The sequence below is a fragment of the Dendrobates tinctorius genome, unplaced genomic scaffold (assembly GCF_039654945.1).
Source record: "Dendrobates tinctorius isolate UK_male_01 unplaced genomic scaffold, ASM3965494v1 ptg000084l, whole genome shotgun sequence".
In the NCBI taxonomy this organism is placed as follows: domain Eukaryota; kingdom Metazoa; phylum Chordata; class Amphibia; order Anura; family Dendrobatidae; genus Dendrobates; species Dendrobates tinctorius.
Window position 1 is genome coordinate 440,352 of NW_027361752.1, and position 1,153,433 is coordinate 1,593,784.

The 1,153,433-nt window shown below is 44.2% G+C and overlaps 11 protein-coding genes and 38 pseudogenes across 28 annotated transcripts; 48 read left to right on the forward strand and 1 right to left on the reverse strand.

The window, feature by feature from the left end:
- The first annotated feature begins 2,289 nt into the window (after positions 1–2,289).
- On the forward strand, positions 2,290–168,957 carry LOC141097306 (cell cycle control protein 50C-like). The gene is made up of 7 exons (XM_073584369.1): positions 2,290–2,686; positions 6,986–7,102; positions 11,513–11,623; positions 145,121–145,217; positions 157,926–158,069; positions 163,751–163,957; positions 168,109–168,957. The coding sequence occupies exons 1-7, from the start codon at positions 2,480–2,482 to the stop codon at positions 168,300–168,302; spliced, it is 1,077 nt and encodes a 358-aa protein (XP_073440470.1). The 5' UTR covers positions 2,290–2,479; the 3' UTR covers positions 168,303–168,957.
- On the forward strand, positions 37,185–39,078 carry LOC141097252 (microtubule-associated serine/threonine-protein kinase 3 pseudogene; annotated as a pseudogene).
- Positions 48,971–50,866, forward strand: LOC141097253 (microtubule-associated serine/threonine-protein kinase 3 pseudogene; annotated as a pseudogene).
- LOC141097254 (microtubule-associated serine/threonine-protein kinase 3 pseudogene) lies at positions 81,357–83,790 on the forward strand (annotated as a pseudogene).
- On the forward strand, positions 108,256–109,612 carry LOC141097255 (microtubule-associated serine/threonine-protein kinase 3 pseudogene; annotated as a pseudogene).
- On the forward strand, positions 123,775–125,231 carry LOC141097257 (microtubule-associated serine/threonine-protein kinase 3 pseudogene; annotated as a pseudogene).
- On the forward strand, positions 135,695–137,592 carry LOC141097258 (microtubule-associated serine/threonine-protein kinase 3 pseudogene; annotated as a pseudogene).
- Positions 168,958–170,843: 1,886 nt separating the features above from the next.
- On the forward strand, positions 170,844–303,338 carry LOC141097307 (cell cycle control protein 50C-like). 4 transcript variants are annotated; one of them, XM_073584371.1, is made up of 5 exons: positions 170,844–170,942; positions 278,802–278,898; positions 291,767–291,910; positions 297,556–297,762; positions 302,490–303,338. In XM_073584371.1, the coding sequence occupies exons 1-5, from the start codon at positions 170,859–170,861 to the stop codon at positions 302,681–302,683; spliced, it is 726 nt and encodes a 241-aa protein (XP_073440472.1). In that variant the 5' UTR covers positions 170,844–170,858; the 3' UTR covers positions 302,684–303,338. The 4 variants fall into 4 exon arrangements, with proteins under 4 accessions (XP_073440472.1, XP_073440473.1, XP_073440474.1 ...); XM_073584372.1 differs by lacking the exon at positions 170,844–170,942 and adding an exon at positions 277,758–277,826; XM_073584373.1 differs by lacking the exon at positions 170,844–170,942 and adding an exon at positions 277,782–277,844.
- LOC141097259 (microtubule-associated serine/threonine-protein kinase 3 pseudogene) lies at positions 189,180–191,077 on the forward strand (annotated as a pseudogene).
- Positions 200,974–202,868, forward strand: LOC141097261 (microtubule-associated serine/threonine-protein kinase 3 pseudogene; annotated as a pseudogene).
- On the forward strand, positions 216,249–217,605 carry LOC141097262 (microtubule-associated serine/threonine-protein kinase 3 pseudogene; annotated as a pseudogene).
- LOC141097263 (microtubule-associated serine/threonine-protein kinase 3 pseudogene) lies at positions 228,978–230,876 on the forward strand (annotated as a pseudogene).
- Positions 241,796–243,152, forward strand: LOC141097264 (microtubule-associated serine/threonine-protein kinase 3 pseudogene; annotated as a pseudogene).
- Positions 258,225–260,126, forward strand: LOC141097265 (microtubule-associated serine/threonine-protein kinase 3 pseudogene; annotated as a pseudogene).
- Positions 270,527–272,931, forward strand: LOC141097266 (microtubule-associated serine/threonine-protein kinase 3 pseudogene; annotated as a pseudogene).
- A 1,862-nt stretch (positions 303,339–305,200) lies between the features above and the next one.
- LOC141097308 (cell cycle control protein 50C-like) lies at positions 305,201–381,436 on the forward strand. Of its 2 annotated transcripts, none has more exons than XM_073584375.1 (5): positions 305,201–305,299; positions 356,873–356,969; positions 369,836–369,979; positions 375,645–375,851; positions 380,588–381,436. In XM_073584375.1, the coding sequence occupies exons 1-5, from the start codon at positions 305,216–305,218 to the stop codon at positions 380,779–380,781; spliced, it is 726 nt and encodes a 241-aa protein (XP_073440476.1). In that variant the 5' UTR covers positions 305,201–305,215; the 3' UTR covers positions 380,782–381,436. The 2 variants fall into 2 exon arrangements, with proteins under 2 accessions (XP_073440476.1, XP_073440477.1); XM_073584376.1 differs by lacking the exon at positions 305,201–305,299 and adding an exon at positions 355,821–355,898.
- LOC141097267 (microtubule-associated serine/threonine-protein kinase 3 pseudogene) lies at positions 311,972–313,866 on the forward strand (annotated as a pseudogene).
- Positions 328,373–329,719, forward strand: LOC141097268 (microtubule-associated serine/threonine-protein kinase 3 pseudogene; annotated as a pseudogene).
- LOC141097269 (microtubule-associated serine/threonine-protein kinase 3 pseudogene) lies at positions 346,221–348,158 on the forward strand (annotated as a pseudogene).
- Positions 381,437–383,303: 1,867 nt separating the features above from the next.
- LOC141097309 (cell cycle control protein 50C-like) lies at positions 383,304–476,221 on the forward strand. Of its 3 annotated transcripts, none has more exons than XM_073584377.1 (5): positions 383,304–383,402; positions 451,709–451,805; positions 464,656–464,799; positions 470,445–470,651; positions 475,373–476,221. In XM_073584377.1, the coding sequence occupies exons 1-5, from the start codon at positions 383,319–383,321 to the stop codon at positions 475,564–475,566; spliced, it is 726 nt and encodes a 241-aa protein (XP_073440478.1). In that variant the 5' UTR covers positions 383,304–383,318; the 3' UTR covers positions 475,567–476,221. The 3 variants fall into 3 exon arrangements, with proteins under 3 accessions (XP_073440478.1, XP_073440479.1, XP_073440480.1); XM_073584378.1 differs by lacking the exon at positions 383,304–383,402 and adding an exon at positions 450,375–450,443; XM_073584379.1 differs by lacking the exon at positions 383,304–383,402 and adding an exon at positions 450,397–450,461.
- On the forward strand, positions 400,966–402,864 carry LOC141097270 (microtubule-associated serine/threonine-protein kinase 3 pseudogene; annotated as a pseudogene).
- LOC141097271 (microtubule-associated serine/threonine-protein kinase 3 pseudogene) lies at positions 413,824–417,333 on the forward strand (annotated as a pseudogene).
- Positions 430,245–431,591, forward strand: LOC141097272 (microtubule-associated serine/threonine-protein kinase 3 pseudogene; annotated as a pseudogene).
- On the forward strand, positions 442,546–444,387 carry LOC141097273 (microtubule-associated serine/threonine-protein kinase 3 pseudogene; annotated as a pseudogene).
- Positions 476,222–478,083: 1,862 nt separating the features above from the next.
- LOC141097310 (cell cycle control protein 50C-like) lies at positions 478,084–566,921 on the forward strand. 2 transcript variants are annotated; one of them, XM_073584380.1, is made up of 5 exons: positions 478,084–478,182; positions 542,345–542,441; positions 555,310–555,453; positions 561,136–561,342; positions 566,073–566,921. In XM_073584380.1, the coding sequence occupies exons 1-5, from the start codon at positions 478,099–478,101 to the stop codon at positions 566,264–566,266; spliced, it is 726 nt and encodes a 241-aa protein (XP_073440481.1). In that variant the 5' UTR covers positions 478,084–478,098; the 3' UTR covers positions 566,267–566,921. The 2 variants fall into 2 exon arrangements, with proteins under 2 accessions (XP_073440481.1, XP_073440482.1); XM_073584381.1 differs by lacking the exon at positions 478,084–478,182 and adding an exon at positions 541,293–541,370.
- LOC141097274 (microtubule-associated serine/threonine-protein kinase 3 pseudogene) lies at positions 485,279–487,176 on the forward strand (annotated as a pseudogene).
- Positions 497,038–498,932, forward strand: LOC141097275 (microtubule-associated serine/threonine-protein kinase 3 pseudogene; annotated as a pseudogene).
- Positions 512,987–514,333, forward strand: LOC141097276 (microtubule-associated serine/threonine-protein kinase 3 pseudogene; annotated as a pseudogene).
- On the forward strand, positions 530,835–533,447 carry LOC141097277 (microtubule-associated serine/threonine-protein kinase 3 pseudogene; annotated as a pseudogene).
- Positions 566,922–568,788: 1,867 nt separating the features above from the next.
- Positions 568,789–660,908, forward strand: LOC141097311 (cell cycle control protein 50C-like). Of its 3 annotated transcripts, none has more exons than XM_073584382.1 (5): positions 568,789–568,887; positions 636,968–637,064; positions 649,914–650,057; positions 655,703–655,909; positions 660,060–660,908. In XM_073584382.1, the coding sequence occupies exons 1-5, from the start codon at positions 568,804–568,806 to the stop codon at positions 660,251–660,253; spliced, it is 726 nt and encodes a 241-aa protein (XP_073440483.1). In that variant the 5' UTR covers positions 568,789–568,803; the 3' UTR covers positions 660,254–660,908. The 3 variants fall into 3 exon arrangements, with proteins under 3 accessions (XP_073440483.1, XP_073440484.1, XP_073440485.1); XM_073584383.1 differs by lacking the exon at positions 568,789–568,887 and adding an exon at positions 635,923–635,991; XM_073584384.1 differs by lacking the exon at positions 568,789–568,887 and adding an exon at positions 635,936–636,009.
- Positions 586,451–588,349, forward strand: LOC141097279 (microtubule-associated serine/threonine-protein kinase 3 pseudogene; annotated as a pseudogene).
- Positions 599,315–602,824, forward strand: LOC141097280 (microtubule-associated serine/threonine-protein kinase 3 pseudogene; annotated as a pseudogene).
- LOC141097281 (microtubule-associated serine/threonine-protein kinase 3 pseudogene) lies at positions 615,763–617,109 on the forward strand (annotated as a pseudogene).
- LOC141097282 (microtubule-associated serine/threonine-protein kinase 3 pseudogene) lies at positions 628,065–629,906 on the forward strand (annotated as a pseudogene).
- A 1,867-nt stretch (positions 660,909–662,775) lies between the features above and the next one.
- Positions 662,776–795,389, forward strand: LOC141097313 (cell cycle control protein 50C-like). Of its 3 annotated transcripts, none has more exons than XM_073584385.1 (5): positions 662,776–662,874; positions 770,851–770,947; positions 783,816–783,959; positions 789,615–789,821; positions 794,541–795,389. In XM_073584385.1, exons 1-5 carry the CDS (start codon positions 662,791–662,793, stop codon positions 794,732–794,734), a joined length of 726 nt encoding a protein of 241 aa, XP_073440486.1. In that variant the 5' UTR covers positions 662,776–662,790; the 3' UTR covers positions 794,735–795,389. The 3 variants fall into 3 exon arrangements, with proteins under 3 accessions (XP_073440486.1, XP_073440487.1, XP_073440488.1); XM_073584386.1 differs by lacking the exon at positions 662,776–662,874 and adding an exon at positions 769,807–769,875; XM_073584387.1 differs by lacking the exon at positions 662,776–662,874 and adding an exon at positions 769,820–769,893.
- On the forward strand, positions 681,090–682,987 carry LOC141097283 (microtubule-associated serine/threonine-protein kinase 3 pseudogene; annotated as a pseudogene).
- On the forward strand, positions 692,881–694,775 carry LOC141097284 (microtubule-associated serine/threonine-protein kinase 3 pseudogene; annotated as a pseudogene).
- LOC141097285 (microtubule-associated serine/threonine-protein kinase 3 pseudogene) lies at positions 708,165–709,518 on the forward strand (annotated as a pseudogene).
- Positions 720,914–722,812, forward strand: LOC141097286 (microtubule-associated serine/threonine-protein kinase 3 pseudogene; annotated as a pseudogene).
- On the forward strand, positions 733,763–735,119 carry LOC141097287 (microtubule-associated serine/threonine-protein kinase 3 pseudogene; annotated as a pseudogene).
- LOC141097288 (microtubule-associated serine/threonine-protein kinase 3 pseudogene) lies at positions 750,183–752,084 on the forward strand (annotated as a pseudogene).
- LOC141097290 (microtubule-associated serine/threonine-protein kinase 3 pseudogene) lies at positions 762,488–770,794 on the forward strand (annotated as a pseudogene).
- A 1,862-nt stretch (positions 795,390–797,251) lies between the features above and the next one.
- LOC141097314 (cell cycle control protein 50C-like) lies at positions 797,252–873,499 on the forward strand. Of its 2 annotated transcripts, none has more exons than XM_073584389.1 (5): positions 797,252–797,350; positions 848,948–849,044; positions 861,911–862,054; positions 867,720–867,926; positions 872,651–873,499. In XM_073584389.1, the coding sequence occupies exons 1-5, from the start codon at positions 797,267–797,269 to the stop codon at positions 872,842–872,844; spliced, it is 726 nt and encodes a 241-aa protein (XP_073440490.1). In that variant the 5' UTR covers positions 797,252–797,266; the 3' UTR covers positions 872,845–873,499. The 2 variants fall into 2 exon arrangements, with proteins under 2 accessions (XP_073440490.1, XP_073440491.1); XM_073584390.1 differs by lacking the exon at positions 797,252–797,350 and adding an exon at positions 847,896–847,973.
- LOC141097291 (microtubule-associated serine/threonine-protein kinase 3 pseudogene) lies at positions 804,026–805,920 on the forward strand (annotated as a pseudogene).
- LOC141097292 (microtubule-associated serine/threonine-protein kinase 3 pseudogene) lies at positions 820,370–821,716 on the forward strand (annotated as a pseudogene).
- On the forward strand, positions 838,217–840,154 carry LOC141097293 (microtubule-associated serine/threonine-protein kinase 3 pseudogene; annotated as a pseudogene).
- A 29,583-nt stretch (positions 873,500–903,082) lies between the features above and the next one.
- LOC141097315 (zona pellucida sperm-binding protein 4-like) lies at positions 903,083–914,647 on the forward strand. 2 transcript variants are annotated; one of them, XM_073584391.1, is made up of 12 exons: positions 903,083–903,271; positions 904,626–904,747; positions 905,523–905,634; positions 905,970–906,125; positions 906,234–906,421; positions 906,612–906,709; positions 907,013–907,140; positions 907,228–907,417; positions 909,609–909,750; positions 909,822–909,897; positions 909,984–910,094; positions 914,348–914,647. In XM_073584391.1, exons 1-12 carry the CDS (start codon positions 903,100–903,102, stop codon positions 914,479–914,481), a joined length of 1,629 nt encoding a protein of 542 aa, XP_073440492.1. In that variant the 5' UTR covers positions 903,083–903,099; the 3' UTR covers positions 914,482–914,647. The 2 variants fall into 2 exon arrangements, with proteins under 2 accessions (XP_073440492.1, XP_073440493.1); XM_073584392.1 differs by having other exon boundaries at positions 905,973–906,125.
- Positions 914,648–985,194: 70,547 nt separating this feature from the next.
- Positions 985,195–1,004,531, forward strand: LOC141097316 (uncharacterized). 4 transcript variants are annotated; one of them, XM_073584396.1, is made up of 9 exons: positions 985,195–985,313; positions 986,372–986,959; positions 991,101–991,182; positions 994,245–994,363; positions 995,678–995,779; positions 995,894–996,126; positions 1,001,779–1,001,851; positions 1,003,776–1,003,838; positions 1,004,126–1,004,531. In XM_073584396.1, the coding sequence occupies exons 2-9, from the start codon at positions 986,372–986,374 to the stop codon at positions 1,004,303–1,004,305; spliced, it is 1,440 nt and encodes a 479-aa protein (XP_073440497.1). In that variant the 5' UTR covers positions 985,195–985,313; the 3' UTR covers positions 1,004,306–1,004,531. The 4 variants fall into 4 exon arrangements, with proteins under 4 accessions (XP_073440497.1, XP_073440496.1, XP_073440495.1 ...); XM_073584395.1 differs by lacking the exon at positions 985,195–985,313 and adding an exon at positions 985,315–985,388; XM_073584394.1 differs by lacking the exon at positions 985,195–985,313 and adding an exon at positions 985,392–985,424.
- A 25,454-nt stretch (positions 1,004,532–1,029,985) lies between these two features.
- DCBLD2 (discoidin, CUB and LCCL domain containing 2) lies at positions 1,029,986–1,133,904 on the reverse strand. Of its 2 annotated transcripts, none has more exons than XM_073584398.1 (15): positions 1,133,591–1,133,904; positions 1,099,107–1,099,334; positions 1,083,796–1,083,936; positions 1,081,514–1,081,565; positions 1,073,006–1,073,078; positions 1,067,776–1,067,909; positions 1,064,057–1,064,097; positions 1,063,749–1,063,964; positions 1,062,890–1,062,993; positions 1,059,705–1,059,852; positions 1,059,229–1,059,354; positions 1,057,215–1,057,308; positions 1,051,843–1,051,892; positions 1,038,047–1,038,172; positions 1,029,986–1,036,950 (listed from the first exon to the last, which is right to left on the reverse strand). In XM_073584398.1, the coding sequence occupies exons 1-15, from the start codon at positions 1,133,706–1,133,708 to the stop codon at positions 1,036,514–1,036,516; spliced, it is 2,088 nt and encodes a 695-aa protein (XP_073440499.1). In that variant the 5' UTR covers positions 1,133,709–1,133,904; the 3' UTR covers positions 1,029,986–1,036,513. The 2 variants fall into 2 exon arrangements, with proteins under 2 accessions (XP_073440499.1, XP_073440498.1); XM_073584397.1 differs by having other exon boundaries at positions 1,062,869–1,062,993.
- Positions 1,133,905–1,153,433: the final 19,529 nt, after the last annotated feature.

Below are 1,153,433 nucleotides of genomic sequence, written 5' to 3' on the forward strand. Positions count from 1 at the left end.
AAGAGTCTCCTCTTTCCTCCACTCATTACCTGTAGTAATGGCACCTGTTTAAACTTGATATCAGTATAAAAAGACACCTGTGCACACCCTCAAACAGTCTGACTCCAAACTCCACCATGGCGAAGACCAAAGAGCTGTCAAAGGACACCAGAAACAAAATTGTAGCCCTGCACCAGGCTGGGAAGACTGAATCTACAATAGCCAACCAGCTTGGAGTGAAGAAATCAACTGTGGGAGCAATAATTAGAAAATGGAAGACATACAAGACCACTGATAATCTCCCTCGATCTGGTGCTCCACGCAAAATCCCACCCCGTGGGGTCAGAATGATCACAAGAACGGTGAGCAAAAATCCCAGAACCACGCGGGGGGACCTAGTGAATGAACTGCAGAGAGCTGGGACCAAGGTAACAAGGCCTACCATAAGTAACACACTACGCCACCATGGACTCAGATCCTGCAGTGCCAGACGTGTCCCACTGCTTAAGCCTGTACATGTCCGGGCCCGTCTGAAGTTTGCTAGAGAGCATTTGGATGATCCAGAGGAGTTTTGGGAGAATGTCCTATGGTCTGATGATACCAAACTGGAACTGTTTGGTAGAAACACAACTTGTCGTGTTTGGAGGAAAAAGAATACTGAGTTGCATCCATCAAACACCATACCTACTGTAAAGCATGGTGGTGGAAACATCATGCTTTGGGGCTGTTTCTCTGCAAAGGGGCCAGGACGACTGATCCGGGTACATGAAAGAATGAATGGGGCCATGTATCGTGAGATTTTGAGTGCAAACCTTCCATCAGCAAGGGCATTGAAGATGAAACGTGGCTGGGTCTTTCAACATGACAATGATCCAAAGCACACCGCCAGGGCAACGAAGGAGTGGCTTCGTAAGAAGCATTTCAAGGTCCTGGAGTGGCCTAGCCAGTCTCCAGATCTCAACCCTATAGAAAACCTTTGGAGGGAGTTGAAAGTCCGTGTTGCCAAGCGAAAAGCCAAAAACATCACTGCTCTAGAGGAGATCTGCATGGAGGAATGGGCCAACATACCAACAACAGTGTGTGGCAACCTTGTGAAGACTTACAGAAAACGTTTGACCTCTGTCATTGCCAACAAAGGATATATCACAAAGTATTGAGATGAAATTTTGTTTCTGACCAAATACTTATTTTCCACCATAATATGCAAATAAAATGAAAAAAAAACACACAATGTGATTTTCTGGATTTTTTTTTCTCAGTTTGTCTCCCATAGTTGAGGTCAACCTATGATGTAAATTACAGACGCCTCTCATCTTTTTAAGTGGTGGAACTTGCACTATTGCTGACTGACTAAATACTTTTTTTCCCCACTGTATATGTACAAATTTACACTGTGCCCCCTAAATTTAAAGAAAAAAAGTATCATACATCTATCTGAATATATGAATAAATTAACACCGTGCCCTCTGGAAGAAAACAAGGATCCCACGTGACTCACATTGGATCTATCCAGCCAGCTGCTCTGCCCACTCTCCTACTGAATGACACTAGTGGGGCTGTGACATCATTATTCAAGTGTATCTGCACGCGGGTAATTGAGTAAATCAGTGGCACCATAAACGGCTCCTGTCTAGTGTGAGGCACTCCCGCTGCCATTTGTGACCAGAGTGCCATGGCACAACTGTGGGGGTTCAATGGCATCCCGGTTGGGAAATACTGGTCTAATTTCATGTTTAAATATCATTATTGGTTTTTAGAATAATTACTATGTTGGCGTAAGGGAGGCGTAAGGAAAGAATGGGGAAACGGGAAAGAATAGGAATAGGGAACGGGATAAAGGAAGCAGTTATACATAAAATGGATCAAGTTTAGTTATAATACACATATCAAAATGACGATACAGTATCTGAATATACAAAAAAAGAAAAATATTAATACAGAAATTATTAATTCATAATATTATACAGTATATACAGTAATATATATTATATCCACAATTATATTATGATACATTAATCCAAGGATTCTCCATTTTAAGGAATATTTTTAAGCTGTTTCTCTCTCAAGGCAAAGTTATAGTCAAAGGTGTCGTGTAATGATATTCTTTCTGATAATGTCGAAAGTAAAGGTTCACACTACATCTGCTCTAGAGATGTTACACTCATCGTCCAGTTTAGAGTAAGTGCGTTTTTCTTTAAAAGCAGCGTCGTTTTAAGGCGTGGAAGGTATGGATCATAAATAGCTTTATAAAACAAACATGCTCTGTTATACTGAGCTCATTGACTGCGTTATGCATGAGCAAAGTACACTGAGCAAGACTGACACCGGCTGACAGAAGGCAGGGGTGACCAGAGCGCACCGAAACTGGAGTTAATCAGTAATTTCAGGAAGTTCACTAGAAGATAAGTTCCACCACCTTGCAATGGACAATGACAATTAGACACTACCTGGAAGGTTCCATTAAGTAGGACACAATCCCGAGACCTGACACAGGAGTAACATGGGAAAAAAGAAAAAGGAAGAAAATGAGAATATTCCAACTTCAAAATGTCCTGATAACACCGCATTCAAGCAGCAGAGAATCCCAGCATGGAAGCCCACCTTAACCCCCGAATCCGTGCTCAGCTCATTCTTCATCATCGGCCTTTTTTGCCTCGCTGTAGGAATCAGTTGGATCGTAGCAACAATAAATGTGAAAGAAATATGGGTAAGTGCGGAAGTTCTAGAACTTTTTCTTTATGCTTCATTTTTCTCATTTTGTAGGAAACGTGCTAGTTGAAAGATTATTTCCAATAGAAGACAAAACAGGACGCCTCAAAAATCAGTATTTAGTGGTCCTTAAACTATTCCATGGGATAGCCTTCTCCTATAGCATTTACCGCTTCACATCCAAAAATATAAAAATCTTTTCAAAAGTTCAAAAATTTATTTGGACTTAAATTTGGATCGTCTCCCCGTTATCTGTAGCTATTAACTGGTCCGATGATTATTCTGAACCTTTGACCCAAGAACTTTTTAGTCATCAGACTACTACTACGAGTATACAGCAAAATAAATTATGTGAAGGACATTTTGTATGCGATAAATTTTGCCCAGTTAAATAATTAGCTTCTTTGTGAAATACAGGATGGAAGAGATGAGCAGAAATACAAATGTAGAATGTGTATGTTTCCTGTAGTAATAACTAATAAAGAGGGGAATGATGCCTAATGATAAGGCCATATGTACATATGAAGAACATACAGAGGCATGTAAATGTTTGGGCACCTCTTGTGAACAGTTGAGCAAGTTGAAGATGAAATTGATCTCTAAAAGGCCTCAAGTTACAGATCACACATTTCCTTTGAATTTTAGGCAAAAAAAATATAATTTTTTTTACATTTTAAAAATTACAAAAAGGAAAATGGACAAAAGTTTGGGCACCCTTGGAGATTTGTGTGCTCAGACAACTTTGACTAAGGTTTCATACATTAATTAGCCTGTTAGGGTTATGGCTTGTTCACTATTATCGTTAGGAAAGGCCAGATGATGCAAATTTCCCAGCTTTATAAAAACCCAGCCTTCTCTAACCTTGTGCCAAAAAAGAGCAGCCATGGGTTCTTCTAAGCAGCTGCCTAGCACTCTGAAAATAAAAATGGTGAAGGCCAACAAAGCAGGAGAAGGCTATAAGAAGATGGCAAAGCGTTTTCAAATTGCCCTTTCCTCAGTTCAAAATATATTAAAGAAATGGCAGTTAACAGGACCAGTGGAGGTCAAGATAAGGACCAGTAGAAGCGCAAACTAGCGTGAAACGTTCGTTGTCCTTCATGTCTCTTCTTATGAAATTTCTGCACCTGCCGCCATGCTGCTAGCACTTTTGCACTATTTTGCTAGATGTCCAATAATGAAAATTAAAAAGGACTGAAGTCTCTTGTGAAAGAAGCATGAGTGCTGACTTTCTTTTCATATACATTAGAGATCAAGATAAGGTCTGGAAGACAACAAAAAATTTCATCAAGAGATACTCATAGGACTGCTTACAAGGCTTGACTGCATAAGACCTTCAGAAAGATTTAGCAGACTCTGGAATTGTGGTACATTGTACTAATGCTGAGATACACCTGCACAAATATGGCCTTCTTGGAAAAGTCATCAGAAGAAAACCTCTACTGCATCCTGACCATAAAATTCAGTGTCAGTAGTATGCAAAAGATCATCTAAACAAGCTTGATGCATTTTGCGTTAAATAGAACTCTTTTTCCAATGATCAAAGGTATGTGTGGAGAAAACATTTCAGGAAAAGAACATTTCGACAACCATTAATGCATGGGGGGTGGATCAATCATGCTTTGGAGTTGTGTTGTAGCCAGTGGCATGGGGAACATTTCATGGGTAGAGGGAGGAATGGATTTAATGAACTTTGAACAAATTTTTCATGCAAACATAACATCATCTATAAAAAAGCTGAAGTTGTTAAGAGGATGACTTCTACAAATAAATAATGATCCTAAACACATGTCAAAATCCACAATAGACGACCTCAAAAGGCGCAAGCTGAAGAATTTACAATGGGCCTCACAGTCCCCTGATCTGAACAACATTGAAAATCTGTGGCTAGACCTCAAAATAGCAGTGCATGCAAGAGGACCCAGGAATCTCACAGAACTGGAAGAATTTTCAAAGGAAGAATGGATGGAAATCCCTCAAACAAGAATTGAAAGTCTCTTGGCTGGATGCAAAAATTGTTTGCAAGCTGTGATGCTTTCAAAAAAAGAGTGCAACTAGGTACTTACCATGCAGGGTGCCCAACATTTTGCATATGCTCATTTTCCTTTTTGCAGTTTTAAAAATGTAAAAAATTACAATATATATAATTTTTTTTTCCATAAAATACTAATGAAATGTGTCATCTTTAACTTTAGGCCTTTTAGAGATCATTTCATCTTCAACTTGCTTAACTGTTTACAATAACAGTCCAGGGACTCCGTGTTCCGCTTTATGCACCAATGATCAAGAAAAAAATCTTCGGCACTCTAGAGAAAATTGCTAAACGTGGATTTTTATTTCTCCATTGCAGAAATTATTTAATGTTTCGGCCTATTTAGGGCCTTTATCAAGTATTATCTGCAGTGTGGCTGTCTGGAGGAGTAGTGGCATTGCAGAACTCGCCATGCTAATTGGGACCTTTTTCTTGATCATTGGATGCTTTCTTTTTTTCCCTGCACCCCTTCTTTTCATAACACTGAGCGAGCATATCCATATAATCTGCTTTATTACTAGCTGTTTGTATTGAGCCATTTTTTAGAACAGTGGTCCACAGTCTCTTACCTTGAGAGCCTCATTCAACTCACAAAGGTCACCATCTGGAGACCTTCTCTTAAGGACTGTTTGGTGGACCTATTGCTAAGGCACCAAGCTGGCAGAAGCCATGAGCTACACATCATGGGCTCGCGAGCCACATTTGGCTCCCAAAGAACAGATTATGGACCCTTGCTCTAGAGTCTGATGGGCCCCAATGCAGAATTTGGACTTGTGCCCCCAACTAGGTCAGATGTAGAGGTCCTTGTAGCATTCTAGATCCTATAAACTCATACAAGTTCACCCCACATGTGACAATATCCCAATTCTGGGAGTTCCTATAATTTCCCCTATACTGGACCCTTTATTTAATAATGTCTTCTTCTTACCTTCCTCCACCCCCACGACACGTGGCGGTCTCTTCTATAGCTGGTGCAAAAGCCGTCAGCTGACTCCGGTGTGTCCGCCACAGGCAACTCATGATGTCACTGCCATGAGCCGCCGTGATGGGTACCCCAACATCAGCTGCCGATCTATGATTGAGCCGGGAATACATTTCAGCTGAATATGGGTCTGAGATGCACATCCAGCAGAAATAAACACTGGAGTCAGCAGGCTCCCTTCCCGGCCGGGCCTGGTCGCTCTCTCTGCAACCGCGATTGCTATGCCCCGGTGTGATATAACTTTTTAATGAAAATCTCTGTGATAATCTGAGTCAGGTGCAGGTACAGTAAGACCTTTAAGGATGATATGCAGACATGGGGCCTAATAAGATTGTTGGTCATCATTACATCAAGTATTTCGCTGTGTTCCGGGACATAGTTCACCGGCGCTTGTACACTAATGCTTTTCGGCTTTGCCCGCAGTTGGGCAAAGCATACTGCATGTGCGCGTCTCCAGATTGCATTGCGCACACGCGGAATATGGAGGACAAGTACGGAAATTCCCAGAAATATTGCGGACAGCGGCCAAGGAGGGATGGAAAAAAAGGAGCCCAAAGACCGCCCATCGGACCGGACACAAGTCATTTACATAGCCCGCCAAAATGAGGTGACATTTGCTATCCCAACTGAGTGCAGTATACTGCAGGAGCAGAGACACTGATTCCAGTTATGTGTCACTTAATGGGCTGCTTGCCTTCATGTTGATAAAATCACTCTTTTATCAGCAGCAGTTATGAATGCTGAGCTCTGTATAATATAACCCTGCCCACATCACTGATTGGCAGCTTTCTGCCCATGTACAGTCTACACAAAAGCTGCCAATCAGTGATGGGGGCAAGGTTATACAGAGCTCAAGAATCTGGAGGACTACAGTACATGGCAGCAAGTTTACTAGTGATATCTAGTGATAATCTTCTGCTAATAAAACAGTGATGTTATCAAAACTACAACAAGAAGCCCAGTAAGTGACACATCGCTGGAATCAGGATCTCTGCCTCTACATTATGTTGCTCTCAGATTCTGTTGCAAAAACCTGGTGACAGATTCCCTTTAAAGTGCCTACATTCACTACCTGCAGTTTGAATCGTAAGATGTAATTCACAGGCGTAAAACAGCGTTTGCAGATATGACATAAACTGTTCGGTCCAGTAGGTACAAATCTTTCTGTAATTTTATAATAAGACTACAAATATTATAGTTCCGTGGAAAGACGGGAAATCTTCAGGAGCTGTACATTTTTCTACGTCTTGCTGGTTGTGATGCAGTATATTGTGTGTTGTTAACAGATCACCTATTCTGACTATTCTGATTGTTCGCGATGTACGAAAGAACGAGAAAATTCTTCAAATTCGGAAACGCCGTGCAGCTGCTTTGTCAACTTCTCTGTGAAAGAGAATATTCAGGCAAGTATAATGATCAGATAAAATATTAACATTAATATTAATAGTTTTACAGAAGTCCTTCGTTTAGTAGAAGCTCTTGCTTCATATAATGGCCGGTATGAGAGCAGTCAGACACACCTTGTAAACATCACTTTATCTGAGGAAAATAATAACTTTTCTATGACGGGAACATTAAAGGGGTTATCTGAAACTAAGTGAAGGTCATGGTATGTGTCTATGTGTTTAATGTAATAATCTAATGACTTCTCTGATACACTTCAGTTCAAAATTTCCCACTCTTCCCTTTCTAACGTTCTGTCTAACCATGAGACACGCAGCCGCGGGGACTCGGACATATTTTTCGAGCATGCCGAAGACACTTGGTTAGTACCAGAGCATGCTCAGATAACACCTTATCCCAGCAGGTTCGCTCATCACTAGTAGGGAATTTTGAATTGAAGTATATTATTAAAGTGTTTAGGTTATTAAACTAAATAGATTTATAACTCACTTAGTTTTGTACAATTCCTTTAACGTGAGCTTGATTTAAGATAGAAGAGTATATGTGGCGGGGTTTGGAGGATAGATTGAAGCAAACGAAACAAGAATAAAGCGGAGAAGGATAGAAAGAGGAAAGTCAGTGGGAGAGAGTTGGGAAATTGACCATTGCCTATGAGTGAAAATTCCATGAGCAGGGTTATCTTGATGGGTATACTCAAAGCACGGGCTTGTAAAATTTTAAATTTTCAAAGTATGGTTGAAATTGCAAAACGAGGTCCATCCACTAAAGTAATGTGAGAGGTTATTCCAGAATTGATTGGGCAATCCAAGAGAGCAAGAAGTATCCTGAATAGATTGTCATTCTGGGATTTCAGGGCCGTTTTAGTTCTCCAATTTGAGTCAGGAAAAATTCTCAGAGTAAGCTTGAATATATATGGAAAATTGGAATTGGGGTAATTTCTTGAACCTTTCCTGAATGTCATCTGACACCTTTTCATGACTTTTTTTTATAAGTTACATTTGGCATCAAAGGGTATGTGAACTGGCTTCTTTGTATATGTATACAGAGGGTACGGAAAGTATTCAGACCCCTTTAAACTTTTCACTTTGTTTCATTGCAGCCATTTGGTAAATTCAAAAAAGTTCTTTTTTTTTCTAATTAATGTGCACTCTGCACCCAATGTTGACTGAAAAAAAAAATAGAAATGTAGAAATTTTTGCGAATTTATTAAAAAAGAAAACTGAAATATCACATGGTCATAAGTATTCAGACCCTTTGCTCAGACACTCATATTTAAGTCACATGCTGTCCATTTCCTTGCGATCCTCCTTGAGATGGTTCTACTCCTTCATTGGAGTCCAGCTGTGATTAATTAAACTGATAGGACTTGATTTGTAAAAGCACACACCTGTCTATACAAGACCTCACAGCTCACAGTGCATGTCAGAGCAAATGAGAATCATGAGGTCAAAGGAACTGGCCAAGGAGCTCAGAGACAGAATTGTGTAAGGCACAGACCTGGCCAAGGTTACAAAAGAATTTCTGCAGTACTCAAGGTTCCTAAGAGCACAGTGGCCTCCATAATCCTTAAATGGAAGAAGTTTGGGACCACCAGAAGTCTTCCTAGACCTGGCCGTCCAGCCAAACTGAGCAATCGTGGGAGAAGAGCCTTGGTGAGAGTTAAAGAAGAATCCCAAAATCACTGTGGCTGAGCTCCACAGATGCAGTAGATACAGTCATATGTAAAAGTTTGGGCACCCCTATTAATGTTAACCTTTTTTCTTTATAACAATTTTGGTTTTTGCAACAGGTATTTCAGTTTCATATATCTAATAACTGATGGACTCTATTATATTTCTGGATTCAAATGAGGTTTATTGTACTAACAGAAAATGTGCAATCTGCATTTAAACAAAATTTGACCGGTGCAAAAGTATGGGCACCCTTATCATTTTCTTGATTTGAACACTCCTAACTACTTTTTACTGACTTCCTGAAGCACTAAATTGGTTTTGTAACCTCATTGAGCTTTGAACTTCATAGCCAGGTGTATCAAATCATGAGAAAAGGTATTTAAAGTGGCCACTTGCAAGTAGTTCTCCTATTTGATTCTCCTATGAAGAGTGGCATCATGGGCTCCTCAAAACAACTCTCAAATGATCTGAAAACAAAGATTATTTAACATAGCTTTTCAGGGAAAGGATACAAAAAGTTGTCTCAGAGATTTAACCAGTCAGTTTCCACTGTGAGGAACATAGTAAGGAAATGGAAGAACACAGGTACAGTTCTTGTTAAGCCCAGAAGTGGCAGGCCAAGAAAAATATCAGAAAGGCAGAGAAGAAGAATGGTGAGAACAGTCAAGGACAATCCACAGACCACCTCCAAAGACCTGCAGCATCATCTTGCTGCAGATGGTGTCACTGTGCATCGGTCAACAATACAGCGCACTTTGCACAAGGAGAAGCTGTATGGGAGAGTGATGCGAAAGAAGCCGTTTCTGCAAGCACGCCACAAACAGAGTCGCCTGAGGTCTGCAAAAGCACATTTGGACAAGCCAGTTACATTTTGGAAGAAGGTCCTGTGAACTGATGAAACAAAGATTGAGTTGTTTGGTCATTCAAAAAGGCGTTATGCATGCGCTGTACTGTTGACCGATGCACAGTGACACCATCTGCAGCAAGATGATGCTGCAGGTCTTTGGAGGTGGTCTGTGGATTGTCCTTGACTGTTCTCACCATTCTTCTTCTCTGCCTTTCTGATATTTTTCTTGGCCTGCCACTTCTGGGCTTAACAAGAACTGTACCTGTGTTCTTCCATTTCCTTACTATGTTCCTCACAGTGGAAACTGACTGGTTAAATCTCTGAGACAACTTTTTGTATCCTTCCCCTGAAAAGCTATGTTGAATAATCTTTGTTTTCAGATCATTTGAGAGTTGTTTTGAGGAGCCCATGATGCCACTCTTCATAGGAGAACTACTTGCAAGTGGCCACCTTAAATACCTTTTCTCATGATTTGATACACCTGGCTATGAAGTTCAAAGCTCAATGAGGTTACAAAACCAATTTAGTGCTTCAGGAAGTCAGTAAAAAGTAGTTAGGAGTGTTCAAATCAAGAAAATGATAAGGGTGCCCATACTTTTGCACCGGTCAAATTTTGTTTAAATGCAGATTGCACATTTTCTGTTAGTACAATAAACCTCATTTGAATCCAGAAATATAACTGAGTCCATCAGTTATTAGATATATGAAACTGAAATACCTGTTGCAAAAACCAAAATTGTTATAAAGAAAAAAGGTTAACATTAATAGGGGTGCCCAATCTTTTACATATGACTGTAGATGGGGGAAAGTTCCACAAAGTCAACTATTACTGCAGCCCTCCACCAGTCGGGCCTTTATGGCAGAGTGGCCGGACAGAAGCCTCTTCCCAGTGCCAGATATATGAAAGCCTGCATAGAGTTTGCTAAAAAAAAACACATGAAGGACTCCCAGACTATGAAACATAAGATTCTTTGGTCTGATGAGATGAAGATAGAACTTTTTGGTGATAATTCTAAGCGGTATGAGTGGAGAAAACCAGGCACTGCTCATCACCTGCCCAATACAATCCCAACAGTGAAACATGGTGGTGGCAGCATCATGCTATGGGGGTGTTTTTCAGTTGCAGGGACAGGACAACTGGTTGCAATTGAAGAAAACATGAAAGCGGACAAGTACAGAGATATCCTGGATGAAAACCTCTTCCAGAGTGCTCCGGACCTCAGACTTGGCTGAAGGTTCACCTTCCAACAAGACAATGACCCTAAACACACAGCTAAAATAACAAAGGAGTGGCTTCAGAACAACTCTTTGACCATTCTTGACTGGCCCAGCCAGAGCCCTGACCTAAACCCAATTGAGCATCTCTGGAGAGACCTGAAAATGGCTGTCCACCAACATTCACCATCCCACCTGACGGAACTGGAGAGGATCTGCAAGGAAGAATGGCAGAGGATCCCCAAATCCAGGTGTGAAAAACTTCTTGCATCATTCCCAAGAAGACTCATGGCTGTACTAGCTCAAAAGGTGCTTCTACTCAATACTGAGCAAAGGGTCTGAATACTTATGACCGTGTGATATTTCTGTTTTTCATTGTTAATAAGTTTGCAAAAATTTCTACATTTCTGTTTTTTTTTTTAGTCAAGATGGGGTGCAGAGTGCACATTAATGAGAAAAAAATGAACTTTTTTGAATTTACCAAATGGCTGCAAAAAAAACAAAGAGTGAAAAATTTAAAGGGGTCTGAATACTTTCCGTACCTACTGTACATGAGAAAATAAAGTAGACGACCCAATGACCACATCCATGCACAACAGATAGAAAAACAAAAGTTGGAAGCAATATATCGGAATACTTATTGCTTTATTGTCATGTAACGTTCCATACTACAGGGGGACGTCTTCATGTATTATGGACTCAGCAACTTTTTTCAGAACCATCGGAGATATGTGATATCCAGGTTTGATACCCAGTTGCTTGGAAGAAATGTAACAACTAAAGAGGTTGGTATTACTTTACCCATCATGTAAAAATGTTTTTCCTATAATGTTGTTTTAGTTTTTATCCATTTAATTTTTTCATATAGCGTAGATATGTTTGCTTTATACACATTTGTAGACATCTTACCCGTTTTCCTGTTTGGACTCTTTGTGGCATGTTGGGATACTGCTACTTCCTTCATCATTGCAGTAGATTGTAGAGCAGTTCCTTCAGGTAGACAGATTGGTCATGGGGCAGACTTTAAACAGCAGGTCCATGTGTAGATGCCATTTATATGCAGAGTTTTCACCACTGATTAGTTAATGCCTATAAAAATCAGAAAAACAAGTACTAATAGCCAATAAATTAATAAAATGTTCAATTTTTATTAAAGAACTTACAGAAAATTACAATTACTTGATTATTTAAAAAAGTGCGTAAAGGAGGATATTGTCAAACTAACCTGTACAGTACTGCTTGGTTCTCCTAGTGCAGGCCTTTTTACAAAAATTTCTAGATCTACAACATGTTGGCTGGGGTACACTGGGAATTACTGGTATAGTTTAGGCATGAGCCACAAAGTATCTCAACAGATCTTCATATGGGTTAATATACTCTGTCGTGGCACTAGACACATATATCATAAAAGCTATGTGTTTAACCCACAAATTGAGCATTTCATTATAAAGACGAAATCACTAATATTGAAAATTTCTTATATTTGCTAAAGTCAGCTGTGAGTACTACTGGCGACCTTGTACCCAAGAGAAGTCCAGGGTGTGGAGGTTTCTGTTGTGTATTACAGCTCACGAGTCACGACCAATCTAAGTTGCTACCCTAAAAAGGCACAAAATTCTGACAAATGGTGCCAGAGAGGAGTTTGGATGAAACAAGGCTCTGTTCTGAAGCAAGTTCAGAGAAGAGATGAAATCTATGTTAATGGGTCGCCCTCCCAGGGCTGTGGGGTACTCGGTACCGGGCCAGTGTCAGTGGGATGTGTCACAGCGGCGGTGACCCGGACCGTGGCCCTGGGTGCCCAAGTAATAGAAAGAAGTGAGTTAAATGAATAGTTCGTGACGCCACCTGTGGTGTTCGGCAAGGGAGGTGTTAAGCCGACGCTGCAGACAGATCCTCCGGGACAGATGGTGTGGTGAAGCAATGATGTTATAGCCCTCCACAGGCAGGGCTGTTGTCCCAGGCCAGTGTAGATGTGGAGACACCTAGGTGATGTAGTGTCTGGCGCAGGGGATGTAGCAGTGTCAGGTGGACGGACGCAGGAAGGAATGGAGGACACCAGGGCATGTAGTTCCAAAGCTTTACTCACAGTCTGTAGTGCCCGCTTCTGTGCCGTGTCCTCCGGGTCAGGGACTCAGTCAACCTCCAGGCAAGATGGAAAGCTCCCTTCCACACTCCGCCAACTTATGTGCCTTTCTTGAATGTCTCCTCTATAGCGCCTTTAAGTGTGAAGATCTCCAGTACGTTGTTACACTGGAGTTCCTCCTGACAGATATTCCCAAGAACTCTACTTGCACGGCAGACAGCTGTAGCCTGCTTCGGGGACTCCTTACTCCTAAGTCCCGGCTCTCTATCCGTTTTGCTGTTGTGCCCTCAAGTCTTAGATGGGAGTAGTGCATTTACAGCCAACTACTCCACCGGTGTCTGCTGCAGAACCATTAGTGTTCATACAACCTCGGGGACTAGGCCCCGGCCTTGCACTTAGAACTTCTAGGCAGGGTTCTTCCTCTAACCCACGTCCTCTGTGTTCCCTTTTACTCCTACATTCCATACTTGTCCTTTCCCTTCTATGGAAGCTCAGGCTTCAGGTCGTCCTTCTCCTTCTTTCCTTTCCTTTCCCGTGCCAGCTGGCTCAGGTCACTGAGGCAGCTGCAGCACTCCTTCCTCCATCCCTTCTTCCAGGGATTCCCACTCCTCCCGAGTGGCTTCCTTCCTCACTGACCTCCTGTCAGACTGATCTGTCATCCTAAACCATCCCGCTCATATATATATTCTGAACTCCACCCACCTCCCAGCACGTCTAGTGTTCCAAGCAGGGAACCACCAAAGGTGCTCTGCTTCTCTCTAAGCAAGGAGCTGCAATGTGGTTATGCTGAACTACCGTATTGTGTGGGGTGCGAGTGATGGAGTGTGGGCAGGAGCCCCCAACTTACCTGGATGGTGGGGCACCACACCTTAGGAGAAGGTGCAGTACCTCTGTGGCGACTGAGCCTCAGGGGCGCCACATTAACGTTAGTAGAATTCCATCCAGGTGACCAATGATATCAGTAATAAAAAGTGAAAATTACTAATCTCACCAATCCAATCTTTACAAATAGGATAAAATGAAGAAAAAGTGTCTCATCCCTCTAAAGAGAATTGATCAGCTTGGGAGATCTTTGCAGTCTTTGAGTTGCCTGTTATCGAGCTGGAGAAGATGAACAGATTGATATAAAGACTGGTGGGAAAAGATTCAGTATAACTTGTGTTTTCTGCATTGAAATCTGGGCACAGAGGTCCAGTGGGAGGTCCTAGTCAGTGATTGACAGCTATCTCTCTATGCACAGTTATATAAGGAAGGCTGTCAGTCACTAAGTGGGACCACCTAATGGACTTCTGTGCCCACAATGAACACTGATTTCAATGCATAAAATACAAGTTATACTGAATCTTTTCCCACAGACCTATATATTAATGTGTCCGGCTCCTCCTGCTTTATGGCTTGGTGCGTAATAATGACACCGTTTCCAATCCAATCTAAGCTGATAGGTTCCATTTAAAGTTATAAAAATAACAAACTTTTTTTTTTTTTAGAAAATCTGTGCCAAAGTTAATAATTACTATCTAATATCACCTGATGCCAATCAATAGTGTTTGTGTGTGTCTGTTCTAGAATTGCTAAAGTAAAATGCTATATGAAGAAAAAAAAACATTTAAGAAACTGATCAGGGACTGAAAACTAAATGACTGGTCACCACAATGTAACAGCCTCAAACCCACTTCTTCTAATTCTCCACTACTAGGTGATTCTTTGTCTAGTTTGCCTCTCAGGATAATCCAGCATTTCTTTAGGTGGATTTCTCTAAAAATCCAAAATCCCAATAAGATATGTTTAATTCCGGTGAACTCTGAAGGAGCATGTTATCCATTCATATTGCTGTATTTTAGCTTTTGTATAATATTATATATATATTGAGTAATTTTACCCTAAAAAGTATAACATATATATCTGTACACAGTAATCTTCATGCACTTGTAATGCCCAGTATTTCTTTCTAGGCAGTCTATATGGCTAGATTATTACTTTTGCACAACTGCATCACTAGTACTTTTCCCAGTATCAGCAGGGGGCGCTCCGCTAAGCCACAGACACTTGGTTTCATACATATGCTTTACATCTGCTCCATCCAGAAGAACATTAAAGGGGAGGGGTTGTTCAGGCCCGGATTGGCAATATAACCAACCGGGCATTTTCCCGCTGGGCCGCTGTCACGTGGGCCGCGGGCGGCAGCGCCCGAACATCTGGCCGCTTGCCAGCTGCTGCGGCCACTGTGGCTCCTGCCGCCGGCCCTCTGCGGGCACGGCGGTGATAGATTCAAGTTCCTCCCGCACTGCAGGGAGATAAGCCGCCACGCCCCCCCACGCACCCCATCCTCGCCGTAGCATGAGACCCCCTCCCCCCCGCAGCCACTCACAGCGTCGCACTCGCTTGCCTGCTCGCTCTGTTCGCAGGACCTGTGATGAGATCACAGGAGGGGAGGAGTCAGGGGGTCACATGATCAGGAGCCTTTGTCCAGACCCCCGATCATATCACCCCTGACTCTGCCCCTCCTGTGACCTCATCACAGGTCCTGTGCGCTCAGCCTTGCCTCTACCGTCTGCAAGACTCTGCTTTGCTGTTGTCATGGTGCTGGTTGAGGTAAGTATGTGTGGGGTCAGGATTTACAGTGTGGATGTAGCAGAGCTGTGTGTGTACGAGGTGTACGGAGCGGAGCTGTGTGTACGAGGTGTACGGAGAGGAGCCGTGTGTATGAGGTGTACGGAGAGGAGCCGTGTGTGTACGAGGTGTACAGAGAGGAGCCGTGTGTGTACGAGGTGTACGGAGAGGAGCCGCGTGTGTACGAGGTGTACGGAGAGGAGCCGCGCGTGTACGAGGTGTACGGAGAGGAGCCGTGTGTACGAGGTGTACGGAGAGGAGCCGTGTGTGTACGAGGTGTACGGAGCGGAGCTGTGTGTACGAGGTGTACGGAGCGGAGCCGTGTGTGTACGAGGTGTACGGAGCGGAGCCGTGTGTGTACGAGGTGTACGGAGCGGAGCCGTGTGTGTACGAGGTGTACGGAGCGGAGCCGCGCGTGTACGAGGTGTACGGAGCGGAGCCGCGCGTGTACGAGGTGTACGGAGAGGAGCCGCGCGTGTACGAGGTGTACGGAGAGGAGCCGCGCGTGTACGAGGTGTACGGAGAGGAGCCGCGCGTGTACGAGGTGTACGGAGAGGAGCCGCGCGTGTACGAGGTGTACGGAGAGGAGCCGCGCGTGTACGAGGTGTACGGAGAGGAGCCGCGCGTGCACGAGGTGTACGGAGAGGAGCCGTGTGTATGAGGTATACGGACCGGAGCCGTGTGTGTACGAGGTGGAGCCGTGTGTGTATGAGGTGTACGGAGAGAAGCCGTGTGTGTATGAGGTGTACGGAGAGGAGCCGTGTGTGTACGAGGTGGAGCCGCGCGTGTATGAGGTGTACGGAGAGGAGCCGCGCGTGTATGAGGTGTACGGAGAGGAGCCGCGCGTGTATGAGGTGTACGGAGAGGAGCCGTGTGTGTATGAGGTGTACGGAGAGGAGCCGTGTGTGTATGAGGTGTACGGAGAGGAGCCGTGTGTGTACGAGGTGGAGCCGCGCATGTATGAGGTGTACGGAGAGGAGCCGCGCGTGTATGAGGTGTACGGAGAGGAGCCGCGCGTGTATGAGGTGTACGGAGAGGAGCCGCGCGTGTACGAGGTGTACGGAAAGGAGCCGCGCGTGTATGAGGTGTACGGAGAGGAGCCGCGCGTGTACGAGGTGTACGGAGAGGAGCCGCGCGTGTACGAGGTGTACGGAGAGGAGCCACGCGTGTACAAGGTGGACGGAGTGGAACCGTGTATGTATGGAGTGGAGCCATATGTGTACGGGATGTACGGAGCGGAGCCAAGTGTGTACAAAGCATACAAAGCAGGCTTTTCCCACGGACACAGGAGTACACGGCGGAGCCCCGAGGAGCATTTTAAAACACACACATGACGTTCCACCTGAAGTGATGTGCTGGAAGCTGACCGGAAATGAGATAATTTCTTGAGGAGATTGTGACGGAACCAGGAATGCTTCAGATCCATCACCGTGTCCTCCTCCGACAGCGCAGACAGCAGGATCGCCTTGGAATCGGGGATGTCGGCCATGTGAGCGGATCATGATAGGTCCTGCATCGGGAGGCTCAGGTGGGCACTACAATGGGAGCCGGGCTGCTATAGTATCTTTGTAGAATCTGTCTTTATTTCTTTCTCTCTTTTTCTTTCTTTCTCTGTTCTTTCTTTCTCTCTCTGTTCTTTCTTTATCTCTCTAATCTTTCTTTTTTCTCTCTCTGTTCTTTCTTCCCCTCTTTCTTTCTTTTTCTTTCCTCTCTTTCTCTCTGTTCTTTCTTTCTTTTCTTTACTTCTTTCTTTCTCTCTCTGTTCTTTCTCTGTCTCTCTCTGTTCTTTCTTTCTTTCCCCTCTTTCTTTCTCTCTCTGTTCTTTCTCTGTCTCTCACTGTTCTTTCTTTGTCTCTCACTGTTCTTTCTTTCTTTCCCCTTTCTTTCTCGCTTTCTGTTTTCTCTCTCTCTCTGTTTTCTCTCTTCCTTAGTGCCAGTCAGTGTGCCCATAATGCCAGCCACTGTGCCCTCAGTACCAGTCAGTGTGATCAGCAGTGCTAAATGGGTGCGATTAGGTGTGGACATGGGTGTGACTAGTTGTGAAATGGGTGTGGTTGGGCGTGGCAAAAATGTACGCGCGCCGCAGTCTTTGTCCGTCTTTCCCTTCTTCAAAAGTTGGGAGGTATGATAGGGGCGGCTATGACCAGGGGGTCTGGTTGCCCAATAGAGAGCAGTTCTGCCAGGAATTCTGTAATCATGCATACAAAAGGGGACAGCGCTTTGGGAGGAGTACTGTACCTAAAAGCAATAAATAGGACTGAGCTGAAATACTGGGCACAGCTGTGACTACATGTTATATAGTCGTGTTAATCTCCTCTCACTTCTTGTAAACTACAACTGTACAAAGATATTATATAGTCACCATGTGACTAGTGGGCCTGTGTAACTTCAAATGCCAGGGCTGAATTTTAGTCCCAGTCCGGCCCTGGGGTTATTGCTATAGACGGCATGTTTTTAGTAGAGTAGGAGGAAATGACCAGTTCTCATTTTAATGCCATAACACCCCGCCCCCTTGGTCGTTCTGTTCAGAATATCTAGAAAAACGTGCAAACTGGTGACATAAAGTAAATTACTTATTGTCATAATTCTGCAGTCCAGATATGTACTGAGAATATGTGAAAAGCCCGGACAACCCCTTTAATGACAAAAAAAAAAAAAGTTTTTCTTCCAGTATGTATATCAAATAATTTACTCATCAATTAGAAACTGCAGGTTTTATTGTTTTTTTCCTATGGTAGCTACATAATAAAGTCAAGCAAAAGAAACATAGGGGCAGCCATTGTGATCTATTTTTTTCCTCTCAAATAAAATAATAGTAAGTGCCCCATAAAATGGTGCATAGGAGAAGCTCAGTTGATTGCTCCATTTCTGTTAAGTTGGCTACAAATATAAACAGCTTTTGAGTAAAATCACAAATCTTAAGTCACAAAGATGTTTTTTTTTAATCTGTTTGTACATCCTGAGCCTACTGGTTCATGTACACAACGTCAGACATAAAATAGACTAAGGCTAGTTTCACACTTGCTTTTTTTTGCAGCGCGTTTTTCCCGCAAAAAAACGCATTGAAAAAACGCATACATAAGCATACAACTGCTGCGTTTTTTTCAAGCATTTTTATGAGCATGCATGAAAAAAACGCAGCGTTTTTATGCGTTTGTATGCGTTTTTAGCGCGTTTTTACCGCGTTTGCGTTTTTTTCCAACATTTTTAGGTGGCCCCTCACACTACCCAAACCATGACTTTACTAACCCTAACCCTGACCCTAACCCTGACCCTAACCCTAACCCTGACCCTAACCCTTAACCAAATCATACTTAACCCTAACCCAAACCCTAAACCCTAACTAACCCTAACCCTAACCCTGACCCTAACCCTAACCCTGACCCTAACCCTAACCCTGACCCTAACCCTAACCCTGACCCTAACCCTTAACAAAACCATACTTAACCCTAACCCTGACCCTAACCCTAACCCTAACCCTAATCCTGACCCTAACCCTGACCCTAACCCTAACCCTGACCCTAACCCTTAACAAAACCATACTTAACCCTAATCCTGACCCTAACCCTGACCCTAATCCTTAACAAAACCATACTTAACCCTAATCCTGACCCTAACCCTGACCCTAACCCTGACCCTAACCCTAACCCTGACCCTAACCCTTAACAAAACCATACTTAACCCTAATCCTGACCCTAACCCTGACCCTAATCCTTAACAAAACCATACTTAACCCTAATCCTGACCCTAACCCTGACCCTAACCCTAACCCTGACCCTAACCCTAACCCTGACCCTAACCCTTAACAAAACCATACTTAACCCTAATCCTGACCCTAACCATGACCCTAATCCTTAACAAAACCATACTTAACCCTAACCCTGACCCTAACCCTAACCCTGACCCTGACCATAACCCTAACCCTAAACCCCTTAACTAACCCTAACTCTAACCCAAATTCCATGGTTTAAAAAAAAAAACGCATATGCAAAAAAACGCATACATGAGCATGCCAGTGCGCACATATGCGCATCCATAGGCTATAATGGCCATTTTTAGCGCAAAACGTGCGCATATGTGCGCATGCGCTTTTTTGCAGGGCCAAAAAATGCAACATGCTACGTCTGGAAAATCCAATCGCACACCCCAAAAAAAACGCAGCGCATGAAAATCGCATACATGCGCTGACCAGTGCGCAGGTATGCGCACCCATGTTAAATATAGGGGAAAAAACGCATGCGCAGGTGTGCGTTTTTTTCCAGTGCTAAAAAACGCAAATGTGAAACCAGCCTAACACACATGTATTGCAATGGATCAGGGTAAATTTATATTCCACTCATGGGTAAAATTATGAATTTCATTGTGTAGTGTATTATCAGATTTATTTATCCTGAGCTTAAAGAATTGAGCTTTTACCTCTGGACCAGAAGTGAGGGGTCAGCCGAGCAGAGCTGACCGTGGTACAAGAGGAGGAAAGCAGATAGAAGGGTTTGCAATATGACACAGCTACACATCGACCTTATCCGAAAGATGTGTCTTCTGTGAGCTATACCCAGCACTGTCTAATCATGCAGGAAGTTAGACCAGGAGATCAGCCCTGTATCCTTACATCTCACACACTAAGAAACCTAGGCTATGGTGAGGCGCAGTCTTTTTCTGCTGTGCTGCTCCCTGGTAATGATTGGGCAACTCATACAGGAAGAAGTACACGCCCCCAGTGAAAAGTAATTGATAACACCCACTTGGACTTACCGTTTTCTTTTTTACTTCATATGTGCCAATACTTTGCTAATATCGCCGAAACTGAGAGGCAAAATTGTATAATGTGTCCAGTTAAATAAGTTGTCTTCTACTTGGGCAACTTCTCCTCATACCCCATGCTTGGCCCCGATAAAATAAAAAAGCTTATACTCACCTCCCATGCCGGCACCGTTCTCTAGGGTTCCTGTGCTCTTTTGACACATGACTCCAGTGCCCAATCAGCGCTGACGTCACTGTCTCTGCCTCCTGTTGAATTGAACATGAAGAGCAAGTGATAAAGCAGCTAGAGCCCCAACTTCCTCTTCATGTTTGATTTGTCCTAAGGCGGGCACAGCGATGCCGGATCAGATTGGGTGCTGGAGGCACGTGTCACAACAACCACAGAAGAACTCCAGGACCGCAAGTTCTGACACCACGGGAACAGCGCCACCGAGGGAGGCGAGAAAAGTTTTTTTTATTGAATCGGGGCCAAACATCAAGAAGGGGTGGCCCAAGTAGTGGACAGCCCTCTAACCATGACAAATTTTGGGTGCTGGAGGCACGTGTCACAACAACCGCAGAAGAACTCCAGGACCGTGAGTGCTGACACAGTGGGAACGGCGCCACTGAGGAAGGCGAGTAAAGTTTTTTTTATTGAATCGCGGCAAACATCAAGAAGGGGTTGTCCACGCAGTGGACAGCCTTCTAACCATGATAAATTTGGTTAAAAGGTCCACTTTAATCCAATAAAAATGTTTGAAAGTATCCAGTCAACCCATTTTTCCATCTTCAGGGGGACGAGGCAGGGCTGTCCTCTGTCACCTTTTCTTGTTTAATATTGCCCTTGATCCCTTACTAAGATATCTGGAGATGATCCCTTCCTTTGGGGGCATAGGGGTCGGTCACCATACACTTAAAACGTTGGCATTTGCTGATGATCTCTTACTCATGATATCCAATCCTAAGGAATCCATTTCCTCTATAATGGACGCCTTTAATGAATTTGGAGCAGTTTCGGGATTTTGTATAAACTTTAATAAATCTCATGCTTTAGCTATTGCTAAAATTGCTCAGAAACGGTGGCCGTTCCCTTTTCCCTTTCAGTGGAGGAGAAAATCTTTACCTTATCTTGGCGTTGACCTACCATCAAATCCTCATGATATCTATAAATTAAATGTTCAGCCTCTTATTTCTGTAGTTATACAAGAAATTCAATCCTGGAAATCCCTTAAATTATCCTTTGCAGGTAAAGCCCATCTAATTAAAATGATCTCTTTCCCTAAAATACTCTTTCATTTACAGACGCTCCCAGTTCTACTTTTTAAGCTGATGATAGGCTACTGACACGAGCCTTCTGCCAATTTATTTGGGGCTCAGAAGGGGGCTCTACAATTAGTGTTTTTAAGCTACAGCAAACCAAATCTTTGGGTGGACTTAATCTCCCAAATTTACGCCTCTACAGTATAGAGGCTGCTTTTCGCCATTCCATAGATTGGATATTCGCCTTTAATTGCTTCTCTAATACCCCAATAGATGAGGCCATGTGTAGACCCTTCAGCCTCCCAGCATTGCTTCACCTACGAAATGCTGAAATTCCAGTGGAGGTTAGAGATAATCCTCTATTATGGTCGGTAATCTTGTGATGGCGTCAAGCTAGACGGGTTAGCGGTGTTGACCAGCACATCTCGATGTTTCTTCCCTTTCAAGGTAACCCCTCTTTTCTACAAGGCAAGTCACCTCCCATTTACAAGGTGCTTGGAAACATTGGGTGTAGACTGGTCCGAGATACGTTAACAAATAATCAATGCCTTCTTACCTTAGAGGACATGGCTTTCAAATACCAAATCCTTACAGAACACAATTTTACTGTCTCTCAAATTAGACATTATGTAAGCTCAATATTGCGAGACATACCGGATGATGCTAGAACACACCCTCTAAATTTAATATCCATTAAAGCCCAAATGGGAACTTATTCTATGAGTCTTATATATAAATCATTAAAGCATTCTATACATTGGTCAGACTCTTCACCAGGCCCTGGAAAATGGGTTGCTCAATTAACGAACTGTCGGGTAAATGAACTTTTGAAATCCACTCTGCGTATGAACTCTATATTACCATATGACAGTTACATAACCATGTCTCTTATGATATTTCATAGAGCATACATCTCCCCGGAGGTCAAGTCTAAAATGTCCCCCTCAGGGGACTATCCCTTCCCTAAATGCTTACACTCTCCAGCTGATATTTTCCATTGCCTTTGGGACTGCCCAAAAATAAGGGAGGTGTGGGATACACTTCTGCAACATCTCATCAACACTTTTGACATATCTATCTCTCTCTCCCCGGAGTGGGCCATATTTAATATTCTCGCACAGGACCAGTTGGCGAGGCTTTCTGTCCAGCAGCGCAGCATCTTGTTCATATGGGCGGCAGCCACACGTAAAAGCATTCTCCATTTGTGAGCACAGGATGTAACACCTTATTTAAGCTCAATTACTACAAAAGTAACATATCTCTTCAAAATGGATTGGATAGAGGCCTTACTTAATAAAGAAAAAGACACTGACCGCTTTTTTTTCACATGGTCCTCTTTTATCAATACTCAGACATCTTCCACAAGCCAGGCGATACATAGTTGTTTCCAGCTCACCAACTGGTATATGAGAGAGCAGCTTGCCGGTAATATCCCTATTAGACTGGATTGAAATTGTGTTACGAAATTATGGAGTTTGCCCGGGGGAGTGGAAGGGGAGGGGTGGGGGGGTTATAGTTGAAAAAATGCATTGAAATTGTGTTACGAAATTATGGAGTTTGCCCGGGGGAGTGGAAGGGGAGGGGTGGGGGGGTTATAGTTGAAAAAATGCCGTCTAATGTTAATAATATTGCATAAATGTTCTTCTGTTATGCTATTGGACATTATATGTATACTTTGTATTACACTCAATAAAGACGGTTTAAAAAAAAAATGTTTGAAAACAGATGGTCGGCCATTATGACATCACTGATGGTCGGCCATTATGACATCACTGATGGTCGGCCATTATGACATCACCGCTCGCAGTTACTTATGCTGTGTACACAGCGTTCCGGCTGCCATTTTGGCTCCCTAGTGACTGAGTGCATTTGCAATTTTTCGCTATGGCTGAATTTCTTCTAGACAAGCTTCAGGTAGAAGGATTATTGGAGATTATTTACACCCATTGCTCTGACATTAAGCTTCTACCACCCGATGGCATCCTCGGCTTCACTCACCGGCTGGTGGTGGAGCTAGTGCAGGACTGCCTGACCAAATACCACCAAGACCGTCTTACCTCAGAGTATCTGACGGATTTAACCCGCAACATTAGGACATTACTACAGCAGGCTGAAGAAAGATCTCAAGATGGAGATTTGGCTTTTGTTAAAGAACTGGCCGAAAAAGTCCTCTATGTGCTGGAAGGTCCGGCCCTCTCCCCGGAACGCCTGGAGACACCACAAGGCGAGTACAAACATGGGGAAAATGTCCCACCGGAATCTCCGGACCCTAACACGAGTCAGGCGGGGCCGAGCAGCGATCTGACCACAGAAACCCCTGAGCTGCCGGATCCTGAGAGTGTGATCTGTGAGATCCCGGAGATCCACGAGCCTGCCACTGAGACACCAGAAGGCGATGACAAAGACGGGGAAAATGTTCCCCCGGAATCCCCGGACCCTAATACGAGTCATCCGGGGCCAAGCAGCGATCTGACAACAGAAACCCCTGAGCTGCCAGATCCTGAGAGTGTGATCTGTGAGATGCCAGAGATCCACGAGCCTGCCACTAACTTGATGGAATCATTGATCCCGGCGAGAAAGCCGCATATGAGCGACTTCGAGACATCCAAACTGATCAGCGGCGGATGTTTTGGGGCTGTCTACTTAGTGCAGCACAAATACTCACAGCAGATCTTCGCTATGAAGAAAATGGCGAAGAAGAACCTGGAAACTGAAAAACACGTGGAAGCGGCCTTTCTGGAGAGGGACATCATGACCTTCGCTGATTGTCCCTTTGTGGTCTCCATGCTCTGCTCCTTCCCTACTAGATCTCACCTGTGTATGGTCATGGAGTATGTTGGAGGTGGAGACTGTGGGTCCCTTCTAAGCACCAGGGGCCGTTTATCTATCCCCTTGGCACGTCTGTACTTTGCAGAAACAGTTCTTGCTGTGGAATACCTGCACAGCTATGGTGTGGTGCACCGAGACCTAAAACCGTACAACCTACTGATTACAACTGCTGGGCACATTAAAGTCGCCGATTTTGGGCTTTCAAAAATTGGTGTCATGATACCAAAAACCAACAACTATAAGCAATCAGTGAAGGACATCTCCAGAGAGTTCAAGGACCTTGAGAATTGTGGTACCCTGAATTACATGGCCCCAGAGGTCATCCTAATGAAAGACTACGGAAGACCTGTTGACTGGTGGTCAATGGGGATCATCCTCCATGAATTTCTGGTGGGATCTTTACCATTTGATACGGATTTCATACCTGAGCTTAAAAGAATGATTGTCATGGGAAAAATACCTTGGAATTACAAACGCTGTCCACCCCGTGAGGCTAAGAACCTCATCACTGACCTGCTCAAAAAAAATCCTGAGCAAAGACTTGGGACAGGTGGAGCATTTGAGATTAAGGATCATCCATTCATGAAAAAAATAGATTTTGACAATCTTCTAAATCAGAAGCCGATGTATATTCCTCATCTTGTGTCAGATGTGGACACCAGCCTCTTTATCAATCACGCTCATAGAGACATGCTTATGGTCTCAGAGAATGAAGAGGACACAAGTGAGGACAAGGACCTTGACTTCCAAAATTTTACGTCATCCTCTGAAAGGCTTTCTAAACTCTGCACCATCGCTACCATCACGATGAACAATGAGAATTCAAAGTCCCATCCAGAGTGTACCCAAGCATCAAACATCGAGAAAAGAAAATCTGCAATAAATCCAAATGCAGAGCAAGAAAACCCAGAAAATGTAAAAAAGGAGAAAAAGAGAAGAGGTTCCACCTTCCGCCGGATCTTATCATCCTGCCGGCGTGGATTATCCAGGGCTGCCCGCGTGTTTACATGTTGTTGCCACTCCCCTACGACATCTAAAAGACGGTAAACCTCCACATCCAGCGCCCTGAGGTCCAGCAGATCCACCATCACTGCTGGAGAAGTATAGAAGTGCAATTCCACAACAGTTTTTTTTATTTTTTTTACCGTGTTCACCAAATGCTAAATCTGACCTGCCATTATGAGTCACCAGGTCATTATCAGATGACAGATACCAAACATGTATGGATTGTTTTTTATTTACGTGGTGAAAAAAAATCCAAAGTTTAATAAAAAAAAAAAAATTGCACCATTTTCTGAGATCCGTATCGTCTCCATTTTTTGGGATCTGGGGCTGGGTCAGGGCTTATATTTTGCACGCCGAGCTGACGCTTTTAGTCATAGCATTTTAGGGTAGATACGATTTTTTGATCACCCGTTGCTATGAACAAAAAAACGTAATTTTGCGGTTTGGATTTTTTTCTCGTTACGTAGTTTACCAATCAGATTGCCTTTGTATTTGGATAAATTGGGAGTTTCTTAATGCAGCAATATGAAATATATGATCGCTTTTTTGTATTGTTTTATTTTGACTAGGGAAATATGAACTTTAAACTTTTTTTTATATTTTTTAAAACATTTTTTTTCCACTTTTGACTTGCTTCAATACAGTAGTCTCCATAGAAGACTTGAAGCTGCAATCATCTGATCGCTTGTGCTATGTATAGCCCTGCTATGTGTAGCAGAAATCATCATCTCCAGGGGCGTCCGTGGGTGTGGTTTGTGACACGCTTCCGGCACGCATGTGTTAAATGCCACTGTCAGAGATTGACAGTGGCATTTAACATGTTAGCAGCCGCAGGTGGATCGCAATTTCAGCTGTTAGGGGCACATGACAGTTGATCAAACCAGCTATCATGTGTCAGAAAAGATGCGGGCTCAGCGTCGGACTTGGAGCCCGTATCAAAGGGAGGGAGGCGACCGAAGATGTACTTATACGTGATAGGTCGTGAAGGGATAAGGAGAACAATATTTTATTTTTCAAAACTTATGTCTAAGTTCAGAAAAAAAAAATGAATATAGGAGGTTAAAATGCAAAATATAAGGACAACAGAGCCCAACAGATTGGTGGAAGGGAGTGCTAAAAATTATTGGGTAAAGAGGTGCAAAATACTTGCCCCTGGAAATTGCAGCCCACAAACACCAGTAATTCTTGGCAGGTTCATTACAGAAAAATTAGTAATTAAAAAGTGCCACTAAAATCACTGGGCTGTGTAATACATGAAGGTGCTGAGCCCTCCAGAATGAAAGGTTTTTTTCTTAATTTTCTCTCTGCCATTATATTTCAATGTCCCGTCAAGACAGACTCAATTATTCCAATTTATACAGTAAAGCCGAAAGCCGACACGTGAGCTACAGAAAATAGAAAGTCTCATCCTGTTACATCTGCTTTAACCCCTTTCTGACATCCGACGTACTATCCCGTCCATGGGACCTGGGCCCCTATGCCCATGGACGGGATAGTACGTCTACGTGGTGAGCGCCGCTGATCGCGGCCGGGTGTCAGCTGATTATCACAGCTGACATCCGGCACAATGTGTCAGGGGCGGTCACGGACCGCCCCCGACACGTTAACCCCTTGCACACCGCGATCAAACACGATCGCGGTGTACCGGGGGTTAAAGGGAAGCATCGGCAGGGAGGGGGCTCCCTCCGTGCTTCCCTGAGCCCCCCACGGCAGCGCAATGTGCAGCACTGCTGCGGGGGGCTCCTTTCCTGCAGGCCCCCGAATCCAAGATGGCGACGGGGGCCTTCGGGGGCCTGCAGGAAGCTGGCTTCCTCAGTGCCTGCAAAGCGCAGGCATGAGGAAGTCTGCTTCAATGCTTGTGACAGATCGCTGATCTGTCACAGTGATCAGTGATCTGTGATGTGACAGATCGGCGATCTGTCACAGGACAGTGATCTGTGATGTGACAGATCAGCGATCTGTCACAGGACAGTGATGTCCCACCTGGGACTATTTAATAAAGTTTAAAAAAATAAAAAAAGTGTTAATATAAATTAAAAAAAAAATCGCCAAATAAATTAGAAAAAAAAAATATATATTCCCCAAATAAATCCTTTTATTGGAAATAAAAAAAAACAAAACAATAAAAGTACACATATTAGGTATCGCCACGTCCGTAACGACCTGCACTATAAAACTATCCCATTAGTTAACCCCTTTAGCGAACCCCTTAAAAAATAAAAATTAAAAACTAAGCAAAAAATAATGATTTATTATCATACCGCCAAACAAAAAGTGTAATAACGCGCGATCAAAAAGACGCATATAAATATCCATGGTACTGCTGAAAACGTCATCTTGTCCCGGAAAAAACGAGCTGCCACACAGCATCATCAGCGAAAAAATAAAAAAGTTATAGCTCGCAGAATAAAGCGATGCAAAAATAATTATTTTTTATATAAAACAGTTTTCATTGCATAAAACCGACAAAACATAAAAAAACGACCTAAATGAGGTATCACTGTAACCGTACTGACCCAAAGAATAAAGGTGCTTTATCAATTTTACCGCACGCGGAACGGTGTAAACGCACCCCCCCTAAAGAAATTCATGAAACGCTGGCTTTTGTTCATTCTGCGTCCCAAAAATCGGAATAAAAAGCGATCAAAAAATGTCACGTGCCCGAAAATGGTACCAATAAAAACGTCAACTCGTCCCGCAAAAAATAAGACCTCACATGACTCGGTGGGTCAAAATACGAAAAAATATTTTTACAAAAAAAAGCGTCTTTTAGCGTGCGACAGCTGCCAAACATAAAAACCGCCATAAATAGTAAATCAAACCCCCCGTTATCACCCCCTTAGGGAAAAATAATAAAATAAAAAAAATGTATTAATTTCCATTTTTCCATTAGGGTTAGGGTTAGGGCTAGGGTAGGGTTAGGGCTAGGGTTAGGGCTGAGATTAGGGTTAGGGGTGTGTTGGGGTTAGGGTTGGAGTTAGAATTGGGGGTTTCCACTGTTTGGGCACATCAGGGGCTCTCCAAATGCAACATGGCATCTGATCTCAATTACAGCCAATTCTGAGTTGAAAAAGTCAAATGGTGCTCCTTCCCTTCCAAGCTCTGCCATGCGCCCAAACAGTGTTTTACCCCCCCCCACATGTAGGGTATCAGCCTACTCAGGTCATACTGAAAAACAATTTTTGGGGTCCAATTTCTCCTGTTACCCTTAGGAAAATAAAAAATTTGGGGCAAAAATATCATTTTTGTGGAAAAAAATGATTTTTTTATTTTCACGTCCGAGCGTTATAAACTTCTGTGAAGCATTTGGGGGTTCAAAGTGCTCACCACACATCTAGATAAGTTCCGTGGGGGGTCTAGTGTCCAAAATGGGTCACTTGTGGGGAGTTTCAATAGTTTAGGTACATCAGGGGCTCTCCAAACGCACATGACACCCGCAGACCATTCCATCAAAGTCTGCATTCCAAAACGTCACTGCTTCCCTTCCAAGCCCCGACGTGTGTCCACACAGTAGTTTTCTCCCACATATGGGGTGTCAGCGTACTCATGACAAATTGGACAACAACTTTTGGGGTCCAATTTCTCCTGTTACCCTTGGGAAAATGAAAAAATTGGGGACTAATTGATCATGTTTGTGGAAAAAATTCAATTTTTTTATTTTCATGCCCTGGCATTATAAACTTCTGTGAAGCCTTTGGGGGTTCAAAGTGCTCACCGCACATCTAGATAAGTTCCTTAGGGGGTCTAGTGTCCAAAATGGGGTCATTTGTGGGGGGTTTCCACTGTTTAGGTACATTAGGGGCTCTCCAAAGGCAACATGACACCCGCAGACCATTCCATCAAAGTCTGCATTCCAAAACGTCACTACTTCCCTTCCGAGCCCCGACGTGTGCCCATACAGTAGTTTTCTCCCACATATGGGGTGTCAGCGTACTCAGGACAAATTGGACAACAACTTTTGGGGTCCAATTTCTCCTGGTACCCTTGGGAAAATAAAAAAATGGTGACTAAAAGATCATGTTTGTGGAAAAAATACGAATTTTTTATTTTCACGCCCGGACGTTATAAACTTCTGTGAAACACTGGGGGGTTCAAACTGCTCACCACACATCTAGATAAGTTCCTTAGGGGGTCTAGTTTCCAAAATGGTGTCATTTGTGGGGGGTTTCCACTGTTTTGGTACATCAGGGGTTTTCCAATCGCGACATGGTGTCCGATCTCAATTCCAGCCAAAAACGTCAAATGGCGCTGCTTCCCTTCCGAGCTCTGCCATGCGCCCAAATAGTGGTTTACCCCCACATGTGGGGTATCAGCGTACTCAGGACAAATTGCACAATAACTTTTAGGGTCCTGTTACCCTTGGAAAAATAAGAATTGAGGGTGAAAAGATCATTTTTGTGGAAAAAATATGATTTTTTAATTGTACCGCTGTACGTTATAAACTTCTGTAAAGCCCTTGTGGGTTCAAAGTTCTCACCACATATCTAGATAAGTTCCTTGTGGGGTCTAGTTTCCAAAATGGGGTCACTTGTAGGGGGTTTCCACTGTTTAGGTAAATCAGGGACTCTCCAAACGTGACATGGTGTCCGATCTGAATTCCAGCCAATTTTGCATTGAAAAAGTCAAACGGCGCTCCTTCCATTCTGAGCTCTGCCATGCGCCGAAACAGTTGTTCCCCCCCACATATCAGGTATCAGCGTACTCAGGACAAATTGCACAATAACTTTTGCAGTCCAATTTCTCCTGTTACCCTTGGTAAAATAAAAAAAATTGAACCTGAAGTATTTTTTTTGTGAAAAAAAGTTAGATGTTCATTTTTTTTTTAAATATTCAAAAAAATTCCTGTGACGCACCTAAAGGGTTAATAAACTTCTTGAATGTGGTTTTGAACACCTTAAAGGGTGCAGTTTTTAGAATGGTGTCACTTTAGGGTATTTTATATCATATAGACCCCTCAAAGTGGCTTCAAATGTGATGTGGTCCTAAAAATAAAATGGTGTTGTAAAAATGAGAAATCGCTGGTCAAATTTTAACCCTTATAACTTCCTAACAAAAAAAAATTTTGGTTCCAAAATTGTGCTGATGTAAAGTAAACATGTGGGAAATGTTAGTTATCAAGTTTTTTGTGTGCCGTATCTCTGTGATTTAAGGGCATAAAAATTCAAAGTTGGAGATACCTGTGGAGATATCTAAAAATGGCAGTTTGGAGAAGGCACCCTTCAAATATCAGGGACCTGGAGCAGTTTGCCAAGGAAGAATGGTCTAAAATTCCAGCAGAGCATTGTAATAAACTCATTGATGGTTACTGGAAGCGGTTGGTCGCAGTTATTTTGGCTAAAGGTTGTGCAACCAAGTATTAGGCTGAGGGTGCCAATACTTTTGTCTGGCCCTTTTTTGGAGTTTTGTGTGAAATGATCAATGTTTTGCTTTTTGCTTCATTCTCTTTTGTGTTTTTTTTTATTTAAGACAAATTAAATGAAGATAATAATACCAAAGAATTTGTGTTTGCAATCATTTTCAGGAAGAAACTGAGTATTATCTGACAGAATTGCAGGGGTGTCAATACTTTTGGCCACAACTGTATATGCAAAAGCTTAATAATAATAGGTATTTTTTTCAGCTACCTATGACCTACATGTCCATACAGATGGCTTATAAGAGGTTATCCTACTGACAGATTCCCTTTAAAAACAATACATTTGTGTCATCATTTAAAAACAAAACAAAACACTGATTTAGAGAAAATATTTTCTAATAATTACTTAAGAGAAAAGAATTCTCAACATAAACTTTGCCAACTTAAAATCCTTTTTCTATATGTTAAGCTCTGTGTCCCAAGGCTGAATATTTCAGCTGAGTAAAGGAAAAAGACTGGGCCTTCATTGTAGCTCAATATGTCTGGAAGGGGGAACTATGTGGTCAGCTTCTACAGTAATACCAAAATATTTAAAAAATGCTACAAATATTATAATTTGCTTCCTTCATGGAGAAATTACATTAGCGAGTTGAAACGCTTCACATAATGAAATAGAAGAGATGAGAATTGCCGTGGATGGAACACAGGGAATGGAACAAGTGGACGGAACACAGAGAATGGAACACGTGGACAGAACACAGAGAATGGAACACGTGGCTGGAACAGAGAGAATGAAACGCGTGGACGAAACAAAAACAATGGAACATGTGGATGGAACACAGAGAATGGAACACGTGGACGGAACACAGAGAATGGAACACGTGGACATAACACCGAGAATGGACCACGTGGATGGAACAAAGAGAACGGAAAACGTAGACGGAGTACCAGAGAATGGAACACGTGGACGGAACACAGAGAATGGAACACGTGGACGGAACAAAGAGAATGGAACATGTGGACGGAAAACAGAGAATGGAACATGTGGACGGAACAAAAATAATGGAACACGTGAACGGAACAAAGAAAATGGAACACGTGGACGGAACAAAGAGAATGGAACATGTGGACGGAACACAGAGAATGGAACATGTGGACAGAACATAGAGAATGGAACACGTGGACGGAACAAAAAGAATGGAACACGTGGACGGAACAAAGAGAATGGAACACGTGGACGGAACAAAGAGAATGGAACACGTGGACGGAACACAGAATGGAACACGTGGACGGAACAAAGAGAATGGAACACGTGGACGGAACAAAGAGAATGGGACACGTGGACGGAACAAAGAGATTGGAACACGTGGACGGAACAAAGAGAATGGAACACGTGGACGGAACACAGAGAATGGAACACGTGGACGGAACAAAGAGAATGGAACACGTAGACGGAACACCAGAGAATGGAACACATGGACGGAACACCAGAGAATGGAACACGTGGACGGAACAAAAAGAATGGAACACGTGGACGAACACAGAGAATGGAACACGTGGACGGAACACAGAAAATGGAACACGTGGACGGAACACAGAGAATGGAACACGTGGACGGAACACAGAGAATGGAACACGTGGACGGAACACAGAGAATGGCACACGTGGACAGGACACAGAGAATGGAACATGTGGATGGAACACAGAGAATGGAACACGTGGATGGAACACAGAGAACCGCCTGGAAGTTTTACTGATTTTCTGGTTTACTCTTGAGAATCAATGGGAGATATTCATTGAAAGTAAATTCACCATATTTACAAGCAGAGTTTATTATCCCCTAATTGGGTAGTAAAATGCATGGGAAATTCATTGTGCATGATGACGGACACTTCTCTGAAGTTGTGCATTAATCCTCCGCTTTAATGACAACAACAAAAAAAGCTTTTCTTCCAGTATGTACCGTATATCAAATAATTTACTCATCAATTAGAAACTGCAGGTTTTATTGTTTTTTTTCCTATGGTAGCTACATAATAAAGTCAAGCAAAAGAAACATAGGGGCAGCCATTGTGATCTATTTTTTTCCCCTCAAATAAAATAATAGTAAGTGCCCCATAAAATGGTGCATAGGAGAAGCTCAGTTGATTGCTCCATTTCTGTTAAGTTGGCTACAAATATAAACAGCCTTTGAGTAAAATCACAAATCTTAAGTCACAAAGATGGTTTTTTTTAATCTGTTTGTACATCCTGAGCCTACTGGTTCATGCACACAATGTCAGACATAAAATAGACTAACACACATGTATTGCAATGGATCAGGGTAAATTTATATTCCACTCATGGGTAAAATTATGAATTTCATTGTGCAGTGTATTATCAGATTTATTTATCCTGAGCTTAAAGAATTGAGCTTTTACCTCTGGACAAGAAGTGAGGGGTCAGCCGAGCAGAGCTGACCGTGCTAAAAGAGGAGGAAAGCTGATAGAAGGGTTTGCAATATGACACAGCTACACATTGATCTTATCCGAAAGGTGTGTCTTCTGTGAGCTATACCCAGCACTGTCTAATCATGCAGGAGGTTAGACCAGGAGATCAGCTCTGTATCCTTACATCTCACACACTGAGAAACCTAGGCTTTGGTGAGGCGCAGTCTTTTTCTGCTGTGCTGCTCCCTGGTAATGATTGGGCAACTCATACAGGAAGAAGAAGTACACGCCCCCAGTGAAAAGTAATTGATAACACCCACTTGGACTTACCGTTTTCTTTTTGATTTAATATGTGCCAATACTTTGCTAATATCGCCGTAACTGAGAGGCAAAATTGCATAATGTGTCTAGTTAAAGAAGTTGTCTTCTACATGGGCAACTTCTCCTCATACCCCATGCTTGGCCCCGAAAAAATACAAAAGCTTATACTCACCTCCCATGCCAACACCGTTCTCTAGGGTTCCTGTGCTGTTTTGACATGTGACTCCAGTGCCCAATCAGCGCTGACGTCACTGTCTCTGCCTCCTGTTGAATTGAACATGAAGAGCAAGTGATAAAGTAGCTAGAGCCCCAACTTCCTCTTCATGTTTGATTTGTCCTAAGGCGGGCACAGCGATGCCGGATCAGATTGGGTGCTGGAGGCACGTGTCACAACAACCACAGAAGAACTCCAGGACCGCAAGTGCTGACACCACGGGAACAGCGCCACCGAGGGAGGCGAGTAAAGTTTTTTTTATTTACTCGGGGCCAAACATCAAGAAGGGGTTGTCCAAGCAGTGGACAACCCTCTAACCATGACAAATTTTGGGTGCTGGAGGCACGTGTCACAACAACCGCAGAAGAACTCCAGGACCGTGAGTGCTGACACAGTGGGAACGGCGCCACTGAGGAAGGCGAGTAAAGTTTTTTTATTGAATCGGGGGCAAGCATCAAGAAGGGGTTGTCCAAGTAGTGGACAGCCCTCTAACCATGATAAATTTGGTTAAAAGGTCCACTTTAATCCAATAAAAATGTTTGAAAGTATCCAGTCAACCCCTTTTTCCATCTTCAGGGGGACGAGGCAGGGCTGTCCTCTGTCACGTTTGTTGTTTAATATTGCCCTTGATCCTTTACTAAGATATCTGGAGATGATCCCTTCCTTTGGGGGCATAGGGGTCGGTCACCATACACTTAAAACGTTGGCATTTGCTGATGATATCTTACTCATGACATCCAATCCTATGGAATCCATTTCCTCTATAATGGACGCCTTTAATGAATTTGGAGCAGTTTCGGGATTTCGTATAAACTTTAATAAATCTCATGATTTAGCTATTTTTAAAATTGCTCAGAAACGGTGGCCATTCCCTTTTCCTTTTCAGTGGAGGAGAAATTCTTTACCTTATCTTGGCGTTGATCTACCATCAAATCCTCATGATATCTATAAATTAAATGTTCAGCCTCTTATTTCTGTAGTTATACAATAAATTCAATCCTGGAAATCCCTTAAATTTTCCTTTGCAGGTAAAGCCCATCTAATTAAAATGATCTCTTTCCCTAAAATACTCTTTCCTTTACAGACGCTCCCGGTTCTACTTTCTAAAGCTGATGATAGGCTACTGACACGAGCCTTCTGCCAATTTATTTGGGGCTCAGAAGGGGACTCTAGAATTAGTGTTTTTAAGCTACAGCAAACCAAATCTTTGGGTGGACTTAATCTCCCAAATTTACGCCTCTACAGTATAGCGGCTGCTTTTCGCCATTCCCTTGATTGGATATACGCCTTTAATCGCTTCACTAATACCCCAATAGATGAGGCCATGTGTAGACCCTTCAGCCTCCCAGCATTGCTTCACCTACGAAATGCTGAAATTCCAGTGGAGGTTAGAGATAATCCTCTATTATGGTCGGTAATCTTGGGATGGCGTCAAGCTAGACGAGTTAGCGGTCTTGACCCCCACATCTCGATGTTTCTTCCCTTTCAAGGTAACCCCTCTTTTCTACAAGGCAAGTCAGCTCTCATTTACAAGGTGCTTGGAAACAATGGGTGTAGACTGGTCCGAGATACGTTAACAAATAATCAATGCCTTCTTACCTTAGAGGACATGGTTTTCAAATACCCAATCCTTACAGTAGACAATTTTACTATCTCTCAAATTAGACATTACGTAAGCTCAATATTGCGAGACATACCGGATGATGCTAGAACACACCCTCTAAATTTAATATCCATTAAAGCCCAAATGGGAACTTATTCTATGAGTCTTATATATAAATCATTAAGCCTTCTATACATTGGTCAGACTCTTCACCAGGCCCTGGAAAATGGGTTGCTCAATTAACGAACTGTCGGGTAAATGACCTTTTGAAAGCCACTATGCGTATTAACTCTAAATTACCATATGACAGTTACATAACCATGTCTCTTATGATATTTCATAGAGCATACTTCTCCCCGGAGGTCAAGTCTAAAATGTCCCCCTCAGGGGACTATCCCTGCCCTAAATGCTTACACTCTCCAGCTGATATTTTCCATTGCCTTTGGGACTGCCCAAAAATAAGGGAGGTGTGGGATACACTTCTGCAACATCTAATCAACACTTTTGACATATCTATCTCTCTCTCCCCGGAGTGGGCCATATTTAATATTCTCGCACAGGACCAAGTGGTGAGGCTTTCTGTCCAGCAGCGCAGCATCTTGTTCATATGGGCTGCAGCCACACGTAAAAGCATTCTCCATTTGTGAGCACAGGATGTAACACCTTCTTTAAGCTTAATTGCTACAAAAGTAACATATCTCTTCAAAATGGATTGGATAGAGGCCTTACTTAATAAAGAGGGACGCTTTTTTTTTCACATGGTCCTCTTTTATCAATACTCAGACATCTTCCACAAGCCAGGCGAAACATAGTTGTTTCCAGCTCACCAACTGGTATATGAGAGAGCAGCTTGCCGGTAATATCCCTGTTAGACTGGATTGAAATTGTGTTACGAAGTTATGGAGTTTGCCCGGGGGAGGGGAGGGGAGGGGCGGGGGTTTTTATAGTTGAAAAAATGCCGTCTAATGTTAATAATATTGCATAAATGTTCTTCTGTTATGTTATTGGACATTATATGTATATTTTGTATTACACTCAATAAAGACGGTTTAAAAAAAAAAAATGTTTGAAAACATATGGTCGGCCATTATGACATCACTGATGGTCGGCCATTATGACATCACAGACGGTCAGCCATTATGATATCACAGATGGTTGACCATTATGACATCACCGCTCGCAGTTACTTATGCTGTGTACACAGGGTTCCGGCTGCCATTTTGGCTCCCTAGTGACTGAGTGCATTTGCAATTTTTCGCTATGGCTGAATTTCTTCTAGACAAGCTTCAGGTAGAAGGATTATTGGAGATTATTTACACCCATTGCTCTGACATTACGCTTCTACCACCCGATGGCGTCCTCGGCTTCACTCACCGGCTGGTGGTGGAGCTAGTGCAGGACTGCCTGACCAAATACCACCAAGACCGTCTTACCTCAGAGTATCTGACAGATTTAACCCGGAACATCAGGACATTACTACAGCAGGCTGAAGAAAAATCTCAAGATGGAGATTTGGCTTTTGTTAAAGAACTGGCCGAAAAAGTCCTGTATGTGCTGGAAGGTCCGGCCCGCTCCCCGGAACGCCTGGAGACGCCACAAGGCGAGTACAAAGATGGGGAAAATGTCCCCCTGGAATCCCCGGACCCTAACACGAGTCAGGCGGGGCTGAGCAGCGATCTGACCACAGAAACCCCTGAGCTGCAGGATCCTGAGAGTGTGATCTGTGAGATCCCGGAGATCCACGAGCCTGCCACTGAGACACCAGAAGGCGACGACAAAGACGGGGAAAATGTTCCCCCGGAATCCCCGGACCCTAATACGAGTCATCCGGGGCCAAGCAGCGATCTGACAACAGAAACCCCTGAGCTGCCGGATCCTGAGAGTGTGATCTGTGAGATGCCAGAGATCCACGAGCCTGCCACTAACTTGATGGAATCATTGATCCCGGCGAGAAAGCCGCATATGAGCGACTTCGAGACATCCAAACTGATCAGCGGCGGATGTTTTGGGGCTGTCTACTTAGTGCAGCACAAATACTCACAGCAGATCTTCGCTATGAAGAAAATGGCGAAGAAGAACCTGGAAACTGAAAAACACGTGGAAGCAGCCTTTCTGGAGAGGGACATCATGACCTTTGCTGATTGTCCCTTTGTGGTCTCCATGCTCTGCTCCTTCCCTACTAGATCTCACCTGTGTATGGTCATGGAGTATGTTGGAGGTGGAGACTGTGGGTCCCTTCTAAGCACCAAGGGCCGTTTATCTATCCCCTTGGCCCGTCTGTACTTTGCAGAAACAGTTCTTGCTGTGGAATACTTGCACAGCTATGGTGTGGTGCACCGAGACCTGAAACCGTACAACCTACTGATTACAACTGCTGGGCACGTTAAAGTCGCCGATTTTGGACTTTCAAAAATTGGTGTCATGATACCAAAAACCAACAACTATAAGCAATCAGTGAAGGACATCTCCAGAGAGTTCAAGGACCTTGAGAATTGTGGTACCCTGAATTACATGGCCCCAGAGGTCATCCTAATGAAAGACTACGGAAGACCTGTTGACTGGTGGTCAATGGGGATCATCCTCCATGAATTTCTGGTTGGATCTTTACCATTTGATACGGATTTCATACCTGAGCTTAAAAGAATGATTGTCATGGGAAAAATACCTTGGAATTACAAACGCTGTCCACCCCATGAGGCTAAGAACCTCATCACTGACCTGCTCAAAAAAAATCCTGAGCAAAGACTTGGGACAGGTGGAGCATTTGAGATTAAGGATCATCCATTCATGAAAAAAATAGATTTTGACAATCTTCTAAATCAGAAGCCGATGTATATTCCTCATCTTGTATCAAATGTGGACACCAGCCTCTTTATCAATCACGCTCATAGAGACATGCTTATGGTCTCAGAGAAAGAAGAGGACACAAGTGAGGACAAGGACCTTGACTTCCAAAATTTTACGTCATCCTCTGAAAGGCTTTCTAAACTCTGCACCATCACTACCATCACGATGAACAATGAGAATTCAAAGTCCCATCCAGAGTGTACCCAAGCATCAGACATCGAGAAAAGAAAATCTGCAATAAATCCAAATGCAGAGCAAGAAAGCCCAGAAAATGTAAAAAAGGAGAAAAAGAGAAGAGGTTCCACCTTCCGCCGGATCTTATCATCATGCTGGCGTGGATTATCTAGGGCTGCCCGCGTGTTTACATGTTGTTGCCGCTCCCCTACGACATCTAAAAGACGGTAAACCTCCACATCCAGCGCCCTGAGGTCCAGCAGATCCACCATCACTGCTGGAGAAGTATAGAAGTGCAATTCCACAACAGTTTTTTTTATTTTTTTACCATGTTCACCAAATGCTAAATCTGACCTGCCATTATGATTCGCCAGGTCATTATGAGATGACAGATACCAAACATGTATAGATTGTTTTTTATTTACGTGGTGAAAAAAAATCCAAAGTTTAATAAAAAAAAAAATTGCACCATTTTCTGAGATCCGTATCGTCTCCATTTTTTGGGATCTGGGGCTGGGTCAGGGCTTATATTTTGCGCGCCGAGCTGACGTTTTTAGTGATAGCATTTTACGGTAGATATGATTTTATCACTCGTTGCTATGAACAAAAAAACGTAATTTTGCGGTTTGGATTTTTTACTCGTTACGTAGTTTACCAATCAGATTGCCTTTGTATTTGGATAAATTGGGAGTTTCTTAATGCAGCAATATGAAATATATGATCGCTTTTTTGTATTGTTTTATTTTGACTAGGGAAATATGAACTTTAAACTTTTTTTTATATTTTTTAAAACATTTTTTTTCCACTTTTGACTTGCTTCAATACAGTAGTCTCCATAGAAGACTTGAAGCTGCAATCATCTGATCGCTTGTGCTACGTATAGCCTTGCTATGTGTAGCAGAAATCATCATCTCCAGGGGCGACCGTGGGTGTGGTTTGTGACACGCTTCCGGCACGCATGTGTTAAATGCCGCTGTCAGAGATTGACAGTGGCATTTAACATGTTAGCTGCCGCAGGTGGATCGCAATTTCAGCTGTTAGGGGCACATGACAGTTGATCAAACCAGCTATCATGTGTCAGAAAAGATGTGGGCTCAGCGTCGGACTCGGAGCCCGTATCAAAGGAAGGGAGGCGACCTAAGATGTACTTATACGTGATAGGTCGTGAAGGGATAAGTAGAACAATATTTTATTTTTCAAAACTTATGTCTAAGTTCAGAAAAAAATGAATATAGGAGGTCAAAATGCAAAATATAAGGACAACAGAGCCCAATAGATTGGTGGAAGGGAGTGCTAAAAATTATTGGGAAAAGAGGTGCAAAATACTTGCCCCTGGAAATTGCAGCCCACAATACACCAGTAATTCTTGGCAGGTTCATTACAGAAAAATTAGTAATTAAAAAGTGCCACTAAAATCACTGGGCTGTGTAATACATGAAGGTGCTGAGCCCTCCAGAATGAAAGGTTTTTTCTTAATTTTCTCTCTGCCATTATATTTCAATGTCCCGGTCAAGACAGACTCAATAATTCCAGTTTATACAGTAAAGCCGAAAGCCGACACGTGAGCTACAGAAAATAGAAAGTCTAATCCTGTTACATTTGCTTTAATGACCAAAGTGAAATCTGCAATAGTTAAAGGGAATCTGTCAGTAGGATCAACCATCCTAAGCCGTCTATATAGGCTATAGGAAGCTGAGTAAAATGATATGTTTTTCTTAATATGTAAATGAGTTGTTAAGATCTATGGGGCGGATATAGATCTCCCTGAGAATCTGCCTGTAAATAAAAGGGGGCATTTCCAGTGGAGACATGTAATGACTGACAGTCTGCTCTCCTGATCTACATGTCTCAGAGTTGGAACACCCTCTTTCATTTAAATAAGTTCTGGAAGAGGATTTTCAGGGAGGTCTGTATGGGGCCCATAGAAATTAACAGCTAATTTACATATTTAAAAACATTGTGGATTTCTCTAGAATAAGACATTGGAACACAGATATCCAAAGACATACCAAAAGGGAATTTAGATTGTGAGCCCCATCGGGGACAGTGATGATAATGTATGTAAAGCGCTGTGGAATATGGCTATACAGTTGTGGCCAAAAGTATTGACACCCCTGCAATTCTGTCAGATAATATTCAGTTTCTTCCTGAAAATGATTGCAAACACATTCTTTGGTATTATTATCTTCATTTAATTTGTCTTAAATGAAAAAACACAAAAGAGAATGAAGCAAAAAGCAAAATATTGATCATTTCACACAAAACTCCAAAAAAGGGCCAGACAAAAGTATTGGCACCCTCAGCCTAAAACTTGGTTGCACAACCTTTAGCCAAAATAACTGCGACCAACCGCTTCCGGTAACCATCAATGAGTTTATTACAATGCTCTGCTGGAATTTTAGACCATTCTTCCTTGGCAAACTGCTCCAGGACCCTGATATTAGAAGGGTGCCTTCTCCAAACTGCCATTTTTAGATCTCTCCACAGGTGTTCTATGGGATTCAAGTCTGGACTCATTGCTGGTCACCTTTAGAAGTCTCCAGTGCTTTCTCAAACCATTTTCTATTGCTTTTGGAAGTGTGTTTTGGGTCATTGTCCTGCTGGAAGACCCATGACCTCTGAGGGAGACCCAGCTTTCTCACACTGTGCCCTACATTATGCTGCAAAATTTGTTGGTAGTCTTCTGACTTCATAATGCCATGCACACGATCAAGCAGTCCAGTGCCAGAGGCAGCAAAGCAACCCCAAAGCATCAGGGAACCTCCGCCATGTTTGACTGTAGGGACCGTGTTCTTTTCTTTGAATGCCTCTTTTTTCTCCTGTAAACTCTATGTTGATGCCTTTGCCCAAAAAGCTCTACTTTTGTCTCTTCTGACTAGAGAACATTCTTCCAAAACGCTTTAGGCTTTTTCAGTTAAGTTTTGGCAAACTCCAGCCTGGCTTTTTTATGTCTCGGGGTAAGAAGTGGGGTCTTCCTGGGTCTCCTACCATACAGTCCCTTTTCATTCACATGCCGACAGATAGTATGGGTTGACACTGTTGTACCCTCGGACTGCAGGACAGCTTGAACTTGTTTGGATGTTAGTTGAGGTTCTTTATCCAACATCTGCACAATCTTGCGTTGAAATCTCTTGTCAATTTTTCTTTTCCGTCCACATCTAGGGAGGTTAGCCACAGTGCCATGGGCTTTAAACTTCTTGATGACACTGCACGCGGTAGACACAGGAACATTCAGGGATTTGGAGATGGACTTGTAGCCTTGAGATTGCTCATGCTTCCTCTCAATTTGGTTTCTCAAGTCCTCAGACAGTTCTTTGGTCTTCTTTCTTTTCTGCATGCTCAATGTGGTACACACAAGGACACAGGACAGAGGTTGAGTCACCTTTAATCCATTTCAACTGGCTGCAAGTGTGATTTAGTTATTGTGGCGGCCGTCTGCGAATCTGGGCTGTAGTAGGAACAGCACCCCGCGTAACCCTGAGACCCTTAACCCCTATACAGGGATCTGGAATTGTAGCAAGGCCCAGGGGGTAGCTGTCTAGAGGAGCAGTGGACCAGAGCAGGACGGCCGCCAAGGGGTCAAAACTAAAACCCGTAATCAAGGTCAGGAGGCAGGAGTCGGAGGCCGGAGGGCAGCAGAGGCACGAAATCAGCAGACAGAAGGAGAGTCAAAAGTCCAGGCCAAGGTCAGTAAAAAAACAGGAGGGCAGCAAAGGTACAAAATCAGCAGGCAGAAGGAGAGTCAGGAATCCAAGCGAAGGTCAGCGTCAAAAAATCAGAAGAGAGGCGGAGGTACAAAAATGTCAGGCAATAGAATGGTCAGAAATCCAGGCTGAGGTCAGAGTTTTCACTATAGCAAATTACAAAGTAGCACGCAGGGGAACCAAGAATATATCCGGCGGCTTGCAAGACCAGTCCCAAGGTATTTGAGGGATCAGGTTATCCCTCACAGGCTCCTGGACTGATGATGTAATTAGGGCCGCCCCCAGGACCAGGCCAGATGGAGATGCAGTAAGCCCTACATGACTGACAGAGGGGCAGAGCCTGCGCCCACCAGATGCCTGCGCAGGAGCCTCTTCTCTGTCACCACCCTCACCCTGGAGTGAACCACGGCGCCTCCCAGTGGCTGAGGCAGGAACAGCCGTCCCTGAGTCCGACGGCGACGTGACGGTCCGGCGCCTCCTAGTGGCCGAGACCGGAACCGCAGGCCCTGAGTCTGGCGGTGACGTGTCAGTCCGGCGCCTCCTAGTGGCCAAAGCCGGAACAGCAGGCCCTGAGTCTGGCGACGAGGTATCAGTCCAGCGCCTCCTAGTGGCCGAAGCCGGAACAGCAGGCCCTGAGTCTGGCGGCGACGTAACAGTTATTGTCAACACCTGTTAGGTGGCACAGGTAAGTTACAGGTGCTGTTAATTACACAAATTAGAGAAGCATCACATGATTTTTCGAACAGTGCCAATACTTTTGTCCACCCTCTTTTTTATGTTTGTAGTGGAATTATATCCAATTTGGCTTTAGGACAATTCTTTTTGTGTTTTTTTATTTAAGACAAATTAAATGAAGATAATAATACCAAAGAATTTGTGTTTGCAATCATTTTCAGGAAGAAACTGAGTATTATCTGACAGAATTACAGGGGTGTCAATACTTTTGGCCATAACTGTATAGGCAAAAGCATAATAATAGGTATTTTTTTCAGCTACCTATGACCTACATGTCCATACAGATGGCTTAAAAGAGGTTATCCTACTGACAGATTCCCTTTAAAAACAATACATTTGTGTCATCATTTAAAAAAAAACACTGATTTAGAGAAAATATTTTCTAATAATTACTTAAGAGAAAAGAATTCTCAACATAATCTTTGCCAACTTAAAATCCTTTTTCTGTATGTTAAGCTCTGTGTCCCAAGGCTGAATATTTCAGCTGAGTAAAGGAAAAAGACTTGGCCTTCATTGTAGCTCAATATGTCTGGAAGGGGGAACTATGCGGTCAGTTTCTACAGTAATACCAAAATATTTAAAAAATGCTACAAATATTATAATTTGCTTCCTTCATGGAGAAATTACATTAGCGAGTTGAAATGCTTCACATAATGAAATAGAAGAGATGAGAATTGCCGTGGATGGAACACAGGGAATGGTACAAGTGGACGGAACACAGAGAATGGAACACGTGGACAGAACACAGAGAATGGAACACGTGGCTGGAACAGAGAGAATGGAACATGTGGACGGAACACAGAGAATGGAACATGTGGATAGAACATAGAGAAAGGAACACGTGGACGAAACAAAAAGAATGGAACACGTGGATGGAACACCGAGAATGGAACACGTGGACAAAACACAGAGAATGGTCCACATGGATGGAACACAGAGAATGGACCACATGGACGGAACACAGAGAATGGAAAACGTAGATGGAACACCAGAGAATGGAACACGTGGACGGAACACAGAGAATGGAACACGTGGACAGAACACAGAGAATGGAACACGTGGACGGAACAAAGAGAATGGAACATGTGGCTGGAACACAGAGAATGGACCACGTGGACAGAACATAGAGAATGGAACACGTGGACGAAACAAAAAGAATGGAACACGTGGACAGAACACAGAGAATGGAACATGTGGACTGAACACAGAGAATGGACCACGTGGACAGAACACAGAGAATGGACCATGTGGAAGGAACAAAGAGAATGGAAACGTAGACGGAACACCAGAGAATGGAACACGTGGACGGAACACAGAGAATGGAACACGTGGACAGAACACAGAGAATGGAACACGTGGACGGAACAAAGTGAATGGAACGTGTGGATGGAACACAGATGATGGAACATGTGGACAGAACATAGAGAATGGAACACGTGGACGGAACAAAAAGAATGGAACACATGGACGAACACAAAGAATGGAACACGTGGATGGAACTAAGAGAATGAAACACATGGACAAAACACAGAGATTGGATCACGTGGACGGAACACAGAAAATGGAACACGTGGACGGAACACAGAGAATGGAACACGTGGATGGAACACAGAGAATGGAACACGTGGATGGAACACAGAGAACCGCCTGGAAGTTTTACTGATTTTCTGGTTTACTCTTGAGACTCAATGGGGGATATTCATTAAAAGTAAATTCACCATATTTACAAGCAGAGTTTATTATCCCCTAATTGGGTAGTAAAATGCATGGGAAATTCATTGTGCATGATGAAGGAGACTTCTCTGAAGCTGTGCATTAATCCTCCGCTTTAATGACAACAACAAAAAAAGCTTTTCTTCCAGTATGTATATCAAATAATTTACTCATCAATTAGAAACTGCAGGTTTTAGGCCGGGGTCACACTGGCGAGGAATACGGACGAGTGAGAGGCGCTAAAAGCACGCATTAGACACGGACCAATGATTCTCTATGGGGTCCCTCGCACCAGCCGTATATTTCTCATCCGTATTCTACGCTCCGTGCCAATCGCAGCATGCTGCGATTGTCAGCGTACTACGGCCGTAGTACGCCAATGCAAGTCTATGGGTGCGCAAAAAATACGAATTACACACGGACCACACATGTGACCTGCGAGAAATACGCACCAGGTGTCTTTTAGCAAAGCCGGCAATTCAGTGCGCTATACAGTAAACTCACCCTGACAGGTTTAATAAAGAAACGAAAGAATAGATATACACACATAGAATGCATGTATATATATATATATATATATATATATATACATGCATTCTATGTGTCTATATCTATTCTTTCATTTCTTTATTAAAACTGTCATAGGGCTCCATTATATGTCCATTTTGCAAGCCTGCAAGAAAATCTCTCCATACGGATGCTTACATGCGCAAAATACGCGACCACACCTTGATTACGGATGACATACGGAGCACTATTTAGGGGTCTGTCATCCGTATTACGCATGTAAAATACTGACCGTATTTTGCGTCGGTTAGTGTGACCCCGGCCTTATTGTTTTTTTTCCTATGGAAGCTACATAATAAAGTCAAGCAAAAGAAAAAAAGGGCCAGCCATTGTGATCTATTTTTTTCCCCTCAAATAAAATAACAGTAAGTGCCCCATAAAATGGTGCATAGGAGAAGCTCAGTTGATTGCTCCATTTCTGTTAAATTGGCTACAAATATAAACAGCCTTTGAGTAAAATCACAAATCTTAAGTCTGCTCTGTATCCTTACATCTCACACACTGAGAAACCTAGGCTATGGTGAGGCGCAGTCCTTTTCTGCTGTGCTGCTCCCTGGTAATGATTGAGCAACTCATACAGGAAGAAGAAGTACACGCCCCCAGTGAAAAGTAATTGATAACACCCACTTGGACTTACCATTTTCTTTTTGATTTAATATGTGCCAATACTTTGCTAATATCGCCGTAACTGAGAGGCAAAATTGCATAATGTGTCCAGTTAAAGAAGTTGTCTTCTACTTGGGCAACTTCTCCTCATACCCCATGCTTAGCCCCGATAAAATAAAAAAGCTTATACTCACCTCCCATGCCAGCACCGTTCTCTAGGGTTCCTGTGCTGTTTTGACACGTGACTCCAGCGCCCAATCAGTGCTGACATCACTGTCTCTGCCTCCTGTTGAATTGAACATGAAGAGCAAGTGATAAAGCAGCTAGAGTCCCAACTTCCTCTTCATGTTTGATTTGTCCTAAGGCGGGCACAGCGATGCCAGATCAGATTGGGTGCTGGTGGCACGTGTCACAACAACCACAGAAGAACTCCAGGACCGCAAGTGCTGACACCACGGGAACAGCGCCACCGAGGGAGGTGAGTAAAGTTTTTTTTATTTAATCGGGGCCAAACATCAAGAAGGGGTTGCCCAAGTAGTGGACAGCCCTCTAACCATGACAAATTTTGAGTGCTGGAGGCACGTGTCACAACAACCGCAGAAGAACTCCAGGACCGCGAGTGCTGACACAGTGGGAACGGCGCCACTGAGGAAGGCGAGTAAAGTTTTTTTTAATGAATCGGGGGCAAACATCAAGAAAGGGGTTGTCCAAGTAGTGGACAGCCTCCTAACCATGATAAATTTGGTTAAAAGGTCCACTTTAATCCAATAAAAATGTTTTGAAAATATCCAGTCAACCCCTTTTTCCATCTTCAGGGGGACGAGGCGGGGCTGTCCTCTGTCACCTTTGTTGTTCAATATTGCCCTTGATCCCTTACTAAGATATCTGGAGATGATCCCTTCCTTTGGGGGCATAGGGGTCGGTCACAATACACTTAAAACGTTGGCATTTGCTGATGATATCTTACTCATGATATCCAATCCTAAGGAATCCATTTCCTCTATAATGGACGCCTTTAATGAATTTGGAGCAGTTTCGGGATTTCGTATAAACTTTAATAAATCTCATGCTTTAGCTATTTTTAAAATTGCTCAGAAACGGTGGCCGTTCCCTTTTTCTTTTCAGTGGAGGAGAAATTCTTTACCTTATCTTGGCGTTGACCTACCATCAAATCCTCATGATATCTATAAATTAAATGTTCAGCCTCTTATTTCTGTAGTTATACAAGAAATTCAATCCTGGAAATCCCTTAAATTATCCTTTGCAGGTAAAGCCCATCTAATTTATATGATCTCTTTCCCTAAAATACTCTTTCCTTTACAGACGCTCCTGGTTCTACTTTCTAAAGCTGATGATAGGCTACTGACACGAGCCTTCTGCCTATTTATTTGGGGCTCGGAAGGGGGCTCTAGAATTAGTGTTTTTAAGCTACAGCAAACCAAATCTTTGGGTGGACTTAATCTCCCAAATTTACACCTCTACAGTATAGAGGCTGCTTTTCGCCATTCCCTTGATTGGATATACGCCTTTAATCGCTTCACTAATACCCCAATAGATGAGGCCATGTGTAGACCCTTCAGCCTCCCAGCATTAAAGCCTTCTATACATTGGTCAAACTCTTCACCAGGCCCTGGAAAATGGGTTGCTCAATTAACGAACTGTTGGGTAAATGACCTTTTGAAAGCCACTCTGCGTATTAACTCTAAATTACCATATGACAGTTACATAACCATGTCTCTTATGATATTTCATAGAGCATACATCTCCCCGGAGGTCCAGTCTAAAATGTCCCCCTCAGGGGACTATCCCTGCCCTAAATGCTTACACTCTCCAGCTGATATTTTCCATTGCCTTTGGGACTGCCCAAAAATAAGGGAGGTGTGGGATACACTTCTGCAACATCTCATCTACAACTTTTGACATATCTATCTCTCTCTCCCCGGAGTGGGCCATATTTAATATTCTCGCACAGGACCAGTTGGTGAGGCTTTCTGTCCAGCAGCGCCCCATCTTGTTCATATGGGCGGCAGCCACACGTAAAAGCATTCTCCTTTTGTGAGCACAGGATGCAACACCTTCTTTAAGCTTAATTGCTACAAAAGTAACATATCTCTTCAAAATGGATTGGATAGAGGCCTTACTTAATAAAGAGGGACGCTTTTTTTTTCACATGGTCCTCTTTTATCAATACTCAGACATCTTCCACAAGCCAGGCGATACATAGTTGTTTCCAGCTCACCAACTGGTATATGAGAGAGCAGCTTACCAGTAATATCCCTGTTAGACTGGATTGAAATTGTGTTACGAAGTTATGGAGTTTGCCTGGGGGAGGGGTGGGGGTTTTTATAGTTGAAAAAATGCCGTCTAATGTTAATAATATTGCATAAATGTTCTTCTGTTATGTTATTGGACATTATATGTATATTTTGCATTACACTCAATAAAGACGGTTTAAAAAAAAATGTTTGCAAACAGATGGTCGGCCATTATGACATCACTGATGGTCGGCCATTATGATATCACAGATGGTCGACCATTATGACATCACTGATGGTCATCCATTATGACATCACAGATGGTCGGCCATTATGATATCACAGATGGTCGACCATTATGACATCACCGCTCGCAGTTACTTATGCTGTGTACACAGGATTCCTGCTGCCATTTTGGCTCCCTAGTGAATGAGTGCATTTGCAATTTTTCGCTATGGCTGAATTTCTTCTAGACAAGCTTCAGGTAGAAGGATTATTGGAGATTATTTACACCCATTGCTCTGACATTAAGCTTCTACCACCCGATGGCGTCCTCGGCTTCACTCACCGGCTGGTGGTGGAGCTAGTGCAGGACTGCCTGACCAAATACCACCAAGAACGTATTACCTCAGAGTATCTGACGGATTTAACCCGGAACATCAGGACATTACTACAGCAGGCTGAAGAAAAATCTCAAGATGGAGATTTGGCTTTTGTTAAAGAACTGGCCGAAAAAGTTCTGTATGTGCTGGAAGGTCCGGCCCGCTCCCCGGAATGCCTGGAGACACCACAAGGCGAGTACAAAGACAGGGAAAATGTCCCCCCGGACCCTAACACGAGTCAGGCGGGGCTGAGCAGCGATCTGACCACAGAAACCCCTGAGCTGCCGTATCCTGAGAGTGTGATCTGTGAGATCCTGGAGATCCACAAGCCTGCCACTGAGACACCAGAAGGCGACGACAAAGACGGGGAAAATGTTCCCCCGGAATCCCCGGACCCTAATACGAGTCATCCGGGGCCAAGCAGCGATCTGACAACAGAAACCCCTGAGCTGCCAGATCCTGAGAGTGTTATCTGTGAGATGCCAGAGATCCACGAGCCTGCCACTAACTTGATGGAATCATTGATCCCGGCGAGAAAGCCGCATATGAGCGACTTCGAGACATCCAAACTGATCAGCGGCGGATGTTTTGGGGCTGTCTACTTAGTGCAGCACAAATACTCACAGCAGATCTTCGCTATGAAGAAAATGGCGAAGAAGAACCTGGAAACTGAAAAACACGTGGAAGCGGCCTTTCTGGAGAGGGACATCATGACCTTCGCTGATTGTCCCTTTGTGGTCTCCATGCTCTGCTCCTTCCCTACTAGATCTCACCTGTGTATGGTCATGGAGTATTTTGGAGGTGGAGACTGTGGGTCCCTTCTAAGCACCAGGGGCCGTTTATCTATCCCCTTGGCCCGTCTGTACTTTGCAGAAACAGTTCTTGCTGTGGAATACCTGCACAGCTATGGTGTGGTGCACCGAGACCTAAAACCGTACAACCTACTGATTACAACTGCTGGGCACATTAAAGTCGCCGATTTTGGGCTTTCAAAAATTGGTGTCATGATACCAAAAACCAACAACTATAAGCAATCAGTGAAGGACATCTCCAGAGAGTTCAAGGACCTTGAGAATTGTGGTACCCTGAATTACATGGCCCCAGAGGTCATCCTAATGAAAGACTACGGAAGACCTGTTGACTGGTGGTCAATGGGGATCATCCTCTATGAATTTCTGGTGGGATCTTTACCATTTGATACGGATTTCATACCTGAGCTTAAAAGAATGATTGTCATGGGAAAAATACCTTGGAATTACAAACGCTGTCCACCCCATGAGGCTAAGAACCTCATCACTGACCTGCTCAAAAAAAATCCTGAGCAAAGACTTGGGACAGGTGGAGCATTTGAGATTAAGGATCATCCGTTCATGAAAAAAATAGATTTTGACAATCTTCTAAATCAGAAGCCGATGTATATTCCTCATCTTGTGTCAGATGTGGACACCAGCCTCTTTATCAATCACGCTCATAGAGACATGCTTATGGTCTCAGAGAATGAAGAGGACACAAGTGAGGACAAGGACCTTGACTTCCAAAATTTTACGTCATCCTCTGAAAGGCTTTCTAAACTCTGCACCATCGCTACCATCACGATGAACAATGAGAATTCGAAGTCCCATCCAGAGTGTACCCAAGCATCAGACATCGAGAAAAGAAAATCTGCAATAAATCCAAATGCAGAGCAAGAAAGCCCAGAGAATGTAAAAAAGGAGAAAAAGAGAAGAGGTTCCACCTTCCGCCGGATCTTATCATCCTGCCAGCGTGGATTATCCAGGGCTGCCCGCGTGTTTACATGCTGTTGCCGCTCCCCTACAGACATCTAAAAAACGGTAAACCTCCACATCCAGCGCCCTGAGGTCCAGCAGATCCACCATCACTGCTGGAGAAGTATAGAAGTGCCATTCCACAACAGTTTTTTTAATTTTTTTACCATGTTCACCAAATGCTAAATCTGACCTGCCATTATGATTCGCCAGGTCATTATCAGATGACAGATACCAAACTTGTATAGATTGTTTTTTATTTACGTGGTGAAAAAAAATCCAAAGTTTAATAAAAAAAAAAATTGCACCATTTTCTGAGATCCGTATCGTCTTTATTTTTTGGGATCTGGGGCTGGGTCAGGGCTTATATTTTGCGCGCCAAGCTGACGTTTTTAGTGATAGCATTTTAGGGTAGATACGATTTTATCACCCGTTGCTATGAACAAAAAAAAGTAATTTTGCGGTTAGGATATTTTACTCATTATGTAGTTTAACAATCAGATTGCCTTTGTATTTGGATAAATTGGGAGTTTCTTAATGCAGCAATATGAAATATATGATCGCTTTTTTTGTATTGTTTTATTTTGACTAGGGAAATATGAACTTTAAACTTTTTTTTATATTTTTTAAAACATTTTTTTTCCACTTTTGACTTGCTTCAATACAGTAGTCTCCATAGAAGACTTGAAGCTGCAATCATCTGATCACTTGTGCTACGTATAGCCTTGCTATGTGTAGCAGAAATCATCATCTCCAGGGGCGTCCGTGGGTGTGGTTTGTGACACGCTTCCGGCACGCATGTATTAAATGCCGCTGTCAGAGATTGACAGCGGCATTTAACATGTTAGCAGCCGCAGGTGGATCGCAATTTCAGCTGTTAGGGGCACATGACAGTTGATCAAACCAGCTATCATGTGTCAGAAAAGATGCGGGCTCAGCGTCGGACTCGGAGCCCGTATCAAAGGGAGGGAGGAGACTTATACGTGATAGGTTGTGAAGGAATAAGTAGAACAATATTTTATTTTTCAAAACTTATGTCTAAGTTCAGAAAAAAAAAGAATATAGGAGGTCAAAATGCAAAATATAAGGACAACAGAGCCCAACAGATTGGTGGATGGGAGTGCTAAAAATTATTGGGTAAGGAGGTGCAAAATACTTGCCCCTGGAAATTGCAGCCCACAATACACCAGTAATTCTTGGCAGGTTCATTACAGAAAAATTATTAATTAAAAAGTGCCACTAAAATCACTGGGCTGTGTAATACATGAAGGTGCCGAGCCCTCCAGAATGAAAGGTTTTTTCTTAATTTTCTCTCTGCCATTATATTTCAATGTCCCAGTCAAGACAGACTCAATTATTCCAATTTATACCGTAAAGCCGAAAGCCGACACGTGAGCTACAGAAAATAGAAAGTCTCATCCTGTTACATCTGCTTTAATGACCAAAGTGAAAACTGCAATAGTTAAAGGGAATTTGTCAGTAGGATCAACCATCCTAAGCCGTCTATATAGGTTATAGGAAGCGGAGTAAAATGATATGTTTTTCTTAATATGTAAATGAGCTGTTAAGATCTATGGGCCGGATATAGATCTCCCTGAGCATCTGCATCCAAGGCTTACTGTAAATAAAAGGGGGCGTTTCCAGTGGAGACATGTAATGACAGACAGTCTGCTCTCCTGATCTACATGTCTCAGAGTGGCAACACCCTCTTTCATTTAAATAAGCTCTGGAAGAGGATTTTCAGGGAGGTCTGTATGGGGTCCATAGAAATTAACAGCTAATTTACATATTGAAAAAAATTGTGGATTTCTCTAGAATATGACATCGGAACACAGATATCCAAAGACATACCAAAAGGCAATTTAGATTGTGGGCCCCATCGGGGGCAGTGATGATAATGTATGTAAAGCGCTGTGGAATATGGCTATATAGGTAAAAGCATAATAATAATAATAATAATAGGTATTTTTTTCTGCTACCTATGACCAACATGTCCATACAGATGGCTTAAAAGAGGTTATCCTACTGACAGATTCCCTTTAAAAACAATACATTTGTGTCATCATATTTTTAAAAAACACTGATTTAGAGAAAATATTTTCTACTAATTACTTAAGAGAAAAGAATTCTCAACATAATCTTTGCCAACTTAAAATCCTTTTTCTGTATGTTAAGCTCTGTGTCCCAAGGCTGAATATTTCAGCTGAGTAAAGGAAAAAGACTTGGCCTTCATTGTAGCTCAATATGTCTGGAAGGGGGAACTATGCGGTCGGCTTCTACAGTAATACCAAAATATTTAAAAAATGCCACAAATATTATCATTTGCTTCCTTCATGGAGAAATTACATTAGCGAGTTGAAACGATTCACATAATGAAATATAAGATATGAGAATTGCCGTGGATGGAACACAGAGCATGGAACATGTGGACAGAACATAGAGAATGGAACATGTGGACGGAACAAAAAGAATGGAACACGTGGACAGAACGCAGAGAATGGAACACGTGGACGGAACACAGAGAATGGAACACGTGGACGGAACACAGAGAATGGAACACGTGGACGGAACAAAAAGAATGGACCACCTGGATGGAATAAAGAGAATGGAACACGTGGACGGAACAAAAAGAATGGAACACGTGGACGGAACACAGAGAATGGATCACGTGGACGGAACAAAGAGAATGGAACACGTGGACGGAACAAAAAGAATGGAACACGTAGACGGAACACCAGATAATGGAACACGTGAACGGAACAAAAAGAATGGAACACATGGACGAACACAAAGAATGGAACACGTGGATGGAACTAAGAGAATTAAACACGTGGACAAAACACAGAGATTGGAACACGTGGACGGAACACAGAGAATGGAACACGTGGACAGAACACAGAGAATGGAACACGTGGACGGAACACAGAGAATGGAACACGTGGATGGAACACAGAGAACCGCCTGGAAGTTTTACTGATTTTCTGGTTTACTCTTGAGACTCAATGGGGGATATTCATTAAAAGTAAATTCACCATATTTACAAGCAGAGTTTATTATCCCCTAATTGGGTAGTAAAATGCATGGGAAATTCATTGTGCATGATGAAGGAGACTTCTCTGAAGCTGTGCATTAATCCTCCGCTTTAAAGAGGTTGTCCGGGCTTTTCACATATTCTCAGTGCATATCTGGGCTGCAGAATTGTGACAATAAGTAATTTACTTTCTGTCACCAGTTTGCACGGTTTTCTAGATATTCTGAAGAGAACGTCCAAGGGGGGGGGTGTTATGGCATTGAAATGAGAACTAGTCATTTCCTCCTACTCTACTAAAAACATGCCGTCTATAGCAACAACCCCACACTCCATAGCAACAGGCTCTCCCAGTCCACATAAAGAAGCCTAGCCCTCCTCACACAGTAACAAACCCTCCCCCCAACTCCATTCCCCCCCTCCGTGCCGCTCCATTCCCCCCCCACCTCTCCATCCCCCCTCCTCCACGCCGCTCCGGCCTCACCCGGTCTTCACATTGCCGGTGAAAACTGCAGCCGGGAATGAGAGGGTCATGTGACAGGCGGGCTGAAGTGACGTGCGCAGAGCCTGTCACATGACCCGCTCCTTCCCTGCTGCAGGTTTCATCTGCAATGTGAAGACCGGGTGAGACGGACCAGCGTGGTGGGGGGGAATGGAGTGGCAGGGAGGGGGGGGATGGCGCTGGGGGGAAGGGGGGGAATGGAGCGGCAGCGAGGGGGGGTATGGCACCGGGGGGGAAGGGGGGGAATGAAGCGGCGGGGAGGATTTGTTACTGTGTGATGAGGGCTTCTTTATGTGGACGGGGAGGGCCTGTTGCTATGGAGGGTGGGGTTGTTGCTATAGACGGCATGTTTTTAGTAGAGTAGGAGGAAATGACCAGTTCTCATTTTAATGCCATAACACCCCGCCCCCTTGGACGTTCTGTTCAGAATATCTAGAAAACCGTGTAAACTAGTGACAGAAAGTAAATTACTTATTGTCATAATTCTGCAGCCCAGATATGTACTGAGATTATGTGAAAAGCCCGGACAACCCCTTTAACAAAGCCACAGAGTATCACACATTTCAAGGAGAGTGGGACAACTTATTTTTCACCTCTCTCTTGTAGTGATGAGCGAGTATACTCGTTGATCGGGTGATTGAGTATTTTGCAGTGCTCGGAGATTTGGTTTTCGTCGTCTCAGCTGCATGATTTGCGACTTGTAGACAGGCTGAATACATTTGGGAATTCCCTAACAAACAGGCATTCCACACATGTATTCAGGCTGTCTAGCATTCGCAAATCATGCAGCTGAGACGACGAAAATCAAATCTACGAGCACGCCAAAATACTCGGAGGACACCCGAGCATGCTGGGGAAAACCCGAGCAACGAGTATACTCGCTCATCACTCATTTGTCATCCGTATTAAATTTGTTTTTTTTACTCAGCAGCTATTAATCATTTACAGGATCATTTACAATTGGCTCTCTTACAGAATGGCAATGTATCCTTAAAAATCGGATGCTATCCTGTGGCTCTGTATGAAATCAGATTTTTGTTCTCGCGCTCGCCCGATTTTGGAGTCAAGTTGCAGCATGCTGCAAATGTTATCCTCACTCTGAATACTGCAGAGAAAAAAAACGTAGATCAGCATTGCCTTATTGAATAACATTGGTCAAAGTGCAATACTATTTTTTTTTTCTGAGTGCACTTGTCTGATTTATATGCTCGTGTCAGCGAGACTTTATTCTGTATATTTACATACAACATTGTAGTAACATTTAGGCTATGTGCCCACGTAGCATTTATCAAGCGTTTTTTTCCTGAGCAGAAATGTATGCCGTTGCCAGGGAAACCGCATGCGCTTTTTGACATGCATTTTTGACGCGATTGTCAAGCGTTTTGACATGCGTTTTCCTATGCGTTTCTGCAATTACAGTGTATGTATGTGGAATCGCACGCGATTCCACACAATTAATGAACATGCTGCTTTTTTTTCCGCTAAATGTTTCCGCAGCGGAAAAAACGCACCATTAGCACAACATGTGCGTTTTCCATTCTATCTATTACATTAGATGCTTTTCTTAAGCGTTTCCGCAGAAGAAATGCTTGTCTAAAAGCGGTGTGGAAACGCTTAAAAAACGCAACGTGGGCACACAGCCTAAATCAGAGCAATAAAGTGATCTTCCTACACATCACTCCCCTCTTCTGGGTCTATCTTGAAATGTTGCTCACTTTTTACTGCACATAAAGGATATGTGAAATCAATGAATATCATAGCAATCCCCCGACACCATGAAGTGGGAATGTGATAGAAATGTTCAACTGAAATACAGGATATTAATAAGATTTTGTTGTAATTTTACATGCAAAAAATTCTGTATTCCATAAACTGTGTTCAGATTCAGAAGAGGTTACAAAATAATAAAGCACCTTTCTGAGGCCTACCCCTCATCGGTCTTACCGCCGCAGCTCCGCACCCTGTCTACCAGTCTTCAATTCTTTTGGCCTCTATATCTTCATCCAGCCTCCGTTTTTCCGGTCTTCCTGCTCTGACTGAGCCTCACCCATTCATATGGGGTCTGACACACAAGTGACCACATGAGGCCTATACAGCACAGGAAGACTCAAGGAGAAGGCTGGAGACTAGAAGAATATCCACATCAAAAATGAGAGAAGATGGTGGGGAGCTGCGAAGGCAGGACAGGTGAGGAGTAGACCTAGGACAATTCAGTATATTATCTCAGTGTAGGAGGAGGAGTCCCCTCTGTATACCCAGGCCGGAACCAAGGGGGCCATCACCAAGGTTCCTAGGGAGACTGTTTCTGGGGGACACAATTGGGGGATGGACCGCAGAGACTTCTAGAAAGGTTGGGGGAGGAGCTACTATAAAAGGGGCTGAGGACGGCAGTAGGGGTCAGTCGATGTAGCAGGAGAGAAGAGAGGAAGCTAGAGGGCGCCAGAGAGCCAGAGCGAGAGCCAGAACCAGAGCAAGGAGAGCAGAGCAGTGACAGAAGAGACTGAAGGGAGACTCACCGCTAGCAGAAGAGAGATGGCACCGAGCCGTCCAACGGAGAGACACCGTCCGGCTCTGCCCCCTGGGTGTGGCCTGTCATCTGCCACCCGCGGCTGCCTCCGCCCGACTCCACCCCACGGGTGCGGCCCGACCGCTCCCGCTCGCGACAGCCGACGCCCGACTCTACCCAGTGGGTGAGGCCCGACTGCTCCCGCCCGCGGCAGCCGACGCCCAACTCCACCCCGCGGGTGCAACCCGACCGCTTCCGCCCGTGCCAGCCGATGCCCGTCTCCACCCCATGGATGCGACCCATCCTCTCCCGCCCGTGGCAGCCACCGCTCGACTCCAGCCCGCGGGTGCGGCCCGACCGCTTCCGCCCTCGGCAGCCGACGCCTGACTCCACCCCGTGGATGCAGCCCATCTGCTGCCGCCCGTGGTTGCCACCGATCCACTCCAGTCCACAGTTGCGGCCTGTCTGCTGCCGCCTGCGGCCCCCGCAGCTGTGGCCTACGCTGTCTGGACCCTGGGCAGAGGAACTCTTCAGGGGCCTGCTGTGCCCCCACTTCTCCGGGGCGTAGGAACGCCCGAAGTCTCCACCAAATCCTCATCGGCTGGGCCCAGCGGCTGATATGCCGAAGCATCATCGACCATCGCTCTGCCGGACATCAGAGAGGATAAGTGACACGTTGTAGTTAACATTTTTTGCCGGGTTAGTCGTGTTTGTGTTACCAGTGTATTCTTGTGTTGATCCCTGCAAGGATAACTGCTGTTAACTTGTTTGGTTGCTCGAGATAGCCCCTATAGGCATATATATATATATATATATATATATGTTACATCTTAAAGTTCCTCCCGTTTCTCGCCTCGTCACTGCATCCCGTGTACCTGCGATTACTACATCTATATATAAAAATCAGTGTGTGTGTGTGTGTGTGTGTGTATCACCAACCAATCACGATGCATCTTTCATTTCACCAGAGCTGTTCAAAAGAAGCTCAGCTGTGATTGGTTGCTATGACCAACAGTTTTAATTGCAACCAATCACTAAGCATCTCTCATTTCACCAGAGCTGGTTAAAAGTAGCTGAGCTGTGATTGGTTGCTATGCGCAAGTTTTCCCACTTGACAACACCTCAGCAGACACTGACATGGTGGGAGAAATCTAGCATCCCCAGGAACATAAGCTCCAGCCATCGTCTGTCCCCCAGAAAGGAGCAGTGAGTACATGACAGAAATGAATCCCCCCTCCTGTGTGGTATCATTAAGTGACATACATGAATGTAGGAAAGTCCACATATTAAATGTCATGTGGATTTAATATTTTCTCACAGACACTTTTATGCATTATTGATGTGTTACTGTGCTCTGATGCTGTGAGTTTTTTTAAAATGCTTCTTTCCCCATAGTTCACCTGAATATACCCATATAACACGTAATGCTTTTCCCATAACAACCCATTAAATATGATACTATACTGCATTCAGATGCTGTACACCCATGAGCAACTCAGCCGGACAAATTACAAGTTGACGGTGCATGAAAATGTGTGTGAAGGTTTCTCAGCTGTACTAATGTATAAGTTTGTGCCTGTTCATTGGTGAAAAGCATGACTGTGATATTTATGGTGGCAGAAAAGTGAGAATATCAGCCTGATCAGTAGAAAACCTGGGATCTTAGTGAACCATGTTTCTGTGCAATTTCACTATTCTATTTTTACTGGCTCTGATGGGATGATGTGAGATATTAGGGGTAGTAGTCCGATGGCTCTGGCTGACGGGATGATGTGGGATATTAGGGGTAGTAGTCCGGTAGCTCTGGCTGACGAGATGATGTGGGATATTATAGTGAATGTGGCTATGCGAAGTGGGCGGAGCTCTACACTCAGCTTCATATATATATATATATATATATATATATATATATATATATATATATATATAATCATTATAATTTGTTATTACTAACCGTAGTTACGGTAGTTACTATGCCCGGGCAGCGCCGGGCTCTTCAGCTAGTTTTATATAAATGTCTCTTCAGGACACTTTCGATTCAGGATGAATCAATTTGGTCAGAATTTAATTTTCCAGCCAAACTGAATGAATAAACCAAATCAAATTTTCAAAAATGTCTTCATCTCTATTTCTAACACATGTAATTCAGTTAGGTGCAGAAATATTTGTACAGGGACTTAATCTCCATGATTTGGCCTCTAAATGCTGCAATTTTGTAATTGAAAGGAAACAACTGAGATTCAATTGAAATGTAGACTTGCAGGTTTAATTAAAGGGTTAAACAAAAATATGCTGTGAAATATTTAGGAATTGCAACCATTTATTACAAAGCCGCCTCATTTCAGGGATTCAAAAGTAATTAAAGTAAAAGTAAAAATAGATCTTTGAACAAATTATTAAATAGAATGTATGTAAGTACTTGGATAAGAATATAGTAATTAACCAAAGCCAGCATGGGTTTGTAGCAAACAAGTCATGTCAGACAAATCTTATTTCCTTCTATGATGGAATCACTGACTGTGTGGATCAGGGAAATGCGGTATACTATATATTGACTTTAACAAAGCACTTTATAAAGTTTCTCATACTATTCTTTTTGCAAAAATTACCAATAATAGGATTGACAAGATTAGTTGGATTCATAACTGGCTCAGTGATTGCACTCAAAGAGTGGTAATAAATGGTTGCATGTCCAATTAGAAGAGTGTTTCAACTGGAGTACCACAAGGCTCTGTCTTGGCACCAATGTTGTTCAACATTTTTATAAATGATCTAGATAAAGGAACTGAAAGTAAACTAATCAAAGTTGCAGACGATGCAAAGCTAGGAGGGATAGCTATTACTAGAGAAGAAAAGCAGTCTAGATCATGTGAAATAATTATCCCCCTCTACTCATCCTTGGTCAGACCTCATCTGGAATACTGTGTCCAGTTCTGGGCACTACATTTTAAAAAAGACAAAAAAATGAAGCAAGTGCAGAGAAGAGCTACCAGTATAGTGAGCGGACTGCAAAGTATGTCCTATGAGGAACAACTACAGAATCTGGGAATGCTAAGCCTGCAAAAAAGATAATAGAAGACGTAATAGCTGTCTACAAATATCAGAAGGGATGTCACAGTGTAGCAGGATCATCCTTATTCTCATTTGCACATGGGAAGCAATAGAATTAAACTGAAAGGGATAAGATACAGATCAGATATTATAAAAAAAACTTTGACAGTGAGGGTGATTAATTAGTGGAACAGGCTACCATGAGAGATGGTGAGTTCTCCATCAATGGAAGTCTTCAAACAAAGGCTGGACAGACATCTGCTTGAGATAGTTTAGTGAATCCTGCATTGAGCAGGGGTTTGGACATGATGACCCTGGAGGTCCCTTCCAACTCTAGCATTCCATGATTCTATGATAATTAGATAAATTAACTTTACCATAAATAAAATGTTATTTTTATCTCTGTGTAGAGAATCCTTTGCAGGCAATGACTGCTTGAAGTCTGGAAGCCATGGATGTTAACAAACGCCGGGTTTCCTCCTTTTTGACTTAAGTTATGTCTTAAGCATGTGAAATTCTGATCAATGGGGTTGAGATCTGGTGATTGACTCAGCCATTGCAGAACATTCCACTTCTTTGCCTTAAAAACCTCTTGTGCTGCTTTCAAAGTATGTTTTGAGTCATTGTCCATCTGTACTGTGAAGTGCCATCCAATTAACCTTGCTGCATTTGGTTTAATCTGAGCAGAGTATAGCCCTGTACACTTCAGAATTCATACAGCTGCTTCTGTCTTCAGTCAAATCATCAATAAACACTAGTGACCCAGTGCCATCGGAAGCCATTCATGCCCAAGCTATCACACTGCCTCCACCATGTTTTACAGAGGATGTGTTGTGCTTTTGGTCATGAGCTATTATCTAGCTTTCTCCATACTTTCTTCTGCCCATCATTCTGGTACAGGTTGATTTTAGTTTCATCTGTCCTGTGAATGCTTTTCAAGAACTGGGCTGACTTCTTTAGATTTTTTGGGGCAAAGTTTAATCTGGCCTTTCTATTTTTAAGGCTGATTAACTTCACAACATGCGCCATTCTAGTACTGCGTATGTTGTATCCCTCCCTTTAGTATGGGCTCCAGCACTGAGTCCACATCTTTCCTGGCACATGTCAGCTGTTTTGAACAGCTGACATGTGCCCCTAACAACCGCGGGTGGCATCACGATCCACCTGCAGCTGTTAACTTGTTAAATGCTGCTGTCAATCTCTGACAGCAGCATTTAATGTGATCGCGCCGGAAGCGCGTCACAAATCCCGCCCATCAATGGGCTGGCATGACAACCCGGGGTCTGCAGGAGACACCTCTGGTTGTAATTGCTGGATTGCTATGAGCGCCCCCCCAGTGATCGGCGCTCATAGCAAGTGAGCATTTCTGCTACACACAGGCGATCTGATCATCGCCTGTATGTAGCAGAGGCGATCAGACAACTGCAGCTTCTGGTCTCCCATGAAAACTATTGAAGCAGGCAGAAAGTAAAAAAAAAAGAAAAGTTTTTAGAAATATAAAAAAAAAATAAAACTATGAAAGTTCAAATCACCCCCATTCGCCCCATTCAAAATAAAACAATTAAAAAAAATTAAAAATACACATATTTGGTACCGCTGCGTTCAGAATCGCCCCATCTATGAAGCTATAAAAAAATTAATCTGATTGGTAAACGCTTGGTGGAGAAAAAAAGTCAAAACGCCAGAATTATGTTTTTTGGGTTGCCACAACATTGTATTAAAATGCAATAACGGGTGAAAAAAAGATCGTATCCACACCAAAATGGTACCATTAAAAACGTTAGCTCGGCATGCAAAAAATATGCCACCATCCAGTCACAGATCACGAAAAATGGTGACACGACGGGTCTCGGAAAATGACACAATTTTTTTTTAACAAACTTTTTTCACAATTCAAGTAAAAAACAACCTAGACATGTTTGGTGTCTACGAACTCATAATGACCTGGAGAATCATAATGGCAGGTCAATTTTAGCATTTGGTGAACATGGTTAAAAAAAATCCAAAAAAGTTGTGGAATTGCACTTATTTTGCAATTTCACCGCACTTGGAATTTTTTTCCCTTTTTCAAGTACACGACATGGTAAAACCAATGGTGTCGTTCAAAAGTACAACTCGTCCCCCCAAAAAACAAGCCATCACATGGCCATATTGATGGAAAAATTAAAAAATAATGGCTTTTGGAAGAATGGGGAGCGAAAAATGAAAATGCAAAACGAAAAACCAGGGGAAGAGTCTTGAGGAGATCATTTGCATATTCCCAGTGCCTTCTGGGATAAGTGAAGAGTCTCCGCGAGCTCTACGATCACTGGGTTTTGGCCGTTGCAGCTGAAAAGAGGAAATCGGAAAACCAGGGGAAGAGTCTTGAGGAGATCATTTGCATATTCCCAGTGCCTTCTGGGATAAGTGAAGAGTCTCCGCGAGCTCTACGATCACTGGGTTTTGGCCGTTGCAGCTGAAAAGAGGAAATCGGAAAAAATTTTGGCTCATCTTTCATCGTTTTTAAGAAATCTCAAGATGGAAGAGGCCAGGAGCCATTTGGTGAGCTGCATTTCTTGCTACATGTTCACAGACTTACCAGTGGAAAAGCCAAATTTCACATGCCACAAATGCAAGCTTGTGTCCCTGTTGGAGGAAAAGTTGCAAAATCTCGAAGAGAGGTTGGCTACGTTGAAGATCATTAAGGAAGGTGAAGAGTTCTTGGACAGAGCAGAATTATCTCTTCATGTTACAGAAAGAGAAGAAATTCGAAGTGCACCTGAAGAAACAGAGGAATGGAGACATGTGACCCAGAGAAGCAGGAGGATCAGGAGGCAGTCAGCACCCATACTGCTCAGAAACCAGTACCAGGCTCTCACGCAGGAAAACGATGAAGAAATACATCAGGATAAGACTTTGCCAACAAACAGCAACCTTGTACGCCTTCAGAGTCCTCCTGGATGGAGAAAGAAAAATGTTGTGAAGAAGAAACGGAGAGTGGTGGTCATGGGGGATTCCCTGTTGAGAGGAACAGAGGCCGCTATCTGCAGACCGGATATAACTTCAAGAGAAATGTGCTGTCTTCCAGGTGCAAAAATTAAAGATGTGTCTGACAGGATATCAGGACTCTTCAGACCTACAGATGACTACCCATTCCTGCTACTACATGTGGGGACAAATGACACCGCAAGAAACGACCTGGAAACCATCTGCAGAGACTTTGAAGACTTAGGCAAGAAAGTGAAAGAACTGGGAGCGCAGGTGGTCTTCTCTTCCATCCTCCCAGTGGATGGCCATGGAACAAGGAGGTGGAATAAGATTCTGCAGGTGAACAACTGGCTACGTCGATGGTGCCGTCAGCAACAATTTGGATTTCTGGATCACGGAGTGAACTACTTATACGATGGACTACTTGCTAGAGATGGGGTGCACCTTACGAAGACTGGAAAGCATGTATTTGGAAGTCGCCTTGCTACACTTGTAAGGAGAGCTTTAAACTAGAACAACATGGGAAGGGAAGCAAAAGACCAGAAAAAGCCATACACCTGACAAATGCTATTGAGAACTCTGCTAATAGAAGTGGAAAGGAAGAACAAAGACGAAAGAATCTAATTAATAAAAATATTGGAGAAAGAGAAACCAATCACAAACTAAAATGTTTCTATACTAATGCACAAAGCATGGGCAACAAACAAGGAGAATTGGAACTACTAACACAGGAAAAGAAATATGATGTCATTGGAATCACTGAAACTTGGTGGGACGATACACATGATTGGAATACAAGACTAGAAGGATACAACTTATTTGCAAGAAACAGACTTGATAAACGAGGAGGAGGTGTTGCATTGTATGTTAGAAACGCGTATATCTGCACAGAGATTGAAGCTTCAGAGACTGGGAGTTCTGTGGAAACTGTTTGGGTAAGAATACAAGGACAGAACAATGGAAAGGACACCATTGTAGGCATTTACTACAGGCCGCCTGTGCAAGCTGAAGATATGGATGAACTCTTTATGCATCAAATGGCCAAGTTCTCCAAAAAATATGACATAGTTGTCATGGGAGATTTCAACTATCCAGACATTTGTTGGGAATCTCTCTCAGGCAAAACTAACAGGTCAAGGAAATTCTTATCCTCTCTTGCTGACAACTTTATCTTCCAAAAGGTAGGGGAGAAAACAAGGGGAACTGCTACCTTGGATCTAATCCTTATAAACAGGGAGGAAATGGTTGAGGAGGTAAAAGTGGCTGGAACCCTAGGAGGTAGCGACCATGCTATTTTAGAATTTTGGATAACTAGAGGCGGAAGACCTGTGAAGACTCAGACGTCAAGGTTAGATTTCAGAAAGGCAGATTTTAAGGGATTCAGAAAGATAATTGGAGGGATCCAATGGCTGGATATCCTTAAAGACAAAAATGTCCAGGAAGGATGGGAAATCTTGAAAAATGAAATTCTCAAAGCACAGTTGTTAACAATTCCGAAAAGAGGGAAGAATAGGAAGCATTTAAGGAAACCAGGATGGGTGAACACAGAACTTAAGCACATGCTAAAAAGGAAGAAAAAAATGTTTATAAAATGGAAAGAGGGAGGCATATCTAAAGAAGAATATAATGCTGTCTGCAGAATCTGCAGGGCACAAATCAGATTATCTAAAGCTGAAAATGAATTGAGGCTTGCAAGAGATGTCAAAAGCAATAATAAAGGATTTTGGGGATATGTCAAAAGTAAAAGAAAAGTCAAAGATGCTATAGGATTTTTACAGGATGAAAATGATGAAATGGTAAGACAGGATGTTGAGAAGGCTGAACTTTTAAATTCCTATTTTGCATCTGTTTTCTCTCAGAAAGGAAATGTAACACCAACTGTTATTCACTGTCCTATTAAGGGAATAGAAGAATCCAGGATATCTATAAACAGAAAGATAGTGAGGAAACACTTAGCTAACCTAAATGAATTCAAGTCTCCAGGTCCAGATGAATTACACCCCAGAGTACTGAAGGAGATAGCAGAAGAAATTTCTGAACCACTCTCCATAATCTTTGAAAATTCTTGGAGAACAGGAGAAGTGCCAGAAGACTGGAGAAGAGCAAATGTTGTTCCTATCTTCAAAAAGGGGAAGAAGGTGGACCCAGGCAACTATAGGCCGGTGAGTCTGACTTCTATACCAGGAAAGATCTTTGAACAAATTATTAAACAACATGTAAGTCAATACCTGGATAAGAATGAAGTGATCAAACAGAGTCAGCATGGGTTTGTAACTAATAAGTCATGTCAGACTAACTTAATTTCCTTCTATGACGGTATCACTGATTGGGTGGATCAAGGAAATGCTGTAGATATAGTATATCTTGACTTCAGCAAAGCATTTGACAAAGTCTCTCATACAATCCTTATTGAAAAAATGACTAAGTATGGAATGGACAAGGCAACTGTTAGGTGGATTCATAGCTGGCTTAGTGATCGGACCCAAAGAGTGGTCGTAAATGGCTGCACATCCAGTTGGAAGAATGTCTCAAGTGGGGTACCACAGGGCTCTGTCCTGGGCCCTGTATTGTTCAACATCTTTATCAACGATTTAGATGAAGGAATTGAGGGTAAACTGATTAAATTTGCTGATGACACAAAGCTAGGAGGGATAGCTAATACTAGAGAAGAGAGAGAGAGGATTCAAAAAGATTTAAATAAACTGGAGAAGTGGGCAGTAACTAACAGAATGGTTTTTAACAGGGAGAAATGCAAAGTACTACATCTGGGCAATAAAAATGAAAAAAGCATATATAGAATGGGAGGAATAGGGCTAAGTGACAGCACATGTGAAAAAGACTTGGGTATACTAATAGATCACAGACTGAATATGAGTCAACAGTGTGATGCAGCAGCAAAAAAGGCAAATGCAGTTCTAGGATGTATTAACAGAAGCATACAGTCTAGATCACGTGAAGTCATTATTTCCCTCTACTCCTCTTTGGTCAGACCTCATCTGGAATATTGTGTCCAGTTTTGGGCACCACATTTTAAAAAAGACATCAACAAACTGGAGCAAGTTCAGAAAAGAGCGACCAGAATGGTGACCGGTCTGCAAACCCTGTCTTATGAGGAAAGGTTGCAGGATTTGGGAATGTTTAGTTTGCAAAAGAGAAGACTGAGAGGAGACTTAATTGCTGTCTACAAATATCTAAAGGGCTGTCACATTGTAGAAGGATCAACTTTATTCTCATTTGCACAAGGAAAGACTAGAAGCAATGGGATGAAACTGAATGGGAGGAGACACAGATTAGATATTAGAAAAAACTTTTTGACAGTTAGAGTGATCAATGAGTGGAACAGGCTGCCACGAGAAGTGGTGAGTTCTCCTTCAATGGAAGTCTTCAAACAGAGGCTGGACAGACATCTGACTGGGATGATTTAGCGAATCCTGCTTTGAGCAGGGGGTTGGACCAGATGGCCCAGGAGGTCCCTTCCAACTCTACGATTCTATGATTCTATGAAAAAGAGCTGCGGCGTGAAGGGGTTAATGGTTTGCACCTTGTGGTCAACCCTCTATATTTGTTTTCATTAAGTGCTCTCTTTGTGGTAGACTGAAACACCTACTTACTAGAAAAGTGATCTTCACTTAGGTGGATGTTGTGAAGAGGTTTTTCTTCACCATGGAAAAGATTCTGTGATCATCCACCACTATTGTCTTTGATGAACGTCCAGGCCTTTTTGAATTCCCAAGCTTTTTTTTTTACATAATGTGCCAAACTGTTGATTTGGTCACTCCTAACATTTCTGCTATAACTCTGATGGATTTCTTTTTTTTTCAGCTCAATTGTGGTCTGTTTCTCTTCCGTTGAGAGCCCATCTAATTTATATGATCTCTTTCCCTAAAATACTCTTTCCTTTACAGACGCTCCCGGTTCTACTTTCTAAAGCTGATGATAGGCTACTGACACGAGCCTTCTGCCAATTTATTTGGGGCTCAGAAGGGGGCTCTAGAATCAGTGTTTTTAAGCTACAGCAAATCAAATCTTTGGGTGGACTTAATCTCCCAAATTTACGCCTCTACAGTATAGAGGCTGCTTTTCGCCATTCCCTTGATTGGATATACGCCTTTAATCGCTTCACTAATACCCCAATAGATGAGGCCATGTGTAGACCCTTCAGCTTCCCAGCATTGCTTCACCTACGAAATGCTGAAATTCCAGTGGAGGTTAGAGATAATCCTCTATTATGGTCGGTAATCTTGGGATGGCGTCAAGCTAGACGAGTTAGCGGTCTTGACCCCCACATCTCGATGTTTCTTCCCATTCAAGGTAACCCCTCTTTTCTACAAGGCAAGTCACCTCCCATTTACAAGGTGCTTGGAAACAATGGGTGTAGACTGGTCCGAGATACGTTAACAAATAATCAATGCCTTCTTACCTTAGAGGACATGGCTTTCAAATACCCAATCCTTACAGAAGACAATTTTACTATCTCTCAAATTAGACATTACGTAAGCTCAATATTGCGAGACATAACGGATGATGCTAGAACACACCCTCTAAATTTAATATCCAGTAAAGCCCAAATGGGAACTTATTCTATGAGTCTTTTATATAAATCATTAAAGCCTTCTATACATTGGTCAGACTCTTCACCAGGCCCTGGAAAATGGGTTGCTCAATTAACGAACTGTCGGGTAAATGACCTTTTGAAAGCCACTCTGCGTATGAACTCTATATTACCATATGATAGTTACATAACCATGTCTCTTATGATATTTCATAGAGCATACATCTCCCCGGAGGTCAAGTCTAAAATGTCCCCCTCAGGGGACTATCCCTGCCCTAAATGCTTACACTCTCCAGCTGATATTTTCCATTGCCTTTGGGACTGCCCAATAATAAGCGAGGTGTGGGATTCTGGCATATCTATCTCTCTCTCCCCAGAGTGGGCCATATTTAATATTCTCGCACAGGAACAGTTGGCGAGGCTTTCTGTCCAGCAGCGCCGCATCTTGTTCATATGGGCGGCAGCCACACGTAAAAGCATTCTCCATTTGTTGGCACAGGATGCAACACCTTCTTTAAGCTTAATTACTACAAAAGTAACATATCTCTTCAAAATGGATTGGATAGAGGCCTTACTTAATAAAGAAAAAGACACTGACCGCTTTTTTTTCACATGGTCCTCTTTTATCAATACTCAGACATCTTCCACAAGCCAGGCGATACATAGTTGTTTCCAGCTCACCAACTGGTATATGAGAGAGCAGCTTGCTGGTAATATCCCTGTTAGACTGGAATGAAATTGTGTTACGAAGTTATGGAGTTTGCCCGGGGGAGTGGAGGGGGAGGGGCGGGGGGGTTATAGTTGAAAAAATGCCGTCTAATGTTAATAATATTGCATAAATGTTCTTCTGTTATGTTATTGGACATTATATGTATATTTTGTAATACACTCAATAAAGACGGTTTAAAAAAAAAAAATGTTTGAAAACAGATGGTCGGTCATTATGACATCACTGATGGTCGGCCATTATGACATCACAGATGGTCGGCCATTATGATATCACAGATGGTCGACCATTATGACATCACCGCTCGCAGTTACTTATACTGTGTACACAGGGTTCCGACTGCCATTTTGGCTCCCTAGTGACTGAGTGCATTTGCAATTTTTCGCTATGGCTGAATTTCTTCTAGACAAGCTTCAGGTAGAAGGATTATTGGAGATTATTTACACCCATTGCTCTGACATTAAGCTTCTACCACCCGATGGCGTCCTCGGCTTCACTCACCGGCTGGTGGTGGAGCTAGTGCAGGACTGCCTGACCAAATACCACCAAGACCGTCTTACCTCAGAGTATCTGACGGATTTAACCCGGAACATCAGGACATTACTACAGCAGGCTGAAGAAAAATCTCAAGATGGAGATTTGGCTTTTGTTAAAGAACTGGCCGAAAAAGTCCTGTATGTGCTAGGAGGTCCGGCCCGCTCCCCGAAATGCCTGGAGACACCACAAGGCGAGTACAAAGATGGGGAAAATGTCCCCCTGGAATCCCCGGACCCTAACCCGAGTCAGGCGGGGCCGAGCAGCGATCTGACCACAGAAACCCCTGAGCTGCCGGATCCTGAGAGTGTGATCTGTGAGATCACGGAGATCCACGAGCCTGCCACTGAGACACCAGAAGGCGACGACAAAGACGGGGAAAATGTTCCCCCGGAATCCCCGAACCCTAATACGAGTCATCTGGGGCCAAGCAGCGATCTGACAACAGAAACCCCTGAGCTGCCGGATCCTGGGAGTGTGATCTGTGAGATGCCAGAGATCCACGAGCCTGCCACTAACTTGATGGAATCATTGATCCCGGCGAAAAAGCCGCATATGAGCGACTTCGAGACATCCAAACTGATCAGCGGCGGATGTTTTGGGGCTGTCTACTTAGTGCAGCACAAATACTCACAGCAGATCTTCGCTATGAAGAAAATGGCGAAGAAGAACCTGGAAACTGAAAAACACGTGGAAGCGGCCTTTCTGGAGAGGGACATCATGACCTTCGCTGATTGTCCCTTTGTGGTCTCCATGCTCTGCTCCTTCCCTACTAGATCTCACCTGTGTATGGTCATGGAGTATGTTGGAGGTGGAGACTGTGGGTCCCTTTTAAGCACCAAGGGCCGTTTATCTATCCCCTTGGCCCGTCTGTACTTTGCAGAAACAGTTCTTGCTGTGGAATACCTGCACAGCTATGGTGTGGTGCACCGAGACCTGAAACTGTACAACCTACTGATTACAACTGCTGGGCACATTAAAGTCGCCGATTTTGGACTTTCAAAAATTGGTGTCATGATACCAAAAACCAACAACTATAAGCAATCAGTGAAGGACATCTCCAGAGAGTTCAAGGACCTTGAGAATTGTGGTACCCTGAATTACATGGCCCCAGAGGTCATCCTAATGAAAGACTACGGAAGACCTGTTGACTGGTGGTCAATGGGGATCATCCTCCATGAATTTCTGGTTGGATCTTTACCATTTGATACGGATTTCATACCTGAGCTTAAAAGAATGATTGTCATGGGAAAAATACCTTGGAATTACAAACGCTGTCCACCCCATGAGGCTAAGAACCTCATCACTGACCTGCTCAAAAAAAATCCTGAGCACAGACTTGGGACAGGTGGAGCATTTGAGATTAAGGATCATCCATTCATGAAAAAAATAGATTTTGACAATCTTCTAAATCAGGAGCCGATGTATATTCCTCATCTTGTGTCAGATGTGGACACCAGCCTCTTTATCAATCACGCTCATAGAGACATGCTTATGGTCTCAGAGAAAGAAGAGGACACAAGTGAGGACAAGGACCTTGACTTCCAAAATTTTACGTCATCCTCTGAAAGGCTTTCTAAACTCTGCACCATCGCTACCATCACGATGAACAATGAGAATTCAAAGTCCCATCCAGAGTGTACCCAAGCATCAGACATCGAGAAAAGAAAATCTGCAATAAATCCAAATGCAGAGCAAGAAAGGCCAGAAAATGTAAAAAAGGAGAAAAAGAGAAGAGGTTCCACCTTCCGCCGGATCTTATCATCATGCCGGCGTGGATTATCTAGGGCTGCCCGCGTGTTTACATGTTGTTGCCGCTCCCCTACGACATCTAAAAGACGGTAAACCTCCACATCAAGCGCCCTGAGGTCCAGCAGATCCACCATCACTGCTGGAGAAGTATAGAAGTGCAATTCCACAACAGTTTTTTTTATTTTTTTACCATGTTCACCAAATGCTAAATCTGACCTGCCATTATGACTCGCCAGGTCATTATGAGATGACAGATACCAAACATGTATAGATTGTTTTTTATTTACGTGGTGAAAAAAAATCCAAAGTTTAATAAAAAAAAAAAATTGCACCATTTTCTGAGATCCGTATCGTCTCCATTTTTTGGGATCTGGGGCTGGGTCAGGGCTTATATTTTGCGCGCCGAGCTGACGTTTTTAGTGATAGCATTGTAGGGTAGATACGATTTTCTAATCACCCGTTGCTATGAACCAAAAAAACGTAATTTTGCGGTTTGGATTTTTTTCTCGTTACGTAGTTTACCAATCAGATTGCCTTTGTATTTGGATAAATTGGGAGTTTCTTAATGCAGCAATATGAAATATATGATCGCTTTTTTTGTATTGTTTTATTTTGACTAGGGAAATATGAACTTTAAACTTTTTTTTATATTTTTTAAAACATTTTTTTTCCACTTTTGACTTGCTTCAATACAGTAGTCTCCATAGAAGACTTGAAGCTGCAATCATCAGACCGCTTGTGCTACGTATAGCCTTGCTATGTGTAGCAGAAATCATCATCTCCAGGGGCGTCCGTGGGTGTGGTTTGTGACACGCTTCCGGCACGCATGTGTTAAATGCCGCTGTCAGAGATTGACAGTGGCATTTAACATGTTAGCTGCCGCAGGTGGATCGCAATTTCAGCTGTTAGAGGCACATGACAGTTGATCAAACCAGCTATCATGTGTCAGAAAAGATGTGGGCTCAGCGTCGGACTCGGAGCCCGTATCAAAGGAAGGGAGGCGACCTAAGATGTACTTATACGTGATAGGTCGTGAAGGGAAAAGTAGAACAATATTTTATTTTTCAAAACTTATGTCTAAGTTCAGAAAAAAATGAATATAGGAGGTCAAAATGCAAAATATAAGGACAACAGAGGCCAATAGATTGGTGGAAGGGAGTGCTAAAAATTATTGGGAAAAGAGGTGCAAAATACTTGCCCCTGGAAATTGCAGCCCACAAACACCAGTAATTCTTGGCAGGTTCATTACAGAAAAATTAGTAATTAAAAAGTGCCACTAAAATCACTGGGCTGTGTAATACATGAAGGTGCTGAGCCCTCCAGAATGAAAGGTTTTTTCTTAATTTTCTCTCTGCCATTATATTTCAATGTCCCGGTCAAGACAGACTCAATAATTCCAGTTTATACAGTAAAGCCGAAAGCCGACACGTGAGCTACAGAAAATAGAAAGTCTAATCCTGTTACATTTGCTTTAATGACCAAAGTGAAATCTGCAATAGTTAAAGGGAATCTGTCAGTAGGATCAACCATCCTAAGCCGTCTATATAGGCTATAGGAAGCTGAGTAAAATGATATGTTTTTCTTAATATGTAAATGAGCTGTTAAGATCTATGGGGCGGATATAGATCTCCCTGAGAATCTGCCTGTAAATAAAAGGGGGCATTTCCAGTGGAGACATGTAATGACTGACAGTCTGCTCTCCTGATCTACATGTCTCAGAGTTGGAATACCCTCTTTCATTTAAATAAGTTCTGGAAGAGGATTTTCAGGGAGGTCTGTATGGGGCCCATAGAAATTAACAGCTAATTTACATATTTAAAAACATTGTGGATTTCTCTAGAATAAGACATTGGAACACAGATATCCAAAGACATACCAAAAGGGAATTTAGATTGTGAGCCCCATCGGGGACAGTGATGATAATGTATGTAAAGCGCTGTGGAATATGGCTATACAGTTGTGGCCAAAAGTATTGACACCCCTGCAATTCTGTCAGATAATACTCAGTTTCTTCCTGAAAATGATTGCAAACACATTCTTTGGTATTATTATCTTCATTTAATTTGTCTTAAATGAAAAAACACAAAAGAGAATGAAGCAAAAAGCAAAACATTGATCATTTCACACAAAACTCCAAAAAAGGGCCAGACAAAAGTATTGGCACCCTCAGCCTAAAACTTGGTTGCACAACCTTTAGCCAAAATAACTGCGACCAACCGCTTCCGGTAACCATCAATGAGTTTATTACAATGCTCTGCTGGAATTTTAGACCATTCTTCCTTGGCAAACTGCTCCAGGACAATGATATTAGAAGGGTGCCTTCTCCAAACTGCCATTTTTAGATCTCTCCACAGGTGTTCTATGGGATTCAAGTCTGGACTCATTGCTGGTCACCTTTAGAAGTCTCCAGTGCTTTCTCAAACCATTTTCTAGTGCTTTTGGAAGTGTGTTTTGGGTCATTGTCCTGCTGGAAGACCCATGACCTCTGAGGGAGACCCAGCTTTCTCACACTGTGCCCTACATTATGCTGCAAAATTTGTTGGTAGTCTTCTGACTTCATAATGCCATGCACACGATCAAGCAGTCCAGTGCCAGAGGCAGCAAAGCAACCCCAAAACATCAGGGAACCTCCGCCATGTTTGACTGTAGGGACCGTGTTCTTTTCTTTGAATGCCTCTTTTTTCTCCTGTAAACTCTATGTTGATGCCTTTGCCCAAAAAGCTCTACTTTTGTCTCTTCTGACCAGAGAACATTCTTCCAAAACGCTTTAGGCTTTTTCAGTTAAGTTTTGGCAAACTCCAGCCTGGCTTTTTTATGTCTCGGGGTAAGAAGTGGGGTCTTCCTGGGTCTCCTACCATACAGTCCCTTTTCATTCACATGCCGACGGATAGTACGGGTTGACACTGTTGTACCCTCGGACTGCAGGACAGCTTGAACTTGTTTGGATGTTAATTGAGGTTCTTTATCCAACATCTGCACAATCTTGCGTTGAAATCTCTTGTCAATTTTTCTTTTCCGTCCACATCTAGGGAGGTTAGCCACAGTGCCATGGGCTTTAAACTTCTTGATGACACTGCACGCGGTAGACACAGGAACATTCAGGGATTTGGAGATGGACTTGTAGCCTTGAGATTGCTCATGCTTCCTCTCAATTTGGTTTCTCAAGTCCTCAGACAGTTCTTTGGTCTTCTTTCTTTTCTCCATGCTCAATGTGGTACACACAAGGACACAGGACAGAGGTTGAGTCACCTTTAATCCATTTCAACTGGCTGCAAGTGTGATTTAGTTATTGTGGCGGCCGTCTGCGAATCTGGGCTGTAGTAGGAACAGCACCCCGCGTAACCCTGAGACCCTTAACCCCTATACAGGGATCTGGAATTGTAGCAAGGCCCAGGGAGTAGCTGTCTAGAGGAGCAGTGGACCAGAGCAGGACGGCCGCCAAGGGGTCAAAACTAAAACCCGTAATCAAGGTCAGGAGGCAGGAGTCGGAGGCCGGAGGGCAGCAGAGGCACGAAATCAGCAGACAGAAGGAGAGTCAAAAGTCCAGGCCAAGGTCAGTAAAAAAACAGGAGGGCAGCAAAGGTACAAAATCAGCAGGCAGAAGGAGAGTCAGGAATCCAAGCGAAGGTCAGCGTCAAAAAATCAGAAGAGAGGCGGAGGTACAAAAATGTCAGGCAATAGAATGGTCAGAAATCCAGGCTGAGGTCAGAGTTTTCACTATAGCAAATTACAAAGTAGCACGCAGGGGAACCAAGAATATATCCGGCGGCTTGCAAGACCAGTCCCAAGGTATTTGAGGGATCAGGTCATCCCTCACAGGCTCCTGGACTGATGATGTAATTAGGGCCGCCCCCAGGACCAGGCCAGATGGAGATGCAGTAAGCCCTACATGACTGACAGAGGGGCAGAGCCTGCGCCCACCAGATGCCTGCGCAGGAGCCTCTTCTCTGTCACCACCCTCACCCTGGAGTGAACCACGGCGCCTCCCAGTGGCTGAGGCAGGAACAGCCGTCCCTGAGTCCGACGGCGACGTGACGGTCCGGCGCCTCCTAGTGGCCGAGACCGGAACCGCAGGCCCTGAGTCTGGCGGTGACGTGTCAGTCCGGCGCCTCCTAGTGGCCAAAGCCGGAACAACAGGCCCTGAGTCTGGCGACGAGGTATCAGTCCAGCGCCTCCTAGTGGCCGAAGTCGGAACAGCAGGCCCTGAGTCTGGCGGCGACGTGAGTTATTGTCAACACCTGTTAGGTGGCACAGGTAAGTTACAGGTGCTGTTAATTACACAAATTAGAGAAGCATCACATGATTTTTCGAACAGTGCCAATACTTTTGTCCACCTTCTTTTTTATGTTTGGTGTGGAATTATATCCAATTTGGCTTTAGGACAATTCTTTTTGTGTTTTTTTTATTTAAGACAAATTAAATGAAGATAATAATACCAAAGAATTTGTGTTTGCAATCACTTTCAGGAAGAAACTGAGTATTATCTGACAGAATTGCAGGGGTGTCAATACTTTTGGCCATAACTGTATAGGCAAAAGCATAATAATAGTAATAATAGGTATTTTTTTCAGCTACCCATGACCTACATGTCCATACAGATGGCTTAAAAGAGGTTATCCTACTGACAGATTCCCTTTAAAAACAATACATTTGTGTCATCATTTAAAAAAAAACAATGATTTAGAGAAAATATTTTCTAATAATTACTTAAGAGAAAAGAATTCTCAACATAATCTTTGCCAACTTAAAATCCTTTTTCTGTATGTTAAGCTCTGTGTCCCAAGGCTGAATATTTCAGCTGAGTAAAGGAAAAAGACTGGGCCTTCATTGTAGCTCAATATGTCTGGAAGGGGGAACTATGCGGTCAGTTTCTACAGTAATACCAAAATATTTAAAAAATGCTACAAATATTATAATAGACTTCCTTCATGGAGAAATTACATTACCGAGTTGAAATGCTTCACATAATGAAATAGAAGAGATAAGAATTGCCGTGGATGGAACACAGGGAATGGTACAAGTGGACGGAACACAGAGAATGGAACACGTGGACAGAACACAGAGAATGGAACACGTGGCTGGAACAGAGAGAATGGAACATGTGGACGGAACACAGAGAATGGAACATGTGGATAGAACATAGAGAAAGGAACACGTGGACGAAACAAAAAGAATGGAACACGTGGATGGAACACCGAGAATGGAACACGTGGACAAAACACAGAGAATGGTCCACATGGACGGAACACAGAGAATGGACCACGTGGACGGAACAAAGAGAATGGAAAACGTAGATGGAACACCAGAGAATGGAACACGTGGACGGAACACAGAGAATGGAACACATGGACGGAACAAAGAGAATGGAACATGTGGACGGAACACAGAGAATGGAACACGTGGACAGAACATAGAGAATGGAACACGTGGACGGAACTAAGAGAATGGAACACGTGGACGGAACACAGAGAATGGAACAAGTGGACAGAACAAAGAGAATAGAACACGTAGATGGAACACCAGAGAATGGAACACGTGGACGGAACAAAAAGAATGGAACACGTGGACAGAACACAGAGAATGGAACACGTGGACGGAACAAAGAGAAAGGACCACGTGGACAGAACATAGAGAATGGACCACGTGGACAGAACATAGAGAATGGAACACATGGACGGAACAAAAAGAATGCAACACGTGGACTGAACACAGAGAATGGAACACGTGGACGGAACACAGAGAATGGACCATGTGGACGGAACAAAGAGAATGGAACATGTGGATGGAACACAGAGAATGGACCACATGGACAGAACATAGAGAATGGAACACGTGGACGAAACAAAAAGAATGGAACATGTGGATGGAACACAGAGAATGGAACACGTGTACAGAACACAGAGAATGGACCACGTAGACGGAACACAGAGAATGGACCACGTGGACGGAACATAGAGAATAGAAAACGTAGACGGAACACCTGAGAATGGAACACGTGGATGGAACACAGAGAATGGAACATGTGGACGAAACAAAGAGAATGGAACATATGGACAGAACATAGAGAATGGAATACGTGGACGGAACAAAAAGAATGGAACACGTGGATGGAACAAAGAGAATGGAGCACGTGGACGGAACAAAGAGAATGGAACACGTGGACATAACAAAGAGAATGGAACACGTGGATGGAACACAGAATGGAACACGTGGACGGAACAAAAAGAATGGAACACACAGACGGAACACCAGAGAATGGAACACGTAGACGAACACAGAGAATGGAACACGTGGATGGAACTAAGAGAATGAAACACGTGGACAAAACACAGAGATTGGATCACGTGGATGGAACACATAGAATGAAACACGTAGACGTAAGACAGAGAATGGAACACGTGGACGGAACACAGAGAATGGAACACGTGGACAGAACACAGAGAATGGAACACGTGGATGGAACAAAGAGAATGGAACATGTGGCTGGAACACAGAGAATGGACCACGTGGACAGAACATAGAGAATGGAACACGTGGACGAAACAAAAAGAATGGAACACGTGGACAGAACACAGAGAATGGAACATGTGGACGGAACACAGAGAATGGACCACGTGGACAGAACACAGAGAATGGACCATGTGGACGGAACAAAGAGAATGGAAACGTAGACGGAACACCAGAGAATGGAACACGTGGACGGAACACAGAGAATGGAACACGTGGACAGAACACAGAGAATGGAACACGTGGACGGAACAAAGTGAATGGAACGTGTGGATGGAACACAGATGATGGAACATGTGGACAGACATAGAGAATGGAACACGTGGACGGAACAAAAAGAATGGAACACATGGACGAACACAAAGAATGGAACACGTGGATGGAACTAAGAGAATGAAACACATGGACAAAACACAGAGATTGGATCACGTGGACGGAACACAGAAAATGGAACACGTGGACGGAACACAGAGAATGGAACACGTGGATGGAACACAGAGAATGGAACACGTGGATGGAACACAGAGAACCGCCTGGAAGTTTTACTGATTTTCTGGTTTACTCTTGAGACTCAATGGGGGATATTCATTAAAAGTAAATTCACCATATTTACAAGCAGAGTTTATTATCCCCTAATTGGGTAGTAAAATGCATGGGAAATTCATTGTGCATGATGAAGGAGACTTCTCTGAAGCTGTGCATTAATCCTCCGCTTTAATGACAACAACAAAAAAAGCTTTTCTTCCAGTATGTATATCAAATAATTTACTCATCAATTAGAAACTGCAGGTTTTAGGCCGGGGTCACACTGGCGAGGAATACGGACGAGTGAGAGGCGCTAAAAGCACGCATTAGACACGGACCAATGATTCTCTATGGGGTCCCTCGCACCAGCCGTATATTTCTCATCCGTATTCTACGCTCCGTGCCAATCGCAGCATGCTGCGATTGTCAGCGTACTACGGCCGTAGTACGCCAATGCAAGTCTATGGGTGCGCAAAAAATACGAATTACACACGGACCACACATGTGACCTGCGAGAAATACGCACCAGGTGTCTTTTAGCAAATCCGGCAATTCAGTGCGCTATACAGTAAACTCACCCTGACAGGTTTAATAAAGAAACGAAAGAATAGATATACACACATAGAATACATAGAATAGATATAGACACATAGAATGCATGTATATATATATATACATGCATTCTATGTGTCTATATCTATTCTTTCATTTCTTTATTAAAACTGTCATAGGGCTCCATTATATGTCCATTTTGCAAGCCTGCAAGAAAATCTCTCCATACGGATGCCATACGGATGCTTACAAACGCAAAATACGCGACCACACCTTGATTACGGATGACATACGGAGCACTATTTAGGGGTCTGTCATCCGTATTACGCATGTAAAATACTGACCGTATTTTGCGTCGGTTAGTGTGACCCCGGCCTTATTGTTTTTTTTCCTATGGAAGCTACATAATAAAGTCAAGCAAAAGAAAAAAAGGGCCAGCCATTGTGATCTATTTTTTTCCCCTCAAATAAAATAACAGTAAGTGCCCCATAAAATGGTGCATAGGAGAAGCTCAGTTGATTGCTCCATTTCTGTTAAATTGGCTACAAATATAAACAGCCTTTGAGTAAAATCACAAATCTTAAGTCTGCTCTGTATCCTTACATCTCACACACTGAGAAACCTAGGCTATGGTGAGGCGAAGTCCTTTTCTGCTGTGCTGCTCCCTGGTAATGATTGAGCAACTCATACAGGAAGAAGAAGTACACGCCCCCAGTGAAAAGTAATTGATAACACCCACTTGGACTTACCATTTTCTTTTTGATTTAATAGGTGCCAATACTTTGCTAATATCGCCGTAACTGAGAGGCAAAATTGCATAATGTGTCCAGTTAAAGAAGTTGTCTTCTACTTGGGCAACTTCTCCTCATACCCCATGCTTAGCCCCGATAAAATAAAAAAGCTTATACTCACCTCCCATGCCAGCACCGTTCTCTAGGGTTCCTGTGCTGTTTTGACACGTGACTCCAGCGCCCAATCAGTGCTGACATCACTGTCTCTGCCTCCTGTTGAATTGAACATGAAGAGCAAGTGAGAAAGCAGCTGGAGTCCCAACTTCCTCTTCATGTTTGATTTGTCCTAAGGCGGGCACAGCGATGCCGGATCAGATTGGGTGCTGGAGGCACGTGTCACAACAACCACAGAAGAACTCCAGGACTGCAAGTGCTGACACCACGGGAACAGCGCCACCGAGGGAGGTGAGTAAAGTTTTTTTTATTTAATCGGGGCCAAACATCAAGAAGGGGTTGCCCAAGTAGTGGACAGCCCTCTAACCATGACAAATTTTGGGTGCTGGAGGCACGTGTCACAACAACTGCAGAAGAACTCCAGGACCGCGAGTGCTGACACAGTGGGAACGGCGCCACTGAGGAAGGCGAGTAAAGTTTTTTTTAATGAATCGGGGGCAAACATCAAGAAAGGGGTTGTCCAAGTAGTGGACAGCCTCCTAACCATGATAAATTTGGTTAAAAGGTCCACTTTAATCCAATAAAAATGTTTTGAAAATATCCAGTCAACCCCTTTTTCCATCTTCAGGGGGACGAGGCAGGGCTGTCCTCTGTCACCTTTGTTGTTCAATATTGCCCTTGATCCCTTACTAAGATATCTGGAGATGATCCCTTCCTTTGGGGGCATAGGGGTCGGTCACAATACACTTAAAACGTTGGCATTTGCTGATGATATCTTACTCATGATATCCAATCCTGAGGAATCCATTTCCTCTATAATGGACGCCTTTAATGAATTTGGAGCAGTTTCGGGATTTCGTATAAACTTTAATAAATCTCATGCTTTAGCTATTTTTAAAATTGCTCAGAAACGGTGGCCGTTCCCTTTTTCTTTTCAGTGGAGGAGAAATTCTTTACCTTATCTTGGCGTTGACCTACCATCAAATCCTCATGATATCTATAAATTAAATGTTCAGCCTCTTATTTCTGTAGTTATACAAGAAATTCAATCCTGGAAATCCCTTAAATTATCCTTTGCAGGTAAAGCCCATCTAATTTATATGATCTCTTTCCCTAAAATACTCTTTCCTTTACAGACGCTCCCGGTTCTACTTTCTAAAGCTGATGATAGGCTACTGACACGAGCCTTCTGCCTATTTATTTGGGGCTCGGAAGGGGGCTCTAGAATTAGTGTTTTTAAGCTACAGCAAACCAAATCTTTGGGTGGACTTAATCTCCCAAATTTACACCTCTACAGTATAGAGGCTGCTTTTCGCCATTCCCTTGATTGGATATACGCCTTTAATCGCTTCACTAATACCCCAATAGATGAGGCCATGTGTAGACCCTTCAGCCTCCCAGCATTAAAGCCTTCTATACATTGGTCAGACTCTTCACCAGGCCCTGGAAAATGGGTTGCTCAATTAACGAACTGTTGGGTAAATGACCTTTTGAAAGCCACTCTGCGTATTAACTCTAAATTACCATATGACAGTTACATAACCATGTCTCTTATGATATTTCATAGAGCATACATCTCCCCGGAGGTCCAGTCTAAAATGTCCCCCTCAGGGGACTATCCCTGCCCTAAATGCTTACACTCTCCAGCTGATATTTTCCATTGCCTTTGGGACTGCCCAAAAATAAGGGAGGTGTGGGATACACTTCTGCAACATCTCATCTACACTTTTGACATATCTATCTCTCTCTCCCCGGAGTGGGCCATATTTAATATTCTCGCACAGGACCAGTTGGTGAGGCTTTCTGTCCAGCAGCGCCCCATCTTGTTCATATGGGCGGCAGCCACACGTAAAAGCATTCTCCTTTTGTGAGCACAGGATGTAACACCTTCTTTAAGCTTAATTGCTACAAAAGTAACATATCTCTTCAAAATGGATTGGATAGAGGCCTTACTTAATAAAGAGGGACGCTTTTTTTTTCACATGGTCCTCTTTTATCAATACTCAGACATCTTCCACAAGCCAGGCGATACATAGTTGTTTCCAGCTCACCAACTGGTATATGAGAGAGCAGCTTGCCGGTAATATCCCTGTTAGACTGGATTGAAATTGTGTTACGAAGTTATGGAGTTTGCCTGGGGGAGGGGTGGGGGTTTTTATAGTTTTATAGTTGAAAAAATGCCGTCTAATGTTAATAATATTGCATAAATGTTCTTCTGTTATGTTATTGGACATTATATGTATATTTTGCATTACACTCAATAAAGACGGTTTAAAAAAAAAAAATGTTTGCAAACAGATGGTCGGCCATTATGACATCACTGATGGTCGGCCATTATGATATCACAGATGGTCGACCATTATGACATCACTGATGGTCGTCCATTATGACATCACAGATGGTCGGCCATTATGATATCACAGATGGTCGACCATTATGACATCACCGCTCGCAGTTACTTATGCTGTGTACACAGGATTCCTGCTGCCATTTTGGCTCCCTAGTGACTGAGTGCATTTGCAATTTTTCGCTATGGCTGAATTTCTTCTAGACAAGCTTCAGGTAGAAGGATTATTGGAGATTATTTACACCCATTGCTCTGACATTAAGCTTCTACCACCCGATGGCGTCCTCGGCTTCACTCACCGGCTGGTGGTGGAGCTAGTGCAGGACTGCCTGACCAAATACCACCAAGACCGTCTTACCTCAGAGTATCTGACGGATTTAACCCGGAACATCAGGACATTACTACAGCAGGCTGAAGAAAGATCTCAAGATGGAGATTTGGCTTTTGTTAAAGAACTGGCCGAAAAAGTCCTGTATGTGCTGGAAGGTCCGGCCTGCTCCCCGGAATGCCTGGAGACACCACAAGGCGAGTACAAAGACAGGGAAAATGTCCCCCCGGACCCTAACACGAGTCAGGCGGGGCTTAGCAGCGATCTGACCACAGAAACCCCTGAGCTGCCGTATCCTGAGAGTGTGATCTGTGAGATGCCAGAGATCCACGAGCCTGCCACTAACTTGATGGAATCATTGATTCCGGCGAGAAAGCCGCATATGAGCGACTTCGAGACATCCAAACTGATCAGCGGCGGATGTTTTGGGGCTGTCTACTTAGTGCAGCACAAATACTCACAGCAGATCTTCGCTATGAAGAAAATGGCGAAGAAGAACCTGGAAACTGAAAAACACGTGGAAGCGGCCTTTCTGGAGAGGGACATCATGACCTTCGCTGATTGTCCCTTTGTGGTCTCCATGCTCTGCTCCTTCCCTACTAGATCTCACCTGTGTATGGTCATGGAGTATGTTGGAGGTGGAGACTGTGGGTCCCTTCTAAGCACCAGGGGCCGTTTATCTATCCCCTTGGCCCGTCTGTACTTTGCAGAAACAGTTCTTGCTGTGGAATACCTGCACAGCTATGGTGTGGTGCACCGAGACCTAAAACCGTACAACCTACTGATTACAACTGCTGGGCACATTAAAGTCGCCGATTTTGGGCTTTCAAAAATTGGTGTCATGATACCAAAAACCAACAACTATAAGCAATCAGTGAAGGACATCTCCAGAGAGTTCAAGGACCTTGAGAATTGTGGTACCCTGAATTACATGGCCCCAGAGGTCATCCTAATGAAAGACTACGGAAGACCTGTTGACTGGTGGTCAATGGGGATCATCCTCTATGAATTTCTGGTGGGATCTTTACCATTTGATACGGATTTCATACCTGAGCTTAAAAGAATGATTGTCATGGGAAAAATACCTTGGAATTACAAACGCTGTCCACCCCGTGAGGCTAAGAACCTCATCACTGACCTGCTCAAAAAAAATCCTGAGCAAAGACTTGGGACAGGTGGAGCATTTGAGATTAAGGATCATCCGTTCATGAAAAAAATAGATTTTGACAATCTTCTAAATCAGAAGCCGATGTATATTCCTCATCTTGTGTCAGATGTGGACACCAGCCTCTTTATCAATCACGCTCATAGAGACATGCTTATGGTCTCAGAGAATGAAGAGGACACAAGTGAGGACAAGGACCCTGACTTCCAAAATTTTACGTCATCCTCTGAAAGGCTTTCTAAACTCTGCACCATCGCTACCATCACGATGAACAATGAGAATTCAAAGTCCCATCCAGAGTGTACCCAAGCATCAGACATCGAGAAAAGAAAATCTGCAATAAATCCAAATGCAGAGCAAGAAAGCCCTGAGAATGTAAAAAAGGAGAAAAAGAGAAGAGGTTCCACCTTCCGCCGGATCTTATCATCCTGCCGGCGTGGATTATCCAGGGCTGCCCGCGTGTTTACATGTTGTTGCCGCTCCCCTACAGACATCTAAAAGACGGTAAACCTCCACATCCAGCGCCCTGAGGTCCAGCAGATCCACCATCACTGCTGGAGAAGTATAGAAGTGCAATTCCACAACAGTTTTTTTTATTTTTTTACCATGTTCACCAAATGCTAAATCTGACCTGCCATTATGATTCGCCAGGTCATTATCAGATGACAGATACCAAACTTGTATAGATTGTTTTTTATTTACGTGGTGAAAAAAAATCCAAAGTTTAATAAAAAAAAAAATTGCACCATTTTCTGAGATCCGTATCGTCTCCATTTTTTGGGATCTGGGGCTGGGTCAGGGCTTATATTTTGCGCGCCGAGCTGACGTTTTTCAAAAGCAATTTAAGCGGGCACCATCAATAAATAGTACAAAAATATAACCTACTGGGATCGCCAAATTTACATAGAAATGTATAGCTATACTTTAATCAGGGCTAGTGCATCTCTTAGTACTTCACCTTTGATCTGCTAGAGCCACTGACTATTAGGATTAAACATATTCTTTGTGTGGTCATTTATTCAGGTATTATGCTTGATATGATATTACACTCTACCTGAGCATACTATAACCACTGTGTATCAGGTTTTGTTTTACATAACCTATGGTCTTACCTAAATGGAACAACCAGCAGCATACTACTACTAAATAGTAATTTATATGTTATTTGTATATTGTACATATTGTGGACTATGGGACCTCTTGTCTGCTATAGTCCCTTGCTTTGTTTTTAAATGTTTTTACTGTGTGTAGTGTTTCATGACCTGATGTACAATAAAATTTATGATTTTTTCACAATTACTAGTTATTAGTGTGGTGATCCTAAATTATTTTTTTGCATAGTCTTTCATCTATTTAGGAGCTGACGTTTTTAGTGATAGCATTTTAGGGTAGATACGATTTTATCACCCGTTGCTATGAACAAAAAAACGTAATTTTGCGGTTTGGATTTTTTACTCGTTATGTAGTTTACCAATCAGATTGCCTTTGTATTTGGATAAATTGGGAGTTTCTTAATGCAGCAATATGAAATATATGATCGTTTTTTTGTATTGTTTTATTTTGACTAGGGAAATATGAACTTTAAACTTTTTTTATATTTTTTAAAACATTTTTTTTCCACTTTTGACTTGCTTCAATACAGTAGTCTCCTTAGAAGACTTGAAGCTGCAATCATCTGATCGCTTGTGCTACGTATAGCCTTGCTATGTGTAGCAGAAATCATCATCTCCAGGGGCGTCCGTGGGTGTGGTTTGTGACACGCTTCCGGCACGCATGTGTTAAATGCCGCTGTCAGAGATTGACAGTGGCATTTAACATGTTAGCTGCCGCAGGTGGATCGCAATTTCAGCTGTTAGGGGCACATGACAGTTGATCAAACCAGCTATCAAGTTCAGAAAAAAAAAGGAATATAGGAGGTCAAAATGCAAAATATAAGGACAACAGAGGCCAACAGATTGGTGGAAGGGAGTGCTAAAAATTATTGGGTAAAGAGGTGCAAAATACTTGCCCCTGGAAATTGCAGCCCACAATTCACCAGTAATTCTTGGCAGGTTCATTACAGAAAAATTAGTAATTAAAAAGTGCCACTAAAATCACTGGGCTGTGTAATACATGAAGGTGCTGAGCCCTCCAGAATGAAAGGTTTTTTTCTTAATTTTCTCTCTGCCATTATATTTCAATGTCCCGGTCAAGACAGACTCAATTATTCCAATTTATACAGTAAAGCCGAAAGCCGACACGTGAGCTACAGAAAATAGAAAGTCTCATCCTGTTACATCAGCTTTAACCCCTTTCTGACATCCGACGTACTATCCCGTCCATGGGACCTGGGCCCCTATGCCCATGGACGGGATAGTACGTCTACGTGGTGAGCGCCGCTGATCGCGGCCGGGTGTCAGCTGATTATCACAGCTGACATCCGGCACAATGTGTCAGGGGCGGTCACGGACCGCCCCCGACACGTTAACCCCTTGCACACCGTGATCAAACATGATCGCGGTGTACCGGGGGTTAAAGGGAAGCATCGGCAGGGAGGGGGCTCCCTCCGTGCTTCCCTGAGCCCCCCACGGCAGCGCAATGTGCAGCAAGCTGCGGGGGGCTCCTTTCCTGCAGGCCCCCGAATCCAAGATGGCGACGGGGGCCTTCGGGGGCCTGCAGGAAGCTGGCTTCCTCAGTGCCTGCAAAGCGCAGGCATGAGGAAGTCTGCTTCAATGCCTGTGACAGATCGCTAATCTGTCACAGTGATCTGTGATGTGACAGATCAGCGATCTGTCACAGGACAGTGATGTCCCACCTGGGACTATTTAATAAAGTTTAAAAAAAATAAAAAAGTGTTAATATAAATTTAAAAAAAATCGCCAAATAAATTAGAAAAAAAAAAAAAAAATTCCCCAAATAAATCCTTTTATTGGAAATAAAAAAAAACAAAACAATAAAAGTACACATATTAGGTATCGCCGCGTCCGTAACGACCTGCACTATAAAACTATCCCATTAGTTAACCCCTTTAGCGAACCCCTTAAAAAATAAAAATTAAAAACTAAGCAAAAAATAATGATTTATTATCATACCGCCAAACAAAAAGTGTAATAACGCGCGATCAAGAAGACGCATATAAATATCCATGGTACTGCTGAAAACGTCATCTTGTCCCGGAAAAAACGAGCTGCCACACAGCATCATCAGCGAAAAAATAAAAAAGTTATAGCTCGCAGAATAAAGCGATGCAAAAATAATTATTTTTTATATAAAATAGTTTTCATTGCATAAAACCGACAAAACATAAAAAAACGACCTAAATGAGGTATCACTGTAACCGTACTGACCCGAAGAATAAAGGTGCTTTATCAATTTTACCGCACGCGGAACGGTGTAAACGCACCCCCCCTAAAGAAATTCATGAAACGCTGGCTTTTGTTCATTCTGCGTTCCAAAAATCGGAATAAAAAGCGATCAAAAAATGTCACGTGCCCGAAAATGGTACCAATAAAAACGTCAACTCGTCCCGCAAAAAATAAGACCTCACATGACTCGGTGGGTCAAAATACGGAAAAATTATAGCTCTCAATATGTGGTGATGCAAAAAATATTTTTACAAAAAAAAGCGTCTTTTAGCGTGCGACAGCTGCCAAATATAAAAACCGCCATAAATAGTAAATCAAACCCCCCGTTATCACCCCCTTAGGGAAAAATAATAAAATAAAAAAAATGTATTAATTTCCATTTTTCCATTAGGGTTAGGGCTAGGGTAGGGTTAGGGCTAGGGTTAGGGCTAGGGTTAGGGCTGAGATTAGGGTTAGGGGTGTGTTGGGGTTAGGGTTGGAGTTAGAATTGGGGGTTTCCACTGTTTGGGCACATCAGGGGCTCTCCAAATGCAACATGGCATCTGATCTCAATTCCAGCCAATTCTGAGTTGAAAAAGTCAAATGGTGCTCCTTCCCTTCCAAGCTCTGCCATGCGCCCAAACAGTGTTTTACCCCCCACATGTAGGGTATCAGCCTACTCAGGTCATACTGAAAAACAATTTTTGGGGTCCAATTTCTCCTGTTAGCCTTAGGAAAATAAAAAATTTGGGGCAAAAATATCATTTTTGTGGAAAAAAATGATTTTTTTATTTTCACGTCCGAGCGTTATAAACTTCTGTGAAGCATTTGGGGGTTCAAAGTGCTCACCACACATCTAGATAAGTTCCGTGGGGGGTCTAGTGTCCAAAATGGGTGACTTGTGGGGAGTTTCAATAGTTTAGGTACATCAGGGGCTCTCCAAACGCACATGACACCCGCAGACCATTCCATCAAAGTCTGCATTCCAAAACGTCCTGCTTCCCTTCCAAGCCCCGACGTGTGTCCACACAGTAGTTTTCTCCCACATATGGGGTGTCAGCGTACTCATGACAAATTGGACAACAACTTTTGGGGTCCAATTTCTCCTGTTACCCTTGGGAAAATGAAAAAATTGGGGACTAATTGATCATGTTTGTGGAAAAAATACGATTTTTTTATTTTCATGCCCGGGCATTATAAACTTCTGCGAAGCCCTTGGGGGTTCAAAGTGCTCACCACACATCTAGATAAGTTCCTTAGGGGGTCTCGTTTCCAAAATGGGGTCATTTGTGGGGGGTTTCCACTGTTTAGGTACATTAGGGGCTCTCCAAAGGCAACATGACACCCGCAGACCATTGCATCAAAGTCTGCATTCCAAAACGTCACTACTTCCCTTCCGAGCCCTGACGTGTGTCCATACAGTAGTTTTCTCCCACATATGGGGTGTCAGCGTATTCAGGACAAATTGGACAACAACTTTTGGGGTTCAATTTCTCCTGTTACCCTTGGGAAAATAAAAAAATTGGGGACTAATTGATCATGTTTGTGGAAAAAATACGAATTTTTTATTTTCACGCCCGGACGTTATAAACTTCTGTGAAGCACTGGGGGGTTCAAACTGCTCACCACACATCTAGATAAGTTCCTTAGGGGGTCTAGTTTCCAAAATGGTGTCATTTATGGGGGGTTTCCACTGTTTTGGTACATCAGGGGTTTTCCAATCGCCACATGGTGTCCGATCTCAATTCCAGCCAAAAACGTCAAATGGCGCTGCTTCCCTTCCGAGCTCTGCCATGCGCCCAAATAGTGGTTTACCCCCACATGTGGGGTATCAGCATACTCAGGACAAATTGCACAATAAATTTTAGGGTCCTGTTACCCTTGGAAAAATAAGAATTGAGGGTGAAAAGATCATTTTTGTGGAAAAAATATGATTTTTTAATTGTACCGCTGTACGTTATAAACTTCTGTAAAGCCCTTGTGGGTTCAACGTTCTCACCACATATCTAGATAAGTTCCTTGGGGGGTCTAGTTTCCAAAATGGGGTCACTTGTAGGGGGTTTCCACTGTTTAGGTAAATCAGGGACTCTCCAAACGTGACATGGTGTCCGATCTGAATTCCAGCCAATTTTGCATTGAAAAAGTCAAACGGCGCTCCTACCATTCTGAGCTCTGCCATGCGCCGAAACAGTCGTTCCCCCCCACATATCAGGTATCAGCGTACTCAGGACAAATTGCACAATAACTTTTGCAGTCCAATTTCTCCTGTTACCCTAGGTAAAATAAAAAAAATTGAACCTGAAGTATTTTTTTTGTGAAAAAAAGTTAGATGTTCATTTTTTTTTTAAATATTCAAAAAAATTCCTGTGACGCACCTAAAGGGTTAATAAATTTCTTGAATGTGGTTTTGAACACCTTAAGGGGTGCAGTTTTTAGAATGGTGTCACTTTTGGGTATTTTCTATCATATAGACCCCTCAAAGTGGCTTCAAATGTGATGTGGTCCTAAAAATAAAATGGTGTTGTAAAAATGAGAAATCGCTGGTCAAATTTTAACCCTTATAACTTCCTAACAAAAAAAAATTTTGGTTCCAAAATTGTGCTGATGTAAAGTAAACATGTGGAAAATGTTAGTTATCAAGTTTTTTGTGTGCCGTATCTCTGTGATTTAAGGGCATAAAAATTCAAAGTTAGAGATACCTGTGGAGATATCTAAAAATGGCAGTTTGGAGAAGGCACCCTTCAAATATCAGGGACCTGGAGCAGTTTGCCAAGGAAGAATGGTCTAAAATTCCAGCAGAGCATTGTAATAAACTCATTGATGGTTACTGGAAGCGGTTGGTCGCAGTTATTTTGGCTAAAGGTTGTGCAACCAAGTATTAGGCTGAGGGTGCCAATACTTTTGTCTGGCCCTTTTTTGGAGTTTTGTGTGAAATGATCAATGTTTTGCTTTTTGCTTCATTCTCTTTTGTGTTTTTTTAATTTAAGACAAATTAAATGAAGATAATAATACCAAAGAATTTGTGTTTGCAATCATTTTCAGGAAGAAACTGAGTATTATCTGACAGAATTGCAGGGGTGTCAATACTTTTGGCCACAACTGTATATGCAAAAGCTTAATAATAATAGGTATTTTTTTCAGCTACCTATGACCTACATGTCCATACAGATGGCTTATAAGAGGTTATCCTACTGACAGATTCCCTTTAAAAACAATACATTTGTGTCATCATTTAAAAAAAAAAAACAAAACACTGATTTAGAGAAAATAATTTCTAATAATTACTTAAGAGAAAAGAATTCTCAACATAAACTTTGCCAACTTAAAATCCTTTTTCTATATGTTAAGCTCTGTGTCCCAAGGCTGAATATTTCAGCTGAGTAAAGGAAAAAGACTGGGCCTTCATTGTAGCTCAATATGTCTGGAAGGGGGAACTATGTGGTCAGCTTCTACAGTAATACCAAAATATTTAAAAAATGCTACAAATATTATAATTTGCTTCCTTCATGGAGAAATTACATTAGCGAGTTGAAAAGCTTCACATAATGAAATAGAAGAGATGAGAATTGCCGTGGATGGAACACAGGGAATGGAACAAGTGGACGGAACACAGAGAATGGAACACGTGGACAGAACACAGAGAATGGAACACGTGGCTGGAACAGAGAGAATGAAACGCGTGGACGAAACAAAAAGAATGGAACATGTGGATGGAACACAGAGAATGGAACACGTGGACGGAACACAGAGAATGGAACACGTGGACATAACACCGAGAATGGACCACGTGGACGGAACAAAGAGAATGGAAAACGTAGACGGAGTACCAGAGAATGGAACACGTGGATGGAACACAGAGAATGGAACACGTGGACGGAACAAAGAGAATGGAACATGTGGACGGAAAAAAGAGAATAGAACATGTGGACGGAACAAAAATAATGGAACACGTGAACGGAACAAAGAAAATGGAACACGTGGACGGAACAAAGAGAATGGAACATGTGGACGGAACACAGAGAATGGAAAATGTGGACAGAACATAGAGAATGGAACACGTGGACGGAACAAAAAGAATGGAACACGTGGACGGAACAAAGAGAATGGAACACGTGGACGGAACAAAGAGAATGGAACACGTGGACGGAACACAGAGAATGGAACAAGTGGAAGGAACAAAGAGAATGGAACACATGGACGGAACAAAGAGAATGGAACACGTGGACGGAACAAAGAGATTGGAACACGTGGACGGAACAAAGAGAATGGAACACGTGGACGGAACACAGAAAATGGAACACGTGGACGGAACACAGAGAATGGAACACGTGGACGGAACACAGAGAATGGAACACGTGGACAGGACACAGAGAATGGAACATGTGGATGGAACACAGAGAACCGCCTGGAAGTTTTACTGATTTTCTGGTTTACTCTTGAGAATCAATGGGAGATATTCATTAAAAGTAAATTCACCATATTTACAAGCAGAGTTTATTATCCCCTAATTGGGTAGTAAAATGCATGGGAAATTCATTGTGCATGATGACGGAGACTTCTCTGAAGTTGTGCATTAATCCTCCGCTTTAATGACAACAAAAAAAGCTTTTCTTCCAGTATGTACCGTATATCAAATAATTTACTCATCAATTAGAAACTGCAGGTTTTATTGTTTTTTTTCCTATGGTAGCTACATAATAAAGTCAAGCAAAAGAAACATAGGGGCAGCCATTGTGATCTATTTTTTTCCCCTCAAATAAAATAATAGTAAGTGCCCCATCAAATGGTGCATAGGAGAAGCTCAGTTGATTGCTCCATTTCTGTTAAGTTGGCTACAAATATAAACAGCCTTTGAGTAAAATCACAAATCTTAAGTCACAAAGATGTTTTTTTTTAATCTGTTTGTACATCCTGAGCCTACTGGTTCATGCACACAACGTCAGACATAAAATAGACTAACACACATGTATTGCAATGGATCAGGGTAAATTTATATTCCACTCATGGGTAAAATTATGAATTTCATTGTGCAGTGTATTATCAGATTTATTTATCCTGAGCTTAAAGAATTGAGCTTTTACCTCTGGACAAGAAGTGAGGGGTCAGCCGAGCAGAGCTGACCGTGCTAAAAGAGGAGGAAAGCTAATAGAAGGGTTTGCAATATGACACAGCTACACATTGATCTTATCCGAAAGGTGTGTCTTCTGTGAGCTATACCCAGCACTGTCTAATCATGCAGGAGGTTAGACCAGGAGATCAGCTCTGTATCCTTACATCTCACACACTGAGAAACCTAGGCTATGGTGAGGAGCAGTCTTTTTCTGCTGTGCTGCTCCCTGGTAATGATTGGGCAACTCATACAGGAAGAAGAAGTACACGCCCCCAGTGAAAAGTAATTGATAACACCCACTTGGACTTACCGTTTTCTTTTTGATTTAATATGTGCCAATACTTTGCTAATATCACCGTAACTGAGAGGCAAAATTGCATAATGTGTCTAGTTAAAGAAGTTGTCTTCTACATGGGCAACTTCTCCTCATACCCCATGCTTGGCCCCGAAAAAATACAAAAGCTTATACTCACCTCCCATGCCAACACCGTTCTCTAGGGTTCCTGTGCTGTTTTGACACGTGACTCCAGTGCCCAATCAGCGCTGACGTCACTGTCTCTGCCTCCTGTTGAATTGAACATGAAGAGCAAGTGATAAAGTAGCTAGAGCCCCAACTTCCTCTTCATGTTTGATTTGTCCTAAGGTGGGCACAGCGATGCCGGATCAGATTGGGTGCTGGAGGCACGTGTCACAACAACCACAGAAGAACTCCAGGACCGCAAGTGCTGACACCACGGGAACAGCGCCACCGAGGGAGGCGAGTAAAGTTTTTTTTATTTACTCGGGGCCAAACATCAAGAAGGGGTTGTCCAAGCAGTGGACAACCCTCTAACCATGACAAATTTTGGGTGCTGGAGGCACGTGTCACAACAACCGCAGAAGAACTCCAGGACCGTGAGTGCTGACACAGTGGGAACGGCGCCACTGAGGAAGGCGAGTAAAGTTTTTTTATTGAATCGGGGGCAAGCATCAAGAAGGGGTTGTCCAAGTAGTGGACAGCCCTCTAACCATGATAAATTTGGTTAAAAGGTCCACTTTAATCCAATAAAAATGTTTGAAAGTATCCAGTCAACCCCTTTTTCCATCTTCAGGGGGACGAGGCAGGGCTGTCCTCTGTCACGTTTGTTGTTTAATATTGCCCTTGATCCTTTACTAAGATATCTGGAGATGATCCCTTCCTTTGGGGGCATAGGGGTCGGTCACCATACACTTAAAACGTTGGCATTTGCTGATGATATCTTACTCATGATATCCAATCCTAAGGAATCCATTTCCTCTATAATGGACGCCTTTAATGAATTTGGAGCAGTTTCGGGATTTCGTATAAACTTTAATAAATCTCATGCTTTAGCTATTTTTAAAATTGCTCAGAAACGGTGGCCATTCCCTTTTCCTTTTCAGTGGAGGAGAAATTCTTTACCTTATCTTGGCGTTGACCTACCATCAAATCCTCATGATATCTATAAATTAAATGTTCAGCCTCTTATTTCTGTAGTTATACAATAAATTCAATCCTGGAAATCTCTTAAATTATCCTTTGCAGGTAAAGCCCATCTAATTAAAATGATCTCTTTCCCTAAAATACTCTTTCCTTTACAGACGCTCCCGGTTCTACTTTCTAAAGCTGATGATAGGCTACTGACACGAGCCTTCTGCCAATTTATTTGGGGCTCAGAAGGGGGCTCTAGAATTAGTGTTTTTAAGCTACAGCAAACCAAATCTTTGGGTGGACTTAATCTCCCAAATTTACGCCTCTACAGTATAGCGGCTGCTTTTCGCCATTCCCTTGATTGGATATACGCCTTTAATCGCTTCACTAATACCCCAATAGATGAGGCCATGTGTAGACCCTTCAGCCTCCCAGCATTGCTTCACCTACGAAATGCTGAAATTCCAGTGGAGGTTAGAGATAATCCTCTATTATGGTCGGTAATCTTGGGATGGCGTCAAGCTAGACGAGTTAGCGGTCTTGACCCCCACATCTCGATGTTTCTTCCCTTTCAAGGTAACCCCTCTTTTCTACAAGGCAAGTCAGCTCTCATTTACAAGGTGCTTGGAAACAATGGGTGTAGACTGGTCCGAGATACGTTAACAAATAATCAATGCCTTCTTACCTTAGAGGACATGGTTTTCAAATACCCAATCCTTACAGTAGACAATTTTACTATCTCTCAAATTAGACATTACGTAAGCTCAATATTGCGAGACATACCGGATGATGCTAGAACACACCCTCTATATTTAATATCCATTAAAGCCCAAATGGGAACTTATTCTATGAGTCTTATATATAAATCATTAAGCCTTCTATACATTGGTCAGACTCTTCACCAGGCCCTGGAAAATGGGTTGCTCAATTAACGAACTGTCGGGTAAATGACCTTTTGAAAGCCACTATGCGTATTAACTCTAAATTACCATATGACAGTTACATAACCATGTCTCTTATGATATTTCATAGAGCATACTTCTCCCCGGAGGTCAAGTCTAAAATGTCCCCCTCAGGGGACTATCCCTGCCCTAAATGCTTACACTCTCCAGCTGATATTTTCCATTGCCTTTGGGACTGCCCAAAAATAAGGGAGGTGTGGGATACACTTCTGCAACATCTCATCAACACTTTTGACATATCTATCTCTCTCTCCCCGGAGTGGGCCATATTTAATATTCTCGCACAGGACCAAGTGGTGAGGCTTTCTGTCCAGCAGCGCCCCATCTTGTTCATATGGGCTGCAGCCACACGTAAAAGCATTCTCCATTTGTGAGCACAGGATGTAACACCTTCTTTAAGCTTAATTGCTACAAAAGTAACATATCTCTTCAAAATGGATTGGATAGAGGCCTTACTTAATAAAGAGGGACGCTTTTTTTTCACATGGTCCTCTTTTATCAATACTCAGACATCTTCCACAAGCCAGGCGATACATAGTTGTTTCCAGCTCACCAACTGGTATATGAGAGAGCAGCTTGCCGGTAATATCCCTGTTAGACTGGATTGAAATTGTGTTACGAAGTTATGGAGTTTGCCCGGGGGAGGGGAGGGGCGGGGGTTTTTATAGTTGAAAAAATGCCGTCTAATGTTAATAATATTGCATAAATGTTCTTCTGTTATGTTATTGGACATTATATGTATATTTTGTATTACACTCAATAAAGACGGTTTAAAAAAAAAAAATGTTTGAAAACATATGGTCGGCCATTATGACATCACTGATGGTCGGCCATTATGACATCACAGATGGTCAGCCATTATGATATCACAGATGGTCGACCATTATGACATCACCGCTCGCAGTTACTTATGCTGTGTACACAGGGTTCCGGCTGCCATTTTGGCTCCCTAGTGACTGAGTGCATTTGCAATTTTTCGCTATGGCTGAATTTCTTCTAGACAAGCTTCAGGTAGAAGGATTATTGGAGATTATTTACACCCATTGCTCTGACATTACGCTTCTACCACCCGATGGCGTCCTCGGCTTCACTCACCGGCTGGTGGTGGAGCTAGTGCAGGACTGCCTGACCAAATACCACCAAGACCGTCTTACCTCAGAGTATCTGACAGATTTAACCCGGAACATCAGGACATTACTACAGCAGGCTGAAGAAAAATCTCAAGATGGAGATTTGGCTTTTGTTAAAGAACTGGCCGAAAAAGTCCTGTATGTGCTGGAAGGTCCGGCCCGCTCCCCGGAACGCCTGGAGACACCACAAGGCGAGTACAAAGATGGGGAAAATGTCCCCCTGGAATCCCCGGACCCTAACACGAGTCAGGCGGGGCTGAGCAGCGATCTGACCACAGAAACCCCTGAGCTGCCGGATCCTGAGAGTGTGATCTGTGAGATCCCGGAGATCCACGAGCCTGCCACTGAGACACCAGAAGGCGACGACAAAGACGGGGAAAATGTTCCCCCGGAATCCCTGGACCCTAATACGAGTCATCCGGGGCCAAGCAGTGATCTGACAACAGAAACACCTGAGCTGCCGGATCCTGAGAGTGTGATCTGTGAGATGCCAGAGATCCACGAGCCTGCCACTAACTTCATGGAATCATTGATCCCGGCGAGAAAGCCGCATATGAGCGACTTCGAGACATCCAAACTGATCAGCGGCGGATGTTTTGGGGCTGTCTACTTAGTGCAGCACAAATACTCACAGCAGATCTTCGCTATGAAGAAAATGGCGAAGAAGAACCTGGAAACTGAAAAACACGTGGAAGCAGCCTTTCTGGAGAGGGACATCATGACCTTCGCTGATTGTCCCTTTGTCGTCTCCATGCTCTGCTCCTTCCCTACTAGATCTCACCTGTGTATGGTCATGGAGTATGTTGGAGGTGGAGACTGTGGGTCCCTTCTAAGCACCAAGGGCCGTTTATCTATCCCCTTGGCCCGTCTGTACTTTGCAGAAACAGTTCTTGCTGTGGAATACCTGCACAGCTATGGTGTGGTGCACCGAGACCTGAAACCGTACAACCTACTGATTACAACTGCTGGGCACGTTAAAGTCGCCGATTTTGGACTTTCAAAAATTGGTGTCATGATACCAAAAACCAACAACTATAAGCAATCAGTGAAGGACATCTCCAGAGAGTTCAAGGACCTTGAGAATTGTGGTACCCTGAATTACATGGCCCCAGAGGTCATCCTAATGAAAGACTACGGAAGACCTGTTGACTGGTGGTCAATGGGGATCATCCTCCATGAATTTCTGGTTGGATATTTACCATTTGATACGGATTTCATACCTGAGCTTAAAAGAATGATTGTCATGGGAAAAATACCTTGGAATTACAAACGCTGTCCACCCCGTGAGGCTAAGAACCTCATCACTGACCTGCTCAAAAAAAATCCTGAGCAAAGACTTGGGACAGGTGGAGCATTTGAGATTAAGGATCATCCATTCATGAAAAAAATAGATTTTGACAATCTTCTAAATCAGAAGCCGATGTATATTCCTCATCTTGTATCAAATGTGGACACCAGCCTCTTTATCAATCACGCTCATAGAGACATGCTTATGGTCTCAGAGAAAGAAGAGGACACAAGTGAGGACAAGGACTTTGACTTCCAAAATTTTACGTCATCCTCTGAAAGGCTTTCTAAACTCTGCACCATCGCTACCATCACGATGAACAATGAGAATTCAAAGTCCCATCCAGAGTGTACCCAAGCATCAGACATCGAGAAAAGAAAATCTGCAATAAATCCAAATGCAGAGCAAGAAAGCCCAGAAAATGTAAAAAAGGAGAAAAGGAGAAGAGGTTCCACCTTCCGCCGGATCTTATCATCCTGCCGGCGTGGATTATCTAGGGCTGCCCGCGTGTTTACATGTTGTTGCCGCTCGCCTACGACATCTAAAAGACGGTAAACCTCCACATCCAGCGCCCTGAGGTCCAGCAGATCCACCATCACTGCTGGAGAAGTATAGAAGTGCAATTCCACAACAGTTTTTTTAATTTTTTTACCATGTTCACCAAATGCTAAATCTGACCTGCCATTATGATTCGCCAGGTCATTATGAGATGACAGATACCAAACATGTATGGATTGTTTTTTATTTATGTGGTGAAAAAAAATCCAAAGTTTAATAAAAAAAAAAAATTGCACCATTTTCTGAGATCCGTATCGTCTCCATTTTTTGGGATCTGGGGCTGGGTCAGGGCTTATATTTTGCGCGCCGAGCTGACGTTTTTAGTGATAGCATTTTAGAGTAGATACGATTTTATCACCCATTGCTATGAACCAAAAAAACGTAATTTTGCGGTTTGGATTTTTTTCTCGTTACGTAGTTTACCAATCAGATTGCCTTTGTATTTGGATAAATTGGGAGTTTCTTAATGCAGCAATATGAAATATATGATCGCTTTTTTGTATTGTTTTATTTTGACTAGGGAAATATGAACTTTAAACTTTTTTTTATATTTTTTAAAACATTTTTTTTCCACTTTTGACTTGCTTCAATACAGTAGTCTCCATAGAAGACTTGAAGCTGCAATCATCTGATCGCTTGTGCTACGTATAGCCTTGCTATGTGTAGCAGAAATCATCATCTCCAGGGGCGTCCATGGGTGTGGTTTGTGACACGCTTCCGGCACGCATGTGTTAAATGCCGCTGTCAGAGATTGACAGTGGCATTTAACATGTTAGCTGCCGCAGGTGGATCGCAATTTCAGCTGTTAGGGGCACATGACAGTTGATCAAACCAGCTATCATGTGTCAGAAAAGATGTGGGCTCAGCGTCGGACTCGGAGCCCGTATCAAAGGAAGGGAGGCGACCTAAGATGTACTTATACATGATAGGTCGTGAAGGGATAAGTAGAACAATATTTTATTTTTCAAAACTTATGTCTAAGTTCAGAAAAAAATGAATATAGGAGGTCAAAATGCAAAATATAAGGACAACAGAGCCCAATAGATTGGTGGAAGGGAGTGCTAAAAATTATTGGGAAAAGAGGTGCAAAATACTTGCCCCTGGAAATTGCAGCCCACAAACACCAGTAATTCTTGGCAGGTTCATTACAGAAAAATTAGTAATTAAAAAGTGCCACTAAAATCACTGGGCTGTGTAATACATGAAGGTGCTGAGCCCTCCAGAATGAAAGGTTTTTTCTTAATTTTCTCTCTGCCATTATATTTCAATGTCCCGGTCAAGACAGACTCAATAATTCCAGTTTATACAGTAAAGCCGAAAGCCGACACGTGAGCTGCAGAAAATAGAAAGTCTAATCCTGTTACATTTGCTTTAATGACCAAAGTGAAATCTGCAATAGTTAAAGGGAATCTGTCAGTAGGATCAACCATCCTAAGCCGTCTATATAGGCTATAGGAAGCTGAGTAAAATGATATGTTTTTCTTAATATGTAAATGAGCTGTTAAGATCTATGGGGCGGATATAGATCTCCCTGAGAATCTGCCTGTAAATAAAAGGGGGCATTTCCAGTGGAGACATGTAATGACTGACAGTCTGCTCTCCTGATCTACATGTCTCAGAGTTGGAACACCCTCTTTCATTTAAATAAGTTCTGGAAGAGGATTTTCAGGGAGGTCTGTATGGGGCCCATAGAAATTAACAGCTAATTTACATATTTAAAAACATTGTGGATTTCTCTAGAATAAGACATTGGAACACAGATATCCAAAGACATACCAAAAGGGAATTTAGATTGTGAGCCCCATCGGGGACAGTGATGATAATGTATGTAAAGCGCTGTGGAATATGGCTATACAGTTGTGGCCAAAAGTATTGACACCCCTGCAATTCTGTCAGATAATACTCAGTTTCTTCCTGAAAATGATTGCAAACACATTCTTTGGTATTATTATCTTCATTTAATTTGTCTTAAATGAAAAAAACACAAAAGAGAATGAAGCAAAAAGCAAAACATTGATCATTTCACACAAAACTCCAAAAAAGGGCCAGACAAAAGTATTGGCACCCTCAGCCTAAAACTTGGTTGCACAACCTTTAGCCAAAATAACTGCGACCAACCGCTTCCGGTAACCATCAATGAGTTTATTACAATGCTCTGCTGGAATTTTAGACCATTCTTCCTTGGCAAACTGCTCCAGGACCCTGATATTAGAAGGGTGCCTTCTCCAAACTGCCATTTTTAGATCTCTCCACAAGTGTTCTATGGGATTCAAGTCTGGACTCATTGCTGGTCACCTTTAGAAGTCTCCAGTGCTTTCTCAAACCATTTTCTAGTGCTTTTGGAAGTGTGTTTTGGGTCATTGTCCTGCTGGAAGACCCATGACCTCTGAGGGAGACCCAGCTTTCTCACACTGTGCCCTACATTATGCTGCAAAATTTGTTGGTAGTCTTCTGACTTCATAATGCCATGCACACGATCAAGCAGTCCAGTGCCAGAGGCAGCAAAGCAACCCCAAAACATCAGGGAACCTCCGCCATGTTTGACTGTAGGGACCGTGTTCTTTTCTTTGAATGCCTCTTTTTTCTCCTGTAAACTCTATGTTGATGCCTTTGCCCAAAAAGCTCTACTTTTGTCTCTTCTGACCAGAGAACATTCTTCCAAAATGCTTTAGGCTTTTTCAGTTAAGTTTTGGCAAACTCCAGCCTGGCTTTTTTATGTCTCGGGGTAAGAAGTGGGGTCTTCCTGGGTCTCCTACCATACAGTCCCTTTTCATTCACATGCAGACGGATAGTACGGGTTGACACTGTTGTACCCTCGGACGGCAGGACAGCTTGAACTTGTTTGGATGTTAGTTGAGGTTCTTTATCCAACATCTGCACAATCTTGCGTTGAAATCTCTTGTCAATTTTTCTTTTCCGTCCACATCTAGGGAGGTTAGCCACAGTGACATGGGCTTTAAACTTCTTGATGACACTGCACGCGGTAGACACAGGAACATTCAGGGATTTGGAGATGGACTTGTAGCCTTGAGATTGCTCATGCTTCCTCTCAATTTGGTTTCTCAAGTCCTCAGACAGTTCTTTGGTCTTCTTTCTTTTCTCCATGCTCAATGTGGTACACACAAGGACACAGGACAGAGGTTGAGTCACCTTTAATCCATTTCAACTGGCTGCAAGTGTGATTTAGTTATTGTGGCGGCCGTCTGCGAATCTGGGCTGTAGTAGGAACAGAACCCCGAGTAACCTTGAGACCCTTAACCCCTATACAGGGATCTGGAATTGTAGCAAGGCCCAGGGGGTAGCTGTCTAGAGGAGCAGTGGACCAGAGCAGGACGGCTGCCAAGGGGTCAAAACTAAAACCCGTAATCAAGGTCAGGAGGCAGGAGTCGGAGGCCGGAGGGCAGCAGAGGCACGAAATCAGCAGACAGAAGGAGAGTCAAAAGTCCAGGCCAAGGTCAGTAAAAAAACAGGAGGGCAGCAAAGGTACAAATTCAGCAGGCAGAAGGAGAGTCAGGAATCCAAGCGAATGTCAGCGTCAAAAAATCAGAAGAGAGGCGGAGGTACAAAAATGTCAGGCAATAGAATGGTCAGAAATATAGGCTGAGGTCAGAGTTTTCACTATAGCAAATTACAAAGTAGCACGCAGGGGAACCAAGAATATATCCGGCGGCTTGCAAGACCAGTCCCAAGGTATTTGAGGGATCAGGTCATCCCTCACAGGCTCCTGGACTGATGATGTAATTAGGGCCGCCCCCAGGACCAGGCCAGATGGAGATGCAGTAAGCCCTACATGACAGAGGGGCAGAGCCTGCGCCCACCAGATGCCTGTGCAGGAGCCTCTTCTCTGTCACCACCCTCACCCTGGAGTGAACCACGGCGCCTCCCAGTGGCTGAGGCAGGAACAGCCGTCCCTGAGTCTGACGGCGACGTGACGGTCCGGCGCCTCCTAGTGGCCGAGACCGGAACCGCAGGCCCTGAGTCTGGCGGTGACGTGTCAGTCCGGCGCCTCCTAGTGGCCAAAGCCGGAACAGCAGGCCCTGAGTCTGGCGACGAGGTATCAGTCCAGCGCCTCCTAGTGGCCGAAGCCGGAACAGCAGGCCCTGAGTCTGGCGGCGACGTGACAGTTATTGTCAACACCTGTTAGGTGGCACAGGTAAGTTACAGGTGCTGTTAATTACACAAATTAGAGAAGCATCACATGATTTTTCGAACAGTGCCAATACTTTTGTCCACCCTCTTTTTTATGTTTGGTGTGGAATTATATCCAATTTGGCTTTAGGACAATTCTTTTTGTGTTTTTTTTATTTAAGACAAATTAAATGAAGATAATAATACCAAAGAATTTGTGTTTGCAATCATTTTCAGGAAGAAACTGAGTATTATCTGACAGAATTGCAGGGGTGTCAATACTTTTGGCCATAACTGTATAGGCAAAAGCATAATAATAGTAATAATAGGTATTTTTTTCAGCTACCTATGACCTACATGTCCATACAGATGGCTTAAAAGAGGTTATCCTACTGACAGATTCCCTTTAAAAACAATACATTTGTGTCATCATTTAAAAAAAAACACTGATTTAGAGAAAATATTTTCTACTAATTACTTAAGAGAAAAGAATTCTCAACATAATCTTTGCCAACTTAAAATCCTTTTTCTGTATGTTAAGCTCTGTGTCCCAAGGCTGAATATTTCAGCTGAGTAAAGGAAAAAGACTGGGCCTTCATTGTAGCTCAATATGTCTGGAAGGGAGAACTATGCGGTTAGTTTCTACAGTAATACCAAAATATTTAAAAAATGCTACAAATATTATAATAGACTTCCTTCATGGAGAAATTACATTACCGAGTTGAAATGCTTCACATAATGAAATAGAAGAGATGAGAATTGCCGTGGATGGAACACAGGGAATGGTACAAGTGGACGGAACACAGAGAATGGAACACGTGGACAGAACACAGAGAATGGAACACGTGGCTGGAACAGAGAGAATGGAACATGTGGACGGAACACAGAGAATGGAACATGTGGATAGAACATAGAGAAAGGAACACGTGGACGAAACAAAAAGAATGGAACACGTGGATGGAACACCGAGAATGGAACACGTGGACAAAACACAGAGAATGGTCCACATGGACGGAACACAGAGAATGGACCACGTGGACGGAACAAAGAGAATGGAAAACGTAGATGGAACACCAGAGAATGGAACACGTGGACTGAACACAGAGAATGGAACACATGGACGGAACAAAGAGAATGGAACATGTGGACGGAACACAGAGAATGGAACACGTGGACAGAACATAGAGAATGGAACACATGGACGGAACTAAGAGAATGGAACACGTGGACGGAACACAGAGAATGGAACAAGTGGACGGAACAAAGAGAATGGAACACCAGAGAATGGAACACGTGGACGGAACAAAAAGAATGGAACACGTGGACAGAATACAGAGAATGGAACACGTGGACGGAACAAAGAGAATGGACCACGTGGACAGAACATAGAGAATGGACCACGTGGACAGAACATAGAGAATGGAACACATGGACGGAACAAAAAGAATGGAACACGTGGACTGAACACAGAGAATGGAACACGTGGACGGAACACAGAGAATGGACCATGTGGACGGAACAAAGAGAATGGAACATGTGGATGGAACACAGAGAATGGACCACATGGACAGAACATAGAGAATGGAACACGTGGACGAAACAAAAAGAATGGAACATGTGGATGGAACACAGAGAATGGAACACATGGACAGAACACAGAGAATGGACCACGTAGACGGAACACAGAGAATGGACCACGTGGACGGAACATAGAGAATAGAAAACGTAGACGGAACACCAGAGAATGGAACACGTGGATGGAACACAGAGAATGGAACATGTGGACGAAACAAAGAGAATGGAACATGTGGACAGAACACAGAGAATGGAACATATGGACAGAACATAGAGAATGGAATACGTGGACGGAACAAAAAGAATGAAACACGTGGATGGAACAAAGAGAATGGAGCACGTGGACGGAACAAAGAGAATGGAACACGTGGACATAACAAAGAGAATGGAACACGTGGATGGAACACAGAATGGAACACGTGGATGGAACAAAAAGAATGGAACACACAGACGGAACACCAGAGAATGGAACACGTGGACGAACACAGAGAATGGAACACGTGGATGGAACTAAGAGAATGAAACACGTGGACAAAACACAGAGATTGGATCACGTGGATGGAACACATAGAATGAAACACGTGGACGTAAGACAGAGAATGGAACACGTGGACGGAACAAAGAGAATGGACCACGTGGACAGAACATAGAGAATGGACCACGTGGACAGAACATAGAGAATGGAACACATGGACGGAACAAAAAGAATGCAACACGTGGACTGAACACAGAGAATGGAACACGTGGACGGAACACAGAGAATGGACCATGTGGACGGAACAAAGAGAATGGAACATGTGGATGGAACACAGAGAATGGACCACATGGACAGAACATAGAGAATGGAACACGTGGACGAAACAAAAAGAATGGAACATGTGGATGGAACACAGAGAATGGAACACGTGGACAGAACACAGAGAATGGACCACGTAGACGGAACACAGAGAATCGACCACGTGGACGGAACATAGAGAATAGAAAACGTAGACGGAACACCAGAGAATGGAACACGTGGATGGAACACAGAGAATGGAACATGTGGACGAAACAAAGAGAATGGAACATGTGGACAGAACACAGAGAATGGAACATATGGACAGAACATAGAGAATGGAATACGTGGACGGAACAAAAAGAATGGAACACGTGGATGGAACAAAGAGAATGGAGCACGTGGACGGAACAAAGAGAATGGAACACGTGGACATAACAAAGAGAATGGAACACGTGGATGGAACACAGAATGGAACACGTGGATGGAACAAAAAGAATGGAACACACAGACGGAACACCAGAGAATGGAACACGTGGACGAACACAGAGAATGGAACACGTGGATGGAACTAAGAGAATGAAACACGTGGACAAAACACAGAGATTGGATCACGTGGATGCAACACATAGAATGAAACACGTGGACGTAAGACAGAGAATGGAACACGTGGACGGAACACAGAGAATGGAACACGTGGACAGAACACAGAGAATGGAACACGTGGACGGAAAAAAGAGAATGGAACATGTGGCTGGAACACAGAGAATGGACCACGTGGACAGAACATAGAGAATGGAACACGTGGACGAAACAAAAAGAATGGAACACGTGGACAGAACACAGAGAATGGAACATGTGGACGGAACACAGAGAATGGACCACGTGGACAGAACACAGAGAATGGACCATGTGGACGGAACAAAGAGAATGGAAACGTAGACGGAACACCAGAGAATGGAACACGTGGACGGAACACAGAGAATGGAACACGTGGACAGAACACAGAGAATGGAACACGTGGACGGAACAAAGTGAATGGAACGTGTGGATGGAACACAGATGATGGAACATGTGGACAGAACATAGAGAATGGAACACGTGGACGGAACAAAAAGAATGGAACACATGGACGAACACAAAGAATGGAACACGTGGATGGAACTAAGAGAATGAAACACATGGACAAAACACAGAGATTGGATCACGTGGACGGAACACAGAAAATGGAACACGTGGACGGAACACAGAGAATGGAACACGTGGATGGAACACAAAGAATGGAACACGTGGATGGAACACAGAGAACCGCCTGGAAGTTTTACTGATTTTCTGGTTTACTCTTGAGACTCAATGGGGGATATTCATTAAAAGTAAATTCACCATATTTACAAACAGAGTTTATTATCCCCTAATTGGGTAGTAAAATGCATGGGAAATTCATTGTGCATGATGAAGGAGACTTCTCTGAAGCTGTGCATTAATCCTCCGCTTTAATGACAACAACAAAAAAAGCTTTTCTTCCAGTATGTATATCAAATAATTTACTTATCAATTAGAAACTGCAGGTTTTAGGCCGGGGTCACACTGGCGAGGAATACGGACGAGTGAGAGGCGCTAAAAGCACGCATTAGACACGGACCAATGATTCTCTATGGGGTCCCTCGCACCAGCCGTATATTTCTCATCCGTATTCTACGCTCCGTGCCAATCGCAGCATGCTGCGATTGTCAGCGTACTACGGCCGTAGTACGCCAATGCAAGTCTATGGGTGCGCAAAAAATACGAATTACACACGGACCACACATGTGACCTGCGAGAAATATGCACCAGGTGTCTTTTAGCAAAGCCGGCAATTCAGTGCGCTATACAGTAAACTCACCCTGACAGGTTTAATAAAGAAACTAAAGAATAGATATAGACACATAGAATACATAGAATAGATATAGACACATAGAATGCATGTATATATATATATATATACATGCATTCTATGTGTCTATATCTATTCTTTCATTTCTTTATTAAAACTGTCATAGGGCTCCATTATATGTCCATTTTGCAAGCCTGCAAGAAAATCTCTCCATACGGATGCCATACGGATGCTTACATGCGCAAAATACGCGACCACACCTTGATTACGGATGACATACGGAGCACTATTTAGGGGTCTGTCATCCGTATTACGCATGTAAAATACTGACCGTATTTTGCGTCGGTTAGTGTGACCCCGGCCTTATTGTTTTTTTTCCTATGGAAGCTACATAATAAAGTCAAGCAAAAGAAAAAAAGGGCCAGCCATTGTGATCTATTTTTTTCCCCTCAAATAAAATAACAGTAAGTGCCCCATAAAATGGTGCATAGGAGAAGCTCAGTTGATTGCTCCATTTCTGTTAAATTGGCTACAAATATAAACAGCCTTTGAGTAAAATCACAAATCTTAAGTCTGCTCTGTATCCTTACATCTCACACACTGAGAAACCTAGGCTATGGTGAGGCGCAGTCCTTTTCTGCTGTGCTGCTCCCTGGTAATGATTGGGCAACTCATACAGGAAGAAGAAGTACACGCCCCCAGTGAAAAGTAATTGATAACACCCACTTGGACTTACCATTTTCTTTTTGATTTAATATGTGCCAATACTTTGCTAATATCGCCGTAACTGAGAGGCAAAATTGCATAATGTGTCCAGTTAAAGAAGTTGTCTTCTACCTGGGCAACTTCTCCTCATACCCCATGCTTAGCCCCGATAAAATAAAAAAGCTTATACTCACCTCCCATGCCAGCACCGTTCTCTAGGGTTCCTGTGCTGTTTTGACACGTGACTCCAGCGCCCAATCAGTGCTGACATCACTGTCTCTGCCTCCTGTTGAATTGAACATGAAGAGCAAGTGAGAAAGCAGCTGGAGTCCCAACTTCCTCTTCATGTTTGATTTGTCCTAAGGCGGGCACAGCGATGCCGGATCAGATTGGATGCTGGAGGCACGTGTCACAACAACCACAGAAGAACTCCAGGACCGCAAGTGCTGACACCACGGGAAGAGCGCCACCGAGGGAGGTGAGTAAAGTTTTTTTTATTTAATCGGGGCCAAACATCAAGAAGGGGTTGCCCAAGTAGTGGACAGCCCTCTAACCATGACAAATTTTGGGTGCTGGAGGCACGTGTCACAACAACTGCAGAAGAACTCCAGGACCGCGAGTGCTGACACAGTGGGAACGGCGCCACTGAGGAAGGCGAGTAAAGTTTTTTTTAATGAATCGGGGGCAAACATCAAGAAAGGGGTTGTCCAAGTAGTGGACAGCCTCCTAACCATGATAAATTTGGTTAAAAGGTCCACTTTAATCCAATAAAAATGTTTTGAAAATATCCAGTCAACCCCTTTTTCCATCTTCAGGGGGACGAGGCAGGGCTGTCCTCTGTCACCTTTGTTGTTCAATATTGCCCTTGATCCCTTACTAAGATATCTGGAGATGATCCCTTCCTTTGGGGTCATAGGGGTCGGTCACAATACACTTAAAACGTTGGCATTTGCTGATGATATCTTACTCATGATATCCAATCCTAAGGAATCCATTTCCTCTATAATGGACGCCTTTAATGAATTTGGAGCAGTTTCGGGATTTCGTATAAACTTTAATAAATCTCATGCTTTAGCTATTTTTAAAATTGCTCAGAAACGGTGGCCGTTCCCTTTTTCTTTTCAGTGGAGGAGAAATTCTTTACCTTATCTTGGCGTTGACCTACCATCAAATCCTCATGATGTCTATAAATTAAATGTTCAGCCTCTTATTTCTGTAGTTATACAAGAAATTCAATCCTGGAAATCCCTTAAATTATCCTTTGCAGGTAAAGCCCATCTAATTTATATGATCTCTTTCCCTAAAATACTCTTTCCTTTACAGACGCTCCCGGTTCTACTTTCTAAAGCTGATGATAGGCTACTGACACGAGCCTTCTGCCTATTTATTTGGGGCTCGGAAGGGGGCTCTAGAATTAGTGTTTTTAAGCTACAGCAAACCAAATCTTTGGGTGGACTTAATCTCCCAAATTTACACCTCTACAGTATAGAGGCTGCTTTTCGCCATTCCCTTGATTGGATATACGCCTTTAATCGCTTCACTAATACCCCAATAGATGAGGCCATGTGTAGACCCTTCAGCCTCCCAGCATTAAAGCCTTCTATACATTGGTCAGACTCTTCACCAGGCCCTGGAAAATGGGTTGCTCAATTAACGAACTGTTGGGTAAATGACCTTTTGAAAGCCACTCTGCGTATTAACTCTAAATTACCATATGACAGTTACATAACCATGTCTCTTATGATATTTCATAGAGCATACATCTCCCCGGAGGTCCAGTCTAAAATGTCCCCCTCAGGGGACTATCCCTGCCCTAAATGCTTACACTCTCCAGCTGATATTTTCCATTGCCTTTGGGACTGCCCAAAAATAAGGGAGGTGTGGGATACACTTCTGCAACATCTCATCTACACTTTTGACATATCTATCTCTCTCTCCCCGGAGTGGGCCATATTTAATATTCTCGCACAGGACCAGTTGGTGAGGCTTTCTGTCCAGCAGCGCCCCATCTTGTTCATATGGGCGGCAGCCACACGTAAAAGCATTCTCCTTTTGTGAGCACAGGATGCAACACCTTCTTTAAGCTTAATTGCTACAAAAGTAACATATCTCTTCAAAATGGATTGGATAGAGGCCTTACTTAATAAAGAGGGACGCTTTTTTTTTCACATGGTCCTCTTTTATCAATACTCAGACATCTTCCACAAGCCAGGCGATACATAGTTGTTTTCAGCTCACCAACTGGTATATGAGAGAGCAGCTTACCAGTAATATCCCTGTTAGACTGGATTGAAATTGTGTTACGAAGTTATGGAGTTTGCCTGGGGGAGGGGTGGGGGTTTTTATAGTTGAAAAAATGCCGTCTAATGTTAATAATATTGCATAAATGTTCTTCTGTTATGTTATTGGACATTATATGTATATTTTGCATTACACTCAATAAAGACGGTTTAAAAAAAAAAATGTTTGCAAACAGATGGTCGGCCATTATGACATCACTGATGGTCGGCCATTATGACATCACTGATGGTCGGCCATTATGATATCACAGATGGTCGACCATTATGACATCACTGATGGTCGTCCATTATGACATCACAGATGGTCGGCCATTATGATATCACAGATGGTCGACCATTATGACATCACCGCTCGCAGTTACTTATGCTGTGTACACAGGATTCCTGCTGCCATTTTGGCTCCCTAGTGACTGAGTGCATTTGCAATTTTTCGCTATGGCTGAATTTCTTCTAGACAAGCTTCAGGTAGAAGGATTATTGGAGATTATTTACACCCATTGCTCTGACATTAAGCTTCTACCACCCGATGGCGTCCTCGGCTTCACTCACCGGCTGGTGGTGGAGCTAGTGCAGGACTGCCTGACCAAATACCACCAAGACCGTCTTACCTCAGAGTATCTGACGGATTTAACCCGGAACATCAGGACATTACTACAGCAGGCTGAAGAAAGATCTCAAGATGGAGATTTGGCTTTTGTTAAAGAACTGGCCGAAAAAGTCCTGTATGTGCTGGAAGGTCCGGCCCGCTCCCCGGAATGCCTGGAGACACCACAAGGCGAGTACAAAGACAGGGAAAATGTCCCCCCGGACCCTAACACGAGTCAGGCGGGGCTGAGCAGCGATCTGACCACAGAAACCCCTGAGCTGCCGTATCCTGAGAGTGTGATCTGTGAGATGCCAGAGATCCACGAGCCTGCCACTAACTTGATGGAATCATTGATCCTGGCGAGAAAGCCGCATATGAGCGACTTCGAGACATCCAAACTGATCAGCGGCGGATGTTTTGGGGCTGTCTACTTAGTGCAGCACAAATACTCACAGCAGATCTTCGCTATGAAGAAAATGGCGAAGAAGAACCTGGAAACTGAAAAACACGTGGAAGCGGCCTTTCTGGAGAGGGACATCATGACCTTCGCTGATTGTCCCTTTGTGGTCTCCATGCTCTGCTCCTTCCCTACTAGATCTCACCTGTGTATGGTCATGGAGTATGTTGGAGGTGGAGACTGTGGGTCCCTTCTAAGCACCAAGGGCCGTTTATCTATCCCCTTGGCCCGTCTGTACTTTGCAGAAACAGTTCTTGCTGTGGAATACCTGCACAGCTATGGTGTGGTGCACCGAGACCTAAAACCGTACAACCTACTGATTACAACTGCTGGGCACATTAAAGTCGCCGATTTTGGGCTTTCAAAAATTGGTGTCATGATACCAAAAACCAACAACTATAAGCAATCAGTGAAGGACATCTCCAGAGAGTTCAAGGACCTTGAGAATTGTGGTACCCTGAATTACATGGCCCCAGAGGTCATCCTAATGAAAGACTACGGAAGACCTGTTGACTGGTGGTCAATGGGGATCATCCTCTATGAATTTCTGGTGGGATCTTTACCATTTGATACGGATTTCATACCTGAGCTTAAAAGAATGATTGTCATGGGAAAAATACCTTGGAATTACAAACGCTGTCCACCCCGTGAGGCTAAGAACCTCATCACTGACCTGCTCAAAAAAATTCCTGAGCAAAGACTTGGGACAGGTGGAGCATTTGAGATTAAGGATCATCCGTTCATGAAAAAAATAGATTTTGACAATCTTCTAAATCAGAAGCCGATGTATATTCCTCATCTTGTGTCAGATGTGGACACCAGCCTCTTTATCAATCACGCTCATAGAGACATGCTTATGGTCTCAGAGAATGAAGAGGACACAAGTGAGGACAAGGACCTTGACTTCCAAAATTTTACGTCATCCTCTGAAAGGCTTTCTAAACTCTGCACCATCGCTACCATCACGATGAACAATGAGAATTCAAAGTCCCATCCAGAGTGTACCCAAGCATCAGACATCGAGAAAAGAAAATCTGCAATAAATCCAAATGCAGAGCAAGAAAGCCCTGAGAATGTAAAAAAGGAGAAAAAGAGAAGAGGTTCCACCTTCCGCCGGATCTTATCATCCTGCCGGCGTGGATTATCCAGGGCTGCCCGCGTGTTTACATGTTGTTGCCGCTCCCCTACAGACATCTAAAAGACGGTAAACCTCCACATCCAGCGCCCTGAGGTCCAGCAGATCCACCATCACTGCTGGAGAAGTATAGAAGTGCAATTCCACAACAGTTTTTTTTTATTTTTTTACCTTGTTCACCAAATGCTAAATCTGACCTGCCATTATGATTCGCCAGGTCATTATCAGATGACAGATACCAAACTTGTATAGATTGTTTTTTATTTACGTGGTGAATAAAAATCCAAAGTTTAATAAAAAAAAAAATTGCACCATTTTCTGAGATCCGTATCGTCTCCATTTTTTGGGATCTGGGGCTGGGTCAGGGCTTATATTTTGCTCGCCGAGCTGACGTTTTTAGTGATAGCATTTTAGGGTAGATACGATTTTATCACCCGTTGCTATGAACAAAAAAACGTAATTTTGCGGTTTGGATTTTTTACTCGTTATGTAGTTTACCAATCAGATTGCCTTTGTATTTGGATAAATTGGGAGTTTCTTAATGCAGCAATATGAAATATATGATCGTTTTTTTGTATTGTTTTATTTTGACTAGGGAAATATGAACTTTAAACTTTTTTTTATATTTTTTAAAACATTTTTTTTCCACTTTTGACTTGCTTCAATACAGTAGTCTCCATAGAAGACTTGAAGCTGCAATCATCTGATCACTTGTGCTACGTATAGCCTTGCTATGTGTAGCAGAAATCATCATCTCCAGGGGCGTCCGTGGGTGTGGTTTGTGACACGCTTCCGGCACGCATGTATTAAATGCCGCTGTCAGAGATTGACAGTGGCATTTAACATGTTAGCAGCCGCAGGTGGATCGCAATTTCAGCTGTCAGGGGCACATGACAGTTGATCAAACCAGCTATCATGTGTCAGAAAAGATGCGGGCTCAGCGTCGGACTCGGAGCCCGTATCAAAGGGAGGGAGGCGACTTATACGTGATAGGTTGTGAAGGAATAAGTAGAACAATATTTTATTTTTCAAAACTTATGTCTAAGTTCAGAAAAAAAAAGAATATAGGAAGTCAAAATGCAAAATATAAGGACAACAGAGCCCAACAGATTGGTGGATGGGAGTGCTAAAAATTATTGGGTAAGGAGGTGCAAAATACTTGCCCCTGGAAATTGCAGCCCACAATACACCAGTAATTCTTGGCAGGTTCATTACAGAAAAATTATTAATTAAAAAGTGCCACTAAAATCACTGGGCTGTGTAATACATGAAGGTGCCGAGCCCTCCAGAATGAAAGGTTTTTTCTTAATTTTCTCTCTGCCATTATATTTCAATGTCCCAGTCAAGACAGACTCAATTATTCCAATTTATACCGTAAAGCCGAAAGCCGACACGTGAGCTACAGAAAATAGAAAGTCTCATCCTGTTACATCTGCTTTAATGACCAAAGTGAAAACTGCAATAGTTAAAGGGAATTTGTCAGTAGGATCAACCATCCTAAGCCGTCTATATAGGTTATAGGAAGCGGAGTAAAATGATATGTTTTTCATAATATGTAAATGAGCTGTTAAGATCTATGGGCCGGATATAGATCTCCCTGAGCATCTGCATCCAAGGCTTACTGTAAATAAAAGGGGGCGTTTCCAGTGGAGACATGTAATGACAGACAGTCTGCTCTCCTGATCTACATGTCTCAGAGTGGCAACACCCTCTTTCATTTAAATAAGCTCTGGAAGAGGATTTTCAGGGAGGTCTGTATGGGGTCCATAGAAATTAACAGCTAATTTACATATTGAAAAAAATTGTGGATTTCTCTAGAATATGACATCGGAACACAGATATCCAAAGACATACCAAAAGGCAATTTAGATTGTGGGCCCCATCGGGGACAGTGATGATAATGTATGTAAAGCGCTGTGGAATATGGCTATATAGGTAAAAGCATAATAATAATAATAATAGTAATAGGTATTTTTTTCTGCTACCTATGACCTACATGTCATTACAGATGGCTTAAAAGAGGTTATCCTACTGACAGATTCCCTTTAAAAACAATACATTTGTGTAATCATATTTTTAAAAAACACTGATTTAGAGAAAATATTTTCTACTAATTACTTAAGAGAAAAGAATTCTCAACATAATCTTTGCCAACTTAAAATCCTTTTTCTGTATGTTAAGCTCTGTGTCCCAAGGCTGAATATTTCAGCTGAGTAAAGGAAAAAGACTTGGCCTTCATTGTAGCTCAATATGTCTGGAAGGGGGAACTATGCGGTCGGCTTCTACAGTAATACCAAAATATTTAAAAAATGCCACAAATATTATCATTTGCTTCCTTCATGGAGAAATTACATTAGCGAGTTGAAACGATTCACATAATGAAATATAAGATATGAGAATTGCCGTGGATGGAACACAGAGCATGGAACATGTGGACAGAACATAGAGAATGGAACATGTGGACGGAACAAAAAGAATGGAACACGTGGACGGAACACAGAGAATGGAACACGTGGACGGAACACAGAGAATGGAACACGTGGACGGAACACAGAGAATGGAACACGTGGACGGAACACAGAGAATGGAACACGTGGACGGAACAAAAAGAATGGACCACCTGGACGGAATAAAGAGAATGGAACACGTGGACGGAACAAAAAGAATGGAACACGTGGACGGAACACAGAGAATGGATCACGTGGACGGAGCAAAGAGAATGGAACACGTGGACGGAACAAAAAGAATGGAACACGTGGCGGAACAAAGAGAATGGAACACGTGGACGGAACACAGAGAATGGAACACGTGGACGGAACAAAGAGAATGGAACACGTAGACGGAACACCAGATAATGGAACACGTGAACGGAACAAAAAGAATGGAACACATGGACGAACACAAAGAATGGAACACGTGGATGGAACTAAGAGAATTAAACACGTGGACAAAACACAGAGATTGGAACACGTGGACGGAACACAGAGAATGGAACACGTGGACAGAACACAGAGAATGGAACACGTGGACGGAACACAGAGAATGGAACACGTGGATGGAACACAGAGAACCGCCTGGAAGTTTTACTGATTTTCTGGTTTACTCTTGAGACTCAATGGGGGATATTCATTAAAAGTAAATTCACCATATTTACAAGCAGAGTTTATTATCCCCTAATTGGGTAGTAAAATGCATGGGAAATTCATTGTGCATGATGAAGGAGACTTCTCTGAAGCTGTGCATTAATCCTCCGCTTTAAAGGGGTTGTCCGGGCTTTTCACATAATCTCAGTACATATCTGGGCTGCAGAATTGTGACAATAAGTAATTTACTTTCTGTCACCAGTTTGCACGGTTTTCTAGATATTCTGAAGAGAACGTCCAAGGGGGGGGTGTTATGGCATTGAAATGAGAACTAGTCATTTCCTCCTACTCTACTAAAAACATGCCGTCTATAGCAACAACCCCACCCTACATAGCAACAGGCTCTCCCAGTCCACATAAAGAAGCCTAGCCCTCCTCACACAGTAACAAACCCTCCCCCCAACTCCATTCCCCCCCTCCGTGCCGCTGCATTCCCCCCCTCCCTGCCGCTCCATTCCCCCCCCCGCCTCTCCATCCCCCCTCCTCCACGCCGCTCCGGCCTCACCCGGTCTTCACATTGCCGGTGAAAACTGCAGCCGGGAATGAGAGGGTCAAGTGACAGGCGGGCTGAAGTGACGTGCGCAGAGCCTGTCACATGACCCGCTCCTTCCCTGCTGCAGGTTTCATCTGCAATGTGAAGACCGGGTGAGACGGACCAGCGTGGTGGGGGGGAATGGAGTGGCAGGGAGGGGGGGGATGGCGCTGGGGGGAAGGGGGGGAATGGAGCGGCAGCGAGGGGGGGTATGGCACCGGGGGGGAAGAGGGGGAATGAAGCGGCGGGGAGGATTTGTTACTGTGTGATGAGGGCTTCTTTATGTGGACGGGGAGGGCCTGTTGCTATGGAGGGTGGGGTTGTTGCTATAGACGGCATGTTTTTAGTAGAGTAGGAGGAAATGACCAGTTCTCATTTTAATGCCATAACACCCCGCCCCCTTGGACGTTCTGTTCAGAATATCTAGAAAACCGTGTAAACTAGTGACAGAAAGTAAATTACTTATTGTCATAATTCTGCAGCCCAGATATGTACTGAGATTATGTGAAAAGTCCGGACAACCCCTTTAACAAAGCCACAGAGTATCACACATTTCAAGGAGAGTGGGACAACTTATTTTTCACCTCTCTCTTGTAGTGATGAGCGAGTATACTCGTTGATCGGGTGATTGAGTATTTTGGCGTGCTCGGAGATTTGGTTTTCGTCGTCTCAGCTGCATGATTTGCGACTTGTAGACAGGCTGAATACATTTGGGAATTCCCTAACAAACAGGCATTCCACACATGTATTCAGGCTGTCTAGCATTCGCAAATCATGCAGCTGAGACGACGAAAATCAAATCTACGAGCACGCCAAAATACTCGGAGGACACCCGAGCATGCTGGGGAAAACCGGAGCAACGAGTATACTCGCTCATCACTCATTTGTCATCCGTATTAAATTTGTTTTTTTTACTCAGCAGCTATTAATCATTTACAGGATCATTTACAATTGGCTCTCTTACAGAATGGCAATGTATCCTTAAAAATCGGATGCTATCCTGTGGCTCTGTATGAAATCAGATTTTTGTCCTCGCGCTCGCCCGATTTTGGAGTCAAGTTGCAGCATGCTGCAAATGTTATCCTCACTCTGAATACTGCAGAGAAAAAAAACGTAGATCAGCATTGCCTTATTGAATAACATTGGTCAAAGTGCAATACTATTTTTTTTTTCTGAGTGCACTTGTCTGATTTATATGCTCGTGTCAGCGAGACTTTATTCTGTATATTTACATACAACATTGTAGTAACATTTAGGCTATGTGCCCACGTAGCGTTTTTCAAGCGTTTTTTTCCTGAGCAGAAATGCATGCCGTTGCCAGGGAAACCGCATGCGCTTTTTGACATGCATTTTTGATGCGATTGTCAAGCGTTTTGACATGCGTTTTCCTATGCGTTTCTGCAATTACAGTGTATGTATGTGGAATCGCACGCGATTCCACACAATTAATGAACATGCTGCGTTTTTTTCCGCTAAGCGTTTCCGCAGCGGAAAAAAACGCACCATTAGCACAACATGTGCGTTTTCCATTCTATCTATTACATTAGATGCTTTTCTTAAGCGTTTCCGCAGAAGAAATGCTTGTCTAAAAGCGCTGTGGAAATGCTTAAAAAACGCAACGTGGGCACACAGCCTAAATCAGAGCAATAAAGTGATCTTCCTACACATCACTCCCCTCTTCTGGGTCTATCTTGAAATGTTGCTCACTTTTTACTGCACATAAAGGATATGTGAAATCAATGAATATCATAGCAATCCCCCGACACCATGAAATGGGAATGTGATAGAAATGTTCAACTGAAATACAGGATATTAATAAGATTTTGTTGTAATTTTACATGCAAAAAATTCTGTATTCCATAAACTGTGTTCAGATTCAGAAGAGGTTACAAAATAATAAAGCACCTTTCTGAGGCCTACCCCTCATCGGTCTTACCGCCGCAGCTCCGCACCCTGTCTACCAGTCTTCAATTCTTTTGGCCTCTATATCTTCATCCAGCCTCCGTTTTTCCGGTCTTCCTGCTCTGACTGAGCCTCACCCATTCATATGGGGTCTGACACACAAGTGACCACATGAGGCCTATACAGCACAGGAAGACTCAAGGAGAAGGCTGGAGACTAGAAGAATATCCACATCAAAAATGAGAGAAGATGGTGGGGAGCTGCGATGGCAGGACAGGTGAGGAGTAGACCTAGGACAATTCAGTATATTATCTCAGTGTAGGAGGAGGAGTCCCCTTTGTATACCCAGGCCGGAACCAAGGGGGCCATCACCAAGGTTCCTAGGGAGACTGTTTCTGGGGGACACAATTGGGGGATGGACCGCAGAGACTTCTAGAAAGGTTGGGGGAGGAGCTACTATAAAAGGGGCTGAGGACGCCAGTAGGGGTCAGTCGATGTAGCAGGAGAGAAGAGAGGAAGCTAGAGGGCGCCAGAGAGCCAGAGCGAGAGCCAGAACCAGAGTAAGGAGAGCAGAGCAGTGACAGAAGAGACTGAAGGGAGACTCACCGCTAGCAGAAGAGAGACGGCACCGAGCCGTCCAACGGAGAGACACCGTCCGGCTCTGCCACCTGGGTGTGGCCTGTCATCTGCCACCCGCAGCTGCCTCCGCCCGACTCCACCCCACGGGTGCGGCCCGACCGCTCCCGCTCACGACAGCCGACGCCCGACTCCACCCAGTGGGTGCGGCCCGACTGCTCCCGCCCGCGGCAGCCGACGCCCAACTCCACCCCGCGGGTGCAACCCGACCGCTTCCGCCCGTGCCAGCCGATGCCCGTCTCCACCCCATGGATGCGACCCATCCTCTCCCGCCCGTGGCAGCCACCGCTCGACTCCAGCCCGCGGGTGCGGCCCGACCGCTTCCGCCCTCGGCAGCCGACGCCTGACTCCACCCCGTGGATGCAGCCCATCTGCTGCCGCCCGTGGTCGCCACCGATCCACTCCAGTCCACAGTTGCGGCCTGTCTGCTGCCGCCTGCGGCCCCCGCAGCTGTGGCCTACGCTGTCTGGACCCTGGGCAGAGGAACTCTTCAGGGGCCTGCTGTGCCCCCACTTCTCCGGGGTGTAGGAACGCCCGAAGTCTCCACCAAATCCTCATCGGCTGGGCCCAACGGCTGATACGCCGAAGCATCATCGACCATCGCTCTGCCGGACGTCAGAGAGGATAAGTGACACGTTGTAGTTAACATTTTTTGCCGGGTTAGTCGTGTTTGTGTTACCAGTGTATTCTTGTGTTGATCCCTGCAAGGATAACTGCTGTTAACTTGTTTGGTTGCTCGAGATAGCCCCTATAGGTATATATATATATATATAAAAGTTACATCTTAAAGTTCCTCCCGTCTCTCGCCTCGTCACTGCATCCCGTGTACCTGCGATTACTACATCTATATATAAAAATCAGTGTGTGTGTGTGTGTGTGTGTGTGTATCACCAACCAATCACGATGCATCTTTCATTTCACCAGAGCTGTTCAAAAGAAGCTCAGCTGTGATTGGTTGCTATGACCAACAGTTTTAATTGCAACCAATCACTAAGCATCTCTCATTTCACCAGAGCTGGTTAAAAGTAGCTGAGCTGTGATTGGTTGCTATGCGCAAGTTTTCCCACTTGACAACACCTCAGCAGACACTGACATGATGGGAGAAATCTAGCATCCCCAGGAACATAAGCTCCAGCCATCGTCTGTCCCCCAGAAAGGAGCAGTGAGTACATGACAGAAATGAATCCCCCCTCCTGTGTGGTATCATTAAGTGACACACATGAATGTAGGAAAGTGCACATATTAAATGTCATGTGGATTTAATATTTTCTCACAGACACTTTTATGCATTATTGATGTGTTACTGTGCTCTGATGCTGTGAGTTTTTTTTAAAATGCTTCTTTCCCCATAGTTCACCTGAATATACCCATATAACACGTAATGCTTTTCCCATAACAACCCATTAAATATGATACTATACTGCATACAGATGCTGTACACCCATGAGCAACTCAGCCGGACAAATTACAAGTTGACGGTGCATGAAAATGTGTGTGAAGGTTTCTCAGCTGTACTAATGTATAAGTTTGTGCCTGTTCATTGGTGAAAAGCATGACTGTGATATTTATGGTGGCAGAAAAGTGAGAATATCAGCCTGATCAGTAGAAAACCTGGGATCTTAGTGAACCATGTTTCTGTGCAATTTCACTATTCTATTTTTACTGGCTCTGATGGGATGATGTGAGATATTAGGGGTAGTAGTCCGGTGGCTCTGGCTGACGGGATGATGTGGGATATTAGGGGTAGTAGTCCGGTAGCTCTGGCTGACGAGATGATGTGGGATATTATAGTGAATGTGGCTATGCGAAGTGGGCGGGGCTCTACACTCAGCATATATATACACACTATATATATATATATATATATATATATATATATATAATCATTATAATTTGTTATTACTAACCGTAGTTATGGTAGTTACTAGGCCCGGGCAGCGCCGGGCTCTTCAGCTAGTTTTATATAAATGTCTCTTCAGGACACTTTCGATTCAGGATGAATCAATTTGGTCAGAATTTAATTTTCCAGCCAAACTGAATGAATAAACCAAATCAAATTTTCAAAAATGTCTTCATCTCTATTTCTAACACATGTAATTCAGTTAGGTGCAGAAATATTTGTACAGGGACTTAATCTCCATGATTTGGCCTCTAAATGCTGCAATTTTGTAATTGAAAGGAAACAACTGAGATTCAATTGAAATGTAGACTTGCAGGTTTAATTAAAGGGTTAAACAAAAATATGCTGTGAAATATTTAGGAATTGCAACCATTTATTACAAAGCCGCCTCATTTCAGGGATTCAAAAGTAATTAAAGTAAAAGTAAAAATAGATCTTTGAACAAATTATTAAATAGAATGTATGTAAGTACTTGGATAAGAATATAGTAATTAACCAAAGCCAGCATGGGTTTGTAGCAAACAAGTCATGTCAGACAAATCTTATTTCCTTCTATGATGGAATCACTGACTGTGTGGATCAGGGAAATGCGGTAGATATACTATATATTGACTTTAACAAAGCACTTTATAAAGTTTCTCATACTATTCTTTTTGCAAAAATTACCAATAATAGGATTGACAAGATTAGTTGGATTCATAACTGGCTCAGTGATTGCACTCAAAGAGTGGTAATAAATGGTTGCATGTCCAATTAGAAGAGTGTTTCAACTGGAGTACCACAAGGCTCTGTCTTGACACCAATGTTGTTCAACATTTTTATAAATGATCTAGATAAAGGAACTGAAAGTAAACTAATCAAAGTTGCAGACGATGCAAAGCTAGGAAGGATAGCTATTACTAGAGAAGAAAAGCAGTCTAGATCATGTGAAATAATTATCCCCCTCTACTCATCCTTGGTCAGACCTCATCTGGAATACTGTGTCCAGTTCTGGGCACTACATTTTAAAAAAGACAAAAAAATGAAGCAAGTGCAGAGAAGAGCTACCAGTATAGTGAGCGGACTGCAAAGTATGTCCTATGAGGAACAACTACAGAATCTGGGAATGCTTAGCCTGCAAAAAAGATAATAGAAGACGTAATAGCTGTCTACAAATATCAGAAGGGATGTCACAGTGTAGCAGGATCATCCTTATTCTCATTTGCACATGGGAAGCAATAGAATTAAACTGAAAGGGATAAGATACAGATCAGATATTATAAAAAAAAACTTTGACAGTGAGGGTGATTAATTAGTGGAACAGGCTACCATGAGAGATGGTGAGTTCTCCATCAATGGAAGTCTTCAAACAAAGGCTGGACAGACATCTGCTTGAGATAGTTTAGTGAATCCTGCATTGAGCAGGGGTTTGGACATGATGACCCTGGAGGTCCCTTCCAACTCTAGCATTCCATGATTCTATGATAATTAGATAAATTAACTTTACCATAAATAAAATGTTATTTTTATCTCTGTGTAGAGAATCCTTTGCAGGCAATGACTGCTTGAAGTCTGGAAGCCATGGATGTTAACAAACGCCGGGTTTCCTCCTTTTTGACTTAAGTTATGTCTTAAGCATGTGAAATTCTGATCAATGGGGTTGAGATCTGGTGATTGACTCAGCCATTGCAGAACATTCCACTTCTTTGCCTTAAAAACCTCTTGTGCTGCTTTCAAAGTATGTTTTGAGTCATTGTCCATCTGTACTGTGAAGTGCCATCCAATCAACCTTGCTGCATTTGGTTTAATCTGAGCAGAGTATAGCCCTGCACACTTCAGAATTCATACAGCTGCTTCTGTCTTCAGTCAAATCATCAATAAACACTAGTGACCCAGTGCCATCGGAAGCCATTCATGCGCACGCCATCACACTGCCTCCACCATGTTTTACAGAGGATGTGTTGTGCTTTTGGTCATGAGCTATTATCAAGCTTTCTCCATACTTTCTTCTGCCCATCATTCTGGTACAGGTTGATTTTAGTTTCCTCTGTCCTGTGAATGCTTTTCAAGAACTGGGCTGACTTCTTTAGATTTTTTTGGGCAAAGTTTAATCTGGCCTTTCTATTTTTAAGGCTGATTAACTTCACGACATGCGCCATTCTAGTACTGCGTATGTTGTATCCCTCCCTTTAGTATGGGCTCCAGCACTGAGTCCACATCTTTCCTGGCACATGTCAGCTGTTTTGAACAGCTGACATGTGCCCCTAACAACCGCGGGTGGCATCACGATCCACCTGCAGCTGTTAACTTGTTAAATGCTGCTGTCAATCTCTGACAGCAGCATTTAATGTGATCGCGCCGGAAGCGCGTCACAAATCCCGCCCATCAATGGGCTGGCATGACAACCCGGGGTCTGCAGGAGACACCTCTGGTTGTAATTGCTGGATTGCTATGAGCGCCCCCCCAGTGATCGGCGCTCATAGCAAGTGAGCATTTCTGCTACACACAGGCGATCTGATCATCGCCTGTATGTAGCAGAGGCGATCAGACAACTGCAGCTTCTGGTCTCCCATGAAAACTATTGAAGCAGGCAGAAAGTAAAAAAAAAAAAGTTTTTAGAAATATAAAAAAAAAATAAAAATATGAAAGTTCAAATCACCCCCATTCGCCCCATTCAAAATAAAACAATTAAAAAAAATTAAAAATACACATATTTGGTACCGCTGCGTTCAGAATCGCCCCATCTATGAAGCTATAAAAAAATTAATCTGATTGGTAAACGCTTGGTGGAGAAAAAAAGTCAAAACGCCAGAATTATGTTTTTTGGGTTGCCACAACATTGCAATAAAATGCAATAACGGGTGAAAAAAAGATCGTATCCACACCAAAATGGTACCATTAAAAACGCTAGCTCGGCATGCAAAAAATATGCCACCATCCAGTCACAGATCACGAAAAATGGTGACACGACGGGTCTCGGAAAATGACACAATTATTTTTTAACAAACTTTTTTCACAATTCAAGTAAAAAACAACCTAGACATGTTTGGTGTCTACGAACTCATAATGACCTGGAGAATCATAATGGCAGGTCAATTTTAGAATTTGGTGAACATGGTTAAAAAAAATCCAAAAAAGTTGTGGAATTGCACTTATTTTGCAATTTCACCGCACTTGGAATTTTTTCCCTTTTTCAAGTACACGACATGGTAAAACCAATTGTGTCGTTCAAAAGTACAACTCGTCCCCCCAAAAAACAAGCCATCACATGGCCATATTGATGGAAAAATAAAAAAATTATGGCTTTTGGAAGAATGGGGAGCGAAAAATAAAAATGCAAAACGAAAAAGAGCTGCGGCGTGAAGGGGTTAATGGTTTGCACCTTGTGGTCAACCCTCTATATTTGTTTTCATTAAGTGCTCTCTTTGTGGTAGACTGAAACACCTACTTACTAGAAAAGTGATCTTCACTTAGGTGGATGTTGTGAAGAGGTTTTTCTTCACCATGGAAAAGATTCTGTGATCATCCACCACTATTGTCTTTGATGAACGTCCAGGCCTTTTTGAATTCCCAAGCTTTTTTTTTTACATAATGTGCCAAACTGTTGATTTGGTCACTCCTAACATTTCTGCTATAACTCTGATGGATTTCTTTTTTTTTCAGCTCAATTGTGGTCTGTTTCTCTTCCGTTGAGAGCCCATCTAATTTATATGATCTCTTTCCCTAAAATACTCTTTCCTTTACAGACGCTCCCGGTTCTACTTTCTAAAGCTGATGATAGGCTACTGACACGAGCCTTCTGCCAATTTATTTGGGGCTCAGAAGGGGGCTCTAGAATTAGTGTTTTTAAGCTACAGCAAATCAAATCTTTGGGTGGATTTAATCTCCCAAATTTACGCCTCTACAGTATAGAGGCTGCTTTTCACCATTCCCTTGATTGGATATACGCCTTTAATCGCTTCACTAATACCCCAATAGATGAGGCCATGTGTAGACCCTTCAGCTTCCCAGCATTGCTTCACCTACGAAATGCTGAAATTCCAGTGGAGGTTAGAGATAATCCTCTATTATGGTCGGTAATCTTGGGATGGCGTCAAGCTAGACGAGTTAGCGGTCTTGACCCCCACATCTCGATGTTTCTTCCCATTCAAGGTAACCCCTCTTTTCTACAAGGCAAGTCACCTCCCATTTACAAGGTGCTTGGAAACAATGGGTGTAGACTGGTCCGAGATATGTTAACAAATAATCAATGCCTTCTTACCTTAGAGGACATGGCTTTCAAATACCCAATCCTTACAGAAGACAATTTTACTATCTCTCAAATTAGACATTACGTAAGCTCAATATTGCGAGACATAACGGATGATGCTAGAACACACCCTCTAAATTTAATATCCATTAAAGTCCAAATGGGAACTTATTCTATGAGTCTTTTATATAAATCATTAAAGCCTTCTATACATTGGTCAGACTCTTCACCAGGCCCTGGAAAATGGGTTGCTCAATTAACGAACTGTTGGGTAAATGACCTTTTGAAAGCCACTCTGCGTATGAACTCTATATTACCATATGATAGTTACATAACCATGTCTCTTATGATATTTCATAGAGCATACATCTCCCCGGAGGTCAAGTCTAAAATGTCCCCCTCAGGGGACTATCCCTGCCCTAAATGCTTACACTCTCCAGCTGATATTTTCCATTGCCTTTGGGACTGCCCAATAAAAAGCGAGGTGTGGGATACTGGCATATCTATCTCTCTCTCCCCAGAGTGGGCCATATTTAATATTCTCGCACAGGACCAGTTGGTGGGGCTTTCTGTCCAGCAGCGCCGCATCTTGTTCATATGGGCGGCAGCCACACGTAAAAGCATTCTCCGTTTGTTGGCACAGGATGCAACACCTTCTTTAAGCTTAATTACTACAAAAGTAACATATCTCTTCAAAATGGATTGGATAGAGACCTTACTTAATAAAGAAAAAGACACTGACCGCTTTTTTTTCACATGGTCCTCTTTTATCAATACTCAGACATCTTCCATAAGCCAGGCGATACATAGTTGTTTCCAGCTCACCAACTGGTATATGAGAGAGCAGCTTGCCGGTAATATCCCTGTTAGACAGGATTGAAATTGTGTTACGAAGTTATGGAGTTTGCCCGGGGGAGTGGAGGGGGAGGGGCGGGGGGATTATAGTTGAAAAAATGCCGTCTAATGTTAATAATATTGCATAAATGTTCTTCTGTTATGTTATTGGACATTATATGTATATTTTGTAATACACTCAATAAAGACGGTTCAAAAAAAAAAAATGTTTGAAAACATATGGTCGGCCATTATGACATCACTGATGGTCGGCCATTATGACATCACAGATGGTCAGCCATTATGATATCACAGATGGTCGACCATTATGACATCACCGCTCGCAGTTACTTATGCTGTGTACACAGGGTTCCGGCTGCCATTTTGGCTCCCTAGTGACTGAGTGCATTTGCAATTTTTCGCTATGGCTGAATTTCTTCTAGACAAGCTTCAGGTAGAAGGATTATTGGAGATTATTTACACCCATTGCTCTGACATTAAGCTTCTACCACCCGATGGCGTCCTCGGCTTCACTCACCGGCTGGTGGTGGAGCTAGTGCAGGACTGCCTGACCAAATACCACCAAGACCATCTTACCTCAGAGTATCTGACAGATTTAACCCGGAACATCAGGACATTACTACAGCAGGCTGAAGAAAAATCTCAAGATGGAGATTTGGCTTTTGTTAAAGAACTGGCCGAAAAAGTCCTGTATGTGCTAGGAGGTCCGGCCCGCTCCCCGAAATGCCTGGAGACACCACAAGGCGAGTACAAAGATGGGGAAAATGTCCCCCTGGAATCCCCGGACCCTAACCCGAGTCAGGCGGGGCCGAGCAGCGATCTGACCACAGAAACCCCTGAGCTGCCGGATCCTGAGAGTGTGATCTGTGAGATCACGGAGATCCACGAGCCCGCCACTGAGACACCAGAAGGCGACGACAAAGACGGGGAAAATGTTCCCCCGGAATCCCCAAACCCTAATACGAGTCATCTGGGGCCAAGCAGCGATCTGACAACAGAAACCCCTGAGCTGCCGGATCCTGAGAGTGTGATCTGTGAGATGCCAGAGATCCACGAGCCTGCCACTAACTTGATGGAATCATTGATCCCGGCGAAAAAGCCGCATATGAGCGACTTCGAGACATCCAAACTGATCAGCGGCGGATGTTTTGGGGCTGTCTACTTAGTGCAGCACAAATACTCCCAGCAGATCTTCGCTATGAAGAAAATGGCGAAGAAGAACCTGGAAACTGAAAAACACGTGGAAGCGGCCTTTCTGGAGAGGGACATCATGACCTTCGCTGATTGTCCCTTTGTGGTCTCCATGCTCTGCTCCTTCCCTACTAGATCTCACCTGTGTATGGTCATGGAGTATGTTGGAGGTGGAGACTGTGGGTCCCTTCTAAGCACCAAGGGCCGTTTATCTATCCCCTTGGCCCGTCTGTACTTTGCAGAAACAGTTCTTGCTGTGGAATACCTGCACAGCTATGGTGTGGTGCACCGAGACCTGAAACCGTACAACCTACTGATTACAACTGCTGGGCACATTAAAGTCGCCGATTTTGGACTTTCAAAAATTGGTGTCATGATACCAAAAACCAACAACTATAAGCAATCAGTGAAGGACATCTCCAGAGAGTTCAAGGACCTTGAGAATTGTGGTACCCTGAATTACATGGCCCCAGAGGTCATCCTAATGAAAGACTACGGAAGACCTGTTGACTGGTGGTCAATGGGGATCATCCTCCATGAATTTCTGGTTGGATCTTTACCATTTGATACGGATTTCATACCTGAGCTTAAAAGAATGATTGTCATGGGAAAAATACCTTGGAATTACAAACGCTGTCCACCCCGTGAGGCTAAGAATCTCATCACTGACCTGCTCAAAAAAAATCCTGAGCACAGACTTGGGACAGGTGGAGCATTTGAGATTAAGGATCATCCATTCATGAAAAAAATAGATTTTGACAATCTTCTAAATCAGAAGCCGATGTATATTCCTCATCTTATGTCAGATGTGGACACCAGCCTCTTTATCAATCACGCTCATACAGACATGCTTATGGTCTCAGAGAATGAAGAGGACACAAGTGAGGACAAGGACCTTGACTTCCAAAATTTTACGTCATCCTCTGAAAGGCTTTCTAAACTCTGCACCATCGCTACCATCACGATGAACAATGAGAATTCAAAGTCCCATCCAGAGTGTACCCAAGCATCATACATCGAGAAAAGAAAATCTGCAATAAATCCAAATGCAGAGCAAGAAAACCCAGAAAATGTAAAAAAGGAGAAAAAGAGAAGAGGTTTCACCTTCCGCCGGATCTTATCATCATGCCGGCGTGGATTATCTAGGGCTGCCCGTGTGTTTATATGTTGTTGCCGCTCCCCTACAGACATCTAAAAGATGGTAAACCTCCACATCCGGCGCCCTGAGGTCCAGCAGATCCACCATCACTGCTGGAGAAGTATAGAAGTGCAATTCCACAACAGTTTTTTTTATTTTTTTTACCATGTTCACCAAATGCTAAATCTGACCTGCCATTATGATTCGCCAGGTCATTATGAGATGACAGATACCAAACATGTATAGATTGTTTTTTATTTAAGTGGTGAAAAAAATCCAAAGTTTAATAAAAAAAAAAAAAATTGCACCATTTTCTGAGATCCGTATCGTCTCCATTTTTTGGGATCTGGGGCTGGGTCAGGGCTTATATTTTGCGCGCCGAGCTGACGTTTTTAGTGATAGCATTTTAGGGTAGATACGATTTTTTAATCACCCGTTGCTATGAACAAGAAAACGTAATTTTGCGGTTTGGATTTTTTTCTCGTTACGTAGTTTACCAATCAGATTGCCTTTGTATTTGGATAAATTGGGAGTTTCTTAATGCAGCAATATGAAATATATGATCGCTTTTTTGTATTGTTTTATTTTGACTAGGGAAATATAAACTTTAAACTTTTTTTATATTTTTTAAAACATTTTTTTTCCACTTTTGACTTGCTTCAATACAGTAGTCTCCATAGAAGACTTGAAGCTGCAATCATCTGATCGCTTGTGCTACGTATAGCCTTGCTATGTGTAGCAGAAATCATCATCTCCAGGGGGGTCCGTGGGTGTGGTTTGTGACACGCTTCCGGCACGCATGTGTTAAATGCCGCTGTCAGAGATTGACAGTGGCATTTAACATGTTAGCAGCCGCAGGTGGATCGCAATTTCAGCTGTTAGGGGCACATGACAGTTGATCAAACCAGCTATCAAGTTCAGAAAAAAAAAGGAATATAGGAGGTCAAAATGCAAAATATAAGGACAACAGAGCCCAACAGATTGGTGGAAGGGAGTGCTAAAAATTATTGGGTAAAGAGGTGCAAAATACTTGCCCCTGGAAATTGCAGCCCACAATTCACCAGTAATTCTTGGCAGGTTCATTACAGAAAAATTAGTAATTAAAAAGTGCCACTAAAATCACTGGGCTGTGTAATACATGAAGGTGCTGAGCCCTCCAGAATGAAAGGTTTTTTTCTTAATTTTCTCTCTGCCATTATATTTCAATGTCCCGGTCAAGACAGACTCAATTATTCCAATTTATACAGTAAAGCCGAAAGCCGACACGTGAGCTACAGAAAATAGAAAGTCTCATCCTGTTACATCTGCTTTAACCCCTTTCTGACATCCGACGTACTATCCCGTCCATGGGACCTGGGCCCCTATGCCCATGGACGGGATAGTACGTCTACGTGGTGAGCGCCGCTGATCGCGGCCGGGTGTCAGCTGATTATCACAGCTGACATCCGACACAATGTGTCAGGGGCGGTCACGGACCGCCCCCGACACGTTAACCCCTTGCACACCGCGATCAAACACGATCGCGGTGTACCGGGGGTTAAAGGGAAGCATCGGCAGGGAGGGGGCTCCCTCCGTGCTTCCCTGAGCCCCCCACGGCAGCGCAATGTGCAGCACTGCTGCGGGGGGCTCCTTTCCTGCAGGCCCCTGAATCCAAGATGGCGACGGGGGCCTTCGGGGGCCTGCAGGAAGCTGGCTTCCTCAGTGCCTGCAAAGCGCAGGCATGAGGAAGTCTGCTTCAATGCCTGTGACAGATCGCTAATCTGGCACAGTGATCTGTGATGTGACAGATCAGCGATCTGTCACAGGACAGTGATGTCCCACCTGGGACTATTTAATAAAGTTTAAAAAAAATAAAAAAGTGTTAATATAAATTTAAAAAAAATCGCCAAATAAATTAGAAAAAAAAAAAAAAATTCCCCAAATAAATCCTTTTATTGGAAATAAAAAAAAACAAAACAATAAAAGTACACATATTAGGTATCGCCGCGTCCGTAACGACCTGCACTATAAAACTATCCCATTAGTTAACCCCTTTAGCGAACCCCTTAAAAAATAAAAATTAAAAACTAAGCAAAAAATAATGATTTATTATCATACCGCCAAACAAAAAGTGTAATAACGCGCGATCAAAAAGACGCATATAAATATCCATGGTACTGCTGAAAACGTCATCTTGTCCCGGAAAAAACGAGCTGCCACACAGCATCATCAGCGAAAAAATAAAAAAGTTATAGCTCGCAGAATAAAGCGATGCAAAAATAATTATTTTTTATATAAAATAGTTTTCATTGCATAAAACCGACAAAACATAAAAAAACGACCTAAATGAGGTATCACTGTAACCGTACTGACCCGAAGAATAAAACCGCTTTATCAATTTTACCGCACGCGGAACGGTGTAAACGCACCCCCCCTAAAGAAATTCATGAAACGCTGGCTTTTGTTCATTCTGCGTTCCAAAAATCGGAATAAAAAGCGATCAAAAAATGTCACGTGCCCGAAAATGGTACCAATAAAAACGTTAACTCGTCCCGCAAAAAATAAGACCTCACATGACTCGGTGGGTCAAAATACGGAAAAATTATAGCTCTCAATATGTGGTGATGCAAAAAATATTTTTACAAAAAAAAGCGTCTTTTAGTGTGCGACAGCTGCCAAATATAAAAACCGCCATAAATAGTAAATCAAACCCCCCGTTATCACCCCCTTAGGGAAAAATAATAAAATATAAAAAATGTATTAATTTCCATTTTTCCATTAGGGTTAGGGCTAGGGTAGGGTTAGGGCTAGGGTTAGGGCTAGGGTTAGGGCTGAGATTAGGGTTAGGGGTGTGTTGGGGTTAGGGTTGAAGTTAGAATTGGGGGTTTCCACTGTTTGGGCACATCAGGGGCTCTCCAAATGCAACATGGCATCTGATCTCAATTCTGAGTTGAAAAAGTCAAATGGTGCTCCTTCCCTTACAAGCTCTGCCATGCGCCCAAACAGTGTTTTACCCCCCACATGTAGGGTATCAGCCTACTCAGGTCATACTGAAAAACAATTTTTGGGGTCCAATTTCTCCTGTTACCCTTAGGAAAATAAAAAATTGGGGGCAAAAATATCATTTTTGTGGAAAAAAATGATTTTTTTATTTTCACGTCCGAGCGTTATAAACTTCTGTGAAGCATTTGGGGGTTCAAAGTGCTCACCACACATCTAGATAAGTTCCGTGGGGGGTCTAGTGTCCAAAATGGGTCACTTGTGGGGAGTTTCAATAGTTTAGGTACATCAGGGGCTCTCCAAACGCACATGACACCCGCAGACCATTCCATCAAAGTCTGCATTCCAAAACGTCACTGCTTCCCTTCCAAGCCCCGACGTGTGTCCACACAGTAGTTTTCTCCCACATATGGGGTGTCAGCGTACTCATGACAAATTGGACAACAACTTTTGGGGTCCAATTTCTCCTGTTACCCTTGGGAAAATGAAAAAATTGGGGACTAATTGATCATGTTTGTGGAAAAAATACGATTTTTTTATTTTCATGCCCGGGCATTATAAACTTCTGTGAAGCCCTTGGGGGTTCAAAGTGCTCACCACACATCTAGATAAGTTCCTTAGGGGGTCTCGTTTCCAAAATGGGGTCATTTGTGGGGGGTTTCCACTGTTTAGGTACATTAGGGGCTCTCCAAAGGCAACATGACACCCGCAGACCATTGCATCAAAGTCTGCATTCCAAAACGTCACTACTTCCCTTCCGAGCCCTGACGTGTGTCCATACAGTAGTTTTCTCCCACATATGGGGTGTCAGCGTATTCAGGACAAATTGGACAACAACTTTTGGGGTTCAATTTCTCCTGTTACCCTTGGGAAAATAAAAAAATTGGGGACTAATTGATCATGTTTGTGGAAAAAATACGAATTTTTTATTTTCACGCCCGGACGTTATAAACTTCTGTGAAGTACTGGGGGGTTCAAACTGCTCACCACACATCTAGATAAGTTCCTTAGGGGTCTAGTTTCCAAAATGGTGTCATTTGTGGGGGGTTTCCACTGTTTTGGTACATCAGGGGTTTTCCAATCGCGACATGGTGTCCGAACTCAATTCCAGCCAAAAACGTCAAATGGCGCTGCTTCCCTTCCGAGCTCTGCCATGCGCCCAAATAGTGGTTTACCCCCACATGTGGGGTATCAGCATACTCAGGACAAATTGCACAATAACTTTTAGGGTCCTGTTACCCTTGGAAAAATAAGAATTGAGGGTGAAAAGATCATTTTTGTGGAAAAAATATGATTTTTTAATTGTACCGCTGTACGTTATAAACTTCTGTAAAGCCCTTGTGGGTTCAAAGTTCTCACCACATATCTAGATAAGTTCCTTGGGGGGTCTAGTTTCCAAAATGGGGTCACTTGTAGGGGGTTTCCACTGTTTAGGTAAATCAGGGACTCTCCAAACGTGACATGGTGTCCGATCTGAATTCCAGCCAATTTTGCATTGAAAAAGTCAAACGGCGCTCCTTCCATTCTGAGCTCTGCCATGCGCCGAAACAGTCGTTCCCCCCCACATATCAGGTATCAGCGTACTCAGGACAAATTGCACAATAACTTTTGCAGTCCAATTTCTCCTGTTACCCTTGGTAAAATAAAAAAAATTGAACCTGAAGTATTTTTTTTGTGAAAAAAAGTTAGATGTTCATTTTTTTTTTAAATATTCAAAAAAATTCCTGTGACGCACCTAAAGGGTTAATAAATTTCTTGAATGTGTTTTTGAACACCTTAAGGGGTGCAGTTTTTAGAATGGTGTCACTTTTGGGTATTTTCTATCATATAGACCCCTCAAAGTGGCTTCAAATGTGATGTGGTCCTAAAAATAAAATGGTGTTGTAAAAATGAGAAATCGCTGGTCAAATTTTAAGCCTTATAACTTCCTAACAAAAAAAAATTTTGGTTCCAAAATTGTGCTGATGTAAAGTAAACATGTGGGAAATGTTAGTTATCAAGTTTTTTGTGTGCCGTTTCTCTGTGATTTAAGGGCATAAAAATTCAAAGTTGGAGATACCTGTGGAGATATCTAAAAATGGCAGTTTGGAGAAGGCACCCTTCAAATATCAGGGACCTGGAGCAGTTTGCCAAGGAAGAATGGTCTAAAATTCCAGCAGAGCATTGTAATAAACTCATTGATGGTTACTGGAAGCGGTTGGTCGCAGTTATTTTGGCTAAAGGTTGTGCAACCAAGTATTAGGCTGAGGGTGCCAATACTTTTGTCTGGCCCTTTTTTGGAGTTTTGTGTGAAATGATCAATGTTTTGCTTTTTGCTTCATTCTCTTTTGTTTGGAAAACGTAGACGGAGTACCAGAGAATGGAACACGTGGATGGAACACAGAGAATGGAACACGTGGACGGAACAAAGAGAATGGAACATGTGGACGGAAAACAGAGAATGGAACATGTGGACGGAACAAAAATAATGGAACACGTGAACGGAACAAAGAAAATGGAACACGTGGACGGAACAAAGAGAATGGAACATGTGGACGGAACACAGAGAATGGAACATGTGGACAGAACATAGAGAATGGAACACGTGGACGGAACAAAAAGAATGGAACACGTGGACGGAACAAAGAGAATGGAACACGTGGACGGAACAAAGAGAATGGAACACGTGGACGGAACACAGAGAATGGAACACGTGGACGGAACAAAGAGAATGGAACACGTGGACGGAACAAAGAGAATGGAACACGTGGACGGAACAAAGAGATTGGAACACGTGGACGGAACAAAGAGAATGGAACACGTGGACAGAACACAGAAAATGGAACACGTGGACGGAACACAGAGAATGGAACACGTGGACGGAACACAGAGAATGGAACACGTGGACAGGACACAGAGAATGGAACATGTGGATGGAACACAGAGAACCGCCTGGAAGTTTTACTGATTTTCTGGTTTACTCTTGAGAATCAATGGGAGATATTCATTAAAAGTAAATTCACCATATTTACAAGCAGAGTTTATTATCCCCTAATTGGGTAGTAAAATGCATGGGAAATTCATTGTGCATGATGACGGAGACTTCTCTGAAGTTGTGCATTAATCCTCCGCTTTAATGACAACAACAAAAAAAGCTTTTCTTCCAGTATGTACCGTATATCAAATAATTTACTCATCAATTAGAAACTGCAGGTTTTATTGTTTTTTTTCCTATGGTAGCTACATAATAAAGTCAAGCAAAAGAAACATAGGGGCAGCCATTGTGATCTATTTTTTTCCCCTCAAATAAAATAATAGTAAGTGCCCCATAAAATGGTGCATAGGAGAAGCTCAGTTGATTGCTCCATTTCTGTTAAGTTGGCTACAAATATAAACAGCCTTTGAGTAAAATCACAAATCTTAAGTCACAAAGATGTTTTTTTTTAATCTGTTTGTACATCCTGAGCCTACTGGTTCATGCACACAACGTCAGACATAAAATAGACTAACACACATGTATTGCAATGGATCAGGGTAAATTTATATTCCACTCATGGGTAAAATTATGAATTTCATTGTGCAGTGTATTATCAGATTTATTTATCCTGAGCTTAAAGAATTGAGCTTTTACCTCTGGACAAGAAGTGAGGGGTCAGCCGAGCAGAGCTGACCGTGCTAAAAGAGGAGGAAAGCTGATAGAAGGGTTTGCAATATGACACAGCTACACATTGATCTTATCCGAAAGGTGTGTCTTCTGTGAGCTATACCCAGCACTGTCTAATCATGCAGGAGGTTAGACCAGGAGATCAGCTCTGTATCCTTACATCTCACACACTGAGAAACCTAGGCTATGGTGAGGAGCAGTCTTTTTCTGCTGTGCTGCTCCCTGGTAATGATTGGGCAACTCATACAGGAAGAAGAAGTACACGCCCCCAGTGAAAAGTAATTGATAACACCCACTTGGACTTACCGTTTTCTTTTTGATTTAATATGTGCCAATACTTTGCTAATATCGCCGTAACTGAGAGGCAAAATTGCATAATGTGTCTAGTTAAAGAAGTTGTCTTCTACATGGGCAACTTCTCCTCATACCCCATGCTTGGCCCCGAAAAAATACAAAAGCTTATACTCACCTCCCATGCCAACACCGTTCTCTAGGGTTCCAGTGCTGTTTTGACACGTGACTCCAGTGCCCAATCAGCGCTGATGTCACTGTCTCTGCCTCCTGTTGAATTGAACATGAAGAGCAAGTGATAAAGTAGCTAGAGCCCCAACTTCCTCTTCATGTTTGATTTGTCCTAAGGCGGGCACAGCGATGCCGGATCAGATTGGGTGCTGGAGGCACGTGTCACAACAACCACAGAAGAACTCCAGGACCGCAAGTGCTGACACCACGGGAACAGCGCCACCGAGGGAGGCGAGTAAAGTTTTTTTATTTACTCGGGGCCAAACATCAAGAAGGGGTTGTCCAAGCAGTGGACAACCCTCTAACCATGACAAATTTTGGGTGCTGGAGGCACGTGTCACAACAACCGCAGAAGAACTCCAGGACCGTGAGTGCTGACACAGTGGGAACGGCGCCACTGAGGAAGGCGAGTAAAGTTTTTTTATTGAATCGGGGGCAAGCATCAAGAAGGGGTTGTCCAAGTAGTGGACAGCCCTCTAACCATGATAAATTTGGTTAAAAGGTCCACTTTAATCCAATAAAATTGTTTGAAAGTATCCAGTCAACCCCTTTTTCCATCTTCAGGGGGACGAGGCAGGGCTGTCCTCTGTCACGTTTGTTGTTTAATATTGCCCTTGATCCTTTACTAAGATATCTGGAGATGATCCCTTCCTTTGGGGGCATAGGGGTCGGTCACCATACACTTAAAACGTTGGCATTTGCTGATGATATCTTACTCATGATATCCAATCCTAAGGAATCCATTTCCTCTATAATGGACGCCTTTAATGAATTTGGAGCAGTTTCGGGATTTCGTATAAACTTTAATAAATCTCATGCTTTAGCTATTTTTAAAATTGCTCAGAAACGGTGGCCATTCCCTTTTCCTTTTCAGTGGAGGAGAAATTCTTTACCTTATCTTGGCGTTGACCTACCATCAAATCCTCATGATATCTATAAATTAAATATTCAGCCTCTTATTTCTGTAGTTATACAAGAAATTCAATCCTGGAAATCCCTTAAATTATCCTTTGCAGGTAAAGCCCATCTAATTAAAATGATCTCTTTCCCTAAAATACTCTTTCCTTTACAGACGCTCCCGGTTCTACTTTCTAAAGCTGATGATAGGCTACTGACACGAGCCTTCTGCCAATTTATTTGGGGCTCAGAAGGGGGCTGTAGAATTAGTGTTTTTAAGCTACAGCAAACCAAATCTTTGGGTGGACTTAATCTCCCAAATTTACGCCTCTACAGTATAGCGGCTGCTTTTCGCCATTCCCTTGATTGGATATACGCCTTTAATCGCTTCACTAATACCCCAATAGATGAGGCCATGTGTAGACCCTTCAGCCTCCCAGCATTGCTTCACCTACGAAATGCTGAAATTCCAGTGGAGGTTAGAGATAATCCTCTATTATGGTCGGTAATCTTGGGATGGCGTCAAGCTAGACGAGTTAGCGGTCTTGACCCCCACATCTCGATGTTTCTTCCCTTTCAAGGTAACCCCTCTTTTCTACAAGGCAAGTCAGCTCTCATTTACAAGGTGCTTGGAAACAATGGGTGTAGACTGGTCCGAGATACGTTAACAAATAATCAATGCCTTCTTACCTTAGAGGACATGGTTTTCAAATACCCAATCCTTACAGTAGACAATTTTACTATCTCTCAAATTAGACATTACGTAAGCTCAATATTGCGAGACATACCGGATTATGCTAGAACACACCCTCTATATTTAATATCCATTAAAGCCCAAATGGGAACTTATTCTATGAGTCTTATATATAAATCATTAAGCCTTCTATACATTGGTCAGACTCTTCACCAGGCCCTGGAAAATGGGTTGCTCAATTAACGAACTGTCGGGTAAATGACCTTTTGAAAGCCACTATGCGTATTAACTCTAAATTACCATATGACAGTTACATAACCATGTCTCTTATGATATTTCATAGAGCATACTTCTCCTCGGAGGTCAAGTCTAAAATGTCCCCCTCAGGGGACTATCCCTGCCCTAAATGCTTACACTCTCCAGCTGATATTTTCCATTGCCTTTGGGACTGCCCAAAAATAAGGGAGGTGTGGGATACACTTCTGCAACATCTCATCAACACTTTTGACATATCTATCTCTCTCTCCCCGGAGTGGGCCATATTTAATATTCTCGCACAGGACCAAGTGGTGAGGCTTTCTGTCCAGCAGCGCCCCATCTTGTTCATATGGGCTGCAGCCACACGTAAAAGCATTCTCCATTTGTGAGCACAGGATGTAACACCTTCTTTAAGCTTAATTGCTACAAAAGTAACATATCTCTTCAAAATGGATTGGATAGAGGCCTTACTTAATAAAGAGGGACGCTTTTTTTTCACATGGTCCTCTTTTATCAATACTCAGACATCTTCCACAAGCCAGGCGATACATAGTTGTTTCCAGCTCACCAACTGGTATATGAGAGAGCAGCTTGCCGGTAATATCCCTGTTAGACTGGATTGAAATTGTGTTACGAAGTTATGGAGTTTGCCCGGGGGAGGGGAGGGGAGGGGCGGGGGTTTTTATAGTTGAAAAAATGCCGTCTAATGTTAATAATATTGCATAAATGTTCTTCTGTTATGTTATTGGACATTATATGTATATTTTGTATTACACTCAATAAAGACGGTTTAAAAAAAAAAAATGTTTGAAAACATATGGTCGGCCATTATGACATCACTGATGGTCGGCCATTATGACATCACAGATGGTCAGCCATTATGACATCACAGATGGTCGACCATTATGACATCACCGCTCGCAGTTACTTATGCTGTGTACACAGGGTTCCGGCTGCCATTTTGGCTCCCTAGTGACTGAGTGCATTTGCAATTTTTCGCTATGGCTGAATTTCTTCTAGACAAGCTTCAGGTAGAAGGATTATTGGAGATTATTTACACCCATTGCTCTGACATTACGCTTCTACCACCCGATGGCGTCCTCGGCTTCACTCACCGGCTGGTGGTGGAGCTAGTGCAGGACTGCCTGACCAAATACCACCAAGACCGTCTTACCTCAGAGTATCTGACAGATTTAACCCGGAACATCAGGACATTACTACAGCAGGCTGAAGAAAAATCTCAAGATGGAGATTTGGCTTTTGTTAAAGAACTGGCCGAAAAAGTCCTGTATGTGCTGGAAGGTCCGGCCCGCTCCCCAGAACGCCTGGAGACACCACAAGGCGAGGACAAAGATGGGGAAAATGTCCCCCTGGAATCCCCGGACCCTAACACGAGTCAGGCGGGGCTGAGCAGCGATCTGACCACAGAAACCCCTGAGCTGCCGGATCCTGAGAGTGTGATCTGTGAGATCCCGGAGATCCACGAGCCTGCCACTGAGACACCAGAAGGCGACGACAAAGACGGGGAAAATGTTCCCCCGGAATCCCCAAACCCTAATACGAGTCATCCGGGGCCAAGCAGCGATCTGACAACAGAAACACCTGAGCTGCCGGATCCTGAGAGTGTGATCTGTGAGATGCCAGAGATCCACGAGCCTGCCACTAACTTCATGGAATCATTGATCCCGGCGAGAAAGCCGCATATGAGCGACTTCGAGACATCCAAACTGATCAGCGGCGGATGTTTTGGGGCTGTCTACTTAGTGCAGCACAAATACTCACAGCAGATCTTCGCTATGAAGAAAATGGCGAAGAAGAACCTGGAAACTGAAAAACACGTGGAAGCGGCCTTTCTGGAGAGGGACATCATGACCTTCGCTGATTTCCCTTTGTGGTCTCCATGCTCTGCTCCTTCCCTACTAGATCTCACCTGTGTATGGTCATGGAGTATGTTGGAGGTGGAGACTGTGGGTCCCTTCTAAGCACCAAGGGCCGTTTATCTATCCCCTTGGCCCGTCTGTACTTTGCAGAAACAGTTCTTGCTGTGGAATACCTGCACAGCTATGGTGTGGTGCACCGAGACCTGAAACCGTACAACCTACTGATTACAACTGCTGGGCACGTTAAAGTCGCCGATTTTGGACTTTCAAAAATTGGTGTCATGATACCAAAAACCAACAACTATAAGCAATCAGTGAAGGACATCTCCAGAGAGTTCAAGGACCTTGAGAATTGTGGTACCCTGAATTACATGGCCCCAGAGGTCATCCTAATGAAAGACTACGGAAGACCTGTTGACTGGTGGTCAATGGGGATCATCCTCCATGAATTTCTGGTGGGATCTTTACCATTTGATACGGATTTCATACCTGAGCTTAAAAGAATGATTGTCATGGGAAAAATACCTTGGAATTACAAACGCTGTCCACCCCGTGAGGCTAAGAACCTCATCACTGACCTGCTCAAAAAAAATCCTGAGCAAAGACTTGGGACAGGTGGAGCATTTGAGATTAAGGATCATCCATTCATGAAAAAAATAGATTTTGACAATCTTCTAAATCAGAAGCCGATGTATATTCCTCATCTTGTATCAAATGTGGACACCAGCCTCTTTATCAATCACGCTCATAGAGACATGCTTATGGTCTCAGAGAAAGAAGAGGACACAAGTGAGGACAAGGACTTTGACTTCCAAAATTTTACGTCATCCTCTGAAAGGCTTTCTAAACTCTGCACCATCGCTACCATCACGATGAACAATGAGAATTCAAAGTCCCATCCAGAGTGTACCCAAGCATCAGACATCGAGAAAAGAAAATCTGCAATAAATCCAAATGCAGAGCAAGAAAGCCCAGAAAATGTAAAAAAGGAGAAAAAGAGAAGAGGTTCCACCTTCCGCCGGATCTTATCATCATGCCGGCGTGGATTATCTAGGGCTGCCCGCGTGTTTACATGTTGTTGCCGCTCCCCTACGACATCTAAAAGACGGTAAACCTCCACATCCAGCGCCCTGAGGTCCAGCAGATCCACCATCACTGCTGGAGAAGTATAGAAGTGCAATTTCACAACAGTTTTTTTTATTCTTTTACCATGTTCACCAAATGCTAAATCTGACCTGCCATTATGATTCGCCAGGTCATTATGAGATGACAGATACCAAACATGTATAGATTGTTTTTTATTTATGTGGTGAAAAAAAATCCAAAGTTTAATAAAAAAAAAAAATTGCACCATTTTCTGAGATCCGTATCGTCTCCATTTTTTGGGATCTGGGGCTGGGTCAGGGCTTATATTTTGCACGCCGAGCTGACGTTTTTAGTGATAGCATTTTAGGGTAGATACAATTTTTTAATCACCCGTTGCTATGAACCAAAAAAACGTAATTTTGCGGTTTGGATTTTTTTCTCGTTACGTAGTTTACCAATCAGATTGCCTTTGTATTTGGATAAATTGGGAGTTTCTTAATGCAGCAATATGAAATATATGATCGCTTTTTTGTATTGTTTTATTTTGACTAGGGAAATATGAACTTTAAACTTTTTTTTATATTTTTTAAAACATTTTTTTTCCACTTTTGACTTGCTTCAATACAGTAGTCTCCATAGAAGACTTGAAGCTGCAATCATCTGATCGCTTGTGCTACGTATAGCCTTGCTATGTGTAGCAGAAATCATCATCTCCAGGGGCGTCCGTGGGTGTGGTTTGTGACACGCTTCCGGCACGCATGTGTTAAATGCCGCTGTCAGAGATTGACAGTGGCATTTAACATGTTAGCTGCCGCAGGTGGATCGCAATTTCAGCTGTCAGGGGCACATGACAGTTGATCAAACCAGCTATCATGTGTCAGAAAAGATGTGGGCTCAGCGTTGGACTCGGAGCCCGTATCAAAGGAAGGGAGGCGACCTAAGATGTACTTATACGTGATAGGTCGTGAATGGATAAGTAGAACAATATTTTATTTTTCAAAACTTATGTCTAAGTTCAGAAAAAAATGAATATAGGAGGTCAAAATGCAAAATATAAGGACAACAGAGCCCAATAGATTGGTGGAAGGGAGTGCTAAAAATTATTGGGAAAAGAGGTGCAAAATACTTGCCCCTGGAAATTGCAGCCCACAATACACCAGTAATTCTTGGCAGGTTCATTACAGAAAAATTAGTAATTAAAAAGTGCCACTAAAATCACTGGGCTGTGTAATACATGAAGGTGCTGAGCCCTCCAGAATGAAAGGTTTTTTCTTAATTTTCTCTCTGCCATTATATTTCAATGTCCCGGTCAAGACAGACTCAATAATTCCAGTTTATACAGTAAAGCCGAAAGCCGACACGTGAGCTACAGAAAATAGAAAGTCTAATCCTGTTACATTTGCTTTAATGACCAAAGTGAAATCTGCAATAGTTAAAGGGAATCTGTCAGTAGGATCAACCATCCTAAGCCGTCTATATAGGCTATAGGAAGCTGAGTAAAATGATATGTTTTTCTTAATATGTAAATGAGCTGTTAAGATCTATGGGGCGGATATAGATCTCCCTGAGAATCTGCCTGTAAATAAAAGGGGGCATTTCCAGTGGAGACATGTAATGACTGACAGTCTGCTCTCCTGATCTACATGTCTCAGAGTTGGAACACCCTCTTTCATTTAAATAAGTTCTGGAAGAGGATTTTCAGGGAGGTCTGTATGGGGCCCATAGAAATTAACAGCTAATTTACATATTTAAAAACATTGTGGATTTCTCTAGAATAAGACATTGGAACACAGATATCCAAAGACATACCAAAAGGGAATTTAGATTGTGAGCCCCATCGGGGACAGTGATGATAATGTATGTAAAGCGCTGTGGAATATGGCTATACAGTTGTGGCCAAAAGTATTGACACCCCTGCAATTCTGTCAGATAATACTCAGTTTCTTCCTGAAAATGATTGCAAACACATTCTTTGGTATTATTATCTTCATTTAATTTGTCTTAAATGAAAAAACACAAAAGAGAATGAAGCAAAAAGCAAAACATTGATCATTTCACACAAAACTCCAAAAAAGGGCCAGACAAAAGTATTGGCACCCTCAGCCTAAAACTTGGTTGCACAACCTTTAGCCAAAATAACTGCGACCAACCGCTTCCGGTAACCATCAATGAGTTTATTACAATGCTCTGCTGGAATTTTAGACCATTCTTCCTTGGCAAACTGCTCCAGGACCCTGATATTAGAAGGGTGCCTTCTCCAAACTGCCATTTTTAGATCTCTCCACAGGTGTTCTATGGGATTCAAGTCCGGACTCATTGCTGGTCACCTTTAGAAGTCTCCAGTGCTTTCTCAAACCATTTTCTAGTGCTTTTGGAAGTGTGTTTTGGGTCATTGTCCTGCTGGAAGACCCATGACCTCTGAGGGAGACCCAGCTTTCTCACACTGTGCCCTACATTATGCTGCAAAATTTGTTGGTAGTCTTCTGACTTCATAATGCCATGCACACGATCAAGCAGTCCAGTGCCAGAGGCAGCAAAGCAACCCCAAAACATCAGGGAACCTCCGCCATGTTTGACTGTAGGGACCGTGTTCTTTTCTTTGAATGCCTCTTTTTTCTCCTGTAAACTCTATGTTGATGCCTTTGCCCAAAAAGCTCTACTTTTGTCTCTTCTGACCAGAGAACATTCTTCCAAAACGCTTTAGGCTTTTTCAGTTAAGTTTTGGCAAACTCCAGCCTGGCTTTTTTATGTCTCGGGGTAAGAAGTGGGGTCTTCCTGGGTCTCCTACCATACAGTCCCTTTTCATTCACATGCCGACGGATAGTACGGGTTGACACTGTTGTACCCTCGGACGGCAGGACAGCTTGAACTTGTTTGGATGTTAGTTGAGGTTCTTTATCCAACATCTGCACAATCTTGCGTTGAAATCTCTTGTCAATTTTTCTTTTCCGTCCACATCTAGGGAGGTTAGCCACAGTGCCATGGGCTTTAAACTTCTTGATGACACTGCACGCGGTAGACACAGGAACATTCAGGGATTTGGAGATGGACTTGTAGCCTTGAGATTGCTCATGCTTCCTCTCAATTTGGTTTCTCAAGTCCTCAGACAGTTCTTTGGTCTTCTTTCTTTTCTCCATGCTCAATGTGGTACACACAAGGACACAGGACAGAGGTTGAGCCAACTTTAATCCATGTCAACTGGCTGCAAGTGTGATTGAGTTATTGTGACGGCCGTCTGCGAATCTGGGCTGTAGTAGGGACAGCACCCCGAGTAACCCTGTGACCCTTAACCCCTATACAGGGATCTGGAATTGTAGCAAGGCCCAGGGGGTAGCTGTCTAGAGGAGCAGTGGACCAGAGCAGGGCGGCCGCCAAGGGGTCAAAACTAAAACCCGTAATCAAGGTCAGGAGGCAGGAGTCGGAGGCCGGAGGGCAGCAGAGGCACGAAATCAGCAGACAGAAGGAGAGTCAAAAGTCCAGGCCAAGGTCAGTAAAAAAACAGGAGGGCATCAAAGGTACAAAATCAGCAGGCAGAAGGAGAGTCAGGAATCCAAGCGAAGGTCAGCGTCAAAAAATCAGAAGAGAGGCGGAGGTACAAAAATGTCAGGCAATAGAATGGTCAGAAATCCAAGCTGAGGTCAGAGTTTTCACTATAGCAAATTACAAAGTAGCACGCAGGGGAACCAAGAATATATCCGGCGGCTTGCAAGACCAGTCCCAAGGTATTTGAGGGATCAGGTCCTCCCTCACAGGTTCCTGGACTGATGATGTAATTAGGGCCGCCCCCAGGACCAGGCCAGATGGAGATGCAGTAAGCCCTACATGACTGACAGAGGGGCGGAGCCTGCGCCCACCAGATGCCTGCGCAGGAGCCTCTTCTCTGTCACCACCAGGGCCGGACTGGGACTAAAATTCAGCCCTGGCATTTGAAGTTACACAGGCCCACTAGTCACATGGTGACTATATAATATCTTTGTACAGTGGTAGTTTACAAGAAGTGAGAGGAGATTAACACGACTATATAACATGTAGTCACAGCTGTGCCCAGTATTTCAGCTCAGTCCTATTTATTGCTTTTAGGTACAGTACTCCTCCCAAAGCGCTGTCCCCTTTTGTATGCATGATTACAGAATTCCTGGCAGAACTGCTCTCTATTGGGCAACCAGACCCCCTGGTCATAGCCGCCCCTATCATACCTCCCAACTTTTGAAGAAGGGAAAGACGGACAAAGACTGCGGCCACGCCCAACCACACCCATTTCACAACTAGTCACACCCATGTCCACACCTAATCGCACCCATTTAGCACTGCTGATCACACTGACTGGTACTGAGGGCACAGTGGCTGGCATTATGGGCACACTGACTGGCACTAAGGAAGAGAGAAAACAGAGAGAGAGAGAAAAAAGAAAACAGAGAGAGCGAGAAAGAAAGGGGAAAGAAAGAAAGAACAGTGAGAGACAAAGAAAGAACAGTGAGAGACAGAGAAAGAACAGAGAGAGAAAGAAAGAGGGGAAAGAAAGAAAGAACAGAGAGAGACAGAGAAAGAACAGAGAGAGAAAGAAAGAAGTAAAGAAAAGAAAGAAAGAACAGAGAGAAAGAGAGGAAAGAAAAAGAAAGAAAGAGGGGAAGAAAGAACAGAGAGAGAAAAAAGAAAGATCAGAGAGAGAATGAAAGAACAGAGAAAGAAAGAAAAAGAGAGAAAGAAATAAAGAAAGATTCTACAAAGATACTATAGCAGCCCGGCTCCCATTGTAGTGCCCACCTGAGCCTCCCGATGCAGGACCTATCATGATCCGCTCACATGGCCGACATCCCCGATTCCAAGGCGATCCTGCTGTCTGCGCTGTCGGAGGAGGACACGGTGATGGATCTGAAGCATTCCTGGTTCCGTCACAATCTCCTCAAGAAATTATCTCATTTCCGGTCAGCTTCCAGCACATCACTTCAGGTGGAACGTCATGTGTGTGTTTTAAAATGTTCCTCGGGGCTCCGCCGTGTACTCCTGTGTCAGTGGGAAAAGCCCGCTTTGTATGCTTTGTACACACTTGGCTCCGCTCCGTACATCCCGTACACATATGACTCCACTCCATACATACACGGTTCCACTCCGTCCACCTTGTACACGCGTGGCTCCTCTCAGTACACCTCGTACACGCGCGGCTCCTCTCCGTACACCTCGTACACGCGCGGCTCCTCTCCGTACACCTAGTACACGCGCGGCTCCTCTCCGTACACCTCGTACACGCGCGGCTCCTCTCCGTACACCTCGTACACGCGCGGCTCCTCTCCGTACACCTCGTACACGCGCGGCTCCTCTCCGTACACCTCGTACACACGGCTCCGCTCCGTACACCTCGTACACACACGGCTCCGCTCCGTACACCTCGTACACACACGGCTCCGCTCCGTACACCTCGTACACACACGGCTCCGCTCCGTACACCTCGTACACACACGGCTCCGCTACGTACACCTCGTATACACACGGCTCCGCTCCGTACACCTCGTACACACACGGCTCCTCTCCGTACACCTCGTACACACAGCTCCGCTCCGTACACATCGTACACGCGCGGCTCCTCTCCGTACACCTCGTACACGCGCGGCTCCGCTCCGTACACCTCGTACACACAGCTCCGCTCCGTACACCTCGTACACACACGGCTCCGCTCCGTACACCTCGTACACACACGGCTCCTCTCCGTACACCTCGTACACACAGCTCCGCTCCGTACACATCGTACACGCGCGGCTCCGCTCCGTACACCTCGTACACACAGCTCCGCTCCGTACACCTCGTACACACACGGCTCCGCTCCGTACACCTCGTACACACACGGCTCCTCTCCGTACACCTCGTACACACAGCTCCGCTCCGTACACATCGTACACGCGCGGCTCCTCTCCGTACACCTCGTACACGCGCGGCTCCTCTCCGTACACCTCGTACACGCGCGGCTCCTCTCCGTACACCTCGTACACGCGCGGCTCCTCTCCGTACACCTCGTACACGCGCGGCTCCGCTCCGTACACCTCGTACACACAGCTCCGCTCCGTACACCTCGTACACGCGCGGCTCCTCTCCGTACACCTCGTACACGCGCGGCTCCTCTCCGTACACCTCGTACACGCGCGGCTCCTCTCCGTACACCTCGTACACGCGCGGCTCCTCTCCGTACACCTCGTACACGCGCGGCTCCTCTCCGTACACCTCGTACACGCGCGGCTCCTCTCCGTACACCTCGTACACACGGCTCCGCTCCGTACACCTCGTACACACGGCTCCGCTCCGTACACCTCGTACACACGGCTCCGCTCCGTACACCTCGTACACGCGCGGCTCCTCTCCATACACCTCGTACACGCGCGGCTCCTCTCCGTACACCTCGTACACGCGCGGCTCCTCTCCGTACACCTCGTACACGCGCGGCTCCGCTCCGTACACCTCGTACACACGGCTCCGCTCCGTACACCTCGTACACACACGGCTCCGCTCCGTACACCTCGTACACACACGGCTCCGCTCCGTACACCTCGTACACACACGGCTCCGCTCCGTACACCTCGTACACACAGCTCCGCTCTGTACACCTCGTACACACACGGCTCCTCTCCGTACACCTCGTACATGCGGCTCCTCTCCGTACACCTCGTACACGCGCGGCTCCTCTCCGTACACCTCGTACACACGCGGCTCCTCTCCGTACACCTCGTACACACGCGGCTCCTCTCCGTACACCTCGTACACACACGGCTCCTCTCCGTACACCTCGTACACACACGGCTCCTCTCCGTACACCTCATACACACGGCTCCTCTCCGTACACCTCGTACACACAGCTCCGCTCCGTACACCTCGTACACACACAGCTCTGCTACATCCACACTGTAAATCCTGACCCCACACATACTTACCTCAACCAGCACCATGACAACAGCAAAGCAGAGTCTTGCAGACGGTAGAGGCAAGGCTGTGCGCACAGGACCTGTGATGAGGTCACAGGAGGGGCGGAGTCAGGGGTGATATGATCGGGGGTCTGGACAAAGGCTCCTGATCATGTGACCCCCTGACTCCTCCCCTCCTGTGATCTCATCACAGGTCCTGCGAACAGAGCGAGCAGGCAAGCGAGTGCGACGCTGAGTGGCTGCGGGGGGGAGGGGGTCTCATGCTACGGCGAGGATGGGGTGCGTGGGGGGCGTGGCGGCTTATCTCCCTGCAGTGCGGGTGGAACTTGAATCTGTGCCCGCAGAGGGCCGGCGGCAGGAGCCACAGTGGCCGCAGCTGCTGGCAAGCGGCCGGATGTTCGGGCGCTGCCGCCCGCGGCCCACGTGACAGCGGCCCAGCGGGAAAATGCCCGGTTGGTTATATTGCCAATCCGGGCTTGGACATCACTGTCCTGTGACAGATCGCTGATCTGTCACATCACAGATCACTGTGACAGATCAGCGATCTGTCACAGGCACTGCTGCAGACTTCCTCATGCCTGCGCTTTGCAGGCAGTGAGGAAGTCAGCTCCCTGCAGGCCCCCCCGTCGCCATCTTGGATCCGGGGTCCTGTAGGGAAAGAGCCCTCTGCAGCAGCGCTGCACATTGCGCTGCCGTGGGGGGCTCAGGGAAGCACGGAGGGAGCCCCCTCCCTGCCGATGCTTCCCTTTAACCCCCGGTACACAGCGATCGCGTTTGATCGCGGTGTGCAAGGGGTTAACGTGTCGGGGGCGGTCCGTGACCGCCCCTGACACATTGTGCCGGGTGTCAGCTATGATAATTAGCTGACTCCCGGCCGCGATCAGCGGCGCTCACCACGTGGGCGCCGCTGATCGCTGGGACGTAATATTCCGTCCATGGTAGTTAGGTCCAGGGTCACATGGACGGAATATTACGTCCTTTGTAGGTAAGGGGTTAAGCCCATATAGATTATATAACTGTATCTTGAATATGTTTTGGTAAACAGCTAAAATGACAAAACTTTTGTCACTGTTCAAATATTTCTGGACCTAACTGTAATTAACATCGTTTTTGTCCTAGTGAAGAAATATTAGAATTGCATCAATTAAAATAATATGATTTAATGCATTTAATTATTATCTGTCTGCAGAATATACAGGGCGGTGGCTACTGTGCTCCATTTTCTGTATATAACAATGGCACCCCGATGGCGCCCTGTGGTGCAATTGCCAACAGCATGTTTAATGGTAAGTAACAGAATACACAGGACAACAAAGAAGGGGGTGATCTGTACAAAATACTCCAATATACTAAAAAATTGAATAGACTTAACAGTGTGGGCATATATTCTACATTTGGACCATTTACTAAGATGTTTGTACCATATTACTGCCCCATAATGCTGCCGTTAAGTACACAAACTGAATAATAATTCAGTGGATATGTATGCTGCCTCCGTAGAGTATCCAAATAAGGCTGGTTTCACATTAGCGCTTTTCAAGCGCACGCACGGCCGGGGGTAGCTCCGCCCCCGAGCCGGCTCTCTGCCCGGCGTGCCCGCCCCTTGCTTGTAGCGCCGCCTCCTAGCGCACAGCGGCGCCTGCGATCGGCGCACCCTATCTTTAGCATAGGGTGCGCAGATCGTGCGCAGGCCGTGCGCTAGTTGCGCTTTGACCTGCGCTGCGCACTTTTGACGGTGCGCCGAGCATGACGAAATCCGAAAAGTTTGATTTTGGCGCGCACGGCGCACCGTCAAAAGTGCGCAGCGCAGGTCAAAGCGCAACTAGCGCACGGCCTGCGCACGATCTGCGCACCCTATGCTAAAGATAGGGTGCGCCGATCGCAGGCGCCGCTGTGCGCTAGGAGGCGGCGCTACAAGCAAGGGGCGGGCACGCCGGGCAGAGAGCCGGCTCGGGGGCGGAGCTACCCCCGGCCGTGCGTGCGCTTAAAAAGCGCTAATGTGAAACCAGCCTAATACTGCGATATAGTGCCCACTAGAGATGAGCGACTTTAAGTCGAGTCGAACGAAATCGGCCGACTATAGGAAAAAGTCGGGGGTCCGACTGAAACACGAAACCCAATACAAGTCAATAGGTAAGCAAAGTCGGCAGATAGTGGAGGACAGTAAACACACCTACAGTGCCAATTTCAATGCCAAAAACATCAATTCTTATTACTTAAGCTTGCCAACCTTAATTTACTTTATAATAATAGTTACGCATTGAAAACTGGGGGATATTTGGCTAAAGTTGTGGGGGGGGGGTAGGGCTGGCTCCAGGTTTTCGTGTGCCCCGGGCCAAAGAGTGTCAGTGCGCCCCTTTAACACATACCACAATTCATGATGCTCCGATATGGCACAGAAATATAGGTATAGCACAATGAAAAATACTTCACTTCTTACATGACATGACTGATATATCTATTTTAAATTCTACAATAGCTCAAAAAATGGACAGTATATTACTCCATACAGTATTATGGCCACCACATGGTGCGCCATACAGAATAAAGAGCCCCATATATTTCTCCATACAGAATAATTGGTCCCATATAATGTTCCATACAGTATATGATGAGCTCCACATAATGCTATAGTATATGATGGTCTCCATGGATGATGCTCCAGTGTGTTATGGGCCCAAATAATGCTCCATATATAATGGGTCCCATCTCTACTGCTCCAGTGTATAATGGGCCCAGTAAATGCTGCTCCAGTGTCTGATGTCCCCCATTTGGAATGCTCCAGTATATGATGGTCTCCATCGATGATGCTCCAGTGTGTTATGCGCCCAAATAATGCTCCATATATAATGAGCCCCATTTCTAATGCTCCAGTGTGTAATGGGCCGCGTAAATGCTGCTCCAGTGTCTGATGTTCCCCATTTGGAATGCTCCAGTATATGATGGGCCTCATCGATGAATGCTCCAGTGTATGATGGACCCAAACAATGCTCCATATATAATCTGCCCCATTTAGAATGAACCCAGGCATGGTATGTGAAAAGAGCTCCATGGAGTAATCTGAAGTGTGGGCTGCCGCATCCTTCACTTTTGGTGTGGGTGAAGGACCCAAGGAAAGAGGTTGCTCCTGACCAGAAGCCTGCACTGACGACTCAGTGCTTGCATTTTTTTAAACTTCAGAAGAGGAGGTGATAGAGCTGGAGGCTGTTTCAGCAATGTAAGGCAAAACCAGTTCCTGATGCTCCGGCTTTAAAAGCAGTTTACCTACTCCCAGAAAAGAGAGCCATACAGGCCTTTCGGAGCCAGACCATGACGCAGGCTCAACACCTCCTGCCTTAGCTGCTATTGTGCTTTTGGCACTACCAGCAAATGCACCATCAGTACCAGCTGGCCCCCCTCGCCCACGGCCTCTTCCACCATACTTACTAATTTTTTTGAAAATGTACCCGAAATACCAGCAGATATATGGTACTGTATCAGAAGCGTACAGCTCTATACAGTCTAGGGATAATTGTAAATCTCCATATATATTTCATGAGTCATACACAGACGCTCACAGGATCAGTATGGATTACACAATAATATAAAAAGTTGAAAAAGGGTGCAGTATCACCAGATATAAGATAAGATAATCCTTTAATCGTCCCACCATGGGGAAATTCAGAGCATTACAGCAGCAAGGCAGGAACAAGTACAGATACAGATGCATAAAGGCATTACATTGACAGTAGGTAGGTACATATACAGGGAAAAATAAATAAAAAATAAAATAAAATGTAACCGGACTGTCACAACTTTGAATCTATCAGTTCACTGTTTGGGTCGTTCTCCGTTTTGGACAGTGCTGGTTATACAGCCTAACTGCAGCAGGAAGGAAGGACTTTCGATAGCGCTCCCTCTCACATTTAGGATGAAGTAGCCGGTCACTGACAGTACTGCACATCTTTGTCACGGTCTTATGCATGGGATGGGAATCATTCTGCACCATGTAGCTCACCTTGGCCAGTATCCTCCTGTCGCCTACTTCTTGAACTGGGTCAAGGGGGCATCCCAGGACAGAGCTGGCCCTTCTAATCAGTTTGTCCAGCCTATTCCTATCCCTGGTTGATATGCCACTACCCCAGCACGCCACACCAAAGAAGATGACTGATGCCACAACAGAGTTGAAGAAGGATGCAAGGAGTGCCCCTCTAACTCCGAAGGCTCTCAGCCTTCTGAGCAGATAAAGCCTGCTTTGGCTCTTCCTGTACACTGCATCCAAGTGATGGGCCCAGTCAAGCTTATTATTGAGGATCACACCAAGGTACTTATAGGTGTCGACTATCTCAATGTCATTTCCCTGAATGTTCACCACTACTGGTGGATTTTTGCCTTTGCGAAAGTCCACCACCAATTCCTTGGTCTTCCCGGAATTAATCCTAAGGTGGTTCCTCTGACACCATTGCACAAAAGCTTGGTTAGTGTCTCTGTACTCTCTTTCATCACCTCCTGTGATGAGACCTACTATTGCAGAGTCATCAGAATACTTCTGCAAGTAGCAGCTAGATGAGTTGCACCTAAAATCCGCAGTGTACAGTGTGAAGAGAAAAGGGGCAAGAACTGTACCTTGAGGTGCCCCTGTATTGCAGATCACCGTGTGACACACTGTCCCGAACCTTTACAAACTGAGGTCGGTTCGTGAGGTAGTTAAGGATCCAGGTGGAGAGTTGGAGGTCCACACCAACAAGGCCCAGCTTGTCTCTCAGTAGACCTGGCTGTATGGTGTTAAAAGCACTAGAGAAATCGAAGAACATTATTCTCACAGTGTTCCCAGGTTTCTCCAGGTGAGAGAGAGTCCTATCTAGAAGGTGGATAATGGCATCATCCACACCAATGCCCGGCCTGTAGGCAAACTGGAGAGGGTCCATATCCGAGCTCACTAGAGGACGGAGACGTGTGAGAACCAATCTCTCTAATACCTTCATCAGGTGTGATGTCAATGCTACAGGTCTATAGTCATTAAGGTCTTTCGGATAAGGTTTCTTCGGAACCGGTACCACACACGATAATTTCCACAGTTGTGGTACTATACCCATTCTCAGGCTCATATTGAACAGATATGTAATGATCTCACTCAGCTGGTGCCCGCAGGTTTTGATTAGTCTTGCACTGATGCCGTCAGGACCTGCAGCCTTCAAAACTTTGATCTTATTCAGTTCTTTTGCAACCTGGGTACTTGTGAAGAACAGACCCTGGCTCAGTTGACAAGTTGCAGCAGGGGGTGAGGTTATTGTAGCAGAGAGGTGTGAATGGTATGCAGGGGCAGGAGCAGCCAGTGTGTGATTAAATCTGTTAAAGAATAGATTAAGTTCATTAAGCCCCTCTTTATCTACAACCATCCTGGAGACAGTCCGTCTATGCCCAGATATAGACTTTAGACCCTCCCAGACTTCATGGATCCTTTTCTGTGACAGTTTCAGTTCAATTTTTCTCTTATAATTAGCCTTTCCCTGCCTGATTAGATTCTTCAGATCTTTCTGCACCTCTCGCAGCCTGCCCTTGTCACCTGATCTGAAGGCCAACTTCTTCTCTTTGAGGAGAGCCTTTATTCCGGGGCTGATCCATGGTTTGTTGTTAGAGAAGCACCTCATTACTTTTGTGGGTACTGTGTTGTCTACACAGAAATTAATGTAGTCCGTTATACAGTGTGTGAGACCATCCATGTCATCACCATAGGAATCTTGCAGCACTTCCCAAGTGGTTGTTTCAAAGCAGTCTCTCAGAGCATCATCACTCTCCTCAGTCCATATCCTCACTGTGCGAGTGACAGCAGGTTCTCTCTGTACAAGTGGCTTGTACACGGGTTGGAGGTGCACTAGGTTGTGATCCGATCTTCCAAGGGGCGGTAGGGCTGACGAGGCATATGCCCCTCTCACATTGGCAAAGAACAAGTCCAATGTTTTGTTATCTCTAGTGAGGCAGGTAACATACTGTGTGCAACTGGGTAGTATGGATGTTGGAGACACATGATTGAAGTCTCCCGAAACCAGAAGGAGTGCTTGGGGGTGAAGGGACTGCATCATGCTCACTGTGGATTGTAGGACCTCAGTGGCGGCATCAGCTTTCGCAGAAGGGGGGACATATGCAGCTATCATGATTACATGCGATAGTTCCCTCGGTAAATAAAAAGGTCTCATGCCCACAGCTAATAGCTCAATGTCCTTACAGCATGTTTGCTCTTTGACCACGATGTGCCTAGAGTCACACCCTCTATCATTCACAAATATCGCCAGCCCTCCGCCTTTCCTCTTACCGCTCTCCCTTGTCCTGTCCGCGCGAATGAGTTTAAAGCCGTCCAACGAGACAACAGTGTCCGGAGTACCTTCGGTGAGCCAGGTCTCTGTAAACAGCAACATGCTGCACTCCCTTAATTTCCGATGATGTCTGGTCAGCGCCGACAGTTCGTCCATCTCATTCCCGAGTGATCTCACATTGCCCATAATGACGGAGGGAAGAGCAGGTCTATAGCGCCTTCTTCTAGCTTTCCTGAGGGCTCCAGCTCTGCAACCTCTTCTCTTAGTCTTCCTTATTTCTGGTGGAATGTCCTCTGGTCTATTAGCAGCATGCTGCCTTGCTGTGTCCCTAAGCAGCAGTATAGCTTCTCTGGAGTAGACAATAGGGTCTTGTTCAGTTCCTGGATTTCCCAACACAATAGATCCAAGTAAAAACAAGGTAAAAAGTCCATCAAAGGTCCAGGTCCTCTTATGGTTTTCCATAGTGCAATGTCCCTTTGGAGTAACAATAAAAAAAAAAAGAGAAAGGAAAAATAGAAAATAGAAAAAAAGGAGATCAAAGAAGGAGCTACTGTAACAGGCTGCCACTCCAGCGGCGCCAGGAAGTAATATAGGAAGGTATATATAGTATGGTTTAAACATTCTGAATCTCCGAATATATTTCAGGAGGCAGACACAAACGCTCTCAGGCCCAATAGGGATTAGACAAGAATATAAAAAGCAGTAAATGGGTAATGTATCACAAACGTACAACTGTATACAGTGTGGGTGTAATCTTAAACTATATTTCTGGAGTAACAGACAGACGTTAACAGGCTCATTATGGATTACACCAGATTCAAAATAGCAAAAAAAGGGTACTGTGTCAGCGCTGTATACAGTGTTGGGCAAATTTGAAATCTCCGTATATATTTCCGGAGTCACCCTCAGACGCTCACTCAGTCTGGATTTGACCATAACACAAAATGTTGAAAAAAAGGTACTGAATAGCAAGAAAGCAAGTATATTATAGGGTACAATTTAAATCTCCGTATAGATATTCCCGTAGTCACCCTCAGACGCTCACCCAGTATGTATTTGACTGTAATACTAAATGTCGAACAAAGGTACTGTATAATAAGATAGAAGCTGTATATAGTATAGGGTAAAATTTTTATCTCTGTATATATAGACGGAGGAAACCACACACACTCACTCAGTATGGATTATACCGTAATAAAAAATTTAGAACAAAGGTACTGTATTAGCAGATACCTGGTGTATCCAGTCTAGGGGTAATTGTAAATTTCCATCTATATTTCCGGAGTCAGACACAGACACTCACAGGCTCAGTATGGATTACACCAGAATATAAAAAGTAGAAAAAGGGAAATGTATTCGAAGCGCACACCAGTATACATTGTTGGGGTACTTTTAAATCTTCGTATTTATTTAAGTCTCAGTAAGCCAGTCCAGACTCTCCACTACTGGAAACTAGATGGATACAAGTACAGACGGAAAGTCGAGTGTTTGCAGAAATTTGGGAATTACTGATCACGGGAAAACCTCCCGGTAGATTTCGCAGAGGCGATGCTGACCCTCAATTACTTTGTCTGTGGAGACAGCGAAAACGGTTATTTGTGAAAAAAGGATTGCTGTATCGCAATAGCTTGGATCCCATCACCGTTACTCGTCTCCATCAAATTGTGATCACAGGGAGAGATGTAGACATGGTCCTCACTGCCTATCATGATGTGTCTGGTCACTTTGGAGTGCAAAAGACAGAAGCCACAGGCCGTAGGCGATTCTATTGGATTGGCATGAGAGGAGACATTGAAAAATGGTGGCAGGAATGTCACACGTCTGTGACTGGAAAAACTGTGAAAGCTGATCATAAAGCACCACTGCATCTGATTGTGAGTTGACGTCCATTACAAATGGTAGCCATTGATCATCTGAAGGTAGAGGCCAGCAGGACAGGCCATAGCTACATCTTAACCATCATCGATCAGTTCACCAAATTTGTAGTGGCCGTCCCTGTGAAGGATTTAACTGCCCAGACTACACAGCGGTGGAGCAGGGAGAGGTAAGTATTGCAACTTGCAAGTGCTGTGGCCATGAGCAAGCAGGGGCGGCCCACTCGTGGGCAATGGTACTGGCACAGGGCCCCTCATAGTACGCTGGGGTGTCTGACAGCGAGTGGGACCCCTCACTGTCAGAGACACTGAATTGTACTATGATTGGCCCTGTGCCAGTGCCGTCGGCCAAGAGTGGGCCCACCCACCTGTACAGAGCAACGGCACTTGCGCAAGGTGGTGACCCCAGCCCTTGGGGGGGGCAGCCCAGTTTGGGAGGTTTAAAAAATGGCATATGTTGATGTGTAGGATGTACATTCAGCAGCTGCAAATGGAGGAATTTGACAAGTCCGAGGAAGAGGAGGACAAAAGCGAGCCAAATTTCTTGCAACCTATGTGTCATCAGGGGAAGGTGGGACAAAATCCTTTGAAACCCATGCATGGTTCATTTTAATGAAGGTTAGATTATCAACATTTTGGGTCGACAGACGGTCCTTTTTTCTGTCAGGATTGATCCAGCAGCACTGAAGACTCTTTCAGATAGCACACTAGCAGCAGGGCAAGCGAGCTCCTGTAAGGCATATTGTGCCAATTCAGGCCAGGTGTCCAGTTTACAGGCCCAATAGTCAAAGGGGAATGACCTGTGAGGGAGAACATCGATATGGGAGGAGAAGTAGTTTGTAACCATAGTTGACAACTGCTGTCTCCTGTCACTTGCAATCTATGCAGTATTACCAGTCGTGTGAGCGGTACTTGAGAAATCAGTCCACAACATGGTCATGAAACCCCTGTCTCCAACGCCACTTCGGCTGTGTGTACCACGAACACCTCTTCCATTTTGCCCACTTCGGCTCGTTGGAGAACCAGCACCGCTGCTGTGTGTTGGGAATGCCTCAAACAAATGGTTCATCAGAGTTGCTTGTTTGTTAGCCAATATTATCGCTAGGTTCTCCTGTGGCATGATGTTGTGTAATTTGCCTTTATAGCGTGGATCGAGGATGCTGGCAAACCAGTAGTCGTCATCCTTCATCATTTTGGCAATGCGGGGGTCCCTTTTTAGGATCCGCAAAGCATAATCACACATGTGGGCCAATGTTCCAGGTGTCAATGACGCACTGGCAGTGGTGGGTGGAGGAGCACTTTCTGGCAAATCCACATCCCTCCTGTCACGCACAAACCCTGTACCTGACCTTGCCATGCCAACATTTTCTCTTGCCCCCAGAGAAGCATCCTCCTCCCCAAAATAATCATCCCCCTCCTCCTACTCCTCTTCTTCCTCCACCTCGTCCAGGACAGTTCCTGACCAGACAATGGCTGACTGTCATCAAGGCTTCCCTCCTCCTTCTCCTGTTCCTCCTCCGCTGCAGATGTCTGATCCTTAATGTGCATCAAAATTTGCATGAGCAGATGCATAAGTGGGATGCTCATGCTTATGATGGCGTCGTCTGCGCTTACCAGCCATGTGCATTCCTCAAAACACTGAAGGACTTTACAGAGGTCTTTCAGCTTTGACCACTGCACACCCGACAACTCCATGTCTGCCCTCAAACTGCCTGCCCGTGCATCCTCCCACAAATGCATTACAGCCTGCCTCTGTTCGCAGAGCCTCTCAACCATGTGCAGGGTGGAGTTCCACCTTGTTGCAACATCTATGATTAGGCGGTGCTTGTTGGGGTGGAGCAATTGCTGCAGCTTCTGCATACGACTGGAGTGTACGGGCGAGCGACGGATGTGCGAGCACAGTCTTCGCACCTTTTGGAGCAGGGCTGTTAACTCTGGATAATTATTTAGGAAGCACTGCACCACCAGGTTCAAAGTGTGAGCCAGGCAAGGTATGTGTGTGAGTTTTGCATGGCTGCCATAAAATTCCGGCCGTTATCACTGACTACCTTGCCTGGCTCAAGATGTAGACTGCCCAGCCATGACTCAGTTTGTTGGCCAGTACCTCCGCGGTGTCTGTTGTCGCCCAAAGACATCATCTTTAAAACAGCCTGCTGCCGCTTACCACTAGCTGTTCGATAATGGGACACCTCGTGTGCAACACTGGCAGCTGCGGATGGAGTGCTCGTGCGACTGCGCTCTGTCGACGAGCTTTTGCTTCTTGAGGAGGAGGAGGAGGGTCGAACGCCTAGAGCCAACTGTTTCCTATACCGTGGGCTAGGCAGCACTGTTCCACCGCTGCTGTCCCCTGTGGTGCCTGCATCCTCAACATTAACCCAGTGCGCAGTGATGGACACGTAACGGCCCTGGCCATGCCTACTGGACCATGCATCTGTTGTGAGGTGCACCTTTCCACTCACTGATTGTTTGAGTGCATGGACAATGCGGTCTCTCACATGCAGGTGGAGGGCAGGGATGGCTTTTCGAGAAAAGAAGTGCCGACTGGGTAGGTCATAGCATGAGACAGCGTAGGCCATGAGCTCTCGGAAAGCTTTGCTTTCAATCAAACGGAAGGGCATCGTGTCTAACGAGATCAGTTTGGCAATATAGGCGTTCAAAGCCAGTGTACGCGGATGAGAGGATGAGTACTTTCTTGTCCTACTCAGAGTGTCTGCTAGGGTGAGCTGGACTTGAGAGCTGCATATGGGGGAACTAGCAGTGGACCGGACGGACTGAGAGGGGGTTAGTGATGATGATGGTGTTGGCTGTGATGGCATAGATTTATTGTTTCGTTGCAAAATCATTGTGATTCCCTGACTGCTTTTGCCTTGCGACGACACCTCAACATTTATTGCTGGTGGTGTGCTTACCGGTTGCAGTGGTCTTACAGTGGGGGAAGCGATGGAGCGTTGCTAGCTACCTTCAGTCGGAGCAGGTGCACATGTGGTACCTGAGGATTTGTAGTCCGTCCACGCTTGCAAGTGCATGGTGGTTAAATGTCTAAGCATGCAACTGGTATTCAAATTTCTGAGATTTTTCCCTTGGCTAAAGGTCCTTCCGCACTTCTTACAGATAACCTTTGCCTCATCAGTAGGATTTTTGACAAAGAAGTGCCAAACTGCACTCTTCCTACTATGGTATAAATTTTCAGGGCTTGCACGCTGTGGCCAAGCTGTCCTGCACCTCTTTTGGTTTTTGTTCCACGTTTTTGGACAGCTACGGGCTGCCAGATAACCGCTGCTGAGATGTCGATGCCTGCCGCGGATCCTTCTTATCTGAGCTATTGCCAGCGGCACCCTCTTCCCCCAATGGATGCCAATCCGGGTCAACAACTGGGTCATCCATCACCTCCTCTTCAATTTCATCTGCACCTTCCTCTTTGTCGCCGTGTAAGGTGGTATAGTATGCGGGAAGGGGCACCTGAGTTTCATCAGGGTCAGATTCTGTCTCAGTAGACTGCGAGGGCAATGTAGTGCTGTGGGTCAATGTACCAGCAGAAACATCTAGCAGTGGCTGTGCATCAGTGCACTCCATGTCAGATTCATCTTGGACTGGGAAATTCAGGATTTAACTGGATAACCCAGGCATGGTATGTGAAAAGAGCTCCATGGAGTAATCTGAAGTGTGGGCTGCCGCATCCTTCACTTTTGGTGGGGTTGAAAGACACAAGGGAAGGTGTTGTTCTTGACCAGGAGCCTGCACTGCCGACTCAGTGCTTGCAGGTTTTGAAAGTTCAGAAGAGGAGACAATAGAGCTGGTGGCTGTTTCGGCAATGTAAGCCAAAATCTGTTCCTGATGCTCTGGCTTTAAAAGCTGTTTTCCTACTCCCAGAAAAGGGAACCTTACAGGCCTTCTTGTGCCAGGCGATGACGCAGGCTCAACACCTCCTGCCTTAGCTGCTATTGTGCTTTTGGCATAACCAGCAGATGCACCACCACCAGCATCAGTACCAGCTGCTCCCCCGCCCACGTTCGTGGCCTCTTCCACCATACTTCCTCATGTTTGTGAAAATGTAACAAAAATACCAGCAGTACTGTATGAGGAGCGTACAGCTGTATAAGGTGTAGGTAAAAATTTAAATCTCCGTATATATTTCCTTAGTCACAGACGCTCTCCCAGTATGTATTTGACTGTAATCCAACCAGCAGATATACGGTACTGTATCAGAAGCTGACAGCTCTATACGGTGTATGTATGGAAAAATGAAAATCTCCGTCTATTTTTTAACGGAGTCACACTCAGATAGCATGTATTTGTCCGTGATACCAGCCAGTACACGGTAGTGTGTGAGGAGCGTACAGCTCTATACGGTGTATGTATGGACATTTTTAAATATCCGTCTATTTTTTTACGGCGTCAACAGCAGATATACGATTCTGTTAGAGAAGCGGACAGCCCTATACGGTGTATGGAAAAATGGAAATGTCCGTCTATGTATTTACGCACTCACACACACACACGCGCTGTCTCTGTATAGATTGGACCATAATCCAAACAGCAGATATACGATACTGTTTGACAAGCGGAAAGATTTATACGGTGTATGTATGGAAAATTTTAAATCTCCATCTATTTTTTTACGGAGTCACACACAGATAGCATGTATATGTCCGTGATACCAGCCGGTACACGGTAGTTTGTGAGGAGCGTACACCTCTATATGGTGTGTGAAAAAATGAACCCTCTGTAACTGTGCAGAAAATCAGAATAAAAGTTTTTTTGATATTAAAAAAGCAGTCTGCACAGCAGTGTGCACATAGCAATGCAGCTATGAGGTAGCCTTATAAGGCAGCCTAATAACTACCAGTGCTGCTGCACACACAAAAATCCTCCCCTGTCACTGCACACTAACTCTACAGTTGAAATCGCTATCAGAAGAAGCACAGTTTTTTTCTTTGTTGCCTAACGCTCTCCCTATTGAGAATCAGCAGCAGCAACCTCTCCCTATGCTAAGATCGGCAGAAGTAAAATGGCGGTCGGCGGTCAGGGCTTTTATAGTCACTGTGATGCCACACAAAGCCAGCCAATCACAGGAATGCCCTTCTCTAAGATGATGGTGGCCGCTGCCGATGTCATCGCGTTGCCCACAGTGTGCGTCCTTGATGATTGGATGAGAAAAGGCGCTGGAAGCATCATGGGAAACGTGACTTTGGCGCGCGGGTCGGCGACCTCATGGCCGACCTCACGCTATGGTCGGGTTTCGATTAGCGAAACCCGACTTTAGCAAAAGTCGGCGACTTATCAATTTGACCGACCCCGTTTCGCTCAACCCTAGTGCCCACATAACATCAACTTATATTTCCCACATAATACTCTCAGTTCAGCGTTTTATTTAAGTTCAGTGTTGACATGAAACTATCATATATAGTCTAAATATTAGCAATAAACAATTCCTAAACAGCAGAGTGGTTGGTAGTAAAGCTCTTGGTGTTTAGGACAATTTACTAATTTATTATGTGTATTTGGTACTTGAGCTGGAGCTTAGGCTAAGGCTGCAAAATGGCTTTGGCCCCATCTGGTCCTACTGGTTCCAATTTTTCGAGACTTACTTGTCGTGCACCTTGCAAGTCACAATGTGACCCCATTCGCTAGCATTATGCTGTGATGTACCACCATACAAAGATCTCTGGCCGCCTGACCTGGTGTCATGGTGTTGTTTAAACCTTAATGTTACTGAATTAGAACCTTTCTTTTTTACTTTTCAGAAAAATGTCTGCAAAGATATGAAATGCGCACTCAGATGTAGAGGAAACCTTTAACCTAAATAATATCATTTTTTTTGCCTTAGATACAATAGCATTAATTTATCATAAGGACTTGACTAACATAAAACCTGTTCCAATGTTGAAAACTGGAAACACCTGGTGGTCAGATAAGAATGTGAAGTTCAGTAACCCCAAACCTAAGGACGATCTCGTACAGGCCTTTGCAGGTAAAGTATGTTCCCCATGTTCTAGTTATCTTGGCTAAAGTGCAATATGACTTTTTACTGTTTTTACTGACCTGAGACTTAAGAAGATAGCATCCCTCGAAAATGCAGCAGCTGTCATCTGTACACTATGCTGACACCTTGCTGCATCAGCCATGATCGGTGTTGGGCCCAACCATGGCCATTTCACCTCCTAGATGCTTCTGTCAATAATAACAGCAGCATCTACATGGTTAATAGAGTGTTGTGACTCCCTCTTTAACCTCATCGGCACCATGAGATCATGATTGTGAGGTCCTGATGCTTGCCATTCCAATTAATGGCCTTCGAGTCTGCAGGATACAATTACCTGTTCAAATGTTAAAATCCCAAAAGAAGACTAAATAAACAATGTCTCAGCCATAATATTACAACAGAAACCCGAAAGAAATAGGACCAAGGAGCAATATAAAAAAATGTAAATTTTATTATTTTTTCAAATGAGGAGTAAAATTAGTATGTAGTCCAACAGTTAAAAAAAAGGGAATCAGTGACACCTGAATGCCACACTGAAACCGGGTCGGTATAAATTAGTTAGTTAGTGAAATCCATATACAGTATATCATATATGCCAATGACAATAATGCAAATATTAGTAAACCATACATGAAACACCAATATAAGAGTAAAAATACCAGCCAGATATAAGGTGTAATACAGAGTATATATATATATATATATATATATATATATATATATATATATATATATATATACATATACACATATCCATATATTTAAATATATGTATATGAATAGTGAAAGTGGTCAAAAAGGACCTACATAAAGTATATACATATGTATGTATATATATATATATACACACACACACGTAAGTAGGCAAATATCTCTCAAAAAAGAATAGATGACGAATATAAAGTGCAATAGTGCAATAAAGGAGGACCAAAAAACCGGACCTGCCGAAAAATATATAGAGATATATACAAACTGGCAGCAAAGTTTACAGATGAAATACAGTGACTCAGCAGCTCAAAACAACATATATACTGGCAATAATAGTAATTATGTCAAACAGTGCATATATATATTGGAAACCAACTTGGCTAAAGTGTGGGCAGAGAGACCCCAACGCGCGTTTCGCTTTGTTGCATCTTCGGGGGGCGAAGGTAAATGCTATTTATGAAACATTTTGTGTGGAGTGACTACCTGTAATAACGGAATCAACATTCAAAGTTTAAAAATTAAAAAAGGAGATTGTCAGCACGGCATGACTGATTATACCAAGTACAGGCGCTTGGGGCACCCTTGGCGTGGCTAAACAGTTCAGTGCCCCTTCTCACCTACTGGATTTGCATTTATCTCTGCCCTTCTCTTCTTTGATTGACAGCTCTGGAGCCAGCCCTCCTCTAGGGACTGCTGTTAAAGGCTTCTCCTTGTGTTTCTCCAGACATAGGCAGTACTAGCTACACTGCTCCATGTTTTATTGAAGTGTTCTACACTTTGTAACATAGATGGCTAAATAATTTCTCAGCTTTTCCCGGTCTATGACCATCTATCTAGTTTTGTAGAGCTAGGTTTTCAATTTATCGGTGACATCAAGATCAATTCTCTTGTGCCTCAACTGATCACAGCCTATGTCAAAAAAGCACAAGTTCACTTTTGGCTATTTTGCACGTTTGTACTGCAAAACTGGTGAGCTGGCTATCAAAAATGCAATGTGTAGCATATGTAACATGAGTTTTTGAAAGGTCTGGCACAACAGATGTGCTGGATGAATTGGAAATAAGAGATCAGTTCCCACATCGCTTTCTCACATTTTTCTACTTTATTTGAAAAATATTAAATCATTTAGAAAGTGATTACAGCAACACATTTCAAAAATGTTGGGACAGGGCTGGACTGAGTCACAGGACTGTGTATAATAAAGAGGCAGAATCTCCCAGATGCCAAGATGGTCAAAGGTTCACAATTTCAGAGAAATATTACCCAACATAAAATTTCAAAGACTTTGAATATCTCATCATCTACAGTACATAACAGCAAAAGATTTTTGGAGAAACCCATTTGCAATAGGGACAATGCCGATGGATACCTGGGCCTTCAGGTAGCAATAAATTAAAAACAAACTGCATGCTTAGGAATACTTACAGACATCATTTTCTGTGAACACAGTTGACCATGCAATCCACAAATTCAAGTGAAAGATCTGTCATACAAACAAGAAACCATATATCAATTCAATGCCAAAACACTGCCATCTTCTCTCTGCCAAAGTTCATTTGACTGAGTAAAATGGAAACTGTTCTGTGCACAGATAGACCAAAATTTGAAATTTACAGAAATCACGATTTCCGTGTCCTGTGGACTCAAGAGCATTAGATCCTATGGCAAGGACAGCTTACACATTTTGAAAGGCCCTATCAATGCTGAGCATTATACAGCAGTTTTATAATTGGGATACACAAATGTTTTGGTCCAAGGGCCACATTTTCATACTGAACTAATCCCAAGGGCTGTAAAAAAAAATTCTACATGCATGAATACCTTACCAGAAACATCGTCAGTACATTTATAAATCACTAAAACCAAGTTTTGAGCATTTGAGGAGGATCTGGAGAGTTTTTGCTAAGTTTCTGCTTCAAAAACTTAGTAAACACACCCTAATTTACACTGAGTTTGTGAAGCAGAAATTGAGCAGAAACTCACTAACTCCTCCTCATAATCTAAAAACTATAAGTTTTGAGAGTGTTCCAGTTTTAACGTAGACATAAAGCACATTATGGATTGCTACATGTGTACAATGACAGAATAACTGGCTGCACATGAATGAAGTGTAAGAACCACCTTCAGTACATGAATACACAGCCAGAATCACCACTAATACATGAATGCAGTTCCAGAACCACTGTTAGAACATGAATGCAGTTCCAGAACCACTGTTACATGAATGCAGAACCACAGACCACCCTCGGTAAATGACTGCAGCGCTAGAACCACAGTCGGTACATGAATGCAGTGCCAGGACCACAGCCGGAAAATGAAATCAGCACCAGGACCACTGTCAGTACAGAAAAGCAAAACCAGGACCACTGTCAGTATATGAATGCAGCGCCAGAATCGCCATCAGTACATGAATGTAGTGCCAGGACCACCATCAATACACAAAGGCAGCGCTAGAACCACCATCAATACATGAATACAGCACCAAGCTTAGTACAGTGTTCAAAGGGTCAGCCCCATATACACTTGTATCATGTGAATCTGCAACTCCCAGTATGTCTTTAACAATGGTTTGGAGATGCTGGGAGTTGTTGTTTCCAGACATTATCAGAGTGCAGATCATACAAAAACAATAGCACTGATGAGATGCAGGCATTACCACAAATAAACATTTACATCCAGGAACCTTATAGTTGACTTCTCTAATTGAAGACATTCCCGTCCCTTTTGTCTTCATGTAGTACAGACCACCATGATGAGATTTCAAGCCTAGAGGTCATCTCTCTAGACTTCCCTCTTCTCTGGGATTCTGCAGCAGTTTCCGACAAGGTGCCCTTAAAAATTAAAGTATCATTTATGCCCAATGAATGAAAATATCTCCTATGCTGTACCCCTGAATAAATAATTGCCTCTCACTGTGCTACCTACAGAAAATAACCTCCATACTGCCTTTCTCCATGACATTCCCGTACACGGCCGCTATACATAATATCACCAACAATGCCCCTCTCCATAATATCTATCCACACTTTTCCTCTCTATAATATCCTTCCACACTTCTCCTCTCCATAATATCCCCCCACACACTACCCCTCTCCATAATTTCATCACACATACACTCGCTATCCTGTGCTCCCTTTCTCAATTTTCCCTCAATTGCCCTTGTAGTAACATTTTGCCCCAAAACCTCTCCCCCCCCCCTTCCATCTACAGTACATGTCAGGACATATAAATCTTCGGCTCTACATTGAGCGCTTATCATTCCCCACCACGTCCTGCCCCTTGTGTCCTGCATTACGTTGACAGCATCAAGCTGCTCTACGTCAGAGAAGGAGCTGACAAGGGTTCCTCTCCCACAGCCCTGGTGCATATTTTTTCAAATATGTTTGCATCTCAAAGATGGAAATAAATTTTAATATAGGAAGATGAGAACCGGAGTCTCACAGTTCTTTCTGAGCTGCCAGGAAACCTGTTGCATCATGAGCTGTATGTTGTACAAACCACCAGGAAACTGAGGCTAGCCACCACCACTCTCGGACAAGCCGTGAGGCTTGGAAAGTCAATAGGTATTGGGTCAGGTACTAAGATGGCTTGAGATATACCAAGGGGTAAGTCAAAAGGAGTAGTCAGGTAACAGTCCAGAATCAGAATTCCAGTCAGATGCCAGACCTAAATTCAATTGAAGAGCCGTACCCAGAAGATGCCCTCGTAATCTGACAGATTTGAAGAACCACTGCAAGCAAGGGTGGTCAAAGATTTCTAGTTCTTAATATGTCATTTTGAGTCCTTCCCATAGAGATTAACTGCTGTAAAAATTCAAAGGCTTCTTTAACAAAGAATTAGTTTAAGGGTGTTCATATTTAAGGAAATACATTTCCTTTAGAAAAAGAAGTAAATCCAACTTTCAACTTCTGATCTGTGTTCTAGGTGCTGTTGTGAATAAAATATGACTATAAGAGATTTTCAAATCATGGCATTCTTGTTTTCTTTCAATTTTACACAGAACCCAACTTTTTAGGAATTAGGGTTAATGAAATGAGGGCTAAGACAAACTTTACTAATAAGTGTTCTAAGATTTAGAAGTTTTTTCTTGTTGATGGTATCATAGTCTTCTGTACGGGATACAAGTTAGAAACTTGGCTGTACGGAAAAGACAGGAAAAGAGAAAAGGACTTAGTGCCATGTAAACGAGAAAGGGGACACACATTTTTTATCTTGCTTTGAGGAAACTTAACATCCTTATGAACAATATACATGGAGATGATCACATAACATTAAAATCACTGACAAGTGAATAAAATGATTCTATTTGTAACATCATCTTATCACAATGGCACTCGTCAAAGGGTGGGAAGTGAACAGTCAGGTCTGAAAGTTCATGTATTGATGTGTAGGTAACAGGAAAAATGAGCAAGCGCAAGGATCTGAGCCACTCTGACAAGTGTCATGTTCGGATAGCTAGAAAACTACCTCAGAACATCTTCAAAACATATGTTTTTTGTCGGGAGTTACTGTTATGCCCAAATATGCCTACAAATATGATGCTGGCTATAATAAAAAGGTATTGGGACACAAAATGCATCACAGACTGCTGCGTGTGGGGCAGCCTAGCTGGTGAGTCCTCGGATTGCCCATGCTGACCTCTGTCTATCAGTGAATAGGCGCGTGAGAATCAGAACTAGGCCATCGAGCAAAGAAGGTTTCTTAGTCTGATAATTCATTTTTTCATGTGGGGAGCTGGGTTTGTGTGCACCAATAACCCAGAAAAGACTTGGCACCAGAAAGGGCTATAGGTAAAGCTGACAGAGGTAGTGTGATTCTGTGCACAATGTTCTGTCCAGAAACCTTGGTTCCTGGCATTTGGAAGTAATGTAGAATGATATCATTTAACTGAATATTTTTGCAGCCCTTCTGTCAGTGGGATTCCCTAATGGCAAGAAACCATTTCATTTTTAATTTTGCAGGAAGTGCCAGGCCGCCATATTGGCAGAAACCGGCTTATGCTCTTGACCCGGACCCTAATAACAACGGTTACAAAAATGATGACTTTATCAATTGGATGAGGGTGGCAGCATTCCCATTCTTCAGGAAGCTTTATAGACGTCTCTCAAGAATAGATGAGTTCACTGATGGGCTTCCGGCTGGAAATTACAGCTTCGTCATTGATTACAGTATCCTTAAAGCTGATTCATTTATTTTGTTAGATAACTTAATACCGTAAAGTAGCAGCAGTAAAGCAGAGATCCATAACCAGGGCAGAAAAAAGAAAAAAAAATTCAAGAAGGCAGAATTTTGGTCACGCACATTTCCCTTAACAAATGCAATCAAAATGTCAAATATATTGTAGGGATATGTGGTAACTTAAAACTTAACTTTCAATTAATGTTAAGATAAAACCTAGAAAACCAATACCTAAAATTAGTCCAGCTGGTCAAAAAGTGCAAAGCCATTGTAACTCTCACATCACCTACAAATAAAAATACGTAAATGACCCGACCCAAAATGAAGCTTAGGAGTCAGATAGCTGGGTCTGACATGGCCCTTCAAGAAGTTCAGTTGCCATCATGCCCTGCTGAGGATATAGTCAGGTGTGAAGTGTGCTTCTCCCAGTGCGTTTCCTCTGGAAAAAGATTCTTCAGGAGAGAGTCTTAGGCCGGGGTCACCCTAGAGAGGAATACGGACGAGTGAGAGGCGTTAAAAGCACGCATTACACACGGACCAATGATTCTCTATGGGGCAGCTCCCATCAGCCATATATTTCTCATCTGTATTCTACGGTCCGTGCCAATCGCAGCATGCTGCGATTGTCAGCGTACTATGCCCGTAGTACGCCAATGCAAGTCTATGGCTGCGCTAAAAATACGCATTACACACGGACCACACAGGTGACTTGCGAGAAATACGCACCAGGTGTCTTTTAGAAAAGCCGGCAATTCAGTGCGCTATACAGTAAACTCACCCTGACAGGTTTTATAACACAAACGAAAGAATAGATATAGACACATAGAATACATATATATATATATATGTGTCTATATCTATTCTTTGGTTTGTGTTATAAAACCTGTCATAAGGCTCCATTATATGTCCATTTTGCAAGCCGGCGAGAAAATCTCAGCATCCGGATTACATACGGATGCTTACATGCGCAAAATACGTGACCACACCTTGCTTACAGATGACATACGGATCAATATTTAGGGGTCAATCATCCGTATTACGCCTGTAAACTACGGACCGCATTTTGCGTCGGTTAGTGTGACCCCGGCCTTATTCAGTCAGTGGGAAGCTGTCTTACCATCCAAGCACCTTACCACTGCTGGTTGTTCCCTCAAGACCAATATGCGGCGGGTGTCACGCATCGCACTGCCTTACATCAAAATCAACGCACTTTATGTTTGCGGTGAAGTCACTTCTTGGAACACAGACGACATTTTCAGTAGGTGAAACGTATCGCCTGGCGGTGACACGCAATGGTCACATCCGGGCGGCATGTCCATACTCACAGCAATCCGTGAGTTAAACATAGGAGGTGCAGCTATCTCCATGCAATACCACCATTTAACACCCGCTCCTACGTCGCAACACTGAGAAGAGTGTGCTTATTCTCTGCTAGCCCCTTACTCCAGGCATCCCCATGCCATAGGACCATAAGGGCCAGCAAAAATATCGCGACGGGCATCCTCCTCACATATACAGTGGGTACGGAAAGTATTCATACCCCTTTAAATTTTTCACTCTTTGTTTCATTGCAGCCATTTGGTAAATTCAAAAAAGTTCATTTTTTTCATTAATGTACACTCTGCACCCCATGTTGACTGTAAAATGTAGAAATTTTTGCAAATTTATTAAAAAATAAAAACTGAAATATCACATGGTCGTAAGTATTCAGACCCTTTGCTCAGTATTCAGTAGAAGCACCCTTTTGAGCTAGTACAGCCATGAGTCTTGCAACAAGTTTTCCACACCTGGATTTGGGGATCCTCTGCCATTCTCCCTTGCAGATTCTCTCCAGTTCCGTCAGGTTGAATGGTGAGCGTTCGTGGACAGCCATTTTCAGGTCTCTCCAGAGATGCCCAATTGGGTTTAGGTCAGGGCTCTGACTGGGTCAGTCAAGAATGATCACAGAGTTGTTCAGAAGCCACTCCTTTGTTATATTAGCTGTGTGCTTAGGGTCAGTGTCTTGTTGGAAGGTGAACCTTCAGCCAAGTCTGAGGTCCAGGACACTCTGGAAGAAGTTTTCATCTCGGATATCTCTGTACTTGGCCGCATTCATGTTTCCTTCAAGGGCAAACAGTCGTGCTGTCCCTGCAGCTGAAAAACACACCCATAGCATGATGCTGCCACCACCATGTTTCACTGTTGGGATTGTATTGGGCAGGTGATGAGCAGTGCCTGGTTTTCTCCACACATGCCGCTTAGAATTATCACCAAAAGTTCTATCTTCATCTCATCAGACCAGAGAATCTTATTTCTCATAGTCTGGGAGTCCTTCATGTATTTTTCAGCAAACTCTGTGCGGGCTTTCATATGTCTGGCACTGAAGAGAGGCTTCAGTCCGGCCACTCTGCCATAAAGGCCCGACTGGTGGAGGGCTGCAGTAATAGTTGACTTTGTGGAACTTTCTCCCATCTCCCTACTGCATCTGTGGAGCTCAGCCACAGTGATCTTGGGGTTCTTCTTTACCTCTCTCACCAAGGCTCTTCTCCCGCGATTGCTCAGTTTGGTTGGACGGCCAGAACTAGGAAGACTTATGTGGTCCTAAACTTCTTCCATTTAAGGATTATGGAGGCCACTGTGCTCTTAGTAACCTCGAGTACTGCAAAAATTCTTTTGTAACCTTGGCCAGATCTGTGCCTTGCCACAATTCTGTCTCTGAGCTCCTTGGCCAGTTCCTTTGTCCTCATGATTCTCATTTGCTCTGACATGCACTGTGAGCTGTGAGGTCTTATATAGACAGGTGTGTGCTTTTACAAATCAAGTCCTATCAGTTCAATTAAACACAGCTGGACTTATGACAATGTGATATTTTTTTTTCTTTTTTAATAAATTTTCAAAAATGTCAACATTTATGTTTTTTTTCAGTCAATATGGGGTGCAGAGTGTACATTAATGAGAAAAAAAAGAACTTTTTTGAATTTACCAAATGGCTGCAATGAAACAAAGAGTGAAAAATTTAAAGGGGTCTGAATACTTTCTGTACCCACAGTAAACAAATGGATGCGATATTTGAATTCAGCACACCAAATTTACAAAGATCAGGTGTGATTCTGTTGTCATCAAATTTGATGTAGACCCATCCTATAATAATGTTTCACATCCTGACCCTGTCTCCGTCCTGGCATTCTTCTGCATCAAATTTACAGAAGCCCTCCCATGAATATTTTTTCCATTAAATATATGTATATGGCGTGTAGTATGAGTACATTAATGTACTCCCCTCCCAAAGTGGCTTTTACAATGAGAGTCTATAATGGCTTTGGACAAGACTTTCACTGTATTTGCTCGCTCACACTGGCGTATATTACCTTTTGTGAGAATATCGGGGCGATTATGCTAACTTTGTCAGAGTTTGATCCGTGTTATCTGATTGTGATTGGATTCTCTTGTATGAGATAATCACAACACAGGTGCAGAGAAGACGGAGAACTTAATTTCTCCACCTGTCTCTTCTCCATTCTTTCTGTGAGAGTAGATTGGACTGCACTTGGATGACATCCGAGTGCAGTCCGATATTTCACTTGCATCCATAGACTTGTATGGGTGCGTGTGATCCAAATCAGAATCACTCATAGCATGCTGTGACTGTTTTCTCATGCCGAATCAGCATAAAAAAATAATCGCAGATCAGCACTGCCCCGTAGTATAACATTGGGCTGAGCTCTTTCTGATGAGACGTTGCATAGCACTCGGCCGTGTTACACAGCAGTGTGAGCAAACCTTTAAAGAGACTTTCGGCTCACACATAGAGCACAGAGTGAGTCGGCTAGTCTGCTGTGACGTCACTGAGAAGAGGAACAGCATGACACTGGATACACACCATATACAGGTACACACAAAAAAATGTGAGTCACGTGAACCTTTGTTGACATGGAGGAACTACTTATTTCTCTGTTATGTCCAATCTGGGCCAGAGGATTCGGATGGAATGAGCGGAGATTGTCCCTCTGCTCCTGGACAAGGCAGAGCTGCCTTGAAAAGACTGACCGCGTGCCTAAGCGTACAATGCTAAACACAGAGCAAAGCTTATGTTATGAATGGACAATCTTTTCTTGTTCCATCTACAAACTCAGTTCATTATAATCTTAACTTAAACACTCAGATTTTCCTGTATCCAGGTTTGGGGGGAAAAAGCATGTGATCCTATCAACTCTGTCATGGTGCGGAGGAAAAAACATGTTTCTAGGAATTGCATATACTGTGACTGGGGCAGCCATTGTACTGACAGCATTTGTCATGCTTGGTGTGCACCTGAAGAAACGGAAGAAGCCTAAAAAGCCATTCGCTGTCAGATAAAACCTGTGTTTTGTAATAAGTTCATTTAGAAATGCTCTTCTGGTATCACGTTTAATATGGTTTTTTTCTCTGCATCAAAGTGTTATCAGCATTGCTCGAAATGCAAAATCTGGTGAAGAACTCAGTAAAAATCTCTGCAAAGGTTTAAAAAATGGCGTAATATGGAGTCCATAATGTTCACCGTATGGAAGTAATATATGAAGATACCTGGAATGGGTAAGATAATTAATCATGGCACATTTTTGACAAGTATTGCCCACTAGAAGCTTTGCTTGTTGGAGAGAATACAGTGCCATATGAAGATACCTCACCAAATATCTAAGGCTCTCATCCAATCTAACTGCCCAATTCTTCCTTACTTTATGCTGCCAACCAGGGGTGTAACTATAGTGAGTGCCAAAGTTCCAGTTGCACCGAGGCCTTGGAGCCTAAGAGGGCCCAAAAGGTCACTTTGGTCCATATGAGAAGACCAATGCCATTAAAGATGAGAGTTGGAGGCCCTGTTGGAGATTTTGCACAGCAGCGCTCCATCTTTGCAGTGACGTTAGGTTCTCTACTGACCACACCAGTTTAATCACATCGAGCTCTTTGTTCTATGAGAGGAAAACCCTCAAATAAAACCATTTATTGGTGCAGACCTTGATACTAAATTAAATTCATGTGTCCTTTGTGTATGACTGTGATTCCTATTCTGCCTCTTCCTGATGGCTGCAAATCCCAAGTGTTTTAATTATCAGCTTCTTAGATAATTGTATAACTTGTACTCACACCAGCAGGCGTCCGCAGATAGTTTTAACTCGACCGCCACTGCAACTGTAAATAGACCAGGACAAACGATGCCGTTTTCTTCCAAAATCCTGTATTAGTTTACAATGAACAGTAGGTAAAAAGGAGTAATCTGTACAGGGGAGTACACATGCGTCTTCAGTAATGCCTGCTGTAGCCTAAACTGAAGAAGAAGGTAGGAGCAACCTAATACAGAGCTCAACTGCGGGAGGGACATAGGGACAATCTTCACACAGTCTAATTCTACCTAGCAACAACAGGGAATTTGCTGATTGGAGGAAAAACTCAACATAGAGAATATATATATTACAGGTTGTTCCCATTTGTGGGACACAACAATTCCATTTTCCTTCAAAATCTTCCTTACCTGATGGAGTTGCTGCTGAGGATAATGTGATGAAGAAGAATTTTTATTTATTGCTTTGGCCCAAACACCATTTTAATGTCATTGATGAAAAAGGGTGTGCGATGTAGGAGAAATATATAAAGAATAAGGCGCATCAAATTTTTAGCTCTTTACCCCATCAAATAAATATCTGTGCTCAGTCAATTCTGAAAGCATAGGACCCCATAAAATCAGATGACCCCTACCACCTTTTGACAGGAAACGGAAACAACAATATAATTAAATATAATTAAAGGGTTAATCCACCCCCCCAAAAAAAAAAAAAAAAAAAACAACAACAATTTATCCCCTAGGATACCTTGCTGATAACTGGGTGACAGATCACTGGGATCCCAGAGGATCCAGAGATTGGGGATTTGTTTTCCAGAGTTTTTCAGAGATTGGGGATTTGGAACCCTGCGATTGGGGCTCTGTGGTTCTGTCTTGAGCAGAGATGCGCTGGGTATGCTCGGCCACCCCTCCATTCATTGTCCGCGGGCCTACCAGAAATAACCGAGTACAGCACTCCGCTTTCTCCAACAGTCCTATAGTCAAACAAATGGAGCCGAGGTCGAGAAAGCGGACTTCTGCTCCATTCAGGACAGACATAAAATGATCTATTGTTTCAGTGAAGTTTTTGTGTTACATGTAGACAGGTTTGCGTTACCTTGGAAGAAAAAAAAACATTTAACCCTTAGATTACCCAGGTATTTAACACTTTCATAGAAGATCATAAGTCAATAATTTGGCATATTGACTTAACAAAAAACAGAGAGAAAAAAAAACAAAAAACAAAGAAACTAAAAAAAAAAAAAAAAAAAAACAACACCCCCCACTGTTTTCATGTTTCTTTTGTCTCCCTCCCCCTCCCTTTCCCTTACTTTCTTTCTTCTCTCTTTTTTCTATTAAACTTCTCTACACGTTCTCCACTGTATCATTGAGGCCGTCGGGATATAAGGTTTTCAACAGGAAAATCCAGTACGACTCTTTTCTATTTAATTTCTGTTTGTGTCATTCTGTGATATTTGTTCCACAGGGGTTACCTTTATATCAAATTTTTTTTCATTGACCAAGAGGTGTCTGGACAGACTATGTTTTAAAAAAACTTTATTGGTGTTTTGCCTGTGGCCATTCATACGCGACCGCAATGTCTGTGTGGTGCGGCCCACGTACTGAAGACCACAGGCACAGGTGATCACATAGATAACGTGGTCACTCTCACAAGTCAGGTGTTGATTTATATTTAGCCAGCACCACAAATATAAATCAACACCTGACTTGTGAGAGTGATCACGTTATCTATGTGATCACCTGTGCCGGTGGTCTTCAGTTGGGGGAATGTATGAGAAGGCAGTGTGGGGATGTGTTTCACAAACCCAGAGAAGATGGAAGTCTGCAGAGGTGAGTTGGGCTGTGAAAAGTGTCTGGACAAGAGAACGACTCCAATCAGAGACAAAGTCATTCATCAGGTACCTGGATGCAAATACTTTTTTGTAATACTGACTAAGGCTGCTTTCACACATCTGGCTTTGTGTCTCCGGCGCTGTGCGGCGAAAAGCCGTAGGGGCGGATCCGGGATGTGCCGGAGACCGGATGCCTGTGTGGCCGGATACGGTGGAGCCCACATTTAAAAGAGCAGCGCGAGACTCAGAGTCTCCGCGCATGCACTCTGAGAAAAACCGGTCCGGCACTGTCAAAAAACGTTGCGGCACGGTGCGGCGACAATACAACTCTATGGGACAAAACTGGATCCAGTACCGGATCCGGTTGTTCCAAATTTCGCAGCATCGTGCCGGATTAAAAAAGCCGGATGTGTGAAAGCAGCCTAATTCTCATGTTTTTATTTACATTAGGAGCATTAAAGGGGTTGTCCAGGTTTGTGATGAGTCTGCAGTCATTCTATGTGACTGCAGACTTCTGAACACTCGCAGTGCGCACTACATGCTGTCAAGATTCTGTTGACGGCGATTTGCATACATGCGGTCATGTGACATTCATGGCCTCATTCAATAAAAATGAATTGAGCGAGGCCGGACATGTCGAGTCAGAAGTCTACAAATAGCTCACATGACCGCCTACTCTTGCCACTGGTAAGGGAGAATCCTAAGTGTACAGTGCATGCGCTGTGGAAATCCGGATACACATCATATAGAGTGATTGCAGACTTTCATCACAAACCTGGATGAGCCCTTTAATTATAAAATGAAGCCCTGTAGCCAATCCTAACAGCGTGTAATATACTCACTATCAGGATTCAGCTCTGCTTGCTGGTTCCATCAGTTATCACATGGCCACTTCACTCATACGCGATTTTCATACTTACTGTCACATGACAGCGAGCTTCTCTTCCTGCGTCTCTCAGTTTATCACTGAACATTTAGAGAATTAGGGAGAGCAGCTCTTCAACACGTGACTAAGGGCTCATACTCACTCGGACCGGAGTGTGCGGCTGCATAGAAATGCATGTAGCAGCACGATCCGGTCCGAGCGCCAGTGGCAGTGCCAGGTTTTCATGCGAGCGACTCGCACAAGAATCGTGCGAGTCTCGTGCAAGTGAGTATGAGCCCTAAATGTGCAAATCACATATGTGCTTTTGATGGGAGGGGGGCACCAAAATGAATTCCTGCCCTGTGTTCTGGAAGCTGAATTGTCCAAGCGAAGGAGATGTGATTTCATGAAAACTTTTGAATTCTGCAGAATTTGTATTTTTTTGCTTCTATGAGAAGCCTGAAACAGCTGCATGTAAAAATTGCAGTCGCTTTTACGCTGCTTCAAATCGGTACCAAAAACGCATTAAATAAGGACACGGTGCATGGAAAAATGTAACAAAAATGCTATAATCAGAGATTTTTAGTGTGTAGTTTGGTGCTGACACCTATAGAAAACAAGCAGAAACTCCCCCCACAGTATTTACAGTACGTGTGGACACAGCCTTAAGGCCCCGTCACACACAGCAATCTCGCTAGCGTGATCGCTGCTGAGTCACAAGTTTTGTGACACAACAGTGATCTCACCAGTGAGATCGCTGTGTGTGACAGCGATCAGCGAGCGGCCCCCCTGCCGGTATCGCTGATCGCTGCAAGAAACCTCTGGACATTTTTTTCGTCGCTGATCTCCCGCTGGCCAGCACGCATCGCTGCTTGTGACGGGCGGGAGACCAGCGATCAGCTGTAAAATAATAAAAAAAAATTAAAAATATTGTAATTCTCACCTTCCGGCGTCCCGCGCAGCATTCCCGCCTCTCTCCACGCTCCCGGTCCCAGTAATCCTTTGCAAGAATGACCGCGAGACTTTGCGATCCCACAAGAACGGACGTCATCGCGGTAATTCTCGCGAAGGATTACTGGGACTGGAGCGTGGAGAGAGGCGGGAATGCTGCGCGGGACGCCGGAAGGTGAGAATAACAATATTTTTTATTTTAATTCTATTTTTGACATGAATATGGCATCAGCGCTAACGAACACAGCGATGCGCGCGCCGCAGTCTTTGTCCGTCTTTCCCTTCTTCAACAGTTGGGAGGTATGATAGGGGCGGCTATGACCAGGGGGTCTGGTTGCCCAATAGAGAGCAGTTCTGCCAGGAATTCTGTAATCATGCATACAAAAGGGGACAACGCTTTGGGAGGAGTACTGTACCTAAAAGCAATAAATAGGACTGAGCTGAAATACTGGGCACAGCTGTGACTACATGTTATATAGTCGTGTTAATCTCCTCTCACTTCTTGTAAACTACAACTGTACAAAGATATTATATAGTCACCATGTGACTAGTGGGCCTGTGTAACTTCAAATGCCAGGGCTGAATTTTAGTCCCAGTCCGGCCCTGGGGTTGTTGCTATAGACGGCATGTTTTTAGTAGAGTAGGAGGAAATGACTAGTTCTCATTTCAATGCCATAACACCCCCCTTGGTCGTTCTGTTCAGAATATCTAGAAAAACGTGCAAACTGGTGACATAAAGTAAATTACTTAATGTCATAATTCTGCAGTCCAGATATGTACTGAGAATATGTGAAAAGCCCGGACAACCCCTTTAATGACAAAAAAAAAAAAAGTTTTTCTTCCACTATGTATATCAAATAATTTACTCATCAATTAGAAACTGCAGGTTTTATTGTTTTTTTCCTATGGTAGCTACATAATAAAGTCAAGCAAAAGAAACATAGGGGCAGCCATTGTGATCTATTTTTTTCCTCTCAAATAAAATAATAGTAAGTGCCCCATAAAATGGTGCATAGGAGAAGCTCAGTTGATTGCTCCATTTCTGTTAAGTTGGCTACAAATATAAACAGCCTTTGAGTAAAATCACAAATCTTAAGTCACAAAGATGTTTTTTTTTAATCTGTTTGTACATCCTGAGCCTACTGGTTCATGTACACAACGTCAGACATAAAATAGACTAACACACATGTATTGCAATGGATCAGGGTAAATTTATATTCCACTCATGGGTAAAATTATGAATTTCATTGTGTAGTGTATTATCAGATTTATTTATCCTGAGCTTAAAGAATTGAGCTTTTACCTCTGGACCAGAAGTGAGGGGTCAGCCGAGCAGAGCTGACCGTGGTACAAGAGGAGGAAAGCAGATAGAAGGGTTTGCAATATGACACAGCTACACATCGACCTTATCCGAAAGGTGTGTCTTCTGTGAGCTATACCCAGCACTGTCTAATCATGCAGGAAGTTAGACCAGGAGATCAGCTCTGTATCCTTACATCTCACACACTAAGAAACCTAGGCTATGGTGAGGCGCAGTCTTTTTCTGCTGTGCTGCTCCCTGGTAATGATTGGGCAACTCATACAGGAAGAAGAAGTACACGCCCCCAGTGAAAAGTAATTGATAACACCCACTTGGACTTACCGTTTTCTTTTTTACTTCATATGTGCCAATACTTTGCTAATATCGCCGAAACTGAGAGGCAAAATTGTATAATGTGTCCAGTTAAATAAGTTGTCTTCTACTTGGGCAACTTCTCCTCATACCCCATGCTTGGCCCCGATAAAATAAAAAAGCTTATACTCACCTCCCATGCCGTCACCGTTCTCTAGGGTTCCTGTGCTCTTTTGACACATGACTCCAGTGCCCAATCAGCACTGACGTCACTGTCTATGCCTCCTGTTGAATTGAACATGAAGAGCAAGTGATAAAGCAGCTAGAGCCCCAACTTCCTCATCATGTTTGATTTGTCCTAAGGCGGGCACAGCGATGCCGGATCAGATTGGGTGCTGGAGGCACGTGTCACAACAACCACAGAAGAACTCCAGGACCGCAAGTGCTGACACCACGGGAACAGCGCCACCGAGGGAGGCGAGAAAAGTTTTTTTTATTGAATCGGGGCCAAACATCAAGAAGGGGTGGCCCAAGTAGTGGACAGCCCTCTAACCATGACAAATTTTGGGTGCTGGAGGCACGTGTCACAACAACCGCAGAAGAACTCCAGGACTGCGAGTGCTGACACAGTGGGAAGGGCGCCACTGAGGAAGGCGAGAAAAGTTTTTTTTATTGAATCGCGGCAAACATCAAGAAGGGGTTGTCCACATAGTGGACAGCCTTCTAACCATGATAAATTTGGTTAAAAGGTCCACTTTAATCCAATAAAAATGTTTGAAAATATCCAGTCAACCCATTTTTCCATCGTCAGGGGGACGAGGCAGGGCTGTCCTCTGTCACCTTTTCTTGTTTAATATTGCCCTTGATCCCTTACTAAGATATCTGGAGATGATCCCTTCCTTTGGGGGCATAGGGGTCGGTCACCATACACTTAAAACGTTGGCATTTGCTGATGATCTCTTACTCATGATATCCAATCCTAAGGAATCCATTTCCTCTATAATGGACGCCTTTAATGAATTTGGAGCAGTTTCGGGATTTTGTATAAACTTTAATAAATCTCATGCTTTAGCTATTGTTAAAATTGCTCAGAAACGGTGGCCGTTCCCTTTTCCCTTTCAGTGGAGGAGAAATTCTTTACCTTATCTTGGCGTTGACCTACCATCAAATCCTCATGATATCTATAAATTAAATGTTCAGCCTCTTATTTCTGTAGTTATACAAGAAATTCAATCCTGGAAATCCCTTAAATTATCCTTTGCAGGTAAAGCCCATCTAATTAAAATGATCTCTTTCCCTAAAATACTCTTTCCTTTACAGACGCTCCCGGTTCTACTTTCTAAAGCTGATGATAGGCTACTGACACGAGCCTTCTGCCTATTTATTTGGGGCTCAGAAGGGGGCTCTACAATTAGTGTTTTTAAGCTACAGCAAACCAAATCTTTGGGTGGACTTAATCTCCCAAATTTACGCCTCTACAGTATAGAGGCTGCTTTTCGCCATTCCATAGATTGGATATTCGCCTTTAATTGCTTCTCTAATACCCCAATAGATGAGGCCATGTGTAGACCCTTCAGCTTCCCAGCATTGCTTCACCTACGAAATGCTGAAATTCCAGTGGAGGTTAGAGATAATCCTCTATTATGGTCGGTAATCTTGGGATGGCGTCAAGCTAGACGAGTTAGCGGTCTTGACCCCCACATCTCGATGTTTCTTCCCATTCAAGGTAACCCCTCTTTTTTACAAGGCAAGTCACCTCCCATTTACAAGGTGCTTGGAAACAATGGGTGTAGACTGGTCCGAGATACGTTAACAAATAATCAATGCCTTCTTACCTTAGAGGACATGGTTTTCAAATATGACAAGCCTACAACCTGCAGTAACCACCGATCGACCAAACCGCTGCACGACCAGCTCTACCCTCGCCTACTGTATTATCACCCATCCCTTGTAGATTGTGAGCCCTCGCGGGCAGGGTCCTCTCTCCTCCTGTACCAGTTATGATTTGTATTGTTTAAGATTATTGTACTTGTTTTTATGTATACCCCTCCTTACTTGTAAAGCGCCATGGAATAAATGTCGCTATAACAATAAATAATAATAATAATAAATACCCAATCCTTACAGAACACAATTTTACTATCTCTCAAATTAGACATTACGTAAGCTCAATATTGCGAGACATAACGGATGATGCTAGAACACACTCTCTAAATTTAATATCCATTAAAGCCCAAATGGGAACTTATTCTATGAGTCTTTTATATAAATCATTAAAGCCTTCTATACATTGGTCAGACTCTTCACCAGGCCCTGGAAAATGGGTTGCTCAATTAACGAACTGTCGGGTAAATGACCTTTTGAAAGCCACTCTGCGTATTAACTCTAAATTTCCATATGACAGTTACATAACCATGTCTCTTATGATATTTCATAGAGCATTCATCTCCCCGGAGGTAAAGTCTAAAATGTCCCCCTCAGGGGACTATCCCTGCCCTAAATGCTTACACTCTCCAGCTGATATTTTCCATTGCCTTTGGGACTGCCCAATAATAAGCGAGGTGTGGGATACACTTCTGCAACATCTCATCAACACTTTTGGCATATCTATCTCTCTCTCCCCAGAGTGGGCCATATTTAATATTCTCGCACAGGACCAGTTGGTGGGGCTTTCTGTCCAGCAGCGCCGCATCTTGTTCATATGGGCGGCAGCCACACGTAAAAGCATTCTCCGTTTGTGGGAACAGGATGAAACACCTTCTTTAAGCTTAATTACTACAAAAGTAACATATCTCTTCAAAATGGATTGGATAGAGGCCTTACTTAATAAAGAAAAAGACACTGACCGCTTTTATTTCACATGGTCCTCTTTTATCAATACTCAGACATCTTCCACAAGCCAGGCGATACATAGTTGTTTCCAGCTCACCAACTGGTATATGAGAGAGCAGCTTGCCGGTAATATCCCTGTTAGACTGGATTGAAATTGTGTTACGAAGTTATGGAGTTTGCCCGGGGGAGTGGAGGGGAGGGGCGGGGGGTTATAGTTGAAAAAATGCCGTCTAATGTTAATAATATTGCATAAATGTTCTTCTGTTATGTTATTGGACATTATATGTATATTTTGTAATACACTCAATAAAGACGGTTTAAAAAAAAAATGTTTGAAAACAGATGGTCGGCCATTATGACATCACTGATGGTCGGCCATTATGACATCACAGATGGTCGACCATTATGACATCACCGCTCGCAGTTACTTATGCTGTGTACACAGGGTTCCGGCTGCCATTTTGCTTTTTTGTATTGTTTTATTTTGACTAGGGAAATATGAACTTTAAACTTTTTTTTATATTTTTTAAAACATTTTTTTTCCACTTTTGACTTGCTTCAATACAGTAGTCTCCATAGAAGACTTGAAGCTGCAATCATCTGATCGCTTGTGCTACGTATAGCCTTGCTATGTGTAGCAGAAATCATCATCTCCAGGGGCGTCCGTGGGTGTGGTTTGTGACACGCTTCCGGCACGCATGTGTTAAATGCCGCTGTCAGAGATTGACAGTGGCATTTAACATGTTAGCTGCCGCAGGTGGCTCGCAATTTCAGCTGTTAGGGGCACATGACAGTTGATCAAACCAGCTATCATGTGTCAGAAAAGATGTGGGCTCAGTGTCGGACTCGGAGCCCGTATCAAAGGAAGGGAGGCGACCTAAGATGTACTTATACGTGATAGGTCGTGAAGGGATAAGTAGAACAATATTTTATTTTTCAAAACTGATGTCTAAGTTCAGAAAAAAATGAATATAGGAGGTCAAAATGCAAAATATAAGGACAACAGAGCCCAATAGATTGGTGGAAGGGAGTGCTAAAAATTATTGGGAAGAGGTGCAAAATACTTGCCCCTGGAAATTGCAGCCCACAATACACCAGTAATTTTTGGCAGGTTCATTACAGAAAAATTAGTAATTAAAAAGTGCCACTAAAATCACTGGGCTGTGTAATACATGAAGGTGCTGAGCCCTCCAGAATGAAAGGTTTTCTCTTAATTTTCTCTCTGCCATTATATTTCAATGTCCCGATCAAGACAGACTCAATAATTCCAGTTTATACAGTAAAGCCGAAAGCCGACACGTGAGCTACAGAAAATAGAAAGTCTCATCCTGTTACATTTGCTTTAATGACCAAAGTGAAATCTGCAATAGTTAAAGGGAATCTGTCAGTAGGATCAACCATCCTAAGCCGTCTATATAGGCTATAGGAAGCTGAGTAAAATGATATGCTTTTCTTAATATTTAAATGAGCTGTTAAGATCTATGAGGCGGATATAGATCTCCCTGAGAATCTGCCTGTAAATAAAAGGGGGCATTTCCAGTGGAGACATGTAATGACTGACAGTCTGCTCTCCTGATCTACATGTCTCAGAGTTGGAACACCCTCTTTCATTTAAATAAGTTCTGGAAGAGGATTTTCAGGGAGGTCTGTATGGGGCCCATAGAAATTAACAGCTAATTTACATATTTAAAAACATTGTGGATTTCTCTAGAATAAGACATTGGAACACAGATATCCAAAGACATACCAAAAGGGAATTTAGATTGTGAGCCCCATCGGGGACAGTGATGATAATGTATGTAAAGCGCTGTGGAATATGGCTATACAGTTGTGGCCAAAAGTATTGACACCCCTGCAATTTTGTCAGATAATACTCAGTTTCTTCCTGAAAATGATTGCAAACACATTCTTTGGTATTATTATCTTCATTTAATTTGTCTTAAATAAAAAAACACAAAAGAGAATGAAGCAAAAAGCAAAACATTGATCATTTCACACAAAACTCCAAAAAAGGGCCAGACAAAAGTATTGGCACCCTCAGCCTAATACTTGGTTGCACAACCTTTAGCCAAAATAACTGCGACCAACCGCTTCCGGTAACCATCAATGAGTTTATTACAATGCTCTGCTGGAATTTTAGACCATTCTTCCTTGGCAAACTGCTCCAGGACCCTGATATTAGAAGGGTGCCTTCTCCAAACTGCCATTTTTAGATCTCTCCACAGGTGTTCTATGGGATTCAGGTCTGGACTCATTGCTGGTCACCTTTAGAAGTCTCCAGTGCTTTCTCAAACCATTTTCTAGTGCTTTTGGAAGTGTGTTTTGGGTCATTGTCCTGCTGGAAGACCCATGACCTCTGAGGGAGACCCAGCTTTCTCACACTGTGCCCTACATTATGCTGCAAAATTTGTTGGTAGTCTTCTGACTTCATAATGCCATGCACACGATCAAGCAGTCCAGTGCCAGAGGCAGCAAAGCAACCCCAAAACATCAGGGAACCTCCGCCATGTTTGACTGTAGGGACCGTGTTCTTTTCTTTGAATGCCTCTTTTTTCTCCTGTAAACTCTATGTTGATGCCTTTGCCCAAAAAGCTCTACTTTTGTCTCTTCTGACCAGAGAACATTCTTCCAAAATGCTTTAGGCTTTTTCAGTTAAGTTTTGGCAAACTCCAGCCTGGCTTTTTTATGTCTCGGGGTAAGAAGTGGGGTCTTCCTGGGTCTCCTACCATACAGTCCCTTTTCATTCAGATGCCGACGGATAGTACGGGTTGACACTGTTGTACCCTCGGACTGCAGGACAGCTTGAACTTGTTTGGATGTTAGTTGAGGTTCTTTATCCAACATCCGCACAATCTTGCGTTTAAATCTCTTGTCAATTTTTCTTTTCCGTCCACATCTAGGGAGGTTAGCCACAGTGCCATGGGCTTTAAACTTCTTGATGACACTGCACGCGGTAGACACAGGAACATTCAGGGATATGGAGATGGACTTGTAGCCTTGAGATTGCTCATGCTTCCTCTCAATTTGGTTTCTCAAGTCCTCAGACAGTTCTTTGGTCTTCTTTCTTTTCTCCATGCTCAATGTGGTACACACAAGGACACAGGACAGAGGTTGAGTCACCTTTAATCCATTGCAACTGGCTGCAAGTGTGATTTAGTTATTGTGACGGCCGTCTGCGAATCTGGGCTGTAGTAGGAACAGCACCCCGAGTAACCCTGAGACCTTAACCCCTATACAGGGATCTGGAATTGTAGCAAGGCCCAGGGGGTAGCTGTCTAGAGGAGCAGTGGACCAGAGCAGGACGGCCGCCAAGGGGTCAAAACTAAAACCCGTAATCAAGGTCAGGAGGCAGGAGTCGGAGGCCAGAGGGCAGCAGAGGCACGAAATCAGCAGACAGAAGGAGAGTCAAAAGTCCAGGCCAAGGTCAGTAAAAAAACAGGAGGGCAGCAAAGGTACAAAATCAGCAGGCAGAAGGAGAGTCAGGAATCCAAGCGAAGGTCAGCGTCAAAAAATCAGAAGAGAGGCGGAGGTACAAAAATGTCAGGCAATAGAATGGTCAGAAATCCAGGCTGAGGTCAGAGTTTTCACTATAGCAAATTACAAAGTAGCACGCAGGGGAACCAAGAATATATCCGGCGGCTTGCAAGACCAGTCCCAAGGTATTTGAGGGATCAGGTCATCCCTCACAGGTTCCTGGACTGATGATGTAATTAGGGCCACCCCCAGGACCAGGCCAGATGGAGATGCAGTAAGCCCTACATGACTGACAGAGGGGCGGAGCCTGCGCCCACCAGATGCCTGCTCAGGAGCCTCTTCTCTCTCACCACCCTCACCCTGGAGTGAACCACGGCGCCTCCCAGTGGCTGAGGCAGGAACAGCCGTCCCTGAGTCTGACGGCGACGTGACGTTCCGGCGCCTCCTAGTGGCTGAGACCGGAACCTCAGGCCCTGAGTCTGGTGGTGATGTGTCAGTCCGGTACCTCCTAGTGGACAAAGCCGGAACAGCAGGCCCTGAGTCTGGCGACGAGGTATCAGTCCAGCGCCTCCTAGTGGCCGAAGCCTGAACAGCAGGCCCTGAGTCTGGCGGCGACGTGACAGTTATTGTCAACACCTGTTAGGTGGCACAGGTAAGTTACAGGTGCTGTTAATTACACAAATTAGAGAAGCATCACATGATTTTTCGAACAGTGCCAATACTTTTGTCCACCCTCTTTTTTATGTTTGGTGTGGAATTATATCCAATTTGGCTTTAGGACAATTCTTTTTGTGTTTTTTTTATTTAAGACAAATTAAATGAAGATAATAATGCCAAAGAATTTGTGTTTGCAATCATTTTCAGGAAGAAACTGAGTATTATATGACAGAATTGTAGGGGTGTCAATACTTTTGGCCATAACTGTATAGGCAAAAGCATAATAATAGCAATAATAGGTATTTTTTTCAGCTACCTATGACCTACATGTCCATACAGATGGCTTAAAAGAGGTTATCCTACTGACAGATTCCCTTTAAAAACAATACATTTGTGTAATCATTTAAAAAAAAACACTGATTTAGAGAAAATATTTTCTAATAATTACTTAAGAGAAAAGAATTCTCAACATAATCTTTGCCAACTTAAAATCATTTTTCTGTATATTAAGCTCTGTGTCCCCAGGCTGAATATTTCAGCTGAGTAAAGGAAAAAGACTGGGCCTTCATTGTAGCTCAATATGTCTGGAAGGGGGAACTATGCGGACAGTTTCTACAGTAATACCAAAATATTTAAAAAATGCTACAAATATTATAATTTACTTCCTTCATGGAGAAATTACATTACCGAGTTGAAATGCTTCACATAATGAAATAGAAGAGATGAGAATTGCCGTGGATGGAACACAGGGAATGGTACAAGTGGACGGAACACAGACAATGGAACACGTGGACAGAACACAGAGAATGGAACACGTGGCTGGAACAGAGAGAATGGAACATGTGGACGGAACACAGAGAATGGAACATGTGGATAGAACATAGAGAAAGGAACACGTGGACGAAACAAAAAGAATGGAACACGTGGATGGAACACCGAGAATGGAACACATGGACAAAACACAGAGAATGGTCCACGTGGACGGAACACAGAGAATGGACTACGTGGACGGAACAAAGAGAATGGAAAACGTAGATGGAACACCAGAGAATGGAACACGTGGACGGAACACAGAGAATGGAACACATGGACGGCACAAAGAGAATGGAACATGTGGACGGAACACAGAGAATGGAACACGTGGACAGAACATAGAGAATGGAACACGTGGACGGAACTAAGAGAATGGAACACGTGGATGGAACAAAGAGATTGGAACACGTGGATGGAACAAAGAGAAAGGAACACGTGGACGGAACACAGAGAATGGAAAAAGTGGACGGAACAAAGAGAATGGAACACGTAGATGGAACACCAGAGAATGGAACACGTGGACGGAACAAAAAGAATGGAACACGTGGACAGAACACAGAGAATGGAACACATGGACGGAACAAAGAGAATGGAACATGTGAAAGGAACACAGAGAATGGACCACGTGGACAGAACATAGAGAATGGAACACGTGTACGAAACAAAAAGAATGGAACATGTGGATGGAACACAGAGAATGGAACACGTGGATGGAACAAAAAGAATGGAACAGGTGGACTGAACACAGAGAATGGAACACGTGGATGGAACACAGAGAATGGACCACGTGGACAGAACACAGAGAATGGACCATGTGGACGGAACAAAGAGAAAGGAACATGTGGATGAAACACAGAGAATGGACCACGTGGACAGAACATAGAGAATGGAACACGTGGACGAAACAAAAAGAATGGAACATGTGGATGGAACACAGAGAATGGAACACGTGGACAGAACACAGAGAATGGACCACGTGGACGGAACATAGAGAGTGGAAAACGTAGACGGAACACCAGAGAATGGAACATGTGGATGGAACACAGAGAATGGAACATGTGGACGAAACAAAGAGAATGGAACATGTGGACGGAACACAGAGAATGGAACATATGGACAGAACATAGAGAATGGAATACGTGGACGGAACAAAAAGAATGGAACACGTGGATGGAACAAAGAGAATGGAACACGTGGATGGAACAAAGAGAATGGAACACGTGGACGGAACAAAGAGAATGGAACACGTGGACATAACAAAGAGAATGGAACACGTGGACGGAACACAGAATGGAACACGTGGATGGAACAAAAAGAATGGAACACGTAGACGGAACACCAGAGAATGGAACACATGGACGGACACAGAGAATGGAACACGTGGATGGAACTAAGAGAATGAAACACGTGGACAAAACACAGAGATTGGATCACGTGGATGGAACACAGAGAATGAAACACGTGGACGTAAGACAGAGAATGGAACACGTGGACGGAACACAGAGAATGGAACACGTGGACAGAACACAGAGAATGGAACACGTGGATGGAACAAAGAGAATGGAACATGTGGCTGGAACACAGAGAATGGACCACGTGGACAGAACATAGAAAATGGAACACGTGGACGAAACAAAAAGAATGGAACACGTGGACAGAACACAGAGAATGGAACACGTGGACGGAACACAGAGAATGGACCACGTGGACAGAACACAGAGATTGGACCATGTGGACGGAACAAAGAGAATGGAAATGTAGACGGAACACCAGAGAATGGAACACGTGGACGGAACACAGAGAATGGAACACGTGGACAGAACCCAGAGAATGGAACACGTGGAAGGAACAAAGTGAATGGAACGTGTGGATGGAACACAGATGATGGAACATGTGGACAGAACATAGAGAATGGAACACGTGGATGGAACAAAAAGAATGGAACACGTGGACGGAACACAGAGAATGGAACACGTGGACGGAACAAAGAGAATGGAACACGTGGGCGGAACACAGAGAATGGAACACATGGACGGAACAAAAAGAATGGAACACATGGACGAACACAAAGAATGGAACACGTGGATGGAACTAAGAGAATGAAACACGTGGACAAAACACAGAGATTGGATCACGTGGACGGAACACAGAAAATGGAACACGTGGATGGAACACAGAGAATGGAACACGTGGTCGGAACACAGAGAATGGAACACGTGGTCGGAACACAGAGAATGCAACACGTGGATGGAACACAGAGAACCGCCTGGAAGTTTTACTGATTTTCTGGTTTACTCTTGAGATTCAATGGGGGATATTCATTAAAAGTAAATTCACCATATTTACAAGCAGAGTTTATTATCTCCTAATTGGGTAGTAAAATGCATGGGAAATTCATTGTGCATGATGAAGGAGACTTCTCTGAAGCTGTGCATTAATCCTCCGCTTTAATGACAACAACAAAAAAAGCTTTTCTTCCAGTATGTATATCAAATAATTTGCTCATCAATTAGAAACTGCAGGTTTTAGGCCGGGGTCACAGTGGCGAGGATTCTATTCACATTCTATGTGTCTATATCTATTCTTTCATTTCTTTACTAAAACTGTCATAGGGCTCCATTATATGTCCATTTTGCAAGCCTGCAAGAAAATCTCGCCATACGGATGCCATACGGATTACATACGGATGCTGACATGCGCAAAATACGCGACCACACCTTGATTAAGGATGACGTACGGAGCACTATTTAGGGGTCTGTCATCCGTATTACGCATGTAAAATACTGACCGTATTTTGCGTCGGTTAGTGTGACCCCGGCCTTATTGTTTTTTTTTCCTATGGAAGCTACATAATAAAGTCAAGCAAAAGAAAAAAAGGGCCAGCCATTGTGATCTATTTTTTTCCCCTCAAATAAAATAACAGTAAGTGCCCCATAAAATGGTGCATAGAAGCTCAGTTGATTGCTCCATTTCTGTTAAATTGGCTACAAATATAAACAGCCTTTGAGTAAAATCACAAATCTTAAGTCACAAAGATGTTTTTTTTTAATCTGTTTGTACATCCTGAGCCTACTGGTTCATGTACACAACGTCAGACATAAAATAGACTAACACACATGTATTGCAATGGATCAGGGTAAATTTATATTCCACTCATGGGTAAAATTATGAATTTCATTGTGTAGTGTATTATCAGATTTATTTATCCTGAGCTTAAAGAATTGAGCTTTTACCTCTGGACAAGAAGTGAGGGGTCAGCCGAGCAGAGCTGACTGTGGTACAAGAGGAGGAAAGCAGATAGAAGGGTTTGCAATATGACACAGCTACACATCGATCTTATCCGAAAGGTGTCTCTTCTGTGAGCTATACCCAGCACTGTCTAATCATGCAGGAGGTTAGACCAGGAGATCAGCTCTGTATCCTTACATCTCACACACTGAGAAACCTAGGCTATGGTGAGGCGCAGTCTTTTTCTGCTGTGCTGCTCCCTGGTAATGATTGGGCAACTCATACAGGAAGAAGAAGTACACGCCCCCAGTGAAAAGTAATTGATAACACCCACTTGGACTTACCGTTTTCTTTTTTATTTAATATGTGCCAATACTTTGCTAATATCGCCGTAACTGAGAGGCAAAATTGCATAATGTGTCCAGTTAAACAAGTTGTCTTCTACTTGGGCAACTTCTCCTCATACCCCATGCTTAGCCCCGATAAAATAAAAAAGCTTATACTCACCTCCCGTGCCGACACCGTTCTCTAGGGTTCCTGTGCTGTTTTGACACGTGACTCCAGTGCCCAATCAGCGCTGACGTCACTGTCTCTGCCTCCTGTTGAATTGAACATGAAGAGCAAGTGATAAAGTAGCTAGAGCCCCAACTTCCTCTTCATGTTTGATTTGTCCTAAGGCGGGCACAGCGATGTCGGATCAGATTGGGTGCTGGAGGCACGTATCACAACAACCGCAGAAGAACTCCAGGACCGTGAGTGCTGACACAGTGGGAACGGCGCCACTGAGGAAGGCGAGTAAAGTTTTTTTATTGAATCGGGGGCAAGAATCAAGAAGGGGTTGTCCAAGTAGTGGACAGCCCTCTAACCATGATAAATTTGGTTAAAAGGTCCACTTTAATCCAATAAAAATGTTTGAAAGTATCCAGTCAACCCCTTTTTCCATCTTCAGGGGGACGAGGCAGGGCTGTCCTCTGTCACGTTTGTTGTTTAATATTGCCCTTGATCCTTTACTAAGATATCTGGAGATGATCCCTTCCTTTGGGGGCATAGGGGTCGGTCACCATACACTTAAAACGTTGGCATTTGCTGATGATATCTTACTCATGATATCCAATCCTAAGGAATCCATTTCCTCTATAATGGACGCCTTTAATGAATTTGGAGCAGTTTCGGGATTTCGTATAAACTTTAATAAATCTCATGCTTTAGCTATTTTTAAAATTGCTCAGAAACGGTGGCCATTCCCTTTTCCTTTTCAGTGGAGGAGAAATTCTTTACCTTATCTTGGCGTTGACCTACCATCAAATCCTCATGATATCTATAAATTAAATGTTCAGCCTCTTATTTCTGTAGTTATACAATAAATTCAATCCTGGAAATCCCTTAAATTATCCTTTGCAGGTAAAGCCCATCTAATTAAAATGATCTCTTTCCCTAAAATACTCTTTCCTTTACAGACGCTCCCGGTTCTACTTTCTAAAGCTGATGATAGGCTACTGACACGAGCCTTCTGCCAATTTATTTGGGGCTCAGAAGGGGGCTCTAGAATTAGTGTTTTTAAGCTACAGCAAACCAAATCTTTGGGTGGACTTAATCTCCCAAATTTACGCCTCTACAGTATAGCGGCTGCTTTTCGCCATTCCCTTGATTGGATATACGCCTTTAATCGCTTCACTAATACCCCAATAGATGAGGCCATGTGTAGACCCTTCAGCCTCCCAGCATTGCTTCACCTACGAAATGCTGAAATTCCAGTGGAGGTTAGAGATAATCCTCTATTATGGTCGGTAATCTTGGGATGGCGTCAAGCTAGACGAGTTAGCGGTCTTGACCCCCACATCTCGATGTTTCTTCCCTTTCAAGGTAACCCCTCTTTTCTACAAGGCAAGTCAGCTCTCATTTACAAGGTGCTTGGAAACAATGGGTGTAGACTGGTCCGAGATACGTTAACAAATAATCAATGCCTTCTTACCTTAGAGGACATGGTTTTCAAATACCCAATCCTTACAGTAGACAATTTTACTATCTCTCAAATTAGACATTACGTAAGCTCAATATTGCGAGACATACCGGATGATGCTAGAACACACCCTCTAAATTTAATATCCATTAAAGCCCAAATGGGAACTTATTCTATGAGTCTTATATATAAATCATTAAGCCTTCTATACATTGGTCAGACTCTTCACCAGGCCCTGGAAAATGGGTTGCTCAATTAACGAACTGTCGGGTAAATGACCTTTTGAAAGCCACTATGCGTATTAACTCTAAATTACCATATGACAGTTACCTAACCATGTCTCTTATGATATTTCATAGAGCATACATCTCCCCGGAGGTCAAGTCTAAAATGTCCCCCTCAGGGGACTATCCCTGCCCTAAATGCTTACACTCTCCAGCTGATATTTTCCATTGCCTTTGGGACTGCCCAAAAATAAGGGAGGTGTGGGATACACTTCTGCAACATCTCATCAACACTTTTGACATATCTATCTCTCTCTCCCAGGAGTGGGCCATATTTAATATTCTCGCACAGGACCAAGTGGTGAGGCTTTCTGTCCAGCAGCGCCCCATCTTGTTCATATGGGCTGCAGCCACACGTAAAAGCATTCTCCATTTGTGAGCACAGGATGTAACACCTTCTTTAAGCTTAATTGCTACAAAAGTAACATATCTCTTCAAAATGGATTGGATAGAGGCCTTACTTAATAAAGAGGGACGCTTTTTTTTTCACATGATCCTCTTTTATCAATACTCAGACATCTTCCACAAGCCAGGCGATACATAGTTGTTTCCAGCTCACCAACTGGTATATGAGAGAGCAGCTTGCCGGTAATATCCCTGTTAGACTGGATTGAAATTGTGTTACGAAGTTATGGAGTTTGCCCGGGGGAGGGGAGGGGAGGGGCGGGGGTTTTTATAGTTGAAAAAATGCCGTCTAATGTTAATAATATGGCATAAATGTTCTTCTGTTATGTTATTGGACATTATATGTATATTTTGTAATACACTCAATAAAGACGGTTTAAAAAAAAAAATGTTTGAAAACATATGGTCGGCCATTATGACATCACTGATGGTCGGCCATTATGACATAACAGATGGTCAGCCATTATGATATCACAGATGGTCGACCATTATGACATCACCGCTCGCATTTACTTATGCTGTGTACACAGGGTTCCGGCTGCCATTTTGGCTCCCTAGTGACTGAGTGCATTTGCAATTTTTCGCTATGGCTGAATTTCTTCTAGACAAGCTTCAGGTAGAAGGATTATTGGAGATTATTTACACCCATTGCTCTGACATTACGCTTCTACCACCCGATGGCGTCCTCGGCTTCACTCACCGGCTGGTGGTGGAGCTAGTGCAGGACTGCCTGACCAAATACCACCAAGACCGTCTTACCTCAGAGTATCTGACAGATTTAACCCGGAACATCAGGACATTACTACAGCAGGCTGAAGAAAAATCTCAAGATGGAGATTTGGCTTTTGTTAAAGAACTGGCCGAAAAAGTCCTGTATGTGCTGGAAGGTCCGGCCCGCTCCCCGGAACGCCTGGAGACACCACAAGGCAAGTACAAAGATGTGGAAAATGTCCCCCTGGAATCCCCGGACCCTAACACGAGTCAGGCGGGGCTGAGCAGCGATCTGACCACAGAAACCCCTGAGCTGCCGGATCCTGAGAGTGTGATCTGTGAGATCCCGGAGATCCACGAGCCTGCCACTGAGACACCAGAAGGCGACGACAAAGACGGGGAAAATGTTCCCCTGGAATCCCCGGACCCTAATACGAGTCATCCGGGGCCAAGCAGCAATCTGATAACAGAAACCCCTGAGCTGCCGGATCCTGAGAGTGTGATCTGTGAGATGCCAGAGATCCACGAGTCTGCCACTAACTTCATGGAATCATTGATCCCGGCGAGAAAGCCGCATATGAGCGACTTCGAGACATCCAAACTGATCAGCGGCGGATGTTTTGGGGCTGTCTACTTAGTGCAGCACAAATACTCACAGCAGATCTTCGCTATGAAGAAAATGGCGAAGAAGAACCTGGAAACTGAAAAACACGTGGAAGCGGCCTTTCTGGAGAGGGACATCATGACCTTCGCTGATTGTCCCTTTGTGGTCTCCATGCTCTGCTCCTTCCCTACTAGATCTCACCTGTGTATGGTCATGGAGTATGTTGGAGGTGGAGACTGTGGGTCCCTTCTAAGCACCAAGGGCCGTTTATCTATCCCCTTGGCCCGTCTGTACTTTGCAGAAACAGTTCTTGCTGTGGAATACCTGCACAGCTATGGTGTGGTGCACCGAGACCTGAAACCGTACAACCTACTGATTACAACTGCTGGGCACGTTAAAGTCGCCGATTTTGGACTTTCAAAAATTGGTGTCATGATACCAAAAACCAACAACTATAAGCAATCAGTGAAGGACATCTCCAGAGAGTTCAAGGACCTTGAGAATTGTGGTACCCTGAATTACATGGCCCCAGAGGTCATCCTAATGAAAGACTACGGAAGACCTGTTGACTGGTGGTCAATGGGGATCATCCTCCATGAATTTCTGGTGGGATCTTTACCATTTGATACGGATTTCATACCTGAGCTTAAAAGAATGATTGTCATGGGAAAAATACCTTGGAATTACAAACGCTGTCCACCCCGTGAGGCTAAGAACCTCATCACTGACCTGCTCAAAAAAAATCCTGAGCAAAGACTTGGGAAAGGTGGAGCATTTGAGATTAAGGATCATCCACTCATGAAAAAAATAGATTTTGACAATCTTCTAAATCAGAAGCCGATGTATATTCCTCATCTTGTATCAAATGTGGACACCAGCCTCTTTATCAATCACGCTCATAGAGACATGCTTATGGTCTCAGAGAAAGAAGAGGACACAAGTGAGGACAAGGACTTTGACTTCCAAAATTTTACGTCATCCTCTGAAAGGCTTTCTAAACTCTGCACCATCGCTACCATCACGATGAACAATGAGAATTCAAAGTCCCATCCAGAGTGTACCCAAGCATCAGACATCGAGAAAAGAAAATCTGCAATAAATCCAAATGCAGAGCAAGTAAGTCCAGAAAATGTAAAAAAGGAGAAAAAGAGACGAGGTTCCACCTTCCGCCGGATCTTATCATCATGCCGGCGTGGATTATCTAGGGCTGCCCGCGTGTTTACATGTTGTTGCCGCTCCCCTACGACATCTAAAAGACGGTAAACCTCCACATCCAGCGCCCTGAGGTCCAGCAGATCCACCATCACTGCTGGAGAAGTATAGAAGTGCAATTCCACAACAGTTTTTTTTATTTTTTTACCATGTTCACCAAATGCTAAATCTGACCTGCCATTATGATTCGCCAGGTCATTATGAGATGACAGATACCAAACATGTATAGATTGTTTTTTATTTACGTGGTGAAAAAAAATCCAAAGTTTAATAAAAAAAAAAATTGCACCATTTTCTGAGATCCGTATCGTCTCCATTTTTTGGGATCTGGGGCTGGGTCAGGGCTTATATTTTGCGCGCCGAGCAGACGTTTTTAGTGATAGCATTTTAGGGTAGATACGATTTTTTAATCACCCGTTGCTATGAACCAAAAAAACGTAATTTTGCGGTTTGGATTTTTTTCTCGTTACGTAGTTTACCAATCAGATTGCCTTTGTATTTGGATAAATTGGGAGTTTCTTAATGCAGCAATATGAAATATATGATCGCTTTTTTGTATTGTTTTATTTTGACTAGGGAAATATGAACTTTAAACTTTTTTTTATATTTTTTAAAACATTTTTTTTCCACTTTTGACTTGCTTCAATACAGTAGTCTCCATAGAAGACTTGAAGCTGCAATCATCTGATCGCTTGTACTACGTATAGCCTTGCTATGTGTAGCAGAAATCATCATCTCCAGGGGCGTCCGTGGGTGTGGTTTGTGACACGCTTCCGGCACGCATGTGTTAAATGCCGCTGTCAGAGATTGACAGTGGCATTTAACATGTTAGCTGCCGCAGGTGGATCGCAATTTCAGCTGTTAGGGGCACATGACAGTTGATCAAACCAGCTATCATGTGTCAGAAAAGATGTGGGCTCAGCGTCGGACTCGGAGCCCGTATCAAAGGAAGGGAGGCGACCTAAGATGTACTTATACGTGATAGGTCGTGAAGGGATAAGTAGAACAATATTTTATTTTTCAAAACTTATGTCTAAGTTCAGAAAAAAATGAATATAGGAGGTCAAAATGCAAAATATAAGGACAACAGAGCCCAATAGATTGGTGGAAGGGAGTGCTAAAAATTATTGGGAAAAGAGGTGCAAAATACTTGCCCCTGGAAATTGCAGCCCACAATACACCAGTAATTCTTGGCAGGTTCATTACAGAAAAATTAGTAATTAAAAAGTGCCACTAAAATCACTGGGCTGTGTAATACATGAAGGTGCTGAGCCCTCCAGAATGAAAGGTTTTTTCTTAATTTTCTCTCTGCCATTATATTTCAATGTCTCGGTCAAGACAGACTCAATAATTCCAGTTTATACAGTAAAGCCGAAAGCCGACACGTGAGCTACAGAAAATAGAAAGTCTAATCCTGTTACATTTGCTTTAATGACCAAAGTGAAATCTGCAATAGTTAAAGGGAATCTGTCAGTAGGATCAACCATCCTAAGCCGTCTATATAGGCTATAGGAAGCTGAGTAAAATGATATGTTTTTCTTAATATGTAAATGAGCTGTTAAGATCTATGGGGCGGATATAGATCTCCCTGAGAATCTGCCTGTAAATAAAAGGGGGCATTTCCAGTGGAGACATGTAATGATTGACAGTCTGCTCTCCTGATCTACATGTCTCAGAGTTGGAACACCCTCTTTCATTTAAATAAGTTCTGGAAGAGGATTTTCAGGGAGGTCTGTATGGGGCTCATAGAAATTAACAGCTAATTTACATATTTAAAAACATTGTGGATTTCTCTAGAATAAGACATTGGAACACAGATATCCAAAGACATACCAAAAGGGAATTTAGATTGTGAGCCCCATCGGGGACAGTGATGATAATGTATGTAAAGCGCTGTGGAATATGGCTATACAGTTGTGGCCAAAAGTATTGACACCCCTGCAATTTTGTCAGATAATACTCAGTTTCTTCCTGAAAATGATTGCAAACACATTCTTTGGTATTATTATCTTCATTTAATTTGTCTTAAATAAAAAAACACAAAAGAGAATGAAGCAAAAAGCAAAACATTGATCATTTCACACAAAACTCCAAAAAAGGGCCAGACAAAAGTATTGGCACCCTCAGCCTAAAACTTGGTTGCACAACCTTTAGCCAAAATAACTGCGACCAACTGCTTCCGGTAACCATCAATGAGTTTATTACAATGCTCTGCTGGAATTTTAGACCATTCTTCCTTGGCAAACTGCTCCAGGACCCTGATATTAGAAGGGTGCCTTCTCCAAACTGCCATTTTTAGATCTCTCCACAGGTGTTCTATGGGATTCAAGTCTGGACTCATTGCTGGTCACCTTTAGAAGTCTCCAGTGCTTTCTCAAACCATTTTCTAGTGCTTTTGGAAGTGTGTTTTGGGTCATTGTCCTGCTGGAAGACCCATGACCTCTGAGGGAGACCCAGCTTTCTCACACTGTGCCCTACATTATGCTGCAAAATTTGTTGGTAGTCTTCTGACTTCATAATGCCATGCACACGATCAAGCAGTCCAGTGCCAGAGGCAGCAAAGCAACCCCAAAACATCAGGGAACCTCCGCCATGTTTGACTGTAGGGACCGTGTTCTTTTCTTTGAATGCCTCTTTTTTCTCCTGTAAACTCTATGTTGATGCCTTTGCCCAAAAAGCTCTACTTTTGTCTCTTCTGACCAGAGAACATTCTTCCAAAATGCTTTAGGCTTTTTCAGTTAAGTTTTGGCAAACTCCAGCCTGGCTTTTTTATGTCTCGGGGTAAGAAGTGGGGTCTTCCTGGGTCTCCTACCATACAGTCCCTTTTTATTCACATGCCGACGGATAGTATGGGTTGACACTGTTGTACCCTCGGACTGCAGGACAGCTTGAACTTGTTTGGATGTTAGTTGAGGTTCTTTATCCAACATCTGCACAATCTTGCGTTGAAATCTCTTGTCAATTTTTCTTTTCCGTCCACATCTAGGGAGGTTAGCCACAGTGCCATGGGCTTTAAACTTCTTGATGACACTGCACGCGATAGACACAGGAACATTCAGGGATTTGGAGATGGACTTGTAGCCTTGAGATTGCTCATGCTTCCTCTCAATTTGGTTTCTCAAGTCCTCAGACAGTTCTTTGGTCTTCTTTCTTTTCTCCATGCTCAATGTGGTACACACAAGGACACAGGACAGAGGTTGAGTCACCTTTAATCCATTTCAACTGGCTGCAAGTGTGATTTAGTTATTGTGGCGGCCGTCTGCGAATCTGGGCTGTAGTAGGAACAGCACCCCGAGTAACCCTGAGACCCTTAACCCCTATACAGGGATCTGGAATTGTAGCAAGGCCCAGGGGGTAGCTGTCTAGAGGAGCAGTAGACCAGAGCAGGACGGCCGCCAAGGGGTCAAAACTAAAACCCGTAATCAAGGTCAGGAGGCAGGAGTCGGAGGCCGGAGGGCAGCAGAGGCACGAAATCAGCAGACAGAAGGAGAGTCAAAAGTCCAGGCCAAGGTCAGTAAAAAAACAGGAGGGCAGCAAAGGTACAAAATCAGCAGGCAGAAGGAGAGTCAGGAATCCAAGCGAAGGTCAGCGTCAAAAAATCAGAAAAGAGGCGGAGGTACAAAAATGTCAGGCAATAGAATGGTCAGAAATCCAGGCTGAGGTCAGAGTTTTCACTATAGCAAATTACAAAGTAGCACGCAGGGGAACCAAGAATATATCCGGCGGCTTGCAAGACCAGTCCCAAGGTATTTGAGGGATCAGGTCATCCCTCACAGGCTCCTGGACTGATGATGTAATTAGGGCCGCCCCCAGGACCAGGCCAGATGGAGATGCAGTAAGCCCTATATGACTGACAGAGGGGCAGAGCCTGCGCCCACCAGATGCCTGCGCAGGAGCCTCTTCTCTGTCACCACCCTCACCCTGGAGTGAACCACGGCGCCTCCCAGTGGCTGAGGCAGGAACAGCCGTCCCTGAGTCCGACGGCGACGTGACGGTCCGGCGCCTCCTAGTGGCCGAGACCGGAACCGCAGGCCCTGAGTCTGGCGGTGACGTGTCAGTCCGGCGCCTCCTAGTGGCCAAAGCCGGAACAGCAGGCCCTGAGTCTGGCGACGAGGTATCAGTCCAGCGCCTCCTAGTGGCCGAAGCCGGAACAGCAGGCCCTGAGTCTGGCGGCGACGTGACAGTTATTGTCAACACCTGTTAGGTGGCACAGGTAAGTTACAGGTGCTGTTAATTACACAAATTAGAGAAGCATAACATGATTTTTCGAACAGTGCCAATACTTTTGTCCACCCTCTTTTTTATGTTTGGTGTGGAATTATATCCAATTTGGCTTTAGGACAATTCTTTTTGTGTTTTTTTTATTTAAGACAAATTAAATGAAGATAATAATACCAAAGAATTTGTGTTTGCAATCATTTTCAGGAAGAAACTGAGTATTATCTGACAGAATTGCAGGGGTGTCAATACTTTTGGCCATAACTGTATAGGCAAAAGCATAATAATAGTAATAATAGGTATTTTTTTCAGCTACCTATGACCTACATGTCCATACAGATGGCTTAAAAGAGGTTATCCTACTGACAGATTCCCTTTAAAAACAATACATTTGTGTCATCATTTAAAAAAAAACACTGATTTAGAGAAAATATTTTCTAATAATTACTTAATAGAAAAGAATTCTCAACATAATCTTTGCCAACTTAAAATCCTTTTTCTGTATGTTAAGCTCTGTGTCCCAAGGCTGAATATTTCAGCTGAGTAAAGGAAAAAGACTGGGCCTTCATTGTAGCTCAATATGTCTGGAAGGGGGAACTATGCGGTCAGTTTCTACAGTAATACCAAAATATTTAAAAAATGTTACAAATATTATAATAGACTTCCTTCATGGAGAAATTACATTACCGAGTTGAAATGCTTCACATAATGAAATAGAAGAGATGAGAATTGCCGTGGATGGAACACAGGGAATGGTACAAGTGGACGGAACACAGAGAATGGAACACGTGGACAGAACACAGAGAATGGAACACGTGGCTGGAACAGAGAGAATGGAATATGTGGACGGAACACAGAGAATGGAACATGTGGATAGAACATAGAGAAAGGAACACGTGGACGAAACAAAAAGAATGGAACACGTGGATGGAACACCGAGAATGGAACACGTGGACAAAACACAGAGAATGGTCCACATGGACGGAACACAGAGAATGGACCACGTGGACGGAACACAGAGAATGGAAAACGTAGATGGAACACCAGAGAATGGAACACGTGGACGGAACACAGAGAATGGAACACGTGGACAGAACACAGAGAATGGAACAAGTGGACGGAACAAAGAGAATGGAACATGTGGCTGGAACACAGAGAATGGACCACGTGGACAGAACATAGAGAATGGAACACGTGGACGAAACAAAAAGAATGGAACACGTGGACAGAACACAGAGAATGGAACATGTGGACGGAACACAGAGAATGGACCACGTGGACAGAACACAGAGAATGGACCATGTGGACGGAACAAAGAGAATGGAAACGTAGACGGAACACCAGAGAATGGAACACGTGGACGGAACACAGAGAATGGAACACGTGGACAGAACACAGAGAATGGAACACGTGGACGGAACAAAGTGAATGGAACGTGTGGATGGAACACAGATGATGGAACATGTGGACAGAACATAGAGAATGGAACACGTGGACGGAACAAAAAGAATGGAACACATGGACGAACACAAAGAATGGAACACGTGGATGGAACTAAGAGAATGAAACACATGGACAAAACACAGAGATTGGATCACGTGGACGGAACACAGAAAATGGAACACGTGGACGGAACACAGAGAATGGAACACGTGGATGGAAGACAGAGAATGGAACACGTGGATGGAACACAGAGAACCGCCTGGAAGTTTTACTGATTTTCTGGTTTACTCTTGAGACTCAATGGGGGATATTCATTAAAAGTAAATTCACCATATTTACAAGCAGAGTTTATTTTCCCCTAATTGGGTAGTAAAATGCATGGGAAATTCATTGTGCATGATGAAGGAGACTTCTCTGAAGCTGTGCATTAATCCTCCGCTTTAATGACAACAACAAAAAAAGCTTTTCTTCCAGTATGTATATCAAATAATTTACTCATCAATTAGAAACTGCAGGTTTTAGGCCGGGGTCACACTGGCGAGGAATACGGACGAGTGAGAGGCGCTAAAAGCACGCATTAGACACGAACCAATGATTCTCTATGGGGTCCCTCGCACCAGCCGTATATTTCTCATCCGTATTCTACGCTACGCTCCGTGCCAATCGCAGCATGCTGCGATTGTCAGCGTACTACGGCCGTAGTACGCCAATGCAAGTCTATGGGTGCGCAAAAAATACGAATTACACACGGACCACACATGTGACCTGCGAGAAATACGCACCAGGTGTCTTTTAGCAAAGCCGGCAATTCAGTGCGCTATACAGTAAACTCACCCTGACAGGTTTAATAAAGAAACGAAAGAATAGATATAGACACATAGAATGCATGTATATATATATATATATATATATATATATATACATGCATTCTATGTGTCTATATCTATTCTTTCATTTCTTTATGAAAACTGTCATAGGGCTCCATTATATGTCCATTTTGCAAGCCTGCAAGAAAATCTCTCCATACGGATGCCATACGGATGCTTACATGCGCAAAATACGCGACCACACCTTGATTACGGATGACATACGGAGCACTATTTAGGGGTCTGTCATCCGTATTACGCATGTAAAATACTGACCGTATTTTGCGTCGGTTAGTGTGACCCCGGCCTTATTGTTTTTTTTCCTATGGAAGCTACATAATAAAGTCAAGCAAAAGAAAAAAAGGGCCAGCCATTGTGATCTATTTTTTTCCCCTCAAATAAAATAACAGTAAGTGCCCCATATGATGGTGCATAGGAGAAGCTCAGTTGATTGCTCCATTTCTGTTAAATTGGCTACAAATATAAACAGCCTTTGAGTAAAATCACAAATCTTAAGTCTGCTCTGTATCCTTACATCTCACACACTGAGAAACCTAGGCTATGGTGAGGCGCAGTCCTTTTCTGCTGTGCTGCTCCCTGGTAATGATTGAGCAACTCATGCAGGAAGAAGAAGTACACGCCCCCAGTGAAAAGTAATTGATAACACCCACTTGGACTTACCATTTTCTTTTTGATTTAATATGTGCCAATACTTTGCTAATATCGCCGTAACTGAGAGGCAAAATTGCATAATGTGTCCTGTTAAAGAAGTTGTCTTCTACTTGGGCAACTTCTCCTCATACCCCATGCTTAGCCCCGATAAAATAAAAAAGCTTATACTCACCTCCCATGCCAGCACCGTTCTCTAGGGTTCCTGTGCTGTTTTGACACGTGACTCCAACGCCCAATCAGTGCTGACATCACTGTCTCTGCCTCCTGTTGAATTGAACATGAAGAGCAAGTGAGAAAGCAGCTGGAGTCCCAACTTCCTCTTCATGTTTGATTTGTCCTAAGGCGGGCACAGCGATGCCGGATCAGATTGGGTGCTGGAGGCACGTGTCACAACAACCACAGAAGAACTCCAGGACCGCAAGTGCTGACACCACGGGAACAGCGCCACCGAGGGAGGTGAGTAAAGTTTTTTTTATTTAATCGGGGCCAAACATCAAGAAGGGGTTGCCCAAGTAGTGGACAGCCCTCTAACCATGACAAATTTTGGGTGCTGGAGGCGCGTGTCACAACAACCGCAGAAGAACTCCAGGACCGCGAGTGCTGACACAGTGGGAACGGCGCCACTGAGGAAGGCGAGTAAAGTTTTTTTTAATGAATCGGGGGCAAACATCAAGAAAGGGGTTGTCGAAGTAGTGGACAGCCTCCTAACCATGATAAATTTGGTTAAAAGGTCCACTTTAATCCAATAAAAATGTTTTGAAAATATCCAGTCAACCCCTTTTTCCATCTTCAGGGGAACGAGGCAGGGCTGTCCTCTGTCACCTTTGTTGTTCAATATTGCCCTTGATCCCTTACTAAGATATCTGGAGATGATCCCTTCCTTTGGGGGCATAGGGGTCGGTCACAATACACTTAAAACGTTGGCATTTGCTGATGATATCTTACTCATGATATCCAATCCTAAGGAATCCATTTCCTCTATAATGGACGCCTTTAATGAATTTGGAGCAGTTTCGGGATTTCGTATAAACTTTAATAAATCTCATGCTTTAGCTATTTTTAAAATTGCTCAGAAACGGTGGCCGTTCCCTTTTTCTTTTCAGTGGAGGAGAAATTCTTTACCTTATCTTGGCGTTGACCTACCATCAAATCCTCATGATATCTATAAATTAAATGTTCAGCCTCTTATTTCTGTAGTTATACAAGAAATTCAATCCTGGAAATCCCTTAAATTATCCTTTGCAGGTAAAGCCCATCTAATTTATATGATCTCTTTCCCTAAAATACTCTTTCCTTTACAGACGCTCCCGGTTCTACTTTCTAAAGCTGATGATAGGCTACTGACACGAGCCTTCTGCCTATTTATTTGGGGCTCGGAAGGGGGCTCTAGAATTAGTGTTTTTAAGCTACAGCAAACCAAATCTTTCGGTGGACTTAATCTCCCAAATTTACACCTCTACAGTATAGAGGCTGCTTTTCGCCATTCCCTTGATTGGATATACGCCTTTAATCGCTTCACTAATACCCCAATAGATGAGGCCATGTGTAGACCCTTCAGCCTCCCAGCATTAAAGCCTTCTATACATTGGTCAGACTCTTCACCAGGCCCTGGAAAATGGGTTGCTCAATTAACGAACTGTTGGGTAAATGACCTTTTGAAAGCCACTCTGCGTATTAACTCTAAATTACCATATGACAGTTACATAACCATGTCTCTTATGATATTTCATAGAGCATACATCTCCCCAGAGGTCCAGTCTAAAATGTCCCCCTCAGGGGACTATCCCTGCCCTAAATGCTTACACTCTCCAGCTGATATTTTCCATTGCCTTTGGGACTGCCCAAAAATAAGGGAGGTGTGGGATACACTTCTGCAACATCTCATCTACACTTTTGACATATCTATCTCTCTCTCCCCGGAGTGGGCCATATTTAATATTCTCGCACAGGACCAGTTGGTGAGGCTTTCTGTCCAGCAGCGCCCCATCTTGTTCATATGGGCGGCAGCCACACGTAAAAGCATTCTCCTTTTGTGAGCACAGGATGCAACACCTTCTTTAAGCTTAATTGCTACAAAAGTAACATATCTCTTCAAAATGGATTGGATAGAGGCCTTACTTAATAAAGAGGGACGCTTTTTTTTTCACATGGTCCTCTTTTATCAATACTCAGACATCTTCCACAAGCCAGGCGATACATAGTTGTTTCCAGCTCACCAACTGGTATATGAGAGAGCAGCTTGCCAGTAATATCCCTGTTAGACTGGATTGAAATTGTGTTACGAAGTTATGGAGTTTGCCTGGGGGAGGGGTGGGGGTTTTTATAGTTGAAAAAATGCCGTCTAATGTTAATAATATTGCATAAATGTTCTTCTGTTATGTTATTGGACATTATATGTATATTTTGCATTACACTCAATAAAGACGGTTTAAAAAAAAAAATGTTTGCAAACAGATGGTCGGCCATTATGACATCACTGATGGTCGGCCATTATGATATCACAGATGGTCGACCATTATGACATCACTGATGGTCGTCCATTATGACATCACAGATGGTCGACCATTATGACATCACCGCTCGCAGTTACTTATGCAGTGTACACAGGATTCCTGCTGCCATTTTGGCTCCCTAGTGACTGAGTGCATTTGCAATTTTTCGCTATGGCTGAATTTCTTCTAGACAAGCTTCAGGTAGAAGGATTATTGGAGATTATTTACACCCATTGCTCTGATATTAAGCTTCTACCACCCGATGGCGTCCTCGGCTTCACTCACCGGCTGGTGGTGGAGCTAGTGCAGGACTGCCTGACCAAATACCACCAAGACCGTCTTACCTCAGAGTATCTGACGGATTTAACCCGGAACATCAGGACATTACTACAGCAGGTTGAAGAAAGATCTCAAGATGGAGATTTGGCTTTTGTTAAAGAACTGGCCGAAAAAGTCCTGTATGTGCTGGAAGGTCCGGCCCGCTGCCCGGAATGCCTGGAGACACCACAAGGCGAGTACAAAGACAGGGAAAATGTCCCCCCGGACCCTAACACGAGTCAGGCGGGGCTGAGCAGCGATCTGACCACAGAAACCCCTGAGCTGCCGTATCCTGAGAGTGTGATCTGTGAGATCCTGGAGATCCACGAGCCTGCCACTGAGACACCAGAAGGCGACGACAAAGACGGGGAAAATGTTCCCCCGGAATCCCCGGACCCTAATACGAGTCATCCGGGGCCAAGCAGCGATCTGACAACAGAAACCCCTGAGCTGCCAGATCCTGAGAGTGTGATCTGTGAGATGCCAGAGATCCACGAGCCTGCCACTAACTTGATGGAATCATTGATCCCGGCGAGAAAGCCGCATATGAGCGACTTCGAGACATCCAAACTGATCAGCGGCGGATGTTTTGGGGCTGTCTACTTAGTGCAGCACAAATACTCACAGCAGATCTTCGCTATGAAGAAAATGGCGAAGAAGAACCTGGAAACTGAAAAACACGTGGAAGCGGCCTTTCTGGAGAGGGACATCATGACCTTCGCTGATTGTCCCTTTGTGGTCTCCATGCTCTGCTCCTTCCCTACTAGATCTCACCTGTGCATGGTCATGGAGTATGTTGGAGGTGGAGACTGTGGGTCCCTTCTAAGCACCAGGGGCCGTTTATCTATCCCCTTGGCCCGTCTGTACTTTGCAGAAACAGTTCTTGCTGTGGAATACCTGCACAGCTATGGTGTGGTGCACCGAGACCTAAAACCGTACAACCTACTGATTACAACTGCTGGGCACATTAAAGTCGCCGATTTTGGGCTTTCAAAAATTGGTGTCATGATACCAAAAACCAACAACTATAAGCAATCAGTGAAGGACATCTCCAGAGAGTTCAAGGACCTTGAGAATTGTGGTACCCTGAATTACATGGCCCCAGAGGTCATCCTAATGAAAGACTACGGAAGACCTGTTGACTGGTGGTCAATGAGGATCATCCTCTATGAATTTCTGGTGGGATCTTTACCATTTGATACGGATTTCATACCTGAGCTTAAAAGAATGATTGTCATGGGAAAAATACCTTGGAATTACAAACGCTGTCCACCCCGTGAGGCTAAGAACCTCATCACTGACCTGCTCAAAAAAAATCCTGAGCAAAGACTTGGGACAGGTGGAGCATTTGAGATTAAGGATCATCCATTCATGAAAAAAATAGATTTTGACAATCTTCTAAATCAGAAGCCGATGTATATTCCTCATCTTGTGTCAGATGTGGACACCAGCCTCTTTATCAATCACGCTCATAGAGACATGCTTATGGTCTCAGAGAAAGAAGAGGACACAAGTGAGGACAAGGACCTTGACTTCCAAAATTTTACGTCATCCTCTGAAAGGCTTTCTAAACTCTGCACCATCGCTACCATCACGATGAACAATGAGAATTCAAAGTCCCATCCAGAGTGTACCCAAGCATCAGACATCGAGAAAAGAAAATCTGCAATAAATCCAAATGCAGAGCAAGAAAGCCCAGAGAATGTAAAAAAGGAGAAAAAGAGAAGAGGTTCCACCTTCCGCCGGATCTTATCATCCTGCCGGCGTGGATTATCCAGGGCTGCCCGCGTGTTTACATGTTGTTGCCGCTCCCCTACAGACATCTAAAAGACGGTAAACCTCCACATCCAGCGCCCTGAGGTCCAGCAGATCCACCATCACTGCTGGAGAAGTATAGAAGTGCAATTCCACAACAGTTTTTTTTATTTTTTTACCATGTTCACCAAATGCTAAATCTGACCTGCCATTATGATTCGCCAGGTCATTATCAGATGACAGATACCAAACTTGTATAGATTGTTTTTTATTTACGTGGTGAAAAAAAATCCAAAGTTTAATAAAAAAAAAAATTGCACCATTTTCTGAGATCCGTATCGTCTCCATTTTTTGGGATCTGGGGCTGGGTCAGGGCTTATATTTTGCGCGCCGAGCTGACGTTTTTAGTGATAGCATTTTAGGGTAGATACGATTTTATCACCCGTTGCTATGAACAAAAAAACGTAATTTTGCGGTTTGGATTTTTTACTCGTTATGTAGTTTACCAATCAGATTGCCTTTGTATTTGGATAAATTGGGAGTTTCTTAATGCAGCAATATGAAATATATGATCGTTTTTTTGTATTGTTTTATTTTGACTAGGGAAATATGAACTTTAAACTTTTTTTTATATTTTTTAAAACTTTTTTTTCCACTTTTGACTTGCTTCAATACAGTAGTCTCCATAGAAGACTTGAAGCTGCAATCATCTGATCACTTGTGCTACGTATAGCCTTGCTATGTGTAGCAGAAATCATCATCTCCAGGGGCGTCCGTGGGTGTGGTTTGTGACACGCTTCCGGCACGCATGTATTAAATGCCGCTGTCAGAGATTGACAGTGGCATTTAACATGTTAGCAGCCGCAGGTGGATCGCAATTTCAGCTGTTAGGGGCACATGACAGTTGATCAAACCAGCTATCATGTGTCAGAAAAGATGCGGGCTCAGCGTCGGACTCGGAGCCCGTATCAAAGGAAGGGAGGCGACTTATACGTGATAGGTTGTGAAGGAATAAGTAGAACAATATTTTATTTTTCAAAACTTATGTCTAAGTTCAGAAAAATAAAGAATATAGGAGGTCAAAATGCAAAATATAAGGACAACAGAGCCCAACAGATTGGTGGATGGGAGTGCTAAAAATTATTGGGTAAGGAGGTGCAAAATATTTGCCCCTGGAAATTGCAGCCCACAATACACCAGTAATTCTTGGCAGGTTCATTACAGAAAAATTATTATTTAAAAAGTGCCACTAAAATCACTGGGCTGTGTAATACATGAAGGTGCCGAGCCCTCCAGAATGAAAGGTTTTTTCTTAATTTTCTCTCTGCCATTATACCATTATATTTGAATGTCCCAGTCAAGACAGACTCAATTATTCCAATTTATACCGTAAAGCCGAAAGCCGACACGTGAGCTACAGAAAATAGAAAGTCTCATCCTGTTACATCTGCTTTAATGACCAAAGTGAAAACTGCAATAGTTAAAGGGAATTTGTCAGTAGGATCAACCATCCTAAGCCGTCTATATAGGTTATAGGAAGCGGAGTAAAATGATATGTTTTTCTTAATATGTAAATGAGCTGTTAAGATCTATGGGCCGGATATAGATCTCCCTGAGCATCTGCATCCAAGGCTTACTGTAAATAAAAGGGGGCGTTTCCAGTGGAGACATGTAATGACAGACAGTCTGCTCTCCTGATCTACATGTCTCAGAGTGGCAACACCCTCTTTCATTTAAATAATCTCTGGAAGAGGATTTTCAGGGAGGTCTGTATGGGGTCCATAGAAATTAACAGCTAATTTACATATTGAAAAAAATTGTGGATTTCTCTAGAATATGACATCGGAACACAGATATCCAAAGACATACCAAAAGGCAATTTAGATTGTGGGTCCCATCGGGGGCAGTGAAGATAATGTATGTAAAGCGCTGTGGAATATGGCTATATAGGTAAAAGCATAATAATAATAATAATAGGTATTTTTTTCTGCTACCTATGACCTACATGTCCATACAGATGGCTTAAAAGAGGTTATCCTACTGACAGATTCCCTTTAAAAACAATACATTTGTGTCATCATATTTTTAAAAAACACTGATTTAGAGAAAATATTTTCTACTAATTACTTAAGAGAAAAGAATTCTCAACATAATCTTTGCCAACTTAAAATCCTTTTTCTGTATGTTAAGCTCTGTGTCCCAAGGCTGAATATTTCAGCTGAGTAAAGGAAAAAGACTTGGCCTTCATTGTAGCTCAATATGTCTGGAAGGGGGAACTATGCGGTCGGCTTCTACAGTAATACCAAAATATTTAAAAAATGCCACAAATATTATCATTTGCTTCCTTCATGGAGAAATTACATTAGCGAGTTGAAACGATTCACATAATGAAATATAAGATATGAGAATTGCCGTGGATGGAACACAGAGCATGGAACATGTGGACAGAACATAGAGAATGGAACATGTGGACGGAACAAAAAGAATGGAACACGTGGACGGAACACAGAGAATGGAACACGTGGACGGAACACAGAGAATGGAACACGTGGACGGAACACAGAGAATGGAACACGTGGACGGAACAAAAATAATGGACCACCTGGACGGAATAAAGAGAATGGAACACGTGGACGGAACAAAAAGAATGGAACACATGGACGGAACACAGAGAATGGATCACGTGGACGGAACAAAGAGAATGGAACACGTGGACGGAACAAAAAGAATGGAACACGTGGCGGAACAAAGAGAATGGAACACGTGGACGGAACACAGAGAATGGAACACGTGGACGGAACAAAGAGAATGGAACACGTAGACGGAACACCAGATAATGGAACACGTGAACGGAACAAAAAGAATGGAACACATGGACGAACACAAAGAATGGAACACGTGGATGGAACTAAGAGAATTAAACACGTGGACAAAACACAGAGATTGGAACACGTGGACGGAACACAGAGAATGGAACACGTGGACAGAACACAGAGAATGGAACACGTGGACGGAACACAGAGAATGGAACACGTGGATGGAACACAGAGAACCGCCTGGAAGTTTTACTGATTTTCTGGTTTACTCTTGAGACTCAATGGGGGATATTCATTAAAAGTAAATTCACCATATTTACAAGCAGAGTTTATTATCCCCTAATTGGGTAGTAAAATGCATGGGAAATTCATTGTGCATGATGAAGGAGACTTCTCTGAAGCTGTGCATTAATCCTCTGCTTTAAAGGGGTTGTCCGGGCTTTTCACATATTCTCAGTGCATATCTGGGCTGCAGAATTGTGACAATAAGTAATTTACTTTCTGTCACCAGTTTGCACGGTTTTCTAGATATTCTGAAGAGAACGTCCAAGGGGGGGGTGTTATGGCATTGAAATGAGAACTAGTCATTTCCTCCTACTCTACTAAAAACATGCCGTCTATAGCAACAACCCCACCCTCCATAGCAACAGGCTCTCCCAGTCCACATAAAGAAGCCCTCATCACACAGTAACAAATCCTCCCCGCCGCTTCATTCCCCCCCTCCGTGCCGCTCCATTCCCCCCCTCCCTGCCGCTCCATTCCCCCCCCCGTCTCTCCATCCCCCCTCCTCCACGCCGCTCTGACCTCACCCGGTCTTCACATTGCCGGTGAAAACTGCAGCCGGGAATGAGAGGGTCATGTGACAGGCGGGCTGAAGTGACGTGCGCAGAGCCTGTCACATGACCCGCTCCTTCCCTGCTGCAGGTTTCATCTGCAATGTGAAGACCGGGTGAGACGGACCAGCGTGGTGGGGGGGAATGGAGTGGCAGGGAGGGGGGGATGGCGCTGGGGGGAAGGGGGGGAATGGAGCGGCAGCGAGGGGGGGTATGGCGCCGGGGGGAAGGGGGGGAATGAAGCGGCGGGGAGGATTTGTTACTGTGTGATGAGGGCTTCTTTATGTGGACGGGGAGGGCCTGTTGCTATGGAGGGTGGGGTTGTTGCTATAGACGGCATGTTTTTAGTAGAGTAGGAGGAAATGACCAGTTCTCATTTTAATGCCATAACACCCCGCCCCCTTGGACGTTCTGTTCAGAATATCTAGAAAACCGTGTAAACTAGTGACAGAAAGTAAATTACTTATTGTCATAATTCTGCAGCCCAGATATGTACTGAGATTATGTGAAAAGCCCGGACAACCCCTTTAACAAAGCCACAGAGTATCACACATTTCAAGGAGAGTGGGACAACTTATTTTTCACCTCTCTCTTGTAGTGATGAGCGAGTATACTCGTTGCTCGGGTGATTGAGTATTTTGCAGTGCTCGGAGATTTGGTTTTCGTCGTCTCAGCTGCATGATTTGCGACTTGTAGACAGGCTGAATACATTTGGGAATTCCCTAACAAACAGGCATTCCACACATGTATTCAGGCTGTCTAGCATTCGCAAATCATGCAGCTGAGACGACGAAAATCAAATCTACGAGCACGCCAAAATACTCGGAGGACACCCGAGCATGCTGGGGAAAACCCGAGCAACGAGTATACTCGCTCATCACTCATTTGTCATCCGTATTAAATTTGTTTTTTTTACTCAGCAGCTATTAATCATTTACAGGATCATTTACAATTGGCTCTCTTACAGAATGGCAATGTATCCTTAAAAATCGGATGCTATCCTGTGGCTCTGTATGAAATCAGATTTTTGTCCTCGCGCTCGCCCAATTTTGGAGTCAAGTTGCAGCATGCTGCAAATGTTATCCTCACTCTGAATACTGCAGAGAAAAAAAACGTAGATCAGCATTGCCTTATTGAATAACATTGGTCAAAGTGCAATACTATTTTTTTTTTCTGAGTGCACTTGTCTGATTTATATGCTCGTGTCAGCGAGACTTTATTCTGTATATTTACATACAACATTGTAGTAACATTTAGGCTATGTGCCCACGTAGCGTTTTTCAAGCGTTTTTTTCCTGAGCAGAAATGCATGCCGTTGCCAGGGAAACCGCATGCGCTTTTTGACATGCATTTTTGACGCGATTGTCAAGCGTTTTGACATGCGTTTTCCTATGCGTTTTTGCAATTACAGTGTATGTATGTGGAATCGCACGCGATTCCACACAATTAATGAACATGCTGCGTTTTTTTCCGCTAAGCGTTTCCGCAGCGGAAAAAAACGCACCATTAGCACAACATGTGCGTTTTCCATTCTATCTATTACATTAGATGCTTTTCTTAAGCGTTTCCGCAGAAGAAATGCTTGTCTAAAAGCGCTGTGGAAACGCTTAAAAAACGCAACGTGGGCACACAGCCTAAATCAGAGCAATAAAGTGATCTTCCTACACATCACTCCCCTCTTCTGGGTCTATCTTGAAATGTTGCTCACTTTTTACTGCACATAAAGGATATGTGAAATCAATGAATATCATAGCAATCCCCCGACACCATGAAATGGGAATGTGATAGAAATGTTCAACTGAAATACAGGATATTAATAAGATTTTGTTGTAATTTTACATGCAAAAAATTCTGTATTCCATAAACTGTGTTCAGATTCAGAAGAGGTTACAAAATAATAAAGCACCTTTCTGAGGCCTACCCCTCATCGGTCTTACCGCCGCAGCTCCGCACCCTGTCTACCAGTCTTCAATTCTTTTGGCCTCTATATCTTCATCCAGCCTCCGTTTTTCCGGTCTTCCTGCTCTGACTGAGCCTCACCCATTCATATGGGGTCTGACACACAAGTGACCACATGAGGCCTATACAGCACAGGAAGACTCAAGGAGAAGGCTGGAGACTAGAAGAATATCCACATCAAAAATGAGAGAAGATGGTGGGGAGCTGCGATGGCAGGACAGGTGAGGAGTAGACCTAGGACAATTCAGTATATTATCTCAGTGTAGGAGGAGGAGTCCCCTCTGTATACCCAGGCCGGAACCAAGGGGGCCATCACCAAGGTTCCTAGGGAGACTGTTTCTGGGGGACACAATTGGGGGATGGACCGCAGAGACTTCTAGAAAGGTTGGGGGAGGAGCTACTATAAAAGGGGCTGAGGACGGCAGTAGGGGTCAGTCGATGTAGCAGGAGAGAAGAGAGGAAGCTAGAGGGCGCCAGAGAGCCAGAGCGAGAGCCAGAACCAGAGCAAGGAGAGCAGAGCAGTGACAGAAGAGACTGAAGGGAGACTCACCGCTAGCAGAAGAGAGATGGCACCGAGCCGTCCAACGGAGAGACACCGTCCGGCTCTGCCCCCTGGGTGTGGCCTGTCATCTGCCACCCGCTGCTGCCTCCGCCCGACTCCACCCCACGGGTGCGGCCCGACCGCTCCCGCTCGTGACAGCCGACGCCCGACTCCACCCAGTGGGTGCGGCCCGACTGCTCCCGCCCGCGGCAGCCGACGCCCAACTCCACCCCGCGGGTGCAACCCGACCGCTTCCGCCCGTGCCAGCCGATGCCCGTCTCCACCCCATGGATGCGACCCATCCTCTCCCGCCCGTGGCAGCCACCGCTCGACTCCAGCCCGCGGGTGCGGCCCGACCGCTTCCGCCCTCGGCAGCCGACGCCTGACTCCACCCCGTGGATGCAGCCCATCTGCTGCCGCCCGTGGTCGCCACCGATCCACTCCAGTCCACAGTTGCGGCCTGTCTGCTGCCGCCTGCGGCCCCCGCAGCTGTGGCCTACGCTGTCTGGACCCTGGGCAGAGGAACTCTTCAGGGGCCTGCTGTGCCCCCACTTCTCCGGGGCGTAGGAACGCCCGAAGTCTCCACCAAATCCTCATCGGCTGGGCCCAGCAGCTGATATGCCGAAGCATCATCGACCATCGCTCTGCCGGACATCAGAGAGGATAAGTGACACGTTGTAGTTAACATTTTTTGCAGGGTTAGTCGTGTTTGTGTTACCATTGTATTCTTGTGTTGATCCCTGCAAGGATAACTGCTGTTAACTTGTTTGGTTGCTCGAGATAGCCCCTATAGGCATATATATATATATATATATATATATATATATAAAAGTTACATCTTAAAGTTCCTCCCGTCTCTCGCCTCGTCACTGCATCCCGTGTACCTGCGATTACTACATCTATATATAAAAATCAGTGTGTGTGTGTGTGTGTGTATCACCAACCAATCACGATGCATCTTTCATTTCACCAGAGCTGTTCAAAAGAAGCTCAGCTGTGATTGGTTGCTATGACCAACAGTTTTAATTGCAACCAATCACTAAGCATCTCTCATTTCACCAGAGCTGGTTAAAAGTAGCTGAGCTGTGATTGGTTGCTATGCGCAAGTTTTCCCACTTGACAACACCTCAGCAGACACTGACATGGTGGGAGAAATCTAGCATCCCCAGGAACATAAGCTCCAGCCATCGTCTGTCCCCCAGAAAGGAGCAGTGAGTACATGACAGAAATGAATCCCCCCTCCTGTGTGGTATCATTAAGTGATACACATGAATGTAGGAAAGTGCACATATTAAATATTTTCTCACAGACACTTTTATGCATTATTGATGTGTTACTGTGCTCTGATGCTGTGAGTTTTTTTAAAATGCTTCTTTCCCCATAGTTCACCTGAATATACCCATATAACACGTAATGCTTTTCCCATAACAACCCATTAAATATGATACTATACTGCATACAGATGCTGTACACCCATGAGCAACTCAGACGGACAAATTACAAGTTGACGGTGCATGAAAATGTGTGTGAAGGTTTCTCAGCTGTACTAATGTATAAGTTTGTGCCTGTTCATTGGTGAAAAGAATGACTGTGATATTTATGGTGGCAGAAAAGTGAGAATATCAGCCTGATCAGTAGAAAACCTGGGATCTTAGTGAACCATGTTTCTGTGCAATTTCACTATTCTATTTTTACTGGCTCTGATGGGATGATGTGAGATATTAGGGGTAGTAGTCCGGTGGCTCTGGCTGACGGGATGATGTGGGATATTAGGGGTAGTAGTCCGGTAGCTCTGGCTGACGAGATGATGTGGGATATTATAGTGAATGTGGCTATGCGAAGTGGGCGGGGCTCTACACTCAGCTTTATATATATATATATATATATAATCATTATAATTTGTTATTACTAACCGTAGTTACGGTAGTTACTATGCCCGGGCAGCGCCGGGCTCTTCAGCTAGTTTTATATAAATGTCTCTTCAGGACACTTTCGATTCAGGATGAATCAATTTGGTCAGAATTTAATTTTCCAGCCAAACTGAATGAATAAACCAAATCAAATTTTCAAAAATGTCTTCATCTCTATTTCTAACACATGTAATTCAGTTAGGTGCAGAAATATTTGTACAGGGACTTAATCTCCATGATTTGGCCTCTAAATGCTGCAATTTTGTAATTGAAAGGAAACAACTGAGATTCAATTGAAATGTAGACTTGCAGGTTTAATTAAAGGGTTAAACAAAAATATGCTGTGAAATATTTAGGAATTGCAACCATTTATTACAAAGCCGCCTCATTTCAGGGATACAAAAGTAATTAAAGTAAAAGTAAAAATAGATCTTTGAACAAATTATTAAATAGAATGTATGTAAGTACTTGGATAAGAATATAGTAATTAACCAAAGCCAGCATGGGTTTGTAGCAAACAAGTCATGTCAGACAAATCTTATTTCCTTCTATGATGGAATCACTGACTGTGTGGATCAGGGAAATGCGGTAGATATACTATATATTGACTTTAACAAAGCACTTTATAAAGTTTCTCATACTATTCTTTTTGCAAAAATTACCAATAATAGGATTGACAAGATTAGTTGGATTCATAACTGGCTCAGTGATTGCACTCAAAGAGTGGTAATAAATGGTTGCATGTCCAATTAGAAGAGTGTTTCAACTGGAGTACCACAAGGCTCTGTCTTGGCACCAATGTTGTTCAACATTTTTATAAATGATCTACATAAAGGAACTGAAAGTAAACTAATCAAAGTTGCAGACGATGCAAAGCTAGGAGGGATAGCTATTACTAGAGAAGAAAAGCAGTCTAGATCATGTGAAATAATTATCCCCCTCTACTCATCCTTGGTCAGACCTCATCTGGAATACTGTGTCCAGTTCTGGGCACTACATTTTAAAAAAGACAAAAAAATGAATCAAGTGCAGAGAAGAGCTACCAGTATAGTGAGCGGACTGCAAAGTATGTCCTATGAGGAACAACTACAGAATCTGGGAATGCTTAGCCTGCAAAAAAGATAAGAGAAGACGTAATAGCTGTCTACAAATATCAGAAGGGAAGTCACAGTGTAGCAGGATCATCCTTATTCTCATTTGCACATGGGAAGCAATAGAATTAAACTGAAAGGGATAAGATACAGATCATATATTATAAAAAAAACTTTGACAGTGAGGGCGATTAATTAGTGGAACAGGCTACCATGAGAGATGGTGAGTTCTCCATCAATGGAAGTCTTCAAACAAAGGCTGGACAGACATCTGCTTGAGATAGTTTAGTGAATCCTGCATTGAGCAGGGGTTTGGACATGATGACCCTGGAGGTCCCTTCCAACTCTAGCATTCCATGATTCTATGATAATTAGATAAATTAACTTTACCATAAATAAAATGTTATTTTTATCTCTGTGTAGAGAATCCTTTGCAGGCAATGACTGCTTGAAGTCTGGAAGCCATGGATGTTAACAAACGCCGGGTTTCCTCCTTTTTGACTTAAGTTATGTCTTAAGCATGTGAAATTCTGATCAATGGGGTTGAGATCTGGTGATTGACTCAGCCATTGCAGAACATTCCACTTCTTTGCCTTAAAAACCTCTTGTGCTGCTTTCAAAGTATGTTTTGAGTCATTGTCCATCTGTACTGTGAAGTGCCATCCAATCAACCTTGCTGCATTTGGTTTAATCTGAGCAGAGTATAGCCCTGTACACTTCAGAATTCATACAGCTGCTTCTGTCTTCAGTCAAATCATCAATAAACACTAGTGACCCAGTGCCATCGGAAGCCATTCATGCCCACGCCATCACACTGCCTCCACCATGTTTTACAGAGGATGTGTTGTGCTTTTGGTCATGAGCTATTATCAAGCTTTCTCCATACTTTCTTCTGCCCATCATTCTGGTACAGGTTGATTTTAGTTTCATCTGTCCTGTGAATGCTTTTCAAGAACTGGGCTGACTTCTTTAGATTTTTTTGGGCAAAGTTTAATCTGGCCTTTCTATTTTTAAGGCTGATTAACTTCACGACATGCGCCATTCTAGTACTGCGTATGTTGTATCCCTCCCTTTAGTATGGGCTCCAGCACTGAGTCCACATCTTTCCTGGCACATGTCAGCTGTTTTGAACAGCTGACATGTGCCCCTAACAACCGCGGGTGGCATCACGATCCACCTGCAGCTGTTAACTTGTTAAATGCTGCTGTCAATCTCTGACAGCAGTATTTAATGTGATCGCGCCGGAAGCGCGTCACAAATCCCGCCCATCAATGGGCTGGCATGACAACCCGGGGTCTGCAGGAGACACCTCTGGTTGTAATTGCTGGATTGCTATAAGCGCCCCCCCAGTGATCGGCGCTCATAGCAAGTGAGCATTTCTGCTACACACAGGCGATCTGATCATCGCCTGTATGTAGCAGAGGCGATCAGACAACTGCAGCTTCTGGTCTCCCATGAAAACTATTGAAGCAGGCAGAAAGTAAAAAAAAAAAAGTTTTTAGAAATATAAAAAAAAAATAAAAATATGAAAGTTCAAATCACCCCCATTCGCCCCATTCAAAATAAAACAATTAAAAAAAATTAAAAATACACATATTTGGTACCGCTGCGTTCAGAATCGCCCCATCTATGAAGCTATAAAAAAATTAATCTGATTGGTAAACGCTTGGTGGAGAAAAAAAGTCAAAACGCCAGAATTATGCTTTTTGGGTTGCCACAACATTGCATTAAAATGCAATAACGGGTGAAAAAAAGATCGTATCCACACCAAAATGGTACCATTAAAAACGTTAGCTCGGCATGCAAAAAATATGCCACCATCCAGTCACAGATCACGAAAAATGGTGACACGACGGGTCTCGGAAAATGACACAATTTTTTTTTAACAAATTTTTTTCACAATTCAAGTAAAAAACAACCTAGACATGTTTGGTGTCTACGAACTCATAATGACCTGGAGAATCATAATGGCAGGTCAATTTTAGCATTTGGTGAACATGGTTAAAAAAAATCCAAAAAAGTTGTGGAATTGCACTTATTTTGCAATTTCACCGCACTTGGAATTTTTTTCTCTTTTTCAAGTACACGACATGGTAAAACCAATGGTGTCGTTCAAAAGTACAACTCGTCCCCCCAAAAAACAAGCCATCACATGGCCATATTGATGGAAAAATAAAAAAATTATGGTTTTTGGAAGAATGGGGAGCGAAAAATGAAAATGCAAAACGAAAAAGAGCTGCGGCGTGAAGGGGTTAATGGTTTGCACCTTGTGGTCAACCCTCTATATTTGTTTTCATTAAGTGCTCTCTTTGTGGTAGACTGAAACACCTACTTACTAGAAAAGTGATCTTCACTTAGGTGGATGTTGTGAAGAGGTTTTTCTTCACCATGGAAAAGATTCTGTGATCATCCACCACTATTGTCTTTGATGAACGTCCAGGCCTTTTTGAATTCCCAAGCTTTTTTTTTTACATAATGTGCCAAACTGTTGATTTGGTCACTCCTAACATTTCTGCTATAACTCTGATGGATTTCTTTTTTTTTCAGCTCAATTGTGGTCTGTTTCTCTTCCATTGAGAGCCCATCTAATTTATATGATCTCTTTCCCTAAAATACTCTTTCCTTTACAGACGCTCCCGGTTCTACTTTCTAAAGCTGATGATAGGCTACTGACACGAGCCTTCTGCCAATTTATTTGGGGCTCAGAAGGGGGCTCTAGAATTAGTGTTTTTAAGCTACAGCAAATCAAATCTTTGGGTGGACTTAATCTCCCAAATTTACGCCTCTACAGTATAGAGGCTGCTTTTCGCCATTCCCTTGATTGGATATACGCCTTTAATCACTTCACTAATACCCCAATAGATGAGGCCATGTGTAGACCCTTCAGCTTCCCAGCATTGCTTCACCTACGAAATGCTGAAATTCCAGTGGAGGTTAGAGATAATCCTCTATTATGGTCGGTAATCTTGGGATGGCGTCAAGCTAGACGAGTTAGCGGTCTTGACCCCCACATCTCGATGTTTCTTCCCATTCAAGGTAACCCCTCTTTTCTATAAGGCAAGTCACCTCCCATTTACAAGGTGCTTGGAAACAATGGGTGTAGACTGGTCCGAGATACGTTAACAAATAATCAATGCCTTCTTACCTTAGAGGACATGGCTTTCAAATACCCAATCCTTACAGAAGACAATTTTACTATCTCTCAAATTAGACATTACGTAAGCTCAATATTGCGAGACATAACGGATGATGCTAGAACACACCCTCTAAATTTAATATCCATTAAAGCCCAAATGGGAACTTATTCTATGAGTCTTTTATATAAATCATTAGAGCATTGGTCAGACTCTTCACCAGGCCCTGGAAAATGGGTTGCTCAATTAACGAACTGTCGGGTAAATGACCTTTTGAAAGCCACTCTGCGTATGAACTCTAGATTACCATATGATAGTTACATAACCATGTCTCTTATGATATTTCATAGAGCATACATCTCCCCGGAGGTCAAGTCTAAAATGTCCCCCTCAGGGGACTATCCCTGCCCTAAATGCTTACACTCTCCAGCTGATATTCTCCATTGCCTTTGGGACTGCCCAATAATAAGAGAGGTGTGGGATACTGGCATATCTATCTCTCACTCCCCAGAGTGGGCCATATTTAATATTCTCGCACAGGACCAGTTGGTGGGGCTTTCTGTCCAGCAGCGCCGCATCTTGTTCATATGGGCGGCAGCCACACGTAAAAGCATTCTCCGTTTGTTGGCACAGGATGCAACACCTTCTTTAAGCTTAATTACTACAAAAGTAACATATCTCTTCAAAATGGATTGGATAGAGACCTTACTTAATAAAGAAAAAGACACTGACCGCTTTTTTTTCACATGGTCCTCTTTTATCAATACTCAGACATCTTCCACAAGCCAGGCGATACATAGTTGTTTCCAGCTCACCAACTGGTATATGAGAGAGCAGCTTGCCGGTAATATCCCTGTTAGACTGGAATGAAATTGTGTTACGAAGTTATGGAGTTTGCCCGGGGGAGTGGAGGGGGAGGGGCGGGGGGGTTATAGTTGAAAAAATGCCGTCTAATGTTAATAATATTGCATAAATGTTCTTCTGTTATGTTATTGGACATTATATGTATATTTTGTAATACACTCAATAAAGACGGTTTAAAAAAAAAAAATGTTTGAAAACAGATGGTCGGTCATTATGACATCACTGATGGTCGGCCATTATGACATCACAGATGGTCGGCCATTATGATATCACAGATGGTCGACCATTATGACATCACCGCTCGCAGTTACTTATACTGTGTACACAGGGTTCCGACTGCCATTTTGGCTCCCTAGTGACTGAGTGCATTTGCAATTTTTCGCTATGGCTGAATTTCTTCTAGACAAGCTTCAGGTAGAAGGATTATTGGAGATTATTTACACCCATTGCTCTGACATTAAGCTTCTACCACCCGATGGCGTCCTCGGCTTCACTCACCGGCTGGTGGTGGAGCTAGTGCAGGACTGCCTGACCAAATACCACCAAGACCGTCTTACCTCAGAGTATCTGACGGATTTAACCCGGAACATCAGGACATTACTACAGCAGGCTGAAGAAAAATCTCAAGATGGAGATTTGGCTTTTGTTAAAGAACTGGCCGAAAAAGTCCTGTATGTGCTAGGAGGTCCGGCCCGTTCCCCGAAATGCCTGGAGACACCACAAGGCGAGTACAAAGATGGGGAAAATGTCCCCCTGGAATCCCCAGACCCTAACCCGAGTCAGGCGGGGCCGAGCAGCGATCTGACCACAGAAACCCCTGAGCTGCCGGATACTGAGAGTGTGATCTGTGAGATGCCAGAGATCCACGAGCCTGCCACTAACTTGATGGAATCATTAATCCCGGCGAGAAAGCCGCATATGAGCGACTTCGAGACATCCAAACTGATCAGCGGCGGATGTTTTGGGGCTGTCTACTTAGTGCAGCACAAATACTCACAGCAGATCTTCGCTATGAAGAAAATGGCGAAGAAGAACCTGGAAACTGAAAAACACGTGGAAGCGGCCTTTCTGGAGAGGGACATCATGACCTTCGCTGATTGTCCCTTTGTGGTCTCCATGCTCTGCTCCTTCCCTACTAGATCTCACCTGTGTATGGTCATGGAGTATGTTGGAGGTGGAGACTGTGGGTCCCTTCTAAGCACCAGGGGCCGTTTATCTATCCCCTTGGCCCGTCTGTACTTTGCAGAAACAGTTCTTGCTGTGGAATACCTGCACAGCTATGGTGTGGTGCATCGAGATCTAAAACCGTACAACCTACTGATTACAACTGCTGGGCACATTAAAGTCGCCGATTTTGGGCTTTCAAAAATTGGTGTCATGATACCAAAAACCAACAACTACAAGCAATCAGTGAAGGACATCTCCAGAGAGTTCAAGGACCTTGAGAATTGTGGTACCCTGAATTACATGGCCCCAGAGGTCATCCTAATGAAAGACTACGGAAGACCTGTTGACTGGTGGTCAATGGGGATCATCCTCTATGAATTTCTGGTGGGATCTTTACCATTTGATACGGATTTCATACCTGAGCTTAAAAGAATGATTGTCATGGGAAAAATACCTTGGAATTACAAACGCTGTCCACCCCGTGAGGCTAAGAACCTCATCACTGACCTGCTCAAAAAAAATCCTGAGCAAAGACTTGGGACAGGTGGAGCATTTGAGATTAAGGATCATCCGTTCATGAAAAAAATAGATTTTGACAATCTTCTAAATCAGAAGCCGATGTATATTCCTCATCTTGTGTCAGATGTGGACACCAGCCTCTTTATCAATCACGCTCATAGAGACATGCTTATGGTCTCAGAGAATGAAGAGGACACAAGTGAGGACAAGGACCTTGACTTCCAAAATTTTACGTCATCCTCTGAAAGGCTTTCTAAACTATGCACCATTGCTACCATCACGATGAACAATGAGAATTCAAAGTCCCATCCAGAGTGTACCCAAGCATCAGACATCGAGAAAAGAAAATCTGCAATAAATCCAAATGCAGAGCAAGAAAGCCCAGAGAATGTAAAAAAGGAGAAAAAGAGAAGAGGTTCCACCTTCCGCCGGATCTTATCATCCTGCCGGCGTGGATTATCCAGGGCTGCCCGCGTGTTTACATGTTGTTGCCGCTCCCCTACAGACATCTAAAAGACGGTAAACCTCCACATCCAGCGCCCTGAGGTCCAGCAGATCCACCATCACTGCTGGAGAAGTATAGAAGTGCAATTCCACAACAGTTTTTTTTATTTTTTTACCATGTTCACCAAATGCTAAATCTGACCTGCCATTATGATTCGCCAGGTCATTATGAGATGACAGATACCAAACTTGTATAGATTGTTTTTTATTTACGTGGTGAAAAAAAATCCAAAGTTTAATAAAAAAAAAAATTGCACCATTTTCTGAGATCCGTATCGTCTCCATTTTTTGGGATCTGGGGCTGGGTCAGGGCTTATATTTTGCGCGCCGAGCTGACGTTTTTAGTGATAGCATTTTAGGGTAGATACGATTTTTTAATCACCCGTTGCTAAGAACAAAAAAACGTAATTTTGCGGTTTGGATTTTTTACTCGTTATGTAGTTTACCAATCAGGTTGCCTTTGTATTTGGATAAATTGGGAGTTTCTTAATGCAGCAATATGAAATATATGATCGTTTTTTTGTATTGTTTTATTTTGACTAGGGAAATATAAACTTTAAACTTTTTTTATATTTTTTAAAACATTTTTTTTCCACTTTTGACTTGCTTCAATACAGTAGTCTCCATAGAAGACTTGAAGCTGCAATCATCTGATCGCTTGTGCTACGTATAGCCTTGCTATGTGTAGCAGAAATCATCATCTCCAGGGGCGTCCGTGGGTGTGGTTTGTGACACGCTTCCGGCACGCATGTGTTAAATGCCGCTGTCAGAGATTGACAGTGGCATTTAACATGTTAGCAGCCGCAGGTGGATCGCAATTTCAGCTGTTAGGGGCACATGACAGTTGATCAAACCAGCTATCAAGTTCAGAAAAAAAAAGGAATATAGGAGGTCAAAATGCAAAACATAAGGACAACAGAGCCCAACAGATTGGTGGAAGGGAGTGCTAAAAATTATTGGGTAAAGAGGTGCAAAATACTTGCCCCTGGAAATTGCAGCCCACAATTCACCAGTAATTCTTGGCATGTTCATTACAGAAAAATTAGTAATTAAAAAGTGCCACTAAAATCACTGGGCTGTGTAATACATGAAGGTGCTGAGCCCTCCAGAATGAAAGGTTTTTTTCTTAATTTTCTCTCTGCCATTATATTTCAATGTCCCGGTCAAGACAGACTCAATTATTCCAATTTATACAGTAAAGCCGAAAGCCGACACGTGAGCTACAGAAAATAGAAAGTCTCATCCTGTTACATCTGCTTTAACCCCTTTCTGACATCCGACGTACTATCCCGTCCATGGGACCTGGGCCCCTATGCCCATGGACGGGATAGTACGTCTACGTGGTGAGCGCCGCTGATCGCGGCCGGGTGTCTGCTGATTATCACAGCTGACATCCGGCACAATGTGTCAGGGGCGGTCACGGACCGCCCCCGACACGTTAACCCCTTGCACACCGCGATCAAACACGATCGCGGTGTACCGGGGGTTAAAGGGAAGCATCGGCAGGGAGGGGGCTCCCTCCGTGCTTCCCTGAGCCCCCCACGGCAGCGCAATGTGCAGCACTGCTGCGGGGGGCTCCTTTCCTGCAGGCCCCCGAATCCAAGATGGCGACGGGGGCCTTCGGGGGCCTGCAGGAAGCTGGCTTCCTCAGTGCCTGCAAAGCGCAGGCATGAGGAAGTCTGCTTCAATGCCTGTGACAGATCGCTGATCTGTCACAGTGATCTGTGATGTGACAGATCTGCGATCTGTCACAGGACAGTGATGTCCCACCTGGGACTATTTAATAAAGTTTAAAAAAAATAAAAAAGTGTTAATATAAATTAAAAAAAAATCGCCAAATAAATTAGAAAAAAAAAAAAAATATTCCCCAAATAAATCCTTTTATTGGAAATAAAAAAAACCAAAACAATAAAAGTACACATATTAGGTATCGCCGCGTCCGTAACGACCTGCACTATAAAACTATCCCATTAGTTAACCCCTTTAGCGAACCCCTTAAAAAATAAAAATTAAAAACTAAGCAAAAAATAATGATTTATTATCATACCGCCAAACAAAAAGTGTAATAACGCGCGATCAAAAAGACGCATATAAATATCCATGGTACTGCTGAAAACGTCATCTTGTCCCGGAAAAAACGAGCTGCCACACAGCATCATCAGCGAAAAAATAAAAAAGTTATAGCTCGCAGAATAAAGCAATGCAAAAATAAATATTTTTTATATAAAATAGTTTTCATTGCATAAAACCGACAAAACATAAAAAAACGACCTAAATGAGGTATCACTGTAACCGTACTGACCCGAAGAATAAAGGTGCTTTATCAATTTTACCGCACGCGGAACGGTGTAAACGCACCCCCCCTAAAGAAATTCATGAAACGCTGGCTTTTGTTCATTCTGCGTCCCAAAAATCGGAATAAAAAGCGATCAAAAAATGTCACGTGCCCGAAAATGGTACCAATAAAAACGTCAACTCGTCCCGCAAAAAATAAGACCTCACATGACTCGGTGGGTCAAAATACGGAAAAATTATAGCTCTCAATATGTGGTGATGCAAAAAATATTTTTACAAAAAAAAGCGTCTTTTAGCGTGCGACAGCTGCCAAATATAAAAACCGCCATAAATAGTAAATCAAACCCCCCGTTATCACCCCCTTAGGGAAAAATAATAAAATAAAAAAAATGTATTAATTTCCATTTTTCCATTAGGGTTAGGGCTAGGGTAGGGTTAGGGCTAGGGTTAGGGCTGAGATTAGGGTTAGGGGTGTGTTGGGGTTAGGGTTGGAGTTAGAATTGGGGGTTTCCACTGTTTGGGCACATCAGGGGCTCTCCAAATGCAACATGGCATCTGATCTCAATTCCAGCCAATTCTGAGTTGAAAAAGTCAAATGGTGCTCCTTCCCTTCCAAGCTCTGCCATGCGCCCAAACAGTGTTTTACCCCCCACATGTAGGGTATCAGCCTACTCAGGTCATACTGAAAAACAATTTTTGGGGTCCAATTTCTCCTGTTACCCTTAGGAAAATAAAAAAATTGGGGGCAAAAATATCATTTTTGTGGAAAAAAATGATTTTTTTATTTTCACGTCCGAGCGTTATAAACTTCTGTGAAGCATTTGGGGGTTCAAAGTGCTCACCACACATCTAGATAAGTTCCGTGGGGGGTCTAGTGTCCAAAATGGGTCACTTGTGGGGAGTTTCAATAGTTTAGGTACATCAGGGGCTCTCCAAACGCACATGACACCCGCAGACCATTCCATCAAAGTCTGCATTCCAAAACGTCACTGCTTCCCTTCCAAGCCCCGACGTGTGTCCACACAGTAGTTTTCTCCCACATATGGGGTGTCAGCGTACTCATGACAAATTGGACAACAACTTTTGGGGTCCAATTTCTCCTGTTACCCTTGGGAAAATGAAAAAATTGGGGACTAATTGATCATGTTTGTGGAAAAAATACGATTTTTTTATTTTCATGCCCGGGCATTATAAACTTCTGTGAAGCCCTTGGGGGTTCAAAGTGCTCACCACACATCTAAATAAGTTCCTTAGGGGGTCTCGTTTCCAAAATGGGGTCATTTGTGGGGGGTTTCCACTGTTTAGGTACATTAGGGGCTCTCCAAAGGCAACATGACACCCGCAGACCATTGCATCAAAGTCTGCATTCCAAAACGTCACTACTTCCCTTACGAGCCCTGACGTGTGTCCATACAGTAGTTTTCTCCCACATATGGGGTGTCAGCGTATTCAGGACAAATTGGACAACAACTTTTGGGGTTCAATTTCTCCTGTTACCCTTGGGAAAATAAAAAAATTGGGGACTAATTGATCATGTTTGTGGAAAAAATACGAATTTTTTATTTTCACGCCCGGACGTTATAAACTTCTGTGAAGCACTGGGGGGTTCAAACTGCTCACCACACATCTAGATAAGTTCCTTAGGGGGTCTAGTTTCCAAAATGGTGTCATTTGTGGGGGGTTTCCACTGTTTTGGTACATCAGGGGTTTTCCAATCGCGACATGGTGTCCGATCTCAATTCCAGCCAAAAACGTCAAATGGCGCTGCTTCCCTTCCGAGCTCTGCCATGCGCCCAAATAGTGGTTTACCCCCACATGTGGGGTATCAGCATACTCAGGACAAATTGCACAATAACTTTTAGGGTCCTGTTACCCTTGGAAAAATAAGAATTGAGGGTGAAAAGATCATTTTTGTGGAAAAAATATGATTTTGTAATTGTACCGCTGTACGTTATAAACTTCTGTAAAGCCCTTGTGGGTTCAAAGTTCTCACCACATATCTAGATAAGTTCCTTGGGGGGTCTAGTTTCCAAAATGGGGTCACTTGTAGGGGGTTTCCACTGTTTAGGTAAATCAGGGACTCTCCAAACGTGACATGGTGTCCGATCTGAATTCCAGCCAATTTTGCATTGAAAAAGTCAAACGGCGCTCCTTCCATTCTGAGCTCTGCCATGCGCCGAAACAGTCGTTCCCCCCCACATATCAGGTATCAGCGTACTCAGGACAAATTGCACAATAACTTTTGCAGTCCAATTTCTCCTGTTACCCTTGGTAAAATAAAAAAAATTGAACCTGAAGTATTTTTTTTGTGAAAAAAAGTTAGATGTTCATTTTTTTTTTAAATATTCAAAAAAATTCCTGTGACGCACCTAAAGGGTTAATAAATTTCTTGAATGTGGTTTTGAACACCTTAAGGGGTGCAGTTTTTAGAATGGTGTCACTTTTGGGTATTTTCTATCATATCGACCCCTCAAAGTGGCTTCAAATGTGATGTGGTCCTAAAAATAAAATGATGTTGTAAAAATGAGAAATTGCTGGTCAAATTTTAACCCTTATAACTTCCTAACAAAAAAAAATTTTGGTTCCAAAATTGTGCTGATGTAAAGTAAACATGTGGGAAATGTTAGTTATCAAGTTTTTTGTGTGCCGTATCTCTGTGATTTAAGGGCATAAAAATTCAAAGTTGGAGACACCTGTGGAGATATCTAAAAATGGCAGTTTGGAGAAGGCACCCTTCAAATATCAGGGACCTGGAGCAGTTTGCCAAGGAAGAATGGTCTAAAATTCCAGCAGAGCATTGTAATAAACTCATTGATGGTTACTGGAAGCGGTTGGTCGCAGTTATCTTGGCTAAAGGTTGTGCAACCAAGTATTAGGCTGAGGGTGCCAATACTTTTGTCTGGCCCTTTTTTGGAGTTTTGTGTGAAATGATCAATGTTTTGCTTTTTGCTTCATTCTCTTTTGTGTTTTTTTAATTTAAGACAAATTAAATGAAGATAATAATACCAAAGAATTTGTGTTTGCAATCATTTTCAGGAAGAAACTGAGTATTATCTGACAGAATTGCAGGGGTGTCAATACTTTTGGCCACAACTGTATATGCAAAAGCTTAATAATAATAGGTATTTTTTTCAGCTACCTATGACCTACATGTCCATACAGATGGCTTATAAGAGGTTATCCTACTGACAGATTCCCTTTAAAAACAATACATTTGTGTCATCATTTAAAAAAAAAAACAAAACACTGATTTAGAGAAAATATTTTCTAATAATTACTTAAGAGAAAAGAATTCTCAACATAAACTTTGCCAACTTAAAATCCTTTTTCTATATGTTAAGCTCTGTGTCCCAAGGCTGAATATTTCAGCTGAGTAAAGGAAAAAGACTGGGCCTTCATTGTAGCTCAATATGTCTGGAAGGGGGAACTATGTGGTCAGCTTCTACAGTAATACCAAAATATTTAAAAAATGCTACAAATATTATAATTTGCTTCCTTCATGGAGAAATTACATTAGCGAGTTGAAACGCTTCACATAATGAAATAGAAGAGATGAGAATTGCCGTGGATGGAACACAGGGAATGGAACAAGTGGACGGAACACAGAGAATGGAACACGTGGACAGAACACAGAGAATGGAACACGTGGCTAGAACAGAGAGAATGAAACGAGTGGATGAAACAAAAAGAATGGAACATGTGGATGGAACACAGAGAATGGAACACGTGGACGGAACACAGAGAATGGAACACGTGGACATAACACCGAGAATGGACCACGTGGACGGAACAAAGAGAATGGAAAACGTAGACGGAGTACCAGAGAATGGAACACGTGGATGGAACACAGAGAATGGAACACGTGGACGGAACAAAGAGAATGGAACATGTGGACGGAAAACAGAGAATGGAACATGTGGACGGAACAAAAATAATGGAACACGTGAACGGAACAAAGAAAATGGAACACGTGGACGGAACAAAGAGAATGGAACATGTGGACGGAACACAGAGAATGGAACATGTGGACAGAACATAGAGAATGGAACACGTGGACGGAACAAAAAGAATGGAACACGTGGACGGAACAAAGAGAATGGAACACGTGGACGGAACAAAGAGAATGGAACACGTGGACGGAACACAGAGAATGGAACACGTGGACGGAACAAAGAGAATGGAACACGTGGACGGAACAAAGAGAATGGAACACGTGGACGGAACAAAGAGATTGGAACACGTGGACGGAACAAAGAGAATGGAACACGTGGACGGAACACAGAAAATGGAACACGTGGACGGAACACAGAGAATGGAACACGTGGACGGAACACAGAGAATGGAACACGTGGACAGGACACAGAGAATGGAACATGTGGATGGAACACAGAGAACCGCCTGGAAGTTTTACTGATTTTCTGGTTTACTCTTGAGAATCAATGGGAGATATTCATTAAAAGTAAATTCACCATATTTACAAGCAGAGTTTATTATCCCCTAATTGGGTAGTAAAATGCATGGGAAATTCATTGTGCATGATGACGGAGACTTCTCTGAAGTTGTGCATTAATCCTCCGCTTTAATGACAACAACAAAAAAAGCTTTTCTTCCAGTATGTACCGTATATCAAATAATTTACTCATCAATTAGAAACTGCAGGTTTTATTGTTTTTTTTCCTATGGTAGCTACATAATAAAGTCAAGCAAAAGAAACATAGGGGCAGCCATTGTGATCTATTTTTTTCCCCTCAAATAAAATAATAGTAAGTGCCCCATAAAATGGTGCATAGGAGAAGCTCAGTTGATTGCTCCATTTCTGTTAAGTTGGCTACAAATATAAACAGCCTTTGAGTAAAATCACAAATCTTAAGTCACAAAGATGTTTTTTTTTAATCTGTTTGTACATCCTGAGCCTACTGGTTCATGCACACAACGTCAGACATAAAATAGACTAACACACATGTATTGCAATGGATCAGGGTAAATTTATATTCCACTCATGGGTAAAATTATGAATTTCATTGTGCAGTGTATTATCAGATTTATTTATCCTGAGCTTAAAGAATTGAGCTTTTACCTCTGGACAAGAAGTGAGGGGTCAGCCGAGCCGAGCTGACCGTGCTAAAAGAGGAGGAAAGCTGATAGAAGGGTTTGCAATATGACACAGCTACACATTGATCTTATCCGAAAGGTGTGTCTTCTGTGAGCTATACCCAGCACTGTCTAATCATGCAGGAGGTTAGACCAGGAGATCAGCTCTGTATCCTTACATCTCACACACTGAGAAACCTAGGCTATGGTGAGGCGCAGTCTTTTTCTGCTGTGCTGCTCCCTGGTAATGATTGGGCAACTCATACAGGAAGAAGAAGTACACGCCCCCAGTGAAAAGTAATTGATAACACCCACTTGGACTTACCGTTTTCTTTTTGATTTAATATGTGCCAATACTTTGCTAATATCGCCGTAACTGAGAGGCAAAATTGCATAATGTGTCTAGTTAAAGAAGTTGTCTTCTACATGGGCAACTTCTCCTCATACCCCATGCTTGGCCCCGAAAAAATACAAAAGCTTATACTCACCTCCCATGCCAACACCGTTCTCTAGGGTTCCTGTGCTGTTTTGACACGTGACTCCAGTGCCCAATCAGCGCTGACGTCACTGTCTCTGCCTCCTGTTGAATTGAACATGAAGAGCAAGTGATAAAGTAGCTAGAGCGCCAACTTCCTCTTCATGTTTGATTTGTCCTAAGGCGGGCACAGCGATGCCGGATCAGATTGGGTGCTGGAGGCACGTGTCACAACAACCACAGAAGAACTCCAGGACCGCAAGTGCTGACACCACGGGAACAGCGCCACCGAGGGAGGCGAGTAAAGTTTTTTTTATTTACTAGGGGCCAAACATCAAGAAGGGTTTGTCCAAGCAGTGGACAACCCTCTAACCATGACAAATTTTGGGTGCTGGAGGCACGTGTCACAACAACCGCAGAAGAACTCCAGGACCGTGAGTGCTGACACAGTGGGAACGGCGCCACTGAGGAAGGCGAGTAAAGTTTTTTTATTGAATCGGGGGCAAGCATCAAGAAGGGGTTGTCCATGTTGTGGACAGCCCTCTAACCATGATAAATTTGGTTAAAAGGTCCACTTTAATCCAATAAAAATGTTTGAAAGTATCCAGTCAACCCCTTTTTCCATCTTCAGGGGGACGAGGCAGGGCTGTCCTCTGTCACGTTTGTTGTTTAATATTGCCCTTGATCCTTTACTAAGATATCTGGAGATGATCCCTTCCTTTGGGGGCATAGGGGTCGGTCACCATAAACTTAAAACGTTGGCATTTGCTGATGATATCTTACTCATGATATCCAATCCTAAGGAATCCATTTCCTCTATAATGGACGCCTTTAATGAATTTGGAGCAGTTTCGGGATTTCGTATAAACTTTAATAAATCTCATGCTTTAGCTATCTTTAAAATCGCTCAGAAACGGTGGCCATTCCCTTTTCCTTTTCAGTGGAGGAGAAATTCTTTACCTTATCTTGGCGTTGACCTACCATCAAATCCTCATGATATCTATAAATTAAATGTTCAGCCTCTTATTTCTGTAGTTATACAATAAATTCAATCCTGGAAATCCCTTAAATTATCCTTTGCAGGTAAAGCCCATTTAATTAAAATGATCTCTTTCCCTAAAATACTCTTTCCTTTACAGACGCTCCCGGTTCTACTTTCTAAAGCTGATGATAGGCTACTGACACGAGCCTTCTGCCAATTTATTTGGGGCTCAGAAGGGGGCTCTAGAATTAGTGTTTTTAAGCTACAGCAAACCAAATCTTTGGGTGGACTTAATCTCCCAAATTTACGCCTCTACAGTATAGCGGCTGCTTTTCGCCATTCCCTTGATTGGATATACGCCTTTAATCGCTTCACTAATACCCCAATAGATGAGGCCATGTGTAGACCCTTCAGCCTCCCATCACTGCTTCACCTACGAAATGCTGAAATTCCAGTGGAGGTTAGAGATAATCCTCTATTATGGTCGGTAATCTTGGGATGGCGTCAAGCTAGACGAGTTAGCGGTCTTGACCCCCACATCTCGATGTTTCTTCCCTTTCAAGGTAACCCCTCTTTTCTACAAGGCAAGTCAGCTCTCATTTACAAGGTGCTTGGAAACAATGCGTGTAGACTGGTCCGAGATACGTTAACAAATAATCAATGCCTTCTTACCTTAGAGGACATGGTTTTCAAATACCCAATCCTTACAGTAGACAATTTTACTATCTCTCAAATTAGACATTACGTAAGCTCAATATTGGGAGACATACCGGATGATGCTAGAACACACCCTCTAAATTTAATATCCATTAAAGCCCAAATGGGAACTTATTCTATGAGTCTTATATATAAATCATTAAGTCTTCTATACATTGGTCAGACTCTTCACCAGGCCCTGGAAAATGGGTTGCTCAATTAACGAACTGTCGGGTAAATGACCTTTTGAAAGCCACTATGCGTATTAACTCTAAATTACCATATGACAGTTACATAACCATGTCTCTTATGATATTTCATAGAGCATACTTCTCCCCGGAAGTCAAGTCTAAAATGTCCCCCTCAGGGGACTATCCCTGCCCTAAATGCTTACACTCTTCAGCTGATATTTTCCATTGCCTTTGGGACTGCCCAAAAATAAGGGAGGTGTGGGATACTCTTCTGCAACATCTCATCTACACTTTTGACATATCTATCTCTCTCTCCCCGGAGTGGGCCATATTTAATATTCTCGCACAGGACCAGTTGGTGAGGCTTTCTGTCCAGCAGCGCCCCATCTTGTTCATATGGGCGGCAGCCACACGTAAAAGCATTCTCCTTTTGTGAGCACAGGATGCAACACCTTCTTTAAGCTTAATTGCTACAAAAGTAACATATCTCTTCAAAATGGATTGGATAGAGGCCTTACTTAATAAAGAGGGACGCTTTTTTTTTCACATGGTCCTCTTTTATCAATACTCAGACATCTTCCACAAGCCAGGCGATACATAGTTGTTTCCAGCTCACCAACTGGTATATGAGAGAGCAGCTTGCCGGTAATATCCCTGTTAGACTGGAATGAAATTGTGTTACGAAATTATGGAGTTTGCCCGGGGGAGGGGTGGGGGAGGGGCGGGGGTTTTTATAGTTGAAAAAATGCCGTCTAATGTTAATAATATTGCATAAATGTTCTTCTGTTATGTTATTGGACATTATATGTATATTTTGTATTACACTCAATAAAGACGGTTTAAAAAAAAAAAATGTTTGAAAACATATGGTCGGCCATTATGACATCACAGATGGTCGGCCATTATGATATCACAGATGGTCGACCATTATGACATCACCGCTCGCAGTTACTTATGCTGTGTACACAGGGTTCCGGCTGCCATTTTGGCTCCCTAGTGACTGAGTGCATTTGCAATTTTTCGCTATGGCTGAATTTCTTCTAGACAAGCTTCAGGTAGAAGGATTATTGGAGATTATTTACACCCATTGCTCTGACATTACGCTTCTACCACCCGATGGCGTCCTCGGCTTCACTCACCGGCTGGTGGTGGAGCTAGTGCAGGACTGCCTGACCAAATACCACCAAGACCGTCTTACCTCAGAGTATCTGACAGATTTAACCCGGAACATAAGGACATTACTACAGCAGGCTGAAGAAAAATCTCAAGATGGAGATTTGGCTTTTGTTAAAGAACTGGCCGAAAAAGTCCTGTATGTGCTGGAAGGTCCGGCCCGCTCCCCGGAACGCCTGGAGACACCACAAGGCGAGTACAAAGATGGGGAAAATGTCCCCCTGGAATCCCCGGACCCTAACACGAGTCAGGCGGGGCTGAGCAGCGATCTGACCACAGAAACCCCTGAGCTGCCGGATCCTGAGAGTGTGATCTGTGAGATCCCGGAGATCCACGAGCCTGCCACTGAGACACCAGAAGGCGACGACAAAGACGGGGAAAATGTTCCCCCGGAATCCCCGGACCCTAATACGAGTCATCTGGGGCCAAGCAGCGATCTGACAACAGAAACCCCTGAGCTGCCGGATCCTGAGAGTGTGATATGTGAGATGCCAGAGATCCACGAGCCTGCCACTAACTTCATGGAATCATTGATCCCGGCGAGAAAGCCGCATATGAGCGACTTCGAGACATCCAAACTGATCAGCGGCGGATGTTTTGGCGCTGTCTACTTAGTGCAGCACAAATACTCACAGCAGATCTTCGCTATGAAGAAAATGGCGAAGAAGAACCTGGAAACTGAAAAACACGTGGAAGCGGCCTTTCTGGAGAGGGACATCATGACCTTCGCTGATTGTCCCTTTGTGGTCTCCATGCTCTGCTCCTTCCCTACTAGATCTCACCTGTGTATGGTCATGGAGTATGTTGGAGGTGGAGACTGTGGGTCCCTTCTAAGCACCAAGGGCCGTTTATCTATCCCCTTGGCCCGTCTGTACTTTGCAGAAACAGTTCTTGCTGTGGAATACCTGCACAGCTATGGTGTGGTGCACCGAGATCTGAAACCGTACAACCTACTGATTACAACTGCTGGGCATGTTAAAGTCGCCGATTTTGGACTTTCAAAAATTGGTGTCATGATACCAAAAACCAACAACTATAAGCAATCAGTGAAGGACATCTCCAGAGAGTTCAAGGACCTTGAGAATTGTGGTACCCTGAATTACATGGCCCCAGAGGTCATCCTAATGAAAGACTACGGAAGACCTGTTGACTGGTGGTCAATGGGGATCATCCTCCATGAATTTCTGGTTGGATCTTTACCATTTGATACGGATTTCATACCTGAGCTTAAAAGAATGATTGTCATGGGAAAAATACCTTGGAATTACAAATGCTGTCCACCCCGTGAGGCTAAGAACCTCATCACTGACCTGCTCAAAAAAAATCCTGAGCAAAGACTTGGGACAGGTGGAGCATTTGAGATTAAGGATCATCCATTCATGAAAAAAATAGATTTTGACAATCTTCTAAATCAGAAGCCGATGTATATTCCTCATCTTGTATCAAATGTGGACACCAGCCTCTTTATCAATCACGCTCATAGAGACATGCTTATGGTCTCAGAGAAAGAAGAGGACACAAGTGAGGACAAGGACCTTGACTTCCAAAATTTTACGTCATCCTCTGAAAGGCTTTCTAAACTCTGCACCATCGCTACCATCACGATGAACAATGAGAATTCAAAGTCCCATCCAGAGTGTACCCAAGCATCAGACATCGAGAAAAGAAAATCTGCAATAAATCCAAATGCAGAGCAAGAAAGCCCAGAAAATGTAAAAAAGGAGAAAAAGAGAAGAGGTTCCACCTTCCGCCGGATCTTATCATCATGCCGGCGTGGATTATCTAGGGCTGCCCGCGTGTTTACATGTTGTTGCCGCTCCCCTACGACATCTAAAAGACGGTAAACCTCCACATCCAGCGCCCTGAGGTCCAGCAGATCCACCATCACTGCTGGAGAAGTATAGAAGTGCAATTCCACAACAGTTTTTTTTATTTTTTTACCATGTTCACCAAATGCTAAATCTGACCTGCCATTATGATTCGCCAGGTCATTATGAGATGACAGATACCAAACATGTATAGATTGTTTTTTATTTACGTGGTGAAAAAAAATCCAAAGTTTAATAAAAAAAAAAAATTGCACCATTTTCTGAGATCCGTATCGTCTCCATTTTTTGGGATCTGGGGCTGGGTCAGGGCTTATATTTTGCGCGCCGAGCTGACGTTTTTAGTGATAGCATTTTAGGGTAGATACGATTTTATAATCACCCGTTGCTATGAACCAAAAAAACGTAATTTTGCGGTTTGGATTTTTTTCTCGTTACGTAGTTTACCAATCAGATTGCCTTTGTATTTGGATAAATTGGGAGTTTCTTAATGCAGCAATATGAAATATATGATCGCTTTTTTGTATTGTTTTATTTTGACTAGGGAAATATGAACTTTAAACTTTTTTTTATATTTTTTAAAACATTTTTTTTCCACTTTTGACTTGCTTCAATACAGTAGTCTCCATAGAAGACTTGAAGCTGCAATCATCTGATCGCTTGTGCTACGTATAGCCTTGCTATGTGTAGCAGAAATCATCATCTCCAGGGGCGTCCGTGGGTGTGGTTTGTGACACGCTTCCGGCACGCATGTGTTAAATGCCGCTGTCAGAGATTGACAGTGGCATTTAACATGTTAGCTGCCGCAGGTGGATCGCAATTTCAGCTATTAGGGGCACATGACAGTTGATCAAACCAGCTATCATGTGTCAGAAAAGATGTGGGCTCAGCGTCGGACTCGGAGCCCGTATCAAAGGAAGGGAGGCGACCTAAGATGTACTTATACGTGATAGGTCGTGAAGGGATAAGTAGAACAATATTTTATTTTTCAAAACTTATGTCTAAGTTCAGAAAAAAATGAATATAGGAGGTCAAAATGCAAAATATAAGGACAACAGAGGCCAACAGATTGGTGGAAGGGAGTGCTAAAAATTATTGGGAAAAGAGGTGCAAAATACTTGCCCCTGGAAATTGCAGCCCACAATACACCAGTAATTCTTGGCAGGTTCATTACAGAAAAATTAGTAATTAAAAAGTGCCACTAAAATCACTGGGCTGTCTAATACATGAAGGTGCTGAGCCCTCCAGAATGAAAGGTTTTTTCTTAATTTTCTCTCTGCCATTATATTTCAATGTCCCGGTCAAGACAGACTCAATAATTCCAGTTTATACAGTAAAGCCGAAAGCCGACACGTGAGCTACAGAAAATAGAAAGTCTAATCCTGTTACATTTGCTTTAATGACCAAAGTGAAATCTGCAATAGTTAAAGGGAATCTGTCAGTAGGATCAACCATCCTAAGCCGTCTATATAGGCTATAGGAAGCTGAGTAAAATGATATGTTTTTCTTAATATGTAAATGAGCTGTAAAGATCTATGGGGCGGATATAGATCTCCCTGAGAATCTGACTGTAAATAAAAGGGGGCATTTCCAGTGGAGACATGTAATGACTGACAGTCTGCTCTCCTGATCTACATGTCTCAGAGTTGGAACACCCTCTTTCATTTAAATAAGTTCTGGAAGAGGATTTTCAGGGAGGTCTGTATGGGGCCCATAGAAATTAACAGCTAATTTACATATTTAAAAACATTGTGGATTTCTCTAGAATAAGACATTGGAACACAGATATCCAAAGACATACCAAAAGGGAATTTAGATTGTGAGCCCCATCGGGGACAGTGATGATAATGTATGTAAAGCGCTGTGGAATATGGCTATACAGTTGTGGCCAAAAGTATTGACACCCCTGCAATTCTGTCAGATAATACTCAGTTTCTTCCTGAAAATGATTGCAAACACATTCTTTGGTATTATTATCTTCATTTAATTTGTCTTAAATGAAAAAACACAAAAGAGAATGAAGCAAAAAGCAAAACATTGATCATTTCACACAAAACTCCAAAAAAGGGCCAGACAAAAGTATTGGCACCCTCAGCCTAAAACTTGGTTGCACAACCTTTAGCCAAAATAACTGCGACCAACCGCTTCCGGTAACCATCAATGAGTTTATTACAATGCTCTGCTGGAATTTTAGACCATTCTTCCTTGGCAAACTGCTCCAGGACCCTGATATTAGAAGGGTGCCTTCTCCAAACTGCCATATTTAGATCTCTCCACAGGTGTTCTATGGGATTCAAGTCTGGACTCATTGCTGGTCACCTTTAGAAGTCTCCAGTGCTTTCTCAAACCATTTTCTAGTGCTTTTGGAAGTGTGTTTTGGGTCATTGTCCTGCTGGAAGACCCATGACCTCTGAGGGAGACCCAGCTTTCTCACACTGTGCCCTACATTATGCTGCAAAATTTGTTGGTAGTCTTCTGACTTCATAATGCCATGCACACGATCAAGCAGTCCAGTGCCAGAGGCAGCAAAGCAACCCCAAAACATCAGGGAACCTCCGCCATGTTTGACTGTAGGGACCGTGTTCTTTTCTTTGAATGCCTCTTTTTTCTCCTGTAAACTCTATGTTGATGCCTTTGCCCAAAAAGCTCTACTTTTGTCTCTTCTGACCAGAGAACATTCTTCCAAAACGCTTTAGGCTTTTTCAGTTAAGTTTTGGCAAACTCCAGCCTGGCTTTTTTATGTCTCGGGGTAAGAAGTGGGGTCTTCCTGGGTCTCCTACCATACAGTCCCTTTTCATTCACATGCCGACGGATAGTACGGGTTGACACTGTTGTACCCTCGGACTGCAGGACAGCTTGAACTTGTTTGGATGTTAGTTGAGGTTCTTTATCCAACATCTGCACAATCTTGCGTTGAAATCTCTTGTCAATTTTTCTTTTCCGTCCACATCTAGGGAGGTTAGCCACAGTGCCATGGGCTTTAAACTTCTTGATGACACTGCACGCGGTAGACACAGGAACATTCAGGGATTTGGAGATGGACTTGTAGCCTTGAGATTGCTCATGCTTCCTCTCAATTTGGTTTCTCAAGTCCTCAGACAGTTCTTTGGTCTTCTTTCTTTTCTCCATGCTCAATGTGGTACACACAAGGACACAGGACAGAGGTTGAGTCACCTTTAATCCATTTCAACTGGCTGCAAGTGTGATTTAGTTATTGTGGCGGCCGTTTGCGAATCTGGGCTGTAGTAGGAACAGCACCCCGAGTAACCCTGAGACCCTTAACCCCTATACAGGGATCTGGAATTGTAGCAAGGCCCAGGGGGTAGCTGTCTAGAGGAGCAGTGGACCAGAGCAGGACGGCCGCCAAGGGGTCAAAACTAAAACCCGTAATCAAGGTCAGGAGGCAGGAGTCGGAGGCCGGAGGGCAGCAGAGGCACGAAATCAGCAGACAGAAGGAGAGTCAAAAGTCCAGGCCAAGGTCAGTAAAAAAACAGGAGGGCAGCAAAGGTACAAAATCAGCAGGCAGAAGGAGAGTCAGGAATCCAAGCGAAGGTCAGCGTCAAAAAATCAGAAGAGAGGCGGAGGTACAAAAATGTCAGGCAATAGAATGGTCAGAAATCCAGGCTGAGGTCAGAGTTTTCACTATAGCAAATTACAAAGTAGCACGCAGGGGAACCAAGAATATATCCGGCGGCTTGCAAGACCAGTCCCAAGGTATTTGAGGGATCAGGTCATCCCTCACAGGATCCTGGACTGATGATGTAATTAGGGCCGCCCCCAGGACCAGGCCAGATGGAGATGCAGTAAGCCCTACATGACTGACAGAGGGGCAGAGCCTGCGCCCACCAGATGCCTGCGCAGGAGCCTCTTCTCTGTCACCACCCTCACCCTGGAGTGAACCACGGCGCCTCCCAGTGGCTGAGGCAGGAACAGCCGTCCCTGAGTCCGACAGCGACGTGACGGTCCGGCGCCTCCTAGTGGCCGAGACCGGAACCGCAGGCCCTGAGTCTGGCGGTGACGTGTCAGTCCGGCGCCTCCTAGTGGCCAAAGCCGGAATAGCAGGCCCTGAGTCTGGCGACGAGGTATCAGTCCAGCGCCTCCTAGTGGCCGAAGCCGGAACAGCAGGCCCTGAGTCTGGCGGCGACGTGACAGTTATTGTCAACACCTGTTAGGTGGCACAGGTAAGTTACAGGTGCTGTTAATTACACAAATTAGAGAAGCATCACATGATTTTTCGAACAGTGCCAATACTTTTGTCCACCCTCTTTTTTATGTTTGGTGTGGAATTATATCCAATTTGGCTTTAGGACAATTCTTTTTGTGTTTTTTTTTATTTAAGACAAATTAAATGAAGATAATAATACCAAAGAATTTGTGTTTGCAATCATTTTCAGGAAGAAACTGAGTATTATCTGACAGAATTGCAGGGGTGTCAATACTTTTGGCCATAACTGTATAGGCAAAAGCATAATAATAGTAATAATAGGTATTTTTTTCAGCTACCTATGACCTACATGTCCATACAGATGGCTTAAAAGAGGTTATCCTACTGACAGATTCCCTTTAAAAACAATACATTTGTGTCATCATTTAAAAAAAAACACTGATTTAGAGAAAATATTTTCTAATAATTACTTAAGAGAAAAGAATTCTCAACATAATCTTTGCCAACTTAAAATCCTTTTTCTGTATGTTAAGCTCTGTGTCCCAAGGCTGAATATTTCAGCTGAGTAAAGGAAAAAGACTGGGCCTTCATTGTAGCTCAATATGTCTGGAAGGGGGAACTATGCGGTCAGTTTCTACAGTAATACCAAAATATTTAAAAATTGCTACAAATATTATAATAGACTTCCTTCATGGAGAAATAACATTACCGAGTTGAAATGCTTCACATAATGAAATAGAAGAGATGAGAATTGCCGTGGATGGAACACAGGAAATGGAACACGTGGACAGAACACAGAGAATGGAACACGTGGCTGGAACAGAGAGAATGGAACATGTGGACGGAACACAGAGAATGGAACATGTGGATAGAACATAGAGAAAGGAACACGTGGACGAAACAAAAAGAATGGAACACGTGGATGGAACACCGAGAATGGAACACGTGGACAAAACACAGAGAATGGTCCACATGGACGGAACACAGAGAATGGACCACGTGGACGGAACAAAGAGAATGGAAAACGTAGATGGAACACCAGAGAATGGAACACGTGGACGGAACACAGAGAATGGAACACATGGACGGAACAAAGAGAATGGAACATGTGGACGGAACACAGAGAATGGAACACGTGGACAGAACATAGAGAATGGAACACGTGGACGGAACTAAGAGAATGGAACACGTGGATGGAACACAGAGAATGGAACAAGTGGACGGAACAAAGAGAATGGAACACGTAGATGGAACACCAGAGAATGGAACACGTGGACGGAACAAAAAGAATGGAACACGTGGACAGAACACAGAGAATGGAACACGTGGACGGAACAAAGAGAATGGACCACGTGGACAGAACATAGAGAATGGACCACGTGGACAGAACATAGAGAATGGAACACATGGACGGAACAAAAAGAATGGAACACGTGGACTGAACACAGAGAATGGAACACGTGGACGGAACACAGAGAATGGACCATGTGGACGGAACAAAGAGAATGGAACATGTGGATGGAACACAGAGAATGGACCACGTGGACAGAACATAGAGAATGGAACACGTGGACGAAACAAAAAGAATGGAACATGTGGATGGAACACAGAATGGAACACGTGGACAGAACACAGAGAATGGACCACGTAGACGGAACACAGAGAATGGACCACGTGGACGGAACATAGAGAATAGAAAACGTAGACGGAACACCAGAGAATGGAACACGTGGATGGAACAAAGAGAATGGAACATGTGGACGAAACAAGGAGAATGGAACATGTGGACAGAACACAGAGAATGGAACATATGGACAGAACATAGAGAATGGAATACGTGGACGGAACAAAAAGAATGGAACATGTGGATGGAACAAAGAGAATGGAGCACGTGGACGGAACAAAGAGAATGGAACACGTGGACATAACAAAGAGAATGGAACACGTGGACGGAACACAGAATGGAACACGTGGATGGAACAAAAAGAATGGAACACACAGACGGAACACCAGAGAATGGAACACGTGGACGAACACAGAGAATGGAACACGTGGATGGAACACCAGAGAATGGAACACGTGGACGGAACAAAGAGAATGGAACATGTGGACAGAACACAGAGAATGGAACACGAGGACGGAACAAAGAGAATGGAACATGTGGCTGGAACACAGAGAATGGACCACGTGGACAGAACATAGAGAATGGAACACGTGGACGAAACAAAAAGAATGGAACACGTGGACAGAACACAGAGAATGGAACATGTGGACAGAACACAGAGAATGGACCATGTGGACGGAACAAAGAGAATGGAAACGTAGACGGAACACCAGAGAATGGAACACGTGGACGGAACACAGAGAATGGAACACGTGGACAGAACACAGAGAATGGAACATGTGGACGGAACAAAGTGAATGGAACGTGTGGATGGAACACAGATGATGGAACATGTGGACAGAACATAGAGAATGGAACACGTGGACGGAACAAAAAGAATGGAACACATGGACGAACACAAAGAATGGAACACGTGGATGGAACTAAGAGAATGAAACACATGGACAAAACACAGAGATTGGATCACGTGGACGGAACACAGAAAATGGAACACGTGGACGGAACACAGAGAATGGAACACGTGGATGGAAGACAGAGAATGGAACACGTGGATGGAACACAGAGAACCGCCTGGAAGTTTTACTGATTTTCTGGTTTACTCTTGAGACTCAATGGGGGATATTCATTAAAAGTAAATTCACCATATTTACAAGCAGAGTTTATTATCCCCTAATTGGGTAGTAAAATGCATGGGAAATTCATTGTGCATGATGAAGGAGACTTCTCTGAAGCTGTGCATTAATCCTCCGCTTTAATGACAACAACAAAAAAGCTTTTCTTCCAGTATGTATATCAAATAATTTACTCATCAATTAGAAACTGCAGGTTTTAGGCCGGGGTCACACTGGCGAGGAATACGGACGAGTGAGAGGCGCTAAAAGCACGCATTAGACACGGACCAATGATTCTCTATGGGGTCCCTCGCACCAGCCGTATATTTCTCATCCGTATTCTACGCTCCGTGCCAATCGCAGCATGCTGCGATTGTCAGCGTACTACGGCCGTAGTACGCCAATGCAAGTCTATGGGTGAGCAAAAAATACGAATTACACACGGACCACACATGTGACCTGCGAGAAATACGCACCAGGTGTCTTTTAGCAAAGCCGGCAATTCAGTGCGCTATACAGTAAACTCACCCTGACAGGTTTAATAAAGAAACGAAAGAATAGATATAGACACATAGAATACATAGAATAGATATAGACACATAGAATGCATGTATATATATATATATATATATACATGCATTCTATGTGTCTATATCTATTCTTTCATTTCTTTATTAAAACTGTCATAGGGCTCCATTATATGTCCATTTTGCAAGCCTGCAAGAAAATCTCGCCATACGGATGCTTACATGCGCAAAATACGCGACCACACCTTGATTACGGATGACATACGGAGCACTATTTAGGGGTCTGTCATCCGTATTACGCATGTAAAATACTGACCGTATTTTGCGTCGGTTAGTGTGACCCCGGCCTTATTGTTTTTTTTCCTATGGAAGCTACATAATAAAGTCAAGCAAAAGAAAAAAAGGGGCAGCCATTGTGATCTATTTTTTTCCCCTCAAATAAAATAACAGTAAGTGCCCCATAAAATGGTGCATAGGAGAAGCTCAGTTGATTGCTCCATTTCTGTAAAATTGGCTACAAATATAAACAGCCTTTGAGTAAAATCACAAATCTTAAGTCTGCTCTGTATCCTTACATCTCACACACTGAGAAACCTAGGCTATGGTGAGGCGCAGTCCTTTTCTGCTGTGCTGCTCCCTGGTAATGATTGAGCAACTCATACAGGAAGAAGAAGTACACGCCCCCAGTGAAAAGTAATTGATAACACCCACTTGGACTTACCATTTTCTTTTTGATTTAATATGTGCCAATACTTTGCTAATATCGCCGTAACTGAGAGGCAAAATTGCATAATGTGTCCAGTTAAAGAAGTTGTCTTCTACCTGGGCAACTTCTCCTCATACCCCATGCTTAGCCCCGATAAAATAAAAAAGCTTATACTCACCTCCCATGCCAGCACCGTTCTCTAGGGTTCCTGTGCTGTTTTGACACGTGACTCCAGTGCCCAATCAGCGCTGACATCACTGTCTCTGCCTCCTGTTGAATTGAACATGAAGAGCAAGTGAGAAAGCAGCTGGAGTCCCAACTTCCTCTTCATGTTTGATTTGTCCTAAGGCGGGCACAGCGATGCCGGATCAGATTGGGTGCTGGAGGCACGTGTCACAACAACCACAGAAGAACTCCAGGACCGCAAGTGCTGACACCACGGGAAGAGCGCCACCGAGGGAGGTGAGTAAAGTTTTTTTTATTTAATTGGGGCCAAACATCAAGAAGGGGTTGCCCAAGTAGTGGACAGCCCTCTAACCATGACAAATTTTGGGTGCTGGAGGCACGTGTCACAACAACCGCAGAAGAACTCCAGGACCGCGAGTGCTGACACAGTGGGAACGGCGCCACTGAGGAAGGCGAGTAAAGTTTTTTTTAATGAATCGGGGGCAAACATCAAGAAAGGGGTTGTCCAAGTAGTGGACAGCCTCCTAACCATGATAAATTTGGTTAAAAGGTCCACTTTAATCCAACAAAAATGTTTTGAAAATATCCAGTCAACCCCTTTTTCCATCTTCAGGGGGACGAGGCAGGGCTGTCCTCTGTCACCTTTGTTGTTCAATATTGCCCTTGATCCCTTACTAAGATATCTGGAGATGATCCCTTCCTTTGGGGGCATAGGGGTCGGTCACAATACACTTAAAACGTTGGCATTTGCTGATGATATCTTACTCATGATATCCAATCCTAAGGAATCCATTTCCTCTATAATGGACGCCTTTAATGAATTTGGAGCAGTTTCGGGATTTCGTATAAACTTTAATAAATCTCATGCTTTAGCTATTTTTAAAATTGCTCAGAAACGGTGGCCGTTCCCTTTTTCTTTTCAGTGGAGGAGAAATTCTTTACCTTATCTTGGCGTTGACCTAACATCAAATCCTCATGATATCTATAAATTAAATGTTCAGCCTCTTATTTCTGTAGTTATACAAGAAATTCAATCCTGGAAATCCCTTAAATTATCCTTTGCAGGTAAAGCCCATCTAATTTATATGATCTCTTTCCCTAAAATACTCTTTCCTTTACAGACGCTCCCGGTTCTACTTTCTAAAGCTGATGATAGGCTACTGACACGAGCCTTCTGCCTATTTATTTGGGGCTCGGAAGGGGGCTCTAGAATTAGTGTTTTTAAGCTACAGCAAACCAAATCTTTGGGTGGACTTAATCTCCCAAATTTACACCTCTACAGTATAGAGGCTGCTTTTCGCCATTCCCTTGATTGGATATACGCCTTTAATCGCTTCACTAATACCCCAATAGATGAGGCCATGTGTAGACCCTTCAGCCTCCCAGCATTAAAGCCTTCTATACATTGGTCAGACTCTTCACCAGGCCCTGGAAAATGGGTTGCTCAATTAACGAACTGTTGGGTAAATGACCTTTTGAAAGCCACTCTGCGTATTAACTCTAAATTACCATATGACAGTTACATAACCATGTCTCTTATGATATTTCATAGAGCATACATCTCCCCGGAGGTCCAGTCTAAAATGTCCCCCTCAGGGGACTATCCCTGCCCTAAATGCTTACACTCTCCAGCTGATATTTTCCATTGTCTTTGGAACTGCCCAAAAATAAGGGAGGTGTGGGATACACTTCTGCAACATCTCATCTACACTTTTGACATATCTATCTCTCTCTCCCCAGAGTGGGCCATATTTAATATTCTCGCACAGGACCAGTTGGTGAGGCTTTCTGTCCAGCAGCGCCCCATCTTGTTCATATGGGCGGCAGCCACACGTAAAAGCATTCTCCTTTTGTGAGCACAGGATGCAACACCTTCTTTAAGCTTAATTGCTACAAAAGTAACATATCTCTTCAAAATGGATTGGATAGAGGCCTTACTTAATAAAGAGGGACGCTTTTTTTTTCACATGGTCCTCTTTTATCAATACTCAGACATCTTCCACAAGCCAGGCGATACATAGTTGTTTCCAGCTCACCAACTGGTATATGAGAGAGCAGCTTGCCAGTAATATCCCTGTTAGACTGGATTGAAATTGTGTTACGAAGTTATGGAGTTTGCCTGGGGGAGGGGTGGGGGTTTTTATAGTTGAAAAAATGCCGTCTAATGTTAATAATATTGCATAAATGTTCTTCTGTTATGTTATTGGACATTATATGTATATTTTGCATTACACTCAATAAAGACGGTTTAAAAAAAAAAATGTTTGCAAACAGATGGTCGGCCATTATGACATCACTGATGGTCGGCCATTATGACATCACTGATGGTCGGCCATTATGATATCACAGATGGTCGACCATTATGACATCACTGATGGTCGTCCATTATGACATCACAGATGGTCGGCCATTATGATATCACAGATGGTCGACCATTATGACATCACCGCTCGCAGTTACTTATGCTGTGTACACAGGATTCCTGCTGCCATTTTGGCTCCCTAGTGACTGAGTGCATTTGCAATTTTTCGCTATGGCTGAATTTCTTCTAGACAAGCTTCAGGTAGAAGGATTATTGGAGATTATTTACACCCATTGCTCTGACATTAAGCTTCTACCACCCGATGGCGTCCTCGGCTTCACTCACCGGCTGGTGGTGGAGCTAGTGCAGGACTGCCTGACCAAATACCACCAAGACCGTCTTACCTCAGAGTATCTGACGGATTTAACCCGGAACATCAGGACATTACTACAGCAGGCTGAAGAAAGATCTCAAGATGGAGATTTGGCTTTTGTTAAAGAACTGGCCGAAAAAGTCCTGTATGTGCTGGAAGGTCCGGCCCGCTCCCCGGAATGCCTGGAGACACCACAAGGCGAGTACAAAGACAGGGAAAATGTCCCCCCGGACCCTAACACGAGTCAGGCGGGGCTGAGCAGCGATCTGACCACAGAAACCCCTGAGCTGCCGTATCCTGAGAGTGTGATCTGTGAGATCCTGGAGATCCACGAGCCTGCCACTGAGACACCAGAAGGCGACGACAAAGACGGGGAAAATGTTCCCCCGGAATCCCCGGACCCTAATACGAGTCATCCGGGGCCAAGCAGCGATCTGACAACAGAAACCCCTGAGCTGCCAGATCCTGAGAGTGTGATCTGTGAGATGCCAGAGATCCACGAGCCTGCCACTAACTTGATGGAATCATTGATCCCGGCGAGAAAGCCGCATATGAGCGACTTTGAGACATCCAAACTGATCAGCGGCGGATGTTTTGGGGCTGTCTACTTAGTGCAGCACAAATACTCACAGCAGATCTTCGCTATGAAGAAAATGGCGAAGAAGAACCTGGAAACTGAAAAACACGTGGAAGCGGCCTTTCTGGAGAGGGACATCATGACCTTCGCTGATTGTCCCTTTGTGGTCTCCATGCTCTGCTCCTTCCCTACTAGATCTCACCTGTGTATGGTCATGGAGTATGTTGGAGGTGGAGACTGTGGGTCCCTTCTAAGCACCAGGGGCCGTTTATCTATCCCCTTGGCCCGTCTGTACTTTGCAGAAACAGTTCTTGCTGTGGAATACCTGCACAGCTATGGTGTGGTGCACCGAGACCTAAAACCGTACAACCTACTGATTACAACTGCTGGGCACATTAAAGTCGCTGATTTTGGGCTTTCAAAAATTGGTGTCATGATACCAAAAACCAACAACTATAAGCAATCAGTGAAGGACATCTCCAGAGAGTTCAAGGACCTTGAGAATTGTGGTACCCTGAATTACATGGCCCCAGAGGTCATCCTAATGAAAGACTACGGAAGACCTGTTGACTGGTGGTCAATGGGGATCATTCTCTATGAATTTCTGGTGGGATCTTTACCATTTGATACGGATTTCATACCTGAGCTTAAAAGAATGATTGTCATGGGAAAAATACCTTGGAATTACAAACGCTGTCCACCCCGTGAGGCTAAGAACCTCATCACTGACCTGCTCAAAAAAAATCCTGAGCAAAGACTTGGGACAGGTGGAGCATTTAAGATTAAGGATCATCCGTTCATGAAAAAAATAGATTTTGACAATCTTCTAAATCAGAAGCCGATGTATATTCCTCATCTTGTGTCAGATGTGGACACCAGCCTCTTTATCAATCACGCTCATAGAGACATGCTTATGGTCTCAGAGAATGAAGAGGACACAAGTGAGGACAAGGACCTTGACTTCCAAAATTTTACGTCATCCTCTGAAAGGCTTTCTAAACTCTGCACCATCGCTACCATCACGATGAACAATGAGAATTCAAAGTCCCATCCAGAGTGTACCCAAGCATCAGACATCGAGAAAAGAAAATCTGCAATAAATCCAAATGCAGAGCAAGAAAGCCCAGAGAATGTAAAAAAGGAGAAAAAGAGAAGAGGTTCCACCTTCCGCCGGATCTTATCATCCTGCCGGCGTGGATTATCCAGGGCTGCCCACGTGTTTACATGTTGTTGCCGCTCCCCTACAGATATTTAAAAGACGGTAAACCTCCACATCCAGCGCCCTGAGGTCCAGCAGATCCACCATCACTGCTGGAGAAGTATAGAAGTGCAATTCCACAACAGTTTTTTTTATTTTTTTACCATGTTCACCAAATGCTAAATCTGACCTGCCATTATGATTCGCCAGGTCATTATCAGATGACAGATACCAAACTTGTATAGATTGTTTTTTATTTACGTGGTGAAAAAAAATCCAAAGTTTAATAAAAAAAAAAATTGCACCATTTTCTGAGATCCATATCGTCTCCATTTTTTGGGATCTGGGGCTGGGTCAGGGCTTATATTTTGCGCGCCGAGCTGACGTTTTTAGTGATAGCATTTTAGGGTAGATACGATTTTATCACCTGTTGCTATGAACAAAAAAACGTAATTTTGCGGTTTGGATTTTTTACTCGTTATGTAGTTTACCAATCAGATTGCCTTTGTATTTGGATAAATTGGGAGTTTCTTAATGCAGCAATATGAAATATATGATCGTTTTTTTGTATTGTTTTATTTTGACTAGGGAAATATGAACTTTAAACTTAATTTTATATTTTTTAAAACATTTTTTTTCCACTTTTGACTTCCTTCAATACAGTAGTCTCCATAGAAGACTTGAAGCTGCAATCATCTGATCACTTGTGCTACGTATAGCCTTGCTATGTGTAGCAGAAATCATCATCTCCAGGGGCGTCCGTGGGTGTGGTTTGTGACACGCTTCCGGCACGCATGTGTTAAATGCCGCTGTCAGAGATTGACAGTGGCATTTAACATGTTAGCAGCCGCAGGTGGATCGCAATTTCAGCTGTTAGGGGCACATGACAGTTGATCAAACCAGCTATCATGTGTCAGAAAAGATGCGGGCTCAGCGTCGGACTCGGAGCCCGTATCAAAGGGAGGGAGGCGACTTATACGTGATAGGTTGTGAAGGAATAAGTAGAACAATATTTTATTTTTCAAAGCTTATGTCTAAGTTCAGAAAAAAAAAGAATATAGGAGGTCAAAATGCAAAATATAAGGACAACAGAGCCCAACAGATTGGTGGATGGGAGTGCTAAAAATTATTGGGTAAGGAGGTGTAAAATACTTGCCCCTGGAAATTGCAGCCCACAATACACCAGTAATTCTTGGCAGGTTCATTACAGAAAAATTATTAATTAAAAAGTGCCACTAAAATCACTGGGCTGTGTAATACATGAAGGTGCCGAGCCCTCCAGAATGAAAGGTTTTTTCTTAATTTTCTCTCTGCCATTATATTTCAATGTCCCAGTCAAGACAGACTCAATTATTCCAATTTATACCGTAAAGCCGAAAGCCGACACGTGAGCTACAGAAAATAGAAAGTCTCATCCTGTTACATCTGCTTTAATGGCCAAAGTGAAAACTGCAATAGTTAAAGGGAATCTGTCAGTAGGATCAACCATCCTAAGCCGTCTATATAGGTTATAGGAAGCGGAGTAAAATGATATGTTTTTCTTAATATGTAAATGAGCTGTTAAGATCTATGGTCCGGATATAGATCTCCCTGAGCATCTGCATCCAAGGCTTACTGTAAATAAAAGGGGGCGTTTCCAGTGGAGACATGTAATGACAGACAGTCTGCTCTCCTGATCTACATGTCTCAGAGTGGCAACACCCTCTTTCATTTAAATAAGCTCTGGAAGAGGATTTTCAGGGAGGTCTGTATGGGGTCCATAGAAATTAACAGCTAATTTACATATTAAAAAAAAATTGTGGATTTCTCTAGAATATGACATCGGAACACAGATATCCAAAGACATACCAAAAGGCAATTTAGATTGTGGACCCCATCGGGGGCAGTGATGATAATGTATGTAAAGCGCTGTGGAATATGGCTATATAGGTAAAAGCATAATAATAATAATAATAATAATAATAGGTATTTTTTTCTGCTACCTATGACCTACATGTCCATACAGATGGCTTAAAAGAGGTTATCCTACTGACAGATTCCCTTTAAAAACAATACATTTGTGTCATCATATTTTTAAAAAACACTGATTTAGAGAAAATATTTTCTACTAATTACTTAAGAGAAAAGAATTCTCAACATAATCTTTGCCAACTTAAAATCCTTTTTCTGTATGTTAAGCTCTGTGTCCCAAGGCTGAATATTTCAGCTGAGTAAAGGAAAAAGACTTGGCCTTCATTGTAGCTCAATATGTCTGGAAGGGGGAACTATGCGGTCGGCTTCTACAGTAATACCAAAATATTTAAAAAATGCCACAAATATTATCATTTGCTTCCTTCATGGAGAAATTACATTAGCGAGTTGAAACGATTCACATAATGAAATATAAGATATGAGAATTGCCGTGGATGGAACACAGAGCATGGAACATGTGGACAGAACATAGAGAATGGAACATATGGACGGAACAAAAGGAATGGAACACGTGGACGGAACACAGAGAATGGAACACGTGGACGGAACACAGAGAATGGAACACGTGGACGGAACACAGAGAATGGAACACGTGGACGGAACAAAAAGAATGGACCACCTGGACGGAATAAAGAGAATGGAACACGTGGACGGAACAAATAGAATGGAACACGTGGACGGAACACAGAGAATGGATCACGTGGACGGAACAAAGAGAATGGAACACGTGGACGGAACAAAAAGAATGGAACACGTGGCGGAACAAAGAGAATGGAACACGTGGACGGAACACAGAGAATGGAACATGTGGACGGAACAAAGAGAATGGAACACGTAGACGGAACACCAGATAATGGAACACGTGAACGGAACAAAAAGAATGGAACACATGGACGAACACAAAGAATGGAACACGTGGATGGAACTAAGAGAAATAAACACGTGGACAAAACACAGAGATTGGAACACGTGGACGGAACACAGAGAATGGAACACGTGGACAGAACACAGAGAATGGAACACGTGGTCGGAACACAGAGAATGGAACACGTGGATGGAACACAGAGAACCGCCTGGAAGTTTTACTGATTTTCTGGTTTACTCTTGAGACTCAATGGGGGATATTCATTAAAAGTAAATTCACCATATTTACAAGCAGAGTTTATTATCCCCTAATTGGGTAGTAAAATGCATGGGAAATTCATTGTGCATGATGAAGGAGACTTCTCTGAAGCTGTGCATTAATCCTCCGCTTTAAAGGGGTTGTCCAGGCTTTTCACATAATCTCAGTACATATCTGGGCTGCAGAATTGTGACAATAAGTAATTTACTTTCTGTCACCAGTTTGCACGGTTTTCTAGATATTCTGAAGAGAACGTCCAAGGGGGGGGTGTTATGGCATTGAAATGAGAACTAGTCATTTCCTCCTACTCTACTAAAAACATGCCGTCTATAGCAACAACCCCACCCTCCATAGCAACAGGCTCTCCCAGTCCACATAAAGAAGCCTAGCCCTCCTCACACAGTAACAAACCCTCCCCCCAACTCCATTCCCCCCCTCCGTGCCGCTCCATTCCCCCCCCTCCCTGCCGCTCCATTCCCCCCCCCCCCGCCTCTCCATCCCCCCTCCTCCACGCCGCTCCGGCCTCACCCGGTCTTCACATTGCCGGTGAAAACTGCAGCCGGGAATGAGAGGGTCATGTGACAGGCGGGCTGAAGTGACGTGCGCAGAGCCTGTCACATGACCCACTCCTTCCCTGGTGCAGGTTTCATCTGCAATGTGAAGACCGGGTGAGACAGACCAGCGTGGTGGGGGGGAATGGAGTGGCAGGGAGGGGGGGGATGGCGCTGGGGGGAAGGGGGGGAATGGAGCGGCAGCGAGGGGGGGTATGGCGACGGGTGGAAGGGGGGGAGTGAAGCGGCGGGGAGGATTTGTTACTGTGTGATGAGGGCTTCTTTATGTGGACGGGGAGGGCCTGTTGCTATGGAGGGTGGGGTTGTTGCTATAGACGGCATGTTTTTAGTAGAGTAGGAGGAAATGACCAGTTCTCATTTTAATGCCATAACACCCCGCCCCCTTGGACGTTCTGTTCAGAATATCTAGAAAACCGTGTAAACTAGTGACAGAAAGTAAATTACTTATTGTCATAATTCTGCAGCCCAGATATGTACTGAGATTATGTGAAAAGCCCGGACAACCCCTTTAACAAAGCCACAGAGTATCACACATTTCAAGGAGAGTGGGACAACTTATTTTTCACCTCTCTCTTGTAGTGATGAGCGAGTATACTCGTTGCTCGGGTGATTGAGTATTTTGCAGTGCTCGGAGATTTGGTTTTCGTCGTCTCAGCTGCATGATTTGCGACTTGTAGACAGGCTGAATACATTTGGGAATTCCCTAACAAACAGGCATTCCACACATGTATTCAGGCTGTCTAGCATTCGCAAATCATGCAGCTGAGACGACGAAAATCAAATCTACGAGCACGCCAAAATACTCGGAGGACACCCGAGCATGCTGGGGAAAATCCGAGCAACGAGTATACTCGCTCATCACTCATTTGTCATCCGTATTAAATTTGTTTTTTTTACTCAGCAGCTATTAATCATTTACAGGATCATTTACAATTGGCTCTCTTACAGAATGGCAATGTATCCTTAAAAATCGGATGCTATCCTGTGGCTCTGTATGAAATCAGATTTTTGTTCTCGCGCTCGCCCGATTTTGGAGTCAAGTTGCAGCATGCTGCAAATGTTATCCTCACTCTGAATACTGCAGAGAAAAAAAACGTAGATCAGCATTGCCTTATTGAATAACATTGGTCAAAGTGCAATACTATTTTTTTTTTCTGAGTGCACTTGTCTGATTTATATGCTCGTGTCAGCGAGACTTTATTCTGTATATTTACATACAACATTGTAGTAACATTTAGGCTATGTGCCCACGTAGCGTTTTTCAAGCGTTTTTTTCCTGAGCAGAAATGCATGCCGTTGCCAGGGAAACCGCATGCGCTTTTTGACATGCATTTTTGACGCGATTGTCAAGCGTTTTGACATGCGTTTTCCTATGCGTTTCTGCAATTACAGTGTATGTATGTGGAATCGCACGCGATTCCACACAATTAATGAACATGCTGCGTTTTTTTCCGCTAAGCGTTTCCGCAGTGGAAAAAAACGCACCATTAGCACAACATGTGCGTTTTCCATTCTATCTATTACATTAGATGCCTTTCTTAAGCGTTTCCGCAGAAGAAATGCTTGTCTAAAAGCGCTGTGGAAATGCTTAAAAAACGCAACGTGGGCACACAGCCTAAATCAGAGCAATAAAGTGATCTTCCTACACATCACTTCCCTCTTCTGGGTCTATCTTGAAATGTTGCTCACTTTTTACTGCACATAAAGGATATGTGAAATCAATGAATATCATAGCAATCCCCCGACACCATGAAATGGGAATGTGATAGAAATGTTCAACTGAAATACAGGATATTAATAAGATTTTGTTGTAATTTTACATGCAAAAAATTCTGTATTCCATAAACTGTGTTCAGATTCAGAAGAGGTTACAAAATAATAATGCACCTTTCTGAGGCCTACCCCTCATCGGTCTTACCGCCGCAGCTCCGCACCCTGTCTACCAGTCTTCAATTCTTTTGGCCTCTATATCTTCATCCAGCCTCCGTTTTTCCGGTCTTCCTGCTCTGACTGAGCCTCACCCATTCATATATGGGGTCTGACACACAAGTGACCACATGAGGCCTATACAGCACAGGAAGACTCAAGGAGAAGGCTGGAGACTAGAAGAATATCCACATCAAAAATGAGAGAAGATGGTGGGGAGCTGCGATGGCAGGACAGGTGAGGAGTAGACCTAGGACAATTCAGTATATTATCTCAGTGTAGGAGGAGGAGTCCCCTCTGTATACCCAGGCCGGAACCAAGGGGGCCATCACCAAGGTTCCTAGGGAGACTGTTTCTGGGGGACACAATTGGGGGATGGACCGCAGAGACTTCTAGAAAGGTTGGGGGAGGAGCTACTATAAAAGGGGCTGAGGACGCCAGTAGGGGTCAGTCGATGTAGCAGGAGAGAAGAGAGGAAGCTAGAGGGCGCCAGAGAGCCAGAGCGAGAGCCAGAACCAGAGCAAGGAGAGCAGAGCAGTGACAGAAGAGACCGAAGGGAGACTCACCGCTAGCAGAAGAGAGACGGCACCGAGCCGTCCAACGGAGAGACACCGTCCGGCTCTGCCCCCTGGGTGTGGCCTGTCATCTGCCACCCGCAGCTGCCTCCGCCCGACTCCACCCCACGGGTGCGGCCCGACCGCTCCCGCTCGCGACAGCCGACGCCCGACTCCACCCAGTGGGTGCGGGCCGACTTCTCCCGCCCGCGGCAGCCGACGCCCAACTCCACCCCGCGGGTGCAACCCGACCACTTCCGCCCGTGCCAGCCGATGCCCGTCTCCACCCCATGGATGCGACCCATCCTCTCCCGCCCGTGGCAGCCACCGCTCGACTCCAGCCCGCGGGTGCAGCCCGACCACTTCCGCCCTCGGCAGCCGACGCCTGACTCCACCCCGTGGATGCAGCCCATCTGCTGCCGCCCGTGGTCGCAACTGATCCACTCCAGTCCACAGTTGCGGCCTGTCTGCTGCCGCCTGCGGCCCCCGCAGCTGTGGCCTACGCTGTCTGGACCCTGGGCAGAGGAACTCTTCAGGGGCCTGCTGTGCCCCCACTTCTCCGGGGCGTAGGAACGCCCGAAGTCTCCACCAAATCCTCATCGGCTGGGCCCAGCGGCTGATACGCCGAAGCATCATCGACCATCGCTCTGCCGGACGTCAGAGAGAATAAGTGACACATTGTAGTTAACATTTTTTGCCGGGTTAGTCGTGTTTGTGTTACCAGTGTATTCTTGTGTTGATCCCTGCAAGGATAACTGCTGTTAACTTGTTTGGTTGCTCGAGATAGCCCCTATAGGCATATATATATATATATATATATATATAAGTTACATCTTAAAGTTCCTCCCGTCTCTCGCCTCGTCACTGCATCCCGTGTACCTGCGATTACTACATCTATATATAAAAATCAGTGTGTGTGTGTGTGTGTGTGTGTGTGTGTATCACCAACCAATCACGATGCATCTTTCATTTCACCAGAGCTGTTCAAAAGAAGCTCAGCTGTGATTGGTTGCTATGACCAACAGTTTTAATTGCAACCAATCACTAAGCATCTCTCATTTCACCAGAGCTGGTTAAAAGTAGCTGAGCTGTGATTGGTTGCTATGCGCAAGTTTTCCCACTTGACAGCACCTCAGCAGACACTGACATGGTGGGAGAAATCTAGCATCCCCAGGAACATAAGCTCCAGCCATCGTTTGTCCCCCAGAAAGGAGCAGTTAGTACATGACAGAAATGAATCCCCCCTCCTGTGTGGTATCATTAAGTGACACACATGAATGTAGGAAAGTGCACATATTAAATGTCATGTGGATTTAATATTTTCTCACAGACACTTTTATGCATTATTGATGTTTTACTGTGCTCTGATGCTGTGAGTTTTTTTTTAAAATGCTTCTTTCCCCATAGTTCACCTGAATATACCCATATAACACGTAATGCTTTTCCCATAACAACCCATTAAATATGATACTATACTGCATACAGATGCTGTACACCCATGAGCAACTCAGACGGACAAATTACAAGTTGACGGTGCATGAAAATGTGTGTGAAGGTTTCTCAGCTGTACTAATGTATAAGTTTGTGCCTGTTCATTGGTGAAAAGCATTACTGTGATATTTATGGTGGCAGAAAAGTGAGAATATCAGCCTGATCAGTAGAAAACCTGGGATCTTAGTGAACCATGTTTCTGTGCAATTTCACTATTCTATTTTTACTGGCTCTGATGGGATGATGTGAGATATTAGGGGTAGTAGTCCGGTGGCTCTGGCTGACGGGATGATGTGGGATATTAGGGGTAGTAGTCCGGTAGCTCTGGCTGACGAGATGATGTGGGATATTATAGTGAATGTGGCTATGCGAAGTGGGCGGGGCTCTACACTCAGCTTTATATATATATATATATACATATATATATACACACACTATATATATATATATACACTCACTGGCCACTTTATTAGGTACACCATGCTAGTAACGGGTTGGACCCCCTTTTGCCTTCAGAACTGCCTCAATTCTTCGTGGCAGAGATTCAACAAGGTGCTGGAAGCATTCCTCAGAGATTTTGGACCATATTGACATGATGGCATCACACAGTTGGCGCAGATTTGTCGGCTGCACATCCCTGATGCGAATCTCCCGTTCCACCACATCCCAAAGATGCTCTATTGGATTGAGATCTGGTGACTGAGGAGGCCATTTGAGTACAGTGAACTCATTGTCATGTTCAAGAAACCAATCTGAGATGATTCGAGCTTTATGACATGGCGCATTATCCTGCTGAAAGTAGCCATCAGATGCCTGTTCTTAGCTGAGAGGAGTGGTACCCAGTGTGGTCTTCTGCTGCTGTAGCCCATCTGCCTCAAAGTTCGACGCACTGTGCGTTCAGAGATGCTCTTCTGCCTACCTTGGTTGTAACGGGTGGCAATTTGAGTCACTGTTGCCTTTCTATCAGCTCGAACCAGTATGCCCATTCTCCTCTGACCTCTGGCATCAACAAGGCATTTCCGGCCACAGAACTGCCGCTCACTGGATTTTTTTTCTTTTTCGGACCATTCTCTGTAAACCCTAGAGATGGTTGTGCGTGAAAATCCCAGTAGATCAGCAGTTTCTGAAATACTCAGACCAGCCCTTCTGGCACCAACAATCATGCCACGTTCAAAGGCACTCAAATCACCTTTCTTCCCCATACTGATGCTCGGTTTGAACTGCAGGAGATTGTCTTGACCATGTCTACATGCCTAAATGCACTGAGTTGCCGCCATGTGATTGGCTGATTAGAAATTAAGTCTTAACACACAGTTGGACAGGTGTACCTAATAAAGTGGCCAGTGAGTGTATATATATATATAATCATTATAATTTGTTATTACTAACCGTAGTTATGGTAGTTACTAGGCCCAGGCAGCGCCGGGCTCTTCAGCTAGTTTTATATAAATGTCTCTTCAGGACACTTTCGATTCAGGATGAATCAATTTGGTCAGAATTTAATTTTCCAGCCAAACTGAATGAATAAACCAAATCAAATGTTCAAAAATGTCTTCATCTCTATTTCTAACACATGTAATTCAGTTAGGTGCAGAAATATTTGTACAGGGACTTAATCTCCATGATTTGGCCTCTAAATGCTGCAATTTTGTAATTGAAAGGAAACAACTGAGATTCAATTGAAATGTAGACTTGCAGGTTTAATTAAAGGGTTAAACAAAAATATGCTGTGAAATATTTAGGAATTGCAACCATTTATTACAAAGCCGCCTCATTTCAGGGATTCAAAAGTAATTAAAGTAAAAGTAAAAATAGATCTTTGAACAAATTATTAAATAGAATGTATGTAAGTACTTGGATAAGAATATAGTAATTAACCAAAGCCAGCATGGGTTTGTAGCAAACAAGTCATGTCAGACAAATCTTATTTCCTTCTATGATGGAATCACTGACTGTGTGGATCAGGGAAATGCGGTAGATATACTATATATTGACTTTAACAAAGCACTTTATAAAGTTTCTCATACTATTCTTTTTGCAAAAATTACCAATAATAGGATTGACAAGATTAGTTGGATTCATAACTGGCTCAGTGATTGCACTCAAAGAGTGGTAATAAATGGTTGCATGTCCAATTAGAAGAGTGTTTCAACTGGAGTACCACAAGGCTCTGTCTTGACACCAATGTTGTTCAACATTTTTATAAATGATCTAGATAAAGGAACTGAAAGTAAACTAATCAAAGTTGCAGACGATGCAAAGCTAGGAGGGATAGCTATTACTAGAGAAGAAAAGCAGTCTAGATCATGTGAAATAATTATCCCCCTCTACTCATCCTTGGTCAGACCTCATCTGGAATACTGTGTCCAGTTCTGGGCACTACATTTTAAAAAAGACAAAAAAATGAAGCAAGTGCAGAGAAGAGCTACCAGTATAGTGAGCGGACTGCAAAGTATGTCCTATGAGGAACAACTACAGAATCTGGGAATGCTTAGCCTGCAAAAAAGATAAGAGAAGACGTAATAGCTGTCTACAAATATCAGAAGGGATGTCACAGTGTAGCAGGATCATCCTTATTCTCATTTGCACATGGGAAGCAATAGAATTAAACTGAAAGGGATAAGATACAGATCAGATATTATAAAAAAAACTTTGACAGTGAGGGTGATTAATTAGTGGAACAGGCTACCATGAGAGATGGTGAGTTCTCCATCAATGGAAGTCTTCAAACAAAGGCTGGACAGACATCTGCTTGAGATAGTTTAGTGAATCCTGCATTGAGCAGGGGTTTGGACATGATGACCCTGGAGGTCCCTTCCAACTCTAGCATTCCATGATTCTATGATAATTAGATAAATTAACTTTACCATAAATAAAATGTTATTTTTATCTCTGTGTAGAGAATCCTTTGCAGGCAATGACTGCTTGAAGTCTGGAAGCCATGGATGTTAACAAACGCCGGGTTTCCTCCTTTTTGACTTAAGTTATGTCTTAAGCATGTGAAATTCTGATCAATGGGGTTGAGATCTGGTGATTGACTCAGCCATTGCAGAACATTCCACTTCTTTGCCTTAAAAACCTCTTGTGCTGCTTTCAAAGTATGTTTTGAGTCATTGTCCATCTGTACTGTGAAGTGCCATCCAATCAACCTTGCTGCATTTGGTTTAATCTGAGCAGAGTATAGCCCAGTACACTTCAGAATTCATACAGCTGCTTCTGTCTTCAGTCAAATCATCAATAAACACTAGTGACCCAGTGCCATCGGAAGCCATTCATGCCCACGCCATCACACTGCCTCCACCATGTTTTACAGAGGATGTGTTGTGCTTTTGGTCATGAGCTATTATCAAGCTTTCTCCATACTTTCTTCTGCCCATCATTCTGGTACAGGTTGATTTTAGTTTCCTCTGTCCTGTGAATGCTTTTCAAGAACTGGGCTGACTTCTTTAGATTTTTTTGGGCAAAGTTTAATCTGGCCTTTCTATTTTTAAGGCTGATTAACTTCACGACATGCGCCATTCTAGTACTGCGTATGTTGTATCCCTCCCTTTAGTATGGGCTCCAGCACTGAGTCCACATCTTTCCTGGCACATGTCAGCTGTTTTGAACAGCTGACATGTGCCCCTAACAACAGCGGGTGGCATCACGATCCACCTGCAGCTGTTAACTTGTTAAATGCTGCTGTCAATCTCTGACAGCAGCATTTAATGTGATCGCGCCGGAAGCGCGTCACAAATCCCGCCCATCAATGGGCTGGCATGACAACCCGGGGTCTGCAGGAGACACCTCTGGTTGTAATTGCTGGATTGCTATGAGCGCCCCCCCAGTGATCGGCGCTCATAGCAAGTGAGCATTTCTGCTACACACAGGCGATCTGATCATCGCCTGTATGTAGCAGAGGCGATCAGACAACTGCAGCTTCTGGTCTCCCATGAAAACTATTGAAGCAGGCAGAAAGTAAAAAAAAAAAAGTTTTTAGAAATATGAAAAAAAAATAAAAATATGAAAGTTCAAATCACCCCCATTCGCCCCATTCAAAATAAAACAATTAAAAAAAATTAAAAATACACATATTTGGTACCGCTGCGTTCAGAATCGCCCCATCTATGAAGCTATAAAAAAATGAATCTGATTGGTAAACGCTTGGTGGAGAAAAAAAGTCAAAACGCCAGAATTATGTTTTTTGGGTTGCCACAACATTGCAATAAAATGCAATAACGGGTGAAAAAAAGATCGTATCCACACCAAAATGGTACCATTAAAAACGCTAGCTCGGCATGCAAAAAATATGCCACCATCCAGTCACAGATCACGAAAAATGGTGACACGACGGGTCTCGGAAAATGACACAATTATTTTTTAACAAACTTTTTTCACAATTCAAGTAAAAAACAACCTAGACATGTTTGGTGTCTACGAACTCATAATGACCTGGAGAATCATAATGGCAGGTCAATTTTAGCATTTGGTGAACATGGTTAAAAAAAATCCAAAAAAGTTGTGGAATTGCACTTATTTTGCAATTTCACCGCACTTGGAATTTTTTTCCCTTTTTCAAGTACACGACATGGTAAAACCAATGGTGTCGTTCAAAAGTACAACTCGTCCCCCCAAAAAACAAGCCATCACATGGCCATATTGATGGAAAAATAAAAAAATTATGGCTTTTGGAAGAATGGGGAGCGAAAAATGAAAATGCAAAACGAAAAAGAGCTGCGGCGTGAAGGGGTTAATGGTTTGCACCTTGTGGTCAACCCTCTATATTTGTTTTCATTAAGTGCTCTCTTTGTGGTAGACTGATACACCTACTTACTAGAAAATGATCTTCACTTAGGTGGATGTTGTGAAGAGGTTTTTCTTCACCATGGAAAAGATTCTGTGATCATCCACCACTATTGTCTTTGATGAACGTCCAGGCTGTTTGAATTCCCAAGCATTTTTTTTTACATAATGTGCCAAACTGTTGATTTGGTCACTCCTAACATTTCTGCTATAACTCTGATGGATTTCTTTTTTTTTCAGCTCAATTGTGGTCTGTTTCTCTTCCGTTGAGAGCCCATCTAATTTATATGATCTCTTTCCCTAAAATACTCTTTCCTTTACAGACGCTCCCGGTTCTACTTTCTAAAGCTGATGATAGGCTACTGACACAAGCCTTCTGCCAATTTATTTGGGGCTCAGAAGGGGGCTCTAGAATTAGTGTTTTTAAGCTACAGCAAATCAAATCTTTGGGTGGACTTAATCTCCCAAATTTACGCCTCTACAGTATAGAGGCTGCTTTTCGCCATTCCCTTGATTGGATATACGCCTTTAATCGCTTCACTAATACCCCAATAGATGAGGCCATGTGTAGACCCTTCAGCTTCCCAGCATTGCTTCACCTACGAAATGCTGAAATTCCAGTGGAGGTTAGAGATAATCCTCTATTATGGTCGGTAATCTTGGGATGGCGTCAAGCTAGACGAGTTAGCGGTCTTGACCCCCACATCTCGATGTTTCTTCCCATTCAAGGTAACCCCTCTTTTCTACAAGGCAAGTCACCTCCCATTTACAAGGTGCTTGGAAACAATGGGTGTAGACTGGTCCGAGATACGTTAACAAATAATCAATGCCTTCTTACCTTAGAGGACATGGCTTTCAAATACCCAATCCTTACAGAAGACAATTTTACTATCTCTCAAATTAGACATTACGTAAGCTCAATATTGCGAGACATAACGGATGATGCTAGAACACACGCTCTAAATTTAATATCCATTAAAGTCCAAATGGGAACTTATTCTATGAGTCTTTTATATAAATCATTAAAGCCTTCTATACATTGGTGAGACTCTTCACCAGGCCCTGGAAAATGGGTTGCTCAATTAACGAACTGTCGGGTAAATGACCTTTTGAAAGCCACTCTGCGTATGAACTCTATACTACCATATGATAGTTATATAACCATGTCTCTTATGATATTTCATAGAGCATACATCTCCCCGGAGGTCAAGTCTAAAATGTCCCCCTCAGGGGACTATCCCTGCCCTAAATGCTTACACTCTCCAGCTGATATTTTCCATTGCCTGTGGGACTGCCCAATAATAAGCGAGGTGTGGGATACTGGCATATCTATCTCTCTCTCCCCAGAGTGGGCCATATTTAATATTCTCGCACAGGACCAGTTGGTGGGGCTTTCTGTCCAGCAGCGCCGCATCTTGTTCATATGGGCGGCAGCCACACGTAAAAGCATTCTCCGTTTGTAGGCACAGGATGCAACACCTTCTTTAAGCTTAATTACTACAAAAGTAACATATCTCTTCAAAATGGATTGGATAGAGACCTTACTTAATAAAGAAAAAGACACTGACCGCTTTTTTTTCACATGGTCCTCTTTTATCAATACTCAGACATCTTCCACAAGCCAGGCGATACATAGTTGTTTCCAGCTCACCAACTGGTATATGAGAGAGCAGCTTGCTGGTAATATCCCTGTTAGACTGGAATGAAATTGTGTTACGAAGTTATGGAGTTTGCCCGGGGGAGTGGAGGGGGAGGGGCGGGGGGTTATAGTTGAAAAAATGCCGTCTAATGTTAATAATATTGCATAAATGTTCTTCTGTTATGTTATTGGACATTATATGTATATTTTGTAATACACTCAATAAAGACGGTTTAAAAAAAAAAAAATGTTTGAAAACATATGGTCGGCCATTATGACATCACTGATGGTCGGCCATTATGACATCACAGATGGTCAGCCATTATGATATCACAGATGGTCGACCATTATGACATCACCGCTCGCAGTTACTTATGCTATGTACACAGGGTTCCGGCTGCCATTTTGGCTCCCTAGTGACTGAGTGCATTTGCAATTTTTCGCTATGGCTGAATTTCTTCTAGACAAGCTTCAGGTAGAAGGATTATTGGAGATTATTTACACCCATTGCTCTGACATTAAGCTTCTACCACCCGATGGCATCCTCGGCTTCACTCACCGGCTGGTGGTGGAGCTAGTGCAGGACTGCCTGACCAAATACCACCAAGACCGTCTTACCTCAGAGTATCTGACAGATTTAACCCGGAACATCAGGACATTACTACAGCAGGCTGAAGAAAAATCTCAAGATGGAGATTTGGCTTTTGTTAAAGAACTGGCCGAAAAAGTCCTGTATGTGCTAGGAGGTCCGGCCCGCTCCCCGAAATGCCTGGAGACACCACAAGGCGAGTACAAAGATGGGGAAAATGTCCCCCTGGAATCCCCGGACCCTAACACGAGTCAGGCGGGGCCGAGCAGTGATCTGACCACAGAAACCCCTGAGCTGCCGGATCCTGAGAGTGTGATCTGTGAGATCACGGAGATCAACGAGCCTGCCACTGAGACACCAGAAGGCGACGACAAAGACGGGGAAAATGTTCCCCCGGAATCCCCGAACCCTAATACGAGTCATCTGGGGCCAAGCAGCGATCTGACAACAGAAACCCCTGAGCTGCCGGATCCTGAGAGTGTGATCTGTGAGATGCCAGAGATCCACGAGCCTGCCACTAACTTGATGGAATCATTGATCCCGGCGAAAAAGCCGCATATGAGCGACTTCGAGACATCCAAACTGATCAGCGGCGGATGTTTTGGGGCTGTCTACTTAGTGCAGCACAAATACTCACAGCAGATCTTCGCTATGAAGAAAATGGCGAAGAAGAACCTGGAAACTGAAAAACACGTGGAAGCGGCCTTTCTGGAGAGGGACATCATGACCTTCGCTGATTGTCCCTTTGTGGTCTCCATGCTCTGCTCCTTCCCTACTAGATCTCACCTGTGTATGGTCATGGAGTATGTTGGAGGTGGAGACTGTGGGTCCCTTCTAAGCACCAAGGGCCGTTTATCTATCCCCTTGGCCCGTCTGTACTTTGCAGAAACAGTTCTTGCTGTGGAATACCTGCACAGCTATGGTGTGGTGCACCGAGACCTGAAACCGTACAACCTACTGATTACAACTGCTGGGCACATTAAAGTCGCCGATTTTGGACTTTCAAAAATTGGTGTCATGATACCAAAAACCAACAACTATAAGCAATCAGTGAAGGACATCTCCAGAGAGTTCAAGGACCTTGAGAATTGTGGTACCCTGAATTACATGGCCCCAGAGGTCATCCTAATGAAAGACTACGGAAGACCTGTTGACTGGTGGTCAATGGGGATCATCCTCCATGAATTTCTGGTTGGATCTTTACCATTTGATACGGATTTCATACCTGAGCTTAAAAGAATGATTGTCATGGGAAAAATACCTTGGAATTACAAACGCTGTCCACCCCGTGAGGCTAAGAACCTCATCACTGACCTGCTCAAAAAAAATCCTGAGCACAGACTTGGGACAGGTGGAGCATTTGAGATTAAGGATCATCCATTCATGAAAAAAATAGATTTTGACAATCTTCTAAATCAGAAGCCGATGTATATTCCTCATCTTGTGTCAGATGTGGACACCAGCCTCTTTATCAATCACGCTCATAGAGACATGCTTATGGTCTCAGAGAAAGAAGAGGACACAAGTGAGGACAAGGACCTTGACTTCCAAAATTTTACGTCATCCTCTGAAAGGCTTTCTAAACTCTGCACCATCGCTACCATCACGATGAACAATGAGAATTCAAAGTCCCATCCAGAGTGTACCCAAGCATCATACATCGAGAAAAGAAAATCTGCAATAAATCCAAATGCAGAGCAAGAAAGCCCAGAGAATGTAAAAAAGGAGAAAAAGAGAAGAGGTTTCACCTTCCCCCGGATCTTATCATCATGCCGGCGTGGATTATCTAGGGCTGCCCGCGTGTTTACATGTTGTTGCCGCTCCCCTACAGACATTTAAAAGATGGTAAACCTCCACATCCGGCGCCCTGAGGTCCAGCAGATCCACCATCACTGCTGGAGAAGTATAGAAGTGCAATTCCACAACAGTTTTTTTTATTTTTTTTACCATGTTCACCAAATGCTAAATCTGACCTGCCATTATGATTCGCCAGGTCATTATGAGATGACAGATACCAAACATGTATAGATTGTTTTTTATTTAAGTGGTGAAAAAAATCCAAAAGTTTAATAAAAAAAAAAAAAATTGCACCATTTTCTGAGATCCGTATCGTCTCCATTTTTTGGGATCTGGGGCTGGGTCAGGGCTTATATTTTGCGCGCCAAGCTGACGTTTTTAGTGATAGCATTTTAGGGTAGATACGATTTTTTAATCACCCGTTGCTATGAACAAGAAAACGTAATTTTGCGGTTTGGATTTTTTTCTCGTTACGTAGTTTACCAATCAGATTGCCTTTGTATTTGGATAAATTGGGAGTTTCTTAATGCAGCAATATGAAATATATGATCGCTTTTTTGTATTGTTTTATTTTGACTAGGGAAATATAAACTTTAAACTTTTTTTATATTTTTTAAAACATTTCTTTTCCACTTTTGACTTGCTTCAATACAGTAGTCTCCATAGAAGACTTGAAGCTGCAATCATCTGATCGCTTGTGCTACGTATAGCCTTGCTATGTGTAGCAGAAATCATCATCTCCAGGGGCGTCCGTGGGTGTGGTTTGTGACACGCTTCCGGCACGCATGTGTTAAATGCCGCTGTCAGAGATTGACAGTGGCATTTAACATGTTAGCAGCCGCAGGTGGATCGCAATTTCAGCTGTTAGGGGCACATGACAGTTGATCAAACCAGCTATCAAGTTCAGAAAAAAAAAGGAATATAGGAGGTCAAAATGCAAAATATAAGGACAACAGAGCCCAACAGATTGGTGGAAGGGAGTGCTAAAAATTATTGGGTAAAGAGGTGCAAAATACTTGCCCCTGGAAATTGCAGCCCACAATTCACCAGTAATTCTTGGCAGGTTCATTACAGAAAAATTAGTAATTAAAAAGTGCCACTAAAATCACTGGGCTGTGTAATACATGAAGGTGCTGAGCCCTCCAGAATGAAAGGTTTTTTTCTTAATTTTCTCTCTGCCATTATATTTCAATGTCCCGGTCAAGACAGACTCAATTATTCTAATTTATACAGTAAAGCCGAAAGCCGACACGTGAGCTACAGAAAATAGAAAGTCTCATCCCGTTACATCTGCTTTAACCCCTTTCTGACATCCGATGTACTATCCCGTCCATGGGACCTGGGCCCCTATGCCCATGGACGGGATAGTACGTCTACGTGGTGAGCGCCGCTGATCGCGGCCAGGTGTCAGCTGATTATCACAGCTGACATCCGGCACAATGTGTCAGGGGCGGTCACGGACCGCCCCCGACACGTTAACCCCTTGCACACCGCGATCAAACACGATCGCGGTGTACCGGGGGTTAAAGGGAAGCATCGGCAGGGAGGGGGCTCCCTCCGTGCTTCCCTGAGCCCCCCACGGCAGCGCAATGTGCAGCACTGCTGCGGGGGGCTCCTTTCCTGCAGGCCCCCGAATCCAAGATGGCGACGGGGGCCTTCGGGGGCCTGCAGGAAGCTGGCTTCCTCAGTGCCTGCAAAGCGCAGGCATGAGGAAGTCTGCTTCAATGCCTGTGACAGATCGCTGATCTGTCACAGTGATCTGTGATGTGACAGATCAGCGATCTGTCACAGGACAGTGATGTCCCACCTGGGACTATTTAATAAAGTTTAAAAAAAATAAAAAAGTGTTAACATAAATTAAAAAAAAATCGCCAAATAAATTAGAAAAAAAAAAAAAATATTCCCCAAATAAATCCTTTTATTGGAAATAAAAAAAACCAAAACAATAAAAGTACACATATTAGGTATCGCTGCGTCCGTAACGACCTGCACTATAAAACTATCCCATTAGTTAACCCCTTTAGCGAACCCCTTAAAAAATAAAAATTAAAAACTAAGCAAAAAATAATGATTTATTATCATACCGCCAAACAAAAAGTGTAATAACGCGCGATCAAAAAGACGCATATAAATATCCATGGTACTGCTGAAAACGTCATCTTGTCCCGGAAAAAACGAGCTGCCACACAGCATCATCAGCGAAAAAATAAAAAAGTTATAGCTCGCAGAATAAAGCGATGCAAAAATAATTATTTTTTATATAAAAGTTTTCATTGCATAAAACCGACAAAACATAAAAAAACGACCTAAATGAGGTATCACTGTAACCGTACTGACCCGAAGAATAAAGGTCCTTTATCAATTTTACCGCACGCGGAACGGTGTAAACGCACCCCCCCTAAAGAAATTCATGAAACGCTGGCTTTTGTTCATTCTGCGTCCCAAAAATCGGAATAAAAAGCGATCAAAAAATGTCACGTGCCCGAAAATGGTACCAATAAAAACGTCAAGTCGTCCCGCAAAAAATAAGACCTCACATGACTCAGTGGGTCAAAATATGGAAAAATTATAGCTCTCAATATGTGGTGATGCAAAAAATATTTTTACAAAAAAAAGCGTCTTTTAGCGTGCGACAGCTGCCAAATATAAAAACCGCCATAAATCGTAAATCAAACCCCCCGTTATCACCCCCTTAGGGAAAAATAATAAAATAAAAAAAATGTATTAATTTCCATTTTTCCATTAGGGTTAGGGCTAGGGTAGGGTTAGGGCTAGGGTTAGGGTTAGGGCTGAGATTAGGGTTAGGGGTGTGTTGGGGTTAGGGTTGGAGTTAGAATTGGGGGTTTCCACTGTTTGGGCACATCAGGGGCTCTCCAAATGCAACATGGCATCTGATCTCAATTCCAGCCAATTCTGAGTTGAAAAAGTCAAATGGTGCTCCTTCCCTTCTAAGCTCTGCCATGCGCCCAAACAGTGTTTTACCCCCCACATGTAGGGTATCAGCCTACTCAGGTCATACTGAAAAACAATTTTTGGGGTCCAATTTCTCCTGTTACCCTTAGGAAAATAAAAAATTGGGGGCAAAAATATCATTTTTGTGGAAAAAAATGATTTTTTTATTTTCACGTCCGAGCGTTATAAACTTCTGTGAAGCATTTGGGGGTTCAAAGTGCTCACCACACATCTAGATAAGTTCCATGGGGGGTCTAGTGTCCAAAATGGGTCACTTGTGGGGAGTTTTAATAGTTTAGGTACATCAGGGGCTCTCCAAACGCACATGACACCCGTAGACCATTCCATCAAAGTCTGCATTCCAAAACGTCACTGCTTCCCTTCCAAGCCCCGACGTGTGTCCACACAGTAGTTTTCTCCCACATATGGGGTGTCAGCGTACTCATGACAAATTGGACAACAACTTTTGGGGTCCAATTTCTCCTGTTACCCTTGGGAAAATGAAAAAATTGGGGACTAATTGATCATGTTTGTGGAAAAAATACAAATTTTTTATTTTCACGCCCGGACGTTATAAACTTCTGTGAAGCACTGGGGGGTTCAAACTGCTCACCACACATCTAGATAAGTTCCTTAGGGGGTCTAGTTTCCAAAATGGTGTCATTTGTGGGGGGTTTCCACTGTTTTGGTACATCAGGGGTTTTCCAATCGCGACATGGTGTCCGATCTCAATTCCAGCCAAAAACGTCAAATGGCGCTGCTTCCCTTCCGAGCTCTGCCATGCGCCCAAATAGTGGTTTACCCCCACATGTGGGGTATCAGCATACTCAGGACAAATTGCACAATAACTTTTAGGGTCCTGTTACCCTTGGAAAAATAAGAATTGAGGGTGAAAAGATCATTTTTGTGGAAAAAATATGATTTTTTAATTGTACCGCTGTACGTTATAAACTTCTGTAAAGCCCTTGTGGGTTCAAAGTTCTCACCACATATCTAGATAAGTTCCTTGGGGGGTCTAGTTTCCAAAATGGGGTCACTTGTAGGGGGTTTCCACTGTTTAGGTAAATCAGGGACTCTCCAAACGTGACATGGTGTCCGATCTGAATTCCAGCCAATTTTGCATTGAAAAAGTCAAACGGCGCTCCTTCCATTCTGAGCTCTGCCATGCGCCGAAACAGTCGTTCCCCCCCACATATCAGGTATCAGCGTACTCAGGACAAATTGCACAATAACTTTTGCAGTCCAATTTCTCCTGTTACCCTTGGTAAAATAAAAAAAATTGAACCTGAAGTATTTTTTTTGTGAAAAAAAGTTAGATGTTCATTTTTTTTTTTAAATATTCAAAAAAATTCCTGTGACGCACCTAAAGGGTTAATAAATTTCTTGAATGTGGTTTTGAACACCTTAAGGGGTGCAGTTTTTAGAATGGTGTCACTTTTGGGTATTTTCTATCATATAGACCCTTCAAAGTGGCTTCAAATGTGATGTGGTCCTAAAAATAAAATGGTGTTGTAAAAATGAGAAATCGCTGGTCAAATTTTAACCCTTATAACTTCCTAACAAAAAAAAATTTTGGTTCCAAAATTGTGCTGATGTAAAGTAAACATGTGGGAAATGTTAGTTATCAAGTTTTTTGTGTGCCGTATCTCTGTGATTTAAGGGCATAAAAATTCAAAGTTGGAGATACCTGTGGAGATATCTAAAAATGGCAGTTTGGAGAAGGCACCCTTCAAATATCAGGGACCTGGAGCAGTTTGCCAAGGAAGAATGGTCTAAAATTCCAGCAGAGCATTGTAATAAACTCATTGATGGTTACTGGAAGCGGTTGGTCGCAGTTATTTTGGCTAAAGGTTGTGCAACCAAGTATTAGGCTGAGGGTGCCAATACTTTTGTCTGGCCCTTTTTTGGAGTTTTGTGTGAAATGATCAATGTTTTGCTTTTTGCTTCATTCTCTTTTGTGTTTTTTTAATTTAAGACAAATTAAATGAAGATAATAATACCAAAGAATTTGTGTTTGCAATCATTTTCAGGAAGAAACTGAGTATTATCTGACAGAATTGCAGGGGTGTCAATACTTTTGGCCACAACTGTATATGCAAAAGCTTAATAATAATAGGTATTTTTTTCAGCTACCTATGACCTACATGTCCATACAGATGGCTTATAAGAGGTTATCCTACTGACAGATTCCCTTTAAAAACAATACATTTGTGTCATCATTTAAAAAAAACAAAAAAACACTGATTTAGAGAAAATATTTTCTAATAATTACTTAAGAGAAAAGAATTCTCAACATAAACTTTGCCAACTTAAAATCCTTTTTCTATATGTTAAGCTCTGTGTCCCAAGGCTGAATATTTCAGCTGAGTAAAGGAAAAAGACTGGGCCTTCATTGTAGCTCAATATGTCTGGAAGGGGGAACTATGTGGTCAGCTTCTACAGTAATACCAAAATATTTAAAAAATGCTACAAATATTATAATTTGCTTCCTTCATGGAGAAATTACATTAGCGAGTTGAAACGCTTCACATAATGAAATAGAAGAGATGAGAATTGCCGTGGATGGAACACAGGGAATGGAACAAGTGGACGGAACACAGAGAATGGAACACGTGGACAGAACACAGAGAATGGAACACGTGGCTAGAACAGAGAGAATGAAACGAGTGGACGAAACAAAAAGAATGGAACATTTGGATGGAACACAGAGAATGGAACACGTGGACGGAACACAGAGAATGGAACACGTGGACATAACACCGAGAATGGACCACGTGAACGGAACAAAGAGAATGGAAAACGTAGACGGAGTACCAGAGAATGGAACACGTGGATGGAACACAGAGAATGGAACACGTGGACGGAACAAAGAGAATGGAACATGTGGACGGAAAACAGAGAATGGAACATGTGGACGGAACAAAAATAATGGAACACGTGAACGGGACAAAGAAAATGGAACACGTGGACGGAACAAAGAGAATGGAACATGTGGACTGAACACAGAGAATGGAACATGTGGACAGAACATAGAGAATGGAACACGTGGACGAAACAAAAAGAATGGAACACGTGGACGGAACAAAGAGAATGGAACACGTGGACGGAACAAAGAGAATGGAACACGTGGACGGAACACAGAGAATGGAACACGTGGACGGAACAAAGAGAATGGAACACGTGGACGGAACAAAGAGAATGGAACACGTGGACAGAACAAAGAGATTGGAACACGTGGACGGAACAAAGAGAATGGAACACGTGGACGGAACACAGAAAATGAAACACGTGGACGGAACACAGAGAATGGAACACGTGGACGGAACACAGAGAATGGAACACGTGGACAGGACACAGAGAATGGAACATGTGGATGGAACACAGAGAACCGCCTGGAAGTTTTACTGATTTTCTGGTTTACTCTTGAGAATCAATGGGAGATATTCATTAAAAGAAAATTCACCATATTTACAAGCAGAGTTTATTATCCCCTAATTGGGTAGTAAAATGCATGGGAAATTCATTGTGCATGATGACGGAGACTTCTCTGAAGTTGTGCATTAATCCTCCGCTTTAATGACAACAACAAAAAAAGCTTTTCTTCCAGTATGTACCGTATATCAAATAATTTACTCATCAATTAGAAACTGCAGGTTTTATTGTTTTTTTTCCTATGGTAGCTACATAATAAAGTCAAGCAAAAGAAACATAGGGGCAGCCATTGTGATCTATTTTTTTCCCCTCAAATAAAATAATAGTAAGTGCCCCATAAAATGGTGCATAGGAGAAGCTCAGTTGATTGCTCCATTTCTGTTAAGTTGGCTACAAATATAAACAGCCTTTGAGTAAAATCACAAATCTTAAGTCACAAAGATGTTTTTTTTTAATCTGTTTGTACATCCTGAGCCTACTGGTTCATGCACACAACGTCAGACATAAAATAGACTAACACACATGTATTGCAATGGATCAGGGTAAATTTATATTCCACTCATGGGTAAAATTATGAATTTCATTGTGCAGTGTATTATCAGATTTATTTATCCTGAGCTTAAAGAATTGAGCTTTTACCTCTGGACAAGAAGTGAGGGGTCAGCCGAGCAGAGCTGACCGTGCTAAAAGAGGAGGAAAGCTGATAGAAGGGTTTGCAATATGACACAGCTACACATTGATCTTATCCGAAAGGTGTGTCTTCTGTGAGCTATACCCAGCACTGTCTAATCATGCAGGAGGTTAGACCAGGAGATCAGCTCTGTATCCTTACATCTCACACACTGAGAAACCTAGGCTATGGTGAGGCGCAGTCTTTTTCTGCTGTGCTGCTCCCTGGTAATGATTGGGCAACTCATACAGGAAGAAGAAGTACACGCCCCCGGTGAAAAGTAATTGATAACACCCACTTGGACTTACCGTTTTCTTTTTGATTTAATATGTGCCAATACTTTGCTAATATCGCCGTAACTGAGAGGCAAAATTGCATAATGTGTCTAGTTAAAGAAGTTGTCTTCTACATGGGCAACTTCTCCTCATACCCCATGCTTGGCCCCGAAAAAATACAAAAGCTTATACTCACCTCCCATGCCAACACCGTTCTCTAGGGTTCCTGTGCTGTTTTGACACGTGACTCCAGTGCCCAATCAGCGCTGACGTCACTGTCTCTGCCTCCTGTTGAATTGAACATGAAGAGCAAGTGATAAAGTAGCTAGAGCCCCAACTTCCTCTTCATGTTTGATTTGTCCTAAGGCGGGCACAGCGATGCCGGATCAGATTGGGTGCTGGAGGCACGTGTCACAACAACCACAGAAGAACTCCAGGACCGCAAGTGCTGACACCACGGGAACAGCGCCACCGAGGGAGGCGAGTAAAGTTTTTTTTATTTACTCGGGGCCAAACATCAAGAAGGGGTTGTCCAAGCAGTGGACAACCCTCTAACCATGACAAATTTTGGGTGCTGGAGGCACGTGTCACAACAACCGCAGAAGAACTCCAGGACCGTGAGTGCTGACACAGTGGGAACGGCGCCACTGAGGAAGGCGAGTAAAGTTTTTTTATTGAATCGGGGGCAAGCATCAAGAAGGGGTTGTCCAAGTAGTGGACAGCCCTCTAACCATGATAAATTTGGTTAAAAGGTCCACTTTAATCCAATAAAAATGTTTGAAAGTATCCAGTCAACCCCTTTTTCCATCTTCAGGGGGACGAGGCAGGGCTGTCCTCTGTCACGTTTGTTGTTTAATATTGCCCTTGATCCTTTACTAAGATATCTGGAGATGATCCCTTCCTTTGGGGGCATAGGGGTCGGTCACCATACACTTAAAACGTTGGCATTTGCTGATGATATCTTACTCATGATATCCAATCCTAAGGAATCCATTTCCTCTATAATGGACGCCTTTAATGAATTTGGAGCAGTTTCGGGATTTCGTATAAACTTTAATAAATCTCATGCTTTAGCTATTTTTAAAATTGCTCAGAAACGGTGGCCATTCCCTTTTCCTTTTCAGTGGAGGAGAAATTCTTTACCTTATCTTGGCATTGACCTACCATCAAATCCTCATGATATCTATAAATTAAATGTTCAGCCTCTTATTTCTGTAGTTATACAAGAAATTCAATCCTGGAAATCCATTAAATTATCCTTTGCAGGTAAAGCCCATCTAATATATGATCTCTTTCCCTAAAATACTCTTTCCTTTACAGACGCTCCCGGTTCTACTTTCTAAAGCTGATGATAGGCTACTGACACGAGCCTTCTGCCAATTTATTTGGGGCTCAGAAGGGGGCTCTAGAATTAGTGTTTTTAAGCTACAGCAAACCAAATCTTTGGGTGGACTTAATCTCCCAAATTTACGCCTCTACAGTATAGCGGCTGCTTTTCGCCATTCCCTTGATTGGATATACGCCTTTAATCGCTTCACTAATACCCCAATAGATGAGGCCATGTGTAGACCCTTCAGCCTCCCAGCATTGCTTCACCTACGAAATGCTGAAATTCCAGTGGAGGTTAGAGATAATCCTCTATTATGGTCGGTAATCTTGGGATGGCGTCAAGCTAGACGAGTTAGCGGTCTTGACCCCTACATCTCGATGTTTCTTCCCTTTCAAGGTAACCCCTCTTTTCTACAAGGCAAGTCAGCTCTCATTTACAAGGTGCTTGGAAACAATGGGTGTAGACTGGTCCGAGATACGTTAACAAATAATCAATGCCTTCTTACCTTAGAGGACATGGTTTTCAAATACCCAATCCTTACAGTAGACAATTTTACCGGATGATGCTAGAACACACCCTCTAAATTTAATATCCATTAAAGCCCAAATGGGAACTTATTCTATGAGTCTTATATATAAATCATTAAGCCTTCTATACATTGGTCAGACTCTTCACCAGGCCCTGGAAAATGGGTTGCTCAATTAACGAACTGTCGGGTAAATGACCTTTTGAAAGCCACTATGCGTATTAACTCTAAATTACCATATGACAGTTACATAACCATGTCTCTTATGATATTTCATAGAGCATACTTCTCCCCGGAGGTCAAGTCTAAAATGTCCCCCTCAGGGGACTATCCCTGCCCTAAATGCTTACACTCTCCAGCTGATATTTTCCATTGCCTTTGGGACTGCCCAATAAAAAGCGAGGTGTGGGATTCTGGCATATCTATCTCTCTCTCCCCAGAGTGGGCCATATTTAATATTCTCGCACAGGACCAGTTGGTGAGGCTTTCTGTCCAGCAGTGCCGCATCTTGTTCATATGGGCGGCAGCCACACGTAAAAGCATTCTCCGTTTGTTGGCACAGGATGCAACACCTTCTTTAAGCTTAATTACTACAAAAGTAACATATCTCTTCAAAATGGATTGGATAGAGACCTTACTTAATAAAGAAAAAGACACTGACCGCTTTTTTTTCACATGGTCCTCTTTTATCAATACTCAGACATCTTCCACAAGCCAGGCGAAACATAGTTGTTTCCAGCTCACCAACTGGTATATGAGAGAGCAGCTTGCTGGTAATATCCCTGTTAGACTGGAATGAAATTGTGTTACGAAGTTATGGAGTTTGCCCGGGGGAGTGGAGGGGGAGGGGCGGGGGGGTTATAGCTGAAAAAATGCCGTCTAATGTTAATAATATTGCATAAATGTTCTTCTGTTATGTTATTGGACATTATATGTATATTTTGTAATACACTCAATAAAGACGGTTTAAAAAAAAAAATGTTTGAAAACATATGGTCGGCCATTATGACATCACTGATGGTCGGCCATTATGACATCACAGATGGTCAGCCATTATGATATCACAGATGGTCGACCATTATGACATCACCGCTCGCAGTTACTTATGCTGTGTACACAGGGTTCCGGCTGCCATTTTGGCTCCCTAGTGACTGAGTGCATTTGCAATTTTTCGCTATGGCTGAATTTCTTCTAGACAAGCTTCAGGTAGAAGGATTATTGGAGATTATTTACACCCATTGCTCTGACATTACGCTTCTACCACCCGATGGCGTCCTCGGCTTCACTCACCGGCTGGTGGTGGAGCTAGTGCAGGACTGCCTGACCAAATACCACCAAGACCGTCTTACCTCAGAGTATCTGACAGATTTAACCCGGAACATCAGGACATTACTACAGCAGGCTGAAGAAAAATCTCAAGATGGAGATTTGGCTTTTGTTAAAGAACTGGCCGAAAAAGTCCTGTATGTGCTGGAAGGTCCGGCCAGCTCCCCGGAACGCCTGGAGACACCACAAGGCGAGTACAAAGATGGGGAAAATGTCCCCCTGGAATCCCCGGACCCTAACACGAGTCAGGCGGGGCTGAGCAGCGATCTGACCACAGAAACCCCTGAGCTGCAGGATCCTGAGAGTGTGATCTGTGAGATCCCGGAGATCCACGAGCCTGCCACTGAGACACCAGAAGGCGACGACAAAGACGGGGAAAATGTTCCCCCGGAATCCCCGGACCCTAATACGAGTCATCCGGGGCCAAGCAGCGATCTGACAACAGAAACCCCTGAGCTGCCGGATCCTGAGAGTGTGATCTGTGAGATGCCAGAGATCCACGAGCCTGCCACTAACTTGATGGAATCATTGATCCCGGCGAGAAAGCCGCATATGAGCGACTTCGAGACATCCAAGCTGATCAGCGGCGGATGTTTTGGGGCTGTCTACTTAGTGCAGCACAAATACTCACAGCAGATCTTCGCTATGAAGAAAATGGCGAAGAAGAACCTGGAAACTGAAAAACACGTGGAAGCGGCCTTTCTGGAGAGGGACATCATGACCTTCGCTGATTGTCCCTTTGTGGTCTCCATGCTCTGCTCCTTCCCTACTAGATCTCACCTGTGTATGGTCATGGAGTATGTTGAAGGTGGAGACTGTGGGTCCCTTCTAAGCACCAAGGGCCGTTTATCTATCCCCTTGGCCCGTCTGTACTTTGCAGAAACAGTTCTTGCTGTGGAATACCTGCACAGCTATGGTGTGGTGCACCGAGACCTGAAACCGTACAACCTACTGATTACAACTGCTGGGCACGTTAAAGTCGCCGATTTTGGACTTTCAAAAATTGGTGTCATGATACCAAAAACCAACAACTATAAGCAATCAGTGAAGGACATCTCCAGAGAGTTCAAGGACCTTGAGAATTGTGGTACCCTGAATTACATGGCCCCAGAGGTCATCCTAATGAAAGACTACGGAAGACCTGTTGACTGGTGGTCAATGGGGATCATCCTCCATGAATTTCTGGTTGGATCTTTACCATTTGATACGGATTTCATACCTGAGCTTAAAAGAATGATTGTCATGGGAAAAATACCTTGGAATTACAAACGCTGTCCACCCCGTGAGGCTAAGAACCTCATCACTGACCTGCTCAAAAAAAATCCTGAGCAAAGACTTGGGACAGGTGGAGCATTTGAGATTAAGGATCATCCATTCATGAAAAAATTAGATTTTGACAATCTTCTAAATCAGAAGCCGATGTATATTCCTCATCTTGTGTCAGATGTGGACACCAGCCTCTTTATCAATCACGCTCATAGAGACATGCTTATGGTCTCAGAGAAAGAAGAGGACACAAGTGAGGACAAGGACCTTGACTTCCAAAATTTTACGGCATCCTCTGAAAGGCTTTCTAAACTCTGCACCATCGCTACCATTACGATGAACAATGAGAATTCAAAGTCCCATCCAGAGTGTACCCAAGCATCAGACATCGAGAAAAGAAAATCTGCAATAAATCCAAATGCAGAGCAAGAAAGCCCAGAAAATGTAAAAAAGGAGAAAAAGAGAAGAGGTTCCACCTTCCGCCGGATCTTATCATCCTGCCGGCGTGGATTATCTAGGGCTGCCCGCGTGTTTACATGTTGTTGCCGCTCCCCTACGACATCTAAAAGTTGGTAAACCTCCACATCCAGCGCCCTGAGGTCCAGCAGATCCACCATCACTGCTGGAGAAGTATAGAAGTGCAATTCCACAACAGTTTTTTTTATTTTTTTACCATGTTCACCAAATGCTAAATCTGACCTGCCATTATGATTCGCCAGGTCATTATGAGATGACAGATACCAAACATGTATAGATTGTTTTTTATTTACGTGGTGAAAAAAAATCCAAAGTTTAATAAAAAAAAAAATTGCACCATTTTCTGAGATCCGTATCGTCTCCATTTTTTGGGATCTGGGGCTGGGTCAGGGCTTATATTTTGCGCGCCGAGCTGACGTTTTTAGTGATAGCATTTTAGGGTAGATACGATTTTTTTAATCACCCGTTGCTATGAACCAAAAAAACGTAATTTTGCGGTTTGGATTTTTTTCTCGTTACGTAGTTTACCAATCAGATTGCCTTTGTATTTGGATAAATTGGGAGTTTCTTAATGCAGCAATATGAAATATATGATCGCTTTTTTGTATTGTTTTATTTTGACTATGGAAATATGAAGTTTAAACTTTTTTTATATTTTTTAAAACATTTTTTTTCCACTTTTGACTTGCTTCAATACAGTAGTCTCCATAGAAGACTTGAAGCTGCAATCATCTGATCGCTTGTACTACGTATAGCCTTGCTATGTGTAGCAGAAATCATCATCTCCAGGGGCGTCCGTGGGTGTGGTTTGTGACACGCTTCCGGCACGCATGTGTTAAATGCAGCTGTCAGAGATTGACAGTGGCATTTAACATGTTAGCTGCCGCAGGTGGATCGCAATTTCAGCTGTTAGGGGCACATGACAGTTGATCAAACCAGCTATCATGTGTCAGAAAAGATGTGGGCTCAGCGTCGGACTCGGAGCCCGTATCAAAGGAAGGGAGGCGACCTAAGATGTACTTATACGTGATAGGTCGTGAAGGGATAAGTAGAACAATATTTTATTTTTCAAAACTTATGTCTAAGTTCAGAAAAAAATGAATATAGGAGGTCAAAATGCAAAATATAAGGACAACAGAGCCCAATAGATTGGTGGAAGGGAGTGCTAAAAATTATTGGGAAAAGAGGTGCAAAATACTTGCCCCTGGAAATTGCAGCCCACAATACACCAGTAATTCTTGGCAGGTTCATTACAGAAAAATTAGTAATTAAAAAGTGCCACTAAAATCACTGGGCTGTGTAATACATGAAGGTGCTGAGCCCTCCAGAATGAAAGGTTTTTTCTTAATTTTCTCTCTGCCATTATATTTCAATGTCCCGGTCAAGACAGACTCAATAATTCCAGTTTATACAGTAAAGCCGAAAGCCGACACGTGAGCTACAGAAAATAGAAAGTCTAATCCTGTTACATTTGCTTTAATGACCAAAGTGAAATCTGCAATAGTTAAAGGGAATCTGTCAGTAGGATCAACCATCCTAAGCCGTCTATATAGGCTATAGGAAGCTGAGTAAAATGATATGTTTTTCTTAATATGGAAATGAGCTGTTAAGATCTATGGGGCGGATATAGATCTCCCTGAGAATCTGACTGTAAATAAAAGGGGGCATTTCCAGTGGAGACATGTAATGACTGACAGTCTGCTCTCCTGATCTACATGTCTCAGAGTTGGAACACCCTCTTTCATTTAAATAAGTTCTGGAAGAGGATTTTCAGGGAGGTCTGTATGGGGCCCATAGAACTTAACAGCTAATTTACATATTTAAAAACATTGTGGATTTCTCTAGAATAAGACATTGGAACACAGATATCCAAAGACATACCAAAAGGGAATTTAGATTGTGAGCCCCATCGGGGACAGTGATGATAATGTATGTAAAGCGCTGTGGAATATGGCTATACAGTTGTGGCCAAAAGTATTGACACCCCTGCAATTCTGTCAGATAATACTCAGTTTCTTCCTGAAAATGATTGCAAACACATTCTTTGGTATTATTATCTTCATTTAATTTGTCTTAAATGAAAAAACACAAAAGAGAATGAAGCAAAAAGCAAAACATTGATCATTTCACACAAAACTCCAAAAAAGGGCCAGACAAAAGTATTGGCACCCTCAGCCTAAAACTTGGTTGCACAACCTTTAGCCAAAATAACTGCGACCAACCGCTTCCGGTAACCATCAATGAGTTTATTACAATGCTCTGCTGGAATTTTAGACCATTCTTCTTTGGCAAACTGCTCCATGACCCTGATATTAGAAGGGTGCCTTCTCCAAACTGCCATTTTTAGATCTCTCCACAGGTGTTCTATGGGATTCAAGTCTGGACTCATTGCTGGTCACCTTTAGAAGTCTCCAGTGCTTTCTCAAACCATTTTCTAGTGCTTTTGGAAGTGTGTTTTGGGTCATTGTCCCGCTGGAAGACCCATGACCTCTGAGGGAGACCCAGCTTTCTCACACTGTGCCCTACATTATGCTGCAAAATTTGTTGGTAGTCTTCTGACTTCATAATGCCATGCACACGATCAAGCAGTCCAGTGCCAGAGGCAGCAAAGCAACCCCAAAACATCAGGGAACCTCCGCCATGTTTGACTGTAGGGACCGTGTTCTTTTCTTTGAATGCCTCTTTTTTCTCCTGTAAACTCTATGTTGATGCCTTTGCCCAAAAAGCTCTACTTTTGTCTCTTCTGACCAGAGAACATTCTTCCAAAACGCTTTAGGCTTTTTCAGTTAAGTTTTGGCAAACTCCAGCCTGGCTTTTTTATGTCTCGGGGTAAGAAGTGGGGTCTTCCTGGGTCTCCTACCATACAGTCCCTTTTCATTCAGATGCCGACGGATAGTACGGGTTGACACTGTTGTACCCTCGGACTGCAGGACAGCTTGAACTTGTTTGGATGTTAGTTGAGGTTCTTTATCCAACATCTGCACAATCTTGCGTTGAAATCTCTTGTCAACTTTTCTTTTCTGTCCACATCTAGGGAGGTTAGCCACAGTGCCATGGGCTTTAAACTTCTTGATGACACTGCACACGGTAGACACAGGAACATTCAGGGATTTGGAGATGGACTTGTAGCCTTGAGATTGCTCATGCTTCCTCACAATTTGGTTTCTCAAGTCCTCAGACAGTTCTATGGTCTTCTTTCTTTTCTCCATGCTCAATGTGGTACACACAAGGACACAGGACAGAGGTTGAGCCAACTTTAATCCATGTCAACTGGCTGCAAGTGTGATTGAGTTATTGTGACGGCCGTCTGCGAATCTGGGCTGTAGTAGGGACAGCACCCCGAGTAACCCTGTGACCCTTAACCCCTATACAGGGATCTGGAATTGTAGCAAGGCCCAGGGGGTAGCTGTCTAGAGGAGCAGTGGACCAGAGCAGGGCGGCCGCCAAGGGGTCAAAACTAAAACCCGTAATCAAGGTCAGGAGGCAGGAGTCGGAGGCCGGAGGGCAGCAGAGGCACGAAATCAGCAGACAGAAGGAGAGTCAAAAGTCAAGGCCAAGGTCAGTAAAAAAACAGGAGGGCAGCAAAGGTACAAAATCAGCAGGCAGAAGGAGAGTCAGGAATCCAAGCGAAGGTCAGCGTCAAAAAATCAGAAGAGAGGCGGAGGTACAAAAATGTCAGGCAATAGAATGGTCAGAAATCCAAGCTGAGGTCAGAGTTTTCACTATAGCAAATTACAAAGTAGCACGCAGGGGAACCAAGAATATATCCGGCGGCTTGCAAGACCAGTCCCAAGGTATTTGAGGGATCAGGTCCTCCCTCACAGGTTCCTGGACTGATGATGTAATTAGGGCCGCCCCCAGGACCAGGCCAGATGGAGATGCAGTAAGCCCTACATGACTGACAGAGGGGCGGAGCCTGCGCCCACCAGATGCCTGCGCAGGAGCCTCTTCTCTGTCACCACCAGGGCCGGACTGGGACTAAAATTCAGCCCTGGCATTTGAAGTTACACAGGCCCACTAGTCACATGGTGACTATATAATATCTTTGTACAGTGGTAGTTTACAAGAAGTGAGAGGAGATTAACACGACTATATAACATGTAGTCACAGCTGTGCCCAGTATTTCAGCTCAGTCCTATTTATTGCTTTTAGGTACAGTACTCCTCCCAAAGCGCTGTCCCCTTTTGTATGCATGATTACAGAATTCCTGGCAGAACTGCTCTCTATTGGGCAACCAGACCCCCTGGTCATAGCCGCCCCTATCATACCTCCCAACTTTTGAAGAAGGGAAAGACGGACAAAGACTGTGGCCACGCCCAACCACACCCATTTCACAACTAGTCACACCCATGTCCACACCTAATCGCACCCATTTAGCACTGCTGATCACACTGACTGGTACTGAGGGCACAGTGGCTGGCATTATGGGCACACTGACTGGCACTAAGGAAGAGAGAAAACAGAGAGAGAGAGAAAAAAGAAAACAGAGAGAGCGAGAAAGAAAGGGGAAAGAAAGAAAGAACAGTGAGAGACAAAGAAAGAACAGTGAGAGACAGAGAAAGAACAGAGAGAGAAAGAAAGAGGGGAAAGAAAGAAAGAACAGAGAGAGACAGAGAAAGAACAGAGAGAGAAAGAAAGAAGTAAAGAAAAGAAAGAACAGAGAGAAAGAGAGGAAAGAAAAAGAAAGAAAGAGGGGAAGAAAGAACAGAGAGAGAAAAAAGAAAGATCAGAGAGAGAATGAAAGAACAGAGAAAGAAAGAAAAAGAGAGAAAGAAATAAAGAAAGATTCTACAAAGATACTATAGCAGCCCGAATCCCATTGTAGTGCCCACCTGAGCCTCCCGATGCAGGACCTATCATGATCCGCTCACATGGCCGACATCCCCGATTCCAAGGCGATCCTGCTGTCTACGCTGTCGGAGGAGGACACGGTGATGGATCTGAAGCATTCCTGGTTCCGTCACAATCTCCTCAAGAAATTATCTCATTTCCGGTCAGCTTCCAGCACATCACTTCAGGTGGAACGTCATGTGTGTGTTTTAAAATGCTCCTCGGGGCTCCGCCGTGTACTCCTGTGTCAGTGGGAAAAGCCCGCTTTGTATGCTTTGTACACACTTGGCTCCGCTCCGTACATCCCGTACACATATGACTCCACTCCATACATACACGGTTCCACTCCGTCCACCTTGTACACGCGTGGCTCCTCTCAGTACACCTCATACACGCGCGGCTCCTCTCCGTACACCTCGTACACGCGCGGCTCCTCTCCGTACACCTAGTACACGCGCGGCTCCTCTCCGTACACCTCGTACACGCGCGGCTCCTCTCCGTACACCTCGTACACGCGCGGCTCCTCTCCGTACACCTCGTACACACACGGCTCCGCTCCGTACACCTCGTACACACACGGCTCCGCTCCGTACACCTCGTACACACAGCTCCGCTCCGTACACCTCGTACACACACGGCTCCGCTCCGTACACCTCGTACACACACAGCTCCGCTCCGTACACCTCGTACACACACGGCTCCGCTCCGTACACCTCGTACACACACGGCTCCTCTCCGTACACCTCGTACATGCGGCTCCTCTCCGTACACCTCGTACACACGCGGCTCCTCTCCGTACACCTCGTACACACGCGGCTCCTCTCCGTACACCTCGTACACACACGGCTCCTCTCCGTACACCTCGTACACACACGGCTCCTCTCCGTACACCTCATACACACGGCTCCTCTCCGTACACCTCGTACACACAGCTCCGCTCCGTACACCTCGTACACACACAGCTCTGCTACATCCACACTGTAAATCCTGACCCCACACATACTTACCTCAACCAGCACCATGACAACAGCAAAGCAGAGTCTTGCAGACGGTAGAGGCAAGGCTGTGCGCACAGGACCTGTGATGAGGTCACAGGAGGGGCGGAGTCAGGGGTGATATGATCGGGGGTCTGGACAAAGGCTCCTGATCATGTGACCCCCTGACTCCTCCCCTCCTGTGATCTCATCACAGGTCCTGCGAACAGAGCGAGCAGGCAAGCGAGTGCGACGCTGTGAGTGGCTGCGGGGGGGAGGGGGTCTCATGCTACGGCGAGGATGGGGTGCGTGGGGGGCGTGGCGGCTTATCTCCCTGCAGTGCGGGTGGAACTTGAATCTGTGCCCGCAGAGGGCCGGCGGCAGGAGCCACAGTGGCCGCAGCAGCTGGCAAGCGGCCAGATGTTCGGGCGCTGCCGCCCGCGGCCCACGTGACAGCGGCCCAGCGGGAAAATGCCCGGTTGGTTATATTGCCAATCCGGGCTTGGACATCACTGTCCTGTGACAGATCGCTGATCTGTCACATCACAGATCACTGTGACAGATCAGCTATCTGTCACAGGCACTGCTGCAGACTTCCTCATGCCTGCGCTTTGCAGGCAGTGAGGAAGTCAGCTCCCTGCAGGCCCCCCGTCGCCATCTTGGATCCCGGGTCCTGTAGGGAAAGAGCCCTCCGCAGCAGCGCTGCACATTGCGCTGCCGTGGGGGGCTCAGGGAAGCACGGAGGGAGCCCCCTCCCTGCCGATGCTTCCCTTTAACCCCCGGTACACAGCGATCGCGTTTGATCGCGGTGTGCAAGAGGTTAACGTGTCGGGGGCGGTCCGTGACCACCCCTGACACATTGTGCCGGGTGTCAGCTATGATAATTAGCTGACTCCCGGCCGCGATCAGCGGTGCTCACCACGTGGGCGCCGCTGATCGCTGGGACGTAATATTCCGTCCATGGTAGTTAGGTCCAGGGTCACATGGACGGAATATTACGTCCTTTGTAGGTAAGGGGTTAAGCCCATATAGATTATATAACTGTATCTTGAATATGTTTTGGTAAACAGCTAAAATGACAAAACTTTTGTCACTGTTCAAATATTTCTGGACCTAACTGTAATTAACATCGTTTTTGCCCTAGTGAAGAAATATTAGAATTGCATCAATTAAAATAATATGATTTAATGCATTTAATTATTATCTGTCTGCAGAATATACAGGGCGGTGGCTACTGTGCTCCATTTTCTGTATATAACAATGGCACCCCGATGGCGCCCTGTGGTGCAATTGCCAACAGCATGTTTAATGGTAAGTAACAGAATACACAGGACAACAAAGAAGGGGGTGATCTGTACAAAATACTCCAATATACTAAAAAATTGAATAGACTTAACAGTGTGGGCATATATTCTACATTTGGACCATTTACTAAGCTGTTTGTACCATATTACTGCCCCATAATGCTGCCGTTAAGTACACAAACTGAATAATAATTCAGTGGATATGTATGCTGCCTCCGTAGAGTATCCAAATAGGGCTGGTTTCACATTAGCGCTTTTCAAGCGCACGCACGGCCGGGGGTAGCTCCGCCCCCGAGCCGGCTCTCTGCCCGGCGTGCCCGCCCCTTGCTTGTAGCGCCGCCTCCTAGCGCACAGCGGCGCCTGCGATCGGCGCACCCTATCTTTAGCATAGGGTGCGCAGATCGTGCGCAGGCCGTGCGCTAGTTGCGCTTTGACCTGCGCTGCGCACTTTTGACGGTGCGCCGAGCATGACGAAATCCGAAAAGTTTGATTTTGGCGCGCACGGCGCACCGTCAAAAGTGCGCAGCGCAGGTCAAAGCGCAACTAGCGCACGGCCTGCGCACGATCTGCGCACCCTATGCTAAAGATAGGGTGCGCCGATCGCAGGCGCCGCTGTGCGCTAGGAGGCGGCGCTACAAGCAAGGGGCGGGCACGCCGGGCAGAGAGCCGGCTCGGGGGCGGAGCTACCCCCGGCCGTGCGTGCGCTTAAAAAGCGCTAATGTGAAACCAGCCTAATACTGCGATATAGTGCCCACTAGAGATGAGCGACTTTAAGTCGAGTCGAACGAAATCGGCCGACTATAGGAAAAAGTCGGGGGTCCGACTGAAACACGAAACACAATACAAGTCAATAGGTAAGCAAAGTCGGCAGATAGTGGAGGACAGTAAACACACCTACAGTGCCAATTTCAATGCCAAAAACATCAATTCTTATTACTTAAGCTTGCCAACCTTAATTTACTTTATAATAATAGTTACGCATTGAAAACTGGGGGATATTTGGCTAAAGTTGTGGGGGGGGGTAGGGCTGGCTCCAGGTTTTCGTGTGCCCCGGGCCAAAGAGTGTCAGTGCGCCCCTTTAACACATACCACAATTCATGATGCTCCGATATGGCACAGAAATATAGGTATAGCACAATGAAAAATACTTCACTTCTTACATGACATGACTGATATATCTATTTTAAATTCTACAATAGCTCAAAAAATGGACAGTATATTACTCCATACAGTATTATGGCCACCACATGGTGCGCCATACAGAATAAAGAGCCCCATATATTTCTCCATACAGAATAATTGGTCCCATATAATGTTCCATACAGTATATGATGAGCTCCACATAATGCTATAGTATATGATGGTCTCCATGGATGATGCTCCAGTGTGTTATGGGCCCAAATAATGCTCCATATATAATGGGTCCCATCTCTAATGCTCCAGTGTATAATGGGCCCCATAGATGCTGCTCCAGTGTCTGATGTCCCCTATTTGGAATGCTCCAGTATATGATGGGCCCCATGGATGATGCTCCAGTGTGTTATGGGCCCAAATAATGCTCCATATATAATGAGCCCCATTTCTAATGCTCCAGTGTATAATGGGCCCAGTAAATGCTGCTCCAGTGTCTGATGTCCCCCATTTGGAATGCTCCAGTATATGATGGTCTCCATCGATGATGCTCCAGTGTGTTATGGGCCCAAATAATGCTCCATATATAATGAGCCCCATTTCTAATGCTCCAGTGTGTAATGGGCCGCGTAAATGCTGCTCCAGTGTCTGATGTTCCCCATTTGGAATGCTCCAGTATATGATGGGCCTCATCGATGAATGCTCCAGTGTATGATGGACCCAAACAATGCTCCATATATAATCTGCCCCATTTAGAATGAACCCAGGCATGGTATGTGAAAAGAGCTCCATGGAGTAATCTGAAGTGTGGGCTGCCGCATCCTTCACTTTTGGTGTGGGTGAAGGACCCAAGGAAAGAGGTTGCTCCTGACCAGAAGCCTGCACTGACGACTCAGTGCTTGCATTTTTTGAAACTTCAGAAGAGGAGGTGATAGAGCTGGAGGCTGTTTCAGCAATGTAAGGCAAAACCAGTTCCTGATGCTCCGGCTTTAAAAGCAGTTTACCTACTCCCAGAAAAGAGAGCCATACAGGCCTTTCGGAGCCAGACCATGACGCAGGCTCAACACCTCCTGCCTTAGCTGCTATTGTGCTTTTGGCACTACCAGCAAATGCACCATCAGTACCAGCTGGCCCCCCTCGCCCACGGCCTCTTCCACCATACTTACTAATTTTTTTGAAAATGTACCCGAAATACCAGCAGATATATGGTACTGTATCAGAAGCGTACAGCTCTATACAGTCTAGGGATAATTGTAAATCTCCATATATATTTCATGAGTCATACACAGACGCTCACAGGATCAGTATGGATTACACAATAATATAAAAAGTTGAAAAAGGGTGCAGTATCACCAGATATAAGATAAGATAATCCTTTAATCGTCCCACCATGGGGAAATTCAGAGCATTACAGCAGCAAGGCAGGAACAAGTACAGATACAGATGCATAAAGGCATTACATTGACAGTAGGTAGGTACATATACAGGGAAAAATAAATAAAAAATAAAATAAAATGTAACCGGACTGTCACAACTTTGGATCTATCAGTTCACTGTTTGGGTCGTTCTCCGTTTTGGACAGTGCTGGTTATACAGCCTAACTGCAGCAGGAAGGAAGGACTTTCGATAGCGCTCCCTCTCACATTTAGGATGAAGTAGCCGGTCACTGACAGTACTGCACATCTTTGTCACGGTCTTATGCATGGGATGGGAATCATTCTGCACCATGTAGCTCACCTTGGCCAGTATCCTCCTGTCGCCTACTTCTTGAACTGGGTCAAGGGGGCATCCCAGGACAGAGCTGGCCCTTCTAATCAGTTTGTCCAGCCTATTCCTATCCCTGGTTGATATGCCACTACCCCAGCACGCCACACCAAAGAAGATGACTGATGCCACAACAGAGTTGAAGAAGGATGCAAGGAGTGCCCCTCTAACTCCGAAGGCTTTCAGCCTTCTGAGCAGATAAAGCCTGCTTTGGCTCTTCCTGTACACTGCATCCAAGTGATGGGCCCAGTCAAGCTTATTATTGAGGATCACACCAAGGTACTTATAGGTGTCGACTATCTCAATGTCATTTCCCTGAATGTTCACCACTACTGGTGGATTTTTGCCTTTGCGAAAGTCCACCACCAATTCCTTGGTCTTCCCGGAATTAATCCTAAGGTGGTTCCTCTGACACCATTGCACAAAAGCTTGGTTAGTGTCTCTGTACTCTCTTTCATCACCTCCTGTGATGAGACCTACTATTGCAGAGTCATCAGAATACTTCTGCAAGTAGCAGCTAGATGAGTTGCACCTAAAATCCGCAGTGTACAGTGTGAAGAGAAAAGGGGCAAGAACTGTACCTTGAGGTGCCCCTGTATTGCAGATCACCGTGTGACACACTGTCCCGAACCTTTACAAACTGAGGTCGGTTCGTGAGGTAGTTAAGGATCCAGGTGGAGAGTTGGAGGTCCACACCAACAAGGCCCAGCTTGTCTCTCAGTAGACCTGGCTGTATGGTGTTAAAAGCACTAGAGAAATCGAAGAACATTATTCTCACAGTGTTCCCAGGTTTCTCCAGGTGAGAGAGAGTCCTATCTAGAAGGTGGATAATGGCATCATCCACACCAATGCCCGGCCTGTAGGCAAACTGGAGAGGGTCCATATCCGAGCTCACTAGAGGACGGAGACGTGTGAGAACCAATCTCTCTAATACCTTCATCAGGTGTGATGTCAATGCTACAGGTCTATAGTCATTAAGGTCTTTCGGATAAGGTTTCTTCGGAACCGGTACCACACACGATAATTTCCACAGTTGTGGTACTATACCCATTCTCAGGCTCATATTGAACAGATATGTAATGATCTCACTCAGCTGGTGCCCGCAGGTTTTGATTAGTCTTGCACTGATGCCGTCAGGACCTGCAGCCTTCAAAACTTTGATCTTATTCAGTTCTTTTGCAACCTGGGTACTTGTGAAGAACAGACCCTGGCTCAGTTGACAAGTTGCAGCAGGGGGTGAGGTTATTGTAGCAGAGAGGTGTGAATGGTATGCAGGGGCAGGAGCAGCCAGTGTGTGATTAAATCTGTTAAAGAATAGATTAAGTTCATTAAGCCCCTCTTTATCTACAACCATCCTGGAGACAGTCCGTCTATGCCCAGATATAGACTTTAGACCCTCCCAGACTTCATGGATCCTTTTCTGTGACAGTTTCAGTTCAATTTTTCTCTTATAATTAGCCTTTCCCTGCCTGATTAGATTCTTCAGATCTTTCTGCACCTCTCGCAGCCTGCCCTTGTCACCTGATCTGAAGGCCAACTTCTTCTCTTTGAGGAGAGCCTTTATTCCGGGGCTGATCCATGGTTTGTTGTTAGAGAAGCACCTCATTACTTTTGTGGGTACTGTGTTGTCTACACAGAAATTAATGTAGTCCGTTATACAGTGTGTGAGACCATCCATGTCATCACCATAGGAATCTTGCAGCACTTCCCAAGTGGTTGTTTCAAAGCAGTCTCTCAGAGCATCATCACTCTCCTCAGTCCATATCCTCACTGTGCGAGTGACAGCAGGTTCTCTCTGTACAAGTGGCTTGTACACGGGTTGGAGGTGCACTAGGTTGTGATCCGATCTTCCAAGGGGCGGTAGGGCTGACGAGGCATATGCCCCTCTCACATTGGCAAAGAACAAGTCCAATGTTTTGTTATCTCTAGTGAGGCAGGTAACATACTGTGTGCAACTGGGTAGTATGGATGTTGGAGACACATGATTGAAGTCTCCCGAAACCAGAAGGAGTGCTTGGGGGTGAAGGGACTGCATCATGCTCACTGTGGATTGTAGGACCTCAGTGGCGGCATCAGCTTTCGCAGAAGGGGGGACATATGCAGCTATCATGATTACATGCGATAGTTCCCTCGGTAAATAAAAAGGTCTCATGCCCACAGCTAATAGCTCAATGTCCTTACAGCATGTTTGCTCTTTGACCACGATGTGCCTAGAGTCACACCCTCTATCATTCACAAATATCGCCAGCCCTCCGCCTTTCCTCTTACCGCTCTCCCTTGTCCTGTCCGCGCGAATGAGTTTAAAGCCGTCCAACGAGACAACAGTGTCCGGAGTACCTTCGGTGAGCCAGGTCTCTGTAAACAGCAACATGCTGCACTCCCTTAATTTCCGATGATGTCTGGTCAGCGCCGACAGTTCGTCCATCTCATTCCCGAGTGATCTCACATTGCCCATAATGACGGAGGGAAGAGCAGGTCTATAGCGCCTTCTTCTAGCTTTCCTGAGGGCTCCAGCTCTGCAACCTCTTCTCTTAGTCTTCCTTATTTCTGGTGGAATGTCCTCTGGTCTATTAGCAGCATGCTGCCTTGCTGTGTCCCTAAGCAGCAGTATAGCTTCTCTGGAGTAGACAATAGGGTCTTGTTCAGTTCCTGGATTTCCCAACACAATAGATCCAAGTAAAAACAAGGTAAAAAGTCCATCAAAGGTCCAGGTCCTCTTATGGTTTTTCATAGTGCAATGTCCCTTTGGAGTAACAATAAAAAAAAAAAGAGAAAGGAAAAATAGAAAATAGAAAAAAAGGAGATCAAAGAAGGAGCTACTGTAACAGGCTGCCACTCCAGCGGCGCCAGGAAGTAATATAGGAAGGTATATATAGTATGGTTTAAACATTCTGAATCTCCGTATATATTTCAGGAGGCAGACACAAACGCTCTCAGGCCCAATAGGGATTAGACAAGAATATAAAAAGCAGTAAATGGGTAATGTATCACAAACGTACAACTGTATACAGTGTGGGTGTAATCTTAAATCTTAAACTATATTTCTGGAGTAACAGACAGACGTTAACAGGCTCATTATGGATTACACCAGATTCAAAATAGCAAAAAAAGGGTACTGTGTCAGCGCTGTATACAGTGTTGGGCAAATTTGAAATCTCCGTATATATTTCCGGAGTCACCCTCAGACGCTCACTCAGTCTGCATTTGACCATAACACAAAATGTTGAAAAAAAGGTACTGAATAGCAAGAAAGCAAGTATATATATTATAGGGTACAATTTAAATCTCCGTATAGATATTCCCGTAGTCACCCTCAGACGCTCACCCAGTATGTATTTGACTGTAATACTAAATGTCGAACAAAGGTACTGTATAATAAGATAGAAGCTGTATATAGTATAGGGTAAAATTTTTATCTCTGTATATATAGACGGAGGAAACCACACACACTCACTCAGTATGGATTATACCGTAATAAAAAATTTAGAACAAAGGTACTGTATTAGCAGATACCTGGTGTATCCAGTCTAGGGGTAATTGTAAATTTCCATCTATATTTCCGGAGTCAGACACAGACACTCACAGGCTCAGTATGGATTACACCAGAATATAAAAAGTAGAAAAAGGGAAATGTATTCGAAGCGCACACCAGTATACATTGTTGGGGTACTTTTAAATCTTCATATTTATTTAAGTCTCAGTAAGCCAGTCCAGACTCTCCACTACTGGAAACTAGATGGATACAAGTACAGACGGAAAGTCGAGTGTTTGCAGAAATTTGGGAATTACTGATCACGGGAAAACCTCCCGGTAGATTTCGCAGAGGCGATGCTGACCCTCAATTACTTTGTCTGTGGAGACAGCGAAAACGGTTATTTGTGAAAAAAGGATTGCTGTATCGCAATAGCTTGGATCCCATCACCGTTACTCGTCTCCATCAAATTGTGATCACAGGGAGAGATGTAGACATGGTCCTCACTGCCTATCATGATGTGTCTGGTCACTTTGGAGTGCAAAAGACAGAAGCCACAGGCCGTAGGCGATTCTATTGGATTGGCATGAGAGGAGACATTGAAAAATGGTGGCAGGAATGTCACACGTCTGTGACTGGAAAAACTGTGAAAGCTGATCATAAAGCACCACTGCATCTGATTGTGAGTTGACGTCCATTACAAATGGTAGCCATTGATCATCTGAAGGTAGAGGCCAGCAGGACAGGCCATAGCTACATCTTAACCATCATCGATCAGTTCACCAAATTTGTAGTGGCCGTCCCTGTGAAGGATTTAACTGCCCAGACTACACAGCGGTGGAGCAGGGAGAGGTAAGTATTGCAACTTGCAAGTGCTGTGGCCATGAGCAAGCAGGGGCGGCCCACTCGTGGGCAATGGTACTGGCACAGGGCCCCTCATAGTACGCTGGGGTGTCTGACAGCGAGTGGGACCCCTCACTGTCAGAGACACTGAATTGTACTATGATTGGCCCTGTGCCAGTGCCGTCGGCCAAGAGTGGGCCCACCCACCTGTACAGAGCAACGGCACTTGCGCAAGGTGGTGACCCCAGCCCTTGGGGGGGGCAGCCCAGTTTGGGAGGTTTAAAAAATGGCATATGTTGATGTGTAGGATGTACATTCAGCAGCTGCAAATGGAGGAATTTGACAAGTCCGAGGAAGAGGAGGACAAAAGCGAGCCAAATTTCTTGCAACCTATGTGTCATCAGGGGAAGGTGGGACAAAATCCTTTGAAACCCATGCATGGTTCATTTTAATGAAGGTTAGATTATCAACATTTTGGGTCGACAGACGGTCCTTTTTTCTGTCAGGATTGATCCAGCAGCACTGAAGACTCTTTCAGATAGCACACTAGCAGCAGGGCAAGCGAGCTCCTGTAAGGCATATTGTGCCAATTCAGGCCAGGTGTCCAGTTTACAGGCCCAATAGTCAAAGGGGAATGACCTGTGAGGGAGAACATCGATATGGGAGGAGAAGTAGTTTGTAACCATAGTTGACAACTGCTGTCTCCTGTCACTTGCAATCTATGCAGTATTACCAGTCGTGTGAGCGGTACTTGAGAAATCAGTCCACAACATGGTCATGAAACCCCTGTCTCCAACGCCACTTCGGCTGTGTGTACCACGAACACCTCTTCCATTTTGCCCACTTCAGCTCGTTGGAGAACCAGCACCGCTGCTGTGTGTTGGGAATGCCTCAAACAAACGGTTCATCAGAGTTGCTTGTTTGTTAGCCAATATTATCGCTAGGTTCTCCTGTGGCATGATGTTGTGTAATTTGCCTTTATAGCGTGGATCGAGGATGCTGGCAAACCAGTAGTCGTCATCCTTCATCATTTTGGCAATGTGGGGGTCCCTTTTTAGGATCCGCAAAGCATAATCACACATGTGGGCCAATGTTCCAGGTGTCAATGACGCACTGGCAGTGGTGGGTGGAGGAGCACTTTCTGGCAAATCCACATCCCTCCTGTCACGCACAAACCCTGTACCTGACCTTGCCATGCCAACATTTTCTCTTGCCCCCAGAGAAGCATCCTCCTCCCCAAAATAATCATCCCCCTCCTCCTACTCCTCTTCTTCCTCCACCTCGTCCAGGACAGTTCCTGACCAGACAATGGCTGACTGTCATCAAGGCTTCCCTCCTCCTCCTCCTGTTCCTCCTCCGCTGCAGACGTCTGATCCTTAATGTGCATCAAAATTTGCATGAGCAGATGCATAAGTGGGATGCTCATGCTTATGATGGCGTCGTCTGCGCTTACCAGCCATGTGCATTCCTCAAAACACTGAAGGACTTTACAGAGGTCTTTCAGCTTTGACCACTGCACACCCGACAACTCCATGTCTGCCCTCAAACTGCCTGCCCGTGCATCCTCCCACAAATGCATTACAGCCTGCCTCTGTTCGCAGTGCCTCTCAACCATGTGCAGGGTGGAGTTCCACCTTGTTGCAACATCTATGATTAGGCGGTGCTTGTTGGGGTGGAGCAATTGCTGCAGCTTCTGCATACGACTGGAGTGTACGGGCGAGCGACGGATGTGCGAGCACAGTCTTCGCACCTTTTGGAGCAGGGCTGTTAACTCTGGATAATTATTTAGGAAGCACTGCACCACCAGGTTCAAAGTGTGAGCCAGGCAAGGTATGTGTGTGAGTTTTGCATGGCTGCCACAAAATTCCGGCCGTTATCACTGACTACCTTGCCTGGCTCAAGATGTAGACTGCCCAGCCATGACTCAGTTTGTTGGCCAGTACCTCCGCGATGTCTGTTGTCGCCCAAAGACATCATCTTTAAAACAGCCTGCTGCCGCTTACCACTAGCTGTTCGATAATGGGACACCTCGTGTGCAACACTGGCAGCTGCGGATGGAGTGCTCGTGCGACTGCGCTCTGTCGACGAGCTTTTGCTTCTTGAGGAGGAGGAGGAGGGTCGAACGCCTAGAGCCAACTGTTTCCTATACCGTGGGCTAGGCAGCACTGTTCCACCGCTGCTGTCCCCTGTGGTGCCTGCATCCACAACATTAACCCAGTGCGCAGTGATGGACACGTAACGGCCCTGGCCATGCCTACTGGACCATGCATCTGTTGTGAGGTGCACCTTTCCACTCACTGATTGTTTGAGTGCATGGACAATGCGGTCTCTCACATGCAGGTGGAGGGCAGGGATGGCTTTTCGAGAAAAGAAGTGCCGACTGGGTAGGTCATAGCATGAGACAGCGTAGGCCATGAGCTCTCGGAAAGCTTTGCTTTCAATCAAACGGAAGGGCATCGTGTCTAACGAGATCAGTTTGGCAATATAGGCGTTCAAAGCCAGTGTACGCGGATGAGAGGATGAGTACTTTCTTGTCCTACTCAGAGTGTCTGCTAGGGTGAGCTGGACTTGAGAGCTGCATATGGGGGAACTAGCAGTGGACCGGACGGACTGAGAGGGGGTTAGTGATGATGATGGTGTTGGCTGTGATGGCATAGATTTATTGTTTCGTTGCAAAATCATTGTGATTCCCTGACTGCTTTTGCCTTGCGACGACACCTCAACATTTATTGCTGGTGGTGTGCTTACCGGTTGCAGTGGTCTTACAGTGGGGGAAGCGATGGAGCGTTGCTAGCTACCTTCAGTTGGAGCAGGTGCACATGTGGTACCTGAGGATTTGTAGTCCGTCCACGCTTGCAAGTGCATGGTGGTTAAATGTCTAAGCATGCAACTGGTATTCAAATTTCTGAGATTTTTCCCTTGGCTAAAGGTCCTTCCGCACTTCTTACAGATAACCTTTGCCTCATCAGTAGGATTTTTGACAAAGAAGTGCCAAACTGCACTCTTCCTACTATGGTATAAATTTTCAGGGCTTGCACGCTGTGGCCAAGCTGTCCTGCACCTCTTTTGGTTTTTGTTCCACGTTTTTGGACAGCTACGGGCTGCCAGATAACCGCTGCTGAGATGTCGATGCCTGCCGCGGATCCTTCTTATCTGAGCTATTGCCAGCGGCACCCTCTTCCCCCAATGGATGCCAATCCGGGTCAACAACTGGGTCATCCATCACCTCCTCTTCAATTTCATCTGCACCTTCCTCTTTGTCGCCGTGTAAGGTGGTATAGTATGCGGGAAGGGGCACCTGAGTTTCATCAGGGTCAGATTCTGTCTCAGTAGACTGCGAGGGCAATGTAGTGCTGTGGGTCAATGTACCAGCAGAAACATCTAGCAGTGGCTGTGCATCAGTGCACTCCATGTCAGATTCATCTTGGACTGGGAAATTCAGGATTTAACTGGATAACCCAGGCATGGTATGTGAAAAGAGCTCCATGGAGTAATCTGAAGTGTGGGCTGCCGCATCCTTCACTTTTGGTGGGGTTGAAAGACACAAGGGAAGGTGTTGTTCTTGACCAGGAGCCTGCACTGCCGACTCAGTGCTTGCAGGTTTTGAAAGTTCAGAAGAGGAGACAATAGAGCTGGTGGCTGTTTCGGCAATGTAAGCCAAAATCTGTTCCTGATGCACTGGCTTTAAAAGCTGTTTTCCTACTCCCAGAAAAGGGAACCTTACAGGCCTTCTTGTGCCAGGCGATGACGCAGGCTCAACACCTCCTGCCTTAGCTGCTATTGTGCTTTTGGCATAACCAGCAGATGCACCACCACCAGCATCAGTACCAGCTGCTCCCCCGCCCACGTTCGTGGCCTCTTCCACCATACTTCCTCATGTTTGTGAAAATGTAACAAAAATACCAGCAGTACTGTATGAGGAGCGTACAGCTGTATAAGGTGTAGGTAAAAATTTAAATCTCCGTATATATTTCCTTAGTCACAGACGCTCTCCCAGTATGTATTTGACTGTAATCCAACCAGCAGATATACGGTACTGTATCAGAAGCTGACAGCTCTATACGGTGTATGTATGGAAAAATGAAAATCTCCGTCTATTTTTTAACGGAGTCACACTCAGATAGCATGTATTTGTCCGTGATACCAGCCAGTACACGGTAGTGTGTGAGGAGCGTACAGCTCTATACGGTGTATGTATGGACATTTTTAAATATCCGTCTATTTTTTTACGGCGTCAACAGCAGATATACGATTCTGTTAGAGAAGCGGACAGCCCTATACGGTGTATGGAAAAATGGAAATGTCCGTCTATGTATTTACGCACTCACACACACACGCGCTGTCTCTGTATAGATTGGACCATAATCCAAACAGCAGATATACGATACTGTTTGACAAGCGGAAAGATTTATACGGTGTATGTATGGAAAATTTTAAATCTCCATCTATTTTTTTACGGAGTCACACACAGATAGCATGTATATGTCCGTGATACCAGCCGGTACACGGTAGTTTGTGAGGAGCGTACACCTCTATATGGTGTGTGAAGAAATGAACCCTCTGTAACTGTGCAGAAAATCAGAATAAAAGTTTTTTTGATATTAAAAAAGCAGTCTGCACAGCAGTGTGCACACAGCAATGCAGCTATGAGGTAGCCTTATAAGGCAGCCTAATAACTACCAGTGCTGCTGCACACACAAAAATCCTCCCCTGTCACTGCACACTAACTCTACAGTTGAAATCGCTATCAGAAGAAGCACAGTTTTTTTTCTTTGTTGCCTAACGCTCTCCCTATTGAGAATCAGCAGCAGCAACCTCTCCCTATGCTAAGATCGGCAGAAGTAAAATGGCGGTCGGCGGTCAGGGCTTTTATAGTCACTGTGATGCCACACAAAGCCAGCCAATCACAGGAATGCCCTTCTCTAAGATGGTGGTGGCCGCTGCCGATGTCATCGCGTTGCCCACAGTGTGCGTCCTTGATGATTGGATGAGAAAAGGCGCTGGAAGCATCATGGGAAACGTGACTTTGGCGCGCGGGTCGGCGACCTCATGGCCGACCTCACGCTATGGTCGGGTTTCGATTAGCGAAACCCGACTTTAGCAAAAGTCGGCGACTTATCAATTTGACCGACCCCGTTTCGCTCAACCCTAGTGCCCACATAACATCAACTTATATTTCCCACATAATACTCTCAGTTCAGCGTTTTATTTAAGTTCAGTGTTGACATGAAACTATCATATATAGTCTAAATATTAGCAATAAACAATTCCTAAACAGCAGAGTGGTTGGTAGTAAAGCTCTTGGTGTTTAGGACAATTTACTAATTTATTATGTGTATTTGGTACTTGAGCTGGAGCTTAGGCTAAGGCTGCAAAATGGCTTTGGCCCCATCTGGTCCTACTGGTTCCAATTTTTCGAGACTTACTTGTCGTGCACCTTGCAAGTCACAATGTGACCCCATTCACTAGCATTATGCTGTGATGTACCACCATACAAAGATCTCTGGCCGCCTGACCTGGTGTCATGGTGTTGTTTAAACCTTAATGTTACTGAATTAGAACCTTTCTTTTTTACTTTTCAGAAAAATGTCTGCAAAGATATGAAATGCGCACTCAGATGTAGAGGAAACCTTTAACCTAAATAATATCATTTTTTTTGCCTTAGATACAATAGCATTAATTTATCATAAGGACTTGACTAACATAAAACCTGTTCCAATGTTGAAAACTGGAAACACCTGGTGGTCAGATAAGAATGTGAAGTTCAGTAACCCCAAACCTAAGGACGATCTCGTACAGGCCTTTGCAGGTAAAGTATGTTCCCCATGTTCTAGTTATCTTGGCTAAAGTGCAATATGACTTTTTACTGTTTTTACTGACCTGAGACTTAAGAAGATAGCATCCCTCGAAAATGCAGCAGCTGTCATCTGTACACTATGCTGACACCTTGCTGCATCAGCCATGATCGGTGTTGGGCCCAACCATGGCCATTTCACCTCCTAGATGCTTCTGTCAATAATAACAGCAGCATCTACATGGTTAATAGAGTGTTGTGACTCCCTCTTTAACCTCATCGGCACCATGAGATCATGATTGTGAGGTCCTGATGCTTGCCATTCCAATTAATGGCCTTCGAGTCTGCAGGATACAATTACCTGTTCAAATGTTAAAATCCCAAAAGAAGACTAAATAAACAATGTCTCAGCCATAATATTACAACAGAAACCCGAAAGAAATAGGACCAAGGAGCAATATAAAAAAATGTAAATTTTATTATTTTTTCAAATGAGGAGTAAAATTAGTATGTAGTCCAACAGTTAAAAAAAAGGGAATCAGTGACACCTGAATGCCACACTGAAACCGGGTCGGTATAAATTAGTTAGTTAGTGAAATCCATATACAGTATATCATATATGCCAATGACAATAATGCAAATATTAGTAAACCATACATGAAACACCAATATAAGAGTAAAAATACCAGCCAGATATAAGGTGCAATACAGAGTATATATATATATATATATATATATACACATATCCATATATTTAAATATATGTATATGAATAGTGAAAGTGGTCAAAAAGGACCTACATAAAGTATATACATATGTATGTGTATATATATATATACACACACACACGTAAGTAGGCAAATATCTCTCAAAAAAGAATAGATGACGAATATAAAGTGCAATAGTGCAATAAAGGAGGACCAAAAAACCGGAGCTGCCGAAAAATATATAGAGATATATACAAACTGGCAGCAAAGTTTACAGATGAAATACAGTGACTCAGCAGCTCAAAACAACATATATACTGGCAATAATAGTAATTATGTCAAACAGTGCATATATATATTGGAAACCAACTTGGCTAAAGTGTGGGCAGAGAGACCCCAACGCGCGTTTCGCTTTGTTGCATCTTCGGGGGGCGAAGGTAAATGCTATTTATGAAACATTTTGTGTGGAGTGACTACCTGTAATAACGGAATCAACATTCAAAGTTTAAAAATTAAAAAAGGAGATTGTCAGCACGGCATGACTGATTATACCAAGTACAGGCGCTTGGTGCACCCTTGGCGTGGCTAAACAGTTCAGTGCCCCTTCTCACCTACTGGATTTGCATTTATCTCTGCCCTTCTCTTCTTTGATTGACAGCTCTGGAGCCAGCCCTCCTCTAGGGGCTGCTATTAAAGGCTTCTCCTTGTGTTTCTCCAGACATAGGCAGTACTAGCTACACTGCTCCATGTTTTATTGAAGTGTTCTACACTTTGTAACATAGATGGCTAAATAATTTCTCAGCTTTTCCCGGTCTATGACCATCTATCTAGTTTTGTAGAGCTAGGTTTTCAATTTATCGGTGACATCAAGATCAATTCTCTTGTGCCTCAACTGATCACAGCCTATGTCAAAAAAGCACAAGTTCACTTTTGGCTATTTTGCACGTTTGTACTGCAAAACTGGTGAGCTGGCTATCAAAAATGCAATGTGTAGCATATGTAACATGAGTTTTTGAAAGGTCTGGCACAACAGATGTGCTGGATGAATTGGAAATAAGAGATCAGTTCCCACATCGCTTTCTCACATTTTTCTACTTTATTTGAAAAATATTAAATCATTTAGAAAGTGATTACAGCAACACATTTCAAAAATGTTGGGACAGGGCTGGACTGAGTCACAGGACTGTGTATAATAAAGAGGCAGAATCTCCCAGATGCCAAGATGGTCAAAGGTTCACAATTTCAGAGAAATATTACCCAACATAAAATTTCAAAGACTTTGAATATCCCATCATCTACAGTACATAACAGCAAAAGATTTTTGGAGAAACCCATTTGCAATAGGGACAATGCCGATGGATACCTGGGCCTTCAGGTGGCAATAAATTAAAAACAAACTGCATGCTTAGGAATACTTACAGACATCATTTTCTGTGAACACAGTTGACCATGCAATCCACAAATTCAAGTGAAAGATCTGTCATACAAACAAGAAACCATATATCAATTCAATGCCAAAACACTGCCATCTTCTCTCTGCCAAAGTTCATTTGACTGAGTAAAATGGAAACTGTTCTGTGCACAGATAGACCAAAATGTGAAATTTACAGAAATCACGATTTCCGTGTCCTGTGGACTCAAGAGCATTAGATCCTATGGCAAGGACAGCTTACACATTTTGAAAGGCCCTATCAATGCTGAGCATTATACAGCAGTTTTATAATTGGGATACACAAATGTTTTGGTCCAAGGGCCACATTTTCATACTGAACTAATCCCAAGGGCTGTAAAAAAAAATTCTACATGCATGAATACCTTACCAGAAACATCGTCAGTACATTTATAAATCACTAAAACCAAGTTTTGAGCATTTGAGGAGGATCTGGAGAGTTTTTGCTAAGTTTCTGCTTCAAAAACTTAGTAAACACACCCTAATTTACACTGAGTTTGTGAAGCAGAAATTGAGCAGAAACTCACCAACTCCTCCTCATAATCTAAAAACTATAAGTTTTGAGAGTGTTCCAGTTTTAACGTAGACATAAAGCACATTATGGATTGCTACATGTGTACAATGACAGAATAACTGGCTGCACATGAATGAAGTGTAAGAACCACCTTCAGTACATGAATACACAGCCAGAATCACCACTAATACATGAATGCAGTTCCAGAACCACTGTTAGTACATGAATGCAGTTCCAGAACCACTGTTACATGAATGCAGCGCCACAGACCACCCTCGGTAAATGACTGCAGCGCTAGAACCACAGTCGGTACATGAATGCAGTGCCAGGACCACAGCCGGAAAATGAAATCAGCACCAGGACCACTGTCAGTACAGAAAAGCAAAACCAGGACCACTGTCAGTATATGAATGCAGCGCCAGAATCGCCATCAGTACATGAATGTAGTGCCAGGACCACCATCAATACACAAAGGCAGCGCTAGAACCACCATCAATACATGAATACAGCACCAAGCTTAGTACAGTGTTCAAAGGGTCAGCCCCATATACACTTGTATCATGTGAATCTGCAACTCCCAGTTTGTCTTTAACAATGGTTTGGAGATGCTGGGAGTTGTTGTTTCCAGACATTATCAGAGTGCAGATCATACAAAAACAATAGCACTGATGAGATGCAGGCATTACCACAAATAAACATTTACATCCAGGAACCTTATAGTTGACTTCTCTAATTGAAGACATTCCCGTCCCTTTTGTCTTCATGTAGTACAGACCACCATGATGAGATTTCAAGCCTAGAGGTCATCTCTCTAGACTTCCCTCTTCTCTGGGATTCTGCAGCAGTTTCCGACAAGGTGCCCTTAAAAATTAAAGTATCATTTATGCCCAATGAATAAAAATATCTCCTATGCTGTACCCCTGAATAAATAATTGCCTCTCACTGTGCTACCTACAGAAAATAACCTCCATACTGCCTTTCTCCATGACATTCCCGTACACGGCCGCTATACATAATATCACCAACAATGCCCCTCTCCATAATATCTATCCACACTTCTCCTCTCTATAATATCCTTCCACACTTCTCCTCTCCATAATATCCCCCCCACACACTACCCCTCTCCATAATTTCATCACACATACACTCGCTATCCTGTGCTCCCTTTCTCAATTTTCCCTCAATTGCCCTTGTAGTAACATTTTGCCCCAAAACCTCTCCCCCCCCCTTCCATCTACAGTACATGTCAGGACATATAAATCTTCGGCTCCTACATTGAGCGCTTATCATTCCCCACCACGTCCTTCCCCTTGTGTCCTGCATTACGTTGACAGCATCAAGCTGCTCTACGTCAGAGAAGGAGCTGACAAGGGTTCCTCTCCCACAGCCCTGGTGCATATTTTTTCAAATATGTTTGCATCTCAAAGATGGAAATAAATTTTAATATAGGAAGATGAGAACCGGAGTCTCACAGTTCTTTCTGAGCTGCCAGGAAACCTTTTGCATCATGAGCTGTATGTTGTACAAACCACCAGGAAACTGAGGCTAGCCACCACCACTCTCGGACAAGCCGTGAGGCTTGGAAAGTCAATAGGTATTGGGTCAGGTACTAAGATGGCTTGAGATATACCAAGGGGTAAGTCAAAAGGAGTAGTCAGGTAACAGTCCAGAATCAGAATTCCAGTCAGATGCCAGACCTAAATTCAATTGAAGAGCCGTACCCAGAAGATGCCCTCGTAATCTGACAGATTTGAAGAACCACTGCAAGCAAGGGTGGTCAAAGATTTCTAGTTCTTAATATGCCATTTTGAGTCCTTCCCATAGAGATTAACTGCTGTAAAAATTCAAAGGCTTCTTTAACAAAGAATTAGTTTAAGGGTGTTCATATTTAAGGAAATACATTTCCTTTAGAAAAAGAAGTAAATCCAACTTTCAACTTCTGATCTGTGTTCTAGGTGCTGTTGTGAATAAAATATGACTATAAGAGATTTTCAAATCATGGCATTCTTGTTTTCTTTCAATTTTACACAGAACCCAACTTTTTAGGAATTAGGGTTAATGAAATGAGGGCTAAGACAAACTTTACTAATAAGTGTTCTAAGATTTAGAAGTTTTTTCTTGTTGATGGTATCATAGTCTTCTGTACGGGATACAAGTTAGAAACTTGGCTGTACGGAAAAGACAGGAAAAGAGAAAAGGACTTAGTGCCATGTAAACGAGAAAGGGGACACACATTTTTTATCTTGCTTTGAGGAAACTTAACATCCTTATGAACAATATACATGGAGATGATCACATAACATTAAAATCACTGACAAGTGAATAAAATGATTCTATTTGTAACATCATCTTATCACAATGGCACTCGTCAAAGGGTGGGAAGTGAACAGTCAGGTCTGAAAGTTCATGTATTGATGTGTAGGTAACAGGAAAAATGAGCAAGCGCAAGGATCTGAGCCACTCTGACAAGTGTCATGTTCGGATAGCTAGAAAACTACCTCAGAACATCTTCAAAACATATGTTTTTTGTCGGGAGTTACTGTTATGCCCAAAAGCTACAAATATGATGCTGGCTATAATAAAAAGGTATTGGGACACAAAATGCATCACAGACTGCTGCGTGTGGGGCAGCCTAGCTGGTGAGTCCTCGGATTGCCCATGCTGACCCCTGTCTATCAGTGAATAGGCGCGTGAGAATCAGAACTAGGCCATCGAGCAAAGAAGGTTTCTTAGTCTGATAATTCATTTTTTCATGTGGGGAGCTGGGTTTGTGTGCACCAATAACCCAGAAAAGACTTGGCACCAGAAAGGGCTATAGGTAAAGCTGACAGAGGTAGTGTGATTCTGTGCACAATGTTCTGTCCAGAAACCTTGGTTCCTGGCATTTGGAAGTAATGTAGAATGATATCATTTAACTGAATATTTTTGCAGCCCTTCTGTCAGTGGGATTCCCTAATGGCAAGAAACCATTTCATTTTTATTTTTGCAGGAAGTGCCAGGCCGCCATATTGGCAGAAACCGGCTTATGCTCTTGACCCGGACCCTAATAACAACGGTTACAAAAATGATGACTTTATCAATTGGATGAGGGTGGCAGCATTCCCATTCTTCAGGAAGCTTTATAGACGTCTCTCAAGAATAGATGAGTTCACTGATGGGCTTCCGGCTGGAAATTACAGCTTCGTCATTGATTACAGTATCCTTAAAGCTGATTCATTTATTTTGTTAGATAACTTAATACCGTAAAGTAGCAGCAGTAAAGCAGAGATCCATAACCAGGGCAGAAAAAAGAAAAAAAAATTCAAGAAGGCAGAATTTTGGTCACGCACGTTTCCCTTAACAAATGCAATCAAAATGTCAAATATATTGTAGGGATATGTGGTAACTTAAAACTTAACTTTCAATTAATGTTAAGATAAAACCTAGAAAACCAATACCTAAAATTAGTCCAGCTGGTCAAAAAGTGCAAAGCCATTGTAACTCTCACATCACCTACAAATAAAAATACGTAAATGACCCGACCCAAAATGAAGCTTAGGAGTCAGATAGCTGGGTCTGACATGGCCCTTCAAGAAGTTCAGTTGCCATCATGCCCTGCTGAGGATATAGTCAGGTGTGAAGTGTGCTTCTCCCAGTGCGTTTCCTCTGGAAAAAGATTCTTCAGGAGAGAGTCTTAGGCCGGGGTCACCCTAGAGAGGAATACGGACGAGTGAGAGGCGTTAAAAGCACGCATTACACACGGACCAATGATTCTCTATGGGGCAGCTCCCATCAGCCATATATTTCTCATCTGTATTCTACGGTCCGTGCCAATCGCAGCATGCTGCGATTGTCAGCGTACTATGCCCGTAGTACGCCAATGCAAGTCTATGGCTGCGCTAAAAATACGCATTACACACGGACCACACATGTGACTTGCGAGAAATACGCACCAGGTGTCTTTTAGAAAAGCCGGCAATTCAGTGCGCTATACAGTAAACTCACCCTGACAGGTTTTATAACACAAACGAAAGAATAGATATAGTCACATAGAATACATATATATATATTTATATTTCACAGAGTTCTTCATAGCAGAATAGCCGCTAATTCAATTGCCGGCTTTTGTCAAATCATTCCCCAACCCGACAGGAAATGACACATGGTTTACATACAGTAAACCATTTAATTTCATGTTTTGTTTTGTATGTCTTTCATTAGTAATTAGATGAGGATTGATGTGTAAAATTTGGGAGGTGTAGGTGTTAATTTAAGGGGTTAATTCGTTGTAAAAAAATGTGTGGGCTCCCGCATTGACAAATTACCGCGGGAGCCCACACATTTTGTTACAACGAATTAACCCCTTAAATTAACACCTACACCTCCCAAATTTTACACATCAATCCTCATCTAATTACTAATGAAAGACATACAAAACAAAACATGAAATTAAATGGTTTACTGTATGTAAACCATGTGTCATTTCCTGTCGGGTTGGGGAATGATTTGACAAAAGCCGGCAATTGAATTAGCGGCTATTCTGCTATGAAGAACTCTGTGAAATATAAATATATATATATATATATATATGTGTGTCTCAATGACATGTGTGTATATATATATATATATATATATATATATATATATATATACATTCTATGTGTCTATATCTATTCTTTGGTTTGTGTTATAAAACCTGTCATAAGGCTCCATTATATGTCCATTTTGCAAGCCGGCGAGAAAATCTCAGCATACGGATGCTTACATGCGCAAAATACGTGACCACACCTTGCTTACAGATGACATACGGATCAATATTTAGGGGTCAATCATCCGTATTACGCCTGTAAACTACGGACCGCATTTTGCGTCGGTTAGTGTGACCCCGGCCTTATTCAGTCAGTGGGAAGCTGTCTTACCATCCAAGCACCTTACCACTGCTGGTTGTTCCCTCAAGACCAATATGCGGCGGGTGTCATGCATCGCACTGCCTTACATCAAAATCAACGCACTTTATGTTTGCGGTGAAGTCACTTCTTGGAACACAGACGACTTTTTCAGTAGGTGAAACGTATCGCCTGGCGGTGACACGCAATGGTCACATCCGGGCGGCATGTCCATACTCACAGCAATCCGTGAGTTAAACATAGGAGGTGCAGCTATCTCCATGCAATACCACCATTTAACACCCGCTCCTACGTCGCAACACTGAGAAGAGTGTGCTTATTCTCTGCTAGCCCCTTACTCCAGGCATCCCCATGCCATAGGACCATAAGGGCCAGCAACAATATCGCGACGGGCATCCTCCTCACATATACAGTGGGTACGGAAAGTATTCATACCCCTTTAAATTTTTCACTCTTTGTTTCATTGCAGCCATTTGGTAAATTCAAAAAAGTTCATTTTTTTCATTAATGTACACTCTGCACCCCATGTTGACTGTAAAATGTAGAAATTTTTGCAAATTTATTAAAAAATAAAAACTGAAATATCACATGGTTGTAAGTATTCAGACCCTTTGCTCAGTATTGAGTAGAAGCACCCTTTTGAGCTAGTACAGCCATGAGTCTTGCAACAAGTTTTCCACACCTGGATTTGGGGATCCTCTGCCATTCTCCCTTGCAGATTCTCTCCAGTTCCGTCAGGTTGAATGGTGAGCGTTCGTGGACAGCCATTTTCAGGTCTCTCCAGAGATGCCCAATTGGGTTTAGGTCAGGGCTCTGACTGGGTCAGTCAAGAATGATCACAGAGTTGTTCAGAAGCCACTCCTTTGTTATATTAGCTGTGTGCTTAGGGTCAGTGTCTTGTTGGAAGGTGAACCTTCAGCCAAGTCTGAGGTCCAGGACACTCTGGAAGAAGTTTTCATCTCGGATATCTCTGTACTTGGCCGCATTCATGTTTCCTTCAAGGGCAAACAGTCGTGCTGTCCCTGCAGCTGAAAAACACACCCATAGCATGATGCTGCCACCACCATGTTTCACTGTTGGGATTGTATTGGGCAGGTGATGAGCAGTGCCTGGTTTTCTCCACACATGCCGCTTAGAATTATCACCAAAAGTTCTATCTTCATCTCATCAGACCAGAGAATCTTATTTCTCATAGTCTGGGAGTCCTTCATGTATTTTTCAGCAAACTCTGTGCGGGCTTTCATATGTCTGGCACTGAAGAGAGGCTTCAGTCCGGCCACTCTGCCATAAAGGCCCGACTGGTGGAGGGCTGCAGTAATAGTTGACTTTGTGGAACTTTCTCCCATCTCCCTACTGCATCTGTGGAGCTCAGCCACAGTGATCTTGGGGTTCTTCTTTACCTCTCTCACCAAGGCTCTTCTCCCGCGATTGCTCAGTTTGGTTGGACGGCCAGAACTAGGAAGACTTATGTGGTCCTAAACTTCTTCCATTTAAGGATTATGGAGGCCACTGTGCTCTTAGTAACCTCGAGTACTGCAAAAATTCTTTTGTAACCTTGGCCAGATCTGTGCCTTGCCACAATTCTGTCTCTGAGCTCCTTGGCCAGTTCCTTTGACCTCATGATTCTCATTTGCTCTGACATGCACTGTGAGCTGTGAGGTCTTATATAGACAGGTGTGTGCTTTTACAAATCAAGTCCTATCAGTTCAATTAAACACAGCTGGACTTATGACAATGTGATATTTTTTTTTTCTTTTTTAATAAATTTTCAAAAATGTCAACATTTATGTTTTTTTTCAGTCAATATGGGGTGCAGAGTGTACATTAATGAGAAAAAAATGAACTTTTTTGAATTTACCAAATGGCTGCAATGAAACAAAGAGTGAAAAATTTAAAGGGGTCTGAATACTTTCTGTAATCACAGTAAACAAATGGATGCGATATTTGAATTCAGCACACCAAATTTACAAAGATCAGGTGTGATTCTGTTGTCATCAAATTTGATGTAGACCCATCCTATAATAATGTTTCACATCCTGACCCTGTCTCCGTCCTGGCATTCTTCTGCATCAAATTTACAGAAGCCCTCCCATGAATATTTTTTCCATTAAATATATGTATATGGCGTGTAGTATGAGTACATTAATGTACTGCCCTCCCAAAGTGGCTTTTACAATGAGAGTCTATAATGGCTTTGGACAAGACTTTCACTGTATTTGCTCGCTCACACTGGCGTATATTACCTTTTGTGAGAATATCGGGGCGATTATGCTAACTTTGTCAGAGTTTGATCCGTGTCATCTGATTGTGATTGGATTCTCTTGTATGAGATAATCACAACACAGGTGCAGAGAAGACGGAGAACTTAATTTCTCCACCTGTCTCTTCTCCATTCTTTCTGTGAGAGTAGATTGGACTGCACTTGGATGACATCCGAGTGCAGTCCGATATTTCACTTGCATCCATAGACTTGTATGGGTGCGTGTGATCCAAATCAGAATCACTCATAGCATGCTGTGACTGTTTTCTCATGCCGAATCAGCATAAAAAAATAATCGCAGATCAGCACTGCCCCGTAGTATAACATTGGGCTGAGCTCTTTCTGATGAGACGTTGCATAGCACTCGGCCGTGTTACACAGCAGTGTGAGCAAACCTTTAAAGAGACTTTCGGCTCACACATAGAGCACAGAGTGAGTCGGCTAGTCTGCTGTGACGTCACTGAGAAGAGGAACAGCATGACACTGGATACACACCATATACAGGTACACACAAAAAAATGTGAGTCACGTGAACCTTTGTTGACATGGAGGAACTACTTATTTCTCTGTTATGTCCAATCTGGGCCAGAGGATTCGGATGGAATGAGCGGAGATTGTCCCTCTGCTCCTGGACAAGGCAGAGCTGCCTTGAAAAGACTGACCGCGTGCCTAAGCGTACAATGCTAAACACAGAGCAAAGCTTATGTTATGAATGGACAATCTTTTCTTGTTCCATCTACAAACTCAGTTCATTATAATCTTAACTTAAACACTCAGATTTTCCTGTATCCAGGTTTGGGGGGAAAAAGCATGTGATCCTATCAACTCTGTCATGGTGCGGAGGAAAAAACATGTTTCTAGGAATTGCATATACTGTGACTGGGGCAGCCATTGTACTGACAGCATTTGTCATGCTTGGTGTGCACCTGAAGAAACGGAAGAAGCCTAAAAAGCCATTCGCTGTCAGATAAAACCTGTGTTTTGTAATAAGTTCATTTAGAAATGCTCTTCTGGTATCACGTTTAATATGGTTTTTTTCTCTGCATCAAAGTGTTATCAGCATTGCTCGAAATGCAAAATCTGGTGAAGAACTCAGTAAAAATCTCTGCAAAGGTTTTTAAAATGGCGTAATATGGAGTCCATAATGTTCACCGCATGGAAGTAATATATGAAGATACCTGGAATGGGTAAGATAATTAATCATGGCACATTTTTGACAAGTATTGCCCACTAGAAGCTTTGCTTGTTGGAGAGAATACAGTGCCATATGAAGATACCTCACCAAATATCTAAGGCTCTCATCCAATCTAACTGCCCAATTCTTCCTTACTTTATGCTGCCAACCAGGGGTGTAACTATAGTGAGTGCCAAAGTTCCAGTTGCACCGAGGCCTTGGAGCCTAAGAGGGCCCAAAAGGTCACTTTGGTCCATATGAGAAGACCAATGCCATTAAAGATGAGAGTTGGAGGCCCTGTTGGAGATTTTGCACAGCAGCGCTCCATCTTTGCAGTGACGTTAGGTTCTCTACTGACCACACCAGTTTAATCACATCGAGCTCTTTGTTCTATGAGAGGAAAACCCTCAAATAAAACCATTTATTGGTGCAGACCTTGATACTAAATTAAATTCATGTGTCCTTTGTGTATGACTGTGATTCCTATTCTGCCTCTTCCTGATGGCTGCAAATCCCAAGTGTTTTAATTATCAGCTTCTTAGATAATTGTATAACTTGTACTCACACCAGCAGGCGTCCGCAGATAGTTTTAACTCGACCGCCACTGCAACTGTAAATAGACCAGGACAAACGATGCCGTTTTCTTCCAAAATCCTGTATTAGTTTACAATGAACAGTAGGTAAAAAGGAGTAATCTGTACAGGGGAGTACACATGCGTCTTCAGTAATGCCTGCTGTAGCCTAAACTGAAGAAGAAGGGAGGAGCAACCTAATACAGAGCTCAACTGCGGGAGGGACATAGGGACAATCTTCACACAGTCTAATTCTACCTAGCAACAACAGGGAATTTGCTGATTGGAGGAAAAACTCAACATAGAGAATATATATATTACAGGTTGTTCCCATTTGTGGGACACAACAATTCCATTTTCCTTCAAAATCTTCCTTACCTGATGGAGTTGCTGCTGAGGATAATGTGATGAAGAAGAATTTTTATTTATTGCTTTGGCCCAAACACCATTTTAATGTCATTGATGAAAAAGGGTGTGCGATGTAGGAGAAATATATAAAGAATAAGGCGCATCAAATTTTTAGCTCTTTACCCCATCAAATAAATATCTGTGCTCAGTCAATTCTGAAAGCATAGGACCCCATAAAATCAGATGACCCCTACCACCTTTTGACAGGAAATGGAAACAACAATATAATTAAATATAATTAAAGGGTTAATCCACCCCCCCCAAAAAAAAAAAAAAAAAACAACAACAATTTATCCCCTAGGATACCTTGCTGATAACTGGGTGACAGATCACTGGGATCCCAGAGGATCCAGAGATTGGGGATTTGTTTTCCAGAGTTTTTCAGAGATTGGGGATTTGGAACCCTGCGATTGGGGCTCTGTGGTTCTGTCTTGAGCAGAGATGCGCTGGGTATGCTCGGCCACCCCTCCATTCATTGTCCGCGGGCCTACCAGAAATAACCGAGTACAGCACTCCGCTTTCTCCAACAGTCCTATAGTCAAACAAATGGAGCCGAGGTCGAGAAAGCGGATATTCAGGACAGACATAAAATGATCTATTGTTTCAGTGAAGTTTTTGTGTTACATGTAGACAGGTTTGCGTTACCTTGGAAGAAAAAAAAACATTTAACCCTTAGATTACCCAGGTATTTAACACTTTCATAGAAGATCATAAGTCAATAATTTGGCATATTGACTTAACAAAAAACAGAGAGAAAAAAAAACAAAAAACGAAGAAACTAAAAAAAAAAAAACAACACCCCCCACTGTTTTCATGTTTCTTTTGTCTCCCTCCCCCTCCCTTACTTTCTTTCTTCTCTCTTTTTTCTATTAAACTTCTCTACACGTTCTCCACTGTATCATTGAGGCCGTCGGGATATAAGGTTTTCAACAGGAAAATCCAGTACGACTCTTTTCTATTTAATTTCTGTTTGTGTCATTCTGTGATATTTGTTCCACAGGGGTTACCTTTATATCAAATTTTTTTTCATTGACCAAGAGGTGTCTGGACAGACTATGTTTTAAAAAAACTTTATTGGTGTTTTGCCTGTGGCCATTCATACGCGACCGCAATGTCTGTGTGGTGCGGCCCACGTACTGAAGACCACAGGCACAGGTGATCACATAGATAACGTGGTCACTCTCACAAGTCAGGTGTTGATTTATATTTAGCCAGCACCACAAATATAAATCAACACCTGACTTGTGAGAGTGATCACGTTATCTATGTGATCACCTGTGCCTGTGGTCTTCAGTTGGGGGAATGTATGAGAAGGCAGTGTGGGGATGTGTTTCACAAACCCAGAGAAGATGGAAGTCTGCAGAGGTGAGTTGGGCTGTGAAAAGTGTCTGGACAAGAGAACGACTCCAATCAGAGACAAAGTCATTCATCAGGTACCTGGATGCAAATACTTTTTTGTAATACTGACTAAGGCTGCTTTCACACATCTGGCTTTGTGTCTCCGGCGCTGTGCGGCGAAAAGCCGTAGGGGCGGATCCGGGATGTGCCGGAGACCGGATGCCTGTGTGGCCGGATACGGTGGAGCCCACATTTAAAAGAGCAGCGCGAGACTCAGAGTCTCCGCGCATGCACTCTGAGAAAAACCGGTCCGGCACTGTCAAAAAACGTTGCGGCACGGTGCGGCGACAATACAACTCTATGGGACAAAACTGGATCCAGTACCGGATCCGGTTGTTCCAAATTTCGCAGCATCGTGCCGGATTAAAAAAGCCGGATGTGTGAAAGCAGCCTAATTCTCATGTTTTTATTTACTTTAGGAGCATTAAAGGGGTTGTCCAGGTTTGTGATGAGTCTGCAGTCATTCTATGTGACTGCAGACTTCTGAACACTCGCAGTGCGCACTACATGCTGTCAAGATTCTGTTGACGGCGATTTGCATACATGCGGTCATGTGACATTCATGGCCTCATTCAATAAAAATGAATTGAGCGAGGCCGGACATGTCGAGTCAGAAGTCTACAAATAGCTCACATGACCGCCTACTCTTGCCACTGGTAAGGGAGAATCCTAAGTGTACAGTGCATGCGCTGTGGAAATCCGGATACACATCATATAGAGTGATTGCAGACTTTCATCACAAACCTGGATGAGCCCTTTAATTATAAAATGAAGCCCTGTAGCCAATCCTAACAGCGTGTAATATACTCACTATCAGGATTCAGCTCTGCTTGCTGGTTCCATCAGTTATCACATGGCCACTTCACTCATACGCGATTTTCATACTTACTGTCACATGACAGCGAGCTTCTCTTCCTGCGTCTCTCAGTTTATCACTGAACATTTAGAGAATTAGGGAGAGCAGCTCTTCAACACGTGACTAAGGGCTCATACTCACTCGGACCGGAGTGTGCGGCTGCATAGAAATGCATGTAGCAGCACGATCCGGTCCGAGCGCCAGTGGCAGTGCCAGGTTTTCATGCGAGCGACTCGCACAAGAATCGTGCGAGTCTCGTGCAAGTGAGTATGAGCCCTAAATGTGCAAATCACATATGTGCTTTTGATGGGAGGGGGGCACCAAAATGAATTCCTGCCCTGTGTTCTGGAAGCTGAATTGTCCAAGCGAAGGAGATGTGATTTCATGAAAACTTTTGAATTCTGCAGAATTTGTATTTTTTTGCTTCTATGAGAAGCCTGAAACAGCTGCATGTAAAAATTGCAGTCGCTTTTACGCTGCTTCAAATCGGTACCAAAAACGCATTAAATAAGGACACGGTGCATGGAAAAATGTAACAAAAATGCTATAATCAGAGATTTTTAGTGTGTAGTTTGGTGCTGACACCTATAGAAAACAAGCAGAATCTCCCCCCACAGTATTTACAGTACGTGTGGACACAGCCTTAAGGCCCCGTCACACACAGCAATCTCGCTAGCGTGATCGCTGCTGAGTCACAAGTTTTGTGACACAACAGTGATCTCACCAGTGAGATCGCTGTGTGTGACAGCGATCAGCGAGCGGCCCCCCTGCCGGTATCGCTGATCGCTGCAAGAAACCTCTGGACATTTTTTCCGTCGCTGATCTCCCGCTGGCCAGCACGCATCGCTGCTTGTGACGGGCGGGAGACCAGCGATCAGCTGTAAAATAATAAAAAAAAATTAAAAATATTGTAATTCTCACCTTCCGGCGTCCCGCGCAGCATTCCCGCCTCTCTCCACGCTCCCGGTCCCAGTAATCCTTTGCAAGAATGACCGCGAGACTTTGCGATCCCACAAGAACGGACGTCATCGCGGTAATTCTCGCGAAGGATTACTGGGACTGGAGCGTGGAGAGAGGCGGGAATGCTGCGCGGGACGCCGGAAGGTGAGAATAACAATATTTTTTATTTTAATTCTATTTTTGACATGAATATGGCATCAGCGCTAACGAACACAGCGATGCGCGCGCCGCAGTCTTTGTCCGTCTTTCCCTTCTTCAACAGTTGGGAGGTATGATGGGGGCGGCTATGACCAGGGGGTCTGGTTGCCCAATAGAGAGCAGTTCTGCCAGGAATTCTGTAATCATGCATACAAAAGGGGACAACGCTTTGGGAGGAGTACTGTACCTAAAAGCAATAAATAGGACTGAGCTGAAATACTGGGCACAGCTGTGACTACATGTTATATAGTCGTGTTAATCTCCTCTCACTTCTTGTAAACTACAACTGTACAAAGATATTATATAGTCACCATGTGACTAGTGGGCCTGTGTAACTTCAAATGCCAGGGCTGAATTTTAGTCCCAGTCCGGCCCTGGGGTTGTTGCTATAGACGGCATGTTTTTAGTAGAGTAGGAGGAAATGACTAGTTCTCATTTCAATGCCATAACACCCCCTTTGGTCGTTCTGTTCAGAATATCTAGAAAAACGTGCAAACTGGTGACATAAAGTAAATTACTTAATGTCATAATTCTGCAGTCCAGATATGTACTGAGAATATGTGAAAAGCCCGGACAACCCCTTTAATGACAAAAAAAAAAAAAGTTTTTCTTCCACTATGTATATCAAATAATTTACTCATCAATTAGAAACTGCAGGTTTTATTGTTTTTTTCCTATGGTAGCTACATAATAAAGTCAAGCAAAAGAAACATAGGGGCAGCCATTGTGATCTATTTTTTTCCTCTCAAATAAAATAATAGTAAGTGCCCCATAAAATGGTGCATAGGAGAAGCTCAGTTGATTGCTCCATTTCTGTTAAGTTGGCTACAAATATAAACAGCCTTTGAGTAAAATCACAAATCTTAAGTCACAAAGATGTTTTTTTTTAATCTGTTTGTACATCCTGAGCCTACTGGTTCATGTACACAACGTCAGACATAAAATAGACTAACACACATGTATTGCAATGGATCAGGGTAAATTTATATTCCACTCATGGGTAAAATTATGAATTTCATTGTGTAGTGTATTATCAGATTTATTTATCCTGAGCTTAAAGAATTGAGCTTTTACCTCTGGACCAGAAGTGAGGGGTCAGCCGAGCAGAGCTGACCGTGGTACAAGAGGAGGAAAGCAGATAGAAGGGTTTGCAATATGACACAGCTACACATCGACCTTATCCGAAAGGTGTGTCTTCTGTGAGCTATACCCAGCACTGTCTAATCATGCAGGAAGTTAGACCAGGAGATCAGCTCTGTATCCTTACATCTCACACACTAAGAAACCTAGGCTATGGTGAGGCGCAGTCTTTTTCTGCTGTGCTGCTCCCTGGTAATGATTGGGCAACTCATACAGGAAGAAGAAGTACACGCCCCCAGTGAAAAGTAATTGATAACACCCACTTGGACTTACCGTTTTCTTTTTTACTTCATATGTGCCAATACTTTGCTAATATCGCCGAAACTGAGAGGCAAAATTGTATAATGTGTCCAGTTAAATAAGTTGTCTTCTACTTGGGCAACTTCTCCTCATACCCCATGCTTGGCCCCGATAAAATAAAAAAGCTTATACTCACCTCCCATGCCGTCACCGTTCTCTAGGGTTCCTGTGCTCTTTTGACACATGACTCCAGTGCCCAATCAGCACTGACGTCACTGTCTATGCCTCCTGTTGAATTGAACATGAAGAGCAAGTGATAAAGCAGCTAGAGCCCCAACTTCCTCATCATGTTTGATTTGTCCTAAGGCGGGCACAGCGATGCCGGATCAGATTGGGTGCTGGAGGCACGTGTCACAACAACCACAGAAGAACTCCAGGACCGCAAGTGCTGACACCACGGGAACAGCGCCACCGAGGGAGGCGAGAAAAGTTTTTTTTATTTAATCGGGGCCAAACATCAAGAAGGGGTTGCCCAAGTAGTGGACAGCCCTCTAACCATGACAAATTTTGGGTGCTGGAGGCGCGTGTCACAACAACCGCAGAAGAACTCCAGGACCGCGAGTGCTGACACAGTGGGAACGGCGCCACTGAGGAAGGCGAGTAAAGTTTTTTTTAATGAATCGGGGGCAAACATCAAGAAAGGGGTTGTCCAAGTAGTGGACAGCCTCCTAACCATGATAAATTTGGTTAAAAGGTCCACTTTAATCCAATAAAAATGTTTTGAAAATATCCAGTCAACCCCTTTTTCCATCTTCAGGGGGACGAGGCAGGGCTGTCCTCTGTCACCTTTGTTGTTCAATATTGCCCTTGATCCCTTACTAAGATATCTGGAGATGATCCCTTCCTTTGGGGGCATAGGGGTCGGTCACAATACACTTAAAACGTTGGCATTTGCTGATGATATCTTACTCATGATATCCAATCCTAAGGAATCCATTTCCTCTATAATGGACGCCTTTAATGAATTTGGAGCAGTTTCGGGATTTCGTATAAACTTTAATAAATCTCATGCTTTAGCTATTTTTAAAATTGCTCAGAAACGGTGGCCGTTCCCTTTTTCTTTTCAGTGGAGGAGAAATTCTTTACCTTATCTTGGCGTTGACCTACCATCAAATCCTCATGATATCTATAAATTAAATGTTCAGCCTCTTATTTCTGTAGTTATACAAGAAATTCAATCCTGGAAATCCCTTAAATTATCCTTTGCAGGTAAAGCCCATCTAATTTATATGATCTCTTTCCCTAAAATACTCTTTCCTTTACAGACGCTCCCGGTTCTACTTTCTAAAGCTGATGATAGGCTACTGACACGAGCCTTCTGCCAATTTATTTGGGGCTCGGAAGGGGGCTCTAGAATTAGTGTTTTTAAGCTACAGCAAACCAAATCTTTCGGTGGACTTAATCTCCCAAATTTACACCTCTACAGTATAGAGGCTGCTTTTCGCCATTCCCTTGATTGGATATACGCCTTTAATCGCTTCACTAATACCCCAATAGATGAGGCCATGTGTAGACCCTTCAGCCTCCCAGCATTAAAGCCTTCTATACATTGGTCAGACTCTTCACCAGGCCCTGGAAAATGGGTTGCTCAATTAACGAACTGTTGGGTAAATGACCTTTTGAAAGCCACTCTGCGTATTAACTCTAAATTACCATATGACAGTTACATAACCATGTCTCTTATGATATTTCATAGAGCATACATCTCCCCGGAGGTCCAGTCTAAAATGTCCCCCTCAGGGGACTATCCCTGCCCTAAATGCTTACACTCTCCAGCTGATATTTTCCATTGTCTTTGGAACTGCCCAAAAATAAGGGAGGTGTGGGATACACTTCTGCAACATCTCATCTACACTTTTGACATATCTATCTCTCTCTCCCCGGAGTGGGCCATATTTAATATTCTCGCACAGGACCAGTTGGTGAGGCTTTCTGTCCAGCAGCGCCCCATCTTGTTCATATGGGCGGCAGCCACACGTAAAAGCATTCTCCTTTTGTGAGCACAGGATGCAACACCTTCTTTAAGCTTAATTGCTACAAAAGTAACATATCTCTTCAAAATGGATTGGATAGAGGCCTTACTTAATAAAGAGGGACGCTTTTTTTTCCACATGGTCCTCTTTTATCAATACTCAGACATCTTCCACAAGCCAGGCGATACATAGTTGTTTCCAGCTCACCAACTGGTATATGAGAGAGCAGCTTGCCAGTAATATCCCTGTTAGACTGGATTGAAATTGTGTTACGAAGTTATGGAGTTTGCCTGGGGGAGGGGTGGGGGTTTTTATAGTTGAAAAAATGCCGTCTAATGTTAATAATATTGCATAAATGTTCTTCTGTTATGTTATTGGACATTATATGTATATTTTGCATTACACTCAATAAAGACGGTTTAAAAAAAAAATGTTTGCAAACAGATGGTCGGCCATTATGACATCACTGATGGTCGGCCATTATGATATCACAGATGGTCGACCATTATGACATCACTGATGGTCGTCCATTATGACATCACAGATGGTCGACCATTATGACATCACCGCTCGCAGTTACTTATGCAGTGTACACAGGATTCCTGCTGCCATTTTGGCTCCCTAGTGACTGAGTGCATTTGCAATTTTTCGCTATGGCTGAATTTCTTCTAGACAAGCTTCAGGTAGAAGGATTATTGGAGATTATTTACACCCATTGCTCTGATATTAAGCTTCTACCACCCGATGGCGTCCTCGGCTTCACTCACCGGCTGGTGGTGGAGCTAGTGCAGGACTGCCTGACCAAATACCACCAAGACCGTCTTACCTCAGAGTATCTGACGGATTTAACCCGGAACATCAGGACATTAGTACAGCAGGTTGAAGAAAGATCTCAAGATGGAGATTTGGCTTTTGTTAAAGAACTGGCCGAAAAAGTCCTGTATGTGCTGGAAGGTCCGGCCCGCTGCCCGGAATGCCTGGAGACACCACAAGGCGAGTACAAAGACAGGGAAAATGTCCCCCCGGACCCTAACACGAGTCAGGCGGGGCTGAGCAGCGATCTGACCACAGAAACCCCTGAGCTGCCGTATCCTGAGAGTGTGATCTGTGAGATCCTGGAGATCCACGAGCCTGCCACTGAGACACCAGAAGGCGACGACAAAGACGGGGAAAATGTTCCCCCGGAATCCCCGGACCCTAATACGAGTCATCCGGGGCCAAGCAGCGATCTGACAACAGAAACCCCTGAGCTGCCAGATCCTGAGAGTGTGATCTGTGAGATGCCAGAGATCCACGAGCCTGCCACTAACTTGATGGAATCATTGATCCCGGCGAGAAAGCCGCATATGAGCGACTTCGAGACATCCAAACTGATCAGCGGCGGATGTTTTGGGGCTGTCTACTTAGTGCAGCACAAATACTCACAGCAGATCTTCGCTATGAAGAAAATGGCGAAGAAGAACCTGGAAACTGAAAAACACGTGGAAGCGGCCTTTCTGGAGAGGGACATCATGACCTTCGCTGATTGTCCCTTTGTGGTCTCCATGCTCTGCTCCTTCCCTACTAGATCTCACCTGTGTATGGTCATGGAGTATGTTGGAGGTGGAGACTGTGGGTCCCTTCTAAGCACCAGGGGCCGTTTATCTATCCCCTTGGCCCGTCTGTACTTTGCAGAAACAGTTCTTGCTGTGGAATACCTGCACAGCTATGGTGTGGTGCACCGAGACCTAAAACCGTACAACCTACTGATTACAACTGCTGGGCACATTAAAGTCGCCGATTTTGGGCTTTCAAAAATTGGTGTCATGATACCAAAAACCAACAACTATAAGCAATCAGTGAAGGACATCTCCAGAGAGTTCAAGGACCTTGAGAATTGTGGTACCCTGAATTACATGGCCCCAGAGGTCATCCTAATGAAAGACTACGGAAGACCTGTTGACTGGTGGTCAATGGGGATCATCCTCTATGAATTTCTGGTGGGATCTTTACCATTTGATACGGATTTCATACCTGAGCTTAAAAGAATGATTGTCATGGGAAAAATACCTTGGAATTACAAACGCTGTCCACCCCGTGAGGCTAAGAACCTCATCACTGACCTGCTCAAAAAAAATCCTGAGCAAAGACTTGGGACAGGTGGAGCATTTGAGATTAAGGATCATCCATTCATGAAAAAAATAGATTTTGACAATCTTCTAAATCAGAAGCCGATGTATATTCCTCATCTTGTGTCAGATGTGGACACCAGCCTCTTTATCAATCACGCTCATAGAGACATGCTTATGGTCTCAGAGAAAGAAGAGGACACAAGTGAGGACAAGGACCTTGACTTCCAAAATTTTACGTCATCCTCTGAAAGGCTTTCTAAACTCTGCACCATCGCTACCATCACGATGAACAATGAGAATTCAAAGTCCCATCCAGAGTGTACCCAAGCATCAGACATCGAGAAAAGAAAATCTGCAATAAATCCAAATGCAGAGCAAGAAAGCCCAGAGAATGTAAAAAAGGAGAAAAAGAGAAGAGGTTCCACCTTCCGCCGGATCTTATCATCCTGCCGGCGTGGATTATCCAGGGCTGCCCGCGTGTTTACATGTTGTTGCCGCTCCCCTACAGACATCTAAAAGACGGTAAACCTCCACATCCAGCGCCCTGAGGTCCAGCAGATCCACCATCACTGCTGGAGAAGTATAGAAGTGCAATTCCACAACAGTTTTTTTTATTTTTTTACCATGTTCACCAAATGCTAAATCTGACCTGCCATTATGATTCGCCAGGTCATTATCAGATGACAGATACCAAACTTGTATAGATTGTTTTTTATTTACGTGGTGAAAAAAAATCCAAAGTTTAATAAAAAAAAAAATTGCACCATTTTCTGAGATCCGTATCGTCTCCATTTTTTGGGATCTGGGGCTGGGTCAGGGCTTATATTTTGCGCGCCGAGCTGACGTTTTTAGTGATAGCATTTTAGGGTAGATACGATTTTATCACCCGTTGCTATGAACAAAAAAACGTAATTTTGCGGTTTGGATTTTTTACTCGTTATGTAGTTTACCAATCAGATTGCCTTTGTATTTGGATAAATTGGGAGTTTCTTAATGCAGCAATATGAAATATATGATCGTTTTTTTGTATTGTTTTATTTTGACTAGGGAAATATGAACTTTAAACTTTTTTTTATATTTTTTAAAACTTTTTTTTCCACTTTTGACTTGCTTCAATACAGTAGTCTCCATAGAAGACTTGAAGCTGCAATCATCTGATCACTTGTGCTACGTATAGCCTTGCTATGTGTAGCAGAAATCATCATCTCCAGGGGCGTCCGTGGGTGTGGTTTGTGACACGCTTCCGGCACGCATGTATTAAATGCCGCTGTCAGAGATTGACAGTGGCATTTAACATGTTAGCAGCCGCAGGTGGATCGCAATTTCAGCTGTTAGGGGCACATGACAGTTGATCAAACCAGCTATCATGTGTCAGAAAAGATGCGGGCTCAGCGTCGGACTCGGAGCCCGTATCAAAGGAAGGGAGGCGACTTATACATGATAGGTTGTGAAGGAATAAGTAGAACAATATTTTATTTTTCAAAACTTATGTCTAAGTTCAGAAAAATAAAGAATATAGGAGGTCAAAATGCAAAATATAAGGACAACAGAGCCCAACAGATTGGTGGATGGGAGTGCTAAAAATTATTGGGTAAGGAGGTGCAAAATATTTGCCCCTGGAAATTGCAGCCCACAATACACCAGTAATTCTTGGCAGGTTCATTACAGAAATATTATTATTTAAAAAGTGCCACTAAAATCACTGGGCTGTGTAATACATGAAGGTGCCGAGCCCTCCAGAATGAAAGGTTTTTTCTTAATTTTCTCTCTGCCATTATATTTCAATGTCCCAGTCAAGACAGACTCAATTATTCCAATTTATACCGTAAAGCCGAAAGCCGACACGTGAGCTACAGAAAATAGAAAGTCTCATCCTGTTACATCTGCTTTAATGGCCAAAGTGAAAACTGCAATAGTTAAAGGGAATTTGTCGGTAGGATCAACCATCCTAAGCCGTCTATATAGGTTATAGGAAGCGGAGTAAAATGATATGTTTTTCTTAATATGTAAATGAGCTGTTAAGATCTATGGTCCGGATATAGATCTCCCTGAGCATCTGCATCCAAGGCTTACTGTAAATAAAAGGGGGCGTTTCCAGTGGAGACATGTAATGACAGACAGTCTGCTCTCCTGATCTACATGTCTCAGAGTGGCAACACCCTCTTTCATTTAAATAAGCTCTGGAAGAGGATTTTCAGGGAGGTCTGTATGGGGTCCATAGAAATTAACAGCTAATTTACATATTAAAAAAAAATTGTGGATTTCTCTAGAATATGACATCGGAACACAGATATCCAAAGACATACCAAAAGGCAATTTAGATTGTGGGCCCCATCGGGGGCAGTGATGATAATGTATGTAAAGCGCTGTGGAATATGGCTATATAGGTAAAAGCATAATAATAATAATAGGTATTTTTTTCTGCTACCTATGACCTACATGTCCATACAGATGGCTTAAAAGAGGTTATCCTACTGACAGATTCCCTTTAAAAACAATACATTTGTGTCATCATATTTTTAAAAAACACTGATTTAGAGAAAATATTTTCTACTAATTACTTAAGAGAAAAGAATTCTCAACATAATCTTTGCCAACTTAAAATCCTTTTTCTGTATGTTAAGCTCTGTGTCCCAAGGCTGAATATTTCAGCTGAGTAAAGGAAAAAGACTTGGCCTTCATTGTAGCTCAATATGTCTGGAAGGGGGAACTATGCGGTCGGCTTCTACAGTAATACCAAAATATTTAAAAAATGCCACAAATATTATCATTTGCTTCCTTCATGGAGAAATTACATTAGCGAGTTGAAACGATTCACATAATGAAATATAAGATATGAGAATTGCCGTGGATGGAACACAGAGCATGGAACATGTGGACAGAACATAGAGAATGGAACATGTGGACGGAACAAAAGGAATGGAACACGTGGACGGAACACAGAGAATGGAACACGTGGACGGAACACAGAGAATGGAACACGTGGACGGAACACAGAGAATGGAACACGTGGACGGAACAAAAAGAATGGACCACCTGGACGGAATAAAGAGAATGGAACACGTGGACGGAACAAATAGAATGGAACACGTGGACGGAACACAGAGAATGGATCACGTGGACGGAACAAAGAGAATGGAACACGTGGACGGAACAAAAAGAATGGAACACGTGGCGGAACAAAGAGAATGGAACACGTGGACGGAACACAGAGAATGGAACACGTGGACGGAACAAAGAGAATGGAACACGTAGACGGAACACCAGATAATGGAACACGTGAACGGAACAAAAAGAATGGAACACATGGACGAACACAAAGAATGGAACACGTGGATGGAACTAAGAGAAATAAACACGTGGACAAAACACAGAGATTGGAACACGTGGACGGAACACAGAGAATGGAACACGTGGACAGAACACAGAGAATGGAACACGTGGTCGGAACACAGAGAATGGAACACAGAGAACTGCCTGGAAGTTTTACTGATTTTCTGGTTTACTCTTGAGACTCAATGGGGGATATTCATTAAAAGTAAATTCACCATATTTACAAGCAGAGTTTATTATCCCCTAATTGGGTAGTAAAATGCATGGGAAATTCATTGTGCATGATGAAGGAGACTTCTCTGAAGCTGTGCATTAATCCTCCGCTTTAAAGGGGTTGTCCAGGCTTTTCACATAATCTCAGTACATATCTGGGCTGCAGAATTGTGACAATAAGTAATTTACTTTCTGTCACCAGTTTGCACGGTTTTCTAGATATTCTGAAGAGAACGTCCAAGGGGGGGGTGTTATGGCATTGAAATGAGAACTAGTCATTTCCTCCTACTCTACTAAAAACATGCCGTCTATAGCAACAACCCCACCCTCCATAGCAACAGGCTCTCCCAGTCCACATAAAGAAGCCTAGCCCTCCTCACACAGTAACAAACCCTCCCCCCAACTCCATTCCCCCCTCCGTGCCGCTCCATTCCCCCCCTCCCTGCCGCTCCATTCCCCCCCCCCCGCCTCTCCATCCCCCCTCCTCCACGCCGCTCCGGCCTCACCCGGTCTTCACATTGCCGGTGAAAACTGCAGCCGGGAATGAGAGGGTCATGTGACAGGCGGGCTGAAGTGACGTGCGCAGAGCCTGTCACATGACCCGCTCCTTCCCTGCTGCAGGTTTCATCTGCAATGTGAAGACCGGGTGAGACAGACCAGCGTGGTGGGGGGGAATGGAGTGGCAGGGAGGGGGGGGATGGCGCTGGGGGGAAGGGGGGGAATGGAGCGGCAGCGAGGGGGGGTATGGCGACAGGTGGAAGGGGGGGAGTGAAGCGGCGGGGAGGATTTGTTACTGTGTGATGAGGGCTTCTTTATGTGGACGGGGAGGGCCTGTTGCTATGGAGGGTGGGGTTGTTGCTATAGACGGCATGTTTTTAGTAGAGTAGGAGGAAATGACCAGTTCTCATTTTAATGCCATAACACCCCGCCCCCTTGGACGTTCTGTTCAGAATATCTAGAAAACCGTGTAAACTAGTGACAGAAAGTAAATTACTTATTGTCATAATTCTGCAGCCCAGATATGTACTGAGATTATGTGAAAAGCCCGGACAACCCCTTTAACAAAGCCACAGAGTATCACACATTTCAAGGAGAGTGGGACAACTTATTTTTCACCTCTCTCTTGTAGTGATGAGCGAGTATACTCGTTGCTCGGGTGATTGAGTATTTTGCAGTGCTCGGAGATTTGGTTTTCGTCGTCTCAGCTGCATGATTTGCGACTTGTAGACAGGCTGAATACATTTGGGAATTCCCTAACAAACAGGCATTCCACACATGTATTCAGGCTGTCTAGCATTCGCAAATCATGCAGCTGAGACGACGAAAATCAAATCTACGAGCACGCCAAAATACTCGGAGGACACCCGAGCATGCTGGGGAAAACCCGAGCAACGAGTATACTCGCTCATCACTCATTTGTCATCCGTATTAAATTTGTTTTTTTTACTCAGCAGCTATTAATCATTTACAGGATCATTTACAATTGGCTCTCTTACAGAATGGCAATGTATCCTTAAAAATCGGATGCTATCCTGTGGCTCTGTATGAAATCAGATTTTTGTTCTCGCGCTCGCCCGATTTTGGAGTCAAGTTGCAGCATGCTGCAAATGTTATCCTCACTCTGAATACTGCAGAGAAAAAAAACGTAGATCAGCATTGCCTTATTGAATAACATTGGTCAAAGTGCAATACTATTTTTTTTTTCTGAGTGCACTTGTCTGATTTATATGCTCGTGTCAGCGAGACTTTATTCTGTATATTTACATACAACATTGTAGTAACATTTAGGCTATGTGCCCACGTAGCGTTTTTCAAGCGTTTTTTTCCTGAGCAGAAATGCATGCCGTTGCCAGGGAAACCGCATGCGCTTTTTGACATGCATTTTTGACGCGATTGTCAAGCGTTTTGACATGCGTTTTCCTATGCGTTTCTGCAATTACAGTGTATGTATGTGGAATCGCACGCGATTCCACACAATTAATGAACATGCTGCGTTTTTTTCCGCTAAGCGTTTCCGCAGTGGAAAAAAACGCACCATTAGCACAACATGTGCGTTTTCCATTCTATCTATTACATTAGATGCCTTTCTTAAGCGTTTCCGCAGAAGAAATGCTTGTCTAAAAGCGCTGTGGAAATGCTTAAAAAACGCAACGTGGGCACACAGCCTAAATCAGAGCAATAAAGTGATCTTCCTACACATCACTTCCCTCTTCTGGGTCTATCTTGAAATGTTGCTCACTTTTTACTGCACATAAAGGATATGTGAAATCAATGAATATCATAGCAATCCCCCGACACCATGAAATGGGAATGTGATAGAAATGTTCAACTGAAATACAGGATATTAATAAGATTTTGTTGTAATTTTACATGCAAAAAATTCTGTATTCCATAAACTGTGTTCAGATTCAGAAGAGGTTACAAAATAATAAAGCACCTTTCTGAGGCCTACCCCTCATCGGTCTTACCGCCGCAGCTCCGCACCCTGTCTACCAGTCTTCAATTCTTTTGGCCTCTATATCTTCATCCAGCCTCCGTTTTTCTGGTCTTCCTGCTCTGACTGAGCCTCACCCATTCATATATGGGGTCTGACACACAAGTGACCACATGAGGCCTATACAGCACAGGAAGACTCAAGGAGAAGGCTGGAGACTAGAAGAATATCCACATCAAAAATGAGAGAAGATGGTGGGGAGCTGCGATGGCAGGACAGGTGAGGAGTAGACCTAGGACAATTCAGTATATTATCTCAGTGTAGGAGGAGGAGTCCCCTCTGTATACCCAGGCCGGAACCAAGGGGGCCATCACCAAGGTTCCTAGGGAGACTGTTTCTGGGGGACACAATTGGGGGATGGACCGCAGAGACTTATAGAAAGGTTGGGGGAGGAGCTACTATAAAAGGGGCTGAGGACGCAAGTAGGGGTCAGTCGATGTAGCAGGAGAGAAGAGAGGAAGCTAGAGGGCGCCAGAGAGCCAGAGCGAGAGCCAGAACCAGAGCAAGGAGAGCAGAGCAGTGACAGAAGAGACTGAAGGGAGACTCACCGCTAGCAGAAGAGAGACGGCACCGAGCCGTCCAACGGAGAGACACCGTCCGGCTCTGCCCCCTGGGTGTGGCCTGTCATCTGCCACCCGCAGCTGCCTCCGCCCGACTCCACCCCACGGGTGCGGCCCGACCACTCCCGCTCGCGACAGCCGACGCCCGACTCCACCCAGTGGGTGCGGGCCGACTTCTCCCGCCCGCGGCAGCCGACGCCCAACTCCACCCCGCGGGTGCAACCCGACCACTTCCGCCCGTGCCAGCCGATGCCCGTCTCCACCCCATGGATGCGACCCATCCTCTCCCGCCCGTGGCAGCCACCGCTCGACTCCAGCCCGCGGGTGCAGCCCGACCGCTTCCGCCCTCGGCAGCCGACGCCTGACTCCACCCCGTGGATGCAGCCCATCTGCTGCCGCCCGTGGTCACAACCGATCCACTCCAGTCCACAGTTGCGGCCTGTCTGCTGCCGCCTGCGGCCCCCGCAGCTGTGGCCTACGCTGTCTGGACCCTGGGCAGAGGAACTCTTCAGGGGCCTGCTGTGCCCCCACTTCTCCGGGGCGTAGGAACGCCCGAAGTCTCCACCAAATCCTCATCGGCTGGGCCCAGCGGCTGATACGCCGAAGCATCATCGACCATCGCTCTGCCGGACGTCAGAGAGAATAAGTGACACATTGTAGTTAACATTTTTTGCCTGGTTAGTCGTGTTTGTGTTACCAGTGTATTCTTGTGTTGATCCCTGCAAGGATAACTGCTGTTAACTTGTTTGGTTGCTCGAGATAGCCCCTATAGGCATATATATATATATATATATATATATAAGTTACATCTTAAAGTTCCTCCCGTCTCTCGCCTCGTCACTGCATCCCGTGTACCTGCGATTACTACATCTATATATAAAAATCAGTGTGTGTGTGTGTGTGTGTGTGTGTGTATCACCAACCAATCACGATGCATCTTTCATTTCACCAGAGCTGTTCAAAAGAAGCTCAGCTGTGATTGGTTGCTATGACCAACAGTTTTAATTGCAACCAATCACTAAGCATCTCTCATTTCACCAGAGCTGGTTAAAAGTAGCTGAGCTGTGATTGGTTGCTATGCGCAAGTTTTCCCACTTGACAGCACCTCAGCAGACACTGACATGGTGGGAGAAATCTAGCATCCCCAGGAACATAAGCTCCAGCCATCGTTTGTCCCCCAGAAAGGAGCAGTTAGTACATGACAGAAATGAATCCCCCCTCCTGTGTGGTATCATTAAGTGACACACATGAATGTAGGAAAGTGCACATATTAAATGTCATGTGGATTTAATATTTTCTCACAGACACTTTTATGCATTATTGATGTTTTACTGTGCTCTGATGCTGTGAGTTTTTTTTAAAATGCTTCTTTCCCCATAGTTCACCTGAATATACCCATATAACACGTAATGCTTTTCCCATAACAACCCATTAAATATGATACTATACTGCATACAGATGCTGTACACCCATGAGCAACTCAGACGGACAAATTACAAGTTGACGGTGCATGAAAATGTGTGTGAAGGTTTCTCAGCTGTACTAATGTATAAGTTTGTGCCTGTTCATTGGTGAAAAGCATTACTGTGATATTTATGGTGGCAGAAAAGTGAGAATATCAGCCTGATCAGTAGAAAACCTGGGATCTTAGTGAACCATGTTTCTGTGCAATTTCACTATTCTATTTTTACTGGCTCTGATGGGATGATGTGAGATATTAGGGGTAGTAGTCCGGTGGCTCTGGCTGACGGGATGATGTGGGATATTAGGGGTAGTAGTCCGGTAGCTCTGGCTGACGAGATGATGTGGGATATTATAGTGAATGTGGCTATGCGAAGTGGGCGGGGCTCTACACTCAGCTTTATATATATATATATATATACATATATATATACACACACTATATATATATATATATACACTCACTGGCCACTTTATTAGGTACACCATGCTAGTAACGGGTTGGACCCCCTTTTGCCTTCAGAACTGCCTCAATTCTTCGTGGCAGAGATTCAACAAGGTGCTGGAAGCATTCCTCAGAGATTTTGGACCATATTGACATGATGGCATCACACAGTTGGCGCAGATTTGTCGGCTGCACATCCCTGATGCGAATCTCCCGTTCCACCACATCCCAAAGATGCTCTATTGGATTGAGATCTGGTGACTGAGGAGGCCATTTGAGTACAGTGAACTCATTGTCATGTTCAAGAAACCATTCTGAGATGATTCGAGCTTTATGACATGGCGCATTATCCTGCTGAAAGTAGCCATCAGATGCCTGTTCTTAGCTGAGAGGAGTGGTACCCAGTGTGGTCTTCTGCTGCTGTAGCCCATCTGCCTCAAAGTTCGACGCACTGTGCGTTCAGAGATGCTCTTCTGCCTACCTTGGTTGTAACGGGTGGCAATTTGAGTCACTGTTGCCTTTCTATCAGCTCGAACCAGTATGCCCATTCTCCTCTGACCTCTGGCATCAACAAGGCATTTCCGGCCACAGAACTGCCGCTCACTGGATTTTTTTTCTTTTTCGGACCATTCTCTGTAAACCCTAGAGATGGTTGTGCGTGAAAATCCCAGTAGATCAGCAGTTTCTGAAATACTCAGACCAGCCCTTCTGGCACCAACAATCATGCCACGTTCAAAGGCACTCAAATCACCTTTCTTCCCCATACTGATGCTCGGTTTGAACTGCAGGAGATTGTCTTGACCATGTCTACATGCCTAAATGCACTGAGTTGCCGCCATGTGATTGGCTGATTAGAAATTAAGTCTTAACACACAGTTGGACAGGTGTACCTAATAAAGTGGCCAGTGAGTGTATATATATATATAATCATTATAATTTGTTATTACTAACCGTAGTTATGGTAGTTACTAGGCCCAGGCAGCGCCGGGCTCTTCAGCTAGTTTTATATAAATGTCTCTTCAGGACACTTTCGATTCAGGATGAATCAATTTGGTCAGAATTTAATTTTCCAGCCAAACTGAATGAATAAACCAAATCAAATTTTCAAAAATGTCTTCATCTCTATTTCTAACACATGTAATTCAGTTAGGTGCAGAAATATTTGTACAGGGACTTAATCTCCATGATTTGGCCTCTAAATGCTGCAATTTTGTAATTGAAAGGAAACAACTGAGATTCAATTGAAATGTAGACTTGCAGGTTTAATTAAAGGGTTAAACAAAAATATGCTGTGAAATATTTAGGAATTGCAACCATTTATTACAAAGCCGCCTCATTTCAGGGATTCAAAAGTAATTAAAGTAAAAGTAAAAATAGATCTTTGAACAAATTATTAAATAGAATGTATGTAAGTACTTGGATAAGAATATAGTAATTAACCAAAGCCAGCATGGGTTTGTAGCAAACAAGTCATGTCAGACAAATCTTATTTCCTTCTATGATGGAATCACTGACTGTGTGGATCAGGGAAATGCGGTAGATATACTATATATTGACTTTAACAAAGCACTTTATAAAGTTTCTCATACTATTCTTTTTGCAAAAATTACCAATAATAGGATTGACAAGATTAGTTGGATTCATAACTGGCTCAGTGATTGCACTCAAAGAGTGGTAATAAATGGTTGCATGTCCAATTAGAAGAGTGTTTCAACTGGAGTACCACAAGGCTCTGTCTTGACACCAATGTTGTTCAACATTTTTATAAATGATCTAGATAAAGGAACTGAAAGTAAACTAATCAAAGTTGCAGACGATGCAAAGCTAGGAGGGATAGCTATTACTAGAGAAGAAAAGCAGTCTAGATCATGTGAAATAATTATCCCCCTCTACTCATCCTTGGTCAGACCTCATCTGGAATACTGTGTCCAGTTCTGGGCACTACATTTTAAAAAAGACAAAAAAATGAAGCAAGTGCAGAGAAGAGCTACCAGTATAGTGAGCGGACTGCAAAGTATGTCCTATGAGGAACAACTACAGAATCTGGGAATGCTTAGCCTGCAAAAAAGATAAGAGAAGACGTAATAGCTGTCTACAAATATCAGAAGGGATGTCACAGTGTAGCAGGATCATCCTTATTCTCATTTGCACATGGGAAGCAATAGAATTAAACTGAAAGGGATAAGATACAGATCAGATATTATAAAAAAAACTTTGACAGTGAGGGTGATTAATTAGTGGAACAGGCTACCATGAGAGATGGTGAGTTCTCCATCAATGGAAGTCTTCAAACAAAGGCTGGACAGACATCTGCTTGAGATAGTTTAGTGAATCCTGCATTGAGCAGGGGTTTGGACATGATGACCCTGGAGGTCCCTTCCAACTCTAGCATTCCATGATTCTATGATAATTAGATAAATTAACTTTACCATAAATAAAATGTTATTTTTATCTCTGTGTAGAGAATCCTTTGCAGGCAATGACTGCTTGAAGTCTGGAAGCCATGGATGTTAACAAACGCCGGGTTTCCTCCTTTTTGACTTAAGTTATGTCTTAAGCATGTGAAATTCTGATCAATGGGGTTGAGATCTGGTGATTGACTCAGCCATTGCAGAACATTCCACTTCTTTGCCTTAAAAACCTCTTGTGCTGCTTTCAAAGTATGTTTTGAGTCATTGTCCATCTGTACTGTGAAGTGCCATCCAATCAACCTTGCTGCATTTGGTTTAATCTGAGCAGAGTATAGCCCAGTACACTTCAGAATTCATACAGCTGCTTCTGTCTTCAGTCAAATCATCAATAAACACTAGTGACCCAGTGCCATCGGAAGCCATTCATGCCCACGCCATCACACTGCCTCCACCATGTTTTACAGAGGATGTGTTGTGCTTTTGGTCATGAGCTATTATCAAGCTTTCTCCATACTTTCTTCTGCCCATCATTCTGGTACAGGTTGATTTTAGTTTCCTCTGTCCTGTGAATGCTTTTCAAGAACTGGGCTGACTTCTTTAGATTTTTTTGGGCAAAGTTTAATCTGGCCTTTCTATTTTTAAGGCTGATTAACTTCACGACATGCGCCATTCTAGTACTGCGTATGTTGTATCCCTCCCTTTAGTATGGGCTCCAGCACTGAGTCCACATCTTTCCTGGCACATGTCAGCTGTTTTGAACAGCTGACATGTGCCCCTAACAACAGCGGGTGGCATCACGATCCACCTGCAGCTGTTAACTTGTTAAATGCTGCTGTCAATCTCTGACAGCAGCATTTAATGTGATCGCGCCGGAAGCGCGTCACAAATCCCGCCCATCAATGGGCTGGCATGACAACCCGGGGTCTGCAGGAGACACCTCTGGTTGTAATTGCTGGATTGCTATGAGCGCCCCCCCAGTGATCGGCGCTCATAGCAAGTGAGCATTTCTGCTACACACAGGCGATCTGATCATCGCCTGTATGTAGCAGAGGCGATCAGACAACTGCAGCTTCTGGTCTCCCATGAAAACTATTGAAGCAGGCAGAAAGTAAAAAAAAAAAAGTTTTTAGAAATATGAAAAAAAAATAAAAATATGAAAGTTCAAATCACCCCCATTCGCCCCATTCAAAATAAAACAATTAAAAAAAATTAAAAATACACATATTTGGTACCGCTGCGTTCAGAATCGCCCCATCTATGAAGCTATAAAAAAATGAATCTGATTGGTAAACGCTTGGTGGAGAAAAAAAGTCAAAACGCCAGAATTATGTTTTTTGGGTTGCCACAACATTGCAATAAAATGCAATAACGGGTGAAAAAAAGATCGTATCCACACCAAAATGGTACCATTAAAAACGCTAGCTCGGCATGCAAAAAATATGCCACCATCCAGTCACAGATCACGAAAAATGGTGACACGACGGGTCTCGGAAAATGACACAATTATTTTTTAACAAACTTTTTTCACAATTCAAGTAAAAAACAACCTAGACATGTTTGGTGTCTACGAACTCATAATGACCTGGAGAATCATAATGGCAGGTCAATTTTAGCATTTGGTGAACATGGTTAAAAAAAATCCAAAAAAGTTGTGGAATTGCACTTATTTTGCAATTTCACCGCACTTGGAATTTTTTTCCCTTTTTCAAGTACACGACATGGTAAAACCAATGGTGTCGTTCAAAAGTACAACTCGTCCCCCCAAAAAACAAGCCATCACATGGCCATATTGATGGAAAAATAAAAAAATTATGGCTTTTGGAAGAATGGGGAGCGAAAAATGAAAATGCAAAACGAAAAAGAGCTGCGGCGTGAAGGGGTTAATGGTTTGCACCTTGTGGTCAACCCTCTATATTTGTTTTCATTAAGTGCTCTCTTTGTGGTAGACTGATACACCTACTTACTAGAAAATGATCTTCACTTAGGTGGATGTTGTGAAGAGGTTTTTCTTCACCATGGAAAAGATTCTGTGATCATCCACCACTATTGTCTTTGATGAACGTCCAGGCTGTTTGAATTCCCAAGCTTTTTTTTTTACATAATGTGCCAAACTGTTGATTTGGTCACTCCTAACATTTCTGCTATAACTCTGATGGATTTCTTTTTTTTTCAGCTCAATTGTGGTCTGTTTCTCTTCCGTTGAGAGCCCATCTAATTTATATGATCTCTTTCCCTAAAATACTCTTTCCTTTACAGACGCTCCCGGTTCTACTTTCTAAAGCTGATGATAGGCTACTGACACGAGCCTTCTGCCAATTTATTTGGGGCTCAGAAGGGGGCTCTAGAATTAGTGTTTTTAAGCTACAGCAAATCAAATCTTTGGGTGGACTTAATCTCCCAAATTTACGCCTCTACAGTATAGAGGCTGCTTTTCGCCATTCCCTTGATTGGATATACGCCTTTAATCGCTTCACTAATACCCCAATAGATGAGGCCATGTGTAGACCCTTCAGCTTCCCAGCATTGCTTCACCTACGAAATGCTGAAATTCCAGTGGAGGTTAGAGATAATCCTCTATTATGGTCGGTAATCTTGGGATGGCGTCAAGCTAGACGAGTTAGCGGTCTTGACCCCCACATCTCGATGTTTCTTCCCATTCAAGGTAACCCCTCTTTTCTACAAGGCAAGTCACCTCCCATTTACAAGGTGCTTGGAAACAATGGGTGTAGACTGGTCCGAGATACGTTAACAAATAATCAATGCCTTCTTACCTTAGAGGACATGGCTTTCAAATACCCAATCCTTACAGAAGACAATTTTACTATCTCTCAAATTAGACATTACGTAAGCTCAATATTGCGAGACATAACGGATGATGCTAGAACACACCCTCTAAATTTAATATCCATTAAAGTCCAAATGGGAACTTATTCTATGAGTCTTTTATATAAATCATTAAAGCCTTCTATACATTGGTGAGACTCTTCACCAGGCCCTGGAAAATGGGTTGCTCAATTAACGAACTGTCGGGTAAATGACCTTTTGAAAGCCACTCTGCGTATGAACTCTATATTACCATATGACAGTTACATAACCATGTCTCTTATGATATTTCATAGAGCATACATCTCCCCGGAGGTCAAGTCTAAAATGTCCCCCTCAGGGGACTATCCCTGCCCTAAATGCTTACACTCTCCAGCTGATATTTTCCATTGCCTGTGGGACTGCCCAATAATAAGCGAGGTGTGGGATACTGGCATATCTATCTCTCTCTCCCCAGAGTGGGCCATATTTAATATTCTCGCACAGGACCAGTTGGTGGGGCTTTCTGTCCAGCAGCGCCGCATCTTGTTCATATGGGCGGCAGCCACACGTAAAAGCATTCTCCGTTTGTAGGCACAGGATGCAACACCTTCTTTAAGCTTAATTACTACAAAAGTAACATATCTCTTCAAAATGGATTGGATAGAGACCTTACTTAATAAAGAAAAAGACACTGACCGCTTTTTTTTCACATGGTCCTCTTTTATCAATACTCAGACATCTTCCACAAGCCAGGCGATACATAGTTGTTTCCAGCTCACCAACTGGTATATGAGAGAGCAGCTTGCTGGTAATATCCCTGTTAGACTGGAATGAAATTGTGTTACGAAGTTATGGAGTTTGCCCGGGGGAGTGGAGGGGGAGGGGCGGGGGGTTATAGTTGAAAAAATGCCGTCTAATGTTAATAATATTGCATAAATGTTCTTCTGTTATGTTATTGGACATTATATGTATATTTTGTAATACACTCAATAAAGACGGTTTAAAAAAAAAAAAATGTTTGAAAACATATGGTCGGCCATTATGACATCACTGATGGTCGGCCATTATGACATCACAGATGGTCAGCCATTATGATATCACAGATGGTCGACCATTATGACATCACCGCTCGCAGTTACTTATGCTATGTACACAGGGTTCCGGCTGCCATTTTGGCTCCCTAGTGACTGAGTGCATTTGCAATTTTTCGCTATGGCTGAATTTCTTCTAGACAAGCTTCAGGTAGAAGGATTATTGGAGATTATTTACACCCATTGCTCTGACATTAAGCTTCTACCACCCGATGGCATCCTCGGCTTCACTCACCGGCTGGTGGTGGAGCTAGTGCAGGACTGCCTGACCAAATACCACCAAGACCGTCTTACCTCAGAGTATCTGACAGATTTAACCCGGAACATCAGGACATTACTACAGCAGGCTGAAGAAAAATCTCAAGATGGAGATTTGGCTTTTGTTAAAGAACTGGCCGAAAAAGTCCTGTATGTGCTAGGAGGTCCGGCCCGCTCCCCGAAATGCCTGGAGACACCACAAGGCGAGTACAAAGATGGGGAAAATGTCCCCCTGGAATCCCCGGACCCTAACACGAGTCAGGCGGGGCCGAGCAGCGATCTGACCACAGAAACCCCTGAGCTGCCGGATCCTGAGAGTGTGATCTGTGAGATCACGGAGATCAACGAGCCTGCCACTGAGACACCAGAAGGCGACGACAAAGACGGGGAAAATGTTCCCCCGGAATCCCCGAACCCTAATACGAGTCATCTGGGGCCAAGCAGCGATCTGACAACAGAAACCCCTGAGCTGCCGGATCCTGAGAGTGTGATCTGTGAGATGCCAGAGATCCACGAGCCTGCCACTAACTTGATGGAATCATTGATCCCGGCGAAAAAGCCGCATATGAGCGACTTCGAGACATCCAAACTGATCAGCGGCGGATGTTTTGGGGCTGTCTACTTAGTGCAGCACAAATACTCACAGCAGATCTTCGCTATGAAGAAAATGGCGAAGAAGAACCTGGAAACTGAAAAACACGTGGAAGCGGCCTTTCTGGAGAGGGACATCATGACCTTCGCTGATTGTCCCTTTGTGGTCTCCATGCTCTGCTCCTTCCCTACTAGATCTCACCTGTGTATGGTCATGGAGTATGTTGGAGGTGGAGACTGTGGGTCCCTTCTAAGCACCAAGGGCCGTTTATCTATCCCCTTGGCCCGTCTGTACTTTGCAGAAACAGTTCTTGCTGTGGAATACCTGCACAGCTATGGTGTGGTGCACCGAGACCTGAAACCGTACAACCTACTGATTACAACTGCTGGGCACATTAAAGTCGCCGATTTTGGACTTTCAAAAATTGGTGTCATGATACCAAAAACCAACAACTATAAGCAATCACTGAAGGACATCTCCAGAGAGTTCAAGGACCTTGAGAATTGTGGTACCCTGAATTACATGGCCCCAGAGGTCATCCTAATGAAAGACTACGGAAGACCTGTTGACTGGTGGTCAATGGGGATCATCCTCCATGAATTTCTGGTTGGATCTTTACCATTTGATACGGATTTCATACCTGAGCTTAAAAGAATGATTGTCATGGGAAAAATACCTTGGAATTACAAACGCTGTCCACCCCGTGAGGCTAAGAACCTCATCACTGACCTGCTCAAAAAAAATCCTGAGCACAGACTTGGGACAGGTGGAGCATTTGAGATTAAGGATCATCCATTCATGAAAAAAATAGATTTTGACAATCTTCTAAATCAGAAGCCGATGTATATTCCTCATCTTGTGTCAGATGTGGACACCAGCCTCTTTATCAATCACGCTCATAGAGACATGCTTATGGTCTCAGAGAAAGAAGAGGACACAAGTGAGGACAAGGACCTTGACTTCCAAAATTTTACGTCATCCTCTGAAAGGCTTTCTAAACTCTGCACCATCGCTACCATCACGATGAACAATGAGAATTCAAAGTCCCATCCAGAGTGTACCCAAGCATCATACATCGAGAAAAGAAAATCTGCAATAAATCCAAATGCAGAGCAAGAAAACCCAGAAAATGTAAAAAAGGAGAAAAAGAGAAGAGGTTTCACCTTCCGCCGGATCTTATCATCATGCCGGCGTGGATTATCTAGGGCTGCCCGCGTGTTTACATGTTGTTGCCGCTCCCCTACAGACATCTAAAAGATGGTAAACCTCCACATCCGGCGCCCTGAGGTCCAGCAGATCCACCATCACTGCTGGAGAAGTATAGAAGTGCAATTCCACAACAGTTTTTTTTATTTTTTTTACCATGTTCACCAAATGCTAAATCTGACCTGCCATTATGATTCGCCAGGTCATTATGAGATGACAGATACCAAACATGTATAGATTGTTTTTTATTTAAGTGGTGAAAAAAATCCAAAAGTTTAATAAAAAAAAAAAAAATTGCACCATTTTCTGAGATCCGTATCGTCTCCATTTTTTGGGATCTGGGGCTGGGTCAGGGCTTATATTTTGCGCGCCAAGCTGACGTTTTTAGTGATAGCATTTTAGGGTAGATACGATTTTTTAATCACCCGTTGCTATGAACAAGAAAACGTAATTTTGCGGTTTGGATTTTTTTCTCGTTACGTAGTTTACCAATCAGATTGCCTTTGTATTTGGATAAATTGGGAGTTTCTTAATGCAGCAATATGAAATATATGATCGCTTTTTTGTATTGTTTTATTTTGACTAGGGAAATATAAACTTTAAACTTTTTTTATATTTTTTAAAACATTTCTTTTCCACTTTTGACTTGCTTCAATACAGTAGTCTCCATAGAAGACTTGAAGCTGCAATCATCTGATCGCTTGTGCTACGTATAGCCATGCTATGTGTAGCAGAAATCATCATCTCCAGGGGCGTCCGTGGGTGTGGTTTGTGACACGCTTCCGGCACGCATGTGTTAAATGCCGCTGTCAGAGATTGACAGTGGCATTTAACATGTTAGCAGCCGCAGGTGGATCGCAATTTCAGCTGTTAGGGGCACATGACAGTTGATCAAACCAGCTATCAAGTTCAGAAAAAAAATGGAATATAGGAGGTCAAAATGCAAAATATAAGGACAACAGAGCCCAACAGATTGGTGGAAGGGAGTGCTAAAAATTATTGGGTAAAGAGGTGCAAAATACTTGCCCCTGGAAATTGCAGCCCACAATTCACCAGTAATTCTTGGCAGGTTCATTACAGAAAAATTAGTAATTAAAAAGTGCCACTAAAATCACTGGGCGGTGTAATACATGAAGGTGCTGAGCCCTCCAGAATGAAAGGTTTTTTTCTTAATTTTCTCTCTGCCATTATATTTCAATGTCCCGGTCAAGACAGACTCAATTATTCTAATTTATACAGTAAAGCCGAAAGCCGACACGTGAGCTACAGAAAATAGAAAGTCTCATCCCGTTACATCTGCTTTAACCCCTTTCTGACATCCGATGTACTATCCCGTCCATGGGACCTGGGCCCCTATGCCCATGGACGGGATAGTACGTCTACGTGGTGAGCGCCGCTGATCGCGGCCGGGTGTCAGCTGATTATCACAGCTGACATCCGGCACAATGTGTCAGGGGCGGTCACGGACCGCCCCCGACACGTTAACCCCTTGCACACCGCGATCAAACACGATCGCGGTGTACCGGGGGTTAAAGGGAAGCATCGGCAGGGAGGGGGCTCCCTCCGTGCTTCCCTGAGCCCCCCACGGCAGCGCAATGTGCAGCACTGCTGCGGGGGGCTCCTTTCCTGCAGGCCCCCGAATCCAAGATGGCGACGGGGGCCTTCGGGGGCCTGCAGGAAGCTGGCTTCCTCAGTGCCTGCAAAGCGCAGGCATGAGGAAGTCTGCTTCAATGCCTGTGACAGATCGCTGATCTGTCACAGTGATCTGTGATGTGACAGATCAGCGATCTGTCACAGGACAGTGATGTCCCACCTGGGACTATTTAATAAAGTTTAAAAAAAATAAAAAAGTGTTAACATAAATTAAAAAAAAAATCGCCAAATAAATTAGAAAAAAAAAAAAAAATATTCCCCAAATAAATCCTTTTATTGGAAATAAAAAAAAACAAAACAATAAAAGTACACATATTAGGTATCGCTGCGTCCGTAACGACCTGCACTATAAAACTATCCCATTAGTTAACCCCTTTAGCGAACCCCTTAAAAAATAAAAATTAAAAACTAAGCAAAAAATAATGATTTATTATCATACCGCCAAACAAAAAGTGTAATAACGCGCGATCAAAAAGACGCATATAAATATCCATGGTACTGCTGAAAACGTCATCTTGTCCCGGAAAAAACGAGCTGCCACACAGCATCATCAGCGAAAAAATAAAAAAGTTATAGCTCGCAGAATAAAGCGATGCAAAAATAATTATTTTTTATATAAAATAGTTTTCATTGCATAAAACCGACAAAACATAAAAAAACGACCTAAATGAGGTATCACTGTAACCGTACTGACCCGAAGAATAAAGGTGCTTTATCAATTTTACCGCACGCGGAACGGTGTAAACGCACCCCCCCTAAAGAAATTCATGAAACGCTGGCTTTTGTTCATTCTGCGTCCCAAAAATCGGAATAAAAAGCGATCAAAAAATGTCACGTGCCCGAAAATGGTACTAATAAAAACGTCAAGTCGTCCCGCAAAAAATAAGACCTCACATGACTCAGTGGGTCAAAATATGGAAAAATTATAGCTCTCAATATGTGGTGATGCAAAAAATATTTTTACAAAAAAAAGCGTCTTTTAGCGTGCGACAGCTGCCAAATATAAAAACCGCCATAAATCGTAAATCAAACCCCCCGTTATCACCCCCTTAGGGAAAAATAATAAAATAAAAAAAATGTATTAATTTCCATTTTTCCATTAGGGTTAGGGCTAGGGTAGGGTTAGGGCTAGGGTTAGGGCTGAGATTAGGGTTAGGGGTGTGTTGGGGTTAGGGTTGGAGTTAGAATTGGGGGTTTCCACTGTTTGGGCACATCAGGGGCTCTCCAAATGCAACATGGCATCTGATCTCAATTCCAGCCAATTCTGAGTTGAAAAAGTCAAATGGTGCTCCTTCCCTTCCAAGCTCTGCCATGCGCCCAAACAGTGTTTTACCCCCCACATGTAGGGTATCAGCCTACTCAGGTCATACTGAAAAACAATTTTTGGGGTCCAATTTCTCCTGTTACCCTTAGGAAAATAAAAAATTGGGGGCAAAAATATCATTTTTGTGGAAAAAAATGATTTTTTTATTTTCACGTCCGAGCGTTATAAACTTCTGTGAAGCATTTGGGGGTTCAAAGTGCTCACCACACATCTAGATAAGTTCCATGGGGGGTCTAGTGTCCAAAATGGGTCACTTGTGGGGAGTTTTAATAGTTTAGGTACATCAGGGGCTCTCCAAACGCACATGACACCCGTAGACCATTCCATCAAAGTCTGCATTCCAAAACGTCACTGCTTCCCTTCCAAGCCCCGACGTGTGTCCACACAGTAGTTTTCTCCCACATATGGGGTGTCAGCGTACTCATGACAAATTGGACAACAACTTTTGGGGTCCAATTTCTCCTGTTACCCTTGGGAAAATGAAAAAATTGGGGACTAATTGATCATGTTTGTGGAAAAAATACAAATTTTTTATTTTCACGCCCGGACGTTATAAACTTCTGTGAAGCACTGGGGGGTTCAAACTGCTCACCACACATCTAGATAAGTTCCTTAGGGGGTCTAGTTTCCAAAATGGTGTCATTTGTGGGGGGTTTCCACTGTTTTGGTACATCAGGGGTTTTCCAATCGCGACATGGTGTCCGATCTCAATTCCAGCCAAAAACGTCAAATGGCGCTGCTTCCCTTCCGAGCTCTGCCATGCGCCCAAATAGTGGTTTACCCCCACATGTGGGGTATCAGCATACTCAGGACAAATTGCACAATAACTTTTAGGGTCCTGTTACCCTTGGAAAAATAAGAATTGAGGGTGAAAAGATCATTTTTGTGGAAAAAATATGATTTTTTAATTGTACCGCTGTACGTTATAAACTTCTGTAAAGCCCTTGTGGGTTCAAAGTTCTCACCACATATCTAGATAAGTTCCTTGGGGGGTCTAGTTTCCAAAATGGGGTCACTTGTAGGGGGTTTCCACTGTTTAGGTAAATCAGGGACTCTCCAAACGTGACATGGTGTCCGATCTGAATTCCAGCCAATTTTGCATTGAAAAAGTCAAACGGCGCTCCTTCCATTCTGAGCTCTGCCATGCGCCGAAACAGTCGTTCCCCCCCACATATCAGGTATCAGCGTACTCAGGACAAATTGCACAATAACTTTTGCAGTCCAATTTCTCCTGTTACCCTTGGTAAAATAAAAAAAATTGAACCTGAAGTATTTTTTTTGTGAAAAAAAGTTAGATGTTCATTTTTTTTTTTAAATATTCAAAAAAATTCCTGTGACGCACCTAAAGGGTTAATAAATTTCTTGAATGTGGTTTTGAACACCTTAAGGGGTGCAGTTTTTAGAATGGTGTCACTTTTGGGTATTTTCTATCATATAGACCCTTCAAAGTGGCTTCAAATGTGATGTGGTCCTAAAAATAAAATGGTGTTGTAAAAATGAGAAATCGCTGGTCAAATTTTAACCCTTATAACTTCCTAACAAAAAAAAATTTTGGTTCCAAAATTGTGCTGATGTAAAGTAAACATGTGGGAAATGTTAGTTATCAAGTTTTTTGTGTGCCGTATCTCTGTGATTTAAGGGCATAAAAATTCAAAGTTGGAGATACCTGTGGAGATATCTAAAAATGGCAGTTTGGAGAAGGCACCCTTCAAATATCAGGGACCTGGAGCAGTTTGCCAAGGAAGAATGGTCTAAAATTCCAGCAGAGCATTGTAATAAACTCATTGATGGTTACTGGAAGCGGTTGGTCGCAGTTATTTTGGCTAAAGGTTGTGCAACCAAGTATTAGGCTGAGGGTGCCAATACTTTTGTCTGGCCCTTTTTTGGAGTTTTGTGTGAAATGATCAATGTTTTGCTTTTTGCTTCATTCTCTTTTGTGTTTTTTTAATTTAAGACAAATTAAATGAAGATAATAATACCAAAGAATTTGTGTTTGCAATCATTTTCAGGAAGAAACTGAGTATTATCTGACAGAATTGCAGGGGTGTCAATACTTTTGGCCACAACTGTATATGCAAAAGCTTAATAATAATAGGTATTTTTTTCAGCTACCTATGACCTACATGTCCATACAGATGGCTTATAAGAGGTTATCCTACTGACAGATTCCCTTTAAAAACAATACATTTGTGTCATCATTTAAAAAAAACAAAAAAACACTGATTTAGAGAAAATATTTTCTAATAATTACTTAAGAGAAAAGAATTCTCAACATAAACTTTGCCAACTTAAAATCCTTTTTCTATATGTTAAGCTCTGTGTCCCAAGGCTGAATATTTCAGCTGAGTAAAGGAAAAAGACTGGGCCTTCATTGTAGCTCAATATGTCTGGAAGGGGGAACTATGTGGTCAGCTTCTACAGTAATACCAAAATATTTAAAAAATGCTACAAATATTATAATTTGCTTCCTTCATGGAGAAATTACATTAGCGAGTTGAAACGCTTCACATAATGAAATAGAAGAGATGAGAATTGCCGTGGATGGAACACAGGGAATGGAACAAGTGGACGGAACACAGAGAATGGAACACGTGGACAGAACACAGAGAATGGAACACGTGGCTAGAACAGAGAGAATGAAACGAGTGGACGAAACAAAAAGAATGGAACATGTGGATGGAACACAGAGAATGGAACACGTGGACGGAACACAGAGAATGGAACACGTGGACATAACACCGAGAATGGACCACGTGAACGGAACAAAGAGAATGGAAAACGTAGACGGAGTACCAGAGAATGGAACACGTGGATGGAACACAGAGAATGGAACACGTGGACGGAACAAAGAGAATGGAACATGTGGACGGAAAACAGAGAATGGAACATGTGGACGGAACAAAAATAATGGAACACGTGAACGGGACAAAGAAAATGGAACACGTGGACGGAACAAAGAGAATGGAACATGTGGACTGAACACAGAGAATGGAACATGTGGACAGAACATAGAGAATGGAACACGTGGACGAAACAAAAAGAATGGAACACGTGGACGGAACAAAGAGAATGGAACACGTGGACGGAACAAAGAGAATGGAACACGTGGACGGAACACAGAGAATGGAACACGTGGACGGAACAAAGAGAATGGAACACGTGGACGGAACAAAGAGAATGGAACACGTGGACAGAACAAAGAGATTGGAACACGTGGACGGAACAAAGAGAATGGAACACGTGGACGGAACACAGAAAATGAAACACGTGGACGGAACACAGAGAATGGAACACGTGGACGGAACACAGAGAATGGAACACGTGGACAGGACACAAGAGAATGGAACATGTGGATGGAACACAGAGAACCGCCTGGAAGTTTTACTGATTTTCTGGTTTACTCTTGAGAATCAATGGGAGATATTCATTAAAAGAAAATTCACCATATTTACAAGCAGAGTTTATTATCCCCTAATTGGGTAGTAAAATGCATGGGAAATTCATTGTGCATGATGACGGAGACTTCTCTGAAGTTGTGCATTAATCCTCCGCTTTAATGACAACAACAAAAAAAGCTTTTCTTCCAGTATGTACCGTATATCAAATAATTTACTCATCAATTAGAAACTGCAGGTTTTATTGTTTTTTTTCCTATGGTAGCTACATAATAAAGTCAAGCAAAAGAAACATAGGGGCAGCCATTGTGATCTATTTTTTTCCCCTCAAATAAAATAATAGTAAGTGCCCCATAAAATGGTGCATAGGAGAAGCTCAGTTGATTGCTCCATTTCTGTTAAGTTGGCTACAAATATAAACAGCCTTTGAGTAAAATCACAAATCTTAAGTCACAAAGATGTTTTTTTTTTTTGAATCAGATCTTTTTTATTAAACATTCAGGAATCAATACAGAAAGAATATGACATCTTATATAGCAAGTAAAATTTACATTGAGAGCAAATATTATTTAAAGGGTAAAACTCTTCCTGTGTAAGAATAAATAAAAAGAAGAAATCTCAAAACACAGATATTTGCATAAAATTGAGCCTATAAACAACATGGCTCCACAAATAAACAAAAATCAAAATTATACATCAGTGCCTCATTTCAGCGGGAAAACCATCCCCGCCAGCCGCGCCACTCCGCATCATATTTCGCGCCCCCCCGCCCCCCACGGATATCAGGTCCAATCCACCCCAGCTCCCTCCCACCGCGCCACTCAAAATCTACTTCGCCACAAAGGGCACTAGACTTTATTTTCACCCCCCAAGCATCCCCTCATCGCAAGCACAACAGCAACTGGTCCAACATCGCATCCCGTACCAGTGCGCCCGAGGGGAGACCCGGTGACTCCATCCATGGCTGCCAAATTTTGTAAAACTTTCTTAATGCATTTCTTTTTAAATAAGCCCCCCTTTCCAATCTGATGACATTATTTAGTTTATTTTTAAGCTCTGACAATGTTGGTGGCATAGGATCCAACCAATGATATGCAAGTATCTTTCTTGCCTGATACAGGATGCGTGCTATTCCCAGGGCCACTGCAGAGTCCGGGTCAACCCCCTCCTCCCACAAATTCAACAAACATAGACGAGGTGACGGTCGTATTGTGATATGGTATACTTGGGCTATGAGTCCCAGGGTCTGCCTCCAGAAATCCCCAATGTGCCCGCACTCCCACATAACATGCATCAAGTGGGCATCATCCTGCCCACACCTAACACATTGTGTATTGGGCCTAAGTCCCATTTTAAATAATAAGCTGGGTGTTTTATATACCCTGTGAATGAGATATATTTGCGAAAGCCGCTGGCACTCAGAAACCGCCATTTTAGGGACCTGTTCTAGAATATCGGACCACTGGTCCTCCGTCAGGGGGCCAACGTCCCGTTCCCACTTATTCTTAGCAGCAGTCAGTGGATATGTCTCCAGATGGGCAGGTAATAATCTTTTATATAATTCAGAGATAAGTCCCCTAGAAGACTCAGATGTAAGTAGCATATGTAGTGTTTGATTATGTGTCACTATCACCGGATTTGTCCTTCTCTGTTTTTCCAATGCATGTCTTAGCTGTAAGTACTGATAAAAGAAGACGTGCGGGAGGTGAAATTCTGTTCTCAATTGTTCAAAACTCTTAAGAGTATTATTTTGCAAAATTTGTGACACCAGATAAATCCCTTTATCTTCCCATCTTCCGAACCCCACCAGCTTTTTGATCTCTTGCAAATCCGGATTTCGCCACAATGGCCACAATTCCGTAGGCCCATTTATCTTCAAAAGAGACTTACCCCTATCCCACACCTTGAAAATCATAGCCAACGTGGGGTATCGTGCCCCATTTATCTGCCGTCTTCCCACCTCCAACCGGCACCCTGGATATTTCCATACCGATCCTTCCCTCACAATATCACCACCATTGTCACACGCCCCGTCTCTACCCCAACCCTTAAGATGTTGCATCTGGGAGGCTATAAAGTATATGAATGGGTTTGGCACCGCCAATCCTCCCTCCTCCTTCCCTCGCTGCAGTATCTCCAAGCGAATCCTAGCCTGTTTTTTCTTCCAAATTAATTCCCGGAATAATGTATTTATTTTTGCAAAAAAGTCCCTACAGATCCACACCGGAGAATTATGTATCAAATATAATAATTGTGGCATCATTACCATTTTGATTAAGTTAGATCTACCAATATTCGACAACGGCAGGCGACACCAAGTATGTACTTTTGCTCTAAATCGCTGCAACAGGGGCTCCAGATTCAGAGCCCGAAAATCCTTCGGGGCAGGACTAACAATTATACCCAGATACTTAAACCTCCGAACTACAGGGACCGGTATCTGCAAATCTGAGAAATCCGCCGGGAGAGGGTCTATCGGCATTAAAGCTGATTTGGACCAATTAATCCGAAGACCAGACCTCAGCCCAAATTCTCGAATGACCTCCATTGCCGGCAAAATCGAGGAATGTACCTTATCTAAATATAGAAGTAAATCATCCGCGTACAATGATATCCTCAACTCCACAGTTCCACATCTGAATCCCATTATTTCTCTGGACTTCCCAATTGCAACTGCCAATGGCTCCACCGCAGTAGCAAATAGCAAGGGCGAGAGCGGGCACCCCTGTCTAGTACCTCTCCCAAGAGGAAAAGACTCAGAGACCCTGCCATTAGCCCCAACCTTCGCCACCGGCGAGCCATACAACAGCCTCACCCAATTTATAAATCTGTGTCCAAAGCCCATTTTCCGAAGTACCGCCCACAAAAAACCCCACTCCAAACTATCGAACGCCTTAGCGGCGTCTAAGGACAAAATTGCTCTTCCCCCCAACTCCCCAGAACTATGTTGAATCCCCAAGTATAGTTTCCTAAGGTTCATAGATGTGGCTCTGCCTGGGATAAATCCCGTCTGATCCTTCTGTATAACAGATGAGATAACTCGGGACATCCTATTGGCGAGTACCTTGGCCAATAATTTAACATCTGTTGATAATAGGGAAATCGGGCGATATGAATCCGGAACCTCTGGATCCTTTCCGGGCTTTAATATTAAAACTATCAAAGCTTCCCTCATAGATGGCGGGAGGACCCTCTGCCTTTCAGCCTCTTCAAATACCTTAAGTAGCTTAGGTAGCAGTAAGGGTGCATAGGTTTTGTAAAACTCGCCAGGCAGGCCATCCATTCCTGGAGCCTTTTCATTTTGCATCTGACCAAGCGCCTCCTCCAACTCCTCCAACAGGATGTCCCGATCCAATGAATCCCTATCGCTATCAGCCAATGCAGGGAGAGAGAGAGCATCCAGGTACTGCTCAATCTCAGTCTCCGTGAGACTGCAATCTGATGTGTATAGTCGCATATAATACCTCCTTATCTCACTCACTATGTCCGCACTGTCTGTCACAGGACCACCCGAGTCCGTTTTTAGCCTATTGATATATGAAGATCCGTCCTGTGCTCTAATGACCGTGGCCAATAAATGTCCTACTCCCTCCCCCTCTATAAAATATTTTTGTTTGAGGAAATAACGTTTATTTGCTGCCGCCGACATGAGGTTTTCCCTGAGCGACCCCTGTGCCTTCTCCAAAGCTTTTTTAGTTTCCTCTGTTGGGTTGAGTATCACCGCAGCCTCCGCAACAGACACCTCCTGGATCAGACTCTGGGTGTAGCGTCTATTTTGGCTTTTCCGTGTGCATATTTCTCTAATATATAAGCCCCTGACATAGGCTTTCATGGAATCCCAGACTATGTGTGATGATGCAGAGTACTCATTAAGTTGAAAATATTCTAGAATGGCATCATGCAAAGATCCCCCTATAAGCTGGATCCAGAAGGGATTAAGCTTCCAGATAGGTCTAGATAGGGTGAGGGGGTGTCCCCATGAAAGTGTGACATGTAGCGGCGAGTGATCAGATACACTTCTAGGCAGGTAGGCCACCCCTCGTACATATGGGGTCATGAGTGTATTCCCAATGGCCAGGTCTATCCGTGACATAGCGTGGTGGGAGCTAGAGTAGCAGGAAAACTGTCTGGCTGTGGGGTTTTGGACACGCCAAAGATCTACCATACCCAGCTCCACTAACGTTCTAGCAAATGAGGTTGAGGCTGCATCCTCTGATATGTTTCCCGAATGCAACTTATCCAAATAGGGATGCAAATATGTATTAAAATCTCCTATTAGAAGAGTCGGCGCAGGGGGAAAGGAACCCAAAATAGACAAGATTCTTTTTACTGGTTCGACTGAATAGGGCGGGGGGATGTATATGGCAACCAAAATAAATTGTATACTGTATAACGTGCAAAGCAAACATACAAATCTGCCCCCAGGGTCAACCACTGATTTAGTACATGAGAAGGGGATGGACCTGTGCACCAGCACACTGACACCCCGCGCATGGGTCGAGTACGTGGAATGATATTCATGTGAAACCCATCCCTTTCTTAGCCAATGAATATTATCTTTCACCATGTGGGTCTCAGACATACACAGGATAGCCGGGAGAAATTTCTGCATATTAGTAAATATAGCACATCTCTTATTTGCATCCCCGAGCCCCCTAACATTCCACGCTACAATATTAAGTGATATCGCCATAAGAGCAGACTAAAAAATGAGAAATCGGAACATACTCCACTCCCGAGGGAGAGAGGCAATCTCCACCATCCCTCAGTACAATGAATTGGGCGACACGGCTGACGCACATCACATCCCACAGAACAATTAGGGAATACAACAACAAACGAAAAAAACAAAGGAGGGAGAGGGAGCACTGCACACCAGTGCACAGCGCCCCTACCCCCAAACACAAGTGTAACTTGCACATTTCTCTCAAATAGAGAGAATCAGGGCTAGAAAACTCGCCCAGAGTCCATGCAGGGAGAAGGGTCCACAGCTTGTCACTGTAACGAGTGTCCACAGCAATCCGGTCAGCTCCCGCCCTGAATCCGAAATGGAATGAACAGTAGTAATTATACCAGCATAGCGTCCTAGACAAAAAGGAGTAACAACACCTGGTGGCGAAAAAAGGGAGAACTTCAAGTATTCTTCCTCCTCATGGACCTCTCATTAATATCCAGCCAGGACAGCGCCATTCCCGCCGTATCAAAAAAGTGCGTTTCTCCATTCACATCAATCCGCAGTCTAGCAGGGTACATCATGGAATATGTCACCTGTAAGTCACGTAGGCGTTTTTTAATCTCAATAAATTGCGCCCTTTTACGCTGCACCTCCAGGGAAAAATCAGGGAAAATGGAGACTTTCCTCCCATTAATAGCAAGTTCCTTAATGTCTCTGGATCTGCGCAGGATAGCATCTCTATCTTTAAAGTGTAGGAGCTTAAGCAAGATGGGACGCGGGGGTGCTCCCGGCGGGGGGGCACGCGTAGGGACCCTGTGTGCTCTCTCAATAGTAAAGAATGGGGACAAAACATCTTTACCAAAGGTGTCCATTAGCCATTTTTCAAAAAAGCCAAGTGAGTCAGTCCCCTCCGTCCTCTCCGGAACCCCCACCAGTCGCAGATTACTTCTACGGGAGCGGTTCTCTAAATCATCCACCTTGTTCAGCAGTATTGTAATATTTTGCGTGGCTTTTCCCAGCTCCCGTGTTATTGGTGGCAATTTATCCTCCGTCGCACCAACACGCTCCTCCAGTTCCCCCACCCTGGCAGTCACCCCTCGCAGCTCTTGTTTAATACAGGCCATGTCCTTGGTGACAATCTCCATTTGATTACTTAGAGTGGCCAGTGTGGTATTGCAGGAGTTAATTGCTGCGAGGATTTCTCCCAGTGTGGGCTCAGCAGTCACAGACTCCGGCTGCTCCCCATCCCCCACTCCTTCCTCCTCCAGCACAGGCCCCTGTGTCTGCACATGTTGGGCTGAAGGGGGGCCCAGTTTACTCACTGTTCCCTCCCTGGAGAGATGATCCTCCAGCTCCACGCTGCATCCAGCGTCTGCCTCAGTCTGTGCACTGGGCGATCGAGCAGCAGCAGGAGGCACCCTTGCATATCGTTCCAGCCTGCCAGCAGCTCCCATCGCTCCACTACCAGCCGACTTGTTGTTTGCTGGTGCCATCCTGGATGTAGCAGAGGCGCGCCCCGGCGTCTCCTTATCTTTTTTACTGCTGCGGTTCGACATGGCCCAAGGATCCTCCGCTGTCTAAACGCCCAGGGAGATATTGCAGCCCTCCAGGTCAGTGGGACTCGTCAGCAGTGCCGGTAATCAGGATTTATTGTCGGATCCGGGCAGGAGCTCTCTCACTCCACGTCCTCCCTACATGAGGTCCAGGCCACGCCCCCCAAAGATGTTTTTTTTTAATCTGTTTGTACATCCTGAGCCTACTGGTTCATGCACACAACGTCAGACATAAAATAGACTAACACACATGTATTGCAATGGATCAGGGTAAATTTATATTCCACTCATGGGTAAAATTATGAATTTCATTGTGCAGTGTATTATCAGATTTATTTATCCTGAGCTTAAAGAATTGAGCTTTTACCTCTGGACAAGAAGTGAGGGGTCAGCCGAGCAGAGCTGACCGTGCTAAAAGAGGAGGAAAGCTGATAGAAGGGTTTGCAATATGACACAGCTACACATTGATCTTATCCGAAAGGTGTGTCTTCTGTGAGCTATACCCAGCACTGTCTAATCATGCAGGAGGTTAGACCAGGAGATCAGCTCTGTATCCTTACATCTCACACACTGAGAAACCTAGGCTATGGTGAGGCGCAGTCTTTTTCTGCTGTGCTGCTCCCTGGTAATGATTGGGCAACTCATACAGGAAGAAGAAGTACACGCCCCCGGTGAAAAGTAATTGATAACACCCACTTGGACTTACCGTTTTCTTTTTGATTTAATATGTGCCAATACTTTGCTAATATCGCCGTAACTGAGAGGCAAAATTGCATAATGTGTCTAGTTAAAGAAGTTGTCTTCTACATGGGCAACTTCTCCTCATACCCCATGCTTGGCCCCGAAAAAATACAAAAGCTTATACTCACCTCCCATGCCAACACCGTTCTCTAGGGTTCCTGTGCTGTTTTGACACGTGACTCCAGTGCCCAATCAGCGCTGACGTCACTGTCTCTGCCTCCTGTTGAATTGAACATGAAGAGCAAGTGATAAAGTAGCTAGAGCCCCAACTTCCTCTTCATGTTTGATTTGTCCTAAGGCGGGCACAGCGATGCCGGATCAGATTGGGTGCTGGAGGCACGTGCCACAACAACCACAGAAGAACTCCAGGACCGCAAGTGCTGACACCACGGGAACAGCGCCACCGAGGGAGGCGAGTAAAGTTTTTTTTATTTACTCGGGGCCAAACATCAAGAAGGGGTTGTCCAAGCAGTGGACAACCCTCTAACCATGACAAATTTTGGGTGCTGGAGGCACGTGTCACAACAACCGCAGAAGAACTCCAGGACCGTGAGTGCTGACACAGTGGGAACGGCGCCACTGAGGAAGGCGAGTAAAGTTTTTTTATTGAATCGGGGGCAAGCATCAAGAAGGGGTTGTCCAAGTAGTGGACAGCCCTCTAACCATGATAAATTTGGTTAAAAGGTCCACTTTAATCCAATAAAAATGTTTGAAAGTATCCAGTCAACCCCTTTTTCCATCTTCAGGGGGACGAGGCAGGGCTGTCCTCTGTCACGTTTGTTGTTTAATATTGCCCTTGATCCTTTACTAAGATATCTGGAGATGATCCCTTCCTTTGGGGGCATAGGGGTCGGTCACCATACACTTAAAACGTTGGCATTTGCTGATGATATCTTACTCATGATATCCAATCCTAAGGAATCCATTTCCTCTATAATGGACGCCTTTAATGAATTTGGAGCAGTTTCGGGATTTCGTATAAACTTTAATAAATCTCATGCTTTAGCTATTTTTAAAATTGCTCAGAAACGGTGGCCATTCCCTTTTCCTTTTCAGTGGAGGAGAAATTCTTTACCTTATCTTGGCATTGACCTACCATCAAATCCTCATGATATCTATAAATTAAATGTTCAGCCTCTTATTTCTGTAGTTATACAAGAAATTCAATCCTGGAAATCCATTAAATTATCCTTTGCAGGTAAAGCCCATCTAATATATGATCTCTTTCCCTAAAATACTCTTTCCTTTACAGACGCTCCCGGTTCTACTTTCTAAAGCTGATGATAGGCTACTGACACGAGCCTTCTGCCAATTTATTTGGGGCTCAGAAGGGGGCTCTAGAATTAGTGTTTTTAAGCTACAGCAAACCAAATCTTTGGGTGGACTTAATCTCCCAAATTTACGCCTCTACAGTATAGCGGCTGCTTTTCGCCATTCCCTTGATTGGATATACGCCTTTAATCGCTTCACTAATACCCCAATAGATGAGGCCATGTGTAGACCCTTCAGCCTCCCAGCATTGCTTCACCTACGAAATGCTGAAATTCCAGTGGAGGTTAGAGATAATCCTCTATTATGGTCGGTAATCTTGGGATGGCGTCAAGCTAGACGAGTTAGCGGTCTTGACCCCCACATCTCGATGTTTCTTCCCTTTCAAGGTAACCCCTCTTTTCTACAAGGCAAGTCAGCTCTCATTTACAAGGTGCTTGGAAACAATGGGTGTAGACTGGTCCGAGATACGTTAACAAATAATCAATGCCTTCTTACCTTAGAGGACATGGTTTTCAAATACCCAATCCTTACAGTAGACAATTTTACCGGATGATGCTAGAACACACCCTCTAAATTTAATATCCATTAAAGCCCAAATGGGAACTTATTCTATGAGTCTTATATATAAATCATTAAGCCTTCTATACATTGGTCAGACTCTTCACCAGGCCCTGGAAAATGGGTTGCTCAATTAACGAACTGTCGGGTAAATGACCTTTTGAAAGCCACTATGCGTATTAACTCTAAATTACCATATGACAGTTACATAACCATGTCTCTTATGATATTTCATAGAGCATACTTCTCCCCGGAGGTCAAGTCTAAAATGTCCCCCTCAGGGGACTATCCCTGCCCTAAATGCCTACACTCTCCAGCTGATATTTTCCATTGCCTTTGGGACTGCCCAATAAAAAGCGAGGTGTGGGATTCTGGCATATCTATCTCTCTCTCCCCAGAGTGGGCCATATTTAATATTCTCGCACAGGACCAGTTGGTGAGGCTTTCTGTCCAGCAGTGCCGCATCTTGTTCATATGGGCGGCAGCCACACGTAAAAGCATTCTCCGTTTGTTGGCACAGGATGCAACACCTTCTTTAAGCTTAATTACTACAAAAGTAACATATCTCTTCAAAATGGATTGGATAGAGACCTTACTTAATAAAGAAAAAGACACTGACCGCTTTTTTTTCACATGGTCCTCTTTTATCAATACTCAGACATCTTCCACAAGCCAGGCGATACATAGTTGTTTCCAGCTCACCAACTGGTATATGAGAGAGCAGCTTGCTGGTAATATCCCTGTTAGACTGGAATGAAATTGTGTTACGAAGTTATGGAGTTTGCCCGGGGGAGTGGAGGGGGAGGGGCGGGGGGGTTATAGTTGAAAAAATGCCGTCTAATGTTAATAATATTGCATAAATGTTCTTCTGTTATGTTATTGGACATTATATGTATATTTTGTAATACACTCAATAAAGACGGTTTAAAAAAAAAAATGTTTGAAAACATATGGTCGGCCATTATGACATCACTGATGGTCGGCCATTATGACATCACAGATGGTCAGCCATTATGATATCACAGATGGTCGACCATTATGACATCACCGCTCGCAGTTACTTATGCTGTGTACACAGGGTTCCGGCTGCCATTTTGGCTCCCTAGTGACTGAGTGCATTTGCAATTTTTCGCTATGGCTGAATTTCTTCTAGACAAGCTTCAGGTAGAAGGATTATTGGAGATTATTTACACCCATTGCTCTGACATTACGCTTCTACCACCCGATGGCGTCCTCGGCTTCACTCACCGGCTGGTGGTGGAGCTAGTGCAGGACTGCCTGACCAAATACCACCAAGACCGTCTTACCTCAGAGTATCTGACAGATTTAACCCGGAACATCAGGACATTACTACAGCAGGCTGAAGAAAAATCTCAAGATGGAGATTTGGCTTTTGTTAAAGAACTGGCCGAAAAAGTCCTGTATGTGCTGGAAGGTCCGGCCCGCTCCCCGGAACGCCTGGAGACACCACAAGGCGAGTACAAAGATGGGGAAAATGTCCCCCTGGAATCCCCGGACCCTAACACGAGTCAGGCGGGGCTGAGCAGCGATCTGACCACAGAAACTGATCAGCGGCGGATGTTTTGGGGCTGTCTACTTAGTGCAGCACAAATACTCACAGCAGATCTTCGCTATGAAGAAAATGGCGAAGAAGAACCTGGAAACTGAAAAACACGTGGAAGCGGCCTTTCTGGAGAGGGACATCATGACCTTCGCTGATTGTCCCTTTGTGGTCTCCATGCTCTGCTCCTTCCCTACTAGATCTCACCTGTGTATGGTCATGGAGTATGTTGGAGGTGGAGACTGTGGGTCCCTTCTAAGCACCAAGGGCCGTTTATCTATCCCCTTGGCCCGTCTGTACTTTGCAGAAACAGTTCTTGCTGTGGAATACCTGCACAGCTATGGTGTGGTGCACCGAGACCTGAAACCGTACAACCTACTGATTACAACTGCTGGGCACGTTAAAGTCGCCGATTTTGGACTTTCAAAAATTGGTGTCATGATACCAAAAACCAACAACTATAAGCAATCAGTGAAGGACATCTCCAGAGAGTTCAAGGACCTTGAGAATTGTGGTACCCTGAATTACATGGCCCCAGAGGTCATCCTAATGAAAGACTACGGAAGACCTGTTGACTGGTGGTCAATGGGGATCATCCTCCATGAATTTCTGGTTGGATCTTTACCATTTGATACGGATTTCATACCTGAGCTTAAAAGAATGATTGTCATGGGAAAAATACCTTGGAATTACAAACGCTGTCCACCCCGTGAGGCTAAGAACCTCATCACTGACCTGCTCAAAAAAAATCCTGAGCAAAGACTTGGGACAGGTGGAGCATTTGAGATTAAGGATCATCCATTCATGAAAAAAATAGATTTTGACAATCTTCTAAATCAGAAGCCGATGTATATTCCTCATCTTGTGTCAGATGTGGACACCAGCCTCTTTATCAATCACGCTCATAGAGACATGCTTATGGTCTCAGAGAAAGAAGAGGACACAAGTGAGGACAAGGACCTTGACTTCCAAAATTTTACGTCATCCTCTGAAAGGCTTTCTAAACTCTGCACCATCGCTACCATCACGATGAACAATGAGAATTCAAAGTCCCATCCAGAGTGTACCCAAGCATCAGACATCGAGAAAAGAAAATCTGCAATAAATCCAAATGCAGAGCAAGAAAGCCCAGAAAATGTAAAAAAGGAGAAAAAGAGAAGAGGTTCCACCTTCCGCCGGATCTTATCATCATGCCGGCGTGTATTATCTAGGGCTGCCCGCGTGTTTACATGTTGTTGCCGCTCCCCTACGACATCTAAAAGACGGTAAACCTCCACATCCAGCGCCCTGAGGTCCAGCAGATCCACCATCACTGCTGGAGAAGTATAGAAGTGCAATTCCACAACAGTTTTTTTTATTTTTTTACCATGTTCACCAAATGCTAAATCTGACCTGCCATTATGATTCGCCAGGTCATTATGAGATGACAGATACCAAACATGTATAGATTGTTTTTTATTTACGTGGTGAAAAAAAATCCAAAGTTTAATAAAAAAAAAAATTGCACCATTTTCTGAGATCCGTATCGTCTCCATTTTTTGGGATCTGGGGCTGGGTCAGGGCTTATATTTTGCGCGCCGAGCTGATGTTTTTAGTGATAGCATTTTAGGGTAGATACGATTTTTTTAATCACCCGTTGCTATGAACCAAAAAAACGTAAATTTGCGGTTTGGATTTTTTTCTCGTTACGTAGTTTACCAATCAGATTGCCTTTGTATTTGGATAAATTGGGAGTTTCTTAATGCAGCAATATGAAATATATGATCGCTTTTTTGTATTGTTTTATTTTGACTATGGAAATATGAACTTTAAACTTTTTTTATATTTTTTAAAACATTTTTTTTCCACTTTTGACTTGCTTCAATACAGTAGTCTCCATAGAAGACTTGAAGCTGCAATCATCTGATCGCTTGTGCTACGTATAGCCTTGCTATGTGTAGCAGAAATCATCATCTCCAGGGGCGTCCGTGGGTGTGGTTTGTGACACGCTTCCGGCACGCATGTGTTAAATGCCGCTGTCAGAGATTGACAGTGGCATTTAACATGTTAGCTGCCGCAGGTGGATCGCAATTTCAGCTGTTAGGGGCACATGACAGTTGATCAAACCAGCTATCATGTGTCAGAAAAGATGTGGGCTCAGCGTCGGACTCGGAGCCCGTATCAAAGGAAGGGAGGCGACCTAAGATGTACTTATACGTGATAGGTCGTGAAGGGATAAGTAGAACAATATTTTATTTTTCAAAACTTATGACTAAGTTCAGAAAAAAATGAATATAGGAGGTCAAAATGCAAAATATAAGGACAACAGAGCCCAATAGATTGGTGGAAGGGAGTGCTAAAAATTATTGGGAAAAGAGGTGCAAAATACTTGCCCCTGGAAATTGCAGCCCACAATACACCAGTAATTCTTGGCAGGTTCATTACAGAAAAATTAGTAATTAAAAAGTGCCACTAAAATCACTGGGCTGTGTAATACATGAAGGTGCTGAGCCCTCCAGAATGAAAGGTTTTTTCTTAATTTTCTCTCTGCCATTATATTTCAATGTCCCGGTCAAGACAGACTCAATAATTCCAGTTTATACAGTAAAGCCGAAAGCCGACACGTGAGCTACAGAAAATAGAAAGTCTAATCCTGTTACATCTGCTTTAATGACCAAAGTGAAATCTGCAATAGTTAAAGGGAATCTGTCAGTAGGATCAACCATCCTAAGCCGTCTATATAGGCTATAGGAAGCTGAGTAAAATGATATGTTTTTCTTAATATGGAAATGAGCTGTTAAGATCTATGGGGCGGATATAGATCTCCCTGAGAATCTGACTGTAAATAAAAGGGGGCATTTCCAGTGGAGACATGTAATGACTGACAGTCTGCTCTCCTGATCTACATGTCTCAGAGTTGGAACACCCTCTTTCATTTAAATAAGTTCTGGAAGAGGATTTTCAGGGAGGTCTGTATGGGGCCCATAGAACTTAACAGCTAATTTACATATTTAAAAACATTGTGGATTTCTCTAGAATAAGACATTGGAACACAGATATCCAAAGACATACCAAAAGGGAATTTAGATTGTGAGCCCCATTGGGGACAGTGATGATAATGTATGTAAAGCGCTGTGGAATATGGCTATACAGTTGTGGCCAAAAGTATTGACACCCCTGCAATTCTGTCAGATAATACTCAGTTTCTTCCTGAAAATGATTGCAAACACATTCTTTGGTATTATTATCTTCATTTAATTTGTCTTAAATGAAAAAACACAAAAGAGAATGAAGCAAAAAGCAAAACATTGATCATTTCACACAAAACTCCAAAAAAGGGCCAGACAAAAGTATTGGCACCCTCAGCCTAAAACTTGGTTGCACAACCTTTAGCCAAAATAACTGCGACCAACCGCTTCCGGTAACCATCAATGAGTTTATTACAATGCTCTGCTGGAATTTTAGACCATTCTTCCTTGGCAAACTGCTCCATGACCCTGATATTAGAAGGGTGCCTTCTCCAAACTGCCATTTTTAGATCTCTCCACAGGTGTTCTATGGGATTCAAGTCTGGACTCATTGCTGGTCACCTTTAGAAGTCTCCAGTGCTTTCTCAAACCATTTTCTAGTGCTTTTGGAAGTGTGTTTTGGGTCATTGTCCCGCTGGAAGACCCATGACCTCTGAGGGAGACCCAGCTTTCTCACACTGTGCCCTACATTATGCTGCAAAATTTGTTGGTAGTCTTCTGACTTCATAATGCCATGCACACGATCAAGCAGTCCAGTGCCAGAGGCAGCAAAGCAACCCCAAAACATCAGGGAACCTCCGCCATGTTTGACTGTAGGGACCGTGTTCTTTTCTTTGAATGCCTCTTTTTTCTCCTGTAAACTCTATGTTGATGCCTTTGCCCAAAAAGCTCTACTTTTGTCTCTTCTGACCAGAGAACATTCTTCCAAAACACTTTAGGCTTTTTCAGTTAAGTTTTGGCAAACTCCAGCCTGGCTTTTTTATGTCTCGGGGTAAGAAGTGGGGTCTTCCTGGGTCTCCTACCATACAGCCCCTTTTCATTCAGATGCCGACGGATAGTACGGGTTGACACTGTTGTACCCTCGGACTGCAGGACAGCTTGAACTTGTTTGGATGTTAGTTGAGGTTCTTTATCCAACATCTGCACAATCTTGCGTTGAAATCTCTTGTCAACTTTTCTTTTCTGTCCACATCTAGGGAGGTTAGCCACAGTGCCATGGGCTTTAAACTTCTTGATGACACTGCACACGGTAGACACAGGAACATTCAGGGATTTGGAGATGGACTTGTAGCCTTGAGATTGCTCATGCTTCCTCACAATTTGGTTTCTCAAGTCCTCAGACAGTTCTATGGTCTTCTTTCTTTTCTCCATGCTCAATGTGGTACACACAAGGACACAGGACAGAGGTTGAGCCAACTTTAATCCATGTCAACTGGCTGCAAGTGTGATTGAGTTATTGTGACGGCCGTCTGCGAATCTGGGCTGTAGTAGGGACAGCACCCCGAGTAACCCTGTGACCCTTAACCCCTATACAGGGATCTGGAATTGTAGCAAGGCCCAGGGGGTAGCTGTCTAGAGGAGCAGTGGACCAGAGCAGGGCGGCCGCCAAGGGGTCAAAACTAAAACCCGTAATCAAGGTCAGGAGGCAGGAGTCGGAGGCCGGAGGGCAGCAGAGGCACGAAATCAGCAGACAGAAGGAGAGTCAAAAGTCCAGGCCAAGGTCAGTAAAAAAACAGGAGGGCAGCAAAGGTACAAAATCAGCAGGCAGAAGGAGAGTCAGGAATCCAAGCGAAGGTCAGCGTCAAAAAATCAGAAGAGAGGCGGAGGTACAAAAATGTCAGGCAATAGAATGGTCAGAAATCCAAGCTGAGGTCAGAGTTTTCACTATAGCAAATTACAAAGTAGCACGCAGGGGAACCAAGAATATATCCGGCGGCTTGCAAGACCAGTCCCAAGGTATTTGAGGGATCAGGTCCTCCCTCACAGGTTCCTGGACTGATGATGTAATTAGGGCCGCCCCCAGGACCAGGCCAGATGGAGATGCAGTAAGCCCTACATGACTGACAGAGGGGCGGAGCCTGCGCCCACCAGATGCCTGCGCAGGAGCTTCTTCTCTGTCACCACCAGGGCCGGACTGGGACTAAAATTCAGCCCTGGCATTTGAAGTTACACAGGCCCACTAGTCACATGGTGACTATATAATATCTTTGTACAGTGGTAGTTTACAAGAAGTGAGAGGAGATTAACACGACTATATAACATGTAGTCACAGCTGTGCCCAGTATTTCAGCTCAGTCCTATTTATTGCTTTTAGGTACAGTACTCCTCCCAAAGCGCTGTCCCCTTTTGTATGCATGATTACAGAATTCCTGGCAGAACTGCTCTCTATTGGGCAACCAGACCCCCTGGTCATAGCCGCCCCTATCATACCTCCCAACTTTTGAAGAAGGGAAAGACGGACAAAGACTGCGGCCACGCCCAACCACACCCATTTCACAACTAGTCACACCCATGTCCACACCTAATCGCACCCATTTAGCACTGCTGATCACACTGACTGGTACTGAGGGCACAGTGGCTGGCATTATGGGCACACTGACTGGCACTAAGGAAGAGAGAAAACAGAGAGAGAGAGAAAAAAGAAAACAGAGAGAGCGAGAAAGAAAGGGGAAAGAAAGAAAGAACAGTGAGAGACAAAGAAAGAACAGTGAGAGACAGAGAAAGAACAGAGAGAGAAAGAAAGAGGGGAAAGAAAGAACAGAGAGAGACAGAGAAAGAACAGAGAGAGAAAGAAAGAAGTAAAGAAAAGAAAGAACAGAGAGAAAGAGAGGAAAGAAAAAGAAAGAAAGAGGGGAAGAAAGAACAGAGAGAGAAAAAAGATCAGAGAGAGAATGAAAGAACAGAGAAAGAAAGAAAAAGAGAGAAAGAAATAAAGAAAGATTCTACAAAGATACTATAGCAGCCCGGCTCCCATTGTAGTGCCCACCTGAGCCTCCCGATGCAGGACCTATCATGATCCGCTCACATGGCCGACATCCCCGATTCCAAGGCGATCCTGCTGTCTGCGCTGTCGGAGGAGGACACGGTGATGGATCTGAAGCATTCCTGGTTCCGTCACAATCTCCTCAAGAAATTATCTCATTTCCGGTCAGCTTCCAGCACATCACTTCAGGTGGAACGTCATGTGTGTGTTTTAAAATGCTCCTCGGGGCTCCGCCGTGTACTCCTGTGTCAGTGGGAAAAGCCCGCTTTGTATGCTTTGTACACACTTGGCTCCGCTCCGTACATCCCGTACACATATGACTCCACTCCATACATACACGGTTCCACTCCGTCCACCTTGTACACGCGTGGCTCCTCTCCGTACACCTCGTACACGCGCGGCTCCTCTCCGTACACCTCGTACACGCGCGGCTCCTCTCCGTACACCTAGTACACGCGCGGCTCCTCTCCGTACACCTCGTACACGCGCGGCTCCTCTCCGTACACCTCGTACACGCGCGGCTCCTCTCCGTACACCTCGTACACACGGCTCCGCTCCGTACACCTCGTACACACACGGCTCCGCTCCGTACACCTCGTACACACACGGCTCCGCTCCATACACCTCGTACACACAGCTCCGCTCTGTACACCTCGTACACACACGGCTCCGCTCCGTACACCTCGTACACACACGGCTCCTCTCCGTACACCTCGTACACACAGCTCCGCTCCGTACACATCGTACACGCGCGGCTCCTCTCCGTACACCTCGTACACGCGCGGCTCCGCTCCGTACACCTCGTACACACAGCTCCGCTCCGTACACCTCGTACACACACGGCTCCTCTCCGTACACCTCGTACACACAGCTCCGCTCCGTACACCTCGTACACGCGCGGCTCCTCTCCGTACACCTCGTACACGCGCGGCTCCGCTCCGTACACCTCGTACACACAGCTCCGCTCCGTACACCTCGTACACACACGGCTCCTCTCCGTATACCTCGTACACGCGGCTCCTCTCCGTACACCTCGTACACGCGGCTCCTCTCCGTACACCTCGTACACGCGCGGCTCCTTTCCGTACACCTCGTACACGCGCGGCTCCTCTCCGTACACCTCGTACACGCGCGGCTCCTCTCCGTACACCTCGTACACGCGCGGCTCCTCTCCGTACACCTCGTACACACACGGCTCCTCTCCGTACACCTCGTACACACGGCTCCGCTCCGTACACCTCGTACACGCGCGGCTCCGCTCCGTACACCTCGTACACACACGGCTCCGCTCCGTACACCTCGTACACACACGGCTCCGCTCCGTACACCTCGTACACACACGGCTCCGCTCCGTACACCTCGTACACACAGCTCCGCTCTGTACACCTCGTACACACACGGCTCCTCTCCGTACACCTCGTACATGCGGCTCCTCTCCGTACACCTCGTACACGCTCGGCTCCTCTCCGTACACCTCGTACACACGCGGCTCCTCTCCGTACACCTCGTACACACACGGCTACGCTCCGTACACCTCGTACACACAGCTCCGCTCTGTACACCTCGTACACACACGGCTCCTCTCCGTACACCTCGTACACACACGGCTACGCTCCGTACACCTCGTACACACAGCTCCGCTCTGTACACCTCGTACACACACGGCTCCTCTCCGTACACCTCGTACATGCGGCTCCTCTCCGTACACCTCGTACACACACGGCTCCGCTCCGTACACCTCGTACACACACGGCTCCGCTCTGTACACCTCGTACACACACGGCTCCTCTCCGTACACCTCGTACATGCGGCTCCTCTCCGTACACCTCGTACACGCTCGGCTCCTCTCCGTACACCTCGTACACACGCGGCTCCTCTCCGTACACCTCGTACACACGCGGCTCCGCTCCGTACACCTCGTACACACAGCTCCGCTCTGTACACCTCGTACACACACGGCTCCTCTCCGTACACCTCGTACATGCGGCTCCTCTCCGTACACCTCGTACACGCGCGGCTCCTCTCCGTACACCTCGTACACGCGCGGCTCCTCTCCGTACACCTCGTACACGCGCGGCTCCGCTCCGTACACCTCGTACACACGGCTCCGCTCCGTACACCTCGTACACACGGCTCCGCTCCGTACACCTCGTACACGCGCGGCTCCTCTCCGTACACCTCGTACACGCGCGGCTCCTCTCCGTACACCTCGTACACGCGCGGCTCCTCTCCGTACACCTCGTACACGCGCGGCTCCGCTCCGTACACCTCGTACACACGGCTCCGCTCCGTACACCTCGTACACACGGCTCCGCTCCGTACACCTCGTACACACGGCTCCGCTCCGTACACCTCGTACACGCGCGGCTCCTCTCCGTACACCTCGTACACGCGCGGCTCCGCTCCGTACACCTCGTACACACGGCTCCGCTCCGTACACCTCGTACACACACGGCTCCGCTCCGTACACCTCGAACACACACGGCTCCTCTCCGTACACCTCGTACACACGGCTCCGCTCCGTACACCTCGTACACGCGCGGCTCCGCTCCGTACACCTCGTACACACACGGCTCCGCTCCGTACACCTCGTACACACACGGCTCCGCTCCGTACACCTCGTACACGCGCGGCTCCTCTCCGTACACCTCGTACACGCGCGGCTCCGCTCCGTACACCTCGTACACACGGCTCCGCTCCGTACACCTCGTACACACACGGCTCCGCTCCGTACACCTCGTACACACACGGCTCCGCTCCGTACACCTCGTACACACACGGCTCCTCTCCGTACACCTCGTACACACGGCTCCGCTCCGTACACCTCGTACACGCGCGGCTCCGCTCCGTACACCTCGTACACACACGGCTCCGCTCCGTACACCTCGTACACACACGGCTCCGCTCTGTACACCTCGTACACACACGGCTCCTCTCCGTACACCTCGTACATGCGGCTCCTCTCCGTACACCTCGTACACGCTCGGCTCCTCTCCGTACACCTCGTACACACGCGGCTCCTCTCCGTACACCTCGTACACACGCGGCTCCTCTCCGTACACCTCGTACACACACGGCTCCTCTCCGTACACCTCGTACACACGCGGCTCCTCTCCGTACACCTCGTACACACACGGCTCCTCTCCGTACACCTCGTACACACACGGCTCCTCTCCGTACACCTCATACACACGGCTCCTCTCCGTACACCTCGTACACACAGCTCCGCTCCGTACACCTCGTACACACACAGCTCTGCTACATCCACACTGTAAATCCTGACCCCACACATACTTACCTCAACCAGCACCATGACAACAGCAAAGCAGAGTCTTGCAGACGGTAGAGGCAAGGCTGTGCGCACAGGACCTGTGATGAGGTCACAGGAGGGGCGGAGTCAGGGGTGATATGATCGGGGGTCTGGACAAAGGCTCCTGATCATGTGACCCCCTGACTCCTCCCCTCCTGTGATCTCATCACAGGTCCTGCGAACAGAGCGAGCAGGCAAGCGAGTGCGACGCTGAGTGGCTGCGGGGGGGAGGGGGTCTCATGCTACGGCGAGGATGGGGTGCGTGGGGGGCGTGGCGGCTTATCTCCCTGCAGTGCGGGTGGAACTTGAATCTGTGCCCGCAGAGGGCCGGCGGCAGGAGCCACAGTGGCCGCAGCTGCTGGCAAGCGGCCAGATGTTCGGGCGCTGCCGCCCGCGGCCCACGTGACAGCGGCCCAGCGGGAAAATGCCCGGTTGGTTATATTGCCAATCCGGGCTTGGACATCACTGTCCTGTGACAGATCGCTGATCTGTCACATCACAGATCACTGTGACAGATCAGCGATCTGTCACAGGCACTGCTGCAGACTTCCTCATGCCTGCGCTTTGCAGGCAGTGAGGAAGTCAGCTCCCTGCAGGCCCCCCCGTCGCCATCTTGGATCCCGGGTCCTGTAGGGAAAGAGCCCTCCGCAGCAGCGCTGCACATTGCGCTGCCGTGGGGGGCTCAGGGAAGCACGGAGGGAGCCCCCTCCCTGCCGATGCTTCCCTTTAACCCCCGGTACACAGCGATCGCGTTTGATCGCGGTGTGCAAGGGGTTAACGTGTCGGGGGCGGTCCGTGACCGCCCCTGACACATTGTGCCGGGTGTCAGCTATGATAATTAGCTGACTCCCGGCCGCGATCAGCGGTGCTCACCACGTGGGCGCCGCTGATCGCTGGGACGTAATATTCCGTCCATGGTAGTTAGGTCCAGGGTCACATGGACGGAATATTACGTCCTTTGTAGGTAAGGGGTTAAGCCCATATAGATTATATAACTGTATCTTGAATATGTTTTGGTAAACAGCTAAAATGACAAAACTTTTGTCACTGTTCAAATATTTCTGGACCTACCTGTAATTAACATCGTTTTTGCCCTAGTGAAGAAATATTAGAATTGCATCAATTAAAATAATATGATTTAATGCATTTAATTATTATCTGTCTGCAGAATATACAGGGCGGTGGCTACTGTGCTCCATTTTCTGTATATAACAATGGCACCCCGATGGCGCCCTGTGGTGCAATTGCCAACAGCATGTTTAATGGTAAGTAACAGAATACACAGGACAACAAAGAAGGGGGTGATCTGTACAAAATACTCCAATATACTAAAAAATTGAATAGACTTAACAGTGTGGGCATATATTCTACATTTGGACCATTTACTAAGATGTTTGTACCATATTACTGCCCCGTAATGCTGCCGTTAAGTACACAAACTGAATAATAATTCAGTGGATATGTATGCTGCCTCCGTAGAGTATCCAAATAGGGCTGGTTTCACATTAGCGCTTTTCAAGCGCACGCACGGCCGGGGGTAGCTCCGCCCCCGAGCCGGCTCTCTGCCCGGCGTGCCCGCCCCTTGCTTGTAGCGCCGCCTCCTAGCGCACAGCGGCGCCTGCGATCGGCGCACCCTATCTTTAGCATAGGGTGCGCAGATCGTGCGCAGGCCGTGCGCTAGTTGCGCTTTGACCTGCGCTGCGCACTTTTGACGGTGCGCCGAGCATGACGAAATCCGAAAAGTTTGATTTTGGCGCGCACGGCGCACCGTCAAAAGTGCGCAGCGCAGGTCAAAGCGCAACTAGCGCACGGCCTGCGCACGATCTGCGCACCCTATGCTAAAGATAGGGTGCGCCGATCGCAGGCGCCGCTGTGCGCTAGGAGGCGGCGCTACAAGCAAGGGGCGGGCACGCCGGGCAGAGAGCCGGCTCGGGGGCGGAGCTACCCCCGGCCGTGCGTGCGCTTAAAAAGCGCTAATGTGAAACCAGCCTAATACTGCGATATAGTGCCCACTAGAGATGAGCGACTTTAAGTCGAGTCGAACGAAATCGGCCGACTATAGGAAAAAGTCGGGGGTCCGACTGAAACACGAAACACAATACAAGTCAATAGGTAAGCAAAGTCGGCAGATAGTGGAGGACAGTAAACACACCTACAGTGCCAATTTCAATGCCAAAAACATCAATTCTTATTACTTAAGCTTGCCAACCTTAATTTACTTTATAATAATAGTTACGCATTGAAAACTGGGGGATATTTGGCTAAAGTTGTGGGGGGGGGTAGGGCTGGCTCCAGGTTTTCGTGTGCCCCGGGCCAAAGAGTGTCAGTGCGCCCCTTTAACACATAACACAATTCATGATGCTCCGATATGGCACAGAAATATAGGTATAGCACAATGAAAAATACTTCACTTCTTACATGACATGACTGATATATCTATTTTAAATTCTACAATAGCTCAAAAAATGGACAGTATATTACTCCATACAGTATTATGGCCACCACATGGTGCGCCATACAGAATAAAGAGCCCCATATATTTCTCCATACAGAATAATTGGTCCCATATAATGTTCCATACAGTATATGATGAGCTCCACATAATGCTATAGTATATGATGGTCTCCATGGATGATGCTCCAGTGTGTTATGGGCCCAAATAATGCTCCATATATAATGGGTCCCATCTCTAATGCTCCAGTGTATAATGGGCCCCATAGATGCTGCTCCAGTGTCTGATGTCCCCTATTTGGAATGCTCCAGTATATGATGGGCCCCATGGATGATGCTCCAGTGTGTTATGGGCCCAAATAATGCTCCATATATAATGAGCCCCATTTCTAATGCTCCAGTGTATAATGGGCCCAGTAAATGCTGCTCCAGTGTCTGATGTCCCCCATTTGGAATGCTCCAGTATATGATGGTCTCCATCGATGATGCTCCAGTGTGTTATGGGCCCAAATAATGCTCCATATATAATGAGCCCCATTTCTAATGCTCCAGTGTGTAATGGGCCGCGTAAATGCTGCTCCAGTGTCTGATGTTCCCCATTTGGAATGCTCCAGTATATGATGGGCCTCATCGATGAATGCTCCAGTGTATGATGGACCCAAACAATGCTCCATATATAATCTGCCCCATTTAGAATGAACCCAGGCATGGTATGTGAAAAGAGCTCCATGGAGTAATCTGAAGTGTGGGCTGCCGCATCCTTCACTTTTGGTGTGGGTGAAGGACCCAAGGAAAGAGGTTGCTCCTGACCAGAAGCCTGCACTGACGACTCAGTGCTTGCATTTTTTGAAACTTCAGAAGAGGAGGTGATAGAGCTGGAGGCTGTTTCAGCAATGTAAGGCAAAACCAGTTCCTGATGCTCCGGCTTTAAAAGCAGTTTACCTACTCCCAGAAAAGAGAGCCATACAGGCCTTTCGGAGCCAGACCATGACGCAGGCTCAACACCTCCTGCCTTAGCTGCTATTGTGCTTTTGGCACTACCAGCAAATGCACCATCAGTACCAGCTGGCCCCCCTCGCCCACGGCCTCTTCCACCATACTTACTAATTTTTTTGAAAATGTACCCGAAATACCAGCAGATATATGGTACTGTATCAGAAGCGTACAGCTCTATACAGTCTAGGGATAATTGTAAATCTCCATATATATTTCATGAGTCATACACAGACGCTCACAGGATCAGTATGGATTACACAATAATATAAAAAGTTGAAAAAGGGTGCAGTATCACCAGATATAAGATAAGATAATCCTTTAATCGTCCCACCATGGGGAAATTCAGAGCATTACAGCAGCAAGGCAGGAACAAGTACAGATACAGATGCATAAAGGCATTACATTGACAGTAGGTAGGTACATATACAGGGAAAAATAAATAAAAAATAAAATAAAATGTAACCGGACTGTCACAACTTTGGATCTATCAGTTCACTGTTTGGGTCGTTCTCCGTTTTGGACAGTGCTGGTTATACAGCCTAACTGCAGCAGGAAGGAAGGACTTTCGATAGCGCTCCCTCTCACATTTAGGATGAAGTAGCCGGTCACTGACAGTACTGCACATCTTTGTCACGGTCTTATGCATGGGATGGGAATCATTCTGCACCATGTAGCTCACCTTGGCCAGTATCCTCCTGTCGCCTACTTCTTGAACTGGGTCAAGGGGGCATCCCAGGACAGAGCTGGCCCTTCTAATCAGTTTGTCCAGCCTATTCCTATCCCTGGTTGATATGCCACTACCCCAGCACGCCACACCAAAGAAGATGACTGATGCCACAACAGAGTTGAAGAAGGATGCAAGGAGTGCCCCTCTAACTCCGAAGGCTTTCAGCCTTCTGAGCAGATAAAGCCTGCTTTGGATCTTCCTGTACACTGCATCCAAGTGATGGGCCCAGTCAAGCTTATTATTGAGGATCACACCAAGGTACTTATAGGTGTCGACTATCTCAATGTCATTTCCCTGAATGTTCACCACTACTGGTGGATTTTTGCCTTTGCGAAAGTCCACCACCAATTCCTTGGTCTTCCCGGAATTAATCCTAAGGTGGTTCCTCTGACACCATTGCACAAAAGCTTGGTTAGTGTCTCTGTACTCTCTTTCATCACCTCCTGTGATGAGACCTACTATTTGCAGAGTCATCAGAATACTTCTGCAAGTAGCAGCTAGATGAGTTGCACCTAAAATCCGCAGTGTACAGTGTGAAGAGAAAAGGGGCAAGAACTGTACCTTGAGGTGCCCTTGTATTGCAGATCACCGTGTGACACACTGTCCCGAACCTTTACAAACTGAGGTCGGTTCGTGAGGTAGTTAAGGATCCAGGTGGAGAGTTGGAGGTCCACACCAACAAGGCCCAGCTTGTCTCTCAGTAGACCTGGCTGTATGGTGTTAAAAGCACTAGAGAAATCGAAGAACATTATTCTCACAGTGTTCCCAGGTTTCTCCAGGTGAGAGAGAGTCCTATCTAGAAGGTGGATAATGGCATCATCCACACCAATGCCCGGCCTGTAGGCAAACTGGAGAGGGTCCATATCCGAGCTCACTAGAGGACGGAGACGTGTGAGAACCAATCTCTCTAATACCTTCATCAGGTGTGATGTCAATGCTACAGGTCTATAGTCATTAAGGTCTTTCGGATAAGGTTTCTTCGGAACCGGTACCACACACGATAATTTCCACAGTTGTGGTACTATACCCATTCTCAGGCTCATATTGAACAGATATGTAATGATCTCACTCAGCTGGTGCCCGCAGGTTTTGATTAGTCTTGCACTGATGCCGTCAGGACCTGCAGCCTTCAAAACTTTGATCTTATTCAGTTCTTTTGCAACCTGGGTACTTGTGAAGAACAGACCCTGGCTCAGTTGACAAGTTGCAGCAGGGGGTGAGGTTATTGTAGCAGAGAGGTGTGAATGGTATGCAGGGGCAGGAGCAGCCAGTGTGTGATTAAATCTGTTAAAGAATAGATTAAGTTCATTAAGCCCCTCTTTATCTACAACCATCCTGGAGACAGTCCGTCTATGCCCAGATATAGACTTTAGACCCTCCCAGACTTCATGGATCCTTTTCTGTGACAGTTTCAGTTCAATTTTTCTCTTATAATTAGCCTTTCCCTGCCTGATTAGATTCTTCAGATCTTTCTGCACCTCTCGCAGCCTGCCCTTGTCACCTGATCTGAAGGCCAACTTCTCTTTGAGGAGAGCCTTTATTCCGGGGCTGATCCATGGTTTGTTGTTAGAGAAGCACCTCATTACTTTTGTGGGTACTGTGTTGTCTACACAGAAATTAATGTAGTCCGTTATACAGTGTGTGAGACCATCCATGTCATCACCATAGGAATCTTGCAGCACTTCCCAAGTGGTTGTTTCAAAGCAGTCTCTCAGAGCATCATCACTCTCCTCAGTCCATATCCTCACTGTGCGAGTGACAGCAGGTTCTCTCTGTACAAGTGGCTTGTACACGGGTTGGAGGTGCACTAGGTTGTGATCCGATCTTCCAAGGGGCGGTAGGGCTGACGAGGCATATGCCCCTCTCACATTGGCAAAGAACAAGTCCAATGTTTTGTTATCTCTAGTGAGGCAGGTAACATACTGTGTGCAACTGGGTAGTATGGATGTTGGAGACACATGATTGAAGTCTCCCGAAACCAGAAGGAGTGCTTGGGGGTGAAGGGACTGCATCATGCTCACTGTGGATTGTAGGACCTCAGTGGCGGCATCAGCTTTCGCAGAAGGGGGGACATATGCAGCTATCATGATTACATGCGATAGTTCCCTCGGTAAATAAAAAGGTCTCATGCCCACAGCTAATAGCTCAATGTCCTTACAGCATGTTTGCTCTTTGACCACGATGTGCCTAGAGTCACACCCTCTATCATTCACAAATATCGCCAGCCCTCCGCCTTTCCTCTTACCGCTCTCCCTTGTCCTGTCCGCGCGAATGAGTTTAAAGCCGTCCAACGAGACAACAGTGTCCGGAGTACCTTCGGTGAGCCAGGTCTCTGTAAACAGCAACATGCTGCACTCCCTTAATTTCCGATGATGTCTGGTCAGCGCCGACAGTTCGTCCATCTCATTCCCGAGTGATCTCACATTGCCCATAATGACGGAGGGAAGAGCAGGTCTATAGCGCCTTCTTCTAGCTTTCCTGAGGGCTCCAGCTCTGCAACCTCTTCTCTTAGTCTTCCTTATTTCTGGTGGAATGTCCTCTGGTCTATTAGCAGCATGCTGCCTTGCTGTGTCCCTAAGCAGCAGTATAGCTTCTCTGGAGTAGACAATAGGGTCTTGTTCAGTTCCTGGATTTCCCAACACAATAGATCCAAGTAAAAACAAGGTAAAAAGTCCATCAAAGGTCCAGGTCCTCTTATGGTTTTTCATAGTGCAATGTCCCTTTGGAGTAACAATAAAAAAAAAAGAGAAAGGAAAAATAGAAAATAGAAAAAAAGGAGATCAAAGAAGGAGCTACTGTAACAGGCTGCCACTCCAGCGGCGCCAGGAAGTAATATAGGAAGGTATATATAGTATGGTTTAAACATTCTGAATCTCCGTATATATTTCAGGAGGCAGACACAAACGCTCTCAGGCCCAATAGGGATTAGACAAGAATATAAAAAGCAGTAAATGGGTAATGTATCACAAACGTACAACTGTATACAGTGTGGGTGTAATCTTAAATCTTAAACTATATTTCTGGAGTAACAGACAGACGTTAACAGGCTCATTATGGATTACACCAGATTCAAAATAGCAAAAAAAAGGGTACTGTGTCAGCGCTGTATACAGTGTTGGGCAAATTTGAAATCTCCGTATATATTTCCGGAGTCACCCTCAGACGCTCACTCAGTCTGCATTTGACCATAACACAAAATGTTGAAAAAAAGGTACTGAATAGCAAGAAAGCAAGTATATATATTATAGGGTACAATTTAAATCTCCGTATAGATATTCCCGTAGTCACCCTCAGACGCTCACCCAGTATGTATTTGACTGTAATACTAAATGTCGAACAAAGGTACTGTATAATAAGATAGAAGCTGTATATAGTATAGGGTAAAATTTTTATCTCTGTATATATAGACGGAGGAAACCACACACACTCACTCAGTATGGATTATACCGTAATAAAAAATTTAGAACAAAGGTACTGTATTAGCAGATACCTGGTGTATCCAGTCTAGGGGTAATTGTAAATTTCCATCTATATTTCCGGAGTCAGACACAGACACTCACAGGCTCAGTATGGATTACACCAGAATATAAAAAGTAGAAAAAGGGAAATGTATTCGAAGCGCACACCAGTATACATTGTTGGGGTACTTTTAAATCTTCATATTTATTTAAGTCTCAGTAAGCCAGTCCAGACTCTCCACTACTGGAAACTAGATGGATACAAGTACAGACGGAAAGTCGAGTGTTTGCAGAAATTTGGGAATTACTGATCACGGGAAAACCTCCCGGTAGATTTCGCAGAGGCGATGCTGACCCTCAATTACTTTGTCTGTGGAGACAGCGAAAACGGTTATTTGTGAAAAAAGGATTGCTGTATCGCAATAGCTTGGATCCCATCACCGTTACTCGTCTCCATCAAATTGTGATCACAGGGAGAGATGTAGACATGGTCCTCACTGCCTATCATGATGTGTCTGGTCACTTTGGAGTGCAAAAGACAGAAGCCACAGGCCGTAGGCGATTCTATTGGATTGGCATGAGAGGAGACATTGAAAAATGGTGGCAGGAATGTCACACGTCTGTGACTGGAAAAACTGTGAAAGCTGATCATAAAGCACCACTGCATCTGATTGTGAGTTGACGTCCATTACAAATGGTAGCCATTGATCATCTGAAGGTAGAGGCCAGCAGGACAGGCCATAGCTACATCTTAACCATCATCGATCAGTTCACCAAATTTGTAGTGGCCGTCCCTGTGAAGGATTTAACTGCCCAGACTACACAGCGGTGGAGCAGGGAGAGGTAAGTATTGCAACTTGCAAGTGCTGTGGCCATGAGCAAGCAGGGGCGGCCCACTCGTGGGCAATGGTACTGGCACAGGGCCCCTCATAGTACGCTGGGGTGTCTGACAGCGAGTGGGACCCCTCACTGTCAGAGACACTGAATTGTACTATGATTGGCCCTGTGCCAGTGCCGTCGGCCAAGAGTGGGCCCACCCACCTGTACAGAGCAACGGCACTTGCGCAAGGTGGTGACCCCAGCCCTTGGGGGGGGCAGCCCAGTTTGGGAGGTTTAAAAAATGGCATATGTTGATGTGTAGGATGTACATTCAGCAGCTGCAAATGGAGGAATTTGACAAGTCCGAGGAAGAGGAGGACAAAAGCGAGCCAAATTTCTTGCAACCTATGTGTCATCAGGGGAAGGTGGGACAAAATCCTTTGAAACCCATGCATGGTTCATTTTAATGAAGGTTAGATTATCAACATTTTGGGTCGACAGACGGTCCTTTTTTCTGTCAGGATTGATCCAGCAGCACTGAAGACTCTTTCAGATAGCACACTAGCAGCAGGGCAAGCGAGCTCCTGTAAGGCATATTGTGCCAATTCAGGCCAGGTGTCCAGTTTACAGGCCCAATAGTCAAAGGGGAATGACCTGTGAGGGAGAACATCGATATGGGAGGAGAAGTAGTTTGTAACCATAGTTGACAACTGCTGTCTCCTGTCACTTGCAATCTATGCAGTATTACCAGTCGTGTGAGCGGTACTTGAGAAATCAGTCCACAACATGGTCATGAAACCCCTGTCTCCAACGCCACTTCGGCTGTGTGTACCACGAACACCTCTTCCATTTTGCCCACTTCAGCTCGTTGGAGAACCAGCACCGCTGCTGTGTGTTGGGAATGCCTCAAACAAACGGTTCATCAGAGTTGCTTGTTTGTTAGCCAATATTATCGCTAGGTTCTCCTGTGGCATGATGTTGTGTAATTTGCCTTTATAGCGTGGATCGAGGATGCTGGCAAACCAGTAGTCGTCATCCTTCATCATTTTGGCAATGTGGGGGTCCCTTTTTAGGATCCGCAAAGCATAATCACACATGTGGGCCAATGTTCCAGGTGTCAATGACGCACTGGCAGTGGTGGGTGGAGGAGCACTTTCTGGCAAATCCACATCCCTCCTGTCACGCACAAACCCTGTACCTGACCTTGCCATGCCAACATTTTCTCTTGCCCCCAGAGAAGCATCCTCCTCCCCAAAATAATCATCCCCCTCCTCCTACTCCTCTTCTTCCTCCACCTCGTCCAGGACAGTTCCTGACCAGACAATGGCTGACTGTCATCAAGGCTTCCCTCCTCCTCCTCCTGTTCCTCCTCCGCTGCAGACGTCTGATCCTTAATATGCATCAAAATTTGCATGAGCAGATGCATAAGTGGGATGCTCATGCTTATGATGGCGTCGTCTGCGCTTACCAGCCATGTGCATTCCTCAAAACACTGAAGGACTTTACAGAGGTCTTTCAGCTTTGACCACTGCACACCCGACAACTCCATGTCTGCCCTCAAACTGCCTGCCCGTGCATCCTCCCACAAATGCATTACAGCCTGCCTCTGTTCGCAGTGCCTCTCAACCATGTGCAGGGTGGAGTTCCACCTTGTTGCAACATCTATGATTAGGCGGTGCTTGTTGGGGTGGAGCAATTGCTGCAGCTTCTGCATACGACTGGAGTGTACGGGCGAGCGACGGATGTGCGAGCACAGTCTTCGCACCTTTTGGAGCAGGGCTGTTAACTCTGGATAATTATTTAGGAAGCACTGCACCACCAGGTTCAAAGTGTGAGCCAGGCAAGGTATGTGTGTGAGTTTTGCATGGCTGCCACAAAATTCCGGCCGTTATCACTGACTACCTTGCCTGGCTCAAGATGTAGACTGCCCAGCCATGACTCAGTTTGTTGGCCAGTACCTCCGCGATGTCTGTTGTCGCCCAAAGACATCATCTTTAAAACAGCCTGCTGCCGCTTACCACTAGCTGTTCGATAATGGGACACCTCGTGTGCAACACTGGCAGCTGCGGATGGAGTGCTCGTGCGACTGCGCTCTGTCGACGAGCTTTTGCTTCTTGAGGAGGAGGAGGAGGGTCGAACGCCTAGAGCCAACTGTTTCCTATACCGTGGGCTAGGCAGCACTGTTCCACCGCTGCTGTCCCCTGTGGTGCCTGCATCCACAACATTAACCCAGTGCGCAGTGATGGACACGTAACGGCCCTGGCCATGCCTACTGGACCATGCATCTGTTGTGAGGTGCACCTTTCCACTCACTGATTGTTTGAGTGCATGGACAATGCGGTCTCTCACATGCAGGTGGAGGGCAGGGATGGCTTTTCGAGAAAAGAAGTGCCGACTGGGTAGGTCATAGCATGAGACAGCGTAGGCCATGAGCTCTCGGAAAGCTTTGCTTTCAATCAAACGGAAGGGCATCGTGTCTAACGAGATCAGTTTGGCAATATAGGCGTTCAAAGCCAGTGTACGCGGATGAGAGGATGAGTACTTTCTTGTCCTACTCAGAGTGTCTGCTAGGGTGAGCTGGACTTGAGAGCTGCATATGGGGGAACTAGCAGTGGACCGGACGGACTGAGAGGGGGTTAGTGATGATGATGGTGTTGGCTGTGATGGCATAGATTTATTGTTTCGTTGCAAAATCATTGTGATTCCCTGACTGCTTTTGCCTTGCGACGACACCTCAACATTTATTGCTGGTGGTGTGCTTACCGGTTGCAGTGGTCTTACAGTGGGGGAAGCGATGGAGCGTTGCTAGCTACCTTCAGTTGGAGCAGGTGCACATGTGGTACCTGAGGATTTGTAGTCCGTCCACGCTTGCAAGTGCATGGTGGTTAAATGTCTAAGCATGCAACTGGTATTCAAATTTCTGAGATTTTTCCCTTGGCTAAAGGTCCTTCCGCACTTCTTACAGATAACCTTTGCCTCATCAGTAGGATTTTTGACAAAGAAGTGCCAAACTGCACTCTTCCTACTATGGTATAAATTTTCAGGGCTTGCACGCTGTGGCCAAGCTGTCCTGCACCTCTTTTGGTTTTTGTTCCACGTTTTTGGACAGCTACGGGCTGCCAGATAACCGCTGCTGAGATGTCGATGCCTGCCGCGGATCCTTCTTATCTGAGCTATTGCCAGCGGCACCCTCTTCCCCCAATGGATGCCAATCCGGGTCAACAACTGGGTCATCCATCACCTCCTCTTCAATTTCATCTGCACCTTCCTCTTTGTCGCCGTGTAAGGTGGTATGGTATGCGGGAAGGGGCACCTGAGTTTCATCAGGGTCAGATTCTGTCTCAGTAGACTGCGAGGGCAATGTAGTGCTGTGGGTCAATGTACCAGCAGAAACATCTAGCAGTGGCTGTGCATCAGTGCACTCCATGTCAGATTCATCTTGGACTGGGAAATTCAGGATTTAACTGGATAACCCAGGCATGGTATGTGAAAAGAGCTCCATGGAGTAATCTGAAGTGTGGGCTGCCGCATCCTTCACTTTTGGTGGGGTTGAAAGACACAAGGGAAGGTGTTGTTCTTGACCAGGAGCCTGCACTGCCGACTCAGTGCTTGCAGGTTTTGAAAGTTCAGAAGAGGAGACAATAGAGCTGGTGGCTGTTTCGGCAATGTAAGCCAAAATCTGTTCCTGATGCACTGGCTTTAAAAGCTGTTTTCCTACTCCCAGAAAAGGGAACCTTACAGGCCTTCTTGTGCCAGGCGATGACGCAGGCTCAACACCTCCTGCCTTAGCTGCTATTGTGCTTTTGGCATAACCAGCAGATGCACCACCACCAGCATCAGTACCAGCTGCTCCCCCGCCCACGTTCGTGGCCTCTTCCACCATACTTCCTCATGTTTGTGAAAATGTAACAAAAATACCAGCAGTACTGTATGAGGAGCGTACAGCTGTATAAGGTGTAGGTAAAAATTTAAATCTCCGTATATATTTCCTTAGTCACAGACGCTCTCCCAGTATGTATTTGACTGTAATCCAACCAGCAGATATACGGTACTGTATCAGAAGCTGACAGCTCTATACGGTGTATGTATGGAAAAATGAAAATCTCCGTCTATTTTTTAACGGAGTCACACTCAGATAGCATGTATTTGTCCGTGATACCAGCCAGTACACGGTAGTGTGTGAGGAGCGTACAGCTCTATACGGTGTATGTATGGACATTTTTAAATATCCGTCTATTTTTTTACGGCGTCAACAGCAGATATACGATTCTGTTAGAGAAGCGGACAGCCCTATACGGTGTATGGAAAAATGGAAATGTCCGTCTATGTATTTACGCACTCACACACACACGCGCTGTCTCTGTATAGATTGGACCATAATCCAAACAGCAGATATACGATACTGTTTGACAAGCGGAAAGATTTATACGGTGTATGTATGGAAAATTTTAAATCTCCATCTATTTTTTTACGGAGTCACACACAGATAGCATGTATATGTCCGTGATACCAGCCGGTACACGGTAGTTTGTGAGGAGCGTACACCTCTATATGGTGTGTGAAAAAATGAACCCTCTGTAACTGTGCAGAAAATCAGAATAAAAGTTTTTTTGATATTAAAAAAGCAGTCTGCACAGCAGTGTGCACATAGCAATGCAGCTATGAGGTAGCCTTATAAGGCAGCCTAATAACTACCAGTGCTGCTGCACACACAAAAATCCTCCCCTGTCACTGCACACTAACTCTACAGTTGAAATCGCTATCAGAAGAAGCACAGTTTTTTTCTTTGTTGCCTAACGCTCTCCCTATTGAGAATCAGCAGCAGCAACCTCTCCCTATGCTAAGATCGGCAGAAGTAAAATGGCGGTCGGCGGTCAGGGCTTTTATAGTCACTGTGATGCCACACAAAGCCAGCCAATCACAGGAATGCCCTTCTCTAAGATGATGGTGGCCGCTGCCGATGTCATCGCGTTGCCCACAGTGTGCGTCCTTGATGATTGGATGAGAAAAGGCGCTGGAAGCATCATGGGAAACGTGACTTTGGCGCGCGGGTCGGTGACCTCATGGCCGACCTCACGCTATGGTCGGGTTTCGCTTAGCGAAACCCGACTTTAGCAAAAGTCGGCGACTTATCAATTTGACCGACCCCCGTTTCGCTCAACCCTAGTGCCCACATAACATCAACTTATATTTCCCACATAATACTCTCAGTTCAGCGTTTTATTTAAGTTCAGTGTTGACATGAAACTATCATATATAGTCTAAATATTAGCAATAAACAATTCCTAAACAGCAGAGTGGTTGGTAGTAAAGCTCTTGGTGTTTAGGACAATTTACTAATTTATTATGTGTATTTGGTACTTGAGCTGGAGCTTAGGCTAAGGCTGCAAAATGGCTTTGGCCCCATCTGGTCCTACTGGTTCCAATTTTTCGAGACTTACTTGTCGTGCACCTTGCAAGTCACAATGTGACCCCATTCACTAGCATTATGCTGTGATGTACCACCATACAAAGATCTCTGGCCGCCTGACCTGGTGTCATGGTGTTGTTTAAACCTTAATGTTACTGAATTAGAACCTTTCTTTTTTACTTTTCAGAAAAATGTCTGCAAAGATATGAAATGCGCACTCAGATGTAGAGGAAACCTTTAACCTAAATAATATCATTTTTTTTGCCTTAGATACAATAGCATTAATTTATCATAAGGACTTGACTAACATAAAACCTGTTCCAATGTGGAAAACTGGAAACACCTGGTGGTCAGATAAGAATGTGAAGTTCAGTAACCCCAAACCTAAGGACGATCTCGTACAGGCCTTTGCAGGTAAAGTATGTTCCCCATGTTCTAGTTATCTTGGCTAAAGTGCAATATGACTTTTTACTGTTTTTACTGACCTGAGACTTAAGAAGATAGCATCCCTCGAAAATGCAGCAGCTGTCATCTGTACACTATGCTGACACCTTGCTGCATCAGCCATGATCGGTGTTAGGCCCAACCATGGCCATTTCACCTCCTAGATGCTTCTGTCAATAATAACAGCAGCATCTACATGGTTAATAGAGTGTTGTGACTCCCTCTTTAACCTCATCGGCACCATGAGATCATGATTGTGAGGTCCTGATGCTTGCCATTCCAATTAATGGCCTTCGAGTCTGCAGGATACAATTACCTGTTCAAATGTTAAAATCCCAAAAGAAGACTAAATAAACAATGTCTCAGCCATAATATTACAACAGAAACCCGAAAGAAATAGGACCAAGGAGCAATATAAAAAAATGTAAATTTTATTATTTTTTCAAATGAGGAGTAAAATTAGTATGTAGTCCAACAGTTAAAAAAAAGGGAATCAGTGACACCTGAATGCCACACTGAAACCGGGTCGGTATAAATTAGTTAGTTAGTGAAATCCATATACAGTATATCATATATGCCAATGACAATAATGCAAATATTAGTAAACCATACATGAAACACCAATATAAGAGTAAAAATACCAGCCAGATATAAGGTGCAATACAGAGTATATATATATATATATATATATATATATATATACATATACACATATCCATATATTTAAATATATGTATATGAATAGTGAAAGTGGTCAAAAAGGACCTACATAAAGTATATACATATGTATGTGTGTATATATATATATATATACACACACACACGTAAGTAGGCAAATATCTCTCAAAAAAGAATAGATGACGAATATAAAGTGCAATAGTGCAATAAAGGAGGACCAAAAAACCGGAGCTGCCGAAAAATATATAGAGATATATACAAACTGGCAGCAAAGTTTACAGATGAAATACAGTGACTCAGCAGCTCAAAACAACATATATACTGGCAATAATAGTAATTATGTCAAACAGTGCATATATATATTGGAAACCAACTTGGCTAAAGTGTGGGCAGAGAGACCCCAACGCGCGTTTCGCTTTGTTGCATCTTCGGGGGGCGAAGGTAAATGCTATTTATGAAACATTTTGTGTGGAGTGACTACCTGTAATAACGGAATCAACATTCAAAGTTTAAAAATTAAAAAAGGAGATTGTCAGCACGGCATGACTGATTATACCAAGTACAGGCGCTTGGTGCACCCTTGGCGTGGCTAAACAGTTCAGTGCCCCTTCTCACCTACTGGATTTGCATTTATCTCTGCCCTTCTCTTCTTTGATTGACAGCTCTGGAGCCAGCCCTCCTCTAGGGGCTGCTGTTAAAGGCTTCTCCTTGTGTTTCTCCAGACATAGGCAGTACTAGCTACACTGCTCCATGTTTTATTGAAGTGTTCTACACTTTGTAACATAGATGGCTAAATAATTTCTCAGCTTTTCCCGGTCTATGACCATCTATCTAGTTTTGTAGAGCTAGGTTTTCAATTTATCGGTGACATCAAGATCAATTCTCTTGTGCCTCAACTGATCACAGCCTATGTCAAAAAAGCACAAGTTCACTTTTGGCTATTTTGCACGTTTGTACTGCAAAACTGGTGAGCTGGCTATCAAAAATGCAATGTGTAGCATATGTAACATGAGTTTTTGAAAGGTCTGGCACAACAGATGTGCTGGATGAATTGGAAATAAGAGATCAGTTCCCACATCGCTTTCTCACATTTTTCTACTTTATTTGAAAAATATTAAATCATTTAGAAAGTGATTACAGCAACACATTTCAAAAATGTTGGGACAGGGCTCGACTGAGTCACAGGACTGTGTATAATAAAGAGGCAGAATCTCCCAGATGCCAAGATGGTCAAAGGTTCACAATTTCAGAGAAATATTACCCAACATAAAATTTCAAAGACTTTGAATATCCCATCATCTACAGTACATAACAGCAAAAGATTTTTGGAGAAACCCATTTGCAATAGGGACAATGCCGATGGATACCTGGGCCTTCAGGTGGCAATAAATTAAAAACAAACTGCATGCTTAGGAATACTTACAGACATCATTTTCTGTGAACACAGTTGACCATGCAATCCACAAATTCAAGTGAAAGATCTGTCATACAAACAAGAAACCATATATCAATTCAATGCCAAAACACTGCCATCTTCTCTCTGCCAAAGTTCATTTGACTGAGTAAAATGGAAACTGTTCTGTGCACAGATAGACCAAAATTTGAAATTTACAGAAATCACGATTTCCGTGTCCTGTGGACTCAAGAGCATTAGATCCTATGGCAAGGACAGCTTACACATTTTGAAAGGCCCTATCAATGCTGAGCATTATACAGCAGTTTTATAATTGGGATACACAAATGTTTTGGTCCAAGGGCCACATTTTCATACTGAACTAATCCCAAGGGCTGTAAAAAAAAATTCTACATGCATGAATACCTTACCAGAAACATCGTCAGTACATTTATAAATCACTAAAACCAAGTTTTGAGCATTTGAGGAGGATCTGGAGAGTTTTTGCTAAGTTTCTGCTTCAAAAACTTAGTAAACACACCCTAATTTACACTGAGTTTGTGAAGCAGAAATTGAGCAGAAACTCACCAACTCCTCCTCATAATCTAAAAACTATAAGTTTTGAGAGTGTTCCAGTTTTAACGTAGACATAAAGCACATTATGGATTGCTACATGTGTACAATGACAGAATAACTGGCTGCACATGAATGAAGTGTAAGAACCACCTTCAGTACATGAATACACAGCCAGAATCACCACTAATACATGAATGCAGTTCCAGAACCACTGTTAGTACATGAATGCAGTTCCAGAACCACTGTTACATGAATGCAGCACCACAGACCACCCTCGGTAAATGACTGCAGCGCTAGAACCACAGTCGGTACATGAATGCAGTGCCAGGACCACAGCCGGAAAATGAAATCAGCACCAGGACCACTGTCAGTACAGAAAAGCAAAACCAGGACCACTGTCAGTATATGAATGCAGCGCCAGAATCGCCATCAGTACATGAATGTAGTGTCAGGACCACCATCAATACAAAAAGGCAGAGCTAGAACCACCATCAATACATGAATACAGCACCAAGCTTAGTACAGTGTTCAAAGGGTCAGCCCCATATACACTTGTATCATGTGAATCTGCAACTCCCAGTATGTCTTTAACAATGGTTTGGAGATGCTGGGAGTTGTTGTTTCCAGACATTATCAGAGTGCAGATCATACAAAAACAATAGCACTGATGAGATGCAGGCATTACCACAAATAAACATTTACATCCAGGAACCTTATAGTTGACTTCTCTAATTGAAGACATTCCCGTCCCTTTTGTCTTCATGTAGTACAGACCACCATGATGAGATTTCAAGCCTAGAGGTCATCTCTCTAGACTTCCCTCTTCTCTGGGATTCTGCAGCAGTTTCCGACAAGGTGCCCTTAAAAATTAAAGTATCATTTATGCCCAATGAATAAAAATATCTCCTATGCTGTACCCCTGAATAAATAATTGCCTCTCACTGTGCTACCTACAGAAAATAACCTCCATACTGCCTTTCTCCATGACATTCCCGTACACGGCCGCTATACATAATATCACCAACAATGCCCCTCTCCATAATATCTATCCACACTTCTCCTCTCTATAATATCCTTCCACACTTCTCCTCTCCATAATATCCCCCCCACACACTACCCCTCTCCATAATTTCATCACACATACACTCGCTATCCTGTGCTCCCTTTCTCAATTTTCCCTCAATTGCCCTTGTAGTAACATTTTGCCCCAAAACCTCTCCCCCCCCCTTCCATCTACAGTACATGTCAGGACATATAAATCTTCGGCTCCTACATTGAGCGCTTATCATTCCCCACCACGTCCTGCCCCTTGTGTCCTGCATTACGTTGACAGCATCAAGCTGCTCTACGTCAGAGAAGGAGCTGACAAGGGTTCCTCTCCCACAGCCCTGGTGCATATTTTTTCAAATATGTTTGCATCTCAAAGATGGAAATAAATTTTAATATAGGAAGATGAGAACCGGAGTCTCACAGTTCTTTCTGAGCTGCCAGGAAACCTTTTGCATCATGAGCTGTATGTTGTACAAACCACCAGGAAACTGAGGCTAGCCACCACCACTCTCGGACAAGCCGTGAGGCTTGGAAAGTCAATAGGTATTGGGTCAGGTACTAAGATGGCTTGAGATATACCAAGGGGTAAGTCAAAAGGAGTAGTCAGGTAACAGTCCAGAATCAGAATTCCAGTCAGATGCCAGACCTAAATTCAATTGAAGAGCCGTACCCAGAAGATGCCCTCGTAATCTGACAGATTTGAAGAACCACTGCAAGCAAGGGTGGTCAAAGATTTCTAGTTCTTAATATGTCATTTTGAGTCCTTCCCATAGAGATTAACTGCTGTAAAAATTCAAAGGCTTCTTTAACAAAGAATTAGTTTAAGGGTGTTCATATTTAAGGAAATACATTTCCTTTAGAAAAAGAAGTAAATCCAACTTTCAACTTCTGATCTGTGTTCTAGGTGCTGTTGTGAATAAAATATGACTATAAGAGATTTTCAAATCATGGCATTCTTGTTTTCTTTCAATTTTACACAGAACCCAACTTTTTAGGAATTAGGGTTAATGAAATGAGGGCTAAGACAAACTTTACTAATAAGTGTTCTAAGATTTAGAAGTTTTTTCTTGTTGATGGTATCATAGTCTTCTGTACGGGATACAAGTTAGAAACTTGGCTGTACGGAAAAGACAGGAAAAGAGAAAAGGACTTAGTGCCATGTAAACGAGAAAGGGGACACACATTTTTTATCTTGCTTTGAGGAAACTTAACATCCTTATGAACAATATACATGGAGATGATCACATAACATTAAAATCACTGACAAGTGAATAAAATGATTCTATTTGTAACATCATCTTATCACAATGGCACTCGTCAAAGGGTGGGAAGTGAACAGTCAGGTCTGAAAGTTCATGTATTGATGTGTAGGTAACAGGAAAAATGAGCAAGCGCAAGGATCTGAGCCACTCTGACAAGTGTCATGTTCGGATAGCTAGAAAACTACCTCAGAACATCTTCAAAACATATGTTTTTTGTCGGGAGTTACTGTTATGCCCAAAAGCTACAAATATGATGCTGGCTATAATAAAAAGGTATTGGGACACAAAATGCATCACAGACTGCTGCGTGTGGGGCAGCCTAGCTGGTGAGTCCTCGGATTGCCCATGCTGACCGCTGTCTATCAGTGAATAGGCGCGTGAGAATCAGAACTAGGCCATCGAGCAAAGAAGGTTTCTTAGTCTGATAATTCATTTTTTCATGTGGGGAGCTGGGTTTGTGTGCACCAATAACCCAGAAAAGACTTGGCACCAGAAAGGGCTATAGGTAAAGCTGACAGAGGTAGTGTGATTCTGTGCACAATGTTCTGTCCAGAAACCTTGGTTCCTGGCATTTGGAAGTAATGTAGAATTATATCATTTAACTGAATATTTTTGCAGCCCTTCTGTCAGTGGGATTCCCTAATGGCAAGAAACCATTTCATTTTTATTTTTGCAGGAAGTGCCAGGCCGCCATATTGGCAGAAACCGGCTTATGCTCTTGACCCGGACCCTAATAACAACGGTTACAAAAATGATGACTTTATCAATTGGATGAGGGTGGCAGCATTCCCATTCTTCAGGAAGCTTTATAGACGTCTCTCAAGAATAGATGAGTTCACTGATGGGCTTCCGGCTGGAAATTACAGCTTCGTCATTGATTACAGTATCCTTAAAGCTGATTCATTTATTTTGTTAGATAACTTAATACCGTAAAGTAGCAGCAGTAAAGCAGAGATCCATAACCAGGGCAGAAAAAAGAAAAAAAAATTCAAGAAGGCAGAATTTTGGTCACGCACGTTTCCCTTAACAAATGCAATCAAAATGTCAAATATATTGTAGGGATATGTGGTAACTTAAAACTTAACTTTCAATTAATGTTAAGATAAAACCTAGAAAACCAATACCTAAAATTAGTCCAGCTGGTCAAAAAGTGCAAAGCCATTGTAACTCTCACATCACCTACAAATAAAAATACGTAAATGACCCGACCCAAAATGAAGCTTAGGAGTCAGATAGCTGGGTCTGACATGGCCCTTCAAGAAGTTCAGTTGCCATCATGCCCTGCTGAGGATATAGTCAGGTGTGAAGTGTGCTTCTCCCAGTGCGTTTCCTCTGGAAAAAGATTCTTCAGGAGAGAGTCTTAGGTCGGGGTCACCCTAGAGAGGAATACGGACGAGTGAGAGGCGTTAAAAGCACGCATTACACACGGACCAATGATTCTCTATGGGGCAGCTCCCATCAGCCATATATTTCTCATCTGTATTCTACGGTCCGTGCCAATCGCAGCATGCTGCGATTGTCAGCGTACTATGCCCGTAGTACGCCAATGCAAGTCTATGGCTGCGCTAAAAATACGCATTACACACGGACCACACATGTGACTTGCGAGAAATACGCACCAGGTGTCTTTTAGAAAAGCCGGCAATTCAGTGCGCTATACAGTAAACTCACCCTGACAGGTTTTATAACACAAACGAAAGAATAGATATAGACACATAGAATACATATATATATTTATATTTCACAGAGTTCTTCATAGCAGAATAGCCGCTAATTCAATTGCCGGCTTTTGTCAAATCATTCCCCAACCCGACAGGAAATGACACATGGTTTACATACAGTAAACCATTTAATTTCATGTTTTGTTTTGTATGTCTTTCATTAGTAATTAGATGAGGATTGATGTGTAAAATTTGGGAGGTGTAGGTGTTAATTTAAGGGGTTAATTCGTTGTAAAAAAATGTGTGGGCTCCCGCATTGACAAATTACCGCGGGAGCCCACACATTTTGTTACAACGAATTAACCCCTTAAATTAACACCTACACCTCCCAAATTTTACACATCAATCCTCATCTAATTACTAATGAAAGACATACAAAACAAAACATGAAATGAAATGGTTTACTGTATGTAAACCATGTGTCATTTCCTGTAGGGTTGGGGAATGATTTGACAAAAGCCGGCAATTGAATTAGCGGCTATTCTGCTATGAAGAACTCTGTGAAATATAAATATATATATATATATATATATATATATATGTGTGTCTCAATGACATGTATGTGTATATATATATATATATATATATATATATATATACATTCTATGTGTCTATATCTATTCTTTGGTTTGTGTTATAAAACCTGTCATAAGGCTCCATTATATGTCCATTTTGCAAGCCGGCGAGAAAATCTCAGCATACGGATGCTTACATGCGCAAAATACGTGACCACACCTTGCTTACAGATGACATACGGATCAATATTTAGGGGTCAATCATCCGTATTACGCCTGTAAACTACGGACCGCATTTTGCGTCGGTTAGTGTGACCCCGGCCTTATTCAGTCAGTGGGAAGCTGTCTTACCATCCAAGCACCTTACCACTGCTGGTTGTTCCCTCAAGACCAATATGCGGCGGGTGTCATGCATCGCACTGCCTTACATCAAAATCAACGCACTTTATGTTTGCGGTGAAGTCACTTCTTGGAACACAGACGACTTTTTCAGTAGGTGAAACGTATCGCCTGGCGGTGACACGCAATGGTCACATCCGGGCGGCATGTCCATACTCACAGCAATCCGTGAGTTAAACATAGGAGGTGCAGCTATCTCCATGCAATACCACCATTTAACACCCGCTCCTACGTCGCAACACTGAGAAGAGTGTGCTTATTCTCTGCTAGCCCCTTACTCCAGGCATCCCCATGCCATAGGACCATAAGGGCCAGCAACAATATCGCGACGGGCATCCTCCTCACATATACAGTGGGTACGGAAAGTATTCATACCCCTTTAAATTTTTCACTCTTTGTTTCATTGCAGCCATTTGGTAAATTCAAAAAAGTTCATTTTTTTCATTAATGTACACTCTGCACCCCATGTTGACTGTAAAATGTAGAAATTTTTGCAAACTTATTAAAAAATAAAAACTGAAATATCACATGGTCGTAAGTATTCAGACCCTTTGCTCAGTATTGAGTAGAAGCACCCTTTTGAGCTAGTACAGCCATGAGTCTTGCAACAAGTTTTCCACACCTGGATTTGGGGATCCTCTGCCATTCTCCCTTGCAGATTCTCTCCAGTTCCGTCAGGTTGAATGGTGAGCGTTCGTGGACAGCCATTTTCAGGTCTCTCCAGAGATGCCCAATTGGGTTTAGGTCAGGGCTCTGACTGGGTCAGTCAAGAATGATCACAGAGTTGTTCAGAAGCCACTCCTTTGTTATATTAGCTGTGTGCTTAGGGTCAGTGTCTTGTTGGAAGGTGAACCTTCAGCCAAGTCTGAGGTCCAGGACACTCTGGAAGAAGTTTTCATCTCGGATATCTCTGTACTTGGCCGCATTCATGTTTCCTTCAAGGGCAAACAGTCGTGCTGTCCCTGCAGCTGAAAAACACACCCATAGCATGATGCTGCCACCACCATGTTTCACTGTTGGGATTGTATTGGGCAGGTGATGAGCAGTGCCTGGTTTTCTCCACACATGCCGCTTAGAATTATCACCAAAAGTTCTATCTTCATCTCATCAGACCAGAGAATCTTATTTCTCATAGTCTGGGAGTCCTTCATGTATTTTTCAGCAAACTCTGTGCGGGCTTTCATATGTCTGGCACTGAAGAGAGGCTTCAGTCCGGCCACTCTGCCATAAAGGCCCGACTGGTGGAGGGCTGCAGTAATAGTTGACTTTGTGGAACTTTCTCCCATCTCCCTACTGCATCTGTGGAGCTCAGCCACAGTGATCTTGGGGTTCTTCTTTACCTCTCTCACCAAGGCTCTTCTCCCGCGATTGCTCAGTTTGGTTGGACGGCCAGAACTAGGAAGACTTATGTGGTCCTAAACTTCTTCCATTTAAGGATTATGGAGGCCACTGTGCTCTTAGTAACCTCGAGTACTGCAAAAATTCTTTTGTAACCTTGGCCAGATCTGTGCCTTGCCACAATTCTGTCTCTGAGCTCCTTGGCCAGTTCCTTTGACCTCATGATTCTCATTTGCTCTGACATGCACTGTGAGCTGTGAGGTCTTATATAGACAGGTGTGTGCTTTTACAAATCAAGTCCTATCAGTTCAATTAAACACAGCTGGACTTATGACAATGTGATATTTTTTTTTTCTTTTTTAATAAATTTTCAAAAATGTCAACATTTATGTTTTTTTTCAGTCAATATGGGGTGCAGAGTGTACATTAATGAGAAAAAAATGAACTTTTTTGAATTTACCAAATGGCTGCAATGAAACAAAGAGTGAAAAATTTAAAGGGGTCTGAATACTTTCTGTACCCACAGTAAACAAATGGATGCGATATTTGAATTCAGCACACCAAATTTACAAAGATCAGGTGTGATTCTGTTGTCATCAAATTTGATGTAGACCCATCCTATAATAATGTTTCACATCCTGACCCTGTCTCCGTCCTGGCATTCTTCTGCATCAAATTTACAGAAGCCCTCCCATGAATATTTTTTCCATTAAATATATGTATATGGCGTGTAGTATGAGTACATTAATGTACTGCCCTCCCAAAGTGGCTTTTACAATGAGAGTCTATAATGGCTTTGGACAAGACTTTCACTGTATTTGCTCGCTCACACTGGCGTATATTACCTTTTGTGAGAATATCGGGGCGATTATGCTAACTTTGTCAGAGTTTGATCCGTGTCATCTGATTGTGATTGGATTCTCTTGTATGAGATAATCACAACACAGGTGCAGAGAAGACGGAGAACTTAATTTCTCCACCTGTCTCTTCTCCATTCTTTCTGTGAGAGTAGATTGGACTGCACTTGGATGACATCCGAGTGCAGTCCGATATTTCACTTGCATCCATAGACTTGTATGGGTGCGTGTGATCCAAATCAGAATCACTCATAGCATGCTGTGACTGTTTTCTCATGCCGAATCAGCATAAAAAAATAATCACAGATCAGCACTGCCCCGTAGTATAACATTGGGCTGAGCTCTTTCTGATGAGACGTTGCATAGCACTCGGCCGTGTTACACAGCAGTGTGAGCAAACCGCAAACCTTTAAAGAGACTTTCGGCTCACACATAGAGCACAGAGTGAGTCGGCTAGTCTGCTGTGACGTCACTGAGAAGAGGAACAGCATGACACTGGATACACACCATATACAGGTACACACAAAAAAATGTGAGTCACGTGAACCTTTGTTGACATGGAGGAACTACTTATTTCTCTGTTATGTCCAATCTGGGCCAGAGGATTCGGATGGAATGAGCGGAGATTGTCCCTCTGCTCCTGGACAAGGCAGAGCTGCCTTGAAAAGACTGACCACGTGCCTAAGCGTACAATGCTAAACACAGAGCAAAGCTTATGTTATGAATGGACAATCTTTTCTTGTTCCATCTACAAACTCAGTTCATTATAATCTTAACTTAAACACTCAGATTTTCCTGTATCCAGGTTTGGGGGGAAAAAGCATGTGATCCTATCAACTCTGTCATGGTGCGGAGGAAAAAACATGTTTCTAGGAATTGCATATACTGTGACTGGGGCAGCCATTGTACTGACAGCATTTGTCATGCTTGGTGTGCACCTGAAGAAACGGAAGAAGCCTAAAAAGCCATTCGCTGTCAGATAAAACCTGTGTTTTGTAATAAGTTCATTTAGAAATGCTCTTCTGGTATCACGTTTAATATGGTTTTTTTCTCTGCATCAAAGTGTTATCAGCATTGCTCGAAATGCAAAATCTGGTGAAGAACTCAGTAAAAATCTCTGCAAAGGTTTTTAAAATGGCGTAATATGGAGTCCATAATGTTCACCGTATGGAAGTAATATATGAAGATACCTGGAATGGGTAAGATAATTAATCATGGCACATTTTTGACAAGTATTGCCCACTAGAAGCTTTGCTTGTTGGAGAGAATACAGTGCCATATGAAGATACCTCACCAAATATCTAAGGCTCTCATCCAATCTAACTGCCCAATTCTTCCCTACTTTATGCTGCCAACCAGGGGTGTAACTATAGTGAGTGCCAAAGTTCCAGTTGCACCGAGGCTTTGGAGCCTAAGAGGGCCCAAAAGGTCACTTTGGTCCATATGAGAAGACCAATGCCATTAAAGATGAGAGTTGGAGGCCCTGTTGGAGATTTTGCACAGCAGCGCTCCATCTTTGCAGTGACGTTAGGTTCTCTACTGACCACACCAGTTTAATCACATCGAGCTCTTTGTTCTATGAGAGGAAAACCCTCAAATAAAACCATTTATTGGTGCAGACCTTGATACTAAATTAAATTCATGTGTCCTTTGTGTATGACTGTGATTCCTATTCTGCCTCTTCCTGATGGCTGCAAATCCCAAGTGTTTTAATTATCAGCTTCTTAGATAATTGTATAACTTGTACTCACACCAGCAGGCGTCCGCAGATAGTTTTAACTCGACCGCCACTGCAACTGTAAATAGACCAGGACAAACGATGCCGTTTTCTTCCAAAATCCTGTATTAGTTTACAATGAACAGTAGGTAAAAAGGAGTAATCTGTACAGGGGAGTACACATGCGTCTTCAGTAATGCCTGCTGTAGCCTAAACTGAAGAAGAAGGGAGGAGCAACCTAATACAGAGCTCAACTGCGGGAGGGACATAGGGACAATCTTCACACAGTCTAATTCTACCTAGCAACAACAGGGAATTTGCTGATTGGAGGAAAAACTCAACATAGAGAATATATATATTACAGGTTGTTCCCATTTGTGGGACACAACAATTCCATTTTCCTTCAAAATCTTCCTTACCTGATGGAGTTGCTGCTGAGGATAATGTGATGAAGAAGAATTTTTATTTATTGCTTTGGCCCAAACACCATTTTAATGTCATTGATGAAAAAGGGTGTGCGATGTAGGAGAAATATATAAAGAATAAGGCGCATCAAATTTTTAGCTCTTTACCCCATCAAATAAATATCTGTGCTCAGTCAATTCTGAAAGCATAGGACCCCATAAAATCAGATGACCCCTACCACCTTTTGACAGGAAATGGAAACAACAATATAATTAAATATAATTAAAGGGTTAATCCACCCCCCCAAAAAAAAAAAAAAAAAACAACAACAATTTATCCCCTAGGATACCTTGCTGATAACTGGGTGACAGATCACTGGGATCCCAGAGGATCCAGAGATTGGGGATTTGTTTTCCAGAGTTTTTCAGAGATTGGGGATTTGGAACCCTGCGATTGGGGCTCTGTGGTTCTGTCTTGAGCAGAGATGCGCTGGGTATGCTCGGCCACCCCTCCATTCATTGTCCGCGGGCCTACCAGAAATAACCGAGTACAGCACTCCGCTTTCTCCAACAGTCCTATAGTCAAACAAATGGAGCCGAGGTCGAGAAAGCGGATATTCAGGACAGACATAAAATGATCTATTGTTTCAGTGAAGTTTTTGTGTTACATGTAGACAGGTTTGCGTTACCTTGGAAGAAAAAAAAACATTTAACCCTTAGATTACCCAGGTATTTAACACTTTCATAGAAGATCATAAGTCAATAATTTGGCATATTGACTTAACAAAAAACAGAGAGAAAAAAAAACAAAAAACGAAGAAACTAAAAAAAAAAAAACAACACCCCCCACTGTTTTCATGTTTCTTTTGTCTCCCTCCCCCTCCCTTTCCCTTACTTTCTTTCTTCTCTCTTTTTTCTATTAAACTTCTCTACACGTTCTCCACTGTATCATTGAGGCCGTCGGGATATAAGGTTTTCAACAGGAAAATCCAGTACGACTCTTTTCTATTTAATTTCTGTTTGTGTCATTCTGTGATATTTGTTCCACAGGGGTTACCTTTATATCAAATTTTTTTTCATTGACCAAGAGGTGTCTGGACAGACTATGTTTTAAAAAAACTTTATTGGTGTTTTGCCTGTGGCCATTCATACGCGACCGCAATGTCTGTGTGGTGCGGCCCACGTACTGAAGACCACAGGCACAGGTGATCACATAGATAACGTGGTCACTCTCACAAGTCAGGTGTTGATTTATATTTAGCCAGCACCACAAATATAAATCAACACCTGACTTGTGAGAGTGATCACGTTATCTATGTGATCACCTGTGCCTGTGGTCTTCAGTTGGGGGAATGTATGAGAAGGCAGTGTGGGGATGTGTTTCACAAACCCAGAGAAGATGGAAGTCTGCAGAGGTGAGTTGGGCTGTGAAAAGTGTCTGGACAAGAGAACGACTCCAATCAGAGACAAAGTCATTCATCAGGTACCTGGATGCAAATACTTTTTTGTAATACTGACTAAGGCTGCTTTCACACATCTGGCTTTGTGTCTCCGGCGCTGTGCGGCGAAAAGCCGTAGGGGCGGATCCGGGATGTGCCGGAGACCGGATGCCTGTGTGGCCGGATACGGTGGAGCCCACATTTAAAAGAGCAGCGCGAGACTCAGAGTCTCCGCGCATGCACTCTGAGAAAAACCGGTCCGGCACTGTCAAAAAACGTTGCGGCACGGTGCGGCGACAATACAACTCTATGGGACAAAACTGGATCCAGTACCGGATCCGGTTGTTCCAAATTTCGCAGCATCGTGCCGGATTAAAAAAGCCGGATGTGTGAAAGCAGCCTAATTCTCATGTTTTTATTTACATTAGGAGCATTAAAGGGGTTGTCCAGGTTTGTGATGAGTCTGCAGTCATTCTATGTGACTGCAGACTTCTGAACACTCGCAGTGCGCACTACATGCTGTCAAGATTCTGTTGACGGCGATTTGCACACATGCGGTCATGTGACATTCATGGCCTCATTCAATAAAAATGAATTGAGCGAGGCCGGACATGTCGAGTCAGAAGTCTACAAATAGCTCACATGACCGCCTACTCTTGCCACTGGTAAGGGAGAATCCTAAGTGTACAGTGCATGCGCTGTGGAAATCCGGATACACATCATATAGAGTGATTGCAGACTTTCATCACAAACCTGGATGAGCCCTTTAATTATAAAATGAAGCCCTGTAGCCAATCCTAACAGCGTGTAATATACTCACTATCAGGATTCAGCTCTGCTTGCTGGTTCCATCAGTTATCACATGGCCACTTCACTCATACGCGATTTTCATACTTACTGTCACATGACAGCGAGCTTCTCTTCCTGCGTCTCTCAGTTTATCACTGAACATTTAGAGAATTAGGGAGAGCAGCTCTTCAACACGTGACTAAGGGCTCATACTCACTCGGACCGGAGTGTGCGGCTGCATAGAAATGCATGTAGCAGCACGATCCGGTCCGAGCGCCAGTGGCAGTGCCAGGTTTTCATGCGAGCGACTCGCACAAGAATCGTGCGAGTCTCGTGCAAGTGAGTATGAGCCCTAAATGTGCAAATCACATATGTGCTTTTGATGGGAGGGGGGCACCAAAATGAATTCCTGCCCTGTGTTCTGGAAGCTGAATTGTCCAAGCGAAGGAGATGTGATTTCATGAAAACTTTTGAATTCTGCAGAATTTGTATTTTTTTGCTTCTATGAGAAGCCTGAAACAGCTGCATGTAAAAATTGCAGTCGCTTTTACGCTGCTTCAAATCGGTACCAAAAACGCATTAAATAAGGACACGGTGCATGGAAAAATGTAACAAAAATGCTATAATCAGAGATTTTTAGTGTGTAGTTTGGTGCTGACACCTATAGAAAACAAGCAGAAACTCCCCCCACAGTATTTACAGTACGTGTGGACACAGCCTTAAGGCCCCGTCACACACAGCAATCTCGCTAGCGTGATCGCTGCTGAGTCACAAGTTTTGTGACACAACAGTGATCTCACCAGTGAGATCGCTGTGTGTGACAGCGATCAGCGAGCGGCCCCCCTGCCGGTATCGCTGATCGCTGCAAGAAACCTCTGGACATTTTTTTCGTCGCTGATCTCCCGCTGGCCAGCACGCATCGCTGCTTGTGACGGGCGGGAGACCAGCGATCAGCTGTAAAATAATAAAAAAAAATTAAAAATATTGTAATTCTCACCTTCCGGCGTCCCGCGCAGCATTCCCGCCTCTCTCCACGCTCCCGGTCCCAGTAATCCTTTGCAAGAATGACTGCGAGACTTTGCGATCCCACAAGAACGGACGTCATCGCGGTAATTCTCGCGAAGGATTACTGGGACTGGAGCGTGCAGAGAGGCGGGAATGCTGCGCGGGACGCCGGAAGGTGAGAATAACAATATTTTTTATTTTAATTCTATTTTTGACATGAATATGGCATCAGCGCTAACGAACACAGCGATGCGCGCGCCGCAGTCTTTGTCCGTCTTTCCCTTCTTCAACAGTTGGGAGGTATGATGGGGGCGGCTATGACCAGGGGGTCTGGTTGCCCAATAGAGAGCAGTTCTGCCAGGAATTCTGTAATCATGCATACAAAAGGGGACAACGCTTTGGGAGGAGTACTGTACCTAAAAGCAATAAATAGGACTGAGCTGAAATACTGGGCACAGCTGTGACTACATGTTATATAGTCGTGTTAATCTCCTCTCACTTCTTGTAAACTACAACTGTACAAAGATATTATATAGTCACCATGTGACTAGTGGGCCTGTGTAACTTCAAATGCCAGGGCTGAATTTTAGTCCCAGTCCGGCCCTGGGGTTGTTGCTATAGACGGCATGTTTTTAGTAGAGTAGGAGGAAATGACTAGTTCTCATTTCAATGCCATAACACCCCCCTTGGTCGTTCTGTTCAGAATATCTAGAAAAACGTGCAAACTGGTGACATAAAGTAAATTACTTATTGTCATAATTCTGCAGTCCAGATATGTACTGAGAATATGTGAAAAGCCCGGACAACCCCTTTAATGACAAAAAAAAAAAAAGTTTTTCTTCCACTATGTATATCAAATAATTTACTCATCAATTAGAAACTGCAGGTTTTATTGTTTTTTTCCTATGGTAGCTACATAATAAAGTCAAGCAAAAGAAACATAGGGGCAGCCATTGTGATCTATTTTTTTCCTCTCAAATAAAATAATAGTAAGTGCCCCATAAAATGGTGCATAGGAGAAGCTCAGTTGATTGCTCCATTTCTGTTAAGTTGGCTACAAATATAAACAGCCTTTGAGTAAAATCACAAATCTTAAGTCACAAAGATGTTTTTTTTTAATCTGTTTGTACATCCTGAGCCTACTGGTTCATGTACACAACGTCAGACATAAAATAGACTAACACACATGTATTGCAATGGATCAGGGTAAATTTATATTCCACTCATGGGTAAAATTATGAATTTCATTGTGTAGTGTATTATCAGATTTATTTATCCTGAGCTTAAAGAATTGAGCTTTTACCTCTGGACCAGAAGTGAGGGGTCAGCCGAGCAGAGCTGACCGTGGTACAAGAGGAGGAAAGCAGATAGAAGGGTTTGCAATATGACACAGCTACACATCGACCTTATCCGAAAGGTGTGTCTTCTGTGAGCTATACCCAGCACTGTCTAATCATGCAGGAAGTTAGACCAGGAGATCAGCTCTGTATCCTTACATCTCACACACTAAGAAACCTAGGCTATGGTGAGGCGCAGTCTTTTTCTGCTGTGCTGCTCCCTGGTAATGATTGGGCAACTCATACAGGAAGAAGAAGTACACGCCCCCAGTGAAAAGTAATTGATAACACCCACTTGGACTTACCGTTTTCTTTTTTACTTCATATGTGCCAATACTTTGCTAATATCGCCGAAACTGAGAGGCAAAATTGTATAATGTGTCCAGTTAAATAAGTTGTCTTCTACTTGGGCAACTTCTCCTCATACCCCATGCTTGGCCCCGATAAAATAAAAAAGCTTATACTCACCTCCCATGCCGTCACCGTTCTCTAGGGTTCCTGTGCTCTTTTGACACATGACTCCAGTGCCCAATCAGCACTGACGTCACTGTCTATGCCTCCTGTTGAATTGAACATGAAGAGCAAGTGATAAAGCAGCTAGAGCCCCAACTTCCTCATCATGTTTGATTTGTCCTAAGGCGGGCACAGCGATGCCGGATCAGATTGGGTGCTGGAGGCACGTGTCACAACAACCACAGAAGAACTCCAGGACCGCAAGTGCTGACACCACGGGAACAGCGCCACCGAGGGAGGCGAGAAAAGTTTTTTTTATTGAATCGGGGCCAAACATCAAGAAGGGGTGGCCCAAGTAGTGGACAGCCCTCTAACCATGACAAATTTTGGGTGCTGGAGGCACGTGTCACAACAACCGCAGAAGAACTCCAGGACTGCGAGTGCTGACACAGTGGGAAGGGCGCCACTGAGGAAGGCGAGAAAAGTTTTTTTTATTGAATCGCGGCAAACATCAAGAAGGGGTTGTCCACGTAGTGGACAGCCTTCTAACCATGATAAATTTGGTTAAAAGGTCCACTTTAATCCAATAAAAATGTTTGAAAATATCCAGTCAACCCATTTTTCCATCGTCAGGGGGACGAGGCAGGGCTGTCCTCTGTCACCTTTTCTTGTTTAATATTGCCCTTGATCCCTTACTAAGATATCTGGAGATGATCCCTTCCTTTGGGGGCATAGGGGTCGGTCACCATACACTTAAAACGTTGGCATTTGCTGATGATCTCTTACTCATGATATCCAATCCTAAGGAATCCATTTCCTCTATAATGGACGCCTTTAATGAATTTGGAGCAGTTTCGGGATTTTGTATAAACTTTAATAAATCTCATGCTTTAGCTATTGTTAAAATTGCTCAGAAACGGTGGCCGTTCCCTTTTCCCTTTCAGTGGAGGAGAAATTCTTTACCTTATCTTGGCGTTGACCTACCATCAAATCCTCATGATATCTATAAATTAAATGTTCAGCCTCTTATTTCTGTAGTTATACAAGAAATTCAATCCTGGAAATCCCTTAAATTATCCTTTGCAGGTAAAGCCCATCTAATTAAAATGATCTCTTTCCCTAAAATACTCTTTCCTTTACAGACGCTCCCGGTTCTACTTTCTAAAGCTGATGATAGGCTACTGACACGAGCCTTCTGCCAATTTATTTGGGGCTCAGAAGGGGGCTCTACAATTAGTGTTTTTAAGCTACAGCAAACCAAATCTTTGGGTGGACTTAATCTCCCAAATTTACGCCTCTACAGTATAGAGGCTGCTTTTCGCCATTCCATAGATTGGATATTCGCCTTTAATTGCTTCTCTAATACCCCAATAGATGAGGCCATGTGTAGACCCTTCAGCTTCCCAGCATTGCTTCACCTACGAAATGCTGAAATTCCAGTGGAGGTTAGAGATAATCCTCTATTATGGTCGGTAATCTTGGGATGGCGTCAAGCTAGACGAGTTAGCGGTCTTGACCCCCACATCTCGATGTTTCTTCCCATTCAAGGTAACCCCTCTTTTTTACAAGGCAAGTCACCTCCCATTTACAAGGTGCTTGGAAACAATGGGTGTAGACTGGTCCGAGATACGTTAACAAATAATCAATGCCTTCTTACCTTAGAGGACATGGTTTTCAAATATGACAAGCCTACAACCTGCAGTAACCACCGATCGACCAAACCGCTGCACGACCAGCTCTACCCTCGCCTACTGTATTATCACCCATCCCTTGTAGATTGTGAGCCCTCGCGGGCAGGGTCCTCTCTCCTCCTGTACCAGTTATGATTTGTATTGTTTAAGATTATTGTACTTGTTTTTATGTATACCCCTCCTTACTTGTAAAGCGCCATGGAATAAATGTCGCTATAACAATAAATAATAATAATAATAAATACCCAATCCTTACAGAACACAATTTTACTATCTCTCAAATTAGACATTACGTAAGCTCAATATTGCGAGACATAACGGATGATGCTAGAACACACCCTCTAAATTTAATATCCATTAAAGCCCAAATGGGAACTTATTCTATGAGTCTTATATATAAATCATTAAGCCTTCTATACATTGGTCAGACTCTTCACCAGGCCCTGGAAAATGGGTTGCTCAATTAACGAACTGTCGGGTAAATGACCTTTTGAAAGCCACTCTGCGTATTAACTCTAAATTTCCATATGACAGTTACATAACCATGTCTCTTATGATATTTCATAGAGCATTCATCTCCCCGGAGGTAAAGTCTAAAATGTCCCCCTCAGGGGACTATCCCTGCCCTAAATGCTTACACTCTCCAGCTGATATTTTCCATTGCCTTTGGGACTGCCCAATAATAAGCGAGGTGTGGGATACACTTCTGCAACATCTCATCAACACTTTTGGCATATCTATCTCTCTCTCCCCAGAGTGGGCCATATTTAATATTCTCGCACAGGACCAGTTGGTGGGGCTTTCTGTCCAGCAGCGCCGCATCTTGTTCATATGGGCGGCAGCCACACGTAAAAGCATTCTCCGTTTGTGGGAACAGGATGAAACACCTTCTTTAAGCTTAATTACTACAAAAGTAACATATCTCTTCAAAATGGATTGGATAGAAGCCTTACTTAATAAAGAAAAAGACACTGACCGCTTTTATTTCACATGGTCCTCTTTTATCAATACTCAGACATCTTCCACAAGCCAGGCGATACATAGTTGTTTCCAGCTCACCAACTGGTATATGAGAGAGCAGCTTGCCGGTAATATCCCTGTTAGACTGGATTGAAATTGTGTTACGAAGTTATGGAGTTTGCCCGGGGGAGTGGAGGGGAGGGGCAGGGGGTTATAGTTGAAAAAATGCCGTCTAATGTTAATAATATTGCATAAATGTTCTTCTGTTATGTTATTGGACATTATATGTATATTTTGTAATACACTCAATAAAGACGGTTTAAAAAAAAAATGTTTGAAAACAGATGGTCGGCCATTATGACATCACTGATGGTCGGCCATTATGATATCACAGATGGTCGACCATTATGACATCACCGCTCGCAGTTACTTATGCTGTGTACACAGGGTTCCGGCTGCCATTTTGCTTTTTTGTATTGTTTTATTTTGACTAGGGAAATATAAACTTTAAACTTTTTTTATATTTTTTAAAACATTTTTTTTCCACTTTTGACTTGCTTCAATACAGTAGTCTCCATAGAAGACTTGAAGCTGCAATCATCTGATCGCTTGTGCTACGTATAGCCTTGCTATGTGTAGCAGAAATCATCATCTCCAGGGGCGTCCGTGGGTGTGGTTTGTGACACGCTTCCGGCACGCATGTGTTAAATGCCGCTGTCAGAGATTGACAGTGGCATTTAACATGTTAGCAGCCGCAGGTGGATCGCAATTTCAGCTGTTAGGGGCACATGACAGTTGATCAAACCAGCTATCAAGTTCAGAAAAAAAAAGGAATATAGGAGGTCAAAATGCAAAACATAAGGACAACAGAGCCCAACAGATTGGTGGAAGGGAGTGCTAAAAATTATTGGGTAAAGAGGTGCAAAATACTTGCCCCTGGAAATTGCAGCCCACAATTCACCAGTAATTCTTGGCATGTTCATTACAGAAAAATTAGTAATTAAAAAGTGCCACTAAAATCACTGGGCTGTGTAATACATGAAGGTGCTGAGCCCTCCAGAATGAAAGGTTTTTTTCTTAATTTTCTCTCTGCCATTATATTTCAATGTCCCGGTCAAGACAGACTCAATTATTCCAATTTATACAGTAAAGCCGAAAGCCGACACGTGAGCTACAGAAAATAGAAAGTCTCATCCTGTTACATCTGCTTTAACCCCTTTCTGACATCCGACGTACTATCCCGTCCATGGGACCTGGGCCCCTATGCCCATGGACGGGATAGTACGTCTACGTGGTGAGCGCCGCTGATCGCTGCCGGGTGTCAGCTGATTATCACAGCTGACATCCGGCACAATGTGTCAGGGGCGGTCACGGACCGCCCCCGACACGTTAACCCCTTGCACACCGCGATCAAACACGATCGCGGTGTACCGGGGGTTAAAGGGAAGCATCGGCAGGGAGGGGGCTCCCTCCGTGCTTCCCTGAGCCCCCCACGGCAGCGCAATGTGCAGCACTGCTGCGGGGGGCTCCTTTCCTGCAGGCCCCCGAATCCAAGATGGCGACGGGGGCCTTCGGGGGCCTGCAGGAAGCTGGCTTCCTCAGTGCCTGCAAAGCGCAGGCATGAGGAAGTCTGCTTCAATGCCTGTGACAGATCGCTGATCTGTCACAGTGATCTGTGATGTGACAGATCTGCGATCTGTCACAGGACAGTGATGTCCCACCTGGGACTATTTAATAAAGTTTAAAAAAAATAAAAAAGTGTTAATATAAATTAAAAAAAAATCGCCAAATAAATTAGAAAAAAAAAAAAATATTCCCCAAATAAATCCTTTTATTGGAAATAAAAAAAAACAAAACAATAAAAGTACACATATTAGGTATCGCCGCGTCCGTAACGACCTGCACTATAAAACTATCCCATTAGTTAACCCCTTTAGCGAACCCCTTAAAAAATAAAAATTAAAAACTAAGCAAAAAATAATGATTTATTATCATACCGCCAAACAAAAAGTGTAATAACGCGCGATCAAAAAGACGCATATAAATATCCATGGTACTGCTGAAAACGTCATCTTGTCCCGGAAAAAACGAGCTGCCACACAGCATCATCAGCGAAAAAATAAAAAAGTTATAGCTCGCAGAATAAAGCGATGCAAAAATAAATATTTTTTATATAAAATAGTTTTCATTGCATAAAACCGACAAAACATAAAAAAACGACCTAAATAAGGTATCACTGTAACCGTACTGACCCGAAGAATAAAGGTGCTTTATCAATTTTACCGCACGCGGAACGGTGTAAACGCACCCCCCCTAAAGAAATTCATGAAACGCTGGCTTTTGTTCATTCTGCGTCCCAAAAATCGGAATAAAAAGCGATCAAAAAATGTCACGTGCCCGAAAATGGTACCAATAAAAACGTCAACTCGTCCCGCAAAAAGTAAGACCTCACATGACTCGGTGGGTCAAAATACGGAAAAATTATAGCTCTCAATATGTGGTGATGCAAAAAATATTTTTACAAAAAAAAGCGTCTTTTAGCGTGCGACAGCTGCCAAATATAAAAACCGCCATAAATAGTAAATCAAACCCCCCGTTATCACCCCCTTAGGGAAAAATAATAAAATAAAAAAAATGTATTAATTTCCATTTTTCCATTAGGGTTAGGGCTAGGGTAGGGTTAGGGCTAGGGTTAGGGTTAGGGCTGAGATTAGGGTTAGGGGTGTGTTGGGGTTAGGGTTGGAGTTAGAATTGGGGGTTTCCACTGTTTGGGCACATCAGGGGCTCTCCAAATGCAACATGGCATCTGATCTCAATTCCAGCCAATTCTGAGTTGAAAAAGTCAAATGGTGCTCCTTCCCTTCCAAGCTCTGCCATGCGCCCAAACAGTGTTTTACCCCCCACATGTAGGGTATCAGCCTACTCAGGTCATACTGAAAAACAATTTTTGGGGTCCAATTTCTCCTGTTACCCTTAGGAAAATAAAAAAATTGGGGGCAAAAATATCATTTTTGTGGAAAAAAATGATTTTTTTATTTTCACGTCCGAGCGTTATAAACTTCTGTGAAGCATTTGGGGGTTCAAAGTGCTCACCACACATCTAGATAAGTTCCGTGGGGGGTCTAGTGTCCAAAATGGGTCACTTGTGGGGAGTTTCAATAGTTTAGGTACATCAGGGGCTCTCCAAACGCACATGACACCCGCAGACCATTCCATCAAAGTCTGCATTCCAAAACGTCACTGCTTCCCTTCCAAGCCCCGACGTGTGTCCACACAGTAGTTTTCTCCCACATATGGGGTGTCAGCGTACTCATGACAAATTGGACAACAACTTTTGGGGTCCAATTTCTCCTGTTACCCTTGGGAAAATGAAAAAATTGGGGACTAATTGATCATGTTTGTGGAAAAAATACGATTTTTTTATTTTCATGCCCGGGCATTATAAACTTCTGTGAAGCCCTTGGGGGTTCAAAGTGCTCACCACACATCTAAATAAGTTCCTTAGGGGGTCTCGTTTCCAAAATGGGGTCATTTGTGGGGGGTTTCCACTGTTTAGGTACATTAGGGGCTCTCCAAAGGCAACATGACACCCGCAGACCATTGCATCAAAGTCTGCATTCCAAAACGTCACTACTTCCCTTACGAGCCCTGACGTGTGTCCATACAGTAGTTTTCTCCCACATATGGGGTGTCAGCGTATTCAGGACAAATTGGACAACAACTTTTGGGGTTCAATTTCTCCTGTTACCCTTGGGAAAATAAAAAAATTGGGGACTAATTGATCATGTTTGTGGAAAAAATACGAATTTTTTATTTTCACGCCCGGACGTTATAAACTTCTGTGAAGCACTGGGGGGTTCAAACTGCTCACCACACATCTAGATAAGTTCCTTAGGGGGTCTAGTTTCCAAAATGGTGTCATTTGTGGGGGGTTTCCACTGTTTTGGTACATCAGGGGTTTTCCAATCGCGACATGGTGTCCGATCTCAATTCCAGCCAAAAACGTCAAATGGCGCTGCTTCCCTTCCGAGCTCTGCCATGCGCCCAAATAGTGGTTTACCCCCACATGTGGGGTATCAGCATACTCAGGACAAATTGCACAATAACTTTTAGGGTCCTGTTACCCTTGGAAAAATAAGAATTGAGGGTGAAAAGATCATTTTTGTGGAAAAAATATGATTTTGTAATTGTACCGCTGTACGTTATAAACTTCTGTAAAGCCCTTGTGGGTTCAAAGTTCTCACCACATATCTAGATAAGTTCCTTGGGGGGTCTAGTTTCCAAAATGGGGTCACTTGTAGGGGGTTTCCACTGTTTAGGTAAATCAGGGACTCTCCAAACGTGACATGGTGTCCGATCTGAATTCCAGCCAATTTTGCATTGAAAAAGTCAAACGGCGCTCCTTCCATTCTGAGCTCTGCCATGCGCCGAAACAGTCGTTCCCCCCCACATATCAGGTATCAGCGTACTCAGGACAAATTGCACAATAACTTTTGCAGTCCAATTTCTCCTGTTACCCTTGGTAAAATAAAAAAAATTGAACCTGAAGTATTTTTTTTGTGAAAAAAAGTTAGATGTTCATTTTTTTTTTAAATATTCAAAAAAATTCCTGTGACGCACCTAAAGGGTTAATAAATTTCTTGAATGTGGTTTTGAACACCTTAAGGGGTGCAGTTTTTAGAATGGTGTCACTTTTGGGTATTTTCTATCATATAGACCCCTCAAAGTGGCTTCAAATGTGATGTGGTCCTAAAAATAAAATGATGTTGTAAAAATGAGAAATTGCTGGTCAAATTTTAACCCTTATAACTTCCTAACAAAAAAAAATTTTGGTTCCAAAATTGTGCTGATGTAAAGTAAACATGTGGGAAATGTTAGTTATCAAGTTTTTTGTGTGCCGTATCTCTGTGATTTAAGGGCATAAAAATTCAAAGTTGGAGACACCTGTGGAGATATCTAAAAATGGCAGTTTGGAGAAGGCACCCTTCAAATATCAGGGACCTGGAGCAGTTTGCCAAGGAAGAATGGTCTAAAATTCCAGCAGAGCATTGTAATAAACTCATTGATGGTTACTGGAAGCGGTTGGTCGCAGTTATCTTGGCTAAAGGTTGTGCAACCAAGTATTAGGCTGAGGGTGCCAATACTTTTGTCTGGCCCTTTTTTGGAGTTTTGTGTGAAATGATCAATGTTTTGCTTTTTGCTTCATTCTCTTTTGTGTTTTTTTAATTTAAGACAAATTAAATGAAGATAATAATACCAAAGAATTTGTGTTTGCAATCATTTTCAGGAAGAAACTGAGTATTATCTGACAGAATTGCAGGGGTGTCAATACTTTTGGCCACAACTGTATATGCAAAAGCTTAATAATAATAGGTATTTTTTTCAGCTACCTATGACCTACATGTCCATACAGATGGCTTATAAGAGGTTATCCTACTGACAGATTCCCTTTAAAAACAATACATTTGTGTCATCATTTAAAAAAAACAAAAAAACACTGATTTAGAGAAAATATTTTCTAATAATTACTTAAGAGAAAAGAATTCTCAACATAAACTTTGCCAACTTAAAATTCTTTTTCTATATGTTAAGCTCTGTGTCCCAAAGCTGAATATTTCAGCTGAGTAAAGGAAAAAGACTGGGCCTTCATTGTAGCTCAATATGTCTGGAAGGGGGAACTATGTGGTCAGCTTCTACAGTAATACCAAAATATTTAAAAAATGCTACAAATATTATAATTTGCTTCCTTCATGGAGAAATTACATTAGCGAGTTGAAACGCTTCACATAATGAAATAGAAGAGATGAGAATTGCCGTGGATGGAACACAGGGAATGGAACAAGTGGACGGAACACAGAGAATGGAACACGTGGACAGAACACAGAGAATGGAACACGTGGCTAGAACAGAGAGAATGAAACGAGTGGATGAAACAAAAAGAATGGAACATGTGGATGGAACACAGAGAATGGAACACGTGGACGGAACACAGAGAATGGAACACGTGGACATAACACCGAGAATGGACCACGTGGACGGAACAAAGAGAATGGAAAACGTAGACGGAGTACCAGAGAATGGAACACGTGGATGGAACACAGAGAATGGAACACGTGGACGGAACAAAGAGAATGGAACATGTGGACGGAAAACAGAGAATGGAACATGTGGACGGAACAAAAATAATGGAACACGTGAACGGAACAAAGAAAATGGAACACGTGGACGGAACAAAGAGAATGGAACATGTGGACGGAACACAGAGAATGGAACATGTGGACAGAACATAGAGAATGGAACACGTGGACGGAACAAAAAGAATGGAACACGTGGACGGAACAAAGAGAATGGAACACGTGGACGGAACAAAGAGAATGGAACACGTGGACGGAACACAGAGAATGGAACACGTGGACGGAACAAAGAGAATGGAACACGTGGACGGAACAAAGAGAATGGAACACGTGGACGGAACAAAGAGATTGGAACACGTGGACGGAACAAAGAGAATGGAACACGTGGACGGAACACAGAAAATGGAACACGTGGACGGAACACAGAGAATGGAACACGTGGACGGAACACAGAGAATGGAACACGTGGACAGGACACAGAGAATGGAACATGTGGATGGAACACAGAGAACCGCCTGGAAGTTTTACTGATTTTCTGGTTTACTCTTGAGAATCAATGGGAGATATTCATTAAAAGTAAATTCACCATATTTACAAGCAGAGTTTATTATCCCCTAATTGGGTAGTAAAATGCATGGGAAATTCATTGTGCATGATGACGGAGACTTCTCTGAAGTTGTGCATTAATCCTCCGCTTTAATGACAACAACAAAAAAAGCTTTTCTTCCAGTATGTACCGTATATCAAATAATTTACTCATCAATTAGAAACTGCAGGTTTTATTGTTTTTTTTCCTATGGTAGCTACATAATAAAGTCAAGCAAAAGAAACATAGGGGCAGCCATTGTGATCTATTTTTTTCCCCTCAAATAAAATAATAGTAAGTGCCCCATAAAATGGTGCATAGGAGAAGCTCAGTTGATTGCTCCATTTCTGTTAAGTTGGCTACAAATATAAACAGCCTTTGAGTAAAATCACAAATCTTAAGTCACAAAGATGTTTTTTTTTAATCTGTTTGTACATCCTGAGCCTACTGGTTCATGCACACAACGTCAGACATAAAATAGACTAACACACATGTATTGCAATGGATCAGGGTAAATTTATATTCCACTCATGGGTAAAATTATGAATTTCATTGTGCAGTGTATTATCAGATTTATTTATCCTGAGCTTAAAGAATTGAGCTTTTACCTCTGGACAAGAAGTGAGGGGTCAGCCGAGCCGAGCTGACCGTGCTAAAAGAGGAGGAAAGCTGATAGAAGGGTTTGCAATATGACACAGCTACACATTGATCTTATCCGAAAGGTGTGTCTTCTGTGAGCTATACCCAGCACTGTCTAATCATGCAGGAGGTTAGACCAGGAGATCAGCTCTGTATCCTTACATCTCACACACTGAGAAACCTAGGCTATGGTGAGGCGCAGTCTTTTTCTGCTGTGCTGCTCCCTGGTAATGATTGGGCAACTCATACAGGAAGAAGAAGTACACGCCCCCAGTGAAAAGTAATTGATAACACCCACTTGGACTTACCGTTTTCTTTTTGATTTAATATGTGCCAATACTTTGCTAATATCGCCGTAACTGAGAGGCAAAATTGCATAATGTGTCTAGTTAAAGAAGTTGTCTTCTACATGGGCAACTTCTCCTCATACCCCATGCTTGGCCCCGAAAAAATACAAAAGATTATACTCACCTCCCATGCCAACACCGTTCTCTAGGGTTCCTGTGCTGTTTTGACACGTGACTCCAGTGCCCAATCAGCGCTGACGTCACTGTCTCTGCCTCCTGTTGAATTGAACATGAAGAGCAAGTGATAAAGTAGCTAGAGCGCCAACTTCCTCTTCATGTTTGATTTGTCCTAAGGCGGGCACAGCGATGCCGGATCAGATTGGGTGCTGGAGGCACGTGTCACAACAACCACAGAAGAACTCCAGGACCGCAAGTGCTGACACCACGGGAACAGCGCCACCGAGGGAGGCGAGTAAAGTTTTTTTTATTTACTAGGGGCCAAACATCAAGAAGGGTTTGTCCAAGCAGTGGACAACCCTCTAACCATGACAAATTTTGGGTGCTGGAGGCACGTGTCACAACAACCGCAGAAGAACTCCAGGACCGTGAGTGCTGACACAGTGGGAACGGCGCCACTGAGGAAGGCGAGTAAAGTTTTTTTATTGAATCGGGGGCAAGCATCAAGAAGGGGTTGTCCATGTTGTGGACAGCCCTCTAACCATGATAAATTTGGTTAAAAGGTCCACTTTAATCCAATAAAAATGTTTGAAAGTATCCAGTCAACCCCTTTTTCCATCTTCAGGGGGACGAGGCAGGGCTGTCCTCTGTCACGTTTGTTGTTTAATATTGCCCTTGATCCTTTACTAAGATATCTGGAGATGATCCCTTCCTTTGGGGGCATAGGGGTCGGTCACCATACACTTAAAACGTTGGCATTTGCTGATGATATCTTACTCATGATATCCAATCCTAAGGAATCCATTTCCTCTATAATGGACGCCTTTAATGAATTTGGAGCAGTTTCGGGATTTCGTATAAACTTTAATAAATCTCATGCTTTAGCTATCTTTAAAATTGCTCAGAAACGGTGGCCATTCCCTTTTCCTTTTCAGTGGAGGAGAAATTCTTTACCTTATCTTGGCGTTGACCTACCATCAAATCCTCATGATATCTATAAATTAAATGTTCAGCCTCTTATTTCTGTAGTTATACAATAAATTCAATCCTGGAAATCCCTTAAATTATCCTTTGCAGGTAAAGCCCATTTAATTAAAATGATCTCTTTCCCTAAAATACTCTTTCCTTTACAGACGCTCCCGGTTCTACTTTCTAAAGCTGATGATAGGCTACTGACACGAGCCTTCTGCCAATTTATTTGGGGCTCAGAAGGGGGCTCTAGAATTAGTGTTTTTAAGCTACAGCAAACCAAATCTTTGGGTGGACTTAATCTCCCAAATTTACGCCTCTACAGTATAGCGGCTGCTTTTCGCCATTCCCTTGATTGGATATACGCCTTTAATCGCTTCACTAATACCCCAATAGATGAGGCCATGTGTAGACCCTTCAGCCTCCCATCACTGCTTCACCTACGAAATGCTGAAATTCCAGTGGAGGTTAGAGATAATCCTCTATTATGGTCGGTAATCTTGGGATGGCGTCAAGCTAGACGAGTTAGCGGTCTTGACCCCCACATCTCGATGTTTCTTCCCTTTCAAGGTAACCCCTCTTTTCTACAAGGCAAGTCAGCTCTCATTTACAAGGTGCTTGGAAACAATGGGTGTAGACTGGTCCGAGATACGTTAACAAATAATCAATGCCTTCTTACCTTAGAGGACATGGTTTTCAAATACCCAATCCTTACAGTAGACAATTTTACTATCTCTCAAATTAGACATTACGTAAGCTCAATATTGGGAGACATACCGGATGATGCTAGAACACACCCTCTAAATTTAATATCCATTAAAGCCCAAATGGGAACTTATTCTATGAGTCTTATATATAAATCATTAAGTCTTCTATACATTGGTCAGACTCTTCACCAGGCCCTGGAAAATGGGTTGCTCAATTAACGAACTGTCGGGTAAATGACCTTTTGAAAGCCACTATGCGTATTAACTCTAAATTACCATATGACAGTTACATAACCATGTCTCTTATGATATTTCATAGAGCATACTTCTCCCCGGAAGTCAAGTCTAAAATGTCCCCCTCAGGGGACTATCCCTGCCCTAAATGCTTACACTCTCCAGCTGATATTTTCCATTGCCTTTGGGACTGCCCAAAAATAAGGGAGGTGTGGGATACTCTTCTGCAACATCTCATCTACACTTTTGACATATCTATCTCTCTCTCCCCGGAGTGGGCCATATTTAATATTCTCGCACAGGACCAGTTGGTGAGGCTTTCTGTCCAGCAGCGCCCCATCTTGTTCATATGGGCGGCAGCCACACGTAAAAGCATTCTCCTTTTGTGAGCACAGGATGCAACACCTTCTTTAAGCTTAATTGCTACAAAAGTAACATATCTCTTCAAAATGGATTGGATAGAGGCCTTACTTAATAAAGAGGGACGCTTTTTTTTTCACATGGTCCTCTTTTATCAATACTCAGACATCTTCCACAAGCCAGGCGATACATAGTTGTTTCCAGCTCACCAACTGGTATATGAGAGAGCAGCTTGCCGGTAATATCCCTGTTAGACTGGATTGAAATTGTGTTACGAAATTATGGAGTTTGCCCGGGGGAGTGGAGGGGGAGGGGCGGGGGTTTTTATAGTTGAAAAAATGCCGTCTAATGTTAATAATATTGCATAAATGTTCTTCTGTTATGTTATTGGACATTATATGTATATTTTGTATTACACTCAATAAAGACGGTTTAAAAAAAAAAAATGTTTGAAAACATATGGTCGGCCATTATGACATCACTGATGGTCGGCCATTATGACATCACAGATGGTCGGCCATTATGATATCACAGATGGTCGACCATTATGACATCACCGCTCGCAGTTACTTATGCTGTGTACACAGGGTTCCGGCTGCCATTTTGGCTCCCTAGTGACTGAGTGCATTTGCAATTTTTCGCTATGGCTGAATTTCTTCTAGACAAGCTTCAGGTAGAAGGATTATTGGAGATTATTTACACCCATTGCTCTGACATTACGCTTCTACCACCCGATGGCGTCCTCGGCTTCACTCACCGGCTGGTGGTGGAGCTAGTGCAGGACTGCCTGACCAAATACCACCAAGACCGTCTTACCTCAGAGTATCTGACAGATTTAACCCGGAACATCAGGACATTACTACAGCAGGCTGAAGAAAAATCTCAAGATGGAGATTTGGCTTTTGTTAAAGAACTGGCCGAAAAAGTCCTGTATGTGCTGGAAGGTCCGGCCCGCTCCCCGGAACGCCTGGAGACACCACAAGGCGAGTACAAAGATGGGGAAAATGTCCCCCTGGAATCCCCGGACCCTAACACGAGTCAGGCGGGGCTGAGCAGCGATCTGACCACAGAAACCCCTGAGCTGCCGGATCCTGAGAGTGTGATCTGTGAGATCCCGGAGATCCACGAGCCTGCCACTGAGACACCAGAAGGCGACGACAAAGACGGGGAAAATGTTCCCCCGGAATCCCCGGACCCTAATACGAGTCATCTGGGGCCAAGCAGCGATCTGACAACAGAAACCCCTGAGCTGCCGGATCCTGAGAGTGTGATATGTGAGATGCCAGAGATCCACGAGCCTGCCACTAACTTCATGGAATCATTGATCCCGGCGAGAAAGCCGCATATGAGCGACTTCGAGACATCCAAACTGATCAGCGGCGGATGTTTTGGCGCTGTCTACTTAGTGCAGCACAAATACTCACAGCAGATCTTCGCTATGAAGAAAATGGCGAAGAAGAACCTGGAAACTGAAAAACACGTGGAAGCGGCCTTTCTGGAGAGGGACATCATGACCTTCGCTGATTGTCCCTTTGTGGTCTCCATGCTCTGCTCCTTCCCTACTAGATCTCACCTGTGTATGGTCATGGAGTATGTTGGAGGTGGAGACTGTGGGTCCCTTCTAAGCACCAAGGGCCGTTTATCTATCCCCTTGGCCCGTCTGTACTTTGCAGAAACAGTTCTTGCTGTGGAATACCTGCACAGCTATGGTGTGGTGCACCGAGATCTGAAACCGTACAACCTACTGATTACAACTGCTGGGCATGTTAAAGTCGCCGATTTTGGACTTTCAAAAATTGGTGTCATGATACCAAAAACCAACAACTATAAGCAATCAGTGAAGGACATCTCCAGAGAGTTCAAGGACCTTGAGAATTGTGGTACCCTGAATTACATGGCCCCAGAGGTCATCCTAATGAAAGACTACGGAAGACCTGTTGACTGGTGGTCAATGGGGATCATCCTCCATGAATTTCTGGTTGGATCTTTACCATTTGATACGGATTTCATACCTTAGCTTAAAAGAATGATTGTCATGGGAAAAATACCTTGGAATTACAAATGCTGTCCACCCCGTGAGGCTAAGAACCTCATCACTGACCTGCTCAAAAAAAATCCTGAGCAAAGACTTGGGACAGGTGGAGCATTTGAGATTAAGGATCATCCATTCATGAAAAAAATAGATTTTGACAATCTTCTAAATCAGAAGCCGATGTATATTCCTCATCTTGTATCAAATGTGGACACCAGCCTCTTTATCAATCACGCTCATAGAGACATGCTTATGGTCTCAGAGAAAGAAGAGGACACAAGTGAGGACAAGGACTTTGACTTCCAAAATTTTACGTCATCCTCTGAAAGGCTTTCTAAACTCTGCACCATCGCTACCATCACGATGAACAATGAGAATTCAAAGTCCCATCCAGAGTGTACCCAAGCATCAGACATCGAGAAAAGAAAATCTGCAATAAATCCAAATGCAGAGCAAGAAAGCCCAGAAAATGTAAAAAAGGAGAAAAAGAGAAGAGGTTCCACCTTCCGCCGGATCTTATCATCATGCCGGCGTGGATTATCTAGGGCTGCCCGCGTGTTTACATGTTGTTGCCGCTCCCCTACGACATCTAAAAGACGGTAAACCTCCACATCCAGCGCCCTGAGGTCCAGCAGATCCACCATCACTGCTGGAGAAGTATAGAAGTGCAATTCCACAACAGTTTTTTTTATTTTTTTACCATGTTCACCAAATGCTAAATCTGACCTGCCATTATGATTCGCCAGGTCATTATGAGATGACAGATACCAAACATGTATAGATTGTTTTTTATTTACGTGGTGAAAAAAAATCCAAAGTTTAATAAAAAAAAAAAATTGCACCATTTTCTGAGATCCGTATCGTCTCCATTTTTTGGGATCTGGGGCTGGGTCAGGGCTTATATTTTGCGCGCCGAGCTGACGTTTTTAGTGATAGCATTTTAGGGTAGATACGATTTTATAATCACCCGTTGCTATGAACCAAAAAAACGTAATTTTGCGGTTTGGATTTTTTTCTCGTTACGTAGTTTACCAATCAGATTGCCTTTGTATTTGGATAAATTGGGAGTTTCTTAATGCAGCAATATGAAATATATGATCGCTTTTTTGTATTGTTTTATTTTGACTAGGGAAATATGAACTTTAAACTTTTTTTTATATTTTTTAAAACATTTTTTTTCCACTTTTGACTTGCTTCAATACAGTAGTCTCCATAGAAGACTTGAAGCTGCAATCATCTGATCGCTTGTGCTACGTATAGCCTTGCTATGTGTAGCAGAAATCATCATCTCCAGGGGCGTCCGTGGGTGTGGTTTGTGACACGCTTCCGGCACGCATGTGTTAAATGCCGCTGTCAGAGATTGACAGTGGCATTTAACATGTTAGCTGCCGCAGGTGGATCGCAATTTCAGCTATTAGGGGCACATGACAGTTGATCAAACCAGCTATCATGTGTCAGAAAAGATGTGGGCTCAGCGTCGGACTCGGAGCCCGTATCAAAGGAAGGGAGGCGACCTAAGATGTACTTATACGTGATAGGTCGTGAAGGGATAAGTAGAACAATATTTTATTTTTCAAAACTTATGTCTAAGTTCAGAAAAAAATGAATATAGGAGGTCAAAATGCAAAATATAAGGACAACAGAGGCCAACAGATTGGTGGAAGGGAGTGCTAAAAATTATTGGGAAAAGAGGTGCAAAATACTTGCCCCTGGAAATTGCAGCCCACAATACACCAGTAATTCTTGGCAGGTTCATTACAGAAAAATTAGTAATTAAAAAGTGCCACTAAAATCACTGGGCTGTGTAATACATGAAGGTGCTGAGCCCTCCAGAATGAAAGGTTTTTTCTTAATTTTCTCTCTGCCATTATATTTCAATGTCCCGGTCAAGACAGACTCAATAATTCCAGTTTATACAGTAAAGCCGAAAGCCGACACGTGAGCTACAGAAAATAGAAAGTCTAATCCTGTTACATTTGCTTTAATGACCAAAGTGAAATCTGCAATAGTTAAAGGGAATCTGTCAGTAGGATCAACCATCCTAAGCCGTCTATATAGGCTATAGGAAGCTGAGTAAAATGATATGTTTTTCTTAATATGTAAATGAGCTGTAAAGATCTATGGGGCGGATATAGATCTCCCTGAGAATCTGACTGTAAATAAAAGGGGGCATTTCCAGTGGAGACATGTAATGACTGACAGTCTGCTCTCCTGATCTACATGTCTCAGAGTTGGAACACCCTCTTTCATTTAAATAAGTTCTGGAAGAGGATTTTCAGGGAGGTCTGTATGGGGCCCATAGAAATTAACAGCTAATTTACATATTTAAAAACATTGTGGATTTCTCTAGAATAAGACATTGGAACACAGATATCCAAAGACATACCAAAAGGGAATTTAGATTGTGAGCCCCATCGGGGACAGTGATGATAATGTATGTAAAGCGCTGTGGAATATGGCTATACAGTTGTGGCCAAAAGTATTCACACCCCTGCAATTCTGTCAGATAATACTCAGTTTCTTCCTGAAAATGATTGCAAACACATTCTTTGGTATTATTATCTTCATTTAATTTGTCTTAAATGAAAAAACACAAAAGAGAATGAAGCAAAAAGCAAAACATTGATCATTTCACACAAAACTCCAAAAAAGGGCCAGACAAAAGTATTGGCACCCTCAGCCTAAAACTTGGTTGCACAACCTTTAGCCAAAATAACTGCGACCAACCGCTTCCGGTAACCATCAATGAGTTTATTACAATGCTCTGCTGGAATTTTAGACCATTCTTCCTTGGCAAACTGCTCCAGGACCCTGATATTAGAAGGGTGCCTTCTCCAAACTGCCATATTTAAATCTCTCCACAGGTGTTCTATGGGATTCAAGTCTGGACTCATTGCTGGTCACCTTTAGAAGTCTCCAGTGCTTTCTCAAACCATTTTCTAGTGCTTTTGGAAGTGTGTTTTGGGTCATTGTCCTGCTGGAAGACCCATGACCTCTGAGGGAGACCCAGCTTTCTCACACTGTGCCCTACATTATGCTGCAAAATTTGTTGGTAGTCTTCTGACTTCATAATGCCATGCACACGATCAAGCAGTCCAGTGCCAGAGGCAGCAAAGCAACCCCAAAACATCAGGGAACCTCCGCCATGTTTGACTGTAGGGACCGTGTTCTTTTCTTTGAATGCCTCTTTTTTCTCCTGTAAACTCTATGTTGATGCCTTTGCCCAAAAAGCTCTACTTTTGTCTCTTCTGACCAGAGAACATTCTTCCAAAACGCTTTAGGCTTTTTCAGTTAAGTTTTGGCAAACTCCAGCCTGGCTTTTTTATGTCTCGGGGTAAGAAGTGGGGTCTTCCTGGGTCTCCTACCATACAGTCCCTTTTCATTCACATGCCGACGGATAGTACGGGTTGACACTGTTGTACCCTCGGACTGCAGGACAGCTTGAACTTGTTTGGATGTTAGTTGAGGTTCTTTATCCAACATCTGCACAATCTTGCGTTGAAATCTCTTGTCAATTTTTCTTTTCCGTCCACATCTAGGGAGGTTAGCCACAGTGCCATGGGCTTTAAACTTCTTGATGACACTGCACGCGGTAGACACAGGAACATTCAGGGATTTGGAGATGGACTTGTAGCCTTGAGATTGCTCATGCTTCCTCTCAATTTGGTTTCTCAAGTCCTCAGACAGTTCTTTGGTCTTCTTTCTTTTCTCCATGCTCAATGTGGTACACACAAGGACACAGGACAGAGGTTGAGTCACCTTTAATCCATTTCAACTGGCTGCAAGTGTGATTTAGTTATTGTGGCGGCCGTTTGCGAATCTGGGCTGTAGTAGGAACAGCACCCCGAGTAACCCTGAGACCCTTAACCCCTATACAGGGATCTGGAATTGTAGCAAGGCCCAGGGGGTAGCTGTCTAGAGGAGCAGTGGACCAGAGCAGGACGGCCGCCATGGGGTCAAAACTAAAACCCGTAATCAAGGTCAGGAGGCAGGAGTCGGAGGCCGGAGGGCAGCAGAGGCACGAAATCAGCAGACAGAAGGAGAGTCAAAAGTCCAGGCCAAGGTCAGTAAAAAAACAGGAGGGCAGCAAAGGTACAAAATCAGCAGGCAGAAGGAGAGTCAGGAATCCAAGCGAAGGTCAGCGTCAAAAAATCAGAAGAGAGGCGGAGGTACAAAAATGTCAGGCAATAGAATGGTCAGAAATCCAGGCTGAGGTCAGAGTTTTCACTATAGCAAATTACAAAGTAGCACGCAGGGGAACCAAGAATATATCCGGCGGCTTGCAAGACCAGTCCCAAGGTATTTGAGGGATCAGGTCATCCCTCACAGGCTCCTGGACTGATGATGTAATTAGGGCCGCCCCCAGGACCAGGCCAGATGGAGATGCAGTAAGCCCTACATGACTGACAGAGGGGCAGAGCCTGCGCCCACCAGATGCCTGCGCAGGAGCCTCTTCTCTGTCACCACCCTCACCCTGGAGTGAACCACGGCGCCTCCCAGTGGCTGAGGCAGGAACAGCCGTCCCTGAGTCCGACAGCGACGTGACGGTCCGGCGCCTCCTAGTGGCCGAGACCGGAACCGCAGGCCCTGAGTCTGGCGGTGACGTGTCAGTCCGGCGCCTCCTAGTGGCCAAAGCCGGAATAGCAGGCCCTGAGTCTGGCGACGAGGTATCAGTCCAGCGCCTCCTAGTGGCCGAAGCCGGAACAGCAGGCCCTGAGTCTGGCGGCGACGTGACAGTTATTGTCAACACCTGTTAGGTGGCACAGGTAAGTTACAGGTGCTGTTAATTACACAAATTAGAGAAGCATCACATGATTTTTCGAACAGTGCCAATACTTTTGTCCACCCTCTTTTTTATGTTTGGTGTGGAATTATATCCAATTTGGCTTTAGGACAATTCTTTTTGTGTTTTTTTTTATTTAAGACAAATTAAATGAAGATAATAATACCAAAGAATTTGTGTTTGCAATCATTTTCAGGAAGAAACTGAGTATTATCTGACAGAATTGCAGGGGTGTCAATACTTTTGGCCATAACTGTATAGGCAAAAGCATAATAATAGTAATAATAGGTATTTTTTTCAGCTACCTATGACCTACATGTCCATACAGATGGCTTAAAAGAGGTTATCCTACTGACAGATTCCCTTTAAAAACAATACATTTGTGTCATCATTTAAAAAAAAACACTGATTTAGAGAAAATATTTTCTAATAATTACTTAAGAGAAAAGAATTCTCAACATAATCTTTGCCAACTTAAAATCCTTTTTCTGTATGTTAAGCTCTGTGTCCCAAGGCTGAATATTTCAGCTGAGTAAAGGAAAAAGACTGGGCCTTCATTGTAGCTCAATATGTCTGGAAGGGGGAACTATGCGGTCAGTTTCTACAGTAATACCAAAATATTTAAAAAATGCTACAAATATTATAATAGACTTCCTTCATGGAGAAATAACATTACCGAGTTGAAATGCTTCACATAATGAAATAGAAGAGATGAGAATTGCCGTGGATGGAACACAGGGAATGGAACACGTGGACAGAACACAGAGAATGGAACACGTGGCTGGAACAGAGAGAATGGAACATGTGGACGGAACACAGAGAATGGAACATGTGGATAGAACATAGAGAAAGGAACACGTGGACGAAACAAAAAGAATGGAACACGTGGATGGAACACCGAGAATGGAACACGTGGACAAAACACAGAGAATGGTCCACATGGACGGAACACAGAGAATGGACCACGTGGACGGAACAAAGAGAATGGAAAACGTAGATGGAACACCAGAGAATGGAACACGTGGACGGAACACAGAGAATGGAACACATGGACGGAACAAAGAGAATGGAACATGTGGACGGAACACAGAGAATGGAACACGTGGACAGAACATAGAGAATGGAACACGTGGACGGAACTAAGAGAATGGAACACGTGGATGGAACACAGAGAATGGAACAAGTGGACGGAACAAAGAGAATGGAACATGTAGATGGAACACCAGAGAATGGAACACGTGGACGGAACAAAAAGAATGGAACACGTGGACAGAACACAGAGAATGGAACACGTGGACGGAACAAAGAGAATGGACCACGTGGACAGAACATAGAGAATGGACCACGTGGACAGAACATAGAGAATGGAACACATGGACGGAACAAAAAGAATGGAACACGTGGACTGAACACAGAGAATGGAACACGTGGACGGAACACAGAGAATGGACCATGTGGACGGAACAAAGAGAATGGAACATGTGGATGGAACACAGAGAATGGACCACGTGGACAGAACATAGAGAATGGAACACGTGGACGAAACAAAAAGAATGGAACATGTGGATGGAACACAGAATGGAACACGTGGACAGAACACAGAGAATGGACCACGTAGACGGAACACAGAGAATGGACCACGTGGACGGAACATAGAGAATAGAAAACGTAGACGGAACACCAGAGAATGGAACACGTGGATGGAACAAAGAGAATGGAACATGTGGACGAAACAAGGAGAATGGAACATGTGGACAGAACACAGAGAATGGAACATATGGACAGAACATAGAGAATGGAATACGTGGACGGAACAAAAAGAATGGAACATGTGGATGGAACAAAGAGAATGGAGCACGTGGACGGAACAAAGAGAATGGAACACGTGGACATAACAAAGAGAATGGAACACGTGGACGGAACACAGAATGGAACACGTGGATGGAACAAAAAGAATGGAACACACAGACGGAACACCAGAGAATGGAACACGTGGACGAACACAGAGAATGGAACACGTGGATGGAACACCAGAGAATGGAACACGTGGACGGAACACAGAGAATGGAACATGTGGACAGAACACAGAGAATGGAACACGAGGACGGAACAAAGAGAATGGAACATGTGGCTGGAACACAGAGAATGGACCACGTGGACAGAACATAGAGAATGGAACACGTGGACGAAACAAAAAGAATGGAACACGTGGACAGAACACAGAGAATGGAACATGTGGACGGAACACAGAGAATGGACCACGTGGACAGAACACAGAGAATGGACCATGTGGACGGAACAAAGAGAATGGAAACGTAGACGGAACACCAGAGAATGGAACACGTGGACGGAACACAGAGAATGGAACACGTGGACAGAACACAGAGAATGGAACATGTGGACGGAACAAAGTGAATGGAACGTGTGGATGGAACACAGATGATGGAACATGTGGACAGAACATAGAGAATGGAACACGTGGACGGAACAAAAAGAATGGAACACATGGACGAACACAAAGAATGGAACACGTGGATGGAACTAAGAGAATGAAACACATGGACAAAACACAGAGATTGGATCACGTGGACGGAACACAGAAAATGGAACACGTGGACGGAACACAGAGAATGGAACACGTGGATGGAAGACAGAGAATGGAACACGTGGATGGAACACAGAGAACCGCCTGGAAGTTTTACTGATTTTCTGGTTTACTCTTGAGACTCAATGGGGGATATTCATTAAAAGTAAATTCACCATATTTACAAGCAGAGTTTATTATCCCCTAATTGGGTAGTAAAATGCATGGGAAATTCATTGTGCATGATGAAGGAGACTTCTCTGAAGCTGTGCATTAATCCTCCGCTTTAATGACAACAACAAAAAAAGCTTTTCTTCCAGTATGTATATCAAATAATTTACTCATCAATTAGAAACTGCAGGTTTTAGGCCGGGGTCACACTGGCGAGGAATACGGACGAGTGAGAGGCGCTAAAAGCACGCATTAGACACGGACCAATGATTCTCTATGGGGTCCCTCGCACCAGCCGTATATTTCTCATCCGTATTCTACGCTACGCTCCGTGCCAATCGCAGCATGCTGCGATTGTCAGCGTACTACGGCCGTAGTACGCCAATGCAAGTCTATGGGTGCGCAAAAAATACGAATTACACACGGACCACACATGTGACCTGCGAGAAATACGCACCAGGTGTCTTTTAGCAAAGCCGGCAATTCAGTGCGCTATACAGTAAACTCACCCTGACAGGTTTAATAAAGAAACGAAAGAATAGATATAGACACATAGAATGCATGTATATATATATATATATATATATATATATATATATATATATATATACATGCATTCTATGTGTCTATATCTATTCTTTCATTTCTTTATGAAAACTGTCATAGGGCTCCATTATATGTCCATTTTGCAAGCCTGCAAGAAAATCTCTCCATACGGATGCCATACGGATGCTTACATGCGCAAAATACGCGACCACACCTTGATTACGGATGACATACGGAGCACTATTTAGGGGTCTGTCATCCGTATTACGCATGTAAAATACTGACCGTATTTTGCGTCGGTTAGTGTGACCCCGGCCTTATTGTTTTTTTTCCTATGGAAGCTACATAATAAAGTCAAGCAAAAGAAAAAAAGGGCCAGCCATTGTGATCTATTTTTTTCCCCTCAAATAAAATAACAGTAAGTGCCCCATAAAATGGTGCATAGGAGAAGCTCAGTTGATTGCTCCATTTCTGTAAAATTGGCTACAAATATAAACAGCCTTTGAGTAAAATCACAAATCTTAAGTCTGCTCTGTATCCTTACATCTCACACACTGAGAAACCTAGGCTATGGTGAGGCGCAGTCCTTTTCTGCTGTGCTGCTCCCTGGTAATGATTGAGCAACTCATACAGGAAGAAGAAGTACACGCCCCCAGTGAAAAGTAATTGATAACACCCACTTGGACTTACCATTTTCTTTTTGATTTAATATGTGCCAATACTTTGCTAATATCGCCGTAACTGAGAGGCAAAATTGCATAATGTGTCCAGTTAAAGAAGTTGTCTTCTACTTGGGCAACTTCTCCTCATACCCCATGCTTAGCCCCGATAAAATAAAAAAGCTTATACTCACCTCCCATGCCAGCACCGTTCTCTAGGGTTCCTGTGCTGTTTTGACACGTGACTCCAGCGCCCAATCAGCGCTGACATCACTGTCTCTGCCTCCTGTTGAATTGAACATGAAGAGCAAGTGAGAAAGCAGCTGGAGTCCCAACTTCCTCTTCATGTTTGATTTGTCCTAAGGCGGGCACAGCGATGCCGGATCAGATTGGGTGCTGGAGGCACGTGTCACAACAACCACAGAAGAACTCCAGGACCGCAAGTGCTGACACCACGGGAAGAGCGCCACCGAGGGAGGTGAGTAAAGTTTTTTTTATTTAATTGGGGCCAAACATCAAGAAGGGGTTGCCCAAGTAGTGGACAGCCCTCTAACCATGACAAATTTTGGGTGCTGGAGGCACGTGTCACAACAACCGCAGAAGAACTCCAGGACCGCGAGTGCTGACACAGTGGGAACGGCGCCACTGAGGAAGGCGAGTAAAGTTTTTTTTAATGAATCGGGGGCAAACATCAAGAAAGGGGTTGTCCAAGTAGTGGACAGCCTCCTAACCATGATAAATTTGGTTAAAAGGTCCACTTTAATCCAATAAAAATGTTTTGAAAATATCCAGTCAACCCCTTTTTCCATCTTCAGGGGGACGAGGCAGGGCTGTCCTCTGTCACCTTTGTTGTTCAATATTGCCCTTGATCCCTTACTAAGATATCTGGAGATGATCCCTTCCTTTGGGGGCATAGGGGTCGGTCACAATACACTTAAAACGTTGGCATTTGCTGATGATATCTTACTCATGATATCCAATCCTAAGGAATCCATTTCCTCTATAATGGACGCCTTTAATGAATTTGGAGCAGTTTCGGGATTTCGTATAAACTTTAATAAATCTCATGCTTTAGCTATTTTTAAAATTGCTCAGAAACGGTGGCCGTTCCCTTTTTCTTTTCAGTGGAGGAGAAATTCTTTACCTTATCTTGGCGTTGACCTAACATCAAATCCTCATGATATCTATAAATTAAATGTTCAGCCTCTTATTTCTGTAGTTATACAAGAAATTCAATCCTGGAAATCCCTTAAATTATCCTTTGCAGGTAAAGCCCATCTAATTTATATGATCTCTTTCCCTAAAATACTCTTTCCTTTACAGACGCTCCCGGTTCTACTTTCTAAAGCTGATGATAGGCTACTGACACGAGCCTTCTGCCTATTTATTTGGGGCTCGGAAGGGGGCTCTAGAATTAGTGTTTTTAAGCTACAGCAAACCAAATCTTTGGGTGGACTTAATCTCCCAAATTTACACCTCTACAGTATAGAGGCTGCTTTTCGCCATTCCCTTGATTGGATATACGCCTTTAATCGCTTCACTAATACCCCAATAGATGAGGCCATGTGTAGACCCTTCAGCCTCCCAGCATTAAAGCCTTCTATACATTGGTCAGACTCTTCACCAGGCCCTGGAAAATGGGTTGCTCAATTAACGAACTGTTGGGTAAATGACCTTTTGAAAGCCACTCTGCGTATTAACTCTAAATTACCATATGACAGTTACATAACCATGTCTCTTATGATATTTCATAGAGCATACATCTCCCCGGAGGTCCAGTCTAAAATGTCCCCCTCAGGGGACTATCCCTGCCCTAAATGCTTACACTCTCCAGCTGATATTTTCCATTGTCTTTGGAACTGCCCAAAAATAAGGGAGGTGTGGGATACACTTCTGCAACATCTCATCTACACTTTTGACATATCTATCTCTCTCTCCCCGGAGTGGGCCATATTTAATATTCTCGCACAGGACCAGTTGGTGAGGCTTTCTGTCCAGCAGCGCCCCATCTTGTTCATATGGGCGGCAGCCACACGTAAAAGCATTCTCCTTTTGTGAGCACAGGATGCAACACCTTCTTTAAGCTTAATTGCTACAAAAGTAACATATCTCTTCAAAATGGATTGGATAGAGACCTTACTTAATAAAGAGGGACGCTTTTTTTTTCACATGGTCCTCTTTTATCAATACTCAGACATCTTCCACAAGCCAGGCGATACATAGTTGTTTCCAGCTCACCAACTGGTATATGAGAGAGCAGCTTGCCAGTAATATCCCTGTTAGACTGGATTGAAATTGTGTTACGAAGTTATGGAGTTTGCCTGGGGGAGGGGTGGGGGTTTTTATAGTTGAAAAAATGCCGTCTAATGTTAATAATATTGCATAAATGTTCTTCTGTTATGTTATTGGACATTATATGTATATTTTGCATTACACTCAATAAAGACGGTTTAAAAAAAAAAATGTTTGCAAACAGATGGTCGGCCATTATGACATCACTGATGGTCGGCCATTATGACATCACTGATGGTCGGCCATTATGATATCACAGATGGTCGACCATTATGACATCACTGATGGTCGTCCATTATGACATCACAGATGGTCGGCCATTATGATATCACAGATGGTCGACCATTATGACATCACCGCTCGCAGTTACTTATGCTGTGTACACAGGATTCCTGCTGCCATTTTGGCTCCCTAGTGACTGAGTGCATTTGCAATTTTTCGCTATGGCTGAATTTCTTCTAGACAAGCTTCAGGTAGAAGGATTATTGGAGATTATTTACACCCATTGCTCTGACATTAAGCTTCTACCACCCGATGGCGTCCTCGGCTTCACTCACCGGCTGGTGGTGGAGCTAGTGCAGGACTGCCTGACCAAATACCACCAAGACCGTCTTACCTCAGAGTATCTGACGGATTTAACCCGGAACATCAGGACATTACTACAGCAGGCTGAAGAAAGATCTCAAGATGGAGATTTGGCTTTTGTTAAAGAACTGGCCGAAAAAGTCCTGTATGTGCTGGAAGGTCCGGCCCGCTCCCCGGAATGCCTGGAGACACCACAAGGCGAGTACAAAGACAGGGAAAATGTCCCCCCGGACCCTAACACGAGTCAGGCGGGGCTGAGCAGCGATCTGACCACAGAAACCCCTGAGCTGCCGTATCCTGAGAGTGTGATCTGTGAGATCCTGGAGATCCACGAGCCTGCCACTGAGACACCAGAAGGCGACGACAAAGACGGGGAAAATGTTCCCCCGGAATCCCCGGACCCTAATACGAGTCATCCGGGGCCAAGCAGCGATCTGACAACAGAAACCCCTGAGCTGCCAGATCCTGAGAGTGTGATCTGTGAGATGCCAGAGATCCACGAGCCTGCCACTAACTTGATGGAATCATTGATCCCGGCGAGAAAGCCGCATATGAGCGACTTTGAGACATCCAAACTGATCAGCGGCGGATGTTTTGGGGCTGTCTACTTAGTGCAGCACAAATACTCACAGCAGATCTTCGCTATGAAGAAAATGGCGAAGAAGAACCTGGAAACTGAAAAACACGTGGAAGCGGCCTTTCTGGAGAGGGACATCATGACCTTCGCTGATTGTCCCTTTGTGGTCTCCATGCTCTGCTCCTTCCCTACTAGATCTCACCTGTGTATGGTCATGGAGTATGTTGGAGGTGGAGACTGTGGGTCCCTTCTAAGCACCAGGGGCCGTTTATCTATCCCCTTGGCCCGTCTGTACTTTGCAGAAACAGTTCTTGCTGTGGAATACCTGCACAGCTATGGTGTGGTGCACCGAGACCTAAAACCGTACAACCTACTGATTACAACTGCTGGGCACATTAAAGTCGCTGATTTTGGGCTTTCAAAAATTGGTGTCATGATACCAAAAACCAACAACTATAAGCAATCAGTGAAGGACATCTCCAGAGAGTTCAAGGACCTTGAGAATTGTGGTACCCTGAATTACATGGCCCCAGAGGTCATCCTAATGAAAGACTACGGAAGACCTGTTGACTGGTGGTCAATGGGGATCATTCTCTATGAATTTCTGGTGGGATCTTTACCATTTGATACGGATTTCATACCTGAGCTTAAAAGAATGATTGTCATGGGAAAAATACCTTGGAATTACAAACGCTGTCCACCCCGTGAGGCTAAGAACCTCATCACTGACCTGCTCAAAAAAAATCCTGAGCAAAGACTTGGGACAGGTGGAGCATTTAAGATTAAGGATCATCCGTTCATGAAAAAAATAGATTTTGACAATCTTCTAAATCAGAAGCCGATGTATATTCCTCATCTTGTGTCAGATGTGGACACCAGCCTCTTTATCAATCACGCTCATAGAGACATGCTTATGGTCTCAGAGAATGAAGAGGACACAAGTGAGGACAAGGACCTTGACTTCCAAAATTTTACGTCATCCTCTGAAAGGCTTTCTAAACTCTGCACCATCGCTACCATCACGATGAACAATGAGAATTCAAAGTCCCATCCAGAGTGTACCCAAGCATCAGACATCGAGAAAAGAAAATCTGCAATAAATCCAAATGCAGAGCAAGAAAGCCCAGAGAATGTAAAAAAGGAGAAAAAGAGAAGAGGTTCCACCTTCCGCCGGATCTTATCATCCTGCCGGCGTGGATTATCCAGGGCTGCCCACGTGTTTACATGTTGTTGCCGCTCCCCTACAGATATTTAAAAGACGGTAAACCTCCACATCCAGCGCCCTGAGGTCCAGCAGATCCACCATCACTGCTGGAGAAGTATAGAAGTGCAATTCCACAACAGTTTTTTTTATTTTTTTACCATGTTCACCAAATGCTAAATCTGACCTGCCATTATGATTCGCCAGGTCATTATCAGATGACAGATACCAAACTTGTATAGATTGTTTTTTATTTACGTGGTGAAAAAAAATCCAAAGTTTAATAAAAAAAAAAATTGCACCATTTTCTGAGATCCGTATCGTCTCCATTTTTTGGGATCTGGGGCTGGGTCAGGGCTTATATTTTGCGCGCCGAGCTGACGTTTTTAGTGATAGCATTTTAGGGTAGATACGATTTTATCACCTGTTGCTATGAACAAAAAAACGTAATTTTGCGGTTTGGATTTTTTACTCGTTATGTAGTTTACCAATCAGATTGCCTTTGTATTTGGATAAATTGGGAGTTTCTTAATGCAGCAATATGAAATATATGATCGTTTTTTTGTATTGTTTTATTTTGACTAGGGAAATATGAACTTTAAACTTAATTTTATATTTTTTAAAACATTTTTTTTCCACTTTTGACTTCCTTCAATACAGTAGTCTCCATAGAAGACTTGAAGCTGCAATCATCTGATCACTTGTGCTACGTATAGCCTTGCTATGTGTAGCAGAAATCATCATCTCCAGGGGCGTCCGTGGGTGTGGTTTGTGACACGCTTCCGGCACGCATGTGTTAAATGCCGCTGTCAGAGATTGACAGTGGCATTTAACATGTTAGCAGCCGCAGGTGGATCGCAATTTCAGCTGTTAGGGGCACATGACAGTTGATCAAACCAGCTATCATGTGTCAGAAAAGATGCGGGCTCAGCGTCGGACTCGGAGCCCGTATCAAAGGGAGGGAGGCGACTTATACGTGATAGGTTGTGAAGGAATAAGTAGAACAATATTTTATTTTTCAAAGCTTATGTCTAAGTTCAGAAAAAAAAAGAATATAGGAGGTCAAAATGCAAAATATAAGGACAACAGAGCCCAACAGATTGGTGGATGGGAGTGCTAAAAATTATTGGGTAAGGAGGTGTAAAATACTTGCCCCTGGAAATTGCAGCCCACAATACACCAGTAATTCTTGGCAGGTTCATTACAGAAAAATTATTAATTAAAAAGTGCCACTAAAATCACTGGGCTGTGTAATACATGAAGGTGCCGAGCCCTCCAGAATGAAAGGTTTTTTCTTAATTTTCTCTCTGCCATTATATTTCAATGTCCCAGTCAAGACAGACTCAATTATTCCAATTTATACCGTAAAGCCGAAAGCCGACACGTGAGCTACAGAAAATAGAAAGTCTCATCCTGTTACATCTGCTTTAATGGCCAAAGTGAAAACTGCAATAGTTAAAGGGAATTTGTCAGTAGGATCAACCATCCTAAGCCGTCTATATAGGTTATAGGAAGCGGAGTAAAATGATATGTTTTTCTTAATATGTAAATGAGCTGTTAAGATCTATGGTCCGGATATAGATCTCCCTGAGCATCTGCATCCAAGGCTTACTGTAAATAAAAGGGGGCGTTTCCAGTGGAGACATGTAATGACAGACAGTCTGCTCTCCTGATCTACATGTCTCAGAGTGGCAACACCCTCTTTCATTTAAATAAGCTCTGGAAGAGGATTTTCAGGGAGGTCTGTATGGGGTCCATAGAAATTAACAGCTAATTTACATATTAAAAAAAAATTGTGGATTTCTCTAGAATATGACATCGGAACACAGATATCCAAAGACATACCAAAAGGCAATTTAGATTGTGGGCCCCATCGGGGGCAGTGATGATAATGTATGTAAAGCGCTGTGGAATATGGCTATATAGGTAAAAGCATAATAATAATAATAATAATAATAATAATAATAGGTATTTTTTTCTGCTACCTATGACCTACATGTCCATACAGATGGCTTAAAAGAGGTTATCCTACTGACAGATTCCCTTTAAAAACAATACATTTGTGTCATCATATTTTTAAAAAACACTGATTTAGAGAAAATATTTTCTACTAATTACTTAAGAGAAAAGAATTCTCAACATAATCTTTGCCAACTTAAAATCCTTTTTCTGTATGTTAAGCTCTGTGTCCTAAGGCTGAATATTTCAGCTGAGTAAAGGAAAAAGACTTGGCCTTCATTGTAGCTCAATATGTCTGGAAGGGGGAACTATGCGGTCGGCTTCTACAGTAATACCAAAATATTTAAAAAATGCCACAAATATTATCATTTGCTTCCTTCATGGAGAAATTACATTAGCGAGTTGAAACGATTCACATAATGAAATATAAGATATGAGAATTGCCGTGGATGGAACACAGAGCATGGAACATGTGGACAGAACATAGAGAATGGAACATGTGGACGGAACAAAAGGAATGGAACACGTGGACGGAACACAGAGAATGGAACACGTGGACGGAACACAGAGAATGGAACACGTGGACGGAACAAAAAGAATGGACCACCTGGACGGAATAAAGAGAATGGAACACGTGGACGGAACAAATAGAATGGAACACGTGGACGGAACACAGAGAATGGATCACGTGGACGGAACAAAGAGAATGGAACACGTGGACGGAACAAAAAGAATGGAACACGTGGCGGAACAAAGAGAATGGAACACGTGGACGGAACACAGAGAATGGAACACGTGGACGGAACAAAGAGAATGGAACACGTAGACGGAACACCAGATAATGGAACACGTGAACGGAACAAAAAGAATGGAACACATGGACGAACACAAAGAATGGAACACGTGGATGGAACTAAGAGAAATAAACACGTGGACAAAACACAGAGATTGGAACACGTGGACGGAACACAGAGAATGGAACACGTGGACAGAACACAGAGAATGGAACACGTGGTCGGAACACAGAGAATGGAACACGTGGATGGAACACAGAGAACCGCCTGGAAGTTTTACTGATTTTCTGGTTTACTCTTGAGACTCAATGGGGGATATTCATTAAAAGTAAATTCACCATATTTACAAGCAGAGTTTATTATCCCCTAATTGGGTAGTAAAATGCATGGGAAATTCATTGTGCATGATGAAGGAGACTTCTCTGAAGCTGTGCATTAATCCTCCGCTTTAAAGGGGTTGTCCAGGCTTTTCACATAATCTCAGTACATATCTGGGCTGCAGAATTGTGACAATAAGTAATTTACTTTCTGTCACCAGTTTGCACGGTTTTCTAGATATTCTGAAGAGAACGTCCAAGGGGGGGGTGTTATGGCATTGAAATGAGAACTAGTCATTTCCTCCTACTCTACTAAAAACATGCCGTCTATAGCAACAACCCCACCCTCCATAGCAACAGGCTCTCCCAGTCCACATAAAGAAGCCTAGCCCTCCTCACACAGTAACAAACCCTCCCCCCAACTCCATTCCCCCCCTCCGTGCCGCTCCATTCCCCCCCCTCCCTGCCGCTCCATTCCCCCCCCCCCGCCTCTCCATCCCCCCTCCTCCACGCCGCTCCGGCCTCACCCGGTCTTCACATTGCCGGTGAAAACTGCAGCCGGGAATGAGAGGGTCATGTGACAGGCGGGCTGAAGTGACGTGCGCAGAGCCTGTCACATGACCCGCTCCTTCCCTGCTGCAGGTTTCATCTGCAATGTGAAGACCGGGTGAGACAGACCAGCGTGGTGGGGGGGAATGGAGTGGCAGGGAGGGGGGGGATGGCGTTGGGGGGAAGGGGGGAATGGAGCGGCAGCGAGGGGGGGTATGGCGACGGGTGGAAGGGGGGGAGTGAAGCGGCGGGGAGGATTTGTTACTGTGTGATGAGGGCTTCTTTATGTGGACGGGGAGGGCCTGTTGCTATGGAGGGTGGGGTTGTTGCTATAGACGGCATGTTTTTAGTAGAGTAGGAGGAAATGACCAGTTCTCATTTTAATGCCATAACACCCCGCCCCCTTGGACGTTCTGTTCAGAATATCTAGAAAACCGTGTAAACTAGTGACAGAAAGTAAATTACTTATTGTCATAATTCTGCAGCCCAGATATGTACTGAGATTATGTGAAAAGCCCGGACAACCCCTTTAACAAAGCCCCAGAGTATCACACATTTCAAGGAGAGTGGGACAACTTATTTTTCACCTCTCTCTTGTAGTGATGAGCGAGTATACTCGTTGCTCGGGTGATTGAGTATTTTGCAGTGCTCGGAGATTTGGTTTTCGTCGTCTCAGCTGCATGATTTGCGACTTGTAGACAGGCTGAATACATTTGGGAATTCCCTAACAAACAGGCATTCCACACATGTATTCAGGCTGTCTAGCATTCGCAAATCATGCAGCTGAGACGACGAAAATCAAATCTACGAGCACGCCAAAATACTCGGAGGACACCCGAGCATGCTGGGGAAAATCCGAGCAACGAGTATACTCGCTCATCACTCATTTGTCATCCGTATTAAATTTGTTTTTTTTACTCAGCAGCTATTAATCATTTACAGGATCATTTACAATTGGCTCTCTTACAGAATGGCAATGTATCCTTAAAAATCGGATGCTATCCTGTGGCTCTGTATGAAATCAGATTTTTGTTCTCGCGCTCGCCCGATTTTGGAGTCAAGTTGCAGCATGCTGCAAATGTTATCCTCACTCTGAATACTGCAGAGAAAAAAAACGTAGATCAGCATTGCCTTATTGAATAACATTGGTCAAAGTGCAATACTATTTTTTTTTTCTGAGTGCACTTGTCTGATTTATATGCTCGTGTCAGCGAGACTTTATTCTGTATATTTACATACAACATTGTAGTAACATTTAGGCTATGTGCCCACGTAGCGTTTTTCAAGCGTTTTTTTCCTGAGCAGAAATGCATGCCGTTGCCAGGGAAACCGCATGCGCTTTTTGACATGCATTTTTGACGCGATTGTCAAGCGTTTTGACATGCGTTTTCCTATGCGTTTCTGCAATTACAGTGTATGTATGTGGAATCGCACGCGATTCCACACAATTAATGAACATGCTGCGTTTTTTTCCGCTAAGCGTTTCCGCAGTGGAAAAAAACGCACCATTAGCACAACATGTGCGTTTTCCATTCTATCTATTACATTAGATGCCTTTCTTAAGCGTTTCCGCAGAAGAAATGCTTGTCTAAAAGCGCTGTGGAAATGCTTAAAAAACGCAACGTGGGCACACAGCCTAAATCAGAGCAATAAAGTGATCTTCCTACACATCACTTCCCTCTTCTGGGTCTATCTTGAAATGTTGCTCACTTTTTACTGCACATAAAGGATATGTGAAATCAATGAATATCATAGCAATCCCCCGACACCATGAAATGGGAATGTGATAGAAATGTTCAACTGAAATACAGGATATTAATAAGATTTTGTTGTAATTTTACATGCAAAAAATTCTGTATTCCATAAACTGTGTTCAGATTCAGAAGAGGTTACAAAATAATAAAGCACCTTTCTGAGGCCTACCCCTCATCGGTCTTACCGCCGCAGCTCCGCACCCTGTCTACCAGTCTTCAATTCTTTTGGCCTCTATATCTTCATCCAGCCTCCGTTTTTCCGGTCTTCCTGCTCTGACTGAGCCTCACCCATTCATATATGGGGTCTGACACACAAGTGACCACATGAGGCCTATACAGCACAGGAAGACTCAAGGAGAAGGCTGGAGACTAGAAGAATATCCACATCAAAAATGAGAGAAGATGGTGGGGAGCTGCGATGGCAGGACAGGTGAGGAGTAGACCTAGGACAATTCAGTATATTATCTCAGTGTAGGAGGAGGAGTCCCCTCTGTATACCCAGGCCGGAACCAAGGGGGCCATCACCAAGGTTCCTAGGGAGACTGTTTCTGGGGGACACAATTGGGGGATGGACCGCAGAGACTTCTAGAAAGGTTGGGGGAGGAGCTACTATAAAAGGGGCTGAGGACGCCAGTAGGGGTCAGTCGATGTAGCAGGAGAGAAGAGAGGAAGCTAGAGGGCGCCAGAGAGCCAGAGCGAGAGCCAGAACCAGAGCAAGGAGAGCAGAGCAGTGACAGAAGAGACTGAAGGGAGACTCACCGCTAGCAGAAGAGAGACGGCACCGAGCCGTCCAACGGAGAGACACCGTCCGGCTCTGCCCCCTGGGTGTGGCCTGTCATCTGCCACCCGCAGCTGCCTCCGCCCGACTCCACCCCACGGGTGCGGCCCGACCGCTCCCGCTCGCGACAGCCGACGCCCGACTCCACCCAGTGGGTGCGGGCCGACTTCTCCCGCCCGCGGCAGCCGACGCCCAACTCCACCCCGCGGGTGCAACCCGACCACTTCCGCCCGTGCCAGCCGATGCCCGTCTCCACCCCATGGATGCGACCCATCCTCTCCCGCCCGTGGCAGCCACCGCTCGACTCCAGCCCGCGGGTGCAGCCCGACCACTTCCGCCCTCGGCAGCCGACGCCTGACTCCACCCCGTGGATGCAGCCCATCTGCTGCCGCCCGTGGTCGCAACTGATCCACTCCAGTCCACAGTTGCGGCCTGTCTGCTGCCGCCTGCGGCCCCCGCAGCTGTGGCCTACGCTGTCTGGACCCTGGGCAGAGGAACTCTTCAGGGGCCTGCTGTGCCCCCACTTCTCCGGGGCGTAGGAACGCCCGAAGTCTCCACCAAATCCTCATCGGCTGGGCCCAGCGGCTGATACGCCGAAGCATCATCGACCATCGCTCTGCCGGACGTCAGAGAGAATAAGTGACACATTGTAGTTAACATTTTTTGCCGGGTTAGTCGTGTTTGTGTTACCAGTGTATTCTTGTGTTGATCCCTGCAAGGATAACTGCTGTTAACTTGTTTGGTTGCTCGAGATAGCCCCTATAGGCATATATATATATATATATATATATATATAAGTTACATCTTAAAGTTCCTCCCGTCTCTCGCCTCGTCACTGCATCCCGTGTACCTGCGATTACTACATCTATATATAAAAATCAGTGTGTGTGTGTGTGTGTGTGTGTGTGTGTGTGTGTATCACCAACCAATCACGATGCATCTTTCATTTCACCAGAGCTGTTCAAAAGAAGCTCAGCTGTGATTGGTTGCTATGACCAACAGTTTTAATTGCAACCAATCACTAAGCATCTCTCATTTCACCAGAGCTGGTTAAAAGTAGCTGAGCTGTGATTGGTTGCTATGCGCAAGTTTTCCCACTTGACAGCACCTCAGCAGACACTGACATGGTGGGAGAAATCTAGCATCCCCAGGAACATAAGCTCCAGCCATCGTTTGTCCCCCAGAAAGGAGCAGTTAGTACATGACAGAAATGAATCCCCCCTCCTGTGTGGTATCATTAAGTGACACACATGAATGTAGGAAAGTGCACATATTAAATGTCATGTGGATTTAATATTTTCTCACAGACACTTTTATGCATTATTGATGTTTTACTGTGCTCTGATGCTGTGAGTTTTTTTTAAAATGCTTCTTTCCCCATAGTTCACCTGAATATACCCATATAACACGTAATGCTTTTCCCATAACAACCCATTAAATATGATACTATACTGCATACAGATGCTGTACACCCATGAGCAACTCAGACGGACAAATTACAAGTTGACGGTGCATGAAAATGTGTGTGAAGGTTTCTCAGCTGTACTAATGTATAAGTTTGTGCCTGTTCATTGGTGAAAAGCATTACTGTGATATTTATGGTGGCAGAAAAGTGAGAATATCAGCCTGATCAGTAGAAAACCTGGGATCTTAGTGAACCATGTTTCTGTGCAATTTCACTATTCTGTTTTTACTGGCTCTGATGGGATGATGTGAGATATTAGGGGTAGTAGTCCGGTGGCTCTGGCTGACGGGATGATGTGGGATATTAGGGGTAGTAGTCCGGTAGCTCTGGCTGACGAGATGATGTGGGATATTATAGTGAATGTGGCTATGCGAAGTGGGCGGGGCTCTACACTCAGCTTTATATATATATATATATATATACATATATATATATACACACACTATATATATATATATACACACTCACTGGCCACTTTATTAGGTACACCATGCTAGTAACGGGTTGGACCCCCTTTTGCCTTCAGAACTGCCTCAATTCTTCGTGGCAGAGATTCAACAAGGTGCTGGAAGCATTCCTCAGAGATTTTGGACCATATTGACATGATGGCATCACACAGTTGGCGCAGATTTGTCGGCTGCACATCCCTGATGCGAATCTCCCGTTCCACCACATCCCAAAGATGCTCTATTGGATTGAGATCTGGTGACTGAGGAGGCCATTTGAGTACAGTGAACTCATTGTCATGTTCAAGAAACCAATCTGAGATGATTCGAGCTTTATGACATGGCGCATTATCCTGCTGAAAGTAGCCATCAGATGCCTGTTCTTAGCTGAGAGGAGTGGTACCCAGTGTGGTCTTCTGCTGCTGTAGCCCATCTGCCTCAAAGTTCGACGCACTGTGCATTCAGAGATGCTCTTCTGCCTACCTTGGTTGTAACGGGTGGCAATTTGAGTCACTGTTGCCTTTCTATCAGCTCGAACCAGTATGCCCATTCTCCTCTGACCTCTGGCATCAACAAGGCATTTCCGGCCACAGAACTGCCGCTCACTGGATTTTTTTTCTTTTTCGGACCATTCTCTGTAAACCCTAGAGATGGTTGTGCGTGAAAATCCCAGTAGATCAGCAGTTTCTGAAATACTCAGACCAGCCCTTCTGGCACCAACAATCATGCCACGTTCAAAGGCACTCAAATCACCTTTCTTCCCCATACTGATGCTCGGTTTGAACTGCAGGAGATTGTCTTGACCATGTCTACATGCCTAAATGCACTGAGTTGCCGCCATGTGATTGGCTGATTAGAAATTAAGTCTTAACACACAGTTGGACAGGTGTACCTAATAAAGTGGCCAGTGAGTGTATATATATATATAATCATTATAATTTGTTATTACTAACCGTAGTTATGGTAGTTACTAGGCCCAGGCAGCGCCGGGCTCTTCAGCTAGTTTTATATAAATGTCTCTTCAGGACACTTTCGATTCAGGATGAATCAATTTGGTCAGAATTTAATTTTCCAGCCAAACTGAATGAATAAACCAAATCAAATTTTCAAAAATGTCTTCATCTCTATTTCTAACACATGTAATTCAGTTAGGTGCAGAAATATTTGTACAGGGACTTAATCTCCATGATTTGGCCTCTAAATGCTGCAATTTTGTAATTGAAAGGAAACAACTGAGATTCAATTGAAATGTAGACTTGCAGGTTTAATTAAAGGGTTAAACAAAAATATGCTGTGAAATATTTAGGAATTGCAACCATTTATTACAAAGCCGCCTCATTTCAGGGATTCAAAAGTAATTAAAGTAAAAGTAAAAATAGATCTTTGAACAAATTATTAAATAGAATGTATGTAAGTACTTGGATAAGAATATAGTAATTAACCAAAGCCAGCATGGGTTTGTAGCAAACAAGTCATGTCAGACAAATCTTATTTCCTTCTATGATGGAATCACTGACTGTGTGGATCAGGGAAATGCGGTAGATATACTATATATTGACTTTAACAAAGCACTTTATAAAGTTTCTCATACTATTCTTTTTGCAAAAATTACCAATAATAGGATTGACAAGATTAGTTGGATTCATAACTGGCTCAGTGATTGCACTCAAAGAGTGGTAATAAATGGTTGCATGTCCAATTAGAAGAGTGTTTCAACTGGAGTACCACAAGGCTCTGTCTTGACACCAATGTTGTTCAACATTTTTATAAATGATCTAGATAAAGGAACTGAAAGTAAACTAATCAAAGTTGCAGACGATGCAAAGCTAGGAGGGATAGCTATTACTAGAGAAGAAAAGCAGTCTAGATCATGTGAAATAATTATCCCCCTCTACTCATCCTTGGTCAGACCTCATCTGGAATACTGTGTCCAGTTCTGGGCACTACATTTTAAAAAAGACAAAAAAATGAAGCAAGTGCAGAGAAGAGCTACCAGTATAGTGAGCGGACTGCAAAGTATGTCCTATGAGGAACAACTACAGAATCTGGGAATGCTTAGCCTGCAAAAAAGATAAGAGAAGACGTAATAGCTGTCTACAAATATCAGAAGGGATGTCACAGTGTAGCAGGATCATCCTTATTCTCATTTGCACATGGGAAGCAATAGAATTAAACTGAAAGGGATAAGATACAGATCAGATATTATAAAAAAAACTTTGACAGTGAGGGTGATTAATTAGTGGAACAGGCTACCATGAGAGATGGTGAGTTCTCCATCAATGGAAGTCTTCAAACAAAGGCTGGACAGACATCTGCTTGAGATAGTTTAGTGAATCCTGCATTGAGCAGGGGTTTGGACATGATGACCCTGGAGGTCCCTTCCAACTCTAGCATTCCATGATTCTATGATAATTAGATAAATTAACTTTACCATAAATAAAATGTTATTTTTATCTCTGTGTAGAGAATCCTTTGCAGGCAATGACTGCTTGAAGTCTGGAAGCCATGGATGTTAACAAACGCCGGGTTTCCTCCTTTTTGACTTAAGTTATGTCTTAAGCATGTGAAATTCTGATCAATGGGGTTGAGATCTGGTGATTGACTCAGCCATTGCAGAACATTCCACTTCTTTGCCTTAAAAACCTCTTGTGCTGCTTTCAAAGTATGTTTTGAGTCATTGTCCATCTGTACTGTGAAGTGCCATCCAATCAACCTTGCTGCATTTGGTTTAATCTGAGCAGAGTATAGCCCAGTACACTTCAGAATTCATACAGCTGCTTCTGTCTTCAGTCAAATCATCAATAAACACTAGTGACCCAGTGCCATCGGAAGCCATTCATGCCCACGCCATCACACTGCCTCCACCATGTTTTACAGAGGATGTGTTGTGCTTTTGGTCATGAGCTATTATCAAGCTTTCTCCATACTTTCTTCTGCCCATCATTCTGGTACAGGTTGATTTTAGTTTCCTCTGTCCTGTGAATGCTTTTCAAGAACTGGGCTGACTTCTTTAGATTTTTTTGGGCAAAGTTTAATCTGGCCTTTCTATTTTTAAGGCTGATTAACTTCACGACATGCGCCATTCTAGTACTGCGTATGTTGTATCCCTCCCTTTAGTATGGGCTCCAGCACTGAGTCCACATCTTTCCTGGCACATGTCAGCTGTTTTGAACAGCTGACATGTGCCCCTAACAACAGCGGGTGGCATCACGATCCACCTGCAGCTGTTAACTTGTTAAATGCTGCTGTCAATCTCTGACAGCAGCATTTAATGTGATCGCGCCGGAAGCGCGTCACAAATCCCGCCCATCAATGGGCTGGCATGACAACCCGGGGTCTGCAGGAGACACCTCTGGTTGTAATTGCTGGATTGCTATGAGCACCCCCCCAGTGATCGGCGCTCATAGCAAGTGAGCATTTCTGCTACACACAGGCGATCTGATCATCGCCTGTATGTAGCAGAGGCGATCAGACAACTGCAGCTTCTGGTCTCCCATGAAAACTATTGAAGCAGGCAGAAAGTAAAAAAAAAAAAGTTTTTAGAAATATGAAAAAAAAATAAAAATATGAAAGTTCAAATCACCCCCATTCGCCCCATTCAAAATAAAACAATTAAAAAAAATTAAAAATACACATATTTGGTACCGCTGCGTTCAGAATCGCCCCATCTATGAAGCTATAAAAAAATGAATCTGATTGGTAAACGCTTGGTGGAGAAAAAAAGTCAAAACGCCAGAATTATGTTTTTTGGGTTGCCACAACATTGCAATAAAATGCAATAACGGGTGAAAAAAAGATCGTATCCACACCAAAATGGTACCATTAAAAACGCTAGCTCGGCATGCAAAAAATATGCCACCATCCAGTCACAGATCACGAAAAATGGTGACACGACGGGTCTCGGAAAATGACACAATTATTTTTTAACAAACTTTTTTCACAATTTAAGTAAAAAACAACCTAGACATGTTTGGTGTCTACGAACTCATAATGACCTGGAGAATCATAATGGCAGGTCAATTTTAGCATTTGGTGAACATGGTTAAAAAAAATCCAAAAAAGTTGTGGAATTGCACTTATTTTGCAATTTCACCGCACTTGGAATTTTTTTCCCTTTTTCAAGTACACGACATGGTAAAACCAATGGTGTCGTTCAAAAGTACAACTCGTCCCCCCAAAAAACAAGCCATCACATGGCCATATTGATGGAAAAATAAAAAAATTATGGCTTTTGGAAGAATGGGGAGCGAAAAATGAAAATGCAAAACGAAAAAGAGCTGCGGCGTGAAGGGGTTAATGGTTTGCACCTTGTGGTCAACCCTCTATATTTGTTTTCATTAAGTGCTCTCTTTGTGGTAGACTGATACACCTACTTACTAGAAAATGATCTTCACTTAGGTGGATGTTGTGAAGAGGTTTTTCTTCACCATGGAAAAGATTCTGTGATCATCCACCACTATTGTCTTTGATGAACGTCCAGGCTGTTTGAATTCCCAAGCATTTTTTTTTACATAATGTGCCAAACTGTTGATTTGGTCACTCCTAACATTTCTGCTATAACTCTGATGGATTTCTTTTTTTTTCAGCTCAATTGTGGTCTGTTTCTCTTCCGTTGAGAGCCCATCTAATTTATATGATCTCTTTCCCTAAAATACTCTTTCCTTTACAGACGCTCCCGGTTCTACTTTCTAAAGCTGATGATAGGCTACTGACACGAGCCTTCTGCCAATTTATTTGGGGCTCAGAAGGGGGCTCTAGAATTAGTGTTTTTAAGCTACAGCAAATCAAATCTTTGGGTGGACTTAATCTCCCAAATTTACGCCTCTACAGTATAGAGGCTGCTTTTCGCCATTCCCTTGATTGGATATACGCCTTTAATCACTTCACTAATACCCCAATAGATGAGGCCATGTGTAGACCCTTCAGCTTCCCAGCATTGCTTCACCTACGAAATGCTGAAATTCCAGTGGAGGTTAGAGATAATCCTCTATTATGGTCGGTAATCTTGGGATGGCGTCAAGCTAGACGAGTTAGCGGTCTTGACCCCCACATCTCGATGTTTCTTCCCATTCAAGGTAACCCCTCTTTTCTACAAGGCAAGTCACCTCCCATTTACAAGGTGCTTGGAAACAATGGGTGTAGACTGGTCCGAGATACGTTAACAAATAATCAATGCCTTCTTACCTTAGAGGACATGGCTTTCAAATACCCAATCCTTACAGAAGACAATTTTACTATCTCTCAAATTAGACATTACGTAAGCTCAATATTGCGAGACATAACGGATGATGCTAGAACACACCCTCTAAATTTAATATCCATTAAAGTCCAAATGGGAACTTATTCTATGAGTCTTTTATATAAATCATTAAAGCCTTCTATACATTGGTGAGACTCTTCACCAGGCCCTGGAAAATGGGTTGCTCAATTAACGAACTGTCGGGTAAATGACCTTTTGAAAGCCACTCTGCGTATGAACTCTATACTACCATATGATAGTTATATAACCATGTCTCTTATGATATTTCATAGAGCATACATCTCCCCGGAGGTCAAGTCTAAAATGTCCCCCTCAGGGGACTATCCCTGCCCTAAATGCTTACACTCTCCAGCTGATATTTTCCATTGCCTGTGGGACTGCCCAATAATAAGCGAGGTGTGGGATACTGGCATATCTATCTCTCTCTCCCCAGAGTGGGCCATATTTAATATTCTCGCACAGAACCAGTTGGTGGGGCTTTCTGTCCAGCAGCGCCGCATCTTGTTCATATGGGCGGCAGCCACACGTAAAAGCATTCTCCGTTTGTAGGCACAGGATGCAACACCTTCTTTAAGCTTAATTACTACAAAAGTAACATATCTCTTCAAAATGGATTGGATAGAGACCTTACTTAATAAAGAAAAAGACACTGACCGCTTTTTTTTCACATGGTCCTCTTTTATCAATACTCAGACATCTTCCACAAGCCAGGCGATACATAGTTGTTTCCAGCTCACCAACTGGTATATGAGAGAGCAGCTTGCCGGTAATATCCCTGTTAGACTGGAATGAAATTGTGTTACGAAGTTATGGAGTTTGCCCGGGGGAGTGGAGGGGGAGGGGCGGGGGGTTATAGTTGAAAAAATGCCGTCTAATGTTAATAATATTGCATAAATGTTCTTCTGTTATGTTATTGGACATTATATGTATATTTTGTAATACACTCAATAAAGACGGTTTAAAAAAAAAAAAATGTTTGAAAACATATGGTCGGCCATTATGACATCACTGATGGTCGGCCATTATGACATCACAGATGGTCAGCCATTATGATATCACAGATGGTCGACCATTATGACATCACCGCTCGCAGTTACTTATGCTATGTACACAGGGTTCCGGCTGCCATTTTGGCTCCCTAGTGACTGAGTGCATTTTCAATTTTTCGCTATGGCTGAATTTCTTCTAGACAAGCTTCAGGTAGAAGGATTATTGGAGATTATTTACACCCATTGCTCTGACATTAAGCTTCTACCACCCGATGGCATCCTCGGCTTCACTCACCGGCTGGTGGTGGAGCTAGTGCAGGACTGCCTGACCAAATACCACCAAGACCGTCTTACCTCAGAGTATCTGACAGATTTAACCCGGAACATCAGGACATTACTACAGCAGGCTGAAGAAAAATCTCAAGATGGAGATTTGGCTTTTGTTAAAGAACTGGCCGAAAAAGTCCTGTATGTGCTAGGAGGTCCGGCCCGCTCCCCGAAATGCCTGGAGACACCACAAGGCGAGTACAAAGATGGGGAAAATGTCCCCCTGGAATCCCCGGACCCTAACACGAGTCAGGCGGGGCCGAGCAGCGATCTGACCACAGAAACCCCTGAGCTGCCGGATCCTGAGAGTGTGATCTGTGAGATCACGGAGATCCACGAGCCTGCCACTGAGACACCAGAAGGCGACGACAAAGACGGGGAAAATGTTCCCCCGGAATCCCCGAACCCTAATACGAGTCATCTGGGGCCAAGCAGCGATCTGACAACAGAAACCCCTGAGCTGCCGGATCCTGAGAGTGTGATCTGTGAGATGCCAGAGATCCACGAGCCTGCCACTAACTTGATGGAATCATTGATCCCGGCGAAAAAGCCGCATATGAGCGACTTCGAGACATCCAAACTGATCAGCGGCGGATGTTTTGGGGCTGTCTACTTAGTGCAGCACAAATACTCACAGCAGATCTTCGCTATGAAGAAAATGGCGAAGAAGAACCTGGAAACTGAAAAACACGTGGAAGCGGCCTTTCTGGAGAGGGACATCATGACCTTCGCTGATTGTCCCTTTGTGGTCTCCATGCTCTGCTCCTTCCCTACTAGATCTCACCTGTGTATGGTCATGGAGTATGTTGGAGGTGGAGACTGTGGGTCCCTTCTAAGCACCAAGGGCCGTTTATCTATCCCCTTGGCCCGTCTGTACTTTGCAGAAACAGTTCTTGCTGTGGAATACCTGCACAGCTATGGTGTGGTGCACCGAGACCTGAAACCGTACAACCTACTGATTACAACTGCTGGGCACATTAAAGTCGCCGATTTTGGACTTTCAAAAATTGGTGTCATGATACCAAAAACCAACAACTATAAGCAATCACTGAAGGACATCTCCAGAGAGTTCAAGGACCTTGAGAATTGTGGTACCCTGAATTACATGGCCCCAGAGGTCATCCTAATGAAAGACTACGGAAGACCTGTTGACTGGTGGTCAATGGGGATCATCCTCCATGAATTTCTGGTTGGATCTTTACCATTTGATACGGATTTCATACCTGAGCTTAAAAGAATGATTGTCATGGGAAAAATACCTTGGAATTACAAACGCTGTCCACCCCGTGAGGCTAAGAACCTCATCACTGACCTGCTCAAAAAAAATCCTGAGCACAGACTTGGGACAGGTGGAGCATTTGAGATTAAGGATCATCCATTCATGAAAAAAATAGATTTTGACAATCTTCTAAATCAGAAGCCGATGTATATTCCTCATCTTGTGTCAGATGTGGACACCAGCCTCTTTATCAATCACGCTCATAGAGACATGCTTATGGTCTCAGAGAAAGAAGAGGACACAAGTGAGGACAAGGACCTTGACTTCCAAAATTTTACGTCATCCTCTGAAAGGCTTTCTAAACTCTGCACCATCGCTACCATCACGATGAACAATGAGAATTCAAAGTCCCATCCAGAGTGTACCCAAGCATCATACATCGAGAAAAGAAAATCTGCAATAAATCCAAATGCAGAGCAAGAAAACCCAGAAAATGTAAAAAAGGAGAAAAAGAGAAGAGGTTTCACCTTCCGCCGGATCTTATCATCATGCCGGCGTGGATTATCTAGGGCTGCCCGCGTGTTTACATGTTGTTGCCGCTCCCCTACAGACATCTAAAAGATGGTAAACCTCCACATCCGGCGCCCTGAGGTCCAGCAGATCCACCATCACTGCTGGAGAAGTATAGAAGTGCAATTCCACAACAGTTTTTTTTATTTTTTTTACCATGTTCACCAAATGCTAAATCTGACCTGCCATTATGATTCGCCAGGTCATTATGAGATGACAGATACCAAACATGTATAGATTGTTTTTTATTTAAGTGGTGAAAAAAATCCAAAAGTTTAATAAAAAAAAAAAAAATTGCACCATTTTCTGAGATCCGTATCGTCTCCATTTTTTGGGATCTGGGGCTGGGTCAGGGCTTATATTTTGCGCGCCAAGCTGACGTTTTTAGTGATAGCATTTTAGGGTAGATACGATTTTTTTAATCACCCGTTGCTATGAACAAGAAAACGTAATTTTGCGGTTTGGATTTTTTTCTCGTTACGTAGTTTACCAATCAGATTGCCTTTGTATTTGGATAAATTGGGAGTTTCTTAATGCAGCAATATGAAATATATGATCGCTTTTTTGTATTGTTTTATTTTGACTAGGGAAATATAAACTTTAAACTTTTTTTATATTTTTTAAAACATTTCTTTTCCACTTTTGACTTGCTTCAATACAGTAGTCTCCATAGAAGACTTGAAGCTGCAATCATCTGATCGCTTGTGCTACGTATAGCCATGCTATGTGTAGCAGAAATCATCATCTCCAGGGGCGTCCGTGGGTGTGGTTTGTGACACGCTTCCGGCACGCATGTGTTAAATGCCGCTGTCAGAGATTGACAGTGTTATTTAACATGTTAGCAGCCGCAGGTGGATCGCAATTTCAGCTGTTAGGGGCACATGACAGTTGATCAAACCAGCTATCAAGTTCAGAAAAAAAAAGGAATATAGGAGGTCAAAATGCAAAATATAAGGACAACAGAGCCCAACAGATTGGTGGAAGGGAGTGCTAAAAATTATTGGGTAAAGAGGTGCAAAATACTTGCCCCTGGAAATTGCAGCCCACAATTCACCAGTAATTCTTGGCAGGTTCATTACAGAAAAATTAGTAATTAAAAAGTGCCACTAAAATCACTGGGCTGTGTAATACATGAAGGTGCTGAGCCCTCCAGAATGAAAGGTTTTTTTCTTAATTTTCTCTCTGCCATTATATTTCAATGTCCCGGTCAAGACAGACTCAATTATTCTAATTTATACAGTAAAGCCGAAAGCCGACACGTGAGCTACAGAAAATAGAAAGTCTCATCCCGTTACATCTGCTTTAACCCCTTTCTGACATCCGATGTACTATCCCGTCCATGGGACCTGGGCCCCTATGCCCATGGACGGGATAGTACGTCTACGTGGTGAGCGCCGCTGATCGCGGCCGGGTGTCAGCTGATTATCACAGCTGACATCCGGCACAATGTGTCAGGGGCGGTCACGGACCGCCCCCGACACGTTAACCCCTTGCACACCGCGATCAAACACGATCGCGGTGTACCGGGGGTTAAAGGGAAGCATCGGCAGGGAGGGGGCTCCCTCCGTGCTTCCCTGAGCCCCCCACGGCAGCGCAATGTGCAGCACTGCTGCGGGGGGCTCCTTTCCTGCAGGCCCCCGAATCCAAGATGGCGACGGGGGCCTTCGGGGGCCTGCAGGAAGCTGGCTTCCTCAGTGCCTGCAAAGCGCAGGCATGAGGAAGTCTGCTTCAATGCCTGTGACAGATCGCTGATCTGTCACAGTGATCTGTGATGTGACAGATCAGCGATCTGTCACAGGACAGTGATGTCCCACCTGGGACTATTTAATAAAGTTTAAAAAAAATAAAAAAGTGTTAACATAAATTAAAAAAAAATCGCCAAATAAATTAGAAAAAAAAAAAAAATATTCCCCAAATAAATCCTTTTATTGGAAATAAAAAAAAACAAAACAATAAAAGTACACATATTAGGTATCGCTGCGTCCGTAACGACCTGCACTATAAAACTATCCCATTAGTTAACCCCTTTAGCGAACCCCTTAAAAAATAAAAATTAAAAACTAAGCAAAAAATAATGATTTATTATCATACCGCCAAACAAAAAGTGTAATAACGCGCGATCAAAAAGACGCATATAAATATCCATGGTACTGCTGAAAACGTCATCTTGTCCCGGAAAAAACGAGCTGCCACACAGCATCATCAGCGAAAAAATAAAAAAGTTATAGCTCGCAGAATAAAGCGATGCAAAAATAATTATTTTTTATATAAAATAGTTTTCATTGCATAAAACCGACAAAACATAAAAAAACGACCTAAATGAGGTATCACTGTAACCGTACTGACCCGAAGAATAAAGGTGCTTTATCAATTTTACCGCACGCGGATCGGTGTAAACGCACCCCCCCTAAAGAAATTCATGAAACGCTGGCTTTTGTTCATTCTGCGTCCCAAAAATCGGAATAAAAAGCGATCAAAAAATGTCACGTGCCCGAAAATGGTACCAATAAAAACGTCAAGTCGTCCCGCAAAAAATAAGACCTCACATGACTCAGTGGGTCAAAATATGGAAAAATTATAGCTCTCAATATGTGGTGATGCAAAAAATATTTTTACAAAAAAAAGCGTCTTTTAGCGTGCGACAGCTGCCAAATATAAAAACCGCCATAAATCGTAAATCAAACCCCCCGTTATCACCCCCTTAGGGAAAAATAATAAAATAAAAAAAATGTATTAATTTCCATTTTTCCATTAGGGTTAGGGCTAGGGTAGGGTTAGGGCTAGGGTTAGGGCTGAGATTAGGGTTAGGGGTGTGTTGGGGTTAGGGTTGGAGTTAGAATTGGGGGTTTCCACTGTTTGGGCACATCAGGGGCTCTCCAAATGCAACATGGCATCTGATCTCAATTCCAGCCAATTCTGAGTTGAAAAAGTCAAATGGTGCTCCTTCCCTTCCAAGCTCTGCCATGCGCCCAAACAGTGTTTTACCCCCCACATGTAGGGTATCAGCCTACTCAGGTCATACTGAAAAACAATTTTTGGGGTCCAATTTCTCCTGTTACCCTTAGGAAAATAAAAAATTGGGGGCAAAAATATCATTTTTGTGGAAAAAAATGATTTTTTTATTTTCACGTCCGAGCGTTATAAACTTCTGTGAAGCATTTGGGGGTTCAAAGTGCTCACCACACATCTAGATAAGTTCCATGGGGGGTCTAGTGTCCAAAATGGGTCACTTGTGGGGAGTTTTAATAGTTTAGGTACATCAGGGGCTCTCCAAACGCACATGACACCCGTAGACCATTCCATCAAAGTCTGCATTCCAAAACGTCACTGCTTCCCTTCCAAGCCCCGACGTGTGTCCACACAGTAGTTTTCTCCCACATATGGGGTGTCAGCGTACTCATGACAAATTGGACAACAACTTTTGGGGTCCAATTTCTCCTGTTACCCTTGGGAAAATGAAAAAATTGGGGACTAATTGATCATGTTTGTGGAAAAAAATACAAATTTTTTATTTTCACGCCCGGACGTTATAAACTTCTGTGAAGCACTGGGGGGTTCAAACTGCTCACCACACATCTAGATAAGTTCCTTAGGGGGTCTAGTTTCCAAAATGGTGTCATTTGTGGGGGGTTTCCACTGTTTTGGTACATCAGGGGTTTTCCAATCGCGACATGGTGTCCGATCTCAATTCCAGCCAAAAACGTCAAATGGCGCTGCTTCCCTTCCGAGCTCTGCCATGCGCCCAAATAGTGGTTTACCCCCACATGTGGGGTATCAGCATACTCAGGACAAATTGCACAATAACTTTTAGGGTCCTGTTACCCTTGGAAAAATAAGAATTGAGGGTGAAAAGATCATTTTTGTGGAAAAAATATGATTTTTTAATTGTACCGCTGTACGTTATAAACTTCTGTAAAGCCCTTGTGGGTTCAAAGTTCTCACCACATATCTAGATAAGTTCCTTGGGGGGTCTAGTTTCCAAAATGGGGTCACTTGTAGGGGGTTTCCACTGTTTAGGTAAATCAGGGACTCTCCAAACGTGACATGGTGTCCGATCTGAATTCCAGCCAATTTTGCATTGAAAAAGTCAAACGGCGCTCCTTCCATTCTGAGCTCTGCCATGCGCCGAAACAGTCGTTCCCCCCCACATATCAGGTATCAGCGTACTCAGGACAAATTGCACAATAACTTTTGCAGTCCAATTTCTCCTGTTACCCTTGGTAAAATAAAAAAAATTGAACTTGAATTTTTTTTTTTGTGAAAAAAAGTTAGATGTTCATTTTTTTTTTTAAATATTCAAAAAAATTCCTGTGACGCACCTAAAGGGTTAATAAATTTCTTGAATGTGGTTTTGAACACCTTAAGGGGTGCAGTTTTTAGAATGGTGTCACTTTTGGGTATTTTCTATCATATAGACCCTTCAAAGTGGCTTCAAATGTGATGTGGTCCTAAAAATAAAATGGTGTTGTAAAAATGAGAAATCGCTGGTCAAATTTTAACCCTTATAACTTCCTAACAAAAAAAAATTTTGGTTCCAAAATTGTGCTGATGTAAAGTAAACATGTGGGAAATGTTAGTTATCAAGTTTTTTGTGTGCCGTATCTCTGTGATTTAAGGGCATAAAAATTCAAAGTTGGAGATACCTGTGGAGATATCTAAAAATGGCAGTTTGGAGAAGGCACCCTTCAAATATCAGGGACCTGGAGCAGTTTGCCAAGGAAGAATGGTCTAAAATTCCAGCAGAGCATTGTAATAAACTCATTGATGGTTACTGGAAGCGGTTGGTCGCAGTTATTTTGGCTAAAGGTTGTGCAACCAAGTATTAGGCTGAGGGTGCCAATACTTTTGTCTGGCCCTTTTTTGGAGTTTTGTGTGAAATGATCAATGTTTTGCTTTTTGCTTCATTCTCTTTTGTGTTTTTTTAATTTAAGACAAATTAAATGAAGATAATAATACCAAAGAATTTGTGTTTGCAATCATTTTCAGGAAGAAACTGAGTATTATCTGACAGAATTGCAGGGGTGTCAATACTTTTGGCCACAACTGTATATGCAAAAGCTTAATAATAATAGGTATTTTTTTCAGCTACCTATGACCTACATGTCCATACAGATGGCTTATAAGAGGTTATCCTACTGACAGATTCCCTTTAAAAACAATACATTTGTGTCATCATTTAAAAAAAACAAAAAAACACTGATTTAGAGAAAATATTTTCTAATAATTACTTAAGAGAAAAGAATTCTCAACATAAACTTTGCCAACTTAAAATCCTTTTTCTATATGTTAAGCTCGGTGTCCCAAGGCTGAATATTTCAGCTGAGTAAAGGAAAAAGACTGGGCCTTCATTGTAGCTCAATATGTCTGGAAGGGGGAACTATGTGGTCAGCTTCTACAGTAATACCAAAATATTTAAAAAATGCTACAAATATTATAATTTGCTTCCTTCATGGAGAAATTACATTAGCGAGTTGAAACGCTTCACATAATGAAATAGAAGAGATGAGAATTGCCGTGGATGGAACACAGGGAATGGAACAAGTGGACGGAACACAGAGAATGGAACACGTGGACAGAACACAGAGAATGGAACACGTGGCTAGAACAGAGAGAATGAAACGAGTGGACGAAACAAAAAGAATGGAACATGTGGATGGAACACAGAGAATGGAACACGTGGACGGAACACAGAGAATGGAACACGTGGACATAACACCGAGAATGGACCACGTGAACGGAACAAAGAGAATGGAAAACGTAGACGGAGTACCAGAGAATGGAACACGTGGATGGAACACAGAGAATGGAACACGTGGACGGAACAAAGAGAATGGAACATGTGGACGGAAAACAGAGAATGGAACATGTGGACGGAACAAAAATAATGGAACACGTGAACGGGACAAAGAAAATGGAACACGTGGACGGAACAAAGAGAATGGAACATGTGGACTGAACACAGAGAATGGAACATGTGGACAGAACATAGAGAATGGAACACGTGGACGAAACAAAAAGAATGGAACACGTGGACGGAACAAAGAGAATGGAACACGTGGACGGAACAAAGAGAATGGAACACGTGGACGGAACACAGAGAATGGAACACGTGGACGGAACAAAGAGAATGGAACACGTGGACGGAACAAAGAGAATGGAACACGTGGACAGAACAAAGAGATTGGAACACGTGGACGGAACAAAGAGAATGGAACACGTGGACGGAACACAGAAAATGAAACACGTGGACGGAACACAGAGAATGGAACACGTGGACGGAACACAGAGAATGGAACACGTGGACAGGACACAGAGAATGGAACATGTGGATGGAACACAGAGAACCGCCTGGAAGTTTTACTGATTTTCTGGTTTACTCTTGAGAATCAATGGGAGATATTCATTAAAAGAAAATTCACCATATTTACAAGCAGAGTTTATTATCCCCTAATTGGGTAGTAAAATGCATGGGAAATTCATTGTGCATGATGACGGAGACTTCTCTGAAGTTGTGCATTAATCCTCCGCTTTAATGACAACAACAAAAAAAGCTTTTCTTCCAGTATGTACCGTATATCAAATAATTTACTCATCAATTAGAAACTGCAGGTTTTATTGTTTTTTTTCCTATGGTAGCTACATAATAAAGTCAAGCAAAAGAAACATAGGGGCAGCCATTGTGATCTATTTTTTTCCCCTCAAATAAAATAATAGTAAGTGCCCCATAAAATGGTGCATAGGAGAAGCTCAGTTGATTGCTCCATTTCTGTTAAGTTGGCTACAAATATAAACAGCCTTTGAGTAAAATCACAAATCTTAAGTCACAAAGATGTTTTTTTTTAATCTGTTTGTACATCCTGAGCCTACTGGTTCATGCACACAACGTCAGACATAAAATAGACTAACACACATGTATTGCAATGGATCAGGGTAAATTTATATTCCACTCATGGGTAAAATTATGAATTTCATTGTGCAGTGTATTATCAGATTTATTTATCCTGAGCTTAAAGAATTGAGCTTTTACCTCTGGACAAGAAGTGAGGGGTCAGCCGAGCAGAGCTGACCGTGCTAAAAGAGGAGGAAAGCTGATAGAAGGGTTTGCAATATGACACAGCTACACATTGATCTTATCCGAAAGGTGTGTCTTCTGTGAGCTATACCCAGCACTGTCTAATCATGCAGGAGGTTAGACCAGGAGATCAGCTCTGTATCCTTACATCTCACACACTGAGAAACCTAGGCTATGGTGAGGCGCAGTCTTTTTCTGCTGTGCTGCTCCCTGGTAATGATTGGGCAACTCATACAGGAAGAAGAAGTACACGCCCCCGGTGAAAAGTAATTGATAACACCCACTTGGACTTACCGTTTTCTTTTTGATTTAATATGTGCCAATACTTTGCTAATATCGCCGTAACTGAGAGGCAAAATTGCATAATGTGTCTAGTTAAAGAAGTTGTCTTCTACATGGGCAACTTCTCCTCATACCCCATGCTTGGCCCCGAAAAAATACAAAAGCTTATACTCACCTCCCATGCCAACACCGTTCTCTAGGGTTCCTGTGCTGTTTTGACACGTGACTCCAGTGCCCAATCAGCGCTGACGTCACTGTCTCTGCCTCCTGTTGAATTGAACATGAAGAGCAAGTGATAAAGTAGCTAGAGCCCCAACTTCCTCTTCATGTTTGATTTGTCCTAAGGCGGGCACAGCGATGCCGGATCAGATTGGGTGCTGGAGGCACGTGTCACAACAACCACAGAAGAACTCCAGGACCGCAAGTGCTGACACCACGGGAACAGCGCCACCGAGGGAGGCGAGTAAAGTTTTTTTTATTTACTCGGGGCCAAACATCAAGAAGGGGTTGTCCAAGCAGTGGACAACCCTCTAACCATGACAAATTTTGGGTGCTGGAGGCACGTGTCACAACAACCGCAGAAGAACTCCAGGACCGTGAGTGCTGACACAGTGGGAACGGCGCCACTGAGGAAGGCGAGTAAAGTTTTTTTATTGAATCGGGGGCAAGCATCAAGAAGGGGTTGTCCAAGTAGTGGACAGCCCTCTAACCATGATAAATTTGGTTAAAAGGTCCACTTTAATCCAATAAAAATGTTTGAAAGTATCCAGTCAACCCCTTTTTCCATCTTCAGGGGGACGAGGCAGGGCTGTCCTCTGTCACGTTTGTTGTTTAATATTGCCCTTGATCCTTTACTAAGATATCTGGAGATGATCCCTTCCTTTGGGGGCATAGGGGTCGGTCACCATACACTTAAAACGTTTGCATTTGCTGATGATATCTTACTCATGATATCCAATCCTAAGGAATCCATTTCCTCTATAATGGACGCCTTTAATGAATTTGGAGCAGTTTCGGGATTTCGTATAAACTTTAATAAATCTCATGCTTTAGCTATTTTTAAAATTGCTCAGAAACGGTGGCCATTCCCTTTTCCTTTTCAGTGGAGGAGAAATTCTTTACCTTATCTTGGCATTGACCTACCATCAAATCCTCATGATATCTATAAATTAAATGTTCAGCCTCTTATTTCTGTAGTTATACAAGAAATTCAATCCTGGAAATCCATTAAATTATCCTTTGCAGGTAAAGCCCATCTAATATATGATCTCTTTCCCTAAAATACTCTTTCCTTTACAGACGCTCCCGGTTCTACTTTCTAAAGCTGATGATAGGCTACTGACACGAGCCTTCTGCCTATTTATTTGGGGCTCGGAAGGGGGCTCTAGAATTAGTGTTTTTAAGCTACAGCAAACCAAATCTTTGGGTGGACTTAATCTCCCAAATTTACGCCTCTACAGTATAGAGGCTGCTTTTCGCCATTCCCTTGATTGGATATACGCCTTTAATCGCTTCACTAATACCCAAATGGATGAGGCCATGTGTAGACCCTTCAGCCTCCCAGCATTGCTTCACCTACGAAATGCTGAAATTCCAGTGGAGGTTAGAGATAATCCTCTATTATGGTCGGTAATCTTGGGATGGCGTCAAGCTAGACGAGTTAGCGGTCTTGACCCCCACATCTCGATGTTTCTTCCCTTTCAAGGTAACCCCTCTTTTCTACAAGGCAAGTCAGCTCTCATTTACAAGGTGCTTGGAAACAATGGGTGTAGACTGGTCCGAGATACGTTAACAAGTAATCAATGCCTTCTTACCTTAGAGGACATGGTTTTCAAATACCCAATCCTTACAGTAGACAATTTTACCGGATGATGCTAGAACACACCCTCTAAATTTAATATCCATTAAAGCCCAAATGGGAACTTATTCTATGAGTCTTATATATAAATCATTAAGCCTTCTATACATTGGTCAGACTCTTCACCAGGCCCTGGAAAATGGGTTGCTCAATTAACGAACTGTCGGGTAAATGACCTTTTGAAAGCCACTATGCGTATTAACTCTAAATTACCATATGACAGTTACATAACCATGTCTCTTATGATATTTCATAGAGCATACTTCTCCCCGGAGGTCAAGTCTAAAATGTCCCCCTCAGGGGACTATCCCTGCCCTAAATGCTTACACTCTCCAGCTGATATTTTCCATTGCCTTTGGGACTGCCCAATAAAAAGCGAGGTGTGGGATTCTGGCATATCTATCTCTCTCTCCCCAGAGTGGGCCATATTTAATATTCTCGCACAGGACCAGTTGGTGAGGCTTTCTGTCCAGCAGTGCCGCATCTTGTTCATATGGGCGGCAGCCACACGTAAAAGCATTCTCCGTTTGTTGGCACAGGATGCAACACCTTCTTTAAGCTTAATTACTACAAAAGTAACATATCTCTTCAAAATGGATTGGATAGAGACCTTACTTAATAAAGAAAAAGACACTGACCGCTTTTTTTTCACATGGTCCTCTTTTATCAATACTCAGACATCTTCCACAAGCCAGGCGATACATAGTTGTTTCCAGCTCACCAACTGGTATATGAGAGAGCAGCTTGCTGGTAATATCCCTGTTAGACTGGAATGAAATTGTGTTACGAAGTTATGGAGTTTGCCCGGGGGAGTGGAGGGGGAGGGGCGGGGGGGTTATAGTTGAAAAAATGCCGTCTAATGTTAATAATATTGCATAAATGTTCTTCTGTTATGTTATTGGACATTATATGTATATTTTGTAATACACTCAATAAAGACGGTTTAAAAAAAAAAAATGTTTGAAAACATATGGTCGGCCATTATGACATCACTGATGGTCGGCCATTATGACATCACAGATGGTCAGCCATTATGATATCACAGATGGTCGACCATTATGACATCACCGCTCGCAGTTACTTATGCTGTGTACACAGGGTTCCGGCTGCCATTTTGGCTCCCTAGTGACTGAGTGCATTTGCAATTTTTCGCTATGGCTGAATTTCTTCTAGACAAGCTTCAGGTAGAAGGATTATTGGAGATTATTTACACCCATTGCTCTGACATTACGCTTCTACCACCCGATGGCGTCCTCGGCTTCACTCACCGGCTGGTGGTGGAGCTAGTGCAGGACTGCCTGACCAAATACCACCAAGACCGTCTTACCTCAGAGTATCTGACAGATTTAACCCGGAACATCAGGACATTACTACAGCAGGCTGAAGAAAAATCTCAAGATGGAGATTTGGCTTTTGTTAAAGAACTGGCCGAAAAAGTCCTGTATGTGCTGGAAGGTCCGGCCCGCTCCCCGGAACGCCTGGAGACACCACAAGGCGAGTACAAAGATGGGGAAAATGTCCCCCTGGAATCCCCGGACCCTAACACGAGTCAGGCGGGGCTGAGCAGCGATCTGACCACAGAAACCCCTGAGCTGCAGGATCCTGAGAGTGTGATCTGTGAGATCCCGGAGATCCACGAGCCTGCCACTGAGACACCAGAAGGCGACGACAAAGACGGGGAAAATGTTCCCCCGGAATCCCCGGACCCTAATACGAGTCATCCGGGGCCAAGCAGCGATCTGACAACAGAAACCCCTGAGCTGCCGGATCCTGAGAGTGTGATCTGTGAGATGCCAGAGATCCACGAGCCTGCCACTAACTTGATGGAATCATTGATCCCGGCGAGAAAGCCGCATATGAGCGACTTCGAGACATCCAAGCTGATCAGCGGCGGATGTTTTGGGGCTGTCTACTTAGTGCAGCACAAATACTCACAGCAGATCTTCGCTATGAAGAAAATGGCGAAGAAGAACCTGGAAACTGAAAAACACGTGGAAGCGGCCTTTCTGGAGAGGGACATCATGACCTTCGCTGATTGTCCCTTTGTGGTCTCCATGCTCTGCTCCTTCCCTACTAGATCTCACCTGTGTATGGTCATGGAGTATGTTGGAGGTGGAGACTGTGGGTCCCTTCTAAGCACCAAGGGCCGTTTATCTATCCCCTTGGCCCGTCTGTACTTTGCAGAAACAGTTCTTGCTGTGGAATACCTGCACAGCTATGGTGTGGTGCACCGAGACCTGAAACCGTACAACCTACTGATTACAACTGCTGGGCACGTTAAAGTCGCCGATTTTGGACTTTCAAAAATTGGTGTCATGATACCAAAAACCAACAACTATAAGCAATCAGTGAAGGACATCTCCAGAGAGTTCAAGGACCTTGAGAATTGTGGTACCCTGAATTACATGGCCCCAGAGGTCATCCTAATGAAAGACTACGGAAGACCTGTTGACTGGTGGTCAATGGGGATCATCCTCCATGAATTTCTGGTTGGATCTTTACCATTTGATACGGATTTCATACCTGAGCTTAAAAGAATGATTGTCATGGGAAAAATACCTTGGAATTACAAACGCTGTCCACCCCGTGAGGCTAAGAACCTCATCACTGACCTGCTCAAAAAAAATCCTGAGCAAAGACTTGGGACAGGTGGAGCATTTGAGATTAAGGATCATCCATTCATGAAAAAAATAGATTTTGACAATCTTCTAAATCAGAAGCCGATGTATATTCCTCATCTTGTATCAAATGTGGACACCAGCCTCTTTATCAATCACGCTCATAGAGACATGCTTATGGTCTCAGAGAAAGAAGAGGACACAAGTGAGGACAAGGACCTTGACTTCCAAAATTTTACGTCATCCTCTGAAAGGCTTTCTAAACTCTGCACCATCGCTACCATCACGATGAACAATGAGAATTCAAAGTCCCATCCAGAGTGTACCCAAGCATCAGACATCGAGAAAAGAAAATCTGCAATAAATCCAAATGCAGAGCAAGAAAGCCCAGAAAATGTAAAAAAGGAGAAAAAGAGAAGAGGTTCCACCTTCCGCCGGATCTTATCATCATGCCGGCGTGTATTATCTAGGGCTGCCCGCGTGTTTACATGTTGTTGCCGCTCCCCTACGACATCTAAAAGACGGTAAACCTCCACATCCAGCGCCCTGAGGTCCAGCAGATCCACCATCACTGCTGGAGAAGTATAGAAGTGCAATTCCACAACAGTTTTTTTTATTTTTTTACCATGTTCACCAAATGCTAAATCTGACCTGCCATTATGATTCGCCAGGTCATTATGAGATGACAGATACCAAACATGTATAGATTGTTTTTTATTTACGTGGTGAAAAAAAATCCAAAGTTTAATAAAAAAAAAAATTGCACCATTTTCTGAGATCCGTATCGTCTCCATTTTTTGGGATCTGGGGCTGGGTCAGGGCTTATATTTTGCGCGCCGAGCTGATGTTTTTAGTGATAGCATTTTAGGGTAGATACGATTTTTTTAATCACCCGTTGCTATGAACCAAAAAAACGTAATTTTGCGGTTTGGATTTTTTTCTCGTTACGTAGTTTACCAATCAGATTGCCTTTGTATTTGGATAAATTGGGACTTTCTTAATGCAGCAATATGAAATATATGATCGCTTTTTTGTATTGTTTTATTTTGACTATGGAAATATGAACTTTAAACTTTTTTTATATTTTTTAAAACATTTTTTTTCCACTTTTGACTTGCTTCAATACAGTAGTCTCCATAGAAGACTTGAAGCTGCAATCATCTGATCGCTTGTGCTACGTATAGCCCTGCTATGTGTAGCAGAAATCATCATCTCCAGGGGCGTCCGTGGGTGTGGTTTGTGACACGCTTCCGGCACGCATGTGTTAAATGCAGCTGTCAGAGATTGACAGTGGCATTTAACATGTTAGCTGCCGCAGGTGGATCGCAATTTCAGCTGTTAGGGGCACATGACAGTTGATCAAACCAGCTATCATGTGTCAGAAAAGATGTGGGCTCAGCGTCGGACTCGGAGCCCGTATCAAAGGAAGGGAGGCGACCTAAGATGTACTTATACGTGATAGGTCGTGAAGGGATAAGTAGAACAATATTTTATTTTTCAAAACTTATGTCTAAGTTCAGAAAAAAATGAATATAGGAGGTCAAAATGCAAAATATAAGGACAACAGAGCCCAATAGATTGGTGGAAGGGAGTGCTAAAAATTATTGGGAAAAGAGGTGCAAAATACTTGCCCCTGGAAATTGCAGCCCACAATACACCAGTAATTCTTGGCAGGTTCATTACAGAAAAATTAGTAATTAAAAAGTGCCACTAAAATCACTGGGCTGTGTAATACATGAAGGTGCTGAGCCCTCCAGAATGAAAGGTTTTTTCTTAATTTTCTCTCTGCCATTATATTTCAATGTCTCGGTCAAGACAGACTCAATAATTCCAGTTTATACAGTAAAGCCGAAAGCCGACACGTGAGCTACAGAAAATAGAAAGTCTAATCCTGTTACATTTGCTTTAATGACCAAAGTGAAATCTGCAATAGTTAAAGGGAATCTGTCAGTAGGATCAACCATCCTAAGCCGTCTATATAGGCTATAGGAAGCTGAGTAAAATGATATGTTTTTCTTAATATGGAAATGAGCTGTTAAGATCTATGGGGCGGATATAGATCTCCCTGAGAATCTGACTGTAAATAAAAGGGGGCATTTCCAGTGGAGACATGTAATGACTGACAGTCTGCTCTCCTGATCTACATGTCTCAGAGTTGGAACACCCTCTTTCATTTAAATAAGTTCTGGAAGAGGATTTTCAGGGAGGTCTGTATGGGGCCCATAGAGCTTAACAGCTAATTTACATATTTAAAAACATTGTGGATTTCTCTAGAATAAGACATTGGAACACAGATATCCAAAGACATACCAAAAGGGAATTTAGATTGTGAGCCCCATCGGGGACAGTGATGATAATGTATGTAAAGCGCTGTGGAATATGGCTATACAGTTGTGGCCAAAAGTATTGACACCCCTGCAATTCTGTCAGATAATACTCAGTTTCTTCCTGAAAATGATTGCAAACACATTCTTTGGTATTATTATCTTCATTTAATTTGTCTTAAATGAAAAAACACAAAAGAGAATGAAGCAAAAAGCAAAACATTGATCATTTCACACAAAACTCCAAAAAAGGGCCAGACAAAAGTATTGGCACCCTCAGCCTAAAACTTGGTTGCACAACCTTTAGCCAAAATAACTGCGACCAACCGCTTCCGGTAACCATCAATGAGTTTATTACAATGCTCTGCTGGAATTTTAGACCATTCTTCCTTGGCAAACTGCTCCATGACCCTGATATTAGAAGGGTGCCTTCTCCAAACTGCCATTTTTAGATCTCTCCACAGGTGTTCTATGGGATTCAAGTCTGGACTCATTGCTGGTCACCTTTAGAAGTCTCCAGTGCTTTCTCAAACCATTTTCTAGTGCTTTTGGAAGTGTGTTTTGGGTCATTGTCCCGCTGGAAGACCCATGACCTCTGAGGGAGACCCAGCTTTCTCACACTGTGCCCTACATTATGCTGCAAAATTTGTTGGTAGTCTTCTGACTTCATAATGCCATGCACACGATCAAGCAGTCCAGTGCCAGAGGCAGCAAAGCAACCCCAAAACATCAGGGAACCTCCGCCATGTTTGACTGTAGGGACCGTGTTCTTTTCTTTGAATGCCTCTTTTTTCTCCTGTAAACTCTATGTTGATGCCTTTGCCCAAAAAGCTCTACTTTTGTCTCTTCTGACCAGAGAACATTCTTCCAAAACGCTTTAGGCTTTTTCAGTTAAGTTTTGGCAAACTCCAGCCTGGCTTTTTTATGTCTCGGGGTAAGAAGTGGGGTCTTCCTGGGTCTCCTACCATACAGTCCCTTTTCATTCAGATGCCGACGGATAGTACGGGTTGACACTGTTGTACCCTCGGACTGCAGGACAGCTTGAACTTGTTTGGATGTTAGTTGAGGTTCTTTATCCAACATCTGCACAATCTTGCGTTGAAATCTCTTGTCAACTTTTCTTTTCTGTCCACATCTAGGGAGGTTAGCCACAGTGCCATGGGCTTTAAACTTCTTGATGACACTGCACACGGTAGACACAGGAACATTCAGGGATTTGGAGATGGACTTGTAGCCTTGAGATTGCTCATGCTTCCTCACAATTTGGTTTCTCAAGTCCTCAGACAGTTCTATGGTCTTCTTTCTTTTCTCCATGCTCAATGTGGTACACACAAGGACACAGGACAGAGGTTGAGCCAACTTTAATCCATGTCAACTGGCTGCAAGTGTGATTGAGTTATTGTGACGGCCGTCTGCGAATCTGGGCTGTAGTAGGGACAGCACCCCGAGTAACCCTGTGACCCTTAACCCCTATACAGGGATCTGGAATTGTAGCAAGGCCCAGGGGGTAGCTGTCTAGAGGAGCAGTGGACCAGAGCAGGGCGGCCGCCAAGGGGTCAAAACTAAAACCCGTAATCAAGGTCAGGAGGCAGGAGTCGGAGGCCGGAGGGCAGCAGAGGCACGAAATCAGCAGACAGAAGGAGAGTCAAAAGTCCAGGCCAAGGTCAGTAAAAAAACAGGAGGGCAGCAAAGGTACAAAATCAGCAGGCAGAAGGAGAGTCAGGAATCCAAGCGAAGGTCAGCGTCAAAAAATCAGAAGAGAGGCGGAGGTACAAAAATGTCAGGCAATAGAATGGTCAGAAATCCAAGCTGAGGTCAGAGTTTTCACTATAGCAAATTACAAAGTAGCACGCAGGGGAACCAAGAATATATCCGGTGGCTTGCAAGACCAGTCCCAAGGTATTTGAGGGATCAGGTCCTCCCTCACAGGTTCCTGGACTGATGATGTAATTAGGGCCGCCCCCAGGACCAGGCCAGATGGAGATGCAGTAAGCCCTACATGACTGACAGAGGGGCGGAGCCTGCGCCCACCAGATGCCTGCGCAGGAGCCTCTTCTCTGTCACCACCAGGGCCGGACTGGGACTAAAATTCAGCCCTGGCATTTGAAGTTACACAGGCCCACTAGTCACATGGTGACTATATAATATCTTTGTACAGTGGTAGTTTACAAGAAGTGAGAGGAGATTAACACGACTATATAACATGTAGTCACAGCTGTGCCCAGTATTTCAGCTCAGTCCTATTTATTGCTTTTAGGTACAGTACTCCTCCCAAAGCGCTGTCCCCTTTTGTATGCATGATTACAGAATTCCTGGCAGAACTGCTCTCTATTGGGCAACCAGACCCCCTGGTCATAGCCGCCCCTATCATACCTCCCAACTTTTGAAGAAGGGAAAGACGGACAAAGACTGCGGCCACGCCCAACCACACCCATTTCACAACTAGTCACACCCATGTCCACACCTAATCGCACCCATTTAGCACTGCTGATCACACTGACTGGTACTGAGGGCACAGTGGCTGGCATTATGGGCACACTGACTGGCACTAAGGAAGAGAGAAAACAGAGAGAGAGAAAAAAGAAAACAGAGAGAGCGAGAAAGAAAGGGGAAAGAAAGAAAGAACAGTGAGAGACAAAGAAAGAACAGTGAGAGACAGAGAAAGAACAGAGAGAGAAAGAAAGAGGGGAAAGAAAGAAAGAACAGAGAGAGACAGAGAAAGAACAGAGAGAGAAAGAAAGAAGTAAAGAAAAGAAAGAACAGAGAGAAAGAGAGGAAAGAAAAAGAAAGAAAGAGGGGAAGAAAGAACAGAGAGAGAAAAAAAGAAAGATCAGAGAGAGAATGAAAGAACAGAGAAAGAAAGAAAAAGAGAGAAAGAAATAAAGAAAGATTCTACAAAGATACTATAGCAGCCCGGCTCCCATTGTAGTGCCCACCTGAGCCTCCCGATGCAGGACCTATCATGATCCGCTCACATGGCCGACATCCCCGATTCCAAGGCGATCCTGCTGTCTGCGCTGTCGGAGGAGGACACGGTGATGGATCTGAAGCATTCCTGGTTCCGTCACAATCTCCTCAAGAAATTATCTCATTTCCGGTCAGCTTCCAGCACATCACTTCAGGTGGAACGTCATGTGTGTGTTTTAAAATGCTCCTCAGGGCTCCGCCGTGTACTCCTGTGTCAGTGGGAAAAGCCCGCTTTGTATGCTTTGTACACATTTGGCTCCGCTCCGTACATCCCGTACACATATGACTCCACTCCATACATACACGGTTCCACTCCGTCCACCTTGTACACGCGTGGCTCCTCTCAGTACACCTCGTACACGCGCGGCTCCTCTCCGTACACCTCGTACACGCGCGGCTCCTCTCCGTACACCTAGTACACGCGCGGCTCCTCTCCGTACACCTCGTACACACAGCTCCGCTCCGTACACCTCGTACACACACGGCTCCTCTCCGTATACCTCGTACACGCGGCTCCTCTCCGTACACCTCGTACACGCGGCTCCTCTCCGTACACCTCGTACACGCGCGGCTCCTCTCCGTACACCTCGTACACGCGCGGCTCCTCTCCGTACACCTCGTACACGCGCGGCTCCTCTCCGTACACCTCGTACACGCGCGGCTCCTCTCCGTACACCTCGTACACGCGCGGCTCCGCTCCGTACACCTCGTACACGCGCGGCTCCGCTCCGTACACCTCGTACACACGGCTCCGCTCCGTACACCTCGTACACGCGCGGCTCCTCTCCGTACACCTCGTACACGCGCGGCTCCGCTCCGTACACCTCGTACACACGGCTCCGCTCCGTACACCTCGTACACACGGCTCCGCTCCGTACACCTCGTACACGCGCGGCTCCTCTCCGTACACCTCGTACACGCGCGGCTCCTCTCCGTACACCTCGTACACGCGCGGCTCCTCTCCGTACACCTCGTACACGCGCGGCTCCGCTCCGTACACCTCGTACACACGGCTCCGCTCCGTACACCTCGTACACACGGCTCCGCTCCGTACACCTCGTACACACGGCTCCGCTCCGTACACCTCGTACACACGGCTCCGCTCCGTACACCTCGTACACGCGCGGCTCCTCTCCGTACACGCGCGGCTCCGCTCCGTACACCTCGTACACACGGCTCCGCTCCGTACACCTCGTACACACACGGCTCCGCTCCGTACACCTCGTACACACAGCTCCGCTCTGTACACCTCGTACACACACGGCTCCTCTCCGTACACCTCGTACATGCGGCTCCTCTCCGTACACCTCGTACACGCTCGGCTCCTCTCCGTACACCTCGTACACACGCGGCTCCTCTCCGTACACCTCGTACACACGCGGCTCCTCTCCGTACACCTCGTACACACACGGCTCCTCTCCGTACACCTCGTACACACACGGCTCCTCTCCGTACACCTCATACACACGGCTCCTCTCCGTACACCTCGTACACACAGCTCCGCTCCGTACACCTCGTACACACACAGCTCTGCTACATCCACACTGTAAATCCTGACCCCACACATACTTACCTCAACCAGCACCATGACAACAGCAAAGCAGAGTCTTGCAGACGGTAGAGGCAAGGCTGTGCGCACAGGACCTGTGATGAGGTCACAGGAGGGGCGGAGTCAGGGGTGATATGATCGTGGGTCTGGACAAAGGCTCCTGATCATGTGACCCCCTGACTCCTCCCCTCCTGTGATCTCATCACAGGTCCTGCGAACAGAGCGAGCAGGCAAGCGAGTGCGACGCTGTGAGTGGCTGCGGGGGGGAGGGGGTCTCATGCTACGGCGAGGATGGGGTGCGTGGGGGGCGTGGCGGCTTATCTCCCTGCAGTGCGGGTGGAACTTGAATCTGTGCCCGCAGAGGGCCGGCGGCAGGAGCCACAGTGGCCGCAGCAGCTGGCAAGCGGCCAGATGTTCGGGCGCTGCCGCCCGCGGCCCACGTGACAGCGGCCCAGCGGGAAAATGCCCGGTTGGTTATATTGCCAATCCGGGCTTGGACATCACTGTCCTGTGACAGATCGCTGATCTGTCACATCACAGATCACTGTGACAGATCAGCGATCTGTCACAGGCACTGCTGCAGACTTCCTCATGCCTGCGCTTTGCAGGCAGTGAGGAAGTCAGCTCCCTGCAGGCCCCCCCGTCGCCATCTTGGATCCCGGGTCCTGTAGGGAAAGAGCCCTCCGCAGCAGCGCTGCACATTGCGCTGCCGTGGGGGGCTCAGGGAAGCACGGAGCGGCCCAGCGGGAAAATGCCCGGTTGGTTATATTGCCAATCCGGGCTTGGACATCACTGTCCTGTGACAGATCGCTGATCTGTCACATCACAGATCACTGTGACAGATCAGCGATCTGTCACAGGCACTGCTGCAGACTTCCTCATGCCTGCGCTTTGCAGGCAGTGAGGAAGTCAGCTCCCTGCAGGCCCCCCCGTCGCCATCTTGGATCCCGGGTCCTGTAGGGAAAGAGCCCTCCGCAGCAGCGCTGCACATTGCGCTGCCGTGGGGGGCTCAGGGAAGCACGGAGGGAGCCCCCTCCCTGCCGATGCTTCCCTTTAACCCCCGGTACACAGCGATCGCGTTTGATCGCGGTGTGCAAGGGGTTAACGTGTCGGGGGCGGTCCGTGACCGCCCCTGACACATTGTGCCGGGTGTCAGCTATGATAATTAGCTGACTCCCGGCCGCGATCAGCGGCGCTCACCACGTGGGCGCCGCTGATCGCTGGGACGTAATATTCCGTCCATGGTAGTTAGGTCCAGGGTCACATGGACGGAATATTACGTCCTTTGTAGGTAAGGGGTTAAGCCTATATAGATTATATAACTGTATCTTGAATATGTTTTGGTAAACAGCTAAAATGACAAAACTTTTGTCACTGTTCAAATATTTCTGGACCTAACTGTAATTAACATCGTTTTTGCCCTAGTGAAGAAATATTAGAATTGCATCAATTAAAATAATATGATTTAATGCATTTAATTATTATCTGTCTGCAGAATATACAGGGCGGTGGCTACTGTGCTCCATTTTCTGTATATAACAATGGCACCCCGATGGCGCCCTGTGGTGCAATTGCCAACAGCATGTTTAATGGTAAGTAACAGAATACACAGGACAACAAAGAAGGGGGTGATCTGTACAAAATACTCCAATATACTAAAAAATTGAATAGACTTAACAGTGTGGGCATATATTCTACATTTGGACCATTTACTAAGATGTTTGTACCATATTACTGCCCCGTAATGCTGCCGTTAAGTACACAAACTGAATAATAATTCAGTGGATATGTATGCTGCCTCCGTAGAGTATCCAAATAGGGCTGGTTTCACATTAGCGCTTTTCAAGCGCACGCACGGCCGGGGGTAGCTCCGCCCCCGAGCCGGCTCTCTGCCCGGCGTGCCCGCCCCTTGCTTGTAGCGCCGCCTCCTAGCGCACAGCGGCGCCTGCGATCGGCGCACCCTATCTTTAGCATAGGGTGCGCAGATCTTGCGCAGGCCGTGCGCTAGTTGCGCTTTTGACGGTGCGCCGAGCATGACGAAATCCGAAAAGTTTGATTTTGGCGCGCACGGCGCACCGTCAAAAGTGCGCAGTGCAGGTCAAAGCGCAACTAGCGCACGGCCTGCGCACGATCTGCGCACCCTATGCTAAAGATAGGGTGCGCCGATCGCAGGCGCCGCTGTGCGCTAGGAGGCGGCGCTACAAGCAAGGGGCGGGCACGCCGGGCAGAGAGCCGGCTCGGGGGCGGAGCTACCCCCGGCCGTGCGTGCGCTTAAAAAGCGCTAATGTGAAACCAGCCTAATACTGCGATATAGTGCCCACTAGAGATGAGCGACTTTAAGTCGAGTCGAACGAAATCGGCCGACTATAGGAAAAAGTCGGGGGTCCGACTGAAACACGAAACACAATACAAGTCAATAGGTAAGCAAAGTCGGCAGATAGTGGAGGACAGTAAACACACCTACAGTGCCAATTTCAATGCCAAAAACATCAATTCTTATTACTTAAGCTTGCCAACCTTAATTTACTTTATAATAATAGTTACGCATTGAAAACTGGGGGATATTTGGCTAAAGTTGTGGGGGGGGGGTAGGGCTGGAACCAGGTTTTCGTGTGCCCCGGGCCAAAGAGTGTCAGTGCGCCCCTTTAACACATACCACAATTCATGATGCTCCGATATGGCACAGAAATATAGGTATAGCACAATGAAAAATACTTCACTTCTTACATGACATGACTGATATATCTATTTTAAATTCTACAATAGCTCAAAAAATGGACAGTATATTACTCCATACAGTATTATGGCCACCACATGGTGCGCCATACAGAATAAAGAGCCCCATATATTTCTCCATACAGAATAATTGGTCCCATATAATGTTCCATACAGTATATGATGAGCTCCACATAATGCTATAGTATATGATGGTCTCCATGGATGATGCTCCAGTGTGTTATGGGCCCAAATAATGCTCCATATATAATGGGTCCCATCTCTAATGCTCCAGTGTATAATGGGCCCCATAGATGCTGCTCCAGTGTCTGATGTCCCCTATTTGGAATGCTCCAGTATATGATGGGCCCCATGGATGATGCTCCAGTGTGTTATGGGCCCAAATAATGCTCCATATATAATGAGCCCCATTTCTAATGCTCCAGTGTATAATGGGCCCAGTAAATGCTGCTCCAGTGTCTGATGTCCCCCATTTGGAATGCTCCAGTATATGATGGTCTCCATCGATGATGCTCCAGTGTGTTATGGGCCCAAATAATGCTCCATATATAATGAGCCCCATTTCTAATGCTCCAGTGTGTAATGGGCCGCGTAAATGCTGCTCCAGTGTCTGATGTTCCCCATTTGGAATGCTCCAGTATATGATGGGCCTCATCGATGAATGCTCCAGTGTATGATGGACCCAAACAATGCTCCATATATAATCTGCCCCATTTAGAATGAACCCAGGCATGGTATGTGAAAAGAGCTCCATGGAGTAATCTGAAGTGTGGGCTGCCGCATCCTTCACTTTTGGTGTGGGTGAAGGACCCAAGGAAAGAGGTTGCTCCTGACCAGAAGCCTGCACTGACGACTCAGTGCTTGCATTTTTTGAAACTTCAGAAGAGGAGGTGATAGAGCTGGAGGCTGTTTCAGCAATGTAAGGCAAAACCAGTTCCTGATGCTCCGGCTTTAAAAGCAGTTTACCTACTCCCAGAAAAGAGAGCCATACAGGCCTTTCGGAGCCAGACCATGACGCAGGCTCAACACCTCCTGCCTTAGCTGCTATTGTGCTTTTGGCACTACCAGCAAATGCACCATCAGTACCAGCTGGCCCCCCTCGCCCACGGCCTCTTCCACCATACTTACTAATTTTTTTGAAAATGTACCCGAAATACCAGCAGATATATGGTACTGTATCAGAAGCGTACAGCTCTATACAGTCTAGGGATAATTGTAAATCTCCATATATATTTCATGAGTCATACACAGACGCTCACAGGATCAGTATGGATTACACAATAATATAAAAAGTTGAAAAAGGGTGCAGTATCACCAGATATAAGATAAGATAATCCTTTAATCGTCCCACCATGGGGAAATTCAGAGCATTACAGCAGCAAGGCAGGAACAAGTACAGATACAGATGCATAAAGGCATTACATTGACAGTAGGTAGGTACATATACAGGGAAAAATAAATAAAAAATAAAATAAAATGTAACCGGACTGTCACAACTTTGGATCTATCAGTTCACTGTTTGGGTCGTTCTCCGTTTTGGACAGTGCTGGTTATACAGCCTAACTGCAGCAGGAAGGAAGGACTTTCGATAGCGCTCCCTCTCACATTTAGGATGAAGTAGCCGGTCACTGACAGTACTGCACATCTTTGTCACGGTCTTATGCATGGGATGGGAATCATTCTGCACCATGTAGCTCACCTTGGCCAGTATCCTCCTGTCGCCTACTTCTTGAACTGGGTCAAGGGGGCATCCCAGGACAGAGCTGGCCCTTCTAATCAGTTTGTCCAGCCTATTCCTATCCCTGGTTGATATGCCACTACCCCAGCACGCCACACCAAAGAAGATGACTGATGCCACAACAGAGTTGAAGAAGGATGCAAGGAGTGCCCCATCTAACTCCGAAGGCTTTCAGCCTTCTGAGCAGATAAAGCCTGCTTTGGCTCTTCCTGTACACTGCATCCAAGTGATGGGCCCAGTCAAGCTTATTATTGAGGATCACACCAAGGTACTTATAGGTGTCGACTATCTCAATGTCATTTCCCTGAATGTTCACCACTACTGGTGGATTTTTGCCTTTGCGAAAGTCCACCACCAATTCCTTGGTCTTCCCGGAATTAATCCTAAGGTGGTTCCTCTGACACCATTGCACAAAAGCTTGGTTAGTGTCTCTGTACTCTCTTTCATCACCTCCTGTGATGAGACCTACTATTGCAGAGTCATCAGAATACTTCTGCAAGTAGCAGCTAGATGAGTTGCACCTAAAATCCGCAGTGTACAGTGTGAAGAGAAAAGGGGCAAGAACTGTACCTTGAGGTGCCCCTGTATTGCAGATCACCGTGTGACACACTGTCCCGAACCTTTACAAACTGAGGTCGGTTCGTGAGGTAGTTAAGGATCCAGGTGGAGAGTTGGAGGTCCACACCAACAAGGCCCAGCTTGTCTCTCAGTAGACCTGGCTGTATGGTGTTAAAAGCACTAGAGAAATCGAAGAACATTATTCTCACAGTGTTCCCAGGTTTCTCCAGGTGAGAGAGAGTCCTATCTAGAAGGTGGATAATGGCATCATCCACACCAATGCCCGGCCTGTAGGCAAACTGGAGAGGGTCCATATCCGAGCTCACTAGAGGACGGAGACGTGTGAGAACCAATCTCTCTAATACCTTCATCAGGTGTGATGTCAATGCTACAGATCTATAGTCATTAAGGTCTTTCGGATAAGGTTTCTTCGGAACCGGTACCACACACGATAATTTCCACAGTTGTGGTACTATACCCATTCTCAGGCTCATATTGAACAGATATGTAATGATCTCACTCAGCTGGTGCCCGCAGGTTTTGATTAGTCTTGCACTGATGCCGTCAGGACCTGCAGCCTTCAAAACTTTGATCTTATTCAGTTCTTTTGCAACCTGGGTACTTGTGAAGAACAGACCCTGGCTCAGTTGACAAGTTGCAGCAGGGGGTGAGGTTATTGTAGCAGAGAGGTGTGAATGGTATGCAGGGGCAGGAGCAGCCAGTGTGTGATTAAATCTGTTAAAGAATAGATTAAGTTCATTAAGCCCCTCTTTATCTACAACCATCCTGGAGACAGTCCGTCTATGCCCAGATATAGACTTTAGACCCTCCCAGACTTCATGGATCCTTTTCTGTGACAGTTTCAGTTCAATTTTTCTCTTATAATTAGCCTTTCCCTGCCTGATTAGATTCTTCAGATCTTTCTGCACCTCTCGCAGCCTGCCCTTGTCACCTGATCTGAAGGCCAACTTCTTCTCTTTGAGGAGAGCCTTTATTCCGGGGCTGATCCATGGTTTGTTGTTAGAGAAGCACCTCATTACTTTTGTGGGTACTGTGTTGTCTACACAGAAATTAATGTAGTCCGTTATACAGTGTGTGAGACCATCCATGTCATCACCATAGGAATCTTGCAGCACTTCCCAAGTGGTTGTTTCAAAGCAGTCTCTCAGAGCATCATCACTCTCCTCAGTCCATATCCTCACTGTGCGAATGACAGCAGGTTCTCTCTGTACAAGTGGCTTGTACACGGGTTGGAGGTGCACTAGGTTGTGATCCGATCTTCCAAGGGGCGGTAGGGCTGACGAGGCATATGCCCCTCTCATATTGGCAAAGAACAAGTCCAATGTTTTGTTATCTCTAGTGAGGCAGGTAACATACTGTGTGCAACTGGGTAGTATGGATGTTGGAGACACATGATTGAAGTCTCCCGAAACCAGAAGGAGTGCTTGGGGGTGAAGGGACTGCATCATGCTCACTGTGGATTGTAGGACCTCAGTGGCGGCATCAGCTTTCGCAGAAGGGGGGACATATGCAGCTATCATGATTACATGCGATAGTTCCCTCGGTAAATAAAAAGGTCTCATGCCCACAGCTAATAGCTCAATGTCCTTACAGCATGTTTGCTCTTTGACCACGATGTGCCTAGAGTCACACCCTCTATCATTCACAAATATCGCCAGCCCTCCGCCTTTCCTCTTACCGCTCTCCCTTGTCCTGTCCGCGCGAATGAGTTTAAAGCCGTCCAACGAGACAACAGTGTCCGGAGTACCTTCGGTGAGCCAGGTCTCTGTAAACAGCAACATGCTGCACTCCCTTAATTTCCGATGATGTCTGGTCAGCGCCGACAGTTCGTCCATCTCATTCCCGAGTGATCTCACATTGCCCATAATGACGGAGGGAAGAGCAGGTCTATAGCGCCTTCTAGCTTTCCTGAGGGCTCCAGCTCTGCAACCTCTTCTCTTAGTCTTCCTTATTTCTGGTGGAATGTCCTCTGGTCTATTAGCAGCATGCTGCCTTGCTGTGTCCCTAAGCAGCAGTATAGCTTCTCTGGAGTAGACAATAGGGTCTTGTTCAGTTCCTGGATTTCCCAACACAATAGATCCAAGTAAAAACAAGGTAAAAAGTCCATCAAAGGTCCAGGTCCTCTTATGGTTTTTCATAGTGCAATGTCCCTTTGGAGTAACAATAAAAAAAAAAAGAGAAAGGAAAAATAGAAAATAGAAAAAAAGGAGATCAAAGAAGGAGCTACTGTAACAGGCTGCCACTCCAGCGGCGCCAGGAAGTAATATAGGAAGGTATATATAGTATGGTTTAAACATTCTGAATCTCCGTATATATTTCAGGAGGCAGACACAAACGCTCTCAGGCCCAATAGGGATTAGACAAGAATATAAAAAGCAGTAAATGGGTAATGTATCACAAACGTACAACTGTATACAGTGTGGGTGTAATCTTAAATCTTAAACTATATTTCTGGAGTAACAGACAGACGTTAACAGGCTCATTATGGATTACACCAGATTCAAAATAGCAAAAAAAGGGTACTGTGTCAGCGCTGTATACAGTGTTGGGCAAATTTGAAATCTCCGTATATATTTCCGGAGTCACCCTCAGACGCTCACTCAGTCTGCATTTGACCATAACACAAAATGTTGAAAAAAAGGTACTGAATAGCAAGAAAGCAAGTATATATATTATAGGGTACAATTTAAATCTCCGTATAGATATTCCCGTAGTCACCCTCAGACGCTCACCCAGTATGTATTTGACTGTAATACTAAATGTCGAACAAAGGTACTGTATAATAAGATAGAAGCTGTATATAGTATAGGGTAAAATTTTTATCTCTGTATATATAGACGGAGGAAACCACACACACTCACTCAGTATGGATTATACCGTAATAAAAAATTTAGAACAAAGGTACTGTATTAGCAGATACCTGGTGTATCCAGTCTAGGGGTAATTGTAAATTTCCATCTATATTTCCGGAGTCAGACACAGACACTCACAGGCTCAGTATGGATTACACCAGAATATAAAAAGTAGAAAAAGGGAAATGTATTCGAAGCGCACACCAGTATACATTGTTGGGGTACTTTTAAATCTTCGTATTTATTTAAGTCTCAGTAAGCCAGTCCAGACTCTCCACTACTGGAAACTAGATGGATACAAGTACAGACGGAAAGTCGAGTGTTTGCAGAAATTTGGGAATTACTGATCACGGGAAAACCTCCTGGTAGATTTCGCAGAGGCGATGCTGACCCTCAATTACTTTGTCTGTGGAGACAGCGAAAACGGTTATTTGTGAAAAAAGGATTGCTGTATCGCAATAGCTTGGATCCCATCACCGTTACTCGTCTCCATCAAATTGTGATCACAGGGAGAGATGTAGACATGGTCCTCACTGCCTATCATGATGTGTCTGGTCACTTTGGAGTGCAAAAGACAGAAGCCACAGGCCGTAGGCGATTCTATTGGATTGGCATGAGAGGAGACATTGAAAAATGGTGGCAGGAATGTCACACGTCTGTGACTGGAAAAACTGTGAAAGCTGATCATAAAGCACCACTGCATCTGATTGTGAGTTGACGTCCATTACAAATGGTAGCCATTGATCATCTGAAGGTAGAGGCCAGCAGGACAGGCCATAGCTACATCTTAACCATCATCGATCAGTTCACCAAATTTGTAGTGGCCGTCCCTGTGAAGGATTTAACTGCCCAGACTACACAGCGGTGGAGCAGGGAGAGGTAAGTATTGCAACTTGCAAGTGCTGTGGCCATGAGCAAGCAGGGGCGGCCCACTCGTGGGCAATGGTACTGGCACAGGGCCCCTCATAGTACGCTGGGGTGTCTGACAGCGAGTGGGACCCCTCACTGTCAGAGACACTGAATTGTACTATGATTGGCCCTGTGCCAGTGCCGTCGGCCAAGAGTGGGCCCACCCACCTGTACAGAGCAACGGCACTTGCGCAAGGTGGTGACCCCAGCCCTTGGGGGGGGCAGCCCAGTTTGGGAGGTTTAAAAAATGGCATATGTTGATGTGTAGGATGTACATTCAGCAGCTGCAAATGGAGGAATTTGACAAGTCCGAGGAAGAGGAGGACAAAAGCGAGCCAAATTTCTTGCAACCTATGTGTCATCAGGGGAAGGTGGGACAAAATCCTTTGAAACCCATGCATGGTTCATTTTAATGAAGGTTAGATTATCAACATTTTGGGTCGACAGACGGTCCTTTTTTCTGTCAGGATTGATCCAGCAGCACTGAAGACTCTTTCAGATAGCACACTAGCAGCAGGGCAAGCGAGCTCCTGTAAGGCATATTGTGCCAATTCAGGCCAGGTGTCCAGTTTACAGGCCCAATAGTCAAAGGGGAATGACCTGTGAGGGAGAACATCGATATGGGAGGAGAAGTAGTTTGTAACCATAGTTGACAACTGCTGTCTCCTGTCACTTGCAATCTATGCAGTATTACCAGTCGTGTGAGCGGTACTTGAGAAATCAGTCCACAACATGGTCATGAAACCCCTGTCTCCAACGCCACTTCGGCTGTGTGTACCACGAACACCTCTTCCATTTTGCCCACTTCAGCTCGTTGGAGAACCAGCACCGCTGCTGTGTGTTGGGAATGCCTCAAACAAACGGTTCATCAGAGTTGCTTGTTTGTTAGCCAATATTATCGCTAGGTTCTCCTGTGGCATGATGTTGTGTAATTTGCCTTTATAGCGTGGATCGAGGATGCTGGCAAACCAGTAGTCGTCATCCTTCATCATTTTGGCAATGTGGGGGTCCCTTTTTAGGATCCGCAAAGCATAATCACACATGTGGGCCAATGTTCCAGGTGTCAATGACGCACTGGCAGTGGTGGGTGGAGGAGCACTTTCTGGCAAATCCACATCCCTCCTGTCACGCACAAACCCTGTACCTGACCTTGCCATGCCAACATTTTCTCTTGCCCCCAGAGAAGCATCCTCCTCCCCAAAATAATCATCCCCCTCCTCCTACTCCTCTTCTTCCTCCACCTCGTCCAGGACAGTTCCTGACCAGACAATGGCTGACTGTCATCAAGGCTTCCCTCCTCCTCCTCCTGTTCCTCCTCCGCTGCAGACGTCTGATCCTTAATGTGCATCAAAATTTGCATGAGCAGATGCATAAGTGGGATGCTCATGCTTATGATGGCGTCGTCTGCGCTTACCAGCCATGTGCATTCCTCAAAACACTGAAGGACTTTACAGAGGTCTTTCAGCTTTGACCACTGCACACCCGACAACTCCATGTCTGCCCTCAAACTGCCTGCCCGTGCATCCTCCCACAAATGCATTACAGCCTGCCTCTGTTCGCAGTGCCTCTCAACCATGTGCAGGGTGGAGTTCCACCTTGTTGCAACATCTATGATTAGGCGGTGCTTGTTGGGGTGGAGCAATTGCTGCAGCTTCTGCATACGACTGGAGTGTACGGGCGAGCGACGGATGTGCGAGCACAGTCTTCGCACCTTTTGGAGCAGGGCTGTTAACTCTGGATAATTATTTAGGAAGCACTGCACCACCAGGTTCAAAGTGTGAGCCAGGCAAGGTATGTGTGTGAGTTTTGCATGGCTGCCACAAAATTCCGGCCGTTATCACTGACTACCTTGCCTGGCTCAAGATGTAGACTGCCCAGCCATGACTCAGTTTGTTGGCCAGTACCTCCGCGATGTCTGTTGTCGCCCAAAGACATCATCTTTAAAACAGCCTGCTGCCGCTTACCACTAGCTGTTCGATAATGGGACACCTCGTGTGCAACACTGGCAGCTGCGGATGGAGTGCTCGTGCGACTGCGCTCTGTCAACGAGCTTTTGCTTCTTGAGGAGGAGGAGGAGGAGGGTCGAACGCCTAGAGCCAACTGTTTCCTATACCGTGGGCTAGGCAGCACTGTTCCACCGCTGCTGTCCCCTGTGGTGCCTGCATCCACAACATTAACCCAGTGCGCAGTGATGGACACGTAACGGCCCTGGCCATGCCTACTGGACCATGCATCTGTTGTGAGGTGCACCTTTCCACTCACTGATTGTTTGAGTGCATGGACAATGCGGTCTCTCACATGCAGGTGGAGGGCAGGGATGGCTTTTCGAGAAAAGAAGTGCCGACTGGGTAGGTCATAGCATGAGACAGCGTAGGCCATGAGCTCTCGGAAAGCTTTGCTTTCAATCAAACGGAAGGGCATCGTGTCTAACGAGATCAGTTTGGCAATATAGGCGTTCAAAGCCAGTGTATGCGGATGAGAGGATGAGTACTTTCTTGTCCTACTCAGAGTGTCTGCTAGGGTGAGCTGGACTTGAGAGCTGCATATGGGGGAACTAGCAGTGGACCGGACGGACTGAGAGGGGGTTAGTGATGATGATGGTGTTGGCTGTGATGGCATAGATTTATTGTTTCGTTGCAAAATCATTGTGATTCCCTGACTGCTTTTGCCTTGCGACGACACCTCAACATTTATTGCTGGTGGTGTGCTTACCGGTTGCAGTGGTCTTACAGTGGGGGAAGCGATGGAGCGTTGCTAGCTACCTTCAGTTGGAGCAGGTGCACATGTGGTACCTGAGGATTTGTAGTCCGTCCACGCTTGCAAGTGCATGGTGGTTAAATGTCTAAGCATGCAACTGGTATTCAAATTTCTGAGATTTTTCCCTTGGCTAAAGGTCCTTCCGCACTTCTTACAGATAACCTTTGCCTCATCAGTAGGATTTTTGACAAAGAAGTGCCAAACTGCACTCTTCCTACTATGGTATAAATTTTCAGGGCTTGCACGCTGTGGCCAAGCTGTCCTGCACCTCTTTTGGTTTTTGTTCCACGTTTTTGGACAGCTACGGGCTGCCAGATAACCGCTGCTGAGATGTCGATGCCTGCCGCGGATCCTTCTTATCTGAGCTATTGCCAGCGGCACCCTCTTCCCCCAATGGATGCCAATCCGGGTCAACAACTGGGTCATCCATCACCTCCTCTTCAATTTCATCTGCACCTTCCTCTTTGTCGCCGTGTAAGGTGGTATAGTATGCGGGAAGGGGCACCTGAGTTTCATCAGGGTCAGATTCTGTCTCAGTAGACTGCGAGGGCAATGTAGTGCTGTGGGTCAATGTACCAGCAGAAACATCTAGCAGTGGCTGTGCATCAGTGCACTCCATGTCAGATTCATCTTGGACTGGGAAATTCAGGATTTAACTGGATAACCCAGGCATGGTATGTGAAAAGAGCTCCATGGAGTAATCTGAAGTGTGGGCTGCCGCATCCTTCACTTTTGGTGGGGTTGAAAGACACAAGGGAAGGTGTTGTTCTTGACCAGGAGCCTGCACTGCCGACTCAGTGCTTGCAGGTTTTGAAAGTTCAGAAGAGGAGACAATAGAGCTGGTGGCTGTTTCGGCAATGTAAGCCAAAATCTGTTCCTGATGCACTGGCTTTAAAAGCTGTTTTCCTACTCCCAGAAAAGGGAACCTTACAGGCCTTCTTGTGCCAGGCGATGACGCAGGCTCAACACCTCCTGCCTTAGCTGCTATTGTGCTTTTGGCATAACCAGCAGATGCACCACCACCAGCATCAGTACCAGCTGCTCCCCCGCCCACGTTCGTGGCCTCTTCCACCATACTTCCTCATGTTTGTGAAAATGTAACAAAAATACCAGCAGTACTGTATGAGGAGCGTACAGCTGTATAAGGTGTAGGTAAAAATTTAAATCTCCGTATATATTTCCTTAGTCACAGACGCTCTCCCAGTATGTATTTGACTGTAATCCAACCAGCAGATATACGGTACTGTATCAGAAGCTGACAGCTCTATACGGTGTATGTATGGAAAAATGAAAATCTCCGTCTATTTTTTAACGGAGTCACACTCAGATAGCATGTATTTGTCCGTGATACCAGCCAGTACACGGTAGTGTGTGAGGAGCGTACAGCTCTATACGGTGTATGTATGGACATTTTTAAATATCCGTCTATTTTTTTACGGCGTCAACAGCAGATATACGATTCTGTTAGAGAAGCGGACAGCCCTATACGGTGTATGGAAAAATGGAAATGTCCGTCTATGTATTTATGCACTCACACACACACGCGCTGTCTCTGTATAGATTGGACCATAATCCAAACAGCAGATATACGATACTGTTTGACAAGCGGAAAGATTTATACGGTGTATGTATGGAAAATTTTAAATCTCCATCTATTTTTTTACGGAGTCACACACAGATAGCATGTATATGTCCGTGATACCAGCCGGTACACGGTAGTTTGTGAGGAGCGTACACCTCTATATGGTGTGTGAAAAAATGAACCCTCTGTAACTGTGCAGAAAATCAGAATAAAAGTTTTTTTGATATTAAAAAAGCAGTCTGCACAGCAGTGTGCACATAGCAATGCAGCTATGAGGTAGCCTTATAAGGCAGCCTAATAACTACCAGTGCTGCTGCACACACAAAAATCCTCCCCTGTCACTGCACACTAACTCTACAGTTGAAATCGCTATCAGAAGAAGCACAGTTTTTTTCTTTGTTGCCTAACGCTCTCCCTATTGAGAATCAGCAGCAGCAACCTCTCCCTATGCTAAGATCGGCAGAAGTAAAATGGCGGTCGGCGGTCAGGGCTTTTATAGTCACTGTGATGCCACACAAAGCCAGCCAATCACAGGAATGCCCTTCTCTAAGATGATGGTGGCCGCTGCCGATGTCATCGCGTTGCCCACAGTGTGCGTCCTTGATGATTGGATGAGAAAAGGCGCTGGAAGCATCATGGGAAACGTGACTTTGGCGCGCGGGTCGGCGACCTCATGGCCGACCTCACGCTATGGTCGGGTTTCGATTAGCGAAACCCGACTTTAGCAAAAGTCGGCGACTTATCAATTTGACCGACCCCGTTTCGCTCAACCCTAGTGCCCACATAACATCAACTTATATTTCCCACATAATACTCTCAGTTCAGCGTTTTATTTAAGTTCAGTGTTGACATGAAACTATCATATATAGTCTAAATATTAGCAATAAACAATTCCTAAACAGCAGAGTGGTTGGTAGTAAAGCTCTTGGTGTTTAGGACAATTTACTAATTTATTATGTGTATTTGGTACTTGAGCTGGAGCTTAGGCTAAGGCTGCAAAATGGCTTTGGCCCCATCTGGTCCTACTGGTTCCAATTTTTCGAGACTTACTTGTCGTGCACCTTGCAAGTCACAATGTGACCCCATTCACTAGCATTATGCTGTGATGTACCACCATACAAAGATCTCTGGCCGCCTGACCTGGTGTCATGGTGTTGTTTAAACCTTAATGTTACTGAATTAGAACCTTTCTTTTTTACTTTTCAGAAAAATGTCTGCAAAGATATGAAATGCGCACTCAGATGTAGAGGAAACCTTTAACCTAAATAATATCATTTTTTTTGCCTTAGATCCAATAGCATTAATTTATCATAAGGACTTGACTAACATAAAACCTGTTCCAATGTTGAAAACTGGAAACACCTGGTGGTCAGATAAGAATGTGAAGTTCAGTAACCCCAAACCTAAGGACGATCTCGTACAGGCCTTTGCAGGTAAAGTATGTTCCCCATGTTCTAGTTATCTTGGCTAAAGTGCAATATGACTTTTTACTGTTTTTACTGACCTGAGACTTAAGAAGATAGCATCCCTCGAAAATGCAGCAGCTGTCATCTGTACACTATGCTGACACCTTGCTGCATCAGCCATGATCGGTGTTGGGCCCAACCATGGCCATTTCACCTCCTAGATGCTTCTGTCAATAATAACAGCAGCATCTACATGGTTAATAGAGTGTTGTGACTCCCTCTTTAACCTCATCGGCACCATGAGATCATGATTGTGAGGTCCTGATGCTTGCCATTCCAATTAATGGCCTTCGAGTCTGCAGGATACAATTACCTGTTCAAATGTTAAAATCCCAAAAGAAGACTAAATAAACAATGTCTCAGACATAATATTACAACAGAAACCCGAAAGAAATAGGACCAAGGAGCAATATAAAAAAATGTAAATTTTATTATTTTTTCAAATGAGGAGTAAAATTAGTATGTAGTCCAACAGTTAAAAAAAAGGGAATCAGTGACACCTGAATGCCACACTGAAACCGGGTCGGTATAAATTAGTTAGTTAGTGAAATCCATATACAGTATATCATATATGCCAATGACAATAATGCAAATATTAGTAAACCATACATGAAACACCAATATAAGAGTAAAAATACCAGCCAGATATAAGGTGCAATACAGAGTATATATATATATATATATACATATACACATATCCATATATTTAAATATATGTATATGAATAGTGAAAGTGGTCAAAAAGGACCTACATAAAGTATATACATATGTATGTGTATATATATATATACACACACACACGTAAGTAGGCAAATATCTCTCAAAAAAGAATAGATGACGAATATAAAGTGCAATAGTGCAATAAAGGAGGACCAAAAAACCGGACCTGCCGAAAAATATATAGAGATATATACAAACTGGCAGCAAAGTTTACAGATGAAATACAGTGACTCAGCAGCTCAAAACAACATATATACTGGCAATAATAGTAATTATGTCAAACAGTGCATATATATATTGGAAACCAACTTGGCTAAAGTGTGGGCAGAGAGACCCCAACGCGCGTTTCGCTTTGTTGCATCTTCGGGGGGCGAAGGTAAATGCTATTTATGAAACATTTTGTGTGGAGTGACTACCTGTAATAACGGAATCAACATTCAAAGTTTAAAAATTAAAAAAGGAGATTGTCAGCACGGCATGACTGATTATACCAAGTACAGGCGCTTGGGGCACCCTTGGCGTGGCTAAACAGTTCAGTGCCCCTTCTCACCTACTGGATTTGCATTTATCTCTGCCCTTCTCTTCTTTGATTGACAGCTCTGGAGCCAGCCCTCCTCTAGGGGCTGCTGTTAAAGGCTTCTCCTTGTGTTTCTCCAGACATAGGCAGTACTAGCTACACTGCTCCATGTTTTATTGAAGTGTTCTACACTTTGTAACATAGATGGCTAAATAATTTCTCAGCTTTTCCCGGTCTATGACCATCTATCTAGTTTTGTAGAGCTAGGTTTTCAATTTATCGGTGACATCAAGATCAATTCTCTTGTGCCTCAACTGATCACAGCCTATGTCAAAAAAGCACAAGTTCACTTTTGGCTATTTTGCACATTTGTACTGCAAAACTGGTGAGCTGGCTATCAAAAATGCAATGTGTAGCATATGTAACATGAGTTTTTAAAAGGTCTGGCACAACAGATGTGCTGGATGAATTGGAAATAAGAGATCAGTTCCCACATCGCTTTCTCACATTTTTCTACTTTATTTGAAAAATATTAAATCATTTAGAAAGTGATTACAGCAACACATTTCAAAAATGTTGGGACAGGGCTGGACTGAGTCACAGGACTGTGTATAATAAAGAGGCAGAATCTCCCAGATGCCAAGATGGTCAAAGGTTCACAATTTCAGAGAAATATTACCCAACATAAAATTTCAAAGACTTTGAATATCCCATCATCTACAGTACATAACAGCAAAAGATTTTTGGAGAAACCCATTTGCAATAGGGACAATGCCGATGGATACCTGGGCCTTCAGGTGGCAATAAATTAAAAACAAACTGCATGCTTAGGAATACTTACAGACATCATTTTCTGTGAACACAGTTGACCATGCAATCCACAAATTCAAGTGAAAGATCTGTCATACAAACAAGAAACCATATATCAATTCAATGCCAAAACACTGCCATCTTCTCTCTGCCAAAGTTCATTTGACTGAGTAAAATGGAAACTGTTCTGTGCACAGATAGACCAAAATTTGAAATTTACAGAAATCACGATTTCCGTGTCCTGTGGACTCAAGAGCATTAGATCCTATGGCAAGGACAGCTTACACATTTTGAAAGGCCCTATCAATGCTGAGCATTATACAGCAGTTTTATAATTGGGATACACAAATGTTTTGGTCCAAGGGCCACATTTTCATACTGAACTAATCCCAAGGGCTGTAAAAAAAAATTCTACATGCATGAATACCTTACCAGAAACATCGTCAGTACATTTATAAATCACTAAAACCAAGTTTTGAGCATTTGAGGAGGATCTGGAGAGTTTTTGCTAAGTTTCTGCTTCAAAAACTTAGTAAACACACCCTAATTTACACTGAGTTTGTGAAGCAGAAATTGAGCAGAAACTCACCAACTCCTCCTCATAATCTAAAAACTATAAGTTTTGAGAGTGTTCCAGTTTTAACGTAGACATAAAGCACATTATGGATTGCTACATGTGTACAATGACAGAATAACTGGCTGCACATGAATGAAGTGTAAGAACCACCTTCAGTACATGAATACACAGCCAGAATCACCACTAATACATGAATGCAGTTCCAGAACCACTGTTAGTACATGAATGCAGTTCCAGAACCACTGTTACATGAATGCAGCGCCACAGACCACCCTCGGTAAATGACTGCAGCGCTAGAACCACAGTCGGTACATGAATGCAGTGCCAGGACCACAGCCGGAAAATGAAATCAGCACCAGGACCACTGTCAGTACAGAAAAGCAAAACCAGGACCACTGTCAGTATATGAATGCAGCGCCAGAATCGCCATCAGTACATGAATGTAGTGTCAGGACCACCATCAATACAAAAAGGCAGCGCTAGAACCACCATCAATACATGAATACAGCACCAAGCTTAGTACAGTGTTCAAAGGGTCAGCCCCATATACACTTGTATCATGTGAATCTGCAACTCCCAGTATGTCTTTAACAATGGTTTGGAGATGCTGGGAGTTGTTGTTTCCAGACATTATCAGAGTGCAGATCATACAAAAACAATAGCACTGATGAGATGCAGGCATTACCACAAATAAACATTTACATCCAGGAACCTTATAGTTGACTTCTCTAATTGAAGACATTCCCGTCCCTTTTGTCTTCATGTAGTACAGACCACCATGATGAGATTTCAAGCCTAGAGGTCATCTCTCTAGACTTCCCTCTTCTCTGGGATTCTGCAGCAGTCTCCGACAAGGTGCCCTTAAAAATTAAAGTATCATTTATGCCCAATGAATAAAAATATCTCCTATGCTGTACCCCTGAATAAATAATTGCCTCTCACTGTGCTACCTACAGAAAATAACCTCCATACTGCCTTTCTCCATGACATTCCCGAACACGGCCGCTATACATAATATCACCAACAATGCCCCTCTCCATAATATCTATCCACACTTCTCCTCTCTATAATATCCTTCCACACTTCTCCTCTCCATAATATCCCCCCCACACACTACCCCTCTCCATAATTTCATCACACATACACTCGCTATCCTGTGCTCCCTTTCTCAATTTTCCCTCAATTGCCCTTGTAGTAACATTTTGCCCCAAAACCTCTCCCCCCCCCTTCCATCTACAGTACATGTCAGGACATATAAATCTTCGGCTCCTACATTGAGCGCTAATCATTCCCCACCACGTCCTGCCCCTTGTGTCCTGCATTACGTTGACAGCATCAAGCTGCTCTACGTCAGAGAAGGAGCTGACAAGGGTTCCTCTCCCACAGCCCTGGTGCATATTTTTTCAAATATGTTTGCATCTCAAAGATGGAAATAAATTTTAATATAGGAAGATGAGAACCGGAGTCTCACAGTTCTTTCTGAGCTGCCAGGAAACCTTTTGCATCATGAGCTGTATGTTGTACAAACCACCAGGAAACTGAGGCTAGCCACCACCACTCTCGGACAAGCCGTGAGGCTTGGAAAGTCAATAGGTATTGGGTCAGGTACTAAGATGGCTTGAGATATACCAAGGGTTAAGTCAAAAGGAGTAGTCAGGTAACAGTCCAGAATCAGAATTCCAGTCAGATGCCAGACCTAAATTCAATTGAAGAGCCGTACCCAGAAGATGCCCTCGTAATCTGACAGATTTGAAGAACCACTGCAAGCAAGGGTGGTCAAAGATTTCTAGTTCTTAATATGTCATTTTGAGTCCTTCCCATAGAGATTAACTGCTGTAAAAATTCAAAGGCTTCTTTAACAAAGAATTAGTTTAAGGGTGTTCATATTTAAGGAAATACATTTCCTTTAGAAAAAGAAGTAAATCCAACTTTCAACTTCTGATCTGTGTTCTAGGTGCTGTTGTGAATAAAATATGACTATAAGAGATTTTCAAATCATGGCATTCTTGTTTTCTTTCAATTTTACACAGAACCCAACTTTTTAGGAATTAGGGTTAATGAAATGAGGGCTAAGACAAACTTTACTAATAAGTGTTCTAAGATTTAGAAGTTTTTTCTTGTTGATGGTATCATAGTCTTCTGTACGGGATACAAGTTAGAAACTTGGCTGTACGGAAAAGACAGGAAAAGAGAAAAGGACTTAGTGCCATGTAAACGAGAAAGGGGACACACATTTTTTATCTTGCTTTGAGGAAACTTAACATCCTTATGAACAATATACATGGAGATGATCACATAACATTAAAATCACTGACAAGTGAATAAAATGATTCTATTTGTAACATCATCTTATCACAATGGCACTCGTCAAAGGGTGGGAAGTGAACAGTCAGGTCTGAAAGTTCATGTATTGATGTGTAGGTAACAGGAAAAATGAGCAAGCGCAAGGATCTGAGCCACTCTGACAAGTGTCATGTTCGGATAGCTAGAAAACTACCTCAGAACATCTTCAAAACATATGTTTTTTGTCGGGAGTTACTGTTATGCCCAAAAGCTACAAATATGATGCTGGCTATAATAAAAAGGTATTGGGACACAAAATGCATCACAGACTGCTGCGTGTGGGGCAGCCTAGCTGGTGAGTCCTCGGATTGCCCATGCTGACCGCTGTCTATCAGTGAATAGGCGCGTGAGAATCAGAACTAGGCCATCGAGCAAAGAAGGTTTCTTAGTCTGATAATTCATTTTTTCATGTGGGGAGCTGGGTTTGTGTGCACCAATAACCCAGAAAAGACTTGGCACCAGAAAGGGCTATAGGTAAAGCTGACAGAGGTAGTGTGATTCTGTGCACAATGTTCTGTCCAGAAACCTTGGTTCCTGGCATTTGGAAGTAATGTAGAATTATATCATTTAACTGAATATTTTTGCAGCCCTTCTGTCAGTGGGATTCCCTAATGGCAAGAAACCATTTCATTTTTATTTTTGCAGGAAGTGCCAGGCCGCCATATTGGCAGAAACCGGCTTATGCTCTTGACCCGGACCCTAATAACAACGGTTACAAAAATGATGACTTTATCAATTGGATGAGGGTGGCAGCATTCCCATTCTTCAGGAAGCTTTATAGACGTCTCTCAAGAATAGATGAGTTCACTGATGGGCTTCCGGCTGGAAATTACAGCTTCGTCATTGATTACAGTATCCTTAAAGCTGATTCATTTATTTTGTTAGATAACTTAATACCGTAAAGTAGCAGCAGTAAAGCAGAGATCCATAACCAGGGCAGAAAAAAGAAAAAAAAATTCAAGAAGGCAGAATTTTGGTCACGCACGTTTCCCTTAACAAATGCAATCAAAATGTCAAATATATTGTAGGGATATGTGGTAACTTAAAACTTAACTTTCAATTAATGTTAAGATAAAACCTAGAAAACCAATACCTAAAATTAGTCCAGCTGGTCAAAAAGTGCAAAGCCATTGTAACTCTCACATCACCTACAAATAAAAATACGTAAATGACCCGACCCAAAATGAAGCTTAGGAGTCAGATAGCTGGGTCTGACATGGCCCTTCAAGAAGTTCAGTTGCCATCATGCCCTGCTGAGGATATAGTCAGGTGTGAAGTGTGCTTCTCCCAGTGCGTTTCCTCTGGAAAAAGATTCTTCAGGAGAGAGTCTTAGGCCGGGGTCACCCTAGAGAGGAATACGGACGAGTGAGAGGCGTTAAAAGCACGCATTACACACGGACCAATGATTCTCTATGGGGCAGCTCCCATCAGCCATATATTTCTCATCTGTATTCTACGGTCCGTGCCAATCGCAGCATGCTGCGATTGTCAGCGTACTATGCCCGTAGTACGCCAATGCAAGTCTATGGCTGCGCTAAAAATACGCATTACACACGGACCACACATGTGACTTGCGAGAAATACGCACCAGGTGTCTTTTAGAAAAGCCGGCAATTCAGTGCGCTATACAGTAAACTCACCCTGACAGGTTTTATAACACAAACGAAAGAATAGATATAGTCACATAGAATACATATATATATTTATATTTCACAGAGTTCTTCATAGCAGAATAGCCGCTAATTCAATTGCCGGCTTTTGTCAAATCATTCCCCAACCCGACAGGAAATGACACATGGTTTACATACAGTAAACCATTTAACTTCATGTTTTGTTTTGTATGTCTTTCATTAGTAATTAGATGAGGATTGATGTGTAAAATTTGGGAGGTGTAGGTGTTAATTTAAGGGGTTAATTCGTTGTAAAAAAATGTGTGGGCTCCCGCATTGACAAATTACCGCGGGAGCCCACACATTTTGTTACAACGAATTAACCCCTTAAATTAACACCTACACCTCCCAAATTTTACACATCAATCCTCATCTAATTACTAATGAAAGACATACAAAACAAAACATGAAATTAAATGGTTTACTGTATGTAAACCATGTGTCATTTCCTGTCGGGTTGGGGAATGATTTGACAAAAGCCGGCAATTGAATTAGCGGCTATTCTGCTATGAAGAACTCTGTGAAATATAAATATATATATATATATATATATGTGTGTCTCAATGACATGTGTGTATATATATATATATATATATATATATATATATATACATTCTATGTGTCTATATCTATTCTTTGGTTTGTGTTATAAAACCTGTCATAAGGCTCCATTATATGTCCATTTTGCAAGCCGGCGAGAAAATCTCAGCATACGGATGCTTACATGCGCAAAATACGTGACCACACCTTGCTTACAGATGACATACGGATCAATATTTAGGGGTCAATCATCCGTATTACGCCTGTAAACTACGGACCGCATTTTGCGTCGGTTAGTGTGACCCCGGCCTTATTCAGTCAGTGGGAAGCTGTCTTACCATCCAAGCACCTTACCACTGCTGGTTGTTCCCTCAAGACCAATATGCGGCGGGTGTCATGCATCGCACTGCCTTACATCAAAATCAACGCACTTTATGTTTGCGGTGAAGTCACTTCTTGGAACACAGACGACTTTTTCAGTAGGTGAAACGTATCGCCTGGCGGTGACACGCAATGGTCACATCCGGGCGGCATGTCCATACTCACAGCAATCCGTGAGTTAAACATAGGAGGTGCAGCTATCTCCATGCAATACCACCATTTAACACCCGCTCCTACGTCGCAACACTGAGAAGAGTGTGCTTATTCTCTGCTAGCCCCTTACTCCAGGCATCCCCATGCCATAGGACCATAAGGGCCAGCAACAATATCGCGACGGGCATCCTCCTCACATATACAGTGGGTACGGAAAGTATTCATACCCCTTTAAATTTTTCACTCTTTGTTTCATTGCAGCCATTTGGTAAATTCAAAAAAGTTCATTTTTTTCATTAATGTACACTCTGCACCCCATGTTGACTGTAAAATGTAGAAATTTTTGCAAATTTATTAAAAAATAAAAACTGAAATATCACATGGTTGTAAGTATTCAGACCCTTTGCTCAGTATTGAGTAGAAGCACCCTTTTGAGCTAGTACAGCCATGAGTCTTGCAACAAGTTTTCCACACCTGGATTTGGGGATCCTCTGCCATTCTCCCTTGCAGATTCTCTCCAGTTCCGTCAGGTTGAATGGTGAGCGTTCGTGGACAGCCATTTTCAGGTCTCTCCAGAGATGCCCAATTGGGTTTAGGTCAGGGCTCTGACTGGGTCAGTCAAGAATGATCACAGAGTTGTTCAGAAGCCACTCCTTTGTTATATTAGCTGTGTGCTTAGGGTCAGTGTCTTGTTGGAAGGTGAACCTTCAGCCAAGTCTGAGGTCCAGGACACTCTGGAAGAAGTTTTCATCTCGGATATCTCTGTACTTGGCCGCATTCATGTTTCCTTCAAGGGCAAACAGTCGTGCTGTCCCTGCAGCTGAAAAACACACCCATAGCATGATGCTGCCACCACCATGTTTCACTGTTGGGATTGTATTGGGCAGGTGATGAGCAGTGCCTGGTTTTCTCCACACATGCCGCTTAGAATTATCACCAAAAGTTCTATCTTCATCTCATCAGACCAGAGAATCTTATTTCTCATAGTCTGGGAGTCCTTCATGTATTTTTCAGCAAACTCTGTGCGGGCTTTCATATGTCTGGCACTGAAGAGAGGCTTCAGTCCGGCCACTCTGCCATAAAGGCCCGACTGGTGGAGGGCTGCAGTAATAGTTGACTTTGTGGAACTTTCTCCCATCTCCCTACTGCATCTGTGGAGCTCAGCCACAGTGATCTTGGGGTTCTTCTTTACCTCTCTCACCAAGGCTCTTCTCCCGCGATTGCTCAGTTTGGTTGGACGGCCAGAACTAGGAAGACTTATGTGGTCCTAAACTTCTTCCATTTAAGGATTATGGAGGCCACTGTGCTCTTAGTAACCTCGAGTACTGCAAAAATTCTTTTGTAACCTTGGCCAGATCTGTGCCTTGCCACAATTCTGTCTCTGAGCTCCTTGGCCAGTTCCTTTGACCTCATGATTCTCATTTGCTCTGACATGCACTGTGAGCTGTGAGGTCTTATATAGACAGGTGTGTGCTTTTACAAATCAAGTCCTATCAGTTCAATTAAACACAGCTGGACTTATGACAATGTGATATTTTTTTTTTCTTTTTTAATAAATTTTCAAAAATGTCAACATTTATGTTTTTTTTCAGTCAATATGGGGTGCAGAGTGTACATTAATGAGAAAAAAATGAACTTTTTTGAATTTACCAAATGGCTGCAATGAAACAAAGAGTGAAAAATTTAAAGGGGTCTGAATACTTTCTGTACCCACAGTAAACAAATGGATGCGATATTTGAATTCAGCACACCAAATTTACAAAGATCAGGTGTGATTCTGTTGTCATCAAATTTGATGTAGACCCATCCTATAATAATGTTTCACATCCTGACCCTGTCTCCGTCCTGGCATTCTTCTGCATCAAATTTACAGAAGCCCTCCCATGAATATTTTTTCCATTAAATATATGTATATGGCGTGTAGTATGAGTACATTAATGTACTGCCCTCCCAAAGTGGCTTTTACAATGAGAGTCTATAATGGCTTTGGACAAGACTTTCACTGTATTTGCTCGCTCACACTGGCGTATATTACCTTTTGTGAGAATATCGGGGCGATTATGCTAACTTTGTCAGAGTTTGATCCGTGTCATCTGATTGTGATTGGATTCTCTTGTATGAGATAATCACAACACAGGTGCAGAGAAGACGGAGAACTTAATTTCTCCACCTGTCTCTTCTCCATTCTTTCTGTGAGAGTAGATTGGACTGCACTTGGATGACATCCGAGTGCAGTCCGATATTTCACTTGCATCCATAGACTTGTATGGGTGCGTGTGATCCAAATCAGAATCACTCATAGCATGCTGTGACTGTTTTCTCATGCCGAATCAGCATAAAAAAATAATCGCAGATCAGCACTGCCCCGTAGTATAACATTGGGCTGAGCTCTTTCTGATGAGACGTTGCATAGCACTCGGCCGTGTTACACAGCAGTGTGAGCAAACCTTTAAAGAGACTTTCGGCTCACACATAGAGCACAGAGTGAGTCGGCTAGTCTGCTGTGACGTCACTGAGAAGAGGAACAGCATGACACTGGATACACACCATATACAGGTACACACAAAAAAATGTGAGTCACGTGAACCTTTGTTGACATGGAGGAACTACTTATTTCTCTGTTATGTCCAATCTGGGCCAGAGGATTCGGATGGAATGAGCGGAGATTGTCCCTCTGCTCCTGGACAAGGCAGAGCTGCCTTGAAAAGACTGACCGCGTGCCTAAGCGTACAATGCTAAACACAGAGCAAAGCTTATGTTATGAATGGACAATCTTTTCTTGTTCCATCTACAAACTCAGTTCATTATAATCTTAACTTAAACACTCAGATTTTCCTGTATCCAGGTTTGGGGGGAAAAAGCATGTGATCCTATCAACTCTGTCATGGTGCGGAGGAAAAAACATGTTTCTAGGAATTGCATATACTGTGACTGGGGCAGCCATTGTACTGACAGCATTTGTCATGCTTGGTGTGCACCTGAAGAAACGGAAGAAGCCTAAAAAGCCATTCGCTGTCAGATAAAACCTGTGTTTTGTAATAAGTTCATTTAGAAATGCTCTTCTGGTATCACGTTTAATATGGTTTTTTTCTCTGCATCAAAGTGTTATCAGCATTGCTCGAAATGCAAAATCTGGTGAAGAACTCAGTAAAAATCTCTGCAAAGGTTTTTAAAATGGCGTAATATGGAGTCCATAATGTTCACCGTATGGAAGTAATATATGAAGATACCTGGAATGGGTAAGATAATTAATCATGGCACATTTTTGACAAGTATTGCCCACTAGAAGCTTTGCTTGTTGGAGAGAATACAGTGCCATATGAAGATACCTCACCAAATATCTAAGGCTCTCATCCAATCTAACTGCCCAATTCTTCCTTACTTTATGCTGCCAACCAGGGGTGTAACTATAGTGAGTGCCAAAGTTCCAGTTGCACCGAGGCCTTGGAGCCTAAGAGGGCCCAAAAGGTCACTTTGGTCCATATGAGAAGACCAATGCCATTAAAGATGAGAGTTGGAGGCCCTGTTGGAGATTTTGCACAGCAGCGCTCCATCTTTGCAGTGACGTTAGGTTCTCTACTGACCACACCAGTTTAATCACATCGAGCTCTTTGTTCTATGAGAGGAAAACCCTCAAATAAAACCATTTATTGGTGCAGACCTTGATACTAAATTAAATTCATGTGTCCTTTGTGTATGACTGTGATTCCTATTCTGCCTCTTCCTGATGGCTGCAAATCCCAAGTGTTTTAATTATCAGCTTCTTAGATAATTGTATAACTTGTACTCACACCAGCAGGCGTCCGCAGATAGTTTTAACTCGACCGCCACTGCAACTGTAAATAGACCAGGACAAACGATGCCGTTTTCTTCCAAAATCCTGTATTAGTTTACAATGAACAGTAGGTAAAAAGGAGTAATCTGTACAGGGGAGTACACATGCGTCTTCAGTAATGCCTGCTGTAGCCTAAACTGAAGAAGAAGGGAGGAGCAACCTAATACAGAGCTCAACTGCGGGAGGGACATAGGGACAATCTTCACACAGTCTAATTCTACCTAGCAACAACAGGGAATTTGCTGATTGGAGGAAAAACTCAACATAGAGAATATATATATTACAGGTTGTTCCCATTTGTGGGACACAACAATTCCATTTTCCTTCAAAATCTTCCTTACCTGATGGAGTTGCTGCTGAGGATAATGTGATGAAGAAGAATTTTTATTTATTGCTTTGGCCCAAACACCATTTTAATGTCATTGATGAAAAAGGGTGTGCGATGTAGGAGAAATATATAAAGAATAAGGCGCATCAAATTTTTAGCTCTTTACCCCATCAAATAAATATCTGTGCTCAGTCAATTCTGAAAGCATAGGACCCCATAAAATCAGATGACCCCTACCACCTTTTGACAGGAAATGGAAACAACAATATAATTAAATATAATTAAAGGGTTAATCCACCCCCCCCCAAAAAAAAAAAAAAAAACAACAACAATTTATCCCCTAGGATACCTTGCTGATAACTGGGTGACAGATCACTGGGATCCCAGAGGATCCAGAGATTGGGGATTTGTTTTCCAGAGTTTTTCAGAGATTGGGGATTTGGAACCCTGCGATTGGGGCTCTGTGGTTCTGTCTTGAGCAGAGATGCGCTGGGTATGCTCGGCCACCCCTCCATTCATTGTCCGCGGGCCTACCAGAAATAACCGAGTACAGCACTCCGCTTTCTCCAACAGTCCTATAGTCAAACAAATGGAGCCGAGGTCGAGAAAGCGGATATTCAGGACAGACATAAAATGATCTATTGTTTCAGTGAAGTTTTTGTGTTACATGTAGACAGGTTTGCGTTACCTTGGAAGAAAAAAAAACATTTAACCCTTAGATTACCCAGGTATTTAACACTTTCATAGAAGATCATAAGTCAATAATTTGGCATATTGACTTAACAAAAAACAGAGAGAAAAAAAAACAAAAAACGAAGAAACTAAAAAAAAAAAAACAACACCCCCCACTGTTTTCATGTTTCTTTTGTCTCCCTCCCCCTCCCTTACTTTCTTTCTTCTCTCTTTTTTCTATTAAACTTCTCTACACGTTCTCCACTGTATCATTGAGGCCGTCGGGATATAAGGTTTTCAACAGGAAAATCCAGTACGACTCTTTTCTATTTAATTTCTGTTTGTGTCATTCTGTGATATTTGTTCCACAGGGGTTACCTTTATATCAAATTTTTTTTCATTGACCAAGAGGTGTCTGGACAGACTATGTTTTAAAAAAACTTTATTGGTGTTTTGCCTGTGGCCATTCATACGCGACCGCAATGTCTGTGTGGTGCGGCCCACGTACTGAAGACCACAGGCACAGGTGATCACATAGATAACGTGGTCACTCTCACAAGTCAGGTGTTGATTTATATTTAGCCAGCACCACAAATATAAATCAACACCTGACTTGTGAGAGTGATCACGTTATCTATGTGATCACCTGTGCCTGTGGTCTTCAGTTGGGGGAATGTATGAGAAGGCAGTGTGGGGATGTGTTTCACAAACCCAGAGAAGATGGAAGTCTGCAGAGGTGAGTTGGGCTGTGAAAAGTGTCTGGACAAGAGAACGACTCCAATCAGAGACAAAGTCATTCATCAGGTACCTGGATGCAAATACTTTTTTGTAATACTGACTAAGGCTGCTTTCACACATCTGGCTTTGTGTCTCCGGCGCTGTGCGGCGAAAAGCCGTAGGGGCGGATCCGGGATGTGCCGGAGACCGGATGCCTGTGTGGCCGGATACGGTGGAGCCCACATTTAAAAGAGCAGCGCGAGACTCAGAGTCTCCGCGCATGCACTCTGAGAAAAACCGGTCCGGCACTGTCAAAAAACGTTGCGGCACGGTGCGGCGACAATACAACTCTATGGGACAAAACTGGATCCAGTACCGGATCCGGTTGTTCCAAATTTCGCAGCATCGTGCCGGATTAAAAAAGCCGGATGTGTGAAAGCAGCCTAATTCTCATGTTTTTATTTACTTTAGGAGCATTAAAGGGGTTGTCCAGGTTTGTGATGAGTCTGCAGTCATTCTATGTGACTGCAGACTTCTGAACACTCGCAGTGCGCACTACATGCTGTCAAGATTCTGTTGACGGCGATTTGCATACATGCGGTCATGTGACATTCATGGCCTCATTCAATAAAAATGAATTGAGCGAGGCCGGACATGTCGAGTCAGAAGTCTACAAATAGCTCACATGACCGCCTACTCTTGCCACTGGTAAGGGAGAATCCTAAGTGTACAGTGCATGCGCTGTGGAAATCCGGATACACATCATATAGAGTGATTGCAGACTTTCATCACAAACCTGGATGAGCCCTTTAATTATAAAATGAAGCCCTGTAGCCAATCCTAACAGCGTGTAATATACTCACTATCAGGATTCAGCTCTGCTTGCTGGTTCCATCAGTTATCACATGGCCACTTCACTCATACGCGATTTTCATACTTACTGTCACATGACAGCGAGCTTCTCTTCCTGCGTCTCTCAGTTTATCACTGAACATTTAGAGAATTAGGGAGAGCAGCTCTTCAACACGTGACTAAGGGCTCATACTCACTCGGACCGGAGTGTGCGGCTGCATAGAAATGCATGTAGCAGCACGATCCGGTCCGAGCGCCAGTGGCAGTGCCAGGTTTTCATGCGAGCGACTCGCACAAGAATCGTGCGAGTCTCGTGCAAGTGAGTATGAGCCCTAAATGTGCAAATCACATATGTGCTTTTGATGGGAGGGGGGCACCAAAATGAATTCCTGCCCTGTGTTCTGGAAGCTGAATTGTCCAAGCGAAGGAGATGTGATTTCATGAAAACTTTTGAATTCTGCAGAATTTGTATTTTTTTGCTTCTATGAGAAGCCTGAAACAGCTGCATGTAAAAATTGCAGTCGCTTTTACGCTGCTTCAAATCGGTACCAAAAACGCATTAAATAAGGACACGGTGCATGGAAAAATGTAACAAAAATGCTATAATCAGAGATTTTTAGTGTGTAGTTTGGTGCTGACACCTATAGAAAACAAGCAGAATCTCCCCCCACAGTATTTACAGTACGTGTGGACACAGCCTTAAGGCCCCGTCACACACAGCAATCTCGCTAGCGTGATCGCTGCTGAGTCACAAGTTTTGTGACACAACAGTGATCTCACCAGTGAGATCGCTGTGTGTGACAGCGATCAGCGAGCGGCCCCCCTGCCGGTATCGCTGATCGCTGCAAGAAACCTCTGGACATTTTTTTCGTCGCTGATCTCCCGCTGGCCAGCACGCATCGCTGCTTGTGACGGGCGGGAGACCAGCGATCAGCTGTAAAATAATAAAAAAAAATTAAAAATATTGTAATTCTCACCTTCCGGCGTCCCGCGCAGCATTCCCGCCTCTCTCCACGCTCCCGGTCCCAGTAATCCTTTGCAAGAATGACCGCGAGACTTTGCGATCCCACAAGAACGGACGTCATCGCGGTAATTCTCGCGAAGGATTACTGGGACTGGAGCGTGGAGAGAGGCGGGAATGCTGCGCGGGACGCCGGAAGGTGAGAATAACAATATTTTTTATTTTAATTCTATTTTTGACATGAATATGGCATCAGCGCTAACGAACACAGCGATGCGCGCGCCGCAGTCTTTGTCCGTCTTTCCCTTCTTCAACAGTTGGGAGGTATGATAGGGGCGGCTATGACCAGGGGGTCTGGTTGCCCAATAGAGAGCAGTTCTGCCAGGAATTCTGTAATCATGCATACAAAAGGGGACAACGCTTTGGGAGGAGTACTGTACCTAAAAGCAATAAATAGGACTGAGCTGAAATACTGGGCACAGCTGTGACTACATGTTATATAGTCGTGTTAATCTCCTCTCACTTCTTGTAAACTACAACTGTACAAAGATATTATATAGTCACCATGTGACTAGTGGGCCTGTGTAACTTCAAATGCCAGGGCTGAATTTTAGTCCCAGTCCGGCCCTGGGGTTGTTGCTATAGACGGCATGTTTTTAGTAGAGTAGGAGGAAATGACTAGTTCTCATTTCAATGCCATAACACCCCCTTTGGTCGTTCTGTTCAGAATATCTAGAAAAACGTGCAAACTGGTGACATAAAGTAAATTACTTAATGTCATAATTCTGCAGTCCAGATATGTACTGAGAATATGTGAAAAGCCCGGACAACCCCTTTAATGACAAAAAAAAAAAAAGTTTTTCTTCCACTATGTATATCAAATAATTTACTCATCAATTAGAAACTGCAGGTTTTATTGTTTTTTTCCTATGGTAGCTACATAATAAAGTCAAGCAAAAGAAACATAGGGGCAGCCATTGTGATCTATTTTTTTCCTCTCAAATAAAATAATAGTAAGTGCCCCATAAAATGGTGCATAGGAGAAGCTCAGTTGATTGCTCCATTTCTGTTAAGTTGGCTACAAATATAAACAGCCTTTGAGTAAAATCACAAATCTTAAGTCACAAAGATGTTTTTTTTTAATCTGTTTGTACATCCTGAGCCTACTGGTTCATGTACACAACGTCAGACATAAAATAGACTAACACACATGTATTGCAATGGATCAGGGTAAATTTATATTCCACTCATGGGTAAAATTATGAATTTCATTGTGTAGTGTATTATCAGATTTATTTATCCTGAGCTTAAAGAATTGAGCTTTTACCTCTGGACCAGAAGTGAGGGGTCAGCCGAGCAGAGCTGACCGTGGTACAAGAGGAGGAAAGCAGATAGAAGGGTTTGCAATATGACACAGCTACACATCGACCTTATCCGAAAGGTGTGTCTTCTGTGAGCTATACCCAGCACTGTCTAATCATGCAGGAAGTTAGACCAGGAGATCAGCTCTGTATCCTTACATCTCACACACTAAGAAACCTAGGCTATGGTGAGGCGCAGTCTTTTTCTGCTGTGCTGCTCCCTGGTAATGATTGGGCAACTCATACAGGAAGAAGAAGTACACGCCCCCAGTGAAAAGTAATTGATAACACCCACTTGGACTTACCGTTTTCTTTTTTACTTCATATGTGCCAATACTTTGCTAATATCGCCGAAACTGAGAGGCAAAATTGTATAATGTGTCCAGTTAAATAAGTTGTCTTCTACTTGGGCAACTTCTCCTCATACCCCATGCTTGGCCCCGATAAAATAAAAAAGCTTATACTCACCTCCCATGCCGTCACCGTTCTCTAGGGTTCCTGTGCTCTTTTGACACATGACTCCAGTGCCCAATCAGCACTGACGTCACTGTCTATGCCTCCTGTTGAATTGAACATGAAGAGCAAGTGATAAAGCAGCTAGAGCCCCAACTTCCTCATCATGTTTGATTTGTCCTAAGGCGGGCACAGCGATGCCGGATCAGATTGGGTGCTGGAGGCACGTGTCACAACAACCACAGAAGAACTCCAGGACCGCAAGTGCTGACACCACGGGAACAGCGCCACCGAGGGAGGCGAGAAAAGTTTTTTTTATTGAATCGGGGCCAAACATCAAGAAGGGGTGGCCCAAGTAGTGGACAGCCCTCTAACCATGACAAATTTTGGGTGCTGGAGGCACGTGTCACAACAACCGCAGAAGAACTCCAGGACTGCGAGTGCTGACACAGTGGGAAGGGCGCCACTGAGGAAGGCGAGAAAAGTTTTTTTTATTGAATCGCGGCAAACATCAAGAAGGGGTTGTCCACGTAGTGGACAGCCTTCTAACCATGATAAATTTGGTTAAAAGGTCCACTTTAATCCAATAAAAATGTTTGAAAATATCCAGTCAACCCATTTTTCCATCGTCAGGGGGACGAGGCAGGGCTGTCCTCTGTCACCTTTTCTTGTTTAATATTGCCCTTGATCCCTTACTAAGATATCTGGAGATGATCCCTTCCTTTGGGGGCATAGGGGTCGGTCACCATACACTTAAAACGTTGGCATTTGCTGATGATCTCTTACTCATGATATCCAATCCTAAGGAATCCATTTCCTCTATAATGGACGCCTTTAATGAATTTGGAGCAGTTTCGGGATTTTGTATAAACTTTAATAAATCTCATGCTTTAGCTATTGTTAAAATTGCTCAGAAACGGTGGCCGTTCCCTTTTCCCTTTCAGTGGAGGAGAAATTCTTTACCTTATCTTGGCGTTGACCTACCATCAAATCCTCATGATATCTATAAATTAAATGTTCAGCCTCTTATTTCTGTAGTTATACAAGAAATTCAATCCTGGAAATCCCTTAAATTATCCTTTGCAGGTAAAGCCCATCTAATTAAAATGATCTCTTTCCCTAAAATACTCTTTCCTTTACAGACGCTCCCGGTTCTACTTTCTAAAGCTGATGATAGGCTACTGACACGAGCCTTCTGCCAATTTATTTGGGGCTCAGAAGGGGGCTCTACAATTAGTGTTTTTAAGCTACAGCAAACCAAATCTTTGGGTGGACTTAATCTCCCAAATTTACGCCTCTACAGTATAGAGGCTGCTTTTCGCCATTCCATAGATTGGATATTCGCCTTTAATCGCTTCTCTAATACCCCAATAGATGAGGCCATGTGTAGACCCTTCAGCTTCCCAGCATTGCTTCACCTACGAAATGCTGAAATTCCAGTGGAGGTTAGAGATAATCCTCTATTATGGTCGGTAATCTTGGGATGGCGTCAAGCTAGACGAGTTAGCGGTCTTGACCCCCACATCTCGATGTTTCTTCCCATTCAAGGTAACCCCTCTTTTTTACAAGGCAAGTCACCTCCCATTTACAAGGTGCTTGGAAACAATGGGTGTAGACTGGTCCGAGATACGTTAACAAATAATCAATGCCTTCTTACCTTAGAGGACATGGTTTTCAAATACCCAATCCTTACAGTAGACAATTTTACTATCTCTCAAATTAGACATTACGTAAGCTCAATATTGCGAGACATACCGGATGATGCTAGAACACACCCTCTAAATTTAATATCCATTAAAGCCCAAATGGGAACTTATTCTATGAGTCTTATATATAAATCATTAAGCCTTCTATACATTGGTCAGACTCTTCACCAGGCCCTGGAAAATGGGTTGCTCAATTAACGAACTGTCGGGTAAATGACCTTTTGAAAGCCACTATGCGTATTAACTCTAAATTACCATATGACAGTTACATAACCATGTCTCTTATGATATTTCATAGAGCATACATCTCCCCGGAGGTCAAGTCTAAAATGTCCCCCTCAGGGGACTATCCCTGCCCTAAATGCTTACACTCTCCAGCTGATATTTTCCATTGCCTTTGGGACTGCCCAAAAATAAGGGAGGTGTGGGATACACTTCTGCAACATCTCATCAACACTTTTGACATATCTATCTCTCTCTCCCCGGAGTGGGCCATATTTAATATTCTCGCACAGGACCAAGTGGTGAGGCTTTCTGTCCAGCAGCGCCCCATCTTGTTCATATGGGCGGCAGCCACACGTAAAAGCATTCTCCATTTGTGAGCACAGGATGTAACACCTTCTTTAAGCTTAATTGCTACAAAAGTAACATATCTCTTCAAAATGGATTGGATAGAGGCCTTACTTAATAAAGAGGGACGCTTTTTTTTTCACATGGTCCTCTTTTATCAATACTCAGACATCTTCCACAAGCCAGGCGATACATAGTTGTTTCCAGCTCACCAACTGGTATATGAGAGAGCAGCTTGCCGGTAATATCCCTGTTAGACTGGATTGAAATTGTGTTACGAAGTTATGGAGTTTGCCCGGGGGAGGGGAGGGGAGGGGCGGGGGTTTTTATAGTTGAAAAAATGCCGTCTAATGTTAATAATATGGCATAAATGTTCTTCTGTTATGTTATTGGACATTATATGTATATTTTGTATTACACTCAATAAAGACGGTTTAAAAAAAAAAATGTTTGAAAACATATGGTCGGCCATTATGACATCACTGATGGTCGGCCATTATGACATAACAGATGGTCAGCCATTATGATATCACAGATGGTCGACCATTATGACATCACCGCTCGCAGTTACTTATGCTGTGTACACAGGGTTCCGGCTGCCATTTTGGCTCCCTAGTGACTGAGTGCATTTGCAATTTTTCGCTATGGCTGAATTTCTTCTAGACAAGCTTCAGGTAGAAGGATTATTGGAGATTATTTACACCCATTGCTCTGACATTACGCTTCTACCACCCGATGGCGTCCTCGGCTTCACTCACCGGCTGGTGGTGGAGCTAGTGCAGGACTGCCTGACCAAATACCACCAAGACCGTCTTACCTCAGAGTATCTGACAGATTTAACCCGGAACATCAGGACATTACTACAGCAGGCTGAAGAAAAATCTCAAGATGGAGATTTGGCTTTTGTTAAAGAACTGGCCGAAAAAGTCCTGTATGTGCTGGAAGGTCCGGCCCGCTCCCCGGAACGCCTGGAGACACCACAAGGCAAGTACAAAGATGTGGAAAATGTCCCCCTGGAATCCCCGGACCCTAACACGAGTCAGGCGGGGCCGAGCAGCGATCTGACCACAGAAACCCCTGAGCTGCCGGATCCTGAGAGTGTGATCTGTGAGATCCCGGAGATCCACGAGCCTGCCACTGAGACACCAGAAGGCGACGACAAAGACGGGGAAAATGTTCCCCCGGAATCCCCGGACCCTAATGCGAGTCATCCGGGGCCAAGCAGCGATCTGACAACAGAAACCCCTGAGCTGCCGGATCCTGAGAGTGTGATCTGTGAGATGCCAGAGATCCACGAGTCTGCCACTAACTTCATGGAATCATTGATCCCGGCGAGAAAGCCGCATATGAGCGACTTCGAGACATCCAAACTGATCAGCGGCGGATGTTTTGGGGCTGTCTACTTAGTGCAGCACAAATACTCACAGCAGATCTTCGCTATGAAGAAAATGGCGAAGAAGAACCTGGAAACTGAAAAACACGTGGAAGCGGCCTTTCTGGAGAGGGACATCATGACCTTCGCTGATTGTCCCTTTGTGGTCTCCATGCTCTGCTCCTTCCCTACTAGATCTCACCTGTGTATGGTCATGGAGTATGTTGGAGGTGGAGACTGTGGGTCCCTTCTAAGCACCAAGGGCCGTTTATCTATCCCCTTGGCCCGTCTGTACTTTGCAGAAACAGTTCTTGCTGTGGAATACCTGCACAGCTATGGTGTGGTGCACCGAGACCTGAAACCGTACAACCTACTGATTACAACTGCTGGGCACGTTAAAGTCGCCGATTTTGGACTTTCAAAAATTGGTGTCATGATACCAAAAACCAACAACTATAAGCAATCAGTGAAGGACATCTCCAGAGAGTTCAAGGACCTTGAGAATTGTGGTACCCTGAATTACATGGCCCCAGAGGTCATCCTAATGAAAGACTACGGAAGACCTGTTGACTGGTGGTCAATGGGGATCATCCTCCATGAATTTCTGGTGGGATCTTTACCATTTGATACGGATTTCATACCTGAGCTTAAAAGAATGATTGTCATGGGAAAAATACCTTGGAATTACAAACGCTGTCCACCCCGTGAGGCTAAGAACCTCATCACTGACCTGCTCAAAAAAAATCCTGAGCAAAGACTTGGGAAAGGTGGAGCATTTGAGATTAAGGATCATCCACTCATGAAAAAAATAGATTTTGACAATCTTCTAAATCAGAAGCCGATGTATATTCCTCATCTTGTATCAAATGTGGACACCAGCCTCTTTATCAATCACGCTCATAGAGACATGCTTATGGTCTCAGAGAAAGAAGAGGACACAAGTGAGGACAAGGACTTTGACTTCCAAAATTTTACGTCATCCTCTGAAAGGCTTTCTAAACTCTGCACCATCGCTACCATCACGATGAACAATGAGAATTCAAAGTCCCATCCAGAGTGTACCCAAGCATCAGACATCGAGAAAAGAAAATCTGCAATAAATCCAAATGCAGAGCAAGTAAGTCCAGAAAATGTAAAAAAGGAGAAAAAGAGACGAGGTTCCACCTTCCGCCGGATCTTATCATCATGCCGGCGTGGATTATCTAGGGCTGCCCGCGTGTTTACATGTTGTTGCCGCTCCCCTACGACATCTAAAAGACGGTAAACCTCCACATCCAGCGCCCTGAGGTCCAGCAGATCCACCATCACTGCTGGAGAAGTATAGAAGTGCAATTCCACAACAGTTTTTTTTATTTTTTTACCATGTTCACCAAATGCTAAATCTGACCTGCCATTATGATTCGCCAGGTCATTATGAGATGACAGATACCAAACATGTATAGATTGTTTTTTATTTACGTGGTGAAAAAAAATCCAAAGTTTAATAAAAAAAAAAATTGCACCATTTTCTGAGATCCGTATCGTCTCCATTTTTTGGGATCTGGGGCTGGGTCAGGGCTTATATTTTGCGCGCCGAGCAGACGTTTTTAGTGATAGCATTTTAGGGTAGATACGATTTTTTAATCACCCGTTGCTATGAACCAAAAAAACGTAATTTTGCGGTTTGGATTTTTTTCTCGTTACGTAGTTTACCAATCAGATTGCCTTTGTATTTGGATAAATTGGGAGTTTCTTAATGCAGCAATATGAAATATATGATCGCTTTTTTGTATTGTTTTATTTTGACTAGGGAAATATGAACTTTAAACTTTTTTTTATATTTTTTAAAACATTTTTTTTCCACTTTTGACTTGCTTCAATACAGTAGTCTCCATAGAAGACTTGAAGCTGCAATCATCTGATCGCTTGTACTACGTATAGCCTTGCTATGTGTAGCAGAAATCATCATCTCCAGGGGCGTCCGTGGGTGTGGTTTGTGACACGCTTCCGGCACGCATGTGTTAAATGCCGCTGTCAGAGATTGACAGTGGCATTTAACATGTTAGCTGCCGCAGGTGGATCGCAATTTCAGCTGTTAGGGGCACATGACAGTTGATCAAACCAGCTATCATGTGTCAGAAAAGATGTGGGCTCAGCGTCGGACTCGGAGCCCGTATCAAAGGAAGGGAGGCGACCTAAGATGTACTTATACGTGATAGGTCGTGAAGGGATAAGTAGAACAATATTTTATTTTTCAAAACTTATGTCTAAGTTCAGAAAAAAATGAATATAGGAGGTCAAAATGCAAAATATAAGGACAACAGAGCCCAATAGATTGGTGGAAGGGAGTGCTAAAAATTATTGGGAAAAGAGGTGCAAAATACTTGCCCCTGGAAATTGCAGCCCACAATACACCAGTAATTCTTGGCAGGTTCATTACAGAAAAATTAGTAATTAAAAAGTGCCACTAAAATCACTGGGCTGTGTAATACATGAAGGTGCTGAGCCCTCCAGAATGAAAGGTTTTTTCTTAATTTTCTCTCTGCCATTATATTTCAATGTCTCGGTCAAGACAGACTCAATAATTCCAGTTTATACAGTAAAGCCGAAAGCCGACACGTGAGCTACAGAAAATAGAAAGTCTAATCCTGTTACATTTGCTTTAATGACCAAAGTGAAATCTGCAATAGTTAAAGGGAATCTGTCAGTAGGATCAACCATCCTAAGCCGTCTATATAGGCTATAGGAAGCTGAGTAAAATGATATGTTTTTCTTAATATGTAAATGAGCTGTTAAGATCTATGGGGCGGATATAGATCTCCCTGAGAATCTGCCTGTAAATAAAAGGGGGCATTTCCAGTGGAGACATGTAATGATTGACAGTCTGCTCTCCTGATCTACATGTCTCAGAGTTGGAACACCCTCTTTCATTTAAATAAGTTCTGGAAGAGGATTTTCAGGGAGGTCTGTATGGGGCTCATAGAAATTAACAGCTAATTTACATATTTAAAAACATTGTGGATTTCTCTAGAATAAGACATTGGAACACAGATATCCAAAGACATTCCAAAAGGGAATTTAGATTGTGAGCCCCATCGGGGACAGTGATGATAATGTATGTAAAGCGCTGTGGAATATGGCTATACAGTTGTGGCCAAAAGTATTGACACCCCTGCAATTTTGTCAGATAATACTCAGTTTCTTCCTGAAAATGATTGCAAACACATTCTTTGGTATTATTATCTTCATTTAATTTGTCTTAAATAAAAAAACACAAAAGAGAATGAAGCAAAAAGCAAAACATTGATCATTTCACACAAAACTCCAAAAAAGGGCCAGACAAAAGTATTGGCACCCTCAGCCTAAAACTTGGTTGCACAACCTTTAGCCAAAATAACTGCGACCAACCGCTTCCGGTAACCATCAATGAGTTTATTACAATGCTCTGCTGGAATTTTAGACCATTCTTCCTTGGCAAACTGCTCCAGGACCCTGATATTAGAAGGGTGCCTTCTCCAAACTGCCATTTTTAGATCTCTCCACAGGTGTTCTATGGGATTCAAGTCTGGACTCATTGCTGGTCACCTTTAGAAGTCTCCAGTGCTTTCTCAAACCATTTTCTAGTGCTTTTGGAAGTGTGTTTTGGGTCATTGTCCTGCTGGAAGACCCATGACCTCTGAGGGAGACCCAGCTTTCTCACACTGTGCCCTACATTATGCTGCAAAATTTGTTGGTAGTCTTCTGACTTCATAATGCCATGCACACGATCAAGCAGTCCAGTGCCAGAGGCAGCAAAGCAACCCCAAAACATCAGGGAACCTCCGCCATGTTTGACTGTAGGGACCGTGTTCTTTTCTTTGAATGCCTCTTTTTTCTCCTGTAAACTCTATGTTGATGCCTTTGCCCAAAAAGCTCTACTTTTGTCTCTTCTGACCAGAGAACATTCTTCCAAAATGCTTTAGGCTTTTTCAGTTAAGTTTTGGCAAACTCCAGCCTGGCTTTTTTATGTCTCGGGGTAAGAAGTGGGGTCTTCCTGGGTCTCCTACCATACAGTCCCTTTTTATTCACATGCCGACGGATAGTATGGGTTGACACTGTTGTACCCTCGGACTGCAGGACAGCTTGAACTTGTTTGGATGTTAGTTGAGGTTCTTTATCCAACATCTGCACAATCTTGCGTTGAAATCTCTTGTCAATTTTTCTTTTCCGTCCACATCTAGGGAGGTTAGCCACAGTGCCATGGGCTTTAAACTTCTTGATGACACTGCACGCGATAGACACAGGAACATTCAGGGATTTGGAGATGGACTTGTAGCCTTGAGATTGCTCATGCTTCCTCTCAATTTGGTTTCTCAAGTCCTCAGACAGTTCTTTGGTCTTCTTTCTTTTCTCCATGCTCAATGTGGTACACACAAGGACACAGGACAGAGGTTGAGTCACCTTTAATCCATTTCAACTGGCTGCAAGTGTGATTTAGTTATTGTGGCGGCCGTCTGCGAATCTGGGCTGTAGTAGGAACAGCACCCCGAGTAACCCTGAGACCCTTAACCCCTATACAGGGATCTGGAATTGTAGCAAGGCCCAGGGGGTAGCTGTCTAGAGGAGCAGTGGACCAGAGCAGGACGGCCGCCAAGGGGTCAAAACTAAAACCCGTAATCAAGGTCAGGAGGCAGGAGTCGGAGGCCGGAGGGCAGCAGAGGCACGAAATCAGCAGACAGAAGGAGAGTCAAAAGTCCAGGCCAAGGTCAGTAAAAAAACAGGAGGGCAGCAAAGGTACAAAATCAGCAGGCAGAAGGAGAGTCAGGAATCCAAGCGAAGGTCAGCGTCAAAAAATCAGAAGAGAGGCGGAGGTACAAAAATGTCAGGCAATAGAATGGTCAGAAATCCAGGCTGAGGTCAGAGTTTTCACTATAGCAAATTACAAAGTAGCACGCAGGGGAACCAAGAATATATCCGGCGGCTTGCAAGACCAGTCCCAAGGTATTTGAGGGATCAGGTCATCCCTCACAGGCTCCTGGACTGATGATGTAATTAGGGCCGCTCCCAGGACCAGGCCAGATGGAGATGCAGTAAGCCCTATATGACTGACAGAGGGGCAGAGCCTGCGCCCACCAGATGCCTGCGCAGGAGCCTCTTCTCTGTCACCACCCTCACCCTGGAGTGAACCACGGCGCCTCCCAGTGGCTGAGGCAGGAACAGCCGTCCCTGAGTCCGACGGCGACGTGACGGTCCGGCGCCTCCTAGTGGCCGAGACCGGAACCGCAGGCCCTGAGTCTGGCGGTGACGTGTCAGTCCGGCGCCTCCTAGTGGCCAAAGCCGGAACAGCAGGCCCTGAGTCTGGCGGCGACGTGACAGTTATTGTCAACACCTGTTAGGTGGCACAGGTAAGTTACAGGTGCTGTTAATTACACAAATTAGAGAAGCATCACATGATTTTTCGAACAGTGCCAATACTTTTGTCCACCCTCTTTTTTATGTTTGGTGTGGAATTATATCCAATTTGGCTTTAGGACAATTCTTTTTGTGTTTTTTTTATTTAAGACAAATTAAATGAAGATAATAATACCAAAGAATTTGTGTTTGCAATCATTTTCAGGAAGAAACTGAGTATTATCTGACAGAATTGCAGGGGTGTCAATACTTTTGGCCATAACTGTATAGGCAAAAGCATAATAATAGTAATAATAGGTATTTTTTTCAGCTACCTATGACCTACATGTCCATACAGATGGCTTAAAAGAGGTTATCCTACTGACAGATTCCCTTTAAAAACAATACATTTGTGTCATCATTTAAAAAAAAACACTGATTTAGAGAAAATATTTTCTAATAATTACTTAATAGAAAAGAATTCTCAACATAATCTTTGCCAACTTAAAATCCTTTTTCTGTATGTTAAGCTCTGTGTCCCAAGGCTGAATATTTCAGCTGAGTAAAGGAAAAAGACTGGGCCTTCATTGTAGCTCAATATGTCTGGAAGGGGGAACTATGCGGTCAGTTTCTACAGTAATACCAAAATATTTAAAAAATGTTACAAATATTATAATAGACTTCCTTCATGGAGAAATTACATTACCGAGTTGAAATGCTTCACATAATGAAATAGAAGAGATGAGAATTGCCGTGGATGGAACACAGGGAATGGTACAAGTGGACGGAACACAGAGAATGGAACACGTGGACAGAACACAGAGAATGGAACACGTGGCTGGAACAGAGAGAATGGAACATGTGGACGGAACACAGAGAATGGAACATGTGGATAGAACATAGAGAAAGGAACACGTGGACGAAACAAAAAGAATGGAACACGTGGATGGAACACCGAGAATGGAACACGTGGACAAAACACAGAGAATGGTCCACATGGACGGAACACAGAGAATGGACCACGTGGACGGAACACAGAGAATGGAAAACGTAGATGGAACACCAGAGAATGGAACACGTGGACGGAACACAGAGAATGGAACACGTGGACAGAACACAGAGAATGGAACAAGTGGACGGAACAAAGAGAATGGAACATGTGGCTGGAACACAGAGAATGGACCACGTGGACAGAACATAGAGAATGGAACACGTGGACGAAACAAAAAGAATGGAACACGTGGACAGAACACAGAGAATGGAACATGTGGACGGAACACAGAGAATGGACCACGTGGACAGAACACAGAGAATGGACCATGTGGACAGAACAAAGAGAATGGAAACGTAGACGGAACACCAGAGAATGGAACACGTGGACGGAACACAGAGAATGGAACACGTGGACAGAACACAGAGAATGGAACACGTGGACGGAACAAAGTGAATGGAACGTGTGGATGGAACACAGATGATGGAACATGTGGACAGAACATAGAGAATGGAACACGTGGACGGAACAAAAAGAATGGAACACATGGACGAACACAAAGAATGGAACACGTGGATGGAACTAAGAGAATGAAACACATGGACAAAACACAGAGATTGGATCACGTGGACGGAACACAGAAAATGGAACACGTGGACGGAACACAGAGAATGGAACACGTGGACGGAACACAGAGAATGGAACACGTGGATGGAACACAGAGAATGGAACACGTGGATGGAACACAGAGAACCGCCAGGAAGTTTTACTGATTTTCTGGTTTACTCTTGAGACTCAATGGGGGATATTCATTAAAAGTAAATTCACCATATTTACAAGCAGAGTTTATTATCCCCTAATTGGGTAGTAAAATGCATGGGAAATTCATTGTGCATGATGAAGGAGACTTCTCTGAAGCTGTGCATTAATCCTCCGCTTTAATGACAACAACAAAAAAAGCTTTTCTTCCAGTATGTATATCAAATAATTTACTCATCAATTAGAAACTGCAGGTTTTAGGCCGGGGTCACACTGGCGAGGAATACGGACGAGTGAGAGGCGCTAAAAGCACGCATTAGACACGGACCAATGATTCTCTATGGGGTCCCTCGCACCAGCCGTATATTTCTCATCCGTATTCTACGCTACGCTCCGTGCCAATCGCAGCATGCTGCGATTGTCAGCGTACTACGGCCGTAGTACGCCAATGCAAGTCTATGGGTGCGCAAAAAATACGAATTACACACGGACCATACATGTGACCTGCGAGAAATACGCACCAGGTGTCTTTTAGCAAAGCCGGCAATTCAGTGCGCTATACAGTAAACTCACCCTGACAGGTTTAATAAAGAAACGAAAGAATAGATATAGACACATAGAATGCATGTATATATATATATATATATATATATATATATATACATGCATTCTATGTGTCTATATCTATTCTTTCATTTCTTTATGAAAACTGTCATAGGGCTCCATTATATGTCCATTTTGCAAGCCTGCAAGAAAATCTCTCCATACGGATGCCATACGGATGCTTACATGCGCAAAATACGCGACCACACCTTGATTACGGATGACATACGGAGCACTATTTAGGGGTCTGTCATCCGTATTACGCATGTAAAATACTGACCGTATTTTGCGTCGGTTAGTGTGACCCCGGCCTTATTGTTTTTTTTCCTATGGAAGCTACATAATAAAGTCAAGCAAAAGAAAAAAAGGGCCAGCCATTGTGATCTATTTTTTTCCCCTCAAATAAAATAACAGTAAGTGCCCCATAAAATGGTGCATAGGAGAAGCTCAGTTGATTGCTCCATTTCTGTTAAATTGGCTACAAATATAAACAGCCTTTGAGTAAAATCACAAATCTTAAGTCTGCTCTGTATCCTTACATCTCACACACTGAGAAACCTAGGCTATGGTGAGGCGCAGTCCTTTTCTGCTGTGCTGCTCCCTGGTAATGATTGAGCAACTCATACAGGAAGAAGAAGTACACGCCCCCAGTGAAAAGTAATTGATAACACCCACTTGGACTTACCATTTTCTTTTTGATTTAATATGTGCCAATACTTTGCTAATATCGCCGTAACTGAGAGGCAAAATTGCATAATGTGTCCAGTTAAAGAAGTTGTCTTCTACTTGGGCAACTTCTCCTCATACCCCATGCTTAGCCCCGATAAAATAAAAAAGCTTATACTCACCTCCCATGCCAGCACCGTTCTCTAGGGTTCCTGTGCTGTTTTGACACGTGACTCCAACGCCCAATCAGTGCTGACATCACTGTCTCTGCCTCCTGTTGAATTGAACATGAAGAGCAAGTGAGAAAGCAGCTGGAGTCCCAACTTCCTCTTCATGTTTGATTTGTCCTAAGGCGGGCACAGCGATGCCGGATCAGATTGGGTGCTGGAGACACGTGTCACAACAACCACAGAAGAACTCCAGGACCACAAGTGCTGACACCACGGGAACAGCGCCACCGAGGGAGGTGAGTAAAGTTTTTTTTATTTAATCGGGGCCAAACATCAAGAAGGGGTTGCAAAAGTAGTGGACAGCCCTCTAACCATGACAAATTTTGGGTGCTGGAGGCGCGTGTCACAACAACCGCAGAAGAACTCCAGGACCGCGAGTGCTGACACAGTGGGAACGGCGCCACTGAGGAAGGCGAGTAAAGTTTTTTTTAATGAATCGGGGGCAAACATCAAGAAAGGGGTTGTCCAAGTAGTGGACAGCCTCCTAACCATGATAAATTTGGTTAAAAGGTCCACTTTAATCCAATAAAAATGTTTTGAAAATATCCAGTCAACCCCTTTTTCCATCTTCAGGGGGACGAGGCAGGGCTGTCCTCTGTCACCTTTGTTGTTCAATATTGCCCTTGATCCCTTACTAAGATATCTGGAGATGATCCCTTCCTTTGGGGGCATAGGGGTCGGTCACAATACACTTAAAACGTTGGCATTTGCTGATGATATCTTACTCATGATATCCAATCCTAAGGAATCCATTTCCTCTATAATGGACGCCTTTAATGAATTTGGAGCAGTTTCGGGATTTCGTATAAACTTTAATAAATCTCATGCTTTAGCTATTTTTAAAATTGCTCAGAAACGGTGGCCGTTCCCTTTTTCTTTTCAGTGGAGGAGAAATTCTTTACCTTATCTTGGCGTTGACCTACCATCAAATCCTCATGATATCTATAAATTAAATGTTCAGCCTCTTATTTCTGTAGTTATACAAGAAATTCAATCCTGGAAATCCCTTAAATTATCCTTTGCAGGTAAAGCCCATCTAATTTATATGATCTCTTTCCCTAAAATACTCTTTCCTTTACAGACGCTCCCGGTTCTACTTTCTAAAGCTGATGATAGGCTACTGACACGAGCCTTCTGCCTATTTATTTGGGGCTCGGAAGGGGGCTCTAGAATTAGTGTTTTTAAGCTACAGCAAACCAAATCTTTCGGTGGACTTAATCTCCCAAATTTACACCTCTACAGTATAGAGGCTGCTTTTCGCCATTCCCTTGATTGGATATACGCCTTTAATCGCTTCACTAATACCCCAATAGATGAGGCCATGTGTAGACCCTTCAGCCTCCCAGCATTAAAGCCTTCTATACATTGGTCAGACTCTTCACCAGGCCCTGGAAAATGGGTTGCTCAATTAACGAACTGTTGGGTAAATGACCTTTTGAAAGCCACTCTGCGTATTAACTCTAAATTACCATATGACAGTTACATAACCATGTCTCTTATGATATTTCATAGAGCATACATCTCCCCGGAGGTCCAGTCTAAAATGTCCCCCTCAGGGGACTATCCCTGCCCTAAATGCTTACACTCTCCAGCTGATATTTTCCATTGTCTTTGGAACTGCCCAAAAATAAGGGAGGTGTGGGATACACTTCTGCAACATCTCATCTACACTTTTGACATATCTATCTCTCTCTCCCCGGAGTGGGCCATATTTAATATTCTCGCACAGGACCAGTTGGTGAGGCTTTCTGTCCAGCAGCGCCCCATCTTGTTCATATGGGCGGCAGCCACACGTAAAAGCATTCTCCTTTTGTGAGCACAGGATGCAACACCTTCTTTAAGCTTAATTGCTACAAAAGTAACATATCTCTTCAAAATGGATTGGATAGAGGCCTTACTTAATAAAGAGGGACGCTTTTTTTTCCACATGGTCCTCTTTTATCAATACTCAGACATCTTCCACAAGCCAGGCGATACATAGTTGTTTCCAGCTCACCAACTGGTATATGAGAGAGCAGCTTGCCAGTAATATCCCTGTTAGACTGGATTGAAATTGTGTTACGAAGTTATGGAGTTTGCCTGGGGGAGGGGTGGGGGTTTTTATAGTTGAAAAAATGCCGTCTAATGTTAATAATATTGCATAAATGTTCTTCTGTTATGTTATTGGACATTATATGTATATTTTGCATTACACTCAATAAAGACGGTTTAAAAAAAAAATGTTTGCAAACAGATGGTCGGCCATTATGACATCACTGATGGTCGGCCATTATGATATCACAGATGGTCGACCATTATGACATCACTGATGGTCGTCCATTATGACATCACAGATGGTCGACCATTATGACATCACCGCTCGCAGTTACTTATGCAGTGTACACAGGATTCCTGCTGCCATTTTGGCTCCCTAGTGACTGAGTGCATTTGCAATTTTTCGCTATGGCTGAATTTCTTCTAGACAAGCTTCAGGTAGAAGGATTATTGGAGATTATTTACACCCATTGCTCTGATATTAAGCTTCTACCACCCGATGGCGTCCTCGGCTTCACTCACCGGCTGGTGGTGGAGCTAGTGCAGGACTGCCTGACCAAATACCACCAAGACCGTCTTACCTCAGAGTATCTGACGGATTTAACCCGGAACATCAGGACATTAGTACAGCAGGTTGAAGAAAGATCTCAAGATGGAGATTTGGCTTTTGTTAAAGAACTGGCCGAAAAAGTCCTGTATGTGCTGGAAGGTCCGGCCCGCTGCCCGGAATGCCTGGAGACACCACAAGGCGAGTACAAAGACAGGGAAAATGTCCCCCCGGACCCTAACACGAGTCAGGCGGGGCTGAGCAGCGATCTGACCACAGAAACCCCTGAGCTGCCGTATCCTGAGAGTGTGATCTGTGAGATCCTGGAGATCCACGAGCCTGCCACTGAGACACCAGAAGGCGACGACAAAGACGGGGAAAATGTTCCCCCGGAATCCCCGGACCCTAATACGAGTCATCCGGGGCCAAGCAGCGATCTGACAACAGAAACCCCTGAGCTGCCAGATCCTGAGAGTGTGATCTGTGAGATGCCAGAGATCCACGAGCCTGCCACTAACTTGATGGAATCATTGATCCCGGCGAGAAAGCCGCATATGAGCGACTTCGAGACATCCAAACTGATCAGCGGCGGATGTTTTGGGGCTGTCTACTTAGTGCAGCACAAATACTCACAGCAGATCTTCGCTATGAAGAAAATGGCGAAGAAGAACCTGGAAACTGAAAAACACGTGGAAGCGGCCTTTCTGGAGAGGGACATCATGACCTTCGCTGATTGTCCCTTTGTGGTCTCCATGCTCTGCTCCTTCCCTACTAGATCTCACCTGTGTATGGTCATGGAGTATGTTGGAGGTGGAGACTGTGGGTCCCTTCTAAGCACCAGGGGCCGTTTATCTATCCCCTTGGCCCGTCTGTACTTTGCAGAAACAGTTCTTGCTGTGGAATACCTGCACAGCTATGGTGTGGTGCACCGAGACCTAAAACCGTACAACCTACTGATTACAACTGCTGGGCACATTAAAGTCGCCGATTTTGGGCTTTCAAAAATTGGTGTCATGATACCAAAAACCAACAACTATAAGCAATCAGTGAAGGACATCTCCAGAGAGTTCAAGGACCTTGAGAATTGTGGTACCCTGAATTACATGGCCCCAGAGGTCATCCTAATGAAAGACTACGGAAGACCTGTTGACTGGTGGTCAATGGGGATCATCCTCTATGAATTTCTGGTGGGATCTTTACCATTTGATACGGATTTCATACCTGAGCTTAAAAGAATGATTGTCATGGGAAAAATACCTTGGAATTACAAACGCTGTCCACCCCGTGAGGCTAAGAACCTCATCACTGACCTGCTCAAAAAAAATCCTGAGCAAAGACTTGGGACAGGTGGAGCATTTGAGATTAAGGATCATCCATTCATGAAAAAAATAGATTTTGACAATCTTCTAAATCAGAAGCCGATGTATATTCCTCATCTTGTGTCAGATGTGGACACCAGCCTCTTTATCAATCACGCTCATAGAGACATGCTTATGGTCTCAGAGAAAGAAGAGGACACAAGTGAGGACAAGGACCTTGACTTCCAAAATTTTACGTCATCCTCTGAAAGGCTTTCTAAACTCTGCACCATCGCTACCATCACGATGAACAATGAGAATTCAAAGTCCCATCCAGAGTGTACCCAAGCATCAGACATCGAGAAAAGAAAATCTGCAATAAATCCAAATGCAGAGCAAGAAAGCCCAGAGAATGTAAAAAAGGAGAAAAAGAGAAGAGGTTCCACCTTCCGCCGGATCTTATCATCCTGCCGGCGTGGATTATCCAGGGCTGCCCGCGTGTTTACATGTTGTTGCCGCTCCCCTACAGACATCTAAAAGACGGTAAACCTCCACATCCAGCGCCCTGAGGTCCAGCAGATCCACCATCACTGCTGGAGAAGTATAGAAGTGCAATTCCACAACAGTTTTTTTTATTTTTTTACCATGTTCACCAAATGCTAAATCTGACCTGCCATTATGATTCGCCAGGTCATTATCAGATGACAGATACCAAACTTGTATAGATTGTTTTTTATTTACGTGGTGAAAAAAAATCCAAAGTTTAATAAAAAAAAAAATTGCACCATTTTCTGAGATCCGTATCGTCTCCATTTTTTGGGATCTGGGGCTGGGTCAGGGCTTATATTTTGCGCGCCGAGCTGACGTTTTTAGTGATAGCATTTTAGGGTAGATACGATTTTATCACCCGTTGCTATGAACAAAAAAACGTAATTTTGCGGTTTGGATTTTTTACTCGTTATGTAGTTTACCAATCAGATTGCCTTTGTATTTGGATAAATTGGGAGTTTCTTAATGCAGCAATATGAAATATATGATCGTTTTTTTGTATTGTTTTATTTTGACTAGGGAAATATGAACTTTAAACTTTTTTTTATATTTTTTAAAACTTTTTTTTCCACTTTTGACTTGCTTCAATACAGTAGTCTCCATAGAAGACTTGAAGCTGCAATCATCTGATCACTTGTGCTACGTATAGCCTTGCTATGTGTAGCAGAAATCATCATCTCCAGGGGCGTCCGTGGGTGTGGTTTGTGACACGCTTCCGGCACGCATGTATTAAATGCCGCTGTCAGAGATTGACAGTGGCATTTAACATGTTAGCAGCCGCAGGTGGATCGCAATTTCAGCTGTTAGGGGCACATGACAGTTGATCAAACCAGCTATCATGTCTCAGAAAAGATGCGGGCTCAGCGTCGGACTCGGAGCCCGTATCAAAGGAAGGGAGGCGACTTATACATGATAGGTTGTGAAGGAATAAGTAGAACAATATTTTATTTTTCAAAACTTATGTCTAAGTTCAGAAAAATAAAGAATATAGGAGGTCAAAATGCAAAATATAAGGACAACAGAGCCCAACAGATTGGTGGATGGGAGTGCTAAAAATTATTGGGTAAGGAGGTGCAAAATATTTGCCCCTGGAAATTGCAGCCCACAATACACCAGTAATTCTTGGCAGGTTCATTACAGAAAAATTATTATTTAAAAAGTGCCACTAAAATCACTGGGCTGTGTAATACATGAAGGTGCCGAGCCCTCCAGAATGAAAGGTTTTTTCTTAATTTTCTCTCTGCCATTATATTTCAATGTCCCAGTCAAGACAGACTCAATTATTCCAATTTATACCGTAAAGCCGAAAGCCGACACGTGAGCTACATAAAATAGAGAGTCTCATCCTGTTACATCTGCTTTAATGGCCAAAGTGAAAACTGCAATAGTTAAAGGGAATTTGTCGGTAGGATCAACCATCCTAAGCCGTCTATATAGGTTATAGGAAGCGGAGTAAAATGATATGTTTTTCTTAATATGTAAATGAGCTGTTAAGATCTATGGTCCGGATATAGATCTCCCTGAGCATCTGCATCCAAGGCTTACTGTAAATAAAAGGGGGCGTTTCCAGTGGAGACATGTAATGACAGACAGTCTGCTCTCCTGATCTACATGTCTCAGAGTGGCAACACCCTCTTTCATTTAAATAAGCTCTGGAAGAGGATTTTCAGGGAGGTCTGTATGGGGTCCATAGAAATTAACAGCTAATTTACATATTAAAAAAAAATTGTGGATTTCTCTAGAATATGACATCGGAACACAGATATCCAAAGACATACCAAAAGGCAATTTAGATTGTGGGCCCCATCGGGGGCAGTGATGATAATGTATGTAAAGCGCTGTGGAATATGGCTATATAGGTAAAAGCATAATAATAATAACAATAATAATAATAGGTATTTTTTTCTGCTACCTATGACCTACATGTCCATACAGATGGCTTAAAAGAGGTTATCCTACTGACAGATTCCCTTTAAAAACAATACATTTGTGTCATCATATTTTTAAAAAACACTGATTTAGAGAAAATATTTTCTACTAATTACTTAAGAGAAAAGAATTCTCAACATAATCTTTGCCAACTTAAAATCCTTTTTCTGTATGTTAAGCTCTGTGTCCCAAGGCTGAATATTTCAGCTGAGTAAAGGAAAAAGACTTGGCCTTCATTGTAGCTCAATATGTCTGGAAGGGGGAACTATGCGGTCGGCTTCTACAGTAATACCAAAATATTTAAAAAATGCCACAAATATTATCATTTGCTTCCTTCATGGAGAAATTACATTAGCGAGTTGAAACGATTCACATAATGAAATATAAGATATGAGAATTGCCGTGGATGGAACACAGAGCATGGAACATGTGGACAGAACATAGAGAATGGAACATGTGGACGGAACAAAAGGAATGGAACACGTGGACGGAACACAGAGAATGGAACACGTGGACAGAACACAGAGAATGGAACACGTGGTCGGAACACAGAGAATGGAACACAGAGAACTGCCTGGAAGTTTTACTGATTTTCTGGTTTACTCTTGAGACTCAATGGGGGATATTCATTAAAAGTAAATTCACCATATTTACAAGCAGAGTTTATTATCCCCTAATTGGGTAGTAAAATGCATGGGAAATTCATTGTGCATGATGAAGGAGACTTCTCTGAAGCTGTGCATTAATCCTCCGCTTTAAAGGGTTTGTCCAGGCTTTTCACATAATCTCAGTACATATCTGGGCTGCAGAATTGTGACAATAAGTAATTTACTTTCTGTCACCAGTTTGCACGGTTTTCTAGATATTCTGAAGAGAACGTCCAAGGGGGGGGTGTTATGGCATTGAAATGAGAACTAGTCATTTCCTCCTACTCTACTAAAAACATGCCGTCTATAGCAACAACCCCACCCTCCATAGCAACAGGCTCTCCCAGTCCACATAAAGAAGCCTAGCCCTCCTCACACAGTAACAAACCCTCCCCCCAACTCCATTCCCCCCTCCGTGCCGCTCCATTCCCCCCCTCCCTGCCGCTCCATTCCCCCCCCCCCGCCTCTCCATCCCCCCTCCTCCACGCCGCTCCGGCCTCACCCGGTCTTCACATTGCCGGTGAAAACTGCAGCCGGGAATGAGAGGGTCATGTGACAGGCGGGCTGAAGTGACGTGCGCAGAGCCTGTCACATGACCCGCTCCTTCCCTGCTGCAGGTTTCATCTGCAATGTGAAGACCGGGTGAGACAGACCAGCGTGGTGGGGGGGAATGGAGTGGCAGGGAGGGGGGGGATGGCGCTGGGGGGAAGGGGGGGAATGGAGCGGCAGCGAGGGGGGGTATGGCGACAGGTGGAAGGGGGGGAGTGAAGCGGCGGGGAGGATTTGTTACTGTGTGATGAGGGCTTCTTTATGTGGACGGGGAGGGCCTGTTGCTATGGAGGGTGGGGTTGTTGCTATAGACGGCATGTTTTTAGTAGAGTAGGAGGAAATGACCAGTTCTCATTTTAATGCCATAACACCCCGCCCCCTTGGACGTTCTGTTCAGAATATCTAGAAAACCGTGTAAACTAGTGACAGAAAGTAAATTACTTATTGTCATAATTCTGCAGCCCAGATATGTACTGAGATTATGTGAAAAGCCCGGACAACCCCTTTAACAAAGCCACAGAGTATCACACATTTCAAGGAGAGTGGGACAACTTATTTTTCACCTCTCTCTTGTAGTGATGAGCGAGTATACTCGTTGCTCGGGTGATTGAGTATTTTGCAGTGCTCGGAGATTTGGTTTTCGTCGTCTCAGCTGCATGATTTGCGACTTGTAGACAGGCTGAATACATTTGGGAATTCCCTAACAAACAGGCATTCCACACATGTATTCAGGCTGTCTAGCATTCGCAAATCATGCAGCTGAGACGACGAAAATCAAATCTACGAGCACGCCAAAATACTCGGAGGACACCCGAGCATGCTGGGGAAAACCCGAGCAACGAGTATACTCGCTCATCACTCATTTGTCATCCGTATTAAATTTGTTTTTTTTACTCAGCAGCTATTAATCATTTACAGGATCATTTACAATTGGCTCTCTTACAGAATGGCAATGTATCCTTAAAAATCGGATGCTATCCTGTGGCTCTGTATGAAATCAGATTTTTGTTCTCGCGCTCGCCCGATTTTGGAGTCAAGTTGCAGCATGCTGCAAATGTTATCCTCACTCTGAATACTGCAGAGAAAAAAAACGTAGATCAGCATTGCCTTATTGAATAACATTGGTCAAAGTGCAATACTATTTTTTTTTTCTGAGTGCACTTGTCTGATTTATATGCTCGTGTCAGCGAGACTTTATTCTGTATATTTACATACAACATTGTAGTAACATTTAGGCTATGTGCCCACGTAGCGTTTTTCAAGCGTTTTTTTCCTGAGCAAAAATGCATGCCGTTGCCAGGGAAACCGCATGCGCTTTTTGACATGCATTTTTGACGCGATTGTCAAGCGTTTTGACATGCGTTTTCCTATGCGTTTCTGCAATTACAGTGTATGTATGTGGAATCGCACGCGATTCCACACAATTAATGAACATGCTGCGTTTTTTTCCGCTAAGCGTTTCCGCAGTGGAAAAAAACGCACCATTAGCACAACATGTGCGTTTTCCATTCTATCTATTACATTAGATGCCTTTCTTAAGCGTTTCCGCAGAAGAAATGCTTGTCTAAAAGCGCTGTGGAAATGCTTAAAAAACGCAACGTGGGCACACAGCCTAAATCAGAGCAATAAAGTGATCTTCCTACACATCACTTCCCTCTTCTGGGTCTATCTTGAAATGTTGCTCACTTTTTACTGCACATAAAGGATATGTGAAATCAATGAATATCATAGCAATCCCCCGACACCATGAAATGGGAATGTGATAGAAATGTTCAACTGAAATACAGGATATTAATAAGATTTTGTTGTAATTTTACATGCAAAAAATTCTGTATTCCATAAACTGTGTTCAGATTCAGAAGAGGTTACAAAATAATAAAGCACCTTTCTGAGGCCTACCCCTCATCGGTCTTACCGCCGCAGCTCCGCACCCTGTCTACCAGTCTTCAATTCTTTTGGCCTCTATATCTTCATCCAGCCTCCGTTTTTCTGGTCTTCCTGCTCTGACTGAGCCTCACCCATTCATATATGGGGTCTGACACACAAGTGACCACATGAGGCCTATACAGCACAGGAAGACTCAAGGAGAAGGCTGGAGACTAGAAGAATATCCACATCAAAAATGAGAGAAGATGGTGGGGAGCTGCGATGGCAGGACAGGTGAGGAGTAGACCTAGGACAATTCAGTATATTATCTCAGTGTAGGAGGAGGAGTCCCCTCTGTATACCCAGGCCGGAACCAAGGGGGCCATCACCAAGGTTCCTAGGGAGACTGTTTCTGGGGGACACAATTGGGGGATGGACCGCAGAGACTTATAGAAAGGTTGGGGGAGGAGCTACTATAAAAGGGGCTGAGGACGCAAGTAGGGGTCAGTCGATGTAGCAGGAGAGAAGAGAGGAAGCTAGAGGGCGCCAGAGAGCCAGAGCGAGAGCCAGAACCAGAGCAAGGAGAGCAGAGCAGTGACAGAAGAGACTGAAGGGAGACTCACCGCTAGCAGAAGAGAGACGGCACCGAGCCGTCCAACGGAGAGACACCGTCCGGCTCTGCCCCCTGGGTGTGGCCTGTCATCTGCCACCCGCAGCTGCCTCCGCCCGACTCCACCCCACGGGTGCGGCCCGACCACTCCCGCTCGCGACAGCCGACGCCCGACTCCACCCAGTGGGTGCGGGCCGACTTCTCCCGCCCGCGGCAGCCGACGCCCAACTCCACCCCGCGGGTGCAACCCGACCACTTCCGCCCGTGCCAGCCGATGCCCGTCTCCACCCCATGGATGCGACCCATCCTCTCCCGCCCGTGGCAGCCACCGCTCGACTCCAGCCCGCGGGTGCAGCCCGACCGCTTCCGCCCTCGGCAGCCGACGCCTGACTCCACCCCGTGGATGCAGCCCATCTGCTGCCGCCCGTGGTCGCAACCGATCCACTCCAGTCCACAGTTGCGGCCTGTCTGCTGCCGCCTGCGGCCCCCGCAGCTGTGGCCTACGCTGTCTGGACCCTGGGCAGAGGAACTCTTCAGGGGCCTGCTGTGCCCCCACTTCTCCGGGGCGTAGGAACGCCCGAAGTCTCCACCAAATCCTCATCGGCTGGGCCCAGCGGCTGATACGCCGAAGCATCATCGACCATCGCTCTGCCGGACGTCAGAGAGAATAAGTGACACATTGTAGTTAACATTTTTTGCCTGGTTAGTCGTGTTTGTGTTACCAGTGTATTCTTGTGTTGATCCCTGCAAGGATAACTGCTGTTAACTTGTTTGGTTGCTCGAGATAGCCCCTATAGGCATATATATATATATATATATATATAAGTTACATCTTAAAGTTCCTCCCGTCTCTCGCCTCGTCACTGCATCCCGTGTACCTGCGATTACTACATCTATATATAAAAATCAGTGTGTGTGTGTGTGTGTGTGTGTGTGTATCACCAACCAATCACGATGCATCTTTCATTTCACCAGAGCTGTTCAAAAGAAGCTCAGCTGTGATTGGTTGCTATGACCAACAGTTTTAATTGCAACCAATCACTAAGCATCTCTCATTTCACCAGAGCTGGTTAAAAGTAGCTGAGCTGTGATTGGTTGCTATGCGCAAGTTTTCCCACTTGACAGCACCTCAGCAGACACTGACATGGTGGGAGAAATCTAGCATCCCCAGGAACATAAGCTCCAGCCATCGTTTGTCCCCCAGAAAGGAGCAGTTAGTACATGACAGAAATGAATCCCCCCTCCTGTGTGGTATCATTAAGTGACACACATGAATGTAGGAGAGTGCACATATTAAATGTCATGTGGATTTAATATTTTCTCACAGACACTTTTATGCATTATTGATGTTTTACTGTGCTCTGATGCTGTGAGTTTTTTTTAAAATGCTTCTTTCCCCATAGTTCACCTGAATATACCCATATAACACGTAATGCTTTTCCCATAACAACCCATTAAATATGATACTATACTGCATACAGATGCTGTACACCCATGAGCAACTCAGACGGACAAATTACAAGTTGACGGTGCATGAAAATGTGTGTGAAGGTTTCTCAGCTGTACTAATGTATAAGTTTGTGCCTGTTCATTGGTGAAAAGCATTACTGTGATATTTATGGTGGCAGAAAAGTGAGAATATCAGCCTGATCAGTAGAAAACCTGGGATCTTAGTGAACCATGTTTCTGTGCAATTTCACTATTCTATTTTTACTGGCTCTGATGGGATGATGTGAGATATTAGGGGTAGTAGTCCGGTGGCTCTGGCTGACGGGATGATGTGGGATATTAGGGGTAGTAGTCCGGTAGCTCTGGCTGACGAGATGATGTGGGATATTATAGTGAATGTGGCTATGCGAAGTGGGCGGGGCTCTACACTCAGCTTTATATATATATATATATACATATATATATACACACACTATATATATATATATACACTCACTGGCCACTTTATTAGGTACACCATGCTAGTAACGGGTTGGACCCCCTTTTGCCTTCAGAACTGCCTCAATTCTTCGTGGCAGAGATTCAACAAGGTGCTGGAAGCATTCCTCAGAGATTTTGGACCATATTGACATGATGGCATCACACAGTTGGCGCAGATTTGTCGGCTGCACATCCCTGATGCGAATCTCCCGTTCCACCACATCCCAAAGATGCTCTATTGGATTGAGATCTGGTGACTGAGGAGGCCATTTGAGTACAGTGAACTCATTGTCATGTTCAAGAAACCATTCTGAGATGATTCGAGCTTTATGACATGGCGCATTATCCTGCTGAAAGTAGCCATCAGATGCCTGTTCTTAGCTGAGAGGAGTGGTACCCAGTGTGGTCTTCTGCTGCTGTAGCCCATCTGCCTCAAAGTTCGACGCACTGTGCGTTCAGAGATGCTCTTCTGCCTACCTTGGTTGTAACGGGTGGCAATTTGAGTCACTGTTGCCTTTCTATCAGCTCGAACCAGTATGCCCATTCTCCTCTGACCTCTGGCATCAACAAGGCATTTCCGGCCACAGAACTGCCGCTCACTGGATTTTTTTTCTTTTTCGGACCATTCTCTGTAAACCCTAGAGATGGTTGTGCGTGAAAATCCCAGTAGATCAGCAGTTTCTGAAATACTCAGACCAGCCCTTCTGGCACCAACAATCATGCCACGTTCAAAGGCACTCAAATCACCTTTCTTCCCCATACTGATGCTCGGTTTGAACTGCAGGAGATTGTCTTGACCATGTCTACATGCCTAAATGCACTGAGTTGCCGCCATGTGATTGGCTGATTAGAAATTAAGTCTTAACACACAGTTGGACAGGTGTACCTAATAAAGTGGCCAGTGAGTGTATATATATATATAATCATTATAATTTGTTATTACTAACCGTAGTTATGGTAGTTACTAGGCCCAGGCAGCGCCGGGCTCTTCAGCTAGTTTTATATAAATGTCTCTTCAGGACACTTTCGATTCAGGATGAATCAATTTGGTCAGAATTTAATTTTCCAGCCAAACTGAATGAATAAACCAAATCAAATTTTCAAAAATGTCTTCATCTCTATTTCTAACACATGTAATTCAGTTAGGTGCAGAAATATTTGTACAGGGACTTAATCTCCATGATTTGGCCTCTAAATGCTGCAATTTTGTAATTGAAAGGAAACAACTGAGATTCAATTGAAATGTAGACTTGCAGGTTTAATTAAAGGGTTAAACAAAAATATGCTGTGAAATATTTAGGAATTGCAACCATTTATTACAAAGCCGCCTCATTTCAGGGATTCAAAAGTAATTAAAGTAAAAGTAAAAATAGATCTTTGAACAAATTATTAAATAGAATGTATGTAAGTACTTGGATAAGAATATAGTAATTAACCAAAGCCAGCATGGGTTTGTAGCAAACAAGTCATGTCAGACAAATCTTATTTCCTTCTATGATGGAATCACTGACTGTGTGGATCAGGGAAATGCGGTAGATATACTATATATTGACTTTAACAAAGCACTTTATAAAGTTTCTCATACTATTCTTTTTGCAAAAATTACCAATAATAGGATTGACAAGATTAGTTGGATTCATAACTGGCTCAGTGATTGCACTCAAAGAGTGGTAATAAATGGTTGCATGTCCAATTAGAAGAGTGTTTCAACTGGAGTACCACAAGGCTCTGTCTTGACACCAATGTTGTTCAACATTTTTATAAATGATCTAGATAAAGGAACTGAAAGTAAACTAATCAAAGTTGCAGACGATGCAAAGCTAGGAGGGATAGCTATTACTAGAGAAGAAAAGCAGTCTAGATCATGTGAAATAATTATCCCCCTCTACTCATCCTTGGTCAGACCTCATCTGGAATACTGTGTCCAGTTCTGGGCACTACATTTTAAAAAAGACAAAAAAATGAAGCAAGTGCAGAGAAGAGCTACCAGTATAGTGAGCGGACTGCAAAGTATGTCCTATGAGGAACAACTACAGAATCTGGGAATGCTTAGCCTGCAAAAAAGATAAGAGAAGACGTAATAGCTGTCTACAAATATCAGAAGGGATGTCACAGTGTAGCAGGATCATCCTTATTCTCATTTGCACATGGGAAGCAATAGAATTAAACTGAAAGGGATAAGATACAGATCAGATATTATAAAAAAAACTTTGACAGTGAGGGTGATTAATTAGTGGAACAGGCTACCATGAGAGATGGTGAGTTCTCCATCAATGGAAGTCTTCAAACAAAGGCTGGACAGACATCTGCTTGAGATAGTTTAGTGAATCCTGCATTGAGCAGGGGTTTGGACATGATGACCCTGGAGGTCCCTTCCAACTCTAGCATTCCATGATTCTATGATAATTAGATAAATTAACTTTACCATAAATAAAATGTTATTTTTATCTCTGTGTAGAGAATCCTTTGCAGGCAATGACTGCTTGAAGTCTGGAAGCCATGGATGTTAACAAACGCCGGGTTTCCTCCTTTTTGACTTAAGTTATGTCTTAAGCATGTGAAATTCTGATCAATGGGGTTGAGATCTGGTGATTGACTCAGCCATTGCAGAACATTCCACTTCTTTGCCTTAAAAACCTCTTGTGCTGCTTTCAAAGTATGTTTTGAGTCATTGTCCATCTGTACTGTGAAGTGCCATCCAATCAACCTTGCTGCATTTGGTTTAATCTAAGCAGAGTATAGCCCAGTACACTTCAGAATTCATACAGCTGCTTCTGTCTTCAGTCAAATCATCAATAAACACTAGTGACCCAGTGCCATCGGAAGCCATTCATGCCCACGCCATCACACTGCCTCCACCATGTTTTACAGAGGATGTGTTGTGCTTTTGGTCATGAGCTATTATCAAGCTTTCTCCATACTTTCTTCTGCCCATCATTCTGGTACAGGTTGATTTTAGTTTCCTCTGTCCTGTGAATGCTTTTCAAGAACTGGGCTGACTTCTTTAGATTTTTTTGGGCAAAGTTTAATCTGGCCTTTCTATTTTTAAGGCTGATTAACTTCACGACATGCGCCATTCTAGTACTGCGTATGTTGTATCCCTCCCTTTAGTATGGGCTCCAGCACTGAGTCCACATCTTTCCTGGCACATGTCAGCTGTTTTGAACAGCTGACATGTGCCCCTAACAACAGCGGGTGGCATCACGATCCACCTGCAGCTGTTAACTTGTTAAATGCTGCTGTCAATCTCTGACAGCAGCATTTAATGTGATCGCGCCGGAAGCGCGTCACAAATCCCGCCCATCAATGGGCTGGCATGACAACCCGGGGTCTGCAGGAGACACCTCTGGTTGTAATTGCTGGATTGCTATGAGCGCCCCCCCAGTGATCGGCGCTCATAGCAAGTGAGCATTTCTGCTACACACAGGCGATCTGATCATCGCCTGTATGTAGCAGAGGCGATCAGACAACTGCAGCTTCTGGTCTCCCATGAAAACTATTGAAGCAGGCAGAAAGTAAAAAAAAAAAAGTTTTTAGAAATATGAAAAAAAAATAAAAATATGAAAGTTCAAATCACCCCCATTCGCCCCATTCAAAATAAAACAATTAAAAAAAATTAAAAATACACATATTTGGTACCGCTGCGTTCAGAATCGCCCCATCTATGAAGCTATAAAAAAATGAATCTGATTGGTAAACGCTTGGTGGAGAAAAAAAGTCAAAACGCCAGAATTATGTTTTTTGGGTTGCCACAACATTGCAATAAAATGCAATAACGGGTGAAAAAAAGATCGTATCCACACCAAAATGGTACCATTAAAAACGCTAGCTCGGCATGCAAAAAATATGCCACCATCCAGTCACAGATCACGAAAAATGGTGACACGACGGGTCTCGGAAAATGACACAATTATTTTTTAACAAACTTTTTTCACAATTCAAGTAAAAAACAACCTAGACATGTTTGGTGTCTACGAACTCATAATGACCTGGAGAATCATAATGGCAGGTCAATTTTAGCATTTGGTGAACATGGTTAAAAAAAATCCAAAAAAGTTGTGGAATTGCACTTATTTTGCAATTTCACCGCACTTGGAATTTTTTTCCCTTTTTCAAGTACACGACATGGTAAAACCAATGGTGTCGTTCAAAAGTACAACTCGTCCCCCCAAAAAACAAGCCATCACATGGCCATATTGATGGAAAAATAAAAAAATTATGGCTTTTGGAAGAATGGGGAGCGAAAAATGAAAATGCAAAACGAAAAAGAGCTGCGGCGTGAAGGGGTTAATGGTTTGCACCTTGTGGTCAACCCTCTATATTTGTTTTCATTAAGTGCTCTCTTTGTGGTAGACTGATACACCTACTTACTAGAAAATGATCTTCACTTAGGTGGATGTTGTGAAGAGGTTTTTCTTCACCATGGAAAAGATTCTGTGATCATCCACCACTATTGTCTTTGATGAACGTCCAGGCTGTTTGAATTCCCAAGCTTTTTTTTTTACATAATGTGCCAAACTGTTGATTTGGTCACTCCTAACATTTCTGCTATAACTCTGATGGATTTCTTTTTTTTTCAGCTCAATTGTGGTCTGTTTCTCTTCCGTTGAGAGCCCATCTAATTTATATGATCTCTTTCCCTAAAATACTCTTTCCTTTACAGACGCTCCCGGTTCTACTTTCTAAAGCTGATGATAGGCTACTGACACGAGCCTTCTGCCAATTTATTTGGGGCTCAGAAGGGGGCTCTAGAATTAGTGTTTTTAAGCTACAGCAAATCAAATCTTTGGGTGGACTTAATCTCCCAAATTTACGCCTCTACAGTATAGAGGCTGCTTTTCGCCATTCCCTTGATTGGATATACGCCTTTAATCGCTTCACTAATACCCCAATAGATGAGGCCATGTGTAGACCCTTCAGCTTCCCAGCATTGCTTCACCTACGAAATGCTGAAATTCCAGTGGAGGTTAGAGATAATCCTCTATTATGGTCGGTAATCTTGGGATGGCGTCAAGCTAGACGAGTTAGCGGTCTTGACCCCCACATCTCGATGTTTCTTCCCATTCAAGGTAACCCCTCTTTTCTACAAGGCAAGTCACCTCCCATTTACAAGGTGCTTGGAAACAATGGGTGTAGACTGGTCCGAGATACGTTAACAAATAATCAATGCCTTCTTACCTTAGAGGACATGGCTTTCAAATACCCAATCCTTACAGAAGACAATTTTACTATCTCTCAAATTAGACATTACGTAAGCTCAATATTGCGAGACATAACGGATGATGCTAGAACACACCCTCTAAATTTAATATCCATTAAAGTCCAAATGGGAACTTATTCTATGAGTCTTTTATATAAATCATTAAAGCCTTCTATACATTGGTGAGACTCTTCACCAGGCCCTGGAAAATGGGTTGCTCAATTAACGAACTGTCGGGTAAATGACCTTTTGAAAGCCACTCTGCGTATGAACACTATATTACCATATGACAGTTACATAACCATGTCTCTTATGATATTTCATAGAGCATACATCTCCCCGGAGGTCAAGTCTAAAATGTCCCCCTCAGGGGACTATCCCTGCCCTAAATGCTTACACTCTCCAGCTGATATTTTCCATTGCCTGTGGGACTGCCCAATAATAAGCGAGGTGTGGGATACTGGCATATCTATCTCTCTCTCCCCAGAGTGGGCCATATTTAATATTCTCGCACAGGACCAGTTGGTGGGGCTTTCTGTCCAGCAGCGCCGCATCTTGTTCATATGGGCGGCAGCCACACGTAAAAGCATTCTCCGTTTGTAGGCACAGGATGCAACACCTTCTTTAAGCTTAATTACTACAAAAGTAACATATCTCTTCAAAATGGATTGGATAGAGACCTTACTTAATAAAGAAAAAGACACTGACCGCTTTTTTTTCACATGGTCCTCTTTTATCAATACTCAGACATCTTCCACAAGCCAGGCGATACATAGTTGTTTCCAGCTCACCAACTGGTATATGAGAGAGCAGCTTGCTGGTAATATCCCTGTTAGACTGGAATGAAATTGTGTTACGAAGTTATGGAGTTTGCCCGGGGGAGTGGAGGGGGAGGGGCGGGGGGTTATAGTTGAAAAAATGCCGTCTAATGTTAATAATATTGCATAAATGTTCTTCTGTTATGTTATTGGACATTATATGTATATTTTGTAATACACTCAATAAAGACGGTTTAAAAAAAAAAAAATGTTTGAAAACATATGGTCGGCCATTATGACATCACTGATGGTCGGCCATTATGACATCACAGATGGTCAGCCATTATGATATCACAGATGGTCGACCATTATGACATCACCGCTCGCAGTTACTTATGCTATGTACACAGGGTTCCGGCTGCCATTTTGGCTCCCTAGTGACTGAGTGCATTTGCAATTTTTCGCTATGGCTGAATTTCTTCTAGACAAGCTTCAGGTAGAAGGATTATTGGAGATTATTTACACCCATTGCTCTGACATTAAGCTTCTACCACCCGATGGCATCCTCGGCTTCACTCACCGGCTGGTGGTGGAGCTAGTGCAGGACTGCCTGACCAAATACCACCAAGACCGTCTTACCTCAGAGTATCTGACAGATTTAACCCGGAACATCAGGACATTACTACAGCAGGCTGAAGAAAAATCTCAAGATGGAGATTTGGCTTTTGTTAAAGAACTGGCCGAAAAAGTCCTGTATGTGCTAGGAGGTCCGGCCCGCTCCCCGAAATGCCTGGAGACACCACAAGGCGAGTACAAAGATGGGGAAAATGTCCCCCTGGAATCCCCGGACCCTAACACGAGTCAGGCGGGGCCGAGCAGCGATCTGACCACAGAAACCCCTGAGCTGCCGGATCCTGAGAGTGTGATCTGTGAGATCACGGAGATCAACGAGCCTGCCACTGAGACACCAGAAGGCGACGACAAAGACGGGGAAAATGTTCCCCCGGAATCCCCGAACCCTAATACGAGTCATCTGGGGCCAAGCAGCGATCTGACAACAGAAACCCCTGAGCTGCCGGATCCTGAGAGTGTGATCTGTGAGATGCCAGAGATCCACGAGCCTGCCACTAACTTGATGGAATCATTGATCCCGGCGAAAAAGCCGCATATGAGCGACTTCGAGACATCCAAACTGATCAGCGGCGGATGTTTTGGGGCTGTCTACTTAGTGCAGCACAAATACTCACAGCAGATCTTCGCTATGAAGAAAATGGCGAAGAAGAACCTGGAAACTGAAAAACACGTGGAAGCGGCCTTTCTGGAGAGGGACATCATGACCTTCGCTGATTGTCCCTTTGTGGTCTCCATGCTCTGCTCCTTCCCTACTAGATCTCACCTGTGTATGGTCATGGAGTATGTTGGAGGTGGAGACTGTGGGTCCCTTCTAAGCACCAAGGGCCGTTTATCTATCCCCTTGGCCCGTCTGTACTTTGCAGAAACAGTTCTTGCTGTGGAATACCTGCACAGCTATGGTGTGGTGCACCGAGACCTGAAACCGTACAACCTACTGATTACAACTGCTGGGCACATTAAAGTCGCCGATTTTGGACTTTCAAAAATTGGTGTCATGATACCAAAAACCAACAACTATAAGCAATCACTGAAGGACATCTCCAGAGAGTTCAAGGACCTTGAGAATTGTGGTACCCTGAATTACATGGCCCCAGAGGTCATCCTAATGAAAGACTACGGAAGACCTGTTGACTGGTGGTCAATGGGGATCATCCTCCATGAATTTCTGGTTGGATCTTTACCATTTGATACGGATTTCATACCTGAGCTTAAAAGAATGATTGTCATGGGAAAAATACCTTGGAATTACAAACGCTGTCCACCCCGTGAGGCTAAGAACCTCATCACTGACCTGCTCAAAAAAAATCCTGAGCACAGACTTGGGACAGGTGGAGCATTTGAGATTAAGGATCATCCATTCATGAAAAAAATAGATTTTGACAATCTTCTAAATCAGAAGCCGATGTATATTCCTCATCTTGTGTCAGATGTGGACACCAGCCTCTTTATCAATCACGCTCATAGAGACATGCTTATGGTCTCAGAGAAAGAAGAGGACACAAGTGAGGACAAGGACCTTGACTTCCAAAATTTTACGTCATCCTCTGAAAGGCTTTCTAAACTCTGCACCATCGCTACCATCACGATGAACAATGAGAATTCAAAGTCCCATCCAGAGTGTACCCAAGCATCATACATCGAGAAAAGAAAATCTGCAATAAATCCAAATGCAGAGCAAGAAAACCCAGAAAATGTAAAAAAGGAGAAAAAGAGAAGAGGTTTCACCTTCCGCCGGATCTTATCATCATGCCGGCGTGGATTATCTAGGGCTGCCCGCGTGTTTACATGTTGTTGCCGCTCCCCTACAGACATCTAAAAGATGGTAAACCTCCACATCCGGCGCCCTGAGGTCCAGCAGATCCACCATCACTGCTGGAGAAGTATAGAAGTGCAATTCCACAACAGTTTTTTTTATTTTTTTTACCATGTTCACCAAATGCTAAATCTGACCTGCCATTATGATTCGCCAGGTCATTATGAGATGACAGATACCAAACATGTATAGATTGTTTTTTATTTAAGTGGTGAAAAAAATCCAAAAGTTTAATAAAAAAAAAAAAAATTGCACCATTTTCTGAGATCCGTATCGTCTCCATTTTTTGGGATCTGGGGCTGGGTCAGGGCTTATATTTTGCGCGCCAAGCTGACGTTTTTAGTGATAGCATTTTAGGGTAGATACGATTTTTTAATCACCCGTTGCTATGAACAAGAAAACGTAATTTTGCGGTTTGGATTTTTTTCTCGTTACGTAGTTTACCAATCAGATTGCCTTTGTATTTGGATAAATTGGGAGTTTCTTAATGCAGCAATATGAAATATATGATCGCTTTTTTGTATTGTTTTATTTTGACTAGGGAAATATAAACTTTAAACTTTTTTTATATTTTTTAAAACATTTCTTTTCCACTTTTGACTTGCTTCAATACAGTAGTCTCCATAGAAGACTTGAAGCTGCAATCATCTGATCGCTTGTGCTACGTATAGCCATGCTATGTGTAGCAGAAATCATCATCTCCAGGGGCGTCCGTGGGTGTGGTTTGTGACACGCTTCCGGCACGCATGTGTTAAATGCCGCTGTCAGAGATTGACAGTGGCATTTAACATGTTAGCAGCCGCAGGTGGATCGCAATTTCAGCTGTTAGGGGCACATGACAGTTGATCAAACCAGCTATCAAGTTCAGAAAAAAAAAGGAATATAGGAGGTCAAAATGCAAAATATAAGGACAACAGAGCCCAACAGATTGGTGGAAGGGAGTGCTAAAAATTATTGGGTAAAGAGGTGCAAAATACTTGCCCCTGGAAATTGCAGCCCACAATTCACCAGTAATTCTTGGCAGGTTCATTACAGAAAAATTAGTAATTAAAAAGTGCCACTAAAATCACTGGGCGGTGTAATACATGAAGGTGCTGAGCCCTCCAGAATGAAAGTTTTTTTCTTAATTTTCTCTCTGCCATTATATTTCAATGTCCCGGTCAAGACAGACTCAATTATTCTAATTTATACAGTAAAGCCGAAAGCCGACACGTGAGCTACAGAAAATAGAAAGTCTCATCCCGTTACATCTGCTTTAACCCCTTTCTGACATCCGATGTACTATCCCGTCCATGGGACCTGGGCCCCTATGCCCATGGACGGGATAGTACGTCTACGTGGTGAGCGCCGCTGATCGCGGCCGGGTGTCAGCTGATTATCACAGCTGACATCCGGCACAATGTGTCAGGGGCGGTCACGGACCGCCCCCGACACGTTAACCCCTTGCACACCGCGATCAAACACGATCGCGGTGTACCGGGGGTTAAAGGGAAGCATCGGCAGGGAGGGGGCTCCCTCCGTGCTTCCCTGAGCCCCCCACGGCAGCGCAATGTGCAGCACTGCTGCGGGGGGCTCCTTTCCTGCAGGCCCCCGAATCCAAGATGGCGACGGGGGCCTTCGGGGGCCTGCAGGAAGCTGGCTTCCTCAGTGCCTGCAAAGCGCAGGCATGAGGAAGTCTGCTTCAATGCCTGTGACAGATCGCTGATCTGTCACAGTGATCTGTGATGTGACAGATCAGCGATCTGTCACAGGACAGTGATGTCCCACCTGGGACTATTTAATAAAGTTTAAAAAAAATAAAAAAGTGTTAACATAAATTTAAAAAAAAATCGCCAAATAAATTAGAAAAAAAAAAAAAATATTCCCCAAATAAATCCTTTTATTGGAAATAAAAAAAAACAAAACAATAAAAGTACACATATTAGGTATCGCTGCGTCCGTAACGACCTGCACTATAAAACTATCCCATTAGTTAACCCCTTTAGCGAACCCCTTAAAAAATAAAAATTAAAAACTAAGCAAAAAATAATGATTTATTATCATACCGCCAAACAAAAAGTGTAATAACGCGCGATCAAAAAGACGCATATAAATATCCATGGTACTGCTGAAAACGTCATCTTGTCCCGGAAAAAACGAGCTGCCACACAGCATCATCAGCGAAAAAATAAAAAAGTTATAGCTCGCAGAATAAAGCGATGCAAAAATAATTATTTTTTATATAAAATAGTTTTCATTGCATAAAACCGACAAAACATAAAAAAACGACCTAAATGAGGTATCACTGTAACCGTACTGACCCGAAGAATAAAGGTGCTTTATCAATTTTACCGCACGCGGAACGGTGTAAACGCACCCCCCCTAAAGAAATTCATGAAACGCTGGCTTTTGTTCATTCTGCGTCCCAAAAATCGGAATAAAAAGCGATCAAAAAATGTCACGTGCCCGAAAATGGTACTAATAAAAACGTCAAGTCGTCCCGCAAAAAATAAGACCTCACATGACTCAGTGGGTCAAAATATGGAAAAATTATAGCTCTCAATATGTGGTGATGCAAAAAATATTTTTACAAAAAAAAGCGTCTTTTAGCGTGCGACAGCTGCCAAATATAAAAACCGCCATAAATCGTAAATCAAACCCCCCGTTATCACCCCCTTAGGGAAAAATAATAAAATAAAAAAAATGTATTAATTTCCATTTTTCCATTAGGGTTAGGGCTAGGGTAGGGTTAGGGCTAGGGTTAGGGCTGAGATTAGGGTTAGGGGTGTGTTGGGGTTAGGGTTGGAGTTAGAATTGGGGGTTTCCACTGTTTGGGCACATCAGGGGCTCTCCAAATGCAACATGGCATCTGATCTCAATTCCAGCCAATTCTGAGTTGAAAAAGTCAAATGGTGCTCCTTCCCTTCCAAGCTCTGCCATGCGCCCAAACAGTGTTTTACCCCCCACATGTAGGGTATCAGCCTACTCAGGTCATACTGAAAAACAATTTTTGGGGTCCAATTTCTCCTGTTACCCTTAGGAAAATAAAAAATTGGGGGCAAAAATATCATTTTTGTGGAAAAAAATGATTTTTTTATTTTCACGTCCGAGCGTTATAAACTTCTGTGAAGCATTTGGGGGTTCAAAGTGCTCACCACACATCTAGATAAGTTCCATGGGGGGTCTAGTGTCCAAAATGGGTCACTTGTGGGGAGTTTTAATAGTTTAGGTACATCAGGGGCTCTCCAAACGCACATGACACCCGTAGACCATTCCATCAAAGTCTGCATTCCAAAACGTCACTGCTTCCCTTCCAAGCCCCGACGTGTGTCCACACAGTAGTTTTCTCCCACATATGGGGTGTCAGCGTACTCATGACAAATTGGACAACAACTTTTGGGGTCCAATTTCTCCTGTTACCCTTGGGAAAATGAAAAAATTGGGGACTAATTGATCATGTTTGTGGAAAAAATACAAATTTTTTATTTTCACGCCCGGACGTTATAAACTTCTGTGAAGCACTGGGGGGTTCAAACTGCTCACCACACATCTAGATAAGTTCCTTAGGGGGTCTAGTTTCCAAAATGGTGTCATTTGTGGGGGGTTTCCACTGTTTTGGTACATCAGGGGTTTTCCAATCGCGACATGGTGTCCGATCTCAATTCCAGCCAAAAACGTCAAATGGCGCTGCTTCCCTTCCGAGCTCTGCCATGCGCCCAAATAGTGGTTTACCCCCACATGTGGGGTATCAGCATACTCAGGACAAATTGCACAATAACTTTTAGGGTCCTGTTACCCTTGGAAAAATAAGAATTGAGGGTGAAAAGATCATTTTTGTGGAAAAAATATGATTTTTTAATTGTACCGCTGTACGTTATAAACTTCTGTAAAGCCCTTGTGGGTTCAAAGTTCTCACCACATATCTAGATAAGTTCCTTGGGGGGTCTAGTTTCCAAAATGGGGTCACTTGTAGGGGGTTTCCACTGTTTAGGTAAATCAGGGACTCTCCAAACGTGACATGGTGTCCGATCTGAATTCCAGCCAATTTTGCATTGAAAAAGTCAAACGGCGCTCCTTCCATTCTGAGCTCTGCCATGCGCCGAAACAGTCGTTCCCCCCCACATATCAGGTATCAGCGTACTCAGGACAAATTGCACAATAACTTTTGCAGTCCAATTTCTCCTGTTACCCTTGGTAAAATAAAAAAAATTGAACCTGAAGTATTTTTTTTGTGAAAAAAAGTTAGATGTTCATTTTTTTTTTTAAATATTCAAAAAAATTCCTGTGACGCACCTAAAGGGTTAATAAATTTCTTGAATGTGGTTTTGAACACCTTAAGGGGTGCAGTTTTTAGAATGGTGTCACTTTTGGGTATTTTCTATCATATAGACCCTTCAAAGTGGCTTCAAATGTGATGTGGTCCTAAAAATAAAATGGTGTTGTAAAAATGAGAAATCGCTGGTCAAATTTTAACCCTTATAACTTCCTAACAAAAAAAAATTTTGGTTCCAAAATTGTGCTGATGTAAAGTAAACATGTGGGAAATGTTAGTTATCAAGTTTTTTGTGTGCCGTATCTCTGTGATTTAAGGGCATAAAAATTCAAAGTTGGAGATACCTGTGGAGATATCTAAAAATGGCAGTTTGGAGAAGGCACCCTTCAAATATCAGGGACCTGGAGCAGTTTGCCAAGGAAGAATGGTCTAAAATTCCAGCAGAGCATTGTAATAAACTCATTGATGGTTACTGGAAGCGGTTGGTCGCAGTTATTTTGGCTAAAGGTTGTGCAACCAAGTATTAGGCTGAGGGTGCCAATACTTTTGTCTGGCCCTTTTTTGGAGTTTTGTGTGAAATGATCAATGTTTTGCTTTTTGCTTCATTCTCTTTTGTGTTTTTTTAATTTAAGACAAATTAAATGAAGATAATAATACCAAAGAATTTGTGTTTGCAATCATTTTCAGGAAGAAACTGAGTATTATCTGACAGAATTGCAGGGGTGTCAATACTTTTGGCCACAACTGTATATGCAAAAGCTTAATAATAATAGGTATTTTTTTCAGCTACCTATGACCTACATGTCCATACAGATGGCTTATAAGAGGTTATCCTACTGACAGATTCCCTTTAAAAACAATACATTTGTGTCATCATTTAAAAAAAACAAAAAAACACTGATTTAGAGAAAATATTTTCTAATAATTACTTAAGAGAAAAGAATTCTCAACATAAACTTTGCCAACTTAAAATCCTTTTTCTATATGTTAAGCTCTGTGTCCCAAGGCTGAATATTTCAGCTGAGTAAAGGAAAAAGACTGGGCCTTCATTGTAGCTCAATATGTCTGGAAGGGGGAACTATGTGGTCAGCTTCTACAGTAATACCAAAATATTTAAAAAATGCTACAAATATTATAATTTGCTTCCTTCATGGAGAAATTACATTAGCGAGTTGAAACGCTTCACATAATGAAATAGAAGAGATGAGAATTGCCGTGGATGGAACACAGGGAATGGAACAAGTGGACGGAACACAGAGAATGGAACACGTGGACAGAACACAGAGAATGGAACACGTGGCTAGAACAGAGAGAATGAAACGAGTGGACGAAACAAAAAGAATGGAACATGTGGATGGAACACAGAGAATGGAACACGTGGACGGAACACAGAGAATGGAACACGTGGACATAACACCGAGAATGGACCACGTGAACGGAACAAAGAGAATGGAAAACGTAGACGGAGTACCAGAGAATGGAACACGTGGATGGAACACAGAGAATGGAACACGTGGACGGAACAAAGAGAATGGAACATGTGGACGGAAAACAGAGAATGGAACATGTGGACGGAACAAAAATAATGGAACACGTGAACGGGACAAAGAAAATGGAACACGTGGACGGAACAAAGAGAATGGAACATGTGGACTGAACACAGAGAATGGAACATGTGGACAGAACATAGAGAATGGAACACGTGGACGAAACAAAAAGAATGGAACACGTGGACGGAACAAAGAGAATGGAACACGTGGACGGAACAAAGAGAATGGAACACGTGGACGGAACACAGAGAATGGAACACGTGGACGGAACAAAGAGAATGGAACACGTGGACGGAACAAAGAGAATGGAACACGTGGACAGAACAAAGAGATTGGAACACGTGGACGGAACAAAGAGAATGGAACACGTGGACGGAACACAGAAAATGAAACACGTGGACGGAACACAGAGAATGGAACACGTGGACGGAACACAGAGAATGGAACACGTGGACAGGACACAAGAGAATGGAACATGTGGATGGAACACAGAGAACCGCCTGGAAGTTTTACTGATTTTCTGGTTTACTCTTGAGAATCAATGGGAGATATTCATTAAAAGAAAATTCACCATATTTACAAGCAGAGTTTATTATCCCCTAATTGGGTAGTAAAATGCATGGGAAATTCATTGTGCATGATGACGGAGACTTCTCTGAAGTTGTGCATTAATCCTCCGCTTTAATGACAACAACAAAAAAAGCTTTTCTTCCAGTATGTACCGTATATCAAATAATTTACTCATCAATTAGAAACTGCAGGTTTTATTGTTTTTTTTCCTATGGTAGCTACATAATAAAGTCAAGCAAAAGAAACATAGGGGCAGCCATTGTGATCTATTTTTTTCCCCTCAAATAAAATAATAGTAAGTGCCCCATAAAATGGTGCATAGGAGAAGCTCAGTTGATTGCTCCATTTCTGTTAAGTTGGCTACAAATATAAACAGCCTTTGAGTAAAATCACAAATCTTAAGTCACAAAGATGTTTTTTTTTTTTGAATCAGATCTTTTTTATTAAACATTCAGGAATCAATACAGAAAGAATATGACATCTTATATAGCAAGTAAAATTTACATTGAGAGCAAATATTATTTAAAGGGTAAAACTCTTCCTGTGTAAGAATAAATAAAAAGAAGAAATCTCAAAACACAGATATTTGCATAAAATTGAGCCTATAAACAACATGGCTCCACAAATAAACAAAAATCAAAATTATACATCAGTGCCTCATTTCAGCGGGAAAACCATCCCCGCCAGCCGCGCCACTCCGCATCATATTTCGCGCCCCCCCGCCCCCCACGGATATCAGGTCCAATCCACCCCAGCTCCCTCCCACCGCGCCACTCAAAATCTACTTCGCCACAAAGGGCACTAGACTTTATTTTCACCCCCCAAGCATCCCCTCATCGCAAGCACAACAGCAACTGGTCCAACATCGCATCCCGTACCAGTGCGCCCGAGGGGAGACCCGGTGACTCCATCCATGGCTGCCAAATTTTGTAAAACTTTCTTAATGCATTTCTTTTTAAATAAGCCCCCCTTTCCAATCTGATGACATTATTTAGTTTATTTTTAAGCTCTGACAATGTTGGTGGCATAGGATCCAACCAATGATATGCAAGTATCTTTCTTGCCTGATACAGGATGCGTGCTATTCCCAGGGCCACTGCAGAGTCCGGGTCAACCCCCTCCTCCCACAAATTCAACAAACATAGACGAGGTGACGGTCGTATTGTGATATGGTATACTTGGGCTATGAGTCCCAGGGTCTGCCTCCAGAAATCCCCAATGTGCCCGCACTCCCACATAACATGCATCAAGTGGGCATCATCCTGCCCACACCTAACACATTGTGTATTGGGCCTAAGTCCCATTTTAAATAATAAGCTGGGTGTTTTATATACCCTGTGAATGAGATATATTTGCGAAAGCCGCTGGCACTCAGAAACCGCCATTTTAGGGACCTGTTCTAGAATATCGGACCACTGGTCCTCCGTCAGGGGGCCAACGTCCCGTTCCCACTTATTCTTAGCAGCAGTCAGTGGATATGTCTCCAGATGGGCAGGTAATAATCTTTTATATAATTCAGAGATAAGTCCCCTAGAAGACTCAGATGTAAGTAGCATATGTAGTGTTTGATTATGTGTCACTATCACCGGATTTGTCCTTCTCTGTTTTTCCAATGCATGTCTTAGCTGTAAGTACTGATAAAAGAAGACGTGCGGGAGGTGAAATTCTGTTCTCAATTGTTCAAAACTCTTAAGAGTATTATTTTGCAAAATTTGTGACACCAGATAAATCCCTTTATCTTCCCATCTTCCGAACCCCACCAGCTTTTTGATCTCTTGCAAATCCGGATTTCGCCACAATGGCCACAATTCCGTAGGCCCATTTATCTTCAAAAGAGACTTACCCCTATCCCACACCTTGAAAATCATAGCCAACGTGGGGTATCGTGCCCCATTTATCTGCCGTCTTCCCACCTCCAACCGGCACCCTGGATATTTCCATACCGATCCTTCCCTCACAATATCACCACCATTGTCACACGCCCCGTCTCTACCCCAACCCTTAAGATGTTGCATCTGGGAGGCTATAAAGTATATGAATGGGTTTGGCACCGCCAATCCTCCCTCCTCCTTCCCTCGCTGCAGTATCTCCAAGCGAATCCTAGCCTGTTTTTTCTTCCAAATTAATTCCCGGAATAATGTATTTATTTTTGCAAAAAAGTCCCTACAGATCCACACCGGAGAATTATGTATCAAATATAATAATTGTGGCATCATTACCATTTTGATTAAGTTAGATCTACCAATATTCGACAACGGCAGGCGACACCAAGTATGTACTTTTGCTCTAAATCGCTGCAACAGGGGCTCCAGATTCAGAGCCCGAAAATCCTTCGGGGCAGGACTAACAATTATACCCAGATACTTAAACCTCCGAACTACAGGGACCGGTATCTGCAAATCTGAGAAATCCGCCGGGAGAGGGTCTATCGGCATTAAAGCTGATTTGGACCAATTAATCCGAAGACCAGACCTCAGCCCAAATTCTCAAATGACCTCCATTGCCGGCAAAATCGAGGAATGTACCTTATCTAAATATAGAAGTAAATCATCCGCGTACAATGATATCCTCAACTCCACAGTTCCACATCTGAATCCCATTATTTCTCTGGACTTCCCAATTGCAACTGCCAATGGCTCCACCGCAGTAGCAAATAGCAAGGGCGAGAGCGGGCACCCCTGTCTAGTACCTCTCCCAAGAGGAAAAGACTCAGAGACCCTGCCATTAGCCCCAACCTTCGCCACCGGCGAGCCATACAACAGCCTCACCCAATTTATAAATCTGTGTCCAAAGCCCATTTTCCGAAGTACCGCCCACAAAAAACCCCACTCCAAACTATCGAACGCCTTAGCGGCGTCTAAGGACAAAATTGCTCTTCCCCCCAACTCCCCAGAACTATGTTGAATCCCCAAGTATAGTTTCCTAAGGTTCATAGATGTGGCTCTGCCTGGGATAAATCCCGTCTGATCCTTCTGTATAACAGATGAGATAACTCGGGACATCCTATTGGCGAGTACCTTGGCCAATAATTTAACATCTGTTGATAATAGGGAAATCGGGCGATATGAATCCGGAACCTCTGGATCCTTTCCGGGCTTTAATATTAAAACTATCAAAGCTTCCCTCATAGATGGCGGGAGGACCCTCTGCCTTTCAGCCTCTTCAAATACCTTAAGTAGCTTAGGTAGCAGTAAGGGTGCATAGGTTTTGTAAAACTCGCCAGGCAGGCCATCCATTCCTGGAGCCTTTTCATTTTGCATCTGACCAAGCGCCTCCTCCAACTCCTCCAACAGGATGTCCCGATCCAATGAATCCCTATCGCTATCAGCCAATGCAGGGAGAGAGAGAGCATCCAGGTACTGCTCAATCTCAGTCTCCGTGAGACTGCAATCTGATGTGTATAGTCGCATATAATACCTCCTTATCTCACTCACTATGTCCGCACTGTCTGTCACAGGACCACCCGAGTCCGTTTTTAGCCTATTGATATATGAAGATCCGTCCTGTGCTCTAATGACCGTGGCCAATAAATGTCCTACTCCCTCCCCCTCTATAAAATATTTTTGTTTGAGGAAATAACGTTTATTTGCTGCCGCCGACATGAGGTTTTCCCTGAGCGACCCCTGTGCCTTCTCCAAAGCTTTTTTAGTTTCCTCTGTCGGGTTGAGTATCACCGCAGCCTCCGCAACAGACACCTCCTGGATCAGACTCTGGGTGTAGCGTCTATTTTGGCTTTTCCGTGTGCATATTTCTCTAATATATAAGCCCCTGACATAGGCTTTCATGGAATCCCAGACTATGTGTGATGATGCAGAGTACTCATTAAGTTGAAAATATTCTAGAATGGCATCATGCAAAGATCCCCCTATAAGCTGGATCCAGAAGGGATTAAGCTTCCAGATAGGTCTAGATAGGGTGAGGGGGTGTCCCCATGAAAGTGTGACATGTAGCGGCGAGTGATCAGATACACTTCTAGGCAGGTAGGCCACCCCTCGTACATATGGGGTCATGAGTGTATTCCCAATGGCCAGGTCTATCCGTGACATAGCGTGGTGGGAGCTAGAGTAGCAGGAAAACTGTCTGGCTGTGGGGTTTTGGAAACGCCAAAGATCTACCATACCCAGCTCCACTAACGTTCTAGCAAATGAGGTTGAGGCTGCATCCTCTGATATGTTTCCCGAATGCAACTTATCCAAATAGGGATGCAAATATGTATTAAAATCTCCTATTAGAAGAGTCGGCGCAGGGGGAAAGGAACCCAAAATAGACAAGATTCTTTTTACTGGTTCGACTGAATAGGGCGGGGGGATGTATATGGCAACCAAAATAAATTGTATACTGTATAACGTGCAAAGCAAACATACAAATCTGCCCCCAGGGTCAACCACTGATTTAGTACATGAGAAGGGGATGGACCTGTGCACCAGCACACTGACACCCCGCGCATGGGTCGAGTACGTGGAATGATATTCATGTGAAACCCATCCCTTTCTTAGCCAATGAATATTATCTTTCACCATGTGGGTCTCAGACATACACAGGATAGCCGGGAGAAATTTCTGCATATTAGTAAATATAGCACATCTCTTATTTGCATCCCCGAGCCCCCTAACATTCCACGCTACAATATTAAGTGATATCGCCATAAGAGCAGACTAAAAAATGAGAAATCGGAACATACTCCACTCCCGAGGGAGAGAGGCAATCTCCACCATCCCTCAGTACAATGAATTGGGCGACACGGCTGACGCACATCACATCCCACAGAACAATTAGGGAATACAACAACAAACGAAAAAAACAAAGGAGGGAGAGGGAGCACTGCACACCAGTGCACAGCGCCCCTACCCCCAAACACAAGTGTAACTTGCACATTTCTCTCAAATAGAGAGAATCAGGGCTAGAAAACTCGCCCAGAGTCCATGCAGGGAGAAGGGTCCACAGCTTGTCACTGTAACGAGTGTCCACAGCAATCCGGTCAGCTCCCGCCCTGAATCCGAAATGGAATGAACAGTAGTAATTATACCAGCATAGCGTCCTAGACAAAAAGGAGTAACAACACCTGGTGGCGAAAAAAGGGAGAACTTCAAGTATTCTTCCTCCTCATGGACCTCTCATTAATATCCAGCCAGGACAGCGCCATTCCCGCCGTATCAAAAAAGTGCGTTTCTCCATTCACATCAATCCGCAGTCTAGCAGGGTACATCATGGAATATGTCACCTGTAAGTCACGTAGGCGTTTTTTAATCTCAATAAATTGCGCCCTTTTACGCTGCACCTCCAGGGAAAAATCAGGGAAAATGGAGACTTTCCTCCCATTAATAGCAAGTTCCTTAATGTCTCTGGATCTGCGCAGGATAGCATCTCTATCTTTAAAGTGTAGGAGCTTAAGCAAGATGGGACGCGGGGGTGCTCCCGGCGGGGGGGCACGCGTAGGGACCCTGTGTGCTCTCTCAATAGTAAAGAATGGGGACAAAACATCTTTACCAAAGGTGTCCATTAGCCATTTTTCAAAAAAGCCAAGTGAGTCAGTCCCCTCCGTCCTCTCCGGAACCCCCACCAGTCGCAGATTACTTCTACGGGAGCGGTTCTCTAAATCATCCACCTTGTTCAGCAGTATTGTAATATTTTGCGTGGCTTTTCCCAGCTCCCGTGTTATTGGTGGCAATTTATCCTCCGTCGCACCAACACGCTCCTCCAGTTCCCCCACCCTGGCAGTCACCCCTCGCAGCTCTTGTTTAATACAGGCCATGTCCTTGGTGACAATCTCCATTTGATTACTTAGAGTGGCCAGTGTGGTATTGCAGGAGTTAATTGCTGCGAGGATTTCTCCCAGTGTGGGCTCAGCAGTCACAGACTCCGGCTGCTCCCCATCCCCCACTCCTTCCTCCTCCAGCACAGGCCCCTGTGTCTGCACATGTTGGGCTGAAGGGGGGCCCAGTTTACTCACTGTTCCCTCCCTGGAGAGATGATCCTCCAGCTCCACGCTGCATCCAGCGTCTGCCTCAGTCTGTGCACTGGGCGATCGAGCAGCAGCAGGAGGCACCCTTGCATATCGTTCCAGCCTGCCAGCAGCTCCCATCGCTCCACTACCAGCCGACTTGTTGTTTGCTGGTGCCATCCTGGATGTAGCAGAGGCGCGCCCCGGCGTCTCCTTATCTTTTTTACTGCTGCGGTTCGACATGGCCCAAGGATCCTCCGCTGTCTAAACGCCCAGGGAGATATTGCAGCCCTCCAGGTCAGTGGGACTCGTCAGCAGTGCCGGTAATCAGGATTTATTGTCGGATCCGGGCAGGAGCTCTCTCACTCCACGTCCTCCCTACATGAGGTCCAGGCCACGCCCCCCAAAGATGTTTTTTTTTAATCTGTTTGTACATCCTGAGCCTACTGGTTCATGCACACAACGTCAGACATAAAATAGACTAACACACATGTATTGCAATGGATCAGGGTAAATTTATATTCCACTCATGGGTAAAATTATGAATTTCATTGTGCAGTGTATTATCAGATTTATTTATCCTGAGCTTAAAGAATTGAGCTTTTACCTCTGGACAAGAAGTGAGGGGTCAGCCGAGCAGAGCTGACCGTGCTAAAAGAGGAGGAAAGCTGATAGAAGGGTTTGCAATATGACACAGCTACACATTGATCTTATCCGAAAGGTGTGTCTTCTGTGAGCTATACCCAGCACTGTCTAATCATGCAGGAGGTTAGACCAGGAGATCAGCTCTGTATCCTTACATCTCACACACTGAGAAACCTAGGCTATGGTGAGGCGCAGTCTTTTTCTGCTGTGCTGCTCCCTGGTAATGATTGGGCAACTCATACAGGAAGAAGAAGTACACGCCCCCGGTGAAAAGTAATTGATAACACCCACTTGGACTTACCGTTTTCTTTTTGATTTAATATGTGCCAATACTTTGCTAATATCGCCGTAACTGAGAGGCAAAATTGCATAATGTGTCTAGTTAAAGAAGTTGTCTTCTACATGGGCAACTTCTCCTCATACCCCATGCTTGGCCCCGAAAAAATACAAAAGCTTATACTCACCTCCCATGCCAACACCGTTCTCTAGGGTTCCTGTGCTGTTTTGACACGTGACTCCAGTGCCCAATCAGCGCTGACGTCACTGTCTCTGCCTCCTGTTGAATTGAACATGAAGAGCAAGTGATAAAGTAGCTAGAGCCCCAACTTCCTCTTCATGTTTGATTTGTCCTAAGGCGGGCACAGCGATGCCGGATCAGATTGGGTGCTGGAGGCACGTGTCACAACAACCACAGAAGAACTCCAGGACCGCAAGTGCTGACACCACGGGAACAGCGCCACCGAGGGAGGCGAGTAAAGTTTTTTTTATTTACTCGGGGCCAAACATCAAGAAGGGGTTGTCCAAGCAGTGGACAACCCTCTAACCATGACAAATTTTGGGTGCTGGAGGCACGTGTCACAACAACCGCAGAAGAACTCCAGGACCGTGAGTGCTGACACAGTGGGAACGGCGCCACTGAGGAAGGCGAGTAAAGTTTTTTTATTGAATCGGGGGCAAGCATCAAGAAGGGGTTGTCCAAGTAGTGGACAGCCCTCTAACCATGATAAATTTGGTTAAAAGGTCCACTTTAATCCAATAAAAATGTTTGAAAGTATCCAGTCAACCCCTTTTTCCATCTTCAGGGGGACGAGGCAGGGCTGTCCTCTGTCACGTTTGTTGTTTAATATTGCCCTTGATCCTTTACTAAGATATCTGGAGATGATCCCTTCCTTTGGGGGCATAGGGGTCGGTCACCATACACTTAAAACGTTGGCATTTGCTGATGATATCTTACTCATGATATCCAATCCTAAGGAATCCATTTCCTCTATAATGGACGCCTTTAATGAATTTGGAGCAGTTTCGGGATTTCGTATAAACTTTAATAAATCTCATGCTTTAGCTATTTTTAAAATTGCTCAGAAACGGTGGCCATTCCCTTTTCCTTTTCAGTGGAGGAGAAATTCTTTACCTTATCTTGGCATTGACCTACCATCAAATCCTCATGATATCTATAAATTAAATGTTCAGCCTCTTATTTCTGTAGTTATACAAGAAATTCAATCCTGGAAATCCATTAAATTATCCTTTGCAGGTAAAGCCCATCTAATATATGATCTCTTTCCCTAAAATACTCTTTCCTTTACAGACGCTCCCGGTTCTACTTTCTAAAGCTGATGATAGGCTACTGACACGAGCCTTCTGCCAATTTATTTGGGGCTCAGAAGGGGGCTCTAGAATTAGTGTTTTTAAGCTACAGCAAACCAAATCTTTGGGTGGACTTAATCTCCCAAATTTACGCCTCTACAGTATAGCGGCTGCTTTTCGCCATTCCCTTGATTGGATATACGCCTTTAATCGCTTCACTAATACCCCAATAGATGAGGCCATGTGTAGACCCTTCAGCCTCCCAGCATTGCTTCACCTACGAAATGCTGAAATTCCAGTGGAGGTTAGAGATAATCCTCTATTATGGTCGGTAATCTTGGGATGGCGTCAAGCTAGACGAGTTAGCGGTCTTGACCCCCACATCTCGATGTTTCTTCCCTTTCAAGGTAACCCCTCTTTTCTACAAGGCAAGTCAGCTCTCATTTACAAGGTGCTTGGAAACAATGGGTGTAGACTGGTCCGAGATACGTTAACAAATAATCAATGCCTTCTTACCTTAGAGGACATGGTTTTCAAATACCCAATCCTTACAGTAGACAATTTTACCGGATGATGCTAGAACACACCCTCTAAATTTAATATCCATTAAAGCCCAAATGGGAACTTATTCTATGAGTCTTATATATAAATCATTAAGCCTTCTATACATTGGTCAGACTCTTCACCAGGCCCTGGAAAATGGGTTGCTCAATTAACGAACTGTCGGGTAAATGACCTTTTGAAAGCCACTATGCGTATTAACTCTAAATTACCATATGACAGTTACATAACCATGTCTCTTATGATATTTCATAGAGCATACTTCTCCCCGGAGGTCAAGTCTAAAATGTCCCCCTCAGGGGACTATCCCTGCCCTAAATGCCTACACTCTCCAGCTGATATTTTCCATTGCCTTTGGGACTGCCCAATAAAAAGCGAGGTGTGGGATTCTGGCATATCTATCTCTCTCTCCCCAGAGTGGGCCATATTTAATATTCTCGCACAGGACCAGTTGGTGAGGCTTTCTGTCCAGCAGTGCCGCATCTTGTTCATATGGGCGGCAGCCACACGTAAAAGCATTCTCCGTTTGTTGGCACAGGATGCAACACCTTCTTTAAGCTTAATTACTACAAAAGTAACATATCTCTTCAAAATGGATTGGATAGAGACCTTACTTAATAAAGAAAAAGACACTGACCGCTTTTTTTTCACATGGTCCTCTTTTATCAATACTCAGACATCTTCCACAAGCCAGGCGATACATAGTTGTTTCCAGCTCACCAACTGGTATATGAGAGAGCAGCTTGCTGGTAATATCCCTGTTAGACTGGAATGAAATTGTGTTACGAAGTTATGGAGTTTGCCCGGGGGAGTGGAGGGGGAGGGGCGGGGGGGTTATAGTTGAAAAAATGCCGTCTAATGTTAATAATATTGCATAAATGTTCTTCTGTTATGTTATTGGACATTATATGTATATTTTGTAATACACTCAATAAAGACGGTTTAAAAAAAAAAAAATGTTTGAAAACATATGGTCGGCCATTATGACATCACTGATGGTCGGCCATTATGACATCACAGATGGTCAGCCATTATGATATCACAGATGGTCGACCATTATGACATCACCGCTCGCAGTTACTTATGCTGTGTACACAGGGTTCCGGCTGCCATTTTGGCTCCCTAGTGACTGAGTGCATTTGCAATTTTTCGCTATGGCTGAATTTCTTCTAGACAAGCTTCAGGTAGAAGGATTATTGGAGATTATTTACACCCATTGCTCTGACATTACGCTTCTACCACCCGATGGCGTCCTCGGCTTCACTCACCAGCTGGTGGTGGAGCTAGTGCAGGACTGCCTGACCAAATACCACCAAGACCGTCTTACCTCAGAGTATCTGACAGATTTAACCCGGAACATCAGGACATTACTACAGCAGGCTGAAGAAAAATCTCAAGATGGAGATTTGGCTTTTGTTAAAGAACTGGCCGAAAAAGTCCTGTATGTGCTGGAAGGTCCGGCCCGCTCCCCGGAACGCCTGGAGACACCACAAGGCGAGTACAAAGATGGGGAAAATGTCCCCCTGGAATCCCCGGACCCTAACACGAGTCAGGCGGGGCTGAGCAGCGATCTGACCACAGAAACTGATCAGCGGCGGATGTTTTGGGGCTGTCTACTTAGTGCAGCACAAATACTCACAGCAGATCTTCGCTATGAAGAAAATGGCGAAGAAGAACCTGGAAACTGAAAAACACGTGGAAGCGGCCTTTCTGGAGAGGGACATCATGACCTTCGCTGATTGTCCCTTTGTGGTCTCCATGCTCTGCTCCTTCCCTACTAGATCTCACCTGTGTATGGTCATGGAGTATGTTGGAGGTGGAGACTGTGGGTCCCTTCTAAGCACCAAGGGCCGTTTATCTATCCCCTTGGCCCGTCTGTACTTTGCAGAAACAGTTCTTGCTGTGGAATACCTGCACAGCTATGGTGTGGTGCACCGAGACCTGAAACCGTACAACCTACTGATTACAACTGCTGGGCACGTTAAAGTCGCCGATTTTGGACTTTCAAAAATTGGTGTCATGATACCAAAAACCAACAACTATAAGCAATCAGTGAAGGACATCTCCAGAGAGTTCAAGGACCTTGAGAATTGTGGTACCCTGAATTACATGGCCCCAGAGGTCATCCTAATGAAAGACTACGGAAGACCTGTTGACTGGTGGTCAATGGGGATCATCCTCCATGAATTTCTGGTTGGATCTTTACCATTTGATACGGATTTCATACCTGAGCTTAAAAGAATGATTGTCATGGGAAAAATACCTTGGAATTACAAACGCTGTCCACCCCGTGAGGCTAAGAACCTCATCACTGACCTGCTCAAAAAAAATCCTGAGCAAAGACTTGGGACAGGTGGAGCATTTGAGATTAAGGATCATCCATTCATGAAAAAAATAGATTTTGACAATCTTCTAAATCAGAAGCCGATGTATATTCCTCATCTTGTATCAAATGTGGACACCAGCCTCTTTATCAATCACGCTCATAGAGACATGCTTATGGTCTCAGAGAAAGAAGAGGACACAAGTGAGGACAAGGACCTTGACTTCCAAAATTTTACGTCATCCTCTGAAAGGCTTTCTAAACTCTGCACCATCGCTACCATCACGATGAACAATGAGAATTCAAAGTCCCATCCAGAGTGTACCCAAGCATCAGACATCGAGAAAAGAAAATCTGCAATAAATCCAAATGCAGAGCAAGAAAGCCCAGAAAATGTAAAAAAGGAGAAAAAGAGAAGAGGTTCCACCTTCCGCCGGATCTTATCATCATGCCGGCGTGTATTATCTAGGGCTGCCCGCGTGTTTACATGTTGTTGCCGCTCCCCTACGACATCTAAAAGACGGTAAACCTCCACATCCAGCGCCCTGAGGTCCAGCAGATCCACCATCACTGCTGGAGAAGTATAGAAGTGCAATTCCACAACAGTTTTTTTTATTTTTTTACCATGTTCACCAAATGCTAAATCTGACCTGCCATTATGATTCGCCAGGTCATTATGAGATGACAGATACCAAACATGTATAGATTGTTTTTTATTTACGTGGTGAAAAAAAATCCAAAGTTTAATAAAAAAAAAAATTGCACCATTTTCTGAGATCCGTATCGTCTCCATTTTTTGGGATCTGGGGCTGGGTCAGGGCTTATATTTTGCGCGCCGAGCTGATGTTTTTAGTGATAGCATTTTAGGGTAGATACGATTTTTTTAATCACCCGTTGCTATGAACCAAAAAAACGTAAATTTGCGGTTTGGATTTTTTTCTCGTTACGTAGTTTACCAATCAGATTGCCTTTGTATTTGGATAAATTGGGAGTTTCTTAATGCAGCAATATGAAATATATGATCGCTTTTTTGTATTGTTTTATTTTGACTATGGAAATATGAACTTTAAACTTTTCTCCGTTTGTGGGAACAGGATGAAACACCTTCTTTAAGCTTAATTACTACAAAAGTAACATATCTCTTCAAAATGGATTGGATAGAAGCCTTACTTAATAAAGAAAAAGACACTGACCGCTTTTATTTCACATGGTCCTCTTTTATCAATACTCAGACATCTTCCACAAGCCAGGCGATACATAGTTGTTTCCAGCTCACCAACTGGTATATGAGAGAGCAGCTTGCCGGTAATATCCCTGTTAGACTGGATTGAAATTGTGTTACGAAGTTATGGAGGTTGCCCGGGGGAGTGGAGGGGAGGGGCGGGGGGTTATAGTTGAAAAAATGCCGTCTAATGTTAATAATATTGCATAAATGTTCTTCTGTTATGTTATTGGACATTATATGTATATTTTGTAATACACTCAATAAAGACGGTTTAAAAAAAAAATGTTTGAAAACAGATGGTCGGCCATTATGACATCACTGATGGTCGGCCATTATGATATCACAGATGGTCGACCATTATGACATCACCGCTCGCAGTTACTTATGCTGTGTACACAGGGTTCCGGCTGCCATTTTGCTTTTTTGTATTGTTTTATTTTGACTAGGGAAATATAAACTTTAAACTTTTTTTATATTTTTTAAAACATTTTTTTTCCACTTTTGACTTGCTTCAATACAGTAGTCTCCATAGAAGACTTGAAGCTGCAATCATCTGATCGCTTGTGCTACGTATAGCCTTGCTATGTGTAGCAGAAATCATCATCTCCAGGGGCGTCCGTGGGTGTGGTTTGTGACACGCTTCCGGCACGCATGTGTTAAATGCCGCTGTCAGAGATTGACAGTGGCATTTAACATGTTAGCTGCCGCAGGTGGATCGCAATTTCAGCTGTTAGGGGCACATGACAGTTGATCAAACCAGCTATCATGTGTCAGAAAAGATGTGGGCTCAGCGTCGGACTCGGAGCCCGTATCAAAGGAAGGGAGGCGACCTAAGATGTACTTATACGTGATAGGTCGTGAAGGGATAAGTAGAACAATATTTTATTTTTCAAAACTTATGACTAAGTTCAGAAAAAAATGAATATAGGAGGTCAAAATGCAAAATATAAGGACAACAGAGCCCAATAGATTGGTGGAAGGGAGTGCTAAAAATTATTGGGAAAAGAGGTGCAAAATACTTGCCCCTGGAAATTGCAGCCCACAATACACCAGTAATTCTTGGCAGGTTCATTACAGAAAAATTAGTAATTAAAAAGTGCCACTAAAATCACTGGGCTGTGTAATACATGAAGGTGCTGAGCCCTCCAGAATGAAAGGTTTTTTCTTAATTTTCTCTCTGCCATTATATTTCAATGTCCCGGTCAAGACAGACTCAATAATTCCAGTTTATACAGTAAAGCCGAAAGCCGACACGTGAGCTACAGAAAATAGAAAGTCTAATCCTGTTACATTTGCTTTAATGACCAAAGTGAAATCTGCAATAGTTAAAGGGAATCTGTCAGTAGGATCAACCATCCTAAGCCGTCTATATAGGCTATAGGAAGCTGAGTAAAATGATATGTTTTTCTTAATATGGAAATGAGCTGTTAAGATCTATGGGGCGGATATAGATCTCCCTGAGAATCTGACTGTAAATAAAAGGGGGCATTTCCAGTGGAGACATGTAATGACTGACAGTCTGCTCTCCTGATCTACATGTCTCAGAGTTGGAACACCCTCTTTCATTTAAATAAGTTCTGGAAGAGGATTTTCAGGGAGGTCTGTATGGGGCCCATAGAACTTAACAGCTAATTTACATATTTAAAAACATTGTGGATTTCTCTAGAATAAGACATTGGAACACAGATATCCAAAGACATACCAAAAGGGAATTTAGATTGTGAGCCCCATTGGGGACAGTGATGATAATGTATGTAAAGCGCTGTGGAATATGGCTATACAGTTGTGGCCAAAAGTATTGACACCCCTGCAATTCTGTCAGATAATACTCAGTTTCTTCCTGAAAATGATTGCAAACACATTCTTTGGTATTATTATCTTCATTTAATTTGTCTTAAATGAAAAAACACAAAAGAGAATGAAGCAAAAAGCAAAACATTGATCATTTCACACAAAACTCCAAAAAAGGGCCAGACAAAAGTATTGGCACCCTCAGCCTAAAACTTGGTTGCACAACCTTTAGCCAAAATAACTGCGACCAACCGCTTCCGGTAACCATCAATGAGTTTATTACAATGCTCTGCTGGAATTTTAGACCATTCTTCCTTGGCAAACTGCTCCATGACCCTGATATTAGAAGGGTGCCTTCTCCAAACTGCCATTTTTAGATCTCTCCACAGGTGTTCTATGGGATTCAAGTCTGGACTCATTGCTGGTCACCTTTAGAAGTCTCCAGTGCTTTCTCAAACCATTTTCTAGTGCTTTTGGAAGTGTGTTTTGGGTCATTGTCCCGCTGGAAGACCCATGACCTCTGAGGGAGACCCAGCTTTCTCACACTGTGCCCTACATTATGCTGCAAAATTTGTTGGTAGTCTTCTGACTTCATAATGCCATGCACACGATCAAGCAGTCCAGTGCCAGAGGCAGCAAAGCAACCCCAAAACATCAGGGAACCTCCGCCATGTTTGACTGTAGGGACCGTGTTCTTTTCTTTGAATGCCTCTTTTTTCTCCTGTAAACTCTATGTTGATGCCTTTGCCCAAAAAGCTCTACTTTTGTCTCTTCTGACCAGAGAACATTCTTCCAAAACACTTTAGGCTTTTTCAGTTAAGTTTTGGCAAACTCCAGCCTGGCTTTTTTATGTCTCGGGGTAAGAAGTGGGGTCTTCCTGGGTCTCCTACCATACAGCCCCTTTTCATTCAGATGCCGACGGATAGTACGGGTTGACACTGTTGTACCCTCGGACTGCAGGACAGCTTGAACTTGTTTGGATGTTAGTTGAGGTTCTTTATCCAACATCTGCACAATCTTGCGTTGAAATCTCTTGTCAACTTTTCTTTTCTGTCCACATCTAGGGAGGTTAGCCACAGTGCCATGGGCTTTAAACTTCTTGATGACACTGCACACGGTAGACACAGGAACATTCAGGGATTTGGAGATGGACTTGTAGCCTTGAGATTGCTCATGCTTCCTCACAATTTGGTTTCTCAAGTCCTCAGACAGTTCTATGGTCTTCTTTCTTTTCTCCATGCTCAATGTGGTACACACAAGGACACAGGACAGAGGTTGAGCCAACTTTAATCCATGTCAACTGGCTGCAAGAGTGATTGAGTTATTGTGACGGCCGTCTGCGAATCTGGGCTGTAGTAGGGACAGCACCCCGAGTAACCCTGTGACCCTTAACCCCTATACAGGGATCTGGAATTGTAGCAAGGCCCAGGGGGTAGCTGTCTAGAGGAGCAGTGGACCAGAGCAGGGCGGCCGCCAAGGGGTCAAAACTAAAACCCGTAATCAAGGTCAGGAGGCAGGAGTCGGAGGCCGGAGGGCAGCAGAGGCACGAAATCAGCAGACAGAAGGAGAGTCAAAAGTCCAGGCCAAGGTCAGTAAAAAAACAGGAGGGCAGCAAAGGTACAAAATCAGCAGGCAGAAGGAGAGTCAGGAATCCAAGCGAAGGTCAGCGTCAAAAAATCAGAAGAGAGGCGGAGGTACAAAAATGTCAGGCAATAGAATGGTCAGAAATCCAAGCTGAGGTCAGAGTTTTCACTATAGCAAATTACAAAGTAGCACGCAGGGGAACCAAGAATATATCCGGCGGCTTGCAAGACCAGTCCCAAGGTATTTGAGGGATCAGGTCCTCCCTCACAGGTTCCTGGACTGATGATGTAATTAGGGCCGCCCCCAGGACCAGGCCAGATGGAGATGCAGTAAGCCCTACATGACTGACAGAGGGGCGGAGCCTGCGCCCACCAGATGCCTGCGCAGGAGCTTCTTCTCTGTCACCACCAGGGCCGGACTGGGACTAAAATTCAGCCCTGGCATTTGAAGTTACACAGGCCCACTAGTCACATGGTGACTATATAATATCTTTGTACAGTGGTAGTTTACAAGAAGTGAGAGGAGATTAACACGACTATATAACATGTAGTCACAGCTGTGCCCAGTATTTCAGCTCAGTCCTATTTATTGCTTTTAGGTACAGTACTCCTCCCAAAGCGCTGTCCCCTTTTGTATGCATGATTACAGAATTCCTGGCAGAACTGCTCTCTATTGGGCAACCAGACCCCCTGGTCATAGCCGCCCCTATCATACCTCCCAACTTTTGAAGAAGGGAAAGACGGACAAAGACTGCGGCCACGCCCAACCACACCCATTTCACAACTAGTCACACCCATGTCCACACCTAATCGCACCCATTTAGCACTGCTGATCACACTGACTGGTACTGAGGGCACAGTGGCTGGCATTATGGGCACACTGACTGGCACTAAGGAAGAGAGAAAACAGAGAGAGAGAGAAAAAAGAAAACAGAGAGAGCGAGAAAGAAAGGGGAAAGAAAGAAAGAACAGTGAGAGACAAAGAAAGAACAGTGAGAGACAGAGAAAGAACAGAGAGAGAAAGAAAGAGGGGAAAGAAAGAACAGAGAGAGACAGAGAAAGAACAGAGAGAGAAAGAAAGAAGTAAAGAAAAGAAAGAACAGAGAGAAAGAGAGGAAAGAAAAAGAAAGAAAGAGGGGAAGAAAGAACAGAGAGAGAAAAAAGATCAGAGAGAGAATGAAAGAACAGAGAAAGAAAGAAAAAGAGAGAAAGAAATAAAGAAAGATTCTACAAAGATACTATAGCAGCCCGGCTCCCATTGTAGTGCCCACCTGAGCCTCCCGATGCAGGACCTATCATGATCCGCTCACATGGCCGACATCCCCGATTCCAAGGCGATCCTGCTGTCTGCGCTGTCGGAGGAGGACACGGTGATGGATCTGAAGCATTCCTGGTTCCGTCACAATCTCCTCAAGAAATTATCTCATTTCCGGTCAGCTTCCAGCACATCACTTCAGGTGGAACGTCATGTGTGTGTTTTAAAATGCTCCTCGGGGCTCCGCCGTGTACTCCTGTGTCAGTGGGAAAAGCCCGCTTTGTATGCTTTGTACACACTTGGCTCCGCTCCGTACATCCCGTACACATATGACTCCACTCCATACATACACGGTTCCACTCCGTCCACCTTGTACACGCGTGGCTCCTCTCCGTACACCTCGTACACGCGCGGCTCCTCTCCGTACACCTCGTACACGCGCGGCTCCTCTCCGTACACCTAGTACACGCGCGGCTCCTCTCCGTACACCTCGTACACGCGCGGCTCCTCTCCGTACACCTCGTACACACGGCTCCGCTCCGTACACCTCGTACACACACGGCTCCGCTCCGTACACCTCGTACACACACGGCTCCGCTCCATACACCTCGTACACACAGCTCCGCTCTGTACACCTCGTACACACACGGCTCCGCTCCGTACACCTCGTACACACACGGCTCCTCTCCGTACACCTCGTACACACAGCTCCGCTCCGTACACATCGTACACGCGCGGCTCCTCTCCGTACACCTCGTACACGCGCGGCTCCTCTCCGTACACCTCGTACACGCGCGGCTCCTCTCTGTACACCTCGTACACGCGCGGCTCCGCTCCGTACACCTCGTACACACACGGCTCCTCTCCGTACACCTCGTACACACAGCTCCGCTCCGTACACATCGTACACGCGCGGCTCCTCTCCGTACACCTCGTACACGCGCGGCTCCTCTCCGTACACCTCGTACATGCGCGGCTCCTCTCTGTACACCTCGTACACGCGCGGCTCCTCTCTGTACACCTCGTACACGCGCGGCTCCTCTCCGTACACCTCGTACACGCGCGGCTCCGCTCCGTACACCTCGTACACACAGCTCCGCTCCGTACACCTCGTACACACACGGCTCCGCTCCGTACACCTCGTACACACACGGCTCCTCTCCGTACACATCGTACACGCGCGGCTCCTCTCCGTACACCTCGTACACGCGCGGCTCCTTTCCGTACACCTCGTACACGCGCGGCTCCTCTCCGTACACCTCGTACACGCGCGGCTCCGCTCCGTACACCTCGTACACACAGCTCCGCTCCGTACACCTCGTACACACACGGCTCCTCTCCGTATACCTCGTACACGCGGCTCCTCTCCGTACACCTCGTACACGCGGCTCCTCTCCGTACACCTCGTACACGCGCGGCTCCTTTCCGTACACCTCGTACACGCGCGGCTCCTCTCCGTACACCTCGTACACGCGCGGCTCCTCTCCGTACACCTCGTACACGCGCGGCTCCTCTCCGTACACCTCGTACACACACGGCTCCTCTCCGTACACCTCGTACACACGGCTCCGCTCCGTACACCTCGTACACGCGCGGCTCCGCTCCGTACACCTCGTACACACACGGCTCCGCTCCGTACACCTCGTACACACACGGCTCCGCTCCGTACACCTCGTACACACACGGCTCCGCTCCGTACACCTCGTACACACAGCTCCGCTCTGTACACCTCGTACACACACGGCTCCTCTCCGTACACCTCGTACATGCGGCTCCTCTCCGTACACCTCGTACACGCTCGGCTCCTCTCCGTACACCTCGTACACACGCGGCTCCTCTCCGTACACCTCGTACACACACGGCTACGCTCCGTACACCTCGTACACACAGCTCCGCTCTGTACACCTCGTACACACACGGCTCCTCTCCGTACACCTCGTACACACACGGCTACGCTCCGTACACCTCGTACACACAGCTCCGCTCTGTACACCTCGTACACACACGGCTCCTCTCCGTACACCTCGTACATGCGGCTCCTCTCCGTACACCTCGTACACACACGGCTCCGCTCCGTACACCTCGTACACACACGGCTCCGCTCTGTACACCTCGTACACACACGGCTCCTCTCCGTACACCTCGTACATGCGGCTCCTCTCCGTACACCTCGTACACGCTCGGCTCCTCTCCGTACACCTCGTACACACGCGGCTCCTCTCCGTACACCTCGTACACACGCGGCTCCGCTCCGTACACCTCGTACACACAGCTCCGCTCTGTACACCTCGTACACACACGGCTCCTCTCCGTACACCTCGTACATGCGGCTCCTCTCCGTACACCTCGTACACGCGCGGCTCCTCTCCGTACACCTCGTACACGCGCGGCTCCTCTCCGTACACCTCGTACACGCGCGGCTCCGCTCCGTACACCTCGTACACACGGCTCCGCTCCGTACACCTCGTACACACGGCTCCGCTCCGTACACCTCGTACACGCGCGGCTCCTCTCCGTACACCTCGTACACGCGCGGCTCCTCTCCGTACACCTCGTACACGCGCGGCTCCTCTCCGTACACCTCGTACACGCGCGGCTCCGCTCCGTACACCTCGTACACACGGCTCCGCTCCGTACACCTCGTACACACGGCTCCGCTCCGTACACCTCGTACACGCGCGGCTCCTCTCCGTACACCTCGTACACGCGCGGCTCCGCTCCGTACACCTCGTACACACGGCTCCGCTCCGTACACCTCGTACACACACGGCTCCGCTCCGTACACCTCGAACACACACGGCTCCTCTCCGTACACCTCGTACACACGGCTCCGCTCCGTACACCTCGTACACGCGCGGCTCCGCTCCGTACACCTCGTACACACACGGCTCCGCTCCGTACACCTCGTACACACACGGCTCCGCTCCGTACACCTCGTACACGCGCGGCTCCTCTCCGTACACCTCGTACACGCGCGGCTCCGCTCCGTACACCTCGTACACACGGCTCCGCTCCGTACACCTCGTACACACACGGCTCCGCTCCGTACACCTCGTACACACACGGCTCCTCTCCGTACACCTCGTACACACGGCTCCGCTCCGTACACCTCGTACACGCGCGGCTCCGCTCCGTACACCTCGTACACACACGGCTCCGCTCCGTACACCTCGTACACACACGGCTCCGCTCCGTACACCTCGTACACACAGCTCCGCTCTGTACACCTCGTACACACACGGCTCCTCTCCGTACACCTCGTACATGCGGCTCCTCTCCGTACACCTCGTACACGCTCGGCTCCTCTCCGTACACCTCGTACACACGCGGCTCCTCTCCGTACACCTCGTACACACGCGGCTCCTCTCCGTACACCTCGTACACACACGGCTCCTCTCCGTACACCTCGTACACACACGGCTCCTCTCCGTACACCTCATACACACGGCTCCTCTCCGTACACCTCGTACACACAGCTCCGCTCCGTACACCTCGTACACACACAGCTCTGCTACATCCACACTGTAAATCCTGACCCCACACATACTTACCTCAACCAGCACCATGACAACAGCAAAGCAGAGTCTTGCAGACGGTAGAGGCAAGGCTGTGCGCACAGGACCTGTGATGAGGTCACAGGAGGGGCGGAGTCAGGGGTGATATGATCGGGGGTCTGGACAAAGGCTCCTGATCATGTGACCCCCTGACTCCTCCCCTCCTGTGATCTCATCACAGGTCCTGCGAACAGAGCGAGCAGGCAAGCGAGTGCGACGCTGAGTGGCTGCGGGGGGGAGGGGGTCTCATGCTACGGCGAGGATGGGGTGCGTGGGGGGCGTGGCGGCTTATCTCCCTGCAGTGCGGGTGGAACTTGAATCTGTGCCCGCAGAGGGCCGGCGGCAGGAGCCACAGTGGCCGCAGCTGCTGGCAAGCGGCCAGATGTTCGGGCGCTGCCGCCCGCGGCCCACGTGACAGCGGCCCAGCGGGAAAATGCCCGGTTGGTTATATTGCCAATCCGGGCTTGGACATCACTGTCCTGTGACAGATCGCTGATCTGTCACATCACAGATCACTGTGACAGATCAGCGATCTGTCACAGGCACTGCTGCAGACTTCCTCATGCCTGCGCTTTGCAGGCAGTGAGGAAGTCAGCTCCCTGCAGGCCCCCCCGTCGCCATCTTGGATCCCGGGTCCTGTAGGGAAAGAGCCCTCCGCAGCAGCGCTGCACATTGCGCTGCCGTGGGGGGCTCAGGGAAGCACGGAGGGAGCCCCCTCCCTGCCGATGCTTCCCTTTAACCCCCGGTACACAGCGATCGCGTTTGATCGCGGTGTGCAAGGGGTTAACGTGTCGGGGGCGGTCCGTGACCGCCCCTGACACATTGTGCCGGGTGTCAGCTATGATAATTAGCTGACTCCCGGCCGCGATCAGCGGTGCTCACCACGTGGGCGCCGCTGATCGCTGGGACGTAATATTCCGTCCATGGTAGTTAGGTCCAGGGTCACATGGACGGAATATTACGTCCTTTGTAGGTAAGGGGTTAAGCCCATATAGATTATATAACTGTATCTTGAATATGTTTTGGTAAACAGCTAAAATGACAAAACTTTTGTCACTGTTCAAATATTTCTGGACCTAACTGTAATTAACATCGTTTTTGCCCTAGTGAAGAAATATTAGAATTGCATCAATTAAAATAATATGATTTAATGCATTTAATTATTATCTGTCTGCAGAATATACAGGGCGGTGGCTACTGTGCTCCATTTTCTGTATATAACAATGGCACCCCGATGGCGCCCTGTGGTGCAATTGCCAACAGCATGTTTAATGGTAAGTAACAGAATACACAGGACAACAAAGAAGGGGGTGATCTGTACAAAATACTCCAATATACTAAAAAATTGAATAGACTTAACAGTGTGGGCATATATTCTACATTTGGACCATTTACTAAGATGTTTGTACCATATTACTGCCCCGTAATGCTGCCGTTAAGTACACAAACTGAATAATAATTCAGTGGATATGTATGCTGCCTCCGTAGAGTATCCAAATAGGGCTGGTTTCACATTAGCGCTTTTCAAGCGCACGCACGGCCGGGGGTAGCTCCGCCCCCGAGCCGGCTCTCTGCCCGGCGTGCCCGCCCCTTGCTTGTAGCGCCGCCTCCTAGCGCACAGCGGCGCCTGCGATCGGCGCACCCTATCTTTAGCATAGGGTGCGCAGATCGTGCGCAGGCCGTGCGCTAGTTGCGCTTTGACCTGCGCTGCGCACTTTTGACGGTGCGCCGAGCATGACGAAATCCGAAAAGTTTGATTTTGGCGCGCACGGCGCACCGTCAAAAGTGCGCAGCGCAGGTCAAAGCGCAACTAGCGCACGGCCTGCGCACGATCTGCGCACCCTATGCTAAAGATAGGGTGCGCCGATCGCAGGCGCCGCTGTGCGCTAGGAGGCGGCGCTACAAGCAAGGGGCGGGCACGCCGGGCAGAGAGCCGGCTCGGGGGCGGAGCTACCCCCGGCCGTGCGTGCGCTTAAAAAGCGCTAATGTGAAACCAGCCTAATACTGCGATATAGTGCCCACTAGAGATGAGCGACTTTAAGTCGAGTCGAACGAAATCGGCCGACTATAGGAAAAAGTCGGGGGTCCGACTGAAACACGAAACACAATACAAGTCAATAGGTAAGCAAAGTCGGCAGATAGTGGAGGACAGTAAACACACCTACAGTGCCAATTTCAATGCCAAAAACATCAATTCTTATTACTTAAGCTTGCCAACCTTAATTTACTTTATAATAATAGTTACGCATTGAAAACTGGGGGATATTTGGCTAAAGTTGTGGGGGGGGGTAGGGCTGGCTCCAGGTTTTCGTGTGCCCCGGGCCAAAGAGTGTCAGTGCGCCCCTTTAACACATAACACAATTCATGATGCTCCGATATGGCACAGAAATATAGGTATAGCACAATGAAAAATACTTCACTTCTTACATGACATGACTGATATATCTATTTTAAATTCTACAATAGCTCAAAAAATGGACAGTATATTACTCCATACAGTATTATGGCCACCACATGGTGCGCCATACAGAATAAAGAGCCCCATATATTTCTCCATACAGAATAATTGGTCCCATATAATGTTCCATACAGTATATGATGAGCTCCACATAATGCTATAGTATATGATGGTCTCCATGGATGATGCTCCAGTGTGTTATGGGCCCAAATAATGCTCCATATATAATGGGTCCCATCTCTAATGCTCCAGTGTATAATGGGCCCCATAGATGCTGCTCCAGTGTCTGATGTCCCCTATTTGGAATGCTCCAGTATATGATGGGCCCCATGGATGATGCTCCAGTGTGTTATGGGCCCAAATAATGCTCCATATATAATGAGCCCCATTTCTAATGCTCCAGTGTATAATGGGCCCAGTAAATGCTGCTCCAGTGTCTGATGTCCCCCATTTGGAATGCTCCAGTATATGATGGTCTCCATCGATGATGCTCCAGTGTGTTATGGGCCCAAATAATGCTCCATATATAATGAGCCCCATTTCTAATGCTCCAGTGTGTAATGGGCCGCGTAAATGCTGCTCCAGTGTCTGATGTTCCCCATTTGGAATGCTCCAGTATATGATGGGCCTCATCGATGAATGCTCCAGTGTATGATGGACCCAAACAATGCTCCATATATAATCTGCCCCATTTAGAATGAACCCAGGCATGGTATGTGAAAAGAGCTCCATGGAGTAATCTGAAGTGTGGGCTGCCGCATCCTTCACTTTTGGTGTGGGTGAAGGACCCAAGGAAAGAGGTTGCTCCTGACCAGAAGCCTGCACTGACGACTCAGTGCTTGCATTTTTTGAAACTTCAGAAGAGGAGGTGATAGAGCTGGAGGCTGTTTCAGCAATGTAAGGCAAAACCAGTTCCTGATGCTCCGGCTTTAAAAGCAGTTTACCTACTCCCAGAAAAGAGAGCCATACAGGCCTTTCGGAGCCAGACCATGACGCAGGCTCAACACCTCCTGCCTTAGCTGCTATTGTGCTTTTGGCACTACCAGCAAATGCACCATCAGTACCAGCTGGCCCCCCTCGCCCACGGCCTCTTCCACCATACTTACTAATTTTTTTGAAAATGTACCCGAAATACCAGCAGATATATGGTACTGTATCAGAGAAGCGTACAGCTCTATACAGTCTAGGGATAATTGTAAATCTCCATATATATTTCATGAGTCATACACAGACGCTCACAGGATCAGTATGGATTACACAATAATATAAAAAGTTGAAAAAGGGTGCAGTATCACCAGATATAAGATAAGATAATCCTTTAATCGTCCCACCATGGGGAAATTCAGAGCATTACAGCAGCAAGGCAGGAACAAGTACAGATACAGATGCATAAAGGCATTACATTGACAGTAGGTAGGTACATATACAGGGAAAAATAAATAAAAAATAAAATAAAATGTAACCGGACTGTCACAACTTTGGATCTATCAGTTCACTGTTTGGGTCGTTCTCCGTTTTGGACAGTGCTGGTTATACAGCCTAACTGCAGCAGGAAGGAAGGACTTTCGATAGCGCTCCCTCTCACATTTAGGATGAAGTAGCCGGTCACTGACAGTACTGCACATCTTTGTCACGGTCTTATGCATGGGATGGGAATCATTCTGCACCATGTAGCTCACCTTGGCCAGTATCCTCCTGTCGCCTACTTCTTGAACTGGGTCAAGGGGGCATCCCAGGACAGAGCTGGCCCTTCTAATCAGTTTGTCCAGCCTATTCCTATCCCTGGTTGATATGCCACTACCCCAGCACGCCACACCAAAGAAGATGACTGATGCCACAACAGAGTTGAAGAAGGATGCAAGGAGTGCCCCTCTAACTCCGAAGGCTTTCAGCCTTCTGAGCAGATAAAGCCTGCTTTGGATCTTCCTGTACACTGCATCCAAGTGATGGGCCCAGTCAAGCTTATTATTGAGGATCACACCAAGGTACTTATAGGTGTCGACTATCTCAATGTCATTTCCCTGAATGTTCACCACTACTGGTGGATTTTTGCCTTTGCGAAAGTCCACCACCAATTCCTTGGTCTTCCCGGAATTAATCCTAAGGTGGTTCCTCTGACACCATTGCACAAAAGCTTGGTTAGTGTCTCTGTACTCTCTTTCATCACCTCCTGTGATGAGACCTACTATTTGCAGAGTCATCAGAATACTTCTGCAAGTAGCAGCTAGATGAGTTGCACCTAAAATCCGCAGTGTACAGTGTGAAGAGAAAAGGGGCAAGAACTGTACCTTGAGGTGCCCTTGTATTGCAGATCACCGTGTGACACACTGTCCCGAACCTTTACAAACTGAGGTCGGTTCGTGAGGTAGTTAAGGATCCAGGTGGAGAGTTGGAGGTCCACACCAACAAGGCCCAGCTTGTCTCTCAGTAGACCTGGCTGTATGGTGTTAAAAGCACTAGAGAAATCGAAGAACATTATTCTCACAGTGTTCCCAGGTTTCTCCAGGTGAGAGAGAGTCCTATCTAGAAGGTGGATAATGGCATCATCCACACCAATGCCCGGCCTGTAGGCAAACTGGAGAGGGTCCATATCCGAGCTCACTAGAGGACGGAGACGTGTGAGAACCAATCTCTCTAATACCTTCATCAGGTGTGATGTCAATGCTACAGGTCTATAGTCATTAAGGTCTTTCGGATAAGGTTTCTTCGGAACCGGTACCACACACGATAATTTCCACAGTTGTGGTACTATACCCATTCTCAGGCTCATATTGAACAGATATGTAATGATCTCACTCAGCTGGTGCCCGCAGGTTTTGATTAGTCTTGCACTGATGCCGTCAGGACCTGCAGCCTTCAAAACTTTGATCTTATTCAGTTCTTTTGCAACCTGGGTACTTGTGAAGAACAGACCCTGGCTCAGTTGACAAGTTGCAGCAGGGGGTGAGGTTATTGTAGCAGAGAGGTGTGAATGGTATGCAGGGGCAGGAGCAGCCAGTGTGTGATTAAATCTGTTAAAGAATAGATTAAGTTCATTAAGCCCCTCTTTATCTACAACCATCCTGGAGACAGTCCGTCTATGCCCAGATATAGACTTTAGACCCTCCCAGACTTCATGGATCCTTTTCTGTGACAGTTTCAGTTCAATTTTTCTCTTATAATTAGCCTTTCCCTGCCTGATTAGATTCTTCAGATCTTTCTGCACCTCTCGCAGCCTGCCCTTGTCACCTGATCTGAAGGCCAACTTCTCTTTGAGGAGAGCCTTTATTCCGGGGCTGATCCATGGTTTGTTGTTAGAGAAGCACCTCATTACTTTTGTGGGTACTGTGTTGTCTACACAGAAATTAATGTAGTCCGTTATACAGTGTGTGAGACCATCCATGTCATCACCATAGGAATCTTGCAGCACTTCCCAAGTGGTTGTTTCAAAGCAGTCTCTCAGAGCATCATCACTCTCCTCAGTCCATATCCTCACTGTGCGAGTGACAGCAGGTTCTCTCTGTACAAGTGGCTTGTACACGGGTTGGAGGTGCACTAGGTTGTGATCCGATCTTCCAAGGGGCGGTAGGGCTGACGAGGCATATGCCCCTCTCACATTGGCAAAGAACAAGTCCAATGTTTTGTTATCTCTAGTGAGGCAGGTAACATACTGTGTGCAACTGGGTAGTATGGATGTTGGAGACACATGATTGAAGTCTCCCGAAACCAGAAGGAGTGCTTGGGGGTGAAGGGACTGCATCATGCTCACTGTGGATTGTAGGACCTCAGTGGCGGCATCAGCTTTCGCAGAAGGGGGGACATATGCAGCTATCATGATTACATGCGATAGTTCCCTCGGTAAATAAAAAGGTCTCATGCCCACAGCTAATAGCTCAATGTCCTTACAGCATGTTTGCTCTTTGACCACGATGTGCCTAGAGTCACACCCTCTATCATTCACAAATATCGCCAGCCCTCCGCCTTTCCTCTTACCGCTCTCCCTTGTCCTGTCCGCGCGAATGAGTTTAAAGCCGTCCAACGAGACAACAGTGTCCGGAGTACCTTCGGTGAGCCAGGTCTCTGTAAACAGCAACATGCTGCACTCCCTTAATTTCCGATGATGTCTGGTCAGCGCCGACAGTTCGTCCATCTCATTCCCGAGTGATCTCACATTGCCCATAATGACGGAGGGAAGAGCAGGTCTATAGCGCCTTCTTCTAGCTTTCCTGAGGGCTCCAGCTCTGCAACCTCTTCTCTTAGTCTTCCTTATTTCTGGTGGAATGTCCTCTGGTCTATTAGCAGCATGCTGCCTTGCTGTGTCCCTAAGCAGCAGTATAGCTTCTCTGGAGTAGACAATAGGGTCTTGTTCAGTTCCTGGATTTCCCAACACAATAGATCCAAGTAAAAACAAGGTAAAAAGTCCATCAAAGGTCCAGGTCCTCTTATGGTTTTTCATAGTGCAATGTCCCTTTGGAGTAACAATAAAAAAAAAAGAGAAAGGAAAAATAGAAAATAGAAAAAAAGGAGATCAAAGAAGGAGCTACTGTAACAGGCTGCCACTCCAGCGGCGCCAGGAAGTAATATAGGAAGGTATATATAGTATGGTTTAAACATTCTGAATCTCCGTATATATTTCAGGAGGCAGACACAAACGCTCTCAGGCCCAATAGGGATTAGACAAGAATATAAAAAGCAGTAAATGGGTAATGTATCACAAACGTACAACTGTATACAGTGTGGGTGTAATCTTAAATCTTAAACTATATTTCTGGAGTAACAGACAGACGTTAACAGGCTCATTATGGATTACACCAGATTCAAAATAGCAAAAAAAAGGGTACTGTGTCAGCGCTGTATACAGTGTTGGGCAAATTTGAAATCTCCGTATATATTTCCGGAGTCACCCTCAGACGCTCACTCAGTCTGCATTTGACCATAACACAAAATGTTGAAAAAAAGGTACTGAATAGCAAGAAAGCAAGTATATATATTATAGGGTACAATTTAAATCTCCGTATAGATATTCCCGTAGTCACCCTCAGACGCTCACCCAGTATGTATTTGACTGTAATACTAAATGTCGAACAAAGGTACTGTATAATAAGATAGAAGCTGTATATAGTATAGGGTAAAATTTTTATCTCTGTATATATAGACGGAGGAAACCACACACACTCACTCAGTATGGATTATACCGTAATAAAAAATTTAGAACAAAGGTACTGTATTAGCAGATACCTGGTGTATCCAGTCTAGGGGTAATTGTAAATTTCCATCTATATTTCCGGAGTCAGACACAGACACTCACAGGCTCATTATGGATTACACCAGAATATAAAAAGTAGAAAAAGGGAAATGTATTCGAAGCGCACACCAGTATACATTGTTGGGGTACTTTTAAATCTTCATATTTATTTAAGTCTCAGTAAGCCAGTCCAGACTCTCCACTACTGGAAACTAGATGGATACAAGTACAGACGGAAAGTCGAGTGTTTGCAGAAATTTGGGAATTACTGATCACGGGAAAACCTCCCGGTAGATTTCGCAGAGGCGATGCTGACCCTCAATTACTTTGTCTGTGGAGACAGCGAAAACGGTTATTTGTGAAAAAAGGATTGCTGTATCGCAATAGCTTGGATCCCATCACCGTTACTCGTCTCCATCAAATTGTGATCACAGGGAGAGATGTAGACATGGTCCTCACTGCCTATCATGATGTGTCTGGTCACTTTGGAGTGCAAAAGACAGAAGCCACAGGCCGTAGGCGATTCTATTGGATTGGCATGAGAGGAGACATTGAAAAATGGTGGCAGGAATGTCACACGTCTGTGACTGGAAAAACTGTGAAAGCTGATCATAAAGCACCACTGCATCTGATTGTGAGTTGACGTCCATTACAAATGGTAGCCATTGATCATCTGAAGGTAGAGGCCAGCAGGACAGGCCATAGCTACATCTTAACCATCATCGATCAGTTCACCAAATTTGTAGTGGCCGTCCCTGTGAAGGATTTAACTGCCCAGACTACACAGCGGTGGAGCAGGGAGAGGTAAGTATTGCAACTTGCAAGTGCTGTGGCCATGAGCAAGCAGGGGCGGCCCACTCGTGGGCAATGGTACTGGCACAGGGCCCCTCATAGTACGCTGGGGTGTCTGACAGCGAGTGGGACCCCTCACTGTCAGAGACACTGAATTGTACTATGATTGGCCCTGTGCCAGTGCCGTCGGCCAAGAGTGGGCCCACCCACCTGTACAGAGCAACGGCACTTGCGCAAGGTGGTGACCCCAGCCCTTGGGGGGGGCAGCCCAGTTTGGGAGGTTTAAAAAATGGCATATGTTGATGTGTAGGATGTACATTCAGCAGCTGCAAATGGAGGAATTTGACAAGTCCGAGGAAGAGGAGGACAAAAGCGAGCCAAATTTCTTGCAACCTATGTGTCATCAGGGGAAGGTGGGACAAAATCCTTTGAAACCCATGCATGGTTCATTTTAATGAAGGTTAGATTATCAACATTTTGGGTCGACAGACGGTCCTTTTTTCTGTCAGGATTGATCCAGCAGCACTGAAGACTCTTTCAGATAGCACACTAGCAGCAGGGCAAGCGAGCTCCTGTAAGGCATATTGTGCCAATTCAGGCCAGGTGTCCAGTTTACAGGCCCAATAGTCAAAGGGGAATGACCTGTGAGGGAGAACATCGATATGGGAGGAGAAGTAGTTTGTAACCATAGTTGACAACTGCTGTCTCCTGTCACTTGCAATCTATGCAGTATTACCAGTCGTGTGAGCGGTACTTGAGAAATCAGTCCACAACATGGTCATGAAACCCCTGTCTCCAACGCCACTTCGGCTGTGTGTACCACGAACACCTCTTCCATTTTGCCCACTTCAGCTCGTTGGAGAACCAGCACCGCTGCTGTGTGTTGGGAATGCCTCAAACAAACGGTTCATCAGAGTTGCTTGTTTGTTAGCCAATATTATCGCTAGGTTCTCCTGTGGCATGATGTTGTGTAATTTGCCTTTATAGCGTGGATCGAGGATGCTGGCAAACCAGTAGTCGTCATCCTTCATCATTTTGGCAATGTGGGGGTCCCTTTTTAGGATCCGCAAAGCATAATCACACATGTGGGCCAATGTTCCAGGTGTCAATGACGCACTGGCAGTGGTGGGTGGAGGAGCACTTTCTGGCAAATCCACATCCCTCCTGTCACGCACAAACCCTGTACCTGACCTTGCCATGCCAACATTTTCTCTTGCCCCCAGAGAAGCATCCTCCTCCCCAAAATAATCATCCCCCTCCTCCTACTCCTCTTCTTCCTCCACCTCGTCCAGGACAGTTCCTGACCAGACAATGGCTGACTGTCATCAAGGCTTCCCTCCTCCTCCTCCTGTTCCTCCTCCGCTGCAGACGTCTGATCCTTAATATGCATCAAAATTTGCATGAGCAGATGCATAAGTGGGATGCTCATGCTTATGATGGCGTCGTCTGCGCTTACCAGCCATGTGCATTCCTCAAAACACTGAAGGACTTTACAGAGGTCTTTCAGCTTTGACCACTGCACACCCGACAACTCCATGTCTGCCCTCAAACTGCCTGCCCGTGCATCCTCCCACAAATGCATTACAGCCTGCCTCTGTTCGCAGTGCCTCTCAACCATGTGCAGGGTGGAGTTCCACCTTGTTGCAACATCTATGATTAGGCGGTGCTTGTTGGGGTGGAGCAATTGCTGCAGCTTCTGCATACGACTGGAGTGTACGGGCGAGCGACGGATGTGCGAGCACAGTCTTCGCACCTTTTGGAGCAGGGCTGTTAACTCTGGATAATTATTTAGGAAGCACTGCACCACCAGGTTCAAAGTGTGAGCCAGGCAAGGTATGTGTGTGAGTTTTGCATGGCTGCCACAAAATTCCGGCCGTTATCACTGACTACCTTGCCTGGCTCAAGATGTAGACTGCCCAGCCATGACTCAGTTTGTTGGCCAGTACCTCCGCGATGTCTGTTGTCGCCCAAAGACATCATCTTTAAAACAGCCTGCTGCCGCTTACCACTAGCTGTTCGATAATGGGACACCTCGTGTGCAACACTGGCAGCTGCGGATGGAGTGCTCGTGCGACTGCGCTCTGTCGACGAGCTTTTGCTTCTTGAGGAGGAGGAGGAGGGTCGAACGCCTAGAGCCAACTGTTTCCTATACCGTGGGCTAGGCAGCACTGTTCCACCGCTGCTGTCCCCTGTGGTGCCTGCATCCACAACATTAACCCAGTGCGCAGTGATGGACACGTAACGGCCCTGGCCATGCCTACTGGACCATGCATCTGTTGTGAGGTGCACCTTTCCACTCACTGATTGTTTGAGTGCATGGACAATGCGGTCTCTCACATGCAGGTGGAGGGCAGGGATGGCTTTTCGAGAAAAGAAGTGCCGACTGGGTAGGTCATAGCATGAGACAGCGTAGGCCATGAGCTCTCGGAAAGCTTTGCTTTCAATCAAACGGAAGGGCATCGTGTCTAACGAGATCAGTTTGGCAATATAGGCGTTCAAAGCCAGTGTACGCGGATGAGAGGATGAGTACTTTCTTGTCCTACTCAGAGTGTCTGCTAGGGTGAGCTGGACTTGAGAGCTGCATATGGGGGAACTAGCAGTGGACCGGACGGACTGAGAGGGGGTTAGTGATGATGATGGTGTTGGCTGTGATGGCATAGATTTATTGTTTCGTTGCAAAATCATTGTGATTCCCTGACTGCTTTTGCCTTGCGACGACACCTCAACATTTATTGCTGGTGGTGTGCTTACCGGTTGCAGTGGTCTTACAGTGGGGGAAGCGATGGAGCGTTGCTAGCTACCTTCAGTTGGAGCAGGTGCACATGTGGTACCTGAGGATTTGTAGTCCGTCCACGCTTGCAAGTGCATGGTGGTTAAATGTCTAAGCATGCAACTGGTATTCAAATTTCTGAGATTTTTCCCTTGGCTAAAGGTCCTTCCGCACTTCTTACAGATAACCTTTGCCTCATCAGTAGGATTTTTGACAAAGAAGTGCCAAACTGCACTCTTCCTACTATGGTATAAATTTTCAGGGCTTGCACGCTGTGGCCAAGCTGTCCTGCACCTCTTTTGGTTTTTGTTCCACGTTTTTGGACAGCTACGGGCTGCCAGATAACCGCTGCTGAGATGTCGATGCCTGCCGCGGATCCTTCTTATCTGAGCTATTGCCAGCGGCACCCTCTTCCCCCAATGGATGCCAATCCGGGTCAACAACTGGGTCATCCATCACCTCCTCTTCAATTTCATCTGCACCTTCCTCTTTGTCGCCGTGTAAGGTGGTATAGTATGCGGGAAGGGGCACCTGAGTTTCATCAGGGTCAGATTCTGTCTCAGTAGACTGCGAGGGCAATGTAGTGCTGTGGGTCAATGTACCAGCAGAAACATCTAGCAGTGGCTGTGCATCAGTGCACTCCATGTCAGATTCATCTTGGACTGGGAAATTCAGGATTTAACTGGATAACCCAGGCATGGTATGTGAAAAGAGCTCCATGGAGTAATCTGAAGTGTGGGCTGCCGCATCCTTCACTTTTGGTGGGGTTGAAAGACACAAGGGAAGGTGTTGTTCTTGACCAGGAGCCTGCACTGCCGACTCAGTGCTTGCAGGTTTTGAAAGTTCAGAAGAGGAGACAATAGAGCTGGTGGCTGTTTCGGCAATGTAAGCCAAAATCTGTTCCTGATGCACTGGCTTTAAAAGCTGTTTTCCTACTCCCAGAAAAGGGAACCTTACAGGCCTTCTTGTGCCAGGCGATGACGCAGGCTCAACACCTCCTGCCTTAGCTGCTATTGTGCTTTTGGCATAACCAGCAGATGCACCACCACCAGCATCAGTACCAGCTGCTCCCCCGCCCACGTTCGTGGCCTCTTCCACCATACTTCCTCATGTTTGTGAAAATGTAACAAAAATACCAGCAGTACTGTATGAGGAGCGTACAGCTGTATAAGGTGTAGGTAAAAATTTAAATCTCCGTATATATTTCCTTAGTCACAGACGCTCTCCCAGTATGTATTTGACTGTAATCCAACCAGCAGATATACGGTACTGTATCAGAAGCTGACAGCTCTATACGGTGTATGTATGGAAAAATGAAAATCTCCGTCTATTTTTTAACGGAGTCACACTCAGATAGCATGTATTTGTCCGTGATACCAGCCAGTACACGGTAGTGTGTGAGGAGCGTACAGCTCTATACGGTGTATGTATGGACATTTTTAAATATCCGTCTATTTTTTTACGGCGTCAACAGCAGATATACGATTCTGTTAGAGAAGCGGACAGCCCTATACGGTGTATGGAAAAATGGAAATGTCCGTCTATGTATTTACGCACTCACACACACACGCGCTGTCTCTGTATAGATTGGACCATAATCCAAACAGCAGATATACGATACTGTTTGACAAGCGGAAAGATTTATACGGTGTATGTATGGAAAATTTTAAATCTCCATCTATTTTTTTACGGAGTCACACACAGATAGCATGTATATGTCCGTGATACCAGCCGGTACACGGTAGTTTGTGAGGAGCGTACACCTCTATATGGTGTGTGAAAAAATGAACCCTCTGTAACTGTGCAGAAAATCAGAATAAAAGTTTTTTTGATATTAAAAAAGCAGTCTGCACAGCAGTGTGCACATAGCAATGCAGCTATGAGGTAGCCTTATAAGGCAGCCTAATAACTACCAGTGCTGCTGCACACACAAAAATCCTCCCCTGTCACTGCACACTAACTCTACAGTTGAAATCGCTATCAGAAGAAGCACAGTTTTTTTCTTTGTTGCCTAACGCTCTCCCTATTGAGAATCAGCAGCAGCAACCTCTCCCTATGCTAAGATCGGCAGAAGTAAAATGGCGGTCGGCGGTCAGGGCTTTTATAGTCACTGTGATGCCACACAAAGCCAGCCAATCACAGGAATGCCCTTCTCTAAGATGATGGTGGCCGCTGCCGATGTCATCGCGTTGCCCACAGTGTGCGTCCTTGATGATTGGATGAGAAAAGGCGCTGGAAGCATCATGGGAAACGTGACTTTGGCGCGCGGGTCGGTGACCTCATGGCCGACCTCACGCTATGGTCGGGTTTCGCTTAGCGAAACCCGACTTTAGCAAAAGTCGGCGACTTATCAATTTGACCGACCCCCGTTTCGCTCAACCCTAGTGCCCACATAACATCAACTTATATTTCCCACATAATACTCTCAGTTCAGCGTTTTATTTAAGTTCAGTGTTGACATGAAACTATCATATATAGTCTAAATATTAGCAATAAACAATTCCTAAACAGCAGAGTGGTTGGTAGTAAAGCTCTTGGTGTTTAGGACAATTTACTAATTTATTATGTGTATTTGGTACTTGAGCTGGAGCTTAGGCTAAGGCTGCAAAATGGCTTTGGCCCCATCTGGTCCTACTGGTTCCAATTTTTCGAGACTTACTTGTCGTGCACCTTGCAAGTCACAATGTGACCCCATTCACTAGCATTATGCTGTGATGTACCACCATACAAAGATCTCTGGCCGCCTGACCTGGTGTCATGGTGTTGTTTAAACCTTAATGTTACTGAATTAGAACCTTTCTTTTTTACTTTTCAGAAAAATGTCTGCAAAGATATGAAATGCGCACTCAGATGTAGAGGAAACCTTTAACCTAAATAATATCATTTTTTTTGCCTTAGATACAATAGCATTAATTTATCATAAGGACTTGACTAACATAAAACCTGTTCCAATGTGGAAAACTGGAAACACCTGGTGGTCAGATAAGAATGTGAAGTTCAGTAACCCCAAACCTAAGGACGATCTCGTACAGGCCTTTGCAGGTAAAGTATGTTCCCCATGTTCTAGTTATCTTGGCTAAAGTGCAATATGACTTTTTACTGTTTTTACTGACCTGAGACTTAAGAAGATAGCATCCCTCGAAAATGCAGCAGCTGTCATCTGTACACTATGCTGACACCTTGCTGCATCAGCCATGATCGGTGTTAGGCCCAACCATGGCCATTTCACCTCCTAGATGCTTCTGTCAATAATAACAGCAGCATCTACATGGTTAATAGAGTGTTGTGACTCCCTCTTTAACCTCATCGGCACCATGAGATCATGATTGTGAGGTCCTGATGCTTGCCATTCCAATTAATGGCCTTCGAGTCTGCAGGATACAATTACCTGTTCAAATGTTAAAATCCCAAAAGAAGACTAAATAAACAATGTCTCAGCCATAATATTACAACAGAAACCCGAAAGAAATAGGACCAAGGAGCAATATAAAAAAATGTAAATTTTATTATTTTTTCAAATGAGGAGTAAAATTAGTATGTAGTCCAACAGTTAAAAAAAAGGGAATCAGTGACACCTGAATGCCACACTGAAACCGGGTCGGTATAAATTAGTTAGTTAGTGAAATCCATATACAGTATATCATATATGCCAATGACAATAATGCAAATATTAGTAAACCATACATGAAACACCAATATAAGAGTAAAAATACCAGCCAGATATAAGGTGCAATACAGAGTATATATATATATATATATATATATATATATATATATATATATATATATATACATATACACATATCCATATATTTAAATATATGTATATGAATAGTGAAAGTGGTCAAAAAGGACCTACATAAAGTATATACATATGTATGTGTGTATATATATATATATATACACACACACACGTAAGTAGGCAAATATCTCTCAAAAAAGAATAGATGACGAATATAAAGTGCAATAGTGCAATAAAGGAGGACCAAAAAACCGGAGCTGCCGAAAAATATATAGAGATATATACAAACTGGCAGCAAAGTTTACAGATGAAATACAGTGACTCAGCAGCTCAAAACAACATATATACTGGCAATAATAGTAATTATGTCAAACAGTGCATATATATATTGGAAACCAACTTGGCTAAAGTGTGGGCAGAGAGACCCCAACGCGCGTTTCGCTTTGTTGCATCTTCGGGGGGCGAAGGTAAATGCTATTTATGAAACATTTTGTGTGGAGTGACTACCTGTAATAACGGAATCAACATTCAAAGTTTAAAAATTAAAAAAGGAGATTGTCAGCACGGCATGACTGATTATACCAAGTACAGGCGCTTGGTGCACCCTTGGCGTGGCTAAACAGTTCAGTGCCCCTTCTCACCTACTGGATTTGCATTTATCTCTGCCCTTCTCTTCTTTGATTGACAGCTCTGGAGCCAGCCCTCCTCTAGGGGCTGCTGTTAAAGGCTTCTCCTTGTGTTTCTCCAGACATAGGCAGTACTAGCTACACTGCTCCATGTTTTATTGAAGTGTTCTACACTTTGTAACATAGATGGCTAAATAATTTCTCAGCTTTTCCCGGTCTATGACCATCTATCTAGTTTTGTAGAGCTAGGTTTTCAATTTATCGGTGACATCAAGATCAATTCTCTTGTGCCTCAACTGATCACAGCCTATGTCAAAAAAGCACAAGTTCACTTTTGGCTATTTTGCACGTTTGTACTGCAAAACTGGTGAGCTGGCTATCAAAAATGCAATGTGTAGCATATGTAACATGAGTTTTTGAAAGGTCTGGCACAACAGATGTGCTGGATGAATTGGAAATAAGAGATCAGTTCCCACATCGCTTTCTCACATTTTTCTACTTTATTTGAAAAATATTAAATCATTTAGAAAGTGATTACAGCAACACATTTCAAAAATGTTGGGACAGGGCTGGACTGAGTCACAGGACTGTGTATAATAAAGAGGCAGAATCTCCCAGATGCCAAGATGGTCAAAGGTTCACAATTTCAGAGAAATATTACCCAACATAAAATTTCAAAGACTTTGAATATCCCATCATCTACAGTACATAACAGCAAAAGATTTTTGGAGAAACCCATTTGCAATAGGGACAATGCCGATGGATACCTGGGCCTTCAGGTGGCAATAAATTAAAAACAAACTGCATGCTTAGGAATACTTACAGACATCATTTTCTGTGAACACAGTTGACCATGCAATCCACAAATTCAAGTGAAAGATCTGTCATACAAACAAGAAACCATATATCAATTCAATGCCAAAACACTGCCATCTTCTCTCTGCCAAAGTTCATTTGACTGAGTAAAATGGAAACTGTTCTGTGCACAGATAGACCAAAATTTGAAATTTACAGAAATCACGATTTCCGTGTCCTGTGGACTCAAGAGCATTAGATCCTATGGCAAGGACAGCTTACACATTTTGAAAGGCCCTATCAATGCTGAGCATTATACAGCAGTTTTATAATTGGGATACACAAATGTTTTGGTCCAAGGGCCACATTTTCATACTGAACTAATCCCAAGGGCTGTAAAAAAAAATTCTACATGCATGAATACCTTACCAGAAACATCGTCAGTACATTTATAAATCACTAAAACCAAGTTTTGAGCATTTGAGGAGGATCTGGAGAGTTTTTGCTAAGTTTCTGCTTCAAAAACTTAGTAAACACACCCTAATTTACACTGAGTTTGTGAAGCAGAAATTGAGCAGAAACTCACCAACTCCTCCTCATAATCTAAAAACTATAAGTTTTGAGAGTGTTCCAGTTTTAACGTAGACATAAAGCACATTATGGATTGCTACATGTGTACAATGACAGAATAACTGGCTGCACATGAATGAAGTGTAAGAACCACCTTCAGTACATGAATACACAGCCAGAATCACCACTAATACATGAATGCAGTTCCAGAACCACTGTTAGTACATGAATGCAGTTCCAGAACCACTGTTACATGAATGCAGCACCACAGACCACCCTCGGTAAATGACTGCAGCGCTAGAACCACAGTCGGTACATGAATGCAGTGCCAGGACCACAGCCGGAAAATGAAATCAGCACCAGGACCACTGTCAGTACAGAAAAGCAAAACCAGGACCACTGTCAGTATATGAATGCAGCGCCAGAATCGCCATCAGTACATGAATGTAGTGTCAGGACCACCATCAATACAAAAAGGCAGCGCTAGAACCACCATCAATACATGAATACAGCACCAAGCTTAGTACAGTGTTCAAAGGGTCAGCCCCATATACACTTGTATCATGTGAATCTGCAACTCCCAGTATGTCTTTAACAATGGTTTGGAGATGCTGGGAGTTGTTGTTTCCAGACATTATCAGAGTGCAGATCATACAAAAACAATAGCACTGATGAGATGCAGGCATTACCACAAATAAACATTTACATCCAGGAACCTTATAGTTGACTTCTCTAATTGAAGACATTCCCGTCCCTTTTGTCTTCATGTAGTACAGACCACCATGATGAGATTTCAAGCCTAGAGGTCATCTCTCTAGACTTCCCTCTTCTCTGGGATTCTGCAGCAGTTTCCGACAAGGTGCCCTTAAAAATTAAAGTATCATTTATGCCCAATGAATAAAAATATCTCCTATGCTGTACCCCTGAATAAATAATTGCCTCTCACTGTGCTACCTACAGAAAATAACCTCCATACTGCCTTTCTCCATGACATTCCCGTACACGGCCGCTATACATAATATCACCAACAATGCCCCTCTCCATAATATCTATCCACACTTCTCCTCTCTATAATATCCTTCCACACTTCTCCTCTCCATAATATCCCCCCCACACACTACCCCTCTCCATAATTTCATCACACATACACTCGCTATCCTGTGCTCCCTTTCTCAATTTTCCCTCAATTGCCCTTGTAGTAACATTTTGCCCCAAAACCTCTCCCCCCCCTTCCATCTACAGTACATGTCAGGACATATAAATCTTCGGCTCCTACATTGAGCGCTTATCATTCCCCACCACGTCCTGCCCCTTGTGTCCTGCATTACGTTGACAGCATCAAGCTGCTCTACGTCAGAGAAGGAGCTGACAAGGGTTCCTCTCCCACAGCCCTGGTGCATATTTTTTCAAATATGTTTGCATCTCAAAGATGGAAATAAATTTTAATATAGGAAGATGAGAACCGGAGTCTCACAGTTCTTTCTGAGCTGCCAGGAAACCTTTTGCATCATGAGCTGTATGTTGTACAAACCACCAGGAAACTGAGGCTAGCCACCACCACTCTCGGACAAGCCGTGAGGCTTGGAAAGTCAATAGGTATTGGGTCAGGTACTAAGATGGCTTGAGATATACCAAGGGGTAAGTCAAAAGGAGTAGTCAGGTAACAGTCCAGAATCAGAATTCCAGTCAGATGCCAGACCTAAATTCAATTGAAGAGCCGTACCCAGAAGATGCCCTCGTAATCTGACAGATTTGAAGAACCACTGCAAGCAAGGGTGGTCAAAGATTTCTAGTTCTTAATATGTCATTTTGAGTCCTTCCCATAGAGATTAACTGCTGTAAAAATTCAAAGGCTTCTTTAACAAAGAATTAGTTTAAGGGTGTTCATATTTAAGGAAATACATTTCCTTTAGAAAAAGAAGTAAATCCAACTTTCAACTTCTGATCTGTGTTCTAGGTGCTGTTGTGAATAAAATATGACTATAAGAGATTTTCAAATCATGGCATTCTTGTTTTCTTTCAATTTTACACAGAACCCAACTTTTTAGGAATTAGGGTTAATGAAATGAGGGCTAAGACAAACTTTACTAATAAGTGTTCTAAGATTTAGAAGTTTTTTCTTGTTGATGGTATCATAGTCTTCTGTACGGGATACAAGTTAGAAACTTGGCTGTACGGAAAAGACAGGAAAAGAGAAAAGGACTTAGTGCCATGTAAACGAGAAAGGGGACACACATTTTTTATCTTGCTTTGAGGAAACTTAACATCCTTATGAACAATATACATGGAGATGATCACATAACATTAAAATCACTGACAAGTGAATAAAATGATTCTATTTGTAACATCATCTTATCACAATGGCACTCGTCAAAGGGTGGGAAGTGAACAGTCAGGTCTGAAAGTTCATGTATTGATGTGTAGGTAACAGGAAAAATGAGCAAGCGCAAGGATCTGAGCCACTCTGACAAGTGTCATGTTCGGATAGCTAGAAAACTACCTCAGAACATCTTCAAAACATATGTTTTTTGTCGGGAGTTACTGTTATGCCCAAAAGCTACAAATATGATGCTGGCTATAATAAAAAGGTATTGGGACACAAAATGCATCACAGACTGCTGCGTGTGGGGCAGCCTAGCTGGTGAGTCCTCGGATTGCCCATGCTGACCTCTGTCTATCAGTGAATAGGCGCGTGAGAATCAGAACTAGGCCATCGAGCAAAGAAGGTTTCTTAGTCTGATAATTCATTTTTTCATGTGGGGAGCTGGGTTTGTGTGCACCAATAACCCAGAAAAGACTTGGCACCAGAAAGGGCTATAGGTAAAGCTGACAGAGGTAGTGTGATTCTGTGCACAATGTTCTGTCCAGAAACCTTGGTTCCTGGCATTTGGAAGTAATGTAGAATGATATCATTTAACTGAATATTTTTGCAGCCCTTCTGTCAGTGGGATTCCCTAATGGCAAGAAACCATTTCATTTTTATTTTTGCAGGAAGTGCCAGGCCGCCATATTGGCAGAAACCGGCTTATGCTCTTGACCCGGACCCTAATAACAACGGTTACAAAAATGATGACTTTATCAATTGGATGAGGGTGGCAGCATTCCCATTCTTCAGGAAGCTTTATAGACGTCTCTCAAGAATAGATGAGTTCACTGATGGGCTTCCGGCTGGAAATTACAGCTTCGTCATTGATTACAGTATCCTTAAAGCTGATTCATTTATTTTGTTAGATAACTTAATACCGTAAAGTAGCAGCAGTAAAGCAGAGATCCATAACCAGGGCAGAAAAAAGAAAAAAAAATTCAAGAAGGCAGAATTTTGGTCACGCACGTTTCCCTTAACAAATGCAATCAAAATGTCAAATATATTGTAGGGATATGTGGTAACTTAAAACTTAACTTTCAATTAATGTTAAGATAAAACCTAGAAAACCAATACCTAAAATTAGTCCAGCTGGTCAAAAAGTGCAAAGCCATTGTAACTCTCACATCACCTACAAATAAAAATACGTAAATGACCCGACCCAAAATGAAGCTTAGGAGTCAGATAGCTGGGTCTGACATGGCCCTTCAAGAAGTTCAGTTGCCATCATGCCCTGCTGAGGATATAGTCAGGTGTGAAGTGTGCTTCTCCCAGTGCGTTTCCTCTGGAAAAAGATTCTTCAGGAGAGAGTCTTAGGTCGGGGTCACCCTAGAGAGGAATACGGACGAGTGAGAGGCGTTAAAAGCACGCATTACACACGGACCAATGATTCTCTATGGGGCAGCTCCCATCAGCCATATATTTCTCATCTGTATTCTACGGTCCGTGCCAATCGCAGCATGCTGCGATTGTCAGCGTACTATGCCCGTAGTACGCCAATGCAAGTCTATGGCTGCGCTAAAAATACGCATTACACACGGACCACACATGTGACTTGCGAGAAATACGCACCAGGTGTCTTTTAGAAAAGCCGGCAATTCAGTGCGCTATACAGTAAACTCACCCTGACAGGTTTTATAACACAAACGAAAGAATAGATATAGACACATAGAATACATATATATATTTATATTTCACAGAGTTCTTCATAGCAGAATAGCCGCTAATTCAATTGCCGGCTTTTGTCAAATCATTCCCCAACCCGACAGGAAATGACACATGGTTTACATACAGTAAACCATTTAATTTCATGTTTTGTTTTGTATGTCTTTCATTAGTAATTAGATGAGGATTGATGTGTAAAATTTGGGAGGTGTAGGTGTTAATTTAAGGGGTTAATTCGTTGTAAAAAAATGTGTGGGCTCCCGCATTGACAAATTACCGCGGGAGCCCACACATTTTGTTACAACGAATTAACCCCTTAAATTAACACCTACACCTCCCAAATTTTACACATCAATCCTCATCTAATTACTAATGAAAGACATACAAAACAAAACATGAAATGAAATGGTTTACTGTATGTAAACCATGTGTCATTTCCTGTAGGGTTGGGGAATGATTTGACAAAAGCCGGCAATTGAATTAGCGGCTATTCTGCTATGAAGAACTCTGTGAAATATAAATATATATATATATATATATATATATGTGTGTCTCAATGACATGTATGTGTATATATATATATATATATATATATATATATACATTCTATGTGTCTATATCTATTCTTTGGTTTGTGTTATAAAACCTGTCATAAGGCTCCATTATATGTCCATTTTGCAAGCCGGCGAGAAAATCTCAGCATACGGATGCTTACATGCGCAAAATACGTGACCACACCTTGCTTACAGATGACATACGGATCAATATTTAGGGGTCAATCATCCGTATTACGCCTGTAAACTACGGACCGCATTTTGCGTCGGTTAGTGTGACCCCGGCCTTATTCAGTCAGTGGGAAGCTGTCTTACCATCCAAGCACCTTACCACTGCTGGTTGTTCCCTCAAGACCAATATGCGGCGGGTGTCATGCATCGCACTGCCTTACATCAAAATCAACGCACTTTATGTTTGCGGTGAAGTCACTTCTTGGAACACAGACGACTTTTTCAGTAGGTGAAACGTATCGCCTGGCGGTGACACGCAATGGTCACATCCGGGCGGCATGTCCATACTCACAGCAATCCGTGAGTTAAACATAGGAGGTGCAGCTATCTCCATGCAATACCACCATTTAACACCCGCTCCTACGTCGCAACACTGAGAAGAGTGTGCTTATTCTCTGCTAGCCCCTTACTCCAGGCATCCCCATGCCATAGGACCATAAGGGCCAGCAACAATATCGCGACGGGCATCCTCCTCACATATACAGTGGGTACGGAAAGTATTCATACCCCTTTAAATTTTTCACTCTTTGTTTCATTGCAGCCATTTGGTAAATTCAAAAAAGTTCATTTTTTTCATTAATGTACACTCTGCACCCCATGTTGACTGTAAAATGTAGAAATTTTTGCAAACTTATTAAAAAATAAAAACTGAAATATCACATGGTCGTAAGTATTCAGACCCTTTGCTCAGTATTGAGTAGAAGCACCCTTTTGAGCTAGTACAGCCATGAGTCTTGCAACAAGTTTTCCACACCTGGATTTGGGGATCCTCTGCCATTCTCCCTTGCAGATTCTCTCCAGTTCCGTCAGGTTGAATGGTGAGCGTTCGTGGACAGCCATTTTCAGGTCTCTCCAGAGATGCCCAATTGGGTTTAGGTCAGGGCTCTGACTGGGTCAGTCAAGAATGATCACAGAGTTGTTCAGAAGCCACTCCTTTGTTATATTAGCTGTGTGCTTAGGGTCAGTGTCTTGTTGGAAGGTGAACCTTCAGCCAAGTCTGAGGTCCAGGACACTCTGGAAGAAGTTTTCATCTCGGATATCTCTGTACTTGGCCGCATTCATGTTTCCTTCAAGGGCAAACAGTCGTGCTGTCCCTGCAGCTGAAAAACACACCCATAGCATGATGCTGCCACCACCATGTTTCACTGTTGGGATTGTATTGGGCAGGTGATGAGCAGTGCCTGGTTTTCTCCACACATGCCGCTTAGAATTATCACCAAAAGTTCTATCTTCATCTCATCAGACCAGAGAATCTTATTTCTCATAGTCTGGGAGTCCTTCATGTATTTTTCAGCAAACTCTGTGCGGGCTTTCATATGTCTGGCACTGAAGAGAGGCTTCAGTCCGGCCACTCTGCCATAAAGGCCCGACTGGTGGAGGGCTGCAGTAATAGTTGACTTTGTGGAACTTTCTCCCATCTCCCTACTGCATCTGTGGAGCTCAGCCACAGTGATCTTGGGGTTCTTCTTTACCTCTCTCACCAAGGCTCTTCTCCCGCGATTGCTCAGTTTGGTTGGACGGCCAGAACTAGGAAGACTTATGTGGTCCTAAACTTCTTCCATTTAAGGATTATGGAGGCCACTGTGCTCTTAGTAACCTCGAGTACTGCAAAAATTCTTTTGTAACCTTGGCCAGATCTGTGCCTTGCCACAATTCTGTCTCTGAGCTCCTTGGCCAGTTCCTTTGACCTCATGATTCTCATTTGCTCTGACATGCACTGTGAGCTGTGAGGTCTTATATAGACAGGTGTGTGCTTTTACAAATCAAGTCCTATCAGTTCAATTAAACACAGCTGGACTTATGACAATGTGATATTTTTTTTTTCTTTTTTAATAAATTTTCAAAAATGTCAACATTTATGTTTTTTTTCAGTCAATATGGGGTGCAGAGTGTACATTAATGAGAAAAAAATGAACTTTTTTGAATTTACCAAATGGCTGCAATGAAACAAAGAGTGAAAAATTTAAAGGGGTCTGAATACTTTCTGTACCCACAGTAAACAAATGGATGCGATATTTGAATTCAGCACACCAAATTTACAAAGATCAGGTGTGATTCTGTTGTCATCAAATTTGATGTAGACCCATCCTATAATAATGTTTCACATCCTGACCCTGTCTCCGTCCTGGCATTCTTCTGCATCAAATTTACAGAAGCCCTCCCATGAATATTTTTTCCATTAAATATATGTATATGGCGTGTAGTATGAGTACATTAATGTACTGCCCTCCCAAAGTGGCTTTTACAATGAGAGTCTATAATGGCTTTGGACAAGACTTTCACTGTATTTGCTCGCTCACACTGGCGTATATTACCTTTTGTGAGAATATCGGGGCGATTATGCTAACTTTGTCAGAGTTTGATCCGTGTCATCTGATTGTGATTGGATTCTCTTGTATGAGATAATCACAACACAGGTGCAGAGAAGACGGAGAACTTAATTTCTCCACCTGTCTCTTCTCCATTCTTTCTGTGAGAGTAGATTGGACTGCACTTGGATGACATCCGAGTGCAGTCCGATATTTCACTTGCATCCATAGACTTGTATGGGTGCGTGTGATCCAAATCAGAATCACTCATAGCATGCTGTGACTGTTTTCTCATGCCGAATCAGCATAAAAAAATAATCGCAGATCAGCACTGCCCCGTAGTATAACATTGGGCTGAGCTCTTTCTGATGAGACGTTGCATAGCACTCGGCCGTGTTACACAGCAGTGTGAGCAAACCGCAAACCTTTAAAGAGACTTTCGGCTCACACATAGAGCACAGAGTGAGTCGGCTAGTCTGCTGTGACGTCACTGAGAAGAGGAACAGCATGACACTGGATACACACCATATACAGGTACACACAAAAAAATGTGAGTCACGTGAACCTTTGTTGACATGGAGGAACTACTTATTTCTCTGTTATGTCCAATCTGGGCCAGAGGATTCGGATGGAATGAGCGGAGATTGTCCCTCTGCTCCTGGACAAGGCAGAGCTGCCTTGAAAAGACTGACCGCGTGCCTAAGCGTACAATGCTAAACACAGAGCAAAGCTTATGTTATGAATGGACAATCTTTTCTTGTTCCATCTACAAACTCAGTTCATTATAATCTTAACTTAAACACTCAGATTTTCCTGTATCCAGGTTTGGGGGGAAAAAGCATGTGATCCTATCAACTCTGTCATGGTGCGGAGGAAAAAACATGTTTCTAGGAATTGCATATACTGTGACTGGGGCAGCCATTGTACTGACAGCATTTGTCATGCTTGGTGTGCACCTGAAGAAACGGAAGAAGCCTAAAAAGCCATTCGCTGTCAGATAAAACCTGTGTTTTGTAATAAGTTCATTTAGAAATGCTCTTCTGGTATCACGTTTAATATGGTTTTTTTCTCTGCATCAAAGTGTTATCAGCATTGCTCGAAATGCAAAATCTGGTGAAGAACTCAGTAAAAATCTCTGCAAAGGTTTTTAAAATGGCGTAATATGGAGTCCATAATGTTCACCGTATGGAAGTAATATATGAAGATACCTGGAATGGGTAAGATAATTAATCATGGCACATTTTTGACAAGTATTGCCCACTAGAAGCTTTGCTTGTTGGAGAGAATACAGTGCCATATGAAGATACCTCACCAAATATCTAAGGCTCTCATCCAATCTAACTGCCCAATTCTTCCCTACTTTATGCTGCCAACCAGGGGTGTAACTATAGTGAGTGCCAAAGTTCCAGTTGCACCGAGGCTTTGGAGCCTAAGAGGGCCCAAAAGGTCACTTTGGTCCATATGAGAAGACCAATGCCATTAAAGATGAGAGTTGGAGGCCCTGTTGGAGATTTTGCACAGCAGCGCTCCATCTTTGCAGTGACGTTAGGTTCTCTACTGACCACACCAGTTTAATCACATCGAGCTCTTTGTTCTATGAGAGGAAAACCCTCAAATAAAACCATTTATTGGTGCAGACCTTGATACTAAATTAAATTCATGTGTCCTTTGTGTATGACTGTGATTCCTATTCTGCCTCTTCCTGATGGCTGCAAATCCCAAGTGTTTTAATTATCAGCTTCTTAGATAATTGTATAACTTGTACTCACACCAGCAGGCGTCCGCAGATAGTTTTAACTCGACCGCCACTGCAACTGTAAATAGACCAGGACAAACGATGCCGTTTTCTTCCAAAATCCTGTATTAGTTTACAATGAACAGTAGGTAAAAAGGAGTAATCTGTACAGGGGAGTACACATGCGTCTTCAGTAATGCCTGCTGTAGCCTAAACTGAAGAAGAAGGGAGGAGCAACCTAATACAGAGCTCAACTGCGGGAGGGACATAGGGACAATCTTCACACAGTCTAATTCTACCTAGCAACAACAGGGAATTTGCTGATTGGAGGAAAAACTCAACATAGAGAATATATATATTACAGGTTGTTCCCATTTGTGGGACACAACAATTCCATTTTCCTTCAAAATCTTCCTTACCTGATGGAGTTGCTGCTGAGGATAATGTGATGAAGAAGAATTTTTATTTATTGCTTTGGCCCAAACACCATTTTAATGTCATTGATGAAAAAGGGTGTGCGATGTAGGAGAAATATATAAAGAATAAGGCGCATCAAATTTTTAGCTCTTTACCCCATCAAATAAATATCTGTGCTCAGTCAATTCTGAAAGCATAGGACCCCATAAAATCAGATGACCCCTACCACCTTTTGACAGGAAATGGAAACAACAATATAATTAAATATAATTAAAGGGTTAATCCACCCCCCCCAAAAAAAAAAAAAAAAACAACAACAATTTATCCCCTAGGATACCTTGCTGATAACTGGGTGACAGATCACTGGGATCCCAGAGGATCCAGAGATTGGGGATTTGTTTTCCAGAGTTTTTCAGAGATTGGGGATTTGGAACCCTGCGATTGGGGCTCTGTGGTTCTGTCTTGAGCAGAGATGCGCTGGGTATGCTCGGCCACCCCTCCATTCATTGTCCGCGGGCCTACCAGAAATAACCGAGTACAGCACTCCGCTTTCTCCAACAGTCCTAGAGTCAAACAAATGGAGCCGAGGTCGAGAAAGCGGATATTCAGGACAGACATAAAATGATCTATTGTTTCAGTGAAGTTTTTGTGTTACATGTAGACAGGTTTGCGTTACCTTGGAAGAAAAAAAAACATTTAACCCTTAGATTACCCAGGTATTTAACACTTTCATAGAAGATCATAAGTCAATAATTTGGCATATTGACTTAACAAAAAACAGAGAGAAAAAAAAACAAAAAACGAAGAAACTAAAAAAAAAAAAACAACACCCCCCACTGTTTTCATGTTTCTTTTGTCTCCCTCCCCCTCCCTTTCCCTTACTTTCTTTCTTCTCTCTTTTTTCTATTAAACTTCTCTACACGTTCTCCACTGTATCATTGAGGCCGTCGGGATATAAGGTTTTCAACAGGAAAATCCAGTACGACTCTTTTCTATTTAATTTCTGTTTGTGTCATTCTGTGATATTTGTTCCACAGGGGTTACCTTTATATCAAATTTTTTTTCATTGACCAAGAGGTGTCTGGACAGACTATGTTTTAAAAAAACTTTATTGGTGTTTTGCCTGTGGCCATTCATACGCGACCGCAATGTCTGTGTGGTGCGGCCCACGTACTGAAGACCACAGGCACAGGTGATCACATAGATAACGTGGTCACTCTCACAAGTCAGGTGTTGATTTATATTTAGCCAGCACCACAAATATAAATCAACACCTGACTTGTGAGAGTGATCACGTTATCTATGTGATCACCTGTGCCTGTGGTCTTCAGTTGGGGGAATGTATGAGAAGGCAGTGTGGGGATGTGTTTCACAAACCCAGAGAAGATGGAAGTCTGCAGAGGTGAGTTGGGCTGTGAAAAGTGTCTGGACAAGAGAACGACTCCAATCAGAGACAAAGTCATTCATCAGGTACCTGGATGCAAATACTTTTTTGTAATACTGACTAAGGCTGCTTTCACACATCTGGCTTTGTGTCTCCGGCGCTGTGCGGCGAAAAGCCGTAGGGGCGGATCCGGGATGTGCCGGAGACCGGATGCCTGTGTGGCCGGATACGGTGGAGCCCACATTTAAAAGAGCAGCGCGAGACTCAGAGTCTCCGCGCATGCACTCTGAGAAAAACCGGTCCGGCACTGTCAAAAAACGTTGCGGCACGGTGCGGCGACAATACAACTCTATGGGACAAAACTGGATCCAGTACCGGATCCGGTTGTTCCAAATTTCGCAGCATCGTGCCGGATTAAAAAAGCCGGATGTGTGAAAGCAGCCTAATTCTCATGTTTTTATTTACATTAGGAGCATTAAAGGGGTTGTCCAGGTTTGTGATGAGTCTGCAGTCATTCTATGTGACTGCAGACTTCTGAACACTCGCAGTGCGCACTACATGCTGTCAAGATTCTGTTGACGGCGATTTGCACACATGCGGTCATGTGACATTCATGGCCTCATTCAATAAAAATGAATTGAGCGAGGCCGGACATGTCGAGTCAGAAGTCTACAAATAGCTCACATGACCGCCTACTCTTGCCACTGGTAAGGGAGAATCCTAAGTGTACAGTGCATGCGCTGTGGAAATCCGGATACACATCATATAGAGTGATTGCAGACTTTCATCACAAACCTGGATGAGCCCTTTAATTATAAAATGAAGCCCTGTAGCCAATCCTAACAGCGTGTAATATACTCACTATCAGGATTCAGCTCTGCTTGCTGGTTCCATCAGTTATCACATGGCCACTTCACTCATACGCGATTTTCATACTTACTGTCACATGACAGCGAGCTTCTCTTCCTGCGTCTCTCAGTTTATCACTGAACATTTAGAGAATTAGGGAGAGCAGCTCTTCAACACGTGACTAAGGGCTCATACTCACTCGGACCGGAGTGTGCGGCTGCATAGAAATGCATGTAGCAGCACGATCCGGTCCGAGCGCCAGTGGCAGTGCCAGGTTTTCATGCGAGCGACTCGCACAAGAATCGTGCGAGTCTCGTGCAAGTGAGTATGAGCCCTAAATGTGCAAATCACATATGTGCTTTTGATGGGAGGGGGGCACCAAAATGAATTCCTGCCCTGTGTTCTGGAAGCTGAATTGTCCAAGCGAAGGAGATGTGATTTCATGAAAACTTTTGAATTCTGCAGAATTTGTATTTTTTTGCTTCTATGAGAAGCCTGAAACAGCTGCATGTAAAAATTGCAGTCGCTTTTACGCTGCTTCAAATCGGTACCAAAAACGCATTAAATAAGGACACGGTGCATGGAAAAATGTAACAAAAATGCTATAATCAGAGATTTTTAGTGTGTAGTTTGGTGCTGACACCTATAGAAAACAAGCAGAAACTCCCCCCACAGTATTTACAGTACGTGTGGACACAGCCTTAAGGCCCCGTCACACACAGCAATCTCGCTAGCGTGATCGCTGCTGAGTCACAAGTTTTGTGACACAACAGTGATCTCACCAGTGAGATCGCTGTGTGTGACAGCGATCAGCGAGCGGCCCCCCTGCCGGTATCGCTGATCGCTGCAAGAAACCTCTGGACATTTTTTTCGTCGCTGATCTCCCGCTGGCCAGCACGCATCGCTGCTTGTGACGGGCGGGAGACCAGCGATCAGCTGTAAAATAATAAAAAAAAATTAAAAATATTGTAATTCTCACCTTCCGGCGTCCCGCGCAGCATTCCCGCCTCTCTCCACGCTCCCGGTCCCAGTAATCCTTTGCAAGAATGACTGCGAGACTTTGCGATCCCACAAGAACGGACGTCATCGCGGTAATTCTCGCGAAGGATTACTGGGACTGGAGCGTGCAGAGAGGCGGGAATGCTGCGCGGGACGCCGGAAGGTGAGAATAACAATATTTTTTATTTTAATTCTATTTTTGACATGAATATGGCATCAGCGCTAACGAACACAGCGATGCGCGCGCCGCAGTCTTTGTCCGTCTTTCCCTTCTTCAACAGTTGGGAGGTATGATAGGGGCGGCTATGACCAGGGGGTCTGGTTGCCCAATAGAGAGCAGTTCTGCCAGGAATTCTGTAATCATGCATACAAAAGGGGACAACGCTTTGGGAGGAGTACTGTACCTAAAAGCAATAAATAGGACTGAGCTGAAATACTGGGCACAGCTGTGACTACATGTTATATAGTCGTGTTAATCTCCTCTCACTTCTTGTAAACTACAACTGTACAAAGATATTATATAGTCACCATGTGACTAGTGGGCCTGTGTAACTTCAAATGCCAGGGCTGAATTTTAGTCCCAGTCCGGCCCTGGGGTTGTTGCTATAGACGGCATGTTTTTAGTAGAGTAGGAGGAAATGACTAGTTCTCATTTCAATGCCATAACACCCCCCTTGGTCGTTCTGTTCAGAATATCTAGAAAAACGTGCAAACTGGTGACATAAAGTAAATTACTTATTGTCATAATTCTGCAGTCCAGATATGTACTGAGAATATGTGAAAAGCCCGGACAACCCCTTTAATGACAAAAAAAAAAAAAGTTTTTCTTCCACTATGTATATCAAATAATTTACTCATCAATTAGAAACTGCAGGTTTTATTGTTTTTTTCCTATGGTAGCTACATAATAAAGTCAAGCAAAAGAAACATAGGGGCAGCCATTGTGATCTATTTTTTTCCTCTCAAATAAAATAATAGTAAGTGCCCCATAAAATGGTGCATAGGAGAAGCTCAGTTGATTGCTCCATTTCTGTTAAGTTGGCTACAAATATAAACAGCCTTTGAGTAAAATCACAAATCTTAAGTCACAAAGATGTTTTTTTTTAATCTGTTTGTACATCCTGAGCCTACTGGTTCATGTACACAACGTCAGACATAAAATAGACTAACACACATGTATTGCAATGGATCAGGGTAAATTTATATTCCACTCATGGGTAAAATTATGAATTTCATTGTGTAGTGTATTATCAGATTTATTTATCCTGAGCTTAAAGAATTGAGCTTTTACCTCTGGACCAGAAGTGAGGGGTCAGCCGAGCAGAGCTGACCGTGGTACAAGAGGAGGAAAGCAGATAGAAGGGTTTGCAATATGACACAGCTACACATCGACCTTATCCGAAAGGTGTGTCTTCTGTGAGCTATACCCAGCACTGTCTAATCATGCAGGAAGTTAGACCAGGAGATCAGCTCTGTATCCTTACATCTCACACACTGAGAAACCTAGGCTATGGTGAGGCGCAGTCTTTTTCTGCTGTGCTGCTCCCTGGTAATGATTGGGCAACTCATACAGGAAGAAGAAGTACACGCCCCCAGTGAAAAGTAATTGATAACACCCACTTGGACTTACCGTTTTCTTTTTTACTTCATATGTGCCAATACTTTGCTAATATCGCCGAAACTGAGAGGCAAAATTGTATAATGTGTCCAGTTAAATAAGTTGTCTTCTACTTGGGCAACTTCTCCTCATACCCCATGCTTGGCCCCGATAAAATAAAAAAGCTTATACTCACCTCCCATGCCGTCACCGTTCTCTAGGGTTCCTGTGCTCTTTTGACACATGACTCCAGTGCCCAATCAGCACTGACGTCACTGTCTATGCCTCCTGTTGAATTGAACATGAAGAGCAAGTGATAAAGCAGCTAGAGCCCCAACTTCCTCATCATGTTTGATTTGTCCTAAGGCGGGCACAGCGATGCCGGATCAGATTGGGTGCTGGAGGCACGTGTCACAACAACCACAGAAGAACTCCAGGACCGCAAGTGCTGACACCACGGGAACAGCGCCACCGAGGGAGGCGAGAAAAGTTTTTTTTATTGAATCGGGGCCAAACATCAAGAAGGGGTGGCCCAAGTAGTGGACAGCCCTCTAACCATGACAAATTTTGGGTGCTGGAGGCACGTGTCACAACAACCGCAGAAGAACTCCAGGACTGCGAGTGCTGACACAGTGGGAAGGGCGCCACTGAGGAAGGCGAGAAAAGTTTTTTTTATTGAATCGCGGCAAACATCAAGAAGGGGTTGTCCACGTAGTGGACAGCCTTCTAACCATGATAAATTTGGTTAAAAGGTCCACTTTAATCCAATAAAAATGTTTGAAAATATCCAGTCAACCCATTTTTCCATCGTCAGGGGGACGAGGCAGGGCTGTCCTCTGTCACCTTTTCTTGTTTAATATTGCCCTTGATCCCTTACTAAGATATCTGGAGATGATCCCTTCCTTTGGGGGCATAGGGGTCGGTCACCATACACTTAAAACGTTGGCATTTGCTGATGATCTCTTACTCATGATATCCAATCCTAAGGAATCCATTTCCTCTATAATGGACGCCTTTAATGAATTTGGAGCAGTTTCGGGATTTTGTATAAACTTTAATAAATCTCATGCTTTAGCTATTGTTAAAATTGCTCAGAAACGGTGGCCGTTCCCTTTTCCCTTTCAGTGGAGGAGAAATTCTTTACCTTATCTTGGCGTTGACCTACCATCAAATCCTCATGATATCTATAAATTAAATGTTCAGCCTCTTATTTCTGTAGTTATACAAGAAATTCAATCCTGGAAATCCCTTAAATTATCCTTTGCAGGTAAAGCCCATCTAATTAAAATGATCTCTTTCCCTAAAATACTCTTTCCTTTACAGACGCTCCCGGTTCTACTTTCTAAAGCTGATGATAGGCTACTGACACGAGCCTTCTGCCAATTTATTTGGGGCTCAGAAGGGGGCTCTACAATTAGTGTTTTTAAGCTACAGCAAACCAAATCTTTGGGTGGACTTAATCTCCCAAATTTACGCCTCTACAGTATAGAGGCTGCTTTTCGCCATTCCATAGATTGGATATTCGCCTTTAATTGCTTCTCTAATACCCCAATAGATGAGGCCATGTGTAGACCCTTCAGCTTCCCAGCATTGCTTCACCTACGAAATGCTGAAATTCCAGTGGAGGTTAGAGATAATCCTCTATTATGGTCGGTAATCTTGGGATGGCGTCAAGCTAGACGAGTTAGCGGTCTTGACCCCCACATCTCGATGTTTCTTCCCATTCAAGGTAACCCCTCTTTTTTACAAGGCAAGTCACCTCCCATTTACAAGGTGCTTGGAAACAATGGGTGTAGACTGGTCCGAGATACGTTAACAAATAATCAATGCCTTCTTACCTTAGAGGACATGGTTTTCAAATATGACAAGCCTACAACCTGCAGTAACCACCGATCGACCAAACCGCTGCACGACCAGCTCTACCCTCGCCTACTGTATTATCACCCATCCCTTGTAGATTGTGAGCCCTCGCGGGCAGGGTCCTCTCTCCTCCTGTACCAGTTATGATTTGTATTGTTTAAGATTATTGTACTTGTTTTTATGTATACCCCTCCTTACTTGTAAAGCGCCATGGAATAAATGTCGCTATAACAATAAATAATAATAATAATAAATACCCAATCCTTACAGAACACAATTTTACTATCTCTCAAATTAGACATTACGTAAGCTCAATATTGCGAGACATAACGGATGATGCTAGAACACACTCTCTAAATTTAATATCCATTAAAGCCCAAATGGGAACTTATTCTATGAGTCTTATATATAAATCATTAAGCCTTCTATACATTGGTCAGACTCTTCACCAGGCCCTGGAAAATGGGTTGCTCAATTAACGAACTGTCGGGTAAATGACCTTTTGAAAGCCACTCTGCGTATTAACTCTAAATTTCCATATGACAGTTACATAACCATGTCTCTTATGATATTTCATAGAGCATTCATCTCCCCGGAGGTAAAGTCTAAAATGTCCCCCTCAGGGGACTATCCCTGCCCTAAATGCTTACACTCTCCAGCTGATATTTTCCATTGCCTTTGGGACTGCCCAATAATAAGCGAGGTGTGGGATACACTTCTGCAACATCTCATCAACACTTTTGGCATATCTATCTCTCTCTCCCCAGAGTGGGCCATATTTAATATTCTCGCACAGGACCAGTTGGTGGGGCTTTCTGTCCAGCAGCGCCGCATCTTGTTCATATGGGCGGCAGCCACACGTAAAAGCATTCTCCGTTTGTGGGAACAGGATGAAACACCTTCTTTAAGCTTAATTACTACAAAAGTAACATATCTCTTCAAAATGGATTGGATAGAAGCCTTACTTAATAAAGAAAAAGACACTGACCGCTTTTATTTCACATGGTCCTCTTTTATCAATACTCAGACATCTTCCACAAGCCAGGCGATACATAGTTGTTTCCAGCTCACCAACTGGTATATGAGAGAGCAGCTTGCCGGTAATATCCCTGTTAGACTGGATTGAAATTGTGTTACGAAGTTATGGAGTTTGCCCGGGGGAGTGGAGGGGAGGGGCGGGGGGTTATAGTTGAAAAAATGCCGTCTAATGTTAATAATATTGCATAAATGTTCTTCTGTTATGTTATTGGACATTATATGTATATTTTGTAATACACTCAATAAAGACGGTTTAAAAAAAAAATGTTTGAAAACAGATGGTCGGCCATTATGACATCACTGATGGTCGGCCATTATGATATCACAGATGGTCGACCATTATGACATCACCGCTCGCAGTTACTTATGCTGTGTACACAGGGTTCCGGCTGCCATTTTGCTTTTTTGTATTGTTTTATTTTGACTAGGGAAATATAAACTTTAAACTTTTTTTATATTTTTTAAAACATTTTTTTTCCACTTTTGACTTGCTTCAATACAGTAGTCTCCATAGAAGACTTGAAGCTGCAATCATCTGATCGCTTGTGCTACGTATAGCCTTGCTATGTGTAGCAGAAATCATCATCTCCAGGGGCGTCCGTGGGTGTGGTTTGTGACACGCTTCCGGCACGCATGTGTTAAATGCCGCTGTCAGAGATTGACAGTGGCATTTAACATGTTAGCAGCCGCAGGTGGATCGCAATTTCAGCTGTTAGGGGCACATGACAGTTGATCAAACCAGCTATCAAGTTCAGAAAAAAAAAGGAATATAGGAGGTCAAAATGCAAAACATAAGGACAACAGAGCCCAACAGATTGGTGGAAGGGAGTGCTAAAAATTATTGGGTAAAGAGGTGCAAAATACTTGCCCCTGGAAATTGCAGCCCACAATTCACCAGTAATTCTTGGCATGTTCATTACAGAAAAATTAGTAATTAAAAAGTGCCACTAAAATCACTGGGCTGTGTAATACATGAAGGTGCTGAGCCCTCCAGAATGAAAGGTTTTTTTCTTAATTTTCTCTCTGCCATTATATTTCAATGTCCCGGTCAAGACAGACTCAATTATTCCAATTTATACAGTAAAGCCGAAAGCCGACACGTGAGCTACAGAAAATAGAAAGTCTCATCCTGTTACATCTGCTTTAACCCCTTTCTGACATCCGACGTACTATCCCGTCCATGGGACCTGGGCCCCTATGCCCATGGACGGGATAGTACGTCTACGTGGTGAGCGCCGCTGATCGCTGCCGGGTGTCAGCTGATTATCACAGCTGACATCCGGCACAATGTGTCAGGGGCGGTCACGGACCGCCCCCGACACGTTAACCCCTTGCACACCGCGATCAAACACGATCGCGGTGTACCGGGGGTTAAAGGGAAGCATCGGCAGGGAGGGGGCTCCCTCCGTGCTTCCCTGAGCCCCCCACGGCAGCGCAATGTGCAGCACTGCTGCGGGGGGCTCCTTTCCTGCAGGCCCCCGAATCCAAGATGGCGACGGGGGCCTTCGGGGGCCTGCAGGAAGCTGGCTTCCTCAGTGCCTGCAAAGCGCAGGCATGAGGAAGTCTGCTTCAATGCCTGTGACAGATCGCTGATCTGTCACAGTGATCTGTGATGTGACAGATCTGCGATCTGTCACAGGACAGTGATGTCCCACCTGGGACTATTTAATAAAGTTTAAAAAAAATAAAAAAGTGTTAATATAAATTAAAAAAAAATCGCCAAATAAATTAGAAAAAAAAAAAAATATTCCCCAAATAAATCCTTTTATTGGAAATAAAAAAAAACAAAACAATAAAAGTACACATATTAGGTATCGCCGCGTCCGTAACGTCCTGCACTATAAAACTATCCCATTAGTTAACCCCTTTAGCGAACCCCTTAAAAAATAAAAATTAAAAACTAAGCAAAAAATAATGATTTATTATCATACCGCCAAACAAAAAGTGTAATAACGCGCGATCAAAAAGACGCATATAAATATCCATGGTACTGCTGAAAACGTCATCTTGTCCCGGAAAAAACGAGCTGCCACACAGCATCATCAGCGAAAAAATAAAAAAGTTATAGCTCGCAGAATAAAGCGATGCAAAAATAAATATTTTTTATATAAAATAGTTTTCATTGCATAAAACCGACAAAACATAAAAAAACGACCTAAATAAGGTATCACTGTAACCGTACTGACCCGAAGAATAAAGGTGCTTTATCAATTTTACCGCACGCGGAACGGTGTAAACGCACCCCCCCTAAAGAAATTCATGAAACGCTGGCTTTTGTTCATTCTGCGTCCCAAAAATCGGAATAAAAAGCGATCAAAAAATGTCACGTGCCCGAAAATGGTACCAATAAAAACGTCAACTCGTCCCGCAAAAAGTAAGACCTCACATGACTCGGTGGGTCAAAATACGGAAAAATTATAGCTCTCAATATGTGGTGATGCAAAAAATATTTTTACAAAAAAAAGCGTCTTTTAGCGTGCGACAGCTGCCAAATATAAAAACCGCCATAAATAGTAAATCAAACCCCCCGTTATCACCCCCTTAGGGAAAAATAATAAAATAAAAAAAATGTATTAATTTCCATTTTTCCATTAGGGTTAGGGCTAGGGTAGGGTTAGGGCTAGGGTTAGGGTTAGGGCTGAGATTAGGGTTAGGGGTGTGTTGGGGTTAGGGTTGGAGTTAGAATTGGGGGTTTCCACTGTTTGGGCACATCAGGGGCTCTCCAAATGCAACATGGCATCTGATCTCAATTCCAGCCAATTCTGAGTTGAAAAAGTCAAATGGTGCTCCTTCCCTTCCAAGCTCTGCCATGCGCCCAAACAGTGTTTTACCCCCCACATGTAGGGTATCAGCCTACTCAGGTCATACTGAAAAACAATTTTTGGGGTCCAATTTCTCCTGTTACCCTTAGGAAAATAAAAAAATTGGGGGCAAAAATATCATTTTTGTGGAAAAAAATGATTTTTTTATTTTCACGTCCGAGCGTTATAAACTTCTGTGAAGCATTTGGGGGTTCAAAGTGCTCACCACACATCTAGATAAGTTCCGTGGGGGGTCTAGTGTCCAAAATGGGTCACTTGTGGGGAGTTTCAATAGTTTAGGTACATCAGGGGCTCTCCAAACGCACATGACACCCGCAGACCATTCCATCAAAGTCTGCATTCCAAAACGTCACTGCTTCCCTTCCAAGCCCCGACGTGTGTCCACACAGTAGTTTTCTCCCACATATGGGGTGTCAGCGTACTCATGACAAATTGGACAACAACTTTTGGGGTCCAATTTCTCCTGTTACCCTTGGGAAAATGAAAAAATTGGGGACTAATTGATCATGTTTGTGGAAAAAATACGATTTTTTTATTTTCATGCCCGGGCATTATAAACTTCTGTGAAGCCCTTGGGGGTTCAAAGTGCTCACCACACATCTAAATAAGTTCCTTAGGGGGTCTCGTTTCCAAAATGGGGTCATTTGTGGGGGGTTTCCACTGTTTAGGTACATTAGGGGCTCTCCAAAGGCAACATGACACCCGCAGACCATTGCATCAAAGTCTGCATTCCAAAACGTCACTACTTCCCTTACGAGCCCTGACGTGTGTCCATACAGTAGTTTTCTCCCACATATGGGGTGTCAGCGTATTCAGGACAAATTGGACAACAACTTTTGGGGTTCAATTTCTCCTGTTACCCTTGGGAAAATAAAAAAATTGGGGACTAATTGATCATGTTTGTGGAAAAAATACGAATTTTTTATTTTCACGCCCGGACGTTATAAACTTCTGTGAAGCACTGGGGGGTTCAAACTGCTCACCACACATCTAGATAAGTTCCTTAGGGGGTCTAGTTTCCAAAATGGTGTCATTTGTGGGGGGTTTCCACTGTTTTGGTACATCAGGGGTTTTCCAATCGCGACATGGTGTCCGATCTCAATTCCAGCCAAAAACGTCAAATGGCGCTGCTTCCCTTCCGAGCTCTGCCATGCGCCCAAATAGTGGTTTACCCCCACATGTGGGGTATCAGCATACTCAGGACAAATTGCACAATAACTTTTAGGGTCCTGTTACCCTTGGAAAAATAAGAATTGAGGGTGAAAAGATCATTTTTGTGGAAAAAATATGATTTTGTAATTGTACCGCTGTACGTTATAAACTTCTGTAAAGCCCTTGTGGGTTCAAAGTTCTCACCACATATCTAGATAAGTTCCTTGGGGGGTCTAGTTTCCAAAATGGGGTCACTTGTAGGGGGTTTCCACTGTTTAGGTAAATCAGGGACTCTCCAAACGTGACATGGTGTCCGATCTGAATTCCAGCCAATTTTGCATTGAAAAAGTCAAACGGCGCTCCTTCCATTCTGAGCTCTGCCATGCGCCGAAACAGTCGTTCCCCCCCACATATCAGGTATCAGCGTACTCAGGACAAATTGCACAATAACTTTTGCAGTCCAATTTCTCCTGTTACCCTTGGTAAAATAAAAAAAATTGAACCTGAAGTATTTTTTTTGTGAAAAAAAGTTAGATGTTCATTTTTTTTTTAAATATTCAAAAAAATTCCTGTGACGCACCTAAAGGGTTAATAAATTTCTTGAATGTGGTTTTGAACACCTTAAGGGGTGCAGTTTTTAGAATGGTGTCACTTTTGGGTATTTTCTATCATATAGACCCCTCAAAGTGGCTTCAAATGTGATGTGGTCCTAAAAATAAAATGATGTTGTAAAAATGAGAAATTGCTGGTCAAATTTTAACCCTTATAACTTCCTAACAAAAAAAAATTTTGGTTCCAAAATTGTGCTGATGTAAAGTAAACATGTGGGAAATGTTAGTTATCAAGTTTTTTGTGTGCCGTATCTCTGTGATTTAAGGGCATAAAAATTCAAAGTTGGAGACACCTGTGGAGATATCTAAAAATGGCAGTTTGGAGAAGGCACCCTTCAAATATCAGGGACCTGGAGCAGTTTGCCAAGGAAGAATGGTCTAAAATTCCAGCAGAGCATTGTAATAAACTCATTGATGGTTACTGGAAGCGGTTGGTCGCAGTTATCTTGGCTAAAGGTTGTGCAACCAAGTATTAGGCTGAGGGTGCCAATACTTTTGTCTGGCCCTTTTTTGGAGTTTTGTGTGAAATGATCAATGTTTTGCTTTTTGCTTCATTCTCTTTTGTGTTTTTTTAATTTAAGACAAATTAAATGAAGATAATAATACCAAAGAATTTGTGTTTGCAATCATTTTCAGGAAGAAACTGAGTATTATCTGACAGAATTGCAGGGGTGTCAATACTTTTGGCCACAACTGTATATGCAAAAGCTTAATAATAATAGGTATTTTTTTCAGCTACCTATGACCTACATGTCCATACAGATGGCTTATAAGAGGTTATCCTACTGACAGATTCCCTTTAAAAACAATACATTTGTGTCATCATTTAAAAAAAACAAAAAAACACTGATTTAGAGAAAATATTTTCTAATAATTACTTAAGAGAAAAGAATTCTCAACATAAACTTTGCCAACTTAAAATCCTTTTTCTATATGTTAAGCTCTGTGTCCCAAAGCTGAATATTTCAGCTGAGTAAAGGAAAAAGACTGGGCCTTCATTGTAGCTCAATATGTCTGGAAGGGGGAACTATGTGGTCAGCTTCTACAGTAATACCAAAATATTTAAAAAATGCTACAAATATTATAATTTGCTTCCTTCATGGAGAAATTACATTAGCGAGTTGAAACGCTTCACATAATGAAATAGAAGAGATGAGAATTGCCGTGGATGGAACACAGGGAATGGAACAAGTGGACGGAACACAGAGAATGGAACACGTGGACAGAACACAGAGAATGGAACACGTGGCTAGAACAGAGAGAATGAAACGAGTGGATGAAACAAAAAGAATGGAACATGTGGATGGAACACAGAGAATGGAACACGTGGACGGAACACAGAGAATGGAACACGTGGACATAACACCGAGAATGGACCACGTGGACGGAACAAAGAGAATGGAAAACGTAGACGGAGTACCAGAGAATGGAACACGTGGATGGAACACAGAGAATGGAACACGTGGACGGAACAAAGAGAATGGAACATGTGGACGGAAAACAGAGAATGGAACATGTGGACGGAACAAAAATAATGGAACACGTGAACGGAACAAAGAAAATGGAACACGTGGACGGAACAAAGAGAATGGAACATGTGGACGGAACACAGAGAATGGAACATGTGGACAGAACATAGAGAATGGAACACGTGGACGGAACAAAAAGAATGGAACACGTGGACGGAACAAAGAGAATGGAACACGTGGACGGAACAAAGAGAATGGAACACGTGGACGGAACACAGAGAATGGAACACGTGGACGGAACAAAGAGAATGGAACACGTGGACGGAACAAAGAGAATGGAACACGTGGACGGAACAAAGAGATTGGAACACGTGGACGGAACAAAGAGAATGGAACACGTGGACGGAACACAGAAAATGGAACACGTGGACGGAACACAGAGAATGGAACACGTGGACGGAACACAGAGAATGGAACACGTGGACAGGACACAGAGAATGGAACATGTGGATGGAACACAGAGAACCGCCTGGAAGTTTTACTGATTTTCTGGTTTACTCTTGAGAATCAATGGGAGATATTCATTAAAAGTAAATTCACCATATTTACAAGCAGAGTTTATTATCCCCTAATTGGGTAGTAAAATGCATGGGAAATTCATTGTGCATGATGACGGAGACTTCTCTGAAGTTGTGCATTAATCCTCCGCTTTAATGACAACAACAAAAAAAGCTTTTCTTCCAGTATGTACCGTATATCAAATAATTTACTCATCAATTAGAAACTGCAGGTTTTATTGTTTTTTTTCCTATGGTAGCTACATAATAAAGTCAAGCAAAAGAAACATAGGGGCAGCCATTGTGATCTATTTTTTTCCCCTCAAATAAAATAATAGTAAGTGCCCCATAAAATGGTGCATAGGAGAAGCTCAGTTGATTGCTCCATTTCTGTTAAGTTGGCTACAAATATAAACAGCCTTTGAGTAAAATCACAAATCTTAAGTCACAAAGATGTTTTTTTTTAATCTGTTTGTACATCCTGAGCCTACTGGTTCATGCACACAACGTCAGACATAAAATAGACTAACACACATGTATTGCAATGGATCAGGGTAAATTTATATTCCACTCATGGGTAAAATTATGAATTTCATTGTGCAGTGTATTATCAGATTTATTTATCCTGAGCTTAAAGAATTGAGCTTTTACCTCTGGACAAGAAGTGAGGGGTCAGCCGAGCCGAGCTGACCGTGCTAAAAGAGGAGGAAAGCTGATAGAAGGGTTTGCAATATGACACAGCTACACATTGATCTTATCCGAAAGGTGTGTCTTCTGTGAGCTATACCCAGCACTGTCTAATCATGCAGGAGGTTAGACCAGGAGATCAGCTCTGTATCCTTACATCTCACACACTGAGAAACCTAGGCTATGGTGAGGCGCAGTCTTTTTCTGCTGTGCTGCTCCCTGGTAATGATTGGGCAACTCATACAGGAAGAAGAAGTACACGCCCCCAGTGAAAAGTAATTGATAACACCCACTTGGACTTACCGTTTTCTTTTTGATTTAATATGTGCCAATACTTTGCTAATATCGCCGTAACTGAGAGGCAAAATTGCATAATGTGTCTAGTTAAAGAAGTTGTCTTCTACATGGGCAACTTCTCCTCATACCCCATGCTTGGCCCCGAAAAAATACAAAAGATTATACTCACCTCCCATGCCAACACCGTTCTCTAGGGTTCCTGTGCTGTTTTGACACGTGACTCCAGTGCCCAATCAGCGCTGACGTCACTGTCTCTGCCTCCTGTTGAATTGAACATGAAGAGCAAGTGATAAAGTAGCTAGAGCGCCAACTTCCTCTTCATGTTTGATTTGTCCTAAGGCGGGCACAGCGATGCCGGATCAGATTGGGTGCTGGAGGCACGTGTCACAACAACCACAGAAGAACTCCAGGACCGCAAGTGCTGACACCACGGGAACAGCGCCACCGAGGGAGGCGAGTAAAGTTTTTTTTATTTACTAGGGGCCAAACATCAAGAAGGGTTTGTCCAAGCAGTGGACAACCCTCTAACCATGACAAATTTTGGGTGCTGGAGGCACGTGTCACAACAACCGCAGAAGAACTCCAGGACCGTGAGTGCTGACACAGTGGGAACGGCGCCACTGAGGAAGGCGAGTAAAGTTTTTTTATTGAATCGGGGGCAAGCATCAAGAAGGGGTTGTCCATGTTGTGGACAGCCCTCTAACCATGATAAATTTGGTTAAAAGGTCCACTTTAATCCAATAAAAATGTTTGAAAGTATCCAGTCAACCCCTTTTTCCATCTTCAGGGGGACGAGGCAGGGCTGTCCTCTGTCACGTTTGTTGTTTAATATTGCCCTTGATCCTTTACTAAGATATCTGGAGATGATCCCTTCCTTTGGGGGCATAGGGGTCGGTCACCATACACTTAAAACGTTGGCATTTGCTGATGATATCTTACTCATGATATCCAATCCTAAGGAATCCATTTCCTCTATAATGGACGCCTTTAATGAATTTGGAGCAGTTTCGGGATTTCGTATAAACTTTAATAAATCTCATGCTTTAGCTATCTTTAAAATTGCTCAGAAACGGTGGCCATTCCCTTTTCCTTTTCAGTGGAGGAGAAATTCTTTACCTTATCTTGGCGTTGACCTACCATCAAATCCTCATGATATCTATAAATTAAATGTTCAGCCTCTTATTTCTGTAGTTATACAATAAATTCAATCCTGGAAATCCCTTAAATTATCCTTTGCAGGTAAAGCCCATTTAATTAAAATGATCTCTTTCCCTAAAATACTCTTTCCTTTACAGACGCTCCCGGTTCTACTTTCTAAAGCTGATGATAGGCTACTGACACGAGCCTTCTGCCAATTTATTTGGGGCTCAGAAGGGGGCTCTAGAATTAGTGTTTTTAAGCTACAGCAAACCAAATCTTTGGGTGGACTTAATCTCCCAAATTTACGCCTCTACAGTATAGCGGCTGCTTTTCGCCATTCCCTTGATTGGATATACGCCTTTAATCGCTTCACTAATACCCCAATAGATGAGGCCATGTGTAGACCCTTCAGCCTCCCATCACTGCTTCACCTACGAAATGCTGAAATTCCAGTGGAGGTTAGAGATAATCCTCTATTATGGTCGGTAATCTTGGGATGGCGTCAAGCTAGACGAGTTAGCGGTCTTGACCCCCACATCTCGATGTTTCTTCCCTTTCAAGGTAACCCCTCTTTTCTACAAGGCAAGTCAGCTCTCATTTACAAGGTGCTTGGAAACAATGGGTGTAGACTGGTCCGAGATACGTTAACAAATAATCAATGCCTTCTTACCTTAGAGGACATGGTTTTCAAATACCCAATCCTTACAGTAGACAATTTTACTATCTCTCAAATTAGACATTACGTAAGCTCAATATTGGGAGACATACCGGATGATGCTAGAACACACCCTCTAAATTTAATATCCATTAAAGCCCAAATGGGAACTTATTCTATGAGTCTTATATATAAATCATTAAGTCTTCTATACATTGGTCAGACTCTTCACCAGGCCCTGGAAAATGGGTTGCTCAATTAACGAACTGTCGGGTAAATGACCTTTTGAAAGCCACTATGCGTATTAACTCTAAATTACCATATGACAGTTACATAACCATGTCTCTTATGATATTTCATAGAGCATACTTCTCCCCGGAAGTCAAGTCTAAAATGTCCCCCTCAGGGGACTATCCCTGCCCTAAATGCTTACACTCTCCAGCTGATATTTTCCATTGCCTTTGGGACTGCCCAAAAATAAGGGAGGTGTGGGATACTCTTCTGCAACATCTCATCTACACTTTTGACATATCTATCTCTCTCTCCCCGGAGTGGGCCATATTTAATATTCTCGCACAGGACCAGTTGGTGAGGCTTTCTGTCCAGCAGCGCCCCATCTTGTTCATATGGGCGGCAGCCACACGTAAAAGCATTCTCCTTTTGTGAGCACAGGATGCAACACCTTCTTTAAGCTTAATTGCTACAAAAGTAACATATCTCTTCAAAATGGATTGGATAGAGGCCTTACTTAATAAAGAGGGACGCTTTTTTTTTCACATGGTCCTCTTTTATCAATACTCAGACATCTTCCACAAGCCAGGCGATACATAGTTGTTTCCAGCTCACCAACTGGTATATGAGAGAGCAGCTTGCCGGTAATATCCCTGTTAGACTGGAATGAAATTGTGTTACGAAATTATGGAGTTTGCCCGGGGGAGTGGAGGGGGAGGGGCGGGGGTTTTTATAGTTGAAAAAATGCCGTCTAATGTTAATAATATTGCATAAATGTTCTTCTGTTATGTTATTGGACATTATATGTATATTTTGTATTACACTCAATAAAGACGGTTTAAAAAAAAAAAATGTTTGAAAACATATGGTCGGCCATTATGACATCACTGATGGTCGGCCATTATGACATCACAGATGGTCGGCCATTATGATATCACAGATGGTCGACCATTATGACATCACCGCTCGCAGTTACTTATGCTGTGTACACAGGGTTCCGGCTGCCATTTTGGCTCCCTAGTGACTGAGTGCATTTGCAATTTTTCGCTATGGCTGAATTTCTTCTAGACAAGCTTCAGGTAGAAGGATTATTGGAGATTATTTACACCCATTGCTCTGACATTACGCTTCTACCACCCGATGGCGTCCTCGGCTTCACTCACCGGCTGGTGGTGGAGCTAGTGCAGGACTGCCTGACCAAATACCACCAAGACCGTCTTACCTCAGAGTATCTGACAGATTTAACCCGGAACATCAGGACATTACTACAGCAGGCTGAAGAAAAATCTCAAGATGGAGATTTGGCTTTTGTTAAAGAACTGGCCGAAAAAGTCCTGTATGTGCTGGAAGGTCCGGCCCGCTCCCCGGAACGCCTGGAGACACCACAAGGCGAGTACAAAGATGGGGAAAATGTCCCCCTGGAATCCCCGGACCCTAACACGAGTCAGGCGGGGCTGAGCAGCGATCTGACCACAGAAACCCCTGAGCTGCCGGATCCTGAGAGTGTGATCTGTGAGATCCCGGAGATCCACGAGCCTGCCACTGAGACACCAGAAGGCGACGACAAAGACGGGGAAAATGTTCCCCCGGAATCCCCGGACCCTAATACGAGTCATCTGGGGCCAAGCAGCGATCTGACAACAGAAACCCCTGAGCTGCCGGATCCTGAGAGTGTGATATGTGAGATGCCAGAGATCCACGAGCCTGCCACTAACTTCATGGAATCATTGATCCCGGCGAGAAAGCCGCATATGAGCGACTTCGAGACATCCAAACTGATCAGCGGCGGATGTTTTGGCGCTGTCTACTTAGTGCAGCACAAATACTCACAGCAGATCTTCGCTATGAAGAAAATGGCGAAGAAGAACCTGGAAACTGAAAAACACGTGGAAGCGGCCTTTCTGGATAGGGACATCATGACCTTCGCTGATTGTCCCTTTGTGGTCTCCATGCTCTGCTCCTTCCCTACTAGATCTCACCTGTGTATGGTCATGGAGTATGTTGGAGGTGGAGACTGTGGGTCCCTTCTAAGCACCAAGGGCCGTTTATCTATCCCCTTGGCCCGTCTGTACTTTGCAGAAACAGTTCTTGCTGTGGAATACCTGCACAGCTATGGTGTGGTGCACCGAGATCTGAAACCGTACAACCTACTGATTACAACTGCTGGGCATGTTAAAGTCGCCGATTTTGGACTTTCAAAAATTGGTGTCATGATACCAAAAACCAACAACTATAAGCAATCAGTGAAGGACATCTCCAGAGAGTTCAAGGACCTTGAGAATTGTGGTACCCTGAATTACATGGCCCCAGAGGTCATCCTAATGAAAGACTACGGAAGACCTGTTGACTGGTGGTCAATGGGGATCATCCTCCATGAATTTCTGGTTGGATCTTTACCATTTGATACGGATTTCATACCTTAGCTTAAAAGAATGATTGTCATGGGAAAAATACCTTGGAATTACAAATGCTGTCCACCCCGTGAGGCTAAGAACCTCATCACTGACCTGCTCAAAAAAAATCCTGAGCAAAGACTTGGGACAGGTGGAGCATTTGAGATTAAGGATCATCCATTCATGAAAAAAATAGATTTTGACAATCTTCTAAATCAGAAGCCGATGTATATTCCTCATCTTGTATCAAATGTGGACACCAGCCTCTTTATCAATCACGCTCATAGAGACATGCTTATGGTCTCAGAGAAAGAAGAGGACACAAGTGAGGACAAGGACTTTGACTTCCAAAATTTTACGTCATCCTCTGAAAGGCTTTCTAAACTCTGCACCATCGCTACCATCACGATGAACAATGAGAATTCAAAGTCCCATCCAGAGTGTACCCAAGCATCAGACATCGAGAAAAGAAAATCTGCAATAAATCCAAATGCAGAGCAAGAAAGCCCAGAAAATGTAAAAAAGGAGAAAAAGAGAAGAGGTTCCACCTTCCGCCGGATCTTATCATCATGCCGGCGTGGATTATCTAGGGCTGCCCGCGTGTTTACATGTTGTTGCCGCTCCCCTACGACATCTAAAAGACGGTAAACCTCCACATCCAGCGCCCTGAGGTCCAGCAGATCCACCATCACTGCTGGAGAAGTATAGAAGTGCAATTCCACAACAGTTTTTTTTATTTTTTTACCATGTTCACCAAATGCTAAATCTGACCTGCCATTATGATTCGCCAGGTCATTATGAGATGACAGATACCAAACATGTATAGATTGTTTTTTATTTACGTGGTGAAAAAAAATCCAAAGTTTAATAAAAAAAAAAAATTGCACCATTTTCTGAGATCCGTATCGTCTCCATTTTTTGGGATCTGGGGCTGGGTCAGGGCTTATATTTTGCGCGCCGAGCTGACGTTTTTAGTGATAGCATTTTAGGGTAGATACGATTTTATAATCACCCGTTGCTATGAACCAAAAAAACGTAATTTTGCGGTTTGGATTTTTTTCTCGTTACGTAGTTTACCAATCAGATTGCCTTTGTATTTGGATAAATTGGGAGTTTCTTAATGCAGCAATATGAAATATATGATCGCTTTTTTGTATTGTTTTATTTTGACTAGGGAAATATGAACTTTAAACTTTTTTTTATATTTTTTAAAACATTTTTTTTCCACTTTTGACTTGCTTCAATACAGTAGTCTCCATAGAAGACTTGAAGCTGCAATCATCTGATCGCTTGTGCTACGTATAGCCTTGCTATGTGTAGCAGAAATCATCATCTCCAGGGGCGTCCGTGGGTGTGGTTTGTGACACGCTTCCGGCACGCATGTGTTAAATGCCGCTGTCAGAGATTGACAGTGGCATTTAACATGTTAGCTGCCGCAGGTGGATCGCAATTTCAGCTATTAGGGGCACATGACAGTTGATCAAACCAGCTATCATGTGTCAGAAAAGATGTGGGCTCAGCGTCGGACTCGGAGCCCGTATCAAAGGAAGGGAGGCGACCTAAGATGTACTTATACGTGATAGGTCGTGAAGGGATAAGTAGAACAATATTTTATTTTTCAAAACTTATGTCTAAGTTCAGAAAAAAATGAATATAGGAGGTCAAAATGCAAAATATAAGGACAACAGAGGCCAACAGATTGGTGGAAGGGAGTGCTAAAAATTATTGGGAAAAGAGGTGCAAAATACTTGCCCCTGGAAATTGCAGCCCACAATACACCAGTAATTCTTGGCAGGTTCATTACAGAAAAATTAGTAATTAAAAAGTGCCACTAAAATCACTGGGCTGTGTAATACATGAAGGTGCTGAGCCCTCCAGAATGAAAGGTTTTTTCTTAATTTTCTCTCTGCCATTATATTTCAATGTCCCGGTCAAGACAGACTCAATAATTCCAGTTTATACAGTAAAGCCGAAAGCCGACACGTGAGCTACAGAAAATAGAAAGTCTAATCCTGTTACATTTGCTTTAATGACCAAAGTGAAATCTGCAATAGTTAAAGGGAATCTGTCAGTAGGATCAACCATCCTAAGCCGTCTATATAGGCTATAGGAAGCTGAGTAAAATGATATGTTTTTCTTAATATGTAAATGAGCTGTAAAGATCTATGGGGCGGATATAGATCTCCCTGAGAATCTGACTGTAAATAAAAGGGGGCATTTCCAGTGGAGACATGTAATGACTGACAGTCTGCTCTCCTGATCTACATGTCTCAGAGTTGGAACACCCTCTTTCATTTAAATAAGTTCTGGAAGAGGATTTTCAGGGAGGTCTGTATGGGGCCCATAGAAATTAACAGCTAATTTACATATTTAAAAACATTGTGGATTTCTCTAGAATAAGACATTGGAACACAGATATCCAAAGACATACCAAAAGGGAATTTAGATTGTGAGCCCCATCGGGGACAGTGATGATAATGTATGTAAAGCGCTGTGGAATATGGCTATACAGTTGTGGCCAAAAGTATTCACACCCCTGCAATTCTGTCAGATAATACTCAGTTTCTTCCTGAAAATGATTGCAAACACATTCTTTGGTATTATTATCTTCATTTAATTTGTCTTAAATGAAAAAACACAAAAGAGAATGAAGCAAAAAGCAAAACATTGATCATTTCACACAAAACTCCAAAAAAGGGCCAGACAAAAGTATTGGCACCCTCAGCCTAAAACTTGGTTGCACAACCTTTAGCCAAAATAACTGCGACCAACCGCTTCCGGTAACCATCAATGAGTTTATTACAATGCTCTGCTGGAATTTTAGACCATTCTTCCTTGGCAAACTGCTCCAGGACCCTGATATTAGAAGGGTGCCTTCTCCAAACTGCCATATTTAGATCTCTCCACAGGTGTTCTATGGGATTCAAGTCTGGACTCATTGCTGGTCACCTTTAGAAGTCTCCAGTGCTTTCTCAAACCATTTTCTAGTGCTTTTGGAAGTGTGTTTTGGGTCATTGTCCTGCTGGAAGACCCATGACCTCTGAGGGAGACCCAGCTTTCTCACACTGTGCCCTACATTATGCTGCAAAATTTGTTGGTAGTCTTCTGACTTCATAATGCCATGCACACGATCAAGCAGTCCAGTGCCAGAGGCAGCAAAGCAACCCCAAAACATCAGGGAACCTCCGCCATGTTTGACTGTAGGGACCGTGTTCTTTTCTTTGAATGCCTCTTTTTTCTCCTGTAAACTCTATGTTGATGCCTTTGCCCAAAAAGCTCTACTTTTGTCTCTTCTGACCAGAGAACATTCTTCCAAAACGCTTTAGGCTTTTTCAGTTAAGTTTTGGCAAACTCCAGCCTGGCTTTTTTATGTCTCGGGGTAAGAAGTGGGGTCTTCCTGGGTCTCCTACCATACAGTCCCTTTTCATTCACATGCCGACGGATAGTACGGGTTGACACTGTTGTACCCTCGGACTGCAGGACAGCTTGAACTTGTTTGGATGTTAGTTGAGGTTCTTTATCCAACATCTGCACAATCTTGCGTTGAAATCTCTTGTCAATTTTTCTTTTCCGTCCACATCTAGGGAGGTTAGCCACAGTGCCATGGGATTTAAACTTCTTGATGACACTGCACGCGGTAGACACAGGAACATTCAGGGATTTGGAGATGGACTTGTAGCCTTGAGATTGCTCATGCTTCCTCTCAATTTGGTTTCTCAAGTCCTCAGACAGTTCTTTGGTCTTCTTTCTTTTCTCCATGCTCAATGTGGTACACACAAGGACACAGGACAGAGGTTGAGTCACCTTTAATCCATTTCAACTGGCTGCAAGTGTGATTTAGTTATTGTGGCGGCCGTTTGCGAATCTGGGCTGTAGTAGGAACAGCACCCCGAGTAACCCTGAGACCCTTAACCCCTATACAGGGATCTGGAATTGTAGCAAGGCCCAGGGGGTAGCTGTCTAGAGGAGCAGTGGACCAGAGCAGGACGGCCGCCAAGGGGTCAAAACTAAAACCCGTAATCAAGGTCAGGAGGCAGGAGTCGGAGGCCGGAGGGCAGCAGAGGCACGAAATCAGCAGACAGAAGGAGAGTCAAAAGTCCAGGCCAAGGTCAGTAAAAAAACAGGAGGGCAGCAAAGGTACAAAATCAGCAGGCAGAAGGAGAGTCAGGAATCCAAGCGAAGGTCAGCGTCAAAAAATCAGAAGAGAGGCGGAGGTACAAAAATGTCAGGCAATAGAATGGTCAGAAATCCAGGCTGAGGTCAGAGTTTTCACTATAGCAAATTACAAAGTAGCACGCAGGGGAACCAAGAATATATCCGGCGGCTTGCAAGACCAGTCCCAAGGTATTTGAGGGATCAGGTCATCCCTCACAGGCTCCTGGACTGATGATGTAATTAGGGCCGCCCCCAGGACCAGGCCAGATGGAGATGCAGTAAGCCCTACATGACTGACAGAGGGGCAGAGCCTGCGCCCACCAGATGCCTGCGCAGGAGCCTCTTCTCTGTCACCACCCTCACCCTGGAGTGAACCACGGCGCCTCCCAGTGGCTGAGGCAGGAACAGCCGTCCCTGAGTCCGACAGCGACGTGACGGTCCGGCGCCTCCTAGTGGCCGAGACCGGAACCGCAGGCCCTGAGTCTGGCGGTGACGTGTCAGTCCGGCGCCTCCTAGTGGCCAAAGCCGGAATAGCAGGCCCTGAGTCTGGCGACGAGGTATCAGTCCAGCGCCTCCTAGTGGCCGAAGCCGGAACAGCAGGCCCTGAGTCTGGCGGCGACGTGACAGTTATTGTCAACACCTGTTAGGTGGCACAGGTAAGTTACAGGTGCTGTTAATTACACAAATTAGAGAAGCATCACATGATTTTTCGAACAGTGCCAATACTTTTGTCCACCCTCTTTTTTATGTTTGGTGTGGAATTATATCCAATTTGGCTTTAGGACAATTCTTTTTGTGTTTTTTTTTATTTAAGACAAATTAAATGAAGATAATAATACCAAAGAATTTGTGTTTGCAATCATTTTCAGGAAGAAACTGAGTATTATCTGACAGAATTGCAGGGGTGTCAATACTTTTGGCCATAACTGTATAGGCAAAAGCATAATAATAGTAATAATAGGTATTTTTTTCAGCTACCTATGACCTACATGTCCATACAGATGGCTTAAAAGAGGTTATCCTACTGACAGATTCCCTTTAAAAACAATACATTTGTGTCATCATTTAAAAAAAAACACTGATTTAGAGAAAATATTTTCTAATAATTACTTAAGAGAAAAGAATTCTCAACATAATCTTTGCCAACTTAAAATCCTTTTTCTGTATGTTAAGCTCTGTGTCCCAAGGCTGAATATTTCAGCTGAGTAAAGGAAAAAGACTGGGCCTTCATTGTAGCTCAATATGTCTGGAAGGGGGAACTATGCGGTCAGTTTCTACAGTAATACCAAAATATTTAAAAAATGCTACAAATATTATAATAGACTTCCTTCATGGAGAAATAACATTACCGAGTTGAAATGCTTCACATAATGAAATAGAAGAGATGAGAATTGCCGTGGATGGAACACAGGGAATGGAACACGTGGACAGAACACAGAGAATGGAACACGTGGCTGGAACAGAGAGAATGGAACATGTGGACGGAACACAGAGAATGGAACATGTGGATAGAACATAGAGAAAGGAACACGTGGACGAAACAAAAAGAATGGAACACGTGGATGGAACACCGAGAATGGAACACGTGGACAAAACACAGAGAATGGTCCACATGGACGGAACACAGAGAATGGACCACGTGGACGGAACAAAGAGAATGGAAAACGTAGATGGAACACCAGAGAATGGAACACGTGGACGGAACACAGAGAATGGAACACATGGACGGAACAAAGAGAATGGAACATGTGGACGGAACACAGAGAATGGAACACGTGGACAGAACATAGAGAATGGAACACGTGGACGGAACTAAGAGAATGGAACACGTGGATGGAACACAGAGAATGGAACAAGTGGACGGAACAAAGAGAATGGAACATGTAGATGGAACACCAGAGAATGGAACACGTGGACGGAACAAAAAGAGTGGAACACGTGGACAGAACACAGAGAATGGAACACGTGGACGGAACAAAGAGAATGGACCACGTGGACAGAACATAGAGAATGGACCACGTGGACAGAACATAGAGAATGGAACACATGGACGGAACAAAAAGAATGGAACACGTGGACTGAACACAGAGAATGGAACACGTGGACGGAACACAGAGAATGGACCATGTGGACGGAACAAAGAGAATGGAACATGTGGATGGAACACAGAGAATGGACCACGTGGACAGAACATAGAGAATGGAACACGTGGACGAAACAAAAAGAATGGAACATGTGGATGGAACACAGAATGGAACACGTGGACAGAACACAGAGAATGGACCACGTAGACGGAACACAGAGAATGGACCACGTGGACGGAACATAGAGAATAGAAAACGTAGACGGAACACCAGAGAATGGAACACGTGGATGGAACAAAGAGAATGGAACATGTGGACGAAACAAGGAGAATGGAACATGTGGACAGAACACAGAGAATGGAACATATGGACAGAACATAGAGAATGGAATACGTGGACGGAACAAAAAGAATGGAACATGTGGATGGAACAAAGAGAATGGAGCACGTGGACGGAACAAAGAGAATGGAACACGTGGACATAACAAAGAGAATGGAACACGTGGACGGAACACAGAATGGAACACGTGGATGGAACAAAAAGAATGGAACACACAGACGGAACACCAGAGAATGGAACACGTGGACGAACACAGAGAATGGAACACGTGGATGGAACACCAGAGAATGGAACACGTGGACGGAACACAGAGAATGGAACATGTGGACAGAACACAGAGAATGGAACACGAGGACGGAACAAAGAGAATGGAACATGTGGCTGGAACACAGAGAATGGACCACGTGGACAGAACATAGAGAATGGAACACGTGGACGAAACAAAAAGAATGGAACACGTGGACAGAACACAGAGAATGGAACATGTGGACGGAACACAGAGAATGGACCACGTGGACAGAACACAGAGAATGGACCATGTGGACGGAACAAAGAGAATGGAAACGTAGACGGAACACCAGAGAATGGAACACGTGGACGGAACACAGAGAATGGAACACGTGGACAGAACACAGAGAATGGAACATGTGGACGGAACAAAGTGAATGGAACGTGTGGATGGAACACAGATGATGGAACATGTGGACAGAACATAGAGAATGGAACACGTGGACGGAACAAAAAGAATGGAACACATGGACGAACACAAAGAATGGAACACGTGGATGGAACTAAGAGAATGAAACACATGGACAAAACACAGAGATTGGATCACGTGGACGGAACACAGAAAATGGAACACGTGGACGGAACACAGAGAATGGAACACGTGGATGGAAGACAGAGAATGGAACACGTGGATGGAACACAGAGAACCGCCTGGAAGTTTTACTGATTTTCTGGTTTACTCTTGAGACTCAATGGGGGATATTCATTAAAAGTAAATTCACCATATTTACAAGCAGAGTTTATTATCCCCTAATTGGGTAGTAAAATGCATGGGAAATTCATTGTGCATGATGAAGGAGACTTCTCTGAAGCTGTGCATTAATCCTCCGCTTTAATGACAACAACAAAAAAAGCTTTTCTTCCAGTATGTATATCAAATAATTTACTCATCAATTAGAAACTGCAGGTTTTAGGCCGGGGTCACACTGGCGAGGAATACGGACGAGTGAGAGGCGCTAAAAGCACACATTAGACACGGACCAATGATTCTCTATGGGGTCCCTCGCACCAGCCGTATATTTCTCATCCGTATTCTACGCTACGCTCCGTGCCAATCGCAGCATGCTGCGATTGTCAGCGTACTACGGCCGTAGTACGCCAATGCAAGTCTATGGGTGCGCAAAAAATACGAATTACACACGGACCACACATGTGACCTGCGAGAAATACGCACCAGGTGTCTTTTAGCAAAGCCGGCAATTCAGTGCGCTATACAGTAAACTCACCCTGACAGGTTTAATAAAGAAACGAAAGAATAGATATAGACACATAGAATACATAGAATAGATATAGACACATAGAATGCATGTATATATATATATATATATATATACATGCATTCTATGTGTCTATATCTATTCTTTCATTTCTTTATTAAAACTGTCATAGGGCTCCATTATATGTCCATTTTGCAAGCCTGCAAGAAAATCTCTCCATACGGATTACATACGGATGCTTACATGCGCAAAATACGCGACCACACCTTGATTACGGATGACATACGGAGCACTATTTAGGGGTCTGTCATCCGTATTACGCATGTAAAATACTGACCGTATTTTGCGTCGGTTAGTGTGACCCCGGCCTTATTGTTTTTTTTCCTATGGAAGCTACATAATAAAGTCAAGCAAAAGAAAAAAAGGGCCAGCCATTGTGATCTATTTTTTTCCCCTCAAATAAAATAACAGTAAGTGCCCCATAAAATGGTGCATAGGAGAAGCTCAGTTGATTGCTCCATTTCTGTTAAATTGGCTACAAATATAAACAGCCTTTGAGTAAAATCACAAATCTTAAGTCTGCTCTGTATCCTTACATCTCACACACTGAGAAACCTAGGCTATGGTGAGGCGCAGTCCTTTTCTGCTGTGCTGCTCCCTGGTAATGATTGAGCAACTCATACAGGAAGAAGAAGTACACGCCCCCAGTGAAAAGTAATTGATAACACCCACTTGGACTTACCATTTTCTTTTTGATTTAATATGTGCCAATACTTTGCTAATATCGCCGTAACTGAGAGGCAAAATTGCATAATGTGTCCAGTTAAAGAAGTTGTCTTCTACTTGGGCAACTTCTCCTCATACCCCATGCTTAGCCCCGATAAAATAAAAAAGCTTATACTCACCTCCCATGCCAGCACCGTTCTCTAGGGTTCCTGTGCTGTTTTGACACGTGACTCCAGCGCCCAATCAGCGCTGACATCACTGTCTCTGCCTCCTGTTGAATTGAACATGAAGAGCAAGTGAGAAAGCAGCTGGAGTCCCAACTTCCTCTTCATGTTTGATTTGTCCTAAGGCGGGCACAGCGATGCCGGATCAGATTGGGTGCTGGAGGCACGTGTCACAACAACCACAGAAGAACTCCAGGACCGCAAGTGCTGACACCACGGGAAGAGCGCCACCGAGGGAGGTGAGTAAAGTTTTTTTTATTTAATTGGGGCCAAACATCAAGAAGGGGTTGCCCAAGTAGTGGACAGCCCTCTAACCATGACAAATTTTGGGTGCTGGAGGCACGTGTCACAACAACCGCAGAAGAACTCCAGGACCGCGAGTGCTGACACAGTGGGAACGGCGCCACTGAGGAAGGCGAGTAAAGTTTTTTTTAATGAATCGGGGGCAAACATCAAGAAAGGGGTTGTCCAAGTAGTGGACAGCCTCCTAACCATGATAAATTTGGTTAAAAGGTCCACTTTAATCCAATAAAAATGTTTTGAAAATATCCAGTCAACCCCTTTTTCCATCTTCAGGGGGACGAGGCAGGGCTGTCCTCTGTCACCTTTGTTGTTCAATATTGCCCTTGATCCCTTACTAAGATATCTGGAGATGATCCCTTCCTTTGGGGGCATAGGGGTCGGTCACAATACACTTAAAACGTTGGCATTTGCTGATGATATCTTACTCATGATATCCAATCCTAAGGAATCCATTTCCTCTATAATGGACGCCTTTAATGAATTTGGAGCAGTTTCGGGATTTCGTATAAACTTTAATAAATCTCATGCTTTAGCTATTTTTAAAATTGCTCAGAAACGGTGGCCGTTCCCTTTTTCTTTTCAGTGGAGGAGAAATTCTTTACCTTATCTTGGCGTTGACCTAACATCAAATCCTCATGATATCTATAAATTAAATGTTCAGCCTCTTATTTCTGTAGTTATACAAGAAATTCAATCCTGGAAATCCCTTAAATTATCCTTTGCAGGTAAAGCCCATCTAATTTATATGATCTCTTTCCCTAAAATACTCTTTCCTTTACAGACGCTCCCGGTTCTACTTTCTAAAGCTGATGATAGGCTACTGACACGAGCCTTCTGCCTATTTATTTGGGGCTCGGAAGGGGGCTCTAGAATTAGTGTTTTTAAGCTACAGCAAACCAAATCTTTGGGTGGACTTAATCTCCCAAATTTACACCTCTACAGTATAGAGGCTGCTTTTCGCCATTCCCTTGATTGGATATACGCCTTTAATCGCTTCACTAATACCCCAATAGATGAGGCCATGTGTAGACCCTTCAGCCTCCCAGCATTAAAGCCTTCTATACATTGGTCAGACTCTTCACCAGGCCCTGGAAAATGGGTTGCTCAATTAACGAACTGTTGGGTAAATGACCTTTTGAAAGCCACTCTGCGTATTAACTCTAAATTACCATATGACAGTTACATAACCATGTCTCTTATGATATTTCATAGAGCATACATCTCCCCGGAGGTCCAGTCTAAAATGTCCCCCTCAGGGGACTATCCCTGCCCTAAATGCTTACACTCTCCAGCTGATATTTTCCATTGTCTTTGGAACTGCCCAAAAATAAGGGAGGTGTGGGATACACTTCTGCAACATCTCATCTACACTTTTGACATATCTATCTCTCTCTCCCCGGAGTGGGCCATATTTAATATTCTCGCACAGGACCAGTTGGTGAGGCTTTCTGTCCAGCAGCGCCCCATCTTGTTCATATGGGCGGCAGCCACACGTAAAAGCATTCTCCTTTTGTGAGCACAGGATGTAACACCTTCTTTAAGCTTAATTGCTACAAAAGTAACATATCTCTTCAAAATGGATTGGATAGAGGCCTTACTTAATAAAGAGGGACGCTTTTTTTTTCACATGGTCCTCTTTTATCAATACTCAGACATCTTCCACAAGCCAGGCGATACATAGTTGTTTCCAGCTCACCAACTGGTATATGAGAGAGCAGCTTGCCAGTAATATCCCTGTTAGACTGGATTGAAATTGTGTTACGAAGTTATGGAGTTTGCCTGGGGGAGGGGTGGGGGTTTTTATAGTTGAAAAAATGCCGTCTAATGTTAATAATATTGCATAAATGTTCTTCTGTTATGTTATTGGACATTATATGTATATTTTGCATTACACTCAATAAAGACGGTTTAAAAAAAAAAATGTTTGCAAACAGATGGTCGGCCATTATGACATCACTGATGGTCGGCCATTATGACATCACTGATGGTCGTCCATTATGATATCACAGATGGTCGACCATTATGACATCACTGATGGTCGTCCATTATGACATCACAGATGGTCGGCCATTATGATATCACAGATGGTCGACCATTATGACATCACCGCTCGCAGTTACTTATGCTGTGTACACAGGATTCCTGCTGCCATTTTGGCTCCCTAGTGACTGAGTGCATTTGCAATTTTTCGCTATGGCTGAATTTCTTCTAGACAAGCTTCAGGTAGAAGGATTATTGGAGATTATTTACACCCATTGCTCTGACATTAAGCTTCTACCACCCGATGGCGTCCTCGGCTTCACTCACCGGCTGGTGGTGGAGCTAGTGCAGGACTGCCTGACCAAATACCACCAAGACCGTCTTACCTCAGAGTATCTGACGGATTTAACCCGGAACATCAGGACATTACTACAGCAGGCTGAAGAAAGATCTCAAGATGGAGATTTGGCTTTTGTTAAAGAACTGGCCGAAAAAGTCCTGTATGTGCTGGAAGGTCCGGCCCGCTCCCCGGAATGCCTGGAGACACCACAAGGCGAGTACAAAGACAGGGAAAATGTCCCCCCGGACCCTAACACGAGTCAGGCGGGGCTGAGCAGCGATCTGACCACAGAAACCCCTGAGCTGCCGTATCCTGAGAGTGTGATCTGTGAGATCCTGGAGATCCACGAGCCTGCCACTGAGACACCAGAAGGCGACGACAAAGACGGGGAAAATGTTCCCCCGGAATCCCCGGACCCTAATACGAGTCATCCGGGGCCAAGCAGCGATCTGACAACAGAAACCCCTGAGCTGCCAGATCCTGAGAGTGTGATCTGTGAGATGCCAGAGATCCACGAGCCTGCCACTAACTTGATGGAATCATTGATCCCGGCGAGAAAGCCGCATATGAGCGACTTTGAGACATCCAAACTGATCAGCGGCGGATGTTTTGGGGCTGTCTACTTAGTGCAGCACAAATACTCACAGCAGATCTTCGCTATGAAGAAAATGGCGAAGAAGAACCTGGAAACTGAAAAACACGTGGAAGCGGCCTTTCTGGAGAGGGACATCATGACCTTCGCTGATTGTCCCTTTGTGGTCTCCATGCTCTGCTCCTTCCCTACTAGATCTCACCTGTGTATGGTCATGGAGTATGTTGGAGGTGGAGACTGTGGGTCCCTTCTAAGCACCAGGGGCCGTTTATCTATCCCCTTGGCCCGTCTGTACTTTGCAGAAACAGTTCTTGCTGTGGAATACCTGCACAGCTATGGTGTGGTGCACCGAGACCTAAAACCGTACAACCTACTGATTACAACTGCTGGGCACATTAAAGTCGCTGATTTTGGGCTTTCAAAAATTGGTGTCATGATACCAAAAACCAACAACTATAAGCAATCAGTGAAGGACATCTCCAGAGAGTTCAAGGACCTTGAGAATTGTGGTACCCTGAATTACATGGCCCCAGAGGTCATCCTAATGAAAGACTACGGAAGACCTGTTGACTGGTGGTCAATGGGGATCATTCTCTATGAATTTCTGGTGGGATCTTTACCATTTGATACGGATTTCATACCTGAGCTTAAAAGAATGATTGTCATGGGAAAAATACCTTGGAATTACAAACGCTGTCCACCCCGTGAGGCTAAGAACCTCATCACTGACCTGCTCAAAAAAAATCCTGAGCAAAGACTTGGGACAGGTGGAGCATTTAAGATTAAGGATCATCCGTTCATGAAAAAAATAGATTTTGACAATCTTCTAAATCAGAAGCCGATGTATATTCCTCATCTTGTGTCAGATGTGGACACCAGCCTCTTTATCAATCACGCTCATAGAGACATGCTTATGGTCTCAGAGAATGAAGAGGACACAAGTGAGGACAAGGACCTTGACTTCCAAAATTTTACGTCATCCTCTGAAAGGCTTTCTAAACTCTGCACCATCGCTACCATCACGATGAACAATGAGAATTCAAAGTCCCATCCAGAGTGTACCCAAGCATCAGACATCGAGAAAAGAAAATCTGCAATAAATCCAAATGCAGAGCAAGAAAGCCCAGAGAATGTAAAAAAGGAGAAAAAGAGAAGAGGTTCCACCTTCCGCCGGATCTTATCATCCTGCCGGCGTGGATTATCCAGGGCTGCCCACGTGTTTACATGTTGTTGCCGCTCCCCTACAGATATTTAAAAGACGGTAAACCTCCACATCCAGCGCCCTGAGGTCCAGCAGATCCACCATCACTGCTGGAGAAGTATAGAAGTGCAATTCCACAACAGTTTTTTTTATTTTTTTACCATGTTCACCAAATGCTAAATCTGACCTGCCATTATGATTCGCCAGGTCATTATCAGATGACAGATACCAAACTTGTATAGATTGTTTTTTATTTACGTGGTGAAAAAAAATCCAAAGTTTAATAAAAAAAAAAATTGCACCATTTTCTGAGATCCGTATCGTCTCCATTTTTTGGGATCTGGGGCTGGGTCAGGGCTTATATTTTGCGCGCCGAGCTGACGTTTTTAGTGATAGCATTTTAGGGTAGATACGATTTTATCACCTGTTGCTATGAACAAAAAAACGTAATTTTGCGGTTTGGATTTTTTACTCGTTATGTAGTTTACCAATCAGATTGCCTTTGTATTTGGATAAATTGGGAGTTTCTTAATGCAGCAATATGAAATATATGATCGTTTTTTTGTATTGTTTTATTTTGACTAGGGAAATATGAACTTTAAACTTAATTTTATATTTTTTAAAACATTTTTTTTCCACTTTTGACTTCCTTCAATACAGTAGTCTCCATAGAAGACTTGAAGCTGCAATCATCTGATCACTTGTGCTACGTATAGCCTTGCTATGTGTAGCAGAAATCATCATCTCCAGGGGCGTCCGTGGGTGTGGTTTGTGACACGCTTCCGGCACGCATGTGTTAAATGCCGCTGTCAGAGATTGACAGTGGCATTTAACATGTTAGCAGCCGCAGGTGGATCGCAATTTCAGCTGTTAGGGGCACATGACAGTTGATCAAACCAGCTATCATGTGTCAGAAAAGATGCGGGCTCAGCGTCGGACTCGGAGCCCGTATCAAAGGGAGGGAGGCGACTTATACGTGATAGGTTGTGAAGGAATAAGTAGAACAATATTTTATTTTTCAAAGCTTATGTCTAAGTTCAGAAAAAAAAAGAATATAGGAGGTCAAAATGCAAAATATAAGGACAACAGAGCCCAACAGATTGGTGGATGGGAGTGCTAAAAATTATTGGGTAAGGAGGTGTAAAATACTTGCCCCTGGAAATTGCAGCCCACAATACACCAGTAATTCTTGGCAGGTTCATTACAGAAAAATTATTAATTAAAAAGTGCCACTAAAATCACTGGGCTGTGTAATACATGAAGGTGCCGAGCCCTCCAGAATGAAAGGTTTTTTCTTAATTTTCTCTCTGCCATTATATTTCAATGTCCCAGTCAAGACAGACTCAATTATTCCAATTTATACCGTAAAGCCGAAAGCCGACACGTGAGCTACAGAAAATAGAAAGTCTCATCCTGTTACATCTGCTTTAATGGCCAAAGTGAAAACTGCAATAGTTAAAGGGAATTTGTCAGTAGGATCAACCATCCTAAGCCGTCTATATAGGTTATAGGAAGCGGAGTAAAATGATATGTTTTTCTTAATATGTAAATGAGCTGTTAAGATCTATGGTCCGGATATAGATCTCCCTGAGCATCTGCATCCAAGGCTTACTGTAAATAAAAGGGGGCGTTTCCAGTGGAGACATGTAATGACAGACAGTCTGCTCTCCTGATCTACATGTCTCAGAGTGGCAACACCCTCTTTCATTTAAATAAGCTCTGGAAGAGGATTTTCAGGGAGGTCTGTATGGGGTCCATAGAAATTAACAGCTAATTTACATATTAAAAAAAAATTGTGGATTTCTCTAGAATATGACATCGGAACACAGATATCCAAAGACATACCAAAAGGCAATTTAGATTGTGGGCCCCATCGGGGGCAGTGATGATAATGTATGTAAAGCGCTGTGGAATATGGCTATATAGGTAAAAGCATAATAATAATAATAATAATAATAATAATAATAGGTATTTTTTTCTGCTACCTATGACCTACATGTCCATACAGATGGCTTAAAAGAGGTTATCCTACTGACAGATTCCCTTTAAAAACAATACATTTGTGTCATCATATTTTTAAAAAACACTGATTTAGAGAAAATATTTTCTACTAATTACTTAAGAGAAAAGAATTCTCAACATAATCTTTGCCAACTTAAAATCCTTTTTCTGTATGTTAAGCTCTGTGTCCTAAGGCTGAATATTTCAGCTGAGTAAAGGAAAAAGACTTGGCCTTCATTGTAGCTCAATATGTCTGGAAGGGGGAACTATGCGGTCGGCTTCTACAGTAATACCAAAATATTTAAAAAATGCCACAAATATTATCATTTGCTTCCTTCATGGAGAAATTACATTAGCGAGTTGAAACGATTCACATAATGAAATATAAGATATGAGAATTGCCGTGGATGGAACACAGAGCATGGAACATGTGGACAGAACATAGAGAATGGAACATGTGGACGGAACAAAAGGAATGGAACACGTGGACGGAACACAGAGAATGGAACACGTGGACGGAACACAGAGAATGGAACACGTGGACGGAACACAGAGAATGGAACACGTGGACGGAACAAAAAGAATGGACCACCTGGACGGAATAAAGAGAATGGAACACGTGGACGGAACAAATAGAATGGAACACGTGGACGGAACACAGAGAATGGATCACGTGGACGGAACAAAGAGAATGGAACACGTGGACGGAACAAAAAGAATGGAACACGTGGCGGAACAAAGAGAATGGAACACGTGGACGGAACACAGAGAATGGAACACGTGGACGGAACAAAGAGAATGGAACACGTAGACGGAACACCAGATAATGGAACACGTGAACGGAACAAAAAGAATGGAACACATGGACGAACACAAAGAATGGAACACGTGGATGGAACTAAGAGAAATAAACACGTGGACAAAACACAGAGATTGGAACACGTGGACGGAACACAGAGAATGGAACACGTGGACAGAACACAGAGAATGGAACACGTGGTCGGAACACAGAGAATGGAACACGTGGATGGAACACAGAGAACCGCCTGGAAGTTTTACTGATTTTCTGGTTTACTCTTGAGACTCAATGGGGGATATTCATTAAAAGTAAATTCACCATATTTACAAGCAGAGTTTATTATCCCCTAATTGGGTAGTAAAATGCATGGGAAATTCATTGTGCATGATGAAGGAGACTTCTCTGAAGCTGTGCATTAATCCTCCGCTTTAAAGGGGTTGTCCAGGCTTTTCACATAATCTCAGTACATATCTGGGCTGCAGAATTGTGACAATAAGTAATTTACTTTCTGTCACCAGTTTGCACGGTTTTCTAGATATTCTGAAGAGAACGTCCAAGGGGGGGGTGTTATGGCATTGAAATGAGAACTAGTCATTTCCTCCTACTCTACTAAAAACATGCCGTCTATAGCAACAACCCCACCCTCCATAGCAACAGGCTCTCCCAGTCCACATAAAGAAGCCTAGCCCTCCTCACACAGTAACAAACCCTCCCCCCAACTCCATTCCCCCCCTCCGTGCCGCTCCATTCCCCCCCCTCCCTGCCGCTCCATTCCCCCCCCCCCGCCTCTCCATCCCCCCTCCTCCACGCCGCTCCGGCCTCACCCGGTCTTCACATTGCCGGTGAAAACTGCAGCCGGGAATGAGAGGGTCATGTGACAGGCGGGCTGAAGTGACGTGCGCAGAGCCTGTCACATGACCCGCTCCTTCCCTGCTGCAGGTTTCATCTGCAATGTGAAGACCGGGTGAGACAGACCAGCGTGGTGGGGGGGAATGGAGTGGCAGGGAGGGGGGGGATGGCGTTGGGGGGAAGGGGGGAATGGAGCGGCAGCGAGGGGGGGTATGGCGACGGGTGGAAGGGGGGGAGTGAAGCGGCGGGGAGGATTTGTTACTGTGTGATGAGGGCTTCTTTATGTGGACGGGGAGGGCCTGTTGCTATGGAGGGTGGGGTTGTTGCTATAGACGGCATGTTTTTAGTAGAGTAGGAGGAAATGACCAGTTCTCATTTTAATGCCATAACACCCCGCCCCCTTGGACGTTCTGTTCAGAATATCTAGAAAACCGTGTAAACTAGTGACAGAAAGTAAATTACTTATTGTCATAATTCTGCAGCCCAGATATGTACTGAGATTATGTGAAAAGCCCGGACAACCCCTTTAACAAAGCCCCAGAGTATCACACATTTCAAGGAGAGTGGGACAACTTATTTTTCACCTCTCTCTTGTAGTGATGAGCGAGTATACTCGTTGCTCGGGTGATTGAGTATTTTGCAGTGCTCGGAGATTTGGTTTTCGTCGTCTCAGCTGCATGATTTGCGACTTGTAGACAGGCTGAATACATTTGGGAATTCCCTAACAAACAGGCATTCCACACATGTATTCAGGCTGTCTAGCATTCGCAAATCATGCAGCTGAGACGACGAAAATCAAATCTACGAGCACGCCAAAATACTCGGAGGACACCCGAGCATGCTGGGGAAAACCCGAGCAACGAGTATACTCGCTCATCACTCATTTGTCATCCGTATTAAATTTGTTTTTTTTACTCAGCAGCTATTAATCATTTACAGGATCATTTACAATTGGCTCTCTTACAGAATGGCAATGTATCCTTAAAAATCGGATGCTATCCTGTGGCTCTGTATGAAATCAGATTTTTGTTCTCGCGCTCGCCCGATTTTGGAGTCAAGTTGCAGCATGCTGCAAATGTTATCCTCACTCTGAATACTGCAGAGAAAAAAAACGTAGATCAGCATTGCCTTATTGAATAACATTGGTCAAAGTGCAATACTATTTTTTTTTTCTGAGTGCACTTGTCTGATTTATATGCTCGTGTCAGCGAGACTTTATTCTGTATATTTACATACAACATTGTAGTAACATTTAGGCTATGTGCCCACGTAGCGTTTTTCAAGCGTTTTTTTCCTGAGCAGAAATGCATGCCGTTGCCAGGGAAACCGCATGCGCTTTTTGACATGCATTTTTGACGCGATTGTCAAGCGTTTTGACATGCGTTTTCCTATGCGTTTCTGCAATTACAGTGTATGTATGTGGAATCGCACGCGATTCCACACAATTAATGAACATGCTGCGTTTTTTTCCGCTAAGCGTTTCCGCAGTGGAAAAAAACGCACCATTAGCACAACATGTGCGTTTTCCATTCTATCTATTACATTAGATGCCTTTCTTAAGCGTTTCCGCAGAAGAAATGCTTGTCTAAAAGCGCTGTGGAAATGCTTAAAAAACGCAACGTGGGCACACAGCCTAAATCAGAGCAATAAAGTGATCTTCCTACACATCACTTCCCTCTTCTGGGTCTATCTTGAAATGTTGCTCACTTTTTACTGCACATAAAGGATATGTGAAATCAATGAATATCATAGCAATCCCCCGACACCATGAAATGGGAATGTGATAGAAATGTTCAACTGAAATACAGGATATTAATAAGATTTTGTTGTAATTTTACATGCAAAAAATTCTGTATTCCATAAACTGTGTTCAGATTCAGAAGAGGTTACAAAATAATAAAGCACCTTTCTGAGGCCTACCCCTCATCGGTCTTACCGCCGCAGCTCCGCACCCTGTCTACCAGTCTTCAATTCTTTTGGCCTCTATATCTTCATCCAGCCTCCGTTTTTCCGGTCTTCCTGCTCTGACTGAGCCTCACCCATTCATATATGGGGTCTGACACACAAGTGACCACATGAGGCCTATACAGCACAGGAAGACTCAAGGAGAAGGCTGGAGACTAGAAGAATATCCACATCAAAAATGAGAGAAGATGGTGGGGAGCTGCGATGGCAGGACAGGTGAGGAGTAGACCTAGGACAATTCAGTATATTATCTCAGTGTAGGAGGAGGAGTCCCCTCTGTATACCCAGGCCGGAACCAAGGGGGCCATCACCAAGGTTCCTAGGGAGACTGTTTCTGGGGGACACAATTGGGGGATGGACCGCAGAGACTTCTAGAAAGGTTGGGGGAGGAGCTACTATAAAAGGGGCTGAGGACGCCAGTAGGGGTCAGTCGATGTAGCAGGAGAGAAGAGAGGAAGCTAGAGGGCGCCAGAGAGCCAGAGCGAGAGCCAGAACCAGAGCAAGGAGAGCAGAGCAGTGACAGAAGAGACTGAAGGGAGACTCACCGCTAGCAGAAGAGAGACGGCACCGAGCCGTCCAACGGAGAGACACCGTCCGGCTCTGCCCCCTGGGTGTGGCCTGTCATCTGCCACCCGCAGCTGCCTCCGCCCGACTCCACCCCACGGGTGCGGCCCGACCGCTCCCGCTCGCGACAGCCGACGCCCGACTCCACCCAGTGGGTGCGGGCCGACTTCTCCCGCCCGCGGCAGCCGACGCCCAACTCCACCCCGCGGGTGCAACCCGACCACTTCCGCCCGTGCCAGCCGATGCCCGTCTCCACCCCATGGATGCGACCCATCCTCTCCCGCCCGTGGCAGCCACCGCTCGACTCCAGCCCGCGGGTGCAGCCCGACCACTTCCGCCCTCGGCAGCCGACGCCTGACTCCACCCCGTGGATGCAGCCCATCTGCTGCCGCCCGTGGTCGCAACTGATCCACTCCAGTCCACAGTTGCGGCCTGTCTGCTGCCGCCTGCGGCCCCCGCAGCTGTGGCCTACGCTGTCTGGACCCTGGGCAGAGGAACTCTTCAGGGGCCTGCTGTGCCCCCACTTCTCCGGGGCGTAGGAACGCCCGAAGTCTCCACCAAATCCTCATCGGCTGGGCCCAGCGGCTGATACGCCGAAGCATCATCGACCATCGCTCTGCCGGACGTCAGAGAGAATAAGTGACACATTGTAGTTAACATTTTTTGCCGGGTTAGTCGTGTTTGTGTTACCAGTGTATTCTTGTGTTGATCCCTGCAAGGATAACTGCTGTTAACTTGTTTGGTTGCTCGAGATAGCCCCTATAGGCATATATATATATATATATATATATATAAGTTACATCTTAAAGTTCCTCCCGTCTCTCGCCTCGTCACTGCATCCCGTGTACCTGCGATTACTACATCTATATATAAAAATCAGTGTGTGTGTGTGTGTGTGTGTGTGTGTGTGTGTGTGTGTGTATCACCAACCAATCACGATGCATCTTTCATTTCACCAGAGCTGTTCAAAAGAAGCTCAGCTGTGATTGGTTGCTATGACCAACAGTTTTAATTGCAACCAATCACTAAGCATCTCTCATTTCACCAGAGCTGGTTAAAAGTAGCTGAGCTGTGATTGGTTGCTATGCGCAAGTTTTCCCACTTGACAGCACCTCAGCAGACACTGACATGGTGGGAGAAATCTAGCATCCCCAGGAACATAAGCTCCAGCCATCGTTTGTCCCCCAGAAAGGAGCAGTTAGTACATGACAGAAATGAATCCCCCCTCCTGTGTGGTATCATTAAGTGACACACATGAATGTAGGAAAGTGCACATATTAAATGTCATGTGGATTTAATATTTTCTCACAGACACTTTTATGCATTATTGATGTTTTACTGTGCTCTGATGCTGTGAGTTTTTTTTAAAATGCTTCTTTCCCCATAGTTCACCTGAATATACCCATATAACACGTAATGCTTTTCCCATAACAACCCATTAAATATGATACTATACTGCATACAGATGCTGTACACCCATGAGCAACTCAGACGGACAAATTACAAGTTGACGGTGCATGAAAATGTGTGTGAAGGTTTCTCAGCTGTACTAATGTATAAGTTTGTGCCTGTTCATTGGTGAAAAGCATTACTGTGATATTTATGGTGGCAGAAAAGTGAGAATATCAGCCTGATCAGTAGAAAACCTGGGATCTTAGTGAACCATGTTTCTGTGCAATTTCACTATTCTGTTTTTACTGGCTCTGATGGGATGATGTGAGATATTAGGGGTAGTAGTCCGGTGGCTCTGGCTGACGGGATGATGTGGGATATTAGGGGTAGTAGTCCGGTAGCTCTGGCTGACGAGATGATGTGGGATATTATAGTGAATGTGGCTATGCGAAGTGGGCGGGGCTCTACACTCAGCTTTATATATATATATATATATACATATATATATACACACACTATATATATATATATACACACTCACTGGCCACTTTATTAGGTACACCATGCTAGTAACGGGTTGGACCCCCTTTTGCCTTCAGAACTGCCTCAATTCTTCGTGGCAGAGATTCAACAAGGTGCTGGAAGCATTCCTCAGAGATTTTGGACCATATTGACATGATGGCATCACACAGTTGGCGCAGATTTGTCGGCTGCACATCCCTGATGCGAATCTCCCGTTCCACCACATCCCAAAGATGCTCTATTGGATTGAGATCTGGTGACTGAGGAGGCCATTTGAGTACAGTGAACTCATTGTCATGTTCAAGAAACCAATCTGAGATGATTCGAGCTTTATGACATGGCGCATTATCCTGCTGAAAGTAGCCATCAGATGCCTGTTCTTAGCTGAGAGGAGTGGTACCCAGTGTGGTCTTCTGCTGCTGTAGCCCATCTGCCTCAAAGTTCGACGCACTGTGCATTCAGAGATGCTCTTCTGCCTACCTTGGTTGTAACGGGTGGCAATTTGAGTCACTGTTGCCTTTCTATCAGCTCGAACCAGTATGCCCATTCTCCTCTGACCTCTGGCATCAACAAGGCATTTCCGGCCACAGAACTGCCGCTCACTGGATTTTTTTTCTTTTTCGGACCATTCTCTGTAAACCCTAGAGATGGTTGTGCGTGAAAATCCCAGTAGATCAGCAGTTTCTGAAATACTCAGACCAGCCCTTCTGGCACCAACAATCATGCCACGTTCAAAGGCACTCAAATCACCTTTCTTCCCCATACTGATGCTCGGTTTGAACTGCAGGAGATTGTCTTGACCATGTCTACATGCCTAAATGCACTGAGTTGCCGCCATGTGATTGGCTGATTAGAAATTAAGTCTTAACACACAGTTGGACAGGTGTACCTAATAAAGTGGCCAGTGAGTGTATATATATATATAATCATTATAATTTGTTATTACTAACCATAGTTATGGTAGTTACTAGGCCCAGGCAGCGCCGGGCTCTTCAGCTAGTTTTATATAAATGTCTCTTCAGGACACTTTCGATTCAGGATGAATCAATTTGGTCAGAATTTAATTTTCCAGCCAAACTGAATGAATAAACCAAATCAAATTTTCAAAAATGTCTTCATCTCTATTTCTAACACATGTAATTCAGTTAGGTGCAGAAATATTTGTACAGGGACTTAATCTCCATGATTTGGCCTCTAAATGCTGCAATTTTGTAATTGAAAGGAAACAACTGAGATTCAATTGAAATGTAGACTTGCAGGTTTAATTAAAGGGTTAAACAAAAATATGCTGTGAAATATTTAGGAATTGCAACCATTTATTACAAAGCCGCCTCATTTCAGGGATTCAAAAGTAATTAAAGTAAAAGTAAAAATAGATCTTTGAACAAATTATTAAATAGAATGTATGTAAGTACTTGGATAAGAATATAGTAATTAACCAAAGCCAGCATGGGTTTGTAGCAAACAAGTCATGTCAGACAAATCTTATTTCCTTCTATGATGGAATCACTGACTGTGTGGATCAGGGAAATGCGGTAGATATACTATATATTGACTTTAACAAAGCACTTTATAAAGTTTCTCATACTATTCTTTTTGCAAAAATTACCAATAATAGGATTGACAAGATTAGTTGGATTCATAACTGGCTCAGTGATTGCACTCAAAGAGTGGTAATAAATGGTTGCATGTCCAATTAGAAGAGTGTTTCAACTGGAGTACCACAAGGCTCTGTCTTGACACCAATGTTGTTCAACATTTTTATAAATGATCTAGATAAAGGAACTGAAAGTAAACTAATCAAAGTTGCAGACGATGCAAAGCTAGGAGGGATAGCTATTACTAGAGAAGAAAAGCAGTCTAGATCATGTGAAATAATTATCCCCCTCTACTCATCCTTGGTCAGACCTCATCTGGAATACTGTGTCCAGTTCTGGGCACTACATTTTAAAAAAGACAAAAAAATGAAGCAAGTGCAGAGAAGAGCTACCAGTATAGTGAGCGGACTGCAAAGTATGTCCTATGAGGAACAACTACAGAATCTGGGAATGCTTAGCCTGCAAAAAAGATAAGAGAAGACGTAATAGCTGTCTACAAATATCAGAAGGGATGTCACAGTGTAGCAGGATCATCCTTATTCTCATTTGCACATGGGAAGCAATAGAATTAAACTGAAAGGGATAAGATACAGATCAGATATTATAAAAAAAACTTTGACAGTGAGGGTGATTAATTAGTGGAACAGGCTACCATGAGAGATGGTGAGTTCTCCATCAATGGAAGTCTTCAAACAAAGGCTGGACAGACATCTGCTTGAGATAGTTTAGTGAATCCTGCATTGAGCAGGGGTTTGGACATGATGACCCTGGAGGTCCCTTCCAACTCTAGCATTCCATGATTCTATGATAATTAGATAAATTAACTTTACCATAAATAAAATGTTATTTTTATCTCTGTGTAGAGAATCCTTTGCAGGCAATGACTGCTTGAAGTCTGGAAGCCATGGATGTTAACAAACGCCGGGTTTCCTCCTTTTTGACTTAAGTTATGTCTTAAGCATGTGAAATTCTGATCAATGGGGTTGAGATCTGGTGATTGACTCAGCCATTGCAGAACATTCCACTTCTTTGCCTTAAAAACCTCTTGTGCTGCTTTCAAAGTATGTTTTGAGTCATTGTCCATCTGTACTGTGAAGTGCCATCCAATCAACCTTGCTGCATTTGGTTTAATCTGAGCAGAGTATAGCCCAGTACACTTCAGAATTCATACAGCTGCTTCTGTCTTCAGTCAAATCATCAATAAACACTAGTGACCCAGTGCCATCGGAAGCCATTCATGCCCACGCCATCACACTGCCTCCACCATGTTTTACAGAGGATGTGTTGTGCTTTTGGTCATGAGCTATTATCAAGCTTTCTCCATACTTTCTTCTGCCCATCATTCTGGTACAGGTTGATTTTAGTTTCCTCTGTCCTGTGAATGCTTTTCAAGAACTGGGCTGACTTCTTTAGATTTTTTTGGGCAAAGTTTAATCTGGCCTTTCTATTTTTAAGGCTGATTAACTTCACGACATGCGCCATTCTAGTACTGCGTATGTTGTATCCCTCCCTTTAGTATGGGCTCCAGCACTGAGTCCACATCTTTCCTGGCACATGTCAGCTGTTTTGAACAGCTGACATGTGCCCCTAACAACAGCGGGTGGCATCACGATCCACCTGCAGCTGTTAACTTGTTAAATGCTGCTGTCAATCTCTGACAGCAGCATTTAATGTGATCGCGCCGGAAGCGCGTCACAAATCCCGCCCATCAATGGGCTGGCATGACAACCCGGGGTCTGCAGGAGACACCTCTGGTTGTAATTGCTGGATTGCTATGAGCACCCCCCCAGTGATCGGCGCTCATAGCAAGTGAGCATTTCTGCTACACACAGGCGATCTGATCATCGCCTGTATGTAGCAGAGGCGATCAGACAACTGCAGCTTCTGGTCTCCCATGAAAACTATTGAAGCAGGCAGAAAGTAAAAAAAAAAAAGTTTTTAGAAATATGAAAAAAAAATAAAAATATGAAAGTTCAAATCACCCCCATTCGCCCCATTCAAAATAAAACAATTAAAAAAAATTAAAAATACACATATTTGGTACCGCTGCGTTCAGAATCGCCCCATCTATGAAGCTATAAAAAAATGAATCTGATTGGTAAACGCTTGGTGGAGAAAAAAAGTCAAAACGCCAGAATTATGTTTTTTGGGTTGCCACAACATTGCAATAAAATGCAATAACGGGTGAAAAAAAGATCGTATCCACACCAAAATGGTACCATTAAAAACGCTAGCTCGGCATGCAAAAAATATGCCACCATCCAGTCACAGATCACGAAAAATGGTGACACGACGGGTCTCGGAAAATGACACAATTATTTTTTAACAAACTTTTTTCACAATTTAAGTAAAAAACAACCTAGACATGTTTGGTGTCTACGAACTCATAATGACCTGGAGAATCATAATGGCAGGTCAATTTTAGCATTTGGTGAACATGGTTAAAAAAAATCCAAAAAAGTTGTGGAATTGCACTTATTTTGCAATTTCACCGCACTTGGAATTTTTTTCCCTTTTTCAAGTACACGACATGGTAAAACCAATGGTGTCGTTCAAAAGTACAACTCGTCCCCCCAAAAAACAAGCCATCACATGGCCATATTGATGGAAAAATAAAAAAATTATGGCTTTTGGAAGAATGGGGAGCGAAAAATGAAAATGCAAAACGAAAAAGAGCTGCGGCGTGAAGGGGTTAATGGTTTGCACCTTGTGGTCAACCCTCTATATTTGTTTTCATTAAGTGCTCTCTTTGTGGTAGACTGATACACCTACTTACTAGAAAATGATCTTCACTTAGGTGGATGTTGTGAAGAGGTTTTTCTTCACCATGGAAAAGATTCTGTGATCATCCACCACTATTGTCTTTGATGAACGTCCAGGCTGTTTGAATTCCCAAGCATTTTTTTTTACATAATGTGCCAAACTGTTGATTTGGTCACTCCTAACATTTCTGCTATAACTCTGATGGATTTCTTTTTTTTTCAGCTCAATTGTGGTCTGTTTCTCTTCCGTTGAGAGCCCATCTAATTTATATGATCTCTTTCCCTAAAATACTCTTTCCTTTACAGACGCTCCCGGTTCTACTTTCTAAAGCTGATGATAGGCTACTGACACGAGCCTTCTGCCAATTTATTTGGGGCTCAGAAGGGGGCTCTAGAATTAGTGTTTTTAAGCTACAGCAAATCAAATCTTTGGGTGGACTTAATCTCCCAAATTTACGCCTCTACAGTATAGAGGCTGCTTTTCGCCATTCCCTTGATTGGATATACGCCTTTAATCGCTTCACTAATACCCCAATAGATGAGGCCATGTGTAGACCCTTCAGCTTCCCAGCATTGCTTCACCTACGAAATGCTGAAATTCCAGTGGAGGTTAGAGATAATCCTCTATTATGGTCGGTAATCTTGGGATGGCGTCAAGCTAGACGAGTTAGCGGTCTTGACCCCCACATCTCGATGTTTCTTCCCATTCAAGGTAACCCCTCTTTTCTACAAGGCAAGTCACCTCCCATTTACAAGGTGCTTGGAAACAATGGGTGTAGACTGGTCCGAGATACGTTAACAAATAATCAATGCCTTCTTACCTTAGAGGACATGGCTTTCAAATACCCAATCCTTACAGAAGACAATTTTACTATCTCTCAAATTAGACATTACGTAAGCTCAATATTGCGAGACATAACGGATGATGCTAGAACACACCCTCTAAATTTAATATCCATTAAAGTCCAAATGGGAACTTATTCTATGAGTCTTTTATATAAATCATTAAAGCCTTCTATACATTGGTGAGACTCTTCACCAGGCCCTGGAAAATGGGTTGCTCAATTAACGAACTGTCGGGTAAATGACCTTTTGAAAGCCACTCTGCGTATGAACTCTATACTACCATATGATAGTTATATAACCATGTCTCTTATGATATTTCATAGAGCATACATCTCCCCGGAGGTCAAGTCTAAAATGTCCCCCTCAGGGGACTATCCCTGCCCTAAATGCTTACACTCTCCAGCTGATATTTTCCATTGCCTGTGGGACTGCCCAATAATAAGCGAGGTGTGGGATACTGGCATATCTATCTCTCTCTCCCCAGAGTGGGCCATATTTAATATTCTCGCACAGAACCAGTTGGTGGGGCTTTCTGTCCAGCAGCGCCGCATCTTGTTCATATGGGCGGCAGCCACACGTAAAAGCATTCTCCGTTTGTAGGCACAGGATGCAACACCTTCTTTAAGCTTAATTACTACAAAAGTAACATATCTCTTCAAAATGGATTGGATAGAGACCTTACTTAATAAAGAAAAAGACACTGACCGCTTTTTTTTCACATGGTCCTCTTTTATCAATACTCAGACATCTTCCACAAGCCAGGCGATACATAGTTGTTTCCAGCTCACCAACTGGTATATGAGAGAGCAGCTTGCCGGTAATATCCCTGTTAGACTGGAATGAAATTGTGTTACGAAGTTATGGAGTTTGCCCGGGGGAGTGGAGGGGGAGGGGCGGGGGGTTATAGTTGAAAAAATGCCGTCTAATGTTAATAATATTGCATAAATGTTCTTCTGTTATGTTATTGGACATTATATGTATATTTTGTAATACACTCAATAAAGACGGTTTAAAAAAAAAAAAATGTTTGAAAACATATGGTCGGCCATTATGACATCACTGATGGTCGGCCATTATGACATCACAGATGGTCAGCCATTATGATATCACAGATGGTCGACCATTATGACATCACCGCTCGCAGTTACTTATGCTATGTACACAGGGTTCCGGCTGCCATTTTGGCTCCCTAGTGACTGAGTGCATTTTCAATTTTTCGCTATGGCTGAATTTCTTCTAGACAAGCTTCAGGTAGAAGGATTATTGGAGATTATTTACACCCATTGCTCTGACATTAAGCTTCTACCACCCGATGGTATCCTCGGCTTCACTCACCGGCTGGTGGTGGAGCTAGTGCAGGACTGCCTGACCAAATACCACCAAGACCGTCTTACCTCAGAGTATCTGACAGATTTAACCCGGAACATCAGGACATTACTACAGCAGGCTGAAGAAAAATCTCAAGATGGAGATTTGGCTTTTGTTAAAGAACTGGCCGAAAAAGTCCTGTATGTGCTAGGAGGTCCGGCCCGCTCCCCGAAATGCCTGGAGACACCACAAGGCGAGTACAAAGATGGGGAAAATGTCCCCCTGGAATCCCCGGACCCTAACACGAGTCAGGCGGGGCCGAGCAGCGATCTGACCACAGAAACCCCTGAGCTGCCGGATCCTGAGAGTGTGATCTGTGAGATCACGGAGATCCACGAGCCTGCCACTGAGACACCAGAAGGCGACGACAAAGACGGGGAAAATGTTCCCCCGGAATCCCCGAACCCTAATACGAGTCATCTGGGGCCAAGCAGCGATCTGACAACAGAAACCCCTGAGCTGCCGGATCCTGAGAGTGTGATCTGTGAGATGCCAGAGATCCACGAGCCTGCCACTAACTTGATGGAATCATTGATCCCGGCGAAAAAGCCGCATATGAGCGACTTCGAGACATCCAAACTGATCAGCGGCGGATGTTTTGGGGCTGTCTACTTAGTGCAGCACAAATACTCACAGCAGATCTTCGCTATGAAGAAAATGGCGAAGAAGAACCTGGAAACTGAAAAACACGTGGAAGCGGCCTTTCTGGAGAGGGACATCATGACCTTCGCTGATTGTCCCTTTGTGGTCTCCATGCTCTGCTCCTTCCCTACTAGATCTCACCTGTGTATGGTCATGGAGTATGTTGGAGGTGGAGACTGTGGGTCCCTTCTAAGCACCAAGGGCCGTTTATCTATCCCCTTGGCCCGTCTGTACTTTGCAGAAACAGTTCTTGCTGTGGAATACCTGCACAGCTATGGTGTGGTGCACCGAGACCTGAAACCGTACAACCTACTGATTACAACTGCTGGGCACATTAAAGTCGCCGATTTTGGACTTTCAAAAATTGGTGTCATGATACCAAAAACCAACAACTATAAGCAATCACTGAAGGACATCTCCAGAGAGTTCAAGGACCTTGAGAATTGTGGTACCCTGAATTACATGGCCCCAGAGGTCATCCTAATGAAAGACTACGGAAGACCTGTTGACTGGTGGTCAATGGGGATCATCCTCCATGAATTTCTGGTTGGATCTTTACCATTTGATACGGATTTCATACCTGAGCTTAAAAGAATGATTGTCATGGGAAAAATACCTTGGAATTACAAACGCTGTCCACCCCGTGAGGCTAAGAACCTCATCACTGACCTGCTCAAAAAAAATCCTGAGCACAGACTTGGGACAGGTGGAGCATTTGAGATTAAGGATCATCCATTCATGAAAAAAATAGATTTTGACAATCTTCTAAATCAGAAGCCGATGTATATTCCTCATCTTGTGTCAGATGTGGACACCAGCCTCTTTATCAATCACGCTCATAGAGACATGCTTATGGTCTCAGAGAAAGAAGAGGACACAAGTGAGGACAAGGACCTTGACTTCCAAAATTTTACGTCATCCTCTGAAAGGCTTTCTAAACTCTGCACCATCGCTACCATCACGATGAACAATGAGAATTCAAAGTCCCATCCAGAGTGTACCCAAGCATCATACATCGAGAAAAGAAAATCTGCAATAAATCCAAATGCAGAGCAAGAAAACCCAGAAAATGTAAAAAAGGAGAAAAAGAGAAGAGGTTTCACCTTCCGCCGGATCTTATCATCATGCCGGCGTGGATTATCTAGGGCTGCCCGCGTGTTTACATGTTGTTGCCGCTCCCCTACAGACATCTAAAAGATGGTAAACCTCCACATCCGGCGCCCTGAGGTCCAGCAGATCCACCATCACTGCTGGAGAAGTATAGAAGTGCAATTCCACAACAGTTTTTTTTATTTTTTTTACCATGTTCACCAAATGCTAAATCTGACCTGCCATTATGATTCGCCAGGTCATTATGAGATGACAGATACCAAACATGTATAGATTGTTTTTTATTTAAGTGGTGAAAAAAATCCAAAAGTTTAATAAAAAAAAAAAAAATTGCACCATTTTCTGAGATCCGTATCGTCTCCATTTTTTGGGATCTGGGGCTGGGTCAGGGCTTATATTTTGCGCGCCAAGCTGACGTTTTTAGTGATAGCATTTTAGGGTAGATACGATTTTTTTAATCACCCGTTGCTATGAACAAGAAAACGTAATTTTGCGGTTTGGATTTTTTTCTCGTTACGTAGTTTACCAATCAGATTGCCTTTGTATTTGGATAAATTGGGAGTTTCTTAATGCAGCAATATGAAATATATGATCGCTTTTTTGTATTGTTTTATTTTGACTAGGGAAATATAAACTTTAAACTTTTTTTATATTTTTTAAAACATTTCTTTTCCACTTTTGACTTGCTTCAATACAGTAGTCTCCATAGAAGACTTGAAGCTGCAATCATCTGATCGCTTGTGCTACGTATAGCCATGCTATGTGTAGCAGAAATCATCATCTCCAGGGGCGTCCGTGGGTGTGGTTTGTGACACGCTTCCGGCACGCATGTGTTAAATGCCGCTGTCAGAGATTGACAGTGTTATTTAACATGTTAGCAGCCGCAGGTGGATCGCAATTTCAGCTGTTAGGGGCACATGACAGTTGATCAAACCAGCTATCAAGTTCAGAAAAAAAAAGGAATATAGGAGGTCAAAATGCAAAATATAAGGACAACAGAGCCCAACAGATTGGTGGAAGGGAGTGCTAAAAATTATTGGGTAAAGAGGTGCAAAATACTTGCCCCTGGAAATTGCAGCCCACAATTCACCAGTAATTCTTGGCAGGTTCATTACAGAAAAATTAGTAATTAAAAAGTGCCACTAAAATCACTGGGCTGTGTAATACATGAAGGTGCTGAGCCCTCCAGAATGAAAGGTTTTTTTCTTAATTTTCTCTCTGCCATTATATTTCAATGTCCCGGTCAAGACAGACTCAATTATTCTAATTTATACAGTAAAGCCGAAAGCCGACACGTGAGCTACAGAAAATAGAAAGTCTCATCCCGTTACATCTGCTTTAACCCCTTTCTGACATCCGATGTACTATCCCGTCCATGGGACCTGGGCCCCTATGCCCATGGACGGGATAGTACGTCTACGTGGTGAGCGCCGCTGATCGCGGCCGGGTGTCAGCTGATTATCACAGCTGACATCCGGCACAATGTGTCAGGGGCGGTCACGGACCGCCCCCGACACGTTAACCCCTTGCACACCGCGATCAAACACGATCGCGGTGTACCGGGGGTTAAAGGGAAGCATCGGCAGGGAGGGGGCTCCCTCCGTGCTTCCCTGAGCCCCCCACGGCAGCGCAATGTGCAGCACTGCTGCGGGGGGCTCCTTTCCTGCAGGCCCCCGAATCCAAGATGGCGACGGGGGCCTTCGGGGGCCTGCAGGAAGCTGGCTTCCTCAGTGCCTGCAAAGCGCAGGCATGAGGAAGTCTGCTTCAATGCCTGTGACAGATCGCTGATCTGTCACAGTGATCTGTGATGTGACAGATCAGCGATCTGTCACAGGACAGTGATGTCCCACCTGGGACTATTTAATAAAGTTTAAAAAAAATAAAAAAGTGTTAACATAAATTAAAAAAAAATCGCCAAATAAATTAGAAAAAAAAAAAAAATATTCCCCAAATAAATCCTTTTATTGGAAATAAAAAAAAACAAAACAATAAAAGTACACATATTAGGTATCGCTGCGTCCGTAACGACCTGCACTATAAAACTATCCCATTAGTTAACCCCTTTAGCGAACCCCTTAAAAAATAAAAATTAAAAACTAAGCAAAAAATAATGATTTATTATCATACCGCCAAACAAAAAGTGTAATAACGCGCGATCAAAAAGACGCATATAAATATCCATGGTACTGCTGAAAACGTCATCTTGTCCCGGAAAAAACGAGCTGCCACACAGCATCATCAGCGAAAAAATAAAAAAGTTATAGCTCGCAGAATAAAGCGATGCAAAAATAATTATTTTTTATATAAAATAGTTTTCATTGCATAAAACCGACAAAACATAAAAAAACGACCTAAATGAGGTATCACTGTAACCGTACTGACCCGAAGAATAAAGGTGCTTTATCAATTTTACCGCACGCGGATCGGTGTAAACGCACCCCCCCTAAAGAAATTCATGAAACGCTGGCTTTTGTTCATTCTGCGTCCCAAAAATCGGAATAAAAAGCGATCAAAAAATGTCACGTGCCCGAAAATGGTACCAATAAAAACGTCAAGTCGTCCCGCAAAAAATAAGACCTCACATGACTCAGTGGGTCAAAATATGGAAAAATTATAGCTCTCAATATGTGGTGATGCAAAAAATATTTTTACAAAAAAAAGCGTCTTTTAGCGTGCGACAGCTGCCAAATATAAAAACCGCCATAAATCGTAAATCAAACCCCCCGTTATCACCCCCTTAGGGAAAAATAATAAAATAAAAAAAATGTATTAATTTCCATTTTTCCATTAGGGTTAGGGCTAGGGTAGGGTTAGGGCTAGGGTTAGGGCTGAGATTAGGGTTAGGGGTGTGTTGGGGTTAGGGTTGGAGTTAGAATTGGGGGTTTCCACTGTTTGGGCACATCAGGGGCTCTCCAAATGCAACATGGCATCTGATCTCAATTCCAGCCAATTCTGAGTTGAAAAAGTCAAATGGTGCTCCTTCCCTTCCAAGCTCTGCCATGCGCCCAAACAGTGTTTTACCCCCCACATGTAGGGTATCAGCCTACTCAGGTCATACTGAAAAACAATTTTTGGGGTCCAATTTCTCCTGTTACCCTTAGGAAAATAAAAAATTGGGGGCAAAAATATCATTTTTGTGAAAAAAAATGATTTTTTTATTTTCACGTCCGAGCGTTATAAACTTCTGTGAAGCATTTGGGGGTTCAAAGTGCTCACCACACATCTAGATAAGTTCCATGGGGGGTCTAGTGTCCAAAATGGGTCACTTGTGGGGAGTTTTAATAGTTTAGGTACATCAGGGGCTCTCCAAACGCACATGACACCCGTAGACCATTCCATCAAAGTCTGCATTCCAAAACGTCACTGCTTCCCTTCCAAGCCCCGACGTGTGTCCACACAGTAGTTTTCTCCCACATATGGGGTGTCAGCGTACTCATGACAAATTGGACAACAACTTTTGGGGTCCAATTTCTCCTGTTACCCTTGGGAAAATGAAAAAATTGGGGACTAATTGATCATGTTTGTGGAAAAAAATACAAATTTTTTATTTTCACGCCCGGACGTTATAAACTTCTGTGAAGCACTGGGGGGTTCAAACTGCTCACCACACATCTAGATAAGTTCCTTAGGGGGTCTAGTTTCCAAAATGGTGTCATTTGTGGGGGGTTTCCACTGTTTTGGTACATCAGGGGTTTTCCAATCGCGACATGGTGTCCGATCTCAATTCCAGCCAAAAACGTCAAATGGCGCTGCTTCCCTTCCGAGCTCTGCCATGCGCCCAAATAGTGGTTTACCCCCACATGTGGGGTATCAGCATACTCAGGACAAATTGCACAATAACTTTTAGGGTCCTGTTACCCTTGGAAAAATAAGAATTGAGGGTGAAAAGATCATTTTTGTGGAAAAAATATGATTTTTTAATTGTACCGCTGTACGTTATAAACTTCTGTAAAGCCCTTGTGGGTTCAAAGTTCTCACCACATATCTAGATAAGTTCCTTGGGGGGGTCTAGTTTCCAAAATGGGGTCACTTGTAGGGGGTTTCCACTGTTTAGGTAAATCAGGGACTCTCCAAACGTGACATGGTGTCCGATCTGAATTCCAGCCAATTTTGCATTGAAAAAGTCAAACGGCGCTCCTTCCATTCTGAGCTCTGCCATGCGCCGAAACAGTCGTTCCCCCCCACATATCAGGTATCAGCGTACTCAGGACAAATTGCACAATAACTTTTGCAGTCCAATTTCTCCTGTTACCCTTGGTAAAATAAAAAAAATTGAACTTGAATTTTTTTTTTTGTGAAAAAAAGTTAGATGTTTATTTTTTTTTTTAAATATTCAAAAAAATTCCTGTGACGCACCTAAAGGGTTAATAAATTTCTTGAATGTGGTTTTGAACACCTTAAGGGGTGCAGTTTTTAGAATGGTGTCACTTTTGGGTATTTTCTATCATATAGACCCTTCAAAGTGGCTTCAAATGTGATGTGGTCCTAAAAATAAAATGGTGTTGTAAAAATGAGAAATCGCTGGTCAAATTTTAACCCTTATAACTTCCTAACAAAAAAAAATTTTGGTTCCAAAATTGTGCTGATGTAAAGTAAACATGTGGGAAATGTTAGTTATCAAGTTTTTTGTGTGCCGTATCTCTGTGATTTAAGGGCATAAAAATTCAAAGTTGGAGATACCTGTGGAGATATCTAAAAATGGCAGTTTGGAGAAGGCACCCTTCAAATATCAGGGACCTGGAGCAGTTTGCCAAGGAAGAATGGTCTAAAATTCCAGCAGAGCATTGTAATAAACTCATTGATGGTTACTGGAAGCGGTTGGTCGCAGTTATTTTGGCTAAAGGTTGTGCAACCAAGTATTAGGCTGAGGGTGCCAATACTTTTGTCTGGCCCTTTTTTGGAGTTTTGTGTGAAATGATCAATGTTTTGCTTTTTGCTTCATTCTCTTTTGTGTTTTTTTAATTTAAGACAAATTAAATGAAGATAATAATACCAAAGAATTTGTGTTTGCAATCATTTTCAGGAAGAAACTGAGTATTATCTGACAGAATTGCAGGGGTGTCAATACTTTTGGCCACAACTGTATATGCAAAAGCTTAATAATAATAGGTATTTTTTTCAGCTACCTATGACCTACATGTCCATACAGATGGCTTATAAGAGGTTATCCTACTGACAGATTCCCTTTAAAAACAATACATTTGTGTCATCATTTAAAAAAAACAAAAAAACACTGATTTAGAGAAAATATTTTCTAATAATTACTTAAGAGAAAAGAATTCTCAACATAAACTTTGCCAACTTAAAATCCTTTTTCTATATGTTAAGCTCGGTGTCCCAAGGCTGAATATTTCAGCTGAGTAAAGGAAAAAGACTGGGCCTTCATTGTAGCTCAATATGTCTGGAAGGGGGAACTATGTGGTCAGCTTCTACAGTAATACCAAAATATTTAAAAAATGCTACAAATATTATAATTTGCTTCCTTCATGGAGAAATTACATTAGCGAGTTGAAACGCTTCACATAATGAAATAGAAGAGATGAGAATTGCCGTGGATGGAACACAGGGAATGGAACAAGTGGACGGAACACAGAGAATGGAACACGTGGACAGAACACAGAGAATGGAACACGTGGCTAGAACAGAGAGAATGAAACGAGTGGACGAAACAAAAAGAATGGAACATGTGGATGGAACACAGAGAATGGAACACGTGGACGGAACACAGAGAATGGAACACGTGGACATAACACCGAGAATGGACCACGTGAACGGAACAAAGAGAATGGAAAACGTAGACGGAGTACCAGAGAATGGAACACGTGGATGGAACACAGAGAATGGAACACGTGGACGGAACAAAGAGAATGGAACATGTGGACGGAAAACAGAGAATGGAACATGTGGACGGAACAAAAATAATGGAACACGTGAACGGGACAAAGAAAATGGAACACGTGGACGGAACAAAGAGAATGGAACATGTGGACTGAACACAGAGAATGGAACATGTGGACAGAACATAGAGAATGGAACACGTGGACGAAACAAAAAGAATGGAACACGTGGACGGAACAAAGAGAATGGAACACGTGGACGGAACAAAGAGAATGGAACACGTGGACGGAACACAGAGAATGGAACACGTGGACGGAACAAAGAGAATGGAACACGTGGACGGAACAAAGAGAATGGAACACGTGGACAGAACAAAGAGATTGGAACACGTGGACGGAACAAAGAGAATGGAACACGTGGACGGAACACAGAAAATGAAACACGTGGACGGAACACAGAGAATGGAACACGTGGACGGAACACAGAGAATGGAACACGTGGACAGGACACAGAGAATGGAACATGTGGATGGAACACAGAGAACCGCCTGGAAGTTTTACTGATTTTCTGGTTTACTCTTGAGAATCAATGGGAGATATTCATTAAAAGAAAATTCACCATATTTACAAGCAGAGTTTATTATCCCCTAATTGGGTAGTAAAATGCATGGGAAATTCATTGTGCATGATGACGGAGACTTCTCTGAAGTTGTGCATTAATCCTCCGCTTTAATGACAACAACAAAAAAAGCTTTTCTTCCAGTATGTACCGTATATCAAATAATTTACTCATCAATTAGAAACTGCAGGTTTTATTGTTTTTTTTCCTATGGTAGCTACATAATAAAGTCAAGCAAAAGAAACATAGGGGCAGCCATTGTGATCTATTTTTTTCCCCTCAAATAAAATAATAGTAAGTGCCCCATAAAATGGTGCATAGGAGAAGCTCAGTTGATTGCTCCATTTCTGTTAAGTTGGCTACAAATATAAACAGCCTTTGAGTAAAATCACAAATCTTAAGTCACAAAGATGTTTTTTTTTAATCTGTTTGTACATCCTGAGCCTACTGGTTCATGCACACAACGTCAGACATAAAATAGACTAACACACATGTATTGCAATGGATCAGGGTAAATTTATATTCCACTCATGGGTAAAATTATGAATTTCATTGTGCAGTGTATTATCAGATTTATTTATCCTGAGCTTAAAGAATTGAGCTTTTACCTCTGGACAAGAAGTGAGGGGTCAGCCGAGCAGAGCTGACCGTGCTAAAAGAGGAGGAAAGCTGATAGAAGGGTTTGCAATATGACACAGCTACACATTGATCTTATCCGAAAGGTGTGTCTTCTGTGAGCTATACCCAGCACTGTCTAATCATGCAGGAGGTTAGACCAGGAGATCAGCTCTGTATCCTTACATCTCACACACTGAGAAACCTAGGCTATGGTGAGGCGCAGTCTTTTTCTGCTGTGCTGCTCCCTGGTAATGATTGGGCAACTCATACAGGAAGAAGAAGTACACGCCCCCGGTGAAAAGTAATTGATAACACCCACTTGGACTTACCGTTTTCTTTTTGATTTAATATGTGCCAATACTTTGCTAATATCGCCGTAACTGAGAGGCAAAATTGCATAATGTGTCTAGTTAAAGAAGTTGTCTTCTACATGGGCAACTTCTCCTCATACCCCATGCTTGGCCCCGAAAAAATACAAAAGCTTATACTCACCTCCCATGCCAACACCGTTCTCTAGGGTTCCTGTGCTGTTTTGACACGTGACTCCAGTGCCCAATCAGCGCTGACGTCACTGTCTCTGCCTCCTGTTGAATTGAACATGAAGAGCAAGTGATAAAGTAGCTAGAGCCCCAACTTCCTCTTCATGTTTGATTTGTCCTAAGGCGGGCACAGCGATGCCGGATCAGATTGGGTGCTGGAGGCACGTGTCACAACAACCACAGAAGAACTCCAGGACCGCAAGTGCTGACACCACGGGAACAGCGCCACCGAGGGAGGCGAGTAAAGTTTTTTTTATTTACTCGGGGCCAAACATCAAGAAGGGGTTGTCCAAGCAGTGGACAACCCTCTAACCATGACAAATTTTGGGTGCTGGAGGCACGTGTCACAACAACCGCAGAAGAACTCCAGGACCGTGAGTGCTGACACAGTGGGAACGGCGCCACTGAGGAAGGCGAGTAAAGTTTTTTTATTGAATCGGGGGCAAGCATCAAGAAGGGGTTGTCCAAGTAGTGGACAGCCCTCTAACCATGATAAATTTGGTTAAAAGGTCCACTTTAATCCAATAAAAATGTTTGAAAGTATCCAGTCAACCCCTTTTTCCATCTTCAGGGGGACGAGGCAGGGCTGTCCTCTGTCACGTTTGTTGTTTAATATTGCCCTTGATCCTTTACTAAGATATCTGGAGATGATCCCTTCCTTTGGGGGCATAGGGGTCGGTCACCATACACTTAAAACGTTTGCATTTGCTGATGATATCTTACTCATGATATCCAATCCTAAGGAATCCATTTCCTCTATAATGGACGCCTTTAATGAATTTGGAGCAGTTTCGGGATTTCGTATAAACTTTAATAAATCTCATGCTTTAGCTATTTTTAAAATTGCTCAGAAACGGTGGCCATTCCCTTTTCCTTTTCAGTGGAGGAGAAATTCTTTACCTTATCTTGGCATTGACCTACCATCAAATCCTCATGATATCTATAAATTAAATGTTCAGCCTCTTATTTCTGTAGTTATACAAGAAATTCAATCCTGGAAATCCATTAAATTATCCTTTGCAGGTAAAGCCCATCTAATATATGATCTCTTTCCCTAAAATACTCTTTCCTTTACAGACGCTCCCGGTTCTACTTTCTAAAGCTGATGATAGGCTACTGACACGAGCCTTCTGCCTATTTATTTGGGGCTCGGAAGGGGGCTCTAGAATTAGTGTTTTTAAGCTACAGCAAACCAAATCTTTGGGTGGACTTAATCTCCCAAATTTACGCCTCTACAGTATAGAGGCTGCTTTTCGCCATTCCCTTGATTGGATATACGCCTTTAATCGCTTCACTAATACCCCAATAGATGAGGCCATGTGTAGACCCTTCAGCCTCCCAGCATTGCTTCACCTACGAAATGCTGAAATTCCAGTGGAGGTTAGAGATAATCCTCTATTATGGTCGGTAATCTTGGGATGGCGTCAAGCTAGACGAGTTAGCGGTCTTGACCCCCACATCTCGATGTTTCTTCCCTTTCAAGGTAACCCCTCTTTTCTACAAGGCAAGTCAGCTCTCATTTACAAGGTGCTTGGAAACAATGGGTGTAGACTGGTCCGAGATACGTTAACAAGTAATCAATGCCTTCTTACCTTAGAGGACATGGTTTTCAAATACCCAATCCTTACAGTAGACAATTTTACCGGATGATGCTAGAACACACCCTCTAAATTTAATATCCATTAAAGCCCAAATGGGAACTTATTCTATGAGTCTTATATATAAATCATTAAGCCTTCTATACATTGGTCAGACTCTTCACCAGGCCCTGGAAAATGGGTTGCTCAATTAACGAACTGTCGGGTAAATGACCTTTTGAAAGCCACTATGCGTATTAACTCTAAATTACCATATGACAGTTACATAACCATGTCTCTTATGATATTTCATAGAGCATACTTCTCCCCGGAGGTCAAGTCTAAAATGTCCCCCTCAGGGGACTATCCCTGCCCTAAATGCTTACACTCTCCAGCTGATATTTTCCATTGCCTTTGGGACTGCCCAATAAAAAGCGAGGTGTGGGATTCTGGCATATCTATCTCTCTCTCCCCAGAGTGGGCCATATTTAATATTCTCGCACAGGACCAGTTGGTGAGGCTTTCTGTCCAGCAGTGCCGCATCTTGTTCATATGGGCGGCAGCCACACGTAAAAGCATTCTCCGTTTGTTGGCACAGGATGCAACACCTTCTTTAAGCTTAATTACTACAAAAGTAACATATCTCTTCAAAATGGATTGGATAGAGACCTTACTTAATAAAGAAAAAGACACTGACCGCTTTTTTTTCACATGGTCCTCTTTTATCAATACTCAGACATCTTCCACAAGCCAGGCGATACATAGTTGTTTCCAGCTCACCAACTGGTATATGAGAGAGCAGCTTGCTGGTAATATCCCTGTTAGACTGGAATGAAATTGTGTTACGAAGTTATGGAGTTTGCCCGGGGGAGTGGAGGGGGAGGGGCGGGGGGGTTATAGTTGAAAAAATGCCGTCTAATGTTAATAATATTGCATAAATGTTCTTCTGTTATGTTATTGGACATTATATGTATATTTTGTAATACACTCAATAAAGACGGTTTAAAAAAAAAAAATGTTTGAAAACATATGGTCGGCCATTATGACATCACTGATGGTCGGCCATTATGACATCACAGATGGTCAGCCATTATGATATCACAGATGGTCGACCATTATGACATCACCGCTCGCAGTTACTTATGCTGTGTACACAGGGTTCCGGCTGCCATTTTGGCTCCCTAGTGACTGAGTGCATTTGCAATTTTTCGCTATGGCTGAATTTCTTCTAGACAAGCTTCAGGTAGAAGGATTATTGGAGATTATTTACACCCATTGCTCTGACATTACGCTTCTACCACCCGATGGCGTCCTCGGCTTCACTCACCGGCTGGTGGTGGAGCTAGTGCAGGACTGCCTGACCAAATACCACCAAGACCGTCTTACCTCAGAGTATCTGACAGATTTAACCCGGAACATCAGGACATTACTACAGCAGGCTGAAGAAAAATCTCAAGATGGAGATTTGGCTTTTGTTAAAGAACTGGCCGAAAAAGTCCTGTATGTGCTGGAAGGTCCGGCCCGCTCCCCGGAACGCCTGGAGACACCACAAGGCGAGTACAAAGATGGGGAAAATGTCCCCCTGGAATCCCCGGACCCTAACACGAGTCAGGCGGGGCTGAGCAGCGATCTGACCACAGAAACCCCTGAGCTGCAGGATCCTGAGAGTGTGATCTGTGAGATCCCGGAGATCCACGAGCCTGCCACTGAGACACCAGAAGGCGACGACAAAGACGGGGAAAATGTTCCCCCGGAATCCCCGGACCCTAATACGAGTCATCCGGGGCCAAGCAGCGATCTGACAACAGAAACCCCTGAGCTGCCGGATCCTGAGAGTGTGATCTGTGAGATGCCAGAGATCCACGAGCCTGCCACTAACTTGATGGAATCATTGATCCCGGCGAGAAAGCCGCATATGAGCGACTTCGAGACATCCAAGCTGATCAGCGGCGGATGTTTTGGGGCTGTCTACTTAGTGCAGCACAAATACTCACAGCAGATCTTCGCTATGAAGAAAATGGCGAAGAAGAACCTGGAAACTGAAAAACACGTGGAAGCGGCCTTTCTGGAGAGGGACATCATGACCTTCGCTGATTGTCCCTTTGTGGTCTCCATGCTCTGCTCCTTCCCTACTAGATCTCACCTGTGTATGGTCATGGAGTATGTTGGAGGTGGAGACTGTGGGTCCCTTCTAAGCACCAAGGGCCGTTTATCTATCCCCTTGGCCCGTCTGTACTTTGCAGAAACAGTTCTTGCTGTGGAATACCTGCACAGCTATGGTGTGGTGCACCGAGACCTGAAACCGTACAACCTACTGATTACAACTGCTGGGCACGTTAAAGTCGCCGATTTTGGACTTTCAAAAATTGGTGTCATGATACCAAAAACCAACAACTATAAGCAATCAGTGAAGGACATCTCCAGAGAGTTCAAGGACCTTGAGAATTGTGGTACCCTGAATTACATGGCCCCAGAGGTCATCCTAATGAAAGACTACGGAAGACCTGTTGACTGGTGGTCAATGGGGATCATCCTCCATGAATTTCTGGTTGGATCTTTACCATTTGATACGGATTTCATACCTGAGCTTAAAAGAATGATTGTCATGGGAAAAATACCTTGGAATTACAAACGCTGTCCATCCCGTGAGGCTAAGAACCTCATCACTGACCTGCTCAAAAAAAATCCTGAGCAAAGACTTGGGACAGGTGGAGCATTTGAGATTAAGGATCATCCATTCATGAAAAAAATAGATTTTGACAATCTTCTAAATCAGAAGCCGATGTATATTCCTCATCTTGTATCAAATGTGGACACCAGCCTCTTTATCAATCACGCTCATAGAGACATGCTTATGGTCTCAGAGAAAGAAGAGGACACAAGTGAGGACAAGGACCTTGACTTCCAAAATTTTACGTCATCCTCTGAAAGGCTTTCTAAACTCTGCACCATCGCTACCATCACGATGAACAATGAGAATTCAAAGTCCCATCCAGAGTGTACCCAAGCATCAGACATCGAGAAAAGAAAATCTGCAATAAATCCAAATGCAGAGCAAGAAAGCCCAGAAAATGTAAAAAAGGAGAAAAAGAGAAGAGGTTCCACCTTCCGCCGGATCTTATCATCATGCCGGCGTGTATTATCTAGGGCTGCCCGCGTGTTTACATGTTGTTGCCGCTCCCCTACGACATCTAAAAGACGGTAAACCTCCACATCCAGCGCCCTGAGGTCCAGCAGATCCACCATCACTGCTGGAGAAGTATAGAAGTGCAATTCCACAACAGTTTTTTTTATTTTTTTACCATGTTCACCAAATGCTAAATCTGACCTGCCATTATGATTCGCCAGGTCATTATGAGATGACAGATACCAAACATGTATAGATTGTTTTTTATTTACGTGGTGAAAAAAAATCCAAAGTTTAATAAAAAAAAAAATTGCACCATTTTCTGAGATCCGTATCGTCTCCATTTTTTGGGATCTGGGGCTGGGTCAGGGCTTATATTTTGCGCGCCGAGCTGATGTTTTTAGTGATAGCATTTTAGGGTAGATACGATTTTTTTAATCACCCGTTGCTATGAACCAAAAAAACGTAATTTTGCGGTTTGGATTTTTTTCTCGTTACGTAGTTTACCAATCAGATTGCCTTTGTATTTGGATAAATTGGGACTTTCTTAATGCAGCAATATGAAATATATGATCGCTTTTTTGTATTGTTTTATTTTGACTATGGAAATATGAACTTTAAACTTTTTTTATATTTTTTAAAACATTTTTTTTCCACTTTTGACTTGCTTCAATACAGTAGTCTCCATAGAAGACTTGAAGCTGCAATCATCTGATCGCTTGTGCTACGTATAGCCCTGCTATGTGTAGCAGAAATCATCATCTCCAGGGGCGTCCGTGGGTGTGGTTTGTGACACGCTTCCGGCACGCATGTGTTAAATGCAGCTGTCAGAGATTGACAGTGGCATTTAACATGTTAGCTGCCGCAGGTGGATCGCAATTTCAGCTGTTAGGGGCACATGACAGTTGATCAAACCAGCTATCATGTGTCAGAAAAGATGTGGGCTCAGCGTCGGACTCGGAGCCCGTATCAAAGGAAGGGAGGCGACCTAAGATGTACTTATACGTGATAGGTCGTGAAGGGATAAGTAGAACAATATTTTATTTTTCAAAACTTATGTCTAAGTTCAGAAAAAAATGAATATAGGAGGTCAAAATGCAAAATATAAGGACAACAGAGCCCAATAGATTGGTGGAAGGGAGTGCTAAAAATTATTGGGAAAAGAGGTGCAAAATACTTGCCCCTGGAAATTGCAGCCCACAATACACCAGTAATTCTTGGCAGGTTCATTACAGAAAAATTAGTAATTAAAAAGTGCCACTAAAATCACTGGGCTGTGTAATACATGAAGGTGCTGAGCCCTCCAGAATGAAAGGTTTTTTCTTAATTTTCTCTCTGCCATTATATTTCAATGTCTCGGTCAAGACAGACTCAATAATTCCAGTTTATACAGTAAAGCCGAAAGCCGACACGTGAGCTACAGAAAATAGAAAGTCTAATCCTGTTACATTTGCTTTAATGACCAAAGTGAAATCTGCAATAGTTAAAGGGAATCTGTCAGTAGGATCAACCATCCTAAGCCGTCTATATAGGCTATAGGAAGCTGAGTAAAATGATATGTTTTTCTTAATATGGAAATGAGCTGTTAAGATCTATGGGGCGGATATAGATCTCCCTGAGAATCTGACTGTAAATAAAAGGGGGCATTTCCAGTGGAGACATGTAATGACTGACAGTCTGCTCTCCTGATCTACATGTCTCAGAGTTGGAACACCCTCTTTCATTTAAATAAGTTCTGGAAGAGGATTTTCAGGGAGGTCTGTATGGGGCCCATAGAGCTTAACAGCTAATTTACATATTTAAAAACATTGTGGATTTCTCTAGAATAAGACATTGGAACACAGATATCCAAAGACATACCAAAAGGGAATTTAGATTGTGAGCCCCATCGGGGACAGTGATGATAATGTATGTAAAGCGCTGTGGAATATGGCTATACAGTTGTGGCCAAAAGTATTGACACCCCTGCAATTCTGTCAGATAATACTCAGTTTCTTCCTGAAAATGATTGCAAACACATTCTTTGGTATTATTATCTTCATTTAATTTGTCTTAAATGAAAAAACACAAAAGAGAATGAAGCAAAAAGCAAAACATTGATCATTTCACACAAAACTCCAAAAAAGGGCCAGACAAAAGTATTGGCACCCTCAGCCTAAAACTTGGTTGCACAACCTTTAGCCAAAATAACTGCGACCAACCGCTTCCGGTAACCATCAATGAGTTTATTACAATGCTCTGCTGGAATTTTAGACCATTCTTCCTTGGCAAACTGCTCCATGACCCTGATATTAGAAGGGTGCCTTCTCCAAACTGCCATTTTTAGATCTCTCCACAGGTGTTCTATGGGATTCAAGTCTGGACTCATTGCTGGTCACCTTTAGAAGTCTCCAGTGCTTTCTCAAACCATTTTCTAGTGCTTTTGGAAGTGTGTTTTGGGTCATTGTCCCGCTGGAAGACCCATGACCTCTGAGGGAGACCCAGCTTTCTCACACTGTGCCCTACATTATGCTGCAAAATTTGTTGGTAGTCTTCTGACTTCATAATGCCATGCACACGATCAAGCAGTCCAGTGCCAGAGGCAGCAAAGCAACCCCAAAACATCAGGGAACCTCCGCCATGTTTGACTGTAGGGACCGTGTTCTTTTCTTTGAATGCCTCTTTTTTCTCCTGTAAACTCTATGTTGATGCCTTTGCCCAAAAAGCTCTACTTTTGTCTCTTCTGACCAGAGAACATTCTTCCAAAACGCTTTAGGCTTTTTCAGTTAAGTTTTGGCAAACTCCAGCCTGGCTTTTTTATGTCTCGGGGTAAGAAGTGGGGTCTTCCTGGGTCTCCTACCATACAGTCCCTTTTCATTCAGATGCCGACGGATAGTACGGGTTGACACTGTTGTACCCTCGGACTGCAGGACAGCTTGAACTTGTTTGGATGTTAGTTGAGGTTCTTTATCCAACATCTGCACAATCTTGCGTTGAAATCTCTTGTCAACTTTTCTTTTCTGTCCACATCTAGGGAGGTTAGCCACAGTGCCATGGGCTTTAAACTTCTTGATGACACTGCACACGGTAGACACAGGAACATTCAGGGATTTGGAGATGGACTTGTAGCCTTGAGATTGCTCATGCTTCCTCACAATTTGGTTTCTCAAGTCCTCAGACAGTTCTATGGTCTTCTTTCTTTTCTCCATGCTCAATGTGGTACACACAAGGACACAGGACAGAGGTTGAGCCAACTTTAATCCATGTCAACTGGCTGCAAGTGTGATTGAGTTATTGTGACGGCCGTCTGCGAATCTGGGCTGTAGTAGGGACAGCACCTCGAGTAACCCTGTGACCCTTAACCCCTATACAGGGATCTGGAATTGTAGCAAGGCCCAGGGGGTAGCTGTCTAGAGGAGCAGTGGACCAGAGCAGGGCGGCCGCCAAGGGGTCAAAACTAAAACCCGTAATCAAGGTCAGGAGGCAGGAGTCGGAGGCCGGAGGGCAGCAGAGGCACGAAATCAGCAGACAGAAGGAGAGTCAAAAGTCCAGGCCAAGGTCAGTAAAAAAACAGGAGGGCAGCAAAGGTACAAAATCAGCAGGCAGAAGGAGAGTCAGGAATCCAAGCGAAGGTCAGCGTCAAAAAATCAGAAGAGAGGCGGAGGTACAAAAATGTCAGGCAATAGAATGGTCAGAAATCCAAGCTGAGGTCAGAGTTTTCACTATAGCAAATTACAAAGTAGCACGCAGGGGAACCAAGAATATATCCGGTGGCTTGCAAGACCAGTCCCAAGGTATTTGAGGGATCAGGTCCTCCCTCACAGGTTCCTGGACTGATGATGTAATTAGGGCCGCCCCCAGGACCAGGCCAGATGGAGATGCAGTAAGCCCTACATGACTGACAGAGGGGCGGAGCCTGCGCCCACCAGATGCCTGCGCAGGAGCCTCTTCTCTGTCACCACCAGGGCCGGACTGGGACTAAAATTCAGCCCTGGCATTTGAAGTTACACAGGCCCACTAGTCACATGGTGACTATATAATATCTTTGTACAGTGGTAGTTTACAAGAAGTGAGAGGAGATTAACACGACTATATAACATGTAGTCACAGCTGTGCCCAGTATTTCAGCTCAGTCCTATTTATTGCTTTTAGGTACAGTACTCCTCCCAAAGCGCTGTCCCCTTTTGTATGCATGATTACAGAATTCCTGGCAGAACTGCTCTCTATTGGGCAACCAGACCCCCTGGTCATAGCCGCCCCTATCATACCTCCCAACTTTTGAAGAAGGGAAAGACGGACAAAGACTGCGGCCACGCCCAACCACACCCATTTCACAACTAGTCACACCCATGTCCACACCTAATCGCACCCATTTAGCACTGCTGATCACACTGACTGGTACTGAGGGCACAGTGGCTGGCATTATGGGCACACTGACTGGCACTAAGGAAGAGAGAAAACAGAGAGAGAGAGAAAAAAGAAAACAGAGAGAGCGAGAAAGAAAGGGGAAAGAAAGAAAGAACAGTGAGAGACAAAGAAAGAACAGTGAGAGACAGAGAAAGAACAGAGAGAGAAAGAAAGAGGGGAAAGAAAGAAAGAACAGAGAGAGACAGAGAAAGAACAGAGAGAGAAAGAAAGAAGTAAAGAAAAGAAAGAACAGAGAGAAAGAGAGGAAAGAAAAAGAAAGAAAGAGGGGAAGAAAGAACAGAGAGAGAAAAAAGAAAGATCAGAGAGAGAATGAAAGAACAGAGAAAGAAAGAAAAAGAGAGAAAGAAATAAAGAAAGATTCTACAAAGATACTATAGCAGCCCGGCTCCCATTGTAGTGCCCACCTGAGCCTCCCGATGCAGGACCTATCATGATCCGCTTACATGGCCGACATCCCCGATTCCAAGGCGATCCTGCTGTCTGCGCTGTCGGAGGAGGACACGGTGATGGATCTGAAGCATTCCTGGTTCCGTCACAATCTCCTCAAGAAATTATCTCATTTCCGGTCAGCTTCCAGCACATCACTTCAGGTGGAACGTCATGTGTGTGTTTTAAAATGCTCCTCAGGGCTCCGCCGTGTACTCCTGTGTCAGTGGGAAAAGCCCGCTTTGTATGCTTTGTACACATTTGGCTCCGCTCCGTACATCCCGTACACATATGACTCCACTCCATACATACACGGTTCCACTCCGTCCACCTTGTACACGCGTGGCTCCTCTCAGTACACCTCGTACACGCGCGGCTCCTCTCCGTACACCTCGTACACGCGCGGCTCCTCTCCGTACACCTCGTACACACAGCTCCGCTCCGTACACCTCGTACACACACGGCTCCTCTCCGTATACCTCGTACACGCGGCTCCTCTCCGTACACCTCGTACACGCGGCTCCTCTCCGTACACCTCGTACACGCGCGGCTCCTCTCCGTACACCTCGTACACGCGCGGCTCCTCTCCGTACACCTCGTACACGCGCGGCTCCTCTCCGTACACCTCGTACACGCGCGGCTCCTCTCCGTACACCTCGTACACGCGCGGCTCCTCTCCGTACACCTCGTACACGCGCGGCTCCTCTCCGTACACCTCGTACACGCGCGGCTCCGCTCCGTACACCTCGTACACACGGCTCCGCTCCGTACACCTCGTACACGCGCGGCTCCTCTCCGTACACCTCGTACACGCGCGGCTCCGCTCCGTACACCTCGTACACACGGCTCCGCTCCGTACACCTCGTACACACGGCTCCGCTCCGTACACCTCGTACACGCGCGGCTCCTCTCCGTACACCTCGTACACGCGCGGCTCCTCTCCGTACACCTCGTACACGCGCGGCTCCTCTCCGTACACCTCGTACACGCGCGGCTCCGCTCCGTACACCTCGTACACACGGCTCCGCTCCGTACACCTCGTACACACGGCTCCGCTCCGTACACCTCGTACACACGGCTCCGCTCCGTACACCTCGTACACACGGCTCCGCTCCGTACACCTCGTACACACGGCTCTGCTCCGTACACCTCGTACACGCGCGGCTCCTCTCCGTACACGCGCGGCTCCGCTCCGTACACCTCGTACACACGGCTCCGCTCCGTACACCTCGTACACACACGGCTCCGCTCCGTACACCTCGTACACACAGCTCCGCTCTGTACACCTCGTACACACACGGCTCCTCTCCGTACACCTCGTACATGCGGCTCCTCTCCGTACACCTCGTACACGCTCGGCTCCTCTCCGTACACCTCGTACACACGCGGCTCCTCTCCGTACACCTCGTACACACGCGGCTCCTCTCCGTACACCTCGTACACACACGGCTCCTCTCCGTACACCTCGTACACACACGGCTCCTCTCCGTACACCTCATACACACGGCTCCTCTCCGTACACCTCGTACACACAGCTCCGCTCCGTACACCTCGTACACACACAGCTCTGCTACATCCACACTGTAAATCCTGACCCCACACATACTTACCTCAACCAGCACCATGACAACAGCAAAGCAGAGTCTTGCAGACGGTAGAGGCAAGGCTGTGCGCACAGGACCTGTGATGAGGTCACAGGAGGGGCGGAGTCAGGGGTGATATGATCGTGGGTCTGGACAAAGGCTCCTGATCATGTGACCCCCTGACTCCTCCCCTCCTGTGATCTCATCACAGGTCCTGCGAACAGAGCGAGCAGGCAAGCGAGTGCGACGCTGTGAGTGGCTGCGGGGGGGAGGGGGTCTCATGCTACGGCGAGGATGGGGTGCGTGGGGGGCGTGGCGGCTTATCTCCCTGCAGTGCGGGTGGAACTTGAATCTGTGCCCGCAGAGGGCCGGCGGCAGGAGCCACAGTGGCCGCAGCAGCTGGCAAGCGGCCAGATGTTCGGGCGCTGCCGCCCGCGGCCCACGTGACAGCGGCCCAGCGGGAAAATGCCCGGTTGGTTATATTGCCAATCCGGGCTTGGACATCACTGTCCTGTGACAGATCGCTGATCTGTCACATCACAGATCACTGTGACAGATCAGCGATCTGTCACAGGCACTGCTGCAGACTTCCTCATGCCTGCGCTTTGCAGGCAGTGAGGAAGTCAGCTCCCTGCAGGCCCCCCCGTCGCCATCTTGGATCCCGGGTCCTGTAGGGAAAGAGCCCTCCGCAGCAGCGCTGCACATTGCGCTGCCGTGGGGGGCTCAGGGAAGCACGGAGGGAGCCCCCTCCCTGCCGATGCTTCCCTTTAACCCCCGGTACACAGCGATCGCGTTTGATCGCGGTGTGCAAGGGGTTAACGTGTCGGGGGCGGTCCGTGACCGCCCCTGACACATTGTGCCGGGTGTTAGCTATGATAATTAGCTGACTCCCGGCCGCGATCAGCGGCGCTCACCACGTGGGCGCCGCTGATCGCTGGGACGTAATATTCCGTCCATGGTAGTTAGGTCCAGGGTCACATGGACGGAATATTACGTCCTTTGTAGGTAAGGGGTTAAGCCCATATAGATTATATAACTGTATCTTGAATATGTTTTGGTAAACAGCTAAAATGACAAAACTTTTGTCACTGTTCAAATATTTCTGGACCTAACTGTAATTAACATCGTTTTTGCCCTAGTGAAGAAATATTAGAATTGCATCAATTAAAATAATATGATTTAATGCATTTAATTATTATCTGTCTGCAGAATATACAGGGCGGTGGCTACTGTGCTCCATTTTCTGTATATAACAATGGCACCCCGATGGCGCCCTGTGGTGCAATTGCCAACAGCATGTTTAATGGTAAGTAACAGAATACACAGGACAACAAAGAAGGGGGTGATCTGTACAAAATACTCCAATATACTAAAAAATTGAATAGACTTAACAGTGTGGGCATATATTCTACATTTGGACCATTTACTAAGATGTTTGTACCATATTACTGCCCCGTAATGCTGCCGTTAAGTACACAAACTGAATAATAATTCAGTGGATATGTATGCTGCCTCCGTAGAGTATCCAAATAGGGCTGGTTTCACATTAGCGCTTTTCAAGCGCACGCACGGCCGGGGGTAGCTCCGCCCCCGAGCCGGCTCTCTGCCCGGCGTGCCCGCCCCTTGCTTGTAGCGCCGCCTCCTAGCGCACAGCGGCGCCTGCGATCGGCGCACCCTATCTTTAGCATAGGGTGCGCAGATCTTGCGCAGGCCGTGCGCTAGTTGCGCTTTTGACGGTGCGCCGAGCATGACGAAATCCGAAAAGTTTGATTTTGGCGCACACGGCGCACCGTCAAAAGTGCGCAGTGCAGGTCAAAGCGCAACTAGCGCACGGCCTGCGCACGATCTGCGCACCCTATGCTAAAGATAGGGTGCGCCGATCGCAGGCGCCGCTGTGCGCTAGGAGGCGGCGCTACAAGCAAGGGGCGGGCACGCCGGGCAGAGAGCCGGCTCGGGGGCGGAGCTACCCCCGGCCGTGCGTGCGCTTAAAAAGCGCTAATGTGAAACCAGCCTAATACTGCGATATAGTGCCCACTAGAGATGAGCGACTTTAAGTCGAGTCGAACGAAATCGGCCGACTATAGGAAAAAGTCGGGGGTCCGACTGAAACACGAAACACAATACAAGTCAATAGGTAAGCAAAGTCGGCAGATAGTGGAGGACAGTAAACACACCTACAGTGCCAATTTCAATGCCAAAAACATCAATTCTTATTACTTAAGCTTGCCAACCTTAATTTACTTTATAATAATAGTTACGCATTGAAAACTGGGGGATATTTGGCTAAAGTTGTGGGGGGGGGGTAGGGCTGGAACCAGGTTTTCGTGTGCCCCGGGCCAAAGAGTGTCAGTGCGCCCCTTTAACACATACCACAATTCATGATGCTCCGATATGGCACAGAAATATAGGTATAGCACAATGAAAAATACTTCACTTCTTACATGACATGACTGATATATCTATTTTAAATTCTACAATAGCTCAAAAAATGGACAGTATATTACTCCATACAGTATTATGGCCACCACATGGTGCGCCATACAGAATAAAGAGCCCCATATATTTCTCCATACAGAATAATTGGTCCCATATAATGTTCCATACAGTATATGATGAGCTCCACATAATGCTATAGTATATGATGGTCTCCATGGATGATGCTCCAGTGTGTTATGGGCCCAAATAATGCTCCATATATAATGGGTCCCATCTCTAATGCTCCAGTGTATAATGGGCCCCATAGATGCTGCTCCAGTGTCTGATGTCCCCTATTTGGAATGCTCCAGTATATGATGGGCCCCATGGATGATGCTCCAGTGTGTTATGGGCCCAAATAATGCTCCATATATAATGAGCCCCATTTCTAATGCTCCAGTGTATAATGGGCCCAGTAAATGCTGCTCCAGTGTCTGATGTCCCCCATTTGGAATGCTCCAGTATATGATGGTCTCCATCGATGATGCTCCAGTGTGTTATGGGCCCAAATAATGCTCCATATATAATGAGCCCCATTTCTAATGCTCCAGTGTGTAATGGGCCGCGTAAATGCTGCTCCAGTGTCTGATGTTCCCCATTTGGAATGCTCCAGTATATGATGGGCCTCATCGATGAATGCTCCAGTGTATGATGGACCCAAACAATGCTCCATATATAATCTGCCCCATTTAGAATGAACCCAGGCATGGTATGTGAAAAGAGCTCCATGGAGTAATCTGAAGTGTGGGCTGCCGCATCCTTCACTTTTGGTGTGGGTGAAGGACCCAAGGAAAGAGGTTGCTCCTGACCAGAAGCCTGCACTGACGACTCAGTGCTTGCATTTTTTGAAACTTCAGAAGAGGAGGTGATAGAGCTGGAGGCTGTTTCAGCAATGTAAGGCAAAACCAGTTCCTGATGCTCCGGCTTTAAAAGCAGTTTACCTACTCCCAGAAAAGAGAGCCATACAGGCCTTTCGGAGCCAGACCATGACGCAGGCTCAACACCTCCTGCCTTAGCTGCTATTGTGCTTTTGGCACTACCAGCAAATGCACCATCAGTACCAGCTGGCCCCCCTCGCCCACGGCCTCTTCCACCATACTTACTAATTTTTTTGAAAATGTACCCGAAATACCAGCAGATATATGGTACTGTATCAGAAGCGTACAGCTCTATACAGTCTAGGGATAATTGTAAATCTCCATATATATTTCATGAGTCATACACAGACGCTCACAGGATCAGTATGGATTACACAATAATATAAAAAGTTGAAAAAGGGTGCAGTATCACCAGATATAAGATAAGATAATCCTTTAATCGTCCCACCATGGGGAAATTCAGAGCATTACAGCAGCAAGGCAGGAACAAGTACAGATACAGATGCATAAAGGCATTACATTGACAGTAGGTAGGTACATATACAGGGAAAAATAAATAAAAAATAAAATAAAATGTAACCGGACTGTCACAACTTTGGATCTATCAGTTCACTGTTTGGGTCGTTCTCCGTTTTGGACAGTGCTGGTTATACAGCCTAACTGCAGCAGGAAGGAAGGACTTTCGATAGCGCTCCCTCTCACATTTAGGATGAAGTAGCCGGTCACTGACAGTACTGCACATCTTTGTCACGGTCTTATGCATGGGATGGGAATCATTCTGCACCATGTAGCTCACCTTGGCCAGTATCCTCCTGTCGCCTACTTCTTGAACTGGGTCAAGGGGGCATCCCAGGACAGAGCTGGCCCTTCTAATCAGTTTGTCCAGCCTATTCCTATCCCTGGTTGATATGCCACTACCCCAGCACGCCACACCAAAGAAGATGACTGATGCCACAACAGAGTTGAAGAAGGATGCAAGGAGTGCCCCTCTAACTCCGAAGGCTTTCAGCCTTCTGAGCAGATAAAGCCTGCTTTGGCTCTTCCTGTACACTGCATCCAAGTGATGGGCCCAGTCAAGCTTATTATTGAGGATCACACCAAGGTACTTATAGGTGTCGACTATCTCAATGTCATTTCCCTGAATGTTCACCACTACTGGTGGATTTTTGCCTTTGCGAAAGTCCACCACCAATTCCTTGGTCTTCCCGGAATTAATCCTAAGGTGGTTCCTCTGACACCATTGCACAAAAGCTTGGTTAGTGTCTCTGTACTCTCTTTCATCACCTCCTGTGATGAGACCTACTATTGCAGAGTCATCAGAATACTTCTGCAAGTAGCAGCTAGATGAGTTGCACCTAAAATCCGCAGTGTACAGTGTGAAGAGAAAAGGGGCAAGAACTGTACCTTGAGGTGCCCCTGTATTGCAGATCACCGTGTGACACACTGTCCCGAACCTTTACAAACTGAGGTCGGTTCGTGAGGTAGTTAAGGATCCAGGTGGAGAGTTGGAGGTCCACACCAACAAGGCCCAGCTTGTCTCTCAGTAGACCTGGCTGTATGGTGTTAAAAGCACTAGAGAAATCGAAGAACATTATTCTCACAGTGTTCCCAGGTTTCTCCAGGTGAGAGAGAGTCCTATCTAGAAGGTGGATAATGGCATCATCCACACCAATGCCCGGCCTGTAGGCAAACTGGAGAGGGTCCATATCCGAGCTCACTAGAGGACGGAGACGTGTGAGAACCAATCTCTCTAATACCTTCATCAGGTGTGATGTCAATGCTACAGATCTATAGTCATTAAGGTCTTTCGGATAAGGTTTCTTCGGAACCGGTACCACACACGATAATTTCCACAGTTGTGGTACTATACCCATTCTCAGGCTCATATTGAACAGATATGTAATGATCTCACTCAGCTGGTGCCCGCAGGTTTTGATTAGTCTTGCACTGATGCCGTCAGGACCTGCAGCCTTCAAAACTTTGATCTTATTCAGTTCTTTTGCAACCTGGGTACTTGTGAAGAACAGACCCTGGCTCAGTTGACAAGTTGCAGCAGGGGGTGAGGTTATTGTAGCAGAGAGGTGTGAATGGTATGCAGGGGCAGGAGCAGCCAGTGTGTGATTAAATCTGTTAAAGAATAGATTAAGTTCATTAAGCCCCTCTTTATCTACAACCATCCTGGAGACAGTCCGTCTATGCCCAGATATAGACTTTAGACCCTCCCAGACTTCATGGATCCTTTTCTGTGACAGTTTCAGTTCAATTTTTCTCTTATAATTAGCCTTTCCCTGCCTGATTAGATTCTTCAGATCTTTCTGCACCTCTCGCAGCCTGCCCTTGTCACCTGATCTGAAGGCCAACTTCTTCTCTTTGAGGAGAGCCTTTATTCCGGGGCTGATCCATGGTTTGTTGTTAGAGAAGCACCTCATTACTTTTGTGGGTACTGTGTTGTCTACACAGAAATTAATGTAGTCCGTTATACAGTGTGTGAGACCATCCATGTCATCACCATAGGAATCTTGCAGCACTTCCCAAGTGGTTGTTTCAAAGCAGTCTCTCAGAGCATCATCACTCTCCTCAGTCCATATCCTCACTGTGCGAATGACAGCAGGTTCTCTCTGTACAAGTGGCTTGTACACGGGTTGGAGGTGCACTAGGTTGTGATCCGATCTTCCAAGGGGCGGTAGGGCTGACGAGGCATATGCCCCTCTCACATTGGCAAAGAACAAGTCCAATGTTTTGTTATCTCTAGTGAGGCAGGTAACATACTGTGTGCAACTGGGTAGTATGGATGTTGGAGACACATGATTGAAGTCTCCCGAAACCAGAAGGAGTGCTTGGGGGTGAAGGGACTGCATCATGCTCACTGTGGATTGTAGGACCTCAGTGGCGGCATCAGCTTTCGCAGAAGGGGGGACATATGCAGCTATCATGATTACATGCGATAGTTCCCTCGGTAAATAAAAAGGTCTCATGCCCACAGCTAATAGCTCAATGTCCTTACAGCATGTTTGCTCTTTGACCACGATGTGCCTAGAGTCACACCCTCTATCATTCACAAATATCGCCAGCCCTCCGCCTTTCCTCTTACCGCTCTCCCTTGTCCTGTCCGCGCGAATGAGTTTAAAGCCGTCCAACGAGACAACAGTGTCCGGAGTACCTTCGGTGAGCCAGGTCTCTGTAAACAGCAACATGCTGCACTCCCTTAATTTCCGATGATGTCTGGTCAGCGCCGACAGTTCGTCCATCTCATTCCCGAGTGATCTCACATTGCCCATAATGACGGAGGGAAGAGCAGGTCTATAGCGCCTTCTAGCTTTCCTGAGGGCTCCAGCTCTGCAACCTCTTCTCTTAGTCTTCCTTATTTCTGGTGGAATGTCCTCTGGTCTATTAGCAGCATGCTGCCTTGCTGTGTCCCTAAGCAGCAGTATAGCTTCTCTGGAGTAGACAATAGGGTCTTGTTCAGTTCCTGGATTTCCCAACACAATAGATCCAAGTAAAAACAAGGTAAAAAGTCCATCAAAGGTCCAGGTCCTCTTATGGTTTTTCATAGTGCAATGTCCCTTTGGAGTAACAATAAAAAAAAAAAGAGAAAGGAAAAATAGAAAATAGAAAAAAAGGAGATCAAAGAAGGAGCTACTGTAACAGGCTGCCACTCCAGCGGCGCCAGGAAGTAATATAGGAAGGTATATATAGTATGGTTTAAACATTCTGAATCTCCGTATATATTTCAGGAGGCAGACACAAACGCTCTCAGGCCCAATAGGGATTAGACAAGAATATAAAAAGCAGTAAATGGGTAATGTATCACAAACGTACAACTGTATACAGTGTGGGTGTAATCTTAAATCTTAAACTATATTTCTGGAGTAACAGACAGACGTTAACAGGCTCATTATGGATTACACCAGATTCAAAATAGCAAAAAAAGGGTACTGTGTCAGCGCTGTATACAGTGTTGGGCAAATTTGAAATCTCCGTATATATTTCCGGAGTCACCCTCAGACGCTCACTCAGTCTGCATTTGACCATAACACAAAATGTTGAAAAAAAGGTACTGAATAGCAAGAAAGCAAGTATATATATTATAGGGTACAATTTAAATCTCCGTATAGATATTCCCGTAGTCACCCTCAGACGCTCACCCAGTATGTATTTGACTGTAATACTAAATGTCGAACAAAGGTACTGTATAATAAGATAGAAGCTGTATATAGTATAGGGTAAAATTTTTATCTCTGTATATATAGACGGAGGAAACCACACACACTCACTCAGTATGGATTATACCGTAATAAAAAATTTAGAACAAAGGTACTGTATTAGCAGATACCTGGTGTATCCAGTCTAGGGGTAATTGTAAATTTCCATCTATATTTCCGGAGTCAGACACAGACACTCACAGGCTCAGTATGGATTACACCAGAATATAAAAAGTAGAAAAAGGGAAATGTATTCGAAGCGCACACCAGTATACATTGTTGGGGTACTTTTAAATCTTCGTATTTATTTAAGTCTCAGTAAGCCAGTCCAGACTCTCCACTACTGGAAACTAGATGGATACAAGTACAGACGGAAAGTCGAGTGTTTGCAGAAATTTGGGAATTACTGATCACGGGAAAACCTCCTGGTAGATTTCGCAGAGGCGATGCTGACCCTCAATTACTTTGTCTGTGGAGACAGCGAAAACGGTTATTTGTGAAAAAAGGATTGCTGTATCGCAATAGCTTGGATCCCATCACCGTTACTCGTCTCCATCAAATTGTGATCACAGGGAGAGATGTAGACATGGTCCTCACTGCCTATCATGATGTGTCTGGTCACTTTGGAGTGCAAAAGACAGAAGCCACAGGCCGTAGGCGATTCTATTGGATTGGCATGAGAGGAGACATTGAAAAATGGTGGCAGGAATGTCACACGTCTGTGACTGGAAAAACTGTGAAAGCTGATCATAAAGCACCACTGCATCTGATTGTGAGTTGACGTCCATTACAAATGGTAGCCATTGATCATCTGAAGGTAGAGGCCAGCAGGACAGGCCATAGCTACATCTTAACCATCATCGATCAGTTCACCAAATTTGTAGTGGCCGTCCCTGTGAAGGATTTAACTGCCCAGACTACACAGCGGTGGAGCAGGGAGAGGTAAGTATTGCAACTTGCAAGTGCTGTGGCCATGAGCAAGCAGGGGCGGCCCACTCGTGGGCAATGGTACTGGCACAGGGCCCCTCATAGTACGCTGGGGTGTCTGACAGCGAGTGGGACCCCTCACTGTCAGAGACACTGAATTGTACTATGATTGGCCCTGTGCCAGTGCCGTCGGCCAAGAGTGGGCCCACCCACCTGTACAGAGCAACGGCACTTGCGCAAGGTGGTGACCCCAGCCCTTGGGGGGGGCAGCCCAGTTTGGGAGGTTTAAAAAATGGCATATGTTGATGTGTAGGATGTACATTCAGCAGCTGCAAATGGAGGAATTTGACAAGTCCGAGGAAGAGGAGGACAAAAGCGAGCCAAATTTCTTGCAACCTATGTGTCATCAGGGGAAGGTGGGACAAAATCCTTTGAAACCCATGCATGGTTCATTTTAATGAAGGTTAGATTATCAACATTTTGGGTCGACAGACGGTCCTTTTTTCTGTCAGGATTGATCCAGCAGCACTGAAGACTCTTTCAGATAGCACACTAGCAGCAGGGCAAGCGAGCTCCTGTAAGGCATATTGTGCCAATTCAGGCCAGGTGTCCAGTTTACAGGCCCAATAGTCAAAGGGGAATGACCTGTGAGGGAGAACATCGATATGGGAGGAGAAGTAGTTTGTAACCATAGTTGACAACTGCTGTCTCCTGTCACTTGCAATCTATGCAGTATTACCAGTCGTGTGAGCGGTACTTGAGAAATCAGTCCACAACATGGTCATGAAACCCCTGTCTCCAACGCCACTTCGGCTGTGTGTACCACGAACACCTCTTCCATTTTGCCCACTTCAGCTCGTTGGAGAACCAGCACCGCTGCTGTGTGTTGGGAATGCCTCAAACAAACGGTTCATCAGAGTTGCTTGTTTGTTAGCCAATATTATCGCTAGGTTCTCCTGTGGCATGATGTTGTGTAATTTGCCTTTATAGCGTGGATCGAGGATGCTGGCAAACCAGTAGTCGTCATCCTTCATCATTTTGGCAATGTGGGGGTCCCTTTTTAGGATCCGCAAAGCATAATCACACATGTGGGCCAATGTTCCAGGTGTCAATGACGCACTGGCAGTGGTGGGTGGAGGAGCACTTTCTGGCAAATCCACATCCCTCCTGTCACGCACAAACCCTGTACCTGACCTTGCCATGCCAACATTTTCTCTTGCCCCCAGAGAAGCATCCTCCTCCCCAAAATAATCATCCCCCTCCTCCTACTCCTCTTCTTCCTCCACCTCGTCCAGGACAGTTCCTGACCAGACAATGGCTGACTGTCATCAAGGCTTCCCTCCTCCTCCTCCTGTTCCTCCTCCGCTGCAGACGTCTGATCCTTAATGTGCATCAAAATTTGCATGAGCAGATGCATAAGTGGGATGCTCATGCTTATGATGGCGTCGTCTGCGCTTACCAGCCATGTGCATTCCTCAAAACACTGAAGGACTTTACAGAGGTCTTTCAGCTTTGACCACTGCACACCCGACAACTCCATGTCTGCCCTCAAACTGCCTGCCCGTGCATCCTCCCACAAATGCATTACAGCCTGCCTCTGTTCGCAGTGCCTCTCAACCATGTGCAGGGTGGAGTTCCACCTTGTTGCAACATCTATGATTAGGCGGTGCTTGTTGGGGTGGAGCAATTGCTGCAGCTTCTGCATACGACTGGAGTGTACGGGCGAGCGACGGATGTGCGAGCACAGTCTTCGCACCTTTTGGAGCAGGGCTGTTAACTCTGGATAATTATTTAGGAAGCACTGCACCACCAGGTTCAAAGTGTGAGCCAGGCAAGGTATGTGTGTGAGTTTTGCATGGCTGCCACAAAATTCCGGCCGTTATCACTGACTACCTTGCCTGGCTCAAGATGTAGACTGCCCAGCCATGACTCAGTTTGTTGGCCAGTACCTCCGCGATGTCTGTTGTCGCCCAAAGACATCATCTTTAAAACAGCCTGCTGCCGCTTACCACTAGCTGTTCGATAATGGGACACCTCGTGTGCAACACTGGCAGCTGCGGATGGAGTGCTCGTGCGACTGCGCTCTGTCAACGAGCTTTTGCTTCTTGAGGAGGAGGAGGAGGAGGGTCGAACGCCTAGAGCCAACTGTTTCCTATACCGTGGGCTAGGCAGCACTGTTCCACCGCTGCTGTCCCCTGTGGTGCCTGCATCCACAACATTAACCCAGTGCGCAGTGATGGACACGTAACGGCCCTGGCCATGCCTACTGGACCATGCATCTGTTGTGAGGTGCACCTTTCCACTCACTGATTGTTTGAGTGCATGGACAATGCGGTCTCTCACATGCAGGTGGAGGGCAGGGATGGCTTTTCGAGAAAAGAAGTGCCGACTGGGTAGGTCATAGCATGAGACAGCGTAGGCCATGAGCTCTCGGAAAGCTTTGCTTTCAATCAAACGGAAGGGCATCGTGTCTAACGAGATCAGTTTGGCAATATAGGCGTTCAAAGCCAGTGTATGCGGATGAGAGGATGAGTACTTTCTTGTCCTACTCAGAGTGTCTGCTAGGGTGAGCTGGACTTGAGAGCTGCATATGGGGGAACTAGCAGTGGACCGGACGGACTGAGAGGGGGTTAGTGATGATGATGGTGTTGGCTGTGATGGCATAGATTTATTGTTTCGTTGCAAAATCATTGTGATTCCCTGACTGCTTTTGCCTTGCGACGACACCTCAACATTTATTGCTGGTGGTGTGCTTACCGGTTGCAGTGGTCTTACAGTGGGGGAAGCGATGGAGCGTTGCTAGCTACCTTCAGTTGGAGCAGGTGCACATGTGGTACCTGAGGATTTGTAGTCCGTCCACGCTTGCAAGTGCATGGTGGTTAAATGTCTAAGCATGCAACTGGTATTCAAATTTCTGAGATTTTTCCCTTGGCTAAAGGTCCTTCCGCACTTCTTACAGATAACCTTTGCCTCATCAGTAGGATTTTTGACAAAGAAGTGCCAAACTGCACTCTTCCTACTATGGTATAAATTTTCAGGGCTTGCACGCTGTGGCCAAGCTGTCCTGCACCTCTTTTGGTTTTTGTTCCACGTTTTTGGACAGCTACGGGCTGCCAGATAACCGCTGCTGAGATGTCGATGCCTGCCGCGGATCCTTCTTATCTGAGCTATTGCCAGCGGCACCCTCTTCCCCCAATGGATGCCAATCCGGGTCAACAACTGGGTCATCCATCACCTCCTCTTCAATTTCATCTGCACCTTCCTCTTTGTCGCCGTGTAAGGTGGTATAGTATGCGGGAAGGGGCACCTGAGTTTCATCAGGGTCAGATTCTGTCTCAGTAGACTGCGAGGGCAATGTAGTGCTGTGGGTCAATGTACCAGCAGAAACATCTAGCAGTGGCTGTGCATCAGTGCACTCCATGTCAGATTCATCTTGGACTGGGAAATTCAGGATTTAACTGGATAACCCAGGCATGGTATGTGAAAAGAGCTCCATGGAGTAATCTGAAGTGTGGGCTGCCGCATCCTTCACTTTTGGTGGGGTTGAAAGACACAAGGGAAGGTGTTGTTCTTGACCAGGAGCCTGCACTGCCGACTCAGTGCTTGCAGGTTTTGAAAGTTCAGAAGAGGAGACAATAGAGCTGGTGGCTGTTTCGGCAATGTAAGCCAAAATCTGTTCCTGATGCACTGGCTTTAAAAGCTGTTTTCCTACTCCCAGAAAAGGGAACCTTACAGGCCTTCTTGTGCCAGGCGATGACGCAGGCTCAACACCTCCTGCCTTAGCTGCTATTGTGCTTTTGGCATAACCAGCAGATGCACCACCACCAGCATCAGTACCAGCTGCTCCCCCGCCCACGTTCGTGGCCTCTTCCACCATACTTCCTCATGTTTGTGAAAATGTAACAAAAATACCAGCAGTACTGTATGAGGAGCGTACAGCTGTATAAGGTGTAGGTAAAAATTTAAATCTCCGTATATATTTCCTTAGTCACAGACGCTCTCCCAGTATGTATTTGACTGTAATCCAACCAGCAGATATACGGTACTGTATCAGAAGCTGACAGCTCTATACGGTGTATGTATGGAAAAATGAAAATCTCCGTCTATTTTTTAACGGAGTCACACTCAGATAGCATGTATTTGTCCGTGATACCAGCCAGTACACGGTAGTGTGTGAGGAGCGTACAGCTCTATACGGTGTATGTATGGACATTTTTAAATATCCGTCTATTTTTTTACGGCGTCAACAGCAGATATACGATTCTGTTAGAGAAGCGGACAGCCCTATACGGTGTATGGAAAAATGGAAATGTCCGTCTATGTATTTATGCACTCACACACACACGCGCTGTCTCTGTATAGATTGGACCATAATCCAAACAGCAGATATACGATACTGTTTGACAAGCGGAAAGATTTATACGGTGTATGTATGGAAAATTTTAAATCTCCATCTATTTTTTTACGGAGTCACACACAGATAGCATGTATATGTCCGTGATACCAGCCGGTACACGGTAGTTTGTGAGGAGCGTACACCTCTATATGGTGTGTGAAAAAATGAACCCTCTGTAACTGTGCAGAAAATCAGAATAAAAGTTTTTTTGATATTAAAAAAGCAGTCTGCACAGCAGTGTGCACATAGCAATGCAGCTATGAGGTAGCCTTATAAGGCAGCCTAATAACTACCAGTGCTGCTGCACACACAAAAATCCTCCCCTGTCACTGCACACTAACTCTACAGTTGAAATCGCTATCAGAAGAAGCACAGTTTTTTTCTTTGTTGCCTAACGCTCTCCCTATTGAGAATCAGCAGCAGCAACCTCTCCCTATGCTAAGATCGGCAGAAGTAAAATGGCGGTCGGCGGTCAGGGCTTTTATAGTCACTGTGATGCCACACAAAGCCAGCCAATCACAGGAATGCCCTTCTCTAAGATGATGGTGGCCGCTGCCGATGTCATCGCGTTGCCCACAGTGTGCGTCCTTGATGATTGGATGAGAAAAGGCGCTGGAAGCATCATGGGAAACGTGACTTTGGCGCGCGGGTCGGCGACCTCATGGCCGACCTCACGCTATGGTCGGGTTTCGATTAGCGAAACCCGACTTTAGCAAAAGTCGGCGACTTATCAATTTGACCGACCCCGTTTCGCTCAACCCTAGTGCCCACATAACATCAACTTATATTTCCCACATAATACTCTCAGTTCAGCGTTTTATTTAAGTTCAGTGTTGACATGAAACTATCATATATAGTCTAAATATTAGCAATAAACAATTCCTAAACAGCAGAGTGGTTGGTAGTAAAGCTCTTGGTGTTTAGGACAATTTACTAATTTATTATGTGTATTTGGTACTTGAGCTGGAGCTTAGGCTAAGGCTGCAAAATGGCTTTGGCCCCATCTGGTCCTACTGGTTCCAATTTTTCGAGACTTACTTGTCGTGCACCTTGCAAGTCACAATGTGACCCCATTCACTAGCATTATGCTGTGATGTACCACCATACAAAGATCTCTGGCCGCCTGACCTGGTGTCATGGTGTTGTTTAAACCTTAATGTTACTGAATTAGAACCTTTCTTTTTTACTTTTCAGAAAAATGTCTGCAAAGATATGAAATGCGCACTCAGATGTAGAGGAAACCTTTAACCTAAATAATATCATTTTTTTTGCCTTAGATCCAATAGCATTAATTTATCATAAGGACTTGACTAACATAAAACCTGTTCCAATGTTGAAAACTGGAAACACCTGGTGGTCAGATAAGAATGTGAAGTTCAGTAACCCCAAACCTAAGGACGATCTCGTACAGGCCTTTGCAGGTAAAGTATGTTCCCCATGTTCTAGTTATCTTGGCTAAAGTGCAATATGACTTTTTACTGTTTTTACTGACCTGAGACTTAAGAAGATAGCATCCCTCGAAAATGCAGCAGCTGTCATCTGTACACTATGCTGACACCTTGCTGCATCAGCCATGATCGGTGTTGGGCCCAACCATGGCCATTTCACCTCCTAGATGCTTCTGTCAATAATAACAGCAGCATCTACATGGTTAATAGAGTGTTGTGACTCCCTCTTTAACCTCATCGGCACCATGAGATCATGATTGTGAGGTCCTGATGCTTGCCATTCCAATTAATGGCCTTCGAGTCTGCAGGATACAATTACCTGTTCAAATGTTAAAATCCCAAAAGAAGACTAAATAAACAATGTCTCAGACATAATATTACAACAGAAACCCGAAAGAAATAGGACCAAGGAGCAATATAAAAAAATGTAAATTTTATTATTTTTTCAAATGAGGAGTAAAATTAGTATGTAGTCCAACAGTTAAAAAAAAGGGAATCAGTGACACCTGAATGCCACACTGAAACCGGGTCGGTATAAATTAGTTAGTTAGTGAAATCCATATACAGTATATCATATATGCCAATGACAATAATGCAAATATTAGTAAACCATACATGAAACACCAATATAAGAGTAAAAATACCAGCCAGATATAAGGTGCAATACAGAGTATATATATATATATATATACATATACACATATCCATATATTTAAATATATGTATATGAATAGTGAAAGTGGTCAAAAAGGACCTACATAAAGTATATACATATGTATGTGTATATATATATATACACACACACACGTAAGTAGGCAAATATCTCTCAAAAAAGAATAGATGACGAATATAAAGTGCAATAGTGCAATAAAGGAGGACCAAAAAACCGGACCTGCCGAAAAATATATAGAGATATATACAAACTGGCAGCAAAGTTTACAGATGAAATACAGTGACTCAGCAGCTCAAAACAACATATATACTGGCAATAATAGTAATTATGTCAAACAGTGCATATATATATTGGAAACCAACTTGGCTAAAGTGTGGGCAGAGAGACCCCAACGCGCGTTTCGCTTTGTTGCATCTTCGGGGGGCGAAGGTAAATGCTATTTATGAAACATTTTGTGTGGAGTGACTACCTGTAATAACGGAATCAACATTCAAAGTTTAAAAATTAAAAAAGGAGATTGTCAGCACGGCATGACTGATTATACCAAGTACAGGCGCTTGGGGCACCCTTGGCGTGGCTAAACAGTTCAGTGCCCCTTCTCACCTACTGGATTTGCATTTATCTCTGCCCTTCTCTTCTTTGATTGACAGCTCTGGAGCCAGCCCTCCTCTAGGGGCTGCTGTTAAAGGCTTCTCCTTGTGTTTCTCCAGACATAGGCAGTACTAGCTACACTGCTCCATGTTTTATTGAAGTGTTCTACACTTTGTAACATAGATGGCTAAATAATTTCTCAGCTTTTCCCGGTCTATGACCATCTATCTAGTTTTGTAGAGCTAGGTTTTCAATTTATCGGTGACATCAAGATCAATTCTCTTGTGCCTCAACTGATCACAGCCTATGTCAAAAAAGCACAAGTTCACTTTTGGCTATTTTGCACATTTGTACTGCAAAACTGGTGAGCTGGCTATCAAAAATGCAATGTGTAGCATATGTAACATGAGTTTTTAAAAGGTCTGGCACAACAGATGTGCTGGATGAATTGGAAATAAGAGATCAGTTCCCACATCGCTTTCTCACATTTTTCTACTTTATTTGAAAAATATTAAATCATTTAGAAAGTGATTACAGCAACACATTTCAAAAATGTTGGGACAGGGCTGGACTGAGTCACAGGACTGTGTATAATAAAGAGGCAGAATCTCCCAGATGCCAAGATGGTCAAAGGTTCACAATTTCAGAGAAATATTACCCAACATAAAATTTCAAAGACTTTGAATATCCCATCATCTACAGTACATAACAGCAAAAGATTTTTGGAGAAACCCATTTGCAATAGGGACAATGCCGATGGATACCTGGGCCTTCAGGTGGCAATAAATTAAAAACAAACTGCATGCTTAGGAATACTTACAGACATCATTTTCTGTGAACACAGTTGACCATGCAATCCACAAATTCAAGTGAAAGATCTGTCATACAAACAAGAAACCATATATCAATTCAATGCCAAAACACTGCCATCTTCTCTCTGCCAAAGTTCATTTGACTGAGTAAAATGGAAACTGTTCTGTGCACAGATAGACCAAAATTTGAAATTTACAGAAATCACGATTTCCGTGTCCTGTGGACTCAAGAGCATTAGATCCTATGGCAAGGACAGCTTACACATTTTGAAAGGCCCTATCAATGCTGAGCATTATACAGCAGTTTTATAATTGGGATACACAAATGTTTTGGTCCAAGGGCCACATTTTCATACTGAACTAATCCCAAGGGCTGTAAAAAAAAATTCTACATGCATGAATACCTTACCAGAAACATCGTCAGTACATTTATAAATCACTAAAACCAAGTTTTGAGCATTTGAGGAGGATCTGGAGAGTTTTTGCTAAGTTTCTGCTTCAAAAACTTAGTAAACACACCCTAATTTACACTGAGTTTGTGAAGCAGAAATTGAGCAGAAACTCACCAACTCCTCCTCTTAATCTAAAAACTATAAGTTTTGAGAGTGTTCCAGTTTTAACGTAGACATAAAGCACATTATGGATTGCTACATGTGTACAATGACAGAATAACTGGCTGCACATGAATGAAGTGTAAGAACCACCTTCAGTACATGAATACACAGCCAGAATCACCACTAATACATGAATGCAGTTCCAGAACCACTGTTAGTACATGAATGCAGTTCCAGAACCACTGTTACATGAATGCAGCGCCACAGACCACCCTCGGTAAATGACTGCAGCGCTAGAACCACAGTCGGTACATGAATGCAGTGCCAGGACCACAGCCGGAAAATGAAATCAGCACCAGGACCACTGTCAGTACAGAAAAGCAAAACCAGGACCACTGTCAGTATATGAATGCAGCGCCAGAATCGCCATCAGTACATGAATGTAGTGTCAGGACCACCATCAATACAAAAAGGCAGCGCTAGAACCACCATCAATACATGAATACAGCACCAAGCTTAGTACAGTGTTCAAAGGGTCAGCCCCATATACACTTGTATCATGTGAATCTGCAACTCCCAGTATGTCTTTAACAATGGTTTGGAGATGCTGGGAGTTGTTGTTTCCAGACATTATCAGAGTGCAGATCATACAAAAACAATAGCACTGATGAGATGCAGGCATTACCACAAATAAACATTTACATCCAGGAACCTTATAGTTGACTTCTCTAATTGAAGACATTCCCGTCCCTTTTGTCTTCATGTAGTACAGACCACCATGATGAGATTTCAAGCCTAGAGGTCATCTCTCTAGACTTCCCTCTTCTCTGGGATTCTGCAGCAGTTTCCGACAAGGTGCCCTTAAAAATTAAAGTATCATTTATGCCCAATGAATAAAAATATCTCCTATGCTGTACCCCTGAATAAATAATTGCCTCTCACTGTGCTACCTACAGAAAATAACCTCCATACTGCCTTTCTCCATGACATTCCCGAACACGGCCGCTATACATAATATCACCAACAATGCCCCTCTCCATAATATCTATCCACACTTCTCCTCTCTATAATATCCTTCCACACTTCTCCTCTCCATAATATCCCCCCCACACACTACCCCTCTCCATAATTTCATCACACATACACTTGCTATCCTGTGCTCCCTTTCTCAATTTTCCCTCAATTGCCCTTGTAGTAACATTTTGCCCCAAAACCTCTCCCCCCCCCTTCCATCTACAGTACATGTCAGGACATATAAATCTTCGGCTCCTACATTGAGCGCTAATCATTCCCCACCACGTCCTGCCCCTTGTGTCCTGCATTACGTTGACAGCATCAAGCTGCTCTACGTCAGAGAAGGAGCTGACAAGGGTTCCTCTCCCACAGCCCTGGTGCATATTTTTTCAAATATGTTTGCATCTCAAAGATGGAAATAAATTTTAATATAGGAAGATGAGAACCGGAGTCTCACAGTTCTTTCTGAGCTGCCAGGAAACCTTTTGCATCATGAGCTGTATGTTGTACAAACCACCAGGAAACTGAGGCTAGCCACCACCACTCTCGGACAAGCTGTGAGGCTTGGAAAGTCAATAGGTATTGGGGCAGGTACTAAGATGGCTTGAGATATACCAAGGGGTAAGTCAAAAGGAGTAGTCAGGTAACAGTCCAGAATCAGAATTCCAGTCAGATGCCAGACCTAAATTCAATTGAAGAGCCGTACCCAGAAGATGCCCTCGTAATCTGACAGATTTGAAGAACCACTGCAAGCAAGGGTGGTCAAAGATTTCTAGTTCTTAATATGTCATTTTGAGTCCTTCCCATAGAGATTAACTGCTGTAAAAATTCAAAGGCTTCTTTAACAAAGAATTAGTTTAAGGGTGTTCATATTTAAGGAAATACATTTCCTTTAGAAAAAGAAGTAAATCCAACTTTCAACTTCTGATCTGTGTTCTAGGTGCTGTTGTGAATAAAATATGACTATAAGAGATTTTCAAATCATGGCATTCTTGTTTTCTTTCAATTTTACACAGAACCCAACTTTTTAGGAATTAGGGTTAATGAAATGAGGGCTAAGACAAACTTTACTAATAAGTGTTCTAAGATTTAGAAGTTTTTTCTTGTTGATGGTATCATAGTCTTCTGTACGGGATACAAGTTAGAAACTTGGCTGTACGGAAAAGACAGGAAAAGAGAAAAGGACTTAGTGCCATGTAAACGAGAAAGGGGACACACATTTTTTATCTTGCTTTGAGGAAACTTAACATCCTTATGAACAATATACATGGAGATGATCACATAACATTAAAATCACTGACAAGTGAATAAAATGATTCTATTTGTAACATCATCTTATCACAATGGCACTCGTCAAAGGGTGGGAAGTGAACAGTCAGGTCTGAAAGTTCATGTATTGATGTGTAGGTAACAGGAAAAATGAGCAAGCGCAAGGATCTGAGCCACTCTGACAAGTGTCATGTTCGGATAGCTAGAAAACTACCTCAGAACATCTTCAAAACATATGTTTTTTGTCGGGAGTTACTGTTATGCCCAAAAGCTACAAATATGATGCTGGCTATAATAAAAAGGTATTGGGACACAAAATGCATCACAGACTGCTGCGTGTGGGGCAGCCTAGCTGGTGAGTCCTCGGATTGCCCATGCTGACCTCTGTCTATCAGTGAATAGGCGCGTGAGAATCAGAACTAGGCCATCGAGCAAAGAAGGTTTCTTAGTCTGATAATTCATTTTTTCATGTGGGGAGCTGGGTTTGTGTGCACCAATAACCCAGAAAAGACTTGGCACCAGAAAGGGCTATAGGTAAAGCTGACAGAGGTAGTGTGATTCTGTGCACAATGTTCTGTCCAGAAACCTTGGTTCCTGGCATTTGGAAGTAATGTAGAATGATATCATTTAACTGAATATTTTTGCAGCCCTTCTGTCAGTGGGATTCCCTAATGGCAAGAAACCATTTCATTTTTATTTTTGCAGGAAGTGCCAGGCCGCCATATTGGCAGAAACCGGCTTATGCTCTTGACCCGGACCCTAATAACAACGGTTACAAAAATGATGACTTTATCAATTGGATGAGGGTGGCAGCATTCCCATTCTTCAGGAAGCTTTATAGACGTCTCTCAAGAATAGATGAGTTCACTGATGGGCTTCCGGCTGGAAATTACAGCTTCGTCATTGATTACAGTATCCTTAAAGCTGATTCATTTATTTTGTTAGATAACTTAATACCGTAAAGTAGCAGCAGTAAAGCAGAGATCCATAACCAGGGCAGAAAAAAGAAAAAAAAATTCAAGAAGGCAGAATTTTGGTCACGCACGTTTCCCTTAACAAATGCAATCAAAATGTCAAATATATTGTAGGGATATGTGGTAACTTAAAACTTAACTTTCAATTAATGTTAAGATAAAACCTAGAAAACCAATACCTAAAATTAGTCCAGCTGGTCAAAAAGTGCAAAGCCATTGTAACTCTCACATCACCTACAAATAAAAATACGTAAATGACCCGACCCAAAATGAAGCTTAGGAGTCAGATAGCTGGGTCTGACATGGCCCTTCAAGAAGTTCAGTTGCCATCATGCCCTGCTGAGGATATAGTCAGGTGTGAAGTGTGCTTCTCCCAGTGCGTTTCCTCTGGAAAAAGATTCTTCAGGAGAGAGTCTTAGGCCGGGGTCACCCTAGTGAGGAATACGGACGAGTGAGAGGCGTTAAAAGCACGCATTACACACGGACCAATGATTCTCTATGGGGCAGCTCCCATCAGCCATATATTTCTCATCTGTATTCTACGGTCCGTGCCAATCGCAGCATGCTGCGATTGTCAGCGTACTATGCCCGTAGTACGCCAATGCAAGTCTATGGCTGCGCTAAAAATACGCATTACACACGGACCACACATGTGACTTGCGAGAAATACGCACCAGGTGTCTTTTAGAAAAGCCGGCAATTCAGTGCGCTATACAGTAAACTCACCCTGACAGGTTTTATAACACAAACGAAAGAATAGATATAGACACATAGAATGTATATATATATATATGTGTCTATATCTATTCTTTGGTTTGTGTTATAAAACCTGTCATAAGGCTCCATTATATGTCCATTTTGCAAGGCGGCGAGAAAATCTCAGCATACGGATTACATACGGATGCTTACATGCGCAAAATACGTGACCACACCTTGCTTACAGATGACATACGGATCAATATTTAGGGGTCAATCATCCGTATTACGCCTGTAAACTACGGACCGCATTTTGTGTCGGTTAGTGTGACCCCGGCCTTATTCAGTCAGTGGGAAGCTGTCTTACCATCCAAGCACCTTACCACTGCTGGTTGTTCCCTCAAGACCAATATGCGGCCGGTGTCACGCATCGCACTGCCTTACATCAAAATCAACGCACTTTATGTTTGCGGTGAAGTCACTTCTTGGAACACAGACGACATTTTCAGTAGGTGAAACGTATCGCCTGGCGGTGACACGCAATGGTCACATCCGGGCGGCATGTCCATACTCACAGCAATCCGTGAGTTAAACATAGGAGGTGCAGCTATCTCCATGCAATACCACCATTTAACACCCGCTCCTACGTCGCAACACTGAGAAGAGTGTGCTTATTCTCTGCTAGCCCCTTACTCCAGGCATCCCCATGCCATAGGACCATAAGGGCCAGCAAAAATATCGCGACGGGCATCCTCCTCACATATACAGTGGGTACGGAAAGTATTCATACCCCTTTAAATTTTTCACTCTTTGTTTCATTGCAGCCATTTGGTAAATTCAAAAAAGTTCATTTTTTTCATTAATGTACACTCTGCACCCCATGTTGACTGTAAAATGTAGAAATTTTTGCAAATTTATTAAAAAATAAAAACTGAAATATCACATGGTCGTAAGTATTCAGACCCTTTGCTCAGTATTCAGTAGAAGCACCCTTTTGAGCTAGTACAGCCATGAGTCTTGCAACAAGTTTTCCACACCTGGATTTGGGGATCCTCTGCCATTCTCCCTTGCAGATTCTCTCCAGTTCCGTCAGGTTGAATGGTGAGCGTTCGTGGACAGCCATTTTCAGGTCTCTCCAGAGATGCCCAATTGGGTTTAGGTCAGGGCTCTGACTGGGTCAGTCAAGAATGATCACAGAGTTGTTCAGAAGCCACTCCTTTGTTATATTAGGTGTGTGCTTAGGGTCAGTGTCTTGTTGGAAGGTGAACCTTCAGCCAAGTCTGAGGTCCAGGACACTCTGGAAGAAGTTTTCATCTCGGATATCTCTGTACTTGGCCGCATTCATGTTTCCTTCAAGGGCAAACAGTCGTGCTGTCCCTGCAGCTGAAAAACACACCCATAGCATGATGCTGCCACCACCATGTTTCACTGTTGGGATTGTATTGGGCAGGTGATGAGCAGTGCCTGGTTTTCTCCACACATGCCGCTTAGAATTATCACCAAAAGTTCTATCTTCATCTCATCAGACCAGAGAATCTTATTTCTCATAGTCTGGGAGTCCTTCATGTATTTTTCAGCAAACTCTGTGCGGGCTTTCATATGTCTGGCACTGAAGAGAGGCTTCAGTCCGGCCACTCTGCCATAAAGGCCCGACTGGTGGAGGGCTGCAGTAATAGTTGACTTTGTGGAACTTTCTCCCATCTCCCTACTGCATCTGTGGAGCTCAGCCACAGTGATCTTGGGGTTCTTCTTTACCTCTCTCACCAAGGCTCTTCTCCCGCGATTGCTCAGTTTGGTTGGACGGCCAGAACTAGGAAGACTTATGTGGTCCTAAACTTCTTCCATTTAAGGATTATGGAGGCCACTGTGCTCTTAGTAACCTCGAGTACTGCAAAAATTCTTTTGTAATCTTGGCCAGATCTGTGCCTTGCCACAATTCTGTCTCTGAGCTCCTTGGCCAGTTCCTTTGACCTCATGATTCTCATTTGCTCTGACATGCACTGTGAGCTGTGAGGTCTTATATAGACAGGTGTGTGCTTTTACAAATCAAGTCCTATCAGTTCAATTAAACACAGCTGGACTTATGACAATGTGATATTTTTTTTTTCTTTTTTAATAAATTTTCAAAAATGTCAACATTTATGTTTTTTTTCAGTCAATATGGGGTGCAGAGTGTACATTAATGAGAAAAAAAAGAACTTTTTTGAATTTACCAAATGGCTGCAATGAAACAAAGAGTGAAAAATTTAAAGGGGTCTGAATACTTTCTGTACCCACAGTAAACAAATGGATGCGATATTTGAATTCAGCACACCAAATTTACAAAGATCAGGTGTGATTCTGTTGTCATCAAATTTGATGTAGACCCATCCTATAATAATGTTTCACATCCTGACCCTGTCTCCGTCCTGGCATTCTTCTGCATCAAATTTACAGAAGCCCTCCCATGAATATTTTTTCCATTAAATATATGTATATGGCGTGTAGTATGAGTACATTAATGTACTGCCCTCCCAAAGTGGCTTTTACAATGAGAGTCTATAATGGCTTTGGACAAGACTTTCACTGTATTTGCTCGCTCACACTGGCGTATATTACCTTTTGTGAGAATATCGGGGCGATTATGCTAACTTTGTCAGAGTTTGATCCGTGTCATCTGATTGTGATTGGATTCTCTTGTATGAGATAATCACAACACAGGTGCAGAGAAGACGGAGAACTTAATTTCTCCACCTGTCTCTTCTCCATTCTTTCTGTGAGAGTAGATTGGACTGCACTTGGATGACATCCGAGTGCAGTCCGATATTTCACTTGCATCCATAGACTTGTATGGGTGCGTGTGATCCAAATCAGAATCACTCATAGCATGCTGTGACTGTTTTCTCATGCCGAATCAGCATAAAAAAATAATCGCAGATCAGCACTGCCCCGTAGTATAACATTGGGCTGAGCTCTTTCTGATGAGACGTTGCATAGCACTCGGCCGTGTTACACAGCAGTGTGAGCAAACCTTTAAAGAGACTTTCGGCTCACACATAGAGCACAGAGTGAGTCGGCTAGTCTGCTGTGACGTCACTGAGAAGAGGAACAGCATGACACTGGATACACACCATATACAGGTACACACAAAAAAATGTGAGTCACGTGAACCTTTGTTGACATGGAGGAACTACTTATTTCTCTGTTATGTCCAATCTGGGCCAGAGGATTCGGATGGAATGAGCGGAGATTGTCCCTCTGCTCCTGGACAAGGCAGAGCTGCCTTGAAAAGACTGACCGCGTGCCTAAGCGTACAATGCTAAACACAGAGCAAAGCTTATGTTATGAATGGACAATCTTTTCTTGTTCCATCTACAAACTCAGTTCATTATAATCTTAACTTAAACACTCAGATTTTCCTGTATCCAGGTTTGGGGGGAAAAAGCATGTGATCCTATCAACTCTGTCATGGTGCGGAGGAAAAAACATGTTTCTAGGAATTGCATATACTGTGACTGGGGCAGCCATTGTACTGACAGCATTTGTCATGCTGGGTGTGCACCTGAAGAAACGGAAGAAGCCTAAAAAGCCATTCGCTGTCAGATAAAACCTGTGTTTTGTAATAAGTTCATTTAGAAATGCTCTTCTGGTATCACGTTTAATATGGTTTTTTTCTCTGCATCAAAGTGTTATCAGCATTGCTCGAAATGCAAAATCTGGTGAAGAACTCAGTAAAAATCTCTGCAAAGGTTTTTAAAATGGCGTAATATGGAGTCCATAATGTTCACCGTATGGAAGTAATATATGAAGATACCTGGAATGGGTAAGATAATTAATCATGGCACATTTTTGACAAGTATTGCCCACTAGAAGCTTTGCTTGTTGGAGAGAATACAGTGCCATATGAAGATACCTCACCAAATATCTAAGGCTCTCATCCAATCTAACTGCCCAATTCTTCCCTACTTTATGCTGCCAACCAGGGGTGTAACTATAGTGAGTGCCAAAGTTCCAGTTGCACCGAGGCCTTGGAGCCTAAGAGGGCCCAAAAGGTCACTTTGGTCCATATGAGAAGACCAATGCCATTAAAGATGAGAGTTGGAGGCCCTGTTGGAGATTTTGCACAGCAGCGCTCCATCTTTGCAGTGACGTTAGGTTCTCTACTGACCACACCAGTTTAATCACATCGAGCTCTTTGTTCTATGAGAGGAAAACCCTCAAATAAAACCATTTATTGGTGCAGACCTTGATACTAAATTAAATTCATGTGTCCTTTGTGTATGACTGTGATTCCTATTCTGCCTCTTCCTGATGGCTGCAAATCCCAAGTGTTTTAATTATCAGCTTCTTAGATAATTGTATAACTTGTACTCACACCAGCAGGCGTCCGCAGATAGTTTTAACTCGACCGCCACTGCAACTGTAAATAGACCAGGACAAACGATGCCGTTTTCTTCCAAAATCCTGTATTAGTTTACAATGAACAGTAGGTAAAAAGGAGTAATCTGTACAGGGGAGTACACATGCGTCTTCAGTAATGCCTGCTGTAGCCTAAACTGAAGAAGAAGGGAGGAGCAACCTAATACAGAGCTCAACTGCGGGAGGGACATAGGGACAATCTTCACACAGTCTAATTCTACCTAGCAACAACAGGGAATTTGCTGATTGGAGGAAAAACTCAACATAGAGAATATATATATTACAGGTTGTTCCCATTTGTGGGACACAACAATTCCATTTTCCTTCAAAATCTTCCTTACCTGATGGAGTTGCTGCTGAGGATAATGTGATGAAGAAGAATTTTTATTTATTGCTTTGGCCCAAACACCATTTTAATGTCATTGATGAAAAAGGGTGTGCGATGTAGGAGAAATATATAAAGAATAAGGCGCATCAAATTTTTAGCTCTTTACCCCATCAAATAAATATCTGTGCTCAGTCAATTCTGAAAGCATAGGACCCCATAAAATCAGATGACCCCTACCACCTTTTGACAGGAAATGGAAACAACAATATAATTAAATATAATTAAAGGGTTAATCCACCCCCCCAAAAAAAAAAAAAAAAAAACAACAACAATTTATCCCCTAGGATACCTTGCTGATAACTGGGTGACAGATCACTGGGATCCCAGAGGATCCAGAGATTGGGGATTTGTTTTCCAGAGTTTTTCAGAGATTGGGGATTTGGAACCCTGCGATTGGGGCTCTGTGGTTCTGTCTTGAGCAGAGATGCGCTGGGTATGCTCGGCCACCCCTCCATTCATTGTCCGCGGGCCTACCAGAAATAACCGAGTACAGCACTCCGCTTTCTCCAACAGTCCTATAGTCAAACAAATGGAGCCGAGGTCGAGAAAGCGGATATTCAGGACAGACATAAAATGATCTATTGTTTCAGTGAAGTTTTTGTGTTACATGTAGACAGGTTTGCGTTACCTTGGAAGAAAAAAAAACATTTAACCCTTAGATTACCCAGGTATTTAACACTTTCATAGAAGATCATAAGTCAATAATTTGGCATATTGACTTAACAAAAAACAGAGAGAAAAAAAAACAAAAAACGAAGAAACTAAAAAAAAAAAACAACACCCCCCACTGTTTTCATGTTTCTTTTGTCTCCCTCCCCCTCCCTTTCCCTTACTTTCTTTCTTCTCTCTTTTTTCTATTAAACTTCTCTACACGTTCTCCACTGTATCATTGAGGCCGTCGGGATATAAGGTTTTCAACAGGAAAATCCAGTACGACTCTTTTCTATTTAATTTCTGTTTGTGTCATTCTGTGATATTTGTTCCACAGGGGTTACCTTTATATCAAATTTTTTTTCATTGACCAAGAGGTGTCTGGACAGACTATGTTTTAAAAAAACTTTATTGGTGTTTTGCCTGTGGCCATTCATACGCGACCGCAATGTCTGTGTGGTGCGGCCCACGTACTGAAGACCACAGGCACAGGTGATCACATAGATAACGTGGTCACTCTCACAAGTCAGGTGTTGATTTATATTTAGCCAGCACCACAAATATAAATCAACACCTGACTTGTGAGAGTGATCACGTTATCTATGTGATCACCTGTGCCGGTGGTCTTCAGTTGGGGGAATGTATGAGAAGGCAGTGTGGGGATGTGTTTCACAAACCCAGAGAAGATGGAAGTCTGCAGAGGTGAGTTGGGCTGTGAAAAGTGTCTGGACAAGAGAACGACTCCAATCAGAGACAAAGTCATTCATCAGGTACCTGGATGCAAATACTTTTTTGTAATACTGACTAAGGCTGCTTTCACACATCTGGCTTTGTGTCTCCGGCGCTGTGCGGCGAAAAGCCGTAGGGGCGGATCCGGGATGTGCCGGAGACCGGATGCCTGTGTGGCCGGATACGGTGGAGCCCACATTTAAAAGAGCAGCGCGAGACTCAGAGTCTCCGCGCATGCACTCTGAGAAAAACCGGTCCGGCACTGTCAAAAAACGTTGCGGCACGGTGCGGCGACAATACAACTCTATGGGACAAAACTGGATCCAGTACCGGATCCGGTTGTTCCAAATTTCGCAGCATCGTGCCGGATTAAAAAAGCCGGATGTGTGAAAGCAGCCTAATTCTCATGTTTTTATTTACATTAGGAGCATTAAAGGGGTTGTCCAGGTTTGTGATGAGTCTGCAGTCATTCTATGTGACTGCAGACTTCTGAACACTCGCAGTGCGCACTACATGCTGTCAAGATTCTGTTGACGGCGATTTGCATACATGCGGTCATGTGACATTCATGGCCTCATTCAATAAAAATGAATTGAGCGAGGCCGGACATGTCGAGTCAGAAGTCTACAAATAGCTCACATGACCGCCTACTCTTGCCACTGGTAAGGGAGAATCCTAAGTGTACAGTGCATGCGCTGTGGAAATCCGGATACACATCATATAGAGTGATTGCAGACTTTCATCACAAACCTGGATGAGCCCTTTAATTATAAAATGAAGCCCTGTAGCCAATCCTAACAGCGTGTAATATACTCACTATCAGGATTCAGCTCTGCTTGCTGGTTCCATCAGTTATCACATGGCCACTTCACTCATACGCGATTTTCATACTTACTGTCACATGACAGCGAGCTTCTCTTCCTGCGTCTCTCAGTTTATCACTGAACATTTAGAGAATTAGGGAGAGCAGCTCTTCAACACGTGACTAAGGGCTCATACTCACTCGGACCGGAGTGTGCGGCTGCATAGAAATGCATGTAGCAGCACGATCCGGTCCGAGCGCCAGTGGCAGTGCCAGGTTTTCGTGCGAGTCTCGTGCAAGTGAGTATGAGCCCTAAATGTGCAAATCACATATGTGCTTTTGATGGGAGGGGGGCACCAAAATGAATTCCTGCCCTGTGTTCTGGAAGCTGAATTGTCCAAGCGAAGGAGATGTGATTTCATGAAAACTTTTGAATTCTGCAGAATTTGTATTTTTTTGCTTCTATGAGAAGCCTGAAACAGCTGCATGTAAAAATTGCAGTCGCTTTTACGCTGCTTCAAATCGGTACCAAAAACGCATTAAATAAGGACACGGTGCATGGAAAAATGTAACAAAAATGCTATAATCAGAGATTTTTAGTGTGTAGTTTGGTGCTGACACCTATAGAAAACAAGCAGAAACTCCCCCCACAGTATTTACAGTACGTGTGGACACAGCCTTAAGGCCCCGTCACACACAGCAATCTCGCTAGCGTGATCGCTGCTGAGTCACAAGTTTTGTGACACAACAGTGATCTCACCAGTGAGATCGCTGTGTGTGACAGCGATCAGCGAGCGGCCCCCCTGCCGGTATCGCTGATCGCTGCAAGAAACCTCTGGACATTTTTTTCGTCGCTGATCTCCCGCTGGCCAGCACGCATCGCTGCTTGTGACGGGCGGGAGACCAGCGATCAGCTGTAAAATAATAAAAAAAAATTAAAAATATTGTAATTCTCACCTTCCGGCGTCCCGCGCAGCATTCCCGCCTCTCTCCACGCTCCCGGTCCCAGTAATCCTTTGCAAGAATGACCGCGAGACTTTGCGATCCCACAAGAACGGACGTCATCGCGGTAATTCTCGCGAAGGATTACTGGGACTGGAGCGTGGAGAGAGGCGGGAATGCTGCGCGGGACGCCGGAAGGTGAGAATAACAATATTTTTTATTTTAATTCTATTTTTGACATGAATATGGCATCAGCGCTAACGAACACAGCGATGCGCGCGCCGCAGTCTTTGTCCGTCTTTCCCTTCTTCAACAGTTGGGAGGTATGATGGGGGCGGCTATGACCAGGGGGTCTGGTTGCCCAATAGAGAGCAGTTCTGCCAGGAATTCTGTAATCATGCATACAAAAGGGGACAACGCTTTGGGAGGAGTACTGTACCTAAAAGCAATAAATAGGACTGAGCTGAAATACTGGGCACAGCTGTGACTACATGTTATATAGTCGTGTTAATCTCCTCTCACTTCTTGTAAACTACAACTGTACAAAGATATTATATAGTCACCATGTGACTAGTGGGCCTGTGTAACTTCAAATGCCAGGGCTGAATTTTAGTCCCAGTCCGGCCCTGGGGTTGTTGCTATAGACGGCATGTTTTTAGTAGAGTAGGAGGAAATGACTAGTTCTCATTTCAATGCCATAACACCCCCTTTGGTCGTTCTGTTCAGAATATCTAGAAAAACGTGCAAACTGGTGACATAAAGTAAATTACTTAATGTCATAATTCTGCAGTCCAGATATGTACTGAGAATATGTGAAAAGCCCGGACAACCCCTTTAATGACAAAAAAAAAAAAAGTTTTTCTTCCACTATGTATATCAAATAATTTACTCATCAATTAGAAACTGCAGGTTTTATTGTTTTTTTCCTATGGTAGCTACATAATAAAGTCAAGCAAAAGAAACATAGGGGCAGCCATTGTGATCTATTTTTTTCCTCTCAAATAAAATAATAGTAAGTGCCCCATAAAATGGTGCATAGGAGAAGCTCAGTTGATTGCTCCATTTCTGTTAAGTTGGCTACAAATATAAACAGCCTTTGAGTAAAATCACAAATCTTAAGTCACAAAGATGTTTTTTTTTAATCTGTTTGTACATCCTGAGCCTACTGGTTCATGTACACAACGTCAGACATAAAATAGACTAACACACATGTATTGCAATGGATCAGGGTAAATTTATATTCCACTCATGGGTAAAATTATGAATTTCATTGTGTAGTGTATTATCAGATTTATTTATCCTGAGCTTAAAGAATTGAGCTTTTACCTCTGGACCAGAAGTGAGGGGTCAGCCGAGCAGAGCTGACCGTGGTACAAGAGGAGGAAAGCAGATAGAAGGGTTTGCAATATGACACAGCTACACATCGACCTTATCCGAAAGGTGTGTCTTCTGTGAGCTATACCCAGCACTGTCTAATCATGCAGGAAGTTAGACCAGGAGATCAGCTCTGTATCCTTACATCTCACACACTAAGAAACCTAGGCTATGGTGAGGCGCAGTCTTTTTCTGCTGTACTGCTCCCTGGTAATGATTGGGCAACTCATACAGGAAGAAGAAGTACACGCCCCCAGTGAAAAGTAATTGATAACACCCACTTGGACTTACCGTTTTCTTTTTTACTTCATATGTGCCAATACTTTGCTAATATCGCCGAAACTGAGAGGCAAAATTGTATAATGTGTCCAGTTAAATAAGTTGTCTTCTACTTGGGCAACTTCTCCTCATACCCCATGCTTGGCCCCGATAAAATAAAAAAGCTTATACTCACCTCCCATGCCGTCACCGTTCTCTAGGGTTCCTGTGCTCTTTTGACACATGACTCCAGTGCCCAATCAGCACTGACGTCACTGTCTATGCCTCCTGTTGAATTGAACATGAAGAGCAAGTGATAAAGCAGCTAGAGCCCCAACTTCCTCATCATGTTTGATTTGTCCTAAGGCGGGCACAGCGATGCCGGATCAGATTGGGTGCTGGAGGCACGTGTCACAACAACCACAGAAGAACTCCAGGACCGCAAGTGCTGACACCACGGGAACAGCGCCACCGAGGGAGGCGAGAAAAGTTTTTTTTATTGAATCGGGGCCAAACATCAAGAAGGGGTGGCCCAAGTAGTGGACAGCCCTCTAACCATGACAAATTTTGGGTGCTGGAGGCACGTGTCACAACAACCGCAGAAGAACTCCAGGACTGCGAGTGCTGACACAGTGGGAAGGGCGCCACTGAGGAAGGCGAGAAAAGTTTTTTTTATTGAATCGCGGCAAACATCAAGAAGGGGTTGTCCACATAGTGGACAGCCTTCTAACCATGATAAATTTGGTTAAAAGGTCCACTTTAATCCAATAAAAATGTTTGAAAATATCCAGTCAACCCATTTTTCCATCGTCAGGGGGACGAGGCAGGGCTGTCCTCTGTCACCTTTTCTTGTTTAATATTGCCCTTGATCCCTTACTAAGATATCTGGAGATGATCCCTTCCTTTGGGGGCATAGGGGTCGGTCACCATACACTTAAAACGTTGGCATTTGCTGATGATCTCTTACTCATGATATCCAATCCTAAGGAATCCATTTCCTCTATAATGGACGCCTTTAATGAATTTGGAGCAGTTTCGGGATTTTGTATAAACTTTAATAAATCTCATGCTTTAGCTATTGTTAAAATTGCTCAGAAACGGTGGCCGTTCCCTTTTCCCTTTCAGTGGAGGAGAAATTCTTTACCTTATCTTGGCGTTGACCTACCATCAAATCCTCATGATATCTATAAATTAAATGTTCAGCCTCTTATTTCTGTAGTTATACAAGAAATTCAATCCTGGAAATCCCTTAAATTATCCTTTGCAGGTAAAGCCCATCTAATTAAAATGATCTCTTTCCCTAAAATACTCTTTCCTTTACAGACGCTCCCGGTTCTACTTTCTAAAGCTGATGATAGGCTACTGACACGAGCCTTCTGCCAATTTATTTGGGGCTCAGAAGGGGGCTCTACAATTAGTGTTTTTAAGCTACAGCAAACCAAATCTTTGGGTGGACTTAATCTCCCAAATTTACGCCTCTACAGTATAGAGGCTGCTTTTCGCCATTCCATAGATTGGATATTCGCCTTTAATTGCTTCTCTAATACCCCAATAGATGAGGCCATGTGTAGACCCTTCAGCTTCCCAGCATTGCTTCACCTACGAAATGCTGAAATTCCAGTGGAGGTTAGAGATAATCCTCTATTATGGTCGGTAATCTTGGGATGGCGTCAAGCTAGACGAGTTAGCGGTCTTGACCCCCACATCTCGATGTTTCTTCCCATTCAAGGTAACCCCTCTTTTTTACAAGGCAAGTCACCTCCCATTTACAAGGTGCTTGGAAACAATGGGTGTAGACTGGTCCGAGATACGTTAACAAATAATCAATGCCTTCTTACCTTAGAGGACATGGTTTTCAAATATGACAAGCCTACAACCTGCAGTAACCACCGATCGACCAAACCGCTGCACGACCAGCTCTACCCTCGCCTACTGTATTATCACCCATCCCTTGTAGATTGTGAGCCCTCGCGGGCAGGGTCCTCTCTCCTCCTGTACCAGTTATGATTTGTATTGTTTAAGATTATTGTACTTGTTTTTATGTATACCCCTCCTTACTTGTAAAGCGCCATGGAATAAATGTCGCTATAACAATAAATAATAATAATAATAAATACCCAATCCTTACAGAACACAATTTTACTATCTCTCAAATTAGACATTACGTAAGCTCAATATTGCGAGACATAACGGATGATGCTAGAACACACTCTCTAAATTTAATATCCATTAAAGCCCAAATGGGAACTTATTCTATGAGTCTTTTATATAAATCATTAAAGCCTTCTATACATTGGTCAGACTCTTCACCAGGCCCTGGAAAATGGGTTGCTCAATTAACGAACTGTCGGGTAAATGACCTTTTGAAAGCCACTCTGCGTATTAACTCTAAATTTCCATATGACAGTTACATAACCATGTCTCTTATGATATTTCATAGAGCATTCATCTCCCCGGAGGTAAAGTCTAAAATGTCCCCCTCAGGGGACTATCCCTGCCCTAAATGCTTACACTCTCCAGCTGATATTTTCCATTGCCTTTGGGACTGCCCAATAATAAGCGAGGTGTGGGATACACTTCTGCAACATCTCATCAACACTTTTGGCATATCTATCTCTCTCTCCCCAGAGTGGGCCATATTTAATATTCTCGCACAGGACCAGTTGGTGGGGCTTTCTGTCCAGCAGCGCCGCATCTTGTTCATATGGGCGGCAGCCACACGTAAAAGCATTCTCCATTTGTGAGCACAGGATGAAACACCTTCTTTAAGCTTAATTACTACAAAAGTAACATATCTCTTCAAAATGGATTGGATAGAAGCCTTACTTAATAAAGAAAAAGACACTGACCGCTTTTATTTCACATGGTCCTCTTTTATCAATACTCAGACATCTTCCACAAGCCAGGCGATACATAGTTGTTTCCAGCTCACCAACTGGTATATGAGAGAGCAGCTTGCCGGTAATATCCCTGTTAGACTGGATTGAAATTGTGTTACGAAGTTATGGAGTTTGCCCGGGGGAGTGGAGGGGAGGGGCGGGGGGTTATAGTTGAAAAAATGCCGTCTAATGTTAATAATATTGCATAAATGTTCTTCTGTTATGTTATTGGACATTATATGTATATTTTGTAATACACTCAATAAAGACGGTTTAAAAAAAAAATGTTTGAAAACAGATGGTCGGCCATTATGACATCACTGATGGTCGGCCATTATGACATCACAGATGGTCGACCATTATGACATCACCGCTCGCAGTTACTTATGCTGTGTACACAGGGTTCCGGCTGCCATTTTGCTTTTTTGTATTGTTTTATTTTGACTAGGGAAATATGAACTTTAAACTTTTTTTTATATTTTTTAAAACATTTTTTTTCCACTTTTGACTTGCTTCAATACAGTAGTCTCCATAGAAGACTTGAAGCTGCAATCATCTGATCGCTTGTGCTACGTATAGCCTTGCTATGTGTAGCAGAAATCATCATCTCCAGGGGCGTCCGTGGGTGTGGTTTGTGACACGCTTCCGGCACGCATGTGTTAAATGCCGCTGTCAGAGATTGACAGTGGCATTTAACATGTTAGCTGCCGCAGGTGGCTCGCAATTTCAGCTGTTAGGGGCACATGACAGTTGATCAAACCAGCTATCATGTGTCAGAAAAGATGTGGGCTCAGTGTCGGACTCGGAGCCCGTATCAAAGGAAGGGAGGCGACCTAAGATGTACTTATACGTGATAGGTCGTGAAGGGATAAGTAGAACAATATTTTATTTTTCAAAACTGATGTCTAAGTTCAGAAAAAAATGAATATAGGAGGTCAAAATGCAAAATATAAGGACAACAGAGCCCAATAGATTGGTGGAAGGGAGTGCTAAAAATTATTGGGAAAAGAGGTGCAAAATACTTGCCCCTGGAAATTGCAGCCCACAATACACCAGTAATTTTTGGCAGGTTCATTACAGAAAAATTAGTAATTAAAAAGTGCCACTAAAATCACTGGGCTGTGTAATACATGAAGGTGCTGAGCCCTCCAGAATGAAAGGTTTTCTCTTAATTTTCTCTCTGCCATTATATTTCAATGTCCCGGTCAAGACAGACTCAATAATTCCAGTTTATACAGTAAAGCCGAAAGCCGACACGTGAGCTACAGAAAATAGAAAGTCTCATCCTGTTACATTTGCTTTAATGACCAAAGTGAAATCTGCAATAGTTAAAGGGAATCTGTCAGTAGGATCAACCATCCTAAGCCGTCTATATAGGCTATAGGAAGCTGAGTAAAATGATATGCTTTTCTTAATATTTAAATGAGCTGTTAAGATCTATGAGGCGGATATAGATCTCCCTGAGAATCTGACTGTAAATAAAAGGGGGCATTTCCAGTGGAGACATGTAATGACTGACAGTCTGCTCTCCTGATCTACATGTCTCAGAGTTGGAACACCCTCTTTCATTTAAATAAGTTCTGGAAGAGGATTTTCAGGGAGGTCTGTATGGGGCCCATAGAAATTAACAGCTAATTTACATATTTAAAAACATTGTGGATTTCTCTAGAATAAGACATTGGAACACAGATATCCAAAGACATACCAAAAGGGAATTTAGATTGTGAGCCCCATCGGGGACAGTGATGATAATGTATGTAAAGCGCTGTGGAATATGGCTATACAGTTGTGGCCAAAAGTATTGACACCCCTGCAATTTTGTCAGATAATACTCAGTTTCTTCCTGAAAATGATTGCAAACACATTCTTTGGTATTATTATCTTCATTTAATTTGTCTTAAATAAAAAAACACAAAAGAGAATGAAGCAAAAAGCAAAACATTGATCATTTCACACAAAACTCCAAAAAAGGGCCAGACAAAAGTATTGGCACCCTCAGCCTAATACTTGGTTGCACAACCTTTAGCCAAAATAACTGCGACCAACCGCTTCCGGTAACCATCAATGAGTTTATTACAATGCTCTGCTGGAATTTTAGACCATTCTTCCTTGGCAAACTGCTCCAGGACCCTGATATTAGAAGGGTGCCTTCTCCAAACTGCCATTTTTAGATCTCTCCACAGGTGTTCTATGGGATTCAGGTCTGGACTCATTGCTGGTCACCTTTAGAAGTCTCCAGTGCTTTCTCAAACCATTTTCTAGTGCTTTTGGAAGTGTGTTTTGGGTCATTGTCCTGCTGGAAGACCCATGACCTCTGAGGGAGACCCAGCTTTCTCACACTGTGCCCTACATTATGCTGCAAAATTTGTTGGTAGTCTTCTGACTTCATAATGCCATGCACACGATCAAGCAGTCCAGTGCCAGAGGCAGCAAAGCAACCCCAAAACATCAGGGAACCTCCGCCATGTTTGACTGTAGGGACCGTGTTCTTTTCTTTGAATGCCTCTTTTTTCTCCTGTAAACTCTATGTTGATGCCTTTGCCCAAAAAGCTCTACTTTTGTCTCTTCTGACCAGAGAACATTCTTCCAAAATGCTTTAGGCTTTTTCAGTTAAGTTTTGGCAAACTCCAGCCTGGCTTTTTTATGTCTCGGGGTAAGAAGTGGGGTCTTCCTGGGTCTCCTACCATACAGTCCCTTTTCATTCAGATGCCGACGGATAGTACGGGTTGACACTGTTGTACCCTCGGACTGCAGGACAGCTTGAACTTGTTTGGATGTTAGTTGAGGTTCTTTATCCAACATCCGCACAATCTTGCGTTTAAATCTCTTGTCAATTTTTCTTTTCCGTCCACATCTAGGGAGGTTAGCCACAGTGCCATGGGCTTTAAACTTCTTGATGACACTGCACGCGGTAGACACAGGAACATTCAGGGATATGGAGATGGACTTGTAGCCTTGAGATTGCTCATGCTTCCTCTCAATTTGGTTTCTCAAGTCCTCAGACAGTTCTTTGGTCTTCTTTCTTTTCTCCATGCTCAATGTGGTACACACAAGGACACAGGACAGAGGTTGAGTCACCTTTAATCCATTGCAACTGGCTGCAAGTGTGATTTAGTTATTGTGACGGCCGTCTGCGAATCTGGGCTGTAGTAGGAACAGCACCCCGAGTAACCCTGAGACCTTAACCCCTATACAGGGATCTGGAATTGTAGCAAGGCCCAGGGGGTAGCTGTCTAGAGGAGCAGTGGACCAGAGCAGGACGGCCGCCAAGGGGTCAAAACTAAAACCCGTAATCAAGGTCAGGAGGCAGGAGTCGGAGGCCAGAGGGCAGCAGAGGCACGAAATCAGCAGACAGAAGGAGAGTCAAAAGTCCAGGCCAAGGTCAGTAAAAAAACAGGAGGGCAGCAAAGGTACAAAATCAGCAGGCAGAAGGAGAGTCAGGAATCCAAGCGAAGGTCAGCGTCAAAAAATCAGAAGAGAGGCGGAGGTACAAAAATGTCAGGCAATAGAATGGTCAGAAATCCAGGCTGAGGTCAGAGTTTTCACTATAGCAAATTACAAAGTAGCACGCAGGGGAACCAAGAATATATCCGGCGGCTTGCAAGACCAGTCCCAAGGTATTTGAGGGATCAGGTCATCCCTCACAGGTTCCTGGACTGATGATGTAATTAGGGCCACCCCCAGGACCAGGCCAGATGGAGATGCAGTAAGCCCTACATGACTGACAGAGGGGCGGAGCCTGCGCCCACCAGATGCCTGCTCAGGAGCCTCTTCTCTCTCACCACCCTCACCCTGGAGTGAACCACGGCGCCTCCCAGTGGCTGAGGCAGGAACAGCCGTCCCTGAGTCTGACGGCGACGTGACGTTCCGGCGCCTCCTAGTGGCTGAGACCGGAACCTCAGGCCCTGAGTCTGGTGGTGATGTGTCAGTCCGGTACCTCCTAGTGGACAAAGCCGGAACAGCAGGCCCTGAGTCTGGCGACGAGGTATCAGTCCAGCGCCTCCTAGTGGCCGAAGCCTGAACAGCAGGCCCTGAGTCTGGCGGCGACGTGACAGTTATTGTCAACACCTGTTAGGTGGCACAGGTAAGTTACAGGTGCTGTTAATTACACAAATTAGAGAAGCATCACATGATTTTTCGAACAGTGCCAATACTTTTGTCCACCCTCTTTTTTATGTTTGGTGTGGAATTATATCCAATTTGGCTTTAGGACAATTCTTTTTGTGTTTTTTTTATTTAAGACAAATTAAATGAAGATAATAATGCCAAAGAATTTGTGTTTGCAATCATTTTCAGGAAGAAACTGAGTATTATATGACAGAATTGTAGGGGTGTCAATACTTTTGGCCATAACTGTATAGGCAAAAGCATAATAATAGCAATAATAGGTATTTTTTTCAGCTACCTATGACCTACATGTCCATACAGATGGCTTAAAAGAGGTTATCCTACTGACAGATTCCCTTTAAAAACAATACATTTGTGTAATCATTTAAAAAAAAACACTGATTTAGAGAAAATATTTTCTAATAATTACTTAAGAGAAAAGAATTCTCAACATAATCTTTGCCAACTTAAAATCATTTTTCTGTATATTAAGCTCTGTGTCCCCAGGCTGAATATTTCAGCTGAGTAAAGGAAAAAGACTGGGCCTTCATTGTAGCTCAATATGTCTGGAAGGGGGAACTATGCGGACAGTTTCTACAGTAATACCAAAATATTTAAAAAATGCTACAAATATTATAATTTACTTCCTTCATGGAGAAATTACATTACCGAGTTGAAATGCTTCACATAATGAAATAGAAGAGATGAGAATTGCCGTGGATGGAACACAGGGAATGGTACAAGTGGACGGAACACAGACAATGGAACACGTGGACAGAACACAGAGAATGGAACACGTGGCTGGAACAGAGAGAATGGAACATGTGGACGGAACACAGAGAATGGAACATGTGGATAGATCATAGAGAAAGGAACACGTGGACGAAACAAAAAGAATGGAACACGTGGATGGAACACCGAGAATGGAACACATGGACAAAACACAGAGAATGGTCCACGTGGACGGAACACAGAGAATGGACTACGTGGACGGAACAAAGAGAATGGAAAACGTAGATGGAACACCAGAGAATGGAACACGTGGACGGAACACAGAGAATGGAACACATGGACGGCACAAAGAGAATGGAACATGTGGACGGAACACAGAGAATGGAACACGTGGACAGAACATAGAGAATGGAACACGTGGACGGAACTAAGAGAATGGAACACGTGGATGGAACAAAGAGATTGGAACACGTGGATGGAACAAAGAGAAAGGAACACGTGGACGGAACACAGAGAATGGAAAAAGTGGACGGAACAAAGAGAATGGAACACGTAGATGGAACACCAGAGAATGGAACACGTGGACGGAACAAAAAGAATGGAACACGTGGACAGAACACAGAGAATGGAACACATGGACGGAACAAAGAGAATGGAACATGTGAAAGGAACACAGAGAATGGACCACGTGGACAGAACATAGAGAATGGAACACGTGGACGAAACAAAAAGAATGGAACATGTGGATGGAACACAGAGAATGGAACACGTGGATGGAACAAAAAGAATGGAACAGGTGGACTGAACACAGAGAATGGAACACGTGGATGGAACACAGAGAATGGACCACGTGGACAGAACACAGAGAATGGACCATGTGGACGGAACAAAGAGAAAGGAACATGTGGATGAAACACAGAGAATGGACCACGTGGACAGAACATAGAGAATGGAACACGTGGACGAAACAAAAAGAATGGAACATGTGGATGGAACACAGAGAATGGAACACGTGGACAGAACACAGAGAATGGACCACGTGGACGGAACATAGAGAGTGGAAAACGTAGACGGAACACCAGAGAATGGAACATGTGGATGGAACACAGAGAATGGAACATGTGGACGAAACAAAGAGAATGGAACATGTGGACGGAACACAGAGAATGGAACATATGGACAGAACATAGAGAATGGAATACGTGGACGGAACAAAAAGAATGGAACACGTGGATGGAACAAAGAGAATGGAACACGTGGATGGAACAAAGAGAATGGAACACGTGGACGGAACAAAGAGAATGGAACACGTGGACATAACAAAGAGAATGGAACACGTGGACGGAACACAGAATGGAACACGTGGATGGAACAAAAAGAATGGAACACGTAGACGGAACACCAGAGAATGGAACACATGGACGGACACAGAGAATGGAACACGTGGATGGAACTAAGAGAATGAAACACGTGGACAAAACACAGAGATTGGATCACGTGGATGGAACACAGAGAATGAAACACGTGGACGTAAGACAGAGAATGGAACACGTGGACGGAACACAGAGAATGGAACACGTGGACAGAACACAGAGAATGGAACACGTGGATGGAACAAAGAGAATGGAACATGTGGCTGGAACACAGAGAATGGACCACGTGGACAGAACATAGAAAATGGAACACGTGGACGAAACAAAAAGAATGGAACACGTGGACAGAACACAGAGAATGGAACACGTGGACGGAACACAGAGAATGGACCACGTGGACAGAACACAGAGATTGGACCATGTGGACGGAACAAAGAGAATGGAAATGTAGACGGAACACCAGAGAATGGAACACGTGGACGGAACACAGAGAATGGAACACGTGGACAGAACCCAGAGAATGGAACACGTGGAAGGAACAAAGTGAATGGAACGTGTGGATGGAACACAGATGATGGAACATGTGGACAGAACATAGAGAATGGAACACGTGGATGGAACAAAAAGAATGGAACACGTGGACGGAACACAGAGAATGGAACACGTGGACGGAACAAAGAGAATGGAACACGTGGGCGGAACACAGAGAATGGAACACATGGACGGAACAAAAAGAATGGAACACATGGACGAACACAAAGAATGGAACACGTGGATGGAACTAAGAGAATGAAACACGTGGACAAAACACAGAGATTGGATCACGTGGACGGAACACAGAAAATGGAACACGTGGATGGAACACAGAGAATGGAACACGTGGTCGGAACACAGAGAATGGAACACGTGGTCGGAACACAGAGAATGCAACACGTGGATGGAACACAGAGAACCGCCTGGAAGTTTTACTGATTTTCTGGTTTACTCTTGAGATTCAATGGGGGATATTCATTAAAAGTAAATTCACCATATTTACAAGCAGAGTTTATTATCTCCTAATTGGGTAGTAAAATGCATGGGAAATTCATTGTGCATGATGAAGGAGACTTCTCTGAAGCTGTGCATTAATCCTCCGCTTTAATGACAACAACAAAAAAAGCTTTTCTTCCAGTATGTATATCAAATAATTTGCTCATCAATTAGAAACTGCAGGTTTTAGGCCGGGGTCACAGTGGCGAGGATTCTATTCACATTCTATGTGTCTATATCTATTCTTTCATTTCTTTACTAAAACTGTCATAGGGCTCCATTATATGTCCATTTTGCAAGCCTGCAAGAAAATCTCGCCATACGGATGCCATACGGATTACATACGGATGCTGACATGCGCAAAATACGCGACCACACCTTGATTAAGGATGACGTACGGAGCACTATTTAGGGGTCTGTCATCCGTATTACGCATGTAAAATACTGACCGTATTTTGCGTCGGTTAGTGTGACCCCGGCCTTATTGTTTTTTTTTCCTATGGAAGCTACATAATAAAGTCAAGCAAAAGAAAAAAAGGGCCAGCCATTGTGATCTATTTTTTTCCCCTCAAATAAAATAACAGTAAGTGCCCCATAAAATGGTGCATAGAAGCTCAGTTGATTGCTCCATTTCTGTTAAATTGGCTACAAATATAAACAGCCTTTGAGTAAAATCACAAATCTTAAGTCACAAAGATGTTTTTTTTTAATCTGTTTGTACATCCTGAGCCTACTGGTTCATGTACACAACGTCAGACATAAAATAGACTAACACACATGTATTGCAATGGATCAGGGTAAATTTATATTCCACTCATGGGTAAAATTATGAATTTCATTGTGTAGTGTATTATCAGATTTATTTATCCTGAGCTTAAAGAATTGAGCTTTTACCTCTGGACAAGAAGTGAGGGGTCAGCCGAGCAGAGCTGACTGTGGTACAAGAGGAGGAAAGCAGATAGAAGGGTTTGCAATATGACACAGCTACACATCGATCTTATCCGAAAGGTGTCTCTTCTGTGAGCTATACCCAGCACTGTCTAATCATGCAGGAGGTTAGACCAGGAGATCAGCTCTGTATCCTTACATCTCACACACTGAGAAACCTAGGCTATGGTGAGGCGCAGTCTTTTTCTGCTGTGCTGCTCCCTGGTAATGATTGGGCAACTCATACAGGAAGAAGAAGTACACGCCCCCAGTGAAAAGTAATTGATAACACCCACTTGGACTTACCGTTTTCTTTTTTATTTAATATGTGCCAATACTTTGCTAATATCGCCGTAACTGAGAGGCAAAATTGCATAATGTGTCCAGTTAAACAAGTTGTCTTCTACTTGGGCAACTTCTCCTCATACCCCATGCTTAGCCCCGATAAAATAAAAAAGCTTATACTCACCTCCCGTGCCGACACCGTTCTCTAGGGTTCCTGTGCTGTTTTGACACGTGACTCCAGTGCCCAATCAGCGCTGACGTCACTGTCTCTGCCTCCTGTTGAATTGAACATGAAGAGCAAGTGATAAAGTAGCTAGAGCCCCAACTTCCTCTTCATGTTTGATTTGTCCTAAGGCGGGCACAGCGATGTCGGATCAGATTGGGTGCTGGAGGCACGTATCACAACAACCGCAGAAGAACTCCAGGACCGTGAGTGCTGACACAGTGGGAACGGCGCCACTGAGGAAGGCGAGTAAAGTTTTTTTATTGAATCGGGGGCAAGAATCAAGAAGGGGTTGTCCAAGTAGTGGACAGCCCTCTAACCATGATAAATTTGGTTAAAAGGTCCACTTTAATCCAATAAAAATGTTTGAAAGTATCCAGTCAACCCCTTTTTCCATCTTCAGGGGGACGAGGCAGGGCTGTCCTCTGTCACGTTTGTTGTTTAATATTGCCCTTGATCCTTTACTAAGATATCTGGAGATGATCCCTTCCTTTGGGGGCATAGGGGTCGGTCACCATACACTTAAAACGTTGGCATTTGCTGATGATATCTTACTCATGATATCCAATCCTAAGGAATCCATTTCCTCTATAATGGACGCCTTTAATGAATTTGGAGCAGTTTCGGGATTTCGTATAAACTTTAATAAATCTCATGCTTTAGCTATTTTTAAAATTGCTCAGAAACGGTGGCCATTCCCTTTTCCTTTTCAGTGGAGGAGAAATTCTTTACCTTATCTTGGCGTTGACCTACCATCAAATCCTCATGATATCTATAAATTAAATGTTCAGCCTCTTATTTCTGTAGTTCTACAATAAATTCAATCCTGGAAATCCCTTAAATTATCCTTTGCAGGTAAAGCCCATCTAATTAAAATGATCTCTTTCCCTAAAATACTCTTTCCTTTACAGACGCTCCCGGTTCTACTTTCTAAAGCTGATGATAGGCTACTGACACGAGCCTTCTGCCAATTTATTTGGGGCTCAGAAGGGGGCTCTAGAATTAGTGTTTTTAAGCTACAGCAAACCAAATCTTTGGGTGGACTTAATCTCCCAAATTTACGCCTCTACAGTATAGCGGCTGCTTTTCGCCATTCCCTTGATTGGATATACGCCTTTAATCGCTTCACTAATACCCCAATAGATGAGGCCATGTGTAGACCCTTCAGCCTCCCAGCATTGCTTCACCTACGAAATGCTGAAATTCCAGTGGAGGTTAGAGATAATCCTCTATTATGGTCGGTAATCTTGGGATGGCGTCAAGCTAGACGAGTTAGCGGTCTTGACCCCCACATCTCGATGTTTCTTCCCTTTCAAGGTAACCCCTCTTTTCTACAAGGCAAGTCAGCTCTCATTTACAAGGTGCTTGGAAACAATGGGTGTAGACTGGTCCGAGATACGTTAACAAATAATCAATGCCTTCTTACCTTAGAGGACATGGTTTTCAAATACCCAATCCTTACAGTAGACAATTTTACTATCTCTCAAATTAGACATTACGTAAGCTCAATATTGCGAGACATACCGGATGATGCTAGAACACACCCTCTAAATTTAATATCCATTAAAGCCCAAATGGGAACTTATTCTATGAGTCTTATATATAAATCATTAAGCCTTCTATACATTGGTCAGACTCTTCACCAGGCCCTGGAAAATGGGTTGCTCAATTAACGAACTGTCGGGTAAATGACCTTTTGAAAGCCACTATGCGTATTAACTCTAAATTACCATATGACAGTTACCTAACCATGTCTCTTATGATATTTCATAGAGCATACATCTCCCCGGAGGTCAAGTCTAAAATGTCCCCCTCAGGGGACTATCCCTGCCCTAAATGCTTACACTCTCCAGCTGATATTTTCCATTGCCTTTGGGACTGCCCAAAAATAAGGGAGGTGTGGGATACACTTCTGCAACATCTCATCAACACTTTTGACATATCTATCTCTCTCTCCCCGGAGTGGGCCATATTTAATATTCTCGCACAGGACCAAGTGGTGAGGCTTTCTGTCCAGCAGCGCCCCATCTTGTTCATATGGGCTGCAGCCACACGTAAAAGCATTCTCCATTTGTGAGCACAGGATGTAACACCTTCTTTAAGCTTAATTGCTACAAAAGTAACATATCTCTTCAAAATGGATTGGATAGAGGCCTTACTTAATAAAGAGGGACGCTTTTTTTTTCACATGATCCTCTTTTATCAATACTCAGACATCTTCCACAAGCCAGGCGATACATAGTTGTTTCCAGCTCACCAACTGGTATATGAGAGAGCAGCTTGCCGGTAATATCCCTGTTAGACTGGATTGAAATTGTGTTACGAAGTTATGGAGTTTGCCCGGGGGAGGGGAGGGGAGGGGCGGGGGTTTTTATAGTTGAAAAAATGCCGTCTAATGTTAATAATATGGCATAAATGTTCTTCTGTTATGTTATTGGACATTATATGTATATTTTGTAATACACTCAATAAAGACGGTTTAAAAAAAAAAATGTTTGAAAACATATGGTCGGCCATTATGACATCACTGATGGTCGGCCATTATGACATAACAGATGGTCAGCCATTATGATATCACAGATGGTCGACCATTATGACATCACCGCTCGCATTTACTTATGCTGTGTACACAGGGTTCCGGCTGCCATTTTGGCTCCCTAGTGACTGAGTGCATTTGCAATTTTTCGCTATGGCTGAATTTCTTCTAGACAAGCTTCAGGTAGAAGGATTATTGGAGATTATTTACACCCATTGCTCTGACATTACGCTTCTACCACCCGATGGCGTCCTCGGCTTCACTCACCGGCTGGTGGTGGAGCTAGTGCAGGACTGCCTGACCAAATACCACCAAGACCGTCTTACCTCAGAGTATCTGACAGATTTAACCCGGAACATCAGGACATTACTACAGCAGGCTGAAGAAAAATCTCAAGATGGAGATTTGGCTTTTGTTAAAGAACTGGCCGAAAAAGTCCTGTATGTGCTGGAAGGTCCGGCCCGCTCCCCGGAACGCCTGGAGACACCACAAGGCGAGTACAAAGATGTGGAAAATGTCCCCCTGGAATCCCCGGACCCTAACACGAGTCAGGCGGGGCTGAGCAGCGATCTGACCACAGAAACCCCTGAGCTGCCGGATCCTGAGAGTGTGATCTGTGAGATCCCGGAGATCCACGAGCCTGCCACTGAGACACCAGAAGGCGACGACAAAGACGGGGAAAATGTTCCCCTGGAATCCCCGGACCCTAATACGAGTCATCCGGGGCCAAGCAGCAATCTGATAACAGAAACCCCTGAGCTGCCGGATCCTGAGAGTGTGATCTGTGAGATGCCAGAGATCCACGAGTCTGCCACTAACTTCATGGAATCATTGATCCCGGCGAGAAAGCCGCATATGAGCGACTTCGAGACATCCAAACTGATCAGCGGCGGATGTTTTGGGGCTGTCTACTTAGTGCAGCACAAATACTCACAGCAGATCTTCGCTATGAAGAAAATGGCGAAGAAGAACCTGGAAACTGAAAAACACGTGGAAGCGGCCTTTCTGGAGAGGGACATCATGACCTTCGCTGATTGTCCCTTTGTGGTCTCCATGCTCTGCTCCTTCCCTACTAGATCTCACCTGTGTATGGTCATGGAGTATGTTGGAGGTGGAGACTGTGGGTCCCTTCTAAGCACCAAGGGCCGTTTAACTATCCCCTTGGCCCGTCTGTACTTTGCAGAAACAGTTCTTGCTGTGGAATACCTGCACAGCTATGGTGTGGTGCACCTAGACCTGAAACCGTACAACCTACTGATTACAACTGCTGGGCACGTTAAAGTCGCCGATTTTGGACTTTCAAAAATTGGTGTCATGATACCAAAAACCAACAACTATAAGCAATCAGTGAAGGACATCTCCAGAGAGTTCAAGGACCTTGAGAATTGTGGTACCCTGAATTACATGGCCCCAGAGGTCATCCTAATGAAAGACTACGGAAGACCTGTTGACTGGTGGTCAATGGGGATCATCCTCCATGAATTTCTGGTGGGATCTTTACCATTTGATACGGATTTCATACCTGAGCTTAAAAGAATGATTGTCATGGGAAAAATACCTTGGAATTACAAACGCTGTCCACCCCGTGAGGCTAAGAACCTCATCACTGACCTGCTCAAAAAAAATCCTGAGCAAAGACTTGGGAAAGGTGGAGCATTTGAGATTAAGGATCATCCACTCATGAAAAAAATAGATTTTGACAATCTTCTAAATCAGAAGCCGATGTATATTCCTCATCTTGTATCAAATGTGGACACCAGCCTCTTTATCAATCACGCTCATAGAGACATGCTTATGGTCTCAGAGAAAGAAGAGGACACAAGTGAGGACAAGGACTTTGACTTCCAAAATTTAACGTCATCCTCTGAAAGGCTTTCTAAACTCTGCACCATCGCTACCATCACGATGAACAATGAGAATTCAAAGTCCCATCCAGAGTGTACCCAAGCATCAGACATCGAGAAAAGAAAATCTGCAATAAATCCAAATGCAGAGCAAGTAAGTCCAGAAAATGTAAAAAAGGAGAAAAAGAGACGAGGTTCCACCTTCCGCCGGATCTTATCATCATGCCGGCGTGGATTATCTAGGGCTGCCCGCGTGTTTACATGTTGTTGCCGCTCCCCTACGACATCTAAAAGACGGTAAACCTCCACATCCAGCGCCCTGAGGTCCAGCAGATCCACCATCACTGCTGGAGAAGTATAGAAGTGCAATTCCACAACAGTTTTTTTTATTTTTTTACCATGTTCACCAAATGCTAAATCTGACCTGCCATTATGATTCGCCAGGTCATTATGAGATGACAGATACCAAACATGTATAGATTGTTTTTTATTTACGTGGTGAAAAAAAATCCAAAGTTTAATAAAAAAAAAAATTGCACCATTTTCTGAGATCCGTATCGTCTCCATTTTTTGGGATCTGGGGCTGGGTCAGGGCTTATATTTTGCGCGCCGAGCAGACGTTTTTAGTGATAGCATTTTAGGGTAGATACGATTTTTTAATCACCCGTTGCTATGAACCAAAAAAACGTAATTTTGCGGTTTGGATTTTTTTCTCGTTACGTAGTTTACCAATCAGATTGCCTTTGTATTTGGATAAATTGGGAGTTTCTTAATGCAGCAATATGAAATATATGATCGCTTTTTTGTATTGTTTTATTTTGACTAGGGAAATATGAACTTTAAACTTTTTTTTATATTTTTTAAAACATTTTTTTTCCACTTTTGACTTGCTTCAATACAGTAGTCTCCATAGAAGACTTGAAGCTGCAATCATCTGATCGCTTGTACTACGTATAGCCTTGCTATGTGTAGCAGAAATCATCATCTCCAGGGGCGTCCGTGGGTGTGGTTTGTGACACGCTTCCGGCACGCATGTGTTAAATGCCGCTGTCAGAGATTGACAGTGGCATTTAACATGTTAGCTGCCGCAGGTGGATCGCAATTTCAGCTGTTAGGGGCACATGACAGTTGATCAAACCAGCTATCATGTGTCAGAAAAGATGTGGGCTCAGCGTCGGACTCGGAGCCCGTATCAAAGGAAGGGAGGCGACCTAAGATGTACTTATACGTGATAGGTCGTGAAGGGATAAGTAGAACAATATTTTATTTTTCAAAACTTATGTCTAAGTTCAGAAAAAAATGAATATAGGAGGTCAAAATGCAAAATATAAGGACAACAGAGCCCAATAGATTGGTGGAAGGGAGTGCTAAAAATTATTGGGAAAAGAGGTGCAAAATACTTGCCCCTGGAAATTGCAGCCCACAATACACCAGTAATTCTTGGCAGGTTCATTACAGAAAAATTAGTAATTAAAAAGTGCCACTAAAATCACTGGGCTGTGTAATACATGAAGGTGCTGAGCCCTCCAGAATGAAAGGTTTTTTCTTAATTTTCTCTCTGCCATTATATTTCAATGTCTCGGTCAAGACAGACTCAATAATTCCAGTTTATACAGTAAAGCCGAAAGCCGACACGTGAGCTACAGAAAATAGAAAGTCTAATCCTGTTACATTTGCTTTAATGACCAAAGTGAAATCTGCAATAGTTAAAGGGAATCTGTCAGTAGGATCAACCATCCTAAGCCGTCTATATAGGCTATAGGAAGCTGAGTAAAATGATATGTTTTTCTTAATATGTAAATGAGCTGTTAAGATCTATGGGGCGGATATAGATCTCCCTGAGAATCTGCCTGTAAATAAAAGGGGGCATTTCCAGTGGAGACATGTAATGATTGACAGTCTGCTCTCCTGATCTACATGTCTCAGAGTTGGAACACCCTCTTTCATTTAAATAAGTTCTGGAAGAGGATTTTCAGGGAGGTCTGTATGGGGCTCATAGAAATTAACAGCTAATTTACATATTTAAAAACATTGTGGATTTCTCTAGAATAAGACATTGGAACACAGATATCCAAAGACATACCAAAAGGGAATTTAGATTGTGAGCCCCATCGGGGACAGTGATGATAATGTATGTAAAGCGCTGTGGAATATGGCTATACAGTTGTGGCCAAAAGTATTGACACCCCTGCAATTTTGTCAGATAATACTCAGTTTCTTCCTGAAAATGATTGCAAACACATTCTTTGGTATTATTATCTTCATTTAATTTGTCTTAAATAAAAAAACACAAAAGAGAATGAAGCAAAAAGCAAAACATTGATCATTTCACACAAAACTCCAAAAAAGGGCCAGACAAAAGTATTGGCACCCTCAGCCTAAAACTTGGTTGCACAACCTTTAGCCAAAATAACTGCGACCAACTGCTTCCGGTAACCATCAATGAGTTTATTACAATGCTCTGCTGGAATTTTAGACCATTCTTCCTTGGCAAACTGCTCCAGGACCCTGATATTAGAAGGGTGCCTTCTCCAAACTGCCATTTTTAGATCTCTCCACAGGTGTTCTATGGGATTCAAGTCTGGACTCATTGCTGGTCACCTTTAGAAGTCTCCAGTGCTTTCTCAAACCATTTTCTAGTGCTTTTGGAAGTGTGTTTTGGGTCATTGTCCTGCTGGAAGACCCATGACCTCTGAGGGAGACCCAGCTTTCTCACACTGTGCCCTACATTATGCTGCAAAATTTGTTGGTAGTCTTCTGACTTCATAATGCCATGCACACGATCAAGCAGTCCAGTGCCAGAGGCAGCAAAGCAACCCCAAAACATCAGGGAACCTCCGCCATGTTTGACTGTAGGGACCGTGTTCTTTTCTTTGAATGCCTCTTTTTTCTCCTGTAAACTCTATGTTGATGCCTTTGCCCAAAAAGCTCTACTTTTGTCTCTTCTGACCAGAGAACATTCTTCCAAAATGCTTTAGGCTTTTTCAGTTAAGTTTTGGCAAACTCCAGCCTGGCTTTTTTATGTCTCGGGGTAAGAAGTGGGGTCTTCCTGGGTCTCCTACCATACAGTCCCTTTTTATTCACATGCCGACGGATAGTATGGGTTGACACTGTTGTACCCTCGGACTGCAGGACAGCTTGAACTTGTTTGGATGTTAGTTGAGGTTCTTTATCCAACATCTGCACAATCTTGCGTTGAAATCTCTTGTCAATTTTTCTTTTCCGTCCACATCTAGGGAGGTTAGCCACAGTGCCATGGGCTTTAAACTTCTTGATGACACTGCACGCGATAGACACAGGAACATTCAGGGATTTGGAGATGGACTTGTAGCCTTGAGATTGCTCATGCTTCCTCTCAATTTGGTTTCTCAAGTCCTCAGACAGTTCTTTGGTCTTCTTTCTTTTCTCCATGCTCAATGTGGTACACACAAGGACACAGGACAGAGGTTGAGTCACCTTTAATCCATTTCAACTGGCTGCAAGTGTGATTTAGTTATTGTGGCGGCCGTCTGCGAATCTGGGCTGTAGTAGGAACAGCACCCCGAGTAACCCTGAGACCCTTAACCCCTATACAGGGATCTGGAATTGTAGCAAGGCCCAGGGGGTAGCTGTCTAGAGGAGCAGTGGACCAGAGCAGGACGGCCGCCAAGGGGTCAAAACTAAAACCCGTAATCAAGGTCAGGAGGCAGGAGTCGGAGGCCGGAGGGCAGCAGAGGCACGAAATCAGCAGACAGAAGGAGAGTCAAAAGTCCAGGCCAAGGTCAGTAAAAAAACAGGAGGGCAGCAAAGGTACAAAATCAGCAGGCAGAAGGAGAGTCAGGAATCCAAGCGAAGGTCAGCGTCAAAAAATCAGAAAAGAGGCGGAGGTACAAAAATGTCAGGCAATAGAATGGTCAGAAATCCAGGCTGAGGTCAGAGTTTTCACTATAGCAAATTACAAAGTAGCACGCAGGGGAACCAAGAATATATCCGGCGGCTTGCAAGACCAGTCCCAAGGTATTTGAGGGATCAGGTCATCCCTCACAGGCTCCTGGACTGATGATGTAATTAGGGCCGCCCCCAGGACCAGGCCAGATGGAGATGCAGTAAGCCCTATATGACTGACAGAGGGGCAGAGCCTGCGCCCACCAGATGCCTGCGCAGGAGCCTCTTCTCTGTCACCACCCTCACCCTGGAGTGAACCACGGCGCCTCCCAGTGGCTGAGGCAGGAACAGCCGTCCCTGAGTCCGACGGCGACGTGACGGTCCGGCGCCTCCTAGTGGCCGAGACCGGAACCGCAGGCCCTGAGTCTGGCGGTGACGTGTCAGTCCGGCGCCTCCTAGTGGCCAAAGCCGGAACAGCAGGCCCTGAGTCTGGCGACGAGGTATCAGTCCAGCGCCTCCTAGTGGCCGAAGCCGGAACAGCAGGCCCTGAGTCTGGCGGCGACGTGACAGTTATTGTCAACACCTGTTAGGTGGCACAGGTAAGTTACAGGTGCTGTTAATTACACAAATTAGAGAAGCATAACATGATTTTTCGAACAGTGCCAATACTTTTGTCCACCCTCTTTTTTATGTTTGGTGTGGAATTATATCCAATTTGGCTTTAGGACAATTCTTTTTGTGTTTTTTTTATTTAAGACAAATTAAATGAAGATAATAATACCAAAGAATTTGTGTTTGCAATCATTTTCAGGAAGAAACTGAGTATTATCTGACAGAATTGCAGGGGTGTCAATACTTTTGGCCATAACTGTATAGGCAAAAGCATAATAATAGTAATAATAGGTATTTTTTTCAGCTACCTATGACCTACATGTCCATACAGATGGCTTAAAAGAGGTTATCCTACTGACAGATTCCCTTTAAAAACAATACATTTGTGTCATCATTTAAAAAAAAACACTGATTTAGAGAAAATATTTTCTAATAATTACTTAATAGAAAAGAATTCTCAACATAATCTTTGCCAACTTAAAATCCTTTTTCTGTATGTTAAGCTCTGTGTCCCAAGGCTGAATATTTCAGCTGAGTAAAGGAAAAAGACTGGGCCTTCATTGTAGCTCAATATGTCTGGAAGGGGGAACTATGCGGTCAGTTTCTACAGTAATACCAAAATATTTAAAAAATGTTACAAATATTATAATAGACTTCCTTCATGGAGAAATTACATTACCGAGTTGAAATGCTTCACATAATGAAATAGAAGAGATGAGAATTGCCGTGGATGGAACACAGGGAATGGTACAAGTGGACGGAACACAGAGAATGGAACACGTGGACAGAACACAGAGAATGGAACACGTGGCTGGAACAGAGAGAATGGAATATGTGGACGGAACACAGAGAATGGAACATGTGGATAGAACATAGAGAAAGGAACACGTGGACGAAACAAAAAGAATGGAACACGTGGATGGAACACCGAGAATGGAACACGTGGACAAAACACAGAGAATGGTCCACATGGACGGAACACAGAGAATGGACCACGTGGACGGAACACAGAGAATGGAAAACGTAGATGGAACACCAGAGAATGGAACACGTGGACGGAACACAGAGAATGGAACACGTGGACAGAACACAGAGAATGGAACAAGTGGACGGAACAAAGAGAATGGAACATGTGGCTGGAACACAGAGAATGGACCACGTGGACAGAACATAGAGAATGGAACACGTGGACGAAACAAAAAGAATGGAACACGTGGACAGAACACAGAGAATGGAACATGTGGACGGAACACAGAGAATGGACCACGTGGACAGAACACAGAGAATGGACCATGTGGACGGAACAAAGAGAATGGAAACGTAGACGGAACACCAGAGAATGGAACACGTGGACGGAACACAGAGAATGGAACACGTGGACAGAACACAGAGAATGGAACACGTGGACGGAACAAAGTGAATGGAACGTGTGGATGGAACACAGATGATGGAACATGTGGACAGAACATAGAGAATGGAACACGTGGACGGAACAAAAAGAATGGAACACATGGACGAACACAAAGAATGGAACACGTGGATGGAACTAAGAGAATGAAACACATGGACAAAACACAGAGATTGGATCACGTGGACGGAACACAGAAAATGGAACACGTGGACGGAACACAGAGAATGGAACACGTGGATGGAAGACAGAGAATGGAACACGTGGATGGAACACAGAGAACCGCCTGGAAGTTTTACTGATTTTCTGGTTTACTCTTGAGACTCAATGGGGGATATTCATTAAAAGTAAATTCACCATATTTACAAGCAGAGTTTATTTTCCCCTAATTGGGTAGTAAAATGCATGGGAAATTCATTGTGCATGATGAAGGAGACTTCTCTGAAGCTGTGCATTAATCCTCCGCTTTAATGACAACAACAAAAAAAGCTTTTCTTCCAGTATGTATATCAAATAATTTACTCATCAATTAGAAACTGCAGGTTTTAGGCCGGGGTCACACTGGCGAGGAATACGGACGAGTGAGAGGCGCTAAAAGCACGCATTAGACACGGACCAATGATTCTCTATGGGGTCCCTCGCACCAGCCGTATATTTCTCATCCGTATTCTACGCTACGCTCCGTGCCAATCGCAGCATGCTGCGATTGTCAGCGTACTACGGCCGTAGTACGCCAATGCAAGTCTATGGGTGCGCAAAAAATACGAATTACACACGGACCACACATGTGACCTGCGAGAAATACGCACCAGGTGTCTTTTAGCAAAGCCGGCAATTCAGTGCGCTATACAGTAAACTCACCCTGACAGGTTTAATAAAGAAACGAAAGAATAGATATAGACACATAGAATGCATGTATATATATATATATATATATATATATATATATATATATACATGCATTCTATGTGTCTATATCTATTCTTTCATTTCTTTATGAAAACTGTCATAGGGCTCCATTATATGTCCATTTTGCAAGCCTGCAAGAAAATCTCGCCATACGGATGCTTACATGCGCAAAATACGCGACCACACCTTGATTACGGATGACATACGGAGCACTATTTAGGGGTCTGTCATCCGTATTACGCATGTAAAATACTGACCGTATTTTGCGTCGGTTAGTGTGACCCCGGCCTTATTGTTTTTTTTCCTATGGAAGCTACATAATAAAGTCAAGCAAAAGAAAAAAAGGGCCAGCCATTGTGATCTATTTTTTTCCCCTCAAATAAAATAACAGTAAGTGCCCCATATGATGGTGCATAGGAGAAGCTCAGTTGATTGCTCCATTTCTGTTAAATTGGCTACAAATATAAACAGCCTTTGAGTAAAATCACAAATCTTAAGTCTGCTCTGTATCCTTACATCTCACACACTGAGAAACCTAGGCTATGGTGAGGCGCAGTCCTTTTCTGCTGTGCTGCTCCCTGGTAATGATTGAGCAACTCATGCAGGAAGAAGAAGTACACGCCCCCAGTGAAAAGTAATTGATAACACCCACTTGGACTTACCATTTTCTTTTTGATTTAATATGTGCCAATACTTTGCTAATATCGCCGTAACTGAGAGGCAAAATTGCATAATGTGTCCTGTTAAAGAAGTTGTCTTCTACTTGGGCAACTTCTCCTCATACCCCATGCTTAGCCCCGATAAAATAAAAAAGCTTATACTCACCTCCCATGCCAGCACCGTTCTCTAGGGTTCCTGTGCTGTTTTGACACGTGACTTCAACGCCCAATCAGTGCTGACATCACTGTCTCTGCCTCCTGTTGAATTGAACATGAAGAGCAAGTGAGAAAGCAGCTGGAGTCCCAACTTCCTCTTCATGTTTGATTTGTCCTAAGGCGGGCACAGCGATGCCGGATCAGATTGGGTGCTGGAGGCACGTGTCACAACAACCACAGAAGAACTCCAGGACCGCAAGTGCTGACACCACGGGAACAGCGCCACCGAGGGAGGTGAGTAAAGTTTTTTTTATTTAATCGGGGCCAAACATCAAGAAGGGGTTGCCCAAGTAGTGGACAGCCCTCTAACCATGACAAATTTTGGGTGCTGGAGGCGCGTGTCACAACAACCGCAGAAGAACTCCAGGACCGCGAGTGCTGACACAGTGGGAACGGCGCCACTGAGGAAGGCGAGTAAAGTTTTTTTTAATGAATCGGGGGCAAACATCAAGAAAGGGGTTGTCGAAGTAGTGGACAGCCTCCTAACCATGATAAATTTGGTTAAAAGGTCCACTTTAATCCAATAAAAATGTTTTGAAAATATCCAGTCAACCCCTTTTTCCATCTTCAGGGGAACGAGGCAGGGCTGTCCTCTGTCACCTTTGTTGTTCAATATTGCCCTTGATCCCTTACTAAGATATCTGGAGATGATCCCTTCCTTTGGGGGCATAGGGGTCGGTCACAATACACTTAAAACGTTGGCATTTGCTGATGATATCTTACTCATGATATCCAATCCTAAGGAATCCATTTCCTCTATAATGGACGCCTTTAATGAATTTGGAGCAGTTTCGGGATTTCGTATAAACTTTAATAAATCTCATGCTTTAGCTATTTTTAAAATTGCTCAGAAACGGTGGCCGTTCCCTTTTTCTTTTCAGTGGAGGAGAAATTCTTTACCTTATCTTGGCGTTGACCTACCATCAAATCCTCATGATATCTATAAATTAAATGTTCAGCCTCTTATTTCTGTAGTTATACAAGAAATTCAATCCTGGAAATCCCTTAAATTATCCTTTGCAGGTAAAGCCCATCTAATTTATATGATCTCTTTCCCTAAAATACTCTTTCCTTTACAGACGCTCCCGGTTCTACTTTCTAAAGCTGATGATAGGCTACTGACACGAGCCTTCTGCCTATTTATTTGGGTCTCGGAAGGGGGCTCTAGAATTAGTGTTTTTAAGCTACAGCAAACCAAATCTTTCGGTGGACTTAATCTCCCAAATTTACACCTCTACAGTATAGAGGCTGCTTTTCGCCATTCCCTTGATTGGATATACGCCTTTAATCGCTTCACTAATACCCCAATAGATGAGGCCATGTGTAGACCCTTCAGCCTCCCAGCATTAAAGCCTTCTATACATTGGTCAGACTCTTCACCAGGCCCTGGAAAATGGGTTGCTCAATTAACGAACTGTTGGGTAAATGACCTTTTGAAAGCCACTCTGCGTATTAACTCTAAATTACCATATGACAGTTACATAACTATGTCTCTTATGATATTTCATAGAGCATACATCTCCCCGGAGGTCCAGTCTAAAATGTCCCCCTCAGGGGACTATCCCTGCCCTAAATGCTTACACTCTCCAGCTGATATTTTCCATTGCCTTTGGGACTGCCCAAAAATAAGGGAGGTGTGGGATACACTTCTGCAACATCTCATCTACACTTTTGACATATCTATCTCTCTCTCCCCGGAGTGGGCCATATTTAATATTCTCGCACAGGACCAGTTGGTGAGGCTTTCTGTCCAGCAGCGCCCCATCTTGTTCATATGGGCGGCAGCCACACGTAAAAGCATTCTCCTTTTGTGAGCACAGGATGCAACACCTTCTTTAAGCTTAATTGCTACAAAAGTAACATATCTCTTCAAAATGGATTGGATAGAGGCCTTACTTAATAAAGAGGGACGCTTTTTTTTTCACATGGTCCTCTTTTATCAATACTCAGACATCTTCCACAAGCCAGGCGATACATAGTTGTTTCCAGCTCACCAACTGGTATATGAGAGAGCAGCTTGCCAGTAATATCCCTGTTAGACTGGATTGAAATTGTGTTACGAAGTTATGGAGTTTGCCTGGGGGAGGGGTGGGGGTTTTTATAGTTGAAAAAATGCCGTCTAATGTTAATAATATTGCATAAATGTTCTTCTGTTATGTTATTGGACATTATATGTATATTTTGCATTACACTCAATAAAGACGGTTTAAAAAAAAAAATGTTTGCAAACAGATGGTCGGCCATTATGACATCACTGATGGTCGGCCATTATGATATCACAGATGGTCGACCATTATGACATCACTGATGGTCGTCCATTATGACATCACAGATGGTCGACCATTATGACATCACCGCTCGCAGTTACTTATGCAGTGTACACAGGATTCCTGCTGCCATTTTGGCTCCCTAGTGACTGAGTGCATTTGCAATTTTTCGCTATGGCTGAATTTCTTCTAGACAAGCTTCAGGTAGAAGGATTATTGGAGATTATTTACACCCATTGCTCTGATATTAAGCTTCTACCACCCGATGGCGTCCTCGGCTTCACTCACCGGCTGGTGTTGGAGCTAGTGCAGGACTGCCTGACCAAATACCACCAAGACCGTCTTACCTCAGAGTATCTGACGGATTTAACCCGGAACATCAGGACATTACTACAGCAGGTTGAAGAAAGATCTCAAGATGGAGATTTGGCTTTTGTTAAAGAACTGGCCGAAAAAGTCCTGTATGTGCTGGAAGGTCCGGCCCGCTGCCCGGAATGCCTGGAGACACCACAAGGCGAGTACAAAGACAGGGAAAATGTCCCCCCGGACCCTAACACGAGTCAGGCGGGGCTGAGCAGCGATCTGACCACAGAAACCCCTGAGCTGCCGTATCCTGAGAGTGTGATCTGTGAGATCCTGGAGATCCACGAGCCTGCCACTGAGACACCAGAAGGCGACGACAAAGACGGGGAAAATGTTCCCCCGGAATCCCCGGACCCTAATACGAGTCATCCGGGGCCAAGCAGCGATCTGACAACAGAAACCCCTGAGCTGCCAGATCCTGAGAGTGTGATCTGTGAGATGCCAGAGATCCACGAGCCTGCCACTAACTTGATGGAATCATTGATCCCGGCAAGAAAGCCGCATATGAGCGACTTCGAGACATCCAAACTGATCAGCGGCGGATGTTTTGGGGCTGTCTACTTAGTGCAGCACAAATACTCACAGCAGATCTTCGCTATGAAGAAAATGGCGAAGAAGAACCTGGAAACTGAAAAACACGTGGAAGCGGCCTTTCTGGAGAGGGACATCATGACCTTCGCTGATTGTCCCTTTGTGGTCTCCATGCTCTGCTCCTTCCCTACTAGATCTCACCTGTGCATGGTCATGGAGTATGTTGGAGGTGGAGACTGTGGGTCCCTTCTAAGCACCAGGGGCCGTTTATCTATCCCCTTGGCCCGTCTGTACTTTGCAGAAACAGTTCTTGCTGTGGAATACCTGCACAGCTATGGTGTGGTGCACCGAGACCTAAAACCGTACAACCTACTGATTACAACTGCTGGGCACATTAAAGTCGCCGATTTTGGGCTTTCAAAAATTGGTGTCATGATACCAAAAACCAACAACTATAAGCAATCAGTGAAGGACATCTCCAGAGAGTTCAAGGACCTTGAGAATTGTGGTACCCTGAATTACATGGCCCCAGAGGTCATCCTAATGAAAGACTACGGAAGACCTGTTGACTGGTGGTCAATGAGGATCATCCTCTATGAATTTCTGGTGGGATCTTTACCATTTGATACGGATTTCATACCTGAGCTTAAAAGAATGATTGTCATGGGAAAAATACCTTGGAATTACAAACGCTGTCCACCCCGTGAGGCTAAGAACCTCATCACTGACCTGCTCAAAAAAAATCCTGAGCAAAGACTTGGGACAGGTGGAGCATTTGAGATTAAGGATCATCCATTCATGAAAAAAATAGATTTTGACAATCTTCTAAATCAGAAGCCGATGTATATTCCTCATCTTGTGTCAGATGTGGACACCAGCCTCTTTATCAATCACGCTCATAGAGACATGCTTATGGTCTCAGAGAAAGAAGAGGACACAAGTGAGGACAAGGACCTTGACTTCCAAAATTTTACGTCATCCTCTGAAAGGCTTTCTAAACTCTGCACCATCGCTACCATCACGATGAACAATGAGAATTCAAAGTCCCATCCAGAGTGTACCCAAGCATCAGACATCGAGAAAAGAAAATCTGCAATAAATCCAAATGCAGAGCAAGAAAGCCCAGAGAATGTAAAAAAGGAGAAAAAGAGAAGAGGTTCCACCTTCCGCCGGATCTTATCATCCTGCCGGCGTGGATTATCCAGGGCTGCCCGCGTGTTTACATGTTGTTGCCGCTCCCCTACAGACATCTAAAAGACGGTAAACCTCCACATCCAGCGCCCTGAGGTCCAGCAGATCCACCATCACTGCTGGAGAAGTATAGAAGTGCAATTCCACAACAGTTTTTTTTATTTTTTTACCATGTTCACCAAATGCTAAATCTGACCTGCCATTATGATTCGCCAGGTCATTATCAGATGACAGATACCAAACTTGTATAGATTGTTTTTTATTTACGTGGTGAAAAAAAATCCAAAGTTTAATAAAAAAAAAAATTGCACCATTTTCTGAGATCCGTATCGTCTCCATTTTTTGGGATCTGGGGCTGGGTCAGGGCTTATATTTTGCGCGCCGAGCTGACGTTTTTAGTGATAGCATTTTAGGGTAGATACGATTTTATCACCCGTTGCTATGAACAAAAAAACGTAATTTTGCGGTTTGGATTTTTTACTCGTTATGTAGTTTACCAATCAGATTGCCTTTGTATTTGGATAAATTGGGAGTTTCTTAATGCAGCAATATGAAATATATGATCGTTTTTTTGTATTGTTTTATTTTGACTAGGGAAATATGAACTTTAAACTTTTTTTTATATTTTTTAAAACTTTTTTTTCCACTTTTGACTTGCTTCAATACAGTAGTCTCCATAGAAGACTTGAAGCTGCAATCATCTGATCACTTGTGCTACGTATAGCCTTGCTATGTGTAGCAGAAATCATCATCTCCAGGGGCGTCCGTGGGTGTGGTTTGTGACACGCTTCCGGCACGCATGTATTAAATGCCGCTGTCAGAGATTGACAGTGGCATTTAACATGTTAGCAGCCGCAGGTGGATCGCAATTTCAGCTGTTAGGGGCACATGACAGTTGATCAAACCAGCTATCATGTGTCAGAAAAGATGCGGGCTCAGCGTCGGACTCGGAGCCCGTATCAAAGGAAGGGAGGCGACTTATACGTGATAGGTTGTGAAGGAATAAGTAGAACAATATTTTATTTTTCAAAACTTATGTCTAAGTTCAGAAAAATAAAGAATATAGGAGGTCAAAATGCAAAATATAAGGACAACAGAGCCCAACAGATTGGTGGATGGGAGTGCTAAAAATTATTGGGTAAGGAGGTGCAAAATATTTGCCCCTGGAAATTGCAGCCCACAATACACCAGTAATTCTTGGCAGGTTCATTACAGAAAAATTATTATTTAAAAAGTGCCACTAAAATCACTGGGCTGTGTAATACATGAAGGTGCCGAGCCCTCCAGAATGAAAGGTTTTTTCTTAATTTTCTCTCTGCCATTATATTTGAATGTCCCAGTCAAGACAGACTCAATTATTCCAATTTATACCGTAAAGCCGAAAGCCGACACGTGAGCTACAGAAAATAGAAAGTCTCATCCTGTTACATCTGCTTTAATGACCAAAGTGAAAACTGCAATAGTTAAAGGGAATTTGTCAGTAGGATCAACCATCCTAAGCCGTCTATATAGGTTATAGGAAGCGGAGTAAAATGATATGTTTTTCTTAATATGTAAATGAGCTGTTAAGATCTATGGGCCGGATATAGATCTCCCTGAGCATCTGCATCCAAGGCTTACTGTAAATAAAAGGGGGCGTTTCCAGTGGAGACATGTAATGACAGACAGTCTGCTCTCCTGATCTACATGTCTCAGAGTGGCAACACCCTCTTTCATTTAAATAAGCTCTGGAAGAGGATTTTCAGGGAGGTCTGTATGGGGTCCATAGAAATTAACAGCTAATTTACATATTGAAAAAAATTGTGGATTTCTCTAGAATATGACATCGGAACACAGATATCCAAAGACATACCAAAAGGCAATTTAGATTGTGGGTCCCATCGGGGGCAGTGAAGATAATGTATGTAAAGCGCTGTGGAATATGGCTATATAGGTAAAAGCATAATAATAATAATAATAGGTATTTTTTTCTGCTACCTATGACCTACATGTCCATACAGATGGCTTAAAAGAGGTTATCCTACTGACAGATTCCCTTTAAAAACAATACATTTGTGTCATCATATTTTTAAAAAACACTGATTTAGAGAAAATATTTTCTACTAATTACTTAAGAGAAAAGAATTCTCAACATAATCTTTGCCAACTTAAAATCCTTTTTCTGTATGTTAAGCTCTGTGTCCCAAGGCTGAATATTTCAGCTGAGTAAAGGAAAAAGACTTGGCCTTCATTGTAGCTCAATATGTCTGGAAGGGGGAACTATGCGGTCGGCTTCTACAGTAATACCAAAATATTTAAAAAATGCCACAAATATTATCATTTGCTTCCTTCATGGAGAAATTACATTAGCGAGTTGAAACGATTCACATAATGAAATATAAGATATGAGAATTGCCGTGGATGGAACACAGAGCATGGAACATGTGGACAGAACATAGAGAATGGAACATGTGGACGGAACAAAAAGAATGGAACACGTGGACGGAACACAGAGAATGGAACACGTGGACGGAACACAGAGAATGGAACACGTGGACGGAACACAGAGAATGGAACACGTGGACGGAACAAAAATAATGGACCACCTGGACGGAATAAAGAGAATGGAACACGTGGACGGAACAAAAAGAATGGAACACATGGACGGAACACAGAGAATGGATCACGTGGACGGAACAAAGAGAATGGAACACGTGGACGGAACAAAAAGAATGGAACACGTGGCGGAACAAAGAGAATGGAACACGTGGACGGAACACAGAGAATGGAACACGTGGACGGAACAAAGAGAATGGAACACGTAGACGGAACACCAGATAATGGAACACGTGAACGGAACAAAAAGAATGGAACACATGGACGAACACAAAGAATGGAACACGTGGATGGAACTAAGAGAATTAAACACGTGGACAAAACACAGAGATTGGAACACGTGGACGGAACACAGAGAATGGAACACGTGGACAGAACACAGAGAATGGAACACGTGGACGGAACACAGAGAATGGAACACGTGGATGGAACACAGAGAACCGCCTGGAAGTTTTACTGATTTTCTGGTTTACTCTTGAGACTCAATGGGGGATATTCATTAAAAGTAAATTCACCATATTTACAAGCAGAGTTTATTATCCCCTAATTGGGTAGTAAAATGCATGGGAAATTCATTGTGCATGATGAAGGAGACTTCTCTGAAGCTGTGCATTAATCCTCTGCTTTAAAGGGGTTGTCCGGGCTTTTCACATATTCTCAGTGCATATCTGGGCTGCAGAATTGTGACAATAAGTAATTTACTTTCTGTCACCAGTTTGCACGGTTTTCTAGATATTCTGAAGAGAACGTCCAAGGGGGGGGTGTTATGGCATTGAAATGAGAACTAGTCATTTCCTCCTACTCTACTAAAAACATGCCGTCTATAGCAACAACCCCACCCTCCATAGCAACAGGCTCTCCCAGTCCACATAAAGAAGCCCTCATCACACAGTAACAAATCCTCCCCGCCGCTTCATTCCACCCCTCCGTGCCGCTCCATTCCCCCCCTCCCTGCCGCTCCATTCCCCCCCCCCGTCTCTCCATCCCCCCTCCTCCACGCCGCTCTGACCTCACCCGGTCTTCACATTGCCGGTGAAAACTGCAGCCGGGAATGAGAGGGTCATGTGACAGGCGGGCTGAAGTGACGTGCGCAGAGCCTGTCACATGACCCGCTCCTTCCCTGCTGCAGGTTTCATCTGCAATGTGAAGACCGGGTGAGACGGACCAGCGTGGTGGGGGGGAATGGAGTGGCAGGGAGGGGGGGATGGCGCTGGGGGGAAGGGGGGGAATGGAGCGGCAGCGAGGGGGGGTATGGCGCCGGGGGGAAGGGGGGGAATGAAGCGGCGGGGAGGATTTGTTACTGTGTGATGAGGGCTTCTTTATGTGGACGGGGAGGGCCTGTTGCTATGGAGGGTGGGGTTGTTGCTATAGACGGCATGTTTTTAGTAGAGTAGGAGGAAATGACCAGTTCTCATTTTAATGCCATAACACCCCGCCCCCTTGGACGTTCTGTTCAGAATATCTAGAAAACCGTGTAAACTAGTGACAGAAAGTAAATTACTTATTGTCATAATTCTGCAGCCCAGATATGTACTGAGATTATGTGAAAAGCCCGGACAACCCCTTTAACAAAGCCACAGAGTATCACACATTTCAAGGAGAGTGGGACAACTTATTTTTCACCTCTCTCTTGTAGTGATGAGCGAGTATACTCGTTGCTCGGGTGATTGAGTATTTTGCAGTGCTCGGAGATTTGGTTTTCGTCGTCTCAGCTGCATGATTTGCGACTTGTAGACAGGCTGAATACATTTGGGAATTCCCTAACAAACAGGCATTCCACACATGTATTCAGGCTGTCTAGCATTCGCAAATCATGCAGCTGAGACGACGAAAATCAAATCTACGAGCACGCCAAAATACTCGGAGGACACCCGAGCATGCTGGGGAAAACCCGAGCAACGAGTATACTCGCTCATCACTCATTTGTCATCCGTATTAAATTTGTTTTTTTTACTCAGCAGCTATTAATCATTTACAGGATCATTTACAATTGGCTCTCTTACAGAATGGCAATGTATCCTTAAAAATCGGATGCTATCCTGTGGCTCTGTATGAAATCAGATTTTTGTTCTCGCGCTCGCCCGATTTTGGAGTCAAGTTGCAGCATGCTGCAAATGTTATCCTCACTCTGAATACTGCAGAGAAAAAAAACGTAGATCAGCATTGCCTTATTGAATAACATTGGTCAAAGTGCAATACTATTTTTTTTTTCTGAGTGCACTTGTCTGATTTATATGCTCGTGTCAGCGAGACTTTATTCTGTATATTTACATACAACATTGTAGTAACATTTAGGCTATGTGCCCACGTAGCGTTTTTCAAGCGTTTTTTTCCTGAGCAGAAATGCATGCCGTTGCCAGGGAAACCGCATGCGCTTTTTGACATGCATTTTTGACGCGATTGTCAAGCGTTTTGACATGCGTTTTCCTATGCGTTTCTGCAATTACAGTGTATGTATGTGGAATCGCACGCGATTCCACACAATTAATGAACATGCTGCGTTTTTTTCCGCTAAGCGTTTCCGCAGCGGAAAAAAACGCACCATTAGCACAACATGTGCGTTTTCCATTCTATCTATTACATTAGATGCTTTTCTTAAGCGTTTCCGCAGAAGAAATGCTTGTCTAAAAGCGCTGTGGAAACGCTTAAAAAACGCAACGTGGGCACACAGCCTAAATCAGAGCAATAAAGTGATCTTCCTACACATCACTCCCCTCTTCTGGGTCTATCTTGAAATGTTGCTCACTTTTTACTGCACATAAAGGATATGTGAAATCAATGAATATCATAGCAATCCCCCGACACCATGAAATGGGAATGTGATAGAAATGTTCAACTGAAATACAGGATATTAATAAGATTTTGTTGTAATTTTACATGCAAAAAATTCTGTATTCCATAAACTGTGTTCAGATTCAGAAGAGGTTACAAAATAATAAAGCACCTTTCTGAGGCCTACCCCTCATCGGTCTTACCGCCGCAGCTCCGCACCCTGTCTACCAGTCTTCAATTCTTTTGGCCTCTATATCTTCATCCAGCCTCCGTTTTTCCGGTCTTCCTGCTCTGACTGAGCCTCACCCATTCATATGGGGTCTGACACACAAGTGACCACATGAGGCCTATACAGCACAGGAAGACTCAAGGAGAAGGCTGGAGACTAGAAGAATATCCACATCAAAAATGAGAGAAGATGGTGGGGAGCTGCGATGGCAGGACAGGTGAGGAGTAGACCTAGGACAATTCAGTATATTATCTCAGTGTAGGAGGAGGAGTCCCCTCTGTATACCCAGGCCGGAACCAAGGGGGCCATCACCAAGGTTCCTAGGGAGACTGTTTCTGGGGGACACAATTGGGGGATGGACCGCAGAGACTTCTAGAAAGGTTGGGGGAGGAGCTACTATAAAAGGGGCTGAGGACGGCAGTAGGGGTCAGTCGATGTAGCAGGAGAGAAGAGAGGAAGCTAGAGGGCGCCAGAGAGCCAGAGCGAGAGCCAGAACCAGAGCAAGGAGAGCAGAGCAGTGACAGAAGAGACTGAAGGGAGACTCACCGCTAGCAGAAGAGAGATGGCACCGAGCCGTCCAACGGAGAGACACCGTCCGGCTCTGCCCCCTGGGTGTGGCCTGTCATCTGCCACCCGCTGCTGCCTCCGCCCGACTCCACCCCACGGGTGCGGCCCGACCGCTCCCGCTCGTGACAGCCGACGCCCGACTCCACCCAGTGGGTGCGGCCCGACTGCTCCCGCCCGCGGCAGCCGACGCCCAACTCCACCCCGCGGGTGCAACCCGACCGCTTCCGCCCGTGCCAGCCGATGCCCGTCTCCACCCCATGGATGCGACCCATCCTCTCCCGCCCGTGGCAGCCACCGCTCGACTCCAGCCCGCGGGTGCGGCCCGACCGCTTCCGCCCTCGGCAGCCGACGCCTGACTCCACCCCGTGGATGCAGCCCATCTGCTGCCGCCCGTGGTCGCCACCGATCCACTCCAGTCCACAGTTGCGGCCTGTCTGCTGCCGCCTGCGGCCCCCGCAGCTGTGGCCTACGCTGTCTGGACCCTGGGCAGAGGAACTCTTCAGGGGCCTGCTGTGCCCCCACTTCTCCGGGGCGTAGGAACGCCCGAAGTCTCCACCAAATCCTCATCGGCTGGGCCCAGCAGCTGATATGCCGAAGCATCATCGACCATCGCTCTGCCGGACATCAGAGAGGATAAGTGACACGTTTTAGTTAACATTTTTTGCAGGGTTAGTCGTGTTTGTGTTACCATTGTATTCTTGTGTTGATCCCTGCAAGGATAACTGCTGTTAACTTGTTTGGTTGCTCGAGATAGCCCCTATAGGCATATATATATATATATATATATATATATATATAAAAGTTACATCTTAAAGTTCCTCCCGTCTCTCGCCTCGTCACTGCATCCCGTGTACCTGCGATTACTACATCTATATATAAAAATCAGTGTGTGTGTGTGTGTGTGTATCACCAACCAATCACGATGCATCTTTCATTTCACCAGAGCTGTTCAAAAGAAGCTCAGCTGTGATTGGTTGCTATGACCAACAGTTTTAATTGCAACCAATCACTAAGCATCTCTCATTTCACCAGAGCTGGTTAAAAGTAGCTGAGCTGTGATTGGTTGCTATGCGCAAGTTTTCCCACTTGACAACACCTCAGCAGACACTGACATGGTGGGAGAAATCTAGCATCCCCAGGAACATAAGCTCCAGCCATCGTCTGTCCCCCAGAAAGGAGCAGTGAGTACATGACAGAAATGAATCCCCCCTCCTGTGTGGTATCATTAAGTGACACACATGAATGTAGGAAAGTGCACATATTAAATGTCATGTGGATTTAATATTTTCTCACAGACACTTTTATGCATTATTGATGTGTTACTGTGCTCTGATGCTGTGAGTTTTTTTAAAATGCTTCTTTCCCCATAGTTCACCTGAATATACCCATATAACACGTAATGCTTTTCCCATAACAACCCATTAAATATGATACTATACTGCATACAGATGCTGTACACCCATGAGCAACTCAGCCGGACAAATTACAAGTTGACGGTGCATGAAAATGTGTGTGAAGGTTTCTCAGCTGTACTAATGTATAAGTTTGTGCCTGTTCATTGGTGAAAAGAATGACTGTGATATTTATGGTGGCAGAAAAGTGAGAATATCAGCCTGATCAGTAGAAAACCTGGGATCTTAGTGAACCATGTTTCTGTGCAATTTCACTATTCTATTTTTACTGGCTCTGATGGGATGATGTGAGATATTAGGGGTAGTAGTCCGGTGGCTCTGGCTGACGGGATGATGTGGGATATTAGGGGTAGTAGTCCGGTAGCTCTGGCTGACGAGATGATGTGGGATATTATAGTGAATGTGGCTATGCGAAGTGGGCGGGGCTCTACACTCAGCTTTATATATATATATATATATATAATCATTATAATTTGTTATTACTAACCGTAGTTACGGTAGTTACTATGCCCGGGCAGCGCCGGGCTCTTCAGCTAGTTTTATATAAATGTCTCTTCAGGACACTTTCGATTCAGGATGAATCAATTTGGTCAGAATTTAATTTTCCAGCCAAACTGAATGAATAAACCAAATCAAATTTTCAAAAATGTCTTCATCTCTATTTCTAACACATGTAATTCAGTTAGGTGCAGAAATATTTGTACAGGGACTTAATCTCCATGATTTGGCCTCTAAATGCTGCAATTTTGTAATTGAAAGGAAACAACTGAGATTCAATTGAAATGTAGACTTGCAGGTTTAATTAAAGGGTTAAACAAAAATATGCTGTGAAATATTTAGGAATTGCAACCATTTATTACAAAGCCGCCTCATTTCAGGGATACAAAAGTAATTAAAGTAAAAGTAAAAATAGATCTTTGAACAAATTATTAAATAGAATGTATGTAAGTACTTGGATAAGAATATAGTAATTAACCAAAGCCAGCATGGGTTTGTAGCAAACAAGTCATGTCAGACAAATCTTATTTCCTTCTATGATGGAATCACTGACTGTGTGGATCAGGGAAATGCGGTAGATATACTATATATTGACTTTAACAAAGCACTTTATAAAGTTTCTCATACTATTCTTTTTGCAAAAATTACCAATAATAGGATTGACAAGATTAGTTGGATTCATAACTGGCTCAGTGATTGCACTCAAAGAGTGGTAATAAATGGTTGCATGTCCAATTAGAAGAGTGTTTCAACTGGAGTACCACAAGGCTCTGTCTTGGCACCAATGTTGTTCAACATTTTTATAAATGATCTACATAAAGGAACTGAAAGTAAACTAATCAAAGTTGCAGACGATGCAAAGCTAGGAGGGATAGCTATTACTAGAGAAGAAAAGCAGTCTAGATCATGTGAAATAATTATCCCCCTCTACTCATCCTTGGTCAGACCTCATCTGGAATACTGTGTCCAGTTCTGGGCACTACATTTTAAAAAAGACAAAAAAATGAATCAAGTGCAGAGAAGAGCTACCAGTATAGTGAGCGGACTGCAAAGTATGTCCTATGAGGAACAACTACAGAATCTGGGAATGCTTAGCCTGCAAAAAAGATAAGAGAAGACGTAATAGCTGTCTACAAATATCAGAAGGGATGTCACAGTGTAGCAGGATCATCCTTATTCTCATTTGCACATGGGAAGCAATAGAATTAAACTGAAAGGGATAAGATACAGATCATATATTATAAAAAAAACTTTGACAGTGAGGGCGATTAATTAGTGGAACAGGCTACCATGAGAGATGGTGAGTTCTCCATCAATGGAAGTCTTCAAACAAAGGCTGGACAGACATCTGCTTGAGATAGTTTAGTGAATCCTGCATTGAGCAGGGGTTTGGACATGATGACCCTGGAGGTCCCTTCCAACTCTAGCATTCCATGATTCTATGATAATTAGATAAATTAACTTTACCATAAATAAAATGTTATTTTTATCTCTGTGTAGAGAATCCTTTGCAGGCAATGACTGCTTGAAGTCTGGAAGCCATGGATGTTAACAAACGCCGGGTTTCCTCCTTTTTGACTTAAGTTATGTCTTAAGCATGTGAAATTCTGATCAATGGGGTTGAGATCTGGTGATTGACTCAGCCATTGCAGAACATTCCACTTCTTTGCCTTAAAAACCTCTTGTGCTGCTTTCAAAGTATGTTTTGAGTCATTGTCCATCTGTACTGTGAAGTGCCATCCAATCAACCTTGCTGCATTTGGTTTAATCTGAGCAGAGTATAGCCCTGTACACTTCAGAATTCATACAGCTGCTTCTGTCTTCAGTCAAATCATCAATAAACACTAGTGACCCAGTGCCATCGGAAGCCATTCATGCCCACGCCATCACACTGCCTCCACCATGTTTTACAGAGGATGTGTTGTGCTTTTGGTCATGAGCTATTATCAAGCTTTCTCCATACTTTCTTCTGCCCATCATTCTGGTACAGGTTGATTTTAGTTTCATCTGTCCTGTGAATGCTTTTCAAGAACTGGGCTGACTTCTTTAGATTTTTTTGGGCAAAGTTTAATCTGGCCTTTCTATTTTTAAGGCTGATTAACTTCACGACATGCGCCATTCTAGTACTGCGTATGTTGTATCCCTCCCTTTAGTATGGGCTCCAGCACTGAGTCCACATCTTTCCTGGCACATGTCAGCTGTTTTGAACAGCTGACATGTGCCCCTAACAACCGCGGGTGGCATCACGATCCACCTGCAGCTGTTAACTTGTTAAATGCTGCTGTCAATCTCTGACAGCAGTATTTAATGTGATCGCGCCGGAAGCGCGTCACAAATCCCGCCCATCAATGGGCTGGCATGACAACCCGGGGTCTGCAGGAGACACCTCTGGTTGTAATTGCTGGATTGCTATAAGCGCCCCCCCAGTGATCGGCGCTCATAGCAAGTGAGCATTTCTGCTACACACAGGCGATCTGATCATCGCCTGTATGTAGCAGAGGCGATCAGACAACTGCAGCTTCTGGTCTCCCATGAAAACTATTGAAGCAGGCAGAAAGTAAAAAAAAAAAAGTTTTTAGAAATATAAAAAAAAAATAAAAATATGAAAGTTCAAATCACCCCCATTCGCCCCATTCAAAATAAAACAATTAAAAAAAATTAAAAATACACATATTTGGTACCGCTGCGTTCAGAATCGCCCCATCTATGAAGCTATAAAAAAATTAATCTGATTGGTAAACGCTTGGTGGAGAAAAAAAGTCAAAACGCCAGAATTATGTTTTTTGGGTTGCCACAACATTGCATTAAAATGCAATAACGGGTGAAAAAAAGATCGTATCCACACCAAAATGGTACCATTAAAAACGTTAGCTCGGCATGCAAAAAATATGCCACCATCCAGTCACAGATCACGAAAAATGGTGACACGACGGGTCTCGGAAAATGACACAATTTTTTTTTAACAAATTTTTTTCACAATTCAAGTAAAAAACAACCTAGACATGTTTGGTGTCTACGAACTCATAATGACCTGGAGAATCATAATGGCAGGTCAATTTTAGCATTTGGTGAACATGGTTAAAAAAAATCCAAAAAAGTTGTGGAATTGCACTTATTTTGCAATTTCACCGCACTTGGAATTTTTTTCCCTTTTTCAAGTACACGACATGGTAAAACCAATGGTGTCGTTCAAAAGTACAACTCGTCCCCCCAAAAAACAAGCCATCACATGGCCATATTGATGGAAAAATAAAAAAATTATGGTTTTTGGAAGAATGGGGAGCGAAAAATGAAAATGCAAAACGAAAAAGAGCTGCGGCGTGAAGGGGTTAATGGTTTGCACCTTGTGGTCAACCCTCTATATTTGTTTTCATTAAGTGCTCTCTTTGTGGTAGACTGAAACACCTACTTACTAGAAAAGTGATCTTCACTTAGGTGGATGTTGTGAAGAGGTTTTTCTTCACCATGGAAAAGATTCTGTGATCATCCACCACTATTGTCTTTGATGAACGTCCAGGCCTTTTTGAATTCCCAAGCTTTTTTTTTTACATAATGTGCCAAACTGTTGATTTGGTCACTCCTAACATTTCTGCTATAACTCTGATGGATTTCTTTTTTTTTCAGCTCAATTGTGGTCTGTTTCTCTTCCATTGAGAGCCCATCTAATTTATATGATCTCTTTCCCTAAAATACTCTTTCCTTTACAGACGCTCCCGGTTCTACTTTCTAAAGCTGATGATAGGCTACTGACACGAGCCTTCTGCCAATTTATTTGGGGCTCAGAAGGGGGCTCTAGAATTAGTGTTTTTAAGCTACAGCAAATCAAATCTTTGGGTGGACTTAATCTCCCAAATTTACGCCTCTACAGTATAGAGGCTGCTTTTCGCCATTCCCTTGATTGGATATACGCCTTTAATCACTTCACTAATACCCCAATAGATGAGGCCATGTGTAGACCCTTCAGCTTCCCAGCATTGCTTCACCTACGAAATGCTGAAATTCCAGTGGAGGTTAGAGATAATCCTCTATTATGGTCGGTAATCTTGGGATGGCGTCAAGCTAGACGAGTTAGCGGTCTTGACCCCCACATCTCGATGTTTCTTCCCATTCAAGGTAACCCCTCTTTTCTATAAGGCAAGTCACCTCCCATTTACAAGGTGCTTGGAAACAATGGGTGTAGACTGGTCCGAGATACGTTAACAAATAATCAATGCCTTCTTACCTTAGAGGACATGGCTTTCAAATACCCAATCCTTACAGAAGACAATTTTACTATCTCTCAAATTAGACATTACGTAAGCTCAATATTGCGAGACATAACGGATGATGCTAGAACACACCCTCTAAATTTAATATCCATTAAAGCCCAAATGGGAACTTATTCTATGAGTCTTTTATATAAATCATTAGAGCATTGGTCAGACTCTTCACCAGGCCCTGGAAAATGGGTTGCTCAATTAACGAACTGTCGGGTAAATGACCTTTTGAAAGCCACTCTGCGTATGAACTCTATATTACCATATGATAGTTACATAACCATGTCTCTTATGATATTTCATAGAGCATACATCTCCCCGGAGGTCAAGTCTAAAATGTCCCCCTCAGGGGACTATCCCTGCCCTAAATGCTTACACTCTCCAGCTGATATTCTCCATTGCCTTTGGGACTGCCCAATAATAAGAGAGGTGTGGGATACTGGCATATCTATCTCTCACTCCCCAGAGTGGGCCATATTTAATATTCTCGCACAGGACCAGTTGGTGAGGCTTTCTGTCCAGCAGCGCCGCATCTTGTTCATATGGGCGGCAGCCACACGTAAAAGCATTCTCCGTTTGTTGGCACAGGATGCAACACCTTCTTTAAGCTTAATTACTACAAAAGTAACATATCTCTTCAAAATGGATTGGATAGAGACCTTACTTAATAAAGAAAAAGACACTGACCGCTTTTTTTTCACATGGTCCTCTTTTATCAATACTCAGACATCTTCCACAAGCCAAGCGATACATAGTTGTTTCCAGCTCACCAACTGGTATATGAGAGAGCAGCTTGCCGGTAATATCCCTGTTAGACTGGAATGAAATTGTGTTACGAAGTTATGGAGTTTGCCCGGGGGAGTGGAGGGGGAGGGGCGGGGGGGTTATAGTTGAAAAAATGCCGTCTAATGTTAATAATATTGCATAAATGTTCTTCTGTTATGTTATTGGACATTATATGTATATTTTGTAATACACTCAATAAAGACGGTTTAAAAAAAAAAAATGTTTGAAAACAGATGGTCGGTCATTATGACATCACTGATGGTCGGCCATTATGACATCACAGATGGTCGGCCATTATGATATCACAGATGGTCGACCATTATGACATCACCGCTCGCAGTTACTTATACTGTGTACACAGGGTTCCGACTGCCATTTTGGCTCCCTAGTGACTGAGTGCATTTGCAATTTTTCGCTATGGCTGAATTTCTTCTAGACAAGCTTCAGGTAGAAGGATTATTGGAGATTATTTACACCCATTGCTCTGACATTAAGCTTCTACCACCCGATGGCGTCCTCGGCTTCACTCACCGGCTGGTGGTGGAGCTAGTGCAGGACTGCCTGACCAAATACCACCAAGACCGTCTTACCTCAGAGTATCTGACGGATTTAACCCGGAACATCAGGACATTACTACAGCAGGCTGAAGAAAAATCTCAAGATGGAGATTTGGCTTTTGTTAAAGAACTGGCCGAAAAAGTCCTGTATGTGCTAGGAGGTCCGGCCCGTTCCCCGAAATGCCTGGAGACACCACAAGGCGAGTACAAAGATGGGGAAAATGTCCCCCTGGAATCCCCAGACCCTAACCCGAGTCAGGCGGGGCCGAGCAGCGATCTGACCACAGAAACCCCTGAGCTGCCGGATACTGAGAGTGTGATCTGTGAGATGCCAGAGATCCACGAGCCTGCCACTAACTTGATGGAATCATTAATCCCGGCGAGAAAGCCGCATATGAGCGACTTCGAGACATCCAAACTGATCAGCGGCGGATGTTTTGGCGCTGTCTACTTAGTGCAGCACAAATACTCACAGCAGATCTTCGCTATGAAGAAAATGGCGAAGAACCTGGAAACTGAAAAACACGTGGAAGCGGCCTTTCTGGAGAGGGACATCATGACCTTCGCTGATTGTCCCTTTGTGGTCTCCATGCTCTGCTCCTTCCCTACTAGATCTCACCTGTGTATGGTCATGGAGTATGTTGGAGGTGGAGACTGTGGGTCCCTTCTAAGCACCAGGGGCCGTTTATCTATCCCCTTGGCCCGTCTGTACTTTGCAGAAACAGTTCTTGCTGTGGAATACCTGCACAGCTATGGTGTGGTGCATCGAGATCTAAAACCGTACAACCTACTGATTACAACTGCTGGGCACATTAAAGTCGCCGATTTTGGGCTTTCAAAAATTGGTGTCATGATACCAAAAACCAACAACTACAAGCAATCAGTGAAGGACATCTCCAGAGAGTTCAAGGACCTTGAGAATTGTGGTACCCTGAATTACATGGCCCCAGAGGTCATCCTAATGAAAGACTACGGAAGACCTGTTGACTGGTGGTCAATGGGGATCATCCTCTATGAATTTCTGGTGGGATCTTTACCATTTGATACGGATTTCATACCTGAGCTTAAAAGAATGATTGTCATGGGAAAAATACCTTGGAATTACAAACGCTGTCCACCCCGTGAGGCTAAGAACCTCATCACTGACCTGCTCAAAAAAAATCCTGAGCAAAGACTTGGGACAGGTGGAGCATTTGAGATTAAGGATCATCCGTTCATGAAAAAAATAGATTTTGACAATCTTCTAAATCAGAAGCCGATGTATATTCCTCATCTTGTGTCAGATGTGGACACCAGCCTCTTTATCAATCACGCTCATAGAGACATGCTTATGGTCTCAGAGAATGAAGAGGACACAAGTGAGGACAAGGACCTTGACTTCCAAAATTTTACGTCATCCTCTGAAAGGCTTTCTAAACTATGCACCATCGCTACCATCACGATGAACAATGAGAATTCAAAGTCCCATCCAGAGTGTACCCAAGCATCAGACATCGAGAAAAGAAAATCTGCAATAAATCCAAATGCAGAGCAAGAAAGCCCAGAGAATGTAAAAAAGGAGAAAAAGAGAAGAGGTTCCACCTTCCGCCGGATCTTATCATCCTGCCGGCGTGGATTATCCAGGGCTGCCCGCGTGTTTACATGTTGTTGCCGCTCCCCTACAGACATCTAAAAGACGGTAAACCTCCACATCCAGCGCCCTGAGGTCCAGCAGATCCACCATCACTGCTGGAGAAGTATAGAAGTGCAATTCCACAACAGTTTTTTTTATTTTTTTACCATGTTCACCAAATGCTAAATCTGACCTGCCATTATGATTCGCCAGGTCATTATGAGATGACAGATACCAAACTTGTATAGATTGTTTTTTATTTACGTGGTGAAAAAAAATCCAAAGTTTAATAAAAAAAAAAATTGCACCATTTTCTGAGATCCGTATCGTCTCCATTTTTTGGGATCTGGGGCTGGGTCAGGGCTTATATTTTGCGCGCCGAGCTGACGTTTTTAGTGATAGCATTTTAGGGTAGATACGATTTTTTAATCACCCGTTGCTAAGAACAAAAAAACGTAATTTTGCGGTTTGGATTTTTTACTCGTTATGTAGTTTACCAATCAGGTTGCCTTTGTATTTGGATAAATTGGGAGTTTCTTAATGCAGCAATATGAAATATATGATCGTTTTTTTGTATTGTTTTATTTTGACTAGGGAAATATAAACTTTAAACTTTTTTTATATTTTTTAAAACATTTTTTTTCCACTTTTGACTTGCTTCAATACAGTAGTCTCCATAGAAGACTTGAAGCTGCAATCATCTGATCGCTTGTGCTACGTATAGCCTTGCTATGTGTAGCAGAAATCATCATCTCCAGGGGCGTCCGTGGGTGTGGTTTGTGACACGCTTCCGGCACGCATGTGTTAAATGCCGCTGTCAGAGATTGACAGTGGCATTTAACATGTTAGCAGCCGCAGGTGGATCGCAATTTCAGCTGTTAGGGGCACATGACAGTTGATCAAACCAGCTATCAAGTTCAGAAAAAAAAAGGAATATAGGAGGTCAAAATGCAAAACATAAGGACAACAGAGCCCAACAGATTGGTGGAAGGGAGTGCTAAAAATTATTGGGTAAAGAGGTGCAAAATACTTGCCCCTGGAAATTGCAGCCCACAATTCACCAGTAATTCTTGGCATGTTCATTACAGAAAAATTAGTAATTAAAAAGTGCCACTAAAATCACTGGGCTGTGTAATACATGAAGGTGCTGAGCCCTCCAGAATGAAAGGTTTTTTTCTTAATTTTCTCTCTGCCATTATATTTCAATGTCCCGGTCAAGACAGACTCAATTATTCCAATTTATACAGTAAAGCCGAAAGCCGACACGTGAGCTACAGAAAATAGAAAGTCTCATCCTGTTACATCTGCTTTAACCCCTTTCTGACATCCGACGTACTATCCCGTCCATGGGACCTGGGCCCCTATGCCCATGGACGGGATAGTACGTCTACGTGGTGAGCGCCGCTGATCGCGGCCGGGTGTCAGCTGATTATCACAGCTGACATCCGGCACAATGTGTCAGGGGCGGTCACGGACCGCCCCCGACACGTTAACCCCTTGCACACCGCGATCAAACACGATCGCGGTGTACCGGGGGTTAAAGGGAAGCATCGGCAGGGAGGGGGCTCCCTCCGTGCTTCCCTGAGCCCCCCACGGCAGCGCAATGTGCAGCACTGCTGCGGGGGGCTCCTTTCCTGCAGGCCCCCGAATCCAAGATGGCGACGGGGGCCTTCGGGGGCCTGCAGGAAGCTGGCTTCCTCAGTGCCTGCAAAGCGCAGGCATGAGGAAGTCTGCTTCAATGCCTGTGACAGATCGCTGATCTGTCACAGTGATCTGTGATGTGACAGATCTGCGATCTGTCACAGGACAGTGATGTCCCACCTGGGACTATTTAATAAAGTTTAAAAAAAATAAAAAAGTGTTAATATAAATTAAAAAAAAAATCGCCAAATAAATTAGAAAAAAAAAAAAATATTCCCCAAATAAATCCTTTTATTGGAAATAAAAAAAACCAAAACAATAAAAGTACACATATTAGGTATCGCCGCGTCCGTAACGACCTGCACTATAAAACTATCCCATTAGTTAACCCCTTTAGCGAACCCCTTAAAAAATAAAAATTAAAAACTAAGCAAAAAATAATGATTTATTATCATACCGCCAAACAAAAAGTGTAATAACGCGCGATCAAAAAGACGCATATAAATATCCATGGTACTGCTGAAAACGTCATCTTGTCCCGGAAAAAACGAGCTGCCACACAGCATCATCAGCGAAAAAATAAAAAAGTTATAGCTCGCAGAATAAAGCGATGCAAAAATAAATATTTTTTATATAAAATAGTTTTCATTGCATAAAACCGACAAAACATAAAAAAACGACCTAAATGAGGTATCACTGTAACCGTACTGACCCGAAGAATAAAGGTGCTTTATCAATTTTACCGCACGCGGAACGGTGTAAACGCACCCCCCCTAAAGAAATTCATGAAACGCTGGCTTTTGTTCATTCTGCGTCCCAAAAATCGGAATAAAAAGCGATCAAAAAATGTCACGTGCCCGAAAATGGTACCAATAAAAACGTCAACTCGTCCCGCAAAAAATAAGACCTCACATGACTCGGTGGGTCAAAATACGGAAAAATTATAGCTCTCAATATGTGGTGATGCAAAAAATATTTTTACAAAAAAAAGCGTCTTTTAGCGTGCGACAGCTGCCAAATATAAAAACCGCCATAAATAGTAAATCAAACCCCCCGTTATCACCCCCTTAGGGAAAAATAATAAAATAAAAAAAATGTATTAATTTCCATTTTTCCATTAGGGTTAGGGCTAGGGTAGGGTTAGGGCTAGGGTTAGGGCTGAGATTAGGGTTAGGGGTGTGTTGGGGTTAGGGTTGGAGTTAGAATTGGGGGTTTCCACTGTTTGGGCACATCAGGGGCTCTCCAAATGCAACATGGCATCTGATCTCAATTCCAGCCAATTCTGAGTTGAAAAAGTCAAATGGTGCTCCTTCCCTTCCAAGCTCTGCCATGCGCCCAAACAGTGTTTTACCCCCCACATGTAGGGTATCAGCCTACTCAGGTCATACTGAAAAACAATTTTTGGGGTCCAATTTCTCCTGTTACCCTTAGGAAAATAAAAAAATTGGGGGCGAAAATATCATTTTTGTGGAAAAAAATGATTTTTTTATTTTCACGTCCGAGCGTTATAAACTTCTGTGAAGCATTTGGGGGTTCAAAGTGCTCACCACACATCTAGATAAGTTCCGTGGGGGGTCTAGTGTCCAAAATGGGTCACTTGTGGGGAGTTTCAATAGTTTAGGTACATCAGGGGCTCTCCAAACGCACATGACACCCGCAGACCATTCCATCAAAGTCTGCATTCCAAAACGTCACTGCTTCCCTTCCAAGCCCCGACGTGTGTCCACACAGTAGTTTTCTCCCACATATGGGGTGTCAGCGTACTCATGACAAATTGGACAACAACTTTTGGGGTCCAATTTCTCCTGTTACCCTTGGGAAAATGAAAAAATTGGGGACTAATTGATCATGTTTGTGGAAAAAATACGATTTTTTTATTTTCATGCCCGGGCATTATAAACTTCTGTGAAGCCCTTGGGGGTTCAAAGTGCTCACCACACATCTAAATAAGTTCCTTAGGGGGTCTCGTTTCCAAAATGGGGTCATTTGTGGGGGGTTTCCACTGTTTAGGTACATTAGGGGCTCTCCAAAGGCAACATGACACCCGCAGACCATTGCATCAAAGTCTGCATTCCAAAACGTCACTACTTCCCTTACGAGCCCTGACGTGTGTCCATACAGTAGTTTTCTCCCACATATGGGGTGTCAGCGTATTCAGGACAAATTGGACAACAACTTTTGGGGTTCAATTTCTCCTGTTACCCTTGGGAAAATAAAAAAATTGGGGACTAATTGATCATGTTTGTGGAAAAAATACGAATTTTTTATTTTCACGCCCGGACGTTATAAACTTCTGTGAAGCACTGGGGGGTTCAAACTGCTCACCACACATCTAGATAAGTTCCTTAGGGGGTCTAGTTTCCAAAATGGTGTCATTTGTGGGGGGTTTCCACTGTTTTGGTACATCAGGGGTTTTCCAATCGCGACATGGTGTCCGATCTCAATTCCAGCCAAAAACGTCAAATGGCGCTGCTTCCCTTCCGAGCTCTGCCATGCGCCCAAATAGTGGTTTACCCCCACATGTGGGGTATCAGCATACTCAGGACAAATTGCACAATAACTTTTAGGGTCCTGTTACCCTTGGAAAAATAAGAATTGAGGGTGAAAAGATCATTTTTGTGGAAAAAATATGATTTTTTAATTGTACCGCTGTACGTTATAAACTTCTGTAAAGCCCTTGTGGGTTCAAAGTTCTCACCACATATCTAGATAAGTTCCTTGGGGGGTCTAGTTTCCAAAATGGGGTCACTTGTAGGGGGTTTCCACTGTTTAGGTAAATCAGGGACTCTCCAAACGTGACATGGTGTCCGATCTGAATTCCAGCCAATTTTGCATTGAAAAAGTCAAACGGCGCTCCTTCCATTCTGAGCTCTGCCATGCGCCGAAACAGTCGTTCCCCCCCACATATCAGGTATCAGCGTACTCAGGACAAATTGCACAATAACTTTTGCAGTCCAATTTCTCCTGTTACCCTTGGTAAAATAAAAAAAATTGAACCTGAAGTATTTTTTTTGTGAAAAAAAGTTAGATGTTCATTTTTTTTTTAAATATTCAAAAAAATTCCTGTGACGCACCTAAAGGGTTAATAAATTTCTTGAATGTGGTTTTGAACACCTTAAGGGGTGCAGTTTTTAGAATGGTGTCACTTTTGGGTATTTTCTATCATATCGACCCCTCAAAGTGGCTTCAAATGTGATGTGGTCCTAAAAATAAAATGATGTTGTAAAAATGAGAAATTGCTGGTCAAATTTTAACCCTTATAACTTCCTAACAAAAAAAAATTTTGGTTCCAAAATTGTGCTGATGTAAAGTAAACATGTGGGAAATGTTAGTTATCAAGTTTTTTGTGTGCCGTATCTCTGTGATTTAAGGGCATAAAAATTCAAAGTTGGAGACACCTGTGGAGATATCTAAAAATGGCAGTTTGGAGAAGGCACCCTTCAAATATCAGGGACCTGGAGCAGTTTGCCAAGGAAGAATGGTCTAAAATTCCAGCAGAGCATTGTAATAAACTCATTGATGGTTACTGGAAGCGGTTGGTCGCAGTTATCTTGGCTAAAGGTTGTGCAACCAAGTATTAGGCTGAGGGTGCCAATACTTTTGTCTGGCCCTTTTTTGGAGTTTTGTGTGAAATGATCAATGTTTTGCTTTTTGCTTCATTCTCTTTTGTGTTTTTTTAATTTAAGACAAATTAAATGAAGATAATAATACCAAAGAATTTGTGTTTGCAATCATTTTCAGGAAGAAACTGAGTATTATCTGACAGAATTGCAGGGGTGTCAATACTTTTGGCCACAACTGTATATGCAAAAGCTTAATAATAATAGGTATTTTTTTCAGCTACCTATGACCTACATGTCCATACAGATGGCTTATAAGAGGTTATCCTACTGACAGATTCCCTTTAAAAACAATACATTTGTGTCATCATTTAAAAAAAAAACAAAACACTGATTTAGAGAAAATATTTTCTAATAATTACTTAAGAGAAAAGAATTCTCAACATAAACTTTGCCAACTTAAAATCCTTTTTCTATATGTTAAGCTCTGTGTCCCAAGGCTGAATATTTCAGCTGAGTAAAGGAAAAAGACTGGGCCTTCATTGTAGCTCAATATGTCTGGAAGGGGGAACTATGTGGTCAGCTTCTACAGTAATACCAAAATATTTAAAAAATGCTACAAATATTATAATTTGCTTCCTTCATGGAGAAATTACATTAGCGAGTTGAAACGCTTCACATAATGAAATAGAAGAGATGAGAATTGCCGTGGATGGAACACAGGGAATGGAACAAGTGGACGGAACACAGAGAATGGAACACGTGGACAGAACACAGAGAATGGAACACGTGGCTAGAACAGAGAGAATGAAACGAGTGGATGAAACAAAAAGAATGGAACATGTGGATGGAACACAGAGAATGGAACACGTGGACGGAACACAGAGAATGGAACACGTGGACATAACACCGAGAATGGACCACGTGGACGGAACAAAGAGAATGGAAAACGTAGACGGAGTACCAGAGAATGGAACACGTGGATGGAACACAGAGAATGGAACACGTGGACGGAACAAAGAGAATGGAACATGTGGACGGAAAACAGAGAATGGAACATGTGGACGGAACAAAAATAATGGAACACGTGAACGGAACAAAGAAAATGGAACACGTGGACGGAACAAAGAGAATGGAACATGTGGACGGAACACAGAGAATGGAACATGTGGACAGAACATAGAGAATGGAACACGTGGACGGAACAAAAAGAATGGAACACGTGGACGGAACAAAGAGAATGGAACACGTGGACGGAACAAAGAGAATGGAACACGTGGACGGAACACAGAGAATGGAACACGTGGACGGAACAAAGAGAATGGAACACGTGGACGGAACAAAGAGAATGGAACACGTGGACGGAACAAAGAGATTGGAACACGTGGACGGAACAAAGAGAATGGAACACGTGGACGGAACACAGAAAATGGAACACGTGGACGGAACACAGAGAATGGAACACGTGGACGGAACACAGAGAATGGAACACGTGGACAGGACACAGAGAATGGAACATGTGGATGGAACACAGAGAACCGCCTGGAAGTTTTACTGATTTTCTGGTTTACTCTTGAGAATCAATGGGAGATATTCATTAAAAGTAAATTCACCATATTTACAACAGAGTTTATTATCCCCTAATTGGGTAGTAAAATGCATGGGAAATTCATTGTGCATGATGACGGAGACTTCTCTGAAGTTGTGCATTAATCCTCCGCTTTAATGACAACAACAAAAAAAGCTTTTCTTCCAGTATGTACCGTATATCAAATAATTTACTCATCAATTAGAAACTGCAGGTTTTATTGTTTTTTTTCCTATGGTAGCTACATAATAAAGTCAAGCAAAAGAAACATAGGGGCAGCCATTGTGATCTATTTTTTTCCCCTCAAATAAAATAATAGTAAGTGCCCCATAAAATGGTGCATAGGAGAAGCTCAGTTGATTGCTCCATTTCTGTTAAGTTGGCTACAAATATAAACAGCCTTTGAGTAAAATCACAAATCTTAAGTCACAAAGATGTTTTTTTTTAATCTGTTTGTACATCCTGAGCCTACTGGTTCATGCACACAACGTCAGACATAAAATAGACTAACACACATGTATTGCAATGGATCAGGGTAAATTTATATTCCACTCATGGGTAAAATTATGAATTTCATTGTGCAGTGTATTATCAGATTTATTTATCCTGAGCTTAAAGAATTGAGCTTTTACCTCTGGACAAGAAGTGAGGGGTCAGCCGAGCCGAGCTGACCGTGCTAAAAGAGGAGGAAAGCTGATAGAAGGGTTTGCAATATGACACAGCTACACATTGATCTTATCCGAAAGGTGTGTCTTCTGTGAGCTATACCCAGCACTGTCTAATCATGCAGGAGGTTAGACCAGGAGATCAGCTCTGTATCCTTACATCTCACACACTGAGAAACCTAGGCTATGGTGAGGCGCAGTCTTTTTCTGCTGTGCTGCTCCCTGGTAATGATTGGGCAACTCATACAGGAAGAAGAAGTACACGCCCCCAGTGAAAAGTAATTGATAACACCCACTTGGACTTACCGTTTTCTTTTTGATTTAATATGTGCCAATACTTTGCTAATATCGCCGTAACTGAGAGGCAAAATTGCATAATGTGTCTAGTTAAAGAAGTTGTCTTCTACATGGGCAACTTCTCCTCATACCCCATGCTTGGCCCCGAAAAAATACAAAAGCTTATACTCACCTCCCATGCCAACACCGTTCTCTAGGGTTCCTGTGCTGTTTTGACACGTGACTCCAGTGCCCAATCAGCGCTGACGTCACTGTCTCTGCCTCCTGTTGAATTGAACATGAAGAGCAAGTGATAAAGTAGCTAGAGCGCCAACTTCCTCTTCATGTTTGATTTGTCCTAAGGCGGGCACAGCGATGCCGGATCAGATTGGGTGCTGGAGGCACGTGTCACAACAACCACAGAAGAACTCCAGGACCGCAAGTGCTGACACCACGGGAACAGCGCCACCGAGGGAGGCGAGTAAAGTTTTTTTTATTTACTAGGGGCCAAACATCAAGAAGGGTTTGTCCAAGCAGTGGACAACCCTCTAACCATGACAAATTTTGGGTGCTGGAGGCACGTGTCACAACAACCGCAGAAGAACTCCAGGACCGTGAGTGCTGACACAGTGGGAACGGCGCCACTGAGGAAGGCGAGTAAAGTTTTTTTATTGAATCGGGGGCAAGCATCAAGAAGGGGTTGTCCATGTTGTGGACAGCCCTCTAACCATGATAAATTTGGTTAAAAGGTCCACTTTAATCCAATAAAAATGTTTGAAAGTATCCAGTCAACCCCTTTTTCCATCTTCAGGGGGACGAGGCAGGGCTGTCCTCTGTCACGTTTGTTGTTTAATATTGCCCTTGATCCTTTACTAAGATATCTGGAGATGATCCCTTCCTTTGGGGGCATAGGGGTCGGTCACCATACACTTAAAACGTTGGCATTTGCTGATGATATCTTACTCATGATATCCAATCCTAAGGAATCCATTTCCTCTATAATGGACGCCTTTAATGAATTTGGAGCAGTTTCGGGATTTCGTATAAACTTTAATAAATCTCATGCTTTAGCTATCTTTAAAATCGCTCAGAAACGGTGGCCATTCCCTTTTCCTTTTCAGTGGAGGAGAAATTCTTTACCTTATCTTGGCGTTGACCTACCATCAAATCCTCATGATATCTATAAATTAAATGTTCAGCCTCTTATTTCTGTAGTTATACAAGAAATTCAATCCTGGAAATCCCTTAAATTATCCTTTGCAGGTAAAGCCCATTTAATTAAAATGATCTCTTTCCCTAAAATACTCTTTCCTTTACAGACGCTCCCGGTTCTACTTTCTAAAGCTGATGATAGGCTACTGACACGAGCCTTCTGCCAATTTATTTGGGGCTCAGAAGGGGGCTCTAGAATTAGTGTTTTTAAGCTACAGCAAACCAAATCTTTGGGTGGACTTAATCTCCCAAATTTACGCCTCTACAGTATAGCGGCTGCTTTTCGCCATTCCCTTGATTGGATATACGCCTTTAATCGCTTCACTAATACCCCAATAGATGAGGCCATGTGTAGACCCTTCAGCCTCCCATCACTGCTTCACCTACGAAATGCTGAAATTCCAGTGGAGGTTAGAGATAATCCTCTATTATGGTCGGTAATCTTGGGATGGCGTCAAGCTAGACGAGTTAGCGGTCTTGACCCCCACATCTCGATGTTTCTTCCCTTTCAAGGTAACCCCTCTTTTCTACAAGGCAAGTCAGCTCTCATTTACAAGGTGCTTGGAAACAATGCGTGTAGACTGGTCCGAGATACGTTAACAAATAATCAATGCCTTCTTACCTTAGAGGACATGGTTTTCAAATACCCAATCCTTACAGTAGACAATTTTACTATCTCTCAAATTAGACATTACGTAAGCTCAATATTGGGAGACATACCGGATGATGCTAGAACACACCCTCTAAATTTAATATCCATTAAAGCCCAAATGGGAACTTATTCTATGAGTCTTATATATAAATCATTAAGTCTTCTATACATTGGTCAGACTCTTCACCAGGCCCTGGAAAATGGGTTGCTCAATTAACGAACTGTCGGGTAAATGACCTTTTGAAAGCCACTATGCGTATTAACTCTAAATTACCATATGACAGTTACATAACCATGTCTCTTATGATATTTCATAGAGCATACTTCTCCCCGGAAGTCAAGTCTAAAATGTCCCCCTCAGGGGACTATCCCTGCCCTAAATGCTTACACTCTTCAGCTGATATTTTCCATTGCCTTTGGGACTGCCCAAAAATAAGGGAGGTGTGGGATACTCTTCTGCAACATCTCATCTACACTTTTGACATATCTATCTCTCTCTCCCCGGAGTGGGCCATATTTAATATTCTCGCACAGGACCAGTTGGTGAGGCTTTCTGTCCAGCAGCGCCCCATCTTGTTCATATGGGCGGCAGCCACACGTAAAAGCATTCTCCTTTTGTGAGCACAGGATGCAACACCTTCTTTAAGCTTAATTGCTACAAAAGTAACATATCTCTTCAAAATGGATTGGATAGAGGCCTTACTTAATAAAGAGGGACGCTTTTTTTTTCACATGGTCCTCTTTTATCAATACTCAGACATCTTCCACAAGCCAGGCGATACATAGTTGTTTCCAGCTCACCAACTGGTATATGAGAGAGCAGCTTGCCGGTAATATCCCTGTTAGACTGGAATGAAATTGTGTTACGAAATTATGGAGTTTGCCCGGGGGAGGGGTGGGGGAGGGGCGGGGGTTTTTATAGTTGAAAAAATGCCGTCTAATGTTAATAATATTGCATAAATGTTCTTCTGTTATGTTATTGGACATTATATGTATATTTTGTATTACACTCAATAAAGACGGTTTAAAAAAAAAAAATGTTTGAAAACATATGGTCGGCCATTATGACATCACTGATGGTCGGCCATTATGACATCACAGATGGTCGGCCATTATGATATCACAGATGGTCGGCCATTATGACATCACCGCTCGCAGTTACTTATGCTGTGTACACAGGGTTCCGGCTGCCATTTTGGCTCCCTAGTGACTGAGTGCATTTGCAATTTTTCGCTATGGCTGAATTTCTTCTAGACAAGCTTCAGGTAGAAGGATTATTGGAGATTATTTACACCCATTGCTCTGACATTACGCTTCTACCACCCGATGGCGTCCTCGGCTTCACTCACCGGCTGGTGGTGGAGCTAGTGCAGGACTGCCTGACCAAATACCACCAAGACCGTCTTACCTCAGAGTATCTGACAGATTTAACCCGGAACATAAGGACATTACTACAGCAGGCTGAAGAAAAATCTCAAGATGGAGATTTGGCTTTTGTTAAAGAACTGGCCGAAAAAGTCCTGTATGTGCTGGAAGGTCCGGCCCGCTCCCCGGAACGCCTGGAGACACCACAAGGCGAGTACAAAGATGGGGAAAATGTCCCCCTGGAATCCCCGGACCCTAACACGAGTCAGGCGGGGCTGAGCAGCGATCTGACCACAGAAACCCCTGAGCTGCCGGATCCTGAGAGTGTGATCTGTGAGATCCCGGAGATCCACGAGCCTGCCACTGAGACACCAGAAGGCGACGACAAAGACGGGGAAAATGTTCCCCCGGAATCCCCGGACCCTAATACGAGTCATCTGGGGCCAAGCAGCGATCTGACAACAGAAACCCCTGAGCTGCCGGATCCTGAGAGTGTGATATGTGAGATGCCAGAGATCCACGAGCCTGCCACTAACTTCATGGAATCATTGATCCCGGCGAGAAAGCCGCATATGAGCGACTTCGAGACATCCAAACTGATCAGCGGCGGATGTTTTGGCGCTGTCTACTTAGTGCAGCACAAATACTCACAGCAGATCTTCGCTATGAAGAAAATGGCGAAGAAGAACCTGGAAACTGAAAAACACGTGGAAGCGGCCTTTCTGGAGAGGGACATCATGACCTTCGCTGATTGTCCCTTTGTGGTCTCCATGCTCTGCTCCTTCCCTACTAGATCTCACCTGTGTATGGTCATGGAGTATGTTGGAGGTGGAGACTGTGGGTCCCTTCTAAGCACCAAGGGCCGTTTATCTATCCCCTTGGCCCGTCTGTACTTTGCAGAAACAGTTCTTGCTGTGGAATACCTGCACAGCTATGGTGTGGTGCACCGAGATCTGAAACCGTACAACCTACTGATTACAACTGCTGGGCATGTTAAAGTCGCCGATTTTGGACTTTCAAAAATTGGTGTCATGATACCAAAAACCAACAACTATAAGCAATCAGTGAAGGACATCTCCAGAGAGTTCAAGGACCTTGAGAATTGTGGTACCCTGAATTACATGGCCCCAGAGGTCATCCTAATGAAAGACTACGGAAGACCTGTTGACTGGTGGTCAATGGGGATCATCCTCCATGAATTTCTGGTTGGATCTTTACCATTTGATACGGATTTCATACCTGAGCTTAAAAGAATGATTGTCATGGGAAAAATACCTTGGAATTACAAATGCTGTCCACCCCGTGAGGCTAAGAACCTCATCACTGACCTGCTCAAAAAAAATCCTGAGCAAAGACTTGGGACAGGTGGAGCATTTGAGATTAAGGATCATCCATTCATGAAAAAAATAGATTTTGACAATCTTCTAAATCAGAAGCCGATGTATATTCCTCATCTTGTATCAAATGTGGACACCAGCCTCTTTATCAATCACGCTCATAGAGACATGCTTATGGTCTCAGAGAAAGAAGAGGACACAAGTGAGGACAAGGACCTTGACTTCCAAAATTTTACGTCATCCTCTGAAAGGCTTTCTAAACTCTGCACCATCGCTACCATCACGATGAACAATGAGAATTCAAAGTCCCATCCAGAGTGTACCCAAGCATCAGACATCGAGAAAAGAAAATCTGCAATAAATCCAAATGCAGAGCAAGAAAGCCCAGAAAATGTAAAAAAGGAGAAAAAGAGAAGAGGTTCCACCTTCCGCCGGATCTTATCATCATGCCGGCGTGGATTATCTAGGGCTGCCCGCGTGTTTACATGTTGTTGCCGCTCCCCTACGACATCTAAAAGACGGTAAACCTCCACATCCAGCGCCCTGAGGTCCAGCAGATCCACCATCACTGCTGGAGAAGTATAGAAGTGCAATTCCACAACAGTTTTTTTTATTTTTTTACCATGTTCACCAAATGCTAAATCTGACCTGCCATTATGATTCGCCAGGTCATTATGAGATGACAGATACCAAACATGTATAGATTGTTTTTTATTTACGTGGTGAAAAAAAATCCAAAGTTTAATAAAAAAAAAAAATTGCACCATTTTCTGAGATCCGTATCGTCTCCATTTTTTGGGATCTGGGGCTGGGTCAGGGCTTATATTTTGCGCGCCGAGCTGACGTTTTTAGTGATAGCATTTTAGGGTAGATACGATTTTATAATCACCCGTTGCTATGAACCAAAAAAACGTAATTTTGCGGTTTGGATTTTTTTCTCGTTACGTAGTTTACCAATCAGATTGCCTTTGTATTTGGATAAATTGGGAGTTTCTTAATGCAGCAATATGAAATATATGATCGCTTTTTTGTATTGTTTTATTTTGACTAGGGAAATATGAACTTTAAACTTTTTTTTATATTTTTTAAAACATTTTTTTTCCACTTTTGACTTGCTTCAATACAGTAGTCTCCATAGAAGACTTGAAGCTGCAATCATCTGATCGCTTGTGCTACGTATAGCCTTGCTATGTGTAGCAGAAATCATCATCTCCAGGGGCGTCCGTGGGTGTGGTTTGTGACACGCTTCCGGCACGCATGTGTTAAATGCCGCTGTCAGAGATTGACAGTGGCATTTAACATGTTAGCTGCCGCAGGTGGATCGCAATTTCAGCTATTAGGGGCACATGACAGTTGATCAAACCAGCTATCATGTGTCAGAAAAGATGTGGGCTCAGCGTCGGACTCGGAGCCCGTATCAAAGGAAGGGAGGCGACCTAAGATGTACTTATACGTGATAGGTCGTGAAGGGATAAGTAGAACAATATTTTATTTTTCAAAACTTATGTCTAAGTTCAGAAAAAAATGAATATAGGAGGTCAAAATGCAAAATATAAGGACAACAGAGGCCAACAGATTGGTGGAAGGGAGTGCTAAAAATTATTGGGAAAAGAGGTGCAAAATACTTGCCCCTGGAAATTGCAGCCCACAATACACCAGTAATTCTTGGCAGGTTCATTACAGAAAAATTAGTAATTAAAAAGTGCCACTAAAATCACTGGGCTGTCTAATACATGAAGGTGCTGAGCCCTCCAGAATGAAAGGTTTTTTCTTAATTTTCTCTCTGCCATTATATTTCAATGTCCCGGTCAAGACAGACTCAATAATTCCAGTTTATACAGTAAAGCCGAAAGCCGACACGTGAGCTACAGAAAATAGAAAGTCTAATCCTGTTACATTTGCTTTAATGACCAAAGTGAAATCTGCAATAGTTAAAGGGAATCTGTCAGTAGGATCAACCATCCTAAGCCGTCTATATAGGCTATAGGAAGCTGAGTAAAATGATATGTTTTTCTTAATATGTAAATGAGCTGTAAAGATCTATGGGGCGGATATAGATCTCCCTGAGAATCTGACTGTAAATAAAAGGGGGCATTTCCAGTGGAGACATGTAATGACTGACAGTCTGCTCTCCTGATCTACATGTCTCAGAGTTGGAACACCCTCTTTCATTTAAATAAGTTCTGGAAGAGGATTTTCAGGGAGGTCTGTATGGGGCCCATAGAAATTAACAGCTAATTTACATATTTAAAAACATTGTGGATTTCTCTAGAATAAGACATTGGAACACAGATATCCAAAGACATACCAAAAGGGAATTTAGATTGTGAGCCCCATCGGGGACAGTGATGATAATGTATGTAAAGCGCTGTGGAATATGGCTATACAGTTGTGGCCAAAAGTATTGACACCCCTGCAATTCTGTCAGATAATACTCAGTTTCTTCCTGAAAATGATTGCAAACACATTCTTTGGTATTATTATCTTCATTTAATTTGTCTTAAATGAAAAAACACAAAAGAGAATGAAGCAAAAAGCAAAACATTGATCATTTCACACAAAACTCCAAAAAAGGGCCAGACAAAAGTATTGGCACCCTCAGCCTAAAACTTGGTTGCACAACCTTTAGCCAAAATAACTGCGACCAACCGCTTCCGGTAACCATCAATGAGTTTATTACAATGCTCTGCTGGAATTTTAGACCATTCTTCCTTGGCAAACTGCTCCAGGACCCTGATATTAGAAGGGTGCCTTCTCCAAACTGCCATATTTAGATCTCTCCACAGGTGTTCTATGGGATTCAAGTCTGGACTCATTGCTGGTCACCTTTAGAAGTCTCCAGTGCTTTCTCAAACCATTTTCTAGTGCTTTTGGAAGTGTGTTTTGGGTCATTGTCCTGCTGGAAGACCCATGACCTCTGAGGGAGACCCAGCTTTCTCACACTGTGCCCTACATTATGCTGCAAAATTTGTTGGTAGTCTTCTGACTTCATAATGCCATGCACACGATCAAGCAGTCCAGTGCCAGAGGCAGCAAAGCAACCCCAAAACATCAGGGAACCTCCGCCATGTTTGACTGTAGGGACCGTGTTCTTTTCTTTGAATGCCTCTTTTTTCTCCTGTAAACTCTATGTTGATGCCTTTGCCCAAAAAGCTCTACTTTTGTCTCTTCTGACCAGAGAACATTCTTCCAAAACGCTTTAGGCTTTTTCAGTTAAGTTTTGGCAAACTCCAGCCTGGCTTTTTTATGTCTCGGGGTAAGAAGTGGGGTCTTCCTGGGTCTCCTACCATACAGTCCCTTTTCATTCACATGCCGACGGATAGTACGGGTTGACACTGTTGTACCCTCGGACTGCAGGACAGCTTGAACTTGTTTGGATGTTAGTTGAGGTTCTTTATCCAACATCTGCACAATCTTGCGTTGAAATCTCTTGTCAATTTTTCTTTTCCGTCCACATCTAGGGAGGTTAGCCACAGTGCCATGGGCTTTAAACTTCTTGATGACACTGCACGCGGTAGACACAGGAACATTCAGGGATTTGGAGATGGACTTGTAGCCTTGAGATTGCTCATGCTTCCTCTCAATTTGGTTTCTCAAGTCCTCAGACAGTTCTTTGGTCTTCTTTCTTTTCTCCATGCTCAATGTGGTACACACAAGGACACAGGACAGAGGTTGAGTCACCTTTAATCCATTTCAACTGGCTGCAAGTGTGATTTAGTTATTGTGGCGGCCGTTTGCGAATCTGGGCTGTAGTAGGAACAGCACCCCGAGTAACCCTGAGACCCTTAACCCCTATACAGGGATCTGGAATTGTAGCAAGGCCCAGGGGGTAGCTGTCTAGAGGAGCAGTGGACCAGAGCAGGACGGCCGCCAAGGGGTCAAAACTAAAACCCGTAATCAAGGTCAGGAGGCAGGAGTCGGAGGCCGGAGGGCAGCAGAGGCACGAAATCAGCAGACAGAAGGAGAGTCAAAAGTCCAGGCCAAGGTCAGTAAAAAAACAGGAGGGCAGCAAAGGTACAAAATCAGCAGGCAGAAGGAGAGTCAGGAATCCAAGCGAAGGTCAGCGTCAAAAAATCAGAAGAGAGGCGGAGGTACAAAAATGTCAGGCAATAGAATGGTCAGAAATCCAGGCTGAGGTCAGAGTTTTCACTATAGCAAATTACAAAGTAGCACGCAGGGGAACCAAGAATATATCCGGCGGCTTGCAAGACCAGTCCCAAGGTATTTGAGGGATCAGGTCATCCCTCACAGGATCCTGGACTGATGATGTAATTAGGGCCGCCCCCAGGACCAGGCCAGATGGAGATGCAGTATGCCCTACATGACTGACAGAGGGGCAGAGCCTGCGCCCACCAGATGCCTGCGCAGGAGCCTCTTCTCTGTCACCACCCTCACCCTGGAGTGAACCACGGCGCCTCCCAGTGGCTGAGGCAGGAACAGCCGTCCCTGAGTCCGACAGCGACGTGACGGTCCGGCGCCTCCTAGTGGCCGAGACCGGAACCGCAGGCCCTGAGTCTGGCGGTGACGTGTCAGTCCGGCGCCTCCTAGTGGCCAAAGCCGGAATAGCAGGCCCTGAGTCTGGCGACGAGGTATCAGTCCAGCGCCTCCTAGTGGCCGAAGCCGGAACAGCAGGCCCTGAGTCTGGCGGCGACGTGACAGTTATTGTCAACACCTGTTAGGTGGCACAGGTAAGTTACAGGTGCTGTTAATTACACAAATTAGAGAAGCATCACATGATTTTTTGAACAGTGCCAATACTTTTGTCCACCCTCTTTTTTATGTTTGGTGTGGAATTATATCCAATTTGGCTTTAGGACAATTCTTTTTGTGTTTTTTTTTATTTAAGACAAATTAAATGAAGATAATAATACCAAAGAATTTGTGTTTGCAATCATTTTCAGGAAGAAACTGAGTATTATCTGACAGAATTGCAGGGGTGTCAATACTTTTGGCCATAACTGTATAGGCAAAAGCATAATAATAGTAATAATAGGTATTTTTTTCAGCTACCTATGACCTACATGTCCATACAGATGGCTTAAAAGAGGTTATCCTACTGACAGATTCCCTTTAAAAACAATACATTTGTGTCATCATTTAAAAAAAAACACTGATTTAGAGAAAATATTTTCTAATAATTACTTAAGAGAAAAGAATTCTCAACATAATCTTTGCCAACTTAAAATCCTTTTTCTGTATGTTAAGCTCTGTGTCCCAAGGCTGAATATTTCAGCTGAGTAAAGGAAAAAGACTGGGCCTTCATTGTAGCTCAATATGTCTGGAAGGGGGAACTATGCGGTCAGTTTCTACAGTAATACCAAAATATTTAAAAAATGCTACAAATATTATAATAGACTTCCTTCATGGAGAAATAACATTACCGAGTTGAAATGCTTCACATAATGAAATAGAAGAGATGAGAATTGCCGTGGATGGAACACAGGAAATGGAACACGTGGACAGAACACAGAGAATGGAACACGTGGCTGGAACAGAGAGAATGGAACATGTGGACGGAACACAGAGAATGGAACATGTGGATAGAACATAGAGAAAGGAACACGTGGACGAAACAAAAAGAATGGAACACGTGGATGGAACACCGAGAATGGAACACGTGGACAAAACACAGAGAATGGTCCACATGGACGGAACACAGAGAATGGACCACGTGGACGGAACAAAGAGAATGGAAAACGTAGATGGAACACCAGAGAATGGAACACGTGGACGGAACACAGAGAATGGAACACATGGACGGAACAAAGAGAATGGAACATGTGGACGGAACACAGAGAATGGAACACGTGGACAGAACATAGAGAATGGAACACGTGGACGGAACTAAGAGAATGGAACACGTGGATGGAACACAGAGAATGGAACAAGTGGACGGAACAAAGAGAATGGAACACGTAGATGGAACACCAGAGAATGGAACACGTGGACGGAACAAAAAGAATGGAACACGTGGACAGAACACAGAGAATGGAACACGTGGACGGAACAAAGAGAATGGACCACGTGGACAGAACATAGAGAATGGACCACGTGGACAGAACATAGAGAATGGAACACATGGACGGAACAAAAAGAATGGAACACGTGGACTGAACACAGAGAATGGAACACGTGGACGGAACACAGAGAATGGACCATGTGGACGGAACAAAGAGAATGGAACATGTGGATGGAACACAGAGAATGGACCACGTGGACAGAACATAGAGAATGGAACACGTGGACGAAACAAAAAGAATGGAACATGTGGATGGAACACAGAATGGAACACGTGGACAGAACACAGAGAATGGACCACGTAGACGGAACACAGAGAATGGACCACGTGGACGGAACATAGAGAATAGAAAACGTAGACGGAACACCAGAGAATGGAACACGTGGATGGAACAAAGAGAATGGAACATGTGGACGAAACAAGGAGAATGGAACATGTGGACAGAACACAGAGAATGGAACATATGGACAGAACATAGAGAATGGAATACGTGGACGGAACAAAAAGAATGGAACATGTGGATGGAACAAAGAGAATGGAGCACGTGGACGGAACAAAGAGAATGGAACACGTGGACATAACAAAGAGAATGGAACACGTGGACGGAACACAGAATGGAACACGTGGATGGAACAAAAAGAATGGAACACACAGACGGAACACCAGAGAATGGAACACGTGGACGAACACAGAGAATGGAACACGTGGATGGAACACCAGAGAATGGAACACGTGGACGGAACACAGAGAATGGAACATGTGGACAGAACACAGAGAATGGAACACGAGGACGGAACAAAGAGAATGGAACATGTGGCTGGAACACAGAGAATGGACCACGTGGACAGAACATAGAGAATGGAACACGTGGACGAAACAAAAAGAATGGAACACGTGGACAGAACACAGAGAATGGAACATGTGGACGGAACACAGAGAATGGACCACGTGGACAGAACACAGAGAATGGACCATGTGGACGGAACAAAGAGAATGGAAACGTAGACGGAACACCAGAGAATGGAACACGTGGACGGAACACAGAGAATGGAACACGTGGACAGAACACAGAGAATGGAACATGTGGACGGAACAAAGTGAATGGAACGTGTGGATGGAACACAGATGATGGAACATGTGGACAGAACATAGAGAATGGAACACGTGGACGGAACAAAAAGAATGGAACACATGGACGAACACAAAGAATGGAACACGTGGATGGAACTAAGAGAATGAAACACATGGACAAAACACAGAGATTGGATCACGTGGACGGAACACAGAAAATGGAACACGTGGACGGAACACAGAGAATGGAACACGTGGATGGAAGACAGAGAATGGAACACGTGGATGGAACACAGAGAACCGCCTGGAAGTTTTACTGATTTTCTGGTTTACTCTTGAGACTCAATGGGGGATATTCATTAAAAGTAAATTCACCATATTTACAAGCAGAGTTTATTATCCCCTAATTGGGTAGTAAAATGCATGGGAAATTCATTGTGCATGATGAAGGAGACTTCTCTGAAGCTGTGCATTAATCCTCCGCTTTAATGACAACAACAAAAAAGCTTTTCTTCCAGTATGTATATCAAATAATTTACTCATCAATTAGAAACTGCAGGTTTTAGGCCGGGGTCACACTGGCGAGGAATACGGACGAGTGAGAGGCGCTAAAAGCACGCATTAGACACGGACCAATGATTCTCTATGGGGTCCCTCGCACCAGCCGTATATTTCTCATCCGTATTCTACGCTCCGTGCCAATCGCAGCATGCTGCGATTGTCAGCGTACTACGGCCGTAGTACGCCAATGCAAGTCTATGGGTGAGCAAAAAATACGAATTACACACGGACCACACATGTGACCTGCGAGAAATACGCACCAGGTGTCTTTTAGCAAAGCCGGCAATTCAGTGCGCTATACAGTAAACTCACCCTGACAGGTTTAATAAAGAAACGAAAGAATAGATATAGACACATAGAATACATAGAATAGATATAGACACATAGAATGCATGTATATATATATATATATATATATATACATGCATTCTATGTGTCTATATCTATTCTTTCATTTCTTTATTAAAACTGTCATAGGGCTCCATTATATGTCCATTTTGCAAGCCTGCAAGAAAATCTCGCCATACGGATGCTTACATGCGCAAAATACGCGACCACACCTTGATTACGGATGACATACGGAGCACTATTTAGGGGTCTGTCATCCGTATTACGCATGTAAAATACTGACCGTATTTTGCGTCGGTTAGTGTGACCCCGGCCTTATTGTTTTTTTTCCTATGGAAGCTACATAATAAAGTCAAGCAAAAGAAAAAAAGGGCCAGCCATTGTGATCTATTTTTTTCCCCTCAAATAAAATAACAGTAAGTGCCCCATAAAATGGTGCATAGGAGAAGCTCAGTTGATTGCTCCATTTCTGTAAAATTGGCTACAAATATAAACAGCCTTTGAGTAAAATCACAAATCTTAAGTCTGCTCTGTATCCTTACATCTCACACACTGAGAAACCTAGGCTATGGTGAGGCGCAGTCCTTTTCTGCTGTGCTGCTCCCTGGTAATGATTGAGCAACTCATACAGGAAGAAGAAGTACACGCCCCCAGTGAAAAGTAATTGATAACACCCACTTGGACTTACCATTTTCTTTTTGATTTAATATGTGCCAATACTTTGCTAATATCGCCGTAACTGAGAGGCAAAATTGCATAATGTGTCCAGTTAAAGAAGTTGTCTTCTACTTGGGCAACTTCTCCTCATACCCCATGCTTAGCCCCGATAAAATAAAAAAGCTTATACTCACCTCCCATGCCAGCACCGTTCTCTAGGGTTCCTGTGCTGTTTTGACACGTGACTCCAGTGCCCAATCAGCGCTGACATCACTGTCTCTGCCTCCTGTTGAATTGAACATGAAGAGCAAGTGAGAAAGCAGCTGGAGTCCCAACTTCCTCTTCATGTTTGATTTGTCCTAAGGCGGGCACAGCGATGCCGGATCAGATTGGGTGCTGGAGGCACGTGTCACAACAACCACAGAAGAACTCCAGGACCGCAAGTGCTGACACCACGGGAAGAGCGCCACCGAGGGAGGTGAGTAAAGTTTTTTTTATTTAATTGGGGCCAAACATCAAGAAGGGGTTGCCCAAGTAGTGGACAGCCCTCTAACCATGACAAATTTTGGGTGCTGGAGGCACGTGTCACAACAACCGCAGAAGAACTCCAGGACCGCGAGTGCTGACACAGTGGGAACGGCGCCACTGAGGAAGGCGAGTAAAGTTTTTTTTAATGAATCGGGGGCAAACATCAAGAAAGGGGTTGTCCAAGTAGTGGACAGCCTCCTAACCATGATAAATTTGGTTAAAAGGTCCACTTTAATCCAATAAAAATGTTTTGAAAATATCCAGTCAACCCCTTTTTCCATCTTCAGGGGGACGAGGCAGGGCTGTCCTCTGTCACCTTTGTTGTTCAATATTGCCCTTGATCCCTTACTAAGATATCTGGAGATGATCCCTTCCTTTGGGGGCATAGGGGTCGGTCACAATACACTTAAAACGTTGGCATTTGCTGATGATATCTTACTCATGATATCCAATCCTAAGGAATCCATTTCCTCTATAATGGACGCCTTTAATGAATTTGGAGCAGTTTCGGGATTTCGTATAAACTTTAATAAATCTCATGCTTTAGCTATTTTTAAAATTGCTCAGAAACGGTGGCCGTTCCCTTTTTCTTTTCAGTGGAGGAGAAATTCTTTACCTTATCTTGGCGTTGACCTAACATCAAATCCTCATGATATCTATAAATTAAATGTTCAGCCTCTTATTTCTGTAGTTATACAAGAAATTCAATCCTGGAAATCCCTTAAATTATCCTTTGCAGGTAAAGCCCATCTAATTTATATGATCTCTTTCCCTAAAATACTCTTTCCTTTACAGACGCTCCCGGTTCTACTTTCTAAAGCTGATGATAGGCTACTGACACGAGCCTTCTGCCTATTTATTTGGGGCTCGGAAGGGGGCTCTAGAATTAGTGTTTTTAAGCTACAGCAAACCAAATCTTTGGGTGGACTTAATCTCCCAAATTTACACCTCTACAGTATAGAGGCTGCTTTTCGCCATTCCCTTGATTGGATATACGCCTTTAATCGCTTCACTAATACCCCAATAGATGAGGCCATGTGTAGACCCTTCAGCCTCCCAGCATTAAAGCCTTCTATACATTGGTCAGACTCTTCACCAGGCCCTGGAAAATGGGTTGCTCAATTAACGAACTGTTGGGTAAATGACCTTTTGAAAGCCACTCTGCGTATTAACTCTAAATTACCATATGACAGTTACATAACCATGTCTCTTATGATATTTCATAGAGCATACATCTCCCCGGAGGTCCAGTCTAAAATGTCCCCCTCAGGGGACTATCCCTGCCCTAAATGCTTACACTCTCCAGCTGATATTTTCCATTGTCTTTGGAACTGCCCAAAAATAAGGGAGGTGTGGGATACACTTCTGCAACATCTCATCTACACTTTTGACATATCTATCTCTCTCTCCCCGGAGTGGGCCATATTTAATATTCTCGCACAGGACCAGTTGGTGAGGCTTTCTGTCCAGCAGCGCCCCATCTTGTTCATATGGGCGGCAGCCACACGTAAAAGCATTCTCCTTTTGTGAGCACAGGATGCAACACCTTCTTTAAGCTTAATTGCTACAAAAGTAACATATCTCTTCAAAATGGATTGGATAGAGGCCTTACTTAATAAAGAGGGACGCTTTTTTTTTCACATGGTCCTCTTTTATCAATACTCAGACATCTTCCACAAGCCAGGCGATACATAGTTGTTTCCAGCTCACCAACTGGTATATGAGAGAGCAGCTTGCCAGTAATATCCCTGTTAGACTGGATTGAAATTGTGTTACGAAGTTATGGAGTTTGCCTGGGGGAGGGGTGGGGGTTTTTATAGTTGAAAAAATGCCGTCTAATGTTAATAATATTGCATAAATGTTCTTCTGTTATGTTATTGGACATTATATGTATATTTTGCATTACACTCAATAAAGACGGTTTAAAAAAAAAAATGTTTGCAAACAGATGGTCGGCCATTATGACATCACTGATGGTCGGCCATTATGACATCACTGATGGTCGGCCATTATGATATCACAGATGGTCGACCATTATGACATCACTGATGGTCGTCCATTATGACATCACAGATGGTCGGCCATTATGATATCACAGATGGTCGACCATTATGACATCACCGCTCGCAGTTACTTATGCTGTGTACACAGGATTCCTGCTGCCATTTTGGCTCCCTAGTGACTGAGTGCATTTGCAATTTTTCGCTATGGCTGAATTTCTTCTAGACAAGCTTCAGGTAGAAGGATTATTGGAGATTATTTACACCCATTGCTCTGACATTAAGCTTCTACCACCCGATGGCGTCCTCGGCTTCACTCACCGGCTGGTGGTGGAGCTAGTGCAGGACTGCCTGACCAAATACCACCAAGACCGTCTTACCTCAGAGTATCTGACGGATTTAACCCGGAACATCAGGACATTACTACAGCAGGCTGAAGAAAGATCTCAAGATGGAGATTTGGCTTTTGTTAAAGAACTGGCCGAAAAAGTCCTGTATGTGCTGGAAGGTCCGGCCCGCTCCCCGGAATGCCTGGAGACACCACAAGGCGAGTACAAAGACAGGGAAAATGTCCCCCCGGACCCTAACACGAGTCAGGCGGGGCTGAGCAGCGATCTGACCACAGAAACCCCTGAGCTGCCGTATCCTGAGAGTGTGATCTGTGAGATCCTGGAGATCCACGAGCCTGCCACTGAGACACCAGAAGGCGACGACAAAGACGGGGAAAATGTTCCCCCGGAATCCCCGGACCCTAATACGAGTCATCCGGGGCCAAGCAGCGATCTGACAACAGAAACCCCTGAGCTGCCAGATCCTGAGAGTGTGATCTGTGAGATGCCAGAGATCCACGAGCCTGCCACTAACTTGATGGAATCATTGATCCCGGCGAGAAAGCCGCATATGAGCGACTTTGAGACATCCAAACTGATCAGCGGCGGATGTTTTGGGGCTGTCTACTTAGTGCAGCACAAATACTCACAGCAGATCTTCGCTATGAAGAAAATGGCGAAGAAGAACCTGGAAACTGAAAAACACGTGGAAGCGGCCTTTCTGGAGAGGGACATCATGACCTTCGCTGATTGTCCCTTTGTGGTCTCCATGCTCTGCTCCTTCCCTACTAGATCTCACCTGTGTATGGTCATGGAGTATGTTGGAGGTGGAGACTGTGGGTCCCTTCTAAGCACCAAGGGCCGTTTATCTATCCCCTTGGCCCGTCTGTACTTTGCAGAAACAGTTCTTGCTGTGGAATACCTGCACAGCTATGGTGTGGTGCACCGAGACCTAAAACCGTACAACCTACTGATTACAACTGCTGGGCACATTAAAGTCGCTGATTTTGGGCTTTCAAAAATTGGTGTCATGATACCAAAAACCAACAACTATAAGCAATCAGTGAAGGACATCTCCAGAGAGTTCAAGGACCTTGAGAATTGTGGTACCCTGAATTACATGGCCCCAGAGGTCATCCTAATGAAAGACTACGGAAGACCTGTTGACTGGTGGTCAATGGGGATCATTCTCTATGAATTTCTGGTGGGATCTTTACCATTTGATACGGATTTCATACCTGAGCTTAAAAGAATGATTGTCATGGGAAAAATACCTTGGAATTACAAACGCTGTCCACCCCGTGAGGCTAAGAACCTCATCACTGACCTGCTCAAAAAAAATCCTGAGCAAAGACTTGGGACAGGTGGAGCATTTAAGATTAAGGATCATCCGTTCATGAAAAAAATAGATTTTGACAATCTTCTAAATCAGAAGCCGATGTATATTCCTCATCTTGTGTCAGATGTGGACACCAGCCTCTTTATCAATCACGCTCATAGAGACATGCTTATGGTCTCAGAGAATGAAGAGGACACAAGTGAGGACAAGGACCTTGACTTCCAAAATTTTACGTCATCCTCTGAAAGGCTTTCTAAACTCTGCACCATCGCTACCATCACGATGAACAATGAGAATTCAAAGTCCCATCCAGAGTGTACCCAAGCATCAGACATCGAGAAAAGAAAATCTGCAATAAATCCAAATGCAGAGCAAGAAAGCCCAGAGAATGTAAAAAAGGAGAAAAAGAGAAGAGGTTCCACCTTCCGCCGGATCTTATCATCCTGCCGGCGTGGATTATCCAGGGCTGCCCACGTGTTTACATGTTGTTGCCGCTCCCCTACAGATATTTAAAAGACGGTAAACCTCCACATCCAGCGCCCTGAGGTCCAGCAGATCCACCATCACTGCTGGAGAAGTATAGAAGTGCAATTCCACAACAGTTTTTTTTATTTTTTTACCATGTTCACCAAATGCTAAATCTGACCTGCCATTATGATTCGCCAGGTCATTATCAGATGACAGATACCAAACTTGTATAGATTGTTTTTTATTTACGTGGTGAAAAAAAATCCAAAGTTTAATAAAAAAAAAAATTGCACCATTTTCTGAGATCCATATCGTCTCCATTTTTTGGGATCTGGGGCTGGGTCAGGGCTTATATTTTGCGCGCCGAGCTGACGTTTTTAGTGATAGCATTTTAGGGTAGATACGATTTTATCACCTGTTGCTATGAACAAAAAAACGTAATTTTGCGGTTTGGATTTTTTACTCGTTATGTAGTTTACCAATCAGATTGCCTTTGTATTTGGATAAATTGGGAGTTTCTTAATGCAGCAATATGAAATATATGATCGTTTTTTTGTATTGTTTTATTTTGACTAGGGAAATATGAACTTTAAACTTAATTTTATATTTTTTAAAACATTTTTTTTCCACTTTTGACTTCCTTCAATACAGTAGTCTCCATAGAAGACTTGAAGCTGCAATCATCTGATCACTTGTGCTACGTATAGCCTTGCTATGTGTAGCAGAAATCATCATCTCCAGGGGCGTCCGTGGGTGTGGTTTGTGACACGCTTCCGGCACGCATGTGTTAAATGCCGCTGTCAGAGATTGACAGTGGCATTTAACATGTTAGCAGCCGCAGGTGGATCGCAATTTCAGCTGTTAGGGGCACATGACAGTTGATCAAACCAGCTATCATGTGTCAGAAAAGATGCGGGCTCAGCGTCGGACTCGGAGCCCGTATCAAAGGGAGGGAGGCGACTTATACGTGATAGGTTGTGAAGGAATAAGTAGAACAATATTTTATTTTTCAAAGCTTATGTCTAAGTTCAGAAAAAAAAAGAATATAGGAGGTCAAAATGCAAAATATAAGGACAACAGAGCCCAACAGATTGGTGGATGGGAGTGCTAAAAATTATTGGGTAAGGAGGTGTAAAATACTTGCCCCTGGAAATTGCAGCCCACAATACACCAGTAATTCTTGGCAGGTTCATTACAGAAAAATTATTAATTAAAAAGTGCCACTAAAATCACTGGGCTGTGTAATACATGAAGGTGCCGAGCCCTCCAGAATGAAAGGTTTTTTCTTAATTTTCTCTCTGCCATTATATTTCAATGTCCCAGTCAAGACAGACTCAATTATTCCAATTTATACCGTAAAGCCGAAAGCCGACACGTGAGCTACAGAAAATAGAAAGTCTCATCCTGTTACATCTGCTTTAATGGCCAAAGTGAAAACTGCAATAGTTAAAGGGAATTTGTCAGTAGGATCAACCATCCTAAGCCGTCTATATAGGTTATAGGAAGCGGAGTAAAATGATATGTTTTTCTTAATATGTAAATGAGCTGTTAAGATCTATGGTCCGGATATAGATCTCCCTGAGCATCTGCATCCAAGGCTTACTGTAAATAAAAGGGGGCGTTTCCAGTGGAGACATGTAATGACAGACAGTCTGCTCTCCTGATCTACATGTCTCAGAGTGGCAACACCCTCTTTCATTTAAATAAGCTCTGGAAGAGGATTTTCAGGGAGGTCTGTATGGGGTCCATAGAAATTAACAGCTAATTTACATATTAAAAAAAAATTGTGGATTTCTCTAGAATATGACATCGGAACACAGATATCCAAAGACATACCAAAAGGCAATTTAGATTGTGGACCCCATCGGGGGCAGTGATGATAATGTATGTAAAGCGCTGTGGAATATGGCTATATAGGTAAAAGCATAATAATAATAATAATAATAATAATAGGTATTTTTTTCTGCTACCTATGACCTACATGTCCATACAGATGGCTTAAAAGAGGTTATCCTACTGACAGATTCCCTTTAAAAACAATACATTTGTGTCATCATATTTTTAAAAAACACTGATTTAGAGAAAATATTTTCTACTAATTACTTAAGAGAAAAGAATTCTCAACATAATCTTTGCCAACTTAAAATCCTTTTTCTGTATGTTAAGCTCTGTGTCCCAAGGCTGAATATTTCAGCTGAGTAAAGGAAAAAGACTTGGCCTTCATTGTAGCTCAATATGTCTGGAAGGGGGAACTATGCGGTCGGCTTCTACAGTAATACCAAAATATTTAAAAAATGCCACAAATATTATCATTTGCTTCCTTCATGGAGAAATTACATTAGCGAGTTGAAACGATTCACATAATGAAATATAAGATATGAGAATTGCCGTGGATGGAACACAGAGCATGGAACATGTGGACAGAACATAGAGAATGGAACATGTGGACGGAACAAAAGGAATGGAACACGTGGACGGAACACAGAGAATGGAACACGTGGACGGAACACAGAGAATGGAACACGTGGACGGAACACAGAGAATGGAACACGTGGACGGAACAAAAAGAATGGACCACCTGGACGGAATAAAGAGAATGGAACACGTGGACGGAACAAATAGAATGGAACACGTGGACGGAACACAGAGAATGGATCACGTGGACGGAACAAAGAGAATGGAACACGTGGACGGAACAAAAAGAATGGAACACGTGGCGGAACAAAGAGAATGGAACACGTGGACGGAACACAGAGAATGGAACACGTGGACGGAACAAAGAGAATGGAACACGTAGACGGAACACCAGATAATGGAACACGTGAACGGAACAAAAAGAATGGAACACATGGACGAACACAAAGAATGGAACACGTGGATGGAACTAAGAGAAATAAACACGTGGACAAAACACAGAGATTGGAACACGTGGACGGAACACAGAGAATGGAACACGTGGACAGAACACAGAGAATGGAACACGTGGTCGGAACACAGAGAATGGAACACGTGGATGGAACACAGAGAACCGCCTGGAAGTTTTACTGATTTTCTGGTTTACTCTTGAGACTCAATGGGGGATATTCATTAAAAGTAAATTCACCATATTTACAAGCAGAGTTTATTATCCCCTAATTGGGTAGTAAAATGCATGGGAAATTCATTGTGCATGATGAAGGAGACTTTTCTGAAGCTGTGCATTAATCCTCCGCTTTAAAGGGGTTGTCCAGGCTTTTCACATAATCTCAGTACATATCTGGGCTGCAGAATTGTGACAATAAGTAATTTACTTTCTGTCACCAGTTTGCACGGTTTTCTAGATATTCTGAAGAGAACGTCCAAGGGGGGGGGTGTTATGGCATTGAAATGAGAACTAGTCATTTCCTCCTACTCTACTAAAAACATGCCGTCTATAGCAACAACCCCACCCTCCATAGCAACAGGCTCTCCCAGTCCACATAAAGAAGCCTAGCCCTCCTCACACAGTAACAAACCCTCCCCCCAACTCCATTCCCCCCCTCCGTGCCGCTCCATTCCCCCCCCTCCCTGCCGCTCCATTCCCCCCCCCCCGCCTCTCCATCCCCCCTCCTCCACGCCGCTCCGGCCTCACCCGGTCTTCACATTGCCGGTGAAAACTGCAGCCGGGAATGAGAGGGTCATGTGACAGGCGGGCTGAAGTGACGTGCGCAGAGCCTGTCACATGACCCACTCCTTCCCTGGTGCAGGTTTCATCTGCAATGTGAAGACCGGGTGAGACAGACCAGCGTGGTGGGGGGGAATGGAGTGGCAGGGAGGGGGGGGATGGCGCTGGGGGGAAGGGGGGGAATGGAGCGGCAGCGAGGGGGGGTATGGCGACGGGTGGAAGGGGGGGAGTGAAGCGGCGGGGAGGATTTGTTACTGTGTGATGAGGGCTTCTTTATGTGGACGGGGAGGGCCTGTTGCTATGGAGGGTGGGGTTGTTGCTATAGACGGCATGTTTTTAGTAGAGTAGGAGGAAATGACCAGTTCTCATTTTAATGCCATAACACCCCGCCCCCTTGGACGTTCTGTTCAGAATATCTAGAAAACCGTGTAAACTAGTGACAGAAAGTAAATTACTTATTGTCATAATTCTGCAGCCCAGATATGTACTGAGATTATGTGAAAAGCCCGGACAACCCCTTTAACAAAGCCACAGAGTATCACACATTTCAAGGAGAGTGGGACAACTTATTTTTCACCTCTCTCTTGTAGTGATGAGCGAGTATACTCGTTGCTCGGGTGATTGAGTATTTTGCAGTGCTCGGAGATTTGGTTTTCGTCGTCTCAGCTGCATGATTTGCGACTTGTAGACAGGCTGAATACATTTGGGAATTCCCTAACAAACAGGCATTCCACACATGTATTCAGGCTGTCTAGCATTCGCAAATCATGCAGCTGAGACGACGAAAATCAAATCTACGAGCACGCCAAAATACTCGGAGGACACCCGAGCATGCTGGGGAAAATCCGAGCAACGAGTATACTCGCTCATCACTCATTTGTCATCCGTATTAAATTTGTTTTTTTTACTCAGCAGCTATTAATCATTTACAGGATCATTTACAATTGGCTCTCTTACAGAATGGCAATGTATCCTTAAAAATCGGATGCTATCCTGTGGCTCTGTATGAAATCAGATTTTTGTTCTCGCGCTCGCCCGATTTTGGAGTCAAGTTGCAGCATGCTGCAAATGTTATCCTCACTCTGAATACTGCAGAGAAAAAAAACGTAGATCAGCATTGCCTTATTGAATAACATTGGTCAAAGTGCAATACTATTTTTTTTTTCTGAGTGCACTTGTCTGATTTATATGCTCGTGTCAGCGAGACTTTATTCTGTATATTTACATACAACATTGTAGTAACATTTAGGCTATGTGCCCACGTAGCGTTTTTCAAGCGTTTTTTTCCTGAGCAGAAATGCATGCCGTTGCCAGGGAAACCGCATGCGCTTTTTGACATGCATTTTTGACGCGATTGTCAAGCGTTTTGACATGCGTTTTCCTATGCGTTTCTGCAATTACAGTGTATGTATGTGGAATCGCACGCGATTCCACACAATTAATGAACATGCTGCGTTTTTTTCCGCTAAGCGTTTCCGCAGTGGAAAAAAACGCACCATTAGCACAACATGTGCGTTTTCCATTCTATCTATTACATTAGATGCCTTTCTTAAGCGTTTCCGCAGAAGAAATGCTTGTCTAAAAGCGCTGTGGAAATGCTTAAAAAACGCAACGTGGGCACACAGCCTAAATCAGAGCAATAAAGTGATTTTCCTACACATCACTCCCCTCTTCTGGGTCTATCTTGAAATGTTGCTCACTTTTTACTGCACATAAAGGATATGTGAAATCAATGAATATCATAGCAATCCCCCGACACCATGAAATGGGAATGTGATAGAAATGTTCAACTGAAATACAGGATATTAATAAGATTTTGTTGTAATTTTACATGCAAAAAATTCTGTATTCCATAAACTGTGTTCAGATTCAGAAGAGGTTACAAAATAATAAAGCACCTTTCTGAGGCCTACCCCTCATCGGTCTTACCGCCGCAGCTCCGCACCCTGTCTACCAGTCTTCAATTCTTTTGGCCTCTATATCTTCATCCAGCCTCCGTTTTTCCGGTCTTCCTGCTCTGACTGAGCCTCACCCATTCATATGGGGTCTGACACACAAGTGACCACATGAGGCCTATACAGCACAGGAAGACTCAAGGAGAAGGCTGGAGACTAGAAGAATATCCACATCAAAAATGAGAGAAGATGGTGGGGAGCTGCGATGGCAGGACAGGTGAGGAGTAGACCTAGGACAATTCAGTATATTATCTCAGTGTAGGAGGAGGAGTCCCCTCTGTATACCCAGGCCGGAACCAAGGGGGCCATCACCAAGGTTCCTAGGGAGACTGTTTCTGGGGGACACAATTGGGGGATGGACCGCAGAGACTTCTAGAAAGGTTGGGGGAGGAGCTACTATAAAAGGGGCTGAGGACGCCAGTAGGGGTCAGTCGATGTAGCAGGAGAGAAGAGAGGAAGCTAGAGGGCGCCAGAGAGCCAGAGCGAGAGCCAGAACCAGAGCAAGGAGAGCAGAGCAGTGACAGAAGAGACTGAAGGGAGACTCACCGCTAGCAGAAGAGAGACGGCACCGAGCCGTCCAACGGAGAGACACCGTCCGGCTCTGCCCCCTGGGTGTGGCCTGTCATCTGCCACCCGCAGCTGCCTCCGCCCGACTCCACCCCACGGGTGCGGCCCGACCACTCCCGCTCGCGACAGCCGACGCCCGACTCCACCCAGTGGGTGCGGGCCGACTTCTCCCGCCCGCGGCAGCCGACGCCCAACTCCACCCCGCGGGTGCAACCCGACCACTTCCGCCCGTGCCAGCCGATGCCCGTCTCCACCCCATGGATGCGACCCATCCTCTCCCGCCCGTGGCAGCCACCGCTCGACTCCAGCCCGCGGGTGCAGCCCGACCGCTTCCGCCCTCGGCAGCCGACGCCTGACTCCACCCCGTGGATGCAGCCCATCTGCTGCCGCCCGTGGTCGCAACTGATCCACTCCAGTCCACAGTTGCGGCCTGTCTGCTGCCGCCTGCGGCCCCCGCAGCTGTGGCCTACGCTGTCTGGACCCTGGGCAGAGGAACTCTTCAGGGGCCTGCTGTGCCCCCACTTCTCCGGGGCGTAGGAACGCCCGAAGTCTCCACCAAATCCTCATCGGCTGGGCCCAGCGGCTGATACGCCGAAGCATCATCGACCATCGCTCTGCCGGACGTCAGAGAGAATAAGTGACACATTGTAGTTAACATTTTTTGCCGGGTTAGTCGTGTTTGTGTTACCAGTGTATTCTTGTGTTGATCCCTGCAAGGATAACTGCTGTTAACTTGTTTGGTTGCTCGAGATAGCCCCTATAGGCATATATATATATATATATATATATAAGTTACATCTTAAAGTTCCTCCCGTCTCTCGCCTCGTCACTGCATCCCGTGTACCTGCGATTACTACATCTATATATAAAAATCAGTGTGTGTGTGTGTGTGTGTGTGTGTGTATCACCAACCAATCACGATGCATCTTTCATTTCACCAGAGCTGTTCAAAAGAAGCTCAGCTGTGATTGGTTGCTATGACCAACAGTTTTAATTGCAACCAATCACTAAGCATCTCTCATTTCACCAGAGCTGGTTAAAAGTAGCTGAGCTGTGATTGGTTGCTATGCGCAAGTTTTCCCACTTGACAGCACCTCAGCAGACACTGACATGGTGGGAGAAATCTAGCATCCCCAGGAACATAAGCTCCAGCCATCGTTTGTCCCCCAGAAAGGAGCAGTTAGTACATGACAGAAATGAATCCCCCCTCCTGTGTGGTATCATTAAGTGACACACATGAATGTAAGAAAGTGCACATATTAAATGTCATGTGGATTTAATATTTTCTCACAGACACTTTTATGCATTATTGATGTTTTACTGTGCTCTGATGCTGTGAGTTTTTTTTAAAATGCTTCTTTCCCCATAGTTCACCTGAATATACCCATATAACACGTAATGCTTTTCCCATAACAACCCATTAAATATGATACTATACTGCATACAGATGCTGTACACCCATGAGCAACTCAGACGGACAAATTACAAGTTGACGGTGCATGAAAATGTGTGTGAAGGTTTCTCAGCTGTACTAATGTATAAGTTTGTGCCTGTTCATTGGTGAAAAGCATTACTGTGATATTTATGGTGGCAGAAAAGTGAGAATATCAGCCTGATCAGTAGAAAACCTGGGATCTTAGTGAACCATGTTTCTGTGCAATTTCACTATTCTATTTTTACTGGCTCTGATGGGATGATGTGAGATATTAGGGGTAGTAGTCCGGTGGCTCTGGCTGACGGGATGATGTGGGATATTAGGGGTAGTAGTCCGGTAGCTCTGGCTGACGAGATGATGTGGGATATTATAGTGAATGTGGCTATGCGAAGTGGGCGGGGCTCTACACTCAGCTTTATATATATATATATACATATATATATACACACACTATATATATATATATACACTCACTGGCCACTTTATTAGGTACACCATGCTAGTAACGGGTTGGACCCCCTTTTGCCTTCAGAACTGCCTCAATTCTTCGTGGCAGAGATTCAACAAGGTGCTGGAAGCATTCCTCAGAGATTTTGGACCATATTGACATGATGGCATCACACAGTTGGCGCAGATTTGTCGGCTGCACATCCCTGATGCGAATCTCCCGTTCCACCACATCCCAAAGATGCTCTATTGGATTGAGATCTGGTGACTGAGGAGGCCATTTGAGTACAGTGAACTCATTGTCATGTTCAAGAAACCAATCTGAGATGATTCGAGCTTTATGACATGGCGCATTATCCTGCTGAAAGTAGCCATCAGATGCCTGTTCTTAGCTGAGAGGAGTGGTACCCAGTGTGGTCTTCTGCTGCTGTAGCCCATCTGCCTCAAAGTTCGACGCACTGTGCGTTCAGAGATGCTCTTCTGCCTACCTTGGTTGTAACGGGTGGCAATTTGAGTCACTGTTGCCTTTCTATCAGCTCGAACCAGTATGCCCATTCTCCTCTGACCTCTGGCATCAACAAGGCATTTCCGGCCACAGAACTGCCGCTCACTGGATTTTTTTTCTTTTTCGGACCATTCTCTGTAAACCCTAGAGATGGTTGTGCGTGAAAATCCCAGTAGATCAGCAGTTTCTGAAATACTCAGACCAGCCCTTCTGGCACCAACAATCATGCCACGTTCAAAGGCACTCAAATCACCTTTCTTCCCCATACTGATGCTCGGTTTGAACTGCAGGAGATTGTCTTGACCATGTCTACATGCCTAAATGCACTGAGTTGCCGCCATGTGATTGGCTGATTAGAAATTAAGTCTTAACACACAGTTGGACAGGTGTACCTAATAAAGTGGCCAGTGAGTGTATATATATATATAATCATTATAATTTGTTATTACTAACCGTAGTTATGGTAGTTACTAGGCCCAGGCAGCGCCGGGCTCTTCAGCTAGTTTTATATAAATGTCTCTTCAGGACACTTTCGATTCAGGATGAATCAATTTGGTCAGAATTTAATTTTCCAGCCAAACTGAATGAATAAACCAAATCAAATTTTCAAAAATGTCTTCATCTCTATTTCTAACACATGTAATTCAGTTAGGTGCAGAAATATTTGTACAGGGACTTAATCTCCATGATTTGGCCTCTAAATGCTGCAATTTTGTAATTGAAAGGAAACAACTGAGATTCAATTGAAATGTAGACTTGCAGGTTTAATTAAAGGGTTAAACAAAAATATGCTGTGAAATATTTAGGAATTGCAATCATTTATTACAAAGCCGCCTCATTTCAGGGATTCAAAAGTAATTAAAGTAAAAGTAAAAATAGATCTTTGAACAAATTATTAAATAGAATGTATGTAAGTACTTGGATAAGAATATAGTAATTAACCAAAGCCAGCATGGGTTTGTAGCAAACAAGTCATGTCAGACAAATCTTATTTCCTTCTATGATGGAATCACTGACTGTGTGGATCAGGGAAATGCGGTAGATATACTATATATTGACTTTAACAAAGCACTTTATAAAGTTTCTCATACTATTCTTTTTGCAAAAATTACCAATAATAGGATTGACAAGATTAGTTGGATTCATAACTGGCTCAGTGATTGCACTCAAAGAGTGGTAATAAATGGTTGCATGTCCAATTAGAAGAGTGTTTCAACTGGAGTACCACAAGGCTCTGTCTTGACACCAATGTTGTTCAACATTTTTATAAATGATCTAGATAAAGGAACTGAAAGTAAACTAATCAAAGTTGCAGACGATGCAAAGCTAGGAGGGATAGCTATTACTAGAGAAGAAAAGCAGTCTAGATCATGTGAAATAATTATCCCCCTCTACTCATCCTTGGTCAGACCTCATCTGGAATACTGTGTCCAGTTCTGGGCACTACATTTTAAAAAAGACAAAAAAATGAAGCAAGTGCAGAGAAGAGCTACCAGTATAGTGAGCGGACTGCAAAGTATGTCCTATGAGGAACAACTACAGAATCTGGGAATGCTTAGCCTGCAAAAAAGATAAGAGAAGACGTAATAGCTGTCTACAAATATCAGAAGGGATGTCACAGTGTAGCAGGATCATCCTTATTCTCATTTGCACATGGGAAGCAATAGAATTAAACTGAAAGGGATAAGATACAGATCAGATATTATAAAAAAAACTTTGACAGTGAGGGTGATTAATTAGTGGAACAGGCTACCATGAGAGATGGTGAGTTCTCCATCAATGGAAGTCTTCAAACAAAGGCTGGACAGACATCTGCTTGAGATAGTTTAGTGAATCCTGCATTGAGCAGGGGTTTGGACATGATGACCCTGGAGGTCCCTTCCAACTCTAGCATTCCATGATTCTATGATAATTAGATAAATTAACTTTACCATAAATAAAATGTTATTTTTATCTCTGTGTAGAGAATCCTTTGCAGGCAATGACTGCTTGAAGTCTGGAAGCCATGGATGTTAACAAACGCCGGGTTTCCTCCTTTTTGACTTAAGTTATGTCTTAAGCATGTGAAATTCTGATCAATGGGGTTGAGATCTGGTGATTGACTCAGCCATTGCAGAACATTCCACTTCTTTGCCTTAAAAACCTCTTGTGCTGCTTTCAAAGTATGTTTTGAGTCATTGTCCATCTGTACTGTGAAGTGCCATCCAATCAACCTTGCTGCATTTGGTTTAATCTGAGCAGAGTATAGCCCAGTACACTTCAGAATTCATACAGCTGCTTCTGTCTTCAGTCAAATCATCAATAAACACTAGTGACCCAGTGCCATCGGAAGCCATTCATGCCCACGCCATCACACTGCCTCCACCATGTTTTACAGAGGATGTGTTGTGCTTTTGGTCATGAGCTATTATCAAGCTTTCTCCATACTTTCTTCTGCCCATCATTCTGGTACAGGTTGATTTTAGTTTCCTCTGTCCTGTGAATGCTTTTCAAGAACTGGGCTGACTTCTTTAGATTTTTTTGGGCAAAGTTTAATCTGGCCTTTCTATTTTTAAGGCTGATTAACTTCACGACATGCGCCATTCTAGTACTGCGTATGTTGTATCCCTCCCTTTAGTATGGGCTCCAGCACTGAGTCCACATCTTTCCTGGCACATGTCAGCTGTTTTGAACAGCTGACATGTGCCCCTAACAACAGCGGGTGGCATCACGATCCACCTGCAGCTGTTAACTTGTTAAATGCTGCTGTCAATCTCTGACAGCAGCATTTAATGTGATCGCGCCGGAAGCGCGTCACAAATCCCGCCCATCAATGGGCTGGCATGACAACCCGGGGTCTGCAGGAGACACCTCTGGTTGTAATTGCTGGATTGCTATGAGCGCCCCCCCAGTGATCGGCGCTCATAGCAAGTGAGCATTTCTGCTACACACAGGCGATCTGATCATCGCCTGTATGTAGCAGAGGCGATCAGACAACTGCAGCTTCTGGTCTCCCATGAAAACTATTGAAGCAGGCAGAAAGTAAAAAAAAAAAAGTTTTTAGAAATATGAAAAAAAAATAAAAATATGAAAGTTCAAATCACCCCCATTCGCCCCATTCAAAATAAAACAATTAAAAAAAATTAAAAATACACATATTTGGTACCGCTGCGTTCAGAATCGCCCCATCTATGAAGCTATAAAAAAATGAATCAGATTGGTAAACGCTTGGTGGAGAAAAAAAGTCAAAACGCCAGAATTATGTTTTTTGGGTTGCCACAACATTGCAATAAAATGCAATAACGGGTGAAAAAAAGATCGTATCCACACCAAAATGGTACCATTAAAAACGCTAGCTCGGCATGCAAAAAATATGCCACCATCCAGTCACAGATCACGAAAAATGGTGACACGACGGGTCTCGGAAAATGACACAATTATTTTTTAACAAACTTTTTTCACAATTCAAGTAAAAAACAACCTAGACATGTTTGGTGTCTACGAACTCATAATGACCTGGAGAATCATAATGGCAGGTCAATTTTAGCATTTGGTGAACATGGTTAAAAAAAATCCAAAAAAGTTGTGGAATTGCACTTATTTTGCAATTTCACCGCACTTGGAATTTTTTTCCCTTTTTCAAGTACACGACATGGTAAAACCAATGGTGTCGTTCAAAAGTACAACTCGTCCCCCCAAAAAACAAGCCATCACATGGCCATATTGATGGAAAAATAAAAAAATTATGGCTTTTGGAAGAATGGGGAGCGAAAAATGAAAATGCAAAACGAAAAAGAGCTGCGGCGTGAAGGGGTTAATGGTTTGCACCTTGTGGTCAACCCTCTATATTTGTTTTCATTAAGTGCTCTCTTTGTGGTAGACTGATACACCTACTTACTAGAAAATGATCTTCACTTAGGTGGATGTTGTGAAGAGGTTTTTCTTCACCATGGAAAAGATTCTGTGATCATCCACCACTATTGTCTTTGATGAACGTCCAGGCTGTTTGAATTCCCAAGCATTTTTTTTTACATAATGTGCCAAACTGTTGATTTGGTCACTCCTAACATTTCTGCTATAACTCTGATGGATTTCTTTTTTTTTCAGCTCAATTGTGGTCTGTTTCTCTTCCGTTGAGAGCCCATCTAATTTATATGATCTCTTTCCCTAAAATACTCTTTCCTTTACAGACGCTCCCGGTTCTACTTTCTAAAGCTGATGATAGGCTACTGACACGAGCCTTCTGCCAATTTATTTGGGGCTCAGAAGGGGGCTCTAGAATTAGTGTTTTTAAGCTACAGCAAATCAAATCTTTGGGTGGACTTAATCTCCCAAATTTACGCCTCTACAGTATAGAGGCTGCTTTTCGCCATTCCCTTGATTGGATATACGCCTTTAATCGCTTCACTAATACCCCAATAGATGAGGCCATGTGTAGACCCTTCAGCTTCCCAGCATTGCTTCACCTACGAAATGCTGAAATTCCAGTGGAGGTTAGAGATAATCCTCTATTATGGTCGGTAATCTTGGGATGGCGTCAAGCTAGACGAGTTAGCGGTCTTGACCCCCACATCTCGATGTTTCTTCCCATTCAAGGTAACCCCTCTTTTCTACAAGGCAAGTCACCTCCCATTTACAAGGTGCTTGGAAACAATGGGTGTAGACTGGTCCGAGATACGTTAACAAATAATCAATGCCTTCTTACCTTAGAGGACATGGCTTTCAAATACCCAATCCTTACAGAAGACAATTTTACTATCTCTCAAATTAGACATTACGTAAGCTCAATATTGCGAGACATAACGGATGATGCTAGAACACACCCTCTAAATTTAATATCCATTAAAGTCCAAATGGGAACTTATTCTATGAGTCTTTTATATAAATCATTAAAGCCTTCTATACATTGGTGAGACTCTTCACCAGGCCCTGGAAAATGGGTTGCTCAATTAACGAACTGTCGGGTAAATGACCTTTTGAAAGCCACTCTGCGTATGAACTCTATACTACCATATGATAGTTATATAACCATGTCTCTTATGATATTTCATAGAGCATACATCTCCCCGGAGGTCAAGTCTAAAATGTCCCCCTCAGGGGACTATCCCTGCCCTAAATGCTTACACTCTCCAGCTGATATTTTCCATTGCCTGTGGGACTGCCCAATAATAAGCGAGGTGTGGGATACTGGCATATCTATCTCTCTCTCCCCAGAGTGGGCCATATTTAATATTCTCGCACAGGACCAGTTGGTGGGGCTTTCTGTCCAGCAGCGCCGCATCTTGTTCATATGGGCGGCAGCCACACGTAAAAGCATTCTCCGTTTGTTGGCACAGGATGCAACACCTTCTTTAAGCTTAATTACTACAAAAGTAACATATCTCTTCAAAATGGATTGGATAGAGACCTTACTTAATAAAGAAAAAGACACTGACCGCTTTTTTTTCACATGGTCCTCTTTTATCAATACTCAGACATCTTCCACAAGCCAGGCGATACATAGTTGTTTCCAGCTCACCAACTGGTATATGAGAGAGCAGCTTGCTGGTAATATCCCTGTTAGACTGGAATGAAATTGTGTTACGAAGTTATGGAGTTTGCCCGGGGGAGTGGAGGGGGAGGGGCGGGGGGTTATAGTTGAAAAAATGCCGTCTAATGTTAATAATATTGCATAAATGTTCTTCTGTTATGTTATTGGACATTATATGTATATTTTGTAATACACTCAATAAAGACGGTTTAAAAAAAAAAAAATGTTTGAAAACATATGGTCGGCCATTATGACATCACTGATGGTCGGCCATTATGACATCACAGATGGTCAGCCATTATGATATCACAGATGGTCGACCATTATGACATCACCGCTCGCAGTTACTTATGCTATGTACACAGGGTTCCGGCTGCCATTTTGGCTCCCTAGTGACTGAGTGCATTTGCAATTTTTCGCTATGGCTGAATTTCTTCTAGACAAGCTTCAGGTAGAAGGATTATTGGAGATTATTTACACCCATTGCTCTGACATTAAGCTTCTACCACCCGATGGCATCCTCGGCTTCACTCACCGGCTGGTGGTGGAGCTAGTGCAGGACTGCCTGACCAAATACCACCAAGACCGTCTTACCTCAGAGTATCTGACAGATTTAACCCGGAACATCAGGACATTACTACAGCAGGCTGAAGAAAAATCTCAAGATGGAGATTTGGCTTTTGTTAAAGAACTGGCCGAAAAAGTCCTGTATGTGCTAGGAGGTCCGGCCCGCTCCCCGAAATGCCTGGAGACACCACAAGGCGAGTACAAAGATGGGGAAAATGTCCCCCTGGAATCCCCGGACCCTAACACGAGTCAGGCGGGGCCGAGCAGCGATCTGACCACAGAAACCCCTGAGCTGCCGGATCCTGAGAGTGTGATCTGTGAGATCACGGAGATCAACGAGCCTGCCACTGAGACACCAGAAGGCGACGACAAAGACGGGGAAAATGTTCCCCCGGAATCCCCGAACCCTAATACGAGTCATCTGGGGCCAAGCAGCGATCTGACAACAGAAACCCCTGAGCTGCCGGATCCTGAGAGTGTGATCTGTGAGATGCCAGAGATCCACGAGCCTGCCACTAACTTGATGGAATCATTGATCCCGGCGAAAAAGCCGCATATGAGCGACTTCGAGACATCCAAACTGATCAGCGGCGGATGTTTTGGGGCTGTCTACTTAGTGCAGCACAAATACTCACAGCAGATCTTCGCTATGAAGAAAATGGCGAAGAAGAACCTGGAAACTGAAAAACACGTGGAAGCGGCCTTTCTGGAGAGGGACATCATGACCTTCGCTGATTGTCCCTTTGTGGTCTCCATGCTCTGCTCCTTCCCTACTAGATCTCACCTGTGTATGGTCATGGAGTATGTTGGAGGTGGAGACTGTGGGTCCCTTCTAAGCACCAAGGGCCGTTTATCTATCCCCTTGGCCCGTCTGTACTTTGCAGAAACAGTTCTTGCTGTGGAATACCTGCACAGCTATGGTGTGGTGCACCGAGACCTGAAACCGTACAACCTACTGATTACAACTGCTGGGCACATTAAAGTCGCCGATTTTGGACTTTCAAAAATTGGTGTCATGATACCAAAAACCAACAACTATAAGCAATCAGTGAAGGACATCTCCAGAGAGTTCAAGGACCTTGAGAATTGTGGTACCCTGAATTACATGGCCCCAGAGGTCATCCTAATGAAAGACTACGGAAGACCTGTTGACTGGTGGTCAATGGGGATCATCCTCCATGAATTTCTGGTTGGATCTTTACCATTTGATACGGATTTCATACCTGAGCTTAAAAGAATGATTGTCATGGGAAAAATACCTTGGAATTACAAACGCTGTCCACCCCGTGAGGCTAAGAACCTCATCACTGACCTGCTCAAAAAAAATCCTGAGCACAGACTTGGGACAGGTGGAGCATTTGAGATTAAGGATCATCCATTCATGAAAAAAATAGATTTTGACAATCTTCTAAATCAGAAGCCGATGTATATTCCTCATCTTGTGTCAGATGTGGACACCAGCCTCTTTATCAATCACGCTCATAGAGACATGCTTATGGTCTCAGAGAAAGAAGAGGACACAAGTGAGGACAAGGACCTTGACTTCCAAAATTTTACGTCATCCTCTGAAAGGCTTTCTAAACTCTGCACCATCGCTACCATCACGATGAACAATGAGAATTCAAAGTCCCATCCAGAGTGTACCCAAGCATCATACATCGAGAAAAGAAAATCTGCAATAAATCCAAATGCAGAGCAAGAAAGCCCAGAGAATGTAAAAAAGGAGAAAAAGAGAAGAGGTTTCACCTTCCGCCGGATCTTATCATCATGCCGGCGTGGATTATCTAGGGCTGCCCGCGTGTTTACATGTTGTTGCCGCTCCCCTACAGACATTTAAAAGATGGTAAACCTCCACATCCGGCGCCCTGAGGTCCAGCAGATCCACCATCACTGCTGGAGAAGTATAGAAGTGCAATTCCACAACAGTTTTTTTTATTTTTTTTACCATGTTCACCAAATGCTAAATCTGACCTGCCATTATGATTCGCCAGGTCATTATGAGATGACAGATACCAAACATGTATAGATTGTTTTTTATTTAAGTGGTGAAAAAAATCCAAAAGTTTAATAAAAAAAAAAAAAATTGCACCATTTTCTGAGATCCGTATCGTCTCCATTTTTTGGGATCTGGGGCTGGGTCAGGGCTTATATTTTGCGCGCCAAGCTGACGTTTTTAGTGATAGCATTTTAGGGTAGATACGATTTTTTAATCACCCGTTGCTATGAACAAGAAAACGTAATTTTGCGGTTTGGATTTTTTTCTCGTTACGTAGTTTACCAATCAGATTGCCTTTGTATTTGGATAAATTGGGAGTTTCTTAATGCAGCAATATGAAATATAAGATCGCTTTTTTGTATTGTTTTATTTTGACTAGGGAAATATAAACTTTAAACTTTTTTTATATTTTTTAAAACATTTCTTTTCCACTTTTGACTTGCTTCAATACAGTAGTCTCCATAGAAGACTTGAAGCTGCAATCATCTGATCGCTTGTGCTACGTATAGCCATGCTATGTGTAGCAGAAATCATCATCTCCAGGGGCGTCCGTGGGTGTGGTTTGTGACACGCTTCCGGCACGCATGTGTTAAATGCCGCTGTCAGAGATTGACAGTGGCATTTAACATGTTAGCAGCCGCAGGTGGATCGCAATTTCAGCTGTTAGGGGCACATGACAGTTGATCAAACCAGCTATCAAGTTCAGAAAAAAAAAGGAATATAGGAGGTCAAAATGCAAAATATAAGGACAACAGAGCCCAACAGATTGGTGGAAGGGAGTGCTAAAAATTATTGGGTAAAGAGGTGCAAAATACTTGCCCCTGGAAATTGCAGCCCACAATTCACCAGTAATTCTTGGCAGGTTCATTACAGAAAAATTAGTAATTAAAAAGTGCCACTAAAATCACTGGGCTGTGTAATACATGAAGGTGCTGAGCCCTCCAGAATGAAAGGTTTTTTTCTTAATTTTCTCTCTGCCATTATATTTCAATGTCCCGGTCAAGACAGACTCAATTATTCTAATTTATACAGTAAAGCCGAAAGCCGACACGTGAGCTACAGAAAATAGAAAGTCTCATCCCGTTACATCTGCTTTAACCCCTTTCTGACATCCGATGTACTATCCCGTCCATGGGACCTGGGCCCCTATGCCCATGGACGGGATAGTACGTCTACGTGGTGAGCGCCGCTGATCGCGGCCAGGTGTCAGCTGATTATCACAGCTGACATCCGGCACAATGTGTCAGGGGCGGTCACGGACCGCCCCCGACACGTTAACCCCTTGCACACCGCGATCAAACACGATCGCGGTGTACCGGGGGTTAAAGGGAAGCATCGGCAGGGAGGGGGCTCCCTCCGTGCTTCCCTGAGCCCCCCACGGCAGCGCAATGTGCAGCACTGCTGCGGGGGGCTCCTTTCCTGCAGGCCCCCGAATCCAAGATGGCGACGGGGGCCTTCGGGGGCCTGCAGGAAGCTGGCTTCCTCAGTGCCTGCAAAGCGCAGGCATGAGGAAGTCTGCTTCAATGCCTGTGACAGATCGCTGATCTGTCACAGTGATCTGTGATGTGACAGATCAGCGATCTGTCACAGGACAGTGATGTCCCACCTGGGACTATTTAATAAAGTTTAAAAAAAATAAAAAAGTGTTAACATAAATTAAAAAAAAATCGCCAAATAAATTAGAAAAAAAAAAAAAATATTCCCCAAATAAATCCTTTTATTGGAAATAAAAAAAAACAAAACAATAAAAGTACACATATTAGGTATCGCTGCGTCCGTAACGACCTGCACTATAAAACTATCCCATTAGTTAACCCCTTTAGCGAACCGCTTAAAAAATAAAAATTAAAAACTAAGCAAAAAATAATGATTTATTATCATACCGCCAAACAAAAAGTGTAATAACGCGCGATCAAAAAGACGCATATAAATATCCATGGTACTGCTGAAAACGTCATCTTGTCCCGGAAAAAACGAGCTGCCACACAGCATCATCAGCGAAAAAATAAAAAAGTTATAGCTCGCAGAATAAAGCGATGCAAAAATAATTATTTTTTATATAAAATAGTTTTCATTGCATAAAACCGACAAAACATAAAAAAACGACCTAAATGAGGTATCACTGTAACCGTACTGACCCGAAGAATAAAGGTCCTTTATCAATTTTACCGCACGCGGAACGGTGTAAACGCACCCCCCCTAAAGAAATTCATGAAACGCTGGCTTTTGTTCATTCTGCGTCCCAAAAATCGGAATAAAAAGCGATCAAAAAATGTCACGTGCCCGAAAATGGTACCAATAAAAACGTCAAGTCGTCCCGCAAAAAATAAGACCTCACATGACTCAGTGGGTCAAAATATGGAAAAATTATAGCTCTCAATATGTGGTGATGCAAAAAATATTTTTACAAAAAAAAGCGTCTTTTAGCGTGCGACAGCTGCCAAATATAAAAACCGCCATAAATCGTAAATCAAACCCCCCGTTATCACCCCCTTAGGGAAAAATAATAAAATAAAAAAAATGTATTAATTTCCATTTTTCCATTAGGGTTAGGGCTAGGGTAGGGTTAGGGCTAGGGTTAGGGTTAGGGCTGAGATTAGGGTTAGGGGTGTGTTGGGGTTAGGGTTGGAGTTAGAATTGGGGGTTTCCACTGTTTGGGCACATCAGGGGCTCTCCAAATGCAACATGGCATCTGATCTCAATTCCAGCCAATTCTGAGTTGAAAAAGTCAAATGGTGCTCCTTCCCTTCCAAGCTCTGCCATGCGCCCAAACAGTGTTTTACCCCCCACATGTAGGGTATCAGCCTACTCAGGTCATACTGAAAAACAATTTTTGGGGTCCAATTTCTCCTGTTACCCTTAGGAAAATAAAAAATTGGGGGCAAAAATATCATTTTTGTGGAAAAAAATGATTTTTTTATTTTCACGTCCGAGCGTTATAAACTTCTGTGAAGCATTTGGGGGTTCAAAGTGCTCACCACACATCTAGATAAGTTCCATGGGGGGTCTAGTGTCCAAAATGGGTCACTTGTGGGGAGTTTTAATAGTTTAGGTACATCAGGGGCTCTCCAAACGCACATGACACCCGTAGACCATTCCATCAAAGTCTGCATTCCAAAACGTCACTGCTTCCCTTCCAAGCCCCGACGTGTGTCCACACAGTAGTTTTCTCCCACATATGGGGTGTCAGCGTACTCATGACAAATTGGACAACAACTTTTGGGGTCCAATTTCTCCTGTTACCCTTGGGAAAATGAAAAAATTGGGGACTAATTGATCATGTTTGTGGAAAAAATACAAATTTTTTATTTTCACGCCCGGACGTTATAAACTTCTGTGAAGCACTGGGGGGTTCAAACTGCTCACCACACATCTAGATAAGTTCCTTAGGGGGTCTAGTTTCCAAAATGGTGTCATTTGTGGCGGGTTTCCACTGTTTTGGTACATCAGGGGTTTTCCAATCGCGACATGGTGTCCGATCTCAATTCCAGCCAAAAACGTCAAATGGCGCTGCTTCCCTTCCGAGCTCTGCCATGCGCCCAAATAGTGGTTTACCCCCACATGTGGGGTATCAGCATACTCAGGACAAATTGCACAATAACTTTTAGGGTCCTGTTACCCTTGGAAAAATAAGAATTGAGGGTGAAAAGATCATTTTTGTGGAAAAAATATGATTTTTTAATTGTACCGCTGTACGTTATAAACTTCTGTAAAGCCCTTGTGGGTTCAAAGTTCTCACCACATATCTAGATAAGTTCCTTGGGGGGTCTAGTTTCCAAAATGGGGTCACTTGTAGGGGGTTTCCACTGTTTAGGTAAATCAGGGACTCTCCAAACGTGACATGGTGTCCGATCTGAATTCCAGCCAATTTTGCATTGAAAAAGTCAAACGGCGCTCCTTCCATTCTGAGCTCTGCCATGCGCCGAAACAGTCGTTCCCCCCCACATATCAGGTATCAGCGTACTCAGGACAAATTGCACAATAACTTTTGCAGTCCAATTTCTCCTGTTACCCTTGGTAAAATAAAAAAAATTGAACCTGAAGTATTTTTTTTGTGAAAAAAAGTTAGATGTTCATTTTTTTTTTTAAATATTCAAAAAAATTCCTGTGACGCACCTAAAGGGTTAATAAATTTCTTGAATGTGGTTTTGAACACCTTAAGGGGTGCAGTTTTTAGAATGGTGTCACTTTTGGGTATTTTCTATCATATAGACCCTTCAAAGTGGCTTCAAATGTGATGTGGTCCTAAAAATAAAATGGTGTTGTAAAAATGAGAAATCGCTGGTCAAATTTTAACCCTTATAACTTCCTAACAAAAAAAAATTTTGGTTCCAAAATTGTGCTGATGTAAAGTAAACATGTGGGAAATGTTAGTTATCAAGTTTTTTGTGTGCCGTATCTCTGTGATTTAAGGGCATAAAAATTCAAAGTTGGAGATACCTGTGGAGATATCTAAAAATGGCAGTTTGGAGAAGGCACCCTTCAAATATCAGGGACCTGGAGCAGTTTGCCAAGGAAGAATGGTCTAAAATTCCAGCAGAGCATTGTAATAAACTCATTGATGGTTACTGGAAGCGGTTGGTCGCAGTTATTTTGGCTAAAGGTTGTGCAACCAAGTATTAGGCTGAGGGTGCCAATACTTTTGTCTGGCCCTTTTTTGGAGTTTTGTGTGAAATGATCAATGTTTTGCTTTTTGCTTCATTCTCTTTTGTGTTTTTTTAATTTAAGACAAATTAAATGAAGATAATAATACCAAAGAATTTGTGTTTGCAATCATTTTCAGGAAGAAACTGAGTATTATCTGACAGAATTGCAGGGGTGTCAATACTTTTGGCCACAACTGTATATGCAAAAGCTTAATAATAATAGGTATTTTTTTCAGCTACCTATGACCTACATGTCCATACAGATGGCTTATAAGAGGTTATCCTACTGACAGATTCCCTTTAAAAACAATACATTTGTGTCATCATTTAAAAAAAACAAAAAAACACTGATTTAGAGAAAATATTTTCTAATAATTACTTAAGAGAAAAGAATTCTCAACATAAACTTTGCCAACTTAAAATCCTTTTTCTATATGTTAAGCTCTGTGTCCCAAGGCTGAATATTTCAGCTGAGTAAAGGAAAAAGACTGGGCCTTCATTGTAGCTCAATATGTCTGGAAGGGGGAACTATGTGGTCAGCTTCTACAGTAATACCAAAATATTTAAAAAATGCTACAAATATTATAATTTGCTTCCTTCATGGAGAAATTACATTAGCGAGTTGAAACGCTTCACATAATGAAATAGAAGAGATGAGAATTGCCGTGGATGGAACACAGGGAATGGAACAAGTGGACGGAACACAGAGAATGGAACACGTGGACAGAACACAGAGAATGGAACACGTGGCTAGAACAGAGAGAATGAAACGAGTGGACGAAACAAAAAGAATGGAACATTTGGATGGAACACAGAGAATGGAACACGTGGACGGAACACAGAGAATGGAACACGTGGACATAACACCGAGAATGGACCACGTGAACGGAACAAAGAGAATGGAAAACGTAGACGGAGTACCAGAGAATGGAACACGTGGATGGAACACAGAGAATGGAACACGTGGACGGAACAAAGAGAATGGAACATGTGGACGGAAAACAGAGAATGGAACATGTGGACGGAACAAAAATAATGGAACACGTGAACGGGACAAAGAAAATGGAACACGTGGACGGAACAAAGAGAATGGAACATGTGGACTGAACACAGAGAATGGAACATGTGGACAGAACATAGAGAATGGAACACGTGGACGAAACAAAAAGAATGGAACACGTGGACGGAACAAAGAGAATGGAACACGTGGACGGAACAAAGAGAATGGAACACGTGGACGGAACACAGAGAATGGAACACGTGGACGGAACAAAGAGAATGGAACACGTGGACGGAACAAAGAGAATGGAACACGTGGACAGAACAAAGAGATTGGAACACGTGGACGGAACAAAGAGAATGGAACACGTGGACGGAACACAGAAAATGAAACACGTGGACGGAACACAGAGAATGGAACACGTGGACGGAACACAGAGAATGGAACACGTGGACAGGACACAGAGAATGGAACATGTGGATGGAACACAGAGAACCGCCTGGAAGTTTTACTGATTTTCTGGTTTACTCTTGAGAATCAATGGGAGATATTCATTAAAAGAAAATTCACCATATTTACAAGCAGAGTTTATTATCCCCTAATTGGGTAGTAAAATGCATGGGAAATTCATTGTGCATGATGACGGAGACTTCTCTGAAGTTGTGCATTAATCCTCCGCTTTAATGACAACAACAAAAAAAGCTTTTCTTCCAGTATGTACCGTATATCAAATAATTTACTCATCAATTAGAAACTGCAGGTTTTATTGTTTTTTTTCCTATGGTAGCTACATAATAAAGTCAAGCAAAAGAAACATAGGGGCAGCCATTGTGATCTATTTTTTTCCCCTCAAATAAAATAATAGTAAGTGCCCCATAAAATGGTGCATAGGAGAAGCTCAGTTGATTGCTCCATTTCTGTTAAGTTGGCTACAAATATAAACAGCCTTTGAGTAAAATCACAAATCTTAAGTCACAAAGATGTTTTTTTTTAATCTGTTTGTACATCCTGAGCCTACTGGTTCATGCACACAACGTCAGACATAAAATAGACTAACACACATGTATTGCAATGGATCAGGGTAAATTTATATTCCACTCATGGGTAAAATTATGAATTTCATTGTGCAGTGTATTATCAGATTTATTTATCCTGAGCTTAAAGAATTGAGCTTTTACCTCTGGACAAGAAGTGAGGGGTCAGCCGAGCAGAGCTGACCGTGCTAAAAGAGGAGGAAAGCTGATAGAAGGGTTTGCAATATGACACAGCTACACATTGATCTTATCCGAAAGGTGTGTCTTCTGTGAGCTATACCCAGCACTGTCTAATCATGCAGGAGGTTAGACCAGGAGATCAGCTCTGTATCCTTACATCTCACACACTGAGAAACCTAGGCTATGGTGAGGCGCAGTCTTTTTCTGCTGTGCTGCTCCCTGGTAATGATTGGGCAACTCATACAGGAAGAAGAAGTACACGCCCCCGGTGAAAAGTAATTGATAACACCCACTTGGACTTACCGTTTTCTTTTTGATTTAATATGTGCCAATACTTTGCTAATATCGCCGTAACTGAGAGGCAAAATTGCATAATGTGTCTAGTTAAAGAAGTTGTCTTCTACATGGGCAACTTCTCCTCATACCCCATGCTTGGCCCCGAAAAAATACAAAAGCTTATACTCACCTCCCATGCCAACACCGTTCTCTAGGGTTCCTGTGCTGTTTTGACACGTGACTCCAGTGCCCAATCAGCGCTGACGTCACTGTCTCTGCCTCCTGTTGAATTGAACATGAAGAGCAAGTGATAAAGTAGCTAGAGCCCCAACTTCCTCTTCATGTTTGATTTGTCCTAAGGCGGGCACAGCGATGCCGGATCAGATTGGGTGCTGGAGGCACGTGTCACAACAACCACAGAAGAACTCCAGGACCGCAAGTGCTGACACCACGGGAACAGCGCCACCGAGGGAGGCGAGTAAAGTTTTTTTTATTTACTCGGGGCCAAACATCAAGAAGGGGTTGTCCAAGCAGTGGACAACCCTCTAACCATGACAAATTTTGGGTGCTGGAGGCACGTGTCACAACAACCGCAGAAGAACTCCAGGACCGTGAGTGCTGACACAGTGGGAACGGCGCCACTGAGGAAGGCGAGTAAAGTTTTTTTATTGAATCGGGGGCAAGCATCAAGAAGGGGTTGTCCAAGTAGTGGACAGCCCTCTAACCATGATAAATTTGGTTAAAAGGTCCACTTTAATCCAATAAAAATGTTTGAAAGTATCCAGTCAACCCCTTTTTCCATCTTCAGGGGGACGAGGCAGGGCTGTCCTCTGTCACGTTTGTTGTTTAATATTGCCCTTGATCCTTTACTAAGATATCTGGAGATGATCCCTTCCTTTGGGGGCATAGGGGTCGGTCACCATACACTTAAAACGTTGGCATTTGCTGATGATATCTTACTCATGATATCCAATCCTAAGGAATCCATTTCCTCTATAATGGACGCCTTTAATGAATTTGGAGCAGTTTCGGGATTTCGTATAAACTTTAATAAATCTCATGCTTTAGCTATTTTTAAAATTGCTCAGAAACGGTGGCCATTCCCTTTTCCTTTTCAGTGGAGGAGAAATTCTTTACCTTATCTTGGCATTGACCTACCATCAAATCCTCATGATATCTATAAATTAAATGTTCAGCCTCTTATTTCTGTAGTTATACAAGAAATTCAATCCTGGAAATCCATTAAATTATCCTTTGCAGGTAAAGCCCATCTAATATATGATCTCTTTCCCTAAAATACTCTTTCCTTTACAGACGCTCCCGGTTCTACTTTCTAAAGCTGATGATAGGCTACTGACACGAGCCTTCTGCCAATTTATTTGGGGCTCAGAAGGGGGCTCTGGAATTAGTGTTTTTAAGCTACAGCAAACCAAATCTTTGGGTGGACTTAATCTCCCAAATTTACGCCTCTACAGTATAGCGGCTGCTTTTCGCCATTCCCTTGATTGGATATACGCCTTTAATCGCTTCACTAATACCCCAATAGATGAGGCCATGTGTAGACCCTTCAGCTTCCCAGCATTGCTTCACCTACGAAATGCTGAAATTCCAGTGGAGGTTAGAGATAATCCTCTATTATGGTCGGTAATCTTGGGATGGCGTCAAGCTAGACGAGTTAGCGGTCTTGACCCCCACATCTCGATGTTTCTTCCCTTTCAAGGTAACCCCTCTTTTCTACAAGGCAAGTCAGCTCTCATTTACAAGGTGCTTGGAAACAATGGGTGTAGACTGGTCCGAGATACGTTAACAAATAATCAATGCCTTCTTACCTTAGAGGACATGGTTTTCAAATACCCAATCCTTACAGTAGACAATTTTACCGGATGATGCTAGAACACACCCTCTAAATTTAATATCCATTAAAGCCCAAATGGGAACTTATTCTATGAGTCTTATATATAAATCATTAAGCCTTCTATACATTGGTCAGACTCTTCACCAGGCCCTGGAAAATGGGTTGCTCAATTAACGAACTGTCGGGTAAATGACCTTTTGAAAGCCACTATGCGTATTAACTCTAAATTACCATATGACAGTTACATAACCATGTCTCTTATGATATTTCATAGAGCATACTTCTCCCCGGAGGTCAAGTCTAAAATGTCCCCCTCAGGGGACTATCCCTGCCCTAAATGCTTACACTCTCCAGCTGATATTTTCCATTGCCTTTGGGACTGCCCAATAAAAAGCGAGGTGTGGGATTCTGGCATATCTATCTCTCTCTCCCCAGAGAGGGCCATATTTAATATTCTCGCACAGGACCAGTTGGTGAGGCTTTCTGTCCAGCAGTGCCGCATCTTGTTCATATGGGCGGCAGCCACACGTAAAAGCATTCTCCGTTTGTTGGCACAGGATGCAACACCTTCTTTAAGCTTAATTACTACAAAAGTAACATATCTCTTCAAAATGGATTGGATAGAGACCTTACTTAATAAAGAAAAAGACACTGACCGCTTTTTTTTCACATGGTCCTCTTTTATCAATACTCAGACATCTTCCACAAGCCAGGCGAAACATAGTTGTTTCCAGCTCACCAACTGGTATATGAGAGAGCAGCTTGCTGGTAATATCCCTGTTAGACTGGAATGAAATTGTGTTACGAAGTTATGGAGTTTGCCCGGGGGAGTGGAGGGGGAGGGGCGGGGGGGTTATAGTTGAAAAAATGCCGTCTAATGTTAATAATATTGCATAAATGTTCTTCTGTTATGTTATTGGACATTATATGTATATTTTGTAATACACTCAATAAAGACGGTTTAAAAAAAAAAAATGTTTGAAAACATATGGTCGGCCATTATGACATCACTGATGGTCGGCCATTATGACATCACAGATGGTCAGCCATTATGATATCACAGATGGTCGACCATTATGACATCACCGCTCGCAGTTACTTATGCTGTGTACACAGGGTTCCGGCTGCCATTTTGGCTCCCTAGTGACTGAGTGCATTTGCAATTTTTCGCTATGGCTGAATTTCTTCTAGACAAGCTTCAGGTAGAAGGATTATTGGAGATTATTTACACCCATTGCTCTGACATTACGCTTCTACCACCCGATGGCGTCCTCGGCTTCACTCACCGGCTGGTGGTGGAGCTAGTGCAGGACTGCCTGACCAAATACCACCAAGACCGTCTTACCTCAGAGTATCTGACAGATTTAACCCGGAACATCAGGACATTACTACAGCAGGCTGAAGAAAAATCTCAAGATGGAGATTTGGCTTTTGTTAAAGAACTGGCCGAAAAAGTCCGGTATGTGCTGGAAGGTCCGGCCCGCTCCCCGGAACGCCTGGAGACACCACAAGGCGAGTACAAAGATGGGGAAAATGTCCCCCTGGAATCCCCGGACCCTAACACGAGTCAGGCGGGGCTGAGCAGCGATCTGACCACAGAAACCCCTGAGCTGCAGGATCCTGAGAGTGTGATCTGTGAGATCCCGGAGATCCACGAGCCTGCCACTGAGACACCAGAAGGCGACGACAAAGACGGGGAAAATGTTCCCCCGGAATCCCCGGACCCTAATACGAGTCATCCGGGGCCAAGCAGCGATCTGACAACAGAAACCCCTGAGCTGCCGGATCCTGAGAGTGTGATCTGTGAGATGCCAGAGATCCACGAGCCTGCCACTAACTTGATGGAATCATTGATCCCGGCGAGAAAGCCGCATATGAGCGACTTCGAGACATCCAAGCTGATCAGCGGCGGATGTTTTGGGGCTGTCTACTTAGTGCAGCACAAATACTCACAGCAGATCTTCGCTATGAAGAAAATGGCGAAGAAGAACCTGGAAACTGAAAAACACGTGGAAGCGGCCTTTCTGGAGAGGGACATCATGACCTTCGCTGATTGTCCCTTTGTGGTCTCCATGCTCTGCTCCTTCCCTACTAGATCTCACCTGTGTATGGTCATGGAGTATGTTGGAGGTGGAGACTGTGGGTCCCTTCTAAGCACCAAGGGCCGTTTATCTATCCCCTTGGCCCGTCTGTACTTTGCAGAAACAGTTCTTGCTGTGGAATACCTGCACAGCTATGGTGTGGTGCACCGAGACCTGAAACCGTACAACCTACTGATTACAACTGCTGGGCACGTTAAAGTCGCCGATTTTGGACTTTCAAAAATTGGTGTCATGATACCAAAAACCAACAACTATAAGCAATCAGTGAAGGACATCTCCAGAGAGTTCAAGGACCTTGAGAATTGTGGTACCCTGAATTACATGGCCCCAGAGGTCATCCTAATGAAAGACTACGGAAGACCTGTTGACTGGTGGTCAATGGGGATCATCCTCCATGAATTTCTGGTTGGATCTTTACCATTTGATACGGATTTCATACCTGAGCTTAAAAGAATGATTGTCATGGGAAAAATACCTTGGAATTACAAACGCTGTCCACCCCGTGAGGCTAAGAACCTCATCACTGACCTGCTCAAAAAAAATCCTGAGCAAAGACTTGGGACAGGTGGAGCATTTGAGATTAAGGATCATCCATTCATGAAAAAATTAGATTTTGACAATCTTCTAAATCAGAAGCCGATGTATATTCCTCATCTTGTGTCAGATGTGGACACCAGCCTCTTTATCAATCACGCTCATAGAGACATGCTTATGGTCTCAGAGAAAGAAGAGGACACAAGTGAGGACAAGGACCTTGACTTCCAAAATTTTACGTCATCCTCTGAAAGGCTTTCTAAACTCTGCACCATCGCTACCATCACGATGAACAATGAGAATTCAAAGTCCCATCCAGAGTGTACCCAAGCATCAGACATCGAGAAAAGAAAATCTGCAATAAATCCAAATGCAGAGCAAGAAAGCCCAGAAAATGTAAAAAAGGAGAAAAAGAGAAGAGGTTCCACCTTCCGCCGGATCTTATCATCCTGCCGGCGTGGATTATCTAGGGCTGCCCGCGTGTTTACATGTTGTTGCCGCTCCCCTACGACATCTAAAAGTTGGTAAACCTCCACATCCAGCGCCCTGAGGTCCAGCAGATCCACCATCACTGCTGGAGAAGTATAGAAGTGCAATTCCACAACAGTTTTTTTTATTTTTTTACCATGTTCACCAAATGCTAAATCTGACCTGCCATTATGATTCGCCAGGTCATTATGAGATGACAGATACCAAACATGTATAGATTGTTTTTTATTTACGTGGTGAAAAAAAATCCAAAGTTTAATAAAAAAAAAAATTGCACCATTTTCTGAGATCCGTATCGTCTCCATTTTTTGGGATCTGGGGCTGGGTCAGGGCTTATATTTTGCGCGCCGAGCTGATGTTTTTAGTGATAGCATTTTAGGGTAGATACGATTTTTTTAATCACCCGTTGCTATGAACCAAAAAAACGTAATTTTGCGGTTTGGATTTTTTTCTCGTTACGTAGTTTACCAATCAGATTGCCTTTGTATTTGGATAAATTGGGAGTTTCTTAATGCAGCAATATGAAATATATGATCGCTTTTTTGTATTGTTTTATTTTGACTATGGAAATATGAAGTTTAAACTTTTTTTATATTTTTTAAAACATTTTTTTTCCACTTTTGACTTGCTTCAATACAGTAGTCTCCATAGAAGACTTGAAGCTGCAATCATCTGATCGCTTGTACTACGTATAGCCTTGCTATGTGTAGCAGAAATCATCATCTCCAGGGGCGTCCGTGGGTGTGGTTTGTGACACGCTTCCGGCACGCATGTGTTAAATGCAGCTGTCAGAGATTGACAGTGGCATTTAACATGTTAGCTGCCGCAGGTGGATCGCAATTTCAGCTGTTAGGGGCACATGACAGTTGATCAAACCAGCTATCATGTGTCAGAAAAGATGTGGGCTCAGCGTCGGACTCGGAGCCCGTATCAAAGGAAGGGAGGCGACCTAAGATGTACTTATACGTGATAGGTCGTGAAGGGATAAGTAGAACAATATTTTATTTTTCAAAACTTATGTCTAAGTTCAGAAAAAAATGAATATAGGAGGTCAAAATGCAAAATATAAGGACAACAGAGCCCAATAGATTGGTGGAAGGGAGTGCTAAAAATTATTGGGAAAAGAGGTGCAAAATACTTGCCCCTGGAAATTGCAGCCCACAATACACCAGTAATTCTTGGCAGGTTCATTACAGAAAAATTAGTAATTAAAAAGTGCCACTAAAATCACTGGGCTGTGTAATACATGAAGGTGCTGAGCCCTCCAGAATGAAAGGTTTTTTCTTAATTTTCTCTCTGCCATTATATTTCAATGTCCCGGTCAAGACAGACTCAATAATTCCAGTTTATACAGTAAAGCCGAAAGCCGACACGTGAGCTACAGAAAATAGAAAGTCTAATCCTGTTACATTTGCTTTAATGACCAAAGTGAAATCTGCAATAGTTAAAGGGAATCTGTCAGTAGGATCAACCATCCTAAGCCGTCTATATAGGCTATAGGAAGCTGAGTAAAATGATATGTTTTTCTTAATATGGAAATGAGCTGTTAAGATCTATGGGGCGGATATAGATCTCCCTGAGAATCTGACTGTAAATAAAAGGGGGCATTTCCAGTGGAGACATGTAATGACTGACAGTCTGCTCTCCTGATCTACATGTCTCAGAGTTGGAACACCCTCTTTCATTTAAATAAGTTCTGGAAGAGGATTTTCAGGGAGGTCTGTATGGGGCCCATAGAACTTAACAGCTAATTTACATATTTAAAAACATTGTGGATTTCTCTAGAATAAGACATTGGAACACAGATATCCAAAGACATACCAAAAGGGAATTTAGATTGTGAGCCCCATCGGGGACAGTGATGATAATGTATGTAAAGCGCTGTGGAATATGGCTATACAGTTGTGGCCAAAAGTATTGACACCCCTGCAATTCTGTCAGATAATACTCAGTTTCTTCCTGAAAATGATTGCAAACACATTCTTTGGTATTATTATCTTCATTTAATTTGTCTTAAATGAAAAAACACAAAAGAGAATGAAGCAAAAAGCAAAACATTGATCATTTCACACAAAACTCCAAAAAAGGGCCAGACAAAAGTATTGGCACCCTCAGCCTAAAACTTGGTTGCACAACCTTTAGCCAAAATAACTGCGACCAACCGCTTCCGGTAACCATCAATGAGTTTATTACAATGCTCTGCTGGAATTTTAGACCATTCTTCCTTGGCAAACTGCTCCATGACCCTGATATTAGAAGGGTGCCTTCTCCAAACTGCCATTTTTAGATCTCTCCACAGGTGTTCTATGGGATTCAAGTCTGGACTCATTGCTGGTCACCTTTAGAAGTCTCCAGTGCTTTCTCAAACCATTTTCTAGTGCTTTTGGAAGTGTGTTTTGGGTCATTGTCCCGCTGGAAGACCCATGACCTCTGAGGGAGACCCAGCTTTCTCACACTGTGCCCTACATTATGCTGCAAAATTTGTTGGTAGTCTTCTGACTTCATAATGCCATGCACACGATCAAGCAGTCCAGTGCCAGAGGCAGCAAAGCAACCCCAAAACATCAGGGAACCTCCGCCATGTTTGACTGTAGGGACCGTGTTCTTTTCTTTGAATGCCTCTTTTTTCTCCTGTAAACTCTATGTTGATGCCTTTGCCCAAAAAGCTCTACTTTTGTCTCTTCTGACCAGAGAACATTCTTCCAAAACGCTTTAGGCTTTTTCAGTTAAGTTTTGGCAAACTCCAGCCTGGCTTTTTTATGTCTCGGGGTAAGAAGTGGGGTCTTCCTGGGTCTCCTACCATACAGTCCCTTTTCATTCAGATGCCGACGGATAGTACGGGTTGACACTGTTGTACCCTCGGACTGCAGGACAGCTTGAACTTGTTTGGATGTTAGTTGAGGTTCTTTATCCAACATCTGCACAATCTTGCGTTGAAATCTCTTGTCAACTTTTCTTTTCTGTCCACATCTAGGGAGGTTAGCCACAGTGCCATGGGCTTTAAACTTCTTGATGACACTGCACACGGTAGACACAGGAACATTCAGGGATTTGGAGATGGACTTGTAGCCTTGAGATTGCTCATGCTTCCTCACAATTTGGTTTCTCAAGTCCTCAGACAGTTCTATGGTCTTCTTTCTTTTCTCCATGCTCAATGTGGTACACACAAGGACACAGGACAGAGGTTGAGCCAACTTTAATCCATGTCAACTGGCTGCAAGTGTGATTGAGTTATTGTGACGGCCGTCTGCGAATCTGGGCTGTAGTAGGGACAGCACCCCGAGTAACCCTGTGACCCTTAACCCCTATACAGGGATCTGGAATTGTAGCAAGGCCCAGGGGGTAGCTGTCTAGAGGAGCAGTGGACCAGAGCAGGGCGGCCGCCAAGGGGTCAAAACTAAAACCCGTAATCAAGGTCAGGAGGCAGGAGTCGGAGGCCGGAGGGCAGCAGAGGCACGAAATCAGCAGACAGAAGGAGAGTCAAAAGTCCAGGCCAAGGTCAGTAAAAAAACAGGAGGGCAGCAAAGGTACAAAATCAGCAGGCAGAAGGAGAGTCAGGAATCCAAGCGAAGGTCAGCGTCAAAAAATCAGAAGAGAGGCGGAGGTACAAAAATGTCAGGCAATAGAATGGTCAGAAATCCAAGCTGAGGTCAGAGTTTTCACTATAGCAAATTACAAAGTAGCACGCAGGGGAACCAAGAATATATCCGGCGGCTTGCAAGACCAGTCCCAAGGTATTTGAGGGATCAGGTCCTCCCTCACAGGTTCCTGGACTGATGATGTAATTAGGGCCGCCCCCAGGACCAGGCCAGATGGAGATGCAGTAAGCCCTACATGACTGACAGAGGGGCGGAGCCTGCGCCCACCAGATGCCTGCGCAGGAGCCTCTTCTCTGTCACCACCAGGGCCGGACTGGGACTAAAATTCAGCCCTGGCATTTGAAGTTACACAGGCCCACTAGTCACATGGTGACTATATAATATCTTTGTACAGTGGTAGTTTACAAGAAGTGAGAGGAGATTAACACGACTATATAACATGTAGTCACAGCTGTGCCCAGTATTTCAGCTCAGTCCTATTTATTGCTTTTAGGTACAGTACTCCTCCCAAAGCGCTGTCCCCTTTTGTATGCATGATTACAGAATTCCTGGCAGAACTGCTCTCTATTGGGCAACCAGACCCCCTGGTCATAGCCGCCCCTATCATACCTCCCAACTTTTGAAGAAGGGAAAGACGGACAAAGACTGTGGCCACGCCCAACCACACCCATTTCACAACTAGTCACACCCATGTCCACACCTAATCGCACCCATTTAGCACTGCTGATCACACTGACTGGTACTGAGGGCACAGTGGCTGGCATTATGGGCACACTGACTGGCACTAAGGAAGAGAGAAAACAGAGAGAGAGAGAAAAAAGAAAACAGAGAGAGCGAGAAAGAAAGGGGAAAGAAAGAAAGAACAGTGAGAGACAAAGAAAGAACAGTGAGAGACAGAGAAAGAACAGAGAGAGAAAGAAAGAGGGGAAAGAAAGAAAGAACAGAGAGAGACAGAGAAAGAACAGAGAGAGAAAGAAAGAAGTAAAGAAAAGAAAGAACAGAGAGAAAGAGAGGAAAGAAAAAGAAAGAAAGAGGGGAAGAAAGAACAGAGAGAGAAAAAAGAAAGATCAGAGAGAGAATGAAAGAACAGAGAAAGAAAGAAAAAGAGAGAAAGAAATAAAGAAAGATTCTACAAAGATACTATAGCAGCCCGAATCCCATTGTAGTGCCCACCTGAGCCTCCCGATGCAGGACCTATCATGATCCGCTCACATGGCCGACATCCCCGATTCCAAGGCGATCCTGCTGTCTGCGCTGTCGGAGGAGGACACGGTGATGGATCTGAAGCATTCCTGGTTCCGTCACAATCTCCTCAAGAAATTATCTCATTTCCGGTCAGCTTCCAGCACATCACTTCAGGTGGAACGTCATGTGTGTGTTTTAAAATGCTCCTCGGGGCTCCGCCGTGTACTCCTGTGTCAGTGGGAAAAGCCCGCTTTGTATGCTTTGTACACACTTGGCTCCGCTCCGTACATCCCGTACACATATGGCTCCACTCCATACATACACGGTTCCACTCCGTCCACCTTGTACACGCGTGGCTCCTCTCAGTACACCTCATACACGCGCGGCTCCTCTCCGTACACCTCGTACACGCGCGGCTCCTCTCCGTACACCTAGTACACGCGCGGCTCCTCTCCGTACACCTCGTACACGCGCGGCTCCTCTCCGTACACCTCGTACACGCGCGGCTCCTCTCCGTACACCTCGTACACACGCGGCTCCGCTCCGTACACCTCGTACACACACGGCTCCGCTCCGTACACCTCGTACACACAGCTCCGCTCCGTACACCTCGTACACACACGGCTCCGCTCCGTACACCTCGTACACACACAGCTCCGCTCCGTACACCTCGTACACACACGGCTCCGCTCCGTACACCTCGTACACACACGGCTCCTCTCCGTACACCTCGTACATGCGGCTCCTCTCCGTACACCTCGTACACACGCGGCTCCTCTCCGTACACCTCGTACACACACGGCTCCTCTCCGTACACCTCGTACACACACGGCTCCTCTCCGTACACCTCATACACACGGCTCCTCTCCGTACACCTCGTACACACGCGGCTCCTCTCCGTACACCTCGTACACACACGGCTCCTCTCCGTACACCTCGTACACACACGGCTCCTCTCCGTACACCTCATACACACGGCTCCTCTCCGTACACCTCGTACACACAGCTCCGCTCCGTACACCTCGTACACACACAGCTCTGCTACATCCACACTGTAAATCCTGACCCCACACATACTTACCTCAACCAGCACCATGACAACAGCAAAGCAGAGTCTTGCAGACGGTAGAGGCAAGGCTGTGCGCACAGGACCTGTGATGAGGTCACAGGAGGGGCGGAGTCAGGGGTGATATGATCGGGGGTCTGGACAAAGGCTCCTGATCATGTGACCCCCTGACTCCTCCCCTCCTGTGATCTCATCACAGGTCCTGCGAACAGAGCGAGCAGGCAAGCGAGTGCGACGCTGTGAGTGGCTGCGGGGGGGAGGGGGTCTCATGCTACGGCGAGGATGGGGTGCGTGGGGGGCGTGGCGGCTTATCTCCCTGCAGTGCGGGTGGAACTTGAATCTGTGCCCGCAGAGGGCCGGCGGCAGGAGCCACAGTGGCCGCAGCTGCTGGCAAGCGGCCAGATGTTCGGGCGCTGCCGCCCGCGGCCCACGTGACAGCGGCCCAGCGGGAAAATGCCCGGTTGGTTATATTGCCAATCCGGGCTTGGACATCACTGTCCTGTGACAGATCGCTGATCTGTCACATCACAGATCACTGTGACAGATCAGCTATCTGTCACAGGCACTGCTGCAGACTTCCTCATGCCTGCGCTTTGCAGGCAGTGAGGAAGTCAGCTCCCTGCAGGCCCCCCGTCGCCATCTTGGATCCCGGGTCCTGTAGGGAAAGAGCCCTCCGCAGCAGCGCTGCACATTGCGCTGCCGTGGGGGGCTCAGGGAAGCACGGCGGGAGCCCCCTCCCTGCCGATGCTTCCCTTTAACCCCCGGTACACAGCGATCGCGTTTGATCGCGGTGTGCAAGAGGTTAACGTGTCGGGGGCGGTCCGTGACCACCCCTGACACATTGTGCCGGGTGTCAGCTATGATAATTAGCTGACTCCCGGCCGCGATCAGCGGTGCTCACCACGTGGGCGCCGCTGATCGCTGGGACGTAATATTCCGTCCATGGTAGTTAGGTCCAGGGTCACATGGACGGAATATTACGTCCTTTGTAGGTAAGGGGTTAAGCCCATATAGATTATATAACTGTATCTTGAATATGTTTTGGTAAACAGCTAAAATGACAAAACTTTTGTCACTGTTCAAATATTTCTGGACCTAACTGTAATTAACATCGTTTTTGCCCTAGTGAAGAAATATTAGAATTGCATCAATTAAAATAATATGATTTAATGCATTTAATTATTATCTGTCTGCAGAATATACAGGGCGGTGGCTACTGTGCTCCATTTTCTGTATATAACAATGGCACCCCGATGGCGCCCTGTGGTGCAATTGCCAACAGCATGTTTAATGGTAAGTAACAGAATACACAGGACAACAAAGAAGGGGGTGATCTGTACAAAATACTCCAATATACTAAAAAATTGAATAGACTTAACAGTGTGGGCATATATTCTACATTTGGACCATTTACTAAGATGTTTGTACCATATTACTGCCCCGTAATGCTGCCGTTAAGTACACAAACTGAATAATAATTCAGTGGATATGTATGCTGCCTCCGTAGAGTATCCAAATAGGGCTGGTTTCACATTAGCGCTTTTCAAGCGCACGCACGGCCGGGGGTAGCTCCGCCCCCGAGCCGGCTCTCTGCCCGGCGTGCCCGCCCCTTGCTTGTAGCGCCGCCTCCTAGCGCACAGCGGCGCCTGCGATCGGCGCACCCTATCTTTAGCATAGGGTGCGCAGATCGTGCGCAGGCCGTGCGCTAGTTGCGCTTTGACCTGCGCTGCGCACTTTTGACGGTGCGCCGAGCATGACGAAATCCGAAAAGTTTGATTTTGGCGCGCACGGCGCACCGTCAAAAGTGCGCAGCGCAGGTCAAAGCGCAACTAGCGCACGGCCTGCGCACGATCTGCGCACCCTATGCTAAAGATAGGGTGCGCCGATCGCAGGCGCCGCTGTGCGCTAGGAGGCGGCGCTACAAGCAAGGGGCGGGCACGCCGGGCAGAGAGCCGGCTCGGGGGCGGAGCTACCCCCGGCCGTGCGTGCGCTTAAAAAGCGCTAATGTGAAACCAGCCTAATACTGCGATATAGTGCCCACTAGAGATGAGCGACTTTAAGTCGAGTCGAACGAAATCGGCCGACTATAGGAAAAAGTCGGGGGTCCGACTGAAACACGAAACACAATACAAGTCAATAGGTAAGCAAAGTCGGCAGATAGTGGAGGACAGTAAACACACCTACAGTGCCAATTTCAATGCCAAAAACATCAATTCTTATTACTTAAGCTTGCCAACCTTAATTTACTTTATAATAATAGTTACGCATTGAAAACTGGGGGATATTTGGCTAAAGTTGTGGGGGGGGGTAGGGCTGGCTCCAGGTTTTCGTGTGCCCCGGGCCAAAGAGTGTCAGTGCGCCCCTTTAACACATACCACAATTCATGATGCTCCGATATGGCACAGAAATATAGGTATAGCACAATGAAAAATACTTCACTTCTTACATGACATGACTGATATATCTATTTTAAATTCTACAATAGCTCAAAAAATGGACAGTATATTACTCCATACAGTATTATGGCCACCACATGGTGCGCCATACAGAATAAAGAGCCCCATATATTTCTCCATACAGAATAATTGGTCCCATATAATGTTCCATACAGTATATGATGAGCTCCACATAATGCTATAGTATATGATGGTCTCCATGGATGATGCTCCAGTGTGTTATGGGCCCAAATAATGCTCCATATATAATGGGTCCCATCTCTAATGCTCCAGTGTATAATGGGCCCCATAGATGCTGCTCCAGTGTCTGATGTCCCCTATTTGGAATGCTCCAGTATATGATGGGCCCCATGGATGATGCTCCAGTGTGTTATGGGCCCAAATAATGCTCCATATATAATGAGCCCCATTTCTAATGCTCCAGTGTATAATGGGCCCAGTAAATGCTGCTCCAGTGTCTGATGTCCCCCATTTGGAATGCTCCAGTATATGATGGTCTCCATCGATGATGCTCCAGTGTGTTATGGGCCCAAATAATGCTCCATATATAATGAGCCCCATTTCTAATGCTCCAGTGTGTAATGGGCCGCGTAAATGCTGCTCCAGTGTCTGATGTTCCCCATTTGGAATGCTCCAGTATATGATGGGCCTCATCGATGAATGCTCCAGTGTATGATGGACCCAAACAATGCTCCATATATAATCTGCCCCATTTAGAATGAACCCAGGCATGGTATGTGAAAAGAGCTCCATGGAGTAATCTGAAGTGTGGGCTGCCGCATCCTTCACTTTTGGTGTGGGTGAAGGACCCAAGGAAAGAGGTTGCTCCTGACCAGAAGCCTGCACTGACGACTCAGTGCTTGCATTTTTTGAAACTTCAGAAGAGGAGGTGATAGAGCTGGAGGCTGTTTCAGCAATGTAAGGCAAAACCAGTTCCTGATGCTCCGGCTTTAAAAGCAGTTTACCTACTCCCAGAAAAGAGAGCCATACAGGCCTTTCGGAGCCAGACCATGACGCAGGCTCAACACCTCCTGCCTTAGCTGCTATTGTGCTTTTGGCACTACCAGCAAATGCACCATCAGTACCAGCTGGCCCCCCTCGCCCACGGCCTCTTCCACCATACTTACTAATTTTTTTGAAAATGTACCCGAAATACCAGCAGATATATGGTACTGTATCAGAAGCGTACAGCTCTATACAGTCTAGGGATAATTGTAAATCTCCATATATATTTCATGAGTCATACACAGACGCTCACAGGATCAGTATGGATTACACAATAATATAAAAAGTTGAAAAAGGGTGCAGTATCACCAGATATAAGATAAGATAATCCTTTAATCGTCCCACCATGGGGAAATTCAGAGCATTACAGCAGCAAGGCAGGAACAAGTACAGATACAGATGCATAAAGGCATTACATTGACAGTAGGTAGGTACATATACAGGGAAAAATAAATAAAAAATAAAATAAAATGTAACCGGACTGTCACAACTTTGGATCTATCAGTTCACTGTTTGGGTCGTTCTCCGTTTTGGACAGTGCTGGTTATACAGCCTAACTGCAGCAGGAAGGAAGGACTTTCGATAGCGCTCCCTCTCACATTTAGGATGAAGTAGCCGGTCACTGACAGTACTGCACATCTTTGTCACGGTCTTATGCATGGGATGGGAATCATTCTGCACCATGTAGCTCACCTTGGCCAGTATCCTCCTGTCGCCTACTTCTTGAACTGGGTCAAGGGGGCATCCCAGGACAGAGCTGGCCCTTCTAATCAGTTTGTCCAGCCTATTCCTATCCCTGGTTGATATGCCACTACCCCAGCACGCCACACCAAAGAAGATGACTGATGCCACAACAGAGTTGAAGAAGGATGCAAGGAGTGCCCCTCTAACTCCGAAGGCTTTCAGCCTTCTGAGCAGATAAAGCCTGCTTTGGCTCTTCCTGTACACTGCATCCAAGTGATGGGCCCAGTCAAGCTTATTATTGAGGATCACACCAAGGTACTTATAGGTGTCGACTATCTCAATGTCATTTCCCTGAATGTTCACCACTACTGGTGGATTTTTGCCTTTGCGAAAGTCCACCACCAATTCCTTGGTCTTCCCGGAATTAATCCTAAGGTGGTTCCTCTGACACCATTGCACAAAAGCTTGGTTAGTGTCTCTGTACTCTCTTTCATCACCTCCTGTGATGAGACCTACTATTGCAGAGTCATCAGAATACTTCTGCAAGTAGCAGCTAGATGAGTTGCACCTAAAATCCGCAGTGTACAGTGTGAAGAGAAAAGGGGCAAGAACTGTACCTTGAGGTGCCCCTGTATTGCAGATCACCGTGTGACACACTGTCCCGAACCTTTACAAACTGAGGTCGGTTCGTGAGGTAGTTAAGGATCCAGGTGGAGAGTTGGAGGTCCACACCAACAAGGCCCAGCTTGTCTCTCAGTAGACCTGGCTGTATGGTGTTAAAAGCACTAGAGAAATCGAAGAACATTATTCTCACAGTGTTCCCAGGTTTCTCCAGGTGAGAGAGAGTCCTATCTAGAAGGTGGATAATGGCATCATCCACACCAATGCCCGGCCTGTAGGCAAACTGGAGAGGGTCCATATCCGAGCTCACTAGAGGACGGAGACGTGTGAGAACCAATCTCTCTAATACCTTCATCAGGTGTGATGTCAATGCTACAGGTCTATAGTCATTAAGGTCTTTCGGATAAGGTTTCTTCGGAACCGGTACCACACACGATAATTTCCACAGTTGTGGTACTATACCCATTCTCAGGCTCATATTGAACAGATATGTAATGATCTCACTCAGCTGGTGCCCGCAGGTTTTGATTAGTCTTGCACTGATGCCGTCAGGACCTGCAGCCTTCAAAACTTTGATCTTATTCAGTTCTTTTGCAACCTGGGTACTTGTGAAGAACAGACCCTGGCTCAGTTGACAAGTTGCAGCAGGGGGTGAGGTTATTGTAGCAGAGAGGTGTGAATGGTATGCAGGGGCAGGAGCAGCCAGTGTGTGATTAAATCTGTTAAAGAATAGATTAAGTTCATTAAGCCCCTCTTTATCTACAACCATCCTGGAGACAGTCCGTCTATGCCCAGATATAGACTTTAGACCCTCCCAGACTTCATGGATCCTTTTCTGTGACAGTTTCAGTTCAATTTTTCTCTTATAATTAGCCTTTCCCTGCCTGATTAGATTCTTCAGATCTTTCTGCACCTCTCGCAGCCTGCCCTTGTCACCTGATCTGAAGGCCAACTTCTTCTCTTTGAGGAGAGCCTTTATTCCGGGGCTGATCCATGGTTTGTTGTTAGAGAAGCACCTCATTACTTTTGTGGGTACTGTGTTGTCTACACAGAAATTAATGTAGTCCGTTATACAGTGTGTGAGACCATCCATGTCATCACCATAGGAATCTTGCAGCACTTCCCAAGTGGTTGTTTCAAAGCAGTCTCTCAGAGCATCATCACTCTCCTCAGTCCATATCCTCACTGTGCGAGTGACAGCAGGTTCTCTCTGTACAAGTGGCTTGTACACGGGTTGGAGGTGCACTAGGTTGTGATCCGATCTTCCAAGGGGCGGTAGGGCTGACGAGGCATATGCCCCTCTCACATTGGCAAAGAACAAGTCCAATGTTTTGTTATCTCTAGTGAGGCAGGTAACATACTGTGTGCAACTGGGTAGTATGGATGTTGGAGACACATGATTGAAGTCTCCCGAAACCAGAAGGAGTGCTTGGGGGTGAAGGGACTGCATCATGCTCACTGTGGATTGTAGGACCTCAGTGGCGGCATCAGCTTTCGCAGAAGGGGGGACATATGCAGCTATCATGATTACATGCGATAGTTCCCTCGGTAAATAAAAAGGTCTCATGCCCACAGCTAATAGCTCAATGTCCTTACAGCATGTTTGCTCTTTGACCACGATGTGCCTAGAGTCACACCCTCTATCATTCACAAATATCGCCAGCCCTCCGCCTTTCCTCTTACCGCTCTCCCTTGTCCTGTCCGCGCGAATGAGTTTAAAGCCGTCCAACGAGACAACAGTGTCCGGAGTACCTTCGGTGAGCCAGGTCTCTGTAAACAGCAACATGCTGCACTCCCTTAATTTCCGATGATGTCTGGTCAGCGCCGACAGTTCGTCCATCTCATTCCCGAGTGATCTCACATTGCCCATAATGACGGAGGGAAGAGCAGGTCTATAGCGCCTTCTTCTAGCTTTCCTGAGGGCTCCAGCTCTGCAACCTCTTCTCTTAGTCTTCCTTATTTCTGGTGGAATGTCCTCTGGTCTATTAGCAGCATGCTGCCTTGCTGTGTCCCTAAGCAGCAGTATAGCTTCTCTGGAGTAGACAATAGGGTCTTGTTCAGTTCCTGGATTTCCCAACACAATAGATCCAAGTAAAAACAAGGTAAAAAGTCCATCAAAGGTCCAGGTCCTCTTATGGTTTTTCATAGTGCAATGTCCCTTTGGAGTAACAATAAAAAAAAAAAGAGAAAGGAAAAATAGAAAATAGAAAAAAAGGAGATCAAAGAAGGAGCTACTGTAACAGGCTGCCACTCCAGCGGCGCCAGGAAGTAATATAGGAAGGTATATATAGTATGGTTTAAACATTCTGAATCTCCGTATATATTTCAGGAGGCAGACACAAACGCTCTCAGGCCCAATAGGGATTAGACAAGAATATAAAAAGCAGTAAATGGGTAATGTATCACAAACGTACAACTGTATACAGTGTGGGTGTAATCTTAAATCTTAAACTATATTTCTGGAGTAACAGACAGACGTTAACAGGCTCATTATGGATTACACCAGATTCAAAATAGCAAAAAAAGGGTACTGTGTCAGCGCTGTATACAGTGTTGGGCAAATTTGAAATCTCCGTATATATTTCCGGAGTCACCCTCAGACGCTCACTCAGTCTGCATTTGACCATAACACAAAATGTTGAAAAAAAGGTACTGAATAGCAAGAAAGCAAGTATATATATTATAGGGTACAATTTAAATCTCCGTATAGATATTCCCGTAGTCACCCTCAGACGCTCACCCAGTATGTATTTGACTGTAATACTAAATGTCGAACAAAGGTACTGTATAATAAGATAGAAGCTGTATATAGTATAGGGTAAAATTTTTATCTCTGTATATATAGACGGAGGAAACCACACACACTCACTCAGTATGGATTATACCGTAATAAAAAATTTAGAACAAAGGTACTGTATTAGCAGATACCTGGTGTATCCAGTCTAGGGGTAATTGTAAATTTCCATCTATATTTCCGGAGTCAGACACAGACACTCACAGGCTCAGTATGGATTACACCAGAATATAAAAAGTAGAAAAAGGGAAATGTATTCGAAGCGCACACCAGTATACATTGTTGGGGTACTTTTAAATCTTCATATTTATTTAAGTCTCAGTAAGCCAGTCCAGACTCTCCACTACTGGAAACTAGATGGATACAAGTACAGACGGAAAGTCGAGTGTTTGCAGAAATTTGGGAATTACTGATCACGGGAAAACCTCCCGGTAGATTTCGCAGAGGCGATGCTGACCCTCAATTACTTTGTCTGTGGAGACAGCGAAAACGGTTATTTGTGAAAAAAGGATTGCTGTATCGCAATAGCTTGGATCCCATCACCGTTACTCGTCTCCATCAAATTGTGATCACAGGGAGAGATGTAGACATGGTCCTCACTGCCTATCATGATGTGTCTGGTCACTTTGGAGTGCAAAAGACAGAAGCCACAGGCCGTAGGCGATTCTATTGGATTGGCATGAGAGGAGACATTGAAAAATGGTGGCAGGAATGTCACACGTCTGTGACTGGAAAAACTGTGAAAGCTGATCATAAAGCACCACTGCATCTGATTGTGAGTTGACGTCCATTACAAATGGTAGCCATTGATCATCTGAAGGTAGAGGCCAGCAGGACAGGCCATAGCTACATCTTAACCATCATCGATCAGTTCACCAAATTTGTAGTGGCCGTCCCTGTGAAGGATTTAACTGCCCAGACTACACAGCGGTGGAGCAGGGAGAGGTAAGTATTGCAACTTGCAAGTGCTGTGGCCATGAGCAAGCAGGGGCGGCCCACTCGTGGGCAATGGTACTGGCACAGGGCCCCTCATAGTACGCTGGGGTGTCTGACAGCGAGTGGGACCCCTCACTGTCAGAGACACTGAATTGTACTATGATTGGCCCTGTGCCAGTGCCGTCGGCCAAGAGTGGGCCCACCCACCTGTACAGAGCAACGGCACTTGCGCAAGGTGGTGACCCCAGCCCTTGGGGGGGGCAGCCCAGTTTGGGAGGTTTAAAAAATGGCATATGTTGATGTGTAGGATGTACATTCAGCAGCTGCAAATGGAGGAATTTGACAAGTCCGAGGAAGAGGAGGACAAAAGCGAGCCAAATTTCTTGCAACCTATGTGTCATCAGGGGAAGGTGGGACAAAATCCTTTGAAACCCATGCATGGTTCATTTTAATGAAGGTTAGATTATCAACATTTTGGGTCGACAGACGGTCCTTTTTTCTGTCAGGATTGATCCAGCAGCACTGAAGACTCTTTCAGATAGCACACTAGCAGCAGGGCAAGCGAGCTCCTGTAAGGCATATTGTGCCAATTCAGGCCAGGTGTCCAGTTTACAGGCCCAATAGTCGAAGGGGAATGACCTGTGAGGGAGAACATCGATATGGGAGGAGAAGTAGTTTGTAACCATAGTTGACAACTGCTGTCTCCTGTCACTTGCAATCTATGCAGTATTACCAGTCGTGTGAGCGGTACTTGAGAAATCAGTCCACAACATGGTCATGAAACCCCTGTCTCCAACGCCACTTCGGCTGTGTGTACCACGAACACCTCTTCCATTTTGCCCACTTCAGCTCGTTGGAGAACCAGCACCGCTGCTGTGTGTTGGGAATGCCTCAAACAAACGGTTCATCAGAGTTGCTTGTTTGTTAGCCAATATTATCGCTAGGTTCTCCTGTGGCATGATGTTGTGTAATTTGCCTTTATAGCGTGGATCGAGGATGCTGGCAAACCAGTAGTCGTCATCCTTCATCATTTTGGCAATGTGGGGGTCCCTTTTTAGGATCCGCAAAGCATAATCACACATGTGGGCCAATGTTCCAGGTGTCAATGACGCACTGGCAGTGGTGGGTGGAGGAGCACTTTCTGGCAAATCCACATCCCTCCTGTCACGCACAAACCCTGTACCTGACCTTGCCATGCCAACATTTTCTCTTGCCCCCAGAGAAGCATCCTCCTCCCCAAAATAATCATCCCCCTCCTCCTACTCCTCTTCTTCCTCCACCTCGTCCAGGACAGTTCCTGACCAGACAATGGCTGACTGTCATCAAGGCTTCCCTCCTCCTCCTCCTGTTCCTCCTCCGCTGCAGACGTCTGATCCTTAATGTGCATCAAAATTTGCATGAGCAGATGCATAAGTGGGATGCTCATGCTTATGATGGCGTCGTCTGCGCTTACCAGCCATGTGCATTCCTCAAAACACTGAAGGACTTTACAGAGGTCTTTCAGCTTTGACCACTGCACACCCGACAACTCCATGTCTGCCCTCAAACTGCCTGCCCGTGCATCCTCCCACAAATGCATTACAGCCTGCCTCTGTTCGCAGTGCCTCTCAACCATGTGCAGGGTGGAGTTCCACCTTGTTGCAACATCTATGATTAGGCGGTGCTTGTTGGGGTGGAGCAATTGCTGCAGCTTCTGCATACGACTGGAGTGTACGGGCGAGCGACGGATGTGCGAGCACAGTCTTCGCACCTTTTGGAGCAGGGCTGTTAACTCTGGATAATTATTTAGGAAGCACTGCACCACCAGGTTCAAAGTGTGAGCCAGGCAAGGTATGTGTGTGAGTTTTGCATGGCTGCCACAAAATTCCGGCCGTTATCACTGACTACCTTGCCTGGCTCAAGATGTAGACTGCCCAGCCATGACTCAGTTTGTTGGCCAGTACCTCCGCGATGTCTGTTGTCGCCCAAAGACATCATCTTTAAAACAGCCTGCTGCCGCTTACCACTAGCTGTTCGATAATGGGACACCTCGTGTGCAACACTGGCAGCTGCGGATGGAGTGCTCGTGCGACTGCGCTCTGTCGACGAGCTTTTGCTTCTTGAGGAGGAGGAGGAGGGTCGAACGCCTAGAGCCAACTGTTTCCTATACCGTGGGCTAGGCAGCACTGTTCCACCGCTGCTGTCCCCTGTGGTGCCTGCATCCACAACATTAACCCAGTGCGCAGTGATGGACACGTAACGGCCCTGGCCATGCCTACTGGACCATGCATCTGTTGTGAGGTGCACCTTTCCACTCACTGATTGTTTGAGTGCATGGACAATGCGGTCTCTCACATGCAGGTGGAGGGCAGGGATGGCTTTTCGAGAAAAGAAGTGCCGACTGGGTAGGTCATAGCATGAGACAGCGTAGGCCATGAGCTCTCGGAAAGCTTTGCTTTCAATCAAACGGAAGGGCATCGTGTCTAACGAGATCAGTTTGGCAATATAGGCGTTCAAAGCCAGTGTACGCGGATGAGAGGATGAGTACTTTCTTGTCCTACTCAGAGTGTCTGCTAGGGTGAGCTGGACTTGAGAGCTGCATATGGGGGAACTAGCAGTGGACCGGACGGACTGAGAGGGGGTTAGTGATGATGATGGTGTTGGCTGTGATGGCATAGATTTATTGTTTCGTTGCAAAATCATTGTGATTCCCTGACTGCTTTTGCCTTGCGACGACACCTCAACATTTATTGCTGGTGGTGTGCTTACCGGTTGCAGTGGTCTTACAGTGGGGGAAGCGATGGAGCGTTGCTAGCTACCTTCAGTTGGAGCAGGTGCACATGTGGTACCTGAGGATTTGTAGTCCGTCCACGCTTGCAAGTGCATGGTGGTTAAATGTCTAAGCATGCAACTGGTATTCAAATTTCTGAGATTTTTCCCTTGGCTAAAGGTCCTTCCGCACTTCTTACAGATAACCTTTGCCTCATCAGTAGGATTTTTGACAAAGAAGTGCCAAACTGCACTCTTCCTACTATGGTATAAATTTTCAGGGCTTGCACGCTGTGGCCAAGCTGTCCTGCACCTCTTTTGGTTTTTGTTCCACGTTTTTGGACAGCTACGGGCTGCCAGATAACCGCTGCTGAGATGTCGATGCCTGCCGCGGATCCTTCTTATCTGAGCTATTGCCAGCGGCACCCTCTTCCCCCAATGGATGCCAATCCGGGTCAACAACTGGGTCATCCATCACCTCCTCTTCAATTTCATCTGCACCTTCCTCTTTGTCGCCGTGTAAGGTGGTATAGTATGCGGGAAGGGGCACCTGAGTTTCATCAGGGTCAGATTCTGTCTCAGTAGACTGCGAGGGCAATGTAGTGCTGTGGGTCAATGTACCAGCAGAAACATCTAGCAGTGGCTGTGCATCAGTGCACTCCATGTCAGATTCATCTTGGACTGGGAAATTCAGGATTTAACTGGATAACCCAGGCATGGTATGTGAAAAGAGCTCCATGGAGTAATCTGAAGTGTGGGCTGCCGCATCCTTCACTTTTGGTGGGGTTGAAAGACACAAGGGAAGGTGTTGTTCTTGACCAGGAGCCTGCACTGCCGACTCAGTGCTTGCAGGTTTTGAAAGTTCAGAAGAGGAGACAATAGAGCTGGTGGCTGTTTCGGCAATGTAAGCCAAAATCTGTTCCTGATGCACTGGCTTTAAAAGCTGTTTTCCTACTCCCAGAAAAGGGAACCTTACAGGCCTTCTTGTGCCAGGCGATGACGCAGGCTCAACACCTCCTGCCTTAGCTGCTATTGTGCTTTTGGCATAACCAGCAGATGCACCACCACCAGCATCAGTACCAGCTGCTCCCCCGCCCACGTTCGTGGCCTCTTCCACCATACTTCCTCATGTTTGTGAAAATGTAACAAAAATACCAGCAGTACTGTATGAGGAGCGTACAGCTGTATAAGGTGTAGGTAAAAATTTAAATCTCCGTATATATTTCCTTAGTCACAGACGCTCTCCCAGTATGTATTTGACTGTAATCCAACCAGCAGATATACGGTACTGTATCAGAAGCTGACAGCTCTATACGGTGTATGTATGGAAAAATGAAAATCTCCGTCTATTTTTTAACGGAGTCACACTCAGATAGCATGTATTTGTCCGTGATACCAGCCAGTACACGGTAGTGTGTGAGGAGCGTACAGCTCTATACGGTGTATGTATGGACATTTTTAAATATCCGTCTATTTTTTTACGGCGTCAACAGCAGATATACGATTCTGTTAGAGAAGCGGACAGCCCTATACGGTGTATGGAAAAATGGAAATGTCCGTCTATGTATTTACGCACTCACACACACACGCGCTGTCTCTGTATAGATTGGACCATAATCCAAACAGCAGATATACGATACTGTTTGACAAGCGGAAAGATTTATACGGTGTATGTATGGAAAATTTTAAATCTCCATCTATTTTTTTACGGAGTCACACACAGATAGCATGTATATGTCCGTGATACCAGCCGGTACACGGTAGTTTGTGAGGAGCGTACACCTCTATATGGTGTGTGAAGAAATGAACCCTCTGTAACTGTGCAGAAAATCAGAATAAAAGTTTTTTTGATATTAAAAAAGCAGTCTGCACAGCAGTGTGCACACAGCAATGCAGCTATGAGGTAGCCTTATAAGGCAGCCTAATAACTACCAGTGCTGCTGCACACACAAAAATCCTCCCCTGTCACTGCACACTAACTCTACAGTTGAAATCGCTATCAGAAGAAGCACAGTTTTTTTTCTTTGTTGCCTAACGCTCTCCCTATTGAGAATCAGCAGCAGCAACCTCTCCCTATGCTAAGATCGGCAGAAGTAAAATGGCGGTCGGCGGTCAGGGCTTTTATAGTCACTGTGATGCCACACAAAGCCAGCCAATCACAGGAATGCCCTTCTCTAAGATGGTGGTGGCCGCTGCCGATGTCATCGCGTTGCCCACAGTGTGCGTCCTTGATGATTGGATGAGAAAAGGCGCTGGAAGCATCATGGGAAACGTGACTTTGGCGCGCGGGTCGGCGACCTCATGGCCGACCTCACGCTATGGTCGGGTTTCGATTAGCGAAACCCGACTTTAGCAAAAGTCGGCGACTTATCAATTTGACCGACCCCGTTTCGCTCAACCCTAGTGCCCACATAACATCAACTTATATTTCCCACATAATACTCTCAGTTCAGCGTTTTATTTAAGTTCAGTGTTGACATGAAACTATCATATATAGTCTAAATATTAGCAATAAACAATTCCTAAACAGCAGAGTGGTTGGTAGTAAAGCTCTTGGTGTTTAGGACAATTTACTAATTTATTATGTGTATTTGGTACTTGAGCTGGAGCTTAGGCTAAGGCTGCAAAATGGCTTTGGCCCCATCTGGTCCTACTGGTTCCAATTTTTCGAGACTTACTTGTCGTGCACCTTGCAAGTCACAATGTGACCCCATTCACTAGCATTATGCTGTGATGTACCACCATACAAAGATCTCTGGCCGCCTGACCTGGTGTCATGGTGTTGTTTAAACCTTAATGTTACTGAATTAGAACCTTTATTTTTTACTTTTCAGAAAAATGTCTGCAAAGATATGAAATGCGCACTCAGATGTAGAGGAAACCTTTAACCTAAATAATATCATTTTTTTTGCCTTAGATACAATAGCATTAATTTATCATAAGGACTTGACTAACATAAAACCTGTTCCAATGTTGAAAACTGGAAACACCTGGTGGTCAGATAAGAATGTGAAGTTCAGTAACCCCAAACCTAAGGACGATCTCGTACAGGCCTTTGCAGGTAAAGTATGTTCCCCATGTTCTAGTTATCTTGGCTAAAGTGCAATATGACTTTTTACTGTTTTTACTGACCTGAGACTTAAGAAGATAGCATCCCTCGAAAATGCAGCAGCTGTCATCTGTACACTATGCTGACACCTTGCTGCATCAGCCATGATCGGTGTTGGGCCCAACCATGGCCATTTCACCTCCTAGATGCTTCTGTCAATAATAACAGCAGCATCTACATGGTTAATAGAGTGTTGTGACTCCCTCTTTAACCTCATCGGCACCATGAGATCATGATTGTGAGGTCCTGATGCTTGCCATTCCAATTAATGGCCTTCGAGTCTGCAGGATACAATTACCTGTTCAAATGTTAAAATCCCAAAAGAAGACTAAATAAACAATGTCTCAGCCATAATATTACAACAGAAACCCGAAAGAAATAGGACCAAGGAGCAATATAAAAAAATGTAAATTTTATTATTTTTTCAAATGAGGAGTAAAATTAGTATGTAGTCCAACAGTTAAAAAAAAGGGAATCAGTGACACCTGAATGCCACACTGAAACCGGGTCGGTATAAATTAGTTAGTTAGTGAAATCCATATACAGTATATCATATATGCCAATGACAATAATGCAAATATTAGTAAACCATACATGAAACACCAATATAAGAGTAAAAATACCAGCCAGATATAAGGTGCAATACAGAGTATATATATATATATATATATATATATATATATACACACATATCCATATATTTAAATATATGTATATGAATAGTGAAAGTGGTCAAAAAGGACCTACATAAAGTATATACATATGTATGTGTATATATATATATACACACACACACGTAAGTAGGCAAATATCTCTCAAAAAAGAATAGATGACGAATATAAAGTGCAATAGTGCAATAAAGGAGGACCAAAAAACCGGACCTGCCGAAAAATATATAGAGATATATACAAACTGGCAGCAAAGTTTACAGATGAAATACAGTGACTCAGCAGCTCAAAACAACATATATACTGGCAATAATAGTAATTATGTCAAACAGTGCATATATATATTGGAAACCAACTTGGCTAAAGTGTGGGCAGAGAGACCCCAACGCGCGTTTCGCTTTGTTGCATCTTCGGGGGGCGAAGGTAAATGCTATTTATGAAACATTTTGTGTGGAGTGACTACCTGTAATAACGGAATCAACATTCAAAGTTTAAAAATTAAAAAAGGAGATTGTCAGCACGGCATGACTGATTATACCAAGTACAGGCGCTTGGTGCACCCTTGGCGTGGCTAAACAGTTCAGTGCCCCTTCTCACCTACTGGATTTGCATTTATCTCTGCCCTTCTCTTCTTTGATTGACAGCTCTGGAGCCAGCCCTCCTCTAGGGGCTGCTATTAAAGGCTTCTCCTTGTGTTTCTCCAGACATAGGCAGTACTAGCTACACTGCTCCATGTTTTATTGAAGTGTTCTACACTTTGTAACATAGATGGCTAAATAATTTCTCAGCTTTTCCCGGTCTATGACCATCTATCTAGTTTTGTAGAGCTAGGTTTTCAATTTATCGGTGACATCAAGATCAATTCTCTTGTGCCTCAACTGATCACAGCCTATGTCAAAAAAGCACAAGTTCACTTTTGGCTATTTTGCACGTTTGTACTGCAAAACTGGTGAGCTGGCTATCAAAAATGCAATGTGTAGCATATGTAACATGAGTTTTTGAAAGGTCTGGCACAACAGATGTGCTGGATGAATTGGAAATAAGAGATCAGTTCCCACATCGCTTTCTCACATTTTTCTACTTTATTTGAAAAATATTAAATCATTTAGAAAGTGATTACAGCAACACATTTCAAAAATGTTGGGACAGGGCTGGACTGAGTCACAGGACTGTGTATAATAAAGAGGCAGAATCTCCCAGATGCCAAGATGGTCAAAGGTTCACAATTTCAGAGAAATATTACCCAACATAAAATTTCAAAGACTTTGAATATCCCATCATCTACAGTACATAACAGCAAAAGATTTTTGGAGAAACCCATTTGCAATAGGGACAATGCCGATGGATACCTGGGCCTTCAGGTGGCAATAAATTAAAAACAAACTGCATGCTTAGGAATACTTACAGACATCATTTTCTGTGAACACAGTTGACCATGCAATCCACAAATTCAAGTGAAAGATCTGTCATACAAACAAGAAACCATATATCAATTCAATGCCAAAACACTGCCATCTTCTCTCTGCCAAAGTTCATTTGACTGAGTAAAATGGAAACTGTTCTGTGCACAGATAGACCAAAATTTGAAATTTACAGAAATCACGATTTCCGTGTCCTGTGGACTCAAGAGCATTAGATCCTATGGCAAGGACAGCTTACACATTTTGAAAGGCCCTATCAATGCTGAGCATTATACAGCAGTTTTATAATTGGGATACACAAATGTTTTGGTCCAAGGGCCACATTTTCATACTGAACTAATCCCAAGGGCTGTAAAAAAAAATTCTACATGCATGAATGCCTTACCAGAAACATCGTCAGTACATTTATAAATCACTAAAACCAAGTTTTGAGCATTTGAGGAGGATCTGGAGAGTTTTTGCTAAGTTTCTGCTTCAAAAACTTAGTAAACACACCCTAATTTACACTGAGTTTGTGAAGCAGAAATTGAGCAGAAACTCACCAACTCCTCCTCATAATCTAAAAACTATAAGTTTTGAGAGTGTTCCAGTTTTAACGTAGACATAAAGCACATTATGGATTGCTACATGTGTACAATGACAGAATAACTGGCTGCACATGAATGAAGTGTAAGAACCACCTTCAGTACATGAATACACAGCCAGAATCACCACTAATACATGAATGCAGTTCCAGAACCACTGTTAGTACATGAATGCAGTTCCAGAACCACTGTTACATGAATGCAGCGCCACAGACCACCCTCGGTAAATGACTGCAGCGCTAGAACCACAGTCGGTACATGAATGCAGTGCCAGGACCACAGCCGGAAAATGAAATCAGCACCAGGACCACTGTCAGTACAGAAAAGCAAAACCAGGACCACTGTCAGTATATGAATGCAGCGCCAGAATCGCCATCAGTACATGAATGTAGTGTCAGGACCACCATCAATACAAAAAGGCAGCGCTAGAACCACCATCAATACATGAATACAGCACCAAGCTTAGTACAGTGTTCAAAGGGTCAGCCCCATATACACTTGTATCATGTGAATCTGCAACTCCCAGTATGTCTTTAACAATGGTTTGGAGATGCTGGGAGTTGTTGTTTCCAGACATTATCAGAGTGCAGATCATACAAAAACAATAGCACTGATGAGATGCAGGCATTACCACAAATAAACATTTACATCCAGGAACCTTATAGTTGACTTCTCTAATTGAAGACATTCCCGTCCCTTTTGTCTTCATGTAGTACAGACCACCATGATGAGATTTCAAGCCTAGAGGTCATCTCTCTAGACTTCCCTCTTCTCTGGGATTCTGCAGCAGTTTCCGACAAGGTGCCCTTAAAAATTAAAGTATCATTTATGCCCAATGAATAAAAATATCTCCTATGCTGTACCCCTGAATAAATAATTGCCTCTCACTGTGCTACCTACAGAAAATAACCTCCATACTGCCTTTCTCCATGACATTCCCGTACACGGCCGCTATACATAATATCACCAACAATGCCCCTCTCCATAATATCTATCCACACTTCTCCTCTCTATAATATCCTTCCACACTTCTCCTCTCCATAATATCCCCCCCACACACTACCCCTCTCCATAATTTCATCACACATACACTCGCTATCCTGTGCTCCCTTTCTCAATTTTCCCTCAATTGCCCTTGTAGTAACATTTTGCCCCAAAACCTCTCCCCCCCCCTTCCATCTACAGTACATGTCAGGACATATAAATCTTCGGCTCCTACATTGAGCGCTTATCATTCCCCACCACGTCCTGCCCCTTGTGTCCTGCATTACGTTGACAGCATCAAGCTGCTCTACGTCAGAGAAGGAGCTGACAAGGGTTCCTCTCCCACAGCCCTGGTGCATATTTTTTCAAATATGTTTGCATCTCAAAGATGGAAATAAATTTTAATATAGGAAGATGAGAACCGGAGTCTCACAGTTCTTTCTGAGCTGCCAGGAAACCTTTTGCATCATGAGCTGTATGTTGTACAAACCACCAGGAAACTGAGGCTAGCCACCACCACTCTCGGACAAGCCGTGAGGCTTGGAAAGTCAATAGGTATTGGGTCAGGTACTAAGATGGCTTGAGATATACCAAGGGGTAAGTCAAAAGGAGTAGTCAGGTAACAGTCCAGAATCAGAATTCCAGTCAGATGCCAGACCTAAATTCAATTGAAGAGCCGTACCCAGAAGATGCCCTCGTAATCTGACAGATTTGAAGAACCACTGCAAGCAAGGGTGGTCAAAGATTTCTAGTTCTTAATATGCCATTTTGAGTCCTTCCCATAGAGATTAACTGCTGTAAAAATTCAAAGGCTTCTTTAACAAAGAATTAGTTTAAGGGTGTTCATATTTAAGGAAATACATTTCCTTTAGAAAAAGAAGTAAATCCAACTTTCAACTTCTGATCTGTGTTCTAGGTGCTGTTGTGAATAAAATATGACTATAAGAGATTTTCAAATCATGGCATTCTTGTTTTCTTTCAATTTTACACAGAACCCAACTTTTTAGGAATTAGGGTTAATGAAATGAGGGCTAAGACAAACTTTACTAATAAGTGTTCTAAGATTTAGAAGTTTTTTCTTGTTGATGGTATCATAGTCTTCTGTACGGGATACAAGTTAGAAACTTGGCTGTACGGAAAAGACAGGAAAAGAGAAAAGGACTTAGTGCCATGTAAACGAGAAAGGGGACACACATTTTTTATCTTGCTTTGAGGAAACTTAACATCCTTATGAACAATATACATGGAGATGATCACATAACATTAAAATCACTGACAAGTGAATAAAATGATTCTATTTGTAACATCATCTTATCACAATGGCACTCGTCAAAGGGTGGGAAGTGAACAGTCAGGTCTGAAAGTTCATGTATTGATGTGTAGGTAACAGGAAAAATGAGCAAGCGCAAGGATCTGAGCCACTCTGACAAGTGTCATGTTCGGATAGCTAGAAAACTACCTCAGAACATCTTCAAAACATATGTTTTTTGTCGGGAGTTACTGTTATGCCCAAAAGCTACAAATATGATGCTGGCTATAATAAAAAGGTATTGGGACACAAAATGCATCACAGACTGCTGCGTGTGGGGCAGCCTAGCTGGTGAGTCCTCGGATTGCCCATGCTGACCTCTGTCTATCAGTGAATAGGCGCGTGAGAATCAGAACTAGGCCATCGAGCAAAGAAGGTTTCTTAGTCTGATAATTCATTTTTTCATGTGGGGAGCTGGGTTTGTGTGCACCAATAACCCAGAAAAGACTTGGCACCAGAAAGGGCTATAGGTAAAGCTGACAGAGGTAGTGTGATTCTGTGCACAATGTTCTGTCCAGAAACCTTGGTTCCTGGCATTTGGAAGTAATGTAGAATGATATTATTTAACTGAATATTTTTGCAGCCCTTCTGTCAGTGGGATTCCCTAATGGCAAGAAACCATTTCATTTTTATTTTTGCAGGAAGTGCCAGGCCGCCATATTGGCAGAAACCGGCTTATGCTCTTGACCCGGACCCTAATAACAACGGTTACAAAAATGATGACTTTATCAATTGGATGAGGGTGGCAGCATTCCCATTCTTCAGGAAGCTTTATAGACGTCTCTCAAGAATAGATGAGTTCACTGATGGGCTTCCGGCTGGAAATTACAGCTTCGTCATTGATTACAGTATCCTTAAAGCTGATTCATTTATTTTGTTAGATAACTTAATACCGTAAAGTAGCAGCAGTAAAGCAGAGATCCATAACCAGGGCAGAAAAAAGAAAAAAAAATTCAAGAAGGCAGAATTTTGGTCACGCACGTTTCCCTTAACAAATGCAATCAAAATGTCAAATATATTGTAGGGATATGTGGTAACTTAAAACTTAACTTTCAATTAATGTTAAGATAAAACCTAGAAAACCAATACCTAAAATTAGTCCAGCTGGTCAAAAAGTGCAAAGCCATTGTAACTCTCACATCACCTACAAATAAAAATACGTAAATGACCCGACCCAAAATGAAGCTTAGGAGTCAGATAGCTGGGTCTGACATGGCCCTTCAAGAAGTTCAGTTGCCATCATGCCCTGCTGAGGATATAGTCAGGTGTGAAGTGTGCTTCTCCCAGTGCGTTTCCTCTGGAAAAAGATTCTTCAGGAGAGAGTCTTAGGCCGGGGTCACCCTAGAGAGGAATACGGACGAGTGAGAGGCGTTAAAAGCACGCATTACACACGGACCAATGATTCTCTATGGGGCAGCTCCCATCAGCCATATATTTCTCATCTGTATTCTACGGTCCGTGCCAATCGCAGCATGCTGCGATTGTCAGCGTACTATGCCCGTAGTACGCCAATGCAAGTCTATGGCTGCGCTAAAAATACGCATTACACACGGACCACACATGTGACTTGCGAGAAATACGCACCAGGTGTCTTTTAGAAAAGCCGGCAATTCAGTGCGCTATACAGTAAACTCACCCTGACAGGTTTTATAACACAAACGAAAGAATAGATATAGTCACATAGAATACATATATATATTTATATTTCACAGAGTTCTTCATAGCAGAATAGCCGCTAATTCAATTGCCGGCTTTTGTCAAATCATTCCCCAACCCGACAGGAAATGACACATGGTTTACATACAGTAAACCATTTAATTTCATGTTTTGTTTTGTATGTCTTTCATTAGTAATTAGATGAGGATTGATGTGTAAAATTTGGGAGGTGTAGGTGTTAATTTAAGGGGTTAATTCGTTGTAAAAAAATGTGTGGGCTCCCGCATTGACAAATTACCGCGGGAGCCCACACATTTTGTTACAACGAATTAACCCCTTAAATTAACACCTACACCTCCCAAATTTTACACATCAATCCTCATCTAATTACTAATGAAAGACATACAAAACAAAACATGAAATTAAATGGTTTACTGTATGTAAACCATGTGTCATTTCCTGTCGGGTTGGGGAATGATTTGACAAAAGCCGGCAATTGAATTAGCGGCTATTCTGCTATGAAGAACTCTGTGAAATATAAATATATATATATATATATATATATATGTGTGTCTCAATGACATGTGTGTATATATATATATATATATATATATATATACATTCTATGTGTCTATATCTATTCTTTGGTTTGTGTTATAAAACCTGTCATAAGGCTCCATTATATGTCCATTTTGCAAGCCGGCGAGAAAATCTCAGCATACGGATGCTTACATGCGCAAAATACGTGACCACACCTTGCTTACAGATGACATACGGATCAATATTTAGGGGTCAATCATCCGTATTACGCCTGTAAACTACGGACCGCATTTTGCGTCGGTTAGTGTGACCCCGGCCTTATTCAGTCAGTGGGAAGCTGTCTTACCATCCAAGCACCTTACCACTGCTGGTTGTTCCCTCAAGACCAATATGCGGCGGGTGTCATGCATCGCACTGCCTTACATCAAAATCAACGCACTTTATGTTTGCGGTGAAGTCACTTCTTGGAACACAGACGACTTTTTCAGTAGGTGAAACGTATCGCCTGGCGGTGACACGCAATGGTCACATCCGGGCGGCATGTCCATACTCACAGCAATCCGTGAGTTAAACATAGGAGGTGCAGCTATCTCCATGCAATACCACCATTTAACACCCGCTCCTACGTCGCAACACTGAGAAGAGTGTGCTTATTCTCTGCTAGCCCCTTACTCCAGGCATCCCCATGCCATAGGACCATAAGGGCCAGCAACAATATCGCGACGGGCATCCTCCTCACATATACAGTGGGTACGGAAAGTATTCATACCCCTTTAAATTTTTCACTCTTTGTTTCATTGCAGCCATTTGGTAAATTCAAAAAAGTTCATTTTTTTCATTAATGTACACTCTGCACCCCATGTTGACTGTAAAATGTAGAAATTTTTGCAAATTTATTAAAAAATAAAAACTGAAATATCACATGGTTGTAAGTATTCAGACCCTTTGCTCAGTATTGAGTAGAAGCACCCTTTTGAGCTAGTACAGCCATGAGTCTTGCAACAAGTTTTCCACACCTGGATTTGGGGATCCTCTGCCATTCTCCCTTGCAGATTCTCTCCAGTTCCGTCAGGTTGAATGGTGAGCGTTCGTGGACAGCCATTTTCAGGTCTCTCCAGAGATGCCCAATTGGGTTTAGGTCAGGGCTCTGACTGGGTCAGTCAAGAATGATCACAGAGTTGTTCAGAAGCCACTCCTTTGTTATATTAGCTGTGTGCTTAGGGTCAGTGTCTTGTTGGAAGGTGAACCTTCAGCCAAGTCTGAGGTCCAGGACACTCTGGAAGAAGTTTTCATCTCGGATATCTCTGTACTTGGCCGCATTCATGTTTCCTTCAAGGGCAAACAGTCGTGCTGTCCCTGCAGCTGAAAAACACACCCATAGCATGATGCTGCCACCACCATGTTTCACTGTTGGGATTGTATTGGGCAGGTGATGAGCAGTGCCTGGTTTTCTCCACACATGCCGCTTAGAATTATCACCAAAAGTTCTATCTTCATCTCATCAGACCAGAGAATCTTATTTCTCATAGTCTGGGAGTCCTTCATGTATTTTTCAGCAAACTCTGTGCGGGCTTTCATATGTCTGGCACTGAAGAGAGGCTTCAGTCCGGCCACTCTGCCATAAAGGCCCGACTGGTGGAGGGCTGCAGTAATAGTTGACTTTGTGGAACTTTCTCCCATCTCCCTACTGCATCTGTGGAGCTCAGCCACAGTGATCTTGGGGTTCTTCTTTACCTCTCTCACCAAGGCTCTTCTCCCGCGATTGCTCAGTTTGGTTGGACGGCCAGAACTAGGAAGACTTATGTGGTCCTAAACTTCTTCCATTTAAGGATTATGGAGGCCACTGTGCTCTTAGTAACCTCGAGTACTGCAAAAATTCTTTTGTAACCTTGGCCAGATCTGTGCCTTGCCACAATTCTGTCTCTGAGCTCCTTGGCCAGTTCCTTTGACCTCATGATTCTCATTTGCTCTGACATGCACTGTGAGCTGTGAGGTCTTATATAGACAGGTGTGTGCTTTTACAAATCAAGTCCTATCAGTTCAATTAAACACAGCTGGACTTATGACAATGTGATATTTTTTTTTTCTTTTTTAATAAATTTTCAAAAATGTCAACATTTATGTTTTTTTTCAGTCAATATGGGGTGCAGAGTGTACATTAATGAGAAAAAAATGAACTTTTTTGAATTTACCAAATGGCTGCAATGAAACAAAGAGTGAAAAATTTAAAGGGGTCTGAATACTTTCTGTAATCACAGTAAACAAATGGATGCGATATTTGAATTCAGCACACCAAATTTACAAAGATCAGGTGTGATTCTGTTGTCATCAAATTTGATGTAGACCCATCCTATAATAATGTTTCACATCCTGACCCTGTCTCCGTCCTGGCATTCTTCTGCATCAAATTTACAGAAGCCCTCCCATGAATATTTTTTCCATTAAATATATGTATATGGCGTGTAGTATGAGTACATTAATGTACTGCCCTCCCAAAGTGGCTTTTACAATGAGAGTCTATAATGGCTTTGGACAAGACTTTCACTGTATTTGCTCGCTCACACTGGCGTATATTACCTTTTGTGAGAATATCGGGGCGATTATGCTAACTTTGTCAGAGTTTGATCCGTGTCATCTGATTGTGATTGGATTCTCTTGTATGAGATAATCACAACACAGGTGCAGAGAAGACGGAGAACTTAATTTCTCCACCTGTCTCTTCTCCATTCTTTCTGTGAGAGTAGATTGGACTGCACTTGGATGACATCCGAGTGCAGTCCGATATTTCACTTGCATCCATAGACTTGTATGGGTGCGTGTGATCCAAATCAGAATCACTCATAGCATGCTGTGACTGTTTTCTCATGCCGAATCAGCATAAAAAAATAATCGCAGATCAGCACTGCCCCGTAGTATAACATTGGGCTGAGCTCTTTCTGATGAGACGTTGCATAGCACTCGGCCGTGTTACACAGCAGTGTCCGCAAACCTTTAAAGAGACTTTCGGCTCACACATAGAGCACAGAGTGAGTCGGCTAGTCTGCTGTGACGTCACTGAGAAGAGGAACAGCATGACACTGGATACACACCATATACAGGTACACACAAAAAAATGTGAGTCACGTGAACCTTTGTTGACATGGAGGAACTACTTATTTCTCTGTTATGTCCAATCTGGGCCAGAGGATTCGGATGGAATGAGCGGAGATTGTCCCTCTGCTCCTGGACAAGGCAGAGCTGCCTTGAAAAGACTGACCACGTGCCTAAGCGTACAATGCTAAACACAGAGCAAAGCTTATGTTATGAATGGACAATCTTTTCTTGTTCCATCTACAAACTCAGTTCATTATAATCTTAACTTAAACACTCAGATTTTCCTGTATCCAGGTTTGGGGGGAAAAAGCATGTGATCCTATCAACTCTGTCATGGTGCGGAGGAAAAAACATGTTTCTAGGAATTGCATATACTGTGACTGGGGCAGCCATTGTACTGACAGCATTTCTCATGCTTGGTGTGCACCTGAAGAAACGGAAGAAGCCTAAAAAGCCATTCGCTGTCAGATAAAACCTGTGTTTTGTAATAAGTTCATTTAGAAATGCTCTTCTGGTATCACGTTTAATATGGTTTTTTTCTCTGCATCAAAGTGTTATCAGCATTGCTCGAAATGCAAAATCTGGTGAAGAACTCAGTAAAAATCTCTGCAAAGGTTTTTAAAATGGCGTAATATGGAGTCCATAATGTTCACCGTATGGAAGTAATATATGAAGATACCTGGAATGGGTAAGATAATTAATCATGGCACATTTTTGACAAGTATTGCCCACTAGAAGCTTTGCTTGTTGGAGAGAATACAGTGCCATATGAAGATACCTCACCAAATATCTAAGGCTCTCATCCAATCTAACTGCCCAATTCTTCCTTACTTTATGCTGCCAACCAGGGGTGTAACTATAGTGAGTGCCAAAGTTCCAGTTGCACCGAGGCTTTGGAGCCTAAGAGGGCCCAAAAGGTCACTTTGGTCCATATGAGAAGACCAATGCCATTAAAGATGAGAGTTGGAGGCCCTGTTGGAGATTTTGCACAGCAGCGCTCCATCTTTGCAGTGACGTTAGGTTCTCTACTGACCACACCAGTTTAATCACATCGAGCTCTTTGTTCTATGAGAGGAAAACCCTCAAATAAAACCATTTATTGGTGCAGACCTTGATACTAAATTAAATTCATGTGTCCTTTGTGTATGACTGTGATTCCTATTCTGCCTCTTCCTGATGGCTGCAAATCCCAAGTGTTTTAATTATCAGCTTCTTAGATAATTGTATAACTTGTACTCACACCAGCAGGCGTCCGCAGATAGTTTTAACTCGACCGCCACTGCAACTGTAAATAGACCAGGACAAACGATGCCGTTTTCTTCCAAAATCCTGTATTAGTTTACAATGAACAGTAGGTAAAAAGGAGTAATCTGTACAGGGGAGTACACATGCGTCTTCAGTAATGCCTGCTGTAGCCTAAACTGAAGAAGAAGGGAGGAGCAACCTAATACAGAGCTCAACTGCGGGAGGGACATAGGGACAATCTTCACACAGTCTAATTCTACCTAGCAACAACAGGGAATTTGCTGATTGGAGGAAAAACTCAACATAGAGAATATATATATTACAGGTTGTTCCCATTTGTGGGACACAACAATTCCATTTTCCTTCAAAATCTTCCTTACCTGATGGAGTTGCTGCTGAGGATAATGTGATGAAGAAGAATTTTTATTTATTGCTTTGGCCCAAACACCATTTTAATGTCATTGATGAAAAAGGGTGTGCGATGTAGGAGAAATATATAAAGAATAAGGCGCATCAAATTTTTAGCTCTTTACCCCATCAAATAAATATCTGTGCTCAGTCAATTCTGAAAGCATAGGACCCCATAAAATCAGATGACCCCTACCACCTTTTGACAGGAAATGGAAACAACAATATAATTAAATATAATTAAAGGGTTAATCCACCCCCCCCAAAAAAAAAAAAAAAAAACAACAACAATTTATCCCCTAGGATACCTTGCTGATAACTGGGTGACAGATCACTGGGATCCCAGAGGATCCAGAGATTGGGGATTTGTTTTCCAGAGTTTTTCAGAGATTGGGGATTTGGAACCCTGCGATTGGGGCTCTGTGGTTCTGTCTTGAGCAGAGATGCGCTGGGTATGCTCGGCCACCCCTCCATTCATTGTCCGCGGGCCTACCAGAAATAACCGAGTACAGCACTCCGCTTTCTCCAACAGTCCTATAGTCAAACAAATGGAGCCGAGGTCGAGAAAGCGGATATTCAGGACAGACATAAAATGATCTATTGTTTCAGTGAAGTTTTTGTGTTACATGTAGACAGGTTTGCGTTACCTTGGAAGAAAAAAAAACATTTAACCCTTAGATTACCCAGGTATTTAACACTTTCATAGAAGATCATAAGTCAATAATTTGGCATATTGACTTAACAAAAAACAGAGAGAAAAAAAAACAAAAAACGAAGAAACTAAAAAAAAAAAAACAACACCCCCCACTGTTTTCATGTTTCTTTTGTCTCCCTCCCCCTCCCTTACTTTCTTTCTTCTCTCTTTTTTCTATTAAACTTCTCTACACGTTCTCCACTGTATCATTGAGGCCGTCGGGATATAAGGTTTTCAACAGGAAAATCCAGTACGACTCTTTTCTATTTAATTTCTGTTTGTGTCATTCTGTGATATTTGTTCCACAGGGGTTACCTTTATATCAAATTTTTTTTCATTGACCAAGAGGTGTCTGGACAGACTATGTTTTAAAAAAACTTTATTGGTGTTTTGCCTGTGGCCATTCATACGCGACCGCAATGTCTGTGTGGTGCGGCCCACGTACTGAAGACCACAGGCACAGGTGATCACATAGATAACGTGGTCACTCTCACAAGTCAGGTGTTGATTTATATTTAGCCAGCACCACAAATATAAATCAACACCTGACTTGTGAGAGTGATCACGTTATCTATGTGATCACCTGTGCCTGTGGTCTTCAGTTGGGGGAATGTATGAGAAGGCAGTGTGGGGATGTGTTTCACAAACCCAGAGAAGATGGAAGTCTGCAGAGGTGAGTTGGGCTGTGAAAAGTGTCTGGACAAGAGAACGACTCCAATCAGAGACAAAGTCATTCATCAGGTACCTGGATGCAAATACTTTTTTGTAATACTGACTAAGGCTGCTTTCACACATCTGGCTTTGTGTCTCCGGCGCTGTGCGGCGAAAAGCCGTAGGGGCGGATCCGGGATGTGCCGGAGACCGGATGCCTGTGTGGCCGGATACGGTGGAGCCCACATTTAAAAGAGCAGCGCGAGACTCAGAGTCTCCGCGCATGCACTCTGAGAAAAACCGGTCCGGCACTGTCAAAAAACGTTGCGGCACGGTGCGGCGACAATACAACTCTATGGGACAAAACTGGATCCAGTACCGGATCCGGTTGTTCCAAATTTCGCAGCATCGTGCCGGATTAAAAAAGCCGGATGTGTGAAAGCAGCCTAATTCTCATGTTTTTATTTACTTTAGGAGCATTAAAGGGGTTGTCCAGGTTTGTGATGAGTCTGCAGTCATTCTATGTGACTGCAGACTTCTGAACACTCGCAGTGCGCACTACATGCTGTCAAGATTCTGTTGACGGCGATTTGCATACATGCGGTCATGTGACATTCATGGCCTCATTCAATAAAAATGAATTGAGCGAGGCCGGACATGTCGAGTCAGAAGTCTACAAATAGCTCACATGACCGCCTACTCTTGCCACTGGTAAGGGAGAATCCTAAGTGTACAGTGCATGCGCTGTGGAAATCCGGATACACATCATATAGAGTGATTGCAGACTTTCATCACAAACCTGGATGAGCCCTTTAATTATAAAATGAAGCCCTGTAGCCAATCCTAACAGCGTGTAATATACTCACTATCAGGATTCAGCTCTGCTTGCTGGTTCCATCAGTTATCACATGGCCACTTCACTCATACGCGATTTTCATACTTACTGTCACATGACAGCGAGCTTCTCTTCCTGCGTCTCTCAGTTTATCACTGAACATTTAGAGAATTAGGGAGAGCAGCTCTTCAACACGTGACTAAGGGCTCATACTCACTCGGACCGGAGTGTGCGGCTGCATAGAAATGCATGTAGCAGCACGATCCGGTCCGAGCGCCAGTGGCAGTGCCAGGTTTTCATGCGAGCGACTCGCACAAGAATCGTGCGAGTCTCGTGCAAGTGAGTATGAGCCCTAAATGTGCAAATCACATATGTGCTTTTGATGGGAGGGGGGCACCAAAATGAATTCCTGCCCTGTGTTCTGGAAGCTGAATTGTCCAAGCGAAGGAGATGTGATTTCATGAAAACTTTTGAATTCTGCAGAATTTGTATTTTTTTGCTTCTATGAGAAGCCTGAAACAGCTGCATGTAAAAATTGCAGTCGCTTTTACGCTGCTTCAAATCGGTACCAAAAACGCATTAAATAAGGACACGGTGCATGGAAAAATGTAACAAAAATGCTATAATCAGAGATTTTTAGTGTGTAGTTTGGTGCTGACACCTATAGAAAACAAGCAGAATCTCCCCCCACAGTATTTACAGTACGTGTGGACACAGCCTTAAGGCCCCGTCACACACAGCAATCTCGCTAGCGTGATCGCTGCTGAGTCACAAGTTTTGTGACACAACAGTGATCTCACCAGTGAGATCGCTGTGTGTGACAGCGATCAGCGAGCGGCCCCCCTGCCGGTATCGCTGATCGCTGCAAGAAACCTCTGGACATTTTTTCCGTCGCTGATCTCCCGCTGGCCAGCACGCATCGCTGCTTGTGACGGGCGGGAGACCAGCGATCAGCTGTAAAATAATAAAAAAAAATTAAAAATATTGTAATTCTCACCTTCCGGCGTCCCGCGCAGCATTCCCGCCTCTCTCCACGCTCCCGGTCCCAGTAATCCTTTGCAAGAATGACCGCGAGACTTTGCGATCCCACAAGAACGGACGTCATCGCGGTAATTCTCGCGAAGGATTACTGGGACTGGAGCGTGGAGAGAGGCGGGAATGCTGCGCGGGACGCCGGAAGGTGAGAATAACAATATTTTTTATTTTAATTCTATTTTTGACATGAATATGGCATCAGCGCTAACGAACACAGCGATGCGCGCGCCGCAGTCTTTGTCCGTCTTTCCCTTCTTCAACAGTTGGGAGGTATGATAGGGGCGGCTATGACCAGGGGGTCTGGTTGCCCAATAGAGAGCAGTTCTGCCAGGAATTCTGTAATCATGCATACAAAAGGGGACAACGCTTTGGGAGGAGTACTGTACCTAAAAGCAATAAATAGGACTGAGCTGAAATACTGGGCACAGCTGTGACTACATGTTATATAGTCGTGTTAATCTCCTCTCACTTCTTGTAAACTACAACTGTACAAAGATATTATATAGTCACCATGTGACTAGTGGGCCTGTGTAACTTCAAATGCCAGGGCTGAATTTTAGTCCCAGTCCGGCCCTGGGGTTGTTGCTATAGACGGCATGTTTTTAGTAGAGTAGGAGGAAATGACTAGTTCTCATTTCAATGCCATAACACCCCCCCCTTTGGTCGTTCTGTTCAGAATATCTAGAAAAACGTGCAAACTGGTGACATAAAGTAAATTACTTAATGTCATAATTCTGCAGTCCAGATATGTACTGAGAATATGTGAAAAGCCCGGACAACCCCTTTAATGACAAAAAAAAAAAAAGTTTTTCTTCCACTATGTATATCAAATAATTTACTCATCAATTAGAAACTGCAGGTTTTATTGTTTTTTTCCTATGGTAGCTACATAATAAAGTCAAGCAAAAGAAACATAGGGGCAGCCATTGTGATCTATTTTTTTCCTCTCAAATAAAATAATAGTAAGTGCCCCATAAAATGGTGCATAGGAGAAGCTCAGTTGATTGCTCCATTTCTGTTAAGTTGGCTACAAATATAAACAGCCTTTGAGTAAAATCACAAATCTTAAGTCACAAAGATGTTTTTTTTTAATCTGTTTGTACATCCTGAGCCTACTGGTTCATGTACACAACGTCAGACATAAAATAGACTAACACACATGTATTGCAATGTATCAGGGTAAATTTATATTCCACTCATGGGTAAAATTATGAATTTCATTGTGTAGTGTATTATCAGATTTATTTATCCTGAGCTTAAAGAATTGAGCTTTTACCTCTGGACCAGAAGTGAGGGGTCAGCCGAGCAGAGCTGACCGTGGTACAAGAGGAGGAAAGCAGATAGAAGGGTTTGCAATATGACACAGCTACACATCGACCTTATCCGAAAGGTGTGTCTTCTGTGAGCTATACCCAGCACTGTCTAATCATGCAGGAAGTTAGACCAGGAGATCAGCTCTGTATCCTTACATCTCACACACTAAGAAACCTAGGCTATGGTGAGGCGCAGTCTTTTTCTGCTGTGCTGCTCCCTGGTAATGATTGGGCAACTCATACAGGAAGAAGAAGTACACGCCCCCAGTGAAAAGTAATTGATAACACCCACTTGGACTTACCGTTTTCTTTTTTACTTCATATGTGCCAATACTTTGCTAATATCGCCGAAACTGAGAGGCAAAATTGTATAATGTGTCCAGTTAAATAAGTTGTCTTCTACTTGGGCAACTTCTCCTCATACCCCATGCTTGGCCCCGATAAAATAAAAAAGCTTATACTCACCTCCCATGCCGTCACCGTTCTCTAGGGTTCCTGTGCTCTTTTGACACATGACTCCAGTGCCCAATCAGCACTGACGTCACTGTCTATGCCTCCTGTTGAATTGAACATGAAGAGCAAGTGATAAAGCAGCTAGAGCCCCAACTTCCTCATCATGTTTGATTTGTCCTAAGGCGGGCACAGCGATGCCGGATCAGATTGGGTGCTGGAGGCACGTGTCACAACAACCACAGAAGAACTCCAGGACCGCAAGTGCTGACACCACGGGAACAGCGCCACCGAGGGAGGCGAGAAAAGTTTTTTTTATTTAATCGGGGCCAAACATCAAGAAGGGGTTGCCCAAGTAGTGGACAGCCCTCTAACCATGACAAATTTTGGGTGCTGGAGGCGCGTGTCACAACAACCGCAGAAGAACTCCAGGACCGCGAGTGCTGACACAGTGGGAACGGCGCCACTGAGGAAGGCGAGTAAAGTTTTTTTTAATGAATCGGGGGCAAACATCAAGAAAGGGGTTGTCCAAGTAGTGGACAGCCTCCTAACCATGATAAATTTGGTTAAAAGGTCCACTTTAATCCAATAAAAATGTTTTGAAAATATCCAGTCAACCCCTTTTTCCATCTTCAGGGGGACGAGGCAGGGCTGTCCTCTGTCACCTTTGTTGTTCAATATTGCCCTTGATCCCTTACTAAGATATCTGGAGATGATCCCTTCCTTTGGGGGCATAGGGGTCGGTCACAATACACTTAAAACGTTGGCATTTGCTGATGATATCTTACTCATGATATCCAATCCTAAGGAATCCATTTCCTCTATAATGGACGCCTTTAATGAATTTGGAGCAGTTTCGGGATTTCGTATAAACTTTAATAAATCTCATGCTTTAGCTATTTTTAAAATTGCTCAGAAACGGTGGCCGTTCCCTTTTTCTTTTCAGTGGAGGAGAAATTCTTTACCTTATCTTGGCGTTGACCTACCATCAAATCCTCATGATATCTATAAATTAAATGTTCAGCCTCTTATTTCTGTAGTTATACAAGAAATTCAATCCTGGAAATCCCTTAAATTATCCTTTGCAGGTAAAGCCCATCTAATTTATATGATCTCTTTCCCTAAAATACTCTTTCCTTTACAGACGCTCCCGGTTCTACTTTCTAAAGCTGATGATAGGCTACTGACACGAGCCTTCTGCCTATTTATTTGGGGCTCGGAAGGGGGCTCTAGAATTAGTGTTTTTAAGCTACAGCAAACCAAATCTTTCGGTGGACTTAATCTCCCAAATTTACACCTCTACAGTATAGAGGCTGCTTTTCGCCATTCCCTTGATTGGATATACGCCTTTAATCGCTTCACTAATACCCCAATAGATGAGGCCATGTGTAGACCCTTCAGCCTCCCAGCATTAAAGCCTTCTATACATTGGTCAGACTCTTCACCAGGCCCTGGAAAATGGGTTGCTCAATTAACGAACTGTTGGGTAAATGACCTTTTGAAAGCCACTCTGCGTATTAACTCTAAATTACCATATGACAGTTACATAACCATGTCTCTTATGATATTTCATAGAGCATACATCTCCCCGGAGGTCCAGTCTAAAATGTCCCCCTCAGGGGACTATCCCTGCCCTAAATGCTTACACTCTCCAGCTGATATTTTCCATTGTCTTTGGAACTGCCCAAAAATAAGGGAGGTGTGGGATACACTTCTGCAACATCTCATCTACACTTTTGACATATCTATCTCTCTCTCCCCGGAGTGGGCCATATTTAATATTCTCGCACAGGACCAGTTGGTGAGGCTTTCTGTCCAGCAGCGCCCCATCTTGTTCATATGGGCGGCAGCCACACGTAAAAGCATTCTCCTTTTGTGAGCACAGGATGCAACACCTTCTTTAAGCTTAATTGCTACAAAAGTAACATATCTCTTCAAAATGGATTGGATAGAGGCCTTACTTAATAAAGAGGGACGCTTTTTTTTCCACATGGTCCTCTTTTATCAATACTCAGACATCTTCCACAAGCCAGGCGATACATAGTTGTTTCCAGCTCACCAACTGGTATATGAGAGAGCAGCTTGCCAGTAATATCCCTGTTAGACTGGATTGAAATTGTGTTACGAAGTTATGGAGTTTGCCTGGGGGAGGGGTGGGGGTTTTTATAGTTGAAAAAATGCCGTCTAATGTTAATAATATTGCATAAATGTTCTTCTGTTATGTTATTGGACATTATATGTATATTTTGCATTACACTCAATAAAGACGGTTTAAAAAAAAAATGTTTGCAAACAGATGGTCGGCCATTATGACATCACTGATGGTCGGCCATTATGATATCACAGATGGTCGACCATTATGACATCACTGATGGTCGTCCATTATGACATCACAGATGGTCGACCATTATGACATCACCGCTCGCAGTTACTTATGCAGTGTACACAGGATTCCTGCTGCCATTTTGGCTCCCTAGTGACTGAGTGCATTTGCAATTTTTCGCTATGGCTGAATTTCTTCTAGACAAGCTTCAGGTAGAAGGATTATTGGAGATTATTTACACCCATTGCTCTGATATTAAGCTTCTACCACCCGATGGCGTCCTCGGCTTCACTCACCGGCTGGTGGTGGAGCTAGTGCAGGACTGCCTGACCAAATACCACCAAGACCGTCTTACCTCAGAGTATCTGACGGATTTAACCCGGAACATCAGGACATTAGTACAGCAGGTTGAAGAAAGATCTCAAGATGGAGATTTGGCTTTTGTTAAAGAACTGGCCGAAAAAGTCCTGTATGTGCTGGAAGGTCCGGCCCGCTGCCCGGAATGCCTGGAGACACCACAAGGCGAGTACAAAGACAGGGAAAATGTCCCCCCGGACCCTAACACGAGTCAGGCGGGGCTGAGCAGCGATCTGACCACAGAAACCCCTGAGCTGCCGTATCCTGAGAGTGTGATCTGTGAGATCCTGGAGATCCACGAGCCTGCCACTGAGACACCAGAAGGCGACGACAAAGACGGGGAAAATGTTCCCCCGGAATCCCCGGACCCTAATACGAGTCATCCGGGGCCAAGCAGCGATCTGACAACAGAAACCCCTGAGCTGCCAGATCCTGAGAGTGTGATCTGTGAGATGCCAGAGATCCACGAGCCTGCCACTAACTTGATGGAATCATTGATCCCGGCGAGAAAGCCGCATATGAGCGACTTCGAGACATCCAAACTGATCAGCGGCGGATGTTTTGGGGCTGTCTACTTAGTGCAGCACAAATACTCACAGCAGATCTTCGCTATGAAGAAAATGGCGAAGAAGAACCTGGAAACTGAAAAACACGTGGAAGCGGCCTTTCTGGAGAGGGACATCATGACCTTCGCTGATTGTCCCTTTGTGGTCTCCATGCTCTGCTCCTTCCCTACTAGATCTCACCTGTGTATGGTCATGGAGTATGTTGGAGGTGGAGACTGTGGGTCCCTTCTAAGCACCAGGGGCCGTTTATCTATCCCCTTGGCCCGTCTGTACTTTGCAGAAACAGTTCTTGCTGTGGAATACCTGCACAGCTATGGTGTGGTGCACCGAGACCTAAAACCGTACAACCTACTGATTACAACTGCTGGGCACATTAAAGTCGCCGATTTTGGGCTTTCAAAAATTGGTGTCATGATACCAAAAACCAACAACTATAAGCAATCAGTGAAGGACATCTCCAGAGAGTTCAAGGACCTTGAGAATTGTGGTACCCTGAATTACATGGCCCCAGAGGTCATCCTAATGAAAGACTACGGAAGACCTGTTGACTGGTGGTCAATGGGGATCATCCTCTATGAATTTCTGGTGGGATCTTTACCATTTGATACGGATTTCATACCTGAGCTTAAAAGAATGATTGTCATGGGAAAAATACCTTGGAATTACAAACGCTGTCCACCCCGTGAGGCTAAGAACCTCATCACTGACCTGCTCAAAAAAAATCCTGAGCAAAGACTTGGGACAGGTGGAGCATTTGAGATTAAGGATCATCCATTCATGAAAAAAATAGATTTTGACAATCTTCTAAATCAGAAGCCGATGTATATTCCTCATCTTGTGTCAGATGTGGACACCAGCCTCTTTATCAATCACGCTCATAGAGACATGCTTATGGTCTCAGAGAAAGAAGAGGACACAAGTGAGGACAAGGACCTTGACTTCCAAAATTTTACGTCATCCTCTGAAAGGCTTTCTAAACTCTGCACCATCGCTACCATCACGATGAACAATGAGAATTCAAAGTCCCATCCAGAGTGTACCCAAGCATCAGACATCGAGAAAAGAAAATCTGCAATAAATCCAAATGCAGAGCAAGAAAGCCCAGAGAATGTAAAAAAGGAGAAAAAGAGAAGAGGTTCCACCTTCCGCCGGATCTTATCATCCTGCCGGCGTGGATTATCCAGGGCTGCCCGCGTGTTTACATGTTGTTGCCGCTCCCCTACAGACATCTAAAAGACGGTAAACCTCCACATCCAGCGCCCTGAGGTCCAGCAGATCCACCATCACTGCTGGAGAAGTATAGAAGTGCAATTCCACAACAGTTTTTTTTATTTTTTTACCATGTTCACCAAATGCTAAATCTGACCTGCCATTATGATTCGCCAGGTCATTATCAGATGACAGATACCAAACTTGTATAGATTGTTTTTTATTTACGTGGTGAAAAAAAATCCAAAGTTTAATAAAAAAAAAAATTGCACCATTTTCTGAGATCCGTATCGTCTCCATTTTTTGGGATCTGGGGCTGGGTCAGGGCTTATATTTTGCGCGCCGAGCTGACGTTTTTAGTGATAGCATTTTAGGGTAGATACGATTTTATCACCCGTTGCTATGAACAAAAAAACGTAATTTTGCGGTTTGGATTTTTTACTCGTTATGTAGTTTACCAATCAGATTGCCTTTGTATTTGGATAAATTGGGAGTTTCTTAATGCAGCAATATGAAATATATGATCGTTTTTTTGTATTGTTTTATTTTGACTAGGGAAATATGAACTTTAAACTTTTTTTTATATTTTTTAAAACTTTTTTTTCCACTTTTGACTTGCTTCAATACAGTAGTCTCCATAGAAGACTTGAAGCTGCAATCATCTGATCACTTGTGCTACGTATAGCCTTGCTATGTGTAGCAGAAATCATCATCTCCAGGGGCGTCCGTGGGTGTGGTTTGTGACACGCTTCCGGCACGCATGTATTAAATGCCGCTGTCAGAGATTGACAGTGGCATTTAACATGTTAGCAGCCGCAGGTGGATCGCAATTTCAGCTGTTAGGGGCACATGACAGTTGATCAAACCAGCTATCATGTGTCAGAAAAGATGCGGGCTCAGCGTCGGACTCGGAGCCCGTATCAAAGGAAGGGAGGCGACTTATACATGATAGGTTGTGAAGGAATAAGTAGAACAATATTTTATTTTTCAAAACTTATGTCTAAGTTCAGAAAAATAAAGAATATAGGAGGTCAAAATGCAAAATATAAGGACAACAGAGCCCAACAGATTGGTGGATGGGAGTGCTAAAAATTATTGGGTAAGGAGGTGCAAAATATTTGCCCCTGGAAATTGCAGCCCACAATACACCAGTAATTCTTGGCAGGTTCATTACAGAAAAATTATTATTTAAAAAGTGCCACTAAAATCACTGGGCTGTGTAATACATGAAGGTGCCGAGCCCTCCAGAATGAAAGGTTTTTTCTTAATTTTCTCTCTGCCATTATATTTCAATGTCCCAGTCAAGACAGACTCAATTATTCCAATTTATACCGTAAAGCCGAAAGCCGACACGTGAGCTACAGAAAATAGAAAGTCTCATCCTGTTACATCTGCTTTAATGGCCAAAGTGAAAACTGCAATAGTTAAAGGGAATTTGTCGGTAGGATCAACCATCCTAAGCCGTCTATATAGGTTATAGGAAGCGGAGTAAAATGATATGTTTTTCTTAATATGTAAATGAGCTGTTAAGATCTATGGTCCGGATATAGATCTCCCTGAGCATCTGCATCCAAGGCTTACTGTAAATAAAAGGGGGCGTTTCCAGTGGAGACATGTAATGACAGACAGTCTGCTCTCCTGATCTACATGTCTCAGAGTGGCAACACCCTCTTTCATTTAAATAAGCTCTGGAAGAGGATTTTCAGGGAGGTCTGTATGGGGTCCATAGAAATTAACAGCTAATTTACATATTAAAAAAAAATTGTGGATTTCTCTAGAATATGACATCGGAACACAGATATCCAAAGACATACCAAAAGGCAATTTAGATTGTGGGCCCCATCGGGGGCAGTGATGATAATGTATGTAAAGCGCTGTGGAATATGGCTATATAGGTAAAAGCATAATAATAATAATAGGTATTTTTTTCTGCTACCTATGACCTACATGTCCATACAGATGGCTTAAAAGAGGTTATCCTACTGACAGATTCCCTTTAAAAACAATACATTTGTGTCATCATATTTTTAAAAAACACTGATTTAGAGAAAATATTTTCTACTAATTACTTAAGAGAAAAGAATTCTCAACATAATCTTTGCCAACTTAAAATCCTTTTTCTGTATGTTAAGCTCTGTGTCCCAAGGCTGAATATTTCAGCTGAGTAAAGGAAAAAGACTTGGCCTTCATTGTAGCTCAATATGTCTGGAAGGGGGAACTATGCGGTCGGCTTCTACAGTAATACCAAAATATTTAAAAAATGCCACAAATATTATCATTTGCTTCCTTCATGGAGAAATTACATTAGCGAGTTGAAACGATTCACATAATGAAATATAAGATATGAGAATTGCCGTGGATGGAACACAGAGCATGGAACATGTGGACAGAACATAGAGAATGGAACATGTGGACGGAACAAAAGGAATGGAACACGTGGACGGAACACAGAGAATGGAACACGTGGACGGAACACAGAGAATGGAACACGTGGACGGAACACAGAGAATGGAACACGTGGACGGAACAAAAAGAATGGACCACCTGGACGGAATAAAGAGAATGGAACACGTGGACGGAACAAATAGAATGGAACACGTGGACGGAACACAGAGAATGGATCACGTGGACGGAACAAAGAGAATGGAACACGTGGACGGAACAAAAAGAATGGAACACGTGGCGGAACAAAGAGAATGGAACACGTGGACGGAACACAGAGAATGGAACACGTGGACGGAACAAAGAGAATGGAACACGTAGACGGAACACCAGATAATGGAACACGTGAACGGAACAAAAAGAATGGAACACATGGACGAACACAAAGAATGGAACACGTGGATGGAACTAAGAGAAATAAACACGTGGACAAAACACAGAGATTGGAACACGTGGACGGAACACAGAGAATGGAACACGTGGACAGAACACAGAGAATGGAACACGTGGTCGGAACACAGAGAATGGAACACAGAGAACTGCCTGGAAGTTTTACTGATTTTCTGGTTTACTCTTGAGACTCAATGGGGGATATTCATTAAAAGTAAATTCACCATATTTACAAGCAGAGTTTATTATCCCCTAATTGGGTAGTAAAATGCATGGGAAATTCATTGTGCATGATGAAGGAGACTTCTCTGAAGCTGTGCATTAATCCTCCGCTTTAAAGGGGTTGTCCAGGCTTTTCACATAATCTCAGTACATATCTGGGCTGCAGAATTGTGACAATAAGTAATTTACTTTCTGTCACCAGTTTGCACGGTTTTCTAGATATTCTGAAGAGAACGTCCAAGGGGGGGGTGTTATGGCATTGAAATGAGAACTAGTCATTTCCTCCTACTCTACTAAAAACATGCCGTCTATAGCAACAACCCCACCCTCCATAGCAACAGGCTCTCCCAGTCCACATAAAGAAGCCTAGCCCTCCTCACACAGTAACAAACCCTCCCCCCAACTCCATTCCCCCCTCCGTGCCGCTCCATTCCCCCCCTCCCTGCCGCTCCATTCCCCCCCCCCCCGCCTCTCCATCCCCCCTCCTCCACGCCGCTCCGGCCTCACCCGGTCTTCACATTGCCGGTGAAAACTGCAGCCGGGAATGAGAGGGTCATGTGACAGGCGGGCTGAAGTGACGTGCGCAGAGCCTGTCACATGACCCGCTCCTTCCCTGCTGCAGGTTTCATCTGCAATGTGAAGACCGGGTGAGACAGACCAGCGTGGTGGGGGGGAATGGAGTGGCAGGGAGGGGGGGGATGGCGCTGGGGGGAAGGGGGGGAATGGAGCGGCAGCGAGGGGGGGTATGGCGACAGGTGGAAGGGGGGGAGTGAAGCGGCGGGGAGGATTTGTTACTGTGTGATGAGGGCTTCTTTATGTGGACGGGGAGGGCCTGTTGCTATGGAGGGTGGGGTTGTTGCTATAGACGGCATGTTTTTAGTAGAGTAGGAGGAAATGACCAGTTCTCATTTTAATGCCATAACACCCCGCCCCCTTGGACGTTCTGTTCAGAATATCTAGAAAACCGTGTAAACTAGTGACAGAAAGTAAATTACTTATTGTCATAATTCTGCAGCCCAGATATGTACTGAGATTATGTGAAAAGCCCGGACAACCCCTTTAACAAAGCCACAGAGTATCACACATTTCAAGGAGAGTGGGACAACTTATTTTTCACCTCTCTCTTGTAGTGATGAGCGAGTATACTCGTTGCTCGGGTGATTGAGTATTTTGCAGTGCTCGGAGATTTGGTTTTCGTCGTCTCAGCTGCATGATTTGCGACTTGTAGACAGGCTGAATACATTTGGGAATTCCCTAACAAACAGGCATTCCACACATGTATTCAGGCTGTCTAGCATTCGCAAATCATGCAGCTGAGACGACGAAAATCAAATCTACGAGCACGCCAAAATACTCGGAGGACACCCGAGCATGCTGGGGAAAACCCGAGCAACGAGTATACTCGCTCATCACTCATTTGTCATCCGTATTAAATTTGTTTTTTTTACTCAGCAGCTATTAATCATTTACAGGATCATTTACAATTGGCTCTCTTACAGAATGGCAATGTATCCTTAAAAATCGGATGCTATCCTGTGGCTCTGTATGAAATCAGATTTTTGTTCTCGCGCTCGCCCGATTTTGGAGTCAAGTTGCAGCATGCTGCAAATGTTATCCTCACTCTGAATACTGCAGAGAAAAAAAACGTAGATCAGCATTGCCTTATTGAATAACATTGGTCAAAGTGCAATACTATTTTTTTTTTCTGAGTGCACTTGTCTGATTTATATGCTCGTGTCAGCGAGACTTTATTCTGTATATTTACATACAACATTGTAGTAACATTTAGGCTATGTGCCCACGTAGCGTTTTTCAAGCGTTTTTTTCCTGAGCAGAAATGCATGCCGTTGCCAGGGAAACCGCATGCGCTTTTTGACATGCATTTTTGACGCGATTGTCAAGCGTTTTGACATGCGTTTTCCTATGCGTTTCTGCAATTACAGTGTATGTATGTGGAATCGCACGCGATTCCACACAATTAATGAACATGCTGCGTTTTTTTCCGCTAAGCGTTTCCGCAGTGGAAAAAAACGCACCATTAGCACAACATGTGCGTTTTCCATTCTATCTATTACATTAGATGCCTTTCTTAAGCGTTTCCGCAGAAGAAATGCTTGTCTAAAAGCGCTGTGGAAATGCTTAAAAAACGCAACGTGGGCACACAGCCTAAATCAGAGCAATAAAGTGATCTTCCTACACATCACTTCCCTCTTCTGGGTCTATCTTGAAATGTTGCTCACTTTTTACTGCACATAAAGGATATGTGAAATCAATGAATATCATAGCAATCCCCCGACACCATGAAATGGGAATGTGATAGAAATGTTCAACTGAAATACAGGATATTAATAAGATTTTGTTGTAATTTTACATGCAAAAAATTCTGTATTCCATAAACTGTGTTCAGATTCAGAAGAGGTTACAAAATAATAAAGCACCTTTCTGAGGCCTACCCCTCATCGGTCTTACCGCCGCAGCTCCGCACCCTGTCTACCAGTCTTCAATTCTTTTGGCCTCTATATCTTCATCCAGCCTCCGTTTTTCTGGTCTTCCTGCTCTGACTGAGCCTCACCCATTCATATATGGGGTCTGACACACAAGTGACCACATGAGGCCTATACAGCACAGGAAGACTCAAGGAGAAGGCTGGAGACTAGAAGAATATCCACATCAAAAATGAGAGAAGATGGTGGGGAGCTGCGATGGCAGGACAGGTGAGGAGTAGACCTAGGACAATTCAGTATATTATCTCAGTGTAGGAGGAGGAGTCCCCTCTGTATACCCAGGCCGGAACCAAGGGGGCCATCACCAAGGTTCCTAGGGAGACTGTTTCTGGGGGACACAATTGGGGGATGGACCGCAGAGACTTATAGAAAGGTTGGGGGAGGAGCTACTATAAAAGGGGCTGAGGACGCAAGTAGGGGTCAGTCGATGTAGCAGGAGAGAAGAGAGGAAGCTAGAGGGCGCCAGAGAGCCAGAGCGAGAGCCAGAACCAGAGCAAGGAGAGCAGAGCAGTGACAGAAGAGACTGAAGGGAGACTCACCGCTAGCAGAAGAGAGACGGCACCGAGCCGTCCAACGGAGAGACACCGTCCGGCTCTGCCCCCTGGGTGTGGCCTGTCATCTGCCACCCGCAGCTGCCTCCGCCCGACTCCACCCCACGGGTGCGGCCCGACCACTCCCGCTCGCGACAGCCGACGCCCGACTCCACCCAGTGGGTGCGGGCCGACTTCTCCCGCCCGCGGCAGCCGACGCCCAACTCCACCCCGCGGGTGCAACCCGACCACTTCCGCCCGTGCCAGCCGATGCCCGTCTCCACCCCATGGATGCGACCCATCCTCTCCCGCCCGTGGCAGCCACCGCTCGACTCCAGCCCGCGGGTGCAGCCCGACCGCTTCCGCCCTCGGCAGCCGACGCCTGACTCCACCCCGTGGATGCAGCCCATCTGCTGCCGCCCGTGGTCACAACCGATCCACTCCAGTCCACAGTTGCGGCCTGTCTGCTGCCGCCTGCGGCCCCCGCAGCTGTGGCCTACGCTGTCTGGACCCTGGGCAGAGGAACTCTTCAGGGGCCTGCTGTGCCCCCACTTCTCCGGGGCGTAGGAACGCCCGAAGTCTCCACCAAATCCTCATCGGCTGGGCCCAGCGGCTGATACGCCGAAGCATCATCGACCATCGCTCTGCCGGACGTCAGAGAGAATAAGTGACACATTGTAGTTAACATTTTTTGCCTGGTTAGTCGTGTTTGTGTTACCAGTGTATTCTTGTGTTGATCCCTGCAAGGATAACTGCTGTTAACTTGTTTGGTTGCTCGAGATAGCCCCTATAGGCATATATATATATATATATATATATAAGTTACATCTTAAAGTTCCTCCCGTCTCTCGCCTCGTCACTGCATCCCGTGTACCTGCGATTACTACATCTATATATAAAAATCAGTGTGTGTGTGTGTGTGTGTGTGTATCACCAACCAATCACGATGCATCTTTCATTTCACCAGAGCTGTTCAAAAGAAGCTCAGCTGTGATTGGTTGCTATGACCAACAGTTTTAATTGCAACCAATCACTAAGCATCTCTCATTTCACCAGAGCTGGTTAAAAGTAGCTGAGCTGTGATTGGTTGCTATGCGCAAGTTTTCCCACTTGACAGCACCTCAGCAGACACTGACATGGTGGGAGAAATCTAGCATCCCCAGGAACATAAGCTCCAGCCATCGTTTGTCCCCCAGAAAGGAGCAGTTAGTACATGACAGAAATGAATCCCCCCTCCTGTGTGGTATCATTAAGTGACACACATGAATGTAGGAAAGTGCACATATTAAATGTCATGTGGATTTAATATTTTCTCACAGACACTTTTATGCATTATTGATGTTTTACTGTGCTCTGATGCTGTGAGTTTTTTTTAAAATGCTTCTTTCCCCATAGTTCACCTGAATATACCCATATAACACGTAATGCTTTTCCCATAACAACCCATTAAATATGATACTATACTGCATACAGATGCTGTACACCCATGAGCAACTCAGACGGACAAATTACAAGTTGACGGTGCATGAAAATGTGTGTGAAGGTTTCTCAGCTGTACTAATGTATAAGTTTGTGCCTGTTCATTGGTGAAAAGCATTACTGTGATATTTATGGTGGCAGAAAAGTGAGAATATCAGCCTGATCAGTAGAAAACCTGGGATCTTAGTGAACCATGTTTCTGTGCAATTTCACTATTCTATTTTTACTGGCTCTGATGGGATGATGTGAGATATTAGGGGTAGTAGTCCGGTAGCTCTGGCTGACGAGATGATGTGGGATATTATAGTGAATGTGGCTATGCGAAGTGGGCGGGGCTCTACACTCAGCTTTATATATATATATATATACATATATATATACACACACTATATATATATATATACACTCACTGGCCACTTTATTAGGTACACCATGCTAGTAACGGGTTGGACCCCCTTTTGCCTTCAGAACTGCCTCAATTCTTCGTGGCAGAGATTCAACAAGGTGCTGGAAGCATTCCTCAGAGATTTTGGACCATATTGACATGATGGCATCACACAGTTGGCGCAGATTTGTCGGCTGCACATCCCTGATGCGAATCTCCCGTTCCACCACATCCCAAAGATGCTCTATTGGATTGAGATCTGGTGACTGAGGAGGCCATTTGAGTACAGTGAACTCATTGTCATGTTCAAGAAACCATTCTGAGATGATTCGAGCTTTATGACATGGCGCATTATCCTGCTGAAAGTAGCCATCAGATGCCTGTTCTTAGCTGAGAGGAGTGGTACCCAGTGTGGTCTTCTGCTGCTGTAGCCCATCTGCCTCAAAGTTCGACGCACTGTGCGTTCAGAGATGCTCTTCTGCCTACCTTGGTTGTAACGGGTGGCAATTTGAGTCACTGTTGCCTTTCTATCAGCTCGAACCAGTATGCCCATTCTCCTCTGACCTCTGGCATCAACAAGGCATTTCCGGCCACAGAACTGCCGCTCACTGGATTTTTTTTCTTTTTCGGACCATTCTCTGTAAACCCTAGAGATGGTTGTGCGTGAAAATCCCAGTAGATCAGCAGTTTCTGAAATACTCAGACCAGCCCTTCTGGCACCAACAATCATGCCACGTTCAAAGGCACTCAAATCACCTTTCTTCCCCATACTGATGCTCGGTTTGAACTGCAGGAGATTGTCTTGACCATGTCTACATGCCTAAATGCACTGAGTTGCCGCCATGTGATTGGCTGATTAGAAATTAAGTCTTAACACACAGTTGGACAGGTGTACCTAATAAAGTGGCCAGTGAGTGTATATATATATATAATCATTATAATTTGTTATTACTAACCGTAGTTATGGTAGTTACTAGGCCCAGGCAGCGCCGGGCTCTTCAGCTAGTTTTATATAAATGTCTCTTCAGGACACTTTCGATTCAGGATGAATCAATTTGGTCAGAATTTAATTTTCCAGCCAAACTGAATGAATAAACCAAATCAAATTTTCAAAAATGTCTTCATCTCTATTTCTAACACATGTAATTCAGTTAGGTGCAGAAATATTTGTACAGGGACTTAATCTCCATGATTTGGCCTCTAAATGCTGCAATTTTGTAATTGAAAGGAAACAACTGAGATTCAATTGAAATGTAGACTTGCAGGTTTAATTAAAGGGTTAAACAAAAATATGCTGTGAAATATTTAGGAATTGCAACCATTTATTACAAAGCCGCCTCATTTCAGGGATTCAAAAGTAATTAAAGTAAAAGTAAAAATAGATCTTTGAACAAATTATTAAATAGAATGTATGTAAGTACTTGGATAAGAATATAGTAATTAACCAAAGCCAGCATGGGTTTGTAGCAAACAAGTCATGTCAGACAAATCTTATTTCCTTCTATGATGGAATCACTGACTGTGTGGATCAGGGAAATGCGGTAGATATACTATATATTGACTTTAACAAAGCACTTTATAAAGTTTCTCATACTATTCTTTTTGCAAAAATTACCAATAATAGGATTGACAAGATTAGTTGGATTCATAACTGGCTCAGTGATTGCACTCAAAGAGTGGTAATAAATGGTTGCATGTCCAATTAGAAGAGTGTTTCAACTGGAGTACCACAAGGCTCTGTCTTGACACCAATGTTGTTCAACATTTTTATAAATGATCTAGATAAAGGAACTGAAAGTAAACTAATCAAAGTTGCAGACGATGCAAAGCTAGGAGGGATAGCTATTACTAGAGAAGAAAAGCAGTCTAGATCATGTGAAATAATTATCCCCCTCTACTCATCCTTGGTCAGACCTCATCTGGAATACTGTGTCCAGTTCTGGGCACTACATTTTAAAAAAGACAAAAAAATGAAGCAAGTGCAGAGAAGAGCTACCAGTATAGTGAGCGGACTGCAAAGTATGTCCTATGAGGAACAACTACAGAATCTGGGAATGCTTAGCCTGCAAAAAAGATAAGAGAAGACGTAATAGCTGTCTACAAATATCAGAAGGGATGTCACAGTGTAGCAGGATCATCCTTATTCTCATTTGCACATGGGAAGCAATAGAATTAAACTGAAAGGGATAAGATACAGATCAGATATTATAAAAAAAACTTTGACAGTGAGGGTGATTAATTAGTGGAACAGGCTACCATGAGAGATGGTGAGTTCTCCATCAATGGAAGTCTTCAAACAAAGGCTGGACAGACATCTGCTTGAGATAGTTTAGTGAATCCTGCATTGAGCAGGGGTTTGGACATGATGACCCTGGAGGTCCCTTCCAACTCTAGCATTCCATGATTCTATGATAATTAGATAAATTAACTTTACCATAAATAAAATGTTATTTTTATCTCTGTGTAGAGAATCCTTTGCAGGCAATGACTGCTTGAAGTCTGGAAGCCATGGATGTTAACAAACGCCGGGTTTCCTCCTTTTTGACTTAAGTTATGTCTTAAGCATGTGAAATTCTGATCAATGGGGTTGAGATCTGGTGATTGACTCAGCCATTGCAGAACATTCCACTTCTTTGCCTTAAAAACCTCTTGTGCTGCTTTCAAAGTATGTTTTGAGTCATTGTCCATCTGTACTGTGAAGTGCCATCCAATCAACCTTGCTGCATTTGGTTTAATCTAAGCAGAGTATAGCCCAGTACACTTCAGAATTCATACAGCTGCTTCTGTCTTCAGTCAAATCATCAATAAACACTAGTGACCCAGTGCCATCGGAAGCCATTCATGCCCACGCCATCACACTGCCTCCACCATGTTTTACAGAGGATGTGTTGTGCTTTTGGTCATGAGCTATTATCAAGCTTTCTCCATACTTTCTTCTGCCCATCATTCTGGTACAGGTTGATTTTAGTTTCCTCTGTCCTGTGAATGCTTTTCAAGAACTGGGCTGACTTCTTTAGATTTTTTTGGGCAAAGTTTAATCTGGCCTTTCTATTTTTAAGGCTGATTAACTTCACGACATGCGCCATTCTAGTACTGCGTATGTTGTATCCCTCCCTTTAGTATGGGCTCCAGCACTGAGTCCACATCTTTCCTGGCACATGTCAGCTGTTTTGAACAGCTGACATGTGCCCCTAACAACAGCGGGTGGCATCACGATCCACCTGCAGCTGTTAACTTGTTAAATGCTGCTGTCAATCTCTGACAGCAGCATTTAATGTGATCGCGCCGGAAGCGCGTCACAAATCCCGCCCATCAATGGGCTGGCATGACAACCCGGGGTCTGCAGGAGACACCTCTGGTTGTAATTGCTGGATTGCTATGAGCGCCCCCCCAGTGATCGGCGCTCATAGCAAGTGAGCATTTCTGCTACACACAGGCGATCTGATCATCGCCTGTATGTAGCAGAGGCGATCAGACAACTGCAGCTTCTGGTCTCCCATGAAAACTATTGAAGCAGGCAGAAAGTAAAAAAAAAAAAGTTTTTAGAAATATGAAAAAAAAATAAAAATATGAAAGTTCAAATCACCCCCATTCGCCCCATTCAAAATAAAACAATTAAAAAAAATTAAAAATACACATATTTGGTACCGCTGCGTTCAGAATCGCCCCATCTATGAAGCTATAAAAAAATGAATCTGATTGGTAAACGCTTGGTGGAGAAAAAAAGTCAAAACGCCAGAATTATGTTTTTTGGGTTGCCACAACATTGCAATAAAATGCAATAACGGGTGAAAAAAAGATCGTATCCACACCAAAATGGTACCATTAAAAACGCTAGCTCGGCATGCAAAAAATATGCCACCATCCAGTCACAGATCACGAAAAATGGTGACACGACGGGTCTCGGAAAATGACACAATTATTTTTTAACAAACTTTTTTCACAATTCAAGTAAAAAACAACCTAGACATGTTTGGTGTCTACGAACTCATAATGACCTGGAGAATCATAATGGCAGGTCAATTTTAGCATTTGGTGAACATGGTTAAAAAAAATCCAAAAAAGTTGTGGAATTGCACTTATTTTGCAATTTCACCGCACTTGGAATTTTTTTCCCTTTTTCAAGTACACGACATGGTAAAACCAATGGTGTCGTTCAAAAGTACAACTCGTCCCCCCAAAAAACAAGCCATCACATGGCCATATTGATGGAAAAATAAAAAAATTATGGCTTTTGGAAGAATGGGGAGCGAAAAATGAAAATGCAAAACGAAAAAGAGCTGCGGCGTGAAGGGGTTAATGGTTTGCACCTTGTGGTCAACCCTCTATATTTGTTTTCATTAAGTGCTCTCTTTGTGGTAGACTGATACACCTACTTACTAGAAAATGATCTTCACTTAGGTGGATGTTGTGAAGAGGTTTTTCTTCACCATGGAAAAGATTCTGTGATCATCCACCACTATTGTCTTTGATGAACGTCCAGGCTGTTTGAATTCCCAAGCTTTTTTTTTTACATAATGTGCCAAACTGTTGATTTGGTCACTCCTAACATTTCTGCTATAACTCTGATGGATTTCTTTTTTTTTCAGCTCAATTGTGGTCTGTTTCTCTTCCGTTGAGAGCCCATCTAATTTATATGATCTCTTTCCCTAAAATACTCTTTCCTTTACAGACGCTCCAGGTTCTACTTTCTAAAGCTGATGATAGGCTACTGACACGAGCCTTCTGCCAATTTATTTGGGGCTCAGAAGGGGGCTCTAGAATTAGTGTTTTTAAGCTACAGCAAATCAAATCTTTGGGTGGACTTAATCTCCCAAATTTACGCCTCTACAGTATAGAGGCTGCTTTTCGCCATTCCCTTGATTGGATATACGCCTTTAATCGCTTCACTAATACCCCAATAGATGAGGCCATGTGTAGACCCTTCAGCTTCCCAGCATTGCTTCACCTACGAAATGCTGAAATTCCAGTGGAGGTTAGAGATAATCCTCTATTATGGTCGGTAATCTTGGGATGGCGTCAAGCTAGACGAGTTAGCGGTCTTGACCCCCACATCTCGATGTTTCTTCCCATTCAAGGTAACCCCTCTTTTCTACAAGGCAAGTCACCTCCCATTTACAAGGTGCTTGGAAACAATGGGTGTAGACTGGTCCGAGATACGTTAACAAATAATCAATGCCTTCTTACCTTAGAGGACATGGCTTTCAAATACCCAATCCTTACAGAAGACAATTTTACTATCTCTCAAATTAGACATTACGTAAGCTCAATATTGCGAGACATAACGGATGATGCTAGAACACACCCTCTAAATTTAATATCCATTAAAGTCCAAATGGGAACTTATTCTATGAGTCTTTTATATAAATCATTAAAGCCTTCTATACATTGGTGAGACTCTTCACCAGGCCCTGGAAAATGGGTTGCTCAATTAACGAACTGTCGGGTAAATGACCTTTTGAAAGCCACTCTGCGTATGAACTCTATATTACCATATGACAGTTACATAACCATGTCTCTTATGATATTTCATAGAGCATACATCTCCCCGGAGGTCAAGTCTAAAATGTCCCCCTCAGGGGACTATCCCTGCCCTAAATGCTTACACTCTCCAGCTGATATTTTCCATTGCCTGTGGGACTGCCCAATAATAAGCGAGGTGTGGGATACTGGCATATCTATCTCTCTCTCCCCAGAGTGGGCCATATTTAATATTCTCGCACAGGACCAGTTGGTGGGGCTTTCTGTCCAGCAGCGCCGCATCTTGTTCATATGGGCGGCAGCCACACGTAAAAGCATTCTCCGTTTGTAGGCACAGGATGCAACACCTTCTTTAAGCTTAATTACTACAAAAGTAACATATCTCTTCAAAATGGATTGGATAGAGACCTTACTTAATAAAGAAAAAGACACTGACCGCTTTTTTTTCACATGGTCCTCTTTTATCAATACTCAGACATCTTCCACAAGCCAGGCGATACATAGTTGTTTCCAGCTCACCAACTGGTATATGAGAGAGCAGCTTGCTGGTAATATCCCTGTTAGACTGGAATGAAATTGTGTTACGAAGTTATGGAGTTTGCCCGGGGGAGTGGAGGGGGAGGGGCGGGGGGTTATAGTTGAAAAAATGCCGTCTAATGTTAATAATATTGCATAAATGTTCTTCTGTTATGTTATTGGACATTATATGTATATTTTGTAATACACTCAATAAAGACGGTTTAAAAAAAAAAAAATGTTTGAAAACATATGGTCGGCCATTATGACATCACTGATGGTCGGCCATTATGACATCACAGATGGTCAGCCATTATGATATCACAGATGGTCGACCATTATGACATCACCGCTCGCAGTTACTTATGCTATGTACACAGGGTTCCGGCTGCCATTTTGGCTCCCTAGTGACTGAGTGCATTTGCAATTTTTCGCTATGGCTGAATTTCTTCTAGACAAGCTTCAGGTAGAAGGATTATTGGAGATTATTTACACCCATTGCTCTGACATTAAGCTTCTACCACCCGATGGCATCCTCGGCTTCACTCACCGGCTGGTGGTGGAGCTAGTGCAGGACTGCCTGACCAAATACCACCAAGACCGTCTTACCTCAGAGTATCTGACAGATTTAACCCGGAACATCAGGACATTACTACAGCAGGCTGAAGAAAAATCTCAAGATGGAGATTTGGCTTTTGTTAAAGAACTGGCCGAAAAAGTCCTGTATGTGCTAGGAGGTCCGGCCCGCTCCCCGAAATGCCTGGAGACACCACAAGGCGAGTACAAAGATGGGGAAAATGTCCCCCTGGAATCCCCGGACCCTAACACGAGTCAGGCGGGGCCGAGCAGCGATCTGACCACAGAAACCCCTGAGCTGCCGGATCCTGAGAGTGTGATCTGTGAGATCACGGAGATCAACGAGCCTGCCACTGAGACACCAGAAGGCGACGACAAAGACGGGGAAAATGTTCCCCCGGAATCCCCGAACCCTAATACGAGTCATCTGGGGCCAAGCAGCGATCTGACAACAGAAACCCCTGAGCTGCCGGATCCTGAGAGTGTGATCTGTGAGATGCCAGAGATCCACGAGCCTGCCACTAACTTGATGGAATCATTGATCCCGGCGAAAAAGCCGCATATGAGCGACTTCGAGACATCCAAACTGATCAGCGGCGGATGTTTTGGGGCTGTCTACTTAGTGCAGCACAAATACTCACAGCAGATCTTCGCTATGAAGAAAATGGCGAAGAAGAACCTGGAAACTGAAAAACACGTGGAAGCGGCCTTTCTGGAGAGGGACATCATGACCTTCGCTGATTGTCCCTTTGTGGTCTCCATGCTCTGCTCCTTCCCTACTAGATCTCACCTGTGTATGGTCATGGAGTATGTTGGAGGTGGAGACTGTGGGTCCCTTCTAAGCACCAAGGGCCGTTTATCTATCCCCTTGGCCCGTCTGTACTTTGCAGAAACAGTTCTTGCTGTGGAATACCTGCACAGCTATGGTGTGGTGCACCGAGACCTGAAACCGTACAACCTACTGATTACAACTGCTGGGCACATTAAAGTCGCCGATTTTGGACTTTCAAAAATTGGTGTCATGATACCAAAAACCAACAACTATAAGCAATCACTGAAGGACATCTCCAGAGAGTTCAAGGACCTTGAGAATTGTGGTACCCTGAATTACATGGCCCCAGAGGTCATCCTAATGAAAGACTACGGAAGACCTGTTGACTGGTGGTCAATGGGGATCATCCTCCATGAATTTCTGGTTGGATCTTTACCATTTGATACGGATTTCATACCTGAGCTTAAAAGAATGATTGTCATGGGAAAAATACCTTGGAATTACAAACGCTGTCCACCCCGTGAGGCTAAGAACCTCATCACTGACCTGCTCAAAAAAAATCCTGAGCACAGACTTGGGACAGGTGGAGCATTTGAGATTAAGGATCATCCATTCATGAAAAAAATAGATTTTGACAATCTTCTAAATCAGAAGCCGATGTATATTCCTCATCTTGTGTCAGATGTGGACACCAGCCTCTTTATCAATCACGCTCATAGAGACATGCTTATGGTCTCAGAGAAAGAAGAGGACACAAGTGAGGACAAGGACCTTGACTTCCAAAATTTTACGTCATCCTCTGAAAGGCTTTCTAAACTCTGCACCATCGCTACCATCACGATGAACAATGAGAATTCAAAGTCCCATCCAGAGTGTACCCAAGCATCATACATCGAGAAAAGAAAATCTGCAATAAATCCAAATGCAGAGCAAGAAAACCCAGAAAATGTAAAAAAGGAGAAAAAGAGAAGAGGTTTCACCTTCCGCCGGATCTTATCATCATGCCGGCGTGGATTATCTAGGGCTGCCCGCGTGTTTACATGTTGTTGCCGCTCCCCTACAGACATCTAAAAGATGGTAAACCTCCACATCCAGCGCCCTGAGGTCCAGCAGATCCACCATCACTGCTGGAGAAGTATAGAAGTGCAATTCCACAACAGTTTTTTTTATTTTTTTTACCATGTTCACCAAATGCTAAATCTGACCTGCCATTATGATTCGCCAGGTCATTATGAGATGACAGATACCAAACATGTATAGATTGTTTTTTATTTAAGTGGTGAAAAAAATCCAAAAGTTTAATAAAAAAAAAAAAAATTGCACCATTTTCTGAGATCCGTATCGTCTCCATTTTTTGGGATCTGGGGCTGGGTCAGGGCTTATATTTTGCGCGCCAAGCTGACGTTTTTAGTGATAGCATTTTAGGGTAGATACGATTTTTTAATCACCCGTTGCTATGAACAAGAAAACGTAATTTTGCGGTTTGGATTTTTTTCTCGTTACGTAGTTTACCAATCAGATTGCCTTTGTATTTGGATAAATTGGGAGTTTCTTAATGCAGCAATATGAAATATATGATCGCTTTTTTGTATTGTTTTATTTTGACTAGGGAAATATAAACTTTAAACTTTTTTTATATTTTTTAAAACATTTCTTTTCCACTTTTGACTTGCTTCAATACAGTAGTCTCCATAGAAGACTTGAAGCTGCAATCATCTGATCGCTTGTGCTACGTATAGCCATGCTATGTGTAGCAGAAATCATCATCTCCAGGGGCGTCCGTGGGTGTGGTTTGTGACACGCTTCCGGCACGCATGTGTTAAATGCCGCTGTCAGAGATTGACAGTGGCATTTAACATGTTAGCAGCCGCAGGTGGATCGCAATTTCAGCTGTTAGGGGCACATGACAGTTGATCAAACCAGCTATCAAGTTCAGAAAAAAAAAGGAATATAGGAGGTCAAAATGCAAAATATAAGGACAACAGAGCCCAACAGATTGGTGGAAGGGAGTGCTAAAAATTATTGGGTAAAGAGGTGCAAAATACTTGCCCCTGGAAATTGCAGCCCACAATTCACCAGTAATTCTTGGCAGGTTCATTACAGAAAAATTAGTAATTAAAAAGTGCCACTAAAATCACTGGGCGGTGTAATACATGAAGGTGCTGAGCCCTCCAGAATGAAAGGTTTTTTTCTTAATTTTCTCTCTGCCATTATATTTCAATGTCCCGGTCAAGACAGACTCAATTATTCTAATTTATACAGTAAAGCCGAAAGCCGACACGTGAGCTACAGAAAATAGAAAGTCTCATCCCGTTACATCTGCTTTAACCCCTTTCTGACATCCGATGTACTATCCCGTCCATGGGACCTGGGCCCCTATGCCCATGGACGGGATAGTACGTCTACGTGGTGAGCGCCGCTGATCGCGGCCGGGTGTCAGCTGATTATCACAGCTGACATCCGGCACAATGTGTCAGGGGCGGTCACGGACCGCCCCCGACACGTTAACCCCTTGCACACCGCGATCAAACACGATCGCGGTGTACCGGGGGTTAAAGGGAAGCATCGGCAGGGAGGGGGCTCCCTCCGTGCTTCCCTGAGCCCCCCACGGCAGCGCAATGTGCAGCACTGCTGCGGGGGGCTCCTTTCCTGCAGGCCCCCGAATCCAAGATGGCGACGGGGGCCTTCGGGGGCCTGCAGGAAGCTGGCTTCCTCAGTGCCTGCAAAGCGCAGGCATGAGGAAGTCTGCTTCAATGCCTGTGACAGATCGCTGATCTGTCACAGTGATCTGTGATGTGACAGATCAGCGATCTGTCACAGGACAGTGATGTCCCACCTGGGACTATTTAATAAAGTTTAAAAAAAATAAAAAAGTGTTAACATAAATTAAAAAAAAAATCGCCAAATAAATTAGAAAAAAAAAAAAAATATTCCCCAAATAAATCCTTTTATTGGAAATAAAAAAAAACAAAACAATAAAAGTACACATATTAGGTATCGCTGCGTCCGTAACGACCTGCACTATAAAACTATCCCATTAGTTAACCCCTTTAGCGAACCCCTTAAAAAATAAAAATTAAAAACTAAGCAAAAAATAATGATTTATTATCATACCGCCAAACAAAAAGTGTAATAACGCGCGATCAAAAAGACGCATATAAATATCCATGGTACTGCTGAAAACGTCATCTTGTCCCGGAAAAAACGAGCTGCCACACAGCATCATCAGCGAAAAAATAAAAAAGTTATAGCTCGCAGAATAAAGCGATGCAAAAATAATTATTTTTTATATAAAATAGTTTTCATTGCATAAAACCGACAAAACATAAAAAAACGACCTAAATGAGGTATCACTGTAACCGTACTGACCCGAAGAATAAAGGTGCTTTATCAATTTTACCGCACGCGGAACGGTGTAAACGCACCCCCCCTAAAGAAATTCATGAAACGCTGGCTTTTGTTCATTCTGCGTCCCAAAAATCGGAATAAAAAGCGATCAAAAAATGTCACGTGCCCGAAAATGGTACTAATAAAAACGTCAAGTCGTCCCGCAAAAAATAAGACCTCACATGACTCAGTGGGTCAAAATATGGAAAAATTATAGCTCTCAATATGTGGTGATGCAAAAAATATTTTTACAAAAAAAAGCGTCTTTTAGCGTGCGACAGCTGCCAAATATAAAAACCGCCATAAATCGTAAATCAAACCCCCCGTTATCACCCCCTTAGGGAAAAATAATAAAATAAAAAAAATGTATTAATTTCCATTTTTCCATTAGGGTTAGGGCTAGGGTAGGGTTAGGGCTAGGGTTAGGGCTGAGATTAGGGTTAGGGGTGTGTTGGGGTTAGGGTTGGAGTTAGAATTGGGGGTTTCCACTGTTTGGGCACATCAGGGGCTCTCCAAATGCAACATGGCATCTGATCTCAATTCCAGCCAATTCTGAGTTGAAAAAGTCAAATGGTGCTCCTTCCCTTCCAAGCTCTGCCATGCGCCCAAACAGTGTTTTACCCCCCACATGTAGGGTATCAGCCTACTCAGGTCATACTGAAAAACAATTTTTGGGGTCCAATTTCTCCTGTTACCCTTAGGAAAATAAAAAATTGGGGGCAAAAATATCATTTTTGTGGAAAAAAATGATTTTTTTATTTTCACGTCCGAGCGTTATAAACTTCTGTGAAGCATTTGGGGGTTCAAAGTGCTCACCACACATCTAGATAAGTTCCATGGGGGGTCTAGTGTCCAAAATGGGTCACTTGTGGGGAGTTTTAATAGTTTAGGTACATCAGGGGCTCTCCAAACGCACATGACACCCGTAGACCATTCCATCAAAGTCTGCATTCCAAAACGTCACTGCTTCCCTTCCAAGCCCCGACGTGTGTCCACACAGTAGTTTTCTCCCACATATGGGGTGTCAGCGTACTCATGACAAATTGGACAACAACTTTTGGGGTCCAATTTCTCCTGTTACCCTTGGGAAAATGAAAAAATTGGGGACTAATTGATCATGTTTGTGGAAAAAATACAAATTTTTTATTTTCACGCCCGGACGTTATAAACTTCTGTGAAGCACTGGGGGGTTCAAACTGCTCACCACACATCTAGATAAGTTCCTTAGGGGGTCTAGTTTCCAAAATGGTGTCATTTGTGGGGGGTTTCCACTGTTTTGGTACATCAGGGGTTTTCCAATCGCGACATGGTGTCCGATCTCAATTCCAGCCAAAAACGTCAAATGGCGCTGCTTCCCTTCCGAGCTCTGCCATGCGCCCAAATAGTGGTTTACCCCCACATGTGGGGTATCAGCATACTCAGGACAAATTGCACAATAACTTTTAGGGTCCTGTTACCCTTGGAAAAATAAGAATTGAGGGTGAAAAGATCATTTTTGTGGAAAAAATATGATTTTTTAATTGTACCGCTGTACGTTATAAACTTCTGTAAAGCCCTTGTGGGTTCAAAGTTCTCACCACATATCTAGATAAGTTCCTTGGGGGGTCTAGTTTCCAAAATGGGGTCACTTGTAGGGGGTTTCCACTGTTTAGGTAAATCAGGGACTCTCCAAACGTGACATGGTGTCCGATCTGAATTCCAGCCAATTTTGCATTGAAAAAGTCAAACGGCGCTCCTTCCATTCTGAGCTCTGCCATGCGCCGAAACAGTCGTTCCCCCCCACATATCAGGTATCAGCGTACTCAGGACAAATTGCACAATAACTTTTGCAGTCCAATTTCTCCTGTTACCCTTGGTAAAATAAAAAAAATTGAACCTGAAGTATTTTTTTTGTGAAAAAAAGTTAGATGTTCATTTTTTTTTTTAAATATTCAAAAAAATTCCTGTGACGCACCTAAAGGGTTAATAAATTTCTTGAATGTGGTTTTGAACACCTTAAGGGGTGCAGTTTTTAGAATGGTGTCACTTTTGGGTATTTTCTATCATATAGACCCTTCAAAGTGGCTTCAAATGTGATGTGGTCCTAAAAATAAAATGGTGTTGTAAAAATGAGAAATCGCTGGTCAAATTTTAACCCTTATAACTTCCTAACAAAAAAAAATTTTGGTTCCAAAATTGTGCTGATGTAAAGTAAACATGTGGGAAATGTTAGTTATCAAGTTTTTTGTGTGCCGTATCTCTGTGATTTAAGGGCATAAAAATTCAAAGTTGGAGATACCTGTGGAGATATCTAAAAATGGCAGTTTGGAGAAGGCACCCTTCAAATATCAGGGACCTGGAGCAGTTTGCCAAGGAAGAATGGTCTAAAATTCCAGCAGAGCATTGTAATAAACTCATTGATGGTTACTGGAAGCGGTTGGTCGCAGTTATTTTGGCTAAAGGTTGTGCAACCAAGTATTAGGCTGAGGGTGCCAATACTTTTGTCTGGCCCTTTTTTGGAGTTTTGTGTGAAATGATCAATGTTTTGCTTTTTGCTTCATTCTCTTTTGTGTTTTTTTAATTTAAGACAAATTAAATGAAGATAATAATACCAAAGAATTTGTGTTTGCAATCATTTTCAGGAAGAAACTGAGTATTATCTGACAGAATTGCAGGGGTGTCAATACTTTTGGCCACAACTGTATATGCAAAAGCTTAATAATAATAGGTATTTTTTTCAGCTACCTATGACCTACATGTCCATACAGATGGCTTATAAGAGGTTATCCTACTGACAGATTCCCTTTAAAAACAATACATTTGTGTCATCATTTAAAAAAAACAAAAAAACACTGATTTAGAGAAAATATTTTCTAATAATTACTTAAGAGAAAAGAATTCTCAACATAAACTTTGCCAACTTAAAATCCTTTTTCTATATGTTAAGCTCTGTGTCCCAAGGCTGAATATTTCAGCTGAGTAAAGGAAAAAGACTGGGCCTTCATTGTAGCTCAATATGTCTGGAAGGGGGAACTATGTGGTCAGCTTCTACAGTAATACCAAAATATTTAAAAAATGCTACAAATATTATAATTTGCTTCCTTCATGGAGAAATTACATTAGCGAGTTGAAACGCTTCACATAATGAAATAGAAGAGATGAGAATTGCCGTGGATGGAACACAGGGAATGGAACAAGTGGACGGAACACAGAGAATGGAACACGTGGACAGAACACAGAGAATGGAACACGTGGCTAGAACAGAGAGAATGAAACGAGTGGACGAAACAAAAAGAATGGAACATGTGGATGGAACACAGAGAATGGAACACGTGGACGGAACACAGAGAATGGAACACGTGGACATAACACCGAGAATGGACCACGTGAACGGAACAAAGAGAATGGAAAACGTAGACGGAGTACCAGAGAATGGAACACGTGGATGGAACACAGAGAATGGAACACGTGGACGGAACAAAGAGAATGGAACATGTGGACGGAAAACAGAGAATGGAACATGTGGACGGAACAAAAATAATGGAACACGTGAACGGGACAAAGAAAATGGAACACGTGGACGGAACAAAGAGAATGGAACATGTGGACTGAACACAGAGAATGGAACATGTGGACAGAACATAGAGAATGGAACACGTGGACGAAACAAAAAGAATGGAACACGTGGACGGAACAAAGAGAATGGAACACGTGGACGGAACAAAGAGAATGGAACACGTGGACGGAACACAGAGAATGGAACACGTGGACGGAACAAAGAGAATGGAACACGTGGACGGAACAAAGAGAATGGAACACGTGGACAGAACAAAGAGATTGGAACACGTGGACGGAACAAAGAGAATGGAACACGTGGACGGAACACAGAAAATGAAACACGTGGACGGAACACAGAGAATGGAACACGTGGACGGAACACAGAGAATGGAACACGTGGACAGGACACAAGAGAATGGAACATGTGGATGGAACACAGAGAACCGCCTGGAAGTTTTACTGATTTTCTGGTTTACTCTTGAGAATCAATGGGAGATATTCATTAAAAGAAAATTCACCATATTTACAAGCAGAGTTTATTATCCCCTAATTGGGTAGTAAAATGCATGGGAAATTCATTGTGCATGATGACGGAGACTTCTCTGAAGTTGTGCATTAATCCTCCGCTTTAATGACAACAACAAAAAAAGCTTTTCTTCCAGTATGTACCGTATATCAAATAATTTACTCATCAATTAGAAACTGCAGGTTTTATTGTTTTTTTTCCTATGGTAGCTACATAATAAAGTCAAGCAAAAGAAACATAGGGGCAGCCATTGTGATCTATTTTTTTCCCCTCAAATAAAATAATAGTAAGTGCCCCATAAAATGGTGCATAGGAGAAGCTCAGTTGATTGCTCCATTTCTGTTAAGTTGGCTACAAATATAAACAGCCTTTGAGTAAAATCACAAATCTTAAGTCACAAAGATGTTTTTTTTTTTTGAATCAGATCTTTTTTATTAAACATTCAGGAATCAATACAGAAAGAATATGACATCTTATATAGCAAGTAAAATTTACATTGAGAGCAAATATTATTTAAAGGGTAAAACTCTTCCTGTGTAAGAATAAATAAAAAGAAGAAATCTCAAAACACAGATATTTGCATAAAATTGAGCCTATAAACAACATGGCTCCACAAATAAACAAAAATCAAAATTATACATCAGTGCCTCATTTCAGCGGGAAAACCATCCCCGCCAGCCGCGCCACTCCGCATCATATTTCGCGCCCCCCCGCCCCCCACGGATATCAGGTCCAATCCACCCCAGCTCCCTCCCACCGCGCCACTCAAAATCTACTTCGCCACAAAGGGCACTAGACTTTATTTTCACCCCCCAAGCATCCCCTCATCGCAAGCACAACAGCAACTGGTCCAACATCGCATCCCGTACCAGTGCGCCCGAGGGGAGACCCGGTGACTCCATCCATGGCTGCCAAATTTTGTAAAACTTTCTTAATGCATTTCTTTTTAAATAAGCCCCCCTTTCCAATCTGATGACATTATTTAGTTTATTTTTAAGCTCTGACAATGTTGGTGGCATAGGATCCAACCAATGATATGCAAGTATCTTTCTTGCCTGATACAGGATGCGTGCTATTCCCAGGGCCACTGCAGAGTCCGGGTCAACCCCCTCCTCCCACAAATTCAACAAACATAGACGAGGTGACGGTCGTATTGTGATATGGTATACTTGGGCTATGAGTCCCAGGGTCTGCCTCCAGAAATCCCCAATGTGCCCGCACTCCCACATAACATGCATCAAGTGGGCATCATCCTGCCCACACCTAACACATTGTGTATTGGGCCTAAGTCCCATTTTAAATAATAAGCTGGGTGTTTTATATACCCTGTGAATGAGATATATTTGCGAAAGCCGCTGGCACTCAGAAACCGCCATTTTAGGGACCTGTTCTAGAATATCGGACCACTGGTCCTCCGTCAGGGGGCCAACGTCCCGTTCCCACTTATTCTTAGCAGCAGTCAGTGGATATGTCTCCAGATGGGCAGGTAATAATCTTTTATATAATTCAGAGATAAGTCCCCTAGAAGACTCAGATGTAAGTAGCATATGTAGTGTTTGATTATGTGTCACTATCACCGGATTTGTCCTTCTCTGTTTTTCCAATGCATGTCTTAGCTGTAAGTACTGATAAAAGAAGACGTGCGGGAGGTGAAATTCTGTTCTCAATTGTTCAAAACTCTTAAGAGTATTATTTTGCAAAATTTGTGACACCAGATAAATCCCTTTATCTTCCCATCTTCCGAACCCCACCAGCTTTTTGATCTCTTGCAAATCCGGATTTCGCCACAATGGCCACAATTCCGTAGGCCCATTTATCTTCAAAAGAGACTTACCCCTATCCCACACCTTGAAAATCATAGCCAACGTGGGGTATCGTGCCCCATTTATCTGCCGTCTTCCCACCTCCAACCGGCACCCTGGATATTTCCATACCGATCCTTCCCTCACAATATCACCACCATTGTCACACGCCCCGTCTCTACCCCAACCCTTAAGATGTTGCATCTGGGAGGCTATAAAGTATATGAATGGGTTTGGCACCGCCAATCCTCCCTCCTCCTTCCCTCGCTGCAGTATCTCCAAGCGAATCCTAGCCTGTTTTTTCTTCCAAATTAATTCCCGGAATAATGTATTTATTTTTGCAAAAAAGTCCCTACAGATCCACACCGGAGAATTATGTATCAAATATAATAATTGTGGCATCATTACCATTTTGATTAAGTTAGATCTACCAATATTCGACAACGGCAGGCGACACCAAGTATGTACTTTTGCTCTAAATCGCTGCAACAGGGGCTCCAGATTCAGAGCCCGAAAATCCTTCGGGGCAGGACTAACAATTATACCCAGATACTTAAACCTCCGAACTACAGGGACCGGTATCTGCAAATCTGAGAAATCCGCCGGGAGAGGGTCTATCGGCATTAAAGCTGATTTGGACCAATTAATCCGAAGACCAGACCTCAGCCCAAATTCTCGAATGACCTCCATTGCCGGCAAAATCGAGGAATGTACCTTATCTAAATATAGAAGTAAATCATCCGCGTACAATGATATCCTCAACTCCACAGTTCCACATCTGAATCCCATTATTTCTCTGGACTTCCCAATTGCAACTGCCAATGGCTCCACCGCAGTAGCAAATAGCAAGGGCGAGAGCGGACACCCCTGTCTAGTACCTCTCCCAAGAGGAAAAGACTCAGAGACCCTGCCATTAGCCCCAACCTTCGCCACCGGCGAGCCATACAACAGCCTCACCCAATTTATAAATCTGTGTCCAAAGCCCATTTTCCGAAGTACCGCCCACAAAAAACCCCACTCCAAACTATCGAACGCCTTAGCGGCGTCTAAGGACAAAATTGCTCTTCCCCCCAACTCCCCAGAACTATGTTGAATCCCCAAGTATAGTTTCCTAAGGTTCATAGATGTGGCTCTGCCTGGGATAAATCCCGTCTGATCCTTCTGTATAACAGATGAGATAACTCGGGACATCCTATTGGCGAGTACCTTGGCCAATAATTTAACATCTGTTGATAATAGGGAAATCGGGCGATATGAATCCGGAACCTCTGGATCCTTTCCGGGCTTTAATATTAAAACTATCAAAGCTTCCCTCATAGATGGCGGGAGGACCCTCTGCCTTTCAGCCTCTTCAAATACCTTAAGTAGCTTAGGTAGCAGTAAGGGTGCATAGGTTTTGTAAAACTCGCCAGGCAGGCCATCCATTCCTGGAGCCTTTTCATTTTGCATCTGACCAAGCGCCTCCTCCAACTCCTCCAACAGGATGTCCCGATCCAATGAATCCCTATCGCTATCAGCCAATGCAGGGAGAGAGAGAGCATCCAGGTACTGCTCAATCTCAGTCTCCGTGAGACTGCAATCTGATGTGTATAGTCGCATATAATACCTCCTTATCTCACTCACTATGTCCGCACTGTCTGTCACAGGACCACCCGAGTCCGTTTTTAGCCTATTGATATATGAAGATCCGTCCTGTGCTCTAATGACCGTGGCCAATAAATGTCCTACTCCCTCCCCCTCTATAAAATATTTTTGTTTGAGGAAATAACGTTTATTTGCTGCCGCCGACATGAGGTTTTCCCTGAGCGACCCCTGTGCCTTCTCCAAAGCTTTTTTAGTTTCCTCTGTTGGGTTGAGTATCACCGCAGCCTCCGCAACAGACACCTCCTGGATCAGACTCTGGGTGTAGCGTCTATTTTGGCTTTTCCGTGTGCATATTTCTCTAATATATAAGCCCCTGACATAGGCTTTCATGGAATCCCAGACTATGTGTGATGATGCAGAGTACTCATTAAGTTGAAAATATTCTAGAATGGCATCATGCAAAGATCCCCCTATAAGCTGGATCCAGAAGGGATTAAGCTTCCAGATAGGTCTAGATAGGGTGAGGGGGTGTCCCCATGAAAGTGTGACATGTAGCGGCGAGTGATCAGATACACTTCTAGGCAGGTAGGCCACCCCTCGTACATATGGGGTCATGAGTGTATTCCCAATGGCCAGGTCTATCCGTGACATAGCGTGGTGGGAGCTAGAGTAGCAGGAAAACTGTCTGGCTGTGGGGTTTTGGACACGCCAAAGATCTACCATACCCAGCTCCACTAACGTTCTAGCAAATGAGGTTGAGGCTGCATCCTCTGATATGTTTCCCGAATGCAACTTATCCAAATAGGGATGCAAATATGTATTAAAATCTCCTATTAGAAGAGTCGGCGCAGGGGGAAAGGAACCCAAAATAGACAAGATTCTTTTTACTGGTTCGACTGAATAGGGCGGGGGGATGTATATGGCAACCAAAATAAATTGTATACTGTATAACGTGCAAAGCAAACATACAAATCTGCCCCCAGGGTCAACCACTGATTTAGTACATGAGAAGGGGATGGACCTGTGCACCAGCACACTGACACCCCGCGCATGGGTCGAGTACGTGGAATGATATTCATGTGAAACCCATCCCTTTCTTAGCCAATGAATATTATCTTTCACCATGTGGGTCTCAGACATACACAGGATAGCCGGGAGAAATTTCTGCATATTAGTAAATATAGCACATCTCTTATTTGCATCCCCGAGCCCCCTAACATTCCACGCTACAATATTAAGTGATATCGCCATAAGAGCAGACTAAAAAATGAGAAATCGGAACATACTCCACTCCCGAGGGAGAGAGGCAATCTCCACCATCCCTCAGTACAATGAATTGGGCGACACGGCTGACGCACATCACATCCCACAGAACAATTAGGGAATACAACAACAAACGAAAAAAACAAAGGAGGGAGAGGGAGCACTGCACACCAGTGCACAGCGCCCCTACCCCCAAACACAAGTGTAACTTGCACATTTCTCTCAAATAGAGAGAATCAGGGCTAGAAAACTCGCCCAGAGTCCATGCAGGGAGAAGGGTCCACAGCTTGTCACTGTAACGAGTGTCCACAGCAATCCGGTCAGCTCCCGCCCTGAATCCGAAATGGAATGAACAGTAGTAATTATACCAGCATAGCGTCCTAGACAAAAAGGAGTAACAACACCTGGTGGCGAAAAAAGGGAGAACTTCAAGTATTCTTCCTCCTCATGGACCTCTCATTAATATCCAGCCAGGACAGCGCCATTCCCGCCGTATCAAAAAAGTGCGTTTCTCCATTCACATCAATCCGCAGTCTAGCAGGGTACATCATGGAATATGTCACCTGTAAGTCACGTAGGCGTTTTTTAATCTCAATAAATTGCGCCCTTTTACGCTGCACCTCCAGGGAAAAATCAGGGAAAATGGAGACTTTCCTCCCATTAATAGCAAGTTCCTTAATGTCTCTGGATCTGCGCAGGATAGCATCTCTATCTTTAAAGTGTAGGAGCTTAAGCAAGATGGGACGCGGGGGTGCTCCCGGCGGGGGGGCACGCGTAGGGACCCTGTGTGCTCTCTCAATAGTAAAGAATGGGGACAAAACATCTTTACCAAAGGTGTCCATTAGCCATTTTTCAAAAAAGCCAAGTGAGTCAGTCCCCTCCGTCCTCTCCGGAACCCCCACCAGTCGCAGATTACTTCTACGGGAGCGGTTCTCTAAATCATCCACCTTGTTCAGCAGTATTGTAATATTTTGCGTGGCTTTTCCCAGCTCCCGTGTTATTGGTGGCAATTTATCCTCCGTCGCACCAACACGCTCCTCCAGTTCCCCCACCCTGGCAGTCACCCCTCGCAGCTCTTGTTTAATACAGGCCATGTCCTTGGTGACAATCTCCATTTGATTACTTAGAGTGGCCAGTGTGGTATTGCAGGAGTTAATTGCTGCGAGGATTTCTCCCAGTGTGGGCTCAGCAGTCACAGACTCCGGCTGCTCCCCATCCCCCACTCCTTCCTCCTCCAGCACAGGCCCCTGTGTCTGCACATGTTGGGCTGAAGGGGGGCCCAGTTTACTCACTGTTCCCTCCCTGGAGAGATGATCCTCCAGCTCCACGCTGCATCCAGCGTCTGCCTCAGTCTGTGCACTGGGCGATCGAGCAGCAGCAGGAGGCACCCTTGCATATCGTTCCAGCCTGCCAGCAGCTCCCATCGCTCCACTACCAGCCGACTTGTTGTTTGCTGGTGCCATCCTGGATGTAGCAGAGGCGCGCCCCGGCGTCTCCTTATCTTTTTTACTGCTGCGGTTCGACATGGCCCAAGGATCCTCCGCTGTCTAAACGCCCAGGGAGATATTGCAGCCCTCCAGGTCAGTGGGACTCGTCAGCAGTGCCGGTAATCAGGATTTATTGTCGGATCCGGGCAGGAGCTCTCTCACTCCACGTCCTCCCTACATGAGGTCCAGGCCACGCCCCCCAAAGATGTTTTTTTTTAATCTGTTTGTACATCCTGAGCCTACTGGTTCATGCACACAACGTCAGACATAAAATAGACTAACACACATGTATTGCAATGGATCAGGGTAAATTTATATTCCACTCATGGGTAAAATTATGAATTTCATTGTGCAGTGTATTATCAGATTTATTTATCCTGAGCTTAAAGAATTGAGCTTTTACCTCTGGACAAGAAGTGAGGGGTCAGCCGAGCAGAGCTGACCGTGCTAAAAGAGGAGGAAAGCTGATAGAAGGGTTTGCAATATGACACAGCTACACATTGATCTTATCCGAAAGGTGTGTCTTCTGTGAGCTATACCCAGCACTGTCTAATCATGCAGGAGGTTAGACCAGGAGATCAGCTCTGTATCCTTACATCTCACACACTGAGAAACCTAGGCTATGGTGAGGCGCAGTCTTTTTCTGCTGTGCTGCTCCCTGGTAATGATTGGGCAACTCATACAGGAAGAAGAAGTACACGCCCCCGGTGAAAAGTAATTGATAACACCCACTTGGACTTACCGTTTTCTTTTTGATTTAATATGTGCCAATACTTTGCTAATATCGCCGTAACTGAGAGGCAAAATTGCATAATGTGTCTAGTTAAAGAAGTTGTCTTCTACATGGGCAACTTCTCCTCATACCCCATGCTTGGCCCCGAAAAAATACAAAAGATTATACTCACCTCCCATGCCAACACCGTTCTCTAGGGTTCCTGTGCTGTTTTGACACGTGACTCCAGTGCCCAATCAGCGCTGACGTCACTGTCTCTGCCTCCTGTTGAATTGAACATGAAGAGCAAGTGATAAAGTAGCTAGAGCCCCAACTTCCTCTTCATGTTTGATTTGTCCTAAGGCGGGCACAGCGATGCCGGATCAGATTGGGTGCTGGAGGCACGTGTCACAACAACCACAGAAGAACTCCAGGACCGCAAGTGCTGACACCACGGGAACAGCGCCACCGAGGGAGGCGAGTAAAGTTTTTTTTATTTACTCGGGGCCAAACATCAAGAAGGGGTTGTCCAAGCAGTGGACAACCCTCTAACCATGACAAATTTTGGGTGCTGGAGGCACGTGTCACAACAACCGCAGAAGAACTCCAGGACCGTGAGTGCTGACACAGTGGGAACGGCGCCACTGAGGAAGGCGAGTAAAGTTTTTTTATTGAATCGGGGGCAAGCATCAAGAAGGGGTTGTCCAAGTAGTGGACAGCCCTCTAACCATGATAAATTTGGTTAAAAGGTCCACTTTAATCCAATAAAAATGTTTGAAAGTATCCAGTCAACCCCTTTTTCCATCTTCAGGGGGACGAGGCAGGGCTGTCCTCTGTCACGTTTGTTGTTTAATATTGCCCTTGATCCTTTACTAAGATATCTGGAGATGATCCCTTCCTTTGGGGGCATAGGGGTCGGTCACCATACACTTAAAACGTTGGCATTTGCTGATGATATCTTACTCATGATATCCAATCCTAAGGAATCCATTTCCTCTATAATGGACGCCTTTAATGAATTTGGAGCAGTTTCGGGATTTCGTATAAACTTTAATAAATCTCATGCTTTAGCTATTTTTAAAATTGCTCAGAAACGGTGGCCATTCCCTTTTCCTTTTCAGTGGAGGAGAAATTCTTTACCTTATCTTGGCATTGACCTACCATCAAATCCTCATGATATCTATAAATTAAATGTTCAGCCTCTTATTTCTGTAGTTATACAAGAAATTCAATCCTGGAAATCCATTAAATTATCCTTTGCAGGTAAAGCCCATCTAATATATGATCTCTTTCCCTAAAATACTCTTTCCTTTACAGACGCTCCCGGTTCTACTTTCTAAAGCTGATGATAGGCTACTGACACGAGCCTTCTGCCAATTTATTTGGGGCTCAGAAGGGGGCTCTAGAATTAGTGTTTTTAAGCTACAGCAAACCAAATCTTTGGGTGGACTTAATCTCCCAAATTTACGCCTCTACAGTATAGCGGCTGCTTTTCGCCATTCCCTTGATTGGATATACGCCTTTAATCGCTTCACTAATACCCCAATAGATGAGGCCATGTGTAGACCCTTCAGCCTCCCAGCATTGCTTCACCTACGAAATGCTGAAATTCCAGTGGAGGTTAGAGATAATCCTCTATTATGGTCGGTAATCTTGGGATGGCGTCAAGCTAGACGAGTTAGCGGTCTTGACCCCCACATCTCGATGTTTCTTCCCTTTCAAGGTAACCCCTCTTTTCTACAAGGCAAGTCAGCTCTCATTTACAAGGTGCTTGGAAACAATGGGTGTAGACTGGTCCGAGATACGTTAACAAATAATCAATGCCTTCTTACCTTAGAGGACATGGTTTTCAAATACCCAATCCTTACAGTAGACAATTTTACCGGATGATGCTAGAACACACCCTCTAAATTTAATATCCATTAAAGCCCAAATGGGAACTTATTCTATGAGTCTTATATATAAATCATTAAGCCTTCTATACATTGGTCAGACTCTTCACCAGGCCCTGGAAAATGGGTTGCTCAATTAACGAACTGTCGGGTAAATGACCTTTTGAAAGCCACTATGCGTATTAACTCTAAATTACCATATGACAGTTACATAACCATGTCTCTTATGATATTTCATAGAGCATACTTCTCCCCGGAGGTCAAGTCTAAAATGTCCCCCTCAGGGGACTATCCCTGCCCTAAATGCCTACACTCTCCAGCTGATATTTTCCATTGCCTTTGGGACTGCCCAATAAAAAGCGAGGTGTGGGATTCTGGCATATCTATCTCTCTCTCCCCAGAGTGGGCCATATTTAATATTCTCGCACAGGACCAGTTGGTGAGGCTTTCTGTCCAGCAGTGCCGCATCTTGTTCATATGGGCGGCAGCCACACGTAAAAGCATTCTCCGTTTGTTGGCACAGGATGCAACACCTTCTTTAAGCTTAATTACTACAAAAGTAACATATCTCTTCAAAATGGATTGGATAGAGACCTTACTTAATAAAGAAAAAGACACTGACCGCTTTTTTTTCACATGGTCCTCTTTTATCAATACTCAGACATCTTCCACAAGCCAGGCGATACATAGTTGTTTCCAGCTCACCAACTGGTATATGAGAGAGCAGCTTGCTGGTAATATCCCTGTTAGACTGGAATGAAATTGTGTTACGAAGTTATGGAGTTTGCCCGGGGGAGTGGAGGGGGAGGGGCGGGGGGGTTATAGTTGAAAAAATGCCGTCTAATGTTAATAATATTGCATAAATGTTCTTCTGTTATGTTATTGGACATTATATGTATATTTTGTAATACACTCAATAAAGACGGTTTAAAAAAAAAAATGTTTGAAAACATATGGTCGGCCATTATGACATCACTGATGGTCGGCCATTATGACATCACAGATGGTCAGCCATTATGATATCACAGATGGTCGACCATTATGACATCACCGCTCGCAGTTACTTATGCTGTGTACACAGGGTTCCGGCTGCCATTTTGGCTCCCTAGTGACTGAGTGCATTTGCAATTTTTCGCTATGGCTGAATTTCTTCTAGACAAGCTTCAGGTAGAAGGATTATTGGAGATTATTTACACCCATTGCTCTGACATTACGCTTCTACCACCCGATGGCGTCCTCGGCTTCACTCACCGGCTGGTGGTGGAGCTAGTGCAGGACTGCCTGACCAAATACCACCAAGACCGTCTTACCTCAGAGTATCTGACAGATTTAACCCGGAACATCAGGACATTACTACAGCAGGCTGAAGAAAAATCTCAAGATGGAGATTTGGCTTTTGTTAAAGAACTGGCCGAAAAAGTCCTGTATGTGCTGGAAGGTCCGGCCCGCTCCCCGGAACGCCTGGAGACACCACAAGGCGAGTACAAAGATGGGGAAAATGTCCCCCTGGAATCCCCGGACCCTAACACGAGTCAGGCGGGGCTGAGCAGCGATCTGACCACAGAAACTGATCAGCGGCGGATGTTTTGGGGCTGTCTACTTAGTGCAGCACAAATACTCACAGCAGATCTTCGCTATGAAGAAAATGGCGAAGAAGAACCTGGAAACTGAAAAACACGTGGAAGCGGCCTTTCTGGAGAGGGACATCATGACCTTCGCTGATTGTCCCTTTGTGGTCTCCATGCTCTGCTCCTTCCCTACTAGATCTCACCTGTGTATGGTCATGGAGTATGTTGGAGGTGGAGACTGTGGGTCCCTTCTAAGCACCAAGGGCCGTTTATCTATCCCCTTGGCCCGTCTGTACTTTGCAGAAACAGTTCTTGCTGTGGAATACCTGCACAGCTATGGTGTGGTGCACCGAGACCTGAAACCGTACAACCTACTGATTACAACTGCTGGGCACGTTAAAGTCGCCGATTTTGGACTTTCAAAAATTGGTGTCATGATACCAAAAACCAACAACTATAAGCAATCAGTGAAGGACATCTCCAGAGAGTTCAAGGACCTTGAGAATTGTGGTACCCTGAATTACATGGCCCCAGAGGTCATCCTAATGAAAGACTACGGAAGACCTGTTGACTGGTGGTCAATGGGGATCATCCTCCATGAATTTCTGGTTGGATCTTTACCATTTGATACGGATTTCATACCTGAGCTTAAAAGAATGATTGTCATGGGAAAAATACCTTGGAATTACAAACGCTGTCCACCCCGTGAGGCTAAGAACCTCATCACTGACCTGCTCAAAAAAAATCCTGAGCAAAGACTTGGGACAGGTGGAGCATTTGAGATTAAGGATCATCCATTCATGAAAAAAATAGATTTTGACAATCTTCTAAATCAGAAGCCGATGTATATTCCTCATCTTGTGTCAGATGTGGACACCAGCCTCTTTATCAATCACGCTCATAGAGACATGCTTATGGTCTCAGAGAAAGAAGAGGACACAAGTGAGGACAAGGACCTTGACTTCCAAAATTTTACGTCATCCTCTGAAAGGCTTTCTAAACTCTGCACCATCGCTACCATCACGATGAACAATGAGAATTCAAAGTCCCATCCAGAGTGTACCCAAGCATCAGACATCGAGAAAAGAAAATCTGCAATAAATCCAAATGCAGAGCAAGAAAGCCCAGAAAATGTAAAAAAGGAGAAAAAGAGAAGAGGTTCCACCTTCCGCCGGATCTTATCATCATGCCGGCGTGTATTATCTAGGGCTGCCCGCGTGTTTACATGTTGTTGCCGCTCCCCTACGACATCTAAAAGACGGTAAACCTCCACATCCAGCGCCCTGAGGTCCAGCAGATCCACCATCACTGCTGGAGAAGTATAGAAGTGCAATTCCACAACAGTTTTTTTTATTTTTTTACCATGTTCACCAAATGCTAAATCTGACCTGCCATTATGATTCGCCAGGTCATTATGAGATGACAGATACCAAACATGTATAGATTGTTTTTTATTTACGTGGTGAAAAAAAATCCAAAGTTTAATAAAAAAAAAAATTGCACCATTTTCTGAGATCCGTATCGTCTCCATTTTTTGGGATCTGGGGCTGGGTCAGGGCTTATATTTTGCGCGCCGAGCTGATGTTTTTAGTGATAGCATTTTAGGGTAGATACGATTTTTTTAATCACCCGTTGCTATGAACCAAAAAAACGTAAATTTGCGGTTTGGATTTTTTTCTCGTTACGTAGTTTACCAATCAGATTGCCTTTGTATTTGGATAAATTGGGAGTTTCTTAATGCAGCAATATGAAATATATGATCGCTTTTTTGTATTGTTTTATTTTGACTATGGAAATATGAACTTTAAACTTTTTTTATATTTTTTAAAACATTTTTTTTCCACTTTTGACTTGCTTCAATACAGTAGTCTCCATAGAAGACTTGAAGCTGCAATCATCTGATCGCTTGTGCTACGTATAGCCTTGCTATGTGTAGCAGAAATCATCATCTCCAGGGGCGTCCGTGGGTGTGGTTTGTGACACGCTTCCGGCACGCATGTGTTAAATGCCGCTGTCAGAGATTGACAGTGGCATTTAACATGTTAGCTGCCGCAGGTGGATCGCAATTTCAGCTGTTAGGGGCACATGACAGTTGATCAAACCAGCTATCATGTGTCAGAAAAGATGTGGGCTCAGCGTCGGACTCGGAGCCCGTATCAAAGGAAGGGAGGCGACCTAAGATGTACTTATACGTGATAGGTCGTGAAGGGATAAGTAGAACAATATTTTATTTTTCAAAACTTATGACTAAGTTCAGAAAAAAATGAATATAGGAGGTCAAAATGCAAAATATAAGGACAACAGAGCCCAATAGATTGGTGGAAGGGAGTGCTAAAAATTATTGGGAAAAGAGGTGCAAAATACTTGCCCCTGGAAATTGCAGCCCACAATACACCAGTAATTCTTGGCAGGTTCATTACAGAAAAATTAGTAATTAAAAAGTGCCACTAAAATCACTGGGCTGTGTAATACATGAAGGTGCTGAGCCCTCCAGAATGAAAGGTTTTTTCTTAATTTTCTCTCTGCCATTATATTTCAATGTCCCGGTCAAGACAGACTCAATAATTCCAGTTTATACAGTAAAGCCGAAAGCCGACACGTGAGCTACAGAAAATAGAAAGTCTAATCCTGTTACATTTGCTTTAATGACCAAAGTGAAATCTGCAATAGTTAAAGGGAATCTGTCAGTAGGATCAACCATCCTAAGCCGTCTATATAGGCTATAGGAAGCTGAGTAAAATGATATGTTTTTCTTAATATGGAAATGAGCTGTTAAGATCTATGGGGCGGATATAGATCTCCCTGAGAATCTGACTGTAAATAAAAGGGGGCATTTCCAGTGGAGACATGTAATGACTGACAGTCTGCTCTCCTGATCTACATGTCTCAGAGTTGGAACACCCTCTTTCATTTAAATAAGTTCTGGAAGAGGATTTTCAGGGAGGTCTGTATGGGGCCCATAGAACTTAACAGCTAATTTACATATTTAAAAACATTGTGGATTTCTCTAGAATAAGACATTGGAACACAGATATCCAAAGACATACCAAAAGGGAATTTAGATTGTGAGCCCCATTGGGGACAGTGATGATAATGTATGTAAAGCGCTGTGGAATATGGCTATACAGTTGTGGCCAAAAGTATTGACACCCCTGCAATTCTGTCAGATAATACTCAGTTTCTTCCTGAAAATGATTGCAAACACATTCTTTGGTATTATTATCTTCATTTAATTTGTCTTAAATGAAAAAACACAAAAGAGAATGAAGCAAAAAGCAAAACATTGATCATTTCACACAAAACTCCAAAAAAGGGCCAGACAAAAGTATTGGCACCCTCAGCCTAAAACTTGGTTGCACAACCTTTAGCCAAAATAACTGCGACCAACCGCTTCCGGTAACCATCAATGAGTTTATTACAATGCTCTGCTGGAATTTTAGACCATTCTTCCTTGGCAAACTGCTCCATGACCCTGATATTAGAAGGGTGCCTTCTCCAAACTGCCATTTTTAGATCTCTCCACAGGTGTTCTATGGGATTCAAGTCTGGACTCATTGCTGGTCACCTTTAGAAGTCTCCAGTGCTTTCTCAAACCATTTTCTAGTGCTTTTGGAAGTGTGTTTTGGGTCATTGTCCCGCTGGAAGACCCATGACCTCTGAGGGAGACCCAGCTTTCTCACACTGTGCCCTACATTATGCTGCAAAATTTGTTGGTAGTCTTCTGACTTCATAATGCCATGCACACGATCAAGCAGTCCAGTGCCAGAGGCAGCAAAGCAACCCCAAAACATCAGGGAACCTCCGCCATGTTTGACTGTAGGGACCGTGTTCTTTTCTTTGAATGCCTCTTTTTTCTCCTGTAAACTCTATGTTGATGCCTTTGCCCAAAAAGCTCTACTTTTGTCTCTTCTGACCAGAGAACATTCTTCCAAAACACTTTAGGCTTTTTCAGTTAAGTTTTGGCAAACTCCAGCCTGGCTTTTTTATGTCTCGGGGTAAGAAGTGGGGTCTTCCTGGGTCTCCTACCATACAGCCCCTTTTCATTCAGATGCCGACGGATAGTACGGGTTGACACTGTTGTACCCTCGGACTGCAGGACAGCTTGAACTTGTTTGGATGTTAGTTGAGGTTCTTTATCCAACATCTGCACAATCTTGCGTTGAAATCTCTTGTCAACTTTTCTTTTCTGTCCACATCTAGGGAGGTTAGCCACAGTGCCATGGGCTTTAAACTTCTTGATGACACTGCACACGGTAGACACAGGAACATTCAGGGATTTGGAGATGGACTTGTAGCCTTGAGATTGCTCATGCTTCCTCACAATTTGGTTTCTCAAGTCCTCAGACAGTTCTATGGTCTTCTTTCTTTTCTCCATGCTCAATGTGGTACACACAAGGACACAGGACAGAGGTTGAGCCAACTTTAATCCATGTCAACTGGCTGCAAGTGTGATTGAGTTATTGTGACGGCCGTCTGCGAATCTGGGCTGTAGTAGGGACAGCACCCCGAGTAACCCTGTGACCCTTAACCCCTATACAGGGATCTGGAATTGTAGCAAGGCCCAGGGGGTAGCTGTCTAGAGGAGCAGTGGACCAGAGCAGGGCGGCCGCCAAGGGGTCAAAACTAAAACCCGTAATCAAGGTCAGGAGGCAGGAGTCGGAGGCCGGAGGGCAGCAGAGGCACGAAATCAGCAGACAGAAGGAGAGTCAAAAGTCCAGGCCAAGGTCAGTAAAAAAACAGGAGGGCAGCAAAGGTACAAAATCAGCAGGCAGAAGGAGAGTCAGGAATCCAAGCGAAGGTCAGCGTCAAAAAATCAGAAGAGAGGCGGAGGTACAAAAATGTCAGGCAATAGAATGGTCAGAAATCCAAGCTGAGGTCAGAGTTTTCACTATAGCAAATTACAAAGTAGCACGCAGGGGAACCAAGAATATATCCGGCGGCTTGCAAGACCAGTCCCAAGGTATTTGAGGGATCAGGTCCTCCCTCACAGGTTCCTGGACTGATGATGTAATTAGGGCCGCCCCCAGGACCAGGCCAGATGGAGATGCAGTAAGCCCTACATGACTGACAGAGGGGCGGAGCCTGCGCCCACCAGATGCCTGCGCAGGAGCTTCTTCTCTGTCACCACCAGGGCCGGACTGGGACTAAAATTCAGCCCTGGCATTTGAAGTTACACAGGCCCACTAGTCACATGGTGACTATATAATATCTTTGTACAGTGGTAGTTTACAAGAAGTGAGAGGAGATTAACACGACTATATAACATGTAGTCACAGCTGTGCCCAGTATTTCAGCTCAGTCCTATTTATTGCTTTTAGGTACAGTACTCCTCCCAAAGCGCTGTCCCCTTTTGTATGCATGATTACAGAATTCCTGGCAGAACTGCTCTCTATTGGGCAACCAGACCCCCTGGTCATAGCCGCCCCTATCATACCTCCCAACTTTTGAAGAAGGGAAAGACGGACAAAGACTGCGGCCACGCCCAACCACACCCATTTCACAACTAGTCACACCCATGTCCACACCTAATCGCACCCATTTAGCACTGCTGATCACACTGACTGGTACTGAGGGCACAGTGGCTGGCATTATGGGCACACTGACTGGCACTAAGGAAGAGAGAAAACAGAGAGAGAGAGAAAAAAGAAAACAGAGAGAGCGAGAAAGAAAGGGGAAAGAAAGAAAGAACAGTGAGAGACAAAGAAAGAACAGTGAGAGACAGAGAAAGAACAGAGAGAGAAAGAAAGAGGGGAAAGAAAGAACAGAGAGAGACAGAGAAAGAACAGAGAGAGAAAGAAAGAAGTAAAGAAAAGAAAGAACAGAGAGAAAGAGAGGAAAGAAAAAGAAAGAAAGAGGGGAAGAAAGAACAGAGAGAGAAAAAAGATCAGAGAGAGAATGAAAGAACAGAGAAAGAAAGAAAAAGAGAGAAAGAAATAAAGAAAGATTCTACAAAGATACTATAGCAGCCCGGCTCCCATTGTAGTGCCCACCTGAGCCTCCCGATGCAGGACCTATCATGATCCGCTCACATGGCCGACATCCCCGATTCCAAGGCGATCCTGCTGTCTGCGCTGTCGGAGGAGGACACGGTGATGGATCTGAAGCATTCCTGGTTCCGTCACAATCTCCTCAAGAAATTATCTCATTTCCGGTCAGCTTCCAGCACATCACTTCAGGTGGAACGTCATGTGTGTGTTTTAAAATGCTCCTCGGGGCTCCGCCGTGTACTCCTGTGTCAGTGGGAAAAGCCCGCTTTGTATGCTTTGTACACACTTGGCTCCGCTCCGTACATCCCGTACACATATGACTCCACTCCATACATACACGGTTCCACTCCGTCCACCTTGTACACGCGTGGCTCCTCTCCGTACACCTCGTACACGCGCGGCTCCTCTCCGTACACCTCGTACACGCGCGGCTCCTCTCCGTACACCTAGTACACGCGCGGCTCCTCTCCGTACACCTCGTACACGCGCGGCTCCTCTCCGTACACCTCGTACACGCGCGGCTCCTCTCCGTACACCTCGTACACACGGCTCCGCTCCGTACACCTCGTACACACACGGCTCCGCTCCGTACACCTCGTACACACACGGCTCCGCTCCATACACCTCGTACACACAGCTCCGCTCTGTACACCTCGTACACACACGGCTCCGCTCCATACACCTCGTACACACAGCTCCGCTCTGTACACCTCGTACACACACGGCTCCGCTCCGTACACCTCGTACACACACGGCTCCTCTCCGTACACCTCGTACACACAGCTCCGCTCCGTACACATCGTACACGCGCGGCTCCTCTCCGTACACCTCGTACACGCGCGGCTCCGCTCCGTACACCTCGTACACACAGCTCCGCTCCGTACACCTCGTACACACACGGCTCCTCTCCGTACACCTCGTACACACAGCTCCGCTCCGTACACCTCGTACACGCGCGGCTCCTCTCCGTACACCTCGTACACGCGCGGCTCCGCTCCGTACACCTCGTACACACAGCTCCGCTCCGTACACCTCGTACACACACGGCTCCTCTCCGTATACCTCGTACACGCGGCTCCTCTCCGTACACCTCGTACACGCGGCTCCTCTCCGTACACCTCGTACACGCGCGGCTCCTTTCCGTACACCTCGTACACGCGCGGCTCCTCTCCGTACACCTCGTACACGCGCGGCTCCTCTCCGTACACCTCGTACACGCGCGGCTCCTCTCCGTACACCTCGTACACACACGGCTCCTCTCCGTACACCTCGTACACACGGCTCCGCTCCGTACACCTCGTACACGCGCGGCTCCGCTCCGTACACCTCGTACACACACGGCTCCGCTCCGTACACCTCGTACACACACGGCTCCGCTCCGTACACCTCGTACACACACGGCTCCGCTCCGTACACCTCGTACACACAGCTCCGCTCTGTACACCTCGTACACACACGGCTCCTCTCCGTACACCTCGTACATGCGGCTCCTCTCCGTACACCTCGTACACGCTCGGCTCCTCTCCGTACACCTCGTACACACGCGGCTCCTCTCCGTACACCTCGTACACACACGGCTACGCTCCGTACACCTCGTACACACAGCTCCGCTCTGTACACCTCGTACACACACGGCTCCTCTCCGTACACCTCGTACACACACGGCTACGCTCCGTACACCTCGTACACACAGCTCCGCTCTGTACACCTCGTACACACACGGCTCCTCTCCGTACACCTCGTACATGCGGCTCCTCTCCGTACACCTCGTACACACACGGCTCCGCTCCGTACACCTCGTACACACACGGCTCCGCTCTGTACACCTCGTACACACACGGCTCCTCTCCGTACACCTCGTACATGCGGCTCCTCTCCGTACACCTCGTACACGCTCGGCTCCTCTCCGTACACCTCGTACACACGCGGCTCCTCTCCGTACACCTCGTACACACGCGGCTCCGCTCCGTACACCTCGTACACACAGCTCCGCTCTGTACACCTCGTACACACACGGCTCCTCTCCGTACACCTCGTACATGCGGCTCCTCTCCGTACACCTCGTACACGCGCGGCTCCTCTCCGTACACCTCGTACACGCGCGGCTCCTCTCCGTACACCTCGTACACGCGCGGCTCCTCTCCGTACACCTCGTACACGCGCGGCTCCGCTCCGTACACCTCGTACACACGGCTCCGCTCCGTACACCTCGTACACACGGCTCCGCTCCGTACACCTCGTACACGCGCGGCTCCTCTCCGTACACCTCGTACACGCGCGGCTCCTCTCCGTACACCTCGTACACGCGCGGCTCCTCTCCGTACACCTCGTACACGCGCGGCTCCGCTCCGTACACCTCGTACACACGGCTCCGCTCCGTACACCTCGTACACACGGCTCCGCTCCGTACACCTCGTACACACGGCTCCGCTCCGTACACCTCGTACACGCGCGGCTCCTCTCCGTACACCTCGTACACGCGCGGCTCCGCTCCGTACACCTCGTACACACGGCTCCGCTCCGTACACCTCGTACACACACGGCTCCGCTCCGTACACCTCGAACACACACGGCTCCTCTCCGTACACCTCGTACACACGGCTCCGCTCCGTACACCTCGTACACGCGCGGCTCCGCTCCGTACACCTCGTACACACACGGCTCCGCTCCGTACACCTCGTACACACACGGCTCCGCTCCGTACACCTCGTACACGCGCGGCTCCTCTCCGTACACCTCGTACACGCGCGGCTCCGCTCCGTACACCTCGTACACACGGCTCCGCTCCGTACACCTCGTACACACACGGCTCCGCTCCGTACACCTCGTACACACACGGCTCCGCTCCGTACACCTCGTACACACACGGCTCCTCTCCGTACACCTCGTACACACGGCTCCGCTCCGTACACCTCGTACACGCGCGGCTCCGCTCCGTACACCTCGTACACACACGGCTCCGCTCCGTACACCTCGTACACACACGGCTCCGCTCTGTACACCTCGTACACACACGGCTCCTCTCCGTACACCTCGTACATGCGGCTCCTCTCCGTACACCTCGTACACGCTCGGCTCCTCTCCGTACACCTCGTACACACGCGGCTCCTCTCCGTACACCTCGTACACACGCGGCTCCTCTCCGTACACACACGGCTCCTCTCCGTACACCTCGTACACACGCGGCTCCTCTCCGTACACCTCGTACACACACGGCTCCTCTCCGTACACCTCGTACACACACGGCTCCTCTCCGTACACCTCATACACACGGCTCCTCTCCGTACACCTCGTACACACAGCTCCGCTCCGTACACCTCGTACACACACAGCTCTGCTACATCCACACTGTAAATCCTGACCCCACACATACTTACCTCAACCAGCACCATGACAACAGCAAAGCAGAGTCTTGCAGACGGTAGAGGCAAGGCTGTGCGCACAGGACCTGTGATGAGGTCACAGGAGGGGCGGAGTCAGGGGTGATATGATCGGGGGTCTGGACAAAGGCTCCTGATCATGTGACCCCCTGACTCCTCCCCTCCTGTGATCTCATCACAGGTCCTGCGAACAGAGCGAGCAGGCAAGCGAGTGCGACGCTGAGTGGCTGCGGGGGGGAGGGGGTCTCATGCTACGGCGAGGATGGGGTGCGTGGGGGGCGTGGCGGCTTATCTCCCTGCAGTGCGGGTGGAACTTGAATCTGTGCCCGCAGAGGGCCGGCGGCAGGAGCCACAGTGGCCGCAGCTGCTGGCAAGCGGCCAGATGTTCGGGCGCTGCCGCCCGCGGCCCACGTGACAGCGGCCCAGCGGGAAAATGCCCGGTTGGTTATATTGCCAATCCGGGCTTGGACATCACTGTCCTGTGACAGATCGCTGATCTGTCACATCACAGATCACTGTGACAGATCAGCGATCTGTCACAGGCACTGCTGCAGACTTCCTCATGCCTGCGCTTTGCAGGCAGTGAGGAAGTCAGCTCCCTGCAGGCCCCCCCGTCGCCATCTTGGATCCCGGGTCCTGTAGGGAAAGAGCCCTCCGCAGCAGCGCTGCACATTGCGCTGCCGTGGGGGGCTCAGGGAAGCACGGAGGGAGCCCCCTCCCTGCCGATGCTTCCCTTTAACCCCCGGTACACAGCGATCGCGTTTGATCGCGGTGTGCAAGGGGTTAACGTGTCGGGGGCGGTCCGTGACCGCCCCTGACACATTGTGCCGGGTGTCAGCTATGATAATTAGCTGACTCCCGGCCGCGATCAGCGGTGCTCACCACGTGGGCGCCGCTGATCGCTGGGACGTAATATTCCGTCCATGGTAGTTAGGTCCAGGGTCACATGGACGGAATATTACGTCCTTTGTAGGTAAGGGGTTAAGCCCATATAGATTATATAACTGTATCTTGAATATGTTTTGGTAAACAGCTAAAATGACAAAACTTTTGTCACTGTTCAAATATTTCTGGACCTACCTGTAATTAACATCGTTTTTGCCCTAGTGAAGAAATATTAGAATTGCATCAATTAAAATAATATGATTTAATGCATTTAATTATTATCTGTCTGCAGAATATACAGGGCGGTGGCTACTGTGCTCCATTTTCTGTATATAACAATGGCACCCCGATGGCGCCCTGTGGTGCAATTGCCAACAGCATGTTTAATGGTAAGTAACAGAATACACAGGACAACAAAGAAGGGGGTGATCTGTACAAAATACTCCAATATACTAAAAAATTGAATAGACTTAACAGTGTGGGCATATATTCTACATTTGGACCATTTACTAAGATGTTTGTACCATATTACTGCCCCGTAATGCTGCCGTTAAGTACACAAACTGAATAATAATTCAGTGGATATGTATGCTGCCTCCGTAGAGTATCCAAATAGGGCTGGTTTCACATTAGCGCTTTTCAAGCGCACGCACGGCCGGGGGTAGCTCCGCCCCCGAGCCGGCTCTCTGCCCGGCGTGCCCGCCCCTTGCTTGTAGCGCCGCCTCCTAGCGCACAGCGGCGCCTGCGATCGGCGCACCCTATCTTTAGCATAGGGTGCGCAGATCGTGCGCAGGCCGTGCGCTAGTTGCGCTTTGACCTGCGCTGCGCACTTTTGACGGTGCGCCGAGCATGACGAAATCCGAAAAGTTTGATTTTGGCGCGCACGGCGCACCGTCAAAAGTGCGCAGCGCAGGTCAAAGCGCAACTAGCGCACGGCCTGCGCACGATCTGCGCACCCTATGCTAAAGATAGGGTGCGCCGATCGCAGGCGCCGCTGTGCGCTAGGAGGCGGCGCTACAAGCAAGGGGCGGGCACGCCGGGCAGAGAGCCGGCTCGGGGGCGGAGCTACCCCCGGCCGTGCGTGCGCTTAAAAAGCGCTAATGTGAAACCAGCCTAATACTGCGATATAGTGCCCACTAGAGATGAGCGACTTTAAGTCGAGTCGAACGAAATCGGCCGACTATAGGAAAAAGTCGGGGGTCCGACTGAAACACGAAACACAATACAAGTCAATAGGTAAGCAAAGTCGGCAGATAGTGGAGGACAGTAAACACACCTACAGTGCCAATTTCAATGCCAAAAACATCAATTCTTATTACTTAAGCTTGCCAACCTTAATTTACTTTATAATAATAGTTACGCATTGAAAACTGGGGGATATTTGGCTAAAGTTGTGGGGGGGGGTAGGGCTGGCTCCAGGTTTTCGTGTGCCCCGGGCCAAAGAGTGTCAGTGCGCCCCTTTAACACATAACACAATTCATGATGCTCCGATATGGCACAGAAATATAGGTATAGCACAATGAAAAATACTTCACTTCTTACATGACATGACTGATATATCTATTTTAAATTCTACAATAGCTCAAAAAATGGACAGTATATTACTCCATACAGTATTATGGCCACCACATGGTGCGCCATACAGAATAAAGAGCCCCATATATTTCTCCATACAGAATAATTGGTCCCATATAATGTTCCATACAGTATATGATGAGCTCCACATAATGCTATAGTATATGATGGTCTCCATGGATGATGCTCCAGTGTGTTATGGGCCCAAATAATGCTCCATATATAATGGGTCCCATCTCTAATGCTCCAGTGTATAATGGGCCCCATAGATGCTGCTCCAGTGTCTGATGTCCCCTATTTGGAATGCTCCAGTATATGATGGGCCCCATGGATGATGCTCCAGTGTGTTATGGGCCCAAATAATGCTCCATATATAATGAGCCCCATTTCTAATGCTCCAGTGTATAATGGGCCCAGTAAATGCTGCTCCAGTGTCTGATGTCCCCCATTTGGAATGCTCCAGTATATGATGGTCTCCATCGATGATGCTCCAGTGTGTTATGGGCCCAAATAATGCTCCATATATAATGAGCCCCATTTCTAATGCTCCAGTGTGTAATGGGCCGCGTAAATGCTGCTCCAGTGTCTGATGTTCCCCATTTGGAATGCTCCAGTATATGATGGGCCTCATCGATGAATGCTCCAGTGTATGATGGACCCAAACAATGCTCCATATATAATCTGCCCCATTTAGAATGAACCCAGGCATGGTATGTGAAAAGAGCTCCATGGAGTAATCTGAAGTGTGGGCTGCCGCATCCTTCACTTTTGGTGTGGGTGAAGGACCCAAGGAAAGAGGTTGCTCCTGACCAGAAGCCTGCACTGACGACTCAGTGCTTGCATTTTTTGAAACTTCAGAAGAGGAGGTGATAGAGCTGGAGGCTGTTTCAGCAATGTAAGGCAAAACCAGTTCCTGATGCTCCGGCTTTAAAAGCAGTTTACCTACTCCCAGAAAAGAGAGCCATACAGGCCTTTCGGAGCCAGACCATGACGCAGGCTCAACACCTCCTGCCTTAGCTGCTATTGTGCTTTTGGCACTACCAGCAAATGCACCATCAGTACCAGCTGGCCCCCCTCGCCCACGGCCTCTTCCACCATACTTACTAATTTTTTTGAAAATGTACCCGAAATACCAGCAGATATATGGTACTGTATCAGAAGCGTACAGCTCTATACAGTCTAGGGATAATTGTAAATCTCCATATATATTTCATGAGTCATACACAGACGCTCACAGGATCAGTATGGATTACACAATAATATAAAAAGTTGAAAAAGGGTGCAGTATCACCAGATATAAGATAAGATAATCCTTTAATCGTCCCACCATGGGGAAATTCAGAGCATTACAGCAGCAAGGCAGGAACAAGTACAGATACAGATGCATAAAGGCATTACATTGACAGTAGGTAGGTACATATACAGGGAAAAATAAATAAAAAATAAAATAAAATGTAACCGGACTGTCACAACTTTGGATCTATCAGTTCACTGTTTGGGTCGTTCTCCGTTTTGGACAGTGCTGGTTATACAGCCTAACTGCAGCAGGAAGGAAGGACTTTCGATAGCGCTCCCTCTCACATTTAGGATGAAGTAGCCGGTCACTGACAGTACTGCACATCTTTGTCACGGTCTTATGCATGGGATGGGAATCATTCTGCACCATGTAGCTCACCTTGGCCAGTATCCTCCTGTCGCCTACTTCTTGAACTGGGTCAAGGGGGCATCCCAGGACAGAGCTGGCCCTTCTAATCAGTTTGTCCAGCCTATTCCTATCCCTGGTTGATATGCCACTACCCCAGCACGCCACACCAAAGAAGATGACTGATGCCACAACAGAGTTGAAGAAGGATGCAAGGAGTGCCCCTCTAACTCCGAAGGCTTTCAGCCTTCTGAGCAGATAAAGCCTGCTTTGGATCTTCCTGTACACTGCATCCAAGTGATGGGCCCAGTCAAGCTTATTATTGAGGATCACACCAAGGTACTTATAGGTGTCGACTATCTCAATGTCATTTCCCTGAATGTTCACCACTACTGGTGGATTTTTGCCTTTGCGAAAGTCCACCACCAATTCCTTGGTCTTCCCGGAATTAATCCTAAGGTGGTTCCTCTGACACCATTGCACAAAAGCTTGGTTAGTGTCTCTGTACTCTCTTTCATCACCTCCTGTGATGAGACCTACTATTTGCAGAGTCATCAGAATACTTCTGCAAGTAGCAGCTAGATGAGTTGCACCTAAAATCCGCAGTGTACAGTGTGAAGAGAAAAGGGGCAAGAACTGTACCTTGAGGTGCCCTTGTATTGCAGATCACCGTGTGACACACTGTCCCGAACCTTTACAAACTGAGGTCGGTTCGTGAGGTAGTTAAGGATCCAGGTGGAGAGTTGGAGGTCCACACCAACAAGGCCCAGCTTGTCTCTCAGTAGACCTGGCTGTATGGTGTTAAAAGCACTAGAGAAATCGAAGAACATTATTCTCACAGTGTTCCCAGGTTTCTCCAGGTGAGAGAGAGTCCTATCTAGAAGGTGGATAATGGCATCATCCACACCAATGCCCGGCCTGTAGGCAAACTGGAGAGGGTCCATATCCGAGCTCACTAGAGGACGGAGACGTGTGAGAACCAATCTCTCTAATACCTTCATCAGGTGTGATGTCAATGCTACAGGTCTATAGTCATTAAGGTCTTTCGGATAAGGTTTCTTCGGAACCGGTACCACACACGATAATTTCCACAGTTGTGGTACTATACCCATTCTCAGGCTCATATTGAACAGATATGTAATGATCTCACTCAGCTGGTGCCCGCAGGTTTTGATTAGTCTTGCACTGATGCCGTCAGGACCTGCAGCCTTCAAAACTTTGATCTTATTCAGTTCTTTTGCAACCTGGGTACTTGTGAAGAACAGACCCTGGCTCAGTTGACAAGTTGCAGCAGGGGGTGAGGTTATTGTAGCAGAGAGGTGTGAATGGTATGCAGGGGCAGGAGCAGCCAGTGTGTGATTAAATCTGTTAAAGAATAGATTAAGTTCATTAAGCCCCTCTTTATCTACAACCATCCTGGAGACAGTCCGTCTATGCCCAGATATAGACTTTAGACCCTCCCAGACTTCATGGATCCTTTTCTGTGACAGTTTCAGTTCAATTTTTCTCTTATAATTAGCCTTTCCCTGCCTGATTAGATTCTTCAGATCTTTCTGCACCTCTCGCAGCCTGCCCTTGTCACCTGATCTGAAGGCCAACTTCTCTTTGAGGAGAGCCTTTATTCCGGGGCTGATCCATGGTTTGTTGTTAGAGAAGCACCTCATTACTTTTGTGGGTACTGTGTTGTCTACACAGAAATTAATGTAGTCCGTTATACAGTGTGTGAGACCATCCATGTCATCACCATAGGAATCTTGCAGCACTTCCCAAGTGGTTGTTTCAAAGCAGTCTCTCAGAGCATCATCACTCTCCTCAGTCCATATCCTCACTGTGCGAGTGACAGCAGGTTCTCTCTGTACAAGTGGCTTGTACACGGGTTGGAGGTGCACTAGGTTGTGATCCGATCTTCCAAGGGGCGGTAGGGCTGACGAGGCATATGCCCCTCTCACATTGGCAAAGAACAAGTCCAATGTTTTGTTATCTCTAGTGAGGCAGGTAACATACTGTGTGCAACTGGGTAGTATGGATGTTGGAGACACATGATTGAAGTCTCCCGAAACCAGAAGGAGTGCTTGGGGGTGAAGGGACTGCATCATGCTCACTGTGGATTGTAGGACCTCAGTGGCGGCATCAGCTTTCGCAGAAGGGGGGACATATGCAGCTATCATGATTACATGCGATAGTTCCCTCGGTAAATAAAAAGGTCTCATGCCCACAGCTAATAGCTCAATGTCCTTACAGCATGTTTGCTCTTTGACCACGATGTGCCTAGAGTCACACCCTCTATCATTCACAAATATCGCCAGCCCTCCGCCTTTCCTCTTACCGCTCTCCCTTGTCCTGTCCGCGCGAATGAGTTTAAAGCCGTCCAACGAGACAACAGTGTCCGGAGTACCTTCGGTGAGCCAGGTCTCTGTAAACAGCAACATGCTGCACTCCCTTAATTTCCGATGATGTCTGGTCAGCGCCGACAGTTCGTCCATCTCATTCCCGAGTGATCTCACATTGCCCATAATGACGGAGGGAAGAGCAGGTCTATAGCGCCTTCTTCTAGCTTTCCTGAGGGCTCCAGCTCTGCAACCTCTTCTCTTAGTCTTCCTTATTTCTGGTGGAATGTCCTCTGGTCTATTAGCAGCATGCTGCCTTGCTGTGTCCCTAAGCAGCAGTATAGCTTCTCTGGAGTAGACAATAGGGTCTTGTTCAGTTCCTGGATTTCCCAACACAATAGATCCAAGTAAAAACAAGGTAAAAAGTCCATCAAAGGTCCAGGTCCTCTTATGGTTTTTCATAGTGCAATGTCCCTTTGGAGTAACAATAAAAAAAAAAGAGAAAGGAAAAATAGAAAATAGAAAAAAAGGAGATCAAAGAAGGAGCTACTGTAACAGGCTGCCACTCCAGCGGCGCCAGGAAGTAATATAGGAAGGTATATATAGTATGGTTTAAACATTCTGAATCTCCGTATATATTTCAGGAGGCAGACACAAACGCTCTCAGGCCCAATAGGGATTAGACAAGAATATAAAAAGCAGTAAATGGGTAATGTATCACAAACGTACAACTGTATACAGTGTGGGTGTAATCTTAAATCTTAAACTATATTTCTGGAGTAACAGACAGACGTTAACAGGCTCATTATGGATTACACCAGATTCAAAATAGCAAAAAAAAGGGTACTGTGTCAGCGCTGTATACAGTGTTGGGCAAATTTGAAATCTCCGTATATATTTCCGGAGTCACCCTCAGACGCTCACTCAGTCTGCATTTGACCATAACACAAAATGTTGAAAAAAAGGTACTGAATAGCAAGAAAGCAAGTATATATATTATAGGGTACAATTTAAATCTCCGTATAGATATTCCCGTAGTCACCCTCAGACGCTCACCCAGTATGTATTTGACTGTAATACTAAATGTCGAACAAAGGTACTGTATAATAAGATAGAAGCTGTATATAGTATAGGGTAAAATTTTTATCTCTGTATATATAGACGGAGGAAACCACACACACTCACTCAGTATGGATTATACCGTAATAAAAAATTTAGAACAAAGGTACTGTATTAGCAGATACCTGGTGTATCCAGTCTAGGGGTAATTGTAAATTTCCATCTATATTTCCGGAGTCAGACACAGACACTCACAGGCTCAGTATGGATTACACCAGAATATAAAAAGTAGAAAAAGGGAAATGTATTCGAAGCGCACACCAGTATACATTGTTGGGGTACTTTTAAATCTTCATATTTATTTAAGTCTCAGTAAGCCAGTCCAGACTCTCCACTACTGGAAACTAGATGGATACAAGTACAGACGGAAAGTCGAGTGTTTGCAGAAATTTGGGAATTACTGATCACGGGAAAACCTCCCGGTAGATTTCGCAGAGGCGATGCTGACCCTCAATTACTTTGTCTGTGGAGACAGCGAAAACGGTTATTTGTGAAAAAAGGATTGCTGTATCGCAATAGCTTGGATCCCATCACCGTTACTCGTCTCCATCAAATTGTGATCACAGGGAGAGATGTAGACATGGTCCTCACTGCCTATCATGATGTGTCTGGTCACTTTGGAGTGCAAAAGACAGAAGCCACAGGCCGTAGGCGATTCTATTGGATTGGCATGAGAGGAGACATTGAAAAATGGTGGCAGGAATGTCACACGTCTGTGACTGGAAAAACTGTGAAAGCTGATCATAAAGCACCACTGCATCTGATTGTGAGTTGACGTCCATTACAAATGGTAGCCATTGATCATCTGAAGGTAGAGGCCAGCAGGACAGGCCATAGCTACATCTTAACCATCATCGATCAGTTCACCAAATTTGTAGTGGCCGTCCCTGTGAAGGATTTAACTGCCCAGACTACACAGCGGTGGAGCAGGGAGAGGTAAGTATTGCAACTTGCAAGTGCTGTGGCCATGAGCAAGCAGGGGCGGCCCACTCGTGGGCAATGGTACTGGCACAGGGCCCCTCATAGTACGCTGGGGTGTCTGACAGCGAGTGGGACCCCTCACTGTCAGAGACACTGAATTGTACTATGATTGGCCCTGTGCCAGTGCCGTCGGCCAAGAGTGGGCCCACCCACCTGTACAGAGCAACGGCACTTGCGCAAGGTGGTGACCCCAGCCCTTGGGGGGGGCAGCCCAGTTTGGGAGGTTTAAAAAATGGCATATGTTGATGTGTAGGATGTACATTCAGCAGCTGCAAATGGAGGAATTTGACAAGTCCGAGGAAGAGGAGGACAAAAGCGAGCCAAATTTCTTGCAACCTATGTGTCATCAGGGGAAGGTGGGACAAAATCCTTTGAAACCCATGCATGGTTCATTTTAATGAAGGTTAGATTATCAACATTTTGGGTCGACAGACGGTCCTTTTTTCTGTCAGGATTGATCCAGCAGCACTGAAGACTCTTTCAGATAGCACACTAGCAGCAGGGCAAGCGAGCTCCTGTAAGGCATATTGTGCCAATTCAGGCCAGGTGTCCAGTTTACAGGCCCAATAGTCAAAGGGGAATGACCTGTGAGGGAGAACATCGATATGGGAGGAGAAGTAGTTTGTAACCATAGTTGACAACTGCTGTCTCCTGTCACTTGCAATCTATGCAGTATTACCAGTCGTGTGAGCGGTACTTGAGAAATCAGTCCACAACATGGTCATGAAACCCCTGTCTCCAACGCCACTTCGGCTGTGTGTACCACGAACACCTCTTCCATTTTGCCCACTTCAGCTCGTTGGAGAACCAGCACCGCTGCTGTGTGTTGGGAATGCCTCAAACAAACGGTTCATCAGAGTTGCTTGTTTGTTAGCCAATATTATCGCTAGGTTCTCCTGTGGCATGATGTTGTGTAATTTGCCTTTATAGCGTGGATCGAGGATGCTGGCAAACCAGTAGTCGTCATCCTTCATCATTTTGGCAATGTGGGGGTCCCTTTTTAGGATCCGCAAAGCATAATCACACATGTGGGCCAATGTTCCAGGTGTCAATGACGCACTGGCAGTGGTGGGTGGAGGAGCACTTTCTGGCAAATCCACATCCCTCCTGTCACGCACAAACCCTGTACCTGACCTTGCCATGCCAACATTTTCTCTTGCCCCCAGAGAAGCATCCTCCTCCCCAAAATAATCATCCCCCTCCTCCTACTCCTCTTCTTCCTCCACCTCGTCCAGGACAGTTCCTGACCAGACAATGGCTGACTGTCATCAAGGCTTCCCTCCTCCTCCTCCTGTTCCTCCTCCGCTGCAGACGTCTGATCCTTAATATGCATCAAAATTTGCATGAGCAGATGCATAAGTGGGATGCTCATGCTTATGATGGCGTCGTCTGCGCTTACCAGCCATGTGCATTCCTCAAAACACTGAAGGACTTTACAGAGGTCTTTCAGCTTTGACCACTGCACACCCGACAACTCCATGTCTGCCCTCAAACTGCCTGCCCGTGCATCCTCCCACAAATGCATTACAGCCTGCCTCTGTTCGCAGTGCCTCTCAACCATGTGCAGGGTGGAGTTCCACCTTGTTGCAACATCTATGATTAGGCGGTGCTTGTTGGGGTGGAGCAATTGCTGCAGCTTCTGCATACGACTGGAGTGTACGGGCGAGCGACGGATGTGCGAGCACAGTCTTCGCACCTTTTGGAGCAGGGCTGTTAACTCTGGATAATTATTTAGGAAGCACTGCACCACCAGGTTCAAAGTGTGAGCCAGGCAAGGTATGTGTGTGAGTTTTGCATGGCTGCCACAAAATTCCGGCCGTTATCACTGACTACCTTGCCTGGCTCAAGATGTAGACTGCCCAGCCATGACTCAGTTTGTTGGCCAGTACCTCCGCGATGTCTGTTGTCGCCCAAAGACATCATCTTTAAAACAGCCTGCTGCCGCTTACCACTAGCTGTTCGATAATGGGACACCTCGTGTGCAACACTGGCAGCTGCGGATGGAGTGCTCGTGCGACTGCGCTCTGTCGACGAGCTTTTGCTTCTTGAGGAGGAGGAGGAGGGTCGAACGCCTAGAGCCAACTGTTTCCTATACCGTGGGCTAGGCAGCACTGTTCCACCGCTGCTGTCCCCTGTGGTGCCTGCATCCACAACATTAACCCAGTGCGCAGTGATGGACACGTAACGGCCCTGGCCATGCCTACTGGACCATGCATCTGTTGTGAGGTGCACCTTTCCACTCACTGATTGTTTGAGTGCATGGACAATGCGGTCTCTCACATGCAGGTGGAGGGCAGGGATGGCTTTTCGAGAAAAGAAGTGCCGACTGGGTAGGTCATAGCATGAGACAGCGTAGGCCATGAGCTCTCGGAAAGCTTTGCTTTCAATCAAACGGAAGGGCATCGTGTCTAACGAGATCAGTTTGGCAATATAGGCGTTCAAAGCCAGTGTACGCGGATGAGAGGATGAGTACTTTCTTGTCCTACTCAGAGTGTCTGCTAGGGTGAGCTGGACTTGAGAGCTGCATATGGGGGAACTAGCAGTGGACCGGACGGACTGAGAGGGGGTTAGTGATGATGATGGTGTTGGCTGTGATGGCATAGATTTATTGTTTCGTTGCAAAATCATTGTGATTCCCTGACTGCTTTTGCCTTGCGACGACACCTCAACATTTATTGCTGGTGGTGTGCTTACCGGTTGCAGTGGTCTTACAGTGGGGGAAGCGATGGAGCGTTGCTAGCTACCTTCAGTTGGAGCAGGTGCACATGTGGTACCTGAGGATTTGTAGTCCGTCCACGCTTGCAAGTGCATGGTGGTTAAATGTCTAAGCATGCAACTGGTATTCAAATTTCTGAGATTTTTCCCTTGGCTAAAGGTCCTTCCGCACTTCTTACAGATAACCTTTGCCTCATCAGTAGGATTTTTGACAAAGAAGTGCCAAACTGCACTCTTCCTACTATGGTATAAATTTTCAGGGCTTGCACGCTGTGGCCAAGCTGTCCTGCACCTCTTTTGGTTTTTGTTCCACGTTTTTGGACAGCTACGGGCTGCCAGATAACCGCTGCTGAGATGTCGATGCCTGCCGCGGATCCTTCTTATCTGAGCTATTGCCAGCGGCACCCTCTTCCCCCAATGGATGCCAATCCGGGTCAACAACTGGGTCATCCATCACCTCCTCTTCAATTTCATCTGCACCTTCCTCTTTGTCGCCGTGTAAGGTGGTATGGTATGCGGGAAGGGGCACCTGAGTTTCATCAGGGTCAGATTCTGTCTCAGTAGACTGCGAGGGCAATGTAGTGCTGTGGGTCAATGTACCAGCAGAAACATCTAGCAGTGGCTGTGCATCAGTGCACTCCATGTCAGATTCATCTTGGACTGGGAAATTCAGGATTTAACTGGATAACCCAGGCATGGTATGTGAAAAGAGCTCCATGGAGTAATCTGAAGTGTGGGCTGCCGCATCCTTCACTTTTGGTGGGGTTGAAAGACACAAGGGAAGGTGTTGTTCTTGACCAGGAGCCTGCACTGCCGACTCAGTGCTTGCAGGTTTTGAAAGTTCAGAAGAGGAGACAATAGAGCTGGTGGCTGTTTCGGCAATGTAAGCCAAAATCTGTTCCTGATGCACTGGCTTTAAAAGCTGTTTTCCTACTCCCAGAAAAGGGAACCTTACAGGCCTTCTTGTGCCAGGCGATGACGCAGGCTCAACACCTCCTGCCTTAGCTGCTATTGTGCTTTTGGCATAACCAGCAGATGCACCACCACCAGCATCAGTACCAGCTGCTCCCCCGCCCACGTTCGTGGCCTCTTCCACCATACTTCCTCATGTTTGTGAAAATGTAACAAAAATACCAGCAGTACTGTATGAGGAGCGTACAGCTGTATAAGGTGTAGGTAAAAATTTAAATCTCCGTATATATTTCCTTAGTCACAGACGCTCTCCCAGTATGTATTTGACTGTAATCCAACCAGCAGATATACGGTACTGTATCAGAAGCTGACAGCTCTATACGGTGTATGTATGGAAAAATGAAAATCTCCGTCTATTTTTTAACGGAGTCACACTCAGATAGCATGTATTTGTCCGTGATACCAGCCAGTACACGGTAGTGTGTGAGGAGCGTACAGCTCTATACGGTGTATGTATGGACATTTTTAAATATCCGTCTATTTTTTTACGGCGTCAACAGCAGATATACGATTCTGTTAGAGAAGCGGACAGCCCTATACGGTGTATGGAAAAATGGAAATGTCCGTCTATGTATTTACGCACTCACACACACACGCGCTGTCTCTGTATAGATTGGACCATAATCCAAACAGCAGATATACGATACTGTTTGACAAGCGGAAAGATTTATACGGTGTATGTATGGAAAATTTTAAATCTCCATCTATTTTTTTACGGAGTCACACACAGATAGCATGTATATGTCCGTGATACCAGCCGGTACACGGTAGTTTGTGAGGAGCGTACACCTCTATATGGTGTGTGAAAAAATGAACCCTCTGTAACTGTGCAGAAAATCAGAATAAAAGTTTTTTTGATATTAAAAAAGCAGTCTGCACAGCAGTGTGCACATAGCAATGCAGCTATGAGGTAGCCTTATAAGGCAGCCTAATAACTACCAGTGCTGCTGCACACACAAAAATCCTCCCCTGTCACTGCACACTAACTCTACAGTTGAAATCGCTATCAGAAGAAGCACAGTTTTTTTCTTTGTTGCCTAACGCTCTCCCTATTGAGAATCAGCAGCAGCAACCTCTCCCTATGCTAAGATCGGCAGAAGTAAAATGGCGGTCGGCGGTCAGGGCTTTTATAGTCACTGTGATGCCACACAAAGCCAGCCAATCACAGGAATGCCCTTCTCTAAGATGATGGTGGCCGCTGCCGATGTCATCGCGTTGCCCACAGTGTGCGTCCTTGATGATTGGATGAGAAAAGGCGCTGGAAGCATCATGGGAAACGTGACTTTGGCGCGCGGGTCGGTGACCTCATGGCCGACCTCACGCTATGGTCGGGTTTCGCTTAGCGAAACCCGACTTTAGCAAAAGTCGGCGACTTATCAATTTGACCGACCCCCGTTTCGCTCAACCCTAGTGCCCACATAACATCAACTTATATTTCCCACATAATACTCTCAGTTCAGCGTTTTATTTAAGTTCAGTGTTGACATGAAACTATCATATATAGTCTAAATATTAGCAATAAACAATTCCTAAACAGCAGAGTGGTTGGTAGTAAAGCTCTTGGTGTTTAGGACAATTTACTAATTTATTATGTGTATTTGGTACTTGAGCTGGAGCTTAGGCTAAGGCTGCAAAATGGCTTTGGCCCCATCTGGTCCTACTGGTTCCAATTTTTCGAGACTTACTTGTCGTGCACCTTGCAAGTCACAATGTGACCCCATTCACTAGCATTATGCTGTGATGTACCACCATACAAAGATCTCTGGCCGCCTGACCTGGTGTCATGGTGTTGTTTAAACCTTAATGTTACTGAATTAGAACCTTTCTTTTTTACTTTTCAGAAAAATGTCTGCAAAGATATGAAATGCGCACTCAGATGTAGAGGAAACCTTTAACCTAAATAATATCATTTTTTTTGCCTTAGATACAATAGCATTAATTTATCATAAGGACTTGACTAACATAAAACCTGTTCCAATGTGGAAAACTGGAAACACCTGGTGGTCAGATAAGAATGTGAAGTTCAGTAACCCCAAACCTAAGGACGATCTCGTACAGGCCTTTGCAGGTAAAGTATGTTCCCCATGTTCTAGTTATCTTGGCTAAAGTGCAATATGACTTTTTACTGTTTTTACTGACCTGAGACTTAAGAAGATAGCATCCCTCGAAAATGCAGCAGCTGTCATCTGTACACTATGCTGACACCTTGCTGCATCAGCCATGATCGGTGTTAGGCCCAACCATGGCCATTTCACCTCCTAGATGCTTCTGTCAATAATAACAGCAGCATCTACATGGTTAATAGAGTGTTGTGACTCCCTCTTTAACCTCATCGGCACCATGAGATCATGATTGTGAGGTCCTGATGCTTGCCATTCCAATTAATGGCCTTCGAGTCTGCAGGATACAATTACCTGTTCAAATGTTAAAATCCCAAAAGAAGACTAAATAAACAATGTCTCAGCCATAATATTACAACAGAAACCCGAAAGAAATAGGACCAAGGAGCAATATAAAAAAATGTAAATTTTATTATTTTTTCAAATGAGGAGTAAAATTAGTATGTAGTCCAACAGTTAAAAAAAAGGGAATCAGTGACACCTGAATGCCACACTGAAACCGGGTCGGTATAAATTAGTTAGTTAGTGAAATCCATATACAGTATATCATATATGCCAATGACAATAATGCAAATATTAGTAAACCATACATGAAACACCAATATAAGAGTAAAAATACCAGCCAGATATAAGGTGCAATACAGAGTATATATATATATATATATATATATATATATATACATATACACATATCCATATATTTAAATATATGTATATGAATAGTGAAAGTGGTCAAAAAGGACCTACATAAAGTATATACATATGTATGTGTGTATATATATATATATATACACACACACACGTAAGTAGGCAAATATCTCTCAAAAAAGAATAGATGACGAATATAAAGTGCAATAGTGCAATAAAGGAGGACCAAAAAACCGGAGCTGCCGAAAAATATATAGAGATATATACAAACTGGCAGCAAAGTTTACAGATGAAATACAGTGACTCAGCAGCTCAAAACAACATATATACTGGCAATAATAGTAATTATGTCAAACAGTGCATATATATATTGGAAACCAACTTGGCTAAAGTGTGGGCAGAGAGACCCCAACGCGCGTTTCGCTTTGTTGCATCTTCGGGGGGCGAAGGTAAATGCTATTTATGAAACATTTTGTGTGGAGTGACTACCTGTAATAACGGAATCAACATTCAAAGTTTAAAAATTAAAAAAGGAGATTGTCAGCACGGCATGACTGATTATACCAAGTACAGGCGCTTGGTGCACCCTTGGCGTGGCTAAACAGTTCAGTGCCCCTTCTCACCTACTGGATTTGCATTTATCTCTGCCCTTCTCTTCTTTGATTGACAGCTCTGGAGCCAGCCCTCCTCTAGGGGCTGCTGTTAAAGGCTTCTCCTTGTGTTTCTCCAGACATAGGCAGTACTAGCTACACTGCTCCATGTTTTATTGAAGTGTTCTACACTTTGTAACATAGATGGCTAAATAATTTCTCAGCTTTTCCCGGTCTATGACCATCTATCTAGTTTTGTAGAGCTAGGTTTTCAATTTATCGGTGACATCAAGATCAATTCTCTTGTGCCTCAACTGATCACAGCCTATGTCAAAAAAGCACAAGTTCACTTTTGGCTATTTTGCACGTTTGTACTGCAAAACTGGTGAGCTGGCTATCAAAAATGCAATGTGTAGCATATGTAACATGAGTTTTTGAAAGGTCTGGCACAACAGATGTGCTGGATGAATTGGAAATAAGAGATCAGTTCCCACATCGCTTTCTCACATTTTTCTACTTTATTTGAAAAATATTAAATCATTTAGAAAGTGATTACAGCAACACATTTCAAAAATGTTGGGACAGGGCTGGACTGAGTCACAGGACTGTGTATAATAAAGAGGCAGAATCTCCCAGATGCCAAGATGGTCAAAGGTTCACAATTTCAGAGAAATATTACCCAACATAAAATTTCAAAGACTTTGAATATCCCATCATCTACAGTACATAACAGCAAAAGATTTTTGGAGAAACCCATTTGCAATAGGGACAATGCCGATGGATACCTGGGCCTTCAGGTGGCAATAAATTAAAAACAAACTGCATGCTTAGGAATACTTACAGACATCATTTTCTGTGAACACAGTTGACCATGCAATCCACAAATTCAAGTGAAAGATCTGTCATACAAACAAGAAACCATATATCAATTCAATGCCAAAACACTGCCATCTTCTCTCTGCCAAAGTTCATTTGACTGAGTAAAATGGAAACTGTTCTGTGCACAGATAGACCAAAATTTGAAATTTACAGAAATCACGATTTCCGTGTCCTGTGGACTCAAGAGCATTAGATCCTATGGCAAGGACAGCTTACACATTTTGAAAGGCCCTATCAATGCTGAGCATTATACAGCAGTTTTATAATTGGGATACACAAATGTTTTGGTCCAAGGGCCACATTTTCATACTGAACTAATCCCAAGGGCTGTAAAAAAAAATTCTACATGCATGAATACCTTACCAGAAACATCGTCAGTACATTTATAAATCACTAAAACCAAGTTTTGAGCATTTGAGGAGGATCTGGAGAGTTTTTGCTAAGTTTCTGCTTCAAAAACTTAGTAAACACACCCTAATTTACACTGAGTTTGTGAAGCAGAAATTGAGCAGAAACTCACCAACTCCTCCTCATAATCTAAAAACTATAAGTTTTGAGAGTGTTCCAGTTTTAACGTAGACATAAAGCACATTATGGATTGCTACATGTGTACAATGACAGAATAACTGGCTGCACATGAATGAAGTGTAAGAACCACCTTCAGTACATGAATACACAGCCAGAATCACCACTAATACATGAATGCAGTTCCAGAACCACTGTTAGTACATGAATGCAGTTCCAGAACCACTGTTACATGAATGCAGCACCACAGACCACCCTCGGTAAATGACTGCAGCGCTAGAACCACAGTCGGTACATGAATGCAGTGCCAGGACCACAGCCGGAAAATGAAATCAGCACCAGGACCACTGTCAGTACAGAAAAGCAAAACCAGGACCACTGTCAGTATATGAATGCAGCGCCAGAATCGCCATCAGTACATGAATGTAGTGTCAGGACCACCATCAATACAAAAAGGCAGAGCTAGAACCACCATCAATACATGAATACAGCACCAAGCTTAGTACAGTGTTCAAAGGGTCAGCCCCATATACACTTGTATCATGTGAATCTGCAACTCCCAGTATGTCTTTAACAATGGTTTGGAGATGCTGGGAGTTGTTGTTTCCAGACATTATCAGAGTGCAGATCATACAAAAACAATAGCACTGATGAGATGCAGGCATTACCACAAATAAACATTTACATCCAGGAACCTTATAGTTGACTTCTCTAATTGAAGACATTCCCGTCCCTTTTGTCTTCATGTAGTACAGACCACCATGATGAGATTTCAAGCCTAGAGGTCATCTCTCTAGACTTCCCTCTTCTCTGGGATTCTGCAGCAGTTTCCGACAAGGTGCCCTTAAAAATTAAAGTATCATTTATGCCCAATGAATAAAAATATCTCCTATGCTGTACCCCTGAATAAATAATTGCCTCTCACTGTGCTACCTACAGAAAATAACCTCCATACTGCCTTTCTCCATGACATTCCCGTACACGGCCGCTATACATAATATCACCAACAATGCCCCTCTCCATAATATCTATCCACACTTCTCCTCTCTATAATATCCTTCCACACTTCTCCTCTCCATAATATCCCCCCCACACACTACCCCTCTCCATAATTTCATCACACATACACTCGCTATCCTGTGCTCCCTTTCTCAATTTTCCCTCAATTGCCCTTGTAGTAACATTTTGCCCCAAAACCTCTCCCCCCCCCTTCCATCTACAGTACATGTCAGGACATATAAATCTTCGGCTCCTACATTGAGCGCTTATCATTCCCCACCACGTCCTGCCCCTTGTGTCCTGCATTACGTTGACAGCATCAAGCTGCTCTACGTCAGAGAAGGAGCTGACAAGGGTTCCTCTCCCACAGCCCTGGTGCATATTTTTTCAAATATGTTTGCATCTCAAAGATGGAAATAAATTTTAATATAGGAAGATGAGAACCGGAGTCTCACAGTTCTTTCTGAGCTGCCAGGAAACCTTTTGCATCATGAGCTGTATGTTGTACAAACCACCAGGAAACTGAGGCTAGCCACCACCACTCTCGGACAAGCCGTGAGGCTTGGAAAGTCAATAGGTATTGGGTCAGGTACTAAGATGGCTTGAGATATACCAAGGGGTAAGTCAAAAGGAGTAGTCAGGTAACAGTCCAGAATCAGAATTCCAGTCAGATGCCAGACCTAAATTCAATTGAAGAGCCGTACCCAGAAGATGCCCTCGTAATCTGACAGATTTGAAGAACCACTGCAAGCAAGGGTGGTCAAAGATTTCTAGTTCTTAATATGTCATTTTGAGTCCTTCCCATAGAGATTAACTGCTGTAAAAATTCAAAGGCTTCTTTAACAAAGAATTAGTTTAAGGGTGTTCATATTTAAGGAAATACATTTCCTTTAGAAAAAGAAGTAAATCCAACTTTCAACTTCTGATCTGTGTTCTAGGTGCTGTTGTGAATAAAATATGACTATAAGAGATTTTCAAATCATGGCATTCTTGTTTTCTTTCAATTTTACACAGAACCCAACTTTTTAGGAATTAGGGTTAATGAAATGAGGGCTAAGACAAACTTTACTAATAAGTGTTCTAAGATTTAGAAGTTTTTTCTTGTTGATGGTATCATAGTCTTCTGTACGGGATACAAGTTAGAAACTTGGCTGTACGGAAAAGACAGGAAAAGAGAAAAGGACTTAGTGCCATGTAAACGAGAAAGGGGACACACATTTTTTATCTTGCTTTGAGGAAACTTAACATCCTTATGAACAATATACATGGAGATGATCACATAACATTAAAATCACTGACAAGTGAATAAAATGATTCTATTTGTAACATCATCTTATCACAATGGCACTCGTCAAAGGGTGGGAAGTGAACAGTCAGGTCTGAAAGTTCATGTATTGATGTGTAGGTAACAGGAAAAATGAGCAAGCGCAAGGATCTGAGCCACTCTGACAAGTGTCATGTTCGGATAGCTAGAAAACTACCTCAGAACATCTTCAAAACATATGTTTTTTGTCGGGAGTTACTGTTATGCCCAAAAGCTACAAATATGATGCTGGCTATAATAAAAAGGTATTGGGACACAAAATGCATCACAGACTGCTGCGTGTGGGGCAGCCTAGCTGGTGAGTCCTCGGATTGCCCATGCTGACCGCTGTCTATCAGTGAATAGGCGCGTGAGAATCAGAACTAGGCCATCGAGCAAAGAAGGTTTCTTAGTCTGATAATTCATTTTTTCATGTGGGGAGCTGGGTTTGTGTGCACCAATAACCCAGAAAAGACTTGGCACCAGAAAGGGCTATAGGTAAAGCTGACAGAGGTAGTGTGATTCTGTGCACAATGTTCTGTCCAGAAACCTTGGTTCCTGGCATTTGGAAGTAATGTAGAATTATATCATTTAACTGAATATTTTTGCAGCCCTTCTGTCAGTGGGATTCCCTAATGGCAAGAAACCATTTCATTTTTATTTTTGCAGGAAGTGCCAGGCCGCCATATTGGCAGAAACCGGCTTATGCTCTTGACCCGGACCCTAATAACAACGGTTACAAAAATGATGACTTTATCAATTGGATGAGGGTGGCAGCATTCCCATTCTTCAGGAAGCTTTATAGACGTCTCTCAAGAATAGATGAGTTCACTGATGGGCTTCCGGCTGGAAATTACAGCTTCGTCATTGATTACAGTATCCTTAAAGCTGATTCATTTATTTTGTTAGATAACTTAATACCGTAAAGTAGCAGCAGTAAAGCAGAGATCCATAACCAGGGCAGAAAAAAGAAAAAAAAATTCAAGAAGGCAGAATTTTGGTCACGCACGTTTCCCTTAACAAATGCAATCAAAATGTCAAATATATTGTAGGGATATGTGGTAACTTAAAACTTAACTTTCAATTAATGTTAAGATAAAACCTAGAAAACCAATACCTAAAATTAGTCCAGCTGGTCAAAAAGTGCAAAGCCATTGTAACTCTCACATCACCTACAAATAAAAATACGTAAATGACCCGACCCAAAATGAAGCTTAGGAGTCAGATAGCTGGGTCTGACATGGCCCTTCAAGAAGTTCAGTTGCCATCATGCCCTGCTGAGGATATAGTCAGGTGTGAAGTGTGCTTCTCCCAGTGCGTTTCCTCTGGAAAAAGATTCTTCAGGAGAGAGTCTTAGGTCGGGGTCACCCTAGAGAGGAATACGGACGAGTGAGAGGCGTTAAAAGCACGCATTACACACGGACCAATGATTCTCTATGGGGCAGCTCCCATCAGCCATATATTTCTCATCTGTATTCTACGGTCCGTGCCAATCGCAGCATGCTGCGATTGTCAGCGTACTATGCCCGTAGTACGCCAATGCAAGTCTATGGCTGCGCTAAAAATACGCATTACACACGGACCACACATGTGACTTGCGAGAAATACGCACCAGGTGTCTTTTAGAAAAGCCGGCAATTCAGTGCGCTATACAGTAAACTCACCCTGACAGGTTTTATAACACAAACGAAAGAATAGATATAGACACATAGAATACATATATATATTTATATTTCACAGAGTTCTTCATAGCAGAATAGCCGCTAATTCAATTGCCGGCTTTTGTCAAATCATTCCCCAACCCGACAGGAAATGACACATGGTTTACATACAGTAAACCATTTAATTTCATGTTTTGTTTTGTATGTCTTTCATTAGTAATTAGATGAGGATTGATGTGTAAAATTTGGGAGGTGTAGGTGTTAATTTAAGGGGTTAATTCGTTGTAAAAAAATGTGTGGGCTCCCGCATTGACAAATTACCGCGGGAGCCCACACATTTTGTTACAACGAATTAACCCCTTAAATTAACACCTACACCTCCCAAATTTTACACATCAATCCTCATCTAATTACTAATGAAAGACATACAAAACAAAACATGAAATGAAATGGTTTACTGTATGTAAACCATGTGTCATTTCCTGTCGGGTTGGGGAATGATTTGACAAAAGCCGGCAATTGAATTAGCGGCTATTCTGCTATGAAGAACTCTGTGAAATATAAATATATATATATATATATATGTGTGTCTCAATGACATGTGTGTATATATATATATATATATATATATATATATATACATTCTATGTGTCTATATCTATTCTTTGGTTTGTGTTATAAAACCTGTCATAAGGCTCCATTATATGTCCATTTTGCAAGCCGGCGAGAAAATCTCAGCATACGGATGCTTACATGCGCAAAATACGTGACCACACCTTGCTTACAGATGACATACGGATCAATATTTAGGGGTCAATCATCCGTATTACGCCTGTAAACTACGGACCGCATTTTGCGTCGGTTAGTGTGACCCCGGCCTTATTCAGTCAGTGGGAAGCTGTCTTACCATCCAAGCACCTTACCACTGCTGGTTGTTCCCTCAAGACCAATATGCGGCGGGTGTCATGCATCGCACTGCCTTACATCAAAATCAACGCACTTTATGTTTGCGGTGAAGTCACTTCTTGGAACACAGACGACTTTTTCAGTAGGTGAAACGTATCGCCTGGCGGTGACACGCAATGGTCACATCCGGGCGGCATGTCCATACTCACAGCAATCCGTGAGTTAAACATAGGAGGTGCAGCTATCTCCATGCAATACCACCATTTAACACCCGCTCCTACGTCGCAACACTGAGAAGAGTGTGCTTATTCTCTGCTAGCCCCTTACTCCAGGCATCCCCATGCCATAGGACCATAAGGGCCAGCAACAATATCGCGACGGGCATCCTCCTCACATATACAGTGGGTACGGAAAGTATTCATACCCCTTTAAATTTTTCACTCTTTGTTTCATTGCAGCCATTTGGTAAATTCAAAAAAGTTCATTTTTTTCATTAATGTACACTCTGCACCCCATGTTGACTGTAAAATGTAGAAATTTTTGCAAACTTATTAAAAAATAAAAACTGAAATATCACATGGTCGTAAGTATTCAGACCCTTTGCTCAGTATTGAGTAGAAGCACCCTTTTGAGCTAGTACAGCCATGAGTCTTGCAACAAGTTTTCCACACCTGGATTTGGGGATCCTCTGCCATTCTCCCTTGCAGATTCTCTCCAGTTCCGTCAGGTTGAATGGTGAGCGTTCGTGGACAGCCATTTTCAGGTCTCTCCAGAGATGCCCAATTGGGTTTAGGTCAGGGCTCTGACTGGGTCAGTCAAGAATGATCACAGAGTTGTTCAGAAGCCACTCCTTTGTTATATTAGCTGTGTGCTTAGGGTCAGTGTCTTGTTGGAAGGTGAACCTTCAGCCAAGTCTGAGGTCCAGGACACTCTGGAAGAAGTTTTCATCTCGGATATCTCTGTACTTGGCCGCATTCATGTTTCCTTCAAGGGCAAACAGTCGTGCTGTCCCTGCAGCTGAAAAACACACCCATAGCATGATGCTGCCACCACCATGTTTCACTGTTGGGATTGTATTGGGCAGGTGATGAGCAGTGCCTGGTTTTCTCCACACATGCCGCTTAGAATTATCACCAAAAGTTCTATCTTCATCTCATCAGACCAGAGAATCTTATTTCTCATAGTCTGGGAGTCCTTCATGTATTTTTCAGCAAACTCTGTGCGGGCTTTCATATGTCTGGCACTGAAGAGAGGCTTCAGTCCGGCCACTCTGCCATAAAGGCCCGACTGGTGGAGGGCTGCAGTAATAGTTGACTTTGTGGAACTTTCTCCCATCTCCCTACTGCATCTGTGGAGCTCAGCCACAGTGATCTTGGGGTTCTTCTTTACCTCTCTCACCAAGGCTCTTCTCCCGCGATTGCTCAGTTTGGTTGGACGGCCAGAACTAGGAAGACTTATGTGGTCCTAAACTTCTTCCATTTAAGGATTATGGAGGCCACTGTGCTCTTAGTAACCTCGAGTACTGCAAAAATTCTTTTGTAACCTTGGCCAGATCTGTGCCTTGCCACAATTCTGTCTCTGAGCTCCTTGGCCAGTTCCTTTGACCTCATGATTCTCATTTGCTCTGACATGCACTGTGAGCTGTGAGGTCTTATATAGACAGGTGTGTGCTTTTACAAATCAAGTCCTATCAGTTCAATTAAACACAGCTGGACTTATGACAATGTGATATTTTTTTTTTCTTTTTTAATAAATTTTCAAAAATGTCAACATTTATGTTTTTTTTCAGTCAATATGGGGTGCAGAGTGTACATTAATGAGAAAAAAATGAACTTTTTTGAATTTACCAAATGGCTGCAATGAAACAAAGAGTGAAAAATTTAAAGGGGTCTGAATACTTTCTGTACCCACAGTAAACAAATGGATGCGATATTTGAATTCAGCACACCAAATTTACAAAGATCAGGTGTGATTCTGTTGTCATCAAATTTGATGTAGACCCATCCTATAATAATGTTTCACATCCTGACCCTGTCTCCGTCCTGGCATTCTTCTGCATCAAATTTACAGAAGCCCTCCCATGAATATTTTTTCCATTAAATATATGTATATGGCGTGTAGTATGAGTACATTAATGTACTGCCCTCCCAAAGTGGCTTTTACAATGAGAGTCTATAATGGCTTTGGACAAGACTTTCACTGTATTTGCTCGCTCACACTGGCGTATATTACCTTTTGTGAGAATATCGGGGCGATTATGCTAACTTTGTCAGAGTTTGATCCGTGTCATCTGATTGTGATTGGATTCTCTTGTATGAGATAATCACAACACAGGTGCAGAGAAGACGGAGAACTTAATTTCTCCACCTGTCTCTTCTCCATTCTTTCTGTGAGAGTAGATTGGACTGCACTTGGATGACATCCGAGTGCAGTCCGATATTTCACTTGCATCCATAGACTTGTATGGGTGCGTGTGATCCAAATCAGAATCACTCATAGCATGCTGTGACTGTTTTCTCATGCCGAATCAGCATAAAAAAATAATCACAGATCAGCACTGCCCCGTAGTATAACATTGGGCTGAGCTCTTTCTGATGAGACGTTGCATAGCACTCGGCCGTGTTACACAGCAGTGTGAGCAAACCGCAAACCTTTAAAGAGACTTTCGGCTCACACATAGAGCACAGAGTGAGTCGGCTAGTCTGCTGTGACGTCACTGAGAAGAGGAACAGCATGACACTGGATACACACCATATACAGGTACACACAAAAAAATGTGAGTCACGTGAACCTTTGTTGACATGGAGGAACTACTTATTTCTCTGTTATGTCCAATCTGGGCCAGAGGATTCGGATGGAATGAGCGGAGATTGTCCCTCTGCTCCTGGACAAGGCAGAGCTGCCTTGAAAAGACTGACCACGTGCCTAAGCGTACAATGCTAAACACAGAGCAAAGCTTATGTTATGAATGGACAATCTTTTCTTGTTCCATCTACAAACTCAGTTCATTATAATCTTAACTTAAACACTCAGATTTTCCTGTATCCAGGTTTGGGGGGAAAAAGCATGTGATCCTATCAACTCTGTCATGGTGCGGAGGAAAAAACATGTTTCTAGGAATTGCATATACTGTGACTGGGGCAGCCATTGTACTGACAGCATTTCTCATGCTTGGTGTGCACCTGAAGAAACGGAAGAAGCCTAAAAAGCCATTCGCTGTCAGATAAAACCTGTGTTTTGTAATAAGTTCATTTAGAAATGCTCTTCTGGTATCACGTTTAATATGGTTTTTTTCTCTGCATCAAAGTGTTATCAGCATTGCTCGAAATGCAAAATCTGGTGAAGAACTCAGTAAAAATCTCTGCAAAGGTTTTTAAAATGGCGTAATATGGAGTCCATAATGTTCACCGTATGGAAGTAATATATGAAGATACCTGGAATGGGTAAGATAATTAATCATGGCACATTTTTGACAAGTATTGCCCACTAGAAGCTTTGCTTGTTGGAGAGAATACAGTGCCATATGAAGATACCTCACCAAATATCTAAGGCTCTCATCCAATCTAACTGCCCAATTCTTCCTTACTTTATGCTGCCAACCAGGGGTGTAACTATAGTGAGTGCCAAAGTTCCAGTTGCACCGAGGCTTTGGAGCCTAAGAGGGCCCAAAAGGTCACTTTGGTCCATATGAGAAGACCAATGCCATTAAAGATGAGAGTTGGAGGCCCTGTTGGAGATTTTGCACAGCAGCGCTCCATCTTTGCAGTGACGTTAGGTTCTCTACTGACCACACCAGTTTAATCACATCGAGCTCTTTGTTCTATGAGAGGAAAACCCTCAAATAAAACCATTTATTGGTGCAGACCTTGATACTAAATTAAATTCATGTGTCCTTTGTGTATGACTGTGATTCCTATTCTGCCTCTTCCTGATGGCTGCAAATCCCAAGTGTTTTAATTATCAGCTTCTTAGATAATTGTATAACTTGTACTCACACCAGCAGGCGTCCGCAGATAGTTTTAACTCGACCGCCACTGCAACTGTAAATAGACCAGGACAAACGATGCCGTTTTCTTCCAAAATCCTGTATTAGTTTACAATGAACAGTAGGTAAAAAGGAGTAATCTGTACAGGGGAGTACACATGCGTCTTCAGTAATGCCTGCTGTAGCCTAAACTGAAGAAGAAGGGAGGAGCAACCTAATACAGAGCTCAACTGCGGGAGGGACATAGGGACAATCTTCACACAGTCTAATTCTACCTAGCAACAACAGGGAATTTGCTGATTGGAGGAAAAACTCAACATAGAGAATATATATATTACAGGTTGTTCCCATTTGTGGGACACAACAATTCCATTTTCCTTCAAAATCTTCCTTACCTGATGGAGTTGCTGCTGAGGATAATGTGATGAAGAAGAATTTTTATTTATTGCTTTGGCCCAAACACCATTTTAATGTCATTGATGAAAAAGGGTGTGCGATGTAGGAGAAATATATAAAGAATAAGGCGCATCAAATTTTTAGCTCTTTACCCCATCAAATAAATATCTGTGCTCAGTCAATTCTGAAAGCATAGGACCCCATAAAATCAGATGACCCCTACCACCTTTTGACAGGAAACGGAAACAACAATATAATTAAAGGGTTGATCCACCCCCCCCCAAAAAAAAAAAAAAAAAAAAACAACAACAATTTATCCCCTAGGATACCTTGCTGATAACTGGGTGACAGATCACTGGGATCCCAGAGGATCCAGAGATTGGGGATTTGTTTTCCAGAGTTTTTCAGAGATTGGGGATTTGGAACCCTGCGATTGGGGCTCTGTGGTTCTGTCTTGAGCAGAGATGCGCTGGGTATGCTCGGCCACCCCTCCATTCATTGTCCGCGGGCCTACCAGAAATAACCGAGTACAGCACTCCGCTTTCTCCAACAGTCCTATAGTCAAACAAATGGAGCCGAGGTCGAGAAAGCGGACATTCAGGACAGACATAAAATGATCTATTGTTTCAGTGAAGTTTTTGTGTTACATGTAGACAGGTTTGCGTTACCTTGGAAGAAAAAAAAACATTTAACCCTTAGATTACCCAGGTATTTAACACTTTCATAGAAGATCATAAGTCAATAATTTGGCATATTGACTTAACAAAAAACAGAGAGAAAAAAAAACAAAAAACGAAGAAACTAAAAAAAAAAAAAAAAACACCCCCCACTGTTTTCATGTTTCTTTTGTCTCCCTCCCCCTCCCTTTCCCTTACTTTCTTTCTTCTCTCTTTTTTCTATTAAACTTCTCTACACGTTCTCCACTGTATCATTGAGGCCGTCGGGATATAAGGTTTTCAACAGGAAAATCCAGTACGACTCTTTTCTATTTAATTTCTGTTTGTGTCATTCTGTGATATTTGTTCCACAGGGGTTACCTTTATATCAAATTTTTTTTCATTGACCAAGAGGTGTCTGGACAGACTATGTTTTAAAAAAACTTTATTGGTGTTTTGCCTGTGGCCATTCATACGCGACCGCAATGTCTGTGTGGTGCGGCCCACGTACTGAAGACCACAGGCACAGGTGATCACATAGATAACGTGGTCACTCACAAGTCAGGTGTTGATTTATATTTAGCCAGCACCACAAATATAAATCAACACCTGACTTGTGAGAGTGATCACGTTATCTATGTGATCACCTGTGCCTGTGGTCTTCAGTTGGGGGAATGTATGAGAAGGCAGTGTGGGGATGTGTTTCACAAACCCAGAGAAGATGGAAGTCTGCAGAGGTGAGTTGGGCTGTGAAAAGTGTCTGGACAAGAGAACGACTCCAATCAGAGACAAAGTCATTCATCAGGTACCTGGATGCAAATACTTTTTTGTAATACTGACTAAGGCTGCTTTCACACATCTGGCTTTGTGTCTCCGGCGCTGTGCGGCGAAAAGCCGTAGGGGCGGATCCGGGATGTGCCGGAGACCGGATGCCTGTGTGGCCGGATACGGTGGAGCCCACATTTAAAAGAGCAGCGCGAGACTCAGAGTCTCCGCGCATGCACTCTGAGAAAAACCGGTCCGGCGCTGTCAAAAAACGTTGCGGCACGGTGCGGCGACAATACAACTCTATGGGACAAAACTGGATCCAGTACCGGATCCGGTTGTTCCAAATTTCGCAGCATCGTGCCGGATTCAAAAAGCCGGATGTGTGAAAGCAGCCTAATTCTCATGTTTTTATTTACATTAGGAGCATTAAAGGGGTTGTCCAGGTTTGTGATGAGTCTGCAGTCATTCTATGTGACTGCAGACTTCTGAACACTCGCAGTGCGCACTACATGCTGTCAAGATTCTGTTGACGGCGATTTGCATACATGCGGTCATGTGACATTCATGGCCTCATTCAATAAAAATGAATTGAGCGAGGCCGGACATGTCGAGTCAGAAGTCTACAAATAGCTCACATTACCACCTACTCTTGCCACTGGTAAGGGTGAATCCTAAGTGTACAGTGCATGCGCTGTGGAAATCCGGATACACATCATATAGAGTGATTGCAGACTTTCATCACAAACCTGGATGAGCCCTTTAATTATAAAATGAAGCCCTGTAGCCAATCCTAACAGCGTGTAATATACTCACTATCAGGATTCAGCTCTGCTTGCTGGTTCCATCAGTTATCACATGGCCACTTCACTCATACGCGATTTTCATACTTACTGTCACATGACAGCGAGCTTCTCTTCCTGCGTCTCTCAGTTTATCACTGAACATTTAGAGAATTAGGGAGAGCAGCTCTTCAACACGTGACTAAGGGCTCATACTCACTCGGACCGGAGTGTGCGGCTGCATAGAAATGCATGTAGCAGCACGATCCGGTCCGAGCGCCAGTGGCAGTGCCAGGTTTTCATGCGAGCGACTCGCACAAGAATCGTGCGAGTCTCGTGCAAGTGAGTATGAGCCCTAAATGTGCAAATCACATATGTGCTTTTGATGGGAGGGGGGCACCAAAATGAATTCCTGCCCTGTGTTCTGGAAGCTGAATTGTCCAAGCGAAGGAGATGTGATTTCATGAAAACTTTTGAATTCTGCAGAATTTGTATTTTTTTGCTTCTATGAGAAGCCTGAAACAGCTGCATGTAAAAATTGCAGTCGCTTTTACGCTGCTTCAAATCGGTACCAAAAACGCATTAAATAAGGACACGGTGCATGGAAAAATGTAACAAAAATGCTATAATCAGAGATTTTTAGTGTGTAGTTTGGTGCTGACACCTATAGAAAACAAGCAGAAACTCCCCCACAGTATTTACAGTACGTGTGGACACAGCCTTAAGGCCCCGTCACACACAGCAATCTCGCTAGCGTGATCGCTGCTGAGTCACAAGTTTTGTGACACAACAGCGATCTCACCAGTGAGATCGCTGTGTGTGACAGCGATCAGCGAGCGGCCCCCCTGCCGGTATCGCTGATCGCTGCAAGAAACCTCTGGACATTTTTTTCGCCGCTGATCTCCCGCTGGCCAGCACGCATCGCTGCTTGTGACGGGCGGGAGACCAGCGATCAGCTGTAAAATAATAAAAAAAAATTAAAAATATTGTAATTCTCACCTTCCGGCGTCCCGCGCAGCATTCCCGCCTCTCTCCACGCTCCCGGTCCCAGTAATCCTTTGCAAGAATGACCGCGAGACTTTGCGATCCCACAAGAACGGACGTCATCGCGGTAATTCTCGCGAAGGATTACTGGGACTGGAGCGTGCAGAGAGGCGGGAATGCTGCGCGGGACGCCGGAAGGTGAGAATAACAATATTTTTTATTTTAATTCTATTTTTGACATGAATATGGCATCAGCGCTAACGAACACAGCGATGCCGCGCACTCGGCATCGCTGTGCTAATCGCTGGTGAAGCTGTCTGACAGCTCACCAGCGATCCTGACACGTTGATATCGTTGTCGGGATCGCTGGTAAGTTGCTATGTGTGACCTCATATAGTGAAGCTTGTGTCAATATGAGAAAGTGCTTCTCACTAAAGTAGAATATCATCGAAAAGTTAATTTATTTCAGTTGTTCAATACAAAAAGTGAAACTCGTATATTATATAGAGTCATTACACACAGAGTGATCTATTTCAAGTGTTTATTTCTGTTAATGTTGCTGATTATGGCTTACAGCCAATGAAAACCCAAAAGTCATTATCTCAGTAAATTAGTCCCAGCCCCATTGTGAAACAGGCCAAAGAAAATGTGTATGATTAATGAGGAACATTACATTTGGGTCAAAATAATGTGAATGTGAGAAAACACGAATATAAGTCGTCATGTGTTTAATGACTACATAAAAAGTTCCCTCCTCACAGTGAAGTGTATATTCTGTTGTATTGTAAAGCTCCATAGAAGCTCAGATACACTGTCACATATTATTCATTGGCTTCTTTATTAATTTCATTCAAGGTGGGTAATGTAAAAGTTCCATTTTGAAATCAGGACAATAGTCTTAACCCCTTATCGATCGCCGATACGCCTTTTAACGGCGGTAATTAAGGGTACTTAAACCACAGCACAGTGAATTCACGGAGCTGTGGAGTAAGTAAATAGCGCCCCCCAGTGTCTGATTTTCTCCGGGGTCTCGGCTGCAGGGGGTAGCCGAGACCCCAGAGAACATGAATTGGGTCGGTTTTTACCGACCCCGCTTTTGCGATTGGCGTTATTAACCCTATAACGGCGATCGCAAAAAAAAAAGCCGCAATTTTGCATTTAAATTCTCTTTCCTCTGATGTGATCGCACATCAGAGGAGAGGGAAATAGGGTTCCCGATCCCCCCCGGTACCTCTCCGTGCTCCAGGGTCCCCTCCCAGTGGTCCTGCGTCCCGCCGGCGTCCTCCGGTGGGCGCCGCCATCTTGGATCCGGAAAAAATGTCGGGCGCAGTGCGCCCGCCGGGAGTCTGCAGGCTCCGGCTGGCAGATTCCATTCATTCATTTTGATTAGTATGATAAACTATCATAGTGATCAAAATAAAAAAATAGTAAATAACCCCCCCCCCCGTTTATCACCCCCTTAGCTAGGCAAACATAATAAAATAAAGAAATTTTTTTTTTCATTTTTCCGTTAGGGTTATGGCTAGGGTTAGGGCTAGGGTTAGAATTAGGGTTAGGGCGAATTAGGATTAGAATTAGGATTAGGGTGGGGATTAGGGTTAGGGGAGTGTTGAGGTTAGGGTTGGAGCAATAATTGAGGGGTTTCCACTATTTACCAACTTTGGGGGTCTAAAAATTGGGGGCTAAAAAAATCACTTTTGTGGAAATAAAAAAGACTTTTTATTTTCACGGTTCTGCGTTATAAACTTCTGTGAAGCACTTGGGGATTCAAAGTGCTCACCACACATCTAGATAAGCTCCTTGGGGGGTCTAGTTTCGAAAATGGGGTCACTTGTGGGGGGTTTCCGCTGTTTTGGTACATCAGGGACTTTGCAAACGCAACATGATGCCCACAGACCATTCTATCAAAGTCTGCATTCCAAAATGGCACTCCTTCCCTTCAGAGCTCTCCCATGCGCCCAAACAGTGGTCCCCCCCCACATATGGGGTATCAGCGTGGTCAATTTCTCCTGTTACCCTTAGGAAAATAAAAAATGGAGGGCTAAATAAATCATTTTTGAGGAAAAAAAATGATTTTTAATTTTCACGGCTCTATGCTTATAAACTTCTGTGAAGCACTTGGGGGTTCATAATGCTCACCACATATCTAGATAAGCTCCATCGAGGGTCTAGTTTCCAAGATGGGATCACTTTTGGGGGGTTCATACTGTTAATCACATCAGGGGCCCTGCAAACGTAACGTGACGCACGCAGACCATTCCATCAAAGTCTGCATTCCAAAATGGCACCCCTTCCATTCCAAGCTCTCCCATGCACCCAAACAGTGGTTCCACCCCACATATGGGGTATCAGCGTACTCAGGACAAATTGCACAAAAACTTTTGTGGTCCAATCAAAATCATTTTTGAGGAAAAAAAAAATATTTTTAATTTTCACGGCTCTACATTATAAACTTCTGTAAAACACTTGAAGGTTCAAAGTGCTCACCACACATCTAGATAAGTTCTTTAACGGGTCTAGTTTCCAAAATGGGGTCACTTGTTGGAGGATTCCTCTGTTTAGGAACATCAGGGGCTCTCCAAACGCAACATGGCATCCGATCTCAATTCCAGCCAATTCTGTGTTGAAAAAGTCAGACGGAATCCTTCCCTTGCGAGCTCTGCCGTGCGCTGAAAAAGTGGTATACCCCCACATATGGGGTATCAGCGTATTCAGGAGAAATTGCACAACAAATTTTGTGTTTCATTTTCTCTTTTAACACTTGTGAAAATAAAAAAAAAAGGTTCTGAAGTAAATTTTTTGCAAAAAAAAGTTAAATGTTATTTTTTTCCTTCCACATTGCTTTAGTTCCTGTGAAGCAAGTAAAGGGTTAATAAACTTCTTGAATGTGGTTTTGAGCACCTTGAGGGGTCTAGTTTTTAGAACAGTGTATTTTTTGGGTATTTTCTGTCATGTACACCCCTCAAAATGACTTAAATATGATGTGGCCCCTATAAAAAATGGTTTTGTAAATTTTGTTGTAAAAATGTGAAATCGCTGATCAACTTTTAACCCTTATAGCTTCCTAACAAAAAAAAATTTTGCTTCCAAAATTGTGCTGATGTAAAGGAGACATGTGGGAAATGTTATTTATTAAGAAATTTGTGTGACACATCTCTCTGATTTACGGGCATAAAAATTTAAAGTTTTAAAATTGCAAAATTTTCAAAATTTTCACCATATTTCCATTTTTTTCATGAATAAACACAAGACTTAAAGAATAAATTTTACCACTAACATGAAGTACAATATGTCACGAAAAAACAGTCTCAGAATTAGCAGGATCTGTTAATGCGTTCCAGAGTTATAACCTCATAAATTGGTAAGAATTGTAAAAATTGGCCTGGTCATTAAGCTGCAAACTGGCTCTGTCGCTAAGGGGTTAAAAACTGTCCCGATAATAATATTAACAAAGGGCCATTGACTCACGAATTGTCAACCATGAAGGAAGGAAACCTCTAGGGAACCTTGGCTGAAGAACTGCCCTTTCTTTAGGCTGTAGATGTTCATTGATGAGAACAGAGACCGAGCTTGGAATCTGTTTCATGGTGCAGCAGGTAATACATTCGATTTGTGACTATATCTAGCTGCAGAAAGTCCATCAAATGTTTTATCCACTGATGGAACAGAGACCAAGCCCGGAATCTGCTTTGTGTGCAGTTGGTATCTCACTGCGGAAAGTCCTCTAATAAATGTCGTATCCAGTGAAGTGAACAGATACCGAGTCCAGAATCTGCCTTGTCATACAGAAAGAAACTCACTTGTTCTGAGATCGCATCTAGCTGTAGAAAGTCCAGAAAATGTTGTATTCACTGGTTGAGATTAGAGACCGAGCCCAGAATCTGCCTCTGTGGCGCCCCTGGGGGTTCAGTCCCCACAGAGGTACTGCACCTCAACCAGAGGTGTGGTATCCCACTGCCCAGGTAACGTGAGGCCACCTGACAGCACTCTTACAGCAGCACCCAACACACGCTATACCAGCAGATGCTCCTGTATCCCTGCTTGGTAGGAAGGGATGTTGGGAGGTGGGTGGAGCTAGAGGGATCAGAATGGGAGAATAGAAGGGAAGTTAGGACAGTCTTCCCATAGGGGGGAAAAATGGACGGACGTGTGAAAACACTCTTCCCGTAGGGGAAAAAGGGAACAGACATGTGTGGAGTAGCTCCTGGTCTGCTGGAAGGGACAGAAGGAAGCTCCCTAAAGAGGGAAAAGATCCTAGAGGCATGAGGTAGCGGTTATACCGCCTGTGGGGCTCGCTCCACGCTGATGGCCATCAGGAGGAGGGATCAGGTCGTAGAAGGGTATCGGCTCGTAGCCTAGTGAAGTGAACAACGGACTCAGTTAGCAAGCCGAAGGCAGTGGCACCTTTAGGTACCTCAGCCACAAGCCACAGTTATCTTTACCAGAAAGGCAGCCATAAGGGAGCAAGGAAATGCAGAGAGTACGTTATCCGACAAGGTCAGAGGTTGCTGGTCTGGGACACTGACTGTGAGGTGTTGGGCAGGAGAGGCGAGAAACCAACACAGTAAGATGGCCAGTAAAGGCATATACTGAAGGGAGTGCTGGAAAGGTGTTCTTCATCTGCCTGGGATTTGACTGGACTCCTCACCTGAAGGACGCAGCACCAAGTGGGCATCTGTGTGCACCAGAACTGAGTAAAGCTTTGGAACTACACCCAGCTGTGTCCTCTGAATTCTTCCTGCAACACTCACTCAGCACTGCTACATCTAACATCACCATCACCTCCTACATCCTTATTCCAACCACTATCCTGGGACAACAGTTCCTCCTGTGGAGAGCAATTCCAACTCTGCTGCATCACACCATCAGTCCCAGAGGATCTGCACTGCAGCGCTGGTCAACTCTGACCAGAAACCACGTCAGGAACACATATTACAAACTCTTTACTTTCCCCTGTAAATATACCCCTTCTATTGGATGCCTAGGGCTACGGACCGAGTCACCGCCGCTGTGACACTTCCCCTTTAAGAAGCTGCCCAGTACCGAGTAATCCCCACTGCCCTGGTGGGCGCTCCACCTCCTTTTCTTGATGTAAAATTCTCATGTCCAGCTGGATCCCATATTGATTGTGGGAACACAGCGAGGCCCCACTTTGCCTCAATGTCAACATATATGTTACAAAATCATCAATTCTGGTAAATATTAATATATGTACATGGAGACAGATTATAATGAGTGGGGCACAGAAGAAGTTTACATGTCCCCCATTATCTCTAGATTATAATACAGCACTATGTAATATATGACATTATTTAATGGCTATGTTCGGGTATGTTTTACACCCTAACAGAGCTGTGATAGGATTAGTACCCTGCCTATTATTTTGTTATTTTGTATGTTTAGATTACAGCTTGCTAGCAATCCCTCCTTCATGGTTCATATACAGCCATATACAGCACTCCACCCCGTTTCGTATAACTCCTTGAAAAAGCTGTGATAGTGAAACGACTGTTATTGTTGAAGCGGTGGCCAAGCATTTCTGGTACTAGAGCATGTCTAAACGTACTGATATGACTTTTTGTTATTAGCTTTGCATTTTAATAAGGCTTAGTATTGGTACAAGCACTTGCTTATGGCACCTGCGAGTAAATTTGTTTGTTGATATTGAGCACTTTTTATCGTGCCATCAGCTTTTCTGATTTATTACATTTGCATTTTACACCTTTATAGCTGTATATGCATAATGTGATCATGATCAAAAATTTATCTTATTGTTTTTGCCATGATCACCCACTCTTCTATGTGGTTCAAATTTTTTACTCATGTCATCAGCCATTTTTGTTACATATTGTGATTTATTAAAGATTATTTCTATGGTACCATATTCATGATTGGAGAATGACTAAACCCATTCTCATGTAGTCCCACCAGTTTTGGGTCACAGACTGATGATTTAGCTTGCATAAAGAATAATAATGCTTTCAACATTTAGGTCATTAGTGTCCAATTTAAAATTATTTAGCCTATTGCCTTTTAATAGTAAAACATAACATAAAACTTACCGATAAGCCCTAATAACTTACATTTGGCTTTGGCTGGCATAGGCCAGAAATTCCTGAAAGACAAATTTCATGAAGGGTTTAGCTTTGTCAATGTCCTTGTCTAGGCCAAGATCTTTATCAAAACTTTGAGGAGCCAGAGTAGTAAATTTAAGAGGATTCAGAGGAGGATGTGGAATCTGTTCTCTTGTTCGGTAAAAGACAGGGTTTATAAGATTAGTTGTTCATTAATGGACATTGATTCTACTCAGAGAACCAGAAAATACTAGAAAGTTGCTTTCACTGCAATTCAATAATAGATTGTTTTTAATAGTAGATTTTAATTTATGCATGTTATGTAAATTAGAAGAACAGATTATATTTATGGTAGTAAGTATTTTTCTCATCCACATGAAGAAAAAATCAGAAGAGATTATCACATCCTCATCTGGGTCCATATTGATGATTATATAGACGGGTCCAGGCGTAGGGATGTTGGTGCTTTCCTGGACATCTCTATTTTTGGCCAGTGGTTCACGAGGAGTATCGTCTTTTGCAATATTAATTTCATCCCTTTGTTCTTGTGTAATGTTGACCTTGGGACCAATGGAGCACCAACATGCCCGGTTATGGATTCGTTTCCCGAACTGTCCGACTCAGAAAGGGCGAGCAGCAGCTATAGCTCCCACAGTGGAATGGATTCTTGCTTGTCACTTATTCGGCAGCAACTGGGAGGAAGTTACCCTTGAATATGGATGCAGTCTGTTCTTCAAGAAGGCAAAGCAGAGAGCGTTTTCTAAGCGACAGGCTGTGTGTGAGGCGTGAGAATGACAGACTGACAGAGACCACCAACTGGAGTTAATCTAAATCTAAAAGAAGCAATCTACCCTCTGAACAGTAGTGTCAACACCTGTAAACCCCTTCCCGAGCATTTTCCAGTCAAAGACGAGGATCGGGACACATTTTTGACGGGGTTTTAAAAGGTCTGCAGACAATATCAGTTGAATGAATATGGTCTCATGTAAAAATTTACATTAAAAGAAATGTGTCATGTATTTCATTAAATGAATTAGATGTACAGTGGGGAAAATAAGTATATGATAGACTGCAGATTTTTTGCAAATTTTCCCACCTACAAAGAATGGAGAGGTTTTTTTTATTTTTATTGTAAATAAACTGTGAGAGACAGAATCTAAAAGTAAAAAACAGAAAATCACATTGTATTATTCTTACATAATTAAGCTACATTTTATTGCATGAATTAAGTATTTGATCACCTACCAACCAGCAAGAATTCTGTATGGAGGAGTGGGCCAAAATCCCTGCGGCAGTGTGTGCAAACTTGGTCAAGAACTACAGGAAACGACTGACCTCGAGGGGGACCCAACATCGTTTTTTTGGGGGGTGCCCCGTTTTAATAACCAGAAAAGGCTAAGTATACAGCAGTGAACTGATATTATTAGCCTGGGAATCTTCATGGGTTTTACCCCCTTCCAAGGCTATAAATATGTGTCCCCAGCTGTCCACTTTCCCTCTGCTGGTTAATAAAATGTCGAGGGATCCCACGCCATTTTTTTTTCAGAAAATAATTTAGTATGTAAAAAAATACATGTACAGTAAGCTACACAAGCACTGTCCTAATTATATATGTCATATGGCACTTCAAAATTAGATAATACTTCAAAAAAGATGCAAGAAGCTAAACGCCATAAAATTAACAAACTTTATTGTGACACTTCATGAATAAAAACTATAATAAAAGAAGATACATTCCAATGCCTGAAAAACTGGTCAATATGTCCAAAACATCCAAGTTAAGTATAGATATCATTGGGCCCACAAAAAGGTCTATAGATATATATATCCTGAGACTATGCCAATAGTAGAAAGAGTACTGCACATGGATAACCCACGTGAGCATGCAAAATGGTGTATGCTAGCGTGCTATTAAATCTACAGGCTAAAGATATGTATCTCCCATATATATGTAGAATCTTAGGATGAAATTAAAACTCAAAGTTATAAAGCAAAGTTGCTTATGAGGAATAAAGCTTCTGTGAACATTACTCCCTGCCAGTTATCACTATAGCACATATTGTAGGCAGCAATATAAAACACGAGAAAACAAAAAACACAAATATCCTGAACTAAAAAGTAAAAAATATACTGCAAATTATGCACAAAGGTAATAATAATAATAAGGGTATTTAGTAAACATAATTTTGATCAAAATAATGTACAAGCCATCCCACCACGTCACGGCAACCCTTGTGGGACAGTCCCTACTCTAGTATTTAAAACCTTTTCACTTGCCAAGTGGCGTGAATGTGAATAAGGGTCGAGCAGCTGAACCACTTGTAACAGCTTAGGCCAGACTGGATGGCTTTCCCAGCTCAGAAAAAGGGCGGTCACACCCATATATGCACTGAATGCACAATGCAATGAATAAAAAACAAATCTGAACTGAGAAAAGTAAGTTAATGTGTATGCACAATGTAAGTGCATATTAACACATGACCATTAACCAGAGAAAACAAAAAACACAAATATCCTGAACTAAAAAGTAAAAAATATACTGCAAATAATGCATAAAGGTAATAATAATAATAAGGGTATTTAGTAGACATAATTTTGATCAAAATAATGTACAAGCCATCCCGCCACGTCATGGCAACCCTTGTGGGACAATATAAAACACAGTGCAAGCAGTGCAAAAAAAGCTTTATAAAGAGAGGGCATATGACATGATTGTTGCAGCGTAGATCATAGAATCATAGAATCGTAGCGTTGGTGTCACGGGAAGCTTAGGTAACTCTAGGCTGAACCCCGGGGCCCCTGTGGTGTCCCTCCATAGACTAGAGGAAACCCTGACTTTCCCTCAACCCAGGGTTTACACTGAAGGTGTGCCTGCCTGGGCCTCCACCCTGTCCTTGTCTCCTGTCCAGCCCTAAGCTGAACCTACCACCCTCCACCCAGTGAAGAGACCAAACACCAGACCCCACAAATAAGTATGGACAAGGGTAAGGGAAACGCACCACACCGCGTACACACAAGAGAAAACAATAAGGTGCAAGGGCAACCAAATAATACCACGCAGGGAGGAAATAATGGCAACAACGGAATATACTACACCAGATATTGTATACTCCTAAGACGCCCCCTTCAGACCGGTAACGCTAGCACAAGACAAGAGCTATAGTCGGCGACGCCCATAGTCACGCAGGACAATATAAAGGCAGGGGGCGTGGCTAAGCCCTCACCCAGACTAACAACCTGGCTAACCCAATCCAAGCCGGATCCGAAGACCAACCGGCGCCGCTGAGAACAAAGTGGTAGGATGGGGTATTACCACTGTCTGCCGGACAACCTGGTGCGAACCGTGTCCGACATGACAGTACCCCTCCTTCTATGAGGGACCCCAGGAACCTCACAATGACGAGGGCCTGGCTTGTCCGGATGACGGCGATGAAACATCGTAACCAGTCGGTCTGCATGTATGTCCGAAGCCGGCACCCAAGTTCTCTCCTCTGGACCATAGCCACGCCAGTGAACCAGGTACTGTAGAGTGTGACGCACTACCCGAGAGTCAACCACCTTGGACACCTCGAACTCCAACGTGCCCTCCACCAAGACGGGAGGCGGTGGCAAGGGAGAAACATCCACAGAACCCACGACCTTTTTAAGTAACGCCTTGTGAAACACATTATGCATCTTGTATATGGCAGGTAACTCAAAACGAAATGCCACAGGGTTGACAATTGCGGAGATCCTAAACGGACCAATGAACCTGGGACCCAACTTAAGCGATGGTAATTTGAGTTTGATGTTCCTTGTAGACAACCATACCCAATCACCCACACACAGGTCCGGACCTGGCACACGTTTACGGTCAGCCACACGTCTATACTTAGACCCTACACTCAGCAAGCGCTGCTTTACTCTCCTCCAAACGGATGACAATTGTGCTCCCAACTGGTCCTCCTCAGGGACGCCAACCGAGCACCCCTGGTGCAAGGTACAGAATTGGGGATGTTGACCATAAATACAAAAAAAAGGAGATTCCCCAGACGATTCCTGACAATGATTGTTTATCGCGAATTCAGCCAGAGGAAGAAACGTTGACCACTCTTCCTGATTGTCAGACACAAAACAGCGTAAGTATTGTTCCAGGTTTTGGTTCATACGCTCAGTCTGCCCATTCGACTGAGGATGAAAAGCCAAAGAATGAGACAATTTGATCCCTAGACGTGAACAAAGCGCTCTCCAAAATTTTGCCACAAATTGTGTACCTCTATCAGATACAATGTCAGACGGGACACCATGAAGTCTGACCACCTCGCGAATAAATACCTGAGCAAGGGTCTTCACATTGGGCAAAGATGGCAAAGCAACAAAATGCGACATTTTAGAGAACCGATCAACTATTACCAGAATGACCGTGTTCCCAGCCGAGGTGGGCAAATCCGTAATGAAATCCATGGAAATCTCAGTCCATGGCTTACTGGGCACACAGAGAGGATGAAACATGCCAGTAGGACGGGAACGTGGTGTCTTGGCCCGTGCGCACGAGGTACAGGCAGACACATATGAGGCCACGTCCTGACGGATTTTGGGCCACCAAAAACGACGTTTTACAAGTTCCAGAGTGCCCTTAACCCCTGGGTGGCCTGCCAGGACAGTATCGTGATGTTCCCCTAACACTTTTAAGCATAGGTGTAGTGGCACAAATGATTTATTAGGAGACAGACCCGGCGGTACCTCCTCCTGCACCTCAGCAATCTCTGCCTCCACTTCTGTCGTGATAGCCGAGACTACAACACCCTTTTGGAGGATAGGCACCGGCTCCTCACATGGCTCTCCCCCCCGAAAAACATCTGGACAGGGCGTCCGCCTTAGTATTCTTAGAACCTGGTTGGTAGGTCACAAAAAAATTGAACCGGGTGAAGAATAACGCCCAGCGAGCCTGTCTGGGGGACAGGCGTTTAGCAGACTCTAAATAAAGCAGATTTTTATGGTCTGTAATAACAGTAATCTGATGGACAGCCCCCTCCAAGAAGTGTCACCATTCCTCAAATGCCAACTTGATGGCCAACAATTCCCTGTTACCAATATCGTAATTACGCTCAGCAGGCGACAGCTTCTTGGAGAAGTAGGCACACGGATGCAATTTGCCCAAGGATGGGCCCTGAGACAGTACCGCCCCCACTCCCACCTCAGAGGCATCCACCTCCACGGTAAATGGTAGGGAGACATCAGGCTGAACCAGAATGGGAGCTGAAGCAAAACTGTTTTTGAGGAATTCAAACGCGCGCACTGCCGCCTCAGACCAGTCAGAAAAATTAGTACCTCTTTTAGTCATGTGAGTGAGTGGTTTAGCAATTATAGAAAAATTCTTAATAAATTTCCTATAATAGTTGGAAAAGCCTAGAAACCGCTGAAGCGCCTTGAGATTATCAGGCCTATCCCACTGCAGCACCGCTTGCACCTTAGCGGTGTCCATTTTAAACCCAGAGGCGGAAATAACATAACCCAAAAAAGGTAATTCTTGGACGACAAATACACATTTCTCAAGCTTGGCATAGAGCTTGTTCAATACCTGCCTAACATGCTCTATGTGTGTATCACAGTTGCGTGAGTAAACAAGAATGTCATCAAGGTATATGATAACAAATTTCCCCAAAAGATGAGAAAAGACATAATTTATGAAATGTTGAAATACTGCTGGTGCGCTAGTCAACCCAAATGGCATCACCAAATTCTCAAAGTGACCCTCAGGGGTATTAAATGCCGTCTTCCATTCATCCCCTTGACGGACTCTTATGAGATTGTACGCCCCCCTGAGGTCAAGTTTGGAAATCCATTTGGCACCAGACACCTGGTTGAACAAATCGGGTATGAGTGGCATCGGGTATGGGTCATGAACCGTAATCTGGTTGAGTTCCCTAAAATCCAGACATGGGCATAATCCGCCATCTTTCCTCTTGACAAAGAAGAACCCCGCCGCCAATGGAGATGATGAAGGCCTAATGTGCCCTTTGCTTAGACTTTCTGCAATGTATTCTTTGAGAGCTTGCCTCTCCGGACCTGAGATTTTAAACATCCGGGCTTTCGGTAACTTGGCTCCCGGTTTTAACCTAATAGCACAGTCATAGGGTCGGTGAGGTGGCAGCTCTGAACAACCCTTTTCAGAAAATACATCAGCAAAATCCAGCAGTGGCTCGGGGATGCTGGGAGTCACCACGGAAATACAAGTGGCCAGACAACTCTCCTGGCAATCTCTGCTCCACTGAATTATGTCCTGGGTTTTCCAATCAATCACCGGATTGTGCATAGGCAACCATGGAAACCCCAGAACTACCTGAGCAGGTAAATTACTGAGCACCTTACATGTTACCCGCTCAGAGTGTAAGACCCCAATGTGGAGTTGTACATCAGCCACAAACTCTTTAATCTCCCCTTGTGAGAGTGGGGAGGCAGTGATGGTAACCACCCGGATAGGATTAGGCAGCTTCTCCACCTTCAATCCCGCTGTCCGCCCGAATCTCTCATCAATGAGATTTGCAGCTGAACCACTATCAACAAATACAGTAATCGACAGCTCTTGGCCCCCGACTACTACCTTGGCAGGGAGCATACACTGGGAGACCAGCATGGAGGATATGCAAAGGCTCAGATTAGACTCCTCCAAACCCTCTGAGCCTAGCAGTTTTTCCGCCGGCGCGTCCTTCTTAGGTACCAGCCGGCAGGCATTAATAAAATGTCCTTTCTTGCCGCAAAAACAACAAACCCCTTGCTTTCTGGGCAAGGAACATTTATGCTTGTTACTTTGTGAATGTGATATACCAGCGATCTGCATAGACTCAACGGATTCACCCGAAGTAACCTCACCAAAAACTGCCCCCCCACAGGAAATGTCTCCTGCGAACTCTGACGAAAGCGGCGATGAATGCGTACTACAAGCACCATAGCAGCCTCCAGAGAGGCGGGAGTCTCATACATTAACAGAGCCTGTTTAACCCTTCCAGAAACCCCATGCAAAAATTGACTTCTTAGTGCAGGGTCATTCCACTGAGTGTCCACAGCCCAGCGACGAAATTCAGTACAGTAATCCTCCGCCAGTCGTTCACCCTGGAGCAGAGAGCGTATTTTAGATTCTGCTAACGCCAGTCTGTCAGGATCGTCATAGATTAAACCAAGAGCAGAAAAAAAAAGGTCTACAGACTCAAATGCAGGTGAATCAGAAGGTAGTGAAAAAACCCATGCTTGTGGATCACCACTCAGCAAGGAAATTACCAAGCCCACACGCTGAGCCCATTTCCTGAGGAGAATGGACGCATACGAAAATACAATTTGCAGGATTCACGAAATACAACGAACTTACAGCGATCACCAGAAAATCGTTCAGGGAGAGGCAACTTAGGTTCAGCTGTCCTGACTGCTGCCTCAGTTATTACAGCAGGAACTGACAGGCCTTGTTGCTGGACCGCCCCCCTCAGTTCAGAGACCTGTAAGGACAGAGCCTCCAGCTGTTTGGTTATGGAGACTATAGGATCCATGGTAACTAATTCTTGGGCCGACTATAATGTCACGGGAAGCTTAGGTAACTCTGGGCTGAACCCCGGGGCCCCTGCGGTGTCCCTCATAGACTAGAGGAAACCCTGACTTTCCCTCAACCCAGGGTTTACACTGAAGGTATGCCTGCCTGGGCCTCCACCCTGTCCTTGTCTCCTGTCCAGCCCTAAGCTGAACCCACCACCCTCCACCCAGTGAAGAGACCAAACACCAGACCCCACAAATAAGTATGGACAAGGGTAAGGGAAACGCACCACACCGCGTACACACAAGAGAAAACAATAAGGTGCAAGGGCAACCAAATAATACCACGCAGGGAGGAAATAATGGCAACAACGGAATATACTACACCAGATATTGTATGCTCCTAAGACGCCCCCTTCAGACCGGTAACGCTAGCACAAGACAAGAGCTATAGTCGGCAACGCCCATAGTCACGCAGGACAATATAAAGGCAGGGGGCGTGACTAAGCCCTCACCCAGACTAACAACCTGGTTAACCCAATCCAAGCCAGATCCGAAGACCTACCGGCGCTGCTGAGAACAAAGTGGTAGGATGGGGTATTACCGCTGTCTGCCGGACAATCTGGTGTGAACCGTGTCCAACATGACAGTTGGTCCCCTCCTGGGCCATCTGTTCCACCCCTCTGCTCAAAGCAGGATTTGCTAAATCATCCCAGACAGATGTCTGTCCAGCCTCTGTTTGAAGACTTCTATTGAAGGAGAACTCACCACCTCTCGTGGCAGCCTGTTCCACTCATTGATCACTCTAACTGTCAAAAAGTTTTTCTAATATCTAATCTGTGTCTCCTCCCATTCAGTTTCATCCCCAATGCGCGTTTCGCGTTAGCTTTTTCCCAGGGGTTGTTCGCAGAACCTTACATATGTACTTTATATTAACTGTTATTCCCTTCAACCAACATAGCAATAATAACCTGGGCAGCTCTTTGATGTACCATTTAGGCATGTTTATGTCAAGATTACCCTTGGTATATTGTTACATACAGTGCTAACGTCTATAAATCGGAAGCTTTATTCCACATAAGCAACTTTGTTTTATAAGTTTGAGTTTTCATTTCATCCTAAGATTCTACATACATATGGGAGATACTGTATGAAATTTTGCCTTCTTTATTGATACATATCTTTAGCCTGTAGATTTAATAGCACGCTAGCATACACCATTTTGCATACTCACACAGGTTATCCATGTGCTGTATTCTTTCTACTATTGGCATAGTCTCAGGCTACATATATCTATAGACCTTTTTGCGGGCTCAATGATAGGTATACGAGTACTTACAGCACCTTGGATGTTTTGGACATATTGACCAGTTTTGCAGGCATTGGAATGTATCTTCTTTTAATATAGTTTTTATTCATGAAGTGTCACAATAAAGTTTGTTAATTTTTTGACGTTTAGCTTATTGCATCTTTTTATAAATAATTATATATGTCACTGACATCTTGCTATTTATCTTTTCTATGTGTATATATCTATTCTATCCTGTTAGGTAACACTATAAATTCTGTATGCGCCGATGAATTGCTGGCTTTTCAAATTACATGGGGGTTCACACATAAAATTTTTTGTCCAAAAATAATTTATTTACTAAAAAAACATGTACAGTAAACTACACACAAAAAAGCATTGATTATAAATCTCACTCACATATTTATATGCGGTATATATTTTTGTATCTATCTATTATCTATATACTGTATCTGTCTGTATATCTATCTAATCTCTCTCTCTCTCTCTATATATATATATATATATATATATATATATATATATATATATATATATATATACTGTATATATATACACAGTGGGTACGGAAAGTATTCAGACCCCTTTACATTTTTCACTCTTTGTTTAATTGCAACCATTTGGTAAATTCAAAAAAGATTTTTCTCATTAATGTACACTCTGCACCCCATCTTGACTGAAAGAAAGCAGAAATGTAGAAATTTTTGCAAATTTATAAAAAACAAACAAACTGAAATATCACATGGTCATAAGTATTCAGACCCTTTGCTCAGACACTCATATTGACGTCACATGCTGTCCATTTCCTTGTGATCCTCCTTGAGATGGTTCTACTCCTTCATTGGAGTCTAGCTGTGTTTAATTAAACTGATAGGACTTGATTAGGAAAGGCACAAACCTGTCTATATAAGACCTCCCAGTGCATGTCAGACCAAATGGGAACTGGCCAAGGAGCTCAGAGACAGAATTGTGGCAAGCACAGATCTGGCCAAGGTTACAAAAGAATTTCTGCAGTACTCAAGGTTGCTAAGAGCACAGTGGCCTCCATAATCCTTAAATAGAAGAAGTTTGGGACCACCAGAAGTCTTCCAAGACCTGGCAGTCCAGCCAAACTGAGCAATCGTGGCAGAAGAGCCTTGGTGAGAGAGGCAAAGAAGAACCCCAAGATCTCTGTGGCTGAGCTGCAGAGATGCAGTAGGGAGAAGGGAGAAAGTTCCACAAAGTCAACTATCACTGCAGCCCTCCACCAGTTGGGCCTTTATGGCAGAGTGGCCCGATGGAAACCTCTCCTCTGTGCAAGACATATGAAAGCCCACATAGAGTTTGCTAAAAAACACATGAAGGACTCCCAGACTATGATAAATAAGATTCTCTGGATTGAAAAGATGAAGATAGACCTTTTTGGTAATAATTCAAAGTGGTGTGTATGGAGAAAACCAGGCACTGCTCATCACCTGCCCAATACAATCCCAACAGTGAAACATGATGGTGTGTTTCAGCTGCAGGGACAGGATGACTGGTTGCCATTGAAGGAAACATGAATGTGGCCAAGTACAGAGATACCCTGGATGAAAACCTCTTCCAGAGTGTCCTGAACCTCAGATTTGGCCAAAGGTTCGCCTTCCAACAAGACAATGTCCCTAAGCACACAGCTAAAATAACAAAGGAGTGGCTTCAGAACAACTCTGTGACCATTCTTGACTGGCCCAGCCAGAGCCCTGACCTAAACCCAATTGAGCATCTCTGGAGAGCCCTGAAAATGGCTGTCCACCAACATTCACCATCCAACCTGACGGAACTGGAGAGGATCTGCAAGGAAGAATGGCAGAGGATCCCCAAATCCAGGTGTAAAAAACTTGTTGCATCGTTCCCAAGAAGACTCATGGCTATACTAGCTCAAAAGAGTGCTTCTAGTCAATACTGAGCAAAGGATCTGAATACTTATGACCATGTGATATTTCAGGTTTTTTTTTATTAATTGTGCAAAAATTTCTAAATTTCTGGTTGTTTTCAGTCAAGATGGGGTGCAGAGTGTACATTAATGAGAAAAAAAATGAACTTTTTGAATTTACCAAAGGGCTGCAATGAAACAAAGAGTGAAAAATTTAAAGGGGTCTGAATACTTTCCGATCCCACTATATATGGAAGTTTGAAATTGACATAATCGGACTGACCTGGAGAATCGTGCTGCTAGGTGATTTTTCTGTACAATGAACACCATGAAAACAAATCCAAAGAATGATGGCTCTCACGCTGAAAGCGGTGGCGTCAGTAAGGTTACCGCAGTTCCGTGGCTGTGATCTTCGACAACCTTACTGATGTCACCTCTTGTCACAGCAGCCGGGTTCTTGAGTATGAGAACCGGCAGTGGGGGCAGATCCAGTCTATGGAGCTGGGTTCTCTGAACGGGGCTCCATAGACTGGACGAAGAAGTCGGGGCTCGTTGTGGGACCTCCATATGGACTTCGGCAGACCGCCATTATTTCTTTATGTAATATATGGGTAAAAGAGGGAATTTGTCGGGAAGTGCTATTTACTAATAAAGGACTTTTGTGTGTGTTTCTTTCTTTTGACTACGGGGTTAGTAATGAGGCTGTCTGATAGACACATGTCTATTACTAACTCCTGGGCTTGATGTCAGTGAACATTATACAGCTGACAACAACCCGAAAACCATTACCACTATTTCCATCGCACCAGGGAAATCGATAAGAGCAGAGTCTAAGCATAACAATTGACGCATCTAATGGTTGCGCCACTTCTGTGGTGGCTAAGGGCTGGTCTTATTAGACTGGGAATGGACCAATATCCACAGACCTACCCAGCCTATTAATATCAACCTGCAGCTGTCTGCTTGGCCTTTTCTGGTTGGCTAGCTGACGGTCGGCAAATTTCATTCATTCATTCAAAGTACATTTTGGTCACTGTGATAAACCCTATCACAGTGCTCAAAATGAAAGAAATAGTAAATAACCCCCCCCTTTATCACCCCCTTAGTTAGGGAAATATAATGAATCAAAGAAAACATTTATTTTCATTTTTCCATTAGGGTAAGGGTTAGAATTAGGGTTAGGGCTCATACTTACTTGCGAGAGACTCACACGATTCTGGTGCGAGTCTCTCGCATGAAAACCTGGCAATGCCGCCGGGACTCGTACCTGAGCGTGCGACTACATGTATTTCTATGTAGCCGCACGCTCCAGTCCGAGTGCCGGCGGCAGTGCCTGGTTTTCATGCGAATGCTGTAATTAGGGAAAGGGTTGGAATTAGGGTTAGGATAAGGGTTAGGGTTGGGATTAGGATTAGGGTTAGGGATTAGGGTTGGGATTAGGGTTAGGTGTGTGTTGGGGTTAGGGTTGGAGCTAGAATTGAGGGGTTTCCATTATTTATGCACAACAGGGGGTCTCAAAACGCAACATGGCGCCACCATTGATTGTAGCCAATTTTGCGTTCAAACAATCAAATGGTGCTCTCTCCCTTTCGAGCCCAGATGTGTGCCCAAACAGTGGTTTACCCCAACATATGGGGCATCAGCGTACTCAGGACAAATTGTACACCAACTTTTGGGGTCTAATTTCTCCTGTTACCCTTGGAAAAATAAAAAATAGCAGCTAAAAAATCATTTGAGGAAAAAAATGATTTTTTATTTTCTCTGCTCTGCGTTATAAACTTCTGTGAAGCACTTGGGGGTTAAAAGTGCTCACCACACATCTAGATAAGCTCCTTGCGGGTTCTTTTCCAAAATGGGTTCACTTGTGGGGGGTTTCTACTGTTTAGGCACATCAGGGGCTCTGCAAACGCAATATGACGCCCATAGAACATTCCATCAAAGTCTGCATGCCAAAATGGCGCTCCTTTCCTTCCGAGCTCTCCCATGCGCCCAAACAGTGGCTCCCCCCCACATATGGGGTATCAGCGTACTCAGGACAAATTGTACAACAATTTCTCCTGTCACTCTTGGTAAAATAAAAAATAGCAGGGTAAAAAATAATTTTTGAGGAAAAAAATATGACTTTTTATTTTCACGACTCTACATTATAAACTTCTGTTAAGCACTTGGAGGTTCAAAGTGCTCACGACACATCTACATAAGTTCCTTAAGGGGTCTAGTTTCCAATATGGTGTCACTTGTTGGGGGTTTCCACAGCCAATTCTGCATTGAAAATGGCACTCCTTCCCTTCTGAGCTCTGCCATGCGCCCAAATAGTGGTTTATTCCAACATATGGGGTATGGGCGTACTCAGCACAAATTGCACAACAACTTTGGGGGTCTAATTTCCCCTGTTACCCCTGTAAAAATAAAAATTTGGGGGGAAAAGATCATTTTGCGGAAAAAATATGACTCTTCATTTTCAGGGCTCTACGTTATAAACTTCTGTGAAGCACTTGGAGGTTCAAAGTGCTCATGATACATCTACATAAGATCCTTAAGGAGTCTAGAAAGGCTAAGTGCCAGAAAAGGCGCATCTTACAGATGCGCCTTTTCTGGGGTGGTTGGGGCAGATGTTTGTACCCGTGGGGGGCCAATAACCATGGTCTCTCCCTAGGCTATTAATATCTGCCCTCACTCACTGGCTTTCCCTCTTTGGCGGAGAAAATTGCACGGGAGCGCACGCAATTTTTTTCCACAATTATAGCCTTCAATTTAACCCCTAGAGTTCCAAATTTTCCTAACACAAACTAACAAAATTTAGTAAACACTGACATATATAAATCGTTTTGATATGACATTGTTTACTGTATGTAAACCATGTGTCATTTCATGTTGGGTTCTGTAATGATTGTAATGATTTTACAGAAGCCAGCAATTAATTTAGCGGCTATTCTTCTATGTAGAACTCTATGAACTACAAATATTTATGAATCTCAATGACATGTATATACTGTATATATATATTCTATGTGTATATATCTATTCTTTCGTTTGTGTTTTAACCTGTCATTGGGATCCATTATATGTCCATTTTGCAAGCCAGCGAGAAAATCTTGTCATACGGATGCTATACGGATGTCACACGAATGCTTAGATGCGAGAAAATCGCATCCTCGGGCAGCACGGTGGCTCAGTTCCACCAAGGACAACATCTGCAAGGAGATTGTATGTTCTCTCCGTGTTTGCGTGGGTTTCCTCAGGGTTCTCCGGTTTCCTCCCACATGCCAAAGACATACTGATAGGGAATCTAGATTGTGAGCCCCATCGGGGACAGTGATGATAATGTGTACAAACTGTAAAGCGCTGCGGAATATGTTAGCGCTATATAAAAATAAAGATTATTATTATTATTACAATCGGATGACATATGGATCACTGTTCATGAAACATTTGTGCGATTCTGGTCAGTGAAAAACGGACCGTATTTTTATACGTCGTGTGTGACTCCAGCCTAAGATGCAGCAAATTTTCTGAACACAAGAACACAGCAGAAAAAAGCAGCATGTGTGCTATCAGTGGGTCATCAGTGTATGGTCTGTGTGTCTGTTTTTACCATCAGTGGTTCATCAGTGTATGGTCCGTGTGTCTGTTTTACCATCAGTGGGTCATCAGTGTATTGTCCGTGTGTCCGTTTTTACCATCAGTGGGTCATCAGTGTATGGTCCGTGTGTCCGTTTTTACCATCAGTGGGTCATCAATGTATGGTCCGTGTGTCTGTTTTTACCATCAGTGGGTGATCAGAGTATGGTCCGTGTGTCCGTTTTTACCATCAGTGGGTCATCAGAGTATGGTCCGTGTGTCTGTTTTTATCATCAGTGGGTCATTAGGGTATGGTCCGTGTGTCCGTTTTTACCATCAGTGGGTCATCAGTGTATGGTCTGTGTGTCTGTTTTTACCATCAGTGGGTCATCAGAGTATGGTCCGTGTGTCTGTTTTTACCATCAGTGGGTCATCAGTGTATGGTCTGTGTGTCTGTTTTTACCATCAGTGGGTCATCAGTGTATGGTCCGTGTGTCTGTTTTTACCATCAGTGGTTCATCAGTGTATGGTCCGTGTGTCTGTTTTACCATCAGTGGGTCATCAGTGTATTGTCCGTGTGTCCGTTTTTACCATCAGTGGGTCATCAGTGTATGGTCCGTGTGTCCATTTTTACCATCAGTGGGTCATCAGAGTATGGTCCGTGTGTCTGTTTTTATCATCAGTGGGTCATTAGGGTATGGTCCGTGTGTCCGTTTTTACCATCAGTGGGTGATCAGAGTATGGCCCATGTGTCTGTTTTTATCATCAGTGGGTCATTAGAGTATGGTCCGTGTGTCTGTTTTACCATCAGTGGGTCATCAGTGTATGGTCCGTGTGTCCGTTTTTACCATCAGTGGGTCATCAGTGTATGGTCTGTGTGTCTGTTTTTATCATCAGTGGGTCATCAGTGTATGGTCCGTGTGTCCGTTTTTACCATCAGTGGGTCATCAGTGTATGGTCCGTGTGTCCGTTTTTACCATCAGTGGGTCATCAGTGTATGGTCCGTGTGTCCGTTTTTACCATCAGTGGTTCATCAGAGTATGGTCCGTGTGTCTGTTTTTATCATCAGTGGGTCATCAGTGTATGGTCCGTGTGTCTGTTTTTACCATCAGTGGGTCATCAGTGTATGGTCCATGTGTCTGTTTTTACCATCAGTGGGTCATCAGAGTATGGTCCGTGTGTCTGTTTTTACCATCAGTGGGTCATCAGAGTATGGTCCGTGTGTCTGTTTTTACCATCAGTGGGTCATCAGTGTATGGTCCGTGTGTCTGTTTTTATCATCAGTGGGTCATCAGAGTATGGTCCGTGTGTCTGTTTTTACCATCAGTGGGTCATCAGAGTATGGGCCGTGTGTCTGTTTTTACCATCAGTGGGTCATCAGTGTATGGGCCGTGTGTCTGTTTTTACCATCAGTGGGTCATTAGAGTATGGTCCGTGTGTCTGTTTTTACCATCAGTGGGTCATCAGAGTATGGTCCGTGTGTCTGTTTTTACCATCAGTGGGTCATCAGAGTATGGGCCGTGTGTCTGTTTTTACCATCAGTGGGTCATTAGAGTATGGGCCGTGTGTCTGTTTTTACCATCAGTGGGTCATCAGAGTATGGGCCGTGTGTCTGTTTTTACCATCAGTGGGTCATCAGAGTATGGGCCGTGTGTCTGTTTTTACCATCAGTGGGTCATCAGAGTATGGGCCGTGTGTCTGTTTTTACCATCAGTGGGTCATCAGTGTATGGTCCGTGTGTCTGTTTTTATCATCAGTGTGTCATCAGTGTATGGTCCTTGTGTCTGTTTTTACCATCAGTGGGTCATCAGTGTATGGTCCGTGTGTCTGTTTTTACCATCAGTGGGTCATCAGAGTATGGGCCGTGTGTCTGTTTTTACCATCAGTGGGTCATCAGAGTATGGGCCGTGTGTCTGTTTTTACCATCAGTGGGTCATTAGAGTATGGGCCGTGTGTCTGTTTTTACCATCAGTGGGTCATCAGAGTATGGTCTGTGTGTCTGTTTTTACCATCAGTGGGTCATCAGTGTATGGGCCGTGTGTCTGTTTTTACCATCAGTGGGTCATCAGAGTATGGGCCGTGTGTCTGTTTTTACCATCAGTGGGTCATCAGTGTATGGGCCGTGTGTCTGTTTTTACCATCAGTGGGTCATTAGAGTATGGTCCGTGTGTCTGTTTTTACCATCAGTGGGTCATCAGAGTATGGTCCGTGTGTCTGTTTTTACCATCAGTGGGTCATCAGAGTATGGGCCGTGTGTCTGTTTTTACCATCAGTGGGTCATTAGAGTATGGGCCGTGTGTCTGTTTTTACCATCAGTGGGTCATCAGTGTATGGTCCGTGTGTCTGTTTTTATCATCAGTGGGTCATCAGTGTATGGTCCTTGTGTCTGTTTTTACCATCAGTGGGTCATCAGTGTATGGTCCGTGTGTCTGTTTTTACCATCAGTGGGTCATCAGAGTATGGTCCGTGTGTCTGTTTTTACCATCAGTGGGTCATCAGAGTATGGGCCGTGTGTCTGTTTTTACCATCAGTGGGTCATTAGAGTATGGGCCGTGTGTCTGTTTTTATCATCAGTGTGTCATCAGAGTATGGTCTGTGTGTCTGTTTTTACCATCAGTGGGTCATCAGAGTATGGTCCGTGTGTCCGTTTTACCATCAGTGGGTCATTAGAGTATGGGCCGTGTGTCTGTTTTTACCATCAGTGGGTCATCAGTGTATGGTCCGTGTGTCTGTTTTTATCATCAGTGTGTCATCAGTGTATGGTCCTTGTGTCTGTTTTTACCATCAGTGGGTCATCAGTGTATGGTCCGTGTGTCTGTTTTTACCATCAGTGGGTCATCAGAGTATGGTCCGTGTGTCTGTTTTTACCATCAGTGGGTCATCAGAGTATGGGCCGTGTGTCTGTTTTTACCATCAGTGGGTCATTAGAGTATGGGCCGTGTGTCTGTTTTTATCATCAGTGTGTCATCAGAGTATGGTCTGTGTGTCTGTTTTTATCATCAGTGGGTCATCAGAGTATGGTCCGTGAGTCCGTTTTACCATCAGTGGGTCATTAGAGTATGGGCCGTGTGTCTGTTTTTACCATCAGTGGGTCATCAGTGTATGGTCCGTGTGTCTGTTTTATCATCAGTGGGTCATCAGTGTATGGTCTGTGTGTCTGTTTTTACCATCAGTGGGTCATCAGAGTATGGTCTGTGTGTCTGTTTTTATCATCAGTGGGTCATCAGAGTATGGTCCGTGAGTCCGTTTTACCATCAGTGGGTCATTAGAGTATGGGCCGTGTGTCTGTTTTTACCATCAGTGGGTCATCAGTGTATGGTCCGTGTGTCTGTTTTATCATCAGTGGGTCATCAGTGTATGGTCTGTGTGTCTGTTTTTACCATCAGTGGGTCATCAGTGTATGGTCTGTGTGTCTGTTTTTATCATCAGTGGGTCATCAGAGTATGGTCCGTGAGTCCGTTTTACCATCAGTGGGTCATTAGAGTATGGGCCGTGTGTCTGTTTTTACCATCAGTGGGTCATCAGTGTATGGTCCGTGTGTCTGTTTTATCATCAGTGGGTCATCAGTGTATGGTCTGTGTGTCTGTTTTTACCATCAGTGGGTCATCAGTGTATGGTCTGTGTGTCTGTTTTTACCATCAGTGGGTCATCAGAGTATGGTCCGTGAGTCCGTTTTACCATCAGTGGGTCATTAGAGTATGGGCCGTGTGTCTGTTTTTACCATCAGTGGGTCATCAGTGTATGGTCCGTGTGTCTGTTTTATCATCAGTGGGTCATCAGTGTATGGTCTGTGTGTCTGTTTTTACCATCAGTGGGTCATCAGTGTATGGTCTGTGTGTCTGTTTTTACCATCAGTGGGTCATCAGTGTATGGTCTGTGTGTCTGTTTTTACCATCAGTGGGTCATCAGTGTATGGTCCATGTGTCTGTTTTTGTCATCAGTGGGTGATCAGAGTATGGTCCGTGTGTCTGTCTTTAATATCAGTGGGTCATCAGAGTATGGTCCGTGTGTCTGTTTTTACCATCAGTGGGTCATCAGTGTATGGTCTGTGTGTCTGTTTTTACCATCAGTGGGTCATCAGTGTATGGTCCATGTGTCTGTTTTTGTCATCAGTGGGTGATCAGAGTATGGTCCGTGTGTCTGTCTTTAATATCAGTGGGTCATCAGAGTATGGTCCGTGTGTCTGTTTTTACCATCAGTGGGTCATCAGTGTATGGTCTGTGTGTCTGTTTTTACCATCAGTGGGTCATCAGTGTATGGTCTGTGTGTCTGTTTTTACCATCAGTGGGTCATCAGTGTATGGTCCATGTGTCTGTTTTTGTCATCAGTGGGTGATCAGAGTATGGTCCGTGTGTCTGTCTTTAATATCAGTGGGTCATCAGAGTATGGTCCGTGTGTCTGTTTTTACCATCAGTGGGTCATCAGAGTATGGTCCGTGTGTCTGTTTTTATCATCAGTGGGTCATCAGTGTATGGTCCGTGTGTCTGTTTTTACCATCAGTGTGTCATCAGTGTATGGTCCGTGTGTCTGTTTTTGTCATCAGTGGGTGATCAGAGTATGGTCCGTGTGTCTGTCTTTAATATCAGTGGGTCATCAGAGTATGGTCTGTTTTTCGTGGATGGATACATGAATAAATAAATTACAGTCCTCTGCAATGTTAAACATGGACAGCACACAGTCTGTAAACTGGCGCCTTCCTTGGGCTGTATGTATTTTTCACAGACGCTAAGACTTGTATTGGCACTTTCCATCTGTGATATCGGAGAAAAATAGACATGTCTCTGTGAGTTTTGTATGGATACGCGATTTGGGAAAAAACACAGACATGTGAACAGCCCCATAGGTTATAATAGGTATGTGTTGTAAACGGAAAAAAAAAACGGACCGAACACATGCTACATGGACGGCTGAATGAGGCCTAAGGGTATGTACACACGTTACGGATTGCTGTGCGGAATTTTCGGCGCGGAATTTGCATCTCTTGGCAGAATCCGCAGGTCAAAATCTGTGTGTTTTTTATGCGGATTTCCTCCGGATGTATTGCGGATTAAGTGCGGATTTCGCCTGCGTTTTTACACCTGCGGATTCCAATAATGGAATGGGGGTAAAAACGCTGTGGTATCCGCACAAATAATTGACATGCTGAGGAAAAAAAAAAAAGCTGCGTTTCCACGTGGATTTTTCAGCAGCATGTACTGTAAATCACTTGCGGATCCGCAGCAAATCCGCAATATATGCACATACCCTAAGACCACATTCACACCTTCAGTATTTGGTCAGTATTTTACAGGTATTTGCAGGCTAAAACCGGGAGTGGAACAATCAGCGGAAAAGTCTAATAGAAACCCGTCACCACTTCTGTATTTATCACTCACTCCTGGTTTTGGCTTACAAATACTGAGGTAAAAAACTCAACAAATACTCAATGTGTGAACGTGGCCAAAATGTACCATTTTAGTAGTTGTTGATTGCAAGGATTACCAGCCCCATGATGTACACCTGGGTAACCTTCCCCCTCAGGTGTGCCACAGAATAAATAGAGGCTCTGTTAGGTCCTAGGTGTATGTTCAGTGAGTGTAATGGCTGGGCAGTGGTGGGTGGTCTGCGTTGTGGCGCTCCTAGGGGCCCTCTTTGCTGTAGCGCAGCATAATGTGTATTATGAGGAGCAATCGCTGCTCTGTGAAGAGGATAGTATGGAGTACAGTCTGCAGCTCCTGGACACTAATGTACCTACCAGACTTTCAATTTATGGTGAGTTCATACTATGAGGAATATGACTAGTGATGGGTAAGTGTTTAGGTAGATGGCAGTTATGAACTTTACTAAAGTTTTTGCAGGTCTCAACTCATTCTATATGGCTTTGATAATTTCAATGTTCTGGATAGTGAATGGTTGTCATACTGGTAGAGAATGAGGGCTGACAGTGTCACTGGTGCAGGTGGCTGCCTGCTGAGGGGTGTCTGCTCGAATACCCTCTAGATAGCTCCATATTTCTTAAAAAGGGGGTTGTTAACTAAACAACTTTCTGCACCTTATGGCTTATCTTAAAGAGGTCCTGACTTGGGTAATAGGCACTAATGTTAGTTAATGGGACCCAAGCTCTGTGTTGGTGCCTGGCCTAACTCTCCAGCTTGTGCTCCAAGGGGGCAGTATAGTCCTTGTCTGGAGAATTAATCTGCTTTGTCTTAAGGGGAACTAGACATGTCTAACTTGGTAAATAATCACAGAAGAACTTAAGAGTCTCTTCTTAGACCTATCTTGTACTGTTGTTCCTCCTAGAACCCAATTGACAACTAGGTGTTTAAGTAACTTTTTTCTTATAGTGCATGCAAGAGCATCACAAAGGCTCTCCTCACAATAACTGGCTTCTTTCTGCACCAGTACTGATGATTTATCAAAAGTCTCTATTTGGTGAAGACAAAATATTATATTACTGAGATGGCTGCCTCTCTTTTAGAAACTGCCATCTCCTATATAATGGGGAGGTATACATCTTCCCTTATCCTCTGTACAATCTTATTTCTCAATTGCCAGTAATGTAACAATCCATCTCACCTTAACACAGATTTTTTTTTTTTTTTCTCTTTTTCTCTTTCCCCCTATAAATTGAGAATTGTAGTAGTCAGCCCTGGTGGAGAAAGCACATTTCTAAGTTAATTTCTGTGTACTATTGATGGGACTATGAGTTACTCCCTCAATTGGAGGTGTTCACCAACTTTGACCTTAGCCAACTAGTGCTAATAGTGTCACTGACACTTCCTACTAGAAAAGAATAACACCCAAATTGTCATTACTTTGACTGTGGACCCCCTCCCTCTGCTGGGGCTCAAGGGTATGTAGGAGTTATACATGCGCCTGGCCAGAGGGTGCTTCCTCGCTCTTTACACTTGTGGGGTGAGGCAGTGTATGACTATCTGGTCAATGTGGCCTCACTCAATTGAAGTGTAATAATAAATAAAAAAACAACCCAATTCTTGCATTTATTAGCAATTGAGTTGAGCAACTGGAATAAAAGACCAAAAAAATCACCCTTGACCTTGTGAGACTGTCTAAGTTCTCGTGACCTTCATATCTGCAGCTAATTTTTTTTTTTTTTTTTGTCTAGATGTCGATGGAAATGAGGCCCCACTAGTCACTGATGAATCCTGTGGTATCTGGGTAACCCCTGGAAATGATAGCTATCTAATCATTTTTACATATTTTTATGGCTGTTATGTGCAGATGCTGGTAAGTCAGCTTTTGGTTTGGCTTAGACACAGATTGTTAGCCATACTCCCTGGCTAAGCCTAAGCCAATTTTATGTGGGGGGGGGTGGGGGGGGTGGTTTCATTGAAAGGGTTGCCCATAATCTTAAAGGGATCCTGCTATCACAATGTAGTATGTTTGTTTATTTAATAGATCCCTGTAGGGAAGAAATCTGAAGCCCGGTTCTTGTTGCAGCATTCATGTTCAGATTTTCTGCAAATTGAAGTCTTTTTTTTTTTTTTTTTTACTGTAACAGCAAAAGTTGTGAATTGCAAACACTTTTCTACCCATAGGAGACAATGAGTGCTAGTAGTTATGCAACCACATGTGTTTTTGGTAAATGTTTCTTGTAGAAACATATGATCTCCCAACAAAACCTGCTTTTTGTAACCACTTCTTTACTACCAGAAGTGTTTGCATTTTTTGCAGGAAAAAAAAGTGTGGACATGGCCTAGCCTGCACTTAATGCCTGTACACACCATGATTTACAAACCCGGGGATGGGTCAATGATATGAAAACTAACTCATGTACTTGGGATTGAGATTACAACAGACTTTTGGCTAACCTAGGAAGAAATACAGCCTTGGTTGTGGTGTCAGAGGAGAATGGACAGGTGTGCAAGTGTCCTAATTTTTAACCTTCCCTTTCGAGGCTAACCTCTAGAATACAGGTGTCTGGGTTCAGTTGTACATGTGCTCCTGTGATTTGCTGATATTGCACTTAATTTTTAACTCTGGGACTTTTCAATAATGACAGGACAATGCATATACAATGACTATCTTCCTGGAGGTCAACACTACTGGAGAATGGGAGGTGTACCAGAAAGAAGACCTGAAGTGTCCAGTTTCTCAACTCTCTACTCTTGGAGGTTTGTCATGAGTGAAATTGATGCTATTAAAACTGAAGGCGTGATCCCACTTCAGACAACTATAGGTATTAATAGCTAATATTTTGTTATTGAGGCACCAAATGTGAGACTTCAATCTGTCTCCACTGGAGTCCTGCTAGGAGATGTGGTTGGAAGTTGCAGAAATAAGAGTTTGACTAGGTAATGCCATGCTCTAACTTGATGCAGTGACTCGAGATGTCTCAGAGGTGGAACCCACATCTTTAAGCTACTTCCAGATAAACCATGGGTGTTTTAGGTGGAAATGCCCATAGACTGTGCACCTTGACATTAAACCTATTCTCTCAACTTCCTAGTAGGGGATTCTCCATCCCCAAGCGAGTGTTCAGATGTTCCAAGAGAAAACAGGCTTACCTGTGTTAGCCTCCCAGTCTCCCAGAACAATTGTCTCCAGAATGGCTGCTGTTATGACCAAGCAGACACCAGGACACCATGCTACTTTGGAAACAAAGGTATACACTTACTGAGCCAGGTTTTTTTTTTTTTTTTTTTTTTTTTTTTTTTTTTCTTCTTACACTTTGGTCTTGGTTACAAAATGCTTACACTTTTTCCTCTTCTAGTTACTGCCCAATGCACCAGGGATGGCATGTTATCTGTTGCTGTTTCCAAAGATGTCACACAGCCATCACTAATTTTAACATCCATCAAGTTCCCTAGAGCCAGGGGTCCAGAATGTGAACCTGTTGCACAAAACAATGCTTTCCTGCTCTACAGTTTTCCATTGTCTGCCTGTGGGACCACACAAACTGTAAGTGCCCCATCTGGAAGTCTTGGTGTCTATATAACATCCTCGTGTGTATTAAAGCTAACATGGTAGTAAAGTGGAGTCGACCCATCCAAATGGGTAATGTAGCTTACTATGGCACCTTCTCTGGAATTCTGTCCTGATGTCTTCTATTATCCAAATCTCTAGGGTATTAACAAAATTAAATCCTTAGGTTGACGGCTCTACTGTACACTATGAGAACGATATGGCTGCTGACATTGATGTGCAAACTTGGAAAGGTTCGTCCATAACCAGAGACAGTACTTTTAGGTAAGGCTCTCAAATGCAAGCTAATCAAGCTTACAGGTTGGCATTCAAATACCATAAAACTGTTTGCCTTTTTTAAAAAAAAAAAAAAATAAAGTAGAGGTTTGTGGGTTTTTTTTTTTTTTTTTTTTTCCTTCTCAAGATCATGACTGAAATTCAGAATTCCCATCTTGGGTAATCGTGAACCCATCTAATGTCAGGACCGCTACCACACTAGCTGAGATCAAGTGTCCAAAATGTAACACTGCTAACTCTAGGCAGTGAACAGGCAGTTGCTAGATGATGCTAATGAAAAATTGTTTTTAGGTTGCACATCCACTGTGGTTTCTCTGCAAGTGATTCATTGCCAGTGAAAGTTGAAGTCTTTACCCTCCCTCCACCATCACCTGCAGCCAGTCAAGGACCACTGTACTTGGAAATGAGGATTGCCCTAAGTATGGGTTAACTCTATATATACACTTCTCTAGCACTGCTGATTGCTGCACAATAACCACTTCCTCTCTTCTGACTCTAATCTACAGATGATCAGTACAGACAGTATTATGGTGATGATGATTATCCTATCCCTAAAGTGCTCAGGGACTCCATTTATGTTGAAGTTCGCATTGTAAACAGGAGAGACCCTGGAGTGGTGTTAATGCTGGATCAATGCTGGGCAACTGACACCATAAACCCTCAAGAACTACCACAGTGGCCAATCTTGGTAGATGGGTAAGATCTGTATAACCCAACACAGGGACTTGCTCTGATATATTAAAGGGTGGTATCCAGGGGTGTATGGGGTTTTTTGTATTGTTTTTTGTTTTTTTAACCTCCCATGGGCCTAAACTTACAAGCATGTAGTCTGCTGAATGACAATGCCATGCTGTGGGACAGCTGGCTCTCTGCAATAGAAGCAGCCTACAAGAGTAAGATGCTCTGATGTGAAGCAGTCATCTGCCAACTACCTGCATGGCAGTTCTTGTCTCCTCATCACAGGCATAGCTAGAGGTTAAGCTCAGGGGGGTGAGACACTTGAGTGGGCCTCTAATTACTACTATGGTAGTGTACTGTGTGTGTGTGTGTGTCTCAGCAAATGATCCTTCTGTAGCTAAAAAAAAATTCTCCAAAGACACTGGTATATTGCCATGACATTGTGACCATATAGTGGTAGATGCCAGTCCTATGAAGCATACATGCGATTAACTGGTGACTTGCAGAAGACCTTCTTTCTGATGGAGTCGTTCACTTTTCTCATCTTTTCTATCTGGCTCAGACCGACAGGACAACATCTCCAGCCAGGATTCATCTGCAGAGATTACAACAAAGACATATGACTTCTTACATCTCCAGCACCTTCTCCATCTATCTCCAACCTGGACAAACTCCTCATCCTGATACCCCAATACTGAGCTGCTGTTGTGTTCCTATTACTGCACCTGCCGTGTGGTACAAAAGCAATACTGATTCACACAGTAATGCCACCGCACCTTACATTACTTGCCACTGTACAAGGACCCCCACACTAGCTACCAAGCTGCATAATGGCCCCTGCAATAGCTCCCACACCTTGGATTCTGGTGTCTGTCCCTGTCTGGGCTGCTACTTGCACTCCAGATATGACAAATGGCTAAATAGAAGAAAATTGGAACAGACAGTGGGTGCTTGTAGGGGTATAGCTCCCTGAATACATCCAAGTGACCCTAAAAGAAATACTCTTGTCAGGACAAGACCCCCAAAGAGGGAAATGGAAAGGAGGGAGGTAGAATATTACCAATCTCAGGAAGAAAGTGCACCCCTGGCTTGTCTGTTCTCTCACTTCTACCCCTTTGGGGTCTTGTCTAGACTGAGTATATAGGTGCAGGCCCCTGAACATGTGTGGTTCCCCCCCCCTCTATATGCACCTTCTTGCTGTTTCTATATTCTGTCTGGCTATCATATATATTCATCAACTATTTCTTTAATAAAGGGTTTTTATAATGGGGTTTCTGTATTTATCACCTTGGATTTACTGAGATGAGATAATAAAGACTAGCCTGATAGGACCTTGACCCCTTTTATAGGATATATTTCTACATCCTATAGCAGGGGTCAGGGTCCTATCAGGCCAGTCTCATCTCAGTAAATCCAAGATGTATACTGTGTTTAATATACTCATCTGTGGGGTCATGCATCCAGGGTCACATCTACTTGAGTGACAGATAATGAAAGACATACTCTGATCTGTGGGGTCATATATCGGTGCACATTACTGACCAGTCTCTGAGGCACTATGAGATTTATGGCAGCTGCTTTGAAGTCATACAGATCATGTTGTGCTTGGACTATTTGCACTGGCAGTGACCCGCCAAAAAGCTACTGTGCCTTGGACTGCAGATGCAGCACAAGAGGGCTTATCAGGAGGGAGGCACATCCTACCACCTCATCACTGCACAGTGCAGACACCCCTGGCTGATACAGGCAGAAGTCTGAGCTGTTACTTGCAGCACCACAGTGACCCCCATCCTGCTCCACTCTGGATGCAAGAAGCACAGTGCATCCTGACTGCTCTGCAGCAGACACAACTACATGGCATGCAATGTGGGCATGGCTGCAGTATTCTGGAGGCATCTGTCACAGGTACAGTGCCAGCATCCCGGGGGACACGTGCTCCTCTTGCTCTCTTCGGCTGCTGTCCGCAGTAGTGCAGGGAGATCACGTCTCCCTGCTCTACCTCAGAGCTTATATCTGTGGGCTGTTCCGCCAACATAATTAAGGGTAGCGTAGCTCCAGGTGGGGCCCCTGTGAGTGGTGGACCCAGAGCAATCAAACCCTCTGCCCCCCTGGTAGCTGTGCTACTGCTCCTTATGAAAAGTTTGATATCCTTTAGTTTCCTAAAACCACTTGTCTAATCTTCACAATTCCCATCAACTTTTTCTTCTAGGTGTCCTTTTGATGGTGACAACTACATGACCCAGCCACTAACTATACAAGATGCTTCACTGGAGTTCCCACTTCATTATCAGCGTTTTAATGTAAAAACATTTGCCTTCTACTCGGCAGGTCAGGCCTCATTAGGAGGGCTGGTAAGTTTCAACTTTTCATTCTCCATCATCCTAGCTGTCTGCATAGTTTAAATAACTAATGACTCTTCCAGGTATACTTCCACTGTAGCGCATCTGCATGCGTGCCATCTTCACAAAACCAGTGTGCAGCAAGATGTCCCTCAAGACGTAAGCACTGCCTGTAGTACAACAAGTCTAAAACTTAAGATTGCAGCACTGAAATTTTTTTTTTTTTTTTTTCTTCCACCCAACAGGACGAAGGGCTGCAGCAGATCGGGAGCCAGTGACTGTTGTATCTGCAGATGGACCCATTGAGCTCTACATGGATGACACTTACCAGGATACCAATGAACAGTTAATTGAAGGTAACGTCACTAACGTGGTAGAAGTCCCTCATAGTGTATCTTCAGAAACTTTATTCTAGTGTTAAGGGGAGAATATATGGCATATGAATATATACAAGAATCAAAAATTGTACCACTATATGGACGCTTTGCTCAAATATTAGAATCATATAGCTTTAAGATACTTCTGACTTTAAGACTTATTTCTGTATTGTATAACCCACCTAGGCTTCATCAAACTGGGTAGACCAGGCTAGAAAACTATGATTATGTAGCAGATATAGGACATATGAGATCAATACTAATTTGCTATTTGGGGTAAACAGTAATTTGGAAAGAACCATGATGTAACACAATGAGACAGCTCGATCTGTTATAAAAACTGTACAGTACATTTCGGATTAAAGAGAAGAATCATTTGATATGATACACTTTGTCTTGTGTATTCTTTTCTCTGTGCACGTACAATCTCTGCCTGAGATCCAATTCGGCCACAGACAATTAAGACGAGCCACACCCTAGTGTGGCGTAAATCCATAGGAACCAACACTAGTTCAGGCTATCTCTATCAATATATTGAATATACTTGGTTTTCACACTTCTTAATCTAACAGTCAGCTTTAACCCCTTACCTACAATTGACATATTCCGTCCATGTGACCATGGACCTAATTACCATGGACGGAATATTACGTCATCGCGATCAGCGGCGCCCACGTGGTGAGCGCCGCTGAGTCAGCTAATTATCATAGCTGACACCCGGCACAATGTGTCAGGGGCGGCCACGGACCGCCCCCGACATGTTAACCCCTTGCACACCACGATCAAACACGATCGCGGTGTACCGGGGGTTAAAGGGAAGCATCGGCAGGGAGGGGGCTCCCTCCGTGCTTCCCTGAGCCCCCCACGGCAGCGCAATGTGCAGCGCTGCTGCGGGGGGCTCTTTCCCTACAGGCCCCCAGATCCAAGATGGCGACGGGGGCCTGCAGGGAGCTGACTTCCTCACTGCCTGCAAAGCGCAGGCATGAGGAAGTCTGCAGCAGTGCCTGTGACAGATCAGTGATCTGTCACAGGACAGTGATGTCCCACCTGGGACAAGGTAATAAAGTAAAAAAAAAAAATAAAAAAAAAATAAAAAATGTTAAATTTTAAAAAAATCGCTAAATTAGTAAAAAAAAAAAATATTCCCCAATAAATCCATTTTTTCAAAATAAAAAAAAACCAACAATAAAAGTACACATATTTGGTATCGCCGCGTCCGTAATGACCTGCCCTATAAAACTGTCCCATTAGTTAACCCCTTTAGCGAACCCCTTAAAAAATAAAAATAAACGAAGCAAAAAATAATTTATCATACCACCGAACAAAGTGCAATAACGCACGATCAAAAAGAGGCATATAAATATCGATGGTACCGCTGAAAACGTCATCTTGTCCCGCAAAAAATGAGCCGCCATACAGCATCATCCGCCAAAAAATAAAGTTATAGCTTGCAGAATAAAGCGATAAAAAAATAATAATTTTTTATATAAAATTGTTTTCATTGCAAAAACCAACAAAACATAAAAAAACGACCTAAATGAGGTATTGCTGTAACCGTACTGACCCAAAGAATAAACGCGTTATCAATTTTACCGCACGCGGAACGGTGTAAACGCACCCCCCCAAAAGAAATTCATGAAACGCTGGTTTTTGTTCATTCTGCGTCCCAAAAATCGGAATAAAAAGCGATCAAAAAATGTCACGTGCCCGAAAATGGTACCAATAAAAACGTCAACTCGTCCCGCAAAAAATAAGACCTCACATGACTCGGTGGGTCAAAATACGGAAAAATTATAGCTCACAATATGTGGTGATGCAAAAACTATTTTTACAATAAAAAGCGTCTTTTAGCGTGTGACAGCCGCCAAACATAAAATCCGCCATAAATCGTAAATCAAACCCCCCATTATCACCCCCTTAGTTAGGGAAAAATAACAAAACTAAAAATGTATTTATTTCCACTTTTCCCGTTGGGGTTAGGGCTGAGATTAGGGTTAGGGGTGTGTTGGGGTTAGGGTTGGAGTTATAATTGGGGGGGGGGGGGGGGGGGTTTCCACTGTTTGGGCACATCAGGGGCTCTCCAAAGGCAACATGGCGTCTGATCTCAATTCCAGCCAATTCTGCGTTGAAAAAGTCAAATGGTGCTCCTTCCCTTCCAAGCTCTGCCATGTGCCCAAACAGTGTTTTACCCTACATGTAGGGTATTGGCCTACTCAGGACAAATTACAAAACAACTTTTGGGGTCCAATTTCTCCTGTTACCCTTAGGAAAATAAAAAATTGGGGGCAAAAATATAATTTTGCGGAAAAAAATGTTTTTTTTTTTTTATTTTCACGCCCAGGCGTTATAAACTTCTGTGAAGCACTTGGGGGTTCAAAGTGCTCTCCACACATCTAGATAAGCTCCATGGGGGGTCTAGTTTCCAAAATGGGGTCACTTGTGGGGAGTTTCAATAGTTTAGGTACATCAGGGGCTCTCCAAACGCACATGACACCCGCATACCAATCCATCAAAGTCTGCATTCCAAAACGTCACTACTTCCCTTCCGAGCCCCGACGTGTGCCCATACAGTAGTTTTCTCCCACATATGAGGTATCAGCATACTCGGGACAAATTGGACAACAACTTTTGGGGTCCAATTTCTCCTGTTACCCTTGGGAAAATAAAAAAATGGGGACTAAAAGATGTTTGTTGAAAAAATACGATATTTTTATTTTCACACCCGGTCGTTATAAACTTCAGTGAAGCACTGGGGGGTTCAAAGTTCTCACCACACATCTAGATAAGTTCCTTGGGGGGGGTCTAGTTTCCAAAATGGTGTCATTTGTGGGGGGTTTCCACTGTTTTGGTACATCAGGGGTTTTCCAATCGCGACATGGTGTCCAATCTCAATTCTAGCCAAAAACGTCAAATGGCTCTGCTTCCCTTCCGAGCTCTGCCATGCGCCCAAATAGTCATTTACACCCACATATGGGGTATCAGCGTACTCAGGACAAATTGCACAATAACTCTTAGGGTCCTGTTACCCTTGGAAAAATAAAAATTGGGGGTGAAAAGATCATTTTTGTGGAAAAAAATATGATTTTTTTTAATTGTACCGCTGTACATTATAAACTTCTGTGAAGCCCTTGTGGGTTCAAAGTTCTCACCACATATCTAGATAAGTTCATTGGGGGGTCTAGTTTCCAAAATGGGGTCACTTGGGGGGGTTTCCACTGTTTAGGTACATCAGGGGCTCTCCAAACGTGACATGGTGTCCGATCTGAATTCCAGCCAATTTTGCATTGAAAAAGTCAAACGGCGCTCCTTCCATTCTGAGCTCTGCCATGTGCCGAAACATTGGTTCCCCCCCCCCACATATCAGGTATCGGCGTACTCAGGACAAATTGCACAATAACTTTTGCAGTCCAATTTCTCCTGTTACCCTTGGTAAAATAAAGAAAATTGAACCTGAAGTATTTTTTTTGTGAAAAAATTAAATGTTCATTTTTAATATTCAAAAAATTCCTGTGACGCACCTAAAGGGTTAATAAATTTCTTGAATGTGGTTTTGAACACCTTAAGGGGTGCAGTTTTTAGAATGGTGTCACTTTTGGGTATTTTCTATCATATAGACCCCTCAAAGTGGCTTCAAATGTGAAGTGGTCCCTAAAAATAAAATGGTGTTGCAAAAATGAGAAATCGCTGGTCAATTTTTAACCCTTAACTTCCTAACAAATTTTGGTTCCAAAATTGTGCTGATGTAAAGTAAACATGTGGGAAATGTTATGTATTAAGTTTTGTTTTTTTTTGTGTGCCGTATCACTGATTTAAGGGCATAAAAATTCAAAGTGGGAAAATTGCAAAATTTTCGCCAAATTTTCATTTTTTTCACAAATGAACGCAAGTTATTTGAATGCAATTTTACCACTAACATGAAGTACAATATGTCACGAGAAAACAGTGTCAATCACCGGGATCCATGAAAGCGTTCCAGAGTTATGACCTCATAAAGGTACAGTGGTCAGAATTGTAAAAATTGGCCCGGGAGTTAACGTGCAAACCACCCTTGGTAGTGAAGGGGTTAATGGCTGCAACACTAACTGCAATCTCGCATAAACATCTGGTGGTCCTTAGACTAGCTAGTAAAAAACTGAATCTGATGGTTTTAATATGAAATGCATAGTAGAAACATGATTTGTTTATAGCTATTTAGTCTCCACAGCATATAACCTTGCATCTTTCTCTTCCAGAATACCAAGAAAAAGGCCACCATCAAGAACTCAACTGGGTCTTGGCTGTGATGGCTGGAAGTGTTCTTGGCATTGTTGTGTTTTCTATCTGGCTGAAAAAACAACGTGTTGACACCATTAAAGATAAAATATAACTTCCTGCCACCCTTCCCCCTACCACAAGTGTAACTGAGTTCTAGCATCTAGCTTGTACTTTTACCTGTAATACTTGCCTAGCTAGTTTGATTTTATGAAACTCTCTACAGTAATGTGCAAATAAGCTTTATGCCCCAATAAAAATGTAACCTCTGTGGCCAAAAAGTTGTACATTGATTGCAATCAGATTTTTTTTTTTTTTTTTTTGGGGGGGGGGGGGGGGGGGGGGTACCTTTGATGTAACAATATTCACAAGTTTTCATATAAAATTTAAGGAGAACATTACAATTCAATCGCTCTGCAAGGATCAATGTTTTGTGGCTTTTAAAACTCAATGTGGGTCACTTGCCTACAACATGTAGATATTGGATGGTGAAAGTTGACCAACTTGGCTAGTTCACTGCACAGATTACACCTACATGTGGCATCACATTTAACTATGTTCTAGGCAACCCTAGTGGATACCCCCCCCCCCCCCCCCCTGGGCTGTGGGATACTCGGTACCGGGCCAGTGTCTCAGAGGGATGTGTGGCGGTGACCCGGTCCATGGCCCTGGGTGTCAATTGTAAAAGGGTTGAATGGAATAGTTTATAGGTGGTTCGTGACACCACCTGTGGTGCTTGGCAAGAAAGGTGTTAAGCTGACGCTGCGGTGCAGATCCTCTGGGACAGATGGTGGGGCGCAGCAGAGATGTCATAGCTGTCCACAGGTAGAGCTGTAGTAATAGGTGAGGTAGATGGTCTAGTGTTTGGTACAGAGATGTAGCAGTGCTGAGTGGGTTGGCACAGGAGAGGCAATGACACAGCTGAATGCAGTCCCAATTCTTCTATTCACACTTCTGGCACAGACAGGTGCCCACTTCAATGCTGCAGTCTCTAGGTCAGGGGCTCAGCCAACTCCCAGGCAGATGGATTAACCCTTCCAGCACTCCCTTCCAAATGTGCCTTTCCTGAACATCTCCTTTCTAGCACTAATCTGAAGTACTTGTAGTTCTGAATTACACTCAAGCTCCTCATTCTTGATGTTACTTAAAGTCCACTCGCATGACAGGTGGCTGTAGCCTGCTTCGGGGACTCCATCAATCATGTCCCGGCTCACACAACATTGCCACGGTCTTTGGGAATAGAGCAGTCTCAACTCTATTTCTCCGGTTTCTGCTGCAGGGTTGTTAGTGTCAGAAACAGCCTCGGATACCGGTGCCTGGCCTTGGCGCAGTGAACTTGGGGAAGGGCTCTACACTAGCCCTCGTCCCCAGCCTCTCTCTCTCTCTCTCTCTCTCTCTCTCTCTCTCTCTCTCTCTCTCTCTCTCTCTCTCTCTCTCTCTCTCTCTCTCTCTCTCTCTCTCTCTCTCCTCCTCACGTTCCATGGCTATCTATTTTCCTTCTGAACTGACTTTCTTCCTTCTCTTCCCTTGCTAACAGCTCTAACTAACATGAGTCTGCTACAAACACATTCTGAATCTATCCCTCTGCTGGGGATTCACAGTCAAGGGTTCTCCTCTCCACCCCCCCCCCCCCCAGGGGACTCTGCTCCCCACTTCCTAAGTGTCTCTAAAATCCACTCAGCACCCTTAATGAACCAAAGCAGCTGCCATAAGGGGTGCTCTGCTGTTCTAAAGTGTCTGCTGGATGCAGGTGCTGGAGTCTGGTCAGGTGGTTGCCATCTTACCTGGGAAGTGGGATACTACACCTCAGGGGGAGGTGTAGTACCTCTGTGGTGACTGAACCCTCAGGGGTGCCGCACTAGCACAGTACTCTTTATATGGTAGCAGCATACCACTCTATTAGGCCGGTTTCACACATCAGTGTCTGTGCGGTGCCCGCCAGGGCCGTGGGGTACTTGGTACCAGGCCGCTTCTTACAGCAGAGGTGACTGGTCTGTGACCCTGGGCATCCAATAAAAAAGGTATATTTACAAGGGATGAAAAACATGAGGTTTTTGTAACAAGTTTGTGACGCCATATGTGGTATCTGATCAGAAGTGACCAGGGCTGCAGTGCAGATCCGTTGGGACTGATGGTGATGAAGCAAAGTTGGTATAGCTCCCCACAGGCAGAGCTTTGTCCCAGGGCAGATGGAAGATGGTGATGTAGTAGTTGGCAAGGAATGTAGCAGTGCTAAGGTGTTGCAGAAAGAATTCAAAGGACACAACAGTGAAGTTTCCTTAACCTTCTTACTGTGCTTTGTAGATACAGTCCAGGGCTCAAGTTAGTTGGTACAGGAGTCAGTCACCCTGAAAGCAATTTGGGAATTTCACTATACAGGTGCGTTGTGAGGTTTCCTTTCTAGCGCTATTCTCAGAGGTACTTGCAGTTGTGAACTCCACTCAAGTTCCTTTCTGTCTGTTACTTGGGTAGAACTCCAATCGCATGACAGGCAGCTGTAGCCTCCTTCAGGAATCTCCTCTATATTGCGTCTCCGGCTCACACGTGCTGCTGTGTTGTCGAGTCTAGGTTGGAAACAGAGGATCTGCAGCCTCTTGTCCTCCAGATTGTGCTGTGGGACCTTTAGCATCCACACAGCCTCAGACTCTGGCATCCGGTCTCTGGTGCTCAAGCTTGGGGATGAGCTCTGCTATGCTCCTGTCCCCAGCTCTTTCCACGTCCTCTCTTCCCTGTTCAGGCATCAACTAACTACTTGCTTCCTCCTCCTGACCAGAGTGCAGCTCCCCTGAAGTCAGGTTTGGAGCTCCCTCTGCTGTCCTGGAGCAGGAACTGTTTTGTATGCTGGAACTACCTGATCCCTTCCTTGCTTCCAGGCATGACATACCTCCCTCCAAGGGGGAGTGAAGGCCACTGTGGCAACCGTACTCCCAGCGTGCCACATGGCGTATTTTCACGGACCGTGTGTCTGTGTACAAAACATGCAGACATGTCTGTTTTCACCCAGACACATGGGCCGCAAAACATGCTGCTCACGGAGAACAGTGCACGCTGTCCTCATGTGCATGGATGACCGCCGGGGAAGTAGCGCTACTGTAAGCAGAGAAGAATGAAAACTGACCTGCTGTGACCTCCAGACCATGAAAGATGAGGTCATGGCAGTTCAAGCTGACAGTGACCTCATCACTTGCATTCTGACAGTCCTGAGGTCACAGCAGGTCAGTTAATTCTCCTCTGATCGCAGGGGAGAATGGATGACAGCCGGCTTCATCACCAGTCACCAGGGGACAGCAGCTTAAAGTAGCGCTCCTTCCCCTGTGACCATCCGTGTGGTCCTGATGTGCCACACAGTTGCTGCATGTAGTGGACACAGACACTGATATCTCCATTACTAGTTTTTCCAGTACCGGAAAAATCAGGATGTGTGAAACCAGCCTTACGTGGTGGCAATGACTTTGTATGGCAGTGGTGACTAGTGTATATACTCTGCTATTCAAGCAATCGTACAGCAGACATCCTACATATGGGGTGGACTCCATGCCAGACTGGCACACAGCACAGTAGTTAAGTTTCTAGCCTGATAATTGCATGGGAAGCAAAGGTGGACATACCATTGGTGCAGCCACACAGGAACCTAAGAGGTGAAGGAACCCACTTCTACTTTCAAAGCAGCTCGCTGAAATTTTACATTATGAAGAGTTATTCTACTTGCACAAGGACCCTCATCTTAATGTCTGCCTGTTTTGGGAAGAACAACAATAAGTGGCTCGAGTTCTATGCCGAACACATAGGTTCTTCTGCAGTGATGACTTTGTTATGATATTTTATTGTGCACTGTAGAAAGTGCTAACTACATCTAATGGTTGTGGCCAAAAAAGTGATCAAAACAAGCTACCTTTTTTGGCCACAAGTTGGACCTCTGACTTGTCTGAAAACTCTGGTGAACAGCAGCTCAGATAGTTGCACAACTGATGGCCTCAAACTTGGGTTTCATGGTAACTTCTGTCAACCAGTGACTACGTAGCTCATGTAGGACACCAGGTTGTCAAGTGGCATGGTCACACAGCTGTAAAGTCGCTGACAAAATACAGTGGTCTGCTCTCATGTTTAAAGAAAAAAAAAATTTGCACAAGGGGAGGCAGAATTAACCCCTTCATGACCAGAGGTATTTAATTTTTCTTTTTTTTTTTTTTTTTGCTTCCCCTTCACAACTTTCTTTTCCAACAATATGGTCAACGTGAGGGCTTGTTTCTTGCGGGACAAGTTCTAATTTTGAATGACACCATTGGTTTTAACATTGTTTACTAGAAAATGGGAAAAATTCCAAGTTCGGTAAGTGCAATCACAGTGTTTTTCTGCTTTTTTAAAGATGTTCACGAAATGCTAAAACTGACCTGCCGTTATGATTCTCCAGGTCACTAAGAGTTCAGACACCAAACATGTCTAGGTTTTTTTATCTATGTGGTGAAAAAAATTTTCAAACTTTGTAAAGAAAAAAAAATGCACTTTTTTCATGATGCTAGGTTAGGGCTTATTTTTGCGGGGTTGAGCTGACTTTTTTTAAATACCATTTTGGTAAAGATGTGATCTTTTGATCAGCAGTTACTGCATTTTAATGCAATGTTGTGGCAACCAAAAATATAGTTCTGGTGTGTTTACTTTTTTTTTCTCGCTATACCATTTAGCAATCAAGTTGTTTTTTTTTATGACTGCCATGCTTCAGAGCGACCCCCAGCGAACAATCCACTGCTCGAAATGGCTGATTTATACAAGCCAGGACTCCTGAAACTGAAGGGAAGGCTAACCAGTGGCTTTCCATCTGAGCCGGTATGCCTGGATGCAGGGAAATACTGCCCACCTACTGTTCTGTTCTGTTATTTGTTTCCTGTCATGGATCACACTCCTTGGATATCTCCAGGCTTTTTATTACATGAGACTTGAGAAGCATTCCTCCATTACAAGATGTCTGCTAACAACAACTAACCAACAAGTTCTTAAACTCTATAGTACACACATCCGCGTAGTGAGACCCCTAGAGGCCACATCACATATAAAAAAATTGCTACAAGTTCCTCCTGGCTACCGTGATGTCACCGATCCCAGAGTACCTGACGTGCACAGGCCCGCTCCCAACTCAGGCTGAGGTGGAGGCCTTGTAACCAGGGGTGGGATTCAGCGGGTTCTCCCCGGTTCGGTGGAACCGGTTGTTAAAAAAGCAGCCGGTTCCCCAAACCGGGGAGATCCAGAGCCGCGATCCGGTCGTCTGATGTTGCTGGCGGCGCTGCCTGCAGGCAAGGAGCAGAGGAGGACTCTTGCTCTGCTTCCTGCCAGATACCGCGCGCACATAGATACTTGACGTGCTGCTCTCTGTCTGCTGACTACTGGACAGAGCAGCACAGCACACCCCGGCGGCCCCCGCTGCCCGTGCACTGATTCCTGCGGCGCAGTCCGGCTATAATTGGCGGGTAACTAGACTCTGGAGCTCGCTGGACTGGACTCAGGAGTTACCCGCCGCTGCGGCTGCCCAGTGAGCTGAGCGCCTAAGCCTGGACAGGAGGACACTAGTCTGTGTGTGGTGACCGTGGCCCGCCTGCCTCACCGCGGGATTATTTACTTCAGTCCTCAGTTCAACTTCAGCCTGTGATACACACAGACCAACACCAGGTCAGTTGTATATGTGCAGTGCTGCTGCTTATTGGGGAACTGTGCAGTGCTGCCTATTAGGGACCTGTGTGCCTGCCTATTGGGGGCCTGTGCCTGCCTAGAGTACAATCTAACTCGTTTTTCTTCTCTTTCAGGTTACATCGGGGGCTTATCTACAGCATTACAGAATGCTGTAGATAAGCCCCTGATGGCGGTGGCAGCATCTCATAAAGGAAAAATGAGGTGACAGATTCCCTTTAAAACTAATAAAGAAAAAAATCTAAAAAAACCCCAAATATTATACCAATAAATATGTATATTAATGTAAAAACCAAAAAGTACGTATTTGTTAAAGCCGGGTCCGGAACGACCCAACTTACAAGATTGTAACACTGGTTAACCCCTTCAGTGCACATTTTAAAAAAACACAAAAAAGGAGCAAAAAACTTTGCTTTTTCATCATACTGCAGAACAAAAAGTGGAATAAAGCACGATCAAAAAGTCAAACGGAAATAAAAACAGCACCGATGAAAACTTTATCTTGTCCCGCAAAAAGCAAGCTGCCATACAGCTCAATCAGTGGAAAAATAAAAAAGTTATAGCTCTCAGAATAAACCGATGCAAAAGCAATTCTTTTTTCTATAAAATAGCTTTTATTGTCCAAAAGCAGCAAAGCAAAAAAAACCATATAAATGTGATATCGCTTTAATCGTACTGACTTGAAGAATAAAGCTGCCTTATCAAATTTACCACACATGGAACGGCAATAAAAAAAAATCCTGAACTGCTGGTCTTTGTTCATTCTGCATCCCAAAAATCTATAGAGAGCGATCAAAAAAGGCACGTGTCTAAAAATGGTACCAATAAAAATGTCAACTCGTCCCGCAAAAAAGCAAGCCCTCACATGACTCTGTCTGTCAAAATATGGAAAATTATAGCTATCTAAATATAGTGATGCAAAAACTTATTTTTGCTTAAAAAAAAAGGCTTTTAGTGTGTGACAGCAGCCAAACACAAGAAGATGATATAAATCTGGTATAGCTGTAATCGCACTGATGTAAAGGGGATGCTGTATGTGCTTTGTGCCTTCCCCTTTAATTGCTGTATATATATAATGTGTTACTGTAATGCTAAAGTAAAGGTACTGTCACACTTAGCGATGTACCAGCGATCCTGACCAGCGATATGATGCGGTCAGGATCGCTGGTGCATCGCTAAGTGGTCGCTACCAGCGACATCTCAGGGGTTGGGGGTCGCTACTTACCTGTCAGATGAGGCGATCCTGACGTCCTCCTGCCCGCGTCCACGCGTCGCTCATCTCTCCACAGCAGGAAGCCCCAGCAGAAAGCTGACGAGAAACGGCCCAGGACGTTCTTGCGCGATCAGCGATAACCAGCGAGGGAGCGGTCGGAGGTAAGTATCAGACATAGCGATATCGCTAGTAATATCGCTATAACGTCACAAAAACCAGCGACGTTATAGAAATGGCCGGAGTGAGCCTCCCGGGCCCCTAGAGGAGGCGTGGGCGGAGGCCATCATGACGGGGGGTTGGAGGGTTTATTGGAGGGAAGGGTTAATGGGGAGGGGGAGCTAGGGGGTATTTAAGCTAGGGGCTGGAGGGTTCCCACCCTCTGTTCCTGCTTTCACAGCTCCAGAACAGTCCCACACCTTACCGGGATGTCTGGAGTGGATCAGGCCCTGGACAGACTGCAGGCGGCAGCGGCGGTGCAGCCTCTGGGATGGCTGGAGGCTCAGGTGGCTGGCCTGCTTCACGGGGCGCCAGCGCAGGCCGAGGTGAGAGAGCGGAGGTCCAGGCGGGCGAGGCCTCCAGAACGGCTCTCGCCCGACACCGCTCCCCGGGCCTCGCGTCGCCGCCAGAGCCCCTCCCGGGACCCTCCAGGCCGCGCGACGCTGACTCCTCCATCCAGGGTGTCGTGGCCTGGGAGGAATCCTCAGGTGCGGCGAGGCCCCGCGGCGGCGTCCGAACCATCGCCCTGGGGCAGGAGGGGGGCGGAGCCGGCGCGCACCCAGCTTCCGGCTGTACCAGCTTCTTCGGGGGGCCGCAGCGGTTGTGGACGTGCCGCGCGGCCTGCCTCTGCACCATCGGGGAATTCGGCCGCCGGCAGAGTGACGGCCTGCCGGGTGGCAGGGTCGGGTCCTTCTTTGTCCCCCAGTGGTGTGGGGGAACCGGCCGTGGTGGGGGGGCGCCGCTGCGCTGGCCCCGCAGCTGCGCCTGCTTCTGACCCTCCGACTACACCTTACAGCCTTGGGGCTGCAGCGGGACCGGGGGGCGGCCTGGCGGGGTCGGTGCCGGCTGCAGGAAGACTTGTGTGGAGGAGGACGGTGTCGGGCTCCCAGCTGTCGTGGGGGGCCCTTGGCGCCCAGGTGCCTCGTGATGGCACATCAGCAAGAACTCTCGGCGGGGGGTGCCATGAGGCTTTGGATTTGGGGGTACCGCCACCTGGTTCAGTCCAGAGGTTCAGGCCTCCCACCCCGGCCCTGGCTACGGGGGTGTTCGGGTTGCAACAACGCGGCGGCGAGGCTGCCACCGGGAGCCGTGGGGTCCACGAGGCGTCGGGGGGATCCAGGATTTCCGGCTGGAGGGCAAACAGCCCCCTCGCAGCCCGGTGAGTATGTGTCTATGTCCCCTGTTTGTCACCCGCTTTTATCTTCGTCAGTGGTGGTAAGGGGCCCCTCAGCAGAATCCAGTGGCGTTGGGTTCAAGGCTGGGTTGAGCAGTTCAGGGTCGGCCGGGGGGAGTGTGATATGTTGTTGGCGGATGTGCGTAGCTTGCTGTCACGCTTGGAGCGGGGTTTTGTTGGGTCGTTACCGGTAGCAGCGTGGGTCGGGCCACAGGGTGGAGGGTTGTCAGGTCAAGGCGCGGCAGTGGTGGGCCCTTGTGTTGGCGAGCCAGTGTCGGTGTCGGTGCAAACCGACAGAGAAAAAGAGTGTCGCGTGCATTTGGATGATCGGGCGCATGGCGAGGTGTATGTGTGCTTTGAAGGTTCGTTGGGGGCTCATTTAAAAAAGGAAGTAAAAGAGCGGATTTGGAAGGATGAATATGTGGAAATATTTTCGTTATTGCCTCTTGAAAAGTTTAATTTGGATAAAAGTAAGAAAGAGGATAGCAAAAAGGAGGATGAAGAAAAGCGGAGGTGGTGCTTGATTCCTTAGACATTGACAGCAAGGTTTTGCCATTTTGGCAAGTGTTATTGGGGAACAGGCCCCCGATAATTGCTCCGCGTTGTTTTGTTATTTGGACGCTATTGAGGAGGCTTACAGAGTATATGGCGGTCAGGCGTGGCTGAGGTATGACGAGCAATTTCGTCAGAAGAAAGCTGTACGTCCGGTTATTCGCTGGGACCAAAAAGATATTGGGTTGTGGATGTGCGTGATAGCGCAAAATAAGTTTGGGAGTTCCTTTCATGGGGGGGCTGGAAGCACCAGCCAGAGTAGCGGCACCTCCAGCTCTACGGGTGGCGGAGGGCAAGGGCAGTCAGGAACACACAGGGCGGGGGTTTGCTGGCAGTTTAATGACGGCCAGTGTAAGTTCGAGGCCAACTGTAAATTTAAACACCTCTGCTCAAATTGCAACAGCGCCTCACACGGGGCGTCAAAGTGTTTCAAGAAAGGGAAGTCCAGATCTGGGGGTGGTAATTCGCAAGGGGGAGACTCCGGTGAATCTGGAAAGGATGGTTCCCTATCTAAATAGGTACCCAGATAGGAAAAGAGCGGGGCTGTTGTATTCAGGTTTTAAGAAGGGTTTTCGCATTCCGAGTCCTCCGTTTGAAATCCCATTGTTTTGAAAAATTTGCGCTCAGCCTTGGAGCATTCTTCAGTTGTTTCGGAGAAACTCAGGAAAGAAGTTTCGTTGGGTCACATGGTGGGCCCTTTCGTGTCCCCTCCTTTTCCGAATTTGGTGGTTTCCCCGTTGGGGGTGGTTCCGAAGAAGGAGCCGAATAAGTTTCGGCTTATTCAACATTTGTCTTACCCACGTGGGAGGTCGGTTAACGACGGTATTGATCCAGAGATTTGTTCGGTGGTATATTCTTCGCTTGACGAGGCGGCATGTTGGGTGCGGAAATGTGGTCGTGGTGCCCTTATGGCTAAGACCGATGTCGAATCCGCTTTTCGTCTACTTCCGGTCCACCCTGACATCGTGAAGTTGTTGGGCTGTTTTTGGGAAGGCAGGTTTTTTGTGGATAGATGTTTACCTATGGGTTGTTCGGTGTCCTGTGCGTATTTCGAGGCGTTTAGTTCCTTTCTCGAGTGGGTCGTGTGCGACATTTCTGGTTTCGATTCGATGGTTCATTATTTAGACAATTTCTTGTGTGTTGGCCCGGCGGATTCTTCACGTTGTTTCAGGATTTTGAAAGCGATTGTGTGGGTGGCAGATCGGTTCGGGGTCCCATTGGTGCCCGAAAAGACTGAGGGCCCCAGTACGTGTTTGTATTTTTTGGGGATCGTCATTGATACGGTCGAATGGGAATTTCGGTTGCCGGAGGACAAGCTGGTAGATTTGAGGTCGGAATTGGTTCGTGCACGTCGGTTGTGGAAAATATCGTTGCGGGATCTTCAGTCGCTGTTGGGGAAGCTTAACTTCGCTTGTCGGGTGATGCCGATGGGTCGCGTTTTTTCACGTAGGCTGGCTAGTGCTACTTGGGGGATTCGGGCTCCCCATCATTTTGTGAGGTTGTCGGCGGAGCTCAGGGCTGAGTTGGCGGTCTGGGAGTCCTTTTTGGAGGAGTACAACGGTCGCACGTTGGTAATGGCTGAGGTGGTTTGTAACGATGCTTTGGATTTGTTTACGAATGCAGCTGGCGGACTCGGTTTTGGTGCCTATTTCGGAGGGCAATGGTGCGCAGCTCAGTGGCCCGCTGCGTGGGTTTCAGCCGGGTTGGTGCGTAACATCATGTTGTTGGAGATTTTTCCGATTCTGGTGGCGGTACATTTGTGGGGGCGGGATTTTCGGAATCGGCGCGTTCATTTTAATTGCGACAACATGGGTGTTGTGGGCGCGATTAATAGCCTTACTGCATCGTCCCCTCCAGTTGTCAGGGTTTTGCAGAAGTTGGTGCTCTCGTGTTTGTCTTTGAATGCATATGTGACTGCGACACATGTGCCTGGAGTGAAGAACGAGATAGCTGACTCTCTCTCTCTCATTCGCAGTGGGATCGTTTTCGTTCCTTGGTTCCGGAAGCAGAGTTCGAGGGTCTAATTTGTCCGGAGGAGCTGTGGAGGGTGGCTTACGAGCCGCAGAGTCACTGATCGAATCGTCATTGGCACCGAAAACTTGGGAGGCTTACCGGAATGTGTTGGGCATGTGGGAAGAGGTCCTTACGGCTGGCCCCACCAGTGGGGTTGGGCTTGAGCAAGAGGGTTTGTTGTTGTCTTGGTTGGGGCGGGGCACGAGCGAAGGTTGGTCTCGTGCGAAGTTGACACGCTTGTTGGCAGGTTTGTCTTTTGGTTTTCGGTTGCGTGGGTGCAGGAATTTGACGAAAACATTTCTGGTGAGACAGGCGGCAAAAGGTTTCAACCGTTTCCGAGGGGGGGGGTGATTTAAGACGGCCTGTGTCGTTTAATATGCTGGAGCAATTGGGGCTGGTTCTGGGATCGGTTTGGGCGATTGGTATGAGGTTGTGTTGTTTCGCTTGGCCTTTTCGTTTGCATTTTTTGGGGCTTTGCGGATTGGGGAACTGGTGTCTCCCAATAAAGAGTCGATGGGTGGCTTGCTAGCCAGGGATGTGGTAGTGACCTCCCGGGGGGTTGAGTTCTGGCTGCGTCGGTCTAAAACGGACCAGTCTGGAAAAGGCCGTCGAGTTGTGTTGGGTGTCGTGTCTGGTTCTGGAATGTGCCCGGTTCAGTGTTTGCGTACTTTTTGGGAACTTCGTCCCAGTTTGAGCGGCTCCTTGTTGTGCCACGCAGATGGGGTAGTTTGTCTTGGTATCAGTTTGGCACAGTGTTTAAAAAGTCCATTCAGTGTTTGGGGATAGATGATTCTCGATTTGCCTCGCATTCATTTAGGATAGGAGCGGCGACCGAGGCAGCAGAGAGTGGTTTGGGTCCCTCTTTCATACAGCGCATTGGCGGGTGGAGGTCTAATCGGTGTCGCAGTTATGTTCGGCCTTTCGGTGTGAGGGGGTGGGTTCGGATGGTGGTGTCCATGGGGTTGATTAAATGTTAAAGGGGTTGGAGTTCAATCTTTGCTGCAAGTATGTTTTTCCTGTTAGTGTCGTTTTGTGTTTCAGGTGCGGAACTGCTGCTGGTCTGGATATTTGGTCACTCCTTCGTTTATTGGGGAGCATTGCGAGCCAATGTCAGGAGCGAAGGCAGACAGTTGAGGATTTCCAGGACGGTGGCGGTGGTGCGGTTGCTCTGTTTCAGGGGCCCGGTGTGGAGTCGGGTGTTGCCGGAGATCCACGAGTGTGTCCGGTTGGACCGGGCACCAGATATTCTCGTTATTCATGCTGGGGGTAACGATCTGGCTGTCTGGCCCTTTCGGGAATTGATCAAGGACATTAAGCAAGATTGCTTGCGGTTGTGGTTGACGTATCGGGGGATCACGATTGTGTGGTCTGAGATTGTGCCACGCAGGCGTTGGCGGTCTATGAGATCGTTGGAGAAGGTCAATCGGGCCAGGATTAAGGTCAAGAGAGCGGTGTCTGCTTTTATAGTTAAAAATGGGGGAGTTGCCGTGCGACATTTCGATTTGGTAAAGGGCGAGGGTGACTTTTGGTTGGCGGACGGGATCCATTTAAATGCAGTGGGTTCTGATATTTGGGCCCTCGCCCTTCAGGAGTGTATAGAGAAGGCAGTCGCATGGCGGGCTGTGGGGGTCCTTGGGTCATTGAGGCGTTCAAGGCCCCCTCGTTATGGCGGTTTTGGGGGAGGGGGGAGTCCTTGAAGTCAGTGGAAATTGGTTTTGGAGACTCGGTGTGTAGGGTCTCATTCGTTTAAAGGTATGCTGGTCATGATCTGGTGAAAGGTGGATGCGGAGTTTTCCCGTCGGAAGAGGGCGGATCTCCAAGTAGTTTGTGGACAATATCTATTGGTGTGCTGGTGCTCCCGAGCCTGTGGGGTAACCAGGGCCGGTTTTAGGCAAAGTGGGGCCCTAGGCAAAGTTTAAATTGGGGCCCCAAATGATAACATATAGCACATCACAGAAGCATTTTGATTGTATTTACATGTGCTGAGTTCAGTCTGCTAAATGAGTGTGATCGACAATACTGAAGAAGTCATTCAACACTTGTTTCCCGGCCTCTTTCCACCGTCTGAGAAAGAATGATGGGAACAGAACGATCACTAATGGATTACTAAGGGTGTGTGCACACGTTGCGGTTTTTGCTGCGGATCCGCAGCGGATTTGGTCCTGCGGATCCGCAGCAGTTTCCATGCGGTTTACAGTACCATGTAAACCTATGGAAAACCAAATTCGCCATGCACATGCTGCGGAAAATTCCACACAGATTTGCTGCGGTTTATTTTCCACAGCATGTTACTTCTTTTTTGCGGAACCGCAGCTGCAGTGTACGTTCCGGGACATACAAATCAATCTCTCTCTCTCATCCGCACTGCCAAACCGCACTAGAACCTGCATCAAATCCACTGTACACATGCTAGGAATCCGCAGGAAAAATGCATGTGTTTTACCCTGCGGTTTCGGCCAAGATATATGGATTCTCTGCAGAAAAAGTCACAGACTAATCCGCAACGTGTGCACACACCCTAACAGATCACCATACAGTATCATGTTATCAGCAGCACATCTACAGTTTACACCCCATAGTCCTCCATATAATATAATCTGCCCCATAGTCCTCCATATAGTATAATACACTCCTCAGTCCTCTATATAGTATAATAAACTTCTCATAGCCCTCCATATATTAAAATACACTGCTCAGTCCTCCATATAGTATAATACACTCGTCATAGTTCTCCATATAGTATAATGCACCGCCATAGTCACCCATAGTTCTTCATATAATGTATTCCCCATAGTCCTCAATACAGTATAACGCAGCCCACATATAGTATAATGCAGCCACCCCATAGAGCATAATGCAGCCACCCCACAGAGTATAATGCAGCCCCGCCATAAAATATAATGTAACCCCCATAGAATATAATGCAGCCCACCTCTTATAGTATAATGCAGCCACCCCTTAGAGAATAATGCAGCTACCCCAGAGTATAATGCAGCCACTCCACAGAATATAATGTAACCCCTATAGAAAATAATGCAGCCCCACCCCCATATAGTATAATGCAGCCCCTCCACAGAATATATGGCAACCCCCTCATAGGATATAATGCAGCCCCTTATATAGTATAATGTAGCCCCTCCATAGAATACAATGTAGCCCTCCTCATATAGTATAATGCAGCCTCCATCAAATATAATATAATACAGCCCCCCCATAGAATATAATGTAGCCCCAAATAGAATATAATACAGCCCACCTCCCCATAGAATATAATGTAGCCCCCCCATATTATATAACACAGCCTCCCCCTATAGAATATAATGTAAAATGTACCCCATGGTATATAACACAGCCACATAGTATATAGCCCAGCACCACATGCTATACAGCCCAGCCCACCATGGTATACAGCACAGCCCACCATGGTATACAGCCCACCATGGTATAATACAGCCCAGCATGGTATATAGCCCCCCAGAATGGAATAATACAGCCCAGTAGTATAATACAGCCCAGCATGGTGTATAGCCCCCCAGCATGGTATAATACAGTCCAGCATGGTATAATATAGCCCAGCATGGTATATAGCCCCCTCAGAATGGTATAATACAGCCCAGTATGGTATATAGTCCCCCAGAATAGTATAATACAGCCCAACATGGTAGAATACAGCCAAGCATGGTATATAGCCCCCCAGAATGGTATAATACAGCCCAGCACGGTATAATACAGCCCAGCATGGTATATAGCCCCCCAGAATGGTATAATACAGCCCAGCATTGTATAATACAGCCCAGCATGGTATATAGCCCCCCAGAATGGTATAATACAGCCCAGTACAGTATAATACAGCCCAGCATGGTATATAGCCCCCCTAGAATGGTATAATACAGCCCAGCAAGGTATTATACAGCTCAGCATGGTATATAGCCCCCCAGAATGGTATAATACAGCCCAGCACGGTATAATACAGCCCAGCATGGTATATAGCCCCCCCAGAATGGTGTAATACAGCCCAGCATGGTATAATACCGCCCAGCATGGTATATAGCCCCCCCAGCATGGTATGATACAGCCCAGCCTGGTATAATACAGCCCAGCATGGTTTATAGCCCCCCCCAGAATGGTGTAATACAGCCCAGCATGATATAATACAGCCCAGCATGGTATATAGCGCCCCAGAATGGTGTAATACATCCCAGCTTGGTATAATACGGCCCAGCATGGTATATAGCCCCCCCCCAGAATGGTGTAATACATCCCAGCTTGGTATAATATGGCCCAGCATGGTATATAGCCCCCCCAGCATGATATGATACAGAATGGTGTAATACAGCCCAGCATGGAATATAGCCCCCCCAGCATGGTATGATACAGCCCAGCATGGTATATGGCCCCCCCAGCATGGTATGATACAGCTGAGCATGGTATATAGCCCCCCCAGAGTGGCCCCACAGTCCAACACTCACACTGATTTAAAAAAAAAAAAAAAAAAACACTCCTCACCTTCTCCTCGTGCCCGCGCTGCTGGCTGCTCCTGTCTCTTCCTGCTCTGTCTGGCACACAGTGAGAGCGCAATGACGTCATCGCGCCCCCGCTGTGTCAGAGGCAGAGCGGGGAATGATGGGAGAGGGAGCCTCAGCTGACGCTCTCTCCTCCATCACTGCTTCCTTCAATGCGGCGGCGGCGGGAGTCGGCGCTGGGGGCAGGCAGGCCCCCCTGCCTCACAGGGGCCCCATAGCGGCTGTGTGATGTGCCGCTGGCTGGGGGCCCCTGGAGGAGCAGGGGCCCTAGGCAGCTGCCTGGTCTGCCTGCCCCTAACGCCGGCCCTGGTGGTAACGGCTGGGAGCAAATGGTCGGGGTTTGTTCACAATATTTTGGACTATTTCACCATGATCTTGTGGCTTCAAGGACTTCTCCTTCCAGGGTTAAAGTCATTGTACTTTTGTTATTTATGATACAGTGTTTATTGTTTGTTTTGTTGTTATAATAAAAGGCTGCTGTGGCCATAAACATTCCAAAAGAAATACCGGTGTCTGTGTATTAGTTGGCGCCGGGGTGGTGGTGGGGGTTTTTTATGGTCACGTTGGGGTATCGGTGGAAAGTCAAGACGCTTGATCTCCCCACGACGTAAACACTTGACAATACCAACGTCAAGAAATGGCCGGAGTGAGCCTCCCGGGCCCCTAGAGGAGGCGTGGGCGGAGGCCATCATGACGGGGGGTTGGAGGGTTTATTGGAGGGAAGGGTTAATGGGGAGGGGGAGCTAGGGGGTATTTAAGCTAGGGGTGGAGGGTTCCCGCCCTCTGTTCCTGCTTTCACAGCTCCAGAACAGTCCCACCCTCCCTCCCTTTTTTCTTTTTGGGGCAGTGGGGTGCGATTCCAATTTTGGGTCATGGCGGTTTTGGGGGAGGGGGGAGTCCTTGAAGTCGGTGGAAATTGGTTTTGGAGACTCGGTGTGTAGGGTCTGCTTCGTTTAAAGGTATGCTGGTCGTGATCTGGTGAAAGGTGGATGCGGAGTTTTCCGTCGGAAGAGGGCAGATCTCCAAGTAGTTTGTAGACAAAATCTATTGGTGTGCTGGTGCTCCCGAGCCTGTGGGGTAACGGCTGGGAGCAAATGGTCGAGGTTTATTCACAATATTTTGGACTATTTCACCATGATCTTGTGACTTCAAGGACTTCTCCTTCCAGGGTTAAAGTCATTGTACTTTTGTTATTTATGATACAGTGTTTATTGTTTGTTTTGTTGTTATAATAAAAGGCTGCTGTGGCCATAAACATTCCAAAAGAAATACCGGTGTCTGTGTATTAGTTGGCGCCGGGGTGGTGGTGGGTTTTTTTTATGGTCATGTTGGGGTATCGGTGGAAAGTCAAGACGCTTGATCTCCCCACGAGGTAAACACTTGACAATACCAACGTCAAGCGATATTGCTAGCAATATCGCTATGTGTAACGGGCCCTTAAGGTAGGGACAGCATAGATATGTAGTTAGGACACTAGGGGGTACTGTAGAGTTAGGGAGATTAGATGCTAGATAGGATAGCAATAGTTAGCAGGTTTTAGCCAGAACAGAAACAGTTAAGTAGCTGTACCAATGGGATTGTTGGTGGGAGGAGTTACCCAGAGGAGACAGAATTGTTCTAGAAAAAGTTAGTCCAGAGTGTGTGTGAGCAGCCAACAGCAGTGCAGCCTGGAGCTACAGTTGCAGTGGAGTGTGAGAACAGGCAAGACGTGGTACAGTGGTCTGAAGAAAGTTGAAGTTTGGCTTCTGGGGAGCACTCTCTGCGAGAGGCCAGGAAGGGGATCTCAAGTTGGAGTCTGGGGACACCGTCTGGAACTGTCAGGGTCCTAAGGTCCAGTTGAGGCTGCGAACGGCAGTCTGGTTCTTTTGCCAAAGATGGGCAATGTAGACGGGGAGCGTCCAGTGACTGCTGACAGGAGGATTCTGCAGGTCTTGGGCTCAGAGAACATGCAGGACAAGAAGTGGTAGGGCCAGACCAGGGACTGTACAGAAGATGTCATGTTTACGTTTTACTGGAATGGAAGGACTGTTAGGCTGTGTGCCTACGTTGCGTTTTTGTAAGCGTTTCCGCAGCGTTTGTGCCTGCTCAGACGCTGCAGAAATGCTTACAAGATGCTTCTAATTCATTTGCATGCGTTTTTGGCTTTTTGTGCCAATGCATGCGTTTTTAACCGCTCAGGAATCGCTTAGCAGCTAAAAACGCAGCATGCACATTATTTTCCGCATAGCTGAGCGTTTTTAGCCATCCCCAATGTTCCCAGAAATTGCGTGTCAAAAAACGCGTAAAAAAAAGCTCAAGAAACGCACGTCTTTTTCCGCGCGTTTTCTGGGAAAGGGGATCCTTTTCCTGAGCGTTTAAAAACGCTAGCGTGGGCACATAGCCTAACTGTGCTGCTAGGACCTGTTTCAAATAAAACCTTAAAGAAAAAGATTCTGCGGACATTTGTTTGTGCTCGGATCCCCATGGGACACTGTATCCTGATCAGGCTCTGGTCCCGCAGGTGGGTGAAGAATTGCACACATGCCGCACCAACACCAAGACACACTCCAAAGTTGTAGTATCGGGGCCAGGGTTGTGGAGTCGGTAAGCCAAACCTGCGACTCAGACTCCGACTCCTCAATTTCCCTTCCACCGACTCCGACATATATTGCTTATATTTAAGTGAAAAATTTATTGTAGTGCAATGTGAACATCAGACATTTAATCATTTTTATGATACAGTAATCAAGACATTTAGATAGAACATAATATATATTTATTGGAATACAACTTTAGAACACAAAAAACTGTAATAAATTGTAAATATGTAATACACTATGTAATATCGATTTTATATGTATATATATATATATATAACACTATGTAATAAGCTATGTAAGTGGCAAAAAACAGTTTTCAACAAAAACATACTAAATAACATAGAATTGCCTCCATCAGATCCTCCTTCATAGATGACCTAAAATCTGACCTAATAATTTTAAGGCCAGAGAACAACCTCTCTACACTAACTTGGGTTGGAGGCAAAGCCGTAACCACATGGGCAACATCTCTAACAATTTCTGGGTATAAAGGAATTGCCTCATGCACAGTCAGTTTTGATGAACGGTTGAATTTTTCTTTCTCTTTGAGAGCAAGTGAAACATTTTGCTGAAATATGGTCAATCTGCTGCTATAGGAGACGGAGTGAAGTCTTTTTCCGTGCGGCAACGCTTTGCCTGCTCCATATCATCCAAATACTTGTCAAAGTCAAACTCCTCATCTGATGAGGATGAAGATATGGCAGCAGTAGCACTGTCAGGACCCAAGTCCTCTTGCGCCTGGCTGTTCTCCTTTAGGCCACTCATCCTAACTGCTACCTCAGTCAGAGCTTCTTTTCCTTTAGTAAGCTGTTGATCATCAAGCAATATACGATGACTTGGGTCCACATAAACAGCTGCCAGAAAAATTTTATTTTCCAATAGCTGTGTCTCTCTCCGTTTCATTGAAGCAGAAATGCCATCTGCGATTAAATCTCTTTGGGACAGGCAAAATAGCAAGTTCTTCTACTCCCTTATGAAAATGCCAGGAGTTAAATCCTCAGCTTGTAATTTTTTAGTCACGGTAAATAGGTGATTAAGCAATTCCTTCAACTCAGCCACCTGTGTCCATTGACCTTCATTTAGGGTTACCTGAGGGTTCGCCATATCTATAAGAAACGGTTTTAGCCAGGATCAAAACTAGGGGGGGCAGAACCTCATACTGTTCTGCAGAATCTCATACTGCACACCTCAGCTGCTGCAGAACCTTATACTGCACACCCCTACACTTGAAAATATAGCCTCCACCTTAAAATGTGGTGAATGCAGTCTATTTATTCCAACTATCAATTAATGTTGATGTGTTACTGAAGATGAGCAATGCCTGTCCTGGGCGTCCTTTTGGGCAGCTATGAGGTGTACCTGACTGGTGCTAAAAAAAAGGAGTGTTAGTCTGTGTGCTACCCGGCTTTCATTCTTTTTGGTACAGATAAGGTATGGATAGACAGATATGGATAAATGGATAGAGCAGATTTCTAATCTGCTTTTGCTATTGAAAACATTATCTACGAGCTCAAAAACCTTTCAGGTGATGCGGTTTTTTTAAAAAGCTGACCTGCTTTTGCAGCTGAAAAACGTATTCTCAAAAAACGCAGCAAAAACACTGTGAGTGAATGTAGCCTTAGAACAGTCATTTATAGAACATTTCATAACTTTCCCAAATTCCTATGAAAAAATATTCAGCACATTCTGCATTGAACTACTGTACCCAATTTATTATATATTTTAGGAGTCGGAGTCGGACCATTTTATACCGACTCCGACTCCACCAAAATGAGCTCCGACTCCACGACTCCGACTCCACAGCACTGATCAGGGTGCCCAGGTGCTGAAGAGTTAAAGCCTTTCGTCACAGCTGGCACCCGGGCCCCTGTTACACTGACACAAAGAATAAAGTCGTCTAGTCGCTTATACTGTACAAGGTACAGCGTAAAAAATAGAACCAATTCTTCACATGCTGTTGATTTGTTCATTCTGCCTCCCAAAGATCACAGTAAGGCTCAGCGCACATTTATCATGCGTTTTGAGCTGAGTGCTTATGTAAGGGGAGGCCAGGACTATAGCCATGGCCAGAGACACTGAAGCATCTGTGTCCCGACCTTCTCTCACAGAAAACTGTGATCAACTACTCAGCATACCTGCATCTTCAGTTTCTGGTCCCCCTGGGAACTTCCCAAGTGGCGATGGCCCTTCTTTCAGGCGACACCCAGTAATGGAGACACAGTCCAGAGAAACTTGAACATCTTCTTTACTTAAGACTTCACACATTACATCCACAGTTGGCACATTATGGAGTTCACATTCAACTTTACTTGCTTCCTCAGCTTACCTTACTTTGCTGACGCTTCTGTATGGCACATGTCCGGACCGGACAATCTTAGACTGCTTCCCAGTTCCTTCCTGGCCTAACCTTGCCATGATGACAATTCCTTCTGCCTGTTTTGCCCCAGACTTGAAATCATCTGCCACCCGGTTTGGTTGCCTCTGGAAAAGCATCCGACACGTCTGTACCACTCCCTGCGAAGCTTCAGCATCCTTCTGTTCCTCACTCCAACCGACTCCCACCCTAAAGTAATACAGCCCAGCATGGTATAATACAGCCCAGCATGGTATATAGCCCCCCAGAATGGTATAATACAGCCCAGTACAGTATAATACAGCCCAGCATGGTATATAGCCCCCCTAGAATGGTATAATACAGCCCAGCAAGGTATAATACAGCTCAGCATGGTATATAGCCCCCCAGAATGGTATAATACAGCCCAGCACGGTATAATACAGCCCAGCATGGTATATAGCCCCCCCAGAATGGTGTAATACAGCCCAGCATGGTATAATACCGCCCAGCATGGTATATAGCCCCCCCAGCATGGTATGATACAGCCCAGCCTGGTATAATACAGCCCAGCATGGTTTATAGCCCCCCCCCCCTAAAGGCGTCCACCCAGGCTATGAGACGCCACATCTTCTTCCTCCTGTACTGGCCCACTGCAATGATGTCCAGTGGCCGTGGATAACCTGGGTTGTTGCTGCTTAACTTTGCGTGGCTGCCAAGTCGTCCTGGGCCTATAGTCCATGTGGACACTTCGGGCACCCTAGCCCCGTCTGAACTAACTTTCCTTCTGCTCTAACCTTAACTCCCTGCAGACCATCCAACACTTAACCCTATACTACCTACTAACTGTTCTGTATACTAGAGTGACCCCTCTAGTGTCCAAACATGAGCACTATGCTTTCCCTATACTGTACATGAAACATAGTGAACTGTTGTGAGTTCATTTTCCCCTTCACCATTGAGGTCTGTTGAACTCCCTCTTCTGGTGATGGAAGGTAGTGAGGCTGATTACCAAGCACCTGAGCAGGATGATGATGACTGGGTGACTGGAATTGCTGACTGGATATAAGGCAGCCGACGCCCTTCTGCCTTGCTGGTGATTTCCCTGAGGGATTCTAGGAGACCAGTCTGATTCCTGCTCCTCAAAAGCTAAGTTTTCTGCTCTGCTTTTTGCATTTGTGTTTTGGTTTTGTTTTGCCTTGTTTTTCTGGATTTCTGCCATTCCCTGCTGGGGTGAGCTGAATTCCTTTTTGCTCTGTCTTCAGAAAATACCTGAGTACTGATATAGTCTTTTTGAAGCCTAGCGTCTTCAGGGCTTTTTTCCCTATCAGTCTGTTGGCTCTTGTTTTGATAGGGTTTTGGCGGATTGCAGACAGCAGCTTTTCTATCCTGTCCTATTTAGTTAGCTTTGGCCCCATCATTTGCTCAGCCTATCTTTCTGTCTGTGTGAGTGTTTTTTCATCTTGCTTCACTGTCATTATATGTTGGGTGCTGCCTATTGCTTTGGGGTCTGCTCTGGGGCAGTTTAGATTTCCCTTTCTGTCTTTAGGCTATTTAGTTCTCCGGCTGTGATCGAGGGGTCTAGGGCACCGAAGGAACCCCCCACGGCTACTGCTAGTTGTTGTTGATAGGTTCAGGGGTCTGCAATCCGATAGCTGCCAACTTCTCTGGTTTTCTGGACTTAGCTAGTATTTCTGTTTTTGCCTCCTACGGTGACTCATTCATAACAGTGAACATTATCACAACTATGTGCAAGTAAGAATAATAACACAAGAAGACAAAGCAATGGTAATACCCAGAAGGGGTAGCAGTACCATATCATACATGAGGCAGTACATGTAACATGTAGTAATACCAGTTAACAAAAAGGCATAAATACAGCAATGAACATTATTAACTTAACCTCTTTACACTTACATTGGGGTTTCCGTATAAATTTCTGAAGTATGTGATTCAGACGGAACCCCCGACAGAAAATTCCCTATAATGAGGCAGCTGGAGACACTGTGGATGCAGTCTAGCCTATAATCTGGCGATGACTATCCTTTTAGGCATGCATAAAAGTGCAGCCCACCACAGTTTTGTACACCTCTGTAAGGCTGGGGTCACACTTGCGAGTACGATGTGAGAAACTCGCGCGAGTCTCTTGCATCAATACCCGGCACTGCCGTTGGCACTTGGGACCGGAGTGTGCGGCTGCATGTATTTCTATGCAGCCGTGCACTCCGGTCCTGCCGGCGGCAATGCCAGGAATTGGTGCGAGAGATTCTCGCAAGTTTCTCGCATCGTACTCGCAAGTGTGACCCCGGCCTGAAGAAGGATAACGCTGAACACATTCAATTGTGGAAATTATTTTTGTTTCAAGATCTATTAATTAAAATGTACTTTTTTTTGTGGGAAAAGCGTGTTAAGTAAAAAAAAAAAAAAATGTGTGTGTTTGATATCTGTTATTGCACTGACCCGGACAATCACATTGCCATGTTAATCTTACTATAAAGTGAACATGGTAAATAGAAAAAAAAAAAAAAACAATTGTGGAATTTCACTGTTTTTTGCAATTTGTACACACTTAGATTTTTTTTTTGTTTTCCAGTAAAGTATATGAGTATATGGTAGAGTGAATATTGACATTCAACAGTACATTTCTTCCTGCAGAAAACAAGCCCTAACATGGCTATAATGATGAAAAATAAAAAAAAAAATGGCTCTTGGATGAAGAAAAGAAAATTGCAATGTCATGAAGGAGTTAATAGATCTTGCAAGTGAATGTGGCTTAAACATTGAGGAAACAATCTAGAAGAAACATAAAAGTTTTTCCTTTTGAAATGCTGACTTCAATGTTCTGTGTTACAGGAAAACATGAGGATGAAACATCTATTATGGACCGTACCGTTTAGAGATGATAAAACCTGTATAATTGTAATATTTTTAACAAATATATAAAAGCTTTTTTTATTGGCACTAATTTCAATGTTCTATGTTACAGGCTATGCAATCATCAAAATGGACCTAGATGAAGATGTGATCATCTCCTCTGACAGTAAGTTAATTTTTTTTTTATCATGTAGATAAGTAGAATACTTACTATCATAAATATCATCTGTTCTTCTAATTTACATAACATGCATAAATTAAAACCTTCCATTAAAAAAATATATTATTGAATTGTAGTTAAAGCAACTTCCTATTATTTTCTAGCTCTCCGACATCACACTGACGGCAGATTGGAATGAATGTCCATTAAGCCCTTCACCCCAAAGTCTGTTTTCACATTCCTGATTTTTTTCAATTCTGACCACTGTCACTTTATGAGGTCATAACTCCGGAACGCTTCAAAGGATCCCACTGATTCTGAGATTGTTTTTTTTCGCGATTTATTATACTTCATGATAGTGGTAAAACTTATTTTATATGATTTACATTTATTTGTGAAAAAAATCGGAAATTTGGCGAAAAAAACTGTTTGGGCACATGGCAGAGCTTGGAAGGGAAGGAGCGCCATTTCACTTTTTGAAGGTAAAATTTTCTGGCATAATTAGCAGACGCCATGTCGTGTTTGGAGAGCCCCTGATGTGCCTAAACAGTGGAAATTCCCCCACAGCTGACACCATTTTGAAAACTAGGCCACTCAGGGAACTTATCTAGATGTGTGGTTAGCACCTTGAAGCATGGTATATAGCGCCCCAGAATGGTGTAATACATCCCAGCTTGGTATAATACGGCCCAGCATGGTATATAGCCCCCCCCCAGAATGGTGTAATACATCCCAGCTTGGTATAATATGGCCCAGCATGGTATATAGCCCCCCCAGCATGATATGATACAGAATGGTGTAATACAGCCCAGCATGGAATATAGCCCCCCCAGCATGGTATGATACAGCCCAGCATGGTATATGGCCCCCCCAGCATGGTATGATACAGCTGAGCATGGTATATAGCCCCCCCAGAGTGGCCCCACAGTCCAACACTCACACTGATTTAAAAAAAAAAAAAAACACTCCTCACCTTCTCCTCGTGCCCGCGCTGCTGGCTGCTCCTGTCTCTTCCTGCTCTGTCTGGCACACAGTGAGAGCGCAATGATGTCATCGCGCCCCCGCTGTGTCAGAGGCAGAGCGGGGAATGATGGGAGAGGGAGCCTCAGCTGACGCTCTCTCCTCCATCACTGCTTCCTTCAATGCGGCGGCGGCGGGAGTCGGCGCTGGGGGCAGGCAGGCCCCCCTGCCTCACAGGGGCCCCATAGCGGCTGTGTGATGTGCCGCTGGCTGGGGGCCCCTGGAGGAGCAGGGGCCCTAGGCAGCTGCCTGGTCTGCCTGCCCCTAACGCCGGCCCTGGTGGTAACGGCTGGGAGCAAATGGTCGGGGTTTGTTCACAATATTTTGGACTATTTCACCATGATCTTGTGGCTTCAAGGACTTCTCCTTCCAGGGTTAAAGTCATTGTACTTTTGTTATTTATGATACAGTGTTTATTGTTTGTTTTGTTGTTATAATAAAAGGCTGCTGTGGCCATAAACATTCCAAAAGAAATACCGGTGTCTGTGTATTAGTTGGCGCCGGGGTGGTGGTGGGGGTTTTTTATGGTCACGTTGGGGTATCGGTGGAAAGTCAAGACGCTTGATCTCCCCACGACGTAAACACTTGACAATACCAACGTCAAGCGATATTGCTAGCAATATCGCTATGTGTAACGGGCCCTTAAGGTAGGGACAGCATAGATATGTAGTTAGGACACTAGGGGGTACTGTAGAGTTAGGGAGATTAGATGCTAGATAGGATAGCAATAGTTAGCAGGTTTTAGCCAGAACAGAAACAGTTAAGTAGCTGTACCAATGGGATTGTTGGTGGGAGGAGTTACCCAGAGGAGACAGAATTGTTCTAGAAAAAGTTAGTCCAGAGTGTGTGTGAGCAGCCAACAGCAGTGCAGCCTGGAGCTACAGTTGCAGTGGAGTGTGAGAACAGGCAAGACGTGGTACAGTGGTCTGAAGAAAGTTGAAGTTTGGCTTCTGGGGAGCACTCTCTGCGAGAGGCCAGGAAGGGGATCTCAAGTTGGAGTCTGGGGACACCGTCTGGAACTGTCAGGGTCCTAAGGTCCAGTTGAGGCTGCGAACGGCAGTCTGGTTCTTTTGCCAAAGATGGGCAATGTAGACGGGGAGCGTCCAGTGACTGCTGACAGGAGGATTCTGCAGGTCTTGGGCTCAGAGAACATGCAGGACAAGAAGTGGTAGGGCCCGACCAGGGACTGTACAGAAGATGTCATGTTTACGTTTTACTGGAATGGAAGGACTGTTAGGCTGTGTGCCTACGTTGCGTTTTTGTAAGCGTTTCCGCAGCGTTTGTGCCTGCTCAGACGCTGCAGAAATGCTTACAAGATGCTTCTAATTCATTTGCATGCGTTTTTGGCTTTTTGTGCCAATGCATGCGTTTTTAACCGCTCAGGAATCGCTTAGCAGCTAAAAACGCAGCATGCACATTATTTTCCGCATAGCTGAGCGTTTTTAGCCATCCCCAATGTTCCCAGAAATTGCGTGTCAAAAAACGCGTAAAAAAAAGCACAAGAAACGCACGTCTTTTTCCGCGCGTTTTCTGGGAAAGGGGATCCTTTTCCTGAGCGTTTAAAAACGCTAGCGTGGGCACATAGCCTAACTGTGCTGCTAGGACCTGTTTCAAATAAAACCTTAAAGAAAAAGATTCTGCGGACATTTGTTTGTGCTCGGATCCCCATGGGACACTGTATCCTGATCAGGCTCTGGTCCCGCAGGTGGGTGAAGAATTGCACACATGCCGCACCAACACCAAGACACACTCCAAAGTTGTAGTATCGGGGCCAGGGTTGTGGAGTCGGTAAGCCAAACCTGCGACTCAGACTCCGACTCCTCAATTTCCCTTCCACCGACTCCGACATATATTGCTTATATTTAAGTGAAAAATTTATTGTAGTGCAATGTGAACATCAGACATTTAATCATTTTTATGATACAGTAATCAAGACATTTAGATAGAACATAATATATATTTATTGGAATACAACTTTAGAACACAAAAAACTGTAATAAATTGTAAATATGTAATACACTATGTAATATCGATTTTATATGTATATATATATATATATATATATATATATAACACTATGTAATAAGCTATGTAAGTGGCAAAAAACAGTTTTCAACAAAAACATACTAAATAACATAGAATTGCCTCCATCAGATCCTCCTTCATAGATGACCTAAAATCTGACCTAATAATTTTAAGGCCAGAGAACAACCTCTCTACACTAACTTGGGTTGGAGGCAAAGCCGTAACCACATGGGCAACATCTCTAACAATTTCTGGGTATAAAGGAATTGCCTCATGCACAGTCAGTTTTGATGAACGGTTGAATTTTTCTTTCTCTTTGAGAGCAAGTGAAACATTTTGCTGAAATATGGTCAATCTGCTGCTATAGGAGACGGAGTGAAGTCTTTTTCCGTGCGGCAACGCTTTGCCTGCTCCATATCATCCAAATACTTGTCAAAGTCAAACTCCTCATCTGATGAGGATGAAGATATGGCAGCAGTAGCACTGTCAGGACCCAAGTCCTCTTGCGCCTGGCTGTTCTCCTTTAGGCCACTCATCCTAACTGCTACCTCAGTCAGAGCTTCTTTTCCTTTAGTAAGCTGTTGATCATCAAGCAATATACGATGACTTGGGTCCACATAAACAGCTGCCAGAAAAATTTTATTTTCCAATAGCTGTGTCTCTCTCCGTTTCATTGAAGCAGAAATGCCATCTGCGATTAAATCTCTTTGGGACAGGCAAAATAGCAAGTTCTTCTACTCCCTTATGAAAATGCCAGGAGTTAAATCCTCAGCTTGTAATTTTTTAGTCACGGTAAATAGGTGATTAAGCAATTCCTTCAACTCAGCCACCTGTGTCCATTGACCTTCATTTAGGGTTACCTGAGGGTTCGCCATATCTATAAGAAACGGTTTTAGCCAGGATCAAAACTAGGGGGGGCAGAACCTCATACTGTTCTGCAGAATCTCATACTGCACACCTCAGCTGCTGCAGAACCTTATACTGCACACCCCTACACTTGAAAATATAGCCTCCACCTTAAAATGTGGTGAATGCAGTCTATTTATTCCAACTATCAATTAATGTTGATGTGTTACTGAAGATGAGCAATGCCTGTCCTGGGCGTCCTTTTGGGCAGCTATGAGGTGTACCTGACTGGTGCTAAAAAAAAGGAGTGTTAGTCTGTGTGCTACCCGGCTTTCATTCTTTTTGGTACAGATAAGGTATGGATAGACAGATATGGATAAATGGATAGAGCAGATTTCTAATCTGCTTTTGCTATTGAAAACATTATCTACGAGCTCAAAAACCTTTCAGGTGATGCGGTTTTTTTAAAAAGCTGACCTGCTTTTGCAGCTGAAAAACGTATTCTCAAAAAACGCAGCAAAAACACTGTGAGTGAATGTAGCCTTAGAACAGTCATTTATAGAACATTTCATAACTTTCCCAAATTCCTATGAAAAAATATTCAGCACATTCTGCATTGAACTACTGTACCCAATTTATTATATATTTTAGGAGTCGGAGTCGGACCATTTTATACCGACTCCGACTCCACCAAAATGAGCTCCGACTCCACGACTCCGACTCCACAGCACTGATCAGGGTGCCCAGGTGCTGAAGAGTTAAAGCCTTTCGTCACAGCTGGCACCCGGGCCCCTGTTACACTGACACAAAGAATAAAGTCGTCTAGTCGCTTATACTGTACAAGGTACAGCGTAAAAAATAGAACCAATTCTTCACATGCTGTTGATTTGTTCATTCTGCCTCCCAAAGATCACAGTAAGGCTCAGCGCACATTTATCATGCGTTTTGAGCTGAGTGCTTATGTAAGGGGAGGCCAGGACTATAGCCATGGCCAGAGACACTGAAGCATCTGTGTCCCGACCTTCTCTCACAGAAAACTGTGATCAACTACTCAGCATACCTGCATCTTCAGTTTCTGGTCCCCCTGGGAACTTCCCAAGTGGCGATGGCCCTTCTTTCAGGCGACACCCAGTAATGGAGACACAGTCCAGAGAAACTTGAACATCTTCTTTACTTAAGACTTCACACATTACATCCACAGTTGGCACATTATGGAGTTCACATTCAACTTTACTTGCTTCCTCAGCTTACCTTACTTTGCTGACGCTTCTGTATGGCACATGTCCGGACCGGACAATCTTAGACTGCTTCCCAGTTCCTTCCTGGCCTAACCTTGCCATGATGACAATTCCTTCTGCCTGTTTTGCCCCAGACTTGAAATCATCTGCCACCTGGTTTGGTTGCCTCTGGAAAAGCATCCGACACGTCTGTACCACTCCCTGCGAAGCTTCAGCATCCTTCTGTTCCTCACTCCAACCGACTCCCACCCTAAAGTAATACAGCCCAGCATGGTATAATACAGCCCAGCATGGTATATAGCCCCCCAGAATGGTATAATACAGCCCAGTACAGTATAATACAGCCCAGCATGGTATATAGCCCCCCTAGAATGGTATAATACAGCCCAGCAAGGTATAATACAGCTCAGCATGGTATATAGCCCCCCAGAATGGTATAATACAGCCCAGCACGGTATAATACAGCCCAGCATGGTATATAGCCCCCCCAGAATGGTGTAATACAGCCCAGCATGGTATAATACCGCCCAGCATGGTATATAGCCCCCCCAGCATGGTATGATACAGCCCAGCCTGGTATAATACAGCCCAGCATGGTTTATAGCCCCCCCCCCTAAAGGCGTCCACCCAGGCTATGAGACGCCACATCTTCTTCCTCCTGTACTGGCCCACTGCAATGATGTCCAGTGGCCGTGGATAACCTGGGTTGTTGCTGCTTAACTTTGCGTGGCTGCCAAGTCGTCCTGGGCCTATAGTCCATGTGGACACTTCGGGCACCCTAGCCCCGTCTGAACTAACTTTCCTTCTGCTCTAACCTTAACTCCCTGCAGACCATCCAACACTTAACCCTATACTACCTACTAACTGTTCTGTATACTAGAGTGACCCCTCTAGTGTCCAAACATGAGCACTATGCTTTCCCTATACTGTACATGAAACATAGTGAACTGTTGTGAGTTCATTTTCCCCTTCACCATTGAGGTCTGTTGAACTCCCTCTTCTGGTGATGGAAGGTAGTGAGGCTGATTACCAAGCACCTGAGCAGGATGATGATGACTGGGTGACTGGAATTGCTGACTGGATATAAGGCAGCCGACGCCCTTCTGCCTTGCTGGTGATTTCCCTGAGGGATTCTAGGAGACCAGTCTGATTCCTGCTCCTCAAAAGCTAAGTTTTCTGCTCTGCTTTTTGCATTTGTGTTTTGGTTTTGTTTTGCCTTGTTTTTCTGGATTTCTGCCATTCCCTGCTGGGGTGAGCTGAATTCCTTTTTGCTCTGTCTTCAGAAAATACCTGAGTACTGATATAGTCTTTTTGAAGCCTAGCGTCTTCAGGGCTTTTTTCCCTATCAGTCTGTTGGCTCTTGTTTTGATAGGGTTTTGGCGGATTGCAGACAGCAGCTTTTCTATCCTGTCCTATTTAGTTAGCTTTGGCCCCATCATTTGCTCAGCCTATCTTTCTGTCTGTGTGAGTGTTTTTTCATCTTGCTTCACTGTCATTATATGTTGGGTGCTGCCTATTGCTTTGGGGTCTGCTCTGGGGCAGTTTAGATTTCCCTTTCTGTCTTTAGGCTATTTAGTTCTCCGGCTGTGATCGAGGGGTCTAGGGCACCGAAGGAACCCCCCACGGCTACTGCTAGTTGTTGTTGATAGGTTCAGGGGTCTGCAATCCGATAGCTGCCAACTTCTCTGGTTTTCTGGACTTAGCTAGTATTTCTGTTTTTGCCTCCTACGGTGACTCATTCATAACAGTGAACATTATCACAACTATGTGCAAGTAAGAATAATAACACAAGAAGACAAAGCAATGGTAATACCCAGAAGGGGTAGCAGTACCATATCATACATGAGGCAGTACATGTAACATGTAGTAATACCAGTTAACAAAAAGGCATAAATACAGCAATGAACATTATTAACTTAACCTCTTTACACTTACATTGGGGTTTCCGTATAAATTTCTGAAGTATGTGATTCAGACGGAACCCCCGACAGAAAATTCCCTATAATGAGGCAGCTGGAGACACTGTGGATGCAGTCTAGCCTATAATCTGGCGATGACTATCCTTTTAGGCATGCATAAAAGTGCAGCCCACCACAGTTTTGTACACCTCTGTAAGGCTGGGGTCACACTTGCGAGTACGATGTGAGAAACTCGCGCGAGTCTCTTGCATCAATACCCGGCACTGCCGTTGGCACTTGGGACCGGAGTGTGCGGCTGCATGTATTTCTATGCAGCCGTGCACTCCGGTCCTGCCGGCGGCAATGCCAGGAATTGGTGCGAGAGATTCTCGCAAGTTTCTCGCATCGTACTCGCAAGTGTGACCCCGGCCTGAAGAAGGATAACGCTGAACACATTCAATTGTGGAAATTATTTTTGTTTCAAGATCTATTAATTAAAATGTACTTTTTTTTGTGGGAAAAGCGTGTTAAGTAAAAAAAAAAAAAAATGTGTGTGTTTGATATCTGTTATTGCACTGACCCGGACAATCACATTGCCATGTTAATCTTACTATAAAGTGAACATGGTAAATAGAAAAAAAAAAAAAAACAATTGTGGAATTTCACTGTTTTTTGCAATTTGTACACACTTAGATTTTTTTTTTTGTTTTCCAGTAAAGTATATGAGTATATGGTAGAGTGAATATTGACATTCAACAGTACATTTCTTCCTGCAGAAAACAAGCCCTAACATGGCTATAATGATGAAAAATAAAAAAAAAAATGGCTCTTGGATGAAGAAAAGAAAATTGCAATGTCATGAAGGAGTTAATAGATCTTGCAAGTGAATGTGGCTTAAACATTGAGGAAACAATCTAGAAGAAACATAAAAGTTTTTCCTTTTGAAATGCTGACTTCAATGTTCTGTGTTACAGGAAAACATGAGGATGAAACATCTATTATGGACCGTACCGTTTAGAGATGATAAAACCTGTATAATTGTAATATTTTTAACAAATATATAAAAGCTTTTTTTATTGGCACTAATTTCAATGTTCTATGTTACAGGCTATGCAATCATCAAAATGGACCTAGATGAAGATGTGATCATCTCCTCTGACAGTAAGTTAATTTTTTTTTTATCATGTAGATAAGTAGAATACTTACTATCATAAATATCATCTGTTCTTCTAATTTACATAACATGCATAAATTAAAACCTTCCTTTAAAAAAATATATTATTGAATTGTAGTTAAAGCAACTTCCTATTATTTTCTAGCTCTCCGACATCACACTGACGGCAGATTAGAATGAATGTCCATTAAGCCCTTCACCCCAAAGTCTGTTTTCACATTCCTGATTTTTTTCAATTCTGACCACTGTCACTTTATGAGGTCATAACTCCGGAACGCTTCAAAGGATCCCACTGATTCTGAGATTGTTTTTTTTCGCGATTTATTATACTTCATGATAGTGGTAAAACTTATTTTATATGATTTACATTTATTTGTGAAAAAAATCGGAAATTTGGCGAAAAAAACTGTTTGGGCACATGGCAGAGCTTGGAAGGGAAGGAGCGCCATTTCACTTTTTGAAGGTAAAATTTTCTGGCATAATTAGCAGACGCCATGTCGTGTTTGGAGAGCCCCTGATGTGCCTAAACAGTGGAAATTCCCCCACAGCTGACACCATTTTGAAAACTAGGCCACTCAGGGAACTTATCTAGATGTGTGGTTAGCACCTTGAAGCCCCAGGTGCTTCACATAAGTTTATAACATTGAGCCTTGAAAATATAAAAATCACATTTTTCCCACAAAAATGATTTTTAGCTCCAAATTTTGCATTTTCCTAAGGGTAATAGGAAAATTACACCATTCAATTTGTTGTGCAATTTCTCCTGAGTATGCCGATACCCACTATGTGGAGGAAAACAACTGTTTGGGTGCACGGCAGGGCTTGGAAGGGAAGGAGCACCATTTGACTTTTTGAATGCAAAATTTGCTGGAATAATTAGCAGACGCCATGTAGCATTTGGAGAAGCCCTGATTTGCCTAAACAGTGGAAATCAACCACAAGTGGCACCATTTTGGAATCCAGACCCCTTAGGAAACTTATCTAGTGTGTATTGAGCACCTTGATCCCCCAAGTGCTTCACAGAAGTTTATAACGTTGAGCCGTGAAAATAAAAAAAAAAAAAATCACATTTTTCTCGCAAAAATATTTTTTTTTAGCTCCAAATTGTGTATGTTCACAAGGGTAACAGGAGAAAATGGACCTCAGAATTTGTTGTGCAATTTCTCCAGAGTTCACCGATACCCCATATGTGGTTGAAAACTACTTTTGAGGCAGCTCAGAAGGGAAGGAGCGCAGTGCAGATTTTGCTTCTTTGGTTTGAATGTGCCATGTTACATTGGCAGAGCCCTTGAGGTGCCAGAACAGCAGAATCCCAAATAACTGACCACATTTTACAAACTAAACCACTCAATGAATTCATCTAGGGGTGCAGTGATTATATTAACAGTACAGGTGTGTCACAGGATTTTATACCATTGGGCAGTGGAGAAAAAATAATTTACATTTTTATCACCAAGATTGTGTGTTAGCCCTAAGTTTTACATTTTTACACTGTGAAATGGGTAAAATTGGCACCAAAATTTGTCCCACAATTTCTGCTTAATGTAGAAATACCTCATATGTGGATGTACAGTACTGCATAGCCACAAGGCGAGACTTGGGAGGGACAGAGCGCTATTTGCCTTCTGGAGCGCAGATTTTCAACAGTTTGTGGACTCCATATAAAGAGCCCCTAAGTGCTAGAAAAGCAGAATCCTCTCAAGTAATGCCATTTTGGAAATTATACCCATTTGGGAATTTATCTACAAGTGTAGTGATGATTTTGACTCCATTAGTGTTTTCCAGAAACAAGCAGCAGTGGATGTTGCTGAGCACATTGTAGTGACCACAGTGCACTGTAGTAACCAGTACGCTGTAGTGACCAGTATCTTGTGGTGCCCAGCTGATGCTTCTGGAGATATGCACCAGGAAATTAGGCGGGCTCTCATCACTACAGAAATCCGAAAGATGTGGGCGCTAAATGTGGTTTAGACACACTGGTGCTAAGAAGGGAGGATGCATTTAGATTTGAGAGCTCAGAATTTGCTGAATTTCTTTTGGGGGGCAAGGAGCCATTTCAATTTTCCAGAGCCTTTGTGCTGCCAGTAACATGGAAGCCCCCTATATTTCCGTTATCAGATGACAGACCTGAATGGGGATTTTCTTTTTTTGTGGATTGAGTTGAAGTTTTTATTGAGAACATTTTACATAACATTTAGGATTTTATTTATCTGGTGCTCTACGTTGAGCACTTACCTTGGGGTTTCCAACTAAATCTCTGAGTGAGGTGACAGATGAAACCCCCGAGAGATCCATTCACTATAATGAGGCAGCCAAGTGACTCTGGACTTCTTCTGGCCTCTGTTTAGTGGTATCCTTCTATTCAGAAGTGCAGAAAACTGCAGTCAACCGTGCTTTTATGCTTGCCTAAAAAGACCCACACCATCAGATGACAGGTCCTATAGTGTCCACAGTGACTTCAACTGCCCCATTATAGGGAATCATCTGTCAGGGGTTCTGTTTCAGTCATGTATTTCAAAGATTTACACTGGGTTCACGGAAACCCCGGTATAAGCGCTCAGCGCAGAGTGCAGGATAATTGTGAGCCGAGCCTTACTGCGATCTTTGGTTGGCAGAATGAACAAATCAACATTAGGTGAAGAATTGGTTTTATTTATTTTTTTATGTCGTTCCTCATGTATAAGTGATTAGACAATTTTATTCTTCGAGTTGGTGTGATTATAGCGATACCAGATTTATGTCAGATTTGTATGTTTGGCTGCTCTCACACATTAAGACGCTTTTTATTGCCATATTTAGGCAGCAATAAATTTTCCATATTTTGGCGGACAGAGTCATGTGAGGGTTTATTTTTTGTGGGATGAGTTGACATTTTTATTGGTACCATTTTCGGACACATGACATTTTTTGATCACTTTCTATTCAGATTTTTGGAAGGTAGAATGAACAAAAATCAGCAATTCGGGAATTTTTTTTGGGGGGGGGAGTTTTTTTCTAAATGTATAAGGCACCTTTATTCTTCAGGTCAGTACAATGACAGCGATACCCGAATTATGTTTTTTTATGTTTTGGCACTTTTACACAATAAAAACTATTTTATAGAAAAAAAAATATTTTTGCATCGCTTTATTCTGAGAGCTATAACTTTTTTTTCTGCTGATGGAGCTTTATGGTGGCTTGTTTTTTTGCAGGACAAGATGACGTTTTCTGCGTACCATTTTTAATTGTATTTTTCTTTATGATTGCGTTTTATTGCACTTTTTGTTCAGCAGTATGATTGTTTTTTGCCTTGTTTTTTTTTGTTATTCTTTATGGTGTTCACTGAAAGGGTTAACTAGTGGGACAGTTTTATAGGTCGGGTCATTCCGGCAGGCAGCTGCGATACCATGTGTTCTTTTTTTTTTTTTTTACATAAATAAATGTATTTATTGGTTTAATATTATTTCATTTTCTTTGTTCGGGGATTTTTAAAAATTATTTTTACTCTTTTTATTAACTTTTTTCTTACTTCTTTACATTGTCCCATTATGGGACATCATCATTACATTGACAGATTGCTGATCTGATACTCTGCAATATTTCTGCACTGCAGGGCATCAGAGCAGAGTCTGACAGGCAGGGGAGGAGGCGTATCAGCTCCTGCTCTTAGCAGGCGCTCACAAGGCACCTTCCCTGCAGGACCCTGAAGGAGCTTGCTCCCGACGCAATGCTCCTCGATGTCGCTGTTACTATTGACAGCGGCATCAGAGGGGTTAAATGACCGCGAACAGTGCTAGCGATCGCAGCACTGTACATATACTTAGATTTGTGGGAACGCAGCTCTTGCAGCGCCGTATATATACGGTGCATGTCGGGAAGGGGTTAAAGCACTGCTAGATCTTCAGCAGAGAAAACAGTGAATTTATCCAAATGACAGCATGCAGACCAGCAAGTGACACATCGCTGAAATCAGGGTTTCTGTTTTTACATTATGCTGTCCTCAGATTATATAGCAAAACCTGATGACAGGTTCCCTTCAATGAGTAGCCCTGCCAATATATTTTTCTCTTTCCAACCAGTTGCACCTTTAGTCTTTGTTCGCAGTATGCATTCTAAATGCATTTTTGCTGCAATTTTCCAAAAACTTGACTTTACCACGTGTTTTGATGGCAAAAAAATAAATTGGAATTAGTGATGAATGTGTTCAGATAAGGTGTTATCTGAGCATGCTCTTGTGCTAACCGAGTGTCTTTGGCTTGTTCAAATAATATGTTTGAGTCCCCGCAGCTGTATGTCTCGCAGCTGTTTGACAGCCACAACACATGCAGGGATTAGCTGTTTGTTAGGCGATCCCTGTATGTGTTGCAGCTGTCGAATTGTCTTGCTGACACGGGGACCTGAACATATTTTTCGAGTATGCCGAAGTCACTCTGTTAGCACACGAGCATATGCGGATAACACCTTATCCAAGCACTTTCACTCATCACTAACTGCAAACACGAAGACCTGATTCATGAAAATATTTTTGATACATTCAAAAATCACAAAAACTATTAGTTGAGCAACAGTTTAGCGACTTTTGGTTTTGCAAAACGGCATTATTAATGAATTTGGGTGAACATGGCCTAACGGAGCGTTCAGATGCTATTCACACATCCGTGTTTTTACACCGATCTTGTGTCCTTGCAAGCCACACGGACACAGGTCAGGTTTTTTTCACGGACCCACAGACTTGTGTTGGTAGTTTTCATCCGTAAGGCTGCGTGCACACGCTGCGGATTCTGCTGCAGATCCGCAGTGGATTTGGCCCTGCGGAACCGCAGCAGAACCCACTGCGGTGTACAGTACCATTAAAATCAATGGAAAAAGAAAACCGCTGTGCAGACGGTGCGGAATTTTCCGCGCGGATTTGCTGCGGTTTTCAATCCGCAGAAAGAAATGACATGTCAATTCTTTCTGCGGATTCTGCTGTGGTTTGCCATCTGCTCCATTGTAGAGGTGATAAACTGCAGGGCAAAACCGCAGGCTAATCCGCAGATAAACCGCAGGTCTTCTGACCTGCGGATTTTACTAAATCCGCGTAGAAAAATCCGCAGAGCATTCCGCAGCGTGTGCACACACCCTTAGGCGGGTAAAATCACAAATAGAACATGACTGTGAAACATGGGCGTGTGAATGAGGCCTAATGGGTTAATTTACAAGGAAGAAATGACATCAATTAACTAATTTGGGTTTGGTACATACCTACAGATAGTAACGAGTCGGCATGCCTACTATGGGAACCTGATTAGCCAGTGTTTGATGCTACTGTGGTGGTGATGACTTGGTGTGCGCTACACTACTGCAGCTGTCTGCTGCTCCTTTGTTACTGCTCTCCATTATGGAGTGCTGAGGAGGGCTCATGGATTACACATCCTACCCACATCCCTGGGCTAGTCTGTGACTCTCTTTGGCTTCCACTTCACAGTTTATCAAAAGTGGAATAGGCACATTTCAATGAAACTGACTGCATTTGGTAAGCTTCAAGTTTAGGGATTTTAAGGCTACGTTTCCACGATGAGCTTTTGCTGAGTTTTTGATGGTGCTGAATATTTGCACCTGTTATTTAAATTTGGCTACTATGTTTTTCAATGTGATTTTGTTTTATTTTTTGTCTCTTTGGCCACATTCACATGCTGAATAGTTGGAGAGATTTTTTTTTTTTTTGCTGTGAATTTTTTGCATCTAATTCAAATCTCTGAGGAAAATCCACGGAGTCAAAAACCGCACCAAAATCTCATCATGGGAACGTAGCCTAAGGCTATGTGCACACGCTGCAGTTTTGGCCCTGTGGAACCGCAGCAGTTCCGCAGGCATGGTACAGTACCATGTAACCCTATGGGTTTTCAAAACTGCAGTGCTCACGCTGCGTTTTTTTCCGTGTGGTTTTTTTTCCACAGCATGTTAATTGTTTCTGCAGATTCTGCTGCGGTTTCACACCTTTAACATAGTAGAGGTGTGAAACCGCAGGTCACTTTACCTGCGGTTTTAGCTGCAGTTCCGTGGGAAAAAACCCGCAGGTGAAACTGCAGCGTGTGCACATAGCCTAATACACTCAATGTTGCATCTTGTATTTATACTATTTCTTTACTACTTTACTCATGTTGAAGATAAGCAAGGTGGGGCTCATGCACTGTCCACTCACAATGATTGTGGAACCAGGATTATCAGACGTCCGAGTGGATCTGTGGCTTTGCATGCCTTTTATAATGGATGTTACGTCTATGAAGAGGTGGGTTTGTTCTGGACACAAGAAGATTAACACTTTTGCAATGTAGTTTAGTTTTCTTTGAATAGTATGTTGCCTTTTTTCTATTAGTGTTAATGTTTTACCTGGCAATCCAGTGTTCTTAATAATTAATGCATTTTGCTTTAGAACGATGAACATGTGATGACTATATTAGTGGAAAAGGAATATAGCCCTGGAAATTGGATCTTTTCTCAAAAGAAAACGCTGAAATGCCCTAAGCTAAGAGGTAACTTTTTTTTATTTTTTATTTTTCCTGGGAGTATATGACCTCCCAGCTGTATTCGCACATCATGACCACATCGCTGAGACTCCCATACACATGTGATGAGTGAACATGCTGGGATAAGGTGTTATCCGAGGATGCTCAGGTGCTAACCCAGTGTCTTTGACGTGTTTAAATAATATGTTCGAGTCCACGCGGCTGCATGTGTTGTGGCTGTCTAGCAGCTGCAGGGACTTGCAACATATTTTTCTAAGCACGCCGGAGACACTCTGTTAGCACACGAGCATCCTCGGATAACACCTTTATCAGAGCGCGTTCACTCATCACTAATTGTTTCCTTCTAAAGTGGACTTATTCAGCTGTGTATGAGCAGCACAACAGACAACAGTCCCCAGACAGAACACTAAGGGTGAGTGCACACATTGCAGATTCTGCTCTGGAATTCTCCGTGCAGATGTGACTAAATCTGACACCTGTCATGGAGCAGATGGCAAACCGCTGTGGAATCCGTACAAAGAAGTGACATGCTGCGGTTTTGAAACCGCAGCAAATCCGCGTGGAAAATTCCGCACCGTGGGCACTGCGTTTTTTGTTTTCCATAGGTTATAATGGTACTGTACACCACAGCAAAAACTACTGCGGATCCGCAGGGCCAAATCCGCTGCGGATCCGCAGCAGAATCCGCAGCGTGTGCACACACCCTTAGGTTAAGTCCACACATTTGATAGCTCTCTCGCTCATACTAATATGTTTCTGCTGTGGACGTGCAATAAACATGCATGTAATCCACATATGACATTTATCAATAATGTTCTGTCACTGTAAAATGCCAGGTAACGTAGATTTAGGGATAGGCGGCATATAATCTTCTCGCCAGTGTAAGGCCGGCGTCACACTAGAGAGAAATACGGACGAGTGAGAGGCGCTAAAACCACACATTGCACACGGACCAATGATTCTCTATGGGGTAGCTCCCATTAGCCATATATTTCTCGGCCGCATTTTACAGTCTGTGCAAATCGCAGCATGCTGCGACTGTCAGCGTATTCCTCCATAAATACGCCAATGCAAGTCTATGGGGGTGAGAAAACTACGGATTACACACGGACCAGATGTGTGACTTGCGAGAAGTACGCACCCGGTGTCATTTAACAAAAGCCGGCAATTCAGTGCGCGATACAGTAAAATCACACTGACAGGTTTAATAAAGAAACGAAAAAATAGATCTACACACATAGAGAAAAAAATAAAAAAAATTATATAATTTTCTATTTCTGTCATTGAGATAGAGACATACATATGGGTCGCCCTCCCAGGGCTGTGGAGTACTCGGTACCGGGCTGGTGTCAGCGGGATGAGTCACAGCAGCGGTGACCCGGTCAGTGGCCCTGGGCAACCAAATCAATGGCGGTTGCGGTTTGTAGTGTAATAGTTCGTGACGCCACCCGTGGTGTTCGGCAAGTGAGGTGTTAAGCCAACGCTGCTTGCAGATCCTCTGGGGCTGGTGTGTTGCAGCATAGATGGTATAGCTCCCCACAGGTGAAGCTGTAGCCCCAGGGCAGTGTAGTATTAATAGATGAGGAGAGGTACAGGCGGTGTGGAAACTGGTACCCAGGTGCAGCAGTACTGAGTGTGCTGGCGCAAGAATAAATGGAGGACACCAGGGCCTGTAGTCCCAACGCTTTACTCACTGTCAGTACGGCGCACAGATGCTTGCCTCCGTGCTGTGTCCTCTGGGTCAGAGACTCGGTCAACGCCCAGGCAAAATGGAAGGCTCCTCTCCAACTCTCCGCCAACATGTACCCTTCAGAACGTCTCCTCTATTGCGCCTTTAAGTATGAAGATCTCCTAGCACTAAGTTACGCTGGAGTTCCTCCTTACAGATGTTCCTGTGTTCTCTACTCGTATGGCAGACAGCTGTAGCCTGCTTCAGGGGATTCCCTTCTCCTGAATCCCGGCTCTCTATACAGATGCTGTTGTGCCACAAGCCTTAGATGGGAGTAGTGCATTTACAGCCAACTACTCCACCGGTGTCAGCTGCAGAACCATAAGTGTCCATACAACCTCGGGGACCGGGCCCCGGCCTTGCGCTGAGAACGTATAGGCAGGGTTCCTCTTCCAACCCACGTCTCCTCTCTGGTCTCTACTCCTTCGTTCCGTACTTGACTCTCTTTCTTATGGAAACTTAGGAGAAAGACGTAGAACTGTAACCTTTCTCTCCTTTCCTGTGCCAGCTGGCTCAGGTTACTGAGGCAGCTGCAGCACTCCTTCTTCCAGGGATCCTCACTCCTCCCGGAGTGTCCTACTACTCCGCCGACCTTCTATCTGACTCCAGACGGACTGACCTCTTGTCAGACTGACCTGTAATTCTAAAACCTTCCCAATCTTTTATATGCCTTAACTCCACCCACCTCCCAGCACGTCCAGTGTTCCAAGCAGGGAACCACCAAAGGTGCTCTGCTACTCTCTAAGCACAGAGCCGCTTGTGGCTGTGCAGAACTACCCTGTGTGTGTGGGGTGTGGGTGTTGGAGTGTGGAAAGGAGTTCCCACCTTACCTGGATGGTGGGGCACTACACCTTAGGAGAAGGTGCAGTACCTCTGTGGTGACTGAGCCTCAGGGGCGCCACACATACATACATTTCATAGAGTTCTACATAGTAGAATAGTCACTAAATCAATTGCCGGCTTCTGTAAAATCATTACAGAACCCGACATGAAATGACACATGGTTTACATACAGTAAGCCATTTCGCTTCATTTAGTTTTTTGTATGTCTGTGTCTGATACATTTTACTTCTTTACAGAGAAGACGGCGATGTATAAAGCTGCCAGCAATAGGACCGTCTTGGATTCCTCCCAGGGGCCATTGTACTTTCCGACTGCAGAGGAGACTGGAGGTTCTGGAGATGGTGACAAAAAAAATATAGATATATCATATATAGAGCCACTTAACTCCATATTTGTTGAACTCTTGGGGGTTCTCCTTTTTCACCATGTCTTCTCTTACAGGGTCTCCAGCGTGCCACAAACTACTAACCGAGAAGTGGGAGAGGATTGTTCTTGTAGTCTGTGTTCTCGCTGCTGTGTTAATAAGTATATGTATCATCAAGAGAAGATTCCAGAGGCTGAATGATAAGGCTGTGTATGGTATTTAACAATAAAAACGCAGTAAATGTAGAATTACTTTTTAAATTCGAGAAACTCTTGTGTGCTGTCTTATAAAGTTGTTTTACCTCAAAAGGAAGGAGGGTGGAACAGTCTACTAGGTCACAATCGAGTAACACAAGGTACAGCGAAGACTAAATCAGTTTGGCTAAAGAATACATAAATACCCTATATGGCCACCTGGCCATCACACCTATATGGGCTTGTTTGACCTCCAAAACTCTGGTAGTAGGTAAGAAATGGAGCACTCTTCTTTCACTTTTAACTGTATTTAATAGTCACATTAGGATTCTCGGATCTGCGACTGATCACTTCAGCTACACATAGCAGTGCCTCATGTATAGAGAAAATCACAATCCTCTATGAACTCCTCGCTTTCACAGTCCTGCCGATGGCAGCGTGGAGTGGTACGCTCCGTCAGTGCCTGTTAAATGCCGCTGTTAGAGATTGACAGCAGGGACAAATGATGTAAGTTTACTTCATGTGAAGGGGTTAAAAAGAAACTACAAGTTTGGCATCGTTGTAGTCCTAACCTGAAGAATCATGGTACCAGGTAATTTTCATAGCTGAAAAAATAATGTAAAAATGGTAGAATTTTTTTCTTTTTTTTTTTTTTTTTTTTTTTTTTCTTTCAATCCATTGTATGGTAATGTGGTAACTACAACTTGTCCTACAAAAAAAAACAAGCCCTGATTTGGCAATGTCGAGTAAAAGTAGTCAAGGAAAGGTCATTGTTTTCCCTCAGCCAAAGCCCATGTTCGTAGTAATGTGTCCAGTTTGATATTTTCTAGAGAAGACACCTAACATGAGTGTTGGTGAATGCAGCACATGGAGGTTGTTCTGGGTTCCTCATAACTAGGGTTGAGTGAAAAGATTTGCAGGATCCTGGTCCAATGACCACGATGGTCCTGCCGACATGTCTCAGTGATGATGTATCTGGTCCACTAATCAGAAGAGGGGCTAAGGGTATCGTTACACTTAGCGATGCACCAGCGATCCCGACAATGATATGGATCGCCGGTGCATCGCTAAGTGGTCGCTAGTGAGCTGCCACACAGGCAGATCTCATCAGCGACATAGCAGCGGTCGGGGGTCGCTACTTACCTGTCAGAGGAGGCGATCCTGATGTCCTCCCGCCCGCGTTCGCTCGTCGGCGCCACAGGAAGCTGACGACGAGAAATGGTCCAGGACGTTCTCGCACGATCAGCGGGGGAGCCGGTCGGAGGTAAGTATCACATGTAGCGATATCGCTGCTGTGTTGCAAAATCGGTGACGTTACAGCGATATCGCTATGTGTAACGGGCTCTTAAGGCTGCCAGCAGGTGGGAGAAGGTTCACTGGGATTTGGTCTGGAGGCCATGGGCTACATTGTAGCTGAACCAGGGTCCTGCAAAGCTTTCTGCTAAAGTCTGCTTTATTTTGTGGTTTTCATTGTTGAAGTATCACTTGTATTCCTCATTCTTAGGGCAGTTTCACACGTCAGTGTCTCCGGTACGTGTAGTGACAGTTTTCTCACGTACCGGAGACACTGACACACGTAGACACATTCTAATGAATGTGTCTATGCAGATGTCAGTGTGTTTTCACGGACCGTGTGTCCGTGTGCAAAACATGCTGACATGTCCGTTTTTGTGCAACAGCACTGATCACACGGACCCATACAAGTCAATGGGTCCGTGTAAAAACGTACCGCACACGGATGGTGTCCGTGTGCGTTTTTAAAAGTCAAAGGGTTAACATTGAAACAAAGTTTTCCAATACACGGACAGCATACGGATGTCACACGGATGGCCTACGTATGCACACGGATAGCTCTGGTACCGGAATTATCTGGACGTGTGAAACTGCCCTTAAAGTGACTTTACAATAAAAATCGCTGGTCGTCCTGCACTATTCTGACTAAATGCAGTATTACTCACACAAATATATGCAAATTGTTATAAAAATTACTAATATTGTTGCAACATTTGCAAAAATGTCTGCACGCTTTTATACTACTGAAATGTTGTATATTACCCTGGTTATAATGCGTTAAAGAATACATCTTCACACCCATTTTTTCGTGTTCATTTGTTTCCTAAATGCAAAAGTTAAGCAACACCGCTGCTCAAAGATGTTGTCCCACCAAGGAAAACATCTGCAAGCATTGCCGTAACTAGTGAGATGGCAGATGGCGCCCCAGTGCAAAATTAGAACCTTGGCCCCCCTCACCCCGCATATTGGTCAGATGTATGGGCCCTTGTAGCATTCTAAATCCTAAAAGGACATGTCTCTCTCATCCCCCGATCATGGAGTAATGTCCCTTTCTATCATAATTTCCCCATCCTGGGCCCATTGCAGTAAAAATGCCCTACATCCTGGGGCACTTCCTCATACAAGGTCTCCCATACTGGGCCTCTTCCTTTTAATGATGTTCCTATTCTGGCCCCTTCCTGGTGTAATATCCAGACATTATCAGCACTGTTCCCATAGGGAATCTAGATAGTGAGCCCCAGTCAGTATGTCTTTAATAGTGTGGGAGGAACCCGGAGAAAATCCACGCATACATGGGGAGAACATACAAACTCCTTGCAGATACACTACCGTTCAAAAGTTTGGGGTCACTCAGACAATTTTGTTTTCCATGAAAACTCATACTTTTATTAATCAAATGAGTTGCCAAATGAATTTAAAATCTAGTCCAGACATTGACAAGGTTCGAAAAGATTTTTATTTGAAATAATAATTTTCTCCTTCAAACTTTGCTTTCGTCAAAGAATGCTCCCTTTGCAGCAATTACAGCATTGCAGACCTTTGGCATTCTAGCAGTTAATTTGCTGCGGTAATCTGGAGAAATTTCACCCCATGCTTCCAGAAGCCCCTCCCACAAGTTGGTTTGGCTTGATGGTCACTTTTTGCGTACCATACGGTCAAGCTGCTCCCACAACAGCTCTATGGGGTTGAGATCTGGTGACTGCGCTGGCCACTCCATTGCAGATAGAATACCAGCTGCCTGCTTCTTCCCTAATAATAATCTTTATTTATATAGCGCCAACATATTCCGCAGCGCTTTACAGTTTAACAGTTTCAAAACACAAGTCATAAGTAACAACGCTAACAATACAATAATTAAAGCAAAATAAGACGACCCTGCTCGTGAGAGCTTACAATCTACAATGAGGTGAGGGAGATACAGAGTACAGGTGTGTATTTACAATGGTGTATTTACAATGAAGGTCCAGCCATCTTGCGGGAGTGAAGGATGGATGGAGATAGTGAATGGGCTACACACGCACACTTACACAGAGAATGACTTTGATTAGTGAATGTGATAGGCCGCTCTGAACAGGTGTGTTTTGAAGGAGCGCCTAAAACTATGCAAATTGTGGATAGTCCTGATTTCTTTGGGTAGAGCATTCCAGAGGATAGGAGCAGCACGGGAGAAGTCTTGTAGTCGGGAGTGGGAGGTACGGATTAGTGCAGAGGTTAGTCAAAAGTCGTTTGCAGAGCGCAGCGATCGGCTAGGCCGATAGACAGAAATGAGAGAAGAGATGTAAGGGGGTGCCGCACTGTGGAGAGCTTTGTGGGTGAGAACAAGTACCTAAATAGTTCTTGCATAATTTGGAGGTGTGCTTTGTGTCATTGCCTTGTTGTAGGATGAAATTGGCTCCAATCAAGAGCTGTCCACAGGGTATGGCGTTGCAAAATGTAGTGATAGCCTTCCTTATTCAATAATCCCTTTTACCTTGTACAAATCTCCCACTTTACCAGCATCAAAGCAACAACAGACCACCACTTTACCTCCACCATGCTTGACAGATGGCGCCAGGCACTCTTCCAGCATCTTTTCAGTTGTTCTCACAAATGTGCATCACACAGAAGAAAACACCTCAAACTTGGATTCGTCTGTCCATAACACTTTTTACCAATCTTCCTCTGTCCAATGTCTGTGTTCTTTTGCCCATATTATACTTTTCCTTTTATTAGCCGGTCTCAGATATGGCTTTTTCTTTGGCACTCTGCCCTGAAGGCCAGCATCCCAGAGTCGCCTCTTCACTGTAGATGTTGACACTGGCATTTTGCGTGTACTATTTAGTGAAGCTGCCAGTTGAGGACCTGTGAGGCGTTGAAACTTTTACAAACTTTAATGTACTTGTCGCACAGTTGTGCAGCAGGGCCTCCCACTTCTCTTTGTACTCCGGTTACAGCCTGTTTGTGCTCTTTTGTGAAGGGAGTAGTACACACCGTTGTAGGAAATCTTCAGTTTCTTGGCAATTTCTCGCAGGGAATAGCCTTCATTTCTAAGAAGAATAGACTGAAGTGTTTCACATGAAAGTTCTTTGTTTCTGGTCATTTTGAGAGTTTAATGGAACCAACAATTGTAATGCTCCAGATTCTCAACTAGCTCAAAAAAAGGTCAGGTTTATAGCTTCTTTAATCAGCCAAACTGTTTTCAGCTGTGCTAACATACATGCACAAGGGTTTTCAAGGGTATTATAATAATAATAATAAATTTTATTTTTATAGCGCCGACATATTCCGCAGCACTTTACATTTCAGAGGGGATTTGTACAGACAATAGACATTACAGCATAACAATAATCACATACAGTAGATTATAACAAATACCAAGAGGATTCTATTCTAACCATCCATTAGCCTTACATAGTTACCAAACACAAAGTACCATAAGAACACTGGAATGATGGTTGTTGGAAATGGGCCTCTATACACCTATGAAGATATTGCATTACAAACCAGACATTTGCAGCTAGAATAGTCATTTACCAAATTCACAATGTATAGAGTGTTTTTCTGAATCATTTAATGTTAGCTTCATTGGAAAAAAAACTGTGCTTTTCTTTCAACAGTAAGAAAATTTCTAAGTGACCCTAAACTTTTGAATGGTAGTGTACGTATGAAAGAGCTATAATTCCTGATTTGGCCGGAGTAGTAATATCATCATAACCAATTAGCTAAGCAGTTTAATGCTTAAAGCCCTCGTGCTCCACTTTTCTGAAAGCGGAACAACCCTTTAGGCTATACTCATGCGTTGCAGAATTTTTTTTCTTCAGGCAAAACCTGATATCTTGAAAGTAAAGAAGATGCATACTAAAAACAGGTTTTGCTGCATGCCTTTTGGGTGCGGGGATTTGGTGTCATTTGTCTACAGTACATGTTTTAATCACCAAAAACGCAGCACAAACGCTGAAAGATTTGACACTCTGCAGATTTAAAAAAAAACAGCAGTTTTCAAATTGTCAAGGGAAAAAAAAAGCATGTTTGCTTGAGATGATGGGCCCACAGCTCCCCTATTCACAGTATGATGTCCCCACAGTAGCCCTCATACTGTATAATCTCCCTCATACTGTATGAGCCGCCCAACCGTAGTCCCTACAATGCATAAAGAACCCCTACAATAGGTGCTACAATGTATGCGGGGCCCCCATACTTTATGATGCTTCCACAGTCACACCACAAGTTTTAATTAAAAAAAAAATCATACTCACCTAATCCAGAATCCTGAGGAGGCCACCAGGAGTGCCAGGAGGGTGAGGCGCTGGGCAAGGTCATCGCACCGGTGGCCCCCCCGCTCGTGCTTCCTCCAGGGCAGACGGTGGTAGCTCTGCCGATCCGCACCCCGATGCCACTGGAGGGTGTGGAGGTGCAGGTGGAACCTTGTTACTCGGAGCGCCTGCACCCTGGCATACTGGTAGCCCGCTCCCTGGCCACAGTGTGGGAGGGGACCATCCTGGTGCGTTGTGTCAACCTGGAAGACCAAGATATCGCCCTGAAGCCCCGGGCCAAAATGGCAAAACTAGTGAGGCCTTTGGAGGAGATGCTGCCGGACCCTGCGGTCCAGTTGAGGGTGCAACCCGAAGATCCCTGGGCAGTAACGGTACAAACCCAACAGACTGCCGCATCCTCGGCTCAAGATAAAGGTTGAGTCATCCCGGAGAAAATGCGGGCTGAACTTTCCGGCCTAGCGCCAGCCCAGCTTCTCCAGGTAGAGACACTTCTTGGACAATTTTACAGTGTCTTCGCCAGTCACGAGGACGACATGGGATCCCCACGGCAGGCGTGGCCCCCATCCGGGAGCGATATCGGCAAATACCACCACAGCTATACCAGGAAGTCAAAACCCTATTAGCCCAAATGCTTCGGAAGGGGGTCATACGAGAAAGCCAGAGCCCTTGGGAGGCCCCCATTGTCCTGGTTCGTAAAAAAGATAGCACTCTGCGGTTCTGTGTGGATTATCGAAAGTTGAACGCCTGCACCATCAAGGATTCGTATCCACTGCCCCGCATAGAAGAATCTCTGTCCACCTTGGGGAACGTGACGTACTTTTCAACTTTAGGCCTTGGCAGTGGGTACTGGCAGGTGCCGATGTTGAAGGAAGACAGAGCCAAGATGGCATTCATCCTTCCCATGGGACTGTTCGAGTTCAATCGGATGCCGTTTGGGCTGGCCAACGCCCAAGGAACTTTTCAGCGGTTGATGGAGCGGTGTCTAGGAGACCTCAACTTTGTAGCCACGTTGATATACCTGGACAATATTATCATCTATTCCACCACGTTCGAGGACCACCTGAGGCGGTTGGGGCAGGTGCTCGGCCGGCTGCAGAAGTACGGGTTAAAGGTAAAGCCCCAGAAATGCCACCTGTTCCGCACCCAGATCGAATACCTGGGTCATACCGTCTCGGCAGAGGGCGTCCGACCATCCCTGGAAAAGGTCGCTGCCATCCAGGGGTGGCCTACCCCCGAGACGGTGAAGAACGTGCGGGCCTTCTTGGGGTTGGCCGGCTACTACCGTCGGTTCGTGAAGAATTTTGCACGCCGAGCTCGAGCCCCGCAAGACCTGCTGAAGGGGGCTCCCGCCGGGGCGAATGGACGGAAGGTCCAGTGGCAGCAACCGCAAGAGGATGCGTTTCAAGATCTCAAAGCTGCTCTCTCGGACGCCCCGGTATTGGCCTATGCGGATTTCTCGCAACCGTTCATCCTGCATACCGACGGGAGCCTCCAGGGACTAGGAGCTGTGTTGTCACAGGTGCAGGACGGGAGGGAGAAAGTGATCGCCTACGGTAGCCGGTCGCTGCATGACTCAGAACGCAACCCGGACAATTACAGCTCCTTTAAGCTCGAGCTCCTCGCGGTAGTGTGGGCAATGACGGAGCGGTTCGCAGAGTACCTGACGGGCTCTGAAGTAGTAGTGCGGACCGATAACAACCCATTAGCCCATTTGGAGAATGCCAAACTGGGGGCCCTAGAGCAGCGGTGGGTGGCTCGGATGGCCAAATTCAATTATAAGATCATCCACAAACGGGGAGCTGAAAATGTGCACGCCGATGCGCTCTCCAGAATCAGACACACTACCCCAGGAAGAAGTCGAGACGACGAATTAGAAGCAGACGAGACACCGTTTGCCCTCACCACTGCCACGCCTACAGTCAACACGCAAGAAGCGCCTCATCCGGGACTCCTAGGAGGGATGCTGGAACAGCCCCGCGACAAATGGATTCAGCAGCAACAGGAAGATACAGAAGTTGGACTCCTGCGCCGATGGGTGGCCACCGGTAAATTGCTCACGGGCTCACAGAGACAGACTTTGACCCAAGATATGTTGCTGATGTTGCACCAGTGGGAAAGACTAGTCATCAAAAAGGGACTTTTATATCGAAAAGCCATGTCACGAACCACGTCAGCTACGATATGCCAGGTAATCGTGCCCAGAGCCCATCTCAACCAACTGGCCCGGGAAGCCCATGAGAAGGGGGCTCATTTTGGTGCTCAAAAGACTTTACAATGGTTGCAGCAGATAGAGTACCACCCACGCTTGCACGCTGCTGTAGGAGAAGTTTGTCAAACCAGCCGCCCGTGCAAGCTCGCTAAATCCCCCCGCGCAACGAGCCCCGGTGCAAACTATTGTAACATCAGCCCCTCTGGAGCTTCTTACGGTGGATTATCTGACCATAGGTCCGGCCTATCAGGGTTATGAACATTGTCTCGTTATGGTGGGCCATTTCACCAAGTTCGCCGTGGTCACCCCCACCCAAGACCAAACAGCGGAGTCGGCCGCCTATGCGATTTGTAAGAACTTTATTCAAGTGTACAGCTGTCCACAACGAATACATTCAGACCAAGGAGCGTGCTTCCTAGGAAGAGTCATGGAAGAACTACATCATCTCTACGGTATCGATAAGTCTTGGACTACACCATTACCACCCGCAGGGAAACAGAGCCTGCGAACGATTCAATCGAACACTAATCCAAATGCTGCGTACCCTGGACAGCGACTGAAAGGCCCGCTGGCCTGAATACGTCCTTGAGCTGGTGTGGGTATATAATAACCGGGTGCACCGGGTGACTGGTCACACCCCCTACTCATTGCTGTTTGGACGGGAGGGCAAAGGAATCACAGAAGTGGAGTTAAACCCGGAGGAACCTCTACCCTGGACCGGAGTATCCTCATGGGTCCGAAACCACCGGCATCGGCTGCAGACACTCCACCAAATCGTCCATACAAAACTCCAGGATCTAGAACACCCGGGGGGGGCGCTGCCCCCACCAATTGACTTCCAGGCTGGGAATCGGGTGCTCGCACTAGATCAGCGCCCCCAAAACAAGTTAGAACCACGGTGGGAGGAGAACCCGTACCAAGTGTTGCCCCGGATAAGCCCCGACGGGCGTGTGTATGAAATACAATCGGAAAGAGACGGTGCACCTCTCACTCGTACGAGTGAGAGGTGCACCGAAATATGTTGCGCCCCTGTGCGTTCACTGATCCCATGTGACCCGAGCCGATCACTCAGGTCTCCAACCCCCGTCAACGGTCTGGGACCTGGATGACGAAGAGGACTTCCCAGCCACATCCGCAGGCCCTCCAAGTAATGACATTACAGCAGACCCAGTCAGCCTGCCAGAATCGACCAATCCACCACCCCAGAAAGCTCCGAACCCGGTCGAACTTAGACGCTCCAAGCGGTCAACAGCTGGCAAACCCCCTGAACGTTATGAACAGGACCAGTTCGTATGGCGACAAGAACTGTCATCTCTAAAGACTAACTCGAGTCTACTACAGCCCTTGCCCGAGGACTGACGAGCATACAGGGTGGGGGAGTGTGGGAGAGAGGGTCCCCGTCGAGTGTCCAGGTCAGAACCTAGGGGACCGCCACCTGGGTTCCGGGGGAAGCAGTTCAGGGACGGACCGTGGAGACTGACAGGTGGACTGGGGGAGGAGACAATATAAAAGGGGCGGGGAACAAGAGTCACAGTAAGTCAGCAGAACAAAACAGAAGGAGCAGGAGATCGTGGGAGCGACTGAGAGCCAGAACGACTCACCAGAGCCAGGAAGGAGGCCAGAGACAGGAGAGATACTTCCCCTGGACATCAGTGGGATGGCGCCGAGACGACCGTCTGAGAACCGCTGCCCCGCGTCGACCAGCGGCCGCCGCCTTCTTCCAGCCCGCGGCCACGGCCTGCCCGCAGTCACCAGCGGCCGCCGCCTTCTTCCAGCCCGTGGCTGCGGCCTGACCGCGGTCACCAGCAGCCGTTGCCACCTCGCTCCTGCCCGCGGACACCAGCGGCTGCTGCCGCCTCACTCCAGCCCACGGCTGCGGCCTGTCTCTCGCTGCCCGCAGCCGCTCTGTCCTCACCCGTGGTCGCAGCAAGCCCAGTGCCGTCGGCGGCCACAACTGTCTCGCTCCGATCCGCGGCAGGGGCCGAGCCTCTGCTTGCCGCGGATTCCCCATCACAGCTGCTAGCTGCACAGGTGGCCCGTCACCCCGCATCACTGCTGCTTGCCCCCGTCCAGGGTCTGCGGCCTACTCGTCCAAGGACTCCTCCGGGGCCGGAGGTGCCCCAGCGCCACAGGAGCGGCGAAACGCTCGAAGACTACGCCAACTCCTCAGAAGCTGGGCCCAGCGGCTTCTCCGCCGAAGAACCACTGTCCAGAACGCCGAGGGATGTCAGGACGGCTAAGTTGACTATATAGTTAAGGACCCGTAGTCGGCCATACCGCGGCCCTATAGTGACCGGCTCTCGCCGGATGTAGTCGTGTTCTACTCTGTTTGTGTTTACTGGTATTGAGCCCCTGCGAGGGCAACCCTTGTTACCCCTTTTGGTTGGTCAGGCCAAGCCTGAGGAAAGTCACCTCTAGGCCTATAAACGTTATTACCAAAAGCACCAAACCGTCTCGCGACTCGTCACTGCATCCTGCGTACCTGCTAGTACCACACATGCACTGGGCTAGTACTCTGATGACCTATGGTTGTGCCGGCACCTCAGCCAGTGCATAACTCCGCAGGCTTAGTGACCTACAGAACAGAGAGCAGGAGTGCCAGGAGATCATATCTCGCTTCTGTACCGTAAGGCTAAACGATATTGGTGTGCTGCGTATGTTGATATAGTTAAGCGTGGAGGTAGCTACAAGTGGAGCCTCCAGGTAGCTACACTACTGATGCTACATCCTTATGAATAAATCAATTTATTTTTATCCTATATAAAGCGGTGCTTGCTCTTATTTCGGAGTTGCATCGGGGGGGTATAGGCGAGAAATCGCCTCTCTAATTGTCCTAGGCGCCATTATAGCAGAGCCACAGAGAGAGAACACTGATGCTGAGTGATGCAGTAAAGTAACATCATGGAGGATCTGGGGAAGTGACCTGGAGTGATCAGACTAACAATAACGTAAGAGTCCTCTTTTATGTTTTTATTTTTTGTTACGATACATACACATAATCCTGTTTGTGAGGTGAGAGCCATTGCAGACCACCATTGTCCATATTATGAGTGCTTGCTTTTCTTGACACTACGGAGAGCCTCTGCAGACAGCTGCTCTCACTCTGAAGGAGAACTCCACAACATGGATCATTTGACTCCAGTGGACATCAATGACTGCCATCTAATACAATCATATGGGCATACTAGAAGCTTCACCCAAGGATAACCGCCACTCTCGGGGATGGGTTCCTCCAATCAGATCATCGAAAATAAGCTCTTTTTCGGGGACTTGCAAGGAAAAGACTACAGATGGGTCTAGGTTAGAGACTAAGGTGAGTCAGACAATTGACGCCCAAGAGCTGGAATCAGGCACCAAATATATTGAGGAAACACTGTCCTCATATTGAGGAAAGAACAAACTGCTAAAAACAACATCACAGGCAACTGGAATATTCATACAGCATAAGATATACCTACCGATGATCACTAGTAGGTCATCAATAACAAAGAAATAGGCGACTCTCCATAAATAGAGCCCACAAGAGATACTATAGTCAAAAAAGCCCAAAATTCAAGTTGTATAGAAAGTAAAAAAAATCACTGTTTATTGTACAAACACTAAATAATTTGCACATTCACAGATAACAATCTAAATGAGAGTACATTCATGGTGAGGAACACATTCGCAAGGACTGCAGGCTATACAGAATACACCAAGGCAAAAAAAAGAGTGTAAAATTGCAACACCACCTGGAGTTCAATATCAGTTTAGTAATATAGCTGGGAGCTGACGCATGGATATTAATAATTTTAGCAATCTCTAAAATTTGACTAATATCGCTGTGCCCATCAGGACCTATACCCGCATCAGTTCCCAGAAAGAGTCTCCATACTTAGAAATACACCAAGTTAGTGTCTTAAATAGTGCAAGTACTGTAGCAAATTCTTACCCATATGGGGGCCTGTCTTGACCTTGCTGATGTCCGACGCGTTTCGCCCAATAGGGCTTCCTCGGGGGCTGTGTGGTGGCAGCTATGGCTACTGTGCCATATATATAGGGGATTGAATTGAAGGAACCTGGTCCGCGCCATCTTTAGTACGCCGCGCATGCGCAGGATGTATGTAACCTCCCGTCGCATCACATCCGGCCATCTCGGAACCCGGGGAGTGTCGGCTGTGCAGCAGTCGTCATGGTTACACCGTCGCCCGGTGGGGTCGTACAGATACCTTCAGTGGCGTGACAGGCAAACCCACACTTGCATGTGCCCAGCTCTTCTATGTGGACCTAATATGTGAGGGATGTTAATTATAACACTAACCAATGTATACCACGCATATGTCAGGCTTTACTGTATACACGCAAGATAAACGAATAATTATCTACTACAGTCTACAGTGTTACTCCAGTATGTAAAAATCCTTACAATTAATTAAATATTTATATACACTCTATAGTATTACCTAGGCATAAAAGATAAAGAAAGGGGGGGGGGGTTACTGATGACTTAATTAGTACAAAAACACAAATTAAATGCACAAATTCAGACGCAAAATAAAGAAATACATCATAATACAACATGTGGTTTGTCCACAAAATACATGAATTTAGGACAGCAGACGTTCTTCATCTGTAGGTCCCCTTCAGTTTTTTCCCCATAATGGTTCAGTAGGATCACCAAAGAATAGAGTGTCGTAAAAACGCAACCTCATAGAATAGACTAAAATGCGCATAGCATACCAAACAATATTAAAAAACAAGACTGAGGACATAATCAAAGATATGGTGTAAAAGACAGATGCTCATTGAGTCCATGTGGGGACATTGTGCCCAGGGTAACTATCCACCGGCATTCTAGTTGCGCCAGGGCTCGTTTGTAATCCACTCCTCTAGCTCTGCAATAAATGTGGTCAATTCCATGGACCAACAGGCCTTTTGGGTTTGAGTCGTGGCACAACCTAAAATGCCTGGGGATCGTCTTTAGGCTAGAAATGTCAGTGGAGTCCCTGGCCGCCATAATGTCCCTCACATGTTCTCGTGTCCTTATACGGAGTTCACGGGATGTCAAGCCCACATATACTAACTTGCACGGGCAAGATGCATAGTACACCTCCGGGCTCGGGGGAACTCCTCGCAACCAACTTCTCTGTGGTTCTGGTCGCACGGATAAAAATGATTTTACCCTCAGGTTCCTTTCTAAATATAATGAACAGTGGAGTGAGATGCGCCAGATACTACGGAGACATTATTCAGTACTCCAGACCGACCCGTCGGATTCTGCCCACTCTTCCACTCATGACGGTCCGGAGGGGCAAAAATCTTAAGGACTTGTTGGTAAGGAGCCACTATGTAGCAGCCCCCCCAAGGGATTTCTTTGGTGTGGGTAAACAAAGATGGGGCTGCTTTCCATGTGGCTCATGTCGGGCCTGCACTAATATCCATCGGGCCACCACATTTGTGTCAGCTGATGGCACTAAGGAGTATAAAATACTCTCCTATATTTCTTGTAGTACTAAATTTGTGGTGTACTATGCATCTTGCCCGTGCAAATTAGTATTGACATCCCGTGAACTCCGTATAAGGACACGAGAACATGTGAGGGACATTGTGGCAGCCAGGGACTCCACTGACATTTCTAGCCTAAAGACGATCCCCAGGCATTTTAGGTTGTGCCACGACTCAAACCCAAAAGGGCTTTTGGTCCATGGAATTGACCGCATTTATTGCGGAGCTAGAGGAGGGGATTACGAGCCCTGGCGCAACTAGAATGCCGGTGGATAGTTACCCTGGGCACAATGTCGCCACATGGACTCAATGAGCATCTGTCCTTTACACCATATCTTTGATTATGTCCTTTCTCGTTTTTTAATATTGTTTGGTATGCTATGCGCATTTTTACAGTTGTGGCCAAAAGTATTGACACCCCTGCAATTTTGTCAGATAATACTCAGTTTCTTCCTGAAAATGATTGCAATCACAAATTCTTTGGTATTATTATCTTCATTTAATTTGTCTTAAATGAAAAAACACAAAAGAGAATGAAACAAAAAGCAAAACATTGATCATTTCACACAAAACTCCAAAAATGGGCCAGACAAAAGTATTGGCACCCTCAGCCTAATACTTGGTTGCACAACCTTTAGCCAAAATAACTGTGACCAACCGCTTCCGGTAACGATCAATGAGTTTCTTACAATGCTCTGCTGGAATTTTAGACCATTCTTCTTTGGCAAACTGCTCCAGGTCCCTGATATTAGAAGGGTGCCTTCTCCAAACAGCCATTTTTAGATCTCTCCACAGGTGTTCTATGGGATTCAGGTCTGGACTCATTGCTGGCCACCTTAGAAGTCTCCAGTGCTTTCTCTCAAACCATTTTCTAGTGCTTTTTGAAGTGTGTTTTGGGTCATTGTCCTGCTGGAAGACCCATGACCTCTGAGGGAGACCCAGCTTTCTCACACTGGGCCCTACATTATGCTGCAAAATTTGTTGGTAGTCTTCAGACTTCATAATGCCATGCACACGATCAAGCAGTCCAGTGCAAGAGGCAGCAAAGCAACCCCAAAACATCAGGGAACCTCCACCATGTTTGACTGTAGGGACCGTGTTTTTTTTCTTTGAATGCTTCTTTTTTTCTCTTGTAAACTCTATGTTGATGCCTTTGCCCAGAAAGCTCTACTTTTGTCTCATCTGACCAGAGAACATTCTTCCAAAACGTTTTAGGCTTTTTCAGGTAAGTTTTGGCAAACTCCAGCCTGGCTTTTTTATGTCTCGGGGTAAGAAGTGGGGTCTTCCTGGGTCTCCTAACATACAGTCACTTTTCATTCAGACGCCGACGGATAGTACGGGTTGACACTGTTGTACCCTCGGACTGCAGGACAGCTTGAACTTGTTTGGATGTTACTCAAGGTTTTTTATCCAACATCCACACAATCTTGCGTTGAAATCTCTTGTCAATTTTTCTTTCCCATCCACATCTAGGGAGGTTAGCCACAGTGCCATGGGCTTTAAACTTCTTGATGACACTGCGCACGGTAGACACAGGAACATTCAGGTCTTTGGAGATGGACTTGTAGCCTTGAGATTGCTCATGCTTCCTCACAATTTGGTTTCTCAAGTCCACAGACAGTTCTTTGGTCTTCTTTCTTGTCTCCATGCTCAATGTGGTACACACAAGGACACAGAACAGAGTCAACTGTAATCCATGTCAACTGGCTGCAAGCGTGATTTAGTTATTGCCAACACCTGTTAGGTGCCACAGGTAAGTTACAGGTGCTGTTAATTACACAAATTAGAGAAGCATCACATGATTTTTTTGAACAGTGCCAATACTTTTGTCCACCCTCTTTTTTATGTTTGGTGTGGAATTATATCCAATTTGGCTTTAGGACAATTCTTTTTGTGTTTTTTCATTTAAGACAAATTAAATGAAGATAATAATAACAAAGAATTTGTGTTTGCAATAATTTTCAGGAAGAAACAGTATTATCTGACAAAATTGCAGGGGTGTCAATACTTTTGGCCATAACTGTAATTGTTTTTATTTGTTTGTCCTATTAGGGTACCGTTACACATAACTATGTCCCAGCGATCCCACCAACGATCCGACATGGATGGGATCGCTGGGACATGTTAGGCTGATCACTGGTGAGCTGTCACATAGACAGCCCCTCCAGCGATCAGGACCAGCGAGCAAGCTGGTATCCAACATAAACATCAGGTTTCTAAGAGCCCCGCGGCTCTTAGAAACCCGATGTTTAAGTTGGAAACCAGGGTGCAGCGTCGCTGATCACTGGCTCCCGCTGCCACACGCAGCGATGCGCTCTGGCCAGCAGGAGACCAGCGATGAAAAAACGTCCCAGGACGATACCTGACAGGGGGGCCGGTCGCTGCTGGATGTCACACACAACGATCTCGCTGGAGAGATCGCTGATGTGTCACAAAATCAGCGATCTCGCCAGCAAGATCGCTGTGTGTAACGGGGCCTTAAGTCTATCTCTATGAGGTTGCATTTTTACGACACTCTATTCTTTGGTGATCCTACTGAACCATTATGGGGAAAAAACTGAAGGGGACCCACAGATAAAGGACGTCTGCTGTCCTAAATTCATGTATTTTGTGGACAAACCACATGTTGTATTATGATGTATTTCTTTATTTTGCATCTGAGTTTGTGCATTTAACATGTGTTTTTGTACTAATTAAGTCATCAGTAACCCCCCCTCCTTTCTTTATATTTTATACTATAGAGCGTATATAAATATTTAATTAATTGTAAGGATTTTTACATACTGGGGTAACACTATAGACTGTAGTAGATAATTATTCCTTTATCTTGCGTGTATACAATAAAGCCTGACATATGCGTGGTATACATTGGTTAGTGTTATAATTAACATCCCTCACATATTGCACATATTAGGTCCACATAGAAGAGCTGGGCACATGCAAGTGTGGGTTTGCCTGTCACGCCGCTGAAGGCATCTGTATGGCCCCGCCGTGGGTCTGTGTAGCCATGACGACGGCTGCACAGCCGACAATCCCCGGGTTCCGAGATGGCCGGATGTGACGCGACGGGAGGTTACATACATCCTGCGCATGCGCGGCGTTCTAAAGATGGCTCTGACCAGATTCCTTCAATTCAATCCCCTATATATATGGCACAGTAGCCATAGCTGCCACCACACAGCCCCTGAGGAAGCCCTATTGGGCGAAACGTGTCGGGCGTCAGCAAGGTCAAGACAGGCCCCCATATGGGTAAGAATTTGCTACAGTACTTGCACTATTTAAGGCACTAACTTGGCGTATTTCTAAGTATGGAGACTCTTTCTGGGAACTGCTGCGGGTATAGGTCCTGATGGGCACAGCGATATTAGTCAAATTTTAGAGATTGCTGAAATTATTAATATCCATGCGTCCGCTCCCAGCTATATTACTAAACTGATATTGAACTCCAGGTGGTGTTGCAATTTTACACTCTTTTTTTGCCTTGGTATATTCTGTATAGCCTGCAGTCCTTGCAAATGTGTTCCTCACCATGAATGTACTCTCATTTAGATGAATGTCATCTGTGATTGTGCAAATTATTTAGTGTTTGTACAATAAACAGTGATTTTTTTTACTTTCTATACAACTTGAATTTTGGGCTTTTTTGAATCTAGTATCTCTTGTGGGCTCTATATTTGGAATATTCAGTGGGAAATTGGCCGCAAGAAGAAAGAATCCAGGAACAAGCCACTAATGGTTCCACTGCTACTAGCAACATATAAATAACTGTAGGATAATTTCTAGCATGGAAACTTGGCTAATCTTCGTTGTGTAGTACAGAGGCGCTGGATCTGGTCTTTAAAATCCTTCTGCTCCCTGAGGTTCTCCTTGTCTTGGAGCAGGGACATTTGTGAATACAGCTTGTCAACAAATGATCAGGGGATCTGGTTTGACAAGTGGGCGGTCGTGCTCTAGAAGAAATATAGGAAGCGCATATTAATAACAGATCTACTCATACTAAACATAATACCTAAATCTGAGCACATATTAACAATCGTAATGAACTAACCTTGAAATATGTGCGTCTCCTCAACAGAAAACGCTGTTTTTGTTTTCTGCTGTGACTTACCAGATAGTCCAAACATAGAAACAGCAGTATAATAGCTGCCTCTGCCTGGACGTTCCTCAGAGCTCCACCATAAATCGAGTCCTGGCAGTTAATATTCTTTTCCACCCTGAACTGCGCGTAGATCATTTTTTTCAGCCTTCTTTGGTTGCTCGCTGCAGATATCTTACAGATTTTCCTTAAGAATTATGTAAAAAAAAAGACAATTAAAAGGACTGCGCAGGATTCCGCAAAATACGGAGTTGAAAAAAATCCACCATTTCCCATCTGAAAATCCTCTGGACCTCATCGATTTTTGACTGCATTGACATCAATATTATGTGAGTCAGGAATCAAGAAAGACTGTCATTTCACCATAGTTAGTGCTCGGCCACTTCTTTTAATTAGTAATCCATCATGTAAGCACAAATAGCAGCACAATGTTCCAGATAACATAAAGTATTTATCTATATCTTTAACAACATGTTAAAAGCAGGCAAGATCAATATGGAGTAAAAAAAAAAAGGAGTTTTTGGGCACACGATGGATTTCAAATTATGGGCGTCAGAAGAGTTTAAGGCTGACCATACACTACAATACAGGTTCCGTAAAGCTGAAACTTGTCATATCTGTGTGCTTCCTTGATGATGCCTTGTTTATTAAAAATCATCTTTTTTCATTCTGGTCTTCCAGTCTATGTGGCGTATGCTGCCCGGAAGATAAGACTGCCTCCTCTCTCATTATACTAGATTTCTTCTCCCATCTCTTCCCGGCTTGCCTTTGATGTCAGGCCTCATCTCATAATCCAAATTGTTTGGGATAATACTCTGGTGTAGTCCTAAGGTCTCATTTCATGATCAAAATCATTTGGGACAATACTCTCATGCAGGCACCAGCCGACATTTCACAATATAAAACTTTTGTGCTAATACTGTGTTGCCAGCACCAGTCCACATTTCATTATCCAAATCGTTTGGGATAATACTCTGATGCAGGTGAAAGGAGGTGGCGGAGACCCTCATTTTCCTCCCCTCGCTCCTGTGTGCTGGGCCTGAGCACTTTATGCGATACCCGGATGGTGTACCTGTATGTTAACATATTAATGTTCTGCTGTTGTTCACTAGTGTGTAATGTTATGTACCATTTATGCCTTAATGTTATCCCATTGTGTTTTACACTGCTAAATGTGCTGTGTATGTCATGTATTAATGTTGTGCTGTGTTAGGTTAATTTAGGGGGCTGAACCAGCAGCCTTTAGGGAAGAGGGAGCTCCTGTTTCCTGGTCAGAGACCAGGCAGGAGTGCCTGAGGCAGGGTGTGTGGCCCCGTCTGGGACAGAAAGGACCCCCCGTCTGGGGCCTACGTGTGTCCTCACTTGAGACAGAAGGAACCCCCGTCTGGGGCATATGTGCATCCCTGTCTGGTACAGAGTCAGTCGCCCGGGCACCTTTGCCCTGGGCAGGCGCTCAGTCGTGTCAGGCGCCTAAGGCTCCCCTGGAGAGGAGAGCAGTGCTGCCCTGGACCCTTGGGCAGTGAAGAGGGCAACAGGACTTTGTGAGTGCTCTGCCAAAGGGACTATAAGCGTCCAGATACCGGCCACTGAAGCATCTCCACTACTACTGCTGCTGACGCTGCAGTGAAGAGGAATAGGGAAAGAGAAGGAAGTTTTACCATATTTACTGCAACTACCTTTTTTACCTTTTTCTTACCTCGCTTATCCTACAAAATAAATGGTTTCCCTGTTGGATTATAAGTGTGTTCCTGGATCCTGATTGCCTGGACTGCAGTAACTGAGGAGAAGAGGTAACCTTTCGGGGCGCTGCATCTGTCCTTTCTGTATTTTATGTGCAAGGGGCCAGGCTGTGGACTGACTCTGCTGTAGTAGACTCGCCCACGACTACCACCCTGTGTCATCCTTGTTACACAGGCACAAGGCCTTATTTCATAATCCAAATCGTTTGGCCTAATACTCTGGTGAAGCACTAGGCCTCATTTTATAATGCAAATTGTTTGTTCTAATTCTGTGGTCCCGCCACCAGCCCACATTTCAGCATCTTAATTCTTTGTGCCAATTGTGTGGTCCAGCCACCAATCCACTTTTTAGCATAAAAATCTTTTGTGATAATTCTATGGTCCAGCCACACTATCCCAATAAATCCTGATTATTAGTTTAGTGACAGGTGACTGACAGGTCAGCCTAGGGTTGTGAAACAGCTAGTTAAAAGAGAAGAAGGTACATCCAACATGAATGGGAAAAAGCAAGATTGTGATGGAAGGGGGAATAGGCTTGGTGTTTGAGCTGTACGTGAGGTAGGTGGTAATGTTACTGAAAGCTCTACTGAACAATCACCAGCTCGTCCTATCCGAAGACAACTGACAACTTGTATTACTGGATGGGCTACTCGATTCCCTTTCTTTGGCAGCCACACAGCGGTACGCCTTGTAGATGAGGGTCAGACAGAGCATGTGCTACACTGGACGGAATCGCTGCATCAAGTGATCTCTCCTTTTCTTCCTCCACCTTAACATCACACACAGTACAGTCCTCAGAGGTGGCACCACAATAAACCTTGTTTTCCCCTGCATCAGAATTCTCCAACCGACCAACTAACCCAGAGTTCAAATAGTATAAATGTACAGCATAGATGCATATGGGTAGGGCCTGGGAAAAGGTTTGGACCAGGATTTCTAGCTTAAGCATTGATCAGTAACACGTGGATGAATGACAGGTGTAAGCCTGGTGCTCTGAGAGCTCTGCCAAATTCAGGCAAAACACATGAAGGAGACCCAACTTGGAGTCCAAACATTTCCAATAATTAGGGGCAGACACCACTAAAGTGTCATCAATTTCCTCAAAGTGGAAATAGCATAATGAGGCTCTGACACCCCTTCCACTACAGACAAGCCATCAGATGGAGACACAACTTGGAGTCTCCACATTTAAAAAAAAATGTTTGTAACATCAGCAGCAGTAGCAACAGCAGGCACAGAAGCCACAACAAAGGTGTCACAGACTGTAATAATAATGCGAAATCAATGCAGCACACTAAAAACTACAGCATCACCTAGTCTCCGACTGTGATGCAAAAGTCATTGGTGATCCATGACTTGTTCATCTTGATGAAAATTAGGCGGTCCACACTTTCAAGCTGGATACGCTTATCCGTTGGGACACCACTAGCAGGCTGAACACACTTTCTGAGAGAACACTGGCTGCCGGGCAAGACAAAAACTCCAAGGCATGACAGGCGGGCTCAGGCCACTCTTCCATTTTTTGAAGACCAAAATGCAAAAGGGTCCAAATTCCCCTTTGGCCGTCACAGTCCCTCAGCGCCAGTTGCCCAGTTGCTATTACTTCTCTAAAAAAGCTGTGTCTGCACTACACCAGCATGTCTCAGACAATATCACCCGTTCTTTGAAAAAATCTATGTCTGCCAGGGTGCATTTCACCACTGACAGCTGGACGAACAAATATGGGGAGGGCCCAGGGTGTTACATCTCGCTGACTAGGCACTGGGTGACTCTGGTGGCTGTGGGGGCAGGAGGTCAAGGGGCGTCTCCATAAGTCTTGGAATCACCAAGGCTTGTGGGACAAACCTCTGTATCTAACATTTCTTCCACTGCTTCTGGCTCCTCCATCTCCTCTAAAGCCTACATTTGCGCCCTCAACCTCTCCCTTAATTAGAGGTTGAGGGCGCAGATGTAGGCTTTAGACGCGTTCTAACAGTGTGGAGAGAATCCCCCCCCCTCCGTACTGCACAGCAGGGGCTCACCGCAATCAGGCAATGTTTAAATTAATGTGCCTTGGAGTTCGCAGTCACGCAGCTCAAGAGTTTTGGACAGCTATCCAGGCAGAATTAGAGCAATGGCTGTCTCCACTGAACCTGGAGCCAGGGAAGGCTGTGTGCGATAACGGTGCAAACTTTGTGGCGACCGTACACCAAGGCAACCTCACACACATGCCTTGCAAGGCTTACATCCTCAACCTGGTGGTACAGAAATTTCTCCATCACATGAGCGTCTTCTTGCTGCACTAGCTTCAACATGATGTCTGTATTCTTAGAGTTAAAAATAGTGCTGAGTACTGGGTTGTCACTCTGTTAGAGCCATGTTACAAGAGTACATTTTTCCAGATGCTACATCCCCTGGAAAGGGACACACACATGCTGGAGTATCGAAATACGGTTGTAGACAATCTTAAGACTTTTTCTCATTGTGCTAGCAGTGATCTCACCGGAAGTCACCGCAGTTTAGGGGCCTGGCTAAGAACACAGCTTCAGTGACCGGCGGTAACCTCGATGACATCATCGCTAGTCACTGACACTGCGCTCGCAGCAGCTCATTCTCTGAATGGTTCTCAGCCTGGACGGTCGCATCCAGGGACCGTCCAGGTTGAAAACTATTTATCCCCAGACATGGATAACGGTATGGGACAGAACGACAGACAGGTGAGGGATATGATTGCTTTTTATTTTATTATAGGTAACAAGGGCTTCAATGGAATGGGCGTTAGATGAGTATAACTGTGTTTGCTATTTTTAAATAGAAAAGGAAAAGTATGTTTTGTATTATTTAAAATAAAAGACTTTATTCTTGCTGTGTGTTTATTTACAGTATAACTATAGGATTAGTAATGGATATGTGCCTTATAGACGCTTCTCCATTGCTAAGCTGTGCGCTTGATGTCACCCGACAATACAAAGGTGACATCAACCCCACAAATAGGAACCCCACTTGCCACCGTCACAGGGCAAGTGGGAAGAGCCGGGCAAAGCGTCAGCATTGGCACATCTAATAGATGAGCCTTTTCTGGGTGGTGTGGGCTGCTAATTTTAGGCTGGGTGGGGCAATATCGATGGCCCCTTACCAGACTGCGAATACCAGCTCCCAGATGTCTGCTTTAGCTTGGTTGGCTGTCAAAAATGAGGGGGACCCCACACCGATTTCTTAAATTATTTATATAATTAAGAAAACGGCGTGGGGACCCCTCTATTCTTGATAACCAACCTTGCTAAAGCTGACAGCTGAGGGTTGCAGCTCGCAGCTGTCAGTTTTGTGAATGCATTTTTGTGAATGCATCAGCACTATAACATCGTGGCATTATGAGAACATATGGGATAAATTGAATTACAATATACATATTCCACTTCCAAGGATTCTCTCAACCTACAATATAGAACATAAAAAAAGAAACAGAGAGCTTTTTGAATCCTATTGACTACAATGTAAAAAAAAGTAAAAAAAACTTTTCCAAGACAACTTTAAGTAAAAAATACAAATTGTCTTTATTTAGATATAACACACATGTGAATACAAAATTCAGAACTAGTGCTCACAATAAATAATATACAAAAGAACAGGAGGGCAGCATATAACCATGAAGCACTAGAGGGTATCAGTAGCACAAGGGAATTCAGGTATGCACATTTTGTAACAAAATTATTAAATAGTAACGTGCATAGTGCAATCACTAACAGCAAATATTCCCTGAAGTCACATCCTAAAATACAGGGAAGGACAGAGGCAAAATAAGGGCCTATGCACAAATATCATGAATAGAGGTGTGAAACCACAGGCTAATCCGCAGATAAACCGCAGGTCTTTTGACCTAATATTTATCTGCGGATTTTTACAAATCCGTGCGGAAAAATCCGCAGCAACAAAAACTACGTGTGCACTTAGCCTATCAGGCTTAAAAGACAGTAATTGGTCCCATTGTAAAAGGTAACAATCATAAGCTATGAACACCCCCGTAGTGATTAAACCCTATGTCCTTACCCATAACAAGAACCACACCAGCGCACGAGTGCACTATGCACTTTACTATTTAATAATTTTGTTATAAAATGTGCATACCTGAATTCCCTTGTGTTACTGAAACCCTCTAGTTCTGAATTTTGTATTCACATGTGTGTTATATCATTTTTATGTTCAACATCGTGGCATTAGTCTGCCCGGGCCTTGCAGGTGGACTCGTCAGGATCCTATATTAGTAGGGAATCTGTCACCCCTTTTTAGTGATATCATGTAAAGATATCACCCAATTGTGCGTCCCATAAGGATTCTATTCGGGCTTTTTATTCCCCCTGACCCCACACCTTTGATGCAAAAATACCTTTGTTATCTTGGCGGAGATGTATGAAAATCACCACGGTCCGGTCCAATGGGCGTGGTCTATGCCCCGGACGTCTTCACATGCAGGGCACATTTCCAGGGCATAGACCGCCCTGGAAAATACCGGTGCATGCGCAGTACCGATTATATGCTTCGCCCACAGTTGGGCAAAGCATACTGCGCAGGCGCTGGAGGCCTTTACATTGCGCAAGCGCGGAAAACAACGTTATCTGTGATATTCACAGATGAAGATTACGTTCAGCAAGCCGAGGGGGGGGGGAAGCCGACTAAGCCACACCCATAATGTACACACTGTTTTCTAGGGCATTTTCACAGGGCATTCATATGTTCTAAGAAGTCCCAGAAGACTGGAGAAGAGCAAATGTTGTTCCTATCTTCAAAAAGGGGAAGAAGGTGGACCCAGGCAACTATAGGCCGGTGAGTCTGACTTCTATACCAGGGAAGATCATTGAACAAATTATTAAACAACATGTATGTAAGTACCTGGATAAGAATGAAGTGATTAAACAGAGTCAGCATGGGTTTGTAACTAATAAGTCATGTCAGACTAACTTAATTTCCTTCTATGATGGAATCACTGATTGGGTGGATCAAGGAAATGCTGTAGATATAGTATATCTTGACTTCAGCAAAGCATTTGACAAAGTATCTCATACAATCCTTATTGAAAAAATGACTAAGTATGGAATGGACAAGGCAACTGTTAGGTGGATTCATAACTGGCTTAGTGATCGGACCCAAAGAGTGGTCGTAAATGGCTGCACATCCAGTTGGAAGAATGTCTCAAGTGGGGTACCACAGGGCTCTGTCCTGGGCCCTGTATTGTTCAACATCTTTATCAATGATTTAGATGAAGGAATTGAGGGTAAACTGATTAAATTTGCTGATGACACAAAGCTAGGAGGGATAGCTAATACTAGAGAAGAGAGAGAGAGGATTCAAAAAGATATAAATAAACTGGAGCAGTGGGCAGCAACTAACAGAATGGTTTTTAACAGGGAAAAATGCAAAGTACTACATCTGGGCAATAAAAATGTAAAAAGCATATACAGAATGGGAGGAATAGGGCTAAGCAACAGCACATGTGAAAAAGACTTGGGTATACTAATAGATCACAGACTGAATATGAGTCAACAGTGTGATGCAGCAGCAAAAAAGGCAAATGCAATTCTAGGATGTATTAACAGAAGCATACAGTCTAGAACACGTGAAGTCATTATTTCCCTCTACTCCTCTTTGGTCAGACCTCATCTGGAATATTGTGTCCAGTTTTGGGCACCACATTTTAAAAAAGACATCAACAAACTGGAGCAAGTTCAGAAAAGAGCAACCAGAATGGTGACCGGTCTGCAAACCCTGTCTTATGAGGAAAGGTTGCAGGATTTGGGAATGTTTAGTTTGCAAAAGAGAAGACTGAGAGGAGACTTAATAGCTGTCAACAAATATCTAAAGGGCTGTCACATTGTAGAAGGATCAACTTTATTCTCATTTGCACAAGGAAAGACTAGAAGCAATGGGATGAAACTGAATGGGAGGAGACACAGATTAGACATTAGAAAAAACTTTTTGACAGAGTGATCAATGAGTGGAACAAGCTGCCACGAGAAGTGGTGAGTTCTCCTTCAATGGAAGTCTTCAGAGGCTGGACAGACATCTGACTGGGATGATTTAGCGAATCCTGCTTTGAGCAGGGGGTTGGACCAGATGGCCCAGGAGGTCCATTCCAACGCTACGATTCTATGATTCTATGATTCTAAGGGACAATTTTACCATCTATAGAGGACACAGGAGGCACTATTACTATGCAAGGGGCACAGTGGTGGCACTATTACTATGCAAGGGGCACAGTGGTGGCACTATTACTATGCAAGGGGCACAGTGGTGGCACTATTACTATGCAAGGGGCAAAATGGTGGCACTATTACTATGCAAGGGGCACAGTGGTGGCACTATTACTATGCAAGGGGCACAGTGGTGGCACTATTACTATGCAAGGGGCACAGTGGTGGCACTATTACTATGCAAGGGGCACAGTGGTGGCACTATTACTATGTAAGGGGCACTGTTATGAATGAGTCACCGAGGAGGAAAAAACAAAAAGCAAGCTAAGCCCAGAAAACTGGAGAGGTTGGTAACTAGCGGATTGCAGACCCCTGATCCTATCCACAATAACTAGCAGTAGCCGTGGAGCGTGCCTAGGGTGATCCTAGACGCCTCGTCACGGCCGGAGAACTAAATAAGCCTAAAGTAAGAAAGGGAAAATCTAAACTGCCCCAGAGCAGACCCCAAAGCAATAGACAGCCCCAACATGTATTGTCGGTGAAACAAGATGAAAACACAGACACAGGTAGAAAGATAGGCTGAGCAAACGATGGGGCCCTCGCTAACTAGAAAGGACAGGAAAGAAAAGCTGCTGTCTGCAATCACGCAAAAAACCCTGCCAAAAAGAATGTCCAACACGTCTGATAGAAAAAGGCCCTGAAGTCGCTAGACTTCAAATCACTATTAGCACTCAGGTATATTCTGAAGACAGAGCAAAAGAGATCAACAGATCAGAGACAAAATGGGGATTCAGCCCAGTCCCAGCCAGGGCTGGCTGAACACAAAAACTAAGTAAACCAGACAAAAACTCATATGAACAATAGCAGAGAAAACTTAGCTTTAGGAAGGCAGGAACCAAACTGGAAACCAGAAGCCACAGTTAGGAAAAATCACCAGCAAGAAACTAGGGAGTCGGCTGCCTTAAATCCAATCAGAAACTTCTGATGTCCAATCGCAGTCCTCCACCTCAGGTGGCCGGTCTCTGCCATTTAGATCAGCTTCATTACCTCCCTTCACCAACAGAGGGAGTCCAGATAGAGAACTCGCTGCTCCTCTGTCAGCACAGCCAGCTCCATAACCCTCATCAGAAGCCAGAGGCAAACCCGAAAATGAGCTCACAACAGGGCACAGTGGTGGCATTATTATGTGGGCCGGTCGGAGGAGCCGTTATTGTACCACACAGCAGGTGCAGTAATAGGGACACATACGGCAGCAGCAGCGGCTCAGTATTGGGGTATCAGCAGGATGAGGAGTTTGAGCAGGTTCAGAACAAATGGGGCTGTTCTGGAAATGTGAGAAGTCAGATGTGTCTTTGTTGTAATCTCTGCAGCCGAGTCCTGGCTGGAGAAGTCGTCATGTCGTTCTAAGCCAGATGGAAAAGACGGGGAAACTGAACGACTCCATCAGAAGGAACGTCAGCGGTAGGTCACTCTCTGTGATCTCTGATATTCTACAGCACTGGTGTCTACCACTGAGGGTCACCATATGGCGGTAATGTCAGTGCTGGTCAGTATTGTCAGTAACAGCGGGGTCATCTGCTGAGGGTCCTCTATACCGGTTGTTAGGACGCGCCCCGATAGTTGTGATCAGGCTTATCTTGTTAGGGGCTCTCTCAGGTATTTCACCCCCTAGCTTTGCTTCTGGGGGGGATAGGGGGCATCATTCTGTGTCTGCACTAATGGGCTGTAATCTGTGTGTCGTGACATACGGACCTTTGTCAGAACCCGCACTATAGTTTACTTTGTGTCAAAAATGTCTTCTATGCCTTGGCCTGCCTATTGCTGAAATAAACATTGAGATTTCGTCTGTCTACACGATTACTTCTGATGTTATGACAATACTCTACCTTCGCCTTTTTTTCCACCTCATTCTAACCAGAAAACCTATAAAAAATGGTCACCTGTACACAGCGTCGGACTGGAAAACCTTGGGCCCACCAGAGAAAATCATTCTTGGGGCCCACTATGTAGCTGCATAGAGTTAAATACCAGACCACCAATTATGTGGTAAAACACGCTAATATCCGGGTATAATATAAGGTTGTACATGTCTTAATTATGTAGCAGGAGTTGGGGTAGCCCCCTCATATAATATAAAGCAGCCCCCTCACATAGTATAATGCAGCCATCTCATAGAATATAATGCAGCCATCTCATAGAATATAATACTGCCCCCCTCATAGGGTATAATGCACCCCCTCATAGGGTATAATGCACCCCCTCATAGGGTATAATGCACCCCCTCATAGGGTATAATGCACCCCCTCATAGGGTATAATGCACCCCCTCATAGGGTATAATACTGCGGTATAATACTGCCCCCCTCATAGGGTATAATACTGCCCCCCTCATAGGGAATAATGCACCCCCTCATAGGGTATAATGCTGCCCCCTCATAGGGTATAATACTGCCCCCCTCATAGGGTATAATACTGCCCCCCCTCATAGGGTATAACACTGCCCCCCTCATAGGGAATAATGCACCCCCTCATAGGGTATAATACTGCCCCCCTCATAGGGAATAATGCACCCCCTCATAGGGTATAATGCTGCCCCCTCATAGGGTATAATACTGCCCCCCTCATAGGGTATAATACTGCCCCCCTCATAGGGAATAATGCACCCCCTCATAGGGTATAATGCACCCCCTCATAGGGAATAATGCTGCCCTCCTCATAGGGAATAATGCACCCCCTCATAGGGTATAATGCTGGTCCCTCATAGGGTATAATACTGCCCCCCTCATAGGGTATAATACTGCCCCCCCTCATAGGGTATAACACTGCCCCCCTCATAGGGAATAATGCACCCCCTCATAGGGTATAATACTGCCCCCCTCATAGGGAATAATGCACCCCCTCATAGGGTATAATGCTGCCCCCTCATAGGGTATAATACTGCCCCCCTCATAGGGTATAATACTGCCCCCCTCATAGGGAATAATGCACCCCCTCATAGGGTATAATGCTGCCCCCTCATAGGGTATAATACTGCCCCCCTCATAGGGTATAATACTGCCCCCTCATAGGGTATAATACTGCCCCCCTCATAGGGTATAATACTGCCCCCTCATAGGGTATAATACTGCCCCCCTCATAGGGAATAATGCACCCCCTCATAGGGTATAATGCTGCCCCCTCATAGGGTATAATACTGCCCCCCTCATAGGGTATAATACTGCCCCCTCATAGGGTATAATACTGCCCCCCTCATAGGGTATAATGCTGCCCCCTCATAGGGTATAATACTGCCCCCCTCATAGGGTATAATACTGCCCCCTCATAGGGTATAATGCACCCCCTCATAGGGTATAATGCACCCCCTCATAGGGTATAATACTGCCCCCTCATAGGGTATAATACTGCCCCCCTCATAGGGTATAATACTGCCCCCTCATAGGGTATAATACTGCCCCCTCATAGGGTATAATGCACCCCCTCATAGGGTATAATGCTGCCTCCTCATAGGGTATAATGCTGCCCCCTCATAGGGTATAATACTGCCCCCCTCATAGGGAATAATGCTATATAGATATATAGATATAGAGTTAGATAGATATAGATAGAAAGATAGATGTAGAAATAGATAGATATAGAGATAGATAGTAGATAATGGATAGAAAGTAGATAATGGATAGATATAGATAGAAAGATTCATAGAGATAGATAGAGATAGATATAAAGATAGATATAGAAAGAAAGATAGATAGATAGATAGATCGATAGGTAGATAGATATAGAGATAGATAGAAAATAGATAATGGATAGATAGATAGATAGATAGATATAGATAGAAAGATATAGAGATAGATAGATATATAGATAGAGATAGATAATAGATAGAGATAGATAATAGATAGAGATATACAGATATAATAATAATAATAATAATAATAATAATAATAATATAGACATATATAGATATAGAGATAAATATATATAGATAGATGGCTATAAATAAAAATAGATATAGAGATATATAGAGATAGATATAGAGATAATAGATATAGAGATAGATAGATAGATATAGAGATAGATAGATAGATAGATAGATAGATAGATATAGAGATAGATATAGAGACAGATAGATATAGAAAGATAGATATAGAGATAGATATAGAGATAATAGCTAGATATAGAGATATGTATAGAGATAGATAGATATAGAGTTAGAAAGATAGATATAGAGAGATATAGAGATAGATAGAGATAGCTAGATAGATAGATGGATAGATAGATATAGATAATAGAGATAATAGATAGATATATGTACAGAAAAAAAAAACCGTCTGCCGCCCTGTGTGCACACATTATACAGTGCGAAATGATACCTGCTGCTTCACCACTTCTGTCCAGCAGGTGGCAGCAAAGTTGTTCTGATGAAACAGTGAATTAGACTGCTGATTGGTTCTCCAGAAGAGCCAATCGCTGAAAGCTTTGCCATCACATCATCCAATCGCATTGTGTTATTCTAAACGGAAGTAGCGCGACATTTAAATCTCATTATGGGACTCGTCACTCACCGGACGGGCGGAAGGTAACGTGTGCGCGCCTGGAGCGACGTGCTGTGCTAGTGCACCTGGCTCCTCCTGTAGGGCTGTGTCTGATGCTGGTACTTGTGGTTCTACACATGAACAAGTCTGGATCGGTAGAAATAATCACTGAATGCGCAGATTCTGAGCGGAGTGCAGTCAGTGATGTGATCTGTCCTGTGCGCTGCTCTCTGCATGTGGAGGATGCACATGGAGTCAGAGGGGCTCATGGATGATTATTGGGGGGCACCAGTATGTGTCTAAGACAGAAAAAAGTCCAAACCAAGGGGGCTCCATAATCCTCACTGGGGCACTGCTTCCTCTGTTTGCTTCGGTTGGGCCTCGTTCACACCTTGTTTTTTTTCATGCATAGCATTCATCCCAGTGACCGTCTATGGAGATGCTCGCTTGTCTGCCCCTGGATGAGTGGTTTGTGCAAAATCGTGGAGATGTTTCTGATATTGATCCAAGTGTCAGGCCAAATTCAGCCATGCAATTCTTGGGGTCTGTGGAAAAATATAAAATCAGACTGCACTGATCATTGTGTGCTGGCGGCGGTGCCCTCCTGGAGAGTGATGGCTCGGGCCAGCAGCATGGCTGCAGAAACCCTAAAGCTCAACGACCTTACCCAGTGGTGGCCGGTAACCTAGACAACGAACAACACCATTAACTATCCCTCCGCTCTTGTGAATGGAGAGTATTTTACTTTAGGTTACATTTGCAGGGTTCTAGAAGCAGTTAGCACTTCTAGCTATGATGAGACAAACCTTTCAATGGAGGAGTAATAGTTATTGTGAGTTCTTCTGTTTCCTAATTTTGCCCTAATTTCTTAAAATCCTGCAAAACCTGAGAGAGATAATATATATAATCTCCATCGACTTAACCTCTGAGCTGACCGACTGCGTCTCCCAGCTGAGGACTTGCTGTCTCCGGTGGCGGCGCTCCTCTATAGAGGGGCCTTCGGTCGGACACTTTGTAGCACAGTGACTGGTTTTATTAGGCTTTCTATAAGGAATGGCTGTCTAGTGCAGATGTCATATTTGTACCATCTCTTTCCTTGCAGATGATGCAGGACACAGAGCAGAAGTCATCCGCACGGAGATTCTCCGAAACTGCATTATGTGAACAGGACACGCTGAACCTGTTCCAGGAATTTGCTGAACAAAAGCGAAAAGAACGAGAAAAGGATCCAAAAGTTACACGCTTCAAAAGACAGTACAGTTTAAAAGTCCAGAAATATCCTTCTCCTGGGCATATTCTCCACACTGGCAGACAGCTTCCCCGCTCGCCGGGTCCGGGGGTTTTACCCCTTCTTCCTTCTCAGAAGTTTGAACCAAGAGAAGATGAGAATGAAAAGTCGTTCACTTCACATGTGGCTACAGCCCCCGACAACATGGTGCCGTGCGGCCGTCAGCTGGCGCGCTCCCCGGCCATGGGGAATGTACTGAGAGAAATTCAGGTCAACGTAAAAGAAGATGAAACTGTCAAACGCAGAAAGAAAAGTGACAGGAGCAGCGCGACGATCTGTGACGGGTGGGAAGGGGAAACGACCAGAAGTCAAATCCATGCTGGAAACGTTTCCAGAGCGTCCAGCAGAGTGCTAAACATGGCGAACGTGTCCTGTCGGGATGGCAGGGCGACTATGTCAATGGTGAGTGACTTATGTAAGATGCAAATTGTCTATACCGTGCATGGCGGGTCCCAGCAGTGTGACCTTCAGAGAGATGTCTGTCCTGTTTATAGGCGATAAATGTGTGATTTGGGGGAAGGTCAGTGGTTTTATTGGAGTGTTAGAATCTTCTGGAGCGCTTGGGGCTCTGCGTCAATGGAGCTGGGGTCAATCATGTGCCCTGCTGCTCCATTTGCTCTTATGGGAGTGCCGAACACTGCGCTTGGCCACGTCCGGCAGGCCAAATAAGAACGAATAGAGCTCAATATACATGATTGACCACCAGTCCATTCACACAGAGCTCTTCAGAGCAGCAGTTCTTGGGATCAGTTGGGGTGATAGGATAGGGGATGACGTACTGATCCATGATGGATAACTTCCACACTTGAGAACACCCCGTTAGATGCCGCGGTAGGACTGATGAAACGTAGGGATCCAAGCTGGCGCCATTTGCTCCTATTAAAGGCAGCTGCCATCACCAGCCACGTATGGAGAGGGTTCGCCTCCTATATGTGCACTGTAGACTCACAGTTGATGCACATGTACATCGTATTTCAGGAAAGGCATCATGTCCTCTTTTGTTATTGGATAGACTAAAGCTTTGTCAAAGCGTGTGAAGGTAGTTTTGGGATTCTTTCCACATCATGATCAAAATACTTACTTTTCTGTTGACTTTTTGGAAAAAGAAGAGGAGGATTGGATCTCTTTTGAGTTTCTCCTCTTCCTTGTGCCAAAATCTGATCTTCCATCTGATCATAACTGACATGTGGAAAAAGTGATATACGGGGAGCCTTTATTCAGTGTATTCCCTGAGCCAATGCACATTGGGGCACGTTCAATATAATTTACGACAGTATGGCGGTGATAGATGAGCATTAATGAATACAGCCGGGTAGCTGCTGCCATCTTTCTATGATTTTCTTTGCCAGTATCAAGTGCAATTGTTACAATATGTCTGCGCTGAGTATCCACTCTCGCCTAAAGTCTATTAGTAGGACAATGGATCAACGCAATACTAAATTGGATGCAAGGAAATAAACAGCAAAAATAAACAAGTGTATAAAGCACAACCTACAATTCTACAATATGTGTAGATATCGTAGGAAAAAAATACAAATAATCGCCCCTTTCCACTATACCTTGAATGTGCCTGTCATAGAACGGAGTTCACGGAGCAAAGGAGAGGCTGTAATCACATCTTCCAGGTTAAGCAGAGTCTGAGTTCCATTGCTTAGGAGATCAGTATAAAACTGACCTTCCCGCATGTAAAATATAGTTGCTAAACAGTAGAACAGAGAATGTCACTTCCAGCAATTGTTAAATAGAGAACTGTCCCGGCCGGTGACAGTCTCTTGAATTACTCACTATTCCCACGGTGCGCCAGCGTTCTTCGCAGCACAGTACACAGCGTTGTGCCGTCAGCTGTTAGCTGCAGGACCTTCGTGACGTGAAAAGTCACGTGGAGGGATCTAGTGAATACTACGGACCAGTTCGTTTCTTCCTACCGGTTTCGGAAGTACACAGCTTCCTTCATTAGGGATCTGTGAACTCAGGTCTATGACAGGCACATTCAAGGTATAGTGGAAAGGGGCAATTATTTGTATTTTTTTACTATTTTTACTATGATATCTACACATATTGTAGAATTGTAGGTTGTACTTTATACATTATATACTTTTTTTTTTTTTTTCTTGTTTTTTAAAATATAGGTACACTAGCACCCCCAAATACACATTTTTTGCAGTATCAAGTGCAGCTTAATAAATAAATGGCTGGCTGCATTGGTTTGCGCCAGAAAACAAAGGTACATGCACTGGCAAATGATGGGCGCCAAGACTTATGCCGTGTCATACCACATTTCCCCAGCAGTTCTTGTCTAATGAGGATTAGGCCTCAGTTATCAAAGGTGATCTCAAAGAGAAATTCTTTGTTGCCTATAGTAACCAACCTGCACCAAGCTTTCATTATTATATTTTTTAAATTGGTTTGGTATATATTGGTTGTATATTATGTCCTGGCTCTCCTGTACATCCCCCTCAAAAAAAAACGAAAAAAACTTTTTGAAGTGCTCCAGAGAGGTATGTAAATTTTGGCGGTCCGGTCTGATGGGTGTTATTTCAGCGGCACCTGTTCGTCGTCTTCCTCCTAGATGATGATTGATGTGTGTGACGCGATCCTGCGTCATCCACGTAGCCAAACAAAATCTTGTGCCTATGCTGGGACATCACCGGCTCGCGCAGGCGCATGTTGCTCTGCCCCACAGCAGATACAGCCTAAAACCTAACTGCGCATGTGCCGGCACACGTCTTTCCAGCTCCTGCTTACCTGAACCATTTCGTCCATGTGGTTTTGTTCCCTGCTGCCAGAATTAAACTCCTCTGCTGTGATTTCTGGCAGCAGGGAGCAAAATAACATGGGCGAAGTGATTCCGGAAAGACGTGTGCCGGCGCATGACCTGTCAGGTTTTAGGCTCTGAATGCAGTAGGACAGAGCAAAGTGGCACCTGCACGGGCCGGCTATGCCCCTGTCACTTCATTTGGCTATGTGGATGACGCAGGACATGGCATCCATGTCAATCACAGCGGGAGGGACAGGCACTGCTGCAATGACGCCCATCGGACCAGGACGCACAAATTTGCATACCTCACTGGTGCACTTCAGATACTTTTTTTTTTTTTTTTTTTTTCCCCAGGGGGAAGATGTATAGGGGAGTCAGGAAATAATATACCTCTTTCTGGAATGCAGCACGGGCATTAAGGAAGGTGGTGGTACTGGGTCATACAGGGGGGGGGGGGGGGGAGAAGTATTTAGTCAGCTGGCGAATCAGACGAGGTGATTTTCTGGATTTTTCTCATTTTGACTTTCATAGTTGTGATCTACCTATGATGTCAATTACAGACCTCTCTCATCTTTTTAAAGTGCACCTGTCGCCTCTTTTGGCCGCTACAAGATGCTGCCGTTGCCTTTCAGGGCTTATCCTAGAGCATCCTAAAAAGCTGTAGATAAGCCCCCGATCTGACCTGAAAGAGAAGAAAATTTAAGTTTTATTATACTCACCCGGGGGGGAGGTCCGGTCCGATGGGTGTCGCAGGTTCGGGTCCAGCGCCTCCCATCTTCTTGCAGTGCCGCCCTCCTGCTTGCTTCATGAATCCTCGGCATCGCACTTCTGGGCAAGTGTATTTCTCTGCCCTGTTGAGGGTAGAGCAAGTACTGCAGTGTGCAGGCACCGGACCTCTCCCGGCGGAGGGCAGAGGGAGTACGCCTGCGCAGGAGCGTGATGCAGGAGAGCCATGAAGCAAGCAGGAGGATGGCGTCGCAAGAAGATGGGAGGTGCCGGACCCGGACCTGCGACACTCGTCAGACTGGACCACCCCCCCCCCCAGGTGAGTATAATGTTATTTTTCTTCTCTTGCAGGTTGGATCGGGGGCTTATCTACAGCATTATACAATGCTCTAGATAAGCCCTGAGGCTGTGTTCACACAGCGTTTTTTTAGCGGTAATTTTTAGCGGTATTTTTAGCGGATTTTCCAATAAAACTGCTAAAAATAAGCTTCCCATTCAATTCTATGCATTTTGCACTTTTTGTGCATATTGATGCGTTTTTTACTGCGAAAAAACCGCTTCGCGGTAAACGCAGCATGCTCATTAATTTCTATGCGTCTTGAAAACGCGCGGAAAAAAACCTCATCAAAACCGCGCATTTTCTGCACAAAAACCACGCAGAAAAAAACACACGGTTTCTGGGAAGGGAGTCAGGTTTTTCAGCAGAAATTTTCTGCTATGTGTGCACTTGGCCTGAAAGGCAGCGGCCGCATCTTATAGCAGCCAAAAGAGGTGACAGGTTCCCTTTAGTGGGAGAACTTGCACAATTGATGGCTGACTAAATATTCCCCCCCCCCCCCCCCCCCCTCTGTACATGAAAAAACTGGGGACAGGTTCCCTTTAAAAATATAGGGAAATTTATCAAATGGGTGAAAAGATGTAGAACGTTTGAGGTAAAAAAAAACCTTAATATCTAATTGGAAAATGAATAACGAGCTTCTCTAAACTTTCCCCTCAAATGTAATTTTATGGGCATGACTAGAAGCAGGAATGTCATCGTGAGGATGATGTGTTTTATAGGACTCGATAGGTGAAAATAATGAAGCTTGGAGCCGGCCGATGGTACCGAATAACAGGAGGATCAGTGAAATGTCTGTACGAGGTAAGTGCGCGTCACTTAGGGTGTTTTTTTTTTTTCGTTGTCTAATCCTCTCCTGTGTGATACCGTCTGCTGAGCCGTGAATCTAATCCTCTCCTGTGTGATACCGTCTGCTGAGCTGTGTATCTAATCCTATCCTGTGTGATACTGCTCTCCTGAAATACTCTGTGCTGCTGTCACCCTGCTGGTTTTATGTGTGATCTACATGGTGGTATTGTGTATGATCTATATGGCGGTATTATGTGAGAACACTATGGCAGTATTATCTGCTAAAAGGGGACCCATTCTAGGGTGGTTCTGGCTGAGCACCTGCACACGGGTCAGGGGTAATAGTTAGGTGCAGTCAGGGATGGGCTGGTGAGGCAGCTGAAGAGAGGGGTCTCATTTTTATTGTTACTGTATGGCTACATTTCCCCCCCATCCTGCTTCCCAGCGTCTCCCTGGACTGCGCCTGTCGCCTCGCTGTCACACATCGCCAGGACAGAATCTGAGGAGGGGAATGGGGTCTTTGCATGCAAAGTCTGGATCAGAACAGGCGATCAATCAGCAGAAATGTTTCCTGGATATCTGTGGTGCTGTCACCCTGCTCCTCCGCCATATATCTCCCTCTGTGCCCCCCAAAGACCAGCACACTGCTCTCCTGAAATACTCTGTGCTGCTGTCACCCTGCTCCCAGAATCCTTGCTGCCTGCCATCCTTGGTGACCGAAGACCCCATTCCTCTCCTCAGGTCCTGGCGATGTGTGAAAGCGAGGTGACAGGGGCCTGATGTATGGTGGAAGGAGCAGAATGACAGCAGCACAGAGTATTTCAGGAAAGCAGTGTGCTGGTCTATGGGGGGCACCCTGTTCGGTGCCAGGGATTGTACATAGAGCGCTGTGTTTTATACACATGGATGGACCGTCTGCTTGTCTGCTCCACAGAAATCCAGGAAACATTTCTGCTGTTTGATGACCTGTTCTGATCCAGACTTTACATGCAAAGACAGTCAGTAACTTTGCAGGCCCCATCAAAATGGCTGCTCACTGTGTTCCTAAATGTCATCCTCTCTTTTCCCTTAGCAAACACCCAGTAGGGGAGGAGAGGAGTGACACCACACCCATATCAGCAGACTCCGCCTATAATTACTGCAGGGCAGTAATGTGAGCTAGTTGTACACTAGGTTTTTGTGCCAAATTTCAGTAGCTGCTCCCCCTAGTGTTAGAGTGGAAATGCCAAACTTTTTAAAATTATTTTTAATAATTAAAAACAAATTTTAATATTTTTTAAGGAAATGTAAACCTTAATTCTTTACATTTTTTCAATTGCTGAAAATGTTTTTTGGATGGCACCTTCCCTTTAATGCAGTCCGCCAACGCTATGCGTTGAACAGACTGCATTAACGCTATGTGAATCTGGCCTAAGTGACATGCTATAGGGATCAGTGTTAAGATCATACACTTGTTCCTTTCTTTAGCACCTGTGCACTTTATTTGTAATGTGTCATATACTCCTATGGTACCAAGTGACATCAATAGGCCAGCTAATAGGGGTCCGTGCCTAGGGTAACTTTGCCTGGGTCAATCCTTGTGTTATGATCTTCATTAAAAGTTATATTTGAAGCTATCTTTCTATGCGGTTTGTATTCTACATACTGAGATAGTGTTTTGGTCCTGTATAAGATGGCAGGTATCTCTGCTGTTAGAACTTTAGTTTGCTCACACAATACGGCCTACACGATAATTCTAAGTTCCCATGATAAGTCTTCGGTGCAGTTTTATCTCTTGAGTATTTTTGTGCACAAAATCACAGCTCCAGCAGAGTCTATGGGATTTATAGAGATCTGGTACGTTTCTGAAATCTGCAACGTGGCAATTTCTCTCGCTGTAAACATGGATTTTATTTGTGCATTGTCCCCATAGACTTTAACAAGATGAGAAAAGTCCACACATAAAGTGTTTTTAGAGCGTTTCCATATTAGAAACATAGTAAAACTCATGTAATCTGCACATGACTTTCAGTAAATTTGTATTTCATGTTAAGTAAAAGGAAGTTTCCCAAATAAAGGAGTTTTATTTAAAATATATCGCATACCAAAAATGCTATAAACTGTAGCTGAAAAGAATGTAAAAAAAAAACCCACAATTGACCTAAATTAGTTCCGTTAATTGGTTCAGAGGTTTTGAAAAAATCGGCAACAATAAAAATGCACCAAATACTCATCGTGTGAACCTGTGGGGATAATCCCGTGGGTTTTTGTGTACATAGATCCCCAGACATAAATTTTTGCTATGTGGGTATCTGCTGCAGATTTGCGTGTTAAAAATGAAAAATAATAATCTGCCGCTTAACAAACTTCTTGTATAGGTTATACTTAGAAATGTGGTGATCTGCTACATGTAATATAACCAATTGTTATGTTTGGATTCTGCCCCCCAAAAAGTGCTGCAAATCTGCTTGCAGCAAGCTTTCCATTCACTTAGGCTACTTTCACACTTGGGTTTTTTGTGCTGCATTTTTGCACATAAATGCGCATGCTTTTTTTTTTCCTATACGTAACATGGGTACGCATTGTCATGCGTTTGTACGCGCATGCGTTTTTTTGTAGTGTGCGCCTGGGCGCACAAAATGCATCCTATTGCATTTTTTGTGTGTCCGACCTGTCTCAAAAAAACCGCATGCGCACAAAATTCACCCAAAAACACATTATAGTCCTGTGGGAGCGCAGACGTGCGCATGGTCATGTGCAAAAAAAAAGCATGCTTTTTTTTTTAAAAAAAAACTATGCGCAAAAAACAAAATGCATGATGCAAGTGTGAAAGTAGCCTAAGTGCACATTAAGTGATAAAAGTAATAAAAACAAGTGCCCCCCCCCCTCTTTTAAAGCCATTTTAAGCGATGGATTTTTCAACCAGGAAATTCCATGTAATCCTCATACCCCTATCTAAGGGATTTTTGTTGTGCATTTTTCTTGCTGATATTGATTATCTACAGACGTAGCTTTTGGAAATATCTTAAGTTTTCATTTAAAAAAAAAAAAAAAAGCCCAAGCGAAAAACATGTTATAATTTGTGTATTGTAATCTAGGATTAAGTCAGATGCGAATATCGGGTGTGATAAGAAAGCTGGCCGGATATGAGTGTCGAAACGAGGACCTGGAATTTCTCAAGCATATGCAACACGTAGAGAAGGCTAAAGTGTTAAAGGTACAAACATTACAGCTGTCACCCGGGAAACCACAGTCCAAGTGTATTTATATTGTGGGAAGCGCTCCCTTTTTTTTTTTTTTTTTTTTTTTGCTGCATATGTTGTCTTTTTTTTCAGGCAGGTCCACTCCAAAACCCACCTGAAAAAGCACCCAGAAAACGGGGTGTCTTTTTTGCTAGCGGTTGCCTCATTGATGAATGGATTTTAAAAACAATAGCCAGACAACCCTCACCCTTGTGCTTCCTGTTCCTGAAGTTTCCATCCTTTGAAAAACTTGTCGGTTTCGCCTGTCTGGAAAACATGTTGTGTGCACATACTCTTATCCCTTCCAAGATCTGGGAAATTTGCATCTTAATGTGTACATGCGCACTATCTTTTTCTCCAAGAGCCAAAACTCTGTTTTTTCATCTATGCATTTACATAAGTGTATGAGTTGTTGTTGTTTTTGATGCGTTGTAGTTTTGAATAACCGTTTTCACTTTACCGTATAGTGTATGGAGGAAAATGTGCCATAAATGCGGATAAATGGTGAGGAGGGGAAAAAAAAAAAGTTGGGGCTTCTATCTTGCGTGGTGATCTGCTATTACTTTTACCATGTTTGGGAACATAACATGTTTTGATTGCCGCCTCTGCATTCTCTTTGGGGTGGTAAGTGCAACGACCAAAAAAAGGCGGACATTTTATTTTTCTTTCTGTTGTTCACGAATGGATTAGTTTTTACTTTTTCATAAAAATATATATGATACATACAAATATATATTTCAGTTACCATCATACCAAGGTGATGAAGCACAGCCATATCACCAGGGTGACCGTGACTACGGTCTTCTATACACTGTTTGCTACTATGGTAGCCCATTTTGCACCACACACAGCTACTTGGCGAGCAGCGACTGACGGCGGCACACAGCAATGCTTGGCGATGGCTCTGATCACTAGAACACATCTGCCCTATCTGGAGCACAGTCACCCCCTTTATACTCGCACCCGACTTATGGTGTAATTGAGGGCTAAAGCTCGTTGCAGGGGTTGCCCCACTAAAAACTGTAATCGCTGGGCCCACGTTCTTGTGCCCTCGGTTAGGATACCGGGTGACATCCTTTCTGCCCGATCCTTCTCTCCTGTGACCGAGGCTCCCATACACAATAGATGGTCGGCCAGTCCTGACGTGGTTGCTGCTTTTTCTCCTGCCGCCTGTTATTTCCCTTCCGGTAGATGGTTGTGTATGCGATGAGCATATGGGGGTAAGTACGCCCACGGGTGCCACTAAAATTGCTTTTGCTAATTATTTTTTTTTTTTTTTTTTTCTCTAGAAAGAATTACTGCGTCTAAGAAAAGAATTTGCCACCGCAAATCAAGAAAAGGAATTGGTTTTTGCCAAGAAAGAAAAGATTGAGGGTGACATTAAGAATATGGTAATGTACTTATTGTTTCTGGTATCCCTATTATGGGTTACACCCCTCACAGTAGGGGCTTGTGTCCAGAAAAAGTGCAGTAATCCATGTAACTTTATTTTTTTATAAATCTAGAACGTTTCCTATGAAAGGACGGTGCAGCTGGGGAGAGCTCTGCTGGGCAGGACGCAGGATCCCGCCGGTGTTCACAGTCTCACCCCTGATGATGTTCTCAAGCAACTGAGCCCTGAGACTATTCACCATGTGCATCAGCAAACAAGGCTGCAGCTTGCAGAAGCTGAAAAAGAGCTTGGTAAACGGCAACAGGACGCTGCCAACCAAACCGGTCTGGAGGAAGATCAAAGGAGGTAACGCAATTGTGGCAAAAGATTTACAGCTTTATCATCCTGTATGAGACACTGATCAGTTTTACACCATTTAGGTTGCGTGCCCACAGTAGCATTTTTAGGGGTCAAACCGCTTCAAAAACACTTAAAAGAAGCTTCCCAATCATTTTAATGCTTTTTGGCCTTTTTGTGCCAATGGATGCGTTTTTTACCGCTAAGGAAACGCTTAGCAGCTAAAAACTCAGCATGTTCGTTAATTTTGCTGCTTAGTCCGCGTTTTTAGCTATTTTCCTATGGTCCAGAAGACGCGCGGAAAAAAAACGCGTGTTTTCTGGGAAGGAGTCTGGTTTTGTGTCAGGTTTAAAACACTACTGTGGGCACATAGCCGTAATCTGTCTAAATCCTGGCCAGTAATAAAGGGTTATATTTATTGATGAGAAAAGGTGATCGGATAAGGTGTTGGCGGAGCATGCTCGTGCGCTAACAGAGTATTCGAGCACGCCGAAGACAATGTTAGAGTCCCCGCGGCTCTTCGACAGCCCCAAGACATGCAGGGATTACTTAACAACCAGGCAATCCCTGCAGGTGTTGCAGCCACGAGACATGCAGCCACGGGGACATGAACATATTTTTCGAGTACACCGATGACACTGTTAGCGCCCGGGCATTCTCCAATAACACCTTATCCGAACACGTTGGCTCATCACTATTTATTTCTCGTCTTCTGTCTCCAGCCCTTTGGCTTTCTGCTTGATGCATGTGGTGTCCTAATGCTAGAGGAGGCAGCCTTGCTTCTACAGTATTCAGTGATTGATCTGGACAGCTTAAAAGCAGCGCTTGCAAGCTCTTTAAGTGCTCGTAAACACTACACGTCTGACTACTGCTGCTACCATAGGCAGTGAACAATGACATAAAACTATCTCTGTTTTCAATTTTTAATAGCAAGTAAATTGCAAAGTTGCTCATCTTTACAGGCACTTTGCAATTTTGCCATGGAACGTGAATTAAGTCTACACACCCCTGTTACAATGACAGGATTTTGTCATGTTAAAAAAAACAAACAAAAAAAAAAACACCAAGTAGAATAATTTAACTTTAATGTCGCCTATAATCTGTACAAATCCATTGAGACACAAACTGAAATAATTTTTAAGGGGAAAATAACTAAAATATCGTGGTTACATAAGTACAGTTGTGGCCAAAAATATTGACACCCCTGCAATTCTGTCAGATAATACTCAGTTTCTTCCTGAAAATGATTGCAAACACAAATTCTTTGGTATTATTATCTTCATTTAATTTATCGTAAATGACAAAAGAGAATGAAGCAAAACATTGATCATTTCACACAAAACTCCAAAAATGGGTCAGACAAAAGTATTGGCACCCGCCTAATACTTGGTTGCACAACCTTTAGCCAAAATAACTGCGACCAACCGCTTCCGGTAACCATCAATGAGTTTCTTACAATGCTCTGCTGGAATTTTAGACCATTCTTCTTTGGCAAACTGCTCCAGGTCCCTGATATTTGAAGGGTGCCTTCTCCAAACTGCCATTTTTAGATCTCTCCACAGGTGTTCTATGGGATTCAGGTTTGGACTCATTGCTGGCCACCTTAGAAGTCTCCAGTGCTTTCTCTCAAACCATTTTCTAGTGGTTTTTGAAGTGTGTTGGGTCATTGTCCTGCTGGAAGACCCATGACCTCTAAGGGAGACCCAGCTTTCTCACACTGGGCCCTACATTATGCTGCAAAATTTGTTGGTAGTCATCTGACTTCATAATGCCATGCACACGGTCAAGCAGTCCAGTGCCAGAGGCAGCAAAGCAACCCCAAAACATCAGGGAACCTCCGCCATGTTTGACTGTAGGGACCGTGTTTTTTTTTTTTTTTTTTTTTTTCCTGTAAACTCTGTTGATGCCTTTGCCCGAAAAGCTCTACTTTTGTCTCATCTGACCAGAGAACATTCTTCCAAAACATTTTAGGCTTTTTTTTATGTCTCGGGGTAAGAAGTGGGGTCTTCCTGGGTCTCCTACCATACAGTCCCTTTTCATTCAGACGCCGACGGATAGTACGGGTTGACACTGTTGTACCCTCGGACTGCAGGGCAGCTTGAACTTGTTTGGATGTTAATCGAGGTTCTTTATCCAACATCCGCACAATCTTGCGTTGAAATCTCTTGTCAATTTTTCTTTTCCGTCCAAATCTAGGGAGGTTAGCCACAGTGCCATGGGCTTTAAACTTCTTGATGACACTGCGCACGGTAGACACAGGAACATTCAGGTCTTTGGAGATGGACTTGTAGCCTTGAGATTGCTCATGCTTCCTCACAATTTGGTTTCTCAAGTCCTCAGACAGTTCTTTGGTCTTCCTTCTTTTCTCCATGCTCAATGTGGTACACACAAGGACACAGGACAGAGGCTGAGTCAACTTTATTCCATGTCAACTGGCTGCAAGTGTGATTTAGTTATTGCCAACACCTGTTAGGTGCCACAGGTAAGTTACAGGTGCTGTTAATTACACAAATTAGAGAAGCATCACATGATTTTTCGAACAGTGACAATACTTTTGCCCACCCTCTTTTTTTTATGTTTGGTGTGGAATTATTTCCAATTTGGCTTTAGGACAATTCTTTTTATTTTTTTCATTTAAGACAAATTAAATGAAGATAATAACAAAGAAATTGTGTTTGCAATAATTTTCGGGAAGAAACTGAGTATTATCTGACAAAATTGCAGGGGTGTCAATACTTTTGGCCACAACTGTATGAACACTCTTATAATCGGGGATGTGGTTGTGTGTCTGGTTCTGCTATTAAATTTAAACTCGTACTAAATAGTAGTCAGTACATCTGCCATTATTTACAGTGATTCTGATTAACCCCATTTAGCTGTTCTAGTATTTTTTTTTTTTTTTTTTTTTTTTGACATTTTCTTAGCTGCATTTTAGAGCAAAAGTCATGGTCCGTAAACAGCTTACAACACAGCAAAGGATCTCATAGTTTAGTTATCAGTCAGGGTAAGGGTACAAAAAATGTCCAAGGCATTATATATACCATGGAGCACTGAAGACATCATCAATAAGTGGCTTGATTTTGGCATAACAGTGACATTATCTAGTACTGAACGTCCATCAAAAATTGAGACAAGAAGAAAATTGGTCCAAGAGACCTTCAGCAACATTAAAGGAGTTGCAGGAATTTCTGTCAACTAATGCATGGCAAAACAATCTCCCGTATTCTTCTTATGTTTGGCCTGTGGGGTAGAATGACAAGATGGCAGCTTTTGTTTATATGGAAAAATTATCCAAGCCTGATTTTATGTTTTGCCTGAATCTACATCAACACTTCCATAAGCATGTGGGAAAACATGTTCTGATCTCATGAGACCAAGGTTGACTTCTTTGGCCATAATTCCAAAAGGTATGTATAGTGTAAAACCAATAGTGCGTATCGCCAAAAGAACACCACACCCACAGCGAAGAAGGCGGCATTATGCTTTGGGGCCGTTTTTTGTCCGTTTGGACTGTGGCTTTCGCTACTAAAGTGGAAGGTATTATGAACAGAACCAAATATCAGTCAATTTTGAAATAAAACCTGAAGCGTAGGAATGAGCGGACCCTTGGACCTGACTGGAATTTTATTCCAAAGTTCGGTTTGGTTATCAGAACTTTAACCAGAACCTGAACCCCATTGAAAAAATGGGGACCCGGACTTCTCACCAAAATTTCTCTCCCGTGTTCGGTGTTTAGCACTGACTAACGCTGAACATTTTAACTTCGGGTTTACTCAACTCTAAAGTGGAATTTCACCTTTGCGCATGACTATGGCTTCACCAGAGGATGGTCAGAGTTGTGGAATGGCCTAGCTAGGGCCCAGACCTGCATCCGATTGAAAAGTCTGTGTTGACCTGAAGAGGGTGCTGTATGCAGAAGTTGGCCTCACAATCTGCGGAAAAGTCTAAGGCTGGGGTCACACTGGCGAGGAATACGGCCGAGTGAGAGGCGTTAAAAAGCACGCATTAGACACGGACCAATGATTCTCTATGGGGTCCCTCGCACCAGCCGTATATTTCTCATCCGTATTCTACGCTCCGTGCCAATCGCAGCATGCTGCGATTGTCAGCGTACTACGCCCGTAGTACGCCAATGCAAGTCTATGGGTGCGCAAAAAATATGCATTACACACGGACCACACATGTGACCCGCGAGAAATACGCACCAGGTGTCTTTTAGCAAAGTCGGCAATTCAGTGCGCTATCCAGTAAACTCACCCTGACAGGTTTAATAAAGAAACGAAAGAATAGATATAGACACATAGAATGCATATATATATATATATATATATACACACGCATTCTATGTGTCTATATCTATTCTTTGGTTTCTGTTAGAAACCCTGTCATAGGGCTCCATTATATGTCCATTTTGCAAGCCGGCGAGAAAATCTCGCCATACGGATGTCATACGGATTACATACGGATGCTGACATGCGCAAAATACGCGACCACACCTTGATTACGGATGACATACGGAGCACTATTTAGGGGTCTGTCATCCGTATTACGCATGTAAAATACTGACCGTATTTTGCGTCGGTTAGTGTGACCCCAGCCAAAGATTCACACCGGTTCTGTGTTTGAGACTCTCCTGGTTTTGACATACAAATACTGATCAAAAATACCGATGTGTGAAACCACTTTGAGTCTTTTGTTTTTTGTTTTTTTTTGTTTTTTTAACCCAAAAATACTTACCGTATTTTTAAATGGATTTGTACAGATAAGACATCCTGAATGTCGCCCATTAAGTATTTGCTGTGGATATTTCTACTTTTTATTTTAGTGTTTTTTGTTTTTTTTTGTGTTTTTTTAATTGCGTGTTTTTCCCATTTATTACAATGGTTGAAAGACACTGAATTGACACGCTGCAGATCTAAAACGGCTTCAAATCTGCAAAGAAAAAATAAGCAAGAGACTTCAGAGATCTCATTCACTTTGCTGGGATGGTAAAATGCTGTTTGTTTGTTTTTTTTTTGTTTTTTTTTTTGTGGCAAAAACACAGTGTGATATGATATGGAGTTATGGTATGATTCTTGGCTTTTTTTTCTTTCCCCCCAAAAAAAAATCTGTCGTTTTTAAGTGTTTTATAGACTTAGCATTTTTTCAGTTTGTGTTAGAACTACAATTTCCCAGGAAACAAACTCTATTATACTTGTATAGTGCCATCCTAGTGTTTTACAGACATCATCCCTGTCCCCGTTGGGGCTCACAATCTAAATTCCCTATCAGTATGTCTTTGGAGCATGGGAAGAAACCAGAGGAAACCCACGCAAACACGGGGAGAACATACAAACTCCTGCAGCTGTTGTCCTTGGTGGGATTTGAACCCAGGACTCCAGCACTGCAATACAAATCAAAACCACTGGGTGAACACATGCATGCAATAAATATATATAATCTTTCCTTTTTTTAAAAAAAAAAAAAAAAAAACTTGCTCCACAATTCTCAAGATGTTGAACCCAGAGAAAATATAAGTAGGGACCTGGCTGCATATCGGTGACTTTCTTGTGGCATGTGCTGTTTTAGATTTATGGCTACCACTTGCAGTGTTAATCATGTGCCCAATGGGTGTTTCCTAACAAGGTGTTAAACATTGGTTGTCTGTGTGCTTTCCTTCAGATCTCCAGCTTTGAAGGTGGAATCCGCTGAGCAGCACGTCAAGGAGGTGCAAGATCGAATCCAGCAGCTAAAGGTATGACATGGTTGGTTATTCCCATTCCTCATTTATTAACTCCTCAGTATTAAAGGGTTTGTCCAGCGTTGCTCACTTCTGCAGCCAGAGGTGAGTGCACTGTTGATCTCATGTTTCGATGTATCTGATGTGGAAGTGTGAACAATCCGGAAGCACTGTACGACAGTCCCATTCAATAGAATTGGACATTAGCGCAATGGCTGATGGTTGCAATTGTGTCCCAGCAGACGTGTGTAAACGCAAGGTGATCGACTCCTCTCCTGATGTGGAGGTGAGAGGCACTAACCCATGAAACTAGAGGGTACGGAGAGCTTTTACTGCAGTTTTGGAGGGCTAACAAAAAGTAAAAAACACAAATAAAAAGTAAAAAATAAACTGAAAATAATGCATAAAGGTAATAATAAGGGTATTTAGTAAACATAATTTTGATCAAAATAATGTACAAGCCATCCCGCCACATCACGGCAACCCTTGTGGGACAGTCCTACACTAGTATTTTAAAACCTTTTCACTTGCGAAGTGACGTGAATGTGAACAAGGATTGGGGGACTGACGACTAGTAAAAGCATAGGCCAGACAGGATGGTTTTCCCAGCTCAGAAAGAGGGCGGTCACACCCTTACATGCACTGAATGCACAATGAAATGGATAAAAAAAACTGAAGTCTGAACTGAGAAAATAAAGCCATCCCTCTTTCTGAGCTGGGAAAACCATCCAGTCTGGCCTATGCTTTTACTAGTGGGTCAGTCCCTCGATCCTTGTTCACATTCACATCACTTGGCAAGTGAAAAGGTTTTAAATAGTAGAGTTAGGACTGTCCCACAAGGGTTGCCGTGACGTGGCGGGATGGCTTGTACGTTATTTTGATCAAAATTATGTTTACTAAATACCCTTATTACCTTCATGCATTATTTGCAGCTTATTTTTTTACTTTTTGTGTTTTTTGCTTTTTTTCTTCTCTGGTTAATGGTCATGTGTTAATACGCACTTACATTGTGCATACACATTAATTTATTTTCTCAGTTCAGACTTCAGTTTGTTTTTTTTTATCCAGTTTTGGAGGGCTGTAGACTGTGGACAACCATGTCAGCAATTGGCTTTCAGCCGATGGATACCCCCCCTATTAATACCGATTGACAGCAACTCATGATCACGAGGGTATTGATACAGGGAGCAGCTAATGGGTTTCTGAAACTGGACTGAAAAGTGCTTTTTCTGCAAATTGGCAATTTTTCAGCTTTACTGTGAAAACTGTGCTGCCTTTAACAATCAAACTGAAATCTGCACCTTTTACTGTACAATTGCATGTTTGTTTCTTTCTGGCTGCATCTTAACCATTTTTTAGGACACCCCCACGTGGCCATACCCCATCTATAGAGAAGCAGTGCGGGTGTGATACTGAGGTTCTAATGATGGCAGGGGTCTGATGTATTTGATATGCAGGGGGGGGTGTGTGTGTGTGTGTGTGTGTGTGTGTGTGTGTGTGTGTGTGTGTGTGTGTGTGTGTGTGTGTGTGTGTGTGTGTGTGTGTGTGTGTGTGTGTGTATTTTTTTTTTTTTTTTTGTGCGGGGTGGAATCTTCAGTTTGTGACAAACCTGTGGTTTTGGTATGTAGGCAGAAAATCTGCACCAACCCTTTCCTATGACGCGGACCTTGGGGTGCGATTGCATTCTGCTCTTTACACTTTTTTTTTTTTTTTTTTTTTACACCTGTACCTTTTTAGGTGATTAGTTTTATGATTAAGATGTGAGTTTCCAGGGTGGTTTTAGTGTGTTTTTTTTTTTTTTTTTTTTTAACTTTTGTAAGCCTCCTAATGAAACGTTCTGAAGTGTTTGCTGAGCGCAGTGTATATGGTCTGTGTGTTTCTGTAATGGTTTTCTGATGACATTGCTGCGACTTCTCACGTGTATTTCTCTTCTATACAGGAAGAAGTGATCCTCCTGAAAACACAGATCAAACGGGTAGAGGAAAATGAATCCGAACTACAGGCAAGTACCCACGCCTCTCGTTAGTCCTCTGTCAGGAGATAGATTTTCTTTTATCCAGAGGTGGCTGCATCTGACTTATGGGCCAGAGATGTCACACGTCTGTAATACACGATGGTGATGGCGATGCTTCCATGGATGGGATAACTTTACTGACTCACACTTATCTACAAGGGATTTGGGCACAGATGGCCTGGTGGCTTGGGTGTTGTCAGACCTGTTTGATCAATGATATGATTTCTTTATTGCTATATACACTTTTTTTATTTATTTTTATCCCCACTCACCAGGACACTGTGCAGATAAAGAGACAGCAGATCAGTGACTGTTTAAAGAGTGCAAAACAGAACAGTGAGATGTCTGACGAAGGTGAGACGATGAAGCGGAGACTGCAGAGGATTGTTCATAGGAAAGACAACTATCTAGAACGAGAGCGGATCCTTCAGAAGCTGAAAGAAACCCTAAAATGATTCCAATAGCGGACTGTGTCTTACAGTTCTCAATAAGTGAGACAACCTCTGTATCTGATGTATTTCATTCTACTGAAAGTGGGCAAAACCCAGAAGCGTCAGACAACGTGTCTTAGGTATACCTCTACTGACCTAATCATTCCTGGGATCTAAATTCTCCTACTTCCAGCTGTGCATGGATTTATAACCACTCTGTAAATTTAATTAAAAAAGATATTCTAACAAATTGGTCTGGGAGCTGCTGTTTGCATTACTTTTCACACCACCTACACACAAGGTGTACAGTTATATGCAAAATAATACCAGTCTAAGATGTGTTTAAATTACTGTTTTTGGCAGAAAAGATCATACAACAAACTTAATGAGTAGGTTTAAGCGAGAAATGAGCAACCAACAGACATGTCCTGGCTTTGTTGCGGGCTCACCACCGGAGCCCACATCAAAGTGGGGGTCCTGCCATCGGACGTACTATCCTGTCCGATGGCAGTAAGGGGTTAAAGTAGGGCAGCAAACGTACCTGCTGGTTTTAGCCCTTGCTCCATCAGCAAAATGGATCATTTCTTGGAGAAAGAACTTTGATCAAGAAGTTGATTGGAGAGGGGAAAATGTAGAAGTGCAGAAAATAAATGGCTGCTCAGCTAAAATTTCCAATGCTTTAAAATGGCAAACAAAACCTCAAACACATGGAAGGAAAATAAATACTGTCATCCACATCGATCATAGAATCACAAGAATGGTAAAGCAGCGTCCAATGATCAGCTCCAGGGAGATGAAAGGAAATCTTCTGATGGTTGCAGGATTCAAGTAACTGAAGACTCCTACGTGAAGCCAAACTGTTTGTTCATCAGTGGTACTTTACGAGGGTATATTGCAAAGACGTGTTGAAAACTTAGTTTGCCAAAGAACACATTGACTGACCTAAAAGGAAGTGGTGCAACTTTCTATGGACAACATTGCTCTTATTGGGTCTAAAGGCCACACATAGTTTGTGAGACGACCCATAAACACGGAGTACAAGCCACAGTACATCGTGAGGACTAACATGAGGTGCAAGTATAATGGTTTGGGGATGTTTCTAATAAATGAGCCCAACTCTATAGTATCGCATACTAGCCACCATGGACCAGTTTAAATATATCAAAATACTGGAAGAGGTCATGTTGGATTATACTGAAAAAGAAATGCAACCCCAAATCCCACCAGCAAGCGAGGACTATCCTGGTTACAGACCAAAAAGATTGATGTTATGAAGTGGCCAGCCCAATCCCCAGACATCAATCTGATTTGAGAATTTGTGTAGTGACGTAAAAAAAATGCTGTTTAAGTTTTTTATACAGAACCTAATGCAAAAGAACTGTGGGCTGTAGTCCATCAGATGTCCTCATAGCATAAAGAGGTCAAGACAGTACATGAGAAGTTGAACTTTCTTAATTATAGCTATACCCTTTTGGGGGGGGGGAACGTCCCCATTTTATCTACTCATCCTGTACATATCTGAGCTACTGCATCATTATTAGAACTACTCGTTAGCGGAGAACGACTTCTTGCAAGTGCCCGCACGATGATAACACTGGATCTTAAAAAGCATGTGTAAGGCCGGTTTCACATTTGCGCTTTTGTGCGCAGCGCATCGTGCGCACCCGTGCGCATGCGCACTGCGCACCTATGTTTAACATGACGTGCGCATGTTTTTGCGCACACTTGCGTTTTCGTGCGCATGCGTTTTTTTGTCTTTTGCGCCAGGTGCGCCAGACGCAACATGTTGGATTTTTTGGTGCGCCCTGTCTCGGCAAAAAAACGCATGCGCACGCTTGCGCACGGAATGCGCAAAAACAACACATTGAAGTCTATGGTAACGCATGCGTGCGCATGGTCTTGCGCACGATTGCGTTTTTTTACGCATGCGTTTTTGAGTGAAACAAGTCTAGAATGTTCTCTAGACAATGGAAAAAATGTCACACCTAAAAACGCATGTGCATAAAAAAACGCAGACGCATGCAAAAACGCATGCAAAACGCAAGCAACGCTGCGTTTTTTTTACGCATCAGCATGCGCATGACGTTAAAAAAACGCGCGTTTGTTTTGCGTTTTTCTTTGCGTTTTTTTTCGCACGATGCGCTGCGCAAAAAAACGCTAATGTGAAACTAGCCTAAGGGTGTGTGCACACTGCGGATCCTGCTGCGGTGTACAGTACCATTATAATCAATGGAAATTAAAGACCACGGTGCAGATTTTTCCGCACTGATTTGCTGCGGTTTCAAAACCGCAGCATGTCAATTCTTGCTGCGGATTGGCACCTGCTCCGTCAAACCCGCAGGTCTTTTGACAAATCCGCGCAGAAAAATCCAAAGGACAATACACAGCATGTGCGCACACACCCTATGGAGTCTGGTTTCTAGGGTCTAGTCATTGGGTGAACTGGTCAAGTTTTTTTTTCGACAGATCAGCAGTCAGTACTGGTTTGTAACACAAGGGTACTGGGTTTGAATCAGACATGGGGCCCTGCACACAATTTTTCCTCACGAGTCATCATACCAATCAAGCAGCCATCTATAATTTGACTTCTATCTCTAGTACCTTCCTCTCCCAATTGCCTGAAAAACACTTATCCCACGTGTCAGTGTCACAGTCCATCTGTGGGTCTCCTACCCAAACTTGACAGCATCATAGACAAGTAGAAGATGATGGCACTCACTATATTATGGAAACATTTTTAGTGATGAGCGAGTATACTCGTTGCTCGGGTGTCCTCCGAGTATTTTGGCGTGCTTGGAGATTTAGCTTGTCGCCTCAGCTGCATGATTTATGGCTCCTGGACAGGCTGAATACTTGTGGGGATTTCCTAGCAAACAGGCATTCCTCACGTGTTCAGCCTGTCCAGCAACCACAAATCATACAGCTGCATCAACGAAAACAATCTCCGAGCACGCCAAAATACTCGGAGGACACCCGAGCAATGAGTATACTCGATCATCACTAATTTTTAATAATTCATATCAAGAATAGAAATCAAGTGGAAAGAGGACAAGCAAACACTAGGCTATGCAAGCACCACACCTCAAATCAACTCCAGGCCTTTTATCTGCTTAATTGAGAATGACATAACGAAGGGATTGCCCACACCTGTCCATGAAATAGCCTTGGAGTCAATTGTCCAATTACTTTTGGTCCCTTTAAAAACAGGGTGGCACATGTTAAGGAGCTGAAACTCCCAAACCCTTCATCCAATTTTAATGTGGATACCCTCAAATGAAAGCTGAAAGTCTGAACTTAAACAAAACAATTCAGATGCAGTTGAAGATTCATTGTGGTAATGTCTAGAACCAAAATTAGAAAAATGTTGTCTCTGTCCAAATATATATGGACCTAACTATACATATTAGATCAACATGAAATCCAACCAATAATAATCAAGTGCCTATAAGCAATTCCAAATCCCGTCCGTCCCAAAGGTAGTAATAACCCGAAGACAGAAAAGGCACTATACACAAACAATAAAAAATCATTCATTTATTGATAATTATTAAAAAACAAACATGGAAAACCTCTGTTATAAGACACGTACATAGCTATATAAATCCAGGAGATCACGAATATTGGACAATGGAGAGATCATAAATGCTGTACAATTGATGAAAATGCTATGGAAAAATTACAAATATGGAAAAAATATTTTTTACCATGCAGTAAGCCGTATGAATATGTACCTATAGCTCAAAATAGCAATCATGGTAATACAGATTCAAAAAAACAGGTCTCCACATGGACACCATACCACAAAAAGCAAAACTCACTCTCCCTTCAATTGTCCGATGCCGCTAGGTAGCGATTCTTGTGACACAATAAATTCTAAGTGCCCCAACAAAATTAATAGCACTGCTATATGAAAATCTGTGTTTGCAGATAACGCTGCACCCGCGATCAGTAACAATTGTAGCACAATATGCTTACATGAATGTGAATAGCTGCGTGTCCCACTCCCCGACGCGCGTTTCGTCCTCTTCCTCAGGGGGCGTGTAACCAAGACAGGAAAATAGCGGGTCTTTTAAACAGTGCAGCACCAATAGGTGTAAGGCTGCACGGCCGAAGTCGATCAAGAATGATGCTCCATATTGTGGCGCACCACATCCTAAAGCCGCTGCCGATACAAAATACTCTTCAGCCCCGGCCTGTGAGACGCGAGCATGCAGGTGGCCACAGTAATAGACACGTGCATGCCCGCACTCACCGTCTGGCCGGAGAAATCAGAGTCATGCAGCAGACAAAAGAATGGGCGCGCTCCTAGGAAAATCAATCAATGCTGACCAAAGACATTCCCGTACATTTAAACGTATAAAGTGAACTGTGCTCAATCATATAAAAAATATGTCCACCAAAAGTGATAAACATTAATAATATTATATTATCCATTAATACTAGATCTATTAAATAACAAACATTGTGCAAATATATATATTTACTACAAACATAATTCATAATGTAATGAACATTCAAATACAATAATAAGACATTGCAGAAAACATTATTACACCAATCAATATACCCAACGTTTTCAAAATCTTATACAAGAACTTATGCAATAAAGCACAGTTTTTCTTCTTATTGATGGAAGTCTTCATTATATCGTTGAAACGGAAGAAAAATTAGTTTTCAGAGCATTCCCGAATGAGAACAACAATACACGAGAACAAGCTTCCAACTGTATGAAATAAAAAGTAAAATAATTAAAAACCCAAACTATCCCATAAAACAAATACAGACTCAAGTAGCAAAACAAGGCAAGATTTTTATAAGAACGCACCGAATCCAAAACTCTCATTTAGGCCATCTGGAACTAAGGAGCCTAACCTATATATCCATTTACATTCTAATTTAGCTAAATTTTTAGCCAAATCTCCACCTCTAGGGCCAGGTTGCAACACATCAATACCTCTAGCCAAAAACAGACTAGAATCACTATTGTGATATTGAAAAAAATGTCTCGGTACAGTTTTCAAAAGTGCCACATCAGTCACAGTACGACCCTTGTCAATATCTCTGACATGCTCTCTGATGCGAACCCGTAATTCCCGAGTTGTTAAACCGATGTACAGTTTCCCACACGGACACTCAGCACTATACACCACTCCTTTAGTGGAGCAGGTGATAAAATGTCTGATTGTAAATTTGCGAGTTCCAGAAACATTGGAAAATTCCTTAGTTTTAACCATGTTGTCACACCCCTTACAATGACCGCACGGATAAAATCCCTTCATATCAAGCCAGGTATTCTTGACAACTGATGATAATTCATAATGGCTATGGACCAATAGGTCCTTTAGATTTTTTGATCTACGTGCAGTTATGAGGGGTGATTCCGGCAGACATTTTCTCAAAATGGGGTCCGACATCAAGATCGGCCAGTGATTCTGTACTATCTTTTTAAACTCCACCCACTGGCTACTATATGTTGATATCAGACGAACTTGATTATCAGCATCCTTCTTAACCGAATTTTTATACAGCAATTCATTTCTAGGAGTGTGTCTAGCACGGTGGTAGCCCTGTGTAATCATTTTTTTACTATATCCTCTCTCGTTAAACCTTTTTTTTTTAAAATACGAGACTGTTGTTCAAAGGAATCATCAGAGCAAATTCTCCTTATTCTTAAAAATTGCCCCGTCGGTATTCCCCTAAGCGTGGACAAAGGATGCGATGATGTAGCATGCAAAAGACTGTTTGTCGCAGTCGGCTTTCTGTGAACCTCAGTCATGAGACAACCATTCTCAGACGTTTTAATCTTTGTCCAAAAAATCAAGTTCTCTACCTACATTGTAGGTTAACTTAATATTCTTATCATTTTGGTTTAATTTGGCCATCAGACAGTCCAATTCAAATCTCGATCCCTCCCATAGGAACCACACATCATCAATATATCTCATCCAATGGTGTGTATTCTCCATACCGGGGATCGGATTGCTGATAAAGATCTCCCTTTCCCACGCACCCAAAAATAAATTTGCATAAGAAGGTGCGCAGGAAGCACCCATCGCAGTCCCCTGTTTTTGTAAAAAAAACTTTTTATTTAAAATAAAACAGTTATGGGTCAGGATGAATTCTAATAAAACCAAAAGGAGATCGACCAAATGTACATCCAAATTACTAGTTCTGAGATACCAGGAAACAGACTCCAAACCATCTTTATGTCTAATGGATGTGTATAGGGATTCCACGTCTGCCGTGACCATCACCATGTCATCTGTGAGATACATATTATCAAGTCTTTGCAGGGCAGACGTGGTATCCCTAATGTAGGATGGCAAACTAGCGACAAAGGGTCTAAGATAATGATCCAAAAAAATCACAAATAATTTCACACAGACCCTCATTCCCTGCCACAATAGGTCTTGTTTGTGTCACAGACTACATTCTGGTGTGAACCTACCTATAAACAAAAACTTCACCGTTGCATCTAGAAAAGTTGGACATTTTTTTTCTCCTCATCATTGGGCAGGTGCCAGAGTGGCTTCAAAAGTATGGACTGAAGATAAAGTCCTGAAAGTGTCACCTGTTTTAGAGGAAGATTGAGTAGCTGGGACATACAGTCTGTGAAAGCAGAAAGTGGCTGCCGTGCAGAGGTGGCCTACCCTAACCACCTGGAGAGAGCATTTTTGGGTTTGTCTTGGTATTACAGAAGGTCCATAAAAAACCCTCACTTTATAGCTCACCAACAGTCAGACTACAATCACCTCAAACATAAGAGTGAGGCAGTAATAAGCGTAGTCTTTTCAGAGAACTGCGCTTCATCCTGAACAATAAAGGAACAGTCAACTACATTTCTGTATTTTATTTATGACACCTGAGTGCTTACTTCATGATTCAATAGCTATTCATTTGTTAAAAATAATTTCACTGATAAAAATGGACAACCTACCAAGTTTGAGAAAGGTCTACTACTTCTTGGATGGGTCTTCTGCACCATATAAAAACCAGAAGAAAACTTATAAATGTATGCCATTGCATGAAAGGTTTTGGAGTGGCAGCTGAACGGCACTTTAGGCTGGGGAGGCTCGATGAAACGCCTTGCAGCTGCAGCTGGCCTCCAGAGGCCATATTCACACCAAATCTTAACACCCATGGAACTTTTCAACTCAAGTAAGAAAAGTATTCCTAACATCCAGTTCATGTACTGTACAGACCAGGACTACACAGGAGAGTTTAATATCGGTTACAGGAAGCAGAACCCATCAAAGGGACTTGGCAATACCACACTGTCATCCCATGGATGAAACAAAAATAAAAACAAGGATTTTTTTTCATTTATCAACAACAGTCAATTCCATGAAGTGATTGAAGACACACAAGATTGGCAATGGTTGACATAAGTGGTTATGTGGTCTGTGAATATGATCAGCACTGCTGACCAATGTACTCTCTAGAGATTACGATAATGAAGAATGGACTTTTCTGGTCCATCACCATCCTTTGTGTTTCCAAGAAAAACAGACTTTATAAAAGTAAACAAAAATCAAGTGGATCCAAACCTCATAAAAGCGGACATACTCTTACTAATAATGGCAGTTTCCTTTCGTTTCAGAGAGCCCAGACAAGATGAGATTTCACCCAGTAGAAGGGACAAATTAATGATAAAAGGTCCGTGTAAAGACTTACTATTAATTGTTTAACATAGTAACATAGTTATTAAGGTTGAAGGGAGACTTTAAGTCCATCTAGTTCAACCCATATCCTGTCCTAACTTGCCCTAACATGTTGATCCAGAGGAAGGCAAAAAAAAAACCCATGTGGCAAACAGTAAGCTTCACATTGGGGAAAAAAATTCCTTCCCGACTCCACATACGGCAATCAGACTAGCTCCCTGGATTAACGCAACACTAAGGAAACTAGTGTATATACCCTGTAATATTATACTTTTCAAGAAAGGCATCCAGTCCCTTCTTAAATTTTAGTAGGGAATCACTCATTACAACATCATATGGCAGAGCGTTCCATAGTCTCACTGCTCTTACAGTAAAGAATCCGCGTCTGTGATTATGCTTAAACCTTCTTTCCTCCAGACGTAGAGGATGCCCCCTTGTCCCCGTCACAGGTCTAAGAGTAAAAAGATCATTAGAAAGGTCTTTGTATTGTCCCCGCATATATTTATACACTGTAATAAGATCACCCCTCAGGGTATGTGCACACGCTGCGGATTGCTCTGCGGATTTGGCGGCGCGGATTTTGTAAAATCTGCAGGTAAATGTGCAGGTCAAAAGGCCTGCGGTTTATCTGCGGATTAGCCTGCGGTTTATCACCTCTACAATGGAGGAGATGGTAAACCGCAGCGGAATCCGCAGAAAGAATTGACATGTCAATTCTTTCTGCGGTTTAGAAACCGCGAAAAACCCGCACCGTCTGCACTGCGGTTTTTGATATCCATAGGATATTACGGTACTGTACACCACAGCAGAAACTGCTGCGGATCCGCAGCGGCCAAATCCAGAATCCGCAGCATGTGCACACACCCTCAGCCTTTGTTTTTCCAAACTAAACCCCAAGTGTAATAACCTGTCTTGGTATTGCAGACCCCCTAGTTCTCTAATAACCTTGGTCGTTCTTCTCTGCACCCGCTGCAGTTCAGCTATGTCTTTCTTATACACCAAAGACCAGAACTGTACGCAGTATTCTAAATGTGGTCGCAAGTGTGGTAAAATTATGTTCTCATGAGCATCTATGCCTCTTTTAATGCTTCCCATTATTTTATTTGCCTTTGCAGCAACTGCCTGACACTGGCCACTAAATGTGAGTTTGTCGTCCACCCATACACCCAGGTCTTTTTCAGTGACTGTTTTGCCCAGTGTTTTACAATTAAGCACATAATTATACATCTTGTTCGTTCTACCCAAGTGCATGACCTTACATTTATCCCCATTAAAGCTCATTTGCCATTTATCAGCCCAAGCTTCTAGTTTACATAAATCCTGCTGTAATATAAAATTGTCCTCCTCTGTATTGATTACCCAGCAGAGTTTAGTGTCATCTGCAAATATTGAAATTCTACTCTGTATGCCCCCTACAAGGTCATTAATAAATATGGGCCTCATCATTTGCTCAGTCTATTCTCTGCCTGTGTTTGTCCCTCATCTTGTCTCACCGACAATATATGTTTGGGGGGTTATTTCTTTGGGTTTTACTCCAGGGCAGTTTAGATTTCACCTTTCTTGCTTTAGGCCTAGTTAGTCCTCCGGCTGTGTCAAGGTGTCTAGGGCATCGTAGGAACACTCCACGGCTACTGTTAGTTGTGTTGTTAGGAGTAGGGGTCTGCAATCCGCTAAGTTACCAACCTTTCTGGTTTCCTGGTGGCCTAGCCTATTCCTGCCATCCTCCTCGGTGACCTGTTCATAACAGAATCACCAGCCATACTGTAGACTCTAGGGTACTCTAAAGAAGGAAAGAATTGTAAAAAAATATAAAAACTAATTTTTTTTTTAATATATTACAGCTTTTTCCTCTCTCGGCACACAAGCAGGTCACTGGCAGGTCAGCTCATCAGTCTCTGCTTGCTGAGAAAGGAAAAAGAAAGAGGAGGAGGGGGATGGGGGAAGACACAGCTAGAGTTGGCACAGCACAGGCATACTACACAGGATGAGGCGGCACCCAGACACAGGACAGAGGCATGATGGACGGGTGATACAGGGGGAGACACCAAAACTATGGGACACATTACAGGTATGAGGACCTATTTATAAAAGTCTATATTTCTGCGTTACTACGGGTCAGAAACAGAAGAGCCACCTTCACAGAATGCAGCCTTAGTGCTGCTAAAGGTGGCTCTTTTACTTAAAAACGCCTTGGGGGGGGTGACAGGTTCCCTTTAAAGGATACATGAAAACTTATTTTGTGATCACTATTACCCAAGTGACCCTCAACCCTTATATTTGATATGAGGCCTGACCTGTTGGTTAATATTAGGTCTAGCAGTGCCCCCCCTTGTTGGGTCCTGAACCAGTTGTGAAACGTAATTGTCTCATAGGTTTTTGACAACTATTACCGTATATACTCGCGTATAAGCTGAGATTTTCAGCCCATTTTTGGGGGCTGAAAGTCCCCATCGTGGCTTATACACGAGTCATACCGGGGGTCGGCAGGGGAGGGGGAGCCGGGGTGTCAGAGACCATACTCACCCCCTCCTGGCACGTCTCTGCAGCCCCCCCACTTCTCCATAGGTCTCCTGAGCCTGTGTTCAGCAGTCATGTGGTACCGCTCATGAAACTCATGAATATGCACATATTCATGTTTAATGAGCGGTACCACGTGACCACTGAAAGCAGGAAGACGACCGAGGGAGAGGCGGGGGCTGCAGAGAAGACCGTGCACCAGGAGGAGTTGAGTATGACAGGGCAGAGCAATATTCACCTATCCCTATTCCATCACAGCTGTGTGTCCGGGTCCTCCTGCTGTGATGTTCCGCAGAGGTCGCGATGACATAGTCAGTGCGCACCCCCTGCTGAACGTCACTTCAGAGACCCGGAGACAGAGCGGTGGACGGCGATGGAACAGGGACAGGTGAATATCGCCAGTGCAGGGGGCCTGGCCTGAGCCAGCGTTGACATCAGAACCTGTCACCGCCTGCTCAGGACACCGGCACCTGGCCCCCAGCGACGGAGAGGTATTTTTTTTTTAGTTGCAGAAACAGCAATATATAGGGGGTATTTATGGATCATCTTATGGGGCAGCATTAACCCTTGTGCAGAAGCATATGGGGGGTATTTAAGGAGCATCTTATGGGGCATCATTAACCCTTATGTATAAGCCAAGGGTGGTGCTGCACGAGTCAATAAGTTTTCCCAGTTTTTTGTGGCAAAATTGGGGGGGGGGGTTCGGCTTATACACGAGTATATACGGTACCTTTGCTGGAACTGCTGGTTTCGGTTCCCCAATGTATTTCAGGGTATATATTCCCACAACAAGGGCCTTACAAAAACATGGCGCTTCCCACCAAATATATGAACCAAACAGATCAAGGAAGCATATTGCCATAGAATACGCATAGCTTTATTAAAGTACATAGAAGACACACATACATAATAAAAGGAGATGTGTATACCAGTGGGTGTCACAGATACATAGCATCCAAAATGGAAAATTGAGGGCTCAAAACACTATACTGTACCGCCAAAAAAGGACTACAATATGATCATCATAACGGCGCTGTATTATAATACACTGTAGTCATGCGCCCAAATGTATCACTTGCTAATATAATTGTATACATGGAAATTCCTGAGTGTGATCATAGTCCTGACGGTAAGTCAAGGGGCATAGATACAAACATGTTTACCCCCATTTAGTTTATGTGGTGGCAGTCCCTCATAAAAAAGTATACATGACCTGTGCCACCGCAATCCCCGACGTGCGTTTCGCCTTAGCTTCGTCCTGGGAGGTGAATGGTTATGGATCTAAAGTGCATGAGGGCATATATAGGGATATAATTACCGGAAAATTTCTTACAGCTGAAAGTAACATGGCGCCCGGCGTGTGACGTCATCATGGCGCGCGCCTCCCGGCCCTACAGCCACTCCCCATCGCACACGTCACGATGTGGAGACAGATGAATCGGGCCTGAGAGAACGCGTCACCATGACAACCCACCACGCTGCAAGATGGCGCTGAGGACATACAGGCCACTCCCCCGCCCGACGTGTCAGGACGGAGAAGCGGCCCGCACATCGAACAGACGCCTCTATACAGAGTGTGCACAGTGCTCCAGATAACACAAAATGGAATGATGTAAAAACCATATACCAAGGATTCAATGTCATATTGCAATTGTGCAAACAGATAGAAAACATTTTCCAAAATATTTTTCAATTGGTCTCTGCCATATGTCACTATATGAGATGACATTATAAACGTATGCTGCATATTGTAGTATAATGCACAGCCATGTGCCCAAAATTTAATATAATATTTTAATTGTATCATATAAAGCCTTGAAAAAAAGTTTCATATAACACTTCCCACCAAATATATAAATATATCAAATGTATCAAAGGCAATATGCACAAAGCGCAGTACCATATTTAAATTGCATATATAGTTCATAAATTCCAATGACTAGTGCAACACGCCTCAATATAAAATGATGTAAATATAACCGTGCCAATTAATACAGTTACAAAAATATACATCATACAAAGTAACATATCAAAAAATTCAAAATCATCTCTATATTATATTGGATATTGAAAATTTCAAAAGTCAAATGCATAATTTAAAAGAAAATTATATATAGAATATCCTAATCATTCCACAACAAAATGTGAAGGATCCTAATGTGAGAATTATCGAATAAATGGCACACAAAAATGTACAGACTAATTCCTATAAATAAATATATCATACATATTGTGGCCTACAAAATCACAGTAGTTGATTGGTGGATATGTCTTTTTATCTTTTTTTCGGTGTGAAGACTCAAAGTTGATACGGTTTTCCTTGAATATGGGCCACACATTTTTCGAATATTCTCCAAATGATGATGACATAACGAATCCACCAACATATTGCTGGAAGACGACATCCCAACCCGATGTTCACAATGCACCTCATGCCCATCACATCGAAAATACGAAGAAGTAAATACACTAGAATAAAACTGAAAAATAAAAAATAATTAAAAACATGCAATCCATCACCATAGCTGAAGCATCCTACAGAAAGGTGGCAAAGCTCAAGACCTCATTAAGTCCTTTGGGTTGGACTGTACCTAATTTGTATATCCATTCGACTTCTTTCTGAGCTAGTTTCTTCTTCCAATTGCCACCACGATGGTCAATATGAACCCTATCTATTCCACAGACTCTGAGTAGTTTGGGATCACTCCCATGGCACAACTTAAAGTGTCTCGGGATTGGTTTAAGCATCATGTCGTCCTCTATCTTAGAGGCATTTTTAATGTCCCTATGATGTTCTCTCACTCTGACTCTCAGAGGTCTAGAGGTCATACCAACATAAATCCTTTCACATGGACATACGGCATAATATATTACACCATTAGTGTTGCAAGTAATATGTTGTGTGATGTTATACGTGGTGCCACCATCACTGGATACAAAAGAGGATGCTTGTTTCATGTTGGGACATGCAATACATTCTCTGCAAGGAAAAAATCCCCATTTAGGGCCTTTGGAACCAAATGCTTTCTCAGGCCTTGGGCCCTCATAGTAACTATGCACTAGTTTATCTCGCAGGTTACTCGACCTCTTGTATGTAATAGAGGGATATTTGGGAATGTACTTTTCCAGAGTCCTGTCTGTCATAAGAATAGGCCAATATTTATTCAAGGCCTGCTTCATCTCATACCACTTATCATTGTACGGAGAGATAAACCTTACTTTTTGTGTCTTTGCAGATCTATGTTTAGGAACAAGTAGGTCCACCCGCTTAGCCCGATTTGCTCTCCTCATTCCCCTGAGGATACTACGTTTGGAGTAACCTCTAGATGCAAATTTTGATGTCAAGTCCTCTGCTTGTCTTAGATACGCTTCCTCACTAGAGCAGATACGTTTTGCCCGGAGGAATTGACCAGTTGGAGTTCCTTCCACCAATGATTTTGGATGTGAGGATGTAGCGTGTAAAATTGAATTTACCGCAGTTTCCTTCCGGAACATGTCAGTGTGTAAAAAGCCATCAGGTCCTTTAAAGATTTTAACATCCAAGAAATCTATATCAGACTGACTATACTTGCAAGTGAGCCTGACATTGATGGAATTGTTATTCAGTATCTTGAGGAAACTGAGAAGGTCCTGCTCTGTTCCCTGCCATATCATGAGAATATCATCAATATAGCGGGCCCAGAACAGGACCTTCTCAATGAAGGCAACGGGCCGGGTAAAGAAGATGTCTCTTTCCCACAAGCCCAAAGATAAATTTGCATATGAGGGGGCAAAAGCCGCCCCCATAGCAGTCCCTTGTTTTTGCAAATAGATGGTTTCCTTGAACATAAAGTAGTTATGCTCAAGGGCAAATCTCAATAGTGTCACCAGTAAATTGACAAATCTCTCATCATGATCAGACATCATGAGATAGGTCTGAGTAGCCCGTACACCATCCAAATGTTGGATAGAAGTGTATAGGGACTCCACGTCGAAACTAACTAGCCACATATCATCCTCAATAGGGATGCCCTCAATTTTTCTGAGGACATCACTCGTGTCTTTTACATATGATGGGAGATCATGGACCAGAGGTTTCATATAGAAGTCTAGATATTTGGACACAGTCTCACATAGACCCCCATTCCCAGACACAATTGGTCGTCCTGGCGGAATGGTGCTATTCTTATGGATTTTGGGTATGAAATATATACATGCTACTTTGGGGAACTCAGGTACAAGATTGTCCCTGATTAATCAATCCATCAAGGAAGGCACGATCTAAGATTGCCTTAATTTCTTGCTGGTAGGCTGACGTGGGATTATAGGTCATTTTTTGATAGCATTTGCTATCCCTCAACTGTCTGAATGCCTCCCTCTCATATGCTGCCACAGGCCATAACACCACATTTCCCCCTTTGTCCGCGGGTTTAATCAACACTTCTTTAAGTTTGCTGAGTTCCTTGAGCGCTTCTCTGTGAGCAAAAGAGAGATTGCCATGTGAGACGCGTCTCGAAATTTTTTCAAACTCATCAGTGACCAAACGGACAAAGATTTCAACATTCGAATATAGATTCAAAGAGGGAAACTTTTTTGACACTGGCGGTCTAAACTTACCCGTGTTAGTGGTTCTCTCATTTTCATCACTGAGTTCCTCCAAGATAGCAATAGCCTCAATTTCTTTAGGACTCCATACTCCACCATCATTGCCCTTATGTAATTTTTTAAGTATTAATTTTCGTGCAAACAAATGGAGATCCTTTACCGCTGTAAAACAGTTAATTGAACCCGTCGGTTGAAAAGAAAGGCCTAAGCTCAGGACTTCCTTCTGTGATTGTGTTAGCTGCAGATCTGAAAGATTTATTACCTGTAATCTAGAGGGAGCCAGAGTATCCACTTTCTTATCTCTTTTTCTATACTGTTCATTCCTTCTCTTGAAGTTATTCTTCCTTAAATTATATACCCGATGATCAGATCTATATTCATCTTCTCTTGAAGAGACAGAGGACATGGAAGATGACCTGGAGGTTTCCAGACTGTCTTTATTAATGGTTTGCCACCTATATATTTGGCCACTTTTAAAATCATTCAGATCCCTTTGAAACTTCCTGGTTTTAATATCTTTCACCTCTCTTTCCCATATATTCAATTGGGCATCTATTTCCTTGTTAAAGGTCTCCACCTCTGATCCAGATAGTTTCTCTAGCAGCTTGGTACGAATATGTTCAATTTCTAAGTCTACTTTATCCAGACTCCTTTTATTATTCCCAATAAGTAATTCTATAAGTGATCTTGAGCATGTATTACACACCTCCTCCCATCTCGTACGGAAAGTGGAATCCTCCACTGGATATGATGGCATAATTCTAACCCTTAGGCCTTGGGGTATAAGATTCTTTGCCAAATAGCTCTCTAATGATGCCTTAGTCCACCACATCCTCGTCCTTTTCTTTAACAAAATTTTTATTGAACTCGAGGTCCGAGCTTTGCCCACCCTCTGCAGTGCTACTGGATCTACCATCTCCATTAAAAACAGTATCCATAGATGATAACCAGCACTGATCTCTAACTTTAGTATCCATAATGGCCACACAACACTGTAACAGAGTACAGAAACCAATTAGTATATATATATTCCCACAACAAGGGCCTTAGAAAACATGGCGCTTCCCACCAAATATATGAACCAAACAGATCAAGGAAGCATATTGCCATAAAATACGCATAGCTTTATTAAAGTACATAGAAGACACACATACATAATAAAAGGAGATGTGTATACCAGTGGGTGTCACAGATACATAGCATCCAAAATGGAAAATTGTTAGTTTCGACGTGGAGTCTCTATACACTTCTATCCAACATTTGGATGGTGTACGGGCTACTCAGACCTATCTCATGATGTCTGATCATGATGAGAGATTTGTCAATTTACTGGTGACACTATTGAGATTTGCCCTTGAGCATAACTACTTTATGTTCAAGGAAACCATCTATTTGCAAAAACAAGGGACTGCTATGGGGGCGGCTTTTGCCCCCTCATATGCAAATTTATCTTTGGGCTTGTGGGAAAGAGACATCTTCTTTACCCGGCCCGTTGCCTTCATTGAGAAGGTCCTGTTCTGGGCCCGCTATATTGATGATATTCTCATGATATGGCAGGGAACAGAGCAGGACCTTCTCAGTTTCCTCAAGATACTGAAAAACAATTCCATCAATGTCAGGCTCACTTGCAAGTATAGTCAGTCTGATATAGATTTCTTGGATGTTAAAATCTTTAAAGGACCTGATGGCTTTTTACACACTGACATGTTCCGGAAGGAAACTGCGGTAAATTCAATTTTACACGCTACATCCTCACATCCAAAATCATTGGTGGAAGGAATTCCAACTGGTCAATTCCTCCGGGCAAAATGTATCTGCTCTAGTGAGGAACTAAATTAGGTACAGTCCAACCCAAAGGACTTAATGAGGTCTTGAGCTTTGCCCCCTTTCTGTAGGATGCTTCAGCTATGGTGATGGATTGCATGTTTTTAATTATTTTTTATTTTTCAGTTTTATTCTAGTGTATTTACTTCTTCGTATTTTCGATGTGATGGGCATGAGGTGCATTGTGAACATCGGGTTGGGATGTCGTCTTCCAGCAATATGTTGGTGGATTCGTTATGTCATCATCATTTGGAGAATATTCGAAAAATGTGTGGCCCATATTCAAGGAAAACCGTATCAACTTTGAGTCTTCACACCGAAAAAAAGATAAAAAGACATATCCACCAATCAACTACTGTGATTTTGTAGGCCACAATATGTATGATATATTTATTTATAGGAATTAGTCTGTACATTTTTGTGTGCCATTTATTCGATAATTCTCACATTAGGATCCTTCACATTTTGTTGTGGAATGATTAGGATATTCTATATATAATTTTCTTTTATATTATGCATTTGACTTTTGAAATTTTCAATATCCAATATAATATAGAGATGATTTTGAATTTTTTGATATGTTACTTTGTATGTATATTTTTGTAACTGTATTAATTGGCACGGTTATATTTACAACATCATTTTATATTGAGGCGTGTTGCACTAGTCATTGGAATTTATGAACTATATATGCAATTTAAATATGGTACTGCGCTTTGTGCATATTGCCTTTGATACATTTGATATATTTATATATTTGGTGGGAAGTGTTATATGAAACTTTTTTTCAAGGCTTTATATGATACAATTAAAATATTATATTAAATTTTGGGCACATGGCTGTGCATTATACTACAATATGCAGCATACGTTTATAATGTCATCTCATAGTGACATATGGCAGAGACCAATAGAAAACATTTTCCAAAATATTTTTCAATCTGTTTGCACAATTGCAATATGACATTGAATCCTTGGTATATGGTTTTTACATCATTCCATTTTGTGTTATCTGGAGCACTGTGCACACTCTGTAGAGAGGCGTCTGTTCGATGTGCGGGCCGCTTCTCCGTCCTGACACGTCGGGCGGGGGAGTGGCCTGTATGTCCTCAGCGCCATCTTGCAGCGTGGTGGGTTGTCATGGTGACGCGTTCTCTCAGGCCCGATTCATCTGTCTCCACATCGTGACGTGTGCGATGGGGAGTGGCTGTAGGGCCGGGAGGCGCGCGCCATGATGACGTCACACGCCGGGCGCCATGTTACTTTCAGCTGTAAGAAATTTTCCGGTAATTATATCCCTATATATGCCCTCATGCACTTTAGATCCATAACCATTCACCTCCCAGGACGAAGCTAAGGCGAAACGCGCGTCGGGGATTGCGGTGGCACAGGTCATGTATACTTTTTTATGAGGGACTGCCACCACATAAACTAAAATGGGGGTAAACATGTTTGTATCTATGCCCCTTGACTTACCGTCAGGACTATGATCACACTCAGGAATTTCCATGTATACAATTATATTAGCAAGTGATACATTTGGGCGCATGACTACAGTGTATTATAATACAGCGCCCTTATGATGATCATATTGTAGTCCTTTTTTGGCGGTACAGTATAGTGTTTTGAGCCCTCAATTTTCCATTTTGGATGCTATGTATCTGTGACACCCACTGGTATACACATCTCCTTTTATTATGTATGTGTGTCTTCTATGTACTTTAATAAAGCTATGCGTATTTTATGGCAATATGCTTCCTTGATCTGTTTGGTTCATGTATTTCAGGGTAGTTGAAGGCCCCCAAAATAATGACTTCTCCTTGAGTCGCAGCTTCATCTGTTTGCTTTATGAGGATATTCTCAGTTGCTTCCATTATTTTTGGAGACTTATAATAAACCCCTATCAGTAATTTATTATTTCTTTATCGCCTTATTGGGGGACACAGATGACCATGGGTGTATGCTGCTGCTGCTAGGAGGCTGACACTATGCAAAACAAGAAACTTAGCTCCTCCCCGGCAGTATACACCCACCGACAGGCACCAAGCACCTCAGTTTGTGCTTAGTGTCTGTAGGAGGCGGACCGGGATCTCCCCAGATCCGCATTTAATCCTTTTCTTTTCAGGTTTTAGTTGTGTTTTTTAATGATTTCCCCTTTCTTTTCCAGATACAGCATCAGGAAATGGGATGTGAGTTCATCCTGCTTTTCCTATTAATGCGGCTGAGCGAGCAATGTGGTATTGCCCACATCGCAACTCTCAGGCCCGCAGGCAGGACCTTTCCCTATCACCTTCGGGTGCTAGGGTCCATGGATAGGTGTCCGGTCCTTGCCGATTCCCCTCCTCATCCCTCTCCCAGGACAGGGCTGAGAGGAAGACGGCGGTCGCCAGCGGTGACGTTTCCCCTGACACGGGGATTGGAGCAGTCTTCTGCACCATACGGCTGGTGTGGGTACTGAGGATCGTCTCTCCCAGCGGCCTGCGCTCTATCGTGGGCCCGTGGTCAACCTCTTCAGGGACATCAGGTAAGCCTGTCTGAATGTTCCCTGCATCCCTGCGCTCACAGACCAATCAAGGACCACATTCAATCACATACAGCAGAATACCTCAGCGCTGGGGCTCCTCCTGTTTGAATTCCCCGCTCTTTTGACCCAGCGCCCTGACAGGCGCGCGTCCCTCCTGTCGCGAGGGGGGGGGCCCGGCGCTTCCTCTGTCAGCGCTCCCGGTTCTCAGTATTCAGCCCGCAGGGAGCCCGGGTGCGCCGTCGCTAGTGAAAGCTGAGGGAGCGCTTTCACTTTCATTTTCAAAAGCGGTCCTCCCTCTCCCTGCGCGCGCTTCTACAGCCTATCTCAGGGCTGCTTTAATTTCAGCCCTGTCAGTGTCTTTAACCGCACCCCTCCCCACTAGGGTCTCAGCCAATCGCGCGGTGCAGTAGCTTAGCTCCGCCCACCGCCAGCGTTCCTTCCTGAATTGCCGAGCTTCTTCCTCCTCCTCTCTGGACCTTGCCTGGGGGACACATCGCTAGTTTCTTCTGAACCTCGGTAGGCTAGACGCTGACTACCCCTGACGCCTAACTTAGCTTCACCCCCGCAGTTTTTCCTCAGGTAGTGTTTTCTACCACTGAGACTTATGCCCAACCCTGCAAGGGCCTTCTGCTCCAGACCCACCGCTACTCACTACGCCTTCGCGCGCTGTAAAAAGAAGTGGGCTTCGGGTCAGTCGTCTCCCCTCTGCCCGTCCTGCAGCCCTTCCACCATGTCTGCCCCTCAGGAGCACTCCGAACCCCGGGCGGAGACCACCCCACCCCCTGAGTGGGCCATGGCGATGTCTCAGTCAGTTTCTGAGCTGACAAAGGTGTCTCAATCGCTGGTCCAGGTCTTAGAGCGGTTACCTCAGTTATCTGCAGTCACCTGTGCACCGACCGCCTCGCATAGTGAGTCGACAGCACCGGACCGTGGCCCTCAGACGGACAGACCAGGTAGGGGCTCTAGGAAGCGGGTCCTGTCTGGCTCTTCTTCCGGTTCGCAGGGTCCCTCCGCTTCTCTCAGGCTACGCTCCTCGTCTCCCTCATCGGCAGACGATCCTGGGTCAGACGAGGATTCACAATCTGAATCAGACCCAGAGGCGGACGACATAGCTAGAACTCGGGAGATGGTAGATAGTCTCATATCGGCTATATACCAAACACTCAAGATAAAGGAGGATAAGGCCCCCCCTCAGGAATGCTCTGTTTCCCTTAAGAAGGCGAGGCCTCCATCTCAAACCTTTCCTAATAAGGATTTCGACACTTCCTTAGCCAATCACTGGCAACATCCTGAGAAACGTTTCTCAGGCCGCAAGTACTTAGATGTACTTTATCCCTTCGATGTGGATCTAGTCACGAAATGGACCAAAGCTCCCGAGGTAGATCCACCAGTTTCTCGGATTTCCTCTAAGACGTTTCTTTCCCTTCTGGACGGAGCTTCTCTTAAGGACCCATCAGACAGGCAAACAGACTTAGCCAACGACTCTATCTTTGAGGCATCCGGTGCATCCCTCTGCCCTATCTTCGCATCCGCTTGGGTGGCGAAAGCCATTTCGGCTTGGGCGAAAATTCTGCGCAGGGGCATTTCAGCGGCAGCTCCTCAGGACGAGCTGGCAGATTTAGCAGACCAAATTAATCACGCAGGCAAGTACCTTCTGGCCGCCTCCTTGGACGCGGCAGGGTGCGTAGCTAGAGCTAACAGCAACATTGTGGCCGTACGTTGCATTCTTTGGTTGAAGTCTTGGAATGCGGATACCACCTCAAAGAAGTCGCTCACCAACCTGGCATTTCACGGCACTAGGCTCTTTGGCGCCAAGCTAGATCAGATAATCTCGGATGCCACCGGTGGAAAGAGCACTTCCCTTCCCCAGTACCGCCCTAAGAGGTTCTCTAACAAGAAGGTTTCTCTGCCTTTTAGGTCCTTTCGCCCCTTCTCTCCCACAGACGGTTCATCCCAGCAGGACCGAACACTGCTTCCAGTGACCGGAGAAAGCCATCGTATAAGCCAGCCCCTCGCTGGAGATCCAGGGGTCAGCCTTCCAGGTCCTCAAGCTCTCGATCCAGAAGGTTTTCATCTAAGTGACGGGTCACCCCCACCTGGAAAGCTTTCCAGGGTGGGAGGCAGACTTTCCTTTTTCAAGGACGCGTGGCTATCCGTTGTCGACGACGCTTGGGTCAGGGAAATCATCACATCCGGATACAAAATCGAGTTTTCTTCCCTCCCAGTCGTTTCTGTCTGTCTCGAACCCCAAAACAGCGATCTCAGGTTCCAGGGTTCCTTCAGGTCGTCTCCTCTCTCCTTTCCGCCGGAGTCATCGTTCCCGTTCCTACAAACGAGCGTTTTTTAGGGTTCTACTCGAATCTCTTTGTAGTCCTGAAAAAGGACGGCTCTCTTCGCCCAATTTTGGACCTCAAGCTGCTCAATCGCCACGTGAAGATCCGCCACTTCAAGATGGAGTCTCTGCGTTCGGTAACAGCCTCGATGGAGCCCGGAGAGTTTCTCTGCTCGGTGGACATACAGGATGCCTACCTCCACATCCCCATTTCTCGGCGGCATCAGAGATACCTCTGCTTTGCGATTCAGAACAATCATTATCAGTTCGCGGCCCTTCCCTTCGGCCTAGCCTCCGCCCCTCGTATCTTCACGAAGGTGATGGCAACAGTCATGGCCATCCTTCGATCCAGAGGGATTCTTATCATCCCTTACCTGGACGATCTCCTGATCAAGGGCTCGTCCTGCCAAGACTGTCTTCACAGTCTTCACATAACCTTGGATGCCCTCAGACGCCTGGGATGGATAGTCAACAAGGACAAGTCCACTCTGCACCCTACCCAGCGTCTGACCTTTTTGGGCATGGAGTTCGATACGAATCTAGCCCGAGTGTTCCTACCGAGGGACAAGTTTTCAACCCTTCGCAAGGGGATCCAGTCCCTTCGGCGCTCGAGGATCATGTCCCTTCGGTCCTGCATGAGAGTCCTGGGGAAGATGATAGCCTCTATGGAAGCAGTGCCATTTGCACAATTCCATTCTCGCCTTCTCCAACTGTTCCTCCTGTCAGTCTGGGACAAGACCTCATTTTCTCTGGATCGCCCCATTCTTCTTCCGCTCAGAGTCAAACAATCGCCAACTTGGTGGACGTTGTCGGCGTCAGTTCTCCGCGGAAGATCCTTTCTCCCGCCTCGGTGGCAGGTCATCATCACCGATGCCAGTCTCCTAGGATGGGGGGCGGTCTACTATCAGAACGGCCCAAGGGCGTTGGAACCCACAGGAGACTCTTCTGCCCATCAACCTTCTGGAGATCAGGGCAATCTTCCTCGCTCTCAATCGTTGGCAGCATCTTCTCGTAGGCAAACCAGTCCGCATTCAGTCGGACAACGCCACGGCCGTGGCATACATAAACCACCAGGGCGGTACGCGCAGCAGGCAGGTGATGTCAGAAGTGGCAAGGATTCTCCGCTGGGCAGAGGGCCATGTGCCGGCAATTTCCACCGTTCACATTCCAGGGGTGGAAAACTGGGCAGCAGACTTCTTGAGTCGCCAAGGTCTAGCGACAGGCGAATGGTCCCTTCATCCCACGGTCTTCAGTCAGATATGCCAGCGCTGGGGCACCCCGGACGTCGATCTCATGGCCTCTCGGATGAACAAGGTTCCTCACTTTGTAGCCAGGTCCAGGGATCCATTAGCCGTCGGTTACGACGCCCTAGTAATTCCGTGGTCCCAGTTCCACCTACCTTACCTGTTTCCTCCGCTTGCCCTGATCCCATGAGTGGTCAAAAAGATAAAGTCAGAGGGCATCCCGGTCATCTTAGTGGCTCCAAACTGGCCGAGACGCCCTTGGTACGCGGAGCTGGTGAACATGCTCATGGACGTCCCCTGGAGGCTTCCAGACCGTCCAGATCTTCTCTCGCAAGGCCCCCTTTACCACCAGAGTTCTCAGTCTCTGAGTTTAACGGCATGGCCGTTGAGGCCGCGATTCTGAAGGAATCAGGGTTTTCCAACCGGGTCATTCAGACCTTGATTAAGGCTCGGAAGCCGGCTTCCTCCCGCATTTACCATAGGTACTGGAAGGCCTTTTTTCGTTGGTGTGACGAAAACGATGTTTTTCCACTATCATTCTCAATTCCTCCCATTCTTGGTTTCCTCCAATCCGGCTTGGATGCGGGCCTATCCCTCAGTACTCTCAAAGGCCAGGTATCTGCCCTAGCAATCCTTTTCCAGACGGATCTAGCTTCCTTACCGCAAGTGAAGACTTTTCTCCAAGGAGTCACCCATGTGGCTCCTCCTCATCGTTCTCCGATAGATCCATGGGATCTCAATCTTGTTCTTGGCGCTCTCCAGAAGGCGCCGGTCGAGCCGATTCAGGATATCCCTCTGTCTTTTCTTTCATGGAAGGTGGCTTTTCTAATCGCCATTACATCCATCAGGAGAGTTTCTGAGTTGGCGGCCTTATCCTGTCGTTCTCCTTACCTTATCCTCCACCAAGATAAGGTTGTTCTCAGGCGAGTTCCTTCTTTCCTTCCGAAAGTGGTATCCCCCTTTCACATTAACGAAGATATCGTCCTTCCATCGTTTTGTCCTGCGCCTGCTCATTCTCTGGAAAAGTCGCTCCACAACCTGGATGTAGTGAGAGCCTTGCGTGTTTACCTTGCCAGGACCGCTTCCTTTCGCCAATCTGATTCCTTGCTTGTCATTTCTGAGGGTCGCCGGAAAGGTCTTCCGGCTTCCAGATCCACAATTGCTCGTTGGATTCGGTCTACCATCCTGGAAGCCTACCGTCTTCAGGAGAAACGGCCCCCTCCGGGGGTGAAAGCCCACTCCACCCGGGCTGTAGGGGCTTCTTGGGCTGTGCGGCACCAGGCTTCGTCCTTACAACTCTGCAGGGCTGCGACCTGGTCGTCTTTGCACACCTTTGCGAGGTTCTACAGGGTTCATACCCAGGCCTCCTCTGATGCAGCTCTTGGTAGGAAGGTTCTGCAGGCGGCGGTGGCGCATCGACCGACCTAAGCCCTTCCTTATTTCGTTCCTTTATTGCTGTTCCCACCCTCGGGACTGCTTTGGAACGTCCCATGGTCATCTGTGTCCCCCAATAAGGCAAGAAAGAGGGATTTTGGGTTCTTACCGTAAAATCTCTTTCTTGGAGCCTTCATTGGGGGACACAGCACCCTCCCTGTTTAAGTAGTACCGTGTTGGGTCTGAGAGTCCCTTGTTGAGTTGGTACATATATTTATGGTTTTTGGTTGTTTCTCCTACTGCTTTTTTCACCAACTGAGGTGCTTGGTGCCTGTCGGTGGGTGTATACTGCCGGGGAGGAGCTAAGTTTCTTGTTTTGCATAGTGTCAGCCACCTAGCAGCAGCATCCACCCATGGTCATCTGTGTCCCCTAATGAAGGCTCCAAGAAAGATTTTACGGTAAGAACCCAAAATCCCTTTTTTCCCCCCTCCCCTTATCTCCACCCAAAGGGACTCTACATTTTCATTAGATTCACATATATTGTCAGTTTAAGACAAATTCATATTTTATAGCTTCATAATTTAGCTACTGTACTATGCTTCTTAAACTTGAAAAAGGACATTAGTGATGTAATAAAAATATGACATGTCTATTTAAAAAAGGTGTTACGTGTATTAATTTTTAATTTAGTATTAAACATATATGAATAGAATGAGACTATATAGAAAATCACTCTTTGAAATCTGATCCCACCGAGATCCCAACTTGAATCTCTGTACAAATGTAACCAGGAACACAGGCATTTTTTTTTTTTAAATGTATAAACCGGTTTCCCGAAATCGCTCATTAAAATGTAGCCTGTACAAGTCTTAACAAAATGCTGCCACTCCCATCACTATCTTAATTCTAGCCTGAGATCTGATAACAAATGTAAAATCATACAAGCCCAAAATTCAGGTTTTTATAACTTTAGAAATCTACAAAAACAAAAAAAATGTAATTAACAAATGAAGATAAAAATGTGAAACTTATCTTAAATGCACTTAAATAGCGCTTCAATATACAAAGAAAAAATAAAATCTCTTAAGATGTCAGGTAAAAAAATAAAAATAATCAGATTTGGATCACTTGAAATAGAATGACCCTATTATTGATGGCCCATGGTATTGATAGGACATGAATATTCTAAACCTGGAAAAACACTAAGGCCGCTGCGCCACTGACCTCATGCATCGCTCTTTAACCCCTCCCACATACGAGCGTAACTCTACGTCCTGCCCTGGAGGGTTATTGGGTGTGAAGGAGACTCCGGAGCTGAACTCAGTTGGCTGATGGCAGTCATATTCCATAACCGGCATCTGTCCCTAACTGCCACGGCCAGAGCTGCACTCCGGCTGCAACTGTTAACTATTTAGATGGCGCTGTCAATGACTGTGGCATCAAAATAAAGTCACAGGCAGGGCGTGCTCTTACCCTCTTCAGCCCCTTCCGATGCAATCATAGCGAGCCGATAAGTTACTATAATAGGGGTCTGCTAGATGCCTCAGTGGCTGCCAACTTGGTCCTCCTTTGAAGCTCAGCTATAGGTGGCGCAAAATACATTTACAAAATGTTTATACCAATGTAAAAAAAAAAATACAAACTTCACAAAATTCTTTTATTTTTATGTACATTTTTTTTCTCCAAAAGACATAGAACTTTCTTCTTTTATACAATCTACAGTCTAACAACATATACAGATACAATGTGCCTACAGTACATGCTGATTTCAGACCAATTACATTCAGAGCACTGTGGATTTATATGAAAACTAGGAGAAGTTGTGTCCATTTTATGTGCCGATTCCAAGCAGATAAATACAAAAAACATCTAACATTTTGTAGCCGTTATAAACGTTATTACAGTGAACGCTTCTAAATGATTCAGTACCTGAATGAGTGAACGCAATCCATTCTGTTCACATTCAACACCAGCGGTATCGGATACAGTTTATTATCACATGGTGATTGCCGATCACCGTACAGAGATCCAGAGGAACCACATTTGCTTCGTTAAGGTTGCAGTACGTTGGTCAGTGCTAAGTAGATAGCAACGCTATAGAAAGCCAGCAAGGATAGGAGATGCATTTCAGCATGTGAACAAGAAGAAAAAAAAAAAAAAGAAAAAAAAGGCAAACTTTGGAATAAAGTTCAAAGAAACAGTATCAGATATTGTCCTATTTTTGCCCAGATTACAATCTATTCTAACAGGACTGCCACTCTAAAAGCCAAAGTACTACGCTAAAATGGATGGGTCTACACAAGCACCACGGTCTTATCAGCCCATTTATCCAGTTTGCTAGGATGGCGGCTACCGCATATTTTTCCAGAATGTCAGATTTGTTCATTCTGTCCATAATCACAGCCAAAATGACTGGAGCTTGACAAGACATTCTCTGAATACTAGGGATCGTGTACCGGTCAGACGCAGCCATTACACAGTACACAGCAGGGACGCATTTATAAGATTCTCAGCACTGGAACGTTTTTGTTTTTTTTGTTTGTTTTTTAAACCCATCCAATTCTGGAAGTTATTATGTAAAGATCTGTTGGTTAAAATCAACTTTAAAATTAAATTGTGTTCATGGGAAAAGCCCTTTAAGCAATTTTAAAATGGTTTAAAATGAATCCTTCTCGGCAGCACATCTTCATGTGTGTGTCCAGGACATGTGCTGCCGAGCAGGACACGCGCTGCCGAGCAGGACACGCGCTGCCGAGCAGGACAATCTATTACTCATCGTTCTGTGAGTTCTGGGAAGTCTAAACAGGCTATTAAATCACAAGAGGATCAACGTTCATTTTACGGTTGCGAATGTGTAATATAAAACGCTCCCCAAGTATAGATTTTGTTTTCCTTTATCCAGGTCCCTGTGACCACTGACTTGGAGACGGTTTAGTAGAGGACAACCCCTTTAAGCTTTTTTGTCGTGGCATTTTAGCTCAATTATACAATAAACACATTACAGTAACATACAGTATATCACGCCAGCACTTACCAGTGTTCAATCCACCTTCACAGAAGTGTCCCGGTAAACATGAAGGGTCATATGACGTCAAGTGTGATGCATAATTTGCATCATCTGCAAGCTCAATGCCCGGATCTGGGCACATTATATACCGTTACCTGATGTCCTAGATGAAGAGTATCCAACACATACAAATGGAATATTACACATGGGTGTATGGATAAAGGCCTTTAATCCCTGGATGGGATATCAGGTCCAGTGACAGTAATTCAGGTATGTGCTTATCCGCAAACACTGAAGGATTGCGACCAATAATAAAGGCATTCTTAACCCTATAAAAATGCTTTACCATTAATTTACTCAGGTATAGTCTTCGTTTGAGGGATCATAATGTCCTTTTAAGAAATATAAAAAGTCCCATTTCCATGCATTATTGTAAATGCTGATGTTCATCTTCAGGCGTTTTACTTTTTTCAAGTCGGCATTAGAGCAATATTTAAATGGTTAACAGCAGTGATCGGTGCTCTGATGAAGCTGCTATTAACCATTTAACCCCCTCAATGACATATCTAGAAGTCATTTTGCATTAAGAGGTTATTTTACAGAAAAGGAGCCTCATATCAGATATGGAAAAACAGAGGAACAAAAGAAAAACACCAGTCCGGAGAACGGTGGCATTTACAACAGATAGAAAAATTACATATTTATAACAAGTAACAGGTCCTCTTTAAAAGGGTTATTCCCTTCTTATCCCAAGTTATCATGCAATATTGCACCTGCATTCCATTTAATGCCTATACGACCGTCAAAGGTCTAGTGCTGTGCTCTACTATGGTAGCTGGCAGTCCCGCTGACAAAAGTGACCACTTGCTGACATAGGCAAGTGTAAGGCTTCCTCAAAGGGATTGTCCAGGTATACTCTTCCGACATTAGCATAGAGTTGCAACCATGTGCATGATGGTAAAGCTGCCAGGGGGACTTTCTGACAAGAAGAATATATTTTGTCCTTATATTTGGACGCAGACCTGTCCATGACAAGGACTTGGTGTCAGCAACATCTCCCAGCGTTGTGTCTCTGTGGGATAACATGCCTAGATAACACCAGAAAGATTGGGCAACTGAAGTATTGGAAATTACTGAACTCTCAAATTAAGTTTTTCTTTTGTATAGCCGTGATATACACTACTCACAAAAAGTTAGTTATATCTAGATGGCTTTCGGGTGAAATTTCAGGATGATCCTAGAATGCCCTCTAACCTTTTCAGGTGAGCTTAATGTGGCCATCTCTAAACTTTGGAAATACACACGTCCAACTGTTCAATGTTTCACAACTTTTTGCACAACTTGCTCTCTAACAAGGAGCTTAATGGCAAAATTCACAACACGTGTTTAATCTATGAATTGCCCAATAAATTTTGGGGTTCACTTAAAATTGGTATTAAACAGTTCTCTTCATCATGCTGTTCACATTTTTACATCATGAGACCAAGACAACACCTAACAATTGATGAGTAGTACCTCTCCATTACGAGGCTTCAAGCAGGATGTTCTCAGACGGAAGTGGCCACTGAGCTTACAGTGTCACAGAGCGTCATCAGTAGGATGCAACAGTCACAAAGACAGAGACGTGGATGTCCTTTAGCAACATCCCACACTGATGATCGCTTCATTGTTAACACTGTCCTTTGGAACAGGATGATGAATGCCACACAACTCCAGGCACACTTAAGGGAGGTGAGAGGCACCCACATGTCACGTCAGACCATTCAAACCGTTTACATCAGTGTGGTCTGCGTGATAGATGAGGGTACCTGGCCACACCACCAGTCACAGGAGTCATTGTCTTGTATGGGCCAGGGAGCATCTACAGTATGCTGGATGAGAGAACAGTGGGCCTCAGTGCTGTTGGCCTGATGAAAGTGGATTCACGGTGAGCAGAAATGATGGCCACCAATGATATTTGAGATGTCAAGAAGAGTGCTATGCATCAGCCACTGTTATCACCAGACAAGCCTTTGGTGGTGGTGATGTTACAGTGTGTGCATGTGTGTCTAATCGATACAGAACTTCCCTACACTTTGTGAATGTTACAGGGACAGGCTTCTACTACTTGAATTTGCATATCATTAATCCAGTCATTGTGCCTTTTCATGAACAACACATGCCTAATTAATTTCATCTTCATGGACAAAAAGGCTCCAGTTCATCAAGGTCGCATCATTAAAGAACGGTTTCTGGAGACTGGGTACCTCAAATGGAGCCACCTGCACTTACTCCAGACCCGAATCCCATAGTAAACCTATTGGATCAGCTGAGTCACAATGTACAGGCTTGTAACTATCACAGAACGGCGATGACCCGAGGGCCGCCCTTCAAGAAGAGTGAGATGCCATGTCATGTCTCAGCAGACAACTCCCCTTGTGAACAGCATGAGACGTCAATGTCAAGATGTAATTGATGCTCAAGGCCGCATGACAAACAGAGGCTGGACAGACATCTGACTGGGATGATTTAGCGAATCCTGCTTTGAGCAGGGGGTTGGACCAGATGGCCCAGGAGGTCCCTTCCAACTCTACGATTCTATGACAAGTTGAGACATTACATTTTTTTTTTGTTGGGGTGTTATACCCACCATTGTGTGTTGGCTTTTGTTTCAATAAATTGTTTAAGATGAGGAAATCACCATTGCTGCTTCTAAAATATCACGGTAGCGTGAACTTTTTACGTTTTCAATAAACGTCACCCGAAAGCAAAGTTATTCCTAACTTTTGGTGAGTAGTGGCTCGGAAAAACTTAGGGTCTCATTTTTAAAAAGACACTTGATAAATCTGCCCCTTAGTCTTATACCTCACAAATTATACCCCATCCCGGTTTTACAATGCTTTTTTTTTCTAGTCAGAAGGAAATCCTGCCTAACACTGATGTTCAGGAGTACATCTGTATCAACCAGGTTGCCTCCAAATACGCAGCTCATAAGAATTGCCCTTGCATAGAAGGAAAGGGCAAAAAGGATTAGCAGGAGTCAGGTTATGTTCGCTTGCCCCGAGCCATCCACACAATATCTTCAAAATAGTGAGCAAAATCCACAATTTATAAGAAATGAGCTGCACTTTCAGACCCCAGACATGCGCCAAAAGCTAAATTATTTCTGTAATGCCTGAATGGGATTTTGTACAAGAACCATACTATGGCAAAACGTCTAAGGGCCGAGGGGAGCAAATACTGGGATTACAAATTTTCAAGAAATAGATCTAGTGTGAAGATCACACCGTCCCTGAGGAAAATGGATTTGTATACATAGAATTTTAACCAAAGTATGTAAATTACAGTTTGGAAATGAATCCTTTCAAGTAAATATCCTCAATATCTACGCCACCCCGCACCTTTTTGCGCATTCTCAGCCATACAGGAGCCATCTTTGAGCAGCTTGCTGGGCCACAGGCTTTGCCCCAGTTGTTAAAAGTGAACAATGGAATTTTCAAAAATTAGCACATAGAAACAGTAAAAATCCGGCACCTATCAACCAATCAGATTGCGGTTTTCATTTTGTAACTTGATGGCGATTAGGCTATGGCAGAAGGAACCCGCAAGGCTAAATTCCCAGAGAAGGACAGTAAGTTTTGATATATTGGCACTATTCCTAATTGACTCGTCATTGTTGTGAATGGGACCGCCTAATGTAACAGTGTGGAGTTCATAGTTGCACCACGGATGCCCTAGACCACTTGTACATCTTATCAGATGGCCTTCGGGTACATTCTGGGACTAAATGAGGGCACAGGATAAAGAATCCACCTTCTCGCCAAATACTATCAATATAATTATTGCTGTTCTTTATGAAGTGGGCCCAATTTAGCAAGAGGGGCATGAGCTTTGCCTAGTGCTGCCCAACAGATTCACCCATCACTTGCGCCACATTTTAGCAGAATTAAGTTTACTGCATGGGTTCCTGAAAGATGCACCAAGTTCATTAAGGAGAATACATGATCAGAAAAACACCCATGGATTAAGTCAGGTTTTGTGTTAACAAGTTTTTAAAAAAATTGGCAATGGAAAATTAAAAAAAAAAAAAAAAAAAAAAAGTAATTTGGGAATTTTCCAACTGGGGATATTCCGGTCCTTACAGGAAGAGTTTACAGCAGTTTCCTTATCCTCAGAGGCAGGATGACACTTCTATACACAGCCCATAGGATCCACTAGTCACAAAAGGTGGACTCTGATCCCTTCATAAAAACGTTTGTACACGATCATTAGATGCTTCACTACATAATATAGAGTCAGAGTTCATTCAGTGTTGCTAATGTGCATGTGAACTTCCTGAAAGAACAGAGTCTAAAAACGGCCCAAGTGGCAGATGCAAAACTTTAATTTCCTCAAATGTGACCGACATTTGCAAATTCTCGCCTGCTACTGTATCCCACTCTAGATTTTCCCTGTAGCCATTTTGCGTAAGGGATACGTCAGCGTTCCGTTCTAAAACCCGGACACTATTTTGTGTATGCGCTAATGTTCCAGACAAAGGCAATAAGGCATGATCAGAACTGCTGTGCCATGCATTGCATTCTTCAATTGGTTTTCAGAGGCCATTGTGGACAAAGCTGTGGTCACAGACAACATACTAACACCAGATACGCAGAATGTAAAAACAAACAAAAAAAAAAACCCCAAACCTATCACAGCATTTTTGAGTGTCGGACGTGACGCACACACAGGGGGGCTGGCACAATTTTGGTCTTAAGCAGAGCTCAGTAGAATAAAACAGGCAGTACATAAATATTGGAACATCAGATCCTGCAGCTGTGATAAAGATGACCTGAAGGCAAAAAACCTAAATTAAATAACATAATAAATGCTAAGTGGAAATCAGCACCAGAAACACGTTTTATAAAGCAGGTCCTGTGACCCCTGATGTGGGGAACCCCTCCATGAACCAGCGTTGCACGTCCCCCATGTCGTCTGCACACAGCTCTCGCCCGCCTGTCTTGCATATTCGTGCAGGAGATTTGGTTAAGTAGTTTAGCGTTTCTGTAAAAGCTCGTGAACAGTGGTTTGAACTTTTGATTTGTGACTACAATCTACTTATTTATGGACACACGATGCAACGTGCTCATAGAAAATAAAGCCATTTTGCTCAAATGAATACATACAAAAGTCTGCACGCCTCCGTTTACACTTCCGGCGGTACATCCTTGCTTACTGTTGGCTGTGGCACCTGATAAACCATTTCTTCCACTGCACACGTCCCTGGCGTCACTTTTGGTGTGTCATATAGTACCTGTGCGGATGAGGAACTGTCTGTCCTAGATACAAGCTTGTTGTAAGTCCCTACTAGGACAGGCGCCTGGCTTCCAGCCCCTTTAAATGTAGAAGTTGAAGGCAAGCACATGGTCCCGGCAGGATGCGCCGACATTTCCATGATGATTGGCGTAGCATATTCCGGCCCACTGGTCGGCAGCGGCTCTGCGTAGGCATGGTAAATGTCCTTGTCTGGGGAGTTGTAGGAATCCAGATCGGCATAGCTACCCTCTTTACTCTCCTCTGGTTTGAAGGTTGATCTCTGATGCAAGGTGCCAACTGCTCCCCCAACAAGGGGCTGGGCATATTCTGAAAAATTAAAAAGAGTTTTGGGTTTCATTTATAAGAGAACATAAATTATTTAGTGGAAATAAGGGCCTGTTCGCATCACTTGGGCCATACATTTGAGACATCAGATGTTCCGTCAAATCCCTAGATATTTAGAATTTAGACACACCCTGAACAGAACCATTTAAGGGGTATTGCCACCTCCAAGATCCTATCCCAAATTGGAGTAGGAATAATGAGATTAGCAAATACCTCCAATTAGAAATGTAGTATAGTTCTGATTAGCTATGTCACTTACCCAATGTATAGGTCATTGCAGTAGCTTAGGTATCCATGGTTATAACCACTCATATAGTGGTCGTAACCATGGATATCTAAACTACTTTAAAGCCTAATAATATTACACATGCTACAAATTGGGATAGGATATTAGAGCTGGGAATATCCCTTCAACTAATCACTTTGCTCCGTCTCTCCTATGTGATAGTAGAGGACTTTTTTTAAGCTTTTGTGTCCGTTTAAGGAGACCACCACCAGAATGGAGGCTACATGAAGCACAAAGTGACTCATTATAGCACACAGTTTCCACAGGGACAAGTCTGAACACTTATTTTGGGGGTTCACACAGAACCCCTGATGGAATAACAAACGTGTGGCTCAAAAGTCATTTGAACAGGCTACAACAAGAACATTATGGAAATACTATTTGTCAACTTATTTCCTTCCCATGTAAAAACATTGAGGACATGTAATATCTTTTCTTCTTAAGGATTTACCGCTTTAGGCCTTGGGTGAGATAATAATCACCATGCAAATGAAAAAAAATAAACGTGACCAGTCATTGGCAAGAGTTCCCATTAGAGCGGTTGAGGCCGTGTTGCAGTAATCTGGTAATTGCACGGCTCGATGCCACAATACAGGCAACTGGAAGCTGCACGAGGCTATTTAGGAGTGTAATCCCACAAGATGGCCAGAAGCCTGGAATTCCAATTACCACTTCTGTTCCAATTTTCCTTTATTCGCGTTTTCGAATGCCATATAATACTAGAACATCTTATGTTGGGGAACCAGCTAAGCAGAGAGATGAGGGGCTCTACCACCCTGCGGAGGGCACTACCTGCTGACATGGTGGTCATCTCCCTTGGTCTCAGGCGGCTGACTTCACAGCTGCTGTACCTCACCGGTGTCTCCTCGTGTTCGGCTGATTTGGCAGGTAGGAATTGCTTCATCCCTTTCCACCAACCTGCAGAAAATGATGCCAAAAGTTACATGAAGACCATAAATCTAAATAAGGAAAAAAAAAAAAAATCAATCGACCGGGCAAATTTAAGTGCTTTGTTTTTTCTACTTTCCTTCTAAGAGCCATAACTATTTTTCTCTTTCCCCCATGATGGCACCACACAGAGTGAGAGAGAGGGATCTGCCCTCAGGGACAGGAAGCCTACACATGAAATAGGCGGTACCTCTCTCCCACATCATCAGTTGGTTTCCTGTCCCTGATGGGGAACCTACAGCATGTACCTGCAGATCGATGTGGGATGCCGGGGGCCGAACCAGTGCGGTAACAGGCAGCGGGGCTTCCTGCCTCGGCTTGGTCGGGATCATTCTCTCGCTTCCCCCAAGCATCACCGCCGGGGTCGGCGGACTTAAGTGGAGGGTGGCAGCGGCCACCGGGAACTGCGGGATACAGGCCTCTCTAGGAGCCGGGGAGGACACGGGACGCCAGCAGTGGTGCGCGAGCACAGGCCCCTTGAGAAGGGGAAGCGCAGTGCACTGCTGGGAAATTCGCAGTGCGCATGCGCGGGCTCTCAGTTCCGGTGGCAACGCGGGGCACCACGGGGAGGGGTGATGACGCGGCGCCGCGTTCAAAAAAATTAAAAAAAAAAAAATAAATAAAAAGAGGGAATCCATATTTAAACCTCACCAAAGGGGCAGAGGGCAATCACCATGGGTGACAAGCCACAGAAGGAAAAAGACGCGGCGGCAGTCCCCGAAGCAGGGGCAGCGACAAACGCAAGAGCAGCGCCAGCATTCACAGCGCCAGCGCACCTCTTCCCAACAGTGCAGCAGCAACTCAGGATGGTGGCGCAGCCAAAGCTCCATCATGGCGGCACAGCCAGAAATGGATTCAGCGGTAGAAATAATCCCTACGCCTGAGACGGTATCTCTCGTTCCACAAGGAGGGTGAGTGAACTCCGTGAAAGTCCGCTCGCTAATGTGCGGTAATGGATTTCTTTCAGGGGTGTAAATGCACAGCCAAATCCAAACACATGGTATGTGCCATATGCACGGAAGAGCTACCCCCTACGTGGGAGAAAAAGCTCTGTGCGGCGTGCATAGAACAAACAATCCAGGACGAATCCCCGAGGTTCGCTTCAGACCTCAAAACACCGATAAGGACCCAGGTCGAAGACGCCCTTAAGGGCGCTAAAACCTCAAAGAAAAAAAACGTACATCCAGACATAGGTCTCCAGAGTCCAGTGTTAGCGAGTCAGAAAGTGAACTGACTCAAGTAATTAGTCATCGTCCCAGTCCTCCTCATCATCCTCAGAAGGGGGAAGCAGCTGCTTCCCTATTGAAGAAACAGACGCCCTGGTAAAAGCCGTAAGGACAACTATGGGGCTGGTAGACGAACGCCCTAAGAAAACAGCCCAAGATTTAACAGAAAAAACTGAGGTGTTTCCAATAAATGACAAAATCCACTCCCTAATTAAACGAGAATGGAAAAAGCCAGACAAGAATGTCCTACTAACACCTAAGAGGAAGTACCCCTTTGACAATCCGCCTGCTCCCTATGGAGTAAAGCACCTAAACTAGACGTAGCGGTTGCAAAAGCCTCTAAAAAATTCGCCCTGCCCGTCGAAGACATGGGCACCCTGAAGGACCCAATGGATAAAAAAGCAGAAACTTTTTAAAAAAATGCTTGGGAAGCAGCAGGAGGGGGGGGGGGGGGACTAAAGCCAGCCATAGCAGCCACGTGCACGGCACGCGCCCTGATGGTCTGGTTGGATCATTTAGATTCCCAAATAAAAGACAAAGTCTCAAGAGAAACAATACAAAGATCAGTTTCTATAATGAAAGGAGCAGCAGCTTTCCTGGCGGATGCGTCAGTGGACTTGACTAGGTTGGCAGCCAGAGCAGCCTCCTTCTCAAATGCCGCGAGACGCGCCTTATGGCTAAAATGCTGGCCAGGAGACCTGCAGACAAAAAACAAAATGTGTGCAATCCCGTGTGAAGGCGAATTCTTATTTGACTCAACGCTAGACGACATCTTGGACAATGCGGGGGAAAAGAAAAAGTCCTTTCCCGGTTTCCTTAGTCAGTCATACAAACAGCCTTTTCGGAACAGAAGATTTATGTGACGAAGGCCCCCAAAAGGGAACAAAGAAGGATGGGAGGATAAAAGAAACAAAAATCAAAGGGCCCCGTCACACATAGCGACGCACGAGCCATCCCGACATCCGCGCCGCTTAGAAACCCTCTGTTTACCTTAGTTACCAGCGACAGCTCGCCGATTGCTGGTCTCCCGCCTGTCACACGCAGCGATGCGTGCTGGCCAGCTGGAGAACAACGATCAAAAAAATGTCCTGGCCATTCCAGGACGATCAGCGATACCCCGGCAGGGGGGCCGATCGCTGAGAAGTGTCACACAGCGATATCGCTGGTGAGATCGCTGTTGCTTCACAAAACTTGTGACTCAGCAGCGATCTCGCTAGCGAGATCGCTATGTGTGACGGGGGCTAAAGGCTTTATGTTTATGTTTAACAAAACCCCCCAACAACAAAAAGCCACAATGAAGGTGCTCCCCGGGTCGGGGGAAGGTTGTCCTACTTTCTCCAGGCCTGGGAAAAAATATCCGCGAGTCTGTGGATTCTGAGCATAATAAAAGGTCTAAGACTAAAATTCAATACCCTACCAAACAATTTCTTTGTGATAACGCCCCAATAGACATCACACAAGCAGTTGGCTCTTCAACAAGAAATCGCGAATCTAAGGGAGAAGGAAGTATTACAAGAAGTCCCCTACCAGGAAAGAAGCAAAGGCTTCTACTCTCCTCTCTTCCTTCGCAGAAAGCCAGGCGGATCGTACAGGGCGATCATAAATCTGAAAAGGCTTAACAAGTTCCTGGAAATTCAGCATTTCAAAATGGAAACAATAAAATCTTGTGTAAAAATGCCTTCTCTGTCATGATTCATGACCGTATTAGACTTGAGAGACGCATATTACCATGTACCCATTCACAAAGACCACCTGAAATACCTCAAAATATTGGTGACGATCCAGGGGGAGATAAAACATCAGTTCAGAGCTCTCCCCTTCGGGCTAGGTATTGCTCAAAGGGTATTTACAAAGATAATGTCAGAAGTAATGGCCCACATAAGAGCAAAACATCCTGATAGTCCCATACCTGGACGATCTCTTAGTGGTAGGAGTCTCCTTTCACCACTGCAAACAGCAATTGGACATGGTCATGAGATCTCTAGCAAGTCTAGGATGGATGCTGAATTTACCCAAATCCAGACTTGTACCAAGTCAGGTACAGGAGTACTTGGGGATAATACTAGACTCAACCAAACAGAAATGTTATCTTCCACAGACGAAGGTTCAAAAAAATGGCACAGATGAGGTCACAAATTATTGCTTTTCTCAGGGTAGTGACCGGGGAAGTTATGTCTCTACTGGGATCAATGATAGCCTGCATGCCAGCGGTACAGTGGGCACAAAGCCACACTCGAGACCTACAGTGGGAAATATTAGACACAGACGTTTCCCTACACGGGAATTTAGACATGCAATTAGACATCTCACCAAACACAAAACATTCCTTAACATGGTGGGCAGATCCAGCCAATCTAACCAAGGGGGTTCCTTGGGAGTTACCAGCGACAAAGATCCTAACTACAGACGCAAGTCCCTGGGGGTGGGGTGCACATCTAGGCAGCCAGGTGGCTGATGGACCCTGGACTCAGGGAGAAGAGTCTGCTTCCTCAAACATGAAAGAGTTGCTGGCAGTAAAACTAGCTCTCGTTCATTTTCTCGATTCACTTCGCTCCTAACACACGGGTCTTCTCAGACAACCAAGTAGTGGTAGCAAATCAAAACCACCAAGGAAGGGGGCACCAGGTCTGGAGGTAACAAAATCCATCTTCCATTTAGCAGTACACAACCTAGAATCGTTGACAGCCCTCCACATAAAAGGTTCGGAAAACCGAACAGCGGACTTTTTAAGCAGAACACGCCTAAAACAAGGGGGAGTGGGAACTAAGCCAGTTAGTCTTCAACCAGATTGGGAAGCTCTGGGGCCGGCCAGAAATAGACTTATTCGCGAACAGTTACAACCGGAAGCTGGAAACCTTCTGCTTGATCGATCCCCGAGGGGGCCCAGTAGCTCTAGACGCCTTCACGATACCCTAGGATCACCAGCTAGCTTACGCTTTCCCACCAATATCTCTCATCCCCTTAGTACTGAGAAAAATACGGGGGGGGGGGGACAAGGCAATGGTAATTGTGATAGCACCCTTCTGGCCTCGGAGAATATGGTTCCCCTGGCTGAGAAGAATGTCCGTTACGGACCCCTGGGTCCTACCAGAAACTCCAGACCTTCTATCCCAGGGACCAGTGTATCATCCCCACATAAAAAACTTACACTTGACAGCTTGGCTTTTGAAAGGAAACTCCTAAGCAATAGGGGCTTCTCGGCAAACTTGATATCCACGCTACTACAAAGTAGAAAGCCAGTAACCACTAAGGCATATGGGAAAGTATGGAAAAAAATCCATTTCAGTATCAGGTTCTGACCCAACAGGAGAAATCCCAATAGACAGAATTCTGGAGTTCCTACAGAAGGGGTTGGAAAAGGGGTTAGCTACCAGCACCTTGAAAGTACAGGAGGCGGCCTTGGGAGCTTTGTATAACCACGACTTAGATAAAAATCGGAGGGTTATGAGATTCATTAGAGCCTCAAGTAGGTCCAGACCAATCCCACTACGCACATCCCCCCCGGGATCTAAACCTAGTGCTAAACGCACTAACCAAATCTCCCTTCGAACCACTAGTGGAGGCTCCCTTAAAAATATTATCCCTTAAGACCTCCCTCCTCGTAGCCTTAACTTCTGCCCGTCGCATTAGTGATATGCAAGCTTTATCTGCCCACTCACCCTTCACTCAAGTACTGGAGGATAGGGCAATTCTGAGAACTGACCCAGCCCATCTCCCAAGGTCTCGTCACAGTTTCATAGGACTCAGGAGATCTCCTTGCCCTCCTTTTATCCCAATCCCAAGAATAAAACAGAAGGGGTACTGCACACATTAGATGTAAAAAGGTGCCTGGTCCAATACTTGATAACCACAAGGGAGTTTAGGAAGGATAGGGCTCTGTCTGCTTTCAGGGTCCACGGGAGGGGCAAAAAGCATCGAAGGCCACACTGGCGAGATGGATAAGAGAGGCCATCACCCTATCCTACTCCTCTTGCGGGGCGGTCATCCAGCTTTGAGACGCGCCTGTACCGAGCTGTGAAAGGCATCAGTTTTTTGACCACCTTACTGTATCACCTTGGTTGCTACATCTGCACGTCTAGAGAACCCACTGCTTTACCAATCACATGCTGTATGTCCAGATCTCCAAATAAACAAGTCTGGACTTCCCAATGTTTGGTGTGTATCATCTCTCCGGATGCATGAACAGCAAAACAGCAACCTGGTCCTGTCTGCTCTGCATTGAGGAAACGGAAGGTCAGAATCTCTCCCAGCCCCAATCAACTACACCCCATTCGCCTCATGTGGGGACAGAACAGTCAAAAAACTGCCTTGAAGCCCAACAAAAAAAAAAAAAAAATCACCCTTATATCCTAACCCGTCTGCCTGCTCACATACTGCAGCCCTGCTCGCTAAGAAAAGCTGCAGCGTCACCCCAGACCGCATTGTGCATAGAGACTCTCTGTATATTATACCACATCGCTGCAGATTGTCGGACTGCAAAACCCCACAATTCTCCAAAATCAGCTTAGGAATATCAGGACATCTTAACTAAGCTGCATTGTGATTTCCAGCCCCCAATTCAAAAGTTCAGTCTCTTAAAGAGACAGTGCACCTTAAATCAAAATGGTCGAAAAAGACCCTGAACAGTCTCCCACTGCTGAAAGAGCAAATACAACCCGATACTGTCCATTATGAAGAGGGGGAAAACAGAGCCAGCTTCAGAAAACAGACCATGACTCACTTCCAAAATGCTCTGTCAAACCATAAAGGCTGTCGAAAACTATCACAATACAAAGGATAAGTTCAATGACAACCTGGAAGACCTATGGGAACGAGTCACCTCCCTCATGTCAAGCATCCAACGCCACAAAAATGATGCAGCGAGTCTACAGGACACTATAAAACGGCTAGACACGGCCCACGGAAGATACAAGAGACTGTCCACAAGGTACGTTGCCTTCCTAAAAAGACTCCAATATTGATGAAGCCTCATCAGAATTAAGCAAAATAGATTCCACAGAAAGAGATAGGGACGCCGTCGTGCAAGACGCCAAAGATAAAGCAGAGCACAGTATTGCTCATCTGCAAGAATCAAGATCCCACAGGTCAGGCTCATCCAGACACTTTTCTCAGTCATATAAATCATACTGATCAAGAACTTCAGCCCTCAGTGACAGAATCCTAGAGGCCTGTTTAAACGCTGAGCGATCCAAACTAAGATGCTCCTTTACAGAAAAGAAAGCAGAGGCAGAAGCCAAGAAAGCAGAAGCAGAGGCTCAAGCAAGGACTCTTCAAACAGAAATGGAGGGGGAAAAAAAAAAAAAAAAAAAAATGCATTAGCTGAAGTAAAAATACTTGAGCAAGCATTGAATCAAAAAAAAAACCTCGACCTGATTTGCCTGCCACCACTGGAAGAAGACGACCCAGCCGTCCGTACCAGTGATTACGTGCAGAAACAGATATCTGCAGCACACACCTTTTCCAAAGACGTGCAGCCCAACAATGTGGAAACGTCCAAGTCAGCCCAACTTACGGTGCCAGTGTTACCCACAGCATCTGCAGACACCCAAGACCAACGCCATAATGTGTCCCCTCAGAAGCAGCAATCACCACAAGACGCATTCCAGTCCATCTCCACAGTTCAAGCCGCAGTCATCGAAATCTCCAGGAGGTTAAACCACTGCTCAACCCTGCAGCAACATCATTCTACCCGGGAATAATTCACCCTTCCACGCCACACAGCTTGCCAGGTTCATGGTGAGCAAAGTTCTAATCAGCACTAGCCTCTCAAAATTTGACTGTGCAGAGAACTACAGAGCCTGGAAAGAAACCTTCAAGGCCACCATTGCTGACCTCAATCTATCGGCAGAACAGGAGCTTGACCTCATGGTGAAATGGTTGGGTCCTGACTCCACAAACCGTATCAAGAGTCTTCGGACCGTCTACGTGGGGCAAGCTGAAGCAGGTCTCGCTGCTGCCTGGCTGAGACTCGAAAGAACCTATGGCAGTGCTGAAGCCATAAAAAAGTCCCTATTCAAGAGACTACAGAACATTCCAAGGATCAACCTTAAGGAAGTCCACAAGCTTCTGGACTTAAGTGATCTGCTTATGGAGCTGGAACTTGCAAAAAAAGACCCTCGTCTGTCTGGATTATGCTACCTGAACACCGCCCATGGGGTAAATCCAGTCGTCTCAAAGCTGCCACATAGTCTGCAAGAGAAGTGGGCAGTATGCATTTCCAGGTGCAAAAGGTCACATGATGTCACCTTTCCTCCGTTCAGTCAGTTCTGCAAGTTTGTCGACAAACAAGCCCAAATGAGGAACGACCCTAGCCTAGACTTCCTGGAGTCTAACACTACAGCTCCAGCAACAGTCATCAAGGTACGAAAGCGTCTCACAGACGCAAGGACTTGAGGAGCAGTGTAAGCGTCAGAAAGACTAACCTGCCACCACCTGCAGTAACTGCTGATAAACAGTACACTGTTCCGTCGAGAGAAGTCTTTTAATCGTGAGTGTCCCATTCACAAAAAAACCACACTCGTTAAATGTAGAGGCTTCAGGTCTAAAACCATGGAGGAGCACAAGAAAATCCTCAGTGAACTTGGGGTGTGTTTCAAGTGCTACGCCTCATTAGAACACATGGCCAAGGACTGCAAATCTGCCGTTAAGTGTGAAGAGTGTCATAGTGACAAACACCCATCAGCTTTGCATCCAACCTCAGCCACCAGCGATCCAGCAGTAGCAGTTACCTCTAGTCAGGCTACAAGCCATGGCGGGGAGCCACAGAATAATGCCAAGTCTACCACAGCTGTCTCCTGCTCAGAGGTCTGTGGGGAGAGCCAAAGCAATAAATGCTGTGCCAGGATATGCCTAATCAGTTTACCCAGAAGGGCAACCAGAGAAGGCAGTAAAAATGTATGCCATCATTGACGATCAGAGCAATCGATCCCTAGCTGGACCTAAGTTCTTTGAAGCCTTCGGAATCAAGGGACCAGCAACGCCCTATACTCTGAACACTTGCTCAGGCCGCATAGAGACTAGCGGCAGGAGGGCACAAGGTTTCATTGCTTCTCCTGTCAACGGAGGTGTAGAAATACCCCTACCTACGCTAATCGAATGCGATCAAATACCCAGCCAAAGGGATGAGATTCCTACACCAGAAGCTGCGTTCCACCAACCACACCTAAGGCACCAAGTCAGTGTTATCCCACCTATGGACTCAGATGCTGAAATCCTAGACAGAGACAATTTAAGGATACATAAGGTCTGCCAACAGTGCAATGGTCCTGACTATTCCCCCTACGCAAAGAGACTCGACTTGGGGTGGGTAATCATAGGAAATGTGTGCTTGGACCGTACAAGACGGACGAGCTACTTTCTGCAAATAATGCCCTCAACACTATGAGGTGAAAGAGAAGCCTCCAGATCCCGTACAGCTGCCTGATTTCATTCCTTCAACCTATGCGGACGACTTGGGAAGATCGGCGTTTCATACAACTAAGGCCTCTTTCACACATCAGTTTTTTGCCGTCAGGCGAGATCCGGCTTTTTTTGTAAAACCGGATCCGGCGAAATGCAATGCCGGATCCAGTTTTTCCCCATTGACTTGCATTAGCGCCGGATGGCATTGCGTTTCATACGTTTTTTTGCCGGATCCGGCTACCTGTCTCATTCCGGCGTCTGGAAAAAACGGCTACTGTAACGTTTTTTGTCTCCGGCGAAAAAGCCGGAAGCGCCGGATCCGACGCTTCCGGCTTTTTGCCACAATGAAAGTCTATGAGCGCCGGATCCAGAAAAAGACGGATCCAGCCACCGGATCCGTTTTTTTAAGTCTGCGCATGCTCAGATCCAATTGGCCAGCCCCCAGGAAACAGATATAACCTGCTAGACGGATCCGGCAGAAAAACGGATCCGTTTCTACAGTTCTCCAAAATTTATGCTGGATCCGTTTTTTCTAAAAATAGCCGGATCCTGCCTGACGGCAAAAAACTGATGTGTGAAAGTAGCCTAAGGATGACAACACGTCAATGGAAGACAAGGAATTTGACAGGATAATGAACAAGGAGTTCCTTAAGGACGAGACTAATCACTGGGTTTTTCCCCTACCCTTCCGAGCTACCAGGGTAAGACTCCCGAACAATCATGAACAAGTCTTGTCCAGATTAAACTCTCTCCAGCGCACACTTAGCAACAAACCGGAGATGAAAGAACACATGGTCATCTTTATGAGCAAGATATTCCGGAATAACCATGCAGAGCCAGCGCCTCCCTTAAAGGAAAACGAGGAGTGCTGGTACCTACCCTCATTCGGAGTATATCACCCACGGAAACCTAAGCAAATTAGAATGGTCTGATTCAAGCGCCAAACATCAAGGCGTATCTCAATGATGTCCTCCTCACGGGTCCTAATCTTACAAACAGCCTAGTAGGAGTGTTGATGAGGTTCCGGAAAGAGCCCATCGCCATCACTGCAGACATTGAACAGATGTTCCACTGTTTCATAGTCAGAGAGGACCATAGGAATTTCCTCAGGCTCCTGTGGTACAAGGACAATGACCCCAGCAAAGAGATGGTGGAGTATCGCATGAGGGTGCACGTATTCGGGAACAGCCCTTCTCCTGCAGTGGCAGCCTATGGCCTGCGGAGAACCGCACAAGAAGGAGAGATCGAATATGGAACAGATGCCAGAGACTTTGTAGAGAAAGACTTCTATGTAGATGGACTAAAATCTCTACCCACAGAAGAAGCGGCTATCGATCTACTCAAGAGGACCCAAGGTATGCTGTACCAAGCTAAGCTTAGATTGCACAAAATTGCTTCAAAAACCCTGGCTGTCATGAGAGCCTTTGATTCAAGTGACCATGCACCAGGATTCAAGGACATAGACCTGGGATCAGACTGTCCGCCTGTGCAGAGAAGCTTAGGCTTGAGGTGGAACCTGTCAGTCGACACCTTCAGTTTCCAAATCAACTGTGCAGACAAACCATTCACTAAACGTGGTGTCCTGTCTGTGGTGAATAGCTTATACGACCCACTGGGGTTCATAGCACCAGTTACCATACAAGGTAAATCCCTTCTGAGACAGCTTTCCGAAACTGTCAAGGACTGGGATGCCCCACTCCCTCCTGATAAGGAACCAAAATGGGAAGACTGGAAGCAGTCCTTGTGTGCCTTGGACGAGATCCACATACCGAGATGCTAAGCCAGAACCTCACTTGCTGCTAGCACTAGGAAAGAACTCCACGTGTTCTCGGACGCATCCACAGAAGCCATTGCAGCCGTCGCCTACTTGAAGGTGACGGGACCCGACAATCAAGATTACGTTGGGTTAGTCTTCGGCAAGGCTAAGTTGGCTCCCAAGCCTGATCACACTATTCCCAGGCTTGAACTCTGTGCAACCGTGCTAGCAGTAGAACGCGGAGACTTTATACAGCACAAGATGGACACCAACATAGCCAACGTACAATACTACACTGACAGTAAGGTTGTCTGAGGTTACATCTACAACCAAACTAGGAGCTTCTGTGTGTACCTCAGTAACAGCATCAAAAGAATAAGGAGGTCTTCCAAGCCTGAACAATGGCACTATATCGCATCTGAACTTAATCCAGCTGACCATGCCACGAGACCTATGTCTATAAGGTCCTTTGCCAACTCTTCTTGGCTTTCAGATCCTAAGTTTCTGTTGGAACAGAAGGGAAGTGAACATGTCCAGGAAGTCTTCAGCATCCAGGATCCAGATGGCGATCCAGAAGTCCGCTCCGAGGTCAGTGCTTTGGTGACGAACAATAAAACAACCTCCAGCCTCGGTTGTCAGCACTTCGAACGCTTCTCCAATTGGATGAGACTCGTCAAGACTATTGCAAGGTTAGTCCACATTGCAAGATCTTATCACAACTCACGTGGAGACAAAAACTGTCACGGCTGGCACGTCTGCCATAAACCACTCTCTGCCGAGGACATTTCTCACTGAGTCCCTTATAATACGTTACGTCCAGCAGAGTGTATTCAGAACTGAATGGGAATGCCTACACCACAAACAGCAGATCCCTCAGAAAAGCCCCATTGCCCATTTGAATCCAGTAATGGATAGCTTCGGTTTGCTGAGAGTCGGTGGTCGTTTAAATCAAGCCAAGATTGCGGCTTCAGAGCAACATCCTTGCATCATTCCCAGTAAACATCACATCACTGAACTACTGATCCAGCACTTTCATGAAAAAACCGAGCACCAAGGCAGGCAGATCACGGAAGGCAAGTTACGGGCTGCAGGGCTTTGGATCATAGGTATGAAAAGACGTGTAGCAGGATCACTACATCGCTGTGTGCAATATCAGAAAACCAGAGGAAAACAGGTACATCAACAAATGGCCGACCTGCCCTCTGACAGATAGCGTGCCGAACCGCCTTTCACCTACGTTGGCCTAGATGTCTTTGGGCCATGGATGGCATCTGCACGCAGAACTCGAGGTGGCCATGCCAACAGCAAACGATGGGCCATACTATTCATTTGCATGAGTGTCCGTGCTGTCCACATAGAGGTAATAGAGTCTATGGACACATCCAGCCTGATCAATGCCCTACGGTGGTTTCTAGCGATCAGAGGACGGGTTTAACAGTTGAGGTCTGACCGCGGAAGCAACTTCATCGGTGCATGTCGAGAGCTGGATATTGACATCAAGCCAATTCAGGATCAGCTGGCAGAAAAGAGGTTGCACCTGGATCTTCAATCCTCCGCATAGTTCTCACATGGGAGGTTCCTGGGAAAGGATGATCGGGATCTCACGCAACATCCTGAATCCTATGTTTATGGATGTAAACTCTTCAAGGCTTACGCATGAGACCTTGGTTACTCTTCTGGCCGAAGTTTCTGCCATAATCAACTCAAGACCACTTGTCCCAGTGTCAATGGATCCCGAAATGCCGACCATTCTTACGCCAGCTACTCTTCTCGCCCAAAAGACCGGGAACCCGCTAACAGTCAGCGGAGAGTTTACTCATGCAAACACCTACCAGAAACAGTGGGAACGTGTGCAGTACCTCGCTGATTACTTCTGGAACCGGTGGAGAAAGGAGTATCTCGTGATCCTCCAAGGAAGAAGGAAATGGCGACAGAGTAAACCGAACTTGAAAGAAGGAGACGTGGTACTAATGAAAGAACAACAAGCCCGAAGGATCGACTGGCCTATGGGAATCTTTACAAAGACTTTCCCTAGTCAAGACGGTAAGGTACGAAAGGTGGAGCTGAAGGTCCTTAGGAAAGGCAAGGCTAAGACATTTCAGAGGCCAATCCACGAGCTCGTATTGATAATACCAATTGAGGATATTCCGGTAGGATGAACCACGAACAGAACACTGCCCTACTACTTTGTCCGTTGGGTTGGAAACAGTTTAGTCTAGTGCGGCTTCTCCGATCCTAAGATGGGTTTTCTTTGGATTGTCTCAGGAACTGTATCATCATCCTCGTTTTGAAGTTATTATTGCATGCATATTTGTGTTTGTTTTTCAGGTTATTGAACTTTACAAAAAAAAAAAAAAAAAAAACACACACACACACCAACAATATAGTGAAATCCCTTACGGAATTTCAGTCGGGGAGTGTGCGGTTCCGTCTAAGTTTTGATTATATCTTTTATATAGGCTGTGTTATATCACCATTCTTTGTGTACAGTCTTGCATTTGGTCTGCTGCCACCTGCTGTCCTTTTTCTGTATAGCAGCCTGCACCTTATTAATTCTAGTACATGCCTTCCACTTCCGGGTCAGGTCATGCCTTCTCTTCCTGCTGGTGGCCATTCTTAGTTTCATTTTTCACCCGGGAGAGACGCGCCTGTACCGAGCTGTGAAAGGCATCAGTTTTTTGACCACCTTGCTGTATCACCTTGGTTGTTACATCTGCACGTCTGGAGAACCTACTGCATTACCAAATAACATGCTGTATGTCCAGATCTCCAAATAAACAAGTCTGGACTTCACAATCCTTGGTGTGTATCATCTCTCTGGACGCATGAACAGCAACAATGGTCCTGTCTGCTCTGCATTGAGGAAACGGAAGGTAGGAATCTCTCCCAGCCCCAATCAACTACACCTCCATTCGCCTCATGTGGGACAGAACACCAAGACCATCATCTGTCAGAAACATGTAGGCTCAGTTTCTGAGCCTGCTTCAAAGAAGGGGAGCTGACATATGTACATGTACGTCAAGTGTCGAGAAGGGGTTAAAATGTATATGAATATTGAAGACTAGATACAGATATTTGTGTATATGGACATACTACATGTGCATAAAATATTTGTAAAAAAAAAAAAATCGAATCATGTAAAGAAATGTAATAGTCATATATTCATCAGCAGATGAGACTATTAGGTAGAACATGCTAAATACATGGTGACGTGATGTACGCATTTGCATATCTATATTCATTCCATGAGACTCTACCTGCACGGTCCCAGTAAGGCAAGTCATACGTTCCTTCCGTTTTCTTCTTTCTGATGTGAACATGAAATCATGGTTAGCTAATTATACAGTGCAATAATGCAAATGTTTCTGAAAACAAAATTCTTCATCTCTTGCTTCTTTGCTACATTAAATATTGCCTTGTTTTATTTCATAAATAAAAAAATAAGAAAAAAAATGGTGATTTTTGGCTTTGAACAGTAAGGCTGAGTTCACACGTTGCATTTTTTTCGCGTTTCCGCGGCGGTTTTAACCGCGATTTTGCCGCGAAAAATAAGCATTCCATGCATTCCTATGGGATTCCGCAATGCTGTGCTAATGCTGCGGTTTCCCATAGGAATGCATTGTTCCGCTTACTTCCCGCATGTGGCTGTGCACACCATGCGGAAAGTAAGCAGAACATTTGCGGATGGTACCCACGGTCCGGAGGAGAGTAGACTGTCCTCCGGGCTATGGGTACCATATCCCTGTAAAAAATAGAATTTAAAATAAAAAAAATAGTTATTCTCACCTTCCGACATCCCGCCTCTCTCCACGCTCTCGTTCCCAGTAATCCTTTGCGAAAATGCCCGCGATGGCGTCTGTTCTCACGGGATAGCAAAGTCTCGCGGTCATTCACGCTACGTCATCGCGAATTACCGCGAGACGTCGCGATCCCGCGAGAACGTACGTCATCACGGGCATTTTCGCAAAGGATTACTGGGAACGGCTGCGCGGGACGTCGGAAGGTAAGAATAACACCATTTTTTATTTTTTTTACATTGGATCTTTTACTACTGATGCTGCATAGGCGGCCTCAATAGTAAAAAGTTGGTCACACTTGTCAAACACTGTTTGACGAGTGTGACCAACCTGTCAATCAGTTCTCCAAGCGATGCTACAGATCGCTTGGAAAACGCTAGCATTTTGCAAGCTAATTACGCTTGCAAAATGCTAGTTTTTCCGTGGGAAAATCGCGGGAATTTAAAATGCGATTTTCCCACGGAATGGAATTCCGGAACTCTTGCGGTAATTTCCGCAAGAGTTCCGCTCCGTGTGAACTTAGCCTAAACATTCTAATGCTCATTGGGTTTGCTCTGTAATAGCTTGTTTTATCCAGCAGATGTCAGTAGCGCATTCTCATTGCTTGCACACAATGGTCTCATAACCACATTTATTTGTCCCCATATGTAGTAGACCAGGTTACCATCTGCTATTGAAGATATGAAAATACGAAGTGCGTACATTATTAATTAGACATACAAGACCTGATGAGGCTGCTGTGCTTACTTTGAAGAAAAAAAACTAAAACAAAACTGCATTTATATGGCTTGAAAACCCCTTCCCCCCCCCCCCAAGCTACTGTACTTGTGCAATATACTCATGTGAAATACAGAAGATGGAAGTGATGGGTCAGTGCCTGTCTCCTCCTCTGAGTGCTCTGCTTAGGCCATGTTCACACGTTCAGTATTTTACCTCAGTATTCGTGAGCCAAAACCAGGAGTGGGAGATAAATACAGAAGTGGTGACGGGTTTCTATTATACTTTTCCTCGGATTGTCTTACTCCTGGTTTTGGCTTACAAATACTGAGGTAAAATACTGACCGTGTGAATGTGGCCTTATCAGAACAATGTCCTGCAGAAGCTTATCCCCAGAGTTAGGGTATGTGCATTTTAAGGCCTGTTTCACACATCCGTTTGTGTCCATCAGTCATTTTGCAAAAAAAAACGGATCCGCCATTTTTCTTGGCGGATCCGTTTTTTCCCCATTGAGTTGCATTAACGGCGGATCTTGACGGATGGCCATCCATTGGATCCGTTTTTTTGCAGATCCGCCAAAATTTTGACGTCCGCCGACATGCCCGAGACCATGCAACGTTTTTTCGGGCGGCAGGATCTGCACTTCTCACTGCGCATGCCCGAATGGCGGCTGAAAAATCAATCTCTCTCTCTTCCCCCCCCCAGGCAGCGGTTCCTTTAAAATTCTTCCTTTGACGGATCCGTTAAAATAACGGTCCGGTGCCACACGTTGTGGTCAGTACAGGAACGGATCCGCGATCCGCCATTTTAGCGGATTTTGACTGAACAAAAAAACTGATGTGTGAAACAGGCCTAAGTATTTGCTGCATTACCCCAGGAGGCATTTTCATTTTTGCGTTTTCGTTTTTTGCTCCTCTTTTTCCTCAGAGCCATAACTTTATTTTTCCGTCAATATGGCCATGTCAGGGCTTATTTTTTTATTTTCATCTTCAGGGCCCACATCAAAGGGAGGGAGTCCGACATCAACGTACTATCATGTCCGATGTCGGAAAGGGGTTTTCCCCAAGAACAAAGTTAATTTTTAAATCATTTTAATCAATAGATCTTGGAATAATAATTTCCACAATTGGATGTGTTTAAATAAAATGTCCCTGTGCGGAGATAATCTTATAAAAGTGCTCCTGCTGTTTGCTGTGTAATGGCCGTGTCTGACCGTACAGGAACATGCTCTGATCATATCACAGCTCCTGGTAGCCCTCCCCCCAATCATATGTGGGGGAGGACTCATGAGAACATGGACACCTATTTATTTAGTAAGGTGTTATATTTTTCTCTCATGATGATTTTTCAAAATGGAGTTCAGATATTGTCTTTTGGGGTCAAAAGGTCAGCTGTGTAAGCACGAGCAAGTCTGAACTGGTTTTCTCCAGGAGGTTTTTGCGCCTTTTCTCTGGATGCTGATTGGTTAATTCCTGTAAAGAGCGGGAAGACGTCTAGTATAAATATTCCTGACAGCTGTCATTTACCTCAGTGATTTTTGAAGAAAGAAGCACCCACCCTCCGCCCACCCCCAATTTTCATTTCCTGTTCTACTTCCTTTGTCGTGATGTTTTGTTCGAGGGGAAAATCGCCCAACTATTTGGGTGGATTGATTGGTTCAGCTTATTTATTGGTATGTGGTTATTTAATGAATTTATGATATGATCTCTTTTGAGTTACTCTGAATAAAAACACTCCATTATTTTCCACATTAAATTTTGTCTGTCCCCTTATTTATTGCATGAGTGTGTTCTGTGTTCCCATGGACAGGGGAGGAAGGAAAAGAGAAAATACTGACAGGACAGCAGGGGACCACAGTTGGTTCTGTGAGGTAAAACACTGCTTAAAAACAGGCAAGGAAAAGTTTTACCTCACAAAAAGAATCAACTGCGATCCCTTGCTGTAATGTCTGTACACTCTTTTTTGCGTTCTTTCATGCCCAGGAGCTGTGGTATGATCAGACAATGTTCCTGCACGGTCAGACACAGCCATTACACAGCATAGGCACATTTATTAGATTATCTCAGCGCAGGAACATTTTTTTTTTTTCTGTAAAAAGGAATCTGTCACCTCGTTTTGCCGCTATAAGATGCAGCCACTGCCTTTTGGGTCTTGTCTACAGCATTCTATAATACTGTAGATAAGCCCCGGGTCCGACCTGAAAGAGAAGAAAAACAAGTTTTATTATACTCCGGTCTGATGGGTGTCGCAGGTCCCGGGTCCGGCGCCTCCCATCATGTGATGCCACCTTCCTACTTGCTTCGTGCCGCGCTCCTGCGCAGGCGTACTTATCTGCCCTGTTGAGGGCAGAGTGATGTACTGCAGTGCGCAGGCGCCGGGTCTCTCTGACCTTTCCCGGTGCCTGCGCACTGCAGTACTTTGCTCTGCCTTCAACGGGGCAGATAAGTACGCCTGCACAGGAGCCGCGGCACGAAGCAAGGAAGATGACGACAATTGCAAGAAGATGGGAGGCGCCGGACCCGCAACACCAATTGGACCAGACCGGACCGGACCCCTGGGTGAGTATAATCTAACATGTTTTTCTTCTCTTTCAGGTTACAGCTGGGGCTTATCTACAGCGTTACAGAATGCTGTAGATAAGCCCCGAAACGCAGTGGCCGCATCTTATAGCGGCAAAACGAGGTGACAGGTTCCCTTCAAGATCTGATAATTAAAATTGTACCTTGTTTGTTGGAAAACCCCTTCAAGACATTTCTGCATCAAAAACTTGACAGGAAAAACGCTGCATAAAAAGTGTGTTATTGATTTGTTTTTATAATGCATTGTTTCCATTTATTACAATGGGTGAAAAATGCTTCAAAAACGCCGACATGTTGCAGTTTTGAAACGGCTTCAAATCTACAAGGAAAAAACAAGTAACATGTGCATGAGGTTTCAGAAATCTCATCCACTTTGCTGGGACCAAAAAATGCGACATGTGAATATACCATTCCGTAAGTGAGACAAGTGCTGAGCGGACACTGTCACTGCCATCATCTGTACTTCAAATGAGTACACTCTGATACCAATGCAGGCAGGGAAACAGCAGGGGGGTTGGAAGCTACTGCTACTTTTACAGGAGTGAAAACAAATTCCCTAATAAAAGTGATTTACAAAGTTTTAGAACTTTTCATGCTGGACAAAATTATATAAAAAAAAGTTGCGTTACTCTTCAGATAAACCCGATGAAATCAACCTTAAAGGGAATCTGTCACCCTTATTTATCCCCTATTAGCTGCCGGCATAGACATCGGGGGCTTATCTACAGCATTCTGTAATGCTATAGATAAGCCTCCGATGTAACCTGAGAAAGAGAAGAAAAACACGTTATATTATCCTCACGGAGGTGGGCGGTCCGGTCCGATGGGTGTTGCGGTCCGGTCCGGGTGCCTCCCTTCTTCATGCGATGACGTCCTCTTCTCCCGTCCTGAAATGGCTCCGGCGCAGGCGTATTGCTCTACCCGGTTGAGGGCAGAGCAGAATGCTGCAGTGCGCAGGCGCCAAACCTCTCCCGACGCCTGCGCACTGCAGGACTCTGCTCTGCCCTCAACAGGGAAGAGCAGTGCGACTGCGCCGGAGCCATTACAGGATGGGAAGAAGAGGACGTCATCGCATGAAGAAGGGAGGCGCCGGACGGGATAGCAACACCCATCGGACCGGACCGCCCACCTCGGAGAGTATAATATAACGTGTTTTTCTTTTTTCAGGTTACATCGGAGGCTTAGTTACAGCATTACAGAATGCTGTAGATAAGCCCCAGATGTCTATGCCAGCAGCTGAAAAGCCAAAAAAAGGGTGACAGATTACCTTTAAATTAGATTCCATTTATTTTGCTTATTCTTTTGTTTGTTTTCTTGTGAAATTCCAAATTACCTTGCAACCTTGTGTGCAAAATAAATAGTGGCTTATGTAATCCGAGATTACAGAGGGTTTACCATAGAGACATTGCATCACCCTAACACAGTCCATTAGGAGGAAATGTTCATTACTGCAGTCCTGCAATCCTCCCCGACCAATTCCAGGAGTTTATGGCGGAGGTACATACAAATAGTCCGAGAACAAAAAGTATGACCAACCTGTGTCTCCAGTGCCAGGCGCAAACCAGCAGCACCACGACGCTGGTGCAGACCATGACCAACGCGGGGACCAGGATGGCTGCCAAGGGAACATCTGCAATCCATTAAAAACAAGAGGAGCTTACACGCCAGTCACAGAGCACATTCTTGTGTAGATGTTGGAAGGAATAACCTCTTCCCGGTCACAACAATCCCACACCACACTCCATAAAACCACAGCAGACTAGGACACATCCAGATAACATACGAGAAAGAGAACATGGAAGCAAAAGCTCAAAATCCTTGTCTTAGGAAAACATTTGATGCTACTTCTTCCAGGTTGGCAAAAATCAGTTTAATGGCTTGCTTCTAATCGAATAGTAGCCATATCACCTATATATTATAACGCGGTAAGACGCGAATAACGTGGTTACCAAGTTCAGTTCTGGGGTAGTCCCTGCTGCGGAACAAAAAAAAAAAAAAAAAAAAGGATGGACTCCAATATCACACAATAGAATCCATTGAACCGCTCCATGCCTTAAGGCCAGAAGCCATGAATATAATGTGAACAAGACCCAAGTCAATTCAGACATTCTTTTAAATCTTTGGGTTTGTTTGATATAAGTATTGACTTATGTGGAAACTGGGGTTTTTTAAATTACATTAACAACCTGTATCAAGACCCTAAATCAGCATATTGATAGCGTTTTGGGGACATCACAGGTTCCCTTTAAAGGGAGCTGTCTGGCTTACTATAAAAGCTTTGGACACCTTTGACATGGAAAAAAAGGTTTTTATATATTACTGGTTATCTCTGGTTAATAAAATTGCACTAAGCTTCAATCATCTTTCCTTATTTCATTTTCAGACCTGATATGCAGTTTGCAACCTGACCCAAATTTCAGTTTTTTTCTGGTGGGAGCGTCTCCCCCAGTAATATAGGCTGGATGTGCAGTATTCGTATTTAGGTTGCTTCTGTAGCACTAAATCTTTCTTTATATTTGTATCTATAGCCTATTTTCTCAGCCCTCCATAAGCCTGTAAATACTTTCTCAATTGTTGAGATCTGTGTACAGCCCTCTCCCCTGCTGCTATCTCAAATCCCTCATTTACGTGTTTTTATATCACGGTCTGAGTGCAGACTATGATGCACGTACTGGACGTATTACTTTCCTGACCTGAACTTGGCTACAAAAAGGGATAGATAAAGGGCTAGGTTAGGAAGAGGTTAAAGGGAACCCGTTACGTGAAAAAACGCTATTAGCCTGCAGATATGGGGATAATCTGCAGGTTAATAGTGTTCTAAAGCTGCACAGCACCAGCACTTAGACCCCCGTTGCCGGGAAAAAAAAATTAACTTTATTCTTCCCCATAGCGTTCCGGTTTCAGTCACGGGGGCGGTGCCGCTCAGTGTATAGCGAGCATTAGGTCCTGTTGTCAGCGCTGGGAGGCGCTCTATAAAGAGCGGTGACGGAACCCTTATTTCATCAACATTTCCCATGTCAGAACGAATACAGAAGTGGTACTCGGGAGGGGTCGGGTCAAAGGACGATCCACAAAACTTTTGATAAAAACGTATGTTGTTAATTATTTTACGGCATTGAAATTCAGTGTACATAGCATAAGTGAGCGAGCGCGCTTATAAACACGAGATTTATGGGACTGTAAGGATCTGTAGAACTAAGAGTGTACTGAAATGTGAGGACTGCAAAGTATTCAAATGTGCAAGCCAAGTCCTCCAGGGAATGACATAGTTAAGGATGATACATCGGCCTTGCCTGCTCGGGGATGAGTCAGTGTGCTCGCAGAGTTCACGGCACTCTGATGTCAACCCCAACATTCCTGAGCGGGAGGCAGGCAGCGCACAGCTGACATAAGGCAGGAGGAAGCAACGCCAGCAAGCAGCACACTAAGCCAAAACCTTCCATGCTTTTCAGGTGCGTCACACTGCAAGCCAAACCGCCAGAGCCGTGTACAAGAGGCTGAAAAGCGTACTCAGCCTACGACCACAGTCTACGCCACGTGAGAGCTTTACCTTTGGTAATATCCGGAGTCACAGTGGTGTTCTTAATCTCAGGAGTGGAGGTGGTCTTATCCACCGGGAGCGGGCGATGGGCACGTGGCACAAATGCTGGAGGAACGGTTAGTTTTGGAACAGGCGCTTGGGATGAAGAAAAAAAAAAAAAAAAATAATGAACAAAACAAAAGCATCAAAAGTTAAAAACTTTCTTGCCCGGTTATTGTATACAGGTAACAATGAACATCTATTGTATGCTCTTACATACAGAAATTAATGGTGATGCGGAGGTTGAAATTTTAGATCATTACAGTAGGGAAAAAAAAGTTTTGGCCAAATATCAGATTTGGGGATTACTGAAGTCGGACCCTGGTTCTCTTTGCCGGCTTCTATTTAAAAAAGGCGAAGAATGACTCTACTAGAGTGGAGAAAACTACTCGAGTCGTCCGACACACAGATCACATACATGGACACAAGGAAACGTCGGCCCCTACCAGGTATAAACTGGCACCCAAGCAGCTCGACTTTCATGGCAATCTTCTGGTTCCAGCTTGCCGGCCTGATCTTCACAAACCTCGCCACTATGGGAGGAATTAAGTTGTTCCGGACTTCTTGGTAGTAGTCAGCGTTTGCTTGAAAGATCTGCAAATGTTATGAGGAGGAAGTTTTTTTTAGGGCTCGTTCACACGACTGTATTTACAGTTCGAATGATGTCCGTGAAAAAAAACAAACGGAAAAAAAACAGCACTCAGATCAATGCATGCACTAGTTTCTTCCGTAAAGTCTAAGGGTACGTTAAAAAAAAAAAAAAGAAAAAAAAAAAAAAGTAATCAGACAACATACGGAGCCTCAGTATAACATCCACCTTTTACAGATATATTTCAATTCTGTAACAGGAAACTGTAAATGCTCTTTTAAATGATTAATAGCTGCCGTAAAAAAACAAAAGTAAACAAGTATTGTACATGGATGACAAGTGAGAAAAAAAAAAAATCGTCCTACTTTTCTGGATGAAGCTTTGAGCAATTTTTTTTTTTTTTTTTTTTTAATACGCTTGTGTGAATCTACCCTTAAGAAAAAAAAAAAAAAAAGAATCATCCATTGAATGTTTTTTTTTATTAAACTGTTTATTTTATTATCTGAAAAAGTTTTTTTTTGAAAACCTAAACACGAAAGGTTACATTTCAAGAAAAAGAGAAAAGGAAAAAATTTCCAACCTCTCTCTCCTTCCATCAAATTTAACGAAACTTTTAGACAGGGGGGAGATGTAGGGAAAGATAGGGAAGGGAAGGGTATGAAGGAGTATTTGACACATTTTGCATACAGATCAGCACATCAAAATATATAAACTGTGCTCACTGGCGGTTAAGTGCTATTGTTCACAAAAAGGTCCCAAGGCGACCATATCCATCCATTGAATGTTTATTTTGTTTTGTTTGTGGTATTATCCAATTTTTCAAAATGTCTCAACTTTGTGACTTTTGCACAAAATCCAAAATGCTCCTTTTGCACTTAGGAGCAAAAGGTCATATTTTCAGCTTAAATACCACAAAAGAAAAAAAAAAAAAAAAAAAACCTGAAAATTCAGGCAGGCATACACAAATTTCCTCTAGAAAGGAGACTAGACTACTTTTGCAGAGAAATTTTGTGACTTTTAAAAAGTCGCAATTAATTGTCTGCAAACATGTTGAAAGCAAACAGCACACACACTGTCAAGCACAAAAAATACCCAAACAATTAAATTACTTTTAGAAATGTGCCAATTAAAAGAAGAATTTTGCGTAAATTGATGACAGGCTAAAAATACCAAAAAACATGTACAAATGCAATATTGAATGAGACCTTCAATTTTTATTTTTTTGACTAAATATTATACACACAAGCTTGAAATTGTTGGCTGTCAGTGCAGATGGACATATGGAGGGATAAAATGTACATATTGCATGGGATCCACTGTAGGTGAAGAGCGCTGATCAGAACGCACTTTATGTTCAAGATGTAAAAGCAAATTTGGGATATGAAATCCAAAATTGGGAGAAAAGTGTCAAGTCAGAAGTGGCCAGTTATTGCTATTATTCTTGCTGGTCCCCCGCGTATTCCATTTTATTAAAATTTGAAATACAATTCCACAGATATGTTGTTTTTTTTGGGTTTTTTTTATTTTAAACTTCATGGTTACTTCGTACTTTTTGATGGTCTTTAACAAAAAGGGGCAGTGCTCAGAGGTTATTAAATACAGAGGAAATCCTGGGCACCACAAACGCTTTGGAAACACTATAAAAACATATCAAAAAAACAAAAACGGGAGCAGCAGGAATAAAATAAAAAGCAAGAACTGGCCACATTTGACTAGGGTACGTTTAAAGAGGTTGTCCACTACTTTTACATTGATGACCTGAAATGTCTGACTGGCCGTGGTCCGACACCCTCACCGATCAGCTGTTATTGGTGTCGGCCACTAGCCGGAGGTACTCACTTGCTGAGCTGCTCTGTCTACTTGTAGTGGCCACCGCAGGGCACTGCACATCTGTCTCCTATTGCTTTGAAGAAGGGGGGGGGGGGGGGGGGGGATGTGCAGCACCAAGCCCTGGGCACTGCAAGTAGATGGAGCAGTTCGGCAGATGAGTACTTCCGTCTGGCGGCCGACACCGATAACAGCTGATCTGGGAGGGGGGATACGGGTGTTGCACCCCAGCTGATCAGACATTCATGACCTATCCCAAAGATAAGTTGTTTGACACATCAGTTTTTTCTGTCAGTTGTAATCCGCCAAAATGGCAGGAGAGGGGGGGGGGGGGGGGGAGAGAGGGAGAGGGAGAGAATTTTTTCTCAGCCGCCAGATCAGGGTTAAATTTACTGCAAAGGCGATTCTGCTGGGCATGCGCAGTGTAAAGTGCGGATCCGGCCAGCCAGAGAAACGTTGCATTGTCTGTTCAGTATTGTCAGCGGACGCCAAAATCTTGGCGGATCCGCAAGAAAACGGATCCAACAGATTCCCATCCGTCAAGATCCGCTGGTAATGCAAGTGTATGGGGAAAAAAACGGATCCGCCAAGAAATGCGGATCCATTTTTTTTGCAAAATGGCGGATTCTTGACTGATGGAGACAAACGGAAGTGTGAAACAGGCCTAAGGCCACCATGTTTATTAGATAAAAGTGGGCTCAACTAGTAGATTTTGGCAATATCACAGTTAGTGGCCACCATACACATTAGGTGGCCGAGCGTACAGAACTGCACAAGGACCCATACAACTGCAATTTGTGGATCACTGGCGGGTGATTTTTACCGATCCTGTGAAAACAAGCCTAATACATGCCGGGTGTGCACTTTTGTTTTATAAATGCAGAGAATGAATGAATGAATGAATGAATGAATGAATGAATGAATGAATGAATGAATGAATGAATGAGACACTTGGAAACTGGATTATATTACCCCCCCCCCCCCATTCTCCTACTATCCAATTCTGTACAAAGAAGGGTGACACACAAGAACATTTGCAAAAAGTAAATAATCGGTTAGTTCTCTATCAGGCATTATACAATCACGACCAATTACTTATACAATTACTTATGTTATACATGGATTAACAGGAAATGTAGGGTTTGGCATTTCTGCACGGTGCGACACTTTCTGGAATCTCTTGGATACCTTTACCTTGTCCCTATCCAGACTCGCCTCTTTATAAACCGTCCACTTCAGGCCGTCCTCACTGTGCTCGATTCTGTATGACGTAACGTAGTAATTGTAAGCGGACACGGTGGATCCAGTGGTTATGATTCCTATCCAGGGAAACATTTCATAGGTTAGAATATTTCACACACAACCTGAATTTAAAGGGCAGGCTCACAGTGCAATATGCTTTCATTAGCTTTAAAGCTTTGTGTCTTTCTACCTCTCTTTACCACAATGCAGGATATAATTAATCCTAGCAGGAGGTTCTCTTATACAAGCGCCAATCTCTGATAAACTGCTCGTACGTAATGCCCAGAATGTCAGAGGTGCAGGAAATGAGAGTCAGACAGATGACGTATAGACAATTCAAAAGGCGTTCTCCACAGCTTGGGAATCGCCTCCTTAAACGCTAATGTCTCCGAGGAAAATGCAATAAAAGCTCATTCACTTCACGTGCCGGTCCAGCGGGGTCAGCACTAGCTCTCCTGGGGCATTATGTAATGTGAGCACTGCAGCCAATCAGCAGCCAGTGATTGTCACTGCGGGTTTGCTGTAATGGCATATTGATGAACAGCAGCCAAAGTAAGTAAAGGCTGCAGGCAATCGGCAGTCGCTGATCGGCTGCAGTGCTCGTGAAATAAAGTATCACCTATTCAGCAGAGCTCATCACTGGCCTCTGCGGACACAAACCCTACATGTCACAGTGACTGCTGAGATCAGCGATTGGCTGCAGCAGTCACATAAATGGATGTGGTGGAACCGAACATTATTGTCTTGTGTTCATGTGGATTTTTTTGGGGAAAATGGAGTCACCCTGTGCCAGATAGCTCCTGTTTCTGCTAATATAAAACCTCTTACAGACCTGAGACTTTCGTCAGCTTGTTCAGATCGATCTGCAGCCACTGGTGCTCATCATTGAATGAAGCAGCCCAGGCCGGCCCCGGTTTCTTCAGTCTGGCTCTCTCTGGCTTCCATACATTGATCTGACCTGCATGGTCTGTCCATTCAAGAACGGATGAGGCCGTTATTTGAGAATCAGGAATAGCTCCGTTTTCCATTCCCAGAAAACCATAGCAGCCTAAATAAAATAGAGGTAAAACATAAATCCTTACAACTCTAACTGATTTAATGGCAAGTACAGTCCCACATTCCATCCCCTAAAATACATACCACCAGTCTTGAATGTGAAGAGTGTAGAGGACAAAGAACCCCTTTAAAAACAAAAAGGATAGATTATCAACACGTAAACCTCCAAAAAATCCTTTAGGCCGGGTGCACACGATCTGGAAGTAGCAGTGCTTTGGACGCAGTATATGTGCGCTGTGCCCAAAGTGCTGCCGTCTATTGAATGCAGGTGAATCTGCATGTGATCACTGAACCGTGTGGAATCACCGTGTCCAATACAATGTATGGGTGAAATTTGTTGAGTCTCTGCAAGAAAAATTTTTTCATGCTGCTGTCTGGAGAGACGTGCTGGGTGTCAGTCTCCGCGGGCATCAGTGGACACATCGTGGGGATGGGATTTCTTGAAATCCCATCCACTATGCTGTAACATCTGGACTCTACGAGTTGGACGCTGCATAAGTACGCAGCATTTACTGAGCGTCTGTACAAACCCTTAAAAGGTTTATTCCCAGAATTAAATTTTTCATATAGCACAAAAAAAATTGCATAGTTATTATTAGCAAAGTAAGCCCAACATTAAAGTGAACCTGTCATGTAATTTTTATCATCTAAGCTGTCCCCATTGCGTTGTTAAAGATGAAATGTGTGCATCATAAGGCTAGTTTCACACTAGCGTTTCACTGATCTGCGTCGGTCTGCGCACGGCCGCCGCTAAGCTCCACTCGCTGCCGCGCCTCCTCCTAGTTCCGCCTATGGGCGCATAACGCTGCATGCGACCTGCGCACCCCATCTTTAGCATTGGGTGCGCAGGCATGCGTTTTCCGGCGCATGCGTCCTTTTGACGGTGTGCCGACCTGCGCCAAACGCAACATGTTGCATTTTGGTGCGCTTGGCGCACAGTCAAAAGGATGCATGCGCAGGAAAACGCAGACCTGCGCACCCAATGCTAAAGATAGGGTGCGCAGGTCGCATGCAGTGTCATGTGCCCATAGGCAGCGCTAACAGGAGGAGGCGGAGCTTAGCGGCAGCCGTGCGCAGACCGACGCAAGTCTGAAACGCTAATGTGAAACTAGCCATTGGGGGTGCGCTTCAATTCATTCAGTCACGGTTGTCGCCGCCCACATAATATGAATGACCAGGGGTTGCACCGACGTCGCTGGAATCAGTTACCAGTTTTAAAATCCCACACTTGTACAGTGTGTACAGTGGAGCCATGCTTGCGCAGTCGAGCGGGGAGCCACACATGCGCTGTGATGAGCGACTCCTTGCGCGTGCGCACTGAAGCCGTGTGTAGTACCCAGCTTCACTAACTGTTTGTGGCCGGAGCTGCTCGCCACGGCACCAGCGTGGCTCCACGCTGCACACTGCTCAAGCCCGCGATTTCAAAGCTGATTCCTGTGCTTTAACAGGATTTCAGCACCGTTTGTAATGAAAAAAAAAAAAGTGTTAGAAATGCACATTGCATCAATAACGCACTGGGGTCAGTTTAGATGATAAAAGGACATGACAGGTTCCCTTTAAGTTTCTTTCTTGTGCCTTTATGCTTTTTTTCTCTCTATCTGGCCCTCTGGGCATCCAACTTCACATAGCTTCCTAAAACTATATTTACAAGCAGCACTTGCTTCCTCTAAGTGCTGCAGACCCTACTCTCTCCTGTATGCTCCTGACGTGACTAGCCCCGCATTTCTAAGTTCTCATCGAGCTCATTGAAGTGTAGAATTCAACTTATGCCTCTATGCACGCTCTGTTCCAGGCAGACTGATTTAATCTTGTGCATCTAAATCAATATAGCTTCAGCATGGTTTTATATAATTGGCTGGTTGTAGCAGAGCTCCAGTCTCCTTCCCTCTTCTATAATGGCATTGCAGAGTTGTTTGTTGCCTTCTGCAGACACATCAGTGATGTGAAACTAAAAATGCTACTCAAATGATGTCTATAGCAGAAGATAATCCTTTCCATATGCATTAATAGAGCGACATTTGTCATTTCAGATCACTTAACTCTCACCATCAGGCAAACAAAGACAACTCAACTAATCTCATCCCTGCACACAGAGCCCCAATACTGCAGTATATCTCTCCTTTTTGCCCCCTATATATACAGCCCATCCCGCAGTTTGCCGTTCCTTTCTAATCAATGTATATACACAACCACATCCTGCAGTACTTGGCTCCTTCATACAGCGCATCCTGCAGTACATCACTACTAGCAGTCCCCTGTATACAGCCTTTCATGCAGTGCATTGCTTCTCTGTATACAGCCCATCATGCAGTACATTTCCTTTCTGTCCCCTATACACATGGCTACCAGCACACCACCGCTTACTGGTATGCCCTGTGTGCTGTATTTGAGGCTTTGCTTCCTTCTAGTTGAAACTCCATTCTAGACACTGCACAGCTATGCTAGCAGCAAGCCAGCTGACAAACTGCACTGCGAAGGATCAATTAGACCCCAGGAATTACTTGACCGGTCCAAGATAACTAAAGAGAAATGGAGCCTGGAGGGGCGTACTTATGGTGCCGGTGTGTGAAAAATGGGGCAGATTTAAAATATATGTGCACAGTTTCATTTATACATTAGTATAAGTCCATACTGTTATTTTGGAAATACACTTTTAATTGTTTTATTACGGGCTTTAAAAATGTAATTTGACTTTTCAGTAATCCAGATAACCTCATATTATTCACCAGAAATTGTACCTTATTTCTCCTGCAGCGCTCCTGCAGGTCAGGTGCAGGAACTACAGCCACACATACAGAAAAAACGTGTATAAGGCTGAGTTCACACGTGGCGTTTTTTTCGTGTTTCCGCGGCGGTTTTAACCGCGAAAAATAAGCATCCCATGCATTCCTATGGGATTCCGCAATGCTGTGCTAATGCTGCGGTTTTTACCGCGACGGAATCGCTTCGCGGTAAAAAACGCAGCATGCTCATTATTTTGCGGAATCGCGGCGATCCCGCACCCATAGGAATGCATTGTTCCGCTTATTTCCCGCATGTGGCTGTGCACAACATGCGGAAAGTAAGCAGAACATTTGCGGATGGTACCCACGGTCCGGAGGAGAGGAGACTGTCCTCCAGGCTTTGGGTACCATATCCCTGTAAAAAATAGAATTAAAAATAAAAAATATTGTTATTCTCACCCTCCGACGTCCCGCGCAGCCTTCTCGCTTCTCTCCACGCTCCGGTCCCAGTAATCCTTTGCGAAAATGCCCGCGATGGCGCCCGATCTCGCGGGATCGCGAAGTCTCGCAGTCATCGCGAATTACCGCGAGACGTCGCGATCCCGCGAGAACTGACGTCATCGCGGGCATTTTCGCAAAGGATTACTGGGAACGGATGCGCGGGACGTCGGAAGGTAAGAATAACAGTATTTTTTTTTTATTTTTTTTTTTACATTCTATCTTTTACTACTGATGCCGCATAGGCGGACTCAGTAGTAAAAAGTTGGTCACACTCGTCAAACACTATGTTTGACGAGTGTGACCAACCTGTCAATCAGTTCTCCAAGCGATGCTACAGATCGCTTGGAGAACGCTAGCATTTTGCAAGCTAAATACGCTTGCAAAATGCTAGTTTTTCCGCGGGAAAATCGCGGGAATTTAAAATGCGATTTTCCCGCGGACTGAAATTCCGGAATTCTCGCGGTAATTTCCGCGAGAGTTCCGGTACGTGTGCACTTAGCCTTATAGTTCCAGTTACACAGCAACGAACTCAACATGGAAATACAAAGAACATACAGGGAAGAGGTTTAAAATACTCACACTTTAGATGTAACATTGTTTGCCTGAGCAGTGTCGTAATATGCAATACCATTACTTATGACAATGCTTATTGGTCCTCCAAGAGCATTCGATAACACCCCTGCATGTATCCCTGCCATGCACAGCAATGATGACTGAAAAAAAAATAAATAAAATAAAATTAGATTTGATATATTACTTAAACTATAAAAAAAATTTTAGAAATATGTTTAATACAATAACAAACCTTCAATTTATTTCGTCATACTACTCCTCTATAAAGGAATTGGTCCAACACTCACGCATAAAAGTTTAAAGCCAGCAACTTTGCCCATGCTCGGCTGCCAATACAACTTATTGCCAGGTTTAGACAGGCAAAGTGGAAATCGGGGCAGTTGTGTCTGAAAAATTACAGACGTGACTAGCTCCATGTGCTAGTCTGCACTGCGGACAAGTGTCAGAGCTGCCTTTGCATTGAATGCATCATTTTAGACCGTAAATCAGACCAGAATAGTGCAAGCTGTGGACTTCTTCAGGGCTATGGAGTCAGAGCCATGGGAATTGAGGAGTCGGCGGTTTCGACTCCACAGCCCTGGTTTTCTTCCATGCGTATCTTTGGTCCAAGTGGAAAATCAGCCGTGTGCACTGGGACAGACTATAAGGTAGCCATACTACTTAACGGTGTATTTCACAGCAGTTCTCGTAATTGTAGCGGCAACAGCTTGCTTAGCTGTCAAAACTTAGATGCACAACACTAGACAAAAAAAAGTCAGTAGTGAATAGAAAAGCTTATTCAGAGCCTACAAAAAGTATTCACACCATGCAAACTTTTCCACAGTATTTCACGTTACACCCACAAACATTTGGATTTTATGTGAAATACCAGTCCAAAGTAGTATTTGTGAATTTTAAAGGACACGATACGAGGGGCGTTCATTAAAGATTTCCCCTGACCCACTTCTATTTATCACAGGACGCTGAAACTGCACATGTGTAATGATATAAGTCTCTATAGGTTATGTGCCAATTTGCAACTAAGAAATGATAATGGTCTTGATTTTACAGATGCTGGAAGTGGTGTGACGTTGGATAATGGACCCAGTGTAATACAGAGCAGTCATCAAGTTCCTTTACTTGAAAGGCCGCACACCAAAGGAGACTTTCGATGAGATGAAAGGTTTATGGTGATGTTTCCTGATCATATGATGTAGTCAAGAACTGGCATCGTCAATTCAAATGTGGTCGGACTTCGGTGCAAACTGTTCCAATTCCAGGGCGACCCCACTCTGCTATTGATGAACACACCATCCAGCAAGTGGAGGTCGCCATTTTGGAAAATGGCCACGTAACCATTCGCCACCTAGCCCAAAAGGTCAAGATTAGTGTGGGGTCCATGGAAAAAAAAAAAATCATCCAAGACCATCTTCACATGCATAAGGTATCCGCTCGATTTCCCAGCTGCTCACACCTTTCCAAAAGCAGGAACGAGTCAAATGCTCTCAGTTTTTATTGACGACGTTCCAGGACTTTTTCAACAGACTGATCATACAGGATGAAAAGCTGGGTCCATCACCATGATCCTGAGACTAAAGTCCAGTCAATGCAATGGAAGCATCATGATGCACCACCTCCAAAGAAGGCACTTGCTCAACCCTCAGTAGGCAAGGTCATGCTCACAGTATTTTGGGACCAGAACTGAGTTGTATTGATGGATTTCCTAGCAAAGGGTGCCATGATCACAGGGGCATACTATGCTTCACTGCTTCAGAAATTACAGGAGGCCATCAAAACCAAGAGACGTTGCATGCTCACCAGAGGTGTCCACCTTCTGCAAGACAGTGCATCAGTTCACAACTCACATGTTGCCCAAATGGAAGCATGCTCCTGTGGCTTTGAAATTCTACCGCATCCCCCTTACTCACCCGACCTCGCACCATCGGTCTTCCACCTCTTTCCAACAATGAATTTATTTTTGAAGGGCAAACATTTTCCAGACGATGAGACTCTGATTTCCGAAGTCACAACGTGGCTTTTGGAGCAACCTGTCGACTTCTACAATCGAGGTGTTTACAGTTGCTTAAAGAGATGAGAGAAGTGTGTCTCCCTAAGTGGCACCTATGTAGAGAAGGACTAATACCTGTGCCAAGTTTCATTGCTCTCAGTCCACAGGAAGTGGGTCAGGGGAAATCTTTAAGGAACACCCCTCGTACATGTTTTCTAATAATGTTACGTGAAAATTATGATATGTGTTTGTATTCAGCTCCCAAGTCAATACTTTGTAGGACCACCTTTTGCTGCAACTACTTCAAGTCTTTTGGAGTAAGTCTATACCAGCTTTGCACATCGAGAGGCTGAAATTTTTGTCCATTCTCCATTGCAAACTAGCTCTACCTCAGTGAGATTGAGTGGAGAAGTCTATGAACTATTCTATTCATTCTATTGTAGCTCTGGCAGTATGTTTAGGGTCGTTGTTCTCCTGGAACTTGAACCTATGGCCCAGTCTCAAGCCTTTTTTTTAGCCTCGAACAGGTTTTCCCCCAGGGATTGCCTTGTATTTAGTGCCATCCATCTTCTCATCAACTCTGACCAACTTCCATGTCCCTGAAGAAAAGCATCCGCATACCATAATTCTGCCACCACAATGTTTGACAGTGTGGATGGTGTTTTCAGGGTGATATGCAGCGTTCGTTTTATACCACACATAGCGTTTTGCATTTAGACCAAAAAGTTTTACTTTGGTCTTATCTGACCAGAGCATCTTTCTCATGCTAGCTGTGTTCCCTACAGGGCTTTTTACAGACTGCATACGGGATTTCTTATGGCTTGCTTTCAAAAATGGCTTTCTTCTTGCCACTCTTTCATAAAGGCCAGATTTGTGTAATATACAACTTATAGTTGTCCTGTGGACAGATTCTCTCACCCGAGCTATGGATCTCTGCAGCTCCTCCAGAGTGATCATAGGCCTCTTATCTGCTTCTCCATTTCGTGCAGTCCTTGGGATGTCAGTTTAGGTGAACAGCCATGTCTTGGTAGGGGGTTACATTTGTGTCACACTCTTTCAATTCTTGGATGATGGATTGAACAGTGCTCCATGAGATGTTCAGAGCTTGTACTTTTTTTTTTTTTTTTTAAATAACCTAACCCTTCTTTACTCTTCTCAGCAACTCTATCCCTGACCTGTCTGGTGTGTTCCTTGGTTTTTATGCTGCTTAGAAACCTCTGCGGCCTTTGTAGAATAGCTGTAGTTATACGTAGAATAAATTACACACGGTGGACTAAATGTATTAATTATGTGACTTCTGGAGGCAATTGGTCACTCAGGATTTTATTTAGGGGTATCAGACTACAGGTGGGCTGAATGCAAACGCAATTTTCAGATTTGTAGTTTTAAAATAATTAGAAAACCATGTATAATTTCCTCTACACTTCAAATACTTGCTACTTTGTGCTAGATCACATAAAATCCCAATAAAATACATTTAAAGTGGTATTCCCATCTCCAAGATCCTATCCCATTATGTAATAATAATAATAATAATAATAATAATAATAATAATAATAATAATAGCAAATCAGAAAAACTATATTACATTTCTAATTGGAGGCATTTGCTATGTCTCTTTCCTCAGATGCAGGGCATTGCAGGACCTCAGATATCCTTGGTTACGACCACTCATATAGTGACAGCTAGTTGTTAGCGGTCGTAACCACGGATACCAAAGGTCCTGCAAACACCTGCACATAGCAAATAAGAAAAAACTATAGTACAATTTGGAGGCATTTCTCTAATATTACACCTACTACATATTCGAATAGGATCTTGGAGATGGGAATACCCCTTTATGTTTGCGGGAGTAACGTGAAAAATTAATGGGGTATGAATACATTTTCAAGGTACCATATAAACACAGTAGGGTCCCGACTAAGGCTGTACACATAGCAGGTGTACAAGCTTATTGAATGGAAATGCACAGCCAAGATAATGGCTCGGCCAGTTCCAATTTACCACATGACAATAGGCGAGATCAAGTTTTCCACCAATATACTCAGTCTTCACTGTATAAAGCCAAGTAGTACAGAATGTGGAGTCTGAGCCCACAATGATCATGAAATAGGAGCATGAAGTGTCAGGGGCCTGTGCACAGTGAAGCCAAGATGGGGGCCCACCATGTGTTTCTATGTGCTGCTGCAATTAATGGTACACAGCCCTGCGACATTGCATCAATGAAAGTACATACTGTACTGTAACAGCACGCCGTCATCATGAACTCAATGAACTTTTCAACTGTGAAATTTTAGGCTTAACACAAAGGCCGGCGAGTAATTCCATCAGTTTAATGAGTGTAAAGTGGCTGCGCGTGTGAAGGGCCCGGCCGCTCGGCATTTCTAGACGCTTACAATGGAAGCGTGATGGAAAGACAGCTTATAGTGATTGACAGCTCCCGACCTAGAAACTAATTGCTTTGATTAGTAAGTTTTGCAAAGAAAAAAGAAAACAAACCGCTTGTTATACTTCAGCAATATAGAAGATAAAACAATCTTAGATTGGTTGTCCACTACTCGCACGACCCCTTCTCAATTACTATATTCCCCTACGTAAAACAAATCCGGTATGTAGTCACCTCTGATTCCGTGACAGCGGTGTTGGGAATTGCAGGGCTCACGTGACTTTATGCTATGCGATCTCTGGAGCATATCAGCAGACACTAATGGGCCACTTCAAGCACACATCCATCGCACAAAACAGATATCCCAAAAAATCAGAGCACAGTTGTGATTACTTCTAGATGTCAGTTTTTGGCCGGAAGAAAAACGGGCCCATTAGTGTTCGAAGATTGGCTGTAGGACTCGGGTGTGTCACGCAAGCCCCGAAATCGCTGGAACGGCGACAAAGGGGAGTACCAGCTGTTTTTATTTGCCATGGGACAAGATCTTAGTTGAGAAAAGGTTGCCCGTATAGTGGATAACCCTTTCAACGGTATACTTTTAAGCCATAAGTATTAAAAAGGTTGTCCAGGCCTATGATATCACTCATCTATCTGTAGGATGAGATAGGTGTGGATCAAACACCCAACACCCCCACCATTCAGCCAGTGTTACAAGGTCCCACAAAAGGAAGGAAGTACTCAGGAGTACAGCACCACAACATCACAGCGCCCCATACTGTGCAGTGGCCATTTTTGGGTACAGCAGCGCAGCTCTCATTCAATTCTGAGCAAAAAAGAAAAGAGGCAAAACAAGAAATACATACATCTCGGTAGCCGATGGGGATAGTTCCCGAGATTTCTCCAAAAGGTGTCAGACAACCGGCTGGACAGTATTTTCTGCAGGTAAAATGAAAATAACAATCATGTGAGCAATTTTAATGCAAGTAAACTAAAATGACACCAAACTGTCAGTCATCCGTGAAGTTAAAGGGGTGTTCTTAAGATGTAATTTTAGGAGTGAATTGCTGCCCAGTTCCTGGATTCCTACTTTTTCGCGGGCGACACGGTGATGAAGACAGACCGTTCAGATCAGCAACGTGCTCACGCCACTGCTCCGAACTGCAAGGATTTCTAATCTTTACAACAGGTAATTGATCCAGCTGGCACCACCTTTCGGGACTTTTTTTTTTTTTTTTTTTAATTAAAATGTATGTGTTTGTGGTTAAAAATAAATTCTGCAGTCTGATTTAAAAAAAAAAAAAAAAAAATTGTACAGTTTTGCCTTTAACAGGCTTCTGCTTTCCCACGCATTCGGCTTTTGTGTGGTCTGTGATCAGAAATCAGCGGATGGCTCAGAAAAAGCTAAAAAAAAAATGTTATAAACAAATTCTTACGAATTATCAGTTAAAGGGAACCAGTCACCAGGATTTTACAACAAACTAAAAGAACCACCTTTAAGCTCTCTAGCACATCACTACTAGCGATGAGCAACTGTGCTTTGATAAGGTGTTATCTGAGCATGCTCATGTGATAAGTGCTAACCAAGTGTAATCAGCGTACTCGAAAAATGTGCATTTTTGCCTCAGTTTCTTTCCTACCATGTACTCAGGTTTTGCTGCAGAAAAAAAGGAAACGCAGCAAAAATGCCCAGTGTGAACTTGCCCTAACAGGTATTTAGGTATTTTCATGAATCTGCAGGGGAACAAATACACAGACTGGGAGGAGAGATAGTGAGAGTGCTTATAGGTGTTTTTTTTTTTTTACTTTATATAGGCAAAATCAGGTGATTGGGTACAAAACTACCATGGTTACTTACCGGTAGCCGGTTTTTCCGGAACCCATGACAGCACACCTGAGAGAGGGATCCGCCCCGCCAGGACAGCAACCTACTGACATATAAGGGGCGGCACCTCTCCCCCGCTTCAGTTGGGTTACAGAGCATTGAGAGGACTTCCCGGTTAGTACATGTTAATCCAACACCACATCACACAAAAGCACCCTACTAAACGTGCAAACCCAAACGGTGGAAAAAGGGGGGGGAGGAATATACGGGTGCTGTCATGGGTTCCGGAAAAACCGGCTACCGGTAAGTAACCATGGTGCTTTTCCCTTCACCCTTGACAGCACACCTGAGAGATTTTTGAAGACTTCGAAACACCTTAGGGAGGGACCACCGCTTGCAGCACCCTTCTACCAAAGGTTAAGGCAGCAGAGGAGGATAGACTTAATCTATAGTGCTTAAAGAAAGTTGAAGGTGAGGCCCAGGTAGCGGCCTTACAGATTTGATCAATCGATACCTCTGCCTTTTCAGCCCAGGAGGTCGCCACGGCTCTGGTGGAATGAGCTTTAATGTAGTCAGGAATCGGAACACCACTAGCTGAGTAGGCTACACTAATGGCCTCCCTAACCCATCTAGCAATAGTCCCTTTAGAAACCCCATAGCCTTTCCTGGCACCCTGAAAAGCTACGAATAGGGACTGGGACCTCCTCCACTGGCTAGTGACATATGTATTCTAGCAGGGCTCTCTTGACGTCCAAACTATGGAATTTTTCCTCCCCTGATTTTTTGGATTGTCGCAGAAATCTGATGCTTCCTTAGGCAGATAAGCGAGGTCTGTTCTTAGTACCATCTTGTCCTGAAAAACTTGTGTATAGGGTGGATTCACTGAGAGAGCCTGCAAGTCGCTTATTCTACGGGCCGATGTAAGGGCCACTAAAATGATGGTTTTTAGGGTTAGAAATTTTATGGGGAGCTGATGTAACGGCTCATATGGTTCCTTTGTAAGGGTCTCTAGTACTAGGTTTAAATACCAGGTGGCTATTCTGGATATTGGAATAGGTCTAGCCCAGGATTTGATGAATCTGGCTATCCATCTATTTGCTGCCAAGTTGCAGTTATAGAGCGCCCCTAGTGCAGACACCTGAACTTAAAGCGTACTTACCGCTAACCCCAGCTGCAACCCCGATTGTAAAAACTCCAAGATGGCACTAATTGGGGGTTCTTGTTCTAACGGCTTACCTAGGAACTGTAGGAATTTCTTCCATGTTCTGCTGTAGATATTAGTCATCACCGCTTTTCTACTCTTAAGCAGGGTGGCCAACAACCCGGGAGAGAAACCTCTATCCCTTAAAAGCGACCTATCAAATTCCACGCCGTCAGATGGAATCCTTTGACTTGAGCGTGGAATATTGGGCCTTGAGCTAGTAGGTCCGGGATTTCTGGCAGAACCCATGGATCGGAGAGGGACATTCTCCGCAGTAGAGTAAACCAGGGCCTTGTTGGCCAAAATGGGGTTATTAGAATCACTCTGGCTTGATCTCTCCTGATCTTCTTGACAACTGTTGGGATCAGAGCCACTGGGGGTGGGGGGGACGCATAGGCTAGCCTGAAGTTCCACTGAATGTGCAATGAGTCCACTGCCCATGGATTTTCCCTCAGGTTTAGTGAGCAAAACCCATTTGCCTGTTGTGCTTGTTGGCAAAGAGGTCTATCACTGGTTTTCCCCAAAGCTGCGTTATTTTTTGAAAAACGGACCGATTTAGAGCCCATTCTCCTTGCCTCAGAGTATTGTGGCTCAGGAAATCGGCCTCTGTTTTCTGCCCCTTTTATGTGCAAGGCTGTTAAGGAGTGTAAGTTTTGCTCCGCTCTGTCAAGGATGTCGCCTGCTGCTTTCATTAGGGAGTGTGATCTTGTACCCCCTTGGTGGTTGATGTACGCCACCGTTACTTTGTTGTCCGACATGATGCAGACATTGTGACCCCTGAGTAGGGGAATAAAGTGGCTTAGGGCTTTGTTCACTGCCCACAGTTCTCTCAGGTTGGAGGATGCCCCCATTTCTTGAGGCGTCCAGGAACCCTGACCCACGTGACCCCTTAGGTGTGCCCCCACCCCGAGGAGCTTGCGTCTGTTAGAATCATGTCTGTCGTCTGTTTGTCGCAAGGTATTCCTGAGTCCAAGTTTGTACTGTCCAGCCACCAGTTGAGAGAGTCTCTGGTCTCTAAGGAAAGCTCCAGCCTTCCTTCTAAACGCCCTTAGCGATCTTTGTGCTGATAGTATCTCCCACTGGAGTTGACGATTGTGAAATTGAGCCCACCTGACCGCCGGAATATAGGACGTCAGGGTAACTAGTAGACTGTGAAAAATGAGGATGAGTGAACTCATGGAGATCAACATCCAACACTGCGGAGACACCATCACATGTTTCTCAACGCAGAGATTCTAGAGCAATGCCCCCATCCCTTATGGGAAATATGTAAAAACATGCAAAACAAAAGCCGCGGAGACACCATCACGTTTCTCAACGCAAGCAATGACTAGCCAGGTCTTTCCCGGGAAGGAACAACCACGGGAAGGGCAGTCTCCAATGAAGGAAACCACCTATACCAAAACATGGTATCCATCCACATACAGCTGTTTCGGGGTGATGGTGTCTCCGCGGCTTGTGTTTTGCATGTTTTTACATATTTTCCATAAGGGATGTGGGCATTCCTCTAGAATCACTGCGTTGAGAAACATGTGATGGTGTCTCCGCAGTGTTGGATGTTGATCTCCATGAGTTCATTCATCCTCATTTTTCACAGTCTTCTACTAGGCATTGCTCCTACTGGCCAGTTTCCTACTCCACACTGATGAGGGGCAATACCCCAAAACAGCTGTCTGTGGATGGATACCATGTTTTGGCATAGGTGGTTTCCTTCATTGGAGACTGCCCTTCCAATGGTTGTTCCTTCCCGGGGAAAGACCTGGCTAGTCATTGCTTGTGTTGAGAAACATGTGATGGTGTCTCCGCAGCTTGTGTTTTGCAGGGTACCTAGTAGAGACATCGCCTTCCTCAACATCATCTGAGGTTGGTTTCGGGCAGCCAAAGCCATGTTCTGCACCTTCTCTATTTTGGTATCCGGAAGCAGACACGCCTGCTGCCCTGAGTCCAGGATAAATCCCAGGAAGGTCTTTTGCTTTAGGGGTTGTAGTTTTGACTTTTTGAAATTTATTATCCACCCTAATTCTTGTAAGGTGTCGGTCACCCGGCTCAACTGTGCAGTACAGTGGTCCTCTGAGCTGCCCACTATGATGAAATCGTCCAGGTAGGGTATTATGACCGTATCGTGAATCCGGAGGAAGGCTGTTAACTCCGCTATGACCTTGGTGAAAACCCTCGGGGCTAAAGATATGCCAAACGGAAGAGCTCTGAATTGGAAATGCCTCAGTACACCTTGGATATAAAGTGCTACCCTCAAGTATTTCTGGTAATCTGGATGGATAGGGATGTGATAATATGCATCCTTCAGATAGACTACGGTCATAAAACAAACAATCTTGATGTAGTAGCTTTATGGCCGTAGTCACCGACTCCATCTTGAAGGTCTGATTCCTTATCCACCGATTGAGCCCTCTGAGGTTTATAATTGTCCTGAACGATTGGTCCGGTTTCTTTATCAGAAAAAGGGGTGAATAGAACCCCTTCCCTTCTGTGTGTCTGGGACTTCGTAAAGGACCTGCTTGTCTATCAGGTTCAGGATCTCCGCTTCCAAGGCCAACTGTTCTTCGGTCGCCTTTCTGATAGGGGTAACGACAAACACAGCTTTTGGCTGGCGAACAAAGGGGATTCTCAGGCCTTCTCTTAAGACGCCTAGGATCCAGGTATTGGAGGAGATCTTTTCCCAGGCCTGGGAAAAGAGTGCCAATCTCCCCCCTACTGGAATACTGGCGTCATTGTGGCGATTTTTTTGAGGTGGAGGTACCCCCACCAAACATAAATCCCGACTCTTTTTTTCCTTTTATCCTCCCATCTTCTTCTGTCGGCCGGAGGACGCCCCCTATTGAATCTTCCACCCCTCCGAAAGGGCTGTCTTCTCTGCTCTGTCGGGAACCTGGGGAAGCCTTTTCTCCTATCGCTTGCCTTTTCCAGGATATCGTCTAAGTTCTTCCCGAATAAGAACCGACCATCACAGGGGAGGGAGCACAGTTTAGCTTTAGACTGCAGGTCACCTGGACAGCCTTTAAGCCATAGTGCACGTCTGGCAGCATTTGATAATCCTGCCGCCCTAGCCGTCAACCTCATAGAATCCGCCGAGGTATCTGCTAAAAAAGCTGCTGCCCCATGCAAGAGATACATATCTGCCAATATCTTCTCTCTTGGGACCTTTGATGCTAGCTTCTCTTCTAACTGCTGCAGCCAGATCAGCAGGTGCCTGCTATCGCCGGCTTTAATCCTCCCGATGTCGCTTCCCATGCATGCCTCAAATATGAATCCGCTTTCTTGTCTAGCGGGTCCCTAAGAACCCCTGAATCTTCCAGGGGAAGGGCCGATTTTTTAGAAGACCTGGATACCGCTGCGCCTATTTTTGGGACCTTGTCCCATATTTCCGCATCCTTGTGCTCAAAGGGGTATCGTCTCTTAGAGGTGGAGGGAAGAGCCACTGATTTTTCGGGTTTCCTCCACTTTCTCTCAATAAGCGCTTGGATCTTTTCGTTCACTAGAAAGGTCCGTTTTTTTCTCTCTTGGAGCCCCCCAAACATAACGTCCGCTTTCTCTTCCTGTAGGCCCATCGTTGTTCTAATGGCCTTTAGGAGAGCATCTGTGTCTTCTACCAGGAAACATGGCTTACCCCCTGTGTCGCTGTCTGAGGAGTCTGAGGAGGACGCCTGTTCTGTTTGAGACAAGGCCGAAGAGGAATTTGAGGGAGAACTAGGGGGATTCTTTCTACCTTTCCTCCCTTTTTTCAATAGGGTCTTAATTGAACCCTCCATTTACGACCTAAGGGCCGATATCAGATTAGCCGCAAAACTAGGGGCTTCCACCGCCATGGTCCGCTGAATGCAACTGGCGCAGAGGTCTTTCTGCCAGTCTCTTGCTAGGGCCATTTTACATATGGCACAGTCCCTACTATTCTTCTTACTTCCCGCTTTTTTGGGCCTTTCCTACGGGGTCAAACATACAACAGAGAAACCCTATTAACATAAATGCTAGCATTCACGAAGATCACTCACCACCCGTAATCAAGGGTACCGGACTAGGAGGCTGCGTCGGAGCACGTGACCTGTGAACTCTGGACCTTGAGGAATCTCCCGACCTGCGGCTGCTGCTCGAGCGGCTTCCATGTTTGCGGCCGGAGGGCTGTGAGGGAGGCAGAGACAAGGACCTCTCCTGCTCTGACTCCATTCTTGCACCGCCTGCCCTGCCGCTGCTCCTCGTTTAAATGTGGCCTCCGTCCTGGTGGGCGTCTCCTCCCCTCCCCCCTGTGACCGCCGGCCGACCGCTTCAGAAAGCCGGCGTCGCACCCGGCGCCATGACACCGTCACCTTCTGCTGACGTCAGCCGGCGCACCCACAATCCTCTGTGCCGCTGACGCCAGCGGCCGGAAGACGCCCGCGTCTCTCCCCTGCCAGGCGCCTCGGGGATCGCGATGCGGGCGAGAGGGGAGGGTGGCGCGGTGGGGACTTCCAGGAGCCACCGGGATCCCACCTGCGCCCACACGAACCTGGAGCCCCGGAGGACCCCGGGGACTGTGCCTCCAGCACCTGACGGCCGGCGCTACAGGTAAGGCACCTGTTCTTCCCGCGCCTGGATGGGCCTGGGTCCATTTTTTTTCTTCGCCCATGAGAGGCACCGCCGACAGTGGGATTCCTTCCAGGACAGGAACCCAACTGAAGCGGGGGAAAGGTGCCGCCCCTTATATCTCAGTAGGTTCCTGTCCTGGTGGGGCAGATCCCTCTCTCAGGTGTGCTGTCATGGGTGAAGGGAAAATGAACCTTTCTGCAGCCAATAGACAGGGCAACACAGGCTTTCAAAGGCGATCACTGCAAAATTAATAAAATTCAATTTTAAATGATATTTAGTCAAAATAGCATGTATTTAAAAAGAAAAAAAAAATGATGATGTACCCAAAAAGGTGCAAGTAAAAACCCCTGAATGTAATGCTCCCTGGGAAAAAAAAAAATAAAAAATTGATGAATGCAAACTTGCTGCTCTGCAGAAAGAAAAAAAAAAACAAAAACAAAAAAAAACGGTCTTTCATTTCACCTCCTCCTGGAGGAGAACTAAATTACCAAGTATTATAAAAAGCACAAAAAATAGTTGCACACACAACCAGGGCTGTGGAGTCGGTAAGCCAAATCTCCAACTCCTCAATTTTCCTGACTCCGACCCCCACAGCCCTGGTCGCTACTGAGCATGTACATAGAGTGCAGCACAGATTCATCTCAGCTACGACCCCACAGCACTGGTCACTACTGAGCATGTACATAGAGTGCAGCACAGATTCATCTCATCTATGACTCCATAGCACTGGTCACTACTGAGCATGTACATAGAGTGCAGCACAGATTCATCTCATCTATGACTATACAGCACTGGTCACTACTGAGCATGTGCATAAAGTGCAGCACAGATTCATCTCATCTACGACCCCACAGCACTGGTCACTACTGAGCATGTACATAAAGTGCAGCACAGATTCATCTCATCTATGACTCCATAGCACTGGTCACTACTGAGCATGTGCATAAAGTGCAGCACAGATTCATCTCATCTATGACCCCACAGCACTGGTCACTACTGAGCATGTGCATAAAGTGCAGCACAGATTCATCTCATCTATGACCCCACAGCACTGGTCACTACTGAGCATGTGCATAAAGTGCAGCACAGATTCATCTCATCTATGACTCCATAGCACTGGTCACTACTGAGCATGTACATAAAGTGCAGCACAGATTCATCTCATCTTCGACCCCCACACCACTGGTCACTACTGAGCATGTGCATAAAGTGCAGCACAGATTCATCTCATCTAAAAGCCCAGATCCTGAGATCAGGAACAGAACAGACCTTTATAGGGCATTTCATAACTTTCCCAAATTCTTATTTAAACATTTACAGCACATCCTGCATTGTACTACTGTACCCAATGTATTACATATTTTAGGAGTCTGAGTCGCTCCATTTTATACCAACTTCACCAAAATGGATACTGGATAACTCCACAGCCCTTACAACAGCACAAAAATTAAATGGGCAGAAAGGAAATGTCCGCTACGCTCGCAGGCAACATGTTTCAGACCTACACGGTCCTTTGTCAAGTTTGTGTTTGTTTGGCTTGACGAAGGACCATGCAGGTCTGAAACCTGTTGCCTGGGAGAACGACAGTTCCCTTTTGCCTTTTTAATTTTTTGTGATGTTGTGTTCAACCATATTTTTTGTGCTTTTTATACTACTGGATCAATAAATCAATTCTTTTAAGAAGATGTGAGTGATGGTTATCATTTGGACAGTTAAGTTAGAAAGTCCTTACAATAAGCCCAATGAGTTAATAGATATTTAAGACGCTACCTGTATTCAGGATCAGAAAACCGGCTCGCCTTCTCCAAACAAGTTATAAGATCTAGGAAGTGAAGAAAACCGTACATATTAGGAGCATGTCAGAAGAACAGAGTGAAAATATCTTGGCGCTAATGAGGATCTCTGGAATACCATTTATGTGCTGACATAAGACTTGGGGGTCCACAGATCGCGAATATAGAACACCGCATACCTTCATTTTTTTTAGGCCCAGATTATTTCAAACCTCCATATCTGAAGTTAATAGGGCAATAAGGCAAAGGTTTTTTTGACTACAGTGAGACAACTGGATAAAAGGAACGGTTCATAAAGGTTATAAATGGTGGCCATACACCAGAGACCGCTGTAGGGCGCTTGTTCTGCCATTTCCTGTCATATTTCTACCTGCTCTTTTGCAGAGTACAAACTGCTGTAACATGTCAATTGTCCTTTTTGCTTGAGCCGAGTCCGGGCCTTCTCTTGCAGCTATGAGAAGAGAGTCTATCTTGAGAGGACTGCTGTATATCCACAAATTTAACATAAGTCTGCTTTTCAACCTCCAAGAAACAAGTGCATCCATGTGACCCAAACAAACAAAAAAAAAAAAAAAAAAAAAAAAGAGTGCAAAAAGAATAAAGAATTGGGCACAAAACAAAAAAAAAAAAAAAAATAGGTGCAAAGGAAATGATGAATTGAGGCAATAGTAACTAGTCCTTAACCCTATTGAATTCTATGTATGCCCTTTACCTTTTACAGATTTTAAAGACCTTGGTACAAAATTTAGGGAAAGTAGAAAATAAAACGTAAGCGGCGTCATTGTATTTTAAAGCGTCCACTCTCTGCATGTGGCAATAGTCTTAGCCGCTCGGTGCCGAAGCCTCGGGGGATCGGTCGAGTTTACACTTTTATTTAAAGCAATCAGAAGAAATGAAAGGGAATTGATGTGATCTCAAGGGCATTGTGCAAACTCATCTAACCGGAGGAAATAAACAGCCCTGGACTTCTTGGCAGAGAAATAAAAGCAGAAGAAATTTCCATAGTTCTCCGGGAGAAAGGGAGGAAGTAAAAAGGAACAGAAAATAACGGTGGACGGCAGTTTAGTTAGCCCCAGAAAACAATTTATACAATATACTAATTCTTGGCACTTTTTTAGAAAAACTTGGATCTTTTTGACGATCAGTCTGCAAAACCACAGCCCACTGCGGAAAAATCTGAAAAATATTTTTTACATATAAATCCCATTTATTATAATGATTTTTTTTTTTTTTTTTAATGTTGAATCCACACTGGAAATCCACCATGTCTTAACCTAATTTTTCTGGACTACATTGGACACCGTCAGTGGTATATACTACGATACAGATCGCAGGATCAAGCCCCACACGGGAAATTAAAAATAGTGGTTTCAAAATAAGATAAAAAAAAAATAGAAACAAATCAATCTTGATCTATGAGATGTATGAAGAGAGAATTTAATCCCATACAGTAAATGTAAATATCCCCCCCCCCAAAAAAAACAAAACACAAAATAAATGCAAAAATTTGCCTACAGCACCTCCTCTAGAAAAATGCAATAAAAAAAAAGTATAAAAATCATATGTACCCCAAAATGGTACTATTAAAAACTACAGCTTACCACAAAAAAAAAAAAAAATGCAAAAATGCATACTGATCCATCAGATTCCAAAATAAAATAAATGAGTCCATGATTTATTTTTTTTAAAATTATAATGGTTAAAAAGAAAAAAATTGTGCGTACATGTGAATAGAACCAAAGACTTCAATGGGTGCATGTTCTATCCATGGACATCACACATAACATGTACGTGATTTGTAGACGTCTGAATGAAGAATTTTCCGTGTTTTTCAGTACATTATGTGTTAAGGTGAATTGTATCATTCACAACTACAACAAGAAAAAAAAAGGTCCTCATAAGGGATTTGAGGAAGGAAAATTAAAGCTATTTCTCACTGAAGAAAATGGTCTACGTTCTGAAGGGGTTAATTACGAGACCAAACAGGGTATGAAGATATTTTTGAAGGGCTATAATTTTTTGGGGTTGCAAAGTGCTTTAATTCCCCACACGTAGGCTTACAAGAACTGTGTCTGCATACAGACGTGCAGAAAGCCGAGCACTGATGTAGGACACAAGATGGTTCGTGTCCCGATACACATCTAGGCGATCGGGCAGGCACGACACCAAACAGTCACTTGGTAATTAAGAAAAGGAAAAAAATATACAAATCCCCACAACAAAATAAAAGCCTTTCCTCTAATGTAAAGTAACCAATACCTGTTTTATTTGTGGTGGAGTAGGAAGCCAGAAAGCCTCGCCCGGAGATGTGGATCCCACTCATGAACAGCACGGTGACCTCATGGCTCTTGGACTCAACCACATCTTCTGGTTTTAATGCCAAGCCGCAATACTTAGCCCCTGGCCAGAGAGGGAAAGACAGGAAATCTTTAATAGAGAGAAACGAGCAACTTCCAGCAAGGCTCCATTACTTTCTGGTTTAATAGTGATTTCTTCAGCACATTTCAATAACGCCAAATGTGAACAGCGGGTTATGTTTGACTGATATTCAGTCCATGTAAAAGTCAAGGCTGACTAAGCGCTTGCAAAGCCTTCCGACAGCTGTATCATAAATTGCTTCAAACTGCACGGTTTCCAGGAATTAGTAGAGTATCCCTGCAGCAGTAAGACCCTAAGCCCTCATTCAGACGTCCATTTTTCTCATACGAGTGCCATTCATGGTTTTCACTTGTGCCAGTGATAATCTATGGGGCCATTTAAATGTCCGATCGGTCTGCGCAAGATCATGGAGACATGTTCGACTTTGATCCAAGTGCTGGATCAAAATTGGCAAGGCGAGTCTGTGGGTCCATGAAAAAAAAAAAAAAAAAAAAAAAAAAAATCAGACAGCACTCAGATGACAAAGTGGGGTCTGATATCACGCTGGATGTGTTTTTTCACTACATACGAGAACAACAGGTGGCACTCGGACCTCATTCTGATGAAAGCCTGATAAAAAAAAAAAAAAGAGAAAAAAAAAAAGGCTGTTTTTCTCGTACATGGACAATAGAGATATCTGAATGAGGCCTTAGGCTGGCTCCTTATGTAGCTGCAAAGCCCACCAAAAATTCACAAAATCATGCAGATTTCAGGTGGATTTTACATGAAAATCCACGACTAAAATGGACATGTTGCATCTTTTGAAATCCATACCATGGGCAATTTCTTCGAGAAACAATTCCACAACATAGGGATGAGATCTGTATGTTAACCAGGGCTGTGGAGGCTGTAAACCAATCCCACAGACTCCTCAATCCCACAGACTCCTCAATCCCACAGACTCCTCAATCCCACAGACTCCTCAATCCCACAGACTCCTCAATCCCACAGACTCCTCAATCCCACAGACTCCTCAATCCCACAGACTCCTCAATCCCACAGACTCCTCAATCCCACAGACTCCTCAATCCCACAGACTCCTCAATCCCACAGACTCCTCAATCCCACAGACTCCTCAATCCCGGTCACTACTAAGCATCTACAAAAAGTGCAGCACAGATTCATCTCCTCTAAAAGCCCCGTTCCTTTGATCAGAAACAGAACAGACATTTATAGGACATTTCAGAACTTTCCCAAATTCTTAGTAAAACATTTACAGCAGATCCTGCATTGTACTACTGTACCCAATGTACTCTATATTTTAGGCTGTGTGCACACGATGCAGAATTCCTGCGGATCCGCAGTGTGATTTACAGTACAATGTAAAAAAAAAAAAAAAAAAAAAAAAAAAACGCTGTGCAGACGCTGCGGATTTTTCCGCGCGGTTTTCCTGTGGTACACAATCCGCAGCATGTCACTTCTTTTGTGCGGTTTTCCACCTCCTCAGTCTCCAAATCCGCAGGGGGAAATCCGCACAAAAACCGCATTAAAAATGGAAGAAATCCACAGGAAAAATGCAGGACATTTGACCTGCGGATTTCTTCAATTCTGAGCGGAAAAATCCGCAGGGCAAAAAAATATGTCTGCACTCAGCCTTAGGAGTCCGAGTCGCTCCAATTTATACTGACCCCAACAAAATGGACACCGACTCCACAGCTCTGACGTCAACATAAGACGGAAATGCTGCAAGTTACAGTGCCAGCAACAAGTCTCATCCACATTTTGGAATATTCCTGGACTTAAAAAATTGACATGCTGCAGATTTAAAAATGAGCATTTTGACAACAGATGTCACCCTTTTCAGGGAGCGATATCCTCAGGTAATGTTCATTATATGCAGGGGAAACTGCTGCAGAAAAATCTATTGTGTATTGGGCACAGCCTGAAAATTCAAAGCAATGAAATAAATGTACTGTTTATTTCAATACTGAGCAAAGTACTGAAATATGTTGAATATCTATGAACCCTCCATATATCTACATGAATTGCACAGAGCTATTCCTATAATTTGCCATTAGAACTTGATAGGTGCTAGATTATGAGATATGAATGGATATAGAAAAGTATAGAAAATCCATTTGTAAAATATCTTTCACAATACGATAAAAAAAAAAAAAAAAAAAAAAAAAAAAGTACCGCAAATAAAAAACCTTACTTAATATAACTTATTTTCCTTATGCTTTTGTTGTGCAATAAAGCATTGTATTCGAAGTTCTGTGTTGGAAACCAGAATACAGGACTCAGGGCTTGAGCACGTGGTGTTGAGTATTTGCATAGTTTTTAAGCGCATAAAATTACAGTACAAGCAAAATTAATGAGATTTCAGAAATCTCATGTACATGCTGTTTTTTTCCTTGCACATTTTAATTTAACTCTTAATGCAATTTTTCAGATTTGCAGCAGGTCAATTCTTTCAGCGTTTTTTCATCCAAATGAATGCATTGAACCGGCAAGCAAAAAACGCATGAAAAATATTTTTCTGTCAAATGGGGAAAAAAAAATCAGCTGCAATTATACGTGTGCACATGTACCTGTGGATTAGCTCCATTGCATTTATTCTAGTTTTTTCAGCAGAGAAATCAGCTGCGTGAATATGCTTTTATTATACCAACATATACAATTAATTGGATTAGTACACTTAATTTGACAAAATAAACATTTTAAATGAACAATAAAATGTCAAATAAAAAAATTTGTGCAAATTATACTGAAAAGTGTCTGTGATAAGAAGCGAAAATGTTACATATTCAATATACAGTAAATGGAGATGAGGAATACATTAAGGCTCGGTAACAGTTCATTGCGATCATCTACTGTGCACAGACAACACTTTCGGGATCACAGTGCTCCTTTAAAACACGATTGCTCAGAGAGTTGCGTGAAATTTAACAGAGCTTGTCGACACATTGATAAAGTCACGTCTCCACTACGCTGGTGTCGGAGAGCGCTTGCTCGCTTCTGGATGCTTTTGCATCGCACATTCCTGAAAGTTAAAAAACAAAGACCATGCAAGAGGCGATGAACAAGTCCTACAACCTGCTGTCATACATTAAAATTGCTAAGTGAACTTTCAAAGCATTTGTTGAATAAGTCTATAGACTTGCATGAAACGTGACAATTAGCCAGAATACATCAGAATATCTTTTAAGCATACTTTAATTGGCATAACGACATCATATCAATCAGGGTCCAACACCCGGGACACCCATTGATCAGCTGTTCCCATCTTCCCGGGGGCAACCAATGTAAACACATTGATCGGAGCTGCATTTGCTATGGAAGTACTGCAGCACTTGGCAGCAGCAACTACACACTGAATAAAGCTGAAGCAAAGCACCTCTGTTCAATGGGTTCACATCCAGCCGCTACCAGAGCTTGTAGCAGCTGATTGGTAGAGCCCGAGGGTGCACTGTACCAGACCCACATGAATTTGTTATAACCGCGCTACTGTCATAGTGTTCTGTCTGCCATGCTGAACGGTCACATTTCTATAGTCACCACTCATCAGTGCACCCGGATGTTGCAGAGTCAGGGATCGACGTGGGATTTATTTAAGGTGGACCCCTTTGGATAATTTTACTTTTTAAAGGTAATAAATGGGTAAATGAAGGCTTTGTACAATTAAAAGGACTTTCTTCTGTGTATTACTTTTGACTACGGGGTTAGTAATGGGGGTGTCCTCTCCATTACTAACTCCAAAGCTTGATGTCAGGGGACATTACACATTATCATCAGAGCAAAAGCAGGCGACACTAACAAGAATAGTAGACAGCCGATGCCTGACCAGCAGTATCCTTTTCACTGCCGGTCACAGCCGCTGGCTCACACGCTGTCCTCTATGTTACAGTGTGGGAACCCGCAATGGTCAGCGACACCTAGCGGCTGTGTCTTCACTAAGGGTACCGTTACACATAGCGATGCACCAGCGATCCCGACAACGATATGGATCGCTGGTGCATCACTAAGTGGTCTCTAGTGAGCTGCCACACAGGGGGGGGGGGGTCGCTACTTACCTGTCAGACGCGGCGATCCTGACGTCCTCCCGCCCGGGTCCACGCGTCGCTCGTCGTCACAGCAGGAAGCGCCCGACGAGAAATGATCCAGGACCTTCTCGCGCGACAAGCGATAACCAGCGGGGGAGCCGGTCGGAGGCAAGTATCACATGTAGCGATATCGCCAGCAATATCGCTGCTACGTCACAAAATAGGTGACTTTACAGCGATATTGCTAGCGATATCGCAGTGTGTAACGGGGGCTTAAGGTTACCGATGGTCAGAGCCTGTGTTTCCAATGCTGTCACACAGAGAACAGCGTGGAAACCGCCAGACATTCTGGACCCCCATTCAAGTGAATGGTTCAAGTTCGGGTAACGATTTGGTAGCCGAACCAAACTTCTTTTTCTTTATAAAGTTTGGCCGGACATCCGGGTCCGCTCATCCCTAGACATAAGAACATCATAATAATGAAAGGACGGGTAGTGTCATGAAAATAAACTGATCCGAAAAACCATTGAGGTTGTGTGTGAATGAATACATTAAGTCATAGAAAGACATCAGGGAATGTTGTTAAACTAAATACCAGCTTGTAGAAAGGCTATATGCCTTTTTTCTTTTGATCCCTTCCCCCTCGCCAAGTGCCTGGGGCATTATGAGAAACGTAGTATGCCAGCATCCCTTGTTGGCGACTTGCGTAATTCAATGGCGTCCAAGATGTGGGTAAAAGACCAGCGTACAGGATGATGACAGCAGTTGTTTTTCTGCTACCACTTATACACAGCTTATAGTCATTTACAGTGTTCTATAAATTGTTCCAAGTAACGACCGAAGAAGAGGAAAGTCAGACCTGGAGAACATCACACGCTGTGATGAAGACGCAGATCGCTGCCGAGTTCCTTGCCATTTAAGGACCTGTGTGTTTATCACTTTACAGCAGCCAGGATTACTAATTCTACACAAAGTTTGTAGTTTCAGTCGGCTGCCTAATTAAACGAAATGACGCCAACGTCCAATCTCACCTCCACCACATCTACTATCCCTGCTACATAAAGTGTGAAAGTAGAAGCACTAAATCCATACAACAGCCAGGACTTCCTGAAAAAAAAAAAAAAAAGCAAATGACCCAAGCAAAATAAACACTTCAGGATAACAACCATGAGCTCTACGCAAAAAATATACAGAAATAACCAAAAAGGGCTGTCAAACGCCGAGATTTAAATACATGAAAAAAGCGTAGTTACTTACCGTTAACGGTGTTTCTCTGAGCCCATGACGGCACCACAGAGAGAGGGGATCCGCCCCACGGGGACAGGAAACCTACAGATAAAAAGGCGGTACCTCTCTCATGCATCAGTTGTTTTACAGAGCAGATAACGGAACTTCAGCCTAATACTAACACAACAACTTTGAGAAAAAAAATTTTTTATAATCATTAATACTGCATAGAGGAGACACCACGTGACTTTTTGACTAAACTGTATTTACAATAAGTGCGCACCCCACGCGTGTAGGGAGGGAAAATACGGGTGCCGTCATGGGCTCAGAGAAACACTGTTAATTGTAACTATGCTTTTCTCTTTCCCCCCCATGACGGCACCACAGAGAGAATTGCAGAAACTATTAGGGGGGGGGGTACCACTGCCTCCTGTACCCTTCTACCAAAGGTTAGATCCGAGTAGGTGGCTAGGTCCAGCCGATAGTGGTTAAAGGAAGTCAAAGGAGAGGACCAAGTGGCGGCATATCTGCTCAATGGAGACACCTGCTCTCTCTGCCCAGTAAGTTGACACCGCTCTTGTGGATTGGGCTGTTATTCTTCCTGGAATGTCTGCACCCTGTGTCGAGTACGACAAGGTGATGGCGTCTCTTATCCACCTCGCCAGCGTGCTCTTTGATGCCTTTCGCCCTTTCTTTGGCCCCTGGAAGCAGACAAAAAGAGACCTATCCTTTCTACACTCCCTGGTGGCCGCTAGGTATTCCATTAGGCATCTCGTGACGTCTAGTGTGTGTAGGGTCTCTTCTCCCTTGTTTTTGGGATTGGGGCAAAAGGAGGGGAGGGAGATTTCTTGAGTTCTGTGGAATCGAGACGCTACCTTCAGCAGATAGGCTGGGTCTGTCCTAAGTACCACCCTGTCATCCAGGATCTGCGTAAATGGAGGGAAGGCTGACAGGGCCTGGATGTCACTAATTCTACGGGCCGAAGTGAGGGCTATCAAGAGGGAGGTCTTGAGAGATTAATTTTAGCGGTGCTTCTTGCAAAGACTCAAAGGGAGGCTTGGTCAGGGCTGAGAGCACCAAGTTTAGATCCCAGGGAAGAGTGTTTAGGGAAGACACAGGCGGCCTGGATCTACTGGCTGCCTTAATGAATCTGGACACCCAACAATTCCCTGCCAAGTCACAGTTGTATAGGGCCCCCACTTGAACCTTTAATGTGCTGGTAGCTAGACCTTGCTCTAAACCCTTTTGCAGTAACTTAGGCTGGTTTCACATTTGCGTTAAAACAACGCTGCGCCCTGCGTCGTTAAGCCCCGCCCCGAGCCGGCTCCCTGCCCGCCCCATCCGGGATCACCGCCTACTTTCGCATTTGCACGCATGCGATCGGCGCACCCTATCTTTAGCATAGGGTGCGCAGATCATGCGCTGCCAGTGTGAAAGTAGCGTGCTGCGCACTTTTGACGGTGCGCCGTGCGCGCCGAAATGCAGCATGTTGCATTTCGGCGCGCACGGCGCACCGTCAAAAGTGCGCAGCATGCTACTTTCACACTGGCAGCGCATGATCTGCGCACCCTATGCTAAAGATAGGGTGCGCCGATCGCATGCGTGCAAATGCGAAAGTAGGCGGTGATCCCGGATGGGGCGGGCAGGGAGCCGGCTCGGGGCGGGGCTTAACGACGCAGGGCGCAGCGTTGTTTTAACGCAAATGTGAAACCAGCCTAAGATTTTTGGTATGGGTACCTTCCCCTTTGGACTGGCCTTTGATACTGAAAGGAACTTCCTCCAGACCCTCCTGTACTGTTTAGTGGTTATCGGTTTTCTACTTCGTAGTAGAGTGGATACTAAATTTTGGGAGAAGCCCCTGTTGCTTAATAGATCCCTTTCAAATTCCAGGCCATCATATGTAGGTTCTCTGCCTGAGGGTGCAGTACCGGGCCCTGAGAGAGTAGGTTCGGGATATCCAGGAGGACCCAAGGATCGGAGATGGACATTCTCCTCTACCACGAGAACCACGTCCTTCTCGGCCAGAAGGGGGCTATTAATATTACCCTTGCTTTGTCCTCCCGACTCTTCCTCAGAACTGATGGAATTAGGGCTATTGGTGGAAACGCATAAGCAAGGGGAAAGTGCCAGGGGATCATGAGGGCATCCAGGGCTACTGGATTCCTGGAGGGGCTAAGGAACAGGTTTTCACCTTCCAATTCATCCTGTTAGCGAATAGATCTATATCGGGTTTCCCCCATAGTTTTGTGATCTGGTTGAAAATTTCCTGGTTCAACTCCTACTCGCCTTGTCTCAGCTGTGTGCGACTTAGAAATTCCGCCGTGACGTTGTCTGTCCCTTTTATGTGGAGTGCAGTCAGTGAGCCTAGATTTCCCTCTGCAAACTGGAGGATTGATCTGGTCACTGTCATTAGGGCGTGGGATTTTGTGCCCCCCTGATGGTTTAAGTAAGCCACTACCGTGCGGTTGTCTGAAAACACCCTTATGTGGTGGGATCAGAGGGATTCCACAAAGTACAGGAGGGCGAGCTTTACCGCTAGCAGCTCCTTCATGTTCGAGGAGGCTGCCTTTTCGTCCTCTGTCCAAACCCCTTGAGTTACCCGATTGTCCAAGTGAGCCCCCCACCCCCTGGGGCTTGCGTCTGTAGTGAGGACTCGAGATACCGATATTACCCAAGGGACCCACCCCTGGATGGGTTGGATGATGCCGTCCACCACTGTAGTGAATGAGCTGTTTCGGGTGACATGTCCAACCGCCCTTCTAAAACTCCGTGAAGGGAAATTTCTGCCGCTAGTGTTTCCCACTGCAGATCTCTTGTATGGGCTTGAGTCCACTGCACGGCTGGTATACAGGCAGTCATTGACCTGAGTAGGGACATTGCCTTCCTCAGTGTTGTTACGGTGTGAGTTGTTGCCCATTGCGATTTGTTGTATGTGTAGCATTTTCCCTTCTGGGAGTCGACACTCCTGCCTGAGGGAATCTATGGTTATGGCCAAATACTCTTGTACTTGGCTCAGGACCGTCCGGGATTTTGGTAGGTTTAGCAGCCAACCTAGGCCGGTCAGAGAATTCATAGTCCTGCTCAACTGGTCCCTGCAGTGTGACGGGGAGTTGTCTATTACTAGGAAATCGCCCAAATATGGGACTATTAGGATGTCCTGCTCCCTTAGATGTGCCATGACCTCTGCTATGGATTTTTGTGAATACTCTCAGGGCGATGGCCAACCCGAATGGGAGAGCTTTGAATTGATGGTGCTTTATCCCCCCCCCCCCCCCCCATGGTTACTGCTATCCTGAGAAATTGGCGGTAGTCCGTGTGTATGGGGACATAATCGGACACGTCCTTTAGGTCGAGTACAGTCATGTAACAGGACGGAAACAGCTTCTTCACTGCAGATTTTATTGTTTCCATTTTGAATGGGTGGATTATCAGGCACTTGTTTAATTTTTTCAGGTTTATTATTGTCCTGAATGTCCCATCTGGCTTCCTACTCAGGAAAATAGGGGAATAGAAGCCTTCTCCACTTTGACGAGGGACCTCTTGCAATACTGATTTCTCCACCAGGGTCTGAATCTCCTGTTGAATTGCAGCTTGTTCTTCCGCCGACTGCCTCTGTGGGGTCACTACGAAGGAGGGTTTGGGTGAGGTGTGAAAATTTACTTTGAGGCCTGTTTTTATGATGTTTAAGATCCACTGACTGTTTGATATGTTTGCCAAGGTTGGGAAGAAGAGGGCCAATCTTCTTCCTACCTGGGAGACACCGTCATTGGGGTGGCTTCTTGTCTGCTGGTTTGCCAAACATGAAACCCTTTCCTTTGCCTCTTCTGTCTTCCCACTTGTCCTGGGAATTTTTAGGTGGCTTCCTCTGGATAAATTTCCTGCTCCGAAAGCACTTGAAGGGGAAGTTGGATGGGTTAGGGAAAGACTTCTTTTTATCCCCCGCTTTGTCAAGTATGTCGTCTAGCGTAGGTCCGAAAAGGAATTCACCTTCACAGGGAATGGAGCAGTTTTGATTTTGTTTGCAGGTCTCCCGTCCAGCATTTGAGCCATAGGGCCCTTCTTGCTGCGTTCGAGAATGAGGCTGCCCTGGCTGTTAGCCTGATTGAATCTGCGGATGCGTCCGCTAAAAAGGCCGCTGCTCCTCTCATCAATGGGACGGAGTCTAAAATTGTGCCTCTCTGGGTTTTGTTTTTAGCTGGTCCTCCAACTGATCCAGCCACACCATAAGGGCTCGAGCTGTGCAAGTGGCAGCTATGGCGGGTTTCAGCCCTCCTCCGGCTGCCTCCCAGGAACCCTTCAGGAACGTATCCGCTTTTTTGTCCATGGGGTCTTTCAGTGTCCCCATGTCCTCAAACGGCAGAGATATTTTTTTTTGAGGCTTTTGCGATGGCTACGTCCACCTTTGGTGCTTTGTCCCAAAATGAACAGCTTGGGTCTTCAAAGGGGTATTTTCTTTTGGGGGCTAGGAGGCCTTTTTTTCTCTCCGGTCTTTTCCACTCCCTCTGTATTAGCTCCTGAATTTTATCGTTCATAGGGAATGATCTCCTTTTATTTTGCTCTAACCCACTGACATAGCATCCTGAATGGTCCTTTTGAGCCTGGTGTCTACTAGTCCCATAGTGGTTCTGATTGCTTTTATTAAATTATCCGTTGCCTCTATAGGGAAACAGCTGCAACCCCCCCTCGGCAGAGGGCGAGGAGTCGGATGACTGGCTGTCTGTGTCTGATGCAGAAGAATTGCTCTCCCTATCACTGTGATCTGACTCGGGATCCCTGCTTTTAGGCTTTCTACGCTTTTTACTTTCTCCCTGGAGGGATTTGAGGGTGTTCTCTACTTGATGTTTAATTAGGTTTCTAAGGTCAGAGGTGAAACTTGAGGATTCCTTGCATATAGTGTGCTCAATGCAGGAATGGCAGAGCCTTCTCCCCCACCCTGCGGGAAGCTCCTCTTTGCAAAGTGGGCAAATCTTGTAGTTGGCCTTTTGCGTGCACTTCTTCCCCTATAAGAGAAGGACGACAGGCCCTAGTTACAGTATGTACATTCGCGTAGTTCACTCACCCACCGGACCGAAGGAGGATACAGAGTCTGAAGGGGCTTCCGGATCTGCAAGAGGCTTGTCTTTTGGGACCCCTGTCCCACCGGACTCCTTGCTGCGTCAGGACTCTGAGCGACTGCTGCGTTGCTGTGAGTGGTTCCCTGTGGGATCCTTCTTGCGGTGATTGCCTCTGTTGCTGCTGGGGTCCTGCGTCCGAGGACATGTCCAGCAGCTGCTGCTCTTCCTGTGCCGAACTCATGTTCTAAGGAACAGCTCAGCGTGGTGCTTCCTGCACCCTTTAATCTAGCGGCCGGCGTTTTTTTTCCCTTTCTTCTCTTTCTCCCAGAGATGCCTAGCGCTACCCCCACGTGACCCGGCGGCGCCCCGTGCATGCGCGCCCCGGGCCTCCCAGTAATGCCTTGCGCCGCCCCACGTGACCGGCCGGCGCTCCGCCTCGTGCACTGCTGCTGTCGCCGACTCCCAGCAATGGTTTGCGCCGAGGCTAGTGTGGCCTCCTAGCCTGCCCGGCACCCGCTGGCCTCCGGCCGTTGTAGCTCCTTGAGGGGGGACACCATCTTCGGGAGAGGCGGTCTTCTCTGGAGCGTCTTCTGCCACCTCTCTCTCCCCCCCCCCACCCGCACACCCTGGAGGCCCGCTGACCCCAGGGGTGGGGCCTCGGGTAATCGCCCCAGCTGGGACAGGGGGCTCCCGCTGTCATCCTCCAAACTGGTCAGCCCCGGCATCACGACTGGTAAGTCTGCAGGTTCCCTATGGGGACAGGAAACCAACTGATGCGGGAGAGAGGTACCGCCTTTTTACCTGTAGGATTCCTGTCCCCGTGGGGCGGATCCCCTATCTCTGTGGTGCAGTCATGGGGGAAAGAGAAAATAAAAAGTACAATGGTGCAAGTATAAAAAGGAGCTCTACTGATCTTACCAATCATTTGCCGCCCCCTCACTGGGACAGCGTGACCCAACGCGGATGCAACGATAATGACACCCTATGCTGGTTAATCAAGAGAGGAGCTGAAGATGCCAGCAGGTAGTGTGGCACCCCAGAGTCCGGTTGCCATAGTGACATTGCCTCTCTCTAAGGGGTGATGTCATGCCTGGAGGCAGGGTCCCCATGCCAGGCAACACAGTGTACATGACAATTCCTGCTGCAGGCCAGAAAGGGGAGCTTCCTTATAAATTCTGGCCAGCAGGTGGAGATAGTGAGTCAGTAAGAAAACAGCTGAGTAAACAAGAGTTGTCATAGAAACGGAAGCAGTTGGAGCTCATGACAAGACAGAGACAGTGGGCGTTGGTCTGTGGAGAGGGAAGGGACAGGAGCAGAGACAAGGGGCTCTGGGGAAACTAAAATTGCGCATAGCTGACCCCAGAGTGAAGCGCTGATAAAAGGGACACCAGAGTCATTGGTTGGGCAGGAGCTTACACCCTGACAGCCGAATCTGGAGTGCAGGGGACTGCAATTTCCTTGGCCACACTGAACACCTGAAGGCACGGCAGCAGAGCAAGAGCCCGGGGCTGACAGTGAACAGGACAGTGCCCGTGATATAGGCTCACGCTGTCAGCCATACAGGTTAGCAATCATCACGCAGGAGAGGGCCGCAGCTTAGGTACAAGCAGCAGGGACCCAAAAACAGAGCGCAGAAGGAAGGTCCCCAACCACACCTGGCAGGGTGGGTCCCCTGAATGCTTCCAGGCGAGCCGGACTCAATCCATCATCTGTATGTGGTACCCCAGATTGCATTTACGTTCAAGTAAAAGGTAAAGAAAAACGCACCTCTGTGTCCTTCACTTTTCCTCTGCACCCCAACGTTCACCACCATCTGAACAATTAAATATATTTGCCCTGGGGCCCTGCTCTACCCGTGGGGAGCTGAACCATCTTTGCTGCGTCACCAACAGCCCCAGTGGACCAAAACCGCAGTGTCGTCCGCCCATTGCTGAACGCCATGGGTGGCGTCACGACCAAACACCACATAATTGTCCTCTATTTTTAATTACTGGACGCCCAGGCCCACTGCCACCGTGACATCCCCTTTAAAGAACCTGACCCGCCCGCTACCGAGTAGCCTAAGGCCCTGCGGGGCGCTCCAGTAGGTGATTGCGTCAAAGACTCAAGTCCGATGGCCAAGGACTACTAATGTGGCCACTGGACCTGTGTCATGGCTTAGAATTCAATTGCTAATCTATAAAAAGGAATAATACACACCTCATCAATCCTGTGGTACTCCTGTCCTGAAACCTGGTCCCTCCTCATGCTCCAATGACGTGTTTGTGTCCACATTTTGTGGATCAGTGAGGTGAGTATTACTCCTTTTTATAGACATGAGACAATTAATTCACGGAGCCCTAGTCCTGCAGCCACTGTCAGACAAAGTCCTGTGACTCGCCTCCTACCTGCCGGCATCCTTAACCGCTCTTTTGAATATCCAGCATAGGTCCACGTCATCAATGCAGTGTGCCACCTGCATTGCGTTGCACTGGTCAACTTGAGGGAGAGGTGGAGTATTGGCAAGATCAATATTACGCCTACTCATGCTTCACACCATTGCACTTTTCTGTTCTTTAAATTTCAAATTTTGGAGTTTGAAACCTTTTTGGCTATTTCGCTGTGTTTTTGCAGATACGAGTCGGTTCTCAGGGCCGCCGTGCAGCAACATTACGCTGTGTGCAGTTAACTATACTTTACTGAAGAAAGCGTATAATGAAAGCCCCCCCATAATCCAAATACCATGGGGGGCTCATGGTATCACAGACTCTTCATTTATGTGCTTTTTTATAGTTCACATTTATGCTGTCAAGTTCATTAACAGGTCAAAAGTTGATATTAGTAAGCTGTGGATGTACGAGCAGGTTCAGGGTGGTTAAATCCAGTTTGTTTTGGAGTTTTTTCTGGGCTTCTGATTGGATCCCTTGAAAAAAAAAAAAAAAAAATGCAGGACAGAATAAGCTACAATTATCCATGTGTCTCGGTATAACTGTCACTTACCTGTCGACAAAAGAGCGAAGCACCCACCCGTCCTCCCACTTTTATTACTAATTTCTGTCGTGGTGTTTTGTTAGTGGGAAAAATCGCCCAGGACTCGTTGCATGGATTTGGTCTTTTATATTTAGGTGATAAGCGGTTATTGGTTTAATGTTATGGTTTTTTTATTGTTAGTTATTAAAATTTTACTCAAGTTACTCTTAATAAAACACCACGGCCTGTTTTTGTCCAAATCATGCATCTATTCATTATTTCGTATGTATGTTTTGAATTGAGTGTTGTGTTACCATGACACCAAGAGCGTGGCCGGTGCACCCATCAAACAGGGAATCCAGATGACTAATGTATATTCAAAACAGTCCATCTACAATATTAAGTTGTGCAAACAGCCATGGAAGACAATAAATATTCCTCCAGGAGTAGACTCTTCCTCCGGTTGTACGTGTAGCTTGCAGTCTTGCTTATTCTGATATCACACATTTTTCCCCCTCATACAAGGCAGGTATTCAGGTGGGGATCCGGTTCAGGTCACCGACTGCAGCTTGCAGTCACGCCCTACACTCCACTTGTCCTCTGAACTAAGCAGAGCACACTGCTTGTCAGCTTCCCTCCAAACTCTGTAGACACTGCTAGTCTCTCTCCAGGGATCACTCTTCCTTCTTCAGATTCCCGCATTCTCTCGAACATGCTGGAAAAGCTTCTCTCACAGTCTACAGAACTTTGGTTCCACCTCCCTCTGCTGAACAGCACAGATTCACAACACTAAGTGAACTATGACAGGCTCTCCATGAATAGTGAGTACATCTGGTGTTACAATACATGATTGCTTCGGTGCTGTATGCGGAAGATACTGTCCCCTAGAATCCATGCTTCAAGGCGCGAAGAATACCTCGGTAATAGGGCACACAACGGAGTATGCCTCAGTTTCACTCAAATTAATTAAAATGTAACATAAAAAGACCTCTGTATGACAGATGCCATACAGTAAAGCTACATATGCACCTTTACGGGTGCCCTATGGATAAACACACAGGGCAATACTATGGCCATCAGAATTCTGAACATTGTAGGGTTAATTTTTGGTAAGTCCAAATGGGTGTTAGACCACTTTTACAGGGGGTGGGCGTGTACTTCTTCCCCCTGTATGATGTTGCCCAATCATAAGTGGGCAGCAACACTCAGGAGGTGGAAGAACACACCTGTGAATGTAATGATAGACACCCCTGAAATCACTGCAGAAAGGAAAAGTTACTGTGAGCAGAGACTCCGTGTGATTATCGATATCGCCGGACAAGCAGTGTGAAGGGTAGGGTAGTACGGCAAAGGCAAGAGTGCTATGAGAGGAGGAGAGCTGATAGAAGGGTTTGTAATGTGATACTTCTCTGAATTTTGTTTGTCATCTGTGCTCTTCTCCCAGCACTTTGTAATCATGCAGGAGGTTAGACCAAAGGATCACGGCTGTCTGTCATTACATCCAACACTGAGAAACTTGCTCTAAACTATGGTGTGGACACGTGTTTTCTGCTGTGCTGCTGCCTGTTTATGACTGGGAAACATCATACAGGGGGAAGAAGTACACGCCCCCAGTGAAAAACACTGATAATGCCTCCTTTGAAGACCTAACAAAAAATTAACTGATTAGGTAACAAATACCTAATCAGCAAAACTTTTCCATCTTTACCCAATACTACATCCTGTGTCCAGTTCAACATGAAAAATTTGGGGAAAGGTCCTCTTTAAGCCATTTTTTTTTAACAGAAACCAAAACATAACATTGAGCGAAAATGCTTCTTGCTATAGGTCACTTTACAAATCACTAATTGAGTAAAGATTGGGCTTTCAGACATCTGTATTTGATAGATGCCTTAGGTTTCTTCTGCATTAAACAAATACCATTATGAAGACTTCTTACCTAGTTCGGTTCTTGAGGCTCCAAAGCCATCATAAATCCTCACGTAACTGGAATGACAGGAATCCACATCCTCAATATCAAAGTCACCAAACTTCAGAAGAATCCTTTCCCCGAGTTTCACTTGTATTTTCCATTCGCACACGGTGCTGTTTGGGTATGTATTAGGATAGTTCTTTGATGTAAAAGTTCCACTTTCTGGGCCAAAAAATGTATAACCACAACCATCACCTTAGGATAAAAGAATAAAATTATTGTAAATTTCTAGAAGAAATGGTTAAAACAAAATCACATCTGTCGCATGTCCGCATACATGATGCTCACACAGATTCCCATGCATCAATGATCAGAAGTAATCTCCACTCTAAAGACAACAATTGCCAGGAAAGCTGGAAGGTAAAATGGAGAGAAGTCCCCTCAGATGCTGGAACAGAATGATAATTATATGAAATTGCTCAGACAGGCCTGAGGGCAGCATTCTGAGCGGTTGTCTGCTTCTTTGCCCGCTCAGTTGCCACACGAAAAGCACTTACAAGAAATGCTTCAAAAATAATCGGAGACCTCAAAGTGGAAACACAAGAGCCATTCATAGAGTCCTAATAGTCACAGAAGCTCTTCAAACCCTAACAAACGGTATACGTCAATATGTATCACCATCCGATACGCTTTCATCAATACAGTCGTAGTGTCACCAATTAGGAAGGTCAACTACTAGAATGTCTGTTGGATTTGGCTGTTAATCTTAACAAAACAAGTAAAAACAGCAATTCACAACTCAATAACCAATTATTAATGGGCACAGGATGGTGGGGCAAAAAATCCAATTGGTTGGATTTTTGGGAGGTCGATTGTACTCTATGCAACTTGTGAAGTTTTTATAAAACTGGATTAATACATTTTCAAATTTATCCTAACTGGGCTGCGAAGCTGGATTAGAGTAATTGGTCACCTCCTGGATTGCCACCGCCGCTCCTCCATACTCAGCGTGCCGTTCACCGCCAGTCTGCTGGGAAAACCATCCAGTTAGGCTGTGACGCGAGCACGGCAGTCAGTCAGAAGCCAGCGACTGGCTGAAGCATTTACATATTCCCCAAGAGGAACTTCTTCGAAATGATGCTAGACTATTTGGCACCTAATTTTCTCATGGCAGGAACCAAACAAATGTAGGATAAAAAGCCTTTATTCCGGTGTACACTGCCCAAAAGGAAGTCTACGCAAGGATAAGCTTTGCTTTATGAACAAAAGTAAAATAAATGCAAACAGATATGAGACTTAATGGAAACAGAATTAAAAGTGCACCCCTTTCTAAGCTTTCCCAGTAGAGTGGGGCTTCCAACTGAGCCAGGAATTTACAGCATGCTCACCACTTTGTGGCTGATTTTGATCAGACACTGGAATCAAAATCGCATATGTCTCTGAATTTTCCCTGCGCACCTTTTCAGTCAGAGAAAAGAATTCAGACATGTGCACAGCCCCATAGCATATAATGGGAACAAGTGCTATCCATGAAAACAGATAGCACTCATCAAAAAAAAAAAAAAAAAAAAAAAAAAAGATAGGGGGACTGGACTGGGAGATAGTATGGCACCTCCTCAGAAACAAGATCAAAGACAGGACATTCCTCTGCCGTGACACTTGGTCATCAACTTTCAGCTAAACCACAAGTATGCTCTGAGAACACGCAACACTTCACCATATCAGCGACAGATACTTCCTTTACGCTTGCTTTGCTTCTGCCCTTTCTGAGGGTCAAGACAAAAGTTTAAATATAGCTGAAGCAGTGAGACATAAAAATTTAGGGTGGAGAAAGCACCCCGCTGCTTCCACCATGAAATGCCAAACCTTTATTATTCTTTATTAACAAGTCTCTTATATGTCATAGTGCTGATATAAAAAATTATTTTATTTTCCCTCCCACCAGTGGCGGACTGGATTGGCAAAGGCCCACCAGTAACATTGACCTTGGGGCCCACTGTTCCATTACATGTAAAAATAACCTGACTACTTAAACTTTATTTTTGCTTTCATTTGATATTAGATTGTGTAATATATGATTACATTATACCTTTTTCTGCAAATTGTGAATCAAGTGAAATAGCGCTACTAATTAGCACTCCTTCAGAGGGGCCTATCAGAGGATTCTCCTGTTGACCAGTCCCAGCCCGATTCCTACCCTTAGCAGAGAACACAAAGACCCCAGAAAATAGTTCTGGTCACATCGTCATAACAGACTTGATTTGTAAAATGTAAACCAAAAGGAGGCGGGTCAGTCCCGAGACAGATCCCTGCAAATGAGGGACCCCACAGAGTAACACTATGGCCGTCAACTTGGCAAATAATCCTACATGCAGAGCATGGTGGCTTCCCACACTGATGTGAGCCTTGGGATTTTTTTATTTTTTTTTTAAGCATTCAAAAACTATGCATTTTCAAGCAGAAGCCGCTTAAGGACAAGATATGTTTTTCTCCTCCATAAGTGGTTTATTTTTCATATGACACTGCTTAGTTCAGAGCAGATTCCATTTGAATCTGAATTAAAATAGGGACACAGCATTGTCCAATTTAACACGCATGTTTTCCTCAGAACGCTCAACTCTACCACTTTCAGCTGAAATTTTGCTCCTGGGCCCCAAAACTTTTGGACACATTTAATTGATGGATTAATAGTATTTAGAGCTGGGATGAATTGTTTAGCATGAAGATACTTAATGTCAGGGTACCTTAAATACTTCAGCACATCTCAAAAATACCATGCAGTCAGTCTTCACAACTTCTGCACAAAGAAAATCCTTGCTCCTCCAATTAACCTGGCCTGAAAACCAATTGTGATAAAAATGACTGGGGAAAAAACAAAAAAAACAAAACAAAAAAAAGACTAAAATTCTCCCCTAATAATGCAGAAATGGGTCTCAAAGTGCTCAGACCAAGTTTGTAAAGCTGTATTATCATCTACAATGCCCACAATCTAATATACATAGGGCATACCTATACGACCCAAACGACAGACATGACTGTTGATCAAAATGGCATTTGCTGGTGTAAAGCTATCCTATATATATGGTCAGCTTTAGCTAAATGAAGAAGCCGATAACCTCTACTTGGTGGGCACCATCTAGGCAAGAAGGAAAAAAAAAAAATGCATATAAGACAGCTCAGAATTGGGTCCAAAAATAATAACGCATATGCTCTTCACCAGCTCCCAGCCAGTCTTTTCTTTCTGCTGCATGAACATGTGACCAGACCACAGCAGTGACCCTCTACTGCCACTGACTGGCTGCAGCGGTCACATGTGTGGGAAGATCAATGCTGCAACAGGGAGCAAAGATTGGCAGAAGACCACGCACAGCACTGGAATGGGAGTGGTGGGGATTGTTGAGAAGAGTATGCTTTTATTTTTAATTTATTTTTCGAAAACCATTCTGAGAAATTTTTAAACATTTCTTTGCTATGGGGGCCAAACGAGGGGTATGAGAAGTAGTGGACAACTTAAGGTTTTTTTTCCCCATGCAGTCAGTGAAGGTTTAGTTCCGCAAACAGAAATTATGAAGAATAAGTGACAAGTCTATGGGGGGGTCCATTGGTGCTGACACGATCTATCGTGGCATAGTGGCTTATGCCATAAACAGAAACCATTAGGATGATGGAGGAAAATCATTTGATTGTTGCAATTCAGACGTTTTAATATTAGATGTAGTTTTCTTTTACGACTTGCACAATATCTCGCCAATGCCCTCGACAACGCATACATTGGGCTGGTCTGCATTCCAATGTTCTTGTGACCTGGACATTGGGGGATTTAAAAGGCCAAAATAACTAAACAATTGTTCTTTGAAACAAGCTCAATTTTCATAAAATGAACGGATAATCGCTAACATCATAACATGGAGCTGACCTCAATAGGTCTGCGGAGGAATGTTGGGCTGGTGCCAGATACATGGGCTTTCCTCAGGAAATTACATCACTTGTATTTCTGGATCACTGTTTTTCTTGTCCTGAATGAAAGTTGGTTTTCTTTCGGAGCCCTTATTTATAGCCATTGTTTTCGTGTGTTGCATAATTATAGCATTCACTGAGCATTCTTCAGACATATTTTCAGCATCCCCGTGACAGGAAGGATCTCTTTCCTGAGATTCAGGAGCGGGGAGTAACAAGAGCTGTCAATAGCTCTATAAAGGCATTGGAGCGGAGTCTTGGGTGTCATTAACGCTAATGACAGCAGCACATGCCCAACGCCCTGGACGATAATGTACTTTGGCCTTTCAAATGTCAGACTTTTAGGCTCTACGTTACACAAAACGCATTATAGTGAATTTTTCCACAGAGCTAATAAAGCCAAGTTATATGTTAAGATATATTTCGTTCCACGTTTGATTTTGAAATGTATATTTCGCACCAAAACCAAGGTCAGATGCCATCATGGCAACAGAAGAAAAAAAAAAAAAAAAAAAAAGCAAAACTACAAGCTATGTTTCGCTTGCTCCAGTGAGGAGATTCAATCCCATTTTTGGTGTTTAGTGAGAGATGTGCAGGAATGAGAGGCGGCAAATTCATAAAGAGGGGCAACCCACCCGAATTTGGCGGTGCTTGTTATCAGGTGTGTGTGTGTGTGTGTGTGTGTATCAATAGATCTTGAAATCCAATGAAATTTTGAAAACGGCTCCAGTGTCCTGTTCAGACTCTGCCGACTCTGTATGAGAACTTATTAAAGGATTGCCCACTACTAGGACAACCCCTTCTTGAACTAATGTTTGGCCCTGATAAAATAAGAAACCTATACTCCGCTCCAGCACTCTCTGAACTCGTAGTCCCAGAGCTCTGGTGCGGTGGAATGGCACTTGATGCCCGGCGCTCAATCAGCGCTGGCGTTACTGTCTCCACCATCGTACGGGTTGAACATGAAGAGGAGGTCAGAGAGCAGACAAGGCTTCCTAGTTCAATCTATACAAAGACGTGGACAGTGACGTCAGTGATTGGCACCACACCGGAGCTCCGGGACAAGTGCTGAGAGTGCTGGAATGGAGCCAGAACGGGAGAGTAGTAGGTTTTTTTTTTTTATTTCATTGGGGCCAAACATTTAGTTCAAGAAGGGGTAGCCTTGTAGTAGACAACCCCTTTAAGACTGGTGTATGAAACTCGAGTCATAATGAATTGGGGCCAAATACACAATAAATAAGGTACAAAAGTCATGAAAGGTGGTTTTTAGCTGCAAATTGCACCAGAATTCTGGCACATTTTACTTGTCAAATCTCTCCCAATGTGCCCTGTATAGGGAGAAGGGAGTAAGTTGCCTCCAGATGCCGCTGGCAGAGGCTCAGCTTCCGGAAAGCAAAAGAACTGGCCATCGGAAATCAAACGGCCCGATTCTTGTCTTCGCCGACAATCAGGAGAGTCTGTAGGTCCCCATACACATTAGACTAAAGTCGTCCGAACTGCCGGGATCTGACAACAATCTAATGTGTATGGGGTCTCCAATAATTCCTATGGACGATTTTTTTGCTCTCTGGGAGATGTACCGCTGCTGGAGGAGTCTGCCTGTGGCTCTGTCAGAGAGCAAAATTGCCTCCTCATACAGGAAGAGGTCTTAAACCACCTATTGGAAGTAGCAATCCTAAAAGTCAATATCGACCCTTTAGCGAGCCTTGCCATGACTTGGGATAAGGCCGCAAACAAACGTCCAACCTTTATGTACAAGCACAACAGCACTTGCACCTGCGATAGTCAATGAGGCTATTCACTTGTCTCACTTTTTTCTTGGACCAAGTAAGTGATTCGCAGAAAATATATCTGAATTTTCATCAGAGGGTCGGATTAAAATCAGCAATGCGAGCCAATGGGTCCATACAAAAAAAAAACAAACAAAAAAAAAAAACAAAAAAAAAACAAACAAACAAAAAAAAAAAACACGACATCGAAGTGCAGGCCGATTTTCACGGACACTCAAAATGGAGAACATGGGAAATTGAGCAAAGCATGAGATCAACATGGCTGTAAAAAGGCCTCTGACAGTCGTAGGCATGCCCCTCTCTCTGAAACACCACAGGTTTTGTGACGCAACAGCGATCTCGCTACATGTGACACATAGCAGCGACTGTCGCCCGGTGCAATATCGCTGATTGTGCTCGAATCTCCTGGGCCATTTTTTGATCGTTGGCGTCCCCCTGGCCAGCGCGCATCGCTGTTTTTGACGCCATAACGACGAGCGACCTCGTTGGTGACTCAGAACTCATGGACACAGGCGTGATTTTGCTTTGTCTTTTCAACGCCCCCGCAGCTCCAATTGGTGGTCTCAAATTAGAATCTTTGTAGAGTTTCCTTTTATAGGTCAGCTATCAATTATATGCAATCATAACATTTAACATGTACAGTTATAATAATCGCGTGTCCCTGTGTCAGTGACTGTGGATCCACGAATAGCGCACTAGCGACTCAGTCAGGGACGCTAAAGCAAACAGCGTAGTGACAGCGCAGTAGTGGCCACCAATCGGAGCAGAGTGGTGTGGAAAAGGCAACGCTGAAGCACGCCTATCGAGGTCCGAGTCGTCAGAATAGCTGCTGTGTGACAAGGTCCCAACGACCGCCAAGGTCATTATACGGATCACCGTATCGTTGTCGGGATCGCTGGGGCGTCACTATATGTAACGGGACCCTAAGACCTCTCTCCAAGAGAAGAAAATAGCGCTTGGCCGAGCGTTCCTGGATATGGAGGAGTCAGCACAAATAGCTTTAATTATCAATGACCAAGACAGGCTTTCATCCTTTACAATCAAGAGAAATTTATATGTGAGGTGCATGTGTGTGTTTCCTAAATCTGAGATACAAAGTATCAAGCAGTAACAATCAGTGACATTCTAGGTGAACATCTACAAAGTCTCAGTCTCACAACAGACAAGCACAACCGGTCCCTTGTCCTCCGCATGATGCAGCAGAACCACAGGTCTTCCCAGTGAGGCCTAGATGGAAGCAAATCATTACTTCCCCAGTACATGAATGTAAGTCACTGGGGTATTTTATTAGGTGTACAGTAAATAAAGAAAAACCACTGACAAGCGGTGAACACGTAAAATTGTATTTCTGCCCGCTGCCAATCGATCGTGGAACAATGAACTCGGAGCCTGCGACGCGCGGCCGGGCGCACCGGATCCTGTATGCACTTCAGGAGCTGCCTGTCTTTACATGTCCCTTTGGTGCAATCAGCGAGAAGCTTCATTACCATGTTAAACCGCTATACACTGCGTAATGCTGATCATAAGTACAGATGCAGCACGGCAAATGTGAGATTATTTTTACAATTTAGTCCTAGGAACTAATGTGCCTGAGAATTTAACTTTAAGGAGGCAAATCCATAGGAACACTGCATGCCGACATTTACAACTGAGCACATTTATAGCTGTGACTTTTTGTGTGCTATTTTATATGTTTAAAGGGGTAAGATGAACTACAACGTACGATCACTACAGAGACACCCAATTATCACGAGAATGGGAGACATGTGTCCCCGGGCTGCAAGAATGGGACCAGAAGTGGTTGAATGGAGGTTAAGCATCCTGACACGTCGTTCAAGTCTTTGCCATTAAGGAATATACCCCAGTGCAGCGCTATAGCATATTCCCCAGAAATAGCACCACTCCTGTCCAGGGCTTGTGTCTGGTATTGCAGCTAAGATCCATTGAATTGAAAGGATTATTAGGCGCTACTCACTTCGCTAATTGGAAGAGAGTGGTACCGAAGACATTATTGGAGGAAAGAGTACAGGGGCTTATTAATTTATATATTAGGTGGGGAAAGTGGCTATGTATAGTTAGTGAGGGCACAGTGGTGGATTATAACTTATTTTTGGATTGGTGGGTTGCATAATAACTGGCTGGAAGAAGTGATGGCGGTCTGCACCATGAAGGCCTTCAACTAGAGACGTCACCGGTGAGTCAGTATGTTACCTGTACACTTACACTATATACACTGCATACTATACAGAGCTCCTGTGTATAATGTCACTGGTGATCACTGTATTACCTGTACACTGACACTATATACAGAGCTCCTGTGTATAATGTCAGTGTACAGGTAATACAGCGATCACCAGTGACATTATACACAGGAGCTCTGTATATAGTGTCAGTGTACAGGTAATACAGCGATCACCAGTGACACTATATACAGAGCTCCTGTGTATAATGTCACTGGTGATCGCTATTACCTGTACACTGACACTATATACAGAGTTCCTGTGAATAATGACACTGGTGATCACTGTATTGCCTGTACACTGACACTATATACAGAGCTCCTGTGTATAAAGTCACTGGTGATCCCTATAATACCTATACAGTGACAATATATGCAGAGTTCCTGTGAATAATGGCACTTAGTATTGTGGTTTTTTTTTAAATTAATGATCAGTATTGTAGTATTCAGTCACTATGAGGCAGTAATATGTGGTCTGGTCACGGTATTTGTCCCTTGTACGTGTTATTAATGGTCATTTTAAAAAAAAAAAAAAAAAATGTATGCGACTCATTCCCTTAAAGAAAAAATAAAAATGTAGAAAAAAAAAAAAGTGTATTTGATATTAAGAAATGTTTAATAGGATAGAGTAGAGTAGGGTGCTGCCAAAAGAGTCTATTTTGCCTTGGTGGTTGCTTAAAAAAAAAAAAAAAAAAAAATCTTTTGGTAGTCAAAACAAAAGCTGCTGGCTATGTATATGATCTGGTGATGGGAACTGTTAATGTGTGATTGGTGAGGGAGCGGTGCAGAAGGTGTTTTTCCAAGAGTGGGGGTGGGACTATGGAAGGATCGAGGGGTGAAGGTGGAGCCTGGGCGGAGTCTCAAGGGGGCCTGAAAATTTTGCCAGTGTGGGGCTCTGAAATTCTTAGTGGCAGCCCTGACTCCACGGATTGGCAGCGTTCTGTGTACACTGCCAATCAATTATGAGGGTGGGGTTATAGAGATCAATATTAAAATAACTGCTAGATCTGCAGAAGAGAAAACTGTGATGTTAGCAAAATGACAGCAAGCAGCCGAGTGACACATCGCTGGAATCTGGGTCTCTGCCCCTACATCATGCTGCTCTCATATGGGGTAGCAAAAACCTGCTGACAGATTCCCTTTAGGCTTTTTAGAAATGGTAACGCCACTAGGAGTTGTGGAGGCTCTAAGAAGAGCTCACTAATAGCAGCACTTTCCTGCGGACTCCAAACTGTCCGGCATCAATCACCGCCAAGCCCAGAATAGGCTCAGTATATGAAGCAATGAGTAAGTGCATAAACAGCGAGGCTGGCAGCTCCTACCGTGGTTTATGGTTTTATGAGCCTGCACTAAAAAGGTCACAGCAGCTAAAGTTGCATACAAGGAATCCTCCCATCCCAGCACTACAGAGTTCAATTTTCACTTTCACAGGAGCTTTCAAAATAGTGATATAATTCTGCAGTGACTGATAATTTCTAGAGTGTCACCATGAAAAGTAAAGTATGTCTAAGAGCAGCTCTCCAGCCCCCTTCCCCAGCAGGAAGTCCCAGCGTCATGGTAAGGGTTTTAACATTCAGATTGAGACGGTCTGAGTAGTGGACAATCCCTTTAATGGAAAAATGGCAACATATTAGAGTTTGGGATGTTTTTCACCTTGTATTGAAATTATCAGTAACCTTTGAAATTGGTATCACACACTCACTCTTCTCTTCATTCAGTGTCGGACTGGGGTGCCAAGGGCCTGCCAGTAACCAACTCTAGGGCCCCACTTTTCAACAAATGTGACATTCTCCTCAATCACAAATTTATATAACAATGAACGGGGCAGATTGTGGAATGAATAATATGCTGCCTCTGTCTGAACTTAGCGATTCAAATATATTGTGCCAAGTACTGCTAATGTAAGAGGGTGGTGGCCCACCGGATGTTTCTCCGGTTCTCCTGTGGGCCAGTCCAAGCCTGTCTACATTAGCCTGATGAGGCCAAAACCGCTTAATTTACTGGGTCCTATACTTCATTGGACGTATGCAGTTGTATGACCTTGTGCTCCAGTCTGAGCTGTTTTCTCACAGGATCCTGCCCATGAAACATGGCTTGTATCCTAAGTCATACTACAAGACTCGTTAAAGGGTTGATTGTGACTTGTAGGATCGCTACTACCAATAGGTGGCGCTGTAGAGTAAAAGTCCTCTTTCTTTCTGAAGAGGCAATTTGCATCTGTTTAACTACACATTAGAGGTTACATTCACATTGACTGGGGTAAGAAACTGGAGAACCTAGAGGAAACCCACCAAACACAGGGAGAACATACAATCTCCTTGATGGGATTTGTACTCAGGACCCCAGCACAGCAAAGCAACAGTGCTAACCACTGAGCCACCGTGCTATCCATATGGTATTTCAGATTTAGCCATTTACACCAACGGGTAGCCCCATTTACCAAACTTGTGTTAATTCGACCCTTTCACTAGCTGGCTTTGTCTTTCAGATTGAGATTTTTAAGCACGCCTGGTCAGTTCTCTGACAAGGAGATGAATCCTATAAAATCGCCACACACACACACACACACACACACACACACACACACACACACACACACACACACACACACACACACACACACAAATTCAGTGGAGATTGGACAAAAACTGGTCAGAGAGCTGTAGGGAACATGTAACCTTAATTCCACCATACACATTAGATGGCGGTCAGCCGAAAGATGCTTTGGTCGACAGTCATGACAGAAGGCTCTCCCATGCACAAGAATGCTCGCTCACAGAGCGCTCCCGTGTTCTCAGTAATCACTGGAGGAACAATGCGATTGCCAGTGCGAAAATCAGACGTGCCCGAGCGACAACTCTACTGACCATTAGATGGCCGGTGCCCCCCATACTACAGGTTCGGCTGACAATAGTCTAATGTGTATGTGGGCCTTTACACACTGCATTACAAGACACTCGTTCGTCAGGTGAAATGATCTTTTTTGTCTGCACATCATCCTGTGTAAACAGGAGCTGTGTCAAGAACAATGGCAGTCTATGCACAGTGAACGTGCCATTACTGATCGATCTGTGCACATAAAGTAAAAACTAAACAGACTGCAGTTAAGTGCCTCCCATATTCCAGCACCATCATTCCCGCAGCAGTGGACTTTTGGGTGTTTTCTCACATTGCAAAGCCTGTGTTGTATAAGCTTCCTCCTTCATTACACACAGCCAGAAACTTGCGGCAAACTTACAAGGGAAACAAAAAAAAAAAAAACAAAAAAAAAAGTAGGGAGACATTCCAACATCAAGCGCACAGGGCCTGAATCATGGGCCATACCCAGCAGGGTGAGGAAAGTGGCGCAAAGTCCAAATGCTAACCAGAAGAACTGGGCACAGCTGCCGTCGTGACTCCACAAACTTATGTGTTTCCCTTTGATATACATGCTGAATAATGCCAAACCAGCTCACGACAAAGCACTCTGCTCTGCCAACTCCTTGCCTTTCTGACCCGAGTCTGTCAGCTGGCCCCAGGGCTCGCTCCACAACTGCTGAGTATGGAGTTTACTACGTGTATTACATGGACTAGCACTCATAAGACTCCCAATATAAAATTTGTTGTTTTTTTCCCCTCAATAATTGTTTTAATTATCTATTACGGTACTTAACCGGTCTCAGGCTAAGTTCACACTATGCTTTTTTTTTTTAAAGCAAATTTTCACCTGCGTTTTACAGTACCAACAAAATCTATGAGATTCCAAAAATCTCATGCGCACATTTTTTTTTTTTTTTTTAAATCAGGATTTTGTGCTTTGCATGTATTTTTTGCACAGCCTCAAAAAATACTGTATATGTCAGGCTTTGGCGACAGCCGAAAGTTCTTGGATGCTGCTGAATACAGCAGGCCTGTCAAAACTAAAGTTGGTCACGGTGGAGAAATATTGCAGGTCCATCTCGTGTTCATTTGAGTAGTGTGGATCTGCAGGACCGGGTCATGGCCGCTGTAGAAGCGTCGGGGCTCCAATGTTCCACCAGCATCTGAGAACTTCCATGTGTCGCACCCCACTGATCAGATATTGATGGCTGATCTTAAGAACAGGCCAATCAATCAACCCCTTTAATAATAAACTCCATAGGCCTGTTTCACACATCAGTTTTTTACCATCAGTCAAAATCCGCCAAAGTTTGAAGATGGCGGATCCGCTTTTCTTGTGGTGGATCTGCCATTTTTTTCCCCCATTGAGATACATTAGTGGCGGATTTTGGCGGATGGTCGTCCGTTATTCGGCGGATCCGCCAGATTTCTGGCGGATTCTGTCTGAGGTGAACGGACTTTGCAACGTTTTTTGGCGCCGTCAAAATGGCGGGAGACGGCGGATCCGCCGTCGTCCGCCATGTGGTAGAATGGGCGCCTAATCCGCCGGGATCCGCTATTTTGCAGAATCCGCTAAATCGCACTGAGCATGCTCAGAAAAAAAAAAAAAAAAAATACTTTTTCCCCCAGACAGTCCAAAAACTATATGAGGTGGGCTAATTAATCATTGGGCCCAGACGTCCGGCACCAGCCAGACTGAAGAGACAGAGCCAGAGCCCACCAGACAGCACCTGACCAGCAGCAAGACCCCCAGCTGAGGAGAGACAGAGCCTGATAGCGAGCTATAAAACCTGCCATAAAACCTACCCAGCAGCAAGACCGCCAGCTGCAAGACCCCTGGAGCAAGAGGCCTGCCAGCACCAAAGCCACCAAATCCTGCAATTGTGTGAGTATTAACCTATTTGTGTGGGGTGTGTGTGTGTGTCTGTGTGTGTGTGTGGTCTGCCTTCCTGCATGTATGTTCATGGCCTCCCAGTGTTGCATGTCTGTGTGTGTGTATTTTTATTATGCTTTTTTTTTTTTTCATACTTTGTTTTTCTGTTGCATGTGTACTGAATTTTATTTTCATAGTACTGTAATTTTATTTGCAATTGTGCTGTATGTGGTGTTCTATGTGGTGTTTCTGTAGTATATCACTGGTTTTTTTTTAATTTTCATTTATTATGGTATTTAAAGAGCAGAGTAGCTCCTACTTGTAGAAAAAAAAAAAAATAAAAATAAAAACTGTTTTTAAAAACTGTCCGTAGTATTATTTTAAAACCAGGTAAAATTAAGTATGGGTATATGTGCAAAAAAGGTACATTAAGTGTTGGTTTTTAGTATACAAGTGTGGTTCTACTCTCAAGTGAGATTTCACACATGGAAACACTTGGATTTACTCTCAGTGAGAGTTTCAGGGAATTACACACATTAATACCAATGAAGATTTTTTTTTAGGTTATTAAAATTCTCTTTATACTTGCAGATCCGTTCAGGAAGAACCCTAGGCCGCAGCATACGCGCCAGGCTGCAGCAGAGCCACATAGGAAAACCTTCAGTTTTCCCAGTAAGTATAAAGGCCTGAAAGCTTTTGTTATCCTTTGTATAGAAGCTTAACAAGTGTCTTTATACTTGCAGATCCGTTCAGGAAGGACCCGCAAGCCAGGCCGCAGCAATGTCTTCTTCTGAGAGCTCCCCCTCACATCATCAGCGAACTGAGGTAAATAAATTTTTTTTACTCTTATTTTTTTTTTTTTTTTTAACCCTATATGCATGTATTATGTTTTCACAGGAAGCTGAATCTGAGGAGCTTCCAGGAGGAGACATGCAGGGTGGAGAAATACGAGGAGGGGGCGTGCAGAGTGTAAGTTTAGCATATACAAAAACTCACATACATACTGCTACACCCAACACACACAATAAGTACGCATCCATCCCAAAAATTTTTATTTTTTTTTTATTTTTTTTTTTTTTTACAGTCTTCAGAATCTGGTGCCCGCACTAAGCGACTCCCAGGACACCCCAGCGTCGTCGAGGTGATGCCTCTGTTGGTCGGTGAACGGTAAGTAACCCTTTATTTAGGTGATTGATTAATGAACCTCATGTGTTTGAATGTAATCATTTTTTTTTTTGTTTATTTTTTTTTCTTCACAGGTTTCACAGCTTGCTCCCCACAGACATGTGGAAGAGGGTATCATCATAGATGTGGACACCGTCATTGAGGTTGTCCAACCACGTGAGCCGCTGTGGAACATGGCAAACCGCTTACATGCCGACCAACCACCCGACGGCTATGGGATGAGGTGTGTTCGGAGGTTGTTGAGAACTGGGAGGAGCTCGATGCGAGGGACAGGGATTTTGTGCGTAAGTATTCCAATTTCAGTAACTTATATTACAGCATGTGAAGTGTTGAATACTAACAACTTTTTTTTTTTCTCCCTTCACATGTGACAAGGTTATCATACGGTGGTGGTCGCTCAGGGATCGCTTCAACAAGGAGATGCAGGCCCCGAGTGGACCAAGCCCTGTCGTTCCTCCGGTCAACGATGGTGAGCAGAAAGTAAATATTCCACACACCATTTCTGTACTACAAATGTTTACATGTTTAACCTATTTTTTTTTCAGCAATGTAAATGAAATATCAATATATTAATATATTTTTTTTCTCTTTTTTTAGCACCATCTGCAGCACTCTGGAGTCTACTACTGAGTTGCCTCCCTCTGGAGTGATCCCTTCGGAGACCGCCACCGGTGACCACATCGAGGTATCCGACCCCTCTTCACCTTTCCTCTTGTCTCGTCCCTCTATCCCCTTCACCAGCACTGGAGCAGCAGGGCAGACTTCATCACATGAAGTTGCTGGTGACGATTTACAGTTGACGGGCCCAAATGCATATGCACTAATCCAGGGTGCAGCGGACCCAAGTAAAAATGGCAGCTGCACATGTGCATAAATACCGAATGAAACAGCCAGCCTACAATGAGGGATTGGCCGTGTGGTACACCAGTGCAGAAAAAATAATCCGCATGTGGCAATGTTCACACAGGGAATGCAGGGCTTCTGGCTAACAACCTCTTAGTAACACCATATAGGGGGGCTGCCCAGTGCCAACTAGAATGCATCCCGTGTGAACAGAGGCCACAAGTTTACAGAACCATTTCTGCCCAACTGCACCCTGGAAAAAATATAAAAAGTGCACAACAAACATAGCAATATATGTAAGGTATTAGTTGATATCAAGGCCTTAATATGGAAGCTGACAAACTGCGTCAAAGTTCCTTACACTTGTCAGTCCCTACTCTAACATGAACACCACAGAAAGAGGTGCAGTTGGGCCCAAATGGTTCTGTAAACTTGTGGCCTCTGTTCACACGGGATGCATTCTAGTTGGCACTGGGCAGCCCCCCTATATGGTGTTACTAAGAGGCTGTTAGCCAGAAGCCCTGCATTCCCTGTGTGAACATTACCACATGCGGATTTTTTTTTCTGCACTGGTGTACCACACGGCTAATCCCTCATTGTAGGCTGGCTGTTTCATTCGTTATTTATGCACCTGTGCAGCTGCCATTTTTACTTGGGTCCGCTGCACCCTGGATTAGTGCAGATGCATTTGGGCCTGTCTGGTCTGTAACCAATTTTTTGGAGGTTTTTTCCTCTGTGGTGTTCATGACAATTTACAGTACCCTTTGCCCCATCCCTCTGACACTGCCGCAACATCTCGACCAACTTTTGGTTCTGGACGGCAGCGTCTGAGAGGTCCGGAGAGGATGACCTTGTCTGACTGTTTGAGTCTGAACTCATCCGTCCAGAATGCTTTCCACGTTTATGGTCAGCAGTTAGCTTCTGGGTTGAACATGATAAATCAAAGTATCATGGAACTCAGCATCTACATGGAACGGATGAATGCAGAGTCAAACCAGACGCCGAGACACATTTTTTTTTTCATTCAGTTGTCCGGCAAATGGAAGGTTTAAATACTCACCAGCAGATGCATGTGATGCAAGCCTGTCACAATGCTCTAGTGGCTGCAGTGTCCGAAGCATCCCATGCACCTATTCCATCACCTCATTCCACCATCCATCCTCCCTCTGTCCATCCTTCCACCACCATCCATCCTCCTACCATCATCCATCCTCCTACTCCTTCTCCTTCCTCTAGTTCCCCATTCCATTCTTCCCAGTACCTTCCTTCCCCATTACATTATACCCCAGTGCCCTCACCATACCCACCCCCACCTTCAATGTTCCCACAAACCTCCTCTGTCCATCAACTCCCGTCCCAACCTCATGTTTTCAACCCCCCTTCCACTTCTGATCCTGACCAACTCCGTTTCCAGTCCTCCCCCCCCCCCCCCGATGTGGTCAACCCTGTTAATCCCTCCGATGATATTTCCACCCAACAAATCGGCATATTTAACTTTAACTTTGTTAAAAAATTAAACATTTTTCTAAAAAATTTAAATAAGTTTTTTTTTTTTTTTTTATCAAAAATTAAAATAACTATTTTAAAAAAAAAAAATGCAAAAAACAGGTTTTTGTTTCAAAACAATTTTATTGTGTAGTTTCCTTTTTTCTTTAGTTCTTGGTAAAAGGTTGACAGTACACCGGTGGTGTAAAGGTACAAATACACAACACTGTTATTACCCACAATTGGTGTAAAGGTATCAAAACTAAAATAGGAAAAATTACTACAGTTTTTCAAAGAAACCTTGGTTAAAGAAAAAAAAAAAAAAAAATAATAATAATACCATGTCATCTTGCCAGTCGACTCGTCCTTCTGGTGACAGAAAATAATCCGCAAATGTGTCCCTCATTCCTGACCCAGTACTCCGAACACTTGTCTGGTGATAATCCCACAAGGTGGTTTCACAAACGTTTTCTTCCATGGAAACAGGTTCCTTTGAAAGTACAAAGTTGTGCAGGATGACACACGCCTTCACCACCTCATCCACAGTCTCAGTTTTCATTTTTATGGCCGTTAAGAGCACTCTCCATTTTGCAGTTAAAATCCCAAAAGCGCACTCCACCACTGTTCACGCTCTTGTCAATTGATATTTTTTTGCTGTGTGTCAATCCATGACTACCATATGGCTTGAGAAGATGTATGGAGAGTTGAAATGCGTCATCACCAACACACACAAATGGCATTGGTGGGCCTGTTGTTCCCGGGAGTGGTCTTGGAGGTGGGAAATCAAAATTGTCTCCATACAAACAACGGCCTATTACGGACATCTTGAATACCTGCGAATCATTGGATCGACCATACGCACCAATGTCCACGGCATAAATTTGCATTTGGAGTCTGCAATGGCCATCAGTACAATGGAGAAGAATTTCTTGCAGTTGAAAAATTCTGATCCAGATCCAATGGGTTTCACAATCCTTATGTGCTTCTCATCAACTGCACCAACACAATTTGGAAACTGGCAGTTTTCTTGAAAGCTGTCCGCAATCTCCAGCCACATCTCCTGTATTGACTGTGGGATGTACTCCTCGTAGACAATCCCACAATGCCCGGCAGGTCTGTTGGACAATTCCAGATATTGTTGAAATCCCGAGCCGGAACTGGTAATGGAGGGAGGTGAAGGATTTTCCAATTGCCAGAAATCGGTTAAAGAAAAAAAAAAAAAAAAAAAAAAAAAAAAAAGGGTAGAAAATAAAATTAAAACAAACTACAAGCCATAACATGACAATAAAAGTCTGCAGAATCTGAAAACTTTTAAAACAATAGATAACTTACCGAAGGGTCACCATCAAACGCTCCGCCGGTGATATAGAAAAGCGCATGTAGGTGTCTCTTCTCTGGATTAGCGCTCCAACACGCTCCACCAATATCTCGAACAGGTCCTGTCTCATCCGCACATAATTGAAGAACTTGTCCGGGTTATCCCTCAATTCCAGATACAGTGTAGAAAACACGCCAAGGGTAAAACTCTGGGAATTTATCGGATGAATCCACTGCCGTCGTCTCTTCATGCGTTGGAGACGCAGGATTCGTAGTCTTCTTTTCTCCTTCTGGAGAGCAATAATTGCCAACCGATTGCAGTGCAAATCAAATGCCACACAGAAGCTGTTAATATTTGTTATGACTCCTTCCATCTCTGCCACTAGCTCAAAAACCTTTCAAAGATATTGTTTTACAACACCATAGATATAGTTTCCAGGAGCCAATCACATTTGGGAGCATTTTCCAAGAGCCAATCATATTTGGGAGCATCCCATTTTGGAAGTATGGAAAAACGGATCCGTCAGAAAACGGAACCAACGGATGGAAAAAACGGATGCCAGCAGATGGAACGGATCCGGTATTTGATGGATCCGTACAAAAATTTGTATAGCGGATCCGTCAAAAAACGGATCCGTACCGTCCGCTGGCATCCGTTTTTACACATTTTTAGCGGATCCGCCATTTTCACTTTTTGGCGGATTTTGACTGATGGTGAAAAACTGAAGTGTGAAACAGGCCATAAATATAAGCAGCTCAATCATTATTGGCACTTTGGCTACAGTAAATGGATGAAATTATACTGTACGATAAAGCCGTGGCAGAGCACAGCGGCCGCTCTCATCAACCCTGGTGTTTATGGGCAACACTATATACATGTGACTACTCATTAACTAAATTGTCCTAATTAGAAAGTGCAGTGCTCCCTCTTTACGCTGAATACAATGCAATACAGAGGGAAGAGGGAAGAAGAGTATTTAAAACTAAATCCACGAGTTTCTAGATAAATTGTAGGTGGTGAATAGCTGGAAGTAGAACAAGAGAAAAAGAGTAAATCTGCAAAACATTTAAGATTTTGTGTTTTTATCCCCATTTAAAGGGAGTCTGTCACCCCATTTTTGGCCTATAAGATGTGGCCACCGCCATCAGTGGCTTATCTACAGCATTCTGTTAGAATATACTCAGGTCCGATGGGTATCACGGTCCAGTGCGGCACCTCCCATCTTCTAGAGACGACGTCCTCCTCTCTTCATGTTGCACTCCTGTGCAGGCGTACTCTCTGCCCTGTAATGTACTGCAGTGCGCAGGCGCCGGACGTGTACTGCAGTGCGCAGGCGCCGGACCTCTCTGACCTTTCCCGGCACCTGTGCACTGCAGTACTTTACTCTGCCCTCAACAGGGCAGAGAAAGTACGCCTGCACAGGAGCGCAGCATGAAGCAAGGAGGAGGACGTCATCTCTAGAAGATGGGAGGCGCCGGACCGAACCGCGACACCCACCGCACCCAACCCCGCCGAGTATAATCTAACTCGTTTTTCTTCTCTTTCAGGTTACATCGGGGGCTTATCTACAGCATTACAGAATGCTGCAGATAAGCCACTGATGGCAGTGGCCACATCTTATAGGCCAAAAATGGGGTGACAGACTCCCTTTAAGTATGTAAAGGTGTGCCATGTTTTTGGGCATATCAGAAAAAGTCTATTACTGCCAGGACGGAGGCTAGATAATGAAGGCAACCGAGTCACTATGTGATCAGTGATGGCTCTGTTGGGGTTTCCGTCGGAATCCTTTATTTCAGGGATTCTATCAGAAAACATGGAGTATTGTATATGTGTGACTCTAGCATTTTATAAGTATAAAAATAAAAAATGGGACATCTCTCAACCTTCTAGCAAAACTCAGTGAAAATTGGAAGACAAGTGTGCACTATCAGATATCTTTATAGGGAAAAAAAAAAAAATAATAATTAGAGGAAACATTAGTCATTATGGCAACGATGATCGCACAGCCTTGGGTCTTGTGACTGAACAAATAGCATTATAGGTATACATGATGGACTTACCCATAGTCGCGAGACCCACAGTTGGGTCTGAAATTGTGGACGTATGGAATAATAATATGGCCACAATATGGTTGTAAACAAGGTTTTTTCAGGACATATTGGTATCCGAGCTGGATCTCTTGCTCAGGACCACTGAGTTATGAGCCAGCCTTAAGAGTGGCTGTAGAAGATCAGCTCCGACTCTGGTGGACCTGGCTATCCTTGTATTATATAGATAGCCATTCAATTGAGTAGAAGTCACAGTCCTGAAAGACCTGTTGATGTTTTTTTAAAGGACACAGGAGAGCCGTTGACCAGGTTGACAGAAGAAGTGAAGAAGCATGGTCTCTCCAGAAGACAGCTGTAAAGTGTCAGTCCCGTGACAAAGGTGCTGTAAACTTATGTTTCAAACGTAGACACAAAAAAAAAAACAAAAAAACACATGGTCAGAAAACAGTTTCTGTGCCAGCTGGTCCCTAAACTAAGGGACGGACAGATGGGCTAATGTACAACACCCCAGTGATTATCCTCCTATTTACAAATGGACTAAAAGCATGGACGGTATTGGAAACAGTCACAGGACCCATGGGACATAAGCACCGCAGTGCATTTAACACATTGAATTATCAATGTTGGGATGAAAGTTTCAGGATGCTGCTCCTCTATCTTCTAGAAGAGAATATTATAGATACCATTAATCAAAATTGTGCTAAAAGTTATGACTTCACTACTTGACTTAAGAGGTAGGTAGGGCCACCAGCATCAGCCCAACAGATCACTGAAAAGCCACAACATATAGGGCACTTTGCAGATTTGAGGATAAATGGCATGCCTAAACTCAGCCGTCAATTTTTTTTTTGCTGTGAATCAATGGATTTTGCCAAAACCCCATGTCATTGGTGCAGCATTTCGAGCCACGACACAAACCCACAACACAATACTTCTTGAATTTTTAATTGACTGACGCACGTAACTTTGTCCCACCGGATTTCACTTCAAATTAAGTACAATATTGGTTTTGCAGGAACCCCGTCAATGATCTAGCTGTTCTTCCTACAGCCAAGTTATAGCTATTAAAATAGTTGAGTGACAGCAAGTTACACAAGTAGTCTTAGTAGTGCGACTTGTCTGTGCAGTCGTGTGGCGAGAATTACCATGTAGCCCTAGCCTAAGGCTTGATTCACACATCCATGTTACTGGATGAACCGGACCCGGGTATCCCGCCATGACCCCAAAAGCTAGCTAGATATAGATAGATATACACACACACACACACACACACACACCTAGTAGCCAAGACCCTGGAGATTTTCCGACTATGGGGGAGGCACAACAACCTTATTACCGATTGCTGTTTTAAAGGGAATCTGTCACCCTTGTTTTGCCCTATCAGCTGCCGGCATTGACATCAGGGGCTTATCTACAGCATTCTGTAATGCTGTAGATAAGCCCCCGATGTAACCTGAAAGATAAGAAAAACACATTAGATTATACTCACCGGAGGGGGTGTTCCGGTGGGTGTCGTGGTCCGGTCTAGCTCCTCCCATCTTCATACGATGCGGACCTCTTCTTCCCTTCCTGTAGTAGCTCCAGCGCAGGCGCACTGCTCTGCCCTGTTGAGGGCAGAGCAGAATACTGCAGTACGTATGCGCCAGACCTCTCCCGACACCTGCGCACTACAGGACTCTGCCCTCAACAGGGTAGAGCAGTGCGCCTGCGCCGGAGCTACTACAGGAAGGGAAGAAGAGGACCGCATCGTATGAAGATGGGAGGAGCTAGACCGCTCCACCACAAACATCGGACCATCAATGATGCTGGGTCTACCGTGAGAGGAGCTGCAAGATGGACAGTAGCACGGATTACCTCAGGTTGGCAGCCCAGCTTGCATAGCAGCTCCCGCCCCCCTGTATTGCTACAAAAGAATGCAGGTCTTAGGGAGCTGTAGGTGGGCAGCTAAATGTGGGTCCCAGACAGGGGAATAGTTCTAGCCCTGTGCCATCAGCGGTCGGGAGGGACAATACTACAGGGCAGCTTGGAACAGTTGTGCCTGGTTTTTGATTGGAAGCTACCCCCCTGTATTTATGAGACTTTGCCTATGGATCATGCTGCTGTGACAAGGGTTGGGGATCTCAATAGTGGCAGTAAGCGGGACGATGCATCAAATAGCACGAGGCCTGTTGCTGGTTCTCCGTTACTTTTTACAGTGGAGTTTGGAGCCTTAGGGTATGTGCACACGATGCGTATTCTGCTTTGGAATTTTCCGCGCAGAATTTACTAAATCCGCAGTTCAAATGACCTGAATTTTTCCTGCGGATTTAGTGCATTTTTTGTGCGGTTTTCCACCTGCGGATTTCTAGAATGGAGCAGGTGGAAAACTGCAGCAAAACCGCACAAAAGAAGTGACATGCTGCATTTTTCATTCCGCACCAAATCTGTGCGGAAAAAAAATGCAGCATGTGCACTGCGGATTTTGTTTTACATAGCCTTTAATGCTACTGTACATCACATGCAGTTCTGCTGTGAATCCGCAGGGCCAAAGCCGCTGCAGATCTGCAGCAGAGTCTGCACATAGCCTTAGACATTGTAGTAGCAGCAGCGGAATTGGACATGGCAGATATGATTGTAGAAGAAGTCTGGAGACGCCATCATCGCCTGGGTTGTCAATTTCTTCAGCATCTTCCGCGCAATCGTCACCGGCGTAGGCCACGGTCAAGAAATAATCATTAAAAAGGTCACCAAAAGACAAGCGAAGATTGGGACCCCCCTCGTCCAAGGCCACATTCTGGGACAGCTGGTTTAACCCAGGATGGCTTTGTTCTACCACCACAGTCTGGGGTAGCAGTTGGAATGACTGACAAGCCTGCTGGGGGTGAGTTGACTTGCAGGATGGCTTGGCCCATGGCAGCTGCTACGACACATTAATCGTGACAATTTTATTGATCTTTTGAAGGGTTTTTTAGCGGGGTTGGAGGGGGTCAGATGATAGGTCAGTTGATATGGGTTCGACAGGGGGAACATTAGTTTCTGCCTGGTCAGACAGATATCAGCACCAATTTTGCTTTTCACGATTCGATGTTTTGAGGCATAGCCCAATTAGGGACTCACGTGTCTAAGATGAGGGAAAGAATATTAAAGCACAAATTTGTGGCTGTTTGGTCCCTCGTTCCAGTAGATCACATGACCGTAGACAAAGAACATCGTCAACTTCTGCAGCAGCACAATGTTCTTCTGGTTGTTCAACGAAGGGCATTGTAGGTTTTTGCGGCATGCAAATTTAGACACGAGTGCTCAGTGTGCGGAGGAGTGCACTCAGCTGCTTTAGGAGAGTTAAACAGCCTGAAAAAGTTACAGTCTCCCATTCAGAAGAAAACACCGATGCGAGTACAAGAGATGCGGCATTGGCTAGAGCTCTACCCCAGGAGAAATGAAGCAAGCCTTCTATTTGAAAGTTTTTCTTTTGGATTTAAGGTTCCTTTTTAACCTTCATCCGGAGGGATATTTAAAAAAAAAAAAAAAAAAATTTAAGTCAGTTTTGGAGCCCCCAGATGAGCCCTCCCTTCTCCAATTTGAGTGTATCTCCTTTGGGTTTGGTTCCAAAAAGGAACAGGGCAATTTTCGTCTGATACAACACTTGTCATATCCTCCGGGGGATTCGGTTAACAATGCTATTTCAAAAGGAGGAAGTGGCCGTGTCGTATACTTCTTTCGATGTGTCGGTCCAATGAGTTAGACGCTATGGGAAAGGTGCGTTGTTGGTGAAGTCCGATATTGAGTCAGCCTTTCGTCTGTTGCCGGTTTACCCATCATGCTACCATATCTTGGGTTGCATTTTGGATGATAGCTATTTTGTGGACATGTGTTTGTCTATGGAATCCTTGATCTCATGCTACTATTTTGAGTTTTTTTTCCCTTCTTTCCTGAAGTGGATGGTGCGTTTTCAGTCGGGCATTCCATCAGTTATACATTATTACACGACTTTCTTTTTATTGGTTCGGACAATAACACTTGTACTTATCTGCTGCACGTTTTCCGCCGTTTCATGGAGAAAATAGGGGTTTCGATTTCAAAATGAGAAAACGGAAGGACCGGTTACGAGTCTTTCCTTTTTATGAATGGAGATGGATACTGTGGCCATGGATTTACGTTTACCTGATGAAAAGTTGGCAAAGTTAACAGCTTTGATAGATCAGTTCAAGATGGCGAAAAAAGCCAGATTAAAACAGTTTCAATCTCTTTTAGGTTTGCTGGTTTTTGCCTGTAGGATAATTCCTATTGGGCGCATTTTCTCTAGACGTTTGAAGGCCTAACCATTTTGTCAGGTTTTCTAGGTTCATAAAGGACGATTTGTTGATATGGCAAACATTTTTACACTCTTGACGGTAAAGCGATATGTCAGGAGGACTAAAGGCCCCGTCACACTAAGCGAGATCGCTAGCAATATCGCTTAAGCGTCACCGATTTTGTGACGCTGCAGTGATATCACTATGTTTGATACCTCCAACCGGTTCCCGCGCTGGCTATCGCTGATTGCGCGAGAACGTCCTGGACCGTTTCTCGCTAGCCGCTTCCTGCTGGCGCCGACGAGTGACGCGAGCGGGAGGACGTCTTCATTGCCGCGTCTGACAGGTAAGGAACGACCGCTGCTCCATCGCTGTGAGATCTGCCTGTTTGGCAGCTCACTAGCGACCACTTAGCGATGCACTAGCGATCCTGACCGGGTCATATCGTGGTTGGGATCGCTGGTGCATCGCTAAATGTGATGGGACCCCAAGTGTCGAATTTTGATTTGCAGTTAGTTACGGATGCGTCGGGTCGTTTTGGCTTTGGTGCAGATCGGATTGGCCACCTGCATGGCAGGATTCAATGTGCAACGGAACGTTACTCTGATGAAGCTGTTTCTAGTCATTGTGGCTATTGAGATTTGGGGTCATGATCTGAAAAATAAACAGATTTGTTTTTGGTCTTATAATTTGGCTGTAGTTAATGCTATTAATTCTTTATCATCTTCTTTGCCGGTGTTAGCCTTGCTAAGGCACTTAGTCCTCAGGTGTTTGCATTTGAATATATGGATTAGAGCGGGACATGTTTTGGGCATGGATAATATAATGGAGATGCTTTGTCTCGTTCGCAGATGGGGAATTTTAGGAAGCGGCATCCACCGGCAGAAGAGACAGGTTTCAGTTGCTCAGAGCACTTGTGGATCATCCTAGAGCGAATAGCTCAGTGTAGGAATGGAAGCACTGAGATGAAGAGAAAATGGGTGCCGTGCTGTAGAGTGACCATTCGAGGGCAGTGGGGAGCGAAGAAGAGTAACTGCCAGGGGTCAAGGTCACTGTCATTGGTCAGAGGTCTCTGTCAGGTGATAGTGGGCACAGCTAATAGTGCAGGGAGTATAAAGGCTGAGGGAAGGTTCCAGAAGAGTCAGTCAGCCAGGAGAGCTCACTAGATAGGAGGGTCTGCTGTGAAGTGAAAGGCAGTGGAGGGCCCTCAGAGAGGATCTGACAGGAGAGGTGGTCACGGGGGGTGGCCCAAAAGACAGCAACGGCAGACAGAGACGGTCTGTGAGTGACAAGTAACGGTGTACTCTGAACGGTGAAGCGCTGTGGTGGAAGTGCCTAGGGCAGCCATAGTGAGGAGAGCCACAGAGGACGCCACAACGGTGAAACAGAGGAAGTGAAGGTACCCGGTCTGTGTATAAAGGGAAGTGTGTAAACCTGTGACAAAGTGCTGGGAGTCGTGAAAGAACGGTGAATAAACACGGACCTATTGAACTCCATTTCTGTCTCAAGTCTCCAGTCTGTCGGCGTCAAGAAGTGGGTCACACCCCCCCAGTTCTGTGGGATCAGCACACCTTCCCCACCTATCAGCATCAACAGTAGATCACGCCCTCGCTCAGCCCGACCACTACACAAGTAGAGAGGCAATGTGGTCAAGTGTCCATCTTGTGCTCAATTTTTGGTTCACGAATCTGGTGCGTATTTGACTATCAGTTCAAGACCATATTCAAAGCATGCTTAATGCAGGTGGGTAAGTATGCGTCGCAATTTGGTACTCATTCTTTCAAGACAGGAGCAGCTACGGAGGCTAATGCTGTAGGCCTGGGTGAGGAAGCAATAAGATAGTTGTGGAGATGGAAATCTTCGTGTTTCCAGACGTATGTGAGACCTAATTTGTTGTAAGGTGGCGATAGTGAGTTTTATTTGGTTTATTTTTGCAGATACATCAATGCCTCATGTATGGAGTGGAGAAACGGATGAGTGTGCGGCCTTTGGGCCTGACCTTAGGTCAAGATGGAGCTGTTTTTCATTGGGAAGCTTATCTTGGTTTAAAGGTGGCTTCGGATGCTCGGTAGGATTGAAGTGATTAGCAAGTTATGCGCGAATCCCATCGTCTTAGTCATACACATGGGGGGGGTAATAATTTGGGTAAAATAAAGTTGGCTGAACTCATTGGGAACATAAAATCTGATTTTGCATGATTTAGGAGATTGTTTCCTCAAAAGTGCATTTTAGTTTGGTCTGGAGTGGTACCTTGTAAATGTTGGAGGGGAGCACGTGACTTGGAGTCTTTGGACAGGGCACAGAGTTGGCTGAATAGGAGTATCTTGTTTTGTGCGTTCTACAGGAGGGATGGCCATTAGTCACCGTATGTTGGAAGGTGATAATGGAGATCTTCTGATGGCCGATGGCATTCATTTAAATGCAATAGGCAACAACATACTTAAAATGGTTTGCAGGAAGGTAAGGAGTATGCCTTATCCGTGTTGGCTGTAGGTGGTCGGAATGTCAAAGAGGTTTTTTCGACTTCCTCCCTTGGCGGTAAATTTTGGCTCATTGTAATACATTCTCACTGGGTACAGTGACAGGCATGTTGGGAGTTGTTATAGGAGTTAAAATTTGGGTCAAATAATGGTGGCGTTTGTGATAAAAGAAAAAATAAACCAAAGCTGTGATTATTTCCCACCCAGGAAGTTGTTATTTTATTTCTGGTCATAATAGAGTATCCCGGGTAAAGTTATAATATAGCAGCAGTCTTAGGGTGGTTTCACATTAGCGCTTTTTAAGCGCACGCACGGCCGGGGGTAGCTCCGCCCCCGAGCCGGCTCTCTGCCCGGCGTGCCCGCCCCTTGCTTGTAGCGCCGCTTCCTAGCGGACAGCAGCGCCTGCGATCGGCGCACTTTATCTTTAGCATAGGGTGCGCAGGCCGTGCGCTAGTTGCGCTTTGACCTGCGCTGCGCACTTTTGACGGAGCGCCGTGCGCGCCAAAATCCGAAAAGTTCGATTTTGGCGCGCACGGCGCACCGTCAAAAGTGCGCAGCGCAGGTCAAAGCGCAACTATCGCACGGCCTGCGCACGATCTGCGCACCCTATGCTAAAGATAGGGTGCGCCGATCGCAGGCGCCGCTGTCCGCTAGGAGGCGGCGCTACAAGCAAGGGGCGGGCACGCCGGGCAGAGAGCCGGCTCGGGGGCGGAGCTACCCCCGGCCGTGCGTGCGCTTAAAAAGCGCTAATGTGAAACCAGCCTAAGTGAGCAAAATAAATACTTTTAAAGGGGTAATCTTACAGGCAGAAGAACTGTTGTGCACAATATGGCAAAAGTACTGGGACGCATCTCAATCAGTGAATTTAGGTATTTCATTCAGTCCCATTGCCCCCGATGTATATAGGAGACACTGGTGTAACACCTCAGTTCATAACACTTTGATCCTAAATATTCCATGTTCAACTATTAGCGGCTACTGAAAAATAGAAGGAAACGGCTCCACTCAGCTATAGAGTGGAAACTAGGTAAAGTGACAGTGCGGGGTCAACGAGTGCCTGAGGGTGTGTGCACACGCTGCGGATTCTTCTGCACAGATTTTACAAAATCCATCTGCGGATTAGCCTGCGGTTTTGCCCTGCGGTTTATCACCTTTACAATGGAGGAGATGGTAAACCGCAGCGTAATCCGTAGAAAGAATTGACATGTCATTTCTTTATGCGGATTAGAAACCGCAGCAAAGCCGCGTGGAAAAATCCGCACCGTCTGCACTGCGATTTCCATTTCCCATAAGACATTATGGTACTGTACACCGCAGCAGGATCCGCAGGGCCAAAACCGCAGCGTGTGCACACACCCTAAAGGTCACGAACGTGAAAACTGAAGAATTCAACACTCTATGACACTAACATCGAGAGATTCATGGCAGGGGTTTCCATGGCCGAGCAGCTGCATGCACCCTTACATCACCAAGCACAAACAAGTGTCGGTTGGAGTGGGGTAAGGCTGCCACCACTGGTCTCTGGAGCAGTGGAAACATGTTCTGCGCAGTGACTGATCACACTTCTCTATCTGGCATCTGATAGCCGAGTTTGGTTTTGGTGAATGTCAGGAGGACATTACCTGTCGGACTGCATTGTGCGAGTTGGAATGTTTGGTGGAGAAGAGATAATGTTGTGGGATTGCTTTTTCTGGGGTCGGTCTAGGCCTCCAACTACCGCTTCCAGCTTTGACATGCACACGGACACATTGCTCTATGAAATACTGAAAGGATTGAATCGGCCCCGTTCACATTACAATAAAGTTGCTTGAACCCCTGATTTCAACGAGACCGGAGGGACACCTGAAGTGTCATGTGAGATCCCAATGGTCAGAGAACAGATGATGTCTGGGGAGAAAATCATTTTGTTCCCAGGTGAGAAAAGTCGCTGCCAAAACACCAAAAAAATTAAACAGTGATGATCAGCGTCGGTCATCAGGAATGGGAGTTTGTGGATAATCTTGTAAAATGATGACAATAGAAGGAGAGCTTTATTTTTTTTTTTTATTACTAAAATTAAAGGAAACAGAAATAGGGAATAACCTTTTTTTTGGGTGGGGGGGTAATTGATCAGTACTGAGGGACACTGCATTGTAAGTTAATTGGGTTATTGCTGCCAAACAGACCTCTTCTATGGGAAGCGCACCCTTATATACAGTACTTTATGAATAAAACATGGTAGGTGTTACCAATCATTACCCGCACTGCACAGTAGGGGCTATCACTGCTGCCCTCCATGTGCCACCCCATCCACGTGCCACCCTGTGCTCCCCAGGGAGTCCGAGAACTCAGACGGTCACAATCTGCGCACAGACTGACGCTGAGAAATCAATACCGGCCCGGAGAACATTAATTCTACTTTACTTGTTAACCACTGGCGATGATTCCTTGAGGGTCAGCACGTCTGCTACTAGAAGTCAATGACAACGAGCTGTGAGAACATTACGATGCAGTATATCGCTGTCACTTTATTCCTGTAACTCGGGCAGTAGTAAATCCATCCACTACTTGAAACTGTCCATAAAAGGGAACTCCACTTTGATTCATTATTTTGAAAAAAAAAAAAAAAAAAAATGAGTAATGTACATCCCCCATTTTGAAAGCTCCAGGACCCCTTAACTACACAACGTACGGCTCCATCATCCCCAACATGTCATGATGATGCCTCGTTTCCAGACTTGTCTTTGTCATACACATGAACTGAGTTTTCTATGGTCTGAATGATTTTCCAATGGAAACGCCATCTGACAGCAGCAAATTCCTGCAGTTTTTAACATTTCCTGAGCCCTATGTGGAAAATTCTCATCGGATTTCGGCAACAACAACGGTGGTCAAGAGGGAGAAAACAAGTCTACAAAAAACGTATTCAATACATCACTGAGTTTTGTGGTTATTTTCCTTTAAACACAGAAATCATTGGTAAAATATCCAAATAGGAGTTGCTTAGCAAAATAACAATCTACGGCCAGCATAAAGCTTAGGAATATTACTGTAAAGTGCTACATCTGCGCTGGAGGGTCAGTGACCAGACGCGCCTGCGCGGCATAGGGTCCGACGGACCGTGCAATAAACTGATGCATCAACTCAGAGATTTTTAGGCCAGTAAACTAGTAAAGGGCACACAAAAAAAAACAAAAAAAAAACCTTTTTTCATAAATCATCTTATGATCACAGGAATTAAAAGCTGCCATTTATAGTCAACACTGCCATTGTTATGAGGGGGCTTCACAGCTCTCAACAGCAGCAAGAGAGGAAAGGGTTAAAAATGGAGTGGAAAGTGTAAAGACCAGAAGATATTATACACATGGAACAAATGAGAATCTGCTGCAGTATAGAACAACATATAAACTAATAAGTGCATGTTCTATGCACAGCATCCCGTCCACAAAGATATACGTATATGGCTGCCACCAATAGGGAAGGGAAACACACAGGATACAATCTGCCATATATAACATGGTGTAACCCAGGACACAACGTACAGAACACGCTACACTCAGGTAACCCGGGACACAACGTACAGAACACGCTACACACAGGCAACCCAGGACACAACGTACAGAACACGCTACACCCAGGCAACCCGGGACACAACGTACAGAACACGCTACACACAGGCAACCCAGGACACAACGTACAGAACACGCTACACCCAGGCAACCCGGGACACAACGTACAGAACACGCTACACCCAGGCAACCCGGGACACAACGTACAGAACACGCTACACCCAGGTAACCAAGGACACAACGTACAGAACACGCTACACCCAGGTAACCCAGGACACAACATACAGAACACGCTACACCCAGGTAACCCGGGACACAACATGCTACACCCAGGTAACCCAGGACACAACATACAGAATACGCTACACCCAGGTAACCCAGGACACAACATACAGAACACGCTACACATAGGTAACCCAGGACACAACGTACAGAACACGCTACACACGGGTAACCCAGGACACAACGTACAGAACACGCTACACCCAGGTAACCCAGGACACAACATACAGAACACGCTACACACGGGTAACCCAGGACACAACGTACAGAACACGCTACACCCAGGTAACCCGGGACACAACGTACAGAACACGCTACACACAGGACACAACGTACAGAACACGCTACACCCAGGTAACCCAGGACACAACACGCTACACCCAGGTAACCCGGGACACAACATACAGAACACGCTACACACGGGTAACCCAGGACACAACGTACAGAACACGCTACACCCAGGACACAACGTACAGAACACGCTACACCCAGGACACAACATACAGAACACGCTACACACGGGTAACCCAGGACACAACGTACAGAACACGCTACACCCAGGTAACCCGGGACACAACGTACAGAACACGCTACACACAGGACACAACGTACAGAACACGCTACACCCAGGTAACCCAGGACACAACACGCTACACCCAGGTAACCCGGGACACAACATACAGAACACGCTACACACGGGTAACCCAGGACACAACGTACAGAACACGCTACACCCAGGACACAACGTACAGAACACGCTACACCCAGGACACAACGTACAGAACAAGCTACACCCAGGTAACCCAGGACACAACATACAGAACACGCTACACCCAGGTAACCCGGGACACAACATACAGAACACGCTACACACGGGTAACCCAGGACACAACGTACAGAACACGCTACACCCAGGTAACCCGGGACACAACGTACAGAACACGCTACACCCAGGACACAACGTACAGAACACGCTACACCCAGGTAACCCGGGACACAACATACAGAACACGCTACACCCAGGCAACCCGGGACACAACGTACAGAACACGCTACACCCAGGTAACCAAGGACACAACGTACAGAACACGCTACACCCAGGTAACCCAGGACACAACATACAGAACACGCTACACCCAGGTAACACAGGACACACAACGTACAGAACACGCTACACCCAGGTAACCCGGGACACAACATGCTACACCCAGGTAACCCAGGACACAACATACAGAATACGCTACACCCAGGTAACCCAGGACACAACATACAGAACACGCTACACATAGGTAACCCAGGACACAACGTACAGAACACGCTACACACGGGTAACCCAGGACACAACGTACAGAACACGCTACACCCAGGTAACCCAGGACACAACATACAGAACACGCTACACACGGGTAACCCAGGACACAACGTACAGAACACGCTACACCCAGGTAACCCGGGACACAACGTACAGAACACGCTACACACAGGACACAACGTACAGAACACGCTACACCCAGGTAACCCAGGACACAACACGCTACACCCAGGTAACCCGGGACACAACATACAGAACACGCTACACACGGGTAACCCAGGACACAACGTACAGAACACGCTACACCCAGGACACAACGTACAGAACACGCTACACCCAGGACACAACATACAGAACACGCTACACACGGGTAACCCAGGACACAACGTACAGAACACGCTACACCCAGGTAACCCGGGACACAACGTACAGAACACGCTACACACAGGACACAACGTACAGAACACGCTACACCCAGGTAACCCAGGACACAACACGCTACACCCAGGTAACCCGGGACACAACATACAGAACACGCTACACACGGGTAACCCAGGACACAACGTACAGAACACGCTACACCCAGGACACAACGTACAGAACACGCTACACCCAGGACACAACGTACAGAACAAGCTACACCCAGGTAACCCAGGACACAACATACAGAACACGCTACACCCAGGTAACCCGGGACACAACATACAGAACACGCTACACACGGGTAACCCAGGACACAACGTACAGAACACGCTACACCCAGGTAACCCGGGACACAACGTACAGAACACGCTACACCCAGGACACAACGTACAGAACACGCTACACCCAGGTAACCCGGGACACAACATACAGAACACGCTACACCCAGGTAACCCGGGACACAACATACAGAACACGCTACACCCAGGTAACCCGGGACACAACATACAGAACACGCTACACCCAGGTAACCCGGGACACAACATACAGAACACGCTACACCCAGGTAACCCGGGACACAACATACAGAACACGCTACACCCAGGTAACCCGGGACACAACATACAGAACACGCTACACCCAGGTAACCCGGGACACAACATACAGAACACGCTACACCCAGGACACAACGTACAGAACACGCTACACCCAGGTAACCCGGGACACAACATACAGAACACGCTACACCCAGGTAACCCGGGACACAACATACAGAACACGCTACACCCAGGTAACCCGGGACACAACATACAGAACACGCTACACCCAGGTAACCCGGGACACAACATACAGAACACGCTACACCCAGGTAACCCGGGACACAACATACAGAACACGCTACACCCAGGTAACCCGGGACACAACATACAGAACACGCTACACCCAGGTAACCCGGGACACAACATACAGAACACGCTACACACGGGTAACCCAGGACACAACGTACAGAACACGCTACACCCAGGTAACCCGGGACACAACATGCTACACCCAGGTAACCCAGGACACAACATACAGAATACGCTACACCCAGGTAACCCAGGACACAACATACAGAACACGCTACACACGGGTAACCCAGGACACAACGTACAGAACACGCTACACACAGGTAACCCGGGACACAACGTACAGAACACGCTACACCCAGGTAACCCAGGACACAACATACAGAACACGCTACACACGGGTAACCCAGGACACAACGTACAGAACACGCTACACCCAGGTAACCCGGGACACAACATACAGAACACGCTACACACGGGTAACCCAGGACACAACGTACAGAACACGCTACACCCAGGACACAACGTACAGAACACGCTACACCCAGGACACAACGTACAGAACACGCTACACCCAGGTAACCCAGGACACAACATACAGAACACGCTACACCCAGGTAACCCAGGACACAACGTACAGAACACGCTACACCCAGGTAACCCAGGACACAACATACAGAACACGCTACACCCAGGTAACCCGGGACACAACGTACAGAACACGCTACACCCAGGTAACCCGGGACACAACGTACAGAACACGCTACACCCAGGACACAACGTACAGAACAAGCTACACCCAGGTAACCCAGGACACAACATACAGAACACGCTACACCCAGGTAACCCGGGACACAACGTACAGAACACGCTACACCCAGGTAACCCGGGACACAACGTACAGAACACGCTACACCCAGGACACAACGTACAGAACAAGCTACACCCAGGTAACCCAGGACACAACATACAGAACACGCTACACCCAGGTAACCCGGGACACAACGTACAGAACACGCTACACCCAGGACACAACGTACAGAACACGCTACACCCAGGACACAACGTACAGAACAAGCTACACCCAGGTAACCCAGGACACAACATACAGAACACGCTACACCCAGGTAACCCGGGACACAACGTACAGAACACGCTACACACAGGTAACACAGGACACAACATGCTGCAGCGCAGACAATAAGGAGGACGGATGGGGTAGACACAATAGTCTCATTAGACCCCAATATATCATCTCTATACAGAGTAGAATTCATCCATGTATCGCAGGCATGGAAAGAGGTCATCACTGTCACCAATACGAGAGGGAAGACCCTTGTTCTGAGGGGGCTTCACAGACTTCAGCAGCCCACCAAAGGGAGCCAACAGAGAAGAAAGGGTTACAGACAGAACTAGTGGGGCCAGACCTTGTATTATCTCCCATATAACATATGATAGCAATGTGCTGCAGGAAGAATAAGTCACACAGGGGAGACACCCAATAATCTCTGAGATATGTCACACACAATGTATACAGGCTTGTCCTATAGACACAATACAAACATACAACACGTGTCAACAGAGTGTATATATATATATATATATATATATATATATATATAGTGTGTGTGATAAGTGTGCACTCATTAATATCTGCACAGTGCTGTGTACACAGAGTGAGAAGTACACCACACACAGCGGGATCCGCACGGTGTGCACAGGCACATGCGCTCCCCCGGCCCCCGCTCACCGTTTTGCGCCCCCGCAGTCCGGAGCAGCAGTGTCAGGACCCAGCTTGTGAGGAGAAGCGGCAGCAGTGGCGTTGTCCCCGGCCGGCGGCGGCAGCTCAGCATCGCCCCGGTGTCCATCCCAGCAGCCGCGGCCGAGGTGAATACATGCTGGGGCAGCGGGAGAGGAGCGGATCCCACACTGCACTGATCGCAGCGGATCCTGGCAGGTCCCGGGAGCGCGCACTACTTCCGCCGCCGGACTCCCGTTAACCCCTGATCTGCTGGAGCCACACAGCGCTCTGCAACAAGTTCCCTCAGCCTCCGCTGCTGCAGTCTCTGTCCGGCGTGTGCGGGGTTAAGAGGAGGTCTGGAGGGCTGATAATCCCGCCCCCTCCTGATCTCTGAGTGGGCTTTGTGGATACCCCCCAAAAAAAATGGAAGAACCCCCCCCATACACTCACCCACCATGTGTGACTCCTCCCACTACACATGTCACGTCCACAACCCGGAGTGTTTACTGTGGGCAAAGTCACACGTGTCTGTAGCATGGTGTCCCCGCACATGGCTGTATGGGGCAGTACTGCATAGGGGCAATGCTGGGGGGGCAGGGGCAAGAGTCTGTACCGGGAAGTGCTGTATGGCGGCGGTGCTGGAGGAGATCAGAGCTGTATGGCGGCGGTGCTGGAGGAGATCAGAGCTGTATGGAAGTAATGCTGTATGGAAACAGTTCTGTAGGGTGTCTGTGCTGGAGGGGGGTATTGATGTATGGGACAGTGCCAGAGGCGTATCTAGGCTTCCTGGCACCCGGGGCAAGAATTTGGTTCGGCGCCCCCCCCCCCCCCCAAGTACATATGCGACTTGCACAGATAGCCATGTACCCACGAGCTGCTCTCCCTAATGCTCTCAATGTTCAGTAAAAAACTGTAAGCAGGAAGAGAAGCTCGTTGTCAAGTATGAAAATCGCATATGAGTGAAGTGTCCGTGTGATGACTACTGGAACCTGCAGAGCTGAATCCTGACATTGCAGCTTCTGAATTCTCACAACGAATGCACTGCACACATTTAGGATTCTCCCTTGCTGATAAACAGTCATGTCAGCACAAGTATGTGATTTATATACTTCTGGCCACATTCCGACTAGACGTGCCCGGCCTCGCTCTATTCATTTTCATTGAGTGAGGCCACACATATCTAGTCAGCGTGTGACCGTATGTATGTAAATTACCGACACGAGAGAATCCTAACAGCGTTCAGTGAGCACTGTGAGAATTCAGAAGTCTGCAGTCACATAGAATGACAGCAGACTCAGCACAAACCTGGACAAACCCTTTAATGTTCCTAGCAAATAAAAACATGAGAATAAGTCAGTATCACAAATAATATTTACATCCAGGTACCTTATAGATGACGTCGTCTCTGCAGTCGGTCTCCTTTTCTTCTTCTTGTCCAGACCCCATGATGAGTTTTCTCATCCACATCTCGTCTCTGCAGACTTCCATCTTCTCCGGTCTTCTGCAGCAAATCTCCACACGACGCCCTTAAAGATAGAAGTGTCATTATAATGCCCCTAAATACAAATATCTGCAATATGCTGTCGCCTCACACTATTCCCCTCCCTCCTCATACTGTCTCCTATAACATCCCACCTGTTCACCAAACTGTCTCCTCATATATTTACCCCCTCACTCTCTATACTGTCTGCTCACACATACACCTGACTCCCTATACTGTGTCCACATACATTAACCCGTTCGCTCCCCATACTGTCTGCACCCAACCCCCATACTGTCTCCTCATACATACTCTGTGTCCTCAAATCTCCCCACACACATTAAATCCCCCCATCCACACTCCACATCCCTCACACACATTAAGTAACCCCCCAGCCACATTCCAAATCCCTCACACACATTAAATAACCCCCATCCCCACTCCCAAATCCCCCCACATTATGTACCCCCACTCCATATCCCCCACACATTAACCCCATCCCCACTCATTAATCCCCATCCCCACGCCAAATCCCCCCCCACATATTATGTACCCCCCACTCCAAATCCCCCACACATTAACCCCATCCCCACTCATTAACCTCCCCAAACAATAACCCCCATCCCCACTCATTAATTCCATCCCCACTCATTAACCCCCCCGTCCCTACTCCCAAATCCCCCAACACATTATGTACCCCCACTCCAAATCCCCCACACATTAACCCCCATCCCCACTCATTAACCCCCCACACATTAACCCCCCCACACACAGTAATCCCCATCCCCACTCAACCCCACTACACATTAACCCCCATCCCCACTCATTAACCTCCCACTCATTAACCGCCATCCCCACACATTAACCCCCATCCCCACTCTTTAACCCCCACACACACACAGTAACCCCCATCCCCACTCATTAACCCCACTACACATTAATCCCATCCCCACTCATTAACCCCCCACTCATTAACCCCCATCCCCACACATTAACCCCCCACACATTAACCCTTCACACATTAACCCCATCCCCACTCTTTAACCCCCCCCACACATTAACCCCCCACACATATTAACCCCCATCCCCAATCATTAACCCCACTACACATTAACCCCATCCCCACTCTTTAACCCCCCACACACATTAACCCCATCCCCACTCATTAACCCCACTACACATTAACCCCATCCCCACTCATTAACCCCACTACACATTAACCCCATCCCCACTCATTAACCCCCCAACTCATTAACACCACCCCATCTCCCATCTTCGGTGGTTTCTTCAGCTCCACATTGGAGCACACTTACCACCAGCGCTGAGCGTTCGTTCTGGCCGCCGGGGAGTGACGTCAGCAGCGTGATCACATGACCTGATCACGCTGCTGACGTCGCTCTGGCCCGGCTGTCAGAGCTGCAATTGTACTGGCGTCTATACAGACGCCAGTACAATTGTTCCCTGGGAGCCGGCACGCGCACCTTCTCTGCACCAACTGTCAGCTTGACAGCTGACACAGAGAACCACCGACTCTCAGGCCGGGGGGGCGGCAGAACGCAGCCGCCAGGGAGGACACTGTGGACCGCTGCATTAGGCAGCACGGACTGCGCCCCCTGCCGGCTGCGCCCGGGGCAACTGCCCCGGCTGCCCCCCCTAGATACGCCCCTGGACAGTGCTGTACAGAAGCAGTGCGCTATGAGGTCAGTGCTGGAGGGGGGCAGTGCTGTATTGAGTCAGTGCTGTATGGAAACAATTCTCTAGAGTGTCTGCACTGGAGGGGGGCTGTGATGTATGGGGCAGTGCTATATGGAAGCACTGTACTATGGGGTCAGTGCTGGAGGAGGGGTAGTGCTGTATGGGGCAGTGCTGTATGGAGACAGTGCTCTATGGCAGGGTTCCCCAACTCCAGTCCTCAAGGCCCACCAACAGATCATGTTTTCAGGATTTCCTTTGTATTCTACAGGTGAAACAATTATCACCTGAGCAATACTAAGGATAGCCTGAAACATGATCTGTTGGTGGGCCTTGAGGACTGGAGTTGGGGAACCCTGCTCTATGGGATCAGTGCTGCATGGAAGCAGTGCTGTATGGCGGCAGTGCTGGAGGGGGGCAGTATTGTATGGAAGCAGTGCTGTGTGGGGGCAGTGCTGTATGGAAACAGTTCTGTAGGGTGTCTGTGCTGGAGAGGGGCAGTGCTGTATGGGTGCCGATGTCCAGCCTGTGTCCTGATGACCAGCCTGTGTCCTTATGTTCCGCATGAGTCTTGCCTGAGTCTGATGTCAGTCCGTGTTCCAATGTCCAGCCTGTGTCCAGATGTCCAGTCCGTGGTCCAGCCTGTGCTCTTGAGTCGGACCCATTCGTTTTCCTGAATGGATTCCTCCTCCGTGGTTCTTGGGGAGTCTCCAGCTCTGTTTCCAGGGGACGGTTCCGCCAGTGAGCCCTGGATCTGACCAGCCGATGCCCGATGCTGTAGTCCCAACATTCCTGGACCTGTGCTATCCGTGTGTTGCTTATGTTCCGATGTCCTGCTGATTCCCTGGGGTCTTACCCGTGATGGCTCCTGCCATCGTCTGAAGTCTGCCCAAGGCCGGTGTCTGATGTTCTCCTGATGTGCCTGTGCCTCTCCTGTGAGCCGAGAGAGAGGTCCTCCTAGAATGCCCGTGCCAGATGTCCCTGGACTGCGTCAACCTGTGATGACCTCCTGCTTCATCTGTCAACCTGAGATACTTATCCTTCTTGATGTGTGTAATTGGGAACCTGGTGTCTGGATGTCTTTTTGCTTCATTTAAGTAAACTTTATGTTTCTTCATACCTGAAGTTGTGCTGTGTCTTTTAGTTCTGCATATGGCCATCTTGTCCGCTAGCTCAGCTGTCACACACCTCAGTCGCTACCCTTCCCTAGTCTGGGTAGGCATGGGTCCCCCTCTGTGGTCCAGTGGGTCCACATTCCACGATCACCTGGGATGCATACCCCGTCATTGTTATGATTAGACGACGTGGGAGCATTGGCTGGCAAGCCACGTTGCGTCCGCGATCGTAACAGTAAGGTCTGGCCATGGACTCCGCTGAGCCTATAAGGACTGCAGAACATTTCCGTTCCTCACCTGGTGTGCGGATTAGACGGCTCGGATCCCACGTAGTAAGTAGACTAGATTGCTCTATCCCCCGCTTGGTCTGTGAATGGGATTTTTTGAGCGTTGGTACTCTGCTGCTATTGTGTGAACTGTGGGACTTTCTGCCAAATCTAAGTGAATTTTCTGGGGAATTATTTTTGCTAAGGTGTTCAGAAGATGGGGCCGCTGTTTTTGTACTTTATTTAACCGGCCTTACTTTGCATATCTCTCCTTTAACCCTTCGCTCCTTTCCCTCTAATGAGCTGGAATGCTGTTGTCAGTTACCTGTATGGATGCTGCTCAGTTTCCGGCTCCGCTGTGTAGCCGTACATGCGTGAGTGTCTCCGCTACGCTACATGACCACCTGCATGTGCGGTCCCTGGCTGCCGCTGTGAAAGCTACCCGCAGGTTGCAAGGTCCTCTGCAGTTGTGCATGACTTACCACGTGTGTCCAGGCTTGCAGCCGCTGCCAGGTGTCCTTTGCTATGCGGATTTGTTTCTGGCTGTGCTTAGGGTGCGCGCGGCCACACCTCCCCTGCTTTTATGAGGAATGGGTGTGTGCTTGAATTGCTGTCCCCAGCCTATCGCTGAGGGGCAGCTCCTATATAAAGTTCCCCTGCCCTGTAGGGCGTTACCAGAGCTTCGCATTAAGTTTCTGAGTCTTGCCACGTGTGTTTGGTGTTCAGCTCCTGTTCTGTCTGTGTGCAGTTCTAGGGGAGCTGATGCCTGTTTTTCCTCCTGCTCTGGAGGCTGAGTACCAAGATCCGTTTCTGTTTGTGTTTTGTTTTTCCGCCTGTTCTGGGGGCTGAGTACCCATATCCGCCTTTCCTGGAGACTGCATATCCAGGCCCGTGTCTGTTGTCTTGTTTTTCTGGCTTCCCTGGAGGCTGTATATCCAGGCCTGAACCCTTGATCCTGTATCTGTTCCTGTACCTGGACCCTGTCTGAACTGTGTCCTCTGTGTTATGTTCCTGAAGTCCCTCTGTGTCTGGAACCCTGTACCCAGTGACCAGAGGCGTATCTAGGCATCCTGGCACCCGGGGCAAGAATTTGGTTCGGCGCCCCCCCCCACACCAAGTACATATGCGACTTGCACACTTAGCCATGTACCCACGAGCTGCTCTCCCTAATGCTCTCAATGTTCAGTAAAAAACTGAAAGCAAGAAGAGAAGCTCGTTGTCAAGTATGAAAATCGCATATGAGTGAAGTGTCCATGTGATGACTACTGAAACCTGCAGAGCTGAATCCTGACATTGCAGCTTCTGAATTCTCACAACTAATGCACTGCACACATTTAGGATTCTCCCTGGCCGATGTACAGTCATGTCAGCACAAGTATGTGATTTATATACTTCTGGCCACATTCCGACTAGACGTGCCGGGCCTCGCTCCGTTCATTTTCATTGAGTGAGGGCACGCATGTCTAGTCAGCATGTGACCGCATGTATGTAAATTACCGTCACGAGAGAATCCTGACATAGAATGACTGCAGACTCCGTACAAACCTGGACAACCCCTTTAATGCTCCTAACATAAATAAAAACATGAGAATTAGTCAGTAGCACAAATAATATTTACATCCAGGTACCTTATAGATGACGTCGTCTCTGGAGTCGTTCTCCTTCTTTTCTTCTTCTTGTCCAAACCCCATGATGAGTTTTCTCATCCACATCTCGTCTCTGCAGACTTCCATCTTCTCCGGTCTTCTGCAGCAAATCTCCACACGATGCCCTTAAAGATAAAAGTGTCATTATAATGCCCCTAAATAAAAATGTCTGCAATATACTGTCTCCTCACACTATTCCCCTCCCTCCTCTAACATCCCTCTGTTCACCATACTGTCTCATCATATATTTACCCCCTCACTCTCTCTACTGTCTGCTCACAAATACCCGACTTCCCATACTGTGTCCACATGCATTCACCCGTTCGCTCCCCATACTGTCTGCACCCAACCCCCATACTGTTTCCTCATACATACTCTGTGTCCTCAAATCTCCCCACACACATTAAATACCCCCCCATCCACACTCCAAATCCCTCACACACATTAAGTAACCCCCCATCCCCACTCCCAAATTCCCCCCACACATTATGTACCCCCACTCCAAATCCCCCACACATTAACCCCCATCCCCACTCCAAATCCTCCACACATTAAATAACCCCCATCCCCACTCTGAAATCCCCCCACACATTATGTACCCCCCACTCCAAATCCCCCACATATTAACCCCATCCCTACTCATTAACCCCCATCCCCACTCATTAATTCCATCCCCACTCATTAACCCCCCGTCCCTACTCCCAAATCCCCCAACACATTATGTACCCCCCACTCAAAATCCCCCACACATTAACCCCCATCCCCACTCATTAACCCCCCCACACATTAAATCCATCCCCACTCATTAACCCTCCACAAATTAATTCCATCCCCACTCAATAACCCCCATCCCCACTCATTAACCCCCCACTCAATAACCCCCATCCCCACTCATTAACTCGCCACACATTAACCCCCATCCCCACTCATTATCCCCCACACATTAACCCCCATCCCCACTCATTAACCCCCCACACATTAACCCCATCCACACTCTTTACCCCCCACACAGTAACCCCCATCCCCACTCTGAAATCCCCCCACACATTATGTACCCCCCACTCCAAATCCCCCACATATTAACCCCATCCCTACTCATTAACCCCCATCCCCACTCATTAATTCCATCCCCACTCATTAACCCCCCGTCCCTACTCCCAAATCCCCCAACACATTATGTACCCCCCACTCAAAATCCCCCACACATTAACCCCCATCCCCACTCATTAACCCCCCCACACATTAAATCCATCCCCACTCATTAACCCTCCACAAATTAATTCCATCCCCACTCAATAACCCCCATCCCCACTCATTAACCCCCCACTCAATAACCCCCATCCCCACTCATTAACTCGCCACACATTAACCCCCATCCCCACTCATTATCCCCCACACATTAACCCCCATCCCCACTCATTAACCCCCCACACATTAACCCCATCCCCACTCTTTACCCCCCACACAGTAACCCCCATCCCCACTCTTTAACCCCCATCCCCACTCATTAACCCCCCACACATTAACCCCATTCCCACTCTTTACCCCCACACAGTAACCCCCATCCCCACTCTTTAACCCCCCCCACAGTAACCCCCATCCCCACTTATTAACCCTACACATTAACCCCATCCCCACTCATTAACCACCCCACTCATTAACCCCCATCCCCACTCATTAACCCCCCACTCATTAACCCGCCCACTCATTAACCCCATCCCCACTCATTAACCCCCCACTCATTAACCCCCATCCCCACTCATTAACCCCCACACATTAATCCCCATCCCCACATTAACCTCATCTCCACTCATTAACCCCCCACGCATTAACCCCATCACCACTCATTAACCCCCATCGCCACACATTTAACACCCCCCATCTTCGGTGGTTTCTTCAGCTCCACATTGGAGCACACTTACCACCAGCGCTGAGCGTTCACTCTGGGCGCCGAGGAGTGACGTCAACAGCGTGATCACATGACATGTCACGCTGCTGACGTGGCTCTGGCCCGGCGGTCAGAGCTGCAATTGTACTGGCATCTTTACAGATGCCAGTACAATTGTTCCCTGGGAGCCGGCACGCGCACCTTCTCTGCGCCAGCTGTCAGCTTGACAGCTGACACAGAGAACCGCCGATTCTCAGGCCGGGGGGGCGGCAGAACGCAGCCGCCAGGGAGGACACTGCGGACCGCTGCATTAGGCGGCCCGGACTGCGCCCCCTGCCGGCTGTGCCCGGGGCAACTGCCCCGGCTGCCCCCCCCTAGATACGCCCTTGCCAGTGACTGTCAACTAACCTGGGTTCGTCTTTTTGGAGTCCGGTGTTTTTGCTGAGTGTTTACTATGCAGTACTCAACCTGCTATGTGGTGCTAACTCCATCCGGTCCAACCCGGCGTGCTTGCACCATCACGCTTGAGTTCCTTCCTAGGTCCGATGCCCGGAGCCTGACGACCATAGTTTGGAACCTGACCATCGCTGCCTGGTGCCTAGATGGTGTCCGATGTCCGAAGTCTGACGACCGCTGTCTGATTCCCGGAGCTCCACCACCGCTGCCTAATCCTGTTCCGTCCGTGTCTCAGCTGATGACCTTAGCTGCCACACCAGTGTTTCTGGTCCTGTGCCATGTCCTGCCTGTGTCCAGATGTCCTGATGTCCTGCCTGTGACCAGATGTCCTTATGTCTTGCCTGTGACCAGATGTTCTGATGTCCTTCCTGTGACCAGATGTCCTGATGTCCAGCCTGTGACCAGATGTCCGGATGTCCAGCCTGTGACCAGATGTTCTGATGTCCTGCCTGTGACCAGATTTCCTGATGTTCCGCCTGTGTCCTGATGTCCTACCTGAGTCTGATATCTGTCCGTGTTCCGATGTCTAGCCTGTGTCCAAATGGCCAGTCCGTGGTACTGGTGGTCCAGCCTGTGCTTTTGAGTTGGTCCTGTTCGTGTTCCTGGATGGACTCCTCCTCCGTGGTTCTCGGGAGTCTCCAGCTCTGTTTCCCTGTGACGGTCCGGCCAGTGAGCCCTGGATCTGACCAGCCAATGCCTGGTGCTGTAGTCCCAACGTTCCTGGACCTGTGCTATCCATGTCTTACTTATGTTCCGATATCCTGCTGGTTCCCTGGGGTCTTACCCGTGATGGCTCCTGCCATTGTCAGAAGACTGTCCGAGGTCGGTGTCTGATGTTGTCTTGCTGTGCCTGTTCTACGCCTGAGGCTTGAGAGAGAGGCCATCCTAGTATGCCCGTACCAGACAACCTTGGACTGTATCATCCCGTGATGACCCTAGCCATCGTCTGCAATCTGCCCAAGGTCGGTGTATGATGTTCTCCTGATGTGCCTGTGCCTCTCCTGTGGGCCTAGAGAGAGGTCCTCCTAGGATGCCCGTGCCAGAAGTCCCTGGACTGCGTCAACCCGTGATGACCTCCTTCTTTGTCTGTCAACCTGAGATACTTATCCTTCTTGATGTGTGTAATTGGGAACCTGGTGTCTGGATGTCTTTTTGCTTAATTTAAGTAAACTTTGTTTCTTCATACCTGAAGTTGTGCTGTGTCTTTTAGTTCTGCATATGGCCATCTTGTCCACTAGCTCAGCTGCCACAGACCCTGGTCGCTACCCTTCCCTAGTCTGGGTAGGCCTGGGTCCCCCTCTGTGGTCCAGTGGGTCCACATTCAACGATCAACTGGGATGCATACCCCGTCGTTATGGTTCAATGACGTGGGAGCGTCGACTGGTAAACCACGTTGCGTTCGCGATCGTAACAGTTTCTTTGTACTATAAGAAGACACCAGTGTCATATATAGCACATGGCACATAAAGAACTGCATTATATTCTATGGTATGGCTGCATTCTACTTTATGGAGTGGCTGCATTATACTCCATGAGGGGGCTGCATTATACTCTATGAGACTATGGGGTGCATTATACTATATGGGGAATGCATTATATTATATGGGGCTGAATTATACTCTATCAAGGACTATGGGGAGCGCATTATACTATATGAAGGACTGTTGGGTGCATTATACTATGGGGAGTGCATTGTACTATATGGAGGACTATGAGGGGTGCATTATATAAAATGGAGGACTTTGGGATGCATTATACAATATTGAGGACTATGGGGAGTGCATCATACTATAGGGAGGATATTGGCCAAGTATAATACTATATGGAGGCCTATGGGGAGTGCATTATACTTTATGGAGGACTATGGGGTGCATTATGCTGGATGAAGGACTATGAGGTGTGCACTATACTATAAGGAGGACTATAGGGTGTGCATTATACTATATGGAGGACTATGGTGTCACGGTCACGTGTGTCTGGACGCAGCGAGTACCGCAAGGCGAACCCATATGACACACGTGACCCTGGATACACCGCCTCCAGTGGGACGAATTTAAATAATAAGACGTGCAGCTGGATACACCGCCTCCAACTGGCGAATTTAGGTATTACACGTATTTATACAATAATCTGGAAACCCCGCCTCCAGTAAGGCGAATTTAAATAATAAAGGGGAAACCTGGGTAACAATAACAATGGTGGGCGCTGCGATAGGGAATAGGAACGTGGAAACCTCCTGTACTCCCCTGAGCCAGTGTCCCTGCACTCCTAACGTTCCCTATGCCGGTTCCGCACCGGCGACGCACGCGTACCTCAAACCCTGACTCGCACTGCACCTAAACCCTCACTACGGAATTGGTCGGTGCGGAAACTAATCGCACCACTGCAATAAACACACATGAGGAAAAATGACAATACAGGGGAAACACCACTTAGCTTTGCTCTGTTGCGTACGCTCCCAGCAACAGAGCCACCACCTGCTTGCATCTTCTCCTCCACCCGGATCCATCACCATAACCGGATCCATCACCATAGTGCAGCCTTGGAGCAGAGTCCACCACCAGTTGCAGCTGCCCAGTAAACAGAGTCCCAAAGATGAGTCCAGCTTCTGTCAAAAAGTCCAGCATGCTTGAGTCCAACTTTTCTGCCCATAAGTCCAGCATGCTTGAGTCCAGTTTTCAGCAACCAAGTCCAGCATGCTGAGTGCAACTCTCACCAAAGTCGCCACTCCACCAAGCCATGCAAGCACTTCCTGCTGACACCATAAACTGTGACTCCACCACGCCATGCCAGCCCTTCTTGCAGACCACATCGTAGAACTCCACGAATCCATGCCAGCACTCCCCGCAGACTCCATAGCTGACTCAACCTCTCTGGCTGGGTTGCCCAGGACTCTTGTTCAGCTCCTTCATCATCCAGGTTTGCTTCCCAAATGACGAACTCACAATATCACCAACAGTGATTGAACACACCTGACTCTCTTTTATAGAGCCTCACACCTGATTTATAATTACGTGCACATTAAACCAAAGAAACTAAAGTGCACTACCGCTCACAACCACCGGGGCAAGTTAGAATGGACGACACCACGTGTAGTAATTCTAATGGCCACCGGGGGCAATCAACCCACTTTGGCACCAAGCCAAAGGAAAAAAGTTCACTTTGTCCATTTACTTGTCAGATCCACCTTGGATCATGCATATGGGTAGTGTATTATACTATATTCTTCAGGGTGGGCCTGTGGGGGTGGTCTTTATGTGGTGCTCATCCATTATGTGCATGTAACTCATGTCTTTGATGTTATCTATGAATTCCTATGAAAAAAAAAATCAGTTTGAAAATGACACCGGCCGTGCCTGCGCAGTAGCAGCGATCCGATAGCTGATACTGTGCAGGCACCGGCGGCACCATCTTGGAGGATTAATTTTTTTCTCTAGCAAGATGGCGCCACAGGTGCCTGTGCAGTCGCGGTTTTCATTCATTATGTAAACTAGGGGGCAGGTCACAGGGAATTTCCATAAACCTTTCAACAACTCGACTGACTCCTTAGCCCACGCTGTAAGAAGTTGAAGACTAGCTGTACGTGGTGCTGGTTGAATGGTTATGCTCAGGCTTTTTGGCACAATTTTATTTTTAATACAATTTTCTTCGCCCTTTATTTCCCACCAAACCTTAATATTTGCTTTATATCACAGATATAGATCTTTGAAGAGAGTTTTCAAGGAAGGAGTCTCTACACATTCAAAGGGGGCAACGTTTGTTGAGAAAACCTGGCTGGCTTCCTCCATCCATAATTTGGTATTAATAGGGCCTGAAATGAAACTCACCATTCTCTCTCTTCAATTTAAATAAAGGAAGAAGAATTCTCCGAGTTATAGAGGAGCAAAAAAGGATGTGAACATATAAACCCTCTAAAAACAATGTACTTTAATATAATTGGTTAAAAGACACCATTACCCGTGTGATGTGAAAATAAACGATAAGGCAAAATAAAAGACCACTGTATTAAGCAAATGTCCTTAAAATTCTTTCTGATAAATGACTTTGGACTTAGAAATCGCCGCTCTTAGCCTGAGCTGATACTGCCCAACGCAAAGTTTGCCACCCTAATGAAAGCGGATTGGCACCCCTGCATATCAGCGGCTGTCCCTCACTCTCCCTTTTTACGCCCTGATACAGTGAGCTTTAGGCCGGGAGCACACATGCGAGAAACACAGCCGAGTCACGCATGTTAATACCCGGCACTGCCGCCGGCACTTGGATCGAAGCGTACGGCTGCATAGCAATACATGCAGCCGCACGCTCCGCTCCCGAGTGCCAGCGGCAGTGCCGGGTATTAACATGTGAGACTCGCCCGTGTTTCTCGCATGTGTGATCCTGGCCAAAGACAGAGAATGGGTGATAGCCTAATCTAATACATCGATATCTCTAGCATATAAACATATAGATAGATGGATAAACTTTTCTTTAGTTGTGGAAACTGCCTCAAGGCCTTTCCCTGTCCTCCACATTACCCTCAACATGCAAATTATGATAAACCTACTGTACCTCACCTTAACTCCCCCTGCAAACTATGTTGACCCTAACAGTATAATTCCCCAACTGTGACCCCCCACACAGCCCTCCATGAAGTATCATACAGTATAGTGGCCCCACACCTCTTCATACAGTATACTACTCTCCCCATAGTCCTCCATACAGTATACTGCACTCCTCATAGTCCTCCAAACAGAATTATGGCCACCACAATGTCCTCACTGATTCACTGTGTCTATTCCTTTTCAAATATATTTATTGAAATTTTATAAATTATAGGGAAGACAGGGGTAACAAAAAAGGGGAAAAAGGGAAGAAATAAAAAATTGAGAACGCCACATTGGAATTTGTTATGATTGAGTCACCGAGGAGGAAAAAACAAAACACAAGCTCAGCCCAGAAAATCAGAGAGGTTGGAAACTAGCGGATTGCAGACCCCTAATCCTATCACACAACTAGTAGTAGCCGTGGAGTGTTCCTACGGTGATCCTAGACACCTCGTCACAGCCGGAGATCTAAATAAGCCTAAAGAGAGAAAAGGGAAAAACTGACTGCCCCAGAGCAGACCCCAAAGCAATAGGCAGCCCCCAACATATAATGACGGTGAAACAAGATGAAAACACTAACACAGATAGAAAGATAGGTTGAGCAAACGATGGGGCCCAAGCTAACTAAAAAGGACAGGACAGAAAAGCTGCTGTCTGCAATCCGAGAAAACCCTGCTAAAAATATTACCAACACAACTGATAAGCAAAGAGGACCCTGAAGTCACTAGACTTCAAACCCTATATCAGCACTCAGAATATTCTGAAAGCAGAGCAAAAGAGAACACTGATCAAGGGAAAAGAATCCAGCACACCCCGGCCGGGGATGGCTGAACTCAAAAAACAAGTTAAACAAAACCAAAACTAATAAGTTCAATAGCAGAGCAAAAACTTATCTTTGGGAAGCAGAAATCAGACTGGTCTCCAAGAATCCAGCAGAGAAATCACCAGCCACTCAGAAGGGCGTCGGCTGCCTTATATACAATCTGAAGTTCCTGTTACCCAGTCACAATCCACCTGATCAGGTGTTTGGTTTCTTTCACCCAAATCAACCTCCCTACCTTCCTTCACCAGAAGAGGGAGATCCTCGGACACAAAAGGTGAATGAACAGATGAGCTCACAACAGTACCTCCCCCTTGAGGAGGGGTCACCAAACCCTCATCCAAGCCACCAGGCCGATCAGGATGAGCCCGATGAAAAGCACGCACCAATCTTTCGGCATGAATATCAGAGGCAGAGACCTAGGAATTATCCTCCTGACCATAACCCTTCCACTTAACCAAATACTGGAGTCTCCGTCTAGCCAGACGGGAATCCAGTATCTTCTCTACCTCATATTCCATGTTACCTTCAACCAATATAGGGTCAGGAGGTGCCACCACAGGAACTACTGGTTCAACAAACCTCTTCAACAAGGACTTATGAAACACATTATGAATCTTAAATATGACAGGAAGAGCCAACCGAAAAGAGACCGGATTAATAATCTCCAAAATCTTGTAAGGTCCAATAAATCTAGGTTTAAACTTTGGAGAAGCCACTTTCATAGAGATATTCTTTGATGAAAACCAGACCATATCACCCACCTTAAACCGGGGACCAATGGTCCTATGCTGGTTAGAAAACCGCTGGGCCTTTTCCTGGGAAAGAGACAACTTATCCACCACTTGGTCCCAAATCTGCTGCATTCTTTCCACCACAGTGTCAACCCCTGGACAGGCAGAAGACTCCACCTGCCCTGAAGAAAATCGAGGATGAAACCCAAAGTTACAGAAAAAGGGTGACATCAAAGTGGCAGAACTAGCTCTATTATTTAAAGCAAATTCGGCCAAGGGTAAAAATGAGACCCAATCATCCTGATCAGCAGATATAAAACATCTCAAATAAGCCTCCAAAGTCTGCTTTGTTCTCTCGGTCTGCCCATTGGTCTGAGGGTGAAATGCAGAGGAGAAGGACAACTGAATTCCCAACTTGGAACAAAAGGTCCTCCAGAATCTAGAGACAAACTGAACTCCTCTGTCCGATACAATGTTCTCAGGCATCCCGTGCAAGCGAACCACCTGTTGCAAAAACAAGGGCACCAACTCTGAGGAAGATGGCAACTTAGGGAGTGGTACAAGATGGACCATCTTAGAGAATCTATCACAAATCACCCAGATAACAGTCATCCTCTGAGAGACAGGCAGATCAGAAATAAAATCCATTGAAATATGGGTCTATGGCCTCCTGGGCACCGGCAAAGGCATCAACAACCCACTAGAACGAGAACAAGGCTTAGATCGGGAGCAAGTCCCACAGGACTGCACAAAATTTCTGACATCACGAGACAAGGCAGGCCACCAAAAAGACCGACTCACCAAATCTCTAGTACCAAAAATACCTAGATGACCAGCCAACGCGGAGCAATGAACCTCAGACATCACTTTCCTCCTCCACTGGTCAGGAACATACAACCTACCTCTGGGACAACGCTCAGGCTTATACCCCTGAAACTTCTCCAGAGCACATCTCAAATCCGGCGAGATGGCAGAAAGAGCCACCCCCTCACCTAAGATGGTAGCCGGCTTGGTCACAATAGGAGAATCAGCCAAAAAACTCCTAGAGAGGGCATCAGCCTTAACGTTCTTAGTGCTCGGAAGAAAGGAGACCACAAGATCAAAATGTGTGAAAAACAAGGCCCACCTGGCCTGTCTCGGATTCAAGCGTTTAGCCGACTCAAGGTAGATCAAATTCTTGTGGTCAGTGAGGACCACAACTTTATGTCTAGCTCCCTCCAACCAATGTCTCCACTCCTCAAATGCCCACTTCATGGCCAACAGTTCTCGATTCCCCACATCATAGTTGCGTTCCGAAGGAGAGAACTTTCGGGAAAAGAAGGCACAGGGGTTCATTTTAGATGTTACAGGATCTTTTGGGGACAAAACAGCTCCTGCACCAGTCTCTGAAGCATCCAACTCCACATGAAATGGAAGTGAGACATCGGGTTGTCGCAAAACCGGAGAAGAAGTGAACCTCCGCTTCAGCTCCTGAAAAGAAGAAACAGCCTCTGGAGACCAATTCAGCAAATCAGCGCCCTTCTTAGTCAAATCAGTCAATGGTTTGGCAATAACAGAAAAATTGGCTATAAACTTACGATAAAAATTAGCAAAACCCAAAAACTTCTGGAGAGCCTTCAAAGAAGTGGGCTGCACCCAATCATAAATGGCCTGTACCTTGGCCGGGTCCATTTCAGTAGTTGACGGAGACAAAATAAATCCCAAAAATGAAATCCTCTGTACACCAAAAAGACATTTCGATCCCTTAACATACAGGGAGTTTCCCCTCAAAATCCGGAACACAGTCCAAACATGTTCCACATGAGAGTCCCAATCCCTGGAAAAGATCAAAATATCATCCAAATAGATGATCAGAAACTTATCCACAAAGTCCCAGAAAATATCATTCGTGAAGCACTGGAAGACAGAAGGGGCGTTAGTGAGCCCAAAAGGCATCACCAGGTACTCAAAATGTCCCTCCGGAGTATTAAACGCTGTCTTCCATTCATCCCCATGCTTAATGCGAATAAGATTATACGCCCCCTGAGGTCAAGCTTGGTAAACCAGCAAGCACCTTCAACTCTAGCAAATAGGTCAGAAATCAGGGGTAACGGATACTGATATTTAACAGTAATTTTGTTAAGGGAGCGAAAGTCAATACAGGGCCTTAATGAACCATCCTTCTTGGCCACAAAAAAAAAAACAGCACCCAAGGGTGAGGAGGATGGTCTAATATGACCCTTCTCCAACGACTCCTTAATATAAGAACGCATAGCCTCATGTTCGGGTACAGATAAATTAAAAAGTCGACCCTTGGGAAATTTACACCCCGGACTCAGCTCAATTGCACAGTCATAACTCCTATGAGGAGGCAAAGACGCAGACTTACTCTCACTAAACACATCATAAAAATCAGCCAAATAGTCAGGAACCTCATGCGACTGGGGAGAGGTGGAGAAAACAGGAGTGTCACTAAGAGCACACCGACAACCCCAACTCACCACAGACACAGATTTCCAATCCAAAACTGGATTATGGATTTGCAACCAGGGGAACCCCAGCACGATGGTATAATGCAAATTATGCAACACCAAAAATCTGCAATTTTCTTGATGGTCTGGGGCGACCCGCATTACCACCTGGGTCCAAAACTGAGGTGTATTCTTCGCCAAAGGAGTAGCATCAATACCCCTCAAAGGGATAGGCGTCCGCAGAGGTGTCATAGGAAATCCACAACGTTTAGCAAAATCCAAGTCCATCAGGTTCAGAGCCGCTCCCAAATCCACAAAAGCCTTAGCGGAAAATGTGGACAGGGAGCAGATCAGTGTAATTGCCAGAAGAAACTTAGGTTGAACACCACCCACAGCAAATGTGTGTGCAAAACGTTTCTCTCGTTTAGGGCAGTCAGAAATCATATGAGAGGCATCTCCACAGAAAAAACACAGCTTATTACGCCTTCTGAACTCCTGACATTGCGCCCTAGACAAAACTCTATCACACTGCATAGGTTCAGACATTTGTTCAACAGGTGGCAACATTTCTCGTGTACTTTTACGTTCACGTAAACGCCGATCAACCTGAATGGCTAATGACATAGAATCGCCAAGACCAGAGGGAACAGGAAATCCCACCATAGTATCTTTTACATTTTTCTGACAAACCCTTCCGAAAGAGAGCTGCCAAGGCACCATCATTCCAGGTAGTAAGGACCGCCCACTTTCGGAATTTTTGACAGTATAACTCTGCAGAATCCTGACCGTGGCTCAATGCCAACAGGGCTTTCTGAGCTTGATCAATAGCATTAGGTTCATCATACAACAACCCCAAGGCTTGAAAAAATGCGTCCACATTAGTTAGAATAGGATCATCAGGTGTCAAAGAAAACGCCCAATCCTGGGGATCGCCGCGCAGCAAAGAGATGACAATTTTAACCTGCTGCACAGAGCTCCCCGATGAGCTAGGCTTCAAGGCAAGAAATAATTTACAATTATTCTTAAAATTCCAAAATTTAGACCGATCCCCAAAAAACACATCAGGAGTGGGGATTTTTGGTTCAGCAGCATGTGAATGAGCAAGATAGGCGGAAATTCCTCGCACTTCAGCAGCAAGCTGCTCCACACAATCAGACAATTGCTTAAACTCCATCAGAAAAAAAAAATATTCCTCCTACGGCCTCAGAGAAAAAGAGGAAAAAATATACACAAATAAAAAATTCTGACACTTTTTTTTTTTTTTAACAATTCCTTCCTGCTTTTGAGTACCCTAGAATCTGCGGTATGGCTGGTGATTCTGTTATGATTGAGTCACCGAGGAGGAAAAAACAAAACACAAGCTCAGCCCAGAAAATCAGAGAGGTTGGAAACTAGCGGATTGCAGACCCCTAATCCTATCACACAACTAGCAGTAGCCGTGGAGTGTTCCTACGGTGATCCTAGACACCGCATCACAGCCGGAGATCTAAATAAGCCTAAAGAGAGAAAACGGAAAAACTGACTGCCCCAGAGCAGACCCCAAAGCAATAGGCAGCCCCCAACATATAATGACGGTCAAACAAGATGAAAACATTAACACAGATAGAAAGATAGGTTGAGCAAATGATGGGGCTCAAGCTAACTAAAAAGGACAGGACAGAAGCTGCTGTCTGCAATCCGAGAAAACCCTGCTAAAAATATTACCAACACAACTGATAAGCAAAAAGGACCCTGAAGTCACTAGACTTCAAACCTTATATCAGCACTCTGAAAGCAGAGCAAAAGAGAACACTGATCAAGGGAAAAGAATCCAGCACACCCCGGCCGGGGATGGCTGAACTCAAAAAACAAGGTAAACAAAACCAAAACTAATAAGTTCAATAGCAGAGCAAAAACTTATCTTTGGGAAGCAGGAATAAGACTGGTCTCCAAGAATCCAGCAGAGAAATCACCAGCCACTCAGAAGGGCGTTGGCTGCCTTATATCCAATCTGAAGTTCCTGTTACCCAGTCACAATCCACCTGATCAGGTGTTTGGTTTCTTTCATCCAAATCAGCCTCACTACCTTCCTTCACCAGAAGAGGGAGATCCTCGGACACAAAAGGTGAATGAACCGATGAGCTCACAACAGGAATTAGAGTATATAACCTTCAATCCAGACTCCAGGTATATAGCACAACAATCTAATAACTTTACATGTATATAGAATTCCAAACCGCCCACTTTAGGTGATATTTATGTAAGACATTGTTATTGAATGCAAGTCATTCCTCTATCTGACTATGTGAGCGTAGAGTATCAAGAATAATTGAAAATGAGGGTACTTCAGTCTTTTTCCACCACAAAGCGATTAGATTCTTAAAGGGAATCTGTCACCCTTTTTTTGGCCTTTCACCTGCCGGCATAGACATCGGGGGCTTATCTACAGCATTCTGTAATGCTGTAGATAAGCCTCCGATGTAACCTGAAAGGGAAGAAAATTACGTTATTATATACTCACGGAGGTGGGCGGTCCGGTCCGATGGGTGTTGCGGTCCAGTCCGGCGCCTCCCTTCTTCATGCGATGACGTCCTCTTCTCCCATCCTGTATTGGCTCCGGTGCAGGTGCACTGCTCTGCCCTGTTGAGGGCAGAGCAGAGTCCTGCAGTGCGCAGGCGTCGGGAGAGGTCTGGAGCCTGCGCACTGCAGAATTCTGCTCTGCCCTCAACAGGGCAGAGCAATG

Excerpts from the sequence above, each read along its gene's own strand:
- LOC141097306 (XM_073584369.1), top strand. The coding sequence starts at position 2,480 with ATGGGAAAAAAGAAAAAGGAAGAAAATGAGAATATTCCAACTTCAAAA. Across the intron at positions 11,624-145,120 it reads GAAATGTAACAACTAAAGAG|AATATACAGGGCGGTGGCTA; the intron begins GTTGGTATTACT and ends ATCTGTCTGCAG. Across the intron at positions 158,070-163,750 it reads TCTCGTACAGGCCTTTGCAG|GAAGTGCCAGGCCGCCATAT; the intron begins GTAAAGTATGTT and ends TTAATTTTGCAG.
- LOC141097307 (XM_073584370.1), top strand. The coding sequence starts at position 277,874 with ATGCTACGGCGAGGATGGGGTGCGTGGGGGGCGTGGCGGCTTATCTCC. Across the intron at positions 278,066-278,801 it reads GCCCAGCGGGAAAATGCCCG|AATATACAGGGCGGTGGCTA; the intron begins GTTGGTTATATT and ends ATCTGTCTGCAG. Across the intron at positions 297,763-302,489 it reads CAGCTTCGTCATTGATTACA|ATTTTCCTGTATCCAGGTTT; the intron begins GTATCCTTAAAG and ends TTAAACACTCAG.
- LOC141097308 (XM_073584375.1), top strand. The coding sequence starts at position 305,216 with ATGGAAGTCTGCAGAGGTGAGTTGGGCTGTGAAAAGTGTCTGGACAAG. Across the intron at positions 369,980-375,644 it reads TCTCGTACAGGCCTTTGCAG|GAAGTGCCAGGCCGCCATAT; the intron begins GTAAAGTATGTT and ends TTATTTTTGCAG. Across the intron at positions 375,852-380,587 it reads CAGCTTCGTCATTGATTACA|ATTTTCCTGTATCCAGGTTT; the intron begins GTATCCTTAAAG and ends TTAAACACTCAG.
- LOC141097309 (XM_073584377.1), top strand. The coding sequence starts at position 383,319 with ATGGAAGTCTGCAGAGGTGAGTTGGGCTGTGAAAAGTGTCTGGACAAG. Across the intron at positions 451,806-464,655 it reads TGCCAACAGCATGTTTAATG|ATCCAATAGCATTAATTTAT; the intron begins GTAAGTAACAGA and ends TTTTTGCCTTAG. Across the intron at positions 470,652-475,372 it reads CAGCTTCGTCATTGATTACA|ATTTTCCTGTATCCAGGTTT; the intron begins GTATCCTTAAAG and ends TTAAACACTCAG.
- LOC141097310 (XM_073584380.1), top strand. The coding sequence starts at position 478,099 with ATGGAAGTCTGCAGAGGTGAGTTGGGCTGTGAAAAGTGTCTGGACAAG. Across the intron at positions 478,183-542,344 it reads GAGACAAAGTCATTCATCAG|AATATACAGGGCGGTGGCTA; the intron begins GTACCTGGATGC and ends ATCTGTCTGCAG. Across the intron at positions 555,454-561,135 it reads TCTCGTACAGGCCTTTGCAG|GAAGTGCCAGGCCGCCATAT; the intron begins GTAAAGTATGTT and ends TTATTTTTGCAG.
- LOC141097311 (XM_073584382.1), top strand. The coding sequence starts at position 568,804 with ATGGAAGTCTGCAGAGGTGAGTTGGGCTGTGAAAAGTGTCTGGACAAG. Across the intron at positions 637,065-649,913 it reads TGCCAACAGCATGTTTAATG|ATCCAATAGCATTAATTTAT; the intron begins GTAAGTAACAGA and ends TTTTTGCCTTAG. Across the intron at positions 655,910-660,059 it reads CAGCTTCGTCATTGATTACA|ATTTTCCTGTATCCAGGTTT; the intron begins GTATCCTTAAAG and ends TTAAACACTCAG.
- LOC141097313 (XM_073584385.1), top strand. The coding sequence starts at position 662,791 with ATGGAAGTCTGCAGAGGTGAGTTGGGCTGTGAAAAGTGTCTGGACAAG. Across the intron at positions 770,948-783,815 it reads TGCCAACAGCATGTTTAATG|ATACAATAGCATTAATTTAT; the intron begins GTAAGTAACAGA and ends TTTTTGCCTTAG. Across the intron at positions 789,822-794,540 it reads CAGCTTCGTCATTGATTACA|ATTTTCCTGTATCCAGGTTT; the intron begins GTATCCTTAAAG and ends TTAAACACTCAG.
- LOC141097314 (XM_073584389.1), top strand. The coding sequence starts at position 797,267 with ATGGAAGTCTGCAGAGGTGAGTTGGGCTGTGAAAAGTGTCTGGACAAG. Across the intron at positions 849,045-861,910 it reads TGCCAACAGCATGTTTAATG|ATACAATAGCATTAATTTAT; the intron begins GTAAGTAACAGA and ends TTTTTGCCTTAG. Across the intron at positions 862,055-867,719 it reads TCTCGTACAGGCCTTTGCAG|GAAGTGCCAGGCCGCCATAT; the intron begins GTAAAGTATGTT and ends TTATTTTTGCAG.
- LOC141097315 (XM_073584391.1), top strand. The coding sequence starts at position 903,100 with ATGGCTGGGCAGTGGTGGGTGGTCTGCGTTGTGGCGCTCCTAGGGGCC. Across the intron at positions 906,422-906,611 it reads CCTGTGGGACCACACAAACT|GTTGACGGCTCTACTGTACA; the intron begins GTAAGTGCCCCA and ends TTAAATCCTTAG. Across the intron at positions 909,751-909,821 it reads AGGCCTCATTAGGAGGGCTG|GTATACTTCCACTGTAGCGC; the intron begins GTAAGTTTCAAC and ends TGACTCTTCCAG.
- LOC141097316 (XM_073584393.1), top strand. The coding sequence starts at position 985,504 with ATGTGGAGGATGCACATGGAGTCAGAGGGGCTCATGGATGATTATTGG. Across the intron at positions 994,364-995,677 it reads AGAAGGCTAAAGTGTTAAAG|AAAGAATTACTGCGTCTAAG; the intron begins GTACAAACATTA and ends TTTTTTCTCTAG. Across the intron at positions 1,001,852-1,003,775 it reads ATCGAATCCAGCAGCTAAAG|GAAGAAGTGATCCTCCTGAA; the intron begins GTATGACATGGT and ends TCTTCTATACAG.
- DCBLD2 (XM_073584397.1), bottom strand. The coding sequence starts at position 1,133,708 with ATGGACACCGGGGCGATGCTGAGCTGCCGCCGCCGGCCGGGGACAACG. Across the intron at positions 1,073,079-1,081,513 it reads TTTTCTGATCCTGAATACAG|AAAATACTGTCCAGCCGGTT; the intron begins GTAGCGTCTTAA and ends TTTTACCTGCAG. Across the intron at positions 1,036,951-1,038,046 it reads GATGACCACCATGTCAGCAG|AATATGCCCAGCCCCTTGTT; the intron begins GTAGTGCCCTCC and ends TTAATTTTTCAG.